At 38.9% G+C, this 1,153,433-nt stretch overlaps 3 protein-coding genes across 4 annotated transcripts in view; 1 reads left to right on the top strand and 2 right to left on the bottom strand.

The window, feature by feature from the left end:
- ARHGAP15 (Rho GTPase activating protein 15) overlaps positions 1–142,724 on the bottom strand; it is a 322,354-nt gene extending 179,630 nt beyond the window's left edge. Inside the window, exons 1-6 of the mRNA XM_083865289.1 lie at positions 142,573–142,724; positions 126,134–126,313; positions 96,043–96,117; positions 92,751–92,812; positions 91,286–91,373; positions 85,040–85,129 (exon numbers count right to left, since the gene is read on the bottom strand). Of these exons, the coding sequence (XP_083721415.1) occupies positions 85,040–85,129; positions 91,286–91,373; positions 92,751–92,812; positions 96,043–96,117; positions 126,134–126,313; positions 142,573–142,596 (519 nt within the window). The 5' untranslated portion in view covers positions 142,597–142,724. The remainder of the gene's footprint in view (positions 1–85,039; positions 85,130–91,285; positions 91,374–92,750; positions 92,813–96,042; positions 96,118–126,133; positions 126,314–142,572) is intronic.
- A 14,337-nt stretch (positions 142,725–157,061) lies between these two features.
- KYNU (kynureninase) lies at positions 157,062–215,542 on the bottom strand. 2 transcript variants are annotated; one of them, XM_083864767.1, is made up of 14 exons: positions 215,436–215,542; positions 210,385–210,574; positions 205,226–205,346; positions 198,447–198,529; positions 192,723–192,784; positions 191,338–191,409; positions 189,792–189,866; positions 188,304–188,450; positions 181,953–182,051; positions 181,147–181,220; positions 163,906–163,958; positions 162,333–162,418; positions 158,460–158,690; positions 157,062–157,387 (listed from the first exon to the last, which is right to left on the bottom strand). In XM_083864767.1, exons 2-14 carry the CDS (start codon positions 210,551–210,553, stop codon positions 157,235–157,237), a joined length of 1,425 nt encoding a protein of 474 aa, XP_083720893.1. In that variant the 5' UTR covers positions 210,554–210,574; positions 215,436–215,542; the 3' UTR covers positions 157,062–157,234. The 2 variants fall into 2 exon arrangements, with proteins under 2 accessions (XP_083720893.1, XP_083720892.1); XM_083864766.1 differs by having other exon boundaries at positions 215,425–215,530.
- A 226,932-nt stretch (positions 215,543–442,474) lies between these two features.
- On the top strand, positions 442,475–1,087,584 carry LRP1B (LDL receptor related protein 1B; the record flags this gene model as incomplete). The annotated part of the gene is made up of 91 exons (XM_083865658.1): positions 442,475–442,559; positions 605,419–605,544; positions 708,105–708,242; positions 783,738–783,857; positions 785,529–785,657; positions 791,486–791,743; positions 812,277–812,439; positions 849,062–849,284; positions 852,104–852,275; positions 854,539–854,682; positions 856,039–856,275; positions 861,030–861,210; positions 864,079–864,298; positions 865,788–865,977; positions 870,652–870,774; positions 872,306–872,446; positions 876,266–876,391; positions 878,123–878,239; positions 881,315–881,395; positions 882,661–882,828; positions 884,513–884,695; positions 891,710–891,910; positions 893,406–893,651; positions 899,473–899,670; positions 900,402–900,606; positions 903,105–903,269; positions 903,837–904,081; positions 910,428–910,559; positions 911,744–911,971; positions 914,535–914,709; positions 915,002–915,096; positions 918,640–918,789; positions 927,253–927,393; positions 928,115–928,240; positions 929,412–929,543; positions 933,068–933,202; positions 934,006–934,135; positions 936,756–936,882; positions 937,037–937,188; positions 937,477–937,601; positions 940,601–940,972; positions 951,969–952,158; positions 953,593–953,797; positions 961,832–962,024; positions 962,462–962,587; positions 964,590–964,718; positions 966,078–966,197; positions 967,210–967,323; positions 967,510–967,659; positions 970,179–970,301; positions 971,955–972,074; positions 974,578–974,706; positions 976,025–976,147; positions 977,333–977,473; positions 978,592–978,779; positions 980,223–980,406; positions 981,619–981,704; positions 985,228–985,350; positions 989,134–989,315; positions 991,991–992,190; positions 1,003,463–1,003,651; positions 1,004,428–1,004,576; positions 1,009,722–1,009,815; positions 1,011,422–1,011,538; positions 1,011,720–1,011,839; positions 1,014,134–1,014,253; positions 1,019,937–1,020,053; positions 1,024,775–1,024,881; positions 1,025,538–1,025,667; positions 1,026,656–1,026,762; positions 1,027,080–1,027,212; positions 1,030,303–1,030,425; positions 1,030,866–1,030,988; positions 1,031,241–1,031,378; positions 1,031,908–1,032,042; positions 1,032,631–1,032,750; positions 1,033,912–1,034,153; positions 1,039,905–1,040,128; positions 1,040,353–1,040,459; positions 1,042,163–1,042,279; positions 1,044,114–1,044,287; positions 1,044,796–1,044,921; positions 1,052,184–1,052,348; positions 1,060,759–1,060,920; positions 1,065,351–1,065,525; positions 1,066,156–1,066,260; positions 1,077,523–1,077,599; positions 1,079,719–1,079,809; positions 1,082,085–1,082,229; positions 1,083,282–1,083,380; positions 1,085,799–1,087,584. 91 exons carry the CDS (start codon positions 442,475–442,477, stop codon positions 1,085,937–1,085,939), a joined length of 13,803 nt encoding a protein of 4,600 aa, XP_083721784.1. The 3' UTR covers positions 1,085,940–1,087,584.
- Positions 1,087,585–1,153,433: the final 65,849 nt, after the last annotated feature.

Raw genomic sequence — 1,153,433 nt, 5'->3', positions numbered from 1 at the left:
AGAAATTAATATGATGGAAATGGTTTAACAAGCCAATATACTGTACTCTGTAGTGTCATGATCATTAAGCTGGTGAATGGGTGCTAATGTGGTAGGAGGAAAGCAATGCATAAAAAGTCAAATCAATACAGCAAGAACACGAGAGCAGAAATAAAGACAATCTAAACCAATAGTGCTCTTACTGTAGTTGCTCTATAAAATAAAACTGATCAATATACAGGTAACAGAGCAGCACTGTAGTCACAGTGGACTGAAATACAGGCAGTTTATATATACATAAATATAAAAAATATATATAGATAAATTTTTTTGGTAAACTGATATATAATATATCAGTTTAACACAAATGAGCACAAAACTCAGGTCATTCAATGTCAATGGGGTCGAACTGGCTGAGCAATGCACAGGGTGGAACAACAGAGCACTGCACCAATAAAGCAAACAATAACATAAAAACATCAGACAGATATAAAAATAAAGGGAAGCAACGCTGAAAGCTCTTTTTAGCCTGGCAAGCCTATGCCCAGTGACTTTAAAATATACAAGTTTCTGTTACTTTTTATTAAAAACATGATTAGACTAATAATTTTCAATTCCCATGACATGGACATCTGGTAGTCGTGACTAATGGAAAAAAGGCAGATGTCAAAGAACTTTAATTATGACCTCAAATGACTCTTAATATTCTGTTATTTGGTTTGTACTAACAGAAAATGAAGTACAGCAGTCTTGAGAGGTGAACAAATGAGACCTTTGCACAAACTCCTTTTATGCTGGGCTTTGTACACCTAAAACCAGCTCCTCTGTGTTTATACTGGCCACTGATAAAACCTTTTATTTGAAATTTTCAGATTAAAAGCACACTGTAATTTCCATTTTTTTTTCTGCACTCATTTAGTTGCATTGCAACGAACCATTTCCCAGTGTGTTTTTAAGGTAAATTAATTTAAAATGAAAAGTAAACCACTGGTTTTCATTAGGGATCATTAAAACATAAAATAATCACTGTAAAAAAAAAAATACATGAGTTGGATGTTGTGTCTGCTTGACACAAGGACATCTGGAGATCTGGGCAGTGCATTCACTGGGGTGATATGTGAACTTTACCTTAGGATTAGAACAAAAATGGCAGCCTCATAAATGTCTACACCATCCTTTGGAGAATCACAGGCAACCTCCCAGACTACAGCTACAAAAAGTTGCAGTTGCAGGGCACATTTTTAGAACAGGGAAAAAAACTGTCACTTAAGGACTGTAACTCCAAATTTCAGGTTGAAAGATTTTTTTTGTTTGTTTGTTTCTTATTAATGATTTGAAAATATATACAAGCCTGAGCAGACATATTACTTGGCCATGTGGTGGCATGGCCAAATCACCAAGGAAAGCCTGAAATGTCTCACACCTCTGGCACTTTTTTTGCACAAAATTCAAACAAATTTCTATGAGGAATGGTATCAGCATGTTGCAATTCCTTCACCTCAGAGACCTGGATGCTAGAGGAGTGAGCAGCCACTCCATAGTCAGGGATGCTCAGAGCAGTCTCCATCAGCTTGTGGTGATGGAGGGGTGAGCTCTGAATTGAAGGAATTGACCCAAACACAGTGAGGACATAAATAAAGCTCATGGTGTTTCGCAGGCCTCAGCTGCCTAAATTATCCCCTGACAAGTCCTCACCACCAGGGTTAAAATGATGTCTCCATAAAGGGTGGCAGCCCCTCAGTGGGATGGCACAAGGACACAACCGCTCATACCTCACCCAAGAATCACCCGGGTACGGCTCCACAAAGGTAACATATTTCACTACAGTTAATTATCCCGGTTTATCCCAAGAAACCAGGTTTTAGGCTGTAATCTGTGAGGAAATCTGCTGTTCTAGTCCTAAATCCTCCCCTCAGCCTGGCGATTATCAGCTACATTTTTGTACAGGAGGGAATTAATGCCACATACCGCCTAAGCAGCTTTGAAGTCAAAAAGGCCCAGACCTGTAATAACTTTTGTGCTGTGTTATTGATTGATGGGGGAAGAGAGAGCCTGGGGTCACTGCTGGGTCTGGGGGGTCCCAGTGCCCTCCTACCCCCCAGCCCCACTGCAATCCTCACCCTCATCCCTGGGCAGGGCACCCCAGGTACCTGCCAGCTCTGGAACAGAGGTGACAAGCTGGAAATACAAAGCAACCCGATGTTCCCATCTAGCACCGATCAATAGAGCTTTAGAGTTTGACAATAAGGCACCTTTCCAGCAAATAATTGTGTTTGTTGTGAAAGGACATGCACAAAGCAGGGGAATTTTTTTTTTTCTTTTTCTGAGTGTTCATTTGTGGAAATTCCAGCAATATTTATACCTAATTTGGTTATTAAATGCTGCCATTCAAGTTTTATATTAAAATATTCATGTGTATGTGTGTATTTTGCACAATGCTTGCTGGGAAAGGAAAGGAAAGGAAAGGAAAGGAAAGGAAAGGAAAGGAAAGGAAAGGAAAGGAAAGGAAAGGAAAGGAAAGGAAAGGAAAGGAAAGGAAAGGAAAGGAAAGGAAAGGAAAGGAAAGGAAAGGAAAGGAAAGGAAAGGAAAGGAAAGGAAAGGAAAGGAAAGGAAAGGAAAGGAAAGGAAAGGAAAGGAAAGGAAAGGAAAGGAAAGGAAAGGAAAGGAAAGGAAAGGAAAGGAAAGGAAAGGAAAGGAAAGGAAAGGAAAGGAAAGGAAAGGAAAGGAAAGGAAAGGAAAGGAAAGGAAAGGAAAGGAAAGGAGTGGGGGTGAAGGAGAGAAGTACAAAGGGAGAAAAAAGGGGGAAAAGGAAAAGACAGGAAAATAAGGAAAAGAAGGGAAGATCGAAAGAGAAAAAAAAGGGCAAAACCTTCCTATCGGGGCCATGCATTTATTCAAAAGCATTTCAATCTGTGTGCACATCTTCATCACTTCAGTGGTAATTAAATCTGGGAATCACAGGTGATGTCCTCGCGCAGTCTCTTTGCTGGGCTCCCACTGGGCCAATGAAGCGGGGCTCCCTGTGAGGCCTGTTAGCACAGATCAGGTGGTAATGTGGAGGGACAGATGAGCTTTAGCTGACAGATGGCAGGATGACCTGGAAAACCTGCCCCCTTTTCTGGGATCAGGCAGCAGCTGACAGGTATTATTTCATAAAATAACGTCTAAAAGGAATCGCCAGGGTCTTCGCATTAATCTGAGGCTGCAACCAGCCATGTAACGTTTATGTCAGAACAAATCTGTCTCTATGCAGGAGAAGGAAAGTGGTTTTTGATGAAGTTGTTCATAAATTTTAATATAATATGCCTGATGGTGTCAGATATAGTCTCATATCTCTTTTATATTTAAAAGCTCTAGTGAAACATAGAAATATTCAATCTCCAACAAGCTACTTTTAAATAACTAAAAAGTTAACCAAGGATACCTTACTGCTTTTCCCCATTTTCAGCAAGGAATTTGCATGTGTAATCTCCATGTTTTTAAATGAAAACATCTCAATTGCATGAAATCCTTTTTGTAATTGGTACTAAACAAAGGCACCACTAAAGCTTCCGCAGAGTTGTTTTATAAAAACAAATGAATAACTGATGGGGGAAAATAGAAAAAAACAGTTTTACACGAAACTGCTTATCAGCAACGACTTAATTAAAAACACCTTAAAAATCAATATATTTTTTTCCCTCTTTAAAAACTTGAGCTACGCCTGCTTTGAGGAGTGAAGCATTGCATTAAAATGCCCTCTCCAGACACGTGCCATCTGAAAGTTTAGGCACAGATGAATATGTGGGGAATTCAAACACCTGGATGGGGTTGGGGCTTGCCAGCCCTCCGAGCCTTTTTTGCAGAACAGAGACAAGGTAAGGTCGTGCTTCCCACCTTGCTCCTTCCTCGATATGGCACCAGCTCGTTCAGCTACACCCTGATAAATTCAGGACTCGGTAATCAGCATTAATATGCAAGCAAGTATCAATCCAAAACCTGCTAATGAAAATGATTACACTGTTATATTCATCCAAATCTTACACGAGCTGCTGAGGGGCATTATAGCAGCAATATGCCTGTCTAGCTGTCTTGGCAGTGCCACCTTAAAGACCCCTTGTTCACTTTTTTTCCTCTTTTATCGTCTTTTAGTTGCAGAGAATCACCTGCTTAAATATCTCTAAGGGTACCAGTAAAAAAAGAAAAACAACATACATAACAGATGCGCCAGTAAACCTTGGGATGAATGTATTATGGATACAGAACCATCATCACACACCTCATAATCACTTTTTCACCTGCCCATCTGGTGCAGACCTGTGGCTTGTTAGTAATGCACTTGGATACAGTAAATGTGCTTGTCTAAAAAGAACAATTAAGCAGAAGCTCGAGCGGTGCAGATAGAGGGATTCACGGGGAAAAAAAATGGACAGAGGAAAACAGACTTGCTTTTTGGAAAGGCATTAACCAGAGTTCCATCCTTGAAGAAGTAAGGGGAGATGGCAAGATTTTTACTGAAGTTCAGCAACCCAAAATGTCTTTTTTAAAACTATGAATCTTTCAGTGTAATATCTTCCATTAATTTACCAAGCATGCCTAGAAAATATAAAGGCAAGACAATCTTCACCTCTGATGCTCTATGAAATAGATACAAATTCTGATCTAGAGAATCAACTTTGACCTCAAGAGGTTGATTTGTCATCTTCATCTCTATTAAGACATTGATAATGATTTCACAATATTGTCATTTTTCTGATGGAATATTGGTCATTGTTTCACTGCACCCAAAAGACAAAGATTTTTAACTGCCAGTAAAGTAGACTTGATATCAGAGAAAGAAAGGGAGAAAAAATGAAATTTGCTTTCCTTTTGCTTTCTCTTGGTACTTTTCCAATGTAAATCCCCTTCCAGCAAGAAATCTAGTGAATTTCTCGGAATCTTAGTTACTGTGGATGTCTGAACAAGGAGAATTTCATTTACCTTTTGGGCACTGGACATGTGACAATACACAAGCTGCCAGAAGACAACTGGTCTCCTTGAGATAGACAGGGAATTAAAGCCATCATTCCCACTGATATTCATGGCAGTTGCTCAGCTGGGTTTACCACAGTTAACGAAGAAAAGATATTCCCCAACATGTTTTCCTTGGTTTACCTGACCTAAAACCAGAAAACTTAAGGGATAAACACAGATTCAACTTTTCTGTCCTCAAGCTTAACTGCATCAAGTACAAATGTTGGTCTTCATGTATGAAAAAGTTCAAGTGATTGTGTTTCCTTTCACCCTACTTCATCCTATCAGTTGCACAGGGGAAAGAGGGGATTTTATTACAGAATTTTTTTTCGAAGTGTCGTCTCATATAAATTTCTGAGGCTTGAATTAATATCACATTTTATGTAGAAAAAAAAAATCAAACACCTTAATTTACAATCTTTCATATGAAAAAAGAAAAAAAATACTTCAATGAATTTCACGTTATGTAGCTTTGAATGTGTGACAACACAGAGATGTTGCACCACTTACATTCTGGGATCTCAGTGGCTCCATGGACACTTTTTGAATTTTTGAAAAGTTCACCACCTCACCAACAACATGAATTCCAACATGTGTGTTTTAAGGGAACCATTTATATTTATGCAAAGCCATAAACTGGCCTATGAACAAGATTCTGGTTTAACAGCAACTTCAAAGGGTCCTGATGAACGAGCAGGAGGAAAGTGCACACTTAGGCAGTTCAAAGCACTACAACCATGTTAAGCTGTCAAGATAGATGCAGGGCCTCCAAATCCCACCAATTAATTTTTTTTTTCCTCACAGAAATGTTGTTATTATTAATAGAGATACTCAGTGAAAATCTCTGCATGTATATAAGATATAGATATAGATATGTAAATCAATATTTGCATAAGGACCTTTATACTCCCCAAGCCAAAACTGTTTTCTTTGATTAGTTGAGTCAGCCTGCTGTATTAATTGGCTCTGGCTGTCCCAATTACAAGAACAATGGGGTGTTTCACAGGTCTGCTACTGATGTTTGAGCACACCATAGTTTTGAAGCTATCCTATAAGCACAAAGTTAATTTTATCTCAAAATAAAAATAATACTCATGTTCAGACTTATGATTTCCACAGGGGAAAACTCAATGGAAATCCATTCTCCAGTGGCATGAGAAGTACTGACACAAATCCTACATACATATGGATAATTTGTAGTAATCAGACATTCCAAGCCCTTGCTTGAAAATTATGCTCTAGAAAGTATATGTACACTTGTTCAAAACTCCAAAGACGTATTTTGATTACTGATAAGTTCATTAAGAGACTTGATTGCCTTTCTATGAAAAAAAATCACTAAACTGTTTGATGTTTGGTGCTTAAATTTGTAATCTAAATCCCAATCTGTAATCTGCTTTTGCTCTTCCCAGGGTATACCTAGATCATACAAAGAATTCATCCCCCTTGTATTCAGTGGTGCATATTTTATTTAGTTAAAACATGCTTTGAGTTGACCCATCAGACTTGTCTGGAGTACAGAGGACAACCATTCCCACAATTAATGTCTTTTGTTCCTTTTCTTACTTCCTTCACCAGACTTTACTCAATAAGGATGCAATTTACATTCTTAGTAAAAAAATTAAGAACTGATCTTTTTCAGAGACAACTATACTTCTTAAGGGATCCCAGGAAAAAATTTTGTTTTATCAAAAAAAATACATACAAATTTTGGTAAAATGTTAACAAATAGTAAAACATGATTGAAAGTCTTCAAAAATTTAAACTGTTCATCTAGCTGTGGCCAACACATCTGAAAGATGGTAAATTTGTCCTATTTCCAGAGTATTGATTAACAAAATTGAAGCCAAATGGTTCAAACCATCATTTATTTGTATAAATTAATAACTGATTGCTTTTGTCCCCTCTTTTCACCATGTTTTAGGACAAAAAGAGAAGAAAGTCCCAATCAAATGTTACTGTAACTGTGTGGAGGAAAACTATATCACTATAAAGTGCATTAACCAGAGGAAGATTTTCCTTGTATGTCAGAAAAACACCCATCTCAAACCTTCCATCTCAAACATCATCACCTCAGAACACCTCAGAAATGTTATTATTCAGAAGGGAACACAAGAAACAGCCTTTTCCAATCCTCCACACAAAGCAGAACTATTGCCATGCTAGATCACCTGTGGTTCTGTGTATCCAAGCCATGAAAATTCCTAAGAATGGAGACTCCACGGTCCCACAAGGACACTATTCCGGTGTTGCACTGTACTCTTAGTAATTTATTTTTTTTTTCTGATGTCCAGTCTGAGCCTCTCCAGCTGTAATTTGTGACAACTGCTCAATCTGCCACTACTGGATCTCCCATTTCTGTGTCCCACCCAGCCTGGGGTGGCCTCACCACCCTGTGCAGGGCTGGGACAACAGCCCCCTATTCTCCCCCTCATCCAGCTCAGGATGTGCTGATTTCTCAGCGCGAGCACACCATGAGCTCACATTTAACCCCCATCAGCTGGGACTCCCAGGTCATTTCCAATAAGTGTGTTCATCCTCCAGTTAAATAATTGTTAATTGTTTCCCACGGCTGTTCCCTCAGGGTGTTCCACTGCTGTGGCAGAGAACTGAGCCCTCTTAGAGCCCAACTGTGCTACCATGTCCACTCGTGGTCACAGGGCTCCCAGACATATAGTGACACAAGGCTACAGGACAATGGCCAATAAATTTTAGAGCCTTCCCTATACTGCAAAAAGCAGGTTAGGAGTTCTTCTGTTCCTTAGACAGACAAAAGATATTTCTGGCAGAACCAGGTTTGTTTCCTTAAATTTTACTTTCCATATGCTCAGGATAGTTATTTAGTTTGTCTCCGGTACTGAGGTGGCCAACAATGCAGTGCTATTTCAACTAATGGAAAAAAGAGAAGAACAAGGTATGAAAACCTTATTCTAAAAATGAACGGAGCAGATGGGATATGCAATTCTAACTTAGTCCATTTGCATGTGTTTGTTGGTTGCTTTTTTTTTTTTTCCCCTGTTTCCTTTCTCTTTCTTGTTTTATTTTTTTCTTTTTTTTTTTTTTTTTTTTTTTTTTTTTTTTTTTTTTTAAGTTCTAGTAGATTTATCTACTCGAAAAGGTCTGCTTGAAGCAGAAAGGAAAACCAGCTTTAGGGCAGGAAAGTGCATAGCTGCTAAGGAAGAGAAGAGATTATGCACATAACATCCTCACCTCCTACATTTGGCAGCTCCCTCTGCTTGGAAGCTGTCACCCCAGGCATCCAGCCCAGGGTGTTCTAGTCCTAGATATTCTCCTTGTACAGTCTCCCACTTCCTGGAGATGAACCAACACTTTGTGTTTGACTCCCCCCACCAGCTTCAGCTCCCCTCGTGTCCCTAGCTAGCAGCATCAGACAGATTAATTCAAGCTGGAACCTCCTGCAGCCTGTACTATCACTGTATTTAAAGGGTAATGGCAGGAGCAAGGAGAGAAAGAGAAAGGAGAAGAACTCAAACAGCCCATGCCCAGGTTAAAACACCTCTCTTCTCTACCTGTAAGAGAGGAAAGGAAAGGTTTTCTCAGCATCTCCTCATGGATGTGTGATGCCTTGCAGGAAGAAGCAACAGGCAATGCCATATTTTGGATAACTCCCCAAACACCCAGGGAAAACCTGTAATGACTGAAGAGTCAAGTCAACACATCAAATCTCCACATAAACATGTATTTAATTTTTAATTTAAAACTTTGCAGATGATAAATTCTGTCAGTAGATAATTAAGATAATGTGCAATCGAAAGGGCTTTCCAATGCATTTGGAAATTTACCTGGTTTTTAAACAGGAAAAAAATCTCTTCACCTGAATCAAAACTCCATAAAAATTCTCCCATATTTCTTTCCTGGACTTCCAGTGCACACCTCACCCTGGCCAGTTACGAGCAGCATACAGGAGGGGCCAAGATGCACAAGTTTTTGTTTTTAACCTATAACAGGTTTTACCTTAAAGTATTTACAAATCCTGGTGACAGCAGATAACATAAAAATGTAGAGAAAGGGAAAAGTTTCTTGCAGTTTTCTCACATTGTGTTTTCTCTGCTTGTGTATGTGGAGAGATACAAAAAAGACCCCTATCCATGCCTATTACATTTTGAGCTTTCCCACATGGGTACTCCATTTAATATTTTCAAGTGCCAATAGCCTTTTCTATCTCTTCAGCTCCCTCCAAGCATTAGACTGAATCACAAAAAATATTTTTCAATGATTGATTGTAGTAAAAGGGCTGTTGAAGAGCATGTGTGAGAAGAGCATCACAACACCCTCTCAAGGCCCTTGGAGGGTGCCTTGAGCAGTGTAAGTTAAAAGAAGAGGAAAAATAACCCTGAGTGACTGTGTTACAACAGTAATTTCTTCCAAGCAATGCTGAATATCTGTATCATCCTTACTTTCCTGATCAGTTTAGACTTTTGTACACTTTTTTTTTTTTTTTTAATAGATTATCATCAGTTAACAGGCTTATTGCTGAGGAGGTTACTTTAAAGAATGAGAGGGAGGTATGACTATTTTATTTTGGTTAAATCTGGACCTCTTGATTTACTTTTGCAAGCACAGAACAAATTGACAATGCAGAAAACTAAATGCAAAGAAGACAGCAGCCAGTGCCACTCTAGGTCCTATGGGATTTTCCAAATTGCTAAAAGCTGTCACCATAGCCTGAACTATCAAGTGTGAGGCACATGCTGTTGTTAGTTGTTAAATTTAGTGCCACTAAGGGCTATACCTAAAAAAAGCCCAAAACACAAACAACCCACCAGTGTCTAAAGCAGTCAGCATCTAAAGCAGGTATTAATAGAGTGATTTCCTTGTGAACAAAGAGTAGAGTACTAAGAGGATTTCTATCTGGAGTATAATGAAAGAAAAGACTTATCATGAAAACCAAAATATCCCAAAGATTCATGGACTTGTCTCTATGCCCCAGCAGAAACCACAGGGAATTTGTGCTGGGCAGTTCAGTGCTAGTTCATGGCATATTTGTCCCTCCTGCCCCTTGATTCACCTGGTGGTGTGCACTGACTGTACAAACTGACTGTAGCACACTGCAGTTTTCTTAATATTAATTTTATATTCAACAATACTCATCACAGCTGAGGACATGGTTTGGGTTGCCAGTATCAAGAGAGGTGGTTCCCACCACTACAGATGAGAGAGTTAGTAATCCACAAAATACAATACAATTCATTATGGAAGCTGTATCTCAAGAGCTTTGGCACACACAGTGAAAATGCTGAATTGTGTCAGAGATACCTGAAATTTGAGTAAACCTTCCCAGCAGAGAGAGGTGCTGAGAGCCTGACTGAAACCAAAACCCTCTCAAGGTACTGCCATGAAAGGGCAGAAGAAGAAATGGCCAAAGCACTGAACCTGATACGGGGGGATGTGGCGAGGGCTGAGTGAGAAGGGTGAGAACCATCTCCATCTCCAGAGGCAGAAGTGTCCGTAAATCAAAGTGTAAGGACACAACACACACATCCCCCACCTCCAGGACCTCACCAAGAGGTGCCAGCTGTGCAATGGAGGCGCTCAGGAAGTCTAGGATTCCTCAAACATCTGCTGGTGCCATTAAGAATGAGAAGTAAATCCACACTGGCATTACGTGAGATTTATTTTTCCACATTAACCCCAGCAACAACAGCCAAGTTTTTTTTGTTCATTTGCCACACAAGTAACAACTGAGTGTTGTAAGAATGGGGGCCAGATGAGAAACTACATGTAGAAAAATCAAGATTAGAACAAAAAAAAAAAAAAAAAAAAAAAAAAAAAAAAAAAAAAAAAAAAGCCAGTAAGTGGTCAATGAAGTAATGACAAAGAATTGCAGTGTGGAGGAAGGCGCCAGAAAATGCATTCAGACATCTATTAAGCTACTGCTGTAATGAGAGGACATGTTATTATTTCTACAATATCTGTAAATTTTAGGTCCACTCAGAGCAGGAGAAGCCAGCTGCCTGTTTCACCAGTGTATTTGTCTTTATTCTGTTGAAAACTACGTCAAAGTTAGGGAGAGTTAGGGAGCCATCACTGGGGGGTTGATGAACAAGACCCAGATAAGTGCCAGCTCGATAAAGGATAGGGGTGTCATCACCACCACACAGAACACTGCAACTACACCACATTTCCTCCGTGTTCTCCTCCTCCTAAGACCCTTTTGTCCTTGAGAACCTCAGAAGAGTGTGCAGTGAGCAATACCTTTATTTCCTTGATTATGAGAGTTTGATTACAAATGCCTCTACATGCAATGATAACAAAGCCTGAGAGGGAATTAAGTCCTTTATTTTTATAGCAATAAGGTCCATAGTGCTGAGTTAAAAGCCACAATGAAAAAAAAAATCCTCAAAGATAAATGTAATTTCTTTTAGCACTATTAGTCCCTCTGCCATGTGATCAAGGTCTGTTCAAAGCAGAGGGAAGCTCATGGATGTATCTTGTGCTCCTCTACACTACAGATGGGTCTCCCAGCCGTATTGTGTCTTACAGTTTGAGCAACACCTAAGTGTCGTAGCTCTGTGATGCTTATTTCTAGGTCAGGCTGGTTTCTTTATGCATTGTTAGGGTTTCATAATCACTTTTTCAGCTCATGTCTGCAAACAAACTCTATCTTTTTTGTCACTGGTCTTCACTCCTCCTTTCCCCTTGGCATGGCACTGTCTATTCTTTTTGTTCTTTGTAACTAGGAATGAAAGGGCCTTGAAACTTTTTAATATACTTAAGAGCTTATACCCCTTTGTTTTATGTTACAAGGGAAATGCCTTTCTGGGAATACTGATACAGACACCCAATTTTTAATTTTTTTTTTTTTTAATTTCTTTGGAGGTTGCCTGAAGGATTCAAGCAGGCTTAGGTAGGTATCATTAATGAGATAACTGACTATAATAATAACAAAGTATTTTTTGGTAAAAGACGACATTCACTGAACAGATACCAAACTGCATTTTTATATCATAGAAGAAAATTCCTTTGATTAAAATCAATACATAATTTCCTTTGTGAATGCTCATTTATGGTGTCTTTGTAACTTCTTTATACATCTGAGTGAATCGATCATTTCTGTATGGAATGCATCAAGTTATGCAAAGTTTCTTCCCACCTTTGCAGCTTGCATAACACAAAGCTTCTGTGGGACACATAATTATGGACATTAAAGTGTGCTATACTCATTTTCTTCCTCTCTAGCAGACTAAAGAAGGCTATAAAACCACTGCAATGTCACAGTAAATACTGGTTGCCTTTTCTTCCCACTGTCAGAGGTTTTTCTCCTAGTTTGGAGGACAATGGTTAATGCAGCTCAACTACACACGTTGTGAAGTCAGTTGTGTTTTACCAAGATGTTTTAGAGAAACCCTCAGGCAAGAGCACACACAGTCAATGAAGCAGATGTACAAACTCCTCTTGATCTGAGTCTGGGTCTGATCTTGACCTGACCTGGGTCACCTGGGCAAAGACCAGGTGTAAAACACACCCCCTGCCATGATATGACAAAGTGATGTTGTGTACTGTGCTACAGACCAGAGCAGGACCTGTGGCACAGCCAGAACACTGATACTGCAGCCACGGCAGCAGGAATCATGAAGAAGCACTGAATACAACTTTCTGTCTTCCCTCATTATCCAAAAATAACAATTCTGTCCCCTGAATACACACTACTTTTGCGCCAACTTGCCAAATCTAAGCCATGCCCTATTTCTATTCATGAGGTACTATGTGACTGCTCCAAATTTCAGCACCATTTCCCTGTAGCAATTGGGATATGCAAAATAGAGCATAAAATAAAAATACACCATTTCCACCTTATTTTAAGGCTTTTCCCAGAATATCTAGGAGCAGAAATTAGAGTCACCACTCAACTTCAGAAACAGCAAGTTGATGTTGGTGAATTAAGTAAAGTAATCTGATGATGCCAGTGATTATATTAATCCACTTGACTGCAAGAGGATTCATTTCTTGAGTGAGATGAAGATATGACTGGATACTCATCTATTGTTGGGTTAGCAAGGAAAAGTGACTGCAGAGCAGTACCAGTCCTTGGAAAGTTCTGTTTAAGACAAACCTTCATTAATTGCTTCAGACATTTTTCTTGCATCAGATTTCTAATTCAGGTTGCGTCATTGTCACATTCCAGTTGTATCCTTATCAAACAGGATGTGTGCTTGCAGCCAAGAAGCTAAAAAGTTATAGGAACTTAGATGGAATCTCATGTTTCATTTCTGCATATGAAATTCTTGTTTGGATAGGCTACAGGATTCCATTCCAAATCTTTGAGATCTGGAGAAAAACACTTTAAATGTATATACAAATATACAAATCAAAATCAATAGCCTACATGAAATCTTGTCTCAGTGAACAGACACTTCCACGAAGTTGCTAAAGGAGGAGATATCAAGAGGATGGATCCAAGCAAATTGAAAAGACATGGTGCTGCAATTCAGTTTTGCCAGAAAACATACCAGAATGAATTAACCTGTAAATAAATTGTTTAAATGACAATGATAGTACCTTCAGTCATGGTTATATAAGTATTGTTTCTTAATAATCTTATTCATGAACAAATTTCACACTGATGAAGAGTTTCTTCAATGCTAATATCAAGATTTTTCATGTTTATCTCCTTGTTGCTGCAAGGCCTCAGGTATTCACAACTTCTTTCTAGCCTAATGCACAGGATTGTCTAATTTAATTAAAAGACTCAGAGAAGGAAATTAAAAAGACATTTTAAGGGCCTATCTTGTAAAGGCAATGTAATTGAGAAAGAAAAGGAAAGGATCTTATCTGGGTATGAAAGAGCCTTGTACTTCATGTATTTTCTGCCCCTTGGGACTCTGATTAAAGCCGAGGTCTACTAACCTTGCTATAAACTCCATATTTATTTCAATTGTCAAAAACAAGGATACAAGAACAAGTTTTTTGAATCAATTACAAGCTATAGATCTTAAAGATTCTAAAAAAGATTTAATAACAAACATAATTTTATTCAAAGGTAATACTAATCAAATCAACAGGTCACCTAACATGTCCCCTGGTTGAATCTGTGAGTAGGGGCTGGACAGGGACCATGGTCAGTTACTGGGGAACCAAAGCAAGTGAAATGTAGGATGGAATTTGTTTCTGCACTCTTGAAAGCACCAGCTTCTCTTAAGAAATGACAGATATGAGCCTTCATCTTCAGAATGTGCAGCTACCCAACAGCCTTGGGTTCATGCATCCAGAAATTATTTTAGCTGCGTTCTGTAATTTAGTAACATCATTTGGTTACGCTCAGAAGTCATTCAAGACATTTAAAAATATTTTAAATTCTCAGTTTCAGTGAAGGAGGAAAACGTGTAAAAATAGAGTAAATGTGCTAATATACATGTGTTTCTTATAGCTTTTGGATCACCTCACTGATTTAGCTGAAGTATGTCATTTTGTGATAATCAGAGCCTAAAGAAACAGGATGTGATCATAACTATCACCCACACCAATCAATTAACTGCTTTTTCCTCAGTATCCCCTTCTATTCATAACCCCGGCTTTGACTGAAACTTTTTAAAGAATGTCACCACTCATTGGCCCAGCAAAAATTTGCTTTCAGTGACAGAACCAGTTAAAAATAGCTTTTTAATTTATAATCTCAGTAGATTTTTCTCCCTTTGCTTTGCAACTTAGAAATGCGTCCGCAATAAATAACGCACAAAATGTAAAATGTGTAATACATAAATAAATAAATAATGTAGGAATAAATAAAATTTATAATGTTGACTTGCAGAGGTAAATTTGCTATAATTTTTTCACAGCATCCAAGAAGCAGAAACAGTCTAAATGATGAAACAGTGGTGTGAGTTTTTTTGTTCCAAGACTGCAAAGCAAATTTTTCCTAGCATTTCTTATATTAGGACTATACGAATTTTAGTTCTGACCTAATACATACCAAAAATTCCCATCAATTTAACTGTCCCTGTGACTCCACAGACGTCAGACATTGAGCAGGTTGCCCACAAATTACTCCAGAGACTACCCTGAATCCCACTGGATTTGTCCTACAGGTGATGAAGCAATTGTTATTTGAGTATAGGGTGGGATTAACCAGGATGTCAAAACTGAATTTCAGCAGAGAAATAAATGAAATTACAGGGTCACATGTACACGTGTATGACTACCTTCAGTTTTACATTCTATTATTCTGATTTTCTAGAAGGAGCTGACTATCTTTGGGGTTTGTTCACCTACAGCTCTTCCCTGACCTCACTTAAATGATTTTCCTAACAAACGCCTACAGTACCTTCTGCTTAGCTTGGTTATACTAATAATTCTGTTTTAAAACAAAAAACGGAGAAAAAAAAAAAAAAAAAAAAAAAAAAAAAAAAAAAAAAAAAGAGGTTGGAAATGGAGGAATCTAGGGAAACTTGGTCAAATGCTGAGGAGGGATTTGTAATTTTCTATACTATTTCCCAATCTATGTATGCCTTATTGGTTTGTGTAATCAATACTCTGTGATAAACCTTTAAACAGTTTAATTTTAAGTTATTCCATATGTAGGTTAAATTGTATTTACCCCATCATTTACTCCTTTTGTATGCATGCTGAACTGTAAAACATTTAATAATATATATGGGAAGTAAGCCAACTCTGACTGGCATAGAAGCCCTGGAGATTGGTGAATAATAAATAAAACCATTTCTTCTCTGTTAGTAGCATGTGTCCTGGCTTATTGAGTCCTGCACTGATATATCACTCTTAGGAATTCACTTTGTCAATCAATCTTAAAAATCCTTCCTAAACTTTCCCTTAGTCTTTTGCAAAAAACCCAATAAGATAAAAAACTTCCAAGTCTGAAATGAGACCTCTTCTTACATCTCCTTGGGGGGAATCAAAGGCTGACAGTCTGAATGTGCAGCACGCAAGAATCACAATATGGAAATCATGCCAAAATGTTTAAAAACATAAAAATAACAGATAAATAAGTAAATGGAATCTGCTGTCTAATGCAATAACTTGGCACCAAGTCAATTTTAACCTTTCAACTTTTTTAATTTATGCAGCAAGGGAATCTGAAAGTATCACAAAGAAATTATTTTTATCCATGGACAGAAGAAATGAAAGAATTTGAGAGCTAGGTAGATACTTTTTACTTATCCCTGGTTAGTAGGAATGCTGGGAGATCACAAACCTTTTAATGGCTACTGCTGCACATGGAAGGTTGGAATTTAAAAGAAATGGACAATTAAATTCTCTTTAGAAACTAAAGTGAAAATATTGCCAGAGGTGCTTAAAATGTTTGTAGTAATTCCTGTTTTCCTGAACACCAAAGAGTAACAGGAAAGTAAATGGCACCAAGACCATGCTCCCAAGAAGGTGAAGAATACAAAAGATCTATTAACCTTCCCTGTTTGCTTTTTTTTTTTCCCTCCTAGAAACTCTTGAAACAATCACTGTATTTTTCCTCTGCGCCAGGACAAAAGAAAGGAGAGGTGTAAGAGCAGTGCCCAAACAAGCTCAGGCATTCACTAGAGGAGCACCCTGCTCCCAATCCTTTCTGGAAGCATCACACAGGACACAGCAGCCATGGAGGTTGGAAAGCATCACATCAACACCACAGGAATATGGGGACTCCAAAGGGCCATTCACAGAAGGAGCACAGCTGATTCCAAATAATTGGGATTTTTGAAAAGAAAATTACCTCCCATAGGTACTGCCATATTGACATAAGGGCATTTTTCATCTCAAAGTTTACTTTCCTTATTTTAATCATGTTATTTTTATTTTTATTTTTATTTTCCAAATCTGCAATCTCCTAAGGAACTCTTGTCCTGCAGAAAGTCTCTGATACCAGGGCTTTGCTGTGGAGGGCAGCTCAGAAAGAACCAACACTTTTGGTACAGATGTTGGGGATGCTGAACATCCCCAGCATTGTCCATGGCCAAGTGACAGGGATATATCTGCAAAAAAAAGAAGGGTTTCAAAATAGAAATACAATCCCTACAGCTTTCTGTGTCAAAGAGAACAACTGGCACAATTTTCCTTTTGCCATCTTACAAGCGAAGGAAGAATTAGCGTTTGAGTTTCATTTGTGAATAATAAACAGGACATACTAAAAAAAAGATGTAAAAATCTGAAAGCACTGGGCAAAACACCCCTATGTGCCCAGAATTAGTGACATAATACAAATCCTCTCCTTCCACTGGAGATTTTAAAAGAAAAAAAAAAAAGGCTGAGCCAAGGGGGAGAGGAGAGGCAGCGGATGGCGAACTCAAAACCTTCCAAACGTAAATCAACATCTCAACGGGAGCGTGTGTGCTGTCCATCCACCCAGCAGCAAATATAACAGCAGTTAAAAAGGCCAATTAGCCTGAACAAGGAGCCTCAGAATGATCAAGGGAGGAGCGCGAGCTGTGCAATATCAGATACAGAAGGGAATGGAAAGATTACAGGATGAAGTTGAGAGTGTACAAAAATGATAAGGAAAGCAAAGGTGGAGAATGAAAGGAAGATTGCACGAGATGATAAAGATAAATAAAAAGACATTTTTCAAGAACATATAGTCCGAGAGGTCAGCGAGGAAGACAGAAGGTCCTCTAAGAGATGGCACGGGTAATTTATTGACAGCAGAGGTAGGAACTGATAAAAAAAATATATATAAAAATGAATTCTTTGCCTCACTGTTCACAAAGCAAGCTGGGGGCAGCGCAGCAGAAATAGACGTACTGCACATTTCCCAGGGGATGAAAAAGACACACTGAAGGAAATTAAATCACTGTAGAATAGGTGATTGCCTATAGTTTGACAATGCTCTGGACAGACAGGGCTCTGCCGTGTGTAAAGAGAAAATCTTTATTACAATATACCTAAAAGCCTGCTTGCAAAGCAACAGCCACATCAAAGCACAGGGCCAAACTTGGGGCCCACATCTATGAGCAGTTCCCCATGGATGAAGCAGAGCTACCTGAATGCATGTGGGCAGGGATAAATTAATTATATGGGCTGTTTAAATGAACTAATCTACTGTCTTTGAAATCAAACCAGGTGCTAGCGAAATTAGCTTTGAGAAATATCAGAAAAGTCCCAATGACAAGCAAATTTATCATGAACAACCTGAGTGAACCTGAAGTCCAAATCACACCCCTCTTACTCTTGCAAATAATCCTATTAATTTAAATTTAATTATTCACACCAATAAGGCGAGGAAGGAATAAAATTTCCTTTTTGTTCATCATGTTTAATCACCTGATTTCATTCTTTTTGTGTGTGTTAAAAGAAAAAAAAATTAAATCTTCAGAGGGACACGGTCTACCAAGGCTTGGCTGTGCCCCTCCAGCTCCAAAAAGATAACAGAAATACAGTGAATATACACAAACCTTACTCTGTGTGTGTCTGTATTCTGTTGCTTGTGCATGTGGTGCAAAACATTTAATTTATTTTCACCCAACACATAAGCGTAAACTCAGTCCTACAATGTGAACCTTTACACCAAGATGCATCAGAGTATTTAACCATACACTTAATTTAAAGCACATGCATCATTATATCAAATTTTGAGCCCCTCTCTAGTGCAGGGACCCAGTGGCTCTGGCCCTGCAAAAAGGACAACTTGCAAAATTCCAAAGCCCAAAGTACTTCATTTCATAAATCAGTTAAGGAGCTAAGTGAAAATAATGCCATTGTTTATCGCATCACTAACAAACCTAAGTGCTTAAAGGCAAGCAAATTAATATTAAGGACATTCATAAATCTCATCCAAAACATATATTATCCCAATTTACAACAGCTGAGGATCCGGCCCTTTACTCTTACTCAATATAAAACAGGCACGTTGTCCTATTCAACAGAGCAGTCTCAATTCTAGTGTAAAAATAAACCTTATTCTGTATCAGTGCAATTTCACATGCACAAATCTTTCAGAAGGAATTTCAATTAAGTTAACATTATGTATGCACCCCTTACTGGCACACAGTGATTGGTCTCTGACAGAAGGGAATGGACATATACACTTCTAATGTACTGCAAATGAGCAATGCTATACATTTCTCCCTTATTCTTTACAAATAAATAATGTTTCCAAATGCAAGTGATTTTAAGTGTCACTTGGTTAATCCATTAACTGGTTCTTCCAAACTGCAACGTCCTTTTAGAATAATACAGGTTATTTTGGACAAAGAAACAAATATATTGACAATCCCAAGAGGGTGATGGTCAGAGTTAAGGGTATGGTGTTTACATAAATTGAGCATGTCTTTCTGCTTGATCAAAATATAACTTTAGCTGTGCTCCGACTAAAATGGATTATGTAATTAACTATTCCTTTTTAAAATTACTTTACATCTTTAAATGGTATGATAGATAAGTTTCATAGAACCCATTAATGATTTATGAGATATATTTTATTTTATTAATAAAATGCTTAGCAAGAGCTTAATCTCTCAAAATTTAATACAATGATGCATGTGCTTTAAATTAAGTCCATGGTTAAATACTCTGATGCATCTTGGTGCAAAGGTTCACCTTGTAGGAATGAGTCTACATTTATGTGTTGGGTAAAAATAAATTAAATGTTTTGCACCACATGCACAAACAACAGAGTACACATACATACACACAGACACAGAGTAAGGTTTGTGTATATTCACTGTATTTCTGTAATCTTTTGTGTATGACATTCCCTTTTCCCAGATATTTACATTAAACAGATGGCACACCCTTTACTGCAGTTGACCACAATTTGGCTGTTTACTAAATATTTTTTGAAATTATAGATTTTTGAGGATCACTGTCTTGATTTAGAATAGATTAAATATTTAGAAAGGCAAGCCATGCTGTGATTATTATAAGCAACTGTTATTTTTTTCTGTGCAGGAGCACCGTGCTTATCATTACATATTAGGTATCTTGTGATATATAATAATATGGCTAATATTCCCTCAGTATGAAGTTAATTAAATAATTAATTAAATTAATCATCGTCACACTGTTAGCTAAAATTCCATAGAGTGGCATATTTTAAAAACTCCAGTTTTGTTCAATGCCTTGCTCAGAGAAAATATTTTTCTCTCCCAACCCTGAATATAAGCATCCTTTAAAAAAAATTCACCGGCATCCTGCAACAAAATGAAAAGCAAGTTCAGCTTAAATAAGTCTCTTTTTACTAACTAGTATATTAAATGTAGCTTTTAATTATTGGTTTTGATTATTTTTGAAGATTTTTTTGTATTTAGATGGCACACACATTTTCAATCATGTCTTAATTACTTTTAAAAATGCTGCACTGGCTTAGGGACAAGACAGATAACTTGTTAAGCATTTGAAATTTCTGAGCTGTTTTCTCAGTTCTGGCAGTCAATACCCAAGTCCAGATTGTAACCTCCTTTCTGCCTCCAAAGCCTGCCTTGGCTGCGTGTCCAGTGAGGGATTATGGATTTAGCAAGGAAGGTAAGTGTGACTACAAGCATTGGCTCACCATCTGCTCCCCAGCAGAGTTTGGGCCAACCTGCATAGCCTGCAGCAAGACCAGGGCACTGTTCTCAAGCCAGCCCTTTCCAACCTGGCTCAAGAAACACATCACATTCAGTCAGATGATTAGGTCTAAGTAGTCCATATGTAACAGAATATTTTTCCTAAATACCAAAATGAAAACAAAATGAATGCCATTTTTTTTTTTTTTATAATTCTCCTTCCTCGATACATCAAGTTTTACACAAATAAATACTCTCTTAAGGTTTATGCAAATTATAGAAAAATAAAACTATGCATTATTTAGCAGTTCTCCTATTTCAAGATCTAACAGACTTTATTCACAGCATGTTTTTCCCTAGTTTATGTTGGCCTTCTTTTCTGATTCTACTTTTTAATTCATCTTTTTAAATTATTCCTTTTTAAATCATTATCTTATGTGACTTCATAGATTTTCATGTATTAATCTATTATTAATTTTTTTTACCATAGTCAACTTAATCTTAAATTGTTTAAATCTCTTTTAAGTGTAAACACTTGAACATGGACAGTTTTTAAAAATATGATGCTCTTTAACATTTTGGAGCATTTCTATTTGTAGCTTGTAACCTTATTCAAAAAGTTCTTCTAAATATGTTCTCTTCTATTATAGGTACTTTTGACAGAATTATCAAGTACCACATGTGACAGGCAATAGTACTGGTTAAGGGAAAGGGAAAAAAAAATCCCACACATATTGAGAGGGGGATACATTTTGTGTTACTGAAAAATATGTTTGTATTTTACATTAAAACCTGACATCTGCTTGGTGAATATAAATCTAGATTAATACACCACCCCCCCCTCTCCCTCCTTTTACTCATTCAGTTTTCTTTATGCTGATTCAGGTTAAGATTTTTTATTTTCATGAACAGCTACAAAGAATGCTGTTAAAAACAGCATTTCCCTCCCTCCAGTACAGCCCTGAACATGAAAATAAGCTGAACAAACATCTTGCCCTTTTTACTTAAACTGTTGTCTGCCCGAGTGCTGAATGCACACAGAAAACAATCTAAAATTGTATAACCCATAATAGAGTATATTAAATTACAACATTGGTCAGTAATGGAAACTTATTCCCAGATATGAATTATTTACAGCCCATTTAAGTAATCCATATTCAGGTGTGGCAATGAAAAAAAAAAAAAAAAAAAAAGTGCAACATAAATCTTTAATGTTGCCCGGTTGAGAGAGCAGAGCTGAGGATTACAGACATTTTAAAGGGAAGAGGGGGGGAAAAAAAAAGCCCCTAACCGAATTGATATAGCCTGTTCAGTGGCTTACTGCACCAGCGTGCTAATAAATTGACGGATGGCATGTCAGGGGTATGAGTTGAAATCCCAGCATTTCTAACTAGGGTGGGATCTAATATCTGCACCAAAATAAAGAGTTTCTGGACCTTGATGTCACAGGACATAGTCTGTGCCTCATTTACTGTATCCTGTAGGTGCCTGGCATGTGTTATTGCCACAGAAAACCCAGTGCTTTCTGCTTTAACCCCGTAACTGTATTAGTAATTTTTTCAAAGCCACTGTGGATGTGTATTCATTTTCCTACAAGCTGTCATTTTACTTTCTTATAGTTTATATTTACTCTCTTTTATTGCTCAGCCATCAGAGCCTGTGCAGCCATCACACAGACACTGTCCCAGTTTCCCTGCGAGAGATACTGGGCATTCCTCACCAAAGCAAGAATTAAACCCACAAATTCTGGGAAACGTTGCCAGGTACAGTTTTGTTGTTGCTAGCGTTTCCTAAAAAAAAAAAAAAAAAAAAAAAAATTCAAAAAAAAATCAGACAGCTCGGGCGCTCCTTCAAAACAATATAGCAAAAAAAGATCGTGGTGGGGGAAAAAGCTCTCACAACTGCAATTTCTTTTGTTTCCTGGAGCAGTACCTATATTAATTCATCTTACAAAGATCATTGCTCAAGAACTAAATTTTGCATACATTAGAGAGCAGAATTAGCATCGCGCTGTGTACGACGTTCCAGGCTAACTTCTCTCCAAGCAACCATTAAAGGTCATGTTTTGACGACTGAATGGCATGTCGGCACCTTGGTTCCCCAGAGAGGCATTCCCCAGGTACATGCAAAAGGTTATTAAATTACCTTCCAAGCAACACTATCTCCTCGGATGAAAATAATTACAGGCTTTTAGAGGCATCAGAATGCTTTCTATTTTTTTTAAATAAGATGAAGATGCAGTACCTAATGACCATTTTTGTGTGTGACTCATAGAGCCTGTCAGTGGTGACAGGACAAATGAGCATAATGGCATAGCTTAAAGGGGAAAGGTTCATTTTAAATAGTGACAAATAATATTTAAATGGCATTGTTGGAGACCCATCATGCTTGTAAAATGTAGTTTGTATCTCTTCTTCATCCTTTAATTTCATCACTGTCAAATGGTATTAGCTGTTAATATGCAACATCAGGTGCAGATATAATTTTTAACTATTAAATGTGCCTGTAACTAAACAATGCATCTTGATTGTTCATATATTTTCTGATAGAATAAATAACATATTTTATAATTCACAATTTGCTCTGTCAAATTGTTTTGCTGTATCTATACTAAGGCAGGATGAAATGATTAAGAATGGTTTAAAATATGATACCTTGAACAAATTTCTTCTTGCCAACGTACTGAAATGGAAATGACTTTCTTTTTTAGACTAATGTAATTCACAGGTTTGAAGAGCCACAGGCAAGATCGTGAGATACAGTAAATTGGTCAAAACAGACCTGGGCAAACCAATACAGCCACATATATATTGTATACATGTCAATAAAAGCCACTGACAAACTTAGTTGCCCTTACAATTTGGCCCTAATAGAAAACGGTTTGAGTCTGAATCCTCCCGGTGCTCGTGAAATGGCTTAGGGCACAAACAGAAAATGTTTATTTTAAAATACTGAACAACAATCATTAAGCAATCTGCCGCAGATGTGAATTCTCCAGCACTGATGCAAACACACGACTTGGAAAAGTTACTCCGAAGTCAACCCCACGTTTCCTGGAATGACTCAAGTGGATATAAAGTCACGACACCGCAGGTAATAAAATGGTACCAGAATACACTTGGCTGGGAAACAGCAACTTCTGGAAGTCAAACTTTCAGAAAAAAGCTTCTAATTTTTCAAGTATTTTTTCACAGCTTCATCATGTTTATTGCTATATTATTTTCAGATCACTTTCGCCAAAAATGTAGACAGTTTAGGTACCTTTGAGTTGTTAAAAGTTATAGCCAATTTTCTGAAAAATTATACCAGCTAAAAACACAACATTAAATATTTACCCTGTTGGATGTTAAAAAACGCTTACAATGAAAAATGTTCACATATTGACTATTCAAAATGGCCTTCACTTTGAAATTGTGAAATGGAAGGGATTGCAGATGTACAAGAATAAATATAAAAACAAATGAGTTGACTTGAAGTGTTGCCGGCTTTCATAAACATGCTACTGCAATAACATGTGACATTAATATTTAATTACAAAAGCACTGCTGCAAAATCTTTGAAATTAATGTTTTGCAAAATTAACATTCAGTGCACAGAAGCAAAGTCGTTCCAGGCGCGACTGTGATTAACAATGCCATTCACTTTACATATTATATTAATATATTATTCAAGCTAAGAATTAACACCTCCTAATTTAAATAAGGTGCTACATATCATGATGAGCTAAAATGCTTTTTCTTAAAATGGCCCATCTGATTTTAAGCAATCTGTGTTTATCATTTAATATTTTGTTATTGAATACTGTTCTCTGTAAAAAACTCCTTGTACTTTAATTTCAAGATGAAGAGATCTCATTAAACCAATGCCATAGGATTCAAGGATTACTGAGCAAGTAGAGCTGCATTTTCCTTGCTGGTCTACCTGGTATCCCTCTTTTATTCCCAGGCATCAATATTGTCATCCCCTACCTGGAGTATCTCTCTAGTTTCCCTGATGTCTATGAAACAAAACAAAACAAAACAAAACAAAAAGCTGAGCGTTTCCTTTTCTAAACCGTTGGCTGGATCTTCAACCGCTCTAAGGGATTATAAATTCTCTTGCAGCTACATTGATTTACATCAGCTGATGATATAGCTCATATTGCCAGCATTATCACGTTGCTAGTACATTTTGGGGACGGCGATTTCTGGCTGCTCTGCATTCTGTGCTGTTTCTCATGTGTTGTAGGAGGGTAAAGACGAACCCAGGGCTCAGGGGAGGTGGCGAGTCTAACGCTCTGCCTATCTCACACAGAGCTCCCTCACCCTCCAGCTCTACCTTTTAGCTCACAGGAACTCAGGCTTGTATTGAATTCTCTGCCTTTTGAACTACAGAGGAGAGCAACTTGTGGCGGGACGCGGCGAAGCAATCAGGCCTGGAGGACTTTAAATGGGTTGACATATTCTCCAGCAGGTCAGGAAAACCAGTTATTTTTGTTTGAGGGAAATAGTGATGAGACAGATGGGTACATCACTTTGGTTTAACCACACTGAACTTCATTTGCCATCTTTAATCTACTGGAATTGTTCAGTTTTCTTATTTTTAAAGCAGTGAAGAAATGTATTTCTGTGTTATTGCTCACATAGCCATCTTTTTAAGACCAGTAGCAGTAAGCAAAAAGCCATGATCTATTCCTCGTATCAATAGTTGCAGATTCACTGTCTATAATTTTACTTCTATTAATTATAGAGATTAGTTGCCACACACAAGGATGGAGAACTACTTGCTAAAAATTATGCCTGTACAACTTAAGCATCTGTGTTTAGCTATCAAACTTCCCTTATTGTTAGATGAAACCCATGAGCCTAGATATCTCCTCTTCAAATTATGCTTAGAAAACAAAGCAAACAACCTCTTAAAAAAAATCTGACAAAAAACAGAGAAGGAGATCAAATATTAATTTATAGTGGTGTATGAACCTAATGTTGGTAAGAGTAGAATTGTTGAAAATATGATCTGCAAAGTATTCAAGAGATAAGGAGTTTAGATATCGATGAATTAAAAATATATAAATAGTTATATAAATATATAAAAAGTTAAAACTATACAGGGCAGTTTGGGGATAAGAACTCCTTCAGTCCTTCACTTGCCAATATCTTTAATAATTTAGGCTGCACCTTTTCAGTGAGCTAAACAGAGGCAAAAGAGGAGCGAGCTTGCTGTGTGACTCCACAGGAGGCTCCCACTCTGTGATCTCTTCCTACCTGGATGCAAATCAACAGCCTTCTCCAGAAGGGAGAGAGAGAAAGTTTGGTCCACTGATTTTATCCACAGATCCTGGTGCTCAAAGGATCCCTCCCTCTTTCATGAAAATAACACAAAAGCATTGTGTATATCATATATCCTGTTATACTTGTTTGACAGAAAATTCAGGTATCAAATGATGACAAGATATTGTCTTAATGACAGTAGAAACAACAACAACAAAATATTAAACTCCAGATTTCTCCTCATTCCTAATGTTATCTCAAATTGAGGCATCAGTGAGGACATTTAAATATGAAAACACCACAATCTACCTTAGTCTACCTTGCTAAAAATCCCTTTCTTTCTAAAGTAGCCCCTTATCAGACATGACCAGCTGTGCACTCAAAAGATCTGTGTAAATGCTACATACCATCCACTGATGGGCCTGCATTTTAATATTTTAACTAAAAAACAATCCACCCTGTTCATAACAGAAAATAATGATTCATTGAGTGTTTTCAAATATTTTATCTGAAGTCATCTTATTGAAAGGCCTGCTTTCATATTGGACTCAAAAATCTGAAAAAAAACCAGAAACAGAAGTAACTTTTCAACTCAGAAACAGGTGGTGGAGAATTTATTACTGTCTACCTCTCTGAAATCTTCTACTCTCACACTTAGAAAACAAAATTCATTATAATAAAATGCTGTGGAAATCAATGAGAACCAGAGAGCCTTTTAGAAGCTGTACATATGGCATCCAAGTTTATGGTAGAATCTCCTTCTATTTGAATAAAACATGGTATTTCAAAATAAATTAAGAGAAAACAAAGGAGATGAAAGTGGGAATATCTTATGACCTTCTTGCAAAATGTTATTATTTTTTTCTGTGCAGGGAATATTTTCAACACCAAAGCCCAACATCAAAATATAGATATATAATATTCTGTTAACTTCTGATTAAGTGCACTCTATGTATTCACAAAAGCACACAGAGTCCTTGGAAATTTTACATTTTAGTTGGGGAATAGTCATTAAATCAATAGAGCTATCATTCCATGGCCAGTCTCCACAACATTGGGAAACAAAGGAAAAAAATATTAGAGTTGAAAAGAAATGGGAAGACAAGTCAGGAATCAAGACTGTCCCGCATTGAACTCCACTTGTCATTGTTTTCCTAAAAACTCAGATCTAATAGGCTGTGTTTGCATTTTTCTGGAAAACTACATTGGTTTGTTCGCTTTAATCCTAGTTTTAGCTTCATGTTCCACAGCTCAGGTAATGGGCACATCAACCCACAGGGAAGAGAATATTTTACTGTGCATTACCTGGTTTAGCCAAAAATCAAGTTCCATTGCCTAATTCCAAATGTTGCAGGAAAGAAATGCACTGAAACACTGCAGAATGAGCTCTGCAGGTCCTGAAAACAGGTGGATCTTTGGATGCAGACAGCCCATCACAGGCCTGTCAGAGCTGTGGACATGCCCATGATTTCCAGCAGATGCAATTCTATGAAAAAGGATTTTTTATTTCAGGCCCTGCATAACCATATTTTTACTGCAATTCCTCCCCAGCTAGACAGCACTTTCCTTCCTCAAGGCTCAAAAATCCACAACACCTTGCTAGAGATTGCCATCCCAACATCACTACTGCAGGAGGACAGGCTTTGCAAAACCAAGCCCTGATGGCCTTCTAGAGAAATGTACACTTTACCTATTTGCTCACAAGTTTTTTTCTCTCTCTTCCCTTTGTTCATTACCTCCAGCTAAGCTCACTGAGCTCAACTTTGTTGCACCAGCCCTGATAAGAAAAATATTTGTGGCACTGGTATCCAACACACAAATAGCCCTACCTACTCCTTTCTTAGAGAGTAGAAAGTAAACAAAAACAAAACAAAAAAAGAGGCAGCATTTCTTATGTTCAACTTTTTTTCTTTCCTCCTTTTTTTTTAAATATGAATTCTCTCTCACAGTAGGTCCAACACTGGACCAAAGAGGTTACAGCCTCCTCTGGATGGTTACCAGCTTTTCTGCCTTCACTGACTGTGTAAAGAGATCTGTACTGAATAGAGACTTTAAATTTCTGAAATTTCATCTCAGAATTGACTTTATTCCTATTTAGTGATCCCAAATCCTTACCTGATGAAGTAAGGATCTTTTATATCCTTTATAAATATGTAGCATCTATAAAATTAGACTTTTGAAATTCATGGAAGAAGGAAATAAAATTTTGTCTCCTTCAGGCAAGAATCACCATTCCTGTCTTTATCTTAGCTCTGTCTTCTCAAAACATTTTCTGCACTGTTGCTATGAGTACATCAGTGGAAATTTAACTAATTTCTTGTTAATAAACAGAAAAATCATAGACTGACAAAACCCACATTGTTTTTAATGAAATAAGACTTAGCTCATTAATAATCTGATGAGCCAGGCTGTCGTTCACTCACTATACCAGTGAATTTCCTTGATGGATTGGCTTAAGTAAACCTTGTCTGGCTTTTTGATCAGTGTAAAATCATAGAATTTGGCACAAAACACTGAAATGTTTTAACCTAAAGACTTTATTTTAGACACCTGAAGTTTCTGAATGCCAGCACTGCAGCAAACAGAAATAGAACCGGTATTTAATGAGAAATAGAACAAGTTATGACTCTTTTTGTAGGAACCAGCAGTGATATATGAAACAAAGAAATGTCACCCAGTCCACAGATATCATAAATAGAGCCGTGCAATAACCAGGATACTACGAAGAAAGAATCAAACAAAAACTAAAGCCAGAAATACGCGTTCATCTGGGGGTGGGGGACTGTCTGAACGCTGCAAAAGTAAAATTCAGAGGACTTATTATTGATAACTAAAGCAGTGACCTCTCTGGTCCTGTATGTTTTGTGATGTAACCTGTGATTTCTGCCAAGCACTTATAACAGTTCTCATCACAACATGAACTGATAGTGTGATATGTTAACATCACCACTAATGCACGCCAGCATTACACTTCTCTTTCTTCGGTTAGACAGCTTTCCTTCAGGCCATCAGACACTGGAGGTCTGCACAAAAATGTACCTCTCCAAAGCAAGCAAATCCCCACGAATTTGAGCACCATTAAACCATTTCTTCTTAAAACTGATTCCTGCTTCTCATTTGGAATCGGGCAGACACCACAAAGTTCAGATCCAATTCCAGATTTTTAAATTGTTGAAAGCCCAGTAGCGCCTATGTTTGCTGCCTCTTGCAGACCTATCTAAAAATAACATTCAGCAAAAGAAAGGAGATAAAAAGTAAGAATTTTAATATCGTGTTTTGCCATTTTTCTTTATTCCTTTCTAATATCAGATAACCTAATGATACAACATATAATAAATATTTAAGGGGAAATAGCAATGCATTTACATTGTGCTTTCTAAAGTCTCTCCTTGAAAGGCTGATTACTCACAAATTGTAATAGGTCTATTTTACAAAATGTATCCTTCTTTCATGATGTGATTTTTTAGCCTTAATATTCACTTGATTCCCATTGATTACAACAGGATATGTACAAGAACAATAGTAGGTGGGATAAGATGGAGCTACAGAAATATTCTCCTTTTACACACATACACTTCAGGTCCTAAAAGTATAAACGTGTCCTAAGACATGCCCTGGTGTCCTCATTATCAGTCTAATGAAATTAAACTCAGTGAATGCATAGATTGCAAAGGCATTGGGCCAAAGAAGCTTTAACCCTAAGAAACTCCCCCACAAAAAAAGCCAAAATAACAAAATCCAACAGCACGAGATTGCTTTTCTCATCTTTAACCCTTCCCTGTGTTCCCTAGGGTGGTACCTCAACTCCTTCAAGAGCTGAGCCCGAACACAGCAAAGCAATTTTTAATGTTTCTAACCAGCTACCAGCATTTTCTTTCCACCTGAGAGTGGAATTCAAATGGTTTAATGGCACTGGAGGCATTTGGGTTCCAACCTGGCATACTATCTGAGAAAGGCTATGGGTTTCTTCTTCAAGAACAATTCCTAAATCCTTACTTTCCCCCTTGCAGTCCTTCCTCTTTCCCTTCTCAAGCAGCCCATTCTCTTACTCATGCATCTTTCAATTCCCTTCCAAGGGTCTAGCTGGCCCTTTCATTGTCCTCTTGTATAGGCAAACACTGGGACTTCTTATCTCATCTCTTCTTGTGAGAGACACCAAACCTTTATTTGCCCCCTAAATGCACCTTTCAGTGCAATACAGAGCAGGCTACTCATCCGAGAAGACACACAAATGTAGGAGAGCACTACAGATTTTAGGGGTAAGTGAGCAAAATCACATAAAATTTCATGTGAGGGAAAAAAAAAAAGAATAATCTCTTCCCTTATGCTACAGGCATGCTCTGGCAGTGATATCTTTAACATTTCCCTGCACACGGAGGGGTATAAAAGCATTAATACACACAATGAGGAGAACAGTTTGCTGTAGTTCCAAAGCGTGGTTAAGAGCAGCACACCAGTTAATCACACTTTGCACACGTAAAAGCAGAAACACCAGCATCATCTGCTACAGAAACCAACAAGAAACCCCTCCTTGCAACATGCACCTCTACTCCCAAGCCCTATTCAGAAAGAGTTAAAGTATGAAATAAAATTATAAAGGCACCAATGATATTTTTATAACAGAGCTATCGCGAGTAAGCTGTATTTTAGAGAAACACTGCACATTTTGATGACTGTCAAAATTTACATAACTTACTCTACATGAATTAACTATGAGGTATAAAATGCAACTTTGGCTAAATAAACCCTCAGCAATTGTAAAGCAGTATTTCAAGCGCTGCTAGAATAACAGCAGACTGAAAGATTAAACAATAAAAGATGAATATTGAGTGAAGTGGTCTCCCCAATATTTAGTTATTGTTGTGAAATAAATTAAACAACCGGGGAAGATAATCTTTGGAAATACAGATGATAATTCTAGTTGCTCTAGTACTTTTTATTTTTATTTTTAAAGAGTGTTTGTCAATTTAGAGCCTACAATCAAAACTCTGACATATTAGGGTAATGAACTGGGTCTGGGAATTACCAGAAAACACATAAATATTCGAATTTCTTGAAAACGTGAAGTGTTAAGAGAAACAAATTCCAGTCTTTAACATCTGTCCCACAGATCCTTACCATTTATCTGCTGATCAAAATTTCGAACGGTGCCAAAAAAAATCATGAAGTCAAAAGGACTTGGTGGGGGGAATCTTTGTTTCTCTCTAAAAGCCTAAAAGTTATACTCAACTGCAGCACAAAGAGTAAAGAGGTTGTTATTCATATTAACTACATTTACATTCCTATCGCAACATCCAGAGAGCTAATAGTGGGGTTATTAACATAACAAACGTAAATGTTCTATATAAATAATACTGTTTCAGGCCAGCAACCGCTCATCTGACAGCATTTAGGCACAGGCTCAACATCTGTTTATGAACACTTTGCCTAATGATATCATCAGATATCATTAAGTGCGGCAGAATACAGCACAGAGGCAGGTGCAGCTGCCTTCAGTACCCATCACAGAGGAAGAAAAGAGCTGCATTCCCGATCCGAAAACCCATCATTAGGACAATTTTCTTCGACAAACCAGCCCTGTGATTTCAATCTGTATATCACCTGTAATTGTAGTTTTTAGCAAGAAGCTGATTCTATACATTTAGCGACGAATCACGTTGATGGCCTGAATACTGGAAACACATTTGTGCTACCAGCTGCGGCAGCTTTTTTTAGAGCCTGTGTTAACAAAATACTGCTAACAAGGCAATGCTTGGAGTGCAGCTTTGTTTCTCTTTCTTGTTCATAGTGTTTAGATGTGCATAATTATGGAGATTAGCAATTGATTGCTTCTCAATAATAATTGATTATTGGTCACTGAACCTTCCCCAAAGCGCTCCGCTGAAGGTGAGGACAGGTGATAAGTTCATTCTCAGCACATCCAGGAAAGGTCCAAAAGAACCTTCGATTTGTACATCAGTTTCCATGATAAACAGACCAAAGGAATAATAGAATATCCCAAAGCCTCGTTTGCCCGGAGGCAAATTGTAGAGATCATAGCAAGCCTGCAGAATTCTCCCTGTGGACTATGTAAGAAACATACATCATTTTTATATATGTCAGTTGTTCTTTGATTTGAAAATATTTCTACCCATTTAATTTATCTTTTTTCAGTCAGTTTTCTTAAATTGTACAATTTAAGGCTTATATCAAAGAATGAATATCATTTCTGAATACCCCGAAAATGAAACAAACTGACAAAATAATGCAAGTCTCTTTAGCAGAAATGTACAAATATTGAGGCATCTATTGTCACTGACTTCAAAATCACTATACCCTTTTGATCTGCTTTATATCCATCAAAATTTTGGTCTGTAGTGACTGCCTTGATGCAACGTAACATAATGTTGGGAATATAACACGATGCCACAGCTAAAATTTAAAGGCGAATGCTCTTATTTTTGGCTTAATCACCCACTGTCAATTTGGACAGCAAATATCCAATTTAAATTTATTGGAGTGCATGGAAGCCACTCAGACAATAAAGTATCCATAGTGTTCGTAAAACGGTAAACATCATTTCTTCTTGGCTGTTCACAAGTATTTTGAACAGTTGAGACCCATTTTTCTAACCCTTTTCTGTTTACAGAAAAATGTAATTGTAAGCCTGACATATCATACCATCCATCTTTAGATATCCTTTTTTTTTTTAATGCAGAATTTTGCAAGGACATGCCTCCTCTCTGGCAGAGTGAACTTTACAACCTGATTCATGAAAAATGCAGCTTGTTTAAAGTTAGCCTGCTCCATTTCGAGAAGATTTTTGTGCTAAAACGAGAAACAGATTGCACAATTATGATTCAGAAGGAAAATGCCCAAGATAGAGGGCTGGGGTTTAAGCAAGAGAAAGTGCCAGGACCAGAGTTGGGGCTGGGTTTTTGCTCAGAGGAATGCTCCACACCATGAATGTGCTCACTTTTAAGAGGGTCTCGCTCAGCCTTTGTGTTGTTTTCCTCAAAGGCAGCACAATGGTAGAAAAAACTCAAATTACACATCACATGCACGATCCAACCCAGCACCAAGGGCTGTTCAATGCTAACACTCAACCACTTTATACCACCTCCTACACATGGACTTGAAAGAATAGAGAAGGTGCTTGAACCAAAATATTTTAGATGGCAGCAGGTATTTTCATAATTCTAGACAAAAAAAACCCTAAAAATCATGGATGTACTGTATCTGTGCACTCTACAGAAGGGGCTTTCTTTCTAAAGCAGCTTTAATTCAACCTCTGTTTGTGCACACAATTAGATGAGGAGATAATTTCCAAGCACAATGACTTGCAGGTGCAAATAGTGATATAGATAACAAACTATCTGATCTGTGGGCACAGATAGATAGTTAGACATCTAGAATCCTTATGTGCAGCCATAAATAATTGCATCCTCAATTATTTATACAAATAAAGAGAGGAGGCCAGTCTGGATGAGGGGGAGAATTGGAGGGAGGGGAAAAAATAAAACAAACAAAAAAACCCAAGCAGTAAAGCAAACCAGTACTTGATGCAGAGCAGGTTATTTTTGGTCCTAAGCCCCAACATTTTCAAAATACAGAGGCAACATTAAGATTTCATGGCCTCTCTGATGCCAAATAGGGATCTCTCATATTATAAATACCAGGCCTTTTTTGAATTCCAGGCTGCTGCAGGATTTGCACCAGAGCAGATGAAGCGGGGTAGTTTCTCTTGTGCAAAATGAAGGTATGAACCAGTAATGCAAACAGTGAATTGCTTCAGCGAGTCTGATGGCTGGGTGAAAATGGCTCCTGCTACGTTTTGCATTAGTTTTTAATGTGTCTGTTAAACAAGTAAATTGATGTATCTGTAGAGATGGGTGTAGAGATGTTTCCTCAAAAAACATCCTCAAAACATCCCTTCTAGAAGAGGCAAGGGCTAAACAGATTTTTAAAAATTTGGGAAGAATCCTCAGCACATGGTACTCAGGCATAAAGTATTTATATTACATAAATTGTACTATCATATGTGATATATACATATATATACAAACTATTATAGACATTAGGAAGTTTGGAAAACAAATTATTTTGAAGTTTGCATAATGACTGTGTTCACTATCTGTTTCCTACATGCGTAGAGAGAGAGAAGTATCTTTCATCACATGGACACAAACAGACATTTTACATAGGTTCCTGCCTCATCTGGGCCACAAATGATTGGTTTGATGTTAAACTATCCAATGTTTCATTTTACTACTCTCTCATTAACGTGCCACAATACTTAGGTTCTATTGGGAATTGTGCCAGACCCAGTGGAAATGAGGTTGTCATTCCTTCAGCTGAAATGTCCACAGTGGGAAATTTTAGGAGAAAAGAGAATGAGCTCTGAAGTATCGACTAACTCAGGGCCATTGTGTGTGACTTGTTGGGTTCTCAAGACAGACCCCAGAAAATGAGGAGTGTGTCAGTAGTGAAGAACCACAAAGACAAAAATCAGGATTGGGGATGAGAAGAGGTGATTTGATCACTGTGAGAGAGGCCTGAACTGTCTCTTCTTTCAGTATCAAAACTTGCATTTTTTCCTGCAGTCCCCATACTTGCTCCTTGGAAACTTTCAGAATATGGAAGATACAGTCAAATACCTGATTTACTCGAAGATTATTTTCTGCTTAATGAAGGATGTAGGAGTGCTCTGATAAAAGCAAAGTGTGATCCCACCATGATATACATACATGAGTACAGTGCTCATCTAAATTCATGTAGATCTGATATTTCCTAAATGCCTTGTTCAACCCACAATGACATTTTCAAACACTGTGTTTGTGATTTATTTTCTACCCTCTGGCATGAGCTGAGACAAGGTGTGATGCACTCTTCTTGCTCCTCCATTTTTTCCTTTTTAGCCATCCCTTTCTTAATCCTTTCTCTTCTCTCTTAGTTTCTACTTCTATCCCTTCTCCTTTCTATTAATAAGCTTCCCCATGACACTTCCCTAAACTTTACATTTATCCCCAAAATAAAGGATTTAAAAAACCAAAAAAAATACACCGCTAAAAAATTATGGTCTTAATTGTTTAATTTTCTCCTTTGTCTTAATTACATATACAGCTCTGTTCACATGGCAATTACTCAGGGTAAAGAAAGTCTTTGGGCTCTAAATGTATGTCTTAAAAGTGTCTGGCATGTTTTATGTGTTACTATTAGATAAAAACCACATATAAATAACAGTAATTTTATTTGGGTTTATTTCTCATGCTATGCATGCAACTACTACTAGTGTGAATGTGTTGCTATGACAAAAGGCTTTTCCCTATGCAACAAAATTTGGCTTTGATATCAACAGCAGTGGTTGGAGAGGACCATCAATGGATCAGGTTTTCTTTTTTAATTGATAGATTAGTGTCCATCATTCTAGGGCAGTCCACTTAAAAACATGACTGGCCATTTATAGCATTTGCCACCTGCTCTTGGTGCTTTACAATATTGACAGATCAGAGCAAAGAATGTGTGCTAGGGACATTTTCATGGTTACTGCTGGATTTCAGTCTTATATTCAATTTTAAGAGTGGGTTGAAAAAAAAATATAACCCAATTACTAGATATTCCTATGTTTAACCTCTTTCTACACAAATTCAAACTTAGTTTTTGGTCTTCCAGGATAAGGCTGGCCTCAGAGGCAAAACATAGTGTAATTTGTTGAAAAGTCTCAAGCACAATATCTGATTTGTACATAGTTCTCAAATATTATATTGTTTAAAGGTAAAAAAAAAAAAGTTACTCAAAAACCCATTAACTTAGACAATAGTACAGACCTGAGGAGCACCTGATAATGACTGTCAACGATGAATCTCTACTCAAGATTACATCCATGGCTCAAATTCAGAAGAACTGCAACCTAAAATAAATATTTCTGGATTTTTATTTTTTTTTACATTAAAGAGAATGAAGCACCTTTATTTTTCAAGCTAATCACTTCTGCTTGGGGTAAAGGTTTAGAAAACATGAAAGCGACATCAACCCATAATGCAGTGTCTGCCCAAAAGCTCAAAGCTTAGAATGGAATTTTAAAAGTTGCCCCTGATTTTTACCTTCCAGTGCTCAGTGACAAACAATTAAGACATCTATAAGCAATGACTTAATTGTCACATTATTTTCAGAATGATTTCAAGAGGACATGGAGAATCTCAGACCTGCAGGTCTCCTGGCTCTGACACACCATCCTTAGCAGATTAGAGGGGATTTCTGGAAGGAAAGGTACAAACTAAGGGAGTCCTGCACTCCACCCAAAGGTGCTTCCCTTCTCCACACCCCAGAGAGAACACTAAAATCCTGCCTGCTCCTGCTGAGCCACAGATCCAAGCTCCCTGGCACAAGCAATGGCTCCTTTTATTTTTCCAAAGTTACCTATTAATGGAGGCAGCATGATGTCAGACACAGGTCATTAGGTCTGTTTATGTTTCCAGTCCTTGCTCTTCCCCACAAATACGGAAATTTCCTTTTTCCAAGGACAGGATTCTGGCATTACAATTTTAACCCTCTGCTGTCATAACTCCTGGACAAGCCCATGGCATTTCCCAATCTGCTGCAAATATAATCTCATTTTCCTTCTCCAAATACCCAGCCTTGCCTTCTGGAAATAGAGTAATATTTTTTTTTTCCTCTATTCATCTTAATTTTAGCTCTGATATTGTTAGCTACAACTTGAAATAGGAACACAAATTGGACAAAACAAGATCTTAACCTTGACTATCTTGAACTTCAAGTGGTTTTAAAACCGTAGTTGAGTCAAATTTGGATTTCCATAGGAGCTGCTTATTATTTATACAAAATACGGGGGTGTCATCACACTTAGGAGTATCACAGTAACAGATCTGAGAAAATACACCATGTTTTTCCTGAACAGCAATCCCTTTTCAGGTCTTTATAGGAATTTTATCTTTTCAATCATGAAAATTTTTAGACTTTATGCTCCATCGGATGGACGTGGAGAAAACAGAATGAATGAAGCTGGATTAAAATGGCGGAAGGTGATGTTAATTGGAGTTTGAACATTTACATATTTTTCTCATTACTCTTTCAAGTAATATTTCTTAAAGGAAGCAATACATTGTCAATACAAATTCTCAATAGGAATGTGGCTTAATACCATGCAATTGGCTTTTTATCAAATTCCGCTGGAGCAACTTCTCTGCCATCTGAGCAGGTTTTTTGCTAAATGCCACTGAAGTGGCGTCACTTCAAAACAACACTAGGCAAGGTTTTGTTTGGTTTTGTGCTTTGTTTTTAGCACCCAAGGGACTTGAGCAGAGAGCACCACTGCCAGGCAATAATTACAGCGAGGTGAGATACCTAGGATTTACCATGGGCAGGCAATGAGAGGTCCAGGATTTGTGCTCTTTTTCTTTTATCCATATAAAAATGTCTTGAATTTGAGACCAACATCCATGTAATATTGTGAAGTACTCAATAACAACAAACTACCATATGTCATGCAACCCTGCCTTCACTATTTGAAAACCAGCTAATACTTTTTCATTTACTGCTATGTACATGAAGGGAGGAGGAGAAGGCTGTAACTACCAAGCTCTTTCTCCTATTCTTGCAGAAATTTTAGGTTGCTGTAGTAATCAAACACAGTAATATTTATTCATGAGTACATTTGAAAATAACCTACAGACTTTCAACAGCTATATCAGGTAGTTAAACATGAAGTGCCCTCAAATACAGTTTCATCCCTGGTTTCCTTTGTGTACACTCAGTTTGAGATAACCATACGGGATTGTATATAAATTAAGTTTCCTATCATTTAGCCATAATTTAACATATTTGACAAATCCACAAAGTTAAAAGGCATTATGGTACCTATGCTATTCAAAATCATCCACTTGGGAGGAACCTGCTCTGTGAAGAACAGATTAAAGATGGCATTTTCATCTTTTATTGAGAATTTCTCATGCTTTATCAATTCAACACTAATTTTTAGCAGCAGAGTAAATATTCTATGTGTCCTTTGCCTAGTAGTAAAGCTGGGTCTGTGGAAGACAATATAAAACCTTGAAACTAATAAAAAACACTTCCAGAATGAAGGCTCAAAATAATTCATTGCCAAAAACAAAGAAATGATACACGTATCTTTGATTTATAGTGATCATGTTCTGAAATAACCTTAATTTAATAGATAAAATATACCAATGATTCTGTAAAATTGTAAAGAGATACTACAGCTTTTGTAAAATTTGATGGGAAGATATGTTATCTATTGTTTCCACTTCTAATATACATGTGTAAAGCATTTACTAGAGTACTGCTTTATAAACAGCACAAGATGGAAGTATCTGAACACTTAGGTTGTCACCTTAAAACAAACTGTCACACATTTTTCTTCACACATTTGAAACCCAACTTATCAACCTTAACAAGTGTTGTTATCAAAAGAATTTTGGTGCCTTTGTTCTTTCCCTTTTGCAAGTAAATTACACTTTTAGGATTTATTAAGACAAGAAACAATTTTTGAATAGCAGGTCAAAACTCTCTATGGAAAAATTCTCATTACTTTCTAGCCTGAAGCAGTATTTACCACTCCAACTTATCCATCTTTTTCCTGTTTTTTATATATCTATATTTCCAGAATCTTGTTTCTGTGCCTAATGCTATAACATTGCAGCAGTTTGTTCAAAGCAACACTCTTATTTTTGCTCTTAGCCGGTGCTATACAAACCCTGATCAATTATTGAAGTGTAAGCCCTGAAGTAACACAGCCATTACTGCAGCAGGCAGATAAAAATGGAACACTTTTAGCTACAGTATATTTACTTTAGAGTTTCAGCAAACAAACCAACAAGTTAAACTACCTTGTCTTTCACTTTGTTTGATGTACTAATATTTCCTGCATGTTCAAAAGTCTTTCTTTTAAAACAAAGTTACTGAAATGTTATGGCTGCTTGTTTGTGAGGATACCTAAGCTTAAATATTTGCATGAAACTGCCTTGAGATATAGAAAAAGTCAGCATTAAAGTAGTACAAATCTAATACAGAAGCTGCTATCTGTAGCACCATAAGAGCCACAGTTTTTTTTTATGAGCTGTCTGGTATTTAAGTTCGCCAAACTGCAGAGCCTGCATATTGTAATGACATTAAAAATGATGCTGGGAGGTATCTTAAACAACAAACAACATCACTGAGGAAAGTATTCATTAAAGACAAGAAAGAAAAATCAAATTAGAGGTGTTGGAAATTTCTCATGGAAATCAACTGCTAATCACTTGTGGACTTTTCTCCTTCTGCAGCTCACTTCTCTCCACACAAAGGAGTGCCCAAGATGCAGTTTTTTGTTGAAATGCTTTCTTATGTAATTATACAGAGTCTATTTCACAGCGACGCCAGTTCAAGACTACAACTATTCATCTTCTGATGGCGCTGCATGTGCATCTGCACACAAGATATAATGTTTTTCAGTTTAAATGTCTGTTCTGGGTTTTAAGGACTAAATGATAGTGAAGATGACTGGAAACGTTCCAGAATTTCCTATATAAACTGCTTAGAAAAACCAAAAATTAGTACTTATGCTACAGAACTAATAATGTTTGACATTTGCATTTTATCACTTACGGTATGAAGAGCGGGAAGAACTTGTCCCAGGAAGTTTGGGGGAAAAAAATGATAAAAAAACTCAGTTTTAGAAATGGATGTTTAAAAAAAGCCTGTATAGTTTTTTGCTCAGTTTTCAGCTGTTCTTTTTTTTTTTTCTCCCAGCTCCCAGAGGAAAGCAGGCCTCGTGGCTCACAAACACCATACGTGAACAGCTTAGGAGAAGTGATCTCATGAATACTTAAGTGTGTCACCACGTCCCACTTGGAGGCATGTGATAACTGGATATAGTAGCCATGAGTAAAAAAAGCTCCGTGTACTTAGGTGGTTTCACAGGTTTGGACAAAATAGATCCAGTACCATGGAGAGGTGTTCATGGTTGTCTTTTTTTTTTTTTTTTTTATCCTTTACATGCAAAAGTGAGAAATGGCTGGTGGACCTGGGATTGTTCAGCCTGGAGAAAAGGAGGCTGAAGGGGCACCTTCTCACTCTCTTCAACTCCTTTATATGATGGTGTAGCCAGTTGGGGATCAGTCTCTTTTCCCAAATATCAACAGAGTAAGAGGAAACAGCCTCAAGTTGCACCAGGGGAGGTTTAAATTGAATATTAGGAAAAATCTATTCACTGAAATGGTGGTCAGGCATTAGAAAAGACTACCCAGAGGAGTGGTGAAATCAATGCTCCTGGAAGTATTCAAAAATGAGTAGATGTGGTGCTTAGGGATCTATTTTACTGGAAGACTTGGCAGTGGAAGGTTAATGGCTGGACTCAATGTTCTTAGAGGTCTTTTCCAGCCTTAATGGTTCTGTATGTTTGCATCCTTGAGGACATTCATAAATTCTGACCAACATTGGCAGTGCTACTGGTCCACACAAGTCCTACCTGTGGGGCCAATAAGCAGATATCACACCATTTCCTCAGACACCTGAATTTGCCAAATTAACTCCAGCTTTGGAAACAAAGAAGGAACCATTCCTGCTCAGCCACAAAGACAACAAAGCAGCTAGTGACATCTGCAAATTGTGGAAACCTGGGGCTACTCTGGTCCTGTTGGAGGCTGATTCCATCCCAGGTAATAGGAAGCAGCCAGGCAGGAATTTTCTCCTTGCTCAGATATGCACAGATGAGCTCTGCTCTTACTACACAACTTTATGCTCATTTCTGGACATGGGATGAACAAAAAACCTTCAAATATGGGCACCCAACGCAACTACACATACACATAGACCTGCATCCATACAGAGGATGTAGAAAGTACAATTTCAAATTAAAAACAACCACAGACTATATTTAAGCCACATCTACAGGCAATTGCTAACCCAGTCAAACTGTCTCTTTTCACCTTCCATTTCAATAAACCTTATATCTTAAAAAAAAATGGAAATCACAATGAGTGTAAACAACTCCTTTATCTTTCACTTTATTTTTATAGCCAGTACATCTGAGCCTGGTAACATATTCAAGGTATGCCTGAAACACTTGGAAGCAAAAATCTTTTCATTTGAACATTCGATTCACTAAAAGTGAGGTAGCCAATTTGTTGTTGCAAGCGTCTGTGCCATTATTTTTAGAGCTTTCTGGCAGACAGCTTATGAAAGGTGGTTTGTATAAAGCAGCAACATAATTTGAAAAAAGTGCAAAAAGGGAATCTATAGTGATGCATGGCTTTGTGAAACTGCTTTTTATTTGAATATTGCACTGGATGGTTGGAACAGGCTGCCTGGATTGATGGGGTGTGAAGCTATGTCTCATAATGATTAACATTAGAATCACAATCTAGACCTGAGGTCAGACTTCAGATACTACATTAACCTTCTTGGTTTTTAGAAAATCTGGAGATATTATTATTATTATAGCCTTTATTAAAATGAAGAGGCTCTTGAGTTCACTGCTTGTCTGAGATGAGTCAGGAAAGTAAGATGAGGTCTTTGAAACTTTACTTCTCTACTTCACTGCTGTGCTCATCAATGCCTACCTCTTCTCAGAGGAGCTCTGTATGCTTATGTGTGGACTATAAAAAATTCCTAATTTTCACAAAACTTATCTAAAATAATCCAAAACAGGTACCTTCTCTTGCAGTTAACAATTTTAGACAGATATGCAATGCAATAACCACGGTACCAGCAATACCAGATAAACAACCCTCTAAACCCTGAATATTCTTCTATTCTGTGTGATCATCCTCATCAAATAAAATGTTTTGCTTATGACCTGCCTTTTATAACCATGTTCCCTACAAGCACTGGGTGAGAGCCACTGGAAGAAAGGCTGCCTTGGGGAGAGGGTCATGATGTTGCACCTGAAGAACAAAAGATCCTCAAGACCAAGGTTCAGCTGGTTGAGGAGAGCTTGGGGAGTGAGTGGAAATCAATGGATGCTTTGTTTTGATATTTATCCCACAGTTTACCTGCCGTCAGCAAGAATTTCTACTTGGTTGGTGACTCCTAGAAGCCCTTGTCCTGCAGGCAGTTTGAGGCTCTTCGAGTCATGAGGAGGCCTTTGAGTCTAACGTGGCTCTGTAGGTTATTCTGGGCAGACAATAAACCTTTTTTTGCATTTTCTAAGAGCACAAGGTCTACCATACATATGCACTGCTACAATTCTTCTGCACACACATGGTAAATCTGCAGCTCCTTAGAGCTGGGAGACTTGACTGCTTAGGGCAAGTGTGACCCACACTGACCTGCAGGACACCAGTTATTTCACACCCTCAGAGAACACCACTGCACTGCTCCTCCCTCTGCCCAGAAAGACTTCTCAAACTTAGCTCCAAATAAAACTTTCCCTCTCAGTCTCCCCAGCATGCAACAGGGGGAAAAGGTCACTTAAAATAGACAAGGTGAGACTACCTCCATGTGTTCATGAAAAACAGCCATTGAAACAACCAACCCCACCTCCTTACCTTCCCTGACCTCCACCCAACCTCCATTCCTAGAATCATATCATATCCCAAAATAGTTTGGGTTGGAAAGGTTCATCTTGTTCCAACACGCCTGCCATGGGCACAGACAAATTCCACTACACCAGGTTGCACCAACCCCCATCCAACCTGGCCTTGGACACTTCCAGGGGTGGAACACCCACAGCTAAATTCATATTTCTTTCTCCTACAGGAAAAAAAAAGACTGAATAAAATGACTTATAACCATCTTTCCATGTCATTTCACTGTACATAGTTTTGCTTATGACTGAGAATATTGAGGTATTTTGTTTGAAAACTAAAAGCTGCTGAGCAGGTGAATCATAACCAACCCAGATGCACTTCCACAGGTCTAAGCAGATCACAGGCAAATGGTTGAGTCAGGAATCTGTGACTAAAATACATATCAGATTCTAAAACGAGTGCAAGGCAATGCTCCAAACGCAGCTCTTGGATCTCAGTTAAAGAAGAAGCTGCTACAGAGATGTTAGCAAATCATCCTAAATTTTGAATGTCAAAAATCTATAAACAACAATCCTAATGATGGCCCACGTAGCATCATTATGTATTGAAAAGAAGCATGTCTTCAGGTGGTAGAGCTGAATGGTTTATTGAAGAATAAACTACAGAACACATAAGGATAGGGGATGCAAATACTGATACAGTAGGGAGTAAGTTCAAAGGGTGAATACCTGTGAAGGCAAGGAGTCTGTAATGCAAAATATCTCCCTTTAAACTAGTTGTCTATTCAAATGAAAATTGGCAATTTACATTTCTCATTGACAGGAGTTCCAAAGCATATCCCAAGAAAAATAAAAAAAAAATCAATGCAGAAACATTTATGAAACCTCTAGATTTCATAGTGAATATTCTCTTTATTTTAAGACACTTGACCTACTGTGGGCACAATGGAGAATAACTCTAATTTTGAATATTCATTATATCTTTTTTTTTTTTTAAACTAACACAACATTTTAGTGTCACACAGGAACGAAAGCTATTCATGGGCCAAAACCCAGTCACTTAGGTTTACCCTAGACTGATGATTATACATCAAAATGTCAAAAGATATGTATTTACCAGGTTTGATGAAGAAAATCTGACAAATACTATTTAAGCTAAGTGGCATTTTCTCCTAATTGTTTTCAAATGAATGAAGGGTAAACCTAATGCCCTGCTACTTTGGTGGAGCACTAAATGGCTTCAAAAACTCTTATTTACACAATGTATTGGCACACACTCTAAAAGGAGAATTGAAGTAGGCATGTTCATTTATAAATGTATCTTAGGTATATGTAGTTGGAATTACAAGAGAAAGTGGAACAGATTAACCCAGATGAACCAATCACTGTTTACGTTTCTTTGTTGTCTTTTCTCAGTTTGATATATCCTCTCAGTCACCCCCATTTTCTTGGCACTGCTGTGATTTTTAAAACTGTAAATGTTTCCGCTAGCACCAAATTTACTGAGATGAATCATTTGCTAGAGGTGGATCACACAGCAAAGATTTTAACAATCTTCCGGGGTACATTAATATATGCAGGTATTCTACCAAAAAGAACCCACATACCTGGAGTTTTTGGGTGAAAAGGAAGTTACTTGTACATATTTAAAGTCATATTTAAAGTCTCCGGTTGCTTTAATCAACATAAAAGTTTTGTGGTGATGAAACTGTTTGTCTTCATTAAAGCAAAGATGAAAAGAGATTAAGAGGAAGAGGATTTATGCTAGGATTTATGAATTTTTGGGCTCTCCATAATCTCTGAAACCAGGAGTCTTCTAGAAGAGGGAACTCTGTCACTGTGCCCATGTTTACATAGACATCCATGTAGTTATACACAGATCCAGCAATATCTGGGCAAGTTTGGGTACTTGAGGAGATCAAGTCATGGCAGCAAGGATGTCACTGATTTCCTTCACTGAAAGGGTGGTATAGAATTGGAACAGGCTGCCCTGGGAAGCTGTGGAATCACCATTCCTGGAAGTGTTCAAAAAGTGTGTGGGTGTGGTGATTAGGGACACAGTTTAGTGGTGGACCTGGCAGAGTCAGGTTAATGGTTGGGCTGGGTGATCTATGAAGTCTCTTCCAGCCATAACAATTCTATGAATTGCTGCTACCTGAAGGAAAGTTGGAGCACTTAAAACTGGCTTTATTTCTCCACAGTATTATGCTACTCCTGGCTTGGTCTTGAGAGAAAATAATCTGCAGTGACCACATAATGCTCTGAGTTTTCTTTCTCTACCCAACAGTTCAGCTGTGTGGTTCACAACATCATGGTGTTAAAACATCCCCCCTGAACACTCCACACCACCACTGCTGATTAAAATTGCAACTTTTTAGACATTCTGATTCATAGGTTTAAAGCTGAAAAATGTGTATTCAACAAAAAACTAAACTGAATACTGAACAGATTTTTTTAACAGGTCTGAGACTTTTCAATGAGCTCTGAACAAATCAGGCATTAAACTTTGTGCAGCTCTGGATAGTGCTTCCTGGAATAGTCAGAACAAAAAAATAGAAAAATCAACTTATTAAAGGATGGACTTTTATGCAGTAGTGTGAATTCAGAAGAAAGTACTAGAGGTGCTAACAGGCAATTTTTTATGAGGCATCCCATTGAATTTTTCATGCCAAAGAAGATTAGGTGACTCTTAGTACTTTATTCCTCCAAGCTAGGGCCTACTCCAGAGATCTGAACTTTGTACTTTCAGATTTTGGCCCTAGGACAGAACTCATTTGTTCAATAAACTGGAAGACAAAGTACCATAGGACTACATCAGGTACAATGGGACGCCGAAAGATCTGAACTAAGTAGAATCAGAAATTATATTGTAAGGACTCTTGCCTTCCACTGAACATGTTAATTGCCAAGATTATCAGTCCTCTGTAATAATTAAGTAGTATTAAAGTTCTCTCTCAGGGGAAATTGTACAGCTTTCATTATGTAGTTCAGCAGGAAAGTTGCTGTTCACCACATCATCTGCCCCAGAGCCAGGGATATTGAGGGCAGGGCAGAGCCTGTTGCTACATGGGGCACAATGTCAATGGGTGGGCATCAGCATAATGACAAACCCTTATTTACAGCTCCATTTGGAAAAGAGAGAATTGGTCCCTCCATTGCTGTGAAAAAGAATAAAGAGCACAAAATTGTCCTTCCTGTTCTACCATCAGCTCAATCTCCCTCTTCCACCTATGAAGGTCCAGGAGAGGCTCTCTGCAGGGCATTACAAGGGAGGAGGGGACTCAGGCTGGTGGCACTGAAAGAAATGAAGCCAGAACTGAAGCCTAGCAAATGCAACCAAAAAAATCCCATTCATTTGAACGAGACTTGGATCGGTCTCTTGGCAACTGGTGTGTCAGACACTCAGCTGAAAACCCACTGGCAGAGTCGGGCTGTGGTTCACAGCCACAATTCTCTCAGGTGGCTCTGGAGGACTCCAGCTCCTGATCACACCCATTCCAATGGCACTGGGGGACACAGGACACACCTGAGCATCAACATCAACGTTTTCTTCCTCTGAGGCTGTAAATCAAACCAAACTTTGAGATAGAGAAAGTACATCCATGTGCAGGGCTTGACTCTTCTGTCTCTTTTGCTCACTGTTAGGAGATGGGACACAACCACCTCTGACATGGAAGGTCAAATGTGCACCTCGGGTTTGCTCCCAGTAATGAAGGCTCTGCTCTTGAAAGTAGTAGTGCAAAATCACTTAATTAATAGCTGGACTGAATATAATCTGTGGAAAGCATTTCTGACAGATGGTTTTCATTCTCTTTGCAAAGCCCAGTGTTTTCAGCTGTCTTTTACAGTTCATACCTTACTAGGCACAAAATCATTGAGATTTTGTCCAATTAGTCCTTTTTGCTTTTTTAAAATATTTGTTATGACTCTAGACCATATATAGGTATCTCCCACAAATGCAAATGATTCATAGGCTTTTTTTCAAAAAATGTTCTTCTAGAAATGCAAACATTTGTGTTCTATCACTATATTTTGTTTCTGCAAAATGAAAGGAGAATTTGAAATATAACAGAGAATGCCATTAGAATGTGCTCAGTTGTGTGATCATTTGGCAAAATGGACAAATGTCTCCTAAAGAGTATGTTGAGGTTCCCCAAACAAATTTTACTGGTAACATAAGGCAGGTTGGAGTAAATTCCAGCCATGAAACTCTAGTTCATTAATTTTCTACACCAACTGTCTCTTGCTAATTCCACTCACATAATAAACAGCCTAATAAAAATATACTTTCCTTCTTGGTCTCCATCTGAGAATATTTATAGATGCTGTGTAATATTGACAGGGATTTGGTCATTTTTTTGTGTGTGTGTGTTTTAGTAGGAATTTGAAAGGAAGTTTATACTTGTATCAAAATATAGGAGTGATATTGAGCTTTGTGATTCTAAGGTGATGTAATTTGTCTACTGTTGTTTCTGCCAACTGGTGACCAGACACTAGAGCTGACTTAACCAGTAAGCAGAGTCTACCATCTGGTGGCTGGAGTTGTTGAGTGTACATCCTACACATTCCTGCATTGAGATTCCAGCGGGACCTTTGTCACTGGTAAAGAGCACTTTTCTCCCATAAGTGGAGTCATGAGGCACCTTCAGCCTGATAATCTTGTCTCTCTTAAAGATTTTTCTTTTTAGTGTAATCTATATCTCCATCCACAGCAGATTTTCCAAAAAAAGCTGGATGAGCTTCTTCATCACTATTTGACCACTCTTTTCCATGGATTCTGATTGATGCCTTTGTGCATAAAAATAGTCCTGTTGTAGTATTTGATGTTAATTGATCAACAAATTACATTTTATGAAGTTGTAACATCAGGCTAATCTGACAACTTTCTGTCTCCTTTCCTTGCTGCTCACTGTCTCCGCTATACAAGGACCCATTCCTAAAATCCATCATGACAGGAATTACCACTGAAATCTGGATAATTTTGAATGAATCACCATTACTGGCCACAGTAAATACCAAAATATTATATTTTAAACACACGCATAGCCAAATTACCCGGGATATTTATGTGTATCATTGATACACTGAGGGATAATCAAAGTTAAAAAACAATAAACTGAGCTTGTTCTCAGTGATTAATCAATTGTATTTCTTGTTCATGAAATCACAGAGTGGTTGGCAGGGGCTGTATGATATGAGTCAGTGTAAGAGCTGAGATCTCATTTATCTCTTCAGATACACTTTAATACAAGAACAGCAGAAAGCTGAAACTATCTCCATGTTAGGTAGAGGGCTGAAATGTCTGCAAATAATTTAAACCATATTAGCGTATGATAATGTTGACAGTAACAAGATAGGAATGACTGAAACAATCTAAACACTGAGGCAGTAAAGTGGCTTCTAAGTACCTAAACAAAAGATCACTGCCAAGCAAAAGACATCCAAAAAGCAGAAAAAAATGTGTGATGTTCAAAAGAGATATAAAAGATGACTTCATCACAAGTTCCCATTGTGCCTCTCGGAGCACGGGCTTGCGTTTTGCATATCCTCTTTTCTCTGCAATGACTGCACCCGATTAGTCTCTTCAACACACAGTCTAACAATAGGAAATGCTACCCACAAATGGGTTATTTCACACAATAAAAGAAAAATCTTACTGAACCATCTTCCGAAAATGATGTACAAAAGGCTGTTAAACAACACGCATCTGGCAAGTCAAATGGTTCAGATGGCACACAAATAAATCCACATACTATTGCTGATTTCCAACTATTAAGACATCTGCTGAAAACCCTCCAGTTAATAGGAGCACAAAATAGCTTCTTCCAGACTTGCCCATTTCCCTTATCTATCACAAATCTGTGGAAGGAGCAGGGATCAATCACCATCTATAACAACCAACTTGGTAGTGATTTCCACAGTGGGCAAAGGCATCACTCATCTGGTGCCGTTCACTGAGACTTTTTGACCCCCTGGTTCACGTCCTATTGCTTTCCAGGGTCAGATAAGCAAAACTAAAATGTCCTAACTGGGACTCTTAAGAAATCCATTGCAAACCAAAGAGGCAAATTCTCTTACAAGGCTTTAACTAGATGGAGTTCTGCTTAGGTCAGGCATAAAAAAACCAAAAGAAAAAGACAGGAACATGCGAGTGCACAAGTGGAAGAGCAGAAATCCCTCGGCATCAATGCCAGATCCCACTGCCTTAAGATTCATATCATCATTCCATGGTTAATGCCTGACTATGATATTTTGACAAGGAGAGGATCTAGACACCGAGGTGTAATGAAACTGATTAAAGCAATAACAAAGTCTTACAAAGCAGCATGCAGAAACTACAACTGAAAACTACTGTCATACACTAAGTAAGAGTCATTTAAGGACACAGACACTAGCAATGAAATGCTGTTCATGCAAATACAGTCAAAAAATGAAGAGACCCCCCCAGTACAAGTGCCAGCCTGAAGTTCTGCAGGCACTCAGTATAGTTTTGGTAATAGGAAGGACCTGTGGTCCACTTAAAAATTAGTGGGGTGTCTTAGTTCACAGAGGGATACAGTATTTAAAATATTTTTTGTCCTACAGTAAGGAAATTGCACGATAGATATTCTATCTTGTCTCTCTGACAAGCTGTGGAAAATTACTGCAAATGGATTATTTTATTTTTTTAAGCCATACAAACAATACTCAGCACTGAGTCTGATACCTAACAGTTTTCACATTTATCAGAGTGGTTACGCTCTTATATCTATCTCTAAAGGGACTTTTAGACACTATATGGTGTTTTTTCCTGACTTATACCTGTGAAACTGTTTGAATATCAAGCTGTTGTCACTAATCAGAGGAGTTACATGGTCACAGAGTCTGTGCTCACACCAGGTATCAGGCAGATTCAATTTAATCACTTTTCCAAAGAATAAAAAATATCAGTGAGGGTAAATTAATTTAACTCAGCACATAGGATTCTCACATTCCCTTTGTTATAAGTATTCACATAATTTCATTTGGATAACTGGTAAACCTGTACATTTTTTTTTTCTCCAGGACTATTTAACACTCCTCGACCTACCTATATTTATTTTCCTGGGGAAGGACATAAAGCAGGTGTGGGCACGAACTTGAAAAAAAAAATTTGATAGATTCTACATATTTTCCTCAGGGAAGAGAAAAAATAAAGACAACTCCAGTCAGCTTGGTTTGGCAACAAAATGCATTGTCCCAAAATGCACATCCAGGTGCTCAGGAATGGCAAGGAGTAGCCATGTGTTTGAGCCCAGCTTCATCAGAAGCTCCTGCTGCCTCAGATCCCTGAAGGAAGCACAACTAAGCAAGGATGACTAATGATAATTCTGAATTTTCCCTCTGAACTGCATTCTTTTCATTAAGCTTATCATAGCAATGATATTTTTAAGGCTGTGAGATTTGTATCACAGCTTGCAATAGATTATCTGACAAGACAGTTGAACACTATAAAAACATGAGGAGTAGTAGATGTAAAGGTAGGGAAAAGACAGCAGAAAGGAAGAATCAAAAGCAGAGAGAACAAAGGAAAGAGATTCACTGAGTCATTTATACTGCACAGTCGAGCAATAAAGCATGGTTACCATCAATAAACTCCTGATAAAGCAGTTGGAGATGAATTAAGGAAAGTTCAAAAGCAACATAAGCAAAGGACTTTGGATTAATTTTGTGTTTAAAGAGTTCAGGGTATTGAGAGAGAAAAAGTATAGAGATCATGGTAGTACCAGTGGTGCTTTTTAATACGTTGTAGTTTCTCTACACTGTTCTCTCATAGTGGACACTTTTTCTCATCCTATTGCACTGAGCATCATTGTTTATTCCCTCATTCCCGTGCCACACTTGGGTTTTCTGCCACTATCACAAAGTTGTCAGTGCTACAGACCCTCCTTGGCCTCCACAACTGGGACAGAGGCTGGGAGCTGCATCATCTCTTTTTTGTCAAGAGTGAAAGAGCAGAGGAGAAGAGCAATGAGAGGGGAAAACTTCTTCTCCTCTCCCTTCCCCCCTTTCCCATATGAACATGATGACTCATTATGACAGAAGTGTAATAAACGTCTAAAAAGGCAACCACAAAACATGTATTTTTTTTTTTCCTGACAGGCACAGATAAATTAAAAAAACCCCAAAACACCTCACACATTCAATGATATAGGATTAAATTATCCACTGCCAGCCAGCTTTTGGGGCAATATTTAAACATTATATCCTAAAATGAAGCTCAGTTCCAAACTGCTGTATCTGATTTTTAGAGGTAAACAGCACAAACTCAAAGTGTAGCAGCACAGTAATATCTTTATGTTGCAGCAGGGCTATCAGTTAAAAAAAAATAATAATACTTTTTTGTTTCCTTACTCTGACTCAAAACTACACCAACCCCGGTGAAGTGGAAGCTACTCCAAGCTTTCTCCTTGGGAGAAACTTAAAATTCTTGCCCTTTTCTTCAGTTTTTGGTGAGCAGCACCATGCTCCTCATGATCTGGTATCCTCAACTCAGCTGCAAGGAGCAGGAATTACAGGAGAAACTTTCCAGCTCTGGAGGGTGAGGGATGGAGGCACCAACTCTGGTGTGCTGGGGAGAGGCTGCCCCCTGCACCCCACTGCTCCCAGTTCTGCAGGCAAGGTTAAGCACATGTAAATTAAAAAACTGCAAGCTATTTTTGTATAAAGTTGGTATTACTAATTTGCTAACTATGACAATTTCACACAGAAACCCTTTTGTTGGAAACTGAGTTTCTCATGTAATAATTAGCTGTGGAATATTACCCCAAACAGGTGTCTGTAGCCTGTCAAAGTCAGAACAGGTGATTTAGAATTAGCGTATTAAAAGAACTGTGAATTAGCGAAGCAAAAACGTGTTAATTTCTTGTTCCATCTGTTAATATGAATTCACTGCCAAATATTTTACTTTGTAGAACTGTGCTGGGATTGGCAAGAACATACACTATAAAAAAAAAGTTTAAAGGCCTGAATGTTTAAAAATCATGACATACGTTACTGCAAAAATAACTTCTACATTTGAGCAAGGTTTTTCTTTTGTATCTTTTAAAACTTCATAGTGAAGAATACCATATAATCCATAAAATTAAGCAGAAAGCTCTCACACACACACAAAAAAAATAATTTTAAGGCTTTCAAAACCAAGTCGGAATGCAGTGTCATGAGAAAATGCAAGAAAAATATTATGAATTGGCTTAAATAAAAACTACAATCAATGTCTTTATTCTGCCTCGAAAGTAGTCAGATACTCAAGATCATTGAAATGCAAATTTCTAGGCACAATACTGGTATCTACCTGTAAAGCTCTGTCCTATCTATGAATGTGCTCTGACCCCATGAATGTGCCATACCTCAAAATCCTTTGTGATAGTGAATGTCAACAACCCCCCCAAACTCCTATTTTACACTTCCAATTCTTCACAGAACTATTTAAAGCAGTATGGATCCCAGGCTTTTTTGTTCTCATCTCCACCTTGGTGTTCCTTTCCCTTCTCCCTGGAAGCTGGCATACTCCTGAGCTAAAAGAGAGCCTGGACTATGGCTGGATGGTCAGTACTGCAAACCCAATGCACAAAATATGGCTTTAAAGACACCTTTTAATGACTCTGTAGTTGGTATTTTCTCCTAGAAAACCCAAAGTCTTCATGGCACTAATGTCTCTCAAAAAAAAAACCCAAGGGAATATTTTTTAAAGCATTTTAAATATAATTGCCCAGCAATGTATTATATATATCCATCAACTATTAATGAACATCAGGTATAAATGTCCAACTCCTAATATATATGACTAATGACTGCAATATATTTCCTGCTGTCTTTCTCTACCTTTCTGAGCTTTGCAGAGAAATGTTCAGTTATATGTTTGCTCCCTGCTGTGCCTTGGTGCTTCTCCTACCCCATTTGGAGCCTGGTTTCAACAGCTTATTCTTTCTATCAGTCACTTCTTGCCCTGTCCTGGAGAACTTCTTGGAAGAATTCACTCACAAACATCAAGGTTTTGGCTACAACCCATATTTTTATGATATCTGTTTAAATTCAATAGTTTGCCCATAGCCGTTTATTTTTTCAGGAAGGTGACAAGGTGCAGAAGCTCAGAGGAATATCACATTGAAGGGGATGAAGGAGAAAGCCAAAGGTGTGGAAATGTAAAGAAAACTGTCAGTGACCTTCCTCTTGGTACGTTGCTCACCAAAAATAAGTTATAAAGCTAATTCTGACCACATACGAGTCTCTGTTGTGCCAAGATTTTCCAAGGTGAAGAGGCAGCCAGAGATTTTAGGCCTAGACTTCAGTGACTTAAATCAATTTGCACTAAAATTGTCTTAGGAGACAAATACTGACTTTGTGGTTGCCCAAGGCCTGGTTGGATAGGGCCTGGAGCAACCTGATCTAGTAGAAGGTGTCCTTTCCCATGGAAGAGGGTGAAACTGGATGGATTTTAAGGTCCCTTCCAACCCAAGACGTTCTAGGATTCTGTGAGTCTGTGATTTAAGTATTTCCTTTCCCAGTCTATCCCCTCCTCACACATGCTGATGCCACAAATAAAGAGATTTGTGGCTATTTTCCTCAAACTTTCATGCAGGACATCACTCTGCCCCCAGGCCTGTTGTTACTTCAGCATCTTTCCACAAATTGTGTTTTCCAGCAGGAGGAAATCACAGAGAAACCCGTATTGCCACTTGGATCACAGGAGAGTGGAAAGATGCACACCCAATTACTGCAGAGCATTTCAAGCAAAGCTCAGAGATACTCAGCAGGTTCTTAACTGCAAATGATATGATAGGTAGTTTCTCCTCCCCAGTTTTCTGCCACATCCAAGAGATTAATACTTACATGAATCATCTGTAATGACTAGCATAATTTAGGGAAGTGAATGAGATTTTCTGCATTATTTATATTATGAACTCACAAGAATCTGAATGGTGGCTTATGTAAATTCAAACCATGTTTACAGTAGCAAAGTGCAGGGAAAGACCAGCAAGGGTTAAGCTGATATTTCCAGAGTTGGAGCTCTTTGTATCAACACTCTATTGCTTATTGCTTTAGTGCTGAGTGATGTGAGTTACAGCCTATGAACTACATATGGGAAACTTTTATTGTTTTCCACATTTGAATGGAAAAATAATTATGTCGCTCACATCTTTCACATACTTAAAGTAAATGCATCAAATTCTTTCTCACGGTGTGGGCCTGAATTTTTATATTTAAAAAAAAAAAAAAAAAGAAGGCTGCCAAAGTTTTGACCTTCGTGTAATAAAGAATTTTTTTCTCTCTTTCTTTCTTTCACTTTTTTTTTTTTAAATGCTTGATAATTCAACCTAAATGTCAGCTTCGGCTTTAAAATAGAGCACATCTATTTGCTCATAATATTTAAGAAATACAATGTCATTATACTGTTATCAGTGGTAAAACATGTCTAATCTTGATATAGCATCACCTTTAACAAATGCTTGTGGGAAAAAACTAGCGAATGCATAAAACATTTTATGTAGTTTTAAAATATACAATACATTAAAGTTTTAGTTGACTTATCTGAAAAGACATATTTTTGGCACATAAATAAAAAAAGGCAAGGGAAGAACTTGTCAGAAGGCAAATAAAGTATGTAAATTAAATCAAAGGTAAGGCAGCTACACTTTTTGTATAAATAACTGTGTTAACAGATTTTTATGCATATTACAATATATTCAGATGTATTACTTCTGCAAAAACAAATTCATTGCTTCTCTCCAAAAAACAGATTAAAACAATTTATTTTATAAAATTTGGATGGATAGGATAAGAAATGTAATAGCTATCTATGGAAAATAAATATAAAAATTATTCAAGCTCCATCTACTTTATGTTAGTAATGAGATGCACTTCATTCAAATTCCTTTCAATTGAAACAGTGCTGAGAAAGCAAGAACATGATTCTGTAGGAAATGATTTCTAATCTTCATGATAACATACCAATATAATACAATTATTTACAATTGACTAAGAGTTAATTCCAATAGTATAACATCTTTCTTGCAAAAATGTCAGCTTTTATTGATGAAACAAACTAAGAATAAAACATTTTTACTCGTAGTCTAACTGTGCTGTTTTTCATTCTGTTAACCAAAACAACACAGCAATACTGTAAACAAAAAAATAGCATCAAACTGGCTGTGTTTGCATGATTTTATCAAGAATCAAAAGCAGTAGAGGAAAGGGCTTTGGGATTTTTAAAGCATTAAAAATAGTTTGAGAAAATAAATTAATTATTTGTTTTGGTTGTTTATTTGGAGGGGATTAATTTTTTTAAGGTAATGAACATTAATTCAGTCAGAAGACATCACTGTGTCAATCAGTAGGGATCAGGTTACCCTTACAAAAATAACTGCAATCAGGTTGCAACATTCATAGTTTTAAATGCCCAACTGTCATGGTGGGTCTTTTTGTTGTTGTTTTGGAAAATTAATGTAAACAACACTTAAATAAATAGTTAACATTTAATTTTCTCCCTGTATATTGAATTTGTGATGTCCATGGCAGGACTATTTTCACTGGAGTCTGAATGCTATTTTACTCTCAGCAATTCTCTTGCCTCAGAACATTTCAGTAATGTATCCTAATATTCCTGCAAAGAAGGAAATATGGTTTAGCTACTTCTCTGTCTAACATTCTGGGGACAAAATGCTCAACACTGCCAAGCACTCTTTACATTACCAAAAATAAAGCATTTCTAGTTGCATCTACACAGGTGATTGTGCAACATTTTTGAGTTTCTTTGTCACAAACACTGGACACACTGACCCAACCCCATCCCTCAAACTGAGCACTTGTTCTGCTCTTACAACACACCTGAAATGAGGATTCACCAAGGCAGCCTGAAAGATTATCATAGGATAATAAAACACTTTAGATTGGAAGGGACCTTAGAGATCATCCAGTTCCAATCCCAGGCTGCTCCAGCCCCGTCCAACCTGGCCTTGGACACTTCCAGGGATTCAGGGGCAGTCACAGCCTCTCTGGGCACCCTGTGCCAGGGCCTCCCCTGTACCTTCACAGTATGTATCAGAATATCTCAAATATAAGATATAAGAAGAGAAATAATCAGTTTTGGTATAAAGTGCCACACAAAACGTAAGCGAGATGCAGAGCTGGGCTGAAGACCATTGATGGATACTCCTCTACTCTAAAGCCTGAGTTCCACCCCTCCTCTCCCACTTCTGTTGTGCAACTGTTTGCAAATATACAGTTATTTAAACTCTTTTCCAATGTCAAGGCAAAGACACAAACCCACAAACAACTGAAGCTGGGAACAAAAGAAGCTTTTACATCCAGCTCACATGGGGCTGCCCTGCTGAACTCCTTCCACTAACATTTAAAGGCATGAACAAGTATGCCCTTCTAAACAAAATACAGCAACTCTGCCTTATCTCCTCGCATGGGCTGTCCCAACACACTCAAATGCTAACACAATAAAAGGAAACAGGTGGCTGGGAGAAATATCTTATATCCTCCAAAGCAGCTGCCTTACACGAAATTCAATCTAGGTGTCCCGAACAAGCTGCCTTTTCATCAAAGAATGCTTGCACCAGAGATGCACAGTATACCTACTCAGAACATATCTTCTATTGTACTTTCTGCCACCAACTGGTTCCCTTTGATTGGCACAATTTTGGCAGGTACTAATATTTGTGGGGTTTTTTTAAAACACAGCATTTAATTTGTTTACAACAGGTGCTTACTTTCCATTTGCACAGAGGAGCCGTTGTTCCCCCAGGCCCTGGGATATGACTGAAAGTCTCACATTTCTGGTTTTCTCCTAGGAGCACAGCAGGAATGATTGAACTGACCTCCCAAGTTTCAGCAATCTGAACTATTTGAAGTGCAGGACGCAGAGCTGCAGCAAGTTGGATGTGTGAGAAAGGATCTACATAGGTGATGACTGACAGGGCAAACCCCTTGCATGAGGAGAAAAAGGTTTTACCGTGAAACTGTGCATTACCACTGGAATCTCTGAATCCTTTAGGACAGAATGGGAACTGGCACACAGGTACCAAATATTTCCAACCATTTAGTTTAAAAGTTGAAGTCCTTGTGATGAAGAAAAACAATTATTCTGCTTAAACACCACTAAAAATCCATATGACTGTGATGTCACTCAAATAGATACATATAATATTAAACATAAACCAACATGGATTTCCAAACAACCACTCTGCAACACCCCTAGCCTAGAGCTCAAAAATATTAAATATCTCAAGCCTTTTACTTTGGTCCTGAAACATGCAGACTTAACTAAATCTGCCCTGGAAAGCATGGAGAATTATCTTTTAGATATGGATAGATATGCTTCAGACACGCATCTTTGCATAGAGAGGTCTCAACTTTCTTTTTGGCATTATCAATAAAATATTTTCATTTTCTATTAAACAGCAGAATATATGCGAAACATATCACCACAAATCCAAATACATTTCTTTGCAAATTTGCAGAGATCTCAGTGTTTAATATGTAAGAGAAAACTCATTTAAAGAGTTTCAGATCCTAAAGTTGCTATTGAATCCATGAGAATTTAAGAAAAGTTGTGATATTTAATTTTAGGAGATGGGAGTTTTCAGTGGAAGTGTTCTCTCAACACGGTAGAGCAGCACATGGAAAGGCAAATGGAGACTGGGGTGGCATAAGGTGGACAGGTATAAAAGAAAGAGCTCAGAGTACTCTGTCTTCTAAGTCATTAAATTCACTTCTTGTCACTGGTATGATCCCCATCCTGCCCTCGTGCATCTGCTGTGATTGACAAAAAGTCTTTTACTCCCCATCCTCTGGGAAAGACAAAGGTGGACAAAGGACTAAGCAGAGATTCTTGACAACACTCAAGTTATCGACTGACAGTCCAAAAATCTTGCAGCCTGTCTGTTCAGTCAGGACTTTACACATCAGGAAAAATATACAAATGGAGCTGAAATAGTGAAGATTTTGTGGATTAAGTTAAATAGCCACTCAGTTGGTGTTTTGTTGTGTTGAGTTTCACCATGCCTTGAATGCACAGGTTTCTTCCTTGTGCTATATATATATATGTATTTAAAGAGAAAATATAATTGTTGTAATAGCAAAATATCTGACTTTTTGAAAATAACTGCTGATCATAGACAGCAGCTCTTAGCTGCAGCTGTTTCCATCATGACACTAATTCCCCATTCATTTGAATGGGGCTTAATGGTGCTGTCATAATAATCTTATTGTGACACCAATGGAAGTTCATGGAGACAATGCAACAATGTTAAGATTAAATAAATTGATGTCCCTACTGTGATATATTTAGCATCGTATTCTGAAATTTCTATATTTGGGGAGCTTAATTATACAGAATTTATTAGTCTGACATATTAACCTCATTTTTATGACTTCCTCGAAAGCTTCCAGATTTAATTAAATAATTCTCGATAGCTGCACAAGCTATTGACTTCTCTTGAATGTATTCATGAGTCTGCTCTGTTCAGCAGAAAACCTAATGTCAGGTTGTAATGGTAAAGTATTCCTGGCATGTCATTGTCCTGTTGGAAACCCAGAAGTCCAGCTGGCTGTAGTTTTTGTGTGCATTGCATTTGTGAAACCCCACACTTTACAGATGATTAATGAACCACACTTTAGCTGGCTGTACAAATGCAAACCCTGGGTTTGTGCAGTAAGACCCAAGAATACAGCAATAGGTGGAAGAGAACTTCTTGAAATTGGAGAAACCATGTCAAATAGAAAAGAAACATGTAGACAGATTTTTGGAACTGACCACAGTACATATTATAAAAAGATACAGATCAGCCACTCAAAACTTTACACTACAGAATTAACGAGTATTGTTCCCACTGTCAAAAATTTAATCCCATTTTGATTTTATTTCACATCTCTGCTCAAGGCTTGCATTGAAAAGCATATTGGATGCTAGCTCAATCTGTGGAAATATCAATTTCATAATCAGAATCTCAATATGGGTGAACTGTGCACTTCACTTCTAAAATTATTAAGTTTCAAAAAATGTAAAGGGAGCAACGAAGTGTTCCCGAGCCTTGATCCTTTTCTGTAACCACAGGTGCCTGCTCTCCCCAAGGCAGAGGTATCTCACAGTTTTTGACGAGCGCTGTAATATTCCCTGTCAATTTTACATTCTGCTTGGCAGCAGTGGAAACCTGACAGGCATCAGCAGAGTGATTGGCAGTACCATGGCTGATAATGCGAGTCAAAGCAATTGGCAACAGCACCACTATCCCCCTCACAGAGTCCAGAATTTGCTTCTAATCTCACAGGTGACCTTTGATGATACAGGCTGGAAGGTCATGGAAAGGAGATGGAGTTTTATGTCCCTTAAAAATTGTTGCTGGTGTATTTATCTATTTTTTTTTTCATGCCTTATTAGATGTTGAACTGAAGCAGCCCCTGATCTGGGAGACTTCAGCTGCAGACACAAACCCCATTTCCTTGTAGGAGCTGAATGGCCTTGGATGGAGGAACAGCAACTTTAACATTTTACCTGATTCTTGACTTTGTATTTATGTCTTTGATTTCCCCAGTTGGAAACAAAGGTAGTGAAGCCTTTCTGGATATTGCTCTGAAGAATGATCAGTGAATGTTCATAGTGACAGATGAAAAATTAAAGTCTTTTACACCTTCATCCCCTCTTGATATCTGTCTAGGCTCAGCCATGCACCTATCACTAGATTCCCATGTGATCACAAAACTTTTGTCAGAGAGCTCAGTCGTGAGTCTCTGTTTTTCAAAATCCCCAAAGCATTCAAAATTAAATATCAGAACCTCAAGCTGGGGTAAGTATTTTAATATTGGAAGAGAAAGGTTAGGTAACTTTTGAAGAGGAGTGAGGAAATGTGAACTAATTCATTTTGATTTGAAAGATAAAAAAGTCACAGAAGGGCTTGGGCTGATCTTCCTTACTTTACCCTCACTCTCTACTCCTAGAAATCCAGCTGTCCCTCCCAAACACCACAATCCTTTCCCTTGTACTTGACATAAATACAAAACACACATCCAAATGCATCTCAATTAAAGCACAGAAAAGATATTTTCTTTAGATTCCATATCAATCATTTCACCTCTCACTGTTTTGGTTTTTCCATGAGCACTTTGCAAGTGTGTTATAGAAAATGCTGCCATGGTGGACAGAGATCTTTCCATCACCAGGAGGCAGAATTGAATTGAGAGAGGTGACAGGACCCAGTAAAACACGCCTTGTGTTGCTGGCCTGCTGTGCCAGTTCTCTGTTGATGTACCTAAAAACCAGAGGTTTTGAGATCAATGTCATCTAATGTCATTTTTCAAGCCCCTAAAGCCTTTTGTCCTCACTTTGCTTGTCACCAAGCAAGACCCTTGTTTGACATGACAGTAGGTTTGAATAAAGGCATTTATTATTCCAAAATATTCTGATCCCTTCAGCCTGTCCTTTCATCATAAACATCTCCTTGTTTTTTTTTTTTTTTCATATTGCACTAAAATTAAAACAGGATGAAAACTCCCTGCATTTAATGCAGTCAGGGTTAGTTGGCTCCAAGAAGAATATTTCAATTTTTTTTTTCCCCAAGCGCCCTTACTTAGCTCTCTATAAATTGGATTGGGTACGTATTGCAGCACCTAGGAAAACCAGGAAAAGTGAAGAATGGCTTAGTTTGAAGCCTGACCACTGCACATCCTTTACACTTTCCTTCAGACAAGGTTTATACCCCCTAAACTGCTGCGGTGCATGTTGCAACCCACAAAGATTTAAAATTCATCAAACAGACAAAGTGTACATTTAATACTCACATGAGGGAATACAGAATGCCTTTCAATACATCAAACTCCTAAACCTTTTACATCTTTCATTTTTAAGCTACATGGATTTTGATTTGTACAATTTTAAAAATATTCTGAAGCCTAGTCAATCTAACACTAAAAAGCACTGTTGCACAGTAAGAAATCAAGAAATACAATTCAGCAAACCTGCTATAGTTGGTCCCCAGGGAAGTTTTTTTCCAATTCTGTTTGTCATAGCCCAGATCCATCATGTCATGCTAGCCTAACTTACTACTTCTTTTTTTTTTCTTCTTTTTTATTTTTTTCTTTTCTTTCTCTTTTACCCTTTTTTTTTTTTTTTTTTTTTTTTTTTTTTTTTTTGGCACACTCCAACTATTTTCTGTTAAACTAGTGCTGTCACAAGAAAACATATAAAAATGCTCTTTTGCAAACATACTGTTTGGTCTCTACTGAACTCTCCAGAGCCACGGATTTCTCTCACTGTCTTTATCAGGGGTGAATGTTGACAGATCACTGAACCTTACTGTCAGCGGTGACAGGCTTAAAGCTGTTTTGTGCAAGGTGGAGAAAAAACAAAAAAGGTTTCTCTGCCTTGCATCTAGAAGGTCCCTGATTTAACAACAAAGGCTTGTGTTCAAAGATGATTAGCTTAAAGGCATTTCAGAGAGTTTTGATTGTTGCAGCAGTTGGGTGTCTTGCTACTGGGTGAAATATGTATTCCCCTGAGAACAAAGGCAGCAGCAATCCTATTCTGCTGAGATGGCAACTTTAATAATTCCACGTATTTATCAGTATTGTGTCAAGATCTTAAGGATTTTGCCCTTCAGGTGAAGTTGGAGGTAGATGGAATGGACACGGTGCTGAACAGTCCCACTAAGATATACATGGAAAATGTCCTGTAAGGCCCTGGGGGAGAGATAGAAAAGATTCCCAAGTATCCGAATACACATAACGTAGATAAATGTCTTTGAGCTTTACAAAAGGAACTCTGAGCTTTCCACATTGGGTTTTAGCCTATGCATAAAGTGATGAGGCCAGGTGATTTTCCCCCCACGCAGAGAAGCATTAAAAAAAGTATTAATAATGTAAATTATCCAATGCTGTTTTCATACAGAAGTTAAACCAGGGAAAAAAAAATAAATTTAAAAAATGCAGCTTAAACACTGAATGCATTGAAAATAATAACATGTCATATTCACTGTTGTGGCTTTTATTTAAAAAAAAAAAGCCTAAACTTGAAATATAAATAATAGGATTTTCTGAAAAAAAAATGAAATTGGAGAGATTATTGCAGCTGTACGTGTGATGGGTAGGGCATGACTGAACACAGATATTCTGTGTAAACTCATACAGAAAATGAACAGCTCTGTACCTCTGGACAAACATTTCCTGTAACCTCACTCTCTGTGCCCATGGTCAGTGACACCAGGACAGATTTCACTGTCCCACGGGGATAATGACCAACAGGGAGAAACTATTCATTTGGTGAGGATATATCTCTCTCTTCATGCACCATCAGAGAGACATAAGGGACTTTCAGGAGGAAATTCCTCCTAATTAATGATAGTTCAGAGCCTTATGAAGTGTGAAAGACTGTCTAGAGGAATGTGTAACATAAGCATGATTCTGAAGGGGCAAGCAGAAGAGCAATAAAACAATAAAATTCAGGACTAATATGCAGGACAGAGGGGCAGGTAGCTGGAGGAATCCTGAGATCAGATTTAAAATATTTTCGCATCATAAGGATATGAAAACAAGGATATCAGTTCATGTATTATAAGGTCACAATAGATCTTTCTCTTTCAGTGCTTTGAAAACTTCATATTTTGAGGAAAATACACATTTTCCTTCAGATGTTTACTCCATCAAAGCTGGTGAGTTATTAGCCATGTTTCATTAATCAAGATCTCACGATGCTTCAGGAATTGCCATGGATTCAGGGTTATACATGACACTGCAGTGGTTGCATCAACATACTAGCAGGCAGTAAGAATTAATTAGAAAATTATTAGAAGTAATTTTCTTCAGGATTTATGAGATACACAGTTTCATATTATTAAGGATTTTTTTTCAGAATTGGATGCCCATAAAAGAGAATAACTCAAGCCTTCTAAAATCACAACGCGGCAAAATGGCAGAAATATCAGAAAGAAACTTTGCTAATGCTGAGAGCTGCTCGCAGATTGATTTTCAAACATATCAATTCTCTCCTGACATGTTTGTCTTATGATGTGTCAAGTGGCAGAGCTGTGCCACTGGCCACGGCTGCCGAGGAAACACAAATTCCTCCCTCGACTTCTCCTGGCAGCAGCTGAGCCCGCAGGATCTCCAGATCCTGCCACCCCTCAGTGCTGCCAGGAGCAGGGCTGAGCTGCGCCATGGGACAGGAGGGACAGGCTGGCAGGTCCTCAGTAGGCTCAGCACTTATGAATCCTCTGTGGAACAAACCTCCTCATCCCTGGGATGGGGACTAAAGAGACATTTTTATGTGTTTCCTGTGAGGTTTCATGATGGTTAAACCCAGAATAAAATCTAGAGCAATCCTTTGTAGGCCAAAGAATTCTTTCTTCCTCTTTTCTTTTCTCCTTTCTCTTTATTTCCTTTCCTTTCTCCTTTTTCTTTCCTTTCCTTTCTCCTTTTTCTTTCCTTTCCTTTCCTTTCCCCTTTCTTTTCCTAGCGGAGGATTTTAAAGAGAATGGATTCTCCTTGCTTTCCAAAATTTAACTCCGTATTTTCAAATTACTGAAAATAAAAGCCCTTTGCAATTCTAAATATGTTGTCTGCAGGCCTATTTCCCTTCCTAAAGTGGTTCATTATAGAAGTCAAAGTTCTGCACTGAGCCTCTGCAGGAATGACAGAAGGGTGGGATTACAGGAGCAGCTGCAGCCCAGCAGGAGTTTTGATCCACGGAGCACCTGCCCCTCCCAGGGCTGTACCAGGGTACCAGCTGGGGAAATTCACACTCCTCTCCTCCTTCTCCCTATTCCCAGTGCACCTGCACCAACCCCTGGACTAAAAATGTGCAGTTTTCATTTGTTGATTCAGAGCTCCCTGAAGATGCTCTGAGATGTCAGGGACATCCATGGTCCAGCCAGCAACACATGGGCTGAGCTGAGCAGAAGTTACCTTGAAACAGGCAGAGGGGAATTAATTCCTGGGTTGGAAAGACCTTAAACACCATTTTTCCAGAGGATATCTCAGAGAGAGACCCCCAAATTATCCAGCAGCCTGGTTTCCAAAGCTTGGAACCAACACAGGCTTGGACAAGAAGCATCCCAGTCTGCTCAAATTTAATATTCTATGACCCAGGTGTGCTCATGGCACAGAAAAGCTGTACCTGGAGAGGCTGATTTGTGTTCAAACCTGAGCCAGGCTTTTCTCCCTCACTCCACCCCCAGTCCTCCTGCAGTGGTGGCACAGATGGGGAGTCTCTTGTGGGACAGGAATCACTGGTGCTCTGCCATCCTGCAGCGCAACCGCTCCGCCTCCATCCAAAGACCAGCAATCTTGTTTTCCTAAAAGCCTTTTCAGATGATATGTGCACATGGCATCTGTTTGCAATGTATATTTGCCATTAGTGTTTTTAAGTGGGGATGGTGGGGTCCGTATGGCACAGAACATAAGGATTGCCACGGTAATTAGTCATTATTTGGACTAGCAGAATAACCGCTACCAGAGACTCTTCACTCGCTCTCATCCCAGCGAACCCGCCACACATTTTCTTTGTTTCTGCCCTTTATCTGAAGTATTTTTTTTTCTCTGAAAACACTGTTGATATTTATCAGTTGCCTGACACATTATTCTGTACAGGAAAAGAAAGTATAACGTTCTTGGGAAAGTTTTGTTTTCCACATTTTTGGAGGATTACACATTTTGCGTTACAAAACAATATCTCTAAACATCTATAAATCACCATGAGTTAAAGGAAAGCTACAAAACCAAGAAGGAGTAATATCTCCATAACAAAGTATGTCTATAAAAAAAAACAAACCGAATGATTTACCTGCAGCTTCTGCTCTCTGAGCCCTGTTTACTCTGCATATATTCACAGCCTGGGACTAGTTTCTGAAAGCCAGGTTTTTAATTCACAAGGTTTTTAATTCTCACAGCAGGTGTGCCAGGTGTGCTCACCATCACACAGCTTTTGTGCCCCTTGGGAAAGAGCACTGAGAGCTCAAGTTTGAGAATTCTGTGACAGGGAAGCTGTGATGTGAGCGAATACACTTCAAAGAGGAATGGCCATAGAAACTTCTCTTTATCCTCTGGCCACCTGTGCATTTCTAGGAGTGTCCCCCAGTTCCTGTGAAGCTGAGGAAGGGCCACTCCATTGCACATGGTGAATGTGCAGTGGAAGATCCCAGTGAGAGCAGCTCCACGTCACAACAACCTGGAGGTGGAGATGGATGAGCCTGACTGAACCCGGCAGCTCCTTAACTCAGCTCACAAACCCAGGAGAGGAGACTAGCAAAGCTGTCTCTCCAGCCAGAAGGATGGATGGACATCTTAGTCTTATCCCAACAAAAGGTAAGGCTCAGTACCTTTGTTCATAGCAAGTAACCTGGACAAGGGGTGAGATAAGTACACAAAGTGGGACAGGGACCAGAACAAGCACTCTGCTCTTCTTACCTTCTTCTTCTTACAAGGGCCTTTTTTGTCCTCTTAAAGGAAATAAACCACAAAAAATATTCTGAGCTTCCCACTACATGAACATGAGGGTAAAGGATTGGGTTTCAGCTCTCCCCCTCACCCCCCTGCACCATGTGGGTGATGGTGCCAGTGCCACCACCAGTGCCAGTGATGGCCATGGCAGGACCTTAGAGAAGCTCAAGGGCTTTCCTTTGAGGCTTTGAAGTCTGGAGATGAGCAAAACAGTGTTTGATGTTGGGCAATTATGTTAAGTGGGCAGGTGGGAGCCAGATGCTAAAGAACAGCTTCAGATGTGAAGGCGCTGGTGCCCCAGTGCTTTGTCTGGACCCCTGTGTGGACATCAAATATATTTAAACATTAAAAAAAAACCCTTAAGAACTGATGCTGAAAGCATGCTAGTGAGAAGAAAAGTATGTTATACTGGTTGCCATATTGGCTTGTCTGGAGCATTTGGATAAAATTTGTACATTTGTATATTTTATGTTGGATTATCATTTCTTACTGTTTCCACATGTTCTTTCATAGGGAAAATAATGCATGATCAAATGGTAAGGCCTATTTTTAAACTGCCTTTATGCAATTGAACTGAAAATATTAGTTTATCTTGTGCTATTCTGTCAAGCAGTATTATACTGATTAAGTTTTTAAAATATTATTGCTGCAGATGGAGTATACATAACCTGCATTTATACTCCATTTCATGTGCCTGCATCTTGAATCTTGACAAACTTTGAATTTTTGACCATAGCCTCATGAAGGATCAGAATGTCATAACCCCTTTAGTCAATACTTTGAAAGGCTAATTTGAGTGAGTAATTGCATTCCAGTTCAGAAGAATATTAAAATAACTAGTTTATGTGAATACATCCATCCTAATGGAAATATACATTCCAGAAGAGTTGGAAGAATTAGCTTAATATCGTGGCTGTATAAAATTCAATGACTTGAGCTTTCAGGCAGGGCTGCACAGGCAGACTGAAAACATTTTGGCTTGCTTGGGTTTGCATCCACTGTATCTGCTTCCAATCTCAAATTCCAATAAACGAACAACAAAGAAATCAAAAGGAAACTGTGTGGCTCGCCAGCTTGAACCTTGCTTGCAGAGAAACCAGACAAAACCACACAGTGTGAGGAAACAAACATAAAAACAGTGTAATATGTTTTCTATTGTTTCTGCCAAAAAAACATCAATTGGTCCAGATCCACACAAAATCTGCCTTCTTCTGCTTAAATGTACCCCACGCTCACTGAAGGGCTGGTGAGATTTCATGCACTTAAAAGTCAACAAGGCCAAGTTGTGGTGCAACCTTCATTTTGTTCCATTAAAAAAAGCAAAAATACCACACACAGCCATCTCAGAATGAGAGACAAATTCCTAGACAATTAAAACAACTCCTTGTGCTCATGTTCAGCTTCCTTTTGCTCTATACAGTGTCTGCTAACCCCCATGTATAGCTGGGAAATTAGAAGGTCCTGTGCAAACAAGTAGCTTGAGCAGCATTAATAGCACAACAGCACAAGAATACATGAAATAGTGAAATCCCAAGGGTTTAAAATGTAAGATGGGTTCTGAGCTGGAAGCACCTATGGTGCAAGAATAAACCAAATGCTTTTTTTGGCTTGACCTTGAGTTGAGAGATGATGAGTAACCTGAAGATATCACATGGCAGAAAACTGAGGGGGCTTTTTAAGCTTCTCACGCTTACTTATTTTTAACCTAAAAGTCTCAGGCTTTCATAGATGCCAAAGAAAAGAGGAATTCTTTGTAACCATCACTGTTCAAAGTTAAATATTGTTACAGATGGGAACAGAAGGACTTTTTGCTGCAGGACAGGGATCCTGCACTGCACATCTGGAGCCTGCACCATGGTTGGCAGTGGGGACTGGGCCCATCAGAGGCCCTGAGTCAGAAAATTTATCAGCACAAAGAAATCATTGGAAGGGTACTACATGGTCAGATGTAAAGGAAAAGCACCATTTGTAGATTTGTTACTCAATTAGGCTTTATTTAAGTGATTCCCCCAAGGCTTCTCGAGGTAGGAGCATTTGTTTTCCTTCGTTTCACCTGAGCCTGCTGTGATTCCATGACTGCAGAGTTCTATAAAGTCTCAATATTTTGGTTCTCTGAACTCTCACCCAGCGCATCACCTTTCTTTGCCCTCTGTTCTGAGCCTTACTAAATAACCACATAACTTCCAACACAGATACAGCCCCCAAAAACGGGAAAAAAACCTGCACAAAACTATCAAACATTGTTCTGTAAACATTCTCAACCTGTCATTTATATTATTAATTAAATGAAGAATATGGTGTCACCATTTTGGTTAACAAATAGCCCTGGTCAAGACAGGGGGCTTACAACCCTTCTCTGAGTTCTACCTTTAGGAGGCATGTAAACCTTTTCATTTCCTACTCCAAAGACGACTTCTGGAATTTCCAATACTTGAATAAAACCCCCCACTCTTCAGAAAACAAATCTTGGTATACATAAATAAAAAATTATTTGAGAAAAACCCAAATAATTTCTAGTCCATAGTGCATACCTACCGTTAATACTTTGTTCTCCAATCAGAGGGTATATTAAATGGAAAAATGCCACACTGTAACTAGCAGAACAGATCATAGGATGAGATTGATTGGCATCACCTAATTAAACTGAGATAAAATAGGAAATAGATTCATAGAAATCTAAGTCAATTTGCTAAGTGAAAAGACAGAAAAAAAAAAAGTTGAATAGTTTACTTGTAATGAATAATCTGAGTAACTATGGAATTTCAGTAAAAATACTGCAGATATTTCAAAGTTACATATTTACTAGAAAGATCTTCAAAAACCTTTTTAAAAAGTAAAATGTCTGCTGAACTTTTCTGACATTTACAAAAGTAATTAATTAATATGATTAAGCAAATTAGACTGAGGCAAAGTCTGACTGATTGTAAAGCATTCTGCAAGAGCCACCTGTTTGCTAGAAAGATTAGATACTATGGTGCTGGCAGCTAGAAAAAAACAGAGAATTATGAAAGTTAACATCTATATATACTGATCTTTCAGATCTGTCTTTTCTCACATGCTTCACCAGATTTTCTCAGATTTTACCTGAGAGAAGAATTGTCCAAAAGACATTTTGTTTGGAACAAAGCACTGGTGTTGAAGCAAAAGTAAAGACACTGTTAACTAGGTCAATAAGAGTGTTTATGGATCTGGTTCCTAATTGGGTACATCAGTTCCTCTGTATCCAGTTAGCCAATTCCCAAAGTCCAGGAAAATCCCAGCACCAGCCACTCTCTCTATAGATTTGCTCTCCTTCACCTTGAGGGCAGCAGTGAATGTTCCTGCTGCATAGACACAATATCTCAATTTAGCAGTTAAGAATCAAACTTCTGGTAGAAATAATTGTTATGAGATGCTGTAAAACATGCAGTTGTAGGATACTGATCCCTGGTGATCATTTACCACTTGAAGCAAAACTTGAAAACAGAGCAGAGAGGTACTTTTTTGCTATTTAATAAGGTTTTATTATTTCTATTATCATAAGCCCCCAGTCACACATATTATGTATGGAACAAACCCATCACCTCTATCGGTAGGACCCTGCAGTGAAAGTCTAAGTGGGGAGACATCACACCCAGCTTTAAAAAACTTAGAGGAGATGTTGGACTTCATGGTTAAGTGTCAGAAGACCTGAGAGAACCCAGCTGATATTAAGGCAGGAAGGGGATGAGGACTGGAGCAGCAGTGTAGACTTTTGTGTTTATAGTGCAGGCACACAGCTCTGGGCATTGCCTTGTACCAGCACAGCACATCAGAGACCTTGAAATCTGGAGAGGAGGCAGGAGATGGAACAGAATAATTTTCCAAAAGGCAAAGGAGCAGATAAAGGTGTGGAGAGGAGCAGAATCAAAGCAGCCCTGAACAACCAGATTTTGAGGACAGCCTCTGGTGAGGACAGTCTAGTTACCAGGAAAGGACAGAAGGGCCATCAGTTCCTTGCAGTGGTGTTAATCCCACTAATTTCTCCATAGAAATGATGCCTTAGTGCTCACCCTGTACCCTGGAGGCTTAGCTGAGGTTACCACAGAGCCCTGTGCGCTGGATTACCATCACTGAAATAACACATTGGGCAATAACCAATGTTGCAAATCCCAGTCCTGCAAAGGGAAAATGCTAACAAATGGACGTGTCTGTGAGAAAGAAAATGCTGGATATAGAAATTAGCAGAGCTGATTGCTAGGTATGCTCAATTAGGAGTGTATATATGGACTTTTCTAGAAATAGCTTTAGGCTCGCTCAGCCCTGCTGCTTGTACTATATTTCTGCCATACAGATTAACTAAGCACAATGTTAGAGATGCAAAAAAACCTGTGATTTGAAAGTTTTGACATAAACAGTCCCTGAAAAAGAAGCAAACAGAGCACACATTGTCTATGCCATTTGTGAGCCAGTGGATCTAATGGTTCACTTACTTTACAACCTGCTTTGGAATAATTTGGCACATCTCTAATTTTAACAAGCTTCAGTGGGATTAGATAAAAATGCAGACTTTGTTTACATCAATTAACACTCAAAGAAGTACAAAAGAACTTGTTAACTGCATTTATGAACAAAAAGTAGCAGAGTGAGAGTTTGTCCAAACGAAGTTACTGTTCGACTTGCTCAGATTGGCACAGTTGCCTCTGAAAGCCTAAAACCAAAAACCCAAGGAGGAAGCTGCATTCTCAAAGAGGCAGATGTGTATTTTTAATTACATCATCAGATCCAATCAACATTTGTGATAACTGCATTTCCAGGTTTGCATGCATCAGGCTCACAGATCTGCCTGCTTCCCCCCACATGCCATGTAGACATCCACTGAGCCAAGTGGAAAACCAAAACCATCACAGGCGAGCTGACAAATACATTGGCCACTGCTACATTATTATTCCTGTTTCCAATTATTTTGCCCCATTGCCGTATTATTATTCCTATTTCCAATTATTTTGCCTTGACTGATTATAAGCACATCCTTCTCTACGTGCTACGGAGCTGGAAAGAAAATGTGGATGACTTCAAACTCAGCCCTAACAAATGGACACATCATATATAATAAAAGGTTTACAATGTTAGCAATTATATTAATAAAGACACAGAGGGAAAGTGGGTAAAAGTAAGGGTTTAAAAAGTGAGGGAAGGAAAGAGGTGCACTGTGGAATATGGTACAGCATATGTAGTATATATTAGCTGAATCCTGAGAAGATTAATTTTTTTCATAATAAATATTTTGCCCCTTGCATCATTTCCCTATATCTGTGTGTTCCAACTTTTAGATAACACAAGAGACACCTCCAGAGGTTGTTTTTGTGACTCTCTCAGGATCAGCCACTTCTAAGGAAGCTTCCTGTTCCCTCCTCAGGTGACACAGGCTGCCACCATTTCCATCTTTTCCCCATTAATAGCTCAGGGGTTCCTAAAACAATATTGTCACTAAATCACAATGTTCTTAGTTACGTTTTTGGTGTGGTCAAGAGGCCTGGGCACTATACAAATATTTTTTTTTTGTTACTCCAGCAGCCTGCCATTGTAATTAGAAGTTATCAACAGAGCTGAGCTGCTCACGGGTGCTGCCACCAGTGAGAGCACTGCCTGGTCAGTGCCGTGCCCCAAAACTTCTCCCTCCTGACAGGAAAAAATTAACTCTTACAACCCAACAACCAATTCACAACACCACTAACAATGGCAGAAGGTGTCTGGAGCAGCCTGGTGTGCTCTGCTGAGCTGCAGCAACAAACGGAATCAATTCCTTCAATGTAGAGCCTTCCTAGACTTGCCATTGCACACAGCAGTGACTTAACAAAGCTCAGGCAAGCAAGGGAAAGGGTCTTTAATTAATGGAGCTACGCTGGCTGTACCACAAACTCCATTCCTTAAGGTAGGAATGGTAAGGGGAAAAAAGAATTTGTTATTTTCATGGGAAGAGAACAAAGAGAATTCAAGAGCAAGATTAATTATATACCATCGAATGTAGCTTATACACAGCCAAATTCTTTTTCTTTATGAAGGAAAGGAGTGAAAACTTAGGTAAGTAACAAGTAGGAAAATATTCCTCCAAGGTGAAAAAATGAAATTATGATAAGTACCCTGAAACTTTTAAGTGTAAATATGGCATTTCCAGTGTCATGGTTTAAATAAAGTTTTTTGAACACCACACAGATCAACAAGGGTGTTGGGACTTGGAGTCTCCTCTCTACTACCACCCTACAAGTGGGACCTGCTGAAACCATGACAGCCCAAGGAGACAGCCATGCACACACTTAATATTCAATAAATTTTGTTCACAGAGGCTACCTGAACCAGCCCATAAGTATTAACATAGACATTTAATGACTAGCTATCCAGCCATGTCAGAGAAACCCCCATCCAAATCCCCCCCTACACAAAACCAGCTCTAAATGCAGAATATCACAGCACATGCAGATTAATTCCTGATAGGTATCCAAACCCTGGACAATCTAATAGCAGCTTAGCATTGATTGCACGCTACACAACAATTTAGGTTTTGTTTTCCATTAGTAAACACCTCAAATTAGATGAAAGGGAGAAAAAGTTCCCTAGATACAAGCATTAAATATTTATCAGCCTTATGTCTGCTCTGTCACCACTCCTCTAAGAAAGTCCATTAATTAAATACTTTAGAAACGATTAAAACACTTCCTTAGAACTTATTGGCACCTGTTAATTCACTGACCCTACGAGGCTATGGCAGTAAATGTCTCGTTTGATTGCTTCTCTCACCAATAAATCAGCAGCTTAAAGACAAAGGAGACATGATGCAACTCCATGTACACAACATTGCCTTAAAACACAAAAGCCAGTATCCAGAGGCAGAGAAACAGAACATTTATGTAGACAGGGCAGCACAAATAATCTATTTAACCTAATCTTTTAATTACAGGAAACATCTCGTAGCAAGACATACAAGAGCAATGAAATGACCCAGAGCTAGAAATCAAGATGATATATTTGTGCATGTGAAAGTAACACCAGCAGAATTCATAAAAGAAAACCTCCTTGGGCATTATTATCTTTCCATCAGGATACACTGTCATCACATCGAGAACAGGAGAAAAAATGGCTTAAAATATATTATCAAAATACAAATAATGGGAAAGGGAAAAGAAAACAAGAGCAGAGAAAGGTAAAAATTAGAAGCGGTGGGGATGCAGGTGAAAAGAAATCTCTGTTTGAATTATGAAAAAGGAGTATCTTAGGACGGGGGAGAGAAAAGAAATAAGGGACAGACCCCAATATCTTGGCACAGCACAGCACCTACTCCACTGCAGAAGCTGCAGCGATTTTTGGTGTCATTATTTACTCACTAACCAACTATTCAGCAAGAGAGGGGGGCTCAAATCTGGCCCTGCTTGGGCAAGTATGCAAATCCTCTCCCACTCCTCTGCGAGCTTTTTAAGGATAGCTGGCAGAGAGTCCCCTGAAGAGTCCTGGCAATGCCACAGTCTGCGGTGGGGAACGAGCATCTTGCAAAGAACCCCTGAGAGGCTCCTACCCCCTCAAATCTGCGCGAGAGGAGAAGTGTTGCCTGCGAGGGGGAGCGAGACGGAGCGTGTTTTGTGTGTGTGTGTGTGTGCAGGAGAGAGGGAGAGAAAACAGGGCTGGCGATTATAAAAAGAGTTCCTGAAACGCCAGGAGATGGAGAGAATAACTGATCCTGAACAAAAGTAATGGTAATAAACTGCCCACTCCTCGCTGCGTGTAATGTTTTTTCTTTTCCACCCCAGTTTGTGGTGTTTTGACCCTTTGTTTGGATCCTTTACCTTGCTGCATTGGAGTTATTACAGAATATTTGAAACAAAATTGGCTTCCCTTCCTTTGATCTCTACTATTGGATTACATTCTTCCTACTCCCTGCACACAGTTCTTCACTCCCACATTCATTTTCCCCATTTCTTTGTTTACATTCAATTTTACCATATTTCTTCACACTTTTCTACATGGGTAAAGCCTATGCTATGTTCCAACACACATTACTCTCTCTCTCTCTTTCCTTACTTTGCACTTTTTAACTGATCATGTAGAATATTTGTTTCCAGAATGACAACAAAAAAATCCAAACAAAACAAAACACATTAAGAAAAAAAAAAAGAGAAGAAAAAGAAGAAAAATGTATGCAATGGTGAAAACATGTTCCTTTTCACTCCAACTGCAGCCCTAGCTGAATTGTGCTGCCATTGTTTTCCAACAGAACTTGCATTTCCAAACTTGGGAATTCCCATCAGTCTGTCTGACAGAATTTTCCTGTTTTTTCTCAGAAGGTGTGCATTTTTCAAATGCCAGTAACATACCACTACAGAATTTCCCAGGAGTAACAGCTTGTTTTGAGGGACTCTTATTCAAAAGCCTTACTTCCAAAAAAGTCATTTGAAACAGAAGAATCAAAACTGATTATTTACATTCTATAAATCAAAACAAAACTACAACCAATGCATTTCAAAATATTGCCATAATTATTTTCTACATGCTGATAAATTGCTGGACATACTTTCCTGAGCACTGGTTGGCAATTCCTTGAGCACTAAACACAATGTTTATTTAATTTTAGATTGTGAATATAATTATTAAACGTGTGATTCCAAATCATTAAAAAAAAAAAAAAAAAAAAAAAAAAAAAAAAAAAAAAAAAAAAAAAAAAAAAAAAAAGAATATGCAGAATATACAAGGGGAAAAAAAAAAATCCCCAAACAGCAAACTAAACACAACGGGAGCATATTTCGGGTGTATTATAGTGGTTTTAAAGCTCTGTCTGCGGGCAAGTGTATATCATGGAAGGGTCTATTCCCAGGGTGAATTCCCAGGTTGAGTCAATCCTGGGGGAAGGAGCTCAGGCCCCAAGTCAGGGGACAAAGTTGGGAATCACAGCAGTGGCCACAGTGTTAGTCTGGGGGATAAGAAACTGCAAAGCTCAGGAAATCTCTCCCAACAATCCTGACCCAATTCTCTGAAATACATTGAAATGGTAAAGACGTAAAAATGCATTCACCCCACTTTTCTCAGCGTAGACAGAAGACAATGCCTGTCATACCCCCATAAATGGGGATTATTTTCTGGATAAAGTTTATTTTTTCTTTATAATCTTAGCACCTTGAGCCTTCTTTCTCCAGCAGTAAAAGTCAGGGTGTATTAAAAGCTGCAGAGTCATAACACAATATTCCAAGTAAGGAAAAAGACAGTTCTTGTCTCAGATTCCCACATTCACACCCAAATTTTCTTTTGTGGCCTCTCAAAAAGGGCTTGGGCTGTGCCAGCCAAGGACCACCTGGCACAGACTCAGCTCTGTCAGCTCAGAAAGGTGGAAGAAGTAAAGAATGGTATTATTTACTCCTGCACAGATGTGTGCCATTTACCTCTGGTGTAAATCAGGAGAATTTGGGTGAAATCAGTGTATTAACATCGATGGAGGGAGTCCTGTGACCCTCAGTCAAAATCCAACATGCTCAGACTGTAACAGGCAGCCCCACAAGGAAGGTATGGATGGACTGGGAATGCACTTTGCTACCATAACTAAAATGAGAAGTAAAAAAACCCAGTCAATCCACAGTATATTGATTTAAGTACTGTAGGATAAAGTATTGAAATAAATAAACACTTGTCCTTTCATTCTCTTGATCCCTGGCCCCTGCTTTTTTTGTTTCCTGCTTTTAACTGTACCACACATTAACAATTTCTCTGAATTAATTCAAGGCAGCACGTGATTAAAAATTGTCCATTTTTAATCGTTTTTCAGTGGCAGTAATGGTTGAAACCCAAGTCTGCCTGAGAGCTGGGCATGGGTGGTAACAGGTTATTTCAACAGTTCAGGGTAAAAATGGGATCATTCACTTAACTCTGCAGTATCAGTGCAATTCATCTCAGTCCATAACAGATGACATGTTCAATAGAATATGTAAAGTATGCCTCCACCTAGTGATGACTATGTACAAATAATAGAAAATAATAATAATTATTCTATTACTTAAGAGAATCACAGTAATTGGCTCCCATTTTCCCAAATTAAAATGTGCTCTCATGCAAATATTCACATATATAAATGCATACTTTGCCTCCAGAAAAAATAGTTTAAAGCTCATTCTGTGACAATTTACCTGCAAACTCTGACTTGAGGGAGGATAATTACATACTAGGTTTTAAGTATATTAAAATTTCAAATAATAATGTATTTGTAGTAATCATGACTATTAGGAGGACAAAAAAATAATCGGGAGGGGTGATTGAAGTGCTGTAGATTTTAAGTGTTAGAATTGTCTAATAATTTAAGTTTGATAGACTATTTTTAAGTGAAATGGTAAACAAACCACATCCCCTCCTTGCAACTTTGTTTGCCAAAGAAAATGTTTGCTAAACTTCTTGGATCGCCGTGTTTTGCAGATGCAATTGCAGACGTAGTGGCTGAAATTCCTGGGAATTTATTTACCCCAAATCAGAGCAGGGGTTATGAAAGGAAAAAAAAAAAAAAAAAAAAAAATTAAAAAATTACAAAAAAAAATTTTAAAAAGACAAAACCAATAAACCCTTCTTACAGTAAAAAATTCCAACACTCCAGAATTCAAGAAACCCAGCCCTTGAACTCAATCTCAAATTTTTAACAACTCCCATAATCCACATAAAAATAGTCTCTAACTGGGATCAATTGGAGGCGCATCCTCAAAATCAATAAACTTGAGGAGGAGGTTTGAGAAGTCAGGGCCTCTGGTGGAAAACGTTCTTGTGGGTTTTCCTTTCATCTGGGAACTACCTTAAATGGCTTCTCAGGCCGACTGCTCCTGCATTACCATTTCAAAAAAGTCTCCCCATCCCATTAGTGGTCCATGAATCACAGTTTAGGAATTCCTGCTCAGCTGAAAACCAGAGGTGTAGTATCTGAACTGAAAGAGAGGGCAGGTCATGGCTGCAGTTCTCCCCTTGCATTTAAATTGCTTCCCGTTGTCCATATAACACCTTCGAGCATCCAAAAATCATCCTCTTCCCCAAAAAATCACTCCTACGCAAAAAAAAAAAAAATCGAATCCCAAACCTCTCCTCTGGCATCTCTCTGCACACAAATTCAGAGAGAGGACAGCCAAGGCTCCCCATGCCCAGCCAATTCCAAATATCTGCCTCAGTCATTAAAGAGAAACACAAAAAAAATGGAGTCAAGTGGCTTCGCCAAGATTTTAAAAAATGTAGTGGCTGAATACAGAAATACCAGCACCAAACATATAAACAAGTCAGATTTGATTATCTCTGACTGAGTTCATTTAGGATTCGTTTTTTTCTCTCTCCTTCTTTTTTATTTTTTTCCCCACGAGTTTGATAAATCAAGGGAATGTTTGGGCACCTATCAAGATACTTTTGTTGTTGTTGTTGTTCATATTAGCTTACATTAATTAAAAAAAAGTAAAATCATAATGTTCCTAAATTAAATCAATTTAACTAATTTAACTGTTTTGCTAGGAGAAGCACTAAACCTTAAAATACTAAAGAATCAGGAAATCCAGTCTTCTTTTGCATTTTTTATTTTTTTCTTTCAGCTGTTGATTGCCAGAACTAAGAAAATGCCATTTTCCCCAGGTCATGAGTGTACAAAACAGCACCAAGGGCCACACTCACATCAGAGGTGCTTTATCAAGTTCACCCTACTGACTATCTGTAGCCATAATTCTCATTACATGCTTTATCTTGAGCCAGCTCGTCCTTGTGAAGCTATTTACAGTTTCCCTATCTGCTGATCAGAAAATAATCACCATTTTAAAACATAAATTTACTACCTGAGGAGTAATTGAGAGAACACAAGTCTATGGGGATATTATTAAATAAATAAATAAATAAATAGATAAAGAGTTGATACAGAAACCACTTAAATAAATGTTAATTGCAGAATAGTTTGGGTTGGAAAGGAAAGGTCACCTGGTTCCAACTCCACGGCTCTGGGAAGGGAACACCTTCCTGTAGACCAGTTAATAGTCTGAATTACTCAACCAGGCACAGATTTGGGCTGAAAGATGTTTTTAAAATGCTCAGTGTCACCACGGTGGGTGCAGAGCACCCTGCAGGATGAATCCATGGGGAAAAGGAGAGACTCAACCGGGCGCAGACTGGGCAGCCCTGGCTGCCTCCACTGCCCATATCCCTGTCCACTTCCACTGCCTTCATCACTGCGAGCATCCACTGCCCGCATCACTGCCCATCTCCACTGCCCAAATCCCTGCCCCATCCCTGCTCACTTCCACTGCCCAAATCCCTGCCTGCCTCCACTGCCCAAATCCCTGCCCGCATCACTGTCTGCCTTCCTGGCCACTTCCACTGCCCAAATCTCTGCTCATTTCCACTGCCCAAATCCCTGTCTATATCTACTGCCTAAATTCCTGCCTGCCTTCCCTGCCCCATCCCTGCCCACCTTCCCTGCCTGCCTTTCTGCCCCATCCCTGCCCACTTCCACTGCCTTCATGACTGCTCGCATCCACTGCCAGCATCACTGCCCAAATCCCTGCTCACTTCCATCCCAAATCCCTGCCAGCATCACTGCCTGCCTTCCTGGGCACTTCCACTACCCACATCTTCTGTGGCCCACCTTTCTTCCTGCATCCCTGTCCTCTCCGTGCCCTCATCCCTGCCCCATCCCTGCCTGCATCCCTGCCTGCCCGACCTCTACTCCATCCCATCCCTCATCCCTGCCTGCCTTCCCTGCCCGCTCCCTGCCCGCCCGTGCGCTGCCCACGAGATGGCAGCAATATGTTTATGAATAATGCAGCAGAGGCTGCAGCCCATTTCGCATGCGGGAGCTGCAAAGCGCCGCTCGCTCCTTCAGCTGCAAAACAAAATAATATCGCTCGAGCCCCCTCCTCCTCCTCCTCCCCTCCCCAACTGCACAACCCTCCGCCAATTCGGCCAAAAAAACAATGGGAAAAATAAGCTGCTCCTCTGTCACTGTGCCCGGGTTTCTTTCTCATGTGGGGTCGGCGTTTTCCAAGGCACAAGGTGCTTCCTCTGCTCTCACAGCTCTGGCCAGGTCCTTGTGCTCAGCCGTGCTTCTGTCCCTGCACAAAATTATGTCACACGCACATTAAGCATTAACTGCTGCTACGTTTTATTTCTGCAGCACAGAAAATGCCTGTGGCTTGAAATAAATATTTTCTTTCCTGATGGACAAATAACATCTGCACTCGTGAAAGCTGCAAGCGTGGCTGTCACAGGCTAAATGATTCAGATAATTCCTGGAGAAGCACATGTGTATGAGCGCACACAGACACTCGTACCTATCACAGCCACTCACGTATCAGCACTTGGATTTGCCAAAAGATGGGCTCTTAAAGAGCACAGAGAGCTATTATAATAATCACTTTTAGCAGACAGATTTCTACATACACATGGTGTCAGACTGGGGGGGATACAGAGAGTGAGCTTTTAAAATCACCCTGGTTTCGTGGAAAGTTTAGGTTTGCAACTCAATTGGATTTTGGAGTTGTCCAGCATTTAGGGAAGACCCCAGGCCATGGCCTGCAGTGGGTACCACACAGATGTGATGTGCAGTGCCACAGACAGCAGCACCACAGCATCCTGCCCAGGGCAGCTTCTGCTCCAGCCAGGATTTCAAGCCTTTCCAAGACCTCCATGACTTGTTGGAGCTACACTTTACAAGAGATTTTTTTTCCTGAATTTTTTTAGGACAATAATTGGGGAAAAAAAAAACACAAAAAAGACCTGCCCAGGTAAGATCATATTTAGCTACAAATCAATCAAAGTTTTTTTTGAGAATTTTGAATCTTATTTCAAGAAGCCAACTATAATAAAATATTGCTTATCAGGAGTGGACTTCACTATTGCTGAAAAGTAATAACTTTTTCATGTAATTAAAAAAGTCGTAATTAGGATTTTAATTTTTTCTTTTAATAATAATAATAAATTATTAATGCTCTGATTCTGTAGCCACAAAATGCACTAGGCCATTCTGACATAACTGAGGAGTTCCTGTCACCCCAAAGCAGACCTAGAAACCACAGCAAGTGAGAGAAAGAGATTAACTATAACTTTGTGGCACCTCTAATTTAACTGCTTGGTTTGTCCTTTTTATGGATAAAGTTGCTGTTCCTTGAAATCTTTGAAATTCCATTGCAGAGTTTAAATTGATAGAAAAGTTCCTTGAAATTCTGTTACAGAGGTTGAAGTCTCAGTTTCCCAAATTTTTAAATGCACACTGCTGTCAGTTGAGTGCCCTCCTGTTGATTGATTGTCTGTTTTCAAATTGATTACAGCTTGAATATTGAAATATTTTTGTATATGTTTCAAAAAAGTTTTTTTCATCTTTGTTCAGGTTTCCTATACAAATGAAGCCAAAGTCCTTATAGTTTGTATGTTCCTGTCCTTGTGTAAAGCTTTGCTTGTATCACAGGGGTGATGACATCTGTCCCTCTTTCTATCACTTTTTTTGGGAGGAAACTGGCTTGTTCACCTGATATTCCTTAGACTATCACATCACATCAAGAATCTCTGTATCCATGATTACTGAGTAATGTGAACTCCAGTTCATTTTCCATATGTTCCCTTTGGGCTAATATAAGCAACATCAGATTGAAGAGCGAGGCCCTGGTGGGAGAAGGTCAAAGCCTGACCAATTCTCACCCAACATTTCTGAAACAAGGGTAGAACTGCATATTCCAGACTGCTCCAGTTACCAGGCTATAGTATATTCTCAATTAGATAAGGATCTTTTCCTTTCTCAGATGATTTTTCTGCCTGTTGTGCTCTTTACTAACTAGGACCATCCCAACACCTCCTTGGCTCCCAAGAGCAGCTATTGTCAACACAGGTGAAGGGGTTACAGTGAAACCTACCTTTTTCATACACAAAAAAAACCCCCCAAACAACCAAAAAATAAAATTACCAAGGATCTTTAAAGGTCTCTCCTCCTCATCACCTTAAAATATTGTATTAAAGTATTTAGAAACCAAAGTGATTTCTCAACTGTATAAGGTTTAAAATGCTCATAGTTGCAATTTTCTATTTCCTTTCCTCACAATCAAAGTTGGTGTTCCTCTTTCACTATGTACTCTCACTCTTACTTTTCCTTTTTGATCACCAAAAAATACATTAAATCTTATGTGACATTCAAAATTAACGAAATTAAGAAAAAGGCAACTGAAGACATGAAAAAAAAAATGCATTCATGGGTTTTGTTGGATTTAGATTACAACAGAAAATAGAAGACACGTTGAGAAGTCAGAAGATCATCTGCATTCATTGATTAGATTTTACTGAATATTTTGGCAGGAGCTTTGCCAGTAAGGTCATTAACATTAGAAGAGATAATTAGAACCACAATTGTGAGTCTGTTCCATATTGTTGTGTTCAAGATCTCCCCACTTACAACAATAGAAAGAGTTCTTATGTAAAATCACAGAATGGTTTGGATTGGAATGGACCTTAACTGGTCTCATTCCATGGGTAGGGAAACTTTCCACTCCAAGCCCCATCCAACCTGGCCTTGGACACTTCCAGGGATGCAGCAGCCACAGATTCCATAGGAAACCTATGGTAGGGCCTCAGCACCCTCACAGGGAAGAATTCTTTCCCAATATCCCAGCTAACCCTGCCCTAAGGCTTTGAGAAACAATTTCCCTTTGTCTTGGACCTCCAGGTGCTCAAAGTGGGGGTGCCACCTCCCTCAAACTGCTGGCCAAGCTTCTTTTGAAGATAAAGACCATTTCTTGTTTTGTGTCTTAAAAAAAAAAAAACAAAACCTCTAATTATAAGTTTCTTATTTAAAGAACCTGTTTCTGACACCACCTAATGACTGTGTGACGCGGCCAAGTTTTTTTGATTAGGCAATAACATATTCAAGTCTCTGGGATAGAAATTAAATCCCAGCCACAGCAGTGATGTCCAAAAGTGGAAAAAATGGTGTTTTAAGGTCACAAGAGGTCCATCGAATGCATGGCAGACTCAAAGCCAGCAAAGGCTCCTGCACAGCTCCTTGGAGCTGAAAGCAAGAGCCCTCTCAGGCTCAGGAAATGGGACTAACTCTGGGATAGGCTTTGGGTGGGAACATTCTCCAGCTGCTAATAAGGACCACCACAAGCCTGCAAGGTGGCTTTTTTAGATTTCCCTCCTCTGTGCAGCATTTTTGTTCAAAAACAAAGAAACCCAAATCCCAATCCCAACCCAAGCCCCTCCACATCGTGGTCTCAGCACTTCCTCCAGAGAGATTGTGGAAACAAAAATGATCCCTCCCATGGCAAAAAGCAGTGACTTAAACCATTCCTGGGAGGCATCCAGGCACTATCCTGATCCTACAGTATGTGGAACAAAATAGCTTATCATTCAGATTATGCGCCTGGACAAAACTGGAGAGGTTCAAGGACAAGGGAGTTACCCAGGATCAGCGCCATAAGTGTTATTATATATGAAACAGCTGCAAGATTAATTCTTTCATATTCCACATAGGTGCAGTTGTACTTTCAGCTGTCTCGCTGTTGGAATACTGTAGGTCTTACACAGCTTTCTCTGTTTGTAAAATACACTTGCACTTCTTAGTTGTGTAGGATTGAGCAACCCCTTAGAGCTGCTGTGCACTGAAACAAAAACGGTGTCACACCACATCTGTGGCAAGAGCCCAGCCACAGAACTCCAGAAATTCCTCAGATGAAACCTTCCTAAAAGTGAACTTGGTCAACAGGGTAAAATTATGACTAAAGAAACCAAAAAATGCCTGTTAGTTAAATGAATGGTGCTATTAAGAGAACAAAGCAGCTTCATCGATTCAAAAATATACTGCTCGTGACCTTTTTTGTACTTTTCACCTCTCTCTTATTTTTCCTTTTCTTCTTTGAATTATCTAAGAGAAAGCTCCCAAAACCTCTTCAAGGAAATAGTGTACAACCACAGGACTTTGTGCTAATGAGCCCCAGAATTAAAAATCCAGAGGTCAAGAGAACGTCTTCCATGGAGTCTGGGCTGAGTTTCAAATTAAAGGCTGCTTGGCTTAGAGTAGAGGTGGAGTAAAACAGGGGGAAGTAGGAGATCCAGTTGAAAAGTTTACTAGAAGTAGGAAATATGGAATATTGGAAAAAAAAATCTGCAAATAAGCAGTCCTAGTTACTGATGTTTCAACCACCGTATCAGTACTGACTGAAAAGCAGCCCATTAAGTTATTTTCTTTTTTGATAACCCACATCAAAACACACCTACCCAATATCAAACTAAGTAAAAAAAAAAAAAAAAAGACAAGAAGAGAACAACAGAGTGACACAGGCGCTGTTTCTGTTCCAGTTGCTGACTGACAACACTGCCATCCCTTAACATGGTTTTATTTAGTTATTACAACCATCTCTCTGTAAATGACACTTAGGATTATTTAAGATTATGTTGTAATCCTTTTAATCCTCAGTGCTTTAAATTTCAGGCTAAACACCAAAGAGCAAACTAGCACTTAGCAGAAATATTTAAAGCATGTGATTTGAACATAAATCTTCTTTTATTCAGCACTCCTCCGATGAAGACCTAGTGCATCACATCACTCAGCCAAGCAAGAACAAACAGCACCACATCTCACTGCAAGCTGCTACCTTTCCCCACATCATGGGAAGCTGTTTCTAGCCAGGTCTTTCCCTTGGTGCCTGCTACATCATCAATAAAATAAATGAAAAGATATCAGGAGGTTATATTCTATGAGATGTGCATATTTTCAGTTACTATTAAGAAAAAGTTGAGAGAAAAAAAAAAAAACCCTCCACATAATGTGTTCATCAAGAACAGAAATAGATTGCATGCACAAATTGGATAGTGTGAGACAGATCAGACTTATCCTGTTAAAAAGGGAGTAGCTCAATTAAAATGAGAGGAGTAACACTGCTGAAAACATCATGATCAAGACCAGAAACCCAAATCTTCCTGCCTGAATATCATTTACTTGAAGTTTCCTCTTTTTTTTTTCCCTCCCTGCATCGATCATGTTTCCAATTAGTTTTTCTTTATGATACTCCTATGCTCCATCTCCTTGCTGCTATCCATTAACTGTCATCTGCCTAGATTTTAAATCCAAGATTTCCTTCTTTTTTTTCTCCAACCCAAAATTTCAAAAGTCATTTCCCATTTATGATCTATAATTCATGAACTCAAATTGAGCACCCTGGCTAAATCAAACTCAAAATTCTGCACCTACTCCTAATACAACACATTAGCACAAAGCAATGGCTTCTCTGTTCGAATGAGAAAAGAAGGTTTTATTAGAAAATAATGAAACAAAATGCCAACTATGTTTTCATGGGCTTTGAAGATATAATTATACTTATTTCTGGTCATTTCAGAGTTAAGGACCTAATGTATTTAATCAAAGAGTAATGCAATGCATCTATATTTAGGTTGTAAAAAAAAAAAAAAAAGAAAGCATTAAAGAAAGCCACCCATGTTGTTTTCATTTGAACAAACCTATGAGTAAGTAGACACACACTCCACTATCAATTTTATTCCCACCCACAGGGAATAAGTAGATCAGAAGAAGTGTTTCCTGAAATATTCAGTTTCCAGGTACAAAGTGACCTCTCCGCTTTCGAACTCGCCTTGGATTCCCTCCAGATTATCTCACAAATCTTCTCTCCCTCTCCAGTCCCCTTCCCACTCTATCTGCTCATGTAGCACCAGTCTCGTTCAGTCCCTTCCTTCCCCAAAATGTCACCACTACTGGTGCCAAAGCCTTCTCCTCTTTCGCTCTTACCATCTGGCACAAGCTTCTTGTAGCTCTCTGTCTAAACAATGCTCCATCCCTTTTCAAAATGTGTCTTAACATATGTCCTTCCTCCCATGCTTTTACTTCTTAATGTCTCTCCTACTCACTTATTGGCTTGATGAAGACACATTTTAATGGGTTCAAGCAGTAGTGCATGAGTTTCCTTTCTCACATTATTCTGATTCAGTGGAGTTACACCTCACACGAACAGAAGTGAGAAGAAAACTGCATTGCAGAGCCTTCGTGCCACCAGTTTGGTAAATCAATAACAGAGCTTTGTTTGTCTTTACTTTGGAAATGTATTAGCTGCAAAGAATCACCACCCCGAAACGCATTTCCAAACGGGAATTTTGCTCGCTACAAGACGTGAAATAAACCCTAGAAGCTCAGAAGGACCTGTCAGGGTGCTCAGGGGGTTGCAGGAGTGAAGGCTAAGGTTATACTTAATCACATTCCAAGTGAAAAAGCTGAAGATTGACAGCAAAACCAAAATATTTATTCTAAAAATACCTAGGAAATGACAAAGCCCCAAGTGTTGTCTCAAGACAACCTGAAAGATGTGGGGGGTATGGAAGCATAAGTCTCGCTGTCTTGGAAAAGAGGGATATTTCTAAATATTGCATGTGCTTTAGAAAGATGTCTAGAAAAATAAACCTTGAAAAAGCCTCTGTAACACCCAGTTGACCCAAAGAAATTTCTTTTTAAGAAGCCACGTACAGGCCCTTAGGGGTTTTTTTATGTGTTGTGGTTTTTTTTTTTTCCTTCCACCCCAGACCCAGACACAGTTGGTTCCTCCAGCATGTTACATTGGTCATGATGCCAAAGGACTCTCTGGTAACTAACAGGATCTTGACCCTGACATGTTCCCTTCTGCTTCTCTCCCCCCTTTATTGCTTGTATTGTTAAACATTTTAAATGTTAGAACTCTGGGAAATAGCTCGGCTCGCAGAGAATAATATTTTGATGTGGCTTGATGCAACATTTAGTGAAACAGAAAAAAAAACCAACAAATCCTTTCTACTGATATTCATGGGAGCTGGATTATGTCCAAAACCTGAAGATGTTGCAATAAACTATTTTAGCCCCTAGATCCTGGAATGTTAACCTTGCAGTAATGCTTTTCCCCTCCTTTCATCTTCTTGGGCCTTGATCCTCCCTTTCAATTCAATGGGATTTGGATGAAGGAATTAAATAATATTATTTTCCATCAATGAAGAATAGCCCTGTGAGAAATCCATGTCCTTCTCTGCTGGCCCTAACAGAGGCAAGCTTTTAAAATCTTCCCCTCCCCTCGCAGAAGTGAACCTGGGTCATCACTGTCTGAGGACCCTGAGCAGCAATAAAAATAAACAGAGAAACCGCACTGCGTTGGAGCCGTGCTTGTATAAGCAGTTTGAAGAAGTTGTGTTTATGGAAGTCCTCTAGGTCAAGATTCTAGGCCTGAACCCAAAGCAATTACCTACTAAGTTTTAAAAACAAATTGAATATAGAGCATTAATCAATAAATCAACAGGTTCTCAAGTGTTTAGGAGACTCAGTCATCAGAAATCCTTCTCTTAGAAAAATAGTAAACCGATGCTGGGTAAAGTGTTACGCTCCTTTCACTGGTAAGAAAAATGCTGTATTAAATCAGGCTCTAGTTATTAAAACCAAGGAAATAAAACCTACCTCTTCGCTGGATTCAGACTCAAATGAGCAGTGGAATGCTTTGCCTCTTACCTGAAAGACATTCTTTCTGCTGGATTTCTCTGAGGTCCACTCAATGCGAGCACCACACAAATCCACACACTCGGGTTTATATCCTGGTTTCTGGAAAGGAAAAGAAAAATAAAAAAATCAACATGAATATGGCCTGACTTTTAACAAATCGGGGCAGTTATCAGATAAAACAAGAATAGATCAAGCTAAAGTGACAGGTTGTTGTAGCACAGCTGCTGATATTACTGAAAAGAGCTCATTATATACTCTTGTATTGTTAAATAACCACTCTTGGGGTGTCTTAGTTCAGAAATAAGGTTCTTATACTAGAACATAATTTGAAAAACAATTAAATGGTTTAAAAAAAAGTCTAGTGCAACATATAGTAGATCAAAACACGAATGCAGGCACATGGACCAGCTATTTCCAATGCTTACTTTGCCAAACCTCTTCAAGAGTCATTGAGTTTAAAGCAAAAAAAAATTGTGGGTTTTCCAAAAGCAAATTTAAACTGATGCAACTGGAAAGGACAGAAATTAGACAAGAACGTACATCGTATCCCTAAGACAAGCTATCTCCTTTCTCTAAATAAATTATCATTTCTTGCTCCTAAAAAAAGAAGGAAAGGCTTCGAGGGCATGTGTGTGACACCCAGAAAGAGCTCAGCACAAGGGCTGAGACTTCTCAGTGTCAGTCCACGCATCCTGGAGTGACACAGCTCTGCCTCCCCTGCTCCTCCAGATGGATGCAAGTGATTCAAAGAGCAGATTTGTTTGCCTGTATCATTTACGTTGCTGGGAGTTGGTGTAAAGCACAATAATCCTCATTTGCCATCGAAGCTCCTTCTCCAGGGACTCTGCCTGTGCAGCAGTTCTGGCAAAGCCCATGTAGTTCAGAGCAGGCTTTGTAGATTGGGTTGCTGCACATCCTATTCAACAGTAAAAATACTGCTGTTAACACTAAAAAACACCACTGACTCCCTTTTGGGCAGGGGATGGAGTGATACCCACATAATTTAATTAGTCAGCTTGATGCAACTATTTTCTCTGCTCCTCTTAAGCCATATTACCTTAAAACTGTCACCAGTGATACAGAAAACAGACTTTATAGAGTTAAGAGTGGCCAGTCCAGCACCAGCCACAGATTCAGCTTTCCAAAAACTGCTCACTGAATTTCTCTGATGTTGTTATTAAAGGCTGAAGTATGTGTGCTCTCCAGGATGCCTTTGAGATGGAAGGAAAAGAACCTATTTAGGTTAGAAGAAGCAAAGAGATCCTGGGCAAGTGATTTGCAGGCGTAGTCTCTGGAAGTTTTCAGTACTGGGAGTATAATTATCTTCTCCATTTGCCAAACCATAAAACCACGATGGTTAAGCTCCACTAAAACTGACAGTCCTCTGTGCCTTTGTTCCTTTTTTTTTTTTTGTATTATTATTATTAATTTTTTTTAATAAAAGAAATATACTCCTCAGAAAAACAGAAGGATGTCCTTGTGGTTAAACCACTGGAAGAAAAGAGCTTGGATTTCTTTTTCTCCACCTCTGCCTCAAATTTCCTGCCTGGCTTCTGACAAGAGCTTAGTCTTTCCAATTTTTTAATAACAGATCAAAACTGCAGCATTGAGACTTGATTTTGCAAAAAAATATTGTGAAATTTAGTCAGTTAATATTTGCATGGCAAAAATTATGGAGCTGGAAAAAAAACCCCAAGCACTGATGTATTAATGCAAATAAATATTCAAATTGTGGAAGAAATTAATGAGTTTTCAATATTCCAATACTTTCATAAATAGGGTTATGAGGCTTAGATGATCTCCAGGACTCCATGCAATGTCTAGATCTGCACCACACAGGCAGCTCTGCAACCCATCAGGAACACACAACATAGGCTCCTCAAAGTGGGTAATCTTACTTTCTTTGAAAAAAAAAATTACCCACATGGATAGTTTGAGTCTGAAAATACTTTAAAAATAAGGGCAGATTTATGCCACCAGCAGAAAGAGTTGAGAAATTTTGGAAACACACGATGAGATTAAAAGGAGAGATTAACATGTGGACAAAGAAACAGAAATAGTTTTTTGATAATGAACATTACTGGGTACAAATATTTTCCTCAGGAAAACTGTCATGGAACACTAAAGGGAGAAAATAACAGTGAAAAGTCGAGACAGATTTTGCAGGAAGATGGAATAGTGAACTCAGTACTATCTCTAATTTCTATTATTTAATAAAAATATATGCAACAGCAGAATCTGGACCCTTCTGTGCACCCAGTGAACACATGGAATTTTGCTGCTGTTGCAGTACTCTGGAGTTTCTTTAGAGCTCTGGTTTTATAATAAGCAGAAGAAAAGTACAAATGTGTGCATCTCCCTCTCCAGAAAGGATGGGATGCAGGCTTGTGGTGTGGGAATGATGAACAGCCTTCTACTATGTGCAATAATTATCTGAGTTAGTCTTTTTCTCTGGGGGAAATAAATATGAATTGAGCAACCTGGTCTAGTGGAAGGCCTCCCTCCCCATGGCAGGAGAGTGGAACAAAATGCTCTTTAAGGTCCCTTCCAACCCAAACCATTCTGTGACTCTATGAAACCTCATCCTTCAGGGAATATCAGTTCTGACCACAATGTGTCTATGAACTCGCAGGTATGGCATAAAATGTGAAGCTTCTGGTGAAAATTTCATGCTAAATCACTCAGACCCATTGAGCCTGAAACCAGCCACCACTTCTCTGCTGCACACCTGGGGAGCACCCACTGAAATCTGTCACAAGTCCAGGAAATCTACAGGAAAATCAATTTTGGCCAAAAGATTTCCCTGCTGCAGAGGTGGCTTCCCAGCTTATGCAACACCCAGAGACACTGGGAGAGAGCAAGCTGAGGTGACTGGGAAGCCTGAGCTCTCCACGTCCTTGCTTTGTGCTCTGCAGTCAGAGCAATTATGTTATATCAATGTTGTTGCAGGGGGTTATGCTGTAAATTGATACAAGTGTCTGCTAAGATGAAATCTTCCCAAACATGAATATGGATTTCAGCAGCATTTTCACTCACTAAATTACTTTGCAGATGGGCTAATAACCTGAGGTTAAAATAACCTCTGTTGAATAAACTATCTGAGGGAATAAACTGACTACATTTTCCTGGTCAGAAAAACCAACTGATGATAGAATTAAATGCTGGTAAGGAAGAAAGGAACTGTGATTCATTTAGATCACAGTGTCCTTAATTTAAAACAAAGAGCTAGTCAGATTCATAAGAATGGTTAACAAACAAATAAAAAAAAGAGAAGTGCATTAAAGCCAGGACCACAAATGATCAAGGCAGCAGCAAAAGTTAATGATTTAACTACATTGGATGCAAACTTGCATTTTCAGTAGTATTTGTAAACAATCTCATTTTCTGAATCTCTCCTTTGTGTGCTTTAATTGCTGTGCTCTATTTCTTCCAATAACTCCAGATTTTGTCAGCAACTTCACCAGAGAGCAAAGCAATGGATCCCAGTCCTCTTTGTGCAAAGCAGCAGCAAAGTGAGTCCTGCACCTACACTCGTACACAGGAACTGCAAAACCTCCTTTCAGATATTGCCACTTCTTTGATTAAAACATCACTCAAGATTTAGATAAATAGAATTTTAGATCACCTCCAAATGCTATTTAGCCCCATTGTCATGAAAAGAGGTATGATTAGAGGCACTCTCATTTCCCTCTCTCCTGTTGCCTTTGTTTTGTGAAATATCATTCCTCTTTTAATGATGCTTAGTCTAATTTTTTTGCTCCAAGTACAGTATTTAATAATTAATAATTAATGAATTAATATCTTTAGAATACAAAGGAACATTAATCTTTTTTGTTAAGTCACATCATTTTCCTGCTAACGATAAAAGTGCTTTGTTACAATTCATACTATCGTGAATGAACATCGCTTCTCTTACATTATTTAATTAATGGTTGAGTTCCCCCTTTTCCAAAGTAAACTAAAACTGAAAAAAAAAAAAATCAGTAAACAAATGGCTTCTAATGAATCTTTTTCGTATTAGTCCCTTTCCAGTACCAAAATTATATCTGGTTAAGTGGTTTACAAAGGAAACAAGCACTGCATTTACTTTATCAGATGAGCTAAGCGTGGTAGTTTAGCTTTTTTTGCTGTGCAAAATTTGGGTTTAGGAAATTGGGTTATAAGATTATGAACACTGACATCTCTTGTTGTCTTCAAGCTTTACCCAATTTGTTTACTTATTGTTGCATTTAAGTTTTACGCAACAGACAGAAAATGTAACTTTAACAGATTTTTCTCACCTAGTGAACATTGAGTTCACAGCCCCAGTGTGCAAATCTAGCATGGAATAAAACAAACAAACAAACAAAAAAACCCACTTATTTTCCCCAGAATGAGGAAACTATAGGTTCAATCTGTCTGTGTTCTTCCTAAAACAGGAGGCAGGAGATTTTATCTCAGTGATAAAATGAGCACTGGTGGTCACTGAGGCTTCAGGGATAGGGACTGACCTCTCAGAAGGTCCTTTTCCATAACACACCATCACATTTTTAGTTAAACTGTTTGAGATCAGGGCCAAAATCCCAAAATCCCATTCTCCAGCAGGTCCAGTTTAGTATCCAAATCCCTATAGAACTAATGAGGATTTTAACCATGCTGAGCAGTTTCAGAGTAAAATAAGCCTCCTGTGAGTTAAATTTCCACCAGTTCATTTATCTCCCGGAATTTGGATGAGGGAGGAGGGAAGAGGTAGCAGGTAGAGGTGTAAGACAATTGGTAAATTGTAGGAATAGTTCTAACAAGTTCACCTTAGATATTTTCCTTTTTCCTAATAACATAAAAGTCAACTTTAAGGAAAACAGGTGATTCTGAAAAAAATCAGACTTTATAGTCTGATTAAAGCTTGAATATATATTTCTATATAGTCTATATAGACCTTATAGAACTATACATTCAAGCTGTTCTGTTTTCGTGGCTGCAGAGAAGTTGTATTTTCCATCTGGACTAGCACAAACACAAGCAGAAAGTGCCAGATTTCACCCTTTATTTATTTTTATTGTTTCATCTCTTAGTTCTGGGATTCTTTTTCCACAAAGCTCACCTTCTTTCAAAAAAATGTAAGGCATGAAGAGGTGGCCTTCAAGGCTGATTTTATGACAAGTGGCATTGATAGATTTATCATTATTTTAGGTTTGGGATTTATAGAAGAATGGTTTGCATCACCTGCCACAGCAAAAATAACTTATTGTTTGTGACTCCTGCCAAAGAGAGCACCTTGGCGGCCACCTCATCAAGCCAACGAGATTTGGCAGGTTCGATCAGGCCTTGAGAACCTTTCACAACAGGGCTTTGTCAAACCTGTCCCTTCCCTGCTCACAGTGTCACAGAGCCACCAAATTTCCCTTTTTGCTGCCCAGGCTGAGGTTTGGCAGTGCCCAGCACCGAGGGGTCACGCGCTGCTACTGCTCAGAGCTGTCACATCACCCAAGAGACGAAGATGGGTGGCCTTTCCTTGGGGCACAATAAAAAGGTGCTGCAAATTTCACTTTGTAGTAACTACAGGCTGCAGAAATTGCATTAGCTGCATTAGATGGAGTCGTAGAAATATTCAGGGAGGTTAGCGGGATATGGCGGGTGTCACATTTATACTGCGATAAAAAATCACTTTGCTAACTTATAATGTTTTCTGCTTTGGTAACACCCTATATTAAGGTGCCACTTATAAATAATTTATTATTATTTATTAATGTATAAGCCACTTTATAGGACGGTAGATAACAACTTAAATTCATGTATTAAAGATGCACATGCATGGTTTAATACAATTTACGCCTCACAATATCCCTTGCAACAGATTCTCATCGCATCATCTGTTCAGCATTTATTACTAATGCATTTTATAACATACTTTATAATACATTATTTGAGAAAGTAGCTGCATTTAGTGATCATTTTCATAAATAAGAATAAAGCATTTGTAAGTGGCACCTTAATTTAAAGTGTTACCTTCACATTACTGGGCAGTCACTCACCATTTGTCTCACTTTGCAATTACTCTCGAAATGCACCTCTTAATAAAGGACATGCTGTGTCCTATTTCTTCACATACACTACATCTGATTAAGAGCTTATCAAGGCATTTTTCCTTCAGCTGCTCTCAAACCTTTCAAGTTGCCAGCTCAGTCTAAATTTGCCTTCTGTAAACACCAAACTTTTTATAAGGAAATAATAGTTGCCAGGAGACTGGGGGTGCTGGATGGTTGGTTGGTTGCCTACCAGGTTGGCCAGTGCTGGCTGCTTGGATTCTTTGTAGAATTCCATTTTCCGAGCAGTAAGAACAATCCAGGAGGTGGACCAATTTTTCCTAGCAAAGAAAATTTAAAAAAAAAAAAAAAAAAGAGAGAGAGAAAGGGAAAAATCTGTGAGGCATTCCAGCAGGAGGTATAAGATATTTCATTTGTAAGCTTAGATTTTAATTACTAAAACATAATATATATTAATATATATATCGGAAACAAAAATGATCTAAAGTCAACATTGTCAACAAACTTCCATCAACATTGATGGAGTTGCACCATCCTAATTAAACACAAAATGTAATCTATCAAAGCTTATAGGGCTTCTTTCTCCTCATTCATATTTTGAAGCCCATTTGTGCTTCTTTTTTGCCATGGTGTCAAATGAAAATGGTGAGATTATTCACACATGCTCAAAGTTCACATGTAGAGGACTCCGAAATAGCTGGTGCCCTTCTGGTACCTAATACTTAAAATAAAACTGAGAAAGAAAAATGTTGATCTGACTATACAGAGCTCAGTTAACAGGTCTATTTTGAAAGGTCGCAAATGCTTTCTTCCTTTCCCTAAACTAAAAGTTTACAGGAGTGCAAGGGAGATAAGAACAATATCTGAGCAAGGTTTGAGTAACCATTAAACATCAGGAGTTCACGGTGCAGCCCTAGAGAAATGACAAACTGCTGGGGTTAGGGAGAAGTAAAAATACACATGGACATGTGAAGGAATGTTCCCCGATACAGAAAAACAAAATATCCAACTCAGAGGAAAATACCATTTTTTAAATAAAAAAATACTACATATAACATGTATTATATACGTTACTCATAACAGGTTTCAAACCACTATATAATCATAAATCTGATCTGCTAAAAAGCTATTTTTAGATCACCAGCTCCAGTTTGACTTTTGAATTTAGGGGTCATAACACCTGATATTAAAGAAATACTCATAAACCCACTATTGATCTGCTTCATGTGGCGAGTGAGAGTTGTCTGTTGGTAAGCACTACTTCAGATATTCATTTTTTTTTCTCTACTTTTTCTTTCCATTTAACAGAGGTCTTGTAAGTGCACAAAGGTGTTAGTGGTCAAGCGTGCTATGTGCAGATTTAGACAAATTTTCTTATGGGTTGGATAGGCTGGATGAATATGGGTTACCAAGGAATTCAATGGAAATATATCCTGGAATACATCTTAAATCCAGTACCAAATTTATACCAAATATATTAATTATGTTATGGATAGAATGGGGCATCCACAGCTTCTCTGGACAACCTGTGCCAGGACATCACCTCCCTCACAGGTAAGAATTCCTTCCTAATATCTAATCTGACTCTGCCCTGTGTCAATTTGAAGCCATTCCCCCTTTTCCTGTCATTCCAGGCCCTTGTCCAAAGTCCCTCTCCAACTCCCTTGGATCCCCTCTGTCACACTCCTGTGTTGTACCTTAATTTCTTGCCTCCATCTGCTATTTTTGCTTTTAGAAGATATCCTTCCTTCTCCACTACCTGCAAGAAAGAAAAAAAAATAAGGTTATAACCTAAAATATTTATTCAGCTGAATAAACCTCTTAATACATGCGTAGGAGTCAGCATCCAGCTTCTCCAGTGTGGGGCATCTTACTAGTAATTCTCAGTTTAATCACCTGCTTTTTCTGATATATTCCATTCTTTTGAATATTTGCAAGCAACACTTAAAGTCAAATACTACACGCAAAATTACCCACGATAAAAACCGTGAATGAAGTTTTATTTTACTTTATTTTTTTCTATTTATTTGGAAGAAATTGATGCAAATGAGGGCAAAGTTCCTAGCTATGAGCAAAAGAGAATTTTAAATACATTGCAGGTAAATTACGTTAAAACATCATTTTGTATGTTGAGTTTAATTTCTAGTTGAGAGGGACACACCACACACTGAGGACTCTGTATGGGGCTGTGGCACTTGATTGTAGGGTCCCAAAACTGTGCTTGAGTTTTGGCGCATTAGAAGCAAACAAGACCTAGGCTTGAATTATATACATACATATATATATATATATATGTATTTATTTTTTTAATTATTTTATTTTATTTTTATTTGTGCTCTTCCACCTCTCTGAATACCTTCCTCAAGTCAGACCCCCTTGCAGCTCCTTGGCTCTCTGATCAGCTGAAATATCCTATTGTAGACCTGGGATAGAGCTGGGATAGGGGTTATTTTTATCTATATAAATTTATATTAAAAAGCTAAAAACCAAATAAAGCAAGAGGACTGTTTTTCAGCCAAACCCAATGACCTTCCATCTCATCAGGTCTCATTAACCAAGGATGTCTCAACTGTGTCAGTAGTGGGAAAAAGAAACAAAATTGTGATTAAGGGTGAGTCTGGTTTTGCTTTCAAACACAACTGAGCCAGTGCCCGACTTGGATATTAGAAACTCCACATGGTCTTTGTAGTAAATTGCATCACAAGGCAATTTCATAACAATTTCAATAGAATTTTGCTGTCTGCAAAGCCATTAAATAGCAATAAAACATGCTTTAACAGGCAATATAAGGATTTTTAAATCAAACATGTCTGTTATTTCGATTGCACAAAATAGCATTATTTTAACAGCGTAGTATGTTTCACCATTTCCTCAGATGTTGTCTGTGGTTAAACACAACCTGTGATGACATATATACTGTGTACATATCTGTTTGTACCTATGGAAAGGCCTGCAGGCCCATGGATAGTGACTTAGGTGATGTTCTCAAGCAGATACATGAGGATCAGTATGTGCTTCATCTGTAATTTGTCATTATCTCATGTAAATTCCATATCATTACCACAGAAAACCCAGAGAGGTGGTGTGTGCAGGGATTATTGTGCAGAGTTATGTCACTGTTTGTCTAGTGATGGATGGGTGAATAAGTAGAGCTAAAATACGGTTTAATCCCTATTTCCACCTACTTTTTCTTTTTTCTTTTTTTCCCTTTACTTCACATTTTTGGTATTTTTCTTCCCATTCTAACCTTTTGGTTTTGTAGCATAAAACTTCTGGTGGTTGGCCTAGGCCAGAGATGCCAAACAACACATGAGAAAAGTCATTATTTTAAATATTTCTATCCATCTGGAAATAGAAACCGGGAGGAGCATTGGCCAACCATTCAAGCTGTTGATTGCTTCTCTTAATCAGACACAAAATCTCACGTTTCCAAAGTTTATCAACTACCTTCCCAAACTGCTGTCTTAAACAATCCAGAACGAAAGGAAAATATTATTTTTCAGCATCAGATCTGAATCACCTTTGTTATCAGTCTTAGGAAGTTAAGAACTTCATCTGCCTCCAAATGAAAAAGTTGCTGCTCAGTCATATTTTCCTTATAATTGTCTTCAGCTAGGATATCAAATCCACTAACAAATATTGGGTATATAAAATATCCTGACTTAAATTACATAGCTCAAATCTGCCATTTGCTATAAATTAAATGGCTCAAAACTGAACAGTAAAAAACTACAAGAGCTGCAGTTAATATGAGCTCTCTCCTTGCTAAGAAAACTTCTTTCACATACATTGCTTTAATTGAATTAGTACAGGTGCTGTCCTTAAAATTAGCATGGCCACCTCTAATTGATAATGTGCACAGTTTTCTCTGTAATTAATATAAAGGGCACACATGGAATTATGAAAAAACTACCACAAAGTCAAATAAAAATATATCTAGGATGACCCCAATATTTTTATAACTTCCGTTAGGGATGCTCCATTCCCCTTGTTTAACATCTGTTAATATCCCCTTTTCTATGCTCCTTTTTTTAAGAAAACACTTTTAGAACAGCTCAGGATCAACTTGCAATACTTCTGCAAATGGATGATATTGGATTGAAAAGAATTCCAAATATATCCCAATGATGCATTCTGTTTCTGTCTCAATAAATATCATCATGTGCTGTTAAGCTGTTGCCCTTCCTGCACCTTTTCCACATGTGGAAGGTTGAGAAAATGACCCAAAATGCCCTGAAGAATTAGCAGAGAAATAAGAAAATGGAATTATTTTGTGGAGTTCGTGTTGATTTTTTTAAATTGTTTTTAGAAGAATAGTAAAGATGAGAGTACAGAGTGCAAATATTTGAGTTTCTAAATGAGAATTTTGAAAAAAGATCCTTGTTGTCATGAGCGAGTATTATTATGAACTATAAGGAAACAAAATTATCACTGTGTCACATACAGACTTTATAATTTTTTGAGTAGAATTCAAACCTTCTGAACGTACCTAATCCTGAAAAGTTTGTGTAAGTAACAGTATTGCTGATACCAACCTCTCTTTAATGAATTTTATTTGCATATTCATTTTATTTTATCAGAAAAAACATCTGTTTCTCATTCCCCCTAGATTCTTCTAACGTCAAGAATTTATTGGTTTTAATTTCATTATAATATTTCTTACACAAATTAATACTAAAATTAAAAACACCTTAATAAGGACAAAGAGAGGACAAAGACTTCATCGCATTCCTTTATACCAAATATTAACACAGACAAAACCTCAGTCAAGTACAACTGGATTAACAGCAAAGTCAAGCCATATAAATGACATTGCACCTCCTGAAATTATTATTTTTATTGATTAATCCAAGTCTCTCACATCCCTTAACATCTTGAGGCATCTAAATCCTGGTGTATTCATTCTTTAGTGAAGCAAGTGCAACATTTATGTTATAAACCTTTAAAATAACCAGAGTTATTTATCAGTTCTAGAGAGCTATTTCTTACCGTGGGGTCCTGGGTACTGATGATGTCTGGAAATGTCAAGTTGTGCTGGGAAAGATTTCTTCTGTGACGACTTATCTGAAAAAAGAAGAAGAAATATTTGCATTCAGAGAGGATTCAAACACATGCAGGTAAAGAGGGGCCAACAAATTTAATTGCAGGGCACACAGAGATGCACTGGGTGGAGGTTTGGGGTTTCTTTCTGGTTTTCCTCTGAGCTCTGGGTATTTAAAATGTACAGTTGATATACCCCGGTATAAAACTCTGGAATAAATGTGTTTCTTTGTGATGTCACTTTGGCAAATTTAGCTAAAAATTAATCAGCTGATAATAACAATCTAAATTATGGGGGTTTTTTTTTCTCATTAAGAATCTCAAAAATGTTTTAACTGGTTAGGTGCTCTTAACCCCATTTTAGAGAAATAGGAAAGCCACTGATTTTAACCTCAAGGCCACAAAAACAAGTCAATGAAGAAATTAGAAAACGATTGGGCACAAGCACACAAAAATCCAGCAAGTTTAAATTGCTTTAAAAGCTGTTTCTAAGGTCTCCATGACTGAAAGGTTACAGCAATACTGGACTCTGACTCTACAATTGCTTCCAAATACTGAGTCCTTGATTCCCTCCAATTCTCCCTTTTCTTTGAGGAGGACAATGTAATCAACTGTGACTTAATTCTGAAAAATTATTGCTTTATACCAGAAACTATTAAAATGAAATAAAAGTTACTTCACAAATCAAGCATTTGGCAGAGCTCAATAGCATTTTACTTCCTCAAAAATCTGCAACAAAGGACAGGGTGTGCAAGTGTGTGTATATAAATATATATATATAACTTTTACTGTTTAAATTCAATATTAATCAAGAAAAAAATATAATTACTAGTTGAGATCCTGTAAAATTCAGTGATTATTTCCTCTTTTAGCTGAAGCCACAAAGCAAACAACAAAATACAGTCTCAACTAGTTTCCACTGTATTCATCATAATGCATTCTCTTTTCCCCATTAAAGGAGAGTTAACCAAAAGTCATAATATATTCTGTTTATATTCAAGTGTCTGAATATAGAAAATGTTCTTAATTAATCCAGAGGGCCACGCTCAAAAAACAGTTAAACATATTATGATCCCATATTTTTTCTCCACACATTGCTTTCATGTTTATTTGTAAGCACTAAGGTTTTTAAGCCTTGAAATCTATATCCTAGATATTGCTCTACTCTCCTAGTCAGAGCTAATGAGCTTAATGAATTACCAGTTCTAAATTTAATACAAACATTTCAAAGAAAGAGATAAAACATTCTTCACAATTCAAAAGTTTCTCTGACCTATTTATGAAGAATATCACTTAACAATTTCATTAAGGGTGAGTAACAGCTGGTGACATGGCTGTGTCCTAAAGTGTTTTTCTCTCTTAATATTCTGCATCTTAAGCAATCGAGCTTTCATAAGAAATACTTTAGTTAGTGGCAGTCCCTCCTTTGGGGAGAAAAAAAATGTCAGACCACATTTTCTGTATTTTGCAATCTTGTTTTCAGGAGTGTCATGTTCCTGTTTTATTAGCATGTAGGGTAAACAAGAATGATTTGCTGATGCTATTGAGAGAACTTCTAAGATTACAGTTCTTCTATTTAGATTTTGGATGGAGCTTAATATTAATGCAGGCAGAGAGACATGTATATAAATTCAAAATAAATTAATTCAATTTATCTTTTTCTTTATCTTCACTGCTAGACAACTCTGAAGGTTCTATAGTGCCCGAGACATATAGCTAAACTATTCAGGTCTAGATCACAGGAACTCTCTTTTACCCAGATCTCTCACATTCTAATTATTCCTTAACACACCCGGCGATGACTTCCCAAATATATCCTTCACTCATCCAAATTAAACAACGAGGCACACCAGCACTCCACAGGGCCTGCTTTGACATCCAGTTGCTCTCTCCAGGAGCCCCACTGGCTTTTGGGGTCCCTGCGTGACACGTTGTGGAGTGTGGGGCACCCAGAAGAGCTCTCGGCCAGTCTTTGGTTCAGTGATCACAGAGTTAGTGAAAGAAATGCTCATGTTTGATTATTGCTGAAAAATAATTTATCCATCTGCATCAGAGTGAAGAAATGAGTAAAAAGTCCTGTTTTTGTAGGCCCAGAAAATTATTTGGGTAGTGTAATTAAAAGTCACTATTCAATGTTTTCAGGAAATATGAAATTATTCAGGAAAATAAAATTCCAGGTGTGGACGAAATTATGTCTTTTAAAAAAACTCTTAGTGTATGTAAAGAAGAAATGTTAGGGAAAACTGCATGAAGGGAAGGGAGAGAATAAACCTCTTACATAACTATTTAAATGATACTTTTGCTAAAAAGGTGTTTGTTTTTGGTAGCCCACCAATGTGCAATCTCATGCAAAGAAGGTCCTGAAGCCCCCAAATCTGAACCTAGCTACAGAAATACAACAAAAATCCACAATTATGTAGGCCAAAATCCTGCTCTTCTGGAAAAACACCCCAATTATTATTATGACTCACAAATGGAATTAATTGAAACTTCAATAAAGTTCTTACTGATTTCTACCAGCATTTTGGTTTAGAAACAGAACTTTAAAGAAAATTAATCAAAACAACATTTAAAAAAATGGTAGGATCATTTTTGACTGATTTGATAAAATTCCAGCAGGGCTGATAGAAATTTGGTCTTAAATATATTTTACAAATACCATTGAATGAGTTAGTTTCATCACTTCCCTTAAGATAAATCCAGTTGAAAGTTAAAATGTTCTCAGCAGAAGCTGGGTGACAGCAGTCAAGATGGCCATGTTTCAATATTCTTACAATTTTCAATGAAGTACCAAAACTTTCAAAGAGAGGTGTAGGCTGTTATTTTTTATTCTTTCATTCAGCTTTTAGTAGACAGACCATAAAGGAGAGGGGTTAAGTTGTGTTTTTTTTTTTTCCCCTCCATAACTCCATTTGATTACACTAATAAACTCAAGAAAAGCCTAAATAATATCTGTCACAAGTCCTCTACCTCACCTCCCAGGGTATGATGAAAGGCACAGATTTACGGGAGGAGTTCGTGAGATCCCTTTTTGGGAAAGGCAGCTTATCAGCAGTTTTCTGATTTGATGAACATTCTTCAGTCAGCAACAATGTCACCTGCAGCACTAAAAATCCACTCTGCGAGCACTTGCAAGTCTGTGGGCAAGTCTGGTTTTGTTAAATTCAGCCTGAGCAGCCCCCCCTTCCCTTAGCTAAAGGGGATCCATCTCCTACCAGAGTTATTTCAGCATCCAGGCATTAATCCATCATCATCCTTCCCACAAAGGCAAAGCCTCCATTCCGTGTGCCTGGTACCCCAGTGTGAAGGGACAAGCATCTGACAACTGCTGTGTTAACAGGGGGGTAAAACACAGGAACCTGATGTTTCATTTAATTCCTCTCTGTGTTCCCGTTTGTTCTTTACATTCTCCCTCTTTTTCCGGGGATTCATCATGGCTAAGTCAGCACTGCTCTCTTCACACAGTGTGGCATTGATTTAAAAAGAAACTTGGAGGATTCATTTGTTTTTTATTTCCCATTGCAGGCATATTTCTAACCTAATTCATCTCGTCAACGAGGAGCAGCAGAATTCTTTTTGATTTCAACCAAACCTAACAAAACCAACCAGCATTACTCAAAATGCTGCTCCAGTGAAAAGTACAGACAATTAATTATTTCCTGAAATGTCATTCTGAATTCACTCGTATCCCTGAGTAATTAAGATAATTGTATGACCTTTCTAGGTGGCTTTCAAGATTGTCAAGTAAGTTATTCACCACAGATTATTTATCCACAAACACCACCTACAAGTAGCCTGGGAAAACCATGGTTTTCTCAAACAAGCAGCACCTGGTCCAACAGAGCTCTGCTTTGGATGAGAAACCCTAAACTGGCACCTACCTGCTGTTTTCTCCATCATTCACAGTATTGCTCTGCCAAGGAGAAGGTTCTCATGGAGGGTTTGATAGATTTCTACCAAAACTCTTTCAATGCTGTCCATGGTTTGACCTTTCTTTTTAGGGCTCTAACTGTTGTTTTGTTTCATCCTGCCAACCCTGCAATCATGTATGTGGAGATTCCTTTATAAATAACCAAACAAAGAGAGAAATCCCCTACTGTGGAGCCTGTACCCCTGCCTGATGCTCCACTCTGGACTCAATCCAGCAAAGCACTCTGCAGTGGCTTTAAGTGTTTTTCTGGATCAGGGCCAGAACACTCCATTCTTTACAGGATCGAACTTACTGGTGGCAGCTTGAAAGTTTTGCAATAAAAGTACAAACTAGTCACATAAACTTTTGTGGAGACCACAGAGAAGGAGGGGTGACACCTGATTTACTGATGTCTCTGGTCATTCGGTTCCCAGTCACTCCCAAACTGCAGTGACAGCTCATAATCGCTCAGATAAAGAAACTTAATAAAACTGTGTTGTAGCATTTCTTAATGGCCATGTCTCTTGAAAGACACCTAGGCAATGGCAATGGCAAGGAGAATCCTGTAACATTTCACTCACTGCCATGCTCAAAGTGACTTGTTTTCAAGATCCAGTCTTGGGCAGTATGGCAAGTCCATCGTTATCTACAGAAATTATTTGGAAACAGCTGAGCTATGATATGATTTCATGTCAGCTGTGAAAGGCACTGAGAAAATCCCACAGGCCTCCCCGCTCAGAGATGCCTCTTTGTCATTTTCAAGGGCATTTCATGGCATGAAAATTGGGAGATCCTTCAAAGTGACAGAGGGCCGGTTTAGATTATAGGGCAGGTTTAGATTATAGGTCAGGAAGAAATCCTGCCTTCACCCAAGGGTGGGGAGGCCCTGGCACAGGTTGCCCAGAGAAGCTGTGGCTGCCCCATCCCTGGAAGTGTCCAAGGCCAGGGCTTGGAGCACCCTGGGATAGTGGAAGGTGTCCCTGCCCAAGGCAGGGGGTGGCACTGGATGGCATATAAAGTACCTTCCAAGACACACATTCTGTGACTCTATTGAATTCTATTCATTTCATTTCAGCAGATAAGGAATTCTTTGTCCATTATCAAGAAATAGAGGATGTCAAGAAACAGCACGAACAGCTCTCCCATTCCTCCCCCATGCTGCTGCAGATGCTCCCAGGGCATTTGAGCAATGCCATCACTCAGCAGAAGACCCCTCTCAGCCCTAGGGAAAGCTCCATGTCCCAGTGGGCTCCCTGCCCACAGCCACGGGCACTCCTGCCTTGCTCTGGAGCCCTCCTAACACCATCCTCCTGAGGATTATGTTAGACCCACATGGTTCATGTTTTCTTTTCCTCTTCCTCGTCTCAAAGGGGTTTCTTCAGGGAGAAAGGTAATGAGACTAAAGGCAGTATAAGGTGACATTAGGTCTCTCTGCCTTTTTTCTAAGGCTTGCAGGAGAAACAGGCACAAAGCACAGTTTCAGTCCTGCCCCCACCAGCCCACATTTGCTCCTCACCCTCCATCCCCAGGCTCCCAAAAACTCATTACCACGCAGGTGACCGAACGCTTTGCTCGGGAATAGGAACTTGCACGGATGGAGCTTTTGTGCGCTGGCTACAGACCAGATAATCTCTCCATGCATCATTTAATAAGAAAACCACTTCACAGTCCTCACAGGCCTATGCTACATATGACATACTCTCAGCAGAATCTGCAGCCTGAGACCGGTGGGGGGAAGAGGAAAAGCAGCAAGCAGGGCTGTGTGTTGCCTTCGCCCTGCGCGCCTCCCTTTGAGCACACTGCCCTCTACACTCAGCTCACATCTCCAGAGCCTCTGAAAATAATGATAATGGTTTTGCTTCCCTTGACCTCTTGCTCCCTTATAAATCAGAATCCTATAGACCTTTCCCACAGTGTGAGGGTCCTCCTTTGTATCCGAGGCTGTGAAGGTGGGTATTTTTTATCAAGGCAATATAACCATGTGGGCGTGCTGCTCCCTGGCTTCAGGACTTGCTGTAGACGAGCACCTCGGTGCCTCTGCTGGGGGAGTAACTCCATTTATCTTCATTCACCAAAGAAGAGCAAAATAATTACTCAGATCCTAGTTTAAATTTCAGCCCAGTGTTAAGATGAGCTCATTCTCTGTGATCAGAGAATCATTAATCATGAGTTTGATTAGTCAAAGCAGAGGCTGTTTGAAACTATGTTGCCTTCTTTGCCCAAATTATTGTAGGGGTGCTCTAAATTTGGGGTATCCAGTTTGGGCTAATATTTTAAGTCCAAGAATATCCTTCTCTGGTACTTTTTTCCATTAATGGCTTGCTGTTTCCCAGGAGCAGATTTTTCCCTAGAGTGGGAGCCCTTTTGTTCCTCTCTAGTCACTCAAATGGCCTTTGAAATTTGTCCAATTGATCCTTGCTTTGAGGGAGTCCCAGCTGATGTAGTTGGCTTCATTTTTAACAATTTCAGGAGCAGGAGAAGTGCCAAAAGCCTATGTAGAAGAAGATACAGCTACAAAAGGTTCTTACCACCCATATGTGTTCAAGAAATCCTGGGGCTGCTCTGAATTTGACTGTGGGTCACTTGGATTCGTGTACCTGGGGATCCAACTATCACAAAGGAACCAACAGCTGTGCTGCCTCTAATCCACAGGATTTCCAACTGGAAATCAAACTGGAACCCAGTCTCTAAGCTTCAATATGCTTTAATTCCATTAAATACAATCCTCATCGATTCCAGGAAAGAACATTAAAAGTGAGACTTTTGATATATTTCTATTTGCCTTTTCTGTTGCAGCCTGTAATATGCAACAAAATGCAGCAATGTACACACTGTGACAGCATTCATCCAGCCATACATAAAAAGATGTATTATGAAATCTAATGTATTGATAAGTTTTCTATTCATCACACAGTCATTACTTCTGATTCACTGTGATATTTGAATATATTTATCTAAACTATTGCAGGTGATTTGGTAAAATTACAGATGAGTAGTGCAGCAATGGTAGAGGAAATATGGAGTAAAAACAGCAGGAATAAAAATGCAATAACTATCAGAGCTTCACTGTTCTTTGCCTCTGACATCTACATCTGCAAAACTGCTCTTTGATGTTATGGCTATAAGAGGTAAAAATCAAAGTTAATCCAGACATAGAGTAATGATAGATTATCTTTTCATGTCCCCTTTGGATCTTAGAAAAATAAAGACAATAAATGTGAGAACTCAGCTGTGACAGCAAACTGTGTCAGCAACTCTGACCTGAAATTGCACCCCAGAACTGTAGTCTCAGGGCAAAAGAAAAAAAAAAAATCATTTAAACTTACTAAGTAAATGTGCAAAAAACATCTACAAGAATTGCCTTTACAAAATCACATCCAGCACACACACTACAATCAAAATGCTCTCAAAAGCTCTCTCCTGAAAGGACTGTCTTACAGAAAAGCATAATTAACATTGATGTCACACTCCTGCAAGTCATCCGTTGCTGTTTGCCACATAAATACCCTTGTAGAAAATAATATTAATATTCCTAGACAAATGCTCAGTCCTCTCCAGTGGACCCCACATTAGCACATCTCTTTATCCAGCCTACCTAATTCCTTCTTTCGCATTTAAACAAGCCAAAAACTCACCTTATGCTACCGCAGAAGCAATTTTTATTTTTGAAGGTTAATCCAACTCAGCAGGATTTAGGGATGGCACTTTTGCTTGGTCGTAGGCATGTTGGCTCAGGCCAGACAGCTGTTTGGACATTCTCCACTGGGAATCTTGCCCTCAACACCCACAGTTGATGCACATACATGGTCTACTGGCTGCCTACTTCCATGCCCATCTGTTCAGATGGCATGGTGCCCACTCACAAGTTCGCTGGATCCTTGCCCTTAGTGTGTAGATGCCAGGCAATGATGGGCTTAGATGGGCAGCCTGCAAAATACTGAAAGTGATCATTTTTTTCCTGTAGGAAGTCCTTCCTCTGCAATAGCACTGAAGCATGGGCACCACATGCTACCCTACACTTAATAACACCTGTGGACATATATGTGCCAGGAATGGAAAGGGAGGGGTGGGGGGAATATACTCGAGGGGGAAATACAAAGTGGAATGATACAAAATTTTGCAAGGATTCCTGTGTAAGAATATACTCCCCATTGCCCATGGCAGTGGAGGGACACCCAGGTTAACTGGGAACAAAGTGGCTCAAGCATCAGAGCAGCACAGCCATGGCCAAGTTGGCCAGAGCACTGCCTGGGTTACCCTGATTCCCACTTCTGATACCCAACTTCCCTTAAAACTGCCCTGGGTACTGCACACCACTCAGTAGCCAAAGTGTACAAAAAAATCAAAATTATACCAAAACCAAGGTGAATTAAACCCAGACCTGTCTAAACTTCAACGCACATTCCATATACATCACACAGCACAAAATGTTCCATGGGAAGTCATGGCACCAGTAAAGGTAAATAGGAAATAATTCATGTTAACAAAGGTTCATTTTAAATTGTGCCATTGCCCTTTGGAACAATAACTGAGAAAATTCTACTTGGTAACAAGAGATTATTTCAGATCGTTTACTAGATAAGGAAAGTTTATCTTTCTTCTTTTTTTTTTCCTCAAGTCCAAAAATCAACCTTATTGCAGCTATATTAGGACAAAGCAGCAATTTCAAATTAAAATATGTTTTTCTTCCCTAGTTCAATTAACAATAAATCAACATACAGCAATAATTTTATTGCTTGAAATCAGCTACCTAAAAAATTAATACTTTGTTAACTATTCCAAAAATATATATTTTATTTACATTTTTTATTGAAATTATTTGAACTTTGTGACTACAAATCCCAAGGTATTTCCACAGGCTATCCATTGTTTTGCTGTTCTTCATACATTGTGTGGGAGTCATTAGAAAAGTCACAGAGACTCTAGTCTTTGATTAGATGAACTTTTAGAAGAAGGGAGGGAGGGGGAAATCAAAGAGTGCTCAAGCAGAGAGCATTTTCAGTGTAGTCTTTCAGGAATCCTTCCTACCAACACCGTGGTGAGCAAACTATCAGTCTTACAAACATTAATGGAAAATAAGGAAAATGAGGGGCGAATACCCATGAAACATAAGGATAAAATTATTCAAACAGGTGCTTTCTACTCTTTTTTTCTTCCCCTTGCCAAGTGCACCCCAACAACGCTCCAACGATTTCGGGCGCGTGCGAGCAGGCTGGAAAGAGATAAATCTACAAGGCTGGATCTGCAGCCTGGCTTAGGGGCTCTCATTGAGTCAGCAGTGAAAAGCCGTGCTTGGAGGCACATTTAAGCTGTGTCTAACTTAGTGTTTACTCTGGGGTGACTGGATTTGAGCGCGCTGTCCCTACCCCAGAGAATTGTTTGCTCGCACGGAGACATCAGTCTTGTCTTTGAGCATGCTCCATGGAATCACTCATGTGTGGCTGCTTGATCTGTTTGGGTCTGGACATATTGTCAAATCCTTGTGTCCAAGTTTCACGGGAGCAGTGCTGAAAAAGTCCTGGCTCCAGGATGAAATTAGATTTATACAGAGTGCAAGCCAAAGGAGTCACTGTGAACATCCGGTGACAAAAATCAAAGAATTGGAATAAAAAGTGATTTGCTCTGATTATTAAGTTTAGTTCAACCTCTTTAATCTGAAGGGAAAAGAAACCACTAAGACCACCTCATTTCTAGCTTTTTGGGCTGTTGATTCCAGGCAAAGCAGAGGTGAAACATTGGCTTTTACAATGGAAAGTCCTTTGTTTTCCTCAGTGCAGAAATTTTCACAAAGAACCTTTTTGTGTGATTGAAAGGAATATCTTCTAACACAGGTCACGGCTGACAACCCCATAGCTAAATCTTATTAAAAACTGTTCAGAGACCAAAATTAGAGACTGTAATACAGAACCACTTGGATACCTGTCAGATTGATAATATCTAGATGACCATCTAACTTGCCACCTGCTCTCCCTTCCCTTTGCACTAATAACCTGAATAAGCTTGTGAATACTTTTTCCCCAGTCCTGTTGGCTCATATTAGTCTTTCATACCACCAAGACCTTCAATCTCTTAAAAAAAGTCAGCTTTGCTTATTAGCATTGTCCAGAGAACCAAATTACAGATGCAGCACAAGAAAGAATGGAGCAAAGTTTTCAAACAGATTTTCCCAGGTGCCATTATAAACATTAATTTGAAAGAAAAAGCAATCAAGGTAATAACTGATCTACTTCAAGTAGCTTTTTAAGCAAATGGGTAATTTTGCAAAGGTCAATTAGCAGGACGACTCCCTCCTATTAGATTTGACACCATGATATTCAGCTAGGAAAAGAATGAAAATATTTAAAAACCTAACTTTTCTCCCATTTTCCTTGGAGATTTCTCAGTTTTATATTTAATCACAACCTTGCAGCAAACCAGGTAGGACAGCAGTGATTGCTAGTGCTCCTACCCAGCTCAGGGATTCTCCACTTACAATTTGCCTTCATTTCACACAAAATTAATATCCTAGCATTTTTACCACAACCTGCTGACACAGTAAAACTATGATGATGTAAAAGGTTAGGGCTTGGTTGGGGGTTTTTCAAATACCAAAGTTAGTTCTTCAAATTTGTATAAGGCTTCAGGATTCTTGATGAGATTCTTTGTCATACACATCCAAAAAAAAAAAAAAAAAAAAAAAAAAAAAAAAAAAAAAAAAAGTGCAATCTATTTGTGTCTTGGCAAAATTAGAACTACAATTGCAAAATGTTATTCTTCGTATTGCTTAAGTGCTATTTCATTATTTGCCCTACAGAGACATAGAAACATTTCAAAAAATCTACTGCACTTGGGCCATGTCCCGAAGAGAACATTGAGGACAGGGAATATTCCTGATCCAAACACACTGGATCTCCTGATATTGCTCCTGTGGCATCACATTGACAGCAAACCACATAATGCTAACACAGCAGATAAAGGAAGGAAGAAATGGAATTATCCTGTTTGAAACTTCTGAAGCGTCTAGACAGACTGAAAATTGCCCCTGATTTGATTTTCCTAATTCTGTTCTGACAGAAAAAAGTCACCTATTTTTCAAAATGTTAAAAAAAATACTCTCAGCAATACAAAGATCATCCTCTGCCATCCAAGATGTGGGCAGTGTATAAAGGCACCACTTACTCCGGAGAAATGATTTACCTTATTAAAACCCCCAAAATTATATATTCTTATAATTCATTTAAAAAACCCCAAACAATCATCCATCAACTCAAGAAAACAAATGAGCCAAACATTTTTAGAAGCTTTGGTGGCACATGAAAACAGGACTTTAACTTCATATTTCAGTGCATATAATCGTGTTGTACATACATATATACTACACTCTCAACAAAGTCACAAATATACATCATGTAATGTAGGGGGAAATGATTTGATTTATCACTTTTGTGCTTGGTTTCCTCCTCTATCATCTCCAGTTCAACAAAAGCTTTCAGATTGCACCTGGCACTGGATTGCTTTGCTTCTCCACCCCCATGACATGGGTGAGGAATCAAGATGGCACCATTTATGAAAATGTTTATATAAATATTTTATCCAAACTATGCTGGACTTAGGAATATTTCTCCCTGATATCTCCCTGGAAGGAACAAATTTCTTGGTTGAAAGAATGAAAACATGACGAATTTACCAATTCTCTTGGTAGTTTCCCACTCGCCTTTTGCAAAATGTGCTGCAATTCTCATTTTATTTTGGGGGGGTTCCAACTTCCTGACATTTCATCTTGTATACCCTTTTCCCACTACATTAAAGAACTCTTTGGTGCCCAATGTTGTCCCATAATGTAGGAAATAATTTACCTTTCAATTTCTTTCAATAATTTAAATATGCTGAGGTATTTAGGTCCTTCATAGTCAAGACAATTTTCCTAACTCATTTTTTTTTTCTTTTGGCTTTGCCTCTTCCTTGCATAATCTTCATTATTTTAGAATCACTATTCTGACTTTCTACTCATCAGTGCCACTGACAGCCATGAACATTTACCATCTCCCTGCTTCATTATTGCTCACAATGGTCAGCTCAAACTTCTTGACCCCAAAGCACCCACAAGAGCTACTTTTTACAGCAAAATCCCACAACACAGTTCCTAATTCTGGTGCAGCACAGCCTGTTTCCCATATATACATACATTTGGATAAATTAAAATGCACTCACAGCCATTAAGCCACCCAGATCACTCTCCACAAGTGCCTTTACCCAGACCTATTTGCCAGTCCATCAATCTTTGCTTTATTTTCAAATGTTATTAGAACTGTTCTATTTACTTCCATATCATGGATAAAAAGAGTGATTAGTGTCAAGCTTAATACTAGTCCCTGGAGAATCATCATCAACTGGGTGAATTTTTAGAGTTGTTCTCCAGGGACTAGTTTCCAAAATGTGTAAATTAATCAGTTCTTAATCCATTTAATGTGTGCTTCACTGATACAGCACATAACTAATATTTAATCAGAATGTCACGTACTATTAAGTCGAGTGACTTAAAAACTTTCACTGCACTTCACAAGTATGGCTCCTTTTCCAACCAGACTTACATCAAAAAATAATCCATTTGGTTGTATTTTTTTAAAAAATTTGTTGTTTGTTCAGTCATGATGATTGACATTAATGTTATTTCTATTTTTTTTTAAATGAACCTTGGAACACTTTTCCATTAATTGACCTTAAATACTCTTATAGGATAATTTAACTGCAAAATTTTCCAAGTCATGCCATTTTTTTCTTTCTGAATACTGGCATCATGATTGCCTCTGTTTTAAATTTTGTAATTTCCATGACAACTAAATATTTACAATTTAAATGAATAGGCATGGGCCACCTCAGAAAACTCCGTAAGGTTCTAGTAAGACATTTATTTAGGTTTTCTAAAATGTCGCCAGATATTGCTAATTTCTTTTTGGAATTAACATTCAACGTGCTTTTAGTCATTAATAGGATAGAAAGTTCATCAGTTTCTCACAACCAAGCCAAGTGATTTTAGGAAAACACCAAACAAACTACAAAAACAAAACCCCACAAATATTTATTCATTATTCTGTTTTTTTCTGCATCACTGTTATAAGCCTCATCATCTTAGCAGTGAGCCTGTAACAGCACAGAATTAAGCTCTTAAAAATAGAGATAAAACAAGTTTATTGAAATTATTCCTGTGCACAGAGTTCAGAACTTAAAGAATTTGGAAACCTTCAGGACACAGGGAATGCATTAGTTTTGTCCAGCACTGCGGGGCTTGCAGGATTCCCCTTGGGGTACAAAACCTGGGGTGAAGTTGGTTGTAGGGAAGGTTTTATACACATTTGTCTGTTTTTCACTGTGTAAAAGACCTGTCTTTGCCTGTAACAAGTGCCATTACAAAAAAACAGTCAATTAGCCAATATAGCCCAGATTGTCACTGCCTAGATTCAGTGACTATAGATTTATGAACTGCTGAATGCACAGTATACCTTATAGACAGAACAAAAACTATCTGGACTCTACAGCTTCTAAGTGCTAAAATAATGAAGTTGATTTTGCACTACCTTGCATTTTATGGAATCACCTATTTATCTGTGAGGAAGGTCACCTAATCAAAAATGGGATATTTTCCCTCATTTATACAGGTGCACATACAACCAGGAAGGCAGAGGCAGGCTGGTGTACTGTGACACGCTGATTTTTTTAAACACCTTGCAGGTTTAAGCATGTGTGTGGATGTTACAGTGGAGCATAAGGGAAGATAAATCCACCTAAATTATAATTCCTTCAGTCACTTATTAAACATTGCCATAGAAACGAATTCGCAAACTATTTTCCATGTGGCTCTAAAAATATCAGAATTCATCTTAAAACATTCTGCTGTCGGTATAAAAGGGCCATTCGCCTCCCAGCTCGAATATCCAAAATACTCTAAATGGAGTCTGACCTAAATAAATCCTACTCCAGATTTGAAGATCATCAGATCCATTACACAAAGCCATTCAGGCGCAGATAGAGCGGTGGTTGCAAATGTTCAGATGAATTAGCATAAAGGCACACGTATCTCTAATAGGTTAATAAGTACAACCAGTGGGAAGTGAAAATGGTTGTCTGCCTATAGACTACTGTGAGAGTCCATCATTTATGGGGGGGAACGCACACAGAAACGTGTGATGGTGGTTTTTTCTTCCCCCCCACTAAACGCCATTATTTTAATAATTATTGAAAGATCAGGAGGTAGCCAAACGCCGCGGACGGAATTTTCTTGAAATGGCTTGGATCAGCTTTGCAAGTGATATTTTTTTTGTGAGGCTGACACCCCCTGTTTTGTAGGTCACACGGATATCCACAGACTGTGAGGACACTGAAGGCGCTTGTCCTTCAGCCTTCTGCCTCACCACATGATTGAGCATCCGTATACCTTACAACCATACACCCTGTCGAGTGTTATTCTCTTACATATCACAATTTACCTCGCTTCCTCCACTCAAACATGCAACCAAGCTGAGCAACAAGCTGCTTCAGCTGCCATGTCATTTCAGTTTTTACACATCTTCTCTTTTTTATGTGCGCTCTACATCTCCGTGATGTCTCATCTCCCCGTTCCACTGCCATAGGCTACGAGTCAGGAACAAAGCTCAGGCTCAATGTCAAACAGAGTGAAAATGGGAAAATATCATAGAAGGGAAAATTAATGGGCACAAACGCAGCTCTGAAACTTCCATCCTTGTGGGCTTTGCAACTTTCCATCATCTCTTGGCAAAATAGGAAGGAGAAGGGAGCGATAGCGTTTCTACAGAAAATGCCTCTAAAAGGCATTTAGCTAAGGAAGATACAAGTCCAAAATTTCAAAGTGGAAGTGATATGCTTGCATATTAAAAAGCAAATAATCTTGTATACGTAGAATCAGGCCCTTTAATTTGAAGAATTAATTTATTTCCACTCTCCACCATTTTCCTGCTGTCCCTCTTTCCTTGCCTGACCACCATGGTTTGCCGAGGTTCATGTTTCCAAAAAATGCCTCAGCAATAAATAGTCCCAAGCCTGACACCCAGGAACAGACCCTAAGGCTGGAATCATGGCTCCTCTGCATGAACTGAGGTCTTTCTCTCATTACAAACAGAGAAATTTCAAGGTGAAACATACATGAAATATCTCTTGTCAACAGGTTCCCTAGTTATGTCTTTAAAGCCTTTCAACTTTTTTCACTTTTTTTTTTTTTTTCTGTAACAAAAGAAATTTGGCTTTCAGGGAAATTATAATATTTGCAACCCATATCATAAAAAAAATCAAAATTAACCACACAACCCCCAAAACCCAGTACTGTAAAAATGGTTGATCCTACCCACGTGGACATGGCTGGGAAATTCCATTATATGGAATCAGGGTCTTGGATATCATTAGGCATTTGGTGACTGAAATTTAAATCATGGCCTAAGACTCTTTAAGAAATAGAGATTGTATTTTTCTGCAAAAATTAGAAGCCTCAAGGCACAGTAATGCAAAGGAAAAATGGGATGCTTCAGTTTAATTCTTAAATTGTAGAATTATCTTGCTCTAGAAAATATAATATTGTTTAGAAACTCGTATCTCTGATCCCCAAATGAGCTATTTTTTAAAAAATGTGGCACTACTCCTTTTGTCAGCCACCAAAATCAAACAGAAACATAAATGCTAGTATGTCAAATACTAACATTGGTATTTATTTAGATCCAGGTACTTGATTTATCAGCTAAATTATTTATTCAAGAGGTAACACCATACTTTATGTAACCCTATTTGTATTGTGTGCAAACCTCACCTGAATATATTATGTGCAAGCTTAATAAACCTTTTCACTTTTCAATTTCAGTCCTTCATCTTTTCACTGTTTGAAACATATAATTTATTTTTTGTACTAACATGCTATAACTGAGCTCACAGCAAACTGTATACATACTTTTTAATATCTTTCAGATGAATGAATCAGTCTCAAAAAATAAAATGTCTTTTTTGGAGGGGTGGGGGGTGAATTCATTCATGATGCATTTTCAGTCTGTTTATTAAGTAATCATATCTGGGTACAAGTGTCAACACAATTTACGTTTTGAATAATGTGAAGCAGATAACCTCAATTAACAAGTAATTAGAGTCATTTTCCTATTAAGCAGTTTCCCTAATTGTTTTTGAAACCTGGAACTAAAATTGTAATAAATAATAAGCGGCCAAAACATGTCCCTGCATTAGTTTAATCCAGGCTCTTCCAGTGGAGCCTGGGAAAAACAGCAGCAGAAATAAGGGCTGACTCCTCAGGAGATATTGAGAGCAGAGGGAAATATTTTGCAGCTGTGGATTCTTCGTAGTGTGGACTCTTCTGCTTGTCTTGTTTTGTTTGTTTTTTTAAATATTATTCCGTTTCCTTCCTCTCTCTCTTTTCACCTTCACGATTTCATATATGAACTTTTAACATATGGGATATTTGACTTAATCATTACTGTGGATTGACTGGAGCTCATCAGGGAAAAGCCATCCCCCAGTAAACACAGAGGGTGTGATCTCAGCTGAACTACATTTTACAGTAATACAAATTAATTTGATCCCTTACACTCTACCTTGTCAGCACAGCATGCCTCTCTTTATGTAAAATAATAAATATTAACCTGTTTTTCAACACAAATAGAACAATTTGTGTGTGTTTGCTGCTGGTCGTAAGAAAAAAAAAATCTTTAATTTGAATATCAATCTTTAAATAGATACCTGTCATATCTCAAGCACAATAAAGGAACTTAGAGAATATAAAAATTTCACATGTATTTCTCTGCTCACAAAACACCTAGGCTGCTCACAAAACACTCTGTCTGCCACATCCAAAAATGGGGGAAAATAATTCTCTAGCTGAAAACAAGAAAAGATCCAGCAGCTGCTCCTCACCCTAAGCCAAAACAAACAAGAGAACTAAAAACTAACAGAAAAGCTACACACAAAAATCTCTGGGACAGAAAAAAAAAAAAAAAAAAAAAAAAAAAAAAAAAAAAAGAAGAGCAAGTGCAATCAAGTGCAATAATATGGGGCTGCCCCATTCCTGGACGTATCCAAGGCCAGGCTGGATGGAGCTCTGAGCAGCCTGGTCTGGTGGAAGGTGTCCCTGCCCATGGCAGGAGGTGGAACTGGATGAGCTTTTTGATCCTTTCCAACCATTCCCTGGTTTTATGGTTCTACTCTCTTCACCCACAAACTCCAGCCTAAGCCAGAGACTCCTGTCCTGCAGTTGCATTTATCACAATTTCAGCTGCTAGGGGATACCATTTTCACCTGAAGGCAAGGAAAGAAATGGAATTCTCCCCAGGCCACAAAGGAACCAATGCAGCTGAGCCTTCTCAAAAAGGCTCTTGGTACATTTCTAACCAGACTTCACCCTCCACCCCACAAACACTTGGCTGTTGGCTTTATATCCAAAGGAAATTTTGCCAGCCTTGGAAGAGTACAAGACTTCTATTTACACCATTTTTTACAAAATTTCAATAAAGCTCTAAATCAAAACCAGACCCCTCAAAATAAAAATTAAAAACCCTAGGAAGACAGCCTGAGAAATTCCAGGAAAAATTGGCAGCTACTGAAGGACATGATCTGTCCAGAAGGAATACAAACATTTAAAAAACTTGCTGGAAATTAGACTTTGTGAAAAATACCATTGATTCCTTTCAAGTCATTTTATTAAAAGGTCTATTAATGCTTGGCTTGCACTTTGTGGCCATGAGAGATGTTGGAGCAAAGAGCTATCAAAGGTGGCTATCAAAGTTGGGTTTTTTCCATTTAACTTTCTCTAACTATTTAAGCTGCTCATTTTGTGGAGACAATCATTAGTGTCTTTAATGTGAAACAAAGCTTCTGGATAAGAGCTGCTAGCTGAAGATCAATATGAAAGATATCATTTCAGTTACAGCTTTAATAACTGTAACAATAGGGAGCCTGGCATTGCAGCCTTTATGCATTAATGTAATTTAGAATCTACCAGGTACAAATCTTATCAAACATTAGCAGTGGCTGCGTTGGGATTTTCTAGGTAAGAAAACTGTGTGATAAAATGGGAAGTATTTGAAAGGTAAACGTTCATGTAATCAGGCTCATCTGCCACAAAAAACATGAAAGAATTTACATGAGGAAAGTGAACAAAATAAACCAAAAAAAGATTCTGGGAAAAGGATGGACAGAGTGTACTGAGATATGTCTCTTGTTTATACCAACACAAATATGACCCACAAAACTGGAGGATTGGGAATTTCAGCCAAAATCAGTGCAACTAAAGATTTTCTGCAAACCACCATGCATAGAAAAACAAACCTACCTGGCTGTGCAGTCTGCTGAACCCTAAAACTGACGAGGAGCTTTTTCCCTGGCTGCCAACAAAGCACCAGCACTGGAGACCAGGAGCACAACCCTTCCTGCAGCCACAGTTCACAGCTCCACCCAGCAAATTTACCTTTCCCACCCCATTTTCTTCCCTCCCACCTGTCTCCAAATCCCTCTGCTCCCTCCTTGCTCCATGCTTTTCACAATGGGCCCCACTGCTCCAAACTTTTCCAGGTTTTTGAGATTTGCATGGTGGTGTCAACCTTAGTCTTCTGCAACAGTTTATCTACAACCATGTTATTTCTTTCCCAGCTCTCAAATTTCTTGATTAAGATAAAATTTAGAAAATAAAATACAAAAAATAAAATACAAAACTTTCCCCACCTCCAAAGGGGAAAAAAAAATAAGAAAAGAAAATCAGGCCTGAAAATGTTAAAACACAAATTTTGGATCTTCCCTGCAAAGTTATTCTTAAAACCTGACGCAATCAATTGGCAGTTCTTTAAACAATTTGTTTAACTTGTGTCCAAATGTCTTCAGGTTTTAGTGCTTACAGGTGGCTACTTTAGATTTACACTTTAATTTTGAGAAAGATCTAAACTGGGAACACTGAATTTTCAGTTTATCATTTGCTGATAAAAAATGGAAAGCTCAAAGTTAAAGTAGCCAACTACTGGAAAGAGTTGGCACCTGGCATTTTAATTTTTAAACATTGAGGGGGGGGTTGTGTAAAATGAGGTTATAAAGTAAGAGTCTGACTTCAGGACCACAATCAAGAAGAATGAGCTTTTAAGGATGACAGAATCACTGATGGGAAGCTCAGTCGGTCCAAAACCCAGGTTTGGTCCAAATAAACAAACCAAAGTTTGGATGCTTGTCTGGGTTTTCTACCTGCCTTGGGGCTAGAGATGTCATGAGAACAGATTCTCTCATCACAGCTGCAGCACTTCCAGTCCTGGCCACGGATGAAATATCCAGGAGAACAATCTTTCTTACAGAGCTCTGGGGCAGGGGAGGGAAGTAAGGGAAAATAGGATGGGGATTTCACAGTCTTTCAAAATCGATTCCAAAACTGGGGAAAGAATCAGAGATTAGAAAGGAAAGCACATTTTTTTTACTCTACTTGGGTTTTGGCTGTGGTCTTCAAAGCTACTTTTTACTGCATCTGGCAGAGTATGTGGCAGCTCAGAGAGTCAATAATCACAAAAAGAAAGGTGTAACTGCTTCCAAAGTTTAGGCATATTCAGTATTGTCCTGAAAAAACAAACATAACTTAGTTTCATTGATCCATGACATTCGAGTAAATTTTTTTTTTTTTTTTTTTTTTTTTTTTTTTTTTTTTTTTAAATAGGCTCTCTATAGAGAAATTAGGCTCCAGCTTCCTCTCAAGGGGTTGGGTTCTGGACCCTTTGAAAGGGGAGGTTTCAATCCAGCTGTGCCATGGCTGTGTGTCTATGCAGGCACACCCTCAACTACAAAATCATGGATGCTAAAGACTTATTTCCATTAAGGCTATGAATCTCACCCAACAGGAAATCAAACAGAAAATAAAATATTGCCATGTTAACATGACAGGGATCAGATCCTGAAAAAAAAAAAAAAAGAAGGTTGACTTAAAAGGAAATTTGATCTGATTTAGGGCAAGGGAATGCTGCTGTCAACTATTTGTCTAAGAATAGGCACACTGCCTAACAAGGACACTCTTGTCTGTTTTAAAACCCCTTCTCAGTGCATTAAACAACATTTATTAAGCCTGTGCATACACGGTGCAATAGCACATGTATTTAGGGCATGCACAAAATAATTTGATCCCCATTTCATCTCATTGGTACCGCAAATATTTCACTGCAGTAATAAAACAAACAAACAAAACAAACAAAAAAACCCACCCTGGTTCTTTACCTCTCCTGTCATGTTGCATTGGGTCACTCGGTGCCACACGATGTGATATCATGTAGCTCAATGCAAGGAGACACATGTCCCTTCTCATTGGAAATTTAAAGAAATGGAGCTTACTTTTCCCCTGTGGGAAGCTATGCAGGTCAGGTGCCCAAGACTAGCTATGGGAAGTTTGATATAATCTCAGTTTCAGTACCTACATATTTCAAATCTGACGGCGTTTTTTGAAAGGAAATGTGTTAGATGCCACAATTCGGCTGCGGCGGAGTATTTAATAAAGATAGCGTAACAGGGATATAATTCCACAGCTTATGTTCCCTGTCACGGTGTGCTCTGACACAGATTTCCAGGGAGACTCCTTTAAACAACACTTTTTAAGCACACTTTTTGAAATATACAGTACAGAGCACAAGGGCCCTCGGAGAAACCCAACGCCGCTGAAAGCACAGGAGTATAGAATCAAGGGGAGAGAACTGATTAATGATGAAGCCAAAATAAGGCTTTTTTTTTTTTTTTTTTTTTTTTTTTTTTTTTTTTTTTTTTGGATGAAAAATAGTGAAACAGTTAAGCACAGAGAATATAGATAAGGAAAATGTACAGGACCCGGGGCCAAGTTCTCCTCTCAGTTACACTAGCATAATTGTGGAATAATTCTGTTTTAATTAATAGAGTTAATATGATGAGAATGGAATTATCTACATAAAGAGCATGATTGAAACATAACAGTTGAACCAGCTCTGAGGCAGCCTCTTTAATGTGTGGAAAAGAAATACACATTCTCCACAGTCCCATTTTACAGGTAGAGAAACAGAAAAAAGGACTGAAAAATCCCTTTGGCAGGCAAATGTCCAGGCTGGGACCAAGGAAACATGACAAATTCCAGTCCAGCTCCTTCTCCACTTGGTTGCAACAAATAAATACAACTGAAGGCTATCTTGGAAGCCAAGTGAAATATTCTGTATATAAAATTGTCTTGCTAACATCATGGCTTGTTGCTTTCTCATGCCTGAATCAAAAAGATGCAACTTTCTAGTGTGTTGGTCTGTTTAGCATCATGATGGCAACTTCAGTGTCATTAACATGTCTGTGTATTTGAATGCCACTTCTTACAGGATAAAACAGTCAAAAAATCAGAGGACTGAGAAGTAGAATCAGCAAAGATTTTATAAATTTTTAGAAATATTTTTTTTCCTACTGGTAAAAACTACAAGGACTTATGGTATGGACTCTGAAATTGTGGCAATACAAAATAACTGGGATCACTGCAATTTGAATCACATGTCAAGTTGCAGAAAATAATATTATTTGGAGTGTTCTGGTTAGTTCAAACCTTATGGCCAAGCTTTCTTAGTCTGCTCCATTGCCTTACCAGGACAGCTCAAAGGCTACACTCTGCAGAGTTTTGGAGCAAGCAAGTTTGGAGCTACAAACTCCTGATTCAAGTTCATGATGGTTCTTTGGGTTTGAACAAGGTAAGATGATGAAGAAGAGGAATATTTAGAGTTCACCTCATTTCACCATTTTCATACATTTCTGATAGAAAGAATGAAGAGGGGTGTCTCTTACTCCATTTTCCTCCTAAGTTTCTGTTGGTTGCACAGCCCCAGTCCCCAGTTATCAGTGAGAAATTACAACCTCAGCAGAGCCTGCACTCTGCTCTTAAACAGGACATCACATTTTATATGATGTGGACAAAAATTGGTATTAGGATGAGTTTTCACTGCTCTTCTACAGATGACAATAACATCAATAATTACTAATTAAGAAACTCCTATTTACACCTTGTCTTTCCATGTGTTCTGTGAAGAACTACCAACACTACCTTAGAAGATATTTTCTGAGTGTTTCTCTATCTACTTTCCTATCACTATCTCATTGTTAACAAGTGAGAGTGGGAACTCTGGGCAAATAAAGGGTGAGTTCAGGGTTTCTGTCCTGTCCCAAACTCTCACAAGGTTCTGCCCCAAGCAGTGACACCCCAAACCCCAGATCCTTGAGAAGAACCAGCACTGCCATCCCACGTCTCCACAGTTCCTGCCAGCATCAGACACTAAAAGGGCTGTTAAGAGATTAAAAGAAAATATGGAACAAATGAAATCAAGCATGGGTTTTAGATGGTAAATTAAATAATATTTTCATAACCAAGTTTTCATTTTTTCCCCCTCAAGACATACAACAGAGAGAAGTGTCTCATCCAAAAAGAAAAACACCCGTTAATTTCTTTTTACTCTTTCTTAGATGTCCTTAAAATATCAGCTTAAAAATATTTTTATATGTATCTACACCAAGCTTTCTATGAAACTCAAAAGGATTTGTAGACTTTGAGGAATCCATTGATCTTCTCATAAACCACCCAAATTGTGGAAAACTCTATTAATGATAGAGCAAATGACAGTTTGTTGGGTTTTTTTTCACTGTGTGTTAGGAAAACAACGGAGGGGGGTATCCATAAAGAGGATGCAAAACTTCCTAACAGTGCGTTCAGTTAGGAGACATTTTAACATTGAACACCCTTTCAAATAATTCCATTTTCGAGCAGCGGATGATGGGAACACCGACGCTTTAGAACCAAATAATAAATACCCTTCTAGCTAGCATCTCCCCAATTTTTTTTAAAGGAAAAAAAAAAATAAATAAAAAGGGGAAGGAAAAGGGCAGGAGGGGGGGAAAGGGGTGGTGGGCCCGGGCTCAGCTGCTCCATCCAGCTGCGATCCCTGGTGCTGCTCTGCCCCCTGGTGCTGCCGCGGCCGCAGAGCAGCCGCCCGCAGAGCATCCCCCGCTGTCACTTCTCGCTTCTCCGCCAAGTTCAAGGTCAGTGCCTAGCTATTTTCAGCTCATCTCTTCTTGATCCATGCAGAGAAATGACAAGGTAACGTGATTTGGGGTCAGCTGTATTACAGGAACCGTTACATAAACGGAGAAAGTGGAAATCAATCCCGGCTGACAGTGTCTTCGGGATAATCAGCGCTCACTCCATGCCGCTGTCAGCTCTCCTGCATCAAACACCATGTTACTTCTGTCACATCTCCTTAACAAAACCAGAGTCTCACTTTTGGCAAAGTAAATAAATATTTCACTCGGGCTTGAGTTTAATTCATTGTTTAGAGAACTTTAACACTTTGGACTTGCAAAGAGTCCCCATTTGGAGGAGAAAAGACAGCTTACCCTGTCAGGTCCATTACTGCCTGCAAAGGGCTCTGGCAAAGATGCAGTCGACTCTTATGAAAACACCCCATTCCTCATATTTTGTGTTTGATTCCTTGAAGCAGACGATTGTCCTCCAAATCTCCGTCACCCAGCAGACCTCGGCTTCCCAAAGCGCTTCACCCAACCCACGGTCACCCCGGCCACATCTCACATCCCTCTTTCCTTTTAACATTCCAGGACACCTTCCCTCAATTTCTCTGATTATTACGGCTCCATCTGAACCATTTCCTGCCCTGAGCAGACATCTTCCCCTATAACGCGGGGTGATGAAGGTATCGTTGCACAAGATGCGCCGCGTTATCCCCGTCCCGGTGGCGGCCCATGGTGATCCCATCCCGCCCACCTTGTGCTCCCACGGAGGAACGATTTGCCACGATATTAATCGTCGGTAAATTCCAAAGACTTGGGGCTTCCTGAAGCTATAAAATGGATTAGAAGCAATTTAAAAAAGAATTAACAAACTAGAGTAAGAGTATACTGTCAACAAACAAATGCTTCATCATAGCACTGTAATTTGGAATTTTAATTACCCCTCTGCTTCTGTAACAAAACAATGTCTGAACTGGCAGCCATTTGAATCTCTCACAGGTCATTGAGCATTCTAGTTAATTACTCTATGAATAGCCTGTTTTTCTCCCCTCTGGAAACACGTTTCTAATGGCAGTCAAGGTCTGACAAATGTGTCATCTACATAATTAGCTAGGAAGCAACACAAAACATTAAACATGCTTTGTGCCGACAACTATCAAAACATTTCATTTGTTGTCAATTATTCATTACTTTGTAGGTTCTGAAGGGGTTGTTATTATGAAAATAAGTCCAGATGCTAACAAGGTTAGAGTTTTTTATTCAAATTAGTAATCAGAGGACTAACTTTAAAAAATGTGTCTTGTGTACGTTTATGGCAGCGTTCAATCAGCACTAAATTATAAACGAATTTAGCTAAGTTCAAGTGAAAATAGCCATGGCAGAGCACATACACTAATTTGTGGAGTTGCAGCTCTCTTTGAAGTTTTAGGATCTAAGCTGAAGTAGCAAACTTTCAGAACCTTTGGCAAGACTAATTTGTGCTTGGTAAATAGAGTAAAGATTTTCACAGCGTGAGATAATGTAAGATTGCAAAAAAAAAAAAAAAAAAAAAAAAAAAAGAGGGGGGGAATTGAGGTTTTTGAACCTTTTTTCTATGCTTCTGTCACACTGAGTAAAAGTCAAAATCAGCAATTCTGACTCATATAATATCTTGTCTGAACTTCGGTTTGGCTTAACAAGGAAGCCAAACCAGTTACATTCACCATTCCTTTAATAGAGCTGAAATGAATTTATCCTCACTTTCAAGAAGAAATAGGTGCTGGTTATTTCCTTTTTCTATGATCTCATTATGATGCTGCCTGTTAAGCTACGCAGCTGAACTGGTACAGTGAAACTGTGGGGAGGAGAAATAAATGGGGAGTTGAACAATAAAATTAACTCCTTTCTTTTTTTAGCCAGGATTAGTTCAGCTGAAGTGCTATGATGTAAATATACAATAAGGAATACCTTCTCACAGGGCATAGTTAAGAAAATAGAAAAGAAAAAAAATATATATTATTCACAAAAGTAAAACACTTGTTTTGAGCCTAAAAACACATCTGCACACAAAATATTGGTCCTGTGAAAAGGCTGGGAGGCAAACCTGAGAAAAATCACTTATTGAAGGTAAGATGAGCCCTCAAATAGGCTCATGCATTAATATCCTACTTTCAGCCTTTAAGTCAGAGGATTTTATGGTATGGAGAACATCCCTGGGCATGTTGGGGCACATCTGTGCAGGCTGAGGGCCTCTGCCCCAGAGCCAGAGCAGATCCTCAGGTGGGGAGGAAGGGACACAGGCACTGAAACGGGTGAAAAAACTGGAGACACAGGCCAAAGGACACAGTCTGTGAGCACAACACCCAGCAGAGAGCAGATCTATATTTTCAAAGCACAAAACCAGTCTGAAAACAGGAAGGGGACATATGACACCCTTAATTTCTCATTTTCCTGCCCTGGAAAGGAGGATGACTAACGTTACTAAACAGATTTGTTTTCTTTCAGCAATATTCATGTTGGAGAAGTGAAACTGGGCTGTGTTTGTGTACCCACTGCTCCCATACCTACCCTGAAATACTTGGAGCAAACAAGGTGTAAGCTTGCATTTATTAACAATTCCCACCCTTGTCATGGGAAGCTCATATATTTTTCTATATCTGTCCCAGTGCAATTACATGATTTGTGTACACCTTGAAGGGAACACAGCATTTTTCCTTTATAGACACAAATGTGGCTGCATCTATAACAGGTCAGTGTATGATGATAAAATTTGCAGGGAATAAAGCCTGGGCAGCCACTATTAGATCACAGGAAAGAGAATATTCTTCAAAACTACATCAAGAGTAGGTTTTCTGCTTTTAGAAATATTTTTGTCAAGATTTGCTTTTTCCTCCAAGAAAAAAAGTAAACTGGGGGAAGAAAAAAAAAGAGCTATCCTCAAAAACTTTCCCTAAATAAACTATACTATAAAAGAAGCTCTGATGATCTTGCAGAGATTGAAATAATCCCTTTTTGAGCTAAAACTACCCATAGCAATGAAACTGAAAATACTCTAAAAGAGGGCTGGAGACTGTCTTGTAATTAACATTAAACAGATAACATATTTACGAGGAAGTCAAAATATTTTGGAAGCCAATAATCCTGTAAGCCTTAACGTGGTATAAAAACAACAAATAAATGCAAAGTGTTACTGTTACACATGCCTGCCTGATCAATGGTTTTCACATATTGATCTATAAATGGAGTTGACAGTCTGTGTTGGCTGCACATTTTCCAAGCAGCTCTATTTTTGTACAAAACCAATACGGGCAATTACCTTTGTTTGAGATGCCAAGTCTTATCAATTCAATGTGATTTAGTGTCATTTTAATTAAATATCAGGATCTACTTCAGGACAATCTATACAAACAAAGCCTCAAACTTGACTATAAGCTTGATTTGAAGTAAACATGTACAAGCCCTGCAATTTCAAAATATGGCTCAAAAACTCTGCTAAACAGAAGGTTTATATTTTTAGCAAATTTATTTCTGTCTTTTTGGCTAGCCATAACTTTGGCAAGTGTTCTATGATCACAGGAGTAAGAAACAAAAGAAGATTGCTTCCCCATTTCTCTGATAAAGTATTAGGGAGATAAATAAACCTACCAGTTTGTTTAACCTAATCAGAGAAAGCTCTGATACATTAACATTTTGGAATGTCTAAATAGGTTCTAATTCTTAATATAGACACCAATAAAAAATACATTCCATTGTTTGGAGTTGCTCTGAATGAAGCAAAATGCACTTCCCTGGGGTTTAACAGATGAAAATAGCAAATATTCATTTACACTGCTAGTTCAGATGCTACCATTAAGCACAGAAAGAGCCCTCACTTGCCAGTCTGTGTCCAGCTTCATGATTTGTGCTCTTTACACTCTACATTAATATCAATTTCAACCTTTGCACAGAGCTCAGGCGTTTCCATTGAAATTAATAACACAACCCCCAATAATCTCTTGTGTGTTCAGTTCCTGCCTCCCACATTTGCATCTGCACCACTATAAAATGCACACGTGCATATGGCCCCACTGATGTAGGATGCACATCTTTTTCTGTCACACCACGGAAAATAATCTGTTCACCTTCAAAAGTGTAGCCCCAGGTGTGTTCACAAGCACCACAGCACATGCTTCAGAATACAGCAAATCCCTCAGAGAAAATTAGGCATTTTTTTCTCCTCCATAAATCACCACTCGTCTTTCTACCTTTGCGCCTGGTTGAAGCCCTTTATTGTCTGGAGTGGGCATTTTCTCTTTCCAAACAAGTTTTGGAAATCTATATTTCTATTGATTGTTCAAAATGTGCCAAAGGCTGATTGCCTTAATCCGCTAAAGTCAGTAGGTTTTGCATAAGTTGAGCAAAAAGGATTTGACCCATTTATTAATAGAACAGAGTATGTGGCACACACCAAGCATGGACAGCAGAAGGGTGGTATGGAATCTTTTATTCAGCTGCTTCTAGTTTTTCAAGAGAAAAATCTCTCCAATAACAGGGCAAAAATATTCAGTCAACATAAAATAGAAAATAAACATAATCAATGGATGCCTCATGGATTAGATCCATCATCTAAACAGAGGCAGACTGTGAAAACAGAAAATTTCCAAGTAGGAAGAAGAGGATAAATCCTTTTTCTCTTCAAGCACAAAATAATTAGCTTTGATTAATATTCTGGTAATACGTGTCTTTTAGCAGAGATCTGTGTGCCTTTAAATGCAAAAGTGAAGACCATAGAAAAGAGCAAAGAGAGGAGAATGTCTCGATTTTTAAAACAAAATTATTAAATTTAAATATATTTATACACACCTATATGTTTGTATCAGTTGGATCTTTCGTTTTCAAGACACTTGGAAGGGCAGAAGATGCTCCCCTGAATTATTTTCCCCCAAATCTTTCACAAATCACATGCCCAGATATGTCAGCACATGGCTGATAAACACAATTGGTATTTCACTGCTCCTTTAGCTTGCTGCATTTAAAGCCCACAGTTGAAAGCATTTGGATCCTTGGGAATTTTGCTTTTTACTTTGGGCGTCAGCAAACAACTTTAAGAGGCTTATTTAAGTAAATACGCCCAAACACTTTCAGCCTGTCAATATCTAGTCAGAAAATTCTGCATGGCAAAAAGAGATGAAAAGAATTGAAACAGAAAGGAAATTAGTAGCATGGCAAGCTTTCAATCTATTATGTCGGAGCCAAGTTTGCTTGGTAAAATGACATATACTGGGTAAAAATTCCGCTTTTATGTAATTAGCTACTAAACAAATGCAACACAAAGCAACTTTCCAGCTCCCAGCCAGTGAGCATATATTGCACCTGGTGTGGTTGTTGGGGTATGGCAGTGACTATTTATGTCTAATTTAACTTTTTAGAGCCCTTGCTCTCTAACAGTCCAGCATACTATCCCCCAAACTAAAGTTATGTAACAAGGTAATATCAACAATGAGAAACTGCATGATAAAATCCTGCCCAAAAGTGAAAAATGCTAATTTTGTCTCATTTAGCAGCTGGATACAGAAATGCTCATTAGTTTTAAGAGGGTTAATCCTTTTAACTTTTGCATATTGATATGCCAATTATGCCTAATTGTACAAGAGGCATCAGTCAAGGTAATAGTGCATAAACACATGAAAGTTATTAAGTACATCCCAACATGTAATAAAGTAGGTGTTAATTGGTAGCTGAGTTCTGCAGGCTATTGAGGTGGATAATTCATTGAGAGATGGATCACTTGTAATTTCTCTACATAATTCCTTTTGCAGTCTCATGCTGTGATGTTTTCATGCTTGTCAAAAACAACTGCAGCCTAGTGCCTTTTGTTAAACACAGCCAATAAAATGTTAGGCACCATTAAATATACTTAACTTTTAAACTTTTTCAAAGGTACAGTTCTTCCTGGTATTACATTATGGTATTCCCAGTAAATTATTATAAGCAGCTTTCCAAGTTTTGTGGTGGAGGAACACTGCAAGTCAAATAAAAGGGGAAAACATATGCAGTGTGTCTGAGGCAAAGAATGTAATTTAAATAAATGCTAAATGAGTATCTTATCAGCTGCTAAGATCTAAACAGATTTTTCACTCTAGAAGTATAAGCTGAAATGAGTTAAGTTACACCAGAGAAATTAATCACTAGAATAACATATGTCTAAATAAGTCTAAATTTTGAGGTTTAATTTTGAGTAAAAAAAAGGAAAGGGAATACTGAAGGTCTTGTGGCTTTCCTCCATTTAATAACTTTGTCAAAAATCTGAATATTTCATAGGAATCCATTACACCAACAACAAAAAAAATAATGGTTGGCATGGCTGGGAGAAGTGGCTGAGATCTGGGACTCTGTCCCCAGCTAACAGAGTCTTCTCCCTCATTTGCATTCTCAGAGAACAAAATGGATCTGGAGTCCAAAAAGTGGCTAACATTGCATAAATAATTTTGTAACATCATATGGCCCCAGCTGCAAGTTGCCACCATTATGGAAGAAAATTAACCAGGGGAGACTCATACCAATCAGTTTGTTTAGCAGCTCACAAGGAGTACAGGGGCAGGGATGCAACTGGCAATAGAGTTCATCACTAACTATTTAATTTACAAAAAAAAATGCTAATTGATAAAAAATGACTCAACTGCTTTGACTCTGTTAACTATAGAAATAATAGCATAAGTTCAGTGCCTGATTCTTGTACAATTCATTGTACAGCAAGACTTATTTTTGTTACAAAGTTTTTCTTTATTTGCAGAGTTTGAAATTCCCATTTGTTTTCTTCTGTCTGCTTTTGAAGTTTGCCTTTTGAGAAACTGTGACGTGTATCTGAAACTGGAAGTGCTATTCTCAGCTTACTTAAGCCTTGCTTAGGTGCTGTTAAAACTGAGAGCTGAAATGCTGAGTAGATGTTATGGTCACGGCCACCAAAGCCAAATTCTGTATTTCATGAAGGAAAATTATTATTCCAATACCTAGAGATACTCCTAAAAATGTATTAGTGACTTTAAATCCCTCCTTTCAAAGGATGATAATGGAACCAGTGTCTTAACATGCATAAAATAATTCTGTAGATTTTAAAAATTTGGAAGATTCAGAAAATATTAGGGGTGTTTTACTCACGGGCTCGGCGACTTTCACATTCTCAGAGAGAATCATGGATTTGCTTTGGCTCAGCCTGTCGTGGTGACTGTTGGAATTTTTGATCCTCATTTGAACAGCCCCCGTGCTGTGGTGGGAAGGATTAGGCTTTTCAGAGGCTGTATCAGAAGTTGAAGACCTTTCCATGGTTGCTGGGTTGACCTGAAGAATGTAAAATAAGAGCATTAATCTGGGGACTCCTCATACAAAAACATATCAATGCCAGGTCTGTGTCACTGCAGTCAGGAGAAGAAGCTGAGTGATCTTGCTGGCAAGATCTTGATCATCTTTGAACACCCAGATAACTATCAGCTCTGTCAGCCTGTAGTTTTATTATTGTCCTTATCACTCTCCCATCCAAACTGCCTTGGAAGAGTTAGTTTATGTAAAAGATTATCCTTATCTCAAAAGCCATTCTCCTCCATGGTGTAATCTCCCTGCAAGCCTCTGCCACGTCCAGCTGGCAGCCACTCCACTTTGTCTTTGGCCCTGCTCACAGGACACATTTTAAATCTTGCAAAGGGAAAGGACACGCTGTGAAGCCAATTAACATATCTTACCTCCACAGTCCCACATGGGCCAGCCACAAGTGCATCTCAGGGCCACGCTGCAACCCTGCTAAGTGTCCTAGAGCCAAACCTGGAGCTGATAAAATAGCCCTTCATTTTCACAGTTCTATCAGCAGAGCAGAGGAGATTTTTTTTTGTTTCTCTGTCCATTTTTAAAATCTGAAATGGAGAAATGGCTGAGCTCTCAAGCCCTTGGATAGGGGGTGGACCTAGAGTGACCACAGTGCTGCCGTTCAGCCTCCCATTTTGGTGCTAGAACAACTCAACCAACTCCCTTTTAGCTATTCAAAGCCTCAAAACATTTTTTTGTAGGCAAAAGTAGCTTCACATTTCCTGTAGAAAACATCAAGAGAGTGATGTACAACACTTGCTCTGTTTTCCTCCCCCCTTGCTCACCCTCGTACTACTGCATGTAGCTCGTGGGTGCAGCAATCTACTGAGAGTCACAAGAAAACTGGCTCTTTATATTGCTGTGTAACCACATGAGAAAATGTGTAAGGCAGAGATACTACAACAAGCTGAAATAGCTGGTTTCCCAACTATGGAGCCAGCGAAATGGGAAATCCATTTAAGTGCAGTTATAGTATAAACTGTTGAAAAATCAGCGTTTTCCAAACGGGTTGGAGAGCACAGCTATTTCTAGCAACATCCCCACAACTTCTGAAGGCTCTGAAAGATTAAATTCCTTGATTTAAAGAAAGCCCATTACTATGAAGACATCAGAGCAGAGAATACATTGTCCTGGTGTGAAGGTGGGACAGGGAGGTGAGGAGCTCTGCTGCACATCCCTGGGCAGGACCACAGCCTGTGCAGCTGGGAGGACACAGCTCCCACAGCTTCAGCCTCTCTTGGCACTGATAAAACCCTCCCTCACAGGAAATTGCCCTAAATGTAGAGGATGATAACAACAGGTCATGCAGTTAGAATGGCTGAGGGTGGAAGAGACCTTGGTAGGTCATCTGGTCCAACCTGCTTGAACAGGACCATCTAGAAGTGGTTGCCCCAGAAGGCTTTTCATAGAACTACAGACTGTTTTGGAGGTTGGAAGGGACCTTAAAGATCACATATTTCCAACACCCCTGGCATGGGCTGAGACTTTCAGGGCAATTTTTATGCATTCATGGCAGCCCTCTTGACAAGAGGAAGAAGGAAGTGCTTTAACATTAGCCCTTTACTCACTCAACATGATGTGCCATGATAGAAACACTGAATTTTATCCAAAAAAAAAATCCCAACCAAAATCAAAGCTTGTGCTCATTGGTTGTTTCCTGCATTGACTCAGTCAGAAGTTGAATCTCAGGTTACAGAAATTAGATTAAAGCTGTTTCATGTTTCTTAGGAGCATACCTGACACAGAGCTGGTGTACTGTACTTGAGAAAACTCTTCCCATGGATCTTTGGTGGGCAGCACTGCATGTTCTCCCTCCCTAAGACACTTCTCACCACCCTTCAGAGCAGTCAGCACCCAAATCCATGTCACAGGGACACTTTGTCATTTTGGCAGTAAGGACTTGCAGCAGCTCCAAGCAGAATTTTTTTTTTTTTTTTCCCTCCTCTTAAACTTGGAGAGTCAAATCATTTTGTATTTCATGTTGGTATCAAATCAAAAATTGCTTCTCAACAGATTTTCAGTAGGCTCCAGGCTGGAGAGAGGATCAGACTCGAGAGACGAGAGCAACACTGGCTCTGTCACGGATCCAATGTTTGGCTGGAGCACATCGCTCAGATTCTCTTCTGAAATCTCCCACCTATAAAACTCTGACATATCTATCCCTTCTTGGGAGCATTATGGGTTTTAATTAGGTAGTCTCTGTCTGGTGTTGTCGGTACATGACGTGACATAAAAAAGTTTAATGGAGTCACAAAGTCGTGCCCTGGATCACAAGTAGGAAGGCAGGCAGTAAATGGCAAAGCTGCAAAGACTTCTGAAACTTCTGGTTCTAATCTCATTGAACCTTGGTTGATTTTCCTGAAAACTTGAACTAATTTGCATACATCAGAGTATTACAAGGAGGCTTTCCAAGATGCTAAAATTACAGGAACTACTATAAAAGCAAACAACAAACCCCAAAATGGCACATTTCCACCATCAGATTTGCCTTAACGTAAAACACAGTGAGATCCTGCAGAATATGAAGGAGATCTGGCATAACATGGAAACGAGGTACAAAAGCTGTTCCCAGAGGATTTTCAGGTAGGAATCCTTTGCTGTCCAAGCTGCACTCAGGCTCCTGACAGCGTTACCAGCCCTATATGCCAGTAGATGGCACCCTGAATATGAGCTCCACAAATGCAACAGCTCGACATTTGCATTTGCAAGGAGGGTTTTGGTAATCCTCTCACTCTGCCCTGCCTCTGTTGTTTGTTTGTTTGCTTATTTTTCTTCTAACTTTTTTTTTTTTTTTTAATAACAGAGGGGAGGACCATCAGGAAACAGATAAAATATCGTCAGAAAACATAAAAAGGATCCTATCTTCTGCATTTACGAGTTGGTGCTTCCAAATTGTTATTAGAAGCATCAGGGCCAAGTTTGGGCTGGTTTTGCAGGGGAATTTGTTTTGCTTCCTTTGGAAGGCAGAGCTGCCAAGCCCCGTGCAACTGCTTGTGTGGCACTCCATGTCCATTATATAATTAGCTAATTTGCCTTTTGGCAAACAGCATCTGGATATAAATTTTGGGTTTGAAACCTCCTATGGTTGATTTGCTAGAGAAAGGCATTAAACCAAGACAGAATTACCCCTCCTCTCCACCCTGTTGTTTAGAGTGTTCCTGGAGTAAAGGATCAGGACAACTTTGAGATATTAATCTAAGGGAAACAAGGGAAGACTCTCAAAATTCCTCTTGGATATTTCTGTTTTGGGGCACTGTGGAACAGAAGGGGCAAGTTGAAAAAAGGGTGAGGAATGGTCAGGAGCCAGAAAAATCCTTGACATGAGGATGGATGGATGGATGGATGGATGGATGGATGGATGGATGATGCAGGAAGTGAAAACTGATTCACAGACTGGGGAGAAGACATTACAGTAGGTATGAGGAAGGAGAAATTTAATTTCTGAACAGTGAGTGAATCACTTACTTATGGGGCAAGAAACACCACTGAGATGAAGGGACAAAACCACCTTTTTGGGTGGGAATTGCCAAAAGTATTCACCAGAAGATTGTAATGTTTCAATTAAAATGTAATGTAATGGTTTTTTCTGTAATGTTTCATTTAAAAATGGAGCTTTCACAGACCATGATGTTTGGTAGCAGTGAAAATATGTCAATTATTTTTGTTTGATGGGGGAAAATTGTTTTCTGTCCTTCTGAAAAGAGAAAGAAGATGACAAAAGAAACAAAACAAAAGAGAACCCTTCTGTTGCTATTTAGAGTTTCTATCAAAAATCCAAAAATATACTTTGTTTTTTTAAAAAATGAAGATAGTGAATTGCTCATCTCTACCATTGTTACAGCTTTTGTAGCTGAACTATGGTTTCTGTCTCAGAATGTCAGTCTGTAAGTACTGCCCTCCTACAGGGCATTCTAGGTCATGGACCTAGAATGAATTCCATATTGCATTTTTCAGCATTTAAATCCACTTCATACATGCTGCTCTGTCCAAAAAGTGACCCTATAATGACTGGACTGGTTTGTATTAGCCAAAAAACTTTATTTCTGGAGTTTTGGTGCAGTACTGGTAGTCAGTACATAGATTTTCTACAAAGCAGAGAATTAATTCTTCAAGAAACAAGAAGATAGCAATATTTCCAAAGTTTGGCTTCAGCTTTGTCTATATTTCCTACAGATACATATATACAGTGGAGGACAGAATGCAAATGATAATTCATCAGCATCTTGTACCAAAGAAGCTGTGGCTGCCCCTGGATCCCTGGAAGTGTCCAAAGGCAGGTTGGACAGGGCTTGGAGCAACCTGGGATAGTGGAAGGTGTCCCTGAACATGGCAGGGAGTTGGGAGAAGATGGTTTTTAAATTCCCTTCCAACACACATAATTCTGGGTTTCTATGATTAAATCGTTGTAACATTCTCCAAAAAAAACAAACAAACAAACAAAAACCTAATTAATATAATTTCTCAAATTTGTTATTCAGGAGTATGACTTTAAAATAATATATTTTTCAGTGTTTCTAAATAAGTTTTTCATTTATCCCACATTATCTCCTTGTGACTTGCACCACTGTCAAGTCAGAAGAATAATGAACATGAAAGTTCTCACCACAGCAGAGTGCAAACTCTGCAAAATTGAATTCCATCCTGTTGTGTTGACTAATTTAAGTATTTCGCTCAAGAACACACAGTACCTGAAGAGCATCCACCAAACCTAATGCAACAGTATCACAGAAGGATAAAAATCAGCACTGGGTTCACCATCCCACCCGACCTGTGAGCCTGCAAAACCATAAAAATGGAAGCAGAAGTTGCAGTGAATAACAGAAAAAAACAAGAGAATGAACAGGAAAAAAAAAAAAAAAAAAAAAAAAAAAAAAAAAAAAAAACACCCAAGACAAAGGCAGACACGTGGTGAGCTGGAGCATTCCTGTAAAGGAGAACGTGTCACTGTGTCTGTGAAAGTGTTTACCACCAAAATCAACACACCTATGTAAATATTGCTGCTGTCAGGTTTTGCCCTTGGCCTGTGCTACACCAAAATCTCTGCCGAGGCACAGCTTGGCTTAAAGACACACAGTGATGGAAAATAAAGGTGCACAAATTAAAAAAAAAAAAAAATCCTACATGTAAAGAGAGAGGATAACCAGTAAACTGCTCCATAGTTTGTTGTGTTTAAATTACTCCTATCTGCACTTTGCTGCGTCTATTTTATTTCAGCCATCCCCACTGTGCTGCTCTCAGAGCTGACACATCCCACCCCCGTGCCCAGGGCAGGGACACAAAAGGAAAGGCTGCTGAGGGATGGATGCAGTGTCCTGGGCTGGTGCCCAGGAGTGTCCTGAAGCCAGTTTGTCTGAGTACTGGAAAACAGAAAAATCTATAGGACTGAAAATACAAAACAGATATAACCTTCCTATGCCTTTTCATTTCAAAAAATGTATCAGGTGCTTAGGATTAATTTCCTACCTTTAATCAAAGGAGGAGATCAGGAATGACACAACATCACCACTGTCTGTTACCCCACTTTTGTCTGTTTATGTCAGATAGACAATAAACCAGAATTTAGTGCTGGGTTCAGCCTGCTGTAAAATGCTAAATTGTCCTAAACTCAGCAGCTCAGTTTCCCTCATCACCCAAAACTGCAATCTCATCTCTAAGTTGATGCCCCCTAAGTCCTACAAAAAACATGTTCATCAGCATTAATTATCACACCCTATTTTTATTTTTTACCCTGTTGCAGCCACCAGACTTCTGGTGGTGTCTCAGAACAGACAACACAACACACAGAGCAAGGATCTCTAAGTGCTGGCTTTGTAAATACTATTTTCTAGTCCAGTACTTGTGGACTTTCTGCAAATAAAAGCAGAAATGGCCCACTCCAATTTTTATAAACAGTTACCCATCTCTCTGCTGTGGTCAAAGACAAGAACAAATAATCTTTTATGCTTTGTTTGGAGCCATATCTCACTGTCCAGAATTTCTCTGTTACCATGTGTGGCAATAAGCTGCCCAAACCATTATTCACAATTTTTTATGCTCTGAGGTATTTCATTCAGTCTCTATGAAGGATGCACCTAAAGGCAAATTTCTCAGCACAGCTTGAACTAAATCACAGAATCAGAGAATAATTGAGCTTGGAAAATACCTCTAGCATCATCTGTTGACAGGTCCATCACTAAACCATGTCCCTGAGCATCACATCTACATGTTTTTGAACACTTCTAGGACTGTGATTCCACCACTTTCCTAGGCAGCCTGTTCCAATGCTTGATCACCCTTTCAGTGAAGGAATTTTCCCTAAAATCCAATATAAACCTCCCCTGACACAACTTGAAGCCATTTCCTCTTGTCCTATCACTTAGCAGACCTTTTAGGTAGTAACTCAATACAAGAGTAAAGCATTAAACAAGACTTTAGGCTGAAAAACCTGTTATCTGTGAGATTTTAACCTGATCCTTGATATGATGACAATTTCAACCCCTCTGATTTATTCTCTTATTTTAAGAGAGGGCTGTATTTTACAACAACACTTGGTTAGCAACTACATAATTCTCACAACAGAAATCTCATGTACCAACCTAAATCCGGTAGGAACAAAATGTGTTTTCATATAACAAAATTTCTTTCTGGCTTGTGCAATACAGAAAAGATGGTTCCAAGCAGGTCTTAAAGGCCTGATTCTGATTTTGAGTTCCCAGTGAACCAATAGGAGCTGATGGAATCACTGAGCAATGGCAAGATGGAGGAGGAGAGACAAAGAACTCATTGCACTATGGAGCCAGCCAAGAAAATACACTTTGTTAACAAGAGGGACAGGCTTGTCCCATTGTACAGAGGTAAAGATTTTGTTTAATTTTAAGTCTAAGACCCTTTTTTTTTTTTTTTTTTTTTTTTTAAATGATGACTCAGTTCCTAAGAATTAAAGCTTTGGGGTGTGGTACTTCATGTCTCATTCCTGAGGGTTTTCCACACGTATCAGGGATATACAGCAGGTCACAGACCCACAAATGCACAACCTGCACCTCACAATACCTTACAGAATGGTACAATTGGTGCTTCAGGGATTTCATGTCCATTGACATGTGGGCTAAAACTGCAAGAGGCTTATTAATATGAAGTTTGACTGCAGCCTTTTTCTGTTTTTTCAACAGTAATTGTTTTTTCAACAAGTAATAGCACACTACAAAATTAAAAAAAAAAAACAAACAAACAAACAAACAAACAAAAAACTTAAAAGGATAAAATAAAATAACAAAAGGCTTCCATCAAGTCCCACTTTCTAGCAAGTGGCAGCAAAGTATCTTATCCAAATATATTCAATGGAAGTATTATTAATCTTCACAAAATTTTGCTTGATTTGTCTCCAGGATTGGATGAGGAGAAACATGAAGAGAAAATTTATGTGCCTCTTCTGGACTGGCAAAGGTTATCAGTGAGGATTTAAAAGGAGCCTAAAGTCATCCTTTGTGTTATTCTGGAATTTCATAGAAGATGACAACCCCAGAATCTGTTCCCTTCTATACATAGATAAACCCTGAAAAAGAGCAGCACAGATGACAAAGGAAAACAGGGAAAATCTGCTTGCTTTCTATAGGGCAGAGATCTGCCCCCTCTGGAACTGCTTTCCTATCTGGTTGGAAATGTTCTGAGAATTAGAGAGGAGAACGGGAGTTACTATTCCAAAGTTTTGTGGATACAGTGCCAGACTCTTCACATCCATATTTTATGACTCCAGATCCAACAACTCTAATCCTGTAACGCTCCATGACCTGCTATCTGCAGGTCTTACCTGCACAAATAAAACTTGCTTGGAAATATCACTGGGGCATTATTGAAAACAACAAAACCACATGTAACAGGGTAAAAGAAGGTCATCAAGTGACTTCACATGGTCATGACTCCTCTTGCATCACTTAGTTCCCTAATTTTGTTCCATGGGAAGGTGTCAGAAAAGGTAGCAGTTGTTCCAAAAGTTCTTCTGTCCCAATATATCATATGGGATAGCATAATGGAGTCTATTTTCACCATTCCCATGTCAATTCAGTATCTCAGCTTCCAGTGGAACCTGAAGCTAAAAGTATCCTTTGTGTACAGTTTGGCCTGCATATGTTCTGGGAACAGTTGTCCATAGTAGAAATTCAGTTGAATATGTAAAAGAACATGCCTGGGGGAAAAAAAAATGCTACTTCTAGGTCTTGCTGCTGGCAGCACCTTTCATTTCTTTCTGGATTGCTTCTGATCCATGACACCTGCCTCTATTTTCTGTGCTGTGCAAGCCAGACTACAATCCTTCTGATGGAGAATATTGGTTATACAGACCAATATATTGAAAACCCATCTGTGAGTATCATCCTGTACACTGCACTTCTAATGCCTCCTATGACCCTGAGCAGCAGGACTAGGATGGCTTGGACTGTAGACCAGAGGCATTAAGGAATTTACAGCAGCATAAAACTTAGTAACAATTTATAATTAATGCATTTCATTGGTTTAACACTAAAAATGATCTAATAAGTGCTAGAGGAGAATGCTTGGTTATTCCTGACCTGTCCTACTCATTAGGAGAAGAAAGTTTCCTTCTACCTCTTTCTTTTTTTCTAAAGGTTTATTTAGTGCAGGTAAGTACAGAGTAGAGCCAAGGCTTTCCAAACACCTCAAGACTGACGAGTCTCAACTCATTTCACACCTGCACCTGATGCTTGTTTCATGGTAACTTTTTAGTTTAAAGCTGTCTATTTCGGAATATAAAAAAAAAAATAAAAAAATTCAATGTTTTCTCTAGGAAGATCACATAAGAATCACAAATTTTCCCCGGTGCTTGAAAGAAATCTGTTCCTATAGCCTAAATGTTCAGAGAAGTGTTGTTACTTTTAATGTTGCCAGAGATCTGAAGTGATGAGATACTATGGGAAAGGTTATTCTTGCAGTATTTACAGATACAAGCAGAAGCAGAAGTGACAGAAATTTCAAAGTAAGGCTGCTTGAAATACTTCCAGCTCAATTCTGCAGAACTTCTCCTCACAGAGATTTGGATATTCATCCAAGCTTTTCCATGCTTACCTGAACTAGACATGTGGTGATGGTAATTTTTGGAACAGCCCAAACTCTCTGGAGAAGTAGAAGAGTTTGTACCACAAGACAAACTGATGTATTAGAAAAATATTTTTTAAACACCTGAAAACACCTGAGAATAGCCAAAGAAACAAATCATCTCTAAGTTCTAAATTTCAGAGCATTGCCAACCAGAAATTCTGGGCTTAATTTCCCAGGGACAGGACTGTCCCGAGCCCTGCTTGGGCAGGGTGTGACAGCCCCTTTGTGCCCTCCCCACAGCCCCACTGGATGATTCACTGGGAGGAAACATTTCACATCCATCACTGAGTAAAACCCGAGTTTTATCCCACTCTACCTCCAAATCAGTTGGGCACTGCTGAGCACATGGAGCAGCTGTAAGTCCTGCCTCACTTTGACCTCCAGGCCTCAGTTCCTGCAGTAGCACCACCCCCTTCACCAGGAAAAAAAAAAAAAAACAACAAAAAAAAAGCCTTCTTGCTTTCTATAAAGCCTTTGGTGAAATAGCAACAGTAGTTTTAACCTCTTAGTGTATCTCAGAGTTCCTCAGCTTAGCAGTTTCAATGCACATTTGCTGTCTTAGTCCTTTTTGCAGTTCCATACACCCATCATCCCACAGAGGACATCTGTCAAACTGAGATATTGAGATTATTGAATACCAAAGGCTCTAAATCTTCTCAGACTTTAAAAATAAATTAAAGAATAAAGTGAACTTAGGATAAACTTATTTCTGCTTTTATTTAAAAGTTACAACGAGATTTTATTTTTTTTTTTTTCTTTTTTTTTTTGCTGACCCTGAGTGCCTCAATAGTTCTACAAAGAGGAGGCTTGTCCTTTATTGGGACAGAGAGATGCCCTCCCTCCCTCCCTCCCACTCCCCCGGGTGATGTTTGACTTCCCGTGCTGTGCACATGAAACAGTCCCTCCCACCCTCCCTCCATCTCCCACCAGCCATATCTGCAGCAGTTTTTGTGCTGTGATCCTGCAGCTGTTCCCTCGCTTCTTCTCACTGCTCCCACTTCCCATCTGAGGGAGGAGGAAAAAAAATCCTCCAGACACTTTTAATCTGTTCCCACACTCCATCCCCACTTTCCTTTGCAGAGCTCCTGGTGCTGCACTTCCAAGAGAGGCTGCTGTGAAATGCAGCAGAGACGGCACCTACGGCTTTATAGGAGAAAACTTTTAAGCTGTGGCAGGAACCAGAAGGGGAAATTCTTTGTGGTTTGCTTTGAGCAAGCCCCTCTTCTGCATTTCATGGGGCCCCCAGCTTGCTTTCTGCAGCAGCCACCTCTGCCACAGAGCACAGGGCAGAGGAGTGCCTGCCCCACCAAGAGGAGACAAAGGCCCTTGTTGTGTGTGATAACATCTGAGGTCACACATGCAGCTGAGATGTCTGCACAGGGGGAATACCACGGGTGCTGTGCTGCCAAAAAAGCTGATTTCATAGATTCATATAATGGTTTGGGTTGCAAAGGGCCTTAAAGATCATCTGTTTCCAACTCCCCTGGCACGATTGCTTTGATGACACAAGTAGTTTGAGCACAGGATCAATGAAATTCTTTAGCCAGGGACCAGAAAACCTTATCTCACTAAAGTGGTTCAGCGTGATTCCAGGAAATCTTGTACATATTTTCTGCAGGCCAGGAGACCACAGCCACCTGTGTCCCAGCACAGATGTGTTACACAGAGCCAAAATCAACACCAATGGCATCAGGAGCAGAGCAGAGCCAGAGCTGCCTGCGAGCACCGACACTCATAGCGAAACAGTCACTGCCATTCATCTGCCCCCAGCACTGTGCAGGGCAAAAATACTGAATGACTGTTACATTTTCCACTGGGTTTATGAGGTAGCATCCTCAAATCCCTTTTTAGATGAAATAGCTGCACTCAGCCCAAATGAACCTCTGCAGTCCTGTGCACCTGAGTTAAAATGTCCTTAGACTGCACCAACATTGTTCCATTAATATCTGAATCTTTTGCAGGGTATAACCCTGATAAGAAATATCTTAATTTAACTTCTTTCATTATTTTATTCCATGCAACTTTTGCTCCACATCTTAATAGATTCCCTCTTTTCAGCTACTCTCACTCTAAGAAAGATCTTACAAAAGACTCAAGCTTCAGAAGAAAATTAAAGCTAGAAAGGAAGTTTTCAAATTCAAATTGCAACAATTCTGAATGTCTCAGGTGTCTGTGACTGCATCCTACTCAAGCAGGAGCTAGAGCTGGACTGTCCAGAGGAAATTCAAGAATGGATTGAAGACATAACTTCCTCTAAGTTATGACTTTACTTTCCTTTTCCAGAGTTTAGGATTAAGGAAGGAGGAGGAACAGACCTGCTTTCACTGGGGTTGTTTCTGCTTTCCTTGGCACTCCAAGAGCAGATGGATTAATGGTGGATGGATTAATGGTGGATGGATTAATGCTAAATGGGTTAATCTTAAATCTAAAAATCATCACAAGAATTTGATTACTCATCACTATACTTTGTTGGGTGGTTGTTTTTCTAATAAATTAACCAAGAATGCAATGTTCTGCTGATAATGGAAATGTTAATCTCTCTGGATCAAACCTCAGCACTGCTCACACAAATGGCAGCATGTGCCAGAGCTCTGAGAGATGGAAAGCCCGATGTGACACCCACCCAGGTGTAAAATATCGATTAATTCATAGCAAAACTATTTGCTAGAAATGAAGTTTTGAGATAGCCTAGGGAGGCTTCTGTTGGTGTTTGCTGTGGGTGTCCATGGTGTGGCCATCAGGCCCTCCCGTGATGTGTGTGTGGGTTTGGCTCTGAGCCCCAGCTGCAGCACAGACACCAAAAAGCTGAGAGCTCCTGACACCCAGCAGGCTGGGGACAAACTCTCCAGCCAGAGAGGTGACAGAACTATCTCAGACACAGAACTCTGGAGCTTCAACTGCTTTCAGAAAATATCTCTGTCATTTCCTTCCTCACCCCGAAAGGAAGAGAGTTTGTAACATCCTGAGTAGCAAACAAACAAGTTCAGGTGCCTCTGGCTCTTTCGGTAACTGGTATCTGATTCAGCACCAAATACAGCAGTGGTTTTGCTCAGGGTGGGGCAGAAGAAGAAATCCAAAACAAAGAACAAGCACATCTCCAGCTCTGAGCCACGTTCACTTTTGTTTTCCCTTCCTCCTCATCTCCCTCTCCCCTCTTATCAGGTTTGCAGGTGTCCTGAAAACTGATGGATGTTTTGCAGAAGGAACCACAAGTCCCTTTAAGTTCAAGGACTGTACCTGCTTAGTGCATCAGGCACAAGGTTTGGAAGAAATAGTCATGAAAACCACAGCAGGAACCCACAATAGCCAGTTCAACTGCAAGTGAATGGTTTACTATCTGCCAATCTCAAATGGATATGGATCTTAAACAACCTACCACCAACCATACCACCATCCAACTCAGTTAATTTATTGAAGAAAGGCTTCAGTAAATGTCTGAGCACTCCCTGAGTTAATGCAACTTGCACTTACACACAGTAGCTTAGCAGATAATTTGGAGACTACAAATATCTATTTAAACCTCTGTTACTTTTCCTACTTAATTCTCAAAACATTTCTTTCTCATAAGTAAGCTGAGTGAAAATATTGAAAAATTAAGAGAAAAAAGTCAAATTTTTTAAGCATATATGAATTTTGGTTCCTAGTTTCTGCAAAGAGGATTTATTTTACATGTCCCAGATGTCAACATTTCCAAATTACTTTAATATGAACCAATAATGCCCTGAAAAATCTTCTCCAGCATGGCCTGGCTGCTTCCACTGACAGCTCTTGCTTGGGCTTGATTTGCCCCATTGTCATTTTGCAACATCTAAACATCTGTGCCCAGAAAATTATTTCCTAACCTTCTTCATGAACATCCAAGTGCTTTCCTTTTGCTCCTGCCTCAGCCAGCCTGGAAGTTTTCAACCCAGGGAGCTTCGAGTGGTGACAAAGATGATGCAAGACTGTGACAAGAAGTCTCACTCTTGAAGTAAAAAATAGCTCTGCATTGAGGAAGTCCCAGTGTAAATGAGGAGCCTAGCAGTGCTTGTTTTGTAGTGAGCCTCCAAAACAACCTTTTTATAGTATTTCTCAAAGCAGAGAAGGCTGACAGAGCCATGCTGAGTGTGTGAAGGCACGATCTTAACATCCAACAACCATCTCTGTCCTTCAGGAGCTGCTCAGGGAGTGAAATTCAGACTCACTGAGACCACTGGTTGAAGCAGACCCACCTCAAAAGAAGGTTTCAGAGCAGGTAAAACCTGCAGCAAAACCTCCTCACCCAGCCCAGGTTCCCAAGTGCTGAAGGCAGCAAAGCATTTGGCCTACCCTGACCCTCAGAGGTCATGACACCAGTCTGATGGTGACAAAAGCTGCTGGAAGCCACCACAGGATGGAAAAAGAGACAGCTTTGGGCAGCTTGTGTAACCAGGGGGGAAAATCTGCTGCAGTGCTCTGAATGGCACTTCAACTATCATGGAAAATCTGGGCCAAAATTGTATGCAATCTGCTTTCTTCAAGACTCATACTACCAAAGAATGAAATCAGGAAAACAATCTGCATTTAACAGTATCCATCAGCACCACTTTCTGCCTTAGTAGCAACTAGAAACAGGTTTCATCCATCCATATGGAACTCTTAGGAGGTAAGTGGAATGTGGAGACTTTGGCTGGAGCTCAGGTGATGCTTTATTTTGTTTTTCAAAGAGATGAGCCCAAAGAGGTGATCCAATAGAGGATTAGCACATGTTCTGTCTGTAAACTACCATGTTTCAGGTTAAAAGTTAGGAGCACACTTAAGTACTGACAGACTTCCTCAACAACAAAAAACATCTCTTGGTTTTTAGCCGCATGCAAGTTTTTAACAGCTCATTAAATGGTTAATAATTCACACTGATTGATCTGACACAGCACAGAGGTATCTAACAAAAAATAAATAAATTCAAGAAAAATAGGCAAGTATCAGAATTACACATAGCGAGCATCAAAAAATCCTTAAAGACTCTGCCTATAACCCACAATCCTGGATGTGATTCATCAGGCCATAATGCAGCAGTTACCATAGCTCAAAGTGTAGCAGCAGAGACCCAAGCTGAAGCCTTTGTGCAGCACTGCCAAAAACATTCTCACTGTAGCGCTGGAGGTCACAAAGGGAAATCCATCCCATTGCATGGGATGCTGCTTTTTAAACCCTGCCCTGAAGATCATTGCTGCAAAGAAGTAAGAATTGCTGGGATCAGAAACAGACAGAGGCATCCAAACCAGAGCCACGTTGGATGTTGTGGAGTTTTACCACCCAAACACCAGGAGAAAAATTCAAGCGTGCCTCAGTCACCATTTTAGTTTCTGTTTCCTGTTTCACTCCAGGTAGGGAGGAACATACCCAAGGCCAGGATGCAGCCCTCTGGTGACAGGGATTACCAAGAGTGTAACGCACTCAAGCTTGGTTGGAAGAAGATGAAGCATCTCTTCCAAACCAGGATATTTTGTGTCAAAGCAAAAAGAAGTTTCTACAACAAATGCTGTCAAAAAAAAAAGAATTTTTTTTCCCATTCAATAGTAGTGTATAGCAGGAGCTTTAAAATACAGAGTGCTTCTGCTGTTTGCTCTATTTGGAAAAGAAAATGAACAAATGTACATCACAGATGTAATTGGATGGAGAGATAAACCGAACAAGACATGCTGCTCTAAAATGAATTTGCCTTGGACACAAAGGGGTAAGTTGCAGAGAAAGGGAGAAAATAAAGACATAAAACTCTGAGAATTCAAAGTACTTCACCAAATCTCACAGCTCTTTGGAAAGTGCATTTTAAATTAGTCTAAGACTCTACAGCAGAAACATAAAAATCACGACAAACACAGCCCAGGAAGAGAACATGTTCTTTTTATACAATTTCCCTGATTTGTGTATGCAGGCAGGACAGCTTTTTTATTTTTTTTTCTCCAAAAAGTACAGAAAATATGAAATGTGATCTTACTACAGTACACAAAAATCTGTCTCCAATTACTATGCAGGATTCCAAAATGAGCTCCGAGCCACGTGTGACATCTTTCAACTCTGACCCATAATTCCAAAAGAAACCCAAGTTGCCTGTTCTGAGAAGGCAATCACTTACAAACACAAGCACAAGTCACAAAGTTTGCAGCAAGTTGAATGTTACTGGGATAAAAAAAAATCTTCACCATAAAACAAGCCTTGCTAATTCTGGCTCTCCTTTATGTGGCCCATAATCAAAGTGCTTTATTGTGTTAGCTGAGCACCTTCCTGAATTACTATTTCTTTGCAATCCTCTGCAGGCCAGAAAGTTGTTTGCCCACCAACAGCAATGCAGATGTTTCTTTGCTGAGGGAAAACTTTGAGGTGGGGGCTCAGGACATACAACTCTTTTTTCTGGCCAGCTCTGAAGCAGAGGATGAGTTAGTCAGGGTTTGAACAACCCATGCAGGAAACACACAGCTCTGACACCTCCACTGAACAGCTCCACGAGGATCACCATCCACTGCCCATAGATAAACCCAGGATATTTTATGTGGAATGTCCTTTATGCCCCATGTTCTCTTCCTACCAGTACAACTGACAAACAACAGAGTGGTATCAAATTTCTTGATATCAAGTAGGGCAAGAAATGCCTCTATCAACATCTTCACACTCTAGAAATATGAAAACAACTAGATACCTACCCCTAGCACTGACTTTTGTCTTGTCCATGGCTACTAACCACATCCCTCATGGTCACCAGCACAGCAGCCAGTTAATCAATCACTGCTAAACTGCACTCAGGAAGAGCAAATGCTGGGAAAAGTGATCTAATCTCATTTCCAAGCCAGTGCCACAAACTTTTCCACATTTTTGGGGAGAGCTGTTTAGTTCCTGGATATGAGAAGGGATTAATGGGTTGGAGTACTAGACAAAGTCAGGTAAAGTTGCCTCTTGCATGGAATGCAACAGGTTTGCCAAATTCCAAGCACTTATTTAAAACATCATTTCACACCTGTATCCTCCACACTTTTCTCATTGCTTTCAAATTCACAAAGGCCTGTAGAAATAATCTTGCAATTAAAGCAACCTGACTTGAATGCCCACAAAAATGCTCGTAGCTAAGATTATTTAAAAAAGAAAAATTCAGCAACACGTTTCCCAAAGTGCACAGAGGGGGATCAGAGGCTCCTTACCTGCAGCCTCAGGGACGTTGTCATCTCATCTCAAGCCGCCATCACTGAGAAACAGTTTTAAAATCTTTCAAAAGAACGGAAAAGATGGAGGTCACATGTGCAGAGACGGCACTCGAGTTGGTCCCACCTCTCATATAGAGAGAAAGAAAGCAGGGAAAAAAAGTAAAATAAAACCACTTCCTGCAAGAGCAGAAGTGAGCCATCTCACCAGCGAGCGGCCAACATCTAGAGGTTAGTGTAGAATTCTTCTGGATGGGAGAAAAACCCAGATTTTTAAGGTATGAAAGCAACTTCTTTGTGAAAATTGCAGCAAACAGGGAAAGTTAGCTTTTGCAGAAGGTAAAGATGAGGTTTAAAAGGAAATGCTGAAAGGAATTACGATTCTAAGCCTTAAGACAACTTCCCTTTTCTTACCTTCAATGAAACCCTTTGAGTACTGAAATAAACAGCTTGCAACAAATCTGCTTTGCTATTTTGAAATATAGCTTTGGTAAGCTGGACACTCACTGCACTGGTATTTAGATTAATACAGCAGCAAGTTCTGAACAATCAGAGAGTTTGCTACTGAAAAAAAAACCACCTGTAGTGATCTGTACTATTGCCTGGTAGAGGTCAGACAGGCAAACACTTCTGGGTTTTTTTATTTTCTGCTTTAACTCTCTTCCATGAAGTAGCCCTTAGGAGAACAGCTGCTGCCCTGCGTCACTTCCTGCAGCATCCCACACCCCAATGGTCCCTCCCAGGCAGGGCAACCCAGAGAACCATCAGATCCAGGCACAGCTCTGTGCCTTTGGGGCTCTGGAAAAGCCCCTTCCTCCTAAATGCCTTCATCAGCATCTGCCATGTGGCTTTTTTGTTTGTTTCAGCAAGGAACAACCGTATTTTTCTGGTGTTTCTAGGTCAACTCACAAAGCAGCGGGGATTCCCAGGGAGGGCAGGGCTGTGGTGCTGTGGGGACAATCACAATGCTGAAGAGCTCTCTAGTAAAGCTTTGACAGAAAAGGGGGATCTTTTTTGGTTGTGTCCCACAAAAAAAAAGAAAAGCCACTAAACACCTGCCATATGACCTAAGATCGTTTCTGTCCTGATATTTAGGGTTTTGTCCTGACAGTGAGGTAAAATGAGCTCTGTTGAGAGGAGGAGCTCCTCAAGAAGCTCTGTCCCATCTGTGCAGAGGTCCAGCAACAAGGTCACTGGGTGCCCTAAAGGAGGATTCCAAAGCACAACCCACGGTTGTAACAGAGGGAAAGAGAGATAATGGAAAGAGCAAAACCATCCTAAGGGAGATGGGAAATGAGAGGCAGGGGTTGTGCCAGGGCTGGAGCTTGGGAAGGCCTACAAGGAGATTGTGATGTGTCTTACAAAGCTGAAAAAGACTGATTTGCAGGCAGGTCATTTCCCATTGCAGAAAGTAAAAAAGATGCAAGAAGGTTCCTGTAGAGAGGAGCTTTAGTCCATCATGCATTTACTGAAGCAATGGGGAAGCAAGACCTTCAAGGACTCAAGAAACCCTCAAAGTCCAGCAATAAAACAGGGGGACACAGCCCTGATGAAGGAACGGCAGAGCTCTTAGGCTACAGAGTGATCATTTTATTATTATTTTTCATTTCTTAGTAGCTTTTACAAGATTCATTTCATGGCCAAAGATCCAGTTATGCCAAAAACTACACAAAGCCAGAACCAACTCTCCTTGTTTCCAAATGCTTCCTGTGTGTGATGAGAGGCAGCACAGAGGGATGAGCAGGAGGGAGATGCTCTTTACTGCTCCAAACTATCATTTCTTTGTAGGCCCTTTAAAGTTGGACTTCTGAAATAAAAAAGGCGAATGGATGCCTATGAATTGTGATGAGCATTTTCTCCCAGATTTGAGGAGGTGAGAGAGGACAACAGCAATTTTCTGTAAACCGACCATTTCTAGTGCTTCAGGCCCTGCAGCAGCACTAATTAACTGCTAACTCTTTTAAAAGCAGTATATATGCCAACTAATTTTGTCATATGAGATAATTTTAAATTGAAAAATCTATTGTAGCTGTGTGCATCTCAAGATCTTCCTGGATCTCAAGATCTTCCACAAATAAAATCATTGTGAATGAAATTTGCAAAATAAAATCATTGGAAGCGTTTTTTCAGCCACAAAAATATTTGTGAGCAGTGCGGACAACAGAACTAAAATATGAAAAAAAATTGAAAAGACATCATTGAACCTGTAAAATGCTGCAGCAGAAGTTGCCTGTGTTACCTGATCCAAACCCTGGATTACTGGGGACATGACATTTTTCATGAAAACATCTTTCACTGCTCACCTAACATTTCACTCGAGTTGCAGACTGCGTCTGAGCTCCTTCACATCCATTTGACAGTATGTCAGCAGTGACAAAATTCTATAAAAGGATGGCAGCTTTGCATACAGCTCAAACTTATGCAGCACAAGCTTCCTGTGTGATCTCTGAAAGGCTGAAAATACTTTGGATGTGCAAAAAAAAAAAAAAAAAAAAAAAAAAAAAAAAAAAAAAGAAAGAAAGAAAGAAAAAAAAAAGCCAGTTTAACAAAATCCAAACTCTCATTTATTCTAAGTAAAACTAAGCAGGAAACAGAAGCCACATAGACACTACCTGCAGCAGATTGCTGTGCAATGGGCCCTTGTGTTTGCTGTGCAAGTTAAAGATGGAGCATCCTTTCATCCTTTCTGAGGCGCTGAGTTCTTGTCCCTGTTTTGGGGGCTGATGGCGTCATTGCCCCTGAGATGTGTCACCAAGCTGGTGAACATCCAGATTGCCTCATCTCATACCTCGAAGAATCAAAGCTAAAAAAGGAGTTTTGAAAAAATCACTGTTGACTGAAGGTGCTGAATGCCCAGCAGATGTTGTCAGCTCTGTTATAATAAATCCAAGAGGTATCATGAGCTTCCTCAGGTGCATAAAGAGCTACTCCAAGACTTATTCTGGACCAGCAGCCTCCTGAGAGGGAAAGAAAACTTGACTCTTTTTTTATTGTTTTTGCCTAGTTCAGCCTTCACTCCCTGTTGTGATGACTGGCAGGCAGCCTGGTGTCTGGCTTGTAGAGCAGACACCCAGTAGCAAAACTAATTCAGTGGTTAAATCAAGCCATAACAGACAATACAAACCTGACAGCCCACAGGCACAGGCCTGGAAGGACAATTGTGTATCCAATCCCTCACTGCAGAAGAAAATATTATTTTTTTTAATTAATAAAAATGGCTAAAGTGCCACAACTTTGCAATTCACTGGGAGAAACTCTAGGAAACTAGAATACTATGTCATGATCATGGAATGGTTTGGGTTGGAAGGGCCCTTAAAGATCATCCAGTTCCAACCTTTTGCCATGGGCAGCAACACCTTCCAGCAAACTAGATTGCTCCAAGCCCCATTCAACCTGGCCTTGGACAGTTAAAAATAATTACTTTTTCCCCACATCTTTCATCAGAGAAATGTAATTTTTCATCATTTTAGAACATTTCAAAGGGAGGAAAAATATTTTTGTTCTTCATGGCCAATAATTCATACTCCTGCTCATAGCAATCCTTTGCTCAGAATGCTGATGCCCATTCAGCAGCTTTTTTTGGTGGTTTTTTTTTTTTTTTTTTTTTTTTTTTTTTTTTTTTTTTTTTTTTTTTTTTTTTTGCTAAAAGGGCCTTGAATATTTAATCCCAGAAAAAAAAAAAAAAAAAAAAAAAAAAAGTTTCTGGAAGCACATTCTGATGTGTCAAGAAGGCCGTGCTTGTGGCCATGCAACAGCTCCAACAGCTCACAGCCCGAGTGAGCTGCAGCCTCCAATATCACCTGCTTGGGCTATAAATGCTCATAATGTGGGAGCCTGGATGTAAATCCCAATGTAAATACACAGAAAAGGCTGGATTCTCACAACTCTCTCAACCACAATGTGAATTTTAAACATTCTGGTACCATCTTCCAAAACCTTTTACCTTGAGCTGACTTTTCCCCCAGACAATCCATTTTATTCACCGCGGTCGTCAAAGCGCAAGAGACGTTTTGACAAAATGGTCACAGGTGGTAGGGAATAGATCTTTAGAGATTCTCCAGCACTTTAATGTTGGCTCTATGGAAGGAACATATGTGCTGTGACTTGAGGTCTAAAACCCAGAACATTCACATCTCAGGAGAAAAGTGATCCTGCATTAAATCACTTAATAGCTGAGCCACTGAAGTTTTGACAACAGTGTATATCTATTTATATCTACTGTAGAAAGTGGAAGAGAAGTTTAGGAAAGAACTCTGTGAATATTTACTTCCTAATAAACTTCTTTTTGCCTTAAAATGAGGTTTGGGTTTAGGAATATTCATAGCTAAGAAAATAACATATATATTTTTAGTTTAATTATTTTTCAAGCTTAGTTGCTGCTGTATTTCATTGTTAAAGGAAAAAAAAATAGGACACTAAAGTTAACAAAAACTACTGGGCAAGAAAGTTCTATAAATATCCAGTTTTGTCTTTTTCTCTCTCTTTCCCAGGTGTTTTTAGAGATCTTTCTATTTATTTTAAAAGCCAGCCTTGCCTAGGGCTATATTTAATAACTTAGAAAAGCCACTCCAATCCATTGTATAGCCATACTGTACTAAAAAAAGAGACAAACCCCCAGCATATGTTGATGCATTATGTAAAGACTTTCCTTGACAGGATTCAGTTACATGCAAGCTTGAAATGCAGTGTAAATGTATTTTCTGGAGTGCTAAAAGTACTACAATACCAAACTGCCAAAGAGGTGGTTTTACATCACACAATAAGGAAAGAACCTTAAGAGAAAAGAGTTGTGCACTCTGGGAGACAATATCTTGATCTATGAGCCCGTGAGCAAATCAGAGCTACAAAAACAATGTTTTCATGGTGAAGGAGGAGTCTGGAAGGAATATGTCATCCCTTAGCACAAAAGTGATGCTCCAGCCAGTGTTGTTTCTACCTCTGTTACAAGAGTTTCAGCTACCTGGTGAATAGTTTCTAGTGGAGAAAGTCCCAAATCCTTTAAAATCCCATGAACTAGAAACAAGTTTTAAAGGATGGCTTTGCAAATCAGACTAGATACTTTAGAGAAATAGAACTATGAAAGGTAATTTTAGATAATTAGCTTTAAGGCATTAACAGTATTCTGTGGCAAAAGCTGATAGGCCAAGGAATACTTATAATGTATTGTAATTAATAAATAATTAGTTTCTGATTGTGATGGGGTGAATAATAACACCTGTATTGTCTCCCCCTTCACATAAGACTGAAAATAGAATAAAAGATTTTAAAACTCCTCAGTTGCCCCATCTCTAAATCAAAAAAAAGTTTAATCCAACAGAGGATGAACAGAAAATAAAGATAAGATGTTCTGAGATATTTTCTCCTTCTGCTTCAGCCTTTGAGGAAAACCATTCCCAATTCTACAGTACCAAAGCCCCCATTCACAATAAGCAAACAAACAAATAAATAAACATAAGCAAGCAGCCAAACCAGCTATTCACAAAAAACAACGTGCCCCATCAAATATAGTGGAAATAAGAATTGCTGAATTCTTTTCTTGTCTCTTCCTAATAGAGGCTTTATCTGGGTGGCAGCTCTGCTCTCCCCCTGCTCCCTCCCCTGGTGCCACCCCAGGGTGCATCAGAACTGTCCAGGCACTGGTGCCAAAAAAAAGAAGGCAACAAATGCAAGGGAGAGTCAGTTGCAGGATGTCAAACTCCTCTGCAGACAGATGAATGTCCTCTCTTGTGTCCAGAAGCTTTCAGGGGAGACTGTGCTGCTTGGAATGGACTGGGAAACATCAAATAAATCAGTTTATCAAAGACTTGAAGCAGTTAGTTGAATTAATTAATTCCGTATGTCAGCTCCAATCCCTTCCTGTGATCTTATTTGCTCACTTAATGCACAGATACTTGGAGTTTCTGTGCATGGCTCTACCCCATTGCCCTTTTCCTCAGCTCCCTCCTTCTGCCAGGCAAGTGCTGCATTCTCACAGGACCTGGGAGATGTCAGGAAATCAGGTTGTTGGTGAATGGGGGATATCCAGATCTGAGAAAGGAAAAAAAAAAAAAAAAAAAAAAAAAAAAAAAAAAAAAAGAGAGAGAGAGAAAATAAGAAGGGCATCTTCAGTGCAACTCGTAGCCACCAGGCTGAGTATTAGATCTGTTTGGCTGTTTGCACTTCTTGGAAAGCTTAGTCACAGCAGCCACCTACAGAAGATAAGGATGTCCTTACTCAGGGCACTTCAACATGTTGTCCGTAGAAATACAACAAATTTCAGCTTACTCCCAGCAGATGAAAATAGAAAACTGATAGCCCTCACTCTATACCTCTTGAGCTTGTTCCAGTTTTTCAGTTCCTTTTAATTCTGTAGTTTGTGGTCTCTGAAGTTAGAAAGTTCCTTTTCCCTTGTTTTTCAAGACTACACTGTCCTCTTTGCTCTGGTCCATGCCTGTAATTTTGCTTTTTTGGACCCCTCCTTATTTTACTAATCTGCCCAGATTAATAGAGACTCTGCTAAAGCAGGTATACAGCACTGTCCTATTCTAATGCTGCAGTTACCTCCGTAGGTTTTCATGGAAAATTCACCTTCAGGCTACAGCAGAAGGAGCCTGGAGCCATGTTTTACAACATCTCCACTCTTGCACGATGTGTGCGCGGGGGTGTTTTAGCAAAATTATTGCAATGCTAATTTCTTCTCAGCCAGAATTGGACCTTCTGAGCTGTGAGAAATGTTCATCCAGATCCATTATTTCCGTAAGTCCAGGCAAACCCAGCGACAGGACGAAGTGTATCATCAACAGCTCCAAAGGAAGGTGGTATTTAGAGCTAGGTAATAATTTTAGGAGTATTTAGGATGTAGGAAAGAGTGAGAGAAGGAGTCTCTGCTGCAGGCTCTGGGTTTTTATAAAGGCTTAATTAATTACAAACCCTTCAGTCCACCTCCCTACCTGTGTTATCAATTCACCTTTATTTCAAGCTCCAGTTACCGTGACCTTCCTAATTCTTCTGAGCAAAAAAACTCCAAACATATTAAACATTAGGCCTGCTGGGAGAAATACTCTCCATGAGGCTTTTTAATCCTGGTTTATTCTTCCCTTGTAGCAGGGTCTGTGAAACCAACTTGCACTCATTACTCATTTCTTCACAGAGCCAAGAGTTCTTCTTGATAACCTTTAACAGCGACAGTCGATGGAGGCACCAGCCCCTCTCCCCTTGTGCATAAGCTTGCAAATCTAAAATAGGGCCTTAATGAAAAGAAATTTAAATATTATAACTCCACAGTATATGTCATTATGATATATTGAATGCAAAGCAGCTGTTCCTGACAGATTTGGCATATAACAGGGGTAAAGTAATTTTACACAAATCATTATGTTCATTATATTAAATTAATAGATTAAAATTAGTCAGCGATGTTTTGTAAGACCATCTTACCCACAAAGCCCTTTATCCTTAAATTCTAAGAGGTTTTTTTTTCCTCTCCTCAATATTCTGTAGAGAGAGGACATAAATGCCCTGATCACTTGGAGCATAAGCCCCTAAATTCATGGCTGTTGAGCCTTTTCCAATATAAGCATCTGAAGAAAAGGTACTTAAGGGAAATAGAAAATGACATCATTTTCTTCCTGATCTTTTGAAGAATGATTTTTTTTTCCCCCATCCTACAGGAACAGATTCTGGACTAATTTTTTTTTTTTTCCTACCAAAGGCTTTAAAGTCTAAAATTCATCAAACATCTTGTCCTCAGAGACAATGTCATCCAAGTTCAAAGGATCTACAGCCCAGCAAAGCTGATGTCTTATTTCAGAGCTACTGCCTTTGTTTTCATCGAATGTTTGATTTCATCAAATTAAACCACTTCTTACACTTCCCATAAATGTGAAAAAAAAAAAAAAATAAATTAAAGACAGAACCAATCCTCTTGATTCTCTGGAGAGGAGCACACATATGCATATACATAGATGTACATGTATATCATATATATTAATTTGGTACGTTTTTTCTAATATTTTTTTCAGGATGGACATATTATATATATCATCAGGTTTTTCATATGCTTTTGAAGAGACTTTGAATTGAAAGTAGTAGCCTTCCAAGACATTTGTTTTAATGATCATCATTATAACTAAGAGCATGCTTTCCATAACTAAATATAAAAAGGATTTTTTTCAAGTCAAGTCTGGGTCTGATTACTGATGGAGCAATTTCAAGAACTTTTGTTGAGAAGCATTTCAATATTCATTCAGAAAAATGTCAGGAGAACAGACTCCAACATAGAACTTTGGTGATTCATACTTCTTCTGGGGTTTTATCACTTCAGCTTTAATATCCAGTTAAAGAGAGAAAGTTTGAATAAAATAAGAATACTAATGAAAACCAAGCAGTCGTATGATACACCATCTTCCACAAAATTTAGGATATTCCAAAAATTGACACATAGCTTTATCCTTCATCCATATCTGATACAGAGCAATGCAGAATCTTTCATTTAGTAGTTAAATCTGAAAAGTTGAGAGTAACTTCTCAAAATTCAGTGTACTTGTCACTGCTGTATTAATGTAAAAGAAATTTATCTTTTCTAATCCAACTTCTTTCAAAATCAAATGAAACTTGAATGTTATAATGAGGTTTATAAATTAATTTAATTAATTTGGTACTGTACTATATTGAAACTAGAAGTCAAACATAAAGCAGGGAAATAGTTTAGTGGTGGACTTGGCAGCATCGGGTCTAAGGCTGGACTCAAGGACCTCAAAATCTTTTCCGACATAAATGATCCCATAATTCTATAATAAGTGGGATTTTCACATCTGCTTAAAAACAAGAAAAAAACCCACACTTTTAGGGTCAATTAAGAGAACTCAGAAGCAGGTGTTCTCTCACTCACAATTCCTCTAAGTGAGACCTTCACGTTTTTTCTGTTTAAGTGGGAGCAGCATAGAAAAGTCCAAGAGCATCCTTAAAAAGGAAGGTCCACAGATTCACAAGTTACCCAGTTGTGAGGTGTTTTCCACATAAGAAGGGAAGAACTGGCAGCATCTGTTGCCTCCTGGCCACAATGGTTTACATTAGATATCACACAAAACAACATCTGAGCATCTTGCACAAACTTTCAGCTCAGATGTTAAAACTGCTTCCATGTCTTGTCTGGAGAATAAATACTTCTGAATATTGCCTTTCACCTCCCAGGTGAAAATTAAAATAACACACTCATTAAGAAATAGGGTGTTGTATGCTTGGCACACAGTAAATAAAAGAAAATAGAGGCAAAAAAAAAATTGCAAGCGTGTTTCTGCTGAGATTCATTAATGGCATTTAGAAACTCCCAGTTCTTAAAGTTCTTAATGCCTTGTGCTCAGGTATCAATGGGAACTTTGCAGATTTCCTCTCTCAATTACCTTTGGAACAGCCACCCCACCCCAGGCTTTCAAAACTGAGCCACCTGGAACATCCTTGGAGCAGCAAAGTTGAACTCAAGAGGTTGAATTTGGCCCCTGCTGCCAAAATTTTTGTGGCAACCCCCACCTCACTACCCTTCATATTCATGCCAGGGACGACACAAGTGCCACTCACTTTTATTTCAGACGAAGGGGTCTGGGTGTTGTTTGCCCCCACACTCATTTCAGAAGCCTGGATAAATCTTCCCCCACGTGGGAATCATTTTGAACATATTGAATAATGATTTTTCTGTCTCTCTGCCACTTTGATGTAGCCTCCGAGGAGAAGGAGCCATCCTGGATAGACCACTCAGTCATGTTTTAACAATTTGAGGATTGCTTCAGAATTCTTCAATAAAATGTAAGGTAAAAAAAAATAATAAAAAAAAGAGGAACACCAGAATTAAGTTCAGTTGATGAGGCCCCATCCCCTCCCCCCAAATCCAAATTATAATATAGCAACTTTTTGAACATATACTTTAAATTCACAGTTCGTTTCTAATTTTAAAGCTATATTTTATCATTTGATTAATTGCTTAAAACTGTACACAAAGATAAAGGGAACTTTGAAATTCATACCTTGGAGTATTAACATGTACTCAGGACTAGATGTAAAATGTCAGAGAGAAAAAAAGATCTAATGAACTCTTTATTGGTGAAATACAGTATTGCAGCTGCCCAGAATTTTAAAAGGTTTGTAGCCAGCTCCAAAGCCAAATAACTACAGAAGTTTACTTACAGCAGGACTCTCATTCAGCATTTCCAATCTCTTCTACCAGGGTTCTTTTTAACATTAATAAAATGTCCAGAGAAAAATAATAAAAAGAAAAAAAAAGTGCAACCGCAGAAGAAATTTCTGTCTAGAAAATTACACTACCATAAGTTTTCCTTTTCCCCGATGTCTTCTCTGCCATAATAATGGTTTCAGGATTTAAATCCTTTGCTGCTATTGTGACTTCAAAGCCTTAAAACAGCAATTGAATGAAGTAGTTCATCTGTCATTATTCAAATATGAAGCAATTATGATGAAATAAAGATAGAATTCCATTGAGAAATACCCCAATCAATTCTCACTTATATTTAACTAGAAACATAAAACGATGCTTAGAAGAGTAAGTTTAGGTAATAAAAACTCGGGATATAAAAAGTATGAATTACTGATCTATAACTTACTCATTTCTGAATAAGCTGTCTAAATATATTTCACAAATATTGACAAAAGTTTAAGCTTACGATGCAAAACTGTCTCTCAGCTGGTCTCAGAGAGTGAGCAGCTTTTCTGAAATATATTTGCACCAGCTTGAGTGCCCAGAGGTTCAGATGGGAACCTGCAGAGGTTCTGGGGGGTCTCTGGGTAGGTCTGAAGTGTTTTATAGGGGAGTAGAGGAAATAACACACCTCCCTTAGCCATGTCTCCATCAGAACAGTGAACATGGCAGTGCTGGGTGGGTGGTTGGACTCGATGACCTTGGAGGACTTTTATAACCTCAACGATTCTGTGACTCAGGGAAAGGTATTAAAATAAAATATTGATGTGGCTGCTTTGAAGTTGGCACATCCTGTCAGGCCCCGCTGTGGATTGAGCCCAAAATGTTCATTTTCACCTTTGTGAACCCAACCAAAGCCCACCCCTACCCCAGGAGCTGGAATTTCACAGGGAACTCCTACCTGTACCCAGTTCTGTTTGGGAATATCTAACAAAGGTTAAAAAGTTAATTACTTTGCTTTAATGTCTTCCATCCTTTCTTGCATCTTGCTTGCTTAATCTACCAATGCATAACACTTTGCTGGTAAAATGAAATCGAGATGGGTCCTGTTGTTGTCAGACAAGGACATTTTGGGGTTTAAACCCTTCAAATGAGCCACATCCTTCCATTCTCAGTAATGCCACAAGCTCAGATGAAAGAATTACTGTCATGGCTTTTTCTTCACTCAGAGTATGTTGTTCTTTTGGGAGACAAAGGCATCCTTTGCTGATTGTGAAGAAAGACTTTGCCTTGTCTTTGGTGCTCCTGTGGCAAAACAGGGTTAAAAATGCACAGATGGATCCTATGGTATTTTTTTCCTCATATTTTCAACAGTTGCAGTGAGCTTAAGAGTTCTGTGCATTTTTAAATTTTGTTGTTCTGAAAAAGATCACACACAACCAGGGATCTGCATACTCACATTCGCCTTCATTTTGTTCTCACTCTACCTGGGTATCAATTTTCTGTCATCTGCAGATCCTCATGTCCTGCAGTTCAATTTGAAAAATGTAATTTCTTCAGACAATCCAAGAAGGAAATGTTATCACAATTAGAAAGCAGTGGTACTTGGTATTGAATTTTAAATCAGAGATGTAACTAGCAAGAAGCATTCGGGGTATATACAATTAATTATTTCACACATAATTATTCCTGATATTACTCTAACTGTGATAACTTAAAGCATTTGAAAAAGCAGACTGCAATATTCTTTTTTTTTTTTTTTTTCACAGAAGCTCTTTCCCTTGATATTCTTTTGCTAAATAATATGTAAAATACTGACACCTAATGTTAACTTCCAGTATTATTCATTTTGCAAAACTTTTACTTCAAGTAGGCAAAGAGCATGTGAAACTGCTTCTTATGCTTAAATTTTGTTTCAGTAAAACGAGTAAACTGCAATATAGGCTTCCTTCACTTTTTGGATATAATTTTCTGAATTTATATATGTCTGTGCCTATAAATGTAAGGATCTTTCAGTTTTATCATCACGGGTCACAGGTATAAAAGAGAGTAACTCAAAATAGTTGAAATAAGTGAGGTTTGATGCACTGAATTTAGTCAAATCCATCCAATGGAAGACAAATACATATTTGTAAAGTCAATATTTGTACCTGTAGCCTGAAATGATACTACAAAAGACAAAATATTATCAAATATTTATTATTAATCTGTTAGTCTTTGAAACCTGAGCTGCATATATTTAGTACTTTACCTGCTACGTGGTTCACTTTCCTCAAACAGACACACAAAAAATTATTTTCACAGTGTGTGAATTAAAAGTAGATCTCAAAACTCGAAAATTCCTGTTTATCTCCCCATAACTGCCAAGACAGTTTGTCCAAACATGAGGTCCAGATGTTATTTAGAAAGAGATTTTGGGATTCTCACTCCTCTGGGGTTTGAGCTGCTATCAGAATAAGGTATTTTATAATATGATTTATATCCATATCTGATTTCCTAACTTTATAGGGAAGACATGAAAGCCAGTTATCACCTGCACCCAAGTGCTGCAAAGGCACTGACACTGAGTTAAACCCCTTTCCAACACTCTGGACCTGCACATTTTTATACCCAGCACTTTTTGCATCAGCTGTCACTTTATGGAGAAGGGTCCCTTTGTAAGATGGTGTCACTTGGCAGATGAAGTAGCTGAGCTGCAGGTGCAAGGATAAAAAATAAACTCACAAAAATACAGATACCTGGCCTGCAGCACAGGCACCCAGCCTCAGCTGAACTGAGGAGGGATGACGTCAGTGTAATCAAAACCTCTTGAGTGAGACAGAGATTTCCAACTGATTAGAACTCCTGTGCTATTCTTCCTAACAATATTCTGGTTAAAGAAGCTCTTCTTTCTCCTCACAAGCGCTAAAAATGCTAACAAATGCTGCACTTGCAGTTCTTTCAGCTTTCCCCTGCATATTACAACCAGTAAAAAAAGGCATTGCTGCAGCAAGGATTTTAACACTGCACGTCTTTGGGGAATTTTGGAGAACAGGTAAGTGCTGTGAAGGTCCTTGGGTTTCCTTGTGCAGCAAGAGGTGCTTGAAAGGTGTGAAAGTTTCAACCAGCAAAAGTAACTGTAAGGGAAACTGGAGAAGACCTCACTCCTCCCAAAATCCTTCCTATTCTTGAAGTAGAATAAAAGTATCATAGAATCAGAGTAGTTTGGGTTGGAATGGACCTTCTAAAGAGTGCCCCCCTGCCATGGCAGGGACACCCAGAGCAGGTTGCTCAGAGCCCCATCCAACCTGGCCTGGAATGTTTTCAGAGATGCATCTACCACCTCTCTGTTCCAAGAGTCTCATCACCTTCACTGTAAAAAACTGCTTTCTTCTATTCTAAATCCACCCTCCTTCAGTCTAAAACCATCCCCCCTTGTCCTAGCCCATCAGTTTATCCCTGCCTTTATTACAGGCTCTCTTCACATATTCAAAGCACTACTGGATGCAATTTTCTAAGTGTTTCATACCAAAAATGAGACACATTGAACATCATCAGAGAGGAAGTTTCAGCTGATTCTTGGAAAACGCTGCGTGAACAGCTACAGACTTTAGGGCTTAATTGCCAATTATGCCAAGGTGTTATTTATGCCTTAAAACAACTTTGGAGGAAGAGTTGCTGAAATGCAAGCAGTTTTTCCTACGTTGCTCTTGCCTGCCTGGTGCAAATCTCTGTAAAAATTCGGGCCACACGATGAGTTAACAATGAGATATTTTGCTGCTGCTTAAAGAGCTCAGGGTTCATTTTGCCTAATCCCAGCTAAGCCTCACTAAAGCTGCAGGGAGTGCTCCTACAGCCCTTCACGCTGCCTTACATGGGTCTGCAACTCTTCTCAGCTTTCTCCAGCTCCTCCTCTCCAACAGGGCTACCTAGAAAGATAAAATGTTTTTGTTTTGGCCGACTGCATCGCACCAAAGAGGTTATCTGCAATGTAAATTCATCCTTCAATTAAATCACTCATTAAACCAGAATTGCAAAATATTGGGCCCTTTGAAAAAGTCGGTGTGCAGCAGTCAGGAGTTTTGAAACAACTAATTGTTCAACTTTTTACTTTTCAACTATACCATGTACTTTAAATAGAACCACTAAATTAAAAATGTAAATTGGACTGTATCTTTTAACAGTTGGTGATTTGTCTATTTTCCACATTTTATTATGCATAATTTTTATAATAAAGAAGGGATTTTTTTTTTTTATCCCTGTTCTAGTTGATAGCAATTCTTCCATGCTTCTCAAGGCTAATGTAATAAAACTACATAAAATGTTTAAGAAGGGCCCCATTAAAATATACAAAGCATACTAATTCATGAAGTCAAAGTCAAAGCAGAGTGGAAATATGAGCTTTAATAAAACTATGTCTGTTGTAAATAACTATTCAAGCACAGTCATTTTTTTGCAAATTGCATGGGCTATAGCTCGGTCTACTCGAAGCAAAGAATCACTCAGCACGATAAATGCATCTTAGTCAGAAATAGATTAAAAGGTACAGCTGAGCCATCAGTAAGAACCAGATAGCACAGTATTATTTGCTGTTTGTTTTGAAGATGTAATTGCAGATCCCAGGATTTCAATAAATCTGTGCACATCACGGAAGGAATTGTAGAGAGGAACTGGGGCAACGCGGAGAGCGTTCGGTTCTCGCATGTCACACTGCAAAACAGAGAGGGAACACTCAGTAAATCCAGGTCACTTCATGTTGATCTGTCAGGCTATATTTTTAAATGCCACAACTTGTCTTGGAGAAAGAATGACTGGACTGACAAGGAATCACGGGTAAAGCCTTTGGGATCTTCAAGGAGCTACAGTGAGGAGCATGATGGTGAAAAATTTAGTAAGAGTAGTTTTGCCTAAAAAAATTATACAAAGCTCAGGATGGGCAGGACTTTAGCAGTGCCATTGAGGGCTATGTAACCCCAAAATTCGCCTTATTGCCTGTAGCAACACAGAGCTGAAGAGGCACAGAGATGACCAAAAAAAAAAAAAAGCACAAAAAACCCCATTCCAGTATGTGAGTGTCTTGTTCTAAAGGTACAAGTAATGGCACAGGCATTGCAGAATTTTTCTTCCCCTCACTTTGATTTTGAACATTTTCCTGAATATAATAATCTCTTCTATTTGAAAAATATCACTGCATTGCAAAGACAAGCCAACAGCGTGAGGCCCTGTGCCCTCTTAAAAGCAGGAGTTCCTGGAATTCCCTGGCAGCACCAAAGCAGCAGCATACATAACCTAAAAGACCGTGGCCCTAAATTTCACTTTTATTCTTTTGGAGCAGTGCTCGATGGTAACTGTGTCATTAGAGGGAAATGCTGCTCACTGGCTTCCTTTTCTGAGTGTTAAAACACATCTCTAAGGAAATGGCAGCTCTTCCATTGCTCCATCTCGATGCCTCACAAAGATTTTGGTAATTTGTGGATCAAGACGGGGACAGATGTAGGTTCAGAGTTCTTTTTCATGAAAATCTGTAGCTGTGCCTCCCATCCTGATGCACCCATGATACAGCTGTGACCCCAGAACTACTGGAAATAAACAGTGAAAGGCCAATACAGAGTCTAACAAATAATTTATAAAATAACTCTATGCATTTGATTGATTGCACAAGTAAAAATTGAAATCGTAAGAAATTATCCTAGTGGCTTTTTGCCTTATATGAGACTACAGTTGAATAAAAGCAAATTAATAGTTTGTAACTTGTTAAGAAGATAAAGTTTGATTTACTTACAGCTACTCCTCTCTTCTCCAGCTCCTTAAACACAGATTTGATTGGAAGGGAAAACGACAGACTGAGCTGGCATCCCCTCTCCTCAATCTGAGATGGTGTGATTATTCTTACAAAGGGCTTCTCTGGGTTTGTTTTATCCTCACTGTAGTAATGCTTTATCAGGTATTCCAGGTAACCCGTGAGCAGAATGGATTTCCTCCTCAATGCTTTCATCGTAGTCTGACTAAAAACCTGTGATGATTTGATATTGTTAGAATGAGAATGTGGTGCTGTAGAAAATGAAAAGGAAATAAAGATTTCTCTACACATTATCACTGGAATCAAGTAGTAATAGCAGAGAAACATTTTACATAAACAATGCAGGATTGGGGTTTTGAAAACACAAGATAATGTTGTGCTTTAGATAATGACAGATATTTGTGCCTACTGTTTAAAAGTTTCATGAGCATCTGTGTCTGCAGAAATGACTTGCACACAAAGCCAGTTTGCTGAGACCATTCCCCTGCAAGTCTAAAGAGAATCCACAAATCCTCTATAGGTGCAACCGTGCAGCATGAAACTCAAAATCACATGGAAGTTTTCCCTTGTATGTACCTTTGGTACACACTTTCTCATCCTCAACAACTCCCTGAAAGGAAGGTGCAGCCAGGTGGAGTTTTCTCTCCTCTCCCAGGAAATGATAGGAAAAGAGAGAACAGCCTCAAGTGGCACCAGGAAAGGCTTAGTTTGGATGTTAGGAAGAATTTTTTAATTAAAAGGGTGGTCAAGCATTGGAACAGGCTGTCCATGGCAGGAATGTCCCTGGAAGAATTCAAAACCACGAGAGTGTGGCACTGGGGACATGGTTTAATGGTGGGGCTGGCAGTGCTGTTTTGATGGTTGGACACAATGATCTCAGAGGCCCTTTCCAAATTAAATGACTCTAATAACAAAATCCCAGGGCCAAGACTGAAACATCATGAGTGATGTAGAAGTTCTTGTCTATGAAAGCACAAAATGTGTACTAACATTGAATTTACAGTTTTAAGTCCTGTACAGGCTCAGTCTCTCTAGTCCACACGAAGAAAAAAACCAAAAAAATCACTGAATTCTTTTTCAAATACTCTGTGCTCTTGCACAGCTACAAGAACTTGTGAGTTTCAGACTCTCAAAATATCACAAAATATGCAAAAATGCAAAAATGACTGCTTGAATATGGCAGTGCTGTTTGGCCATACAAATTTGATCGATGTGGTAGAGGAATTTGGGAGCAGAAGGCGGGTCAGCTTCTGCTTTTGCTCTGGAAAGGCTCCATTACAGGGAATGATGGAAATGCAACCCCAGAAGTAATTTACCCCTGCCTTCCTCAAACCCTTCCTTTCCTTCTTCCCATGGAATTAGCTGCAGGGGGAAATGACAAGATACAGACATGCAAGTGCCCAACAGCCACTTCAGATCACATCCTGGCACATCAATGCTTGTGGACAGTTCTCTCTCCACTGATTGCAGCTGCAAATCAGAGGCAAGGCAGTGCCCTGGATGAATATCCATGATCTTCACTCTCAAGAAATCAGTGTTCCACACTAGAGAAGTAACAATTTTAAGATGACTTATATCGTAACCTGGAAAACTGTAGAGAGGTACCTGAGAAATCCTACTCAAAATACAACAAAGTCTGGTTTCCACCAGCATCTGGAAATCATTGTTTTGTATACCATCCCAAGCCCCACTCCCTGATGCTGTCACAGTTACCAGATGCTGCAGAAAACCAAGAACCCCTGCCTTTGTTTTTGTGAAATGGAACGTGGATTCTGTCAAACTTTGCAAGGGAATAAATGTGACAGGGACCAGAGCCACCAACAGTCAGCAGTTGCACAGGTCAACAAAAATCTAGAGGTGCTTTCCTCTCCACCCAGGCAGGCAGAGCAGACACAGGACTGTTCAGTGCATCACTAGAGGGAAAACAGACCTGCCTCCTGCTCCTCCAGGATTTGCAGGAGTGTGAAGGATGGATCTCCTTAGGCTGCACACAAAAATCTGCTTCCACAGGCTTTGTGCAAGGAATACTTGGTCTCCTGGGTGAAATTTTTTGAAAAAGGTCTTTAAAATGTGTCTGTAGAGCGCTCCCCTTTTTTCCATAAAAGGCAGCAGCTAGTGCCATAACAGTCACTTTAAACATTATTGAGGAATAACATCCATTAACACTTGCAGTTTTCATTGTTTCCATTGGAAACACTGCCTTCTGCTTAATGTGTCCCAGTGAAGGTGGCATGCAATTTCACTAGCCATCTCTTGCCAGACATGAAAACTATTTTGTTTCCCACTGTATTAGAGCAATTAGCACTGGGAAATCCTGGCTGTGCCAAAAGGTAATGTGGGCAGGGAAAGGGGAGGCGATGGAAACTGCTCAGCCCTCATTGTTCCAGGCTCCCTGCAGTGGGCTAAATGACACCAGCCCACACAAACCCGAGCACTGACAATCTGGGTCATGGCAGAATAGCTTTCAGCTTATCTCGAAGGTCACACAAAGTTTAAAACAATATATTGGATGTTTAAGGGCTAAAAAAAAATAAATTGTCAGGCAGACCTAGAAGTATGGCTGTGCCCTTTGCAGTCCTTCAGTGTTGCATGTAAGATGGAGAGATCACAAATGGTAATTTTCTGACTTTGTTTGCTTAAGATGCTGTTTTTTCAGTAAATACAGAAGAGGGATGTGGACACTGCTCTTTGTTCCAGCATCAGCTCTGCCATTCCACTAGAATTTATGGAATGCTAACCAGAAATAAATTTCTGCCATTTCTGCTGATGGCAAAACCTTGCTACCTAAGGCTGCCTTGAAAACCAGCTTAAGGATGTTTTTATAGTAGAATATATTGCATATAGCAGGTTAATCTGAGCAACACACCCTTTTTGAGACACAGAGAGTGAGAGTCCTGATTTCAGGGGTGAACCATCCTTAAGAGAAATGCTGGAACATCAAACACATGTTTGGGGAACAGCTCCATGCCCTCCAACAGGAATGGGCTGTGCTCTCCAGTGAGGATCAGAGGTTTTCAGCACATGGATCACACCTTCAGAGGAGGAATTGGCTCTGTACGGCAGGACTGCCCTTCCCAAACCCACAGTGTCAGTGATTTATACAGAGGTAGGTCAGAGATGGGGCTCTGCTCCTTTGACCACCAGAAAACTAAAGATTGTATGAAAGAAAAGATAGTTTGGAGCTATGCCACACTCAGGAATTCCCCTTTTAGGAAACATTTGCAGATAGTTTCTGTCTCTTCTGTTTGTAACCAAAGCCAGAACAGGTTCCCTGAGCCACTGGATCAGTTGATCCAGGACACCTAGGACACCTAATTTTAATTCATAAAGGATATAAGCCTGCCTTGATGGTGGAATATATGAAGCAGCAGCTCTGAATGCAATTTTTACATGATTCCTTTGTAGGAAGATGCTGGGTATAACCCTTCCCATGAGTAGGATGAGACCAGTCACTGTTGGACTTGATGATCTCAGAGATCTCTTTCAACTTTAATTATTCTATGATTTTGAACCCTGAATATTTCTATGGGATAAAGATGCTCTTTCTGTTGAGCTCCTAAAAGCAGGGACAAACACATCGCTAGAGTTCAGGTCTGGAGGTGCAAACCTCAAACACTCTGGGTCCAACCTGGGGTCCTCCAGCAGTTAGTGAGAGATGTGAGGAGGTGAGCATATTCATTAAAGGTCTGGGTCTCTCAGGGCTGTGGGGTTACTTTGTTTGCTTTTCATTACTTCTCTCTTTCAAATTTCAAATATTTCACAGTTTTCTTTAAGGAAGGCAGCAATAATACACATAACATTCATTAAACATTTTTATACTCTTAAATTCAGGCTCAAAGTAAAGCAATTACTTACCTCTAAACTGGCATGCAAGGCACAGACCAGTAAAATTGGAGGATTTGATAACCGGAATCCATTAATTCCTTCACTTAGTTGTAATTCTGGAAAATGAATAACTCATATTAGTGTTTTTGATTTCTCCATTTTAATGGATTGGACCTTATCTTGAAGCCTGTCCTCACGCAGTAAAATATTTCCCTAATGTGGCCCGTAGGAATCGGTCATTAAAAGGGAATAGTAATCTATTCCCAGCTAATACTTTCAACTTCGAGAGAAGCCCAATTTTATCCAGCAGAAGACCTCATTAGCAGCTTCATGGGAACCAGAGAACGGCAATTAATTTGTTTAAATGGTGTGTGTTAAAACCACCTTTACACTTGAATCTCTTTTAAGGCTGGCACGAGGCAGAGAAATTCCAAGTCAGCAGAGGCGCGTTCGCGCGGAGCAAGGAATCACGTTCCTTAACTTTATTGAGCTGACGAGACACAGGGGAGGCTGCATATGCAGCTAAGTGTAGCTTCAGGCCACTTCAGGAGTGGAGTTGCCTAGACTTTGGGCTGTGAAATCTCACGAAATCTATTTAATAAATCTACAAAAGCCTCGCTGTAAGTTCCGTGTCACCGTTCATATCTCACGCTCCGGCGCCGGAGCGGAGGAAACGCTTTTCACACACAGCAGACTGGCTAATTCTGTAATGCCCAACTTCTCCCCTCTAAACTGCTGCTGGAAATGAATAAACAACTTTTTTTTTTTTTTTTTTTTTTTTTTCTTCTAGCAGTGTTTCAAGGCAATTTGTGTCTCCTGCTGGCTTTCCATAGTGCCACTCTCTTGCATTTGGTCTGAAAACAAAGAGCAGACTGAGGCTATTAGAGAGGTGCTCTCCAGCCAAAGCCACATCAATGGACGCTGCCACAGAAAATTAAAAATATATTAGAAACAAAGCAACCAATCAAACCAAACAACTCCTTTCTCATCCTGATCCCTCAGGATATTGTCTCTGCCATAGTTTAAACTGGAGCTGGACAGTCTAGCTGTCAGATTCGGAAAGCAGTTCTCATTTTGTGGTGGGACAATAAACACGTCACTATTTCAGAGCAGGTTTGTCTTAAAACCCATCCCTCCCTAGTGCAGGAAATTTGGAGATGCTGAAACATTAGTGGGATTTCATGACTTATGTCAGGTTGCCTTACCTTTATTTGTATAATTTCTCATTAATTCCAGTGGAACTAATCCTGAAGAAAGGTATTACCCCAGTGGCTGATAGCAGATCCTCTCTCCTCAGAGACTCATGAATTTAATTCACTGAGATACTTTGATAGTTTCATCCATATTCTATATCTGCATTTTGAAGGTATTTCAGCAAAATGTCTAGAAGCAGACAGTCAAACCCTTATGCCCAAACACAAATTTATTCCAACATTTATTTTGTTAACTCCACTGCCTCACATATTTAGGATGAGTTTAGCCTAATGCTTTTAACATAAATGAGGAAATGAAAAGTTCTGTCCTTTCTCCTCAAACTACTGCAGAAGTGAAGCTGGTTATATATAAATAAATCAAATAAAATTGAGATTGTATAAGTACATACTGTTTTCCATGAGGAATCGGGTTTTGTACTCATGGCCCCACCAGCCGATTAGCCTAAGATTTTTAAAAGAAAATAAATTAATAGAAAGCCTAATATCTTTTAATTTAGCTTTGAGTATTAAGAATTATATAAGATGAAGCAATATATGCATTTCTAATAATACATTTTATCTCTAACAATGATATAAAAATGCAATAAATTCTATAAGGAGTTAGCACTAAAAACTTAACACTACCGTTTGAGAATTTGTCTTTTACTGCAAATGGTAAAACACACCATATCTTTCAATTAACTATTGGTTTTAACAATATCAATTTTCCCTGAATTTACCGTATCAAACAAAAAAAAGTACAGAGATATTTCCACTGTTTGGTTCCAAGGCATTAAATCCAAACCATTTTCCCCCTGCTCTTAAACTTATTTTAATGAATACTGTAAGCTAAAAAGAGTTATAAAATCTTAGTTTCACCAAGAAAAGGAGTTTTTGGTCAACAACAAGCAGACAAGATCTTGGAAAGAGGATTGTGTGGGCATTGCTTTGTCCTTGTTGCAAAATTTATCTTCCTGAATGAAACTTATTCTTCAAAAAACTTTTTTTAAAATAAAACCCAAACCAGTTCAATGCAATATTCCTTATTTTAAGATCGTCTCCTGAAAAAAAAGCCACTATAATTATTTAAAAAATAACATGTCTGAGCTTGGACATTAAAATGACAGTACATTATGAACTTACATTTAATGGAAAATATGTTAAAGGGCATTGCTATAAACAGTTTTCTAAAGCAGCTGGATCACCTACAGCCAGGGCACTGCAGACAAAACCAATATTGCAAAATCAGGGAATTTTTCCCCACCTCCCTTGGGCTCTCCACTTCTTAACTCAGCACACAGTGATATCAGTGATTAGTAATCAGTATTATATAATATATATAATAATAATCAGTACTATATAATAATCTCAGTCCTACTCGAGATTCCCCTGTACTAATGCTTTTACAATATCAAGAAACCACCATCACAGACTCCTTCCTGAACTTCTCAGTTCTCCAGAACTGGACATATTGGACACCATTTCTGCCAAGGCTTTGCTCAGTTTTCCCCATGTCAGATAGCAAAATTTTAGGAGTGAAGCCTGGCAAAACTTGTAATGATAAAAAAAAATCTGTATGTAAAGGTCACAGTAGATCAGCCTTCCTGGAAGCAAACAAGGAAAAGAAAGTCATGACCCCTCCCTAAAGGAGCATTTTGTAGTTTGCCTAAAAGAGCTGAGCTCTGCAGAATAAAGACCACATTTGAGTTAGAAACTTGTTATATGAATACTGCAGAGTGTAAAACAAGGTAGTTCGTATTTCTGTATAACAACACAGGTTTTATGTTTACTTCTGTGAGCTGCATCTAAACAGAGGGTCTACAGAAAAGGCATGTTTTTTTCTTTATTGCTGCCTGATGTTTTTATTATTCTGAGACCCATGAAAATTAATAGTGCAATATACATCCATTTTAAATGAGATATTACATTGCCAAAATGAGTACACTCCGAATAAAGTACAACAGAGCCTCTGCCCGGGTGACTCCGTTACTGATGCTTTGAATCATAAAAGATATTTCAGTTATTTTATAGGAACTCTTTAATATATAGACAGGTCTGCACTGTAAACCCTGAATATTGTATGTTCCTGAAATAATCTACTGATATCAACAGCACACACATTCTATTAATTTCAAAAAGTTTTAAGCAGAAAAGAAATCCATAGGAAATAAAACATCTGGACTAACAGTCTGTGAGAAGGAGAGAACAATACTGTGGTTCTGCTTGGACCACACCCAGAAAGCAAAGACAAAATACAGATCAATCAGGCCATTACCCAGAGCAGGGCTGATGAAAAGCTCTCTGGTTGCACTTTGAATGCTCAAAACTCGCTAATTCTGAAGTTGGCTTCAACCCAGATCTCAGCTGCAGCACCACGGAGGCAACTTGGAAGGCGAAATTTCAAAACTTTTCCAAAATGACAGAATGAAGGATATTTTTTCATTTTTTTTTTTAAGATAGTTTTAGCTGTCTTGCCCTTTCCTACCCATAATCTGACAATTTGCTTTTTCTCTTTTTTTAGTTTTTTTCTTTTGGCTGTTCTAGAACTTCAGAGGTGTCACTGCAGGATGTGCACTTTGAGGCAGCTCTGGTCCTACACTCTCATTGATCTAATGGTCCATATGGATGTCACGTTATTTGACATTTAAGTTGACAGGCTTCAAAGCATGGAAATTAACAAAATCTTCACAAATTATAGCGATTTGCTGTTTACAATTTTCTGTGAAAATTTTGAAATGAAGGTTGCCACCGCTATGCCAAATTTCAACCTGTTGTGATGGGAGAGAGCTAAGGTGTTAAACCCCAAACATAACGCTTTATAAATGCTCACTAAAAATAATAGGCAATAAAACTGCACATTAACTCACTGCAGTAAAAATTCTTATTAAAGAGTTGTTACTCTGCATGCAAAGTGAGCATTTTGAAGTGCAGTCGCCATTTCAACCATTCATGCCTCAGAAACAAAGGCATCAAGATTTAAATAGATTCTGAATTTAAACCCATAACTTTTGGCAAAATATGTAAAGTGGAAGGTTCTGAAAAGCCATATATGATGTGCTTGTGATTAAAAACACCTTAAATATGTTAGCAATGGGAGTGTCAAGTTACATGCTTCCCACAGCAGATAAAACCCATTGTGGGAAGTGTGTTAAAAATCAGTGTCTAAGGAGATAAAGGTCTAATCTAGCAAATGCTCCACTAGAAATTAAAAAATGCAAATTTATCCAAACTGAGCCCTTGCTTTAACACATCACCAACCAAAATTGTTATCTCAGTAATGGAGAAGTTTCAGTTGCAGCATCCTGCTGCCAGTCCCAGGTATCCCCCGCAGCCTCCCAAGGCTGCTCAGCAAAGGTGCTCCTGGAACACCTCCACAGAGAACATCTCTCCATCCTGGAGCAAAAGTATGTTTGAAATCCATCGAGAAATCTTGCCAAAAATGAGAGTAAATTAGTGCCAAACTAGTTGTGTCTTTTTCTGCAAGGTGAGCATGTTCTTACAAGCCTACTTTTGTTAGAAAACAACTTTTACAATAGATTGTTCCATTCTATGCCTCAAATAAAACCATTGCCATCATAGAAAGGTTTTGGGTTGGAAGGCACCTTGAAGAGCATCTCTTTTCAATCCCTGCCATGGACAGGGACACCTTCCACTGGACCAGGTTGCTGAAGGACCCATCCAACCTTGTCTATGCCCTCACAGTTTGATAACACTGAGACTTTCCCAGGGAGTTCTGCCACTTCCAGTCTTTGCATAGAATTTTTCCACATGCCACATAAGATTTGAAGCAAACTGTTATTAGCTTGGTTTCATGAAACAAGAAAGAATAAAATTAAATATTGCTGAAACGTTTTCAAATTCCTATTTATTTTTTTAACTCCAAAATATTCTCTTGTTTCACAAATCAATGAACAAAGGTTTGCTGGGCTGGAAAACGACTGCAGAAAGGAACAGTATCCCCTTATTTAGTCATACTCTCTTCAAGGACATTTACACCAGGGAACAATCCCTTCAATAAGTATTTTTATTTAGCTCATTTTCCTCCTTCATCTCTGCCCGCATTAGACTGAAGCACTGGTTGTTCATGGCTTGAGTCATCTCGTTTGTAGCCGAGTTAATGAGTGCGGGATATAATGACCGTGATGCATGTGCAGTGTAAACATCAAAGAAGATCCAGTTAAAGAGCACAGAGAAAATACAAAAAAAAATTTCCTTTGACCTTTGCTTCGGCATTACAGATGATCATGCTACTCATTTATAATTTACAGCCTGGAGCAACACGGGTCTCGTTTCCATTCTCAGCAAGAAAAAGAGACAGAAACTCTCAAGTAGTGGTACAGAAAACAAGGAAATATCATTAATGTGGCCCAGCTTTTACAGTGCAGGGTAATGTGTTGGAAGTATCCTGTCATTATATTGTGTAAGATAATCATTTCACATCCAGAGGAAGGCAAGTTGAAAAGCTACAGGAATACAGTGTGAAATTTGTAGTTCTTGATTTTACATCTTCCAGCTTCCCTGGGCACGGAGCAGTTTGTCTCCTCTCCCTTATCAGGTCACAAAGCGAGCTGGAAATTTCATAGTCATTATTTAGATTATATTAGGAGCATATACCAGCAAAGCATGTTATGTTTATGAAAGGATGGATTAAGCCAAATCATAAACAGGCAGTTTGGGGCCAGGCTGTGTCCACAAAGGAGCTGCTGGGTGGCAGCTAAGCTCTTCATTCACACATTGGTTTAATTTTGCAAAAGCATCCAGGTGTTGGCAAAGATTTGTTTGATTTTTTTCATGCTGCTGCTCCGGCCATGAGAAAGAATCAGCTCTGAGGAGTTAATGAGACTTGTCACTGCTCCCAAAGTTCATTACACAGAGCCAGGCAGAACTTATGCCATGTCTGCAAAGGCAGGGAAAAAAATGAAAGGGTCAAAAATAATCATTAATTTCAGTTCCTTGCAGTTCTATATGTCCATGGCATAACTGGCTGGTTGAAGAGCACAGCCATGGCTCAAGACACCCTAAAGACCTAAGATGGGCGAGCCACAGGCACAAGTGCAGTGACACAAGTTTAGAGGAAAAGGGTTAATTGTGACTCAAATATCACTCTATTAGAAGGAAATATGTGACAAAAACACCCAAGAGGTCTTAGAAATTAAAGTACAGAAGTAAATAAAAAGCCTGGAGGCTGGAGCCAGCCTGGAGGTAGGAACAACCCACATCTGACCGTGTTTGACCATCATCCTTCTGCCAAGGAGAACGTGGTGGTACCATGCCCAAAGCCCAGCTTTCATATTTCAAATTCCGGGATTAAAAAAACCAAACTAAACCAAAAAAAAACAAACCAAATGGTACAATCAACTCCTCAAACCCAACAACATTTCTGAACATGCCTTACATCCATATACGAATCTCCAGCTCAACTGAAAGTTTAATTCCATATTTTGAAGTCCATTCCTCCAGTTTCCTGGGCTCCATGTAATGCAATACAGAGAGAAAAAGTACCCAGGATTCAGGTCCTCAGCAGGAGCATCTCCTAATGCTGCTGCACTCAAAGGTCAATGCCAGAAACCAAACTCACAAAGGCAGTTCTCTCATCCCCTCAAAGTCACCTTACTCTCACCCAAATCCACAAACAGCTCTCCACAACCTCTGTGCACAGACCTGGTCCCCAGGCTCAACAGCTGGGCTCGACTTTTTGCATTCTACTCTGCATTAATTTTATTGCAGCCTTCTAATTGCAATTTTTATATGTTTTAATTTAATTTCTATGGCATTAATTTTATCGCAAGCACATGAACGTGATTGTGTTTCTTTGGATTCAATGCCAAAATTCAGAATAAATAGAATGACACATACACACACCAACTAAGAAAACAGAAAAACCTGCTCCTTGCTTTCCATGGCATATTTTTGGCTCACTGGCTGGAGTTTGAGAAGGAGTTTCAATTTTCTTTGCTATCACAGACTTGTCTGATCATTGATGAGTCATTTGGTCTCTCCATGCCTTAAGCCCTCATCTCTAGGAATTCTGCTCAGGACAGCCTGAACTCTGCAGTGAGGGATGAGAATATACTTGTAAAAATGTGCTCATATATTTAGCAATGAGGACCATGTAAGGATGAAGAGGTAGATTTATTTGGAGTATCATATACAGGATTATTTTATATGCAGATAAGGAAAGGGTATGTGGAGGTAAAGCTGATGTCACTTGTTTTTTTCCTCTCTGGTCAGCCTTTCCCCAAATTATCACTTCACCCTCAAAGTTGTTGCCAGTGTTAGGTTTCAATTCATTTCAGAATCTAATAAATTTCTTGATCTAGATCACTTAACTGGCATTTCTGATAAGGTTAAAAAATTAAAAATCAGTATTTCTATTTCTTAATTCAACATGGTATTTTACAGCTATGCTGAAACCAAACAAGCCCAAGTGGATGGACAATGTTATTCCTCTCCACCCCACCCTCTCCACACTGAGCACCCCAGCAGAGTCCTGCTCCTCCCTGCTGACAGCTCACTGAAAGGGAGAAAGGACATCTCAAATGATGTTTGAAATGATGAGGGCTCTGTTCAATCCAAACAAAGAATAATGGAAAAAAGTAACTCCCGTTTTCATCACTGAAATCAAAAATTCAATGATTTTAACCCCCTTGTGTAGGTGAAATTCCTCCCATACTGAGAAGCTGTCAGGTATGGAGTAGCCCCACAGTAAGGACTAGGATTTGCACAGGGGATTAAGGGAGTTATAGCAGCTACCCCTGTTAGACTTCAGCAATATCTCAAACCTAACTCTCACAGTCTCCTTCAGAAAACTTTGCCAAGATTGCCAGAAGCTATATTTAAAGCCTATTTTTTTTCCCCTTATATCTTTTAGCTATCCTTTATCCCAAATGGTAAGCTTGGACTTGTTTCATTATTCACTTCTGTGCAGTGCCTGTTAATTTTAAGTAGGATCTGTTGTTAGGATTTGAAAAGCTTTTGAAGCCCAGGTAATTATTAGCCTCAGACTTCTGTAGTTTAGGACTTGCACACACTCTGCTGCTTTCCTTACCCTTTTCAACTCATTACAAATGTTTCCTAATTATTAAGCATATGTGACTTGTGAGCGGCGCCATACATTATTAATGGGCCAGTCTCTTAGAACTCAGTGGAAAAAAAATCAAAACTCCTTATGAAAAGTTGCTACTGTGAAAGTAGTAACTTTTCATATTTAATATCAATGAGGCTTTACTTTGTCAAAGGACCAAAGTAATGTGATTGTATTAGAGGCTAATAGCATGACATTTTTCTTCTGTTAAGAGGCTTGCATTTTCAGTGCCATCTAAAGGGAGACAATTTTTCTCCTCTATTTTGAGGCTTGTCTTGGTCAAAAAATAGCTAAACTCACTTTCTGCCTAGCAGCAAGTTTTAACAGCAAAGACCCAAATCCTGAAAAAGTCTCATAATTCAAACAATGACACTAAACTATGCAATTGCAACGGATGGAATTAAGAAACTTCTAGATTTGAGTGATCACCCTCCTTCCAAAAGCAGCTGGGCAGCTCTCAGCTCCCTGAGCTTCGCTACTCTTCGAGGTGGGTGATTTAACAAAACTGTTGCCATTAGAGAGGCTCTTGGGTGAAAAACCTGGGCTGTTTGGTCAGTAGAAGGTGATTTACAGCTCGTGGGTGCTGGAAGACAGAGGGTACACACACTCCTCCTGGATTGATTTTTACCTTGTTAGCCTTTTAGGCTCGACACAAGTGGGAATGCACCAATTTCGACACGTCCATCCGTATTACCCCTCCAGGTCAAAACAAAAGGAGATTGAGTTCCCTTTTGTAGCAGGAAACAAGTTGCTGTGGCCAGGGCATGAGGAAGAGGGATGGCTGCAATGCTGCCAATCCAATCAGGGCCCTTTGGAGCCTCTCAGGGCTCTCCACCAAACCTCCGAGGCGCTGGCGGTAAGGGGTGATAATTTCATTCGCTGCGATCAGGCAAAAGGAAGGTATGATCCAACAGCAGACAAAATGGGAGCCTAAATTAAATCCCAGGAGAAGATTTCACAAAAAAAAAACAAACCCCCTAAGGCTAATGAAGTTGAATTAAAAACTGTTAAATCAGCTTATGAACAACTATTATCACAAAGTGCTCATATAACACTTTCACTGGCCAGATATCAGATATATGAAAAGGGGGAATAGAGCCAACAGTATGTTCACACATTTAGTAAGGGGAAATTGAATATTCTGCCTAACACCAGAAATTAAAAATCAAGCAGGGAGCCAATTTACTCATAGAGATATTAATAAAGTTCTCAGTGATTTTTATAAAGTACTGAATAGCTCTCAATTATTTTATGGTGATTAAAAAAAAAAGCATGTTATATTCTTTAAGAATTCCCTAATTTTTTTTCTAGACTATTTCAAATAGATTAAATTAAACAAGTGAAAGCAACAATCCCTCCTAGAGCTACTTTTAAATGGGAATTCTGACTTAAAGGAGACTTGGATAGTTTTGATTACTATGATGCATTTACTGAACTATACAGTTTCTGCAATCCCTTGAATAAATCTTTCAGGAGAGGATATCTAGATAGATTTCTAAATAATAAATGTATCTGACTGAAATACAACATAAAATTTTTACGATCTGGGAAGTTGCGCTTCCTTGGGTCTTTGTTATTTTTGAACAGAGTAATCACAATATTAATGCAAGACCTTTATCATACCAGAATTCTTATTAGCTAAAATGTAAGTTGTCACCTCTGCTCTTTGCCTGAAACAAGAAACAATCCACATTAGATGAGATTTTTTTTTATGGCAGGGGCTAGAACTAATTGAATTCATAGTTTCAACTGCCAGCAAATTTGCCACAGAATCCAGTAGTTGTGTTACAAAACATTCACTAAGTGATACTGAAGGAGGAAAACTCGGGTGAAGTCTTTTCAGCTGAAGTCTAAGACAAGAAATAATTAAGGGAGAACAGAAATGGGCATCATTCAGAGTTGTTTTAAAGAATTTCTCTTCAAAAAGGTTAAATTTCATCCATCACGAGAAAACAAGAAAAATGTTCCTTAGGCGTCTTTCTTTATTGGGCTGTGGTTGCCCAAATTTTCATTAGCACATAAACTAGAAGTCTTATGGGGTCAAAAATAGATTTAACATGAGGTCCAATGTAAATATGTCACGTTTGTCAAGAAGTCCAGCACCAGTTCCAGGAGCTCCAAGCTCTTCTCACTGCAGAAGCAGGTGAGAAACATCAAATAAGGACATTTATATGGACTTACTCTCCTGTCAGAAAATAACTTTACCTGCAACTCTGACCTTCAACACACCCTGACAAAATCTCCCTGCCATAGCTCAGAATGTGTTGCTGGAAAGTCATCTCAGAAAACTGTCAGTGAAAACAAGAGGGAATGCTGAAAAACCAGATTTCAGTAGGAAACCATTCCATTTTTCTCAATAATCTGTACACAGCTAAAGAAAATAATAAATAATTCCTCACGTTGAGCAGCTGTTTTTCATGGCATGGGACAGAAAGAACCCTAACATTTTCCCATAACAGTTGCACTGGTGTGATTAGATCAGTGAATTGATGTCGTGCCAACTGAGAAATTAGGGAAAGGAGAAGGAAAGGGAAGATTCTGTGTTCCTCTCAGCATCCCACTAGAAACTCCTCTTCAGACATTCGAGTGAGCTCTCTGTGGCTGGAGCTGCCCTGCAGTTTCCACACAGTGGAAGGCAGCAAGAGGCAGCTGCCAGCAAGCACTGAAAATTACTCCGGTGACAAATGAGGAGTAGTCACTGTGACAGCAAACATTTACCAGCAGGGACAAAGAGGTGTGAAAGTAAGTATTTCACAAATGGAAAGTGAGAGGAAGGATGGCTTGCAGCGAGTGGGCAAGAATAGACAATATATGTCATGAAGGCCCCCAGGAAGCTCCTGATTCAAAGACTTGTGGAGATGGGTAAGAAATAAAAGACAGCAGGCTGTGGATGTCTTTTGCTGGACTTTAAGATAAAATAGATTTGATTAAGAGAGACAAAAGAAAAAGAAAAATATGAAGGTTTCTGACCTGGTGAGACCTTATCTTTGTTGAGTTTTAAAGAAGTTTTAACCAGGAGAAAGAGGGAGTTTGAGGACTAGAAACCCCATAAACATGTGGAAACAAATGGGCAAAAGTGGTAAATCAAACAAAAATAAAAAATAAAAAAAGAAGAATCCTTTCATAATCCCCCCATGCACAAACCCAGAATGCCAACTAAGCAAGAAGTAACAAGCCTGAATTATTTCCTTAACCTGAGCAATGACTTTCCAATCACCTTTGGTTTGAGTTAGGTGCTGGCTGAGACATGAACCATAATGTGAGTTGTGACTCCAGAGCTGCAGCTAAAGCCAGAGAGGTGCTCAGCCAGGTCAGGGACACAAACAACTCTGGGAACATCCAGGGCACAAAACCCCATCTTGAACCCACAGCTGGCAATCACAGGAATATGGTCAAAGGACATAAATGGGGAGAACACTGGTAACTATTAATGGTACAAAAGCATAAAGGCTCTTGCTGGTGCTTTCAGCTTGGAGCAATTTCAATGACATCAAAGCACATTCTGTAAGGAGAAATTAGACACAATTCCCCACTGTGGTCTAATGAACCAATACAAAAGCATGAGCAAATCTCATTTTTAAGGGGCATTTGCAGACTACAGGTTTAACTGAGAATCTTGGGAGGAAAGCTGCGTAGAAAGTTCCAAAATTTCTGAAGTAGAAAAAGTGAAAAATGATCAAACACTGAAAGTGAGTCAACATCTAGTAGGAAATCCCAGATGCAAAATTGCATTAGTTCCAGCACATTTCTGCACAGAGGTAAGCGAGCTCTTAGTGGAAATGGCAGAAGATTTACCAGAGTTTTTTTTTTCATTACAAATAAACCCTTTCCTCCCTAATATAGAAAGGTTCTGTGAGGTGGCTACAGAAACACACAGATGAATTGATAAGAATAAGAGAAGAAATAACACCTCTTTTTGTGACTTATTGAAAAAGCAGGCAAAGAAGGTTTTCTTTCCATTTTCTTAGAGGTGTGTAACACCAGGACGAGTGTTGCATTTCTGTAAAATCATTCAGCAGGAATGAAACTCGCTGCTTTGTCTTATTGGGAAAAAATCAAGACACAGCAAAGTGCTTTCAAATCTACCTGCCTGGAAGTGGAGAACTGAGGCACAGAGAGCAGGCAGATAACAACACACAGGCCTTTGAAGTGCCAGGGAAAATCACAGCAACCATCCAGACTCCAAGGAGAGCCCCGGGATCCCTTCCTTGCTCGTTAACAGGATGCAAGAGTTGCCCCCAGGCTACATTCACCTTTCCATCAGGCTGAGCCTGTGGGTTCCTTTCATGTGTTGGAGCGGTTGTGTCTTACACCATGAGATGAGAAAGGGGAGGCAGAGCAAATGTGGAAGGAACAGAGGAACAGAGACACCTCCCTCTCATTCCCGAGGCTGGGAGTGGGGCAGGACCATGGGACAGCACCAAGTGATGTCCCTTCAGCTTGATCCAGGAGGGGAAATGCATGGAAGTGCACTCAGGGAATGAGAGCAACACCGACTATCCCATAGGTGGTGCAGAGTTCACACACAGCACCTTTACAATCTCCTTAAAATCCAGCCAGGGCAAAGATGACAAAACAAAAGGGGGAAGACCTCCAGGGAGGAAAGAACAAGAAGGATATTTAAAATGAGAAAAGAGGTGAGATTGCTTGAAGACACAGCTTAATTAGAAGGGAGGATTTGAAGGAAGAGAGAGAGAAAATGCTCGACAGAGAACAAGGAGACAATCATGGGAGCCACATAAAAGGAGCCAAAGAAATAAGAATGGGAATAGATGATGTGAGTGCACATTAACCTCCCTCGTTTTTTCTCCCAGAGACTCACTCCAAAGTTAAAAAATGCTCTTGGATATTTGCCATGCAGTTGGTGAATCCGAGAACACACCCCTGCAGGCCCATCATGGGTCTAGATTGGCCTAATAAATCACTTGTCCCAAGACAATGCAATTAAGCCTAATTAGCCAATAGCTTTATTCCTAAACAGTCTCTCCCCAAGGGAGATTTTAACTTTTGGTTTCTAAATTAGCTCAAGGAGCTAAATTGCTCTCATCTCCTTGGCAAAGCAACAGTTCATTTCTACCTCAGCACAGGATACTCCACACACTCAGGGGACACTGGACGAGTAGTTTATTTACATCAGCCCACAGTCTGGGTCCAGTAGGACCAGTGAGAGCCCTTCTGGAAACAGCAGCATGTTCACTGCCATCTGTCACCACTGACTTTCCCACCTGGCTGCACTCAGCACAGCTTCCCTTCGAGTCCCTACGTTGCTTCTCCAGATCCTCTCCTTGAGCAGGACAAGGAGCTCTGTTCTGATAAAGCTTCCAGCAGTGCTGAGATAGTCATCCATCCGTAGAGGGGATGAATTCAAGGGGTCAGTGAGAAATGGAACATCTTAGCCTATTATCTGAGTAAAGTCTGAGTAGAAGACTCAGTCTGAGTAAAGAAATTCTTCCCTGTGAGGATGGGGACGCCCTGGCACAGGGTGCCCAGAGAGGCTGTGGCTGCCCCTGGATCCCTGGAAGTGTCCAGGGATGGACAGGGCTTGGAGAACCCTGGGATAGTGGAAGGTGTCCCTGCTCATGACAGGGTATAGAATGAGATGGGATTTAAGGTCCTTCTCAACCAAAATCATTCTATAATCCCACGATTCCTAGAAGCACTCTAAACAAGACCAGCGTTAGTTCTTTCCAGTACAGCAGATATAAAATAACCTTCCAAATCCTTTTATGACTGTCCTTTGCTTCCAACTCACGTCCCTCCAAAGCTACATTATTTTCAGCAGTTTTACAGAAGATTCAGCTCTTTATTTGGGGGATTATGTGACTCTAATTTAAAAAAAAAGACTAATGTGATATCTCCTCATAAATCAAGAAAATGAACAAAGAAAAAACTCAGCAGGAGCTACCAGTCCTAGAAGGTGTAGAGTAACCTCTTGCAAAGCAGTTACTGGAGAGAGAAAGTTTGCATTGGAGCAGGATGGGGATCCAGAGCACCTGGGAAAAATGGGAAGGGGGAAAGTATAAGGAGCTGGAGAAGGATATTTCTGTTTATCTGACACCAGGGTTAAGGTTCACACACCAAAAAAAGCTGTGCAGGTCTCTATAAAGAAGTAGCAGGAAGCTATTTGTGCTCTGGCATTTCCATTGGCACCAAAATACCAAAAGGGGAAATGGTCTAAGAAAAAGATCTGATATCTCACCTCTGTCTATGAAGAAATTGGCTGAAGATGCCTTTTGTTCCTCAAAGCTAATATGAAACCATTACCTTTTTTAACCTTTTTTAACCTTGCTCTTTTAAACTTCTTTTTTTTTTTTTTTTTTTTTTTTTTTTTTTTTTTTTTTAATCCTGTGGTAAAAGCCAACACATTCTTTGGACATCAGCTGCTTCCTGCACATGCAGCATTTTCTTCACATCACAGAAACTTTTCACTTTTAAGCACTACCTGCTGCTTGTGTGAGCTAAAGTCTTGATAAATTCCTTCATTTTAAACACTGTACAGTTTTCATTTAATCCTCTGCCAGGGTTTTATCTTTTATTTTCCTGACTGCTTTACATACATTTATTTCCCTTTCATCTGTTTAAATTGTGCCTTACTTTTACTTAGTTTGCTGTCTCAGGGCTCTGCAAATTTGTCTCCTCCTGTCCCTTTCACCATCTGACAGCAGAGCTGAGCCTACTGCCCATCTACAGCTGCAAAAACCCTGCTGGGAACACCTGACTCAAGCATCTTCTCCCTCAGGTGCTCACAAACATGCACATTTCATTACAGCTAAATTGTTTGGTAATTCAAGTTATCCTTTTTTTTTTTTTATAAATGGAGAATTAGGGAGGGAGGAAAAAAAAATTCCAAAAATTAAAATGGGATTTTTTTTTTTTCTGGAGCCCAAACAGCTAGACAAGCAAAATTTCAGTATTAGTAGGTCATTTCAGTGCTCTCTGTGAGTTGGAAACCTCCCCTCTGCAGCACTTACATGGAAACCTGGTGGCACAGGCTCAGCCTGCATTGACCCCATGGTTTCAGCAGCATTTCATAGCCCTGTTCTCTCCAGGTCCTATTTTTTATTTGAAACCTTCCCATAAAGAAATCACTCTCACACAATTAGCCAGGGATATATTGCACTGTGATATATAGAGCAAGTATTAAAAAAGCCATTTGAGTATTAAGGGAGACTTCAGAGGAGGTGAGATCATGGGAGAATGGGGTGGATTAGCCCCATATATGTCAGATTGATTCAGCTTTACTGCTCTGAGGAGAAAGATGGGGAAAGCAAAGGACTACCCCACATGCTTGGGGAGAGATGTTAATTGGGCTGGTTACAACATGTCACTTTTAGACCTGTGGCCCCTGTAGTGAATTAGAGAATCATCCCCAGCTAAGCCAAGGTGTTTGCAAGACTGCAGGATGTGTTCACAATGACACAAAACAGCAGCAGGACACAGGAGACTGTATCACCTTCAGATTCCATCTGATCTAAAGATCTAAAAATTTTTGCCCTCAGGCATAAATCCTTTCCCAAGATACTGAGTTACCAACTTCCAGAATCAGAATCATTAGGTTGGAACAGACCTCTAAGATCATCAAGTCCACTCCAACCCTGAGCTCAACTAAACCATGGCATCAAGTGCCACATCCAGTCTTTTCTTAAACACATCCATAGATGGTGACTCCACCACCTTCCCACGTAAACTATTCCAATACTTCATTACCTTTTCTGTAAAAAAAATTTTCCTGATATCCAGCCTACATTTCCCTTGGCAGAGTTTGAGACTGTGTCCTCTCCTTCTGTCAGCTGCTGTCTGGAGAAAGAGACCAACCCCCACCTGACCCCAGCCACCTTTCAGAGAGTTGTGGAGAGTGATAAGGTCACCTCTGAGTCTCCTTTTCTCCAGGCTAAACAACCCCAGCTCCCTCAGTCATTCCTCACAGGGTTTGTGCTCCAAGCCCCTGAACAACCTTGTTGTCATCCTCTGGACATGCTCAAGCATCAACTTTGTAACTCTTGTGGGAAGCTTGCACTTCCATGAAGAAGAGTGGGACTGACTGGTTTGCCTTTTGCCTCTTGGGACATGCCAAGGAATTACTGATTTACATCAAGTTTGGGTTCTGGAGGTTTGCAATGAGGCAGACCCAAAGCAGAAAACAGCTCTGGCATGGCCTCATATACTGATGGGAAGGCTATTTAAATACTTTAAACAACTCTTTCTAGTTGCATTTTAAAAGAAAGCATCAAATAAATGTTTTGTTGTTGGAGGGAGCAGCTGGAGAGGATCCCAGTTTCTTAGACTGGGCACAAGACAAAGCACACTAGCAAAATTAAAAGAAGTTAAACCGAGATATATAAATTCCTCTGGTGATGTGAAGTGGCTGGGTTTGGGGGGGTTAAAAATGAAATTTTGGATTGAGCCGTTTTATTTTCAGTAAGTCCTTTTTGCCTCAGACAGTAAATACTCTGCCTCTCTGAATTACAGGCAGAACATACGTTTTCCTATTAAGACACAACAGATTATTTCCACATAAAAAATAACTACTTAGTCGATAACTTGCAGGAAATATGAAGGATGAGACAAATTAGAAAAAATTATATAGGTGGGTAAAAAGGTGACTCACCTGAAACCCTGAGTTAGAACAGCATTTCAGACAAGCTCAAACCACACAAGGGCGTCAGCTGGGTTGGGATTTAATTCCCTGCTTGGGTGTGGGCTGAGGTACAAAGAAATAAGAGGTTGGTGCCTCCATTCTTGAGTGAAGTTGTGCGGCCACTGGGTGTCATCCTTGATTCAGATGACAGCCAGAGACTCTGCAGCCACAGCACAGAGCCGGCAAACTTCCTGAGCAGTTAAATCCCACTCTATTTGATTGTACAACATACAGCAAATTGCTCTGCATTTAAATCAGCTACACAATTGAATACTTTGACATAGACAAATTCTCCTTTGTCTCAGTGCCTTATTTGGAGATTTGAAATGGCTGGTTGATGCAGGAAAGAAAGAAAAGTACTGCAACCCAGGCAGAGGAACTACAAACAATTCGATGAGTGGTTATCAAATCTCGGGAAATATGAAATAGCTATGATTAAATAATGCAGGGGATCGATGCAGGAAGTTTGGAATTATATCCCTAATTGGTCCCCAGGCTGGAAATACCTGTTCCATATAGGTAATTTCATTTAAGATGTTCAGTATCCAGATTCAGTACACAAATTAATGACTGTGTCTGAAGGAGCTGGTTCAGGAAAAAATAATCTAAACTCTTACCTACCCTCAGAAAAGTTTCAAAATGTCATCAAGGAAAGAAAAAGACTGAAAGCCCTTGATATTTTATTCATTCCACCTATAGCTATTCTGTAATTTTTCACATTTTTTTCCACTGTTCAGCATCTTCTCAGTTCCCCACAACCAGGATCCACGGGAGCCACACAACCAGGTGTGGCCATGGGAGCAATTGCCTGCACCTGGCAACAGGGGAGCAGGGGAAAAAACCCTTTCCAGAAGAAATATCCAGATATCCAACATGTTCACTTATGAGGTTGGAATCAGCTCACAACAGGCCATATGTCATCCTAATGAGTTTTCTGTTATGGGTGATTGAGAAGAACTTATCAGCGTTATTTTGTTATCTCCTGGGAGTCTAGACAGGCTGAAACCAGCACATAGTGCAGTAAAGCTGCTTATTATAATATTATTTGTCTCTGAAACCTGATTTAGTTGGCGTTCTTCAAGCTAAAATAAAAGGAAGTGCCAGCAATTTCTCCAAGCATTGCAGCCAGAAATGTTTACATTTGTCAGTGCATTAAAAGTATTTATCCCACTGTTCTTAATACACATAGATAGAGTATAGCCATAAAATGGCTTAAATAACAGGTTTTTTTTGTTAATGCAGCTAACCTCAGCTGATAGCTCAGCTTTCCATGGATTATACAGTCTTTCAGAACAGATCTCCATGTAATACTTCCTAGCTTTACCAGTGGATATAATTTTAATGAAAACATGCCAGTACTAAAGAGCTATTAGGCACAGAGTTGAAACTGTCTTTGATTTTGTTCACTAACCAAAGACTTCAATGATTATTTAAAATCCATTTCTCAAGGAAGATTGTTAAATATTCTCTTTATATTAAGCAGCCTCATAGGCATGAATTAGGGTGCTTGTTTTTAATATTATCAACACTCTCTTCTATGGTTCTATTTAGTTAAGAACTGTTAGCAGACCTAAAGGAGGAAATGCATTTTAGATGTGAGCATGTGCATCAGCAATTTCAAAATTTACTGAAGTTAGTGGAAAACAACCCATCTGAAGTAACAAAGTCAGATAACCAAGCTGTCTAAATGTTAACTACCCTTTTCACTGAGGCAATAAATCAGTGACAAATATAAGCCCAATGACTTTTTCTTGAAACAGGAATTTTCTTCTGTTTCTATAAATCTATCCATAGATGCACATGCCCATATTCTTTGGCTAGGAATCGACACAATTTCACTTTCAGATCTCAATTCAAAGGGAAAGTTCTTTCCCATTTAAACTTCACAGCACCTTTTATTTGGGAATTTATTATTAGAAAAATACTTACGCTGGTTTAATAGTCTTGGAATGCTTCTCGTGAATGTAGGCACCAGCAAGGCCTCCTGCTCCAGAATTTAAATACTGCAAAGAATAAATCAACATGTACAATTATCTGTAAAGTATCACTTTCCTTCCCTCACCCTGATCTATAAAACAAACCAATTTTAACATTTCTAGTGGTTTCTAGATGGAGATCTTCACACTTGTCACAAAGTGCTGATGGAGGTAAAAGCAGATATATATTTTCAGATTAGTTTTAAAAGTATCTCTCTTGGCTTACGTACGGTATTTGAAGTCTAACAGGCCAGAAAATTGAAGTACATCTGAAACAGTTCTATATATATTTGCTATATATATATATAATATATGTAGCAAAGTCATCAAACAATTCATCTATGTCTGTCGAGTCTTACTCTCACTAGGAGTCAAAGGAACTAAGATACCTTCCTCTGTGATCTAAAAATATTAAAGTTTAGACGAGAATATTCTCTTATTTAGGAACAACTTCATAAAATATTATAGCCGTGAGACCATTGATCCCATGTCCAGAGGGGAGATGTTTAACCACCACCAGGTTCCATCTCACATTCAGAAGACCTTGTAGGTCATTGCCACTGTCACTTTTTTGGAACCACTCATAACAAAGGCACCATTAAAGTCAGTGTCCATCTCTTTGTTGTGGCAAATTAAAAGATTCAGCCAAGTCTTGCTCATCAACACTTCAGGTGCAGCTCTTATTCACCTGACCTGTTTGCTGACCCATGAGATAGGTGACATTATGGAAAAAGGTCTCCAGTGATGAGCCTGTTTTACCTTGTAGGAGCACCAGCAGGCAAAATCTACTCCCCAGTCATGCAAATGAAGCTCTACATTCCCAACAGCGTGAGCCAGGTTAAATCCGACAAGGCATCCCTGCAGGAAAGAGATGATTATTAGGTTACTTATTAAGATAATCATCACTGTGAAATTATTTTGAAAATAACTCCTTCAGAGCTTAACTTGCTCTCGGTATGTGCAGGCTACCTAAGAGACTTTTTACAGAAGCAGGGAGTGATAGGATAAGTGGGAATGGATTTAAACTCAAAGAGGGGAGATTTGAGTGAGATGTTAGGAAGAAATATTTTTTCTGTGAGAGTGGTGAGGCACTGGAACAAGTTACTCAGAGAAAGTGTGGCCCCATCCCTGGAAGTGTCCAAGGTCATGTTGGATGGAGCTTGGAGCAATCTGGGATAATGGAAGGTGTCCCTTCCCATGGCAGGGTGTTGGAATGACCCAATCCTTAAGGTCCCTTCCAACCCAAACCCTTCTATGATTAATTTATCTAGTCCCATCTATTCTGAGTCATTGCTGGAAACAAGTTTCCTATGCCACAAATACACACAGAAATCACCAATTGTTCTGTGATTTGTCCTCAAGGATGCTTGGATAGGGTTTGCAATGCTGAGGCTTTGATTGTGCAGTGAAGTGGAATCACTCAAAACAAGTATTGAGAACAAATGTCTGAATACAAACACTTGTGTGGCACAACAAAGCCCAGGCAGAGACAAAGCAGTAATGGCCATAAATTATGCCAGTTTCCCATTAACAATTGCATTCTAATATATGTTCATGCTCAAGATGTCCCTAGTATTTAAACGAGTAGGACCTTGTTCTTTGGGAATCCAAATGGATGAGACAGCAGTTCATGCAATGCCTTGATCTTTATGAACTTTTATACTTGTCCTTAAAAAGAAGGATCCTGTCATTTCTCTGTGAAAAGTCTTGTAATTGCCATACCCATAAATTGCACAGGACACTGAGAAAAATGGTGGGGGAAAAAAACCCAATGTCTAAGGACTGAGAGATTTCTAGATCTAAAAGTAAGAGTTTTGCATATGAAATAACCACTGGATGGCAGCATTTTTAAACTAAAAAGTTACTCTAAGCTTTGCTATTTATTTAAGAGCACAGAAATAAGACTGCATTTTGTGTCTGGACTGCAAATTAAATGCTATTTTACATTTTGCTTTTAAAACACAAACAGCTTGCTTGCAAGCAGCAGGGTAGGAATAAGAGTGAGAGCACAGGCTTCAGAAAAATCAACGGCCAATAATAAAACAAAGGGATTTTTTTTTTTAAGTATCTCCTGCTGTTTCTTGCATGGAGGGAGTCTTAGCTAAATTATTTAAGAAGTACTTTGGTATATTTAATCTTCTGTATATATTAATTTGTACAGGGCAGCATTTTAAGAAGACGCGACATATTAATTCTAATGGAGATGTTTGTGAAGTTATCAGCTTGAAAAGTTTGCCCAAAACGATGGGAAGAAATCTCACTGCCATAGCATTTGCATGATCTAAATGTTGGAACTAAAGTCCCAATAAATAGCTGTGGTGGCTTGATTTCACAGGGACACACAGAACTGAGTTAAGACAAATCAACTGAAATGGTGAAGCTAATGCAGAGAGGCTGGGGCAGGCTGAATTCCAATGGGAATGCTCTCATTCAGGGATAAAATGGCTTTGGATCAGAGAAATAAGCTACAGCAAACTAAAGCCAATTGCCAGTGAATGAGGAGGTTCTTGTAGGGTTTTAAGGTATTAACTTCGAAACTTCAGTTGACTGGATTTAAACCTTAACAGGTACACACATCCCACACAAACTTTTAGAAGCAATTCTATGACAGATTATCTGGCTTCAGTAGAAACCAGGAATAACACAATGAGAATCTTGCAGAATGTGTGTGTCTGGCTGTACATGAACAAAACTGAAATAAATTTTGTAAAAAATAAAGGAAGTTGCTCATAAAGAAAAATCATGTAAGAAATTTAATTTTCTATAAATCGTGTGCCAAAACCAGCCATCCTTTCCCTGTCAGTACATCACATACTCTATTAAAAAATCGTGTTTAACCACACCATTTCAAATTATGAAAATATAGTAGATGGGAGGTAGGAGGAGACACCTTGGGGCAGTTGGATGCCCTCACAGTAATGAGATTCCATAACCACATACACTCTTGCAACCTTGACATGGACAAACTTTCTTGGGCACTGGCAGTGGCTCCAATAGATCGAACCCACAGCAGGCTCAGAGCCCACAAGAAGGAAGATCATTGCCATAACACCCATGGGTGAAGCTCCTGAACTCCTTCAGCTGCTCCCCACCACTTTGAAATTGGTTGGCAGATCCTACTGGGCACTGTTGAAGGATATTGAGGCACAGCCTGGAAATTCGGGTTCGGCGCTGGCAGCGCTCCCGCATCGTCTCAGAAACGCCCACTCGCACCAGTTTGCTCGAGTCATCATCTGCAAGATGGGTTGTGCTGGTTTGCTTTCCCAGGGAGGTGTCTGGCACTTGAGTCACACAAACAGCAAATGTTTAGCCACACAGATTGCATGGGAAAAGTAAAACAAACTGAAGCAGCTCTCCCTGCACAAGCCACGAAGAACCAGGACTGCGTGGGAACGGCGCTTCCCCAGACTCGGGGGGAAAACAGAGCTCTCCATCTGCTCCGGGCAAAGGACAGGACATGTGCTCTCCCCCTGCCTCTTCCCTTTTATTCTAACATCTAAAAGTCATTTCTGCAAAGTGTCTGGGTAGCTGCTGATAACCAGCAGGTAACAACTCAGCATGGACAATGACATTTGGAGAGAGGGAGAGAAATGACAGCTTCATGCCAGCAAAGCTGGGACATTTAGAAAGAGAGACAGGAAAAGAAATGAAGATGAAGGATCTTAAAGCTCTTCCTACTGGGACTCAAGAGATTAAAATATTTTACATAACGGCACAGAGTCGGTGGAAAGTAAAATATAACTTATGAAATGAAAATTGTATTTGAAAGGTAGACTCCTAAAAGTCAGCCATTTCTTCACTTGTAGAAGAATAAAACAACTCAGCCTCCTCCATCCTCTAGAGCAAGCTTGAAAGTATGAACCAAGGAACACTGTTACATCCTCCTCAGCCTGCTGATGAGTCTCTTGCACAATACGTAGTAATTTCGATTTATCTGAGAGACCTTAGATGGAAAAATAGCCTGAGGTAATTTTTCAAGCTTAATTTAGTTCATTTAATATTTAATGACTTAATGAAGCTGTCTATGTGCAGAGCTTTCACTCTGGGAGGAATCTTAATGTACGCAGAGAACTTAGGAAATTGGCTTAAAAAATGTAAAAGGAAATCAGTAACTTAATTCATAAATGATTGACCTCAAGAATCCTAGGACATTTTCCAGGCCTCCAGAGCTCACAGCTCAAATCTCTAGCCAAGCCCTGATAGGGCACAACACTGTGGGACTTTATTTCGATTGTACATTAAAAGAATTATTAAGACCATCTGTGTAGGACTTTTCTCGCTGACATACTGGATGACAAGTGATTTTTTTTTTCCTCTCTTCTTCTCAAATGACATTTTCACCTTGTGTTTTCCCCTTCTGACTCGTTTGCTTGTCAGCTCTCCCCAGCCTATCTTCTGCTCAGGAGTGCAGGGTCATTCGCTAACCTTCATCCCTGGGAAGGAGAACCTTGCATTTTTGCTATAAATGTGACTTTTCAGTCTTATTTGCTTTTAAAAGGACCTTCAGCCTATCTGTGGCAATATGTTTGACTAGAAGACAATACTGGATTCATCAGGTCCAGAAGCTCTTGAAAGAGATATGGTCTGTAAGTCCAATTAAACCCATAGATGCTAATGACTCTGCTTCAGCAGTTCTTTTAGTTTTCCACTAATCCACCAGCAGCTCCTAACCCCAGCTCTGGCCTGTGAGAAGAGGAGAGGAGCCAACTCTTTTGAAAACCCCACATTTCAGGCATTTTGATAACCAGAAGCCCTGAGTCCAAGATAAGCAGCAGGGAGCTGAAATGCTTCTCTTACCAACAGAAACTCCTCATGAATCAAGGGTTTTGTGGCTGTTCAAGTAAATATTTGTCATAAGCAGATGTTGGAGTGTGGTGTAACAGTTTGTTACATAGAGGGTTTGTATAAACATAAAAACATCACTTAACCCGGGGGCAGAATCTGTAAGGACACTGAGCTGAGTGTATCTGACAGGAGGGAAATAAAACCACGGCTGGCTCATGCTTTTCAAGCCTTAAGGGTACTCAAAGAGTCCTTCAGGTTGAATTAATTCTGCTTTTTCAGTATACTAATGATATTTTAGTTCACGAATCTACCTGGATCTCAATCCTGCACACTCGAACCACAAAGACACTAGAAATTCAGTTGGGTGGGTTTGTTTTTTTTCTCTCTCTTGAAACATCTGTGGAAGAAGAGATTATTGTCTACATTATGTCATTTCTAACAGGCATTCAGATGGAAACAGGCCTTTGACATCTACCTGTTCCTGCTGGAATGCTGAATTGCTGTCACGAATTGCTCTCCTCTTCAGGAACATGATACAGTCTCTGGGTAAAGTGTGTGATGTTTTTGTGTGTATCTCTGTGGAAGCCCATACCCCTGAGTTAATATTATTATTCTTTGCCCTGCCTTGCAGAAATTTTAATCTTTCTCCACCAAGTCCTGATGATCTCCTCAGATTTTATAAACATCATATCCATTTTCCCTCTATGTAATAAGCTGTGAGTGACTACTCTCTCCCAGAACACCACTTTGGGGCAGTTTAGAGCTATCAGTGAAACCACATCTCTTCCACATATCCAAGTCTGCAGCCCACAGCCCAGAGAGCATCTTTGGAGAGGTGGTAAAGAGACAGGTTCTTCTCAGGTTGCTCATCTTTATGGGAAGGAGGAAAGATTTCTCTCTCTGTTTCTCAGACACCTTTCAGACACATCACGGAGTGGTTTTCTGGGAAGCAGCACTGAAGACATGTAGGTGTTGGCAGCTGAAGGAAAGTTCTGCTGCCACCAGGAGAGAGAGAGAGAAGAGCAGTGGGTGGCATCATCTTGTTAATAACCTGTCTTCCCTTCCTAACGTTCCAGCACGGTGGAATTGTGATTTTTTTTTTCCTTTTTTTTTGTGGTCAGCAAAGTACTGGCAGACACTCCAGGAAAGCACAGTGATAGTGCTGCTTTTGGAGCTCCTACACAAACCCACTTCTCCTGCAGCTGACTCCCCACACTCCTTTTCACCCCGCTTTTCTATATCCATGTCAAAAGTTGGGTTTGTTTTGTACTGTTTTTAACGCTGGGTTTTAACGCCAGGTGCTGCTCTGTGAGAACATTCCCTTTTTATATCCCAGGGACCCTGCACCAGCTCTCACACCTGCTCTGCTCTCCCAGGGGGGACTTTACCATCTCTTGCCATCAGCATAACTTATGCCCCGACGTCCAGAAAAAATTCCACTGCCAAACCCAGAGCTACAGGAGATGTATAGAGTGCTGTGAGGTAGGAACCTCTCCAGAGAGTTAAACCATTAAATATAAAGAGTTAGCTGCTTTGCCAAAAAAATCCAGTGATACTAAATAAGTTTACCCTTCAGTGGTTTAATCTTGTATGAGATAAGGGGCATCCAGTAAAAGGCTGCCATGGTGGAAAGTCTGGTGACCTCCCGTTGATAAGACAACTTAATTAAAAACTATTTTCTCCTGGATTCCGAAGGCAATTGAGAGATGGTTAAAGAGTTTTACAGCTATGTCCATAGAACACACTGCCTGCAAGCTCTGAAGGCTGAGTCATCACTAAAATGCACTCATCTGGTGATGTTGATGTGCTCCACATTGTGCCTGTCTCCGGAAAACTCATCAGTGGAGTGTGAGAAGTGCTGGCTCCGTGGGGAGCTCACCTCCCTGGTTAAGGGGGGAAAAATCTGCCACAGCACGGCTACAGGAAAGGATGAAAATCGTGAAAGTCTGCTGAAAAAGCTCAGAAATCTTACACAAACTTTACAAGACAGATTAGAGCTGTGATTGCCTCCTCCTCCTCCTTCACTGAGGCTCTGGGTATTCTACCCTTCAAGAAAAGCCATGTCAAAGTTAATACCCATGAATTACCTTTTCCAAATAGTTTAACATTCATCTGCCTGAAAGATTGCTCCCACAGGGCTATTTCTTCATGCAGCACACAGTCCCCAAAGGGTCTGGGCACAAAGTGCTTTTACATTTTACCAGAGACCTACAAATTCCCTGTTTTGTTCCACAAAAGAACTTCAGAATAAATGACATTAAAATATTTTACAGAGAAAACTGATCTAAAATTGGCATGGAAAGGACACATCTGGAGCAGCCCTACCTTTTTTTGGCCAGCCTTTGTTATTTTAGGCATGTCAAACAACTGTCCCGTGTAGTACTGCACCCCACCGAGCAGAATGACAGCAACAGAGTCCCCTTCCTTCTCAATTACAGCCAGGATATCTTCAGTCCTCAAGGTCTCCTCCCCCTAAAACAAAGTTAAAGCACACATTTTTACATCAACTCTGGCAGTATTGACATTGTCATTCCTTATTCCATAATCTATATTTTACCACGAGCCAGGCTGCTTGCATAAGGAGATCAAAAGCAAACCCTTGTCTTGGTAATGATATACAAAGGTAGTGCTAGGAAGTAGCCTGTGAGCAAGTAACCTCAAAAAAAAAATAATCTTTAGCAAGTGAATCTTGGAGGTGCCTGTTATAAAAAGCCTGTTCACTTCATGCTCTAACATGCTTCATACTCTAATATTTCTGACAGTTTTAATTTACAGTCAAAAATTCCTGGTGCAGACAGAATATCTAATGATTTTTAAGTGGCATCTGAAATTTGTGACACCCACAAGATTTGAAAGTTGTCGATCAGTTTCGCTCTGTACTTTTCTGATAAACTTGGTATCCCACAGGAAGCTATTATAAACCTGCCATATTCATATTTCAAAAACAATGTCTCACATCATCAAAAGTACAAAAATCCCCAAACCTGTGGTCATTAAATATAGAAGAATTTCAACCACAAGGAAAAAAAAAAATCAACCTCATTTTTGATTCTTTACAGGAAAATTACTTCCCCATCCTCCTCCTGTCTTCCTAGCAAGGGAACTTGTAAAACATACCACCACCTAGGGATCAATTAGGCAGTGAAAACCTAGAATTGAATTAGACTTGTTACTGAAAAAAGCTTGGGCAAGATGGTTGAATTGCGAGGCACTGTTATTATCTCAACAATCTCTGCAAATCTATCAAGCGTTCAGGAGTGGGCTCTTTACTCACAAGATGACTCAGATTTCAGAAGCAAAAGGTCACCCTTGGTTTATAGTTAGGTGACAAAGTTCTTAATGCTGCAGAAGTGAAGCGAGGCAGCCTTTCAAATTAATCTGAATTGCATATTACCCAGAGCAGACCTTTCCCTCAGCCCGTGCTGATGCAGACACAGTGGTGCTCGTGTTATGGCAATCTCTTACCTCAGGACATTCAAAGGACATTGGGCATTCTCAATATTTTGCAGGTGACTCAGGATGCTGCCAGGTTTTTTTGGTTTGGTTTGGTTTGGTTTTTTTTTTTTGAAACAAGATAAATAGAGAAAATGGCTTTTTTGTAGTTGTTGTTCTGGGAAAACCAGCTATTGGATCAGCAATTATAAAATGGGGTTTAATGTCAAAAATATACACTGAAACTAATTTTACCTAGATTTTAATAAACACAGATTACAGCTCCTGCACTAGAATATTTGAGAGTAAATGCCTGCTTCCACATGAAACGTGTTTCTGCCCTTGGTGGCAACAAGCAGAAGGGACAGGTTCCTCACCAACCTGCCGTGGCTGCAGCAGGACCATGTTTTTCTCCACATCCAGCCCATGCAGTCGGAGCTGGGACTCCATGGCATACTGGAAGAGAATTCCATGCAGACAACATTAACACAAACACATGATAAACAACTACGAGGAAGAAAAGGGCAAACACATCAGAACTTGACAAAGGTGTTAGGATGCCTTGCCTTTCACTAAAAGCAATGCTTGAAAGCATAATCCAACTCCACTGAGAATTCCACACATTTCCTTTGGACTGAAAAAGACCTGAATTTAATTCTTGAGAGAGACTGCAAGGGCAAAGTCAAAGCCTGAATCCTTCGGGATAAATCCATGGAGCAGAGTGAGGGTGGAGATGGGGCCCTGAGCAACCTGGTTCAGTGGGTGCCATTCCTGCCCAAGGCAGGGGGGTGGGAACATGATGATCCTGAAGTCCTTTCCAACCTAAACCACTCCATGGCTCTGTGGTGTGATGGATGCACTTGAGCAGAGGGCAGAAAGCCAAACCTTCAGGGATAACAGCCAAGGAGGACTGAGTATCCCTCCTCCAGGAGCCCTGGGTACCCACATGTCCTGCTGCCAACACAAACCAGGTTTGGCCAGCACAGACATCCTGCCCCGTGACATTCTCGCCTCTTCTATTTCCTGCACAGCTGGAAGGAAATAAGAGCTTTAAATGCTCAAGCCATTTTAAAAAAATCCTATCTGCCGATTTTATCGATAAATAATGGTCCTGGAGATCAAATAACAATCATCAAATAACAGTGTAAAAGAGTTAAAATTTCACTACAGGAACTGAAGCGATGGCAGTTGCAGAGATTATTACTGAAGTGCCATAGAAATTTAAGAGGATGGAGAGCAAATGTACAAGTGCACGTGGAACAAATGTGGGATTAATCTGAACATTACTTAGAATAAAAGCAATTTGAGGTGTATACATCTGTGCCAGCATCTTCAGCACAAATAAACCTGTTAGTAGCTCGAGTCACTTTTATTGCACCTTAGAGATCAAATTTGTTATCAGTTCCCAGTGCTGATGATAAAGTAGCGGTGGCCCACAAACCCAAAGATTAATTTGCTCAAAACTCTGATGCACGGGCTATTGTCTCTTATTTTATAGCAGACAAATTATGTTTGAACTAGTAATCTAAAGTGCTAAGAACAAACATTTCCATCTCTGTCTGGGGGGATATAAGTGTTAATGTTGTGAGTTTGTATTGATTTGGTTTCATAAAGTAAAACAGCAACAGGAATTAATAAAACATTTACAACTTTAGTTGATTCAGGCCAGTAGTTTGCTCAATGTCTTTGAAAAGACTAATAAATCAATGCACCCATTCATTCTTTTCCTCATGTAACACTTCTTATTTGAACAAAAGGAATAAAGCTACGATCTGTAAAATATGCTGAGCTCAAAGGCTTCTGACAGATTTTTTTATTGTAATGTTACTTGGACAAGATGAGCTAATAAATATTCAAATCATACTACTTATATTCTTTGGAAAAATATGATTAATAATAAAAATATGGTGAAATATTAATTTCTTACATGGTCAGAGGGAAAGGCTTTTGCTTCTAGAAGAATTTTATACCGTCTTGGAGTAGGTTTAAAGAAAGATAGCTGTAAAGGAAAAAAAAAAAAGAAAGAAATATTGAAATTTATCTAAGCAGAGATGAGAAAGATGCTCCCAGCATGTAACCTAATAAAGAACTGCTTTACTTTCAGGCAGAGAATCCTCCAGAAATTACAAATATTTCTTTGTCTATATAACATTTATCAAAGTAGCAAAGTGTTATAATACTGTATTTCACATATCCATAACAAAGGCCACCAAAACCCAGCAGTGAAAACCTGCACTTGCAGGAATCAATGGCAAAGCTTTGACTGCTGCCAGGGAAGCTGGGATTTCACCCAGCTCCATCCAGCAATCAAACGCAGCGGCTGAAGAACAGCAGGCAGTGAATAAGAATTAGATTTCAATCCCCACCCTAAAACTTCAGTTCTAGAATCATCCCTTACTGCAAAACAAGGCTGACCAAAGACTTGATCTCAGCATCTCCATGTGGGTGGTCTTTTATTAGTTCCAGACCACCTTGCCAGGAGGACTAGGAAGACTTACAAGCCCTCCTCAAGTCAGCTTGGGTTACACAACCCTCTGCTGTGTACTCGAGAAATTCACACCTAATTCAGGGCAGAGCAGCCCCGCGAATTGGAATGTACCGAGCCCCACCTTGCCCTGCTCCAGGATTATTAATTTTAAAAAGGTCAGAGACAGAGGAGCAGATCCAAGTGATAAACCTTGTTGTGAGAACCATGCAAAGCCAAGCTTCACATCTGTGCTCAGCTGAATCAAATCTTTGGAAATACTGGAGAACCAGAGACAGGCTTTATGCAGCCACAGGAACACCTGAGAGTAAATAAGACACATTTATGGTCTCTATGGCATGCAAATCAAAATGCTTTTGCACATTTTAGGCACCTATAAAATAGCATAATTTTAAGTGTCATCTCTTGTATGCAGCTGCATTTTAAGCTTGGCTGATAGAACAGCTTAGCCTTGCTCACAGTTGAGCTCCTGTTTCCTTAACTTTGAAATTTGGTGTTGGAACTGAAATTTGAGAACTTACTTGTAAATGTTTCTTAAATAATAAGATTTCCTCTGGCAACTGACATACAACACATGTGAGAACAACTCAAATTTCCCCTACAGAGTCCTTGAAAATACAGAGTCCTTGAAAATATTTCTCTGTCCAGCTTTCCTGCTTGAGTCAGGCCAGGTCTTACACTTACATTATTCAAGATACAACTCCCAAGGCTTAAAAACCTAACTGTCACTCTGTGAGGCCCTCAGAAAACACTTTGCTTACACACACACAAAGCAAGGAGAAAAATACTTGTCAACACAAGATAAAATATGCATCATAAAGACATACCATCAGAAGGTGCAAGTTAACAGTCAGCCCATTCATTAAGGCTATTTCTTGTCTTTTGGCCCCTGAAATAATAAAAAAGATAAAAAGTTTGAAAAATGGTTGGAGTTTTTCTTTAAAATTTCAGAGAAATATAGAACAGTGGTGAGAAAGCAAAAGCATGAATTCAGTCAATGTCTCTTCAAAGCCCAGAAAGGAAATAAACGTTTGAGGTGTCATCAGAGTGAAATAAAAAGATTTCTTGTCTGACTCTCAACACTGCACTGGAAGGGAAATATTTATTTTTTCAGGTCAGACACAGAAAACAAAAAAACAATGAAATATTTCCATTTCCCAGAAAACCACCAGTGGATTTATTATCTTGAATACCTCAGACAAGTGAGGTCACAAAGACTATATGTAAAGCAAGACTTGAAGACCTATTTTTGTCAGAAGTTCATCTGCAACACAAGTGAGAAAACATACTGAGATAATCATCTGTTGTAAGTGGTTACTGTAATATCAAGATAAATCTCATCCCTAATTAAAAAATGAAATAAGCAAAATTGACCTATTGGATATAACAGACCATTATTAATGTAGCAGCTTCACAAGAAGCCATACCCGCATTACTCCAAGGAGGATAATAACAGATGCCTTTGGACAACAGCTAATCACAGGCAGAGCTAATTAGTAACAACTAATTGTTGTGAGCAAGTATTTAGTAAGAAATTCTCCAGCATTTGTCAAGCCCTGTGAAAGGTTTTAGTCCGGACAGGGAATTGTGTATTGGGCAGGGTGGCACCAAGATATGGAGAAAATCAATTCCTGTTTCCTTCTGGTCTGCTTGGTGTCTGTTGTTGAAAAGCAGAAATTCATCCCTGAGACAAATCAATACCTTGAGAGTGTTCTTCAGGTGGGAGATGTGCTCATGCACCTTGTCCTGATCCTCACAGATTCACCAGACTTGGAGAGAAGGTGTGAGAGGGAGGAATGAAGGGAAGTGCAAGTGGGCAGGGAGGGCAACAGCCACTTTGGGAATCGATAAAGTGGAAGGAAAAGATGATTGGGGGATACAAAAGGGCAAGGAGAGCCACAAGAAAAGGAAAGCTGAATCTTGAATTTCTCCAGTCCCTGCCTTGGGGACACTGACACACTGGCATAGTATCCTAAACAGTTTAAATTCACAGACTGAGTGCTTTGTCAGCCTAGGAGAAAAGATATAACCATGAGTTCAACCCAAAACAGGCAAATATGGCCAAACAACATGGAAATCTCTAATTATAATTCATTCATACATTCCTCCCATCAGGCCTCAGCTTCTGCCAGCACAGGAAAAGCCCAGCACCCTTCTCATGGAGGTGTTCAAGGACATTTCCACGTGTTGCTGAAATCTCCAGGTTTTGGACAGAAGGATTTGGAGAACAGGTGTCAGTGGCTGGGAATGATCAGTCCAGGGGATGAGCCACAACAAAAAACAGTTGTCATGAATAAGCCCCCTCCTCCTTCAGACACCAGGAGCATCATCAAGTTTGTGGAAAGAAATATATGAAGGACTAGTTCTTCATAGGGAAAAATAAGCTTTTTTTTTCTTCACTTGAACTCCTCTTCTTTGCTTTCTTTTCTTCCCTCTGGTAGCATTGCACCTGCAGGCTCCATGCTGCTGGAAGAGGTCACCTTGGGGTTGTTCTATTGCAGATCCAGGAGACAGCTAGAGAGAGTGATTGCAGCTCAAAACAGTATTATTTGCAGTCTTAATATTTCTATGGAACTCTTGAGGCTGAAAAAAGGGACAGGATCAAGAAATGGTATTTGTCCCTCTGCTCCTTCTGTGCATTCTGTGGCTTTCACAGCAAATTCTGCACAAGCAAGCCTCTGCCTGCTGTACTGATTCTGTATAAAACAAATGGTTAACCTGTAGATCACTTCTAGCTGCATGCTAGCATCCCAAATTAAATATGACACTACATTTGTCATGTAAGTCTTGGTCCTCCGTAAATTATATATTTATTAAAAGCCTTCCATTATTGAATTTCATGCCCACAAAACAAACCTCATCCATGTCATTGGGAAACTGTTATCCTTTATAACCTGCGCTGCATTTCGGAAAACAACCTTTCCATGATCCAATTAACCTATTACAATATTCAAAGACCCGGCACACGGGAGACAAAATTATGTTTGCCTTCCTTATTTCCTAACTTTATACCGAATCTCCAGGACAGGCTAAAACCTGTATGTTCTGGGTGATAAATCTCCTCTTTAATAAAAGGAAGCAGCGTTTGCAAAGTACAACTTCAGAGACAATTATGATTGTGTTAGGCAGACACTGCCATCCTTCTCCTCCCTGACTGCTGGGGAAGTCTGATCCTCGGTGGAGCGAGCAAAAAGCATGTTGTAAAATGATTGGGAAAAGGCTAAGGGCCCCAATTTCGAAAACATTTTGGTTATTTCAAATAATCCTTATCACTCAAAGTCACTCCAAATCTGCTCAGCGCTCAGTCTTCCCTCAACAGAGACCCGGCCGAGCACGTCGAGCGGCAGCAGCCACACAGTTAATCTTGTTCCATCAGAAGGTGATCCTGCCAAGGTTGTAATGTTTTAATAAAGTCTGGTAGGAGAAGCAGAGATTGCCTTCACTGCCTTTTGCCACTTGGTGTGAGAGCAGGAAAAAAAAAAATCTTTGGCCTCCACTGACCTTGACTCTTCATTTCACGATGTATTTACTACTGTAACTTTCATTGAACAAGAAAATGTGACTGCGTTTAATAAGCAAGGTGCTCGTGCACTATAAACCATTAAGCAGACAAAGGTGTTTTACAGTCTTTGGTCCATTCCTGAATAAATCTCATCAAAGAGTTTTACTTTCTACCACTGCTTAGCGGGGAGAAATGACAATTCTTCCTCCTCCTCCTCCTCCTCCGTAACATGTTCAATACTGAATAAAAAACACAGTAAAATTCTCTTATTGTTCCGACATTAAAGTCAATAGGCAAGTAAATTCAGAATTCATTCAGCTACATGCTCATACATAATCAATATTATTTTCTGTTGGAAAATGGTACTTAAACATAAATTGTGAGGGTTGGAACTTTAAGATCCCTTCCAATCCAAACCATTTCATGAACCTGTGGAATACCACATTGAAAAGAACATTTTAACATAGCTTTTTATTCCCTCCATTTATCCTTTTAACCTCTTTGCCATTGCCTACAATTTTAAAAATTGGAATTTACTATGATACATCCATTATTTGGGAAATATTAATTCATCTGCATTCTAAGAATCATTCACCTGTGTCCTGAAAAAAAAGCCATGAGGGTATTTTCTAAACAAAACCCTGCACATAAATTTGAGGGCCTCATGTGAGCCTATACCACATTTTACAGTTTAATCAAACAAAGCCCCAAAAATTCTGGAGAACAGAATCCAAATCATGCCTTTTATCCTTGAGGAAAACAACAGGAAACACTTCCCAGGAAATCATTTTAAAAACAAAAGATTAAGTTAGTGTTAAGGTGACTTCATTCATATCTTTTATTGAAAATTTTAGAATATTTGTTGACCATGAAGAAAATTATAATAAGTTCATTGTGGTTAAGCCGTGGTGATGTAAAAGCTTTGGTGTCACATGGAGCCTGGTAAATAAAAGAAAAGTAAGGAGATGGAAGAGCAATTAGATGAAATTCAAGCAAAGCTCTCATTTCCATCTCCTTACACCTACAATGCATTGTGTAGTTAAATTAATATTAAAACAGAAACTTAGTTGGCAGCCTCGACAAGACAGATGGTTAAGGGTAAAAGGGGCCCAGCTCCATTCTCTGCTTTCTGCAGTGACTTTTAACCTGCAGCTGAGGCCAGGGGGACCCTGGCAGTGGCAGTGGCAGGAGGTCAGGGCTCAGCCTGCCACAGGGCTCCACATTCTGCAAACAAAGCAAACAGTCACAGAAGGGGATGCAGAGAAAGATGAAAACTCAGAAGCTTCCAGCTGTTCTTTGGGGAATCTTGGCTCTCTCTCTCCTGGTTATGTGAGGAACACCAGTGGTCTTACTCTGATTACTAATTTGGGTGCCTGGGAATATGACAGAAGAGAAATTCTTGACTGCCTGCTTAGTTAAATTCAATGTTTCCAATTGAAAATTCCAAGTCACCTTTCACCAGCTGTCCACAGCTTCCTAGCTGTACCCTACCACAACAATAATATCCACTGGCCAAGGGAGTTGGGTCATACTGGAGAAACCCCTAAATCAGCTGTGTTCAGCATTTCAACACCCTCCACCCTTTTATATTTCCATATTTTTATGTTCTGTGTTGCTTAACAGATGAGGGTGCTGAGCTTGCCCTTGAATGTAATGCAAGCAAGAGAAGTCACTTCTCAGCCTCCTGAGCAACACCAGGTACAACAATGGCAACTTACAAAATCAGAACCCCCAATCTGCATGTTGGGATTTTTATTTCATTCTACAGATGGGATTTTTCTACATAGCCCCATGATGCCCAGTGTAGCCACGCTCATATTTATATTATCTCAGTGTTTACATCATGGATAGACCAACTACAACAATAATTTATTGCATTTGTTCTGCTCCAATAATAACACCCACTTATTTTAGCTATTTGGAAACTTCATAAAGAATTCACAGAGAGGGATTTTATTTATAAGTTTATAAATAAACTTGTCACGAAACATTCTTTAATGTCTCTGCTCCCAATTGTTCCAACACCATTTGCTTTTCTTGAAGGAGAAAACCCATAATTTTCTCATTGAACGCTTGTCTGCAGTTGGAGGAGGAATTACGATACAATATCTGGAATACAGTAGGTCAACACAAGGGTAATATTTTTCCTTAGTGATGGCACAAATGAATGCCTGATAATTCAGATCTGACAGTCACTATTGAGAGTTGCCTTCAACACCTACATTGAAATATGGGCCAGATCTCCCCAAAATCTACTAACCCAGCCTTGGCAACAGCTGGGAGGGTTGGGGAGAAAAAGACCTTGCCAAGATAATTTCTCTTCCCCTTTCAGAGACAACTCTGAAGGAAATCCCAGTGAAAGATTATATCAGCAACTACATGGAGTAAGAAGTGATAGAGGAAATTTGCATTCCCACTCAGCTGACTGCTTTCATGGAAAATTCACCAGGAGGAGTGTCCAGGGCTCCTCAATCTCTGGAATAACCAGAAGCATTTCTTGCCAAAGTCCTGCAGCACTGCAGGCTCCTCAAGGGGGACAGCAGGGTAATGGGAACTCATCAATAGCAGGTCCTGCCCCAATTATCTGCTCCATTGGCATAAGCAGCTCTCAGATATGAGTCTGGATTTAGTGGCAGGGAAAAGAGAAAAAGCAGAAAATGTCTAGATAGAAATAATTCATCAAAGGGGAAAGTTCATCATTTTACTTCTGGAAGAGTGACTGAGATTCTGTAATACCAAGTGCCCTTTAAAAGGGCTTCACGTGTTAGTCCAAGTGGTTTATGATGCTCCAAGAAACCCTCTGCTGCAATTAATTTCATGATATGCATATGGTCATACATTATCACACACATTCATCCCCTAAATCACTCTCAGCCTTAAAATAAAATGTTAGTCCACGCACAAGAAAAACTACTTTCCAAACATAAGAATAAAAGGAACTAAATTCTGCCTACAGAGTTTCAGGGGTTTTTTGAGTCTTAAAAGAAACCAAATTTGGTTTTATTTCTGGAGAAAGAAAGATGAATTTTGCCCTCCATGTCACACCTACCAACCAGCTCAGCCATCGGGTCCAGGATGCACTCGTCTGCCAAGGCCCATGGGCGCTGTCCATTGAAATGGCCATGGACACCTCTGGAAAGGAATGGGAAAATGATGAAAACGTGCTGTGTTCTATTTGGATCAGTTCTAAGAATCATATCTGATTTGCAGACTCCACATTTGGAGGTTGGATGAGGAGGATGAGACTTGCCTAAGCTGAGCACAACACTTTTCTCATACCATCAAACCTCAGAGCAAAGCCAATTTATTGGTTTATGACAGGATTTCAGTTGCTTGAAAATTATTTATTTTGGCCCACAAAACTCCTCTAGAAATTCCTCAGAATTAGAGGATAGCTTTTTCACAAGCCCCCTGGAAATGGCTGCATGGGCTCTGGAAGAGTCTGGGGACAGGAAAGCTGGGACAAGACGCCCCAGTGTGGGATGTCACCTGCTGTCCCAGGCTCACATCACTGCACAGACAGCAGAGCTCACCCCACAGACCTCCCCAACCTGCATTTCTGGCTGAGCATTAGATGATGCAGAGGATGATGGACTTAAATACTGCCTTGCTCCCAGACAGTGATATTTCTTGTCAGAAACAATTTCCATCCTCCTGCATCTCCTGTCTGAGCTCACCCTTTCTGCATAAACCAGAGGGTACTTCATGCAGGGGCAGGTGCTTCCCTGCATCAACAGATCTGCTTGCTAATTTTTATTGCTTCTCTTCTCCCTGAAAAAAAAATTGTTCTAGATCTCAATGTTCGTAAAGCTTTTTTTGTGTTGACAAAGGTTATTTTAAAACTTTATATTGCCAATTGCTCCCGTCTGCAGGGGATCATATGGTCACCTTAAACCCCAGTGTGCTGTTACTCTGAAGTGACATATATATAAATTCAGTTCTGGGTTGAGTGTTCTGAACTAAATTTTCCTTCAATTATGACAGAGAAGAAAACTTCTAAGGTAGCTAGCGTGCATGTATAAGTAAAAAGTTGCCTAGTTTCTTAAACATGCAGGGTGTAGAGTACAGATTTAAATGCAAATGGAAGCAGACTGAGAAAAGTAATAATGGTGCTAATCCAGGGAAACATTGCTCTGGGCTCCCATCTCACACTGGATGATTTTCATATTTGTTGAGCACCACGGGGTACTTGTGGAGTTGGAAACACTAGGCTGCATGAGGCTGAGTATAAAGCTGTTTCAAAATAAGGACAAAGCCAGTAGGAATCCAGGGAGAGCAAAAGACACCCTAAAAGCTTTGATGTGAGAAAAAAGGAAAAAATAAAGTAGTAAACCTTTTAAAGAAGAACTGGCCCACAACACTCACTCAAAATCACAGGGGGGCAGCTGGCAGATTAAGACATGAGAACGGAGGGTGCATGAGACACTACCCCATCCTCAAGGCTTTTTAAAATATAGGTTTTTCCCTATCCACCTCATACTTCCCCTTCTCAGGTAGAGTTTCATCCTGTCTCCCACAAAAATTACCTGGGTGTTTTACAGCCAAACCCTTTTTGATTTACTTGGGTCTAATTCACACCTCCTAAGGATATCTCCAAAAAAAAGAACTACAATCCTAAAGAATACGGGAGCTGCTGCTTTTAAAAAGCACAGTTGTGTATTTCCAAGCCTCTCAACCTTGCAAAACACCATTTAATTTTGGGCTAGGTTAGGTCAACAGCTGAAGGAGTGCACGGGTACAACTGAACATCTCTTACAGGTAAAATAACATCCCCATGCTCAACAAGTCCAATCCCACAGAGACAAGGAGGACCCTGCTCCTCAGACTGGATAAGGTCCTGGCAGAGCAGGAAACAGCAGGAAAGCTGACTGCTCTCCTCCATTTTAGAATTGCTCTCTGATGAGCCCTCGACAGCAGAGAGCAGGCAGTGTGAAATAACCCTCATTTACAAGAGCATTTCAGAGATGAGGAATAAAGGCGGTGCGTGGGGAGGGGAGAAAATGCTGTGAGGGGCAGGATTAGAGCTAAAATTTCCTCCCTTCTATCAGCCCACAAGGCAGCTGCACTCCCTGAAGACAGGGGTATATGTTTCACAAACAGCAAGACATTTATTGGTAATTTCCTGTCTTATTCTTAACTGTAGTATACTGATCAAGGGACTTTAGGATAATACAGACTGTTAAAACAAAACCCCCAAAGATTTTCAGTGGCTCCCAGCCGGAGGGAATCTGCGTTTCTGAAAGAGGATGGCAAACATAAGAAGATGGGAAAAATAAGTCCTAACTACCTATGGGATTCTCTTTCATTAGGTTTCCCTGATTTTATAGCCATTAGTGTCATCCTAATGGGAATTTACTAATGAAAGTTCTCTCCATCAGCACACAGGACTATCAAAATTTCTGAATAAATTTCCAAGTTATCATGGAAACAGTTGTGAGATTTTGGCCATGAGAATGCCTTATTTTGAGAGGAAAAACATGGACATTTAACCATATTGAAAGAAGGGAGAGGCAGCATTTATTATTATTCGTATTATTATTATTATGGCACAGCTTACAGCTTGCCTCCCTCTTGATGGCCAATATAAATGCCAAGAGACAAAAATTATTGCCTCTAAAATGGTAGTTAAAAGCATATTCTTGGACCCCTTTTTTTTTATTTTAATCACACGAAACTCTGTAGACTTTGCTGATGGCACAATACATCCTATTACACTTAGGTTGTAAAATTCTATGCTCTGCCTCAGAGAATTTATATCTCTGTATATTATGCCACCCCTCTCTCAGCTCTGGGAGGCACTGGGGGTAATAATCTTTAAGGACACAAGTGCAGTGCTCCTGGCATTCCCCTCATACATGGAGAGCCCTTTTTTTTCCCCTACTGCACCCTAGGTAGCAAAAGAGATTTAAATGGAGGTATCCATTTAACTTTACCCATCAAATCACAGAGCATCCAGACAAACAGATATTAACAGATATTTCTTCAACTTCTGTGAGAGTTTCTCGTTGTGCAAATTAATTTTTTTAGTCGGTTGCCATTTTATTTTCAATTTGGCAGGAAATCACAATGCCACGTTTTTATTCACTGAGGTCTGGTTGATTTAAAGCTTGCTAGGGGAGCTAGAAACACATTTTCTGAGATGATCCCAGGGTTTCAGAGGCGGTGAGAAAAGGAATTTAAATTAATTGCCATCTTCAGGAATCTTCTGCGCTCATCCAAATCTTGTTCAAGTGCAAATTTCCCTCTTGCTCCTTTGCCAAAAATGATGCAAGGTATTTAATGAGCCAGTACAGACTCTTAAGTTGGACCATGGTTTCAAGCAAAGAAACGGCCAACAAAAGGAAGATATATCAGAAAAAGAGAGAAAAAAATGTATAGACCAGAAGATTAAAGACAAAACTAAAAACCCAGGGCATTAACACAGGCATATGCAGCTCTACCACAGAACCTGCTGAAGGGCAGAGGAGTCCTGAGCATGGCAGGAGAGGTGAGGTTGTCAAACAGGGTTTGGCCATGCTGCACTCCTGTTTGCAGGGTTCTCATATCTTGCAGGATTAGTTGAGCACACAGAACCAGAGATACCTTCTGACTTGCTGAAAGAAGTGTTTGCTACTGCAGGCTTTACATTATAAAGCCGTCCTCAAACTAGGAGGTTGTTAATCTATTGTGTCCATGTCAGCCTCTTGCCAAGACTGCTGCAATGCTTAGAAGTGTATATATATATTTTATTCCTAGCTTCAATTTATTAATTCCATGTTTATATTTACAGTGCCAACATACTTTTCACATAAATGGTTCCTTCCCTCCCCTACATTGACACATCCACAGAGGACAATAATTTTTTCCTTTCAGTCTTAATTTTGCTCAACAACCCCAGTCCTCAAGACTTGCGTGCAGCAGGTTCCCCACTCCCCAGTCGCCCTGCCAGCCCTTCACATCAGCACAACTGGCTACAGCAGGCTCCCTTCTGCTTTAATTGTTCCACTTTAATGAGTTGTTCAGACGAGAGAGACATCGCCTGCTGCAGCGAGTATGCTCACACACAGTAATGATTCTATAAAATATTTTAATTACTTAACCGGCTCTGGCAGGGCAAAAGGGAAAACAAGGCACTGCAAAGCACCTCTTGGCCTTCCTCCAACTAAAAATGTCCCTTGAAGTTTGGACTTTTAAAAAGTTGGGTTATTGGCTAGTCCAGGTTAAACGTGAGGGAACAACTCTTCATCCCTTTTTGCCCCTCATTCAATAAATCTTGGGTTTAGCTGAAATCATAACTGAAAGATGAAGCCCCAAAAGGCTGCTTTTAAATCCATACTGAGAATGCCAGTGGCTTGGATTTATAATCCTGCTACATTAGCATAAGAAACAGAGGAATGAGGGATATGGAGAGGGAGGATACAAAACCAGAGAGGGTATGTGGGAGGCAGATGTAGGGTGGGAGCTGTAACCCACCACCAGGTAGAGTGGAGGTGGAAGAAAGGAGCTAAGTACTAAGAGGAAACAACAAGAAAGATGCTTTTCCATGCTTTTCTCTCCCAGCTCTTTGCCTAATGAGTTGCCATCCCTACTTGGAGACAAAGCTACAGCTCCCCTGCCCTTGACCAGCACTGGGTAATCTTCCTTTTCACTCTTCCCTTTAACCACGAGCAGTGAAAGCCATTTAAATAGACTCACAGCTCTTTGAGATGGGTCCCAAGACACAACAAACAGAAAATGCAATAAACCAATTTATAAGAAAGCCAGAATCTATACCATTGCTGACTTGATGGATGTACCTAATTTGCATGCCATTTCTTAGATTCTTGCTACTTATTTATCTAAGCCAGAGCCACTACATCCCACACTGCTGACACAACAGCCACTGAACAGCCTTCAGCTGGGAACAGCTGCCACTTTAGACTGGGTTTTGCTAAGCTGTCCTTGGTGACTGGAATAAAAGTAGTCATTTCTGTACCTTCAGTCACCTATTTCTTTGCATTCCCTTCACCACCTTCTCTAAGCACACATTGGTCTCCTCAAAATTAGCTTGATGGTACCCTGGCTGCTTCAGTTGCTTTAGGTTCAGTATTTTATCCTGTTTGTTTGTTGGGGTTTTGCTTAGGTGGTTCTTTGATTTTGTTTTGGTTTTAGTTTGTTTTTAAACTTTCTGATTTATTCTAGGTAAGGCTTTTGAGGCCAAGCAGTGTTTTTGGCAAACAGCGTTTCTAGTTTTGCTCCCTCTCTTGCTGTGGCTTGAAATCAATGTTCAGCCATATTTCCCCCTAGATACAGCTCCTGGAGGCACTTTTGATCTGAAGGAACACACTGCCCACCTTTTTCTTCCAGGCTTTTACAATCACTGAGGAAAAACCCATCCTTCACTGCAGCAAAGACAAACACAAGAACAGAAGTGAAAAAGGTACAGTGGAGCAGCTGAAATATGTTTGCAGTCCCAGTGCATCACTCTGAGAATGTTATCTGACTTCTGCCTTTTGAAGCAGCTCAGCTGTTTCCCTGACAAAGTGGGATAACAGCACAGAAATGGACAGGGTTGCAATTTTTTTTAAACAACTGGAGAAGCTGCATTGCTGTGCTGACTGAATAACCAGAAGGAAGGAGCTCTTCCCCAAGTTCCACTCATTCCCACTCATTCTCAGCCTCCTCACCTATAAGAATACAGGTGAAAAAGAGGAATCAATAAACCATATTGATGGGCTCCCAGCATTCATACATTTACAAGTGGAAGAGCAGCTACAGATTTCTCACATTTGCATTGAGAAGCCTCCATCTCCACCGTTCCTGCTGAAACAAGGCTGCCCACTTAGCAGAATTCATTTCTCCTCTTCTGCCTCTCCATATTTCCTCTGCTCTCTCACCATGAAATCACATCTGTTCCACTCATATCCTGCACCCTATAAAAGAGTTCATCTCTCGCCCAGCTCACTCACTCATCTGGATGTTATTTTCCTTTCCCACCTTCAGTTCCCTGTTTTTTACTCGTCATTTTCCTTACTCATCCCTGCTCCAGCTGCTCAGGCAGGTGCTGGAGATCTCAAAGCACAGACTCTTAATGGAAACAGAACATAATATTAAAAAACCTAAATAAAGAGGAAAAAAAAAAGCTTTTTCTTTCCCCTATGCATATTAAAAAGCTCCCCATTTGTTATGATAACAGTGTCCCTTTCCTGCAATGTGTTCTTTCATCCTGTCTCTTTTACATCAGGTTGGTTCAGCAGAGCTTGTTGCAATTCACACTCAGCTCCTTGCTGAGATGATACTGAGAAGACAGAAACGCTTCTTTCTAAATAAAATGAATGTGACAGGCAGAGACCTGGTTTAAAAGGAGCAAAAAACCTGCCAGCATGGGCAGCAGCACCACTTGCATTCGGTGCTGTTTCAAGGGGAGCTGCTTGTTGCAAGGCCTGCAGGGTGAATCACAAGCACTTAAAAACATTAATTAGAAAAATCACAGGGCCTGGAACCCCACCACATTCACCAGCAACCAAATAGGTTTGTGTGCCTTGTAGGAACACTGTTTATTTTAGTTTTAAACTGTTATTTTTAAACACTGCTGGGTGGGGAGGGTTAAACTGCACAAGTCCTGCAGGTGAACCAAGCAGAGCCGCCACACACAGCACAGGCTATCTGTGCTGAAAGGGTCTATTTGCCCGTTTTACTGCTGCTGCCTTTAAAAGAAATATAAACAGTGCTAGGGAAACACTGAGAGTGTTTTACTCCTGGGCTGCAGTACTTCTATTCTGCTGTTCAAGCAGTTCCAAGGAAGATCCCTAAATAAAATGCTCCTCTGCAGCACAGGTCAGCATCCAGCACACCCTGCAGGGTACTCACGTCCGAGCCCACTTGTCCAGCTCTTCATCCAAGTAGGTTTTAACTTTTCTTGGCTGCAGCCCAAGAGAATTCCCAACAAAGTACACGCAGCTCTCCTCTCCATCCACCAGGGTCAGGTCAGCTGGGGAGGGAAACCAGAGGAACAAAATGAACATGAATGTGAGCACAGGAGGGTCAGAGGTGTGGGAGTGAGGACAGGAGAGTCAGCAGGTGTGCACACCCCCAGAGCTCTGTCCATCCCCTGGGACATCACGGTCCCCACATTCAAACAGGTGCCACATCCTGACCTCTCTCCCAGAACATCACTCAGGTAACCCTGCAAAGGTTACCTGATCCAAGCAGGGCAGCAGGCAGTTTGCAAGCAATTATTCACCTTTTCCTCCTACAGTTTTTGGAGCTGATGTGAGTTGAGGCTGTGTGACAGGCAGCCACTGGCACCGATTTTATCAGGTGAGCATTTTCCCAATCAGGCTCTCCACTTTCCTTCCACCACCAATGTATGCCTACTCTGAGTCATGAAGGCACTGAAATCATGCATTTCATAAAAGTTAGGACTAGGTAAATCTGTGCCTTTCACGTAAGTTGTCCCTGCACGATTAAATCTCTGTTTAGAAAAATGTAATTGTTGAGGAGAATATTTTAAGGCAGTCTCAAAAGCTCTTGTCTTGTCAGCAAATACTGTGGGCTGCACTTCATGTCATCGTCTGAGGAGGAGGAGGAAATCTATGTTGACAAATCCTTTCAATGATTAGGAGAAAAGCAAGGCGGTAGAAATTTATAAATAATAGCTCTAGTGAGGTTCTGAACAATCTAATTACCCTGTGTCATCATCTATCAATCCAAACACAGCCTTCTTCTGTTATTTCTCATGTTAGAGATTCTTGGAGGGACGAGTGATGGTGACCTTCTGGAAGTGGCAATTTGCATTTGTCTATACCTATACTTACAATCCCCCTAAAAGCTGATATCACATATAATTTTGGTAAATATAATTGATACCCCTCAGAATAAAGATCAAATGAATGACCATGCTAAGATACATGCTAAAAAAAGAATCATAAGGTTGCAATTCAGTCTGTGAAAATTTTGTAAGGCCTGTAGAAAAACAGCTTGGAAATGGTTTCTTATTACCTTTTGCACTAACAGTTACCAATTTCGTTGAACTTCCCCAGAAAAGCATTTTTCAGGAGTATAGACAACTTGGGTAATTTCTTAATTAAAGTTTTAGAGGCTTTTAAAAAGCATAAGTCAGAGAGCAATCTCAGCCTAATCTGTTTTGCAGATACTACGCCTGTTTTTCATCTCCATTGTAATATGAATTAAAACAGAGAGGCATCAATATCATCCATGCCCCCCAAATTGATTCTATTAACAGCTCTTTTCCTACCAAGAAACACAATAACACTGTCCCCCTGGGATTAGAGAGAAGGATCCTTGCTCAAGAATTTGGAGCTCAATCTCACTAATATTCACCAGGCAGTAAAACAGGTGAGGAGTTATAGGCAAACCAGCTTTTCTTACACCACAGTCCATTCTAAATAAAAACATCTCTTGTTCACTGTTGGAGAGACAGAGCATCGCCCTTTTCCCAAGTGTATTTTAACACTTTTGTACCTGTTTCTTTGGATATTTTTTCCTTGATGTGCTATCAACTCCAAATCTGGATGAACTTTTTTTTTTCCTTTTGACAAAAAGCTCTTTACTTCCCCCTCTCTGACATTACTAAAAGACTCATTTTGGAGCATTGCTGCTTGTTTTTTTCACCATCTTTATAATTTCTCCCGATCAGCACTTCCTCATGCTCCAACAGCTCCACATCCACTGTGATATTCTTAAGAGTAATATTTTTTTTTTCCTAAGCCTAGCACTTGCCTTTCCCCAAATTACATTTATTTCTCATGGTATTGGCCCTTTTAATTTCTGGAGGAGCTGTGGTTGATTTGAAATATATATTGAAATATTCTAACAGGAAATAAACACAATTGAGGAAATAAAGGCAAAAAAAATCAATTTTGTTCTTAGAGTAGCCTGGATCAAAAAAATACATTTACATTAAGATTAATTAAATATATTATATATTCATACACCTACTCAGATTCCTGCAAACTGGCCAAATCTAATCACACACATTATTTTGCATATTAATAATACCCATTCATCTACATTAAAGATGCACTTCTATACCTTCTAAACCTAAAAGGAAAAGCAAGTGTATTGTCAGAAATATTCAATCCAAACAAAAGGGAAAAATGGAATGGGTTTATTAACCAAAAAAGGAAGGACTGAATCTGCTTGTACTTATCTGAGCTCTGTCCTTAGCTGAAGGATAAAAGATCTCCTGCCTGTACCCCCCTCACCAGCCCTCCAAAAAGCCAGATTTTTATGATTAACCACTGCATTTAACCATTCCTTCTGGGAAATACAACTCAGCGCTTTCACTCCGGGGCATCTTTTTATTCCCAAGGATCCCAAGTGACGCCCTGCTCCTTTACAAGGTGACAAAGCACAAGCCATGGCTTTAATCAGATGGGTGATTTGGTGCCCAGCTGCAATGCAGGCACTGCTGCCTCCTCCCTGGGGTGCACAAAGCGAGAGTTAAAGAGACTTTGTTGTCAGCTCAGAGAAGAGCAACGGGACCCAAACATTCCCCTAAATCTTCTGCTGTCATCTTTTCCTCATTTGCTCACCTGAGCCTCATCCCCTCGGTCCTGCACACAAAACCTCAGAGATTTGCAAGGAGTTAGGCTGCTCAAGGTCTCCTCTTGATTGATACAGCAAATAAACAGCCCTGACAGTTTATAACTTGATAACTAAATTAAACTATGATAATGACTTCCTAAATATTTTCCTGTACGTCATCTCAGTGTTGTCTCCTATGGATGTTCCCGTCTGCTTCTTGTAAGGCTTCGTTTCAAAGCCTCATTGTAATGTTTTATGTAAATATATAAAGAATATTTGATGGCTAATATCTGCAATGACATTTATCTTCAGGAAGGCGTTATCTGGCATCCGCTCCTGGGCTCAGATAAATGTCATGGCAGATCTGTCTCTATGGTAGAGTCACACAATGTAAATATATATATGTATTTACACCCCTGCTGTTCTTCAGCAGGGGAGCTGTTCCTGATGACAGCTGAAGCACAGAAAAGAAGGACAGGAAAAAATGGGGAGGGGAAAACCCCTCAATTTAGGAACACTAGAATGATGAGTTCTCTGTACTTTTCAACTGGAACTACTTTGTACATTGTTTAACTTCACTAAAACATACCTATCCACTAAATATTATTGTAACTACAGGGGGGAAACCCCACAGCAGAAGTCTCTGGGTCTAAATATTGTGGTAATTGAAAGCCAGACAATAATGGATGTTGGAAGGGAAGAAAACTAAACTGTCACAGAGGTATCAAAACCTCTACTACTTCTCAGCAGATTCTTTAATCTGAAGCTGCTACAGCACTACACTGAAAAGTGACCTTTGCCATTCTGCAGTCAAAGATCCAGCTACTCCTGCTTGGGCTGGATTCCAGCAGCACCACTGCCATGGGAATTGTGTTCCAGCATCTTTCCAGCTCCAGTGGCACATCTTGCAGCACCACGGTGGCAGCTGAAGGAGCTTTGAGTACAGAATAGTCAAATATCCAAACAAACAGAGGGGGTTAGGAAACTCTCTTAAGTGACCAGGGTAAAAAAATAATGAAAAAGAAAAATTACAGAGGCATGGAGGAAGAAAATAGCTTAAATATTTGCAAAGTGCCCAGTCCTGCTCTGAATAACAGAAACAGCACAACTCAAAGATTTAAATCTGGGGAAAGATTAGCTCAGCAATGATGTTTCTGAACACAGAAACTGTTTCAAAAGATGTCCAAGAATTCAGACTATTGACACCATTTTCTATCATAGTCCCTTATTGGACACACTTTGGTGAATGCATCTGTAATTTCTCATTTACCATCAGTTCTGTTCCTTCCAGAAAAAGAAAATCTGCAGAAAAATCTGGGGGAAAAAAATCACAAGGAAATTCTATCATTTTTTTTTCCTTTCCTTTTCAATAGGTACATTTTGCCAAGGCAGGACAGGAGGAGAGTGACTCTGCCTGTGTGTGTGTTCACCACCTCAGGAAATCACAATAAGCCATTTCTCCAGTGTGCAGTGACCAGGGCCTGCACAGATTTTGCTCTCCATGTAACTGAGATGAAAATAAACCCAGACAGGATTTGGGAAGCAGAGGAAGAGACCAGGACCTCGCTGCCTCCATAGGTGGCTGCTCCCACCAGGTTTCCCTGCATGAATTTGGCTGAACATGGTGGCTATTGCAGGTACCAAAAAAAAGTTGGAGCTGGGTTTTAGTTTTGGTGGTCTGGGAGTGTTCATCTGAATAAAATACTTCCTTCTCAGCCTGCCATTCCCTTTGCACCCCTCCTGCCTCCAGGCCAAGCCCTCCCCATGCCCAGACATGCCACAGGCTCCTCAAAACAACCTGTGGAACAGGAAAGAAGGAGAAAAATGTCCAGAACAATTTTACACAGCTTCACTGAAATCAGGTGCTATCTATTTTTAGGCAATTCATGAGGAAAGTGGAAAATATCTTCAAATAAAACACTTCATTATGAATTATTTGCTCAGATCAATTATTTGTTCTGAGGCACAGTCTTCCATTTGGCCTCGGTGAGAAAATAGCTCCACCACCAGCAATGAGACATAAATGTTCACATAATATATATACACTGCCTCTTTCATTAACTGAAATAATTGTAACCAGACAGATAATACCAAACTGAATCACACCAAGGAAGCAACAGCTCTGAGCTACCCAAGCAAGGCTGATGTTTCGAGCCATTAGACAGAAAAGCTCCTGCCTATAATTTTCAATCAGTCACTACATTGTTCAAAGCTGCTGACTGACAGCATAAGCACCACATAAGCACTGTATCCTCACATTTGATTCAGGATGGCAACGAGAACACGGAGCTTTTGGTGCTAGAATGAGCTGATGGATTGATTTAGCAACAGCAGGGACATTCTGTGCTCAGATATGACTACAATTGCTCAATTATCTCATAAGTGACGATGATTTCCAAAGACTTGTGATAAACACATGCAGAAGATGTGAAGCCCAGCCCTTTCCCCTCCCTCTCCCTCACAGCAATTATAACTCTCACTTGGAGGCAGATCCTTGACTTTGGGGATACAGAAACATTCCCGAAGGTGCTTTAACTCATCCTTTTCATCTAAGTGGAGGGCAAGTTTTTTGTCCGTGGGGCTGCATCCGAGCTGCAAGGCAGTTTGTTCCAAAATGCTTGCTGGGTGCACGGGAGAAGATGGATCCATTTTCAGGTCATTCAATTTCACCTGAAAATCAGAAATGCCAGTTTAGCTTCTGCAGCTTGCATAGGCACGAGTGCCTGATAAGCAGCCACTAAAGCTGCATCATTCAAACCCCAAACTTACTTGATTTAAAGCTTTTAAAAAGTGAAGTGCCTGAATAGAATGGTAAACCCGATCAAATATTTCCAAGGCAACATATTGCTGTAACCCCCAAAGGCTCTTTTTTTCCCCCTTTCCCTTCTATAGATACAAAGCTCTTCCCTTTTTAAGCTTTATCAGCCTCTTCTAAGTTCTCCCACCAGACTGACAGCAGCTCCAAATGCTGGAGTGTCACTCACAGTCTGGAGACGTCAAAGCCAGAGGCAGCATTGTTGTTTCTGCATACTGAGCTCCTAAGAATAGCAGGTGCACAGATACTCTGAAGTTGTTCCCAGGCTGTGCAATGTTCAGCCCCTTTCAGCATTTTTTTTCTGCCTCAAAAATTGGAGGGGGTGTTTGTGTAGGGCCGTGCTCGTGTGCAAGGGCAGAGCTGGCAGGATGCAGGTGTCAGACAAACACAGCTTTCAGGAGCAGGGCCTTGAATTAATATTTCCTTTCAGCTACACCAAATATCCTGCTGGTTTAGATCTGTTTCTCCTGGGAAAGGAGAGAAGCCCAAGCGAAATCAGAGATATGACAGACCATGAATTCTAAGAGAACGCCCAAAACTAACTGCAAAATGTACAAGCTGGTTGATCTTGATATGGAAACAGTCCTGTAACTGTAATGCTCAGGGACACCACACTTTGCAATGGGCAAAGGAGGTTTGCAGCACATTCTCTGTGCCTTAGGGCAAGGCTTCCCTGCTGTGTTCTGTGGCAGCCAAGAGGCTCAGCGAGGAGCTTGGAGGCTGCCCCAGTTCAGGGAAATGTGTAGCTACACCACACAACCTTCTCCTCCTTTTAACCATCCCCAAGAGTCTTGGTGCACAGGAACACTCAAGGGGATGGGCTGGAATTGGATAGATTAGCACATTATAAGGAACACAGAGACTCTAGGGAATATCGCTTTTTCTCTCTGTTTGAGAAAGAAAACTCTTTAAGCACATATCTTCCATAAGCTCATTTCTTAAAGTCAAAATATCCTACATATAGCTATCAGCAACAAGCTGTGGATAGAACAACAGATGACTGTTGAGAAGAGCTTTGTCAACACATATGGGCAGGACAACGGTTGGTATTTAAATATAAACCCCCAAGCAGCACAGCCTCCTTAGTGCCAATTAACCCAGACCTGTTTACACTCAGGCCAAATGGCCAGCATGATGCTGCTTACCTGCTTTAATCTGCTACCATTTAGTTCATTATGAGAACATACTCTTTTTTCCCTCCAGACCTGATATCTTACACAGTAACAATTTTTCCCCTCCCACCAGCATGCAGAGTTTAAAAAAAAAATACAACAAAAAAAAACCCCAAAAAACCCAAAACAACAGCAGAGTTCTTTAAAACAACAGTTTTCATTTAGCTAATGCTCACCCTCCCCTGGGAGTTATTGGAGACATCCTATTTTTATGCTGTCTCTCCACACAGGTTGCTCACACCTCCTCATTGTTGCCAAATTTATCATTCCAACTCATTCACCCTAATCATCCTTTAGGTGGTTAAAAAAAATGTTTGGAGAAAAAAAAAAAAAAAAAAAAAAGCAAGGATATTTCATCATCTTGGTTTTCAAGGTGCTTTTGAAGGTTTCTAGGAGGCAGAGGGGCTACACCCAGACTGGGAGTTGGGTGTGATGCTGAAGTGCACAAACTGACTGGGGTCATACCCAACTCCCAAAGAGCTGCCACCCCACTGAAAGCCCTGGGAAGGTGTGAGAAGGCTCCCTGTGCTCCAGGGAACTGTCCTCAGCTCCTCCACAGCTGAGCAGCAGATCCAAAGCCTCTGTTCCCTGCTGGGATATCAGTCACAGATGTGCTGATTTGGCAGAGACCAGGGATGATGGTTTAGGGATCTTTATTTCCTCCAGATGTTGTGAACCAACAAGAAAAGCAAGTTATGGTCACAGACACCACGGCTATCACTAATACAGTCACATCATTACAATCTACACATAAAGTAACTTAAGTTTCACTTCTCCAAATGACAGGATTAACCAGTAAATGAGATCTTATTTCCAAGCACTACTTGGATCAGCATTTGGAAAGCAGAATTGGTTTTGTTCCCAAAGCTTGTTTATTTGATTTACAACTCCAGCACGGATGTCCTGATCCCATTATCAAAGCACGTCCAGAACATACATAATAAAGATAGAGCCTCTATTTTTTATAATGAGTACTTAATGCAAATTATGTTTAAAAAATCCTTAGATGAGGGGTTGAAAACCATGTCTCTCTGACTCTCTCCTTCTAGGTAAAAGATTTGCCAGTGCAGTATTTTCTGTAAAATCTTCTTCCCACTCAAATGAATGCCTGGATTTTTAATTTTTTTTAAATTTTATTTTATTTTACTCCTTGGTGACGTACCTCCTGAAGGTAAGGAGCCTTTTCAGCTCTCCAAACAGATGAATCTTGTGAGTTAGGAATATTTGTTCAGTGATTCTCAGCCCTCGTGGTCCCCAGGAAGGGGAGCATGGAGATTTGGTATTGCCATCACCTCTGTCCTCTTCTGAAAACAGCCTAAAGGGGGTTTGAGAGCCTCCAGCCTTCATCTCCTGGGACTACTGAGGTAATTGCCCTGAAATTTGTGAGGAGGTGGATGATAAGGATGCCTGAAGGACTATTTGGTATTATAACCACAGCCTATGGGTTTTACCCACACTTCTGAGGGCCAGCCTGGCAGAAACGTGGCTAATATCATTCAGTGAGACAGCATGATCGAGTGTGTCTTGAAAAATCAAAAAGGTTTTAATAAAGAAGGAAAATAATGCAAAAAACAAAAAGCCGAGCACAGTCTAGAGACAGGTCTTACACTTGCTACAACACCTTGAAAAATGTGGAGTTTCTTTGTTTTCTCTCTCAACAGCATAGGTGGGCTTTTTGGCCCTTGGCCCAATGAGATGAACAACAGACTTTGAATTACATTCCCAGAGTCCAATCCACACTTCTGTGCTGACTCCAAGCCAATTACAATGAGAAACCCACAGAACTTTCCAACTAAACTTCCTAAAATGTCTAAAGGTAAAGTGAAACTCTTTCCCTATTGGGAAGCACCTGCTGGAGGTGTAGGGAATGCATCACCACAACAACCTTCTCATCCAGCTGTGGATTCCCTGCTCTACACCACATGGACACAGCACAGTTCCCTATTATTTATCTCACCAGTCACCGTTTCTCAGCAAGGACACCCAGTTATTACAGTGGATTAATGACCATCATATCCCAGGTCATCACTGACCAGCCTGGCAAACAGAGATGGGTTTTGTTCCCATTTGAGGCCTGACCCAAACCTCAGTGAAGTCAAGAGGTGTCTCTAATATAGACAGCAATTCCTGGATCAGGCTGTAGGTTCCCTGTCGTTGCTGTGTCTGATCAATGACTTACATTTATCGTGAGTCTTATTTGTATTAGATTTTGACAGCAAATATATTATTAAATACAAAGATCTGGAAGTTAAAAAAAAAGATTAAGTGCTCAGGGGTATCTGATTTAATACAAACATTATGAAATAAGATAAAGCTACTAAAATAAAATCAATCAAAATCCTGTTGGGGAATGAAATCCCAGAGATCCAACTCTGGGACCAGCATAAGAAAGTACTTTTGTCCTTTGAGTGGGAATTAGGCTTCATAGAGAGGAATCCCAGAATTGCTTGGGCTTGGCTTTTCCCACCCCTCTTAACTCTGACTGGCATTATTGGTTTGGGTTTTTTAATTATTATTATTTTCAGAATAGAGTCCTGTTATTTACAATAACTCATGAGTCATTTGTTGTTTTCTACACGTAGAGCAGACACATTTGTATAAGGACAGCACACTTTAACTCTTGTAACTGAAAACGATATTCAATAACCACTTCAAACTAAAATTCAGACCCATCAGTGGAAAAATGCATGTCCTACTTTGATAAACATGTCTCTTTACCAGATTTTTTTTTTTCATACAGCTTAGAGAAAAAAAGAATATTTTAAGAGAAACAATTTGTATCCACCACCTACTCTAACAAAAGGCATTCAAGTGTTTTTGTATAATCCCAGAATAGTTTAGGTTGGAAGAGATTTTAAAGACCGCTTTGTTCCAGTCATACCATGGGCAGAGCCACCTGCCACTAGACCAGGTTCTCTTCTTTCTTTCCTTGAAATTTTATTACAGTTTGTGACTTAACAGATGACATGAAGTCAGTATATTTTACTTTTTTCTTCTTTCTTTGCTTTTTTGATCTTCCACGCAACTTGTGCTACACCCTGATTCAGTGTAAAAACTCAACTATGACTGTACCCAATCTTTCATATACAAAAAGATCACATGAAACTTAAATCAAGAAAAACAGTCATTTTTCCATAATTTATCAGCCCCTCTCAAACATTGGTCCCTACTACTTATTTCCCATTTTAAAGCTATGAAAGACAAAGGATGAGAATTAGGCAGGCACAAGTGACACCAATGTCTGGATGACTATTTCAGTTTTGTCCTTTATGCATAATTTACTGACTAAATAATAAAAAAAGTGAATATTAGAAAGCCATCATCCCAAACCTTCTGAGGAAGGTCCATTAGGCTTAATTATATGAATGATAATTTGTCCTGTTTTAGACCCGCTTATATCTTTATGGATCTCCCCTCTGTCTTGATGTTTTTGTAAAAAAAAAAATAAAAATAATAATAATAAAAAAAAGAAGTCAAGTTCCCTTAACCCTCCCTTTAAACATTTTCTTTAAATATTCCAAGATGTTACTCACAGTCTTCCTACCCAGCACAGTGCTGACAGACACAGAATGAATCCCCCTGTACGGATATCCCCAGGGGGAAAGGGTTTGTGGTGGAAATTGCCTGTCCTGCACTTTCCACCCTCCAATAGCTGCTCTCCGGGTTGCTAAACACAGCTCAGCCCACAGACCTTTGATATGTTGGGGCTGCTGTCCAAATGCACCCTTTGGGAAGGAAAACTGGGGGTGTGCACACGTGGGAGTGGGGAAGTTCGCAGCGCAGGTCCAGTCTGTCAAAATACACCCACTGAAAGCACCAATTGCACCGTAATTGAGGCTGGTTTAGAAAACAAACAAAAGAGGAGCTCCAGAACAGCGTGTAAGGGCTGATTCTCTTCCCATCTTTACACCAAAGGAATTGCTTTGCTCCGATACGGTTTTTTGCAGAAGGAAGTTTCTCAAACAGCACAGCCCAAAGCAGCACGCAGCCTAGATTACTTCAGGTTAAATACACTTCAGTGGATTTGTTTAAATTACGGAACTGGAGAGAAAGAAAAAAAAAATCTAAATATTCATAACATCCCCAACAACAGACATGCAGCGGCAACCACCACTGTATAATTAAATAAGTTATACAGCACAGTGTCACAGCTGCAGCAAGGGAATGTGACAGGGAGGAATTATAATAAACTCAGTTACTTAGAGTAATTTAGGCACTTATTGACCTTCATGTCAAGAAACGCTGTGGTGCTAAAAGTAATTTTACACAGAAAACTCATCTTTTCTCCTCTCCAGTGAAACCACGTTACCCTGTGGTCAGCAGTTGTTCCTGGGAGTGGGTGATGAAACTCCAGAGCAAACATTCATTGCGTGGAGAAACAGCCACAGTCACGTGCCTGATTGCCCAGACTCTGACCCCAGCAGCCACATAACCTCCGAGTTAACCAAAAACCAGGTCTGTATATATAGTTATTCCTCCTCTTATCATCTTTTCCTTTGTCACCAGGGTGAAATTTAAAGCTCACATTGAGCTGAGAAGGCACCCCTCTTCCATATGGGCAAGGGGAAATAAACATGGTTGTAAATGAAAGTGGTTTTGGACCAAACTCTTTCACTTTCATGGAGACAACTGAGAGCAGAAGAGCAAGGAACCAGCAGTGTTTTACAACCATATGAAAATTTACATAGAATGCAGGTTTTCCAGGGTGGAAAATGGAAGAAGAATTAAAGGTGAAATTAGGAAAGAACAGATTTGGTGTCTTCCTTTGCTCTCTGTAAACATTATCTTAAATCAGCCACGTGTTTGCTCAAACCCCTCCATTCAAGCTTGAGTGACACCCATTCCTAAACACAGCTAGAACACAGGAATAAGGAACAAAAATAAAATGTTTCCATCCAGCCTCTGTGAAGCTTCAGAGGAGGGTTAAAAAAAAATATTAAAACCACAAAAATATATAACGGAACTGTGAGGAGAGATATAGGGGCAGGAAGGTCAGAGTTGTGGACTAACAATGTAATTCAGAGATACATCTCCATCCAGGAGTTCTGCGTGCCCAGACCCCTGCAGTAATGCTTGTTTATTATCTGGATTTCCATTTTCAGTGAGCACCAATAGATGTGACACTCTTGAACTGTAACATTTCATCTTCTTTGCTAGAAAAAAGCCCAACAAAACAACCACACAGAGCACTTAATATTGACCCAAAATAGAGCTGACCTCTATCCATCAGTTCCTGCAGTATCATTGCCCTCTTTTGCACTGTAAAATGACTTTTTCTGAGGCTTCCCACTAACTCAGCTTGTTTACTCCACCAGCAAGAGAATGGGACTGCTCCTCAAGAAACTTTATCCTACCAGAAATCTGGTCTGAGAAAGAAGCAGGAGATTGGGGCACTTCAGCTACCGAAGCAAAAGGGATCCAAAGTCAAACTCAGCCCAAAAGGGTATTTATTTCTCATTTGGCTGGCCATTTAGGTCAAACCAAGCTGAAATACATCGCAACTTTTCGATTTGCCTTTGGAAATAAAACTACACAAACAGTGGAGTGAATTTTTTCCCACTGCATTTCCCTTTGAATGAGCATCATGCATTTTAACCTTGATTGTTGATGGTGGCAGGAAAGCAGCTGTGCTGGCAAAGGCCATATGTTTGCAGACTTTTATGAGAATTGGAATATTGACCCCTTCTTCCCAGCTATTCTTCTCAACTATTCTGCTGGAATGAGAGGAAAACAGAGACAAAATCCTCTGCCCCTAAATTCAAGGCTCAAACATCAGCAAACATAGCCCGGAGATATATATATATATATATGTATATATATATATATATATATATATATATATATTTAGCTGCAGAACAAGTAAAATGGTCTGTGATTTTTTAATTTTTTTTTTTCTGTGTTGCTATGAAGCAGCCAGAGGACAGGAGGAGGGGAAGGAGCTGCTCTAAGTTAGAGCAAGACCAATGTACAAGGGGGCAAGGCTGCATGAGATGGCCAAAGTCCCAGCAGGCTCAGGTCTGTGTGGCAGCGAATGCAGCCCAGGGCAGCTTGGCCCTCACCCTCTCAAAGGAGCTTTTAGCAGCCTGATGGGAAGTCAGGGACATCTGAGAGACAGTTTAGAGAAGGAAAAAGGAGAATAAAAAGCAGCTCTGTGTGTGTAACTAAAGGCTGTGTGAGGCAGAGGAGGAATTGAGGGGTGGGCAGAAAAACACATTTCCCATTCCAACAGCTTCCTTGCCCTGTAACCACATTGGGCCAGGCCCTGCCAGCCTCATCCTGAGTGTGCTGATACTGCTCCATCTCAGCCTCCCCCCCAGTTATTTGCTGTGCCCATCTACCATCCATCACTGCCCCTCCCAGCCTGACCAGAGTCCCCTGGAGCCCCAGCCATAGGAGCCTTGTCCCTTGACTGGAAGGAGCTGTGTGAGCTTTTCCACAGCAGCACCAGTAAAAGTTGTAACAAATGAATTTGACAAAACATATTCCTTCTTCTTGAAGGCGTGTGACAACAACAAATAACCGAGGGCACCCTAAAGCAAGCTCAGCCCATGCCAGATAGGATGCCAGGACTCTGGGTCCATCAGGGCAGGAAAGCTTGCCCTGGCACTGCAAGCACTGAGCCTTCTTGTCCTCAAAAGGATAAAATGATGCAGCAAACAAAAAAGGATTCTCTTTAACAGGAAGAGGCAGGTCTTACCCACAAAGAGACGGCCTGGAAGACCCTGGGGCAGGGAACCTCTGTGGTTCTTCCAGCCAGAAAAGGAGCAGCAGAGCAGTGACGTGTCCAAGGAGCACACACTGCACCTGCAGCTCACAGATGCTTGGAAAAACCAGGATTGTCTGTATTTACAAGGCAAGCCCCACAGCCATTTTTTTTAAAAGCATGCCATCTGCACCTTGTGATGGCACGATGCATTTCACCTCAGGCTTCACAGCAATCGCTCAGTAAACAGCATAAAACCTTTGGTCTCCTCCCTGCTGAGCTTGCTGGAACAACTTTCTTATCACTTCTGTTTTCTCTCCACTCCATCAACACCCCGGCTCTGCCCGAAAATTCCTCTGCTACCTCAGGTCACATTTAAATCGTGTGTGATGAGGATGCTCTACACCTGCCCTCATTTAACTGGTTCTCCTCCCTCAGACCCCAGTGAGCTCCTTTTTCCTTCTGAAGTTATTTAAAGGGAACTCGTATATTTGGCCTTTTTGCAGGAGTGGATTGCTCTGGCTGATTTTAACTTTTGGTCTTCTGATTAAGACTGAAAAAAACCCTCACTCAGTCTATTAAACTTTACTTTATAGAGATTTAACTCCCTATAATGACAATCTAGTGTTTATTTTTTTTTATTTATTTATGAAGCAGTCATTAGTAGCTCCTGTTAAATAATTAATTGCCCTTTGAGTAGCCAAAATGAGCTCCTGAAATCTTCCTCTTTGTCCGAATGGATTTTCCGTATTTTCTTTTCAGTCAGACTGTTAGGCACACCTTATCTAAATGGATATGGGTTTTTTCCTGTTATGTGACCTGCTCCTAATATTGTTTTTCTTCAGGCTCTGCATCAGTAATAATTTTCATTTCTTTCTGAATCATTAAACATAATATTTGTCCTTTAAAATCTATTCTCAAAGCAGTGCCTCTATGAAAAAAAAAATAAAAATCACAGGAATAAGAAATTATTTACTTTTCTGCAGTAACATTTAAGGAGAACTATTGCACCGCTGCACTGATAATAGTAATACCCAGAGAGGGACAATAAGAGAATGAGAGTCAAGTGATTTCCACGTAAAGGGAACAAGAGCAGTAACTCCCCACGGCTCTGATAACTCCATGGTAGCTGTAACAGCAGGAGAACACATTTTGAATAGATGAAATTTCCTTGTGTCTCTCCAAGTTTGCTGCTACTAATAAAACATGACTGTACCTTGGGTGCCCTCACCTGCATTTCCAGCCTGGATGCACACAATATTTTATATTTTTTTTAAACCTCTTGCTATAAGGAATGGGTTATCACTGTTGTTGATCTTAATGTTTTGCAAAGAATATGAGATTTCCCCCAGCTCTGGTCAAATATTTGGTGTCCATGTTTGCTGTGGACAGCAAGGACATTTAGAGTGATTTTTATCAAAGGCAGGGACAGGAGGGGGGATGTGCCTGTCCCTTACTGAGGGAGCAGTAGTGTGATGGCCAAGGGGGCACTTGAGAGGCTGAAAGAAAAATGGGGGATGTGAGACCCCCTTTCCCCATGGTGCCCCCTTTCTTCATGTTTGCTGTGTGCTATAAAATCCTAAAAACCAAACTGAGAGCCTTGGGAATGGATTGCCAGCAAACCTCTGAACTGCTCTTTCTGCAAGGGGCTGTCAAAGGTGTTTCTGTACCAGAGGTGGCCTCTTTCTACCTGGGCATGGTTTCCTCACTCCCCAGGTGACTGACCAGCTGTGTGTCCAGATCTCACAGAGCAGCACAGCCACCAACTTCTCAATCTGCTGGTGACACATTCTATTTTGGGTTTCCTAAAGTTCTGTATGTTTTGTTATTAATTTCTGTAATGGTTTGTTCCTACAACCCCCCATTCCCTGCTCCCTGTGGCCTTTCCCTGATGATAGACAGTTTTCCCACATCCCTTTTTGTCCCTAAATATCCCTGCCAATACCCTCTGTTCTAAGTCACTCCCCTTCATTCCCTAAGTCGGTTCTGGGTGTCGTCTTGCCCAGGAAAACCCCGCAAAAGTGGACATGCCAAGCCCCAGAGATCACTCAGCACACGGGCTTGGGCCTGAAATAAACCTTCCTAATTCCCATGTGTGAGTCCTCCTGCTTCCAAGCCATAACCATGTTTCTGTCTGAGGTTCAGACACACAAACTTGCATCTGATGGTTCTCTGAAGCGCGAGTTGGCCGGTGGAACCAGCGTGGAAGAATTTCTGAGAAAGGGGAAATCCCACACCAAGCACGAGCCAGATGTGATGGGATAACAGCACCACCTCACTGAGAGGCTCTCCCCAATGCCAGAACTTTCCTTTTGTCCTAAAAGTTAGTGTAGCACGTCTTTTATGATGCTCTTCACACCACTGCGTGGCTGACAAACAGCTGAGGACACGAACTGAGCTGGGGCAGACAAACCATCCTGGTGCCTTTCCCCTCCTTCCCCCATCGCTTGTCTGCAGCTCCATAAAAGTGAACTCACTTCACACTTTTCACTCTTGTTTTTAAGCTCTTGCAGCAGTTACCACCTGGAACAAGGGTTGGGGAGGGGAGAAGGAAGAAAAGGCAGGACAGAAGATAACAAGCTGAGCTTGTACTACACATGGGCTGTGTGAAAAGTGAAAGGAAATTAAATGAAATAATGGGATGGGATGGGATGGGATGGGTTGGGATGGAATAGAATAGAATAGAATAGAATAGAATAGAATAGAATAGAATAGAATTAAAAAAAATATAGAATAAAATATAAAATAAAATAAAATAAAATAAAATAAAATAAAATAAAAATCCAAAGGCCACACATAGCAGGGTACAGGTTAATGGAGCATCATGTGGATCTGGACCCCTCCAAAAGCGGGAATTGCAAGGCTGGGCTCTGCCTGGTTTAAGTAGCCACACTACTGCTCTGGATGGCCTGGAACGAGCAGAGGAACCAACAGCACACAGAGGATGGTGACAGGCAGCAAAGTGGCCTGTGACACCCGAGGGAGGCCAGCAGTGGCTTAGGAAGGGGATGCAGTCACACACATCCTGTGATAAGAAACTCATCCTGCAGCTCTCTCTCCTTGAACAGCACACACAGAAACAGCGAAAATCTCCTCAGCAAAACTGAAAATCCTGGAAAACATCCTAATGCCAAATAACAGGAGAAAAGCAACAAGCTTTAAGGCCACCAGGACACAGCACAGCTCCTGCAAGGGGCCAGAGGTGAGGAGAAAACCTTGTGCTTTGTTCACAGACCCAGCAGGTTGCACAGGAGCAACACATCAGTGCCAAACTCCATCTAGAAGAACAAAAGCAGGTTCTTGTGCTGCTCTGAGGAGACTTTTGCTGTCCCCACACTCCCTCCTCCTTTCCCAGCCCCAGAGCTGAACCTCCCAGCCCTCCCTGAGCACAGATTTTATCTCTGTTTGATTCACTAATAAACTGATTAGGCAGCAAATCAGGCCGCAAAGCGGCCAAGGTCTAAAGGAAGCTTTAGCCAATACTGAACTCCGTATTGGTATTTATAATCCCCAAATAACCCTTTGTTTGACCCCTGCCTGGTTCCAGGCGGTGACTCAGCAGGCACAGGGCTCCATTAGTATTCCCAGAGCGTTTCCTTGCCACTGGCTGTCTCCCCTGTGCTGTGATCAGACCTATCAGGATGTGCTGAATTGCTCTCAGGAAGGTTACAGGTCTCCATAGGGACTGCTCATGATCTTTGAAAAATGCATTTCCCTCCAGCAAGCTGTAAATGCTCAGGAGAGTCGCTAAAGATCACTCAAAATAGATTATTGAACACTTTGATGCTGCGCTCTCATTTTGTGTTATCATATACTTAAAGTGTATTAAAAGATTCCCTAAATACCAAGAGCATTTTGCCTGGAAGAGATTTGTGTTTTGCAAAGCCAGAAGAAAAAGATCTTTGTATCATTCCAGGATATGTAATGCTTTTTATGCTACCCTGCAAAATTGATTATAAGTGTTTGGCACTGGGGTTTTTTTTTGGTGGGTTTGGAATTTTTTGGTTTTGGTTTTGGTTTTGGGGGGGGGGACTTGTAGGGTTTTTTGGGAGTTTTTTGGGGCTTTTTTCTTTTTTTTTTCCCTTTCCCCAGAACCACTGATTGTTTGATTTTGACTTTAGTTAACTTCTTTGGATTGTTTTTTGCCTCACTAACAGCCCACAGTCAAAATGAAAAATAAGAACCTTCTGGATCCTGCCTTGATAAGGTCAGACTGTAGAATTTTTCTTTCCAGCAATTTAGCCAGGCTCTCTCCTTGCAGAATACATTTACTTGGTAATAAACATCTCCAGACAGCCGGGCTGTACAGACTGGAAACAATTAAGCCAAAATTGGGGGAAGCAGCACATGAATAAGTATTTCACTTTTCAATGAAATTAGACTGAAAATTTCAGGAGCAAAGAAAGCAACAATATTTTAAAATTGTATTAATTAGACATATTTGTAGAAACCTGTGTTCATGCAAGCACCTTATGCATATTTTAATATCAAACTATTAAAAAAATGTGCTGGATAATCACAGCCTTTTGGTGCTGTCCTGATGTGGTCAAGCATCAGACACACACAAACATTTAGGGAACCAAATCCAATATCTAGCAGGAACAACAAAGAAGTTTAGCCATATTTCTTTGGCTTTATAAAGGGAACTCTGCTAAGCAAAAGGTTAAAAGGGCTTGTCTATCTAAAGTAGAATAAGATCAAAATGCAGTTTATAACAGAAATGAATTCACAGTTTATGAAAAGCCTCATCTCTCAAGTAAACAATGCAATAAATGTTTAGCTGTCCCAACTTGTTAGAGATCCAAACAAAATTCCTTTGTAGTTTTTTCTACCATCACAAACACTTCACCAGATCCTAAATTCCATTTTTCCAATTTTTGATAAAGGCACTTACCACTCAGACATCATGCATTAATTGCAAATCCACCACCTGTTTGCGTGCAGTAAGAGAACAAAAAGCATCTGTTCTGTTATTTTTAATTAGGTTATCCTCCTACACCTCCTCTGTCCAACATCCTCAAATAGTTGAGATGTAAATTCTTAAATAATTTAGAACTGAAAAATTACACGTCGTGTCTGTGACATCATTTGGTGTGGTTTTCTCATGAGTCTCAAAGCTGGCATGAAACTAAACTTGGTTTTAGAAAGAACGATTTTTTTTTTTTTTCAGTTTGGAAAGTTCACAGCATTTTCCAGAGGAATTAATGAACATTGCTAATAGCTTGATCCGAGTTATAAGGCATTAGGAGGACACAAGCAGGAGGAAAGGCAATATATAACCTTTAGATGGGACAATTAGAGATCAATTATTAGAGCCGGAGAAGAGCATTTGAAAGCAGCTTCTTCATTAATCAAAGATTATCTCAAATTAGAATGTTTAATTATTTGCCACAGTTCCTTGTATTTTCTTCTGCACAAAAAAAAAAAAAAAAAAAAAAAAAAAAAAAGGGCAGGGGATTTTTGAAAGCTGCTAGCTTTTGAACATTCAATTTTAACATTATTTTAAACCTAAAATACCAAATATTTAAAAAAATAGGTCACAGTGAAACTGCATAACTCGGGAGATGACATTGAAGATTCACAACTGATGATTTTTATGTGCTAAATCTGTTGGGTTCACTATTTGGATGTCCAGATACCTGGAAAAATTATTTTAATACAAATAGTAATAAAGGAAAAGATGGGAGCACCCTATGCACTGTAGTGACCTGGGGCAGGATCTAAGGGTTTGATGTAGATTTAGACTGAATTTGTAAATGGCTGAGTTTTAGATTCTCAAACAATTGAGCACATCCAAAGCCCAGAGTGGGAGGCAGCATCAGGAACAGGCTCAGACAGGGTGTCTGGAGCAGCTGGTGGGCAGAAAACGCTGGGCAATCCTCCAGATGGGAGCTGCAAATCCTGCTGGAGGCTGGTTCAGATGGACCTTCCCTGGGCTGGGGGCCACCACTGACCAAACCAGCACAGGGATTTATAAATCCTGACAGCTGAGATGGGAGCTAGGAGGAGACACACCTGGAGAGCAGGAAAGGGAGTTTCCAAACAGAGATTTTGGGCTAACAGGGAGCAAAGAGAGCTTTGCTGGGGTCACTCTGCAGCTCAGGCATGTGTTCAGTGTGGGTCAGGAGGAGCAATGGCTGCTGCTCGTCATTAGAAGAGCTGGAGCAGAGCAGATCCCTCCTAAAACACCCTTAAATCCTGCTATCCCCCACGGAGTCCTATCCAGAGCAGATCCCTGCTACAACACCCCTAAATCCTGCTATCCCCCACAAGGCCTTTGCAGAACAGGTCCCTGCTGAAACATCCCTAAATCCTGCTGTCCCCAGGGAGCCTCTCCAGAGCAGGTCCCTGTAAAACACCCCAAAATCCTGCTATTCCCCACAGAGCCTCTCCAGAGCACATCTGTGCTAAAACACCCCAAAATCCTGCTCTCCCCCATAAAGGCCTCTGCAGAGCAGATCCACGCTACAACATTCCTAAATCCTGCTATCCCCCACAGAGCCCTCTTCAGAGCAGATCCCTGCTAAACTATCCCTAAATCCCACTTTCCCCATGGATCCTTTCCAGAGCAGGTCCCTGTCAAATATCCCTAAATCCTTCAATCCTCAGGGTGCCCTTTCCAGAGCAGATCCATGCTAAAACACCCCTAAATCCTGCTATCCCCAGGGATCCTCTCCAGAGCAGATCCATGCTAAACCATCCCTAAATGCTGCTATCCCCATGGAGCCCTGTGCAGCCATCCCAGGGCTCTGAGGAAATGCCATCTGCTGGCTGCTCCTGAGGGACAGGCTGCTCAGCCCTCACCGTTCATCTCCTGAGAGGGAGATAAATGTTTGCTGACCACAGCAGCAGCTGCCCAAGGGGCTGTGCCCACCTGATTCCTGCTCATGGATCTTCTCAGGAAGCGGGTTCCAGCACGATGCCTCAGCAGTTGTTCTTTACTGACAGACAGACACAGATTTAGACGCAGGTTGGGGGCTGAAGCTGTTCCCTTTATGAGATAATTTTCCTACACAAACACTTTTTTCCTCTTGGCCAACCCCACACTCAGGCCACAATAAAGCTATTTTATGTCTTTATTCCTTTGTAAGGTGTGTCCTGAACTTGGATACAGATTTTCTTCTCCTTGCAAGTCCCCATCTTTTGTTGGCCAGGTCAGGATGACCCCAGGAATGTTCAGAGTCACTCAAACTAGGATTTTTTTTATTTTTTTAATTTTTTTTTTGAATCACTGAGGTTGGAAAGACCTGAAGATCATCCAACAGTTCCCCCAGCAGTGCCAAGTCTACCATTAACCCATGTCCCCAAGTGCCACAATCTTAAACACCTCCAGGGATGGTGACTGGAGCACTGCCCTGAGCAGCCTGTTCCAGTGTTTGATAGCCCTTTCAGGGAAGAAATGTTTTCTAAAATCTGATATAAATATTCCCTGATGCAACTCAAGGCTGTTCCCTCTCCTCCTGTCCCTGTTCCCTGGGAGCAGAGCCTGTCCCCACCTGGCTGTCCCCTCCTGTCAGGGAGTTGTGCAGAGCCACAAGGTCCCCTGTAGTAAAGCACCCCACACCCAAGCAGGTGTTTCCATGTAGGAAAATGTTTAAGACTCACCCCAAAACCTTTCAAGGGAAGAACACTGGAAGGTTCTTTGCTCTCCTGACAGTGATTGACTCAGTATCAAGACAAAAACACTGACAGGTCTCTTTACCTGTTCCTCAGAGATGTAGCTATTCTTTATTGGGCTATTTGCCAAAAAAATCCACCTAAATCGTCCAAAAAGAGAGAACAAGGCTTCCCAATGCATTCTTGAGATGTTGTAGCAAATGTGTGGGACCTGTCCCTACACTGTGCTTGGCTTTTTTCTTTGGTTTTGTATTATTTTTTTTCATTTATTAAAACCTTTTTGCTTTTTCAAGACACACTCGACCATGCCACCTTGCTATTGATTTAAGCCATTTTCTGTGAGGTGCTGGACACCCTCAGGGGTATAGAGAAATTCAATAGCCCCCCTGAGCCTCCTTTTCTCCAGGCTGAGCCCCTTTCCCAGCTCACTCAGTCAGGTCCCTCCAATCCAGCTCCAATGAAGGTGCTGCTCTCCATGCTGTCCCATCTTTGGAACAAGAGAAAGTGGAAGAGACTCTTTGCTAAAACACACAAAAAAATGCCTCTTTCATTGCTCCCCTAGTTTTTGCCTCAGAAATGTTATTCTGCAATCTTACTTTGGTGAAATAAAGGCAAACTCTGCTTTCTACTGGCATGAGCTGAAGAAGTTTATACCAGCCAGAGATTTTGAGAGACAGAGCCCATAAAAATGTTTTACTGACATATGTGCACAGGCTGCACATTTCTGGCAGAAAGCAAGTCTCACTTGACCTTGGAGGAAAGAGTTCCCAACAATTTAACACCAAGGGCTCATCCATGTGTGTGTTTCCACCAGCTTTACCTGTCTGTGAGTTCTCCACCTTCCTTCCCCAAAATAAGTGCTGAAAAAATGAGGCCATGACTTCACATTCAGTTGCAGGACTAAGTTTAAGATAAAATTTTTTTCAGCAGAGTGCATCTTTTCATTATGGAAATTCAGATCCTAAAGGATCCTGATATCTCCCCACAACCTCTATGAGCTTTGATTAATAATAATAATAATAATAATAATGATAATTTCATTGATAAAAGGCACTTAAGCTCAGGTCAAGATTTCAAGTTGTCCCACTCTGGTAGATGTATTAACCTACCTTTGAAAATAAAATACCTGGCTGGTGCAATTCTCAATGTTTTCCCATTAAAAAAAAAAAAATAAATTAAAAAAATAAAAAAAAAAAAAATAAAAAAAAAAAAAAAAAAAAAAAAAAAAAAAAAAAAAAAATACAAACTAACAAGAAGACCAAAAACCAGCAGTTCAGCTATTTGAAAACTGGCTGTATACATGTTGAGGTATGTCTACAGTATATCCCAAAAATGCCCTCAGATATTCCATTAGAAAAACCAGAAAACAGAGTTTATTACAGCTTTACTAAAGACTATCATAGTTCTGATGTCCCCAGGGTGATTGGAAAAACACGTCCCTGCAGGTTATCCCTAACTGTTATTAATCAATACCTAATCTTGTTCTGTTTCCCACACAAGTGTTATTATTTTCAAGCCTCTCAGAGCAGAGCTAAGATGCAGCATCTGCCAGGTAAGAGCCAGTCCTGCCAGCCAAGCTCTCAGCCTCACCACAGGCTTTTTTTCTACAGTTCCTCTAGTGCAAAAGACCTATAAATACCACCAATAAAACCTCTCTCATGTCTTCTCAGTGTAAGTCTCAGGGATTTCACTGCTGGAGTAATACTCTGCCTCCTCCAGAAGGTTATTTTTATGGAGAAAAAAAAAAAATATATATATATATATATGTTGAGCTAAAACCCCTCAGTGCCACAGCAAGCACTACTCATGAAATCAGTCAGAAACCACTGAGAGCTGCAGTGATAGTGTGTTCATGATTGTGCTGGGGGTGGAGTGGCTGCCCAGCTCTCAACACAGCTCTTAACCCAGGTTTTCCTACTCCTGCACAAGATATTGCCCTGCAGGTTTCCATCAGGAAGAAACAGTGACCCCATGCATGAAGAAATTGGGTCATGAGGTCCACAGGATAATAAATTCTGAATTAAAGTCTCACTGATAAGCAAGGAAATTGTATTCTGGGAAAATATTCATGGTGGAAATAGCCCACATATATGTGCATACAAATGGAATTTTAGATTTAAATATCAGTGTTTTAACACCAGTTCAGTAATGAGGGGAGGTTTGGTTTTAAGAGTGTGCTAGGAGATGCTGGAGCAATTAAGAGTGTGTTGTGGAAATCACATTCTCTAATCTTCTCTTTCCCCTGACTAAAGAAGGACAAATGTGATTAGCAGAGAGCACATTCACCTGCACAGGAACATTTTCTAATTATTCATGTGGCTGTAAATGATCCCTGGCATCTCCTAATACGATGAAAACTGAAGATGCACAGTACTTGCCACTGGGAATAGAGTGCAAATCCTTCCCCATTTCCCTTGAAATGAAACTTTTGGCCTTGCTATGGCAAAGAAATAAAATAGAACACGGGGTTTTATGAAGGTTTAGGATCTCCTCATGTTGGTCACATACTTCCAGCTCCTCTCTTCTGCCAACACTGATAATCAAGTTGTTTAAAAATTGTTTAAAAATTAATTTTCTACTTTTCTCTCTTTTTTAATAATTTAATCTACCTTAACTTTCAGCTAATTATCCAGCTGTCCAGAAGGTCACTCAGAAGTGGCACTGCTGGCTTATGTGGGAGAAACATGGATGTTTGCACAGATGGAAGAGGGGTGAAGGGATGACATGTTCAGTGCCACCTTGGACCTTTCAATCTAACTGCAAACCAGAAATTGCCTGATTTACCCTCATCTGAGGTAACAGATATTACACAAGGACCTCTGCAATCTTTTGTGGTGTGTTTGCACCCATTAACTGCAGTGCAAAACCACACAATGTAATAAAACAAATCGGTTCTGTCTGCAAATGGGAGAGACAAACTTGTTAGAGGAGATGGAAATCTCTGCATTTCACTCAGAAACAAGCTTTACAGCTCAGCCATAAATACCCCAAAATCTTGCTTTCTAATAGAGCTGTGATACAAGCTAATATATCTCATTTCTAGGTGGCACATGGAGAAGTAGAAAATCTGATGTGTCCCCATGGCAAACCTAGAGCTGGAAGATGCAATGTTTATTTTTTTTGATAGAGTTTACCTGCACAGGAATCAAGCTCAATCTAGTGCCAGCTGAGAGTTAACTCACAGTGTTTATTACAGCAGCACACAGAATAAATTATGTCATATCTGTATTGCCATAAAATTATGGTATATAGTTTTGAGGTGGCAATGCTAAATAAATATTTATTAATTTCTTAGTATACTGATTTTAAATAGTAGTTATTTCTCAATTTGCTTTGTCCAATAATCAAATTATTTGCTGATGGAGACATTACGCTTTTTTCCTATTATTTCTGTTTCAATGGAAGAATATCTTTATTGTCCTATTCTATTTAAAATAATTACTTTATACTGGGATAGCTTTAACAATTCACAGGCCATTCGAAAAAAAAAAGGAAATAAAAAGCCCAAAATGAATGTAGTTATTAAAGTGACATTAAGTGCTTTAATAATCATTTTTGGTCAGGGCAGATGTGTTATAAATAAGTTCATATGCTGTATTAACCTTAAATTAAAAACCAGAAAAATCACAGTCAGCAAGAAAATCGGATCTCCTACCAAACTTTGGTTTGCAACTTGTGAATTCCCTCAGAGGATTTTACTGGAAGTGATACTTAACCTTTAGATGTCATGATCTTGGAATGGCCAGGTGTACACTCCTACAGCCAGGCCAATTATCTTCAATTAAGCAATAAATGTGCAAGTGCCAGTAGAAATTCCCCAGATTTATACCACACCTTCAGAAATGCACTAAGAGTTAAAAAACAGAATCACCTTCCAGTAAGATTTCAATGAAACACACCTTTATGTGACTTCACTATTTAATACTTTTAATTTAGATTTTTTTTTTTTTTTTTTTTTTTTTTTTTTAATTTTACAGCAGCCTTAAAGAATTAAACTGCCTGGCTGTCCTAATTGGAAATAGAAAGCTTATTGCATTAATGCCTTACAGGGGTGTCTTAACTACCCACCACAGATATTTCTCCTAGACAATGACCATATAAAAGATGAACATGTTGAGTGTGTCCATTGTAAAGCACCAAATTTATTGGACCAGTTCATTGTTTTTTGGAATTTACTCAAAAAGATTACAATCACCTACCGTGCAGGAACAACAGCAATATATCTGCAAGGCAGTTCGTTCATGTGGTACTTTGGGTTTTGTTATTGAAGAAGAAGAAATAGATCTGCCAGAGACACCTGCTGAGAGGGTTTGGGTTTTTTTTTAAGATGCAGCAAAAATGTTATTTAATTTCCCTCAGAAGGAACATATTCTGCTGAGGTGATTTTATCAAAAGGCATTAATTGCAAAGGTGTAACATAGGGGCTGTATGGGCTACCCTGGTGTTATCAGGACACCAAAGAAAACACCCAACAGGTGGTAGAACGGTGAGATATGGATTTTAACTGGGTGTTTATGGGTCACTTATATCACATTTTGCTTTATAACACAAACCCAGAGTGCAAAGAACTTTTGAGATTCCCAGAAATGCTGTAGTGCTTTCCCTGACCCAAAAAAAATAAAAAAAAAAAGAGAGAATTTTTAGTGTGCAGTGAGAGAGAGCAATACAGGAAAAATAAACCACAAACAATTTGACAAAATGCTGCATGGCATTTCCTATAATCTAATGTGCTTTTAAGCACATTTATTCTCTCATTCCTCCAACATGTGTTTCCAAAAGTGAGCCTTTCAAATAGCAGTGAAATCAAAGATCACAGTAGCTATGGCTTCTCCTTACTAACTGGTGAGATAAATCACTTTTTATGTCACTTTTTGTCCACAGCCACTTTTATTTACATCTCTTTACAAAATTGTGGAACCAGCTCAGTCCTTCTTTATATAATATCAGCACTAAACCACTGGCCCATAAAAATCAGGCAAAACCATGAAGCAGAGGACAACCCACAGCCTCAGCTCATCTCTGGGATTCATAGAGCCACACTCAGAGCAAATAACTCAGATTTCTGTATTCACAGGGCCAATGCAATGGGTTGGGTCTCAGCAACCACATTCTATGGTCTGCCAAATTTGCAGGAGACAGGGTTAAAAAATCAAAATATTTAATGCTGTTTCTGCATGTGGGTTCTCTGTTGGTACATGAAGTGTTTTCTGTGTTTTATATTGTTCCCTGTGTGTGAAATTAAGTGCACATTGACTGGCACCAAGAAATCTGGGATTAATCACACTCAAAACAGGCAGAAAACATTCCCAAGCTCCAGCCAGCTGGGCAAGGGATAACACAGATTGCTGGATGGAGCCCCCAGCCACATTTCCCTGCCCTCCATCTCACTGACACAAGGGAACTCACTGGCTTAGCATTAACCAAAAAATTAAAAAACAACTGCACCAGCTGCCAGGCAGCCCCAAAGGAAATACCCCATTATTTACTGCAGCGAGAAATTATTTATTTTCCCCTTAAATATCTTTGAGCATTTTAGGATTCATTCTTTACAATTTGTTAAATAAAGCTGCAAGGTTTTAAATATTTCCTGTTCCATATTTAAAGCCCCTCTCCTGACAAGACTATATTTTACTGCAAGTGTCCAAATGTGGTGTATCCATAGATGTCTATTATGGCCATCCCACAGAATGAGGTTTGAACACGACCTTAAAAGAAGCTGTTCATTAATTGGATTCTCCACTTCTCCCCAGTTTGGATGGTGAACATGAGAGACTCACACTCTTCTCAAATTTTCTGTGGAGTTTCAGAAGCAGAACAACTCTGATATCTCTATTGAACAACTCTAAAAACCACAGTCCTCTCAGAGTCTCTGAATCCTTCCAGCAAAGGTCTTTGCCTGGCACTTGGAAGAGATAAAAAGGAATTCACTAAAAATCTCAGCCTCCTCCTCCTCCTCCTCTCTGTTACCTTCTCTGGCTGTGAATTTAAAACTTCAGTCACTGCTGAGGTAAGTCTGTGATGGAAACATGGGCCTTCAGTCCTGAATGAAGGGAATGGGGGTGTTTCCTTTAGCATAATTTAAAAGCAATCACAGGAGCTACAAAGGAATCCATTTCTCAGGTTTGGTCTTCTTTGGCTCTGTTCAAATGAATTTCCCAGTATCCTGCTGAGCCAATGAGGTTGTTTTGTATCTAATGTATGCTTTATGAATATATATGGAGCTGTGGTACTAAAATCAATGTAAACATCTCAAAAATATTTTTATTTGTTCCTGTTATTAAATGAAGCCAGTGGATCTTTCAATCTCTATGTGTACAGCTATTCATCTCACTTTTATGATCCTCCTTGGCTATTTTTTATATCTTTGTCCTGCTTTGATCAGGCTTATGACTGATTCCAAATCAGGAAGACCCTCCTTGAAAAGTGTCTGTACTGACTCTGTGTTTGAAAATATTAACTTTATTCAGGATTTTACTTTTTTGCACATACCAAAGGCAGTGAAGCCAGGATTATTTTCAGTGATCCCAGAACTAATTTTGATTTTTGTTGAATATCTATTTCTTTCTCAAAATCAGATTCCTTCCTCAAAATTAGATTTCTTCTAGAATCCTCCCAGTTTAGCATTTTTTAATAGGAATTAGCCATTGATAAGACTTATAAATTTCAAGGACATTTCAAATTTGTCAGCAGGAAGCCACCACTATTATGTCACTCAAACTTTACGACAACACAGCCCTGATATTACTGACAGATGTCTGAAGAGCAAGTCACCTGTTACATCCAGTGGTCTGTAGCTGACACTTTTCTGATTTTATATTGTACAACTTTACTCTACAATAATTTAAAATTATTTCTCTCTTTGAAAGAGATAAAGCCCTTTGTTACACAAGCCAGACAATTCTTACACTGTCGCAGCACATCCCTCATTTTTCTCTTCTGCAAGGGTTTTACTCACAGCAGAAGCAAAACCCCTATTTAATATCAACCAGGGTAAAACTCACTTTTTTTTTTGTGTTCAATTTACAAAGAATTGCAATGTGGTCCTAAACATTTAAAGTGTATTACCCCACGTGTCTCTGTCTTGCTGAAGAGTTTGCCAATTCAAAGGGATGTTTGGAAGAAGCAACATTAAAGTAACAGCCGCGTGCATTGATTTTCTGAAAGATTAGGTATTGCAAAACTGGGAGGAGAAAAAACTGGGCTTCAGAAATTTGCTTGACATAAGGGAATGAGTGGTGGAGACTCATTAATCAAAGTCTATAGCAACTTTATTAGTAACCTTGACTGATAAGTTTTAAAGGAAAACAATGATATTTTAAAGCATTTGGAACATTTAGGGTACCTGCAGGAATTGCCTGTGTTAGAAACTGTCTTCAGGCTAAAGCTCCAAGATTAAAATTGCTGACATCAGTTTGAGGAAAAAATAAGAGTAATTTGGACAGAGATGAGTTTGCAATAACAGAGAATTAATGGAAGTATCTGAGAGTAGCCCTTTGGAGCTTTCCTGGTGGCACAGCTTTCCTTTTCTAGTGACACAACAGCATCTCAGGGTACTAGATCACATTATGATGTAAAAATGGAAAAAAAAAAAAAAAAGGAAAAGAGCTGAAGTTCATCCCATTTTGATTCTTCAATGATTTGACGTAAACAACAGCTTGAGTTTTAGTACGTGGGGTGCAAAACAATTATTTAGATTTTTTTCATGGTGAACCTATAAATTTTTGTAATTAGTCAATGGAATGCTTGACGTCAAACCTGTCTATCTCATCTGAACTAATATTGAGAGTCAACCCAGTGTTTTGGGGAGAATGTCAGATTTTGGGGTTAAAGATTGATTCTAGCCTGATTCTCAAATCATTAGGGAAAAAGATGGTTCTAACCAAAAAAAGGATTCAGGGAGAAAGTTTTCCAGGGACAAATATACAACGTTGATAATTAGGTTATCAGACAATTCAATTAACCAAACTTTCTGTTGTGGAAGGCTTATCCTGGACTTTGTGCTAAATAAATAAATATATAAATGAACAGACTTTTGTGACTGTTCAACCAAATAGAAAATGTTTGCTTTTCCAGTCTAAATAATGCTTATTTTTCAGCAGCATGTCCTATTCCTTTTAAATTTTGCTTTAAATGTTCCTCTTTCTCTGCAAGATTTTCTCCACAGCATTGGATGAAGAACTCCACAAAGCATTCTGCTTAAAAATAAACAAATATCCTCTACTTCGATGCTTTTAGTCCTGCTGAATTTGTGAAGATGTCATTAAAATACGAGGTTTGGGTTTTTTTAAAGACCTTGGTGAAGAACCATTAAATTGTCTCTACTGTACTCACCTCCTCAGCAGTACTCAGTGAGAGCAATCAGGCCGTATTTTCCACTCATGCTTATGTAAATGACAAATAAATCATTTGCAGCCAGCAGGCTGTGACCCAATGAGAACAGGTTCCCAGCTGTTCAGCATGGGCTTAGTCAGGAAAGATTTGTTGGGTTCTGTGGTTTGTGCTAAACGCGAATAAAGAGCAGATTTATCTCTGGCCCTGGTTTACAGGACATGCCTGCAATTTGGGGTTTTGTAACAAGCTTCACCACTTTGTTCTGCCCTGAATGCGTACAGTGAGCTAATTACTGTGAGTAGGAGTTGTGATCCCGTTCGGGCTCTGACTCAGACCTCGATTCTCCCTGAGCATCTTTCTCTTTATCCTTCTCTTTATCCTCACCGCACACAACAGTGGCCATTCACCAACAAACCACAGAGAAACAGTGCATCCCCATTTTACCATTCTTTTGGACTCATTTAGTCAGGATTTAAGCCCAAATTCCCAACCCTGAGCACCTCCAAGTACCTGGACCTTTCTTCCACTGCAGTTTTTATAACATCTGCCTCAGAGCTGCCTTTTCCAACTTGTCCCAGTGTCCTGGGTTGTAGTGTAGGATGTACACAAAGTATTTATTCTATCACCATCTTCATGAACTGTTAAACCAAGTGGGGCAGTGTTTTCCCAGGCCTCTCCTTTGGGCTCTTCTGCTAATGGCCATCAATGCCTTGCCCATGACTCACAGGTAACTCCCTCCAGGAGTTATCTCTGTTTAATGGGCCATCAAGGACCCACTTCATGACTCATCATCCCATTGGGAGATTCTCTGCCCAGGGGGAGGAGCCAAGCATTCCCACCTGGAGAGAATCTGGGATTTGGGACAGTACAAGCTGCCCTTACCCACTGGATTCGCAGAGGAGCAGAGCTACCAGACCTTTCTGCAGGATCACTGCTTCAGGAAGAGCACCTCACCTGGACTGCTTCCACCACCCTGCTCAGGTTGTATTCTGACTCTGTCAGTGGTCTTTTGTATTATTGCATTTATTTATTTTATTTTTTACCTTTCTTCTTAAATTGTATTTCTAACTTGGAGCATCTCACTCTTTTGCTTTCAAACCATGACACCCAGGAACTGGCAGGGTTCAGAGGAGAGGGACGGTGGAAGCATCAAACACCACTTTACATTTCTTGCTGCCTTATTTATCCTATAAATACTGGTTATTCTGAATAGAACATCTTCTACTTTGAGAAGAAACAAGCAAGACTGAGCTAGGCAATGGCAGAGTTTGTAAATTCTCCCCACACGATGACAGATGGATGTACATCCAACCTTGGACAGCTCGACTGTGTGCAAACATCAAAATCAAATTTCATTTCTCTTCTATCAAATAAGACAGAGCATGCTGTATTCTTTGAGTAATCAGTGTTATCTACTCAGGCACTGATATTTCTGATCTCCTAAACTCTGTTAGCTCGGCCCTTGGAAGATCTTTCTCTGGGATTAGGGAGTGGGGATATAATGTGGTCAAAAAGAAAAGAATCGTTGTATCAGTGCACGTACACAACTGCTTCTGTCTAAGCATTGATGCTGGGAAAACAGATCTCTCCTGGTAAGCATCCTGAATTAGAGGGTGAAGGCAGTGCTCATAAAGAAACATTGAATTAGAAGGAACAGACCCTGCTTTCCCAGTTCTACATTTACCAAAATTTATCTAAAATTTCTCAGTACAAAAAGGCATGCAGTATCAAATCCCCACTTGTGGAAGAAAAGATTCTCCCCAGAATCTGCTGAATCTCTGATTAATAAAGTTATAGATATAATTAAACTAAAGCATGATTTTTTTTTTTTCTTCAATATCTGACTTTCTAGGGAATAAAACACAACAGCTTGCGGATTTTTTTCAAAAAAACATATCTTCCTAAGCTGGTATTTCTATTTAATAAAGCAGATGCATTAGGGGACCAAGGCCTTATTCAATCTAAGCATTTAAATTACTTAATGGAATGTAAAACAGAAGGAAAACTTTAAACTGATGGCTATCATTGGCAGCCCTGAGCTGGTATGGTTGGGATTAATCAGCCCCTCCCTGGGCAATATTCATCAGTCAGAGCCAGCTCAGCTCACAGGGCTCCAGTCCTGCATGGCTGATGGATGTTACAAATGTATATTATAAAGTTGGCTTTTCTCAAGATGTGTGCTATATGATTAATAATTTTGTGGGAAGGATATAAGTTTTTATTTCTGCTATTAGTAAAGAAAATTAGGCACAGTGGTAGTAGTGATATAGTGTGCTTAATCTGTTTGATCAGGACAACATCCAGTGAACATGTAAAGAAGACCCTGCTGCTGATATACCAACTATCAGCATCATCAGTTTGAACAAATTATAGACCAAGGCCCAATCTGGAGGTGGTAATGAAGGCACAGTCAAGAAACACATGCTTTAAAAAGGCAGACCCAAGGAGGAGCCATGTCAAATAGTTCCTGGAATATGGAAACTAACTTATGGAAAAAATACGAATTTTCAACAGACTGATGCAATAGAAAAGGTATTTAAAGAAGGTCTCTGAAATAGCAGCTTGTGGACTTGGCTGAATGCCGAGTCACCTGGCCTGGCCATACATCCTTTTGCCTAATCTGTTTCCTAATTATCTTATTTTTTATTATTAAACCTATTTCTTAAAATTTACCAGGAAAGTGAACTTTGTTTTTCACATGGGGAATCAGTGCCTGCTGCACAGCCCAGCCCTGGGGGTGCCATGCAGGCTTCAGGGCTCAGTTGCTCTGTGTTTTCATAATCTGGAATTACACTCTATATCACCCCAGCTGTCTCTCTGTGCTGACTTTTGGACCCCACAGATCACCTATTGAATGTCTATTGAATTTCTCCAAGAGCCAGGTGGAATCAGCTCTGTGAGGGTTCAATATCTCTGAGGGTGTCCAGCACCTCACAGAAAATGGCTTAAAGAATTCAGCGAGACGTCATGGTTAAGTATGTCTTGAAAAAACAAAAAACCTTTTTTAATAAAAGAAGAGAATAAAATCAAAGAACAAAGCTGAGCACAGTGTAGGGACAGGTCCCACACACCTGCTACAACACCTCAAGAATGCACTGAAAAGCCTCATGCTCTCCCTTAAGTATTGAAGGATTTAGGTGGGTTTTTTAGTAAACAGTCCAATAGAGAATAGTTACATTTCTGAGGAACAGGAAAGAGACCTATCAGTGTTTCTGTCTTGGTACTGAGCCAATCACTGTCAGGAGAGCAAAGAAACTTCCAGTGTTCTTCCCTTAAAAGGTTTTGGGGTGAGTCTTAAACCTTTCCCCTATGGAAACACCTGTTCAGGTGTAACAATGGATTACTACACATGTGGGACCTTTTCACCATCCCTGGTGCAGTCAGGGCTTGGCTCTTGCTTCCACCACCATCAGCCTTCCACTTTTAGCCTGGCTTCGCTTAAAACCCACTTAATTAGGGCTTAGTGTCTGCCTTTATCAACAGTATCTGTGTGGCTTTTATTATTAAAGAGTTATATTTTCCAGTTAAAAAAAATAACAATGTTCTGAATGATTCTTTATATGACTAATTCTATTTTTAAACAGTCACAGCAGCAGCAAGAATAGTGAGAGTTCAGCGTTTCTTGACTCCTGGAATCAGGAATTGTTCAAGCAAGTAAACCCAAAACAGCTGTGGTAATTGGCTGAAATTGCCACTTTTTAATGACACAAATTATACCAGAGTGATGCTTAATGAAAGCTACAATTCCCAGCTTCTATATGCAAAATTTAAAACATTCTCCTAAATTGTGTTGACCTCTCTTGTTTAATACCCTGCTAATCATTGAAAATTGGAAACAAATGCTTCAATTAAGAGACAATTAATTGACAATTAATTCAACAATAAGCAGATGGCCAGAAAGAGCATCCTGCTATTAAATGAATCAAATGTGAGAGGGAGCATTTGACCTTTCTTATGTAAAGCTCCCCTCCTCAAAAAAAAACAAACAAACAACGCTTTTCCCGAAAAAAAGAAAATGTGTAGATTTTTTGTCTCATACTCTGCAGAGCTATAACTTTGAAAAATGAAAATAAAAAGCTTATTTACATCAGTATTTTGGTCTAGGGGATAGGAATAGTGAATTAGGAGGGAAATAAGGAGCAATAGCGTGCACAAGTGCAAGAGGATTTACAATAGCTCTTGCACCCCAAGGCCTAATAGAAGAAAATAAAGCCGCCATTATCATCAAAACTGCAGATGATCTCATAAAGGGCTTGTCTACACGGGGAGGTCAGCACAGAACAAGCTCTGTTATGAATTTTAAGTGAGTTACAACTTTTCCTGGCTCCCCATGCGGGAGCGGCGGCGGCTTTTCCATGGTTACCGCGGCTGAGGGGCCAGGGCAGGAATGGGTTACCCAAAACTGGAGTGAGGCACCCTGAGCACAAAGCACAGCTGGAGCAGGGCCTTCTGCAGGGTGGGGGTGCGAGCGTGGATGGAGAAGCTGCTCTGCAGGTGGAAAAGGCTCTTTACTTTCACCTCTCTATCCTTTCCATTACAGCATCCCCACTCAGATCAGCCTAAGGCGTTATTGTTCTAATTGTGTCTTGGTAGATATCATGGAATGGGTTGGGTTGGAGGAGACCTTAAAGATCATCTCATCCCACCCTCTGCCATGGGCAAGGACACCTTTCACTATCCCAGGGTGCTCAAAACACTGTCCAGCCTGGCCTGGGACACTTCCAGGGATAGGGCAGCCACAGCTTCTCTGAGCAACCTGTGCCAGGACCTCATGTGCTCATAGGGAATGATTCCTTCCCAAAAATCACATCCATCCCTGACCTCTGGCAGTGGGAAGCTGTTGGAATTCTGGAAACGTAGATTTTGAGGTTTTAGTATATAGCATTACATGTGAGTAAAGTTGGAGGGCTTTGGGCATTGTCTGAGTCCCTCTTCTTGTCCTCCTTCCTTCTTCATGGGTTTGGGTGGTGTTCTGTAATTGGTTGATGGAGTCCTGATTGCAGCTTCCAATTAGTTAGTTATTAGGTTTAAGGTGAAAATAATTTAGGTGGCATTTCATAATTGGACAGGTCGTCCTTGAAAAGACTCTGTAGAGATAGAGACGTGATCCATTTTACCTCATTTCTCTGGCTTGCCAGTAAGAGCTCATGGCTGGCGAGTCTGTAAATAGACAAGGTATAAATAAACAACTCCAAACTGTAAATTAACATTTCCTGTGTGTCTCTATCCCAACCTTAGCAGGGAGAAAAAGAAGCCAAAACCATCACAGGAAACCATTCCCACTCATCCTGTCCCTCCAAGCCCTCGTCCAAAGTCCCTCTCCAGCTCTCCTGGAGCCCCTTTAGGCACTGGAAGGGGCTCTAAGATCTTCCTGGAGCCTTCTCAAGGCTGAACAAGCCCAGCTCTCTTTCACTTTGCAGGGCTATATGAGGAGAAGGCTTGAATTCCATACCAAAACTCCTTTGGCAAGCCAGGGTTTCACTCTACATACCTCAAAAACTCAAAGCCAAATTCTCAGTGGTACTGAGGATATTTTCAGATAACTTCGGAAAATGGTCCTTTTTCAGCTTCTTGCTTTTTTGAGAAAAATGTGTAAAATTCTAATTTAGCTCAAAGAAGGACCATTGTATGTGTAAATTAAAATTTATGCTAAAGTTGTAATGCATAAAACAGAAAAGCCACTTGTCTCATGTGGAAAGAATTGTGTCCATGGATCACTAAGAAATTAATTTTGTTAGCAAAAAATTAGTTATTTTGTCTCAAATAAATTGCAAAATTAAATTGATGAAGGAAAAAAAAAAGTTAGATTTGACCAAGGAAAATGTTCCTTCAAAATAACTTAAGCTACAGATAAATCAACATTTATCCATTTTTTTTAATTTAACCTATAGTTTAAAAAAAACCTCATGGTTAATGATTGAAACTCATAAATAAGTAATTCCTGCCATCCCTGCCATGGCACTGCAGGCACTCTGACTGTGTTTCATTTGATGCTGTATTTTATGCAGTCTGACTACGATTTCATTGGTAATTTATACTGAATAAACCTTGACACCTGGGTGGCAGGAGCAGTAAGCTGAGCTTTCTGGGGCTTTGGCACAGGTAAAGCAGGCAGGTTAATCATTGCTGATACCTGGAGCTGTCTACCTTCTGTTAATATTCATCAGGTGCTCCTGCCCTTTATTTCTGTGGGTGTCTCTTAATCCCACCATGAGAACAACCTAATCCAAAAGCTGGAGCAGCAAGACCATTAAGCAAATTCATGAATACTTTCTTCATAATACTCATCTTTCCTATGTCAACATAATAGGGATGTTTTTTACCTTTAATATTAATAACGCATTTGTACTTGAAAAAGATGGGGGTTTTTTTGTAAGTATTCCAGAAGTTAAACAACCAAATAAAAGTCACTGTGGAAAATCTGTGACTTGTGTTTGGTGTGCTCTGGAGAGGACTCCCTGAACTGGTGAGATTCCAGGTAAAATTTACATCCTTTAGACAAGAAATGTGCAGACATAAATAATTAAACTGGCATTCTCCAGGTAATTTGTGGGAAGTGGAAGATGTTAATGAAACTGGAAACACACTCTACTATTGTTTCAGGAAACAAGCCAGGAAGAGGAGAGGAAAAACAATATTTTCAATGCTAATAAAACCAGAGTCCTTAAATATTTTGTTATCTGAGAAGGAAACAGACAGAAATGTGATGACACAGAGAGGTGGAGCCTCCTGTATGGTCGAGCTCAGAACTGGGAGCCAGAAACAATCAGGGAGTTTAGTAACACCAATGTTCTTTTCGTTAGGATAAACTTCCCAGCCAGATTTCTCAAAACTTAAATATTGATGATTTTACCACTGCATGTCTTCCTCTTCAGTTTGCTCCTGCTTAGTACATGAGATTGTGAGATCATAAAGGACATGAGACTGTGAAATAATAATGGCATATTGTAAATAAATGTATGATGTTCAGAGCCATAAAGGATTTTTTTTCTCATATACAGACTTTTTATACTCAAATAGTGACTTTTTTTTTTTTTACCCAAGTCACTGTCTCAGTTGTTTTTCATGTTCAAGAAGAGAGGTCTTGTTACTGATTGCTGGATTATCTTGACTTCTGCAAGGATTTAGTTAAACTTCCTGAGTTAGTGAAATCTAAAAAACCACTTGAAAATTATAGCACTGGTTCAAGTTTCCTTCTTTAATTAAACTTTAAACAGTCCCCCTGTAGTTCTGTGCCTGTTTCCTCCCTTGGAATATCTCAATCCAAGAGTTGTCATGCTCAGAGTGCTGGGTTTGCACACTCATTATCAGATACCAGAGAGGTGGCAAAAGAAACATCGAAAACCCAAAGCAAACAAACAAACAAACAAGAAAACAAAAAATAAAAGGAAGAAGATAATGAACATGGTTTAGGAAAATTCATACAGAAATATATGTCAGGGTTTTCTTCACAGATCGTTGGTATTTTAGAATATTTTGGATTGTCTTCTGATATCAAAAATGCAAACATATTTTCAAATGAGTATATTTATTATCAATAATTAACACTTGTTTTAAGCTCAAAATAAGGAAAAGCAGGTATTTTAACTATTTTCATATTTCTAGTCCATAATACCTTTTTAAGCTTGATACTGTAACAAAGGATTTTAAAAAGTGCAAAGCAAACAAAAAGAACAAAACAAGAAACGTCAAACTAAATGTATTAAAAACATGAAAGTAAAATATTTAGGTTAATATAAAGAAAATGTCCTTGGGACATTCATTATTTTTAATTTGGATGCCAAAAAGAGATTAGAAAAAAGTGTAATTCATCTAGAAAGAATAGCTTCCACTGATTGCCAAGTTGTAAAATGTGAATTTTAGTAAACATTGTTTTTCCAAAATAAATCATCTCATTTTCTGAAGATCATGAAGAGAGCTTTTGTTCTGAGTGCTATAATTTTGTCTGCTATTGCTAACATTAAAAGTTCTTTGATTTTCTGAAAATTATTTGCAAATTGTTTAATTCCTGTAGTACACAAGATAATTAGAAAACAATGGGAGGTTATTAGTTTGACTAGTCTGGAAAAGCAGCTGTCATAACCATTAATGTAGCTTTTATTTTTAAAATATTCATTGTTAAATTAGTATTGGAATAATCTGGGGATGTTCCAAATAATCAGAAGGTACCTGAAAAAAAAACACCTTGTCAATACTTTAACAGAATGCACAAGAACATCTGTGCAATTCTATTCCTCAGCCTTTTATTCCAGGCTCAATCTTATTCCCTAACAGCACCAAAATTTAGGGTTGGACAAATACAATCCCCATCCCTCTGTAGCAATAATAATGTGAATAAATTGATGAGGGCTCAACACTGCACTGAGATCAAATAGCCAGACACATTTAGATATCAACTCTGGCAAATCCCAATATGGTTGATTTCCTTTGTCAATGACAGTATTTGAAATACTAAAATGGATAAATAAGAGTGTCTTTGCTATTTAATCATTAAGAAATCCAGAGGCAACTGGTTTCCCTACAGTTATGTGAATTCCTGTAAAGCCAGTACATTCCAAGAGACAGATGTGGGACCTAAATGAACCCATCTTCAGCGAGGGGTTGTGTTCAATTCTGCAAATTAAAAAAAAAAAAAAAAAAAAAAAAAAAAAATTAACAGTTCTTTTATTCTTTTGCCCTCATTTTTCTTTGTTGTGAGCAGAACATAGGCTTAACTGGGGTTTTTTTGTAGCCCTTCATCAAGTCTTGGCAGCTTATCTGCAGCTCCAAGGCAGGATACAGGTTAGCAGGGTATTAGCTCTGTGTCGTCTTCACTTGAGACCAAAAAAGCATTCAGTCAGCTCATGAAAGATATAGTAGACCTGGCAGTTTGTTATAAATCCTGTGCACTCATCAGCAGCCCCAGCCAGCAGGTACACCCCTGCAGCTCAATTCAGGGATGCACAGGGGATAATGTTCCCCTTAGATCCAACTCTGTTCTTTGCTAATCTCCTGTCAGCCAAATTCTCCTTGCTCTTCTCCATTTTGTACCGTGTTTCATTTTGGAAATCCTTAATTAGCCACCGAGGCAGGTTAAAAAAAAAAAAAAAAAAAAAAAAAAAAAATAAAAAAAAAAAAAAGTGACACAACTGATGAGTCAGCATTTCAGCTAACAATTGCCAAAGTTTTTGGGTATTTTTTTTTTTTTTTAAGCCCCAAACTCAAGAAGTGTCTGGCTCTGCAGCTCGCTTTCTGGGGCTTTGAAATGCAAATCAGTAAGTCCAGTAGACTGAAACTCAATCTGAATTACTCAGAAGTGTCAGAACAACAAAGGCTGTGAAAGTGCAGTGCCCTATTTAACAAACCTTTGTGAAGAGATCATGGTGGAAAGCGTGGAGTTTGTCACCTGGAAGTCTTTAAAAAGTTGTCTGCCTAATCACAACTGGCAGACCTTTCTGAGCAAGGTTTAGATAACACAGATATAAAAGTTCACCCAGTTCTCCAAAGACCTTCTTAAGGGTTTTATACAATGTGATTTCAGAGTGGTGGTGCAAAGGGTGAAGAGCATGACAAGTCAAGGGCCAAATCCTTAAAACCAGCTTTATTCAGCCATGATTTCTGCTGCTCACATTCTGCCTCAGTGATGCACATGAAGTGTCCTTAGTCCCAGTTAAGTTCCACCCCTGCAAGGAGAAATGAGGAAATGCATGAGAGTCCCCTTAGCTGACAGGCTGCTTCCTCCCATGCAATAATTAGCAGGTGTTAATTCACTGTAACTATTTTTTCCTGTAAAATTTTGGAGAAGCACGGGCCTTCAAAGCCCACACCAGAAAAATCCCACGCAGTCATTAACTGTGTGATTCACCAAATTTAAATGCTGTACAAAAATATCCATGTGGACACTCATTTCCAGATATGTGACATCTGATTTCCTCCTTTTCCAGAGCATGAATTTAAATATACCCACGAAATCCCCTCATTTGCCATGTGGTTGCCTTGTTCTCTCCCAGATATGGGGCTACCTCCTGTTTTCCCAGCTGCTTCTGCTCATTTCCCCTCTCCAGGTCTCACACCGAGCACAGTGGCCTAAACCTTCCTGCAAGTTGTCAGCTACATCATTCTACAAATAAAACACCTCACAGGAGAGGCCCCTTTCTTTAGATGAAGAGAGTAAGAGGTAGAAAAAAATGCACTGGGAACTCCTCAAATTTACTCAGTATTACGCCAGTAAATTTACAAAGCAAAATAGCTCAGACTGTGCTAGGAAGGCTTTTCAGAGCAGACATTGAGGTTCATCTCAAGGGGAGTGCTTTGCAATGTGACCAGAAGGGTCAGTTGGCTTCCTGACACTCTGAACACTTCTGGAGAGTTGGGGTGTTCAGTGTGGTGGCCACTGCCACTGGGGCTTCCAAGATGTTTGGCAGAGTTCTGGATGAGATGAGATCAGAACCTGTCCATCCTCCTGTCCCAAGAGTGGTTTGCCTCGCTAACAGAGCCAGTCTGTATTTCCATGTGGATTCACTCCAGAGAATGGGTGCATTCACACAACCTACAGCAGCTCCTTGCAGAGCTCAGCTGATGTTCCCACCAGGCTTTTCTACCTCACAACCCATTGATCAGTAGAGGCTGCCGAGTTTCTCACCTAATTAGATCCATTTGGGATCTCTAACCAGGAGAGTTTCCTACTGACACAGCCAGGAACCCATTTTCAGACGAAAAGAGCAACTCCCTGCTTTATGTGAGGTGAAGCCTTAGGTCAGTGTTTCTCTGCTACAAAACACAGATGAGCTCAGCAAAGGTCTTTTAAGCAAACAGACCTTCTCAGACCTAATTTCAACCACCAGTGGAGAGTTTGGGCCATCATTCTTTGACTCCAGTCAACACCTGTGAGCTCAGCCTTTTTGTCTCCCCAATAAGTTACTTCAGATCAGCGCTGTCAAAAATGCAAATAACTTCTTTATTTAAACCCATTGCCATTCCTCCAACAGGTAAAGATCTGGAGCATCCTGCTGGAATAGCAGACAGAAATTCATCCCCTTGTTTGAGCCTGAACACCTGTGCACCATCTCACTTGCAGGAAATGGTTATTTGGCAATTTATAAACAGAGCTGTGAGACTAATGCCTGTGTGCTCTATGGCTGCCTGCTTACTCCCAGCTTCTGTTTGGCATCCCCCATCTATTTAAAAGAAAAAAAAAACCAAAAAACTCAAACAACAACAAAACAAAACAAATTATAGGAATAATGAAAGACTGTGCCATGAGATACCTGCCCAGAACAGAGTGATTAATTCAAATTAGCATAGGGGCTTTAGTGGGCCACGGGGACACAATGATTTATGTGAAATATACTTCATGCTAGAATAACAAAGGAGACTTACTCACTTCCATTTATTACAGCAGTTAGAGAGGAAAAAAAGAAGGAAAAGGGGGTGTGCAATATTTTCCATGGAGGTTAAGCTAAAGATACATCTATATCAATCCTTGGTGCCCATGATTTCAACCCAAAATTCGTCCTCAGCACTTCCTAAATCTTCCCAGTGCTCACCCCTGCAGGCACAAGCCAGTCTCCCCAGCAAGTTTCACATGGCTCTGTCACACCTTCCCAAAGGGAAGTAAAACAAGTGTGGGGAAAGCGCAAACAAACAGAAGCTGCCACATACATGTTCTGGAAGAGTTTATTCCTGTGTGGGAAGTGCTACTGTGTGAGAAAGGACTTTTATATCTGTGTGAGTGCAATGCCCTGGGATTGTGCCAGCAGTGCCAAAGATGGAGATTTTCACAGCCCTGGTTAATCTGACTGCGTAAACCTTGTGCAGGCCAAAATTAGATTTAATTTACATTAACACTGCTCACAGTGGAAGCTGTACTTGTTCAGAAGGAGACCTTCATGTGTCACACAGGGGTACTGTGACCTAAGGTCTAAGTCTGCTTGGTATCACAAGATGAACAAATATTCCGAGAAAACTTTTCCCTGCCTTTTATCTCAGAAAATAAACGTGAATCAGAAAACCTCTGATTTGAAGTACCACCTGCAATTTGGGGTTTTTTAACCATGCATTTTTAATGAACGTGAAAATGACCTGACTAAAACCTAGAAATTTATATTAATAAGGATCAATCAGTAAATAAAAGCATCCAAATGCAATGTTGTCCCCTATAGCCAAAGACAATACCTTGTATTTGCCTTAGCACAGTGCAGTCACTGAACTGATAAATAAATAACAGCCAGAACCAAGACGACTGTCATCGTGATGTGCCAGAGAAAACAACACACTACATTTACCAGGAACAAAGGCAAAAAGCAACCCTGGCATAATATAGTTTGCAAAATAAAATTTAACTACCCTCTGAAGTAATTAGCAAGTACACGAAGCTCGTAAACAGAGAAAAAGGGGCCATCTCCTGTTCTGCATCTCAGACTGTCAGCCATGGATCAGGAGTGAGAACCTGCCTGACAGCGACAAGGCACAGCGGAAAGCGTGGCACGGCTCGGCTGGCAGGATTTCATCAAACCACAGCTCCTTCAGAAGGGCAAATTAGCTTGTTCTTGTTCTTCTTCCTGCCCCTCCTAAAATATGCTGTCTGCGTCCAAATAGAGACATGGGGACACGAGACAGCTGGGCTGTCAGGGATGCTGCTAACCCAGATCTGTCAAGGTGAACATGTGAGAGACTTCAGCTTTCCATAGGCTGGGTGGAGGAGGAGAAGTCTGTGCTGTCCGTGCTAAGCTGCTGCCATTGGGGACTCAGGGAGAATTTCACCCATGTCTGAATACAACTCACTCAACTCTTTGTGCCGGGTGAGGATGCTGCATGAAGGTACCCAAGTACCTGTAGGAGCTGCTGTCAGGCAAGACTTGGGGTAAAAAAATCATGGCTTGCTTTGCAGAGCCAGGATTGTCCCACATCCAGTAGGTTTTCTTTAGCTGGGTCTCAGGTACCCACACCACCACTGTGATGACGCGATTAGACTTTCTGAACTGAAAAAGTTTGCAAACCCAAGAGCATTTGCTCTGTTTTTAATTTTTCTGTAGCAGAAAATCCTTTAAGGCTCTGTCCTGCAGGTGTTGGCACCCTTTGGGGTGAAATGTTAAAGTCATGTCTGTTCCATTTAAGAGCTGGAGGCACTTTGGTTCCAAGCTGGAGTTCACCACAACTTTCCTGGCTTCTCCCAGAGATAAACTTTAAATTTTAACACTGTTTTCTAAAGGTTGTCATTAAAGTTCAATTTTTGCACATTTTTTCTACAACTCATGCACAGACAGAATCACCACTGTAGAATAGAGAAAAAATTTTGTTGAAATAAGTCTTAGGGAGCATCCTGTGAAGAAAAGGCTACACTGGTAAGTGATGTCCTGATACAGGCGCAGCAGATCCCTTTTCCAGAGGAAACTGGTCAATATTAGAATGAGTTAAGAGAATACTTGGAGAAAGCAATAGGTGTTTTGAGAATGGATGGGCCATTAACAGCAGATAATTGAATACCTGTGGTTAAGAAGTGCCATTGAGTTCAACAGGAGCTGCACATACATCTGAAACCAACACAGGCTTTTGACAGACACCAGATAAGGTGATGGGGAAGCAGAACATTTCTGAACAACCCGAAAAAAAAAAAAAAAAAAGGCTTTAGGTTACAATAAAAATTGGGGGAGAAAGGGAACAAACAAACAAACCACAAACTGAAGTTAAAATATTTTTAGCATTGCCAAACTTTTTCCAGAATAATGAAAAGCTTGGGAGGAAATTTGTGATCCGCTCTCTTTGATGCTGCTTTGTAAATAGAGTCTCCCTTCCTTCAGGTCTGGTCTGGGAAAAAACAAAGCACTGGAATGTCTCAGGAGGTGTAGTCTTTTGTCTTCTACCATTTATGACGAGGAAAATTTGTGTGTATATTTATATATACTCACTTATAGAGAGTTTGGATTCAAATTCAATGTTCCTTGGGTCACTGAATTTTGTTCCTGTCCAAAGAACAAGAAAACTGCTCCTGGATCAAGATATTCCTGCTTGCTCAAGAGCTTTGACATCCTCTAGACCAATAAATGAGATCTGTCAAGGGTTTTATACAATTTAATAATCTCCCAGAGGGAATTCTCATGACACCCTAAATAAGTGGATTTTTTGGAACACACACCTCTGGCACACACTGGCAGCCACAGGAGGATCACATTCCAGCTGTTTGCAAATCCAGCAAGTGCTACAGGCCCTCTTTTGCTGCCTTGACATCCTCTTGAGGCCTGTAGCACCCTCCAGATCCAGTCTCCATGGCCCCAAAGGCAATAATTATCCACCGAGCCTTAATGAAGAGCACAGTGATGCATCACAGGCACCGCAGGACTTAGACGAGCTTCTCATTGACTTATAGGAAAGCGGTTGGTCTGGTGGGGACGTGCTTGTGCTTGTAGGGTCACAGCAATGGATAAAGTCAAAAGGAAGATTTCACAGTCTTCCTTCATGTTGTGAGCCTTGACTGCTCTGATAAGGAGCTGACCTGAGCCATTTGGTTCTTTCTCTTTGACCTTTCACCATGTCTGTTATCTCCCTTACATCGCTAAGACACATCTTCTCATTCTAGTTCTTTTTATTTGGCTTCAGCTGCTGTATATTTGATTATCTCCCTGCTTAACTGAAAAAAAAAAAAAAAAAATCCCAAATACTCCTGTTGCTTCTGCTTTGGCATTAATTATGCCCTGTTTTCATCTTTAATTTGGATTCTGGCTGTACATTTGCAAAGATGATTTGCTGGGAATGCGCGCAGCGTCATTTGTCAGCAGCTGCCCTCCAAAATTGCTTCCTGAAGAAGCTCCAGAGCCAGACAAAAAGTCTGCAAAGTTCAAAGGGGCTGCACAGAACTTACAAGACTTTCTCCTAATTAAAAGTTTAATATTTGTACTAAGCATTTGAAATAGGAGGTGAATTTATTCAGCCTCAATATTATTTTCCTGTACATTTTTTCGGTCTGCAAAGGTATTTCTCTGCTGCTTCCCAGTACTTCTCCTGTATTTCTACAAATCTGTTGATTACAGTGGTAAAATACAGATTAGCTCTCAATTTTCTTGAAGACAGTGTTAGGACTTAATCTATAACACCCTTCCCAATACATTTGAAAAAGACAGAAGTGAGGATTTCACAGACATAAAACATACTAATATCTGTGTTATGTGATACTTCACAGACATTTTTCCTCAAATAAAAATGATTAATTTAATCAAACCTTGGATTTTGAATCTCCAGTCACTGATAGATGGATGTTCCTCTGATATAAAATGATATTATTCCACTGACATCAATATAGGAAACACAAAAGGCTTTCTATCTCCTAGCTTTGGTTGGACTTGACCCATTTTTTTAAAAAAATTACTCTCAAGAGCTAAGATTATCATAGATTCACTCTGATTTTCAGTTAATTTTTCTGATGCATCAGAAACACAATGTTTTTTGCCAATCCCACAGGTTATGCATGTGGGCCAGAAGAAGGGGAGTCTCCATGGCCACAAACTACCCCAGTAATCTTAAACACAAATATTTTGAGGCAATTCCAGAATGATACACTGGTCTCCCAAAGGTGGTTTACAGTCATAGTTTTGTTCACAGATTATTCCTCTGTAATAGCCAAATATTTTTCTGGTACTGAAAACGGAAGATGTTATATTTATCACTTGAGAGATGTTCACTATAAAATTGCAACCTGCATTATTCAGCTTTTTGTGAGGTCTACCAGCACCAAAAATTCTCTTTAGCCTGAAAAATATCTGTGGAAGGCTCACATTTGTATCAGGAATTAAACAGAGAATGAGGAACATGACCACTTGAAAATAATTTGTGTCTCTCCCTCAGCCTCTACTCAGTCTTAGTCTTTTCCTAAGAAATAATTAGCTATTGTGAAAAATGCTCACAGAAGTTCTGCACACTGAAAGGAAGAGAGGGAAAAAAAAATCACAGATTTTTATCCTTGCAGCTGACAAGGAAGAAATTACTGCGAGCCAGTATGTTTGCGGATTTGGAAACACATTGTGCAAGGGTAATGGTGCCAGTGATGCTGCTGATCCTTTTGGGAACAGTGACCTGTGCAAAGGGCAGCAGCACCCAAAACCACAAATTTAGAAAGACAGAGGAGGGATGCACAGAGTCCATAAGCACCTGGAACCAGTTGTTTAGAAAGTAACTCATAAATATGAAAAGCCAGCTCACGGAGCACTGGCAGCTCTCTGGCAGGCAATGTCACCAGGAGCTCTGCCCTTCCACTACAGAGCATATATATTTTTTAATATATTTATATACTTTTTTCCCCCAGTCCATCAGAATTTGTGCTTGTGCTCTGCGAATCCATCAGGCAGCTCTGAAGGCATAACAATAGCTGGTCAAGGACAGAGCACACAATGTCTTTTCACAAGGGGCAAAGGCAATCAAGAGATTTCACACATATTTGTGCTGCCTGAGAAACATCCTTAATGTGTGGGGACACAGACAAGGGTAAGAGCAAGAAAGATAAATTATCTTGCTCCTAGCTACAGTCAGCCTGTGGATAGAAGCAGATTGACACAGTTGAGTACAAGCACCACGAGCCAGAGACTGTAAATACCTGTTAGAGTGCAAGCTGAGCTGAGCAAGGAAAAATGTCTGTCTCCTTCCTCCTAACCCTTTTGCTCGTCTTTATCTGTCTCTCCTGGTAATTTTATCATCCTTCTCAGAGAGCAGAGAGGGGATGGAAAGGGTAAGTGGCATTTCTAACCCCAACGCTGGATATTAAGGGTGAGGTATTTAAATCTGCAAGATGGATTTAAGAGTCATCAGCCTTCGGAGACAAGCTCTTAGATTAGCAGCTCTAAAAACTCTTCAGGAATTACAGCTAAAGCAACCCATACAAAGCCTCCCAGTAATCCCATTTTTGCACATTTGCAAAGATGGATTGAGGAGGCTGAGAAACATCCAGCCCTCAGAAGCCCTGTAGCTTAAGTGGCTACTGCTGCAGACTTTGGCTAATTACACTGCCAGGTGTGGATCCTACAGAAAGATTTAGGCCTGAAAAGAAAAACACAAGAAAATCACGAAAATTTTCTTTGAAATATTCCTATTTGCCCTCCTCCTAAGTCCTTCTGTTTCTGCATATGTTGTGAAACTGCTTCTGCTTGGTGGTGGCTGAGGCTTGTACAGAGAATGCGACACACTGGGACAACATCTCACTTGCTGGATTCGTGTCTGGCACTGCACCATCATCACTGCTGAGCAGATTGAGATAGCAGGGATTGACCAGATACAGCCAAGAAAAGAAGGGACAACCTCTAGGTTTCCTGATGTCCTTAGCACTCAAGTGCAGCATAAGTCTGTATTTTGGACCTGCCCTAGGACAAAGCTCATCGTGCCGCTCTCACAGGATGGTCCCAGCAGATCATGCCTTTATGGAGCACAGAGAGCTTTGGGATTGCCTTGTGGAAAAACAGAACTAGCAAAAGATCACTAAGAAGTTGATAGTGCTGCTGTGCCCAGGACCTGGCTCTCCTCATCATTTAAACTACAGAATGGGATTCTCTTTTACTCCATCCCAAAGTGTGTGTGCAGATTTCCCTTTGTGGAAATGAAGTCGATGGGCAGAAAGCAGCTGAGTGTCCAAACCATGTCCTGTCATTTACAGGGCACAGGTAGGGCATGGCAGCCTGGGAATATTAATTAATTTATACATTAATTGATAGGTTAACTAGAGGTATGCTTAGCCATGGCTATACCAAACCTAATTAGGGCCTGCATGTGGGAACATCCCAAAAAATTGTTCAACAGAGCCCACGATCCACAAGTAGCTGTGCGCCACAGCTCACTGCAAACATCTCTAATGGACAGGAAAAGTGAGAGCCTTGCTGGTCACTTTTTCTGCTGACATTCCTGTGCTGGAAAAGATGTGGGAGAGCTGTTTGTACTGAGGAATTGATATGCTGAAATCCAGGAGCAGCACGGTGATCATCTGGACACACGGCCATATGGCAGGTCACTCGTGCCAGGCAAAGCTCCCAGGAGAGGAGTTTCCACCTTCAGAATATTGCTGCTAATCACTGTCCTCCAGATTGCAACAGGCAAGACACAGAGCATCCCATCAGACTCACAGAGAGGTTTGTAAAAGAACTACCATGTTCTGTTCATAGGAAATTCAGTGCAATATTGAAATATGAATAAAACAGAATACATTGGAATAATATTATCAATGTATCTTGAAATGCAGCAGCAATACAGTTTGATAGTCTTCAATTGAATATTCTTGTTTTGTTTCACTTCAACGTCTGCCTTTTTTTTTCTTACTTTGATTTGGAACTCATTTCAAGTACAAAGAATTTACCACAAAACAGGAAAGAAAAAAAAAAGTTGCTCATCGGTCAAAGGCAAACACTTTGCATTTAACATGGAAACATAGCTCCTCACAACAGTGTGAATCCCTGATCAAAAGAGATTTTTTTTTTCTTTTTTAAAATCAAATATTAGTGATTACTGTAAGGATCACTGCAAACATCAGCAGCTCCATGAGTGCTGGAGGAGCACTGAAAGGATCTAAGCAGCCATGTTAATAATTCTAAATTAGACTAGAGTTTACTGAATATTAAAATTGCTGAATATTAAACAAGAAACTTGTAAATTCCAACACAGCTGATCATCCTCTAGACGAGCCAGTGAATAAAATCATCCCTGAAGTGCTCAAATTCATGTACTGTTGAATTGCATTTTTCATCTCTGATTGAAGAGCAGAATGACTCTGTGTTTTCTTGGTTTTTATCTCCATGGAGAGCTAAAGACAGCTACTGTCATCTTGTCTGCCAGGTCTGTCACTCTTGGGACATCTTGCAGTGGGAGCCTAAGAGTATTCAATTTTTAAGCAAAGTCTTCTCAAATGCAAGTTACAAGCTGTGAAAAAAAATCTTACCAAAAGAGGAAATAAGAAATTAATTGCTCAAGTTGCAAGTCAGAGTAAAAAGGCACAATTCTCTGCTGTTTTAATTTTCAGGGAGAAGGAAAACAGAAGAAAAATCACAACCAAATGCAACATTTCATCATTAAAACCACAATTAAATCAAAGCATCAGAAATAATGTCTGCTCGCTGTAATTAAAACTCGAGGCACAGGAGTGAGTGCCTTTGAGGCAGCTCTCAGTGCCTGCTAGAGCCCATATGCTTGCTTAGGTACCAGGTTGAGAGCAGCTTAAGAAATGCTGACAGACATATTCAGTTGATACTTTAGTGGACTGAGTGTAAAACAGCAAAAAATAAAAAGCATTTTACTTGTGGAAACAGATAAGTTAATGACATTTTTTGTTTATTTATATATATATATATATATATATATATATACACATATATATACATATACACTTTTCATTATTACAGTGGAGAATAGCCTGGAGTCGAGGCCCGTAAATAAGATAAAAGGGAAACTGTGCTGCACCTGAAAACTCATCATCCCACCCTTCCTTTTCTTTTGTTCACTCTGTTTTGTTCAAACCTTCACCTTAAGGCTTTGGGTGAACAATTGCATCAACCCAGGCCTAACTATCCAACAACAGGAATTTCCCCCAGGAATTTCCCCAGTCCCCAAGGAGGAGGCTCAGCCCAGCTGGAGAAAGATTCTCAGATATCTTTTGGTGGGTGATATCCCAGAATACCTGGGTATTGCCCAAACCCCACACAGAGCTTGGTGAGCCCATAAGGGAAAGTATTGGACCAGTGAGAAATTAATTTTTCTGTGCTGGAGGAAGTGTGTCAAAACTAATTCCTTTTCTATAAAAAATTAATTGTCTCAAGCAGTTTATGACACTAAAACTTAAATTTGCAGCTCACTCTTTTAAGGTGCTGAACTGTATGGCTTTAATCCCCAGAGGCATTAGTGCAGGTACTTAAAATTTGTACGTGTGCAGTCTTATTGATGTAAGCACTTGGTTAAAAGGGACCAGATTACAAAGCTTCTTTGAGGATCTAGCCCTGAGCAGTGAAAAGAAACAGTTTAGGCCAGAGACATCAGAGTGGGCTAGAGCCCACATGTGTTATTTGCATTTGGAATGAAAGCATTTTAAGAATTTAATCACTTTTGAAAAGCATTGTGCAGAGACGATCCCCAGTCATTTTGAGGAACTAAGTCCTCTTAAATTCTAATTCTTACCCTTCTGCTTATTCACGAAATAGCTTTAAGGACTATCTTGCCATGCCTCAGCTTTTCCATCCCTACAATACTCACCTCAAAGGGCCATTGTGCCTGTCATTAAATAATGCTGGTAAAGCACTCTGAATATCTGCACTGGTATATATATTCCACGAGAAATTATTACTGTAGCATTAGTACCATATGAAGTTTGATATAAATCCATGAATGATACCATTGGTTACAATTCTTTAAACACTATCTCTGGCATAAAGATATTAAGTGAAAGAAATAGTTGACTACTTTAGAACATGGCTCTCTAAAGCCTTTATTCTTACAGCTATATTATATTCAAATGTCAGAATACATCCAAACCCCTATTTTTATTTTAAGCTTGGCTGATTTATTGATGGCTGTGCTTAATTTTTAAAACATTCTCTCCTTTAGAAATTAGTCTTCTGTCAACCTCTCTAATGTACACAATCTGGAGTCGCAGCATTCATCTTAAGCAGCTTAGCATTAATGTTTAATTCTGCAGTCCTTACCCTGGCTGTGCAGAACAGTTTGATAGTTTATGTCTTTTGCAATCAGTAGTTAACATACATTGCTGTATTCTTCACTGTGCTGATAGTAAGTTGCTGTTTTTTCACACTTTGTTTTTCCTGGGTTTTCCCCCTTAATTTCTACTGGGTTTAAGACACTTGATTTTTAATTAATAGATAATTTTGAAAGCCAGCAATTGAAATGCTGAAGGACACAGGATCTCTGGCCCCTCTTTGAATGCTGGAGTTCTTGAGATGGATTTGAATCAGATGATCTGGGCACCTACAGGCATGACTTGCTTATTTGCTTCTGTGGGTCATGGAATAGTTTGGGTTAGGAGGGACATTAAAACCAATTCTGAGCCCCTGCCATGGGCAGGAACACCTTTCACTAGACCAGGCTGCTCCAAACCCCATCCAGTCTGGCCTTGGGCTGTCCCTTGGTCACCAGAGGCTTTAGCCAGTTGTGAATAGCTCCTATCCCACAGAGCAGACCTTCACACAGGATTGTTCTTGTTTCAACAAGCAGAAACAATGCCTTAAAGCCTCTCTCACACTTCCTGTAGGACAGAATAAACTGTGGGGTGCCTTATGCACTGATACACAGTCCCCAGGGGAATTTAGGCTGGGTTCAGCTCACTGCTTTTCTTCATTTTTCATATTTCTGCCTACAACTGTACATGTTAAACACCTACACGTTATACACCCCGATGTTTTTTGTCTCCTAGAATCCACACTCAACAACCCACTTTTCACAGGAGAGACTTAAAGCTGCTGCTCTGAATTACATGGAGATAGGTTAGGTGAGTGTATGTTTAACATTAGTCCATGCCTATCTTCTATTGAACCTAATCGGACTCAGTACTTGTTTAATGTTAATTATACCTTTTTGTGGTGTATGGATTGGGCCCTGGATTACTTATTTGATTACAATTAGGCCTGTGATTGCATGATCACTGAGCTGAGACCATTCAGCAATGAGCCCGAGAGCTTGTCTACTCCCCACCTGCCCTTCTCTGGAGTTACAGAAGTCACTCCACTGGCAGTGCTGAGACGTTTCTCTTGGCCTCGTGGTAATGATGGATTGAAAAATAAAAATACCATTATTCCTTTTCTCAGTGCCTTGTGGCAGTGCAGTGGTTCGGCTTTTCCAATGGGTGCAGCTCCGGCCAGCCCTGCCGCCACTACAACCAGGGGGCCACTTTGCCAGAGGCGTGGGCAAACCCGACCACGGTGCGGATAGTGCGCAGAATAGAAAGGCGGGACGCTCAGGATGTGCAACCAAGGGGTGCGTGGTCCCCAAGGCAGCGCTCCGAGGAGAGACACTGGCCTCGAGATGGCACGGCTCTTTATTGAGTGGGTTACAGGAGTGGGATTGCGTGGGACCAATCACAACCTTTTGCCAACGTATAATGAGGGAATGCACAACTTTTGAACCAATAATAAGTAACTTGGGGAGGAGGAATACATGATGAGGGGGTGGGGAAGTTATATAACTTAAAGATTGACACTTAACAGAAAAGTGGTAAACAACTATTATGGGATAGGGTTACCAGGACAACCAAGGTTTTGGCGGGAAAGTCTGGGGGAAGGAGAGAAGGGGAGAAGGAGAGGGAAGGAGAGGCCATCTTAAACAATAGTAATAATTACAAAATTATAAAACACAAATTATAAAACCAAACTGGAGCAGTAAAAACCCAATTGGAATTGAATTTAAGCACCACCACATGGCAGTGAACATATAGAGCTGTCTCAATGAGAGGGTGAGCAAACCATCCCCAAAACACAAACCTTTTACATCTTTGGTACATGAATATACACAGCATTACTCCCATCCAGAGAGGTTGTAAACAAGGTGAACTCTTCTAACCTCAGTCAAAACTGTCAAACTGAAAACCAGAGAACAAATACTCAGGGGAAAAGAAAGAGGTAGAGCAACCTTTAGCAGAGCCACAAAATCTCACACCTTCCACTATGAAAAGCAAAAACTCAAGGGAAGAAACTCCTGTCCTGCTAAACACTAACAGGCTTAGAGCTCAGTGTGACTGGAGCAATTTAACAGTGCCCTTGCAGAGTCAGAGCCCACAGTCAGCTGGAAACAATATTGATTGCAGTGGTACAAAATGGCACACTTAAAATTCATTTTGTGCAGAGTAATGCTTGCAAAGTTTTTTTTTTTGGGTTTTTTTTTTTTTTTTTTTTTTTGGGTTTTTTTGTTTGTTTGTTTTTTTTTTTAATAGTTAATTTCCTCATGCAAAGTGTCTTCTCTAGACAAGCACACGAAGAAAAAACCTGATATCCTCATCAGAATGGTCTTGTGGTTAAGGTAACAGATTGGGAGTCATCCCCGAGGTCTGTGTCCTTTCTGTGTCTTATCTTTGAGAGACAGATTGTGAACCAGTTATTCTCATTGATGAGTAGCACTTGCACTAGTTGCCCCATACAAAATAATGATACAGCTTATGCAGGCACTCATCCATCACTGCAAAAAAGACATTCTCAATGTAACCTTTAGGTTGAAAGAGATGTTCAGGGAAGCCACTATCTCCTCCTGCATTTAGCACAAAGGTCTCCCTGCAGCTGCCGTGTCAAAGGATCTGCAATATAAGTAAAGACAGCCTCAACAGTAGTCATAAAATATCTTTCTAGAATAATTAGGTAAAGGCTATTACAGGCAAAAATATTAAAAATATTTTTCACTGTAAAATCATTGTCATCCACATCCCTACATCTCAATGATCTTAGAGGTCTTTTCCAACTTAAAGTGTTCTGTGATTTTGTTTGAGGCCTCAAGGACAAACCTGAGGCTAAAGTATAAAAGAAAAGGAATAGCTAAGTACTGATTCATAGACAAAACCTTAGTTCCTTTTTTTTTTTTCCATAAATGGCAATCATTCAAACTATCAATCATCTGGAGAGGAAGAATCAGCAGGCAATCTAATTCAAGGAATTAGATTGTAATGCCTGATGTAGATCTACCAGTTAATTTAAATAATGAGTCACCTGGTAGGCAATCAAATCTAGGTCAGGACATTTAGCAGGCTGAAAATAATGAGTCTAACAGCAACAGAGCTAACAAAACAATCCAGATAATAATGACAGCACGGAATGACAGTCCTAACGTAATCAGACAGTGTGCACAAACTGTAAATAGACAGAGTAAAGAGAATGAACTTGTGTAGGGAGGCAAAACATATTCTCCAATGAAACTATTATAGAAGAATTATGTTTGGTTAAAAGGAAGCATAGTGACAATCACAGTGAGGACATGCAATATTTATGTGCTCTGACTGCATCTGTGCTATCAGTGAAAGCCTTCATTCCCAGCTTTTTTGTTTGTTTTGCTTTGTATGAAAAGCAAACACTGTAAAATTTGATTGTTGTTGGATTTAGGAAGTGAGGCAGAACCCCCCCCCCACACACATTTTCCTACTGTCTTTTGCTGACTTTTCCTTGAAATAATTTTTGATCTTGATTTTAGAAAGTGCTTCTCAGTTCAAGATAATAAGACTGGGGAAGAAAGAAAGAAAGTAAATGTTCCAAAGCAGCTCTCCCTGCAGCCTCCTCTGCTCCGGTGTCCACATGGATCAGGATGCTGGAGACAACTATCACAGGGAATTCCATTCCAGCATCTTCCACAAGCCCCTCACTTAACAGATGTCATGGAGTCCTGCTCCTTGTGCTCCCAGAGCAGCCCAGGGGCTGTCACCACACACACACACTGCTGAAAAGCAGATTTGTTTGAGTGGGAAACACTAGATGTCAGCAGCCCTCCTTGCTCTCCAAAGGCTGCTGCCCGTTCAAGAAGAGTTTGTAGCTTATCCATCTGCTCCTCTCTGGAGTTCCCAAATTATGGGATTTTTATCTCCACAGTGTCCTGACTGTGTCCAGCTGCCACAAAAGTCTTTTCTTGTGTTTGATTTCAGCCTTGCTCATTCACACAAGCAGGGTTGATGTGTTCTGTTGGTGTGTCAAGGTGCTGGGGACTGAAAAGTCTCTTTTGTACCACCCACAGTGCAAAGCACGTCACTGACTCAGCCAAGGGGATCAGATCCTCTTTCCCCAGTGCCCTGCTCCAGAAATTTTAGAACTGTAGAATCATTAAGATTGGAAAAGTCCTCTAAGAATCCTCTAAGATCATCAAGTCCCCATTAACCCAGCACTGCCAAGCCCACCTTTAACCCATATCCCCAAGTGACTCATAATTCACTTCTTTTAAATCCCTCCAGGGATGGTGATCCCTCAAGCAATGCCATGGGCAGCCTGTTCCAAAACTTGAACTTTTTTTTTAGTTTGGAGCGGTTTTTATGGCTTTTTGGGGTTCTTTTTTTGTATTAGGATTAGCTCTGTGTTACCAATGACACTACCAAGTTTTTCAGACAAAATGTGGAACGGCAGATTTACCTATTGAGATGAATTTCATAATCCATTACCCATATGATGCTCCAGGCAACTGGAGCTCTGCTGGCTTGTCACTAATGCTGGGCTGTTGGGTTTATTCAGCTTAAACTAATCAGGGAGCATAGAGGAGATGACTATCAAATAAATATTCTTCAACTTCAGCATCTCATTATGCCTTCAAACTTGGCATCTCATTATGTCTTAAAATGAATGATAGCCCTACTTACCATAACTCCAGGTAGCTAGCTGATGTTGAGCAGCCAATTTTTTCCCCCTTTGTGAGCTGATTATTTAGTTTATAATTACAATTTCAGTTTTAAAAGCATTGTTGTGTTCCATTGACAGATTTTAAAAAGCTTTTTAAAGGGCTTTGTAGCTCAGCTTTCTGTTTTCCAAGCATGTCATGGACTCCTTCAAGAGAATCTGTGGGAGCTCTTGTGATTCCTTACATCATGATTTTTTATTTTTTTTCTTTGAAAAGTCAAAAGGGAATGATCAGACTTTGTTCTTACCTACAGCAGAGAGAATTATCTCTGCCTATGAACTGGACCTACCATGGTGATAAGGCAGTGTCTGGTAGCTACTTGTAAAAACTTCATCAGGTTTCAGACATGTAAAATGGGTGAAGAGTCTAAAATGGGGTTTATTAAGATGCAAAAATTTCATCTTCTAAGATAATTTAGTCATTTCTTTTAGGACTTCTGAGCTCTGCTGCAGCCCAAGTGGTGAGAGGAAGAAGAGATTGCAGATAAATCCATCTTCCCTAATCTGTTGTACTGCGTGTAGAATATTCACAGCATTACAGTGTCAGATGTCTGTTTTGATGTTCTTATTATTTAATTTTATGTTAGTCTGCTTTATCTGTTCTCAAATTTAACCCTAACTCCCCAATACATCAGAGAAGTTGTGTTCAATGCACAAAGAAGGTTGTGGAGTAATTTGAGGTCCACTTCAATGAAGGCAGTCTTGTAAATGAGAAATAACAACCAAAAACTCACCCGAAGATTTTAGAATACACAAGAAAACACCAACCTGTACGAGCAAGATGGAAATCACAATCTTATCCCTAACTCACATACTCAGTTTGTATCACTTGTCTCACAAATTCTGGAGCCTGTCACATCTGGAAACTCTTTCCCAACTGGAGAGTAGCACATTTAAGTTGTAAGTACCAAAAACATTTGGCTAGCAGGGCCTGCTGAAGCGCTAATCCCTGAAATAGTAATTTTCCTATTTTACTCGTACTTTACAGCTTTTTTAGATGCCTGAAATAGTAATGCCATATGCAATTCTCTTTCTAGCCAAGCCTACTTAAAATGCTCGCTCAGAAGTAATAAGTGCAATATTTTTTCTAATCAGGTCCCCTTGGAATGAAATCATGGAAAAAACTGTTCCTGCCAGTTCATGCTGATTACCTGTGTGTCTCATTACTCTAAACCCTATCTGACAGCCACACAGTCATAACTGTCTTTCAACAAGAGCTACCACCGAGTCTTTTAAAATAATTTTATTTCATTTTTAGCTGGTTCTAGCTTAAACAGCACATTTAATTGCCTAATAAGCAGTTCGTAAGAAGAACATAATTTCAAAGTAAAATGTTGGACCTACCCGGTCTTTGACAGTGAAGGAAATTAGAGATGCCTTTTAAGCACTCCAGTGCAAGTTATTCTGCAGCAGAGGAATCAGCAACCTGGAAACTCGTTAGAATACTGATTGCATTTTCAAAGTATGCGCAGAATTAAAAAATAATAATAAAAAAAATTACTGTAAATATTAAGCAATTATTGAAGGCAGAAGGTAGAATATTTTAACTGCTTCAGAAGTAGCAGTAGGCTCCAAACTTATATGAATCCCAACAGGTTTGGTTTGTCTATAGGGAAAACTTCCCACTCCACTGGAAACTGCTGTTATTTTATTACATATAAAATATCTGAATAAATGTGCAATCTACCATGTGAAGGGGCTCATTTTGCTGGATCTCCCATGGAACAAAGACAACAGAACTCACTCCATGTGTTTTTCCTTTTAACCCCATTATCTGTGCCTAATGAAGTCTCAGTTTCAGAATGCTGTGTTACCTTCAGGAGTCCCAGAGATGATGGACTGGACCAAGTTGTATTAAATCTCTGAGTTTAACAGGGAATTTCCCTAAGGATTTAGAGCAGGTGGACTTCAGCCACCAGGTTTGGAATATCTCACCTCCACTGCTCTGTCCCCACGTGTCCCTGGGCCTGTGCAGATGGGATGGATCCTCCTGGTGACTTGCAAGCCCCATGTCTGGCAGGGAAAATCCAGGATGCAAGGGAAAACAGACAGAGAAGAGGACAGGAGGAGCAGAGCCCTTCAATATCGAGCTGGGACAAAACAGGAAAACCTTCTGGAGTTCATCACATCCAAATAAACCATGGCCACAGACCTCAAGTTCTCACTCACCTTCTGGATTTTTGTCATGTTGAGTGCTTGAATAATTAAACATGAAATTCTAAAGCCTAAGGCAGAGATAATGGTTAAGACACTGTCCCTCGTTTGTCCATTTTGGATGGTAGAGCTGTTGATTTTTCTAGATAATGTGTTTTCCTGCCAGCGTGAATATTTCTAGGATGCCTAAAAACTTCTGGCAAGTTCCTGAAGGGTGAAAAGTGGCTGAGACAGAAAACTACCAACATGGGCTTTTATTTGACATCCAGGAATGTTTTCTGTATCTGAAAGACATCAAAGCCAGTAACTACAGGAAACTCCCTATAGAAAGGCAATACAATCAATTAAGATTTGTAATGGAAATGCTCTTCTATTGAAAAAATATTCAATTCTAGAAATTGATGCATTTTGTCACAATGTCTTGACTCGGATTAAACCGTACAAGTAAAAAAAAGAAGGAAAACAATTAAACTCCAGTGATATTTATGAGGTCAAATGCACTGTCATATATCTGTTCATTGTTTTGAACTACTTCTTTTGAATTTAGGAAAACATCACAAGTTGGAAGACCAAGAAGAAAAAATTCTAAAATTTCTATGCTCTGCTTTTATCTGAATTCAATAGGAGACTTCTGGCCTCATTTTAAATGAAATATTGTGTTATTAAGTTGCTGCAAAATGTTCATCAGATCACTTTTAAGAAATAAAAAAAAGCTTCAAGAAACTCTAGCTGTAAAGAACAAAGTGAAATAAAATTGCATAACAATATTTAGGAAATATTAGTAAATACAAGACGTACTGCTGAAGAAAAATCAATTTTCTTCACACATCAGCTCAAAATAGAATTGCCTGGTTTTACTCCCAGAAAATGAGCAAATAATTTTGTCTATGAACATTGAAAAACTGATAAACTAAATGTGTAAACTATAAAGTCATAAATCAAATACAAAACAAATTTCAGAAATGATCAAGCAATAAGCCATTTTCTGCTATAGATTTCTCTATATCTCTGCCTGTGAAATAGCTTTTTAACCTGCCTTTTCCTATGTTTTTTTTTAAAGTATGGTATGTTCAGCTCCTCAACAAAATTCTTATTAGCGAAAGCATTAATCATTGGTTAATTGCAATTACTTAGCCTGTGGAAAATTTGGAAATGGAATTAGACTGTGACTACAAGTCAAATAAAGTTTGCCTTTCCTATTGATTTAAACATTTTTGAGACAGATGTCCAATAAGGTTTGCTTGGCATTTTCCTTTTTTTTTTTTAATGCTTGGTCAATGTGCTGAATAATAATTGAGCTCACTCTCTACACAGATTTTTGTATCCCATAGAAGTTACCTTGTAATCATCAATTTTCCTAATGACAGAAGACAGCACATATATTGCTTTTCCAATAAACTTGCACAAAAGTACGAAACAAGGTATTTTTGAGCTTCTATGCTTTTTGTTGTTGAATTGAATGTTCCCGAAGACATTAAAAATTATTTAAAGCCTGCACTACACACTTTGATACCTTCTTTAAAGACATTTAAACTCTTTCAGTGTCATAGTCCAGTGCTCTTCCCTTTATTTATGCTTGGAGGGGCAGAGCCTGAATAGGGTTTCCTTTTGGGATGGGGCACTGGGTTTTATTCAGTCAGGAATGTGAAAGGGAAGATCAAGGATTTAATTTTTCCATCATTGGAAAAGTCATTATCTTTTTTATTTTCTTTTTTTTTTTTTTTTTTTTTTTTTGTTTTTTTTTTGTTTTTGTTTTTGTTTTTGTTTTTGTTTTTGTATTTGTATTTGTATTTGTATTTGTAAAAGGAGGAGGGAGGCAAACCAAACTGTGGAAAGGAAAAGAAGGAATAGGAGAATTAAATCAATGATCAAAAGGTTTTTGCCATCATGGTAAAATTTTGCCAAAAAATACAATTTTTTTTTCAAACTCTGAATGACAGCACAGACAACACCTTTCCTGACAAATCATAGTGTCATAATCTAATATTTCTTTTTAAAGAAAATAAATATTTCATGAACATTTAAAGTTACTACAATTTTTTTTAATGGGATTCTGAAAACCACCAGACACACATTACTACTTGCAGTGGTAGATTATTTCACTTTCCTAAAGTCTATTTTTCTAAACTTAAGTCTGAATAATAACAGCCCTATTTTCTTGTCCATTCAGATTTCAAACATGAAGTTAATGACATTTTATTGTGACATTACTTATTCACGCAGTTTGAATCTCTTGTGAAATACTTGCTTTTAAAAGAATGTCTGAGAATATTCCCAAATGGGAGGGGGAAAAAAAAAAGCATATTTATTTAGAACAATTTGAGCTGTTTCATTTTAAATTCAATGCCAAAATGCTGCTGCTTCCATAGTTCCCACCATGACCTCCCATAACATGAGTCATCAGTGATAACTATGCATATTATTATGCAGGAAAAAGGTAGGAGGGTTTGCTTTTTCAAACACTTTTAGCTAACTTTTCCCCCACTTCCAGTGCAGGCTAAGGTAATAATTTATCCCTTGGCAGAAAATTACAAGACTTCCAGAGTGACTCATCTGTGCCAGTTGGGTTTTACATGAAAGCAGCTGCATAGCACAAGTTTTTCTCACATTTTTAACCTGATTTATAGTTAGGTTGAAGATTTGGATGCTTTTTTGAATAACGAGATTGGTGATAAAGTGAAGAGATTTTGACGTTATGAGTTTTAGGCTCTTCAGCCCTGAGCTGCTGTGGGAAGAGCAGAGAAACCTGAGGAACTTCCTGAGCTCACCCCCATCCCAGAAATCTCTCCTGGCCACCAGCTCAACTCCTGCTTGTATTCCTTACACCAAAGGGTCAGCATTTGCAGCAACACCACAGACTGCACATTTTTCCTTCTCTTTTATCTGTCTTTTTCAATGGAGATGATGCAATAAAACCATTAACGAGTTTACAGATTCCTGATACTCACAGAATTCTCCAATCCATAAGGAAGGTCTTGGATGAAGGTCATAGCCCAGATTTCATCAAGCCTTGGGAAGAAGGACTCCTGTAATGAACATCACATCAATAAATAAAAACCTGTTGTCTTTCTGAGAATTCTTTCCTAGAAAAAAAAGAGTAGTAATATATTCTTACTTACAGAATTCACAAACTAAAGCAATGATTCAAAACAAAAACCTCAGAAGAGGATGGATACAGAGTATCAGAAGACTTAGAATATAATTAAAAAGGACAATATCAGCAAAGCACTGCATTGGCATCTCTACATTTGGTCATGATACAATTAATCCAGCCCAAAAAAGAAATAAACTAGTAAGATAATTTTAATGAGTTTTAAATTGATGTTATACTTTGCATTCTCTCTAAATCTAAATATTGGTAATAATTTCTCCACTGAAATATTTTCTTCTATTATAATTTCAATAACTACAGTGTATGCAAGCCAAGATATGCCTTAGTGAAAAAAAAAGAAACTCTGGATAATAGATCATTAACCTTAGGCCATATTTTAATCTTCATTTCTAAAGATTTCTCTTTCTGTACAGTTTATTCATTTTGCATTTCCTGCTTACAACAAGCAAATTCAGCAAACATTATTTGTCAGAGCTCCTTTGTAGGAGAACAACAGCCTTGGTTTCCTGATGTGTTGTGGAGGACAAACCAAGGAGGCAGATCCCACAAAAATAAATGGTTGATGCCCAAGTTAGTGATGTATTTCTTTAAACATAGTGGAAATATCCTTAAAAGCTGCAAGGACACACAATAAAGTGTCCCAAGAGGAGACTAACTCATGCTCTGACCTTTTATACCAGTTTGGTTATAGTAGGTATTCAATTACCCAATTAAAAGAAAGAATGAGAGAGAGAGAAGAAAACGGGTATAAATCCATAGCAATATCATCTTGATGCCTCTGATTCTTGAAATGGGTTATTCCTTATTCAGAGGCTTCACTGAGGCCCTTAAAACAAAAATTCCAAGTGCCACAATATTTCTGAGAAAATATTCTGAATGGAATTAAACTCTTTTGATCAACAACTCTTTTAATGAAACTGGTAAATATTTTTCCTGTCATATAATACCTGGATTTTCCTGCCCACTTCTTACTTTCTTGTCTCCATAAACCTGGAAATAAGAAGTATGTCCTGGATTGAAAGGAGGAGGAGATTCCTTACATCAAAGAGCAAACAGCACATTTCTATCTCAGTAAATGAGGTCATTTTGCTGTTTTTCCACTCTACTTTATTCTTTCTTTCCCTGGATACTGAACTCTGAAACTAAATTATCCCTACTTCCTTTTCTGAGAACCTGAAAAGGCAGATTTTGTGCACATCATAATTTGCAACAACCACAGGGGTTTAAATTTTGTAGCCTGTAGGTAAATGTAGCATTTTCTTCTAGTTTAAAGAATTTATTCCTCTTTCTCTAGCATTACAATGTGTTATTTAATTGCATTGTACATTCCATTTCTTAGCTGGGTGAAAGTTGCAAATCCTTATAAATAATTTAAAAAAACATTCTTTTTTTCATGTGATACCCAAAGGAATATTTTCATGCTAAGAACAATATTTCCAAAAATATCTACTCATTTTTTTGTTTATTTGATCACTGTATGTTTGCTAAACATGCTGGATAGATCTGTGGAGGACATTTACTGCTCTTATTTAAAACTGGAGTTGTTCATGTGTTTTCAAATTCCAAGCTCCTTTTTTCTTGGTATCACCAATGCCAGCCTGAGTTCTGTTGTTGTGCCAGTGATACCACACTCAAGTCTATAAATCCATGTGACTTTGGAAAGTCTAAATTTCACCAATGTCATCAATCATGAACTGAGGAATAAGAAAGAGTTTTAAGGATTTTTTTTATCCAACAAGAATCTGTTGCAAAGGAAACACAAAATCATCTTTGTTACATCCAAAATTAATGTAATCCACATGGAGAGAGATTCTGTACTTGAGCAAGAATTACTCATGTCACTAAAAAAGTTGGAAGGGGTGGCAGCAATATTTGCTACCACAGTACAATTACTTTCATAACTGAGGAAACATTGCTCAGTTTTATTTTCAAAAGAAATTATTGTCTTTTTTCCAAAACTCCATCATTAATCTTTGTAAAGAATGGCTGAGGGCTGAATAGAATTATGATCCCCTTCTGTCAGGAAGAGAAAGATTAGAATTACAATACTCTTCTGTCAGGAAGAGAAAGATTAGATTACACTTCATATTTTATGTGAAGAAAATTGCGGCTACTTTGGCCATAAATACAGCCTCTAAGAAGAAAAAATACTGAATTTGGATTGCCAGTGCAATGCTATTATGGCAGAGTAATATAATATCCCCACAGATATGATAGGTGCTTTCAGGGAAGTCCAGCTATGTAACATGATACACTACACTGCAGATGAAACCTTCTCTTAATATATAACCTGCATAACAATTTCAGTGTAATAAACAGTGGGTGGATTTCTTGTTATTGATTTTACCATCCCAGGCAGTTGGAGGTCATCATACATTTACACAGGAAATACTACAAATCCCAGTGGTCATAAGTTCGTTACCTCAGCCCATTTTTATGTTTGGGTTTCTTTTTTTTTTCATATAGTTGATACAGCAGTAAACACGGAGAATAATAATCCTTACTGCTTAGCAATTTCTTTTATTGTCCTTTATATTATATACAGTCTGTTGGTGGGAAAGCCCTTAAGAGAAACAAAATCAATAGGACACTATGAAACTGTAATAGGAGTCTACAAAAATCACTCTAAGAACCATCAGATACAATAGAAAGTGATTATACCTCCACGGGGCTTTTCTTTCTAGGGAAAAAAAAAAAAAGGCTAATAATTATAAAAAAGGTAAAAAGCTTGTTTGCTTTTACTTAGTAGATTGTGTTATATTCTAACGGGGCTGAGGGAGGGAAGGTGCTACTGTAATTCTGAACACAAATGCACAGGAAAAGTTCAGCCCTCAGAAGAGGACTTGCTTCCCAAAGGATTCATGGAAGATTCTTCCAGAGTGTCCACTACACTTCAAAAGGGAAAATGATATAAAATGGGAAATACTGGAATGCTGTGGGGTTTATTTCTCCTGTAGCTTGAGATCACTAAGTGTTAAATTTCCAAAGCAATTCCTGAGATACTGCATTGCATCAGGGCTGTTCAGAGAACAAGCAGGTGAAACAGCTCCTTCACCAGCCACCAGTGCTTCTCTATTTATCTCCTGGAAGGAAATCCCAGAGGAAAGTGCTTTAGGTTTTTGCACAATTCTTTTTGCAGGTCTTTGGTATCAGCCTGCACACTCTATCACAGTTTGAGAGCTTTATCTCTCTGCAGGGTTCCTTCCTGATATGGCCTATCCTGATGAGCTGATGACTCACAGAAGATCTAACACCAAGAGCACCACAAAGTTATTCTCATTTAATTTCTATTCAATGATATTCTTAAAGCCTTTCAAAAAGTTTGAGAGGTGATGATAGTGTAGGTCCTGATCCGAACTTACCTACAGTCAGTAAGAACTTAGACTTTGACTTATTTAATCCTGATTGAGCTAGATAATAAAGCCAGTGCTGAATTTTAAGTGTACAAATAGTTCTATATTATGCATACAAATCCCTTCCGAGATTAGGCTAAATGTTAATCAGTAAAACACCGATAGAACTCCCCCAATAAGCTGCCTTTTCAACAACTAATAAATTCACAATGGGGAGAGTTAGAATGACTACTTCAAAATAATATTCAAAGGTAGGTGAAAGCTTCAATGATCTTCTGGGCTGGACACTGGAATATTTCCTGTCAATTATTGTTCGTCTGAAACCTGTGACCACGGGCTCCTCCTCACATGGCTTAACTTGTGGTATCTCATGGAGGTGTTTGGAATCATGTGGGAACATTGTGAGAGGACTTTCACAGCCTTGCAATAAGCTTACATAGATAGAGGTTTCGAACAGAGTTGAATTTGAAATGTTTGGAGCATAGAAAGTTTCTGAGCTGCAAAAAATATAAAACAAGCAACTATTGTATACTGTAAGGTGTACACATAGCGTTTATTGATTGGCTTAAGTGGACACTTGTAAGCTTTCAGCATTAGCCTATTGGCTAAAAAACTTAAAATTTAAAAGGCCTTGGAACAAAGAGAACTTTGGCTTGTCTTGTTATGGTGTGAGTTTTACCATCTTTAATGTCTCTGCCTTCACTGAGACTAAGAATGGGACAAAAAACCCATGGAATGCCTCTCAGACACCCCATCCTGTTATTGGTGAATACATCCAACAGATCACTGTCTAAATACCCATCTTTCCTGGACAGCCTGCTTGGGCTCTGGCTTTGGGTAGCTAAAATACCTAAGGTAAATGCCTGGAGAATATGAAATAGGTGGTGAACCATGTATTCATGGTGAACAAATGTGATGAAATACATGATGAACCGTAAGGTGAAGAAACAGTTTGTCAATTGTCACTCTTCCACATTACTGCAAATTTTTTGAACTGGATGGAATTAAGACCAACGTGGTCTACGTACTTGAATCTGTATTACTCCTCAAATAAGTTTTCTACTTGTGCAGTGATAGTGGAAATAATTTTTTTGGCTAAGTTTATTTTGTTAAATATCTAAACCAACCCAGACCAAGGGCTGAGCTGACCCGTAGCAATTGCAGCACCAAGAACACAAATGTTCTATTTTCCCTCACATCCCAGCCACAGGAGCGCCACTCAGCCCATACATTCATCAGAGTGTTTTAGTGTACCTTTTAAATTGTCATCATTCTCTCTGCTCCATTAATAGAACTATCTGCATGAAAGAAAGAACAAATTGTCTTCTAACTGGTCTATTACAAGGTACATTAATGAAGATAGGGGAACTTTATTAGTGCTTTAATGGTGTACCTGCTCACTTCACGTTGTCTTGGGTGTTATTGTTATAACGGGTGCTTGACAGGCATCAAAGTGCTGCCAGGTACAACAAACAATGCATTTTAAAGCAACTTTTATGCTTGTACAGTTCTTTTTTCCTTGTAAAACAAGTATTTTCCAAGCAACATTTACCAGCAGTCATTTGTTGGCCACTGATATTTGGCCATCTTAAATGGAGTTTGCCAAGCCAGGCGCTTCAAGTCTCACACGACTTTATTCCTCTAAAGTGACTTTTTTTTTTTTTTTTTAACAAAAAAACAGTTGTAAAATAAATTCTGAGGAGCAGAGCATTAACTTAATGCTTTATCACATTAACTAAACTATATCCTGTAAAAAAACTGTACCATAAAACACTGCATTAAAGTTAATGCAAGACTGAATATTATACATGGGTATATTCACTGCAATTTAAATCTTCACTAGGGCTAAGCTTCCATGGATACCCTTGAGAAATCGGCTTGACTAAACAGAGGGAAATTAAACCTTGTATTAAGGAGGAAAATGACCTTCCAGCACTTGGTCATACATAAGCTTTTTGTCTTTCTTTTGCTTTTTGGGTTTTTTTTAGGGTTTTCTGGGTTTTTTTTTTAAGGCTGGTCATCATCATTGAGTATTGGAAATGAGGAGGTAAATTAAAATGTCTTATTCCCCATTACAATTATAATCCACATACCAGCAAAGGCTAAAGGCCACCATGGGATGGGCTGGGTGTAAAAGTCATGTACAGAATACAAAAAATTATTAATTTCATAGTGGTTTTTTACATTGTCCTAAAGCATTGTCATGGTGTCTTTGGTTAAAAACATTTTGAGCCATTTCCTGACAAGATCAGCAAACTGTTTGTGCTTCAGTAAACTATTACAGGGAAGGCAAATATTATAAATCCACAATATTCACTTTGCAAATATAAAGATAAATTTGTTGTTGCTCATATGACTCTGTTCTGTAAATTCATTACTATAAATGTATATCTAAATCATACATATAAATATATGCTATGTATTGGATAAGGTTGCAGCCCTTTCATAAACAATCCAAAACAATAGGAATTTAAGTCAAAATCTGAACATAAACTGATACTAAAGAGAAATACTTTAAGGAGATGAGAGAGAGAGAGAAGTAATAATCTGATATTGACATTTCATATTTGTGAAATTTACATGGTTAAAAGCAACAATGACTTTTCAATGACTAAAATTCCCTTTTTCACTGCCAAAATAAGCTGAATAATTTTGAGTGTTTGTGGTTTTTTGTTGTTGGGAGAGCGCATATTTATGTTTTGTTTGCTTGTTTGTTTGTTTGTTGGCTTATTTGTTTGGGGATTTTTATCAAAAATTGCCACAAGAAATTCTAAAGGCTTTGTCCTTGTCTTCCTTTCTGGAAGAACACATATGCTGAAAAGTCAGGTAAAAAACCTTTTGAGAGAGATTAGGTCTTGTTTTTTCTCTGATTTAAAACATAATTGTGAGTAGGGAGCAGAAATATCTGGAATTACCTCATTCAGTGGGCCCTACCAGTGGCCAGGACCTACCAGTGAGGTTGGGATAAATATTTGCAAGTATACATGGAAAAGATATCTTTGACATGACCTAATTTCACTCCATATTCATAATTTGTTTGTTCGTAATCATTTATCAACCCGTGTGCTTTTTTTTTTTTACAAAGTAGTTTGTCAAAAAGGTTTGAAGAAACCTTAATCTGGTAAAAGGCTTTAAACATCTCAGAAGCACAATGAGGCTGAAGTTAGCATTAATGTTTATATGCATGAAAATCAGTATTGTCTGAGCATTTTCTGCTGCTTTTTCTTCCAAGTTGATAACATAGGCTGACGTACCACGATGCATTTTTTATTAAGTGCTTGATTATTCAGTTTGATTTCTTGGAGGCTTCGTGTCTAATTTACAAAGGAGGGAGGGGATCAGCTTCAACTTTGTGCACAAAAGTGGATAAAACACATTTTATGGAGACCTGGTATGGTGTGACACGATTATGTGGGGCCATCTTCATGAGGCTGTAGAAATAATCTCTGTTCCTGAAAAGTGCCAGTGTGGCAGAGCATATCAGATTATGAAGAATATATAAAAATGAATGCAAACTTTATGTAAAATCCTCAGAATTCAAGAAGTTGGGAAGACGACACAATGCCATCAGACTTAACTCCCATTTTGATGTTGATTTTGCAACGTCTATTTTGCAAAGACTAAAATATCTCCTAGCTGCAATTATGAAATTTTCATTCCAGAGTTCGGCACTATTGTAGTGACATTTTCCAGTCTAGACAGAGGACTATTAACTACTCCAATTTTACAACAGGTGAAAGTGACCCAAACTAACTCTTCTCTGGTGCTAAATTTAAATTATTTTTTAAAAAAACCCACCTCCTCAAGGTTTAAAAGAGATAATTTCATTTAAATGCTGGACCACATATTTTGCACTCCACTAGACTGTACACCTTAGTAGGTTGAATATAATTCACATATTGCTTAATATCATATAAATATTTATATGCAAAAAATATTAGGATGGAGTGCATGACTCCCAGTGAAATATTCCTGCAGGTATGAGTTATGATAAAGATCTTTTGCAAGAAAACAGCAGTGTCAAACCTTTGAGTCCTTTGACTAAATCTTGACTACTTATCAGCAATCATGATATTCACCATCAGAAATGCAGAGAAATCTCCCCCTCAGTTTGTTTTGCACCATTCACAGCTTGGGTAAAGCCCAGCTTACGAGATTTGTGTTTGAGCACATACACTGCAGAAGATTCAGGTACCTGCAGTGTCATTTCTCCTTTTCATTATTATTTTTTTATATTATTTTTGCTTATTTTATAGGTATATTTCTGTTGCTGTTAGAGGTGATTAGAGTGCCAGAGTGAAATGCACATTTCAAGTGTACAATTAAGAAAAACATTAATGTGATACAAAAGGAAATATATATGTACTGTAGTAGAAAGCCTTTATGGGATTCTGAGTTGGAGAAGCTTGCATGGAAAGTGGCCAAAAAATTGAGGCAAATTGCATCAACATAGATTTATCTCTGTGCTTAGTTCAATGTTTTGTAATCTCAATACAAACACACAGTTTATTTTAAACCACAAAGCACAGCAAACATGATCAGCTAGAAAGACTCTACCAATTTCTTTCAGTTATTAGGCCTCTGACATTCATAAATCACCAGAAAGGCTGACCAGATATTCTAAAACCCATTCAATTCATCATAGCACCGATAAGGTTACACTTTCTAAACTTGCTTGTTCATTCTGATCATTATAATAATTTGAAATGCCAAAATAAATCATAGAATACCAGGTTGGAAGGGATTTTAAGGATCATCTGATCCAACCTTTCTTGGCAAAGACACGTCCTAGACATGGCCCAGCATCCACTCTTAAAAGTGTCCAGCTTTGGTGAACCCACCACTTCCCTGTGGAGACTATTCCAATATTTATATTGATTTCACTAAGACAGTATTCTGTGCCATTAGAAGCATTGTCTAATTTATTTTCCCCTCAGGTTTAGGCACCAGCCCAGGAAGCCGTCTGTGTGCAGTGTTAAACATGTATTCACTTTACTCTGAGTTTAAGCATTAAAATAATGCACTTAAATCCCTTCTGCCTCCATATCAGCAATTTTTAGAGAAGGCCATTGATTGCAGATGGCCCTGCTGTCACCTGCAGCTCCTGACCCCAACCCACCTGCTCCAGCCACATCCCCCCTGCCCGGGGTCGTGTTCCCCCTTGTACTGTAAAAACGTGCACGGCTCATCAAAAATGCATTTCATTACCTTCAGCATCTTTCACTTATAGGCTGAGTTTAAGATGCACTTGCGAAACCGAAGGTGTATTTTGCAGAAAGGAAAAATATTTGGAAAAAACTTTTTAAATGTGATGTCAATCAAACAAAGGGAATTCGTTGCTTTCATGAAATCCGCTAGTTTGTTGCGTTTCTTAAAAAGAACAAAGCCCCTTCCCCGAGTTTAATGGGTGGCATGTGCCTCCAGCTATGCAGCAGAATAAATGATGCTCCAAATATTTTTTTTGTCCTAATTATACAACTTTTTAGATAATATATGGCATTTATAGAGACTTGCCTTGACAAAAGTTAGAAGTGGTGCCTCTTGGCAGACCGGCACACTCAGGTGACGTGTCAACCCACACTCATCTAAACACTGCTAGAAATAGCAGAGGAAAATGGGAAAACTTTGCTATTTACCAAAGAGTAAAGTTCATTTCAATAATAATCCCGATTCTGGCTGCTGCCAGTTCTCCTTTCTGAGCTCCACAATCATTATTTTTATTTTTGCACTGTTCCTCTGGGATTCACAGAGCTAAACGCTCTTCATAAGATTCCTCAGAGAATTTTCTCATCTCTGGTGCTAAGGAAAAGGTCTGTCCCATGAGTTTACCACTGATGGGGCTCATTTTGATGCGCCCCTTTCTCCGCTTCCCCTGGCTGAGCTCTTGAGTCAACAAAGTCACCACCATATCTTTGCATAAAACACTCCTCCAGGTTTTTTTTCCCCCATTTGAGCATCACTCCTGTCATTAAAATTTTACGGATGAATGCTCCACATGCATCCAGTAGTGTTTCCAAGAGCCCTATTGCCTTCCATTATTAATTAAAAGATCGGAGGAAGACTAAGTCTTTGAAGTAGGAACTATAAGAAACCACATCTAAAAGGGTTTAAAATTGTTGTAACAATTATAAAATGTTGACAAATATTTTATATTGCATTCAAAATATAAATATATAAAAGAACTTTAGAAATTCTTTGCTCTGAGAGTGATGAGGGAGAGGTTGCCCAGAGAAGCTGTGGCTGCCTCATCCCTGGAAGTGTGCAAAACAAGGCTGGACAGGGCTTGGAGCAATCTGGGATAGTGGAAAGTGTCCCTGACTATGGCAAGGTGTGGAATGGGATGATTTTTAGGGTCCTTTCCTACCCAAAACATTCTATGATCTTGTCTAAATTTAAATAATATAAACTGTTATAACCCGTATCATTACTATATTATTTATAAATTATAAAAATTATATAAATCCTAAACTATTAGTATATTATATATAGGAAATGATCTGTATGTAAACTATGTGTTTAAATTTATAACACAGTACCACCCAGGGCTATCAGCCAAGAACCTGATTTCCTCAGTGTTAGGCATATATTAACACAGAATTAAAGCATAACTTTCCTATGCAGAACTTTCAAGGTGGTTGGAAAAAAAAAAAAGACTGGAGTATCTTTAAATAGTAATTAAGCATTTTTCTGTGTAATAATTCTGTGCAAGAAGGGTGATCATAGAGAACTGTCCTGGTTGTAGTGTAGAATGTATACAAAGTATTTATTCTATCACCATCCCCATGAGCTGTTGGAACCAGGTGGGGCAGTGTTTTCCCAGGCCCCTCCTTTGGGCTCTTCTGCTCATGGCCCATCAATGCCTTGCCCAGGACTCACAGGTAACTCCCTCCAGGGGTTGTCTCAGTTTAATGGGCCATCAAGGACCCACTTCATGACTCATCATCCCATTGGGAGATGCTCCGCCCAGGGGGAGGAGCCAAGCATTCCCACCTGGATATAACCTGGGATTTGGGACAGTACAAGCAGCCCTGACCCACTGGATTCCCAGAGGACCAGAGCTACCAGACCTTTCTACAGGATCACTGCTTCAGGAAAACCACCTCGCCTGGACTGCTTCCACCACCCTGCTCAGGTTGAATTCTGACTCTCAGTGTTCTTTTGCATTATTGCATTTATTTTATTTTATTTTATTTTACCTTTTTTTTACTTTTTTACCTTTCTTCTTATTAAATTGTATTTCTGCCTTGGAGCCTCTCACTCATTTTGCTTTCAAACCACGAGAAGAACACACCAAGAAATGAGAGTGAACATGAGAGTGAAAAAACGCTTTGGCTGTCCAGGTGCTCATCCCTCTCTAAACACTGGCCAATGAAATCAGGGACTGTTTGAAAGACAGCGCCACTTATTGAGTAAAGAGACAGTCCAAATACCTTAATCTCAAAGGATTACAACCAGTACAAATGGAAACAAACTTCCTAGCTCCTTTCCAAATTAAACAATTAACTCTAATATTCACATCCTTGGAGACATTTCAGTTGAGCTAGCATGTCTAATTTATAATCGATGATTAACAGAAGATGCTACTAATTTGTCTTTGTTATTTGATTTTATCCCAGTCAAATTTACTCAGTAAAATGGATTGAAACAGTGTTCTAAAGGCTGGTAAGCATTGAATTAGAAATCTGGTATGTGGCACCATTGTAGACCAGCATTAAATAGATGTGTTACAGGACAATATCTCTTGCCTTGAGTAGTTTTAACAAATTAATTTTGACCCGTGAGCTTAATAAAGTCTGTTAAGTAGGCCCAGCCTCTCTGTTAAGTTAAACAGAGGCTGAATATTTAATTATTTTAATTGTCTGACAAATTTGAAATTGAGAAAGTAACAGCCCTGCAAATCTTAGAAATATATTTTCAACCCTGCGTGTCATTAAGCATTACTCTTGTGATTTTACTGCATTCAAGAGGTCACAAAGTCGAGCCCAGTCACCCCTGATTGAATGAGAATTGCACATTAGATGAAGAAAAATAGTTTTCCAGAGGTTAAAGTACCAGTTCAGGGAAGCCAAGACACATTTGCAGGAATATTTAGAATGGTGATTAGGCAGCAGCAGAACTAACAAAGATGGGCAGCCCTAATAATGATAAAATACACCTCGCTGAAGTCAGTTGTGGTTGTTCTTTATTATAATAAAGGACAGGAAACCTCAGTAGTTTATGTGTGGAGAACTATCACTTCATCTTTCACAGTCATCACTTCCATCACTTTCACAGTCATCTTCTACACTAAACATAGACATGTAAACATTTAAAGATGAGGGAGCTGTCCCAGAACTCACTGCCAGATCCAGGAGGGCTCTGTGTGCCCTCTCAGCTCTCCCAGTTCTCAGACAGTTCCCTGTTATTTTTGGGGGGGGTTAACAGGTTTTTTGGCAAAAACTTACCCTAATAATAATAATAATAATAATAATAATCATTGCTTGCACTCAGCTTAAGCTGGTAGTGCCACTGACAGGACCATGTTCTGCATCCATCCCCCAGCCTTGGGCATCCGATTTGGGACACTCTTCCCCAAAGATCTGCTGCACAGCAAAATTCCTGCACTGTCCTAAAGTGGTGGGGTGCAGGGAATGAAGAAATATCAGGGGCCAGAGGTAAAGCAGCAACTAAACCTGCAGATATCAGTATCTGATTATCCAACTCCAGTATAAAGATTTTGAGCAATCTAAATTCTGAGCAGCACCACTGAAGTCAATGGTAAATGACACTGTGACATTTCCTAGAAAGTTCTTAAAAAAAAAAAAAAAAGGCTTAATAAGGATCATGAATGAACAGAAAAGTGACCTACGTCACAGCCTGATATTTTCTTGCAACATTTTTTCCCAAATTATTTGAATTGAAATCATCTACAGTTTATGGGCCTGCAATGGAACAGGCCTTTTAGATAAACATATCTTGAATTTTCTATCTTTTAATTTTACATCATAATCCAATAAGAACACGAGCTGACTCAACTGCAGTTATTAGGTCTAATCTCTTCAAGTAATTATTTTACTAAGAAAAAAATAGAAGTATTTCTGAAAGTGCTCTCTCCAGAGAATAGTTCTACACTGGACCTTGGACAGAAACTAATCAGCCACAGTAAAATAAGAAGGAAGAAAAGCAGCTACATCTACTATGCTGAGAAGTCATCCCTGTTAAAATCAATACTGTGATTAATGTTAAAACACAGGAGATCAGAATCCATCATGCAATATTTTTCCTGTCTGTGCTGTTATTTTTATAGCTGAAATTTTCTATGCTGAACTGCTTCACATCTGAATAATTGCTGGAAAGGAGCTCCAGCCCTTTCTGGAGAAACAAAGGGAGACTGAGGTTTGTACTTACATGGGAAGAAAGAGGATGAGAAGGGAAAACACAGGGAAAGCAAATCTGTGTTATTTATATGAACTGCAGAGCACGAACTGAACCACACAACCTGGCAGGCAATTCCTGCTGAAATTGCTGCAAAATCTCTCAAGGTTTCCTGAGATGAAGTTCCTCACTCTCTGCTGCAGACACCCTCACTCTGGTGACCCTGGACCTCCCTGGTGAAGGACTGGTGGTCACAGCATTTCTTCACCTTGCCTTGTGCTGTTCTTTTCTGAACTCATTTTCCACTGCAACAAGAGCCATGTCCTCAATTTCCATCCCTTGAAAAGCAAACACTGCAAAGCAACCATGATGCATGGACAGATAATTTTAAAAGACAGGATCAAGTTCATATAATTAAAAAGTATCTGTTCACAATATTTCAGGCTTTCAGAGTATTTTTTTTTTAATTTAAAGTCTTTGATTGCTGCAGTAAAGAATGAGTTTGATACATAATAAATATATTGGTTGTCTGGCAGTTTAACATAAAGTTGCAATGTGGGATAGGCTGATTTACAGAAAGGGAAAAATTGTGTTTTCTTAGATTCTTGAATTAAAATCATGAGACTTGCAGCTTCTAGTAGAAGTTGTTCCTGGCCATGGCAGGAAATTGTAACTAGATGATTTTTAAGATTCTTTCCTACCCAAACCATTCTAGAGTTGTATGATCTGAAAAATTTGATTGGTGACACAGTAATATTCACTGGATGGAAACATGACTGAACACATTGTGCAAGAACACAAAGAACCTTTCCTTACCCATAAAGCTACAGAAAAAAGTCAATAATTCCAGCTAATCCCTATCCCCACCCAGTTACAGTGCCTTAGCACAGCCTGGGATGCTTTCACAGAACTGTGCTGGGAGCACACTGGGGAGTACCAGCAACTTCATAAAAAGGGAAAACCATCCCTGGAACATCTCAGCTACAGAGCACAGACTTCTGAGTCCCATACAGGTAAAGGAGTCACTCTAAAGGAACTAACAAGGAGTTACCTTCCTTAGGTATGAAAAAAAGTACAACAGAGTTCTCGTCTACTTAAAAACTCTGCACAAGAAAAGAAGTAAAACAACTTATTCTCCTGTTTCTGCTTGGTTGGGCTCTCTGTTTATAAACAGACTGCAGAGATGTGGCAGTCTAATGTACCGTGCCCTTAGTTTTGTCCCTCTTCTACAACATAGCCCAAAATATTATTTTTTAAACAATTGAGGTGATTTCCATTTATCTTGAAACTGACATGGGCTGAACATGTTTTTAAATTCCTTTTAGTCTCACTGCACTTATAAACAAAAACTGCAGAAGCATTGTCAGTGGATATTTTACAGATTTGCCAAAGACTATTATTTAACCATGCTAATTATAAAAATAAATGATTTAGCATTAATTATAAAGTCAGACAGTAGAGAAATACACATATTTTATACACCTAGCAGATTTTATTAGACAGCTATATTGGGCTCTGGGTTTCATCATCTCACACAGGTTTATGCATCAAAGATTTCAGTTTGACGCTTGCTTTTTTCCTTTCCATTTTATAATATTATTGATGTATTATTTAACGATGGAAGATTTTGAACACATATGTTGATAAACAGACAAGGAGCTTTGTTTTCCATAGGAACATTGCTTTTTATCTTTTCTTCATCGAATTGTCAAGACTGCATTCTTAATCACAGCTGGATGTTGGGCCTCATCTTGAACACCATAAAGTCAACGAGAGTTTTGTAACTGATTTTTATTGGAATGGGACCAAGCACAGTGTTGGTAATGTGCAACTTATAAATGCCATTTGCACACATATCAATTTTATTAACTCCCTTAGTATGGGATTTTCAGAATGTAATAGTTTGGCAGGCATTACTTTAGATTTATAGTGCTCCAGGATGACACTATTAAGCCACATTCACACCTCTGAAAATTGCTATAGCAACGGACTAGGACCAGTTCTTCCTCCACACTGGTGGGTGAGAATTAGCTCAACAACTGAGGCTCCTGCTGCCTCCTTTTGGAGGGCGTTGCTTCAGGAAAAGGTGCCTATGTGAGATGCATCCACCAAGAAAAACACACACAAATAAATATAGATGCAAACGGCACGAGCAGATGGTCACAAACTGGTAGACCAGAGATGGTATGGGAAGGCATGGAATGTGTGGGACTCTCTAAGCAAACTGGCAGAAAGGATTTCTCTTTGGGAAGAGATATCTTCTGAAGAGGGGAATAGGAGCAGGCTGCCCAGAGGAGAGGGGATATTGCCATCCCTGGAAATGTTCAAAAGAGAAGTGGCACTTGGGGACAAGGTTTAGTGTGAACTTGATGCTGGGTAGGTGACTGGACTCAGTGATTTTAGAGGTCCTACCCAATGTCAATGATTCTGATTCTAACTTATGAATCTTTCGTCTTCTACAGACCTGATAAAAACATGAGAAAACCAGGGAATGAGGTTTGAACACTCCTTAAAATATCAGCTATTCCTATTAAAGAGAGAGGAGGTGCCAGACCAGTCTGACTCTCAGTGCTGCCTCCGAAACTGTGCATAAGCCACATCTGACCTTGCCAGAGCCCTTCTGCCATGGCAGGGGAAATATCCACCTCTTGTCCCTGAGAGGTTCCTGAGAGTGAAACAAACAGAAGGGCTGAACAGATCAGGGAAGGTGAAGTCAAGCTCCATTTGAAGTCAAGGGCACTGCTGGAGAGAAACCTCAGGCCTGAAACGTCCACTCACCTTCATGGAGGAACAGGGATAATCCAGGGAGAGACTGACCTGAGTCACTGTTTTCTCTGGGAGAAGAAATGAAGATTCTCCCTTTGAGAGAACAGATCACTAAAGAAAATATGGAAGAAAGGCAATCTCCTGTTTCTATTTCCTACATTTAGAGGTTTGCCTTTATCCCAGCCATGGAACTGTCTTAAAACATCAAATATTAAGGGATCGCATTTTTATAAGGATACTTTTAATTATTTCTTCACACTTTTAACTAATCTTTACATTTCTATTTGCCCAGGGGGTAAAAATGCAACTCTTAATCCACTGGCCTGTCAATTACTGTACTTCTAAGTGGAATTTCAGAATTACAGGTCTATTTCCTCTGTAACTAACACATGGTAGAGCCTGAGTCACTTTTTTGGCAATGATGTCTCTCCTGACTAATGTTGAATCATGCTGGCAAAGCTATTTCATAATTTTCTAGCAGAAAAACTGCAAGAAACACTCTCTCCAAACTGTGACCTAAGATCAATTTGTCTACAAAACAAAAACTAAACTCATTCTATACTTCAGAGTTTGAGATGTTCTCTAACAAATTACGTAATCCTGAATCATTATCTCCTAAAGCATTTCTGGCCTTTTTGGTAAGATTATAGAGGTATGGGTAGTTAGCAGGTAAGCTGTTGAAATAGAGAAGTTTAAAAGCCAGAGGAGTGATCTCATTGGAGATGGGAGTGCAACCATCGCAAAAATCTCTTTGCTTTTTGTTCTTTGAGAGATGGTAAAAATTCTTCCCTCTTCCACAACAGGGTGGAGGGCAAAATCTGATCACTTAAAATGGGTGTCCTGTATTCCCTGCTTTCTAAACACTGAGAAACAGATTCCCTCTCTTTCTGCAGTAATTTTAATTAGACAATAATCCAAAGAGATTCCAAATCCAGAGAGAGGAAACTCTTGTCCTCCAAGGCACAGAGACACAAGAGCTGACAGGGGCGTAAATCCCATCGCCTTAAATCAGCTGGGCTGGATCTGGCCCAAAGCTCTTATGATTCATTGTGCTCCAAGGTTTTAAATGAAATGTCAAACCATTGCCAGGACCACTGCCATCAGCTTTGGCACCATCCTGGCTGCAGTGCATTCCCTGCCTGTCACTGCATGGTGAGCATGGGGTGATACAGCAAACATCTATTGAAGGGGACTTGAAAAGGGAGAAGGGAAAAATTACTTCAAAATTTGCAAAAGAATTAATATTGTCCTTGCAAAATATCTACTGCATGGAGGCTCAGATGCAGCTGTCTCATCACTACTTCACTGCATCTTTGCTTGTGCCTGCACATAGCCTGAGTGCTCCTCTAAGCACTAATTTGTTGATGCACTGCTGGGCTCCAATGGATGAATTTTAAAAATGTGGTTTAGCTCACCAGGTATGGAGTTTACTCTTTTCTTTTCTTGCTAAACTGAGCACGTCCTCAAAGTGAATGCAGTCTTACATGCACTTAGACACTCCTGCAGAACACATTACATATTGATAAGATGCTGTAATTTGTTCGTATTTGTTGACACATCACTAGTCAGGAAGAATTAAAATAATTAAAAGGCTCATCATTAGGAAAAGTAGGAAAAAAACCTCAACTGATAGTGAAGTCTAAAGAGAGGAAAGCTGCTTTTAAGGTTTTAAAAGAATTAAGAGATTCAATAGGCAAAAATACGAGTCTACTAACAAATTTTCTGTGAAAATAATTTTAAAATGTTTGGAACTTGGGGCAATACTCTCCATGACAGTGGTAAAGAGCACATACACATTCTCTCCAGCACACTTCAGCTCCTGTCAGCTCAGTTCTGCCTGCCCACATTTAACTCCCTTTGTTCTTCCTATGGATCAAGGTCTGGAGTTATTCTGGAATAACTGGAATGTGTCTCTGTCCATGGCAACAGGATTGAAACCAGAGCATCTTTAAGGTCCCTTCCAGCCTAAAAAACATTCTATAATTGTGGGCCAGCTGCATAAACTGCACATTATGATCTGAGAAAATTCTGCCAGTGTTTTTTTTTTCACCATTTTCCTCTCAGATAGGTTGTTCAGATATGCTTTCCCAAACTTCCCCACTATTTCAGCTAGTCCCTTAAATCTCTGTTTCCTGCAGACTGATCTCTGACAAAGCTCTTTTCTCCAACAAAACCATTCCAAGGATTACTAAACTGCAAATCACTATTGAAAGTATTTCACGCCTAAACCTCAAAGTGAGCTAAACATGATTTATCTTTAAAAAGAAAAAAAAAAAAAAAAAAAAAGGACAAAAAAATCCCCAAACAAACAAAAACCAATCAAAAAGCAACAAACAAACAAACAAACCAACAGTCTTTGGATTGACGCAGAATACAATCAGGAAAAAAAAAAGAGCAGAAATTCATTTGGAGCAAAAGGAAATATCCATGCAGGTTACAAACACTGGATATTTGTGCTTCTGTTTTCCCTGGCTGGATTATTGTTGTTATTAATTGCTTGTCTAAACCTAAGTCCCCACTCTTTAATGTGTAGACAGACTTGTAAAAATAGGTGTTGCTTAATACTACTGTCTTTATAAAAACCTCTACAAAAACACAAACCAACGAGTGCAACACTGATTTTTATTTTCTGTTTTTCCTAAATGTGTATCAGTGGGTTTTCTCTCTCAAAAGCAGATTGCTTATTCAAAGCAAGGCTGGATATATGCTGCACAGGCTTGCTTTAAAGTAAGAACAAATCTTCTGCTTCCCTTTAATCTATCTGTAAACTGTGAAGTCTGCCATCAAGTAGCTCCATATTAGTTGTGGGTGTTAAAACCTGCCAATCATGCAGGATAATTTAAATTCGTAGGTTTCTTAGACAGTGATTTTCTCCCAGATATCAAGTTATCTCCTTCTTAAAAAGGATACAATAACTTGAGACACCTGTAAGAAAAAAACACATGGAGATCATGAAGCCTGTAGGTTTGTTCCCATGTGGAATTTGGTGTTATTCTTAAATTTCCACATAAAGTCTCTTTTATAGGAGTTATTTTCATTTATGGTGATTAAAACTTCAGGACTACAGTTACAAATTTTCTAGTGCATAGGGAAGAAAAAAAAAAAAAAGAAAAGAAACCATTCAACCATTCTGTAATCAATTGTCTTCAACATGTGGGGTGTAATCCCTTTGAATGGCAGAAAAATTCCCTGGTGGGTGAGACCTTTGATCCATCAAATCCAGTTGGGAGAGTCTGCATGGCTTCCTGTGGTTCACAGCCTTCTCCAACCTTCACATTTCCTGGATTAGGGACATTACTGCAGACATCTCTGCCTGTTCCTTTCCATAATATTCTTATGGACTCTCTATCCATGAATTTTTCTAACCCTTTTTGAACAGGCTGCTGCAGTCTGTCTCCACGAGCTCCAGAGACAGCCAGCTCCAGACCTCACTTGCACAGCAATAAAAAAAAATACTTTTCTTTTGTAGGGTTTGAAGGTTTTCTTCTCGTTCTAATGAGTTTCAGAACCAAGGGTGGCTTGTATCAAAATGCTCCTTTGGTCTCTCCAAAGCCCAGAACTCCAAGAGCACAGGGTGCTGCACTTCTCTCTTTTCCTGGGCTTTTCCAGCACACGACTGTGCCCATGAAAGACACTGTCCTGTGTGAGGGTACAGACTCTTCCAGTCCTTTCAGCTCTACCAGATCACAGCTTACTGAGTCCATACATCTTCCCTTTCTGTGAGTCTCTCCATTTACCTTCAGTCCTACAGTAAAAAGTCTCCCCATTTCACAGCCTCCCCTTTCTCCCTGCAAGGACCTCCATGGCAGTGATGCAAGAACTCTCTGTGTGAAGCAGAGAACTCAAGGGGTGTGTGGATCAGAAGTTGGCTCTGCTGGAGACCCTTTAGCAGGAAACAACACAAAAAAACAGGAAACAAAAAAAAAATCTTCAAAGCAGCAGCTCCCAGGAAACACCAATTCCATGACATGATGAGTCAATAAATTTAATTTAACCATTAAAATTAATCTAGATATGACCTCTGCAAAGGTAGGATATAAAGATAAGCCTCTAAGAACAGTGATTTAGATTAAACATCCTTCTCTTGTGGTTTCTTAATAATACACAGCAAGCCCCCCTGACATAAACAAATAAACACCTAAAGAATGAAATGGATGAAGAGGAACAAAACCAAAAAACAAAACAAAACAAAAAGGCAGGATTTGTTTAGCTTGGTTTTGTGAACTAATTCCTAAAGCTTGCTTTAACTGTTTTTCTCAAGTGGAATTTAGATAGATACCACTTGGAGGCACTCTTATACTGTTCTTATCTGAAGTTTCTTAGAAGCTCTTCGTGCAGAGAAAAAAAGTGATTTTTCTTAAATTTTATTTCTTTTTTTCTTCTAATAATCATCTGGAAATGGGTAATTAACAATGGTTTGGGTAGTTAAACTTTGACATTCCTTGTATTTATCACCTTGTAATTTTGTCAGAAGTAAATAGTCCCCTATACTCAGTAAAACTGACTCAATTCCCTTATGCAATGGGTGATAAGCTGTGTCTGTGATGCAATGCTGGCTCAAAGAAGTGGCTAGAAAGGATTACAAACTGCCAACTTACACAGATTATTGACTTTAAAACTGTGTAGGGTTTTATCATTTCAGATTTGAAATTAAGCACCCAGTTTATCATTACATCCCTTATATATGAAATTACATAAAATTATCTTTGAGAAGCAGATAAAAGTATTTCTGTTTTATAGGCACATATAATCTCCCAATTTTGATTGCATTTTAGATATAGAACTTTGGAGTGCATTTCAGTGTATTTGGAGCATTGTAAGATTCTTCTCAGTCTAAGCAGGGGTGACATTTTGCAAAGCACTGTAGGAGTACTTTTAAAATTCATATGTAATGTGCTCATTAATTTTCCATAGCTCACCAACCAAAAAATTAATCAGGCTAAAAGAAGGCTTGGCCATTGCTTGCAAGGCAACACCTTGGACACCTGGGAAAGGCTACAAGAGGGAGAAAAGGACTTGGAACACAGTGTTTTCTTTAGTAAAGGATACATGAAAAGGGAACTGGTCTCCTAATGTGGGAAAAGCAAAACCATGGTTCAGAAAGTCAAAGACTGAGTCCTTTTCACACTGACCATGGGATGTGTACCCACCCTTCTGTACCACCTCACATCTCTGCATGGGGTCAGCCAAACTCCATTTGTAAGGGAAAGATGCAGGATCCAATGTCCTGATCATTCTGCTGAGAATTCAGCCCTGCAGTTCCCACCAGCACAGCTTTATGGCATGAAGCAAACAGCAACTTGACAAGTTCCTCTCATTCCAAATGACCATTTCACACAGCTCAACTGTGCAGCTCAAAACCCATCTGAACAGGGATGGACCTCACACTCATCTTCCCAAAAATCCTTGTGTATGCTCTAGATAAATATTAGAGTGGAGGAGATTAGTAAAAACTATACCTGGGCAGAGCATGAGTCTAAATAGTGAGTGGTGAGGGCTAATACCTGCCTGGGGAGCCATCAGGACAGAGTGTGCTTATGGAGAATGATGGCTCTCAGCAATGTCACAAGGAAGGCAGCAGGTGGAAACCACAGCATTGGGAGGATGGGAGAGAGATGAAAGCCAGGGCAGCCCAGTGCCATGAGAAGGGCAAAGACAAATGGATATTAACCCTTTGGAAATCTTCTGGCTCTGCTGGCATCCTGCTTTTTGAGGTCTAAGTTTCTTTTGCAACATGCACTGACCATGCTTTTGTGCCAGCCTGGTTCTTTCCTGACATGGGAGCAGCCACAGAGGCCCTGAGCAGCAGTGCCAGATCCCATATCCCAACTCTAACAGCAGTGAAAAGGCAAAGCCCCATCCCACCCCATCCCACCCCAAAGACCCAGCACACACCAAATGTACTTTTCAAGTAGTAAGATACCCACTGGGGATTTATCTTCAATAAATGTGTCCAGCTGCTACTTTAAAGTCTCTTTTCTGTGCCTTTTTCTGTCCTTCTCTCTGCTAAAGACACCTAAGCTGAGCATGTACAGCATATGGAAGCAATAGTGACTGTGAAAAAGCGATGGAGAGAGTACAGATTTTCCCAACATCCTGTAGCAGGAGTTTCAAAGCTTATCCCACACTTCATAGCTTGTTTCTTTTGAATCTGCCACCTCCTACTCATCCCTCTATCTCCCATCACTTGAAATATTTTATTTTTTTTATTTTGCCCTTTTCCCCTTCCCTTTTTATTTGCTTACATTTTCTCTTTTTCACTCTACCCCTAACCATTTCCCTGTTCTTCTCCTCTGCGTTTATTTTTCTCTCCAGTTTCTACAGCTTTCTTTCTCGTTTCAGGCACATATTATTGGCATAAAAATATTGTCTGCAAAATTAAGGAGGAAGTGGAAAGTCACATCTCCTAAGAGGCAGGATTTCTTATAGGTCTTATTCTATTTAGACAAATCTTCTGGCACTATTCACAATTCAGAATTGTATTGAGTAAACACCTAAACACTTTTATCAGGGAAGTAGATGGTTTGCCACATCCTTCCTTTGCCACATCCTTCCTTGCTCTTTGGCTGCTAAAGATTTTTTCACACAACAGAAGGACCTAAATGGAATTTGACCTAAGCCAAGCTCTTATATAGAAGTCAAATTTCCTGAGAACAAAGTGATGGAGGCAGCACAAAGGATCTGATGATTGATTTAATGAGCTCACTTGTCTATGAGATGTTTCCCCACCACTCTCAATTCAGTTAAACTTGGTTTTGTGAACATCCCTCTAATTAAGGATGGTTTGGAGTCAAAATCATGGCAGTTGCTGGATGGTGGGGGCATCAGACCCTGGCACTGAGGACTCATAAATATCCTTCCTTGGCCTTGCTGCTGTTTCATTTGCTCAGCTCATGGCACCTCCACGACTTCATGGTAAAGGATGCAGACCCTGCAGAGGAGAGGTCAGCTCCAAGTGGCCAACCTCCCTGCTGAAAGGTGATACCAGAGCACAGGAAAGGCTTCTCTTCAAGTTAAACTTTCCTTTTAGCCAATACTTCATCCACCCTCAGGTCACCAAATGATTTATGCCTGTGATTTTACAGCCAAACTGGTCTCTGATGCTAATTTGACAAGCCAAATGGTGAATCCTTAAAACACTTTCCTGTTAAAGTGACTAGACAGAGTTGAAACTGTGCATTAGGGCGTCAGTCACAGAAACCATCTGTTCTAACAGGGTTTTTTGTTCTTTCCAAATTCAAGCTTCCTGAATGAGGCGCTGACTGTTTTATAAAATACTGACAAGAATCAGTATACAAGAAATTACCTATTCAGCATCTCTAAGAGATGGTAATTGACAGTAGACAGTTAAGAAGTAAAGATGTTTTGAATGATTAACATTAGGGAGGATGAGTTATAGAGTCTCTTTGTTAACTGTGTATTAAATTAACCTTCCTAGCACTTACAGTTTGAGAATTGCTTTGCAAAACACTACAAATAAGCCTTAAGTGCAAGGCACTGTTTCCCATGGCTAGTCACAACAGCCATAAAATAAATCTGGGGTCTGGATCAGCTTTGCTGCCTTTCCTCAAGACAATATCCTAAGGTAATTTTATTTTTGGCCACGAATGACTCACTATCACCTCCATCTTTTCATTTATCACTCTAATCTTTCAAAACTAAGGAAGAATGACTCAGAGCAGTTATGAAGAAAGCCTTTTCCACCATGATAGCAGTCAATGAGAGAAGAAGATTGCCAACATCCAGCCTCAAAGGTTTGCAGGATCCAAGTGGATCAGGCCTCAGACAAGTGAGTCAGAGCCCAGGGTTGACCCTTCTGGAACAGGAATTCTGACCCCAGACCTGCTGGGGCCCTTTTCCTACCTAAATCACCCTGCAACCCTCAGATCCAAAATAGTCAACATGCACCAGGATCTCTGATTGACATTTCACAGACAGCAGGCTGGTCCTGCCTTGGATAGAACAATGCTCCCCTACCCTCCACAAGTTCAAGACAGTCGTTTTATTAATTTATTTCCCACCAAACTCCAACTCTCATCTCTGCTTTGCCCCCTTTAGCAGAGCTGCCACTGAATTACCACACCAGGGTTTTCTGATGTGGTAAATTTTACTTTCCTAGAATTTCTTCCTTTCAGGCACTCTAAAGATAGTTTCGATTGATAGCAGGTTATCATTCAGATAAACACCAATATTTTGAAATTTCATGCCCTTCAATAGCTACATGGCGTTGCCATCCCAAACCTCTCACAGTAAATTGGAACCAGCCTCTTTTTTGGATACCTGAAGGTTGAGGAGCCACTTTTCTATTCTGAGGACACAATTCACATAGATAGAACCAGATAATACCAAGAACTCAAGCAGAAGGAACAATTTAATATCAGACTCCTCTTAATATATGAGATTTGTCTTCACTTTATTGTGAAAGTAGCAGCTACCAACTTTCTGTGCAATGTACTTCCCATACCAGAAAATTAATTCTTCTCCCTCTCTACTTTATATTCATAGAAATGGCATGAAGTTCTTTTTTTTTTTTTTTTTTTTTTCCCCTTGGTGAAGGACCTGAGGCTGCTTTCATCAAATCACGAAATGGGTTGGAAAGGACCATAAAGATCATCTTGTTCCATGACCTGCCATGGGCAGGGACACCTTCCACTGTCCCAGGTTGCTCCAAGTCCTGTCCAACCTGGCCCTGGATATTTCCAGGGGCAGCCACAGATTCTCTGGGCACCCTGTGCCAAGGCCTCACCTTCCCCACAGGGAAGAATTTCTTCCCAATATCCCACCGAGCCCGGCCCTCTGTCAGTGTGAATCCATTTCCCCTTGTCCTGTCACTCCATGCCCATCTCCAAAGTCCCTCTCCAGCTCTCTTGGAGCCCCCTTAGGCATTTGAAGGGGCTCTAAGGTCTCCCCAGAGCCTTCTCCAGGCTGAGCAGACCCAGCTCTCCCAGCTGGGCTCCAGACCACAAGGGTTTCAGCCCTCTGGGTACCTTTGTGGCCTCCTCTGGACCTTGTCCAGCAGCTCCATGTCCTTCCTGAGCTGGGGGTCCCACAGCTGGATGCTCTGAGTGGGAGTCTGACTTTTGAGAAGAATCTCTCCATTAAGATCTTCCCTGTATGTGGTGAAACACAAAAGAAGAAAACGGGCGAGTGAACCTGACACTACGAATATATTTTTCTCTATTAAAAAAGAATCACATTCCAAATATCTATTACAGTACAGCAGAGCATCCCTTTATCAGCAGGCTGTGAAACTGGGGATGCTCTAGGTGTTCTCTGCAAGGCTGCTCAACAGACTGCAGGGATAGAACAGTGAAATCCTGCTGACAGCTCCGAGCTGAATGCTGCAGCTCCTTGTCCCCTTAAGATAACACAATTGCTTGGATGCACAGCATCTTATGCAGTTTATGAGGCAGTGATCAATCTCTGTTTGACAATTCTAATTAGCAGCTCTCTTATGTGCAACATTATGGCATCTTACAGCAACTTTCTCCTGGATATTAAACCTCCACAATCATCTTACATGAAATAAAGTACTTTATAGATCATTTGATACCCAATGCTATCAATTCTGTTTGTTTACACTGAAAGGCTTTGTTGGTATTATAATATGCTGGATTTGATATAAAAATTCATATCTTTAATGCCTGGTAATATCTTCTAAGGCCTCAACTTTTCTTCTCTGAAAATCTCTTGGCATTCTAGGCAGACACAGGAGGGGGACTAATGTGTCCTATTATTGCTATTTCCAGAACTCTGTGTATTCCAGGTATCAGGTTTTGTACATCTAGACATGGGATTCTTTCCCTCCTTCCAACAGCAGTGATTCATAATGGAATACAGAAATCATAAGAAAAAATGACATCTGTTTAAAAATATGGTTCTCTGTTACAGTCACAATGACATATCACATTTTACTTGGTTGAAAACAGCCAGAAAATGGTGTTCATTTGGGATGTGTTATGAAACATCTAAACAGATTTGTTATGGAATAACAACTTCCCCTCCCCAAAACCCACCCCAAACTAGGTAATAATGACACAGCAGGGTCATTCCTGAGCATCCCCATTAGAGTCTGTGGCTGGCAGACCAAAGTCCATCAGAAATACAGGAAATGAGCTTGGGTTTGAGGCACCGAGTTCCTCATCTGTACTAAATATGAATTTGTTTCAGGGCATTTTTTTTCCTCCCTGATATTTCTTTTGGAAAACTAGGCTTTCCATCATACAGAAGGTGATAAATTACTGAGGAAAACAGAGTATCTTTTCTTGTCATGTGTGTGGCTTGTACCAGAGATCTGTTTTCCCTGATGTTCTTGGAGGGAGAGACAGTATATAAAATAAAGTTTTCCTCCTCCCTCCCCAGAAATCCCTAAACAGTAATTTGAGCTTAAACATTACCTTAAGCCTACTTTAAATTAACTACCCAACACTTCCAAAACTAAATTGAAAGATGAGGAATCAGCAAAAATTCTGTAACAACACCAAAAGGAAAAAAAAAAAAAGATTGTAAAGTACAGATAAGGAGGTTGATGATATATACACTTGAAATACCAGATATCAGCAGACAGAATGCAAAGCACAGCAGGGCAGTTACAACTCAGTGTGATTCATCTTTTAAATGATAAGGCTTCTCTAATTTTATGAAGTATTTGTCATATCAAATGCTTCCTAGTCCCATGAAAAATTTCTTTGATTTCCATCCCTTAGGATTTTGATGTACAGTACAGTGCTGCCTTCATATCAGGATTAATGCTGGAATTATAAATAAACCACTCAATATTTAGGGCTATTGATGGTGGTAAGTGACACCCTGAAAGTTGAATTTCCACCCTGAACAGTAACTTTACAGTATTGCACAAACCAGAAGCTGTACAGGGACCATCTCTATTTTATTCAGAGGGGAGAGGGCCTGAAGATCCATTGATTTCAAACTTATTTTGCAAGTTTTCATTTAAATATCATAAATCCTCCCAGTAAATTGAGAAAATACATTTTTTTCCCTTTGGAAATTAGTCAGGAGGCAATTTATATGCATATATCTAATACATAGGCACGCAGACATATAAAAATGTGATTTGAGGGGAGAGATTGTATTGCATTAATAAAAGCAAAGATAAAAACTCAAATAAATTCAACATAAGCAATTCCTTTCAAGTTACATCGACTGTGCAGGAGTTCAGCCACCCAAGCTGCCCTTTGGATTTTCCTCCTGGACCCAGAGAACCTCCTGCTCCCTGGCTCAGGGATTTCTCCTTCAGCTGCCAGCCCCAGTCGCTGTTTGCACAGCCAGATGCTCTGCTCATCCTCTGCTAACGAGGCATTTCTTCTGCTCCACTGAAAAACTTTGTCTTTTGCTATTTTGGCAGGCTTCAATCCCTGCTACCTATGCCTTCTCACCCTCATCCCCCTCCTCTCTGCCAAAACACACCTTTCCTGAACCACTTTTCCTCTGTTTCGTTTCCATACCTCTCATGTAAAGCAATCCCTGTGTGAATCATCCAAGTACCCCCAGCCCCCAAACTTCTGGGAGAACCTCTGCTACATGCTCAGGGTTCTCAAGTTTTACCCTTAAATTGAGTTTTACCATGACGCAAAACAATTTGTGTTGAATGTTTTCACTCAACCTGTCAAAGAATGGGAGACTTTGCTCAAATTTAAACAGGACTCTCCCTGCTACATATCAAAAACCCACAAAACTCCCCAAATTTTCTTCATACATTAAATAGCAATAAATAGAAGTGGCAAAGAGCACTAATACTCAACACCACTTGTACTTGAGGGAGGCATCAGCCTCACCCACCCTGAAATCATTGTTAAATTTGGCATCACTAACACAGCCACAGACAAGGATAAATCCTCCTTCTCATCCTCATTCAGGCACGGTTTAGAACAGCACTGCCTGTTCCACACTCCTGCTTTTCTCTGCTCAGTTTGGGCAGGGAAGGGTATAAAATATGAAGCACAGACCTCTGGTGCAAACTGGAGGGTGTGTGGTTACTCCTGCTTTGATGGAGGGAAAAATATGTTTCTCTCATCTATTCTCCTTGGACGGCAAAGGCAGGGAAAGGGAAGTCCATGGGATGGCTTTGGAAAGGAGAGTGCTGGCTGTCCAAGTAACTGAGTCCAGGAATAAAATAAAAACATTAAAAATCATTCTAGTGGTTGATTAGAATTGTGTGACGTCCTCTATGGAGCAGAAATAATGCCACAATTTTAAGGTTTTCAACGTAGGGAGTTAAGTTTATGTTTTAATGGTATAACACACCTCAAATCTCACTCAACAATCAAATTTACTAAATAAATATTGGAAAGCCTTAAGTGTATTTTAAATAACATCCATAGTTTTTTATCCAGTATCTTTAGACCTATAGTCAAAATGACACTTGAGTAATGTAGCATATAAACACTCATACTGAGGAATTTACTTTATTCTACCATTTTTTATACATATATAGACACACAAAACAGATCAACTTTTTTTGTACATCCTAATATTTCTCAACTTCTGTTGTTAATATTTTTTTTGTATTTGGTTCAGGTGACAATCTAAAATTAAGGCATTTACATATAAAGGGCAGTAAAACAAAATATTAATTTTGTATTTTAACATTAATTTTATTTCAGGTACTTTATGCCACTTCATAAAATGTAAAACTATTAAATTTTAATTTAAAAGCTTCACTTATATTGAATTTTAGCACTTGCCTTATTTAAAATAGACCTTCAGTACAGGAGATGTAATTTAAGACCTGTAAAATGTATAGACAAAGCATCTTCTGATATGTGTCCTATACCAGGTCGATTTCACTGACGTGTTCTCAAAAATCAGCTTGCCCTTGACAAGGAAATTATTTCAAAATGCTCTTTTTATTTTCTTTATCATTGTATACAAGGCAAATAGGTTAACAGAAAATTAAATTGCCCGAGATTATCTAGGAACTCAGAGGTAAAGATCCAGACTGAATATGCATCTTCCAGCTCTTCAAACACCAATACCTTCCCAAGAGATCTTATCCCATATCATATCAGTTCAAAAAAAAGTCCCAGAAGATAAATAGCAGGCATGTCAGGCAGCAGCCCTGCCTGCTGTTTTCCCTAGTTAGAAATGCAAACAAGAATTGACCTGTGCCACTTGTGATCTCAAACCAGTTATCAGAGTGCCTCTCCTTCAGCAGCCAGGCCAAGGGAACTTGAGTCAATGACCGTGGATAAAAGCTTTTCCGATAAACCCTCAATCCATTAAATCAAATGGCGACTTTAAATTGATGAAGATTATAATAAATTATTTCTTAATCCTGATGTATCAATCTATCATAGCCGGTGGCACGAGGCGAGGAGCAGCAGCACTAAAAGCTTTATGAAAGTCGTCTCCTCTTCTCCCTCAGAGCTCGGTGGGTGGGAGAGAAGTCACAGCAGGGGACAGAGGAGGGACAGGTCCCAACTCCTATGCCAGGGGGAAGGAAGGAGCTGATGTTGGCATCTCGCTGTGAACAGTGACACTGACAGAGGTCCACGTTCTGCCACAGGGGCTGACAGTGCCATAGGCAGGACCAACCCCTTCCAGTTACTGTGAGAAGCATAAGGAACAGGATACTTGCTCAGTTTGGGGAACATTTACAGTTGTTAGTTATCTTATTATTAACAAGATTGAGAGGCACAGAGACCCTTCAGTCTGCTGCTGGCATGCTGGTAATTCCACACTCTGATCATTTAGTTTATCATACTAATTAATGGAAGAATTAACTCTTTTTGGAGCATGCTCACAGCTCTTTCTTAAGTAATGAAAAACTGAAATAGGTTCTTTCAAAGGTCTTGGAATTCATTAAAAAAGTGGCACCTCTAAGGAACCATTATTTATTTATTTTTAAACCAAACTATTCTAACCCAAGCAACGTACAATGAACACATTCAGGTGTGGTTTGTACCCAGATCCAAACCTGGCCTTTCCATTACTATTTTACATTTCTGCCTGAGGTATTTCCCACTGGTAGTCCTGGATTCAGGCACTTACTCCACCCTCAGCTGGTGAAATGAAGTGTTGGTTTTGATCCATTGTACTGGATCCTCATTACCCGAGGCTGTTTCTCCACTGACACAAAGGAAAGAGGGATAATGACTCCAAGGAAGTGCCTGAAGTGGAACAGTAGGACGGGCTACACTTATGGCCATGTCCAAGGCTGTGCAACCCTCCCCTTGCTGCCTTTGTTTGGAAATTCCAACATGTGTTGGTCAGGCTGGTGGTCTCTCCTTGCACCTGTTGACTTTCACTATATTTCCCAATAATTTATATTTCCCTAAGCACACATGGTTTGGCATCAGGACAATGACAGGAATACAAACCCACCTTCTTTTCACGCTGAATGTTAAGAGCTTGAAAAGACTAGATGAGTTTTTCTGTAATTCCTGGAGAGTTTGGTCCAGTGAATACTCAAAGACCTTTATTTTATAGCCTTTGCTTCACAGGTCAGCTGAGCTCTTTATCTCCCCATCTTGTACGCTCTGAGCTGCAACACTTGAGAGCTTTAAACCCAAAAATGAACGACGAAATGTTTGACTTGGAGTTGCATTTTACTTCAGACATTTTCTATGCACCACTGCACGCACACAAAAGGCAAATCTGATGGGAATGCTGCATGAAAAGGTGTTGTCATCAGGTTTTGAGACCAATATTGAAGACTCAAGCCTTCAGATAAAACCTCAAAACTTCGAGTTCTTCCTTTTAGTCAGTAATTTGTATTTACACAGCCAGGCAAGAAACTCATAGCATTTTATGTTTCTTCTAGAAATAAATCTTGCAACATCTGTGTGAGACGGAAACTTAAATACAGTTATTTTACAGATGAGGAAACTTAAGCACAGAGAAAAGTGCATGACTAAGAAATTGACATTTACTTTCAATGTCTAAAATGGACTCTCAGGCATCTAAATGATGGTTTAAGTGTTCACATTCAGAAATGAGCATTTTGCTCCAATTAAAAAAAAAAAAAAAAGAAGGAGCTGTCAGGTATAAAAATACATAAACCCCTAAAAATAACCTAACATCTTAGCTTGATTAAAAGACTTATAACTTCTACCTGGTAACTTTCCAAACAGCAACCCCGGGGGAAACCAAGAGGTCTAAATATTAATAACGGGATTTCTGTCACTGGACCTGCTATTATTATAAAGAGAAGTGGTTATTTTTAGTTTAGAAGTGTGTGGTTGGGAAGTTTATTCATCACCTTGGTAAATGAAAAAAAAATTAAAAAAAGGACTTCAATTCACAAATAGAAGCACAGTCAGACAGCAACTCCTATTGCCAACAGTTGGTCAACCTCATGATGAAAAATATAGGTACTATAGGTAGTAAAACATAGCTACTAAGGGAAATTTTTGTTATTTTCTATAGCAGAATATTCTTAATTTTTTTTTTTTTTTTTTTTTTTTTTTTTTTTTTTTTTTTTTAAGATAAGAGGCATTTTTATGTTTTCCCTAGGGCGTGCATTTCATTTTGATTTTTTTTTGTGTCTTCAAATCTTGGTCATGCCACCACCTTCACCCACCTGCCACTTCCCAAACCTCTTTTCTTCTCCTTGGGCACAGAGGATGGCCCAGACAATGCAGCAATCATTCAAATCACATCTCCGAGCACACGCGCCGGATCTGCTGCTGCTCGCGCTGCTTCTATCCCTTGCAATAAATTTTAATCAGATACTTTGTACCCTGTTGTACTCTTGTCTGAAACCATCCAAAGTGCTGTTGTTGCTAAGGAAACCACTTCCTGTTATCCTCACACTCATCTCCACTACCTCCTTCCTTCCCTTTCCCTCTCCCCATGTTTTCCTTGGCTCCAAGGGGCAACCCTGGCACCACTGAGCCATTTACCCCCTCACACCTCGGGGTGCAAACTCACTCGAAGCACAGAAGAAATCCCTGCAACCGGAATTGGTGGTATTTAAAGTATGACCATCCCTGCACAGGCCCATTATATTTAATTAGTCCCTGCACAGCAGGGAACAAGCCAATCCCAATAGCTGCAGCAGTGAGGAGAAGCTCTAACCCGCTGTGAAAAAAGGGAAAAAATTCAGCTCTGGGCTCTTCTTGCAGGAGGACAAAAGAGGAAATACATGGAATGGAATATATGGGCTGGATAAGGAAGTGTCTGGGTATTTTTCCTAAGGAATGGAGTTTCAGACCCCTTCACTCTCCTCTGCAGAGCCCTCCCACCATAAGAACCTCACTACAGGAAGAGTTGTTTACCTCTTTCAGAGAAATCAAGTCCCCTGAGCCGTTTGACTGCAGAATTGATTTCTGACCCTTTCCTTCCTTCCAGGCTCCTGATGTTTAAATCACCAGGAAGGATTCTCCTGTTTAGTGCTATATCTCCTCAAAGCTGTGAGCAGCACATGAAGAGCATAGTTCCATCACCAAAAGCACAAGGGAAAAACAAGAAAAAGGGAAATTTGGCTTTTGCTATGACCCTCCTGCATGCCCAGAAGCAGAAGGCAGAACGAAGCCAGGCTGTTGACTGAAAGAGGCACAGAGGAAGCACAGTAAGGAAACAAAGTCAACAACCATTAGAGAGCTTTCTCCTACAGGAATGGATAAAACAGATTATAATTTGAATAATATTTCAAGTTTTATTTGATAGGATTTTTAAGGGAAAAGGAAATTCATTCAACATACATAATTCCCTAATGGAAAGGGCCTTTTAGCTATATATTGTGGCTGTCAGTAATGGGAATTTTGACATATTTCTACACTCATTACTCTTCTCCCCACCTTGCTTTTGCTTTTTACCACACTCAGCTTTGTACAGGGGGAGGTGTAGAAGAGGCAAAAGGCAAAATTCAGAGCTAAAGAGCAAACAACCTCTAATATTACAGAGCTTTCTCAGTGTTTTTGCTTTCTCCAACTAAGCCTCTCTGCCATTAGTATTGAGTGTAAGGAACCTGCTGGGTCTGTTGCAGTTGTCCTATTGACTTTCTCTGGATGAATAAGTTCCTGTCAAGAGCAGCACTAAATATCCACTTTAGAAAAGCACTTTTAGCCATAAAGAGCACATTTTCCCTTCCTTTCCAGAGCCAGAGCCAGCGCTGCAAAGCACAATGGAAATGCAGTCTTTGGAGACAGATGTAATTATAAGTAAATACTTCACAGGCATTAATTAGCAATATTTTTTTTCACCTGTGGTTTGTATAGGGAGTCAAACATCCCTCAGCAGAATTTGCTGCTGCTCCTGTACTTGCTACCAACACTTCACAGGTAATAATTACACCAAATCCTTGTACTCTACCAAGCTTCAGATGCTTGAATAATACAAATCTAAAACTTTAGTTGTGGATTTTTTAATTATTTTTTTTTTAGTCAAAAACAGCTACGATACTGATCCTGAATCAGCTGCATGGCAGCTTCTTAATACTTTCTTGTGGTCAAAAGCTGAATCAGGGATAGGCCCCTTGCCAAAAAAAAAAATTCACAAAATTCCAGAATGCTTATTTGGGATTTCAGCTAATTATGTGGAAAAAAAAAAAAAACCACATTGAGAGGAATGAAACAATGGTTCATCTGCATTCAGCGTCAGTGCCATAAGATGAAGGTTAAAGAAAAAAACTGTACAGAAACAGGAAAGCAGAAGAGACAAAAATAAAGGCCAGTGTATTGGTCTACAGCCTTGCAGAACAGCAGAGCAAATGCTCAGTGAGGAACACAAGCCATGGGTCTATGCTTGCCAGCAAAGAGAACAGCCAATTTCTTTGGGCTGTGCATGTCCAAAGGCTATGCAGTTTTTAATCAAAGGCTGCTGCTCTCACGCACTTAGACAATACATTACTGATATAATATGGTGAAAGGGCCTTAAAGAATTCCTTAAATTATTTTTTATATAATAAATTTCCGAATTCTTGATTCACTTGGCAGAGTTCTGCCCTTTCCTTTAGGCAGAATCCATAAAAGAAGTTGTTCCCTTGCTTTGTTGGGGTGATATTCAGAGTTAGGGTTCCTATGCTGAATACAGAATGGAAATCCCACAGAGAAGCTCATGCATATATTGCCAAATTATTACAGAGGTTTTATTCTGGAGAATATTATCATCAATAAACCTAAATGCTATAGAAAGTTCAGAGCCATGTGGGAGGGAAACATCAACATATTCATCTGAAAACTGAGATAAATGTTAGAAAGACTGGATTTGTTTTCCATAAGCCTTGGAAGATGTGCCACCAGCGTGGCCCTGGAGCAGTTTTGGGAAATGCTGGCTGTGAACACAGACTGGTGGAAAAACAACACAGCCACTTAGGGCTGTGACTCAGCATCATGAGTGTCTCCTGACACACAGTCTGCTGCCACCTCGTGCTCCAAGGGCTCCTTCAATCAAGTGGCAGAACCTGTATTTTCATTCCTAAGCACCTCCAGATTTGCTTAGGAGGGCCTAGATCACCTCGCCCCTTATCTGGGCAGGGGGGAACATCCACATAAACCACCCTCCGATTTCTATCTGAGATGCAGAGTTCACTGTTTGAACATATGAATATGCAGTCAGGAGCTGTCAAAAAAATCATGCAGCTATTCACTGGAACAAACAAGAGAGGAGAAATGTCTTAATATCAGAGCTGGCTTGACATTTCCCAGCACAACCGGATCTGGCTGTGGTCTGCAAGAAATCAATTCGCAGAGAAGCCACAAATATCAGCTAATGCCTTGGTTCATAAACTTTTATCCGTGCTGGTATGAAAGTCCTATTAAAGTAAATAGGGCGAGAGCCTCAGGCTCAGGTTGAGGGCCCAGAGCAGGTAAGAAGTCAAGCAGGCTCTTTGAAAGCTCCCTGGGGAAAACACCAGGGATATCACTTGGAAAACAGCCCTAAAATTTTTTTCTTTCATATCCATTGCCTTCATTTTACCTATCCTGGTCTGCCTGAGCTAAAGAGATTGTTTAGTGCCTTAGTTTTGGTAAAGGTCATATAAATATTGATCAGTACTGGAAGAGTTCCAAAAGCCTTTTAAACTGATGCTTTTTGTTTGGGGCCAATTAATTTTTATTCCCATATTTGGAAATGAAAAGTTTCCGATTCCACCCATTTGACAAATGATTTTGAGTATTGTGAATAAGAAGCTTTTATAGGACTAGGCAAATCACTGGAAGATTTTTAAGGACTGCAGTTCACTCCTTTAGATCTGTTATTTTTGACAAGAGGGAAGAAAGGTTAGAGTAGTGTACAGCATAAATAATTTTCAACTAATGACCTAAGACTTCAGGGTCAGGTCTTTCAGGGGTTTATTATCAATCTCTTGACTTCAACCGACTTGTGGTTTCATTTGTGGGACGATTTTTTTTTTTTTAAAGAAAATAAGGAGGTCTTTCTCCTTTTAGAAAAACATTGTTAGTCGTAGCTATTTTCTCAGGTTTTCACAGATTAAGGTCTTGATTATGGTTTTCCTGAATGCATGGCATGTTTCTGATGAAGAGAAGCCTTGAGAAATATTTAAATTAGTGACAGGGTTTAACACTAATTGGGTCTACACTGGGGTTTATTCTTTCAGGTATTGTTACAGTGAAAATAGAGACAACCAAGAGGACAAACATTTAGTGAAGACATACACTAAATAGAACAGTGCTTGCAATAATTCATATTTCAGAAACCCATGGAAGTAAATTGGCAGTAAAGAGGCAGAATTGCAACTTGGATTTCCAGGTTTCTGCTCTAAAACTAAGGAAGGTCAAGGATAGGATTAATTCCTTCAGTAGAGGTTATGTCTCAGTGACTGTGTAAATTTCATATGAGCATAATGGCCATAAAACAAATAGGAAGAGAAGAGACATGAGAAGAAAAAGGAAGATTATTTTTATCATCTGACTAGGGGAAAAAAAATTTAAAATCAAGACCCATTGGAATATTCTCCACAGAATTGTAGGATGGACTGGGTTGGAAGGGACTTTAAAAGATCATCGAGCTCCAACCCCTCTGCCATGGGCAGGGATTTAATCAGTAAATTGGCTTTAATATCCAGACAGTTCTTTACCAACAGTGCAAACATGAACTGCAGAACCTTACAGCAGGTGCAATATCTGAACACAAAGACAATATTTCTGTATACTAATCAAAAAATTACACTTTTAAAGACTATTGAAAAGAGACTTTTTCAGAACGAGGTCTGATTTTCTACCAGGTGCCCTTTATTCATGAACATGTGAAAAACAACTCCTATTTAGGTGAAAAGCATGAAAAACTGCTTTAATGCTTTAAGTACGCAGTGGAAGAATTTTTTTTTTTTTTTTTTTTTTTTTTTTTTTTTCCTTAAATGTGTAGTTAAATGTGTAGAGAAGTTAAGATCTCTCTATTTGGAAATTGTTCCCTACCAACCTTGGGAAAGTCAAACTTCTGTGATAGCTGAAATGACCATGTGGTTTGCTAACCTTGGTGTCTTCTTTCTCTCAGGTGGAAGGAGGTAGCTGAACAAAACCCTTCCACTCTGGAGACAGAGTTTGGAGCTGATTAGTCAGCCACACACTTAAGTCTATTAATACATAGCACTATTGCCATGGTAGCAGGTTAAAGTTAGAAGTAACTAGATTTGAATAATTTAAATATGCTAAAAATACCAACTTCTGGGCTTAAGTGGTTCTATTTGTCACCTATAATGACAATTGCCACCTATGCTAGAAAGTCTCCTTGGAAAGCTTAGTCCCAACAAGTGCAGAATTTTCTCATCTGTGTGATCTTGCTCCAAAATCTGTGTCATAGTTCCACCTGCAGACACCAAAACCAAGAGTTTTGTTTCTTAGATATAGTGAACACACCCAGCTTGATTTCTATCATACACCAATAACCAGATAATTGGAAGAAGGGTGAATCCAATTAGTTTGATTTGGTATGGCCAAGGCAAGTAGGCCTCCCTATAATCCAAGTACAACTTCCCAAGTTTCCCTTTTCCCATTCTCTTACATCTGCGGAGATCACAGAAAAAAAAATTGTAATAAATTTAAATTTAAGAAGGAGTTTTGCAGTGCACATGTATGACAAAACTTTCAAAAGATGCAAGGAATACTTAAATATATTGCCACCTAAAAATATTGACCATGGCAGATCTAAACCAAACAACCAATCCAGAACCCAACAAACCAAACCATAAAAAATAACAGTGGGTTTGAGAAAGGCAGTAAAAAAGTTATCTCCTCTACATCAGTTTACCAAAGTGTAACCCAAATGTAAGGTAACACTTGTTCTGCTTCTAAGAGTTTCTGACTTGGTGCTCCAGACTCACTGAATTAATGCAGTGTCAATTCCAATCAATCCAACCTACTCACCTAAGTAAAATCCTGCAGGTGCATTACTCTTTCCATGACTGACTGTTTGACAGCAATGGCAAAGGTACAGGGCTCACAGTTAACAAAAAAAATTCAAAACCAGTTTCCCTCCATATTTAGCACAGACGCCATGCTTCAAATCTTAGCTTTTCATGTTCATTTCTTAATTCAAAAAATGAACAGGGAACATTAAACTTATTTCTATTTCATCTTTCAATATGCAGATTGTAGGTGCAGGCCTACTGATAGCAGCCTACTGAAGGATGTGGCTGGATGCCACGCAGGTGCAAGGAGGAAAGATAATTTTAACACCAAGAGACCACAACTACAAATTTACCTATCAGTGACCCAGTTGGGAAGATGATCTAATGGACACTGAGATTGAAGATTTTGAATGAGAAGAAAAATTCAGGCTACAGGAGAGTATATGGTTAGCTCTATGGTTTAGTAGAATTTGGGAATGGACAAACTTTTTCACCTTCTAGGGGACTAAAAAAAAAAAAAAAAAAAAAAAAAAAAAAAAAAAAAAAAAAAAACCAAACTTTTTTCTTATTTCTATGCCAAGCATAGAAATAAAATTATAGAAATTAAATGAATTTTTTTTTTTTTTTTTTTTTTTTTAGTGTTCTCCCTTCCCCATCCATCTGGTCCAACCAACCCTTTCCTACTGGTGAGACCATGAGCCCCTGGATCCTCAGGAGTCTGATAATCCACCTCTGTGTGCAGCTGTGTCCTCATGTCTGTCCCAGACCCTCGGGGGCAGAGCAGCCCTGTGTTGGTGGGATGTCAGGAAGGACTGCCTGGCTGATGATGAAGTGACTCTGCCAAGCTGCCCACAGCACAGATGTGGGGGACAGGCAGCAGAACTGAGGCCCTGGCAGGTACAGACCCTGCCTGGGCAAGCACTGAATTTTCATAAAGTGATGTTACCACACACAAAACCAGCAGGCTAATTGGGAAGCAGGGCTGCAGCAAGGAGCTTCCAGGAGGGATTTAAAAGATAAAGAAGAGCCAGCTAAGCTTGCAGAACAAGCCAATACTGATAGCTGTGTGAAATGCAGATGCAGGGAGCCAGAAGTGTTTTAAACTCGAGCTGTTGTTGTGACTGTGGATTCCCAGCACTGCTCCATTTGCTGCCCCCATTAGATTGCCACTCTGAGTTTCTGTGTTGGGTTATGCTGTGCTGGGCCAGCCTTCTCCTGGGATCATTACAAATATCTCAATTTAGTTTTCCAATAAAAATAGGAAAGTTGCAATTTAGAGGCACAGCTGCACTTATTGAAATAGCTCTGTCTCTGCTGGTGAGGGCTGTGGGGTGGGGAAGGAAGGGAGAGGAACAGCTGCAGCACAGAGGAGCTGGCTGGGGACAGACACAGAAAAGGCAGGGAAGAACAAGGAGGCTTCACATCAGGAGAAGCACCCAAGAGAAGCTGAGGTGATGCACATCAGCACAGGCTTTATTTCATTGTGTTCTTATTTCATATTTTAATGAATTAAGAAACCTGGTTCAAATCAGAGCCAAGGCTGAGAGTTCACCCCCTGTTCCATCCTGCCCTTTGACCTGTTCACGGTCCTCTGTAAATATGTTGTATAATGCACATAACTAACAGCCTGAGTGTCTTATAAAACAAGCAATACAAAAATATCTCCTCACTGCACACAGAAATCATAAAGGTGAGCATCACACTGAAGAGATGAACTCCTGGGACAGCCTTTCATACTCTGTGAATGCTGACCCACCTGTCACTCACGTTTCTCATACAATTTAATTATCTAAAATGATGATTCTTTGCATATATCCATGGGCAAGTATGACCAAGCTGTGGATGAAGTTGCCCTTCAAAACAGATTTTGAAGGTCACCATTAGAAGTCTCAGCTTTCTCAGTTTGAATTGGCACACCTAGGACTTATGGCTTTATTTTTACCCACAATCAGGAAAACAAAGGAGTGAGAATAAGGATTGTTAGCTAAAAAACCTGAAGGCAGAAGATGTAAAGATTCACAGAACAATTATGTTCATAATTCTAAAGGAAGGGAAAAAGGAAAATCAACATTAAAAGGAAATGTCAGCAAATGTGGAGAAATTGTCAAGACAGTCTGTGGAATTAAAACAAAACAAAAATCTCTCTAAAATTCAGGACAGCTGTTGTTAAAGGACACAATATCAAATTAAGGGCACAATATCAAATAATCCTGATTTAGGGAAAATGGAAGAAATAGAGAACCGAGACCTCTTTAACAACCCAGAAAATCAGAAAGGAATTGTATTTAAAGTGGAGTTGTGCTAAAAGTGGATGTGTAATTAAGGACAAGTGTAAATGAATAGTACAAGTATGTAGGCACAGAATTGAACAGACAGAGGCACAGAGCACGTTATGACCAGCTATTAATATAAATGAAAGCAGGAATACAATTCTAGAAATGCAACATCCATAACAGAAGATACAGAGCCAACAAGTTCCCTTATTTTAGTTATAATAATGGCAAATCCAGGAAAACTCAAGTAGCCAAAACCTGCCTGTCTTCAGTTTTCACTAAGAGTAATTACAGCCAGACACTAAAACAATAATTTTTAACTGGGAGCTAAAAGCATAGGACAGGAATATGAAAAGGAAAGGTTGAAGAATATTTAAGTTAGACACATTTGAGTTCTAAAGACAAATGAAATGCGTTGTAAAGTACTCAAGGAATTAACTTGAGCCGTCTAAGAACCATTAGCAATTATCTTTGAGAATTCAGAGGGCAGGGAGGTCCTCGGGGCTGGGGAAGGGCAGAGAGAGCACCAGCTCTGGGAAGAGAACACAGAAAAAAGGTCCAAGGATTTCAAGATCAGACAACTTTGCTTTTGTATTTGGGAGTGTATTAGAACTGTGCTGAAAATGAGAAGACAAAAACGTGCACATTTAGTGTGTGAATGTCTCGAGAGCAGATTAACCCTGTCACCAAAAAGAGAAACTCCTGACACTGATGAGCAGGTGGGGAGCTGCAGGTGCAGGCTGGTGAGGCTCCTGAGAGCAGGAGGAATTCTCTAGAAGTTTCATAAATAGACTCAGAAAGGAAGGCCCTAAGAGAAGTCCTTGTGAAGCAATGTAGACAGTTGGTTTAAAAACAGCACTCAAAGCTTCTACCTTTGACCAGAGCCTAAAATGGAAAGACACTGCCAGGGACCTTCCAGGGCAGGTCTGTCCTGGATTTTGTTCTGCCTTTGGCAGGATTAATTCTCTGGGATGGAGCTGCTGGAAACAGTGAGAAATGGTGGAGGAATTCCTTGATTTCCTTTGCTTGCATGAACAGCCTTTGCTTTACCTATTAAAAATTTATCTCAACCCACAAGGTTCTCACTTCTCCAATTCTTTGCCCATCCTACTGTGGGGAAAGTGAGTGGCTGTGCAGGGCTTAGCTGCCAGCTGGGGCTAAGCCACAACAGTTCTTTAAGCAAGGGATGCATGTTTTGACAAATACAGCTGTTTGTGTGGTCCCAAAGTAGCAAACAGATAATAGAGTAGCATTTCGCTAGAGGACTGGGAACAGTTATTTTAAGTTGGAGACATTTCTGGAAAGGTTGTCTTCCACGAGATGCTGTATGTAGTTATTGTGCTCAGCAAGTCTAAGGTTGCCTCCTGCTTCTGAAAGGAATCCTGCAGCAGAGCCAGGCACTCGAGTGACAGTGCTGAAGACAGATATAAGGAGATGAGGATTTATCAGCTGAGATAAGGGGCTTTGGCTTCCTCATTAGTTACAGTCACTGTGGTTGAGCAACTGCATTGCCTCCTCCTCCTCCACACCAGGGGGGACAAAGCAAGCTACAAATTGCTGGCAATGCTGCATTTATCATCAGCTCCAATTCACTCCCAAGCTAAGCACCAGCACTGCAGTTGTATTTATAACTCATTCTGGGGGGGGGGGGGGGGGAATAAAAATATTAATAGCCATAACAAAGAAACAGCCATTTTGATGCAGTTTGATCAAACCCTATTTCTAGCTTTAGGGATATGAGAAGCTTAGAGTCCCCACAATGACAGAACAGTACTACCCATGCAGGAATGTTTTTCTTGAGAATCAGCCAAGCATAAGGACCAGGCAGACCAGGTGGGGGGTGCTCATCTAATATAGCAATATCAATCTTGTACTCAAAGCACATCTTGCTCAAGACTATGGAATCAGAAAATATTTTTATCCTTTCTGTTAGGTTTCCTTCACAGTCTCCTGCAGATACAGGTAAAGGACACACTTTCCCTCATGAAATCAAAATGCCTCTTGAAGGTGCTGCCTGAAAACCTTAAACAAGTTTGAAAGTCACAACAAGTAACGAAAGATCAACGAGTCACAGCGATGGAAAACCGCACAGGAAACAAACTCCACAACTGTCTTTTCCTGGAGGAAAAATAACTCTGAGATTGGCCCTTTTGTAAAAAGAAAAAAAACCCATCAAAACCCCACTGATGAACCTTAAAGGGTCTAGTGTTAGATATTGAAGAATAATAGGAGGATAAAGGGTTGGAAGCGACCTTAAAGCTCATCCAATCCCTTCCCTGCCATGACAGGAGCACCTTCTTCTATCCCAGGTTGCTCCAACCTGGCGTTGGACACCTCCACAGACCCAAATTTCCAATTCACAAACCTAAATTTCCCCTCTTACAATTTGTATCCACTACTTGTCCTGTCACTACAGTTCCTGATGTATTTTTCCTTGCATGTCTAGTGTTAAAAAGAAACTGCACACCTCTTCCCCCTTCCAAGGGGTTCACAGATGTTTTAATGCATAATATGGCTTGACCCAGAAGAATGTTAATTCAAGGAATATCTTGACAGCAGAACTGAAGCTAAAACTAAGGACAATACAGCAAATTTAAATTGTTGATATGATAGTTGCATATTCATCGAACCAAAGAGTTGCTGAGGTTTCCGTATTGAGCTAAATTGGATTCATATAGAGGGACAGTGTGAAAGGAGTTCTTCCTCACCAAAGTTCTTCCACGTGCTTCAGCTCTAAGCCTGAGGACCAGGAGTGAAGCAGCAGCACAACCAACCAACCAAAAAAAGAAAAAAAAGAAGAATGGATAAGATTAAGGCTATTGCTTTTCTCCCTGCAGATATCTCAGCAAGCCAGAATGGGTATGTGCACATGATATTTGGAAAGAAACAGCAAGGGGGGAAATGGGCTTGTGCTTCTTTCCTTCTCTGAAAGTATTTTCTGAAAATGCTTTTTGTGTGGAATTAAGATTAGCTTTCCTAAGTCTGCCTGAATAACAAGGATGTTTAGCAGGAATGCTCTTGTCTTAAGGAGATGGGCAGGTTGAGAGGTTACACTTCAGCAAGATGTATTTTCTACAAACTCATGGAACCTCTGACACTGCTGAAAATTCATTAAGTTATTACCTAAAATGGTCTATTTTTATCATCAGTGTTACTCCCTGAACCAACTATTGGGTCACTACAGAGTAGTTTAGCTTTAATTGAGACCAAATTTCTGATGTAAGACAGGAGCAGAGTTCTCCTCCAGTCCTGCACTAATACTGCAACCCCAACACAAAGCACCAAGCCAGGTCACCATTCCTTTTTGTCCAAGTAATAAAGTGTTTCAAAGCCATGTCCCCCAGGCATTGTACACACAGACACACATGCACAGATCCCACTGTGCACCAAACTGCAATACAGCATTAAAAAGGAATATTTTCCCTTCAAAGTCCATTTATAACTCCCACCAACACTTAGGGGAGCTGTGCAAACCCATTAAGAAAGAGATGAATATACTTCCCTCCCGAGCACAGCCTTGAATTACAAACCAAGAGTGGCTACAGAGCTCTGACACCTAAAATAAACCTTGAAAATCTCTGTTTCTTGTAGAGATGCATCTTCTCCTCTCACTCCAGCAGTGCTACAGTACAGTGTGCTCTGCTCACCTCTGCTGCCATCATGGTGCAGATATACTCTCTGTGGTCAAAGTTAAGAAGTGCTAATGATATTTAAAATCCATTTCCAGATCAGCCCTATCTGAATCTCTTTACTTGACTGAAAAAAAATCTGTTAGCAATACTCACTTATTTTTCTACAGAAAAGTTATATTGACATCTATTCAGGGGCCAGAATTCTTCTGCAAGTTTCCAGGCTGTTTTGGTATTCATTTTCAAAGTGTTTTCCTGCTTTCTTTTACAAACTAGAGCCATAACAAAACCTATTTTGGAAAACAAGAAAATAAAAGACAGCTGATTATGCCCCTCATCCCCCTGCCCTGGAGGCAGACAGGAGCTCTCCCTTTTCACAGATAAAAAGCTGTTCTTGAAAGAACTTTTTGGTGGCCTTTCTCACCTCCAAGACTACAGATCTCTCACCAAGGCCAGGTTTGTTTCTTCAAACAAACCTTTACAGTCCAGTGATGCTGAACTCCTGCTGAAGCACAAGTGTGGGCACTCAGTGGGATTGGTAATTTGTCCCTCACAGCTGAGATAGGAACACACAGCCAGTATTTGATGAGGATATCCAGAATTACATTGAGGTTACATGTGTGAGAAATTAACTTATTAATAAAACAGCTCCTCATTTGTCTTTAAGGATACAATGAATTAAATTCTGTCAATGGTCTCCTGCATAATTCCCTTGGATAGACTAGAACAAGCATAAATTGGAGCAAAATAATAATTAATTGTAATTTGCCTTACTTATGGAAAAAGGTTTTATTCCTGGACTAGGTATAGAGAAACCCCAGCTCTTTTCCGCCTGTGTTATTTACCCACTGACTGATCTGTCCATGTTGTTTTGCCTCTGTACTGGTAAGAGGAGGGTGATTTCTGATTTGAGTTTTGCCACATCAATTTGCCTTAAAGGCAGCTGAACACACATAACTTCATAAGCATTTTTAAAATGCTAAAGACAATCTCCTATTCCCCATCAGTGAAGCTTCCCACTGTACCACTACAATCTGGAGTAAACAACTGACCTCTAAAATTCCCAACACAGCAACTCCTTTAATTTTCCACACTTCACTGTCATTTACAGGCAACTTGCGCAATGGTTCCATTGCACAGAGGGTGTTTTCCTACAGGTGGATGATGATATAATACACCCCAGTGGTGATGGAGCTCTTGCAGAAATCAGAGAGGTTTGTGTCAGTCAAGGGAGCCCAGGGAGCTCTCTGTTGCTCAGCTGCCATGAGGATGGCTCGTGGCTGTGTCTGTCCTTTTGAAAAATAGATTTTTCAGATTCATCTGAGATGCCTGGACAGGAGTGCCCAGAAATCCTTCCCTTATTCTCCACTGTACACAAATCAACCCCTCAGCACACGCCTGCTGCCACTGAGGAGTGTCCAACCTCCTGCTGGCCTGCTTCAAAATTGATTTTTACCTCTTGGAAAATTTAAAAGCCCCAACAGGACAGAATTTATGGCACATTTGCATTGCCAAGCTGCCCACAATGCACCACACCATCTGAGCACATTCTTCTAGTGAGTATGCCTTGCTTTTACCACCAATGGATGCAGCTGGGCTGGTTTGGTGATGCTTTTATATTTCATCCTGGATTAGCTCAATGTGCTCACTTGCTAAAGGAAGAAGTGCTATCACAGGTGACTGGACACAGCAAGTTGAATGTAGACAGGTGTTCTTTTTCACTGGGAAAAAAAAAATAAAAATCTTCAAACCCAGAAAAGCTGTGCTGGGGTTTCAAGTTTTCTCATCAGAATTCAACACCACTCCAACACCTCTAGTGTGAACAAACACCACACAGGAAAGAGAGCCTTGGTGAAGAAAGACGCAAAGTAAGGTGTTTTAAACACTGTGCTTGATTCCCCTTCCCTTTCTCCTCGGCCATCCTTGCCTTCCCCCTCAGTCCCCACTCACCCTGAGAGGTCCCTGCCCTGTGGCTCCTCTGGAGCAGGTTAAGCCACATCTGCCCACAGCTGTGTGTGCCACAGCCCACAAGGCTCACGTTGTATTTGCTGCCTCACAGCATCACAAATGGCTTTTTTAGGGGGCAGTGGCAAAGGGTGAAGCTTGCTGGAGCCTCAGGGAATCAAAGGAGGAACAAAGCTTACTGAAGCAGTTCCTAGGAACAGCAGCAGACAGAAAATCAGCCTGTTTGTTGTTCTGCTTGGGTTGATGAACCTCCAGAGTGTGCATAACATCAGAAGAAAACAGGACACAGCTTTCCTGTCAACTCTCAGTTCAACTTTTGGATATTCCTGGTGGTTTAAAGTTGCACTTTGTTCTAAACCTTCAATCCACAGTAATGGGCTAAGCAGGTGTAATTTCTAATAGATTACACAGCAAAATTTGATGCAGAAATTAAACAGAGCGGGTATTAAATGGCTCTTTAGCAAGGAAAAATGATTAGTCATTGCAAATTCTAAGCTCTGATTTCACATAAAAGGTCAATTTTTAAACAAATTTAAAAAAAAATAGTTCCAGCTTCATTGAAATACTGTTTTGACAGACTTGTTAGAGGGCACAGAAGACTGAGCCTGGTGTCAGTCCCTTGGATGCCCTGCAGCCCCTGGAGTGCTGGCTCTAGAAGCACCAGCCTGCAGTGAACACTTTCCACTTTTTTCAGTTGTACCTGAGCTCACCAAATTGTGACTAATGACTCCAACACAACACTGCAGATCTTAAGCCCTGAACAAAATGAGAAAATCCTCACTTTACTCGCCCAGCCAATATATTTCAGGCTTGTGCATAATCAGTGCTCTACCTGGCTGTTGCCCAGGAGCCCTCTCAGAAAAGCCATCCGTTTCCCAAATATCCTCCACAATCTCCAGTTTAAAAGGGAAATTTCAAACTGAGAAATAGTCTATGTAGGTTTTTATGATTTTTTTTTTAAAGCATATTTACCTTCTATCATTAAACAGATAATATCTTGTTAAAAATAGATTCAAATTATGGCCAACAGTGCTCTTAAGTTTTCAGGAATCTGGCAAAAGTCAAGAGGAGAAACACTTGGCTAAAGGAGAAGAGGTAAGAAGTCATTTTTACATTTTCCCTCATGTGGGGTGGGTGGAGGAGTTATAGACCTTATGCATTGGAATCTATACACTTGGTTCTCTCTTACTCACAGATCTCAGAGCCACACTGGAGCAGAGTCACTCACAGCACAGATTTTGATACTGAATCCTCCCATTTCAAGGATTTTCCACTGAAGCCTCAAGAAGCTGTCAAAGAACTGTTTATTTTTTGCACTCCTAGAGTTTAAGACTCATCATCCACCCCACAACCCTAGGACAAAAGAGTGCCTGAAGAAACATGACACATCAATTTTGAACTTTAACATGAAAATCATTTTCACCAAGCAATAAATAACAATATCAAATTTATTCTGCTACTGCCTAGGATTTCCTGTGACAAATATCCACTGAGACTCAATCCTGTGAGGAGCTTGGGCACCTCACACTGGAAGTTCTTTGGGGATTGTTCCTTCAGGTCTTGCCCTGTGATGTTCAACATCAACTCAGCTCTCAGTGGGAAAAAAACTCATAGCCCTCGATGTCATTTCACACGTGTAGGTTGTTGTGTCCTGTTAGAGCTTGTGTATTCCCTCAGTCAGAGGTTGGGAAGGCACAAACATTCCCTGTGGCTAAGTGCTTGTAATTAAACACAGTGTTGAAGAAGCTAATTAAAAAAATGTTTTGATGATAGCTGTGCAATACTTAATAACCTTCGTAGTGGAGCAGCTGTGCAGAAAAATCTGAATTTGTGCAGGTTTTTAGGAGTGTTATATCGGTACTGTGCTGACATGACTGCAGACACTCAGGAGCAGGAGAGAGGCATTAGCTTGGGGGGCTTTTGGGCTGTTCAGAAGAACAAGAAGTCACTTTATCTGCCCCCAGGGGAAGCTTGCTCTGCATCACTGCCTTCTGTAAGTACAGGGATTATTTTAAATGTATATATAACCTTATGGTAAACTCAGATTTGGGCATTTTGGATGCAAAATTGCATGCATACATACAACAGTTCCATATCCAGGCCAAAAATCTAATTATCATCCCCAGTAAGGAGCTTTTCTTTCATGCCAGAAGTGGTTTTGACTGCATATATATATTTATATACACAGACCTACACACTCTCTCCCTTTTGCTCTATATGGGACCTCAGTTAAATATTTGGATTCCACTCTGGTGCCAGCTCTGAGGAAGCTGATGTAGTGGAAGGTGTTCCTGCCTAGGGCAAAGGGGTTGGAAAAAGATTTTCTTTAAGGTCTCTTCCAACCCAGGCCCCTCTGTGGTTCTGTGAATTAAGAAACAGAGGTCACAGCACAACAGACAGGGACCATTTTTGGACTAGTTCTCATTCCTGATTTTCAGACATTTCCTCTTGTACCAAGTCCTCACCCCCCACCAGTTCCTGGGACTCTGCATCTCACTGAACTCATGAAAAAAAAGAGTCATTTTCTCAGTGCTTTAACAGCACAATCAGTTTTCACAAACCACAGAAGTCACAAACAGATCACTGTGAGGGACAGATTCCAAACAAATATTTCAACTTCTTATGCACACAGAAAAACGGGGACAAAGAAAAATCAATAGCAATATGCCTACTAATATGTGCCTTAGCCACAGGCTGCAGCATGGGATGTAATATACATAAGGTAAACATCTTCAATGCAACACAGTTCAATAAAATGATAGATATTCCAAAAATAAAGTGTCCCCAAAGAAACAGAAAACATAATATCAGCCCCAAAGAAAGAGAAAATCCATGTAGCCTCAGCAGTGAGTATACGATAATATATGCCTTCAAGGCTCGCTTTGGAATAAAAGAGTCTTTTGGGGGAAAAAAAAAAGTAAAGTTTTCTCTATTGCAGAAAGGCCAGGCAGCCCAGGGATGCTCACTGGGAGTGCTTAGTAGTGGTGATGGGGGGATGCTCTCCTGCATCAGGGCTGGGGCAGCTCCAGAACTTTCCATGAGCCATGGACAGAGCCTCGTGGCCTCTGGAGCTTCCCAAGTGGAGCAATTAATGCCTCCTGACAGCACGGGATCCTCCAAGAGAAAACACCGGGATCCTCCAAGAGAAAACAAGGCAGCGCAAAGGGATTAACACTTTAAAAAGCACCGTTTCCATTTCCAGGAACTTCCAAAGGGCCTTGTTCGTCCTCCCTGTCACCTTGGGACTCATTGCACACAACATTGCTGAGGTTTCACCCGATCTCTGCACGGAGAGGAAACACAAATCCATCAATGATGTTTGATGATCATCTGATGTTTGAAGCAATCCCCCGCTGCGTGTGATTTGTAGGGGAGGATGTGAGTTTGACAGCCCCATCCCTCAATATTGCACAGAAATTAAAAATATATCACGGGCTTCTCAAACAAACTCTTGAAACACTTAGTCGGTTCTGATGCAACAAGTTCAGCAAACTCCTTTTCAAGTATCTTCCTACTTAAAACTGATCTTCATTATTCCAGCTAAATGGTAAAAATCAGAAACTGGGAGGATGATGAATTAAGAAGCACTGGAGTTTCTGGTTGTTTAATTTTTTTTTACGTAACAGTGAACTTTACTTAATAAATGCAAGTGCTGAGGGCTTGGTCTAATTGCTCTTTTTTTTTTTTTATCTTGCCAGGTCATTTGCTTTAGTCCTGTCACCACAGTGACTTCCAGCACCTCATTGGACCTTGTAGAACCAAGTTAAAAACTAGAAGAACTTGGCCAAGGTTTCTTGAATGCTCTCTTATGAGGCTTAAAAATGAAAAATAATTTATAAAAGCAAAAGTTTAAAAAAAAAAAAAATAAAAGAGAAAGAAAGAAAGCCAAGTCTTCGTATGACTATTTATTTTGCAAGAAAATGTATTCTTGGTTGATGCAAGGCTTTTATTGAAAAAGAATGTCTTTTTGGATGGCAAAAGTTTCTTGAACCTTGAATGAACCATTTTTCATTATGTTAATTTAAGTGGTAAAAGGTCTGCCTGACTGACACTAATTGATGGTCCCTCCTGGGGCTTAATTGACACGAGCTTGTCTCTATAAACCCGCACTGTTAATCAGCTCCTTTCCCACTCTGGAAAATGTTTGCAGCTGAAGAAGTGTCAGTGGGGGTTGCAGACAGAGAGGGTGCTTTTCAGCACTAGAGTTGTGATATTTCATTAAGTTGATATTTTCCCGATTCCTCTCTAAAGTAGAAATATCATGTTGTAGATTCATTTACTGCAGTATTTATTTTTGCTGTTGTTTGGTAAGCATTTCATTTAGATGTTAAGTGTTTCCTTTGATCTTCTGCAGTAGGCTTAGATAACTAGATGTTAAATACTGGCAGAAAACATCTCAAATTAGCCACGATATCAAGTCATCCACGAGGAAAGAGTCATCCTTTGCTAGACTAATACTATTCCTGCAGTGACATCGTACTTAGAAATACAAGAGGGGAAAAAATTTGTTATTTTAGTGATAGGACTAATATCCTTTCTTCCTTTTCAAAGCCAGCACTGAATATTTTCTGAAGTTTCTCTCAACTACTAAATTACATCAGTATTGAATTTCCACAAGTCTGTCCCTTGCTATAAGATATTCACATTTTGATTTAGAAAGACCTTTTAAAAATCACTGTTTTCCATCCAAAATTGGCCTATAGCCACAGTTCCTTCTCCTATCCCTGCTACCAGAGCTATTTCAAACTCTTCATTTTTAGCACATCTTTTACTTGCATTGGTTTTCCAATTTTTAAGAAATCCTGAGCACACACAATGTAAGTCATTAGTTATTAATAATGGTACAATTATTGTAAACACTGAAGATAGATGGGGTTTCAGATATTCAGATTTCTCATCTATCATGGACAAAAAAGTGACTTTGTAGAATTCTCAATACTAGAAACTAGGGAGAGTATCCAGGTATCAATTTGATTTATTTTGCTGACAGTAGTCTTTGCTCACTAAAAATATCAGACAAATGGTTAAAAGAAGTTTTAAAGAATAAAAAAGAAAGTGATTTACAAAATATGACCCCTTATTTTCCTGCCCATTGCAGATGGTGGGGATGCCTGGCAGAAATGGGAACTGCTGACTAACAGCATGGTAGGTCACTTATACCAAGGCAGAGGCTACTCTGCATGTTAGAAGGACTCTGAAAAAAGTTTTATTCTTAAAAGATGTTTGAGATGATAAAGCCTAGTATTTCCTGAAGATAATTTGGGACAAACACACACTGCAATTCCCTCTCATAATGTGCTGAGGCACCAGCTATAGACAAGCAGTTATGAATAACTTAAAACTAAAGTTCTGCAGAACTAACCCACGGGATATTTTGGGGATGTGACTTTTCCTCTGCCCTAGGGCCATGCTCCCAGCTCGAGGGCCCCAGGTGCAGCACAGCCCCCCTGCAGCCCCCAAAGCATCTCTGCTGCACTGAGCCACAGCCACAGTGCTGCTGTAAAGACATTTCACTAAACCCACCACGCTCACCCCTCAACACTGGCTTCCACCACTTGAGTTTTCCAAACAAGCACCTTTATATCACATTTTACAGATATTTCTGAAGTGTTACTCTCAAGAGTAAAAGTACTTCACTATTCCCCTTCCAAACTCAGCATAATTCACCTGCCGTGGAGCACCTTGGAATAGTAACTAGATTTTGGAGGGGGGTTGCCCTGTGCTTAAATAATTCTTGCTGTAAGGTCATAGAAGATGCAGACAAGTTGATAATAATGGTAATATTTGGTAGGTTCACAAAAACACTCAATTGCCTCCAATTTTATGACAGCTACCTGAGTGGGACTCACACAGCAGTGAACATGGCTAAATCCATTTTTATAGACATGTATATAAATTATTGGGATAAACTCATCAAAAGCACAGCAGGTTAACTGGTACACCAAGGGAAAAAAAAAAAAAAAAAGTGATGATGTCTTGAAAACAGCAATACAAGCATGGCCTTTAAATTGTTAAATTATTTGGACAGGAAAAATTATGTACATAAAGATAAGCATGGGATGCATCCTGAATAATTTATTTCAGTTCAAGTTCTTGTTTCCTAAGAAGTCAAAGCTTGTGAGTTGCTTTGAATTTACAAGTCCTAATGGGCTGACCCAATTTATACCAGCACATTGCAAGTCTCCAGAACCATTTTTCACGTTGTTCATTTAACATCCCTTTCTTTGAGGGCTGGATTGTTTAGCTGGCCATATGTCAAGAGGTACCATGTGCTGTCAGGAAGTTGTTTTTTCTTCAAAGTTACACCAAGGGACAGAAAGATTGAAAAGATTTTAAGACAGACTTGTGAAAACTTTAAATAATAAACCATTCCACAATGCATAAATCATACAATTGTTCAGATAGCAGCCCTCAGTGCATGATGGTTTACATCTGTTGGGCAAGCAGCTATCAAAGCTATTTCATATTTCTTCAGTTCTATTTCCCTGCTTCGCACTCTGCCCAGTGTTATTTTCCTCTCCTCTTGCCTGAAATGCAATATATAAAATACACAGATATTGTTTGCTGCTACATCAACTCAATTTTGAGTGTTGAACAAAACACTGAGAAATAAAGCAAATTTCAGACAGAATAGGGAGAGAGTCACATGCTTCATCCACAAGTTCCACAGTGAAAGCTGCAATTCCAGGGTTCAATCCCAAGTTATCTGTGCTACTGATGATCCAATATCCTCCTCCTCCAATATATTTTAAAATCCTCCTAATATATTTTACTAATATAACAAGAATTCTTCCTCATAAGCATTCCTTGTTCTTCCTCTTATCCACAAGATGCTGAAAACCAAGCTAACACCAGCCAACACACACTGTATTTTACAGTAATTAAATATGTTGATAGATTTCAGAATAAGCATGTCTTAGGCAGCCCAGGAGATGAGGAGTCCAGCCCTAGAGTTGCACCTTGGCTGTGTGAGCTGAGCCAGAACAGACACAAAAATCATTTCATCCAAAAGCTTTGCAGCAAGCAGAAATGCCTGCAGCAGCTGAGAAAGTTGTAGCTGAAAACAAAGCTCTACAGGCAACCCTGACAAATTCCTCAAAATGCTTTTTTTTTCTAAGCAGATGACATGAATTATTTATGGCTGTGGAGGAGTGGCTGTGTGGCAAGTTTGACTGGAATTAGTTCAGGAATTGAAGGTTTTCTGAAGCCCCTTAGAGCTGAACCATCTTCCCCACTGCCCTGATGATGTTGGGTGTAGTTGGTTACACATCAGACACTGCAAAGCCCTTCTTCCACTTCCAGCTCTGGTACCAGCTCCCAAAATATCCTCACACCAAGGAGGATCCCTTACAAATCCCACAGCCTCAAATATTTTCTTTCTTAATATCAAAATATCTGAACATTTCAAAATGGATTTGTTTCTATCTTAATGAGGCTGGTGAAATGAAGCCACGGTTCAAAGTCCAAATAAAATCAAAAGTTTAGAAGGATTCAAATGGGAAATACAACCAGGTTTATTTAATATACAACGAAAGCCTAAAACCCCTTTTCTATTCTGAATTGAGCAGCCAATTTAGACCTCTATTTAATCTAAAGTAGGCAGAAGCCTAGGTTTAATCCACATCCACATCCTCAGGATTGCTTTCAAAGGTACAAATTTTGGGTTGAGGGGGTACCACTCTCAGCCAGATTTGCCATTTGCTTGGGGATTCACTCACAACTCATCTCTCCTCCTCTTGAACTTGTTCAGAAAGTTATTTTTCATTCAAAGCTTCACCCACTTGAAAATACAGATTTCACTTTGGGAGTTCAATTTTTTGTATTTAAATGGATAGAAAACTAGAAATCCATTGAGAAAGAAAAGGCTCCCTCACCTGTTAAAGCCAAACAAAAACCAATGTGCTGAATGGTTCCAATGAGCCACGGACACAGAGAACTTTGACATGCAAATACAAAACCACAGTTTAGAAATCTATAAACTTTAAACCCATTTATATAGTTAATGATCCTTGATTAATGACTTTGGGGAAAATGGAAGGAGCACAATCCTTGCCTTGGACATAACAAAATCAAAGAATTTAAATGCTGAAAGAGAGCTGGCATGTGTAATAAAGTTCATGTTGGTAAAATATTAGGAGTTTTGTCAGAATTGCAGAGTTTGCTAATTTACATGCCATGAACTGCACTAGCAAGCTCTGGGGATCTTTTTATGCTAATGGGATCTGGAGTAGACTGAAATGGAATTCCAAATAAATATATATATATATGGGTCATAATCCAGTAACTGTGGTAAACACATCCTGAATAAAATTACAGAGGAAAACAACAAGAAATCCTTGAGAAACCCTGGAGTGTTATTTGGGTGTTTTATACAAACCAAAACCCCCTTTGTGCATTTGTATATTCATGCCATAGGCACCATGCAGGAGTGCAGCCTTCAGGCAGGGACACAAGTTGTCATTGTGATACAGAATGATTCATGTAGGAAATTGAGCCCCTTCCCAAAGACTTAAATGATCCAAACCACAACAATTAGTGGCTCAGATTTCAAATAAACCATTTCACCAAAGAGCTCCAACATGAAGTATTTGCATTATCAAGTCAAGGGGAGTGGGTACATTATTAGTGGCTAATAGCCAGTTATGGTGAGCTGATCCAAACCGCTTTTCTAGACACATGAATTTCTGATAGAAAAGTTAGTTTATCAATTGGCTGGTCTAATTAATTCACTCCTCCTGCTCTGTAGTTGTCACAGTACAGAAATTAGATGCATGCTAACAGACTCATTCCAAGTCAGCACTTTCTAGACCATAAAAAGTTGGTCTGACTATCAAAACTTTCCCAGGTCAAACCCTCTAATGCTCATATCCAAGTTACTGGTCAAACATCCAGGCTTGGTTCACTGAGCACACCAGTGGAGTGCAATTGGAGCCTTGCAGGGGCATTTCAAGCCTGTCTTGACATAATCAATAAACCATTCTCCACAAAGAACAAGGGGAGTATAGGAAATAAACATCTGTGTCACCAGGTCAGGTCCAGGCTTGCTTTTCCAATTGCAGTGCTGTACACTTCTGTACAAAGACTTATTGCCCCTGAAGTTATGCTAACAAGAGGCAAACAAACCCTTAGCCAGCAGCTCGTGTTACCAGCATGAGCTTTGCTGGTGCTTGGATTAGTCAGAGGCTGATCATATAGTCAAGGAATAGATTTCCCTGTGTGGATTCACGTTGTCCCTACATCTCTTCTGCCAATTCACCCTTATTTTTTTTATTTTCTTAGTCAAACTAGACAGTCCTGCTGTACTGTTTCTGACAGTTCTCTGTTCTCTCACCCTCCAGAGTTATCACTCAAATTCTTGCGGCTATTTTTAGGAAACTAAGAATTTTAGTGATACTCAGTAGGAACTCTCATACATTTTGCCCCTCGTCCTCCCATTTACACACAAGAAATGTGCAATATTTCAACAAATACTGAATAATTTCTGGTTCATTTAATTTAAAAAACTGTGAAGAAACTAGAGCTGGCACTAAGGGTTCAGGACCAAGATCTTCACTCACATTTACTGTGAAATGCTGTGGGACAAAAGAACTTTGTCAAACAAACTGCTTTCAGAATGTCTCACCACATTTTTATACTGCAGCTTTTAAAATATAAGGACCAACTCTAAACTACATATAATGTATTTGCCTTTTTCTTACACTTTTAAAAATGACATCTGCAATCAGTTCTCTTTTCTGATTGCATTAGGAGTTGTCCATATTAAGCATTCCCAAGGAAGACTCTTCCTTTATGGATTTTTTTTAAGAGACCAATCTAAGAAAAGGCAGGAAGCCTGAGAACTACCCCAAATGCACTAAAGAAAGAAACAAAACAGATCAAGAAGTTAAATTCCATCTCAGAGTTGCATTTTTTTTCCAGCAAGAGTAGCTTATGAATCTTTGAAGTTTAGACCAATGTGGATAATTAGAGTAATTAAGTCTAGGAAGAAGTTCAGACACGTGGAAAAGAATTCATTTCTGACCATTCCATTTCATGGCTCTGCATGCTTGTCCAATCCTTCCCAGCAGATACATTCTGTGCTTTCCTGATCCTGGGTTGTTACACAGTCAGCAAGACAGACAAGATAAATAAGTCAAAAACCAATCCCACAAAAGCCAGGTAATATCTCTTTGTATCAGTGACCCAAGCTAGCCTAGAGCAGGTACAAGAAAAGAAGATGGGAAAGGGATGGAGCAGGAGGGCAGTAAATTCCTGACCCTTCCAGGGGATGCACTGACTGAGGTTAACCTCAGTTCCCCAAGAAACCAAATCTCGGTAAAAATGGGCAAACCCATTGTGCAAGGTGGGCATGAACAAAGAGATATTTTTTCATTGTCAGACCACTGAAAACCAGAAGAGGAAGAATCAAAGAATCACCTCTTGCAACCTGCAAGTTGCCATGATGATATTTTGAAACCAACACTGAATAATTCCTATTTTGACACTCAGCACGATTGACCTGATATCAGCAACTGCTCCTGTCATCACATTAGCAGGAACCTCACTCATTAAAACATCACCCCTTCTGTGCACTCCAGAAAAAATCCCAGATTAACATGTTGCTCAAAACTCCTTGGATTTAGAATTCCTTTACCTAAAAGAGGGTCTGCACAGCCTTTTAATAGATGCTTTAAAAGAAGAACCCTAAAGAAATAGAGAAATACTTTGCAAGACTCACCAGGCTCACCACTGCCATGGGAGGAGACCTCTGATGTTCTGTTTAAGCCTGGAGTTGATTCCTTCCCACAAAAAAAAGTGTTCACACCTGGGAAAAATACTTAACTTTAGTATCAAGTTGCTGTTGTGCATCTCCAACATTGTGCTGTGTGCACAGTGCCTCCAGTAAATATAATAAAAAGAAGTAATGCACTGTCATACTGTGCCATGACCTCAGGAGCACAGCAAGTGGGGTCAAAAGCAGAAGAACCTTAGAAACAGGGAAAGAAGTGCAAGCAGATGGAGGAGGGGAAGCTTTAAGCATGTCAAGGCAAAGAAAAAACTAGGGAACAAAAAAATCGAGTGTGAATAAAAAAACAACCCTCAAGGTGTTGCTCTTAGGGAAACTTAGGTTGGGTGAAGAAAGGTCAAATTTCAGTGCCTGCTGTTATCTTCTCCAAGGTGCCCCATATCTGGCAAGGTATTGAAGAGCCAGAAGAGCTGAAATTAATTAATTCTAGTCTTAAGTAGTTAGTGCAATGATGCTACAAGAGAGACACACGACCTCTTAATCAAAGCTGGAGAAGTTAAATCTTACACTGGAGGAGATGTCATGCACTCTTCCCAAGTCTAACCAGCCTATTTTCCCATTTATTTGGGTTATTCTGTATTTATGTGTGTATTTAGGTGAGATTTTCACCGTCCTAAGCCATAAATGCTGGAGGAAAGAGTTTCTGTCTGTTCATAAACACCGTACCAGGTGTCAGGGTTGCAATTCAGCTGTCAGTGGCCAACACTGAATTGTGATAATAGAGGCAGAATTGCATAAAGGAAGTTCTCCTCACTCTTGAATTAGATTATTTCACCTTTGTCTTATTCAAGGTTTTCTCCTCTATAAAAAGGAAAAGAAAGCCTCAGTTCTGACTCCTCTGACAAGTGATAAGGAAAATATGAACATGTTGGACTGGGGAAAAGAGGCTTGTAACTGTGGCTCTGTCCCAAAAATCTGTATGATCTGGAGCAGCCTCTGTTCCCCCTTGTGCTTCTAGGGAGCTGACTCCCCTCACACATATCCCAGAACCATCCTGCAGCTATAAATAAAGCATGCAACAAGGATCCAAACCTGGCAATAGAGTGTTTGGCAATGAGAGTTACCCCTCATTATATTTAAAACAACAACAAAAAATAATGCAAGAATAAGACCCCAGGGAGAGCACAAAAAATAGTGGCAACTAACCTAAAAAAGACACCAAACGTCTCTGAATACCGTTTTTAACTTCACAGCATGAGGTTTTCTACTTTAAACTTTTTTTTTTTTTTTTTTTTTTAAGCAATGAGGTATTGGTTCTGCCAGTAACAGCCACAATAAAATACAGCTTTCTGAAAAAAATAGGAAAAGCTTATAATATTTTTTTTTATTTTTAATAGTGTGTCCTTGGAAAACATCACTCAGTAATTATGCTTGTGCTGGTGCATATTTTCTGTGCTGCTCAGGCTCCTTTGTCTGAGCCAGGTGTCTACATGAAGGGAACACATCCTCAAAAGCAGTTAATACCTCACAGCCTCACTTGATGAAGGTATTTGCATCTCTGAAGGAACAGTCTCCCCTGTCTCGTGTTGCACTTACAAAGAAATTAATGCAAATAATTTATTCAGACAAGCTTCCAACACCTGCAGAAGGACCTGCCAGTATGACCAGGAAAGGAGTCTCCATTTCTTCTTCCCCCTGCTCAAACTGGACAAGAAGCAGACAGAGAGCTTGGAAAAAACTTCTCCAAGATGCAGCAGGTCTTTCTAAGGGAGGGAGCAATAACCAGGTGGACCAGCAAAAAAAAAAAGAAAATGAGAAATGTTCACATTTCACTTGGCAAGTTCTTGTCCGTACGCTAAGAAATAATTTTGGAGCTCCTTAAAGGATAAAAATGCCTTTTTTTAAGGATTAATTCGGAATTTCAAAGGGCTCTTAAAGGGTTTAAGCATTCTTCCAGCACCACAGGGAAAGCAATAATTAGCTTTTCGCAGCCAACCTGTACTTTTGAGCACCGGAGAATAATGAAGTATTTTCCATATCCCTACCTCCACAAAGTTTATCCTCACCCCCGTGAGCCAAGCTCAGCCAGGCAGGCTGCAGGTGGCTGTAGACTTTGCTAATGTTAAGTGAGGTATAGGCACTCCTTTGGGGGGAATTAACTGTGAGATACACAGATCAACCAAGTAATTCTTAACCTTATTCTTTGTGGAACAATTAATTCATTTAAACTGCCCTTATTATGTTAATCCACCTAAAGCAAGTTTGGTAACAAACAAGCAGCCGCAACCATTTTCTCTCCTAAATAAAAACAAAACAGAGTATGTGGGTGTACACATTTTGAAAGCTTTTTTTTTAAAAAAAAAAAAAAAGAAATAATCTTTACTGGAAACATCAGGATCGGTGGGAGGCAACACAGAGCACCAGCGAGACAGTATCTGCAGAGGTTTGCTTGGGTGAATTCATTATTGCTTGGCAAACTGAGCGCTTTCCTCAGGAAATATTTTGTCCTTTGGAGTTTTTGATTTAAACATCCTTAGTTGATGCAGCTTTTTTCCTGAGTGTCTCTTTCTTAAAAGCACCTCTGGCAAAAAAGCAGAGGATAAAGGCACAGCAGAGCCAAGGAACCCAGGATGCACTTGTAGCTGTGTGTGCCCCCTGTTATACCCCCAGGAGGGAAGGGCAGGATGAAGGTGAACGGGACCTTGGCTGTGCTGTCCTTGGGCAATCACAAATTGGAGGGGGGAAAAACCCACCAGGAGATCTGCACTGCCAATTTTTATCTGTTAAGACCAAAACTCTGCAGTTTTTCCAGGGGAGCCCACACCAGCCACTCACCTACACCCACCTCACTCCCAGGCTTACTGCAATCACAACCTCACCCTTCCTCTCCTTCACTTTTAAATGCTTTGCTGCCCTCAGAGGTGTAATTCCTGCCACCTGTCCTCCAGGGCAGCCTGTCCCACCCTCATCTCCAAAGGCTCAGCACATTAATAAATGTCGTGCCATAGCAGGATGGAATCTGTCTTAGGCTGCCTCTGTCTGTACACCGAGTGTGGGCTGGAAAGATGAGGCAGACCAGATAAAAGCCCTAAATGTTTCTATCATGAACATCAAGTAATGGATAAAATCTTATATCTCCTCTAGGAATAAAGCTCATGAGAAAAGAATACAGCTGTGTGATGTGAGCTGTGTGAATCCATCTGGGTGAAAGGCGTGAATTTTTCACCTTGGCCATTTTTGGTGCCAGGGTAGGTCTGCAGACTCCAACACCTCATAAGTGGAGACTTAGTTACCAGAGAGCAATAACTGGATTATTGGATTAACTGGATTTATCCCAGCAGCCCCATTGTGGTGTCCATCCAACACACTGAGGGAATTCATCCAGACCATGTAGTTCCCTGCTGCTGGACAATGCAGCAGCTGAGTTTGTGTAGTTCCAAAACCAGCAACCACACAGTGAGGGAAACCTCAGTGCAGCAAGGAATTGGAGCTTTTAACAGTGAAGGTCCTCAGGGCCATCAACTCCCTGCTCATCCAGGGCAATTTTAAAGCCAGTTTCCTGTAGGAACATCCTGCAAGTCACAGTCATGGGGTGTCCCCAGTCCTGGCCACTGTCACAGTGACAAGGAGCCCAAACCTCTGCACAAGGGCTGGGCATTCCCTTGTTCAGTTTCTGGACACCTGAGTCTGCAGAGCAGAACCGCATGGTTTAAGTTTGACAAAAAGCAGAGGCAAGAGCAGAAAGGGAAAGGGTTTATGTGGTTAAGCTGAGTGTGAACACCAGAGAGGTTGGACCTAAATATCAATATAACCTATTTCCTTCCAAGGATGTATTTCTTGCCCACTGAATGATCAGTTAATCCTCCTTTTTATTCTCCTCCCTTCAGTGAAACTCACAAGTTATTGCAGGTGTTATCCAGGGACACAATATTCACAGTTCCATTTGCTTATGTTTTACTGCTCCCATTAAAATTTGTACAAAGTTTAGAGAGTGAACTTGAATTGTGCCTTTACTGGAAGCAGCTTGAACCCCTTAGTTCTTCACTTTCATGCTACAAAATGAAGATTATCCCCACAATTCTCTGAATGAGAAATTAATCCCTTGCACCATTTCTTTTCCTTTATTTTTTCCCTCTCTCATTTTTCTCTCTGTCCCCAGCCTTGCTTTTTATATACCTTTCAAACCTCAGCATATGCATGTAGCTCATTTTGGGCCCATCTTGACTTGCTAATATCATATGCAATCCATGCCTCCCATCTCACCAAAGGGAACGCAGTAAAAGAGCAGAATGCTTTTCTTCTGAGATGTCATGTAACACAAGATATGCAAACTGTCTCTGATTGGAAAGAAGAGATTATTTTCCCTGTCAGATACATATGTTTTATGTACACTGCTTGTTAGAACAATGTTCAACAAACATTCCATTTTTAAAGGCTAGAATGTGCCGAAAATGAGTTCTGCATGCAAAATCTTCAATGTGTAAGAAGAGAAACTGGAGTGCTACACAGTGCATTCTGTTATCAGGGCTAAACATGAGTAGCAAGAAGGTTCCGAGGGGAAGTGAGCAGTGGAGATTGCCAAGTTTGTCTGTAGAATTTTGGGTTTGTCCTTTTTTTATAATGACCTGTGTGTTGGGGAGGGAAAATACCCTTAGCAGAGCCAGCCCGGGTGCAAAGAGGAAGGAGGAGTCGATGTCGGGACGCAGCGGCTCAGTGCAGGCTCTGTGATATCCACAGGATTTAGCCAATCTGTTCCTGCAGATGCCGGTTTTATGCATGATTTACCTGGCTGGATGCGGCTCCCGCAGCAGCGCTGCCAGCTCCCGGCTTGGAGCGCCGCTGTGCCAGGGCTGCTCTGAGCATCCCCCCAGCCCTCTGCTGCCCCAGGAAAGGGAGGAGAAGCCCTCCAGGATTCTGGTCTGCTTTGTTTTAGTTGGTGTTTAGTTGGGGTTGGTTTGTTTATTTTTTGTTTTGTTTTGTTTTGTTTTTCCTGAGCTTTTCTGTATAGCTCCAAATGTTTGCAGAATTTTTTCTTTTTTTATTTTCTATCTTTCCTCCTGGGAGGAGCAAAGCATCTCAGCCATTAATTTGTGCACAGCCACAACCCTCAGTTATTTTATTTTTTTTAAATGACCCAGGATCCATAAGCAGTGATTCAAAGCACTGAGCTAAAACTCTGCTGAGTAGGAGAATGAAAACCCCAAGATCCCAGCCCCAGACTGGCAGTGATGAGCTCACAGCTGCACAGAGACAGCCACAAAAGGGAGAGGAGCCTCTCACAGTGAAGGTCCTCAGGGCCATCAGCTTCCTGCTCATCCAGGGCAGTTTTAAAGGGAAGCAGAAGATGGGCTTCTGCTAAAGATTACAAGGAAAACACATATTAAAAAAAAAAAAAAAAGAATTTTTTTGAGCTAGACATTGGGACAGCACATACACTTGTCATCCCTTCATGAAGCACTGGCTGTTCAAGATGTAATATTCCCACTATATCTCAGCTGCAGTACAACAACTGACTCCAGGTGAGTGAACACAGCTGACCTTCCATAAGCATTTTCAGTACCCTTCAAAATATCACATTATTTACCAGTTGTGGGGAAAGTGTTCTTTAGTAGGCAGTACAAAGCAATCACAGTGGCTTTGGAGATTTTAAAGGTTTCCTAAGGAGCCACAAGTGTCTGTAAGATGCCCTTGGGGCTTCTGTTTTTGCACTGTGATTGTGCAGTGTTTTATTTCTGTCATAAAGTGCATACAAAGGGAAAAGGAAAGAGGTAATCTCCTACAGCTGGAAACCAAATTACAAGACTCTCTTATAATAAGGAGAGATTTTCCCCAAAGTGACACAGTGGGACATTAAGGCTTTGAATTTGATCCCACCTAAATGAACAGGAAAAAATTCCGTTGACTTTAGCGGTTGAAGATCAAACTCCAAAGGAGCTATTTAAAATGTTACGTAGGTGATGTATGAGTGTGGTTTCATAGATGTTCATTAGGAGTCTTTTTATCCCTTCCTCTCCTCTGAAAATGCTGCAGAAATATTATCAAGTTCTGTGATTACAGCGTGTGCTGATATGCCAATGGTATCTCTAAGAGCAGCGTTTCTGTTGAGGTACTAACTCAGATGAGCCTTATATTAACAGGAGTTCACAAATAAGGTTTTGTTATCTCTGCTCCTGGCAATTGTCAGGGCACACTGAAGCATTATTAACATTCCTGCAATCAGCAAATAAAACACAGCACCTCAGTGAGTCGGTGCCTTCAGGATCCAGCATTATCCCTAATTTCAGTTCCAAACAGTTCCCTTCTAATCTACCTTTTAGAACTACATCCAGAAAAGAAGGAATTAATATAGTGAGAAAGCAGAGTTTCTGAGAAGGTCTCTCTGGCATCTTGAATCCTCTTTGAAGTAGGAAAAAAAAAAAAGAAATACTGGTACCTGCACCCCATTACGTTGGTGTGACTCACATTTAGGAGATTCAGCTTCTATAGCTGATTTTATGGAAGTCAATATTTCCTACTTTGCCACCCCATGAAAAGCCTTGGACCTGAGCTCAAATACAGAGGAAATAGGAATTTTAAAATTGTTAAGGCTCAAAATGAGCATCACTTAAATTAATGCAATGACAAAATGTTTGTAATTCACCCTAATTTATCTTTCCTATTTGCACTAAACTGGAGTTACTTGCAGTCACCTGCCTCAGGGTTATACTCAGAATTATACTTGAAGGAAGGAATTATAACTTGTGAAGTCAAATTCTTCAGTCTCATTCCGGTTAACCCAATGTCCTGAAAGGATTTGTATTTGTCCTGACACTTCTTTAGCAGTAGGATAGTTAATGGGCTGCAGAACTAGGGTTTAGCTCCTTGGAACATTTTAGAAAGTCACAACTGTTTAATTTTAAGGCCTGATCCAGAAAGTGCTTGTGTTCATCTTCATATTCCCTACAACAGATTTTAGAAAATGTTTATTAGGAATCAGAAATTATATGAGAGAAATCATACACTGTTACAAAAAGAAATGAGATAAAACTGAGCTAATGACTTGTCTTGAGAGACTCCTATGGGATAGGATCACCCTTAAATAAAAACTGTTAAGAACAGGTCTTCTAATTTTGTGGTAGTTGCTCAAGCTTTGCTCTCCCCACAAAGAGAGCTTTTAGTTTACAAGGTAGGGTATAACACTGCAATATGGGATAATCCAGGCAGCTTCAGGAAAACAACTGATGAAGCTGAATAAACTTTGAATGGTAAGGAAAAGGAAAAAAGAAAAGGTCTTTGAAAAGTAGTCTCCTGGACATCCAAAGATAATGATTTTGTGATTCAGTTCTTAACAAAACCCTGGCTAATACTCACATTCCTGTAAGCTCTGAAGTGCTGCTTTCATACAGACAGGCAAGTCCAGCCTGCCCTAACCTGAGCTGACCCCTTCCAAACCATTTCAGTGAAACCCAATCAGATCCCTGACAAAAGGAGCTGCAGTGGCTGTGTGACTCCTGCCAGTGGCTTTATCACTCTCCTCCCTTTTGTGGCTGCCTCTGTGCAACTGTGAGCTCATCACTGCCAGTCTGGAGCTGAGATTTTAGGTTTTTCACTCTCCTGCTCAGCAGAGTTTTAGCTCAGTGCTTTGAATCACTGCTTAGGGGATCCTAAGTTATTTTAAAAAATAACTGAGGGCTCTGGCTATGCACAAATTAATGGCTGAGATGTTTTGTTCCTCCAAGGTGGGTGGGTCTGGTCTCTGCTTTTCCCATGGCTGTGATTCCTCATATTTCCTGCCAGGTCTGCTCCCTCTGTGAGCTTGCTCTGTATCACCTTGCAGGAACACTTCTTCTGCAGGGTGCTTTTTCTACCACCATGTGTAATTGGATTAGAATTGTAGAATTATCTCATGGAGGTGTCTGTAGGGCAGCAAAACTGGTAGAAAATATCCAGATGGAGGATGTGACCAGTAGCAGAGGATGGGAAGATCAGGGTCTCCCCTTTCCAGCATCAATAAGCTTTTCTTTAACTCACACCTCATGCCCACAGGTATCTAATGGGTGCTGTAATATCTTTCAGTCTGCTCCTTTCTAAAGCTGTGTTTTGTTAGGGTTGGAAACAACCTGCACAGAGAGCAGCCTAAAATTGATGTGCTTAGTCTAAAGCTGCCAAGAGGGAGACACAGCACATCCCCAGCAGAGCCACTTGGAGCTGCCTTCAGCCAGGGCTTCCCATTTGGTGTCATTAATGTCACACACTCCTCTGCAGGTACCTCAGCTGGATTCCTTGAAGAGTGCAACAAAAGCTCACATTATTACTATTATTTTTGTTAAAACCATAGGCTGAGGCTAGAATGACACATCTTCCTGCTGAGAGACGTGGTCACGGCTCTTCCCCAAAAAGCAGAGGGCACATCCCACTCCTGGTGCTGTTCCATCATTTTAATCACCTGCATGGCAGCTCATAGCCTGCCCTCCACTTGGCTGTTACAGCTCTGCATCCTCTGTTAGGCTTGAACAGGAATCTCTGCTCCAGGGGGGTGATTACACAGTTTACATGGAACTCCCCAGCATAAATAGCTGCTCTTTGAGGCAAGGACTGCACTCCCAGGTCCCTTGCCCTTAGCATCCCAACCACACACCTACAAAAGCTTCTCTCACTTTTTTCACCCTTATCACAATACATTTTGAGCACTTGAGTGATCCAGCTTGAGAAAGTGAGAGGTGCACGGCCTGTGTGCTGGTGTCTGGTTTGTGCTGCACAAATGGCAACTCCAGGTTTTCCCAGGCAAAGCTGGGAATCCAGAATGCTGCTTTCACCTCAGCACAAGCTTGTGCTCTCCACAAGCTATGAAGAGAAGGGATGTAATTCCACCTCCTCTGAAAGCAAACAGGGAATGTGGTTGTATTTTCATTCTGGATGGAACCCACTTTTCCAGGGCTGGTAAAATGAGGTCACGATGGGCACAAAGGATGTTACAGCTCGACTGAGATTAAAGAATTGCAGAATCATTCAGGTTGGAAAAGACCTCTAAGACCATCGAGTCTGACTCCTGCAGCCAGTCCTGGTGCAAAAGGAGAAAGGAAAAATGAAAAATGTTGTAAAGTCACATTGGCACACGTTCAGAGGCAGATATCTTGCTGAAATGTCTGCAGCAATTTCTGCAAAGCTCTTGCATTAAAGCTATTGCATTCAGATGCTTTATTAACAACTCCAGCTTTGATTGCTTGATATGTTTTCTGCTCAGTAATTTGAAGCTATAAATCACTGTTTAAGCTCCTAAAAATGAAGTGATCGTTAAGGAATTAAGAGTATATTACTGTCAGTAATATCTGATCCTTTGAGATGGGAGGAGTATCTTTCTTACACTACATAACATCTCTTTAACTGTCTCTGTGGAGATTGTGGGGAAGGAACTTTTTTTTTTTTTTAATGCAGATATTAGACTCTGAATTCCAGAGGAGCAAACTGGGAATATTATGTTTACAAGAAGCCTGATAGGCTGAAATTCAAACAGTTTTTATCAAAAACACAAACAGCATCAGTGGAAGTTAGATGAACTGGACTGCTGATTTTACCCAGAAATAATCAAAAATCCTGGGTTTCTATATATTTAGAAGTAGGAAAAGTAATCAATCAGTCAATAAGATTGGCCTGGACTAGGCAAGAGGTTAACCTTTCTGAAAAAGCATTATTTCAGTTTTAGAGTGGACTTCTTATTAGAGCAGACCAGGCTCTGTGTCCAAACAAGAATTCTGGTCTAAATTAGACACTGTATCACCTAAGTTTAAAAAAAATAAAAAAATAAAAAATAGTCCCAGAACAGAATTTAAAACTCAGAATCAAAACTCTCAAAAAGAGTTTAGACAGCTAAAGGCTGTAAGAGTAATCTAGAAGACTTTCACATTGTGGGGCCATTACTAGCAACTAGCTATTAGGAAATGCTAAACACATAACTGTGTTGGAAGCCTCAGTTCTCTCTGGAGATTAAATGCCAGGCTGAATCAGGCTGGAAAAAAGGCATTCCCATTCCCTCCAGGCTCCTCAGCCTGCAGTACACTCCTGAGGGTTTAAATCAAAAGTTCAACAAGTTTAAGTCTGCAGAAGTCCCGACTTCACTGGCAAAGCCAAGCAGAAGCCCCATGACTGAACTCCCTGCTCTGGGTGAGCAGAGAGAACTAACATTTTTCACCTCAGAAAGCATCACAGGGAGACAGCACTGGCACAGCTGTGGGGGCACAGGATGCAGCAGGTCAGGAGTCAGACAGAATTAACAAGCTGGGATATAAAACAAAGAGTCTGCCCAACAAGGAGTAGGAAACCTGTGCTCAAGTCCAAGCTTGCTTCATTCTACAAGGTAAAAGAAGAGGTTTGTGTGATTTTGATCTGTAAATGATATAAAAGCAGGGAGTTTGGGGGAAGTTTTGCCTTTCTTTTTTTTTTTTTTTTTTTTTTTAAACTTTAGGATGTCTTATTTAACTATATTGCACTAACTGTGTCTCTTGAAAGGGAAGGGTTTCAAAACTCAGCTGCAGCATTGAAGATCTGTCACAAAACTGAAGGTTTGGCTGGGATCTTGTTTTCAGTTATCCTTTCAAATTTTTAGTAAGGTTTGACTTCATGTATTCATAATGATTTTATTTGTTTCCTCTTGAGTGACAAGCTAGAGATAAAAACATCTTTGAAGAACTGGGATTTTTATTGGATATAAGTACAGGTCATTTTTTGCCTTGTGTTCCTTAGGCAGTGCCAGAAATTCAGACCATTTTAAGGCAAATTTCTGGTAGTGGCAGGATAAAATTGTAAGGGAACAGCTACATAAAATTGTTAGAGAACAACTATTCTTCAGGTAATTTTTGTTATCAATGACAGAGATTTTTCCAGCAGAAATGTTCCTCTGCTGTGTGCTGCAATCCTTGTGACAGCTCTTGGAGCAAAGACACTGATTTCAGTGCACTGAGCACGGGTGGTAAAGCACCAGACCTTCATTAGGAAAGAACATTTTAAAATTAATTATCTAATGCTGCAAAATGTGAATAATAATGGAAATGTAGTTAAATTTTCCATATGTCCTATTGAATCAATCTCTGATCTTGTTAGGCGAGTTAAAAAGCACCTGTCTTTGATAGGGTGAATTACTTCTCCAGGACCAATTCTCCTGGCTTTTTGGAATTGACATTGGATTTTTTTAATGCAGTGTGTTGCTTGATTTAATTTCTGGCATGATGACTTCTCTCCCTTGGTAGATTTTCAGCTGCTCAAGAAGAAGAAAGATGATGGATTTGGTCTCTCTGAGAAAATCTTCCTCAATGAGGCAAACTGGCAATTCCATCTAATTCCAGACAGAGTGAATGAACACCACACAGATAAGAAATTAAAAAAAAAAAAAAAATAAAAAAAAAAATAAAAAAAATAAAAAAAATAATTATTCAATGGCATTTAAATCTTGTGTTAATTTTATTGGGAAATAAAACATTTGACTGAGAACGTATTAACATCACCAGACAGCCTCATGCCCAGATCAGGGTGGAAATAGTTAGAAAACTTTCAATTAGACTGAAGCTTTAAGCTTATCCCACATGTATAAAAGTTTTGTAACAGAAGAAATTCCTGCCTTTCCTCTCTGCTATTGGCACAGAAGCTCTTTGGATAAATGGATGAGCTCAAAAGTTGCTCTGTTATCCACTGAAATATTAAATTAAGCTGTGGGCCCACATGGCTGAAGAGGCTGAAATGTTCATCATTTCTCCATAGAAACTGAATTGAAAATTCTGTACAAAAATTACAAATAACATAAAGCAGGGAGTCATTTAAATGCTGGCTTTGTCCATTAGGATGTGCAATGTAGAACAGCAAGTTTTAATTCCATATCCCATTTTTTTCAGCGGGAAGATTGCTGCAGCTTATTACACTTCCTTATGTGTTTAGCAAAATCAGCAAACAATCCAGACCTGAATAGCTAATGAGGATCACACACGTGTGAAACGGTACAGGAGGAGACAGAAGGACAGAACTGCAAGCTAAAAATCTTTGTAGGAAGAAGTGGCTCTTTAAAGACTGCCTGTGATCATGGAATCATGGAATGGTTTGGGTTGGAAGAGACCTTAAAGAACATCTCATTCCAACCCCCTGCCATGGGCAGGGACACCTTCCACTATCTCAGGCTGCTCCAAATCCTGTCCAACCTGGCCTTGAGCACTTCCAGGGATGGGGCAACCTGATCCTTGCTCATGCAGACACAGCAGCCATCTCAGCTGCTCATTAGCAGGGTAATTGCTTGAGTAATTATGACAAGAGTTGCCCAGATCTTAAGCGTGTTCACAAATAAATTTGTGCCTCTGTAGTTGCGGCTCTTTTGTGCGGCTGAGAGGCTGGTTCAGCCCAGGGCTGTGATGGTGGCACCTCAGTGCTTCCTTTCTGCTGCAGTGAACTTCTTGAAGGTGCTAAGAAATCTACTGAAAACAAGGAATGAGTAGGTAAGAGAGGAACTTTGAAGGAGACTTCTTCCTTTCAGTGGAAGTGATCTGAGATCTCTGTGCTGTCTTCCACCACTGCTGCCTTGTACCAATAAAATTTCTCCCACTTAGCCTTTTCAGCTGTTTCACAAATAATTTTAGACATCAATGTTTCACTCCTTGAAAAACAAGATTTAGATACGTTGTCCATGGAAAATACTTTACAGAAAAATACCAACAAGGACAGGCAAGAAATAACAAAGATCAGTAGTTTGAATTTTTTCTCCGAACTGATCTTTGATCTATGCCGAATAAAACTTTAGCCAAAACCAAATGCCAAATTCATTTCTTCCTTCCTCAACCCCATTATCTGTACAACTGGAATATCAGTCTGCAGCCATCCCTTTTCCTAGACTCTTAGGAAATTTTCCAGTGCAAATATTAACAATGTTTGAAGAGTACCAATCTGTAAAGGCTGATGGAAAATCTCGCTGGCTAAGGTGACTCTGGTCCTTAGGGGCACCCCCAAGTGCCCTCCATCACCCAGGACAGGCTGCAGCATCAGACACCCCCATGTCAGGGGCTGAGGTCACCTCTGGAGTGTCAGGTCTCCCTCTGCACTGCCCTGAGAGAGTGTGGGATGCTCCAGGCATCCTGGAAAAGATTGGTACCTTTCCACTGCACAGGACCTCTCAGAACCATGAACACCTTGAGACTTACATACCTTGTCTTAAGGGCATTAAAAATCTGTGCAGAGGATATTTATTCACCTTAGGAAAAATATTATATTAATGCACTTTAAAAAATATAAACCACAGTTTTTACTAAGAAGCCACAACTAATTTGTTACAAAACAACTGATTATTGCATTACTGTCTGATTACTGAACTGAAAAAGTACAGCTGTTGTTCTCCAATTTTTGTGCAGTAAAAGCTCCTTAAGTTTTTGAGATATCCAGAGGAATTTCCCTTACTGTGTCTTAATTTTCAGTGTATCCTGATCCTGCAATGTGATGTTGAGTGTAAGGTGTAAGGAAGATGCTTTTTCTCTCCTCTGCAATACTTTCTGAATTCTCTAGGACTGCTGTATCTCATCTTGCATAACACAGCAGATGGGAGAGAGAACAGAGTGGGGCAGAATCCAGTAACATCCTTTGGATGGTTGGACTGGCAGATTGCAGGGAACTGTGTTGATGGTACCTGCCAAGTCACCAATCAGTCTGAATCAATTAATTGTCAAACTGGCACACAACTCCAGCAGGAAGCTCTGTGTCTCATTCGGGTTGGTTTTCTTCGCGTTTTTATTTTTATCTATCCAATGTCACTTTTTTTGTTTGTTTGTTTTAATATCTTTACTCTTTTGAAGGTTCATCTTTTTGTTTACTGACATCTTGAGTATCCATGCTTCTTGTAGCTCTGGAGATAATACATCAAAGTCAGTACTGCCTGGTTTTGCTGGTGTTTAATGTTTTCTGGATAACAAATTGTTTTCAGGAAGTGAAAATATTATTCAAGGGAAGATATGTTTAAGATATCAGAAGCTAAAGCATCACTGACAATACTGGAAAAGGTGTTTTATTTCTTCATTAGCAACATCCTCTAGCTACTTAAAAGTCCTGGTTTCTATTTTTGTGTGTGCCTTTCCCCAGCAGTAATATTGCTGTTGGCTTCCCATAAATGATCTTGTTTATGTCTTCATATTTATTCATAGCACCAAGCTATGACATAGTATACAAATGTAATATACACATTACTAACAGCATTTAAATTAAATATGGACTGTAGCAGAGGCAGCTCTTCCCTGGGATAGTGAGGTCCATCCCCATTATCCTTATTCCTGTTGGTAAAATCTTTCTCAACCCTTTATCTCCCAGGGCAGGGATTGTGCCAGCTCCAGAATTTCCCCATGCAGCCCTTGTGTGCATCCCCACCACCCAGGAAGCATTGCAGATGCTCTTTCTCTATATATTATTTTCTTCTGGATTGTTTTTGGAGCAGATTTAGCTCTGCCTCACCTCTCTGCCTGCCCAAATGCCTGTAAAGATACAAATCTCCAGCTCCAGCAAGCAGCAATATTTCACAGCACAGTGGGGGCACCTCATGTCCTCGTATCCACTGCCACAAACCCAGGGGGAACTGATAAAAGCTGCTGTGGTGTGGACAGCAGACACCTGCCTGGCTGCACCAGCACTCCCAAACCACCATGTCCCCACTATTTTTGGGTAAAACACAGTGCTCTTCCTAAGTGTGCCGGGAGCTGCAACGTGAGCTCTATGCAAAGAGCTGCTCTTCGACGGGCTCACTCGGCAAATAAAAAAAGTTAATTTTTCCTAAAAGTAACTTCCTGGTTTTTGTGGCTGTGGGGAAGGCACGAAATGCCTGTAGGAGTGGGCCCTGGCCTGTGGGAAGCAGGTGTTCCCTCCCAGCCCTGTTGCCATCGACGGTCTCAAGACATCTGTCATTGTGCAGGGAAAGGTGGTCTGAGCTCAGCGGAGGCGCAGACGGAATGAGCCGAGCTTGTGCCACATGCAAAAGAGTTGCAAATGTTTCAGAAATGAAATCAGTGTTTCTGATTTCTGTGCGGGGCCTGCAAGAATCTTCTTGCCTGAGATTGTCCCAAGGGTTTTTGTATTGGGTGGAGAGGGCCAGATGAGTCCTTCAAGTGGTGATGGACTCTGGGTCCTGCCAGATGAGTCCCTCAAGTGGTGATGGACTCTGGGTCCTGCTAGGCACACATCAGAGCTGTCAATGCCAGATCTTCACCAGGATTGGATCTGGTGTCTCCACTTCTCTCAGTCATGTGGGCACACAACATGGATTTTGTGTTGTTGAAGGAAGACAAAGGCTGGAAGTCTCAGTATCCAATGACAATGACGAGCAGGGCATGTCCTTATATAAATTTAACTCATCAAAAAACTCCTAAATCATCTGCATGGAATCAGAGCAGGCTTTGTATGAGGTGGCCACAGAGTCTGTAACCAGGTAGCAGAAGCCCTGACAGATGATTTCTGAGTGGGGATCTTGCTTAGACCATGGTCTGCCATACTCATACCCATATCCATGGTCTCAGCCTTCTCCTAGACTGCAAAACATCACTCTCCTCTTGTCAGAAAGGAACGCACAGGGGCAATACTCACCCTGGATCTTGCAAGACCAAGCATGGAGGAGATCAACTGGCCAAACCCCAAAAATAAGAGCTGAAATTATTTTAAGGAGCACAGATCCTCTTCAGACCAAATAAGTGTGGGTCTGTTGTGGAGGTGAAGCCATTGTCTGCACACATAATCAAAGAAATTTGATTGAAATCAAAAGTTTTCCCAGGGCCAAACAGCCACGTGCCCTCATACAGAATTGCATATAAAATCTTAGTAATTTTTAATGTGATTTAATCCAGACATTTTGGTTTCTTTGGATACTTGCCACTCTCTTTCCATATCAATGCATTATTTTATAATAAGTTAAATCTTTTACAAAGTTGCTTTATGTGGCTGAGTTTGAACTGCTGTACAAAGGATTTTTCCTCTTATGAACTTGGTGGATGGTGACTCTTTCTCTACAGTTGTCCAATTAATTTTGTTCCTAAATGTGAATAAAAACCAACTTGTATCAGGATAGTTCCTGTTATACTTCAATGTGATTTTGATTACATTATGTTACAGAAGTAGCACTGGCCTTCCTTCAAATCTAGGTGAGAAGCTAATTGGTTTCAAACTGTTTTAAATATGCTGAAGTTATAGTTGTCAATTATTTTTCTGGAACAATAATAATTTCTCAGATTGAACTCTGCTTTGTTAAACGGCTTTAAAAGCTGAAATAATGAAACAACTGCCATTATTTTTCTTGTTTTTCTCTGCTTTCACATTTAGAATTCTCTGGTTCCTGACCCCCACAGCCTGTTAATTTTGATCAGCTTTTATTCTGAACTGAAAGTGTTCTCTCTTCTCTTTTTTAAATTAGTATTGTGTTAATGCATTTTACATTGCTTGAAAGTTACTTCAGGAGCTGGTGCTGAAGGAGACGTGACAATATCATTTAATAAGCTCTCTATTCATGCTTACTTTTAATGTCTTTTTACTGATTTAATCAATAATTTTGAAGCAGCATGGCACCATCTTTGTGGGCATCTCTCATCAACCCAATTACAAATTCTTTTTAACAGATATCCAAGAGTAATGTGTCGTTACAAAAATTTAACTGTGGAAATGCAATAGTGCCGAAAACACATAAAATTGCCTCAAAACTCCAGCTTAGATTTACACAAAATTATTATCCACTTCCCAAAAGGAGAAATAGTTCCACAAACATTGCCTTAGGTGTGTGTTTGTCACAGCACCACATTCAGAACACACATCTGGCTACTCCCAGCTACAGCAGTCTTTTACAGCAGTTTTTTGGGTAATATATTGTCACAGAACATTTATCACTTTTGATACATAATTATCTGTAAAACAGGGATTAGGATTTTGTTGGGTAAGGTCCAGCCGTATGTGAAATCAGAACAAGGGTCATTACCTTTAATGCCTTTTTATCTCTTCGGATGCTGCAACAATTACTTCCTGGAAAGAGGGAGGATGGGGAGTGAGAATGGGCACTCCAAGGTGTTCAAGACATCTGTTTGCCTGGACCAGCATGAAAGAGAAAAAGAAACACTGAGAAATTCAACCAAAAATTAAAAGGTAATCCTTCTCAAAGGCAAAGAGCAAAACCCACAACAGAAATGGAGCCTGTGTTGGAAAGGGATGGGATGCTGATGGAGCAGAGTGATTGGATTTCCTGATGGAAGAAAGGGTATTGCCTTACCTGCATATGGCCTGAGCCAATTTTCCAGGTTTTTTTCCAGTTTTAGCACTCTGTCTTAATCATGATTCAGGGTTTAACCAATGGAAATGAAGAGATTTCATACTGAAGCCCAAAGGAGATAGCTTTAGTTGTGAGTGGTTTTACATGAAAAGCCAATGTACATTTTAGGTGTTTTATGAATATGGGATTCACCTCAGCAGATCAGATTAGTCCAGCACAGGAGCTGTCTCTCAACAGAGAGATATCCATGTCTGATATTGTCAAGCACTTCTTGGCTGTGTCTACAACAATTGCTCACCCTGACCCTGACCAACCAGATAACTTCTCTGCTGATCTGCAGGGATTTATGACACTCATATATTTCCATTCTCTCAGCATAACTGCAGGTATTTTACTGGGGTATTTTTCTTTTATTTTCAAATGTAATTTCTCATCATCTTTGAATCTTCCTGACCTTCACTATGATGAGCTGTTAGGCTGAGCTGTTGTCACTGTAGCTCCTTGTGTTTACCTAGAAGGATTCATTGAAAACAATGCAAAGCTGGACACGCTGCTCTGCAGACCCTGAGCACAGACATCTCTGCTCCTGCTCCCATTAACATCAGGGCACTGCTGCTGCTCTACGTGGGATGAAGAGGAGATCCTGAGGGTGTGGATTTTAACAGCTCTGGGCAAGGTGTGAGGAGGTTGTGATCAAAGCTGTGGAGTGTGAGGTGTGTGAGCAAGAGCTGGGTGTCTGCTGCAGCCTCCCCGAGCTGCCACATGGTGGGCACAGATGAGGAGAGCATTGGCAGTAGTTCTGAATATCCTCTAAAGAGCTACCTGCTTCTCCTACCTGCTCCTCTTCCCACTGACCTGCTGCATAAAGCAAACTAAAGGATCCAGGGTCCCTCTGCTCTGCCCACAGACAAAAACTTTCTGGAGCACGTGGAGGGAAAAGGAAACTTCATTTTCTTGTTCTCTGGTGACTTTATCCATGTGGAGAGGCTCCTGCAGAGTGTCATGAAGCCAGGATAAATGTTAGGAAGCTGAATACATTTATCGGTGAGATCCCTTCCAACTGAAAATATTATATTCTTTCTATTATTTTCCATTCCATTCTATTCCCCAAACACTCTCAAAAGAGTGATCTGACAGAAGGCACCTGCTAATGTATGGTGCGCTGCACTTGGGGCTGGGAGGGAGATTGTGCTGGGAGAGCTTTTTCTGTGTTTGGTTGAAAATGTACTTAGTGACTCCAGAGATCAGGCTGCAAGCCCCAAAATACAATTCTTTCTGCACATTGGGAATATGAGCTGCTGCAGCAGGCTCTGCTTGCTCATTCTGTGAACATCTCCCTACCCTGATGAGGACAGACCACCAACTGAGAAATGCAAGTAATTCTCTTTCCACACCGATTCATTTTTTGGCTCCTTCACTAAGATTAATTCCTCCCTTTGTATTTAACAGCATCTCCAACTAGCAAAACAAAACCAGCTTTATGAATAGCAGCAAACAATCTCCAGCCAGGTTGCCAGGTACTGTGGTGGCTTTGCAGGAGAGACATCTGTCTGATGGCAACTTGACCAAGAGCAGCAGCAGAGCAGAGTCACAGTCCCACGTGCCAACATCAGGCTGGTGTTGCCAGCCACAGACTAAAGGAGAAGTGGAGATTTTTTTTTCAGTTCTGTTATCACTGGTCTGAAATTTCCTGTCTGTGTCTAAAAACTGCTCTTTATTTGGCACTCGGCATAGCAAATGTCCCAGAATGCAGTACAAAGCTTTAAAAGCAAAATAGCCTGCTCTTCTTGCCACCAAGCCTATGCACACAGGCTTTTCTCCAAGATCTTTTCCCAAAAGATTTTGGGACAAATTTCAGTCCCTGTAATAGACACAGCCTGAGAAAAATATAAATTTAAGTTTTTCTGAATAAATTTTTTTTAAAAAAATCTCAGCTAATTATTCCAGAAACTGGAATGTAGGGCCAAAGTGTTAATCCCTTGCATCAGAACACACCTTTAAACCCACAATGGATGTATTCCTCACGTAAGGAAGGGTTGAATTCACACGAGAAAAGCTATTTTTGTAAGACTCTGGCTTTTGATGGCAGGATCTGAGATCTAATCTCTGCAATTTGAGGCTGAGCAGTTATGGAGCATATGTTGTGAAATGCAGAACAGAGTTTCTGACCCTCCATTCCAGCATTTCGCAGCCTCCTGCTCCCCGGCATCCTTCCCTGAGCCCTCGGGTCCCAGTTTGTGCACAAAGAGCCAGCTTTTCCCTCCTTTCCATGCCAGCCCCAATCTCATCTCTCTTCTAAATATGGGCTTGGCAGCGTTTTAAGCATTTGGTTGAAGTCTGTGTGTGTTTTAACCAGAACGCTTTTTCTCCGCAATCCCTTTACGGGAACATGCCAGACTGATTTGAAAGTGTCTGCTACAGGAATCACTTATTTGCCCTTCCACACAGGGACTGGACTGCTCTTAAAAGGCACATTTTCACGGCAATGACCAGATCTGTGCCAACACAGGTAAAGTGGTGTGACCTCCTGGTGCTTGCAGTGCTTTTCTCCAGTTTGCTACATCACTCCTTGCTGTGACAGCTGAGCCTTTGCTTTGGTCACCTTTAGCACTTCCCATCTCCCCTCCAGGGTGGACAGGGCCCATCAATCCTCTGTTATCATCTCCACAAGTCTCTTTAAAAGAAATTAAACCCACAGTCCAACCTTGAACTTGCAGCATGCCCCGAAGCTGGCTGAGCATCTCCTCCCAGCCTCAGTGTGTAGTTGTGCCTGTGTTTGTCCTTGTCGTACGAGCGGTTCCTGGCGAGACGTGGCTGTCAGCTGTGCTGGAGACACAGAGTAAATATTTTGCACTTGTAGAGCAGTGCACTCACTGGAGGAAATGCTGCTGCACACCAGGCTGTGCTGGGTTAACAGGAAAAGCATTTCTCATCTCTCTGGAGCAGCTCAATATGTAGTGTGGCGCATGATTTAGCAGCATTTGTGATGTTTCCCTGATTAATTCTCAGAGAGGTTTCTCAGCAACAGATGAAGGGAAACCACGAGCGTTTTGCCACAGAAGAAACTTCTTTGTTTCAAGTATTTGTGTCAAGTATTAGGATTTTTACTTTCTCATTTATAAGTGAGCACAGAGGTCTCTGACATAAAGTCACTTCTCTATATATACATTCCTGACATAAGCAACTGGGTTAGGGAAGCTTCTGTGGCATGATGGAGGTGAGGGAAATAAGTAATTTCTTAAAATTATAGCAACTGAATTTGAAACTCACAGTGACCACTTGGTTAAAATATTTCTTAAAGGATGCCAGGTTCAGTTTTAGAAATTTATAGGATATATTCTGTAACCTTCTAGGGAAATCTCAGAGGAAAAGATTGAGAAAAGCAAGGCAAGAATTTTATATTTATTTATATTTATATTTATGTAACAGAACAGTTGTGTTTACAATTAATTTGCACTGTTACAAAAACTACTTGTAAATGTGTGTTTGAGCTCCTGTCTGATACGACCAGAAAATTTGATATTAGAATGTGACCCTTACACAGTTTTAATGTGAAACTTAAATAAGACCAAATAGAATAAATGCATTATTTCCATTATTCCCTTCTACCTTTTAGCCCATAAAAGCCTATTCCTTTAAAAATTAGGCACAGTGCCTACAAAGAAAAAGTGTCATTAGCAAAAAAGCTTCATGCTTCCACTGAAACACAAAGTGTCAGTAGAACTCAACTGTGATTGGAATTAAAATTGTACCAGAAGACTGCAGCACTTGTGCATCTTTCTGGAAAAATAAAGGTGGAGCCTCCATGGCAGGTTTGTCTTTGCACTCAAGGAAACTTCCCAATGGGAGTGATAGGAAGAAAAAGCTGGTATTTTCCTAAGGGTGGTAAACCATCTAGTTAATTCAAGGAAAATTCAGCTGGATAATTGTAAACAGTTAAGTCCTTAATTAAAGGATAGTACAAAGGTATCTCAGCACACACACACACACAAGGTATTTGTCCTCTCCTCAGTTCTAATAAAATTGTTGTTTAGACAGATTTATGAATTGACTTCAGGATTAGATGCTTCCCTTAGATGTGTCTTCATGATCTGGGAATAAAATTAACACCACAGCAGAATGCAGATTCCAAAGTGAAAAAGTTGAAGCGCTAAAAAAACAAGAAACAAGGAAACAAGGATAAGTGCTTAGCTGAGGGCTACTCCTCTTAAGAAAATAAAATCTAACAAAAGAAGTTTGTTTTCCTATTAATTACAACAGGGATAGCAGGACTTTTTGTGTAATTAATCCAAATTTTAGAGTGAATATTCTGTGTGTGTGGATTATCACTGGGTTAAAGGTTTGCAAAACTGAACTCCCAGCACACATTCCCATTATTTTTATCGTCATCATCTTTACATCAAGTCTTGGATGTTAAATATTGAGTTTCTGGGGTTTCTGAGGAACCCAGGGTGAGGATTTTCAGAAGTCAGAAGGAGGGATGGGCAGATGAGCCAAGAGGCAGATTTTGGCTCTCATGCCAGGGAGAGGGAGGAGAGAGTGAGGACTGCAATCCCTGCTGCTCCATCCTGCACCCAGAGCTCAGCAATTCACCCAGCTCAGCTCATCCTCTGCTCTTCTTCCTTCCTGGGGGGCTGCCCTCAAAACACAAACCCTCATTTCTCCCATTTCCACTTCCCAGCTCCCCATCCTTCACACTGCAAGCAGGCAGCTCTCTGTGCTGAGGAACAGCTTAACAATTTAAAGAAGTGTATAGGACCATCCATCATGAATATGAAGACTTGAAAGTATGTTTAATTTTGCTGTCTTTGGGAAACCAGCAGCCCAAGATTCCAGCTGCTCAAAATATGGTCAGTGGTGGCTGCAACTGCAGAGCCCTGAGAGGGAACCATAGAAGCCACGTGGATTTATAATCTGCTGCTGCTGTGCTGCTAAGCTGAGTCTCCATCTCTTATCCTTGCATCCCTCCCATATTTATTTGATTTTTATTCTCAAATTTGGTGCAGTACAAAACACAGCTCACCTTACAACAGTAACACGCCCACTTCTCTCACAGAAAGTTATTTTAGAAGGTAAAGGGCAGCATGGTTCCCGTGTCCTTTCACCAGATGGCATCAATTAACACACCTTCTAACTCCAAATGTTAATATTTTATAAGACTGAGAGAACATTCACTTATGTTATTCCCCTTCCCACAGCATACACTTGCAAAAATGTTTTCTAACTTATCTTAATTCATATCTCTTATTTCATAATTACCATTTTACTATACTTTCTGCCCCTGTCATAACTTAGTTGTGGGTTTTTTGAAATTTAATCAAATAATAATTAAATTCTGAGGGTAACACCTCTGGTTATCTCTTCATAATTAAAGTTTAATTTTTTTCTCCAGGAATATTTGAAAGGAAAAAGCAATTGCTTGTAAGAATGCATGCATATCATTTATGTGAGAGTTTGATGACTGAAGTGACTTTGACAGGGAATTCAGAGGAAATAAAATTTATGTACTCAGTTACTGGGACTTTGGAATTTTTCTTTTTTGATTTGGATTGGTCTACTGATTTCCAGAAGTCCCAACTACATGCCAAATGAAACTCAAGAGGTTTGTAAGTCTTCTGTCTTAAACATTGCTTTTGCCAAGCATGGTAGGTGCTACAAATTGCTCTCTTTACCTTCCCTCACAGACAGACTAAATTCTTTCCAAGATGGGTGCAAGGAGGACCCATCAATATTTGCTTAATGAGGCATTGGGTTTTTTTTCCCTGATATCCTAGGAAAAAAATCCAAATCTCACTTTGCTGGAGAGGAGTGAGATACAGTTAAAGCACTATTAATGCAGTGAGAACTCTGCCCCAGCTACCATTCTGCTCAGACAACAATTTTTCTTTGCTCCAGTCCAGGGTTACTTGGCATCTGAGATTTATAATGGAAAAAAATAACCCGACACCATAACCCTTTCAATATTTCAGAGTTTACATTGACAAAAGTGTTCTTAATATTTTATTGGACTATCTCCTCGCTAGACAGCTTGAGGATATTTTTCCTCAAAATAAATAATGGTCAAGAAGATCTAAAATAATAGCTTTTCACTCTAGGGTTATTTACAGTCCCATGATTAAGTCATGAATACTCAAAGAGGTGATTATAACATTGTCAGTGTCCAGCAAAGTGTCTGACAGGACCTTGCTGGGCCACTGCGTCCCCAGCTGTGACAGATGTGGCAGCAAAGAGAGAAAACACAGTTTGAGTCTATTGGCAATGGAAAACAAGATTTTAAATGTGCTGTCAGAGATGAACAGCAAAAATCATTCTGGTGCTGGAGGAAGTGATGAAAGTTTCCTCAAAGCTGAACCCGGAGCAGGGCAGAGGGAACAGTAAATAATCAGTGCTTGTGTTACAGGCAGGGTGATGTGTTTGTTCTTGGTTACATGGAATAGTTCTGCAAGCAAAATGGGCTGTTAAGTATTGCACATCAGCGTTTCTTACCTTGTTAGATTACAAGGTTTTACAGCACTCTCTCAGAACCTGATAGCAGTCCTGACTCCCTCTCCTTACACAAACCTTGACAACCATACAACATTTTACATTTAATTACTTGAGCTGAGACTGTTCCTTGTACAAAGGTTGTTTTCAAATTAATTAATCTGCTTCCTCCATATGCCACAATTCTCTTTTGTATCCTCCATGATCTTTCAGACACGAACAAAACTCATCCAAGATCCATATGTCTCTATATTTGCTGTTGTTATTCACTTGTACCTGATTTTTTTTTTTTAACTTTCATTGAAAAGCTACTTTTAAAACTAATAAAAAGCTTGTCACAATGTCACCTAGTCATAATATACTGTTCTGTTACTGCTATGTGAACTGTTATCACCAGCATGAACACAATCTCATTCATATCACAACTACCCAAGGAAGCTACGGGGCATTTGGACTTTTTAATGCAATTCAAGGGCTGGAATAACTTAAGCCCATGGATAAACAGCAGGAACTCTGCAGGTCACTCTCTAGCTGTCCACAACAACAATATTTTGGAGAAGTTAACACCTAATCTAATTAGTTTCCTTGGGGGAAAAAAATATGAAAAAGGGAGAGCAGTATCTCTCCTGGTTTATAATGTATATTTTTTAATCCTGTAATTAGCATTGCAGTGGCTTATCCTGGTAGCATGAGATAGTCAAAGTTATCAGCTTTGCTACCCAAATTAGAACTCTTAGTCTCTCCTGATTCCAGCTATCTCAAAATAATTATAATAATAATATTTTTTTATTTAAAAAAAAATCAGGACTCCCACAGGTGTCTTGTGTCCTCATGCAGTGAATTTGATGACAAAAATGAGCACCTTGTTATTTTCCAGTGGTTCAGAGACAATCTTCTGGCATCCCCACATTTCTCTGTACAAAAAAAAACAGGTAAAGTCCTCTGGGTCTGGGAAATCTCTGAGTCTCTTGATGGAAGAACAGCTGCTGTGACCCAGGAAAAGGACAGTCCTTGAACTCTTCTCCCACCTGAAGTGGATTTAGCCATTCCCATCCTGAGAAGGTTTGGAGGTCACTGGATTAGCCACATTTTCACTAATACACTCACAAGCATTAGAAGATGGTGCTCTCCAGCTCTTTGCAATCATAGGTTTTGTTATTGGAAAGCTGAAATAAACTGGATTGTTTGTTCATACCTAAATTGTGCTGCTTCTTAGACTAAAGGAAAAGGAAAAAAAACCCATCTATTTCCTGAATATTGCCCTCTGAACTGGAGCCTTAAGGACATTTTTCATGGTTTAAACTTTGAGAAATAGAAAACAGGAGACTGATAACATCAAAGGTTGACTCGGCTGAGTATCATCACTGAGTGACACAAAAAAAAGTCAAGACACCTTAAACAATTTGCTGACCTTGTGCCTTCAATGTCATCAGTTTCCTTTATTTTTAGATCAACTATTGAGTGCAAAGCTTCATATTGCTGCACTCAGATTTTTTTAATGTACTGGTGAATGATGGGAGTCAGCTGAAGTTTGAAAGACTCTCGTTATGACAACACTTGGGCATCAATACAAGAGGTCTGAATATTTTTGAATCTGGCACCATCTCTTTGAGGTCTTGGCAAAACTGTGGAGCTCCAACTTCAGAGGATGCACTAGAGCATGGCAAGAGCAGAGTTTGTACTAATAGTAACACACCAGCTCCTCGATTCAGTGACATTGTTAGGATTCCACTGAGAATATCATTAATTTTGTAGGTTACAACAACATAGTCGCACAAGTAAGCACCACATAAAAAGGAAAAAAAGGAGGAAACTTCTACTCCAAGGCTCCAAGGTGAGATTCTTTTTTTACCCCCCTTCCTCTTTTATTATTTTCTCCATATTAAAGAGAGATAACAAGAAGCCCATGGTTTTCACTTCAGATTTTACCGTGTAATTCTGAGTACACCTTAAACCATGAAGGATAAGGCATGGAATACCAAGAATTCTCCATGCTGCAGCAGAAAGGAGACAGTGCCAGCATAGTGTTTTTCACAGCTCTTCTTCAACAGCAAACACAGAGGAAGATGCAGGAATGAGAGGACGACGGTTTATTACTGGCAAGAGCTCCAAATCTGGGAAGCCTGACACGTGACTCAAAATGTGACAGTTGAAATATATGAAATTTCAGAGTATTAGGAACATTATTCTGGATGTCTTATTGAAACACACTACACAATCATCTGCCACAAAAGTGGAGTGATTCAATTTTAAGGCAATTTAAAAATCAAATTGAGGACATCTCTCATTTGAAGTGAGTGAGACTTGGCAGATCCTTTGCAGAGGAGAAGAGCTAAGCCCTGCTGCTGCCGGAAAAGTTCTGGATCTCAGAGGCAGGAACCACAGAAGGGGGGAAAAAATAATCCTTTGCAACTTCCATGACTGAGGAGGAAGTGTGCCCCTGAAAACCAGGAGGGAGATCAGAAGAATCATTTGTATGGGGGTTTTTTATCTCCAGGTCAATGGGTTCTGAACAATACAGGTTGTTTATGTAGAAAAGAATCTTAAGTGCAGGGAGCAGAAAAAAAAGATAAACACAAGGGAGTGTTTTCTCAAAGAAGTCAATGAGAAATAAGAATTCATTTTTAGAGAAGAAGCATTAGCAAAGTTCAGCAAAGAGCCAATGAACAACAGGGGGAAAATGAAAGCACAACACATTTTGAGGGTAATCCCGAGAAATGTGCACAATAATCTTAAACTCAGGTATGAGTGAATGGGTCTGTAATTCAGATTGTTAATAGAATTGAGACAAATAATTTGCTACACAGAAAAAAAACCCCTAAGTTTTGCAAAAAGTACCTGGTGATCAAATCTATGAATTTATTCAAGTGACTAAACATGTACAAAAGGATGAAAGTAGATTTTTTAAAGCACATGGATATTTCCACTTACTCTTGGCCCCAATTCAAATTTCTGAGATGACTTGGGGTCAGACTTGTGGAGTTATTCAACACCCTAAAATATATACACAAGTACTAATGGGACCTACATAATTGCTTAACTAATTCAGTTACTTGACTTCTGTTAAAAATTTCAATTAATATATTCCACTGGGCTTTGAAAAGGAATTGGAAATGCTGAGAATTTATTCATTAAGAGCTCATCTTCATAATCTGGTGTGTAAGAAAAACAATGTTAAATGCTCTTTGCTGTCATCAGATGTATCTGTTGATCATCTAAATCCGAGCAGTCTGAAGTTATTTTTGTACTCTAGACTATTCACTGCGACTTTATCAAACATGCCAAGGCAATTTCATTATTATTTCTCCTGACATAAAATGTGAGTTTTATCTTCAGATGTATCAATATGATTTTGGCTCCATCTGCACTTGCTAAGTAAAATTAATTGGAATCACATTTACCACGATCAAACTAAAATTAAATGAGATTGTTATACTGGAGACATGGGAGGCGGGGGGGAGAGGGTGTCTGTTTTAGGTAGAATTAAAACAGAGATATTTCCTGCTCTTTCCTGGATGTGATATTTTTTTCTCTTAAACTCTTAAATCCAAAGAAATAGAAGGAATTCAGCATAAAACATGTTTGGTTTTTTTTCCCTTCTGTCTATTACTGATTAAAAACACCGTGCAGTCGTTTTCATTTTAAAACCCCAATAGGAGAATTATAGACTTTCCTATTTTTCGCAAAGGATACCATTTTGCAAATACACAGGGAAAATGATTAATAAAAAATGGAGCACAGCACTGATTGAACATTAGTGTATGTGCTCAGCCACTAAGCCGGTCTGGGTAAGATGTGCTTTGTACTCAGGGCATTGTGTGCATTCAGAATGAGATAATCAGTTTAAAACTATCCAAGAACCTCTGAACTGCAGATTAACTTCCATCATCCTCTGCAGAGAGGGAGAGCAATTGCCATCCGCTTGCTGCCAACACAATCCAGGGGAAGAATTCTTTGCCCTTTCTTCTCTGTAAACATAGAAATGGCATGGAAAGTTTAATTTATTTCTTGGTGAATTACCTGAGGCTGTTTTCATCAAATGAGAATCGTTTTGGTTGGAAGGGACAATAAAAACCATCTCATTCCAATCCCCTGCCATGGAACAACGTCCACTATCCCAGGTTGCACAGAGACCCTTCCAGCCTGGCCTTGGACACTTCCAGGGATCCAGGGGCAGCCACAGCTTTTCTGAATATCTCAGGGGCTCCAAATCCTCACAGGGAAGAATTTGTTCTTAATACCTAATCCCCTGCTCTCTTTCAGTTTGAAGCCTTTTCCTGTGGTCCTGTCACTCCTGGGCTCCTGGAGCCCCTTTATGCCCTGGAAAGGACTCCAATGTCTCCCAGGAGCCTTTTCTTCTCCAGGCTGGAAAACCCCAGCTCTCCCAGCCTGTCCCCAGAGCAGAGGGGCCCCTGCCCTCAGAACATCTCTGTGGCTCCCCCTGGACTCCCTCCAGCAGGTCCATGTCCTTCTGCTTTCAAGGGCCTCAGAGCTGGAGAATGTTCCTGTGTAACGTATAATTATTTATTTTGTGCCCACTTGTAGCCCTGGTTCATGCCTGAAATGATTTAGTTTTCTAAAATGCTTTTCTCAGAAAATTTTCCATAAACAAAAGACATGTTTTTATAAACTGTACTTTGTTTTCATTCCTTTTCCTAAGAGGGACTTCTTATTGTCCCTCTAGTCTGACCAATGTAATTAAAGAAGTTTGTCCTTCTGTCGTCAATCAAATTGGTCTGTGTAAAACGTTATATTAAAAAAACATATCTGAAAAATAAAAAAGTAATTTTCAACCTTCTGAAGTTCAGAACCTGTGTCATTGTAGTGTAAAACAATGTCACCTGCTGACAAGACAGGAATTATTATTTTGTACTAAAAATTAACAAAACCTTAAAATTATCTCAACAATTCATATGCAAATCATTTCTGCCTGTTGTGCTGCTATCTCACCCCTGATATCCTACATCAAGTTCCATTTCTGCTGGCACTCTCTAACTTTGAGTTAAAGGTCCATCTCCACCCTTCCTCCTCCTGAGCAAATTTTTCTGTCTGAACTCTTAAGACAAGAGACAACAGTATTGTTTTCCACTTTGATTTTTAGACGGCATTCAATTTCTGGAATACTTTCAATTAGTAGAACATGGCAAACAACATCTAAGGCATCTCTCATTTCTGAAAAGAACACAAGCTTTCATCACTAACTTGTCAATGCTGTACTCTTGTTCTGATGTGCTTCTCCAAAACATCACCTTTCTGTTTGTTGTCAGGGACCACATATCTATGACAAACATTTCAAAGTGAATGATAAGGTTAAAAACGTCTTCTCTGATTTTGTGTACAAATATTCTGCACATCCTCAAGCCTCCCTCTGCCCAACTGGCTTTCTGTAGTCAAGTTTTTCATTCTTACACAGGTGTTGTGGTTGCTGTGCCTTTAAACATTGCAACACCATGAGAAAACCTTAAATCACAGGGCATTGTGAGTGCTGACTTAGTAACCAACAAAACAGAGCTTTACTGCACCACACAAAAGATCCATGTTTGCTCACATTTAACAAACTGCTGAAAGACCTGCAATTTAGATAGCAGGAGCTAAGAAGTTCTGTGCTCTAAGTAGGCAAGAGATAAAGGCCTACGAGGCAGAGGAAGGGAAAAGATAAAGAGCATCACTGTAAGACCAGTTTTTGATACTATCAATCCCATTTAGCCATCTTCCTTTAGCTAAAATGTTTGTTTACACTGTCCTGGGGTTTTATTCCAAATGTCAAAGTGACAGGAATGATACGAAAAACATAGATTAGAAAGCAATTGCTCAAGTGCAGTGTCCTCTGAGGCAGAGAGGAGAGTTTCTTTATGAAGCCTCGGACAGAGAGAACATGATAGTGCTTTCCTTCTCCACATTTCAAGCCAGTTGACTACAACAGCACTGCTAAAACCCAGGATCCTCTACCCTACTTGTGCTGAGCAGCAATTGCTGCCCATACCACGACAACCATGTCTGCTCCTGGAGCTCCCCTCAATGAGGAAAAGGGAAAATCTCTTCTCTCTGTCTTGGCAAGGAGAGACCCTTGACCTTGAGGCTCATGGAGGTGGGTGACCTCACTCCCAGGGTGTCCAGAGTTGCTGCTCCTTGGAGCAGACTGGCAGGGTCTAAATGGTAGAATGCTTGGGTTGCAATGCCATGGGTTGCTTATGACTCCTGTAGCCAAACAGGGATCATGGGAAGAAACCAGGATGCAGAAAACACAGACCCTGCTTGGAACAGTGCAAATAAGCATTTTCGTAAATCAAAAGCTTCTACAAATTGGTGGGATTTTTTTTTTTTTTTTCTTTTGAGAGTGAATTAAAAATGGCACTTTGCATAGCCATGTGATATATTTTGAATGTATACAAAACCAGCAGACTTTACTGTCTCAGTGCCCAATTTTGCAGCAAAGTTACCAGCACAGTCTCACCTGCTTAGGAAAAACAAACAGCATTGATTTCTTTTCTTTTAGAGGTGCTGCTTGGAAATTTTTTTTACAAATAGCTTCCACAGAACTTTAAAAGCAAGTTATGTGGTATATTGCAGAAGGACTTAGCACCTTTGATCCTTTTTCCCTGCAGGAAATGATGAAAATAACCAAAGACATTTCATTCATTTGGAGGGCTTAGCCAAGGCATGTCCACACAACCATTGCTACAGGTTTTTATTGGATTCTGGGCTGTACCTGAGCTCACTGTGGGCACATCCACATAGTTCAAGAAAAACCTGAGCTCCACAGGAGCAGGCAAGCAGACAGGCAGGGTGGGCAGCCACAGGAATCCCAAGGGCTTCTCAGTGGGTGAGAATCACAGAATCATTAAGGTTGGGAAACACCTCTGAGATCATCATGTCAAACCATCAATATAAGCAAACAATTCCTAAGCTATAACTTGTGAAAATGAGGACTCTGGCCTGGATTACCAGGAGGTGGATAATGCAGCTACTTTTTATGTTCTTGCATGGAGGCATTAATGCCATCTCTGAGAGTTGTCTGTGTTTGGGATGTGCCCTGGACCCCTCACACTGCTGGCTGCAGTGATTGACTGGGTAAAGGATGTGAGTCCAGCTCAGTGCAAAGGTGAGCAGAGCAGTTTAAACCACTCTTCAGCAGTCATTTAAACCAAACTGGAGTGAATTAGGTCATACAAGTTTACAGTCACACCAGCTACAGCTGAGGAGAGCTTTAAAAACTGTCCTTGACACCTCTTAGCTTTTTTTATTCCTATCTCCTTGTTTCTTTATGACTCTGTCATTCAATCCACCATCCAAGCTGCCTCTTGCTCAAGAACAGCTCAGGCCAATTCCCTGTTTTTTGGGGAAAAATATGATGCTTAAAGAACAGAAGAGGTCTGAGGGTTAGACTGGGGGCCCTGGCATCAAGGGAGGAACAAGGACTTCGACAGAGTGACAGCACAGCTGGATGTGATTGAAGCTGCTCCTCTTCCTACTCCACTTGGGTGAGCTCTGAGCCTCAGTCAGGGTTGAAAAACCCCAACTCTTTGGTCAAAGACAGACAGAGGAGCTCCTGGAGAGGGGGAGCAGCTGTGAAGTGTTGTGGTGAAATTTATCAACAGCTCTTGGTAATGATTGGAAGAATTAGATCTACATTTGTCCTTCTAACTTTGGTCTGTCCACTCATTTTTATAGAAATTAAACATCACACAATCATCTTAAAGAAACATCTACAGCATTGTGGGTTGATCTCAAATAGAAATAATGCTATTTTGCATATATTCTGCCCCAAATTTAGATTTGTATTTTTAAATTTGGAGTGTGCTCCTGTCAGTGGTGAGGCTGGTGCTCCTCATTTTGCTGGTCACCCTCTATACCTGTATATGATTCACCACTCAGAGACCTACTCATTTAGTCTGCTATAATAATATGTAATTGGAAAAAATGAAAACAAAACCAACATAATTCAACCCGTACAAATATCACAAATTAATCCAGTTTGATCTGGTCTTGTCTTAGGCTGTCTTGGGTCAAGGAGAGCAGGTTGGGCCCAGGAATAACAGGGAAGAAGGGCTGGTGTGGTGCCCATGTTCTTCCTGCTCTTGCCTAAGCAGCAGCACAGCACAACTTAGAGTGAAACTTGATGCTCCCATTGCACCCTCACATCAAAATGTTCAAGAAACCAGAGTGGGATCAAGGAAGGCAATCCTCAGATATCCTTTTTTAATCAGGTGTTCCTCTCCAGCTTTGAAATCCTGAATGGGGGAATTTGCAGAAGCAGCACAAGAGACACAACCCAGTGTGTGGGTATAATTAAAAAAAAGTAGCAGCATAATTAAAATGATAACAGAGGCAGAAAAGTAACCAGTTTTCAAAGGTGATGTGAGAAAGCATCAAGGTGAAATGGGATTTTTGCCATTGACTTTACTAAAGCTGGGTTTTCCTTAAAAATATAACATCTTCCTGGGTGTCCTAATTTTTTTTATTTAATAAAAGCTCTACAGGTAAAAATCAATTAGATCATTGTCATTGTGTGATACTTTCAAAAAAATGGCAATAAAGTTGTCTCCTAGAAACATAATATTTTCATTTTAGAGCATGATATTTGTTTGATAGCTCAGAGCACCATTTCAGCCTTTCCTTTTACATGAAATAATATGTATGCAGCAGAGTGATACAGAACAGTGTGGTAAAAAAAACATTTCCCAAAGTTCAATTGCTCATAATGGCTTATATTGCCTATGCATATGTGCCTGCACAGGGAGAGGTTTATTTCAGGGGGAGAAAAAGAAGAAGTGGAAATTTGCAGTATTTGTTACACTTATCAGACTTGAACACCTTTAAATGGTTTCCCATGAAAGATGTCTCTATGTGACCAAAAGCTGTTAATAGCAGTTTTTTGCTGGAGACCTGCAGCTATCTTTCTATAAAAGACTGAGGCTGTAAAGTCCTTGTGTCTGTTTCTGTTCCAGACCAGGGAAATGCAGCTGCAGCTCTGCAGAAGGAGGAGCTGTGCTCCTGGGGTTGCTTTCCTTCAGAAGGGCGATGCTGTGCACCTTGTCTGCCTGTGTTTCCACAACAATCCACTATTGCTTAATAACAATCCATAATGTTCTAAAAATAATAAGCCTAGGTGGTCTGGAAAGCCGGGAAATAGAAAGGCTGTCACATTTTCTCCAGAGGGAATTGATACATTTTGTTGTGCTCTATTCCCCAAAGGGCACAGCAGATGTACAGGTACTAGGCTAGAAATTGTTATAATTACAAAACCTGTATTCAGTTCCTCAGAGAGCTTTGAAATTTCAACATACTGTAGAAACTGGAGCTTTGAAGAGAAAAAGAAAATCCATATGCCCAAAGAACAATAGAGTACAGGATGATTTCCTGAATTATTTACTGCAGCAAGTCGATCATTAAGAAATACAACACAACAAACAAAACTTACAAGAAGCACTGTAAATCTAAAGTACGTCAAAACCAAAATTTCTGACCCACAAAGGGTTTTTTTAATACACATATACAACTTTTGTTTCACACCATCTGCACAGAGTGGTTATACGAGAATCTATACAGACCAATATCACTCTTCTTTTCACCCCATCTCCGTTCCCTGTGAATTGCAGCTATTCGTTTTCTGTCAGGGAAAAGCCTTTATTACTGCTAACATAGGAAAATTAATTGAATTCTTTATGTTCCTATGCAGTTAAAAAAAGAGAAAAGCTTACTGACTTACTCTATATTTGGAAAGGGTCAATCATTGGTGATGGTAATAGAGGAGAAAAGGTTTTCATGTCCTTGCTTATTTCATTGAATCACAGAGTCATGAAAAGGTTTGATTTGGCTGTGGCTTTAACACTCATCTAATCCAACCTCCCTCCCATGGGCAGGGACATCTTCCACTGTCTCAGGTTGCTCCAAGCCCCATCCAACCTGACCTTGGACACTTCCAGGGATGGGGCAGCCACAGCTTCTCTGGGCACCTTGTGCCAGGGTCTCATCACCCTCATAGGGAAGATTTTCTTCATAATATCCCATCTAACCCAGCCCAATTTCAGTGTGAATCCATTCCCCCTTGTCCTGTCATTCCATGCCCATCTCCAAAGCCCCTCTCCAGCTCTCCTGTGGCCCTTTATGAGAGCCCACAATGGTTGTTCTGTTTGGTTCTGTTTGGTTGTTCTGGTTGTTGTGTTTGGTTCTATGCCATTCTCTTAGGTCCTCAAACCCATGGGTAAATCCTCTGGTTTCTTGGCCACATCCAAAATGTACATCAGTATGAGGCCTTTATCAATACTTCTCACATGCTCCTTCCAAATCAAGATATATAATTTATGGATATCTTCTGGAGATGAGAACATTTAAATGTCCCAATTATTTAACAATCTGCGCTGTTCAAATTTCATCCCTTTGTCGTATCACTGGAAATTCATATGAAAATTGAAATGCACTGTAAGATGGTTTCAAGCTTCTCCTGGGAATCTGGCAAAAGCAGAGTTTCCCTGGGCTTACCATTTTCACCCCCTTCTGTATTTACCTGAGGCCAATTTGCTGCAGGGGAGTGGAGAAATCTCACAGGCAAACAGGGAGAAGCTTAAAGTGTCTGGTGCCTGGAGCGTTTGGTGACTGGCATAGCACCAAATTATTAATCCTGTGATAACAGCTTTAAATCAGATCCTGTGATGTCTGTCCTTCTTCTAATTGCTGAGCCCTTTCTGCTGTCACTGCTTCTATTTAAGCTCTTACCTTTAGGAGACTGTGCTTAGGCAGGGAAAAGGAGAGAGGAGAAGGAGAAGGATGAGGAGGAGAAGGCAGAGGAGGGCAGAAGGCTCAAGGTAAATGTTCAGAACTATTATCCAAGCCCAGGCAGCCACCACAGTGAGGTGACATGACCTCCACAACAGCTGCCTCCAAAGAGGATAAAGCAGGAACTGTTTTCCTATTTTTCCTTCCAATATCTAAACTGTTTTCAAATCAGGTGTTGTGTGCTACTCTTTACGTAGTGTGGGTTACAAGTAACAGCCTAATCCAAATTGTTACTAAAATTGTTTGATAAATAATCTTTTATACCAGGAAAGCTTCAGTGTCATTGAAAGTATGAAAGCTATTATAAAATGGATTTTTGACAGGCTCACTGGAGCCCACTCTGATAAATCTATAGGGAAATCACTCTTTACAGCATTCTTACACATACAATAAATTGTGCTAGCATGGCTCTTAAGGAGAAGCATTTGAAATAAAAGTATTTGAGGGTTAAAAAGAACATCAAACAAACAAACAACTGAAAAATAACACTCAGAGAATATCCTGGCACTTACATTTCTCACAATTAAGCTCCAAGCAAGGGATTTCTCTCTACTTTGAAGGAAATTTCTGTAGTAACCTTTTCAAATTTTGCAAAGCCATAAGAGGATGCACTAGAATTGCAACGCACTGTGTTTCATCTGGCATAGCTCTTCAATCTCTTCAATAATTTCTGGTGCCACAAAATGTCTTCATGTAACATAGCAACAGTTTCAGCAACTGTGCAGATTTAGAATCATCAAAAACATCATAGTTTGGTCTAAATTGCATGGCTCCCTTCCCTGTTCTATACATTATATAATGTGTAGGTGTAGCATTTGTAAATAGCTGTCTGAAGTCTCTCAGTAAAGAAAAAAAAAAAAAAAAGAATAATAATGATAAGACAACGTGAACAGATACTACATCTGATGCTGGAAGTCCCCACAAAGCATCTGAGATATCTTGGAAAGAAAAAAATTCCTGATATAGGGGCAAAATACCCTTTTCCTTCTGAGTATTTATTGGCAACAAAATCATGGCCAAAATAACCAGATAAAAATAAGTAAAGTGGAAATTATAAAAGGAAGAAAAATCTCTGGCTTGTGGAACGTGTGCTTTCTTATACAATGTGCTGTGCTTCTAAAGGCTTTTCAAACAGATACTCAGTGCACAAGTTTGTGTTTCCAGCAGGACATGGACACACTGAGTGAGTTCAGAGAACATTGTGGAGAGTGCCAGAGCCTGGGATATGATGGTTCATGGGCAGGAGCTTCTACACAGAACACAATTTCCTCACATCCAATAAACACTGCAAGAGGATTTTAAGTATGTTCATAAGGTTACATATTTAAATAAGGAAATGTGTAGGATTAACTTGCTAAGGTTTTGGTGTTTTCTCTTTATCTGTTTGTGAAAGGATGATATAATGATCTATCTTTAATTTGGGCAGTGGTGTAACTGTGCTCAGTGCCAGTTGATGGTCAGTGAGGGGAGCCAAGTGCTGTAGTTACACTTCAGTGTGAATAAACTTATCTGTGTCTGAGTGTGTATAAAATATATGTGAGCAAACACAGCTTGAGCATGGGAACTCTACCCTGAAGGGAAACTCATTTCTCATCACCTCTCTCTCTCTAATGTGTAAGTAGGTTCCAAAATTACAGCTGCAGGGAGTTTTCCTTCTTAGCAGCAGCTCCCCAGTCAGAGCAGGGGAAAGGAGCAGCCACACAGTGGGATGGGCCCCACCATGGGATGATGCATTAAATGTCTCCTGGTGACACTGAGATGCAATCAAGACTTCTAGAACACAAAATAAAGACCATTGCTGGTCTGAAAACACTGAAGAATGTTAGTAAAAACCAAACCTCCCTCCTGTAGTTCAGCTGACTGACCTGAAATTTCCCATGAGCACATTCAATATACAATGGCCAAGCATGTCCAAGTAGGTGGCACTGAGATGCCACCAGGCTCTGCTCCCACCCCAGAGATGGGAACTGTTCTTGCCTCTGTGCTGAGCTGAGATGAACCTCATAACCCTGCACTTGGATTTGAGCTGATGTACACCTTTCCTGTGGGCAGCAAAAGCAGAAGGAGCTGGCCCACCACCCAAAACACCTCTGACAATGAGCATGGATCACTACCTTGTTGTTTTTACAGAGGATGCGGAGGACACGTCTCACATTTCCGTAGCCATTGAGATGTCCAGAACATGAGCTGATGTTCAGGTGAGCAATTATCTCATTTTGAATATGCAGTTTCTGGAAAGATCTAATTTTCCCTCTCAGACAGTGAATACTAAAAAATAATGGTGAAGTGGAACATAGATGTGAATGTTACAAGAGCTGCAAACTAAAAATTTACTGCTGCCTGACTTCATCTTTAGCAAACAGCACATTGAAAGAGTAAGAGAAAGTGCAATCTAAAAATCTCATTTAAAAACAAATATATGTTCTTTCCCTTAATTAAGTCCATTAGTTCTTGCAATTAATCTAATTGTAACTGGGATTTCATGCAAATAGTTGCTGGCAATATTAGCACAGATAGTAACACTTGCCACAGCTGGAGGTCACAAGAACTTAAGGGCATTTTCCAGCCTCTTCCCTGAGCACCACTTTGGCAAGGGATAATTATGCAGAGTGAAAGCTGATGGATTGTTCTGATATCAGTGAAGCCTTCATGTCTTTTCACCAGATGTAAAGTGTAATCAGAATTTTTCAGAAGTACTTCTGAATGTCATTTTTACAGTTTTATTGGCAGCTTTTTAGAATCCATTTCCTGCCATACATGGAGGCACAAAGAGGTAGAATTGTAAAAACGCCGCACTTCTTTTCCTCCTTTTTATTTCAGCAGGGGGAAGATAGCAACAAGAAAGAGAAGACAGAATTGGTATCAGATGTGCAACACTGTGAGAACTTTGGTTGCCCTGTAATCTGGCTGTGGGTTTTTTCCATGGCCTGATACTGCCAGGCTGCCCATTATCTCAACTTTTATAATTAAAATGTCTTTAGTCAGAAGTACCCATATACTGCTATGCTCACTGACTGAAAATTTCACATCATCAACCTCCCTTGCCAAACACCTCGTGCACGCTGTGCTCAGCACCTGGAACCTGTGGTTTACAGCAGCTCCCTATCCTGCAGAAAGAAAATATTTGGATGGCAGTTGGGGCGTGCAGTGGCAAGGCAGAGCTGATGGTGGTGTGTGGGGAAGTGCAGCTGTGCCAATGGCAGCAGCACATGGAGCAGGGGAAGAGCTCAGCAGAAGGTTGCCCTGTTGTTTTTGTGGACAATCCACACACCTGGCCAAACCTTGGAGAAGCCCATGGCCAATCACCAACCAAAAATCATTACCAGACCTTTAATTAAAGTGCATCACTTCTGATTGCTGATATTGCACAGTTAATTTGGTGTTGGTAGATCAGCTGTAGGGACTGTTGTCATGGGTGACATTTGGGAGTTCACAGTGCCAGATCATAAAAAGATTGGCAGCACACAGCAGTATTGAGAATCTTACACCTGTAAAGCTGTCACATCATAGATAATATATGTCCTCATTGTCTCACAAAGCAGATAAAGAGGAAGGTTTATCAACAAGAAAGGATTTTGTCTGCTTGACTTTTCCAAAATGAAAAGAAAGATCCATATTGGCAAGATCTTTATCAATTGAAGGCTGTTCTCTGAAATCCGCAAGGGCGTTTTTGCTTCTCAGGCTTCCTCTGACTGCTACACTGGGAGACTGAGCTCAGTCTTTGCTTTTCTGTTTTGCTCCTCAGTGAGCATTTGCTCACCATGAAATGGGCCTTTTCCTTTCAGACTGTACACAGGGGACAACTGGGTGTTGTTTCACATCTGAATGCACAGTGAGGGGACAAAGCTCAAAGCTTCCTACCATTCTCAGGGTGGTACAGTAAGGTATAATGGACCCACAATTCTGAAATATCAAGGCAGAAAATGTTGCCCAGAGGACAAAAAATGCAGGTAGATGATATTACATGTCATGAACAGCCAGCAAAGGCACCTCTGGAAAACTGGGTGAAATAAGGCCAGGAATCTTTTATTTGTTTTTTGCTTTGGTGACATTATCTAAGCAACAAGGAGGTATTTGAAACTATGGTTTTGATCTTGTTGGGAGTTAATGGGATAGTAAGTGTAAGATGGTGATTGTGGGATGATGACTGTGGGTGCTCTTCTCCCAGGAGGTCTTTCACACAATACCAAAAAATTTGTCAAATCATCCTATGAGTAACCCCTGGAGCAGTGCACCTGAACACACTGACATTTGTTGGGTAGGAACTGCCCAAAGAGTTTGCCTTTGGTGCAGTTAATTAGCCTAAAGTTATAGATGAAATGATGCTCTGCAGTCTCTGCTCAATGATCTGCACAATGTGGTTACACTGGGATATTATGCTTGATCTTGGAAGCAAATCAGTCTAACCCAGCTGTCTGCCTGTGCTTCATGCAAACTCCACAAGTCCTTTGTCATGACTACTCACTTCTGAGTCTGTTAAACTGCCCTTCCCATTCCTTCTCTCATTTTAAGATGAATCTGCCATTCCCTGAACCTTCTTATTTACGTTGTTTGGCTTTTCTCTCATAAGCTTGGCAGCCCTGCAAGGATGAAGTTGGTAATGAAGATACAGAATTTCACTGCCAATGTATCAGAAAATAGTGCACCTAATTATTATCCAAATATTAGTAGCCATGCCAACAGCACTGCTTTTATGACAAAGTAAAATGGGGTTCCTAATCTGCTTTCAGATTATCTTCAGGCTGGTGAGATATTTTCCAGTGTGCTTAGCCTTGGTTCCAGACTTCTGTCCTGGTGGTCATGGCTGATGGGTAAATGGAGAATGAGAGGATGAACAGGAAAGGTGAATAATTTGGCATAAATTCCTGCAAGTTATAGTGAACCTGGGAGATTCCCTGGGGCAAAAAAAAAGCATAACCTAACAATCAAGATAGGCAATGCTGTTACCAGCACTGTAAGAAGGTTTATTTCTATTCCTGTAATTTCAAGTAGGTCTTAAGTGGAAGGCAAGGATCCTCATGTGTGCTGTCTGCACAGCTGTGAATTTTATCAAGTCCAATGTAGTTCTTAGGCATTTAAGAAGGGAGCTTCTAAACCAGAAAAGTAACAGCTGAGCTCTATTCAAAAATACAGCAAAAACAACTTCTGCAGGTATCATCTATCTCCAACTCTGCTTCTCTTGGCTTTGTGTGATACAGAGCACCATGACCTTCTCCCACACACCTAAAAAAAAGGATATTTTGCTTTCAAGAGACATTTCAACTTTTCTTTGACATCCCCAAGGTGCCTAAATAACAGAGTCAAGTTGTCCAACCTTGAAATCAACTTAGCCAGCCTTGATTTTTTCCAGACTCACACACCAATATGAAAAGAAATACTGGCTCAAAGTCAATAGGTTTATGCATGCACTCAGGAAGATTTAAGTCAGTGTCGAATACAAGTACTTGATTTCAGGTTTAGCTGAGTACAATCAAAACTCTTGTCAGATGAAAGTCTTTAATTAGATTTATTTTTTTTCCCATGCTATTTCTACGGTAACATTTATATTATCTGTGAGAGCTGTTAATATCATTCTCCTTGCAGCATATTTACACTCCAACAAGCTCCTCTGTCAGTAAATGCACCCAGACAGAGCACATCAGTTGCCACCATCCTCCTGCCAACAGCCAAAACAAAAGAAAAAGGGCAAAGCTGGTAGTGTATTTTTTCCAACAAACTGAAGGAAAAGAGTCAATCATGAGAGCAAATGATTGCCACTTCATGAGAGACAGGAAGATTGCAGCTGCAGAATGTAAAAGATTTTCATTGACCTGTTGTTGGTTTGAAAAGATAAAGGGCTTTCTCTAGAAATGCTTTAAAAATACACACACAGAAACAGAGAAGGGTAATTGAAAGCTAAAAAAAGTTCAGTTGCAAGAATTTATATCAGCAGAGCTGTGATCTCTTCATATGACCAGGGACATGTTACACTTGTCTCATGGCTGGTCGAGGAGCTTCTGAATGTCTGGGACAAGAAGAGTAAGCCCTGTTAATTAAAGCTGGGACTGGGAGAAACGGATCAGTAAGAAATAAAGCAAGAGAGGTAATCAATGAGGAAGGAGGATTTTGCTGGTAGGCTGCAATTAGACTTCGAGGAAAAGGACACAGAGCAATTGATCATCTGGTAGCTCCCTTGCTATCCAGAAATATTTTGCTCTATTCACTCTGAGGGCATAAATGTGGTAAACATGACAATCCTGCAGTCAAAGTTTTGAAACAGAAAGAAGTTGACACAGATAATTGTATTGAAGGGGGGAAAAATCAAATATTGAGAAAACTGACATGTATTGACTGTCACAGAATCTTTCTATGGGATATTGGGAAACAGAAAAAATAGAAACATGAACAGAGATAAATGTTGGATTTTATATTATGATCTTAAATAACAAAGAAGAATTGTGGGATAAGGTTTCTCCTCAGAAAGACTGGTAGGATCAGGAATCTTTTGAGGAAAATAAAACAAACAAATAAGTGAAACAAGAAAAGGTGTAGAAAAGCACTAGATTTCTTTTTCTGCAGAAACCCTGAGGCAGCCTGAAGCTGATGTGGCTGCCTGCCTTTCAGGCATTTGTGGGTGGAGATCCATTGAAATGGGATGGACCACTGTGAAAGTCTAGCTGGAATGGTTTTTAGACCCAAATCTCATCACTCTCATGAAGTGAATTCAGATGTTAATTTGAAGTCTGTTCTGCCCCCTCCAGGGGGTCAGGACACCACTGTGGTGAGTTCAAATTCCTATTAGATGGGATGGTCTTGAAAACTCATAACTATCAGCTCAGTTGTTTATTGACAACTAAGCCAAGCCCTACATTTTGTAGAAAGTGGATTAACCTAATTTTCAACTTCCATCAGCCCAGTGTACTTGCTGGATTATTCTTTACATAGGCTCTGGATTTTTAACTTTTGTTTTCTTGTGGTCATCATTTTTCAAATCATTCAACACCATATGACAAGTGACCCCAAAAGGTAAACCACTGGGGCCACAGACCAGACTGGGGGCGGATATTACAGAGCATAAATGGAAAGAAGAAGCTGTAAATTCTTAATGTGCTGACTGCCTTCCTTACCTTCAGAACTGGGGCTCCTGGGATAAATTGCTGCCATTGAGGAAGTCACCTCTGAAACTGAAACCCAGAAAGGGCAAGTGCTGTGTTCGCCTTGCAAGTTGTTTTCACAGAGGTATTTATTTGTTTTCCATTCCAGCAGGGCAGCCACAGCAGTTCATTCTGCTTTTCTTCTCCTTGAAATTAATGTTGTGAGCAAATGAAAAAAGTCACACCTAAAATATTTCTCCATTTGTAAAAATGGGAATAATAACATCTCCTCCACAGGGGTGTTGTACATCCCAATTATGGGATTGGCACTCTCTGAGGCATCTCCTGTCTCTCAGTGTGGCTTGCTCAGCTCTCAGCTCCCTCCCCACGTCTTTGCACAGGATCCTCAGCAACTTCTCAGGTGCCCTGATTTTGTTCAAAGCTGGTAGACTAAAGCTCCTGTCTATCTTCCAGATTTCTAATCTATAATCCTGTACATCTTGAGTTATACTCTGATACAGACTTCAGAAGAATCTATTAAAGTATCAAATGTGTTGGATGATTATTTAAGGGCTTTTTTGTAGTAATATGTGCTAAAATTAAAATTTTAAAAGAGTCGATGGCACTTGGGGACAGATTTCAGTGGTGGGCTTGGCAGGACTCATGGTTGGATTTAATTATTTTAGAGGCCTTTTCCAGCCTAAATAATTTTGTGATTCTAATAATTGTGCAGCCTTTGGGGGCTGCTAAGCAAAGTCCCAGGGGTGTCCAAGGGGGAGGATGTTCACACCGTGCTCCTTCACTGAAGGACCCATAGAGAGCCCATGCCCTGTGTCCTGTGCTCTCTGCATGCTGAATTCAGAACCTGGACACCCTCCCTGAAACTTTATAAAAATTATTTGAAACAGGCTTTTTTTTTTTTTTTTTTTTTCCTTTTTCTTCTACTTCCTTCAAGCTGATGTGAATTTGGATAAATGTTTTTGCAGGTTGCATTCTTCCTTTCCAACATGAAATGTGACATCTGTTGACAGCTGGGTGATATTTTCTTGACAGGAATGGGTTTTTTTGGGGGGGAAAGGAATCAAATTTGGTGACATGAAACATTTAACAAATTTATTTTCCTTTCTCAGAGGATGTTCGTCTGAGCAAATTTCATAAAAAGCAGTTAGGTTTGTGTTGACTTTACAACAATGAAATAATATCATGACATCTTAGTGAGCATTACCGTTGTGTAATGGAAATGATTGTGGGCAAAAGATATTTAATAAGAAATATTTTAAGATACTAAACCTAGATTTTAAAAAAACAAACAACAAACCTGTTTCTTACAGCACACTTCTCAAAGAAGAATATTTTCCTAATAACAGTTTAATGCTGGAATATTCTCCACCATTGCAGACTAGAGTAAATTGAAGTTCAGATTGAAGAAAATTGTCTTTAAAAAATAATGGGAGAAGGGATGTCAGTGGCATCTTTTCTCCTTGTTTGACAAGCAAGTTGCAGCTTTTCCAGGGCAGGAGAGAAGTGCTGCCTTCCCTGGCTGTGTTTTGTGCCCCCCACTGGAAATGGCACCCAGGGCACGAGGGTAGAGACACAGGTTTCCTATTTTATACACATCCTTCTTACCAAGGGATGCTGTCCCTGCCCTCCTGCACTGGTCTAAATCACAACTCCAGTAGGAAATAGCGATGCTTTGGTATAAAACCAGACTAAGGAAGGGAAGAATTCAACCTCTATCTCTAAAGAGTTCCTGGTAACATGATTTTGCCTGTGGCAATGGTTTGCTTTTGAGGTCACCTTTCTACAAAATGTACTTTCAAAAACTCTGTGCTGTTTTCCAAATATTTGGAATATATTTGCAGCAGTTCAGGGGAGTCAGGACTGTGAGAAAGCAAATGAGACATCCGCACCATCTTTGAACATCACGATTTAAATATCCTTTTTCAGGATATCCTACCCAGTTACAAATCTACATGCACTTTAAATGGAATATACTTTTGACTGAACTTCAATATTTTTCAGAATTAGACATTAGATCCAGTTTCACATGAGAGTGTGAGCAATATGAATGGTAGTGGTATAAGGACACTGCCCACCTGTCCCTTCCAGAGGGTCCCAGTGCTGTGCTGAGCCCCAGCTGCATCCCTTCTCCCACCCTCCTGCCAGCATTCCCAAATTGCTGCTTCCAGCACCTCTTTGCTATGGTTGTTCCTCCCCCATAAAAATGTGAGCACCTTGGTGAATGTCAGACCAACGCTGACGGGATGAAAACCCTCAACAAAAAGATGATGATTACAGACTCATTAGGCCAACCTGTAGTGAAAGTGCTGTGACCAAATGTTCAGTACTTAGGGTGCCATAAATTTTCCTAAATGGGAAAGCAGTGTTTTAAGCAGGCTTGCACTTATTCTAGGTCAGGGTCATTAGGGAAGGATTCTCTCCCGCCGTAACTCATGCACAGAAACAGAGGTTGGATATTTTGAGGTTGCTTCATTTTTACTTTTAAAAGATGGTCTCAAGCCAAAAAGCCTGGATGGGAACTCAAGCTTTGAATCCAGGTTTGGTGCTATCAAGGGCAGTGGAACGTAGGAAATGTTCCTTTCAGATTTGAATTTCAAACTTCCATCTGAAAGATCCGGATCCTCGATTTTTGATTTATTAAAGATGCACAGTACCTGTACACAGGAGAAAAAATTTAGTTTGCACCTCTTTGCTATGTGGGGAGCATAAGTGTATTTATGTTAATTTTTTTGTCCTTGTTTTCAAGGTCAGGCTGGATGGGATTCTGAACAACCTGGTCTAGTGGAAGATGTCTGTGCTCATGACAGGGGGCTTGAAATGAGATGATCTTTAAGGTCTCTTCCAACCCAGGCCATTCTAAGATTCTATGATTCATAAAGAAAGAGGAGCATAGTGTTTTCACAACAGCAATTAATATTAAACATGCTGTATATATTATTGATGGCGATGAGGACTGTGTAAATGAAGCCTGGGCTTTATATTTCTTAGAGGGGTGTCTTTCATCCAAAATTGATTATTTGTTTTGTCCTGACTTTACTGCACCACATATAAACTCACTGGAACTGAACCCACTGCCCTGTGCCTTTGTGGGGATGAGCAGTATAACCTTCATGAAGGAAAGAGCAACCTGGAGAGAAGAACAGTGTTATTGATGTCTGTCCTGTAGTAAGAGAAAATTATGCCCTCTGCACCCTCTACTGGGTCCTCCAGAAGTGCTGGACATGACTCAGATATTTCCCTGTAGGAACATCCAGATGGAAATCCTGGCCTCTTACAAGAAACTACAGGTAATAAAAGACAGATTAGGTTTTGGGTACCATTCTGCTATGATTAATAGTGGAAGTAGTGAAAATCTTTTTTCATAATAGTCCATGGGGTTGCTAAGATTGGCCCAAGAGTACCTGAATGTTAACTTTGGACAATTTTTTCCTGTGTACTTCAGCTTTTTGTCAGCTGTATCAGGAGTTACTGTTCAGCTCTGGTCACCAGAGGGATAGGCAAAACAAGCTGAACAATAATAGAGACATTTGTGCAATTTCAACACTTGCCTTTGCTTCTTGAGTGACAAGTGGCAGGAAGCCAACTTTCCAGTGAGTGTTTGGAAAGAAGGGACGAGCTCATTGTACTCCTGTTCAAAGCATGCCCACGGGTGAGGGAATGGAACAATTCACCACTGCTGGAAGGCTGAGAGGGGACACCATCTCCTCCCTGAATACAACACAGAGCTTAACACTGGCAACCAGGAGGACCTGCTGAACTTAATCACAACACAAGAGGAAAATAAACAGAATAAATGTTCATTAATGAATGGAGCTGGAAATCGGAAGGAGTTTAACTATTACAGGAGTAAATTTATGGAAAAGTTTCGATTGAAGTCCACATATCAGCAGAATCTCATTCTTAGAGATGCCTCCCTGTATTTATCTGACTTCTTTCATTCCTTTCTTTAAAATGAAAAAATGACTCACAGAAATGCTCTATTGACATGGTGTCAGTCCCACGAGCTTGCCATGTTCTGCTGAGAAATAACTACAGCTCCACACTTATCCACCTCAATGTTACTCTTAGATTTGCACATTTGCTCTCTTTTTTTCCCCCCTTTACTTATACTCCTGCTGCAATATCTTTCAAAGATTAAATAAATTGCTATTCAAAAGGCAACACTACAATTCTATTTATACTCCTAGGCTCTTCTCTTCACCAAAATTCAATACTACAATGTAGTTTCTAAAAGTGAAAGAATTTGCTTTTTTTTTTTTTTTTTTTTTTTTTTTTTTTTTTTTTTTTGGTAAAATATGTTAATATAGAAAGGCTTTTGAAGGAGAAGGAACTTGAAAGACTTTCTAATGCTCTATTATTATCTAGCCCATAAAAAGTGTACCACGGCAGCATGCCTTGCTGACTGTGCATATGACTACCTATTTTTTTTTTTTTTTTTTCTTTTTTACTTTAGGACATATAAGGAAAAATGAATTACACTATCAGTCATTTCACAAAATGGTTCTGGGGAAAGATTAAGCTTCACCTGCGCATTTTCCTGAAGCACAGTCATTTGTGTATATACATGAAGCAAAATACACCTCTACAATACCGGGTCATTATATAGAAATGTTTTCCACTAAATAAATATTCAGCAAATGGGCAATTTTGCACCTTTGCTGTTTTGCTTTTTTTTTTGCTTGGAGGATTATTTTAGTTACTCTTCTTCATACCCAGTGAAATATCACTTGACTGAAGGACGTGGGAGCTCCCGCAGGTATTTCAGCTGGGAATATTGAAAAGGAGTCCAGTGTCTTGCTGTGATTTCTGGACCTGGTTCAGTGAGCACACAAGTTAAATACAGCATCTGCCACCCCACTGGGTGCTGTTGGATTCCTTAGGGCTGTACCCCTCTACCTGCTGGGCATCTCTGGGGCTACAGGAACACGAGGGGGACGGACCACAGGGATGGGTAGTGGTCTGAGCACTCACAGATATTGCCATGATATTCCCTTCTGCCTCTGTTAACAAACATAATACCTCTTACATACTTAAATCACTGGGGATTTTTTTTTCTTTAATGAAGCATATTAAAAAGAAAAAAACACAAAAAACAATTGGACTCACACACATGCACAGAGATATCTGTTGATATTAATCAGACAAGATATTGCATATGCTCCGAGCCATGGAAATTTCTTAGTCTCCAAAGGCAGTTGCAGAAGTTGTGATCATTATTAAAGGAAAAGAAAGAAAAAAAAAAAAAAAAAGAAAACAAGAACCTCAAACTGTCAAAGCTTCAGAAAGAGGATCTTGAAGATTTCTGGGAGGCAATGGGGAGCACAGCTTCCGTGGGGTTCTCCTTAGAGGGAACAGAGTGTTCCCCCCAGCACTGTGTCACATTCATGTGGCAGTGAGTGGTAACAGGGCTACATCACCAGTATTCCATGGAATTTCAACTGTTGATCTGCTTTGGAACACAGGGTGCAAACATGTGCTTAGGAATCTTTTCTGCAGCCTTTTCTCAGAAGGTTTTAGTACATCACAGCTCCAGATCCTCTCTAGACATGTTTAGTATCCAAGACTGAAAGAAGGCAGAGCTTTGCTCTTCAGACAGTGCCCCCAGTGCCACATTTTGGGCCTCAGTGTGGGGCAGGGGAGGCATAAAATAAACCAAGGGGAAAAATCATCCCTTTTCAATCCTTATTTTGTTTTAAAAAAACTGCACAATGCCAGAAATGAAAGCATGAGAAACATCTGTGTCTTCTCGTTTTTCTAGAACTGTTGTTCTTTGAGTGCAGTCTGATGCATATCCCACGTTTTCTTTTTGCTTTTTTTTTAATAGTTTGTACCTTTTTAATTAAAATATATTTCTTCAATCATTTAAAAGCACTGCTTACTTGTCCTGTCATTGTAAGATTATTGAAGTTTTCAGGAGGAAAAGCAGTAAACGTAAGATTTCTAAGGTGACTGGATAAACAAAACCACTAAAAGAACCTGTAACAAGGTATTACAGCAGGGAGAAGCATCAGGCAGATATATCATCCCCGAGAAGTCAGTGAGAGCTGAGGAATGACAGGACAAATTAGGTTCCATAAATTAAAAGGTAGAGAAACTCTTACTAAGCATCTTGAATGTCTCATGAAATAAGAGGTCACTGAAAGATTGTTCTTGCTTGTCTCACTAGGATCCCACCAAACACAAGCACCTGCCTTGTGCTGCTGGGATGATGTATCTATTCCTCCATTACAACTTCTGCACTTTTGTTTTGCATCTCTGTCAAACACTGAGCACAGCATCTTTACTCATTACCTTGTAAATCTGCTGCAGTAACCTACAAGTCATGAAATTGTCAATGTGTATTTATGGAATAGGTCTATTTTATCAGGGCTTTTTTCTTCCGCATCGTTTCGTGGTTGTAGACTGATACCTATTGAAATTCAGAAACATTTTCTGTAAATATATGTTTATCTTGCTGTTATTTAAATATATGAGACTGTACTCTACGTGTGGCTCCTGATACTTACATGCAAATTTCTTTTAAAAAGATGACTAAGCCAATTTAAACTGAAAGTAAAGAAAACAGTTCTTTGTCGAGACTTGCATGCCAAATTTGAGCCAGAAAGGATTTTAATACAGAACTCTTAGACTCACAAACTCTCAGAAACAGTATTTATAATGGAAATTTTGACAGCACCTTCAGTACAGCAGTGAAAATAACACCACTGTAATGAAAAAGAAATTATGATAAACAGAATATATTATAAAGTAGGGTCTAACAAATTCATAGCCTTTAGTTTTGTCAGCAAGCTGGTGACAAGCAGTGAAATACAAAACAAGCCTTAGCTTTTAAAGGAGAACAGCCCGAACAACAAAAGGGTTTCTGTAAAATAGATTAAGAAAATATAATACCACCCTTACTGCATAAAGTACTATTTTCATTAGGAACCTTAATTCACAAATTAGCACTAAGAGCACTTAGGATGGAAGATGTGAAAAACGTGGCTATCTGTCATTTTGGTTGTGTATTTTCTTCAAAAAGACATTCTTATTACATTTGCCAGGCAGGTTTGCTAATGCCTTTTGTTTAAATATTCATACGTGGGCTTTTGAGCCTGATTCCTGTGAAGAGAGACAGAGCCTGAGAGCTCCTGCTGAAGCTGCTCTGAGATGTGATCCACGGCACAATGGGGGGACAGACACAGGGGGATGTCCTGTCCTCCCTCCTGTGGCATCCCAGAGCCTGCTCACACCTGAGCACACCTGCCCACACACAAATGGGTATACAGCCACCCACAGGCTACCCAGAAGCCTGGCCTCTGATAAAATTTCCAAACCAAATACTGGGAACCATCCCCTTCCCATATATTTTAACCACATCTCTGTATTATGCCTTCCAAAGGTAGCGGCAGAAGACGAGTCCCAGTGGTGGAATGTTGTGGGGTTGGGGATAGGGATTTTCTCTTGTCCAGTGACACACTAAAATAACATTTTCCATGTGAAGGCAAGGTGGGAACACTCACACTGAAATAAATTTGTATCAATTTTTATTGGCATGAATAGAACTATTAGCTTGCATAGTGAGCCTGCCTGTGTAATAATATGTTAAACATGGGATCAGCCATTCTTGTATTGACGGAAAACACGGTACGTAGTGGAAATACACACCTACAATAGAACTTGGGTTTTGTAAAAAATGTGAAAGGTAAAAGGTATAATCCAGGCACTGCTTTGTTCCCACATTTCATCTGCCTAATGTAATGCAGTGTTTGAAAAATAAAGTGTAAAACAAAAATTTCAGACCAAGGATGCCTTCCCTGTCGACTTGGAGCTGGGGTTTGGAACTGAGTGATCTTTTAAGCCAGAGACCTAAACCCTTCCAACCCAAGCCATTCTATTCCAGGTAAAACAGATACTCCTGAATTTGCAACATATTTAATTTTCCTTTCAAGACAAATATCAAGGTTAAACCACTAGGAATACACGTTGCTTCCTCTCGCTTCCAGAACCTCACTACAAGATATTGCCATTTGTGGGCTAATATGGGCTGAGTTCTTCAAAGTGAAGAAATCAGTGGCCTCCTATCTAATTTTGTACATACAAGGTGAGAAATTTTATTGTTTTTGTTTTTAACTTAACTTCACTCTTCACTTCAGCACTATCTTCTATGTCAATTGATATACTGCCACTCTCTAGTATGTTGGCAATACATTTAGTAATCAGAGGAGCCATCTTTAACCTCTCTATTAATTTGCTCCTGAGCAGTGTCCTTTCCACACTCCCAGCTGTGTCCATCAGGTTATCTGAATTTCATGCATGATCCACGCTATGTGGAATATCTCCACACTTGTCCCTCAGCCTGTTAGTCCTCGTAACCTTGGCAAGGTGTTCCTAGCACTTCAAAGTGCTGCATCATCTGTCCTATCCATGGATTTAAATTAAACCATCTGCATTGCTATTCTTGGCCAAGACATGACAGCACCAAGGACAAGGCCTGAGGGCAGCAATGCCAGGCCAAAGTCACCTCCAGACTCCTGGGGACCACGGCTGGTCAGGGGACAATGAGCCCCCATTCCTCAGGCTCAGCCCCTCTGACTCTTGGTGCCTCTTGCCATGACACAGGGACCAGTTTGGGGAAAGTAGCAACTTCTGCAGAGATCTTACCACAAACAAGATGATAAACAGCAAAAACTGGGCTTTTAACCATCATTTTACATGCTAACCCACTCAGCAGCTGACAAATGCCACTTCCATTCATGAGGGAGTACCTGGGGAACAACAGGCTCTTCTCCTTTTGGCTGCTGATGATTTTCTTTGGCATTAACCACATCACCCACACATTATGTTCCATCTCTAATTTTCTATTAACTCGTAACGTTTTCTGGCCTCAGATGACCTAACCTGAATTCACTCTTCACTTGAGTGAAGATTTGAGTGAACATTTCTTGTCTGGGATCACCGTGGGTGACACCATCAGTTAATCAGTTTCTAGCTCTCCTGATAAAATCTTGCAGATATTTTCCACCCAGCATGTCTAGTGTGCATAGGTTTTATAAATATCAAAACAGCCAGAAATTAGATCAAACTTTTTTTCATCCTGAATTTCAGCTTGTGCAGCCCTCTTCTCTTTGGCCTTATGAGTACATGCCTGTCTTGAGCAGAATACAGCTCTTAATCCCCTGTTTTGCTCATCTTACTCCTCCTGCTTCCTCTGCTGTGTCAAACATAAACTTCTTGTTTCCTCCTCCAAAGCCATATCGTATCCCCACCTCCGACCAGATCATACCGCTGAACTCCATTTTTAAAGGATTCATTTTTCAAGTTGGCACTTTGATGCTTTCTCCCATACTATCGCTCCCTCTTTGCAGGAGCTTCCCATAAACATGAGAAAAAAATAACTACTCCTCCTCCAGAATGTCCCTCAAACCTCTCTTTTCATGAAGTGACTGTTTTTCATTGGCTATGGCCATGCTGAGATGTACTACACACCGTGTTAATCAATATTACCTCATTGCTTTCTCGTGTTCACCACTCTTTTTTATTTATTTCTACATTCTTGCCTGTCTTACTTTGAGATTAGAAAATCATCTTTATGTCCTGCATGTTCACCTTATTTAGATAGCTGCCCACCCCTATGATGAGGTCTCTTAGGCAATATAGTGACACTAAAAATAAAGAGTTATAGGCTTATAAAGACGTCTGTGAATCAGAAGCACTCTCCTAAAGGGAGCAGAGTGGAAATTTACTGGTGAACATTAAATCTCAACTGTTCTCTGATTTTAAAAAGATGGTGCACCCAGACTCAGATGGAGATGTACTGGTGAGCAGCATGTGGTTTTTCATTAAGTATAGAGATATACTTTGAGTTATAGCCATGACTTGACTCATGTTTTATAAGAGAAAAGCATAGACCCTTGATAGGATTCATCTCTAGGTAAATATTCCTGTCTCTGTGAGCCCAGAATTTCTCCCAACAAGGGGTCATACTTTAGTGCTTATTTCTGGAAGCAGACAAGGAAGTGAATTCCCAAAATGCTTTTCTTCCCTCTTCTTCAGGACAAATGTTTCCTGGTTGAATACTACTTATAATGTAGCATATGTACTTGAATATGGAAGAGTAAGTAATACAAGGCTCCCCACCTTTTACCAGTCACTGTCTGCAACCATTAGGATGAAAAATTGTAGTTGTTTTCCCATCTTACACTGCTCTGCATAATAACTAATACAGGATAGGCATGGCAGGAGACACAGGATGCATCACTGTAATACATTTCAGAGACAAAACTTTACGCTGTGTTGTTGACTAAAATGCCCCTGTTAAATTGGTGATGATAGCACCTTTTTTTATCTTAAGGACAAAAAAGTGATAAGCTTGGATATTTTTTAATACTTCCTTACATGTAGAGATGGTTGAATGCCAAAGAAAATCATGCAAACAAAACCTTCATCAGTCAGTTCTGGAGGCCAGCCAAAGACCAGATAATTTGGACAAGACCATGATGGGCTGGATGAAGGAATGGGAACGAGGTGCTGCTTCCAGGCTTTGTAAAACGGCTGTGGACAGTCTGTCCCCTTTTTAAAATGCCTTTTTTTTATTTTCAGACTGAAAACACAACCTAATATTTTTTGCCTAGTTCACTGGAAAACAAAGTCTTGAGAAGAAGAATGAGAAAACCCATGTTTGCTGTAATCCTGCTATGTTATTGAGCCATAATATTACAGCACAAAAAATACACCACTTAAGAATCTGCTTTTTAAGAGCTGCCAGGATTTTTAACCTCATCTCAAAATGCATGAGAGACCTCTTAAATGTATTGCCTTAGTACATTGCAAATCTATTAATTTAGCAGTTGTATCAGACATATTTCTTTGTCAGCCACCCATTTAAGACGGGATCATCTTAAAAGGCACTGACATAAATTGTTGCACAGAAGATCGATCAGTTTAAAAGGTTTTTCCTTTTAACAGATCAGATATCTATTATATCTCACCATTTGGCATACGGAATTTCCATTGAATAATTTCAGTGTTTAATCACTTCTTTAAACACATAATATTCATTTTAAGATTTCCCCCAGATTCCATGAGCACGGCTTACTGAAATGAGTTTTATCCTCATGTCATATCAAATAGATGTTTGATATCTCATATCAAATGGCTGGGACATTATTCTAAGAAACCAGTTTAATCAGCTGGGAGAGGCCTTTGGTGCAAAGGTAGGGGCTACTCAGCTGAGGAAGGAAAAGCAGTTTTACAGGGTAGGTCACAAATTATCAAGATTTTGCTAATTATTGCTGAGCATACCGGTGAGCATTACACACCTCTAGAAGTCATGGCAGGGCAGTTGGTGGGATCCCATCTTCCCCATGTAAATCACTGGATCAATTCCTACAGATGTGCAAAGGAGTGCACATGGACTCTTGCTCTTTATTGCTCTGAAAATCACACTTCTTGACAGATATGTAATTGCTATCATTTTTTGAAATTAGTTCATAAGAATGCAGCAATCTGGTAAATAACTTTAATTGAATTCTAAGGGCAAAATTCTGCCAATCATTAGTACCACTGGGTAACACCTTTCTCTACAATCATTCCATTGATTTGGCTGAGATTACTGTGGAGGTTTACATTGGGTGCCAGACAAATAAATGACAGAGCAGAACTCCACCTGAGCACTGAAACATGGCACCAGTGTTTCCTTCTCTTCCTCTCCTTCCATCTTGCTCAGGCTGAGGGGCTCCATCCCTTGTCCCAGACCACCAGTGCTTATTCCTCAGGGATAACAGAGAGGTTGGATGTGCTACTGCTGGGCATCCATAACAGTCATTTTGTTTCCTTCCTCACTAAGGACAGCCTGGAGACCAGAGCAGGTTATCATATCCAGTGGCCACAATCCATTTCTGCTCTGGAAGATGAGCATCCAATTCCAAAATAACCATCCAGCTTTAATGTCAGTTGGATATTATAAATAAGCAGATAATAGATGCATAAAGTTTCAGCAATACACTTGGTTCGTACTGTTTCTTCTGTATGAATTCCAACTATTTATTTTTTTTCTCCTTGACCTGATAAAAGAATTATTTGACAGCTCCACAAACTTCAGGCTCGCTGAGAATTAAACAAACTAACTGCAGTGGAACTATGATCTCATCAGCCTCCCACACATTTACTTTTGTGTTGTACTCATTTATATTGCATGCCTAATTAGTCAGGGGACATGACAATTATAAAATTAAACTACCAATAGATTTTTTTGTGTGTGTGCTTAAGGCTTTGAAAAAAAGAAACAGAATCAAAAAGAAGGGATTATGAATCAGAAAGTTGCTGGAAATTGTATAACCACAGTTCTTCCTATTTAGAAGTCATCTAGTTATCTTTTCAAGCCCACCAATGAATTTTTAGCCTAAGTCTCACAGCAAACCTAGATTTATACCACTGCTGAGGCATTTTTTTTCATTATTTATAGTTTGTTTTCTCACAACAGCCATATATAGAAATTAAAAAAAAAAAAAAAAAAAAAAAAAAAAAAAAAAAAAAAAAAAAAAAGGCATTTCCATCTTTATTCCTTTTTTTTTTTAGCACGCTTCCATAATCTGAACTGGAACTAGAAGATGTCATATTTTAGATTACTTAGACAGATTCACAGAGTTTTGAAGGCAAGAATATCTCCATATGAATGGAATTTCAAACCCAAACTCAGACATTAAGCTGTAATTCCCTCTGAAGATTCACATACCACACATTTAATAACAACCTGAACTGACTCCATGTTTCTAAAACCAGACAATTTTTTGTATTCCAGTAGCTATTTACAGAGGAGCTGTGCACTCCACATACAATGCACCAATGTTCTCACTCCCCTGAACCTCTTTTCTCTGCTAGGACTATGCTTTTCTCTGAGCTCCTTGTTGACTGATACCAATTCCTTTTTAACGTTTGTTGATTACATTTGACACAAATGTCTGCTGGGGACAAAAGCTCTGTAACTCAATGAAGATTCATTTTCTAAAGCCACTGACCTCCCAAGTGACAGAAGGGACACTTGTACCTAAAATTATTGTTTTCTTTATCCTTGAGGATTCCTTTTTATATCCCTGACCTTTCTCAGTTTGTGTGCATACAATTGTGTATGTAGCAAATCCACCTGGAGAGTAGGAAGGAACAAGACTCTTTTCATGTTTTTGTTGTGTTTTCTGGACTCTCAGCACGGAGATGTCCTTCATATGAGATCTCTTTAGGAATCAGTGAGATTCCTATATTAAATTCTGTTCTCCACACAGTCAGAACAACACTAATTCCAGCTTGAACTACAAGGGGAGTAGAAATCCTCCCAGAATTCAGAACTTTCTCAGGGGACTCCCTAGGCAGGCAGGAATTGAGGTATCCTGAAAACTCCTGTCTAGAAAAACCATAGGTCAGAAGTCACAGAGAGCAAATACATTTGTTCTGCATAGGTCAGAGAGTCTGTGCACTAAAACTGATAACAAATAGCCATTTCTGTTTGCTCTGTGTCTCGTGAGAGTGGATGAATTGGCAACCAGCCCACCCACAAAACTATCTGCTTTGTATACCTTCAGTAGACATAGTTTCCCTTTCCTTGTACATTTCCAGCTTCCCTCCAGCTGGACTTTAACAGAATTGGTAGAAGTCTTTATTTCAGTTGTGTTCCAAGTGGCTCTGGGGGAGGCACTGGTGAGGGAAGTTTGGTGTTTCTGGTCTTGCTGTGTCTCCACGAGTGCCTGAGGTAGGTGCACACTTTGTGAGCTCAGGGTAACTGTTCTCTCACCTGCAGGTGTTGTCAGTAAACCCCACAACTCAGATTGTCACACTGTCACATCATTGAGTAGACTCTTCTGCACCTACTCCAGGCCAACACATGTTCAAATAACCAGTTTATGTTACACCTGTTGGATTTTCTTGGGGAGCCTCAATTTTCTCACTGGTCTCAGAATGTTCTTACTACACATCACTTCTACTTGGCCATATTTCTTCCCATTGCTCCCAGGATTATATTGTTTCTTACTATCCAGTATAACTACAGTTTGAGAAAAAATAATTACAAGCAATGCCTAGCAAACTTTTTTTCCTACATTGAACTTATTACATTTTTTTTGTCAGCCCTTGAATTTTTTTTTCCTTTCATATTTCTTTATGGAATATATATACTTGACATGAGATCTATCAGTGTGTCTGGCTCTTCAGCAAATGTTCTAGTCATGAGCACAGAAAACAACTTGCAGAAATATTTTCCAAACATTCTCCTTCTGGTTTTCTATTGAGTACCACTCACAAAAAATATTAGAAAGAAGTGAAAGCAATCTATCAGGAAAATGGAACAAATGCAGTTGAAGGAAAAAGATCTGTGCTTGGGGACAGCTGTATCAGACTATTGGGGCTTTAGTTATGTGCCCAGGCAGAGTACATGCCCTAATAAAACAGATAAAGCAGTGGGATTTTGAATTAGTTCCTTCAGGTTACAATTTTTATTGGCAGGTGCAATGAGTTATGTGGCACTTGTTATGTACTAATGATGAACAGCACTTTCATGTACAAAAACAAGGTGATTTTACAAACAGATGCATGGCACACATTGGGAATTTAGAATATAGCATTAAAGTTTCATCTCTAATAACACCAAACTGACGTTGTAGGACACTTTAAAAAAAAAAAAAAAATTAAAAAATAATAATAAAAAAAACATTAGTAGGATCTGCTTTAGCCCCTCTGTGAAGAAGGCAAAAACAGGTAATGGTTCCTAATCTCAGAGAAGGAAGAATCTTTTGAATATCAAAGCAGATTTGTGCCTACTTAGTATTTCAGAATTGTTTCTAACTTGGGGAAAGCATTAAGAGCCCCTCAGGAGAAGCTGGCATACTGTAATGCGAAGGCAAGATAAAGATTAATACATGTTTTCAAATATATATAAGAACAACTGCCTGTAGAATAAGAATTCAAACACTTCCTGTATTATGCTTGAAGGCATTCAAGCTGCCAGCCAATAGGTATAACGAGAAACTTCCCATTTTGCTGTTATATTGTTGTGCTGTATAGGGTTTTTCTCTGAAGCATCTGGTATGGGTTATTGTCAAAATCCTACTTTGAGCATCGCTCCAGCTTAACATGAGAATTTCTGTGCTCCCGAAACTGGGACATTCTAATTATCTTTCAACATTACAGTGCTGTACTACCAAACCCACTTTAATCTATAATAATAATAGAAAAGAATCATAAGCCAAAAGACTGTTTACAAGTTGACACAAATGACCCAATCTTAGCGAAGAGCCACGGTGGAAAAAGTGTGAAAAATGTACTTCACAGAAGCATCCTTGGCAGAAGACATGAATTCAGTGAAAAGGTTTAAAACATTTCAACGAAAGCCTGAATTGGATGACAGAGGTGCAAGAAGTTTATCTTGTACCAAAAGAGGGAACAGAAATGATCTCAGAAAAATACAGCACATATCTGCTCTGTTACCAAACAGGCTTTAAAATAGCAAACAGAATCAACAGACAAATGGCAAGAAAATGCCTAAACACAACAAACTAACCTCTGCAGGATTCTTCACGGCTCTATTCCCTCCTATATGACCTGTGATTTCAATGTATATCAATATTTTTCTAGCAGTTGCTTGGGTCCATTAGCCAGATGCCATTCTTCATAACAAAACCATTATAAATATATGGGCTCAAAGTGCTTTTGGCCCGAGTCCAGCAGATCCCATCTTTCAGCAAAGCCATTTCAATACAGGGAAAAGAGAAAGAAAGAAGGAAAATCTCTTTTCGAGTGTGTCATATCTCCAAATCTAATAAGGAGTAGTGGGACAGATCAGGCAAGTTTCTTTACTCTCCAAAAGTTACAAGTTAAACCTAGGAGAGGCTCTTTAATGAAGTCTGAGTGCAGCACAATAGGAAACCACAATATTGCCCTCAATGCTGCTGCCTTGACAGCATTTCATTTCCTTTAGGGGAAGAGAAGTGAGGTTTGAAATTCCACACTCAGGGAGGAAATGCCCTGCAACATTGCAAACTAGATGAAGACAAATAGAAATAACTATTTTGTAAAGTTTCCTCGAAAATATTTTTTCATTATTTAATCAAAGGAAGAGAAATGAGAACTGTTGTTGTCACGTCACCCTGAAGTAAACTGTGCTTACCAGTGCTTAAAGAAAAGCCAACATGGTTCACCAATACTTTGTCTCTGAAAATTGACTTTTCCTAGCAAAATAAAGGGTGTGGAAACCCTCTGCTACTTTAAAAGACATTTGACAACCAGACCCCAACTAGGGAAAATATTAATTTTCACATTTTAGCTGTCAGATGTTAACATTCTAGCATAAACAGAGTGGCATTCAAATTGTGAACTTTTTAAAGTAAAACATATTTTTATGGGCTTTGTTTGGTAGTTTGGGTTTTTTTTCCTTACCAAACAAGGTACAATATGAAATCAAGCAATTCCAGTAATGTTAATGGGATCATGAGTAATTGGCTGATCGACAGTTGGGATTTTCCCCACGCTGGGGGTGTCAGATGTAGTTTGGATTAAGGCAGAGAAGAGAGGCAAAGGCACTTGGCAGTACATATTCACCCTGTAATACAAAGGATAAACAGATGCAAATAAGCAATTAAATATGAAGAAGATTAAAAATCATGGACCCCTACCCTTAGTGCCACAAAAATAACCCTGACAAAAATTTATAACTTCAGAGAAAGATCTCGTCCTTCAAATAGCTTGGAAACTTCCTCAATAATTTCTATTTCCCTAGTCCCTATGTTTGTTCTTTCTCACCTCAGAAAAGCTGAAAAAATACCTATGCACTACAAAAAATAAAACAAACCACAATTCTGAATAGAACAGATAAAAAAAATAAATTGAGGGATTGAAATTCATCTTATATAGTTAGAGCAAAGAACAAACTCCATGATTCAGCTCAGCAACAAAAGAGAGGCATCAGGGAGGGCTCCAGGCAAGGCAAAGGCACCTCAGCCAGAGGTCTCAGACTAATGAGAGACCCCACAAAAGCAATCACGGGGAGGGAACAAAGGTGTGAGCCTGTGGCAAAAGATACTTTGCTTACACATGTGACACGAAACCCAAGGAATAAACAGATTGTGTCTAAACGCTGCAAAAGCTCTTGGCTCTGCAGAAGTTCTGAAGCAATTTATGGTTGCAAAAAATGTGTGGAGAGCAAGGGAGATGGAGGGCCAAGCCACTTCTGCTGCTGCTGGGCCACATGTGTGTGACTTTGAGTCTGTCAAACAAAGCCATCAGTGTGGCTTCATGTGGGTGTCAGTCAAGACATTGATGCATTGGATCATCTTAGGTCTGAGCTTAATCTGATCTCCTGAAGTCCCTTCTCTGGCCCAAGCATTGTGGTACTGGGCTTTATGCAATGCAGACCCATCCTTTTCAAATCTGCCTTCCAGAAAACCCAAAAGAGCTGCAAATATTGAAATATGGTGTGCTGGCATAAAGGCTCCAAATTGCTGAGCACCAAATCCCCTGCTGAGAGAAAAGGGCCAGGGTTTCAGGTCAGGACCTATTTTGAGTGTCTGAACCGTCAGGTTTGGGTTATCACAGCGAGGCACTAATGCATTTGGCAGGGAGGAAAATGATAGGTATTCATTTCAGTTCATGATTTTTCAATTTTTAATTTGGTTTTAAAGATTTCTCATCAGCAGCATATTTCCTAATTTTTCCGCTGTCTGAACCTGTCATACAGCTCTGAACCAAAGCCAGACCACATACACTGCCTCAAATTAATGAAAAAGGTGAAATGAGACAGTTCTATCTCCAGTGAACTAAATAACAAAGCTCCGTTGCAAGTATGTCAAGCACATGAACAGAACCCAGTCAAGGTGAAGCCAATTCTAACAGGTCCGAGAACCACTTCTTTTACAAAAGAGTACAATTTTCAAAAAAACATTTCAAATTTAGTAAAAAAAATTATATAGGTATAATGCTTTGGGACCCTTGTCCCCTGCTCTATTGTGGCATTAGGGACATTGGGAAATTGTACTAAGTGACTATAAGTTCAGGCATGGTGACTCAGTGAGCCTTTAGGCCAGCTCAAGATAAGGCTCAGTTTGAGGGAGGTTTATGTTTTCCCTTAGAAACTTTGTGAGAAAATGATACTTGGATTGAGACACTCATCTCGAGAAACAGCTCTTGCTTTTCAAATCTGCAGAAGTTATTTGGGTAGTGTGTACTCTCTGCTCCTTCATATTTAATGGCCATAATGCCTCCATTGTGTGGTTGTCATTAAATATCACATTACCCTCCAACCTTTGGATTACCACTAGAAGCTGCCATGAACAATTTATATGCCACTCTTGATTCCCAGAAGAAACTCAGGCAGAAGCTTCTCCTTTTAAAATGTTCAAATGTGCTTTGTATCAAAAGAAAAAGAAATATATTTGTGAAGTGCTTACCATCGATTACAAACATCTGTGGCAAAATTAAGTAGTGGAAGGCTCTTTTATATCCAGAAACTTTAAAGTATTACCAAAAGTTGAAATCTGTCAGATATTTTAAGTAGATTTATAACAGAATACTGTATCTCTGGCTTTAGCATCTCATATGTACAAAGCTAAACTGACAGAATTAAAGCTATTCATGCTGGAAAATCCCACAGTGCACTTATCAGACTCCAGGAATAATATGCATAAATGAAAGAAGTCTTATGATCAGGAGGGAATTAAAGAAGAAAGGGCTGATCCTCAGTGTTGGTGTGTTTTTAGCAAGTGTGGGTCCTGTGCACCTTTCTAGACCAGAATCTAAAAGTGTTAGGTGCTACAGGTGCCTTTTGAAATCACATAAGGGTATTCTACATTTCACTATTGTGCATGAATCATTTGCTTTATGCAGGGTTTTGACAGTGGGAAGTGTTATGAATTATTTTAAATAATTAGACTTATTTTTAAGCCCTTAAAAATGCTTTTGTACTGCTTGCAAAGGGTTTTGTCTTGTTTTTAGTCTTTCTCCTCCCACCCATCTACCAAACCGCTTTTAATCCATTTATTCTAAAGAACAATATAGCAATATCTTCTTCTGTTTATATGACCAAGAATGGCTCTCCTAAGCATTTTGAGTTCTCATAGAGGCTGCACATCATATTCAACACCAGGAGAACTGAGATGGACACTGATGCATGTACATTAAATATTGTGCTCTGCTTGCAGGATCCCTTTCAAATCAGGGGACCACGGCATGGTCCCCATGGGCCAATGCTTTGAGACAGGATTGCAGATGGGCACGAGAATAAAGTAGTTAGAAGAGCCAAAATGCCACTGTGCTCTGCATATTTTATGTCCTTTAATTGTATTATATTGATTTGAGTCCATTATAGCCTGGTTTGTTACTCTAATAAATTACATTGTTCTTTGAAACAATGATGGCTTAAGATTGAAATATTATATTAAAACTTATATCTGACTGGCAGGCTTCAAATGTGATATTTACCACTGGCTATGGAGAAAGTAATCCTTGAAAGGCTTTCACTCTTTAAATAAAAACTCCAAGTCGAAATGTACAAGTTTAAAAATGGTCCTCAAGCATTGGTTAAGAGTGAGAGGAGAACAGCAGAGGGAACAGGCATTTTTCAGGCTGAGATTTGCAAACAGGACATGTAAGAAAAAGAAAAGTAATAACTTTTCATTTAGATCTGAGGAACAGAAGGGTTTTAGCTTTTAAACTCCAAATAAAGCTTTATTATGATGCCTTTCTGTTTACATTTTAAGTTGAGGCTCTGGAAGATTTAATTAGTGAAAGAAAATCAACTTTCCAAAAATAATGTTTGATTGATTGTATGCTTTCTGTGGCAATTCATGGGAAATCTGAAACTAGAAGAATTCAGCATATAAAGATGAGTGATTTTTATGAATGGGCTTGAGTTTCTTAAAAGCACAACAAAAGAGAACAATTTTCAAAGTAAATACCGAGCCAAGACTGAGAAAGTAGGTTTTTTTTAAAAAAAAAGAAACCTGCTAGGCATCATATATTTAATCCTATGTGTTTTTCTAGAAGTACAAAGTTTTTTTAGGTGAAGTAAAAAGGAAACTGGGCATTGTTGGTATGAAAAACTGTAAACAGGAGCTCAGAGTAGGTTAGAAAAAAGAAGTTTCATGACAACATGCACATTTAAAAGATGAAGGTGAGTCATCACCATGAGATGAATACCTTATTTTTTAAACCCTATGGGAGTTGTTTTTGATGAGCAGCAGCACAGTGACTGCAGGTAGGTGCATTTTGACAGGCTAAGAGCTGCACTGCACTAATTCACTCTGTCAGAAATTCCCACCACAGCACAGAGGTGATTTTGTGGGGTTTAGCTCCTGGGGTGCAGAAATCTGGTGGTGGCACCCTGCAGAAGTAGGTGTTCAGCACAGAAGAGCCAAACTGCCACTAAATAAGGAAATTTTGTCTTTACAGCCCAGACAAACTACTGAACGTTGCCCTCAGACATGCAGGATTTTAAACTTTATGTAAACTTATTCATAAAAGATGAACCTCATTTAAAACAACCATAGAACATCTTTTACAAACACCATGAAGGGATGTAAGCAACAGAAATAGAATTTTGGCAGATCAAACCTGGTATATATTTTGGTGCTTATTATTTTTATATATAGTAGCTACTTTTTTTGATTACTTCTTTTTTTTGCCTTGTGGTGAGTCTGACAAACAAATGTATCACCTGGAAGGAAGTGTGAAAGCAACTCTTATCCCAGCTTTGGACTGAAGCAGGACTGAGGCTGAGGCCACACAGACAGGAGGAGTTGATTCCTGTGGTCCCTCCCAGCCCCTCTCCCCATGGAGGTTTCCAGACAGCCCAGGACTGTGTCACTGCTGGAGTTACCACTGGGACTGACATTACAGAATTGGCCATTCATCATCTTTGACACCGGGGCTATTTCAGAAAGTACTGCTTTGGCACATTCAGGAATAATCATATCAAAGTTGGGGCTGTGCTTTGCTTCAGAGGGAGGTCATGCAGACAATAATAATGCATCAAGGGTTTTTTCCTCTACTGTAATGCTACCTGTGCCTTAGATGTGTCTCCTGGTAGTCCTCTGAAACCTTCCAGAGTCGGGTGTCAGGGCTGTTTGCCTTCAGAGACAGCCTGAATGCAGATGGCAGGCAAAAAGTAGAGGAAAAATAGAGGAATGCAAAAGAAAACAAGCAGAAATAAAAAAGTCATGAGGAAAAAAATAGAATTCTTATACAAAACTATGTGTTTTAGCATATTCAAAAGAATTCAGTAGGAAAGTCAGTGTTGACTAGTAAAAATCTCAAACTTATAGATCAATATGCAAAGTGCCATTATGCATTCAAAACAACATATTATGTTTCATTTATAAAGGCACATGTGGCAGTCACAGGGATAGACACTACAAAACGCTCTGATTTACACCAAGTAGAACATACACACACCAAATTATAAATATAAACCTGACTGGGTTCCATGCAATCAGAGGGCCTGTCTGTACACCTTTCATACTAATAACAAAATTATGCTTCCAGTAGGCATAAGATTGGCTCATAATGGCCTAATCCCAGTGATGTTCCTTACCTTGGCATAGTCTGACGTCAGCCTTATGAATAATTCCACGAGTGTCAGGAAAGATGCAGCTGTTAAAATGCTAAGCCAGGCCTGATCATTACATTAGACTGAAAACAGTGACTTAAAAATGTGAGTTCTCAGAACTGATGTCTGATGTTAAACCTTTCAGATCGATTTTCTCAAGATCTTCTTCACCAAAACTTAAAATTAGCATCTTTTTTTCTCTTTTTCCCTTCTCATTCTTTTCCCTCTTGAAAAACTCAGTTTCTATCAGCAACCATAGCTCATAAAGGAGGTTTAAGGGGAATATCAACTGAGACAAGAGTTACAATAAACATGCAAGAATCAGCAACAAGGAGTTTTCATGAGATCTCTTCATTTTTCGAGTGCTGCTGTAAGGAGACACAAACTCTTCAGTGCCACACAAATGACAATATTTTATCTTTTCATATTAGTGCAAAGTGAACTTGGAGCTCAAGAAACCTTACCTAGCTAGTTATATCACATCCTGATCACAAAGAACATGCACTTGACAATTGAGATGGTTTCAGACCTTGCTTTCAGTCACAAACAAACACCAAAAACCACAGATAATTACATTTACTGCTGCCTGCTTCAGAGGACATAGAAATACACATATGCTTCTCATGAAAAGCATTAGGACTTTGACCTACTGGCAGTTTGCATTGAAAATAAAGGATCAAACAGCTCTCTCAACATTCAAAGACGAGTTTTCCTCACACTAAGGTAACAGAAACATAAAAAATGTTGGGTATTATTTATATTTTTAATGTCTTTATAATGATGATGGTAACAGGACATTAAAATAGTTCCAGGAAAAAAAAAAAAAAAAAAAAAAAACGACTGAGAAATATCCTTATGCATTCTATTTTTACTGGAGATTAGGCATTGAACATTTCATCATCACTGTCCTTGATTCCCTGTAAGCAAAGCACTCCTATGAGTTAAACTGCCAACAAAAATTCAACAGCTGCACTCATTTTCACTGCTTTCAGATTTTGTCAAGGAGTTTTTTACTCTACAGACAAAGTTATGGTTTAATATTTTAATGGCAACCAAAATAATCCTTTTTCTGACACACAAAGCTTTCCTGTTAAAACACAGAGTGGCAGCTGATAATGAGGATAATTCAATGTTTTAGGCATTAACAGTGCTGAAAGAGGAATTACAAAGGTTGTTACTCACAGTGCCAAGCAGAACTGGAGAGGAAGGAGATGATGCAGGAGTGCAGATGAAAACCCCTCTTTCAATATGCAGGTTCCTCCAGGACCCTACAGACAGAAAAGATAATAATTTTTGTTTAAGAAAATAATTGCCAAAATTCCATGTATAGAAACTATGACAATTTGAGATCCCAGTGAAACTGAGCATGATTAAGCTTCCCAATTAGGAAAAAAATGTCAGAATCATGACTCTGCTTAGAGAAAGCCATGAAGTTTGAAACTGTGGAGCTGTAACCAACAAAACAATGTCTGCAGCACATCTCAGTCATTAACTAAAAACCAATCTCATCCTCCAAAAAGCATTTTTTCTATTTCTGATGTCAGGAAGCAATCTCCCTTCCTTGTTCCCTGGCTCCACTTCTTCCAGCTGTCAAAGGTGGGTCTGCACCCCTCTGTTCATGACACTTTTAAGACCCTACGTTGCTTTGACAGAATGAAAGGTTTTTTGTTTCTTATTTGTTTGCTGGGATTTTTCCCCATTTTTACCATTTCAGTGCAAAATTATCCTCAGATGAAATTCAAACCTGTTTTCATGTTATAAGATTTAAGATTTTACTCCTAGGTGTTGACTGTGGGATCACAGCTGATGTGTGGCCACCTGAAATTACTTTACACATTAAATGTTCAGTGATGGTATTTGGCAGGGATTAGATTTCCAGTTGGAGTTACACATTCCAGAGCTTGCTAGAACCACATGGACCAAAATTTAACTAAATTGATTCAGGTATTATGGAAAAATCCTACGAAATACTAAAGCCCTTCTAAAGTACTAAAAAATGTACTATGTAAATTTTCCTCTAAAGCAAGGGAGATATTTTTTTTTTCTCTGCCTTTACTTAGAAGAACAACCCAAAGCAAGCCCCAGGTTTTCACTTTTGAAATAAGCCCATATCTTGAATGAAAACTCTGAGGAAAATGTTAATTAACACTTAAGAAGACAAGGAGTCCCTTTTACGTAAATACTAAATTCTCTTTCTTCCCAGTAGCTATTAAGAAAGGCAAAGGAAAGCTTTTGGAACATAAAGGATGCAAACCCCACCACTTTCACTAAAAGTTTCCTCGCAACAAAAATGAAAGCTTTATGTCTGATGAACACCACAAGCTTCAATTTCTATGTGGTGTCATTTAAGTCCCATGTCAAACAAACTAAAAAGAGGAATTTTGGCATAAAATCCTCTGCTAATTTACTGCAACACTTGTAATATACTCAGGAGGTACCTGGTAGGGAACCAGTGACTTTGCTGAAACTGGAAGAAATTAGTGCATCCATTTAATAGCCATGAGAGGGCTTCATTTGGATGAAATGTTAATATTTTGGTCAAGCATTGCTGTGTACAAGATGGAATTTTAGACATAGATTCCCTGCCTCACACATTTGCCCAGATTTACCATAGAGCACCAGAAAAATTGCATACATAGCCTGGAATTACATTGTTTTATCCATGATATTACAGTCACAGAAACTAGAACATAATTTGTAATTTCTTCCCCTTACACTAATTGAACTGACACAGCTCTATTAAAATGAGTCAAATCTAATAACAGCATTTCAATGGATGGGAAAGATATCTGCTTGTTTTTCTTAAAAGACAAGAAAGGGGGAAAAGATATTTTTGGGTTGGCTAAGCATCTATTCCCAACACATAATAAGGTTGTTATCAACCAGAAAAGCCTATTAAATTAGAAAATGAATACTGAAAGCTTTCTAATTAAACACTTTCCACTTACACGATACTGAAAAAATAGAGTGGGAGATGCTGGTCCTGATATTGTGTTAGTCATTGTATCACTCCTATCATGATGTTGTAATCAGCTCTCGGGATGAATAGCCCAGGTGCTCAAGCTGTGCTGCGATTTGTAATTGGAAACATCTTTGGATAATAGTTGTCTCATGAGTTGTTTTCTCCTCTTGTCATATTTTTTTTAATGTGATGTGACTTATAATTGAGTTTTCTATTAGCTGTCATGCAATTGGGTTTTTTAAAAAGTTTAAGTCTGCTCCTGCCGAGCTGCTCTGTGCAGGGTCATCCTGGGCTGGCGTGGGATGTGTGGATGGACATGGGGCAGCACAGTCCTGTCCCTCTGAGGCAGCAGGCAGGATTTGGGCTGCAAGAGTCTCTTCTTTGAGGGAGAATTATAATTTTGATATCTACCCACTATGGGGGGGTATATTCTGCTATTAATACTCAATTATTCTAACAGGGATAAAGCTAAACCAACAGCAGCACTCCCCTTCTTCAGACAGATGCTTCTCACCAAAATGTTACATAGCAGACAGTTCAGTAAGCTCTCTTTACCTGCAATATGCCAGTACTACTAACACGCATAACTTCTGCCACACCTTCAAATAAGATAAAAGTTCTACCTATCTGGTTGGTTTTTTAACCAAAAAAACACTATACAGCATAACTACACTTTTGTGTAGTAATGAATTTTGTTTTTAGGAGACTTCCAGGAAAGGAAGAGGACCTGGTAGCCAGCCTTGAGGAATACAAATAAATTTGGTCTGAATGGAAGGTTAAAAATCATCTCAGCTACGTTAAAACCATGTTACAGATTACAAGCAGAAGGCCATAGTATTCAAATTTTTATAATTTATTTATTTGATATTTTAATTAGGTATTTCAGATCTGCCACGTACTGTTCATACTGAGACACAGCACAAGTCTATAAACCAATAATCTCAAAACATAGAAATCATTATTATCTTTAATGTTCTCAAGTGCAAACTGTTCCTAATCTATCTTCTTCTACGTAACCTGGTCAAAAGGTTTTAAATTATACAAAAGGTATATAGCAGTAGCAGATGAACATGAGAGCTCTGGGTGCAGTACTTTCACAGAGGTGAAGCAGATTAAATAGTTGGATGTAAATATATAGTTCCTCTATTAAATGTACGAAGGACAGATAGATATAAAGGGCTTAATGCTGTGTACAGGAACATCCCTGCAAGGGAAGCACATGGCAGCCTGTTCACAGCAGATCAAACCTCCTGCAGCACTGGCTCCAAGGAAAGTGTAGTGTAGAGGATTTCCATTTATTAAGGTTTCTCCAATTCCCATTCTGGGGATGATCATTTTTTCTGTTGTAGGAACAGCCTGCATTCAGTGGTTATTTATTCCCTTGGCTTTCCCCAGTGGTCCGTGGTAATTCCCCAACTACACATAACAAGGATGAACCGAAATTGGGGCTCTTTTTTTGACACAAGAAGTGGAATTGCCTGCTGTAATTTTGGATTATGATGATTACTGAAAATATTTTGAAATTTTAGGCAGTGGTTTGTTGTTGACCCAGAAGGAGCCGTGTGTCTCTGGCAGTGCTGCTGTTTGTGTCACCAGCCTTCCTTGGCTGATCTGCTGCAGGGTGATACGTAAAAATTCACATTTTAATTGCACTCTCTTTTGGAGGAGATGATTGTGGGCTGTTGAATCCAAGCCCCGTGGCTTCCTCACCCAGTTTTGCTGGCCTGGCTCCTTTGCTGCTCTCCCCTCTCTGTTTGGTTAGACACAGAAATATATCAAATATCACCTTATGCTGTACAGTGGCAGAGGCTGCCCAAAAAACTATCCTTGCAAGCCAAACAATTTCTGTGAGGCAATGTAACTAATTCTTGTTCTAAATTCTACCATCATCACACACAAGGTCACTCTCTACACCCCTGTGAATCGACCACCAAGATGGGAACTAAAACATGTTGGGGTGGCCCAAAATTTTAGATTTAAATTGCAAATGTGCAAGGAAAGTGCCAGCTCAGTTCCTTAATTGTTGGTAAAATATACAAAAACCTAAAATGCTTCGCTCAGATGCAAATTCTGCAGCGTTTGACTGTGCAGAACCTTCCTTCCCTGGGAGTTTGGGAACTTAGTTAACGATGCAACCACGTGGTCATTTATTCTAATTAATGTGAATACATTTGCATTTGCAGATCTAGCAGCTTTTGCAAGCCAAGAGACAGCCCACAGTGGTTTTACAGGGCGCACACAGATGTGCTGGTGCAGCACAGGAGACACTGGTCAGTGCAGAATGTGGCAGATACCCAGGCTGTGCTCAGTAGATATTTTCCAACATCTTTGACCCATGAGAGGTTGAACTTTTTGTGCAACAGGAGTGGAAACCTTTTATTCCAACAGAGACAGTTATCAGAAACTTGCCTAAATTATTCACATTAAAAAAGCAAATAAAAAAATAAAGCACATAAATGAGCCTCCTTGAATCTCCATAAATCAGAGCTGGCCCATTCCTCTGTGCTTTGTTCCCAATTGCTGTTACTTTCTTCTACAGGCAAGATTTTATTTTGGAAGTCACAAGTTCTTAGTTAAAACAGGTTTAACTATTTAGCATCAGATTCACCCACCTACATAAAACTCTCCAACTGTTGAAGTTGTTAAAGGGACACTGTCAATTTCAAAGCTGCACGTCTGTTTAAAAATTCTTTACCTTCTGTTGTTAGGAATGATCCCTAGGGTTGGATACTTGAAAGGCATTAGAGAGAAAATATCTCCTTGGGATATTCTGAATATCATCTTTTTCACTGGTTTTCTCCCTAATTTGCCCAGGCTAATAACATGCGCTGATGGCCCTGTGGGGAACTTGGGCTGCAGTGTAACTTCTCCAGCTCTAAATAGATTTTTTTACATAAGTGACTGCCTGTCCAGGTAGTCTTTTGTAGTTTAAATAAAACTCTTAAACTCTTGTGTAGTTTAAATAAAGGATAAACTATAAAGCAAACTTGCCACAGCATTAGCCTAACCCCTCATGGGACACCACAGGGTTTGAATTCTGCCCTTCATCAACAACTCCACATCTACTAATTCTTACCAAAAATTAATTCTTACAAGGACTGACCAACAGTGGAAAAGGAGAATTCAGTGGTTTCAGAAACACAGAAAAGATAAAGAGAGAAAAGTAGGAGTAAATGGAGAACTAAGAAGATTTAAGGACACATGAGATAAAGCAAAAGGAGACTAATACCGTGAAGCAGCGAGGGAGAAGTTTTGTGGAAAAAGGAATGAAAAGCTGCTGTTAAAGACAGTATTATATTTTATATGCAGAGGGAGGCTTAGTTTGAAGTGGCATAAGGTAGCAACGATTTTTATGGTATTTCCATGCTTCTAAGTGTTTGATTTTGCTAACTTAACTTCCTTTTAGTGTATTTTTAATGTAATATAGAGATTTGGAATGTTTTATTTTTTGTGAAATGTAATGCATAATTCTGACTGACTCAACCTTTAATTCGATTTCCTCTTCATAGTTCAGATTAGAGGACTTATATAGATCAGCATGATGTAAGTGAACTTCGTCTCCTTTAACTGCAAAGCCATGGGAGATTTTGGCTAAGTTAGCTTTCACACAGCTTTATCTCTGGTGGGATAAATGGAAAGAAGAGGTAAGAAATGCTGAGGGGACACTGGCAGGCAGTCGAGGAGCACCTCACACCACCAGTGCCTTCCCAGGCAGCACAGAGAGAAGCAGCTACTGGAGAAGCCAAAAGAAATTCCAGGGATGAACTCAGTGTGGCTTATCTCCATATTTTTGCATACTGATGTGTGCTAAAGGGCACACATGCTTCTTGAGACAGCACAAAGTTGCTGCCTTGAGGAGCAGAACTGGCTCCCAATGCATTTTAGATGCTGTGTAAATTACCTACATAAAGCCCTGCTGTCCCCATGTGATCCTTTGCAGGTTCTAAATAAGCAAAGCAATGTGTCTCAGCAGTTGCATTTTTGGAATCATTGTGCTCCTAAGCTGTAAAAGGAGGTAGGATGTGTATTCAGAAAAAGAGGGAAAGGAGCTTTTGGTTATTTTTTCGTCTTTCTAGGATGCTCTGAATGCCAGCAGGGTGAGGGAGGTGATTCTGTCCCTCTCTCACCTGCATCCAGCTCTGGGCCCCCTACACAGGAAGGACATGGAGCTGTTGGATGAGTCCAGAGGAGGCCACAAAGATGTTCTGAGAGCTGGAGCCCCTCTGCTCCAGACACAGGCTGGAAGAGCTGGAGCTGTTCAGCCTGGAGAAAAGAAATCTCTGGGGAGGCCTTAGAGCCCCTTCAAGTGCCTGAAGCTGTAGAAGGATTTTGGACAAGAACATGCAGGTTTAGATGGGATATTGGGAAGAAATTCTTGACTCTGAGGATGATTAGACACTGGAACTGTTTGTCCAGGGAAGCTGTGGCTGCCTCACTCTGGAATTGTTCAAGTTCAGGATTTGGAGCAAGCTGGGATAGTGGAAGGTGACCCTGCCCATGGCAGGGGGTTGGAATGGGATGATCTTTAAGGTCCCTTGCAACTCAGATTCAGAATCACATTCTATGATTCTCTGATTTTGTCTTTCTATAGTTTTATATTTTTAGGCATTATACACTGTAATAATGAAGACTCATGTCCTTTTCCACCTCCTAAAGTTAACTAAAGAATATTTGAGTAACCTAATATTGACTGGGATAGACAGGAGGATTAATGCCTTTTTAGGGAGACAAGAGGAAGGAATAGACAGACATAAACATGTAAATGTGCTAAAGCTCCATTCACAATTACAATCCATTATATGTCAGTAAAACTTAATGAATAAATGCAAACATTTAATCCTCAGACAAAGTAGAATTATTTTCTCTGTAAATAACTGCAGAATTGTGTTATCAGCCACCTGACATTTCTCTTCAGGGCCAGTGCAAGAGACACTCATTCAGATTTCACTATTGCAGTGCACAAGACAGGAGAATTTTGATCAATATCATGATGTTTTTTCTAAAAGACCTGGTTTTAAAAGTGAATTATGCATACTGGAAATTCAGGGAAAAGGAAGGCTGAGTGTCTCTGTGAATGACTTTTGCTCATATTCCAGCATAAGCAAGAATATTAATGAATCTTCTGAATAAAGGAAAGAAGTTCTGCATTAGCTGACACTCATTTTTCCAAAAGATATAACTGCTTTACTTAATGCCTGATCTAAAGCCCTTGGAAATTTTTCTCACTTCATTGTACTCCCATCTTCTCTATGGAAGACATTCTTGGTCAAACAGTTAACAATTAATTAAGTAAATTAAGTACTTTGGCCCCAACTTCTTTCCAGTAAGACTTGAGTAATAATAATGATATCAGTGTGTGACATATGTGCAATGAAGTCAGCATTTGACATAATACTTCTGAAGAAACTTTCAGTGAAGTATGTACCATTAATGATGATAAAGCTCAGAGAAAAGGCTTAAAAATTGCATCCTCTTACTTAGCAGATCTGATCCTGATGATCTCAGGGAGGCTGTCAGAGATACACTTGACTCCAAAATATATGTGCCTCATACAGAGCTGCAGAAAAGCAGTAAATAAATAAAAAGGTCTTAATATTATTTTTTCGTGTTGTATTTTCCTAGTGGCTTTAATGAGAATGAGACAAGTTTATGGAGATGGGAAAGCAACAGACTTGTTATCCCTTAAATGTGGTAGAGTTTTAGTGCAAAGGGAAAACAGAATCAAACAGAAAAAAATCCACAGAAGTCTCCCAGCACAACTGGAGTGACAGCTTTTTCAGATGAAAGAGAGTGAAAAGGATGGAGAAAAGTATTTCCTGTGCTATAATATGAATGAGAAATATTCTAAATGGTCCAGAGGGACTTGGAAAGTATCGTGTTGCTTTTGTTGCTGCTATTTGCTCTATAAGTAAGATTTGTTTATTTGAAAATGAAAATAGATTAAGTTAATTTGAACATTTTTCCCTGTTGTGGCTTTATGATGTTCACTGCTGTGTTGGTGAGAAAAAAAGCTGAACCTGCTCTGGAGGTTTGCTTAAGAGCCATTAGTGTGCAGTAATTTACAGCTACTCACAACCATGCATTGAGCTCCTAATTGATTGCTAATGTTGATGCGCTTGAATGGATGTCAAGTTATGTGTAAAATTTATTGAAAAAAAATGTGTCTCTAACACCACAGACAGTAAACTGAGATAGATACGCAGGGTAACTACATCTATTTCCTCAGGCCTGAATTTTACAGAAACTCCCACCAACTAAGACCTTTTCAGACTGTACAATCAGGATGTCTTAAAACCCCTTACTAAAAATAAGCAAAATAGAATATTTCCATGCCCTTTCCCCCCCTCACCATTTTGCACAAAGACATAAAAAATGTTGCTAGCACCCAGAGCCAGAGCTACTACTCCCACATTTCAAATGAACAGCTTTAACCTCACGAGCTTTGATATCAGCTGGAACATTAACCACGATATTTCTCCTTCCTCTGCGGGCTGCTCAAAGTCCCTATGGTGCCTTAAACTGGGAGTTACAGGTGCTGAATTGCCCATGAGGGATGAAAGAGTGACAGGTCTGAACTCTGCCATCCACTCAGGAGGCAGGGGATGGCACCCCAGGGAAAAGAGCAACCTGGAGAACAGCAGCACTGCAGATGGCACCGTGTGCTGCTCTCAACGGGATGTGGCAGGATTTTTGTGTCCTGGGTTTGCCTGTGTTTCAGGCCATGCCTGAAAGGATCAGCTGAGCAAAAAAGTTTTTCTAACTCTAAAGGAAATAGCATCTATCAATTTATATATATATTTATATTTTTATATAAATATATAAATATATTTATATTTATGTATATGTATATATACTCAGCACTTGGAAAGCTAGATCAGAATCAAAACATCAAAACACGCAAATGTTTACTCTTTCAGTAACTGGTAGGGGAAAAAACGAAGTTATTTACAATTTTAGAACAGTATTTTTTTCAAGCATTTGGAGCATTGAAAAGGCTGGAAATTGTGCTCCTTTGCACTCATGGCTGAGGAAGGGAAACTGGAGCACAAGTCTGAAGGGTCATGGGGGGCTCAGCCTGGAGAAAACGAGGCTCGGGGGGAACTTCTTGCTCCATAAAATTTTCTGGAAGAAGGATTTGGGTCGGTCTCTTCTCTCAAGTCATAAGCAACAGGACAAGAAGAAATGGCCTCAAGTAGCACCAGGGGAGACTTGGATATTGAGAAATCTTCCTCACTGAAAGGATTGTCAAGCCCCGACACAGCTGCCCAGGGCAGTGGTGGAGTCACCATATCTGGAGGGATTTAAAGTTATGTAGATGTGGCACAAGGGGACATGGTCTGTGGTGTTCTTGGCAGTGCTGGGGGATGGTTGGGCTCAATGATCTTAGAGGGTCTTTCCAAATTCTGGGATTCTGTGATTCTGTTCTATCAGAGCTGGAGAAGATTGGAGAGGACATAGGTGAGGTCCAATCAATACTTTTGACAAAGTTGATGCAGAAGCATCAAGAGCACTGTTGGCATCCAAAACCTCAGATGCACTTCTGTGCTTGTCTATTCATGGCACAGAGCACTTTTTAATTTAGAAGGTGACAGAGATACAGGAAAAAATTGTTCAATGTTTATAAAATCCTTTTCCTCTCCTCTCCAAAGATGAACTAGACAGAAGAGAGCAACTCATATAAAAAACAAGAGGACAAGATCAGATTTGATCCAAGTGCTTTATAAAGTGTCTCACTTTGGAGGAGGTGTGGGATGATCTAACCAATAATTCTGTTTCAAAGATTAACTAAAAAAAATAGTTTTCAAAAGTATTAATATTGCCAAGCAAACAGCAAAACATCTCTTAAAGTCTTGACACTAAGATATTAATATTTCTTCCATGAACATCTTTTTAATGCCCCTCCTGAGACAGCAGTAGGATTGGAGCACATGTTCCCTGATTTCGCAGTAATTTTACACTTTTGCCTGCTCCCCCCCATGCCAGGAATGCTGCACAGATCCCTCCACAGCACTGCAACGTGACAGAAACTCTGCAGGGTGAACGCTGAAGAGCTTTTGTAACACCAAGCTGCTCCCCAGGAGATCTCTCAAAGGAAAAGCCAGACTATCCTGCAGAGCCCAATTAAGCCAGACTATCCTGCAGAGCCCCATTCCAGGCTTTCCATGAGTTAAGATAGGTTTTATTTAAAGGATAATAATTAACAGTTTTATCATAAAGGAGAGAAACTTTCGAGAAGTAGGGGTAAAAGACAATATTTAATAAGGATATTTTGATGGAAACTTTTCACCAGTTATTCTTGCTGTGTTTTGCTGTCTAAACATCCTACTCTGTACTGTCATCATGCTCATTTTTCAGCTGTCAGTGACAGAGACATGCAAATAGTGAAATAACAGCATGTCCAAATTAGCTTATATAATCATGAATAGAGCAGAGTAAATAATTTAATAGGAACTATGTATCTGGAAAAGCTAGCTCTGTGTTTTTCCTATTCAAAATATACTTGAAAGAAACTCAGAATTCACAGAGATTAATTCACATGCTGGTTTTGTATGGAGAATTTCCAGCCTGCAGTCTTGTCTTGAGTACTTCTTCATTAGGTTTTAGTAGTTTGTGTTTGAGGGAAAGGCTGTGGCAGCACTCAGTGCTGCTGCCTGGGAACAGGGAAAACAGGATCACATCTGGCAGGGATTTGGCCTCGATCCTTCTGTGCCTCTGACATCCCCCTGAAAGACGATGAGAATGTGACAGTCTTTTCCTGAAGCCCAGAGGAAGCTCCTTCCCTTGCAAAAGTAGGGAAATCGTGGGAAAGTGACTGTCTATGGTTCACATTCTTGGGTACCACCTAGTGGCACCAGCTTGGTTAAGGATGGATGTGAGTGATTCACAGAGCCAGGGTTTGGGTACCGGGATCTTCACAAGAAGTTTGTGTCTTTAACAACTGATCTATCAGAGCACATTGAATGGGACCAAAAATAACTGCAGGAACCTCCTGGAAAGAAACTGGGCAAATTTTCACTGATACCATACAGCAATATTTATCCCAGTGGAATCACAATAATCCACTTCCCTAATTTTGTTGTAGTGGTCGCTGGGTTATTTTAAGCCTTTTTCCTTAAATTGCAACCACTTTAATAGAAGCTGAGTAACTTTAAGAGAGTTTGCAGTTTACCAGTCGCTACCACAGGCACGTTGTCACCCCCATGGAGAATATCTCTCAACTAAAGATGAGCACAGCAGATTCCTCCTGTGGGCTTGATGGTTTGATCCACCAGCAGTATAAACTCTTTGCAGACAATGCAAAATGCCTTTGTTTTATAGATTTCTTCCCCGGCGTCCTGAATGAAATGCATATCACTAACCTATTAAGCACAAATCGCTTAAAGATGTAAATTTTTTATGACTTGCTAAATGTTAATGTATGACTTGTAAAATGTTAAAGTAGTAAATAGCGTCTTTGAGCTCATACACACTAAATTTCATTCTCTAGCCCTGAGCATTTAAGGTAACAGTCACGGGGTATTTGTCAGAGAGATTTCCATAATCCTCATTTACTTTAATTTAGTGTTGTTTGCCAAAAAAAAAAAAAAAAAAAAAAAAAAAAAAAAAAAAAAAAGATAATTAAGAGTTAATATCAGTAGAACAGAAAAATAGGCCTTTATCAAGGGATAATGGTCTCCTACTAATAGGAGACTGTTGAGACATTCCCTAAGAATAAATGTTATGAAATATGAAGCACATGATACAATCCCACAATATGTAATTACAGCTATTTTATGTCAGCTGTTCTGAATGACTCCAGAAGACGTTATCAAAATCTGATTAATGTTTCCACATTCGATACTACTTGATTTATTGATGCAATAACCAGCTGAGAAGGTCTCCTCACAAAATCAATTTATTTAAAGTTTGCCATAGAAGCTCCTATATACCCTGCCTCCCATCTGCTAGAATATTTCCTATATTTAGAATAATATACACATAAAAATGAAAGCCACCAAGTGGAATTTGTTCTGGCTGGAAATATCAGGGGCTGATATGGTTATTTGTTGAGAAGGGAGCAAGCTAGTTTCCAGAGAATATTGATGAATGGTCTCCAGATACACAGCAAAGAGCTAAATTCAGAGGTGTGAAATTAATGTGACTGCACCTGTGAAAACTAACCATGAATTTGTTCCAAAATGATATATTATGAATATGTGGAGATAGCAAAGATACCCACGGCCTTGGAAGAAATACTGTAGTAAATCATGAAGATCTTGGCATTAAAAACCAAATAAACAAGAAAATACAGGTGCTCTTTATGCCCCCTTTGCTTAGCTGTTTCCAAGTTATCTAGGTATTTAGCATCAAATTTTGATTCTGTTATTCATGGAATATATTAATTTTCAGGGACTGTTTAAGAATTGGTTCTTGCTGTCACTACAGCTTCTCCCTTCAGGTCACAAGAGAGTAGATATGCTAAATATTTCCATCTTGTAGAATAAAGAGCATTCTGTTTCAGTTTTTAATAACGTTTTGAGATCTATTCCAAGCGTGATTCATTTAAATAAAAATCAATAGGCTTAGCTGCTTCTTTTGAATCATTTAAGACAACATCTTTCCATTGGCTCTTCATCAGGGGCCAAATTCTGTCCTGATTTATGCTCTAATTTACACTACAACCCACAGCCTTTAGAGGATCTGCACCTTGTGTAAATTAGCACAGATTTGACTCCAGGGATCTTTGGTAAGTGGCATAAATTAAGAACAGGGAAAAATCTGCTCTCTTTTAAAACCCCATAAAGGTCAATACAAAATTGAGAACAAGATACAGCCCCAAGTCTCTTAGTTAAAATGTATTAAAAGGTTTCACGGAGCAGTTTTATCCTCCCCGCCGCAATCTGCCCTCATTCTCCTCTCCCGCGGTGTCTCATTCACATCCACCACGCTGGGACACTGAGAGCCAGATGAGTCAGATTTTGCCCCCCAGAGGATCAGATTTTCTGCACACTGTGTTGACTTCTAGCTTGGCTGATAGCACCTGGCATCAGCTTAAGGCAAAGGTGACTGTGGCTGGAACAATCTTTTTAATCGGCCGCCGTCCCACAGGCTGCGACTTCCGTCCGAGGGAAGGATTTATGCAACTGCTAATCTGGGTATTTCATTACAAGTATTAATATTTGAGGACGTCTGAGACTTATTCTGGAAGACAACTGCATAAAAAATTTAGCAGTACCAAGGAGCATTATTTCTTCTGGTTTTCTTTTTTTTTTCTTTTTCTTTTTCTAAAGAGCTCCCTTCTGGCAAGAGCACCTTCTCTCCCCTGTAGCAGTCAGAGTGGAGGGACAGGTATATTTGTGGCCAGTGTGGAATGTTGAGCTCTCCATGGGTAATCAATCACTTCCCCTTGGTCACCAGGATAGTCAGGGCAAGTTGCCCGCTGCCGTTTGTGCTGACAGGGGCATTTTGGCAGAAGCAGGAGGGACACTAAAGAAGGTGAGATGTCCTTTAACACTTCTCAGCACACGAGCTGAATGGAGAGATAGCTTGGAATTATTTAGGGTTTTCTTAACAAGCATCAGCTCTGTTTGCCTGTAAGACAATGGGTCTCCTTAACAAGGATCCCCAATGCTCAAAGCAATGCTCAGCTGTAGCATATCCACAATTTTTAGAAGGAAAAAATGTATAAAGAATCACTCTTCAACTGTGATGTGCAGTAATTTCACACAGCTTGATTCACCAGCTTGGACTAAGTTTATATGCCCTGTGAATGCAGGTCCTACTGGAAAATTTCACAGGAAGACACAGATTGTGCATTAGCTTCTTGTAGGACAATTGATATTTTCACCTTTCCTTTCTGGAAGCAGTGACTGCAGTATACATCATGAAGTCCCATCACTGGAATTAAAGAGATGCAGGAAATATTTTGACCAATATAATCTACAATTCATCTAAAACAAGAAGAAGGGGATCAGACATCAAAACTGAAGTTAAAATTCAATTTACTCTCAGGCTGCAGAGAACGAGGCTTTCAGATGTGTGAACAAGCACAGCAAATAGCCCCAGTGGACTGGGCTCTGTGTTGAGTTGTGGGCAGAGTTAATCATCGTGGGGTGAGGGGGTTTGAGCAATCCATGGATTCAGAGAGCAGCGAATTCTTTTAGGTTTTCTAAGGAGAAATTTTTTTTGCAATGTTGAGAGAAGCACAGGGCTTATTACTCACTCATGGTAAGTGATGCAAATGAATGCAAATATTTTGTGTGGGCCACAGAAGAGAGAATTTTACCTTTAAAGAATAAGATAAATTCCCTTTTAATGCTAGACATTAAACTAAGTTCAAGCACCCAAAACACTTTGTATATTGACAAGTTCACAAATGCCACAATGGGCCATGTAGTTCCCAGTTCTATCTCTGGTTCTCCAAGGAACAATTTTCAAGCAGAATTGAGAGGTTTTGTCCCTTTCTGAGTCATGCTCAACACTCCACCATGCCTGGCTTTGCAGGAACTAGCCTTCAAAACTTATTTCAGTGGGTGCAGAGATCCACTGTAGCTATGGTTTCTGCATTGATGCATTAACTGGTTCCTCTGCAAACAGAAGTCCACAGCAAGAATTGCAAACATCTTGCTGCAATACCTGAGAAGAGGATCCATGAAAATTTCACATTCCATCTACATTTGTAACAAATGTTGTCATTGCAGGGAGCAGCTAAACAATGAACTGTGATTAACCCCTGCTTGTGAAGTGCTGCCATTAATTTTGGCATTTACCATGGAAATGCTGCTGAAATTTCCCGGATTTGAATAATTCTATTGATATTTTCCTGGGCTTTTTGATTAGTGAGAAATGAATTATCTGAACATTCTGGAGTCATGAATATACAAGAGATGAGGAAATGTGACAATACTTTCCTCATTAAAATCGGCTTTAAGGCACAGGACACAGGGAATTAAAAAGCCAATGTAGCTTAACTATTTATAACTACCTGATACTCTTTCAATCACTTTATCTAACATTAGGCTTTTTTTGAAAGAGACATAAAATAAAACCCTCAGCACACTTAAATTCACTGACTTCAAAAGCATCAAGATATCAATTATACTCTGATATTTTTAAGGAATAAAAATTTAGTAAGGGATAAATGAATTAATTCAAGTTTAGCTTTTCAACTACACTAATACTCATTTGGTTTCAATTTCCCAAGTTTTCCATCTGGGTTCATTTTCTGAGGTGAAATTCATTTTCATTTTACTGGGCTCTATCAGAGTGGATTTTAGAGGTCTCTAACTTAGATAAATTAGACATGTATAAAAATTGGCCAGAGGATGAATGGGACAGGTGTTGGGGCTCACAAGTTTATAAAAGTCTGACAGTATTTTTTACTTGCACCTACTCGGGATTAAGGCAAGAACTAATTTTTCACTTTTTACCTTGGATCACTGAACTTCTAGAAGCTTATTCCTCATTATTGTCTTTAAAAATAAGAAAAACAGTTTAATGTGGAATATAATTCAAACAAGTTAGAAGATTAATTTTAGGAGTAGTAATTTTGACAACATATTTAATTCAATTAAGGAAAATCCTGATTTTTTATTAGCACTTATAACCTATTCATACAAAGTCAAGGTTCTTTCGGCCTCATGAGATCAAACAAATTTCAGATATTTGAGATGGAGGGATCAGCCCTTCCTGACACAAAATGCACAAAAATAAGATATTAAATACATCAACTGAGAAGTAAAGAATGAAAAGTAATGAACATTGCTATAAAGCAAACACAAAAATAAAATTTAATAGATTAGATAATTAGGAAACAGCAACTCCCAACTGTCCTAAAGTCCACTGTGTAATAGGATGTCTACCTGTACTGGCAAATGTATTGAAGTAATAATTAAATTTTAAACAGTAATTCTCAAATTAATATATGACATAGGGAAAACCACAGAAAGTGAAGAAAATCTTTTAAAAGGTAACAAAAAGGGGAAGACAAAAGAGTGAAATATTTGCAGTAGGCTGATAACTTTTTTTTTAAATTAAAAAAAATCCAAAATTTGATTTTCACTTTAGGCAGACCCTCAGCAAAACCATTTTCAGAAAAGGTCAAGAAAAAAAAATCATGGGGTTTGGTTAAAGAACACTACACAGGAGATAATTAGAAAGAATAAGACATCATTTTAAAAAATCAAATCCAAATAGTGGGAATAATAGAAAACAGTGTGAGTTCTGTCAGTTTAACTGTGACAGCACGGTCAGGCAGACCTGGGCAATGTGAACACCTTCTGCAAGGAGCAGGGAAAGGATTTCACAGTGCTGAGTGACAGCAATAAAATAGCTAAAGAAACTATAGGTGCAGAAGTGGTGTGGGAAGTCACTTCTCACTCAGAGCCAGGAAAGCCAACAAAATTCCAGGATGTTTTAGGGAAGGCACAGAAAGTGAAAAAGCAAAGTCATGCAGTGCTGTGTCACCTCACAAACCCTCAGTACCCACGTCCTGAACAAATACTAGAAAGGCATCTGGGAGAGGAAAAGTTTGGAGAAGATGACTGGAGGTTTAATAAATGGGATGGCTTCTGTGTGAAGACCAACAAAATCTCTGGTCTGGCCAAAAATGTCTCTTATTCTGTTCTCCTACTCATGGCAAAGGCTGGCAGCATGTGCCCAGTGTCCTTTGGAATGCTTGCACTGTTAGTCAAAAACTATTGGTTTGTATGATGCCAAACCATTGATAATATAAAAATCAGAAGTGATGCAAGTGAATTTTGAATAGTTTATACCGTAATTTGAGCAGAATTTAGTCAATTTGTCAGATCCATGATTTAAAGAGACTTTACATTATCAGATGTTTTCTGTGCTTTGAATTTAGGAATTCTTCACATCTGCATCTCACTACAGATCAAGATAAAGTTTCCAGCCTCTCTGCCTTGGCCACTTTGAGATTAGATTGCCACAAGGTCTCCCCATGCAAATGCTCCTTCAGTCTCCTGGGTAGGAGATGGAATTGCAGGAGGCATTTGTGCTCCTGGGTGCTAGGAGCCTTGTACAGGTTTTTCTAATGGCTTCTGATTTCGATCTGGGATGGAATTTTTTCATCTATTAATTCCTAAATGCCACTTGTTCTGCCTGTAGCTCCTCCTGAGAATGTCCTAAAGGATAGAAACCCTTCAAAAGCTATTTTCAGTGCTCACATTCATACCTGGACTTCCTAATAATTTCCATGTTTAAGAACATTTAATGTCCCCAGGTATTATTCCTCACAGGTAACAGAGAACAGATCAAACACAGATCCCCTTGAAGGGTTTACATTTACCAAAGTAATGCTGATATCAGAGAGATGATTCAGTGATGTTTCATTCCACTCTTACTCTGCAAACCAGGGTGATTGTGCCTAATGCAAATTAAATTGCAGTACCCTGAAAAGGAGATACAAAACTAATGGAATGAACTTTTTATTTAACGTCATCTATTCTAAAAGTTTTTAAAGCTAACCTCTCACCCACCCTTGGATTGCACATCCCCAGGTTCCTGTCACACATTGGTGAGAGCTCCATTTGTCCCATGTGTGACCCTTCTATCCCATACTGGTGCACTGAGATTTTGTGAGAGAAAAAGCTTTATTTTAATCTACCAGATATCGTATTTGAACAATCAAAAAAAAAAAAAAAAAAAAAAAAAAAAAGAGTAAACCCACTGCTTTCTGACTAACATTAGATAATCTAACAAGAAACAGAGATGATGCAATTTAGTCAAAGAGAGGAACATTTTGCAAGCCACAAGTTCTCCCTTATAATAGATTTTATATGGCTTCACTTTAATTTTGTTTCCAAAAAGCAATAAGGCAAAAGTTGTTTTTACAACAGACAGAAAATTGATTAATTAAGTGTTGATCATTGTCCAAGGGTACTTCAGAATTTCTAAACTCCTGAGTATTTAATAGGAATTTTGTTTTTATTTTAAATAAAAATCTCAATAAAGATATTAGCAGTTAACCTGATGATGATTTACATATTGCTGTGTGCTATTATTTCTGCTACAATTATCCATTATGTTCTTCTGTTTGCTCATACTTAAAAGTCAGACTTGGAACATTTTGGTCCTTTTTTTGCATTGATTGCTCTTTTTGCTCACCTTAAGTAAACTACTGTACAGCTGAAAATGAGAATCTGAATATAATAGCATATTGCAAGCAATTTACTGCTTGTACTGCTCGTTTCAACTTTTTTTTTTTTCATTTTCATTTTTTTTTGACAGGAATGCAATTTGCATTTTCTTATTAATACTGATAAGAAGCCGGACATTACAGTTATTGGAAACACAAGTCAATTTGGTTTGCCCTTCAAACAAAACACTCTTTTGTTACCAGACTTGGCAGCTCTGCAGTGCAAGATTGATAGGTCTGAATGCTGAATTCTTTGTAACAGAAAGGTTACCAGCAAAGACTATTTATACTAAAGCTGAGAGTGAACCTGACACTACCTGCAGGTAAAAAAAAAAAAAAAAATTAGAAAAAGAATATACCTGTGAATTTTAATTCTAAGTCCTTCTGAAACAAATGTGAATTTTAACCAATTCACTCAGTGTACAAGAGAGAGTCATTGCAAAGGAGTTCTTGGAGTGATGCTGAAGCAGAAAGTACAAATGCACCTTCTGCAAGAACAGCACACAAATCCTTTTTAAGGGAAGGGGATTTTTATATGCAGCCCAGCTCATAGGGGGTTTATAGCCAAGGTCACATAATTTTATAGACAATGAAGCCAGTGCCAAGCAGATAATAGGTTGCTGTGCTTAGAATATTTGTTTTTCATAAAAGATGCAAGTCTAGTGGCTCCACTTCTCTTGCTAGGAAACTGGATATTTTATTTTTAAAATTTTGATAGAAAAAGGCTTCCCCCCCACCCCCACCCCATTTTTGTAGCTTTTGTTGTTTATTCTGTTTTGTGGGTTTATTTGATTTTCTGTTTTTCCATAGGAAGGCTTTCTTCTCAATCCACATCTAAGGACAAAACTTGATTCAGAAGCAGCAGTGAGTTAGTCTTCATATTGCTTTTGTTCTTCTTTGTAATTGAAAACTTAAAGAATAATATTTTCATGTCTAAAGAAAGGTTGAGAGGGGAGGGGGAAGAATGAAAGGCAGAACAAAAGAGAATGAGAAAGAAAACGGGGCAGACCATAAAAATATTTTTTTTCTTTTATTGTTGTTATTATTAATTCTTCCATCTGAAACTTAGGTCCCAGAAGCACTGGAAGAAATATTCACCTCTGGATAAATGTCTCTCCCTTTCAAAAGAACCCTCTGCTACCACCTTATCACTGAGGGTAAAGAAAAGTGCCCATTTTTGGCTTTTTGTTGTTTTTGTTGTTTTTTTTCCGGCATTTAAACAGGAATAATACAAACAGTGGCTGAAGCCCTGTGAACAGGGTGAGTTTGGCCACTGAGATTTTAGGATTTGTGTTTTGCAAGACTCTATGGATGAGGATTTTCCTCTCAGTAAAGGATCCAAGTGTGAACAGTGAACAACTCAGGCTTTGCACTCACAACTTCCCAGCAGGTCATTTATTAGAGTTCAGCCTGGGCTGCACCTCACCTCATGGTGAATGACTTTATTGATAAAGATTTTTTTTTATTTTTATTTAGAGGCATGCCCCTGGCAATGAAAAAAAAACAAAAAGAAGAGATTCCACACACTCCTTCGGTGCTTAAAATAGAGTTTGCTTCTAACTTTATAGAAACACATCAGGGCTTGGGGATCATATGACACCAATTTGATTTATATAAACTCCCTCCACTGTTTGTCTTTGTAGGTTGTGCTAGACTTCAAGGACAGTTTTCATGTTGGAATGACAGAATGGCAGGATTCAAGTAAACAGAACAGTCAGGGTTTTTTATTTTCTTCTCCTATTTAATATAATTGCTAGGGTTTTTTTTCTCAGAGTGACCCTGAAAGTCATCTCAGTGGTAATGAAATTGAGCTGCATAAAAAAGCTGTCTGATTTGAAGAAAAAATTAAGGTTCCAGTTTTTCATAGGTAAGGAGCACTTCACAGACTGACAATTTGTTTTTAAATTGACCATCTCCAACAGAATAGATGCCTTTATTACAAAAAGCACTACAGTTTTCTTGATGAGTGGGTATAGAAGAGAGAAATATGTCTTGATCTGCCATGTTTAGTTAACTTAATATCTGTTTTCTATCTTCACTCCTGCTTATCCTCCCAGCCAGCTCAGGGCTGCTCCTGCTCCCTCTGCCCATGAGCCTTAAAGGAAGGGTTACGAGGATTCCAATTGAACACACTGTATATACAACACCTAAAAGGAAAATTAATTGCTTTTTATATACATAATCAGAGAATCCCATAGGTTTGGGTTGGGAGGGACCTTAAATACCATCTCATTCCATGGGCAGGGACACCTTGCACTATCCAAACCCCATCCAGCCTGGCCTTGGACACTTCCAGGGATGGGGCAACAACCACAGCTTCTCTGGGCAACCTGTGTTGCCTCACCAGGGCCTCACCCTCACCCTCACAGGCAAGAATTTCCTCCTGACATCTAATCTGATCTCTCCTCTTTTAGTTTAAGACCATTCCTCCTTGTTGTCCCATCACCAAAAGTCACTCAGCAATGCTGAGTGCATCGGAGTGAGAAAATACACTGAGGTCAGCTCAGGTGATTATTGACTGTCCATGGGATAATCCTTCAGTAATGGAAGAGAGTTCAGAGTACTCAAGCAAGGCATGGGGAGCTGGGATGGTGATTCCTGTTTCCCTGGAGGTGTGGGCACTCTCAGCTCTCACTCCAGCAAGTTTGTTCTACATTAACTCTCTGAGGTTGCTTTACTTGGTGCATTCCTTGGCCACCTTAAAGCATTAAAGCATTTTCATATGGATAAGTCTGTCTTCTCTGAGGAGCAGCAGATGTTGCTCAGCTTTCATATGATACATCCTATTAGATTTTTTAGGATATAAATTGCATAGGCTACTCTTTCCACCCAATTTCTCTAACTTTGGGAAGAAGAACTATGCCTTTCCCCCCAGGTTTGCCACTGTTGACTCTTTACAACACTTCTGAACCATTCCTGATCTATTCTGTTATTCTCATATCTGAAATGTTAACAACCAGAAAGTCTGATGCTCTTCAAACTGAAGCAAAAGGATGCCTCGTTAATACCATAAAAATCAGAGGCACATGAACTGGGCCAATTATTTCTAGATATTTTTTGCCTTGACTCTCTTCCAGCATTAATTTTTCATTTTAATTGAAAGCAGATGAGTTTAAGTAACACAGCGTGTTTGCTTTTGGGTTATTTCTTCAATCTCTGACAGTAGTTGCTACATGTGCTGTCTGTTCAACACACCACCATACCCACCAGTTACTTCTGTGTTGTTATATCCAGTAATGATTTTTTTCCCAGTATCAATCAGAACCATAGAGCAGAATGGAGAGCTAGTCGTAGGAGTCAAGATTTTGATTGACAGTGAAGAGCAAACAATGTTTCCAGCTCAATAAATGTCAGTGAGCTATTGATAAGCAAGATAAACTGTAATAATCTCTGGAGCAGAACATTGTACAGGAATAGTAAAAAAAAAAATAAATAAAAAAAATAAAATTATAAAAATTTAATTTAGGTGGAAGGAGCTAAATCAACTATTTGAAATCTTTTGAGCATTTCTGCAAAATGTGGCTGACAATTCCATATGAACAGATGTTATGGAAAAGGGAAAGGTAAAGAGCTTGTTTTCATTAATTCTGTAGATGTAATGAAAGGACTCAAACACAGCAACGTAAAGGAAGAAAATGTTAGTTTTGTATTCCTGAATTAATGTTCACTTCTTATACCCACAATATTAAAAGAGTAAATTTAATAACCACAATGATATGTCTGTTATTATATCTGGTCTAAATAGAAGGGCAGTAAAGTACATAATAGAAATCACTAAGGATCATTTCCAAGAGTGCATGAAACAGATTTCAATCTGTGTATGGAAACTTTCTGTTTGTTTGGTGCAGTTGACCAGGTTTACAGGTGGATATATTTGGGACATTCATTTCCATGGTGCATATATTACATGTCTCCAAAACCTGTTGAGTATTGTCATCTATATAACTTTTCTTTCCTTTTGGGGCAGGGTAGATGGAAAATATAAAACATCGATTTCTTGTGCCTCAGAGTCATCATGTCGTCCTCTCATTAATCAGGGCTAAGCCTAGTCCTAGAAGATTAAAATTTTGTAGCCCATCCTTATATTTTCAATCTCTAGAGATATTTTCAGGGAGTATGGCAAACCAGAAGTCAATACTTGGACTTAGGGAGACCTGGATGAATAAACAGGTTATCTCTCTCCTTTTTAAAACCTGTCATGCTGCTCCTCGACTTCCTTCAATAATCCAGCATGAAGAAAATGAACCAGTTCAAAATTTTAAAGTTATTCTAAATCTTGAACTTCTGGGTGATTTTCTAAATTTATTTAGCAAACCTTTGATTTAAGTAGTGGATTCACACCTTATTCTCAAGCTGAGAAACTGTTTATATTTTCCCCCAACTTGCATAACCGGCTGCAGACAGGAAGGCTTTGGAGAACGTTCTGTGCCTGTGAGGAGGTAAGAGGTAAGGTAAGTCTGACTGACAATGAGTTTTTGATGTAGAACAACTTGGAATGAAGGCTTGGGGATAAGAATATATTATTTATTTGGTGACAGAATATTTTTGCACAGTGTAAAAGGATATTATGATTTATCTACCTGCTCAATGTCTAGTGGACAAAAATCTATAAGGAAGCAATGTCAATTAGTCTTCTAGTGGCACATTATTATTTTGGTAGATTCAGGATTGGGATGCGTCTAGAGCAAGGCTTTAAAATGTATTTTGTTGAGGATTTTTGTTTGCTTGTGGGGGATTTTTTTTGTTGTTTTGTTTTTTGTTTTTTGTTTTTGTTTTTGTTATTTTGTCAAATATTTTTTCTATAACAGAATGTCAATACTTAGAAAGGAATTTTTTCTGGAAGACACAGAATGCAGATATTTAGGAAGGAGAAAACCTTCTGAATCATGAATATCCTTCTAAAAACTCAGTGGCTGTGCTTGATTTTGACCCACAGAAGAATATGATATGGGGTCACATCAGAGGTTTCTCTGCAGCCTAAAATGGTTACTTGGTCCAGGCCTTGTTTGTGTTTAATCCTTTCAATATCTGTGTGACGTAAAAGTGCATTAAGCCTATGTCTAAAAACAAACTACAGAAGGGAAGATCTTTCGCACTGCTGAGTGCTCACTGATTTCTAGTGCCTCCATTTTGGGGAGGAAGGGATGTGCACTCATCAGAGGCATCTAAAACTTGTTCAGAGATGTCAAAATTACTATAATCAGCCTCCACTCATAATCAGCTTCAGTGAGTAAGTATTCAGCTAATCTAAAAATTGATCTCAAGAGTATCTCCAGCCGCATGTTCAAGTGGGACCCGAAATGAGGGAGCGCCCTTGGGACTCTGGGTTCACTGCTGGGCCAGGGAGGCTCCAGCACCATGGGGAATCAACCGGCTCTGCTGCAGCCTCACCCTCCAGCAAATCCTCTCCCTCAACTGAGATCAATTTACTGCTATGGGATCTGCCCCTGACTGTCACTGCAGGCTGATGCAGAGACAGCCACTAAGGTGTGCACGGATCTCGGGGGCTGTGTTGATAACGGGGTTCTGTGCTCAGCACCATCTCTGTGGCCCATCCCTTTTGTTCAGTGAGAGTAGGATGAACTAGATGGTCCTTCCCTATAGCCAAATCATGAGATCATGGTAGCCTGACAAGTGCCTGATACATTTTCTTCCCCACCTGTGGAAATGTTACAGTTTTAATGCGCATTTTTTTACTAATGAAATTACCGTATTTTGTCTCCTGTCTATTCACTGTCATTAACTTAAGCTCAAAATAAAATAAAGGAATCTAACAATTAAGATTCAGTGTCTGGGAACGATGTTGCCTTGACTGAGAGCTGTGGAAATGGCATTGTCATTTTACCACAAAGAATAGCAACAATTTGCTCAGTGACACTGAAAGGCCACCCACGCTCTTTTACCTCTCACAACATTGATTTGATGGGATCCATCTCAAAAGGAGAGAGAAAGTAATTTTAGCTATGAAATTCTTGCCTTTTCCCTTTTCTGCAAGGCTGGCCACCGGTGATTATACGGTGTAAACACCTCTCCATCATCACAGGGGCTGTGAACATCAGCAGTGAGCAGGAGGATCACCTGAGATGGGGTAATAACAGCCTCTCCTCAGCAACAAAGATGACCAGATTGAAACAAGACCTCAAGTGAATTGCAGCTATACAGGATTGAACATGGATATCCATTCTGGGCTGTTATTAATTTACATTAAGGAAAGAAAGAAAGAAAATTATTAATAAAAAAAAAGACAACTGTTGGACTGACTAGTTTCACCTTTCTCCTTGTCATTTAGGATAAAATTACCCAACGCTTTTTTCTTAGCCATAAATTTGTCAGATTTCTTACATTTTAGGTTTTAGCCCTGTGCAAATAAAAAGATGGGGACATCTGTTATAAGATTCAATACTTCTTATCCTGTTACCTATCCCCTCAACTGTTTTCTGCCTGCCCAGTTCCCTCACACGTGTCTCATACTTGCACTATTCCTCTTACATACTGAATGACAACCCTATGTTGATCTGGCAATAAAACATCTCCTAATTTAAATCCTCTTCAGGCTTTTCCTCTGTCGTGACAACTTTGGGAAATCATCCAAGAGAATGGAATATTATTTGGATGAGGAGAGGCATGAAAAAATGTATCTTTAAAGAGAACAAGTGGATGTAAGTCCCGTGTTCTTCCTCTTTTCCAGCCTTAGAGAACTGCCTCCTTTTCAGAAGTTCTCTGGCCCCATTCTTTGGGAAAAAAAGGGAGGAAATAGGGCAAAGTAGTGATGTCCTGACTCCCATCAGTCTAAAAGGACAAGCCAAAAGGGATGCTCACCCCAAGAGCCCTGAGCCAGGCCAGAACCACAACCAACAGCACCACATCATGTGGGGAGCAAAATGAGTTGTGGGGCATTGCCTGGACCAAATTAATCATTTAACAGATGCCTTAATTGCCGTCATTCAATCAGTTTGGGGTTTGTTTATGTTTTTAATGACTTCCAAGTAATTGCCAAAGTTATCTGAGGATGAAGGTTCAGGTAAATAACTTGGTGCACATGGATTACTGGTGGGGGTGGAAAGCTTCTCCTTTCCTGGAGTCTCTCACCATATGGAGCTCTGAAAATTAAAGAGTTTTGTTGTCTGTGTACTGTGCTATAAGTTATTTGGGTTCCACTGAAAACAAATCAAGAAAACCAGGTGGGATTTTCTTTTCTTCCTCCTTCTTCATTCTCCATCCCAGGAGATGGTGGTTGAAAAGTCTTCTTATTAAAAATATTTCAGTTTACTCGATCATAACATGTTTCTTGTGCATTGTTGCATGTTGTTGTTCTTAACTAGACCAGTAAGCACTAATATATTTTTCTTAGATTGCTTTTTACAACAGTGACTCAAGGAAGTCAGATTCTAGAGGAGTTATTTTAAACATGACTTTAGAGGACATTGGATAAGATCCTGTGTTTGAAACACCTTGTTATGCCAGCACAGAAACACATTTTGGTACTTGCTGTTTGAGGATACCATAAATGGCATAGATGATCTTTTATTCATAATTTACTATTGCAGCTGATACAGTTGGATTTAACTTTGCTTTTTCTTCATGGATAAAAGCATTCTTTAAATGGCTTTGAACTCTTTTTAAGTATGAATTTCCCATTCAGTATCTTGGACAACTGGTTAATTAGACCTGATTACTTTTTTTCCCCTTTTCCAAATTTTGCTTTTATGTGCAAACTAACCTGGGAATTATGTTTATTTTCCAGTGTTAATGATACCAAAACTGGTCAAGCTATTCACAAAATCAGCTACCCAAAGGCGGTATTCCATGTTTATCTTGCATTTCCTTGGATGATTCCATGTACTCAGTGGAAACCATAAGCCCTGAGCTAAATCCCTGACTATAACTACAATCGCAATGATGTAGAATTATGGAATTATAGAATTACAGAATAGTTGGGGTTGGAAAAGTCTTGAAGCTCATCCCATCCTACCCCCTGTCATGGGCAGGGACACCTTCCACTATCCCAAGGTGCCCCAAGCCCTGTCCAACCTGGCCTTGGACACTTCCAGGGATGACACCCACAGCTCCTCTGAGCAACCTGTGGACTGATCCTAAGTTATGGTGACAATTGTTATCCCCAAAAGTTATAAATATTTTGGAATATTATGAGTCATGAAATGAGCTATATACACAGGTAAGAGAATTCATTTGATCAATCCCAATTTCAGTGTTATTGACTGTATATTCCTGAGGAACAAGGAAATCCATATATCAATAGTTGTCATCTCCAAGACCCACCAAATTGAATTAGTGTTAATTCACATTTCATTATAAAATTATTTTTATCAATCATCTTGGGGCTTTATGTAACAAAGTCTACAGTGCACAACAGAGAAATAATGCCAGGAAATTAAATCAGGAAAACTTACAAAATACATTATCTAGATTAAACCTATGATTCTGCAGATATTTAAATTCAGCATGAAATTGACCCACAATATTCCAGAAAGGAAAAAAAAAATTGCAATTTGATCATAGAAGTATCCAGACCAGTCTGGTTTGTGTTATCTTCCTCCCTTTTCTGGTGAGAGGTTTGAGGGATGACAGTAGATATATATTTCCCATGTCTTCCTGAGCATCTTCCAAAAGCAGACATGAATTATAATTATAATAATAATGAATTTCACATATTCTCAATGCTTATGAGCTTTGAATAAGAATTATATATAATTAAATGCTGAAGACTTTTAGGGTTTTTCTCAGTTCATAACCAGACCCATTCACAGCACTGCACACCAAGACCAAGATCCAGTAGCTGCAACTTCCTGCCTTTGTCACATGGATCCAGAAAGGCCAATGATAATTCCAGTTTTAAAAAAGTTTCCATCTTGTTCTATATGTAGTGATTGCACTGGCTCAAAGCTCCCAATTTCACCTCAAATTAGCTCTCAAACCTTCCTGAAATTTGGAAAAATACAACATTACACACCCTAATTTTCTGTGAGTGTGTCAGCAATGAGTCATTTTAGCCCTCGTAAAAGCGAGGCAGGCACAAGCATCCCCATCTCCTGTTGTCTTCCTCCTCCTTCCTTGCCCCATGGAAAATGGAGCTTGGTGGGATTTCTAAGTTAGTGAGGGGAGTGTTGAACTTGGATTGTGCACCAGCCTGAGCTCTGACCTGGGAGAGAGCAGAACTCCCTCCACACCCTAATCTTTCATTTGTGTGGCCACTTGTGCAAATTCATCGTGCAGTTGTGCACTTGAATCCTCTTTGTTACGATGTTTTGTGCTGGGAAACAAGGTCTGAGAGTGCTTTAGTGGATCCTGGTGCCTTCATGCAACCACTCTCACAGGGGGCTTCATGGGCTGCCCCAACCTTGCAAAGACAAGCATGGGGCAACTCCAGCCACCCCAAATGTGCTGCAGAGAAGGATTTTACAGAGAAGGATGTTACAAGGATATTTACAGATAATCATCTTCTGTTTTCTCAAATGTAACTAAATACTGTCTTGTTCAAAATGTCTTGAAAATTACTCATTCACAGTGGCTTTGTTTGCACAGTCCTGTTCTCTCAAAGCTCTCCTGAGTGCACACACACACACACACACACACAGAGTCTCTGGAGGGTTTTTTGCTGACCCCTCCCTCCCCAGGTAAAAAGCATTAGGGCCACCACTGCTGGGCACACAATCAAACCAGGCTGAGTTAAAGCAGTTGGACAGATTATACTTATTAGCCAAGTGACTGCAGCTGACTTTGTACACAGGCTGGGCTTTTTTTTTACAATGACAAGTACAACACTTTAGCTTAAACCTCTGTGGAGGTGATTTCAGTAAGGTCTGCTGCTTTATGATTTGGGCTTTGAAAGTGCCTTTCTGAGGTCTCAGTCAAATAACTTAATTTTACCCCATGATGTTTCAAACACTTTCCTCTTAAAAAGGAGAGAACATTTGTTTGACATAAAGGACCATAAAATAATTAAAGATGTTTTTGTTAACTGTTTATTTGAAATGCTGAAAGGAGATCAATATGTTGATTTATGTGAGTAGATACCGATTTGCATGAGCAGATATTTGAGAATATGAGCAAAGTGTTAATGTTTGTTTTCATAACTAATTAATACCCACAGAACACTGAAAAAAAATAATTCTACAATTCACTGAATATAGGAGTATACGAGGCCTGAAATTCCATTCAGTTAATTCAGGCAATTACTGCCAATTTTTTTTTAAAGGCCTGAAAACTTCATCACAATGGAGTCACTGCAGTTACCAGCCAGGACAACCTGAGAACCATTCAATAAAGACAGTTTGGGTCCAATTTGAAAAGTAGCCCAGGACAAGAAGCAATTTTGTCATGCCATAAAACACTTTCAGATTACAAAAGTCCCATTCTGAGATGAGGGAGAACCAAGAGGTTTCAGGAATTTTCACCATAAAGCAAAATTATAAAAACTCACTGTTGGAGGTGTTCACACAAGGTGTGACTGAGCCAAGCTTGGCTCTTCCCCTGTCTGGTTTAGGGTTTTCAGGCTCCTGGAGATCAGTGCCTGCCAACCTACTGCATGTTCCTCTGCTGATCTTCTGGATGGGGCTGCTTTTCACAGGTAAATAAACAAGTTTTGTACAAATAGATGGGTAAGGGTGAGGAAAGGAGGCTGAAGAAGTACTTGACTCAAAACAATGGCATGATCCTGTTTCCAGGATGACACTCAGAAAGTTTTTGTCACTCTGGTTCCTCTTGGTATAAATGCTATTTTGGAAAAGGAATCTTGGAAGTCTTAATGATCCTCTGGTTCTGTACCCCAGTGGGGATACATGCTCATATATTTGAGGAAGGTTGTGCTCAGGTAGTTTGCATCAGAAAAAAAAACAGATGTAGTTTTCTCTTTATATTACTGGAATTGGAAATTTCACCCCCAATTTGTATAACATTTTAGACAAAAGTTTTCTCAAAACTGGTACTTTCCCATAAAACACTTTGCTGTGTTACAGTCAGAATTTTCTAGTTAAACATTCTTCTAAGAAATAAAAAATCCCATCTGAGTATACTGTATTTTTTTTTTTCCACCAGTAAAGTTGTTGGTGGAAGTTATTGCAAGCTGGAGCCAAGTTTAGAAGACCATTGTCAATATGTAAAACAAACCATTTAGGCATAAAGTCTGCTACACATTGAGGTCATGGTGGACTGACTTGACTTATATTTGCTGCAGAGAAGCAACAAACCATTATTTTTCCCACCTTCTGCTCAGTCAACCATCTCAGCTTCTATTGATTCCAAAAGAGATTCACTTGCTTTGAGGTTTGATTTTTAAGTTATACATTTTGCATTTGACCTATTACCAAGATACCCATATTCTCTATTTCTGTCCATGCATTTTAATCCAAACAAATTTTTACAAAAGAATAGAGCATCTAATTACATATAGCTACACATTAAAAAAAATCCTTTGTATTCAAAACTAAATCAGAAAATAATCAATTTTTAAACTGTTTGTAAAGACCTATTTTTCTAATCGTGATCTTTTCTATATCATGATCAGAAATAGAATTGAAATCAGTATCCTTGCATTCCTAACTTAGGGAATAGGCTTATAAACTTTGTCTCCCTGACTTAGGAAATTATTCAGTGTGATCGTGGACAAGATCTAAAAATTATGTAAGTGCCTAAAGCATGACTCAGGTGAAACTGAATGAATCATCTCAGTTGAAGATTTTGCTCAAAATGTCCTTCTGGCTGTGAGATACCCTGGGCATGTTGGGGTTGACCTCCTCTGCTACCCACAGCTTCTCGCCTGCACCCATCAAGCTGATCAGAACTCAGAAATCAGATTTTTTTTTTTCCTTAAATCTCTTGAGGAATTTGATCTAATAGCTGTTCAGAGATCACAGCCAACAAACATGTGAAGAATACAGATGAAGTGACTTTATTTTTAAAACCTGGCCCTCGAGAGAATGATTGGTGGCAGTGCTCATGTGTTATAGATGCTATTTCTTACAGTGTTTGCCCAAGAAATGGAGAATATATATTTGATTTCACCTTCTGCCAGGGAAGGTGCAAGCTCACATTCTCAGCAGTGCAGTTCCTTAAGCAGTGCCCTGCAAGCTGCTGGTGGCTTTCTGAGCTCAGGACCAGAGGTATTGTCTAAAGACAATAATCTAGCAGCAGAGAGTTTATTTGCTTCCAGCAGGGAAGGGAGCTGCACTCCAGGCTGCTGTGTCTGTACAAATGATCAAACAGTTGGCAGCTTCACAGGCTGGGCCTGCTGCTGGCCCTTCCTAAACCAAACCCCTGTCAGTGTGTGAAGGGATGGTCAGAGGTGCCTCTCCCAGGCTGAGGGGCTCAGATGGACCATTCCCCCATCTCAGGCACCACCTGGCCAGCAGACAGCTAAGCCTGGATGTGGCAGGATGGGAAAACCTTTTCCACTCTCAGCATTGATTAACACCACACACCACACGGCCCTTATCAGCTTCTTTCCTGAACAGCCTCGCGGAGAGTTTCCCCATGGCGTGTTCACCATCCCAAACGTGTTTTGTGCAAAACAAGTAGCCCTCAATAAACTGCATTTGTTGAAACACTTCTGAGGGGCTTTTTTCCCTCAGTTATTTAAATAGTGCATTACTATAGCAACTAGTGCCTCACTATCTTTAATGTATTAAACTTCATTACACCATATGAGGCAGGAGAATATTATTATTTTACTTTACAAAGGTGGGAGCGAGATAAAGATACTAAATGGGTGTTTACACAGAAAAGCTAAATTAGAATTTCAGCAAAGAAGACGCATCCAGGTTAACTCTATTTTAGCAGCCACAGGAAGAAAGACAACCTAATGTGGACTGGTAACTGGGAAGGTCCCACTGAAACCTGCCCCTGCTCCCCTGCCAAAGGTTCACATCTTGAACCCATGCTCATACACATTTTGCAGCCATGTGTTATTTTGCCTCAGTGATGATGGGCTGGAGCTTTCTTTTCATGAACCATAACACAATATTTCAATCCTTTTCTGCCACAGGAACAGAGTCCTGGAGAAAGCTGGAGCATCATCCAGCACAGAGCCACGGCCCCAGCAGCACCTGCATCCCACTGCCAGGTCAGTCCTGCATGGATCAGGCAAAGCTCTGCATCACACGGGGTTCTGTGTGTCTGTGTGTCATGCCCCACACAGGACCACACAATTTAAGAAGTGTCACTGCTCAAAGTCACCATTATTTAACTGAGAAACCACGTGAATTGATAGCACTTTATTAGCATTGCTGGCACATCGCTCCTGCAAAGCAGAGAGGCAAGCGAGGTCACTCCTTCATGCAAAAGAAAGGTGTTGTATTATTCCAATACTCGTTTTGATCTTTAATTTATTGGCTTCTGGTAAAAAAAAAAAATCAGTGATGGATATGTTGATTCAGAACGTCTGTTAGCGATACTGCTCTGAGGCTTGTCAAAGAAAGAGTTTGAAAAGGAAGTTATATTTTGAAAAAAAGAAAGAAAAATCAGAAGTCAGATATTACATGAGCATACTTTAAAAAAAAAAAAACCTTCCTGAAAATTATTTTTGAGCTTTAAAAGCAGCTGTTTCTTCAGTTGGATTTTCCTTTTTTTTTTTTTTTTTTTAATTCTTTAATTAAGATGTTAGAAGAAGTAAGTTTAGATTTAACTTAACCAACGAGTCAATAATTATAAAACACTGCAAATTATGAGAGTATCTCATTAACATGAGTTTGGCCACTCATACAGGTAACTAATATATGCAGGCCTGAAACGCGGTCTACAGAAGTCACCTGAAGTCTCCCAAACAACTTCAAGCTGCAAACAAAATTATTGAATAGGATATTGCAAAGCCTGACTGTGCCCTGCACTAGGATTTGCATGGAAAACTGTTCTTCACTCCAAAATCATATCCCGGAGTCTCAGACTGTGGTTTTCAAATGTTCTGCCACTAGCCATGGTGGCTACACAGAAGAGCTTGAAAAACTTCGCTGAAGTTAATACACTGAAAGAGTTTTCAAAGTCTGAAATAGTGTTTGTGAGAAGCAGGAAAGCAGCATTCATCTAAGAAGCTCATTAAATCCCAGACCCTGGAGTAAGAGCTGGCAGAGAATTCAATGTGTAGGGACCTAAAGAAGCAATGGATTCCAAATCAATATGTAACACAATTGTTACTGTAACTGAATGTTGTTCTGTTTTTCCATTCAGACTCTACTTCCCCTTTGGCCATATCCCTGTTATCATGAGACTAAACAGCAGAGATTTCATTCATTTCGCTGCCCCAGTAACTAATCTATCACCTGAACTACTTCTAAGTGCAAGATCAGAAGTGGTATTGAAGAATAGGTGCTTGTTACAAGGTCTAAGAAAAAAGATATTCTAATTTGTTGAAGCAAATCCAGCATTGGAAGGAAAAAAAAAGATAAAACAAACCAAGAAGTAATGAAGGAGAATCAGTGCTGATAGTGGGAAAAGCCTGAGGATGTGCCTTGCATTGCAGCACATCATCCCACGCCGTCAGGGATGTGCTCTCTGTCTGAGGATGTCAGCCTGTGCTTCCCGGAGAGAATAATCCTCTGCTGATAGCAAGGATATGGGATGGAGGGAATTGCTGTGGGAAATGCAGGGGAGTGCTCCCCCAGCCCAGCTGGAAGGGGAAACAGATAAACCCCTTGTATGGCTTCTCCTCAGGGGACAGCTCAGCGCTCGTGAGGGGTTTTGCAAAAAAGAACTGAACGATATTTCTGAGGCCAGGGAATAATTTTGCAACATGTCTGGGGGCAGCAGAAAGGAGCCCTGCTTGGAGAACAAGCTCTGGGGGTGGCAAAAGTAATTTCAGCTTTCTTTTTGTCAATTTAAAGAGTATCATCTGAAGGGGCCTTATTGCTGTGTCAAGGGATTTTTTGAGTTTTTAACAGGATTTTAATTTTTTTTAACAGTTTTCAATTCTTAACACATACAGAATTACAGAATCATCAAGGTTTGAAGAGGCTTTCAAGATCATTCTGACCCATAATCAATCTGGCTCCAACATAAATACCCCTAAACCATATCCCCAAGTGCCACATCCAGACACCTCTGGAACATTGCCAGGGACAGGAACTCCACCACCTTCCTGGACAACTTATTCCAAGGCCTGAACACTCTTTCAGTGAAATTTTTAATTGCAATATCTAATCTGAACCTCCCCTGGCACATCTTAAGGCTGTTTTCTCTCATCTTTTTCCTTTAGATAATACAGAGGGGACTGACCCCTCCCTCACAACCTCCTTCCAGGTGGCTGTAGAGAGGAATGAGGTGCCCTGTAAAAAAGTTGTCTTGAAAATATAAATGGGATTAAAAAGCCCAACAACCTGATTGCCAGGTTTGGCTGGGACTGGCTGTTGGCACTGTGGCACAGACCCTAAGGAGCCACCAACCTTCCCAACCCTTTATTCACCTTATGACATGACCCAGCAAAGGCCAAGTGCTGACACTCCTCTCCCACTCCTCCTCTTCCTCTGCTCTGCTCCAGCCCTTTGAAATAGTCCATTTGCCTCTGATCACTGCCTGGGTACTCCTTGTCCACTCAATCCACCTTTTGTTGCTTCATATGGAGTGATGTGAACTCTCTCAGCCCCTGACTTGAAAGCCCACTCTGGGGAATGATGTGAAAAGCATTTCTTTTAAAATGAAAAAAGTGAATGGTTTTTTGTTTTGGTTTTTTTTGGTAACCATCAAGGCTATGAATAAGAGCAAGGAAATATAAGAAAGTAACCAGCTGATGGATGCTGAAGGTATCCACTTTGGATGGATTATCAAATCCATCTTCAAATATTTCAAGGCACATTTTATAACAGACCTTTGACTATTAAAATAAAACTAAAAGAAATAGATTTTTTTTTCTAAATTTAAATCATATTCTCTCTTCAGTCTATAACAATATTCCAGTTAATGACTTGATCTATTATATAGTTCTGTTATATGCTAATAAAGTTAATATACTTCCCATTTCAAAAGTGCTTTCCAAGATTATTGTATCAATTACTCTTATTAAAACCTTCTGGTGGTCCTGGGGGGTGGACTGTATAAATCCAAGGAATATTATTATGTCTCCCTAACCCTTTAAAACATGGCCAGTGTGGATGCTGTGTTTTGAGCATTGGTAGACCAATGTGTTGCTGTTGTGCATTAGCAAACTCTTTCACAAGAACGTTGTCAAAAGAAAATAATGCCATGGTTAGCTGTACATTGAGCAAACTAATGGATCTGAAAGAAATTTCAGTGTGGTAAATAATCTTCTGTCTGCTATAATTAAGGATGTAGCTGAGAAGAGGAAGATTATTTATCTGCTAGCACAAGAGGAAAAGAGTGTGAATGAAAATAAATTATGTGCAGCCCTCTCCAGAGAAGGGGACTGCCCCTGGGAGCTCTTTTGGGAGATTTATGAGTTCCTAAAGACATTCCTGCATCTGCCCTGATGTGCACAGGGGCAGGAGGATGGAGGGGAACCTGTAACCCAGAGCTGCCATTGCTCCTGTTCCCCCCACGTCAGGAAAACACCATACCAATGTCATTGTGGCACCAGAGACCCAACACCTCAGAGCACAACCTCAACAAATTATTCTCCACTCAAGTGTAGTGAATACTGACAGGACAATTCTGAGCTAACAGGACCTGGTGTACCCCAGTGTCTGTATCACATCCCATTGACCCACTACAACCAACAGCTTGGGAAAACTGGGAAGTTTCTAAATGATCCAAGTTCTGTTTAACTACAACATGTACAATCCTCCCTGCCCTGCCTTTTGGAATTGTTTATAGGATGCTCACAGCAGGCATCAGGTTTGACAGCAAGTAGATGGAGAACTATTTCACCTGGGTGTGATTTCACATGGGATCACTTGCAAGGAACAGATCATGATGTATTTTGAAGAGCAGTGAATGATCCATCTATCCAGGGAGCCAGAGGCTGTATCAGTGCAGTGCCCAGACCTCACTCACTCAAACGCTGCATCTCATCTCCTCTTTATTTATGGTTTTCCTCCCACCTGCACAGATAACACCCTGGTGACTTCCTGTGAAAAACAGGGCTAGAGGAAAAAGCTAGGAGGAAAGATTTTTTGGAACAGAATACCTGAATTCTATGGAATATGAAATTATTCACACTCATAGGGCCTGAGGGACCCTGTGCAATGTTGCTAATTAGTTTGGAAGCAGAAAAAGTTAAAATAAGTTTTTTTTGGGTTTTTTTTTTTTTTTTTTTTTTTTGTTTTTTTGTTTTTTTTTTTTTTTTTTTGTTTTTTTTTTGGAGATGTAATGTCACTTATGGACCTTGACATGGTCAAAGCACAGGAGTTTTCCTCTTTCAAGCACTTTCAAGCAAGAAGGACACAAGAACACCTCAGAAGGAAGAGGAAAAGAGTGTTTTCCTTATTCCACTCTCTGATTGGCTAATTCCATTAAGTGTGAGCATTTTAGGAAGTTTTCACTCTACATTTGTCAACAATGCTCTTACTATCCATAAAACCCCCTTTCTCTTCTCTTTAGAACCCCAACAGTCACTAATCTCAAGTTCCAGGGTTCAATAGTGGGAGAAGAATGTTGGAGAGGAGATGGATAATTTTACATTTTCTTATATGTTTGAAAGGAGAGAGTTTTCAGTTTTATTGAATGTTTTATCCCTCTTACACTAAGAAAGTTGATATGCTCTCAGAGTTTACCTTCTGGTAAATAATATACAGCACTTAGGATTTTATTTACTGCTTCATTTTTTATCACTTCTGCACAAGTTAAACCATTATTACTGCCTGTAATATAAAACCAAAATTATCTCAAGGTTTCTCTTTTTTTTTTTTTTTTACAGTTTACATTTTTGCTCAGTATATCCCTTTATTAGTGTTACATATTCTAAGAAATAACCAAAATTGAAGATATAATTGCAGGTGAGACCATAACATTAAGATGATTTGCTGATACTGTAACCTCTCCAGAAGTAAAAAATGCAGTAGAAAAATAATCGAGTATTTTGTTTGCCTTTCATTCTACTATTATGGGCAAGGATAGTATTAAATATTCCACTGCACAACTCAAAACACCTGCAAGAATGAATTTAAAGTAGATATGTGTACTTTTACCAGCAACTATATTGCTTTTAAGATGTATTTCTGGGTAAAAGGTGCAGACTGGGTTGTTCTTTTTCTTCTTTTGCAATTGTAGCATCACTTAAGCTGATAAGCAGCCTGACTGCCCCAGACCTTAGGAGTGGAAATACCTGCTCATAATCATCCTGAGAGCTCCTGGAGCAATGCAGAGGCCAAGCTGTGTCAGCCTGCACGGGCAGGATATTGCTGCATGGGAGGACCTGGAGGAAGGCAGTAATTTGAATGGATGGGAGTTCACATAGAGGCTTCCACTGAATCTGTTTCATCCAGAAAATCCAGCAGTGCAAACCATAAGTCGTGACTCCATGAGCCAGTCTAGGAAAGAAACATCCTGTTTAATAGCAAAGGATAAATTTCAGCTCAGTTTTCTTAACATTGCATTTTCTCTTCCTCCTGTCAGCTTTCCAGATGTCCTGCAGAGTGCCCCCTCATTTCTTTCTGGAAGAGCAGTGCAACACTAACAAAATCAAGATACAAGTCTCACTTCTGTATCTGACTTCTCACATTCCTTGGGCCAAGCTGGTCCAAATTTGGATCTCATTTCTTATTTAAGGCTGTGCTGGTGTGTTTTTCTGCAGAGTACTGGATGCCTGAGGATCATGAGCTGTACATTTCTGTATATGTCTATATCTATACATATTTATATATGTATAAATATATATATATGTGTCCATATATATGTATATATTTATATATGTATATATATGTGTGTGTATATATATGTATGTATCTATCTATATGTCTATATGTATTTATATCTCTATATATATAGAGAGAGAGAGAGATGGATGGATAGATAGATAGATAGATAGATAGATAGATAGATAGATCTTTATCTATACATATAGATATAAAAAGTATCAGGTTCTCTTATCCTGAAGAAACTGCACAAACCACCCAGAAAATTTCACAGGAAAGTCACTTCTTAGTGTACTGGAAGCACAAAACTAAGGTGTTTGCTGCTGTTCTTCTTTTCAGGCTAATTTCTAATTTTGTTTACTTTCTTGATATGTGCACTGACATCTGAGGAGGAGAGATTGCTGACTGCAAATAAACCCTTTGGTAGAGTGAACCCTGTAATTTGTGCTGACCATATGAATATCTAGGTGGTTAATACAGCAAGGGAAGGTTTTATTTTTTCAAAGAGGGGAAAATAGCTTTCTCTACATGGTGCTGGGTGAGAATATGGGATCTCCTTAAACAATTCAGGTAGGAAAGAATTTGGAATTCAAATGAAAAATACCTATTTTCAGTTACTCCGGTTTAGATCTGAAATAATTTCATTGACGTAAGTGAAATTATTTTTGTATTACATTGGGCTAAATGCTCAGAATTCAGCCACATTGCACCATCATGCATTTTTCCCCTACTAAAAAGGCAAAATATCACAACTAACTTTTTGATGGTGAAGAAGGAGGCATTAACACTGCATTTGAAATGGAAGTTTTAGCTGCTGTGTCACACAATTTCCAGGACAGTATCACACATGAGCACTGCAGCCCACCTACCTCGGGCAGTAATTACTTTCCTGCCTGGCTGTAATTTCCTTGGACTGTATTTCATTTAAAAGAAGATCTTTTCCATATAAATTTGGAAATGTATAGTAGGTGTACACACAGATGTGCATGTGTGTACATTGTGGCAATGAGGAAAAGCAGGTAGAAATACACACATTTGTGGGTCCTTCTGGTAAGGCCAAGAATGAGGATGAAAACAAGACAAGTCTTAAAAAACCCACAAATCTCAACTCCCAAGAATGAGGATGAAAACAAGACAAGTCCTAAAAAACCCACAAATTTCAACTCTCAAAATCATCAGCTTTCAGTGTGTGAATTAGTCAACCTGAAGTCAACCCAATTACTCTCTCCCCAGTGTTGATTCTAATTCTTTCTGGATATTTTTATTCATTTCCTTGAGCTTCCCTCAGGCTGATATCTGAGTTTTTAAGTTAATTTTTAAGTTTGGGGTTGTTTGTTTTGGAAACTCCAGAATATTTGTAGTTTTCATAGAACAGCTATCATGGATTAATGGGCTCATCCCACAGGTCTCTATTTCACACTAAATGAAGGGAAAAAAATCAATTAACTGATTTTACTGATTTTATAATAACTCCTAAACTACATGAATTATATTTTGGGATAAAATTAGAAAGGCTTTTAAATTCAAAACTAAGGAAACCATCCCTGTGTTTCATAATGGCTCAAATGAAATGATTTTCTTGGGTTTGGGTTTTTACTACCGTTAAATTTTTTTAAAGAAAAAATATGCAAAATAACCCAGTGTTACATTTCAAATCCTGGTGAGGTTTATGGGAGATCACTGGTTATCATGAATAAAATTTGTTGTAAATCTAAATGTCCATTGCATTGTGGATTAAATTAGGTATGACTTACTAGAGATTTATTAACTTATCTAGTAAAACTATTCTCATTTAGAGTTTATTCTAAAACCATTACAAACAGGAGAGGTAAAAGAAAATATCCTGAAATCTCTGCTCAATAAACAAATGAACAAGAGAGGAAAGGGGAGTGAGAGAAGGATGGAGCTGATTAAAACCCCCTATTGTCCTAACAATCAGCTTTGAAAAAGTTCAAAGAAACATAAAACCTTTCTGGTGAGAGTTTTAAAGAGAAAAGGAATAAAAATGATCACTTTAAAACTGTGAACATATTCACTTGTGGCTCTGTTACTCCAGCATGACACCCACAGCTCCCCTCCATGCCAAGCTCAGGAGCATCAGCAGACTGACAAGGCAAACTAACAACATTTTATGTAGGGAGCTATATTTGATACTGCTCAGTAGAGTCTTATACTTCTATAAAACTAAAAATGTGTCTTCTCAAAATCACCACTACCAAACCTATTTTCTTTATTTCCACACACTCATCCTGTCCAGGAAAGTACTAAAAATACGTGCAATGATAATGGGTTTCTTTTTCCCACTTCTAAATTTAACACTGTTCTAAGCAATAATATCTTATAGTTTTGGTCCTGCCCTGAAATTCAGATGTACATGAATTTAGTGTTGCTATGAATGGACAAAATCTGTAAGGCCCACAGTAGCAAGACCTTGCATAAATTTAAAATAAGTCAATAAAATTGAATCCATGCTCATGCTTAATTTGCTAACATTTTCAGGTTCTTGTAATGAGCAGAAGACAGAGGTGTAAGTTGAATCATGACTGCATATCACTGGCACAATATTATCTCATTCCTTTAAACAAATTTGAACTACATGAATCAACATGAGATTGGATCAGATATGGGATGGAAGGAGCAGCAGCAGCAATTTTCCTGCAGCATGATCTCTTGCAATACAATCCTGCTGGCAACTTTGGGGTGAGTTCCTTTTTGTGACGATGCACACAGTTTAATCTCTCACCTTGCAGTTAATTTTATCCTGCAGTAGGCAGAACAGCCATTATGTAGGAGCAGGATGAATTTCAGGGAAGTTGGTTTCACATGCAAACACACGAGACCTGGGAGTGCTCGAGTTGCTGCTACAGTGCCAAGGCCTGTCTGCCTGAGATGATGAGGGAGGATGGCTCAGCAGCAGCTCTGAGGAAATGCAAACACACCTCCCCAAACAGCCACAAGTCACCCCAGTCTAGATTTAAAATATGGTCAGGAATAGAAGAACACAAAGATGTAGGAATAAGGAACTTGGACTAAAAGTTGAATGCCTCAGAAGTACAAAGCACCCTAAGGAGATGTGAACTCCTCTACTCTTGTGCCTCAGGGTGCCAGGCTGGAGGGGCAACTTCCAGTTCTCCCATTTCTACTTGCCAGAGGACCAGAAGTGGGGAGGAACAGGATTTTCTGGTTTTGAAATTTAGGATCCTTGGTTGGTAGAAAGGAGTTCTGGCTCCATGTGTTGCTCCCTTCATACTATAAATAGTTGTCATATCTCTACGTGGAGATAACTCTGATTAATAGAGCGTTATCAGATGTAAAACAGAAGGACACAACTATTACAGGAAAAAAAAAAAAAAAGAGAGACAGCATTTGGAGATGTCTGAGAGGCTTGTTTTCCTCACAAAGAGATGGGTGCTGTAAGGTAAGTCTATTATTTCTGCACGAATGGCATCACTGATACCTGAGAACATCCTGCAGTACAGAACAATCTGGATAAAAGTCTGAGGATTCTGGTTTGGACTAACAGTGATTTTTTTTTTTTCCCTCTCCCATCCTTTGTCTCAATAACTTTTGTAGGAACAGGGAACCTTTAGGAGAGAAGTGATATAGGGCACCATGGTTGCCATTTTTCTGCAAATTATCTGCTTTTACCAATATACTCCTAATTCATTATGTTTACATTGACCACAATCCAGTTTTAGACCTAATAATTCTTGGTTCATCAGGTCCAAAGAAACCTACCAAGCCAGTTTGGACATATATCCTGATGTTCCCAATGCTGGGGTGTAAAGACTTATTTGCTGGATTGAATCTTTGGCTTGAGCCATCCCATTGTGAATGGGATGTTCTTGGGATTCCTGAATGCAAACCAGTATTAATATTTAGGTGCTTCCTAAACTTCCTGGGTGTTTCCCACCCAGAGATTTTAGGAAGTTTATCGCTCTTCCTGGTACAGGACTGGTGCAATACTGGATTGCTGCCAAGCTGAGGGCACTATTAAAACTGCATTTCAAACTTTACATCTTGACTGCTCTTTTATGAAACTTCAGATTTCTGGCTGAAATGTTGTAACACCAGAGAAACCTCTAAAAATAATACTTCATAATTGCAACATATAAATCTTACATAACGCCACCTTTCAGCCGAGACAGGTTCATTTGCAACGGGAAACCAAAGCCCTTGGTGCTGCTGGCTAGAACAGAGATTCAGATGGAGGGGGGGAAAGAGAGCAAGTCTTGTTCTTTCATGTTGTTCATTTTTCCTGTCAGGATTCACATCTATTCCTAGCGGCATCTCAGGACCTGAGGAAGACGGGAACCGCGGCATAAATATGGAATACAAGAATTTACACGAGGTCGTGCCATACAGGACTGGGGAAGGTAGAATCAAAACCTTTTAGGGCTGAAAACTCTTTTTCTCCTGGGCTTGAGCAAGGATTGGGATAAAGGAGTAAGAGGGAGAGGCTGGGGCAGCAAGAGGGAAGTATAAATACAGGTGCTGGATCCTTCCACAGCAACAGAGGATCAACAGAAATCGTGTGTGTCTGAGCAATAAACAACCAGTGCAAAGCATTTAACAAGCATCAGACTCAAGTTCGGGACTCAGGATTTCCTTTTCTCATCTTCATGTTCATAACTTATATTAATGTCACTGAAATTTAAAATATGGTTGAAAAGAAGCATAAGTTAATGAATAATCATTAGTGTCAAATTAAGTAGGTTTTGTCTGTAAGTAACTCAAAAATAAATCAGTTTATATCTGACTATAAAAGGAATTTCAAAACATAGCTGTAATTTAAGTATCTTTAGACCTGAAGAAGAAACACTTTTCCTGCAATTTGGGTAAGATTTGAGATCAATTTTTGCTCTTTTAGGTCAACTTTTTTACATCCTTGTTTAGCTTGGTAAGTGAAAAGCATATAATTGCCATAGTCGTGCCTGCATCTTTGCAATTTCAGGGTCAGTACATGCAAATTCTATCCTGAAATTATTGAACATTTTAATCTTCTCATCTAAGGCCTTCAGTATAAAATTGTACAGGTGTGCCCTGGCTTCTTAACAAAATGCAAATCCCTCTGAGTAAGCAAATACTTATTCAAAGAGGTAAAACTTAAAATTAAAACAATCTTTTTCTCACTATCATTAGGTGGGATAGGTAAGAATATTGAGAGAGAACAAGGCACCTACACATCCCATTATAAGGCATTCTCATATTCCTGTGTTGAGCATGTGGTGAATAAAGGCTTTTGATATATTTCTCCAGACATGCTCAAGGAAAAAATGTTGTCTTCATCAGCAGAGGCGAAAGGAATCTCTCCCTCTCTCTCTCTCTCTTTTTGCCCAGATCTCATATTTCTGTGGTTGCTATAGAAAGCTATTACTGGAACTCATATCTAGTAAGTTTTCCTCTCCATCACCAAATAAGTCCCTAATACCCAGTATTCCAAGCTGTTTGTTTTAGATATTGTTCTCCATGATCTCTTTTTTCTTTTTTTTTTTTTTTTAACCTGTAAAAGGGTCAAGGCTTTATTTTCTCTCCAGATACCTTCTAACTTCAAAGTTTCTGAATTTAATAAAATTCCTCCATTGTCAAGCAACAGCCACCAAGACACAAAACAAGCCACTCTTACTTGTTTCATTTTCGCTCTGTTGTGAAGCTGAGCAGCTCATGGTTCCTGCTGCAGCTGACAAGGAGCAGTTTTGGTGGCCTGACATTTTCAGGTGGACTGATTTCTGCAGCGTGGCAAGACTTTGCCTCCTCCTTCCACACCATCAGGGGCTCTGCCAGCCTCTGCTGGAACGTTGGGAGCCAGGATGAGAACAAGAATGGGAAATGGAGTGAACAGGAAGAGTTTTATTAAACACAACCCCCCCACCCCCAAGAAAAAAAGAATCAAAAACAACAAAAAAAAAAAACCCAAAACCAAAACCAACAAAAAAAAAAACCCCAGTAACAAAGCACAGAACTAAAGGGTTTTTTCTATTTTCAGAAAAAAATAGCTACAGCAGCAGCCTTGCTTCTGAAAAGTAGATGTAACATGAGTGACAGAAAAAGGCTAAGCTCTAAAGCCTTGAGAGTGACTCTTGCAAAACATTCAGGACCCTTTTGTATGGGTGAATGGTGAGGTGGAGTTTTGCCCAGGGCAGCAGAACCCCTCCAAGGCTGATGGTGTGAATGGATTGCTCAGAAAAGCTCCTTCTCTGTCAGTGTCAGGTACGTGCCTCAGACAATGCAGAATTTGATGATGCATCATTTATTTTATTGTCCTATGAGGGTTATGAATTCCTCAATGTAAAAAGCTCTCTATGACACACACCTACTTTTTTTTTTCCCACTCCTTTTAGTGAAATTCAGGAAGAAAGATGTTCCAAAAGCAGAAATGTTAGCTGAATTACACCCCATCACAAGAGTTTTGTATATCAAACATAAGAGGATTCATACATCCAATTATGCAGAGTGAAATGCAGTAGTAAACTCAAAGACTTTTTTTTTTTATCTTAATGCTTAAATGTCAAGCTAGATATAAAAAGGACACATAAATAAATGATAAATTGTTGATTACTTTGAAAGCTAATTTGAAATTTGTGTACTGTGCTGCAGACAGTGAGTGTCCTGAATTGGCCCAAGAGATGGAACTTAATGTAGAAGCACCATTAAGAAGAGAGTGGAGATTCACCTGATAAGGAGATGGGGGTTGGAGTCGGGTTCAAAGCACCAAAGTGATTCTGTTCACAGGAAAATAAAGCCATTACACAATCTGTTGCAACATGTGTGTGAGGTTTCTAACATAGGAACAGTGAGGGAGAAAAATAACTAAATTGGACCATTAAATCTGGCCTGGACTTGACAAATGCACAGAAAAAAATGTGACCTTGATTTTCCTGTGTTGGGTATTTCAGCACAGCATAAAATTATGTTTAGCTGGTTCCCCACTCCCTGCCTCCATTCCTACCAAGCACTGCACTTGCATGGATGCATGCTCACATTTCACCATATGCTCACTGATTCCCCAGCACATTTTAAGGTGCCCCAAATTGATATAGCAAGTGGCAGAGCATGGTTTTTATGGTCTGACTTCAGAGTTATAACTATTCCTCATACATTTTGTGTTCCCTCACTTCAGAAAGGGAGCTCCTACCCTGATTCAGTGGTTTTTTTCAGGTTGCCATCATGTCTTCTTCAGTCTGTCCAAGTCCCCTGCTGGGGTGTTGGCCTTTATGGGCTCCTGGCAGGCTCAGAACCCTCTCCCTATCATCCAGTAGAACGAATTTTGTCTCCCACAGCTGAGGGCAGAGCAGGCAGGACACAGACAGCCCTTCTTTCCACAGCCTGGGGGCAGATCAGGTGTTACTGAGGGTTAACACACCGAGGAATAGGATGTGTAAATGGCATTTGAATCTCTGTTTGCATTACAACCCTCTGCTGTTTGTTTAAAAATCAGGGTTAGTCATCTCCCTTGGGAACCCCCCTCACCTCCAAGGATATTGCAGCGTTCTGGAAGTCTACATGAATATTGGCTTGTGATGCACTTCTGGGGATATGGATATTTGGGGAAGTGGGAAAGGCTTTTGTGCATGGCACGGAAAAGCCAGAGGAACAAACTGCCACAGCCTTTTCACAGAGCCACACAGGCACTGAAATCAGCTGCTCTTTGGAAAAGCTTAGACAAATGGGAAATATTTGATCCAGAAAAGCATGCTTTCCATGAGCTCTTCTCCTAAAGGAATTGGTAAATTGGGGCAATGAAAGGCAATGCCTGACAGTTTTAGCGGAAAGGCAGCACCCAGTGACAGAGCAGGACCTTGTCCTAAAGGCATTGCCCTTCCACATTCCCCCTTGAATGACCTTATCACTGGCAGTCCAGCTCCATCTGTGCTCCAGCCTTAGCAGGGTGGATGTTTCCTATCAGCACTCTCCAAAATTAGGAAGGCAATTTTACTTCTGCCTTGAATTGCCATAATTAAGATGCTTTTTACATCTGATGCCTTTCTGCGTGCCGAACACTGATCACATGGCCTGGACCATCCTCCTGCTCCTTCCTGTGCCATCCACCACCACCTCTGCTGCTGCTGCTGGCTGCCCTCTGCACTGGGCAGGGAAGAGCAGCATGTGCTCCACACCCAGGAGCATCTCCTCTCCCAGACTGGGATGGATGAGTGGCCAGACACAGGACGACAGACAGACAGAAAGCAGCTCATGTGTGGGACCTAACGGTGGGGAGCACAATCCAATTATTATTTTCTCAGTGGGGAAAGTGCTGCCAAAACCTCTGAGATCTGGGTGTGCTCCTGTTGGGTTTGGTTGCTGGTCCAGATCTGCTGTCCCAACTTCTTGGCTGCTCCATGTGCTTACTCCCCCAGGGAACAATGAGGTGAGGCTGTATTTTTAGGAAGCTCAGAGTCCTCAGCCTGGGGGTTTCACCTTGCGCTGCCTGACTTGGAGAGGAGCAGGCTTCTACACTCCTCTCTGAGGTGGAAATAAGGAACGTGGGTCCCAGGAAGTGGGATCATGGTGCTGAATGCCAGGACTGACATCCCACAGCCCTGGGAAGGAGGCCAGTGAGTCTTTTCAATCTGAATGTCAGGATCTGGGGCACCAGGATCGTGTTCAATAGATCTCATTCTCTATGCACCAGACCAGATCGTGCACTCTGAACGAAGCACTCAAGCTGCTGACAACAGGGTTCAGGCAGCAGAACCAACCCTGCCTGCTGTGGAAAGTCTGAGCTCAGGCAGCAGACTGGGCTTTTAAAGGAGAAAATCTCATATTTGCTCATGATCTAATTAAGAGAGACCAGCCTTTTCAGCCTGTTTTGAATATACATGAAAACAAATATATAGATAAGACCATCGTTCTTTTTATCAGCCCCGTGCTTCTGAACAAAACAGCAATTTCAAATATTCTCGATAGTGAGATGTAATCCATCACTGGGGCCTGACCCTGCTTTTCCCATATAGGGATTTAGAGTGTGCTGCTACAGATTTGAATCCTGAACACCAAACAAAAGATACATGAAAAGCAAAAATCTCTCACTGAATTTCGTTCCAGCCTTGTTTGAACACAAACCTCTCTGTGCTTTGGATTTTATTCATTAAAACAAAGCACACAGAATAACTCTCACCTACTATTATTAATCATAAGGATTTGCTCAGGAAAACAAATATACTTGGGCTTTCAGAACAAATCAATTTGGAGAAAGAGAATATTTTGTCTGCCATGACAGCCCAGAAGAGGGTAAAAACAAACATCTCTGCTGCTGCTGGTTTACAGCTGACTCCGCATGGACTGCTGGTGATGTGTGATGCTATTTTTAAACAGCAATTGTTTAATCACTTCTGTTCCCATGGGCTGAGACTAAAAATGATGCCTCCAGAGCACTTTGTCTACAAGCAGGTAGAAATAATTTGATCACATCCTTTATGGCTGCAGAGGAGATGGAGCTTTATGAAGCATCGGCAACACATTTCACAAAGAATCTAAATATTGAGCAGGAGTGAGAGTGTCTTGATCATGACATCTAAGTGGCACAGTGTCACCAAGTGATCTGCTATGAAATATATCACCCTCTCCAACAGAAAAGGGAAGGGCTTTGCTTACAACTGTGTAATTTTTTTTCCTATTTTTTTTTCTTTTTAATGCAGAGTTAACTCTTGGGGCTCATATCCCTACTTTCCATGAAAGGCATGGATTATGCTGAATGACACTGGTAATGGTATGAAAGCATTTTGAGTGTGGATGTTTCTGGGATTGTTTATTGGACTTGCTGCTGGCTTGCTGTACTTGACAGCTCCATTGTGAACTTCTCCCAGGGAAGGCAAAATTAAACACCAATGGACTTACCAGGAAGAGAGAGTGACAATGTCTTGGGTTGACACAATCTCAGGCACAGCCTCCTCACAATTCTGCACAGACCGACTGTACCTCTACACCTGGGCTATTACAGCACGCCTGCACCTTGTAACACAGAAACAACTCCTGTTATAAATATTGAAGAAGTCCTCCTGCAGAAAAACGTTCATTTCAGCAAACTGGAGATATTCCCTCAGTCAAACCTTGGCATAACTCTGTGTAAATCAGAAAATTATGCGAATGAGAAACTTGACCTAATAGACAGAGCAAACACTTAAACCTCCAGCACGGAGAGTAATAGCCCAGCTCCAGAGATGTCAATGGGAATTTTACTATTGACTTCCATAGGGCCAGCATCTCACACATATCTGCATAGATGATTAATAGCTCCTCTGCCTTTCAATATCCTCCCTGGCTAACAATAAATTATCTCTGCCAGTGATTACTTTTAAGATGTAGCTCATAAAAATCCTTGTGAAAAGCAAATAGTTTTGCCTTTGGGATAGACTATATTAAAGAAAGTGTTGGATATTTTTGAAATCTTCCCCAGATGGATTGCCATAGGGCACTACAAGATCTTCCTGCCTTCATTTCAAATAATCCCAGCCACTTGTTCTGCTACAGCATTATCCTTGTAGATTTTTTTTTTTTCAGAAAGAAGGAATTAAGATTTCTATCAAAGCGTGTTTCATATGAAAGCTTGTTAAATGGTTTTGTCTCCTTCCTAGTTTATATATTTGCAGACATTCTTTTGTTTACTTCAAGAAAAGACATAAATACTATCCCTTGTGTCCGAGTTTTTTGGGTTTTTTCGATTTGTTTTTTTTTTTTTTTTTGTAGACACTTGTACCCCTTAAATATAGTGTTCAGAACAAGTTAATGAAGGGAATCTGCCAGTTTGTTTATTTTACTCAGCTGAAAGTATTGGCCAAGTGCCAGCTTCGGGATGTATTCTGCTGCAAAGAAAAAGGCAGAAAAGAGGTAAATCAGTTCTGATTTAGAAAGCCGCAGGAGCCCTTCATTCATTAATCCTCCTGTGAACCAAAGGCTATTTAACACCTCTTTCCATCAGACAATTCATTCCCATTCCTTCCTCTCCTTTTGTTTGGTTTTGGTTTTGTGTTTGTTTTTGTGGTTTTGTTTTTGTTGATTTGAATAAGCTTTTAAGATCAGCTGGAGAATGTTTCCCTCAGGACCAGTATTCCCAGCTGGCCCAGCTGCCGGTGAGGGTTTCCCTTTCTGTCTTTTCTTGCTCCCTGTACCATTTCCTCACTCTTCAATCCCCTGCATTCTCATTCAGAGAAAGGGCACCAGGTTACTGGTTTACACAAGGCTTCTGCATGTATTAGGACAAACTGTAAACCCCTCTGTAAGAGATGTCTTCTTGGCTTGCATGTGATGCTGCAGAAATACCCTTGAGGACTCCTGGAGTGACTTCCACTTTCCCCACTGAGAAAATAATAATAATTTACTGCTACCCTTTGTTTCTAATCACTTAGCTATCTATCCATGAAGGAATTTCGTCTCTCATCCTGCTGTAATTTTCCTTTTAGACTTATATGACAAAATCCTTGAAAGCCCTTTGAAAAGGAACAGGCAGATGCTGAACTGTGTCCCTCTTGCATGGAGGAGCTGAGCCCCATTTTTCTACAAGTGCAGAGAAGTGTATGTTGCCATCAAGGTTAAAGGACTGGAGAAGAACAGGTCCATGTTCATATCTTTGTGATTAGAGCTGAGAGTGAAGCCTCAGTCTCTCAGGCCAGGTCCCTCACACCCACAGACACCCACGTGTGTTTTGACATCATCTGCTCTCTTTTGCTGCTGTGCCTGTATTGAACAAAAATGTTGAAGCCCTTGAAGTTTTTTTGCACCTGTAACTGTCATTGGATTTTATCTAATATGTGGTGCCTTTTCATTTTTGCATGAGTGCACAGCTTGCTCTGCTCCCCCTTTAGATGGGCAGGTAGCACACAGCTATGAAAGAGCTGCTCAGGTTATTGAAGTGAGTTCCCACCTTAACCAGGATCACCCAAACACAGAGTGGTTCAACATAAAGGTTTTCCATCTGTCTACTCTTCTCTTTTCCCCCCAGAAGCACTACCTGTATCCTCATTCCAGGTAAAGAAGTGTCTGAATTTTTCCTGCCCAGAGGACGGGATTCCCATCCTTTAGAGGAGATAGAAAGAGGGGAAGGGGAGCAAATCAGCATTTTGAATCAGAATCATATTTTTTCAAGAGGAATCCTTCTAAAAGCTCAAGCAGTGACTGTAATTATTATCAGTCAAGATCTGTCAAGCAAATTGTTTAAGGAAACTTCTTCCAGACCTACTCAGTGTACACTGCAGAACTTGGGAGGAGAAACAGGCTGCTGAGTGTCCCACTGCATCAGCCATTTATACATGAGCTGAAGTCTTCTGTGAGAGAAGGGTAACAGCAAATGAGCTGGACTCCACACCCAGGAGAGTCAAAGTCATTCCATGGGAGCAATTACTCTGCAGTTTTAGCTCAGGGATTAAATTCAATGTGTTATTCTGATTTGTGCACTTGCACTGGTAGCAGATCTACCTGCTTCTGCTACAAGGAAGAGATAAATAAAGATGAATGTGATCTTTGTTTAGAAGTTGAATTTGGATTTTCCCTCTGCATCGTTTGCTGTAGTTTCTCATTTTCAGCTCTCCCTCTCCTCTATGTAGCAATTTCCCTGTTTCATTGTTATTCCATCTACAGACACTCTGTAAATGCTGTGATTCCCTAACAGCATTACCCAAATAAGCCTGGGAGAATTAACCCCTCAGAGGGTTTATGTTCCATTCTGAAGCACCTTCTAACATGTCATTTAATGACTGAACTTTTTTATCTCCCAGTTAATTTTTTTCTTTCAATAGTTTCCTTTGCATATTTTCTACCCCTTTCCTTCTTCATGCTCCTGAAGTGCATTTGTGCAGACAGGAGATGCTCCAAAGGTGGGTGGGATGTGACAAGGAGGCATCTGACATTGCCAAGGTCACACCTGTGAAGTTTCTTTAGCTACAAAGTGTGAGGTTTACTTTAACATCAACCACAGATAAAAGGACAACATATTTTAGGGTCAATTATAAAAAAAGAGAATATTTACATAAGTTTAAAAGTCAAACTTTTTATGTATTCAGCATAATTAGGTTGTTTTTTTAAAAAAAATCTAATAGAATGTATGAATTTGTATCAATTATCTTATTTTGAGAACTATATCAATTCCCATTATGGTATGCTTTTTGCAGTTTTTATTCCCATAATAGTTGAATTAGTTGTTAATTCTCTTGGAAAAGTAACTGTTATGCTTCTTAAAATATGCTATATTGCTATATCTATTAATTTTTTTTTTAATTTGAATGGCCATATTGAATAAACATTATTTAGTATTATCTGAAGTCTTAACTCTACTAAACACAGACTATTTAAAAATAAAATACAATGTAAATAATCACTGGCTCTACATTATGTAAACCACTGCAATGTTCTTTTGTGATCTATAATTTTACTGGGGAGGGGGGGACTTCGATTTTAAGGTTATGGGCTCCTTTTCCCCCCACATTGAGAGATTTTTGGGTTTGAGCCGAGTTTAAAGCGATGATTTGAGCAGTAGCCTATGGGGGGCACTCAAGGATTGCAAACAGATCCCGCTCATCCCAAACTTCTCAGCTCGTCTGCGCCGGGATGGGGCAGACCCTGGGGCACATTTTCACATTACCTTTTATAAAAAGAACAAAAGTGAGGATAAATAAACTAAACCTTATTTTTTTTTTTTTTGTCGCAGCCTTCCTATTCCCCGATGAAAGACAAAATGATATTAAAAGCTGCATTTAAATGACATTCAGAGCCTGATTATGCTAAAAGCGTAAGAGCATCGTGCAGACTGTGGAGCTTGTCTGCATTTTGAAATTCTAAACAAGATACCTTGTACATGATGTGTCAATAGTAGAGACAATTATTATTCGCCTACCGAGTTTTTGGGATTGTTTTAAGCTTTAACGACATTTGAATGCTCCGTTCTTGGCTTTATGGAGTGAAACAATTATTTATGCAAATTGTTTTGATTTTTTTTTTTTTTTTTTTTTTTTTTTTTTTTTGCCGTGAAGGAAAATTTTGCCTACTGTTGTAGTGGTGGCTGTTTGCCACAGCAGTCATTTGGACCGCCACCGTAAAGCCTTTATCTGATGGCAAAAATCTTGTACCAGATGTTCTTTTATTTGATCTGTTTTATGATTAATCAGATTTAGCCCAAAACCAGAATGAAAACCCAGCTATGGCACCTGGCTGCCGTCGCACAATAATTTGCTTTGTAGTCGGGTGGGAGGCTCGTTTAGCCTTTGAAACGCTGTGGTGCAGACTCATAAGTTTTCATTCTGATACATTTTGGAGGAAGGGAGTAAAAAAGTGAATATAATAGCTGTCAGCAGGATAATTTCCCCAACATCTCAGACTGGTAAATAGCACTAATTTCTCCTAGAGGGAAAGTTAAAGGAAGTTTGGATAGTAAACAGTCACGCACAGAAGCTCTCGTGCCTGGCCAGGCAGCGCTGATGCTGTTGCAGTAGGGGTGGAACAGAGCCTGGGATGATGCACCACCAGCCACGGGGCTAAACCTCATCCAAACAGTAAAATTCCACTTCTCTGTAGGAAAGGATTGTGCCAGAAGGAAAGTGTTCGTACAGACTCCTTGAATAATCCAAGTGTCTAACATTTATCAAGAAGGGAAAATGTTGTGGGTTTATAAGGCTGCTGAATCAAGCACTGTAGAGGTAAGTTTGGAGTGGAGAGGGAGGCTCTTCTCTTAGGAGAATCAGCTAAAATACAAATGTGAAGCGTCATCACAGTTTTGCTTCAAGCTGGGATAATTTTGGCATGAAGAGCCAACACACAACAGAGAGTGGCAACTGTAATGTTTTAATAATAAATACATTTACTATAGTTAATTCTATTGCAGGAAGAGAAATGGTTTATGTATTTCCAGGCCAGGCCAAACAACCATGAGCTCCCCAGGTTTGTCAAAAAAAAAAATTGATGTCAAAAGAAATATACCCATTTCTGTGGTATATCATCCTTTCTTCTCATGCTGCACTAGTGGGAATGCACAATTGATGTTTGTCCAATAGTATCTATTTACAACACAAGTATCTCTAATTTCAGCACCACCAGGTGTAAGTCTTAAAAAAACCCCCTTGTTTTTCAGATATTCCTTCTGTTCTTTTGGCAAATGGCAAATATATGATCCTTGAGAGCAGTAAGATATGGAACCTAACAGGAGGTTGTGGAAATGGATAATGACTTCTGTCAATGATATTATGCATTATGCATTATTATTATTATTATTTTAATCATTTGCCATCACTGAGAAAGATCCTACTAGGTTATTCTTGATGCCATGTTTAGGAAAATAAAAGAAGCAGATAAAGCTGTACACTTTACCTCTCATCACTTGCACGATGAAATTGAAAATTTCATAAATAAGTTGCATTGAGATCTAATTTAAAAAGGGAAAAAAAAAAAAGAGTCCTCTCCTTTGGCATTTTCATGTGGGTTTTTGAATAGATGTTGTGTGAATGATATAAACTATGGAGTTAATCCTAAATTTCTAATGGTAGGACTGGTTGTCTCTGCTACCCCTTGGTCCTACTGGAGAGGCACTTAGTTGTCCAAATCTCAACAATATCAGTAACTGGACCTTAAGGACTTAAGATGTAGAACAAATTCATGATTAAGCACATGCTCATGGGTATTTGGGAGATGAACTTTAATTGTCCATCATCTCAGAAAATCATATTACATTAAACAAGGTTTATTTTATTGTGTTATTTATAGCTATGGAGTATATTTATTTTGGGATAAACTGGTGAAGGAAGTACTTTGAACTTGCTAATATGCAACATGATCTGGTCACCAATTTTAACATGGGAGTCTGAAACAGATGGAAACAGATATTTTTCTCTTTTTTTCTCCTTTTCATATTTTTTCTGAGCACTGACTGTGAACACTTTTTTTTGGACAAGGAGTTTCTACTCCACCCATCGGAAATAAATTTCATCTACCTGCATGTGGGCACAGCACCTCTGAGTACAGCAGGATGTTGGGTAAGGAAGTTGGTCTGTTTTATATAAACATGTGAATTTATTGGGTAATAGAATGATTTGGAAGTTTTCTTTTGAAAGAAATGCTTTTTTTTTTGCGTGTGCCTCAAAATTGTCCTTTAAACAGACTTTGAAAGGTGATGAGTTCTTTTCTGTTCTAATAACTTTTATGAGGCTATTTTTACGAGAAGCAAACCTTGCAATCAGCATTAAGATTTCCCATTTATGCCTTCGCTAAAGCATGTCCAGTTAACTGCAAAATGTCACTTGTCCTGAGCAGATGTCTGGGTACCACAAGCTGGCATTGAGCTGCCCTTTAGCAGAGTTGCATCAGTTCATTGCATTTCCCCTGGTGTGGGCCAGCACCACTTCACAAGCATTTTGCAAGAAAAAAAAAAAAGCCAGAATTTCTTTACAATAGCTGGAAGTTGGAGTTTAGTGTAGGTCAAGGTCATGGTTTCCAGGTTTAGGACTTTGTGTCTTGCTTTGTGTCCCATTTATTGTTGCACTTGTGAGGCAGGGTCTTCACCCTGATGTGTTTTTATGTGGGTTTTAATATCTCTCAATTTATGTATTAAAGCCACACCAGATCATCTGGAATGCCAGGCAGCAATTTCCACCCGTGACACTTGGTATGCAAATACCCACATTACAGCTCACACATGGAGAACTTTTCCTGCAGCTGTTGGAGATGCACATTCAGAAAGCCTTTAATAATGAAACCAACGTTGCACTGCAGTAATGAAAAATTCCTTCAGGGATGTTTTCTCCAGCAGGGACAGTGTGTAATGCAACCCCTTGAATTCAGACAGGGTGGGTTTTTTGTTCTGTTTTTAATCTTTGGTCTTTCTTCCCTTCTCGATCCTCTCAAATACTTTCCCCCTTCTTTCTGCTCCTGTGTCAGCTGCTGCCTGGCAACTTTTCTCTGTGTGGTGGGACAGGGCAGGGCACTCGGCCGCCTTGGGACTGGCTGCCAGCACCATCCCCTAGCAACCAGGCCAGGCACTGTGATGCTCTGCAAAGGGCTGCACACCAGCCAGAAACCTTTGTCCCCACTGCTGCTGTCACACCAGGCACCGGGGGAGTGACTGGTGCCACCATCCCTGCCTACCCACACAGCCACAACACAATGGTACAGGATAAACAGGAGCACAACCCGAGTGTCAGTGGTGCAGTCCAGGTGGTTTCGTAGTGACTAATGCCAGAATTACCTTTTGGTGATAATTAATATTCCTGTGTTGTATTACGCTGGTGAGTATGAATGATTGGTCCTACTTTGTTTAATTTATCTCAATAAGAGATTTCATAATATTCCATAGCTTGATGAATTAATTTATTTAACTTGTCAGTGTTAATAACTCCGATTACGAGAGAGAAGTTATAAAGTACCGTAGGTGAGAACAGATCTCTAACAGCAGTTTTAACTTTGAATTTACTTCTGACAAGTACTTCAGTCTAGTCTCCTATGCAATTAACTTCCTTTCTTTTGCCTGCAGCAAGGAAAAGAGATTCCCTTGATTCCTTTCTGGAGCTCTCCACTCTATCTGCTCTCTGTGTAACTCCCCAATGCTTCTGGTTTGTTTTTTTTCAAATGGAACTGAGTGAAGACTTCAATAAATATTTGACAAGCCAGTCTGGTTCCTGAGCTGTGTACCTGCCACTGGTCCTGCGTGTCTCGACATTCAGACACCACACAGAAATCTGAACACAGCTCTGTGCATTCAAACAGAAATGGGGAGGCTGGAAATGCAGAAACTGCTTCCAGCTAAAATCGCCATTCTCTTTTTTTCCTCAAGTCTGTGGCTAAAAAGCCTGTCATACAGCAGGTGATGGCTTGAAGCACCTGAATTATAATATATGCAAAGGTACTGCCTTGGATTACGGTCATTTCAGCAAACTTTTTTTGTTTATTGATAGAATACATACATTAAAACTTTCATACAGTTCTTGGTGCAGCCTTTTTTTTGGATGTGGAGAGATGAGAGTGGCAGTTACTTCTATGGATTTTTGTTGTTGAGGTTATCCCATTCCATCATATAGAGATGTACCATCCTTCCATCACTTCATAGCCATTGATGTTTAATGGAAATGAGACTGAGAAGAATGATTTTTCAAAGGTCAACTTCTATTTGTCCAACAGCCTGTATTTTAAAAGCCAGACTTCTGTGAGAATTCTTGCCTCATGGTGTTATCTCAAAGCAAGTTACACTTCTAGGCAATTTGAAAAATAATTACTAATCAGTAATTGCGTTTTTAGTCGTAATTCTCACCACATACTCCATATTGACACTTTAGGTCCTGTAAACAAGGAGGCCGTTGACTTTTATTATAAATACAATTTAAATATTTTAATAAGCTTATGTGCATATGTGATCAGCAGTATTGAAAGCAAGATCAATCAGTTCTTCAAAGCCTCTCATAAATGCTAATGTTTAAAATGGGCACTAAATGGCACCGTATCATTAAAGGAAATTATTCACAGAGAGTAGTGAGGACTTTTGTTAACTAAGTATGGAATAAGAATGAAAAGGAGCAAATTAGATTGTTGAAAAGCAGGATTTTAGCTGAGGTGCATTTGTAAGGAGTCATGGAAGGGCAGCACGCCAATTAACAGATAATATTTGGGGGAAAGTTTTGCAGAAGATGAGAGAAGTCAGGATGAAAGAAGACTATTCTGCAAATACAGTTCCACATCCTGAGAATGCTGGGACAGAGTTTGCTGTGAATATGTGTCTTTATACCATGTAACAGTCCTGGCATGAGGAAATGTCACTGATTTAAAGAGGAGTTCCTTAAAACTTGGAATTCCCTTGCTTTCCTTCACACGTTTTCCTCACTTTGCTCCAGCGTCTACACATTTATGTATTTGAAATGCAAAAGGTTGCTCAGGTAAAGCCACAATTAACACCTAAGAGCCATATAAGTGGCTTGGGGGTTTTGAGGCAGGACACAGAGCAATCTCCTCCACAAACCCAGTGGAATGATGTTCCAGTGTGACATTCAGCATGACTTCATTTTGGTTATAAAAGCAACCGATTTCCAAGACCATGGACACTGCCAGATTTTTTTTTTTTTTTTTTTCATCTTTATTCAGACCTGTTTCTATATCAGCAAAGGTTTTCTACTCTGGGATCCATAATTCTGCTCAGTTATGGCTGTATAAATACTAATTGACTATGGGGGAATTACACAGGCTTTAAAGGCAGTAGATGAATGCAGAATTTGATCCAACTGGATTTTCCCCTTTGGCTGTAAATTCTTTGCTGTCAACAAGCAAACCTACAACCCTCTCTGTGAATCCTACAGTCCCTGACCTCAGAGGTGACTCTGGGAGCCAGACTGGGCTCTTCAGTTCTCGAGCAACTGAACTTCCCCCAGTTCAACAGAAATGATGAAATATTTGACATACAATGTTGTGTACTTTTCTGTCTTTCAGCATTGCCTGCTCTGTCTGGTCCTGGAAGCCTCTTGGCCGCAGTGCTTCATATAAAAGGTATTTAGGTTCTGTGCTGTGGATATAAACGTGAAGGTGAAAGAGCTGAGGCTTTACCCTTGGAATGTGAAGGTCTCAGCCATCAATATTAGCACCCGGCTGTCTATGGAGAAAAATAATATCTGAGGATGATGTAGAAGCTTTAGCACCTTTCACCTATCAAAGGGTCTGTGTAAAAAAAAAAAAAAAAAAAAACAAATGTATGAAGGTGTGATAAACTGTAGGTTTGGTCTGGGGCCATTTCAAGGTAATACTTGTATGGAAAGTTGCATAAAGTCTAAACAGGCAGTATTGGCTGTGAACAGAGACTTACCTCAAGGCAAAGAAGACTTAGAGAAGACTGAGCAGTCCTTGGATATGGCATTGTGTTGTCTTTTCATTGTCCGTGAATTATTTACAAACAAAGTCCTGTTCAAGGCCAGGTTGGCCAAGGCGTGGAGCCACCTGGTCTTCTGGAAGGTGCCTCTGTCCATGGGGAGGGCTGGAACTGGACAGGCTTTGGTGTTTACCACAAATCATCCTGCGATTCTGTGGAGCATCATTAACTGAGGCCGGATTTACCAGGGCAGCTTTGGACAATGACTTCGTGCCCACATCTCGGGGCCATCGGCATCGCCATCCCCGCAGCTTCATCCACACACGGCAAAACGGCTCATGGGCTTCCATTTTTTATTTTTTAATATATATATTTCTTTTTGCTAACTTGCTCAGCCTCACTCACCTTTGCGAATTAAAAAAAAAAAAAAAAACAAACAAAAAAACCCCAACCCCCCAAAAAAACCAAACAAAAAAACCACAAAAAAACCCCAAACCCCAAAAAAACCCAAAAAAAATAAAACCCCAAAAAACTCCCCCAAAAAACCAAAAATAAAAAAACCAAAACCCACGAAACCCCCCCCCAAAAAAATAAACCCCAAACCCCAAAAAACCCCAAAAAACAACAAAACAAAAACAAACCAAAAAACCCTCCAAAACCAACAAAAACAAAACCAAAAACAAACAAAAAAAACCCCCCTTAAATTTCGGAGGACATCCCACGTCCCCCCGTGAGGCAGGAGCGGGGGCAGGGGCTGAGGGGCCGCAGCCCTCGGGGCGGCTTCGCGCCTCCGGCACGCGGCACGCGCGTGAGAGGGCGGAAGGGGCACGGCGCGAGGGGCGGCACGCGGAGACCCGCGAGGGTTGGCACGCGGAAGGGCGCGGGGCTCCACGCGGGATTGGTAGAGGCGGCACGCGGGGACCCGCGAGGACACGCGGGGTCGGCAGAGGCGGCACGCGGGGTCTCGAGGGGGGCGGCACGCGAGGACCCGCGAGGGGCGGCACGCGGGGCGGCACGCGGGGCGGCACGCGGGGCGGTGCGCGGGGCGGGGCGGGGCGGAGCGCGGCTCTGGCGGCCGCCGGCGCCCCGCGCTGCCCGCTCGCTGCGTGCGGCGAGCCCAGAGCCGCGCTCCCCGCGCTCCCCGCGCTCCCGGCAAAGTGCCGCCGCCGCCGCCGCCGCGCCTCCCTTCCCGCACGGGCTTCGTGCTGCCGTGCTCTCCGCGGGCCGGCCAGGCTCGCCTCCTTTGCCTTCTTCGCCCGCACCGCCCGCCCGCCCGCCGCGATGTCCGCGCTGCTCCTGGTGCTGGCGGCGCTCTGGGGATTACCGCCCGTGGCCGAGGCGCTGCTGGCAGCGGCAGCCCGCGGAGGTAAGGCGCGTCCGGGGACGGGGTGCGGAGCCGCGGGACTTCCCGCTGATTCTACTCGGGAAGTTTTGCTCCTTTGCGCTTTGCGCGGACGGGGCGCGGCCGCGGAGCGCGCCCGTAACTGCGGTCCATCCCTGCGCTCCATCCCCTTACTGCGCTCCCATCCCCGCGCTCCATCACCGCGCTCCATCAGTGCCATCCCCTTACCGCGCTCCATCACCTCTCTCCATCACCTCTCTCCATCACCTCTCTCCATCCCCGCGCTCCATCCCTGCGCTCCATCAGTGCCATCCCCTTACTGCGCTCTCTTTACCGCGCTCCATCACCGCTCTCCCCTCGTTGCGCTCCCCTCACCCCGCTCCATCCCCTCTCTCCATCCCCTCTCCCCATCCCGCACTCCCGGGTTGCGGGCGCGCCGCGCTGGGGTCGTGGCGAACCTTGGCGGGGACGCGGAGCGGGATGATGTCCGTGATGTCCCTCCCCTGTGGTCCCGATGGCCGCACCGGGCACGGAGCGCGGGGGGAAGAGCCGCTGGTGGCGGTGACACCCCGGTGCCGGTGGCGGGTCCCGGGCCAGCCCCGGGATGTGCCGCAGGAGCGCCGAGCGCCCTCCGCTCCCCAAAAGTTCCCTCCTCAATGTCCCCGAGTTCCGCTCGCCCGGAGCCTGAGCTCGGATTTGGGGGCTCGGGGTCCCGCAGGGCGAGAACTTCCAGCTCTGTCCTGCTCGGAGAAGTCCCTGATCCCGGAGGGTCGCGGGGTTCTCGGGGTTCCGTGTCGCTTATTGCAGTCACCGGAGCGCTCTCGTTTTCCTGCGAGGTGTTTGAATTGGGTATTTTCTGAGTGTAGCCCGAGCCCGCCCTGTGTGCGTGGCTCAGCCCTGTGTGCTGCTCTCACTCGGGTTTTCTCAGCGCTGTAAAAACCCGCTCCCCGGAATAATCGCCTGTTGTAGCCCCGCCGCTCCCGAATGAGCTGCGCGGTCTCGTCAATGAGATGCCCTGGCTGGTGGTGTATACACAGTCTGCCAGGCTTAGATGGATTTCGGCAGAAATATAACTCTCTAAAGCTTTGAATTCTCGCTGTTAGACATCCAGCTCCTCTCCATCACGTATAAATTAGCTGGTAAATTGTTTACTAACTGCTTACAACTCGTTTGGGTGAGTGCGGATGCCTCTGCACAGTCTGGGGTAGAGATTTCTGCTTCTGGTCGAGCTGCCGAACCTCTCCCGTCCCTTTCCTACGCAGCTATCAGAATTACACAGGTGATTCATGCTGCGAAAAAGGAGAAATAACTACCTACCGACGGGAAAAGTATTGCTGCAGCATCACAAACTTGCGTGTTTAAAACGCTGCATCACAAGGTGCAGGGATATGATGAGGATGGTGTTCCACAGAACGGCTCTTGAGCAGCCAGAGAGGAGAAAGGCTCTCAGGAAATCTTTTTAGTTTTACGAAGGGTACATAAGCTTTTGCTTTGGTTCACAAAGATTTCCTGGTCGTGGTAGTGCTTGTTTGATGGAAAAATATTTCAAGAACTTTCCATGGTGTTCACAGAACGGTCAGACTGGATTTCAGCAGCTGTAGCTTTGCATCTGATCTGATGAATAAAAATCAAACTTCCAAACATTTTGTGGAATTGTTTTAGGAACTGATTCATTGCTCTGTATTCCTTCATAGCAGTAAGCAAGTGCTAGTTATGCATGAATATTAATTTCTGCTGTTTGAATTTTGTTTGATTTTACCTTTTCTTTTCATAGTTACCTTGTTCTGATCTAGTGTTTCAGAAAAAAAAAAAAAAAAAAAAAGGTGCTGTCAGCTTATATTAAAATCAATCCTATCTTAAAAAGCAGCATCCTTGTAAATCATACCAGCCCCAAAAGTGGGATAAATCAAATTTACTTAGAATCAACTAACTCATCATATCATAATGTCATGTCTTATCAAAACTAAGCACTGCACAAATTAGGACTTAAAAGGCATTTTGTTTTAAAAAAAAATGTCAAGTGGTCTCAACTTAAAAGGGATTCAGGATGAGGCATCCAGAAAGGGAATTACATTTGCACATCAGATAAACTTTATGATACAGTGCAAAAATTATTGACCATACCAAGTTGATTTTCCTTTACAGGAGGAAATTCTGAGTCACTGAAGCATGCTAAGCTTAATGTATGTGAAAGGCACTGAAATTTGGAATGCACTGAGGCTCGCCATAGGTAATAAGAGAATTGGGAAAATGTCATGGGTTGTGTTAATAGCAGTGTTGTGGTAGCCATGGTAATATAAAATATTAGTGAGGTGCTGTAAGGAGAGATAACACTCTCTCTTAGATCAGTGGGCAACATCAGGAGGAAAAAAATGAGGTGGGGGAGAGCCCCACCAAAGTTTGAATTATCTGAGCCCTTTTCTCTGGGTTTGAAATACAGTTCTATTCTTTCAGTCTTCTCAAGTCTGTCCTCAGCCAGGTTACAGCTCCTCTAAGTTCATGGATATAAAAATATCGTGAAGAGAAAATGATCTGGAGAGGGGAAGCTGGAAATGAGATGAAAGAGGGAAGTGAGCAGAAGGGAATCCAGGCAGCAGAGGACCAGGGCTGTGTCCTGCTGCAGCTGAGGTGGTGCCACTGAAGCCACAAAGAGCTGATTTCCCCTCCTTCTGCTCCAGTCAGTTCTTCCTGAAGAAACGGATGGGCTCAGATCCCTTGTAACACTAGCAACTCCTTCACACTGTAGCTGCAACAAATGAATTTCAGGAGCCTGAGAAAAAACCTTGCAAACAGTTTGGGAAGCTGAGAAAGCAACATTTGTTACCCGCTCTCCCTACAGCTGCTCCAGGGAACTTCACAGGTCCCATCTCTGCTCTCTGGTTCTGGTGGGCGTTTCCTTCCCACAGCTCTTCCCAGCCTTGGAGCTTCACCCTGCTCCCTGCCTGGGCTCCTACACCCCTTTGTGTCATCCTTGATTTTTGTGTCTGCTGTGTGAACATCATCATATGGATCCCCTGCACTAATTGGAGTGATTACATAGAAGTGATCCAAATTGCAGAGATGCCCCTGATAAAGGGAGCTTGACTGGATAATCTCACTGTTGTCAGTGAGATGTGTATCCACAGCAGTATTAATGAGTTGCATTGCTCGTTATTAATCGACTTGCTGTCTGTGCTGAGGCTTGTTTGTGTTGGGTTTTGGTGGCACGTCACTGCTGTCAGCAGCACTGAGCCACTGCCTTCTCCCACTTTTCCATGTGTGGTTTTAGTGTTTTGGAGCTCTCAGCAGGTGCTGGTGTGGTGAAACAGCTTCTCAGCAAAGTCTCACAGATGAGAGAAAGGGAGACTTTATATGGGATGGGAAAATGTTGTCACATAACTTAAAACTCAAGTTCATGAGTGATGGCATTTTCATGAGTGACATTATTTTTTTTAAATATTTTTTTTCTACTGTTTTTTAGCAGGAATGACAAATCTTCATGAATTTTACTCCTTTCTTTAGTTACAAAAACACTTCTTAAACTTCTGCCTTCATCCCACTTAGCAGGGAATTTATTGTTCTCGCAGTGTCCTTTGACCGTATTTAAGTGAAATCTGGAGGCAAATTACTTTGAAATGGAATTTTCAGGCTTTAGGTTAGGCTGGTGGGAGTTTGGATTACTCATCCCTGTGGAAGAAACACAAACCAGGTGAGATAAATTTGTCTCCTTGGGACATCTGCTGATGGCCTTCATTCCCTGGTAAGGTGCCACAGCAGGTGACTCAGGCTGCACCAGGAGCCTTTACAATACAACTTTGTCATTATTAGCAGCTTAATGCTGGAAGCTGGGTGTACCAGCACTGCTGTTCTTCACCAGACTGAGCTCCAGCTTGGCCATCTGTTGGAAAGTGTTCTTGAAAAAAACCTAAAAAAGCTGTTTCTGTGCTGTACTACAGAGGTGTGTGTTCTCATAGTTAATTATTATGTTTTGAATGTAGATAATAAGTGTTGGTATCTTACGTGCAAAAGAGATGGTTCCAAGGTCACAGTGACTTTGCTGTTTATTTATTTACCTTAAAAAAAGTATTACTTATGAACATGTCTATCATTAGAGAGGCAAAATTACAGAGGAGGGTGAAAATATATCAAGGAATTTAGGACAGTTCTTTGCAGGATAAGGGTTAAATCAAGTCAGAAATTGTGGGAGATGTGCACAAGTGGAGTTTCAGTGGCTGGCTGGTTTTGGAGGCACTCAGTGATTTCTGTGTGGTCTCAGCTGAGTGTGTGAGTGCACACACAAACCCCTGGCACTCCTGGAGCCTGAGCAGGCTCTGTGTGTGGGTTCCTGTGAACTGATGAGCACGTTCCCTCTTACCCAGGTTGTTCTTTTAAGTTCAGAGGTTTCCGAGAGCTGTAGTTTAGTAGAAAGAAAGCGATAGAGACACACAGACTATTTAGAGGCTAAGCTGCATTTCAAAGTTCAAAACTAGGTGTTTGATGTGAAAAGACTATGTGTAAACTCATTCTGCAGCAAGCCTTTTACTAATTTATCACAGCAAGTTCTGCTGGAGCTGTGGCAGGTTGAAGGAGCTGTCCTCCAAAGGCTGGGAGAGAGGAGCTCTCACTTCACACGGCGCTGCCTTTGAGGAGCTGCGTGACGGCTGCTATGGAAATGTAAGCATATGCCATACCTTGGAGGTTCATATGGACCCCAATCTTTCTGCATTTAAAGTGGCAAAGCTCACAATGACTTCAGTCTGCAGGTTGGAAGCAGAGTGTTCCTCCAGCTCCTCCTTTGCAGGCCCTTTACTGGTTATTTGCGGTTGAGGAAATTTGGTTTCTCGATTGGCTCTAAGGACTGACGTAATTGTAACTCGTGAATTTGGAATTATGGCTTTCTCCAGGAAGGCTGGTAATTTAGATAATAGAACATTGTTTTTGTTACAGTAGCATATTTGGAATCCCAGCGTGTTGTTGCTTTTTTCCTGGGTTTTTATGTATTAATCTGTCGCTTAATAGTCTTGTTCTTCAAATGCAATTAAAAAAAAATTTGCTTAGAGAACTCATTTTAATTGCACTTTCTCAAAACATTCTTAATGATGAACAGTGAAGATGAAAATAGCAGAACTTGGCTACTTCTAAGCAAGTCATACAGACTATTGAGTCTGTATTTAATGTCAGTTTGGGCTAAGTGTAGACATTGCAGAACTAGGTCTTAAATTTGTAAGTGCAATTAGGAACTAATTGGGTTTCTTTAAAAATATAATTACTCAAATAATGACTTTGCACCTTCTGTCCAACCCACTAGTTTGTTTTTTAATTGAACAAGTTGAATTTTTTCCCCCCTTAAATTATCTCTATCGAAGAGATGAAAATATTTGTAAACTTCTCCCAGCTAGCAAGTTGGTTGTTGACCATAATGGGACAAATTCCCAAGATGTACCAAAACACAGTGCTGTAGTGTGATACAAATCTTTGTTTTTAAGCAGTTGGTAAAGTGAAATAACAGGACTTGTTGCTGTAGGATCTGCTGCCCAGCCCTGCTGACAGGATTCCTTTGGTGAGGATGCTCCGGAGCCTCTGCAGGAGAGAAGGGAATTTTCCCATGGGTGCTGGGGCTGTGTGAGAGCAGGATTGGACCTCAGTAATGGAATTCCAATAAAACTCAGTCAGTGCCTTTTAATTAGATTTAATGGGAACTGGGAAGGATCATTAGAGATAAACACATGCTTTTGCCAGTAATACGTTCACTGTGTTATTAATCTGATTTAATTTGCAAGATCCACATAGCAGGAGTAAGATTTTTCTCTGTACCTGGGAAGTGTTATATGAGCCCATTAGATTTTGTTGTTGTGTATGTCATTGCTTCCCAAGCAGTATGTAAATAGAGGATTGGGCTCCATGTGTGGTGGTTATGAACCCTGGTAGGGCTGCCTGCTGGAGAGAAAAGGCTGTTTGTCTCTTCAGAAACCTCAGTTTTTATTGACCATTTTGCCATAAATTGCAATGGTGTATTAATAACAAAACACTGCAATATGCAGAGTGTGCTGCTAAGTAATAGGGCTTTTTAGAGATGATGTAATGCCAGTCTGGAAGTGAGGTACGCCTGGAGATTTTTATTTCCATGCAGTTGGAAATACAGCCTGGTTCTCTGAGGCGGAAAAAACAGATTACGGCATTACGAGTTCCAGATATGGTACGTTGCATCCTGAAATGCTCTTCCCAACCCTCCCCGTGCTCCTAAACACCTCTCCTGCTGCTTCCTGCTGAGTGATGGGGCCTTCCAGAGGAGCCAGACAGCTGAAACTCAGCTTCTCTTTAGGAACAAGGATGTACCTGTTTCCTTTTCTTGGAAATAGCCATGGATTTTGGGCTATTTATTGCCTGGTTGTCTGTAGGACATCCCTTGGTAACTTTTCAGAGTGGCACTCTAGGATGACTTGCACTTCAATGCAGTAGAAGAAGCTAAAATCTAAGCCTTTAAAATAATATCTATAATTCCTCAAAGTTTTCACCGTGGTAGAGTTCAGTTTTTAACAGCAATTCATAAGAATCACTCTTGTTTTTCCTCAAATGAGCAGAGAGAATGAAAAGGTGCAGTTTTGTTTTTTGCAGTGGTGTTTTGGGGTGGGGATGGGCCATGTGCAAGCAAGACAAATGCTGATGCAATGCTCTACAGTTGTTTTTATGGGAGGTGCTCTGTCTAGAACATTGTTCTGTGAACACATGGATGTGCTCCCACAAAAATTCCCATGTGGCTTTCTTAAAAAGCTTTGTGATTGTAATTTACCTGCCTGGAAACGAACAAAAATATCTTGTTAGTGATATTTCTTAGAATACAATTTTGAAATTGTCAAATAGTTTGGGCTGCTGTTTATAATGTTATTAGAGGCTGTGATATGATGTAGAACACTTGGGTCTCCACCTCCCTTAACAAGCAGGAAAGTATTTTTCTTCAAGCAAAGTTCTTCTGAAAAACTAAGTCACTCGAGGTACCAAAACCCCATAATTTCTGATATATCCCTCCTAGTATATAGGAGGTTTTTTTGGAGAATTGCTGTAGCATTGTGTAGTCATAAAAATGCAAGTTTGGAAAAGTTACACTGATGCCAGAAGATCAAAAAAAATCAGCAGCAATTTTCTCCAATATAGGTAGATTTCCACAAAACACCTGCCTCTTTTTGCTTGCAAATACAATGAAGATAAAAGAGGAGAGAGCAAAGTAAGTTCATTGCTGGGTGGATGCTCTTTTGCATATGCAAACACACACTGATTTAGCCAAAGTATATTGGTATTTGTGTAAAGCTGTGTGCTTAGGAAATCAAAGTGTGTCATTTGCCAATGAGACTTTTTCTTCTCTGGAGCAAAACATTTTTTTATGTTTTGTAAACAAATAGATTTCAGACCTTCATTGAGACAACTGAAGTCAATGGATTCTTCGTTTTGTCCTTGATGGAATAGAATCAGGTTTCATGTAAGTGTAAAGGAATTTTGAACAAATTTATTAAAATTTCACTGGAAACTCTTAATTAGAGGATCTCTAATTAAAACATGTTGTCTGTATTGTCCTATGAGTTTTATGCAAGAAATCCCTATTTCTTGAAATATTTCTATTCCAATATTTGGTTCAATTATGTTGGGTTTCTTAAACTGAACCCATGTTTACATTTCTCTTATCTAATTTTAAATTATGTGCATCAAATGCATGATTACTTCTCATTTCAGAACTTGTAATAATTCTCTAGGAGTTATTGCATAAGCTTTATTTTTTAATAAAGTTAATTTGATTTTTTTTTTTTCACGTAAAAACGTTGATTTTTGCAAGGAGTCTGCCTTCCTGTGAGGTCAGAAAACCAGAGAGAATTTCAGACAGCTCAATATGCTGAGATGTGTATGATCTGCTACTTGCAAGTCATTAGGTTGGTTAAACTTTTTTTTTTTTGTTGCTATACAGAAGAATTTTCTGGTCTTCCACATGATGATTTTCTTCGTGAAAAATGTATATTGGCTTTGGAGATGTGGAAGGACTATAAAGGTGGCACCTTCTCACTCAGCACATCAGTTCCCCATGAATCTTTGCAGATTTATTCAAGGATGAGCACGCTTGACCTTCTTTTGGAACCTGTCCTAAAGCAGCTGTTTTTCCAGCAGTATTTAGTAAAGTATAATGAGGGGTAGGTCAAGCCTGTGTGTTCTCCAGTGCTTATAGTCATATATCTCCTGGAGGGAAACTGGCCTGCCTTCCAAATTCATCAGAAACACTCGGCTTAAAAAACAGATTTATTTTGTGTAACTATTGAATTTGATTTTTCTGAGGGTTGTTTGCAGGCGGTGGGAGTTTAAGAGTGCAAGGAGTGGAGGAAGGCTGCAAAATGGAATTTGTTCCCCTTGGGCCCACGTTCTAAGCCAAGTTTTATTATTATTTTTAGATTTAGAAAGAATGGTGAGCAGCAAATGGTTTCTCCATAGTCTATCTTAAAGTAAGGAGTCTTAGGCAAAACTCTTGAGGCTGTAACACTGTAAATCCTGTGCAAGGGAGATGAAGCAGGTCAAGATTATAAAAGTGTGAAAACTTAAGTGCTGTCCCAGGCCTGCAGCTCATGGGTTGAATTGCTGGTGTGCCTTTGGTAGAAACAAATCTGTTCTGTGATGGAGAAAAAAAGATGTTTTGGAGGCTCACCTGAGCAGGTGGTACTGTAGGGCTGCTGTAGACCACTTCTGTGGGAACATATTGCACATATATACACATATATATGTATATATATATATAAAGCCTTGACTATAGAGGGGGAGCCATGAAAGGTGCTGTGCTAAGTACAGCAAAGCCAGGACTACCAGGGCTTTTTTCAGCAGATAGAATCTGATACCCTGACTCAAGTGGCCCATTATCACATTTCTTCAAAGTGGAGCAAGCTTATCCAGGTCAGTGTGTGTGTACAGACCCATCTGAATGAATTCCTCAGCTTGCACTTGCTGTGTTACATTTCTTTCTCTGGGTTTCCTGTGGCTGTGAGTTGAACAGAGTTGACAGTACACAATATTACCTATTTACTCTGTAGATTACACTCCTCTGGAGAATTGGTGTCAGCTAATCTGCTACTTCTGCATTTTCAGGGACCTGTGAACTCCAGTAGTATTGAAGGAGAGTGTCAGATCAAAATTTCTATAATTTTCTTATTTACTTCGGATTTCTGGGCCTCTGTGTCCAGGTCTCCAGCCTCTGACACTTATTTTGTCCTGTGAATAGTTTGCTTTCTGTGCAGAAATTCTCTCTGTCAGTATCCAATTTTGGCCACTCTTAGGGCGGTAAGAAGTTTGAAGCAGATGGTTGTCAACAGATGATGACAAAATTCTGAAATACGGCTCTGATACAAACTGTGAGGCTGAGTATTTAAAGCACATTCAAGTGTATAAAGCCTGCTTGTGTTTCTGATGCCATTGCTACCTTTGCTGTGGAATATTCTCGGAACAATTCATAAGCTCCACGCTTTTTTTCTGAAAACAGCATAACTCCCCACACCAATTAGTGGTTTTCAGTAATGAGTATATGAGCCATGTTATGATTTCATGTCAGTTAGGATTGTTAAATGCTCCTTGATGAAACCATGCTGATTTACATTAATTGGTGGCCTGTCTTCTCACGATGGCCTCACGCTGTGTCAGAAGTGCCTGACAAAAAAGTTGTAACATAACTAAACTCTCAGTGATTGCCCGTGATTGCCATTCTGCTGTTGGCTGCTGTTCTGAAGACCTACCAGCAAAAGAATTCAGAATTCAGGAGAATTTAATAAGTGGCTGTGAGCCTTAGGAGCGTAACTAAAAGCATTTGCATAAAATGAGTGCTGAGACCTGGTAGGTGTGGCACAACTCAGATCCTTCCACTGCATCCCCTTTGCTAATCCAGCAGCTCAGAGTAATTTAAGTGCATTAAAGGCTGTTTACGTGGCTATGAAAAGCATGATGCAAATATGCAAATTCCAAGAGCGCATCTTCCATGAGTTTATATATCTTAATGAAAAATGTCAGAGCGTAATATATCAACAGTCTGCTTCGCCCCACAGTAGCCAGTTTTTTTTCTAAAGATAGCACAGCATGTCCTTGGTGTGGTACTAGGAGTAAATTAACACAGCAGAGTGCTTGTTCTTGAAGTCAGCTGATGATTCTTCTGCTGATTTTTTGGAGAGGAAAGACTTGTCTGTTCAGGATGGTCATCTTGGAGTGCTTATCACTGCTTGGTTGTGCATGCACACAAGTCATTTCCTCTTCCTAGTATTAAAAAATAATAAAAATAAATCTTTGTTTCATTTGGTATCCTGTTTTCTGTTGAGTGGAAAAGTTGCCCCATGAGTGGAAATCTTGGATTGTATATCATGAGACACCTGAGCATAAGCTGACCACGGGCTTTGTGATTGTGGGCCAGCAGAGTGGTGACTCCTACTGGTTTGCATCTGATTTCACCTCGTGAATTCTGGTTTCATCTCGAGTAGGATATCCCTCTCTGTTTTCCTTTTTTTTTTTTCCCTATCAAATTTACAAAATCTCATGTCTGGGAAATTCCCTTACAGCTTCAGGAGCCCAGGTGGTGCAGAGCCCATTGGAGGGTCATGGCTGTTGATGGTGCAGGTTCCTGTCAAATGTTGTGTTTTCATTTGGGGTTTGCAGCCACAGGGGAAAAAACAAAGTGGAAGTGAATGGTGGAGGGTTACTTGTTAAATTGCAGCATTATTTTATTTGATGGGAAGCTAAAAAGGCCATGTCCAGAAAACCTGAACAGTCTCCATAGTGCTTCTGAACCAAAAAGAGCTTGTGTTGCTGAATGCATGAAGAGTTAAGCAGCAACATTTGGTATGTGCAGGTATTGTCTTTGATAAGCCATGGGGAAATCAACATCTCTTCTTTCTTTCCTGAAAATACAGGAGGCTTCTTGAAGCACTTGCTTTTGGGAATGAGTGTATTAGTGAAGAGTTCATGGATGATCCGGATCTAATTTTTATAGAAATGAATGGTAACCCACTGTGGGACTCCAGGTCTGTGCTGGGTGTATTTTACATTCACCTGCCTTATTCTAGACTTAAAGAATTTTTTTTTTTTCTCTCCCCACTGATAAATAACCGAAGGTTAAAAGTAACTCATCCCAATAGGAATCACTACCACTGTAAGGAGGGAAAGGAAAGAAGTCGGAGTAGTGCAGTGATGTTTCAATAACACCAAGTAATCTCCCCATACTTCAGTAATAAAGTTGCATGGGCTGCAGTCAGCTTTCCTGTCAGCACCATTCTATTGACACCTTTCTGTCAGAAAAGATGAAGTGAAGACTAAAACCTAACTCTGTTTTCTCTTATGTTAAAAGTATTCTGCAAAGCTTTGTTGAAATACAAAGCATGTGGACTTTGCAGATAGTGTTTACATTTGGGACTTGTGGGAAAATTTATGTGAACTTTGTGCTGTGAGAATGGTTGCCCTTTAAAGCAATTGGTTATATTTAATGTAAGTACGTACCTCAAAACTGTATTTGGTTGAGTGCTCCATTCTTTAGAGCTCTTTTGTTTCTAGGGGCAGGAGTGTGTAATTATTGGTCTAAACTGAGTTTTTACATTTTGGCTGGCTTGGGTGCATACTTACTTTTTTTTATTTTTGCCCTGAGAAGTCTGTTAGTGTTTAAAAGCAACAGAGAAACGCCAAACCCTGTCAAAGTAAGCCAGAGTACTTTGCAGTTGTCAGCTGAAACCATCTAATAACATAGTCCAAAAGCTCATTAATATTGATTTTCTTAATTCTCACAATAATCTGAACATTTGTTCTAATTACAAGAGGAATAAAAAGCAGACTAACAGGTTCTTAGATGTCAAAGTCTGTTGGACCACAAATCATCCAAAAGGATATCCTTCAGAAGGAGCAAGTGAGAGGTATGAGTATGAATTTCATTAGCCAGTAACAGTATTCAAACCCATACTTGGGAAAGAAGCACCTCTCAAAACATCTCCTTCCTGCTGAACCTCTGGGGCTTCCAAGGTCACAATTCCTGCCTCCCTTTGCAGCCTTTTGTACCCAAGGGGCTGGGGCAGTTTTGGAGAAATGGGTAAAGTATATTTATTTCAAATGAAAAATACCTGAGCACTTTGGGCTAGATAAAGCACCTCTGGAAGGAGTGAGGTTGGGCTCCTGCTTCTCCTGTGATGGTGGTGGAGAAGGGCTGCTCATGGTGTGATCTGGTTCTTTGTGTGAATGATGCAGGCATCAAGAATAGCATTAGTTCTTGGAGCAAATTTAAATGTGAGCTAAGTATTCTCCTTAAGAAAGAAAAAAAAATGAAAAAGAAGCATTTGTATTTTTCTGGGCAGTCTTAAGTGTTATACAATGAGGAAGAAAATCTCATTTTTGTCCTTAGTAACCCTTTGATTGCCAGAGAACCTGATGTGAGACATGCCTTCTGTGCTGCTGATGCTGATCCTGGAGTGAGGGGTCAGGGATGGAGCTCTGACCCTGGTTCTCCCCCAGGGGAGGGTGTCCCCTCCTCAGACCTCGTTCCCTGTCAGGGCCAGATGACCACAGTCAGGTTGTGTTGGCTTTGGAGCCAGCCAGGAGGGAACCAGAGAGGGGAAAGCTGTCAGAGCTCGGGCACGGCAATAGAGTCCTCCAGGCTGAGGTTGTTCTTCCTCCCACTCTCTCCTCAGGTGGATGTTGATAAAGCTTGAGATCCCTCTTCAATTTCAGTGGAAACTTCTTTTGGAGAAGACTGGCTAATAATAGTCCAAGGAGGAGAAATGGTGTCCCAGGAAAGGCAACGGTGTTGCTGAAGAAGGAAAATCCAAAGGATTTTCTTCCCTGAGTGCTGTGCTTCGTACACAGAAAGAAAGGAAAGGCTTCATCAATCTCCCTCTTATTAAACTGGCACAGCTAATATATTCTGCTAAAATGTGTTCATCATGCTGTTTAAAACAGCCAGGTTAGAAATCTACTGACAATAAATGAAGATTTATTGGTTTTCATGTCTTTGGGGCACCTAAGACAGGTTTGGAATACTAACTGGAATTTGTGAAAGGGGAAAAAATCTGTTTCGGTGCCATTTAATTAACTATCTGGCCAATATTTCTCCCTTTTTATTGTAAAATCTGTAAGTTGCAACTGGCTGCAGACATACTCTTGTGCAACTGTGCCAACAGTTAACAAATAAACACATTAATACAGAAAGTCTTGTGCAGCTCCATGTGTTCTGGATAAAACCATACCTGAACTGCAGAGATGTTTTGTTTTAACAAACCAGCAAACCAGAAGATAATAATTGTATGTTGTGTATCTCTTGGTAAGTGTGGCTGTACAGGGTAAAAAAAAAATCAGTGCAAATATGAGCAGTATTTTCTTTTTAACTGGAGTTATACCAGGAGCCTGATGTAAATAACCTATTTTATGCAAGTCCCAGGTACTTTTATTGCTTAGTCTCTCTATTGTGTTGTTATTCCAAGCAATAGCACTGTAAGCTGTGATCCAAATGCAGAGCTGCAAGTCTTCAAATTTTACCAAAATTTTGAATTGAGTTTGTAGATTAAGATTTAATGAGGTTAAAAAGAAGTATTTTTTGGATAGCTGGTTTATGTAAACATTCATGTAATTGTCCAAGCAATCTTGACTGAGAGATAGCACTATGGATCATGACTTCAGACACTTTCTGGGATCCACAGAAGTCAAAACTGAGGGTTTGTCCTTTGCTGGTCACTACTCCTCTCCCAGCTTCCCATGGGAGGAGTGCTGCCCTGCAGGCTGCATCTCCCTGACCTTTGAGGAGATTGTTCCTGCACTTTGGGGAGGTGCAAGCACAAAGGGAAAATTGTGATTTTTGTCACTCAAGGTCAAAGCACTGACACCAAATGACTGGTTGGTGTTTTAGCCTAAAATGCTGCAGACAGCACATTGTGGGCAAGGCTGTGCAAAGCTTCACTGTGAGATCTCCTGAAGGGGGAAAGAGCTGAGCCTGCCTCATGATGCATAAACTGCTGTGCCAAGCAACTGTTTGGGGGAGATGGAGACCAAGTTTGGAAGAGTTTAAAAGAACCAAAAGAAATCCAAAGCTATTGAATTAACTTTATTCTCTCTCTTGCAGCTGCTGGAGCTCTTGCAGTCCCTCTGGTCAGGCTTCCAGCGGGAGCTCTTGGGTTGAAAGGTTAACGACTCATTTACTAAGCAGTGCCATTTTCTTTCATTTTTCATCTGCAATTATCTCTACTCCTCTAAAAACTGAAAGGCCCTTCCAAAACGTATTGTACTGATGCATTATTGCTGTCAATTAGTTATTAAATCATAGATCTTTAAAAGTGAAATCAGAATATGCAGGAATTTATTCGGCTGCTGCACAGCCACTCCATTACAGCAGTGAAGAGTGTCATATCCAGGCAGCTCTGGATATTGGCAGATGTTTCTTTTTAAGGATCATAATGTTCATTTGAATTGACATGTTTGGAGGATTCTGGAGGAAGGATGGATACTGGGGGAAGGATGGATACTGGGGGAAGGATGGATACGGGGGGAAGGATGGATACGAGGGGAAGGATGGATACTGAAGGAAGCACCTTGAGGATGGTGCAGTAGAGGAGCAGAGCAGATCCTGCTGTGGGATTGTTTGTGGGGTGTGGGTTGCTGGGGTAAGAGCTCGGTGTGAGAGCTGGAGGCATTTAGGGTGAGCAGTTGAGATGGGGATGTATTCTGTGTATTCTGGGGTGGTAAGATAAGAAAAGAGGCACATCCTGAGCCCTGGTTACAGGGATGGTGGCAAAGAAGGAGGAATTGCCAATAACTTTAAATCATAGGCTTAAAGATTGAAATAGTGGTAGGGTGGTTTCAGGGAATGGAAGATGATGAGGGCAAAAGCCAGATTTTTTCACAGCTGTTTGATATGGTATTTGAGTTCTTTTATGAATTCTTTAAATTAGCAGTTTCACTTTTCTGCTGTCTACTATACTTTGACTCTTAACTGAATTAAGTTGCATTATAAATGACATCTTTCCACAGCTGAAATACAGGTTAGCACTCCCAGGAGGGGTGCTTTAATGAGGTTGTTGCTATGACAGCTCAGCTTCAGGCAGCACATGTGCCACTTCGAAATACCCTCTCTCCCCTCCAAACACTGCAGCAACTTCTGTGAGGGCATTTTAGAACTTGTCTTTCAGTGTAATCTATGACCAGCACTTTGTATTTCTCTTCTCCCAGTAATGCAGCTGAGGTTTTGTGTTTGTTTCTACCTTTATTCCTGCAATGTTAATAACAGTGCATGACTTGACAAGTTGAAGAAACAAGGAGGTGTTGGTTCTTTGGCAATTTCAAAGGATGCTCTGAGGACAAGTCAAAACATTTACAGAAAGAGCAGGTGCAAACACTACGGTGTTTACAGTGGAAATGTATGGGGCCTGGGCTTCTGAAATTCACATCATAGAACTTCACAATGGTTGGAAATTGTTTATTACATACTCAGACACGAGGTAGGAATACAGACATTCCTGCTGGGATACAGCCTTGTACGTGGCTGCAGGGATTTGCCTCTGCAGAGGAGGTGGCTGTGCTCTGTGGCCGGGAAGGCTCTGAGGTTGTATTTGCTTTGCCACTGCTGTCTGCTAGAATCATGAGGCTGCCTGGGAAGGCGAGAAAAGTCTTTTCCTCTCAGAAACCAATTCACCCCATCCCTACCTTTCTACATGGGCTCTGCTTTTGTCCAGTGCCAACTTTTCCACAGTTAAATGTGGGTAAGGTAGTTCCAAGGCCAAGGCTTTGAACCTCAGCATGTTCAAAGACTGACACTAGTATTTCTGGGGAAAAAAGAAAAAATAAGGAAAAAAAAAAAAGAGAGAAGTAGTCCTAACCACAGTTTAAAAGTTATTCCATGAGGGTGCTGGAACAGCCTTTAGGACGGATGGTGTCACAGTGAGCACTCCGTATTGTGAGTGCTGCTCTGTTGTTGCTTGCCCGTGAAATGACAAAATGTCTTGTTTAAACTCAAGTGAGCAGCTCTAAAATGCATTTTTGCTGCCTCAGTGTTTTCTGGTTGTTTTGTAGACACAAGGGATTTTATTGTTGAGTCTCCTCTTCCTTCCAAGCTCTGAATGTGGGTTTTTAGATGTATGACTTTGACATACGGAAAGGAATCATAGTCAGATCTGACATGACCTATATAAATATTGCCTTAAACATTGGCCTGGATGAAAAGGCTTTTTCCCTTTCCAAAGGTATTCAGTTTTCTTGTTTGCTCAGCTGTGAATTGTTGCAGTTACTTCTCATTGGATGTGTGTCTCTACCCACCAGTGGGTGCTCTGTCAGAAATAAATTTCTTTGTCACTACTCATGTCAGTGAAGTTAAACCCAGGGTGATGCTCAGCAACTCTATAAACAGAAAGCTTTGTCATTTTGAAGTCATTTGGCTGAAAAGATCTTTTTTTTTGTTTTGTTTTGTTTGCTACTGCTTTAGAAACTGTGCACTATAATGATCTGGATTTTTTTTTTTTTTTTTTTTTTTTTTTTTTTTTTTTTTGAGTGTTTTATTGAAAGCTAAAACACCTTGGGGGTAAAGAGCAAAAACGCTGGGTTTATATATCAATGCTTTATTGTATGTTTTACGCTATTTACTACTCATCCAAGTATAGTAAATTTTTACAAATGCAAAATCATTCAGCTGTATCCAGATTGGTTTAAGAGGTGCTGATGAGAACAGTTAAGTTTTTTGCAGGTTCTGATATTACTGTTTGCCATAATTGTGCTTGTTCCAGTTCCTTTCTGTGACCACACTGAAAGTGCAATTTATCTGTAATTTTAATGACTAGTAAATAGGTCCAAATATTCTACACATTATGGTCTTTTTTCCTATTCTCTGTTTGACTTGCTTGGCCATTAGTGCCACTTATTCTCAGATCATAATGTTGCCTTCTCTGGTAAGAAGGTGAGATGGAGACCAGGAGGTTTTACCCTCGCAAAAAAACACAGCAGAGAAAGCAAACCCAGCACCCAGGGTGCCCTGACAAAAGCAGACCAGATGCAGAGTGAAAAGCACATGGTGCAGATTCTGGCTTCTCCCTGAAAAGATTGCTACAAGAACAGAAAGCACGCTGTGATTTATTCTCGTGGCAAAAAAAAAAAAAAAAAAAAAAACAAAAAAAAAAACAAAAAAAAAACCAAACCCAAATGGAACAAAGAGTACAGAAATCTCAATATGTTGTTGCTAATATAATTTACATTTAGAACAGCGTGTCCTCCTTCACCACCATGCTCTGTTTGAACATAACTAAGTTCAACTAGTCTATAGCTTGAACTGCAGTCAGAGCTTCCACTAAATGAACATCTAAAACTTAATGGTAATTATATAGCTTCTAAAAAAAACCCCAAAAAATCCCCATGTATTATATTTGTTCAGTAGTTATCTCCGTGTATAATAATATCAAATTATTATGCTGTCTCTCAAAGACATAAATCGTATCATTTTTACACAGACCACAAAATGACTTGCACTTAATGACATGTTTATCTGTGTATATATGGTAGATTTTAAATTGAACAGTTCCAGAGGTAATTTTCCTGATATTTGTTAATCCATCTTTAATTAAAATGTTAATTGCTAATCCAGATATCACACTGAGAAAAATCAGCCTACAGTAAACTGTGCCTTATTTGCACAAGGACAAAACCCATGCATTTACACGTCAGTCTGCTCCTCTTGAGTCGCAGCCTCATCACCTTTTCATGTGTGAAACCAACTAAAAACATATTTGTCGAGTTATTGTACTCATTGTTTACCCCCAGATACGGCTGTGGGTGAGTCTGGGGGGGTGTGGAGTTAATTTAGTGCTAGTTAAAAATTTCCAAAGTAGGGCCTGAAGTACTCTTTGATGGGATTTTTTTTTGCCCAGAATGGATTCTGCCAGTGCTGCTGTGGCCGAAGTTGCCTCTGACAGTTCCTGGGATAGAAAACACTGCTGAAATCGTGTCCTGTGCAGCCAAGAATAAAACTCCCTCTGTGTCCGAGCTCTGTGTTCCAGAAGTCAGGCCCAGTCCATCCTGGTTTCCAGCCAAGGGTTAGGGACAGTAAAGTTGGCTGGATGGAAGTTGTACTCGTCATGTAAAAAAAGTGCATTAAGGTTAACTTGCTTTGGAGGGCTGGGATGGGGAAGACTCACTCACTCAAGCTTTTGCTCAGATCCCGTCTGTGTGCAGCTCAGTTTACTGATATTTTTATTTGTAGTACTCCATACAGAAAGTTCCAGCACTTCACACTGAACAAGAAATAATCCTGTGATTCCCTGAGCAAAGTTGCACATGTAGCTGCAACCACCAAGTCTTTTGTCTGTGTATGTGAATTAAAATTCCTTGTTAACAGAAGGTAATTACAATCTCAGTGGCTGAAAAAAATTGATATTCGTGTAAAAATTAGGAAATACAGGTTGTTCAGAGTTTTTTGCTTTGTATATGCATTTTTCATCTGTTGTTAATGACATTGTTAAGGACAATCCAGTTTAAACACATTTCATGTGACTTTTTCAGAGTTGTCACGTCCAAATTACAAACTCTTAAAATCACAGAAGAATTTTCAAGCAAAGCCATGTAATAATTTAGGAAAATAAAGACTTGCCTATAGTGTGCCATCTGTTGATTTTTATTTAATTAGAAACTAATTTTCATAAGTCTGTCTTGCTTATACAAATGTATACTAATAGTTAGGCTTTAAAAAAGAATATATTTTGAAGTCTGAGAGGAAAAAAAATTTTGCCAAATACGTCTAGAATATTAACTATCGTTAAATAGCATTTCACAAAAATCACATCTCCCGGTTTCAGAAGCCTTAACAATCTGTTCCTATTTGGGGTTTGTCTGAATACTACTGGAAGGGCTTGAGCCTTTGGGTTTCAGATGTGCTCCCTTCATATTTTTTAACCTGTTCATTTTTTTTCATCAAAGGAGGTCACCTCTTCACCTTTCTTTTAATCTTTCCTGCCTTTCATTCCCCTTATTCCAGTGTTCTTTCCAGCTTGTGAGAGTCACTTAATCTCTGTTTGAAGCTGGACCTGATTTGCTCCGGCAGCACGACTTCCCTTAGCGAGTTCATCCACGTGGATGAAGAGGAGGATGCCTTTGACATTTCTGCTGTACCAGGAGGATGCAGCCTCGCCTTGTCCAAGAGCTCCAAACAAGAGGTTATTTTAGGAAAGCTCTGGATTTGTGTGTATCACTCTTGCCTTGGTTTGCAGTCACTCTCTCTTTGAGACATGTTGGAGTATCTGCTGTTGGTGCATGGATGATGCTGCTATTTATAACTTGTTTGGAGGTGAGAGAGGCCTCTCCTGGCCCTGGCCACCAGGAGAGGCAGTCTGCCTGCATGGAAATTGCCTTTGTTTCAGTTCCTTGCTATAAACAGTCCAAGCTCCAGCAGTCCTCAAGGTGAGGTGGTGTCTGTGAGCTGCTCTTGGCCAGGCTGAGCCCTCACAGAGCAGCCTGTGCCCAGGTGAGCCCAAGGCCAGGCTCCTGGGGGAGCTCTTGTCTTTCCTGTGCCAAGTCTTTAAACCATCTCAGCTACAGACTTGGAAAACAAACAGGGTGGAAACATGCCATCCTTCCACCTGGCACCCTTATTCCTGCAACCTGCTTGGAAATGGATTTTCTTCCCCATGGTCTCCTTATGTCTGGTCTGCTGAGCACAGGCAGGGCACTGGGGCTCTATAGCTTGTGCCTCACTTGTATTATTTCCTTTTGTTCTTAGCTAGACACAATAGATTGAGAATTGCTTCCTCTTCTCCTTCCATGGTAAGCCAGGACTAACAAAAACTAAAGACAAATCTGCAACTACAGCTCTTGCCTGTTAGGGAATGGGGTGAGGGAAAAAGTTCAGGATTGGCAGCTAATAGACACGTAAAAACTCATCTTCACAAGATATTCCCAAAGTCATTATTCTTGAATAATGAATAATCTTATAAATGAGGGGGTTGCTTAAGAATTGCATTCTCAAGTATAATACATTTTTCACTTAATTTGCCTTTGCAGGATGATTTTACTTGAACCTGCAAAATTGAATTCCTTCCTAAGTGGAGGATCAGTTACCAAAAGAGTGTAAGATGTATATTGGATGTGTGTTTATTCAGGGTGTATCTGGTAGGAAAAAGATGCTTTCAGGAAGAGAGCATGCAGATAAATAAAAAATTATCTTCAGATGAGATGTAGACACGGGCTCTGTGAACTTGATGATCTGCCACACTTCAAATGTCACCTCTTAACTGGTGATGAAGGGGACTCCAAAGGTGATCAGACTGGAAAACTGTTTAGAGTAGGTTTAAAAAAACCCCAACAAACAATGCTGGTTTATCTTAGCATGATAACAGGGAAGAGTAGGAAATCTGACTCAACTTGTAGTAGGTAAAGTGGCCAGAAGAGTCCTTAGTCTTGAATCAAAAAAACTATTAGGGTGAGATAGGTAATTTTAGGGGAGAAAAGGATGAATGAAAGGTGGGAGATGACCTTAATTTCTTCAGAGTGTTTTGTTTTTCCTTCCTTGTTCTACATTAGCAGCTTCACTCTGTGGAGTTCCTGCATTTATCCTGGAATAACCATCCCTGGAGCTTCATCCTTTTTACTAAAATACATTTTGAAAAAAGCTCTAAGTGGAAGTTTAACAACCCCTTTCCACCAATAAAGATTGTTCAGTAAAGCCGTAACTGTATTCCTTGGCCCAAATCCATGTATTTGATTCTGCACAGATGCAGAGCAAAACCTGCTGGAAGACAAGGAGGGCATCCACCAGATGAACTTTGTCCCTATTTTCTTGTTTTCTTTTACCTCTGCATGCCCCTATTTTCTGTGCCCTTTTTATGCTCTTGGTGCAGCAGAAGTTTCTGAGGTGGTTTTGGTGTGTCCTATGTGAGCCTTATCTTCACATCTTCATGACAGATGTTTTAAAGCAGCTCTGAGAAGGATCCCTTTCTAACACAGCTCCCATGATTTTCTGGTGGAAAGCTCTGTGTTCACAAACCCCCATTCCTTATTTTCTGTTTTCAGTTGCTCCTGGACCAGCCTGCCTTCAGACTGAGTTGATGAACCTCTTCCATCCCGCACTGTTCTCTTTGTGTTTAGCTGTTTATTTCCCACTATACTCTTTAAAATCCTAATAGCTTTGTCTTTAATGTGCTATACTTGGCATCAGCAATTTAGAATTTCCTTGCCAAGTAAGCACAACCTTTGTTTTGTTCAGGCGTAAAAACTTAAGACGTAAAAACCGCGAGTGTAGTAAATCATATGGGGTGAAAAAAAAAAGTCTTCCTTTAAAAATACATCTAATAACTGTGTTTGTATTTCTTCAGTGGTACAGCAATAACTTCTAAGTGCTTTACCACTGTGGTGATTTCTAGTTCACGTTCAAAAACGCAGCTTATTGAAAGTGTCACTATTAATAGCATTCTGGTGGTACAATAAAGGATAATTCAGTAGGACATCCCAGTTTAAGCAGGGTACTGTGTTTACATTGGGCTCCTGCCCAGCAGCTGCTTATGCTGAAGTTCTGCACATAATTCAGGAATTAATCAAGGTGTAACCATGGGGACAATGCCAGTGTGGTCACCATAATATGACCTGTAAAGACGAATTATATAATTCCTCACAGTTTGGTGTGATCATGGGTAATAAGCCACTGATTCCTTGACCACCTTGGCCATATGGTAATGCTGTTGTTGCTGATGCTGCCCAGAAGAGTAAGAAAATATAAAAAACCCCCAATATTTATTGAAATAGACCTCCATTTTTCTTAAATGTCTATCCATAAAATGTGAAATTAGATTCCAAATATATATATATGTACATGTATATGCATAAGTGCCTGTTTCTGGGTGCAGATTACATGATCCCTTGTGCATGTTTTCTGAGACAAAAGTGCTGGGAAAAACAACTGGTCAGTATTAGTGAGAATGAAGTAATTTAATTGGATTTTTCATTTTTATTTTTAGCTTGCAAGATAATTGCTTCATTATGAGTGGTAGATTCTGATTTTATTTTATCAGTGTTAATCAGAACTACATGCAGTTCCCAGAAAGATGTAACCGCTCTCCAAAGCCCTTTGGATGCTCAGAAATGGCTATTAAAAATGGAATAGTTCAAATATATAAGATGAGATTTCTAGCAAAACAGCCATGTTGGGAAAGAGGGGGCAAGAATCATTTTGTTTTGTTAAATTAATGGTACTATTTCATTTAGCTCAGGCCTCCATTTAGGGCTCATCAAGACACCCATGGGAATATATGAATTAGTTTGTTTTAATTGGATTATTTAATTTGATTGTTTAAATTGCCTTTCTGTTTTTATTTGCAGCCCTTTTTTTAGCAGAAAACATTTTCTGATTTGGATTTGCATGTGTGTTGTTGTGTATGCTCACTACTTTGATTCTCTTCCAAAGATCTTTTCTTTTTCCTTGGAAAGAAAATAGTGAAAATTAATACATTGGCAAAATCCAGCCATGAGTTCAGAGAGAGTTGTGAATAATAAATGCAGGATCTTTCTCTTCCACTGCAATGGCAGCACAACATTATCCAGCTTTTTATTAAAAGTGCTGCATTTTTAATTACGCCCCAGAAATAAACAAATCAAACTCAGGAAACTTTTAGACCTTGACCTGTCATTATTCTGTGAGTGGACAGATGGGGTTTGATCTGATGGAAACAGAGTTCTGCACTGGCTCAACCAGAGTGATGTCCATGGAGCTGGATCTGGGTTTCCATGCCAAGAAAAAAAAAAAGTTATCTTTGAACCAGGGCTTGTGCAAAGATAAACATTCAGGGGCTGACACGGGCAGAGATTCTGCCTGCACGTTACGTGAGCGTTACAGCACAAGGTGCTGTAATTCTTGACATTGTCTGTGTCAGTCTATAAACCTAATTTATCAGATGGGGCTGATAATTGTCTGAACGTGATTCTGGCAGGCCGGGCAGGAGTTTGGTTTGTGCAGCCTGAGGGAATCCTCCTGAACCATCCACTCCAAGTCAATGGCAGCTTTGTCATCGACTGAAAGATTAAAGGGTTCAATAAGGTGAATTGACATCAATCAAAGTGATTTAACTCTGATTTAAACCAACAAGCAGAAAACTTTGATTTAAATAATTGATTTTAATCTAATTGTGAATTTATAGTGTTAGTGGTTTTCTCAGAGGCAAATTACTTGACTGGTGTACCAGGGTAAAGGCACTGATTTGTGACTAAAAAGAAATTTAGTCTTTTTTTTGGCCTAACAGTGGAGCACTCCTCTCTTCCCAGTTATAGGCTCTTTTCCACACCAGATATTCAACTTTAACTCTTCATCCATTTTCAAATCCTGTTTGAAAAGTGAATGGGTGAGATTTTAATTCAGTGACTGTTAATTCACAGGATGTATTAATTTTCATCCACGTTTATTTTAAAAGTGGTTTCATGCATTTGAATCACCATTTGGAGTGGATTCTTGTGGACACTAGAGGGAGTACACATTGTTTCAGGAAGTTTTAGTTCAAACCAGGATGATCTAATCAGGCACTGTAGAGCTAGATCTGATATTATAGCTGATGTTAGTAGGCAAGCTTTTATATCTTGTGTCATTTCTGAGGACAAAACACAAACATTATAAAGTCCAGGTTTTTCAAAAAACCCTCTAAATATATATATATATTTCTCATGTTTTCTGTGATGCAAAAACAGTACCTTGTGTTCTCCAGCACAGTTTAAAATACAAATCAGGCACAAAGTGGCCAGGCAGTGTGGACAGGCTTCAGGCTGGTTTTAGTCAGCACTGCTGGATGTGAGAGGGAGATGTTTTCTGCCTGCTCTGCTTGTTGAGGTGTTGTTTCCCACTGGGCTCAGTGTTTTCCTTGCCCCATCACAGGAGGTCCCACAACATGTCATCTAGGCCATAGAGATAGGAATTGGAGGATTGTTTTTAATGAAATTTCTAAAACCCACAGGTAAATAAAAAGAGAAATTAGAAAAACGGCAAAAAAAGTAATAGTATGACACCTTCTGCACCATCCTGCTTTCTGTATTATTAAGGATGTGTGTTGCCTGATTAAAATGAGATTGCTGCAATCTAAAATATCATTTGGGCAGGAACATGAAGTGGTTGACAGTGCATTAAATAGTTCAAGATGGATGAGGTTAGAGTCATGATAAAGGAAATAGAAATATTGCAAGTTTTCTGAAACACAGTAAAGTTTGGAGCACTAGTAGATTTTTTTGTGTGTGTGTTTTCTCTCTCTTTAGCCTTTTAACCAGTTTGAAGTCAGTTTCAATGACTCCAGGTTGGTTTCAGTAGTGTTACATACATTCCAGGGGAAATGTCTTGCTTATAATAAGAATAGTTTGTCTCAGATGTAATTTTATTGGCTTGTGTTAAAATGCATTGATTTTTTGGCTGAAATATTTGGGCTTCAGGGTAGATACATTTGTTCTGGTTAGGAGTGCACTGGAGTCAGTAGAGTTCTTGTGTTTCAGCAAATACATTTTTATTTAAAAGTAAATGTAACATTTGAAAAATTAAATGGGCATTAATTGGTCAGGTGCTGTATTTCCAAACCTATTAGTTTTAATGTGAAATGTTCTGACGCTTGAAGGAGTGCTCTCAGGTCATCATATTTTTAATGTATGTAATTGTAAATCTTCTTTGTAATATTTGTTCACGTTACTAAAATATATATAAAATATATATTACATATAATATATATATAATATATAAAATATAAATATAATATATAATATATAATATATATAATATATAAATATATATATATAAATATAATATATAATATATAATATATAATATATAATAATAATATATAATATATAATATATAATATATAAAAATATATAAAACACATACATAAATAATACTTTCTCTTCCCGTGTTGAAATCCATGGAAAGGACTGTCAAAAAGGAAATGTTAACTTGCTTTTTGGGGAGTGCCTCTTCCTCATTTCCCCCCTCCTCCTTTTAATTCTGCTCTGGTCATCTCCTAATGAAAAACTTGGTCTTACTCTCTTTGTGACTAATCTCTAGCTCAGAGTTTTGACAGAATTGAAAGATGTGTGGAAATTATGGATGTGATGATTGTGGATGAGCTGTGGCTGAGCTTGCTGTGGGTGTCAGCAGATGGAGCTCTGATGGACCTCAGCTCCACTGCCAGCCCTGGAATTGCCTCCCTGGCTGGGCACAGCCCCGTGCACGGCACTCTGGTCCTGGCTTCATAAATTAAATACATTATTTGTGCTCTTTGTGTTGCTCTTTTCCCCACTGGATGTGAGCAGCTCTGCCATAGATGGAGCCAGCAGGCTGTGGTGCAAATGGCTTATAAAGGCAATATTTCTGTGATCTGCTGTACCTGTGAGGTGGCTGTAAACTGCTGTGCTCTCTGCTGTTTGACCATGTCGGGGAAGGAGGAGAAGCCTTCCTCTTGTTCCCTTCCTCCTGCCAAATACCCTTCCCCCAATCAGTCTGTGCCCTGAGCTTGAGGGGAGTGACATGAGATTCAAAGTCTTCTTAAAATGTGCATAATTAGCCCAACCACACCATTTGTGCCTAATATTGAGATGGAATACCTGGATAAGATGTGCAACACTTACCTGTTCTGGAAATGTTATCTAACATACCTATGTCCATCTCATGCACTTGAATATTTTTTCCTCATTTGGTTGTCAAACTACCCCAAAATCTCATGCAAGATTCCAATTCTATTTATTCTCCCTTTAATTCATTTAAGTCTAAGAATATTTTTTCAGACTCTAGCTACATACAGAAGTCCTATCAACTCTAATGGTTGTTACTTGCAGTTAAAGAAAGGCAAGTAGACTTTTATGTGTTTTAAATCCTACTAGTATGGCTATCAAAAAATTAATGACTTACAAAAGCAAAAGCAATCCTGCCACATTTAATATTCTGCAACTGCAAGTCGGCTTCTTATATGCATTAATCAATTTCTCATAAATGAACCCCTGTTTTATGTACAAGCAAAATAAACAGCCATGCAACAACATATTTTATTCATAAACTAATATGCAGCAAAACAAATGGACATAGATTTAGCGTCTCACTTTTTAAATAAAATATGTTTACATCAGTCTGCTTGTTATACAAATTTATGTAGCCTATATGAATCAATGTGTGATATGCATAAACTACTTTTCAGTCTGGCATGTTTGGCACTTCATAATTACCTCAATTTAATGAAAAATTCCTAGTTTTAAGAAGTCCTAGGAGCAACTCAGATTTTAATTAAAAGTTTTACCTTGGTTTTAAAAAGGTCATATTAGCCAAGGGGAGATAATGTCCTTTTGTAGAAGCACATCTTACTTCTGTTGCTAATTGATGTTATTTGCTGAAGGATAATTTATGCTGCTATTAAGGCAAGAAAGAGGGAAAAAAAATCAGTAGTGTTGTTACAAAATTTTTGAGAGATATGTTTTTTCATCCAGTAGATAAATAGTGTTTAAAAAAGAAGTGCATAGCAATATTCTTAATTGGTGGAAAAATGTGATTTGTTACTAATGAAGGAAAAGTGTCTGCCAGAATGTGTTTACTGGTGAGACAGCAGCATGTGCTGTGATCCACTGGGAAATTATATGTTGAAGTATGTACCTGTCCTTTGACTTTCAACACAGTCCTGACATTTCATTTTGGTTGGAAAAACTGTGATGTTCACCATGGAGTGTTTGCTCACCACTCTGAATGTGTGATTATGGAAAAAAAGACTTCTAGGTACCTTTAAATACCTGGAGATTAAAATGGAAATAAGAAATAAAATGAACAAAACAATGTAACTGTTCAAAGAGAATGCATAGAGCAAGATCTGAGTGGTTATTCAAAAATCAAAATAGGCAAGCTTTAAATCTAACAAATTTTTTCTGAAGAGACGTTCCCTCTGGTGCGAAATACTCTCTTTAGAAGAATCAAATTCACCTCATGATGGGAGGTGAATCAAACCAAGGGGAAGACAAACAATAGACTGACAAAAGCAATCAAAGGAACTCTATAAGCAAAACAGGAAAAGCAAGGGGTGTATTTTGACATCTTGATCTTTCCAGTCATCCTAAACCCTTGAACTTGAAGACAAGAGCTGATCCTGCTGATACACAGCTCCTGTAGCCCCATCATTTCTGTCAAGGACAAAAAGGAGAATGTTTGGGATGTCATTTTTCCTTTGTTGTGTGCATGGCAATGGGATGCCCAGCCTGGGGACAGAGGAGTATTTCAGTAGAGTTCAAGAAATCCAAGCATGGGGCTGATTTTATTTAATTTATTGACTCACTGCTTCATTATGAATCACCTATGTGTTTAAGCCACTTCTTGATCCTAAATTGATACAAAGAAAATAATTTAGAATTGTAGAATAGAATCATAGAACATCCTTCATTGAGGCAACCTTAAGGGTGGTCAAAGTCCAACTCTTCTTGGGCCATCATGGGACAGCTCCAAGAATCTCAGCAATGCAATGAGAGCATTGTCCAAATGCTCCTTGTGCTCAGCAGCCTTGGAGCCATGACCATCTTTGTAAACCTCCTTTGGACACTGTCTAACGGCCTAATTAATTTCTTTCTTATGTTTGTGGTGCCCCAAACTGTCCCCAGGACTCGAGGTGTCTTTGTTGATCTTTGCAGAGCTGCTGTTTGCCAGCCCTGTGATTTGTCCTGGCCGCTCTGCAGGGCCCCTTTTCAGGACCATCCTTCCTGAAAATTGGGACATTTGCCAGCTCAACTGGGATCTCTTCAGATTCCTAAGGCTGTTCAAAAATCCTTGTGCGAGGCCTTGTGGTGATCAGCCAGCTCTTTATGTGTTCTCAGCTGAATCCCATCGGTCCTCACAGACTTCCAGGGATCCAGCTGGAGCAGCAGATCCTGCACAAGTTCAGGGTTGACTGAGAGTTTATCATTCCCACAGTCAACATTATTTCTACTCTGCCTTTTGCTACCAATGCATTTAAATAATCTCATTGTTCCTTACAGTTCTGGCCAACTTCAGCTCTAATTGAGCTCAGGCCACACAAATTTTCTCCCTACAGCAGCAGGCAGCATCTCTGTATTCCTCCCATATTACCTGACCTTGCTTCCACTGGTTCTACCCTTCTTCTTTTTTTTTTTTTTTTTTTTTTTTTTTTTTTTTTTTTTTTTTTGCCTTAGCTCCAGAAGGTCTTTCCTGGTCAGCCAAGCCAGCTAGAGGATTTAAATCCTGCCTTGTCTGCTTATCTTCTGACATTTTGGAATTTCTCGTGCTGTTGGGGGCTGTTGCTAGAAAGCGACCAACGCTGATGGTCCTCAGCAGAAGTGTTTCCCCAGGGGCTTTTTCTCTTTCCCTGAGCAGCCTGAAATGTGCTCTCCTCATGCCCAAGTTTTACTTGTCCTTTCCCTCCCGTCACCAGGTTTTTAACTTGATTTTTTAGTGGTTGCAGTGGCCATAATGGCCACCAGTCAGCACTTCACTCATGTGGCCCTTTCTGCTAACAGGCAGGAAATTGTTCCTGCCTGGTTCCCTCAGTTCCTGTGCCTGGGGTTAATCCTTACCCAGGGACACCTCAGCCCTGCCACTGCCAGCTCCACACATCCCAGCCCCTCTGCTGCATACAAATCCACCCTCTGCCTCCATACTTAGGGAAGAATTTGGGTGGCTGCCTGGCTGCTATTTTCATAAAACTCTAATGACAAGGCTGGAGCACGACGTTGACAGATGCACACGTAGCTTTGCTAAATTTTCAAAATATAAATTTGCTAAAAAAGAGCTGAGACACCTTTTGTTGAGGCCATTAGGATTTAAGAGGCAGATTTACAAACACTTGCTGTTGGCTTGCTCCGAGAATCAAGGATCCTGCTGAGCATTAAGAATTATTGAAAATCAATAAATTCTTACTGTACAGAAGGTCAGATGTGTTTCTAAAATACAGAGATGTACAATTAAATTATTACAGTGCATATGTGCCTTGTTTAAAAGATCTCTTTATGACAGATTGTTATTCCCCTCAATCTATCAAGTAGTTAATTTTAAATCCTAAGGAAACACATATCCATATGTATGTTACTCTGGAAAGTTGTTCTGTTGCTTTGAGCATATCAACACATATTTTTAATGTTGTTTGTGCTTCTGTTTCCCTGTCAAATGGATTTCAGAGCCATTGTTATCTTTTATGCTATTTACAAAGCTACCCCTCTGCTGTTCTACAGTACAACTCATGAAGTTTTACATTTCAGCCTTTTCCTTCTTTTCTTTTCTCTCCCTAGACATCACAGTTCTCTGTCTTTACAACCCAAGCCAGCTGACTTTTCCTACAGGTAACCTGGATCACTTGATATGGAACATGAGTTTTTGGAAATCTACTCTAAGGCTTGGCATATAAATTCATGTATAGGTACCAGAACGAGTGATTAGATCAGATCAATATTGCAGTGCTCTCTGCACTTGCTGCAAAGTCAGACAGAAACTGTGCACTATTTGGGTTTGTAGGGTGAGGTGGGTGAGTTCTGGTTTTAAAAACCTTGGTCCAGGTTCTTACTATTGCCAGGCCAGTAGACTCAGGCTGGCTGGCTGTTGGCCTGTCTCAGCCTGCAGTGTCAGATGATGTTTTGGTGTTTGGTGACAAAATTCCAATGTCTTGTGGAAACAATTCCTGGCACTGTGGTCTAGAAATCTTGCAGAGTCTGTTCTTACTTTACGTTGGCAGTAATAACAATAACAATCACTCCACCACTGCTTGTCAACACTCCTCAAATTATCTTAAAAGTTCTGAATCATCAGTGTAATAATTAGTAAAAAGCTCTTTTAAAAAGATTTTAAAATAATTGAACTAAGGGCTTTCCCAGTCTGCCTCAAAGATAGCAGAGGAGTGGAGGTGGTTTGTCTGAAGGCATTATCACCATGGTGGTTGGTAACCTGCACCTGGTCTCGTAAAAACAAATAAACAAAACCCCCAAAACACCAATAAAAGACAGTAAAACTGGTAATTAATCCCCCAATATGTAATGTGTATGTTTAAATGAAAAATAAAGTTCAGTGTTTTGCTGCCCCTGGGCAGTGAGGACCTGGACAGAGAGGAATAGTGTTTCCACCTGTGTTTGGGAGGAGACTTTCTCTGGTTTTGGGGACATTAGGGGGTGGTCATGGCTTGCAGCAAGGGAAATTTCAAGTAGAAAAAAAAAACATTTCCCCATGAGAGAGTCTTCAGTGGTGGTACTGGTGCCCAGAGGAGCTGTGATATTTCCATTTTTAGCAATGTCCAGCAGTAACCCTGTCCTGCTCCAAGGCAAACAGATTTAACTCTGAATTTAATTCCGCTTTGAGCAAGGGATTTGGACCAGTACCTTTGAAAGTCTGTCCCAGCTTACAGGAGGAAAACAGGAAAGTCAAAGTAATATTATATTCTTGGAAGATTTTGAATCGCCTTCTCTGTTATGCATTAAAAAAATTAAAAGGTACATTAGTCAGCCACAGTGAAATGCAAGAGCTATGAAATAAGCCTCTAAAACTTGCCTAAAATTGCACCACAATAATGGGCTCCTTGAAGAGACAGTCCCATAGTTGAGGCCAGATATACATATATACACAGTTAGCCCAAATCATGGTCTATTGGTCTATTTGAAAAAGATTTGTGAAAGCTATGGTTTCTGAGCAAGCCATTATCTTTGCATAGCACAAAATATCAAAAGTTCAAGAAATAGCCACAATGTAAATTTGCAAAGGGAATTTTCAGAATACAAAAGGCTTTTCTTTGAGAAAAGCTGTTTTGCCTGTGAAAGTGCTTCTAACCAGTGCAGTTATTGCTACAGGACACACAGGGTAGCTGCTAAAATACAGAGATGGCACCATAATGTCAGCCTCAGAGGTGGATCTTCACTGCAACCCATCTTGTGGGTTGCAAAGCTGGTTAAGGTGGATATGATGAGTGATAAGATAGAGAAGGACAGATTTTTCTTTGTACAGTGACAATGATCCTTGCAGGAAATTTTACAAAAGCCACTGAGCCTTGCTGACACAAAACCAGCTGGAACAGAATAAAAAGACTGGCAGGAAAAGTTCAGCTTCAGCAATGTGGGTTCAACCTGGGCTTGTCAGAAGTGGTGCTGACCCTGAGGCACAGGGAGCCTTCAATTCCACTTGTCAATACTCCAAATGTGGTGCAGAGTACGTGGTGTACTTGGATCTGTATTAAAGGCTGTAGAGCAATGTTTATCCTCTTCCACTTGGACAACAAAAATTAAAAGGTGTCTCCTACTTTGTCGTTGGACCAGAGGTAGTAATTAACTTGAGGGTTAATGTGGGGGGGAATAAAAAGAGAAATTGGAGAATAAAGGCAAACAGTTCCTGAGCAGTGCTTGGCAGGGTCAAGAAATAAAATACTCATAAGCTGATGAGTGGCAATTCTGCTCTATTGCAGGGGCTGCTTAAGGACCACAATGCTTTGGAGAAGGAAATGCTTCTCTGGGATGGGACAGGAATGTGGGGAAATGTCTGTAAATTATATCATTCCTTCCAGAACAAGAACACTAATGAGAGGGGCAAATTTTAATATATTTCTCTGAAAGCCTGTAGAGGTTAAGAAATATCAGGTTTATGTTCTTGTGGAATAGTCTGCCTGTAGTATATAATATTTGTAGTCTGGAATAACAGCAAAGTTGTTTTGACTTCTTGCTTTCTTCTTATTTTAAGTTAAAAAAGTTGGAAACTCATTTATCTCATAACTGATGTCTAATTACAGATTTTATCTATTTCAAAGTGTTTGTTTCCTTCTTTAGACATGCCTATCTAATCTATTACAACAGTAGTCATTGGAAAATATTAAAATATTTAATGAATACTTCTTGGTAATCCAAATATCAGAAGTGCTTCTCTGAAAATGAAAAATAATGGTGTAAATTTGTGCTGTTTAATGAGTGATGGCCTTACTGCACCCATTGAAATTACTGTTTCCTCATTTGGTCCTGTAATCTCTTAAGAGCAGGTTTTATTTTTATTTTTTTGGGACAGTATGGAAGTTCAGGAGAATGCCACTTATCATTAAATTGGTGTGTTCATCTAGAACAATAAAAAACTTGAGTTTTTAAGTTTTTGACAGCACTTTTGGATCAGTTTCTGGATTTAGCTACTTGTTCAGTCTTCTCAAGCTACACTAATACGAGTTCCTGGACATATGAAAAAGCTTTGCGAAGCATAACGTCTACAGACTTTTCTGTAAATGTAGCAAGGAAAATCAGACAAAATGGGTACATCAGGGGGAAAAATCCTGGCTGAGCAGTCAGCTTGCTGTAAAACTAAGAGAAGTAAAGTTTGTGTAAATTATTGGCTGAAGTAGCACAAGGTCCTTTTTGAAGGTGCAGATGAGAAGTGTGAGGACAAGACTGACTCAGGCAAGATTTTATTAATTGCCAACTTTAGGTATTCAGTTTCTTCTCAGATTTAGCCTAGCACTAATCCCAACCAGACCACTGTGCATTCCATATTCATTAATGAAAAAAACATTTTTTATTGTCTGCTTCAAGGAAGTTGTTCCCAGTACTGAGGTTAGCCTCTGAAGTTGAAAATTTTGGATGAACAGGTGAGTTTTGAGAACTGGTGAAACAAGAGAAAAACGAATAAATGTCAACCCCATGCATAACCAGAGCAGTTTCCATAGGAACACAGATGTGTAGCTCCTGTGCATGACAGATTTAGCAATTTGATTGCATGTTTGTTCTGACCTTACAATTGAAAAAGGCCATTTTTGAACTCTAGTGTTTGAGGATCCTCACAGGGCTGTTGTGCTAATGGCTCCTGAAATATCCATAAACTCCTGTGTTAACTTTTCTAGTGGTAAATGGCTCACAGCGAATCAGAAGCAGAAATTGTGAGGTGGTGAGTTCCAGGTTAGCCTTGGCAAAGTGCTTTGCTGATGGTTAGGATGAAGAAAATGTGCATGGACATGTCCTTTAATGTGTGCCCCAGAGATTGGGAGCCAAAGCTGAGGTGACACTGAGCAGTGACCTTTATCCAGTAAATGCTGTGTTTCCATAGGTTGCCATGAGGGTCAGTGTAATTCTCTAATGCTCCATGTGTGGTGCCCTTGAGGGCTCTGCAGCCTCTCCTGCTGCTGACTCTCGTCTCATTGCCAAAACAAACACTAAAAACAACCATCTAATCAAAGTCTCATTCCAACCAAAGCTACATTTCATAGAACCATAGAATGGTTTGGGTTGGAAAGGACCTTAAAGATGCTTTAGTTCCAATCCCCTTTAGTTCCAACCTTCCACTATGGCAGGTTGCTCCAACATGGCCTTGGACCCTTCCAGTGATGGGGCAGCCACAGCTCTGTACAGCTGTGTAACTCCCTAAAGACATTTAAAAATATAATTGATTACAGATAACTTTTTGATTAATGTGAAACATTCCAGTGGCCAATAACTTGTTCTGGCTGAGCTTTGCAGCCTAATGAGTTGAGTCTGCATGAAACTTTCTAATCTGCATAAAGGTCGACCAGTCAATAATTTTAGCCTCTGCTGATTTAACACATTGAAATGTTCACAAAGATGAAAAAGCTTCTGTGCTAACTCAAGTGGCCTTGCTTTTTTTTTTTCTTTTTTTTTTTTTTTTTCTTTCTTTTTTTTTCTTTTTTCTTTTTTCTTCTCAGATTCAAAGTCACAACCTGAGCAGTGGCCCCTCTGTTGTGTGGCACTGTGCCTCAGCAGGTGCCAGTGGCACTTAATCACCTCAAAGACACCATGCCATGACTTATGTCTCTTATTTCTGCTGTAGTTATAAGGAGTACCTAAATTAGAACATAAATTGTCTCTGGTTAATTATTTCATTAAATGAGCAATGTGGACTGCTAAGCATTATTATTCCCATTTTACAATTGAAGAAATGCAGTTAGCGATGTCTCAGCGATGCAGATGTGAATATTTAGTTGCATATCTGCACTCTCATGAGTATCATAAATAAGCCCAAAATCTGGCATGTTTCAACTGTTGGAGTCATTGAAAAGAGACTGATAATGAAGATAAATTTGTGCATATGCTGTACTTGTTCTGAATGTACAATCGCTGCTCATTTCCGCAAGAATCAAAGGCGAGCTCTGAACTCTGGCTACTGAATGCTCTGGGATAATTTAAAAGCCCAAAAAATGACTCCCAGAATGGGATTTAGTGATGCCCTTGATCTCTTTGCTGTAGCAAGCTCAGGTGCTCTAGCAGAGGTGTCCAGTTTTAGACACCTTTTTTCATCTGGGATATGATTTTTCTGGAGATAAGGATGTGCATTACTATCTGGTAGTATTTTTCAAAGATTTGTCTTATTTTTTTCTAAAACAGCCAAAAAAGGTTTCTTTTCTTGCAGATCACTTATTTTTGCAAGATGTATGTTACCTTTCAGGTAGGTACAGGACTGGGTGTGGACATTTTCTTGCATTCCCAGACATTTTTGTGTATTGATACCTGGGTTTCAGCACTTACCTCGGGTAATCAGAGATGTCTGAATGGAACATCAAGAGCACTGAGCTCTGAGGTGTGTCTGTGGCTGCTCTTGGAGTACTTGAGTTGTGAAACAAAGAAATGGATTGCACCAATTTAACTTTCACAGTATGACTTATTAAAATACTTCATTTTGGCCCCTCAAATCACCTTGCAGTGCAAAACCAGAATGTAAATTAGTGGTGCAAATTGAGACTGGTGTCAGCATTTTTTTTTCCCTCTGATATGCAGCATTTTTCCAGATCCAGATTTCCTTTTAGGCCTGCCAAGCTCAGCTGGAGTAGCACAGCTGAAATACCTGTGTGGGGTGTTCTTTCCTTGTCTGGTGAGACTGCAACACACGGGGTCATGCAGATTGAAATGACTATTTAAGCATAACATGATGTTACTATTCATTGCACCAGATGATGATGTTATTAAAGCATTCCAGGAATAAAGAATAGGCACACAAATACTTTAGGCACACAAATGCTCCAGGGTTCTAATTAGGTGGTTTGAGGGTTTCTTCCTTACATGTCCTGCCACCAGTGCTGGGGCATTTTGAGGACCTCACAGGCACATGTAAACCTTGTCAGTTTGTGGAGAGCTGAGCTCCTTGGCCAGATGTATTTGTGAGCTCCTGCAGAGAGCCCAGGAAATCTATGTTTCAAATACCCTGTGCCCTGCAGAGAGAGCTTTCATGTAGGGACTTGCTGCAGATCTTGGAGAAAACACTGAACTTTTAAGTGCTCGCTGGTGTGTGTCTCATCCAGCCCAAGGGAAATAATTGGGAAGTGCTTATAAAAGACAGCCTTGCCATCAGCATTCGGAGGGGAATGGGAGAAAATGGGATCCTGTGGTGTGGCAACTGTACTCAGAATTGTAATAAAACAGCTAAAGAAAGAAGATTTGTGTGATGTGTCGTAACTAGAAAGAGGATCAGAGGCTGCCACATCTGCAGGCTTGTTGTGGAGTGAATGAGAAATACTTTTATTTCTTATTTCATTATCATTATGTCAGTCCTTTAAAAACATTCCTGAGGAAGAGTGAGTGGCTCAGTGCTAGGAAGAATTACATCTTTTCTGCAGGCCACTTTGTATGAATATAGGAATTTTTTTCCCATTATGGGAATGTTTGTTGTTTCACCATCAAAACAGACACACCATGTGTACATCTGCCTATTAGCATATGAATGACAAAATTGCATATAGAAATGTGATGATCCTATTTAACAGTGGGGGTCACATTTGGGTACAAAATCTGTCCGTGCTTTGTGACCAGCATAAGAGATTTGCTTTAGGGCCGTTGTGTTGTGTGGGATTAATCTAAATTAAAGTTCTGATTTAACTGTAACTCCCAGGCCCTGAATAAACATGCAAACTCTGACTTAGTCTGGAAGGCAGGAGCAGAGGGTGCAGAGTTTGCCCTGGGCTGTTTTGTGGGGTGGAGTATTAGTGCTGGGGTAGAATATATCTCATACTCTTAAACTTCCAAAGAGTGAATTCTGCTTTTTCTTCCAATTCCCTGTGTGTAAATTAGGGACAGCTCAAGAAAGCTGCAGGGCTGCACTGATGCAAAATGAGTGCTTCTTTCCCTGATAGCTTCAGAGTTCACAGCTTCAGTAAAGTTTTTCATATATGCACTCCTCTTCAGATTCCTGAAATAGAAATGATCACAGGCTGGTGCCCTCAGACCAGCTCTGCTCCCCATGAGCAGAAGACTGGTTATGTTAATCACCATGGAAAGGATGAATTTCTTGAGAGAACAGAAAAAAACATTTCTTTCTCACCATTTTTAGACAGCCTTTCAAGAAAGCTGTCTTCTTTCAAGTGCCTGCACTGTGTAATCTCAGATATTGTTCAGTGTGGGATGGATCCAGGAGGGGTTGCTGAGTGATGCTGAGAGTGGTTGCACCCTCTGAACATCTGGGAGGCTTCTGTATCTGCAGTGTGCAGATCTCCATCCTGCCAGCCAGTCTGTGCTGGAGAGGCACAATTTCTAATGCAAAGTAGAGCAAACTCAGAAAAAAGCCAGTTGCACAGCTTTCTCCTTTCACCCCTGCATTTTGCTTTTAGCCTAAATAAGACAGCTCTGATTAATCCTATGCCAGGGAATGGTGAGGTTTTATTCTTCAGGCATTTGCTTCATTTACAGCATGCTTGACAATAAAAACATCTCAACATCCTAATGCTGTTCTCCCATCTATGGAGCTTAGGCCAGTGTGATTAAACTCCATTACCAAACCAAGAGTGGCTTAAGGCAAAGCAAATTCAATAGGAAAAGGAGATTTCTGAACAGTATTTTTTTAAATCCTCGTGCATTTGGAGGAGTTTGGTAAACTGATCAAAATGGTCTTTCCAAGGAAGCTGATTCTCCTCTCACCTTTGGGACAGTGGGCAGGGAAAGGGGTCATGGCTGGTTTAGATGACATGAAACATTTTTGGATTTGCCGGGGCCACAGGAGCCCTTTTGCTTCTTCCTCTGACCTGTGTTTGCTTCACTGTCAAGCTTTGTGTGAATAATGTTTGAAAGTATTGACATCTGAAGAGTAAAAGCAGTGATGTATGAAAGGCAGCATTTTACAGACTCCAGATGATACATCTTAGTGTTTAATCATAGACTCGAAATCATACACCCAATTGTGTTTATAGGGTTTTTTTCCCCTCTTTAAAATTATGAGAAACCAGAATTTCTTCAAGGTATTATATGAAATTCTGTCAAAGGAGCCAAAGGGGATTGTTTGTGGCTTCACCAGAGTGTTTAAAGAACATAAACTTGGCTTTCATGATATTATCAATGAAATACTTATTTTGGAGCTGTTGCCATCATCCAAGTCTTTCTTTGAAGAGGAAATCAGAAGGTCAAGGTCTCACAGACTGTTCTCTCCACGGACCTCTTCTGTGTATGTGGGTTTTTGATTCAAAGAATGATGGCTGGAGTTTGAAAACAGTTTAGAGCACAGCAACAGTGAGGGATCTCAGGGGGAAGGTTTTTAAAGGCCCAGAGGGGCCCAGAGCAGCTGTACCCCATGGGAAGGTCCATTAACTGGGTGAGGAGGACTCTGCTCAGGTAACCATGGGGAGGTGCCTGGGTAGGTGTTTTTTTATGCATAAAAAAGCACCTAATGGGCTTTTTTTAATGATGCTTTTGAAGTAAGTGACACTCTGCTTTGAGCATATTTGAACCTATAAGCAATAGGATCTCTGTAAACCTTTGCCTGTGTGATATAAAAATCCATCTTTTTTCAAAGGGAAAGCTAAAAACCCACAATAACCTTTCTTTCCTTTGACACTCTTTACAGGTGCCATGTCATGGTGCTGTTCTTCATCCAGCTCCATATTGAGTTAAAAAGGAATCTATTTGGAGAGTTTCCTTATTCTTAATTTTATAAATTAATTCTTCTTTTTAGAATGGCTTTTAGACCCTGTATACTTCTGTTACTCTGTCAATCTTGTGAATGCAGTGGCAGTCATTTTAAAATTAATAGTATTGCATTAAGTTGGCCTAGAATAAATCAGTGCCAAATTATTTACTACCCTCTTATGCAAAATACTGCACATTCCCAGGGGCTTGGTTTGTCCATGTCTAAAAAAACTGGATCTTCTGCAACACTATCAACTGATATTTGTCTTTAAAGTGTGCTCTTTTTGTCTCAGCTGCAATGCTGTTCCTTTTGCAGTACAAAAGGATGATGAGCTTTGTCCTGCAGTCCCTTCCCATAACCCTGGAATGTAAAACTCACTGCCAGCTGAGGTACAAAGCAGCTGGCACCGAACAGAATGGACACAAAAGATTGACCAGAATTCAAACTACCACAAAATGAAATGAAAATAATCTCCTATCAGCAGCATCTCAGAAGTACAGTTTTGTTTGAACAATGAAAACTAGCATTTAAATTGCATAATGGACCTGAACAGAACCGCAGAGCATAAGAGGAAAATTCAGAACACTTAGGTCAGCTGAGCTCCTCTGAGCTTTTCTTGGCTAAAAGGAAAGGCAATAGCAGATGAATGCACTCAAATACTGTAGAAATAATAATGCTCTCTGGTATTTACTGCCTGTCACTGGAAGATCTCCAAGAGTTTTTCTTTAAATAATAGTTAAGCATTGCAACTAATTTTAATATCCCTTTAAGGGTGAATTGATTTTGTCCTTTTGTAAGTGCTAGAAACATGTGGCAGGTTTTTTTTTTTTCTTTTTGTTTCTTTCTCTTTATTTATCCCTGGTTAGAAATAAGGTGAATGGTAAATCTAGGAATAAAGTCAAGGTGTCGTCAGTCACTCTGGTGCGTGAAAACAGGAGAAATTAATTTTCTTTTCCTTCAAGTTCAAACACTAGAAATGTCACAGGCTGCCTGATCTAATATTTATCTTGTCATTTCCCAAAAGGGCCTTTTCCTTTCCTGGTAGGTGAGTGCTGCTTTTCTGCCCTTTCCATTTTGGGAGTGGTCTTGCATTTTTCAGAAGCCCAACTCTTCCCAAAGAGAAGTTGGACATAAATTTTCACCTGAGTATAAATCAATAAGTTTGAAAAATGGCCATAATCTGGGTACCTGGTACCTTTTAAAATCATTAGACTATATATTAGGCAAAAGGAAATAAGAGCAAAATGAATTAGAAGTGAGGAAACTAGGTGGTTTTTTCACCTCTAATTTTTAAGGGGTGAATTTAATGGAGGATCAATAGAGCTGGCAAGGGTCAGCTTTACTTTAGCAGGGTAATATATGCAGTTCTCAACATCGTCTTCTGCAGCACCTCAGCCATGACCATCAATACTCTGTGACTCCTGTAGTGCATCAGTTTGGAGCAAAGAATGCCAATCTGCTGTCCTGTGCACTGATCTATGAGCAGATCTATAATAACGGGATTTAGTCGTCCAAGGATGTTGTATGAACATTAATTAACCTTTAAGGATAAGTACGAGGAAAGTTAATACTGTTCTTCTTTCAGAGCTTGTGGTAACTAAAATATGGGAAGATGAGCTTGGCTGGGTTTTTCAAAAATTGCAAAGGTTCATTTGGAGTATGAAGAAGGGCAAGTGCTCAAATCTTGGGGTGCAGCTTTGTGTGGGAGACACCCTAAAAATCAATAATCTCTGGAGACATCTGACACTGTTTTACACTACAATGACACAGACACTGAAATTCAGAAGGCTGAAAATGACTCCTTTATTTTTAGGATGTGTTTTTCTTTTATACTATTTTACACAGATCAGTTTGATTGGTGACACAAAGGCAAACCTCTTCAATCACATTGGTCAAACTAGAGGGACATCAAGAAGTCCCTCTAAAAAAAAAAAAAAGAGTAACATAAGTGCAGTTACAAAAACATTTCTCTTGTTTGCAAAAAATTCTCTGAAAAAAGAATTTCAAAAAACCAAAACACCTCAAGCATAGAACCAAAACTAGAGACATCCACCTTCCCAAGGTTTGGATGGGCAGAGAAGCAGCAGGTGGCTGTCCCAGGTCTGGTGCCAGATGGGACCTCAGCAAGTGTCTGTTGATGAGGCAGTGGGTTTTATGGGAGGTTTGGCTATTAATGGGAGATTTTAGGCTATTTTGTACATGTTAGCCATCCAAGTATGGATTTGTGCTGATGTCTAGTGCCAAAACGTGGTGGTACAAATCCCATAAGAGCAGCTTTGTGTGCCCCATGACAATGTGGTTTTTGAGGCTGAGTGTGTGGGTGTGACTCTGTGCCTGTACCAGCATCTCCTCCAGAACTCTGTGAACTCTTCCCTTTTTCCCTAGCATGTAAAATAACAACTCCTTGTGACATATTATTGGCTCATTCATTAGAGTTAATTTCTCCTCTTGTTTATTTTATTGCACTGACTTAAGAAATATACAATACCACGCTTGTCATTGCCTCAGGATTTTTTTCTCTATAAATATTATCTTTTTGATGATTCCGAGAATTCCGAAGGAAAAAAAGAAATATTGATTTCTCTGTGTCAAAAGGCTTTTCTGTGTCTCATAAATATTCTTTTTGTCAAGATTTAATAATTCGTTGTCCAAGCCAGTGCTTAAGTAGAATAGATTTATGTTAATACAAACTTTCTTTGGTATTAAGATGATCAATTTTTCAAGGGAGGAAAAAAGGGATGGTGTCAGGAGCAACAAATGATCACATGTACAATGGTTTACTTGCAACCTCGGGTTCAAAGCAGATGATTTTGAGGGAAGAGTTCATTGGGAAGATGTTAAAATGCATTTAGGGAAGGAGGTACTTTAGCATAGCAACCTTAGGGGTGATACTGAGACTCTGCTCATCAGAGTCAGCAGCTGTTGAATTCAAAATGTTTGCAGGATGGTTTTCCACACTTGTCTTGGACAACATCTGGAAATATGACTATTAAAATTGATTTTCAGTTTTCAATTACACCTGAAAGCCCCAGTCCAGCATGGTTAAAAAGCAGTTTTCTAAGTTTTCTGGGCTCAGCCAGGTGCCAGCTGTGCACCCACAGGGCAGGGAGAGGCTTTCCATGGGATTGAGCAGGAGAGTCTCCATAGGCCAGGACATCCCTCCTTCTTACTAAAGGTAAGAGGAATTGGGTTGTAAAGTAGTGCATGTATCAGTGATACCACAGTGATTGCAGTTAGGATTGATGAAAATGAGACAAGGCACTGGCTTTTACTAAGTGTGTTAAAAGCCAGTTGGGGACTGAGGAGATAAAGATGGCTGGTTCAGTCTTAATCTTTTGGGCTGTTTTTGCCTGTTAAGCACTTGATAAACTGGGAATAAATGCATATTACTCATTTAACTCAGATAAAGGAAAAGGAAAAATCCTAAAAGCTGAGTGTATTGCCTGCCTTCTGTGGCCCACTTATTCTTACTTTTATTTTAATGGGTGTTCTTATGGGTGTTTTTCCTTATGGGTGTTAATCTCTATATGTCAGCTGAGCTTTGTTGCTGACTCTCTAATGGTGAGGAATACAATTTAAAAATAAATCAGCTCCTAATTTAATTACATGGGCTTTGTTTTTAATTGCATGCTTCTATTAATCGAACAGCAAATCATGTAAAATTGAGGATGAAAAAATGAATTCGCAGGATATTTCTCTTTGTGGTTTTGGTGAGTCGTTATGTTACAAAATCATGCTTTATCCACAAACTGAGTTGAGGAGGCAAACCAGGATGGAGATATTTTGTTACATGTTTATTGATGTTTTTTATTTTAATGGCACTCAAAGTTTGACTTGCTGCCTGATGAAAATCAGAGGGTTATATTTCTTCTTGTAGCAAAGTTTCAGACCAGTGAGGCTCCTGGCAGGGTGATCAGAGCTGAGTTTCAGTGATGGCTGTACAGATTGCCATATAATATTGTATATAATTAGCATTTGTTGTTCAGAATTCTTCTCGGTTATACCAGTGAGAAGCCACAAGTACTCTCCTGAGATCAATGCATTTTCTCTGCTATTTGCACTGCTGAAATCACAGTTTAGCTCATTGTGTGTTTGTATAATGTGTCGTACACAACTGTGAATGCATATTTGATTATAATAGAAATGTGATTAAATTTCAGCTTTGTTCACTTCACCTGCTCTTGCTCACTGTATCTCTGCTGAGATTTATTCTGGCGTTCAAAACTCTTCAATTGATTCATGTGGCTGCCAGGAAAATGAAAACAGAAAAACAACAAACAAATAAAAACCCTTCTGCCAAGACCTTGATTCCTTTTCTTCCTGCAAACACAGGTTTCATCTCTGCCACTGTGGCAAATTTATACATTGGGTATTTCCATTCCCTGCAGCAGCAGAAATAGAGGCTCACAGCCAAACTGTAAAAAACGGATAGACCTTCAAATACTAACTTTAAAATATAGGTCGTAGGTATAATTTCCTGTGTTTGTGGCTTGTTTTCCAAGAGGAAAATTGAAAATTATCCTGGTAATCTGAGCAAGATTGCAGTCTGAGACGAGGCTGGAGAGTCTCGTGGACGTGCTCTGGGCTGCCCAATGCCAATCTCTGCTTTTCCACAGGAGCACCTCTGCAGTGCCAGCACCGAGGGCTCTGGGGTGATGCTTCAGCCTCTCCAGGAGAGCCAAGCTCTTGGGGTAAATCAGCCCTCTGCTTTAATGCCTGTCCACCTCATCCCAAGTACTCCTGCTGTAATTTTTCCTTTGCTGTTGCATCCAGTTCCATGGAGTAAGCCTGTGTTTATCTCCCTGTTTCAAACAGAAAAACCCAAGATTTCTTTTCTGAAAAAGAAGAGCAGATAAAACCATGGAACTCGCCTCTTTGTATGAATTAGTATGACACAATTCTCCTTTTCTGTGGGAAACAATGTGCCACTGGCTGGATCAATAAAAATTGATTTTTGAATAGGGAGTAGAAGCAAACAATTGCATAAAGGGGGAAATAATCTTATGCTGAAAGCAATTGGGTAATACACGTTTTACCAGGAATCGATGAGTGCGTGGAGATGAAAAATAGAGCAGGACATTTATGACCTGGGGGAAAAAAAAAAAGAAATTAAATGAGGTTTTAATTCTGATTTGCGTTATTTTTATGACTGATATAGAACAAAGTATCTAATTTTATTCTAAGCAGGGTGGTTCAGGGTTTGTTTTTTTTAGTTTTTTTTTCATCTTTGCTCTGGCTTATTTCTGTTCAGTCGTGAGAGAAGTGTGCTAAATAGACCCAGAAGGGCTTTCAAAGGATAGATTGCTATTGCTTTCACTTGTACAAAAAGGTTAATTATGGAGGTTGGGAAAATGTTGCTGCTTTAATGATAAGGGACTGCTGTACAGAAATGACTGACTGAGCTAGTTTTCAGGGTCATCTTAATTTTAAAATAAATGACAAAACATCAGTCTCCTTGATCATTCTGAGCATTAAAAATGAAAGGTCCGACATGCATGAGAAATACCTAATGATCAGAAAATCTGAGATAGGTAACAGAGGAGGAGCTCAACCAAAAAATAATTCATTAGAGTTTCTATGTAACACAATCTTTCTAGAAATTAATTTTAAAAAATGTACAGAACCAAAGTTGTAGAATTTTTGCCTGAGTTTATAGACTGTTAAATAAAACAGAATTTGTAATAAATTAAACTGTAATTTAAGCCTCTATTTTTTATGCTTCTCTTCATGGATCCTCTTCTACCATTCCAGTCAATTAGGCACTGCAGAATTTCAAAGGAGAACAGAAGTTGGATTTTATTGTTGACACACTAAACTTGACATATTATCACCATTTTTGCTTTAGTATTGGTGCTGTAATACAAGTTTTCACATAGAAAATATGTATTTCCCCCATTTTTGGACTAAAGGCTGAAAAAGTGAAAGGTCTTTTCAAGGTTTGTGCTACACTTCTTTCTTATTTCTTAATACCTTCTGTATCCATTACCTTATGGCTTTGGACTACTGTCATTATTTTAGGTCATCTGTAAGAGTTATGTTTGAGCACCAAGCCCAAGCAACAGAGAATTGGAGTTTTTCACATTCTCCTCTTTTTTTTTTTTTTTTTTTGGAGTTGCAGGAATTTACATTGATTTTTGAAGACAGACATTTTGTATCTTAGTCCACCTTAATGACTTTCTTGGATTGAAAAGAATCCTCTCACTCCCTACTGTTGGAACATAATATCTGTAGGAAGAGCCCAAGCAACAACCTCATCAGCATTCCCAGGATTCTCTGTTTGGATTTAATTCTTCAAAATCCAATAACCAGTATTTAAAAAATTTATAATCCTAGCCTGTTGCTGTTGCAGTCAATGAAAAAATATATTCAAGTAATGAAGAACTGTTAATACAGTAGAAATTAGCAAAGATAGATATTTGGAAGTTATTGCATTAATTTAAAATTCATAAAATTAATGAGTTTTGTATAAGAGTTACTATCTCAAGATGCTTAGAATGAAAAAAAGTTATTAGAAACCTTAATACATACACAGATAATTAAAATGCAGAAACATTTTGCATTTTCTCCTCATTTTTTTGTGCATGCCTTTTGCAATTTTGAAATATGTTGGTCTTACTATTTGTGATGGTGCAGGAACAATAGTGGTGGAAGTTCAGTGGTGATGAAATATGGGATCTCAGCCAAGTGTTACTTATGTGAATTACTAATATTCACATATTTTGGCTTCTGTTTGTTGCTTTATTGCTTCTTAAATGGAAAAGGTGTGGTTTTACCAGGGTTTGAGGACAGGGCTGGGTTTCACTTGGGCTGTGCCTGGGGTAAGTTTTACTTCAGATCTGCAGTTCTTGCCCCCCTGGCATTACAGTATTGCCCAGTGGCTGCACAGACTGAGCTGGAAACTCACAGAGAGCAGAAGGTTGTGGCTATTCCTTACAATTACATATGTATTATATAATCCATATTTGTGAGTTGCTGTGGTTCTGTGGTTCGTCTCCTGTCTTGTTGGTAAGAGTTACAAGGCTGACTCCCAAAATTACACACAACATTGGCTACCGTATCCTACAACAAAGAGCAAAACTGCTGCTCATTCCAGGGAGTCATTACTGAGATCTTGGCAGAGAAAAAATGTTGGAGTTAAAGAAAATTTTGCTGGGGAAGTGATGTGGGAAAGCTGGTCATGGATGCTGAGGCTGGAGCTGGAGCAGCAGGAAGGGACTGGATGGGGGATAGAGAGGGGGCCACTGCAAATGGAGATAGGTGGCATTGCAAATGTAGATTGGTAACTGGAGGAAAGCCAAAGAACTGGAGAAGAACAGCATTTAGTAGGGAAACACTGTGCTCAGTAGCTTGGAACTTTGTGGTTTGTCCAAGAGAGTCTTGGAAGCTTAGAGAATAGAAAATTAGAATTATGGTTATTGAGGGTCTGGAAAATTATGGGGATGAAAACAACTGGAAGGAGGGGTTGGGAGGAAAAGCATTTTAGTGTGACTGTGTTTGCAATGAGCTGATTGAGCCAATGCTTTGGTGAAGACTCCCCGGTGTTGGAGGTTTGCCTGGGGGAGTAAATGCAGAATATCTCTGTGCTCCAGAGGTCTCATGGACATTAGACACCCCTGGCTCAGGCTGCCACTGAGCTCCTTTTTGGTAGACAACATTTAACTTAATTAATACATTTTTTCATGTGTAGTGTACTTAAAAGCAGAGTGTCCTTTATTGGAATACCTCCCCCAACAAATCTAATATATAAACAGTTGGCTTTGTTTATTTTGAAATGTGTAGCTTTTTTAGGACAAATAGCTCCATTTGCTTTTGTTTCACATGAATACAGGAAATAAATATTCTTATTTGCTGTGGCTATTCCTTACTAGCGTATGTTAAAGTTTCCAGCATAAGCAGCATATATAGATTTAAGAGTTAACCAGGACTTAAGTGTAATTCCTTTTGAGCATTTAGCTATTAACTTCATGCAAGTAAAGCCATTGAGTTGCTTATTTAATGACTTATTTGTTTATATGGAAAATCAATTAGCACAGCTCCTGGGGTTTCCTTACCTTTTCTCTTCAAGGATTCTCCCCAGGAGCGGTGCTGGCACAGCGAGATTTTGGCATCCACAAAGTGCCTCGGGTTCACAGGGGGTTCCTGAGGTGCAGGAACCTGCCAAGTCCAGGGGAGGAGCTGGGGACTGAGACTTGTGAGCCTTTAAACTTGCTCTTACAGCCAGCATTAAGAAATACCAGCCTTGGGTATTGATGAGGAAGATAATGTAATGGAAAGAAAAGCATCATTGCTTTATTTGAATAATTAGTGGCTCCAAAAGGCTTAGTTATGGCTTAGTTATACTCTGTGCTCTTATAAGCATTTGCAATTTTTTTTTTCCTATTTTTTCCTAGTTTTGTTAAGAGGTGGATGTTTTCTAGGACGTGTGTGTGCTGGGGAGGAGTGTGCTGGAATAGCTCTGTGTACTTGGGGGTGGAGAGAGAGGTGCTGGCCTCATCTCTCTCATTTGCTGCCACTTCAGCTGGTTCTGGGCCCTGGTGGCCCCAGGCCTGGTGTCCTCAGAGCAGGAGAGCCCAGTGCCTCCAGTTCTGTCCCTGCTTTGAACCAGCTCTACATCCTCCTGGGAGTCTCTCTTGAAGCCTCCAACATTTTTTGCCCATATTTGTGGCCCAGATTCACAAAGTGGTCTGTATATGCTTGCCACACTGAGATAAATCAAGGTTTTTTTTTCCATGGAAAGTCAATTATATTCCCTTTTATCTGCCTGCAGATGCTTATTAACAAAAGTCTTCTAGTTCAAGAAAGCACAAAGTGAAAAGCTGCTGATGGGCAGTGAACCCCATTTTTTCTGGCACTCAGATACAGAGTGGGCACCAGCACATACCAACATCCCTTTGGAGTTGGGGCTGTTGGCAGCAAATGTGCTCGTAGCTACCAAATCCTAAATTAAAAACAAATGGCGTTGACAGCACAAGGAGGACGTGCTGTTAATGACATTATTTTGAATCAACACGTGAAGGAGTGACACTGAGGTCGGGTGGATAAAACCCAGCCCTCTTAACCACATTGCTCTTGTTTTCAATAGACTTTCAAGAATACTTGATTTTTGATTCCAGGTTTCTCTAAGCACTCACTGTAAATAAGAAAGGAAACTGTAAATAAAACAGCAATAACTGATCTTCTGAATTCCTTTTATTTTTAATCTTGGTATCGTAGAGCTTCCTAAAGAGCAGCAGATATTTTGACAGTTCTATTTAGCTTAGGAGTCTAAATATTCAATTTTTTAATCATAGAAATGAAAAGGGAGTGGGTTTTTTTTTAAGGTTGCAACTACTGAAACAGTCTCCTTTACATGGCTTCTAAGCAGTCTGATGACTTAGAAGGAAACTGAGAAATAAGGAATATGTAAATCTGGTTGGAAACACCACTCCCCCAAGTGAATACTGATTTATTAAAATAATTATGCCCAATTTTGAAACTCAAAATTCAGAAAGGCAAAGAGATGATTGTTGTTCACAGATAGGATGCCGTGAATCGTTTCCCAGTTTATTAACCCCTGCTGCTCAGCAGAGGAAAGGCAGAGCAAATACCAGATCTCCACTGGAGAGATTTTGATCAGGGTGTTGATGGAGTGGAGCAATGACATTCAGCAAACAGGTTTTAAGGCTTGTGTGGCAGGTATGAAATGCAGAGTAAATATTCCTGGTGGGCTGTACAAGCCTTTGCCATCAGTGTCCCTGATTGCCTCCATCAGTAACAGCCCCCTCCCAGGACTGGCCTTGTGCTGCACAGCCTCACTGACTTTTATTGTGGGATATTTCATCCTCTGCAGGGAGGAAACAGAGTCTGTGTGTGCAGCTTGTCCTGCAGGGCAAGGAGTTTGGTGGAAATGGGATCAGGACAGCCCCTTGCTCTTGGCTGAGGGACAAATGGACTTTTGACAAGAGGATGGAGTGACAGAACAAGGGAGGATGGATTCAAAGTCACAGTAGAATAGGACTAGAAATTTGGAAAAGTTCTCTGCTGTGAGAGTGGTGAGGTCCTGGCACAAGTTTCCCAGGGAAACTGTGGCTGCCCCATTCCTGGAAATATCCAAAGCCATGCTGGATGGAGTTCTGAGCAGCCTGGGATAGTGGAAGATGTCCCTGCCCATGGCAGGGCAGTGGAGCTGGATGCTCTTTGAAGTCCCTTCCACTGTTATTATAAAAGTCACTTCCACAGAGTGATTATAAAATCACTCTGTGGTTTTATAATTCTGTGATTCAATGCTCTATTTTAGAAGACATTGTTGGCCTGAAATTAAATTAATTGTATTTTTCAAATACTCTGCACATACTTTCACGTGTTATAACTGTGCCAAGAGGGTCAACAATGTAATTTTTTCACCTTCTCTCAATTTTCACCTCTACAGCTTCATGAGAGCCTGACATGTGCAACAGGCAGCCAGACTGAGACTTAATTCTGCAGTCTGCTCCTGATGGGAATATGTGCATAGTACCCATTAAAATGAAGAGATTTCAGCACAGGAGCAATGGTCTGTTTGGACACAGCTGGAAAAACTGGAGATTAAATATATTATTTCAGAGCAGCAGCTGTGAAGCTGGTGACTCACTGCAAAAACTGCTGACAGGATCTTGCTCTGCATGTATTTTTAACATACACAGTAATACATGTATAAAATACAGTTAAAAATAAAGAGTATTAAATTCCCATTAGAAAAAATAAAAAGCTGTAGTTATGGAGCAGAGAAATTTTTCAGGAAAAAAATCAAATTCTTAAAAGTACCAGAAGATAAATTAAATAGGTTACATCACTAATTATTGTTCAAGCTGTGGAGATCATTGGTTTGGAAATGTCTGAAAAAAAGGTGAAAAAATGTGGAATTTTTGATGTGCTTTTGAGGGAGAGATTGGAATAAGTGCTGAGAATCAGAGTGGATTGATCATTTTGAATATGAGATCAAGGGAAATTAGGATAAATGAAAATAATTTGGGAGGAAGCCCTATTTGAAGTACTCTTTAAGAAGATACATCCTTTGTGGAGTTGAGAGAGGTTATTCTCAGCAATGAGCATATTTCACAATGAAAATACCCAATTCTGTTTTACCAGCCTCTGTGCCAAACAGGAGATAACCCTGCAAGCCCTGCAAGGCAAAAGGATCACACATTTCCACTCAGTGGACACCAAATGGTGCCACATGTAAGAACTTGGGTGCAGTTGGTCAAGAAAACTAGAAGTAAAAGATTATTTATCATTAAAGCCCATAATTCATTGTGGTTAGATCTTTTTTGGGGTGCCTCAGCTGGTTGGAGCAGTAACTGAGGAATTGAACCCAAGGAGAATTTTGTAAAGTGCTCCCACTTCATTAAGATATTAAAAGATCAGCAAAAATAATAAAAAAAACACTAAAAAGTGCAGTAAATGTAGACACATGTTTTAATGCATTCTTGGATCATTTGTCTCCTGGTCAGCATTTCTTTGAAATGCTACAAAAAATGGGTGAGATGGGGAGTGTAAGTAGAATAAGGATGGCTGTGAACTTCTCCTGGTGCTAAAGCTCTTGATCCCCACTCACACCTACAGGCTGACATTAACTGAAAGCACTTGCAATTAAACCACAAATCCAGGTGCCTGCTGGTGTCAGGGGAAAGAGAGAGAGTGATGTTATATTTTCAAAATATCTGTAAACTCTAATATGACACATCTCGCAGCAGGCAGAAAGACTTGATACTTTAGTTGTGGGAAGAAAATCATTCTTAGATTATATAATATTAGCTCTCTTACCTTTCAGATGCTTTTAGAAAGGGTGAAATGTATAGCTGAAAGGAAAAATATTCTGCCTGAGGCTGTGGAAAAAAAATAAAAGGAAGTCTTTTTCATCTTGCTACAATTAGAATACAACCATAAACCATGAAGCAAAAATTGTTTATGAACTCACGTCTAAACTGAATAACCATCCGTAAATTTTAAAAATTAAAATCCCTTTAGGAAGTAGTGACCTCGCAGAGCTTAAATTGCTTATAAAATTCTGAAGGCTGAATTAGTTAGGAAAAGTGATGAACTAGATAAAAAAAAAAATAAGTTAAAAAAAACAGTACGAGCTGTTTTTCCCCTGTCTGTCCAAAGGGCTGGGAGAAAAGCCTGACTTCTGGCTGAACTGTCCAGTGTTTGCTGTTGCTCCAGTTTGCTGGGGGAAAAGAGGAATGTTCAACAGTGCTTATCCAACAAGCATTCCTTGCAAACTGAATGACAATGACACAGACTCGGAAATTCAGAAGGCTGAAAATGACTCCTTTATTTTTGGGATGTGTTTTTCTTTTATACTATTTTACACAGAACAACTAGATTGGTGACACAAAGGCAAACTTCTTCACTCACACTGGTCAGACCAGAGGGACATCAAGAAGTCCCTCCTAGGAAAAGGAATGAATAACATAGATACAGTTGTGGAATCCTCCATTGTAATCCATTGGAATTCTCCACTGTAGCCATGTGCTGCCACATACAGTTATACAAACATCTCTCTCCTTTACAGAAAATTCCCTGGGAAAAGAATTTCAGAAAACCAAAACACTTCAGGAACAAAAGTTCCTGAAGCTACAGCAAGCCATGGGTGGAACCTGGGTCACAGAGGGGGATCCATCCTGTTGGGCAGTGGCCAGTGCTCGTGTTGGGGCTCATTGAGGATGAGGTGTTTTCCTGCAGAATTCCCACGTAGATAAAAGGGAGGATTGGTGAATGCCAGCCCTGCGCGCTGGGCTGTCCCAGCAGAGCTGAGGTGATGTTAAACACCTGCTCTCCCTGTGCTGCAGGCCCAGCACTGTCAGCAGTAATGGGGCTGTTGTCTTATCTCGGCTGGGGGTGGGAGGCTGCGCCGGGAAAGGTCTCGCTCTGCTTTTTCTTCTCTACTTCTGTGTCAAAGGTGATGCTCCCAAGGAAGTTTTTGATGGCAGCAGCAAAGTTCCCCGTGGCCTCTGGTTGTCAAATGTTACAGAGGCTTTATTAAATAGTAAATAAGAGATGCAGTGGAAGGAAAACCCTAAAGAGAGAGATCTTGGCCAAAATAGCTCTGCAGAATGGTCTGTAAAATAACAGGAGAGTGAACTCAAACACCAGCAGAAACAAAGATGCTGATGTTGGCCATTATGGGGCACCTGGGGGCTGCTACAGCAGCCTGAACTTTCTGCCAGTTAATTTTTATGTTGTTTTGAAGCTGGATCATCTTCACTACTGTTGTGAAAATGCCATTAATTTAAAGAACTGTCAGTCAGAGCTGGTGATTAGCATTTAGGGGTGGTGGCACACAGAATTCATCATAGGCCAAAATACTTCAGTCCATTCCCTGTGTACAGGATGGAGATCAAATATGGCACAAACTGATGAAGAACTCAAAGCTCACAGTATCTTTTAAATAGAACTTTGAAGCTGGAGTTTTAAAATTCCATTATTTAATGTTTAACCATCAAAAAAAAAAGTACTCTTTGAAGACTAGGTAGCACTGACATGGTGTCATCAGCTTTTCATAGAAACACAGAATGGTTTAGATGGAAGAGGCCTTAAAAATCTGCTGCCATGGGTGGGGACACCTTCCTCTAGCTCAGGTTGCTCCAAGTTCCATTCAGTGTGGCCTTGGACACATCCAGGGATGGGCACTCACACTTAAAGGACTTTTTTCCTTTCACATACAAACCAGAAGTTGTCAAATCAAGACTTCAAATCTGAAATTAACAGAATTGTTGTGCCAGTGGTGCAAAAAGTAACAATTAAATTCTTTTAAGAATGAGCTTTGCGGCAAATAGGGAACAATTTCTATGGAAAAGCCCAAGATTTTTCTACTAGTTAAAAACTTGTACTTGTTTTATCAGGAATATAATTAATGGCTGAGCTGTATTAGCTACAGTTAGGTCTGTTGACTTCTTGCTCTTCATTACAGGTAATGTGTCCACCTGTACTAGCCCTACACTGCCTTAGGTTCAGATTTGTACCTAAAACAGAGCAGAAAACAGTAGTAAAACTGTGATACAACCAGCACAAAATCTCAATAGTGTACAAAACATCACTTAGGAAACTCTTTGATGTTTGTGGACACAGCGTATTAGCTTTATTTGTCTGTTCATTCCATTTGCATGTCTGTGCTCTTTGCTTCCCCAGGAAATCTTTTTCCATTTAATTAGCCACAAAAGCTAAGATACATACTTGTTAACAGGCTTAATTTGCAACGCTGTGCCAAAGGTTCTTTGCAAGCCTTTGTCTGCAGTGTGGGAAGAGAGGACAATTTCATGTTGTTTCTCCCAAGCCCGTGGCAGGAATTGCTACTTTTGTGCCACTGTTTCCAGTACAGCTGCTGTTGGATTCAACATTTTTGCTCTTAATCAAGTGTTTAAAAAGCCTCTGTCTCACTTTCTTTGTCACCTCACACACCTGCAGAGGTGTGGGTAACAACACTAATTCCAGGTGTTGCTAAAAACGTGACTTTCAAATCTTAAAACTTCAGTCTAGGTCATACTAGGTGTTTATACAATTTAATACTATTAAAATTTGAGGTATAATCTTATGAAAACCAACGTTGTCAGTATTTTCTGAAATTTTAAGTACACTGAAGATCATGGTCATCTATTGCCTTCATTAATTTTTAGAACTGTGTTCAAAGTAAGGGTGAAATGTCCTAAGATTAATTTCTGTTGTACACAAATATAATAGGGATGTTCTAATTTGCAGTTAATTTGCAGACTTCCCTTCATGTATGAACTTTTATACTAAATTATACCATATTTGTAGTCTGATTTTTCATGCAAAGTAACTTTTGACAGTCCACATTAAAAACATTATAACATCTTTTGTTATATACATAGGTTGTTTACCAGTATTTTGCAAGCAGTGGGAATAAAAGAAATCATTCCATCCATCGAAAAGGATTAGGGAAGGTAAAGAATAACAGTGAGAGGAAAAAAGTTACGTTCTCCTTTAAAAAAGAACTTAGGATGTAGACTGGGTCCTGGACTCCAGTCAGCTTGTTGACCCCAAGAACACCCAAAATAATTGACTGATGTATCAGTATGTTAATATCTATGGGCAAATTCCACATTGCAACAAATTCAGAGTGTTTCAGCCTCAGAAAGCTGTCCCATGTAATTCAAAATATTCCCCCTAATGAAGGATTAACTTAAAGAAAACAAAGATCTCTGCTCTCCCAGGTCCAGTGTCCAGCAGGGGTTATTCCTGATGCCAAACACCCTTTTCCAAACACATTCCTTTCTTTAAATTAATCATCCTACCCAACCAGCAGCAGTGTAATCCCAAAGGGTAACTTCCATATCATCCAGATTTCCAAATCCTGACAAAACACACCTGGGAATTTACTCACTTTGTGTGTTTTGTGATAGCAGAAGGTGACTGAACTGTCGGAGTGAAGACATTTAACAGCAATAATTTGATTGCAAGGAAATGGAGATGGAATTGAGACAAGCAATTTCTTTCTGACAGAGTTTCCCACATTTCCTTGCAGACCAGCAGAAGATCTGCTGCCTGCTGGGAGCCTGGGAATCCCTCAGCATCACCCATCCTGCCTCTGACAGGAGCTGCTTAAGGAAGGGAATAATTCCGCACATTTAGACAACAGAGCGATTAAAGACCATAATTTTGCCTTCCAGCAAAAAATTACTGACTTGTTGATCAGTCTGGGAGTTTTCCTAGAACTCTGTGTAATTGCCACACTAAAGGTTTGCAAAACAGCCCCTTCCAAGTTTAAGAACCAAAGGCTGCAGCAGCACCCAGCTCCCTCCATACAGCAGTTGTGCATAGAATTGATGTGCACATATAAATCAACATTTCCACCTTTCTATATTGCGTAATCCCTGGCATTTTCAGCACAGTAGATATATGGGCTACTTAGACTGTATTGTATAAGTTTGGAAGCAATTTAACTCTTTAATTACACATTTTATGTAGTAGCAAGTTACTAAATTACACAGATGTAATTCACACATTGAGCAGTATATTGCCCTTGTGCCCTCTGCTTTTTAATTCCCATCCTAAAAGCAACATCTGCAAGTAATTTCTTTATAGGCATATCTTCCATGATTTGTTGCAGAATAAAATTTGACTCTTTTATTTTATCCTTTTAGTTGGTTGCCATCTTTTCACGCTCTCAAAGTATTTCAGAGTGATCCACCCTACTCATGTTCCTACAGAAATTTACCTGCATTTGGTGCAAAGTTCTGCGAGATGGGGGCTGGATTTTCAGATCTTTACACCATCAGGTAAAGGTTTGTTGTTTAGAGCACAGTGTGCATTTATAATACAGTTTGCATGGGGAAGAATTTGCCCTCCACACTGAATGCCCTGGACTACTTTAAATGGTAAAAACTAGAAAGGCTAAGAACTCCAAACAACTGCTTTATTAATTCTATTTCATTTCAAGCTGCTGCTGAAAGGTACTTCAAAAGCAATTTTTATGGACACTTGCACAGTTGAGCTATGTAGATTTATCCTGTGCTGGGAGACTTTTTCAGAGGAGAATTCTGGAAAGTTTCTCCTATAAGGGAATACTGAAACATCCAAATTGATAATTTTTGGAAAACTGATTTTGATTCTTAATAGGAAATTGTACTTGCTAAGTGGTTTATTTTGTGTTTACAAGAAGATACAACGCAACAAGGATAAGCTTGATTTAAAATAAATTATTTGGAACCACTTAATATTTTTTAAGAATGTTTGTGTATGCACATTTTGCAGATTTAGGACTTGTTCATAATTAGGGAAAAAAATAAGAGTTCAAGTACCTATTTTATATAGGATATTAGTTCTGTGTTTCATATCTGATTTGAATAAATTATACAGTGCTAAATCCAGAGTATTTTGTGCCCCCCTCAACCACACAAGTCAATAAAACAGTCTGAGCCTTATATATTTGTAGCATTTTACTAATATGCTATCTATGTAAGTGGTATTTTTTTTTAATCAAGAAGAGGAAAACCCATTGGTCATGTCAGACTTGCATCTAGAGTCATTGTAGCCTTGAGTCTCAATTGCTGCCTAATGGAAAAAGCAAAAGTATAAGAAATTGCACAGATAAAACCATTTCAGAACCTTTCCGATATTTGAAGGGAGAACCAGTTGTCTGCTTTATCAGGCCAATATAGGGTTTTCTTTCCTACCATCCCTGTGTCACAAATTAATCATGATTTATAGGTGGAACCACACATGATGAGTCATTAACAGTGGCAATGCACCCAGCTCTGGATAACACACACACACAATCCATATAAACCTCATAAATCAGAATGCATTCACAGGCAAACAAATGCACAGCTACAGCCTCGTGTGCATAAGGACACACCAAATGCTCTCCATCTGCAAAGGGATGACCTTCTGCACTACCAAATGAATTGCAAAATCTTTTCTAGCTGCTACCAATGTGAAGATCATATTCTTAGCACACCCATAAACATCCTAGTTACTGCCAATTTGAGGAATTTAGCTCAGTACTCGTTTCTCTCTCGCTGCTGAGAGGGGAAAGAAATCCTCCTTGTTAGAAGGACAAGATGTACTGCTGGACTGTGTCCTGACAAATGACCTTTCCCAGGCTTTACCAGCTCCAGGAAGGGTATCCTTGAAAGCAAGTGGCTGTTTACAGTTGTTTGAATGGGGAGGCACTGCACCTTTCTCCTGGCCTCTTTGGGTGGTGTGGGTTAAACTACCTTTTGACATCCCCATCTTGTACGTTTCTCTTCTGCTGAGGGGCAGCCTGTAATGTGCTGCTTTTATTTTACTAAACTCTCCAGTTTTGTAAAAAACAGACACTGAGTGTCTTGCTGAAGCAGATCCAAGCAGGATGGTTGTGACTTTGTGTTGCTGCACGAAGGGGGAAAAAGACACTCCTGCAGCTTTTCACGGGGGAAGGACAAAATCCAGCCTTCCTTATTCATTAGGCCCTTTCAGGCTGTGACTGTTCTGTCACAGCTGAGGTGACAGGAGGCCATCCTTCACAGTGATGAACATGTCAGCCTGTTCTCCTCTCAGCTGTCACCTCATCATTATGCATATGGCAGAGAGAAGGAAAAAAGAAAGAAACAGAAAAGGCGTGATTGAATTGGAACGTGGATTCGTACAGGCATAAGGATCCTGGCTCAACAGGTGTGAGCCCTGTGTTTGAAATAGGGATAAAAACAGGAATCAGACATCACTGGAGTTTGCCCAGCTGCCTTGTATGAGGCGTGTTGGGTGTGAGGGGTTCTGTTCCTGCAGCTTTCCTGCACAGAACCTGTGCTGCTGGTGCCAGTCATGATTTAGTCACAGATAAAACAACTTTTAGTAAGACTGCAGCTCTGTCTTGCAGGGTTTGTAATAACAGGTACAGCTCCTGTGCCTAAACTATATAAATTTAAAGGAGGAATATCTAGAAGGACTTTATTCAGTAGCTTGTTGCCTGTCTGCACCTTTGGAAGGCAAAGCTGTAAGTCAGTAAGGGTCAGAGGAAGAGAAGAGTTGGTCTCAAAGGAGAATGTAGCCCTGGTTTCATTCCTGAGACATTTTGGTTTTCTGAAATTCTTTTCCCAGGGAATTTTTTTGTAAAAAAAGAGAAGTGTTTTTGTAAACTGTACTTTGTTTTTCATTCCTTTTCCTAGGAGGGACTTCTTCTTCATGTCCCTCTGGTCTGACCAATGTGATTGAAGAGGTTTGTCTTTTTGTCACCAGTCAAATTGGTCTGTGTAAAATAGTATAAAAGGGAGACACATCCCAAAAATAAAGGAGTCATTTTCAGCCTTCTGAAGTCAGTGTCGTCAGCATAAGGCTGCGCTGGAGCTGAATGCAGGGCTTGCAGCAGGACCTTGAGTAACTGGATGAATTGTAAGAACCTTTTATATAACACACAGCTCAGATAATGCAAATTTTATTTCCCGTGTAAATAAGACAAAGCAGCTACACAAATACCTGATATTAAAATCCCTGTGGTGGTTAGCAGTCTGTATTAGTTTTACAAATTCACTGTGTACTGCTTTGATTTATGGAGCTCAGTAACTGTGCAGATGTCTGGAGAGAGCAGGAACATCCCGTGCAGATTTCACAGCTGCCTGGTGTCAGGAGAAGTGACATTGAAAACCATCACATTTGAAGTCTGGCTTTTAGAAGGGAGTTTTGTCCCTGCAAGATGATACATTGAGTGTACTGTCATTAACTTGCTTGAAAACATGATGATAATGTGACAGAAAAAATAAATGTGAAAATGTTGACCTGTGTAGAAAATCAACTGTTGAAGGGAAGTAAATCAAACGTTATTCTTGTGATGACCACAGGAAAGTGTTTGACAATGTGATAGATGAAGAGAAAATGATATCGAGAGGAGGGGTAGAGGAAAGGAAGAATTGGAATGATTTTAGGAAATACTTATAATTCTGACTTTCTGATTTTAGATTAGACTGATTAGGGGAAAAAAATGACAACCAAAAAAACCCCAATAAAACAAATCCTAACTCCTAAGCTCCTTAACTCCTAAATTACACTTAATCTGTTTAAGATTCAGTAGTGATAAAAAGCTTGCTTCAGAAGCCAAGGACTATATGAGAATTAAAAAAAAAAAAAAAAACAAAAACCAACAAAAACCAAACAAACAAACAAACAAACAAACCCAACCAACCAACCAAAAAAAAAAAAGAAAAAAACAACAAAAAAACCCAAAAACCCCCACAAAAAAACCACAAAAAAACCCCCAAACAAACAAACAAAACCACCAAAAAAAGTGATTCAGCAGTGGCCTGGCCTAAACTGGATCTCATTTGCTCTAGTTATTGCAATTTACTGGAGACTAATTTAAGTGTTACTTACTTCAGAGGTGCTGCTCTGATCTGCAGTCAGGAGGAAAATGTGAACATCAGTATCAGCCCTCTGAATAAAGCTTTTTGTTGTGGCCCTGAAGAAAAGCCACACTCAGTACTTTTAAAACTTATATAATGTGTCTCAGTCCCAATTGCTCCATCTATCTATTAACCTACATATGTCCATACTGGGGAAAAGAGTGCAGATCTGCCACTTGCTATTTCTGTGTGCCCTTGAAACTTCAAATAAATCAGACAGAATAAGACCACTCTGGTTCCCCAGAGCTGGGCTTCACAGGGAGAAACTATTGGGGCTCTCATTGCAGTCACTCAGTGTAGCTGCAATGTGTTTACAAAAGGGTTTTTTATTATTATTTTCAGATTAAAATGTAGCATCAGTGATAATGCACTCCTTTGTAACCACACTCTAGGCAATAACACATCTTTTGAAGTGTGATCAATGCTGTAAGCAAAGCTGCTTTTTAAAAAAAAAAATAGAAATGCTGAATATTCTCTATGACATGCTTTTAAAATCTGCCCTCCACTGTTACTGGGCTTTAATAAGAGCAAACATCACACACAAAAAAATAAAAGGTTATTTATGACAAGAATGTAAATATATGGTAAATCCATAGCAAAAATATGCCATGGAGTTAGTTAGGGGAGCTCATTCCAGTCTAGCTTTTGTAAGAGTAGAGTAGCTTAAAAGATTTGTTTATCAACAAATATTGCTCTTCATAAATTTCATACTGTGCTGAAGTTTTTCTCCCCTGTTTTTTTTTTTTTTTTTGTCTGCAGAAGCAGACACAGTCTGTGGCTTCTTTAAGCTGATCCTGTGCAATCCCAGCATAGAGAGAGCTGGGCTGGATTGATACTGTTTTTTGGGGGGAAGGTTAAGCTTTTTAAATATTAAAATTTTTTTCAGGAGCACTTATTTCACTCAGTGAGGCAAAATGAGCTACACTTGTGAGGGGAGAGAAAAGTAGAAGAGAAGAACTGGGATAAGTTAAAGTGATGTTTGGAGGCTTTGCCAGCAGAGCTGCCCCACTGTAATTGCTGCTGACAGGACTGGGCACTGCAAAGCTGCTCCAGAACAGGAATGAGGGCACAGGAGCCTGCACAGCTTCCCTGGAAAACCCCAAAACCCAGCCCAAAGGGCCTCCCTGCTGCTCTCAGGTACCCAGGGATTAATTACATGGACTGACAATTAATAGGACAGAAATAGATTGAGCTGTACTATTTCAGCTTCCAGAATTTCTAGCATTACCTTAAAACTATGTATTTTGTAGAATTGTGCACTTCTGGAATGGTTTGGGTTGGAAGGGCCTTTAAAGCTCATCCTGACACCTTCCCTTAGACCTGATTGCTCCGAGCTCCATCCAACTGGAGCTCCTCAAGGGCTTGGAAACAGATCTGAATCTGAGCTGAAAAAGAGGTGGAACTAAGAAAAGGCATAAATCAAAAACAACAAAATCCTTGGCTGTCCAGGGGTTTAGTTTGTGCTGGATTTCTGTCATTCCCTATCTCCCCCTACAGAGAACTTTGTTTTCTCTGTGCATGTTAATAAGAACCTGCAGGGGACTAATAAGATGCAGGGAATGTTTAGGGGGCACAGGTACTGTTACACTTTTAATTAATTTTTACAGCAATTACTGTTTTTCTGCTTTTTTGGTTTTATTCCAAGACCTGGGTTGTGTTTTTTTTGAGCACTTAAACACAGATCTCATTTTTTACTTTTCTGCCATTCTCCTTTAAGTTATAGAGGTATTTATTTAAGGACAAGTGAGAGGTGCTGGGAGGGGCAGGCACCATGATTGAACTGTGGGCTCCAAACTGAAAAGGCTTTTAAAGTTGGGTGTTATTAAGAGCACATTTAATCAGGGAAAGTGACAAACAATTTGTTGTAAGACACATAAATACTAGTGGGAAACTAATTTCAGTGGCATAAAAAACAATCAACACTTGCATATAAAGTAAATGGAAAACAAGTGCCCCTGCACATTATTGCTCCTGCTGTGTATCACAGTTATTTACAACAATTACTTTCTGCTCTTGCCCAAACCAGCCCTTTTTATTACGCACACAGTAACACAGGGGCAGAAAATATTCAGAAAATGCAAAAAAAAAAAAAAACCAGCCACAGGATTTTCCTTTTTTTTCCTTTTTAGTTGGTCATATTTAATAATCATAAACTTCCTTCTTGCTTAAGAGCCTGACCTTCTCTGTTAGCAGAGCTCACACCTAAAAATCCTGCAAAGTTTCAATTTCTAAATGTCACAAAATATCAAATGGGTGCAGAAGATAAGAAGCAAGTCAATAAATGTTTGTATTCTTCTTTTGATGCTCATTTGTATTTCATTTTCCATGGGAAAAAAAATAAATAAAATAACCCCAAGTTTAATTTCTGTTCCAAATTGAAGAAAGAAAGAGAGCAGAGCCTGGGGTGGCACTCAGTTAAAATATTGATTACAGTGCATAGCAGTTTGCTGAAAAATAAATAAATAAACTCCAAATGCCTGCAAACTATTTAGAAAAAAGCATACTGTTTCCTGTGGTGGGGGAAGAAGTATAATTAAAAAGCTATCAACAGTCTGGGGTTGTCAAAAATACTTTGTCACCTGAAGCACATTCCTTGTAATTATCTTTTGGGCTTTAAGCTAGATCACCATTAACCTCCAAAGAAGAAGGGTTACTATGCTTTCTGGTGTGAGAAATTGTATCATCATGTAAATTAAACCCTGTTAGGTAGTCAAATTGGATTTGGGAAACGATTGAGTATTAAACCTAGTCATGTATATTATCAAATGACACAAAGCATGAAATGCTAAGAGGGAAGGGAAATTATTTTTTTTCCTTCCTTGAAAATTGTCAGCATTCTTGTACAAATCCCACTTTTTTTTTTGGTGGAGATAAAAACAAGAAGCTGAGGATAAATAGATATATATACACACGTTATGATTATTATGATTATATTTTTAAAAGTTTTTATTTTCCAGAGCATAGGAAATGAGACAAGCCAGTTCTAGCTGATATTAACGTAACAGTCCTTGGATCACACTCAGGATCTCATACTCTGACATAGAATTGCCAGGGTTGAATCTCAATGCCTCCTTCTACCCAAATGAAGTGAGTTTGCCCAATCTCCTGTTCATACATTTGCAGCTGTAATGGCTGCATGGAAGGAAACTTTCCCCATCTCTGCCTGCAACTCTCTGCTTGGTAATAGTAGTATGAAACACAGGAAAATAAAATAGCCAATTGCTGAAAGAGTACTAATGTCCTATAGAACATAAAAGGTATTGTTTAGGAATAAAGGGAATAAAAACAAAACCAAGAAACAACTTGAGTTTTCTTCTTTCTCTACTTTATTTTCTTTTTACTGCTTACAGCACAGTCAGTATATGCCTGAGGAATTTGTGGTTTGAGTCCAAGGGGAAGAAATACCTTTTAAACATAGACTTTTTTTCTTGTTAGCTTTTCTAGCAGTGTTTACAGGCTGCAGTATCTCAGTGACCAGCATAAAATAAAGGGTGATTTCACTCTGATTGCAGTGCTAGAGGTGAACCTGCAAAGACACTGAGTCCTGTTCCTGCAGGTGTTTTAGACAGAGCAGCTTAAACTGCATCATTAAAAATTCAAATTTCACGATTGTTTGTGGTGGCAAAGTCGTTCCTTGTCCTGTTTCCTGCACCCTCTTTGTTCATTTTCTGCTTGATGAAATGCCATCAACTCTTGCAGGAATTGTAAGCTCATACCAAATATCTCTGTTTCCCAAGCACAAGTGGGGTGATGGAGGCTCAGGTGTCTCCCAGATCCCTGGCTCCCTGTGAGGAGCTCTGTGCCCAACAGTGTTTTCAATAAGGAAAAGAAAGAAAAAGAAAAAAAAAAACAACCCACAACTTTTCTCTTGTGCAAAGAACTGGTAGAAAGGAGAAGGCTGAACTTCATTTAATTTCGAGGGAAGAGTGGATAATATATTTTTCTCAGGAACAGGAGGAGTGAAACTCAGACCTTTGCAAATTGCTAACACCCTGTTCCATCATTAAGGAGCACACGCTTCTTTGTAGTTGCTAAATATAAAAATAATTTGCCGGCAATCTCCAAAGCCGAGAGTTTAAATTTACTTTTTTTTTATTATTTTAAGGAGAACTTTTTTTTTTTTTATTTTACATTTTTCTGCCAAATTACTGCATGTTGACAATGGTCTGTATCCAGCATTACAGTCTTTTCTTTTTCAACTCGTGGAAAGTGGATAATTGAAGTGGTGTGCACAACAAAGGAGAACATCCATTGGTTCCATATAAACCTTTTAAAAGCCTCGGAAGGAAAAGTAAGGCAGGCTAATATGAATTGCAGAAGGACGCAATTAATTTGTACATGAAAGAAGATTTTTAGTATGCCATTAGCCTCTGTAATAGCCAAAAAGTAAAAAGGCAATCGTGGATAACCTTGCCAAAAGTATGACAAACTGCTCATCATGAGGGAGTTTTGTATTTTAAGCAAATGCAGAATGTTTTTATTAAAATTACTTTGTAACTCTTACTTGCTTCCAACGAAATTGTGTTTAAAAAAAATTATTAAAAGCCATATGATCATTTCAGAGCAGTAATGAAAATTCAACAGCATCCATTGACATAAGTGGAAGTGTTGTTGCTGTTTGGAAGAGTTTTGAATTTTCAGCAGAGCAATTCTCTCTCATTTGTGTCCTTGTGCCTTTCCATATAACTTATTAATGGAATTATCAGTTTAAAAAAAGTCATGAGGAAGTTATGAACCTCTGTTCTATGTCCCATATCTTTAAGAAGCTAATTTTTCCCATTTTATTTTTTTTTTAAAGAAAGTCTCTTCTCATTTTCCCCCTTTTCTTCTCCTTAAGTTAGTTAATCTTTTCAGCATATATTATCTGCATATTATATAGCATATAGCCTATTTTTAGGAAAGAAAAAATGTAAATTCTAAGAATTTATTAAGTGGTTTTATTTCTAGTTATAGCTAGCCAAGGTCATAAACTGCTCTTGAAGATTCCTGCTAACAATGAAAGTTAAATTACGCTACAGGTATTAAAAAGACAAGATTGGGAGACTGACAAATTATTTTCTGCATACCATGAAAAGAGAATGAGTCATGGGATTTCAGTAGCCTGATTTAATCAATAACTCTGTAATTCCTAATCAATCATAGCGTGCTTTTATCCATCATTACAAGACTGCAATAATTGTTAGTCCTCTATGAGAGTATCTGACATCATTAAATAATTTATAGAATAATATAGGCACTCTTATGAAACAACAAGGAGCTGGTGTCTTGTCACTGATGGTGAGAAACCATCATTTATGTTAATAACACTTAAAATATCACAGTAACCTGAAGAGACCCCTGAATCTTACATCGGTAATGGAGACTACAAACTGTATGTGCTGGAAATAAGGTGGGATATACTCACTGGAAAAATGTATTTCTCAAATATTGCATCGTTTACAAGGCTTAGCATGTATTTATTTGGGGAAAAAAAATCATTATGGCAATTTATGGAGCAATAAACTGCAATATGGGTGAGTTTTATAAGCCTTCCTTGTGTGCCCACTACAGGAGAGTCTTATCGATTATCAGTCTGATTTTTTTCCATCAGTGCTGCTCATTTGTAATTCCATTCATATTCATTTGGTAGCAGGAGAAGGGACAGTTCCTCAGTGCCTGTGGCAATCGAGACAATTTATCTCCAGACAGAAATCTCCTCTCAGAGTCTCAGTGCTCCAGTGGCAGCAGCTCAATACCTGCTCTGAAAAGTCCTGCCTCATCTCTGTCCAGTTCCCTCCCTGTTATTTACTCACCTCTTCACATCTAAAGGTTTTCATTCTCCTTTTGATACCTGGTGGAATATACAAATGAGGTCTTCAAAAGGTCCAGTTGGATCTCTTTATGATTTACAGGTTTATGATTGCTTGTGCTACCACTGGCATATTCTGTTCTACATGTACGGATATTTGGATTAATCATATGAGTTGTGTTCTGGGTTTTCCCCTTTCTCTTTTCTTCTTTGATGCTGTAAATCAGTGTAAATCAGGACTGATGAGACACTTGCAGTCAGCAAATGCCGTGTGGCAGAGAATCTGTTTTCCACCATTACGTCCAGGTTTTTCTTCTTCTTCTGTGATCCTTCTTTGCCATTTCTGACAAATTTCTCCACTTCTCTGTGCTTTATTTCTCTCATTTTTCCTTCCTCCTGTGGATGGATGCTGCCTTCCTCAGCCTCTCATATTTTCTCCAGTTGTGAGCTGCTCAAGGCTGTGCTGGGCCCTGGGCAGTATTTCTTTTCTCCTGCCCTTCACTGTGGTCTGTTCCCATTGCAGCCATGGCAAAGCCTTGCCATAAATCCCATTTTGTGTTACTTTTCCAACTGTGGAAAATACTCCTCTTGATGAGGCAGCCCTTGCTGACATTAATGACAATTACAGCCCTGTTTAGGGTTCCCCCTGCAGGTTTGCACTCTCTGAGCCCGGGGTGAGATTGACCACGGGGACAAACCTCTACAACCTGATCTAAGGGGAGCTCAGCCCTGGGAGGGGCAGGGGGCTGGACCTCCTGAGGTTCTTAAAACCTAAATTATTGTCTGGTTCCAAATATTGCCTTGTGGTTTTGTGTAAGACTACCTAAGGATGCACAAGGCTTCTCCTCTTCTTTCCCATCTGGATTTCTGCGTTTCATTTTGCCTCCCAAAGAATCCACACTTAAAAGCAGTCCAGGTATTAGGCTTCTTTCCAAAGGAGTTAAAGAATATCAAGCTCCAAAACTTCTTGATTTTTTTTCTACTTTTTGTTCTGAGGTAGAGAAAATTAATAATGACTGCTTCCATGTAAGAAGTGGGGAATGAAATACAAAATAATAATAAATTGGATATTACTTCAATGATCCTTTCTGGGCATCTAAAATTTTCTTCGCTTATTTATTTAGGACCAAAAAAAAAAAAAAAAAAAGAAAAAAAAAAAAAAAGGTAGGTGAAGGATTACACCATTTGCACTCTTTAAATTTTGAGCAGAAATGTGGTGAGGAGAAAAGTCAGACTCACCCTGGATCAGATTTGAGGAATTTCCACCAGGGATTAATTTGGCCCAGGAAGTTGGCAATCATGTAGCACAGATGTTACAGTATTTGAAGGCAATAGTCCATTATAGCAGAAGGAACAATATTGTGCCCCAAAGGACCTATCGAGTGAATGAGATGTTGAGAGGCTTTTTACACAAATATTGATTCAGTACTGGTTGCAAGACCCAAATGTGCCCAAGAAAAGGAAAGACTTCATTGGATCTCAACATTGGTGTCTCTTTTAGAGCTACCAGAGGGCATTTAATATCATCCCCTAATTGCCTGTATAGAAATGGCCAGTTCAATATGCAAATGGAACTTCGATTGCTTTACCAATAGTCTTAAAAATATTGAAAGAATGTCCTCATGTAGAGCTCAAAATCTTGCAATATTTTTGTCTTATTAGAAATGCTTAATTCAAGTTCTTAAAATATTTTCAAATATCTATTCTTAAGTAAATGTCTGTTAAAATCTATGCATATTTATGTATTTTGAAAACCAATCACATAGTTATCATTGGAGGCCAGAGGTCGGAGACAGATTAGAAATGGAACAATTATGGTTTGTACTCTGTGATTAAATATCAGAAGCATTAACCAGCCTCAGCATTACAGTCATAATATTAGAATAAAAATGACAGTTACTCTTGTAAAAGGCTAATGAGGTTGTATGTGTATAAAGCTCTTCTGTAATTTCAAATGGGATACAGATCTGCATAGACTGATTCATTCCACCTACTCAAAAAGGAGCCAGACTTCCCAAATCTTTTCCTTTTCCTCAAAGTAAGGACCAAATCCTTTGTTATAACCCAGATGACTCTGAATCACTGGTGGCTCCTTCCCAGCAAACCAGCCTTAAAGTAGGCAGCTCAGTGGTTCTGGTTTTTAATTTCCTTCACTGGGCAAATTGTAATGGACAAAGATGATCAGCCACAAAACAAGCTTTTTTTTTTTTCTTCCTGACACGAGAAAGAACTTTCTAGGCAGCTCCAAGGATTTGGTAAAGCCCATTTAAATTCTGGTGCCTGAGTAACAAGCTGTTTTATATCCTGACAGAATGTCATATTCACTTTCTCCTTTCTTAGCAGTTTGAGTATTTTCCAGTGGTTGGTTTGTTTTTTCAGCGGTGCTCCTGAAAGGTGACGTGGGTCTCAAATTCTGCAGGTCTTGGCAGCAGCTGGAGACTTCTCTGCTGTTGTTGGTTTTCTATGCATGTGTTTTATTTAGATTAAAAGGCAAAGTACATTCATTCAAGGCTTAGGCAGTTTAGCATAATTAATTGCACAATATAAATAATTTAATTACGTTTAAACATTGCTGAATTAAAGTCCTCAGAAAGCACATTTGCCGTTTCCATAATGCCAGACATACTCTCTCTGTCTTCACTGGAGATTATTTTTTCAGCATACTCAGCGCAAGGAAGTGGCAGAAAATATGAACAGCTCCCACAAACCCAAACCCTGGTGAGAGCCCCTTGTAAGAAGGGGGTCAAAGTGCTCTTCCTGTAAGGCAAGTGTTGGATGGACACAGTATTGAAAAGCTGAAATGATTTGTGTCACTCTCTGCCCCTTCAGTGCTCTCCTGGACAGATTGCCCTTGCCCCAAATAACTCTATATATTGTATTGTTGTGTTTGACACGTCTGCCCTACAGAAAATGGATTTAACCTGTCAGCCCCATGTGCTCTCCAGACAATTATGATTTCTTCATTACTCTCCCCATGATTGTATGTCTTTTAGTGACTTAAAAAAAAAGTCTTCATCAAGTTGGCAATCCCTCGGGGCTCATGGATCTCCCAACACCCCAACCATTTAATCTAATTTATAATGCAGATGGAAATGAAGTGCTGCTGTCACTGCTGCACTGGGGAGAGGGAGCAGAGTTCTGTGAGGTCTCAGAGTCCCAACCTCTACCCAGAGGGATCACAGTGTGTCCTCTGAGAGTTTTGTCCTTAAACCTGCTCATTCCTTTCAGCTCGGTGACTGTTTTCACCTCCATAATATGCTCGCTGCTAGTTATGCCTAGCACTGCATATTTCTGCCTTTCTGCTGCTCAAGAAAAAAGGTTAAGAAGGAAAGTATCTGCCAGCTAAGGTCTTTTCAACTGTTTTTCCAAGATAGAGTCCAGCCGACACGTTTTGTATTGACAGCTGGCGAAACATTCGCAGAAATGACATCTGCCCATTAAAAATATCCCTCTTACTTTTCCTTATCCCTGGGGATTTTCAAGGCTGCAAATCATTTTCATGAGAGACGTAACCTTAGATCAAGCTATGTAAAAATACATCACTTCCATCAAGTGAAATAATCACAGTATGATAGAGGAATATTAACCAGCTGCCTTCCCCTGTGGCACGCACGGGAATTTTTGGAGTTTTCCACTCGGTGCCTCCGATTGTTATTTCATATTGTGACACTTGTAATTGTATATAGCAATCTAGACTTTAAAATCCTGACAAGGCTGCTCTGGGTTCTACTGCATGCATAAATCCATCACAGCAGATGAGATAGATTTTAAATTGATGGTACCACACCAAGCACTGAAATAAAAGCAGTAGCTGCACTTATCCTTGTAGACTAATAGCTGCAAATGATTTTATGAATCATTAGTTCAGATCCTATAGTCCTACCCGTTTGAAACCATTTCTAGATTAATGCATTTTTGTCTGTGATATGATATTAATAGGCAGCTGAAAAGCATGCAGCTTCTAGCCGTGTGTCACAGTAACATTTTAGTGATGGAAGGCAGTTTGTAGTTTTGGAATAGATGATGGATTGCTGGGATTTGGGTAACTGGCAGGTTTTGTTCAGGAGGCTGTCTCCTGAGAGCCAATGTCCAGTGAGAAAATATGAATTCTGAGCATGGATTGCCTGCTGCTGAGTAGTTCTGTTTGGATGTTAACTGTTCTGCTCTCCTGAGACCCTACCTGCAGTGCTGGTCCAGCTCCAGGGCCATCAGTGTAAGAAGGATGTGGAGCTGCTGGAGTGAATCCAGAGGAGATCATTGAGATGCTCCAAGGGCTGGAGCCCCTCTGCTCTGGAGCCAGGCTGGGAGAGCTGTGGGTGTTCACCTGGAGAAGAGAAGCTCCAGGGAGAGCTCAGAGCCCCTTCCAGTGCCTAAAGGGCTCCAGGAGAGCTGGAGAGGGACTTCACAGCAGGTCAAGGAGTGAGACGACTAGAGAGAATGGATTTAAAAAAACCCAGATATTAGTTTTAGATCAGGTACTGGGAAAAAATTGTTCCCTGTGAGGATGGGGAGGCCCTGGCACAGGGTGCCCAGAGAAGCTGTGGCTGCCCCTGGATCCCTGGAAGTGTCCAAGGCCAGGTTTGATGGAGCTTGGAGCAACCTGGGATAGTGGAAGGTGTCCCTGCCCATGGCAGGGGGGTTGGAACAAGATGATCCATCAGCTCCTTCCCAACCCACAGCATCTGTGATTCTGTCATTCTATGCACAGGGCTCTCTGTAAGCTCAATAATCATACAAAAGCTTCAAATACAGCCCTGTAACAGTAACTTATAATTATGCGGAATGAGAAAACCTATTTAAATGGTTGTTTTAAAGTAAATGAGTCTCAACCACTACCTTTCAGCTTATTAGGCATTTAATATTAATGAAACTAAAAAGATGCAGTAAAATTGTGTGAAAAAATAAAACCTGGTGTGTCTGTTCCTATTCAGGCAGATAGAATAGCACTCATATTTTCCACCTTCCTGTTGTCCTTCCTAGAGAATTTGGGGTCTCTGCTCTCCACTAAGGACACAGAGCCAGGGAGATGAGGCTCTTCCCTGTGCATATTTAGACAGTGATGGTATGATGTCACGTCTTAACGTGATGGGAGGAAAAAAAAAATCTATGGATCTGTTGTTCCTTAATTAGCTCTCTTTATAGTGCTGCTGAATCCAGGAGGATCAGAGGTTAGTAATAACAATGTGATGTAAGGACTTGCAGTGCTGGGGGGCTGACACTTGAAAGGGATGTGCTTTCTGTAATGATAAGGCCTTGGAAAGTGTTACAGTTTTAATATTGTTACTGCTGCATTTAGTTTGCTTCTCTTTCTGCAGTGGAGTAGTAAACGATCTTGGATTTATTTTCTTTCGTGTCCCGCACGAGAGACTGACATCCATTTATGCCTCATTTGAAACAAAAGTTACAACCACAGGTTTTTTTTCTTCCCCTTTTCTCCTACTCTATTCTGAATTTCTCAGCTACAGTGCTAAAAATAATAGAAGTCTGTGTATTTACCGGTCATCTGTAAATAAAACTTGCAGGCATGCCTACACTTTAAACTCACTCTAATCTTACAGTACATTAATGGGTGCAAAAGCCAGATTCTGCTCTCGACGTGCTGGCACTATTTAGGTGGATGGACAATTTTATATTTAGATCCTGCCATGAGACTCATTCCTCAGTCTCTGAGCCGCAGTCCTTGAGCACACAGGGCTGACATTGACGTCTGCCGAGCGTGCCGCGCAGGGGACGGGAGAGTTATCTCCATCATTATGTGCCTCCCTGCTCCTTAAATAAGCTGGAGCAGTGAAAAAGGGGAGGAAGCAAGAGCAAGGATTCCAGAGAATGGCTGTGCAAACCTGGGAAGACGGATGGATGGCTGTTACACCCAGCACACACTCGCCCAGGAGGCTCCTTCAGCCCAATGTGACCCACATCCCTGCTGGAGGAAAGGACAGCACAAAGTCAATGTCACTCTTCCTAAGTTTCTCTTATTTTTATTCTCCATTCAGGTTTAGTTACAGAAGGATCTCGTGCCATATAAATTAGAGTCACCCATCAATTTCAGCCCTGGTGCCAGAATTTTCACCAGCTGAGGAAGAATCCTCGAGCCCTTCTGGAGGTTCTCAGGGCATATCGAATACCTGAATCAGCCTCCCCTAATCAGTTCCTGAACACTGCGCTCAAACAGATCATGGTCCTCATCAATTCCCCTCTCCAAATAGGCAAGAAAAATTCCAGGAAGGTATTTCTGTCTTTACTGATGTTCATAATGTAGTGAGATTGATGGATTGCACTAAAATCCTTCCTGTGGCAATGGTGAGTTTTTAAAGGTGCTGGGAGAGAAAGCAGGTTTAGTGCAGGGGTATGCAAGAATATTTAAAGATGTTTTGGTGAAACATGCTGGGTTTGGAAGGGATGAAGGAATATTAGGAAAAACATATGTTTGAACAAATGTGTAACTCATGAGATCAAAGCCTGTACTGAGCTTGCAAAAAAAAAAAAAAAATAACACAGCTTTGCAAATGCATCCTTTTAAATTAATTTTTTTGTATTTTCTAATAAAAAATGTGCTGTATTGTGGACAGTCTTTGGAAAAATCTTAGTGGTGTCTGGCACACAAAAGCTTTTACAGGAGGTAGTTAAAGGCCTTGTCAGTAAATTTGAAACATGGAGTTGCTTAGGTGTACTTAGAGTGAACGTCCTACATGCAGACAGTTTTGTAGAAGAAAAATTAGTTTTCATATATAATTTGTATCCAAAAATTAGAGAGGAATAAAGCACAAGATCGGAGTAAATGAACTCTTAGATCATAAAATTTGTTGTTGGCAAATGTAGCACTGGCTGCTATTATTCGGCTCCATGTAATAATTAATATGTGTGGAAAATGTGCATGTAACCATAAAAAAAGGAAACAACTTTATTTGTTCCACAAATGGCCAATACAGAAGCATCCAGTCTGCTTTTATTTATCACTAAAGGAAATTTTTTTTTCAGGAAAATTTCTTAAACAGTAGCGGAAAACACATCTTTGCAAATACAGAAAGTAGGGTTACTAAATCCCAGGAAACATGACTTCCAAAACTAACCTGCCACTTTCATGCCAGAAACAGCATTTCACCTTGAAAACTGTTCCTTGATCTTGAGCATTTAATACTCACAGCAGCTGTCTTGTGTGGTCAAGAAAATCAGACTCTCAGGGACTTCCATGTAGAGGGTCACACAAGGCTTTCAAGTCTGTTTTAGACAAATCTGAACAATCTCAATACATCAAACTCCTGAATCCTCTGCTGAAAACTTTAATTTCTGCCTCCAAGATCCTCTCTGCTTTATCTTTTTTTTTTTTCCAGAAATGTATCAAGCCTCCTTTCAAATCAGTTTGCCTGTATCACCTTCTTTAAGAAGTCTGCAAATTGTCAGAAATCTCCTAAATTCCACTCTAAATTTATTCATGAACAATTTATAGCCCCTCGGTCTTGTACAAGTATCAGCCTTCAAACTTAAATAATTCTTCTCCCTCCCTGCTGTTTACTTCCAAATGTACCTATAAAGAATAATTGCATCCTCTCTCAGACTTCATTTTTCTAGGCTAAACAGACCAAGCTCTTTTTAATTTCCTCCTCCTTAATCATCCTACCAGGACTTGGCTGTACTTTTGCAAACCAAGGTATGTGGAATGGTTCACGTTGCATCTTGTTAATGCTTTCTTGTGACAGTCTAGTTTCTGCTTAAAACTTACCTTCAGGAGTTATCTGTTACTAAATTTTGGAATAAGAGAAACTACTCACAAGTTAATTTTAAAAAACATTTATTTTTAAGGTCCTGAATATCTGTTTGATGGCAATGCCTGGTACTGCTTATTTCCTTGGGTTTGACTCGAGCCTTTGCATTCAAACAGGCAAAAGCTTCTGAGAACCCCAATTTCTCCAATTAGCTTTATTGTTCTCTGTTCCAAAAAGGGGCATCTTCATCATAGGGATGCAGTTTTTAGGTTGAATCGTGACTGGTCTAAAGCCATCCTAAGCAGGCTTAGAGTTGCTATAAACAGAAAAACAGTTCCTGTGCTGTCCTCCTTAATTTCATCAGCCATGGTATAGGACAAGTTCTTCAGCCTGTGATAAGATCCATAACCTTACAGTTTCACCTCCTTGTTGCTCATTTTGCATCTTATGCTCCTTTTGACACCTCACCTGGTTCATCAAAGTCATTTTTAAATACAATTTTTCACTAATTGGGTGATTAGGCAGCATTCAGTGTAGTCCTGCTTTTGCCCTCTGGGATTTTCACCCAGTGCAAGAGAACATCATTTATGTTGCTCCAGATTTCATAAATATTTGTGAGTGAGTATTAAAATCTCAGATGTCAAGTGCAGTGCAAAATAAGGCACTGATGAATCTCCTTCCGTGCCCTCATTTGGTGGTGATGAGGTGACCTGCCAGCCAGCTCCATGGCCCTTCAGTGATCTTTTCATTTTCTGTCAGCTTCTGAAAGAAAAAATGGATAAGAGGAGAATGAGTCTGGCAGCAGTGAGGACTCTGCTCCAGGTCTGACCTGCCCAACCCTCCGTCACCGCAGCTGCACATTTGGTAAATTACAGTTATCTGGGCCCTGGCAGGGGCGAGGGACCTCGGTTATTAAGAATTAGGAAGAGCAGAGAAATAGTGCAGGCAGTCAGTGGGAGAGCTGAGGTGATAACTCATGGTCTCCTCACCTGGACCCCCATGCTCTCTGTGCTGAAGTCGAGTTTGTGGTGGTGAGCATTGCTGGGAGTGGATGTGGGGTGTTTTATCAGGCTCTGCAGGATCACACTGCAGGGGTGCCAAATTCATGGTACTGCCCCAAGACACGAGGCAGCTCTTTATATAAAAGTGTCTTCAGTCTCCTTATGCTTTAACCTCTGGCTGTGCATCCTCTCAGGGCTCTGTTCTGGGTGAGAGGAGAGTTTGAAGGAGTGACCTCAGGGATGAACAGAGGGCAGGTCAGTCTCGGTGGCAGGGAGGTGTCATGGGCTGCCTGCCCCTCTGTGCTGGGCTAGGGGACACCTGGGAGCATGGCACGCTGGCTGTGGACAGCCACAAGGTCACCCACAAGCTGGTGATAGTTGGTGACTGAGTACAGAATTACTGAGATTCTTTTTCTCTGTTAGAGATGGGCACTAAGTGAAGCTCTCCATTGAGTTCACACCCTTAGAGATAGAAAAGGTGCATTAATTTATATCTGTGTTTTCAAAAGCTGAATGCTGCTTTGCCAGAAATAAACCACTCCTTAGCATTTCAGACTGAGCCAGTGTATGAAAATTAATACCAATACAGTTCTGTACCAGTGAGAGGCCACAGGAGATGGTCCTGACCTGTCAGCTGCTGTGAGCAGAGGCATTTTCTACATGAAGCCAGAGTTCCCTCTACCTGGCTTGGATGCCACCATTGTGGCAAGTGGCCACTTCCCTGCCATCCCCTGTCCTCTCTGCTGTGCCCAGAGTCAGTGGAAGGATGCCCACTCATTTTCAGCAGGCTCTTGTCTTGGACTGAAAGCAGCCACTTGACTGTAATTTGTTTGTAGGATGTATTATAAAGAAATTGGAACCATTCTTGATTTGGAAATTCCTATTCAAAATTCATCAGCTGAATAGAAGATACAAGTGAAGGTGCTTTCTATAGCAATGGATTTCTGTTTTGATAAAGTTAATCACACAGTATGTGCCTCAACCAGACATTTTTAAGGAGAGTGAATTTTTTGATACAGGAAAATCAAACTGGCTGGAGAATGCTCACCTTGATGGAATTGCAGCTGAAAAGAGCTGGTGGATTTTTAGACAGGAAATAGTATTTCTTCTGCCACACCATCAACAAAGCAGTTTGGGATGTGCCTTGTGCTTTTAGTGTGGTGCTGCTGGGAAAGCTGTGGATGCCTGTGGATGCCAGTATGGCTTTCCTGCTTCTCATCAAACTGCACCTTTATTTCCAGGGTTTGTGAGGAGTCACCATTACAGGAATACCTCCTTTTCCAAAATATGCACAAAACTTGATATTTGATGCCATCCCATTTGATATAAACGCAGACTAGAAGTGTTTTGGAACATGCAGGGCAGTAGGTGTTGGTTGAGCAAAGACAGTTACAGAGTTCCCTGTAAACACATATCTGAAGGTGAGATATGTCAGACATGGGTATCAACCTGATTCACTTGATGGGTGGTTTTCTCCTGTATCCCTGACATTTTGATGTGTGCAGGACAAGAAATGGCTATTATAGGTAAATATGATGTCATTTACTTAAAAACCAGTAAAATATGGATTTCCACCTCCCCTCCAGATCATAACTGCAGTTCCTGATTCCAGAATCACCTCCCCAGAGATGCACGTGGATGATTTTGTGCTTTATACATCTGAGGGCTGTTTTATGGAACCGCAATTGGAAAAATTCTACAGAAAAGCATCTGTGCTTTAAGTGCCAAAGCCTCCAGGCTGAAAGCAGCCCTTGGAAATACTTTTTTGAAAGCCCATATTGACAGACTGAGTTCTAAGCATGGTTACACTGATTATATGGCACTGTTCTCTCCTCTGGACTGAAATACACCACTATTAGATGGATTTTTGGTCAGGCACTATGTGGGTCTCAAAGAATGACAACCAATATACTTCAGCAGTTAGGCTTTCTTTCCTATTATTAGTGGTAATTGTCTCCTGAATATTGAAAGAATGGTGTAGTTCCCACTGAAAAACTCCTGGATAAAAGACATCAGATAGCAGGGGCTGGTGTTCCTGGAAAAACATTGACAGCAGAGGGAAATAGGGTCATGAAACACCAACTGTTCATCTTTAAGGAGTTCTCTTACTCCCCATGGGCTGTCATTGTCTCCTTTTTGCCACCTGCTATGTCTTCAGTTATATATCATTGCCCTTAAGTCTCACCCAGTTTTTCTTAAAGCAATTCTCAGCTTTTACCTTGTCTGCTCTGTAAACCTGTGGCCACAATTAGAGATGCACACTCATGTTGTTTCCTCTCACTTGCCTCTGGTGGGGTATTTACAACATCCTGAATAACAAATGTGCATTTGCATGCTGTAGATGCTGACTGTGGCAGTGATCATCATCATTTTGCTGTCGTGGTGTGCAGCTTTTAACCTTTTGTTATACCTATCTGTTGTCTGTGCCTCACCTTATGCTGTGGTTGTGAAATGGTTGTAGTGGGGATCATCTGCCTGGGATGGCTGTTTGTACTGCACTTTCAGCCTGCTCCAGTCCTAATCCCAAACCAGAGCTTTTAATTGTTGCTGCAGTGCAAATATATTGACAAGGTCAGGCCAGATGTTATGAAAATTAAAGCCACCTTTGAATGCCAGTGTCCTTCACTTACAGACAGAAATGCTGTTTATGTGCCTTTAATTGGAAAAAATTCTTCCCTGTGAGAGGCCCTGGCACAGGTGACCCAGAGAAGCTGTGGCTGCCCCATCTCTGTTTTCAAGGTCAGGCTGGATGGGGCTTGGAACAACCTGGGGTAGTGGAAGGTGTCCCTGCAATGGGACAAGAATTGGAACTAGATGATCTTTAAGGTCACTTCCAACCCAAACTATTTTTTGTTTCTTCTATCTCCATTGCTACAGCTCTGTGGGCTTTCAGCAACTTCTCTCCTATTTAGATTATTCTGTAGTTTATTTCTGGTTCTCCATGTTGTGTGATGGTGTCTCCAAGTCGAGGGAGCACAGCTGAGATGTGGATGGTGTTTTCCACATACTTCAGAAGGATCCTTGGGTCCTTGTCCTTCAACACCCTTGGAGATGCCATGGACAGGCAGAGTCGTGGTGATGGATAATCCTCATGCCAGCAATCAGGGGTAAAGGATTCCTTTCCCTTTGTGCACCTGAGAGTGCACAGCAACTGTTTTGCCCCAGGTTTTGAAGCATCCCTTGCAGGTTACCATAATTGAAAAGGTTAGGTGGAATGGCTGGTGAATTTAAAACTGAGAGCATTGTCTCTTGTAATTTCTTTATATCTGTTAATGAGCCTTCATCTCCTCCTGTTCATATTAGGGAGGTAAAACAGTGGTGGAAGTTGAGATACACAGAAAGTCTCTGAGAAAAAACAGTCTTGTATGAAATGGAATCTCAACTGTAAGGAAAAAAATGACCCACTAATAAATTACATTCCAAAATGTGTCTTCACATAAAGCACTAAGTCTGATTTACATAAAACGTGTCTGGGAGCTCTTGTTGTTTCATCACAACCCAAGATCTCATTGAGAAAGACAAATGAGAAGTGTCACCATTTGCAATCTTGTGTAGAAAACTTCTGGTCTTCAGTGTCCTCTGTTTCAGTGGAATTGCTTTCCTGGGCTTAGACTGTTGATGGGCCGGTACATCAACACTTGAGAGTTGAAGCTTGGGAATATTGGAGTTTCAGAATGCTGTACACTTCCCTCCATAGAAAATCCCGTGCACCTTTTGACATGTGTGGACACTGACAGGGACCACACACTCGAGTTTGAGCCTTTAAAGAATAGGAAACTTTTTTTTCCCTGGAGGAATATCACAGAGAGCAGCGGTAAGTAATGCTGCCAGCTAATGCCAGTCATGATTAGGGTTTGCAGGAGAGCACCCATGATGGGATGGATCACACTTCTCCTCTGTGCCATGGGAGACTCTGCTGCCTCACACTGGCTGTGTTTTCACTCAGGGTGTGCCCTGGGGAGAGCCCTGTGCCAGGACTGTGCACACAACTGAGTGTTGTTGTAGGACACAAAAGAAAGATAAGAGGCTCCAAATGTTTCAGAAAGCAAAAACATAGAAAAAAAAGGCTTTATTGTCTAATTTCTTATTATCTTTTATAAGGTGTTCCCATACAGACTTAGCATGATCAGTGAATAGGAACAACACCTCTCTAATGCCATTGGTTAAACCAGAGAAACAGCAAAACACCACCTGGAGAAAGATTGTTTTGAGAAAGGAGAGTTGTTTGCCAAGATTGTTTTGAGAAGCTTTCTTGAGAAATTTTTCCTTGGGAAAAACTCAGCAGCTGCCAGCAGGGTGAAATCTCTCAGACCCAGAAATATCAGGCCCACAGGTGAGCTCTGGGGGAGCTCATCAGGACAGCAGAGTTTTGGGAAGATGTTGGTGCTGAGGATCTGCAGGCAGTGCTGCTGAAGGACAGCCCAGCACACAGCTGCACGGATGTGGGGAAAGGTCATCATGTCCCACTTCCAGAGGGGATTGTGGGCTCTGTGTTGAGCAGGATTTATCCCCATGGACTCTGCAATCTGTAAATGGCACCAATTCCCTCAAATCTCTGCTCCTGGCCAGGTTTCCATCAAGTCTGTATTTGTTGATTAGGCTCTTTCACGAGAAAACAGCAGTTACAGAAGTGCTGTGAACCCATAAGGTGTGTTAGTTATGGGAAGATAAAGAAAGCAACATAAAGAAATTACTTCTTTTATTTTTCTTCATGATTGTGCTTTCTGAGAATTAAAATGCTTTCAGAAAGAGCTGGAAAATTCAGATGAAACATGAAATGAATTAGCATTCAGCCATAGTATCCGTGATTTCTTAATCCTTCCTTAGCCAAACATCTCCCCAAAACAGCCTCATAAAAAAGCAGACCAGAAAGAAAGGAGCATATAGCAGCAACTTACAGGTTTTCTCAAAGGTTAATTAATTGCAATTAATTGTGAAGTGCTGCAGCATTGAACAGTAGCTTTGAATTTGATAATGAAAACCAAAAAAGAAAAAAAAAAAAGAAAAAAAAAAAAAAAGAAGAAAAGAAAAATAAAAACAAGGAAAAACTCATATGGAACAATCCTGGTCTTGCAGATGTGGTTTTTTTCCTCTCCTCTGAGTAGATTCAGTTTGCAAATTTAACTCAGACAATTTACAAATATGATTTCAGCTGAGAATTATTTTAGGGGCTGTGTGGTGCGGTGGAAAGAACAAAATGTTTTTGTTAGGAAAGTAGAGACCAGCAGTGCTGCACAGGACAAAGTGAGCAAGACCATATCAATGCACTTTATAAATAGAGGGAGACTTTACATGAGGTTGGCCCCTGATTTTGGGTCTTCTCTATTTAGATTAAAATAGATACTCAGTCAGTAGTGGAAAAAATGGAAGGCTCTTTTTTCTTCCCCTCCAGCTGCTCTCAAAGAATCTTCTCAGAGATGGACCTGTCTGGTTCAGGTGGTTTCTCAGAGGGATCTGTGTCATGGGCTACAGGAGCAGGACTGAGACAGTCACTGGGAGGGACAGGGAGCACTTCTGGCATGTTCTCTCTCCAGTTTAGTGCTCTGAAGAGTCAGTTGTTTATCAGTATTGAAGGAATGCTAAGAAGCACCAACCTAAAATGTTGTGGGCAGATGTGAGGAGTGAGTTTCCAGCTCAGGCTGCTCCCCAGTGTATGAGGTGGGGGAAGGAGTCGATTGAAGATTGATTTTTTCAAGGCCAAAGTCAGTGACAGAGTTAAAAACAAACCCAGAACCCTCTCCCTGTGTGCTGTTCTTCCCTCTCTTATCTCCGTCTGCCTCCTGCCTACCAGGATCTCAATGTCTGAGCTGGCTGTGCCCACCTGGCATGTGGGCAGGGCGTGGGCAGGACCACCAGGCTCTGAGACACCCCCAGGGATGCTGCAGAGCCTGTGGAGGGCAGGCTCTGCCACTGATGAAGCTGAAGGAATTCAGGGCACAGCCTCCCCCATTTCCATGGCCCAAAACAGGAATCTCACCGTGCAGGAGAATTCATTCCACTTGCTTTCTCATCTGCTGAAGTAATAGGGTCAGATCAGTGGGGAAAGCAGAAATTACTTTCAAGTTTCCTGACTCCCTGAGAAGGCTGCTCTCTGTATATGATGTGGTTACAACTCCCAGATTGATGTGTTTATTTTACAGCCACAGCTCTGAGTGCACAGAGCAGGGTTACACAACAGCAGCAACAACAAAAGTTTACACAAGGAGTTACTTACCCAGTAAACCTACAGCTAAAATAACAGGGTGCAGGTATATGGAGATAAGTGAGACATGGCTGGTCATGTTTGTTTAGAACAGACTCATCCTGTCATCGTAAAGGTTCCCTCGAGCCTTCTCAAAGTCTTATTTCAAAATTTACTGTGTTATTTAGCATATACAAGGTTAGGAAAACCAGCACCATAGCCAGATGGCTGGGGAATTGTATCATCCTGTTGCTCTCTTCCCTACTGCCAATAAATTTGGTGGCCAAGGCAGGGCACCAGATGCAAAGTGCTGCCAATTGGGCCAGCTGTGGGAATGGGAGCCTGGATCTCCTCTGAAAACTTGCAGTCCCTAAGGAGGGCCTGTCTGCTTTGGCTGGGCAGCCTCAATCCTACACAAAGTTACTGCTGCAAGAGGAGAGCAAAATGGGTGGGATCAGAGGAATGGCAAATTTATCCACCTGTTAGACAGAAGAATTATTGCCAGTGCCCTGAGATTGTTACAAAATTAATTAGATGAAGAAGAAAAGTCATATTCAATTAAATCATGCCCTTTTCCTCCTCTAGACAATGTGACACTGAGGCTGTGCTTCAGAGTTTATAGATTTGTGTAGAAATCGGTGCTAATAGTTCAATTTTGTGTAATTATCATGCTAGTAATGTTGAAAATGAAGGATCTGGGTAGAGGGAGGAGGAGAAAATACTTCTATAAATACTTAATATCCAGAGGAGGCAGATGGGGTAAAATTATATTTAGAGATTAAAGATAAAGCAAAGAACTGCCTCAATCTAATTCCAGCTCTGACCCGGAGTTTCTGTCCATCATGAGATGTCACTAAAGCTCGCTGGCCCTGGGTTATGTTTTTTTCTTAAATCATTTACATGAAGATAATACCTTGCTATCTCACTGGGGCTTTGTGACAATTCATGTCTGTATAACCCTTTGAAGCAGAGCTTGTAAAGTGCTAAGTATTATTAAGATGAGATGAGGAGAATCTCTTATCTCAAACATCAAGTTCTTCAGGGATGGGGAAGGAGGCAGTGATCTATTATCTGTAATACTCCTCTACAGACCAGGTTTGATCAGCCTTGTGTAATTCAACAAAACCCTGTTCATTTGTGGACAAATGGACATCTCTATTATAAGTGATGAAATGGAAACCTGGATAAAGGCAGAAATGGCCCAACAACCTCTTTGATCATAATTTACCTGCGCCTCAAAGGAGGGCACAATGATACAAACATATTTTGCAGAGGTAGCCCAAAAATAACTCCTGCTGTTGTTCTGCCTGCACAGAGCCATCAGGAATGTGCTCAGGCAGTTGTTGTTGTTGTTTTTATTGTTGTTGTCAGCTCTGTGTGGTGTTGCTGTGCCAATTCAGAAGCTGCCAAGTCACATCCCAGCGACCCGATGGTGCCTGTTGGCAAAATTTGCCAAATTTGCCTGTTCGCAGAGCCCCTCAGCATCATCTTTTGGAAAGGTAGTGAAGAATGAGGATGAGCTTTGTCACTTGGTAATGACAAACACTGCTAGATCATTTAAAGAAAGTAAACAAAGCCGTGTTTATGGGCAAAAAAATATTGCAGAGAAAAACAAGGGACAGAATGAGCTGTGGAGTCAGAAAGTAGCAGGATGGATGCAGGTAGATTTCAAGCAGTTGCACAGATTTTCATCAATTCTTTGAGAAAGAACAGGAGAGAGTAATTTTGCATGTAAAAATGCTCTTATGTGTCAATAACTCTTCTGAAATTCACTGTAACATTCAGAGGTTCTGCTCTTTCAGCAATTTGAGCTTTCTGGACATAAATTCAAGGTCACACATCAGCGTCACCCCTGTTGTCAGTCAAATAATCAGCATTTCACTCACTCCTCCTCACTCTTTCTGCCTGATACTCTGTTCTGCATCCCTGTGCACAGAGCCAGCCTTTGCAGCCTTGGTGCCTTTTACGTGCTGCTTCAAAAAAATAAATAAGACTTTGAATCCTTCAGATTTGCAAATCTTTGATTATTATGCTTTCCTTTTGGGAAAGAGCTTCCTTTAAGCAAACAACTGGGGAATAAATGCAGATTTCCAAACTAGCTCTTATTCATTCATCTATTTTCCTTGTGGGTTCTGCAGAGCCTTTCTCTGAGACATGAGACCTGAGGAATATTGACACAGAAATAATGACTGACCAATGCTGCAGTGCCACTTGTGTTATCTGTTGAAACTTTTGCCTTCGTTATTTAATAACAATAAATTAATGAAATCTAACATTTCCATTTGCAAGGTGACCTATAAATTTTACCATAAATCCTTACTGTAAATAACTATGTTCTTTAAAGTAGAAATGTGCTGATTGGAATGGAGGTTTTGGAGTATTTGTCCCCCAAAGGACATATTTTAGCCAATTTAAATTAATAATTAATGATGACACACTGGTTCCAGGAGGCTAACAAGAACCTAGCAAGTATAAGACTTCCAGAATTACAAGCTTGGGGTGAATGTGGCATGAAATGTTGGCATCTTTTGCTATTTTTATGTGTTTTAGCCACTGCTTGGACAGGGATGAATAATGGACATGTGTTTGTTCTCTGCGCTTCTCTCATTTTCTTCCCAAGACATTTTTTTTTTTGTCACTAATGATGTGTAAGTTAAACCCTACTCTCTCTATATAGGAATATAAGTACGTGTATGAAATATATATGGGAAATAATCATGGAGCCATCTTTATTTAAGTTCTTATCTTTATTTAAGTTTTTACCTTTAAAGGTTTCATCTGCTCTCTTCAGAACCATCCATCACTCTGAGATATCAGGTTTGCATGTAGTTCCAGGGCTGTCCTAATTACATGTGTCAGGTCTTGCCATGCAGCCTGTGAGCCCCTCCACGCTCACTCAGTAACCCTTTCAGCATCCCAGGATGCTCCTTGCTACTGATTGTCCTTTCAATATGTACCTTGGAGATTTCAACATGCTAGAAGGTAAAATTGCAGGATATAGAAGCTCTTAAAAGTCAGATTTTGCCGACCACAGACCTGTCAGAGGCAAGTTTTTAAGGCTAAGGAAGGAAGAGTAATGGGATCTCAAACCTCGCAGTGCTTTATATTAATTGCTTGCAAATGCTGACTGCTGGCAACTGTTCCACACTCAAAGCATAATGGACTGGGGAGGCCAAACTTGCATTCCTGCAGTGTAGCAGTTTTTAATAAGGCAGTCAGAATAACTGCAGAGGACATGGAAGTGTTCGTGTCCACGGGGTGATGTTTGGGAGGTCTGCAGGAGAACAGCCTTGTGCATCACCTCTTGTGTTGCATACACTCAAATTAGGTCTTACTGCTTTTTCAGGTGAACTCTGAAGAGCTGCAAGATAGAGGAAAAGAAGGTCCAGTGTTCCAGCCTTTCTGCTGTTGGCTCTGAGAGTCATTTGTCTCAATTTGCCAGCGTAGTCATAGATGATGCTCACACAAAATACATTAGTTCAAAAACCAGGGCAGACGAATGGAGTTAAAATTCTAGACTTTACTTACTCACAATATATTGTCTGTCTTTTTCAGGAGGAGAAAAAAAAATAAAGATGTATTAAAGACAGGGAAGCAGTGCTTATCTGGTCTGATAGATTAAAAACCACTGGGAGATGAGGCAGGGAAAGTCATGCCAAGCACAGGGAGTCTGAGAGCAACAGTTTGGCTTCATTTGACTCCTTTTTGTAATACAGTTTCCAAGTTTCAATTGGCTTCATTAGGCTGAAGTGGTTTATCTTGCTTTGTACATCTCGGCCTACTTTTAGCCTTTTTCTCTTTCCTTTTACCCTGGAACTCATGTTCTCCTATAAGCAAAGTGAACATGGAGAAAGGGAAAGGCTGGCACTTTAGAATGTGACTCTTTTGTCTTCCTGACTTTTTCCCAGCTCAAAATGTTTTAGCATTTTGTTTGCAGGGCTTTTGCATATGAATTCACAGCAGTTTTTGAGAGCTGCTAATGGAAGTTAAAACTAAAACCAACAACCACTAAGACTTGGGGGAATACCCTGTTTATGAAACATGTTTTCAGCATTTCCCTTTATTCACTGGGAATTGTTAGGACATTGCACATGTGTATGTTCCAAAAAGCTGGAATTTACTTGTAGCCTGGTGCTGTGGGGATGATAATGAAGGATCAACTGTAGCTTCTAATAAAAAAAAAAAAAAAAAAAAAAAAAAAAAAAAAAACAACAAAACTTGGGGCAAAGTACTGAAAGTACTGTGAGCAGTGTGGTTTTGAGAAACAAAATTCCATTCTCCTGTACCGAGAACACAGAATGAATTAGTGATGGAAAATAAAACAGGAATTCATCATTACACTACATTACATTAAAGCTTTGCTTCTCCCTTAGGTGTCAGCTCCCTGTAACTGGGTGGGAGAGTTACCAAAATGTCTTACTGTGTTTTGGGTTCCAGCAGAGGGAGGTGAGGTGGCCACCACTGTGAGCACTTGAGGAATTAACTTTGGTTTCCCCAACAGAACTCAGGGAAAGTTTTCCAGTTTGAGAAGTGACTTGTTTGGCTGAAGCCAATCCCCCTTGGGCAAATATCCTCAGCTGCCAGGTCGCTCTGGGGAATGTGAGTGTTTAATAACACTGCACCAGGATTTTGGGAAGATGCAGAGGCTGAGAGGCTGCTCGTGCAGCACTGGTCATGGCGGGTTCTCTCCCACAAACATCACTCCACTGGCACTGAGAGGTGTCCATGTTAATCAGCTCATACTTATTTTTATGAACAAATCCTGATACAGTCGCAGGCTCAAGATTCAAGGCAAGGTTTCAATCAAAATACAGACCAGAGTCATTTTTGTGGCCAGTCCACACCCTGTGCTGTGACAGAGGAGCTGTCTCTACCTGTGGCATGGAGCATTCATAAAAGACCTTAAAAACATCCTGCAGACCAAGCCTGAATTGTGGCTCCTACAGAACTGGCCAAAAGATGGATTGAAACACTTTTGTCCTTGTCACCATGGCCTGTGTACCCTGACCATCACCCTGAAACAATCTGGGTTGGCCCCAGGTTGTGAAATGTAGGTGTCCCCCTAAATAACAGAAGCTGATTACAATAATTCTTTTCTAAAAGCAGTGGAGATTTGTTTTCTCTCCAAAAACACTTGCAGGTTTTCTTAGAGGTTGCTAGAAAATGTACATAAAATTATTTCTGCTTATGCTGTTCCATACAGAAGCTCATACACAAATTAACTTTGAAGAGATCTAAGCATATTTAGAATGTTTTGTTGTTTTACCTGAAATCTGTTTGTGAAACCAAAAGTAAATGTTCCTTCCTTTTTGCATTTAAACAGAAACTAGGTAGGTCTTCACATTAGGCAACAAAAATTACTATCCTAGCAGAGTGATTGAGATAAGCTCATTCAACCTAACTAAAATGTTGTCATTTTCAATAACTTTTCTTATTCTGCATGAAGAAAATCATGTTGAAGTCTCAAAAAATTAAATGAAATTACAGTTGCATAATGAAGCTGAGCTCTTTATTGCTGGTAATAGAGGAGCAAGAATTTAGAGTTTAGTAAATTCATAGTGGTTTGGAAATGTTATGACAGAAAGAGGGCAATGCAGAGACAATAACAGAAGAACTTTCCATCCTATGACTTTATGCTGCTTATGAACAGATTGCCAGTTTTGGCACAATCTGCAGCAGAAAACAAATCTATTTTTCATTTTGCAATTATCAGAAAGATCAGAGGCTCCTACTTTTGCAGATTTTTGCTGGGGGAATTTGGCTGAATTGCTCAGAAGCAGATCCCTGAGTGTTTTCATAAATTGTGTGCATAGAAATACACCCAGTGGTGACAGCCCTTTCCTCAGGGAGCCTCATCCAGATTCACCATGACAGGAGGACCTTCCCCAGAAAAGTGCAACTCACAGCATTTCCACAGCTCACCCCAAATTCCTGCACGAGTCCTGGACCCCTCTTTGCCTCTGGCATCGAATCCAGCTGCCTCCTAAATGTGCTGCAGCCTGATCCAGCTGCACACTAAAACACTGTGCAGAGAGACTTATGCAATCATTCCATCCCTTCTGGCTGGAAATTGGGCTGGAAGGCAGAAATACAGAGAATAATGGTAATGGAGCTTCTCTGAACAACAGGATCTACGTACATTTGATTCTGGCAAAGAGTCCTGGGCTGTCAGGGTACAATTCACCATGTTCCTGTATTTGTTTCAATTTGCTTATGCATAATCTTGTCAAAGTGATTTTTTCTTCCCCCTCTCTGAGGCTGTTGCATGAATGGGAGCTTCAAAGTGGAGCTCACAGAAAGTCAAACACGACTCGGTGTGTTCCATCTGGAAGCAGCAGCTCTAACACACACAAAGGGGAAAATGGAAACAAATGAAAACATTCTTCAGAGACCGTGTTTCTTCTGCATCAGGATCACTGGCTGTGTGATGCAAGGGATGATTTCTGAGATGCAATCACAGGGAGCAGAGAGAGCTTTGATATTGAGCGTACATGGGCTATGTGATATTCACACTGCAAGTGCAAAGGGAGCCATGTACTTGGATTGTTCTGTGGGGGGTTTTTAATAAATTAAGGGTTCATTATACTAATAAGTAAAGCAGATGCATGGGAAAAGGTGGTTTGTAATGAATGCAGAAGGCTCTGCTGTACATAACTTAGCAGAGCATTTGAAATGCTCTTTGCCTTTCCCTCTGTGGATGCTCAGCTGCTTAATGTCAGGTATTTTTATACTCACAAAACAAAGCAAGCTCCTCTGTAATGCCTCTTGCCTTGTCGTTTCAGAGACTTGCAGCATAACAGAAGATTTCTTATTCCTTACTTTTGTCTTAGCTCCTTCCTAGAGCACTTATCACAACTTGGGAACTTCTCTGATTTCTACTGAGTCCCCTCTATGTGTGCTGAGTGGGCACCAGCCACTTCATCCATCTCCATCCTTTTTCCTACAAGTTTTACAAAGCAGTTCCCAAATCCTTCCCCCCAAACAGAGAGAGCAGGAGGTTGCCATGAGCCTAAAAAGCACAGATGGTTTAATTCTTAAGATCTCAAGAACTTTTATAATGTCATTGGGGCTAATAGCAGAAAAGAAAATTAATTTTTCATTCTTGAAAGACTTTCCCTAAACAGTTGCAATAGATAATGTTCAGGATAAATAGGAAGAGGAATCCTGCTTAACATCTTTCAGGCCAGAAAATGTGCATATATTTCATGTGTGAAATTGTGCTGAACACAATTTCAGTGTTTTCCTGTGCTGAGGCCTCTAGATGGGCTCAGGTTATGGAAAAGTTGTGGGATTTTCCTTTTTCCATTTGTAAGCATTTGTAAGCATCCTCTAGTAGGAAGGCAGTGTCATCTTCAGCTCCTTATCACCCATTACCAGACTGAAATACTGAGGTATCCAGCATTGTTGAAGTAATTTCTCTTTTACTCCTTTCTTTGTGCAGGTTCAAGCAGTATTTACTGCTTCTCTAAACCAAGGTGCTCAAAGGAAATCTAAACCTCTGCTGGGCTTTCTGCAGAGCATAAAACAATATCTGCAACAAACTTCTTCAGGATTACCAGCCCAAAAGCCTGGAAACAAGTCAGCCCCAGGGCTGACATGACAATCTCTCCATGTTCCTCCACCTGGAAGTTTCTCTGTGTCTCTTCCTCCTGACTGATTCATGGCAGAGCTGCTCTCAAGATTTGCTTTTTCAGGCTATTTTTTTGGCCCACGTCAGCTGGCAGCTTCATAAGGAGCAGAGGAGTCCTTGAGGGAGCAAAGCCTGAACTCCAAGCAGGCAGGTAACCAGAGTTAGAAAAACAGGAGATGATAATACGGATGATATTCCTCATCCAAAGCATTCAGTCACTCTATGTCTGACAATCCTTTTCTCAAAATCCCCCTGTCCCAATCCCAGCATCTTTAGTCCTGGCATGTGGGACTTGCCCTTGCACTCCTGCTCTGAACATGGCAGGAATTGCTCTCTCTCTGTTGCCCATCAAAACTAAAGGGCTGCCCAAACATGAGAGAGAAAAGTGGTAATAAATGCCACAGATGATGAGGTATTTCAGAAATAGATTCCTTGTGGGCAGGAGGCAGCACAGCCCTGTAGATGCAGGTAAGAGCTGGCACTAGAGCCAAGCCGAGCTCAGAGCTTGTGACTTGGGAAAAAGTTTTGTCTAATAGGGGAAAAAAAGCTGAAGCAATCAGCACTGCAAAGTGCTGACTAGAAGAATAAACATTAAAGAGATAAAGCAGACCAGAAGGCAAAAGCAATCAGATTTGTAAAAGAGAGCAGATTCTGATTTTATCTTATGGAAATAAATGCAATAAAAGCTTTCTAACTGAAGTTGTATAAAGTTGCAAATTTTTTTATGCAATAGGAGAAAAATTGATGCCAGTGATTCCTTTAATATTTTATGGAAATGCTTCAGCAAATAAATTGAAGTGGTTTTTTATTTGCAAACAGAAGGTAAATGGGATAACTGAAGCTTTTTTTCCTAAATATATTTTTTTCTATTAGATGGCTTCACCCTATGGTTGAGTAGCTTCCGCAAACAGTTTTTAGATACAATTTAAACATCATGAGCCAAGCCATCCCTGACTGTCCAGGACTGAATGTTTCAGGAGCTAGAAATGCTTGCTGCTGTTTCACCAGAGAGCTGGACTGAGCTCCTGAGCGTGGGCCATCAATCAGACCTGATGGCCAGCACTCAGATCCTCTCTTGGTGTCACTAATGCAAACTGAAGTAGAATAAAAGTGACAGAGAAGCTGCAGCACAAACAGGCCTATATGGCTTTTCCTTTGAAAAGCAAGGGAGGCAGCACAGTGCATTAAAGCAGTCATCTCCTTTTATCTGAGATAGGGGAGAAAAAAAAATGAACCCAACTAAAAATAGTCAGGGCATTTTGCCCTATGATCTCTTTTCATCCTATGGATCAATATGCACTGAGCTTGCATCCCATACATAAACAGCTTTCATGGGTGAGACGACCTTGCTGTGCAATAGATGGATCTTTAATCAACAGCCCGTGGTACAGTAGTGCGAGTAGGGTAGAAGGTAACAGAGTTTATAAGTAACTGAATTCAGTTAAATTCAAACTTAGATAAATCAGAAACAGTTTCTCCAGAAGCTCAAGACTGAATGACCAAGGAGGCATTTTAGTGCCATGGGAGAACTTTGTTGATAGTTGCAGCATTTTGCCAAAAATTTGCGATTTGGATTATGGAATTGGACTCCATAATCCTTGTGGGTTCCTTCCAGCTCAGGTTATTCTGTGGTTCTTTAACTACTGAACAAGGAGGGCAGGACATAAAAAAAGCGCCTTCCTTTCTGAATTTACCACTGACAGGTGAAAGGTGGAACAGGCAGGAGGAGTACACAGCACACAGGGATTGTGATATAGTAAGAGATTAGGGCTGGCTGTAAAACAAGTCCTCACATAAATACCTTTGTTATTTTAAGGAATGTGTGTACAGTTTGTATCCCTAAAATTATGAATACCTGGGAACATCTCTTTCTTTTTGGAGATCAGTCTCTTTGTGGCTCTTTCATCAGTAAGTCCTGGGCATGGTGTCCCATATGAGTTGCCAGAGGAGCACTGAGACTGCCCTGCACGATTCTGTAATTTGGTCATTTGTTTGTCTGCAAGCAGAGTTGTATTTGATTTCAAAATTAAGAAAAGAATATTTTATATACTTTGAGATTTTATTACAAAAATGCAGGCTAGGTCCTAAATTAACAGAAGGATTAAACATATTTGGATTCCTTTGTTATTTTTATTTCTTCATAATTAGGAAATAATTTTCTTGAGTAACATTGGTCAAAAAAAGTTCACAGGAGCTGTCAAGTTTTCTGTGTAAGAAACAGAGGGCAGACAGGACCAAGATGCTTGTGCATGTGTGCAACATGTGGCATACATAGAAATACCTGCAGGTAAAAACTCTTCGTGCTTTTTCTCCTTCCTCTCTGCAAGACTGCACCGAGTTAGTGCAGCAAGTAAAAAGCATTTGAAGTGAGAAAAACCCTGAGTATAATAAATACAAAAATTCTGCAGCAAGATGTATCAGTTCTAAATCACATCTGGAATATTCAGGGGCTGCTTTGTGAGGAAATACTGTTTGTTGAAAGAGGGAGATGTTCTCACACTGAGGCTGCACCAAGGTGTGTGTGCTGCAGGAATGGTCCCAGCATCTGCAGTGGCATTGATGCTTCAGCATTCATCCCTGAGCTGAATTTTTGTGGATTCCACACTGCTGGAGAGTCACAAACTCCTTGTGATTCTCAGAGCATGACCCAGCCTGCCTGGGGACGGGCACTGATCATTAACCCAGGCCATCAGGATGGCCAAGTTCAGTCCAGTCTGACAGAGCTGTTCTCTCACACTCGCTTAATTTAATTCCTGCCCTAATATAAACTTTTATTAAAACTTCAATTTACGATTTTCTTATTAGTTTTAAGTAGAGTTCAAGGAAAAGATGTAAAGAATTAGAATTAGGTGCAGTCTGTCGTGTCCTGATTTGATTTCTGCCAACAGCAGAGTTGCAAAGGAGAAGAAACATCGGTGGGAGCACGGAATGCAAATTGCTCAGCACGCACAGAGTCCTGACACAAGCTGGGTGTTAATTTATTTAAAGCTCATGATATTGTAATGAATTCAGGGTTTGCTTGGCTTTGAGGGGAGAACCTGCATATATCAGGTAGCAGTTGGATATAACATTCAGCTGCTGATTCTGGCCTCTGATTCTGTTATTGTGGATGAAGCCCACGCTGCTTCCTGCTTCACCCTTTGAAAGCAGCAGCAGAGCTCTCAGGAGTGGGATCAGATCCTTGTAGAACTGTGCCCTGGAAGGAAGGAAAAAAGGAGAGAAGGAAAGAAGGAAAAAAAAAAGAAAGAAAGAAGTCCATTATGTGGGTGAAACAGCATCCCTTCAGTGTGGGGCACACTGTCTATTGTATCAGGTGAATCACAAACTCACAGGAGAGGCTGAGCCATTTAAATTTTATAGCCACATAAATAATAGATGGAAATCACTTCTGGAATAGGGCAAATTACAATCGCTGTGTTCAGACCAACCATTCCTATGGCAGCTGATGGTTAAGTTTTGCGAGATGGTGATCATTGGTAATAGTCACTAGTAATAATTTTATTTAAATTTCAACAGCGCCCAGAGACTTCAGTTGAGCTCAGAGCCACTGTGGAAGTCTTTGCACAAACACCTGACAAGAGACCTTTGCAGCATTTTAGAGCAAGAGATAAGAATTGTTATTATTCTCATTTCAGAGATTTAGAGAGATCGAGCAATTTGGGAAATGGCTCCTGGGAAGTGTGAGGCAGAGCATTGCACTGCTGTTAGTAAGCAGAGAGGAAATCCAGTTGACACTTTGTTGACGGCATCTAAACTATTCTGCCATTTGAAGTCATGCCTTTTCCACCTTTGCTATTTTGAAATATTTGGGGTTACAGTTCAATTATTAAAAAAAACCCCAAACTTCGGTTTAAGGGCCTTGACAACTTTTTTTCCAAAGTTTGCAAAGTTCCATATAATATATATATTAGTCCATTACCATTGCTCAAAGACAGCCTCCTCTTAACTTCATATGCCTGTGCTATGGTTTGTTGTTGGGGGTTTTTTCCTAGTATTATTTTAGAGTTCAGTACATAAATATTGAAGTTTTCAACCCCAAGTCCATATAAGCAGAACAGAACAATAAATATAACATTAAATTATTCATGGCATCATAGTACAACCAACCACTTTCATGTTCACCAAGTAAAGTAGATGGAAAAAAAATTGTGTCTAAACAAGGGCAGCATTTTTTACATTGTGGAGGTCACTGGAACACGTTGTTCTCATTAGATGCACAGCAACCTCAGGAAGGAGTAGAATCCTAGATAAGCACAAGCAAATCTCTAATGGATAGTCTGGGAATGTGTCAGCTGGTTTGTAAAATGTAAATGTTTTATGAGTAATAGGGCTTTAAAGCTGATTTTGATTAATGAAATGCAATCTACTTATTCCTTCAGCAAGTCAGCCTACAAACATCTAACCAACTAATTAGTCTGTTTAGGTAAAGTATTAAATCTGCCTTTTGTTTAAAAATACGAAAAAGGAAAAACAGACCTGCTCTGGAAGGTACGTGCAGTGAGGAAAAAACCTTCATTGGTGTGAATGACCTGATTACAAAAGTACAGTAATTATATAAAACTTTGCACGGCTTTGTAGTTCTAAACATACTGACAATTTCGATCTCAGAAGTTAAATTATTAAGTGGAAAAAAAGAGGGCAAACAAAAATAATATCGTTATATTTTGCAGACTTGCACAGACTGAGGCAAGGATGGTTTTGTGAGGTCAGGTGAGGTCATGAATTTTACAGCCAGTTTAGCAATCACTGAGGTAGACAAGGTCAGAAAGTCTAAGGAGTCCTTTCTTGTTAATGGGTTTAATTTGCATCCATGCACTTATGCTCCGTTACCAGTGTTGCACACTGTGACTTTTGTAAATTGGATTCCTCTGGTGGTGCACTGGAGTGGATGTTTCCAGCTAGAACTTGCTGAAAGCCTTTAACTTTAACAGAGGTTACCTGTGCAGGACCACTGGTTTTGGTTGCTCATGATATTCATGATGGGAACCATTAAAGTGGATTTTTCAGATTTATTTTTTTTTTTTTTATTCCAGTTTTACCATTTTGGCTGGTTCTGTTTTTTCTTGTCTCTCCCATTAAAACAAGCAGACTAATTCCAAACATGTTCAGCTCCAGCACATTCCCCTTCCAGGCATCCAGTCACTAGACTGAAAACTGCAGGTGACTAACACCAATGCCTGAATAAACCCCTACCCTTGGGTTATGATATTTACAAACTTGGATTAATAAATAAAAAGTCTGACGAAGAGAAGCAATGCCACACCTTCATCCTGTAGCCAAGTCCATCAAATCTGGCAAATGGAGATCACTTTAAAAGCCAGGAAGATGGGTTAAGAGAAGGGAGAGTGGCAAAGACAGTTGGAGAAGGCAAATGGAGCTTCAGGTCATTCCCCAGAACTCTTAATTCTCTGAAATAATGCTCTGGTTGGGCTGTTCCAGTACAATCCACGATGGTGCCCTCTGAACCAGAGCTTGGAATAGGCCTGAGGTTGGGAAGGTCAGACACAGGCATAAGGTCATTCCTCAAGACTCAAATGGTGTTGGAGCTGTTAAAACACTGCAGAAAGCTTGTGTTTCGTCCCATACGTGTTTGGCCACTGATGATAAGTCACACTCCTCCTACTTCACTGAACTGTGGGTAAATTTTTCTGTCTGCATGACAGTTCCTCTGCTGCAGAAGGAAGGCTCGGTCCTTCTTCAGTGCTAGAGGCATTTCTGTTGAGAATTTTCCGTGATTCCATTTCACATTATCTCAAAAGTAATCTTGATTTTTTTTTAAACAGAATATCTATTTTCTTTGTCACTGTTTTTTTTTCCAAACATATTTCAGATCCATCTCTTTCCTCTGTCCTCCCATTTCCCATTAATTCTCACAGTAACATGCATTGATTGTTCTGTTCTGGTAGTGCCAAGATCTCCGTGGCAGTACATCAGCTATTTCCCTTAGGAAAGGCATTGCTTCTTCCAGGAAGCAAAGAAAATAGAAAAAAAATAAATATATATATATATTTCCATTATATTTCTAAAAACAATCTAAATTATCTGCTTCAGTACATGTGTAGACAGTACAGTAGAGCAAAGTCAAACCTGTTTTCTCTTGTTTCAGAGATTTTCCATTATTGCACGTCTTGATCATTTCTGTAAGTGAAGAAACTTCTGCAAGAAAACATCACACAGAATCACTCCATTTCTCCATTTTGTGTGATCAGAAAGATTTGGTACATAAACTCCATTTCATCCTGAAACTGTTCTAATCCACATATTACTAATTTAAGTGTTTCCTCAATCCTACTTAGGATGACTTTGGTAAAAGATCCTCTGGCTGTTACTCAACACGCTTATTCTGCTAATATTTTCGTGATTATCCTGTTCTCTCTCTCTTTTGGATGAGAATTAGGATTTATTCTTCAGCTACTCTGGAACCTTCTCACCCTTTCAAATATCCCCGAGGGATCTTTCATAATTCCGTTACTGTTGCTCCACAGCTCTAGCTGTGAAAGCTCAGACAAAGCTGCTTAGCAAATCAGTGAGCTCACTTTAGGGGAAAAAAACAACATAAAATTGTTGGATTCACCAGGCTTTTATGTTTGACACATCAGTGCCACATGTCATTTTGCTGGGGTCTCCAGTTCCTTGGCTTCCCTGCAGTGTCTGCATCAGCAAAAATGGATTGTCAACCAAGAAGTGACAGAAGCCATGGATCTTGCCCTTTGCTTTCTGTCAGTGCTTTTCTGAAGTCTTTTTAGTGGGGTTTTGTTATCTTTCTTGAGAGATGCTTTTAGCACTTAGCCTGTTTAATACCCTCTGAGCATTCAAAAGACAGCAGCTTTACATCAGGAGAGGTTTATAACGAGTACATTGAGATGTTGCCATCTTTCCACAGTAGAAAAGTCCTTGGAGCAGGACAATGCCTGGGAGTCATCAGTGGGAATGGAAGTGGAAAAGCTGATGTTTTCATTCTGACTTTTCTGGTACAATGGTATTACAAAGCCTCTGGCCACTGACCCAGTGCTTTGGCACTGGTGTGTTCAAACAGAGCAAGGGATGCTGCCCAGAAAAGCAGCAAAGTCTTCCTGTGCAGATATCAAAATCTGTGAATTCCAAGAATACGCCTGGAAATGCAGAACAATCAAGGTCCATATGAAAACTCAGTCCCAACCAGCACTTGGTTGGTGGAGATCCCATCTGAAAGAGCCTCCTCCACTGTGAGGCCACAGTTAGTTCGTGTTGCTGTTTCATCACTAAAATTGCTGAGCACATTCATCACTGAGACACATTTATTTTAAAAAATGGACAAATGCTTTTTGCCGCGACACCGTTAGCCCATTTTCCAAAAGTCAAAATGGTTGTACATTCTGCTAATGTGTTACTGGAATAAAATCATGCTGCACATTTAGGGCTGGATTATGTGGAGAGCAGCCAATACTTGTAGCATTGATTACGAGGTCTATGCCTAAGTAGTTCTCTTCCTGATTTATGAGCCAGGCATTATCATTCATTGAGTGACAGAGTAAGCTACTAGGTTTGTTAATTGGACAATAAGCCACACTTTCATTCTCCTCTTCCAGTGTTTTTCATTAAAAAGAGACATACCTAACATTTAATGAAATGCTTAAATAAATAAATAGATACAGAAGCGTTTAATATAACCTCTTTGCTTGCTTCAAGAGCAGTGTATGGTGTATTTATTAATTAGTCTGGTAAAATGTAATTAAAGGGCTGTAAACTCCATAAGGAAGTTAACCAGCCTTGTAATAAATACCAGTTTATAGGATCTGTAGGTCAGCTGTTATTAAGTAAAGAGGTAACCTGCATAGAAGCTCATTTTTAGCAAGAAGACAATATAAATAAGTTATCATCATGAAAAATACAGCTGACCTTGCAGATTCAAAGGCAGCAGATTGCAATGTTTTCACGAGTTCATGTAGTTTTTTATCTCCTAGCAACTGTATGTCATTTACATATTTTACCACATCGAACATCTTAAAGAGATTTTCTGATGGCTGGTGTCAGAGAAGAGTCATTGTATTGTAGTTCCTGGAAGACTGTTGTTTTTCATAACTGTGCTTAATGTCTTTATGAGAGGCTCTGAAGTGACATAAAAGGTTTCAGTGTAGGGATTTGATATTACAAGCATTTTCAGGTTGTTTTTGTGGTGTTTACAAAAACACTGGGGTCTGAGTTCAAGAACTGGCACATCTACTGCTGACATCAGTCTGAGAGACACCAGTATAAAGTACACACATATACATAAATACGAAATATATATATATAAAATTACATAGGCACTTTCTATATGAAAAAAAGTACGGATTTTCTTCAACAAGATTTTTCTTTCTTAGTTCTGCTCATTAATTCTCTGATGGCTGCACATGAGCCTCCCAGCAGTGGCAAGGGAAGGAGTCTGGGGCTGTGCTCTGGCACACGTGGTCATGTTTCTGCCTAGAGGGTCAGACATGAATTCAGCTGAATTTTTTATTTTTATAGAAAATCTTTTGTTCTTGTACCACTTGTGGTAGTAGGTGGTGAAATTTCAGATACCAGGACAAACCCCAGGAAAATAGTGGATGTAGAAGTAGGACCAAAATACATGAGGAGGACTTGGAGTTTGTTGTCCTATTATCAGTCCAGTGTTCCCTTTGCTGTAGGTGGGAGGCAGAATGAGTCCTTACAGAATCTGAGCTGCTGTGGTAAAGCAAGTGCAGGACAGAACCTCTCTCACTGTGGCACATTTGGGTTCATTTGAGCTCATCAGCTGAGCCCATGAAATCACAAGCACTCTGCTCACTTAGAGATAAATCTGACACAATCGGCACTCAATGGCTAAAACTCAACTTTGCTCACAAAGGGCAATGTTAAGGAATTTGAAAGCAGATCTTGTGTTCCCAGAAGTTTTTCTGATGGCTGAGGGCTGTAATCCTGGGCAGAGGGAACAGGAGAGTGAAGACACCAGTAGCAAATCTCATGTCAGGTTGGCATCACCTTGTAAAGAGCCAAGGACACAACTCAGGGTTCAGCTTCACTGAGTGAAATGCAGGCATTAATGCTGAGCTCTGGCCTTTCTCTCACTGGAAAACTGGGCTGTCCTGCTGGAATTAACCCAGGCTGATCCAGAATCATTCCTTAGATGCTCTGTAATCCAGCACTGAGCCCACAGTGTGAGCATGGCACCTGTTCTGCAGTTAGGAGTCCAGCTGTGGTTGCTATAAATCACTCTTCTTGGCCCCACCAATTTTCTATCAATGTAATTGATTGTGTGCTTGTTTCTCTGTCCCAGAAATTCCATATAATCAATTACAGCACCCCAGTCACAGCAGTTGCTTTGGGGAATTTGTGAAATGACAAGAGACCTCATGCAAGCTGTACAAAATTACCAATTATGGAACTACACAATCTTTTCTAGGATGCCATAAAGTGTCGTTATTCACCCTGAAAGAGAATGTCTAAACAGATCGGTTTCTCATCAAATGCCATTGCTCAGGGATCTGAAGAATATGGAAATGCCTGAGTTTAAATCATCTGTATGCCTGAAACAGCATAAGAAATTAGTTCCTTGAGCTATTTTTATGAGTTTTTTTCCTAGCTTGCAGCTAAGTCATGTATTATGGTGAATCATTAAGTACTGACTTTTATAGCTAATCCTTATATTGCCCATTTTTACCTTTGATGACATTTTTTTGGATAAGAAATTGTATAGACCACAAATACTCTTCAGATAATGCAGCTGCCTGCTCCCAACACGTCCCTAAGTTTAGTCTTTTGTTGAAGAAAATACAGCAAGAAACTGATGTTTATTTGTAGTGTGCTTTGTGCTGTTCTTTGATTCCTTTCACAGCCTCACCTTCATGGGGAGTGATTTTCCCATCATTTGGGAGAGATGCACAATTCAATTCCTGCTACACACAAAACCTGGAATAGCTCCATCTGCAGTGCCAGGTACTCTGCATTCCCTCTCTGTCATCAGGGAGGGGACAAATCAGCTCAAACTGATTCCTGTCAGGATAAGATTGGAGGGACAAACCTGTTTGCTTGCTACATTTCAATTGGGAACAAGTCATGCCTTTAAACTCAAAAGCAAGTTCTTTTGTAATTTCTTCGTAAGGAAATGCAGATAATCAAATCTTTTTTCTTGCCAGAGACAATGTAATTTTATGGTTTGATTTATTCTGGAGCATTCGATTTATAGTTATCCCTAGCCCCAAAGAGTCCTGTTGGAATTGAATAAAGCAGCAGATAACATCCCAATTAGAGTTTTCTGCGGGGAAATAAGATAAATAAAGGAAATTCTGCCAAAAAAGCCATCCTTGATGAAACCTGGGGCTCACAGGTGTTTTAGCACATGTAACTCTTGGTGACAGTGACAAAATAGAGATAAAACTGAGAATGTAAATAGAAAAATACGTGGGTTTAACTCTGTGTGTGTATGATTCAAACTATGGAGAGATGCAGAATCCTTCTCTGTGTCCACTTGAAGTCTGCGGGTGTGGGATCTCCTGCTGCACATTAAAATAAGAAAATAATTTTGGAGAGTGGGAGTGAGACAGATGATGGAGGTGGCACCTTCATACCTGAGGAGAGGAACAAGGAACAAGTTGGGACAGAGCCTGGTCTGGTGTTCTCAGACCTCACATTGCTCTGGGACCTGCCTGAGCTGTGCAAGGCACTTCATAGAATAGCAATAATAATAACAAGATGCTTTGGGGAAGGAGTTTCATGCTAGAAACGCATATAGGAGGGCAGTGAGGGGGAATGATGATGGCAGGGCCATTGGTACTCTGCAAGACTCAGCTGTCAGAGGGGCCAAGGGGGTTTTGAAGAGCTGATTTTGGCTTGTCACACATCAGACAGGTATCCAAATCCTGCTTAAATTTCTCCTTTGATTCTGTCTTCTTCATAGAAAAGGACCAATCAAACTGTGCAGGAAGATGTAGCTGTGTTTTTGGTTGCTCCTCCTAAGGAACCTTTCAGCATTACTTACGACTCAGTTCATCCTCATCTTTATATTCAGTAAGGCTTCAAAATATTTTGCTTTTTAAGGAAAGTGAAAAGACCCTGTTGAGTTTCAGACAGGTGTTCATTAATATTGAGTGACTTGATTTAGATTGACACTTTGAGATGCTTCGGTTAAACTTCAGCTCTCTGAAACAAAATGTTTTGTTTCAGTTTTTTTTAAGGAAATGACGGCAAAAATCAAACTCTATGGAAAATATTTACCTGAAAACTTTACAAGTATCTCTTCTTTCAGCTGAGTTTCTGGGGTTCATGTCTAGGGGTCAGATTTAATCTAGATCTGTACATAGATGACACCTTTGTACCTCCTTTTCTGTGCCAATACCACCATGGTAGTTATGGGACCAAAGAATTTGTCTGTTTAAGTCCATCTGAAAAAAAAAAGAAAAAAAAAAAGAAAAAAATAACATTAAAAAAGAAAAGAGTCTATTTCAGCTGGAAGGGCTGCTGCATGTAGCTGGTTGCAGAGGACAGGAGTCTGGAGCTGGAGGCAGGATCAGAGCAGGATCATTGCAGGGATCCAGAATGGTGTAGGGTCAGGGATGGAGGGCACAGCAGAGGGGTGAGAGGTCACCTGGGATGTGTGATGTATACAGATGCCAACTCACCTCTCTGTTGGTCTCCAGGGCTTGCTGGGCCACTTCTCAAAAAGATAATAACTGTGCCTAAAATACTGTTTTAATTTTTTGGAGATGGAGGATGTAAAACTAAAAAAGAAGGTGAGTTTTGAGCTTAATTTAAAGACAAGCCTCATCATAAGCCCTTGCCCTGCTTTGTAAAGGTAAGGCAGGCAGCTCGTTCTGCTCACAGATGCAGCAGCAAGGCTTTGAGTATTATGCAGTAGATGGTGGGTAATGATGCTTTAAGGGAGTGAATATAACATTTTTGAATTTTCACAGCTCTGCTTTTTGTTCTTTGTGGACAGGGAAACAATTAGACCTGCAAAGCTCCGTGGTGAAGCTCTGGGATAAAGCGACACATCGAATGCCTTTTCTCACAGGGAGGTTGAAGCCTTGTGGGTAAACTTTTAAATAAACAGAAGATTTATTCACAGTAGTTGGGTGCTTTTGTTCCAAACTGAAGGCATCCTTTTAATAAAAAATTATCCAGTTCCTTCTTCCCCCGTGGGCTGTGAGGGTGTGTGTCCGCAGGGGCGAGCGCAGGGAGCGCCTTCCCTCTGCCTTTGGATGCCTCACAAGTCTTTCTGTGTGTGCCTTAATAGTCCTCTGAGGGAACTGAAGTCTCATTTTGTGTGACTCTGAATTTAAATCCAGGTCACAGAGATGTTAAATAGCAAATGACACATTTTACTGTGCCGCCCAGCTGCCTTGTGTAATGCAGCAGGAATTCTTTCTGAGCAGGGACAGTATGCCAATATTAACTTATATACAGGTTGTTTTATTGTGGAAGCTAATGTTAAAAAATAAGGGGAAAAAAAAATCAAGGGATGCTGCTGACATTTAAATAGCTACTTATTCCCTTTGCACCTTTTCTCCTGAAGTGCTAGTGCACTTCCCTCACTGAAGAATTCCTGAAACAATAATTCTTTTCAGTTCAGACCTTTATATTTCTGTTTAAAGTAAAAATAATAATAATCCTTAAACCATTCTGGTTTCCAGCTCACCAGAAATCAAAATGATGCTGTCAATATGCTATTCTAACTCCTATGCTTAGCTAAAAACCCAAATTACATCCTCAGTTTATGGGTCCTGTCTGTAATATCCTCCTTTTGTGAAGGCACATACTTTATTTCTCTGGGAGGAAAGTGTTTTGTCAGAGGCTGCTGCATTATTGCAGCCTTACAAGGAAATAATGAAGTCGAACACCTGCATTCTGTACAAAAAGGCTTTGATCAGGCAGATGGAGAATGTGTTCCTGGGCATCAAAAAGGCTCATCACAAGACAGAAAAGATGGGGATATTGGGGTATTTGCTACACAGATGTCCTTTCTGCAATAGTATTGCAAAATACATACCCGAACAGCAGCTAAATGGACTTCTGACCAATAGATGGAGACAAAAAGTGTTTTTCTTCATTAACCTGCTTTGTTCCTATTGAGAAGGTCAGTTTACTTGCAGGTCCTTCTCTGGCAGTGATTTTGTTCAAAGCAGATGGGTAGGTGGGTTTATTTCTTTTTTGTCATTGTTGGTGTTTGGGTTTGGTTTTGGTTGTTTTTTGTTGTTGTTGTTGTTGTTGTTGTTGTTGTTTTTGTTTTGTTTTGTTTTTTCCCCACCAGTGACTACTTAGACAAGGGATTTAGCTCTGCTGGTAGTTTCTCAAGTGCCACAGTTTGTTTTCCCTTAATTAATAATGCTGTGGAACAGCTTTTTGGGTTCATGACCTCAGGTTTGCTTCAGTTTTGGGACAAGCACAGGCTAACAATAATCAGGCTCGTCCTCTTGTTTTTTCTCTGTGCATGTGTCAGTGGTTTTTAATTTAAAAGTTAATCTCATATTGCAACTTGCCCTCTTCTGAATCTCTCTGCTTTCTAGGACTGTTACCCCCAGATTTAAGTCAAAACTTTCTTTTTCCACTCACCAGTTGCATGGGTTTACCTCTTTCATATTTCATAGGTGTTCTAATTGCCACGTTTCAAAACCACAAATTTGTTCTCAAACCCTTATTAAGCACTGACACTGTTGTCTTATAAACCTAATGTAGATTAATGCGTGCTAAGAAAAAAAAAAAAACCCACAAAAACAAAATACAAAACCCCTCATGACCAGTACTGTTCTGCCATCTGTTGATTATGTTTTACTGTGCTGTAGTGAATCATTACCTATTTCTGCTCCTTGAATCTAAATATAATTTCAGTTTACTTCTGATTTCCTGAAACCCCAAATTACTGTGTTTAATTTATAAATTGCTTCTTATGTATTCTGCTCATGGCTGCTGAATATAATTAACATTTTCTTGCGAAAAACCTTGTACCTATAAATATCAAGGCCGTGACACACATTATTAATTAAAAAAAAATGACGAGGGTTGTTGGTTTTGCAAATATATAAATAGCTTTCAAAAAATGTGCCATAAAGCTTCACATCCCCTTTATAAATATATTTATTTTGTGTTTATTAGGAAGGGGATGTGGGAATAAGTATCACAGTAGGATCAAGTTAATGAGACCTGGAATCACTGTTCAGTACTGAACAGCCTTTCTCATGCAAACAGCTGATTTCAGTCCTGTGTGAAGGAATTTTGCATCAAAATATAATTCCTAACCAAGGCAGTCTGGCAGCTCTGTCTTTTCACTGTTAATTACTTCCCCACACAAACCAGTCTGGATTTCATGTGATCATCACTCTGTTCACAGGCTGGTGAATAAACCAGCCCACCTCAATAAATTTGAGAAAGTAAAGGCAAGAATCATCTGTGCAAAATGGGTTATAATCTGACTCCCTGGAGTGGCTTTTTTGAAAGCCTCATTGTGCCTGTGGTGCAAGTGAGTTGTTAGTCCTACTCCTCTTGGTTAGTTGCTCCTGGTTGTTTTGGGTTTTTTAGGGTTGTTTTCTTGACCTTTTTTTCCAAGATCCCAGTGTCTATAGGAATTCCCTGGCAACAGAAAGGAGCTTACCTCCTACTGCTCATTTTTTTCATATGAGATTTAAACGCAGAGACACAATTTTGAGCTTATCAAACAAGCAACAGAAGTCCCTTAAACACAACTAGGTTTTTAATTACCCACTTACTATTGATCTCAGGCTTTGGTAATGTGCCGCAGCAGCAGCACATTCTTCTGCAGGGTAAGGATGTAAATTTGAGAGAATGAAACATTTTCGAGTGCCTGACTCTTGTTCCTGGAGCTGCATTTTCCTGTTTTCTCCCTGGCAAGGATTTCTGATGGATTTTCTTATTTTCTTGGCTAGATGGCAGATCCTTGAAACCTTCCTTATCTGGCATGCACAAACAAGGCTTTTCTTCAACATGAAATATTCATAGAATAAAACACTTACAAAGATGTTAAAGGACACAGAACATTTAGTCCCAGTCCAAACCTTTCCAACATCATTTAACCCCATAAGAGTGGAATTCTCCTGGGACTTACCAGTCAGAAATAAAATAATAAGCTTCAAAATTGTTGCTCGTTTAGCCCTAAAGGCTAAAACCCTGCATGAAGGGTGTCCTAAAAAATAACTGCAGGTAAACCTGACAGGTTTGGCTTGAGCAATGCAAAGTTTTAGCTTGTTTTCTAATGTACCCAACACTTAGTTTTCTGAGTATTATCATGCTTAAACTAAATTTGGCCATGAACAAAGCCCAGATCAACTGGGGATTTCATTAGGACAAGAAAATTAATTGTTACTGGGATTTAGAGTTGATTTGAGCCCACTGAAGAGAGGGTAGCCCTATATTTCACCTTGATTAAAGAAAAAAAATCCAGTCAGGTATTATACAATTACAGCAAATGTGACATCATGATTTATTGTGTCAAACCCTTTCTTTCTTCTTACGGCACCACAAAGGTCAGTGAAAAACAAGGCTGCTGAATAAGATCAAGAAAGAAACTGGTAGTGTGAATTAAAGCCATGAATGTCATTTTTAATTTTCAGTGGCCCTGCTTTTGTGGCAGAGAGCCAGACCATAACATTTCACATGCTTTATAAAAAAAAATTATATTCACTTCTTTTTTCAGAGAAGTCCAGTTGAACTCTCTGGAGAGTAGGGGGTCAGGCAAGAAAAAATATTTGAAAACTTTTTAAACTTTTTGTTATGACAGAACCGGATCTGATGAGATTCCTACTTTTTTTTTTAATTATTATTATTTTTTAATTTATTTATTTTAATGCCATTTTGCGGCAAAAGAGGAGAAGAGGTTGCTTAGAAAACCTTGCAGTGGCACATGGTGGCCCTGCCCTACTCTGTCATGGAAATTGTTTCTTTTTCTTCCAACCTGTAGTGCAATTGGAAAGCAGGAAGAACACCAGCAACCTGTGCTAAAAGAATTTCTAAATCCATATTATTTATAAATTAAGAGTATAAATAGCAGAGGAAATGAATGGCAAGCATCCAGCAGTGACGACACTCGAGCAGGTTGTTCTGAAGTCAATTGTTCAGTTCTTAAGACCATTAATAGTGTGACTTTAACACAAGTCTTGGTGACACAGAATTACAGAAGCCTTTTGATCCTTAAGTCCCTCACTTTGGTTACTTTTGTACATTTCTAATGGTAAATGTGATTATCTTTATTGTGACTCTGTCTTTAGGGTGGAGAGCAGCTCAATTTTCCTGCTTCTTTTCCAGGATTCCAGAATGTTTTTATAAAGCAGCAACTTTCCATCCAAGACACTGGAGCATGGTGGGCACATATACCAAAGGTCATGGAGGTCAACAGTCATTTTTCAGCTGACTGCAGTGATCTTTGATGTGCTTGGCAATATTTAAACAAGTTTTGTGTATATTCTGTTGTTCCTGCATGTCAGGCTCAGAAACTGCAACACAGGAAGACTGAAACAAGTCAAAAACTCTTGATTGTGGTATAAAAACAAGCAATCAGTAAAGTGCTAGAAAATCCCATTTTGGCAAGGAAACATTCCAGCTTTGTTCTTTGGTGTTATGATGTGATGGAAAGCCCTCAGCAATGCTATAAATTTGTGTTACACGAATGTTTATCTCCACACCTCCATGCATGTCGTGTATAATTTGAAACACACTCCATGCTCTTTTCTCAAACATTTGTTTCTTTGCCTCTCACAGTCTTGGTGTTTGTTACAGGAGGTCTCCATTTCCTATAGGCTTAGGCTATTCAGATAAATTAAAACAAGCATCTCCACAGACAGTGTTATTTCAGTTCATGTGACATATTCCACTTTACCTCAGATTGCCTGTAGAGCACAAATCTGTTACTGGTGGTAACGAGTTCCCGTGTCCACAACTTTAATCTGTTTTTTTTTAAAAAATGGATTTAAACCACAGTATAAATGATTTATGAGGTTTACAAAGTCTTTCCACTAGTTTAGCAAGATTAATTTAAAATCACGCTAAGTCAAATAACAACTTGTGGTAGATAAGGCCTTATTCTTTCCCTATCTTTCTCTTTCACATGTCCCTTGTTCTTATAATCTCTTATGACTATGTACATTGCATGACATATTTTTGGTATAATTTAACAACAAGAACTTCTGAGCTTTTTTTCCCTGGAAGCTGCAGGAAATGGGCAGATTTTTGAAAGAAGATAGCTGCAGCTTGCTGCTGTAAAAATAGTACTTGTAGTACCTAAAGCTCATGGAAACTGCCCACATGCCCAGTCAGCCAAATGTCTAGGAAATGTCTTAGTCTTTGAAATCCAGAACACAGTGATTTAATTTATGTTCATGTTTTGATAACTTGCTGAAACCTAACTGACTTCAGCAATACATACATTTGGGAAGGGAAATAGGTTGGCTCTATAATATTGCTGCACGAGTGATCTGTGGGTGGAAACTTCATATTCAAAGTTCACACTCCTAGGGATATTTGCACATGGAGTTTGTGTAGTTGGTGCATGTGTGATGGGAAAAATGTGGGACAGGAAATTATTGAACAGCTTCTATGATGGAAATAAAGAGAGGGCTACGAAATCACTGTCAATTGAACATAATCAATTCTAGTTAAGCACAGTAAAAAGAAGTAATTTTGGAAGAAATCTTAACTTTAAGTAGTTGTATATAATGATGTGTGTGCTGAAGGGAGCCAAGTGCACCAGCTTCCAGCCCATTCTGTTCACACCCTTCTTCTCTGGCCTGGCCCTTAATCCTGCTGCTGTCCCACCTCTGGAGAACAAGGGGCAGAAGGACAAGAGTGGCCTCGTGTTACAGAAGAGGCATCTTTGGATTCAAAAATGCTCAGGAAAAGCTCAGCCAGAAGTGCTGAGGACAGGCTCAGTCTCCTGAATTCCAACAGCTGAGTTCACCTTGCAGGGGATACCTGAGAGGTGCTTTGAGAGTTTGAGGGACTGTGCAGTCTGTGGGAGATTGGAAGCAGGCAGTAGTAAGGATTGTGTAGGGAAAGTGGGAGGGCTGAACAGGTAAAATTGGGAATCTGGTGTTACATTAATTGTGTGGTACTGGGGAGTGGGATGGATTAGGATCCCTGGCTTTCTTTTGAGCATCTAAAACCAGTCTCTGATGCCCTTAGCAAAAATAAACACAATAATACCCAAACTATCCTGCAAGGAGTCAAACACTCTTCAAGCAAATACTGAGAAAAAAACAAGTTCAGAAAAATTCTGTGAGAAATATAACTATTTTCCAGGGGAAAAAAAAAGCAACCAAAAAACCAAAAACAAACCAAAACAACAAAGCTGACAAACTTTTCAAAATTTCTTAAGCAATGTTCCACCTCCAGCAATGTTTTTTGTGTGGGATTCAATATGAGACTAACCTAAAAATCAGCATTTACATGCAGCCAGTGTGTCTCATCTGCCTTGCCAGGGGAGGCTTGATCAGTGAAGCCCTAAAGCCCTGGGGAGTGGCTGGCCCATGGAGTTACTCTGCAAATTCCTGTGGCCATGGATTTCAGGCATCTGGCTCACAGACAGGCTTGTGAATTCCAACATGGAAATGTAATGTTCTTGTACTGTGGCTTTCTCGCCATGACCTCAGCCAGCCAGGCTATTTTGGAGTTTATAAACTTTTAACTCCCATCTTAATGAAGTTGAGCTAGTAGAAAGTCCCATATAAATAATTTAATAATATGTCTGGATGAAATGGCTGCTATCTAACTGGTGGAATAACACAAGTGATCAAATTAAATATACACATTAGCCACTGAACTACACAGCCATAAAAGAATGAAGAGTGTGGTCTGAAGAGTTGTCTCTTTTCCTCCCACAGCTTTATAATTATATCTTCAGGGAAATGCCACAGCTCAGCATTTAACGATCTGCCATCAGAGACATTTACGAGGAGATTTTCAGGGAAGGAGAGATTTGAAGGTGTCATTTGTACCAAAAAAAAACCAGTCATTGAATACTCTGGTAATCACCAGCTGAGAAGAGCATTGATCCATATATTTACATGTCATCTAAAGTTAATAATTTTAAGTTTTTCCACAAAATCCGCAATAAGATCACGATCTCCCAGGAATTGTTTGGAAAATGGAGCATAAATCTTGGGCAGTGTCAATCTGTCAGTGCCCTACAGCAGATTTTTGTGGTTTCAGAGAGCACAGCTGATCAGTTCAGGACACTGGTTGTGGCTCTGGCAAAATCCAGCCCCTTTTCAATGCTGACACATACATGGTGCACTGGAAAAAGAGGGAGAAATTTGCAGTGTAGGAAGCAGTGGAATCAAGTACTCATGAAGAATTAACAGATGGCCCAGAGTAAACAAATGGAAAAATTCGCAAAATACTTTTCCTAGTGCCAGACTATAAATCAAATTGAAATATCCTGAGTAGCTGTAGGTGGTACGGATATGGAAATGTGACTGTTACTTTGAAGGTGGAAACTAAAAGTCTGGATGAAGATTAATGTGTTAAAGGCTCAGCATGAGAAACTTCCAACTTAAATACATATTTAATTTCCCAAATGGACAAGGAAAACTCCAGGTTGTGGTTGTCAGGTGTTTCCTAGACATGTCAAAATATGGCTTTCATAACTACTCGTCTCTTAAAGCAGACTGGATTGTCCAAATGGATTCTGAGATGCAGGAAAAGATCAAGTACTCTTAAGAAGATAAAGACAAACTCAAACAGACCTGTGAGTGCATTTATTTGAGTCACTGAAATGTTCAATAAGAGTTGAAGAAGTCTCCTTAATTAAGTTGCATGCACTCCTAATCTAGTGAGACAGGGATTTCCAAGGGGATATTGTCAGATTCTGAGTGAGGTGGGAACAGCATCCACTGCTTTGTCATTTATAGTGGCCGTTTATCACTTGCATTTGTCCCGGCATAGGCGGTCAGAGACATAAATCACACTCTTCTGTACTTGCAGCAAAAATCAAAATACAGTGTGCTATTACCTTTTATCCATTTTTAAGGTGTTAGCTCCTGCCGACCTCGTTCCTGGACTGGAGCCTCACAGAGTGGTTCAGCTGTTTGTGTGAGGGATTCTTTTCTTTTGAGCATCCTCTGCTGCAGCTCGTGAACAGGAGAGTCCCTTATCACTGCTGGGATTTTGCAAAGAGGGAATTACCAAAAAAAGCTGGTTTAATTTCAAGCTCCATTAGACACAGTGTTTGCCAAATGGAAGAAGACCAGATTGTTTGGAAGTCTTGTCCTGAAACCTCTATGTTGGTAATAAAAATCAGAAAGAGTAGGTAGTAATAAACAAAAATCATGTAATGTATCATCTGAATCACTCCCTTTAAATCACTTTTAGTCTTTTAATATTTTTTTTTTTCATGTGGAAATGTAAAGTACTTACTCTGGGACTATTGATTTCAGAACTGTAGTACCAGCCTGGGATTTCCAGTGCTAGGTTATTGAAATCAGTAGTTGAATGACTTGAAGGTAATTAGGCTATGTATAAATACATATATATGTGTATATACATAAATTTTCCTTCACTTCTCTTTATCCTTCTTTTAAAATGTGTGCATGGCACATTATGATGTGAACATAGCAATTAGGGGAAGGAAATAATATAATTAATAAGAAGTAAAGCTGATTTTAATCCAGTCTATTGTTTTTACCATGAATTTTAAGTGGTGAGATTTTATTCCTCCGTCTACATACTGAAGTGGCTGTCACAGAGCTTTTTCCCCAGGAAGGTCTATGTTCAAGCCTCATCAGATGAACTGCCTCTGTGATGCTGATGTATTTATTATTCCTCCTGCAGATATTGTGTTGTCACCAGTGCTGGGGATGGGAGCACTGAGAGCTGGGTCCTGTTCAGTAGGCTGAGTGGTGTTTTACAATTTCACCTTTCTGTTCAAATTACAAAGTCATACTCAAGTTTTTAGGGTTCAGCCAAAGTCATCTGCTTGTTCTGTGTCCACCTCAAGTATCTGCAGGGGAAGTTGTTGTTGGCAGAGGCTGAACCTGAGCCAGCTGTGGCCAGAAGGGCTGATGGCACTTGGCTTATCTCAGCAATAGTGTGGCCAGCAGGGCCAGGGCAATGACTGCCCCCTGTACTGGGCAGGGGTGAGGCCACACTTTGAGTTCTGGATCAGTTTTGTCCCCTCACTACAAGAAAAAACATAGAAGGGTTGGAGTGTATTCAGAGAAGGGAACAGAGCTGGGGAAGGGTCTGGAGCAATAGGGAGCAGCTGGGGGAGCTGAGGAGGCTCAGCCAGGAGAAAAGGAGCCCCAAGGGGGACTTTATCAGTCTCTACAGCTCCCAAAAAGGAGATTGTAGTGAGGTGAGGTCAGTCTCTTCTCCCAGGTAACAAGTGCTAGGACAGGAGGAAACGGCCTCAAGTTGTGCTGGGGGAGGTTCAGGTTGGATACTAGGGAAAATTTATCCTCTTGAAAGGTTTTCAGGTGCTGGAATGTGCTTCCCAGGGAAGTGGCAGAGTCACCATCCCTGGAGGTTTATAAAAGATGTGTAGATGTGGCACTTGGGGACAGGTTCAGTGCTGGGCTTGGCAGTGCTGGAGGAATGGTTGGACTCGATCTTAGATGGCTTTTCCAGCCTAAATGATTCTATGATTCTGTGTTCAGTAATTAATGCAGGAAATATCTCTCTGACTGTACTAAGAAGCAGGTCAGATCTCTGCTCTGATGTATGGGTTGCATTGATCCAACAGGCAGAGTGATGGATAAGGAGGTGTGTGAACTCATCCCTACAGGTTGGGCTGACTCTGTTGGCTGCACCCAGTGCCATTTGTAGGCCTGCCAAGGCCAGGAGTAGCTGTCAGGTGTCTGTTCTGCATTTCTCTAGTCTCCATTTTAAAATTTTTCCCCGTAAGAGCTCTTACCAGAATTGCCAATATTAAAACTCCCTTTAGTTTGGAAAAGGGGGCACCCTGGTGATGCAGGATCTCAAACCACAAGCCCCTCGTGGGGCGAGGGGGGCTCAGTGTTGCCACGTGAGAGGTGGACAAGACAAGCAGGAGAGTTAAATTGATTCAACGGATCAGATTTAACCTTAACCTGATTTAAAATGGATATACATTGGTGTGCTTGTTTGTTAGGAGAGATGGGCTCAGAGCCACCCGTGGGGGCTGCACTGGTGGTGTTGATCTGCAGTGCCAGCAGCAGGCTGAGCGCTCTGGAGTGCCAGGGAGTGAATGTCAGCTCGTTTAATCTCTGTCAGCACGGTCCTCCCTCACTTCATCCGCTCAAAAGAAAGTTTTAAAGGATGCTGTTTAAAGAAATGATTTCAGGATTCACTGGAGGAAGTGCCTTCCTGGGTGTCTACCAGCTCTGGTTTAACCCACGGTTCTCCAGGCAAATGATATGGAGTCACCTGCAGTGCCAGGGATGGAGCATTTAGATCTTATTGTGGCTGGTAATACAGTGATTGCTCTGTAACTCGGGAGGGAAATAGCTCTGTGAGTGCTGGGCACTGTTGAAAAAGTCAGTGTTTACCATGAAGTCAGAAATCTGTTGCTGGAACCAGATCTGTCCTTGTCTGTCACTTAAATTTTGTATATCTACGTTTTGTGTTCAGGTATGTGTATATAGATATCTGTATTCCTCTCCTTCTGTGCATGTTTATCAAGGTTAGTAAGGAAAGAAATTGCCATAGTCTCATACAAAGTAATTTAAAATAAACATTTTTCTGTTTTTAGCATGAAACAAGCAATTCTCACTACTTTAATGCTTAATTTTTTTGAAGATCTGATGAGTCGTTATGAGAACTTGCTTCACACGTCGGCATGTTTGCATTTGTCAAATCCTTTGGATGCTGCAGGGAGACAGGAGACTTTTACAGCTCCTGTAGCCTTTCCTACAGAAGCCTCCTCTCCCATAGCAGTGATTTCTACTTCCCAGGGAGCGGAAGACGGGCACACACTGCTCGGCTTTATTGCAAGGCACTGCACCAGCTGAAGAAATGGATCCACTCATTCAGGACAAGTAAGCAAATTCAGCTGGCTGATGAAAGGAAGCCTAGACAACGGTGTTCAAACACTCACTCCCATTTCCTCCCCCTCGTCCCCAGATGTCTGGTTTCAGTTTTAAAACATAATAACATTTCATTAAGGAGTCATAGCAACCCCTCACTAATTTGTGAAGAGTACATCGTGAGCTACATTCTGTACTTATCAACATTTGAGCACTTTAGATCTTGTTTCATCTCATTAGTGGATGTTTATGGGACCTGAGGGTTTCAGCACTCTCTGACAGCTGCACCACCACAGAGATGTCATTTCAAAGAGCTGGATATTTAAATTGCTGGTTCTGGAAAAATTTAGCCAAGGGATGGCATTTACGGGAAACAGCAAACCAGAGGAATGTGTCGTGTTGGAAATTTCTTGATGTTAACCTCAGAAAGAGAAGGAATTCTGCTCTCCCACTCTGCTTCTCCACTTTACTGGACTGAAGTATTTTTCCCTTAAATGCTCCAGTTAGGTTTATGCAGGATTTAATTTGTATGAAAAGAAGTGTTCTTTTTCCTCCACTAAATCTATTAAGCAGTGCACCATTTAGTAAACTGTCAGTGGCATCTGTTGGAGAAAAGGCAAATAAAATACTGAGGCACAAGGAGGTAGTTTTTCCAGATTATTGATATGTAGTTTCACAAATTCCTGAAAAAATTCCCATGGTACATGATTTATTTGGAAATAAATCCACCAGTCTGCTTTTTGTGGCTTTGTTTCTAATACTGCTTTTCTTCCCCATCATAATGTAGGGTTTTCTCTGAAATGCACTAACAAATAGGAAAAAAAGGAATGCAAGTGTGAATGAACAGTGTGATGCAAATGATGGAGCAGGAAATGGCATCTTAAATTTGTTTACAGTATGCTGTAAGTCAAAGCATAGGAAACTGCTTTAATAACAAGCAGTTGATAATCATGTTAATTAGGAAATCACAGAAAAAAACTGTGCCACTTGTGTGATAATTGCCTTATTAAAACTGCATAGGCTGTATTCATTTTTCCAGGATTATTGTGGAATTCATATTCACGTGTGCTTTTGCAAAAATGGTGGGGATTTGTTCCATTATAGGTGGAGCTTCAGTGCTATCAGTGGGAGAAGATAGCTGGTAAGGTCCTTAAAAATCCCTGCCAGAATGGAAATGCAATGAAGATCAACATCAGATTTTATCTGAATAAATATTTCTGAATTTTACAGTTGCTACCTGGCAAACCACGCTTACGGAATAATAACTTTACAAATTGGAAATCTCTTGCCTCATTCATCAAGTATAACTACACAAACACTGCACGATTTTGTGACCAATTTCTATGCATGAGTGGCTGGGCGCCTTGTGGCTTTGATGGGAAATGGAAAACTGGGGGCTCTCTGAGGGGACTTGGATTTGATAGGAGAAAAGGCAATATTTGATTTCAAAAGGCTGAAGTACAGATAGAAGCAACACCAGTGCTTCTCTTCCCTGCTGAACAAGCTGCTCAGTACCAGCACATCATCCTCCAAGAGCTGTCAGAGGACACAGCAGCGAGGCCCCAAAATCCTGTGTGAGGCCAAGGCTGCCAGGGTGTCCCCCTCAACTTTTTTGCTCTTGAATGTTTGAACCTTTACAGTGAAGGTTCTCAAGCAGCTTTATGAAAAGAGTGTATTTTTATAGAATTTGTCTGTGCGTTTACATATTTGTTCTCTGGGAGGAGAAATGTGATTGAAGGTGATGTTCACCAACAAGGTCCATGAGGTGGGGACCTCTCTAGCCAATCCTTGGCCTTTTGTACAAAGTGTATATAAGTTGTTGGAGTCAGAAAAATAAATTAGAGCTTTCACTGCTTGAACTACTGCTGCCTGCTCGTCTTTTGTGTGTCGTGAACAGCAACAGGGACCAGGGATGTGGCAGAGGATGTGCTGCAACTCCAGCACTGGGGCAGCACCAGGAGCTGCATCTGCAGCTTTCCCCTCACTCACGTGAATACAAAGTACTCTGCAGGTGCTGGATGGTTTTGGAGAGGGTGAAATTGCTGCACTTAGTCCACCTCAGACGTTTCCAGCAGTTAGGTCAAGCTGGCAGTGGTGGTTTTGCTGTGAGGACCGTGCTAATTGGAACCAGCCCAGCTCAGTGCCTGTGTGCCTGCTGGAGTGGCCGTGCTGAGAACCAGCAGCAGCTGAGAATATCTTCAGCATCTAATGCTTGTTCCATTTTATCCGTATTTCTTGATTCCTTTCTTCAGACGTACTTACACAAGAGTAAAAGCTGTGTTCCTAGAGCTGTCTGGCAGCACAGCTTTCCAAGCTTGGGTTGGTTTTTTTTTCCTAATGTTACTTGAAGCAAAGTGCTTCCCTTTCTGCCGTGCAGAACTGAATGTCATTCTGCCTCTGGAGCAGAATGGCAGCATTCGCTCACACCCACACTCGTGCCATTCCTGGATCTTCCTTGTGGAGAACTCCAGGCTATGGGCATTGGAACAGTTTGAGACATCCACAAGGAACCTTCTCAAACAGAAGCTGAAGGCTGTAGTCCTCAGGCAGGATTTGGGATAAAATGTAATTTTTTTCCTCTGATTGAGATGTAAACTTGATAGGAACAGTTGTAGCTCTGCCTGCAAATGAAGTGTCCTGTTCCTGTTGCAGCTTGATGGAGGATCATAAGGAAAGTCAGGGAAATAATGAGGGAAAGGACTAACATTTTAGGGAAGATTTGTGCACTTCTTCATCTTTAGACTTTTGCTCTGGGTTGCCACAGGTTGTCCAATAGCATTTCTTTCTAGAACTGGATAATTCCGTCACTCTGACTCCATGGCCTGACATAAATCTTGCTTAGGTGATCAGCCTCTTGGAACCAAGGGATGATGCTTTTCCCTGATCTTTTTAGGGGCAAGACAATTTGCTGCAAGAGAATGGATAACCTAAAAGGGCCTAAACATTAAATTTTGTCTTGAGCTTGAATCACTTTCTGTCAGGTATTTTCAGTAGTCCAGGGCAAGTTAACAGAGTTACTTCTGGAGAACAAGAAGGCATCAGGGCCCTGGCATGACTGCTTTTAAAGGCTGTTTTGAGGACTTTTCTTTGGCCAATATCCTGTATGTGAGGAGTGTTTAGTCCTTAGCAGCAGCCACTGATTTTTGCTCTTCATGTTGGCAGTTTGTGTCACCTGATGACTCTAAAGGGATTTTCTCCCTTCATCCGTGCTGGCTTCCTTCTGTTCTCAGAATCACACCTCTCTTATCTGTGGTGCTGGTGGCTCTTGGGAGGGCAGGGTGTATCCTGCACCTTGAGGTGTCCAGGGAGAGGCCAATGGGTCCTGCTGGTAGCCAGCATTATCTCCCCTTCACAGAGAATCCCACTGCTAGGAAAGATTTATAACCCCTTCAAAAGTACTAATAAAAAATATTCTTGTAGGTAAATTTGCCACACTTAAAGCATGACTTCTTATCTATAACCATATCTTAATCTGCTTTTGCAAAGTCTGCCTTTGTCTGAAGCATTTGTCCTTGGCCATGGTCCATCCAGTGCAGCATCCTGGCTGCCCGGATTTGATTAAATAGATGACTTACATCTTCTTTACCGTGTAGTGAGACTCTGATCTGGACACCAGCTCAGCAGACACTGAGGTGTTTTATTGGAGTCAGGACATGCAAAAAGGTATTGCTGGACTGCCTTAGACAAAGTCCTTTGGTGAGCTGAAAATGAGGAAGGAGCAGGATTTGCCTCAGGGGTGTGATTGACTGCTCCATTATGAATCAGCTGGAGTGAGGGGAGCCACAGAGATGTCACAGTGCAGAAGCTGCTCCCTTGCTTTGTGTTGCAGACACAGCCCAACACGGGTTTTTCAGTTGTTTTATGATTTTACCATGTTGATGCTGAGCAAGGGGAACAGGCACAGATCTCATTTCCTGTTGTTATCAATAGCAGCGACAGTTCATAACTCCCCAGTGATTTAGATAATACTTTTGTTCATTTTTTACTTTCATATAAATGAACCAAAAGAGCTGGCAATAAGCACGCGGTAGGCAGGAGCATCCTGATGCACATCACGTGCAGAATTTATACAGCGATTGCAGTAGTAAAAACAAGGGAATATTCCAGTTTAAATCCACTCTCTACTTTGATCTGGCTCACCTACATGGCAAACAATATTTCTTCTAGCTATGAGATAGATGTCACCTTTTATAAAGGTATGAGGAAAACCAGTAATTGTTCCAGTCAACGATGACATTTGTCATATCCCATTTAGTGAACTCAATCTCTTTACTCGTTCACAGTGGTGTTTGTGAAATCCTTGATGTCTGACACATTGATTTGTCTGTGTAAAAAGCAGAAATACCTGACACTTGGCACAGAACAAAGTTTCCCAGCAGGTGTACAAGCTGCAGGTCCTTCAGGGCCACGTAGTGAGAGTTTCTTTAGCTGCAAACCAGAGTATGCAGGGAGGGGGACAGGGGAGGCCTCATCCTGCCACATCCATCTCAGGAACTGGGAACTGCCACAAGTCCCATGTCTGAGCAAAGCCTTAGAGCTCCCATAGTCCCTTACTCATGGAGAATACTGTTTATCTAAAACCTATCAGGTTAAAAAAAAAAAAAAAAAAGTGCTAATATATAAATGTTGAGATTTTGATTTAATAATAACACTGACTCAATTGATGTTTAATATCTCATTCCATGCTGAACAGAGTCCCCAAACTCATATTGTGCTGCTTATCTAAATAGAAAAATACTTTTTTTTTCTTGGTTTAAAGGTCTAGTAAGTAGATATTAGCTGATTTTAAGATACATGTACTTCATGCTCTGGTGTAAAGAAATTGTATTCTTTCCAGTTCTGTTTGACTGCAGTTCTACAGAGTAATGTTTCTTCTGCTCAGATAATATTTTTTCCCTTTAAATGTTTAATCTGGGGATGTAATTTGATTTCTTTCCCCGTTTAGGGCACCAGTGCAAGTCATGCTGTGCAATGCACATTTTACATGGCATTTTGCTTTCACAAAAAGCTAATGAACATGAGCATTTGGGATTCATTGGAAATGGTCTACTTAATGTGGTGCTTCTGTAGGAGATACAGTCCTTTCCAAAAGTTACTGCTTCTCCAGTCCTTGCAGCTATTCGTGTCAGATACACAGGGGAGCACTGGCAAGGACATGGAGTACACTGGCTTTTTTTAGTGCCAAAATGACTCTAATCGATCTTATTTATTCTTTACACTAACATTCAACAGGAAGAAAAGCTCCAAATTCAGACTTGTGGCAGCAACTTCGTTAGGGCATAAGGAATACAGAGAACTTCAGTGCTTGGGACACTTCTTAAGAGACTTTTCAGGGTATTTCCATGTCAACAGGAGTCTAACTCTGATCTTGTTCTTTCTGAAGCCCACAGTGACTTTCCCATTGAATGCACTGGCTCAGCCTTGGCTGTTAATAAAGGAGGGTGATTGTCCTTCATACTATAAACCTTTCAGCCCAGATCACTGCAAAAGTGGTATTGGTGTGATTAGGAAGATCCAGGCCAAGACTATTTAACTGCTTAATCTTAGAAATGAGATAGCACAGATTGCAGTGTGAATGTCTGGGCTGCAAGATCAGCACAAGAGGGGCTTTAAAAAAAGATGTGTGTGAAATTGTCTTGCCTGTCCATAAAAAACAATGGATGAATGCATTTATGCCACTTTCAGAGTGAAAACAGCAAGATGCCCCAGCCCTCGAAGTGTCCAAGGTCAGGCTGGATGGGCTTGGAGTAACCTGGGACAGTGGAAGGTGTCCCTGCCCATGGCAGGGGATGGAACTGGATGATGTTTAAGGTCTTTTCCACCCCAAACCACTCTGGGATTGTGCCATGCAGACAGACCAAATCATCATCTGCTGGGAAGGTTTTTGGGGTCCTCTCAGAGGGCATTTGGAGGACAGAGGTGCAGCTCAGCAGTTACTGGCTGCAGTGCCCTAAAAAGGGACCAGATCATTGCTGTTCCTCTACCTCCTTGAGCCAATCATTGATGGAACCAGTACAGTTTTAGGCTGGAGGGTTTGTTCACCCAGTCCAAATTTCCATTCACTTTAGATACCAAAGCTGTGTGCTGCCAGCTCCCTAATGAATCCCTTTGTTCTTTAATGTCTCAATCTTGATAATTCCTCTGTGAAGTTCGGAAAAGCACAGAAATTTTAATTGTGGCATTAAAAGCCACCTAGATTCTTGTACTGAAATCCAAAGGTACCTGTGAGATTTCTAAAAAAAAAAAAAAAAAAAAATCTCCTATCAGGAAATCTGACAGGGAACTGAATCTGCATCCTTTTCATTACAGACTGCTGCTGTAATGATTCAAGCATCTTCTCCTCATCAGGGACAGGGTATTTACTGTGCTATCCATTAGGGAGATGATTGCTCCTGGAAGAGATGCCAAAATACCACTGCTTTTGATGTGTGAATGTTCACAGTCACCTGTATAAATACAAGGAGGCTGCTGGAGAAAACTGTATTGATGCTTTTTTTTGCTTTTGCTTCTGGGATTTGGTTTATTTGCCTTTCATGATCAGTGAGAATTGTTGTGGAAGTGCTTCCCCAGAACAATGCTGTGAGGAGCAGGGGCAGTGGGCGAGCACTGGGGTCCTGAGGGGCTGAGCTGTCACATAGAGCTGATTTCTGTCTGCAGCTCTGAGCTTAATTTAAAAAAACATTCAGTATCTGCACTGGGTTTTATATCTAGAGCCACAGTTTGAGCCAGAGGAGGGGCAGGGATGTGAGAAGTGTTATCAGTTATTGTTGCCCTGTACGCTGCTGCACCAGAGCAGCAATAGATGCCAATGGATTTCCGGTGGATAATTCAATGGCAACTTTCTTCTGAGCACTGCAGCGTGGGAGCCTTTGAATGAAAGAGGTTAAGAGACAAGTAAGTAGGATTGGAGTGCTATTATTACAGCTATTTTTCTTTACTTCTAATACATGTCATCCTCTTTTATTAGGAGCTGACTGTTGAACCAGGAAAACTGACGCCACAGTGTACAGATGATACCTAGGCAAGGAAGGATCACTGATAAGTGATCTGTGGTATATTGACCTTTAAGAAAAATTGAATAAAAATACACATGCTCTGAGACTTTCAAAAGTAAAGGATCACCTGCATCCTCTCATTGTGCACAGAGAGCATGAGTACCTCCAGCAGTGACATGGAAAACAAAGCACCACTGTCCTCACTGTAACCTCCCAGCCACAGGAGTGAGGACACCAGGCTTTGTGTCTCACCAAAGTCACAGCTCTGGCCATACCAGGGAGATGCAGAGAGAACTGGGAATACCAGAAATGTCACATTTGAGTGAATGCTTCCCATGTCCCAGTTATACAACTCTTAAGCTTTCCATGCACTATTCAAATATCAATTAATTAATGTTTGCTGTGGTGTGTGGTTTAACCATATATTCACTTTGTTCACTTAGCAGCAATGAGATTTCACAGCAACATCTACTGAGAGACTGAGGAGAAAAGTCAACTTTTAAGTGAAGTTTTGTGAGCTTCCAGTGTTTTCCTAGAAATTTGTACTTCCCTCTCCAAAAATCACACTCTTGTCTTCCCTGCTTCTCCATCCTACCCATAGTCACCCAACCTTCCTTCTCCACATGTGAGGTCACTGTGATTGTCTTAAACATTAATTTTTTCATAGGTTAGAGTTTATAAAGACCTTTTATTTTTCTTTTTCCATGATACGTTGTTTAGATGCATTTGATGTGAAACCCACCTACTTTCTTCCTTGTCTTCATAAACAAGATTTGTGCCTCTTGCTGTTAATCTCAGCATTCTGGGACTCTCGACAGGGAGGTTTTGATTGAGCTTCTGCTTGGCTACAACAAAGAGTCTGGGGGAAAAAAAAAATCAGCCAGCTTGGTAACATCCCAGCTTTCTGGTACATTATGAAAGAATTCTCTTAGAGCAGAATTTACAGCAGTGGAGGTGTCCTAGACCAGCTGAATAAAGCTTAGACAGAGGAGATTTTGGTCAGACTCATCCTATTCTCTGATGGAACTCAAACATGTTTCTACAGAGAGAACATATAGATGATGAGGCTGGGGATGAGTATGGAAACTTGTGAAAGTTCTGCATGTGGACATTCTGTAAGCAGAGAATGCACTCATACATGTATCCACATCTGTATGCACTTGGATCAGCTTTCCATTAAGGAATGTAGCTGAGGAGATTGGTCAAATAAGGCCTTTAACCCCCCCATTTATAGATGAGTGACTGATTTCAGCCTGTGCGTCCTCACAAGGACCTTAGGGCCCGTTCTCAGGAGCTTGGGGGAGCCTGTGGCTGGCTGAGTGCTGGGCTGGGGCTCCCTGAGCTGTGAGAAGTGGCTGCTGGGGGAGAAAATAATTTACACAGGAAACAGCATTCCTCAAATGAGAGACAGAAATTTAAAAAAATTGAAGAGCTCTAAATTCTCTCAGCATGAGTTTTCCTCTTCTAATGCTTATTGTCATCAGGGAAATTAGGACAGAGGTATAACAGGAGTTTAGGAAGAACTGATTTCCAGAGAGTGCCATATACCAATACTGCCAGATAACTTGAAGTTCCCTGATTTCTCCTTATGTTTTTTTCAGTTCATTTTTACACACTTTATCCTTGTTTGGCTATTGAGAAGGTGGGGACAAAGAGAGAAAGGAACAGGCTCAATGTCACTTGTGAATTAGACTAAGACCTGAGCTTTGTTTTCTGCTGGTAGAAAAATCAACCAACTGAAGCATTAAAAGATGGATTTTCTTTTAAATTAATTGGGTTGGATTTGGCTTGATGTTCCACATTCCAGAACTGTCAGTCTTCCTTCTGTGAACCTGGAAGGTGTCAGTCATATGGAAGTGAAGGCCATATGTGTGTGAGGGTGGTGGAAAATTTTTGCCTTGACCTTCAACACTTGTCCTTTGAGTAACACAGAGCAAAACTGCCAAGGTCTTGTGAGTGACCAAAGTCTCTGGTGAGATCTCTAAAATAGGGTTAAGAACTGTGTTTTAAGGAAATTATCTTTCTCTAAATGGGGGCAAAAACCAAGGAGACTGGGAGGTTAAGGGGAGCAAATTCAATGTAGGGAGTGAAAGGAGAACCAAGAGGATTGTTATCAGGTGAGACTTTACTCAGCTTGGCACAGATAGCGAATGGCCTCTGAGTTTTGGTGAGGAACAGCTGGATTTGGGACTGGAAATCTGCCTGATTCTTTGGCCTGCTGTGTACAGGCCATTCTGTCATTTTCTTAAGGAAAAAAAAATGAAGGTTTTTTTTTACATGACCACTCCCTATCAGGATGTTGGGAAGGTGAAAATCACCTGGCAGCAAAAGTGTGGGGTAATGACATTTTGTAAGACGTTGTTTCTTTAATAAAGAGGAATTAAGAGCTGATTTAGGGACTCATCACCTAAAGGAGCAGCAGCAGAAGGATTTGACACCTCTGAGTGTGATCCCTTCCCAGGCTCCTGCCACAGAGGAGGTCTGAGGGCACCTGAGCTGTTGCCACACTCCAGGTGTGAATGCAGCTGTGCCAAGTGGGGTAAAGAGGAGACAGAGGTGGCAAAGCCCAGCTGAGTTTCTGGACACTGCTGGATCTCTCAAGAGCAGGAAGGTTAATAAATGTACAAATCCTGCAGGTACAGAGGAGACTACAGGGCAGTGGTGACTGTTCCTCCAGGGCAATGCAGAGTGACCCTGGAGCTTCTCACTTTTCCTCCTGAGAGAGCCACAAAAAGTGCAGCCTGTTAATTTACTTCTGAGACTGTAGTGTGGAAAACTAAGGGAGAAATCCAATCCTTTAGGGTGAGATTTTTAATCTTTAGGTTCAATTTAGACTGTTGCTTAAAGTATGCACTGAAATAGTGTTACATGAGTAATTAGCAAATTAATAACTCACCACCTTGTGCAGAAATGTCAGCCCCTACAGATGTCATTGCTATTTCTTTACAAGCTCAACATTTCATTTTTAGACCAATAATTTTGTCTCCATTGAGAATGAGCTGTTTCACTGCTGATTAGTAGAACAATGTTTATAAGAAGGCTGCAATTTTAGCATTTTGAAGACAGCTTAATTGACAGTAAGTGACACTTAAACAATCTGCACACATAAATATGTTTGTGAAGGTGATGTTCTCCTGGCTGCTGCAGACAGAGGTGAAGTTTGTTTTAGAAGAAGTAAAAGGACATTTTATTCCACTTTAAACCACACTGACATGTGCTCTGTGCTCTGCTCTGGGATGAAAAACTCATGGTTTGCTGTAGGAACCCAATTTCAGGGCTGGGACAGAGTGGTGAGGAGTGAAAATGTGGATTGTGCTTCAGTTTCTGTAGAAATCTGCTTTACCACTGCCAAAGGCATTCTGGGATCTGGTAGCTCAGCAAGGAATTCATCTCTGTAACAGAGTGCACAGCACTTAAAAAAAAAAAATACTGTATTGCACTGCATTATACCTACCAGAAAAAAATGCAAAATGAGGCATGATTTCCATTCTGGTAGCTGCCATTTAAAATTAGTTACCCCCCAGTTAGCACTCGTTTTTTGTTTGACTGGATAATTAGATGGTGATTTCGTTCTGTTAGAGTAAGTGCAACAAATTGATCACATTATTTTCAAAATGCTTTGCTTTCTTAAAAGTAATTGAAAAGCTGGGACTAGAAAACCACCATCAATACCTATATTTATCTAATTTAAAGTTGTAAAGAAACTTTTTTAGGAGGGAAAATATATAATGAGATGCAATATATTGGTGCTCATAAAAGTACAGTGGGAGTGGGTTTTTTAATTCTTTTTTTTATTCTTTTTTTTTTTAAGCTAAACCTCTTTATAATAAAAAAGTCTCCTGCAAGAAGTGTCTGAAGGTTACTGTGAGATAACACAACTGGTCCTTTTTCAGTTGTTTTATCCTAATTAAAATCCAGAATGTTGTTTACTGCATAATATTTATTTAACTGAGGTTTGCAAAGCCCCAGTAACAATTTACTTTTATTGTTTCAGCAGTTCAGCTTAGTTTCATTTTGATCACACAAGAGCTACCAAGTAAACAGTTCATCTGCATACCAGAGATTATTTTATTTTTTCCTGGTGGGAATTTTTCCTTGAGGATTAACTCTTTCTGCAGCCACTTTGACATTATTGTAATTACACCTCATATATAACCTATCACATCAGTAGGAGGAAAAAAAAAAAAAAAAAGAGAAGCAGCCATTAATTTTTCTCATTCAAATTGTGTTTGCTTGCGAGAAGACAGGCTATTATTTCTTCTTACAAAAGCCATAATGAGAAATTTTCTGAGCTGATTGTTCAGATCAAGCAAAGGGCAATGTGCAGTTGATTAAAGTCCACCCAAAGTCTTGAGCCTGGGAGTGTTGAATGGGAAAGCAAACGTGGTTTTCAAATCCCAGAAGACTTAGGTAGACCCTGGGCATAGGTCAGCTGGGATTCTTTTGTAAGGAAAAAAAAATAAAATAATTTGAGGCCAGATTAGCTGGAAAGGTTAAAACTCAGAGAGAAAAAATCCCCAAAAAACCAAACCCAAACCCAGGAATATCTGTTGTAGGAATTCATACCTTGAAAAGCACTGTTGATGAGATACAGTTAAATCTTTTCTTGCTTAGAGTAAATGCCACTGAAATTACTAAGTTCATTTGCTATTCCCTTTTTAGAGATTATTTCCCTCCTACGTTGTTAACACCTTTGTTTCCCCACACGCAGCACCAGGAAAATAACAAGCAATATGAAATTTGTTAAAAATATCAGTCAGGCTGATGGCCCTTAGCTGATTCTACCCGTAATCTCCGTGGGCAGACGTGCCATTTCACAGGATCCGATCAATGAGGCAGCAGCAGCAGCAGCCTGGCAGCTCCAGCAGAGTGTTAATAAATCCCACTTTTCCAGAAAGCTGTACATGAACTCGTGTTGGAGTCACTTGGAGTTTGGTGAGCTGATCAATGGCAGGATTGGACTCAAAAGGCAAGTGAAAAGGGAGAGAAATGATTCCTCTCCCACAAGTAGCGCTGCCACGAGGAATATGAGAATCTTTATTGTGTCGTAGGACTTGCTGCACCACAGCAAAGTATTCAAGTGTCAACCTCCCAGTTTTGCTGGTGCTCGACTGTGTGAAAGCTCCAGGAATAAGATAATGTGCCATATGTCAATCCCAGATAGTTACTGCCATTTACACAGGCAGAGGAGAGGGGGAAAATACTTCACATCACAGTGCGCTCCAGGGAGCTGCTCATCCCTGACTTTCTTCATCACAGGAGACGTTTCAGCTCCACAATCCCTTCCAAAGGAGCAGGGAACAGTTTTAGATGTTCCTAAGTGGATTTTTCCATGAAGAAACTGTGCACTGATGGGAAAGGGTGAATAGGAAATGATGACTCTTTGTCCTGGGTTGCAGTGTAGGATGTACACAAAGTATTTATTCTATCACCATCTTCATGAACTGTTGAAACCAGGTGGGCTAGTGTTTTCCCAAGCCCCCTGCCTTTTCTGCTAATGGCCCATTAACGCCTTTGGGGTGTTTTTCTGCTAATGACTTCTGGGGTGTCTCCTGCTAATGGCCCATGAGTCACAGGTAACTCCCTCCAGGGGTTATCTCTATTAATGGGCCATCAAGGACACATTTCACACTTCTCATGCTATTGTGAGGTGCTCTGCCCAGGGGGAGGAGCCAAGCATTCTCACCTGGATATAAGCTGGGATTTGGGACAGTGCAGTGGGCACTTACCCACTGGATTCCCAGAGGACCAGAGCTCCCAGACCTCTCTACAGGATCACTGCTTCAGGAAGAGCACTTCACCTGGACTGCTTCCACCATCCTGCTCAGGTTGTATTCTGACCCTGTCAGTGATTCTTTGTGTTATTGCATTTATTTTATTTTATTTTTACCTTTTTACCTTTCTTCTCATTAAATTATATCTCTGACTTGGAGCCTCTCACTTGTTTTGTTTTCAAACCACAACACTCTTCAATTCCAGTCTCTGTCCCACAGTGCTGCAGTTGTGGACTGGCCTGTTGGGTGAGACGTGGGACAAAATGTCCAGAGATAAATTGGTACAGCCTGTGGGATCATGAGCACCATTCCTCTTCCCACTGCCTTTCTGCCTCATTTACTTTGCTCTCTTTACTTTGTCTTACCTACCCCAATTAAGTATACAAAGATTAACAAAACCCACTAAATGTGCTGAGTGTGTGTTCTAAGTGGAAAAAGAGAAAAACCTTTGTAAGCAAGCTGAAGTAACAGATGGAGAACCACTAAGATTGCTCTTTCCTCAGTTAGAAACTTCCTTACCCATGAAAAGGCTCAAAGGACGGTGCAGAATTTAGATTTCTTGGTTAAAAGGAGGTGATATCAGCATTTCAATCACTGCTGCATTTGAAAAGGAGAGATGGAAACGTTTTCTCTGGATGGAGAAGGGCTCAGGTGAGGGAGTTTTCTGGGTGGTGATAGTTACACACTGGGATGCATCTTGTCTTCTGTATCCTGCTGGAAAAGTGCATCCTGCTCAACTCGACCTGCCTAGAACCACAATATTTTCCCTGTGGTTAAACAAAGGATATTTTTTAGCTGATAGTGTATGTGGTGAAAAACCACAGTTTCATTTCTTGTGAAGCCAGCTGGATTCTTCTGGTCCTTCCAGCTGTTTCAGCATAATTTTGCATCCTTGAAAAGAAGTTTTGGAAATATTAATTGAAAAACTGAAATGTCTGGTTTCCTGACAATGTCTCTAGCCTGATAATCAAAAAGAAGAAGGACAAAAAGTGCTGTGTCTAGCTGTAATTTTAACAGAAAAGAAAGGGGTATGTACATGTAAGTAATTTCTGCCGTAGGCAATTTCTTGTTGGTATTCACCACACTAAAGTGTTTTCTCAGGGATTTTTTTTGCAGAGGACAAAATACAAGTGTTGAGTGGTTTTGTGGATTGAAATTTGAAACCCAAGCAGCTTTACTGGGATGCATTGGATCATGTAGGGTGTTTTATATCTAGTTAGGAGTCTGTTAGGGCACTTTCATGTGCCCAGCAAAGTCAAAGAAAGAAATTCCATTGATCTGACAGAGTTATTATTAGGATGGTAATAATTGTGAGGAGGTAGATGAGTGAAAAAAAAATTATTTATGCATAAACATGATTATAAATTATAAATTAATATTCTAATTATATTCTTTTCATATTCTGGAATATTAAGCTTTGGTGATTAATCTTGCCTTAAATAAATCTGCCAAAATGTGAAACCCGGGGAACACAAAGGGACAAGAATGGAGTCAAAAGAAATTCTTTTAACTCTGTGGATATTTATAAAAAGGCCCCTGCTCTGGCACTTAGCTAACATCAAGGTTTTTTATCTCTCAGTTTCTGTTTTGCCTTGTTTAGACAAGGTTGATTCCTAAGTGAAGGCAGTGGGAGTTTTTCCATTAGCTGCACTGAACTATGAAACAGGCACCTCATGTCACCACATCCATCAACCCATTGGTTTAGGCCTAGTGCCTTCTCTTTTTTTTTAATTTTTTATTTTTTTCATGAAACAAAATAATAACTCTGCAGGGCAGCTGATCACCTTATTATTTTCCATAAATCTACATTACTGTCGCACAGGAGAACTGCCTCTCTGCCAGGGAAGAGATTCAATTAAAAGGCTGCCAGAACAGACGTACCTGCCCTGCATCCCAAAGTCAAGCACGTTTGGTTCCACAAAACACCACTGCAGCTTTCTCAGGTGGAGTCCCCCCCTCCTTGAAGTATCTCCCCAGCATTTTTACAGAGTTTTCTTGAGGAATCAACAGCTGAAGTGTCTTTTACTGCCCTGGTGAATTGTAGCTCATTTATTCTTTATCTAGAGAGAGGTCATGCCATCATAAGATAGAGTTTTGCACTACAGATGATAATAAAGCTTTCATTTGGCCAATTTTTTTATGAAAAGTATCTAAAAGTGTTGCCTCTTGTCTAGTGTAGGAGCTTTCTAGTCCTTCCCAAGATATCTCAGTGCTAGGTAGGATTATGGTGGAAGATTCCAATAATCAAAAGATACAAAAAATAAGTTCCTTTTGTCAGAAGCCACCCCTAAACTGGGAGGATTTGTTCAGGTTTCTTCCAACAAGGGTTCATTTCTCATGTGTTTTCATTACTTTACTTAGAAATAAAAACACAGAATCAGAAATTCTCCTTAAGCCTTTCCCATAACACTGATGGGAGAATAAGTTTAAAGGGTTTATAATTGCTTACTGCCAGTATAATAAAAGTGTATTGAGGTCATATCTTTAGAAGTTTGTATTTTTAAAAAAAGTTTCACTCTTTTATTTAATTATGTTTATGAGAATAAAGGTTTTGCACCTTAAGCCAAAACTTAAAAGACTGATCCAGCATCTGATTTCTTTTTTTAAGTATTATTTATCTTTTCTACTTGTTGCTAAGTTTTTTTTTTCAAGGTTACATACATCAGTCACCTCTTTCAGTAGTCTTTTCTTTCTTATGTGGAATATCTAAGAGCAGCATAAATGCTCCCTGGAATCTCACATTTAGTTATTCACTTTGATGTTTTTAGTGGGCTGTTCAATACTAAACTTGGTTTTGTTGTTTTACAGCAACAAAAAAAAGTCACATTATCAACTTTTCCACATTAATTAATCTCATATTTCTTGATTCTGTAGCTCTTTAGCTGTTATAGAATGGTTTGTGTTGGGAGTGACCTTAAAGATCATCTCATTCCAGTTCCCTGCCATCCAATCAAATGAGCTTCTGTTTGGTAAGAAAATCTGCCTTTGAGGCTTCTCAGCAAATTCAGACCAGTACAGACCTCATTTGTTCTTGGTGCAAAAGAGGACAGGGGTTGGAAGTGGTTGTGGAACAGAAAAGAGAAACCTGCAGGTAGATTTAAAATAAAAATAAATTGAAAAAAGTAATAATGTTGGCATGAGTTGCATCTAGGATCAGGATACTTAAAGGGAAAAGTGTAATGTTCTGCCTTAAAGAGAACTTTAGGAAATCCTTCTACAGCAACATGTGTCAGTATAAACCAGAGTTTAATGTCAAGGGATGCCAGTAATTGTGACAGTGACAGGCAGTTTAAAGCTGAGCCCACATATCGATGGCCTTTCCATGTGAGTTCTTGCCCTGAGTGCCTTGGGGAGTGATGAGGATGTGAGAAACATCCCAGCCTCTTCCCCAAGGACTTTCTCTGTTAGTGATTAGGCACAGGAAGGTGTAGGGAGGAGTAGGGAGGCATAAATAACCTTTTTTTATCCGTGCCCGTGGTGCAGGAGTGATTCTGCCCTGAGCCAAGCATGATCCCTCAGGAAGCCTTTTCGAGGTGGGTTTCTAGCAGCGGAGTTGGCTCCCAGCCTCCCACAAAGCCTTGGACACAGCAGGGATTTTCCTACTGTTTGCCAACTGTCTCCTTTTCAAAGCTACGACAGAACTGGAGACGCGGTTTGAGGAAAATCAATTTAGACCCAAGACAATTTAAAATAGTTTTAAGAGTAAAAAGCGGTGAAGAGCCTGTGTTGATCCTGCTGTAAAAGGAGTGTACGTCATACCTGCCATGAGCTCCACTAAGTTTTCATTTCTCTGAATTTCTGGCAGTAATTTTTTTATAGTGAAAGAGCAGAAAAAATCCCCTCCAGCAATATATAGATACTTTTATCCCAGCAAATGCCTAATGGTATGAGGATTTCTTTGATGACATGAAAGATTTATTTAATACTGCTTTATGCTTTGGTGGCCCATCCAAGGAAAACAACTCTGGCATTTGTGGGTTGCATTTGAAGTTGGGTGGCTTTGCCTCCTGAAGTGCCATTGCAGAGTGTGTGAGTGAAGCCAGTAACTCTTTTAAACCTTCCTAAAATTACGCAGAAAACAGGGCAATATTATTTAAGAGTAACAGCACATGGAAAACCCACAAGAGTGAGCGAGCTGGGGTCTCCTTGGAGGATGATTTCCTTTACCCTTCTCCCTATAACATTGTGGAAAACAGGAATTCTGCACGAGCTTTGCCTCTGTCCAGAATCTCCTCTCCTGCTCTGGGGTTTCTGTGCCATCGAACTGTGACTCTACCAACTGTTAGAGAAACAAAAGCTCTTTGCAGTTCCCAGCTCTTTGCACCCAGAAATAGCCTGCTGTCCAAAACCCTTCCTAACCCAGCTCTGCTCTCTATTTTAACCTCCCAGTTCTGTGGGGAAGATCCTGAATCTTGCAGGTATTTTTTCCCTGGGGCACCCTGCGGGCTGGGCTGCAGGATGCTGTGCCACTGCCTCCTTTCAAGGCACAGGGCACCAGGGCTGCTGCAGAGAGAGGTCAGAGCCCTTTGTGGCCAGAGATCCAAGGGAAATGCAGCTTCACACGCTCTCAAAGGCAAAATCTTGCAAAAGCTTCCAGGGCAGCAGATATGTAATATCTCAATTCTATTCTGAAGCTGTCAGACAATAAAATAACAATGAGTCCCTGGCCTGATAATCACATTTCAAGCAGAAGGTAACAGAGAAAAAAAAATACTTTTATTTCTCAGGAAAAAAAGTCTGACTGTGCTGGTTATATGCTGACATCCAGAAATCCTCAAGGAGCAGCCAGTAGACACTAGAGGGTAAAATGTGGGATTACTCATTTAGTTTACAGGTAGCTGGATTTAAAACAAATTGTGATATGAAATTATATACACAGAGCAATGTACTGACAGGCCTCCCAAGGTGATTTTTCTGCAGAAAATACTTTGTGTGTATTATCTGTGTCATAGACAGAACAGGTTGTGGGATTGTGGATGCAGATCCACTCCTGGACCTGGATCAGAAAAATAAGTGCAAGAATTTTATTCTATCAGACCAATCCAAATTGCTGGTGTACTCGTTGTTCTCTGCTTAAATGAGAGTTTCCATAGCAGCAAACATAATATTATTAATTAGCAGAAGAAGTAGATGAAACCCAAAAAATTACTTGAAAATTTGTAATATTATTTATTTTTTCAACTTCCTCGGATCAGAAACAGCTTCTAGGGGATTTGTTAATGCATTTTAAAGCACACCTTTAAAACTTTCCTATTTAGGTTTAGCAACTAAATGCATTAGTTCCAGCAGAGCAGAATATATCTACCAGACACTCTGAACCCTGGAGCTTCCCTCCCTCATACATTGCTGAGAAACTTTGTGTTGGGAACTTGGAGATCACGGATGACACTATTCCAGCTACCTACATCAAAATTTCTTGATTGCTTTACAGACTTGGCTTACTTTGCAAATCCTGCAAGTACATTTCAATCAAGCTTGAATTTGACTGAAAAATAAAAATATTTCATCCAAGAAATTGGATTTTTTCAATTTATTATAACTTTTAAAAAGATTCAAGCTAGTGTGGATGACCCAATATAGTATGACTATGATGTTTTAAAAATCATCAAAGCAATTCTTTCTTATCGTGTGAATTTGCTTGCAAGTTTGACCTTACTTGCTACATTTTCTACATGTACTGCAGTGCTTTAACCACATCATTTCCAGTAATCTTTCATGGCTGCAGCTCTACTTAGAAAGTCAGATGGATAATAGCATTTCATTGATGTCCCTTTTCTTTATATCCAACTAATTTGAAAATTGAATGCATCGAAGTTACAGGAAAATTGAGGGTGAAGCAAAGGGCTCTTTTTTTCCTATGGAAATTATTTTTGATTTTTCTCTACAGCTCGTGAGTTAAAAGGTGCAGCAGACAGAATGATGTTCCTCTCTTCATCTGTGAAATTCAGGAAATGATAGCTCTTATTTATGTAATCTTAATGCTGTTGTGAGGAATCGATTGCTGTATGTACTGTACAAGTTACAGTCTGGCATTTCCTAGCCAGATAAATTAAAATCAGGCTCTTCTGCACATTGGAGTGAGACTCGGAAAAGCAGATGACAGAACTTATTAAGGCTGTGAATTGAGTTAGAAGGGGCTGTGATTTCAACAACATACAGAGAAGTGGTTTCTGAGGTTTCTTGTTGATCAGAGTTCAAAAGGCAAAGTATAAAAAATGATCTCTTTTTTTATTCAATATTTAGGACTCTTTATTCTAAAATTATTCTTCCTGCATGACCCCGGTACTGATGGTTAAATTCCTCCACTTACCAAGGATCCCAGAACCATGGAGTAGTTTGGGTTGGAAGGGACCTTGAAGCTCATCTCAGTCCACCCCTTGCTGTGGGCAGGGACACCTTCCACTGTCAGGATGCTCCAAGCCCTGTCCAGCCTGGCCTTGGACACTGCCAGGGATCCAGGGGCAGCCACAGCTTCTCTGGGCGCCCTGTGCCAGGGCCTGCCCACCCTCACAGGGAAGAATTTTTCTTTATCCCTAATCCCCTGCTCTGTGTCAGTTTGAAGCCATTCCCCCTTGTCCTGTCACTCCAGGCCCTTGTCCAAAGCCCCTCTCCAGCTCTCCTGGAGCCCTTTCAGATCTCTTAAATTCTCCTCAGAGCCTTCATTTCTCACAACCATAATAAAGAATAGTAAGGAATGTGTTATGAAAAATGCAGATTAACACAGCCTTGATCGTCTCCTCAGACACTCTGCTCTTTTTTTCCTGTGTGTTACTGGCCCCAAGGTACAAATGCAGCTTTTTAATAAAAAACTCAGATGCAAAGTGGTAAGAGCTGCAGATTTTGAATTGAGAAGCTTAAAACCACGAGCTCGTGCAAACAATACTCTCCATACAGTGTTTTATACTTACTATTTTTACTTAATGTGTAGGTTCAGTCTTTGGAATAGCTTTAATGTTATAATTACACCTCTGCTGAGTGCACTGGGCTTGAGGCCACAGCTCTTGAGCCATGGTACCTGTGAACCTGTGTCTGCACAGGGTGTGACCCCATTAGCTGGGCAGGCTGAGTTCATTTGAGTCACAGCTCTGCTTTGGGGAAATCTTCATCTTATTCCAACGTAATTAAGGAAATCCAGGCCGCAGTGGTTCAACACAGAGTGTTTTATGCTCACTCAAGTAGCATTACAGGGAATTGCTGAAGAGGTGTATTAAATTCTCAAGGATTGTAATCTGGGACTTTGATTGCCAAGCAAAACACCGAGACGGATATTTGATGTCTCGAATGTCACATTTTTTTTTCCACTTGTGAAGATGGTATTGTCAAACAGGATAATTCACTCTTCTGCGAAAACAAGTTCTGCAAATGGAGTTTGTATAAAATAACTGTTTAATATATCAAATCTTCCTACACTCCATGTTGTTGGCAGCACAGCTGGTGCTCCAGGGATGGGCCAGCTGTGACTTTGTGATGGGAACAGGCAGAGCCTGTGCAGTGTGACCAGGAGCACACACAGGGGCTGGGGGGGACAGGCCACATCCCAAGCTGGGTTTTTACTCTTTGGATCTTTGTGCAGCAAGAGAGGAGTGAAATCTTTGCATTGTTTGCATGTCTCAAAAGGCAGCATGGAAATTCCCACCAGGACAAGGTCAGGATGATAAAAGCGACATGAAAGAGGGTCTTTAGAGAAGGATGGCATTGACAATCTTGGGCTTTAGAAGGAGAAAAATGTCTCGGGGAGCTGGTAATGGGACAGAGATTATATTCCCTATAGGTCACTGTCCCTGTTCCTGCTGGGATCAGTGGTGGTGGCTGAACATCACAACGAGCCTCTGGCTGGGTTAGGCCAGCGCTGTGAATGTGCCGACTGTTCCAGCCTGTTTTCTTGTGGGATTATTCACATCTCAGAAATGCCATCTTGACTCTGACTAACTGCTGTCCCCATTAGCACTGTAAACAAGGAGGTCAAGGACCCAGCTGGAACAAAGGCTGAGCTATTGCCTCCTTTCAGGCTACACTGAGCCTGGAGCTCACAGGGAGGATGCAGTCCCTCTGTAAAGAGATTTCCATCTGCAGGGCTCTCTTCTTAAAGGGCTCAAATGTCCAGCCACAAATAAGAACTCATTAGAAATTAAAATAATGGGATTAAGAGTTTCAAAATGAGTAGTTCAGGCTCTTACAGAGAGAACAAGTAGCGTATATCTAAGAGGAAAACTGCAGCATTATTTTGAGGACAGTATTCTGCAAAGAATTCTAACAAAGAATTTGAAAGAATTCTTTAAAAAATAGTAATAGTATTTACATTTGTAATTTTACACATTTCTAATCTCATGTGTTGCATGGACATTGAGTGCTGAAATGCATTTTCAATCTCATTCTCTCTTCCTAAAACAGAATCTGTACTTTGTGACCCAATGATTCCCTGCTGGAGAACTGACTGGCACCTTTTAAAGGGAGAACCACCTTGAATCTTCCAGCCTCTAAACTCTGATTTGCTGGATGAGACAAATTGTGTGTTAAAATTTTGGGAGGTAAAAAAAAAAAAAAAAAAGAAAAAATAATGGAGCTAAGACTATCTGTTTAATTTCCACCCTAATGATGTTATCATCCCTTCAGTTTGCTCCAAGAGCACATAGTGATTAATGAGTTCAGTAAGAAATAATGAGCATTTATTTGTCCAGTTGCACCCTTTTACTGGAACACAGAACAAATGCTGTTTATCCCCTCATCTCTGAGGAGTAAATTAAATGCTTCTACCTCCAAACTGGAATGGTAATATTATTTATCTCACAGGGGTGCTGGTACAGACATTGATACAGACATTGAACAATGCAAAGCATTTCCAAAGTTGGGTCTTTGGAAAGGACTTGAGTGCTGCCCAGCCCAGAACCCACCGTCCTTTGGTGTCCAGTCCCAGGGAAGTTCTCCCTGTCCTTATTGATTTCCTAAGGGCGGATTAGAGTTGGAAATGGAGTCAACTCTAATCCTGTGCTGCTCCAGGGCCCAGGATTAAACTGGGGTGTGGAGGCAAAGGGGCAGCAGGACCCTGCCACTTTTACAGACAAAACCAACTTGGAAGGGAGCACAGGGATCCTCATCTCACTCAGGAATGAGCTCTGGGATCACATTTAGCATTTTGTCTTTGTTGCAGAGAGCAGCACTTCTCTCAGCTGTCTGCTCTGGGGGATCAGCTGTGCCAGGAGAAGTTGTGCCTCTGGACACAAGAACATCTCCTTGGATCCATGGAGCTCTTCCTCAGCATTGCTGAGCCTGAACAGCTGTAGATATTTTGGAGAAGTAAAATGTAGGGTCAGGATATTTTTAGATCCATTTTTGGATCTCATTCACAGGTGACGTGGTAAAGGACAAAGTCAAGAGGGATGTGGATGTCCTTTGGTAGTGGAATGGCCACATAATCTCTGTTATTATTAATTAATTAAACACCATTTGAAGCTGATTTGGTTTATGATGTACTTTTATCTCTGCTGCCCCTCCTGGGACACTGTTGAAGATGATAGTGGAATACAAGGAGCTGTCAAGCCAAGCCTTGCTATTCCTAGAGGAAATACATGGTAATTTACACCTTGGCAGTGTCATCCTTGAACCTGAATATTTCCTTCCTCCTGATATCTGCTCCTTCTTCTCCCTGTCCCATCCAGCCTTACCTGGGTGTTTAAAAGTACATGACATAAACCTGATTTTCTTGCTTTCAGGGTAATTAGCAATAGATTGGGCCTGTATGGTTTTATAGAAGGAAACCTCAGGTAAGAAGTGTAATATCAACATAAAGTCTAATTTTTCTGTCAGTGTTATTTTGGAGTGATTCAGTGTGTGTGTCTGCAATGTGACTAGAAGGTTGATAAAGTAATTACCGTTTTTATGAATCTTGGAGTTATTATTCCCTTAGTACAAGCCCTTGTAACTTGTCAGCTTCAGGGGGAACATTCATCACAATTTTTTTTTTTTATTATTTTAATGGCGACATGATATGAAAATGGCTTGTGCAAGAAAATTCTCCTTACATGTTCTAATAACTGCTTTCAATTTGTTCTTCCCATCAGCACCATTAATATGCAAATACAATACAAAATTATGATGTCAAATCATAGACCTAATCAGTATATTCTACTTTGCATATGATATTTGCTATTATTCTAGAAAAAATGCAAAATGTATGAAAAGAAAAAATTCTGAGCCTAATTGTTCATCAAAACAATGACAAATGACAAGAGAAAAGGAAAAAATCAATACTAGAAAAAAGAATTAGTTCTCTGTGTCAGCCACTGGCAAAGTCCTTTTCAGACATCAAAAACATATCAGTGAGATCCCTGGAAAGCAATAGTTTGTGAAGAATTTGTTTTCTGTTGAGCCAGAAGATCATATTGACCCTCAGATTTGTGATTTTATCTGATTTTCTCTGGATTATTTTGTAATATATTTACATAAAATCGTTTTTAAAATTATACTCCTGTTTGACTGGGGCAGTAACACATAGCCTGTTGTAATATTTGTATTTGTAAATTTGAACTTCTCGATACACATTAAACTTTTAAAGTACTCAGATAAACGCTAACTTAGTATCCATCTTTAATCAGTGAAAAGAAATTTCAAGGAAACTGGACAGGGTGTATGCACAGAATGAGTGCAGATGGCCCAGAATTTACATGTGCAAAAAAAACTGAAAAAAAATATGAGAAGAAGAAAAACAGTGTTTCCAACTGCTAATTTGAGTTGTCCATCCCTGGGCTCTGTGAATCCACAGGCTGTGGTGTAAAAGTAATTTGTTGGAAATATCAATAGGCAGTTATAAAAAGTGATGTCAAAAATAAGAGTGGTAAACCAGGGTTCTGGCAACCTGCTGCTTTTCAAATGAGCAGACCCACAAAACCCCATCCTGGTGATGTGTGACTTTGTACTTTAAAGGGGTTTTTGGGGGGTAAGAAAAACAACACGAGAAAGGCACTGCATTAGGTAATGTTACTGGAAAGCTGGGTGAAATTGGAATCAGTTTTATTTTAACACCATGTATTAATATAATTTCCTGTCCGGTTTGTTTTGATCTTTAATAGCCCCCCTGGCAGGTGAGCCTGCACATATCTATCATTTCCTTCTAAGCATCGTCTGATGGCAGCAATTATAACTTTATAAACTCCATCACTGGATCCTCCCTGAGAGACCCAGACACTAATGGGAGATTTATGAAGTATTTAAGTACTTCCTCTAGAACTGAGATCCAACAACCACCCTGCAGCTGCTGGGCTTTTTTGGCTCCAGGTTACCCAGACATCCACATTCTGCAGAAATCCCTTGTTATTTTTGAAAGAGGTACCAGGCTCTGAGGGGATGTGAGCCTTCCCCAGCTTTGTAAAGCATGAAGCTGCTGGGACCCCATACCGTTATAAAACATACTGGGACCTTGCCAGAAACTGGTTTATTTGCCCCTTTCCTGCCAGAAATCCCCCAGACCTGGCTGTGCTGCTGGAGTGAGGGGACACTGCATATTCTGAGCAAAACACTACAAAAAGTAGTGGTTTCCCCATAGATCCCCATATCTAGAAACACACTATTGCAACAGAACAAGCTGTAGTTACACATTTTTAATTTTATTTACGTTCTATTACACATTTCTTTTTTCCAAAACCATACATAAACTTGCAGAGCATACAGCAGGATTTCAGATTTTTTTTTAAGATCATGAAAGTTCAGGTGTGATTAAAGAGAAGAACTCAGATCAGCTGTGATTTATCATTTGCCTCCTCATTGGGCTTGATGGAAAACACCTGAACCCAGTAAGGATTTAGGAGGCAAGGGGGGCAAATAAAAGCAGCAGTGGCTTTATGGTGCTCTGAGAGAAAGCAGCTTCTGGGATTTAGTCTGAGAAGAAGGAATAATCAAGAATATGGAGCAGTGCAGAATGAATAGGGTGAGTGATAATTATATTTAGATAAAATACACAGTTTGGGGGTGAAAGGGGAAAGTTGTCTTAATTATGGGGGGCTCTGAGTCTGGAGAAAGTGTTGCTTTTTATGCTTTGTGAGGATGAGGCTGGGAAGGAGCAGGGAAGGGAAATGGGAAAGGACACTACAGAAACCTTGAGGCAGTGATTGCACTGAAAAAATAACCAGTTGTGTGAAGATAAGGAAGGTGAGGTAGGGGATGTTGTCTCTGGGGTTGGTCTCCAGCATTCCTGCCCTTGGGGACTCCAGAGGTCTTGGGTGTGAGAGCTGTTCTGCTCAGGATTTAATGCACTGATTCTGCCCATATTATAAATTATTCTTGCTATTCAATCTCAGGTTGCACTTGAGGGAAGAGCAAAGATTATTTTCAGTGTTCAGAAACAGGAAAGTGTCTTCCAGATCTATTGATAAGAGAAATTTGCTTGCTTGGAGTCTGTGGAAACAAATATTTAGGGGGTGAGATGGAGTGGGGTGAAAAGAGTTTATTTATTTTTATGGAAGTTTATTTATCCTTATGGAAGGAGCCATTCAAGCAAGCTTAAATACAAAGCAGAGAAACACCCAAATGTATCATTAGCTATGGTTGAACTGGGACTGCTAATTGCTCTGCAGAAATGGGAGCACAGCAGTGCAAAAAGAGACACAGAAGGGCAAAAGGAAAAAGAAAAACCTGCCCTGGTGCCATGGGGGAAATCTGGATTGGAGCTGGTGTTGACCCTGGCAGAGCTGATGAGATTTTGCGACCTCTGAAACTGCTTCTGCATAGTTTCTTTGAATTTGGCTGTGAAAGCACAGTGGGTTTTCATGGCTTGAACCAGCTCAGAGGTTTATTTGTGTATTGATAAAGGTCTTTGTGATAAGCAGTGCTGTGTTTCTGTCAGCTGGAATAAACCACATCCAAGGTATGTAACTCTTAGAGCAGCTTGCATTGAAAAATGCCTGCATGTGTTACTGTGCCATGTCAAAGAGCTTTTGCCAAACCAGAGCCTGTCCCTGGTGAAAGCAGGGGAGAATCACAGAGGTTATTGGAAATAAATGGATGGAGAAATGGGTTTCACTCTTTATTTGAAAGGGATTTGTGTGTCTGGGTTTTATCAGTTGTGTTTCCTGAAGCTTGATGCAGCCACTGGAAAGCAAAGATGGAACATTTATTCTCTTCAGGCACAGTGTGCTGTATCCACACACCCAGATAATAACTCCAGCTTTTCCAGTTTGGGATATTCTTTGGTTCTGTGCACTGTTCAGCAAAGATCTCGTTCATATTTCCCTGTATTTTCAAGAAGGGGCCAAAATTATGGTGAAATGGCATAATTTAGTGAATCTGGAACATAGATGGGGGCTACCCCCAAATTTGGTTAGATAAAGTAAATCATATTGACTTCCATAGCTGAACATTACAATATGCCTGTTTTAATTTTCCTGTACTTTTCTATATATCATAGATTCAGCATTCTCTGTGTTGCATGATATCTTATTTCAAGGTCAGACTTAAACTTGCCTCAGCCACTTCCTCCATTGTATTAAAATGAATGTTCCTGGCAATGTCAGCAGAATTCTGCATCCCTGTGATCAGCATCACACAGTGGATCCCTCCTTAATCTGAATTGAGGAGCTCTGTCTGGAGCTGGAGGCTGAGTGGCAGCCCCAGAGCTGCTGTGCAATTTAAAATGCCAGGGTTACATCTCGGGATGTTGTGGTGTTCCCTCAAGTCCCAGAACAATCTAAATTGCTCTTCTCTTTTCCTACCTGTGCTATTCAGGGCTGAGCTTTGTAGGCCAGGGCTAATGGAAAATGTGTCTGCCCAAGGGACAGGGTGAGTTTTCTATCAAGTGTTTCCTTCCTTTTAAAGGAGCTTGACTGATTGCTGCTGTTAAAAATTTTATATAAATAGTGACGGGAGCATTTCTTCACTGAAATATCTGTAATCTCTAAGAAGTTCCTGTTTTGTGCATTGTTGTAAAGACACATCCCTCAAATACAGTTGCATCTTAATTTATTTGAAAAATGGAAGCTTATCAAAATTCCAAAACCCCCTTTACAGTAAATAACAGCACAAATACTACTTAATTTTTTAAACAAAACAACAGCCTTTTTGATTTTAATTTGAAGTAAATTGATTATCTTTTCCCTAAGCCCTTTCTGGCCTTACTTTACCTGCTGTTGGCATTAATGCACAGCTGTGCTCACCAAAGCCAAGGTGGGACATTTACGTGTGACAAAGGATCCCTCCAGTTTGCCCTAAACAGTTGTAAAGGACGTGATAACCACCAGTGAGAGATCTAGAGATTACTGGGAACCTCCAAGATAAGGCTGTGTCTCTAATTAGCTGTTAATTAAAATCTTGATGTCTGGCCTGTATCCAGTGGCAATTCCAAACAAGCTGATAACATCATTCTGTAGTGTAGTTCAGTTATTCTAGAACACTTTACCTGCATTTTTTTACCAACAGTTGTCACTTGGTTAAACTGCTAAAACTGTTTTGTTTTGGTGGTTTTTTTTATTATTCTTTTTTATTTTTTTTTTTATTTTTCTAGAGGATAAATATGAAAAGGGCAGGGTAGGGTACAGAGTCACTCCATGGAATCATGGGCTTGATGGTACCTCACTGCTAATATTATAAATTTAAGAAGAAAACATAAATTTAGGTTTTATTTAGAAGGACATCATATGATTGAAAGATCTGAAAACAGAATAATCAAAATCCCACCTAAAAAACCCAAACCACCCAGGTGTGTGTGTGCGCTGTATTTGTTGAGCTCTACTTCAGCTATTTACCATCAGCTCTTGCTGGTGTTTCACTCATTTTAATTTCTGAAAGGATTAATCAAGTATCTTTTATTGCAAGCAGTCCATAATGCCATGCCCAGGTGGTTTGTTCCCTTCCATCTTGAACAGAAGATGATTTTTGTTGGCAATTAATTCTGGTTGATTTCTCAAGATAGATTTCACAGGTTTATTAAACTTTTCCATTAACTTTTTTCAGGGAGGTTTGAGCATCCTCCTGGAGAGATGATGAAGAGGTATAATTGGAAAAGAAGTTAGATTTTTTTTTTTCAAGGTGACTGTTGGGTTGTCTTTTATTGTTGTTCAGTAATTGTTCAGTGCAGAACTGGCTGAGTCCTGCTAGAAACAAAAACTGGAGCCCATCCTGACCTGTCTGATGGGGCTCCTTGGTGCAAAAGCTCTCTCATCTGGAGAAAAAGGTGCTCACAGCTGACTGAGGATAAGTTTTGAATGTGGAGTCCATAGGAAAAAGCCTTCCTTTGGTTGATCTCCTGGCAAAACTCTGGGTGAACTCTCTGCTTTAGCTGAGGGATTTGAGAAGTCACTCAAATGTTTTGATGTACCTGCCCTTAGCCATTAGGCTCCTAACAGAACTGTGGTTTGAAGGGGAAACAGTGAGATAATTATTGTTAATTGTCTGGTGGATGTTGATACCAGCCTCGAGGAGAGGGCTCTGGTCTGACACTGCAGTGTGGATGGAGGTGCACACCAGTGGATTCACTGGAGGTACCTGGGAGGGCCAGGACTTCAAACCCACACAGGCAGCATTCCATAAACTTCAATCCCAGGCCAGTTTGCTCCAGTGTGTGTGCTTTGTTCAGGGACACCTGAAAAACCTCAGCACTTACAGTCCAGAGACCTGCTCCATCTGCTGAGGGTTTCAGTCTCCTCTTCCTGGAGCTTTCTTGTGACATCCCTGATGCCACCAGGAGTGACTGAGCAGGTGCAGCCTCAGCTGGCTCAGGGCATGGTGTTGTCACAGCCTCAGCAGAGCTTTGTTTCTCTACAAGAGCACGAGCAGGGCTGGCAGTGGGACTCAGAACCTGCTGTACTTGCCTGAATATCACTGTGTGTGCCCTGCTCACATCCTTTCATAAAGTGTGTAACAAACAGTCTGAGTGGCCAGGGATCTTTTTCTTTTCTTTGGAAACAGGATGCTGCTGGTCTTGCACTGAAAGCTTGCAAAGGTTAATGTCATTTTGAGCAAGGCTCTTTGCTTATTTTATGCTAATCCAATGAAAGCTATATAATAGTAACAACTCTGTTGCTCTTCTGAATGTAATTTTGCTAAGGAGAAGATCCCAACCCTTTTGAAGTCAGTGGCAAAATGCCATTGACTGGTTCAGCCTTTAACCTTCTGTGTATCAAGCAGACCATGCAAGGAAATAAACTTTTCCTGTGACTTTGACTAAACCTCAGTACACACATGCAAGTTTTGCAGAACACTAAAACCAGGCAAAATGCAGCGCATGTACTATTTATACATTGAAGAACTCCAATTTTCTTCAAAGCCAGATCTTCTGCAGTATCATACAATTACTTTCAACTGCTTATATGCTTTTACTTCAGGACTTGCCTTAAATGTGTTTAAAAGATAGGCAGGAATTTCTACCAGGAGATAGCATGAAAGATCAAATATTTTCCCTGTCTTCATTTCCTTTATCTCTTTAGAAGGCTTAGAGACAGCAGCAGGTAATTTGAGGTGTACATTTTTGAAGAACATCAGCCTCTAGCTGTTCCCATTACCAAACCAAGATTTCAGAAAAATGTGGTCACTTCATAAGAATATCTGACAAGTACTGCCTTCTTTTGAGGAAAAAAAAAAAGCTGTTAGTCTTTATCTTCTATTTAAATAAAAACTGAAATAACTAAAAAGCAAAAAAGGGAATAATATTCGGCCAACAAAGAATATATATGAAAAAGCATAACCCTACCAGAGGGGCTACTTCAAGGGAGAAGAAAATATTCTTGCCTGGCTTTGCCCTTGTCCAGCACAAAGTAAGTAAAAAGAAGTGGCAGATTTGGGGTTGAAAACAGGAGGAGTGTGTGTGCTTAATCCTGCTTTTAGACTTCATGAAAGTCCTTTCCAGAGTCAAGTTTCAGAAAATATTGTGCTTATGACAATTAGCTGTGATTGCAAACAAGTCATCAGTTGTCCAGAAATCAGACATGAAGTTTGTATGGGGCAAGAATAGCAGAGCTCTACAGGTCTACAGGACTGTGAAAGTTGAATTTGGAGGAATGTGAGGTTTTTTACTCCATAGTAAGTTTATCACATAGTGTTCCTCCTCTTCATCCTCCCTTTCATCTGTTTTCTCAGTGATACTAAATGAGCATAACCAATATTTCTTAGAATGAAAATACTTGCTGCTGCTCCAGCATCTTACTCAAAGAAAAAAATGGGTTTAACTTCTGTAGATGGAGGGCTTGTTTCTTTGCTTATAATTCCTTAAATATTCCTGTATTATCAAAAAAACCTGTTAAAAATTGAGGCAGCATGGCTTTTCATCACTCTATGCCCCAAATTCATCCTCTTCTCTCAGCTCTTGTGCTGATGGCACCCCTGGGTGTGGGTGCTGCAAACTCTGGCTCCCCTCCAGCCAGGGGCACTGGTTGGATGAATGTGCAAGTCCCTGGCTGTGTAAATTCAGAAAGGAGGGATCATAAACAGATTTAATGGCTTGTTTGAGTCTCATTTGTGTCTTTGCTGTTTTCCCACGTTGCTTTGTATCTTGCCTGTAAAGTGCAGTCCAGTAGAGCCATTAAATTCACTGTGGATATTAAACATGTAAGTTTGAAGCTGGTGAGAGGAGAAACAAGCTCAGTTGAACTTTTCTGCTCTCTTTTTTGAAATGGCACTGCTCAGGAGTCCCAGAAGGCTCAAGGAAGAAGGTAATATTTTAATTGCCTTGTATTTCTCCAGGAGATTAATAGTGCTGTCAGTGCAGTTGAGGGCATGAAGCTGGAATACACACAGGAAGATGCACCACAAGAAATACAAACATCAGTGATGGCTCTGAAGGGCCAAATCCTGCTCCCCTGGGTCCTGTGCACTGTGGGGATTTAAGGCCAGCTGGTTGTGGCTGTGTTGTGCTGCACATGGGCTGGAGGTCCCTTCCAAGTGAGCTGTCCTGTGTCACCTGCCCCCAGCTGCAGCCTAAAAGTGTGTGTGGACACAAATATAGGAAATCAATCAGTAATTCCTACAGGAAAATCCTTAACTTTTGTGTCAGGAAAACATTTTTAACTGAATCCCTGGGCCTGAGTTGTTTGCCAGGGCATGGAGGAAGGAGGGAGCTGCTGTTGGAGCTGACTACAGTTACATTACTGAGGGGCTTTGAAACTCTCTCCTGGATTTATTTGTAGCCCTGCTTCTAAATCTGATGCCTCAATTTCTTATGCTGAATGGTTCCCCCCTCTAATTATTGTTCTGCTGGCATGAATATGCATCACTGCTCATGGTAGAAACCTGAAGGGCACACAAATAAGTGGGAAGATCTGCTGCTCTCAGATTTTGGCACTTTTTTCCCTCCAAAATTCTTCATGTTGACTCTCAACTGATGCTGAGTATTTAAAAAAAAAAAAACAAAACCAAAAACAAACAACCAAACAAAAGGCCTTATTGTAAGGGAAGAAATATTAATGATAGAAGAAGGAAACATCAAAATTTGCTGTTTAGTGTTTGGTCCTTGGAGTGTTTTAGTTCAGGTTGTCAGCTGGCAGGGGTTGCTCAGCCCAAACAGATGTTCCTGTTCTCAACCAGAGTCCTGCTGCAGAGGGACAAAGTGGATTTTTCTGTGCTTGTATTCCTCGTGAGAGAATGAGTGATGTGAAACTTGGTTTGTGCATTACTGGGGAGAAAACAGCTGTTTGCATGAGCTCCAACTCCAGATTTCCAGTAATCTTCTTGCTTAACCCTGTGCTGAGGCTTTTGCTGCCTGCAAATACCAGTATTTTGTGCAGAGAGTGGGGAGAGATGGTTTTTGTGAGCAAATTCTACCTTCAGTGCAGGTTATTTGGTTTATTTGTGTAACTAATGGCTTTCATAAATGGAAGTTACACTGCAGGTAATGCTCACTTCAAAGTCTTTAGTAAATATGTGTAATGGGGTTGGGGGTGTTCCTATTTGTGAGAAGTGGCACAAATATTTCCTATATGTGGGAGTTGTCAAACATCTCTTAGATCAAAGGAAGAAAAGATAGGCTACTTAAAAAATATATTAAAGCTCCTATTTTATTTGTCCTTTTCAGAGGTGGAAGGATGACTCTGCAGAATAATCTATGCTATTGTGAGGAAGTTCTAGTTATTCTCATGTTTTTCCTCAGCAGGAGAGATGGATGTGAGCTTAGTCTCCTGGTTTTATTCACCCTGGTGAATTCCAGTCATGATTCATTCTCACTAATGAGATCAAAGCACAGAGTTCCCCCTTCTACTAACACACTCCCTCAAAGGCATTAATTTCTTCTCCAAAATATATGTGTATATATATTGCAAAGCCACAGAGCTTCGTTGTGTTATTGCAGGTGCTTAACCAACCTTTGAGCTTCAAAAAAAAAAAAAAAGATTTATTTGATTGTGCCAAATGAATGGATGAGGGATTAATTACTCTGCAGCTCAGCTGACAGGAAAGCAGAGCAGCAGAGCCTGGCAGGTATCAGCTCTCTGTGAGCACTGCCAAAGGTCAGTCCCGGGCTGGGTGTTGGGGCTGATGTAGGACATGCTGATAGAGATAAGGGTGATGAACTTCTGTTTTTTTTTAGCTGGAGGAATTGATAGGGCAGCAGAACTTGATAGAAATGTTGTGTAATGCCTTTCTAAATGGGCCTAAATAGGATTGGCACTGCAGAGGTGTTGGCAAGTTATGGTGTGTGCACTTCTACCTTTGTGAAATGTTCATTGCAGTTGGTTCTTATTGTTACCACAAACCAGAAAGTATGGCCCATAGGACAATTATTTTCTATAGTTTAAACAGTCCAGGTTGTGGACAATGCTATGCTTAAAATACATCTTAAAAAATTTAATAAGGTCGTGTTTTACAAGCCAGTTGTCGCTTGATGCAAGTTAAATTCCAGCAGGTGTGTATTGCAGGTGAGGATGATCAACACTGTATGACAATCCTGTTTCTAATTTTCCTCTAATTTCCCTGATTGCTTATAAGTTAATTGTGTGTGTAGTGAAAGAAAGACTTTAGAATGCTGCTTCATCAGTTAATTAAGAGTAAATCAACATGTTTTAAAAGGTGGTAAAATAGTTTTTGACTTGTATTTATGGTTCTTGAGCTGTACCTGCTTTTTGACATTTTTCTTCTTCTGAACTGTACTCTGCAAACCTGTAGTGTAATTCCAGTTGGCTACTGAATGAGAAGTTAAGTAACTCTTGCCACACTAATCAAGAGCTGCTTTTGTATTTCCAAATCTCTCCACACCTTTGCACTGCTTGCAGAAGGGATGCTGAGACCGAGGGGCTGATTTGGTTCTGGTTTGCTAAGGAGTTTACATGAGTGTATATATATAATTGCACCTCTTTTTGCCAATTGATTTTATTACAGTGCTTAATGGTTTGTTGAATAGTTTATAGGATAATGAATGTCATTTCCTTGTATTATACTATAAATAACTTGGCAAATTTCTAATTAGGATAATCACGGTAGCTTTCTCTGCTGCTGTAATCAAGCTTTGCTTTTTGCATCCAAGAAATAATGTACATCTATATCAACTTAGAACAATTATGTTTTTCTAGAGAGTACAAGATTTTGTTGATTGTATTTTTTTTAATAGACTTCCCTTTTTAAATCTTAACTCTGCTTCTGCTGAAATGATAATTAGCTCAGTGGGATGAGTTTTATTTACTTTATTATTCTGATTAGAAGAATGAATATGACAGAACTTTTGTCCCATGTCAGATTTTGGGGTTTGGCATTCTGTAGCATTGGAATACAGTCAAGCATAATGTATAAAGATATTTTACAACCACATAAAGCTAAATGCTTACTTTGGTTTCAGTTGTAATCTCTAAATCTATTAATTATGGAAAGTAATAATATAGAAAAAATTAAGCAATTCAAGCAAAAGTTTTCCAATGTTCCAAGTGCTGCATGGAGTGATCTCCTCCATGGGGGAGCCCAATGTGCATGACCTGGTGTCCAGCACAGCCTGGAGATGCCCAAGGGTCCCCAGTGATGGAGGGATGGCAGTGGTGGAAGGCACCTGAGAGATTATCCAGTTCCACCCCCTGCCATGGGCAGGGACACCTTCCCCTAGACCAGGTTGCTCCAAATTCCATCCTTGGACAACTCCAGGGATGGGGCAGCCACAGCTTGTCTGGGCAACCTGTGCCAGGGCCTCACCACCCACACAAGGGAAGAATGAGATATGAGATTTATGGTTAAATCCCCCTTGCCCATCCTGTGCTGCTGTCCCCTTGAGTGTGTTTTCTTTTGGCTCTTTCAGAAATTGCTAGGCTTTTTTTTTTTTCCTCCAATTAAGATTAATCAGAGAAAACATTAGATCTTTTATGAAGTGATCAATAATAATTAATGTAATATCTGGAAAGCCATACCTCTTCCAGTGAAACCTTTTCCTGAAGGAGAGGGTCCTTAAGTTCATGAAGGAATTCTTGAGCAGAAAGAGTCTAACTCTAGTTTTTCTCTTTTGAGCAAGAAGCTGTTTTCTGCCACCTACAACCTATGAATAAAACATTCATAAAGTTTCTGTCTTAGTGTTACTGTTTTGTGAATGATGATGGTTCTACAGAGAGGCCCAACCCCTCTTTCTCCCAGAACCCAAAAACCTGGAGAGATTCAAATGTATCATTTCCTGTGGTACTTTTGTAAATGTAACCTAGTTTATGTTGAGGGCTGCCTGGTCTCCTGCTTCTGCTATAACTGACAGTATAAATATCCATTTCATTGCTGAGATTTGGAGCTGTTAACGTGCCTTTCACCACAGTGCAGGATGTTTCTGCAGCTTTTTAGCTCCTTTGCAGGGCTGGAGCTGCTCTCCTGCTGCAGTTTTGCAATTATGTCATCAAATACAAATCTAAACATCTGGCCATTTCTATAAAATACAGAGCTTGAGGAAACTGCAGAGAGCAATGATGAGTCGGAGGAAAAAATCCAGTGGAAGCAGAGTTAAATGTCAATGTCTGCATTGTGCCTAGTTAATATTTCACAGGAATGCTGTCAGCTTGTTATAGAGCCCAGAGGATTTATACATTTTTCTGACAGATGATCATGATTCCCATCAGTACACTTAATGCCAACATCTGTAGGGTTCTACCTAATTTGGGAAACAAATATATTCTGTGCTTGTCAGAAAAGAATACTTTGTATGTTCTCCAGGAAATGCTCATTACCTTGGGGTCATTGCAATTAAGTGGAGGACAGATTTTTTCAAGGGGTACCATTATATTTCCCTTTTGGCTGCTGTCTTTAAATGCAACTTGGCAGGTACCAGCTCCTGATGTTGGCATTGCAGTGAAAAAATGCTTTTGATCATGGCTCTAAGTAAACACATGAAAATAAAGTATAAATGTGGTCATTAGGAGAGTTTTGGTCTGTGCTGTATGGGTGAGGAATGTTGGGAATGTATTGTACACAACAGCTTTATAATCTAATCATCACTTTCTTTAGGCTCCACTGGTATTTTATTATTATTATTTTATGCCTTTATTGGTCATTAGGGAAAAATTCTCAAAATTTATGTTTTCTAACTTTCTCTGCATTAAATCCTGGCCGGTCTAGATATTAAGGACAAGGACACCTGTATAAACATTTTTTTTTCCTGAATATCTTTTACCTTCAGAGCTGATGAAGATCTTCCCATCAACCTCTTTTTCATTTTGCTAAATAAATAACTTTCTCTTGATCTCTTCTCTTGGTGATCTTTATTCCCCAGATGATATTTCAGCAGGCTGGAATTCTAAATTATTTATGTGGGTGTGATAATACTCAAGGAAGGAAATGATGCTTTATGTTGGTGCGTGGATGAGTTTTGTTTATGCAAATGCAGTTGTGTGATCCCAGTGCAGCAGAAATAGAGGTGGAGTAGGAATAGAATTCCTTCTCTGGCAAGCACACCAGAAAACTCAGGGAAGACAGCCTGCCTGGATTAATGATGTGTTTCCATGCCTAGAGCAGGAAAAGTCTGGCCAGGAATTATGAGAAATGATAACAGGATTTCTCATGAGCTATTTGAAAAAATAACAGAAAATGGAGAAGATGGGAAATGTTAGCTTGGGTTTGGTAAAGAAAAGGCAACTTTCCAAAGAGTTTATTACTTCTAGGTAACTCATAAAATTATTTTCTTATGGTTTCTGTAGTTCTGCAGATTAATGCTATTCATCACTTTTAAGTTATGTAAAGTAACTATCTATATTAAATTTGGTGTCATTGAATTTTAATTTTTGCAGTACTTAGGGCAGTTACCTTCAGGGTTGGGGAGGAAAAATCAGAATTCTTCAAGAAGTGGTCTCTTTTATGTTGGTGTTTTTCAGTAAGACCATGACCAGAAAAACTTGGAAGGGATTTTACCCTGCTGCAGGATGCTATTGGGACACTTCTAAAATAAAAAGTTTGCTTTTGCATGATGAATGCCCTGTTATGTACTGAAATGTCAGCCTTGAGAATGTCTTGGTCCTTTGACAAGATGAGACACTGTTGTGCTTCCTATCAGTGAATCTAATCAGAATAAAAATGAGGTTGCAAGCCAATAAAGTGAATCTCCCCCACTTTATTAGAAGCAGCATTGAGTAAAACAGGAGCAATCCTGCATTTGGGTTTGAATGATGAATGAGGCATCACTTTCAAAGGGTTTTTTCTCTGTCTGCTTGATGCAAACTCGGTGTACGACTGATAAAAGGTTCCCTTTGACTCACCTGCTGCCTCTATGGATTTGGATGTGCAGAGGTCCAGTTTCTAAGAGCATGAAAGCTGTTTCACGCAAGGTAGTAACTCCTTGATCTGCTTTTTGTTTTGCTTTCATGCTGTTATTTTTTTATATTTTTATTTGTCTTTATTTTCATCTTTCTTGTCTATCTTAACATAAAGAAGCTAAAACTAGATGAAATTAAGAGTAGCCCTGTTACTGCAGTCCTTTTCCCTTTTCAGATGATGGAGAGCTCTTTCTTCCCATCAGTTTGTCCAAGGCATTCTTAAATCCTGAAATCACATAATAGGTTGGAGAAAAGACCTTTAAAGGCCATCTAGTCTGACCCCACTGCCATGGACAGGGCAGAGACATCCTTAACTGAATCAGGTCACTCAGAGCCCTTTCCAACCTGACCTTGAAAGTTTAGAGGATGGGGCACCCACAGCGTCTCTGGGAAACTTGTGCAAGAGCCTCGCCATCCTCACAGGGAAGAATTTCTTCCTGATATCTGATTTAACCCTGCCCTCTGCCCCTGTGAAGCCATTTCCCCTTGTCCTGCTGCTCCAGGCATTCCTTTGTCAGGAATCCCTCTGCTTTAGCTCTTTTTTCCAGGCTGAACAACTCCAACCCTCCCAAGCCTTTCTGCTCAGGCTGCTGATAACCTTTGTGGTCTCCTCTGAACCACATCTCAATCACAAGTAATGTCATTTGGTAGAAATGAGAAGGGAGGTGGTGTCCAGTGGTCTTTGAGCCAGCACAGAAAACCAGGGGATCGAACAATGTCCTTGTTGAGGCCAAGCACAGTCAGGGAGTGGAACCATGAAAAGTGGTTTTCTTGCAGGTGTCCAATGAAAACCTTAAAGACTTTCATTTCACTGGTAAAATCAGTGGAGTTTAGAAGAGCTCTGGAAACAGGGATTTATAACTAATTCATCTTTGTAAATTGTGAGAGCTTGTACAGTTCCCCCTTAGTGCTCATGAATCCATGGATCTTCCTGCTGCAGAAGGTAGAGTTTGTTTGTCCTGGCTGATTAATCTCTGTGGGAGGTTAAACTGCTCATATGTCCACCTAAAGAGGGAAATTATGGATCCTCCTCTACCTCCTCACTCTTCACACAGCATTGTGTCATGTCCTTTTCAAGCTAAAATCATTCCCAGTGGGGAGTTTCTGATGGAACAAAAGGCAGGGAAAGGGCTGCCCCAGGTATGGGCTGGTGTAAAACCTCTTCTGATGTGGATCTCCATCAGCACTGCAGGAGATGGAAACAGAAGAAGTGAGCCAGTGGCCAAGGCAGTTTGAAGAATTTTTTGTTTTGTGAGGCACTCTGAGCAGTTTGACTGTTGGTGCCTCTGTCCATGGTGTGATGGGAATGGAGTGCAGAGATCCCAGCAGAGCCTTGGGTCCTGCTGGGGCTCTGAGGCAGAGCTCTCCTGGAGTGTCCTCAAGGGGCCTCACTCTGCCCTGTCAGGGGCTGTCCAAACACATCAGTGTTCCCAGCTGGAGATCTTGGGAAATTCATGATCACCTATATTTGATTTACCATCTTTTCTGTAGTAATTCTAGTAATAATTCTGTAATTTCTAGTAATAATGATAAAAAATTCTCACTCATTTAGCACAACAATGAATAAAATACTGTTTGACTAGAGCATCTTATCCCAGTTTTATTACGATTTTTGTTGATCAAAAGTTTCACAATTTTGAAGGCTGTTTACAATACTGCAATGTCATCTTTTTGTTTCCTCAAAAGGCACATTTCCAAAATGCTTTCAGATATCCAACCATTTTAATGAATGCCTCAAGGGAGCATTGAAATACCTTTAAACAGGTGGTGTGAGTTTAAAAAGTCTTCCCCTGTGTATCCATCTGCATTCACCACCTTAGGTCATCTTCAATATTCATGTTTTCTACCTGGAATGCTGGCTTTGTCCTCAGTGATAACATGTGATTTTCTTCAAAATGAAGCATATGGTTTATTTTTTTTGTCAAATTGCCCTTAAAATCTCTTGAGTTTTTTATTCTGGCATTTGTATCTGCCAGGATTGGAAGACTTATTTTTGCCTAAGCTATCTCAATATTTATGATAGTGTTCTTCACTAAGAAGCAAGTGACAGGAAAAAATATTTTTTATTTGTGAGGGTACACAAAGCAGATTTTGAACAGCCTTGGTTTGTTGCTGGATCTTAGTTAAAAATCCCTGCCAAGCTACCATAAATTTAGTTGCACAATGCAATCTTTGGGAATATCTTTGAAACCCTTCCTGTGGCTCTCTTGAGGTGTTTGTTTGGAGGTGGTCCTTTTTTGGTTGTGTTTTGTTTTGGTCATTTCCCCCCCCCCCCCCCCTTCTTTAACACCACTGCAGAAAGTGGCTCTAACGGGGGGGGGGGAAATTAAAAAGCTTTGTTTTCATCAGTCAGTTAAAGGTAAATAATGAGAAATTATTAGTCTATTAATTCCTAGAGCTCAGTTTAGTTAGATTTGGTTCAAAGTCAGTGTTCTGCTATGCAGACTTATTTGCTTAAAGGTACTTGTTGCAATGAGAGAATTGTTCTTTGTACTCATCAGCCCACAATGACTTAATGAGAAACAGATTTAAACATCCTACAAAAGTCAAAGACTATGAAGGAATGCCTGGACTTCTCTCAGGCTGAGAGGATTAGTTTCTCTGCTGATCCCAGAGTTTAGGGGACTCATGGCAGGGAGGAGTTTCCTCCAGGGGCACTCAGCAGTGAAGTCACTCAATATCACCAGTGTGACATGGCTTTGGGGGCTGCTTTGGTGGCAGTCCCCAAGTGAAGGTGGAATAGTTTCTCTGATTCAATTCAGGAACAAAATTTTTACCACACTTCTCAAGTGAAAGTAAATACACAAGTCTTTGGGGCCATGTTATGAATTCATGTGCATTTCTTACCAGTACTCAAATGCATTTCAGTGGGTCATAGCTATAATTCTTGATTTTTAATTTTTTTAAAAAATTGAAAAAATAGGTGAGGTGTCACTGTTCTGCCACAGGTGTGCTTTCGGTGAGACGACACTTTAAATCTGCTTGAGTGTCATTATTGTAGAGACTCAAACAGTTTAGATCTTAATTGATATTAATAGGAATAACCCTCAATGACGTGAACTTGGCAAGCCAGAAATTGCAGCTGTTCTCAGCAGTGGTGGCAGTAACAAAGATAATTAATTGTTTTTCCCTGGGAGATATATTTAGATTGTACAAACTAAATATTCTGTTCCCTGAGCCCTAATTCAGGCTTGTATTTGTTCTGCAAATACAGGATGTGAAACTAAAGTTAATATTTTTGACTGTCACACCATAATGTGAGCTATTGCAATGATTTTTGAAAAATAAAGTATTTACAATATTTATTACACAAGTCTTCCAGTGATAACTTAAACATTGATGTTGTATTTTTTAGCATAAAATGAGTAATAATTTGATTTTTTTGTTGTTGTTGTTGGTTTATAAGAGCTGGTACTTGACCTGGCTCCAGCAGTAGTTGGATCAGATTGGGTATTGCAGAGCATGTGTTCATGGCAGAGTTTTAGACAAAAAGTATTCCTGAATGAGCACAACTCCATTTGCTAAGAACTTGCAGTCAGCATTATAATCCTCCTGGATTATTAAAGAATACATCAAGGTTCAGTTTTTGAAGTGCACAGGGATGTGTTGATGGTGCTGCACAATGTTTATACCCATCGTGCAGGAGGCCTCTGTCTGGGTTATTGATTGCCAGGCTTTAAATTCCTTCAGCTTTGCTTAAATAAGAGTGGGAAGGAATCCTCACAGATCCTTCCCCTGTCTCAGCTGCAAGTGGGCTGAGCCACCTGGGGAGTATTTACTTCTGGTCCTGGTTCTTGAAGCTGTAATAGACACCCCCACAAGAATGTATATTCATATGCTCTAAGTGTGTGGTTTTTATTAACACTTATTTTAATGGTGGTTGTAAAACTCAGCAGTTAAATGCAGTTCTTTAGAGCGATGGCATTTTGAGCGAGGGTTTCTTTCACTGGTTATTTATTTCTGCAATAGAAAGTCCCTGGTGTGGGTATAATTTTGTCTGCACTGATAACATCTACCCTGAAAACGTAACATGCATGGGATGCTCTGTTGCTTGCTACAACAGTAATTTTCTATTATAGGTTTTAAATCTCTTGATATCCTAAAAATGTGGAGCTGCCTCATGTTGGGCTGGACACGGGGGCTGCAGCACTGAGCAGTGCAGGTGCCCTTCAGCACCTCCACAACTGCCTCACTTCACAGCCAAGAAATGAGGCTTTATTTCCCCAAACTAAGATAGCACTAAACCATCAAACTCAACATTTACCTTTGTGATGTAAATATTTCCTAAGCTCAGCTTCTTTCAAATCCTGCAGTTATTTGCGCTGCTCAGCGAGAGGCACGGACTTTGCAGCAGGAAAATGTGTTCTTTATGAATGGGATGAAGCTCTTTTCTTGATTTGCATCTTAAATGCAGGTCTAAATGATCCATCATGCCCTGCACACAGCAAAAGGAAGAGGTATGATCAAAGTCTGATTAGGTGTAATCAGCAGCAGTAGTGATTTGAATGTTTTGTCCTGTATCTTCCCTCAGCCTACTGCCCAAAAAATCTGCTTTAGTCTGTTGAAAGGAGTTATTTGAGTTCATCAAGTGGGTTAGAGCAGAACCCCATTTCTCTGGATTCTCTTAAGTTTTTTTTGAGCATTACATGTCTGGAATATCAGTTACTTTTAATACTTATTAAAAAATATTAACTATATTGTACAACCTAGGCTGGCATTCAGGTTCACAGCTTCTTAACAACAGTGGATTTGAGAGGTAGAACTGCTTTTTTGCCCTGAAGTACAGAGAACTGCATGTAACAAATCCCCCGCTGGGGGTAACTTGGAAATGGGATGCCCCCTCCAAAAAAAAAAAAAACCACAAAAAAACCACCTAAGAAGTATTGTTATTTCTATGGTCATAGATATTAACCATCTCTCTCTGGAGTGTGTGTACACGCCTTCTGCAGGAATTGTTAAGGATTGTGTCTGCTGCAGTGATTTAGCTCAGTTACTGAGGGTGTGTGGAGCAGCTGCAAGGAATACCCAGCCCAGCACTGCCAGAGCAGTCCTCTCAATAATTCTCTGGCTCCAGCCCCCTCAAGAGTGAAATCCTTCTGCTGCAGAGCTCCAAAGCTGTGTCTGTCTTCTGGGGAGAATTGTCTGCTCGTACACTTCTGCATCTCTTTCTTTCCTGCTGCTAGAATATAATTAAAGTTGCTAAAAATACATGCTTTCTAATATTGTTTTTTCTGTGTAGGCGGCTGCTGTTGCTCTGCTCTCAGGGGAGGAGATGGTATAAAGATGAATGTCACTTAACTCCATTAAGTGGTCCATATTGCACAGGGATGTAAAAGCTCCTTATTTATGGCCTGATCCAAAGTCCCAGGAAGTTTTAAAAGTGATATATATATATACATATATTTATGTGTGTATATATATGTACAGAAGAGTCTGCTGGCTTTGTTAGCTTTATTGAAGTGGGTTTTTTTTTTTTCCCCATCAGAGGAGAGGAGACTTCTGAACTGAAAACTGCCACTTTCATGTTAGCTGTGAGAATTTACATCTTCAGTGCTAAGAAAACCAGGAGAACAAGCGGGGCCATAATTACTGTGTTTTTACAATACCAGCTTTGTACCTAATTATGGTTTAATCTGCAGAGCACTCTGTTTGTTTAATAATCCCAGCAGACAGAGTCTGAGCAGATGTTTTTGTGTCACCTGGATGTGGCTGGGAACAACTGGCACTGCTGTCATGGAAGTGACAGTTGACAAGATTTTACCTGGTATCCAGTGTAAAGCATTGGCTCACCTGTGCTGTGCATGAAATCCTTTAAGGGAGAGCTGGAATCAGCATTTAGAGGCAAAGCAGCTCAATGCAAAGAGAGTCTTTGTTCACTTTTTGTGTGGTAAAATCAGGGCGTAGCTTTCTTTTCACAATCTCAGCAGCTTGCAAAGCTGGTAATAAAATCCTCAGCACCCCTGCTGATGAAGTGAGATCTGGTATTGCTAACAAAGGTTAAACATCCATCATCCTTTTGACCTGCTAAAATTATTCCCTCTGCAGGTTTGATCATGAGTTTACCACCTGTCCCCTGCCTTTTGGTTTCTATTTAAAGATGACCAATTTTTTTCTGAACGTGAAATTTTTGATTTCCTCTCCTGCCTTCTCAGCCATCATTTAAATTGTAATTATCTTTTCCTCACATGTGGAAAGTCTCAAAGTAACTTTAAAGGTTTTGGATAGAGAGGGGCCTGAGTCTTTATTTGTGATGGATTTCCTCCAGCCTGTTCTGTGGTGGGACTTTCCCAAGTGAAACCCAGGTATGTCATATTTGTTCAGGTGTTCACCAACTCCTTGGTCAGCACATCAGGGTTATGAGCCTCATTTCCATGACTGCAGTGGAATTTTTTAAAAGTTAGAGTTCTTTTAGCCACCCTTCAGTCCCCAGACTCCAGGATAGGTTAAAGATAGCAGTTATGTTAAAAATTAAATTGCATCTTCCTTAGTTTTTGTGCAACTAAAACATTTTCTCTCTGTGTGTAATCCTGCCTATTGATTCTGTTCCTGATGCTGTATTTAATTTTCTATTTTAAATTTTTTATTTTCTAATTGCCTGTTTCTCTTGACCATCCTGTGTGACACAAATAGCCTCAGGGATGGCAGGGATTTAAAAAAGAAAAAAAGGTAGCTGAGGAAAGCCTTCCCACAGGAATGCTGCCTTTGAATTAAGTGTTTCCTCCACAAAGATATATGGAGCTCTTTTGGTTTTTCTGAAGTGTCTAAATGTCTTGGCAGAAAACTTTTAAAATTATTTTGACCAAGTTGGTTGATGACATTATATCCAAAGTTGTCTTTATTTCCCTTGTATCTGTTTTGATAGCTGCTTTTTTACAGAATTTTTAAAATAATAGTCAGTACTTATGAATTATAATAGAATGTCACATTAATAAATCAAAAGAATAATTATCTAAACTGATGGTTCCTTGGATTTTGTTTTCCTTTGAATTATTCAATGCTTAATTTATATATAATTGTTTTTTAAAAAAGATGTTTGTTTTAAAACATTTGATAAATATTTTTATGATTTTTTTTGTAACATTTAATAACTCTGAGTGATAGTACTTGATTTTTCTTGAATGATGAACCAGTGGTGACTGTAGAATGCAACTTAGGACAAGAGCTTGTTGCTGCAGTAAAGCTCTTGACAGAGAAGGGTGACTCTTGTCTCCCTTTAAAAATAAAGTGTTTTGTTATCAGTCCAAACTTGAAGCCTGTAATAGTCTTCCCATCCTTTTATCAATCCAGCTCTTCTCCTCAGTGCCGAGGCTTTGGCCATTTCCTCCTTGTTTCCAAGGCTCCAATGGGCAGATGGGCTCATTAATCCTGCAGTGGCCGCTCAGGGCTCCCCTGCTGTCCTGGGGATGGGGCAATAAATCCAAGCTGCAGCCCTGGTTCCATGCCTGAGGTGTTTTGGTTTTCGGGAATGCTTTTCCCAAAGGATTTTCTGTAAACAAGACAATTGTTTTTGTAGCTATCTTTGTTATTCATTCCTTTTCCTAGGAGGGACTTCTTCTTGATGTCCCTCTGCTCTGACCAATGTGATTGAAGAGGTTTTGCCTTTGTTTCACCAATCAAATTGGTCTGTGTAGAATAGTATAAAAGGGAGACACATCCCAAAAATAAAGGAGTCATTTTCAGCCTTCTGAATCTCAATCTGTCCTTGTGGTGTAAAACAGCATCACCAAGCAGAGAGATTCCACCACTTGTTTGGATATCAGCTGGGTGACACCAGGCTGACATCACACCTGTCCTTTACTTTGATCCTTCTTTGTAACATGGACTTTTTGGGCAAAATGCAAGCTGCCCTGCAAAATACCACTTTGAACTTTTTAGCAGAAACCTTTTACTTAATATTGCATCTTGCTGCCTGTGAATAATAAGTTTGCCTGTTCAGAAAAATCACGTTGAAAACTCACTGACAGCAGCAGCTAATATCACAATGCATTGCTCTCTAGTGGGGTGAAAATTATTATTCGATGTATGCGTTTCCAAATTACCCTTAAATTATTGGTCTTGGATCATGCTATCAAGAAAGTCAGACCTGAACTGCAGAAGAGCACAATTGTAACTACTTTCCCAACTGTTAAATTGCAATTAAACCTATATTAAGCAGCCCTTTGATGTGACTTTTACTTAATTCTTATAATTTAAGTTAGGACTGTTGATTGTAGTTATTTAAAATAATGGATACAATTTCAGTAGGGCCCAGCATAATTGTGGAGACATTTGTAGGATTAGAGTAAATTTTTAAAGGTTTATATGAGAAATTTGATTATTTTAGTTGCAAGTTTCTAATATTACTATTATGTTTTTAATATTTGGTGATAACCAACTTGAGTAAAATAGTTTACCCCAGTAATGAGATTTTCCTTTTAGCTCTTTATGTAGACACTATTTAGCAAAGGAGTTTTAGCTTGGTTTTCCCCTAGCTCTCTCATTCTTTCAATGAGTATAGTTTAAAGTTATGTTAGTATTTAACCCCATTTCCCTCTAGATTAATTATCCTAATATACAACAAATGTGTGTTAAACATATGCAGTTGCTTATGGAAGCAGATTTGACTGTTTCATTTAATATAAGTCTCTTGTTGCACAAAACAAACCCGTCATATTTAAGATTTCTCTGGTCATTAAAACTGAATTATGTAATAGGCTTCCATCTGCTATTGAAACCTGTTCATCATTACTTTGTGTCATTTTAAGTGGGAGCATTTTGAGAAATGCTTAGTGACAGCAGGCTTGGCTCTCCTGGCTGTGAGAGCAGGGTAGGACGTAGCTTCCTTCCTTTCTAGCCGCACAAAAATGAGCGTGTTGTTGCCTTCTGAGATTTTCTCCAAGAGTTTAGGTTTCACTTCTCCAGCTTTGTCATCTTCTGCAAAATAATAATAAAATAAATTCTGTATCTCATTTGTGCTGTTAAACTGTGTGCAAGGAAACCTCCTTCCCACATCCCCCCAGCCTGTTGTGTTGATTGCTGTAGGATAAAGGCAGTGCTGCCATCCATCAACACCACCCCTGTGTTTTAAGTGGGGGGGGGGGGGGGGGAAGCCCAAAATTTTCAATTCCCTCTCAATTTTCAAGGAAGAAAAGATGCATGTAGACTATGGGGGGATGTGTGTGTGAGCGGGAAGACTAACAGTGTGTCACCCTGTCTGGGTGACACTGATGGTGCTCAGCAGAGCAGGCAGCATTAAATGATTGGCAGTGGAGCCATGCAGGAGTGGGCAGGGAAGATGGATGGCCCTGTGCTGCTGGTGTAGTAATGCACTCCACACCCCCCCAGCAGGTGTTTCCCAATAGGGAAAGAGTTTCCTTTAGACATTTTAGGAAGTTTACCTGGAATCTTCCATACCCTCTTGGCAGTGATGGGCTCAGTGCCAAGAGAGAAGCATCTGTTGAACCATTTCACTCTTCTTCAAATCCTGTATCTCTCCTTATTGGCAGCAGGCCAGGCTGTTCCTCCTAAGACATTCAGTATTTAGGGAGGAGCACAAAGGAAGTAAGAGGTTTTTTGGGGTGTTTGTAGCAGGCTGTCAGAGGTTTTCTCGGCCACCTGTGTGCAGCTTTTCATTTGATTTCTGTAACATTTGTTATTTTCTTACTTTGCATTTATTAAGCCTTTTGCTTTACAAAACACTTTCGAAGAGCAGTCTCGCTAAAATTATTTCAAGGCAGTCTGCAAGGACTAGCGCCTCAGAGACTGATACATTTACACCAGGCTTATAAAACCTGGCCATGTGCTAACCTGTGTGGCTGGAGCTGGGCAAGCAGGATCAGAGCTTGCCAGGGCAGATGTGGGATGCACTGGAATGGGAGCCAGGCAGGGCAGGAATTCCACTGCTGCATCCAAGAGCTGCATTGGCAACCTGTCAGGGAGCTGGACTGGGGAACTCTCTGAGAACAACAATTTAGCTGATAGAAGACTTTGTGATTTCAGGATTAACCCTTTCGATATCCTATCCAATATGTAATTTTTGGATATGGCAAAAGAAGTGTAAGATTTGTGCTTGAGTCCTAAAACAATCAAGCACCAATGCTAATATGGCCTCAACATTCTTCTCCAAGGAAATAAAAGAAAGCAAAGAAGATAGTTCAATTCAATCCAGATACTTTGTGGTTCCTTCCATACTGCTTTTTAATTTTTTAATCCTTTATGATAACTTATTTTCTGTTTTCTCAGTATAACTTTGTTTTCCCAATTATGCAGTCATCTAAGTTACCTAGATCTTATCTATCTATATCTTTCCCTCATAAAGTTATCTATGCTTTAAAAGAAAACTGAAAACTTTACTTTTATTCAAAGTGATGATAAGCAGAGCATACTTTTTTCTTATTATTCCCATAATTTTTCCAGCATTTTAAAGTATCTCAACAGTTTATGTGCTTTTCCTTCCTTGTGTGGACAGATGTCATTCTGTTAGAGTTTGAAATATTGAGGTGAAATGGCTTTGTTTTACATGGTAAGAAAACCACCAAATTAAAACAATAACATCACTGATTACCCTTTGATAGATGAAATTTATCTAAATTAATTATCTTTTAGTTTTTGCTAAAAACGTTCATATGTGAAAATTCACGATGATAGAACATCTGCTCAGCAGAGGGCTTATCAAAGGTATTGTAATAAGCCATGTAATGAATGTTTCAGCTTTCAAAAGAGAAAATATTTTCTGTGGCATTTATTTAAATAATTTATCTGAAGTCGGGATTTCCATCCCACTTTAAGAAAAAAAAAGCAATTTTGCCATGAAAACATTTGAATTGTATTTGGAAGCTTTACTACTCAGAGAAAGAAGAATAACTTGAAAATATCCAAGTTCCAAGAGGTAGCACAGATAGGAGATGAAAAAGGCTCATTTGAAGTCTCGCTTGGAGGCGCAGCGAGCGGCGCTCTGCGGCAAACCAGGTTTGAAACCAGCGCCGGGTGACTTGTCCTCAGTCCCCACCCGTCTGCTCATTCCTTGTGCTCTTCAGGAGTTTGCCTGTCACACCTTCTGGAGGTTTGATCCTGGGAGCAGCTGAAAACCTCAGTCTTTTCTCCGTTGGGCTTCCTGATGGAGCAGGAAATGTGTCTGTGTACAAGAAATGTGTTATTCGAGTCATTGCTCCTGGAATTCCTTTTTCATGTGAATGTCTCTGTCGCTTATCCAAGTGTATAGGAAGTGTCCTTATAGAAGAGCTCCTGAGAAGGCTCTTGCCAAGATGCTTGCAGTTCCTTACAATAACCTATTCCTTATTTCTGTGTGTTTATTAACTTTTTCAAGTCTTCTGTCGCAACCATTTCTTCCTGTCAAGTAGGAAATGAATTTATAATATTATGAACACACTATGATAATACAGGCTAAGGTAGTGGAGAGACTCAGAGGTTTTCACATTCCATACAGATGGTTTTTTTGTTCTTTGATGTGGCAAAAAAGAAGGGTTGTTTCAGTGGAAGCCTTTGAAGGCTTTGCACAAGTGAGAACATTTTTGCTCATGTTCACCCTGGCACTGGCTGTCAGCAGCTGAAAGGGCACCTTGTTGACTCTGGTACAGGGCTTGTCACTCTTCCCACACAGAGGGAGAAGTGATGGTCACTCTGACCCTCCACCCTGACATTTACATTTGATCCATGCCAGGCTGTTTGGAAAGAAGGACCACTTCACCCTGGGGAATGTGTTTGCCTGTTTCCTCCAGCTTTGAAGGAGGTGAAGGATAATTGTAGAGAAATTGTTCAGAGGGAGCTTGTTTGGCCTTCAGCCTCCTTTTTTTGTAGGGCTACTGGGAGCAGGGATTGGCAAATGGCAGGATTGCAGGTAATGTGTTTCTATTAGGGTCTCTCTATTGTGTTAGAGAAGGCACCTGGCTATTCTCTGGTATTTTTGAGCCATTAAGGAGCATAACTATCATGTAATTTTGTAGTTTGCTGAGATAGGTGTTATTCTGTGACCCTTTGCTGACTAGATAAAAATTGCCTCAGGAATATTTGGGTATTTTTTGTTATCTAAGTATTTCCTAAATTTCTCTGTCCACAGATTGTGCCAAGTTGAGTCTGAATAACCTTCTCTTGTTTAAATCCAGGAGGAGGCTTGGGGTCACCCCTCCTCCTTAATGTAAACGTCGTTTTGGCAAAGAAAGAGCCAAAAAGAACAAGGAACAAGACAGCCCCTGAACTTATCACCTCCCCGCTTCCAAAAATACTGCAGGATTTTCATCCATCAGTGGATCTTTCTCATCTTCTTGTTAGTACTGACCTCTATCAATATTTGCTGAATCTGATCCATAAATTATAGTAGCACAGAGCAAGTCCAGAAAATATGAAGAATTTACACATGGAATTTAAGCATATGTGGCTTAAACTGAGCATATGGTGCTTTTACTGACAGGTACCTGTGCCTTGCCTATGGATAAAGCAATTAGCTGATTAGTAAATGCTGAGTAAGTGATAACTGTTATGCCAAGAGCTGAATAAATACACATAAAATATCCATATTCCTGTTTAGAATGCTTCATGTGAGCACATCAGCAGCTCTTTAAGCCCCTTTGTGTTGTGGAAGGAAAAATTAGGGTTTGGTAGATCTTGGGAGAGATTTTTTGGGTTCTGTAAATAAAGTTTCACGAACATTTGGACACAGCATTATACTGAACTGGGTAGGACAGAAATAAATGGTATCAAAATCATATTTTTATACCCGGAATGTAAAACTCTGTTTTACTGTTTTGTCTGTAGTTTAGCGTGGCCAAAATGTAAGTGTTTTACTCTGGGGCTCTAAAAATGTAGCTTTAACTCCAAAGGTACAAAAGGTTTGAGAAGTATTATATAAAGTCTGAAATTCATAAGTAGGAAGTGCTGTGCATGCTGTTTCTTCATATCTCTCTTTTAGCTACAGTAATTTAGGTTTTGGCATATGATGAATTCTGTCATAAATTAATACCGGAATATACTTTTCAACTTTGGAGTAAATTTTGCTGAAATTAATCTGGAATCCCTCCCATGTTTCAGTGAGAGATCAAAGAAAATCCCAAATGGAAAAACATGCTTTTGAGAGGGGGAAAAAATAATTCTGAGTTCTTAAACTCTTGTAATGAAGATAACTTAATTAAAATCAAAGCAAAACTAATTAAGAACTTAAAAGTGCAAGTTTTTGGTTGCATAATATCCCTGAAACATGGCAGAATGGGTTTATTGTCACTGGTAGAATTCCTGGTCATGCAGACAGGTGATGCCAGTGGATCCCAATGGAATTGTACAGCTGGATTGCAGTTTTGTGACCACTCCTTTTGGCCTTTCTGCTCCTTGTTAGTCTTCCTGCTCTTTGGCTTCTGGGAGAAAAAAAAAATATTATTTTGACAGAAAATTCCCCTCCTCTTATGAGTGTTTTTTCTGGGAATGCAACTGAGGACAAAGTAGCTGTTGTCTATCAGTTTATCATTTTTATTCATGGATTTCATGGTTCATTCCTTGATCTAACCATTCTCAAGTAGAAAAAAAACCCAAAACAAAACATGCTTACACACACATCCCCCTAGTCTGTGTGTCTTCCTTGAAAATGGAAAGGGAATTGAAAATTTTAGCCTTTTTTTTTTTTTTTTTTTTTTTTCATTTGAAACAGAGTGAAAATATTTTTTAAGTGCAAAATTTAATGAAATCCATTCATGAGGCATTCTTACTTCACAATGATCTTAAGCTATTGCTATAAAAGCCTTAAAACATTATGTTGTGATGATCTCTCATCCTTCAACATTCATTCCCTTTGTGCTTGCATCCTATCCTTCAAAAGCTTCTGTAGGAATGTGCTTTTTTTGGGTTAGCATGCACATGTGGCTTTTTCTGAATATTTAGTGAGAGCCTAATGAGCAGGCTCCCTGCTCTAACGGCTCAAGGCTTTATTAGGCTGAGTTTTGCTCACTTTGAAGAGCGTTGCCATATGGGAGGTTTGTTTTTTTTCGGGCTCTCTCAGGTGCTCTTGGCAGATGGAGCTGGAAGTGCTCGGAAGACAGAGCACCAAACAATTCCCATCCAAGCGGCTGGGGGGGTCACCATGACCACAGCAGGAGCCTGGCAGATCCTCAGAGAGCCCAAGCAAGGGACTGCTGGAAGTGGGAAGCACAATTCTGGAATTCAGTGGCTTCTCTGGGCATCTTGTTCCTTGACCAAGGCAGTTGTTAATGAGATTCACAGTGAATCATTCCCAGTGCTGGAGAGCACTCAATTACATCAGTGTTATCTCCCATACAACTCTTCTCAAGAGCCCTGTTGACCTGTTTTTCTTCTTTACATTCTCTCAACTAGGAAGGCTCCAGATCCCTTTGACCCTGAGCAGTCCATGTATCACAGACAGTGATCTTTATCCCGAGTTATTTAGGAGCAAGTTTGCAGAGGCAAATGCCTTTTTAATCCAGGAGCATCCCTGGTCCAGGCAGGCATCACACTCAGTCATTACCTTGACTGCTGGTTGGTTCATTGGTTTATTTCCCCTTTTTTGTTTTTCCTCTTCTATCATCATAATGGAATTTTGGTATTTCCGAGTTCAGTGTAATTTTATACATTATGGGTTGGACTCAATGATCTTGAAGGTCTCTTCCAACCTACGCATTCTGTGATTCTGTGATTATAAATCTAGTTGCTTTCCTAATAAAGATTTTGAGCTTTATCCTCTTAAAACCAACAAAACCACACAAAACACCATGTTTTTGGCTGTGAGAACATTGACTTTAACAGAAAGGAACGAGGTTTTCTTTTTCTTTTTTTTAAACTTTTCTTCTAAGAGGCACTGCCAGGTGTTTGCAGCACAGGATAGGAGCATAGGAGTAGTATCCTTAGGGAAGCAAAGCTTTCATTTACCCATAGAGAGATGATTTCTCACCATCTGCTCTGTATCTCAAAGAACTGGGATGTTAAAACCGTGAATTTTCCCATCCACTGGGAGCTTTCCTGCACAGCTCACGTGTTACAGAAGGAAAAAAGGTGTCACTGAAAAAAAACTATTTTACTTCTGGGTCATAGATGACTATTTTTTTTTAGCAAGAGGCTTGTTGTGGTTTTTATTTTCTTAAAGCCCACTAATTAGTGAGTGTTCATGATTAACTGGTCGAATTTATTCTGTGGAGATAACAGCCAAAAATAAAAATCATTCCATCGTTATGCAAAATAAAAACATTTGAGAAAGCACTTTCAGAGCCAATAAAACCCTGAGGTAATATTAAACTGCTTTATTCTAAACAAAATCTATTTTTCAAAGTGCTTTATAAGTTAGGGTTTTTTTCACTCTAAGTTTTTCTCAAGATAGAGAATATAAAAAGCTTACATCTCCATAATTTCTGTATTGTTGGATAAAATGGAAAGCAGGAATTTAATAGTATGGAAATAGCTTATTTTTTTCCATTTTTTAAAAAAAATAATAGCAAACAAGCCTTTTTTGAAGTACACACACGAAACTCTGACCTCTATGTGAAACTCTTTTTAGAACTACTTTATATCCAGTTACTCAGGTTATTTTTATGATCTTTGTCCAAAAGAGGAACAAATATAAGATTTTTATTTTTTTTTTTTTGTGTAGATATGTGTGACCATCTGCAGGTTTGAAAGAAGCTGTTGCACTGGGGAAGGGATAATCACCCTGCCAGGTTTTGTTTCAGGCAAGATTTCTACTCTATAGGTGTTGTATGTGCAGTTATTTGGGGAGGTTCGTGTAGAACCAGACACTTGTGTGACCTTGACTGTAGAAGTGTTTTCACAACTTTACATTTCTATATTTATTCAGTTATATTTTTCACTTAGCTGTCAGTTCAGAAACCTCGCTAAATAAATAAATAAAATTTGCTGCTCTTAATAATGAAAGAATTTTCAACTTTTTTTTTTTCTCTGAAGAATAATCATTGCAGAGCTGAATAAATAAGTGAACGTGTTTGGCAGTGCTGGTTTTAGTATTCCCAGGTCTGCTGGAAGCAGATGTGCAATACACAGAAAATTACAGTTCATCCTGTAGTGAAAGCAGAAATGTATCATGGATTTCAAGAATACTCTAAAACCAAATATTACAGAGTTCTTCTGTGAGTTCCTCATACTACTCTACATCTTTGAAATGCTAAAACTTGCCAAACTTTCTCCCTCTCTTTCTGACTTCTAGGATGGGTTTTCAAGATGTGCTATCAAAGCAGGGCCTTTAATCATCTCCCTGAAAGCTTTAAGCAAAACCACTCCATGTAAACTTACACTCTTAATTATACAGTTGCTCATTTTTGCTGTTGAGGGGAAGGAATTAAGATAGAACAAAAAAATCCTTTCATTCTTAAAAGAATGAAAGGCTTGAAAGAAGTTGTGATATAGTTATTTTAAGAAATATAAAATCTATCCACATAGTAGTTGCAAATTTGGCTTGTTGTAAAATTGAATGGCATCAGTAGTTGAGAACCTGACCTCAGGAATGATTAAATAATAACTTTAATAAAGAATTCTTGGTTTTTATTCCTTTAGTGATAATACCAAAGGAATTAGTATTATATTATTAATATATTAGTAATAATACTAAAGGAATTAGTTTTCCTCCATGGCTTTTGGAGGAACTAAGCCAATGGAGAGATCTACAAGTGGATTGAGTGTTGTCTCCTCCTTTATACTTGGTTTTATTTCTTTGTGCCAGTATTGACTGCAGTGATGTTATTCCTCTCTTGTGCCAGGGTAAGAATAATGATGAGGAAACCTTTTCCCAGCAATCTGCAGTGTAACCTTGTGGAAGACACTACTGTAATTTATATATTGATAAAATGAATATAATATATTGCACAGAGGTTTTGTGAGCTTTAATTAATATTAGAATAGTTTTACATTGAATAATGATGGAATAGTCTTGAGTTAATTAACTGTAGATCTCAAGGACATCAGGCTGTGGTGGTTGAATGCAGCAGATAGTGTGGGTGTGCCAAACTTCCAGAATTGCCCTCTTTTAAAAGCACTTGTTTTCAAGGTGCTCCAGTGTTGACTTTAAATTCTTTATTTGCAAATTTGTCACATGAACTATAAAATATTTTTTATATGAAATGGCGGAAGGATTTTGTCATTATAATGTGTTTAAGGAAATAGCTGAAAATAAATATGTGTATTGATGTAGAACTTTGACTGCTTACAAAAATATATCCTCGAAAATTTGATTACTTGAAGCAATTTAGAAATATTTTCTGTGGCAGGAGAGGTGAGTCAGGAACCTCCCTGCTAGTAATGTGACACTAAAACCTGTTGGTTTCTATCTAGTAAGCAAAGCTACTTCATGGTGAAATATTTAGAAAAATGCAGATTTTCTTAAAATTTTATTCCATAAAATTAAATCATGACAATGTTGTTCCTGTCAGGTTGGAAGGGTGATGGGCAGCTCGCACTGAACCCTCAGCTGGATGTTAGAATTCCCTAAGTGAGGGTATCAGATACCACTAAATTATGACTTCATATTATTTTTTTTGTTTGCTTTGATTTTTGCTCTTTGAATCATTTCATTTTCACTTTTGATTTTCATTGTGCCATGTTTTTTTTTCCCTTTAACCATTTCACTGTAACCCATTCTCATTTCCAGAAGAGCATCCCCTGTGTGACGTAGGGGAGTTCCTGTGCCACGATGGTGTCACTTGTGTGTCCTGGCACTGGCTGTGTGACGGGGAGCCCGACTGTCCTGATGATTCTGATGAGTCCTTAGACACCTGTAAGTAAAGGAGGAACCACTCTTTGATTTTATCTCACTTTAAACTGTAACATTTTCATTCCCACTGACAACACAACGGAGAGGGCAGATTCTATTTTGGTTTATTAATCCTGTATGTGATGCTGTTTTACACCACAGTGACACAGACTTAGACTTCAGAAGGCTGAAAATGACACCTGTATTTTTGGGATGTGTCTCCCTTTTATACTATTCTACACAGACCAAGTTGGTGAAACAAAGAAACTTTTTTAATTACATTGGTCAGACCAGAGGGACATCAAGAAGAAGTCTCTCCTAGGAAAAAGAATGAAAACCAAGTCCACTTACAAAAACATGTTTCTTATTTGTAGAAATTTTTTTGGGGAAAGAATTTCAGAAAACCAAAACACCTCAGGCAGGAAACCAGGACTACATTTATGAGTCTTCCTGCCAAGGAGAGAAGCAGATTACATCCTCAGTGTAGGTGAGAGACGGAAGAAAGGGATGAGATGGAAGGTGTTTTGTTCTCTCTGTAATGAGCACTGGCACTGCAGCATGTGTGCCCTCTGCTCTCCCTGAGCTGTTGATGGGGAGAAGCAAAGTCAGGCACAGGGAAATGTGCTCCTCTAAATACATTTAGGGGAGGTGGGGTGGAAGAGAAGAGTGCAAAATATTTTCAATACTTTCAATATGAAAATATTTTCAGTATGAAAAGCATAGAAACATCAAAGGGAGGTGTGAAAGACGATGTGAGAGCTATGATGGGGAAATAAGCAAAGAAAGGAAGATGATGGAAAGCTTTAATAAAACATATTTAATTATAGTGAAGACCTTGTTGGTTTTTTTAATGTGGCTAAGAGCTTTTGAACAGCAGAGTAGCAACCTTACAGACTTTCTTCCTTATCAGTCTTGCAGACTACTGATGAGGTGTTATTAAATCTTAATGTTCCCTTGTTTCCTGTGTTCTGAGGAAAATGGGGGAATTTCCTGATTTTATCCCCAGGATAATCACTTAATGTAAGAGAAGAACCATGTATTTTGTATCAAAGCAGTACTGACAATCAGGAAGGCTGAAAATGGGGTTTGCTGCTCAAAGAAAAGAAAATATCAAACATCAGACAGTGTTTAGGAGTCTAATCTTTAAAATGAGGGCCAGAAGCTCAAGATGTCTGGGAGGCATTTCTGTCTGGACAAACACCTGATTGCAGCCTTCCTGCTCTGCAAGTGATCAGAAAATTGCCTCGGGGGCTGTGGCCAGGGCACTCTGATAAACCACCTTCCACACACTTTGGAGCTCTCAGAATCAACATCCTGCACTGGGAAGCCTTGGGTGTAAAGCTGGGGTTTTGTTACTGCACTGCTCATTGATAAATCACTCTCTTCTCTGATGTTTTCAACCACAGTGTTAATATGTGCAGGTAAAAGTTTTTCTAACTAATGAATATGGAGATAGGAGCTCAGGAATGGTCACACACAGAGTTTTTAGCTTGCCTGGTGATATTCACCATGTAGTTCCCTGTCCAACAGCTTGTTGGATGCCCAGGTATTTTCCTCTTGAGAGCTTTGCATGGTTATTGCACTGGTTAGTAAGACCTGTGTTCAGCAATGCCATTTGGAGTTGTGGCATGTTAAAAACATGGCAATTGGAGTTTCTTGATGGCTTGAAGAACAGGGGAGGGAGTAGGAAAGAGTCTACACTTTTCTAACATCCACCAGCATGCTCCTCTCAGAAACCCCCTCCCCTTTGCAAATGTGAACAGTTTGTCAGATACTTTCCTTACTCTGACCTGAACCAAAGGCAGGTGTCAGCACCATGGCTTTTCTGATTATAGAGAAGGAAGGTGCTGAAATCCTTATTGTTTCCCAGCTTTCATGGCCCTTTGCTGCTGGTTAATGAGGGGCCACAGCTGACAGTGTGAGCTGAGATAATAATTGCCTTAAATCTGCTGCCCTCTCAATGCTACTCAGCCCAGGACTGAGTGAGAGCAAAGGGTGGCAGCACTGGAGGTGTTGGGTGAAACTTTGTTATGGAATTGCTCAGAATTTTGTTTTGTGCTGGATGGTTCTGTAGTTTTTAGTCAGCACAATTTGCTGTCAAATTGTTGAAACATGTGTGCCTAATCTGGCTTCATCAGGTAAGTTGTTTCTCATTAAAAATGAGTATGATGCTCCCGAATTTTTCTGCTGACACTTTGCACCACCATGTCTGTAGGAACTTAAAAATTGCATTAAAAATATTCTTATGATGTATTTGATCCCAGGGACACAGCACATTCAGTTTTTGTGCACTGAGTCGTGTGTCTGTTGGTTTTAGATGAATTTGTCAGCTCTTTTTTGACTTACGTATGATGAATTGTTTGGTGTAGCCTGACAGATATTGCTGGTTGTTCCTATAGCCATAAACAAATGGATTTTGATTGATTTTCTGTGGATTTGTGCCTAGTAATAGGGTTTTCTGGGTTCTGATAATGTGCAAGCATTGATCAAAGCTTTTCCTGCAAGTGGAAGTTCTTAACTTCTCTCCTGTGGGGATTTCAAAGCGCAGAAAAGGAGAGAAATTCTCAAGCTGCAGCTTTTCTCCTGGTGAGAATATGAGAAGTCTTATTAGTCTCATTGCTCAAGCATCTATTTACAGAAGTCCTAGAGGAACTAAATATGTTTGTGAGCAATCTCCTGGTGGAGTTTTAACCAAGTATTACAATAGAACCTGAAAGTTTTTTGCCTGCACAAGCACACACGATGCACCTGTATCAACTGATTGCCTCAGTTGATATTGACTTGCTCAATTGAGATTGACTCAGTTGACTTGCCCACCTGAAGTCCTACAGTCTAATTCCTTTATTAGTGTTTTTAAGGAGATCTAGGATGGGACAAAAAACAGGGAATCCTTAATTATTGCTGAATTGTCTGTTGGTAAAGGCTTGGTCAGGGCTCTGTGCAGGCACAGCTTCCTTGAGCTTTCAGGGGCTGTGCTGGAGGTGTCCTGGTGGTTTTTGGAGTCAGCAGAAAGATTCCAGCATCAGTCTGTTCCCCTTCCACTTCCCACCTTTCTCTAAATGGTTTCACAAACAGCTTTATAAAACCAGGAGTGAACTCCTACAGCACCTACACTTGTGTTCTCTTCTGTTTCTCAGCAGCTGTAGTTCTTTCTGCTGTCTGAAGATTCTCTTTTTTACACTGCCAAGGAACCTGGGTCAGTAATTTAGAATGAATAATTTAGTGAACAAATTCTGTTGCTTTTCTGTTCTAGAGTTGTTAATAAGAAAATTGATTTTTGAACAAAAAGTGAATGTATTCCTAAAACTCTTGACCAAGTAATTTTTACGCTTTCTTGGGTGGTCTCTCGGTTGTTCATGGGTTTTTTGGGGTTTTTTGCAAATAGTCAGGATTCAAAAATCAATTTACTCAGCCTAATCAGATGATGCTGGGTTCTTCAGCAGGCTAAATCAGCAAGCTCACTCAAAATCAATAGAACTTTATCAGGCAGCCCAGAATCTGGCCAGACACTTTGGCTTTTACAGATAGCTGTGAGTCTGGAAGTTGATGCAAATGTGCAGAGGGGCTTTTCTGTTAAAAGGAAAAATAAAATGGCTGCCTGCAGACTCACCTGACATGAGATTTTGGTGAGACAATTACAAAACTCAAATACATTGTTGAAAAGCACAGAGTTTAAAAACATCACATTGACAGTAATTTGTATATTTGTATCATCAGTTGACTCCACTACTGCCAGCTGTAGGAAGTTACTACTTAGAAACATCAATGTGTAATACTCATGTTCTTGGGGATGCTTTTAGTGGTGTGTTCTGGGGTTATTTTTGTTGTTTGTTTTATTTTTGGTATTTTGATTGGATGTTTTTGACTTTTTTTTTTACTTATTTTATCTTCTTGCCACCAATGTTGGTCTTAAGCTGTAAGTATTTGCTTATCTCAGTAACTGTAAATAGAGAAGTTCACTAAGTTTTTCTGTCTTAAAGATCCAGTTTATAACATGGGGTTTTTTTTGGTACCTGTGTGTTTTGTATTCCACAATTGTGCTTCTCAATAACCCATTCATCCTAAGTAAGCCATGCCCCAGCAATACCGTGGTTTCTGAAACCAGACAAATATTTGATGTGATGTGCTATTACCTGCTTTTCTCCTACTAACAGAGCTGAGATCTAAAAGGTGCATTGGCAAATTACTCCTTCCATTTAGTACTTAAGGCTTTTTTTCTCTGTGTTTGCAGCTTCAGAGCTTATCTGGCTTGTGTGTTGTTTTCAAATCTCAGCTTACCAGTGCCTCTCTGTCAGAATGTGTTCTGCCAGGGTGAGGTGGAACAAAGGAGCAGGGAAAGAATTTGTTTATTTTCTGTAGCTTCCTTTTGAAACTGTGCACACTGATTATGTTTAGGTATTGTAATGCTGGGTGCAGCACGTCCAGCAAAGCCTGTTGGCTGTTGGAGTAGAAGAAGGTGCTTGTGTTGGTGTTTTTTCACTAACAGGATGGGACTGCTAGAAAGATGTTCCTTGAGCTTTATTGTGACATCAGCCTCATTACAGGGTGAGATGATTGAAAGATGGAAATAGCTCATGTCTTGCTAACAGCAGCCAAAGGTGTCTATTACTGGACATTTTAAAAGTTTTCCAGCCAGTAGCACATTGCTAAAGTTTAAAGACAATTGTTCTTGCCAGTCACTAAAAGCACACGTACACCTGCTTCAAAAAATGCTTGTTTATGTGCTTTCTATTACAAGACTCCATTATTAAGCTTAAAAACTTCTACTGTCTTGCTAAGTGTATTTTTTCTGCAGTCTTAAACTCTATCTTAGCCAAGCCTAAAAAACTATTGTTTCATGTCCTTGCTTGCTGTAGTGTATTGTATCTTCTCTACTTTCAGGCTTTGCAGCTGCTTTAAGTTCTCTGCTCTGTTTCTGAGGCTTGCTTTCACAGCTTCTTACCTTTACTATTTCCCACAGGTGCTAGAACAGTATCTGATAGTTGCCCTGTGAGGAGAGATTTGAGTCTGGAATGAGGTTCCCCTGAGCTCCTTTGGCATCCATCTGTGGCAGCAGAGCTCTGCACCAGCACAGCCACTCTTTAGAACCATCTGTGACCCCAAGTACTGCTTGAATGCTGTGAATAAGCCCCCCCTCATTAGAGGGGATAAAACCCTGCAGAATCAGATCTCCCATTAACAGAGCAGAGCTCTAAAAGGAGCTACCAAGTCCAAAAATGCTTGATGCTCATTTATTTTAGCAGCAACAAAATCCTGAAACATTTCACTCCTCCTTGTCCTCCTATTGCTCTCAACTCTTCTTTGTGATCCTGACACTGTTGATCTGGTATTTGAGCTTTCCTAAATGTTATCCAAATACTGTTTGCATATCTTCCACCCACACAATTTATTTGTGGCTGACTGGCTCTGCGTTGAAGGAACTCTGGTTGCCATTAATAAATCATCCAATTTGAATGGTCCCTGTCTCTGGATGTTTGAGTAGATGTTCCCTTACTGTAACATGTTGAAAGTATTTCTGATAATTATCTTCCTCTGGGACTTTAGGGAATGTCAGTGTCTATAATCATGATTAAGCTGAAGTTGGAGGAGCAAAAGAAATGCAGGAACCAGAAGTGCCTTTTTTAAAAGCTTGAGTCACACTTTGTTTGCTAAAAGTGTGTCTTTCATTCTCTGGATGCTAATTATGGGAGTCTAGTTTCAGAAGCTTAAAAATTGTTAATTGGGCACCTCTGTTGTAGTTCTCTTACCAGCAAAGGATAAGATAATTGGATACAATGTTGCTCTTGTGGTATGAAACAATAAAGATAAAATTTCCTAAAGCTCCTAATTCTTTTATGAGTAGATTCATTGAAATTCAATAGAAGCTGGGATCCCAAACCACTCTTTAGTAGCTTTGGAAAATCCCAGCTCAATAAATAATGTGCATACATTGAAGGTGCACTGCCATGAAGCTGCTAAAGGTAAATGAAGAGAATGCTGGACAGGAGGGGAAAATGTGGTTTTGTATTTTCACTCTATAATTTTGGTGTGTGTAGTTGCTGTTGAACAAAGAATCTGGTATATAAAATACCTTTTTACACCTATTTTTCAGCAAGATATTTGAATTTCTTACTGCCCAGATATTGATTTAATCTGCTTTGAGATGATGAATGGATACTCCCTTTTTCTCTCTGCATCAGGATTCTACCTATCAGTGGTGTAGAACTTCTAAAGCTCCTGTAGGAAATGAACCACAACAAAATGACAAATGTCAAGAAATTTTATCAAACTGCTGCTAGTTTACATAAAATTAGGTTAAATGCTTAATGCAGCATTACAATATTGCCAGCTTTTATGTTAGCTGGTGAGAAGTGTTCCTGACAGAACAAGATGAATGTTTTGAAAGAGTATTAACTTTCCTGATACTGTTTTACAGATACCAAACAAAACACAATTCTCACTGAGGCTCTTCTTTCAGTTTACCCTGGCAAAGCTGCTGTGGTTGGTGAATACTGCTAAAGAAAAGATTTATAAAAGCTGGAGCTTTTACCATCCTATTTACTGGCACATAACCTGTCAGGGTGCTGTGCTTCATCCCATCCAGGTAGTTTGATGTTGTCTGCTGGAAAACATCCCAGTGACTGTGACACAGGCTTCAGCTTTTGACCTTTTTTTATTTCCTTTGGGAAACAGAGAGCTTAGCCCCTCTGGGAAAGGTGGTTTTGCTGGTGTTGTGAGATTGCTGATGTTGTGATAGTTAATGGGGTATTAAAGCAAACAGTGTGGAAAGGATGGGTGTCCATGGTGCTCGTACCCTCAAAGCCCTTTGGGAAGGTGACAGAGAAACACCCCCCCATTGAGACCAGTCTGCCAGCAGTGTGGAGGAGCTCAGCTGTCCCACTGTGCTCTTTGGGGCTGCTCTTGATGATGCCCAGTTGCCATCACAAGGGGGATCATTCTTGGAGGATGTTCTTGCCTTTCAGTCCATTGATTGTGCTCCTTTTCCCTCTGGGCTCCCCAGCTTTGGCTGCTGGGGAACACTTACCTTGGGCCAGGGGATAACTTTGATGCTTCTGCATTTACTTTCTGCTACAGGCAGGATATAGGCAGTGCTCTTGAGGCTCCAGAGAACATTTAGAGGCAATTCCTTTTTATAATTTCCCAATGGGCTCAAATGCTGCTTCTGAGGCATAAGCACCATGTCGTCCCATCACTGGGATAGAAGTGTTTGCCTTCTCTGCATAAATCAGTTTATTCACTCTTTTTTCAGAGGGAGTGACTTTCAATACTTGGTGGAATTAGACAGTGTCAGGTAACACTATGGGAATTAAAATTTACACCAGGATGAACATAAGGACCTTGGAGAAGAGCAAAGTATGAGTCTGTGCAACTTGAATCAGAAATTTGATATTCTCATTCCTGGTGAGTCAGGAACTGCTGCCTGAACTCTAAACAAGTAACATGGCCCTCAGCAGCTTCATGGAGTAAAGGGACACATTTTCAGCTTTCTGAATGAAAACCATATTTTTTTTTTTTTGTTAAATAGCTATTTACAAGTGCCCTGCTAAACTCAGGTATACATTGGGATTTGGCAGGAAATAGAATTACTTGCTTCTGCTAATTTTCTGTAAGGCATTTTCAAGACTAAAAATATTCAGTTATACTTTGTGCTTTGTTTCTTTGTGTGGTGTTTTTTTTTTTTTTTTTTTTTTTTTTTTTTTTTTTTTTTTTGTTTGGTTTGTTTTTTGGTTTTTTAAATTTGATTTTCTATTCTATGTATTTATTTCACTTTGGTTTCCAGTCTGAAAGTTCTTTAACATCGTCCTTTACTTAGTCCAAACACCCAAACCTGTTCCAGCCAAATATTATTACCTTAAATAGTAGTTAAAGACTCTGGATTTTATGATCATTCTGAAGTTGGTATGTTACATATGGAGATATTTAAACAGTCATTTATACCTTGCCAATATATACAGTTAAATTAACTCTTGTTCCAGGCAAATGGTTTTGGTAAGGTGAGCTCATTTCTGGTGTGCTAGGAATGATTCTTGCCCTGAAAATATATAGGAGAAAGTTGATGTGGTGCACAAAAAGTCTAAGAAAGAAGAATTCCTTTTTTTTAAAATGCTTTCAGTGCATAATAAGAGAATATCCTTATACAAGATTTTCACTTCTGTTCAATAAAGTGCTGGAGTTTGTCACTGAGTACATAAAAAGCAGCATAAAATTAGATTTCATTTTGCCTTTGCATGTGGTGCAAAATAATCAAAATCTTTAATTATGAATTTGAGGGTGTTTTGATGGTGACAAATCCACAAATTTTCTAGTCTATTTCAAAGATGAGAACTACATGGGGAGGACTCATGGACCTGTTATTGCACAGAAACTCAGCAGCCCTGGCAAGAGGTCCAGGATCAAATAAATGTAATTTCAGTGACTCTCTGGCTGCATATTTTCCTTTGGAATAAAGTAAGCAACAAGAAGTTCAGTGTTGAAGGATGTAAAGGTCATTGTATCTCTCAGTGACACAGTTATTAGAAATACTACCTCCTTCTTTTTGCCTGCACCTGATTATCCTGAGCGTGATTTTCCAAAGTGATTTATGGAGAATTCAATTAAACGACTGCCGGCAAAATGAGCTTCTTTTGAGGTCTGTGGAAACATGGAGTTGTAATCCAAGGCCAGCACAGAGCCTTTGAAGGGTGATGCCCAATACCTAAAACTCTGAAATAGCTCATTTATGGATTAATTGCTTGCTAAAATTGCAATTCCTACCCAGAAGCAGATCTAATGGGATATATACTCAGAAGATGAGAAAATGAAAAGATCAATCTTTTGAAAAAAACCCTATAAAAGTAATTCACCCTTTGAGAGGGAGACTTTGTTTTCAAGTTTTTTAACCCAAAACAATTTTATTTTCATAGCTAAACTATGAATTACACCCCCCAAAAAAACCTGAAAAAGGAATGGCACATGGGGAGAGAAGAAATGGAAAGACACAGCACAGTTTGTCTCTCCTGAGGTTGTGTGGCTGTTAAGCTGGTCCTAATGGCTTTAGTTTTTCTTTCTAAGAATTGACCTTGTTGACAGCCTTTGGCCACAATAAGACACCTGTTTCAGTGTGAGGCATGGTTTGGCATGGGCTGTGCTCTCTGGTTTCACAGGAGGGATGTGTCTCCTGCCCTGGGAATGCAGGAGACAGCAGTGAGGAGCTCAACAAGAGCCCTGTGCATCAAAGAACTGCCCCACTGGGATACACTGGGGTAAAAAATTCCCCCAAATGGGCCAGGAACTGGTCATTGGGCAAGTGAGGGAGCAGAGATATGGGGTTACAGTGTGAGGGGCTTCTCTTAGAAACCCTTTATGATATTTTGCTCCCCATTTCTATGCGCATTTATTTACAGTCCATTTAATTTGTGTTCTGTTTAACAACAGTTTTATCTTTTTTTATTTTCTTTTTCCTTTTGTATTTGTGTCTTTGCAAATCTCTCAGGGCTTTCTGTACATCAGTTGAGCCCTTTCACTGTAGCACTGCATTTTCACACAGTATTTTGTTTCTCCCTAATCCTTGCTGTTGCTTTATTCATTAATTTCACACTTTTCTTGCCTTTTTTTTCTGAGTTCTGCTGACAAACTATTAAAACTGCTATGAAAACTATTTTTTCTCTTTCCAAGTCCCTTTATTTTTCCTCTCTCATCATAATCAACAGGTTCCCTTTCCCTTCTCATAGGACTCATCAGTTTTGCTGATACTCAAACCTACTTGTTCATTTTCTGCCTCAGTTCTTGTCTTCCCATTAACAGTCCTTTGTGCTTTGCTGTCCTGTGATGCTGCTGTTGTTCAAGAGTCAGGAAAAGAGAATATTTTGGGAAATGGGGAATGCACCTTTTGCAGGATAATTCAGCCAGATCCCTGAGCTGATTGTGAGGGTGTTGATTTTTAGGCTGTCATTTAGGCTTTCTCTGCCAGGAATAGCTCTGGTGTAAGGGGAGTGCAGAAATTGCTGTATCACAGCATTGTCTGTTGATTAGACATTGATAAAATGTAGGAACATATTTAGGAGAAAACATAAGTATATAGCATCATCAAAGCCCTTCTTGGCTCTGCTGACATCAAAAGGTAATTTTTGATAATGCAGGGATTTATAAATTACAGCAATCTGGGGTATGAAATGGCTTGTTGAAAGATTTTTATCTGAGGTGGTGCTACTTCACCCAATTGCACTGAGGCTCATTACAAATGTTTATAATTATAATGATACATCTGGCCTGTAGATCCTACACTGGGAGAAATGTCGTGGGCTTAAATGGAGGGCTGGATGGAATTCTTATTTATCACTTGAAACTGCCAGAGTAACAATCATTTTTCCTCTCCTTCAAAATTGCCGATGAACACAACCCTCATTAGCAAGCAGATGAATTTCTGGGAGAAAAGTAAAATTGCTCTCTTTGAAAATAGGGCTGTGATTTAAAGTAGTTTATATACGTTTTTAGTGATGACAGGCACAGTAATTTTAGTCAGCGAAGGGGGCACTTTTCCCTGGATGAAGAACCAGTGCAAGACTCTGCTCACAAAGAGTAGTGCATAACTATGAGTGGAGCTTCATAAAGCAGAAAAGGAAAAGATAAAAAATAATTTCAAATGAATTGAGATTTAATAAGGATTTAATTTCCTTATGTTAACTTGCAAATGTACAGATCTAATCCAGAGAGTTCATGTCTTAGCAGCTCTTACTCATGCCCAGCTAGTTCTGAAATTTAACTGGGGGAAATTTAACTGTGCCAGAAGAAACATTTTCAAGCCTGTGTTGCTCAACACCTTCATGTGACATTATCCGAAGATGCATCATCGTGCACGTGCAACCACTTTGGAGAAGTGTGAGCTGTGCCCTCAAACTTCATGGAAAACTTGGACTATGCCCAGTGTGAGGTAATTTCAAGTCAGTTTTACTCATGAGAGCAGCCATTGACAGGACTGGTCCCAAGTTTGTGTTTCTACTTCCTCACAGAGAATGCTAAATTAATTTTTTTACCCTCTGCCATTTATAACCTTGTTAAAGGCACAGGTACAGCTGTTAATGGTAGATACACAAAACCATGAGTTATTTCAGTGTAAAGACATGGCAGACTTCTTTTTCGTTATTGAACGGTTGTAACAAAATCTAGGAGTGGGGGGAGAAACCTATTTTTTTCATAGTATAATAAAATTACCTCTGAAGTTTTTCTTCTCCTTCCTTCACTTGTTAAGGATTCATAAATAGGCCAGGGCTACAAGGAGTGTCTCTTGCTGCCTTTGTGCTCAGTTTGTGGAGAATATTGTGATGGCATTTTCTAACTCGTTCTTATTTTCTTTGCTCTGGTGCTACACCAGGCTATTGATCTGAGGCAATTTTTAAAAAGCTATTTAGACTAAAGTTGTCCAAGGTGGTTCTCTTCTTTTTGCAAGACCTAGCTTCATTTACAAGTGTGCTGTGTAACCTGAGGCCAATGAGCTCAGGTACAAATAATGAATAGTCTAAATAATGGATATCTGCTGTACTATGAAGAGAGCAGTTATATGGTATGACACCTGTTTGGTTTAGTAACAAAGTAAAAACTACATTATTCTCTACTGAAATCTGACTGCATTTTCATAGAAAAAATAGCAGCTATTGTCATTTTGCCTTTCAATGGATGTATCTCCACCTTCCTCACCCTTTTCAGTCCCAGCTGATGCTGTCATCCCTGGCTCTGCTGGGAAGTCAAGTGCAGGAGGACGTGCAGTGAGCTGGGCCCACAGTGTCAGCAGGTGCTTTGTCCTGCATATAAAATTAATAAGACACTGTGTTTTCTATAATAACAAAGGCTATGTTCCATTGATTTGTAATTCCGAGTTCCAAATGAGACAATTCAGTTTAGTAGCAGCCTTATTTTCACAGTTGGGATTTTATTCAGTAACCAGTAGTAAGTTCTCTGTCTTGGGCAGAGAATAATCTTCTCTCTCTCTCTATTTTCTCTTTACCCAAAGCTGGAGTTTTAGATATTTATTTTTTTTTTATTTTCTGCTTGCAGATGTAAGTGTACTGAAGGCATTGGTTTTACTCATTAGGCTCCTGTAACACCCAGTCTAATTTCTTCCTGGCTTCACTGGAGTTGTCTCTGAGGTCAGCCAGGTCAGAGCTGCAGTTTCTGCAAGTAACTATAAAACTTCTTCCCTGCTTAACAATCCCAGGGATTTGAATGTGCCTGATGAATAAGGTCAGTTGAAATGAACTACCTTTGTATTTACGAAATTTATTTAATTTGCCTCATTCTCATCCTCCTGCACGGTGGCTTTGGCTTGGCCTTTCACCCGAGTCACTCCTTGATCTGCAGGTGATGTCGTGTGTTCCCTGACTGTGTGACTTCATGACAGGAGGAGGAAATTACAAGAAGATCATTAAAGTGTGAAATTAAATTCTTAAAGATGACACATCTAAAATAGCTAAAACATTCCCCCCAAAACAAACAGTGCCATTGATCCTACTTAATTACCTGCTTAATAATTTTATACCAATGTAAAGCACATTGACGATGCACTAATCCATTTCATATTCACTGCCACCACAGATTTTCTCCTCCTTATTTGCTTTGAATCTCATCATTATCGTGCACATAAAACTAGTATTTTTAGAATTTTTATAGTGGCATTTCCATATAAAATGAGAGAGCAGTCTAATATATGAATACTAAACAGCTCATTAACATGGTTTGTAATATATTTGTTCATGATAAAAGCAGCTGAGAAATGCTGATATAAAATAGTACTTCAGTCCCAGAGTATGTCTAAGATTAGAAAAATCATGCCTCGGATAATAAATACTTCAGGGAAAACAGGAAATCTTAAATACAAATAACATCAAATAAAGAGCTTTGTATGCTTAATTAAACACATTAACAGATGCATTTATTGCAGTTAAATAATTAATATATTACTAATGCTAGCAGCAAGAAAATTTTTGTGTTTAAAAAAAAAAACCTAGAAAGAATTTTATTTCAGAAAAAAATGCTGCCTTTAAAATACATTAATGACATTCTTATCTGGAAGTGGCAGAAAAATTGTTAATGATCAAATTACAGAGCAAGCAGAATGCATGGAAGGAGAGCCTAATCTACCATGTCAAGAACCCTGATCTTTAAATTTGCTCTATATGAGCAAGCCACTGTCTCCAGCCTAAGTAATAGGATGGGCTCTGGAACAATTTAAGTGATGAACAGTTCCTTCTCTGTCCATGTGCATTAAATGTTGGTCCTTGAAGTTATTTTCTCTGGCCTTTGAGCCGTGCTTGCTGTGCCCAGGCCAGAGGAATAGGCTGTTGTGAATTACCTGTCCAGAACTGGCCCAAGGCTGTGTGACAGAAAAAATCCTGCATTCAGTGGAAGTGTTTCATAGAGACTGGAGCAGGAGTTCAGGAATTTATACTGCAGGAATCATTGATGCATTGAGGGTTTAAGTTGTTAAAAATTGATAATTTGGTATAGATTTAGCTGTGTGCTTATTTCCTTCCTGTAAGTGTTTTATGCTGACCCAAACCAGAATCTTTTGCTACTGTTTAGTTGTAGTTGTGCCATATTAATACAGCTGAAGTTTCATATTCCATAATCGTATTCAGGATTCCAACCTATCAATATAAACACTGCTGATACCTCTAAAAAGGGGTCAGGGAAGGTCCTTGATAGCAAATTGTACAAATGATGATTAAGATCAAGAGATAAGTGTTTGGTCATCTGAAATGTCAATAAATAAATATCCAGCCAATTATTTCTACTAGAAACACATCTGGTGTTGTTGACAGGAAGTCTTATGTAGTACATTTTCCACACTGCTGAATATCCCCAAATTAGAGAAATCCTACTGACACTTTTTTTGAGTTTTTTTTTAGATAGAAGGGAATTTCTCCTCCAGTTTTCAGATTGGGTTGTTGGGGTCAAGTCACCAAAGCAGGAAAATGGGAGCTGGCTAGAGGGAGGATGAATTCATGTAAATACAAAGGTAGGATGCAGAGCTGTGGGGAAGATGGGGCCATTTGTAATTTCCATCCTGCTTGTGAAGGGGAGAGCACAGTCCTGCCTTTGGACTGTTCTTTTCCTTGTTTACCAGCACTGCTCACAGTGATGGTGCAGGTGAGCAATAACATTAAAATAAGCCATTTCACAGTACTTTTCTTTAATCTGCCACTGAAAGGGATGCTGGAAGAAGGACTTGGCTAATTTAATGTTTCTGTGAAGTGTGGTGCTGCTTGGTTCAAGCGTGTATGTGGCTTCACACTTTTTTTTTTTTAACATTTTGTATTTTCTACAAAAACTGGAAACGTGAAATAGATGAACATTCTTTAATAAGCCAGAAGAAGGTCAACCTTGACTAAGCCAAGCTTAAAGAAAAAGAGATTTGGTGGTTGGTGGTTTTTTGTTGGGTTTGTTTTTTGTTTTTTTTTGAGCTGATGATAGGTTGAAATGATGCATATAATATCCCTTGACCTTTAAGGCCTGGTCTCTCTGTTTTTTGGCACGCTGCTGTCAGAAGCAGCACCCAGAAAGATGAGAGTGGTTACACTGCCAGCATCCATAATGCAGCCACGGGCAGGAGGGAGGGAGCACAGCTGCTGCTGCTGCAGGGATCTGCTGGAAAAAAACCCTCTTGAGGGCTGTGCAGGACAAATGGCTGAGCAAGAGCCCTTGGCCTGGCTGGGGGAAAGCTGGAGATGAAGGAGCAGCAGCATCTCATCAGTTCTCAAGTCTTCTCACAGCCTACGCAGGTCAGTGTGAGTGGATCAGCCTCCACACCTGAGCCTGGGTTATGAAGTGCTGCTGCCAGGCAGGGACAGCTCACGGAGCCTGGCACTCCTGAGTCACTGCCCCAGCACTGAGCACTTTTCAGCTCATTTTCTTACAGTCAAACTGCTTTATCTTATCCTCTCTGCTTCCTACAGGTGTTTTATTATTATTATTATTATTATTATTTACTTTGTTGTTATTGTTGTTGTTGGTTTTTGGTTTTTTTTTTTTTTTTTTTAAGAATTAGTTTTCAAAGGCCTTAAAATAGTTTGCTCTAATTGGGAGCAATCCAAGTCGAGAAAGGAAGAGAAAATTGTAGTCATCCAGACAGCTCAGTGGCTTTTCTGGGGTAAATCATAAAGCCATAAATCATGGTGTGTTTATTCTGTTTTTCTGTGACTCATCTGCTTTTGCGGCCACATTTTAGCTGCCAGCAGGTTTATAATTTTGAGTGTATAAAAACCACTGTGAGATTCTTTAAGGAGATTTTACTTTTTTTCAGTTTGATTTTTTTGTATGACAGTAACAAGCTGACAAACTTCATGCACAGTCAAGGGAAATGTCTCTTTTCCATTGTGGAGAAGAACGCTAAGAGACATGTAAAATTGTACCTGAGGAATGTACTGTGAGGGAAAGGCAATGATGCAGCACCCATAATTATCTCAAATTTCCATTTTTTTAAAAAGAAATCTATGTTTCATAGGGACATAGAATGATTTGTGTTTGAAGGGACATTAAAAGTCCCCCATGGGCAGAGGCACCTTCCACTTAGACCAGGTTGATCAAAGTCTTGTCCAAGCTGGTCTTGAACAGCAGCAAATTTTGACTCCTTTCATGTATGACCCTCACTGAAAGGGGATTTTTACTTAAAAAAAACCCTCCCAACTCTTGGAAAATAAATGTGAAAAGTTACTGAGAGCAGAAGGAGGTGTTGGATTTAAGGTGGATTTAATATGGGTGTCTGTTGGGATCTCTCTTTTGGTTTTGATCTCTGTTTATGTTGTTTGTGTTTTTTTGTTTGTTTGTTTGTTTTTTGTTTTTTTTTTTTTTTTTCTGGCTGTGCAGAGCAGCACTTCATTGGATGTACTTTTAGTTTTGCTTGAATTTTAAGAATTCTTTCTCTTCAGAGAGAATTTAAAGAATTCTTTCTCTTCCAGAGCAGTGCAGAAGAACCTCATTGTCATGAATGTGTGTGTGCATGTTTCTATAACAAATGTACCTGTGTAGGGAGCCCAACTCCTGGGGCTGCAGAGTGCAGAGGTTCAGTTAAACCTGACAGCAGAACTTGTTCTGCACTGCTGGGCTGGGACTGAGCCCCATCCTGATCAAAGACGTGTGCATGGTCCATCTGTAGCCCTGCAGGTCAGCAGAGCAGGGCTCCCCTGGCATCCCTCTGGCCTGGGATCACTGTGTGATGTTTTAAAGTCTGGGATCACAGGGTGTGCCTGGGGTGCTGGTGCTCAGTGCACAGGGGTGGGCACGACTCCTCTCAGGCACTGCCTTATTAGTGATCCCTTTAATGAACCTGTGGTGCTGAAGGGATTTTTGCCTTATAACACATCCGGTTGACAGTTAAGATCTCTTACAGCAACTGAAATTACCAGAATAAAAGAGTGTGTGTAAACCCCTCTGTGCCAAGGACCAAAGCTAATTCCCATCTCTGTGCACGCCCCGTGTGCCCACTTTATTGTCACTTATTTGGAATGATAGATCCCTTTCAGCAGGATGTTTTTAGCTTGTTAAAGCTGTGTTAGTTAGTCTGCAGCCAGCAGTAGCATTTGGAAAGTGATCCATGCCTTCCCCAGTAAACTACTCAGTGATCTTTGGTGTGGCCCCTTGCATGGCTGTGCCGAGCTCATTAAGATGTCTCAGCCTCCAAGAAGGTATCAGCTGTATTAAGTAAGGAGTCCTGGCAATAAAAACAAATGCAGCATGGCATGGAAATGCATTAACATCCCCTGGTTCACTGTAGCATCGTGTTTTCAGGGAAATAAACAAAGGCGATATAATCAACTTGAGCTGGCATCAGCCCAGTTCCTCTGAGCAAACATTAATAGCTTTCACAGGATTCAGGGTTGGGTCTTCTGCATCATTAATATTCCTCTAAAGGCACGCAGGATCTCTGCTGCTGAAATCAGGAGTGAATAAAATAAAAGTTAGGAATCTCTCAGAGCTGTGCCAGGTGCATTGCTGGGAGATGTGGAATAAAAAGCTTGGCACTGGTGTGAATATTTTCCCTGGTGGGTGTCAGAGCCTCCTCCAGCCCCTCTCAGCACAGCCACTCACTGATGGCACTGCAGTGCTCACTCTGTTGCTGCTGCTTCTTGTTGTTGAGGACTCAAAGATTAGTTAAAACCAGTCTTTGCTCAGTTCCTGAGCTTGGGGTGGCTCCAACAGCAGCACTGGCCAAAACATCTCCAGGTGAACATCTCCTCTGTCTCATATTTTGCCAGAGAACTGTGAGGGTGTACAGACAGATCAGGATAAACGTGGCTTGTGCAAACCAGCTTTTTCTCCCTAATCCACCTCCAGTGGTCCCTGGGTAGCAGGATTCATCCTCCCCAGCAGCTCTGGCAACCACAGGCTTTTAGCAGGTCTTGGGAAAGGCTTGACATAAATGCAAAGTCTGCTCTTAGTTTGGGCTTCATGAATCCTTTTTCTACAGAGCTCAAGTGCTCAGTTTGGTCTTTTTAAAGTCTGGTTTGTAAATCCTCTACTGGTAACTGTTTTTTCTTGCTTTTTCCCTTCTTTCCTCCTCCAGAGGGACTTTTGGAAGGCTGTTTAAGCAGGGATGCCATGAGGCTGATTATGAACTGCAGCTAATTCTGGCATCTTGTAAATATCAAAACAGCACATTTTGTTTTTACACTAATGCACTAAGGTCAAAATTGCCTTTCTATTTGAACAGATAAGCATTTCATCTTTGTTAATATCTACAAGTTAAAAGCTTAGGAGGATAACAGCAATTTTTAATCGTGATATGTTGATGTTCCAGCTTGTTCTCTGAGGGGAACTTCCAAAGACAAAAATATAACATGATGGTGTAGTGTTCTGGGATGTGCCAGCTCACTCTGCAAGGAGCTTTACATGCTGCTTTCTAGGCACTGTGCTATGAGAGAACCAGTCAGTGCTTTTCCTGGAGGTGTTCTTAGCTCTTGTTTCCTCTTTTGATAACATCTCTCCAGTTCCCAAGCTCTTTTCCCATTGGAGTCTGATATCCACTGGACGTTTTGGTGCAGTAGGGTTTTCACACTGCTGACTCAGTTGGCATCATTGCATCTTATTTACTTTATGTGTGCATCTGTTTAGGTCTCGTGCTCCCTCAGGGCATTCAGGATCACTAATCTAAGTCCTCAGTTGTAGCTCACCACTTTCCTGCTCTTGTGGTTTGATGTGCAGTATAAATATTGTCGTTGCTTCAGCACTAATGCACCATTTAAAAATAATAAATACCCCATTTGCTGAAGGCTAATAGTCAATTCATTTTGTTCTGCAATATCACCAGCACTGAAATTCTTCCTGTGAAGGATTTGTTCTCTCAGGAGGTGATTTTGGGAGCTTTGCTACACTGTCCAAACTTTTGCACAGTGATGCAATTCTGGTTCTTCCATTGCTTTTTTTGGCAAATTCCAGACACAGCCCAGGGCTTTGAGTGATGGAAATGTGCTAAAACCTCCACTTTTGGAGAAGTTTTGCCTGGACTCCTCTCAAAGGAAGCTTGTTTGGAGGTGAAAGGCAGAGACTCAGGATATGCCTGGGGTGCACAGCCTTTGCTTTACAGTTGGCATTGATTCAATGTTCTGTTACCCCCAACGTTTTTATCAACATTGTCTATCCATGTGAATTCTGGTCCTTAAATTTGACACTTATTTTTATTATTTTTTTGGGGCTGATCCATTCATGAGCAGTGCTCTTTCTCATTTTTGTCTTGCATTACCTTGAATCTCTTCTGTGCTTTTCCTTTCTTTCTGTATAACCTGTAGCATAGGATAGTGGTCAATATTTTTTCATATTTATGTGGACTGCAGTGGAAAGGTTTAGGTTGGATATTTGGAAGAATTTAAACTCAGAAAGGGTGTTCAGACATCAGAATGGGCTGCCCAGGGAGGTTGTGGAGTCCTTGGAGGTGTTTAAGGAAAGCCTGGACATGGCACTCTATGCCATGGTCTGATATTGGTCAGAGGCTATACACAATGATTTCAAAGTCCTTTCCCAAACTAATTGATTCTGTGCAACTCTGGTTCTTGAGTTTTACAGTTTGTTTTTCTAATGTGAGTCACCTGGAAATTTTTTTGTTGTTTCAACAGAATTTTCCCCCCACTTTTTGAGGGACAGCATAGCCTGGAGTGATGGGCTCGATTTCAGTCATGTCATTAAAAATGTTACAGAGTTTCAAATGTTATTCTTTAATCACTCAGCCAGGAAGGGCCTGAAGGAAGGTTGGTTGGGCCAGTGTATGTAAGAAAATCTGGCCAGTATATTGCAATATTAACTTTGGCATAACATAACCAGTGTTTTCACACTCTTCCCAGAGACTTTTAACATAGATCCTCAGAAACTGAAGCTGCTGAGAAGCTCCACAAATTGTGGGAGGATGAGAAATGTGTTAGTCCCACATTTATTAAGGATTTTTTATCTGTGAAGTGTGTTGGAAACATGAGTAGAAAACAAGAAACAGAAATAACTTGTTTGATTTCAAAATGTAAAGTAGCCTGTAAAGACTATTGTTTTGTCTAGAAAATAAATGTATAAAGGAGAAATGTTGGATATTTTATTATTTCCAGGTTGTCTCTGGAAGGAAAAAAAAGGTTGGTGTTTTTTCCTTTTAGTTTTATTTTTTGTTTAGCAGTGAGGTGGAAGAAGGAACATCATCAGCTTTTGTGGTGAGCAGTGGTAAAATCAGTTTATCAGCATTTGATAAATACCTATTGGAGAAGATCCTCTATGAAAAGAATCTCATATGAAATAAAAAGCATAACTATGGAACCTCTGTGGAGTTCTGCCAGTAGATGTCACAGATCTCACATGAGAGATGTAGCTACAAGGCAAAAACATTTTAGTTTCTCCTGGAGGTGATTCAGGTGAAGATTGACACAGGCACTCAAGAGCCAGACCTACACACAAATATTGTCTCTTGTAGTGGTGGCAGCTTATTCTGGGAAAGGTTTTAATGGTGCCCCAGGTGAAGTGTGTGAGAGTGGGGAGAGAAGCAGGTGCTTTTTCTGGTGTGTTGGCACAATTCTAACAGAGCACCAACAGGAAAACAGTGATGTTGCTGCACGAGGGAGTCACAGAAGCTGAGCTGCCTATGAGGTTTAAACAGTTTCTGAGCCTAAATCAGCAGACTGGTATCTTTCAGAATGACCTTATCTCTTGGTGATGAGTTATTTTGCAAGTAGGTGACAATTGTTTGACCAAATTCAGTCTTTGGAGGTTTTAAGAGAGATAATATTTGGTTGCCTGTACCCATAGCCTGACTTGGCAGTGTGACTGTTGAGAGAGCACTGAAATCCATGAAAGGGAAAAGCAGCAATGGAAATGTGTTCTGGTGAGAAAAAGGGGCTGTTTCCATCCCCTGCACAGGGTCCTGTACAAATAGACCTTTCTCCTCCTCTGCTTTCTCCTCTACTCTTGCTGGACCTGTCTTTATGGCAGTTTTCTGGTTTTTTTCCTAAAAGTTTAATAAACTCTATCAGTAAAACACTTACCCAGTGTTTTTCCAGTAAATATTTTTATTTCATAATGTGTAAGATCACAGTGATACTTGCCTTGTAAAATAAAACAGGTTTCAAAATGATCTAAGCATCTATAAGGGAAGAGCAAAGTGTGTTGAGTGCCAGGAATAGGAAACAGAGGTAGAGCCTCTGGTGACTTCATATTTGGCAAGTTTCTATTCTATCTACATTTTCTCCCACGTTTACATAAACATGTTGAGGTTTTTTTCACTGTTTTTCAAATCTGGGTTGATTCAGGAGCAGTAGTTTGTGAGATGATGGGTTTTGTAGCAACTGCCAGGTTTCTGTCATGAAGTTGAGAGAATAATATGATAATTAAACTATTGATTGTTCTTCCTGTCTTGCAATCATCATGTATTTCCAGACTCATCATTTTGGGCTGTGGCTTTGTTAAAACTGGCAGGTAAGAAACCACTGCTTGAGGTGGTGGGAGAAGAACTGCAGTTTGTAGCAGGTAAAATGGTAAATTAAGATGCTTAATAACTTGGACACCATTTACTCTATATCAGGCAAAAAGTGCCTCCCAACATGAAGTGCCCTACCTGATATGCTGGACAAAATATAATAAGAGTTCAAAAAACTTTGCAGGATCAGTTCCTGTGCTCTAGAGGATGAGGGCAAGGACCATGTAATGGTAATGATTTATGTTAATGATTTAATGATAGTGCTTATCACTGGTGCACATAAATTGCTAATGAAGCAGGAGGAACACTTGTAGTCTTTAGTTTCTAAGGGAGCAAATATAGATGCATGGATTTCTTTCACTGGTCACAGCAGAGTGAAGCTGTCAGAAGAGGCTGTTTGTGGTGGCCTGCAGGCAAAAACTGGTTCAGTGAGAGGCAAAGACTTGTGCCACAGCGATTTTCGGAGAGAAAATTTTGAAAGGGAGTTCTCACTTTGAAGCCCACACGAGCAAAGTGTGTGATGGGTTTGAGCTTGGGAAGGGAAAGGGAAGAGGAGATGGCAGCTTTGGTGGTGTCCCTTTATTGTGGCAGTGGGAGGCTGCGTTAGGAGTATTCCAGCTGTGCAGGGCTCATTGAATTGGATTATTGGCACATTTATGTGTTTGTCTACATTTCCTCTGACATGAAGCAAAGTATTTCTTCCCTCGCAGTCCCAGGCTGAGGAAAATCGAGTACTTGCATTTGGCTTCCTTGTGCAGACAGAATCTATACAGATGTATTTCAGAAAGCAAGAACATTGTGGTTATTTAGGGCATTGCTCAGCGGTTGCAACAACGCTGAGCTTTCTTTAAAGGCTTTTCTATACCCATAGATATTTTCAATGTAAAATACAGTTTTGCTGGTTGTTTACCTTTTTAACTGTATTTTTCACGCTAAACCTCTAAAGTGCCCTTCTTATCTATCTCCTGGAAAGTATCACAAATAAAGTTGAAGACTTAATCTACAAATCCCTTTGTCATGTCCTATAATAAAATATGAGCAGAAGGTAGTTAAAACTATTTATCACAGCATACTTGGCAAGTCCTGGACTTTTTAAGTTAGATAAATTGGCACTGGCTCCATTTTTTATCTCATAAGACAGAACTAAACCAACATGAAGCATTGAGCTTTCTTGCTGTAGGAAGATGCTGGAGTTTGCTGGTGTGTTTTTTTATTTTTTAAACTCAGAAAATGTTAAAAGGAATTTAGGACACTGTATTTTTGTTTCTATTTAAATTATCTTCTGTATAGTACTTTTTTATAAATTATAATTTCCCTTTCAAAGTAATATTTTTATTTTTTTTTAATATGCCTGTCAGAAAATTATTAGGTATTCCTGGTCACTTTATCCACTTACAGTGCATGCTAAACAAACTCAATAAGCATTTCATTCAGCATTAATGGGATAATTATTGTATGTGGAATACTGATTTATGATAAAAGGCACTTTTACTGGGATGTGACATTTGTTCAATTCATTACTCATGTAAGATAGCAATTAAGCTTTACAAGGTTATTTTAAATTGATCTGTACAGGATTTTTGTAGCAATAGTCTTTATAATACATCATCTATGGCTCCAGTGCCATGTTAACCAAACATTAATTTTAACTCATGTGTAGATGTTCTGCTGCTAATTGTAGCTACTCCTTGTTTACACCACCTTGTAGCACAGGAGACAGAGAATTGTTAATTGGTGTGATGTGTATTTTGGTCAGAAATGGTTTTGACCTAAATTCTGTTGAAACCAATGAGGTGATGCTGTTGGATCTCCTAATTACACAGCAAATTGCATCCCAAAGCTGTGTAATAGAATGGAAAATGCATCAGGAATTTCATCCCTCTGAACAACTGAGCAGACAAACACAGATCCTGCTGGTTTTTCTGAGAGGAACATTTAACACCTCCAGCTTTCCTCTCCCAGTTTCCTTAATCTCCTGTCCTTTTTGGAGGAGCCTTGGGGAGTCACTGTTTCATCCCAATAAATAATGGATGAAGTCCCTGTCCATCCCAAGGAAAGGCAGAGCAGTGAGGAGGAAGTTTCAGTGTCAAGAGCCAGGCTGTGTGAGAGAGGCTGCTGACCATGCTGGTGCTGCCTTGGAACAGGGAAAGCTCTCTGCATTCCTGGGGAGGGATACTGAGCTCAGACAAGGGAGGAAAATTAACAATTGTGTCTCTCCTGTGAGGCTCCTGAGCTGCCCCCAGGCAATGGGCATCTCCAGGCTCCCTGTCCCCACTGACACCTGGAAACTCCTTGTAGGAGCATTGGAGGACAGCAGGGAGAGGGAACTCTGCAGACCTGAGACACTCTGAGAACACATGGTTTTATTGCAAGAGTCGTGGGTAAAAGGGCCTCCTTCAGCCACCAGCCTGGGCTGGAGGGAAGCCCCAAATAGAGAGGGAGAGAGAGTAAGAGGGAGAAGAGCGTGAGGTCCTTGTTACAATACATTCTATCTCCTTTTGTGTTGAATATTCTAATTTGTAGTGACCAACCCCTCGAGATACAAAACCTACAGACTTTGCACACAGCCCATGAGAACTGCTATATCACCATATCACTCTGTATTCTAAACTCTAAAGGCTACTCTCTTATCTTCCTTTTCCCAGGTACCTTGGTGAGGCTGCACCCATGGGTCCCTTGGTGTCCCATTGTTTATCACTCAATCCCATCTCCTGGTTAATCCCAGTCTTCCTCCCTGCCATGCCTCCATCTCAAAGCTGGCTTTCATTTCCATTTCACTCACAGGTTTTATATTTTTAGAATCTCTTGCCAGGCAATCATATCTGTGAGCTTTTCCTGTCTCGTCTTTCCCAACACTCCTCTTCTTCCAACCAACACCAACTGCAGTTGATCCTGGGCAGGATTTTAGCAAATCCTAAAACCATTTCACTTCTGGCTCTTGCCTGCTCGCTGTTTCTTTGCTTTCATGTACTTAGTAGCTGTTGAAATCCCACTGCTGCATAGATGATTTTTCCCCCCTTTTTTTTTTTTTTTTTTTCCCCAAAAAATAAAAGGGAGGTGTAAAAGGAGCAGGATGCTGAAATGGAGGGATGCTCCTGAGACTAGAAAAGAGAAAAAGGAACCTGGCTATGGGAGGGGTTGAAAGAAAAAAAAAAACAACAAACTTCTGTCCAGTATTAAGTCAAGGCTGTGAATTCAGAAAAGGGATATTTGCAAGCCTTTTAAGTCTATTTCCTGCCAAAGATGCCTTCCTTCCACCAAGATAATTTCCCTTTATTAGGCAGAAAAAGCACAAGGCAGGATTTGCAGTATTTGGTTTAGGAACCAAAATTATATTTTTTCAGGAAATGCTCCTCACAGGATAACCAAATAACCATCCACATGGATGGAAGCTTTTATATCTAAAGGAAATCACTTTTACTGCAGTTTTTAAACTATTATTATGACTCATTAATAGTAATGGAATGAGGCTGCAAATAACTGAAGGTGGAAAATAATTAGGAAAATATTACCAGGTACTTTAATGTAATTAGTAAGATTTTTTATTTTGTGGGTTTATTTTAAAAAGGGAGAAAAATATTTTTTTTCCAATAAATTGGAAAAATATGCTCAGATATTAGTCCTAAGAACATGGAGACCGGCAAAGTGTAGCATAATATGAAAGATCATAGACCCATGGGTTTGTGTGCTGAATTATACTGAATTTCTTACAATATTAAAAGTTATTTGTCTTCTAGAATATCCCAAGTTAAAAAAAAAAAATCCTTTGTCAAAGTCAGATGGTTTCTAAGAACTTTATATATTAGAAAACTCCATCTTTTCAAGCCCTTGGAAATTGGAAAAAATTCTTGTGGATATGAACTCTAATCTCTTACTCTGATTTATGTAATGTATAAAATGTATCCATTCTTTTTAAGCTTCCAATTAAATAAGAGACACTCACTCATTGTTGCACTGATCCAAAGAGGGAAAAATTGAAATTATATGGAAAAAGCCAGAAAACGTTTTTTTAAAAAGAGAGACTCCTTTCTGCTCTTCGAGTTGACACGTTGGATTTTATGTCACAGCCAGTGACTGAAACACCAGTTCAAAAATTAAATCTCCTCTGTACTTTTGAAATCATCAACTTCCCAATCGCTGCTGGTTTAATCTTTGTCAAAAAGTGAAAAGAAAAAAATCTTTGAGAATCTTTCTGAAAAAATGAAAAGAAAAAAATATTACAAGAAGGGCCCTGTAAATTATTATTTTTTCTTCTTTCTGATGCCAATGGATGACTTAAATCACTTATGCTGATTAAAAAACCCACAACATAATCAGTCTTTTATTTTTTTATATGTTTTTAAATGTTTAATGCAGGAAAATGATTGATGTTACTTAAAAGTAGAAAGAGAGAACACTTTGGATACAGCAAGAGGAAACATTTCAGGTTTTTAGAATTTTGTGTGAACCTGCCCCCTTGAACTTGTGCATCAGATTCTATCTGGTGTTAACCCCAGAATGTGATTTTTCTTTATTCTTTTTTTCTCATTTTTTTGTCTGAAACTCCTCTTAGTTATCAATATAGAACTTTTTCTCATCATTATTTCTACATGGGAAATACACTCTTCAGAAGTAAAGCTAAGTATTTTTAAGGTTTGTGCTGCTTAAGATTGGAAAAAGGTTTCTGCCCTGTACCACAAAAACCAAAAATGGGTTTATATGTTCAGTATCCTGAATCTGTGTTCTTAGAGAAGTAGATATTCTTAATAGAAGGCCAAAATTAATTATGAGCAGGCTTGATTAACTAAAATAAAACTAAGAAACCAGATTAAAAAGGACACAAATTGATACTTGGATTTTTTTATTTATTTAATTTTTTATCCTGAGGTTTTAGGTACATTGAATAGTTCTAGGAATATAACATCCTTCAGTGGAATTAAAAGAAGCAATTCCTGCCTTGTTTTTCATATTTTTAGTTTTCAAATTTGATCTCATATCTGGAGAACTTTGTAAAATAATATATGAGGATGAGTTTTTGTAGCCCCAGCATTTTTGATTGCATAGGTACTTTTGGAAAAATTAGATTCTTTAAGCAATTAAAAAATGAAGCATTAGATAAATTAAAAAAAAAAAGAAAAAATATAATTCTGACTTTCTATTAGGCAATTCATTTATTTAACTAAGCAGAGAGAAATAAAATGCCCCAAAGTATGTCTTTTATAGAGGATTACTCCCACAGCGTTATTTAATTTTGTCTGTATGTATCCTACTGAAATTGCCTATATTCTTCATTTCTCTATTCCTGTTTGTACATAAAGAATCTTATTAGCACATCAGTAATTTGCAGTCTAAACTCCCTCCAGGGACTGTGTTTTTCCTACACTTTTTAATGCAGATCTCCCAGGTGTTGCTGTTCAGAGTACAATGCCAAAACCTCAGGTTCACAGAAGGAATTATCCTGTGTCAGCAAGGTGCTCCCTATTTTTAATACTGAAAAGTGCAAAGGGGAATGTAATTGAAATGAAAATTATTGCAAAAATGGCTTTGTCTCCCAATCCAGTGTCCTGGCTCCAGAAGGGATGGATTGGGAAAGGCAAAGTTCAGTTTGCAGCCCTTGGTCCTGATGGCTCACAGGACCTGAGTGCTTTTACGGATTTGCCTTCTGGAACTTTACATTCCCATTTTTGGCATGTCTCTTACGCTGTTAGTAAGTTTTCATCGCTCTGGTTGCACAAGGGGTGTTGGCATGGACCCCACACACCCAGCAGGTGTTTCCAAATAGGGAAAGGTTTGAGACTCACCCCTTACATTTCTTTATTATAAGACTCAGAAACTTCTTTGTTGTCCTGACAGTAACTGGCTCAGTGTCAGCACAATGGGATTGATTGGGCTCAGAGAGTGTAACTCAAAGCCTGTTGCTGATTTCATTGGGCCAGGGGACAAATAGCCCACCTGAACTGTTGAGTGCTAAAGAGAGAGAACAAAGAAGCTCAGCGAATTTTTGGGGTCCCAAGTGCATGGGACCTGTCCCTACACTGTGCTTGGCTTTGCTTTTGTTTTTGTATTATTTTCTTAACTTTTTAAAAGCTTTTTGATTTTTCAAGACAAACTCAACCATGTCATCTTGCTAATTAATTTATGCTATTTCTCTGCAAAGGCTGGACCCTCAGAGGTATTGGGAACCCCAAAAATGGGGGATCATTGTGAGGAGAGCATCACCTCCAGAGAATCCCGGTTTGCTTTGTTTCCCTCTAGAATTACAAGTGGAGCTGCTCCTCTGCTTCCAGTAGAGACCATCCTCCTTCCTGGAGCAAGGCACTTGCCCAGGACTCATTTTCTCTGCTGTGTTCAGGTTAGCAGCTCCAGCTGGCAGAGAAATTCCCCCAGTGCTCCGTGCTTGGCACGCTCTGTTGCAATAGGTTGTGAAATAAAGATGCTTAACTCCAGTCAGAAGGCAGTAGAAATCAGAGTTTATTTACAATTAGTGCAGCATGTTATAAAAAAGCTGAATAAAAGGCATGTCATTTGTCCATAGGACTGATACCTCTCCCATTGGCTAAGTAACAGAAATAGCAAAGAACACCTGTTGTTATGGGAAAAGGAATATTGTTTACACAGGGTTGTTTTGGGAAAAAGAAAACCGTAGCCCTGGTTCGTGCCTGAGACGTTTTGGTTTCCTAAAATTCTTTTCCCTGGGAATGTTCTGTAAACAAGAGACGTGGTTTTGTATCTGTACAATGTTTACATTCTTTCCTTAGGAGGGACTTCTTGATGTCCCTCTGGTCTGACCAATGTGATTGAAGAGGTTTGTCTTTGTTTCACCAATAGAATTGTTCTGTGTGGAATAGTATAAAAGGGAGACACATCCCAAAAATAAAGGAGTCATATTCAGCCTTCTGAAGTCAGTCTTGTGTCATTGTGGTGTACAGCAGCATCAGAAAACTGTTGAAAAGTTTCCCTTGGGGAGAGCCAGCAGTTCTCAGGCTCAGGAAATATCAGGTCCACACACTCTGGTTCCCAGCGCCGTCCCTCGCGCGCGGCTTCGCTGGAGTGGGACATTGACACGGCCGTTCTCCTGCCTGCCTGAGCAGCTGGGCTCCCCTGCAATTAAAGGCTGCATGCACAGAGCTAAGACAGATGCCTGTCACTTCAGAAGTGTAAGTCCAGGCTTCAGATCTTCAGCAGGCAGCTCAGCTGCCACTCACACTGGCAGCTTCCCCCAGCCGCTCACTCTGCCGCAGGAATCGCGCTCGGCTCTGCAGAGGCGGGTGACGGATTGGGCTGTGCAGGAAAGGCTGCTGGCAGCTGGAGATTAAGGATTTGGCATTCACTGGAGCAGGACTCCGAGTGAGGCAGTCATCATTAGCTGGCTGTCCTGGGTAGCTGGGTCTGGAATGCGAGTTCTGACTCAAAATGCCCAGTGAGTATTGTCTGTGACGTGGAGCAGCGCCAGTGAGCAGGAGACTGCCTCACTCAGAGATGCTGCACAGGGCAGCCTGGGGCGTGGGAGGAACAGGAGATGCACACTCAGACCCTTCTGGTGTGGCCCAGGACAGTTTTTGAAAGACAGACTTTTACTGCAGAGGTGTGGTGTAGGGGCACTGGGATGGGAATGAAAGCAGTAGCATGCTTTCGTCTTAATACCACAAAGTAAAGGGCTGCGTTTCATATCCGCTTTTTGTATTTTAATTAAAGTTAGGGGAAGATAAAAAATAAAAAGCTCATTATTCATAAATGGCTTTTCACCTTCAACATTTCAGTCCACTTTCTACTACTCCTCATGATAGACTTTGAATCTTTTAACTTTAACTCAGGAATCTCTTGATCCTCCTTTCCCCTTCATCCTGCCCTGCCAGGTTAATGGGATGGGAATGGGCCAAATAAAGGTTTGAAATTCAGTTTCTGCAGAGTATCTTGGCCAGCCAGGCCTGTCTTTGGGCAGGTTGAGCTGCTGCAGACCCAGAGAGCCTCTCTGCTGGGGCAGTTACTGACAGCATCAGTGTTCTGTAGTGCTGTGCCTTCACCCTCTGGGCCTGAAACCCCAAATCGTGCCACTCCAATGGCTCTGGGTGACCCAATTTGCTTGTGGGGTGTTTGGGGGAAAAGAAGGATCAGTGGTTCAGTAAAAAACATCTTTTCTTAATGTAATGTAGAAACAAGAAAAGTTCACTTGTAAACTGCAAAGTGTAATATTTTCATCCTCTGCCTTTTCCTTTCCTTTCTTGTATTTGTTTCCTGTAATGTGGTGTCTGTGTCACAGATATTAAATCCTTGAAAAGGAATTGAACCTACTAAATGAAAAAAAATAATATATTCAGAGTCCTACCTCACTTCTTAATACCGTAGGGTCTCGGCAGACATGCTTTAATCTTTGTTAAGGGTAATAATTACATTATAATTTTTTGTAACTGTATGAGGGTTAATGAAGCAGGGATGTGGTTTATGGAGGAATTCCTTTTACAGAATTGCTCTCAAAAATTTTTCAAGTGGAATAGTGTTCAACTACATATTTTTCAGTTCAGGAAATCTGTTTCAGTGGGAATTATATTAGATTCAGAGAAAACTTATTATTCCAGTGCAACTAATGTCTTTCATTTTTAAAGTCATAGTTTCAATATTTTATCTGTGGGATAACTATACTCTGGTGGCTTTGCCATACTGATATCACTTACAGCTGTAATTTAGGGAAAAAAAAAATAAAAAAGGATAATGATTCCAAAAGAGAAAATCCTGGCTGGTACTAATCCTATAATTTGTTCCAAATCAGTAAAGTCTAGTCTTTATTCAAGGTGGTGTTTTTTTCCAAAGCAAACTGGCCCTATTTATCTATTACTACTGCTTGAAGGTTGTGGAGAGTAAAGCAGAAATAGTTTTTAAAGTTCCCACTAAACTAGAAAGGACACACAATAATTTCCTTTCACCTCTGGGACTTGAACACAGACACTGTTGTGTAAAATAAGTTATGACCTCCTGCAGAAAGGAGTTTCCAGAGTCCATCTGGTGTACAATATCATAAAAACTCACCCTCTGAAGGAGAGCAGTGGGGAGATAAAACATAGCAGGTTCCACTCCCTGGTGGTTCTCAGAGGCATGAGAGAGCTTTAATGCTAATTTAAAACTTTAGGTCCTGCAAGGCAAAGCAAACCAGGAGAGGCTGTGGAAGGGCAGCAGGAAGGCTGAGGCTGTTTTCCAGCACAGAGATTTGGTCCAGAGCACATTGGGAACAGCCTTCCTGGTGCTGTAAACCTTTCAGAACTTGGGGTTTGCTGGGGAGGGCAGCCTGGCAAACAGTGCAAAGGGTGAAAGGGGGTGAAATCTAAAGTGATTCTGTTGTTTCCAGAAAAAATCTTGTGTTTGTCCCTTTGCTCTGGGGCTGGGGAAGGGGGAATGGAGTGTTTGCTGCATCCCTAAGAACCAGCAAATGATACAAGTGACAATTTGCTGAGGAGCCTCCCTAACCTGGTGCCAGTTGGCAAACTGGGCTGCTGTTCAAGCATCAGTCAAGAGATTCTGGGATGAAGCTGTTTTGCAAACAGTGACTCTTCATGTGATTCTAATGACGAGTCTGCAACATCTGGCTGTGGTTTTGGACTCAGAGCTCACACATTTATTTGCATGCCTTGGTCCCTCCAGAAATGATTTCTGTCTTGGAGGGTAAACAGTGGCCTCTGTATAAACACTACATCCATGACTTGTAATATCTCCTCTTTTGATTGCTTCTTAGCAGCCTAGAACAGATATTTTGAAAGATTTTGAGAATGTTGAAATTACTTGGGAGTTAATTTTTTACTAATTTTGGAATTCCATTAATTTTGAGAGTTTGCTCGAAATCTATTTGATTGTCCCCGAGTTTGGTTATTTTGTTCTTGTTGTTTTCCCACTCCTTCATGAGTTTCTTGCTGTTTTTTCATCCAGTTCTCTTCCCTCAGAACGTGGGGCCCTGGGACCTTTTCCATGTAATCCTGAGATGCCAAGGGATCTGCTCTATAAAGCTGACCTGGAACATGGATGTGGGAGTTTGCATCTTGTACATATTGAGCTCCAAAGCTGCTAATTCTGGTGTAGCAGAGATGTTTCTGTCAAAAAGACTCAGAAAATACATTCTTGTCTTCACGTTGAATTAGTAGTAAAACCTGAATACGTTTTGGAGGTGATTTAATTATCTCAGTGTCACCATTAAGGATGCTAACTGGAAGATGGGAGTAAAAATAATTGTAGTTGTTCAACAGGGACAGAAAAAAAAGAAGCAAATACAGAAATACAAGGCTGCAGATGGGTGGGAATGGTTCATCTTGGGCTGACTGTCAGTTGTTGGGATTTTTTGCTAGAGAACATGAAAGAACTACACTCACCCATCATGTTGTGAGATGAAAAGGAAAAGGGAAGTTTATTTGGAGAATCTGAACTTATATATATATATATATATATTTTGGGATTTGGCCAAGGATTGGGGGATGAGAGGAACACTCTTCTGACCCCAGTGGTCAACTCAGAAATCCATCAATTTGTCCTTCTCTCTAGAAAGAATGTTTTGTTTACAAAATATCAGTCTTTGTTTTTGTCACAAGCATGATAAACTCCAGTAGAAATGAAAAACAATCTGAAAAATCAAAGTGACAGGAGTTTAATTCCTTGTTTGGTTTTTCTTTTGGCCTTGCACTTTAACCTGCTCCGAGTCTGGATCTGAAACAGCCTTTATTGAAACTTTCTTGCAGTGGCAGTAAATCAGAAACAGCTAAAACACAATGATACAGTAAAGATAATCCCCATCAACAGATTAATGGACATGGACCCTCCTTTAATGACCAAAGTGCTTCCAGTGTCACTGTTTGCAATGTCAAATACATTTCTTGTCCAGTGCAATGTCAACTTTCTTGTCAGTGGGCAGTCCCTAAATTCTGTGCTCCCTTTGGAGTCTGGAAGCTGGAGGAGTTCTTCGGGAGTGCAGTGACTGACAGTCCTGTGGTGATGGCTCAAGGCACCTCCAGCTGCACCACAAATTGTCACCAGGAGTGGAGTCAGAGATTAAAAGGGACTCACTGAGAGAGGCAACAAAAGCAACAAAATTATCCCCACGAAGGGACTTCATTGCAGCGTGTTCAGAAAAAGCTGAGCTTGAGTCACAGTCAAACCAACTGGAGTCACTCAAACACCTTTTGAGTCACAGTCAAAGCAATGAATAACTGGAGAAGCAGGAGATGGATTAAATAGTAATTACACAGGGGGGAAAGATGTTCTGGTAGCAGGACTAGAAGTGGCTGATTTTTTTTATCAGCAGTCCCAATCCAAGTCTTTGATGGCAATGCCAATGTATGGGGGATCCAGAAAAAAACCTTGCATTTAAAAGACTTGTCATGGCCCATCTTTCATTAGCAGTAACTCGTGAATCATTGTGTGCATCACTCCTCGTTTACTGTCTCACCTCATTTTCTTTTTGTTTATGGTGGCACAGACAGATTTTTTTCTTTGGATATTCTGTAGATTCTTTATTTCAATCTCCAATATGAATGCCATATATTTTTTTGGATTTGACTGGAAGTTTACAGCTCTGTGATCTTTAGTAAGTCAAACTACCAAGCATAAAGGCCACCTGGTGTGGTCCACGATGGGTGAGTGGTTTTGGCTGGGTTTGCACCCCTGGCACCTCTCCCTGCTGGCTCTGGGGTTCCCTGTGTGCCCTGGGCAGAGTCTGCCGGGATCCCTTTGGCATTTCCCTGCCACAGAACTCATTGGGAAAGGCTTCATTGATTCCAGTGGACTGGGATCAATTAGTCTTCAATTAGAAGATGACCTTGATACTCCTTCTCTAATCAGCATTTCCTTGTTAACATCAGTGCTGCTTGGCACTGTCCTAACTCCAGTCTGAGTAATTTTTTTTTTCTTCTTCTAGATCTGCATTACTGCTTTTAGATTGGAATAAAGTCAATTGAAGTAAATTTCCTCCTTTGCTTTATGCCTGTACCAACACACATCATTTACTTAATGCAATCCATTAATTTTCTTTCTCTCTTGTCTGTTAGCCATTATTTTATTACTTTTTATTTAGAAGCTCTAGATTTCCTTCAATAGCATTTCAGTTTTAGTATAGATCCTATAATTATTTTTTTAAAATAAAGATATCATATAACACATACACAGGCAAATGCTCCATATGAAATGTATTTATTAACTTTTGAGAAACAGAGCTCCACATTTCCATAAATGCCTTAAATATTCTAGTTAATTGGGATGTGATCTTTCCTAAATGTGCCGGATCACTTCAGCCTGAGTGCCATTCAATGTTGCAAATTTTGTTTTCTGACTTTTAATCATTAGTGGTTATTCCCCTGATGAGCTTATTAGCCTTGAGTACAAATACTTCATCTACCCCAGTGAAGAACTTTAAAGTCTGAGGAACTCCTTAAATATGCATGGGTATTTAAAGTTTCTTTTTTTTTTTTTCTTCATAGGAAGTAAAGTTAAGTGACAGTATCATATAACGTCATCTTCACTAATTTTACTGTTTTAAAGTTGAAGACTCATATTTTGTAGGGATAGGGAATGTCTGTAGTTTGATGGGGATAAAAAATACAAGCCTTGTACATACAGCTGTCTGAAAAAAAACAACTCTGTATTTTATCTGTTTGCTGAGGAGTTTTGCACCAAAATTTTATTAACTAGTCAAGCAAGAGACGCTGCATTTGTGTACAACTTCCATCCATTTGAATTTTTTGGGCTGGAACAGAGCAAGGACCGAGAGTAGTCCAAGGACACTTTTTCTGTATCAATCTATGATGACAAGTACTAATAATATATAACTATGTAAGATTTTAAAATTATCAATTAGAACAAACAAGGGTTATTTTGGTGATCATACTTCCTCTTGAAAACAGAGGTGACTGATGCTTTGATAAGACTTTTCTCTAGTTTTCTTTTTACTCTCAGATGTTCATCAGTTGGGTCTCTTCTGTGTGATCTCTGCCCGAGAATGGTTTCATCCCCTTTAGTGATGTGGACAGTTGGACAGGGAAGTTCCCTTAATTGGGATATGAGTTTTTGTTTTCATTATCAGGGTAAGCATTATTTTCTGGTTTTTATTACTCTGTAACACAGCAAAAAAAAAATCCCTCTGACCAATCTGAACCATCCTGCTTTTAATGGAACATGGGAGAGGATGTAGAGGTTGGGACCAGAGACAAGACAACAGCAGCAGTAGGGATTTTTTAAAAAGATTTGAGTGTAATGTCTCATCAGTTTCTTGAGCTGTGTTTTAAACTGTCAATCAGTCACTTTTTCTTTGGTTTCCTGAGAATTTCTAGACACAGAAATCTCTAAGTGTACTTCAAAGTTTGAGAAACAATTATTTTCCTTGCTCTTTTACTTGATCTTACACTGATACACAAAGGAGTAACGTGGTTTTTCTCCAGTGAACATGAGAATAGCGGAATAGTAGAAACCTGGATTTTAGCATTAAATATATGTGTGTTTGCAGTGCTTAAATATATGTGTGCAGTGCTAAAAAGATATATTATTTTCTCCAACCATCTTGTTTTGCTGGTCATCACTTTCCATTTCTTTCCTTTTTTTTTTTTTTTTTTTTCTTTTTTTCTTTTTTTAACCTACTTAAACTTTCCTCAAATATTTCCAAATACTATGATCCATTTGTAGCTGTCCTAATTCTGGCTCATAAGCAATGCTAAAAATTCCTCCCCCAATTGACAGCTTTCTTTGCCAGATTACAATATTCCCAGCTGATTAGTTATCTTAACCGCAGGGTTTTTTCTGAAAAGTACAATTAGCAGAATTTGTTTCAAGCTCCTACTAACAGCTTGTTGTAGAATGTAATTTATTTCATGTTTTCTGAGCAATGAACACTATTAATGTATTTTTGAAAAGTCTGCTAAGAGTATATTTTCAGCCTTTTCATTTCTTTCTTCTTCCTTCAACGCCAAGAAATAAAAATTGAAAATATTATTTCATCTGGAACTAAGAACAGCCCTTGATTTTTAACTGAGTGGGATGTGCAGCAGTCGTTATTGTTAAATTCAAGTATTTATGAAAAGAGCACAATGTGGAAAGGTGGCAGGAAGAGAGGGGAAGCAGCAGCTTCCAGCAGTGGAGATTTCTGAACCTTGGGGCAGGGAGTGCTCTGCTGGGCTGAGTTTGAAGAGGTTTCAGCTCAAAGCTGAAGCTCAGGGAAATCACAAGTGAAGGTCTCATCCTTTGCCAGCACAGCCACTTAATTTTCATTCATTAGGCAGTCCCAGCTATATAAATTCTACAGCAGAAAGGTGTTGCTTTGCCCCTGTTTATTTATCTGCACTGATGGAAAAAGGCAGACAGCAATCCTGCATGTAGCTTTTGTAAAACTTTATAAAGATAAAAACCCTGTAATATATCCTTCACTTGGAGTGTGGTAGCTGAATGTCTGCTGAAATGTGATTAAATCCTTGGGGAAAAAGGGGAAAGTTTAATAAGGAGCTGTTAAACAGCTTGAGAAATAAATCCAGGAGCCTGGATGTGTTGTGGGCACCAGAGGGTGGTGGGAGGCAGCACAGCAGATCTGAGAGGGAGGATGGAGGAAGAGGATAATGCTGGTCCCAGATTTCCCACTGTCATGGTCTGGTTGTTCTGAGAAGGTTTTTTGGAAGCTGAACAAAAATTGGAAGAAGTGAAATCCAAACCTCCCTGTCCCAATGTGCATTAAACACATCCCACATATTTATGAATTGAAACAAGACAGTACTGTGTTAGAAAAGATGGGAGTAGGATTTTTGTTGCTCAAAATTAAGAAGTCTACTTTTGTTTATATCTATTTTTTCTTATATCAGTAAACAGTGAGAAGTGCTATAAAGGCACTTCAGAAAATACCATAGGTTTCTCTCTTAGCTAGAAAATCTAATGTCATAGATAATCTATGTTCTTTTTTAAAGTAATTGTTGGTAAAATAAAAAATCTGAATCTATTTTTATTGTAAAATGTCCATTTTACAAATCTCTTCTCCAGACTCACTGAATTTAAAGACATTAAATGAGAAACTGGAATGGTTGTTTATAGGACATAGGTAGAATTTTTATAGGATAGGGAAATTTCAGTTGTGCACATTCAACCATTAATAATAATTTTCACATTTAGCCATTAGTGGAAAATAACGTGACTGTTTATACTCAGGATAATAGTAATTTTTAGTTAAATGGTTATTTTCAGACTGAAGCCACGGGAGATTGAAGCCTGCTTCTCTCTTTGTTTCCTTCTTTTCTTGCACATTGTTTTCTTTTAACAAGAAATAAAAGACTAAGGAGATTTACACTGGCCAGTGTTTAATTTGTATTTATATTTGTATCTTACCTCTGAGGTTTTGGAAAAAAAATGGAATCCAATTAGGTCAGACACATACAAATGAGAAGATATTGCTTTGTGTTGCATGAGCACTGAAACAACACCTAAATCCAACTTAAACAAAAGTGAGCAAGAAACTCAGCCCAGCCTGGGAAACACGGACTTTGGGGCTGCAAAACCTGTTTTATGTTTTAGTGAGTATTTATTGAAATAACAAAGCTCTGGGTTGGAGGGATAGAATTCAGAATACCAAATAATTTTAATAATAATCTCATTGACAATGTTTATATGGGAGAAAAATACCAGTTGATCTGCAAGAAAAGCAGATGAAAACAGATGTGATCTGCAATAGTGGTGCTGCAGGTTTTGGTCATCCCACACAATTTAGAGCATCGTGTGTCCATGGGTTTATTTCCATTTTAGGAAATAAACTTGGCTTTACGAGTTTGTAACTTGTATAAAGGACTAAAATACTGTATAAGGAACTCCTAAGAGCGTGTACTCCTGTTCTAAATTTATGTATTTTTCAAGGAACTGCATAAACACCCCAGCATTTCCTACTACCTGCCAATTTGTGAGGTGTCTTCTCAAAAGCTTTTCTTGAGAACTCGCTTCGTGCATCGACTACAGAAACATTTTTTTCTTTTCCCCACGATTGCTTAACGTGGACTAAAGGAAATAACAGTTGAATTTCCAGTCATGGGGAGAAATTTCAAACTGCTTTCTGCAACTGTAAATTTCCTCCCTGAGCCTTTTTATTCCCAAGATTGTGTTTGTAGCAGGTGGGATAAACGCTCTGCTATTTGCACGTTAATGTGATACTCGGTGTAAATCAAAAAGCTGCATCTTACAAATTCCCTCACAATGGTGTTGCTGATCATGTAATTACTACAGATAATTTTGATTAGCCAGCTATCACAGTGATGCTGTGAGAGGAGCAGGGAAGTCATCCTTACCCCCAGCAGCCTTGGACCTTAGTCAGAGGAGATGCTGAAATCACCCTGTCCATGCTGTCATTGAAATGAATACTCTGAGCATTATCTGCTGACCCTGGTGGCTGAGGGGTTGTAGAATTGCTAATAAAAGGCTGCCTGTGATGATAGCTCTTGGCTGATGGGGAAAAACCTGACCCTTTTAAGGCAGGCTGCTCTGTGCATCAGCTTTATGCAGAATTATTAAGTTGGGTGGTTTTTTTGGATTTTTTTTTTTTTTCAGGGAGACTTTTGTGAGACAAAAGGGGCGCTTAAGGAAATCCTTTTAAATAACTCAGGTATCTTAGCAGGAAGTTGTTTGAAACAAATTCTTTACATTTCAGTATTAATGACCCTAAAAATAAAATCACTTTCTTTTTTTGTTTTCTTCTTTTTTTTTATGAGCATCAATAAGATCAAGAGCATATCCAAAAGTGCACAGATGTGCAGTTTCCTGCAGAACCAGGGGAAAAAACTGGATGTAAAGGAGATAATGTGTGAGAATTGGCCCCTCTCCCTGCTCTCAATGATGTTTGAGAATAATAAAACGTGGCAGTATGACAGATACCTTTTGGGAGCACTTAGAGCTTTAAATGGACTCTCTGTATTACAATACTAAATTGCAGAGTTACTACCATAAAACACACAAAGCAGATTTACATTTAAACTGTAACAGAGAGATAATGTCACAACGAGGCAACAAAAGGGGAAAGCAAATCCCAATAAATGTCAGCTCCTTATTTCACTCTCCTGTTTGTTGGGAAGTTAGGAACTTTTTCATTTTGAGTCACTTCTTGCCAATAAATAAATATATAGAATTTTGTCTGTGAAACTTTTCAACCTCATGGATTAACTCTCATTGGTGAAACCATGGGTCAGTGTTGAGGGGTTAGGGCAGATTGATCAGTGCAACAACAACTCCTGTCTCCTAAAGCTATTCCTTAGTTTCTTTCCCTCCACATAGTTGTGACTCTTCACTCTCGGTAGTTTTTCTATCTTTAAAATCTTTAAATTAAATTTAAAATTTAATTTTCTATCATTACTGTTTTTCATACACAGTTTTCCTCTGTTCCTTCACTTACTTTTTTTTCCCCATCTATGGAAACAACAGAATCTCCCTGTTGTTCTCTCTCCCTGGATTTTATTTCTTCAGATGTTATGAATGATCTAAATGGAGCCTGGCTCCTTGAGACTGTTGCTGCAATAGTGTAAAAGTGGAAGCAACTGTTTTTTGTGAATATGGCATAGAATGTGTCTCTTTTCCTTTGGTTCTTAAAACCACAGTAGATTAACTCAACTAATAGTGATTTTCCTGCAGCCCATCAGTGTGACATGGAATAAATATTCAGAAGTATCAGTGGAGCTTTTTTTTGACAGTTACTCGATGAGCTCGACTCAGAAGTGCTTTGTGAGGATGAGTCTTCTCTTGATTCATAAACAACTTGGGTATTAGTCAAACTTGTGCAGTAAATTCTGCTTTGGCACAAAAGCATGGCCTTTCTCCACTTGAAAAATCATTTTTTTCCACTGCTTAAATCTGGAGTTTTGCAAGGTCTGGTTAATTCACTTAGGAGACTTTCTAGGTAGCTTGTGATTTATGAATGGACAGAACTATACTTTTAAAAGGGTTTTTTTTTCTTACAAAGAAAATAAAATAGACGTCAAAAAGCAGACTTGCCTGTAACAGTATTTTCTGTGACTTGCATAAAATGTATTTGTCTTTATAATGACATTGATTTTTATAGCTCCTATAACTACACAAATAATTAAGAGCATTTCACTGAGCTAAAGAGGGATGTTTCATATTGACTGGAGAGTTAATTTAAATTACAAATGAAATACAGGAGAAGTGCCCTAAAAACTGATGTGTACATTTTCTTAGCTTGGTGAACAGATAGCAATTAGTGATAAGTGATTTGCCTCCAAGTTGCTTTGAATAGCAGATCTCAATACAGAGCAAATAAGCTCAGGCTCACTGGAGAGAAGACAGAGGAGTTAATCTCCCCTCCAGGGCAATGATGTTCCAGGTGATATCCTTACAATGGATTTTGTCACCGTTGTGTTTTAATGCTCTCAAACAATGGGCTTTCACCTTTTATTTCCTCAGGATATTCTCTCACAAACGGTCTATTTAGCAAAGTTTAGGCTTCCCTTTTGTCTCCTCTTTGCAAATGAATCAATGACATCAATTAGGATTGATTGGGAAGGTCAAACTTGGTGTTTTGTACCAAAGATTCGTAACCAGAGGTGGTCATGGCATGGATGTACAGGACAGGGCAGTGATGCCCCCTGTGCTGGGCACTGCTGAGGCCACACCTTGAATCCCGGGGTCAGTTTTGTCCCCTCACTACAAGAAAACTCTCAAAAACTCTTGTAGGGCTGGACCATGTCCGGGGAAGGGTCTGGAGAACCAGGAGCAGCTGAGGGAGCTGGGGAGAAGGCTCAGCCAGGAGAAAAGGATGTTCAGGGTGATTTTCTCACTCTCCAAAACTCCCTGACAGGAGGGTGCAGCCAGGTGGGCTCTGTCCCTTCTCCTTGGTAACGAGCAAAAGGAAAAGAAGAACCAGCCTTAGGTTTTACCAGGAGAGGTTTGGATTAGATATTCATGAAAATTTCTTCACTGGGCTGGTTGTCAAGCCCTGGCACAGCTGCCCAGAGAGGTGGAGACTCGTGTCCCTGGAGGGATTTAAAAGTTGTGGCACCTGGGGACATGGTTCAGTGGTGGCCTTGCCAGTGCAGAGTTACTGGTTACACTCAGTGGTCTTAAAGGGTTTTTTTCCAACCTTAGTGATTCTATGAGAATTAAAAATAATTGCTGCATCTGTACACAGCTAAAATACACATTAAACAGAAAATGTGTGGAAAAGCCAGTAAAAGACACAGAATTCAGCCCATCTGAGTTGGAGATTTGTAAGGAAGTGTCATCTCTTGACAACTGTTTATTGATGCAATGATCGATTTTCTAATTGATAGTTTGGGAACATTGTGATGAAGTGTCAGTTATTTCACTTCTACCATTACGTACAAATGAGTGAAGTTATTTCTGATTGTAGATTTTTTATATTGTTTTGTCAGATTCACAACTCTTAGTGATGACAACTTTGAAATCTTTAAGGAATTCATATAGATGCCAAAACCTATACTAAATGTTACTGAGCAGCCTGTCTCAATTATGTTTTGTGGCAGAGGATTATTTCATATACATAAAGTTTTTCCATTGCTTGGGTCTGAATCTATTTTATTTCATACTCTTCAGCTCTTACTGATTCTGGATTTTGGTCTTTATTATCTGGTTTTCTTCCTGAAAATTTTGTAGCGCCATTTGACGTTGCACCACAGAAGCATGTTTGAAATTTTAATTATTTTTATTTTTTCTGCATTCTAGTTTGGTTGAACTGGACAGGACAGAACAGAACTGCTGTGTGTTTATTCCCAGATGTGTTTACTTTCCTAATGAATATCATTTCTGGCTGAGCTGGAAAATTTCAGGACAGACATCCTGTAGCTGCGCCATAGCCAGGGCTTTGGCTAGACTGGAAAAATCCAGGTCTGCTCTTGAGCCACAGTGGGTCAACAGATCAGCACTTGTGCTCCACAGTGAACCCAAACACTGACTATGGGACAGGCGGGTGTATGTGCATTTCTGTTTAGGTAATACAGGATATGTGAGTAAAAAGAAAAAATAGCTGAGGGCCTTAAAGGATTATTTTCTGCCAAGCCTGTCCTCAAAGCAACTTTTATCCAGCACATGATTTATATGTCTGGTTTCTGCAGTGTGTTTCTTCTGCAGAGAGAAATTGAGGGTGGTGGAGGCTCTTGTCCAGTCAATTAAAGCACTGTGGGGAGCAGGGGTGGCTCTGTGCTCCCCTGAAATCTCTGCTCCCTCCCAGGGGCGGGGATGTTGCCTGTGCCCTGCTGGCTCAGCAGGCAGCCCCTGCTTTATTGATCCTCCTGGGATCAATGGGGAAGTGCTGTGCAAAAATTCATGGCCAGGTTTGGTCCTCACATGGAACAGCCACTGGGAAAAAAAATCTTAAGAGAGGAGGAAACACAGAGCAGGGTACATCCTCTACTCCATGTAGCCCTCGTTCCATGCCTGAGGTGTTTTGGTTTTCTAAAATTCTTTTCTCAGGGAATTTTCTGTAAACAGGAGAGATGTTTTTGTAACTGCACTATGTTATTCATTCCTTTTCCTAGGAGGGACTTCTTGATGTCCCTCTGGTCTGACCAGTGTGACTGAAGAAGTTTGTATTTGTTTCACCAACCAAATTGGTCTGTGTAGAATAGTATGAAGGGGAGACACATCTCAAGAATAAAAGAGTCATTTTCAGCCTTCTGAATCTCAGAGTCTGTGTTGTTGTGGTGTAAAACAGCATCATCTCCAGAAGGTCTTACAGGAGGCTGAGCAGACACTGCTGCTGCTGCCGGCTCAGGTGTGAGGCAGCAGGACAGGCTGGAGCAATTAAAAAGCCACTGCACCCCCTCCCAGGGTATTTGCTGAACGCCAGGTGCAGCTGCCTCACCACAACAGGAATTGCGTGCCTTGATTTTGATGATGTCGGGCTTCATTTCAACAGCTTGAGAAGTTCTTCTGCTGTGGATGTTGAATAAAAACTTCAGAATTAAAGAGTGGAATCCATGCAAAACTCCAGGAGTAAAGTGGCAATGAGGAAAGTACTGGCACCTGTCCATGTGCTGCAGTCTTAGTGGAATAAATGCAAATCATCTTTGGGCTGAAAGTAGCACATGTGAAAGCTTTTAATTTTGTTAAAATGAATTACCCATCATTATCTTGTTGTTAATATGTAGAAGTTGACTGCTGAAAGACATTGAATAGTCACAGTAATTTACCATTAATCAAGGAAAAGAAGCCTCAAAAGACAGGTTAAAATCACATTACTGAGAAAACAGTTTGCATCTTACATGAGTAATTTGCTGTGTAAAATTCAAACCAGAAATAACAGCAGTGTGTGACTCCATTGACGAAGTTTCTCTGCAGGTGTCTCTTAGAGTAATAAGAAGCCACACAGACACTTCACAAGAAAAGAAATCTTTCTCTATACTTTCGGTGCACAATTTGCTTTTCCTCTTTTCTGTAACTGTGGTTTGTCTCATTTTGGTTCATACTCAGCCTGGAGTTGCTCACTGGGAGAGATTTGGTGCTGATCCTTAAAGTGTTGTGTTTGTTGCAATGTGTTTACTCAGGTTGACCTTGGGGTTTGAGCTGTAATTATTACACAGAAGGATGGAAATTTGCAAGAAATTATGACATTATTCAAATGAGCATACTTCTGTAAATATTCTTACTCTGTTTGTTCTCATTCTTGTGGTTTACTGACAAACAAGACAGAGAGTAACCTCAGTAACTCGTAGAGCTAAAATCCCTGGGTTTCCTTGAAAAGGCAGAACATCAGATTTTCTGGTTTTAAACTTTCCCAAGGATGCAGTGAAGATATTTTGTCTTCACCTTCCCCTTCCCATCTCTGTTACTGCAAATGATGGTTGATACCATAGAAATGAATCCCTTGGGAGCGACTCAGTGAAGGCTGATGTGCTTCAAGTTTGTCATGTGCCAAAACGGGTTTTGAGTCAGGTTGTAAGTGAGAAAGTCCTGCAAATTCAAACCCCATGGTGATTCCAGCACTGCTGCAAGACTGTGAGTGCACACTGTGGAGGGGAAGGTGTTCCCAGAGCACCTCAGCACTGCGGATTTAACCATTTCCATCAATAAAGTGGGAAGGTTTAGGCACCTAAATCATTCAGGTGCTCCTGTTGCTGGAGAAGCTGCTGTAACTTCAGGTAGCCCCTTCTCATTTCTCTCAAATCTGTGTGTGGTTGTGAAGGTTTGATTCCTGCATGAAACTGAGAAGTGATAGGAGTTTCTGGAGTCTTGGTCTGTTTCTGTGTGGTTTATCTTGCCAAGGGAGCAGCAAAAGAACAATTAATCTGCTCAGTCAGACAGGTTTTGCAGGTAGGACTTGGTTATTGCAGCAAATTTACTTTGGTGATTTCACCTTTGCAGTTTCTCAAATCCTTCCTTGTTTCTCATTGCAGCATTTGCCAAACAAAAGCAGAAACGTGTTTTTGAATGTGATAATGTGGAGAAATGTTCCATGAATTATAAATGAATGTTGGTGATGTATGAATGTGCGTGTTAAACTGATGGAGGATTCAAAATATGCAACATGTTAGCATAAAACTTTATTCAGTTTTCAATTTTTGAGTTTCACATTAGGGAGTCACAGTTGTACTTCAAAACCAATTTAAAAATATTGTCATTAAGATATGTTTTTATTCACTAGCACTATATGGGAGCTGTCATGTACCATGGCATTTCAAAGTCTGTCCTTCTGCTCTTTCATCTGGAGTTTTTAATAAGGTTTTTTTTGTTGAGATCAAGTTTATAAAAATCCTTAGATTTTACTGTGTAACTAAAGGTCGACCCTTTAAAAAATTAGCTGACGGAAACTGATGAAAACTCTTTGGAAAATGTTTTATTTCTATTACATGCCATTGAATTTGGGGGGGGCAAGATATGCCATGTACAGGCACACACAAGGTGACATCCTGAGCATGGTTACCAAAAGTCTGGTGGTGCAAAGCTTCATTCCAGCTCAAGAACATGCTCACATTCCTTCTCTCACACAGCTTTGTGTGTTTTCTTTCCTGTCCATCAAAATGAAACATTCTGAAGCTTGAGGATTCTATTAATCAAGTGAGCTCATCCAAATTAGTTTCATTTACTTGAAAGCTCTGTTAAGACATATGAATCCATGAGATCTCTCTGTTTTTAACCAGGAGCAGAGAATCAAGGCTTGAATAAAACTTGCAACTCCAAATTCTGGCTAATTCTTCTCTTAAAGAGCATAACAGAAACCGGAGTTTCTCTCTCTTGCTGAATGGTATGAGGCCAAACAGCCAACGTGCTTCACAGTCAAAGGAACAGAAAGGTTTTGGTTATTTATACTTTTCTTTTGCTTTCACCCGTCCAGTTGTAATTTTTTTCCCCTCCAGCTCGGTGTATTTCACCTTATAAAAATAAACTTTGTTAGAGCTTTTGGGTTCCTTGTGCCACAGCAGGGCCTTGGAGGCCTCAAAGGGATGCAATTAATCCAAATGCTTGGAAACAGCATGCTCCCCCAATCACAGTAAAATTCAAGATAATCAATTTAATCTAATTTGTTTCAACTGCTTTGAAAGATAAAGTTGATTGTGAGAGCAACTGGGCCTTGAACTTCTGTTCTTTAGACATTTTTAAAGATTTATTGTGGAAAACAAAGGGATGGAAGTATAAAGCTGTTATGCACTTTAGTGTTGGGGAAATATATAGATCAAGACTGAAAGCATTCATTGCACTTTATATTGAAAATGTTTTATTGGCAGGCATTGACTTGTGTTGCTTCTGCAGTTGACCATTCCAAGCAAACACACAGATCAAAACTACCCTTAACCACTTCATAATTATTTTAATTTATTGCCCCACATAGATGTTTAATTTAAAATTTACGTTTCAGTTAGGCTCTATACTTGGGTGGAAGAGAAATTCAAAATATGAATTGTAGGTTTGAAAATGGATTGGTGTGGTGGTGATCATTTTACTGCTGGCATTACGTGTTCAGGAGAGGCAGGACTGTGTATCAGTGTGACTGGTTTTGAAACATTTTCATTTTCACAAATGCAATTAATGTTGAACTACTTATTGCCTTCTATTGGACTCTGAGTAATATGTTTATATGAATTAGTGAATCAGTTCTGCCATTTTTCATACTGTTACTGGACAGTAAAAAACATAAATAGAAATACATTACATTTTTTCAAGAGAAAAGTCCAGTCAGATTCTCAATTTTCAAAATATCTGGAATAATTCCTCAGATATCAGCGCAAATGAGGGATATCAAAGTAGGTGGGTTTCTTCTTCCCTTAAATACTGCTTTTGCTCCCTTTTACTGTCCCATCTTTAGTGCCACAATTATCTGATTTAAGGTCTGGCTCTAGGTGTGTTTTTATTTCTCTTCACCATTCTTTTTGGTTTTGTTCTTTATTGTCAATAAAATGGTATCATTTTGTCCCAGCTGGAAAAGTTACTCCCTTCAAAGCACTGCACCTGCAGGTTCATTTTATTGAAAGGCATTTGGAGATGTAGACAATAAAACTTAACAATTCTTTTGATAGAAATTGATGTGGAAAAGCATCACCAAGAAAAGGAAAACAGCAACAGGGAGTAAGAAAAGGAGCAGAGGAAAAGAGGATTTTTTTTTTTTTCTTAAAATTTACTCTGTTCTAAAAGACTGACCTGTATTAAAAGTAAAAAGATATTTTAGGTCTTGTACTCAGCTTTTCACAGCTACTTTGTTCACAACATTTGATAGCTCCCAACAAATAGAAAGAAAATATTTTGAAATGTTTAAAAGTGAGAGAATTCTAAGTATCAGGGAGACATTCCCTGGGTGTAGTGGAAGGTGCCCATGGCAAAGGTTTGAAATGAGATTAAAGTCCCTTCCAACCCAAACCCTTCTGTGATTTTATGAATGTTCTTAGTCTGTTAAATTAATTGTTCATGTATAAATTCAGTCCAATTCACTGTTCTCACTAAACTCAGAGGGAACACAGTTGAATTTACTGTGGGATTATGGTGATTTACACTAAGATTTTACTACAGTAGGTGCTCAGCCTTCAGTAACACCATCTCTGACTAAATAAAGGGCTGCAGGCAAGCTTATACCATTTCTTTTTTGTTTGAATTTGTTTGTTTATTTGTTTACTTTCCTGTTGTGAGCAGTACCAGCAATTTTAAGTGATGCCATGTCCATGAACCAAGTACTTGTTGTTCCTGCAATGGTGACTCAGTGAGTTTTTTAAACTCTTAAAACTGACCTTTAAATTATGAAGCAGCTACTGTGAGAAAACGTGGCCCTGGGGTGACCTGCTTCTCCCAGACTGTGGAACTCCAGCTGTCATAACTGTATTTATAGTTATTGGTAACTTAATATAGGAAATGATTCGCTTATTAAATCTATTAAGTCATTTTGTTGTGAGCTACTGGCCAGGAGGGTTGTTGGCACTAAAAGGTGTCCATTCCCTTGCTTTAGTAATGAAAGGAAAAAGGAATTTGCCAAAAGCCATTTTTTCTTTCTCTGCCCTTTGTCAACATCTTTTTTTCTGGATGCCTTTTTGCCTTCCCAAAGTAGATCTTTCTGTGGATACTGAAAATGAGAGCTTGGAATTCTGACCCTTAGAGGTTTAGGTAGTTTGGAATTTACATCTGGCTCAGCAAAGTGCACCAAAAAATCCTCAGAATTTATAAAATTTTGCAGAACTCTTTTTATTTCATGTGACTGTTTTCTTCAGTTTGGCCATGAGCCCCCCAAATGACTTTAGAAATGGTGTTTATTGTGTTGGTTTCCTACCTCAGTTCACCACAAGTGCTGCTTCATAGCCTGGCAGAGAGTTGTGCTGTACAAAAATCCACCAGACTGAAGCTTCAGTTCCAAGCTGGACCCCATCTCTGTTTATTTGTCTGATATTTATCTGACTAAAATCCCTTCTCAAAACAAAGACTGGCCTTCCAAGGACCATTTCCACTTACCTGCTGTTTGTTCCCACCTTTCCAGGAAAGCTCTGGGGTGACTCAAAGTCAGGGGAGGCTGACTGCACCCTGTGACATAAAAATAGATCTCACCTCTGTTCAGTAAATAAAAGGGTTTTCTGAAAAGAATGGTCATAAAACAAAGTGCTCACGCCTGGTGCTCTTTGGCAATGTTCTCCCTGAGATGAGACAGGCAGAGAAGAGCTTGCAGGATAAGAAATTGCTGGAGAAGAGCTTGCAGGATAAGAAACTGCTGGAGAAGAGCTTGCAGGATAAGAAATTTCTCCTGCACTTTTCCTGTTGGCCATTGGTGTCTTTCTGGCAATTGCTGACAAGCAGGAGAGGCTGTGGGCTGAAGAAGGGATCTGATTAACTTCACACCAGGATGCTTAATTGTTGTGTTAAGGACTGAAATTTCAGGCCAGACCCTTTGCAAGGCTGACTGACCTCACTGGGCTGCAGCTTTTCCTGCCACAGCCTTTTTACAGACCGTGGCAAGTGCAGGTGACTGATTTGCTGCTCTACCCATGGAGACTTGCTCAGGGATTTCTGAGAGCTGCTGCTTCCTAAAACTGCTCTCCACATTTCCCTGAATGGTGTAAAAGGCTTCATAAAACATTTGGTATATATGCAAATGAACAAACAGGTGAATTATCAAGAACTATTGTTTCAGGAGGGAGGAAAAAAAAAAAAAAGTCAATTGTCTTATCTTTCCTGGAGTCATGTTCTGGCCAGATAAGCAGTTCATCTTCCCAGGTATGTCCCATTAAGTATATTACCCAATCAACTAGGATATATAAGGCATATTGCAACTCTAATCTCCCCAGGCAAGCAGTATTCAATTATCCTTACCATCTTCAAGAGAGAAATATCCTGAGCATTTAGAGAGCTCGAGTTTTTGGCACTCAGTCGTGTTATGTGAAGGCTAATAAAGAACATTCCAACTAAGAAGGCATAAGGCAGGCAGATGAAATATTGAAGGAAATAGTATTATATAAATCCTGAGGTGCAAATGTTCACCATCCCTCAAAATGGTTCCCTGACATCTTACTTCATGTTTTGAAATGGGGTCAAGGATAAGAATAAATGAGAATTGCCATCTACTATCCCTGCAGTGTGTGTTTTGTGTATTATAGTTATAAATAAAATAGAAATTCTATGGAATACTTCATTTGCAAATGCCCTGTCTGTTTTAAAAGTGGGTTTGTTGTTTGGTTTTTTTTGTTGTTGTGTGTTGTTTTGCTATGTAAATTGCTTTTTGAATTGAATACTATTCAGACAGAGCAATTTTCCTGTTACTCTTGTAAAGAAGCATTAGAGAAGTCAGAAGTCACAGCTCCTGTGAGTGCTCTTGAAAGCAATGTTTTCTCCACCACGTGAGATGTGCAAGTGGCAGCTCAGTTCAGTCACAGCTTCATAGTTTGGTAGTTGAGAAGAATCCAAGGTAATTCCTTTGGAGGGTTGTGGGAAAAGCTCTGCTTTGTGTCTGTTCCTGGCTGGCAGGACTCACAGCAGAGGTTCCTGTGGGGATTGTTTGCTGCCTCCCCAGACCAAACCCTGCTCTCTTCTGCTCAGCTTTACATATATTGGAGGAACTTCAGTGTCAGTTACGTGAGCTAAGCTAAATATCAGGGTATTTCACTCTGTGTTTCAGAGAGAGAAAGAGATTATGGGAAAATATATTCTTTGCCTGATTATTACATACAAATGGTACAGCCCTTCATGGGATGTGTTGTGAAGGTTCCATGAAGCCAGGAAGCATTTCCCAAATTCCTTTATCTTTCCATTCCTTAAGTAAACCTATGAGCTTCTTCTTTCAAGCATTCAAAGATGTTGTTAAGAGTTCACATACTCTGTTCTTACTCCTGCCCATGATTCATATCTTCATATCCGTATTTTGCCAAGCTATAAGTATCTCAAAATTAAATTCATGCATAAATTAAAATTTAATTAATGCATATTTACTCTATTTTCCTGTATTTTAGCACCTACTTTCTTTGCTGGTCCTTTGCTCCTTTCCACAGGGCACATTTCACACACCCATGAAAATGGTGCAGTGTTATTTTCCCCTCTCTTTGATTTTTGTTCCCCATTCTGGCACCAGCACAGGATAGATTCTTCCACATCTGCCCTCCTCTAAAGGTTTGCTTTCTATAAAGCACAGTCTCAGGTGTCACCTCAGGGAAGGTCCCCTGCTAGAATGGAATTCCTCACCAAAACTGATATGCATTAATCTGCCTTTCAGATAGGCAGATTTAGCCTATAGATATTTCATCTTCACATGCTTTCAGTGTTAATAGAGCTGAAACCTTGCAAAAGTAACAAATTTTCAATTAGCTCTTTGTGATCTGGAAGTGAGCAATGCATAAGGCATTAAAAAAAGGTGTTTTTTCACAAGAATTTCAATGTTTGCAAGATCAGGGAGCAACTGAAATCTGTAGATGTGCTCCAGAGTATGTGTTGGGCCAAATTTAGTCTTCTAAACCCTTGAAATACCTGGTATAACATGCATTTACAGAATAACTGAATTTATTTGATTAAGTAGAGTGTAGTAATGATAAACACTTATTAATGGGAAGAAAGATATGGATTTGAGCTGAAACTGGAAGCAGACATGAGAGGAGTGATATTCCCTGCATCACTGTAGCCCATAGTTTTTTTGTACTCAATTCCTATTGTTCTCAGAGCAGTTCTAACCTAATCAAGTAGAATACATCTATTTCCCCCTCCCCTGTCTGGAGTACAAGGCTGTTTGTAGATTAAGGTGTTGGAGCCTGGCTTTTCCCCTCGCTCACAGTTGTTTAGCACAAAACCAAAACGAAAGAAAATCCCCTAATGTGGTAAATAGGCCTTATTACTTAGTGACAGTGCCTTCCATTTCCAACCCTGGGTTCCCAGTGGGTCCTGCATTTGCCTTTCCAGCTAACTTTGCAATGAATTGTTCATCTCTCTCTGAGAGAAAGGGCTTTGCAGAAGATAAGCAGTTCAGACAGAAATAATAAAAGCCTCGGTTGCAGCACTTACCTCCTGTGGCCACTTGGGAAATGCTGCTTTCTTTTACATCATTCCTTGCCTGGATTATGCAGGGCAGAAAAGTATTTGTCTGGCTGTCCCCATAGCTTTTGCAGTCTGATTTAGGCCAGTCATAGATAACATGGGTCATGCTGAATGTTTCCCCCTGAATTCCAATTTTTTAGAAAAGTTCAGGAGTCCCAGCAGATCATGTTAATTCAGGACTGAACTCTGCCCCAGTTTCATGATCTTCCTCATCTTTTAGTCTTTCTTTGTTATCCTCTCCCTGAATTGTTTGGTGCAGCTGAAGTGTCAGGATTTTCAAATAGCTGGTTTATAAACAAACAGCATTTATAAACTAACAAAAAACACTTCATACAAATAATTCTACTTTTTTTCTTATAGTAGCTCGTAAGACTAAAAAATGTGGCATTCATGTTAAAATCTCCTGATTTCTGAGAGGGTTTTAGTGGTGGAATTTGTTACATCACTGATGTGGTTCAAGTCCAGGAACTTCTGAAGGAGCAGTGAGATTATTTGAAGGAAACAAATCTGAATTGGTTCTGTCACAAAGCCAAAAAAAACTTCAATTAAGCTTTCAAAACTAGATTTCACTCTTTGTTCACAGAATAATAGCTGTAATGATGGATCTGTAAGGTGGGAACACTATGGAAAAATAAAGGTGCTTTTCTCCTAATTATTTCCCCCTACATTTCTATTATATCTATTATAAGCAAAGTAGAATAAACACTGTTTTGTTTTGTTTGCCCCATGGCTTTACTGACCAGAGAATCATTTCAGATAACCCCTCTACAGTGTCTCCTGCCTAAGCAGCAATTTGTCCATTTATTAAGCGATTCCTGGTGCTGAGCTGAAAGTCCAGCTGTTAATAAGACAGTCAAATGGAACAGACTGCACAATTTCCACTCAAATCCACGTATCCCACGGCTCAGTGCTTTGTAGTGTAAGGAACACTCCAGCCAGGAGGAGTTGAGCCAGAAAAGGTGATACCAGGGGCTAGAGGACTCCAAACCCTCTTGCTTGTTCTATCAAAAGTTGTCTGCCTGTCACTTCCTCTCTTAATTACTGCAGGTTGCAACCACAGAAATGGATTTTTTTTTTTTTCCAAAGAATAATATCCCTTGATCACCTGCAGCAACAGGTCTGGGGTTATCTTTTTTACTGCCTGTAGAGAACCTCACTGTAATTGGTTGTGACTGGATCTCCCTTGACAAAATTTTGAGATGATTTTTTTCATCTTGGCGTTTCAGATTCACGTGGTGTGTGCCAAAGTTTCAAGGCTTAGCTCAGAAATTGTCTGAGGATGGCATGTAGGGTCACTGATGGAAATTTTTAGACATGTCATTAAAGGTAAAAATTTTCTGGGCTTAATGAAAATTTAACCAGAAATGCATTGATACTTTTTTTGTTGTTCACCAAAGTTGACTGTTCATCATCAAAGTAGTTTGTAAGGATAAATTTTATATAGAATATAGAATCCTAAACTATAGAACCTTTTTTTTATTATTGATCATAGAATTTAGGAAATATTCATGCATATTTTACAGACTCCTGAGATGAAGGCAAAAATATTCTATTTTCTTGCTCTATGTAACTTCATACCAACAGCTGTCTTTTATTTTTTAATGCCTAAAAATCATGGTAATTTAATCCAGAATAAATACATTATCAGAAAGAAGAAGGAGAATTCTAAAGTGTAACGTGCAAAACTCTGTGTGGATTTTTCATAGGTGCTCCACAAGTGGAGGCTGTCAAACTTTCTGATTGAGTTTCTGAGTTTCATGAAACATATGCTGTTTTAAACAGTAATGAAGAATATTGAGGAATAAAATTTGTTCTTTTCTCCTTTCCTCTTTGAACAGCACTTTAAATGATGTATAAAATCAGCAAGCCTTTAGAAAATCTCCTTTGCTTTTTAGAGAAATAGAAAGAAAATCTTAACCTAAAGAATTCTGTGGAAATATTGCCTGGGGATATCAAATTTATTCTGCATTTTAATGAAATCACAAATGAGTCAATTTAAAAGTAGTATACTATAAACTCTGCTTCCTTCCTACATCTGTTCATAAACATAGAAGGATGTATAACTAGGGGAAACTTGCTTCCTCTTACATGCAAGGAGGAAAAAAAAAAAATTCTAACTAGGAATACAAATTTTTCCTCGTTCCCTGTGGGTAAACATCACAGAAGGCAACCTAGTTAAGTTTCATTTGTGAGAGGCAGAGCTCCTGGTGGATGCTGCCTGTGTTAATCAGGTTTGGTGCAGACAGAAAACGAGGCACTCTGCATCTGAGGAGAGTTGCAGATTTGCATCGAGCCAGTCGAGCAGAACTCCTGCCTAACAAACCATCAGAACAAAAAACACCAAGAAACAGTAAACGAAAAAACAAAAAAAACCCACAAAAAGTTGCAAAAAAACCCCAAAACAAACAAACAAACAAAAAACCCCCCCCCAAAAACCCCAAAACAAACAAACAAACAAAACCAAAAAACCAAAAACACCCTAAAAAAACCAAACCAAAAAATCCTCCAAAGAACCTCAGAAATCCCCAAAAACCACACACACCAAACAAACAAACAGAAACCCAACAACAACCAAAAAAACTCAACGAAACCAAACCAAAAATTAAGAAAACTCTTATTTTCTACCAACTTGCAGAAAGTTTCCCGGATTCTATAGCAAAGAGCACCTCTCTTAAAAAAGGCTGAAACAAACTTTGAGGGCACATTTAATAATTGCCAAATAGTTACATATAATCTCTATGTCTTGCAAACAGACATTTTTCAGAAATTGGAAGTGACACGTGCAGGTGGGTTATAAATGAGCCCTGGTGTCATCATTGTCAGAAGTGGATCCCCAATTCCTGCTGAGCTGCACTGTGTGTTCATGAGCCCTTGTAAAAGGGTGTTTCTGTTAAGTGACATGATCAGGCATCAGAGGTCACAAGTGCCACCTCAGCTGTCACCGTGCAGTCACACAATGATTTGCTGCTCATTTGGTGTAAAAAGAATGGCATATGGGGAAGGTAATCCTCAAGTGCCAAAACTCCAGTTCCAAATCTGAGAGCGGTTTTGGTGAACAGAAGGGATGCTTTGACCACTGATAGCTTTTTAAATTTTATTTCTCCTTGTACTTTAGCAATGTAATATTTATATTTCTTCTAAATGCACCATCCATACCACTTCAGAGATGCAGAACTCAGAGTGAGGGCTGCCAGTTTTCTGTTCAGGTTAAGCTGTCACACCTGAAACTCTGTCAGTGTGAATGGAACTAAAGGGGAACTTAATGGGCTTAGGGTGTTACCTGTTATATTACCTAGAAATATCCTCTGAAAAATGTCATATTTATTCTCATTGATTCCAAACTGTTGCTTTGCTGTACTTTTAAGGTGTTTCTTTTAAGATGTTTCCTGGCTTTTTGTACAGTGCAAGTCACCACAGCATGTAGTGTATGGACTTGATGTGCTAAATTGTATAAAGATGGTGCTCCATGAGCCCAGCCACAAATAAAATGCACAGTGGGCTTTCCATTCTGTGGGCACTCATGTCACCCTTCAGCAGGTAATCAGTTTTGAGCAATCTTGAATAATTATTGATTTTTTTTTTTCTGAAACATTAGAAGGAGTATAATTGTCTAAGTCTAGAAGGAAGATTCAGAATTGTGTAGGAAGTTTGACATCAGTGCATTAATTGTGAGTTTCTTTTCCCAAACGTGTAAATGGACTTTATTGACCCATGTACAGATGCTGATACACCTCTTTTGTAGCCACAAGTAGCAGTAGAGAAATTGGAGGTTTGTCATCTGAAGTATTGATCAACCCTCCTCTCAATATGATCTCCAGGTGTTTTACAAACAATACAGACTGTCCTTATCTCCTTTAAATTATTATTTTTTTTAGCATCTCTTAATTTCTGTACTGAATCAGTTTGAAATGGTCATAGTCACAGTATTTTAGCAGCTTTTTTTCTTTTAATATGACACTTCTGTTTGAGGTGGAAGTTGTGCTGTCCTCCGTCTCTAATTAATTGTGCCAGCAGCCATAACATTTTATTATGTGATCCATAAAGCTTTTATTTGGCAGGAGATAGAAGTAAGTTAGCTTTGGGGTATGAACTGTTCCAGGAGCAGAGCCTCGTATTTAATTCTCTTTAAAATCACCTTAGAAGAGATTTAAAGATTCCTTTTGGTCTTGCCCAGGTGTTTCTGAGGTCTGTGATTGTTGCTCTGATCAGTAGGGGACAGCTCGAGGATCAGCTCTCCTGGTGATGTCCCTGTTCCCCTGCACACCCTGAGCATCTCCAGCCCAGTGGCACCTGATCTCTGTCACTGCTCTGTGGTGACAGGAGCCTCAGGATAAAATTCAGTTTAATCCCCACTCTAGCCTCTTGTTCTTCACCTTTTCTCTCCCTTCAGCTCCGGGTGTTTGGCAGCGACATCGGCCGAGGTTAAAATGCTGATCAGGGAGAGAATAAACAGGAGAAGGAGAATATCAGAACAAGCTCAATAGATCAGCTCTTCTCTTTAGCCTTTCTGTGAGGTTTTAACTCAAACCACAATGTCAGAAAGGCTAAACCTCTAGCAGGGCATGAAGGGAAAGGAAATGTTCCCATTACAGGGAGATAAAGAGCCGCAGTCTGCTTTCCCTCCAGTGGCAGCAGGGTCATCATTAGTCATTCATTATTGCACAACACCAATATTGAGTTTAATTACAATTCAGGCCATTATATTTTCTAATAATTTCATATCTAAGATATCAATATCCAAAATTAGAATAAATGTAGTATAATAATTTCCTTAGTAGCTGCCTTTATCTCATCAAGAAGCCGTATCAGACAAACAGGGTGAAGGCCATTGTGTTCTGCTGCTTGATTAGCAAAGGCTGGGTTTATTTGGTTTAAATATAACAGAAAATAAGATGAAGGGGAGGAAAAAAACCAAAACAACTATGTTACGATGGAATTACTTGGCACAGCTTCTTAAATCTCTGCCTCCTACCTAACACCATGTTAATTTAATATTAAAAAAAGAAAACCCAAGAAGGTTCAAGAAGTCAATGCTGTTGCTGAAACAGAGAGAAGTGGGGTACTAAAGCTGCATTTTAACACTCAGAAAGAATGAGACATTAGCCTGGTTCATGGCAGGGCAGCACAAACCATCAGGCTTAGCCTGGGACTCTGGGTTGAGAGTTTTAAAACTCCTCTATCCTGTCTCTGCTCTCCTGTAGCAGCCAAAAGGAAATACTCATCTTTGGCTCTTTCATATTGACACCTCTATCCAAAGAGTGATTTCACTGGGGAATAGTCACTATTCACCCTCGTGGCTATTACATGAATGTTTAACTAAAGATCAAAATGCCATAATCTGGTTCAAAACACGCCATCAGGAGTGATTTGCTGTTCATATCAGAGAGCCTCTGGGCGACAACTGCCTCTCAGAAACCAGCCTTCCTAAAGCAGCATTCAAATCTTGTCTGATCTGCAAATACAGAACTCTCCAGGGCTTTCTATACAATAACCTCACATATTAAGTGGAGTTCTATCTTTCCCAGTAGAGTCTGAGAAAATCTGTCCTTGAAGTTACGGTTTTTTTCTGTGTTTTGTAACTTACTGATGTAATTTTTCAAAGCAAAATCCTTAGCCCATTTGTATTTTTTATGATCTATTGATTTACGAAGAAACAAGTTCAGGGGGAAAAAAAATCCAAACAAATGGTCCATAGTATTAAAAATTGTGTGAGGATTGAAGAAAATGTCTTGTAAATGTGCTTTGAATTGTCGTAACACTTGCAAACTCAGGAGCTTTGAGCAAAGCATAATCTGTTATATGTGTATAGAGTCTATTCCTGATTAATTTCCTGGGAAATTCTGTGCAAACCCCTCAGTCTACAGACTTACCACAGATCTTTGTCTTTCAGCAGATTCCAAGAGGTCAAAACTTCCCTTCTGATATTTGTGTGGTGTCATTGAAAACAGTGAGGTTTGGGTTGATCTGACCCCATGATCTGAGGGTCATGGGGTGGTTTGGGATGGAGGGGACCATACAGATGGTGCAGTTCCACCCCTTCCATGGGCAGGGACACCTCCCACCAGACCAGGTTGGCCACTATCTCATCCACCCTGGCTGTGTTGTGCCTGTTTTCCTCTGCTCTGTATATTTTATTGGTGTTTGTTGGGAGGATTAGGGCAAATAGGATACCATTACATCGGTGTCAGTGTCCTTGGGGCAGGGCAGCACCTCTTCTCTTGTGTCCAGACTAATTATCTCTCTAACACACAGAGGGAATCCCACAAGTGGCCTATCTATTTCTCTCAGGTTTTGCAGAGCCAAGAGGCTGAGTGACAAACACATTGAACTGCTGGATGTTTAACCATTCTCCAGTGAGGATTGCATTGTGGACCAGACTGTAGAAATTGAGGAAAATTGCAACATTTGCTATCAGCACAGAGTAACTCATACTTTACTTTCTTCTGTGCACTTGCCTATCTGCAGAGCTCTGAATATAGCAAAACCATTAACTCCTGGGAGAGGAGTTTATCACACTGAACAGGAATAAGAGTATTTTACATGCATGGCAATGATTTAAGTATTTTATAGGCAATTTACTTGCTTTTAAGCAAAACTGGTGGTAATGCACATTGCAGCTTCTCAGTGTGTGTGAGCTTTCAGGTTTGTGCAGAGATTTCTGAGTGCTTTGCTGGATGGGGGTCAGTGGCCTGTGCTGAGCACAGAAAGACCTTAAGTGTAGACACACAGTTCTGGGCTTTGCTGATTTGCCCTAAATACATGGCTAAATATAATACTGGGGAGAGATTGCTGGGATAATGAACAGTAAATGGTGCCTTTCCCTAGGGGACAATGCCCTTTGTAAGGTCTCCCATCTCTGTTCACACCCGTGGCTTTTTGCTTGTTACAAGAAACTCACCTCTGCCTTGAGCAGAGCTTGAGTTTATAGAGGCAGTGTGTGTACACAGAGGTAAAATAAGGGAGAAAGTCTTTTAAAGAAATATTGTAGATTGTTAAATGTACAAAAAATGACTGCTGGAGTTTGTGGTTGATGTAGAGGAATATATAAAGGAAAAAAAAAAGTTATTCCATGATACAATGTTTGATTTCTCATCCCAAAGTGTGTTTTCTTATTTCACGCTTATTGCTTACAAGGTTTAACAAGAAAACTGGACCACTGCTTTGTTGGATTCCCAGAAGAAAATGAATCTAATTGGATATTCCTGTTAGAAGGAAGGTCCTCTTTCTCTGGGAGCATCACTGAAATTTTGCTTGAGAGTTTGCTGCATCCCTGCCTGTCCATGTTTAAGAGGGATTTGGACTATTTCCTTAATAATAAAGTTTAATTTTTGGTCATCCCTTAAGTGGTTGGCCAGTTCAACTTGATGGTCACTGTAGATCCTTCCAACTTTGGACTTGACTGTATTTTATTCTTTCTATTTTGACACTTAAAACTCAGCCCAGAGAGAAACAAGAAGATCAAAGAAATGCAAATATTTCTAATGAAATGTTGGAGAACATTTTCAAAGCCTTCAGTTCAGGTTGGGAATTGGATTTGGTCAAAGGCTCCCACTGAATAATGTTTTCATACTATTATTTGCTTATGTCTAAAAAGACATTTTCTAACCACTCTGAGAGTGAGGTTTATGAACTACCTTAAATGGAAACAAAAGTTTACCAAAAACTCCAAAACCTAATTCTGAGTAATAATTAAATTATCTGTAATTAATGTTTTAGCAAGAGCACATATTTCTCACTGGCAATTGGTAATATGATTATTTTCTAATTGTACCTAGTAAAATAATTTTGGGGTATAATATCCTTTAGTTTTCTTAATGCATCTTGGTTACTTCCTCTGGAGTAAACAAAAAGAGGAGGAAACATCATCTTTCTTGATTTGTTTTGATTTTAAAAAGCCAACCCATTTGCATTTATATTCATGTACATCTGGGTCCACTTTTAAGCAAAGCAACCTAAAATAGTCCTCCATACATATCTTATGATATGTTTCAATATTGTGTTTGTTTTCAAATCTACTTAAAATTTAGTGTTGGGCTACACACATGGAAATCTCAGAGTAAAGTATCATTACAATAGTTTTTGAAAGTTTACTGAAAAATTTCTATGGTCATATGCAGTACAATTAGCCCAAATAATATTCTCAGCAATATTGGGATGTAATTGAAGCCAAACTGGTGCTAGTATGGTATGGTGGAACACTGAGGGGTGTGCAAGTCAAAATTATTTGTTGATATATGCATTCTACTAATGAAAAAAATACAGAAATAGAATTTCAGTGAAATACGAACCTGAGAGACAGATAATAAATGTACATTTCAATGTGGAGAAGCATTATTTGTATATTGGATCTGGGGAAAAAACCTCAACAACTTATAACAGAAAATAAATCCATTTTTCTAGGCAGGTTTGAAAGGACAAATGGGAGGATGCTGGCTTGCAGTGGAGCACATTCTGAGGCTGACTCTGTCACCTCTGTGTTATACCTACAATTGCACTTGCCTTTTGCAGCTTCTTCTCTTGTTTTTTCAGCAATTTCTGACTCAACAGCAATTACCTTCAGTGCAGGCCAGCAAGGGATGTTCAAGGAGAGCAGGAGCATTTCATAATCCTTGTGTATTCCATGGATTTGTGCTCTTATTTCACCTGACAGGAAGAAGCACAGAAGATAAAACGGGCAGCATTAGGCTTTGATTCGAGCTTTTTTTTTCATTTTAAATGTCCTGAGACACTAACATTGTTCAGGCTGTGATATTCAGATTTCCAGCACTTTTATTTCAAGTGTCATTGCTTATCATTATGATAAAAAGACATTGCCACTGAGAGAAAGGAGAGGAGAGACAGCTGTGCATATTGTCAGAGCCTCCTTTGGAGTGGGTATTTTCAAACACAAGGTCCTGGTGAATTTGGAGTGCAAGGGAGAGGTTGATGCTGTAACTGATTTAAAGCTGATTTCTGTTATTGGGCTGTCATTGGAAGAGTGGAGGTGATAACACAGCTTTCATGATTAGCTCTGCATATGGTTTGCTGATAAGGAAGTTGGAGAGGAAATACTGTAGTTAAAAAAAAAAAATCTTCAGGATGGAAGGAAGAGAAGAGGGAAGGAAGGTGAAAGCTTTGACAGTGGTAACAATTCTGCTGGATCCAAATCAGCACTGAGTCCTGCAGCAGGGCCAAAAGTATGAGTGCGAACTAAAAAGCTGAAATCCAGAAAAAAGCAACACTTACTTAACAAAAAATGCATATAAACCCCACAACATAGTGGTAAATTATTCTAAGACTTCACTATTCCTCAAAATATTGTGATAAAAATCTTGAAATGTGTTTGTTCAATTAACCTTCTGCAGTAAGTTTAGCCTAGCTGAGTTGAGCTGAAATTCTGATATATACAGGATTTTATCTATATGTATTATCTGTGGTGCTCTGAGCAACCTGGTCTTGTGGAAAGTGTCCCTGTCTATGGCAGTGAGGTTGGAATTAGGTGATTTTTAATGTCCTTTCCAACCTAAACCGTTTTGTGGTATCTATATGTGTGTGTGTGTGTGTGTATATGTGATCTTTCATTTGATAAGGCGTATTATTTGAGACTTTGCTCTCTAGTTTTTGTAGCTCTTTAGGATCCTGAAAATTGCACTTTCCTCAAATTTGTGAATTCTCACGGTTTTGGAAACTGCTCACACCTTGAGAACAGCATGAAAATTACCTACCAGTCTGCTCTCATAATTTTTCTGGTACCCCAAAATGGGAAAATACAATACAAGTAACCTGTACTTCTCCAAATCTTAACCTGATAATACCATTAATAAAGTGCAAAAAAAAATCATAATATTTATCAATAAGGGCACTGTCACTTTTTAACCGTGATCAGAATGAGGAAGATGAATAACCCTGACAAAGATTTGTGCTTTTGATTCACATTCCTGTGTTAAAAGTTTGGGATTTTGGTTGTGGCACCTCTCTCTGAAGTGCAGCTGGGCATATGCAGAGCCAGCAGGGGCTCTTCTGCCTCCAGGGTTTGATTCTTCAGAGCTCTGCCAGCACCTTGGAACCCATTTATAGAAACACATGAGGTAAGCAAATGTTATTTATAGCATTTAATGCCTGTGAGGGGGGGGGGGGTTATTACCTTTTTTATTTATTTATTTATTTATTTATTTTATTTTTTTTTTTTTTTTGGTGGTGATAGCTCTTAGAATCATCTTCTTCCATAAAACAAAAGAGCAAGGCATGATTAAGTTTTTATTATGCAAATGCAGGCAATGATCCATTAACCCCTGGTGTCAAAGCTATTCATCATTCATCAGCCTTCTGATATGGGGAAAATAAATAGGATTTCAGCCTGCTCTGTTCAGCTGATCCATTTTCTAGCAGTACAATAAACTTAGATGATCAAAATTTAAAATCTGGGTGAAGAATGAGGTTACTGTTGACATAGAAACACTCCCACTCCCAATTAAAAACAAACAAATAAACAAACAAAAACCCTACAACGACAAAACCCTGAGAACTGAAAAAAACCCACAACTTTAAAAGTTAAAACTGTTTTACTTTTAGTTTTGGCACTTGGGTGTCAGAGTGTCAAGAGCAACAGTGAATCACAATTAACTGTAACAGCGATAAAAGAAAAGCTGTTGCTACCATAGTACATCCTATTAACAAACAATTAAATCAGTCTTTTTTTTTTTTTCTTTTTAGCATTTTTCTACCCATATGTTTATCTTTAGAATACTTGTGACTGGAAAAGGTACCTGCATCTTCTGTTTTACCCATATGGTCCCATAGCAACAGATGCCTGAAATGGCTTAGGAAAGGTGTGACTCATGCTATCTGCTGGATTTTTCCTGGCATTTTTTCCCTTGATTTGTCAAAATATTGCACAAAAGAATGTTCATTTATAGGATTACAGACCAAAACCTACATTTAGAGATGCTGTCATAAATGCCTGCATGCAGTCTGGCTGTCTTTCCTGCCAAGGACTGTTAATGCTTAAATTAGCCACCTGATGGTCTGGTGCCTTGTTGTTCACAAATGTCAACTGCTCGTGAAAGAAATAACAGTTTTTTCCCCATCAATTCACAGAATAAGATTCTGAGTGAGCTCATAAACCCTGCTAATTGCAGGCAAAAAAAAAAAAAATTAAAAAAATTTGCATGTACTTTTCCTTTGGATTGTTTAGTGCTCCATTGTAGGTGACACCAAGCCTGCAAGTGAGACTCTCCAAAGTTTGGAAGGTGGGTGAGACAAGGAAAAGAACCACCCAGACTTCATCTGAGTCTTGTTTCTGGTTATGATCATACATAATTATTAGGCAAGGAATTTAAATTGCAGGTTTTTTTCTCTTTGCAGAGCTTATTCAGATAAAAGGCATGTTAATTTTCCATGTTTTCTTGCCACTGAGGCATCACTGTTTAACATGATTGTGGTTTTTTTGGTACTCTCTAGCTCCTCTTTGCCCTCTCTCCTCCAGCTCTGAATTCTGCAAAATACAGAACCTGTATCAAAGCTCACGTGGGTTTTAAATTTATATCTATAAATAACAATTGTGTTTTCTGATTTGAGAAGCAATGTTTAAGAAATGTAATCCTCTAAAAACTCTTCTGTTGAGTTATCAAACCCACCCAAAGTCAAGCTGTGACATGTTTTCTATAATGCGATCTAATTTCTAGACTCCTGTTACCAAAAGAGCCATTTAATTTGTACTTTTCAGCAATTTCCTACTAATTCTCTATTGTAGTTTCTGGAACTCTTCCTTAGAATACATTTTATTTCAGATCTATAACTACCTCCTGAAGCTCAGGCAACCTTCATCTGATGAAAATGTGATTTTTTTTTAAAGCTGTCTACCACACTATTCTGAGAGTTAATGAATCAGTTTGTGTAGCTACAAATATCTGGAATTCCTGTAGCTCAGCAGCAGTTTGTCTGACAGTAGGCAAATGGAAATATTTTTTTTTTTTAAGAAATAGAGTCTTTAATGGAAAGACTGAGGAAACAGAAAGCCCAGATGGAATATTGTCACAGTTGTGTTTTTATCAGGCAGGAAGGTTTGCCCCTGCAGATCTCCAGCAGCAGAAACTCCAGAGATGTTCTTTAAACCTCTGCCTCCTCCCAGCCTCTTCCAGTTAGGCTGGTCAGGATATTCACAATTAGAATGTTCTTAATATTGGACCGTTTCCTAAAACCAAATTTTGAATTATTCAGAATATGGTGGGAATATGTGTCAAAATGAGGCAGCTGATTGACACCATTGGTTTAGTGGGAAGTGTCCTGGGAGGTCGCAGGGGATTGGTATAACATGATCTTTGGAGTTCTTTCCAACCCAAACCATTCCATGATTCAATACTGGTCATGACTTCCACTTTTTTTATATTAGCAAAGCGCTCTGTGAGAAACCAGCTATTTCATTTTGTATTAAGAATTAATAGGGAAAAAACCCCCAAACTATTAACCAGAGTGTTTCCACAGAGAATCTTTTGTTGTGATCTTCTGCTGTGCATTATTTATGTGTATTTGCTGAGGTGGTGAATGAAATGGAAAAGCGTTTAGTGCTTTACCTCTGCATTGAGCACAGTTGTGGAGAAGGGGATTTTTCACGTGTGTTGGAATTACTCCTGTGCCACTTGTTCACTTTAATGCAAACAGCTCGTTGTCATTGTTATTTTGTGTGGATGAAAACATAAAATTTTCCCTTTTTGATGCACCACAGAGCACTTGTTAGCAAATGAGCAGTTCAGGGAGACTTCCACACCATCTCATGTTTCTTTCAGAGGTTCTGAGGCAGAGTTGGGACACAAGTTTCAAAGATGTTGTGTTCTTTGTGCCAGGGCAGAACTTTATTTGATGTGTTTAGAGTCATTGTACACTTTTGCTGCTCTTTTCAATGAATAAAAGAAATAATAAAATATTTAGGCACAGATTAGCCTAAGAACATGGTTGCTTTCAGTGGGGAAGTAGAAAGGCAGAGAACAGAAACTGCTCCTCTGGGTACTGTGTACTTTAGTTTTCTAAAATTGCTGCTTCAAAAGCTTTGTGAAGGGAAAAAGGAGATCTGCTGGGCACTTGAGAGTTGAATGTCATAAGCTAAAGAGTCCATATTTGGGAAAAAAAAATTGATAAAGGAACTATTGTAATTATGTCACTGATTTGAACATTTTAGGGAAAACCAATTAAATAATTTGCACTGATTCAAAATATTGTATGGTTTGTGGATGACTGTTTATTTCTCAGAAAAAAAATAAAATAAAGGGATATGAATATAATTGCACCAATTTTCTATCCATTGATTTTGACCAGAGTATGAACTTTTGCAAGACCTAAATCTTTTATTAGCTCCCAGCTGTATCACTGCTGTCTTCACTCCAGTCAGTTTATATAAGCTCCTCATTTTGTCTTTGATGGTGTCAAAACTTTTCATCTGGACATCCATATTATTCCAGTTTTGCTTCACAATTTTGATTCTTTTATTGAGATGAATAAACTATGCTTGATCTGTGGTGGTAAAAACATTTATTTTTTCTTAAGACAAAAAATAAGTGCTTATTCTACAGTCCAATATCCAAAAGTAGAAGGAAAAAGAAATGACATTGCATTTGTTTCATATTCTTCCAATACACTTCATGTCCTTTGGGGGTGCAAGTTTTTATTTCAGTGTGGTCTTTAATTTTAAATATAGAAATATCTGTGTGATCGTGTATGAATGAATATATATATATATATATGAATGCGGGTTTGCAAACCTAGTTTAAGAAATTTAAGGAGCAATTTTCCCTCGGGATGTTCTCGATCAATACCTCCAACGTAACTGTTTTTAGTCAATAATTTCTACCTACAACGTCCAGAGAAGACGTGCTGGCAGAAACAGATGGAGCTGCCCAAAAGCTGACAGCAGAGCACTGGGAAACCCTCCAGGGAGGTGTGAAATTGGGATTAAATCTCCTCAGCTGGAGGAGGATGTGGAGCAGGATCTCCCATAGGGAGTGTTCTGTCAGCAGGATGGGCAGCAATAGGCAAAGGGACTTTTTTTTTTTTTTTTTGTCTTTTTCCTGAAATAATCAACTCATCTACATGATGAGCCTGACAGGTGAAAGGGCTGAATGTCATCATGACCATAAACTTGAATAGTTTTGGACCTCATTTTTTTTTTTCCCCCCATAAGCTCTAGGATGTTGGATGTAAGATCTTATAGTTTTTATATTTAGGTGCCCAAGTCTTCTAAAAATGTGTTTTATAGTTTTATACCAGCAAATAGCAAATTAAAGTCACTTCAGCAACGGCACTTTTTGTTGTTTGTGTAGAATTGCTCTTTGTAATAACTAAAATAATTCATCTTGGGAAGGTACAGATACCAGACAGGAGGATAAAATTGTGCTGATGTTTAAAAAGAGTCACTGCTGGTCCTGGTGATTGCTGGCCTGTTAGCCTGGTATTGATCCACAGCAAAATAATGCACTGGTTAATGCAAGGCTTGCTTAATAAAAATGTAAGGAATGTAATGTAATTAATGCCTATTAGCGTTGGCTGAGGGGAAATAGATCCTACCAAGCCACCTTGGTATTGGTTTTTATGAGATTAGAAGTTACTTGATAAAACAAAAATGTTGAGGTTAATCATGTACCTTTGAAAAAATATCTGTATCACAAGCTGCCTTAGGAACAGCAGCAAAACAGCACAGTGCTGTGGGTTAACAATGATATATTGTCATATTGTAATATATTGTTATATTGTAATTGTTATATATTATATATTGTATATATATTATATACATATAAAATTTATATATTTTCAATTGTGGTTTAAACAATTTTGGTACCTAAGAGTAGCAAATTCAAACTTTTTTTAGCCTTAATTACACTGCAGTGTAGTGTAAATTTTAGCCTTAATTCTCACTGCAGTGAACCTCTCCATGTTACTCTGAAGGACCATCACCAGTCTGGTGGTAAATGGTTTATTTGGGAGGTCAGGTTGAGCCACTGTTCACCAAAACCTTCAATAACTATGGATCCTGGAGCTTTGCTCAGTAAGGGCATCAAAAATTCTTGCAGAAAAATTTTCTACCTACAGTAGTATGGGGAAATGTGCAACTCCTGTCACATTTCTGGCTCCACAGCAATGAAATGGGCATTTCTAGCTAAAGACATGTTATAAAATTCCCTGCATAAACAGAAAGGTGAGTCAATTTTGGCTGCTCTAGTGCCACGTGTTAAGGTCGGGAAAATCTTTATCCAACTAAGGAATCATCAGTTGTCAAGAAAGAGCAATATATACCTCACTGGTGTAGCTATTATTTGAGAAGCCTCAAGACAAGGATGACAGTAAGTGGATTTTTGGAGGGTGAGAAGGAAAGGAAGATACACAGAACAAGCCCCGTAGCCAAGTTAAGCAAGACAGATTCCCAATTTTATTTTTAGTAAGATAAAGCAGTGGTAGAGAACAGAGCAATATGCTATAAATGAAAAGTGCTGACAAAGCATATGTTGTTAAAATCTGAGGAAGGATAATGAAATAGGACAGAGAAGGCTGAAATTTTGTCAGCATTTCATAATGCAAATGAAAAGAAGCCATTACAGTTGATCTTTCCTGAGGAAGTGGCCTTCACATATTCATTTGTTAAATCAAAAAGGAGATTAAATGCTTCAGTTAAAAAAAAAATCGTAATTTTCTGTTTAATTTTTTTGTAAGTATCTGGTACAACTACATTGAGAGTACTTGAAGAGATGAAATGGAATTTTATTTTCAGTTTAGCTTTTAATTTCAACTATTACCTTAAGTTAAGTTTTGGTGTAGAATTAAGAGAAGTTCTTTTTGGTAAAGGGAAAAAGCAGATGATCATGTAAGGACTGGAGAACCTGGCATTACAAAAATTAGTGGGAATTATAATATAGAGTTGACTTAGAATTTCTGTGTCAAATTCATTTTTGTTTTAAGGGCTAAATTTACTAAAATATGTCTCTGAAAGGATCCTAGACAAGAGTCTTAAGTCTATATTTTCAGCACACCTAAAATTGCTTTTCTTCTCTGCTGCCACCTTTGTGAGCTCATAAAAAGGAAGAGAGTTCCCTCCCTGCTGATGTGGTTAAATAAGAAGAGGAGTAAATCAGTGCCCAGGTGTGTGCAGAGCTCACCCTCAAGGCAGTCTTGCTGTTGTTATACAGATATTTTTAACTGCCTCATTGTTTAGTGTGCATTACTCTAACTTCAGGGTAGTCAGGAAAATAAAAAAATAACATGAGTAAACCCCAGACTAAAATTTCAGGTAAACCTGAGGTTAATATTGCTTCAATATTCCTAAATACCCATATGCTTTACATAGTGATAATGTATTTTGTTTTTTCAGAACTCTGCCTTTTGGTTCATGACCTCTTTTTGGGGTGAGGGGAAAACTGTTGAGTATAATCTAAGGCAAGTTATTATTTGTGCTGTGCTAAGTATGAGGAATGCTTGAAATCTTCCAATGGAAGCAGATTTCTGAGTTTCCAAATCTTCTCTCTTAATAGGAGATTCTTTTGAACATCAGAAACACAAATGACCTTCTCATAAATTGGCCACAGGCTCAATTAACTGCACCTCTAGCTGGTATTGAACAAATATTTCATTGAAAACAATTTTTTTTTATTTTTTTTTATTTTTTTTTTTTTTTTTTTTTTTTTTTTTTTTACCTAAAGTGATACAAAAAAGTCTGGTGTAATTCACCATCAGTGTGATTTACCAGGAGCACTCACTCATCCTGCCTGGGATCCCTGCAGCCCCTGACCCAGGCTGGCCACCTGAACAAAAAGAAAGCCTCAATTAAATGATTACAGAAATTCCCTCTGGAGGAGCTGAATAAAATTCATTGCATGTAGGATTTCCAGCTCTGAGCAGATGTGAAAGGAAATCTGGAAGCCTCATGAACTGGCAGAGAAATCCCAAATCTAAGCTATTGAAAAATGATGGGCTGAGAGATGATTATTTTTGAAAGAGTCGCATCCCCTTTCGAGGCAACTCCCGTTATTCCTCAGCCTGGCTGGTGTCTGGGAGGTTTGTTTGGAGCTGATTAAATACTTTGTGCTCATGACTGACAGCGTGGCTGGTGCCAAGGAGGGGAGATGGAGGTTTGCTGCACGTTGTACAAACTTGTCAGAAGGGAGGCAGGGAAACATCTGTTTTCTCTGACGTGACAAGGTGCTGGTGAACAGCAAATATTACATGGTAGGGCTTGTTGGCTTTGTGCAGCCAAAATATTTTGCAGGGATCTGTCAGTTTGATGTTTTGGGTGAAGAGGGGAGGAAGGACTTCCCAAAATACTGTGTAACAACTGTGCTGAAATAATCTGAAATGGCTGTGTTTCAATGTTCTGAGCGTGGAGAGCAGAACCTTGGGCAGAGGGGCTGTGATGGGCTTTATATTCCTCTCAAATAACACTCTTAATACCAATGCTGAAAGGAAGGAGTGTGAGTATAGCTTTGAAAATAATATTTCAAACTGCCAGTTCTGGATAACCATTCAAAACACTGATTTTTTTTTCTCAATTTAGACCAACCATAGGTTTTGAAATATTAAAATGCTACAGTAAAGTATTGGCACAGCCTTGCAAGGGTTTCATTGCCTGCCTGTGTTGGTGCTTTTTGTCTAAAAATAACTATTAAAAACTGGATTTAAGAGGTTGTTGTTTACTCTAGTATCCCATGGCTTGGAGTCATTTCTCCCATTTCAGGATGGAGCTCTAGAGCTCAAAACAAACTCTGAGTCTGCCTCTCATCTTAAAAAAACTTCCAGAGGTGCCACACATGGAGAGTACCAGTGTTATATCACATTTAACTGCCCAACAGCTGGGATTTTACCATCTCTGCTAATTTTACCATGCTGATTTTACCATGTCTGCTAATAATGCTGAGAGCACAGAACCTGACGTGGTTCTTTAACAACAGCACATTCTCCCAGTTCTCTGTGCCTTCCTAATGGCACCACACAGGAAGCAGAGCTGCTCACTGACCAATTCAATTATTTTTCTGTAGCTGGACATGTTGCTAATGATAATCCATTAGAAACCTCCTTGTACTGCTGGCAGGTCTTTATTTATCCATGGGACTGAAAGCATTTTAAATCTCTCTGGACAGATGTCTTTGTAGAGAGGAGTGAATAGTCCGCTGAAAAGACAAGGAAAACTCCTGCTTTTTCCTCTGTAGTAAGGACTTTTCAGTGGAAATAAGATGTTATGGAAGTTACATAACTTGCTCTTGTTTTATGCTGAATAACAATGTTGATGATGATGATAAAAATAGATTGAATCAGATTATTTGCATATGGTTCCTCCAGCAGCAGTTTCTGCTGTTTCTCTCATTGCTGTCACTTAGAATCTGCCCATGAGCAGAATGAGCCCTGTTGGGAGCTGATTTATCCAGACTGTGCTTTTCCATCATTTGGGATAACTCTGGGTGCTGGGAGCTGATCTCTGCAGACTGTGCTTTTCCATCATTTGGGATCACTCTGGGTGCTGGGAGCTGTCGTGGTTTGAAAGCAAAATGGGTGAGAGGCTTCACGTCAGAAATACAATTTAATAAGAAGAAAGGAAAAAAGTAAAATAAAATAAATAAATGCAATAATACAAAAGAGCACTGACAGAGTCAGAATACAACCTGAGCAGGGTGGTGGGAGCAGTCCAGGTGAGGTGCTCTTCCTGAAGCAGTGATCCTGTAGAAAGGTCTGGTAGCTCTGCTCCTCTGGGAATCCAGTGGGTCAGGGCTGCTTGCACTGTCCCAAATCCCAGATTCTCTCCAGGTGGGAATGCTTGGCTCCTCCCCCTGGGCGGAGCATCTTCCAGTGGGATGATGAGTTGTGCAATGGGTCCTTGATGGCCCATTAAACAGAGATAACCCCTGGAGGGAGTTCCCTGTGAGTCCTGGGCAAGGCATTGATGGGCCATGAGCAGAAGAGCCCAAAGGAGGGGCCTGGGAAAACACTGCCCCACCTGGTTCCAACAGCTCATGGAGATGGTGATAGAATAAATACTTTGTGTACATCCTACACTGCAACCCAGGACAGGAGCTGATCTCTGCAGACTGTTTTTCCATCATATGGGATAATTTTGGCACGCTCCAGCTCTCTGTGCAGTTTTGGATACCCCAAGTGCCAGCGTTGGCACAGAGGAGGGGACAGCCAAGCCTGGGGAACAGAGAGAGAACAGGAGCAGATATTCCAAGCTGCAGTCCCAGTGTATTTTCTGAGTCCTGCAGGCCTTGAATGGCAGCAATTTAGCAATTTGCTGGGTAAGTTGTTGTTTTGGAGAAAAATTCCAGATATTACTGTCTACCAACTCAGACAGAATCTCTGCCTGTTTATTTCAGTCCTTGACCTTTGCCATGGAATTGTCTTTCACTTTCTGCAGTACAGCAAATTTCTAACCAATTTGCAGCTCTGGGTTAGCTAAAAGTTCTGTGTGAGGAGGTTCACACTGGTTTAAATGCTGTCTTGCTGTTTAAATATATATTTTTTTTTTTTTTTTTTGGAAAGCTGTGAGAATGCAACCACAAAAAAAAAATGGAAAATAGGGAAGGAGAAAAAATGTGTGATACCTGGAAATAACTTTGTAACAGACTGTTATAAAGGAATATTTCAGCTAGATAACTCCTACCCAATATTAAATAAAAGAGTAGCTAAATCAAAGTTTAATTGGATCAGGTGTGCATTAGCAATAAATAAGCTTAAGGATTCAGAAGCATAAAAATTTCTGAGATGGAGAATCCAAGGGCCCAATTCAATAAAGTCTTCTGGAAAGTGGCTAGTAGGGAAACATAAATCATCCAGGGCACAGGGAGACTTACCCAACCTTGGGACACTTCACAGATTTAAACTGATAAGGACAAAGAAAAAGCCCTTCTGAGCCAGGGTTTGTGTCTGCACCATCCTCACTGGTTTGCAGTGGCAGACTGTGCCCTGACCTGTTTTTGAACACATTGACTTCAATCAAATCCTCAACACTGTTGCCTAACTATGATTTCAAATAGTAGTTTTATAAGATTCTGTTTCAATTTATCCTCTCTTGTTTCTTTGAAACACGATATATATATATATATATATATAATATATTTTTAATGTCCTCATGATCTAGTATTTTGTTTTGTTTGTGTTTCTTTATTGCTCTGAAAAAGTTTGCTGTCCTTGTAAGTTTTTTTTCCCCCTTTCCATTACATGTGTATTCTTTTCCTATTTAGAAACTTCTGTAAAGTATATACTTTGTTTTATTTATTTTCTTTTTTCCATAGTTCTGCCTTAAGGCTCTCTTGAGGTGAGATGCCTGGGATTGCATGGGAAATTCCAGCCTCTGCATCATGAATTTACACAATGGCCTGATGATGGTTTTGAGATATTCTTAATAGTTTTCTGTTTGCCTTTTTGTGAGAGCTACTGAGCATCGAGCTGACACTTTTAGGGACCTGTCTGACACGACACCAGATGTCTTGTATGAGTGGCAATGTCTTATCTGGGGTTTATTATTGCTCTGGGTTGGGTTATTTTTACTTCTGTGCTGCCATTTAGATGGATCTGCCATTTTATCCCCAGCCTGTGTTGTCTGTGCCTTTTCCATCAAACTTATGTACAAATCTTCCAAGTTGTAACGTTGACTTAAATGTTGAATATCTGAGCCCTGATCCTTGAAACAACCTACGTCTATTACAGGGGGGAAAATAAAATTTCTGCCATATGTTTTTAGTCTTTTAGGGATTCTTTAATTCACAAGATGACCTTGTCTCTTACCTCATGATGGTACAGTTATTTTAAGATATTTAGGTAAGGGACTCTAGTAAAAATGTTATCATAAAGATAGAAGTTATATTCAATAGGCCTCAATAAACTTGAGAGACACTTTATTTCTATTTTAATTCTATGTCTTTTTTAGCTTCCTCTGTGTGTCTTATTAATCACCTTATCATGTGTTTATTAGTTCTTTTTTTTGGTACAACTTCGACTTGCGTTGTAAGATTGGGAGTCTCATTTTATCTCTACCAACTTCTGTTTTATGTAGATACTAATAACCCACTAATTGCTGCAATACTGCTCCTGCTAGTAAGGGATATGAGTATGATCTGTCACATGTAGATTGTTCATTAGTCCTCAAAAAAGAAAAGAAATGAAGAGAAATACTTTAATTTTTGTAGTGCCTTGCATTGATTTTACTTTGGGGGATGTTTGGATTGTGGTTATTTGTTTACATAAGAGGAAAAAAAAAAAGGGTTCCCTTAGCTAGTATTTTTTTTAATCTGGGTTTTTACTGAGCTCACATTATGATAATGACTTGCCTCTGAAGAATTGTTCCATATAAATTTATCCTTCATGATTAAATTTAGAATATAGTGAAACAGAATTTTAACTCATTTAGAAACTCTCAATCCATCTCTAAATGAAGTTTTCCGTAATCAACTTATATGGGGGGGGATAGAAAATTGAGAAAATTCAATATTTAACAGTTAAAATGTGACATTGTGCAGACCCCAAGACAGTAGGAAGAAGAAAGTCCTGTTAGGCTTTCCTTTGAGGAACATTTCCCATTGCTGTTAGAAGCCAATTTTCCAAACTCATTTCCACCAGTGGAGAGTAGCACTTCCAAGTAGTCCTTTGAAGAGCAAAATTTTGTGTTTTCTCAGGAAACTTACCCAGTTTAAGGAAAAAAAAAAAAAAAAAAAAAAAAAAAAAAGATGTTTTGATACATTGTCTTTCTCAAATAAATTCCCAGCAATGAGAAATTGCAAATGAGTGTCAAATCCTGGTTCTCTGTCACTGAAATGTGTTCTGACCCAGCAGTTCTCACAACACAAAACTGTCTGGGCAGGTGAGAATTAATAACCTACACCTTTCTTCAAAAACTCTATTTTTTTCTCTTTTTATCCCTCCCTCATTTTTTTTCCCATTGTAAGTTCTGCCATAAAGCTGAAAAATAAAAGATTTGATATTAATCATGTTTTTAACTTTCTAAATGATGAATATTTTGGTGAGGACTTGGTGTGAATGAGATTATCCAGTTATTCTGCTGATAAGTCTTAATAATGAACTCAAGGTCAAATAACATATTTATAGCACCTTTCAGTGGGGGAGTTCAAATGTTTTATACACAGAATTTTTTGTGATGTAAAAGACAACTGTTAAAATCATGGAAGTAATATTAAGGAAGAGCAAAAGTTGGCAAAACCAGTATTTTTCCCCTGAGTTAGGACTGGGAGTAGCACCAAGCAATCCTGAGTTTCAGGCCCTATCTGAATCACTGGGCACAAATATTGTATTAAAACCAAGCCACACCACATTAGAAAAAAGAAATATTTATTTCTTTATTAGTGAATATGATATTAATTAGTCAAAATGGGGGCGGGGGGACGACGTACAGGTCAAAGGGGCTGGATGCTCCTTCCCAAAAGCCAAAAAGTATCTAAATAATGAACTATTTTTAATTATCTCTCTTCTTTTAGTAGCTGTGGAGAGAAGAGTAGGCATGAAGGACATTTGTCACTTGGAAAAAGACACATAGCACTGCCCAAAATTCTGAAGAATCAAATTCTACTAAAGTTTTTTTTAATTATTATTCTTTTTCGAGAGTCAGTGCCACCAAATGCTGTTTTTGACTGTTTTCCCTCAGAACAAAGTGTGAGGTCAGAAGTCAGTCAGTGCCCTCCTAGTCCTGGATCTGAGGATCCATCAGGCTCTGAGCTGTGCCTTATTCCAGCCAGGAAATCCCAAAATGACCTCGGGAATGTGGGAGCTCCCTTGGCCCTCCCCTGCAGGGCAAGGGAAGAGTTCCTGCACTCCTTGCTCAGCTGAGAGACAGAGCACATCCAGCTCTGGCAATTCCAAATGAGCCCAAATTAAGGTAAATTAGAAAATCATGAACTATTTAATATTCTTATTTCCACATTATTTATTCAGAAGAAATTTCTATTAACAGCGCATTGGACTCACAAGGCAATTAACTCCCTCCCCTCTCAGGGGTCCCTCTGCAGATACACTGACATGCTCTGCAGAACAAAGGGTTTGATCTTTGGGGAAAAGAATTTGCTGGAATGTTTTTCTTCTTTTTTTTTTTTTTTTTTTTTTTTTTTTTTCTTTTCGTTTTTTCTCATTTGCTTATCACAGTGTTAACAGTGAGGGCAAACAATGAGTTACTTCGCTTCTGTCTGTGAAGACACAGACCAGGAGGATGCATTTACATCTCCATCCACTTCAGAATTGTTTTCCATCACTCATGTTCAGAGCGTCCAACACGATTGTCTCCCTCCTTCCAGTGTGCTTTGCCCTTGTCTCCCTGGGAAAAAGCAGAAACACAGCTTTGTGAATTCTGCATTTAGTTCTGTGCCTGATGGAGACACAAAACACAGATGATGGCTCCTCTCAAAGTGTAGCTATCTCGAGTCTCGAGTATTCCATTGACAGGAAAACACATCCTTTCTCATCTCCACAGAGTTCAGGAGTCAGCTCTGGGGTGGTGGATGCCTCTGTGCAAGGTGGTTTGTTTCTACATGGCTCTGTTAAATGCTGCAGTGTGAAGCAATGCACACTTTAATTACTCTAAAACATAATTTATGCATTAGTTTCCATAGTAACTTGTCATTGCTGTGACATGGTTGGAGCTGGTGACATTTGTGAGTCAATTAAACAATGATTTGCAGGGTTTTATTTCTTAAGTAATTTTTTTTTCCTTTTTTGTTATGGCCAGCTACGTTTATATTGAAATTGTTATACATTCCATAGTTACATGCTAGATGGAAAATTAGTCAATGAGGTAATTGCATTTTAAGCATGAAAGAAGTGTAACTGAAATCAGTTTCTGCAGAAGGCTGTATTTTCAAAACTACACTACTTTGACACATGGGAATATTGTTTCTTCAGGGCTTGCTCCACTATTAAATAAAGATTTAAGTGTTTGGCTCGGAAGGAATCATCACTTTCAACCAGGGACAATTCACTGTGCCAATAAAAAGGTTGTGTACGATTTAGAAAGGACCAGAGAACAATGTTCTTGGCTCTAATTAGTTTTCTTGATATATAAGGTAATATATTTCTCAGAAGGATATAAATGATACTAACACTTTTATTTTGACATAATAAGCCTTCTAAAGAATTAGTGAGTTTAAATGAAAAATGCATACAGTACAAGCAGCTCCTGTTTTCCATTGGTACCCCCACAGTCAGAGCTGCATATGTCTGGAGAAAACTCAGGAAATAAAGTATTGTGATACTGTTTTTGCAAACTGATTTTTTCATGGGGATCTCCAGTAGATTGTGGCCACCTGCAGCAGTAGAACATGTTGGAGAGGGGTTAGTTCACCCCATAGTGGGTTTATTGGTGAGGAAGAGAAGCAACACACAAATTTTGTCTCAATTATCTGGATTACAAATATTCCAGATTGTTTATTAGGAAGAAATTTTTTACTGTGAGGGTGGCAGGGCCCTGGCTCAGGTGGCTCAGTGAGGTTGGGGCTGACCTTGGGAGTGTCCAAGGCCAGGTTGGACAGGGCTGGGACAACCTGGGGTGGTGGAAAGTGTCCCTGCCCATGGAATCCATGCCCATGAATCCCCTGCCCATCCCATCCCAGGAATGGGATGATCTTTAAGGTCCTGTCTAACCCAAAGCATTCTGTGATGTTGGTTACAGACTCTGAAAGCTGCAAATCCACAATTACTCTGAGAAAGGCACCGCAGGTGACTGAGGTTAGAATGCCAGAATACCCATGATGTAATGTAAAAAACTTGTTTTTGTTTATAGATTCACTAGACTATATTGTAGTATGGGATAAAAACTCAGATATATTTAAACAGTAGCTTCATGCATGGGGATTTTTTACTTACAGTGTCAGTTTTTAGACTGTAGGTGAGTAGGTACTCAGAGGAAATGTTTTCATTAGTGCAAAACACAACTGTGCAGAGGTAGTAACTGCTATATTACCATATCACTCTGTACTCTAAACTCTAAAGGCTACTCTCTTATCTACCTTTTCCCTGATACCTTGGTGGGGCTACACCCTTGAGTCCCTTGTTTGTTATCACTCAATCCCATCTCCCAGTTAATCCCAGTCTTCCTGCCTGCCATGCCTACATCTCAAAGCTGGCTTTCATTTCCATTTCACTCACAGGTTTTATATTTTCAGTATCTCTTGCCAGGCAATCATATCTGTAAGGTTTTCCTGTCCTGTCTTTCCCAACAGGGGTCAAACTAGAGGGAATTTCATTTCAGCTCATCAGTAAATCACCACCTGAACAAGAGCAGGAGTGTTGGGGTTGGAACTGTGCCCAGCTCACAGGGAGGTGTTGCAAAGGACAGGATGGGAATTGGGGCTGGAGCCCAGCAGGTTGTCAGGAAACTCCTGTTCTCCTCTCCTGCCTGCCCCAGAAATGCTCATTGTTCGTCACACCTGTTCTCATTCTCAGCTGATGACAGAGGAGTCAGAAATAGGTTTGTTCTATGAAGTCAGTTGAAATGCTGGTGGAGAAATAAGTTGAGATTGTTTTTGAAGGGAGTATTCTCAGGCTTTTGGATAAGGCTTGGCTTTTTCATTCTTTCCGTCCACCTCCCTAGTCACCAGAAATAACTGGCCAATGGAAATGTTAGAGACTGATGGACTTGCACCGCCTGGAATTTCATCTGCATTTTTATATTTACCCATTCTGAATGTTTCCAGCTACTGATGGAGACAGTAAAAGGTTGTGCATAGCATTACAGAAGTCTCCTCCGAATAACAATTGGGGTTGGGAGGGATAAAATACATGAATAAAATTGGAAAACAATAAAAGTCGCATCAGTGGAGCTTCTCTAATACCCGGCATGCTTTATTTTAGTAAAAATTTCTTAATAGTTTTACTCTCCACGATGATCCACACATACATATATTACAATTATTGCAGTACTAAAAAGGCCATAAAAAATTGTTAAAAAAAGGCAAAGTATGGAAGACTACTGAAGCCTGGCTGTAAATTGGAGACAGCAGGGGCAGATTTGAGATAAAGAATCAGAATTTTATCTGTCATCATTGCAGTGTAATGTTTCAGTTGTTTTACCTGTAAAATGAGGACAGTAGGAAGTCTGTTGGGTGGGTTGGTCAGAACACAGTCACGTACACAAATTGCAATAGTTCAGGGAGTTACTGCTTGCCAAAGGAGCAGCAAAAACTGTATGGAAATTCCATTATTTTTGAGAGTAAAATGTGAAAGCTTAACCCCTTGTGCATTATCCTTGGGCAATGAAGTGTGTTTTGCAGGCACCCAGATATCCCCACACACACACAGAGTGAGTGACTGTGACGTGACAGATAAGCTGTAATTTAGCTGTCGGCACATAAACGTGGCCAGTGACTCGTGAGCAGCACCAGCCATTTAATCCATGTTTTCCCAATATCCGTGTGCACGTGGAGGAGGAGAACACTTGGGCTACAGTCCACACATCAACAAACACACTGCTGGTAGTTAGCAGGTTTCCTGCACATGCCTTTTTGTGCAGTGTTAGGAATGCTGCTGATAAAATTGCAGCTGTTTATCCAAGTGACTGAAATGTTGTCAGTGTGGCCACTTGCTCGAGATGTGTTACTCCTTCACTTTGCTTTTGTTAATGTGGATCCTAAATGAATCCAAATGCTTTTAATGAGCTGGCGTTTAGGGTGTTGTCTCCTCTTCCATCTCCTGAGGGAAGGACAATGAGGAGTTCTTCTAGTTTCTCATCATTTCTCATCCACAGTTGCAGAAATCTTAGTTCAGGGTCGAATTCTGGATTGTTTGGGTTTGGAATTCTTAAACTCTGGATTATGTTTTCATTTCAGTGAACTGCATTAAACATCTGCTTCTATCACTGTATAATTCTGCCATATAACTCGTCCCCGTTTCTGTATAAACAAAGTTCTCTTCCATTTATTTCTGAAAGGATTATCAAAAGCATCCATTTGGTGACTGAAAGACTTGGGTATTTTAGCCCTATTTTTAGAAATTAATGCAATACAGCATGTGAAATTCTGCACTATATAACACTCATGGATCACTGGGCACCTTACAGAAGTTTGCAAAGTATTTCTTTTACAGCTAATTATAGTGTTGTGAGTCGACACAGTTATTTGAAAAAAAAAAAAATTGAAACAATGAAAGGGTTTTTCATTTAGCAAAGTATTTATTATACTATGATCATTAAGATGAAAAGAATTTTAATGCATGTTTAGATTACCATTGCAAAACGGAGCAGCTTTGATCTGTGTGCACTGCTAGGTCTTCATTCTTTTCCATGACACCTCTACACATCAAAAACATGTAGTAGTGAAAAATCTGTCAATTTTCACCAGATATATCTTTACACTGCCACGTTGCTGCATCATTTTTTTTCACTGAGAAAAGTGGCATGTGTAATTACAGGGAAGACACAATTACAAATTGCACGCAATTACAGCCAAACAAGTAAACAAAATAAAACTACATTCAGTGAGCTAAGGAGTAGCTGAAAGCCTGTAAATGGAGACGCCAAAGATGAGCTTTTGCAGCTCTACAATTTGCCAGTCAAATTATTGTTATTTAGGAGAACTTCCCCACAGAAGCTCAGAGTAGAGCAAACGATTGGCAAATTGTCTTTTGAAATTGGTTGATACTCTTCTGATTGGTTTCCCCCCATTATTCCTTGACAAAATCTTAATATTTTCAAAGTTGAGAAGTGGAGCAAATTTTTTTTCTTTAAATCTGAACTTTCATATTGATATAAATGAGACAGCTGGATTTGCAAAAATAAAATAAAAAACCAGAATTTATTTTTTGCGCAACAGCAAACACGGAAAACTACGATAAAAAGGCGGGTCTGATCCCGGGTCAGCAACTGGGTGAACGTATGGACAAGACTCTACTGCTCTTGTCCTCCCTTGTTCACAAATCCCATTGCCAAGAGTAGTTTTTATACAGTTTATTTCCCCCAAGGCTCGATCCTTTGTCCACTATTCTGGGATGAGGTATTCTTGAGTTTTCTTTTGAGGCTGTCCCCCTCTTGAATAGGTTTCTGGGCAGAGTTGGTGAATTGATTATTTTTTTCCAGGAAGGCTGCATCGAGTGTGTTGAGTTGTTGAGTCTTACTTGGTTTTACTCTTCCTTGATTAATCGTCGTCAGTGGCCCATTTCCAGGGCCAACGTTCTTTCAGGTGTTGATTTCCATCATCCTTTTGCTGGAGAAACCCATCCTGGAATGCAAACCTAGTTTTCCCAGGACTGGTGCTTGTTCATTACTTTTATTTATATTTTATTTTAGCACGAATTATTAAATGCAGTATGTCCCCCATAACAATATTCTACTTGTCTCATGAGATGTGACTGAGGGGCACATCTCAGGAAATCAGCAGCATTTCGAAGGCGTGCTCGTAATGAAAAGATTTATGAGTTTTTGAAAAGCTGGCACAAAAGAGGATAAATACTGCAGCTACACTGTTCACGAGTTTATCACCCAAAGAAGTCCTATCGTCTGGATCTAAATCAACAGGAGAAGTAAACAAAGCTGCGGAGATAAGGTTGTGTTGCCACTACAGATGGGTCCTATTCTAAAGAAATTTAATTCTGGTTGTAACCAGCTGCTGAGAATTTCTCTGTTCTCCTGTGGGCAGTGGAATTGTGGTGCATTTACAGGTTAAACAGATCTTTTCTCTAACCTTTTCTACCACAGTAGGACTGCCTCCCATTGAGGTTTCTTGGAGTTCTTGGTTGGGGTTTTTTGAGGTTTTTTTGGGTTTTTTGAGGGTTTTTTTGGTTTCTTTTTTCCCCCTAAGATTAAAAGTTATTGGGAAGTTTGGATAGAAGGAAGAGCTGGCATAGAGAGTCCTTTTAACACAAAAAGCATTATAAAAGAGGTGTTCCTCAGCCTATCAGATTATTTTATGATTATGTGGAATGCGTTTGGCAGCTGCATCCTCTTGACGAGTAACCCTCCCTCTCCCCCAGCAGCAGACTTCAAGATAATTGGCTGAAACGTTCTCAGCAAATAATGATTTGACCAATTAACGCTGTTAGTCAGCAGAGTAATGAACTGGGAATAGAGTTTTAATTCCTGTGAAATCCCACACTTTTAGGAATGGAGGGAAGATAAAGAGCATCTTAAAGTCGTTGAACAAATAATTTTTTTTAGAAAACATTGAAAAGATGCAAAAGTTTTTTGTGGTTTTTTTTTCTTTCTGCAAACACTTGTGGAGACCAAATGCTGTTCAGATTGATGTTTGAGAGGAAAAAGAGCTGCAAAATGAGAGATGAGTACTGACAGATGAAATTTTTAGAGTTTCTTCAAGAAAAGAAGAAATTTTTGAATCCTTTTGGAGTTTATTCACACAGAACCATAGAGTGAATGATTATCTATATAAGTCAAGGGCCTACCTGTGAAGAATTTTCTGTTTAGCCCTTAGTACTTTTTAACTAAATTTAATATGGGCTTTGTAACTGGGCTGTCAAAGTCTTGAAATATGTTCCTCGATACAAATTGAGTGATCAAGCTACTGCCTGGACTTGGATTAAAAATTCTGTTGTAGAAACCAAGGGGAAAAGAACTAAGAAGCAACCAGGACTATTGAGAGAAAAGGTCCTATATTGGTCATATATTAGGGAAGAAAGTAGATAGCAGGTGGGGAAAAAAAAAATCAGACTAAAATATAAGAGCAGAGGACCAAACCAGGAGTATCTGAGAAATATTGAAGGTGAAGGAGGATTAGCAAACCAACAGGGACTGAACACTAAAGCCAAAGCACAGGAGTGGAAAAAGTAGCTGGGAGCAGAGCATTTATCAGGCTGAAACAATGGCACACTCGCACCATTGTGTTCTGAAGTAATTTGCCTGTAGGACAGAAAAAATATCTTGTTTTGAAATCAGATGGAAATTAAAATGCAGCACTGTCTCCCAGGTTCTTTTTTTAGAAAAGCTTTTTGACAGCTACCGATGTCAGAAAAAGCTTCCTGTCTTAGTGCCTCTAACTTGAATTAAGAAAAATAAGCGAGAAGTAAGACTTTGATGAATCTTGTGTCACTGTGTACATGGATATAAATTTGAGTTATCTATTACTTTCTGGATACTCTGCAGAGAAGTTTCTCAGATTTCAGTGACATGAACTGTATTTAAAAGTGGTTTAAAAAAATTGTGTGAGCGAGTGTAGACTGAAAATGAACATGCACTTGAAAATATCATTAGAAAATATCACCTTGCTACTTTTACTACGTGTCTCGTTAAACAGATGAGGTTAAATTTTTAAAAAAATGGAAAGAAAAAAAGGTTTATTTTCAGAAGGTGCTCTGCTGAAGTAAATAAAAGAGATCTCCCAATCCCCTGGAAGTTCACCATAGAAATATTAGCAGTTTTCCAAAACTAGTTCTTTCTATTCTGGCAGTTTTGGATCCTTCCCTTCTGCATTCATTTAAATAGAGAGAGATTATGTTGAAATAGTACAAATTTACACAGTTCCTTAATTGACTGACATTTTGTGATTATCATATAGAAGAGGTTTTACAAAATTTGGGAGGAAGGAATGGCAATGAGGATGTGAGGAGGAGAGAGGGGTTTTTTTTTAATATATATTTTTTATTTTTACATTTCTTCTTGTTAATCTGAATACCAGTGTACAGAATCTTTCTCCAGTCTCAAGCACGGGGTGGATGTTGGGCTGCTTTTACTCCACTTGTGGAGCTACAGAATGAACATCAGAGCCCAGGGAAGTTTGAAGGAATTCCTCCAGCAGTACACTTCTTTTTTTTTTTTCTCACTCAGTGGGTATTTGGAGACTGCAGCTTTAATTACTGCAAATAACCTTGATTTGATCTTTAGTTTAAGTAAAAATGTCATGGTATATCAGTAATTAGAGCAAAGCAAACACTGCAAACATTTTTTTTGCTGGTCCAAATTGCAAGAAAATCAATGTGCTTTTTTTGTTTGTTTGTTTTATTTTCTCCTTTTGCCTTTTATTTTCACTTTGGCACAATAAGAATATCTTGCTTTTATTCACAAAATTGTGCAAAGGGAATGATAAGAACAGCTCTGTTGCCTGCTATTCACAGCTGGTTTGATTGAGGAGAGATCAGATCAGGGCAGGAACATCACTGGAATTCAAGAACTAATTGTGCAGCACCATGGGATGCTTAAATACTCAAATGGCCACTAAGAGGTGTGTGCTGGCAAGTGCATTGCATTAATGATTAATCTGATTTTGAGTAATGGCTAAATATGATCATTACTGCCAGGTGAAATGTTCTATATTTCTGGGATACTTTACTCCTGGGAAATAATCCCCTCGCCATCCATCAATTTTTCCTACTTGAGAGGCAGCCATAATGAGCCTCAGTTTTAATGGTGTAGGTCATCTTTACCTGCATCTATTTTATAGCCTGATAATATCCTTGATTTCTGTGAACTTATTAGTGATTTATGTTGCTATGAATAAATAAAGAACAAATATTAACTAATCCAGCCACGCCATCTCCACGTAATTATATAGATGTGAGCTGGATTAGCCTCTCAGCATCCCGCTTGAAAGTCTGGAATAAAGAACATCAGGTGTTTTACAGGAAGGTTAGAGAATATTAATAGCCCTAAACAGAGGAAAAAATTCAATTATGAGCCTAATAAACAAATTACCCAAAGATGTATTGTGTGTGCTCTTAGTGTGCAGTTAATTATGCATGATCGAGCAGGCTTTTTTTTTTTGCTTTTCCTCTATATTTGATTACTTGAATTTAATAATTTACGTACTCTCCATCAACACGCCCTTGGGAACCCTCGTCTGATGTTTCCCAAATTAAAGCCTCATTGGTTATGTTAAATGAAGCTAAATATATAATTCAGAAAAATGAGAAGGACCAACCAATATTGACAACTCCTCCTGGAATTCAGGGTCTGGAGTAAAACTGTTGAATTCTCCATCTTCGCCTTGTTGGAAGATTTTATTGAAATCCAACTTTCACATTTTTGCATTGATATTTCTGAATTATTTGTATAATTATTTGCATTTCTGGAGGGAGTTACAGAGTGCTATAGTACAGTAAACATTTTATTTGAAGCAAGTGGCAACAGTGAGTGTCATAAACATATTAAACCGTGTTGTCATTATTCATGTGCAAGGTTAGTTCAGAAAGCTTTTGTTCCATAGGAATTAAAGTTAATTTGACCTTATATTATATACCTCTAGTAGCAACATTTAATTTAAAGGTAAATGTGCTCTGGTTCTGGAGGTGTTCATCTCTAGTCTGTGTGTTCCACATGGATGTGAATTATTTGTCCAGCAGTTGTATGTGTTGTTTCAAACTGGGAAGTTGCCATTTTTAACTTCTTTTAAATAGTTCTGAATAAGGAGAATAATTATTCAGGCCATCACAGAGGTATTTTGTTGCTGTGTCTTCTAGTTGCTGCTTCACTCTGGGTTTTTTGGATGTCTGATGGTATTTTTATTATTGTTATTCCACCAGCTTGTGGCTTTTGTCATTTGATTACAATGATTGTTTAGATTAATGGTTTTGTTTTCTGCCAAGAACCCAGATCAGGTTTGTCTTTACAAAAGCACTAAAAAACCCAAAGAAAACAGTTACAAATACATGAGGAGTGGCTTTTGCTGAGTGACTTAGTAACAGAAAAGATTTCTCTCATGAAAAGTTCCCAGCTTTTCATTAAAGGGTCAGCAGCATAAAAGCAGCTGTTGTTCTTGAAGATGTATCCCCTGAAACACTTATCAAACCCTGTGCTCTCAAAGCTTTTTTCTGTTCTAAATGTAATTACTGTTCTTCAACCATCCTGTTCTTTCTGTCTCCTTAAAATGATTCCACATACATTATATTGTATCTTTTTGCTGACATTTGCCTTTTCTCTTTTTGAAGTCCCTGTCAGTATAAAATGGTGTTTTCACATGCTTTCCTCATGCCTTGGCTGAAGCAGAGAGAGCAAAATCAATGCTGGGTGTGCTTCTTCATCCACTCTGTGCTCTCCCTTCCTTTCACACAGCTCATAACCTCAGCTAATGGGACAATAACCAAACATCCCACCTGTAGCTGCCTTTCTCCCAGTCTTCCCACCAGTTTAACCAGCATGGACAGGGCTCATCCGTGTCCTCAAGACAACTCTGACATCTTGCTCTGCGCTGACACTTCGTGTTTCGCAAGGATTAACATTTGCCTCGCTCACGTTGTGTCAGATGCTCATGAGCTTTGATAAAATTGGGTTAATGAACTCAGTAAAGATCAAATCTCATAGTCCTGTCAGAATCTGGAATAATTTAACTTACTAAGAAGTTTGATCAGATGCACCTTATCTATAAATCTATAAAGGTTGTCTGACTTTTGTGGGTTGTTTGTTTCTTTTAATTTGCTTTTATTTATCTTTTGTTTGTTGGTGAAGATGTTTCTGTTTGTTGGTTGGGGTTTAGATGAGGGGATGACAAGAGGTTTTGGTGGGTTTTTTTCCCTCTTTCCTGTTTTTATTCAGGATTATTTAGTATCAAGCCCCCAAAGAGGGTCAAAGCCTGATTGTTATGCTGGCCTAAGGAATAAATGTCAGGGCTGAGAGAGTTGTTCTCCTGAGCTCACTGAAGCTCTACCAAGGAGTGATCACAGTCAGATCTGACAATCATTTGAATCTCTGTGCATGTCAACAGTTGTCCCCGGGTCACGGGTGACAGAGACATCTCTGCCTGGGTGCAGACTGATGTCAGGGCACTCAAGCAATCTTCCCAGTCATTGAACACAGATAAGTTGTGAATCACTTAAGTCAAGAGAGGAAAAAACCCAACCAAAACCACTTTTGAGGAGGCACAGGGAGATCTAGGTGAAAAAGAGATAGGAGTTGGAAAAGCAGCTTGTAAAGGATTAAATTCCTTCACAACATCAGTAACTATAACAAAATTCATATTTCCTACTTTAATTTTTGAAGACAAGAAGTCTTGCCTAAAAAAAATTTCATCTTAGGGATGGAAGTGGTGATTACAGCTTTGCCACCAGGAAAAAAAACCAAAGTTGTGGGTTTGAAGGATGGCATGCTTGGCTGAACTGGAGACACTTACACAAATCAGAAGTGCTAATCCATTCCTGTAACATGTGCTGCACTGTTGTGTTCCAGGATGAGCACGATCAAACTTAGCCATGCTTGAGGGATGTCTGAGATTGTCCTGCATTCCCAGCATCACCACACTGCTGGATTTTGCTCCTACCAATTTCCTGTAAAGAAAAAAAACAAAACAAAACAGGAGGCACTGTGCCTGCAGAATTGCACAGGGGAGGGAGAAGGGGTTTAATCACCTACAGATTTCTGCTGGGAAACTCTTAGAAGACATAACGAGAATTGAGGAGAATTTGACTGCCAGTTCTGTGAGTGCACACACATGGCTGTGCCCTGGCATTCCAACAGGCTGGGATTGGAAGAAATACACTTCCATAAAATAAAACGACTGAGAGAGAGAGCAGAAAAACTTCTTTTTGTTTTAAGTAATTTTCAAAACTTGGAAGGAAGAACAATGCCTCTTTCTTCACGAGGCAGTTTTGGCAAGTTCAGCACAGGCATAAAATCAATTTCTCTCCATTGAAAGCTGCTTTTCATTTCACTGAGTTGTAACGTGTCTGTGAGGGAGGTGGAGTTGTCTGTCAAGGCTGGAATAACTCTTGGAACATCACTTGTTCTTGGTCTAAAAGTTCCCTATCTGATAACAGCACCTGCTCTTGTGTCAGGAGTGATGGGAGGTAGAGGATTCCAAGCCCTTACGAAAATTAATTCTTTGTTTTCTTAAGTTCATTTGATGCTGTACTAAAAAACCAAACCAAAACAAAACAACACCAAACAAACAAAACACAAACAGACACAAAAAACCCAAACAAAACCACCCCAAACAAACAAAAAACCCCAAACTTTATTAAAAGAGAATGATTTCCTGCAAGTGACAATAAATATGGTCATAAACAATGAAAGACTTGCAGTGTAAATAAACCAGAGCCAAAGGATGAATTAAGCCCTAACAGCCACATCTCTTTCTAGGAGTATTTATCTGTCTGTGGCTCGTGTCCAGCACCAACCAGATGGTATCTGAAATGCTGAACAATTTAAGCTACAGGCTGAAAGGGTCTCAGCTTGCCCATTAAAAACAAAGCTAAACAAAATTATTTTAGTTACTGATCTTACCAAGGTTGTCTTAGAGCTGCAGTAATGAGCAGTGAAGGCATTTTGGGTATAGTCTCACAGATAGGAATTGGTGCAAGAGAGAAAATCACATTGGTGTGTGTAATGCTGATAGGAACTCTGTGGTTATGTTGTAATATATGGACTTTGGTGAGCAGGAGCTGCTGAATTTTTAAGTAGTTACTGTGCATGGGAAATATCAGTTTTAATTAAGTGTTATTGAGCAAATTATGAAATCAGAAAGCGCGGAATAATCCAGTGGCTGTTCATCAAAGATGTGGATAACTCAAGTTCATGTGTTTCTCCAGCTCCAGTTGAGAGAGCTCAATTAGATTACAGCATTTTGTGGGCAGTATTCACAAAACAAAACAAAAACAAAAACAAAACAAAAAAAAATATTCTTCCATTTGCATTTCTACTTGGAAATAACATAAAAAAAAAAAAAAAGTTATAGCAAACCAGCTAATGAATATTAGCAACAGAAAAATTCTAGGAAAATTCTCACTAAAATAGGGCCAGTTATAAAAGCCATACAATTGTATAAATGACAAAAGGGGTCATTCCAAAGAGTGCCTAATTTTGTTACAAAAAAAAAATCTCCATTGCTTTTACTGAGCTCTGTTGGGAAATCTGCTTTTCTAGAAGATGAGGGGATGATGGTAAAATGCAGAGTCCCCCTGGAATTGCTGTGGCACGGGCACTAACTGAAGCTGATGAAAACAAAGATGCAAAAGTGTTCAGAAGAAATGAAATCGTAGCGGTAAATAGAGTTTTAGAAGGGAGATGAAATAGGTCTGAAGGAAAATAAAAAGGGACTATTAAGAGTGTGTGGTTGGTGGACTAAGGAGACTGAGCCACCATTGTGAATGCACATCAAGAGGAAAATTGTATTTAGTTAACATTTAGATTTCTTTCTTCAGATATAAAAGGACACTAATTGTATAATTCACAGTTCATGTTCAGAAAAGGAAGAGATTTGCTCTGAATTAAAAGTCATGCTATGAAACAGCCGGGCAGGAGAGAAATTGGCAGTTCTGCACAATAGGCCAAGCATGAATTCCATTATCCCCATGGCACAGAGAGCAGAGCTCGCTCTACACTGCCCAAAACTGTGTAAAAGTCAACGTGTGGAGCAGGGAGGAGGATGTTCTGCACGTTGATCAGTCAGCAAGTAACATAACTCCGCAAAAAGAGGAGCCCAGAGATGGATAAAACACTGTGCCTGTCTTCAAATCCACCTTTTAAACCAGTTCAAATCCTGGCAGTGGATGGACGGAATTCCAATAATCTGATAAACTCAATTTGAAGATGTAAAATTTAAACTTTGAATAATTTCTTGACTACAAAGAACTCAGAACACTCAAGACCTTAAGTAGCTTAAAAATGGATTTCTGCTTTGAGGCACTTAAGTCGTCTAGGACTTCTTTTTTTTTTTTTTCTCTCTCAGAACCCATGGCAATTTCTCTAAAAGCTCAACTGGGAACTAAAGAAGTTCACTTAGACCTCTGACTGAAAATCTTTCAGGTAATAGCTGGTTGTGTCTGCACACCAGTAAAACACAGGGAAACAATGTGAGCACTGACAGGGTTTTGGGACTCTTATGGAGCTCTACAAATCTCCCTCTTGTTTATCTTCCAGCATATAAAGGTGCCTTCATGGGAGTAAATAAATGATCCATTTTTCTATTTGTGGATATGCACATACAGTCATTGAATATAGAGATATGTCAGACTTTGTTTTTTTCAACTCATTTAAATTAGGAAAAAAACTATTTTCTTGCTCATCAATCAAAGCCTTTCAGCAAGCACTGTAGGTCTTAACAAAAAAGTGCACAAAAATGTTATAGCAGATGTACATCTTGAGGGAGTTGGATTTGTTTTATATATTTTACCTCCATTTGCTGCATATGTCTTCTGCCTAATTTCTTGTTTCTTGGTGCCATCCCTCCCCTCAGCAGGAGGGTTGGAACTAAATGATCTTTAAGGTCCCTTCCGACCAAAACCATTTTGTGATTTTTCTCTCTCTGATCCTGGGTTTTGCTGCCAGTATTTCTTTGCCTATGCAGATACTTTTGTACAAATACCATTTTTCATTTTATTTTCTCCTTGATGTCTGTCCTGACTGATGGATTCTGTGGCTGCTCTGCAGGCACTGTGAGGGGGAGAAACTTTATAAACTAATATATACATGAGCCACTGCCTGCAGCAAAGAGCCTCACAACTGTTGTTTCATGAAAGTAAATGGGAAAAAAAACCCACTTCTCTTTAACTGCAAAATACAGGCCTTGAAATTTATTTGGATACTGGCTCATAGGCTGGGAGGGTTACTCATTATTGTTCCTCTGACAAGTGAGTGTTACCTTGAAGCAAACCTGAGACAAGCAAAGTTGAGGAATAAGATTCCAAGGAACAGATGTGAAAAGCAGGCAATGTATTTGCTAGGAAAAAATGGGGCCAATTCTTTTGTATTGTGATCTCAGCTTCAATACCTTTCTTTTAATGTTTAAAATAAATGCACCAGGGTAAAGCCAGTGACTGTCAGGCAAAGAGATGTGAATAGCAGAACACGAGTTAGGACTAAAGAAGTGCTTAAATGTGGATTTTTATTTTTTTTTTCTTTTTAAATAAAAACTCAAAAAACAAAGACCACCAGGAGGCAGAGATAACAAAAATGGGAGAAAGGTCCTCCAAACAGCATATTGAATATATATATATATAACTTTTTTTTTCCCATAAAAGCATCCAAGGGACAATAGCAGAGAGAAAGGGAAACATCACCTTTCAAATATTTGTTGTAGTTAAGAGGTCCCGAGACAGAGACCATTCTTCATGGTGTGGACTTCTCCTTTTTAATCATCTCCAGCATGGGGAAAAAAGGGAAAAAAGCTTCTGTGAGAAAGGGCATGAATAAAAGATACATTTTAAATACTTCCCTCCAACTCCATTGTTTATTTATACTTTTTGAAATTCAGACATGTGGGTCAAGGATCAGGGCGATTAAAAAAAATAAAATTCCTACATTCTTTTAAAACTGAAACAAATTTCAGTGGCTCTGGAATGAAACATCATTTTTGAACCAGCAAAATGGGGATAAAATGCCATCCCAGCTCCTGATCTTCTGAGAAGGACATCAGAAAAATCTCAGACAGAATGAGCAACTCAACCACCACTAATGGACAGTAAAACCAACACTATTGATTTTGGTGTCTGTTTTTAGTCAGAGGACAAATGCAAGTTTCACTGTGGACAGACCCTGACATTTTTCCTTTTTTTAAAAGCAGGACTAACAAGGTAAAAATGGATATTTGGGCACAACACTGGATCCCTCCAGGCTTTGTTCTTAAAAATTAGATATTTTCACAGAGCAAACTGCTGCAGGGTGTTTGTGCAGCAAAGGGAGAGGTCTGAAAACGGAGATTGTGGCAATACCATAACCTCCCTCTTCTTCAGCCAAACACAAAAGGACAGTACAAATTCTTCACTCCAACCTTCTCAACCTGCAATTCATTCAGGTCTTTGCCCAGGAAATAACAGACAATATTCTTGGAGCAATAAGAGGCAGCATTGATGTAGATACAGCCCTCAAAGCCCAAGCTGATCCCAGCTGGAATTAATGATGAAGGGAAATTAATTATTTTGAAGTTGGTTTGTGGCAGCTGAGTTCTCATCTCTTCCATGGTGTTCCTGTGGGTTGTGCAGACACCTCCCTTCCCAGCTCTTTCAGGTGCTTCTGCATAGAAGTGCTTTGAAATTAAAATGAGTTTCACTCACCAAGTTTAGGAGACTTTTCCAGTCTTAGCACTGAATTTAGTTGTCCAAATTTCATCTGTTTCATCTTTATGCTTTATGAGCCTCTGCATCTACCCCTAGAACTTTTGGAAGGTGTGAGAGGTAATTAACAGACCGAAAATTAAATATTTGCATAATGTTTTAAAAGCAAAATAGCTGTGGACATCATTGGCTGCTTTACTTAAGAAAGAAAGAAAAGATATTTATCTGTGAGAAGCTGGATGGGGGGATAACTAAAATCACATCCTGCTCTTGTGGAAGCTACTTAAGGTTAATAGGAGTTGAGGATGGATGAAAACTAAGCAGTGCTAAGAAAAGGAACACAATTATGTTACTTTTTAGGTTCTAAACCAGAAATACCCAGCAGAAAGGCAAATTATGGAGATTAATAGGATAACATTGTCAATGTAGCAGCCTCTAAATTGAATCCTTTAAATATATGTGTCCTAAAAGTCCTTAGGAATGCATTCAGGTAAAATATGAATATTACAGTCTTTTCTTTCCGAGCTGCTTTCATCAGAATAAAGTGACTTTTGTGCCTCACCAAATGCCAGTGCACAGCAGATAGGTTCACTAACCACAAAAGGAATTTCTTGAAATTATATTCCGGTAAATGAACTTCTAGAACCAGTCTGTAAAGGGTGTAAATGATGCTGGCAGCACTCAGACTCACCCATGTGTCCTCTGTAGTTATCAAATACAGACTTGCTGTCATTACTTAGTCAACCATTGTAGACTTAAAAAAACCCACCCAAAACCACCAATACGCCAACAATATCTGTTATATTCTGTCACTTTCCTGGAAAATTTCTGCTTTCTATTTTAAGTGAACAATAAATGTCCCTGCTCTAAAGATACTTAAATTGCAGCACTTATTCCCAGCTGCACTGAGCCTTCCCATTTTTTTAGGCATTGCTGATTCTCAGTAAGAAATTACTGAATACTGAGTCACTGGTAGTATTTTGGAACTATGTCTTAAATTTGTCTGTAGGGCTTTTTTTATATATATAAAATAGAAAAAATAGTCAGTTTGATGTCATTCATGTCATCCCTTTCCTGGAAGAGGAGGACTCATTACAAAGTTGGACTTGAAAATACCAAGTTCACACCAGAAATTTCCATACCAACGTGGCCCAGGTCTGTTTGCTCCAGGTAAATCAGTGGGAAGGATGTTATCTCTGTATTCAACATTTACATATTCAACAAAAATATAAAGGATTATAGTTTTCTAATCATCATGAAATTACAAGGACAATTACATGCCTTTTTTTAGTCTTAATCTGAAAATATTTTCTTTATATTTTTTCAGATTTATATAAGAACTTTAGAATATTTGCTAAATATAGGCCCAGGGATTTTTTTTCCCCCATATTGAACTTTAGCTCTTGAGTCACAGTGTGTTAGCACAAGACAGTAAAAAAAAAAAAGTTTTAGACAGAAACTCCACTTTCATTTTGACAAAGTACCATGTTCTAAGGCTTAGAATATTATATATAAAACCAACATAATATATATCTTCTTTATAAACCTTTTTGACATTTTCTTGGGTTTGATATTTGAAAACATTACAACTTTTCACCTGAATACAGTTTTAAATCTTGGATCTTGACAGTTAAAGCCCAATATTGGAGGAAATAGTCTTAACAACAATCATCAGTCCAGCTCAGTACACTCTGCTGCAATTATCTGGAAATCTTTCCACCACTAATCCTATTGTGAGAGAGAGGAAATAGCTTCCATAAACTGCTTTTTGTACCTGTTGAAAGTAGAAGCATATCTTCATTTCTATCTTCAACACACAAATTTTACCTAATAATTCGTTTATTACCATAAACTTCTAGTTCAGGTACATTAAAAAACTTTCTAAAAACAGTGTACACATGTTGTGTTTGTTCTGTGTATTTTTTTTACTTGGTAATTTTATTACCATTTCATAGATTTACGTGGAAGAGGTTTGATTTTATTTCATGATTTCATAACAAGCTTTGGTTGGTTTTTTGGGGGTTTGTTTTTTGTTTTAATGCTGATTTAGGTTATACAAAGGATTTTATTAAGGGCTTCATATTTGTATTAAGTTTTTTTTTGTTTGTTTGTTTTTGTTTTTTTTTTGTTTTTTTAATAAACCAAAAGGGTGTTTTCTCATCTTGGAGTATATTTTTTAAAGATTATTCCATGACACACACACTTCTCTGCTGGACCTTGATAAGTACCAATGAAGGTTGGATTTCTTGGTCTCTGAAGCTGCCCATGATGGAAGTGGTTTCCTTAGTCAGAAATGATGAATCTCATGGCTTAGCAGAGCTGTATTTTTAAAGAGAGAAGAAGAGAGACAGAAGATTGAGATCATAGAATAGTTTTTTTGGCATTATAAGTTGTGGAAAAAAACGGTGCTAGATATGGTAAAAGATGGAAAGCTGATTGTGGCTTTGGTTATTGTCTTCCATCATTTGGGGTGTTTTCATTCATTTCCCTCTGTCTCTATCAAAGTCCCTGAACTTCTTGACTTCCTTTTTTACTCTTGAGTCCTCTGAAGTGTTCAGCTCTCCTAAGACATAGTGGGAAGCTTAAAATATGCAATAAACAGTGAAAATGTAAATGCTCATCCCTGAGGAGCTGTGCTGTTGGTGATGAGGGGAAAATGTCTCCGTGCCTCTCCCTGGTGAGCAGAACTCAGCAGGGAAATTATACTTTTAATCCCAAAGTATTTTCTCTGAATTCCACATGGAATTGTTCTTGCTTCTTCATCCTGGCCAGGCTTAATGCCCAGTATCAGTCCCCTTCACTTGCTGAGGATTCTGCTACAAACCAGACATGAGTTTCCTGGGAATTCCAATGTTCTGGACTGTTCTATGAGTGGTAAAATATCAGTTTCTGTTTCAACCGTGCTCATAGAGAATTAAACTGAAAAAGCCATTTTAAACCATTGCTCCAGACACACCCTGAGCCCTCCAGCTCTTTGCAATTTGCACCTGCAGAAAGGCCCAGGAGCTGCAGGGCAGGTGGGGAAGGATCACATCTCCTGCTCCTGGCCTTGAGTCCAGCAGAGTCTTGTTTCCCAGGGACTGCAGCTGAATGAGCTGGAAATTTCCCCAGGAATTTCATTAATATTTGCCCAATAATGGGGGAATTTCTGCCTTGAAAGGGCCACAATACACCGTGGCTGTGTCTGGCACAGGCTGTTTGTCTGATATCAGGAGGCACTTTGGGTTTTTCATGGAGGTCCTGATCTAGCCAGGACTGAACCAGGTTAAATAATGCCTCTAGAATTATTCTAAGAGCACTAAAATGAGCAGGGAAGGGAAGGATGTTTAGTTTTTTTACTGGTAAACATGGGAAACTAATTTTCCCTCTGAACTGTAGCACCTGTAACACTACAAAGCCTTTTAAAAGTCTCTGAGATCTATTAATCTAACATTTCCTGTAAGCAACATGGGATTCTTTTACCAGTTGTTCTAATTTTTGCCCAACTGAGTTTTTGTTCTCCTATTTTCATCACTAAGGAAGGGAAGACACACAGATGTTGTGAGAGATGGAAATTTTACAGTGATATACACAGCAGCAAATGTTATTTCTTGTTCCAAATGGAAGAAATTCCAGGTCACTTTATAGTTCTGGAATAGGAAGGACCCTCAGTGTCTATGCAACACAAAGCCCTGACATTTTTATTTTTGTGACACACTCTAAACTCCAACAAAGCTGATTAAATCTTTTATAGTGTTACATTTTGTGCTTAGAGCAATTGAAATCAGTTTTCATCCTTTTGGTGCATAACTAGGTAGGAAAAAAACAAGTAAAACATTTACTTTAATTGGACCTAATTTATATGTCTGTGTACAAAATAAAAATGAATAAGTATATGATTGCAAACTGCCTAGCTTGGTTTAAAAATGCATGAGAACTATTTCTAAGTTTCTGTGTTAAAGCTGAATTAAACATATAAGATAATCTTTAAAATTAATAAGTAATTCAGATTTTTTTTTTAATGTTCAGATACTTAGACATTGGCCCTCAAAGCTGATTTTTTCATGTGGTTATGAAAAGCACATTTTAATGGTAAATTTTTACCCCAAAATCATAAATAAAACATGTATATTGATACTAATGTCATCTGCTGAAAAGTCTTAATGTATTGCAAATGTATTGCACTGTATCTTAATGTATTGCAATGAATCTTAATGTATTGCAAGATCTTGATGTATTGCAAAGATGAAAACTTTATGTTTAGCTGTTCAAGGGAGTTAAAGTATCAATGCATGTTTTAGTCCTTTTTTTTAAAAAAAAAAAAAGTCTTATGTTTCAAATTTCATCCAACCTTGTGAAATTTCGTGGTATTTGTGGCTTGAGAACTGTTTGTGTGTGTGAATTCCAGTTCTGCTGATGGAAAAGTGAGTTTGGTAAATTCCTTCTGAGTCCACAGACATTTCTGAGCCTGTGTGGGGGTGTGTAAAGGGTTCATAAGATGCCAGCCTTGGGTTCCCATCAGAATTTCCAGAGCTTGCTATTGCCAGGATCCACTAAAAATCTTATTATAAAAAGATCTTATTTTAATACAATTTGTGAGCCTGATGAAGAGCTGAGCTGGAAGACGATGGATGGATCTATCCAGAGATGGAAGATGTGTGTAAATGTGACACATTTTCCAGTGTCACCAAAATAGACCTGGGGTGCCTCATCCTGCTGTTCTATTCTGTTATCCTCCTGCTTTATAAAGAACATTTCCAAGCACCTTCCCAGTGACATTTCCACACTTTGGCTGTGTAAACATCCATCCTGTGAGTGCTGATGTGTTACAGTATCGCTGGTGCTGGGAGCTTTAATTTAGGTAATTAATTAACACTTCTTTAGTTCACCTGGTGCCATTTTCTCAGTGAGACCCCAGTGGCAGCCACTGGTGTGCCACACACAGACATCGAGTCCCTACTGCAGCCTCGAGATGTGTGACACTAATTAAATCAAGATCTCCAAATTAAAAATAGCTTCCTTATAACTAATGAGGAGTGACCATCTACACGGGACAATATTCATTTTTTACTTCATTGGCCATACATTATTGCTGTGGTGTGTTGCAGTAAATCACCAAAAAAATCCATTAGCAAAGCTTTTTTTTTTTTTTTGTCCCTGCAAGTACAAAGAATATTAATTATTTTTGCTTCCTGAGAACAAACTTTTTTTTTCTTTCTTTCTCCTCTTCATTGACAAATGTTTGCAAAGCCATCCTTAAAAATAACCAGGGAATATAAATTTTCAATGACTTTGCTTATGTTGGTACATGCAAAGACCTCCCTTTATATTCTGATACATCCTACATGCAAGAGCTTAGTAAATGTGTGGATGAAGTTTTTAATTTTTAGGGTCTGGGGCAAAGAGCACAAATTTTCTCAGCTCTGTGGGAAGTTTTACTGCTCAAGCTGAAGCTCTGGTCATTGAACAAAATATAAAAATATTAAAATGCATTGATGCATAACTGCATTATGTTGGACCATTGTGGTGGAAGATTATAATGGTGAAATTTGTTTTGTTGTTTTTAATCACAAAAAGCTACTGCCACAAGCTTTGCAAGAGTAGAGAGAGATTTGATTTTTAAGAAAAATTCATGCTGTATGTGTTCTCTTGTAGGTTCTTCAGTCTTGCTTCCAAGCACCAACTAGTTTTCTCTACAGATAAATATATTAACTAGTGTTTCCTGACTGAAAAAGAGGGGTTTTTTTTATCGCTTGTGTTAGATAATGCTTTATCTTCCATGCTATCTAATATTGCAAGACTACATCTTTTCATTTACAGCAATTTTAAATAAAAATTTTAAGGTGAAGGTGAAATTTAGGAATATTTAAGCAATATTAGAGGTATAAAACTCTGCAAGACATGTTTCTAATACCTATATTCACAATTCCATGTTACTATAGAATGGGGAATGGGAAAAGTGAGGTACTACATTAACATGGTAGTAAGTCATATGTACATATGAAGGAGTAGAGAACAGGTTTTGATTTAAGCAAAATGACAAAAATCAGGATATTTATCTTGACTTCAGTAAAGGCTGGATTTTTATAACTTGTTCCATAGGAATGAAAATGTATTTTTGCATAGAGGTGCAACCCTGCTGACAATAACAGTAGGCATCTCAACCTCAGCAATTCTTTGAATGTACCGTTTTCACTGACATCAGGAAAAAAAGTAAGCACAAACATATTTTGGTCTTTAGGTCCTTGTCAGTTCCTCTATAAAGTAAAATCAGGTGTTTGCATTGCCCTCTCCCCTGAAATTAATTTTCATTTTGGTGCAGTGTTGCATTCTTTGAGCACTATATATTTATTAATTTATTTATTACCTTGATCTCCTGACACCGAGGGAATGAATATTGGAACTCCCCAGTCTACACTGGGTTCTGTTCCTCTCCACTTCTCTTTGCCATCACTTGTTCTTTGTTTGTTTTTTTTGGGTTTTTTTTCTGTAACCAGGCAGGCTGCAGAACAGTGGGGGTGAGGGTGAGGTTTGGTGTTCCAGTTGTGGCCAGGGATTTCACTGATCACCCTTAACGTTGTTTCAAATAAAAACCTGAAAAAAACCAACCCACTTTGTATTTAATGCAGAAATAGTTACATTTAGAGCTGTTCAGTGAAAAAATCACTCCAGCCTTGTTGAACTGTTACATTAGCTGGAGGTTGGCTTAGGAAGTGATCTTTTCTCCCTTTGCTCGGTGAATTTTCTGGGCTGAGATAATTTAGGGATGCAAAAAGTCCAACTTCATTTATGAATACAGATGGGCTTTGCTGTTAACGAGCTGATTTTACTGTTATCAGTCTGAATACCTGCATTTATAGCTTTTATAGCTTCAGTGGCAGCATTGATATTAGGTGGAAACCACACTTAATTCAGGTCCCAATTCTGGTGGCTGCTCTTGGCCTGACCACCCCAAGAGCTGAGCTCTGGCTCCAGCCACATCCCAGCCTGGGACTGCCCAGAGGGATTTTTGGGATAATGATTCTGCACTGAGCTGTTTTAGAAGAATTTCCTCCACCTCTTTTTTTCTTTTCCTCCTCATCAGCTTTTGTGCAACCTCCAGCACAGCTTTCCCCCTGTCTCCAGTGGCCATCAGCTCCATTTCAGGAGAAAGGATGAGTCCTGTGGCTCTGTTAATTATTTACATCTGTGCAGTGAAGATGAGCAAGAGCCTGACGTGCAAAAAGCAGCAAGCAGGAAACAGAGCCAGAGGGGAAGTGTTTGCTGGAGAACCATCTCAAACAGGGCTGACAGAGCCTTGTCATGGCACTGTGGAAACAGATGGAAATGAAGTATTTAAAAAAATTCAAGTTGTTGTGTAATATGTAATATTAGATTTAGACTCTCTTGCTGTTTGCTTTTGTCTGGTGTGTACAAATCCACACAGGAAAAGATGAGTGTGGAGCATCACTCTACAAGTGTGCAATATCCAAATGCTGTGAGTTCATTTGTGCACAGTTCTGGGGCTCACAGTGTTACAGGAGTACAGGAATGGGAGTTTTGTGAGCCTTGTTAAGCTTTACAGCCTGATAACCTCTTGAGCTGTTTTGCCTGCTGTCGTGCACAGAATTGGGAACCATCCTTTGGAACTGAATTTTAATGTGGATTATTATTATTTTTTTTAATTATGTGTTTTTGACTGACCAAATTATATATCACAGAATCATTTAGGTTTGAAAAGCCTGTAAAGATTATTGAATCCAGCACTAGTGTGTTCACCACCAACCCATGTCTCCAAGGGCCACATCTTCATGTCTTTTAGATCTCTCCAGGGGTGCTGACCCTACCCCTGCCCTGGGCAGTTGTCCCAATGCCTGATCACCCTTTGGGGGCAGAATTTTTGTTCCCCAATATCCAATCTAAACCTTGTGCCGTTTCCTCTTGCCGTATCACTTTGGAGATGGGAAAGACCCCCTCTGGCTGTCCCCTCCTGTCAGGGAGTTGTGCAGAGTCAGAAGGTTCCCTTGAGCCTCCTTTTCTCCAGGCTGAGCCTCTTTCCCAGCTCTCTCAGCCCCTCCTGGGGCTCCAGACCCTTCCCCAGCTCCCTTCCCTTCCCTGGACTCAAAGCCACTTGCCAACTCACAAAGCCACTGGTTGACCCTGGTTTTATTGTTTCTTGGGAAATATTTTTTTGGAGATAGAATGCTGTGTCTGCCAGGTCCGAGTTTACACTTCCTGTGCTGTTACAGCACAATGCTTCTACTTTGCTCTTCTTTTCACTTATCCACATCCTGCTGTAAATGTTTATTATTCTCCTTCTCACATGGGCAGCTGAATACCTGAATTAATTGAAGGTGACTTCAGATTTATATTAATTATCAGCCTACATGGTTGAATCAAGCATATGGATAAAAATAACTATGGATAAGGGGTTACTTATGCTACATAAATCCTTATTAAATATGAAATTCTTTCTCTGCATATATATATAAGATAGCACAGGGTAAAGATGTTAAGTCATTTCCATACATTTATCCCAGTGTTTCAAAGGCTTGGTATTAGAAATGTGCCTCTACTCTGTGTAAAAATAGACTTTATAAAGCAGTTGTGATGCCATAAGGTACCCTATGTGTTTAGTTTACCTTTAAATTAACTCATAACTACAGAAATTAATGCACAGTATTCAACCTCTCGTGAGAGTTCAAATATTTAACTTAAAGCAAAACCAAATACAAACCCATCTAATTTTCCCATAAAAGAAAAATCTTCATTAAGGCACAGTATTTCTTGTCTTGGCAGTGTCAGAGACATTACTTTATGATGTTGTGATTTTAGGTTTTTTAAAATATAAGCACTTTTGAAATCTCTGGTTTTCAGTAATGAACTGGGCAGAAAATAACTCGAAAACTCCACCTGTGAGAAAACTAGTCACAATTAAAATGATATCAGATATTTTATGTTACTCTGACCAAGTGTTGCAAGTTGTTTCTTGTTGCCAGGAGTGATTTTAAAGAATAAAGTTTTGAAATCATTTCTGCAAACTTAAATATCATATTCCACTCTCTGACTCCACAGTAGAAATGGGGTACCAGGAAGAAAGTTAACAGAGAGAAAAATCCTCACAATTTTATATTTCTGTTTGACAAGCCACATACTCTTTTCTAACACAGTGTTTTCATTTAAACCCATATTTACCCAGAGAGATCCCCAAATTTGTGTTGATTCTTCTTCTTAAGGATAGAATTGAATCCAAAGGCCGTGGAATAAGATTTTGTTCAGGAGAACTGCTCACTGTGGAGAAGTTTCACTCCAACAAGACACTTAGGAGAGCAGGAGGGATGTGCAAGTCACTGATGTACAACACAAACGGGAGTTTTGGAGACATCCCACAGTCTGCTGTAATTAGTTCTCATGGCTGAGGACAGCTCAGGATTAGAGCTGCTCAAAAAATGCTGGTCTTGAGGTAAATTGGATGCAGTGATGTAAAAGGATGTACCACATTTGACTGCCTTGTCTCTTGCTTAAAATTCCAACTCCTTGCCTAAGTTGTTCAAGCAGAAAGCACTTTGTAAAAACATAGCTGAGAGAGACAAAAGTGAAAAAATAAACCAAGAAGCAGCAACTTTGATACTTTTCTTTGGTTACAGTTGTCAAATAGAAGCATCACTTATTGAATTTCCAATAAATGGGTGTCTATTTAATACTGTAATTTAATAACTTCCTGGGAACTTTGAATTTGTGTTGTGCACCCAAATACAGATGGAAATTTGCAAATATCCTTTTGTCATACCCTGCAACCCCCTAAACTTAGTATTTTTAAGTATTTAAGTAATACTTCAAAGTATTTAAGGTACTAATTAAGTACCCTAATTTATGTTAGATTAGAGAAAAATGTTTCTCTAAGAGAATGTTTTCTTCAGAAGAAGAGAAGAAGGAAATGTACATCATGAAATAATGTTCATGCCTAATTTTTGCTAATTAACACTGGTATTTTGCTCATGGTAATACAAATAGTGGAAATAACCAGTTTGTAGAGTCTTAGTTGCATTCTCCAGTTTGAAATTGAGTAGAGCAGGAGGAGCCTGAGGTGAGGCAGGCAGGGTTTTCACTGAGCACAAATTCTCAGTTGCCATGTGAGGAGTCAGTGGTGAAATGTCTCTGTTCTGACAGAGGCCTTTAATACTTTCCCATGATGCTGCTTCAATGTGAACCCAGAGCTGGTGACTGATTCCTCCCCTTGTCTCCTGCTGGGGGACATCACAAGGACTCCCCTACCCTATTCCCAATGCTCCTGACCCAAGGGCACCTTCCCTAAAGGGGCTGGAGGTGGATTCCCTGTGAGCTGCACAGGTATTGCCAAAACACCCTGTGACACTGTGTGACCAGACTGGAAATGGCTTTCCTGGGTGATTTGAGAGCCAAAGAGATCTGGATCCCAGGTGGATCTCTCTCCTGTTTCCAGCCTATCTCTGGGCATGGGTTGTTTTCTGGAGATTTAGGGAAAGCAGCAATAATCTGTCCACCTGGCCATGGAATGTGCCTGGCCTTGGTCCCCTCCTGACCAATCCCTATCCCCAGGGGAGCACCCAGAGCCCTCCACCCACCACCCTCTCCTGGGGCTGGCACAGCCCTGTGCAGCCCTGGGGGCTCCTGCAGCTCAGCTCTTTTCCCATTCCCCAGCCATCTGTTCCCAGACAATCACTCACAGAAGCAGTGGGATATTCTTGCTGCCTGAGCCGACTCTCTTGAGCTGCCTGCATCCTCTTTGCCCTCCAAGCCGCGTCCCAGGATGAATGTTTGAAACATGGAGATGTTGTATTACCATAATTGCAGCCAGTAGTTTTGACTATTTTTCCACCAACTGGCAAGGCAAGGAATTATTATGTCTTTTGAAGGGAAGAAAAGACACCATCCGTCTTTTATATTCTTAGCATTCTTGCACTGATGTAAAATACACTGAGATTATTTTGAAGAAGAACACTTTTAAATTCCTTTTCCTGAAGTTCACTTGATAACACTGCCAGAAGTGGCTGTCTGTTAAAGGGAGAGTGAAGAGGAGTAAACAAGATAAAAAGCTACTCTTTTTTATTTGCATTAGACATTTCAGAAAGTGCAGCAGCTGGGGAGGATTCAGTGGGAGAAGCAAGTGCTGCTTCAAAGGCATCACAACATGCAGCTTGATTTGGCTTTTTAATTTATTTTAAATTTTTTTTTCAATAGAGGTGGTAGAAATTGTGGGCAGGCAGGCTGCTGTCTTACTCTACTGGTGTTGATGGTGGTGACTTATTACCATTTAGAGTTACTTTGCAGACAAAATAAGTCACAAAGCTTCTATAAGACAGGAATTTTGGGGACTGAAACTCATTTTAATTTTTAAGTCAAGTTGCCTTCCAAAGCATCATGTTTGTAACATGTCAAGTACAAATTAATTTATCTTAATGACATGAATAAGAGAATTGATTCCAATCTTCTGCTTTCACAAGTGCTGCACAAAATTTCTTTCAAAACAAAAACAATTTGAGTAATACTTCCTGGAGTTTTTTTTCAGTGTCCCATCTTATGTTCCCAATCAAAAAATCTAATTAGGAAGCTTCTCTATTAGTATTTTGAGTTAGAGCATATGTTTAGAATTGCACAATGTTTGTGTCCTGGAGGAATCTTGTATTTTAAAAACAAATAGCATCAAATCAAAAATATTATAGACAAGAACATGTCAGAATAATTTTTAAAGGTTAAAATGTTAATAAGAGATTCTTTCACTTATTAAATTTAGGATATGTGTAAATATGTTTACATAGTTTTGGTTACAGATACCAAGTTTTCTGTTTGCTGAAGTATGAGAACTCTGTAGTGATCTAAGATTTATAGTAATGCAGGTACCATGGTTCACATGCCTCACAGATCTAATTTTTTTTAATCAGTGTTCTCTTTTTTAGAAGGAAAGGCCTTTTTCACTGCTCATATTCTATCACAGATGCTCTAACACAAAGAATAAGCAAGTTATTACTGGCAAATCAGAACATTAGTTTGGTTTTGTTACATACGAGGTGCCTTCGAGTACTGAGGCAGCTGAAATGGGAATCAAATGAAACCTTGTGGTTTTATATGACCTACCTGAGATTGGGTCTGCTTTATTTATGTTCTTCCTTGGAAGGTCTGCAGTGTCAAAGCAGTCCTGGAGGAATGCCTGGCACTGTAGCTACTGTAGGGAACTTCCCATTATGAGAGGCTTCATGGCATGAAGTGTCCTGCCTCCAGGGCACAAAAAGAGGAATAAAATACCTAAAAACCAAACTCTTAGGTTCTCTGTTTCGCATTACCATAGTCATCATCAAATCCTGACATCTAGGATAAATTTTCATCAACTTTCAATGTTCTATCTTTAAGTTCTTATATTTTACTGAAAAGCACAGGGAATATGTTTTCTTTGTGGAACGTTTTAATTCCTCTGTGTTTGAGTTGCATGGATTGAACCCAGAGTGTGGTGAGAATAGTTTGTGTTTCATCCTGGGAGCACACAAACCCTTTGAGACAAGGTACATTCATCCCCACAGGCATTACCTTTCCATCCTTGGAGCCAGCCTGCTGTGTCCCTGTTCATCAGGAATTCCTCAAGGATGTCCTTGGTGTCCCTCTGTGGGTGGAAGGGCAGAGGAGGGAGCAGGGCTCTGCATCCCAATTTCCTGCACAAGGAACGTGCCCTGTTAGGGGAAAGGAGAGCACTGCCCTGTGCTCTTGGGAGTTTTCTAATTGGGACAAATTTTCTATATTAGATTTTTTTTTTTTATTTAATGCTCTGTGCTAAGAGGCATCTCAGTTTGTTATAGAAGTTGTAGACTCCCCTCAAATGGTTTGTCCTGTTGACTCCAAGAGACAAGACCTGAGAAAGCTGAGATTTTCCAGCTTATTAATTAGGGAGCTTTCAGCTACTGCCAATGATTTCTGTCCTTCCTCCTGGAGTTAGTGCCTCCAAGGAGTGAATGCATCTTGCACCTGAGGACTGTGAGCAGTGTGCATCCAAGGGGAGATTTCCCCAAAGGACTGTTACAAGCTGCCAGAGTTCAGCACAGACACAAGGCTCCAACACAAGAAATCAAGGAGATTCAAGCTCTTTTCCTAAAAAATTCACCCTTTTGGTCTGTGAGTAGCTAATGATACACAGTGTGTAAATTATGGTCCAACCTCGAACTGAGCCAAACCCTTCAGACCTCTAAATGTTCTTTGCTGTGTTAAAAATCTCAAAGCCGTTATAATGTGGAATTATGGGGGGGAGTTTTATCAGTCAGAACTCTGGCTAAGAGATAAACAAAAGGGATTCTCAAGAGTCCCTAAGCTCCCTCACAACTCCCTGAAGCAAACACTTGAGGGAAAAGGGGACAGAGATAAGTGATTGCAGCTGGGGTGGTATCCCAAAGGGAGCAATCACATCATCATCATCCTCCCCCTTCCATCCTGGACTGTGCAGTTTCTGGGGCAGTCTCCTGGGCTGGAGCAACAATTCCTCTCATCTAATGCAGCCACAAATACGTGACATTATTATGTATTTTCATAAATATCTACAATTATCTGCATAGCACAACAGTGGAAGTAAATACTGGTACCTGTTACTCTTGATATGACTCTTGATAGGATATTCACGGGACAATTGAAAATCTTATGATGCTTTTTAGTGTCTGCAGAGTTTATTATCTTAGTAACCTGTGTTTTAGGAAATAATCCGCCGAGCCATTGATTTGTAATTGCGCTAATCATTTCTTGATGACTTTATATGTGATAACAAGGCCCTAAAATGAACCAAATCTTCAAAATGAACTAATACAGCTTGTCGCCCTAAAGCCTTAAAAGGAAAACAAGGCACAGAACTTTTTTTAATGAGTTATAAACTTTCTTTTGCCTTGTTGTGGATGTAAAAACACGTGTAAGACATTTCCCATCTGTCCTTTAGGTCCTGAGGAATCAGATTTCAAGTGCAGCCCGAATTTCATCAGCTGCATTGGTACCAACAAATGCATCCACTTGTCCCAGCTCTGCAACGGGGTCTTCGACTGCTCCGATGGCTACGACGAGGGAGTTCATTGCAGGGGTGAGTGAAAATTGCTTTGACCCCAAATCTCCCACTGTGTTTTCTTTCCTGAGTTCAAAGAGAACCACAATTTACTCCTTGGGAATACAGGTAAGTGTATATGTGTGTGTGAATGTATGTAAAACAATCAAAAGTGAACTGAGAGAAGCATATTTTAATATGTGTTTCAAGTTAATTAAAAAAATAATATTTTGTACGTAATAAGTAATAAGCACACAGAGATTTTCAGACTTTTGCTGCATTAGTTACTAAGCTTATATGATGGAAATTCTTCTATCAAAAGAAGAATGAAGAAACTCTTCACTGAGCAAAAGTTGGGCAGCGCACTCTTTGCCAGGATGATTTTGCTTTTCCTTGTATCTTCTGAAAAAAAAAAAAAAAAAAAAAAAAAAAAAAAAAAAAAAAAAGCTAAAGAAAACCACTGACAAATATGTCAAATTTGCTCTGAGCCTTATTTTGCATGGAGGACTTTGTTTCAGGAGGGTTTTATGCAAATAATCTACTGTTTAATAGTGTAGTCACCAAATTCTGACAATGAGAAATCTTAATGAGAAATTGGTGAAGGTCAACTCTTTATCATCTCAGCTCTACTGAGAGGACTTTTTGAGGTCTGCATTGGGGATAGTTACAGGGCCAAATCTTGGATACCTTGAATCAGTTATTTTTAATTAGTAGATTTCCAAATGAATGGTGGTTGTTGGTTATGCTCAATGCAGCTCATGTTCCAAACCAGGAGCTCAGAGACAGGTCCTGGGCCTTCTGCTGCAATGCAAAATGACAATATGCAGGGAAAGATACAATTAATGGTGGAGTTCAGAAAGTTAAATTAGAATTTAAAATTTCATGTGGACATATTTTCAGAGCTGTCAGAGTAAAATCTAAGCCTACACCAAAAATAAGCCATATGGGAAAAAAAAAAAAAATAAAATTAGGAAAAAAAAAAAAAGCCATCTGGAATTAGTCAGTACAATACTGCTGATTTCACAAAACTGCAAATAGTTATTTTTATATAACCAGGTGAGGATACAGGCTGTCATAAAATATATGAAAATTCTTATTCACAGTGATAGGAATCATTTCTTTTTTTGAAGGCTGAACTGTTTAATAGTCCTTGTTCAATGAGCATTACACAAAATCAAAATTTGTGTCAGCGTATTGGGTGTAGCACTGGGCCCAGCATCCAAAAAAAAAACCCCAGAAGTTAAACTGGGAAAAGCACTATTTGGCCTAAACTGAAACTTTCTGAAGTTGCAGGTGAGTGTTTCTCAGAGAATAATCTGATTCATTAAGTTCTGTTTGCATTTATATTCCTCAATATTTTTCTGTAAATTATTCTGGGTTAAATGACAAATGATTAAAATTTTCAGTGCTGAATAATTATTATATCTGTCCTACATTCTCATTGAATTTTAAGTCTTTAAACCACAAGATTAATGGAATCAGAAAAGAAATACATAGACTAAAAGTAAATTCCTATTTAGTGGCATGAAATATGTTTGGTTTTCTTATTGTCCATGTGTCCTGTGTTTTGGAATGTCATAGCACATAAAATACCCAATCTTTATTCATGTCCTGTTAATTTATGCTCAAATACACCTTGTAAGGTTCATGTTGGTTCCAACACCTTTCTTTATTATCAGACATGAATATGAAAGCTGCCCAGTGGAACAATTAATATCTGCTTTAATAAATCAACATAAAATTTGGTAAAACATTCTAAACAAATATTTCTGCTACACAGAACATGAACATAATGAAGTGTCACACTACCTCCTCATTTAATGGTTAACAACTCATTAATACTGATTTTTTTTTGTGGCAGCTCCATATTTTTACTTGGTTATTGGGGGCAGAATTGAAATTATCACTGGGCACATTTCTGTCAACAGACACAAAGAATATAGAAAACCATATTTTTACATTATGATCCTGTAGTTTGTTACAAACAACTGCCCCTAAAGTGTCATTGTGTTACATTTTTATTATCAAATATCTGGTGTGAGTTCCTTATAGTTGCAATTATTCTTTCTATATATATATATATATAGATAATATACCTGTTTATCAGAAAAAAATTTGGGTAACCTTTGAGTCTTTCCTCTTTGCTCTCTGAGTCTTGAACATACAAATCATACACTGAACTCATTTATGTGGCCAAAAGTTACTTCAGAAATCATGAACTTTTTCTTTATTTCACTCACAAGAGTGGCATGTCCAATTCTGCTGGAATTAACAGTGTTCATGTGAAATCGGTGATCGAGCAAGGCAACAGCAATTTTCAATATTGAATTGCAAGGAGCCCAGTTGGTCACAGAGCTGTGTTAAAATAATCTCTTGCTGTGGACACCGATAGTGCTGTAAATAAGTCACCAAACACCAGGAAAATCAGTTATGGTGTGAAATATTGGGGGTGTCACCAGGGCAAAGCCCATTCCAGTGCACAGGTAACTCTAAAGGGGTGAAATCTCTTAGAACTAATGGGGTATAAGCGCCCAGTAAGTGGAAATATTCTGATTTCTTTCTCTAAATTTAACATTCTCACGTTAATTCATTATTAACGAGCTTTTAGAGTTGTATTCAGGCCTGCACCTTTCCCTGCCAAGGGAAAATATGGTCATTGCTCCAGTGTGGAATGGTAATGGATGGGAAATTTCAAGGAAATAGTAGTAAATACAATGACATTCCTGTATTATCATCTTTTATTTCAGGCACATATGCATTTTTGCTGGTGAATGTAATGCATAAATTCAGGAGAGGTTGTGGCAATATGAAATAAACCATGTTTTATTATGCATGGTTGTTTCACATTATGTGTTCCAGTGACCTTCAGAGGAGAAAGGGGTGTGTAATTCACTGGATTTGAACCTCAGAGCACACAACAGTGATATGACATCTGTATTTGGATTCCTTTTCATTTTTTTATTTAATTGAAGAATGCTTCAAAGAGGCTGAAAAAGGGAGAAATCAAAATACACATTAACCCCTTATAAAGTTTATACTGGGGCTGTTCAGCTTTCTGAAAATTCCAACAATTCCACTCGATCCAGCCCTGCTGAATGGGAGAGTTCACACCCATCAGCTCCCTGGAGAGTTGCTGAGGCTCAGAGAAAATTATAAAATTTACCAGTGCCAAAACCAGAGCCAAGCCTGAGCAGTTCTCCTTGAAGGCTGCTCCAGATCTGCTCTTGGCAATTAAACTTCTTTCTCTGACACGCTCCTCCAGCTCCTTTGGAGAGCCAGGACTTTATTTCAGCTGCATTTGCAGCCACTTTTACTGCTCAGCTGAGCAGTGAGCTGAGAACTGTCCCACGGGAGCTGCCAAATTATTGCAAACTGAACTTTTTTAGCTCCAAGTCTTTTCTTCAGAGGCTTCATCCCAGTGTGGGGCTGGCTCTGGTCAGTTAAAGCTGGGGCCGTGGGGCTGCAGCTTTTCCCAGTCTGATTTTGAGGTCTTTTGGAAGCTAAACTATCACTTTAGTTTTTTTTCTTTCCTTATTTTTTCTTTTTTTCTTTTTTATTTTTCTTTTTTTAAAAAATTATATTATTATTATTATTATTATTATTATATTTTTTCTCTCCTGAAAATTTTAGGAATAGCTCAGGCAAATATCTGTCATTGGAGTTACTTGGCCTTGAGTATGTAAAGCATTATATGTAATTATTAAGATAATTTCTAGAGAATTCAGTCAAAAATCCCATAAATCTTAGTGAAGTTTTGAGGTTTTGTTGGGGGTTTTTTTGTTGTTTGCTTGTTTTTTACTTTTTTGTTTGTTTGGGTTTTGTTAGTGTTTTTTTGGGTGTTTTTTTGGTTTGGGTTTGTGTTTTTTGGGTTTTTTTTTAATTTTTGGGTTTTTGTTTTAATAGGGCTGCAGATTTGAGCTGTACAGTTTTATAAATCAGTGTTTTATCTATCTCTTTGTGGCACAAACTTGAAAGTGGTGTGCCAAAATTGGGGTTTGGTCTGAGTTAGAGCTGTAGGAAACGAAAACGTACACAGAATATGGAGAGGTCCTTTTTTAATTAACTAAGTTATTATTTAGTAGCTCCTGGAATATCTGTGCTAATATTTTAGCTTTCCAGCCTGAAAATGTTAAAAGAATATTGCAAAAAATACCAGTGCAAATAGAAACCTTCCAAGTCTTCAGATTGTTTGGATCTTTATTAACCATAATCTCTGAAGTCTCTAATCAATGAAATATTCAAAGGCAAACTCTAGATCATTTAGTATTAAAAAACTGCAGAACACACATTGAGAGGTTTTGGCCAAAATTTGTTCTGTTTTAGCAGCCCATAATCAAGTATTATTTTTCTGTTTAGGCTTTTTTGAATGAATTGTTATCAGAAGATGAAGATAAATGCAGCTATTACTCAATCATGTTTTGTTCTGGTCTTTTTATAGCTGGAACACTGGGAAATTTTAAGTACTGTTTACCAGAGAGGAAAATAGAAATTTTAGAATTTCCAGGAAAATTCAGACCTTATAAGAATGACCTAAAGTTATAAAACTGAAATATATGGATCTACATTTAGATCCTAGTGTTACTTTTATTATTTTTTTTCCTTTCTAATGAAGTTGTGTAACAAGGTAACAAAAACTCCCTAAAACAGTCAGGAGTTATAAATGTCCCTCCATTTTCCATGAGAGTAATTCTGGAAGTAATGCTCACCTGCATCAGAATTCCCTGTGAACTCACTGGATTTATTCTGACAAGCTTTAAACCACTCATCCTTTAAGGCTGTGATGTACAAGGTGTCACATCAGGTTGTTGAAAATAACCCCCAGGAAACCTCCCAGAGCTCCTGATGGACCAGAGGGGCTGCTGAAACCATCAGGTAACATTTGGAATGGTTCCCACTGAGACCACTCTGCATTTCTGCATCAAGGTTTTCACTTGGCTCATGAGGCAGAAAAGAGAAAAAAAATTGAGGGCATTAAAAGAAAACTGGGTGTTTTTGCTTTGGAACAGAGCTGCTAATAAAGAACTCTGTTTGTCTGGCTGAAGGCTCAATTTGCATAATTTAGTATTATGATAGCTCCTCATTTCACCATCCAAACATCCAATTTCTTGTATATTACTGTCTTTCCTATCTTTTTTTGCATAAGATAGAGCATGATGTGGCTCATTTAAATTAGCCAAGGTCATTTAGTCTATTCCACTGTCAAGACAAGGAAGTCATGGGCTTGGTGATTTAATAACTTTCCATCACAAAATCCTTTTGCAGCAAAGCAAATTAGAGGAGGCTGGTGGGGGAATGAGCAGTGGAAGACATTTGAGTGATGTGATTTCATCCTACCTTGATGGGCTGCTGCTGAAGAGGTTTTTTAGGCTAGAATTCACAAAGGAACTCTGTTGTGAAGGTATCAGCCTCGTCCCTGTGGCAAATTAAGTGTTGGATTTAAGTGTTTGGTCATTTATGATGATAATACTCAACAGCAGATCATTAACTGGTTCATGGTTTGCAGAGAGTGTTCTGATGTTGTCCGTTGGAGGAGCAATGTCTGTCCTGTCTGCTCCCAATCACAATTTCCATTTCAGTTGCAGTGTCCATTTTCCTGAGAGAAAAATGTTGGGTACTGTTCCTTACTGGTGAAATCAAGTGTTGGTCAGGTCTGGCCTTGCTGAATAGAAATTTTGGTCAGCTTTTTAGCACACATGTTGAAATGCTCATGCTTTCTTCAGGGCACAGAAACCACACTTGCAACAGCAAATGGATGGTTAACCCGTGGAGTTCTACATTATAGAAAAGATGAATATGAGTAAAGATTATAACTCAAATATTTCAAGTTTTCCATGATCCTGTTGCCCAATAAAATGCACAGGGTGTAGCAGAGATGTTTAATTTGTCATATTTGAGACAGGATGAGGGTAGTTAAGAGGGCCAGTGGGTGGTTGTTAACTGGTTCATGGTCAGGGCTGCAGAAACCTGAGGGAGCAGCTGCAGTCAGTGGCTCTGGGGAGGGGAAGGAATGATCTGGGAAATCTTTGTTCTTCTTCCCAGGGATTTGGGTTAAATGCTACTATTCATTGTTGCTGCTGTTGCTGTTTTGAGGCCGTCCTCTTTTGAGAAAACAAACATTTAAACTCATACTCTGAGCATCTCCTTTTCAGCTTTACTCAACACATTTTATAACCTCTCTGTTGATTAATGCATAGAGTTACCTGATAATTTGTCCCTGTTAATAAACAAATAAGCTAATAAAACTCCTTAAGGAGAAAGAAATGCAACAAGCTTTTTGCGTGAATAAATCTCCAAGGATTTTTATGAAGATAAATACTCTGGGCATAATCTCTGTATATCAGGAACTCCAGACACATTTGCATGGCAAAAACCCCTGACACTCCTAAACTGAGCCCGCCAGCAGGGATTGTGTAGCTGCAGCCTGGCTGCCATTAGATCACATCCCAGAGTAAATCTGAACTCTATTTTCAATATCCAGGCATCAGAGACAGCTTTTCACCGAGCAGAGGCTGGGACCTGACACCAGATGCTTGTGAAGCCCTGGTAACCTTGGGGCGTAGGGGAAATGACAGCACAGGGTCTGTCTTCAGCCATCACCACCTATATTTGGGAAGATGGCATAGCTTAGACATCCTGAAATCTTATTTAGAAGGAAAGATGCTTCTTTCAGTTTCCTTTTGGGCATTTTTTCCTTTTTTTTTTTTTATTTTTCAGGATATACATCAACTATTACATTTAGACCTCTACTGTTAGAATTTAATTACTGTTTCTTACATCAACTAAATAGGAAAATTACATCTGCTGAAGAAAAACACATCTGAGGCATCTGCCCATCAATAAAACATGTCATTAAATTTCCATGTACTCTTTTTCCAGTGACATTATTTGCCTATTCATTGCTTCATTCAACAGTGTTAAAATAATTGGGCAACCTGGTGTTTGAAGTGAGAAGAAAAAGAAAAAAGTGACAGGCATGTGTGCTGAAAAACGTGATTTTGGTCCTCCTAGAGCAATTTATAATGTCAGCCTAAATTTACAGGATGGTATCAAATTGGAGACAGAGAAGAAGAAAGAAAAGAGCAAATTCTGGGGCTAGCATCACTTAATTTGTCAGAAGTGCAGTCGTCAGTTTTGTGCCCCGGGAGCCCTCAGCCAAGCTGCATTACAAGACTTGGTTTCAACTTTTTCCACTCCTTGCCTGGGGGGATTCGACTTCCCAGCTCCTGATCTTCCCAAGGTGAATAAACAAATAAGGAAACTACATCTGTTCCATGAAGGGGGTACTTTTGCTCCTCGGGGCTCTTTTCCAGGAGCCATAAACAGTTAAACATTTATTGTAGCAAATACTTGAAAGCTGCAGGAGCGTTCATTTGCATTTGGAGAGTGAGTTCTGGTCTCTGACTTGTTCCCCTCTCAGCAATTAGCCAAGTGTTGTTAACCAAAGTGGTAAATTCTGGGAGCTGGGATGGGAAATTCCTACCTGGAATGCAGATGCCTCTGCACAGCATCCACCTGCTTGACCACCTGTACACAGAACGCGGCAGATTCTGCTTTTTCACACGCTTCAATCTGTAGCTGAAATAAGGAGAAACCATATTTTTTTTCTTCCCCACTTCTTGCATTTTTCAATTTTAAGCTCATGGAAGTGGATAATCCAAAAGCCCAAGTCGTTCTCCAACTGTGTAATGTAGTTTAAAAATTAAAATTTGCCGTCGTTTCTGGGACTATGATAAACAAGTCAAGATGTCACCAGCAGTTTTAAGTGAGATTGATACTGCTCAGTGGTGTGAAGTTTGCTTTGACACACTGAGAAATTACTCCTGCTCTTCCACTGGGAGGCAAGAACATGCACAGAGCGTACAAAAACTGATTTTCAGAATTCATTAGACCCTCTCAGATTCCAGTCATCTTTTCTCCACACAAAATCTATGAAAGTGTAACTTAATCTTTAACTCACTGCAGTAACCCACATGAGTTTAGTTATATGACAAATGTACAGATTAAAATACTGTGAGATGAAATGGAATAAGTTAAAAATCAAGTGGAAACAAAACTGGGGGGACACAGAGCCCAGTCAATAGTGAGGGTCAGTATAATACTTTAAATCAGTATTTTCTGAAACTGTGTTCATCCAAGAATAGGAACGTGTTCCCTTGTGCATTGACTCTGATAAGAAACTGGAGTTTTCCAGGAGATTCCATAACCTAAAAATATTTTATCTGTTGTGAAAACGGGTGTGTTGAAAGCATTGTTGCTGTGCATGGTGATAGGATATGAGCTGTGTAGAAGAAGGAAAATAAAAATAGTTATGATGAGACCTGAGTCCTGCTGGAATGACTGGCAGCATTTCCTTGGGTTTAGGCTTCCAGACTGGGTCTATCCAAACAAACAAACAAACAAAAAGTCTGCTTGTTTTTTTTTTTATTTTATTATTTTTTTTAATCCCTTCTATTCAGATGCTCTAAGAATTTACATGTAAAAAACCCAAAAAACAAAAATGCACACACAAAACAACAAAAACACCGAAAACAACAGACAAAAAAAGCACAAAAAAACCCTCTAGGAAATTGTTCCATCTGGAGAAGAATAAGCCATGTTTAAATCTTGAAATGTGACCATGACCCACTCTCTGCAAATCAACAATATTTTCTGACACTCAGCTGTTGAAGACGACTGCTATAATTGCATTGGCTGCTCTCTGAGTGTCTTCTTATAGAGGTGGGATATCCTGGTAGAAAAAAATCCTATGAAATCAAACTTTTTGAGACTATATTTAGCATCTTTCTGAAACATTTTCTTTCTGTCTAGTCCTTCTTAAAATCCATTAACACGCAGCAAAATATTAAAAATGCTCTTTGGAAGATGAGGTATCTTGTACATGGGATGGATTATTGGAGCAAAGTACCAGTGCCCACTTTCTCCAAGGAAGTGTTGGCCTCTAGGATTAAAGATGAGGAAAAATTAGCAGCAGTCCAGATCGTGATGGCAACAAAAGATTTATCCCACACACAGTGACACTTTTCTGACTTTTCAGCTTGGTTTTCACACTCATGTGAGTGAGATTCCACAACAGCTGATGTCACATTCCCAGAGCAAGATCAAGAAGGGAGAAAATGTCTGGTTTTTGCAATAAAAGGATCATTCATAGTGCTTCAAGTCCCAAACACATTTCTTAGCCCCGCTATACAGAAGGTCAAAATCAGCACTCATTAAGAACTAAATCTGGTCTTTTTAACAAATGCCCTGTTTAATTACCAGCAGGCAATTCAGCACAATTAGTTGCTGTCTAAGGTAATTTTTTTTTTTTCTAATGGTCTTGCATATTTCATAGCCTCCTTCAAAACCATGCATCAGATGCAGGACCTGCTACTTGCTTAATTGACTTTTTCCCTCTCTTAATGATGTGCATCTCCTGGAATTTTAGCAGAAATGAGTCCAGCTTATAAATAAAAAAAAAGAAAAAGAAAATTTGCAATACTGAAGTAGAAGAACATTCAGTTTTCTTTTAGAAAATTGAGATTTTTTTTTAATCCACTGAAAGACAATAAGGCAGAATTACACTACACATTTATGTGCAGGCAACTTACAGGTTTCTACAGGAATGAAATCTATATGAGTATAATTTTACATTCACAGACTAATGGCAGGCAGTGGCATCAGGAGGATAAAAAAGAATGGGAATAAGTTTTATTCTGCAAAATGTTACATAAAATGAGCACAGTTACATTAAAACAAAACTGTTCAGACATCCTGAGGACTCACATTTAAGGTACATGGACACTAAAAAGTCTTCTGTGAGGCACAACTGTTCTGCTTTCTGCCATGAGCTGACCCTTGTAATTTATGTTAAAAAAATAATCAGTGAATTATAAATTTAAGTGGACACAGTTTGGGGCCCATGCTTCTGTTTTATGGTGAACTTGAATGTCCTGTGTTCAAAAAAATGTGAAGTGAGCCCTTCAGGCAAACCTGGGAATGCATCCTGCCCTTCCCATGGGAGCTGGATGTTTTTAGTTTTAGTGAGGAAAAAAAATAACCCAAACAAACCCAAACCAAATCTGGTATTGGTCACAATGTCTGCTTTCAAAGGATAAAGCACAGTGCTCTTCAAACTGTAATTTCTCTTGAACCTAATGGAGGGGGAAAAAAAAAAGGAAAAATTAAAGCTGTAGATAGCAGAGTGGCTTTTAGTGAAGAGATGTGAGTTCCAGTTCAGCTGAAGGAAAATGGGATCATGGAGGGTCCTTCTCTGACTGAAAAGGTTACTGGGTCCTACACACGTGTCTTGTTTGGGTTTGCAAAGGAGACCCAGATGAAAGGCTAAAAATATGCTTTTACATGATCTCCATGAAGAATCGGTCTTTCTGCTGGTTAAAAAACTTTTTTTTATTTCGAAGTCCACCAATATGTGCCAGATTTCTTGATGTTGTCTGGAAACTGCGGCAAAGACATGAATTATTCCAGTGCAAAAACAGTCAAGTTTTTGGGATATAAATTTCATGTTAAATGCAGAAAGTTGCAATCCCATGATTTATATCTCTTAAAAAGTCCATTCATTACTTGTAATATATTTTATTTATTTTTCTGCCAGTCCAGAATTTTTTTTTCCTTCTGCTGCCAAAGGTGTCCAGAGCTGAGAGGAGCCATTTGGAAAATGCCTCAGGTTTTCTTAGACTCATCACAAAGTCAGAAAGAACCCTTGCTGTATCTAAGGGATGTATTTGCTCCATATGATCCATCCCTAAGGATGTAGATAAATCACAGCAGGTTCCCAGCAGGCAGCTGGGGAGGGAGGCTGGGCAGGATGCAAAGGCACACAGGGCTGGACAGGGATTGGGTGGGTTGGACACTCTTGCTGTAGGACATGAAAGAAAGATGAAAGACTCCAGATATTTCAGAAGACAAAGAGCATAGAAAAAAAGGCTTTATTGTCTAAGTCTTACTGCCTTTTATAAGGTGTTCCAATAGAGACTTAACATGGTTGGTGAATAGGAATGACACCTCCCTAATCCCACTGGTTAAACCAGAGAAACAGCAAAACACCACCTGGAGAAAGATTGTTTTGAGAAGAAGTTTTCCTAAGAAATTTTTCCTTGGGAAAAAGTTAGCAGCTACTAGCAGGGTGAAATCTCTCAGGCCCACAGAACACCAGCTCTGAAAACCATCCCTGTGCATCCTGAGAACAGGGAGCTTTGAAAGGATTTATCCCTCCAGTACTGGAACATGAAAAATCAACCTGTTGGTCTCATGGCACCACTCTTGGTGTTCACCAAAGGACCCAGGAAGCTCTTTTCAGTATCAGACTGTAAATAACAGTAGGAATTTCTGTTGGCTTGTGCTAGAGTTAGAGTCATCCCCCAACTAGAAGTAATGTGAGTGAAATACAATTGTTGTTAAGGGGTACATCTGCAGGCCTTTGCTTCTGGCTTCAGCTGCAGAAGAGCTGCTCACATCAGTCTTTTTCCCCTAATGAAGGCACAGCTGTGCTTTTAGGGCATGACAAAGAGTGTGATTAGGAATTCTAGACTTCCAAAATCGAAAAGAGTTGTTGTTAGTGACTAATTCTTGGAGAGATTCGTTATTGTCTTGTGCTGAGGGCATTTCTGGGGGTAGAAGAACAGAAAAGCTGTGGAAGTTCAGTAAATCTTTGCATTGTCCAGAATTTATGTGGTGCATCACTTGATGTTGGGGTCTGGATGAGCAAGTGAGACTCTGTAAAATCTTGAAAACATTAATTCAAATAGAAATTACCAGGTGTTTCTTTGGTTTTTAGTTGGATTTTTTTGGCCATTTTTCATCTCATCTCTGTTAGTGGTGTTTGTTTCGAGGAGAGGTGGACTCAGCTCAGCCATCCCGTCCTGGGATGATGATGATGATGATGATGGTGATGGTGGTTCTGGGCACAGAACCTGCTGTGCATTGATCTTCTTCATCTATAATGCACATTCTACCTTGAATTCCTGTTCAGGAGCTCCTCTCCCTGCACAGAAGGATTATAAATGGAGACCATAATCTGTTTGGACTATGTAAAATATGCCTGAGGCTTCCAAGGAGCTGACAATGCTGATGTTCAGCACTGTGAGTTCTGCTGGCAGGTAGCTTGGAAATGTTGATTATAGTGCTAAACATTGCTTGTACTTGCATCTGGATGTTAAAAAGGACGTTTTTTGGAGGGGAAAAATGTGTGTAGCAAAAATATTACATTGAGGGTTTGTTTTTTTTCTTAATAACCATTAGCCAAAAGTTGTGAAGTTTTTCATACAAACAAATCTAGATGGTTTAAAATTTTCCTGTGTACAGAAGGCTAGAATATTTGTAAATTAAAAAGTCAAAGGTGATTTTAAAAAAAATATATATTAGCACTTGAGCAAAACACCACAGACTGCCTGATTTAATTATAAATACAGGTTTTGTTGTGTTCCCATGCTGATGTATTTTAAGAAGAGAGTTACAGAAACCTCCACTAAATCTGTGCTGTAAATAGAAATGTTTACTTTAGGAAAGGTCAGACAGTATATCATAAATTAGAGTTTAGAATTGTGAAAAGTTAGATTTTTCCATTGTGATAAACATTTTAAAACAAGAAATTAAAAACAAATAATACTTGATTCTTTTAAAATTTGGTTTGCAATTTGAAAAGTCCCTGCATTTGGATGAGAAGTGTCTTGTCCCTGTGATATTATGATGGGAATTCTTCTGTGCTACTTATAAAGCACAAATAATTGATGAAATTGGGAAAACAACAGTTGATCAAGAACCTTCTGGAGGTGGAGGAGGAGAAGGTGGTGCTGAGGTAGAGGAAACCTGTGGATCCAGGCAGGAAAATGCCCAGGGGAGAAGGAAAGCACTTCCTGAAATCACAGAGTTCAAATAGGGAATTTTCTTCCTGATGCGTCTTTATTTTTCCTGGGTGTTCTCCTCTTGTTTGCTCTGGACAGATTTTCCACTGGGCAGGAAATAACCTGGAGCTGATGGATGAGTAGGGCTGGTCAGAACCTTTGAAAGCACAGCTAATGTTGTCTGGAATAAACAGCCAGGAGATTGTAAAGCAGCATGAAAATTGTTTTTACCTCAATCCATATATATATATATATATATTTATTTTTTTTTTAAATAGATATGTGTCACCAGCTGCAGTATAATTTACTTCCAGAATATCACGAAAAAAACTTTTCTAATCTCCTCAGAGTGGCTTCTAAATATGGATGTTTTCAAGGAAAAAAAAAAAAATGATCAAGCCAAAACACTGCAGGATAAAGCTTTTATAACTGTTTTGAAGTTTATTAGCATTCATAATATTAACTCACATTTTATGTCAGGTTTTTTTTTATTATTATTAATATGCTTGTGTTAAAAATCCTGTGTGCTTGATACCTCTAAACTCAGGGATGTTCTGGAAAACATGGGAAGGTCTAATTGTTCTGTGTGAAATGGAGTCCTTGGCGCACTGATGCAGTTACCTCTTGTACTGGCTGTAATTTCCTTATTTCCCCTCCCAATTCCCTGTATGGCTGGCTGCTCAAGGATTGGATGTTTTCTGTGTGACAGAGGAATACCTGACTTGATAGAGGGGATCTGGTTGTGTAGTTTGAACTCCTGGGCACTAAAGTAATAATGATTACCCTGTAATAATTATGGCTAATCACTCCAGAGACAATTATCACACCCTTAAGTGTGTGCATAAGGGAAAAGCTGTGGTTGTTCCCTGGGATCAATGAGCCTGTAAGAGATTTTAGGATGGAATACAACCAGAATGCTCAACAGGCACTTCAGGGACAAAATACACTACCAAGAGCAGGGAAAATGCTGCCTCCTGTGCCTCATTGAAAAACAAAACAGTTTCTGAGAGTTTGGATTGATCTGCAAAATAAAAGGAAGTTCAAGGGGGGGAAACATAGCACAGACTGCACAAAAAAATTTAACAGTGCTCAGCACTTCAGTGAGAAGAAGCAGAAGTTAAGGAAGAGATTTTAAAAGAATGGTTTAAATGTTTGCTTTTTCTCCTTGCTTTAGTGGTTTGTGTAATAAGAATCAATGGCTATTTGCCTTTTAAGTCCCCGTAATCTCTTGGTGGAATGAAAATTTGAGAATATGTTTCCCTGGCACAGTCAGATGCTTTGTGGATTTATATTGATGAAGATCTGTAGCCTCTTTGCAGTGGTGATATGTGCTTTTAATCCATCCATCTTTCAGAGGTGACAAAAAGCGGCTGTTCTCCCTTTAATCATAAAGTTAACTTCAAAAAGGAGATGTCAGTGAGTAAAATAAAGTGATTTTCATCTTTTAATATCGCTACAAACCCATTTTTTATTGATAGGTGCCAGAAAAGGTTGCAATCATTCCTCATGGTATTAAAGCAAGGAGGACTTTACTCTGAGCACATTAAATCTGCACCAGTGGCTTTAAGAAGGTGGCAATTACCATGTGGGTTTTGTTCCTCACAGCCAGGGAATGATCAAGTCCATAAGTACAGGATTTAGGTATTTTAATCATCGCCAGGAATACTTAAATCTATTAATCATTCTGTTGTTGTTTGACTAATGTTCTGTCGTTGGGCTTGATTTGCCAATGCATTCATTTGTTGCTTGTTATTTTGTCACCGGGTTATAATTTCATTATTCTCTGACCTTCTTTGTCCTCTGCTGGTGCAGTTGCAGTGTAAAGGTGGTTGATGCTGTTTGGATAGAATAAAAAACAATCCAAACTTTTGTTTTCCATAAATCCCAGTTAGGTTCAGCTGATTTTCTGCTGTGGTTGCAGCCGTGGCTGCTGGCAAAGGACCAAACACAAAGAGAAAATCCAACCTGGAGGGTGTCTGGGTAGGCAGGGAGAACAGTGAGTAGGCATCTCCTCCAACATAAATTCACCTAAACTGCAGTCTGGGGTCTCTTGAAGTTTAGATTGCTTTAAAACTGATAACCCAGATATGTGTATATGCATATTTTTATGTTTCTAATGTTGCCTCAGAAGTTATTCACAGCTTCTGTTTAACTGCAAAATGTCTGCTACACCTTTCCTCTTCTAATTTGGTGCTTCAGATTGAAAATTTAAGATTACTTTTATTTTAGAGCACTTCGAAACTAATACTATAGAAGAGTTATTCAAAGGGTGAGGGAGAACTTTCTATGCCCTAGTTCCCACTACATAGTGAAAAGCTGATGTAACATTTTAAAAACAGGAATTTAATGCACTTCAAAGTGTTTGAATTCCAATATTCTGAATAGTTCACGGTTACACTGGTGCATTGATATAATTTTCACCCACTATTCATATTTTACACTACTGTGAAGCCAGACATACTGCAAAGTCTGCCTCAGAGGTCTTCCACTTCAGCTGCAAATTAAATATCCTGAGCATTCATCTATTATCCTGTGTGTCTAAACCCAGACCAGACTGTTCAATCCTTCTACCCACAAATAATATTACAATAATGACAATTAGTAAGATAATGGATCTTACACTCCTGTGATAAACTTTTCTTTAGGATAATGGGACAGTGTAGTAAAAAAAAAGAAAAAAAAAAGAAATATCAAAACCTTTCACCTCTGAGGGATTTTGTATCATTCATGTTGGAATCACAGGAGAGATGAGGAGATGAGAGAGACTGTCCTTCCCTGCCCTGATAACCTCCAAGATAACACGTTTTTATGATTACAGACCTCACCTGTTCACCAAGGTTAATAGTGGTTTCAAACAGTGGCTTCTCTTTGGTGTGTGTCCTGTACTGCAGCAGGATAATAACCTGTTAATAAATAGTTCTGCCTGACAGCTCTGCCTGGGCTTAAAGGCTTAAACAGAGTCTCCATCCCCACCAGGAACAGAGAGTTGTGCCTCTCATACTGTGTCCTCACTAATGGCCAGGGTGCTGACTCCATGCCTTAAAACCTCACTGTAGGTTTGGATTCAGCCCCAGGCCTGTCATGGAGGATGATTATTATCATTGTTAGTTAAACTGCCTTCTCCATCTGTGCATCAACTGCGGGGAGATCCTCCCAAACGAAAACAAATCTGGCGCCACATGGAAATTTCAAGCAGCTGTGTCCTACATAGGTAGGGTTTTATGTGTGCTACTGCTGAGCACTCTGCAAAATACATCAGCTCTGAGACCCTCTCCTGGCTCAGGGGGCATTGGGAATGGGATCTGTTAAAGAGAAAATTAACAGCACACCGAAAGAGGAATGTTTGCTTTTAGCAGCTCTTCTTTTGTCTTCTTCCCAAGGCTTGTTTTTGATTTATTTCATTTTTGTGTAATGGCAGGAGTAGGAATATTGATGTGCCAATGCAGGTCCAAAAGTGTGTAGTCCAGGAGTACTTCACTTATTCATAGAGTGGCAGGTTGAGTCTGATTCAGTGCATGGTACACAATTTGGTTCCTAAAAGCTGTGAACAGGGTGTTCTGTGCAGCATGGAGGGAGGTTGGTACCTTGCATCAATGGCCTTGGTTGTTGAAAGGACACCAAAATGTTCCTGTTCCTCAGCACTGGGCTGAAGGGAAAGATAGATGCTAAAGGTGAGATGGCAGCAGGGTGAGGGAAATGGAGAGGGATGGTCATGCCAGAGGCCTTGGAATAACCCAGAGCTGGGCCTGGCACTGCTCTGCCTCCCTCACAGGGGCTCTGGATGTTTCCAAAACAGAGCTTAGAGCTCCAGGTTAGAGATGGTTGTGAAGGTCCCTTACAACCCAAACCACTCTATGGTTCTTTATTTGGGCGGTCTGGTGAGTTATGAGGAATTATTCATTGCATCTGTTTCAGATATTTATTTAAGTTGAGGAAGTTTAGTTCCTAAGCTCCTATGGTACTTAAAACTGAGGGCTAAGCTGCTCCATGGAACCATCCAGAATGATGAAACTGAGAGGGAACCACTCACTATATAAGGAGCCCAGTTGTTTGAGGTGGTTGAGAGCACAAGTTGGATACTCCAAGTAGGTGCATCTTTTAATTTGTGTAGGTTGATAGGAATACAGTTTGCAATTACAAATAATTTTAAAAATGTTCCATAAGAGCATTATTGCAGAAAAACCAGCCTCAGCAATCCCAGCACAGCCAACTTAACCCTCTTAACTTCTGTTTTTAAAGGATATAGTGACTAATATTGGTTGGTTGCTGTGGTGTTTTATCCCAAAGTCCAGGTGTGCTGCTTTCATTATTTTGACCATAGAGGCCTTGTTCTGTAAGGCCTGTGCAGACTGAACTGTTATTAGTTACTCTATTTTACTTTATCCTGAGCTACTACTGCTACAGCACCAGGGCTGCTGTAACAAATTCCCTTCCTTCCATCCCAGCCATAGATGTATTTCAGCTTGAGGATGACTCTTGGATAACTCGCAATTACTTCATGATCCTTTTGCATGGAAGATTATTACTGACCTGAATATTTTTCTTTCGTGTTAATACAACTACTTGGCACTTTGAAGCAAAATTGAGTAATATAAAAGCATAACCTCCCACACCAAGGAGCCGTAGTGTGAAGTGGTTTTTGGAAACAGTTGTGAAATCCTAATGTCCTGCTCGTAACTTTTGATGCTTAGGAGGTTGATGCATCGTTCCTGTGCCCAGCCAGAAGATTTGGGTGGTGTAGGAGCTGCTGTTCTCCTCCTAGCACACACAGGAGGGGGGAAGGCTCAGCACAGAGGACTCTCAGGTTGCTGCACCTTCCCTTCAATGGTTTATGAACAGTCTCCTCAGTCCTCATGCATTTCCCCAAAAGACATTTAAATCTTGTGCATGGAAATCAAATAGAGAAGAAATTACTTTCATTACGTTGGTTTTATTTGTTTTCTGACTTAGTCTAATGCTGAGGATTATTATAGCCAAAATAAATTGCACATTAGGAGCAGTACAACAAAGGTATGTACAGTTTCAATGGAAAGAAGTTGATATCAGCAAAAGTGCATAAATATGAGAGAAGCCCAACTGTGCGTATTAGGAAGACAATAAATGAAAGTAGGCCATTTTTACACAGTTTTTAAACAAAATTGTTATTCATTACTGCACTGTCTGTGCCTTTTGTCCCTTCTTCCGCCTTCTCCACCTACTCCTTGGTATTGACTCGGAGAATAATAATAATAATAATAATAATCCGCAAAAGAGGGATTTGTAGCTTGTGATAACAATTCACATTCTTGCCTAAAGAAACTGCACCCTTTTAGAGTGCAACTGCCCCAGCCTGAAGGTGGAAACAGACTTCTTGATCTCGCACTGTGCTGAGCTGGATAATAAAGGTAGCAGAGAGCAGCCAAGGCATTGAAAACAGCCACCATCCACTCCACATTCAGATTTCCTGACTTCTTTATTCCTCTTTTTACAGCAGTGCTCACAAATTATCAAATGTATTGTTGTAAACATCAGCGCATTATTGCCGCGGACAAGGTGTACTGAAAAATCTATATTTCATGGACTCTAAATTGTGCTGAATATCCAAAGACATTCAGTAGCTACTTCAACACTTCCTGCTGGGGTTTTTTTATGTACTTCAGGGAAGTCATTTGGGATGCTCGAGTCACCAGAATTTAAGGTGACATGACAACCCAGAAAAGCATTTCAGTCTCTCGGAGACACTTATGTGCCATAAGAAGAGCAGTTAAACAACTGAGAATTTCCGTGTTGTTTTTGTCAATCTTCCTTTACTGTTTGCTTCCACAAAAAGAACTCGACAATTCCATATTTCACACTCCTTGCCCCCGAATGACCAGAGCAGTTGTGCTGTTGGCTGTGGAGCAGCGGAACCAGCGGGAAGCCGCCGTCTGTCCTGAGCAGGAGGGGTGACCTTGGGGGTGACCCCTGCAGCACCAAGGGGACAGCAAATGGAGAATGTGCTGCTCTAGCATTCCATACTGCACAGAATTAGAATCCATTTTAACGATGATCTATTTTTTCCTGTGTCCACCCTGATGCTTGCCCATCATATCAGATATGCTTTCTTTAAGGCCAAGCTGCTGTGCCCTTAACTCTTTTTTTTTACAACTTCTGACAAGTTGTTTTTTTACTACAAAGCTGGAACTCTAGAAAGGAAATCAAACCTGTTTCAGTTTTCTTTCTATATGGAAAAAAACTTTGCAATCTGCTACTCATGCTAAGGGAAACTCCTGGGAGCAAGGGCATGGGATTGAAGTGCAGTATCAAGAGCACTCCTTGGAAGATGCCCGTGTTCTTGAACAGAGAACTCTTCTATTACCAGAGTGTCTGTGCTGAGTTTGTTTAATAAAAAGAGGAGGTTTTTCCAGTCCATGACCTCTAGCCTTGAGCTGGACATGATCCAGGTATTGCTTTCACACTTCACACAGTGCCTACTGGGTGCCAACTGTCCAGTCATTCTGATTTGGAGTTTCTTGGCCATACTGCAAAACCTTGGTGAATAATACATTTCTTCAAAGGTAGGAAAAAATACTTAGTAAAACATTGTGGTTTATGTTTTCCAGTTGGTTGCAAAGCAGATTTGCCTACTTAGATCACAAGCAAATGCCAGTCTGTCTCCTGACCATCCATTTTCATCTGTTTCTTGTCCTGTTCAGAAGTGACTTGCTTTAGCCAGGAATTTGTGAATGTTCAGAAGTAAATCCTGTACACAGAGCTGGTTTTAAGGGGAAGTTTTAGGGTTTTTTTCCACAGCACTGCCCAGCACCACTTAGTGTTACAAGAATACCACAAGTATTTTGTCCCTGAAAATAAATTTCCGACAATGGAAGCTGACAAGAGCCAGTAATAGCAGTACATTAATGTAAGGAAGGCAGAAAATATGTATTTAACATAGATTTCATATTAAAAATCAGACTGGCTTTATGCATTTTGATTTATGCATTTTGAGACATCTACCACAATCTTTATTTAAATTTTATCTTCATCCCTGTTGGTCTGAAATAAATAAATAAATGTTACACAGAACAGTGAGCAAAAAATGAATGCCCTACATAAAAATGTTCCATTTTAGCTTCTCAGGTTTTGGATTAGGGGATTTTTTTGGGTTTTGTTGGTTTTGTTTTTTGTTTTGTATGTATGATTTTTCTGTGATTTTTTTTCCCCTAAATGACAATTACAGGTATATAAACTAAGTTTAGTTCATTTCCCCAGCTTTAACAGATGTTACACTTTTGCTGAGTATTCCCTGGTCAAAAATTTGTGCATTTTAGTTATTTTAAGGTCATTTAGCTTATTAAGGATGCAAAGGAAAATAATAAAGACATTTCCTTTGAATTAATAGATTAAAATAGGATTCTGTCTTCTTTCCTTTCCTTAGGCTTTATAGTTTAGCCATGCATTGATTAAAAAAAAATAATTATGCACAGGAAGCCTCCATGGGACAAAAATGAAATCTGTAATGATCTCAATTATTCTTAAATTTTATCAGAATTTAAATTAAAATTCTTGGAAATCACTGTAAATCAGAATATCATAGTTGGAGATTTATTATATGGGCTGTATTTATTACTGTAGCATTCAGTTGATTGTATTTGCCACTTTTCTTTAGAGAATTCCAAATGTACATGGACTAATTGTTGAAACAGATTTAAGTTTACTAAGAAGGAAATGTGCCTTTTTTCCCCCCCTAAAGTATGTCTGTATTTAAAATAAAATTAAAAAAAAGAGGCAGCAGGTTCCACAATGCAAAAGCTATTAAGATAAAGCCATTTATTTACTAATTGGATAGTCTAGAGACATCAACAGTGCACAAGGTCATGTTCTGAGGGTGCTTTTTGTGACTTCAAAAAGGTTTCTGCTTTATGTTAGAATGGCTTTGAGACTCTCAGATTTTACTCGAAATAAAAAAAAAAAAATCATAGTGGATATCCTAAAACACCCAAATGCTGAATGGCTCAGTCTCACTGGTACCTTCAGTGGGTGGACAGAGATGACAGCCAGACCACAGTTTGAAGCCACAGCTGAAAGGGCATCAGACAATATTTTTATTTTGATTTTACGGATAAAGAGGAAAACTGAAGGAGTTGTAGTGGTTTTCATGAAGTCTGCCGCTTCACAGAGAAATAAACTGAAATTTCAAAGCACCTTAAGCATGTAGCTATAGGTCCTCTCCCTTATGATTTTGACACCATAAAAGTATTGTATTTGCTGACTTTCTCTTCAATTGGTGCCAGTGAAATTAATCACTGGGTTAATTCTAACCCCAGTTTTGCTGACTTGCCCAAACTGTGCTGTCATATATTATTACAGCAATTTATACAGGCTGACAGTTTTATACTCCTGAGGTCGAAATTTTAAAAATGCAATATTATTTATATGAATGGGTTAAGTGACAAGAGAATTCACTAAATATAAAAGCACGGGCCAAAATTCTTCAGAGCTTTCTCCCTGCCTAAGTGACCAGCTGGTGAGGTTTTATGTGTTGTTTCAGCCAGTTAGACAACTTGTCTCCATAAATCTCCTCAGCATCCAGCCAGGTGATAAAATTTGTGTCAGACACGATGGTGCTGTTTATCATTTCATGTGCAAGTTTGTACACATTCCCCACTCCTCCCCACTGCTATTAGATCTAAGTAGACAAGTATGATCGATGTATCCTGTGCAAGAGTGCTGATCAATATATCTTCCCTTCTCAGAAAATAAAGATTTCAGGTTAACAAGTTGGTGGAATTCCACTGATCTTCATTGTTGGGTAGATTGTGAATTTCCCAAGGGGACGGAGCAATACTCAGAGATTATCAGCATGGTTTTCCATGTTGAATAAAGTATCAATTAATATAAAGCATTGCCAAGAAGTTTCTGTCAAAGTGTTTTCTCTTTTTACAAAAGACTTCATGGAAACTCCAGAATTTTTTTTTGGATTTGTACGTATGAACAAAAATAGAAGGAAATCTTTGTTAGGGAATAGGAGAAGTCTCCACTTTACATGAAGAATAGTAGTTTTCCCCTTCTTGACATGTGGTACTGAATATCAAAACTTTGTGGATTGTTTCCAAATGGGAAAAAAAAAAAAAAAAAAAAAAAAAAAAAAAAAAAAAAAAAAAAAAAAGGCTCTGCATATCTAAAGCTTTTTGGGTTTTGTGTAATTAGTATATTTTACAGTATATGTGTTGGTCTTGGAAATCAAGAGGCCAGGAGCATTCCACATGGGCAGTTGCTTCTCATGGCAGAAGTTAAGCCAGAGGTCTCAGGAGGTCACTCCTTCTCAGTTACTGATTCTAAACAGACAAATCAGGGTGAAGAGAAAGCTTCTTAATTAATTGTCAGAGATTTACCTCGAGTGTCCCTAAAGCGACACAACAGCATTTTTTTTTTTTAAGATTAACTAAAACGTTGCTCATCTAAAAAAAAAAAAAAAAAAAGAAGAAAAAGAAGAATAAATGTTTATCAGTTGAATCTTGGCATGTTTAACAGTGCCATCTGGTGACCTCTGCCATAACGACAGCGGTGGCACTTGGAGCATCCTGCGTGTGAGGGTCTGCACAAACACCTGAGTGTTCCCAAACCCTGCTTGGGGACCACCTGAAACGTTTGGTATTTTCTTCCTTCACTCTGCAGCTTCCAAAACTGAGATAAGTTGATTCATGCAGCCTTTTTTGTCTTAGCAATAATAGCAACATATTGGAATAATATCCATGTGATATTTTATGTTTCTACACATACCTGTAGGAAGGTACGTGATTATAGCTGGGTAACCAGGCATTGGCACAATTAATAGATCCTTCTGAAATATTCCTATGAAATTGCATCATCCAAAGGGAAAACTCTTAAATCACTGGTGAGGACCCCATTTACAGAGATGGACCTTAACCATGACAGTTTCCCTTCTTTTCTTATCCAAATTGATTTTAAATAATGTTGTTTATAGTAAAACCCGTACAATTATTTATAGTAAAAGTCTTAACGTCCTCCCAGTGATACAACACACATAATATATATCCTTAACCCTTCCATGCTTTGTGCATTGACATTTGAAACATTGCAGGACAGGGACTCTCTAGGAATGAGTTGTGGGGATCTCACTGTTGATCTCTGGAAAGTACTTGCAGTAAAACAATCTGTTAGAACTATTTTTTTAAAAAAATTGTTTTAAAAATAAATTTGCACTCAAATTAAAACTTTGAAAAGTGCACTCAAATTAAAACTTTGAAAAGTGCACTCAAATAAAAATTTTGAAAAGTGCACTCAAAATTTTAAAAAGGCTTTTGGAAGAGCAGCAAATCAAAATGTCATTGAATGTTGTTTCTTCTTCATGGCTACACTGGTCAAACTAGAAGTCTATCAATTGCCCCTCTTAAGAGAGATATGAAAAACAAAAAGAACAATTTACAATAACGTCATTTTTGTTTACATGAAAATCTGTGAGAAACTCCACTACAAAAATGCAAACATCAGAAGGCTGGAAAAGATCAGAGCGACAACACTTGTTGTGTGCTGTTAACCCAGTTAGGGGAAAAGTGAAAAATGGAAAACCAGACCCAAGCAAGGTGGGATGTTTACTTCCATGCAAAGTCATCTTATCTCTTCTGGTGATAATATTTCTTCATTTTCTTATCTCAATTGACTGATCCCTAAGTAATGATTGCACACTTTCTTTGTCACTCATTCCAAACTCAGCTTGGACAATCCATTCCTTTTCTGGAATCAGATGAGATGTGTTGTTCAGAGGCTGTGGCAGAGTTGTTTGTTTGCATTCTGCACTTGGCTGCTGCCCCACAAAGCTTTGTGTGAAAACATCATGTTCCTGTGCATGAGCCTGAGGTTTGTAAAGACTCTAAAGCATTGTAGGGATGCATCTGCTGTGTGGATCTGAATTAAAAAAAAAAAAAAAAAAAAAAAAAAAGTACATATTTTTTCCCTGGAAAACAGAGATTAGTGACAGACTAACACTCAATGTATGGTTCTGGTGGTTTTTAATTAAAAATTCAGGTTTTACTGAGTAATATGAAAGTGATGGTGAATTTTAATCACGTTTTCAGAACATGTTGTCCTGAGATGCACAGAATTTTGTGAGAAGATCCCCTTCTTTAACTTAAGTGTTCAAATCATTTCATCAGGAAGTATGAAACAGTCTTTCAAACTCTGTTTGAGTCAACTTTTGAGTGAACTTTTCCCTGAATTTCTTAACTCAGTTTACTAGACCATCATTCTGGGAAGTGTTTTGAGTAGGCAGCTCTTAATCTCCATTGGCACTGAGTTATCCTTAAAATGCTTTAATATGAGATATCCTTCAGTGACAAACTGGAGCCCAGGTTTGTATCTCTGGAGGATGAGTACCGAGTTCTAGAGAAATTATTTTTTATCTTTTGGGTAAGACATATATTTGACTTGTAAAGCAGAAAATCCTAGCCAAGACTTGTCCTGGTGAGATGTAATTCCAAGTCAGGCAAGTGGGATCTCTGTTTTCATCGCCCACCAAGTGGGTATCAATCAAAGTAGTTGGGGAATGAAAGATTGCTTCTCCTTCACTGTTTTGATAATAAATGTCTAAATTTGTCCTGAAGTGTTGTTGACTATTAAAAATGGCCACGATGCAAATAAAATACTTTGCAAAACTGGGGAGAGATGAGTGCAGGGCAGTAAGTTTTATTGGACGAGGATGATGGAGTTACGTGTTTTTAGGATTAGTGCAGCAAAGTAAGGCTTCTCATCCTCAGAAATGATTGTCCATGTTGGAGTATTTTAGGGATCTGTAAAAGCATGAGTGAGAGGAGTAGGGATTGTTGCTGTGTGTCTTTTCAGTGACAAAATTTACAGGGCATCAGTCGAAGCTGATGGGTGACAGGTTTCAGGCCAATCACTGCAAGTATTTCTTCAGCACATTGCACGAGGAGCCTTTAAAATTCCTCTCCAAAGAATGTTGTAGATGGGAGTTTTAATGGGTGCAAGGACAAACTGGGTATGAAGAATTCTCCAAAGGTTATGGGATGTACATCAAATAGAGAAAAATCTCTGAGATGAATATATTTAGAGTGTGAGAGGCTGCTAAGGGGGAAGGGTCACTCACATGGACTGTTCTTGGTCTTCCCTGGACATCAGACAGGGCTAGTCAGCAACTGAGCCAGATCCACCAAATGCCTTATTAATTCTGAACTAGAAAAAAGCTGGGGAAAAGGTGGTTTTGCCAAAAATAAATAAACCAGTACCTGAGAATACTTTTTTTTTGGCTGACACAGGCATTTTTATAATTCCTTTGTTTTCGGTTTTCTCAGGGGATTTGGTGAAGGAAATGAAATTAACGTTATTCAGTCACAGTCGCTTCATTTAAATGTATATACAGGCTTATAGATTTCACATGCAGATGTGTATTCATGAATAAATAAGGCATATTGTTCAGGAGAAAGATAAATAATTTGAGATTTGTTTCCTTTTAAGAGTGGTCAGACCTAGGCCTTTTCTGAACTGCTGTAATTTTGGGGTTTTATTTGTTGTCGTTTTGTTTTTTCAGTTGTTGTTATCACGTTGGATTAGCAATGACTTACATTTCTAGAAGGAAAACGGACTCTATCATGTATCAATCCTAAAGCTCAGAGGGAAGAGCTCCCCCAGCTCAGGGGCAGAGTTTGATCCATGGCAGGAGCAGCAATTATCTGTGTCCCGGAGGATCCTTCAGCCTGTGCTCACACCGAAGCCTTGTTTGTACACAGGTCATGAATGCTCTAATGACCACAATTCATGTTGCCATTTAGAGACCAGGAGAGCACGCTGTGCTCCCCCTTGCTCTTACAAGGCTGCCTGACACAAGCAATCAGGTCAAAATCACAGGATATATGAAGTTGCTTTTATCATATCGGCTCGGCTAACGAGGCAACAATTAAATGTGTGTAAGCATTTTCATTAGACACAGAACCTTGGCATTTTGAGTCTGAGCTGTTTAAAGCATTCCAGAAGATGAAACACAGCTTATTAAAAATACAAAAAATGAAAAAAAAAAATTACAATAAAATTCTTCAATTTCGTCAAACATTCTTTTAAATGAGAGAATGACAATTTTTAGATGTGCTAGGCTGCCTGATCAGTGATTTTAAATGGTGATACACTGGTTTTTATTGTGCAGTATCTGCATTCAAACACAAAAGCAAAACTGGAAAATCAGTCAGCTCAGGTTCAGCCAGGGAGGAGCAGCAATGTCCCGTGCACAGTGTTCACCCACAGAGTTCTCTGAGAGGGTGGGAAGGGGAGTGTGAAGGGCAGGGAACTCCCTGTGTGCCTTTCAAGGGTCACTCTGCTCCCAGGGTGAGGATGGCACAGAGATGTGGGATCTCAGCATGCTCAGGGAATGTAGTTTTGGACCAGCTCACGTCTCTGTGGGATGTCCAGTCCCACCTCTGCGGCTCCCATTGGTTGTCCCAACATTCTGATATTAGGGAAGCTCCTAGACATGAATCCAACATGACACTCAGCAGTAGTTTGTACATTGATTTATATCTTAGTATCTTTATTTTTTAGTATCTTTATTTTTTTTTTATTTATTTACCAAATTAGTGCAGAACTTCATAGTTGTTTCAGATTTTCTCATTATGATATTGTTATCCCAACCTGCAGCACTGGGACTGTAATTCAGCAATTTGACATTTTTCCTTCTTACATATTCAAGCAGGAGCCCACCCCTGCTGATTGTGTGTGTAGCTGTATTAATTACTGAGGGATTTACATGAATCTTGTTAACAACTTAGAAAACAGTGCATTTTAAAGAGGTCTTTGAGCTGGTCATCATGAAGTGTCTTTTCCTGGCAGTAACATTTATGTAAATGGGAAAACAAACAAACAAATGTCTTGGAAAACTTTGATAAAGTGCAATGCAAAACACTAATTGGTGAATGCATCATGGGTAGAACCAGGAAGGACATCAGTGGATAAAGATATAAAGTCAGTGAGTAAAAGGGTGCCTTCAGACAATGTGAGGGGTGTTTTTTTTTTTGTTTGTTTGTTTTGTTTTTTTTTTGTTTGTTTGTTTTTTTTAACATGTTTTATTTCCAAGAAGAACAATGCAGTAACATGCTAAAGTTTGCTAATGACATTAAGCAGTTGGGAGAAGCCAGTTCAAAGGAAATTTCAATGTTCCAAATGACACAGTGAGATTAAGAGAATGCACAGAGATGTAATCAAGATGCAGTATAAATTAATTCTGGAAATAAACCAGGAAGGGAACTACAGTGAGGGTATAAAGTCATGATGTAAATATCTGCATTCTGCAGCATCACACTGGTGAGTCTGAATGATTTGTTGACTTCTTTCTTCTTCTCCTTTAGAAACAGAACAGTCCCAGATATTAAAACAGTGAAATAGAGAGGCCAAAACCTGAGACCTTGACATTGTATCTGCAGCTCTGAGGGGTTTGCTCTAAAAGTGTTTTCTTGATCCAAAGTGGCTTCTTTGTGCTTTTAAGCTACTGGTGAAGGGTTTCAGCTTCAGTTTTAGAATCCACACAGGCAGAGGACCAACCCCAGCCCAGGTATTGACTGGAAATGAAAGTGCAGGAGCTGAGTCATCAGTGCTAAAGAAAATAAATAAAAATAAAAACTCTGTCATAGCACAGGCTAGGGAGGAACAGAGATCAGAGGATATTTTTTTTTTCTTGTAAGCTATTTATTTATCCCTATGGATGACTGAAGGAAATACAGACTAGAATTTTTTCAGAATTAATAAAAATTGAAAGGAATGCACCATTTATAGTGCACAGAGAGTTGAAGAAAACTCTACTGAGTTAGTTTTTTTCCTTTTAATTTAAATATATACATGTCATTTCCTATGAAGGAATGAACCTAAAATAATTGAATACCAGGTGCCAGCAGAAGTTATTTGAGTGACTGGAACATAAATGCCTTGGCTGGCTTCTCATTTTGGCAAATAAAGAATGAAGATTTATTGTTTTGCTCTGTGGTATTCTTTAAAACATTTAACAAAAAATACCTGCTTTGCAGTGACCACACCTGTTAATATTTTATTGCCCCATCATTTTTTTGTCACAGTCCATGGCACACGTGCATCACAGATCTCACAGCTGATGGATGTCCCCATCCATCTGCTGTGCCACATAAATCTCCTCAGACAGTGATAGTGATATAACATTTTAAAGAACTGACAGAACCAGTTCATCCAGATTTTTTTTTTCTTTTGTGTTGTTGAAGTGTTTCAGTGAAAATAAGAGTGGAAAATTTGTTGGTAGGTCAAAATATTATGATTTTTTTTTTAAGGGGAGAAAAAAGTGCAAGCCATGGATGACCCTACACGTGATTCACCTTGACATTAAAATCATTGTTATGTAGATAATCTGTCAATAGAAGCAATAAAGACATTCTCACAGTGCTGGAAACAGAAACTGTGCTCAACCTGAAACTTCTCAGGGCAAACAAAATGAGAATCAAAAATATCCTATTTTGGAGAGCATCGTCTGATGATGCTGAAGAGAACAAATTGCCAGCCTGAAGATTTCTGAGGTATCCAATGAAATACCCAGGCAGACCTTTGAACAGAGAATAAGAAAGCCTCAGACAGCTCCTCTCTCCACCTCTGAATGCAGAAATTTTCCAGGCTAATGACTTGACCTTTATGTTGTGTAAGAGGAGCCCATAATTTTTCAGGAGTGCACAGTATAAATGAAATGTGATCTTCTTTACAAAGTAGTATTTAGTCACCAGAACTCTCTCGAGAGCTTTTCTGTATTAAAAACATATTATAGGGGAAATACAGTTAAACTCTGCCAGTGGATGTGTTTGAGGTTAAGATTTTTGTTTCCTTTATTCCAGTGGAACATACCCATCGAATTTTAATGCTTTCAACAGTTAGCACTTTACCTGCTAAATTATGCATGCATTGCAAGTGTTCACTGGCTTTCAGTTCTAGCAGGGTCCATTGTGTCCTCCAAGAGAAAAAAAAAATAAAATAAAAATTCTGTGTTTACCAGCAAGAAATTTTCATCTGCACTATTTTTTTTTGTTTATTTTTTCATTCCTCCTTTTATTTGCATTTCAAATAAGCAACACCTTTGCCTGTTTTATTTGAAGATTCCAGCCTTTCTTAATTGACCTTTTCTCTGTGTTTGGATTTGGCAGGTTTTTACTGCTCACAGTTGGTAGCAGTGCTGGGAATTTCAGTGCACTCAGCCATTGCTGTGTATTTCTTAAAATTATCAAATATGGCCTTTTTGGAAGAAAAGATTGGGAATTCATCACCCCGTTGAATAGCTCATGAAAATAGTTAAAATAACTGATTTACTTGTTGTGCCACCAAGCAGGTGACACAGCAGCATTGTTTCCCAGGGTGAATCTACAACAGATCTTCAAATTTGATGAGATTTAGGAGAAGACAATCAGATCTCAGCTAAAAGATTTCTGTTGACTTCATCTTTCACTTAAAAACATCTAGAGAATCTGTCCTAACTCTGGAGTTTCAAAATATTACACTCTTGTGCTTCACTCCACTGAAGTTCTGATTTTGAAAATAACTTTATATATTTTCATGGCAGATTCTGTCATACTGCCAAAACTTTGGGAAGTTTAATATACTGGTATTTTCAGTGCATATAGTAAATATTTTATCTGAACCAAGAGAGCAATAAATTAGCAACTTTTTGTTGTTTTTAACAGCAGAGTCACCCCAGTGCAGCTGGTGCCTGGCCACAGACGGTTCTACAGCGTCTGTGTTTTCATTTATTGGGAGGGAATTGCCACTCACAGCTTCAGCTCACAGAGTAACTCATGGTTTCTGTTGGATCTAATCTCCAGTAATGGGATGGGGTGACTGAGAGGTGTTCCATGAGTTTTTTATTTCATTATCAGTCTCAGTGAAGGTGGAGACATTAAAGATGGTAAAACTCACGCCACAACAACAGAGGCCAAAGTTCTCGTTGTTCCAAGGCCTTTTAAAAATTTCTTTAGCCAAATAAGCAAAGCTAAAAGCTTACAAGCAGCTACACTGCATGTAAACCTTAAAGCACACGATAGTTGCCTGTTTTATATTTTTTTGCAGCTCAGAAACTTTCTATGCTCCAAATATTTAAAGGCCTAAATTTCAGCTCTGTTTCAAATCTCTATCTATATAAGCTTATTGTAATGCTGTGAAAGTCCTCTGCTTTTTTAGTTCCCACTGGCTTCACTGAATTATTCGCACATCTTTTAGACGTTCCAAAGGTTTTAGCATGCAATAGGAAAGTAATCTATGGGCTAATACAGCAAACAAAGTGATGGGGCAGGTCATGCACTGTCACCACCATTAGCCTGCTAAGTGTGGCTGGGTTCAAAAGCCATGACTTTAAATCAGCAGGTCTTGCCTTGCTCTGCCAGCAATCACTCCCTTTCCTTCAGATCCACTTCCAGTTGCCAACACTCTCCTACAGTGTGGGGAGGAATAAAAAGTTGAACTTGCTGTTGCATCCAGGATGTTCGTGACTCAAGAATCCTTTAAAAGGCTGTTGACCCTGTTGAGGTTTTTAACTTTGCAGAAATTCAAGGGGAGCAATTTAGGTGCTCGAGGAGCATGGTTAATTAGAAGTTTTTCCTGCCTGACATGAGAGGATCGAACTGTTGGGAATGCTGATATAAACAAGCTACATGGATAACCCCCAAAGGTTATTTAAATTGTTGATCAGGGAATAAAACAAGTGCAAGAAATTATGCAAGTTAGAAAGACAGGCAGCATTGATACTGACTGGCATAAATAGGAATTAATCATTTGGATACCAAATAAAAATTAGACACCCTTGTACATCAGTAATTATAGGTCAGAAGTGTCAGATACATAAAATTACTAAGAACAACATGCATTGCCTGCTCTCTTGGAGTGTATATTGAGTGAAGTTTGGGGGTTTTAGGTTGGTTTTTTTTTTTTTTTTTGTTTTTGTTTTTTTTTTGGTTTTTTTTTTTTTTTGGGAACTGGGTGAAAACTTCTTAAACCCAAGGCTCACTTACACATTTGTTAAATGAACAATCAGCCTGAGAGATTTATTTTGTCTTTACTGGACACTCAAGTAGACCCTCACAGAAATAGTTTGGTACTTTTTTTCAGTTTTGGCTGGACCAGTTAAGTTTTGCTTGTTGTAGAGTACAAAGGCTGTCCCAGACTGGAAAGGTGAATTTGCTCATTTGTAGAGAAATGCCACCTTCTTCCAGTCTCTTCTCTCTCAAAGGCTTCTACTTCAGGTTTTACTCCTGAAGTATTTCCTTCTGTACCATTTTCTGCCACTTAAAATGTTCAGCAGGCAGTGATGGGTAGGCACAACATTTCTCCTCCACATCCACAGGAACTGCAGCAGCTAATACTCCCCTGGGCTGTCTCAGCGTGTCAGATCTGATAACTACTACATTTCTGCAAATATCCACCATTCCTGCACATAATTGCATTACTAAGGTTATTATTACTTTGCAGTAAGCCAAGAAAACAGAGGTGCAGAGGTAAACAGCACTTACAGACTGGAGCCTGCCTCCAACCTGTGCTGCCTCCTGTTCTCACGACAGGGAAGTGACTTTCAGCTCATGTTTGCTTTATATTTGGTTCTGTATCTGCAGTGTAACTGGACTCATTAATAGTTATGGTTTTTTGGGCTTTGTGGTTGTTCCCTTCTTTTTTAATTTATTTTATTTTTATTAATTTTTTTTTCTTTTTAGTCAGAACATGGCTAAATTATCCCTACAATTAAAAGGAAAAAAATAATAAAAAATGGATTAGTGAAATTCCTGGTAGTAGCATTGATCAGTAGCTCATACACCTGGCACAGCCATCAGCTGGAGACGTTCACTGGCCTCTGGCTGTCAGTTCCTGAGAAGATAAACCAGAGGAAAGATGACTCTGAGCATGTCTTGTTGGCAGTATATTTTCCTAAGCATTTGCTCCTGGCAATTTTCAGGGAGAGGACAGAGCCCTGATAGATTTTGTGGCTGTGCCAATGTGAGGCTACATACATCTCCCCCAGCTTCTTTCCTCTGTTTTTTTTCACTACTCTTTGTTTTTCTTATTTTACAAACTGCTGATATTTGTTCAGGGGTGTCATGGAGCAGATGAGAACCCTCTATCCCATGGACATCTTGGACATCAGGATGGATGTATTGGGGATTTTTGGGAGAAGTTTTCTTTCCCTGCCCTGGTAGATTCTGCCTCTCCTGGTTATCACTGCAAGTTCCATGATGAATTTCTCAGGAGTTATAAACAGGGTCATTTCTGGTTTATGCCAGAAGTAATTAATCTGTTAAGCCAAGGAAGCAACTTTCCCAAGGTCCTCTATCAGCCTGGAAGGAATTTCTTCTTTATCTCTTTCTTTAGCTTTCAACTGTGCCTTACCTGTCCCTGGCAAATGACTGGAATGAAACCTTGTAGAAAGACCAGGCTCTGAACTGGGATAAAAGAGCAACATAACTGACAGAAGTTTTGAGTTCTTGGCACTTTTGCTTGGTTGCTGGAACTAGGGTTGGGCTGTATGTTTTTTTCTGTCAATATTCCAAATATTTACCAAATAGTCGCTCTGCAGAGTTTTGAGCTCTCTCCCAGGTGCTGAAGTCCTTGCTGCAGTTCTTTCCCATTAAGAGTATCCTTTAACTTCTCTACCTTTTTGCAATGAAAAATATTTTTGTCAGTGGTAATTGCATTACCAGTCACTTTGTCCTGATTTGTCTTACCACTGCAAGACAAATGGACTTCATAATCTGTCTAGACAGTCTGGTTGTTGCTTTAACAGATGTTTGATCTCCAAAAGCAAGACATCCCTCTGCTGTGTTCTAGAAACCCTTCAGACACAGCTTTAATTCATTTTTATGTGTCCAGCCTTTGTTTTAAATCATATTTTTCATTTTTCCTGAGACATCTGTGAGCTATGAAAGCACCTGCACTGTTTGTTCCATCGTGGATCATCAGGAGGACCAGTTTCTTGCTACTTCCCTTGGAAACTTAATTCCATTGCAACATTTACATTCCAGCTTTTTCTTTGAAGCTGTTAACTGGATTCAGGACCATTAAAGGTTCTTTTTTTTCCCAGTAGGAATTTAAAAATGAAGCATAATTATTTTTTTTTCTTTGTATGTGTGTGTTTTGGTCTTCTTGGGTTTTTTCCTTAGTTTGTATTTTGTTTTTTACACAATCCTATTTAGTCACAGAGGACATCCAAAGCTCTTTTCCCTCAGCCAGGAATTGCAGCACAGTTGATATCCCCAGCTCTCCATCATTCAGCCCAGCAGCTTTCCTGCTTAACTTTGTTCTGTTGTTTCTTTTTTTTATTATTATTATTTTTCTTTTTAAGGTCAGAGCTCCCAGAATCTCATTGGCTTATTTGCAGCTTTATTTTTTTCCTTTTTTTTTCTGCATCTGCTTCACCAGTCTTTCTACTTCTTTCTCAATAACAGTAAAACAAAATAGTCCTAAAATAGTGCTCAGTGAAGCTTCTGTTCCCAAATTCCCTCTCAGGCTGAATAGAGGCAGCTACCAGAGTTTTTAAGGAAGTCTCAGGGTTTTTTTTTTTCAGCCACCTGGTTCCCCAAAGGAGCTTTCCAGCTTTTTACCAGCATTTCTAATGAATCCACAGCTAATTCTAAGACCTATCGTGCACTCAAGGACCCAAGCAGAGAAATCTTATAACCAAAGTGGTTCATTTTTATATTATTTGGCATTTAACTCAACAAAAAATAGGCTGCAGACAAGGAATTCTTCAAAAAAATTAGAGAGAAAGATTCAAAACAAGGGTTTTTGTTGTTTTTTGGGGTTTTTTTGAGTATTGGAATGAGTTTCATTCTCGATGTATATTTACAACAGGTTTCTTTCCCCCCAACCCCCTCTTCTAATTTTAGCTATAAGGGAAAAAAAAAAAATCCTTGTCTTAAAAGAAACAAACAAAAATTTTGCTGAGCTTTCCTTTCTTCACACTGTTTATTCTCCAGAAGGATTTCACTGTTTTTTTTTCTTTGATATGTTAGTATATCTTTTTATTTCTTGGTATTTTTCCCCATGAAAAACAAAAAAAAGATGTACGCCTCCACATTTCTTTAGCAGGAGCTGTGTACGTGAATATCTTCCTAATTCTTTTGATAAGTGAATAGTTTTGCACAATTTCAGTTATTTAGAAACATTCAAACCATGCTCTGTTAGTAGATAAATATATATATATATATATTAGTAGTATTAGGAGGAGTTCAGTATTGTGGGATTTGTAATTACACAGTTTGGAAAGAAGGATGGTTTCCAGGCACCTGTTTTTTCTTACTGCTGTAGTTGTGGTGATTTAATAATTAAAAGTAGAGTTAATTAAGTATGGGTTAAATCCATTCATTGGTAGTTCATGCTGTACAAGTTGAGAGCTCTCTGAATTTATATAGATGCATTTTTTCTGAACTATGTATGCCTCAATAACCACATCTTGATTTCCCTCTTGTTCCCTGTGGTTTCTGCACAGACTAAAGACTTGTGAGAAATATGAAAACCAGGAAGAATAATGTCTGCAGCAGAGAGGGGCATGTTTTATTGTCAGAGAGATCTGTTTAGGTGCTGGAACCAAACCATTAAATATTCCATACATTGTTATCAGAGGATGCTGCCTTTCCTTCCCTGTCACTTCCATATCTTTTTCTGTTCTTAACTCAGCTTCTTGTTCCTCCTGGCTGATCCCAGCTCTGGTTTCTTGCCTGTTGAGATTTCTCCCTTTTTTTCTTTCATTCAGACTCCAGATCTGAGCCTGGTGTTTGACTCTCTTGCCCTGAGGCTGGAAGTACCAGAATAGAAGGAGCCCTCAGTGAATGCAGTGATGGATCTGTTTCATTTCCTGCTCTGCAGTGACATTGCAGGAAGATTGCGAACCACCCTCACACGCATCATTTCAGTAGTTCAGATGGACATGGGTGTGTTCACAGGACCATCTCGAGTTTGTAGTGACAAGAATCCTTAGAGAAATTCAGTTCTTAAAATAATAGCGAAGAGTTGCTTCAGCTGCACTAATTTAATATTCACGTCAGGAAATAATTACAGTTGCTGCAGCCATCCAAAACCATGATAGAAACATGAGATGGGATCTGGTTTCAGACAATTATCTCAGCCTGAGTAACAAATCCCCTAGAGGAACTCTAACACAACTAGAAACAACACACAAAGAATTATTTACAGAAATAGTTCACAGGGTGCTTCCAAAGGCAATAAGAAAAATATTTAAAAAAACACCCCACTCTGCAATCTTGTTATGAGTAAAAATTAGATCTTAAATCATCTAGTAAATTGTTAATTATTTATCCATCTCTTCTTGGGAGTTCAAGTGAGTGTAATTGGTTGGTCCCTAATGAGATTTGGTGAGGATTTACATTTTTTTTCCTGTTGAGTTGATAAGAATCAAATTAAGAAAGCCTCAGAGTATGTCTGTCAAAGGTGTGTATGCAAATGGGCTAATTCCAGTGGTGCTGGGAAAGGTCTGGAGGGGCAGCAGGAGAGGAAAAGAAGATTGGGAGCAGAAGGAGGAACTGAAGTGGTGGAGGTTTTCTTCTCTTTTTTCTGTTTTGCTAAAATGCAGATTAGACACTTGCTGTCTGAATTAATGTCTGCTCTCCAAACAGACCAAGTGCCACTGATGTGAGGTTTTCCAGTTTTACAAAGTATCACCGTGAAAGAAAACTCAAATTATAACTAGATGAAATATTCTGTGCAACAGGGAGTGCAAAAGAATGCAAAAGATTTTTTCTTCTACAGAAAAATCAAATGCTGAATGAGGTGGGAGCTCAAGCCTAAAGTCCTGCAGAAGAATTCAGTTTATTTTGGGCCATCCTTTTCCTTCATCCCTGCGCTTTGAGCCAGGACCAGATATCTGTGTGCTGTGCTATAGAAAAAACAAAAAAATCCAACCAACACCTAGGATTTGAAGTGCCTCAGATAAATTTGCTTTTCTATTGCATTAGTATGATTTTCATTGAAACAAAATAGTGTTGTTTTAATGAATTTTAAAAACCTAAACCTTAGGGGCCTCATGTTGTTCATATTTTGAATTATATACCCCACAAGTGACAGTCAATAGGGGAATGTTTGGGAATGTCACCTGTGTATTTCCTTTACCGTTTTTTTCATTGTTTTCCTTGTCTTCAGCTTCCACAGCTCAATTCAATGGTCATTACAGCCACAGTGATTCAGGAGTCTTAAGCAATACTTTCCAATTTCAAGTTTGTACAGTAACTGTCGCTATAGGACCCAAAAGAAAGATGGAAGACTCCAAATATTTAAGAAAGAGCATAGAAAAAAAGGCTTTTATTGTTTAATTCTTACTGCCTTTTATAAGGTGTTCCCATACAGACTTAACATGATTGGTGAATAGGAACGACACCTCTCTGATCCCACTGGTTAAACCAGAGAAACACCAAAACATCACCTGGAAAAAGATTGTTTTGAGAAAGGAGAGTTGTTTGCCAAGATTGTTTTGAGAAAACCTTTCTTGAGAAATTTTTCCTTGGGAAAAAGTCAGCAGCTGCCAGCAGGCTGAAATCTCTCAGACCCAGAAATATCAGGCCCACAATAACTACATCTTCATTTCAAATGGGGATGAAGATAAGACATTTATTTCCAAAAAGGCATTGCTGAAATGTGCAGTATTTGGGTTGTGCTTTGTTATTTTAATCCCATAGAGAAGTCGGGAGGAAGGGCTGGCCATGCCCTCAAAATACCTTAGAAAAAAGAGACATTCCCAAAACCCAACAGGTGTGATGAATGGCTTGTGGTGAGCAGAGAGACAAAGTGCCTTTCTGCTGCCTGGTGCTTTTGCTGTTCACACAGGGCTGCTCTCCATGTCCTGCCTGTGTTCTGATAGCCTGGGGTGCCCTCCCTCCCCACTGACCTGCCCATCTGCTGCCTGGTGGCTGTGCCTGCCATCAGCTGTCCTCTGCACTGCTGGAAGGGCTCCTCAGGGCTGGAGCAGACTCAGACACCTTTTAAAAACTCCTTGTTTTGGAACAGGGAGCTGTGGCCCTCTGCCCCTTGAGCTGCATCACAGGAGCAGCAGATCTCCTTTAACCCCACTATAGCTGTCTTCAGCAAATGTTGGTAATACTGATAGCAATAATGACAACATTGCTGCATTTGTAATGTGATTATTTAGATTTTAGTGCAAATTAGATTTTAGAGCTCAGATTCTCTAGTGCAAACACTCAGACATCCCATTTCACTGGTGCATTCCAACGTCGCTGCAGAGGTTTTGATGTTTGCCTTGGGAGCTGCCAGATGTGAGACATTTAAAGACCTCTTGTGCCACTGTCAAGAATCAGATTCTTCACTCTGGAAGACACCTGCCCCAAAGGCTGGCTCTCAGCACATCTGGTGAACACCTGAGGAGGAGAGCTCTGGCAGGGCCAGATTGTTGTGAGCACACTCAGCTAAAAACCTGAGCACTGTGTTTTGTTACACAGCCAAAAGCTGTGCTTAAAAACTCCATTCTCAAAAGGCATTTTGAAGCATTGACAACAAACAATGAGGGCTTTGATTTCCCTGTTGTTTCATGGAAATGTTTTTGGTCAGGTTTTTTTTTTTGAGGTGGGATTGGTTAGTATTGTATTTAAAAATGTAACTGGCACATAAAAGACTTTGACATGTAGAGCTTCATTCAGGAAGCACTACATCAAAATATAAAACAGAAAAACCTTTTTTTGTTTGTTTCATTGTTATGGTAGAAATCCAAATAATTAGTCTTGATTTGGATCAATGTAAATGAAAATAATTTGACCCAAAGTTACTCTCTCATGTCGAGTATTTATTATTTTGTCCTTGATAAATGCATCAGAAGACATTTCTTACTATGAAAGCTCTACTATAATTAGTGTCAAGTCCAAGTAAATAAAAGATTGGAGTTGACTGACAATAATGATTATTTAGTTTGCTGTGGCCTTAAATTAAAGCTGTATTAGGTACACCTTGTAGGAACACAGCAATCAGACCTGCTGCATCACAGAAAGGTCACAGTTCACCTCACACATTTCTTCTACCAAATACATAAAACACACAGTCATCAGAGAATAAAATAATTGGCTTTGGATGTGTGGAGCACTTGTCATTGAGTTTTATTATTTAATACAAATAGTTTTTTACTGAAGGTAAGAATAGAGAGCAAATGATAATGTTCCCTTCTGTGGCTTCTCCTAGAACAGGGTCTTTTTCTGATTGTGTTTGTTGAACATAAAAATGCCAACAGTTCCTTCAGCTTTGTGTAACTTGGCTATACCATGCCCTTGGCTAGGAAAATGGGTTTTACCTGGGATTTGGTTAAGATAATCAATTAAAATCTGAATGCTTTGAGTAGAAATCCCAATGCAACTTCTGCTTCATGGCATCTTTTCCTGGTGCTGTCTGTTATTGCACTATTTGCTGTAGTTTCAAAAGTGGTGGTAATTGAGGCTTCAGATGCTCTTAGGGAGGAATGTGTGGTACCTTCCCCAAGAATTTCATGTCAGAGTGGTCAAATCCTGCACAACAGGAGCTGTAATTTCCACTGAAAGCAACTGGAAGGGCAGAGGGGACTTGGGTGAATTTTGTGGATGTGCTGCCAAAGCCTTTCAAAGGAGCTCTGATAGAATGAAGCTGCCTGGATGAGGGGATCTTAAACAAGAAAGGGAAATGGTTACCACACAGCTCTTTCTCAGCTGGTAAAGCCAATGAAAGGTCCACTTTTTTCCTCGATGTTCAAGAGAAATCCCTTCATTCTACCAGCCAGTGCAGAAAAAAAAAAAATCACACAATTTCGTTCCATTTTTAACACTCTAGTAAAAATCCAATGGAAGATCCCTCTTACTCAGGACTTTATTATTTCTGTAAAACTTTACTTGGCTCAGATTTTTTTTTCCTAATGAGAGAGCAGTTTTAATAGTCAGTATGTGAGATACCACTTTTTAAAGTAGTAATAAAAAAAAATTTAGCTATGAGTGATATCACCCTGTTGACTGCAAGACCCACTGCCTGTAACCTCTTTCTTCTTTCTTCCAACCAATCCCATTTTGAAATCTTTATTCCCTCCTTTACCTTGGCGCCAAGGCATTTTCATCAGCTACTTTAATAGTAGAGTCAAACTCATTTTCATCAAATTATGAGGTTTTTGGAAATACTGCTCAATAGTTCATCTAGTAACAGTTCATCCATATTAAAAATGTTCTTGACCCTGCTCTGTATCAGCTCTGGGATGCTTAGTGCTGCAGATGGGAACATTATTTCCTCACTCCTATAACCCCCATTAGAAGTTCAACCCCTTGAGCTCCCAGAGACACCAGGCTACTGCCCATCCGTCAAGGCAGAAGCTTATTTAACTAAAAAATGTGTAAGATCTGAGCAACCCAATCATAATTAAGCACAAGCTTTCCCCATCAATTAGCCATTCCTGTGATCAGCTGGCCACTGCAGGCACGGGTGATCATCATGTCTGTCCCTGCAGAGCAGACAGACTCACAGACCCTGCCCTGAACTTCTTGAGGTGGAAACCTCTGTGCCTCATTGGGTGCATGGGTGGTGTCTTAAGTTTCAGCTTTTGTGTTTTTCAGGTTCTGTGCTGCCCAGGGGTGCAGTTCTGAGCCTCATATTAAGTGTCAGTCAGCTCCCTTCACAAAGAAGGGAGACAAAACAAATCCTTTTCCTGCTGCACCCCAAGGACAACTTTCAGACCCAAAAGCACAAACAAGGGATGGGCTGAAGGGAGGAACAGGAAGGATGGGCCCTCACAACCTGAAGCTACAATTGGACAATTAAACCCCAGTATAAAAATGGACCAAAACTTATAAAAGTGTGAGACCTCTTGACTGTTTGTCCATTTTGTGACCATTCTCAGTCCACTTTGGGTGTAGCCCTGGCCAGGCTCTTGTACTGCCCAAGGTGGATCCTGGAGGCCTTTCAATAAATCCCTACTTTATTCTCTGTCTCTGTCCAGTCTCTGTTCCAGGTCAGCCTTCCCAAGGCATTGTGGGAGGATCTCTCTCAGCTACTTGATGACCAACTTTGTCTATAATTTGCTAAATATACACGCAAACATAGGCTGGAACAGTCTGATTGCTAAATTCAAACAAAATAAAAAAGCTTCTTATCCCACTCTTTGATTACCACTCTAAAGGAAGTGAGGAGAACCTGGGCTGCTTTCCTATTTCTCTCTTTGCTATTGGCTTTTTCAGACTCCTTCCATGGCTGGATGTAAGCCTGTCCATCAGCTAGATACAGATCCAGGCCTGCATTCAGCACCTATGTAACATCTTTCTTGGGAATAAAACTGTTTTCTTGCTTCAGTTCAGCAGGTTTCTGCTGATCTGCATTCTGACATCTGCTATGCAGCGAGGTTGAAATCTGTAATTGTCCTGTGTGCATCACAGGGAGATTTGTGCTGGTTTGTAGTTGTTTATGAAATATCAGAGATGTGTGTAATTGGAGGAGTTTGGTTGGGCACCACCATCAGTATTTGGAATATTTTGTTATAATTTGTTACTCTGTTTCATCTTCTTAATGTATGGTTTAAACCATCATGGAAATACAAGCTGGCCAAAATGCCACATTGTGTAGATTTAGCTGCCATAATAAGAAATATCCCCTACATTTAAGGCTCTGTGAGTTAATTAAAACATTAATTATCAAGTCAGAAACCACTGCAGAGTCACAACACCTAAACTATGTGTTCTTCATTGCATAAGGCCCCAGAATACTGGCAATTGTAAAAGAAGAAATGTTTAAACAAGACTTGGACTAGCAACAAGCACATTGGTGTAGGTGGCAAAGGGATTACTGTGTTTGGTGATGGAAGTACAAACATCTTTCCTTAATTTCCATACTCTTTCCTTAATTCCTGGTGTTGGATGCTCAGGATGCTCTGAGGGAAGGGCTGCATTTCTAAAACCTCCTCAGAGAGAAGAAAGCTGCTGGTTCTTCCAGCTGGCAGTGCTGAGGCTGGATGGCCACCCAGACAGGTTTAATACATTATCACAGGGAGTTTCAGAGGTGAGGATACTTCTTTTTAAATACATCAGCATTCTAACAAGACCTCAGCACACGGAACAGCAACGTTCACAGGGCCCTATAAATCATTGCCAGCAGTGCAGTGAGATTTCATGGGGGGTCCTGATGGGTGTCAGATCTCAGCAGAAAGCTTCATACATCTGAGAGAGAAAGACTTGGCTACCAGGTTCTTTCTTGTCTGTTTATGTCAAGTGATAAATGAAATGGAATATTGCTTTGACCAGCTTCTGTTGTACAGAAATCATGTTCTGAGTTTCAGCTTAAAGGCCTAGGATTTGCATTTTAATTGTAAACAATATTTGCACTTTGTAGTAATTTCTAAGGATTTTTTTTCCCTTGAAAAATTCTGATAATCATCTGTCAACACAATTACTTTTTTCTTTTAATTGGGGATTGGATTTGTGCAATACGACATAAGAAGAGGATAAGAATTAACGATTTAAAATAGGGAAAACCAGAACAATTTACTAAGAAGATTTTGTTAAAAAGGGAGCTGGTAGCTGGATAATAGACTATCACAAGCAACACATGATTATAACTCTTTTATAAAAGAGAATCTATGAGAGAAATTATCAACAGCTCAGAAACAGGATTTAACCATAATTGTCACTGATTTTTTATGATAGCAAAGTTAATTCTTAACATTCCATTTTCAAACATTTTGCACGTATTAATTGAGTTTCATCACATTGAAGTGAGTGGAGTATGTGAAGTTAATAACTAGTTAAACCTCTGACATCCCTGATCTCTTACGGGGCTGGGAAACAACACATTCCCCTTCTCAGCTTGTCTCTTCCTGAGAAGCACAGAGCCATTATTACCCTGCTACAAAACTTTGCCTCACCTGTGTGTTTGCTCCAGTTTGATTTGCAGTTAATCTTTCCGCTCCGCTTCTCGTGCGATCCCTGCCAGCCTGGGACCTGACAGTTGTAATGCAAACACAACAAACTGTCACTCCTTAATAGCACCAGGTCTATTACTACAATTGCAGCAGAGGCTGTTCATAAAACAAGCTGATATTCTTTATGTACTCGTGGTTAATGCCGAGATGTATGTGCTGTCAGCTGAAATGCTGGTAATATTTTTACTGCTTCTGAGGTTTTTTATCATGGCACAACAGTCTACCAGCAGACATATAGATCCCTGAACAAAGGCAGCCGTCAGAGACATCAAATACACATTTGCCTTTTGGTATAGAGGAGAAATATCTGATTCTAAGCCATTCAGGCTGAAGGGAATTGTATTCGCTTTTAACACCTCGAGAAGTTTGTAAAATCAGCTGAAAAAAAAAAAGGCTGCAGGCCATTCAAGAAGTTTGATGGCAGGGAAAGTCCTGGAGGTGCCTATAAACTGCTGTTACACAGAGAGCAGGGGCACTGTGCCTTTCATGCTGCAGAGCAGAGGACAGAAAGGAGAACAAGACAGAGTGGAAGAGGCAGGGAAATTACCTGTCTGGTCTCTGCACAGGATAGGAAAACACCTGGGATAGGAATTGAAGGAGAATGTGGGGCCAGAACTCTGAAAACCAGAGAGAGGGATGTGAGAGGTGAATCAAGGCTCTGTAGGAGGATTGGAGGGATTAAAGTCAGGAATCAGTAAGAAGAGATGCTGCTGTTCTCAAAGGCAAGAATGCAGCAGCCTTCTGGAAAGGGGGAAAAGAAAGGTTCAGCTACTGGAGACAGTGCAAAGACTAAGGAAATAGTGAATCATAAAGTGAAAAGATCCTTAATCACCGACAACCAAAAGAAAAAAAAAGAGTTCTTTATAATCATAAAATATATTAAAAAACAGAATAGTATCTTAGATCTTCATCCATCCCCCAGAAAAGCCAGCTTGCTGTAAACCCATGAGTGTCCCTTTCCCCTTTGTAAGCTGAGCCAGACATTCCTTCCAGGCCTGACTCTGCTGCCATCCTTTCCTCCCTGCTCCCTCCCCAAACCCTCCCTTGTCCCCCACCCTTCACCCCATTGGGCAGCCCTATGTAGGGTATCCCAAAACTGCTGCCTTGGGGTTCACTGGCACAGCAGAGTGTGTGAGGTGATTGCCAGAGTCACTGGGGCAAACCAGGGAGAGAGGTTTTTCACAGCTTCCCTGCTAATGGAGGCAGGAAATAAGTTTCTCACATGCCAAGCTCTTGATTTGCACAAATCTTGTCAGAGTGTAATATCTTTAAAAGTCCCAGCCTTTTCCTTGGTTGAAATACTCCAAGAGCTGCAAACTGTCTGTTCAAGTGGAAAAACACACTTGAAAAGTGTAGCTGTACTTCTGAAGAGTAGCAGTACTCTCCTCGTTTTTTAAGATTATTCCTAAATTCTTCATTACTGTGAGTGCCTAACTGCACACACAATGTGTTCCTTTCAGGTTGAATTCCCACTCTGAATTATACATGAACAAAAATGAATGTCCAATGGCTTTGCCATGAGAAGATTATCATGTCAAATCCCAGCATTTCCCTTGCACATTTTTCCTAAATGCCTCGTGATTTTGGAGCTCAGGCGACACAGAACATTTGCTCTGTGAGCTGTGTGTTATTAGAGAGGACAGGAGCATCTCTGCAGGACTCAGGGACAGGAGCTTGACCTGAACTCGTGCAAGCAGGCAAGGCTGGCTTCACCTCCAGCAGAGATCAGTGCAAGATCTATGACATAACCTCATAATCCACCTCTGGGCACTTAAATCTGTGCATGAGTATGCATCAGCTCAGTCCCACCTGAGAGTGCCCTGCTGAACAACACAACCAGAGCAGAGAGGCAGCCTGAAGTCTGCCCAGCCTTTCTGCCCATTGACTGATGATTTTTAAGCCACCCTCTGTATTCCCAGGGTGCTCTTTCGTTCTGTGGATTCTTGCTGGTCCTGCTGATGGGCACAGAGGTGCTGGGTGCCAGTTGTGCTGTTCCTCCTTCCAGCACCACAGGTAATTATCCTTCTGCATCCTTTATCAGAGCTGCTGCTGCTGCTTTGTCCTCCGTGTCCATGCCACCTGGTCCCATGGCAGGGTGATAGACAGGAACAGCCTGCCTGGGAGGAAAGGCAGGAGAGAGAAGGTGAATATGAAAAAAAACCGAGTTAAAAAAAAGCACAGGGAAAGGTAGACACGCATTTATTTACAGTCCTATTTGTGTTGCAGCCCCGAGGGGTGAGATATCCACTTCCTCTCCTTGCTGCTGCCTCTCCTGCTTCTCCTGCAGCTTCTTTCAGACCTGCTAAGAAGGACAGGAGCAAGGTCACTTTTGCCTGGGCCAGGAGAAAAGCTGATGCACAGAGCTTCTGGCTGGCTCTCCCTCGCCTGCAGACAGAGCACTCTAAATCTGCAGTGCTTGCACTTTCCCCAGGGATAGAAACTTAACAACTGCTCTGCATTTGCAATCTGTAATACCAGGCTTTAGCGAGATACACCCAGTGTGACAATTCCAGAGCCCTGCATTACAAAAAGGAGTCTCAAGTCTACATTCAGATCTGTGTGTAAATGGAATTACACACTGAATTATTGCTGCCTACCTGTTTCCTAACAGAATCACAATGAAGAAAAAAAAAAAAAAAAAGGTGCTGGAGTACTGCTGCTTTATCTCAGGAAACATTTTAAAACCTATTACTTTGAGTAGTCATTCCCATTCAGCTCTTACAGAAAATGGATGGGCCTGGGCTTTCCTGCTGAAGGTATTATTCCCTTGGGTGTAGCTGTTGATACTGTACTTATTGTGTGTATGAGAAGAAAATAACCTCCAGCACCCAGAACAATTCTAAATTGTAAATATGCAGAAGAAAAACATTAAATTCTGCTAATTGCTGCACACAAACATGTAAAGCTTGTGTTAATGATATCCTTTGGAGCCTTCTGATCAAAAAGGCTCAGACGGGTTATGGCTTCAACCAAGGTTTTGGTTGTTTCTTTATTTTTTGAAGAGGATTATCATTGGTGCTCACACAGAACCAAAACTGAGCAGGAAACTGGTGACTTACAGTGACATTTCTATCATATTTCAAACGTCCTAAATATTCTTCTGTTTTATTACCAAAAAAAGGGAAAACAAAAAGGACGGAGGAAAAAATCTAACAAAAAACCCAAAAAAATCAACCCCCAACTTCTGAAAGGCATATTGGTGCTGAATGTAGGGAAATGGTTTTTTACCTTCACTGAATGCAGCATAGGTATCATCGGCTGCAGTTGAACATCCCAGAATAACCAATGGAAGAGGCTTTTTTCTCAACCCTTTGGTCCTGCCATTCAAGTTTCTTCTATTTCTTCCACTGCTACACACATGCTTTGTTTATTAAAAATCAAGTGACATAGCTGTTCTGTTCCTCCTAATGTCAACCCACAGCTATTTATGCATTTATGCTTATGTCCTTTTTGGCTTTTATTCAGTCTTTTCAAGAACAAGCCTAATTATTCCTGTAAAGAGATAAATACAAAAAGCAGTTTGCAAATAATAACCCCACACCTATTGGGTTTTAATCCTTTTAAACCATGAATTTCCTCCAGCACATTCTGTGGTGATGCTGCTGTGAATTAATTCTGTATTGCTCACCAAATTGTTAGCAAAAATAGTGTTAGATTAGGCCCATTGAGCTCTACTTACTGTGGATGTGTGGTAGAATTTAAGAGACCAGAGTCTGGATAATTTTGGCTGGTTGATAAGTTATTTTAAGGGGTGGCAACAACACAGTTCATGTTCGTTAGAATACAAATTGCAGCTCGCTGATGACTTTTTCAAATCATCAATAAAATATTGTGCTTCCTCTCTGCTTCTCTGTCACACAAATATAACTTATCTCGGTCTTTAGAAGCCACCTGGGAGAATTGCTTTTAGATGAAGGAATTAAAATCACCTCATATGTTAAGGTTTATAAGCCACAAGGCTCTTGTTAGGAAACGTGCTGCCAGGCCATGGCGGTTGTACAGCCTCGTGCAAAAAGAAATGTGTGTTCCAAATCAGGCTGTAAACTTGCCCAGAGAGCAGGAGGGGCAACCATTTGTCACCCCTGTGCCATTCTGTTGTCTTCCCCACTGTTTAAATTTAGCCTAAACTCTTCTTGGGCATTGTAAGGGCATAAGAAGGGAATTCATGCACTATTTGCCTACTAGTGCAAATTATCAGGTGCAGAATAAACAATTTCAGGTATAAACTGAGACATTTGAAGCTCATTTAATGAATGTAAGAATTATAATAGAAGAAAAAAAGACACATTTATTGAAAAAAAACTAGAGGAAGCCTTCTACATTCATCATTCTCTAAAAAAATCGTGCTCAAGTGATTCAGTGATTTAAGGATTCTTTATTTTTTTCCAAAATATTCAATTTACTTATGACTAAAATAATTTTTTTAAGTTGAACATTTCAGAAGTGTTTTAATAGCATCTTCACATATTGCAGGTATCCATTTTTTTTTTTGCTGAGTGAAGGATTAGTCTCTCTTTTCTTCCTTTCTTTTTTTAAGTGGTATGGTTGGCTTCTTTTCATCTAGCTACATCTGTTACTTTTTATAAATAAGCCTTTTCTCCCCCTAAGGATCAAGCAGAACTTCTTCCAAGCCTTCTATTCTCAAGTGTAACTTCAGAAGAGCAGAAATAATAGCTTTAATACTTGGCCTTTATTGGCTAATTCAATAGCTTTATGTACTGTAACTGAGAAAGGTAAATGTAAGGGGGATTAGAAGGCAATGGGAGAAACTTTTCCTTTTAATTCTGACCCCAAAATAACTTCTCTGCAAAGGTCCAGCTGGCCAAGGATCCAATCTCTGCCAGGAGTCATTGTTTGGGGAAAATATTAGAAAAGGGGCTGGTGGGGAGACAAGGAGTGTGTGCCCTTTGTTTTGGGGAGATCAGCATCCCCTGCAGTGTTGCATCTGGATCTCCTTTTCCCACCTACTTTTGTGAACATCTTTCACTCATTTTGAGAATTTTTATGTTTTTTCCTCCATGACCTCCATAACCATAAACATTTTTCCTCTATGGTTGTACCATGACCATGTTGTTTGTTGTCTGTTAGCTAATAACAGACATACTGCAAATCAATAATTCCAAACCAGGAGGAGAGATCCACACTGGATGTGTTCTTACCCTTCTTCACAGGCTGCAGCATGCACAGCCTTCATCAGACTTTGTGTGTCCAGGCTGGAGACCACACAGCCTGACAGATGGAGCTGGGTGAGCGAGGTCGAGCCTCGTGCTCTGCCCTGGTGTCACCCCTGGGGTCAGGGAGGATTTGTGGAAGGTCCCAGGGGAGGTGGCAGCAGCTCACTCTGAGGCAGAGGGAAAATCCTTCTCATCCTCCTGCTCCTCCTTCTCCTCCTTGTCCTTTTGCCTTGTCGTCACTTGGTTTCCCTTGGGAATGAATGAATCTCTCATTCATGCAGCTCTCAGAAGGATTTGAACTACAACTCAGCTCTGCTGCCTAATTCAGGAGGTGACACAGGCTGGGCCTCATCCTTTCCAGGAAAGGAAACAGCTTTTTTGACAAACAGTTGTGTGTTTTGCCATATTCTTTGAGAATCTTGGCAGTAATTAAAGTCTTCCTTCAATTAGATATAATTTATCATACATAAAACTACATGGTTTATTTGTTTTTACTTCCCACTTATTAACTACTCCCAAAGGCTGTAAATCTCAGATTATTTAGCAGCACACATCTGGAGTGGATAATAGACAGCAGCATGAGTTCTCTGGGGTTGCACTGTGAGAAATCCTTTGGGAATGACTGCTGGTTATTATTATCAGTGACCTGAAGTACATCAGGATTTCAGAAATAAAAAGTGAAATCAGTGATGTGCCAATAGGAGCCAATGTATCCACATTGATTCCTCTCTCCAACGAGCACATTTGCTGAGTGCTGTTTATGACATCCCCATAATGTAAAAAGTTTACAGCAAGGTCAGCGAAATTCATCCATCAAATTCGAGTCTTATTAACACAACATCCTGAAAGATCCCAGTTTTGTTATTGGTTGTCAAAGCCACTTTTCTCTGACTTCAGATAAAGTAGTTCATTGAATTAAATGGTCTAAATCAGTTTTGAAAGCATCTCTTTGCTTTGGGGTGCTGCAGTACTTACACTATTTTTTTTAATGGGCAGAAAATATGAAATAGGAAGATAAATCGAAGAGGAAAGTATTCCAAGGAAAATTGAATCTCCCACTCATCCGACAACTTCTTTCTTTCTTTCTTTCTTTCTTTCTTTCTTTCTTTCTTTCTTTCTTTCTTTCTTTCTTTCTTTCTTTCTTTCTTTCTTTCTTTCTTTCTTTCTTTCTTTCTTTCTTTCTTTCTTTCTTTCTTTCTTTCTTTCTTTCTTTCTTTCTTTCTTTCTTTCTTTCTTTCTTTCTTCCTTCCTTCCTTCCTTCCTTCCTTCCTTCCTTCCTTCCTTCCTTCCTTCCTTCCTTCCTTCCTTCCTTCCTTCCTTCCTTCCTTCCTTCCTTTCTTCCTTCCTTCCTTCCTTCCTTCCTTCCTTCCTTCCTTCCTTCCTTCCTTCCTTCCTTCCTTCCTTCCTTCCTTCCTTCCTTCCTTCCTTCCTTCCTTCCTTCCTTCCTTCCTGTCAAATATCTCAGCTCCTTGTCTGAGTAATATAATCCCAGATTTGGAATATACTGTGGGTGGCTGACAGTGGGAGGGAGTCCTGGTACTGCTCTGAACCCAAGAGTTCCTTGTCCTTTCTGGTCTTTGTTACTTTTATTTCCTTCAGGATGGTGTGAGATGATGCTGGTATCGAATAGGCGTGAGCGTTTGAAAGAAAAAAGAAAAAAAAATATTTTTATCCAATAGAAACTCGTGCAATCAGAGCTTTGGCTGCAAAATGAGAGTGATTGTGACAATTATAGCGATACAGATGTGTCTCTCTTCCTTGAGTCCTTCTGTGCACAAGAAGCCTTAGATCAATAAGGAAAAAAAATATTTCAACCACCTGTGAATGCATTCTGAGGACAAATCCACAGATTGGGAAGTTTTTTATGAATCTCATGATACGCAAAGATTAAAAATCACATGAGGACTAAGTCACAAATGTTTGGAGTTTAGTTGGGTCAATCCAGAGCATCCATCACTCCCAGGGAAAACTGTGCATTATATTTTCTGTGACTTGTGTGGGGGAAGGAAACTGTAAGGTGAATATTGTACATTAAATCATATCCCTAAGGCTTTTAATATATGATAATATGTATCTTGATCTAAAAGATTTTCAGATAATTATCTTTCCTAAGTAAACCACGGCTTTGATCGCTACAGGTTCAGAAAAGTCTGACTTTTTGAGGTTGTTTTTTTATATTCCAAGTGAGTTCAAAAGGTGTCCATTTTAATTTAAGTTCTAAATTCTGTGCTTTGAAACTCCACATGTACACTAAGCAACAGAAACGGCTACATAGCCATGTTTGCATCCTTTATTAATAGGAGCTTGATGGAATTTCAGAGTGCCAAAATAAAAATGGGGAATTAATATGCATGGAAGTTGTAAATTTAATTAGCTGGTGTTATCAATTAAGCACACTCAGTAGAACTCCAGCAGGAATTTTGATTTAGTGTATCTGCCAAAGAGTTGGACAAAATGCAAAATGAATATTCAATTAAAACCTGAAAATTATCAAATATTCTTCTTTTTCTTTTAAATTCACTAATCTACTGTAACCAGTACAGAGGTAAATATTTATTAACTCAAAGTGATAGTGACCATTTTTAAACAAGCAGGGTGAGATTCTGTAGTTCCACACTAATTATTATTATAAAACATAAATCTTAATTTCTGGGTTTTCATCTAAGGGTAGAGAATTCTTTTACTGGAATCTTATGGGCATGGCACTGCTGAGCTCATTTATAAAGAACTCTTAACAATTACTGTGATCACCTTATAGAGATATTTATCAATTATTCTGAGAAATTAGAGATGAAATATTTAAATTGTATCTTCTGGTCATCCCTGTTTTAGTCCAGGGTTGCTCCCAGGAGTATAAGTTTAATGAGCCTTCCACCATTTCCATTTGAAAATTAAACAGCCATTAATGGTGTATTTAAAAATTCCCTCAGATTGTGAAGTACTGACATAAACTCTGGCAATGAAAAGTGAACTTGCTGAGGTGGTTTCACTTTTCACTGCTTCTTATGTACCAAGTGAAAACCAAGATAATATACAAATTTTTATGTTTTTTGGTGAAGCTGAGAATTTTCTCAAATATAATAGAAGACCTTTCTAAAGAGTATCCTTAGTCCTCTTGAAATGAAATTGAAATGCCTTAGGCTTGCTCATTTGTCCCAAATTTAGGCAGACTCACTCCTCAGAAGTAACAAGGACCATTTGCCTTATTGCAATGATTTCTTTTAATTTCAGAACAGGTTTTTGTGTGAATGGAAGAAAGGAAAGGAAAAATGTGCACTTTGTGTCCTTTCCTGACAGTTTTTCTCCTGGTTGTTCTTCTTCCTGTTTTCCTCATTCATCTCCAGTCCCAACCATTTGGAGCTTGGGCCAAACTTCTCAGTTTCCAGGCTGCAAACACCAAACTAGAAAGGAACTTTTAATGCAAGTAACATTTCAAAAAAATAGAAGTAAAGAGAGGATAAGAAATTATGTTTTCTCACTGGATGTAAGCTACTAATTAGGCTGCTATCAGACATCTAGGCAAGCAAAAGGGCAATTTTTCAGTATAGCACAATTTAATGTGGTACTGGCAAGCACTATCCAAAAATTATCTGAAAGTTATATTCTTCATCGTTATGCTTCTAGAACATTTATATTTCATTAGCATCACCTCTGTTAATTAACACTTCATGCTTCAATTTTGGGTAGATCCAATATGTCTCATCAGAGAGTAGCAACTTCAAAAGGGAGTCTGGTATAAAATCCACGTCCTAAAAAGAGGATTTTGATTATATATTAAATCTGCCCCCTACCTACATTCAGTAGAGTCAAGAAAAAATACCTGCTGCTTTTTTAAATAGAGGTACATCTCTACTGTATTTTCAGCATAAGAGAAATTGAGTTACTCATGCATCAACAAGAAGATGGATAAATTACAGTTAAAGAGAATTCTGCCCTGAGTTACTGGCAAAAAAATAGTAATTTGTATAATAGGCTTCTATCGATGTTGAGTAGCCACAGGGTAGTGCACATTAGACATTTTAAAACATTTATCCACAGAATTAATTTTTTTCAAAGTGTTCCGTGCCCAAAGAGAAACTAAAATTTAGAGAAATGTAGATAATAAGTTATAATATTCATTTTATGGGAAAAAATATTTTGTGCTGATGGGGCTCCTGCACAAATCAGCACAGTACCTGAGATCTTACTGCAAGGACTTCAACTTGTGGCCAGCATAATTATTGAAACTAAACCCAAAACACCATCTCAGAACACAGGACACTTAGTAGAAGATAATTATTCTAGTGACACCAGCTGGGAGAATATTTTACCACAAGGAAAAATATAAACAAAATGTTACATAGCAAAAAGAATTCTGATGTGATGTGGTATAGAATAGTAGAATCACTAAAGTTAGAAAAGACCTCTAAGAGGTTGGGTCCAACCTTTGGAAGTATTTATTAGTGTTTAAAAGGATGTTTCTATTAGTGTTTAAAAGGATATTTCTGTGTGATTTTTAAGCTCTGTTAACAAAAACAAAGATTGAAAATAAAGCCATCAAAGTCAAATATTAAATTTAAAAAAAAAATCATTAATAATAGTATTTAATGGTTTGGAATCCAATGACAAAGAGGAACTTGTAGAGGCAGCAGCTTTTCCTGGCAAAAGCTGGATTCAGCACCCATTTCATCTAGTTTTCTTGGGTAGGACAGGTATTTTTTTTATTCCAGGATTTCATGTCATATTTAAGGAACTCTTACTCTTCAGTAAAACAAATCAAAACTGAAGAAGTTGTTAGAAAAACAGGGCTTGAGTCTAGGCTAGAGCGGGTTGCACCATGAACCAAATGAAGAAACACAGAAATGTGCAGAAAAAGGCAATGCTATGATGAGATGCTTAGAGGCAACAAAAGAGTTTGCATTTGGAATTTCTGAAATACCAGGGAGAACAGCCAAGAGCAGCTTGGAATGAGGGCTGTAAGAGTGACATCAGGACGAGTGAGAATCCTCAGGGAGATCCAGGGAAGAGCCATTCTGCAGGAATGCTGTGTTTGTTTTCCTTTGCTTCATGCAGCTCCTGGGATTTCCAGGGGAGCTCAGCCCCTGGCCCTGCCAGTCTGCTCCTGCTCAAGGGCTGCCTTTTGTCACCCTCCCAGAGGATCACAGCTGTCACACAGAGCACTGCTGCTGTCCCAAACCTCAAAATCCTCGGAATGGAGTTTCCTGGGAGGATTCTTGATGATGTGCTCACGTTACCAGGAGGCACTGGGCAGGTATCAGCACACCAGAGGGTTCTGACTGCATGTGTGTGTATAAAACTGCCTCCTCTGCCTGCTGCATTTTTTTCTGACTATTCAAGTTGTCCTTTTTATCTTCTAAATCTCCTTTCTTTCTATTCCTAAACCACCTCCATCTCAAGGTTTTTCCATAGGCTTGTCCAGCCGTTTTTTTTTTTAGAGTTATAAGAATATATAAGCTGACATTTGCCCCTGGATGGTTGATGTAATTTTTCTCTCCATTCTGTAAGAGAAAAAAAAAAAAAATCACACTCAAATCTAAGTCTTGATCTCCTGAAGAAATATTGAAATTTTAGCTGTTTGGAAAATCCAGGCAGTCTGCCTTGACTTGTGAGCCTGTACCATGCAGAGCTTTCAAAGTCTCTGTGACAGTAAAAGTTCAGGAGCCTGCACACTTCCTAACAGAGGGAAGCTGCTGGCTGAGAAATTGTACTTTTTTTTACCTCTGATTTAGAAGCTCAGTCATACAGAGGTGTAGAAAAGCAGATTTATGCCAACAATAAGCATTGCTTTAACACTTAGTTTGCATGGGATTGGCTGAAGAGTCACCAAACAGCAGTTTTCACTCTAGAACTCACATTGTGTACTAGATCATCCCAGATTGAGCACTTTCTCTCTCTCTCTCTCTCTCTCCCTATCTCTATTCCTATTTCAGGACCACTGTGGTATCTTCAACAATAACTACTATCCTTTGTAGCTCTTATAATGTATCTTAGAGTTCAATGAATGATGTTCAAGCAAGTGAACATATTCTCCATCTTTTAAAAGGATATTGAAACTTAAACATCAGAACTTACATTAGTTCTGCAGCTGCTCTTGTTCTTCACATTGGATTTCTGTTTAATATCTTCCTGATTTTCTTTACTGCACGTGCATTGTTTGCAGCATGATTCAGATATAGTAGAGCAAAAATCTATAAAAAGGCTAAAAGATACGGTTGTATTAACTGACTTACTTATTCAGTATTCTTAAAGATTTTTACAAGAGGTTTATATATATATATTTTTTTTTAAGAAATGGTATACCATGACACCTGATATTATAGGTTTGGGATTTTATTTAATCTTTTTTTACCTTTGATCTTAAGGAATAAGTTGTTTCAAACAGTTTAGAGTTGGCAATTAAATATTACAGCACAGCATGGAAAAGGGTGAGGGGTTTGTTTTATTTTTTCCTCAAGGATGAAATAGTTCTGCTACCAAAGAGTTAGATATAAACACATTATCCCTGCCCAGGTAATACAGCCCTCTCCATTTCCTTTTCTTTTTGTAGACACCCAGTGGTTTTCCACTCAATTACTCATTCTGTTTTAATGTCTCGTTTTCTTACTTCTTTAATTTACTTAAGTAGAATTTGCTCATCCAACACTCCTGTGGAATTCTTTACCACATTAATTTTGCTTTAGTTTACTTCAAATCAAGAGTAAAAGTAGATTAATTCTGTAATTACGGTTCTTATTTGCTTGACTTGTTGGGTCTTGTCACTTTGCTTTGGGATGCACAGAACACTGAGTTGTAGATTTGTTAAGTGCAGCGTATTCATTTGAAAAAATGGCATAAAAATACATAAAATAAATTCTTTAAGAGCTAAGGAGATATGGTAGCCAAAGAGACTCAAAAATAAAAGACTCAGACGAAACCACAAGAGGACCTGGAAGTTCTGTTAGTAACTGCAAAGCACTGAAGCTTATAAAGTTAAGAAAAAAAAATCAAATTATTTACTGGAAAGAAAACTTTTGAAAGAAAAAGAAAAAAAAATGAATTGAAAAGCTGAAGAGAGGAGTAGAAATTTCCCACAGATTTTGTTTATTAATTTGAAGGGAGGGGAAAGATGGTTGACTCAGTTATTTTGAAAGTCTTCAGGACAAAATTTGTGTCTCCTTTTTATTTGTGATGGAGCCTCCTAAGAACTAAATAATTCTGGTGGTCTGCCTCATATTCAAACTACAGGATGGGAAGGATGGAAGAGGGCAGCTGAAGAAGAGCAAGATATCAAAGGGAGTTTTCAGGGCTAGAACAAGGTGTCAGTGAGGGCAGGGAGTGGGAGGTGCTGGGATGGTGACTCTGGGATTCCAGACAAACCTTCCCTGGTGACATTGAGAACACCCTGGGAGGCATTTGGAAGAAATCTTTGTATTGATTCTGTGCTCAGTGTGGAAATGATTATTGTGTTTGTGCTGCAGCTGCTAAACATGCTAAGCTGTTTTATCAGCATCTTTTAGTTTTAACATTCTCAGCGATAACCTTTGGCCACCTCAGTCCCACACTGAGAAAGGAGCCCTAATCCCCCCTTGCACTTGAGTTGATTTTATTAACACATTTCCTCTCTGACTGACAGGCTCCAGTCATTAAATTATGAAATCCAAATTTACCCCAGGCTCTGTGTTCTGTGTCATTCATTGTCAGGGTCAAGGGAAATCAGCCCAAATTGTCGATTGGCTTCTTTTTCCTTATGGATTAAAATATTTGAAACAGAGATAGAACTATATCTCTCATCTGTTCTGAAAAAAAACTTTGATGATTCATTAGAAACAACTTTAAACAGATCAAAATTCAAGTTTTTTTTATTAATACTGACAGTAGAATTAGTAGTACTGACCAATTTGAGCCCCTGGATGTCCACACGTGTTTGTTTCCTGCAGAAGAGGTACCAAGTTCATCTTCTCTGCACAATAAACCCAACATGGCTCTGAAGAGCTGCTGCAGCATTAGTCAGCCTATTTTCCAGCCATTTCTATTCACAAGGGGGAATAAAAAAAATAAAAATCATCCAACTTCTAAATTTTCTAAATGAGGTCTACCTCCCTTTCTTTGAAAGAAAATAGAAAGGCTTGTTGCCTGGTAGAGCTCAGCTGGGACCTGTTACCTCTGAGTGATTCGAAGAACAGGCTTTGTGCCCACTCTTCTCAGTCAGGGAGCACTTTTCTCCTTTGGGGAAAAAAAATAAAAAATGAAAGATGGGACAAAGCTATTGTTACTGACCAGTATTTTTCAATCAGGTCATCTCATCTCTTTTTAAAAATCTAAAGAATATTGCAGCTGCTGCCAGTTGTTCTTCTTGAAGTGCTTTTGAATGGCGTTTCATTAAAGGAAGAAAAAAAAAAAAAAAAGATTGTACTGAGGGATACTGTAATTCTTGCAAGAGATGGGAGATCATGGAAATGCATTAGCTTTTTTTACTTTTCAGCTGTAATTGTCACCTTACCAGGTCTCTTAACTTGGCATTTTTGGTGTTCTACTAGTTGTTTTTTTTTCCAGTTTTCAGTTGCATTTTCACAGGTTTTTATGAATACCAACCTTTTATATTTGCTGTCTCTGTCTTCAAAGAATTAAATTAAATAATTTAATCTGAAAAGCATTAATTTAAATATGGAAGTAAATTTTAAGTTTAGCTAATAAATACTTGCTTATCGATGTGGATACATCCATTACGGTGGAAAGTAAAACCAGAGGTGATTTCTGAAATCATGGGAGACATCAGTATCTTTGATATGGGCTTAGACACTCATGGATTCTTTTTTTCCAGTTTTAAGTCCTGCTTTGGGTATAAATGGCAGTACTTTTGTAGTGTATATGCTCCAACAATCCATTTTATCAATTCATTGACCTGCCTGACACAGCCATACTTGTCCTGTCTTACTCTTCCATTGAAAACAGGAATTCTGAGCTCAGTGTACCCATGATTTTGGCTCCATTGGTTAATGTACTTTGTGTGTGCAGTTTGTGAGCACAGTCAGTCACCTGCTGCTCGTGACAACCCTGCGTCCCCTCACCAAGCACCGCTGCCCACACAGGAATTTACAGGAGCTGCTTCACCCTGGAAGTTTGTAGAGAGTCCCTTGAATTTCTCAGGGACATTTTCAAGAGCCACCAAAAATTTTCCTTCTGCAGGAGATAAAGCAGGCAGCAGACACCTGCCCTGTAACAAACGGTGCCGTCTGAAAACGTGAAGTTGTGATCGTCGTATTTTAAACCGCGCGGTTTTATGCCGAGCTGGAGCTGCACAGCTCAGGTGGATGGGGAAGTGTCTGTGCCCTATCTCAGGATGTTCCTGGCAAGTGGTGGCACTTTGCTCTGAAAGCTCCTTTCTGTCATCCTCCTGCTCCTTTGGAGTGGCTGAGGGAGGTTGGAACAGTCTGCAGAGACCTGGGTGGAGCACAGGAGCCATCCTGGGGGTTTAACAGCAGAGCTTTCCTCTCTCAGACACTTATTAAAGCCAAGGCATTTGCATACTCTCTATTTTCCAAACAATCTTCCTTCTCCTGGCTTTCCCCACGTGCCTGGTGCTGCACAGACCCGTGACCTCCCCGTGCTGCCTTTGGGGTGTTTGACAATCGGCTCTGAGTCCATCAGGCTGCCTCAATTGTGGAGCAGCAGCCGCCGAAGAGCAACTCGGCGCAGCGGTATCAGCCTCATTAGCAGCAATAATGGGCTCTTAGTGCACTCTTGATTCTCCTATGATTTTAATGGCACAGCTTTCCCCCCGTAGGTTTTTTTTGTATGGAGAAAGCATGAAGTCAGAGAACTTTTGTCGCCGGTAAAATATGGAGGGGTTGCAGATGCACGTTTCTTATTCTCGAGGTGTCGTTCTCTTTGTTCCGAGGAGAGCACCATTGTCAATAAAATAAAAAAAAAAAGTGTTTGATGGGAGATTTTCATTAGAAAACCGAATTTGAAATATTCAGGTCAGGAAGAGCACACTGTGATAGTCAGCATTCGGTTTGAACTTCTGAATGTTGGAAGGGGTTTTGGAGGTGCTGCTTGAAAGGAAGTACATCTCTGATCTTGGATGGTCTCTCAATTTATTAATACCCTGAATGCACTAATAAAGGCACTTCAGAGAACATCATACATTGTAAAAAAGTTAGGAAAAGTAATATGGGTCCCTTAGAAGTTCTCCATACGAGTTTCTGGAAATAGTTTTGGACATAGTTGTGTTTTTCGTAAAGCTGAGCCAGGTAGGCAGCCGGGGGCTGCAGAACAATTGGATTTCTTACTGGTTGATGCATTGCTGGATTTTGCTGGTATGATGTTAATTGGAAATCTTGTTACCAATCCTTTCATCCAAGTATAATCCCAGTTTTGTTCTCATTTATATTGGAATAAAGACCTGGGTTTGCTTTTCAAAGGTGAAGCGCGAATTTTGGCACATGTCCGCTGGATACTCTACCTCATTCTTACAAGGAAATAGACTTTCCTTTTCATTTTTTTCCTTACTCCTGGGAGCTAAAATTTGTTTAAATATTTTAGGGCAAATCCCAGAGGTCAACCAAGTTCTGCTTCCTTACAACTGGGTGGATCAGAACGGTGTAGTCACAGGTGGTAGTAGCAATGTAGTGAAGGTGTATTAGGAGTAGTAGATGGAGCAGTAAAGTAAATGTAATTCTTCACCATCTATTTCCATGCCTGTGTATCTATGATGAGACTTGTTGTGCTTTTTAGAGACAAGAATTGCTGTGCCAGGAGGAAAGAACTGTAGGAATGTGTGTCTTTTCAATAAAATACTGTGGGAGCACAAACCTTAGGTGTCCTTCCAGGAGCCTGCTGAAGGGGAAGTGGTACAGGACTTTTCCTGCATTCATTTTGGGGCAGAGGATAACTGATCACATCACACTTCCAGGTCTGTAAAGCACAAGAACTTTGGCAATCTGCCCTCAGAGTGAGCAGACATGGTTTTAATACCATGGATAGACAAAGATTTATCCACGTGCACAATCAGTGAGATGTTTTCCCTTTGTCACAGCAGTGCTTGCATCCCCTCAGAACAATCTGTATGTTTTGTTTGCAAACCAACTCTGTCAGAAACCAAGAACTGGATTATCATTAATTTTATTTACTAGAATCAAGAGGATGTGTATGGATCCTACTTGAGTCTTAGGTTGTGAATTTGAGTTTTTTTCCCCAAAGGTAACCTCTATTAACTGCCTTGAACTTATATCAGTGTAGAACAAAAACCTGCTAGGTTATGTAGGGATTTTTTTTAATGATGTCTCTTTGTTTTTAATAAATGTTTCCATTATCTCAAAAAAACTCAAAACAACATTGATTGGAGAGGTAGTTCTAGTAGTATCATAGTTTGGTTTGAATAATGGAGCAAATCGTGTTGAAAGAAAGGTAAAACTTCTGTTTCTTGACTATTTTTTCAAGCTTTAAAGAAAAAAAAAAGTTAATTTTCCTTAGTCGTACTAAAAGCTATTAAAAAATTGTATTTCTCTCCCTGCAAAAAGGGTATGAGGTGGGATATGCTCATACTACCTAATTTACACAATTCCTTTTTTATTAATTTAACCATTCAGGGTTGTTTTTCCCCTCATATTTTATCATAATTGTTGTGTATGTGAAATGAGTCTGAAGCATTGTAGTAAAACTGTGGAAATATTTCTTACACCAGCAGCTAATATCCTGCAGCTCATCTGCATCCTGTACCTGAATCACCCACTGCAGTGACAAGTAGAGCAAGTGAAAGTGAAATAAAATATAAAATAAAAGAAGCCACTTGCTGCAGTGGGAAATATGACCTAAAATTAGCATCACTTCTGGGCCCCACAACAGCTTTTATGTCACCTGAATAATAGTAAGCATTTTCTATATAAATATTCCATAGGATTTTGCTGATAGACAGATATTATCCTTCAAAATGTGAATCAGGTCTGGAGCCTCAGCTGTGCTGAGAAGGACAAGTCAATGCAGAATTAAGTGGTCACTGTAGAGAAAAGAGAGTTTTTTTGGGGAAATGCTGCAATAAAAATCATATGATGGTGTTGATACTTCCAAAAAAGTGAACACACAGATGAAAATCTTTGCTCAAGTACCTGTGCTAACAGCTGGTCATGATTTGTTTCTTTTGAAGCTGCATGAGGAATGGCTTTGATTTTGCTTCTTTTATTAAATTATGGGGTACTTTTTTTGGGTTTTTTTTTTTTTTTTTTTTTTTTTTTTTTTTTTTTTTTTTTTTTTTTTTGATTGCAATAGCTGCTTTCTTTGCCTTGTAAATGTACAAAGTGGTCACTTACTCTTTAGCTTCCATATTCCTTTTTTGCTGTTTTTTCCTTTTCCACTGCTCTGTAGATATATTCACATTCATATAATGATGAGTTTTTTCAAGCAAACCCCATACCTAACTGCATGTATTGAAAATAAGCTCCAAACCTAAAAACTTCCTGTAAAATAGGAAAAGGAATATCAAATAGGAAAAGGAAAATACATGAAATACATGTGCGGTAGCACTGTGCAGATGACTTATGTACTCCTGAGCCTCTTGCTGCAACTCGTGACATCTTTTATAGGAGTGTCACCTTTAGGAGGCTATTTCTGGCAATGATGTTTCAGCATGGGATTGTAAGGGTAACAGTGGGTATTGGATATATCCTCCAGAGATCACCTTCACACTGCCTTAGATATTTCCAGGCATATAAAAAAAGGGAGCAGTATAACTTGCTGAAGAGCTCTGCACGCTTGTTTTATTCTTTCTCATAAAACCAGATTCAGTAAAAAACTTGGCCTGAATCTGCTATAATTTTCATCAGGATTCAAAGCCATTACTTTCTCTGGATAAACAGCAGTTAGTACAAATCTTAAATATACATGTAGGGAAATATTCAGGCTCTGTACCATTTGTCACTTGCAGAGCAGCAAAAGCAGCAGAAGAGGCACAGCCTGTGCTAGGGAAAAAAAAAAAAAAAAAAAAAAAAAAAAAAAAAAAAAAAAAAAGAAAAACCTTTCTACCTAGCTAGTCTGGAATTAGCCAACTGTCACTTTCCTGAGCCAGGAATAGGTGGAAGAGGAGACAGTGATAAAACTTAACTGACTCTTGGTTTTTCTTCTTTCTTCAAAGAGTGGGAAGCTGTTCCGAGTTTCAGGAACCCGCAGGTTCCCGGGGGCTCGCTGCGCACGAGCCATTTCAGGGAGTTCTGCAAACCCTGCCTGCAGAGGCTTTTGACGTTTTTCCATGGCTTGTGGAGAAGTCAGTCATTACAGACAGGCTGCTAAATTATGGAGGCAATTTTTATCTGCCAGTTCTTCGCTTCTATTGCTTCCTATAAGCGTCGAGAATGTTTGAGGGAAAAGTATTGGCGCGCTCGGTTGGCTGAGTGGCTCCCTGAGTTACTTACAGCCTTTCATTCCCAGGCTGTTCACAGATTTTTTTATGTTGGCCTGGACCCTTTTTGGCCACTCCAGCAGGTAGGCTGATCTCCAGCTCGTTTTAAAGCCAGTTCTAGGAGAAAAGAAACCTTCTTTTGCTATTCCTCATGCAAAATCCATTCTGAAGATTCCTTACGGAGCTCTGCTTCTGCCTTTGCAGTGCTCTCCCTGCACAGCCTCCAGTCATGGAGCTGATGAAAAATGGAGACACAGAGAGAATTTTTAAAAAGGGGAGGCAAATACTGTGACTTTCTGCTTTGCTGCTTCCTTGGTACGTTCCCTGTCAGAATTTACCTTAGTAAATAACTCTGTATTTAGAAGGGGTAGTATTTTAGCAAGACATAAGCCTCAGTGCAACGGAATCTATTTAAATGCAGCATAATTGAAATGTCAACATAGCCATGAAATGCCTCAAGGTGTTTCTTTGGTGAAGGCTGGATATGACACAAAATAGATGCCTGAATACTGTGGTGCAGAAAAAGCCTTTTCGTACTCAAGTCCAGTCTCACCCTCACCTTATGGAATGGTTGCAAATGCTTGGCTGCCTCTGTGGTCCCTGCTCGTGCCTTCTCCCAGGGAATCTGACAGTTCAGAGAAGGTTTTGGGCTCAGAGGAGGGAAGAGCTGTTGGTGCTCTCGAGCACGGAGTGTTTCCTGCAGGGACTCCCAGCCTGGAGCTCGTGCCCCACTTGGCAGGACACACTTTGTCCCTGCTCAGTGAGTGCCCAGAGATGTGGAGATGTGTTGGGAATCTCGTTTCTCCCAGGGTGAGGTGTAGCCCTGGTTTCGTGCTTGAGATGTTTTAGTTTTCTGAAATTCTTTTCCCAGAAAATTTTCTGTAAACAAGAAACACGTTTTTGTAGTTGTAACTTTGTTTTTCATTCCTTTTCCTAGGAGGGACTTCTTGATGTCCCTCTGGTCTGACAAAGGTAATTAAAGAACCAATGTCTTTTTGTCACCAATCAAATTGGTCTGTGTAAAATGGTATATAAAAGAAACACATCCCAAAAATAAGAGTAATTTCCGCCTTCCAAAGTCAAAGTCTGTGTCGTTGTAGTGTAAAACAGCATCAGTGAGGGTGGATTCTTCATTCAGATTGTGTTAGAGTGACTTGAAAGAAGACAGCACCATTGTACACGAGCTGCTCTCCTCCCCTCCCTCCTCCACCAAGAGCAGAGAATACAAAGTACCATTAAAATGTTCTTTTCATCTTTCAGTATTTTGAAGATTAAGCAGTGACTGTGTGTTAGTCTTTTCTTAGCAAGTCCTCTGCTTGCTGACCCATAAATCATGGCCCTCGAAGCAAGCTCCAAGTGGAACCTCAGTGGTGAAGGGAGGATTTTTTTTTTGCACAAGCAAAAGTGCCCTCAGAGCCTCCAGCTGGTGCTGCTGAAGGAGGAAGGGCCATGGCACAGGGCCCAGTGTGGTTGTGGTTACACCAAGTGTCATTTCTGGGAACATCCCAGCCAGCACTCTGGCTCCAGGTCTCACTCTGCCTGTGTGACACATCTTTTTTTAGCACTTGATAGACAGAGAGCACCAATCCATGCGACTCTTGCTTTATGAGGTTTTTTCAAGAGGTTAAGTTCAGTTTGATCCTCATCAGCAAACTGTGATTTCAGAAGGAAAACGAGCTTGACAACTGTTTCGACAACCTGAGTGTTTATGTATGTCCCTGGTTAATGCCTAAAGTCAATATCTGTTAACTCTGATTGATAAAAATATGTGCCTTTCATCAAGGTCAAATTAATTTGAGCAAATTTGCTTTTGCTTACCATGCTGCTTTTGCACAAAATCCCTTGTCAGACTTTGCAAAAAACTGTGCAGGCATTTTCTCATTTAAATTATGATTATCCTCACTATGAACTTCCCTGAGAACACCACCTCATTTGAATGTGTCTTTTTTTAAAGGATGCCGCAGATTGGATTCCAATTCAGACAGGTGATAAATTACCTGCCTTGACCTAATTCATTAACTTTAATGGTATTTGAAGTCTTTATTTTATTCAGGATCCTCCAATAGACTTGTCTTGTAGACATCTTTATAATGATGTCCATTCATCAGCCACTTAAAGGACATCACTTGAAAGTGGATGTGACTGTGAGGATGCAGATTTTTTTTCTGGGTTGTGTTCTGGCTCAGGATTCCTTGGATGTTGCAGGCTACGTCAGGCAAGTGCAAGGCTGACTTTGCATGAGGCAGTGAGGCTTGGGAAGGAGTTCTGGAGCTGTGTGTTGAATATGTATGGCTGGATTGATGTAAATTCAAAATTCATCTCATTAAGGTGGAAACTGCTGCTTTCCCAGGGTACAACCACAGCACTTGTTGTACCACAGATCTGGGGTTACCCTGTGGGGGACAGAGCAGGGCTGAGTAATGGAACAGGTCCTGAGGGGATGGGTTTGTGGGGCAGAGATGGAGGATTTTCTCCAGATATTTTAAATATTACTTTAAGTTGTTCTATTGCAAATATAAAAGCCTTGCTGTGCCACAATGGGGTTAATTTTGAAAAGAAGAAAACAATTTTCTGTGGATGTGTGTCTAACGCAGATTGTGATCTACTGTGTTCTCTTAAAATGTGGGTGATTACATTATAAGATCACTCTTACTAAGTGATTCCCATATGTATAAGAGTAATCACTCTTATTAGTGATTCCCATTGTCTGCTTCTGAAAATGGATTTAGGAAAGGGAAACATGGCAGAGCTGAAAAAGCAAGTCAGCACCAAAGCTGGAGTAGCAAACCTGCAACTTTTTATTCCCATCCACAGAAACAATTTTCTGTTAAAAGTAATGCATTTGCAACAACTACTGACACTACACCAAAGGGATCACCACAGCTGCTTGTGAGCTGATGTTTAACCACTGAATGCTGCTGGATTTGTCCTTCTCCTTCTGAGTCTGGGGGGAGATGTGTGGAAGGATGAAGCTGTGGCAGGAAATGGGAGTTGCTGTTTCCTCATCGCTCTGAAATGCCACTGGCACCTACACACTGAAAGAAAAAAATCTGATTAAATTCAGTAAAATGGTGGCATTTGCAAAGCTTCAGGTGATGGCAGGACAGAACAGTTTGGTGATAACCTGCCCTGAGGGGATGTGGGCCCACAGCTGCCAGAGGGAGGCCACAACATGTGGCTGGAGTTCACTCACACTAATCATGAAAATGTGAAACAAAAATAAACATCATAGATTTAATGTTTATTGAATAGTTTTAACTCATTGTACAAGTGTAGTCAGGTAACAGTGAGGAGTTTTCAGTAATGAATTTTGTAATCTGACTTTTCCTACAACCTCATCAACAGAAAGAAGAAAGGAGAAATGCTGCAAAACAACAATTTTGCCTTCTGAAACCTCTTCTCTTTTAGGTGTCACGGTGGAATTGTTTCTCACAGTTATGCAAGTATTGTGTGTTTTTCTTTAAGTTGGACATGCCCTGGCTTTTAGAGGCAGTTGAAAGAAAAGCCTTTTGTTTCTGGTGTCGTTTTTTCTGTGTGCTGGACTGACAGCAGTGAAAAAGTTAGGAAGAAGTAGAAAATATTGCTTTTTGGAGAATAATTGAGTGTGTTCAGAATGGAGAAGGTTTGGTAGTGTGGTGGAGGGGGCACAATGAGGAGGATGGAGCAAAATTAAAAATGGGAGATATCAAAAAGATGTGTCCAAACAGAGCAAAAATAAATAAATTTTTAAAAAGAAAAAAAATGCTAATAGACTTTGCAGAATAAAGCAAGTTTTTTTTTTTCTAAATTTGAGTACAGTTATTATATTTTGATTGTTAGAAAAAGTGAAGGTGAAGGGTACACATTTAAACTTTGCTGTTGCTACAAATGCTCTCCCAATTAAATTTTCAATTTCTGTTTTCTTCATGAAGAATTTAATTATCCTGCAGCCATTCTTACTCACTCCCTCTTCAGCTGCTTCTTTATTTTCACGGTAATCATCTATTCACATATTTTTTTTTTTTTTTTTTTTTTTTTTTGCTTTACAGATCATTCAATATTCAAGTACTTAATGGCTTTTATTAAAAGTCTGTAAATAAATAAATAAATAAATAAATAATATCTTCCCGTCATTTTTTCTTTTTTTTTCTTTATTTTTTCCCCTCTTTTTTCTTTTTTTTTCTTTTCTTTTTCTTTTTTTTTCTTTTTCTCTTTTTTCTTATTTCTTTTTTTTTTCTTTTTTCTTTTTTTTTTTTTCTTTTTGTGTTTTATTGGCCATTCCAAATTCATTTTTAACTTTGGGTATGCTTAAGCTTTTACTGGTGACAGGGAATAGCAAGAAGATGATTTAGCCCCAAGTTTGTTTCAGTGATGTCTCATAACCATGTTTAAGTGTGTCTCTTCACACATAAGGACGTAACTATCAAAACCATGTCAACACCACCGTTTTCCAGGCACAAGTCCAGTAGCAATGATACAAAATATTGTAGGCAAGATGTTTGCAGCCTGTTTTTGTTTTAGCAGCACTTTTCAGGGGGAAAAAATAGTGATTTTCTAACTGTGCATTTATGTAATGGCTGTTCCAGCTCCCAGTGCCATCGAATTTTCTAGAAATGCTGAGAATTCTTCTCTCAGTGGAGAAAAATCTCTTTGTAGTCTGAGCATCCTCTGAGAAGTTCTGCTACCAAGTCAAGCAAAAGAAAACATCTAATCCCTACTAATGATGTTCCACAGCTGGAAAAGGCTTCCTGCATTCAGAGAGCTCTTCCAGGGAAGGTTTTGTGTTCTTTAGTGATAAAAGCTACTCTGGAATTCTCTGACTGCAGAACCAGGAGCTCACCATCACTCAGCTGTGGTTCAGGGGGGAATTTGCTTCTTGCTCTTTGATCTGGTCAAGAATTCACAAGAGACAATAAAAATGAGGCACTTTGTCCAATTTGAACCCCATGGTTTATGAGAGTAAAACACAACTCTTTTTGAAAGTTCTCCAAAAGGCACACAAAGTTTACAGCATGCTGAAATCAGGCTCCTGTGAGAAGCTTTTGAAGAGGAGTAAATTAATCTTTTCTTCATTTTTCCAACCAGTAAGATCTTTATCTTCTGATGTTAATATGAGTTAGTAACTTAGGTCTTTTAAAAATATCTTTATGTTGCAAAAATATTTATTCTTTTTATATAATAAATAGAATATAATGAAGATATATACATAATTAAAGGTACTTTAACAATATTTTTGTCTCAAAACTTTGTTGCAAATAGTTATTGAGAGCTCTTAACTGTAAATCTAGCTTTTACTGATATAAAACACAGAGATAACAGTATTGGAGTAATCTTAATAGTACACTGCTATACTGAATATTTTTATTGCCTAGAAATCCTAATCTTGCCAAAAAAACATTCTGAGATGTAAAAAACAGCTACAAACAAAAGCTAAGGTGATGCATTTGTTGTTTAATTTCATAATTTGGATGTGAGTGGCTTTGCCCACTGAACCCTACATGAGTGGACCTTTAGAGTTCTTTAAGGAGGAAACAATGAGGTTCTCTGCCAAATCTGGAATGAGCCAAGAGCACCTGGAGTTCCATCCTGAGCTCCTAGTTGAAAAAATTGTGGAAAGCTACACTATGCTAGAAGTTTTCTGTACTTTATGGAGAGAATATCTCAGAATAGCATTTGAGAGAGGCAGTGATCCGCACCAAAACTGTATTTATTGTCTTTAGCTAAGCCCTTGGCACACTAAGGCTGTTCTCTGAAATAATCAGAAGATTTAGAAAAAGATTCTGGAAATAAAGAAAATAAAAAAGAAACAGATTTTTTTTTTTTTCTTTCCTCTCCTTTTTCTTTTTGGAATTGTGAGTCCCTCCAGGCAGCAGCAGCAATATACAACTTAAAATTGTCATGAATTGTTCACTTCCAATGGGACAAAACACGCTCCAAAAGTCAACTTGAATCCCACCCTGGTTTCTGCAGGGGGAAATTTAAATGTCCAGCCTCTTTAGCTGACTGAACATTTTCTTGTGAGGGAGTGTATCCCTTATTGTAGCCCCTGCCAGAGTCCAGGAGTCCATGTGTCTGTCTCCTTGGAATAGAAACAGCCAACAGTTGAGTAAGAATTTTATTTCTCTGGTATAATTTTTCCTTGCAACCAGTTTTTAATTTCGCTTCAAACTTAAAGTCCTTTCTGTTATCCTGCACTGGGTTTAGTTTGCACACAAACAACATTCACTTACTGAATCATGTGTTTGGTTCTCTGGAACCTGCTGCTATTTTTGTAATTGATTCCAAGTCCTTGGCTGAGTTTCCAGGAAGGCTCTGCCTCATGAGCCTGAGGTTTCTGCTTGGCAATTTTTTGAGGATTTTATCTGTCAAGTGTAGTTGTGTTCACGAAGAGAAACAATTTCTGAGGTACTACTTCCATGAAGAGGCATGAAATTGGGCATTTGGAAAAGCTATTCTAGGTGTCTTTTGTGATTTCAGAATGATTTAATTATATTTTTCCACATAGCTATGAACCAAGCAAAGTAAATAAAGGTGCCAGCTTTTTTTTTTTTCCTTCACCTCCATCCCCCTCAAGCATCAATAAAAGAAAATTAATAACTTTTTGTCCTCTCTGACATGTTTTAAAAGTTCATACCCTTCATACCCAGCTCTGTTGCACCATTATATCTACAGCACTAGATAGAAAAAACAACAGAACAGAGTCTAAACTTTTATTTATCTCTAGAAATTGTTGTTCCAGAAGAGGACTGAGACATCTTTGTGTGCCACATGAAGGGAACATGGCCTTGCCTTGCTGGGCTGAATTCACTTGAGGCACTTTGGAGATTTTCAGCTGATCTTTGTGAGCCACTGGATTGGGCCATTCCCAGAAATCCATGTATGAAAACACACCTTTGGTTCTGAGTGAGCTGATCCTCATGAGGGAGTGAGATGGTTCAGTCCTCTGCAAGGGACTGTTCTAACAGAGACTCTGAACATTGCTGATGCTGTGCTGTGAGCTGGCTTCCCAAAAATAAAGCTGGAAAACACGTATGAAACCACAGGAAGCCACATTTTTTTCCACCTAGAAGTCCTTGTCCAGATGAGGTGGGTGGATTTGTGTGCCTGTGTGAAGGGACAGCCCAGGAGAGGGACCTGAGATTTCTAAAGCTCCCCCTGAGAGGCTTCATAACATCCTTTACTGCCACAGAACATCCCTGAGCCTTTTCCCCAGCAGAGCCTGCTCTGCTCCTGCCAGCAGATTGCTGCTGTGGTGTCCAGGCATTCCTCAGGCACTGAACTGCAGTTAACTTACAGGGCTGAGAAACTGTGAGCTAATTCAGGAAATGCATTTTATACAACTAAATCCAGGCTACTAAAAAGCCCAGGTGATCTGTTCCTGCTGACTTCTGGACCTCTCTGTAGTTTATCCATTCACAGACTTTGTCATTCCCTGCTTTCATCTTTGGCCTTTCAACATGAGCAGTATTGTCAGGCTTCATATCTCATTAGACACACTTAAAGATTATTATCTGTACCTCAATGAACAGGTATTCAACACCATGAAAATCGGTGTGATGAATGGTATTGAAAATACCTAAAACTATAAATGGGTTTATATAAGCTTAAAGAAATGTGTATTCTTCTCATAACTATTTTTTAAAATGTATATCTTGCATCCAGGTTAAAAAACAGATAAGTTACTTTCCTCAGTCATGAAATAATTTACACAGTTTATTATTTCCCAAGTGAACTTTTCTTTTGCTTATGCTTGTGTATGGCAGCCAAGGTGTAACTAAAACAGCAAAAGGTCAGGATAATGAGCCATTTCCATGGGTGAAGCCAATATTTCTCTACATGCCTCCTACCTGCTGATCTCATCTTTTAAAGTGTTTTGTGATGTTATGGTTGAAGAACACCACATAAAACAAATTGTTTTGAAGCTGAGCCAAATATTGTAGGTCAAGATTTAGGCAGGCAGAGATTTCAATAGCACATCCTTGAAAACTAAATTTATCCATGAACTGGGTAGGGAGATACTGTTCAGTGATGTTTTTAAGATGGTTATACTCACATCTGAAAGAAGTGCTGAATGCTATGGAAGATTTTGTTCCCTTATTTAACCTTTGGGGTTTTTTTCCTGCAACATTCATTCTTCTCTCTGACTTCAATAGGTTGGAAATGACAGCAAAAAAGAAAAAAGGGAAAAAAAAATAAAATCTGTCTTTTCTAAGTAATATCTTGTTACTCAGAAACAGCCTGAACTTACTCAGCAAGACGTGCCCATTTTCACTGAACAATAATCACAGTGAGACTCTGCTGGTTGTGTGCAGACTGACAAGCAGATTAAACAAGATATGTAATTTTCCTGTAATCATAAAACAGACAAACACGTTGTGATGTCTATTTAAAATAACAAATTAAGTTGTTCAGTGACTGATTGCCAACACATAGACAGGGATAAGACGGTGAGAAAAGAGACAATAGAGAGTTGAGATACATCAGGTGAATTTGGGAAGTTCAATCTACGTCCCACCAGGCTCACCTTGAGCTGCTCTTTTCCAAGTAAAACTTCCTGCATCACCTGTTGCTACAGGCCAAGGTTCTCCTGCTGATGGGGCTGAGCTCTGACACAGTGTATTGAAAATATTTTAAAAAATAAATAATAATAAATAATTATTTTTTAAAAAATAAATTATAATTAACGTGACAAAAAAATCTGGTGCTCAGCCTTTACATGCCAGCATTGTTCTCACAGCAGTGGCTTAGGAGTGGACAACCAGGACTGCCCAGGTGTTTCTTGGGCCCCAGGGGTGCTCACACATCACCTCACCTTTCCTCCACAGGATGCACCAGTTGCTGCACCAAGTGTTCTTGTGCTGAATCAGTACTGGTTATAGTTGGTTATTGATGGTCATAGTAATGAAAAAGAGTGGAAATGCAGCAGTCTGGTGATACATTTTATCCAGTTACTATTTTATGGAAAATTGAGGAGCAGCCTGGTATTCAGGATAAAGCACCATCCTCAAGAATCGTTTCTCTCCTTCTGTCTTAAAAATATTATTTTAACACTGCAGGCTTAGGAATAGATTCTGCCCTCAGGAGCTGGAGCAGATGGAATTACCTAACAGCACTCCTAACTTAGGCACCTCAGCTGTGTGTAGAAAAAGGCTTGCAGTTATACCCAGGGCTTAGAACTGGCTTTAGCTGCTGTCAGAGTTCAGGATGCAGAGTTTTAACTTGTCATTCCAGGCTCTGATTACCCTGCCTGCGAATTCCTGTACAGAAATCCTGCTCTGCCTGATGGATCCTGGGGCAGGGCAGCTGGGGCTGCCTACAGACCTGAACTGTAAATGGCTGAGTCTTTAACATAGCCTCTTGTATTTTTTCTGAATGGATGGTTTATTCTAGGAGCTAATAAAAACCAACATTTTTAAATGTGGCTCCTTGTGCTTCTCTGCTGAACTTGACCGAGGTCACCCACAGCATGAACCTGATCTCTGATTTCCATGTCTCTTTTTCTGTGGTGCAGCTACCACAGCAGAGTTATGGGCTCAGGTGTCTGACAAAGTTCATTACAGTTCTTTTTTTTTTCTTTTATGGTAAGATATTAAAAACTAATAACATGACCGACAAATGTGAGATAAAAAACTCGCTGCATTATTTCAGTCCAGCAGTTGAGTTTTATCAATCAAGCCACCCTTTCCTGCCAGAGAAGCAATCCATGGGGCTTTGTATTGTGTCTCTAACATCAACAATAACAAACAAATAAAAAACTTAGGGTAGATTACAACAAAGTCTAATTTGTGAAAGGGTTGTTCTTCAAAAACTCAAAGCATAAACCAGAAAAGAATAAAGCTTACAGCATATATGTGATAAGAATAGTCTAGACATCAGTATATAAATATTGAATCACAAAAGCTGAATAAAACAGAGACAAGATCAAATAAATTTATGGAACACAAAGATGCTGAAAAGAATACTAATATTTAAGAGAAAAAACAGAAGGCACGGAGTTCAATTAGAAAAATAGTCCAGTAACAAGCTCCTGTAAGTTTGCCTTTGGGTATATTTCAGACACAAGGGAAAAAAAAAAAAAAGGATTAATCTTAGTTCCATAATGAAAACTTGTGTTGTAGCATAAGTGAAGGAACCTCCTGGGTCACGTAAATGGTTTCTGGTATTTCAGGGCCCTTTCCATATGCTGGTTTTTCTTGGTCTATCATGATCCATGTCAAAAGCAAGCACTTATTTTCTGTCCCTGCTGTTCCCACTCAAAGAGGAGTTCCAGAACCTGATTATGGTAATAGCTAAGAACCTTCTCATTTTCAGCCAGAATTTATTAATGGGCAATTTATACTCATTTGTACTTCTGCCAATAGCCCTTTAGTTTAAATTGTCTCTTTCCCCGCTGTTGATCCTCTGATATATTCATAGACAGCAGTCATAATTCCTCTTCATTTTCATCCTCTGGCACCAATCAAGACAGAAATTTGCAGTCTTTCCTCAGATTGCAGCTCTCCCTTCCCCTGCTAATCCCTCAGGCTCTGATTCTGCTTAAAGCTGAGTTTATTCTCCACGAATCCATCGGGGTGTGCACAGCTGCCTCCTGGAAGGAAAGCACTCAGGAGCATCCTGGGCTTTGCCATCAACACTTTCTCTATGGGAAACACTTCTCCCAGTGCTCTCAGTGATGCATTTCCCTTTTTCCCAGGCTCTGGTAGCTCCTGGTCACTCTCTGATGAACTATGTGACAAGGATCCTTTGTTGTTTCAAATTGGGAAGTCCTGAACTGACAACAGAAACTCTGCTTTTATCCCCCTGCTGTATTGTCTGACACTCCAACATGGAAACTTCAGCCAGTTTCTTTTTATTTGCACCAGCTCTGTATTTTTGATGTTTATCAACATTACTTAATCAATAAATTTTAATTGACAGAGTACTGAAAGGTTGTCAGTACTCTCCAGTATATATTGGCATTACAAGAAGAGCAGGGCAGGATTTATATATTACAGAATTTTATGGGAAATGTAACACAGAACCCACTGTAGCCAAAAGGCTTTATTATCATGCGGAAGGTTCAGAAATAATGGCAGCTAAATATATTTGGTTGTGTTTGCCTCAAATCTGCTTCCATGTAGTACAGAATCACAGAAAGGTTTGGGTTGGAAGAGACCTTAAAGATCATCTCATTCCAACCCACACCACCCTGCCAAGGCCTGGGACGGACACCTTCTGTAGCCCTGGTTCTGTGCCTGAGGTGTTTTGGCTTTCTGAAATTCTCTTCCCAAGGTATTTTCTGTAAACAAGAGAAATGTTTTTATAACTAACCTTGTTATTAATTCCTTTTCCTAGGAGGGACTTCTTGATGTCCCTCTGGTCTGACCAATGTGATTAAAGAGAGATTTGCCTTTGTTTCACCAATCAAATAGGTCTGTGTAAAATAGTATAAAAAAGAGACACACCCCAAAAATAAAAGAGTCATTTTCAGCCTTCTGAATCTCAGAGTCTTTGTCATTGTGGTGTGAAACAGCGTCAGCCTTCCACCTGATGAGGTTGCTCAGGGCCCCATCCAACCTGGCCTTGGTTGTTTTTCCTGTCAGGAAAGACAAAGCTAACGGGTATATTGGTAAATCTGTTCTACCTTTTCTGACAGTCCCCAATAGCTTCCAAATAAAGAAATTCAGGAATAAGAAACAGCAAGCTGAACTGTTTTTCCCCTTCACAGAAACAGCCAAAACATCTGAGCATGAGAACCTGGTGTGAACCCTTTGTGAACCTCCTGTCGGCTCAGAGGAGCTGACAGAAAAGGATAGTCAGATCAATTGCTTAAACCTTTCATTAAAAAGCCATTCAGGAAGAGTTAGTCCCTTGTATCATTCATCTTGAATGAACTGTGATAAGCAGTGTGTTTCATTGAACACAGAAGGAATAAACGAAGGCAGGATTTTATTACGGCCAATTCCTGTGGGAGCAGTTTGTCCGGGAAGCTCACAGCTCCTCTGAGTCATTGTCAAAGGTGTATCACTTTAGGGGAGATGAGATCAGCAGCATCTTTGCCTGATTGACTACCTTCCTGTGGGACCAGATGCCTGGGAGTGAGAGCAGCATGAAAGTCAGGAAACATAAGATTGGAATGGGCGTCTTTGAGAAAGCAGGGCGGCTTTTTGTGGATCACAACTTCAGAGAGTTCATGGAGATGTAGGGGAGTAAAAAAATGCTGCCCCTCGCATCTCCTGTGGAAGAAAGAAAACACTGAACAAAATGACCTAAATCAGAGCTGGATGAATTGTCACTACTCTCCAGGCTTGGGGAAAGTAGATCATCCTAAAGACACTCACAGCTGCTGCCTCTACCCCGTATTTCTGCAGATCTCACGGCTTGCTCTGCAGCTTGTCTTGAACTGTGGCTCTGCCAGAGAGCTGTAAAGCTCTCTGCTGTTCTTTCCTTCAGTGCAGCTCCTTCCTTTAAATCTTGCAGCAGAAATACCAGGCTTTGACAAATTCAGAGGTTTCTGTAGCTGTGATGAAAGTAGAAAGCTCAGTGATGCTCATTCTTCACTGCCTGTGTACTTTGTAAACCGGTTCTCGCTGAGAAAGGGAGATCAAAGTGGGTGCAGAATTTTGGAAAAGACAGGAAATGACAGTCCCTGGCTTTTATCTCTTTAAATGTCCTATCTGGAGCATTAAAAATATCAGTGTTCTGCTTCATGATTTTTTCTTTGCCTTCTCACTTCCCAAGAAACCTGTTACAAATCTAACCAAGCCTTAAATGTATACACAGCCTTCCATAGCTTGTCCTTCAATATTTCAAACATTGCCAGAGGCAGTCAAGCTCTGTTTTCTTCCAAAGGTTTTCAGGATCACTATTACAGCTACTACAAACTAGCTAGTAAAGTAGAAAATGCATTTGCTGTTTTACTGTTTAATGTTTTATTTATTAAAGGCATCTGGCAGAGGCCTTAATAATGTGCCCTAACTCTTGGTCAGTCCTGAAGGGCTCAGGCAGTTGGACTAAATGACCATTGTAGGTCCCTTTCAAATGAAATATTCTTTCCTAATCTATTCTTTGTTATTCTATTCTACTTTTTTATGTTCTTTCTGTTCTTATCCTCAACTGTTATTGTATTTTTTGCTTTTTCACTCATGGGTTCCCCCAGCTGGGTTAGCAGATCAGCAACAGAGCAAAACTTTCTGGGGCCAGAAAGTGTCTGTCACAATAAGAACACAAAATATATTTAAAATGATCTGGTGAATAATTTAGGGGAGGAGGGGAAAATGTCAGTCTGAAGTCAGAAGCAGATGGCAGCTAACAGTGGTTCGTTAATGGTTTTGTAAGGAAAATGCAACCATTTTGCTGTTAAAAGCCACTCATATGATGCTGCAATAACTTAAAATCAATTAAATACAACAATTTTTTGGAAAAAAAAAAAAGGCAGATTGACTTTTTTTCTTTTTTTTTTTTTTTTTTTTTTTTTTCCAAATGGACCTCACTTGCCAATTTATTGTCATTGTTCTCCAGCTTTCCTGGCTGTGTGCAGGTCTGTTCTGGTTCAGGCTGCTGCCTCTCTGCATCCATTAAGGAAAGAATACAAACAAACCAAGTCCTGTTTGTGAGTCAAATACTTCTCATCCAGTAGGAGCTCCTGGCTGTGCAGCCTCAGACAAATATTGGAGGAAGAAAATCATAGGTGGAAAAGGATGGTTGATCCATGTTTGCTCAGAAAATGAGATGTATTGAATTTATTCAGATAGACATGTTAAATCAACAGGTGCCACCTTGTCTGGTTCCAGCTCCTCACCTTGGAGTGCAGAACCATTTTAGAGACATTTAGGGAAGTTCTCCAGTTTATTCTCTGTGTGGGACTTGTTCTTGGAAAGGTGTAGCAGATTTAAGGACTGGACTAGGGACTGGAAACCAGCAAAGCCTGCTGCAGCCAAAAAATATATTACCTTCCCATGCCCAAAAGGCAGAGAAATACAGCAGAAACCACTGGGAAAATGGGCAGAGTTAGACAACGTGTGGTTTATTGACCTCTGGGCAGTCTGTGTGGCACAGAGTTCTAGGGAATGCCCTGAGATAATTGTCTGAAACCACTTTCTTTTTAGAATAGTTGCATTAGAATAATTAGTAACTTTATGTGCCGGCCACATCCACTTTTCTCCCCAAATTTCAGCTGTATTTTGACAGTCTCTCCGGAATGGAGACTCCAGGGCTCAGATGCTGATAGAGACTCTTCTTCATATTCATGTTCATTCTGCTCCCAAGTAGAACTTGATGAATAATGATCAGACGGATTAAAACTCTTCTCATATATTAGGATAGAGATTTCTCTTTTTCCTTAGGTCATACCCACTTACTTAAAGCCAGCCCTGTAGCAGAAATTTCTCTGTCCATTTGCAGGTTATTTTCTGATCCATCTGCATAGTTTTGAAAAATACCCTCAGAGCACCTCCTTAAGCTGGGTTTCTCAATCTTCTCTTCATTTTCCTGGAGGGAAAAGAGTGTTGTTCATTAAAATAGTGGGATTTTTTGATCAGCAAAATTACTGAAACACACGTCACATAACTTGAGGCTGGGAAGGGTTGGAGCAGTTTTTGGTTGGTTTTGTGCTGTTTCATGCTGGAAAACATTGCAGTCTGTATTTCTACAAGATTTCTTCAGTTGGTTTGCATCATGCCTTGTGCTGATGGTGTGTATTTAAGCAGATTCTATTAAGGATGTCTGCAGTAGTGGCATATACAATCTCCGTGGGTTTATTCAGAATTACATGTCCAATGTTAAATTATTGAGGCACAATGTATCCCCACTGTTTTGTTGTGAAGGTTTTGTGTGCATCATTAAATCAAAACAAGCTTTAAAAAGTTAGAAAATCAATTGGTATGAGGAAAAAAAAAAACATAGATGTTGAAACATTTCTCATAATCTCTTTTTTTTATTTATCTGTTACCACTTCAGGATTGTTTTTGTTTTGGTTTATTTCCCAATAATTGTTTTGATTAATATGCAAAAAATGGATGTTCAAGCAGAGCAACAGTACACCTCAGTAATAAACTTGTGAGTAACTCTTGATTCAGATAAAAGGTTGATTTCCAACATTTAACTGGCTGACATGTAGTTTTCATAACAAACTTTTTAAGAGGTGCATGTGTGTGATGAATTTCTAGCTAATGTAAATGGTGGTGGTGTTTCCTTCCTGGGACATACACATAAATATATTTCAATGTTTCTAAGGTTTGGGATTTATGAATGACACCAATATTCAGTAACATCTTGCTCTGTTGCCTTTCCCAGAGTTGCTCCCCAAGTGCCAGCAGATGAATTGCCAGTACAAATGTGCCATCACCAGGAACAGCACACGGTGTTACTGTGGGGACGGGTATGAGACCAGCAGTGACGGGAGAAGCTGCAAAGGTAAAAAACAAATTCACTGTAACTGTCCTGATGGTTCCCTGTTGTTGTAGGACATGAAAGAAAGATGAGATACTCCAAATATTTCAGAAGGCAAAAAGCATAGAAAAAAAGGCTTTATTGTCTAATTTTTACTACTTTTTATAAGATGTTCCCGTACAGATTTAACATGGTTGGTGAATAGGAACGACACCTCTCAAATCCTATTGTTCAAACTAGAGAAACAGAAAAACACCATCTGGAGAAAGATTGTTTTGAGAAAGGAGAGTTGTTTGCCAAGATTGTTTTGAAAAGAAGCTTTCTTGAGAAATTTTTCCTTGGGAAAAAGTTAGCAGCTGCCAGCAGGCTGAAATCTCTCAGACTCAGGAATATCAGGCCCACTGTTGGCTCTCAGGGGCAGGGAGCTGGTGGACAACCAGGACAGCACTTACACTCCTCACCCTTCTTTAAAGGTGTTGGTCGGGACAAGTGTGGGCTTCTGGGGCAGGGAATGGCAAAGAGTGCCCCTAAAATGAGAGTCAGGACCTCCCTCCTGCCTCTCTAATGCTCCTGTGCCCCAGCAGCAGTAACTTTCCTGGAGTTACTGAAGGATCAGCTGGTCTGGAGGAGCTACAGCTCAGTTGTGTGAGCTGCTCTCTCTCCACACCTCCTCACCAGGAGAGCCTCTAAAACTTGTAGAGTTTCACTTCACGGCCATCAAGTCACACCTGGATTAGAGTTTGAATAATGAACCCTCCCAAAGTCATACAACTTAGCTGGAAACATTATTTTGGATCAATTAATTGTAGACTGAAATTGTAGACTTAACTTGTAGACTGTTCTCTTCCATTTTTGAAATATATTGCTTCTTCATTCTTTCTCCAGGTGTTTGTTTCTTGCTTTATTTTTTATCTATTAATGATCTTATTGGAGTTCTATGGCCCTATGGATGTTCTCACTACCAATCACTCCTCTCTCCAACTAAAAGTACTGAGCCAGATTCTTCATAAATATAATTCATTATCAGTTTTTTTCTCTCTATGGCTGTCATGTTTCATGATTAAAAATATATCTCAGGAAATAATTTAAACACAGGGGTTTTTAGAATGTTAATTTATTGCTTAAACCCTCAACCACTGTTGAATAGCATATCTTGATTTTATGGTATTATCCTTATACACAGTAGTTGAGAAAAATGTTCTTTATATTTATTAGAGGAGTATATAGTTTTTGATGTTGGATGGTGATTTAATGGAGAAGCAGTGACAGCTCATTTAAGGAACTGTAAGACATTGCCAGCATAAATAGGTTGAGAAGGGTAATCAATTACTTCCTCTCCTGAAACGTTGCTCCATTCATCAACCTGATAACTAGTGATCTCTAGTACTAACAAGGACCCAAACGTCTCCGTAACATGATGTAGGCATTGGAGACTACTTGAAATAATGAAGGTTTTATCTTTCAGAATTAAGAGCTATTGAACTTGAAAGCTCCTGCCCTTCTTTCTGGCTATTTGAGTGATTTCAACAGCCAACATCCCTGATAAAATTCATGGTTTGAGAAAGGGAAAGCATCCAAGCCTCGCACCAAAATGATTCATGACTTAAACGTCTCTCTTGGAATTCTCAATTTTATTGAATTTCTTTCTCTTTTTTTGCCTGATCCTTAAACTAGATCTTGTTAATGTCCCTTTAGATGTGAATGAATGTGACACCTATGGGAGCTGTAGCCAGATGTGTGTAAATACAGATGGATCCTACTCTTGCAGCTGTGTGGAGGGTTATGTGCTCCAGCCTGATAACAAGTCCTGCAAGGCAAAAAATAGTAAGTTTTAACATCTTTTTACCTTCCTGAAAATGTTTTGGGGTTGGGTCCTAGAGGATTCATGTGAAAAGATAGAGATCAACAAAGGTGAGATGAACTTTCCTTCACTCTACTACAAAGAGCCACACAACAAGCTTAGAAAAAGCCTTTTATTAAGACAATACTCCAAGGGAAATATTAAAAGTTATTATCTGGATATTATTAATTAAAGCAAAATACTCAATTCAGCCAAGATTACAAGAGTTCCCAGTTTCCCTGTTCATAAATAAATCAAAGATTTTCATCACACAAACAAAAAAGGCTGTTTACCCTGGGAAGACAATGGAGACAGGGGAAATGATCATGAGGTAATTGTACCCTTAGGATGAAAAAAAACATGAGATTGCTTTGTCCTTGCATTATCCCAAGAGGTGAATTTCCTGATATACATATTCACATGAGGCTTTTTGTTGCTTAGTGCATGTTTTCATTACTTATACTGGATTGGGTATTTGAGGAAATTAGTCAATTGTGCTTAATGAGGCAATATAGTACACAGTGTTTTCTTATTCAGCGTAATGAATTAACAATGCTTTTATATTAAAAACCAAAAAAAGTTCCTTAAGGAATACTTCAACATCCACAGTGCTGAAGCATATGCAGCTGAGTATGAAGTCATGTTTATTGTATATATTTTTAAGGCCTCCTTTTTTGTAACTATTTTGCCATCCAAAAATAGAAAGGTGTAGTGATGGTTTTGAGGCTTCCTCGCCTAAAGAGCATTACTAGATGTGTCCTTTCTTGATCATCATAGGAATTAAAGAGTATTTTCATGTTTATACTGTTTTTTTCTTGATCCATACATAGATATTTACTAAAAAAAAATCCATAGTGAAGTCTTGTGAGATAAGAAAGCTCATGCAAAGTAGAAATAATTTATTATTCTTTTTTCTCCACTACCTGAAAATCAATAATGCAATTCTAGATCAGGAAATCCTCATGGTGCCAGTACTGGGCTTGAGATGACCCTTTTAGTTTCCCTTTTTACACACAGAAAACTGGGTAACAACTGAACATTGTAGTTAGCTGTTGGTGTCAAGATGAAATAAGTCACATTGATAAGGAACTTTTTTGTATTTTTTTGCTACTTTATCACATTTATTTGACAGAAGTTTTCACATTTTTAGTATTTTCAGAAAGGAATCACTACTCATTAATCAAAGAAATCCCTGTAGGACAATACAAATCAGGGTTGTGGTGCTGCACAGAAATGAGTGTTGCCCATTGCTTTGTGTTTCTTGGAAAAAAGGTAGTTTTGGATCAGAAGAACAGAATCCAAGGAAACTATAACTAGTGGTTCTTCTTAATTTCACAAGTTTTAACATACTGAAAAATACATCATCAACACATGGAGGCAAGGAAAAAATTCAAACATAGGTTTGGAGTTGTATCAGTTTTGCATAAATTTAGAAAGGGTTCCCACAAGAGTGTGAACTGGAGTTTTTGGCTTTTTATCTTTTCATCCAAGTGTGATTGCTTTACATCATTGATGCAGATACATGGGACAAGAGATAGAGTGTCTTGAGTGCCAACACTCAACATAACACACATGCAATTTGCCTAAAAAATGTACAAGCTGCATCTGAAATGAAATTATGAAATTATGTAGCTGAAGACTACTTTATGAAGTTATGTTAAGTGTCTTTCAAGCCTAACAGCACAGAGCAAATGATCTTCATGATAAAGTTTTAAATCCCTGACTATTCTTCAATTTCAAATATTACAATATTTGGGTGCCCTGACCAGGGGTGGTACATCCAACGTGGACCCAAAATGGTCACAAAATGAACCCAAAATGGTCACAAAATGGACAAATGGTCAAGAGGTTGTAAGTTTTGGTCCATTTGCATATTGGGGTTTAATTGTCCAATTACAGCTCCAGGTTGTGAGGTCCCATCCTTCTTGTTCCTCCCTCCAGCCCATCCCTTGTTTGTGCTTTTGGGTCTGAAAATTGTCCTTGGTTTTCAGCAGGGAAAGGATTTGTTTTGTCTCCTTACTCTGTGAAGAGAACTTACTAACACTTAATGTAAGACTCAGAATTGCACACCTGGGCAGCACAGAATTTGAAAAATATGAAAGCTATTTGAAAAATATGAAAAATACGAAAGCTGAAACTTAAGGCATCATTTCCATCTGTGCAATGTGATGTGGCACAAGGAGCAGAGAACTCCTCAGCAGCTGCTCTTTGCTGCCCTTCAGCCTGGGAGGGGGCTGAGCTCTCTTCTTCATTAAATTCTGCATTTTCTTCCTCAGCACAATTAAATAGCTCTGGAGCTGAAAGCTTTTAGCTGCACATTCCCTTTGGGGAAGGATGTTAAAATAGGTATCAAAACAGCTGGGGGGCTCACTGTGGGGTTTTTTTTCCAGACTTTTTAGGCCTTTTCTTGTATGAATATAAAGGCAGTTAATGGTTTCTTCTGAGGTGGAAATGAAACAAAACACAGCTTTGCTGAAGAGAATTTAGGAACTTAGTTGTTTACCAAGTTTTTATGCCTAAATTGCAAGGTCTGCACGTGATGAGAAGAGTATTTAAGGAAAGAAAATTATAGGCTTGGGAATATCTAGCTGAGGAAAAGAAATTCATCTGTTTTACAAAAGTTCCTGGTATGTTTAATATCTCCAAAGAAATGCTGTGTGGTAAGAAACATTTGTCATGTAGATGAAGTGGGATGAACTGATAATGACTAAATAAAAAAAAAAAAAATCTATAATTTAAAAAAAAAAAATCAGTCCTGTTTAACTGATTTGACAACACAATTTTCTTGTAAAATCTCACCAAACTAAGTTTTAAAACTTTAAAAATAAAACAACCCATTTGTGAGATACATTATAGTTAAACATCAGAAATAATGTCAAAAAAAGATTGGGTTGCTCAGTATTTTTTTCAGATTTTTATACAGTACATATATTGGTGACAGAGAAATCTTTATGATTTACAGTGTATACCCCAGGAAAAGGGGGTTTGTAAACACTGAATTCTGGGGTTCATGCCTTTCATCTCATCGTGGTGGAGAAAAATAGAAAATGCTGGTATTTCTGAGTTTATTTTCTTTCCAGAGGAGAAGTCTGTTGGCTGTGCAAAACACCTCTGTGTCTGATTTGTTGTGGCATCACTTATTGATCTGTATTTTAGACAAGATCAGGTAGGAGGGAAATACGAGTCTTTCATCTTTTCCACTGCTCTATCTTAAACATAATTCAAAGGAGGATGCTTTCATTTTAGTCGAGAAGGATGAATCATAAAACTTCCCTGGATTAAAGAGCTATTCACTTCTTATCTTTCCTATAAAATGAAAAAAAAGAGAAAAAAAAAAAAAGAAAAAAAAGAAAAAACTTGTGAAAAAATAACACATGTGAAGTCCACTTGTTTGAAAAGCTGCTGTCAGCTCATTGGAACTCACCCTAAATCTGTCCACTAAACTTTTAAGGTGTGTAGGATCTGTTCTCTAGGAACAGACAGCAGTTTTTGTGAAAGTGAAGACATGATTTTTTTAGTATCTCCTGTTTTCCACCTGCATTATGCTTTGCAGGTTAAGTTGATTTATATATTTTTGCCTGAATTTTTAATATTTTGCACAGTTTTATTATCAATACATTATGTTTTTTCAAATTTTGAAATCAGCCTTTATCTGAGCCACACTGAAGGAAGCAGGTAATCTACCCTGCTGTGAACAACCATGATTAACTGCTTTAATCCATTGAATTATTTAATGTATTTATGCTTTAAAAATACAATTTCAAGCCTGGTAATCTAATTTCTGTATTTTTAATGTGTAATGGTGCCTGCTGAGCAGAACCTCTTGGCAGTGCCACAGGTCCCCACAACACCTTTTTCTGCAGCCAGGTTTGATTACAATTGCTGCTCAAGAGGTTTGAAGCTGATCCTTTTGAAGAATTCCCCTATGTCTTAGACCCCTAATACCAAAATACAACCTTTCTCTGGAGTTTAGTGAGGTATTAAATCCTCGTTACAGTTTTCAATAGGTCAGTTCAAAGGAAAGATCTGGTTCTGTCTCACAGCCCTAAAGCACCTGGTGCCTTTGGAACTGCAAACAGCTCCTGTGAGCTGCCTTCTCTTTGAGGCTTTAGATAGTGCAGGCTGTGGAAATATCCAGCTTAACACCAAGTTTAAGAGAAAAAAAAAAAAAAAAAATCATAATAAAGGTCTTTTCACGCTGCTGGTAGCTGGGGAAAGAGTGATTGAATCCAGAAGTAGGCAGTGGTGTTATTTTGTGGGGAGAGGGGAGCTGAGCACAGAGCTGTTGGATGTAAAAATAAATCCCCAGACTCAGCAGGATGCAGATGGAAACGCTCCTTTTGAGGCAGTCTGGAAAGTCTGGGGTGAGTGGGTGATAGGGACGGAAGTTCTTAAATCTGGCTTTCTTCTCAAGGGTAGCAAATGCTGCTAAGAACAGGGGGAAAGAGAGATTTACAGGCACTGACAGCAAAGGGACTTACCTGGCAGATTTCAAACCAAAATCCCTTCCTGAGAACCCCCCACTACCTTTTCTTTTGGAAAGGGAGAAACAAACAAGACTCGAGAGCTTCACTCATGGCTTATGCCACAAGGGATTGTTTTACAAAGAAATTCAATCCCTGCAGTTCTTGGTTATCTTCTGAAATTCAGAGAAAAATAATGCTTGGATCTGACTGATGGATGGGTGGAAGTGACTGTGAGGATGATGGGGACAGGCAGCAAGTTCCAAAAGTGTGGATTCACAAAAGTTCATGTGGGATTTGCTGGAGAGGGACGAGATGTGTAGCAAGACAGAATATACATTATGGCATGAGAAAGAATAAATGAGGAGTAAATGAAATCCACATTAGAAAGAATACACAGTGAAGCTTTATAGAAAGTTTTTTTGCATGAAAAAATAAATTTTAAAATAAAACAACAAAAGAACAGCAAGATGTTTAAATAAAAGCAGACATTACCAAACAACACAACACCTCCAGTTGTAGCTTTGAGTGAGACCACCAAGCACTGTAGTCACTGAATTATTCTTTTCTCTTTAATCAGACCTGCTGATGAAGTACCATTTGTCAAATCTTTTTTATTTATGCCATTTTTTTTCCCCACCATTTAGACATCTGGAACTGCTTAGTGAAAATTTGAGGACTCCATTAGGTGGAATGTTGATTGAAAGTGCTGCACGTCAATGCAGTGTTCAAACATTGATGAATTCTTTTGGAAACAAGCAGATTACATTGGGGTGAGAGCTCCTGACGTGGCAACAGAAATTTTTTTCACATGTACCTCAAAGTGCAGAGTTTTTATCCTTTAAGGTTTCACTGCACTGGATTTTTTGTTGGGTTGGTTGTAACTTCTTTGAGTGACATCCACTCCTCAGATTTTGTCTTATTTTATAGTCTCTTATATGAAAAGCATTTTACAAATTCATGTGTCCTCACGAGTTCTGCAGGTTTTCCTGGCCTGAATTCTTTTTGAAATGCCAATAATCTGGATAGAGATAATTTGCATAAGTTGTATTTCATTTTATGACTTTGGCTAGAAAAATGTTGCAATAATGATACTTAGAATTAAGCAGAGGCTGTGGGGCTGGGGCAATTAATTTTCTTTAATGATGTGAACCATTGGAACAGCAGGATAAAATAGACTAATAATTGGGAATATATGATAGCTATGAAAATAAAAACAAAACAAATTTATTACATACCTTAAAACAAGCAGGTAAGAACATTAAAAAACTACATTAAAACCGAAAAGATAAATCTGAAATATACAGCTAAATCCTTTAAACTCCCTTCATTTTTTATTTTTTTTTCAGAGCCTGCTGACAGACCTCCTCTTCTTCTGGTTGCAAGCTCTGAGACGATTGAGGTTTTATACCTCAATGGCAGCAGGATGTCCTCCCGGAGCCCTGTGAAGGGATCTGCAGTGCTGAGCCTGGATTACAGCTACAGGGAGGACAGCCTGTGCTGGGTCCAGTCCCGAGAGCTCTCCAGCCAGCTCAGGTGCTCCAGGATCTCCACAGCTGGGACCTTGCCAGAGGAGTGGACAGTAAACATCGCCCAGCACCTTCACAGTAAGTATTTGGCAGCATTTGAGTGTCTTTGTTTAGGGAAAATTTGGGAGAAAACTTTCAAACTTCTCTCTGGGAAGCAAACCTAAACGGCTCTTCCCTCTAACTGGTCCCTTTTTCTTGGAGAAAAGTGGAAAAAATTATTTCTTTAACAAACAAAGTGCTCACAAGCATAAAGAATAAATAATACGAAACAATAAAACATTTTGTTGCTCTGAAGTGAGGTGGTAAATTTGGAAAGTCTTTGTTGTGGGCAGCTTACCTCTTACTGTTTCTTCCCAATCCTTCTGGAATCCGGGCCCTGGTGGGCCACAGGTGAGAGCTCCTGGAGCTCCCTTGGGTTTTCCAGTCTGGAGCAGCTTTAAACAGTCCTAAGAAAAAGGAAAAAAAACAGTCTAGGAGCTTCTCTGGTTCATCTAGCTAAAGCTAACTAAAAGCAAAGAGATCTCTGTCCCTGATTTTTTTTTTTTTTTTTTTCTTCTTATTTCCTCTATTCAGCTGTGACCCTTTTTGGAGAGGTTTTAAGTGTATCTTAGAGGGTATTTTATACTTTAGATATCAAAGTACCCCAAAGGTGATGGTGGCAGTGTTTCGTTGTGCATTTTCAATTCACCTAGCCATTGATATTTTGTTTTCCTTTTAGCAAGAAAAATCAAATTAACCACAGTCCTGGGCAAGATGTCCTTTGTATTGAGCTGTGTGTGTGTTCTGTCAGTTGTTTGCACCATCAGAGTGGACCTGAGCTCTGTGGTTTGTGCTCCTCCAGCCCTTCCCCTGCATTCCTGTCCCTCTGTTCCCTGCATGCCAAGAGAATTTTCAATCCTGTGCAGTCCAGATCTGCATCACTGCATCTGTTTGCAAAACCGAGGCCCTGGGATGGGTTTGAAATGAATGCAGTGCCTGGAATTAATGAGCTGCTCATTTTTCATCGTGCCAGCACACACCAGCCTGTGGTCTCTAATATTCTTCTCAAACTTCATGGTAATCATTCAATCTTATTTGGAATGAAGAATACTAATTCCCTTGGACATGAACTGACTGTAGATACTTGCTTTGACTTCTGCTTTGATTTTGATTTGGGAAATAGTGCTTAGTGACTTAAAAATCCCCAGAACTTTGCTGGGAGCTCTGACTGACAAAATCCTGCAGATTTAGCTGTGAGAGTGTTTTTGCCAAGCACACACATCCACAGACACTTTTGTTGTGTTGCTCAGTGGAGCAGCATCAATCCCCACAGTCTGGGCATGTCTTCTCAGAGGAAGAAGCAGCATGAAAACTTGCTTTTGTCCACCTAATTAGGATCTTGGAGACACCCCTGGAGTTATTCCTGCCAGGACATGGCAGGAATCTCATGTTGCTCTACCTGGTGTATTTGCCAGGTAATCTTGTGGCTGCTGCAAAACTGACTTTTAATTTTGAATTCTTCCTTTTCTTTGCTCTACTTGCTGTTACCTATTCAGGTCATTTCTGCTGTTTCTCTTCATCATACAGCACTACACCTGATGAGGTAAATTAATTTTGTAACTCCTGGTCAAGGAAAATGTTTTCAAGAGTAATGGCATTCTCTGCCAGCCAAATAAATGGTCATGGCCATGGGGTGATTCACATCAAATTGTACATTCTGTTCTTCACAGGAACCTTTTTTTGTGTTTGTGTGAAATTGGTTACTCCTAAAAGTACTAGGGAAAAAAATTAAAACCTTTTCCTAGCAGTGTTTGTAGAATTTTTTTTTTTTTTATCCCAATCTTCTAATCATTTTGTTAGTGGAGAAAAAAAAATCTGCATTTGACACAAAAAGTGGTAGAAACATCAGTTATACAAAATGATTGGGACTGCTTGAAGTGGATTTATTCAAAGTGTTTGCTTCAGTGAAAGCAAGTAAGTCTTGTAGTTAGGAACAAAGAATATAGATCATCTTTAAAGATGAAAGTCTACATCTAGGAAAGCAGGGACTATGAAAATGACTTCGTTTTCATGATGGGTCATACAGCACCAGCTCCAGGTACTGAACATAAGCTTTGGATTCACAAAAGAAAGGAAATTAGTCCTTTAGTTGCTGTCATTCTCCCTCAGAAGAGTCCAATGTGACTCCAGTTTGGTGAGGATGTGTCCCAGGTGGAGGGAATCAGATCCTTTGAAGCACTTGGGTAACTTGGTGTGTGTCTCTCTCTGCAGAGGGGGAAGGGCTGAGGAGAGGCTGCTCCTGCACTTGGCTGGTTTTAGCTCTGGGAGAACAGGCTGCAGCTCCAGAGACGCTCCCTTGTGCTCAGTAATTAGCCTAATTTCACTCTTAAAATATTTATTATCTCAGGGTTTGTTTGGTGGTTTTATCCCCTTACATAAGGACAGCTTTCTGCAGGCACAGCAGCCTCAGCACAGGCGTTTTGGTCCCAGCCAACGCCAGGCATTGTCAAGTTGTTTCATCTTTGTCTTTTTAAGGCCTAGGAGTTTCTGGAGGAGAAGCTGGGAATTTTCCTCTTGGGAAAGATTTCTGCAGAAAGTGCTGGGGCCAGAGATGATTCTCCTGTTAGGCAGGCTTGTGCATCCTCTGTCCATAGGAACAGGGGAGCCCCTTGACACCTCACAACGAGCTCACAGCTGCTTCAGTGAGCACAACAAGACTTTCAGGAGTAATCATTTATTTAAACTGATATCTAGGTCCAAACTAACAAAAATCCTTTCTAAAGGCATGAATGTTGAAGATCTCCCAGTTTTCTGCCCTTTCAAAGCCATGATGTGCAATGTTACATTAATCCTTTTGTGTGTGGGAGCTGAGAGGAGGCCAGAGCAGCATCCTCTGGGTGCAAGAATCTCCTTCTTTCTCATTTTAGGAGGCATTTTGTGTCTTCATCATTACAAGCACCAAGTGTTGGGATTTTAAGAGAGATGAGACCACTTCAAGATATTTTAAAGCATTATTTATTTCTGCAGTCTCATTGAAGGATGAGAACGTCTTCACCGTACCCTGAAAGTCCATGGTCAGTGGTCCCAAGACCACAAGTTACAAGGTCTTTTAAAGGTTAATTAACCCATAAACTACTGCCACAAAGAATGTTTTTACTTTCACATTAACCTCTAATTAATTTGGCTTGCACGTCTCTGCCACAGTGCAAAATCTCTTGGCCAATCATCTAATGACACACAAACTTCCAGTACTACACCTTAAAACTTCTTATTACCTTTATAACTACCTCTATGTCTTAAACTTTAAACTCTAAAACTTCCCACTACTTAGCTTAATGTGATTCTGTCCAAATTACTAACTCATATTTTTACTTATGGTCTCTAAACTTGGAAGCCTTTTCTGAGGTCTCAGGTTCAAACCTGTGCTCTTTTTTTGTATTTGGGCCTGCATGCACAACTTTTTTGGGAATTTTCTGGGCCTGGAATTCCCACAACCAAGCACCTTTAATGCTCTTCTACAGCACAAGGCAGAACAGCCTGGGTTTCAGCTGTTATTCTTTTGCAGAATATAATGAAATCTCTTCTGGGATGATGCTTCAAGAGCATGATATTTTCTGCTTGGCTGACGTTTGATTCAGGTTTCCTTGGCACTGGGTTATCTCAGCACAACACAACCACTGCTGCAGTGCCTGTGTTCAGCTTTGCCACCTGTGCTTTGTGCCCACAGCTGATCACAGCTCACCTGGGATGGGACACAGGCTTTTCTCTTGGCAGCTGTGTTTGGACAGGGCTGCTCTGGATTGAAAGAAACCTCTTGTTTCTTCTGTGGTAATTCAGTTTTTTACCTGCCAAGGTTGGGAGCTGGGGGTGGGTATGGAGAGGCTGGAGTCTCTGGAGAGAGAGGGATTTGTGCCTCTGCTTGTGGGACCCAGAACCTTCTACTTGATCTGCTGGGCACAGGCCAGGCTGGATTTTTGGATCTCCCACCCTTTGGATGTGAGTGCACTGAGCCCAGGGAATTGGAGCACAATCCAGGAGTGTCTGTTTGGGAATATTCCTCTTTCCTTCCTTGGTTTTGGTTCCCCTAATGGCTCCTCCACCTCCTGACCTAAACCACTTCTCAGGAGTGATTATCCATAAACACTGCTGCATTCAGAGTAGCTGCAGTGATTTCCCTTGGCACTGAAGGAAACACCAAGCACTGGAGATGGTGTTCCTGTCAGCAGTTCCTGTGAATTGCCATGAATATTCATGGAAAATCAGAGCAAAGTTTGGCTTACTCTGCAGGAGCAAAACTGTGAAGATCTGGGGGAAAGTGTTTATTCCTACACAGTCTGCCCCAAACTTGCCTCCAGACAGGCACTAAGAGCTGTCACACAGTTGTAGACTGTGGGTTTGCTTTTTTTCTCCTGTGATAGACAGCCCATGTGCCTTGGAGATGCACAGAAAGGAGAAGGTTTCATGTCAAAGGTCATTTATACCTCACATGGTTCTGTAGTAGCGTTCAGAGCACCTGAATCAGTCCTGGGGGCCCCATTGGGAGGTGAGAAGAGTGTCCTAAGGGGGTTTCATGGAATGCTTTTCCTCTGTGTGGACGTCTCAAGCTCTGGCTGATCTTGCATTGGTGTCTTTGCGTTTCTCAGAAGACTGGTCAAATACTCATTATCCCAAATGTTTTTGGGATAATGAACTTTCTTACTTTGTCCAATGGTGGGCTTTCTGGGGTTTTGGGCTTTAGTTTTTGGTGGGGTTTTTTTGTTTTGTTTTGCTTTTTTTTTTTTTTTTTTTTTTTTTTTTTTTAATAGTGTCACTATCTCATTCTTAAGCCCTCTAGACAGAACCATGAGTAAATTATACAAAACTAGGTTAATTTTCTCATTAACTAAGTGTTTTTTCAACTTGAATTTCCCATCTCCTTTCACTGTCCAGCCATTCAGTCTCCTAAGGTCCTGCAGTTCTTCAAAACAGACTGTCCACTTTGCTGTTCTGGAAATCTCATTTTTGTTGGACCTCATCACCTTGTTTTTCATGTCATCTTCCAGGTGGCTTGTGATTGTTGCCTCACACAGGTTCCAGCACAGGTTGGTGATGCTCCAGAGGGAGCCAGGTTTGATCCACTTGATCATCCTTGGTCCATCTCTGTGCCATATGTCAGGCTTCGCCTTTCCTGAGTCTTCCTCATGTTTTCCTCAGTGTCTGTTGGCCTTTTCATGTTTCCCTGTTTACATTTTGTTCTGATTTCCATGTGCTTTTAGGTATTTTAAGCCCAAGTCCATTTTTTTCCTGTTTGTTGGAAGTTCATGCTCCATGATATGGGAAATGCTTTCTTTGCATTTCTTTGTCCATACTTTTTCTTTATCCATACTTCTATTCCTCATTCTGGTGTCCCTGAACTTACAGAACTCTTGATCCAGGATTTGATACAGCCTCAATAAGGTGCTTTCCTAGTACAGTATGAACTTCTGTTTAGTGCAGGAAATGGTGATATCTGATAATTGTCCTTTTTCAGAGAGTTTTTCTGTCCCCTGGAATGACAAGACTCCTTTGGAGACTTGGGCCTGTACAGAAACTTCTTTTATCAGTGTGCTCCTCTCTTTAGCTCCTTGTCTTTGCTGATTATTGCTTCTGCACAGCCTTTTTGATGGTTGTCAGGGTTAGTGGAAGGATAAGGGGAGTTCAAATTTCTTCATTCAACCTTTCTGCTCCAACAAGCACAATCACTTGAGTATCATCCTTTGTGGTGTGTAATGCAAATTAATTATCTTTTTTTTGTAATTAATAATATTCATATCATCAGGTCTATACCTTAATTTTCCATATTAATTGCACAAAAGTTAAGATGTAATCTGTATAACTGAAACTCTAAGAGGGCCTTTCTTCTGTTAAGGGGGTCTAAATATTAGTTGTGAAGGATCTGTCTGCTTTTGCTGCATCTTTTGGGCACAGACTTTTCCATCTGGCTTGGGAATTATTCTGCTGGTTTGAGTATTGTCACCACAACGTTGTGTTGTGTCACTTAGAGGCACAAACTCCCATGGCAGAGGGCCTGAATTGGTGGCATTTCCCTCCAAAGTTAGGCTATCTGCACTTAATTCTTTTTGGCACCAGAGCTACTTATTAACTGATTGTTAATTGCCACAAATGGATTTTTTTCAGTTGTTCAAAGATGTGATGTTACTATTTTTCAAGCTCTGTTACTCATCCAGCTTCCACAATTGATCTTGTGTTGACATTGGTCAAAACCCTGTGTCTGCCTTCTGTTCTTAGCAAAGCTGGCACAATGTCTGTTCTTCTTTATTTACTCTTCAGGGGTTGTGTCTTGGACAGTTAAATCTCAGACTGAGTACAGGAAATAAAAAGCTTTATCTCAATGGCATTTCTCAGTGCAAATTTTTGATTGCTTTTATTATTTGTTTTGTTTTCCCCTTCTCTAAACTCCTGGGCTCTGCCTGGAGCAATCTACTGAATGTCTCTCTGCGAAGAGACAAAAAATATCAGTGTTGAATTGTCGTATTCCATTTTCCCTCTTTTATCAACTTCCTAGCTCACCATTTTTGGACTTCCTTCTTAATTCCAGATTCATTGTTGTCCTAAAGTGGGACATGACTGAATCTTTTTGTGTCTTCCTTACATCCCAACCCATCCTGGGTAGAAAAGCTCTTGCACCAGAGAGGAAATCCAAGAGCAAGAAAACAACTCCCACAGCAGCAGAAGGGTTTTGTGAAGAAAAAAATGAATTTTTTGTCATAGTAGCAGTAACCACGTAAATTTATCTTTATCAGTCAGAATTCTGAGGGACTCTTCGTCTCTGTCAAATTGAATTATTGTGCTGCTTGTAAAACAGTAGCATTTTGATTTTGTTAACAAGGGTTTTTAAGGTGGAATAAAATGATTATGGGGTCTATAGAGATGTAATGTATAGATAACTAGGTTTCTGTTAATGTAAATCACAGTTTTGTAGGGAATATTTTCCAAAAGCATTTATGACTTCATAAGCACAGTAGTGATGTATTGGTTAAACAAAAAACAAATTCACCAGTAATTCTTTTTCCTGAAATGTGGCATTAATTTTTGCACATTTTATGGGATTAGACTCACGTTTCTCCATAAAACTTTGACATCCATATGCACCGTGTTGGCTTCATTTTGTTCTTGACTTGGTAGCCACTGGAACTGTTCTTGGAATTATTCCACATTTCCTCAGTATTCACAGGAGCTTGTCTTCTGCCTTTCTTCCAATGAGAAGGGAAATAATAACAAAATAAGAGACATTCAGTAAAGTCCATTTCAGTAAAGTTGTTTATGAACTTGAGGTTTCAAATGCACTCTTGGAAACTTTCTTAAAGGCAATAAAATATCTGATTAATATTTCAGTATACTTCAATATGCTAATTGCATATGCATAACTTTATTTTGCTTTCCACTGGTACTTTATTATTGTGTTTATAAATTTCACATCTCTTACGATTTAGCCAGTGGTTGTCTTCTTGAGTGCTAAAATATCTTTGTAGATGCAACTCACATATGATGCTAACCAAGTTTGCTTCGTTTAGACTAATTGACAGCAAATTTGCCACACAGATATTTATTTATTAATGCAAATATTTAATTCAGACTTCATTAAAAACCTAAAAAAACTCCACTAAATTCAAGTGAAGACGTCAAGAATTCTTGGGTTTGGGCTTTTTTTCTTTTTCCTAATGTGCTTTGGATTGTGTCATTAAATGAGTTCTTCTGCCTCCTGAAGATTTTTCCTGAGGCATAGATCAGCAGTGAAGGAAAGTTAAAAGTTCTGTGCCTTCTTTGAAAGCACTTTTCCCTTTATAAGAGCAAAGGGGACATAAAAACTATAAGCTCCAAAATACAGTTTGTTTACATCCAACACCATAACTGGAACCATGTTTAGACATAAAAACGAAGCACTTGAGCAATTGCAGACCAAAGTCCATCCCAGACAGAGAATTATCAGCAGCTAAAGCCATGAGGGAACAGTAATTTGTTAGTGTCGTGGTTTGAAAGCAAAACAAGTGAGAGGCTCCAAGTCAGAAATACAATTTAGTAAGAAGAAAGGTAAAAAGGTAAAAATAAAATAAAATAAAATAAAATAAATGCAATAACACAAAAGACCACTGACAGAGTCAGAACACAACCTGAGCAGGGTGGTGGGAGCAGTCCAGGTGAGATGCTCTTCCTGAAGCAGTGATCCCACAGAAAGGTCTGGTAGCTCTGCTCCTCTGGGAATCCAGTGGGTAAGGGCTGCTTGTCCTGTCCCAAATCCCAGCTTCTCTCCAGGTGGGAATGCTTGGCTCCTCCCCCTGGGCAGAGCATCTCCCAATGGGATGATGAGTTGTGAAGTGTGTCCTTGATGGCCCATTAAACAGAGATAACTCCTGGAGGGAGTTCCCTGTGAGTCCTGGGCAAGGCATTGATGGGCCATTAGCAGAAGAGCCCAAAGGAGGGGCCTGGGAAAACACTGCCCCACCTGGTTCCAACAGCTCATGGAGATGGTGATAGAATAAATACTTTGTGTATATCCTACACTACAACCAGGACAGTTAGCAATGAGCCTGAGCAATGTTAGGAATTCTCTGTGCTGTCTGTGCCACACAGAGATGTGAGTGTGCAGGGAAGTGACCCACAGGGAATGGCACAGCTGAGCCATACCTTCCACCTGCTGTAAATCTTGGGGAAGCAGCAGGAGAAGGAAAAAAAAGGGGAAAAAATTCGTTTGTATGTCTTGTGCAATGAAAAGAGTCATAGACTAAAATCACAAATATTGTGACTCCTGATCACAATTGTAGCCTCTTGAAATCACTGTGTTGTTAAAAGTCAGGTTTTGATCTGATGCTTTGTTCTACTGCAGGGAAAAGGGTAAATAGAGAACATGCTTTTCAGAAAGGAATAATCATGAGTAATTGCATTAATGGAAGTAAATCTGGAATAGAATCTGAATATGTGATGAAATTAAAACTAGTTGCTACAGCACCTTAAAGCTCTTACCTGATCTGCTTTCTGCAGTCACTGCAGCCTCACAGGGTATTTCTGTGCTGGACTGGAGCCTGTGGCAGAGACACACCAAAAGTTTGTGTGTGTCACAATAAATAAAGGACTTGTACTTTCCTTATCATTATCAGCAACCCTTACAAAAAGATGAATTGTTTATTTTGCAAAGTTGTGATTATTATTTAGATCGAGATGGACATCACAAATTAAAACCACCATCTGATTGTGGGGATTTAATATAGGATTGCTTTCTTCAGTTTTTAACTCCTTTGACTGGCAGAAGCAATGGATGGCTCAACAAGTAATCTCTCCAGATCATGGAAATATTGTTTTTGTTCACAATATATAAAATTGTGTGTTTCAACTTAGAATGAAACAAATTTGATTTAGAACTTTCTTGTGACTTCAGCTTTGGAGTAGAACTTGAAGAGCTGATAACATTATGGATTGTATGAGCATCAGGGAATAAATAAAACATAACAACAAAGTTTGTCCTTTTCACTATTTGTCAGTTGAGTTCAATATAATAAATAAAATCTTGGTTTTTCTTGCACATTTTTAATAGTTGAGTGAAGCAAGTTTCTAAAACTGACAAATTACATGCAACAAATGTTCTAACTGAAGTAGATCACTCTTGCTAAAGTCAGACTTCTGATTTTCTTTGTTCTGGAAAAAGAAAGTGTTGAAACCATTGTAAGCAATTAAATGACAAGGACAGGATATGCAAAGGGTCAGTTTGCTTGCATAAAATTGATGCCCTGAGTGTTATCAGCCTGTCACCCAGCAGCTGCCACTCGATGTGCTGGGCCAGGCATTCACCATGACAGTTCTGAGCTGGGGACAAAGTTTGGGTTCTCTGTGCCTGTGTAATTCCATAACATTTCTGTCACACTGTGTAAGCAAAAATAATGAGCTGACTGAGGAGTGTGTGGGGATCTGAGTCACAGTTGGCAGTTCAGGACACCCTCGCTCTTTTTGGCAATTTTGGACTTGTCTTGAATGTCATTTTTTTTGCTCTTTTACTAAAAAGTTTTATCCCATTTCTTTTAATTTGGGGGAGTTTTTTTATCTTTTTATATATAAGGACATAAGTATAATGTGTTATAAACGATTACTGCCTTTTTTCTTAGTGCCTTTTCCCTTCTAGTTGTGCATATACTGAAAATATGTATTTTCCTTTTAAGACTCTTTGGAGGTGATATTGTTTAGTCATTGAGTCTTTACAACGGACTGCAGAATTTAGATTTGTTTTAAACAGCCATAACCACCTCATTGCCTTCAGAAACAAACCCACTGAGAAAAGGCAACTCAAGCAAGATGAAGGGATGAGAAAAGGTGTTTTATAGCTGTGAATGCTCTGTGTTCCATGTCCTGCACTGGCTGGAGGGACAAGGTGTGAGGAGCACCTGGGGCTGTGCCCCTGCTCCACTCAGTGTTACACCACAGCCTGTGCTGCCTTTGGGATCACTCAGCACACCACTGAGTTTACATCAGGCCAGGCAAAAAATTCATTGCAAAAAGACAAGAGGACCTGGAGGAGGGTGCAGTGCATATTTGTGTCTCTCCTCTGCACTTCTTTGCAAGGGTTGGGATAATTTGTTTTTACTGTTTACATGAAAGGAGCAATGATTTAGGAAGAAAGAGTTTTCTTTCAAAGGTCTCCAATATGCTGGGAGGAGACCAGTGTTTTGTCTTTTCCCCTCTAAATGTGGAATAACAGAGAATAACAGACACTGTGAGTTTTAAAACCTGAAATCCTGGGGGATGCACAAGGCGGGAGTGGGGATTATGGGCTCACATCTCCCTGGAGTGGGCAGTTTTGGGAAGGGCTGGAAGCCTTGTGAAAGCAAAGGTCAGGTTCTGCACATACAAACACATTGAATTGGAGTCATATTTCTGGGAGCATTGGCTGTGTGAGTGATTCATGAGACTTTTAATGGGATCTATGGTGCCATTCTGGTTTTAGATAATGCTCAGGTAGACCAATGGCAGCGCTATTGTGGTGATGAGAGAAATAAATAAACAACAACCAAAAAAAACCACTGTCCTGATGTCTGGTTGAAAATGGATAGAAAAATAATTGATGAATAAATCTAAAGCCATGTCTTATTTTATTTCTTGCATTAATGGAAATAAGTTAGCAAGGAATTTTTTTGTTATTATTTCTTAAGTGCAGTAACAATGTCAATATTTTAAGTCTGGGCAGTTTTCTGTTTTGTTGGTCAGGTCACATATCATGAATAACAATCTCCTCAAAGGTTACAATTTTGATATTGAAAATATGTAATAAATGGGTGAAAAAAAGAAAAGGACAGAGAGGGAGAAAGGGAGAATGAGGTAATGTTTACATGGGATGCATTTGTTATTGTCTGTTGGCAGCATTAGTAGGCAGGAAGGGTTTTATTTGTTTGTTTTGCTCAAATGACTTTTGTAGGTGCTGAGCAGTGGATTCAGAGTCTTGCAGGAGTGGCAGCCTATTGATGACATGGTGTGATGATCCCTCTGGTAGAGGGAAAGGAAAAGATGAAGAAAAAAATCTCAATGTCCTTAATATAAGAAGCAATTTCTCTTTCTTTCCTTAACAACCCTAAAATAGGGGCTTTTTATCTAGTAAAGTACGTGACAGGGTTTTGTTTCCAAAATACTGAGTGAAGAAATGAGGTATATGTTTGCTACCTGTGCAGTTCATATTATTATTATTATTATTATTGATAATAATTTTAGATTGTCTAATATTGTCCAAGTAGAAAATGTCAAGCTGGATTTAAATTGGCCTCTGCATGCAGATTTTGATTATATTAAAAGCAAGTTCTATTTATTTTAGCAATGTTGGCAGTTTTTTGCTTGTTTTGTTTTGTTTTGTTTTGTGTTCTTCTTGCTTGCTTGCTTGCTTGGTTGAGGTATTTTTTGGTTTTGGTTTTTTTGGTTTCTTTTTTGTTTGTTTGTTTTGGGGTTTTTTTTGTTTGTTTGTTTTGTTTTTCTTGTGATGTGTTTTGTTTGTTAGTTTTTTTTTGTTGTTGTTGCAAGCGTAATTCTTCTCCTTTTCCTGTAATATGTTTGAGATGAAGACAAAGACTTTCATGTCCAATGTGAATGCATCTGTAAAACAAACTTAAATACTCTATGGTCAATATTACCTTCTGCTTAAAACTGAGTGTGATACTGTCATTTGGGATTGATTTACATCAGTGGGCCATGGCATGTCCTGCATTTCATATTGACTAGATCCTTTATTGCTAACAATAACTAGAGTGGACTCCAGATAAAATTATCCTACAAAATTATGGTACCTGCAAGAACCTACAGCACATCTGGGTCCTGTGTATGGGTGTTCTCAGACAAAAGTTGCCTTCCACGAAAAAAATGCACTGTGAGTTTCCTTTTTTTTGCCTAACTCATTCTTAAAAAGTTGTCAGAGATAATTCATTTCTAAATTATCCCCCCAAAAGCATTTCTTAAAGCACCATTGCTTACCTCTGGTATTAAACTGTTCAAACTTTCTCTGGAAATGTGTCATTTCCCTTAAATGCTTTGCATTGTGTAAGTAACTCTGTATATTTATTGGCATCTCTTTGCATTGTAATAATCTGCTGCTTGGCTTGTCTGTGCAAAAACATTTAAGTGTCTTTGTTGTTGTGTGCTGATGGTTTCTGGGGTGGATAACCCATGCAGGGGGCAGTCCCAGGGAGGTGGGACGTGGTGGATTTTTGGCTTTGGCTGAAGACAGGGAATGTCACAGCCTGGAGCAGCCCCTCTGTGTCCCCACAGCAGCTCTCCCAGGCCACGTGCTTGATGGGACGCCTGTTGCAGCTGAATTATGCTTTAATTTTAACAGTGGGTGACTTAACTGCTTTGAAGTAAATAACTGGGTTTGATTTACAGTCTCACAAGATTTATAAGAAGCTGTTGAATGCGCAGCTAAAAAGAAAAGAATGAAAAGAAAAAAAAGGCTGCTATAGCTATGTACTTCTATAAATCTGTCTTTATTGTTCAGCGTGTACACGGGCCACTGGGACCCCATTACAGGTTTGCAATCACTGGGCAATGTGTTTGAAGCTCAGCAATGCAGAAATTAGGAATGTTATGGTTTTCAGCTATTCTTACTTATTTCTGACAGGAGATTGATGCCAGAAAATTCACGCTCTCTAAAAATCTGAACAGTCAGGATTAAAAGATGGGGCCACTCACAAAGCCCTTGTTTAATTGTTTCACACTTTTTTCCTTGCTCGTTTAACCCATTGGCATCACAGCCAGTCTGAAATTTCATTCTTCTTATTCATTCCAGAAACTCGATGCATTTTCTGATAGAACCATGACAAAAGTAAAAGAAATAAGATGCTTAATAATGCTTAAGAATTTAGAACCAGATTTTGCTACCCAGCTGTAAAAGTCCTGGGAAAGGCACAAACGATTCTGGGGCATCATCACATTTCCACTGAGTGCTGTGTGAAGGAATGTTTTAGAAGAGGATGTTGCTGATCATTGTTGTCATTGTTGTTAATATTGGTTTTTCGAATCCCCAGTGGAAGGAGGAAATTTGTTAAAGCCACACTTTCACATTTCTCTCTCAGTACCTGCTCAATATTCCACCTCAGCCAATGTAGAGTCATGGGATCCCAGAATGGTTTGGGTTGAAAGAGACCTCTAAGCTCATCTCATTCCCCTGCCATGTGCAGGAACACTTTCCCCTATCCCAAGGTTTCCCAAGCCCCATCCAACCTGGCCTTGGACACTTCCAGGGATGCAGCCACAACCTATTCCAGTTCCTCACCAAATACCCAGAATTTTTCTCTTCTGTACCTGCTGGGAAGCTGAATTCCTGAATCTCAGAGTGCCTGAATCGACCACGTCTCTGAGAGACTTTGTGTCTTTCTGAGCCATCAGGATGCTTTCATTTAGTATTCATAATATTTAGATTATTCTTGTATTTTTGAAAATTCTCTAGCTTGGGGAAACTGCTATTGTCTCAGTGTTCACATTTATAGGTTTTTAATGCAGTATATTATGCTTCAGGGTTGAAAGAAAGCCAACAATATTTTTGTCAGTAACCAAATTGATTGAAATTGAAATGATTTTACTCCGCAAAGAAAAGGAAAAGCTTTCTCTTCTTTTGAGGAACTTGAAGTCTAGATGCTTTAAAGTGCTTATTTAAATTTAGTATATTTTAGGTTCTGCATTGTGCTTCCAACAAAGAGTATCTGTGAGGGCTGATTTAATTCAGAGGAATCAGATATTTGAGGATGAGTCATTCGAAAAAGATGGATGGATATTTTTCACTTGATTTTTCATTTTTCAACTTATGTAATAATCACTCCGGACATGGCTGTTAAAAGCTGAAACACCACTTGTGTCTGACTTATTGAATGGTGACATCTTTAATAAAAATCACATTTTTTAAGTGGCATTGCAGACAGAATTATGGTAAATTCTCTGTAGTAGAAGGGGCACAGAGAAAATGCATTCCAGCTTCACTTTCCCAAGGCACAGTGTCAGCACAGGGCTGTCTGGGCTGCTAATTAGGAACATTAATGTCAAAAGAGTGGCACAGCAAAGGCAGTGCTGCTGCAGGATTTCACAGCTTGTCATTTATTTGTTTTAACACTTCCTACCTGCTCTCATCATCCTTGGCTATTAGAAGGGAAAAAAAAAAAAAAAAAAAAAAAAAAAAAAAAAGAGCTGGGGCTGGTGCTCCTTGTCTTGCTCCAGACTTGGCTTTTTTGGAGGCAAAAAAATCTATTCTTAAGTGGCTTTCTCTTTCTGCCTTTCTTTGCAATAAAATTTGCTTGTTCCTTAGTAAATACATAATTTTATTTCTTTTTTTTTCCTTTCTAACTAGATAATAAATTAAACCAAGTAAGTGTGGCCATGCCAGTTTGGACATTGCATTTAGAAAGGAGATGTAGGGGATATAGAAGAAAAATGAGGAATTTAAAATAATCAAAATAATTCTTCCTTTGAGATCAAATTTTGCAATAAAATAAAACAGAACAAAGCAAAACAAACAAACAAACAAAAAACAACAAACAGAGAAAAAGGAAAAAAAAAACAAAGCAAAGCCAACGAAACCCCACAAGAAACCAAAAACAACTCGGCATTTATGTGTCAGAAATGAAGATTATTTTAAGCACTTCCAAGTATATATTTTATAAATATATATTATTATGGAGAAAATTTAAATATGAAATCAATACTGGCTTAAATATGCATATATGAGAAAGTTTTCATTGCAGTAATGTCCAGAATAAGGAAAAAAATACTATATAAGGCAGTAGAAGCTAAGTTACTTCCCTTTAAAATAGTGAGAAATTGTCCCCCTCTTTCATCATTGACAAGAAGCATATGGAGAGTTCAGGAATATTTTAAATTTTAATTATATTTCATCCAAAATCATTCCCTAGTTCACTTAGAAGTTTCTCAAAAACACTCCAACAACTCAAGAATTCCACTGAGTAGTTTGCTCAGATCAGTTCTTACATTAAAAATAAGAAATGTTTATATGAAGCTTTTAACTGGAAAAAAGCTTGCTAATTTTTGTTTCTACATCTGGGAAAAATGAAATCTGTTAATATAGAGCTGTTTTAATCAATAGTTCATGGGCAGAATCCTTGAGTACAGCAGTGACAGAAATACAAGAATATGTCACTGCTTCTCCTTCTCTTCTGCTGAAGATCTGAAGTCTTGTGCAAGTCTTGATTTGAAATGGAAATAAATGCAATAATTCGTGCAGCACAAGATCTATATTGGAAAATCAAAGTGAAAGAAGAAAGCCATTCTATTTTTCTCTGATTTCCATAAACTATGGTTTGGCCATAAGACATTTATTTCCAGGACCCTTTGAAGATTTAGCCGCCCTCATATGAAATTATTATTTTCTCTAAAGGTCTAATAATGTCTGTGTGTTTAAAAGACATAGGAAAATTCACTTCCAGACACACTTTGGCTGAGCCCACAGTCTACATAATGTCATTAAATAGAGCGGAATTTAACCTATATGCTGTTTTAACTATTCTTTATGAAGTCCTTAAGAGGAAATCCTAGTTTTTAGAAAGTAATAAAGGAAAGATGATCACATTTGGCAGAAATGCTCCAAGGAAACTGTTATTAATATAGGAAAAACCTTCAGAACTCTATAGAAGATTGCTCAGAATAAATATGTGTGTTTTTTAAGGGGAAACATTTCTTTTTAGAGACTTCTGAAACCGTTCTTTCTGAATGAAAGAAAAAAAGATTAATTACTTTAAAGATGTGACTGGACCAGACATCTGCACATAGTGAGGTTTATATATGAATCCAGAAACAGGCATGAAATGAATTCAGTAACTTCTTGAGTACAAGAAGTTTTATATATATTTTAAAAGTCCCCAATTCAACCAGAGCCTTATCTCTGTGGTTTACAGTGCTTGAAACTCGTGTGAAAACTGGGGAGCCAGTCACAGTAGCTTCATACAGAGGTGCTACCAAACCATGGGGATGAAAATGGGATTCACAAAACCCATTATCTGCCAACTGAGGGGATTTCTCCTCTAGAATCCACTTTGGTGGGGGAGTGGACTTGGACAATTCTTTACAAAGTTCTGTTGTGATAAAGTGGATGTGTCCAGTGCAGAGAATCAGAATCAGAATCATTAGGTTGGAAGAGACCTCCAGGATCATCAAGTCCAACCCAACCCTAACCTCAACTAAACCATGGCACTGAGTGCCACATCCAGTCTTTTCTTAAACACATCCAGAGATGGTGAATCCAGCACCTCCTCAGGCAGACCATTCCAATACTTTATTACCCATTCTGTAAAAAACTTTTTCCTGATATATAACTGATATAACTTTTTCCAGCCTATATTTCCCTTGGTGCAGTTTGAGACTGTGTCCTCTCTTTCTGTCAGCTGCTGCCTGGAGAAAGAGACTAACCCCCACTTGAGCACAGCCACATTTCAAGGAGTTGTAAAGAGTGATAAGGTCACCTCTGAGCCTCCTTTTCTCCAGGCTAAACAGCCCTGGAGAGGGTACGGAATGGAGACAAACCCCAAAGCAGATCCATGGTGTCTGCAGCACACAGGAGCCACTGTGGGCTCAGTGCCCACATCCATTGCTAATGCCAGCCGTGGTTTGGAGGGAAGGGCTCTTTGCATAGCAGAGCATCTCTCTGGAGAAGTGTGATCTGGAGAGAATTGCTGTGAATTAATGTGTGTTTTGGGTTGCAATATGTAACCAAACGTGTGTATTTTGTTTGTCATCTGTTGAAACCGGTTGGGGAGGTGTTTTCTTTATCTCTTGTATCACCCATTCCTCATAACTCCAGGGAGAAGTGCCTTTTGTTAATGGGCAGCTGTTAAACCAGGTGGGGTCGTGTTCTTTATCTCTTCCATGGCCCATCCTCCCTCCAGGGGATATCTGCTGTTAATGGGCCATCCAGGCTCACTGCATGGCTGATACCATTACATCATCCCATGGGGAGATGCTCCACCCAGGCGGAGGAGCCAAGAATTCCTACCTGGATAAAAATCTGGGAGTCAGAACACCAGAGCAGCCTGTTTGTAATAGATCCCCAGAGGAAAACTGGAGCTATCCCACCACCACTGGACTCTCCTACAGGCTCATCTCTGCTCCAACAGAACCACATCTGTCACTGCAGGACTTATTTGGGCTGCTCCCAACACGCTGACCAACAGGGTGTCAGGTTGTGTTCTGACTGTCAGTGTTTCTAAGATTTTTATTTTTTTTTTTTTTTGCTTGTTTTTTGTACTACTACATTTGTATTTTTTAATATTCCTAGTAAAGACCTGTTATTCCTATTCTCACATATTTGCCTGAAAGCCCCTTAATTGCAAAATTATAATAATTTGGAGAGAGGGTGTTTACATTCTCCATTCCAAGGAAAGCTCCAGCTTTCCCTGGCAGACACCTGTCCTTCCAAACGAACACAATGTGTTGCTTTTTCTGGAAACTCTCTGATAAAAGTCTTGAAACGTGGTCTGGAAAGAAGAGCTTTCCAAGGAATGCATTTGGAATGAGCCTAAACCTTTCCCAGCCTGTGCTGCTGGGAGCTCCATGCCCTTCCCAAAGGCATCCTGCTGGGCAGGGAACTTGGATAAATGGGTGTTCAGAGCTACCAATGCTGTTTGACACAAAGTTTGGTGTGGTATTGCCTCTGGATGTCTCAATTTTCCCAGAATGCTGAGCTCAGTTTTTACTACATAATGCAAATGATTATCCCTGATATGACCTTGAATTGATTATTCTTGATTTTCATTTAAAAAACCCAAAACACCAAGTTTTTTGGTGCAATTTCTTGAGATATGTTACCAAAAACCTAAGGAAAGAACAGAGCAAACATTTTATAACTGTAAGTACTGTTATGTTAACAAATCCAATAACCTGTGTGTGATGTGCCCTTCACGTATATATCACATTGATCTAAAAATAGGTACATTTTTCACACAATGAGAAAAACATGCCCTCCTCCAGCAGGCTGCTACTTAACCTTGTTCCTTTTCATCCACTTCTCAGTGTACAGCAATCTCCTAGACCTCTCATTGCAGGAATTTAATTACTAGTTTTATTTCTACAAATGCTTGAAATCAGATCCCTTTTGTACCTTTTGTCCCGTTTAAAATGTATTTTCTGAAATGCTTCTGTTACCCAGAAGCTTATCTGCAATTTTCAAAAGTCTCCCTGAATCAGTAAACCATAAATTTTTCATTCCATGGATTCAACTTCAGAAAATGGTGAGCAGGCACATTGAAAATGCTTTATGACTATTACTGATTTTCAGAGACACAGAGTTTTCTTCTGGAATTTTTAAAAATGTGTCCCATGTTTTGCCTGGAAAAAGGGAGGGGGGAAAAAGAAGTGTTTTCTTTCTTCTATCTGAAATATATAAGTGCTCATATGTCTCACAGTGCATCTGACATTGGCCTCCTCTGGAGTTTGGATATTGGGCTAAATGGAGCATTTCTTTATTCTGGCTCAGCAGATCTTGGTAATAGAACCCATCAGGCACAATATTCACTTTGAATTAAAGGGGAAATGAGTAGTGGAAGGGCGGGAATGGGAGAGACAGAAGACAGCAGTGAACTGTGGCATGGGGTGGCTGAGGTGGGATACAGTTGATGTTCCTGATATTTCACTGAGTAAATCTTATTTAAGTTACCTGCACTTTGAAGGACAACAAATGAGCTTCCATGTCTGTTTTAAGCAAGTACAAGGCTCATAAGCCCTGAGTTATCATCAAAAACTTAATGAATGCAATTTTTGTTCAGTCAAGTTTACTTACTGCTCTCCAGTGCAGTGTGGATGTGATGGGGGCAACAGCTTTTTATTGGATTGTGGAAAACAAACCTAAAAATCCCCCATTTGAAGGATTATTAATATACAGAAAACTAAAAGTTAAAAAAAGAAAAAAAGCTACTATGTGTAATGGTATTTTATCACATCTGGCTTCTCTCATCATGACAGAATCTCAGTTTATGTTATCACTATTTTGTGCTAACATAAATCTCAGTTTATGTTAGCACTGTAATAAAATAAACATATTTAATTTTTTTAAAGAAAAATCATTGATATTGATCATTGCAAACATCTACAGGAAATATTTTTCTATTAATTGAGGTGCTCATTATTAAAGAATAACTAATTCTGTCCTACAGAGTGGTATCAATACAGTACTGTCAATAAGAGGAGGAAGAAAAGAAATCTTAGTTAAATAAAATTGATATGTTCTTTGCACTTCTCTCTACTTTAGTTTACTATAACAAGATGGTGTATGGGCAGGTCAGTTGATTTGTAAGAAAAATGGAGGATTTATAAGGCATTTACAGAGTGTGGTTCCAGGATCCCACAAAGGAAAGGACTGAGGGAGCAGCTGTGTTAGGGAGCTGTGAACCTGCCACAGTGTCATGACAAGGAAAACTTGGTTGTTAGTGAATGTCTCTATATTATCACAGAAAAATTTACTTCAATACCATTTCTCGTGGCAATCATCAGAAATCTGGCATAATTTAGATACCCTAGAACTACAAGAAAAAAGTATTTGCAATGAAAATAAATGCATAGATAAGGTGGTTTTAGACGTGCATATCATATTTTTTCTTATTTCTGTTAAGAATTTCTGGTCTACTTTTAATCCCCTTCAAATATAACCAACAAACTCTTTTACCCTTTGCCAATGCCCCATCCCCAGGGTCCAACAGACACCCTGGAGCACTAAATTCAGAATCTGAGTGGCTCCAGAGCTTCTTTCCCCCAGCAATCTGGAGCCATCAGTGTTTCAGCCCTTTCACAGGTGCACCACCACTCAGTGGTGTTGCTTCTGAGGATTCCATAAAAAAAAAATCACCAAAACAGGCTTAAAAATATTTAACAGAACTCAAAGCAAATGTGGATCTTTCATACCACTGTGGCTGCAATCAGATGTCTGTAGTTAAAAAGGAGAAATTCTCCCCAACCCCTATTTGTATATTGAGAATTGGATTCCTTATTAGCAACCCCACAATCGATGTAAAGCAGCTGGAGCTCTTTAAGTGAGTGGAGCATCTGCTGGCAGAGCAGGCAGCACTCCCTTCCTTGGATTGAAACTGCACTCCTGAGCTCCTTTTTCTCTTTCTTTCCTTCCTTTTTTGTGTTTTGGCAGACGTACAGCAGATAGCAATGGACTGGATCACGGGGAACTTTTACTTTGTGGACGATGTCAGTGACAGGATCTTCGTCTGCAGCCACAACGGGTCAGTGTGTGTGACCCTCATCGAGCTGGACCTGAGCAACCCCAAGGCCATAGCTGTGGATCCAACAGCAGGGTAAGGCTCTTTTTCTCTTTCTTTGCACTGGGGTTGTTTTTACATGATTGTTTTTCACTGTGTCTGTGAATGTATCTTTTTCATGCAAGTGTTTTAATAACTATTTTAGCTTTGCTGTGTTGAGTTCCTTGAGTAGTTGCTGTACTGAAGCATTAATGTGTAATGAACTTGGAGCAAGTCGTTAAACTTGTGCTAATTGCAATAATTATTGCAGCATGTGCCCTGTGACTTCTCAAAACTGAGTTAAAACTAAAAAAGCAATTTAATCCCAACTTGTCACAACATTTGTTTTTGTGTTTGCTTTTCTGTAAGTTGTGTTTCTACCTGGAGGATGTGGGAAAGTAATTTTTCAAGGAATTTTATGCCATATCCCCTCATTTATAGGACTCATTTTTATGCCATATCCCCTTATTTACAGGACTATTGGAAATGAGTTTAATGAGTTTATTTACACAAAGAAAGTGGTAGAATTTTTACTGTGCTTTAGAGGGTCAGCTCTGATGGTAAAATTACATTGTATTTGATTTTTCTGTTCCATGGATAGCTATATTCAGTGCCAGTTGGGAATTAAGCCTTGCTTAAAATACAGAGTACTAAATATCTTCTATTCTATCGCATCCACAAGCTGGAAAAAGTTTTTAAGCAACCATGATGTAAAACCATAACTAAATAGGAGTAGGAATAGGATCAAGTTAATTTAAAACTAATTTTTGTTGAGGAGTTTTGAATAAGGATTTTATCTTGGTTTTATTAGTCAGTAAGGAGTTCAGACCAAAATCCCTGATGGAATATGTCCTAAACTGCCATAAGCCCCTTCTCAACAAATACAAAAATATTTACAGTAGAACAGCTTGTCATCCATATGTGGACTTTTGTCAGTCTTTATTTAAAGCCTGAACGAATATTAAGGAGCATTATCACAATGACTTCAATTCTGACAGGAACAGCTTGCATGTAAAGTTTACAAAGAAGTTTGATAATGTGATCTTGAGTGTAGCTGTATTTCTCTCTGCAGCAGATGGTAAGCTTGACTTGATCTGACTGCAGAGTTGTTCTAAAAGAAAAATAAAAATTCATGTAGAAATTGATTTTTTGCAAGTTCTGATCTGAAAGAACTTGAAGCTTTCAAATTTGCTGACAGCAGCCTTTTTTCTGTGCTTTTACTTGTATCTTCTGCATTTACTGGATGAATCCAAAGCTTGCCATTAGCTAATCTTATCTGTCAGGGATGTAGGAATTGTACCCAAGCCTTTGATTTAGTGAGGAGGGACAGAAAAATGAGAGACTTTTCCTCCAATTGTTTGCTGGCTGCAAACCATTCCTGCTCAGAGTCACCTGTTCAGTGCCATGTGCAAAGTGAAGAGTGGCTGCTTTAGGGAGAGGGAAGTGCTGCCCTGTAGGAAAGGCCACAGGTGGTCATGATGTTTTACAGTGTGATTCTTATTAAGCAATCTCCATTTGTTTTGGGGTGAAAACACTGTGTGGAAAATTTTCTCAGAATAAGTATATTGCAGTCAAGCAGTTACTTCATTACTGTTTTTTGGGGGTTTTTTTGGCATTTTTAGTAATTGTGTGATGTTTGTTGTTCTGTTAATTGGATACCTAACATACATTTTAAACCCCAGTTTATATATTACTTATGTTAGTTTTTGATTGGGTTTTTATTCACAATGCAAATAGATAATGAAAATGCATTCTGGCTATTTAAAAATCTCCTGATCCTTTCTTTTGTCTTTTGTTTTCTGTCCTTTTTTTCTTTTAACTCTTTCCCGCTGATTGTAGTTGAGGCTTACTTTGCTGTCAGTGTTTTAGGGTGGTATTGCTGTCTGGGTAACTTGGTGGGTTTATTTTATTTAAAAAAAAAATCACAAAAGCATCCATATTAAAACCTATATGGCAAGTTGAGCTCTGAATGAGTTGCTGCTCTTAAAGAGGAGACCATTTCCAATGCTGAGAAATTCAGAGTGTGTTCCCAGGCCTTTATGTCTGTGATAAACTTCCTGTAGTAGCACAGGGTCAAGCCCTGCTGTTCTTGCATGTTCATGCCTGTGTGTGAGGAGTTTACTTGTGTCATGAACCAGAAATTCTGTTTTTATCCATAAAACAACCAAGGCATGGTGGTGAATTTGCTCATTCCAAATGGTTGCTGCACTCAGGAATATCTTTTCTGACTGTGGTTAATTTTACATCTCTGTGCCTGCAAGTTCTGTTAGATGTTTAGTGCTGATGGTTTGATATATTCTCCTATGAGCTTACAATGGAACTTGAGCTACTGAGCTTCTTTCATATCACACAGGGAGTGAAAGAACTTCTCATAAAAGTTTTTATTCTCATAAAACTGAATTTGAAATTGAGAGAAGAAAGATTCTGCTGTTCACACAGCCCTTGAAGAGCCACATTTGTTATGTTTCTCACCTCATCATGTTATTTTGGCAGGATTTCAGCACTTTATCAGCCTGAACTGTGTTTGATGTTTTGGTTATTCCAGACTAGGTCTAATGCACACCCACCAGAAAAATACCTGCTTCCCCCAGTGAACTTGTAACTTACCCACTTGGGGGTTTTGCAGTCCTGATACTCATCTCTTACATCAACTAATTATCAATTAGGAGTAGCACAGTGTAAGGATCAGACCTGTGTTAAGAAGAGCATTTCCAGGGGTAAAGAAGGTGTCTCCACTGATCACTGGGAGCAGTTCAGAGCCCAGACACAGCAGTGAAACGTGGATGGAAGGAAAAGCTGGGACAAGGAGAGTAGGAGATAAAGAGGCCATTGGCAACAGAGAGGGAGAATAAATTGTTTTACAATAATAGATTATCTATCAAATGCCTTGGAACTAAGATGTTTGGCTCCCTATGTCTGCAGTTCACAGCTTTGATAAATTTTAATACGGGAGTTCTTTTCTTCCCTGGTCAAGGAACAGAAGTGATTACTTTTGCTGGACCATGAAACTGGTGTAAAATTGATGATGGTGCTGCTGACTGCCACCATGAAACAAATGCAAGCTGAGTTAGAATGGCTTTAGCTGAGATCCTCTGTTCAGGTGTGCTATGCTCATGGGGAATGGTTTTTCAAATTATTCCAGCCAGTATTCCATTGGCACATTCATGAGGCTTTGATCACCAGACATTGATGATAGGGAAGGTAACACATTTAAAACTCACAAGAGGGTAGATCAGATTTAGGTTCTCTCCCAGCTCTGCCACAACCAGCTAAATGTCTCTACACAGAGCATTTTATTTTTTTTTATGGCTCTGCATCTCTTTGTATTTAATAAGAAGCATAAAATGCCTGTTGTTCAGGCTCTGTGATACCTGAATGCATTCAGGAGCATTAGGAATTAATACTGTGGGATGTTAACTGTGTACATATTCATATTTATTCTGTACATATGTCTACATAATTGCCCCAGTGTTCAGGGTTTGCCTTCCACTGCATCACAATGGCCATGGAGAATGTACTGCACCATTTTACAAAGCACAAATGCCTTGGAGGAGCAAGGGGGATGTGCTGCAGTTCCCTCCCAGCACTTCAGTCCTGGTCATACTGCTCAGACATACATGGAGTAATATAAATATACCAGGTTGTCTTAATTTTTCCTCATACTCAGTCTCTGATTTCTTTGGGAATGCCAGAGAATGGGGAAAGGACAGGAAGAGCAGATGAGGCCGCAACCTCGGGGTACTCCTGCTTCCAGAAATGTACAGCTTGTACCAATGGCTGTGATGCTTTTTGGGATGCCAGCCATAACTTCCTACTTTATTTCTCAGGCTTATGGAAAAAGGCAAACTTTAGGGAGGAGGTTTGAAATGTGGATGTGGCACCCACTGACAAAACTGTTCATACATAAGGAGATGTGAGACTGGAGGTTACATGGGGTGACATTGCAAAGAGGATGTGCAGAGCAAGGCTGGAGTGTGGAAGGATGTGTGGAGCAGAGTGTGGAGCAGTAACAGGAGTAAGGAAATGGCTTAGACACCTCCTGTGTGAACCTCCATAGAATCATCATAGAATTCCAGAATAGTTTGGGTTGGAAAGGACCTTAAAACTCATCCAGTTCCAATCCCTGCCATGGACAGGGACACCTTCCACTATCCCAGGTTGCTCCAAGCCCTGTCCAACCTGGCCTTGGACACTTCCAGAGATTGGGAAGCCTCAGCCTCTCTGGGCACCCTGTGCCAGGGCTTCACCTCCTCCCCGATATCCCTGATGACCCTGCCCTCCTTCAGCTCAAAGCCATTTCCCCTTGTCCCCAGTGCCTCTCCAGCTCTTCTGGAGCCCTTTTAGGCCCTGGAAGGGGCTCTGACCTCTCCCCAGAGCCTTCCCTTTTCCACACTGAACACCCCCAGCTCTCCCAGCCTGGCTCCAGAGCAGAGGGGCTCCAGTACTGGGAGCATCTCCATGACCTCCTCTGGATCCACTCCAGCAGCTCCATGTCCTTCCTGTGTTGAGGATCCCAGGCAGCTCTGCAGGTGGGGTCTCACCTTGTCCTGCCCACTCTTGTTGTGATGCAGCCAGGACCTGGGTGATTTCTGGGCTGCCAGTGCACATTGAAGGCTAATAAAGGAGATGGTGGATTGAGGGGGAAGGGAAGAACCAGAGGAGATGCACAATTACAGGCTGCAGTCACTGAAACTTGTGCCTGCCATTTAAAAGTTGCATTAGGAACAAAAGGGAGAAAAGACTTGTAAAGAGATTTGCAAAAGGAGCAAGCTCGCATTTTAATACTGCAACAGTGTGTGTCATGTAAATATTTGAATAAATCTTTTAATCGGCTTTTCCTTCTGCTGTTGGTGTAGAAATACAGACAAAAACCCACAGGCTCCACTTATTTCTTCCACAGAAGAAATAAAATGTAAATGCATACAAGGTTTGTAAATGCATACAAGAGGAGATTGTGTTATGATGATGCTTGAAGAACAGCAGTTATTAATGAGTGTTCTGTACCATTTCTTGGTAATGTTAGTGAGTCAGGAAAAAAACAAATGCACAACAGCAAAAAAAAAAAAAAAAAACAACTCTGTTGCATTTTAAGTCTGTGATAGGAATCACTTGATAGATCTGGGATTCACAAAGGGGAACAAGGGAAACAAGAATTATTAGCTGAGGGTATCTACTTCATCATCTCAGAAATTTATTTCAAGGAAAAAAATAGAAAAATGTTATTCTGTGGACTTCCTCTTTGATTCTGAAGATGCTAAACACAGAGTTCTTCTGAGGCTCAAATCAAAGCCACAGTATGAAAATAATAATGATAATTGAAACAACGTAATGTCATTGTGTGAAACACAACAGGGAAATTTGCCTCAGTCTAAAATTTCAGAAGACAGGAGGAAGCAAGGGGGTACAAAGACATTTTGAAATTCAGCCTTCTGTATAAGAACAGAGTTGAACAGCAGCTTAAAAATACCATATTTAAGGCACCTAGAAGAAAAATCATAAGAAACATTAAATTTTGCCTTTTTGATTTTCTCTTTTTAATTTTTTTTAATTTTATTTTTAGTTTTGAATTTATTCTACCTCTGAAATCTGGTAGAGGTAAGAGGAGGAAACTGGAGGTTGATCATGGGAGCCCTGTTGTCATCCAGGGTGTTTAGATATTTTTGCAAATCCTGTTTCTCAAGCTGTGTGTGATCATCCTCGTGGGATGTTTGCTTTTCTTGATCAAAATGCAATGTAAGGTCCACTGAACACTTTTCACTAAATATCAAAGGGAATGGGAGAAGTTTTACATGTCATTGAATGAAAAGTTTTTCTTATTAGAGAGCCATTCACAGGAGATGATGCCTGGGGTATGGAGAAGCCTCCCAGAGGATGGAAGACAGCCCTCAATGAGTCAGAGAGACTGAAGATATAAATAATAAGAGTTTTGGGCTGAGAACTCAACCTCTTTGGCTGGTGGGTAGACATGCAAGCCAGAAAGAGCTGTTCTGCTTGGTGGGATTTGGACAAAAAGTGGGTGAGGTTTCTGATAGAATGTTTGATGGGACAGAACCCGAGACCAGCCCTGAAATCCTTCATTAGTAAATCAACAACAGCCAGCAAAGAGCAGTCAGCAGGTGAGGGGTGGAGAGAGACCTTTCTGAAACAAATTTATCGACAGTAATTTTGTTTTTCTTCTCTTTCTGTACCTATGTCTTTAAAAAAATATTTGAACCATAAATGCAATTTGTATTAGGCACAATGAGTAGAGTTTGCATTCACCTCATATTTACCTGGAGGTATCAGTGAGGAGCTGAAAAATTCTTGCAGTGGAGGAAGAATAGAAATTCAAAAAGGAAGGGAAGTCAAACTATATATTTTTTTTTCCTTTATTTGCTTCTTTGTTATTTAGACAGGGGAGTATTTCAGGGTAAAAATAAAACATCTGCACTTATTGTCTGCTGCCTGTTTTATTCTCTTTTTACTCTCTTGCCTTTGAGCTTTTATAGCAGCCACTAGGCTTAGGAGAGATTCTGAGTCTTAAAACTTTGGGGTTTTTTTCCCTCTCAGATTAGTCACTATTTTCTGCTGATCAAAGAGGAGACTTATAATCATTAAAGCCCACTTTTAAACAGCCAAATCATTAGTGGTTTAATAACATGCCATTATTAAAAGAGCTCAGTTTCTTTTCTTGTCACAAAGATTTTTCAAAGAGCTGTAAGATACATATAAGACCCACTCACTTCAAAAAAGTTTTAAAGATGACCTGAAAAGGAATCTTCTTCATTAAAAAAACCAACCAAAAACCCCAGAAAACCTCAAAACACAAAAAAACTTTGTAGTAACTAATCATAATATGAAAGTTTGCATTAAGAATTTATGTTTTCTTGTTCATTTTCCCCCTCCACAACCTTTTTCAGGCTATGAACAGTTAGAGATGCTGCAATAGAGGCAAAATAAGACAAGAGAAGCAAAGATACTTAATCAGACAAAAGAAATACAAAAACACCCTTTTAAAATTATTTCCATTTTTTTATTATCGCTTTAGCACAAATGCTTGCTAGGAAATTGTGAAAAGAAGATTTATTTTTGTCTGATTTCAGGTTTTACAAAGCCGCTTCCAGTTCTGGGCTATTCCATCTTTTAATTTTAATCGTCATAACTAAACTGAGACACAAAATTCTTTCACCTTTGCATTTCCCCCTGGATCTTTTCTTCTCCCTTGAAACTTCAATCCCAGTGCAGCAGCACAGGTCTGCTCCCTGGGAAAACCTTGTGGCTGCTGCTCTTGGTAAGAAAAAGCAGCAAAGGGTTTTGTCACATCTGCACTCCTTCCCAAAATGTGACATGACGATTCTGCACCCATGTGCAAACAGAAGATAGGAGAAATTATGGTTCTTTTCTCCCAGCAAACTAAAACATAAATAAATAAATACAATTTGATTTATTATGAACATGCAAAGGAATGAGCTTGTATGAAAAACTCAGCTAATTCAGTTTAAAGGACTCAGAGTCACTGACAAAACTGAAGGAATTAAAATCCCAAGTATGTGACCTAACTGCACTAAAAAGGAATTAATTAAAAATGTCAGGGTATTAGTCTGGATCAAAGGGAAAACTATAATCAAAACAACAAAAATACAATAGGCTTGAACAGGTTTAGTACATGAATGTTCTCAAGTGATGATGTGTGTACACCTTTTCTTTAATCAAACATTGCTGAAAATAAAAAAAAAATGGAAGAGTATAGTTAAGAAACTTCTGTATATACCCTGAAGGTGAGCTGTATTTGGTGCCCAAACCAAGTTGCATTCAGAGAAAAACTAGGTACTGATAGCAGTGACAAAGGATGCATTTCTTGATAATAATCCTTTGTGAAAGAGCTGGCAAGGTGAACACTGGCAGTGTTATTAGAACAGTTCAGAGCTGATGTTCTGAGACTTGGTATTATAGCAATATTGCCTGGAGAATGAAAAGTTAACTAGAGTCATACTCATGAAGCATGAACTGAAGTAACTAAAGTCAGCCTTTTTTCTTATGCAGCATGTGCCCAGTAATGGATTTCATACGTTCTTACTAAGAGGAGCAATACTTGAGTAGTGTCAGCAAATCAGTGGGAATACAAAACCATTTGTAGAATCACAAGATAGCTGTGGTTTGTAAAAAGAAAAATTAAAAAAAAAAAAAAAATAGCTTGTAAGTCAGTAAAACTTTCCTCACTCACCAAGTCTGGTGCAGAGGAGCACAAAGGCAGTGTCGTGCCCCTCTCAGCAGGCTCAGGCTCTCCCAGAGAGCTGAGCTGTCAAACCACAGCCTCTTCCTTACCCAAACCAGATTTGCTTTTGGGCCCTAAACACCAGAGCTGCCTCAGCAAACCTGGCTGAGCACATGAGCAGCAGCAGCACAAATAGAACTCTGTGAGCTGCATTGCCTGGGGCCGTGCACAGCTGATCCAACACTGAGCTTTACACCCTCCCTGTGTGAGTGGAGTGGTGACTCTGCTGCCTGTGCCCACATCCCTCACCCTCAGTCCTTCACTCATTAAACTTCTGCTCAAAATGCTCCTCTTTTACTGAAATTACCAGAGATCTATGAATTAGAATTTGGTTTTTTTGTGAGGGACACTCAGAAATGGGCGTGTTATTCTCCCAGGAATGGAAATCTCAAAGTACTTTTTTTTTTTTTTTTTTCTTTAATTTAATAAATGAGTTGTCCAGGCAAAAGCTACATGATTCAAGTCACCCTATCAGTGATTTTCTTCAAGTTGAAAGCAATTAAGCTGGAGAGAATTGAGGCCACTTTGTTTCTGAATGAGAATATAAATGGGAGTTTAAGGCTCCATAATGCATGGACATTATGTTCATGTCCATTTGAAGTCTCCTTTTATCTTTTATTTTTTTTTAAATTTTATTACCTGATTGTCTCATTATCTAACCAGCTTCTGTAAGGTCATTTATGTTGAAGACAAGTTCTGATATGAATTAGAGCACTGCATGAGTGGAAGAGCAGAATTGAAAATACAGCTGCTTAGGACCCTTTTTAAAAATTATTTTTAGATGTACTTGTATTATTCTGAACTTAAAAATATCCATGTGTATATAGATAGATATTGATAGAGGTTTTGTTTGGTTTTTTCTCTAAAGTGAACAAAATTAAAAAAGGAACAAAAAGCTCATATTTAGCATAGATAGTGGATTATGGTGTTAGAAAGTTTTCCAAATCTATTTTCCTGGTGCAGCCCATGTATTTCTTGTGGTTTTTAACTGAGTTTTAGTATCACAGTAGTGCAAAATTGTGCAAACTATGAATTTTCCAGTGAGCTCTTGTCACGCCATTCTTTTCCTTCTTCCCACAAGACAAATAACCGCTTGTGTACATGCCATGTTTGAAGCATAAAAACACTAAATCATAGAATATTCTGAGTTGGAAGGGACCCAAAAGGATGATCGAGTCCATTACTCTTGTTCTGGATTAACCAGAACCACCCACAGTAACAGAAATGATGAATTCAGTCAATTCAGTTAATTCATCAGCAGTATGATGATATCACCCTGATGGAACTGCTGTTTTCTCAGGGCTGATTACATGGGTGGCTATTTTTTAATATATATATTGATTTTCCAATTTCATTTTTTTTTCTGGAGGTTTCTTGCTTGTCAGTGGCCTCGTTGCTGTGCTCAGTAGTGTGAACAAGCTGGAGCTCAGCTGCAACATCACCCCTTTTGGTGGAAGACAGGGAAAAGCTGGAGGAAATCTGGAGATATTAATAGGAAATAAAAAATATAAAAACCTCATGGCCCATGTAAACTTGCAGGAACTGTGGTAACCTATTCTAGAAGAGAAAATCCATATGATTCCTATAAAAGCCTGGTAGAATAGCAAGGTAGATTTTAATTCTTATTAAAGAAAGAATAGGGCAAATAATTTTAATTAGCAGATACTGGTAAATAAAGGAAAAATGTCAAGTCTGAGGCAAACTTTAACACTTGAGTGATGTAAAGTTGGAGTCTCTATCACTTGGGAGTGTCTGTCTGGAGGGATGTTCAGCCTTGGATTCCACATCAGGACATTTGTATGTGCAGGTCTATAAGTTTATAATGTGAAAGAGTGGTGTGCTAGAAGAATAAATGTCAATAATTCTATTTACTAATGTTTCACTGCTGCTAATTAAAAAGTATGGCTGAATCATTACCAAGGTAACCCTTTGTTTTGTTTCTCCACTTGAAGGAATTGGACAGATTTTGAGGAAAATGGGTCAAAATATAAATTCCAGGAAGTTTGTTTTTTTTTTTTCTTTTAGAGGATTTGATGCAAATGGAACTAAAAATTGGATTTTAGAGGGATTTTGATGCCAAAAATTGCAAACATATGCAAAAGTTCCTACCCACAGGCTGCATTCTCGCTTTTTAGGAATTGCCTTGATTTGAGTGGTTGAATTTTAAGTTTAATAGTTTAGTTTTGTGTTCATAAAGCAGCATGAGCAGCTTTCTTACGTGGTGGTGGAGAAGGCCAGCTGCTGCCTTGGGTAGAAGGTTGTGGCCACTGGGGGTGAGGAGCAGCTTTTCTTTAGAGATGTGTGTTTGCAGCTCACTGACACAATTTCTTTGTTGTGTTTGATCAGCCACAAAGCTGTTAAATAATCTGTCCGAAGTTACCTATTGAAGCACACAGCTCTGTCAACCTGCAGTGGAAGGAGATGCAATTTCTCCTTTACCATCCTGAAAACTCCAGCAAAAGTCCTCAAAGTGTGGGAGCACTGGCTCTCTCTCATTTCTGAAATGAATATTCTCTGTGCTAGAAACTCCTAAACCTTTTAATGTTTACTCATTACCAGTGATCTTGGGCTAGTTGATTCGTTTTCACACACAAGCACGTTATTGTGCACACAAAGAAACAAACACAAAACAACTTGGTCTAAATTTGCAGTTGGCCTCGGTCTTGGTGTTTCTAAGGAAGAGAATTCAGGAGTTTGGGTGATGGCCAGGCTGGCACTTGAGAACTTGTTTACTTTGAATCAATGAGTAATTAGCTCACTGAGGATGCAAACTTTTAGCGTAGAGAAGTCAGGGGAAAGGCCATCAAGTTAAAAAATAATCTCATTTGTTGCCAGACGGACGTGAAAAGATCACACTCACACCATCGGTTTGTGAGAATGAGAAAGAAGGAAGTTTATTTTGGGATTAGGGTTTAAATAGTTTTTGGAGTTTGATCAGTGACTAGGGGACAAGGTTGACACCTCTTTGACCCTTCTGGTCGAACTAGGAGTCTATCAATTTTTCCTTCCCCAGGAAAGAATGCACAGTTTTCAAAGCATCATTCTTTGTTTACGTTACAATGCGTGAGAAAACTCCAGTACAAAATGTAAAACATCAGAAGGCTGAAAAATCAGGGTGACGCTCATTGACTCTGGTTCAGTTTGGTTTAGATCACTTTTATTCATCAGGATTTTACAGCAAATCGACGAATCCCAAACCAAAACACTCAGGGATCTTTATTCAACTTTAGATATTAAATTAAAATATCCTATTAATAGTTGGGTGTTTGAAACTCACTGCCTTTTTTACATGCTGAGAAACCTCTGCTTGCAGTCTGGGAGCTTTGTAAGTTTTGTGAACACGCGGTTCTCCTGACAGACTTCCCCAGACCCAGGAATGGCACAGCACCACCTCTTGGCTCTTCTCCTCCAGCAGAACAGAAACACACTGTGCTTTCTGCTGGCACAGCTCCTCTGGCTGAGCAGAAGGAGAGGAGAACAAGCAAACTGCATTCCCAACAGGGATTACACTGCCTTCAAACAGAAAATCAGACCTCTAACCAAAATATTTAAATTGGAACAGAAATCGGTTGACTACACCAAGCCAAGCTCTTGTTTGGATTCCCGAGTGTCTGACATGGTTTACTGGTGTGAAAACATTGCATCTTCTGAAAGTTCAAGGATTTATTTGTTTGTTTTTTTATGTATGAATCTCCTTGTTAAATTACTGTTCTGTTACTTGCCACGTAGAGTTTCCTGAACGTAGTAATATTTTAGTAGATCACAATAGTTTGGTGTGTGCCGCTGTCACTTCAGAAAACTTTATGCATACTCCAACATTTTCAAAAGTGAAATCTTGAGATTGGAATTTGCATGCGTGCTTAAACTTTCAAGATGCTGGCAGCTTTATTTTGAAAGATTTGAATGCCCACAGGTCATACCCAATTCAGGGAACAGCTGAGACTCTTCAGTTGCTGGAGTGAGGCTACTTACATAATACATGTTGTGTCTGTGAATGATTTCCAAGACCTCAGGAGAGGATTCCTGTCTTTTGCTGGTGAATTATTTTAGCCCAATATTCTACAAGACACTGTTGCTTATGTATTTTTAATATACATATACATATATATATATATATATATATATATATATATATATATATATATATATATATTTGATGAGCCACCCATGTCCTCAGGAGGAAGTTTTGGCTGTGTTGAGCTGCCTGTGATTTGGGATGAGGTTTTGGAAATGTAATATCTCAGTGTCACAGGCAGAATCAGACTCTGCGACATCAAGCTTAAGTTGAGCAGTCATAATTACTGGGTAGGCTTGAAATGGTGGTTTAAATTCTGTGGGAGGTTCACTTCATTTAAGCTTGGGAGGATTTTGTGAAGAAGAATTCATTAATGTCTGGGAAGCAGTTGGAGACAGAGGTGTGAACGCTGGTAAGTGCCTGTTTGGAAATGAGCAGCTTTGCATTCTGAGCAGGATTTGAACAAAATGCATCTCTGTGGAAGGGTATGAGGCAGCACATTATGTAAGGAAGCAGCAGTCACTCCTCCGAGCACAAGGAGGTTTTTGAAATAATAATCAGCATGGATGTAATCAAAGAATTTTGATTGCTCGTATCATGGGATAATTTCAGGCACACACAAGAATCATAATGCTTGCTGGCATTTGAATGCTTGGATTTACACTTGTAACAGTTTTATGTAGAGTCTTATTTTTGTTTTGTTCCTAATTACCTCACAGCCTGGGAATAAGTTTCACAGATCCACTCCTGCTCTACCTTGTCCAGTTTGTATGGAAAAGGAGTAGTGATTAGTGGTGGAGATTGAGACATTTTCTATTTTATCACATTCTTTGAAGGCAGCATAAATGAGCCTGTGACATTCTGCAGGCAGGTTTTGTCTAAATTTCATAATCCGTAACATTCAGAGAGGAGATTGCATGAACTATACATCTTTGCCTCTCTCAATTTAAGATTATTGTCTCTAATTCTTCTGTGAGCTGGCATGAAGAACAGTTTATCTCTTCTTGGAATGACTTTTTAGCTACTTCAAAACAGCTCACAGATGCTTCCTTCAATCTAGACTAAGAAATTCAACTTCTTACAACTTTTTTTTTTAATATATATTCCCTACCACCACTGCCTCCCCCTTCATCCAAACTTCTGATTATTTAGCTGTTGCTCTCTATATAGTCTCTGTTTGATTTCCATTTCCCTGAAAAGCTGAGGAAAGTAGGAAAGTATGTTTGTTTCCTGTTTTTAAAGCTTCAGTGTAGCACTTGCTGATTTTCTGGAGTTTTTCCTTAGCACTCTAATAGAACTGATTTGGGTCTAGACTCTGGTCAAGTGTTACCTTGGTAAAAGTTATTTAATGATGTTGATTTTCCTCTTCCTGTTCCATTTTTTTCTCCTCCCTTTCTGTCTGTGCCCTTCCAGCTGTCACTGCCTCACCTTTTTTGATCCTTTCCAGAAGTGGTCTTGCAGCTCCAGGTTCTCCCTGTCTTGTATCTGTGTAGACGAGTCACAAATCATTATAAAGAGGGGATTAAAAGGGGGATTTTGCACAGGGGGAGCCACTGAGATGGTTCAGCTTCTGTTGAAATCACAGTATACAGACAGCTTTTCCTATACACCCCACTTTACTGCATCCTATTTCAGCTGGAACAGTGGGATGTCTAATTCCCTTCTCCATATTCCTGGCCATCCCTTACTTTTTGGTGCTGTTTTTCAAAGCAAGATGCGTCCTTTATTCTGTGGCACGTTGTTCATTATTCTAAAAGATGGTTTTCTGATGCCCAGCAGAACTTCAAAAAGATGATTTCTACTGTGTTTCCACTTCCATTTTTTAAAGTGACACTGGAAGGTACAGAGGGACACAGCTGCCAGTGTGGGGAGTGTGAACTCCTGTTTGTCATCACCTCAATGTTGCACAGCTTGGAGGAGGGTGAAGTTGGCAGCAGTTGCCTCTCAGCACAATAATGTGTGAGCTGGCTTTTGACCCTTCTGTAAAAAGGGAAGAAAAAACAACAACAACAAAAAAAACCCACATACAGGATAAGACTGTTGTAGCAGAAGTGCAGATGCTGAGAGATGGGATGCAGAAGCTTTCTGACAAGAGATTTATTACTGCAAATACCCCCACACAGAGCACAGGACTGGATAAGGATATTCATCTGTTTCATCTCATGTACTCCTCAGAGATATGGCTGTGTATGAGCTGCTTCCCTCTTGCCAGTTTGCAACAGGAAATATTACTTGACTAAACTCCATTAGTAGTTTTCAGAAACATCAGCCTCAGAAATATTTCCATTTAGTCTGTAGCTTGTTAATCAAGTCTCTATTCATCTGTCCCTACAAGCCACAAAATTCTGCAGTGAAATTGTAATTAACATCATGGACCAGTCACAGGGCGTGAGCAGTAACACATCCACCAGTGAGTGCTCTGTGCTTGCTGACAACTTTCCCCTGCCAGGACCCTCAGTGCCTCCCATGCCCCATCGCTCTACCTGGGCTCTGTCAGATGGTGCTTTTGTCTTCTGTGAGATCATTACTGCTGATTGTTTTGGGCTATTTTATTGCCCAAAGACCAACGATCTGTATCACCTTGAAGGCAGCAGCATTAACAGATGAAGGCAGCAGGTGATGCTGCAGATGAAATGTTAATATTTTAATGTAGAGTTTTGCTTGCATTCCAGGATAGCAAATACAATTAAAAATAGCAAAATGATCACCTCCTTACTGCAGGCACTCACAGGCCAGCTCCAACCATCTCTCACATTGTCTTAAATATGCTTATCTTCATTTCTTTGTAAACTGTGCTCTGCTGTTATATCACTTTAAATACGGAGTGGATGCCTGTTGTGGTGTTTGGTTTAAGATGTATTGCTGAGCCCTGACAAACTCACCAGTTAACAGGGTTGCAGGAGGGTGCAGGAAGTCACAGCCCGAAGCACCACAGCTGTCTTGAAGTCACTGACATCTTGTGGGGCAAACATTGTCATGGAGACCATGAAGGTGTCCTGTGGACAGGGCTGTGGCTTGGCTGCCTGAATTTATCCGTGTCTCACACCTCAAAGAGCAGCCAGCAGCCTGCTCCTTCTCTGCAGCAACAGTTCTGACCTTTAGGCTCCTGCAGAGTAAAGCTCTGAGCTCCAGAAATCCAGGTGCCCTTAGCACCAGCAAGGACAAACTGGGATTTCAGTCAGCTGCCAGTTCCCTTTCTTTCTCCTTAGAGAAATACAATGCTGATGTGTAAATCGACATTTCTTTTCCTTTTGCCTCACTGGCTCCAACCTCCACTTGTTAAAAAGTTGCACACAAACAAGTTTGGGCATTTTCATTCAAGTAAATGTATGGAAAAGGGGTTGTAGGACTGACTGCAATGCATAATAAGCTACAGAAAGCAAACCAGAGGAGCAGCTGCTGCCAAAAATATCTCAAGAAAATTCTGTTTTTCAGCCTCTGTAACTGATTGAGAAAGTTACAGGAAAAAAACATTCCTGGATTTTAGTGTTCCAATAGCGCAAACTTGTATTTGTAAACAAATACAACATGGATTATCCTCTAATATATTAAATTGCAAATGTTATATTGCAGATAGATAAGGATTGAAATCCCAGGAAGAAATGCAAACCTATTTGCTTACAATACAAAAGACTGTACACCTCAGCAGCTGTTCAACATCTGTCCCCTGAAGGCAATGAGATAAACATTTGACAAACAACATGTAAATATTCTGCAATTAATACACCTGGAGTCAAGGGGAGGGACACAAAGCTGCAATCCAGTTACTGGGGCTGGACCACAGTTAAATGACAGTATAAACTCCAAAAAATTACTCTAAAAGCAAATACGAGGTAAAATCACAAGAATTTGGCCTGAGTCAGTGCCTGATCTGTGAGTTTTGTTATTGTTGAACTGGTTTGTTACCTGTCAGCTTTGGGAATTTTTTGATTGCATTTGAGGGTTTGTAAAAAGTGAATGGGAAAATTAATCTCGTATGTAGACTGTTGTACCACACATGGATGAGATTTTGTGAGAGCTGCCTCAGAGGTGCAGTTTTCCACTGGGACAAGAAGAATTGCACCCACAAATAAACCTGTAGAGGTATTACCTAAAGCATCTTTTAGAGACACATCCCCCATACTGCTCTCTTTGTATTTTCATTTTAGTAATTCCGAGGCCTAGAATAGCACACAGTTTGATTGCAGTTTGTGTAACTCCTTTCTATTTATCATTCTCACATTCAAATGCACCTTAAATGCTCAGCTGAATAAATACAATGCAGATTACTGCTTGATGTATTAAATGCCAAATATCATCTTGCCAAAAGCCAAATATCTATTTATGTTTTGGCTTGCCTCCATATTCACACACACTGGGGTTTAATGATGAGGTTTTTATTCTGCCATGATATTCTGCCTCTGCATAGGTGTTCCAGGGGAAAAGGGACCATAAAAAAAAGATGTGAACTTGACAGTTACAGAGCCTTCTCTGTGATCAAGTTAAATGGATGGGTTTTAATGTCTTGAGGCTATTGCTTCTCTCTTCAATTTCAAATCACATTGGAAAGCTGTAGAAGGGGAAGTACAATTTAGTGCTTTAAATGAGTATGGACAGGCGTGGAAAAGACAATATGAAATGTCAGGTTGTAGAGAGGGCAGCAAAAATTACCTGAGGTCAGACAAGCAGACACAATTCAAAGTGCAGAAGGAGCAAATGGGGTGAGAGGGGACAAAAATATGCGAAGAGTGGACAAACTTATTTGGGGAAAAAGTAAGAAGAGAAAAAAGGAAAGGAGGAACAAAGCAAAGAAAGCTTCAGCATGAAGAACATCATTAGGTTGTGTCAGACAGGTGGAGGTATTAGAAAAAAGAAAAGCTGTGATCCTGCACATTCCTGTAAATTCCTGCAGTGTGTGGATGGTTCCCAGGGCACAGGTTTAGTTTTGATTTACAGGTGCTGAGGTGAGCTGGCCTCAGTTTGAACCTCAGCTGTCTGCTCTGGAGAATCCTCTCCAGCATGACCAGGCTGCCCCTCCCCGAGTGCACAATCCCATTTCTTTGTGCTTCTTGACCTGATTTTACTCGTTACTAGTAAAGTACCCCTGTAAAGTCAGATAATGAAGTCTTACAGACCTCTTAGGATAAAAAATATGACAGCTAATAATAACCAGGGGCAGCTGGGTTGTATTTTCTCCTCAGCATGTGGTGGGTTTGAGAACTCATATTAGGTTTGCCGTGGATGAGGAAGATAATTTAGCCATTTTCTATCTGCTGAAGGAGAAAGAGTGGAGATAGAAGAGCAATGACAGCAGCTTTTCTATGTTTATGAAGTTGTAGGTTCTGTCTTACTGTCAGGTAGGTAATTATGTGCAGTTATAAAATGTGTATGTATTAAATAATCCTAGGTAACATTTTCAGTCTTACCAAGCAGCTCGAAAGCAGCTCTGATCCTATTTAAATGACATTTTTAGTCAATGTCTTCCTACATACAGTCACACAGACAGATTATATGTTCCTAAATGTGCACCAATCTGAACACCCAAAGGGAAATGAAAGGAATATATTTTTGTGGTGGGAAAATAACTGCTGTAGTGCTGTGACACAAATCTCCATTTGTTAACTGTCTGTGGCCGAATTACATTTTAATTTAAGCAACCTACTTTTGTTTAGGGGAAGAGAAAATAGGAGCCACGAATGGGCCACTTCACATAGAGCAGAATTACACAAATTGTAGAAGCTTCGATTTTCCCTTACTCTTGGATGGGACCCAATTTTTTTCTTGATGAGACAAACTCTACCATTTCACATCTGGTGTCCTGCTGGTGCTTTATTTTGCTGTTGTGATACTGCAGAGGAATAGAGCTCCTAATTTGCAGTTTGAAATCCACAGGTGTTGATAGGAAGCTTTCGCCACTGCAGTGTAATATGGATTTCTGCAAATGGTAAGAAAAGCCCGAGATGAAGATTGCAGAATCTTTCTTTGCTAAAGCAGAAATCTTGCAGGTTTTGGAGATGATACTGTTTTTCAGTATTAGGAGTAATGACTGTCACTGTCAGTGCCAAACCTCTGGGGAAAGATGTTTCGATTTGGGCCCGGAGAGGTTGGGGAGGAAAGAAATTGTGCTTAACACTCTTCAGTCACTGCTTGTTTGCAACCAAAATGAGTGAAATGAGAGCTGCTCCAGCCCTTTTTACACCAACACACCTGATCCTGAAACAGGCACCATCCTGGAACAGATATTTTCGGGGAAGCTGCACGCAGGGAAGTGGGAATTATGGAAGAGAAGGGAAGGTGAATTTGCCCTCAGGGTGCTCAGCAGCCCCTGTAGGCAGGTGAGTGCTGGCACTCATTGGAGCCCTGATGGTGTTTTCTGTGCTGTGCCCAGCTCAGTCTGGTGGTTTCCATATTTATTTACCTCTCTGTGAAAGTAAATAGGATCATTTAAACAATATATATTTACGTATATATAGTTTCCATACTTTCTAACCTCTCTGTGAAAGTAAATAGGATGATTTTAACCCAGTGCCATCAGGTCCACAAGCCACTCAAGTGCTGAGCAGGTTCACACTGGGGGTGCTGAACTCACCCTCGAGCTCTGGGGGATGTCCATGGCCTGGATTTTCTGCTTCCCTCCATTCTTTAAACACTATCAGGCAAACTGTTTAAATTTCAGGTTCTCTCAAGAACTTGGTGTTCGTGGAAGTTGCTTTGACAGGGATTATGCTATAAAATCAGATAAAAAAAGGAAAGATGTTGAAGTTTTCTCTGGGACGTAAATCTTGACTAACCATTCTGATTTCCTGCAGATACGTATTTTGTCTTGTCTGTGGCTACATATTGTTTTCCTAAGTAGAAAATCTTATGAAAACTTAGCCAACTGTAATTACTCCATTCATTTAATTGGAAAAAAAAAAAAAAAAAAAAAAAAAAAAAAAAAAAAAAAAAAAAAAAAAACACCAACAACAACTTCAAATAACCCTTAATATTTCCATTGGAGACCCCTTCCTGTGCTGCTGCTGGGTTTAGACATGGCTTAGAAGGTTGTTCCAGTTCTGGTTCATGTGATTTTTAACTCCAACTTTCTGTTTCTAACACCACTCTCCCTCACAATAAATAAAACAAAGGTGATGCCACAGCTCTGTTGGCACCAGAAGAGTTTTTCAGGGCACTTGTCAGAAGTCACTGGCTGCCTGTGCTGTGGCCTCTGTAGCTGAAGTTGTCTGTGTTGCATATTTGCAACAACTTTAAAGGAAAAGAAAAGCAAAAGAAAAAAAAAAGACAAACACGGAATTAGTTTTAAGTCTTCCCTAATTGTATTTTTAATCATAAGATTGGTGACATTTACCTTTCATTATGTCATTTTTATTTCTCATTTTGTGCTTCAAGCAAGTGTTCCCCAAACTCAGTGCTGCTTCAAAATGCTTAATCAAATGAAAATGCTTATTTTCCATCACTGGATTTATAGCTACAGTCATGATAGATTAAAGAAAAAAAATGTAGACCATTTTGTGACAGCAATGAAGAAATATTTCAAGTCATTATGTGTATTTTAAAATTCATTGTGTGCTTAAAATACAGTGAATTTATCTATGTGCAACATGAGCTCTTCTCAAGAGTATGTAATTACTCTTTATTGAGTGCCAAACTCAAAGATCTCAAAAAAAAAAGCTGGATGAATTAAACCTTTTATTTCCCCAATGGGGACATCTGAGATGGCCCAACCTTTGTGGCCTCCAGTCAAGGGGCAGTGCTCTGAACCAGGGAGGTGAGGAGAAATATCTAGTTAAGGAACTAAGTAATAGTGTGAAAAATAGATGGGTAAAGAGGCTTGAAGAAAAGGTGGGAATTTAGGGGACTTAAAAAAAAAAAAATAGAAAAGTAGAATGTGTCTTCTTTTACCCTGGTCACAGATATAAAGAAAGAATGTAAAGAAATTTCAATATTTAGAATAGAAACCTTGTGCAAGTGGAACAATCTCAGTCTTCAGCTTTATCATACAAGTGTTCAACGCTCTTGGGAAACCGTGGTACACCTATTAAAGTATTTAAATTGGAATATTAATATTTTGATTGGAATATATACTATAGCCAGTGATGTAATAGTGGTTTTGTGGGAGAACACAAGAGAAACTGCATTTTCTCTCGTAGCAAGTGCACGTTCTTGAAAGCTGAACTTTGCCTCCTGCATGCAAAAATCAACAAGATCTCACCAAAAATTAAAGCAAGGACTTATAAGCACAAGGCTGTTCTATTGTAATATGTAAGTCCCTTGGAGGAAATTCTTTGTGCAGTAATATGTCTGGGAAAAGATGAAACCGAAGAAGCTGCATCAATATTTTGATAAAATGAAGCATCTTGCCTTAATTACTGCTGCTGCCACTGTGACTCTGTGGTATTGCCTGTGGCAGAGGGCCTAAAACTTTGACCAGCAATGTAGAGGAGTTTTTCATAAAATCTTACCAAAACTCAGTTTTTTATCAAGTTTTCCAGACACGTGTTCAGCAGAAGGCAGAACTGAGCATCCACTTTGTGTTTCTAAATCCTTGGGGTGTGCCACGGGCACAGCGAGCCCTCCTCGTCTTCTGCAGCACATCAGCCTAATTCTGCACGAGCCAAATGAGGTTATTTTCAGATTTATACTCAATAGAGTCATAAATTATTTTATGTCAATGCGGGGCTTGGGAAATGAAAGCAAATATTTGCTGTACCTGGCAAAGGAGGTAATGCCAATAGATCTCTGTCACCCGTGATGTGTTTGAGCTCCGGGCACTCTGCCTGCTCCGTGTTTAGTAAAGACCCAGCTATAAACAGATGGGGAAGGTACAGGTGTAAGAGCTAAAAAACGGCTGATTTTTCTTCCTGTTTTTATACTTGTCAGTTTTGTGAGCTCACTGCTCTGCACTTCAACCTCCCCACCTCTAAAAATACCGTCCTGTTGCTGAGTGACTTGAGAAGGATGGCAATTAATGAGTGTTTGTTATGAATGACCGATTAGTGATGGGCTTTCTATTAGGAAAACCTGAAAAGAGGCTTAATAATATCATCTTTTTCAGTCTTTTTACCCTGAGAATTTCTTAGCTTTCTTGCCTCACTGACTTTGCTATGTGGCATTAGAGAATGCATTTGAAAAATGACTGCTGATAAAGCACATGTGTATCCTGCTCTTGTGGCTTCCATCCCTGTGCTTCAAACAGAATGTGCTCCCACTCAAACTGAAACAAAGATTAATGAACATCTCATGATGTCCAGTGGGCTGTTGTGAGAATGGAAGAATTTATGTCCAATTATTTGTTTCTACAAATAGCTGGTGTTTTCACAAATATATGATGGCAGTGCGCAGTTTAAAACATTCTGAGCATTGGTTTGAAGCAGCTTATCTGTTTCTGGATATGAAGGTAGCTGGATATCCTTAACAAATCAGGAAAACACAAAATAAACACCACAGCTACTGCTCTTCATAGCTTCCTCCTTCAGTTTAGGCAACTCCTAAGTATGAGGAGAGCATTTTCTGTAGGGAATAACTTGATATTTAGGATTTCTAGCATTAAAATTTTCTTTTCTTTTTTTGTTTGTTTTTTTACAAAGAAAGTTGAACCATTTTTGTCTCTTAGTGCTTCTGAAGTCGAGGTGAAAGGGAGAACTTTTTCTGTCCTGCAAAAGGTTTTTTGTTCTATTTTAACTGGGAGGTGAACCTTCCCAGTTACCCTGGAAAAGGAAACAGCTTGGGAAAACCACAGCCACAGGAGACCTCATGTAATGTCTGGTACTTCCAAATTCAAGTATCTCCACTCTTCCAACACACCAGAGAAGTGTTTAGCCACCAAATATTATCTTTTTGAAGCTTTTTCTTCAATATATACAAATAAATAATTTTAATTAGAGAAGAGATGAGAAACTTTTTGTCTCTCTCATACCTGGTTTTATTGGTTTTGTTCTCTCTTCTGTTTTAAACAGTAATAAAAAAAATTAGAAGGACATGTTGGGCCAGGTTCTCTGATGTAGGAGTAGGTACAGGGAGATTTGAAAAACTCACCAAGTCAGTAACAGATTTTTCCCAGCCCTTGAGGTGCACTCTGCTGCCCTTTCACCAGAAAACTTCATGTGATGTTGAAATCACTGCTTGATAAAATATTACACCAAAATTCCTAATACAGAGTCATTAACCAATAAACCAAAGAAACGCCCCACTCCCTCCAGTAAATGCTTCTTTTTGATTGAATTTTTCCTCACCTTTGAAACCGTCCTTAGATTTTCAGCTGTTATTTAGATACTGAGGAGAGTTCTGCCTTTTCCTGGACATGTTCAATAGCACAATGCTCAGATGGCAATTTATTTCCTGTTTACAGCTGTCTGATGCTTGTAGATTAGATGTTCCAGCCTGGGCTTTGAGTGGCAGAGTTTTGGGAGCATGTGTTGAACATACTCTGACTTATTTAATTGAGTTCAGCTCATAGCACAGCCTCAATTACTACCTTAATTAAGAAGAAGAAAATTAAAGAAAAAAAAAAGGAACTAAATAGAAGAAAGGATGAGAGTTTTGCATTATAATTGAGTGGTGCTCCTGTGTTCAGAGTTCTTGGGGTTCATCACTTGTGTGGTGAGGCCTTGTCTGACTTAGCAGGGATGAGGACTGGATCTCAGTGACTTGGGAAGCAATCAGGATTTCCAAAAAGAGCCAAATCCCAAGGGTTTATCCTTTTTATTGGTGTGGGTTTCTCAGGAACTGAGGCACCATCTGATGTGCTGTGCTGATTGTCACCGCTGCTGTCTCCCCATTGTGCTTTGACAAGTAAGCACCTCCCTTGGCAGGCTCCATCAAGAATCAGGTTGAATCAAGCAATTACTTGCTTGCTGAACACAGGAGCAGCTTTTAAGGAATATAAAGTAGTATCCTTACTGCTCTTCAGTCTTCTCTCTTTTGGAAAAAAAATGTGAAAAGACCAGGAGCAGATCTTTTAATAAGGTAAGAAAGGAAATGAGTGCTCTGCAGCAGGTGGTGTCTGTGTGTCCCAACCCAAACTATCTTCTGCCTCTTCACAGAGAGCACTGAGGGATGTGAGTGATTATGAAGTGCTGGAGGTTGTGAGATTATTCACTGAGGGTCTGTCAGAGGAGGACAATTATGTTGAAACAAAGCAAGGAGAAGGAAGCTTCAAGTTAATCTGTGCTCCCTTTCACCTCAGGCTGATTAGAGTGAATTAACTTCTATTCCAGGTAATATGCAAAGTAGGTATTAATTATATATCTGGCATCAGATAAGCATAATGTAAAAAAAAACCCTGTTTGGTTAGTGATGGCTGTAGATGATTGCTTTTATCCTGTAAAGCAAACAGGCAGTGCCCTGCTCCCCTCCAAACCCCACCAGGCTGTTTGCTGATGCTCTCTGTGCTCATGTCAGCATGTATCACTTTTGTCTGAAAATAAAGAAGTTAAGCTTTCCTGACAGGTGGGCACACCATGCTCTGCTTCCAGGCTGTCTGCTGCAGAGGGAATCTTCTCCTCAGACTGGATCAGCTGTTTTAATAAAAGCATCTCCATCCTCACCTCTTGGGCTGCACGTGCAGCTGCTTTCCTTGTGCAGCTTCACCTCCTTTCCTGCTGTCACTCACTGCATGAGGTATCAGCAAACTCTGTATTGGGGTTTATATTGTTTCTTCTTCTCCTAAAATGACATAATGAGTTAATTAACAAAACTAATAAGTTAAGTAGCTCTAAAATACAACTGTACTCATCCCTGTGTGCCTGGTGGGCTGGAGACTTGGGGAGCAGTGCAGACTCTGAGCAAGGAAAAAGTGATTTAGTGACCACTGACGTGACCAAAAGCCTGTGAGACTGAGTGACGTGAATGAGAAATGTTAGAATTCCATTTTTCATACAGTGTTAATGACATCAGCCATAAATTACTTCTCTGAGTTCTGAAATTGTCTTGGAATTGATAATGAACTTGGTGAGGTGGTGTGGATGGCTCAGCTATCCCTTTGTGCTGGCATTAATATAATCCTATACTTGGCCAGAAAAGTTTTTTTATTTTATTTTTCATGCAGTTCTTTCTCCATTTTTTTCCATTTCAGTAATTTTCAGAAATTGTCTTCCTGTCTAATTCTGTGTGGGGCAGGTTGGTATTTGAAATACTATTACAGGGATGGTGTCTGGAGCCATCACTGGCTGTACAAATCCCTCCCTTTTTCTCCTCATTCTGCTTGGAGCCAGGGCTGCCAATACATCTCTACATTTCTCGTGTTTCAGAAGGGTGATCAGATTTGTTTGTTGGCTTCAAAACTGCTTGGGAAATCCCTTCCCTGAATAAGGAAATGCAGGAACAGGTTCATTGTGGGTTGCAGAGGAAAATGTGGTGTGAGGTGGTACCAAGTGCCCCATTGCTCAGTTCATGGACAGCCCAGGGCAAACCCTGAGTGCAACAGGGCAATAGAAGCACTAAAAGAGCCCTTATTTTTTTTATTTTTTTTTTTTTTTTTTTTTTTTTTTTTTTGTTTCATTATTCATTAATGGTTTGTGACTTTTTGGAATTCTCTCCATGTTGAACAGGCTGTTTTACTTTGCTTTTATCCCCACAGAACAAGGAGGAGTCACAGTCTCACATCAGAAAATGTCTGATTGATATGAGTAGATAGACAGATAACCCAGTAATACCACAAAACGATATTTATTTTGTTGTTGAAATTTTCCTGTGGTTTTGTGGCTTCTCTCGGGGGGGGAGACAGGGAATTTATTTTATTTCTATCTTTATTTGTTTGATTTCAGCTAATCCCTTCATCATTTCTGTAAACAAAGCACAATTTTGTGCTACCACATTTTGCCAACTACTTTTTTTTTAAAAAAAAAAAAGTTATAAATAGTGTGTTTGGAGCAGAAGTGGATGCTGTGCCTCTGGATGAACTGACAGCCTCTTTAATCCCACAATTCCCACGTTGCTTCTTGCAGCCTCTTATTTAATTCATTACTTATGTTCACAGCTCTGTAACAAGTGCAGCCAGTGTATTACAGATGTGGCTTTCCTATAGATACTTTGTCATGCCAGCACAGGTTTCACTGTTCATCAAGTGACACAAACTCCATGCGGAAAATAGTGGCAGATAATTCACTAAATGAGGGTTATTCGAATGATCCGCTCTAATGGAAAGGGAAATTTCAAACCAATGACTGAAATAAAACATTTATTTATTTATTAAATAAATATATGCACATTTATCACTTTGAACATCAAAATACAGAACCTCCAGCAATTTGCTGTTACACTCCAGTCAGTGTCTAAGTATTATTAGATAGCACAACACACTGAAACTTTTTTGTCTTTGTGTTCCTATTGGCACTCAGGAAGTCTTTCAGGAAAAGTCCGTGCATATATTTGCTAACTAGAGCCAAAAGCAGGAACTCTTTTTGACAATTATTTGTAGAACTTCTCTGCCACAGTAGAAATTTATTAAGTAACGTGGCAGATCATCGATGGGCTCTCAGCTGGGGAACCTTTGGAAGTCAAAATGGAAACACTTGTGTTGTTTATATATTTGTGTTACAAATCAGCACTCGTTGGCTTTAAATCCTGAATATATGCACGGTTTTCGAGCAGCTTCATATTAGTTCTAGTAATTAGGCACTAATTACTGGTGGTGTTATAAATAATTCTGCCTTCCCACTAGTCCTTGCTGCTGTAAATTAAAGGTTAACAGATCAAGAGTAGAGCAACAACAGCAAAAGCACAAGAGCCTTCTCCGTGGTGGAATAAAACCAATTTTGTTGACACTTAACTGAAATTGAGTTCTGCTTTGTAGTGCCTTAAGAAAAAAATATCATGAAGATTTAAAGAGTCTGTGATCTCAGAAGAGATAAAATAATGTGAATACAATAATTCCAACCTAATTTCAAATACTGCAGTTCTGTATAAATCCTGCTTTGCTTTTTCCTTCTACTAACTTGATAATTTGTTGCCTGTGATCTTTGTTTTAGACAAAGACTTTGGTTTGAGGTTTGGGTTTTTTTATAAATTTAATTTGCAAGTACAGTTTTGGGGAGAAAATTACTCATTTACTCAGTAGTTAATGAGGAAGCAAAACTGCCTGTTTTTTACTTACTGTCAAATGCCAGGATGAGACATGGAATCAAGTAATTCACTTGTTGCTGACACTAAATAATGCTCCATTTAGGAATTTGTAGTAGGAAGGTTTGTAGCTCTGAGTCCTGCACAGAGATTTGCCATCACTGGGCCTGGTGTGAACCAGCAGCATCCAAACCAACCTCTGCAGCAGAAAATATTGGATCAGAAACTCAAGATGTAAGTTCTGATATTCACTTCAGAACTTATTACTTCACAAAAAAACCCCACAAACATTAAAGAAAAGAAATTCCTGAACAGGAACATCCAAATGCTGGATGTGAATCTTGTTTTTATTTCATTTTGTGCAGTTACAGTTTGGGTAGACACATTTTTTTTCTTGGTGAGCCCTGAGTATTTCTCATTGCTGTTCACCACTAGAATCATCCCTTGAATTGGAATAATTCCCCAACCTGCAAAGTTCACAGTGTTGTCCCAAAGGAAAGCCAGGCTAGAGATCAGTTCTGTCCATTGCTGCCAAGCACAGGCTGGCTATTTTCTTTTCTACACTGTGATAAATAACCATTGGCACAATTTAAACCAGCTTAAGGATTTATTGTCTTAGTAGTGTTTGCTCGTGGAGATCAAATATTCAATGGTTTTGCTCCTCTTTGGCGTAAAGTAAGATCATTACCATACATAAACTCGATTCAAAGTAATTTTTTGGTACAAATTAGAATTTATTCTAATTGGAAATTTGAGACACAAATTTCAGCTGGAAATTTTGTGAGAATGGGGTTTTTTTTTACAACCTCACCCATTTCTTCATCCAAGATCATCTTCAGCTTTGATGACATTGATTATATTTACTGACCTAAATCTAACCCAGGAGCTTTGAGAGCAGGGGCACTGAGGGATGTACCAGCACAGCTGCTCCCCACAGCATTCCCTGTCTGACCTTTCTGAAGTGCAGCCAAAAAAACCAACAAACAAAAAATCCCAACCAAACAAAAAAATAAAACAACATCAAAACCAAACAAAACCAAAAAAACAACCAAACAAAAGGCAACCAACCAAACAAAAAATCCCAAACCACACCTTAGATGAGAAAGAAAAAATAACTCAGCATCCAGAAAAGGCTCCTACAGCAAACCTGCCACCTTCCAGCAGTGTGCAGTGCTGGGATTTTCACAGTTTGAAACATCATTTTATTTAATTTCCATTGATATATCCTTCCTTGAATTTGCTGGAAAGAAAAAAATATCAACACCAAAAAAACTCCATCCCTTCTGTTGACTGTTAACTCATCATCGCTTAAAGCCATCAGTTTTCAGGGTCTGAAGCCTTTGGGATGTAAAGTCTCAGTGTAATCCTGGCCTTTCTGCAGGTCTGCCTGGGAAGGAGCCCTGAGATTCCTAAAGCCTGCAAACTGTGGGGTTTTTGATTAATTTAATGTAATCCTACCTAATGATGATTATTGTAGCATTTTCTGCATAAGATGGATGAGACAGGTTCTCAAATGCCAGCTATTACTGACATTTAATCTGCTATAGGTCATCAAATACCAAGGTGGGAGAACTGTTTTAATTTATTTTTTCCTCATTAATAATACATTTTAAAGAAATTAATATTGCAAAAATGTTTCCTTTCTCGTTGCTTGTTCCTAAGTGGAATAAAAGTTGGTTGACAGAAGTGAAGACAAAGCACCTTGTGTTGTGATTGATGCTGGTGGTGTGGAAAACATGATTTTAAATCCCTGACAAACTGAGTGGGCCCATTTTCCACTTCTCACGGCGCCAAATACTCCATCCAACCATCATTTCTCAGGCTGGGTTGAAAAGGCCATGTCTTAAATTCTGGGAAGGAAAAGCCCCTGGAGAAGTGAGGCTGTGTTTGGGAAATGATGGTCTCCTGTGTCCAGACAGTCATTTTTAAACAAGGAGTTGCTGCTGGTGCTGCCCTGATTTGCTGTGAGCCTGAGCTCAGCTCTAGGACAAAAGTTAAACCTTCAAACTCCACTCTGCTTCAGCCTGGAGCTCCTCAAGCACAATTTCAGGGATCTTCTTTATTTCTACCTTTATTCCCTTCCAATCACTGAGCAATTAATGAAAATATTCTCCCTTCCTCCCCCAAAAAATTTCTTATTTTGAATAGTAATTTTTAATATTGTTGCTTTTTCAACGGAGGGAAAATGTTATTTATTAAGTGGAAAGAGCAATAGAGTCTGACTCCACATAATAATATCCTGTGAAAATTAAATACCTTCGGGAAAAGTGCTGCATTTATTTTTTCTGTGAAAGAGCTTCGGTACAATAGTAAAAAAATCTTTGAAAATAAGGGTAAGAATATGTGTATTCTGCTCTGTACATAAAAGAGTGCATGAAAAAAAAGTATAAAAGGTCACCTGGCACCATTTTGATGCTCCAGAAATCATCCAAAGCAGAATAATCAAAAAATTGCACATTAAAATATGTATCTCAAGTTTGAAGGGTAACAAATATATCAGTTTTTTGCCAATGAAGAAAAGAGAATTTTAATTTTCTGTGGCAAAATTATTTCCCTGCATCTTGTACTTCTGGTAAAGCAGTGGAAATGAATCATCTTTACCTCAAAAATTAGAACTCAGGATAATCCAAGAACTGTTCATCATCATGTTCCAGATTTCAGTGTCTCTAACATCGGTCTGTGTGTGGTTGGAATGTAAAAATATATTTTATAACTACATAAAATCTGTTAAATACTTTCTTTATTTTAGTGCTTATATTTACTTTTTAAAAATATGACAGAGACTTTTTGGTATTATTTGGATGTCACATTATAAATCTAGTTAAATGTTGATATAAAGCTGTGTAATGTGGCACTTGGGTTATAAAATGAATTTTGTCAGTGGATCAGGACATAGATTTGGCACAGCTGGTTTGTGATAAAATGGGAATAATCAATGTTTCTTCATTTCTGTTCTAATTGATGAGCTTGTAGTTACACATGGGGAAGCACAGTTAGTCTGAAAGAACTAATTCCAAATTTCTGCTTCTGATTTAAGTCTGAATCTTTGCATTTTCAGATGAAGGGCAGTAATCTGACAAATAAATACTGATGTTCAGGGCCCTTAATGAATCCAGGAATACAACTGCAATGTGTCTTTCATTGCAAACTGACAGTTAATAAAACTTTGCATTTAGGTATGAGAAAAAAAATGAAAAGGCAATATTTGATTTACTTACTAAAATTTTATTTTGGGAATAATTTTTGAAAGCTCAGAGAACATGCTTTTTTTTTATTCAGAAAATTACTTTGTGCATGAAATTACTCAAGGTAATTAGATGATTTTAATGAAAAGGTATTGAATTGTGTGTAGACAGAAAGCAGGTTTAGGCAAGTATAAATTTGATATATTCTAATGGATGCACTTTTTCTAGAGTACATCCCATTGCTGTAGTGGGGAAAAAAAAAAAAAAAACAAAACCCAGACAACTCATGTGATGAGAGTGTAAGAAAAACTTTCTCTGCAATTTTATCCACCAGCAAAACCTATGAACTGAACTTTCATTTCTCTGTGTGTTTGATTTATTGCTGGGCTGTTCCAGGTGTGCTTTTTTTAGCAAGTCCAGCCACAACTACTCATAAATGGAGCAAGAAATAGAACATGGTAGGATTTACATGAGTTTGTTACATATTTACTCTGCAGAGGAAGAGTAGAGCTTGTGTGAGAGAATTGCAACTGTGACAAAACAACGTTAGACAGGAACTCAGCTGAGCATCTTTCTGTCCTGCATCATTCCTACAGGACCCAGAGATGGGGAATGAGGGCACAGGAGAGGCATCTGCACTCTCACCCTGCAGAAAAAAGCATATTTAGGTGGAAAAAGGAAGGGCAAACACTTTTAAGGATTACTGTGAACTTAAAATATTTTATTTGATTGACATCCCTAAGAAAAATGAAAGCTTTTATACCCTCTGTAGTGGAAGGGATCAAACATAAAGAATAACATGCAGGATTGCTAAAACAATTGTGGAGGATAGTCATAACAATCTAATAAACAACTATCCTGAGTTATCAAATTCTATTCACTTTATAACACCTGAAAATTCCTATTTCTGTGTCTGTAAGGAAATGGGGGGACCTGTTGATGAGCTTTGTAACAGGCGTGTTTTTCTAGATGGATGATGAACAGTTGAAATAGAAACAAACAAATTATGACAACTTGTGTCTTCTTTAGCAGTGAACCAGATTGGCTCTGTTTTTAATCCATCCCCAAATTCTCAGCTACTTTCCCCATTTGCTGCTCAGGCCACCACTTCTTTGGCTGTAAATAAGAAGACTTTTGTTTGAATTGGCAATTTCCCTGTGAAGAGAAGTGTATTTTGTCACAAATTTCCCCCCTAAGGGTTGAGTTTTGCTGAATTTTGCCTGTTGTTGTGCAGCAAGCAGTGAGTGGTGAGAATGAGTTGTCTGACTGGGTTTTACTTTTATCTGCAGCTCGACCCTGTGCTGCTTCCTGCATAGCACTAAATCTGCAGCTCTCTAGGAGAAGAAACCATTATTATTGTACTCACAGGCACTCATGGCTAGATTTCCAAAATGCCAGGAACTTTTGGAACATATGTCCTCCTTTCCACTGTGGAAATCACAGAGGAACTTTAATAGAATTTCACTCCCGTGCAGCACAAAAACATCCACTGGATATTTCCTTCCAATATCAGTTACAAAAGAAGATAAGGAACATTGCTGGAGAGCCAAAGAGCTTCTAAACCCGTAAAATAGTGTAGGAAATTATCCTCCAGGTGATGGTGCTGTATTGTGCTGGAAAGAAGCAGAGGAAGGAGAAGCCCAAATACCAAAATCCAATGGCATTTCAGTTCCTCCCATGGGGAAAAAATTTCCCTTTGTACCAAGCCTGAGAATTGCTTTCAATATATGTGTGTGTGTGCCAGCAAACACTCTTCATGTTCCTAAAATCCTAAAATCTGTCTGGAACACTGAGGGCCATGGATCATTTGTTACCAAAATCTGAGGGTGGCCGATTTCTTTTGCTTTATATGTGGCTGAAAAAAAGAAAACTGCTGAACACAGAAACAAACCTAAACATCATCAGAGGTAAAAATGCTCCTGGACCATGCTGTAAAGCTGATTATTAATTAAGTGTGATGTAAACCAGATGAAATCACATCCATTGTTTAAAATGCAGTAGAGATGAGATACAGGACTGTGCAGCAGTTCCCTTCTGAGGTTCCATCAGTCAATCACCTCATCCCACACAGGCTGTAAGAGAACCCCACAGGGTGTTTTTACACAATCTTTTTAATTTTAGGAGTTTGATCACCTCCTCTGAAGAAGGTTCCTTGTTCACCACAGTCCCCATAATTGTAGTTATCCTATTTGTCCTCCAGTTAATGTGGTTGGTGCCACTCAATGCCAATGCTGTTCTCATTATATTTTATACCAATTAAATTGCACAGCATTTCTATTAATTCTAATTCAAACTTCTTTTCTCACATCATAATCCTGCTCCTAAATTGGTAAAAAGCCTCTAACTTTTTTGTGACTCATTCATTTTGCCAAAATCAACTGAACATCTTTAGTTGCCTTCTGTCTTTAGTTGCCCTCTCAGTGTAATTTCTAAAAATTAAACCCTGTCCTTTCTGCTCATAGCTCCTGTTGAGGTGTGCTAGGAATTATTTTACTTTATTCTAATTAGGTCTTGTCCACAGCAGTAACTTTGCCTAGGAAAGCTTCCTCTTTTTCCTATATACACTTTACTAATTTGCCTCCTATAATATTTTGTTGGTTTTTGTCAAGGAGCTCCAGAATTGTGTATTTTTGCCCCCCCAAACTCTGATTGTGCTGTGTGTTTGATGGCTTAAGTGCATTAGAAATCAGCAGTTTTCAGTCATGCAGGTGCCCAAATGTAGCTTTACAGGGAAAACAATTCTCTCTCAGCTCATTGAATAGGTGCATTAGAAAGGAGGTGACTGAAAGGAAATTATGAGGGAGAAGGTTCTGGAGAAAGCCAGTGGTGATGAGGGGTCTGGCAGCTGAACTAAGGCAGTGACTGTCCTACAGCTGTCTCTGTAAGGAGAGAACCACAGCCATTTTGAGACCCTCTTTACATATTTTTGAGGCTTGGCAATGAAGGCGAGATCAATCTGTGACCACTGGTGTGAGAGCAGGGACTGGGAAGTTCACTGTCACTTTTGTCTCATGGCAGAATTCTTTTCCTCTGTGTCGTGGTTTGAAAGCAAAACAAGTGAGAGGCTCCAAGTCAGAAATACAATTTAATAAGAAAGGTAAAATAAAATAAAATAAAATAAAATAAATGCAATAATACAAAAGGCCCCTGACAGAGTCAGAATACAACCTGGGCAGGGTGGTGGGAGCAGTCCAGGTGAGGTGCTCTTCCTGAAGCAGTGATCCTGTAAAAGGTCTGGGAGCTCTGCTCCTCTGGGAATCCAGTGGGTCAGGGCTGCTTGTACTGTCCCAAATCCCAGATTCTCTCCAGGTGGGAATGCTTGGCTCCTCCCCCTGGGCGGAGCATCTCACAATGGGATGATGAGTGTGAAGTGGGTCCTTGATGGCCCATTAAACAGAGAGAGCTCCTGGAGGGAGTTCCCTGTGAGTCCTGGGCAAGGCATTGATGGGCCATGAGCAGAAGAGCCCAAAGGAGGGGGCCTGGGAAAACACTGCCCCGCCTGGTTTAACAGTTCATGAAGATGGTGATAGAATAAATACTTTGTGTACATCCTACACTACAACCCAGGACCCTCTGGAATTAGCCCTATTGTTAACATTTATTGCTATTTTTAGTCAGTGGGTTTGTCATTTTAAAATGCTGGAGAGTTGTCATTGCTCAGATGTGGACAGAACAGTCCCTGTGTGTTTATTCCTAGTTGAGACCAAACTCTTTGGGAAACCTCCAGCCAGAACTTTTTAAGACTTAAGTTGTCAGACTGAGGAGGGTGCATGTAATAGGGGAGAGGATGAGTTTTATCAGCAGTGTAACAGAGCTGTGAAAGCAGCATATGTCATGAGAGCTGACTGGATCTCCAGCTGGGGCAGGGAGGTTGCTGGGCCATTGTGCAGCTCCACTCTGCACCAGAAAACCCAGTGCTGGCCATGCTTGTTCAATCACTGACCTAAAATTGGAATTACTGCACAAAAGGGCAGCAGGAAGAGTCTGTCGTACAGGGAGGAAGTCTGCCTTGCTTATCTCTAGCTGCTAGGCAGAGGGAAAGAGTGTGATTTCCATCTAGAAATGTCTCAGGAGAGGGGGACAGGTGAAAATAGCTGTTTAAACCAAATAAGCTGCTGCAGAAATCAGTCTGTGTAATTCAGCCTGGAAGATATCACCATTAGTTATTAGATGTAGATTCCTGACTGCTGGGACCACAGTGAAAACATTCTGGAAGAGTCAAAACAACTGAATACTTTTATGAGTTTAAATGCCTGCAAAGCACCAGAACTTAATGAAGAAGATTCCCCTTTTTGCTGTTGATTAACTACAGGCAGAATTTGGATTTTCCACACATGAAGTCTATAGCTTTCCAAAGATAACATGCCTTAATAAAGTTTATTTTAGTGTCAACATTTTTACTGTTGCAGCAGCCTCAATTAGCAGCCTCACAGTGGCAGTCTCAGGAAATGAAGGCTGTAATGAACTCAGCTCTGTCCCCCAAGGTCACCCCAGTGCCCTGTGCAGGGACATGCACTCGGTCAGTTTCCCTCCCAAAATTGCTCTGTGAATGGATAAAAGATTTCATTGCCCTCTGCTGAAAATGGAGAGGCAAACCCAGCACCATTTGTGAGCAGAAAGATCAGCCTTGAGCTGAAATAAATACTGTGCAGTGCATCCTTTAGAGCTCCCAAGGCAAAGGAAACACAGAGTAATTGTGGGTCAGCTTCTGGTGTTAGAAATGCAATTCTGGTTTAAACCTCACTGTAAAAATCCGCACTGGTCTTTAAATTCAGAACTGTGTTTCAAGATTGCACAGTAAAACCTTTAATTGTCTCAATTTAACTTGCAGAGCATTTTGATCATGCAGCAGCATTTGGGTGAATACTTTCTTGCTCTGTCTTTCACCTCTTCCTTTAATTATCAAGTTTCATCATTGTCAGTCTCCAGAAGAAGAATAATGACTTTAAGAGTAAAAAGAGTGCCATTTACACACAAACTCATGATAACTTGCACAAATGATGTTATGATAGGACAGATATTGTGGGGAAAAAAGAAATTACCCCCTTTTCCAGAAAGCTGGAGCAGCCTCTTACATATTCTTAATTCTTAGATATTCCTTACTGGATCCATTTGTTATTGACATTCAAACATTTTATTTCTTCTCTGATCAGAAAAGATAATCTTGTAAAAGACTAATAGTTTTTTGGGATGTGGGTTGGGTTTTTGTTTGTTTGTTTTGTTTTGTTTGTTTTTGGTTTTGTTTTGTTTGTTTTTAACTTGTATTTTAATCTGTAGAAATGTTAAATTATTAATAAAACTGAACACTGTGCAGTAGAGTCAGTCTGAAGTCAAACTTCAGGTCTTTATAACTACTGTGTGTCTGGATGTGTATTTACAACGTGTGTGTATTTATATATTTGTATATTTGTGAGTGTCTGATCACAGCAAACCCAGTTGGTTCTATGATTCCAAAATGAGCTTTATTTGCATTATTGAATCTTGAGGTACAAAGTTCCATTAAATAACATAAATCAAATCCCCAGAAGTACAGATTGGAATCTGGAGTACATGTAACATTTTAACAACTTATTTTAAATATATATAGGTGTTGGCCTTGTTATTTCTGATGATACGAATACATACATAAATAAGTGTATATACTGCTATATACACACTTTTTTTTTTTTTTTTTTTTTTTTTTTTTTTTTTTTTTTTTTTTTTTTCCTTCCTGTTTTCATTCCAAATTCCTTTTGCTTTTCAGGCATGATTTTTACTTTGCAAATATTCCGTGCTATGCACATTTTGATTTATATAGACCTGAATGCCAAGTGTGTGTTTTTAAATATATTCTTAGAGTACAGCTGGGATAAAGAATGACAATGAAGGACAGGACAGGAACTCAGAATTATTTTGATAAATAGAAATCCCTGTCAGGAATGGAGTTATCCCTCAGGAATGTTATAGGTAAAGTTTATTCTGCCTTATGGCCTGGTGATGGACTAGATGACCTTTCAATTTCTCCTCCAGCCCTATTTTATGATTCTGAGATCAATTCATTTTGGCATTTGACAGCTCCTGCACATAGACTACAAATGATTCTAATGCCTTTACTTTTTAAAAAAGTTGTTGTGTTGGTTGGGGTTTTTTTTTTGTTGGTTTTTTTAAGTTTCAATTTTTGCACTTGAAACACTTTAACTACCTCTAAAGTGTATTCTTATTTATTTGAAGACTAAAAGTAGAGGATATGGGCTTCATTCTGCTGTTCAGCAAATAGCCTAAAACTGGATTTTTATGAGTGGTTACAAGGCTATAAATTACTGCTCTGTCACATAAAGATATCTGAAGTTTTATGTGCTGTTGATCCAAAGTTATTCCCATTAGTGGTAATAACGAGGAGATAATTCACTTCATTTGGATAATGAAATCCTGGGTCTCAAAGTAGTTTTAGTAACATTCAGCCTGGAATCAGATTATTCTTTACAGCATGTTAAAGTCATGGCAAGGTGGTCTTGAGCCTGTGAGTGTAATTTGTTCTCTCAAATAGGTAATCCTGTTAAAATATTGTCAGGTTAATCAAAATTGATTTGCGTGTGCTAAACCCAGTGAAGGCTAATCAAGTATCGGGTTAGGGAGCTTTAGCAGCAATTTTAAGCCTTTGATAGTTTCCCATTATTCCTGGATGGAATGACTCACTGGATCTGGGGAAGCATTCTGAAGCCTGAACACCTTTCCAAGGCTGGAGACAAATGTACTGCAGACTGAAGCATCTCCTTCAGGAATAGATGTTAAAACACCCGAGAGTGGGGATCCCTGTGTTTGTTACAGTTTATGTGCAATAACTGTTCTCCAGACAACCTGAGTGCTCTGTGCTTTTGTCACTGTTCTCTTTAACTATCCTATATTTTTTTTAGAAATAATGGTTAAGATGAATTTGATTGCAACTTTAGAGTATTACGTGGTGTGTCTGTTTTGTAAGAAAATGCACTCAGAATTTCTGTGCTTTACATTTGAAAGACAATTCTGTGTAATTGCTAATTTGTTAGAAGATACGGTGAATTTTTAAAAACAATTATGTGCTTATCAATATGGGGTATATGGGAAATTGAAGCGACAAGGAACAAAAACTTCCTTTTCCCAGAGCCAGCAGGAGCTTTGCACTCGGCTCACACCCTTTAAAACTTACAACATCTTATTTTCTTTCAACAGAAAGCTTTTCTTTACAGACTACGGGAACGCTGCCAAGGTGGAGAGATGTGACATGGATGGAATGAACAGGACGTGGATAGTAGACTCGAAAATTGAACAGCCAACTGCTCTGGCACTAGACCTCATCAATAAATATGTGTACTGGCTTGACATATATCTGGAGAGTGTGGAGGTTGTTGACTATCAGGGGAGAAGGAGGCAGACAATAACTAAAGGCAGACAAGTAGGTATTTATTTGCAAATCAGTAAAAAAGGAATGATATCAATAAATGAATGCACATTATGCTGGCAGCTACAGGAATCTCATAGATTTTTTAAAAAATTTTCACTTCAGATGCGTTAGAATTTAAAAGATACATCTAAGTGTTTTGGTTTATCTGCAGTTTAGCAGTTTTGCAACTTATGAATGTTTCCATGCAGTGTCTCATTAACAATGCACCCTGTAAGTCACCACTGGTAAAGACTTCAGGAGGGAAAATCTGGGGTGGAAAGGTGCAGGGAGATAAATCATTAATGACAAGATGTCCTTACCCACTCAGGAAGGAGAGACTAACAGGCTCAATAAAGTGAAATAGAATAGCAGAAGCTGTTCACCCATTCAGAATAATCTGAATGCCCTTAAATCTCATTTTCGTGGATGGCAATGATGCTTTTCACAGCTGATCCCGATGTTCAGAGTCATAAATACAAACTCTGAGACTGAGTCTGAGCAGGAGCATTTCAGTCCATTAGCCTGGAAGAGTTCTCTGGCAGTTGTAATCTTATGTAAATCCAGGGAAAATCAGCAAAGACCAAACTTTTCTGGTGGTCACTACTCAACTGCCACTTGAAGTAGTGACCAAACTTGTGGGCACCAAGTTTGCATCTATTTCTGCCTGAGTTTAAACAAGGAATGTAAAAATATGCAAGCAGAATAAACATTTTACCTGTTTTTCTGTCATTTTTTTCCTTCCAAGTAATCAGTGTTAACCAAGATGCAACTGGTCAGGCTGTTAAATAAAAACAGGCAGAAAACGTGAAAAAACAGTCTAAGTGGTCATTTGGCAAACATTTTCCTATTTTTGCCAATCTATCCCCAGTCTTTAACCAGCTCTGGAACAAGAGGTCTTGAAAACTTTTGTGTGTTTTTGGTTTTTTATGTAATGTTTTGGAATAGATACTTAAAAAGCTAAAATTTTTTTCAGAGGCCATTAACAAATAACTTTACAGGCTTGTAACTGAGTTGTGCTGGTGTCATAGGAGAGGTGCTTGTTCTTCCTCTTCTTGCTGAAATTTAGATACAAAAGTGAATACTTTTTAGTTCAGAGGGATTCTTCTCAAAACTAGCAAAAAATGAGATCTGTGTTGTTTCATATGGGTGAAGGGTTTGGCCTCTCACTGTTGTCACAAGGGGTACTGATTGTCTTTCCACTCAAATGAAGAAATGGTCATTTCAGTATGTTTTGTGCTGATGCCATGATCTAGAATGGCCATTTCTCCAAATTATTCCTCATTAATCCAAGGAAACAGCAGACCACCAAACTGTTCCCAAGAGTTTTTAGGGACTGAAGTTTATCATGTAAATACAACATAACGAAGCTGTGCTTTCCAAACAAAACTGGATTCTGTGGTTGACAGCCTGCGTGGCTTTCAAAGGACAAGCCAGTAATGTTTTCACTCCTGCACAGGATTGCTGGAAAGCTTCATGAGATGTAAAAAAACCCAACAAATTAAAAAATAAATACAAATAATTAGATCATTATAAAATGCAGTGCAAAAAGAGCCATATAGCTTTAATAGTTTTATTACAGAAAATCTCTCATGGGAGTTAAATGATAAAGATCTAAACTGAGTGCAAATGGAAATAGGGAAGGAAGAATTGTAATTCAGGAGAGAAATCCACAGTTTGGTACAGATGTCTCTTTATTTTCAAGGCTGTTTTCTTGTCCATCTTACCGTAATTGCATTGGATTTCTATTGGATCCCAATCAAACACTTCCAATGACGCCAATTATTATTCCTTTTTCTGGGCGAAGACAGAATACAATGGCAAGACTTGGCCAACTGTGGCATAATTTCCAGAATGGGTGAAATACTTGATGCACAACAAGGTTTTTTTGTTTGGGTTGGGTTTTGGTGACGTAGGTCTGAATTTGTGAGCGAATGAGAGAAGTAAATACTTTGTGGTGAGCAATTGAATGATTAAAGTAATAAGATGTTCAGCCTGTGAATATCTGAATATCTGCAAAAAAATTCTCCTTAATTTGTTCAGTTTTCAGAATTGACAATGAGATATTTTGCATTTTCTAAATCTTTAAATCAAGCACAGTCTCTAAATTATTGAACACTTCGTGTTTGAGCTGTGATTGTCTAACTATCAGCTATTAGGGGGTTTTTAATCAATGTGCCTAAGCACATCAGAGATTATCACAATTTTAGAATTCACTTTTTAATAAACAAGCACTACCAAGTGGCCACCACCATATTCAAAGACATCAACACAAGAGGAACACAGCAGAGCTGACAGAATTGGTTTATTTCTCATGTAGTCAAGAAAATATTCAGCAGGTATCTATTGCACCATTTTCCCTGATTTGATCATAAAATAATTTTAAAAAGTGGATCAATTACACCTATGAACTGTGTTTTAAACTCTAAGTTTGCTATAATTCTTAGATATTAATGGTTAATTTATCTTTGTGACTATTGGTTAATGATCATTAATTAATACTAAGGTAGCTGTTGCATTTCAAGAATGTAAAAGATTTTAATTTAAAAATCAGATAAACTGGGGGATTTGTAGAGTAAATAAATTTAGATTGGTAAATAATTTGAATTTTCTACCTTTCTTCTACAAAGCTTTTCCAATTATAAATTACAAACTACAAGAATGTGAACTTTACTTTTAGTGTAATTTGTGTTTAATATTTACAAATACTCAGAAAACCTTTTGTCCTTTTGTACAGTTTAATCGCATACAATTCACAGTAGTGTTTGGTGTTAACAACTCACAGATGTGCCTAAAATATTGATCTAAAATAATACCATTTGTTTCTTTTCCAGATTAGGCACCTTTGTGGTTTGGCAGTATTTGAAAATTATTTATACACAGTTAATTCAGACGACTTCAGCATTTTACGAATAAACAGATACAATGGTACTGATGCTCAGGCTCTCGCTAGGCTGGACGATGCTAAAGAGATCCGTGTGTACCAGAAAAGAACTCATGCAGCAGGTAAGATCAAATTTCCTCTCTCTAGAAAACACAAAACCAGATATTGGGACCAAACTCTTTGGAAAACCTCCAGCCAAAACTTTTTAAGGTTAAGTCATTAGACTGAGGGGGGGTGCATGTAATAGTGGCTGTCGTTGTGTGGTTTTAATGGTTCTACCAGAAAAAAAAATACCTGAAAATGGAGTGATTTTTTTTTCCTTGTGGCACAACACTGCGTTATTTGAGCTGCCCAGTTTTCTGTGTTGCTGTTGCCCCATTTCCTGTGTCTCTATAAGCTCCCAACTGAACCCTTTTGTGGGAATTCAATTTGAGAGCTGCCCAAGAGCCCTGCTCTGCACATTGTGACATTCAGCACTCTGAGAATTTAACGCCTTCAGAACTGTTGGATGTCCAGGGCTCTCCACATGCCTTGGGTCTCAGACCTCAGGAGATTCCTGGTATCTCTGGGCCAGGAAATGTCTGTTTCACACAGACTCCACACCTCAGGTGAGCTCCTGTCTTTGGGGCTGCCTAAAAGGCACAGGGGTGTGGGCAGCCAAGCTGCCAGCACAGCACCAAGAGAGGGAAATGCTGACAGGGTTTCCTTGCTTTGTGTGAGTGTCAGCTTTGCCATCTGTGAAAGAGATCTTCATTTTCATCTAGAATGAAAAACTCTTTTTTATCTCAGAGTTTTGTGGTAAAACAGCAATTTCTGATGTCCACAGTCCTGCATGACTGTGATATGTTCACACATTTTCTGTATGCAGAATTATGGGGACTCAGTGCAAAGATAGCAAGATCCAAAATATCTACAGGGGCTCTTTACAAGAAATTTTTTGGTGTGACTGATAACAATAAATTGTTGCCATGACCGCTTAGACAGAAAAGCCAACACATCAATTCTCAATGTCGATGTTTCTAAACAGAATGGCTGCTTCTGGAGAAGTTTCTGAAGTGGGAACAAACTCTAAATTGATGTAGAGTGGGTGAACTAATTTTCACCCTGGAGCTGAGGACATTGATTTGCAGATGTCAATGTCTGAAGGAGGCTGCAAAGACTCTTTCTTTGCTATTATCATCCCACTTGTACTCCTGAGGGAGTCAGAGAGGTTGAGTAGAGGAGAGACATGAGCACAGTATAATCTTTTATTACATCCTGTGATTACTCCACTACTCCTTTTGTTTTGAATGGACATGTTTGTTGCTTGTCAAGATTCTCTGTAAAAGCTGTCTCAGCTTGGTGGAGTTTCTGTATTACCTTTAACCTTTATCGACCCTATACCACTTGATTGCTTTCTTTAAAAAAAAAATACAAACTGAAAAGCTTGAGGTAAAGTAGGAAGAACTGAACATTTTTTGAGCTAGAATATTCTGGTTTAAGCCATCTTAGTAAGTGTAACGCAACCTAGTAGATTTTGTTTTCTTGGCATAGTGCCTTAAACAGTTAAAAAAACCCAACAAAATAAGGCTGCTGATATAGAACCCTGCATTTGGAAATATGAAATCAAGGGAAAGGAATTCTTTGACCTCCTAATCTGGATTTATATCCCAACTGTACCAATCTGCACCCCATGCCTGCAAGTGTTCAAGGCCAGGTGGGATGGGGCTTGGCTTCCATTGTAGTGGAAGGTGTCCCTGCCAATGGAGAGGGTTTGGAATAAGATGGGCTCTAAGGTGCCTTCCAACCCAAACCATTCTGTGATTCAATAAATATGGAAAAATTCTGCAGGGCTTGTTCTGCTCTTTAGTTTCAGCATATGTATCTGCCCAGAAAGCTGCTGTCTAATGCAGTTGAAGGAATACCAGGCTGTGTGGGCATGGCACGCTCTCTGTTCTCAGAAAACCCCAACCAACCAAATGAACCAAAGCAACAAATGGAAAAGAGGAGAAATACCAGCTCCCCCAGGGAAGCGCTGCCTCACAAATGCTGTGCAGGAGTTTATTCACAAGGGGATGATTGCACACAGCCATGGGCAGGGCTTGATAGCCCTGGGCATTATTGGCCTGTCTTGGATGATGTCCTCGGGTGACTTTACGATGTTTGTATCCCCAACTCTCTTTTATGTTTTTACTGGATATTAAGTTCTGCACCTTTAACCCTGGTTCTGAAAGGGGAAAAAACCTTCTTTCAAAAACACCTCCCTTAGCAGTTACATTCTGGGGACTTATCATGACGCAAACCCCCTTTCTTTATATTTTTTTCTCTATCTAACCTTGCTCCATGCTGATGCATGCCATTGTGTTGCCTCCCACGTGTCTGAGTGCTGTTTTCCCCTGGCCGTAGTCAGAAGCCACGCGTGCGAAGCGGATCCGTATGGAATGCCGGGGGGATGCTCCCACGTCTGCCTGCTCAGCACCAGCCACAAGGCACGGACCTGTCGCTGCAGGACTGGCTTCATCCTGGGGAGTGATGGCAGGTCATGCAAAAGTATGTTCTTGAAGTCGGTCTGACAGCCAGGAATGATCCAGGGGGTGGTTCTGGGTGTTCTCTAGCGAATCGCATGGGCTGCTCTGGGGTAAAGTTTGTAATGTGTACCTGATGCTTTGTTCACATGCTCCTTTCATTCCCTTAAAATTGTTTGGTTTGGTTCACAGAAATGAGAGGTTAAACTTGGGATGCTCAAAGAATACTGCAAATTATCACAAGTTTTGCATTAATCAGCCTCGCTCTTTATTTATATACATTTTCACAGCACACAGGTACTGGAATGCTGCTTAAGAGTTTGTCACATCCAATTTCCACCCATAAAATCAACTTAGAGCACAAGAGCAGAACATTCATGTGAACAAGTCAAGTTTTTTTCTCAGAATACTTTGTGAAAGCCAATGTGATTTGTGCAGCTGTGGTTGTACCTAACATTACATGTACACAACCTGTGGGTCACCTACAGCCAACAGGAGTTTTGGGGAATGTCTGGTTTTTGCCTGTTTTTTCAGTCAAACGGTGTTGATTTAGTTCAGATAGAAGGCATGCAGTTAGATACTCTGATGGATGTTGGTAGATGGATTCATTTGACCTCAGTCAAACCTGATGCAGTTTTCGCCAACAATTCCATCAAAAAACCTTGAGAGGCAGCAAGAAAAGTATATAGAGAATTTTAAGAGGTATATTGATACCATTAAGCCTCTAAGGATATCCATAATTATCTTTAAGGAAAGAAAATCACTTTGCTAAGCTTCAATTGTTTGTAATCAACTTAATTATTTAAATTGTAAAAATCTTAGAAATATGAATTATCGATATCCATGTTTTCTACCTCAGTTGGAAAAAGCAGAGTATGTTGATTTGTTGTATTCCTTTCAATCTTAAAGGAATTTAATCTTTTTTTTTTTTTTTTTTTATTCTGAGAAACTAAACTTTATATATGCTGGGGTTCATGGTGTTGTTAGATTTTAAGACTACTTCAGTCATGGTCTATATTACCTTGATGGATCCTAATGAATTGTAAAATTAAATGTCTACAGAGCTATGTATGTCCATGTCACAGCAGATGCAAAGTTATTCTGTGAACTACAACTGCTTTTTCAGTGTGAACTCTTACACAAAAAAATAATTCGATGTAAGCAGCTCACTGAAGTAACTTGTATTCTGAATAAGGTAAGGTAATTAGCTAGATTTTATTTTAATCTAGATACCTTCAGAATATATGAAAGTTTAAATTCTGGTATTGAATAAAGCTCCTGCTCCCCACTAATTATGCCAGTTAATTAAACAGGGACATTATGCACTGCGAAGAAGATTAGGCAGCATCAGTTGTTTATGTTTGTAATCTTTCTTTTGCAGGACCAAAGAATGAATTGTTTCTTTTTTATGGGAAGGGACGGCCAGGAATAATCCGGGGAATGGACCTGAATACCAAAGTGTCTGATGAGTACATGATCCCCATAGAGAACCTGGTCAATCCTCGTGCTCTGGACTTCCACGCTGAAACCAATTACATTTACTTTGCTGATACCACCAGTTTCCTAATTGGGCGACAGAAAATTGATGGCACAGAGCGAGAAACAATCCTCAAAGACGGTGGGTGATGCTCAGTGATGGTGACATCCAGACATGCTCACTGCTGAGAAGTTGAAATGACATTTGCAGATAATTTAAAGGGTTTGTCGGATCTCCCATGGAAAAAAGACATAAATTTGAGCTTGAACGGAATTGGAGATACTTTTTTACAACTTCCTGGGGTTTTTGGGTTTTTGTTTTTTTGGTTTGGTTTTTTTCCTGAGGGCAGGATTAAATAATCAAATTCCTCAAAACAGGGAAGGGAAGGGAAGGGAAGGGAAGGGAAGGGAAGGGAAGGGAAGGGAAGGGAAGGGAAGGGAAGGGAAGGGAAGGGAAGGGAAGGGAAGGGAAGGGAAGGGAAGTTGATACTTTGGTTGATACCAAATATCTCTAATTTGCTTTAGACCTTCAGTAGAAAAAAGCAATTTTAAAATATAACATGGGTATCACATTATAAATGTAAAGTTTGGTTAAATCACTCTGTTGTGAATTCTTACTTTGTCCATTTAAGCTTATATCCACTGGTGAGTAAGGACACTGGTCACCACTGTGTCCTTCCAGTAGCTGGATATTTGTTGAGCCATCCCAAATCCTTGCAGACTTTATAAACTTCTTCACTCCAGCCTGCATTACAATTTGGATTCTGGAGCTTATTCAAGTAGTTTGGCAGAATGAGACTGTTTGTAGTGCTTGAAAACTCATTAGGAAAAAAGCATTGTCTTTCCTGATGCATTTTCTATTGTGTGTGTGGAAGCACCAGTTAGACCTAAACATTTATTAGAACCTTAATTAAGATGCTTGTAACATTTATTATAGCAATGAGAGAAAATGCCAGCAGTTCTTTGGATCCCACATCTCCCACTCCACTGAATCTCCCTGGTCTAGAATCATATCTCATCACACCAAATGTTGTTGGAGTGAAAAAAGCTTCCAGTTTGTCAATCGATATTTCTCTTTCCTTTATGGACCCTTCTCTGAAATTGTGCTTCAGCAGGAGGTGGCAACTGCCTCAGCTGAAATCCATTCTACAGTAATTATTTTCTGCTCCTCAATCCAAGAAGTAGCATAAATATTCATCTTAGCCTATCTTTACTTGTGAATGGAAGCTCAGGACAGTGAAAGTAACTAAAATACCGTTGTTTTAGCAGTGGGATGTTCATTCCCTGTCATTCATAATGCATGTTTTAATGCACACTTCTGAGGAGCCATCTCCTCTGTGCAGTGATATGATGCTCTTTTAGTGAAAGGTCTCTCCTCAGAGTCTGCACCAAGATCCCTTCAGCAGCAGTTGCAAGGAATAGTGACAGGCTCTTTACCCTGCTCTGGTGAATGGTTAATAAAGGGCGTTTGTCTCTGAAAATAACAAATACTCAGCTGTCAGTCTGGTAATTCTTCATTTCACTGCCAGCATGGGGATGGATAATATACACCTTACACCTCCCATTGCTGGCTTTCCTTTACTAACTGTGCATTTCATTTGACAATGAAATAGTTCAAATGTGGAGTAGAGGAAGGAGCAGGAAATATGTAAATTAAAACATGATAAAGGAGCAGCAAGGAGCATCCTGGCTGAAAGGTGTCAGACATGGCAGGGTCAGACAGGTTGGGATTGGTCTACTCAAACATGACTAAACTTTGTATGCCAAACCAGAAAATTTGTGATAGTCTTGTAAATAATGTTTAAATGCAGTGTCTATTCTTTATAAGTACAACACAGCAAAAATATTAATGCAATACTGAAAGAGCTGTGGATTATCCGAGGATTTATTATTGGTGATTCTACTATTTGTAAAGACCAAAAATATGTCACTGTCATTCTCCCCTTCCTTCTTCCCGGGAGCTTACATTGTTAGTTCCAACTCGGTGTAGTTTCATAAATTTAAAGTATATTTAAAGAACATTTGCTAATGTATTTTTCATGATTTAAAAAATTAATATGGCCTCCAGCCATAACACCTCAGCTTTTATTCTTGTCAACTCTCACGAGCTCAGCAGGGACAGATGAAATCGTTCCTTGGTGGGAGGCCACTACAGAAAATCAGGTGTGTCAGGGGGTGGTTTAATATTTGCTCTGAACAGTGTGCTGCTAAGGGCTCCTAGCTGTGGTAGGTGCCACTTCTCAGATTCCAAGTTGCCTTTTTTTTTTGGTGACTGTCAGGATTTTGAGGATGTATACGCTTGTTCAGGCAGCACTGCAACCCAGATAATTACTGATCCCACAGCTGTTGACTGGGAATTGAGATCACTGAGCACCTCACACTGCTGGAGTTTGATTTCTCATACAGTTTCAGCTGTGATTTCTCTTTCTTCACATCGGGCAGCAAACTGCTGGGTAGTGTTGATAACAATTTGACAGCCCCCAGCACAGCCTGGCTTAGGGCTGGTGGCACAGCTGCAGTAGTACTGTACCTCCACCAGCAACAAAAATTATAATTAACCTTTCTAACTTGCATGTAAAATCAGTCTTTTACATTAAAAATTGGCAAAAAACACAGACATTTTTAACTGGATCTAAATACTGTTCAGTCTATGTAAGATGAAGACAAGCTCAGGGTTTTTAACTTGTCCTTGTACCCCTAATGCTTTTTTGGGGGTTGCTGTGAGCCTAAAAGTCTTATAATATTTACTTGTAAATATTAGTCAAGATGATCAACCTGTTGTTTAAACAAGGCCAAAGTTAAGTCTGTAAAGCTCTTTGGGAGCTGTTTAGATGATTAGTATATAAAAGAATTATTTTGCCACCAGGTTTTGTGTTAATCCAGCATTTTAGGCACCATTTATTACACATGACATTGATGAGCTTGGCCATTCTGTACAAATTGCATGTTGTACCTGTTATCTGTTCCATACTGAAAACCAGTGTGGCAAACTGCTGCCTCTAGAATTGTTTTTAAAAACCTCACATCTACATCCAATGCATTTGGAGCTCTCATATTAAAATTGGTATTAAAATTCTGGTGGAAATTCCAGAATTAAAAATGTTAAATTTTCATTCAGCCATTGAAGAATGATCACAAGGGTATTTTATTACCTCATCTCTTTAATGCTGAACTGCAGAACAACTGAATTATTGTAGTCAAATCAAGTTGAGAATGGCAGAATGACCATTTTCTTCCTGTTTACTACTTGGCGTGAAACTCATTTGAAAAGTAACCCATGTATTTAAAGCTTTTAGATAGTGAAATAAAAGTGAATATTTAATTACAACTCCACAAAATCAAAAAAAATTTTCTCTACAGGGTCATGCTGTATAATTCTCCTTTTAAAAAGAAAAACAACTTTCTGATATATTTAGTTTCTAGTTACCATGAGGGGGTTTTTTTGTTTGTTTTGTTTTGTTTTGTTTTGTTTTTGTTTTGTTTTGTTTTGTTTTGTTTTTGTTTTGTTTTGTTTTTACTTAGATTGTATTTAGTTTAGAATCCTATTTGCCCCAAGATTCCTGCAGAATAGATGTGGAACAAAAGTCTTATAAATTTTAGGTATCCAGCATTCTATTAATTCTATCAGTTTTGCTGCTGATACCAGTACAGCCCATATTTGGACTGTTTTGACTCCCAAAGAAGCAAAAAATCAGCAAAATATTCTCCTTAGAAAGATGATCTTATTAATATAAAAATTTGATCTTATTAGTATAAAAACTGTGTTTAGCTCCAATTGGCTGTGTCAGACAGGATAAATATAAATTGGCTTTGGAACAAATCTCTCTTTGTCCTCAAGCCTGGTTTTACTCATGTCAGTGTTTTCCTGAATTGAGCAAAATCTGCTGAGCCCCCTCAGACCTTTATAGGACATTTCTTTCACAGCTCAGGTTTCTCTGTGTTGCCTGTCCTGTTCAGCAGATTTATTTTTTTTTCCCCTGAGCCTTGGGCTTCAGGTCCTTGGTGAAATTCTCTTTCCATTTCCCTTCCATTGTCATCCCTTTTCTCAACCCCCTTGACCACCCCAAGACCAAAGGCCACACTTCTCTTTCAGACACTTTCAGCTGCCTCTGACAATGTCTGTTGAAAAGCAAGCAGCAAAGGCACTGAGAGATGAGAAATAAAAGTGGCAGTGTCCATCAGGCTGGGGAAGCTGCTGAGCTGCTCTCACACACTGCCTGACCCACAGCTGTCCTGTGCTTTGGGGGATTCTTGTCACACCAGGGTTAGAAATGTCATTATTCTCTTGTTTCATGTCCCAGAGAGCACATTCTGATGCCTTTGCTTCCCTCAAGCTTCTTAAACCACAAGGAAAACTTGTTTCCCAGAACTACAGTGATGTTCCTGTGTATCAGAAACACGGATAAAAATGTTAAAAAACACTTTGCAAGACTCCTCAGCACATGCCACTTTTTTTTTCCTTTTTTTATTTTTTCCAAATAACTTTGTCATATTTTGTCTCACAGGAAGTATTGTCATCTCTGCACCTGTGACTGATGAATTTACAAAATTTAGGTTTAGTTTCTTAAATGAACTAAAGCCAACAGCCTAAAAAAATGGAATGGAATGGAATGGAATGGAATGGAAAGGAAAGGAAAGGAAAGGAAAGGAAAGGAAAGGAAAGGAAAGGAAAGGAAAGGAAAGGAAAGGAAAGGAAAGGAAAGGAAAGGAAAGGAAAGAGGAAAATCAATACTTTGGTTGATACCAAAGATCTGTAATTTGCTTCAGACCTTCAGTAGATAAGCGAAAAAAGCAATTTTAAAATACAACATGGATATCACAATGAACAGTGAAAATAAGTAAATGTAGAAGATAAATAGTATTAATCTCTTACTACTGCTCTCTATCTCTCTCCAGATCTTGACAATGTGGAAGGCATTGCAGTGGACTGGATTGGAAATAATCTGTATTGGACCAATGATGGCCACAGGAAGACAATTGCTGTTGCCAGACTGGAAAAAGCTGCTCAGAGCAGGAAAACTTTGTTGGAGGGAGACATGTCCCACCCTAGAGGAATTGTTGTTGATCCAGTCAATGGGTATGAAGCAAACTGATTTTTTTTTTTTTTGTAATTATTTTCTTTGCAGCATAAATACAGGATTTATTTTGCTCAGGATGAGGTTTGTAGAGTCCTGTAGTGGTCTGTAATCCTTCAGGAGTCTGTAATATCTGTAATTCCTGCCCAGCATTCTTGCCCTGAAGCCTTCAGAAGAATTTGTATGCCTGTCAGTGTTAAGTGTCTGCCCTGTTAATCTGAATGTGACTCACCTTTTTCTCAAACACATTGAGGGTGTAAGTCTTGTATGAATTTTTAGTATCAAGAGAATTTTAAGATTCTTTCCTGTATTTCTCTCGCTGTATTCTCAATTTCTGGCGTTAATTATAACCATATCCTTGTACACATTGGTTTACAAAAATGAGACAGGTACTCTTCATTACTTATTAGCTTTAATTAGTTTTGGTAGGCCGAATAATAATAAAAAAACCTCACATTATATTACTGTGGTATAATGGTGTTTTACTTGAAAAAATCAGTGTTAGGTTTGTTCAGGGAGTTGTTACTGGAGAATGATGTAGGTTGGTAGTCTCAGCATGGCTGTCTTGATTGCTATTTTCCTATTATATAGAAAATATTTACACTCTCAGGTTTTCCCTTTTGAGCCTGTCCTTTGAGGAGTGGAAGTGGCTGTGGAAATGCTACAATTCATTAAGGTCAGATAGTGAGGGCATGAAATCAGACCAGGAACCATAACCACACCTTCAATGACTTTGTTAAATTTCCCAGCTCAGTAAATGCACGGCAGAGGAACAAACAGAGTATGAAGATGTATTGCCTGAACAGGGTCATTATATAAAACACTTCTCTAATAAAATAGTGTGTCCTTCATGATTACACTTCTCATGGAAGCTCTTCCTGAGGGATAGCATTTATTATGGCTTTTTAATTGTGTTTCCAAAATTTTAGTCTTGATTTAACCGGTGTTGGAGCATTAACTGCATTTTGAGATACAATTAAAACACACTGACATAAATGCCTGTCACTGTGAGCAGGTTTTAGCTTATGGCAGGATAACTGGAATAAGGACAGACAAAAAGTTAATGGAGAAAAGCTCGGTAATTGCTGTTGAGAACTCATGTAAATATTTGTGAAACATATTTTGTCTCCCAATAAAAATAAGTGCCACATTGACCTGCAATCTGCCTGAGCCTCGGGGCATGTGCAGGGTTTATAATTGTGTGATTAAACCCAGTGCTGTTTGAGTCAAACATGCAATGGAGTTTGTAAGGCTTGTGGATCAAAAATGGATTGATGTTCTTTGCACATATTTACAAAAAAACATTAAAAGAACCCAAAACAACCTTCTAGTGGGCGATTTGAGAGAAATGAAAAATAAACAAAAAAGCTGCATTTCTATATTTGCGAACTTGTGTAATGCAATTTTTCTTTTTTTTTTTCCCAGTTTCTCATAAATACTAAATTATGCTTATACATAAAAGTGCATTCAAATAATTTTTTCTGGCCAGTAGATTTGACATAATTTATGTAGGTCTGATAATAAAATGGTTTTTAACTTCAGTGTATCGTTCTTTTGTAAATTCAGTATTTAAATTCCAGGGCTTTATTCTTCAAAGTACAGGCCAATTAAATGGGTTAGGATCACAGAAGTTATTTCAGAAACAAATCTGGTGAGAGAAAAGGTGAGGTACATCAATAGCAATTAAATCTTGATAACTTTAACAAATAGGATCCATTTAATATGGGCATGATGTTTTTCCTCTTTTAATGTTTATTAATTTAAGTCCTAGGTTTGACTAAAAGTAAACATCTGCTGTCTGGCAAATGTTTTCATTTATGAAATGATGTGACTGTATGTGATATAATCTGAGATGATTCACAGAATGCTTTCAGGTTTCTAAGTATTTCTCATTAACTCATTAACTCATTTCCTTAGGGAAAAAGATGTTAAAAAAAAGAAAAGGAAAAGTGATGTTTCTTAGCGTGTTTGCTGCCCTCTGTTTTTGTACAGGTTCAAGTTGCTTATTTTAAATAGTTGAAATCACAGTTTTCAAGGGCAAATTCTGTAATAGAATATGATAGTCAGAATAATTCAATAAGGAAATGTTTATTCTGTAGTGTCCAGTAGAGAATGGCTGACAGAATTCATCTGAGCCAATACTTTCAGAGGAGTTAATAGATTTTTATTTTTGACTTTATCAAAGTAACATTGATGCCTTTCTTCGAGATTTTGTTTGTTTGTTTTTTTTAAATCTGTATTGCTGGACTATAAATCATAAAATTGTGCTAAAATTGCCTGCTGGCTTTTTTCAACTAATTTTCACAGCAAGTATTTCTAAATATTTTTGTGATGGGCAAAGTACTCCTAAATGTTTTCTGAGTTATTTAGCTGCTTCAGTGTAGAATCGGAAGTTCACAGAATGTCAAGGTTATCCTTTTGCTCTAAAACTAGAGTGCAAATAATTATTGTGTTGCAACTTCTTTGATAGAATTAGGTGTAATAAAAAGGAGATTTATATCATGAAAGTAAATTAGACATGACCAGAACCAGCTCACGTAAAAAATTTGAAGTTTGTGACAGAGTCAATACAAGAGATGGTTTAAAAAAATACAAAGTAAGAAATCCCATTATTCTGGTGGGAATAAATAGAGTCTTAATTCCTTCACTTTTCATTATTGGTTCTCTGGTATTCATGTAGTATAAGTTAAATATCATAAGTGTCATGTCAGCAGTGGTGAGGGACAGTAAATAGAGTTGTAGAAATAGCAATGGAAAGAAATATGCAAAAGTCAGAATTGCTCTGGCTCGGATGAGCTGTTGCTAAAAGCCTTTAATATAATTCACCTGATTAAAATGGGATCTGAATGCTCATTTTTGTAATTCCCCAGATGGATGTATTGGACAGACTGGGAGGAAGATGAAATAGATGCCAGCGTGGGGAGGATTGAGAAGGCCTGGATGGACGGCTACAGCCGGCAGGTTTTTGTCACCTCAAAGATGCTCTGGCCAAATGGTTTAACTCTGGACTACAGTGCCAACGTGCTCTACTGGTGTGATGCCTATTATGATCACATTGAAAGGATCTATTTGAATGGCACTGACAGAAAGGTAAAAGAGAAATGCTGCTGGTTTGCCACAGGCATGTTCTGTCTCTGGATTTTGTTGTGTTACGTTTAAAATACTTCCCAAGGTTTCTGCAGAGCCCTGCGGAGTGTCCGGCGTCACCTCTGCTGGAATGGTGGTGACAGCCTCGAGTGAGAGACTGCAGCACAGCTCAGGGTGTTCCTCTGTCCTCAGTAGCACCCAATCTGATCATTTTTTATTTTTTTTTAATCTATTTTTTCTCACAAGGCAATGAGTTATGGTTTGATTGAGCCATGAAGCTGCAAAGAGCTTTTTGGTAGAGAAACCCATTTTTATTTTGGCTTTCCCGGACAGGTTTTCCTTGAACTTCTCTGGATAGTTTCCTTGAACTTCTCTTTTCTGGTTTTATGAATTTCTGTGCCTCTTTTGAGCATTAGTGGTAATATTCAAAGGGGCAGCACTCAACAGATTCTGTCAAAGATGGAGAGAGATTGCTTTATTTATTCCTAATGTCTGCACTAGCTGGATACAAGTCTGTGCAGACATTGTGAGTGGGCTTGTAGAAGCAACAAGCGCAGAGTAAGACACTTTGAAAGTGGTTAAGGCTCAGACTGATAGTCTGGGCAAATTTTATCATCTGCTTCATAAAATTAGTGACTGGTGAATAAAAAGAAGCACCTGTCTTTACAGGTTTTATTTTAGATGTGTCACAGAATAGTTTTGGAGGCTTTTTTTAAAGTATTTTTTCTATAATCCTGAGATATAACAAAAAACACATAACTGCTTGAATTTATGTAGCTGAAAATAACTATAAGATACTTGCTTTTGATGCTTAATCATTTGTATTTAATTATATAGGATATTTTGGTCAAAATTTAACTGGATCAGTCACATCTATAATTCTTTAATTGAGTAAAGATTTTGGGAGATTGGGTGGTCCGGAATTCCACCAACAGCTGTCAGATTATTGATTGATTGATGAATTTGGATCAAAAATAGTTCAGAGGTGAGGAAGGAGTTTTGACTATAAGAATTCCAAGTCCAAAGACAAAATCTGAGCCAGAAGAAGGAGACCAATGGCTCCAAACTGAATCTGCTGGGATAGAATCACGGGACCATGGAATTGATTGTGTTGGAAAAGGCCTTAAGATCTTCAAGTCCAACCCTTAACGCAGCAATGCCAAGTTCACCACTAACCATGACCCTAAACCCCACTTCTTTGTCTTCCAAATCTTCCCAGGGTTAGAGACTGCACCACTTCCCTGAGCAGTCTGTTCCTGTCTTCTCTGATGGGGGCCACTTAAGATGGATTTATATAAAGTTTTTTTTTCTTTTATTTTAAAGTTAGATACTGGTTCTGCTGCACAGAAGGGCTTTGCACTCTTTATTTAATCTTATCGCAATACGTTGTTATGTTTGGGACAGTAATTATCTATTTCCTGTTTTATCTTCTCTGAAAAACTGAAGATTCTTTTAACGTTGCTGATGCTCACCTAATACTACTTGATTGCAGGTAGTCTACAATGGAAAAGATTTGAATCATCCTTTTGGACTGTCACATCATGGAAATTATATATACTGGACCGATTACATGAATGGGTCAATTTTCCAGCTGGATCTGGTGACAAGGAATGTGACACTGCTGAGAAGTGAGAGGCCACCTTTGTTTGGGCTCCAGATTTATGATCCACGCAAACAGCAAGGTACTTGTATCTCCAGAGGTCTCTGATTAAAGGACATTTTCCTTTAAAGTCTCTGAGTATTTTGAGGTGACTTGATGAACAAAAAAAGAAAAACAAATATGGGTTGTGGAATGAGGGAGTTGCTTTCCAAAGTTTCAGTCCATTGATGTAGAAGTTGAATTCTGAATTCCTCCTCTGCATTCACTCTGCCTTTGTTGCCCTTTGTCCTTGTGTGACCAAGAGATGCTGTGCAAGTATCAGTTACAGAGGGTAACATATCTGCATTGGCTCATAGATATAAAATATATGATTACATTTACCTGTTCTTAAATGAGATCATAGAGTCTGCCTGTATATATATATATCTATATATTTTTTTTTTAATTTGCTCCCCATCTTGGTCTACAATCATCACTTTATGCTGCACAGAATAAAAGTAGTTCTTTGAGAGCAGTGGAAAAATCCATAGTTGTTGCTTCTTGTATCTGTAGAGAAATGAGATAAAAGCCCTAGGTTTGCATGGATGGAATTTAGAAGATACAATTGATACTCTACAGGTAAAGTTAAAAATGTGTTTTACTGAAGGAAACTTGCATTCCATTTACTACATGCACTGTTCGGTATCAGATATGTACAACATGAGTTGTTCAGTATTTGCTCACTAGTTAAAACATATTTCTCATTACTAGAATGTTGGTTTGGTCTGACACCAAACAGAAAAATAATAATCAGGAATTTGTATAGATAAAAAGCTGTTTAAAATAGGGGTTTTTTACTGTTTAAATTTTCTCTTTTCTGATAATGTAGCCTTTAAATGCTTTCAATGCTACTGCTGCTTTATTTGGTACTCGGAAAATTCCTTTATTTTTCAGAAAAAAGGGACACTTAATGCAGTTGCTGTTAGCTTCCAAATCAGCTGACACCAGAGAGAGAAAGTATTGCCTCTTAGACAGTTTTGCTGAATGAGCTGAAGTCTTGAGGGAGGGAATTTGACTCGTTAATATATTCTTTGTTTGAAATTGTAATTGGAATTTTGTAAGCTAACTGCAGCCTTTAGGAACTTCCCTTTTTGTCGTGCTCTGTGAGGTTGATCTTGCCATTGTTCCCAAAGGAGCATAAAAATTTCTTTTAAAGAAACTATTTGTGTGTGTGCATGTTTTCCTTGTAAAAGCGCAGGCTCAAGGCTGAATTGTACAGAGAAAACCACAGGAAACCACTTTTTAGATGAGTTGTATATTAAAGATTACATGCACATACCTCAGAAACTTTTGGCTCTGATATTTTGAGGTGACTGCTTTGATGCTGCTGGTCTTGTCACTGTCTACACGAGCAGAAACTGTGTCATTTCATTTGGGCATGGTTCAATTCAGAGTGGCATTTTTACCAGGGGGGCTTTTCCAGGATCCTGTTCCAGTGATGCTTTTCCTTGTTCTTTAGGTAGGGACATGAAGCTTTTGGGATCTCCTCAAGGAAAGGCGTTTTTCATTGTCTCTCATGAGCTGTGACCCCCTTGAGGAGGAATATTTTTTGGGTTTTTTTTTCTCTTGCTTTCAGAGCTTAGAATTCACCTTATTTCCTTAGGCTGAGTCTTTGGGACTTTGGAATCCTAAAAAATGGGAAAGTGAAGCATAGGAATCATAGGAGCTGGATTTACACTCAGAATGTGAGGTATTTCCACTGCATTGAAAGGCTGGATTGCTACTTCCATGTAAATAATTCTTGTCTAAGTGCATTTGCAGCAATAAAGTTTCCTTTTTTTGAAATCAGCTAATGTTTCAACTCCTCAGATTGCAAAGAAGAGTTTGAGCACCAGGCTGCTGCTCTTCATGTGTGGAGGATGATCCTAGGAGTGGCCTTACACAATTTAGCAGTATTTGAGGTTAGGTTCATAGGAAGGTATAAATGCAATAAATACTTCAGTGCATCTCTTAAATGAGAAGATCAAACAAATGTGCATGGTTGCTGTCTTTTCCTGGGAACAATGACTGAAATGCAAATAATTGTTGGTTTAGCTCTAGACTAATTTTTTTTTACCTAATTAAAATGGAATTGGTTTACTTTATTCCCATGCAATCAACAAGGCAACAGCTGTTTTCAAAGCTGTCAAAGCATGAAAAAAAATCACTTTGAAAGTATTTTAAAATTTTGGGACTATTTAATAACAACCATATGAGATAGCTGTTAGGTACTGTAGTCAAGGAAATTTAATTTCCCAAATACTTGATAGCTTTACAGGTTCCACAGCTTGTTCAATAAAGAGGCTTAACCTATTTGAACTGTGTTTTGGGAGACATTTCAGCCCAGGAGTCTCTTCAGCAAGACTGATGGGACTGAAGGTCTCATTGCACCTTCAGGTTGAAGACTGCACTTTTTAAACCTTTTTATCTTGGATCTTTTTGCTTTAACTCTTGGTACTTCTATTTTCCTTGTCATCATCTCCTCTTTTATCACTTTACTTTGCACATAACCCACTGTGCAGGAGTTTGTCATCCCAATTATGAGGTTAAGTAGGAACTTTTCATCTTCAAGATGGACCATTTGACTTTGATCTACTGATTTAATTTTTGATGTTAGTTACTTTCAGCTTTCATTGGCCTTTGGAATCATCATATGTTTTCTATATTTGGCTGAAATAGTCTCTTATTCTCTAGGTTTATTCTTTTTTAGTGAGCTGACAAACTCATGTACGTTCTTTAATTAAATCACTGCAAATGTTTTGACTTGTGCTATGTAATTTTGGAGTCACTTTTGAGGATTGTATTTTGGTTTGTTTATTTCGGCAGCTTCTGAGAACTGTTTAAATCTTTGCATTACTGACATCCTTTGATTTGTACAATGATGGCCCTGAAAAGGTGCAGAGACTTTCAAGGCTACTTTCTCTGAGGCTTTGTTTTACCTGAGATTTTCCAAAATTTAGACTCAAATACATTTCTTACATTTTTTTTATGTTTCGTTCACAGTATTTCGGTTTTCTTGAGCATAGAGGTAACAGTTGGTTTTTTTTAGTGGTTTAGGTCATAGTCTCAGGCTTGAAGTCAGAATCTAATAATGTGTATTATGTGTATTAAGTGTCCAATCTAAGCTCTTTCTGAAATTGTGATCAAGCCCTAAGAATTCCCATCTTCCCTGGTTATACAGCTGTGTTCTTGTCATCTCACTCCTACCCTGTCCAGTGAAAGTACAAGTACCACAAAGACCTTTCACATCATTCTCTATTAATCATTTTGCACAGATTTATTTAAAAGTTCAGTGGGGCTTTAATGGGCTATTGACACCTTTTCTTCTAAGAAATGTTGTGTATGGTGGATCAGAAAAAGTATAGAAAAAGGTTATTAAGCACTGTTCAATATTGTAAGACATATTAAGGTACATCTTAAAATATAAAAATTTTCAAAATCCTTAATTATTTATTCATTATCAGATGTTCATTTAATAATTTAAAGATATTTCCATTTACCTGCAGAAATGGCTCTGATGGGACAGTTTAATATCCATGTTTGTAGCTCCATGAGAACTTAATACTAGATTTTCCATAAAAAAATGAAGTGAGGAGCTTTTGAGGAGAAGGAATTGCGTGGAGTCTGTTTTAACCCAGCAAGCCAAAAAATGTTTCCTACACCTTTAAAAGGGGGAACTTCTTTTTACTAGAATAGGAGGATGAAAAAAAACCAAAACCAAAACCAACAACAACAACACACACACACACACACACACACACAAAAAAAAAAAAAAAAAAAAAAAAAAAAAAAAAAAAAAAAAAAAAAACCACCACCCACAAAAAAAAACCACCTAAAAAACCCAGAAAGTTTTAATTTAAAGCTTCAGCAGACATGTAGTTTTATATCTTGCTTGATCATAATCACCTCTCACCAACACCTGAAATCAGCAGAGCCTTGCCCATGAGGAGCTGGGTGTCCCCAGCAGTGCAGATCCAAGCAATTGGGTCATGACCAAAGTGACACAAACAGAAATTGTGACATTTGTGGGCTCTCAGTGACTTTAAGCCTGGTTGCCTCAGGAATGGGGTGGTGAGGAGGCAGCAGCCCTTGGTGGGTGGTTGAAACACTGACAGCTATGAGTGTCTTCATGGGAACAGCTTTGGGGAAGGAACAATGACATGGAAAAAACTGCAGAGCAATGGCAGCTGTGTTCAGAGGAGATTAGTGGAATATTTGCCTGTATTCTATCTGCCATAAATCTCTTTATTCTTTTGTTTTCTTTCTCTTTTTATCCTAATCTGCATTTGTAGCCGCTTTGTTTCAACATGTACAGATGCCAATTAACTTCAGAACATTCCTTTATCTGCTGTTTGATTCCTTGAAGCCACTGTGTGCATGTAGCTGTGCCAAATATTTTGCAGTATTTGTTCCCTTCATAAAACAGGCAGATAAAATGCTGTGAGCTGATGGTGCAGTTTTTTGTGAGGTTATTACTACTATTATTATTATTGTTATTACTATTTTAGAGTATTGCAACCTGTAACTAATTATGTATAACTATTATAACCCAGAGTAACCAAACTCTGAGAATAATGTGCTCCTACCACAAGAGGAAAGCAATTGCAAAAAAATCTTCATCTCTTTATGTTTGTAAAGAAAAAATAATAAAAATGACAAAACAAAGCAACTAAAACCCCCATTGTTTAGTCCTAGCATGGCTGTTAGTTCTAAAGTTCCTTTTTATTTTTTTTCCCAGGTGATAATGCCTGTCGTGTTAATAATGGAGGCTGCAGCACCCTTTGTTTGGCCATTCCTGGAGGCAGAGTTTGTGCCTGTGCTGACAATCAGCTTTTGGAGGAAAACAGTACAACCTGCATGAGTAAGATTCTTACAGAATATCTGAATTGATGCTGCTGTTAAGGGATCAAGTCAGACATGAAAATAAAACCAGAAAGTGTGGCCTCCTACAGGGTCTGTAAGACAAAGAGATATTACTTGAATAAATATTCTAATTTACAGAATGCAAAAGATTTTCCAAAGAAAACAGAATATTAGTCCACTGTTTAAGTTAAAATACGTTGGAAAACATTTCAGCATATCTGATATGATAAAGCACTTAAACAGTTCACTGAAATCTTTTAAAAATAACAGAAATGAATCCATATAATTATTAAATTAAATATATATGAACAGTTATCAGATTATTCTACTAAGTATCTTAAACAGAAATCTGACATTGAAATGTTCATGATGAAACTGTTCATAAAACACGTAAAGTCAGTGTATTTATATAAGTTAGGTTCTGACGGAGACTGTGCTAATATTGCTGTCTTCCATCTTTTCTTTATATATCTTCATTGAGACAAAGATAAAAGTTGTTCTAATAAAAAGTGAGATTTTCAATTGAAGTAATAACTTGCTGTATACTACAGGTATTTATTTTTTAATGTTTAGACTTTGTGTTTGTAACTTTCTAAGAATTTTCTCTGTTTTTTCTAAGTCTCATTGATGTATTTCTTGAAGTGAATTGTAATAAGACTTGAGTAAAGCATAAGGATTATTTCATAACACAATGAACATTATGGAGCCTGCAACAACCAGGCAGAGCCATCACTTTTGTTAAAAAAAAAGGAACTATTTTTCTTTTTAGCAGAAATAACTGGAATGGGCACTCATCGCTGATAAGATGGAATGTAGGCATTAGTAAGAGAGTTTAGAGAAACTTTGAGATTAGAATGAGGCAGGTTTCCTGCTTTTTCCCCAACACATTGGCCTGGCTCTTTCTATGGAGTATTCCTGGAGGTATTCTGCTGTTCCTCAGAGGGTCCTGGACAGATGTGTGCCATTTACATCTCAAGCATTCTGCACCTGATGTTGAGAAGCACATCTGCCTGGATTTATCAATAAGCTTGTAGCTTGCTACTTAACTCTGCCCCAGCAGAATTTTATCATTTCTTCTCTGCTGAGTCTGTACCAGTGCATAATGCAGGTGTTTGAGTTGTTGCTTGGATACAAGAATCAGTCTTTTAGTGATCATTTCCTATCTCTAAATGTGCACCCGAATTTGGCCAATGTCTATCAGAACATTTCTTGTTTGCCGTTGATGAGGTATTGCAATATTTTAAACTGATATTTTTACTCTATCATCTAAGCAGTGATTTAAAATCCAGTTTGAGTGCCGTTCTGTTCAGAGTTTTTTTCAATTTATTAAAAGTTCATTCCTTCAACCACACACTGGGATATGTGTGCCACTGTAGGCTTCAGGTGGAATTACCTCCAATGGGCCAAGTTGACATAAAAATGTTCCAAAGAGCGAGAACAAGAATTGATCTGCGTTTATGTAGGGGCAGTATTGTATTCTGGGTGTATCAAGCAGATAAAGAGATGTTCCTGTTGGATGTTTTCCCCAGTGAGAGAGGGAGAGGTGCTGCCCCAGCTGTGCAAGGCGGAGCAGTTCCAGTGCAGCAACAAGCGCTGCATCCAGGAGCGCTGGCGATGCGACGGGGACGACGACTGCCTGGACGGCAGCGACGAGCACTCAGAGATCTGCTGTACGTATGCACTTCCCTCTGCGCCCTCAACCCCTGCCTCACTTCTGTTCCATCGTGCAACTGCACGTCCCTGAGAGCCAGCTGTGCCTCAGGGGGCCCAGTGCACTCTGCTAATAAAGAGCTGACCATCAAGGCGAGGAGATGGGGTCCCGTTTGGAAATCTGAGGGCAACTTAATGTTGGCGCTTGTATCGTGGGTACAGCCTTGAATGTATTCCAGGGACGAGAGCTGGAAGGGTTCCAAGGCACAGGGTTATGAATGGGACACCTAGGGTGGGTCTTGAGGTCAGGGTCCAATAAGAATAGGAAAAAGTGGTGCAAAGGGGTAAACATAAACTAAGGGACTCATGGGGTTGCAGGAGTGTAACACTGCGGCAGATTTAACGCAATGGGGTTCAAGGGAAAGAAGAACATTGTGGCAGGTGTCCATATATGATAACAGGGTGACATAAACTTAACAAACCAATAGAACAACAAAACCTAAGACATGCTAACATGTGGCTGCAAAGCCCCGTGACAGGAAGGTTTCCCTCACCATGACCTAAAAGCATGTTTTTCCCCATTTGCCTCAGTCCCTCCAGGGCTGAGGCACAGCTACCTTGGGGATAAGCCCCTGGGCCTCCACACACTTCAAGGATTGCCAGCCAGACCGTGCCAGCCAAACAAAACCAATCATCCTTAGGCCGTTCATGCAAATCTTTCATTTCCTTCTTTTCCTGCGTGCAATAGTAACAGCACTTTCAAGTCTCACTGGTGCACTCATTTCACAGCACAGCAAGGGCAGTCATCCTTTGGGGTTGGCACAGTCACTCCTCATCCTTTAAATAATGATGGTTTTTACTTTGTTTTCCACTGTTTCTTGTATGGGTCACGTTACAACACCTGATGAGAGGGAATGGAGAATGGGAGCCAGGCTCTTCTTGGAAGTGTCACTGGCTGGACAAGAGGTGATGGGCACAAACTGAAAAGCATCAATTTTGTCTGAATGTCTGAAAGATAACGCTTTTTTACTGCCAGACACTGGAATAGATTGCCCAGAATGGTTGTGGAGTTCCTGTCTGTGGAGATGCTTGAAACTTGCTCTGTCTGGCCCTGCCCAAGTACAGGATTACACCAGGGGATTTTTGCAGGTCCCTTCCAACCATGAAAATTTCTGAGATTGTATAATGCATTTCTTTAAAAAATCCCAAAAAAATCCTCAAGAAAAAAAAAAAAAAAAAAGGAAAAAAAAATAGCAAATACAAAACCAAGAAGCCCTATAAGTAATCAAACCAACAAAGTAAACAAACCCAATCCCCCCAAGAAAATCAAACCAGTGACAAAACCAAAACCCAAATCCCTACACCACTTGCAGTATTAAATTAAGGTACGTTGTCTCTAAAGTTACGGTTTTAAAAGAGATGTATTTTTCTGCTGTAGAGGAGTTCCACTGTTGGAATGAAAATGTAATGGAAAACATACCAATTATGTCCCTGTCATTTCGGGAAGGTACTTCAGTAGCCTGCTTTAAAATTAATGTTGCAGCACTGAGAATTCTCTTCCTTACTCTGTTTGTCACAATTCTTTCTATTTCTGTCCTAGTATCATTTCTCTAAACCAAATCTCCTTTAGTGAAATGAAAATACAATATTTCTCCCAATCAGTTGTAGACATGAACAATCTTCTGTTCTGCAGTATTGTTCTGTGTGTCTGAAAACTCTTATCATAGTCTCTCTTTCTTATCTCTTTGAGACCAAACAACTCTAAACTGTTTTGGGGTTTTTGTTAGTTTTTTGTTGTTGTGAGGTTTTTTCCTTGGTCTGTTTGTTTGTTTTTCTTTGGGTTTTTTTTTCCCCTAGTAGATTATGGCATGGTAGATTACCTTTTAGATTTCATTGCTTTTTTTCTGAAGTGATTCTGTGGGTTGAGTGTCCAAAACTGGATGTGTGTATTTCTGCTGGAATATCTTCTGACTAGGCTGAGAGAATGTGTTTGTGAAGGGTGATTGTTTATTCATCCTTGGCTAAATCTTGCCTGCTTCACATTGATTCTGCTGATACAAACTGGTCTTGGGATCCTCTGTAATGCCTAGATCTTTTACCATATGACTATTAAATTGCCAGGTTTGGATTTGTTTTGTTTAATTGTGGGGTTTTTTTACAGCATTTCTGTATTTTGGGAGGTCCATATAGTAGGCATTGCTGATTTCAGTAATATTTTTATAAATATTTTCTTAGTTCTGGATTGCAGTGCTTACACTCATTTTGTTTTGGAACCAGTATGTCTTGCACTTAATTTAAGGAGCTCAGCTAATAGAAATAGTGAGAAGGAAAATCTTTCAGCAGATTTGACTTGATTGTCTTTTAAATTAGTGTAAGGAAGACCAGTTCATTGATCAAAGCTTGTAATTCTCTGAGGATTTATATAAATATAAATGAAATCATAACCTGGTCTTAAACCTGGATGTGATCTATAGTTTACATGGTCAGTGTGATAACATTGATCTCTTCTCAGCAGTTGCCATAGTAACTCCAATAGTTCTTTATGAGTTTGAAATATTTGCAATTATGAGCAGAATACACATTACTAAATTTATATGAGTGAAAGCTTAACAACCATTTAAAACAGTTTCTATGTCAAGTAATAAATTTAAAAAAAAAAAAAAAAAAAAAAAAAAAAAAGCTTTAAACTTGTGATTTTATTACTTGGATGCTTCCCGTTTAGTTTTCCAGTCACACTGCAAACTTAGGAAGTAGGAGATTTGGGACATCTTTCTGCTCAGATTATTAATTAATCTCTGCTTCCTGTGCTTCTGCACCCTGCACACAAACCAGGGTTCATGTGCTATTGATATCACCCTCGCTCTGTGTCGTCTTCAATTGCAAGAACAGGCAGAAAGGTCAAAGATAAAAGCTGCTGAAATGTCAAGGATAAGCCTGCAAGACATCCTTTCATTTTAAATACCCTTTGTTTCCAGATGTATGTTAAACTTTAAAAAAAGAGTCTGTGGATGGCTGAGTAGGTGAAAAATAGCTGAGATTATTTTTAACACAGTTTGAAACCGTGTGCAGTTTACTGTTCTTGTCTAAATCCAGATGAGCAAAGTCTGCTAATAATAAATGTTACTAGAATGAAAGAAGCAGAACATAAACACTTACTACGGTTGCAAGAGCAGGCCAATAGTATTTACATAAATTCTGTGCATTCAGCTTCATCCTTTCTGTGAGAATTTGTAGCCAGCAAAATCGTGTTTGAGAGATACCAGACTTTTTTTTGTTGTTAGTTTTACACCGTGTTGCATATTTCACTTTTTGACACCTACAATTTCATGGTGAGTAAACAGCAGATCTATATGTGGCCATTGACAGTAATGTGCCTCATTTTAGAAGCATTTTATGACCTGCCCAAATCCCTGCTCACTCTGGTATCATATTTTGGATCTGCACTTAGCAGCTTGCATCTGTTCCCTTCGGTGTTTTCCTTTGTTTAATATGCACTTTAGGCAGCAAACCTCATCACACTGCCCAGATGTGATCAAGAACTTGTTTCTTTAAGGAAACAGCACTATAAAATGCTGCTACCTTTTATCACCTAATAGAGCAGGATCTCCATGATGGCATCTTTGGTAGATATTATTTTATTTATGTTTGAAGTACTGCAGTGTTTGTAATTGACTGGTTTGCTGAGCAATCTTTATGTCATGGTAGTTATACGTACAGGATAACCACACTAACTGCATCACTGGGGAACAGCATTCAATGTGTTCTTTTCACAGATTTCACAGCTTTTTTCTCAGATTAGTTTCTTAGGGAAAAAAAAAAATTCTTTTTTTTCTCCACAGTCAATCACAGCTGTCCTGATGATCAGTTTAAGTGCCAAAATAATCGCTGCATTCCCAAGAGGTGGCTTTGTGACGGAGCTAATGATTGTGGTAATAACGAAGACGAATCAAATAAAACTTGTGCAGGTAAAAAATTTTACTTGGTTGTGCAAACAGGTTCTCTAACTTCAGTTCTGTGAATAGTTCAGGACTGATTTGAACTGAACTGAACTGAACCGGGATGCTACTGGTAATCTGATTATTGACGTTTTAAATGGATTCAGATTTTGAAGCCACCAAGGCTGGAATGCAAATTATATTTTACTTAATCCATGTGCTTGGCTGTGCTTTCCAAAGTTATTCAGCTCTTAATCTCTCATATGGGTCGACTGTCAAAGCAATGCTCAGGTACAAACTTTGAGGTACAAATCTTTTTTGGCAGCTAGAACTTTGTTTATTAACATGCTGTGATGGGTGCCATGTCCCCAGTAAATTTTATTTTATGCTGATTTAGTTTATGCATAATTAGTTATTCAGATGCCACTTGGTGCCTTGAAATTCTTTTTCATTTCTGAGTTATTAACTGGAGAGTGGGTTTTTGAGCAAATAGCAAGATGAGGATTGTTTACTAAGGATTCCACTGTAGTAAATCATGGAATTCCCAATTTGCTTGTGTGGAAGTGATGTTTAGTGCTTGTTGTCAGAGTACTCTAAACAAGCATTAAATCTCAAATATGCAACATGCCAGCCATCAGTGAGCTGAGGAGTGTTTTGAACTGAAGTGCAGTGCAAGACAACACACATTGTGTATTAAAATATTCCTTGTTTTCTTACTGCCTTGATATTCTTTGATATCCAACTGTTGGCTTGTAGGGTGAGAGTCTAATTTGAAGACCATTTTTTTTAACCCTGTGTCAGTTCTTGATGGATCGAATTTTGAAGTCTTGTTTTTCCATTTATTCCTGCAGTGGCAAACACAGTTAATGTTTAAAAAATTACTCCTTTGAAATATTATATTCCTCTTTTGAGTTTTGGCTTACTTCTCTGAAGAAAAAGGAAAATGGTAGTTAAAAAAAAAATAAATTAATAATATTCTTTCAGTCATTTGGGTTTTTGACATATCAGACTTTTTTTTAAAGTCTAGAATAACAACTAGATTAATTCTAAAAGCTTAAATTTGGAACCAAAATCTGTGTTGTTATCACTGGCATTGTTACGGGTTCAGATTTTAAACAAAATTATAGGTAATGACAGTTTTCTACGTTAGCTTTTTAGTGATATTTTTCTATTCATCAGCTTTCAAAGTAATTTCTGTAGCTACATAGCAAAGATTATTTTAGTGATCCTTATTTCTTCAGGAGAAATACATGTATTGATTCCTTTAATGGATTAAGTGTTTGCAAGGGCAAGGATTCTAAGAACAGTGAGGCCAGGCACGTCACACTCAGGCTAATTCCCATTTTCCTGTGTAAATACAAAATTCAAAAGATCATTCTTCATGGTGTGGAATACAGGTTGTTAATATCCCAACTGGAGGGCATTTTTATGCCTTGATTTTTGTTTACTTCAACCTTTAGTGAGTATTAATTCTCTTCTTACCACCTGGTTTTGCACAGCTATATCTAGAATTTTATGTTCTTTTATGAGGAAGAAGCCACTAAGAATTCCCCACAGCAGAGGTAGAACTCAACCCTGCAGATGACCTCAGTTTTCTCTGAAGTCAAAGGAGGTGAAATGATGTTTAGTCAGAGCAGGGGAAAGTGCAAAAGGACAGGAGGTGCCCTCCAGCCCTGCAGCTTCTAAAATCAGACACCCACCAAGAGACCTAAGGGATCCAGTCCATTTCCCTGGTATTTTTGGAGTGTTTTGTCTTGACAGCAAGAACTTGTCAGGTTAATCAGTTTTCTTGTGGGAATGGACGGTGCATTCCAACGTCATGGCTGTGTGACAGGGAGGATGACTGTGGAGATGGGACTGATGAAATGACATCCTGTGGTAAGTGGATTTTTCTCTTTTTTTGGGGGGAGGGAAAAGTAAAATTCTTCTGTAACATATAAAATATATAGGGATCTCTTTTCATGTCAACTGAAATGATAATACTATTTCTGAAATGGCAAATAGAATTGGTTTGGTTGATAAATAAAGCCAAAGCAAATGCAGTGTTTTCTATTTAATGAGTTTTTAACTACAATACCAAATATGCAGATCAATCAAGACTTTTTTAATTTGCAGCCCATTATCAAATGCTGTCACCCTCAAAAATTATTCTTTATCTCTGCCACATACCTCTCCACATGGGCCCCCTCAGCATATTCTAGATGTCAATAAAATCAGCCTGTTTCAAGCCTCAACAAAAGTATATTTGATCTTGTATTTTCAGAAAAAACAAAAAAAAATTCTTGGTTCTATCATGAGAGAGTATCAGCAGCTGTGCTGACTGCTGCTGTGCTGAGATACTGCAGAGAGGGCTGTGCTCTCTCTAATCAGCTGCTTCCAAACAATTAAGGATTTTAATAGTCATTTGTTTTGCAGGGCACTGGTAACTGCTGTGAGTCTGAGAGCACGAGGGTCAGTGAGCTGTCTGCAGATGCAGAATCACAGAATATGATGTACTGCAGTGTAGAATCACAGGGTGGTTTGGGTTGGAAAGGACCTTAAAGAATATTTTGTTCCAACCCCCTGCCATGGGCAGGGACACCTCCCCTAGGCCAGAGCTCCATCCAAACTGGCATTGAACGCTGGCAGGGATGGGGCAAAAAAATGAAGTCTTTACATGAATAAAAATAATAATATTATTAAGGTAGACTTCTAATTGCCTTGCTTCAAATCAAATCAGTTCAGTTGTGCAGAGAGATAGGATGGGGGACCAGGGGACTTGTATTTTGCAATCTCTAAGGTTCTAACTCTGTGTTTAATGGCACAGCATTGACTCTCAGTGCTAGAACAGCTTCTCTGCCTCATGTTCTCAGGGACAGCAGCAGCACACAGAGGTTACCTTTGGCACCTTTGGAAATCCTTCCCATGAGCTTTGTTCAGTATCCTCTCAGCTGACCTGGAATATTTCTTCAGATATTTTAATCAGGATTTATATCACTGGCTGTTGTTCTGTGTAGCCAAACTTGACATGTTTCACGTTTTAGCACCTTGTTTTGTTATCCTCACGCACTGTGGCTGTGCATATATGTCAAATATTTCCTTTTTCATCCTGCCCTCTGATTTGATCACTATGGGACACGCTAATGGCATTTATTTACGTGTTCTGTTTAGTGGGAGATATTTCCTTCAGTTTAAAATTCCTGTATCCATAAGGACATTAGAGAGAAATGAGGTTGATGTCTATCCTGTGGAGAGACTTCACTGGGAGTTCAAGAGTCACCTTTCTTTATTTCTGTGTCTGCAGGGCAGTGAGGACAGGGCTGGGTGTGGATCAGCTGCAGGATGTGAATCTCTTTCTTCTGAAGTAGAGAAGGGCCATAGGGACAATGAGGGGATGTGCTGGGTGTCCTCTGGGGTGTGAGCAGGAGCTGTGGCTAATGGTGAAAGCTCTGGAGATGCTCTGGGCAAACTCTGGAGATCATCTAAAACATTTTGGGAAAGGCTGTAGTGGGCTAATTGTGAGCTGGCTGCTTCTGGTGGTGGTGAGGGTAATCACGATTCATTTTAATCACTTTCTGTCCCTTTGTACAGGTGAAAATAAAGAAAATTAAGTCATGGAGGCATTTATGGAAAAGAGGAAAATTACAAATTTGGGGAAAAATTATTTGAAAAAGTGAAATTATAAGTTGTTTTCAGATTTGCTTGAAGCACATGGGGCATATATTGTGGCTAAGCACTACTGCACTGCACACTTCTAATATTTTTTCTCAGAACAGAATTTTTTTGTTACTGTAATTTTTCATTTAACAAAAAACACAAACAAACAAACAAAAACCCTAAACCAACAAACCCCAAACATGCAAACAAACAAACCCCAAAACCAACCAAACAAAAGAAGCAAGAACTTTCTAGAAGTAACAACGAAGTGTTGTCATCAATGGTAGCTTATCTTCACACCCTTTTCTCCTTTGAAGCAGGATAATCACCTCTGTTCAATGAAGTTCTTGGTGTTCTCTGTTTAATTTTTAAATAAAAAAATGTAATTTGTATTTTTTTAATCTGTTATTATATGCAGCTGGTTTGGTTTAATGCTTCATCAGTGTGACTCTTTTAAGGACAAAACTTTGTGAGGTTCAGTAAAAACAAAGTGATTTCAGTTCTCGTCTTAAGAAAGTGTTGAACTTTTTTTTTAATGCGACATGTTTTAAAAATTTAGAAAAACTCTTCAGTATTTTCCAGAGTGTTTAGCAAGTTAATAATAAGTGCACTCATCTACCCATGTCATTGGCTTTAGAAGAAAAAGAAATCTGAAAAAAATCTATATTTAAGTTACTCTTATGCAGAAGCATATTTGATAATTATAGAAACAAATGTCTGTGTTCAATGCAGGTGATATTTTGTGGATGACTGTCTCAGATCTCTGCTGCTTTACCGGAATGCTGGGAGGAATTGCTTGTGAAAGCTGACATTTTAATTTTGGATTTTATTATGCCAGTGTAGAGTAACTTTATTTCTTGGCTGTTCTTTGGCTTGGTACTTAACCTTCCCATTTTATAGTGCTCCATTTCCTGTCTCTTACTGGCAGTGCTGCTGCAACTGGAGAAACCTTTTGTAAATAAGCACATGGAAAATAGAGTTTGTATCAGTAATCAAGGTATGGTGCCTTAAATATTGGCATGGCTAGTGGGAAAACCAGCCTTGGTCTGATGGGAATATGGGGCCAGGCCATTTGTCACAGAGTTTCATGGCTATGTTGATGAAAAGTAGGGTTTGGACAGTATTAACAGTTTAAAGTTAATTTATCTTTTCTTTTTGGTGCGTCACCCTTTTCTCCTCTCCAGATTAAATACCTGGAAGGTGCAGATGTTTGCCAGAACACACTTGTGTAATTTATGCATATAGGAGGGTGGCAGAATATTGCTGAAGAGGATGTTATGTTAAATGGATTTTATTTCTTTTTGAACACTTTCACAGAATTCCCAACGTGTGAGCCACTAACTCAGTTTATCTGCAGAAATGGGAGATGCATTAGCAGCAAATGGCTCTGTGATTCAGGCAAGTATCAAATCCTCTAAATCTGAAATGAATATGAGGGATAGCCCATAAATATTGCTTGGATGTTCTTTTTTTGCTGGGACTCATATTGTCAGTTTGGCTTGTAAGTGGTCAGAGAATAAATAAAGCATTTTTAAATTACTGACCTGACCTAGAAATTGGCAACACTCAAGGTTCAGATAAGGACTATTGTAATAGGTACAAATAGAATATTCTGTAGAATGAAGTCTGATGATTGATTGCTTAAAAAAAATTACAAAAAATAAATAAATAAAAAAAAAGAATGAAAGCAAAGCTATTGCTTATAAAAGTATTTTCTGTTCTTAGAAAACAGCATGGTTTCAGTGACCAACATATCCGATTTTTTTGTTATTTGTGGACAAGTTCAGGTAAATAAATAGCATCCCTGAAGAATGAAGGCCAGCAAGACTTTACAATGTATTTAGTTCTTTTGGCTGGAAGAGTACATATTTGAATGTTAAAATTAATCTCCTCTCAGAGCTTGTGGTGTGGGAGTGATGTTGCTCCAGTCCTAATAACATTGGGTTGGTCCAAAGCATTTGGTGGTTCTATAATTTTATTTGTCTGACAGGAATTTTTAGCTGTAAATGGACAAATTCCCGAAATTATCACAGTGTGCTGATGAATTTCTGTGCATGGAAACCCTTTAGAGTGTACCTAACATATTTATCTCCTTCCTCCCTTGATGGCCACGATCAAATTACAGGAATTGCCTTAAGACTGTTGTAATGAGTACAACATTAGAGTAATGAGAAACTGCAGTCCATAATTATTTATGTGCTTTCTCCACTTTGCACTCTTGTAAACACTTGGAAACAAGGTTTAATACTATTGAAATGAAATTCATCAGGTTTTCATTTTGGTTTATGTGAAGCTGTTTGTGCCTGTGATTAACTATCAGGTTTTCACAGAGAGTAAAGTGACAATGTTTGGAAGCCTGTATAGTCACACACAGCTAAAGAAATTAAGAAAATTTACAGGCTTCTCATGCTTGCTGGTGTCTCTGATTGAATAACTGAGTGAGGGGTTAGACTATCCAAAATTACAGAGTTGAGTGCTGTCGGTAAATAGGATTTAAGGTATTACGTGCATTAGAAATAATTTGATGCCTGTGAGCAGAAAACACTCATTTATTTACTGATTTGTTTTTCTCTCTTGTCTTTTTCAAAATGATTTTTCTCTCCTTACATTTTTTTTTGGATATTTTTATATTTTAAAACGTTTTAAAATATTAATATTTGCAGACGACGACTGTGGCGACGGCAGTGACGAGCTGGGCTGTGTTCACTCGTGCTCTGCTGACCAGTTCAGGTGTCAGAATGGCAGGTGTATCCCAGGGCACTGGGCCTGTGATGGTGACAATGACTGTGGAGATTTCAGTGATGAAACCAAAACAAACTGCACCAGGGAAGGTTAGAGTTTATTATTTTTTTTTCTTTCTTTCATGTTTCTAATGCTTATGAACACAGAGTTCATGTTTATTTGTCATAAATACCTGACCTTCAGCCAATGGAAAAAGAGAAGATGCTTTTAACCTTGGTGAAGGCTGGAATGGGAAATACGTCAGGTGCAATGTGATAACACAGGAGTGTATCATGAGGAATGTGTTTGGAAACGGAATGAGTATTGCAGTGAGATAAGTTTTATAGTTTCACTTCAGTGAATTGTGCTCGGTGTGGTGTTTGTCTCATTGCAGAGATGAGTGGTGTCTAGGTGAAGAGACAGTAAGAAGCATTCTTTGTGTTATTGATATTTTCTGTTTTTTTCATGTTCAGTGGAACAATAATACTCTTATTTTTGTGTGATGCAAGTCTTTGAGTTTATGGGGTTTTTTACATTAAAGCATTTTAGCAAACTACAGCCCTAATTAAATGCCATACTTTGTATTTATTTGAGTAGGGAGAGAAAGGAAGGATGATTATGGCAAAGGATAAAGAATCACCTGATCAGAATTAGGGAATATCTTTCATATTTTTCTCCTAATTTTTTTCTACAATAAAGTAATTATACACAATGTTATTAGTCTCTTTTCATAACTTTACATTCCAAATCTAGTTGGATACCTCCTACCAATACATGAAGTATCAGAATGCCAGCATAGGTGAAGTCCTTAATTTTATATAGTCACAAAAATAATTTTTATCTATCAAAATGATTAGTGTGGAACTGAACAGCCCACTTGGACCCCTGTTCATTTCCATTTTGAAACTTGAAGCCTTTCTCTAATCTTTTACGATAGAACACAAGAATACAGATTATGTAAGAAAAAAAGCCAACAAAGCAATGTTAAATAAAATAAAATAAAATGTATTTATAAACAGGGGTATAAGAATTGATTCAAATAATGCTTTTTGGTCCAAGCAGGGAAATATAACTATGCCATTACTTTAAAGTTCATGTTATTGTCGTTAGCATGCCATTAAATAATAGAAATACAGTTGTAATAGTTTGGGAAAAGAAAAGCAAGAATAAAATTGAAAAGGCCATAAGCTAGAAAATACTTAGAGAGTTATGTACGTGATGAATAATTAAAATCTCCCAGTAATTATTGTTTGGAGCAGTCAGCACTGATGCCAGGGCTGCACTGAGTGAAGCTCCTTTGCTGTTTGCAGTTTGGAGCAGCTCCAGCTGCTCTACCAGTGCTGTAACAGCACAAACCTGCCAGAGCACAGGTGGGACCTTCCGGGTTTTTGGACCTTATTCGGTAAAAAAGGAGAAAGAGGAAGGATGAAGGAAACCCGCTTGAGGATTAAGCACAGGGTTTATGAAGCACCAGGGAAACTTCATCAGCCTTGGTCCTCCTTGTACCTCCAAACCCCTTCCTATCTGACAGGTGTGCAAAAAGGAAATAAAAATCAGTAGTGAGCATGTGGTGGAGGGGGAGTGAAGGAGGTGAGGAGGATAAGGAAGAGTTTTTCTGAAGCTTGTGTTGGACTGATGAGTTCTAGGATGGAATTGGGCATTTCGAGTATTGTGCTTGAGGGCTCTGATTTTGGCTTGGGTCAGGAAAAGGGTTTTAAGTCAGCGTAGACTTGGAATGGAAAAAAACAAAACTCACATAAACAAATTCTTCAATGTAATTCTTATTTTCCTAAGCAACTCCCTCTCCTGGAAGGTGCAGTGGGAGGGAATTTCAGTGCAGTCCTGATGGGAACTGTGTTCCTGAGCTGTGGCGCTGCGATGGGGAGAAGGACTGTGAGGATGGCAGCGATGAGAAGGGCTGCAATGGAACTCTGCGAGTGTGTGATGAGAAAACAAAGTTCTCCTGCAGGAGCACAGGTAGGGGATGGCAGATGCATTTTCCTCTCACTTACTCTGTGTGTTTCTGTGTGAGTTTGTCTTGTTTGATCAAATATCTATTCTTTAACTAATGCTTTTAATGATCAATATTAATAAGGTGTTACTCATTGTGTTCCTACCTGAATGTTATATTGGTTCCTGGAAATAATGTTGATTTATATACCGTGTTTTCTGATTTACAATATAAATATAAATTATAGTATACTTACATTCTATTATAAATAAATATAAAAATAAAAATATTTCTATATTTATTAATAATAAATGTAAACTTATCTATTTTATATTTACAATATAAAATAAATGAGTTTTGAGATTACTTAAAGCTGAAACGACTTTTTATGACAGTATTTCCCACCAAATACTTAAATAAAGCATTTAATAGTACTCCAAAGTTCAGGTATTTTCTTCTATTTCCCCTTTTTGGCCCTAGGAGTAATTTGAATCAAATGGTCTAAAGTACCTTGAATACTTTGAGAAATTACAACTACAGCACTGGAAATTTTATGTGTAGTATTGGAGGAAAAATACATTCTTTGATTGTGTTTCTAATATTTATTTTCTTTTTCTGTAAGTATAATTCACTAAAAGGTGTGAAAAGCATGTTCCAATCATTGCATGAGGATCTGCAATGATATAAACAATGATGTTTAGATGGAACCTTTTTTTTAAGGGAAAGTTCAGTTAAGGAAGAGATTAATGTATGTCAGCACAGTAATAATTTTTTTTGTCTTTTCTATCAAAACTTTGTGTGATATTAGGGCTAAAATAACTGTCACAGCAATATTCAATGAAGGCTATAAGAAGTAGGAATATTATTGCCAACTACAAATATTGGAGGAAGGGAGAAGCCATTCTAATACCTGTGTTACAACTAAGCGTGAAAAATGTGTCAGAGGACTTGTATGATCTCTGTCCAAAAGTATCTTGCTTGTTCTTGGATTTTAAAGTTATAAAAACCATGAAATCTTGAAAAAGAAATATGGAATACTGAATTGTGTCAAAAAAACCCACATTTCCTCTTGTGTTCTTACTAATTCCATAAAGATATGTAGAATATGTAGCTGTTAAATGAAACTCTTTCTAGAAGTAAAAATGGATTATTCACATGTGGTCTTTTTCCTGAAACTGATTGATAGAAATCCTGGCACAGGAAATAATCAATCAGGAGCAAGTGTATTTCCTAGTGCCTAAGTGAGTAAAAGCTAACACCAGTCCAAGTGGTCAAAACAGAATTATTAGAGGCAGGAAAGGTGAATAAATCTCAGGAGATGAGGTTTATTTTCATCAGCTGCCTTTGGAAAGCTAATGAGACAAGATATTACTACTTTAGTTAAGAGAAAGCAGAGAGAGAGGTTAGAGGTAGCGTGGACTACAAGGTGAATTACAGATTTTAGCTATTGGGCTTTATTCCTTTCAGAAAAGTTTGCTTGTTTCATACTTGTCCTGAATGATTTTAGACACAGAGCCTGGAAAGCCCCTTCTGGTGGTAAACTAAGATTTTCCAAATACAGCTGCCATAATAACAGGAAATAGATGGAATTAAATTCAGCATCATGGTCTGAATGAGTTGTCTTTTCAACAGAGAACTAGAACCCCATTTCAAATTCCAGAGTCCAAGCTGCATTCCCTCATTATGGACTTTCCTACATTTGTGGTCATGTTAAAGGGGGGCATTGTCTCAGTTCACAGGGTGAAAGATGACTTCTCTGGCTGCCACGAAGAAATACAGCAAACCCAAAAATTTTCATCAAAATTTTGCTAAATTCAAGGGTATCTGGCTTTGATTTGAAGGAAAATGTAATCGTGCTTGTTTGTTGTGTGGAAATATCACTGGAGCAACTAGTTATGACAGCCTTAATTGTCTCTTTTGCAACATTCCTTCCTCCTGGAAGGAGCAAAGTTCTGGAGGAGGCCTGTGGTAATGCACTGCAGCACAAAACAGCAAAGGCAAATTTTTGTTTAGCTGCTTTTTCATTTGTTCCATGTGTGGTTTGGACAGAGGAGTAATAATGGCTTTATGAGAAAGAGTTACTGGAATGTTTCAGAAGAAATGCAATTTTCTCCATGCATGATTCTACAGAAATAATGGTGTCTGGCTCGCACATTTATGGCAGTTGTTCCAACGAGGAGGCACTGGCTAATTGTCCCCTCAGAGACTGCTGGGGGTGACATCTGATACAGAATGTGATGGGTCTGTGCAGGAACATGTGGATGGAGGGAGCTGAAACAGCCAGAACTTGGGGAGGGAAATGGCAGCTGGTGAGAAGAGCAATAGTGAGATGGTACTGCCCATTTTTATTTTTTTTTTCTTATTTTCTTTTCATTTTATGTCCTTAAATAGCCGCTGCAGGGTCTTTCCTTACTGTGGCTTTTGTGGCTTTGGTTAATGTCTCACAATGCCACAGGCATGAGTGCCGAGCTACAAAGCCAGAATTTGTCAGCATTCAGCCAAAAGGGATTTTTTCTGCTTACAGGGATGGGGATCTCAAGAACCCATCATACCCAGCTCCTTTTCCAATATTCAGTTAAGAATCTATGGCAGAGTGTATTCTAAAACTTATGTAGATGGCCTTGTGTCATCTGCCTCTGGTAGTTGAATATTTTATTCCTAAAATCTGACTCCTTTGGATATTGAATGGCTTCTGCCATATGGGTCTCTAAAAGCATTATTTGTTGAATAAATAAATACTTTTTTTGTTGCTTCGCGTATCTGTCTCTCAGGTCAGCTCAGCGTCAGCTGGGCCACCCTGCTAGCTGTGATACGCCCAACAGTACCTTTGCGTGGGTCTTTGGCTCCGCAGCGCTTTTGCCTTAGCTGTCTCGGCCGTGGTTTGAAAGAGGGGACACTCCGGAGGCTCAGGGAGAAAGGTTTTATTCGGGTAACTCAGGGGCAGCCCCTGGTTCCAGGCCTGTGCCTCTGGGGAGTGACCCCCAGCCTCGGTTACAGGGGGTTTTTGTTCCCCCAAAATCTCAGGGGTGGATACAAGTTGCCAGACTAATGAAACAAGGCCAGGTGGGTAAGGTCAAAATGCAATACACAACATTAACAAATCAGGTGAATTTGGGATGTGGTCCTGTGAGACCCACCAATCCCTGTCAGACACCTCTCCTGAAGGTCTGGGGTCTGGGGGGTGGTGGACATGTGGGGGAGAAATACAATGGGATGGGGGAAAACACAATAGGACGATCGAAACCCAGGGCAGAGGATTAGAGTTGTCTTGGCAACTCTTATCAACCTCTGATAAGCACAATCCAAGACAGGAACTTTACCAGGCTAGGGTTAAAGTCCAAATCACATCAAACCTACAACTAAGAAACTTATGATAACATTTCAGCACCCCCACATTTATTTTTTTTCCTCCCCTCGCCTATCTTCCATTTCTGTTTTATGTTTTTACACCTTTATTATTTTTGCTGGTCTCGCTGGAACTGTCCAGCCTGGGCAGTCCTTGAGCTGCTGTATCCAAAGTCAGCCAAACTGCTGCAGGGTACTCGAGCTACCAGATTTCAGAATTGCTTTTCTGATTTTTTTTCAAAACCATCCCATGTTTGTTTGTAGTGATGTGTGATGAAAAATATACTAGAGGTTACACAGCAGTAGGATGTGGGGAGCAATCATTACCTGATTGAGATTGACTACCCTTGGGCTGCTGCTAGCCAATTATTTTCTGGTTTTAAAATAGATTAGGCTTCTTTTAAATTAGACAAGACTAATTTAAATTGTATAAAGAACCAACTTTCTATTTTAAATTCTGATTCTGTCCTCCAAAAATTATTACAGGCATGTACTTCACCTCAATTTTATGTGCTACATAAATTTATCCTTTTTATTCCGTCTCCCTACTTTTCAGTTAGTTGTGCTACACCAAGAGCAGAATCTGTGCAATCTCACTTAAAATGTCATCTAATTACTCTAATGATCATAATAAAGTACTTCTGTGGAGACAAATGCAAAAGAGCCATGAATACTTCAGTTTAGTAAGCAGTACATCTGAGCTGTAACGTGGTTTTGCCACACTTGCTCTTATTTTTGGTTTTTTTTCAAGCAGCAGTTGATGGTATCCAACCATTTTTGATGCTGCTTTGTGGACTATTCTTTTATAATTTCTTTTTTTTTTTCTTTTCCTTACATGTAATAATATATTAGAGGGATAAAAAAAAAAAAGATTTTGAGGAAAGAAGTTGCATTGGTTTGGAATGGAAAATAGGGAATGTATGTAGAGGAAATCATATCAATGGGTGCTGACCAGAGTGATGCTGGAAGAATATAACAACAGCAGCACTGGTGCTGTCTGAGTGAGGATTGTCAGAGTCCAGATTAGATTTGTGATCAAAAAAGCTGGTGCTGGGGAAGGCTGGGAAGGAAAGATTTTCCCAAAATGTGATGAGGAAATTGCAAGTATTTTTATCCTTAGTTAATGGCAACATTTTTTTCTGTGGTAACAGCTCTCTTCTTTAGGCTGGGTGGGTTTTTTTGTGGTTGGTTGTTGTTGTTGTTCTCCTGTCTCATCCAGGAGTCATCTGAAAACATCTGCTTTCTACTAAAATCTTTAAATTAGGAAATGACCACATTTTTGAAACAATATGATTCATTCTAAGTCCCACATTCTAATTGTGTTCTGCAGGTCAAGTGAGATCATTGACCATCACAGCATCTTGTTAAATGAGTCAGGTTGGAACATTCTGCAATGCTGATGGGATCAAGACTGAGCCCCTTCTATAGTTTAGGAAGGTGTTGCATTACAGCTTTAGGCAGTAAGAATTAGCTGTGAGAGGAAACTGCAATTAATGCTCCACCAAAGTGGTTTTTCTATGGTTGAAGATGGGATCAGTCGAAAAACCTCCTGGGTTCAGTGTCCTGACAAAGATTGAAAAGGTGTATAAAGAGTTAATTCTGTTGATAATATTTGTAGGAAATAAAAACCATTGGAGAAGCATTTGGATCAGGCTTTCCCATGTAGTTGGTGCTTAGCCCTCCTGTCTCACTGTGTTACACAAAAGAGCAATGGAAAAGGGCAGATACAGCTATTGAGGCAATCAATTTATGATGGAGTTTTACTAAAGAGGTTCCTGGAAACCAGAAGTGTGAGTTTCACTAAGGGGCAATAAAGGAAAAATACTTCAGTGAATTTTAAGTAATGATTTCAAGACAGTCATAATATTTCATTAGGTCCATCTCTTTAGAATCTTGGCAAAGATTAATTCCTTGGAAGTATATTCTACTTAAGAACTTGTCATATCTATCATAATGAAAGATGAGTCTTTCAGTATAAAACATATCTTCACTAAGGTACAAGAAAGGCAGGGAAACTGATTTTCTCTGTAAACATTTGAATGCATAAAAGATTAAAATAACAGATTAGGAGCACTACTGGAAGCAACTTCAATTTATTTTGGGTTATGGTTGGTTTGGTTGATGTTGGTATTTTCCATTAGCTTGCATTCTACTGCTGTGTTATAGTAATATAAAAAAATCAATGATCATTCTGCATAATAAAGAATAGGGACACTTTTTTGAAACACTTGTGAATGCATGTAATGATAAACTGCATACATATCATAAATACAATTTTTGTTTCCTCATGTCTGTGCAGTTCTCTTTTCAGTGTGGGATATTTGGGACTTTGGCCACTAATGAAAATGGTGGAAACTTTTCATTCTAATTGCCCGCTCTCCCTGTTTGTTTTCCAGCTGATTTTGCACTGGCAGAACGATGTTCTGTTGTTTAAACCCCAAATTCAGTGTAGCATGATCCTGAAGTTTCACTTCTTGCCTTCCATCACCAAAAGTGAAAACAGTCTCACATTTTCCTCCTGAGTGCTGCAGAATCAAACTTGTTTTTTGCACTGTTCTTGTTTCACTGTCTTGTATCCCATTGACTTTCTGTGACGACATCAGCATTTTATGTAGCAAAAGAAGACTAAAATGTCAAACCAAATGCATTAAACCAATCTTCAACAAATGTGTCCTTTTAAGAAAATTGAAATCTGATGTTGCATGAGCTGGGAGGGGTGGACAGAAAGTTGTGCCAGCTCATGCTGAGAAAGTTATAATTAATTCAGGGACAAAAACCCCAAAAATTTTCAACATCAGCTTCATTACCTGGTTCTATCTGTTCTCTGTGAATTGGAAAATAAAGTATGTGACATTTCTGTTCAGTCTCGATGTTATCAAAATTTACAGCTAAACACTCCTGGCTGTAGGTAGCAAGTAGAAAAATAGGTTGGGACAGGAGCACACACACACCTGTAACTGTCAGCATTCACAATCGTGGCTCTTTTCATTAAAATCCCTCATTGTGTTGATTCTAATTTTATACCTACAGGATTTTAAAGATTAAAAACCTTTTTCTAATCAAGAGGCTTTCTTGCATCTCTAAACATTGATGGTCATTACAAATTCCTTTTCCCCCTTTTGAGACAGGATCTGAAGACTGGTTTGACAAAACTGAAGTAATTTAAGAAATTTTATGTGCTGGAGCTATTTTTGCCTAAAAGTTGATCATTTATCTGACATCACTGGGGAATGGGTTGTGTCTACTTCTTAGAAAGATTTTTGTTTTGCAAGCCCATGCTAATTAAAAGTCATCTATTGAAACATTGCTCCCATGGAGGGCTGTTGCCATAGAAGATAAAAGAAGAGAGATGAAGAAAAGCAGAAATTAAAAATAATTGGAAACTTTTAGTATCATTTGGTGTATTTAGCAGATTTTGAGGTTGTGCCTGTATGCAGTTTTGTTCAGCACACATGGATTGGTGGATTGGTGTTGTTGGGAAAATTAGATTGTCAAAAGTGCTGTGGATGATGCTTCAGAATATAAGTGCAACTTGGTTTCTTTCTGCTCATCAGAGAAGAAAGAAGTATTAATAGAAAAGAATAATAAGAAAAGAAAAAGCAAATATTTGTATATTGCTTTGAAGGGTTTTTATTTTTCTTCCTAAAGTTTGCTTCCAGTCTGATTTCCTGTGTTTATTGTCTCTTTTCCCCAAGGGAGATGCATTAGCAAAGCGTGGCTTTGTGATGGCGATATTGATTGTGAGGATCAGTCTGATGAGGATAATTGCGAGGGCTATTTGTGTGGACCACCAAAATACCCTTGTGCTAATGATACCTCCATCTGCCTACAGCCTGAGAAGCTCTGCAATGGGAGAAGAGATTGTCCTGATGGATCTGATGAAGGCGATCTTTGTGGTACTTCTTTCAGACACCTTTTCCTGATTGCTCATGGCACTGTCTGTTGTGATACCTCCTGTTGAGGAAAAGCTTCTTGTACTGAAATCTTGGTGCTAGAGCCTCTGTGAGGATTTTTGTTTAGTTAAAGTCATACTGAGTTTATACTTGGAGTTTTAATTTTCTTCAAATAAGGGAAAGGAGACGAGTCTTTCATTTTCACACCCTTCAGAACTTTTCCTGGAGGTGAACAAGTTAAAGGGCATCGATGTGTAGGAAAGCACTTCAGGTCATTTTCAGTTCTCTCCAACTACAAAAGCTTGAGTTCATACCACAGTTTGATTCATACCATGGTTTGGCTTGGAAGGCACCAGAAAGGTCATCTCATTCCAACCCCCTGCTTAGGCAGGGATACTTCTATTAGACCAGGTTCCTCCCATCCCCTTTCAACCTGACCTTGGGCACTTCCAGGGATGGGGCAGCCACAGCTTCTCTGGGCAACCTCAGAGCCAGGGCTTCAGCACCCTCCAAGTCAAAAATATCTTCCCAATGTCAAATCTACCTTGTCCTCTGTCAATTTAAAGCCGCTCCTCCTTGTCCTGTCACTTCAGACCCTTGTCCAAAGTCCTTCTCCAGCTCTCCTGGAGCCCCTTTAGGGCTGGAAAGGGCTCTGAGGTCTCCTTGGAGTCTTCTCTTCTGCAGGCTGAACATCCCCAGCTCTCTGCCTGTTTGCAGAGAACTGCTCCAGCACTTAGAGCATTTTTGTGGCTTTCCCTTCACTTGCTCCAAAATGTCCCCATCCTTCTCAAGCTGGGGGCCCCAGAGCTGGATTCAATCCTTCAGGTGGGGTCTCACAAGACAAAAACAGAGGGGAAGAATCTCCTTCTTTTGAGGTCCAGTTTTATTTGGTGCAGCCCAGGACACATTTGGCTTTCTGGGCTGCAAGCTCCCGTTTCCAGATCATGTTGTGCTTCTTGTCCACTGCCATCTCCACATCCTCCTCCTCAGGGCTGCTTTCAATCCATTATTTTCCCAGCCTCTGTTTGTGCATCTGATTGCCCTTACTCAGTGCAGGTTGTGGTATTTGGCTTTTTGAACTTCAAGTTGTTTGCACAGGCCCTACTTTTCAAGCCTGGCAAGGCTGGGTGGCATCTTTTCCCTGCTGCATCACTCACACATCCCTGTCTCATCAGAAACTTTCTGAGGGTGCCCTCAATCCCACTGTCCATGTCACTGATAAAGGTGTTCAACAGTGTCAATCCCAACACCAACTCCTGAGGGTCATCACTTGAACATGGAGCTCTGCTAAAATCTCAAAAGGTTGCAGTAAAGCTACCAGATGAATGGTTGTACATAGGATAATTTTAAAAACAAGTATAGAAATCTGTTTTTGAAATATAAAATTTTGTTAGCCCATCTTGGAGACCTTTATAGGTGTTTGAGTTGATTTTACTACATACAACAAAACTGACAGCTTTTGCAGCACTTAATTATTGATTTTTCTATGTTATTTCAGATGAATGTTCACTAAACAATGGTGGATGTAGCCATCAGTGCTCTGTGGTTCCTGGAGGAAGGATTGTGTGCTCCTGCCCTGCAGGATTCAATCTTACTGCAGACAACAAAACTTGTGAGATTATGGATTACTGCACCAAGCACCTGAAGTGTAGCCAAGTTTGTGAACAGCATAAAAATACTGTCAAGTGCTCGTGTTACGAAGGCTGGAAGCTCAGTAAGGATGGAGAGAGTTGTGTTAGTACTGGTAAGTTGAAATTTGGTGCATGTTTAATATTCAGGATGTTAATGGCTGTGATGGCCATTTACTGAGAGCCTCTTTCTCTTTTTTATTTTTTTTTTCTGTATGAAAAACACATGGGATTGTCCAAATGTGAAATGATTGCAATCTGAGGACTCATTAAAACTGTCCCTGTTCTTGATGTACAAAGGGGTATTGAAATATCAGGCTGTTGCTAACCTAAGAATGTTAATATCAGATGTTTGTAGGAATGTTAATACTGTATAATTCTGAAATTGTTTGAGGTTTTATACAGTTTTTCATGTACAGTTAATATGCCTGGACATACATATGCACACAATTTTACACTCCACATGGGGATTTACTATGTATTTTTAAGAAATGGGTCAATCATGATATTGATCAGTAATGGCTGATGGTTCAGAAGGTCAATTTTGAATGTGCAATTGTATGCTGCCTGTTAGCATTCAATATTCAAGCTGGTTTTTTTCCCCTGAGGCATTCTGGCACTTGTTTTTTTAGAGAGCAATAAGAGCCTGCTCAGCTCACTAATCAAGGTGAAAATCAACATGAGCCAAAACAGGAGAGGGGAATGTGTTCCCCTCGTTGTTCACTGTTAATAAGTACTGAAGCATCACTTGGAGACTGTGTTAGGGGAGTGTTTTTCAGGTGCAGTGTTGTGTGTAAAACAGAAACATGAATGTGAAGTATGAACTGTTATCACACCTTTACCTCCCTGGTAGGAACTTAAAAAAAAGTATTGAGTTTGCTTTCTAGATTTCCATAATTCAGTCTTCTTTGATTCAGGATTCTTTGGTAATTTTATTCTATATTATCTCTATTCTTTCATAGAGTTTTTGTAACTCTGAACAGAAATATCTTCCACATTGTCTTTTGCTTATTTGGGTATTTCACAATTCAGTAAATATGATATATTAGTATATTTATTTATTCTTACTCTGCAGTGATTGCTGTTAAAGTTCTTGCTTTATGTCAGTGCTTTGGTCTGGTTCTTAATGATTTTTGATCAGTCTGGTTTTTCTATAGTACGGGCACTTGCAGTAATTGAAGAAAGTGCATTTAGAGGATTAAAAGAATTTAAGACAGTGTTAGCAACTCATGTGAGGAAAGCTTGAAACAAACTTTAAACTAAATCAGGTAGAAATGACCAATATTTGGAAACTAAATGGGGAAAAAAAAGTGAAGTATCCTCACTTGTGCTATAAAATAAGAAAAGTTTCTCAGGTTTCTTAAGCCCATGAGATATTTCTGCTTAATGTTTACTGATGTTGGTGAGAATCTGAAGTCACAAATTGATTTCTCCAGATTTTTTTTCAAAGAATGTAATACTAAATATATGATCTGAGACCTGTGATGTCTGCTGATATAAAGAAAAATGATACCTTTCTTTACAAACTGTAATGGTACTACCCTAATGCCATCAAAGCCCTGACAAAATTATTCCATATTAAATATGGCATGTGCTTTTAGAGGCACAAGTCATCTTGGCCCTGTTCAGTTTATTTAATTCAAAAGGCACGGGGAGTTCTCTGGAGGACAGATCCTCTGACACTTCAGTTGTTGCCTGTGTGAAGGGCATTTTAGGAAAGTGAGAACAATTTTTGTTTCTTCTGTGAATCTGTGAGGCTCAGAATATCCCCATCATTTAAGTCTCTGGGCGTGAGATCTTGGATGAACTTAGAATGAAGAAAAAACTTTTATATGATACAATTCCAAATAAAGTTCAAAGTGACCTTATGAAGATAAGCTGTCCCCCAAATGCCAAACTACTATTTCAATAATTTCAGTTGTTATGAAATAATTTTTAAAACAGACATGGTGATTTAAGATGCCTTGAACCAGGAGTAGATGTCTGTTCTATTAGAATAGTAACTTATAATCTGTTTTCCAGAAGAAAAAATAAATTACTCAGAAGAAAATGAGAATGCTGGCCTTTAGCCCTTTTTTTTTCTTATCTGAAATAACATTTTCCTGTGTATAAGAAACATTTCACAAATACACAGCAATAACATGTAGAGTTAGTATGCAACACATTTTCAGAATATGTTAAAGACATTTGTTTGTGAGCCCCTTAGAATGGGAATATTAGTGCTGAAAATGCAGGAATTATGTGATTCGGATTTTTTTTCCTGATTGCATTTCAGTATCAAAAGGTGTGTTTGTCAGAGGAATCTGATGAATTGCCAGAGAAATATAATGAGTTACAGAATAATAAGTAGATAGAGAACTGTTCAATTCAAGCTTTTTAGTTCTTTCTAGTTTCCTTTTCAAAGCCTTTTTTAGTTTTGTCTGCTGTATCTCATTTCTACTTATGTTGTCTTCATTTCTTGAGGGTTTTAAGTGTTGTCTTTTGTCTCTTTCAGAGTTTCTTCACTTTCCATGTCTCTTGTTTTCATCTTGTTTGCTTGTTGCTGTTCTGGCATTGTTCCATCCTGATTTCCCAAACATTAAATGTTTCCTTTCGATTTAAATTTGTATTGATTGAGCTAAGAGTGTGTTACAGAGCTCCATTATTCAGATAGAAATTCAATACAAATTATGTATTTTCATACTTGTGTTCCTGGTTTCTCTTGGAACACATTTCAAAATAAGTTGTGCTGATATATTGCACTTGCTCTTTTAAATGATAATAAGCATTCAGGGAAAGAAAAAGATACTGTTCTTAAAAGATATTTAAATTTCATGTTTACATTCAATCTTTCAGACTGTCCACCTTTTCTAAGCAATGGCAATTGTTATATCACTGCGCACACACATATATATTATTAAATGATATATTTAATATATTATTTAATAATAATATATATGTGTTTGCACTGTACATACATATATTATTACACTGCACACATATAAATATTTTTATTACTTATGTTTTTATTTATTTTTAAAGAGATGTGTCTCTGTTTGATCTGTCTTAGCTGGCTTGAAACTCAATTTTGTTTTAATTTCCAGGTACCTTTCAATCCTAAAATGGAAAGGGGAATAATCCAAACCTCTCTGAGCTGTGTCAAACTTTTAATGAAGGGTTTTTTTCATAGTCCTTATGAATTTATTGTTTTTCTTTGAGGTAATTTTCATGAAAGCACACTGTAGATTGTTTGCTGTGCAGCAAACTTCAATCAAACAATTAGGTTCAGTCAGAATTTTTCCTAAGAAAGAATTTTAAATTTAACCCACTGGAAAATGGGAGGCATTATTCTTTATGGAGTCTTTTTTGATGGCATTGTTTAGGCACTTTTCTTCTATCAGAGGGGGGGGGGTTTACTGCTTTTCATGTAGTTAATACTTTGTTTGCCTCATATATTTTATACACTAGCCTTTATGGCAAAATGTCTGAGGCATTTATGAAATCAGAAAAATCATACATTTCTGCACTTTAATGAATTGTTAACAGTTAATTTTCCTGAAAGTTCTAAAGAATGTTGCCAATTACCATTACCTTGATTTGAGACTTTACAGAAGTGCTTTTAATCAGTTTGCAGAATAAAAAGAACTTGCTCTCGATTTCTAGAAATACATCAGGAAAATAATATCAAATTTTGGGTTTATTGGGTGATGGAAACATAATTTAAAAAAAAATTAAAAAATGATTGAGCCTGAAAATTCCAAATCACTGTAATGCAGCTGATTTTATGGAGCCATTGAATGATCAGGTTGGAAGGAACATCAAAGCCTGGCTAATACTGCTGCTGTTTATCAGCTTTCCAAGACCTTCAGGACTCCTTCAGTGCTAAACTCCAAGTTTCCCAGGGGTGAAATGTTTTGTTGACTCACTCTCCAGAAGATTTTTGTTTTTCTGGTCTTTCTGAGTCTTCCTGGTCCAGTTTAAGCCTTTAATCCTTGCCCTACTTGTTATTTATACAGAAAACCGGATTTTTCCCCTTTTTCAATTCATAAGCCTTTTATGTCTTAAGGGAATTTTATTCTCATCATCTCATTCCATTTTTTTAGAATAAGCAGCTCCAGATTATTCCTCCTTCCCTTGCAGGCCATGATTTCCAGACCTCTTGGAACACCTGCAGCATTTCCTCTTGTATTTCTGTATTGATCCACACTCTCCAAGAGCTGTGCTCAGAGGAGGGTGCAGTGCTGCAGGCTGTTGTCAGCCAAGACCAGGGTTTTCTAGTGTTTATTTCAATTGTAAATTTCAATTGTCAAGACCCCATTGAACTTCAATCCTTTTCATAAAGATAATTCGTACTGTAGGTTATTTATCTTAAACTCTACTTCTTCTACTTTGATAAAAAAAACCAATCCAACCTAGCACACATTTATTAAGTTTCTTCTTCTCCCATTGCATTTTTACTTACTGAGAAATACCAAAAAAGCTACTGGTGAGGATTATGGACTGTGTTTTTATGCATTGGAATTTCCAAAAAAAACCCAAAAAAAAAAACCCCAAAAAAAAAAAAAAAAAAAAAACACAGATCAGTAGCCTCCTGCATAATGGCTGCCAATTAATCAGAATTTGGGAAGTGCCATTGAAGTGTGTCTCAAGTTCAGATAACTGGTGCTTGTGAAACAACTGCTAATGGGAGTGATCCTGTTCTGCACTGAATTATTTAACCACTGCAGAGCTTTGAAGAATTTGCTTTGCAGAAAGTCATTCATCGCTTTAACAAACAGGAAGGTCATTTGGAAAGTTCAAGCCAGATTGAGAACAAGTTCTTTGAGAGCTGAAGCACAGCTCTGCTGATTGGCCTAAAACATTCCAGATAATTCTGTGTGTGTGCAGTGGGTATCAGAATAAGAGGAGCTGCAGGAGGAAGTGAACAGTAAAATGTTCAGTAGATAAACTGGGTATTTTCACAGACTCTCAGGAGCCTTGAGGAGCAGGAGTATTGCCATAAACTGCCAATAATCTTCTACATAAATAACTAGTTGTATGGAAAGCCAACCTCCCAGTGTAATCTGTGTTTCACTCTAGGAGAACGAAGTCAGAGAGTTTTGGGGGGAACATCTGCTTCCCCACAGGGAATTGCTGTGAAAAAATAGCTTTATCAAAGTGGATATACTGAGTGGATTCAACAGTTTGTAGAATCCAACGTTTTGTCTTCCTCGTTTGTTTTATTAACACAGCTACTTGCTTGAAAAACATTTCCTAATCTATGTATGAACTATAATAAAAAATCAATTTTGTAGTCTGCTTGACCACTGCTGATCAAGTTTACACATATTTTTATGCACCTTGGTATCAACTCACTGGCACAAATCATGTAGCACTAATTCAGTAACAGTGGAAGGAGAAAGTCGTTGGAAGCTGGATTTGTGATGACATGTATCAGTAAGCACACAAAATGTTCATTTTTCTGCTTGTTAGTTTGGCATGAAGGGTTTTTTTAAGTGCTTCAATTGAAAACACAAGGTACACTGTCCGTTCAAAAGGTACTTTATGTGTCAGTTAATTGTTTCAGCTGATTGGCCTTTGAAACTATCTCTGTTTTAATGGTTTCATTTTTCTTTCGAGAAGCAGATTTTAAATTTGATAATGTGGCTTTTTACAGCTCTAATTATGGACTCACTGTGCTAGAGCTACAAAATACATTTCAACTGTTGAGTCTGATATTCCCAAATTTAATGTGTAATATCTCTAGTTGGGATCAAAGATAATGCTAGAAGGGAGAATTAAGAAGTCTGTTAGACTAAAAAAGTAATTGAAAGACTCCTTATCAAAAGATGAATTGTTTTAATCATCTCTTTCTCCTGATAAAGTATTCTGTTGTTCACCTTCCGCTTGTCATTTATATCAATTTGTAGCAATATCTTTCTTATTATTCCTTTGAAATGTTTAATTCTCATCTTCCAGATCCATTTGAGGCTTTCATCATTTTTTCTATTCGACACGAGATCAGAAAAATTGATCTTCACAAGCGTGACTACAGCCTCCTGGTTCCTGGTTTGAGAAATACAATAGCCCTGGATTTTCATTTCAGTCAGAGTTTACTGTACTGGACAGACGTGGTGGAGGACAAAATTTACAGAGGCAAACTCTCTGATACTGGAGGTAAGGACTGAATCTTTATTTTTCTTAACAGCAAAAACACCTGTGGTTACAGGGTGCTTGACCTGATCAGCTGTAACTGAATTGCCATTCACAGAAACAGAATTTATGATGGAGTTCTGCCTTTGAAAAGGGGTGTAACATGGTTGTACTTCATTTCCAGGCAGAAAAAACCTTCAGTTATCAAGGTTTCCTTTTGCAGTATGATTTGGGGGGAAGGAAATCACAAATGCAAAGAACTGGTGTTTCTTCCTAGTCCATGAGTGCAATATTGATTTATTTCCTTTTAGTTTTTAGTTTATCTTCACCTTATATATAATAAGTATAATAAGTATAAGAATTTATCTGATGTCTAATGATCTCACTAGGTAAAAGATTCTGCTCCAAAATTTTATAGCATCCAGAAAGACTTTTTCTTGGCTCTGCTGACATATTGATGGCCAATAACTCAATATAATCTCATAATATATACAAAAAAGTTTCTGTAAAATTTCCCTTGTTGAAATGTATGTTCCAGTGCTATCATCTAAAAAACAAACCCCAAATAATGCAGAATCCACTGCAAGAACATCTGATAAACTTTTGTATGTCCATGCTCACTCTACCTGTCTCTACATTAAGTTCTTCAAGAATCTCTTTTCCTCTCTTTTTCCTTTTTTTTTTTTTTTTTTTTTTTTTATTGTTGGGGGTTTTTTTCTTCTTCTTTCTTATTTTTTTTTTTCTTTTTCCTTAAGGTGTTAGTGCCATTGAGGTTGTGGTGCAGCATGGGCTGGCCACTCCTGAAGGTCTGACTGTAGATTGGATAGCAGGAAACATTTACTGGATCGACAGCAATTTGGACCAAATTGAAGTGGCAAAACTCGATGGCACTTTGAGGACAACTTTAATAGCTGGAGCCATGGAGCATCCCAGGGCCATTGCTTTGGATCCCAGATATGGGTAATTATAATTTATAAAAACAGTAATTTTTTTGCTTCTTGTGAAGCATTTGAAAGATGTTTAAATGTGATATTTGTTTCATTTCCTTTTTTTGCTAATTAGTTTCTAACTAATCTTTGATAGTTTTTGAAAGTGTATGTTGAATGATAAAGAGTCCAATATTAGTGTGTTTTTTCCTAGATGAAAAGGATTAAAAAGGGGATCTTTTAGTTGGCAAATTACTTGCCTTGCCATGTTGTTGTTTCATTTATTTTTTTATTTTTTTTTATGTGGATGATAACTGTAGCATTTAGTCTAACATTTCTGTGTGGTTAATGGCCAGATTTAGGTGATTCTTCTCACTCAGACCAATTTATTTTTTTTTTTTTTATTTCGGCTCTTTGTAATTTTTGGTTGGCTGGTTTTTGTTTTTATTGATCTAGTTTTTTTTTGGGGGGGTTGGGGTTTTTTTTTGGTTTGGTGTTTTTTTTTTTTTTTTTTTTTTGGTTGTTTGTGGTTTGTGGTTTGTTTTGTTTGTTTGTTTGTTTGTTTTGGTTTTGGTTTTGGTTTTTTTTGTGGGATTTTAAAAAGCTTAGATGTTACTGGAAGCCTAAGGGCTGAGTGAGGCAAATGCCACTTTCTGTGTTTGATTTTCATGGAGATAATGCTTGCCAGCATAAAGTGGAGATAATACTTGCCAGCTCCTATCAGTATTTTTTTTACCTATTCATTAGGGGTATGCTCTAAACCAGAATATTATATATATTCAATAGCTCCATCCTCTTCCCAAAATTATTGCTCTTTCAGAGAGGGGAAAAAAAATCCAAACAACTGAAAACATTCAGAAAAACACAACAAAAGTGACAAACCACCAACTAAAAATTAAGTATGGCCAAAAATATCACAACTGACCTGTTTTCAAAGTCACGATATTTAATTTTGTTTAGGAATTGGCTATGGTCTGTCATGTGTCTTCACTGAATGTTTCTCTCAGAAGCAAATCTGTGTACATAAAAATAAAAATTGATAAAGGTCCCAAATTCTGGGACCTAAATCGTGAATTAGAATGTAGGTGCTTTAATGATTAAGACTTTTGTTCCTTTTTGTTTCCAGCTGAGATGTTGGAAAGCTTATTTACAGTGTGCATCGCTTATCTATAAAGATCTTTAAAAAGAGGCATCCTGTTGGCAGAAAAATTGGCAGAGAAGTTGTTCAAATTAAATAGTTGGGAGGGAAAAAAGAAATCAAATCACCACTCTTCTTGAAACTGAAGGCTTAATCTGCCTTATGAGGAGCTGGAAGGAATTGATGCTACGTTTTGTTAGAAGTCAGGAAAGAGAAAAAAATCTTTCAACATGGACAGGAATAGCTCCTCAATCCTTTCACAAATGAATACGAGTAAACACTGGGGATTCAAGGAAAAGAGTTGTGTTAGGAGAGCACAAATCCTGTATCCCAGAGCTGCCTGAGCTGCACTCCAGCCTGCAGTGGGGCTGAGCAGGTGTGCTCAGTCCACACACACAGTGCAGATGTGTGTAAAATAATCATCTGGAGATAAACACATCCCTGTCCCAGTCTGCACAAACAGGAATTCAGCACTGAAAGAAGCAAACAGCACCAATGGGCTCATCCTGTGAACGTCCCTGACTGTTAAGGCTGAAGGTCTTTTAGAGGGAAATGCAAAGACTCATCAGAAGTTTTGCTGAAGTCTGGCTCTTTGCAATCAACTCTGTACAACTAACCACAAGTTTTCCTATCAAAAGTATAATTTCTCTTTAACGAGTCTGTGTGATGTTGAAAATTCAGTAATCAAAGAGCATTTCGAGGTTTTTTTCTGTCTTCTTGGTGATGCTGCTTTTGTTATTTAACAAGACACTTCTTTGGTTATAATAATGAAAGTCCTCCTTATTAGAAAAACATTTGAGATTGTACAAAACTGAGAGAGGCGACAATAAAACCTGTCTTTGAAGTTTTCTTAGCAAATGTAATCTGTATAAAATTCATTAACGACATACCAAAATCCAGGAGTCTTCATTAGAACACTCTTAAGAGTAGCTCAAAATCTCTTGTTTAGCCTGTTCCTTGATCCCTGCTACCTCAAATCACCTTTCTTCCCATTCTCCCCTCTCCATCCCTCTTATCCGTGGATTGCTTTCAAAGGTTCTCATTATAATTTCTTTTAATGAGCTGGGTTTCTAATTATAGAGGGAAGAGAAGGCAAGCTGCCACTGTATAAATGGACATGGAAAATGGAATGCTATTAAATCCCTAGAGGTTGTTTGGGTTTTTTTTAAGTTCTTTATTTTCATTATGTCTCTAACCCGTAGAATGAAATATTATCTGTATGTTACCCTGAGGAATTTATATAGAGACCCAAACTGATCTGTATTTAATCCTTTCATTTAAAACATGTAAATGGTTGAACCTTTTCAACTGTTGTCTCACAAATCATTTCAGATTTTCCTTCATGCTTTAATATTTTCTTCTACCCCTCTTTCTTTTCCTTTTCCTCTCACCAGAATTCTGTTTTGGACAGACTGGGATGCAAATTTCCCTCGCATTGAATCCGCTTCCATGAGTGGGGCAGAGAGGAAGATCATCTACAAGGACATGGACACTGGAGCCTGGCCCAATGGCCTCACTGTGGATCACTTTGAGAAGAGAATCGTGTGGACAGATGCCAGGTAAAGTGGTCACAGCATCCTTGTGGTCACTGAGAAATCCTCATTCCTCCATGCAGAAACGTGAACTGCTGTGCAAGTGGAATTTAGTTATGGACATGAAGAGCCCTGGGCAGGCACATGTACAGTGTGTACATTTATTTAATTCATAATCCAGCTGTGGGGTCACCCGTGGCTCCTGGCTCCCTGTGCCTTAGGGAGCAGTTCCCAAATGTCCTCACTGGCACTCATCCATGCAAAGCACCACTTAGTTCATTAATTTTTAAGCTCATCTGAAAAAAACTGATTTTTTCTGTTGTATTTCTCACAGCGTTGAAGTAAATTAAAGCATTATACAAAGCAGTGTTTCATATGTCTAGTTAAATTCATAATATGAACTAAATAATCTATAAAGTCAATGATTGCACTGCAAAAATTCTTTGGTTTTACCACTCTTGCAGAGTAAGTTTTTTTTTACTTACTCTGTAAGTTTAAATATGGTTCATATTCATAATGGCTGTGTGATTATTATTATTATTATTATTATTATTATTATTATTACATAATCTTAAATTTGGGGTTGTCTTGTAGATCGGATGCCATTTATTCTGCATTGTATGATGGAACCAGCATGATAGAGATTATACGGGGTCACGAATATCTTTCTCACCCTTTTGCTGTTTCTTTGTATGGGAGTGAAGTTTATTGGACAGATTGGAGGACCAATACCCTCGCCAAAGCCAACAAATGGACTGGCCAAAATGTCAGTGTCATACAAAAAACAAGTGCTCAGCCATTTGATCTCCAGATTTATCATCCGAGTCGTCAGCCACAAGGTGAATGTTCATAGAATAATTTATTACTGAGTGGGAAATAAGTATTATTTTTATATATAAATATCTTTATTATTAATAGAATAATTAATTATTCTTCCTCTGAGGGGGGAAATCCATATCCTTTTAATATATAAATATATGTATATTATTTTTCCTGTAACTGTTGTATCGAAGTCAAAAGTACACAACCCACATGGCAGAAGTTTTTATGGGGTATGTATATCTAGATAGATAAATTTGTATAGGTTAAAATGTACCAGGCAAAATAGCAATGATGAAAAAAAATCAGTATGAATTTTACTGTTTATATAATATACATAATAAAACATCTTATATTGTGTATATAATATACACAATAAAATAAAACAAAACAAATCTAACAAAAGACAGCGATTATTTTGTACATAAATATTAGAAAGCAAAAAATACCACCTGAGAATGATCCACCAATAAGTTACAGTATCTTTCATGTTCTCTGGATAAATTTCAACTTTTCTGGCAAGAAGTTGATGTTAATACAATACTGTTTTAGAATTGATCTCATGAATACTTCTTGCTGTTCTTTTTATTAATACCAAGAAGTGAAATTTTGTTTTTCTTTTCATCCAGGGTTTGTAGTGCTGAGTAAGGCACTTAGACTTTTATGTTAGTAGGTCGTGAGCAATCTTAAAAACTTCAAATCCTGACAACTTTAGATGGCTGTGTAAATGTATTGAAACCCAGTTCTGCATTAATTATAGAAAACTATGAAAACATAGAAAAAACATAGAAAACATAGAAAACTATGGCTAAAGCTCTAATGTAAATGAGTACCAGCAAGTAAAATTCTCACTGTACTCTGGAAGGCAAAAGATCTGAAGAATGCTCTCTACTAGTAGACGCAATAAAGGAAAGGCGTTGTTTAGTGTACACAAGCATGGTGAAAACTGTCACCTCTCAACAGGTGACATAAATTGTCAGGATACATTTTTCTGATGCTTTTATTTTAAAATAATAATGAAAATGAATGTTCCGGGTTTTCAGTGGATGGCAAGTCTCTCTTGGACTTTGTTACTTTCTGAAATAAGCCATTTATTTCCCTTCTTCAGAATTTAGTTTTTGGGGCATTATAAAAACTGATTTCTGCTTAAAATAATATATATGCCCAGCTGGTTAAAATAAAGGAGTAGTAAATATGCATCTCTGCACACACCTTTCAAATAAGTTTTTTTCTTGTTTCTTTTTTTTTGTTTTGCTTAGTTTCAGATTTTTGGGTGTTTCTGTTTGCTTGAGAGTTTTTGGGAATTTTCTTTTCATTGGTCCCCTCCTGAACTTTGGGATTTGTGTTCCGTATTTGGTGTTTCTAGAGTAGCAGCAGAGTTGCTATTTGCCTTTTCTCGCTGCCAGAAAAAGAACAACTCCTTTTCTGTTTGGACTGGGGCCAGACAGCATCTTCAGAGGGATTCTGTAGCCCAGGGAGACATCAGGCACTGTTCACAGTCACAGATATCTTGGCCTCCAGGCAAGGAAAAGCTGCAGAGGAGCCTTCAGCTGTTTTTTGCCAAAATCAAGAAGTTCAAGGATCAAGTTGTGTAATTGAAGCTTCTATTTTATGGTGTAGAAAACACTGGATTCTGATTTATGATTGGCCTTCTGGGTTTGCTCTAAGTTATTGTCTTCCAGCAGAAGCAATTCCTTTCTCCAAATCTCCAGTACCTTTTTATTTAAGCTAAAGAAATAACGATACAGCCTGATTACTTGTTAATTTTTCCTTAGGATTTGTAGCTATTTTGCAATAAATTAACAAGACAGGATTCAGGTTAGAATCCTAAAACAAAATTAACAGTAGATTTACACTGCAAATTGTCAGTATGAATAGGGCAGTGCAGGATGAACATTTTGTATTTTCATCTCCATCTGGGTCACCTGTGCAGGTGAAAGTTTATTAGTTTTTAATACCTATCAAGGAAGTTATTTTGATTGAAATGAAGTAGAGCAGAGGTAAATAAACTCTGGTAGCCTAAAGCCAGATGATTTGAGTCAGTCTAGGACAGATGCTAATTTAAGGTAGCGAAGTTAAAGTGAGATATTTGTCTGGGTGATAAATTCAGCTGTGTCAGTAAACCACAGGGGATTGTGGAAGACTTTTCCCTAATGCAAAATATTCTCAGGAATGTGAGCTCAAGGCCCACTCCTCTTCCCAGAATCAGAGCTGTGTGTCAGGAATGCTGTTAAGATGGGAAACACAAGGTTTCTAGGAAGACTTTAATTTATTTCTTTTTTCAACAATGATTGTATTTTAAAAATCCACTTGTTGCAAAGAAGGAGGTCTGGTTTAGTCAGGAGGAGTTGTAGCAGTGCATTGCTGAGGCTGGTGACAAGAGGAGTAAATATAGAGCATTGGAAGGATCACAGCTTGAAAACACAAAGCTGTGAATTTCTCACACTTCCCCTTTTTAAAAATTTATTTCTCTAGGGTATTAATTTGAATTAAAATTAAAAACCAAACATGGCTATGACATTATTTTCCTTTCTATATAATGTTTAATAAAAGATTAATTTTTTATTTAGAAATCAGGACAAACAGTACAATAACTGTTGAATAGAAAGTATATTTGTACCACTGGGATCTTTTGTAATTAAAAAATGAAGAACATTTAACTTCATGTTTTGCAATGTTCTATTGAGTCACAGATTGCCAGCTGTTTAAAATAATAAACTCTTACAGAAATGCAGCTTAAGATGAGGAGAACTAAAAAACTTTATTACTTTGAGATCTTATATATGAATATATATATTACTTTGAGAGCTTGTATATGTTTTTCATACTTCAAAGGTAGGAGAAGGTTTGGTATGTGTTTCTTAAATGATGCAAAATATATATACTGAAATATATATATATAATCATTATATATATAATAGTAATAATTATATATAGATATAAAACCATATGCTTTTTCTTGGCTTTATCAAGACTTGTGCTTTGTTATAAGAGTATTCCTGTTTATTTAGTTTTGTGGTGAATATGTAAATTTTGCTGCTGTCTAATTTTTGAAGTGAATGATTAAAAACTGAAACAGAGTGATTAGAGGAAATAAATATTTACTCCAGAACTTACACATCTGATCAATGCTAACCTGCAAATTTCAAAGATCAGTGCTAAAATAATCAGATATAATGGGCAGTATAAAGATTTAACTTGGCTGAGTAGTTTGGCCTTAGGGAAAGCAATTCCATTGGAAGTATTGACAGTGAGCAGAGGATTAAATCAGTAACTGGCTTTAAATATGAGTGGGAATCGACCGTCAGCAATTTGAAAGCACCTTCTGATGTGACTGTGGTGCAGATGTTTGAAAGTTTAGGCAGAATTCAAACATTTTGTGCACTGTTAAAGTGTGAGATCAAACTTTGTCTGGCTGAAATCTGGTGCCACAAAGGGACAAGCTCAAAGTGAAGTTAATACAGGGGATAAGTTGGTCGTAGGAAATGCATATTGAGAGGTTGTCACAGTAAGTGTTCATTTGTCGGCTGCTGATGGAATGTCAGAGGGGGTTGTTTTTAGGGGTTACTGGTCAAGGAAAATGAGTGTTTTGTTTAAATGAAGTTTCAGAGGGCAGTCAAGAGATGTGACAGGAGTGACGTGTGTGGATCTGTGCACAGCACTGTGAGAGGAGCAGACAGACAAGCAATCAGCACTGGAAATCAATCAAATAATGAAAAGGGCTGTCCAGCTGGGGAAAATGCCAGTTCAGTGGCTTGCTGTGATCAAGAGGAAAATAGATTGGTGGAAATGATCAGGAAAAGGAATAAAGCAGCACAGGTAGTGAAGTGTGATGTTGTATAAATCCATATCACTCCCACAGCTGGAATACATATACACATCACATACAGCACATCAAGGAAGCCTGACAGGCTGATCAAGGGTGTGGGACAGGTTTTGGTCTGGGGACAGCTGGGCTGATGCTGCTGGAAATATTTATAGACAGGCTTCTGTATGGTGGCAGTCTGTGAAATCATAAATGGCATGGAAAAGGTAACAAATGCTTATGAGCTTATTCACAATAGAAATAGAAGTGTTAGAATGAGCACGAGGAAATAAAAAAAGCCAAAATTTTGAGAGTCGGAGCAATAACAATGTGCCCTCAGGAGAATTAGTTTTTATTAGAAAATAAAGAGGAGGCTTAGCTGTTATTCAGTGCAAGCAGTATGAATATGAAAGGAATGTATAAATATGTGCTGCTGGAGGTAATGTTTAGATCATGGTACTTTGCTCCCAGACTTGTGCATTCATGTGGAAACAAACACATCTGCTTTATAACACTTCCTTTCCCACCAGTTTTGTGTTCTGTGCAATGTGGGAGGGAGTTGGGATGTGAACAGTGCACAGTCAGTGAATTGCACTGACTCCTCTTGGTGGATGATTGGAGCACACTTGAACCACAACATTCTCTTTAAAATGATCATTAACCAGCATACCTTTAAATTTTTTTTATTCTGTTTATTATTTTTAAATTCCATATATTCCATAAAACAATACTTCCATGGAAAGACAATGCAGAGATTAATTATTCTTAGGCCCAAAGTAAATCCTTGTCACAGAGAGTTGTATGCACACAGAGAGGTTGAAGTTTCCCAGAAATTAATTCTCTGTATTGGCAAATAAATGGAAGGAAATGCTCCTCTGCAAAACACAGGACCAAACTTTTACAGTCTTGCAGCACTTGTGAAAAGAAATGTCCAAAAATTGCAGGAGGTTGAATCTCTGATTTGTCTCCTGAGATCCCTTACAACAGAAATGATTCTGGGATCTCCTTCACAATGTTTTCAAAACTCTTAAGTTGTGTTTTGTTTCTGATGCTTCATAGGGATAAATTACTTCTATTTGCTAATAGTGTATTAATAATTGGAAAGATTCCTTGAGCCTTGTTAAATTCAGTCTCTTTTTAACTCAACATTTTCTTTGTCTTCCACATGAAGTTGTGAACTTATTCCACCCCAGATTTTCTCTCAGTGATCCTATTGATACCAGAAAAGTGATGTCAAATAAACATTCCTCTTTTCTAATTTCTGGGAAAGGCTGAGTGGCCTCCAGTGCTGCCAGTGCTTTAAAGGGGAAAATGTGATGATTTTATAGAAAATAGTAAAAGCCTGTGGTGTTTTTTGGTTTTGGTGGGTTTTTTTGTTAGTTAGTTTGTTTAGATAAAATGATGGCTACAATTATAATTAACCTGTTTTTCCCAAGATTTTGAAAGCTTCTTTTCTTCCTTAAGTACAGGTTAGAGAAGTAGTTAAAGGATTCAGGAACTGCTGGATAAGTTTAAGGAAGCATGAACCTGTGGAAAGAAAGAATGGTTCAATGAAGAAAACTTTGTCTTCAAATTTTACTGCTTGGGTTTGAACTAAATTTATTTTTTAAGGAACTTCATACATTAGATTGCTGTGGTTATCTAATTAGTTGTACTGCAGCCTAGCAGAGGAATATATCCTACGCTAATTGGCTTTGTTAATTATAAGTTTGTCTTTGAGTCAGTCAATTGCACTTCCCTTTTCATCAATGTTAATTTTCAAAGGGTTGTTTTGGTTTTTTACAAAAGAAAGAGTCAACATTACTTTCTGTTCATGCTTGAAATGTCTCTTCATCAATGCTCTGGAGCTTTGGGGTTGATAACAAGGAATGAAGATGATAAGAATGGTTTCCAGGTTTTGTAATACTAAGGGGTCTTCTCTGGTCAGCTTTCTTCCTGCTCTTCAAAGATATTTTATTCAATCAGTGAGCCATAGGAAGTGACTTGTGAAAACCTACACTTAGGAACAGTTTTCTTTGAGAAAAATAGAAATATTTTGCTCTGCTTTGTTTTGGTTTGGTTTTTTTTTCCCCTTTCACATTTTGTGTATTAGATTTCCAACTGATATTCTAGTAGGGAAATGAAATTGAGAGGAAACATTGAATTTACCATAATTCATCTTATAATCTAAGCTTTGACTATTTCTTTCACACAATTAAATCTGTTTCTCAGGTCCTCATCATGCTGACATTTTTTTTAATCCCATGTGTCTTGATTAAGAGTGTAAGATTTAAATCTCGTGAGAAGGCTGCAAAATTAATATCTCCCTGGGAAAATTATATCCAGTTGACTTCTAAAGTTACAATTATAAGTTGGGGCTGCATTAGAAAACAAAATTTATATATATATATTCTTGGACTAGAGTTGAATATTAGCCTATAAAAATAATTAAAGCACACGCTCAGTTACTCACTTAGACTGGGTTTGTCTTCAGACACAATTTTTCCCTTCTCACAACTGTTTGACAAACCTTAATTTTAACAAGTTTTTACATTTTGTGTGTTTCAATGATTCTGTTTTAGCTCCCAACCCTTGTGCTGCTAACGAGGGCAAGGGTCCCTGCTCCCACATGTGTCTGATCAATCACAACAGAAGTGCTGCCTGTGCCTGTCCACACCTGATGAAACTGTCTTCAGACAAAAAAACATGTTATGGTAAGTTTCCCTCCCACAGCCTGGCAATTGCATTGATTTTCGAATCAATGGGCAAATTAATGTTACAAATAAAATCTCTGCTGTGCTTTTTTGATGGTGCATTTTAAAGGAGAATCTGCTTTTTTTTTGAGAATCAATGGCTTACTCTAAGAGTTGAGGTCTGTGGTGCTTTGATATTTGCTGCCACAGCTGTTTCTTTGTGCTGCTGGTGAGTGTGATGTGTTCATAAAATTTATCTCTGCAAAACACAAAGCTTTATACTGAGACCTGCATCATCCCAACACTGAGTCAGGTAAGCTGAATGACAAAAAGATGCTTAATAGCTTAAATCTCTACCTGCTCTAGAATTGTCTTAGTCTCATTTTCAAGGATTATAAAACAAAGGGTAAATATTAGAAGTGCATCCTTGCAGGGGAATTTTATAAAAAAATGCAATAAACACTTTTAAGCTCTAAAACCCCTTGAAATGTCAAATAATTGTGTGTATTATCTCTAAAACCTTGTACTAAGTTAGCCTTTCTAATGTTGATTAATAAAATTCAAGAAATAGAAAAGAAAATAATATTTTGGCACGTCAGGGGTATTGCAGGGAAAAAAGTTACTTTTGTTGTTCATTTGCAGGCACTTGCTTCAATCATTTGGAGTTTTGAGATTAAAAGAAGAGCTCTGCTTTGCTTTTAATTTATCATCCTTTTTCACCAGTGAAAGTGTAAATTAGAACAACCAAATTGCCCTTTTTGTTCCAGCTGTTTGCTCTTCACTGCTCACACACACATTGACTGTTTGCAAAACTTCCCTTTTACAGTGAATCTGATATCCTGAGATATCAAATATTAATATCTGTTATGATGTGCAGGTGAAACATAATTTGTTTGAGTGGACTAAAGAGGGTAAAATGTATGAAATAACATTTTCAACATTTATTTTTCTTTCACACTCCTAAGACCATATTGATTTAGTGGATTGGTAACAATGTCAAATATACCTAATTCTTATTTTTTTCTGTGATTTTTATACTCTGTAACATTATTTCTCAAGTGTCACCAGGCTGCAGGTTTTCTGGAGGAGTTTAATCACTCATAAACATCATTTACACATTAGTCAAGTGATCTGCAACAAATGACTTTGTTTTTTGTTAGAGATGTGAAGAGGATGAGGAATGATGCTTTCCCTTTTTCTAACAGAAAGAAAGAAGTTTCTTCTTTATGCGAGGCGTTCAGAAATCAGAGGAGTGGACATAGAGAACCCATATTTCAACTTCATCACAGCCTTCACCGTTCCTGACATTGATGATGTGACAGTCATAGATTTCGATGCTGTTGAGGAACGTTTATACTGGACTGATGTGAAAACACAGACCATCAAACGTGCCTTCATCAATGGGACGGGCTTAGAAACCATTATTTCAAGAGGTAAACAGCATAGCATTGAAGTAAAAATAATTCCTTCTAGATAAATGTGTGTTATGAGATGTTAAAATAGGAGCATGAAAGTTCTTGATATGTGTGCCTTGCTCTGGTATTGGATAACTGATTTTTCTTTAGGATTCTAGTTCACTATACTGATTCACAATTCAATTTTATGTAAACAAATTGGGCTGTAATTTTGCATTGATTTTGTACAAGATTGAAATGTATAGTGAAAAAAGGAAACAAATGTCTTGAAGGTAGAAAGAATAAAGATAAAAAGCAGGAGAAGCACAGTATCATGACATAGCTTTGCACTGAAGGATTTCCTATGTCCTTTGGCTACCTGTGTTGACCTAGAAATTAAACTGGCTCTGTCAGGGTTGTTTTCTCTTTCCAGTCCATGCAGATCTTTCAGCTTTGGCACCATTGGTGAAACCACAACATGGCAGCCTGGTAATTTTGGTGAGACTGGTGTAATGTGTTTTTTTTCTGTTCAGAATATGTACATAAATACAGAAACTTAATGAATATAAAGTTTATATCAGATTGCTACAACCAGTTGTGCAAGATCAGACCTTTTCTGACTCAGAGAACAAATGAACCATACAGTTAATTATTTATTAGAAAAGAATTGGTTCAAGCTCTGCCCCTTGTATCACTTTTTAGAAGAAATTACTTCTGTGTTAGCACATTTTGGAAAATGTTTGGACAAATATGGCAATTTCTCCATTTTGTAGGCTGTGAATTCATTTATTTTGTGTGGCTGCTTTTTTTTTTTTTTTTTCCTGCTATCTCAGGGACAACTTTATTAACAATCAGATATGTTTTTCAGTCCCAATAATGAGAACACAGCTTAGAATGCCTCCCAGAGATCTTTATATCAGGTGTTCAGGTGCCCAACAGAGGGACTTGTTGCTTGCTTTTTTCTTAAACTAGTAGAATAAAAATGTTGTTTATTATAGAAAATTCACTGAACTTGTCAAGGAACTTAATGAAACCAAAAGAAATATACTATTCTTTCATATTCCTTTTATTATGGTAGCTTCTGTGGTAGATTTTTTTTGTGGGTTTTTGTTTGTTTTTTTGGTTTTTTGTTCCAGATGTAACTTATTGTATAATAAGTTAGAGAAAATTACAATGTTCTGGCACATCAAAACATTGTAAGGACTATTTATTATGTGTAAACTATCTCATTTGCTCACAGTTATATTTTTATACTTCTTATAAGAACAAAATAAGCTTTGTAAGCACATCCTGGTGGGATTCTCGTTGGGTGAAGTCTTATGCCAGTGCCACAAAGATGCCAAGTCATACTTTAATCTTTTTAAGAGTATGAAATGCTTATTTTCTAGTTCCTCCAAGCAGAGAAAAAAAAAAAACCCAGAAGGGCAGGGGAACAATTTAAAATGGGTCAAGGACTGTGTGTTTGGTGTCCTTTGTCACATCCTGTGAGGTTGGCAAACTTCCTAATGCCCAATCACTGCTCAGCCTTATGGACATGCAAACCAGTCCTCAGCCCCATCCGTGTCAGTTTGTCAAGGGCAATAATCCTGTCAGTGGAAATTACCATGTTAAGTTGACAGAAGATGTGGAAAAACAAGGAACTACAATGAATCATTAAGTCACCCTTGGCCTGTCTCCTTCTCCACAAAGATGCCGGGCAATATGAACCCAGGGCAGAGGGGTGTGTTGGTACCTGGAGGTGGAGCAGTGACTTTACACCCAGTGTTTCAGGCAGATTTTAACACAGATTGACATTTCTTTAAATACCTTCCTCAGGAGGACCATCAGGTTACCAAATCAGTCATTTCATATTCCTGTTTTGCTGCCCCAGGTAATAATGGAGCTGTGGGTTAACCCTCAGCCCCCACAGCTGCTCATCCCACACTGGGATGGGGAAGAGAATCAGAAGGGTGAAAGTGAGAAAAGTTGTGGGTTTTGATAAAAACAACTTAATAGGGAAAGTAAAAGCTGTGAACACCAAAAAAAACCCCAAAATAAAGAGTTCATTCAGTGCTTCCCATTGGCTGACTGGTGTTTTGCCATATCCAAGAACGCAGGAGAATAACTTGGAGTCTTCAAAGCCTTCAAAAATAAAAAAAAATACCAAAAACTGCTAAATTTCTCCAGTGACACAAGTACTTACAAGCTGCAGAACTATACTATAGACCAGTGGACTTAATCCAGATCCTCTGTACTGAGCCTTCATGGAGCTGAAGAAGCAAGGAGGATTTTAAATTTCAGGTTTTTTTAGAAACCACTGAGCAATAAATGCCTTCTGAAGTAGAAAAATACAATACAGAAGTTCAGCATCTCTGATTGTTATTTTGGGACAATAGGTTTCATGCTGTGAATATTCACTGTGATTTTCATGTTCTTATTGGTAGTGTATCAGGCCCAGGAAGAAAAACCAGGATTATTAATTTTTGGCAACTAGTTAATAAATCCATCTGAATAGAATATTGCACAGTATTGTTATCAAACTGTAGAATAATTTATTTTATTTTCCCTAACACTGACATTAATCCAGAAAGAAAATCAAACTAAATGCTTTCCCTTTTTGCAGATATTCAGAGTATCAGAGGTCTCGCAGTGGATTGGATATCACGGAATTTATACTGGATTAGCTCAGAATTTGATGAAACACAAATTAACGTGGCACATTTGGATGGTTCCTTGAAAACCTCAATCATCCATGGGATCGATAAACCCCAGTGTCTTGCAGTTCACCCAGTTAAAGGGTAAGGTGTCCGTAGTTGTAATAAATAAACTGCAATAAAGCTCATCACAAGGTTCTTCATTCATGTTTTAAGTTTGGTGTTTCTGTTTTCTTTTAAACTTAAAGTGCAAACATAAATTTGAAAGGTTTTGCTGAAAAAAAATTTAGTTGAATACGTCTTTCCTTAGAAATCTGCTGATTAAATCATGTAACTATTAGTTGTGCATTTTGTCTCCTAAACTGATGAATGTTTTCATTACTGACTCATTAAAAACGCAAAGCAAAATTGTAAGTGTGTTAATTCTCTTCTTCAGTAAGCTGTACTGGACTGATGGCAACACAATCAACATGGCAAACATGGATGGCAGCAACAGCAAAATACTTTTTCAGAATCAAAAAGATCCTGTTGGTAAATACTCTTTTTTCCTATTTCTTTTTTTAACTGATAGTGAATTATTATGGGTATTGTCTTGAACTGATATTTAAGTGTACAATGATATTTTTCATCTACAGTGATAAGAACAGGCATAAAGATACAACACTTGAGTTCCTGTTGTGTTTCACAATTTAAGATATTTTTGGCCCATTCTAACTGAAATCTACTGTAGATTTAGTGGAGTATTATTGACTTCTAGGATTACATTAGGCTGAAGGAGAACTCATCTGTATTTCTCAATCTTTGTATCATGGTTACAAAAACGTGGAGGTCAGGGTTTTAGTAAGTCATGGTTATATGTGAGAATATGCTTTAAATGCAAATTCCTTCCTCACCAAAATCTCAGCTGCATAATCAAAAGATAAACTGGACCCTAAGTTTTCACAAAAAACAACAGTTGAAGCATGCATTTCATATCATGACTTAACTTCACTTTTAGTATTTGGGGACTCACATAGTTGATGATAAACTATGGCATTTAAAAAGAAAAAGAGCTCTTTCTATGTGTATTTTTTTTGTTTTGCTCAAGTCTCTTTTGGTAGATAATTTCATTATTTAGAGAGTTAAAGTACTTATGTCAATCGTTGCTGCCTTATTAATGACCCATCAATAAAGTGAGTATATTTTAAAGCATTTATGTTTTTATAACTGAATGCATTAAGGAGACAGAAGTGAAAGTGATTTAAAGAATTCAATAAATTTTACATAAGAACAACATGACATGCATTTTATTCCCGAAATTCAATGAATTTTTTAGAAATTACTCAATAACTGTTTTACTGTTGATATGACTATCTGTCTATCCACTTGAAAAGACAATTACCTTTTTATCTGGAGAGAAAAGAGTGACAAACCACTCTTAATTTTCAGGTGATGAACAAGCACTTTTAATAACATTGGAACAATATTAAGAATGGTTGTGTGCAGCACTTTGCACTGAATATTTTGTGATCAGAGGTCACAAGGTCCTAAACTGCAATGCTTAGGGTTTCCAATATCAAATTCTGAATTAAAATATATGCAAAATGAAAGTTTCAATGGTTTAAATTATTTTTTTACCATTAGCATAGTACAGTCCTATCCTAAGAGCAACAAAACCCTTCTAAAGATTTAGAAAGTAGCAGTCTTAAACATTAATTTATTTTTCATTTGTGCAGTGAGAAAACTGTCTTCATCCATAAGTGAAGCTGTAGTTCACACAGTGCTAATTTTGAGAGTTTTGAGAGTTCTCAGGTGGATTGCTGAGAAAGACAAATACCTGGTTATTAATGTTGAATATCCTGGTGATTGATGAGATGTTTAGTTTCCTTGGTGCAAAATTTCAGAATTTGAAAAGTGAGGGAGTTTTCCAATTTGTGACCTGAATTAAGCTAAAGGATTTATTTTTCTTATTTGAGTCCCATCAAAACAAGGAGACATGTTTTCAATTACAGTATTTTCTATTATTACCAAGAACATTTTTAGTTTGGAAATTTTGGGATCTGATACTCTTAGGATGACAGGTGGTGTCATTTCTTTTTTATCTTAACTAATACATACTATGGTTTGCTGGTCCATTCTGCAGTTCTGAAAGTCTCCAGTGCTGACACATATATTTGTTGATAAAGGAACTGCTCATTGGAGTGCCATTAAATTATATTCTTACGAATTCAGAATTTCTGCTTTATTTTATACTTTGTTGGGCAAATCATTGGCTCATTTGAATTCCCTGAGACCAACACTGTACAATCCTCATGCTCAGATTCACTTTAGCAGGTTACAAGGTTTAAGCCAGTCACCTACACTCGAATGCATCATGAATATCTGTGATGCTTATGGCTAATAAACCACTTGTTTTCATTAGTAAAGCAGGACAATTTCTGAAAATAAATCTAATTAGCCATGCTCTGCCTACATTAGAAATAATGTTGTTTTGCAAAGGTTGATAATAGGTGGAAAGTATTTGAGGGAGAATAAAGTCCTAGGCTTGTGTAGAAGGAGATAGAATGTTTTTTGTGTCAGTTGCTGCTGTGTAACTGCAATGCCTGTGTGTAGAAACACAGTTGAATACCTGAAGCATAAAACCAAAGAGGACAGGACTGTAATTGCTGCACAGCTTGTATTGGCAGTGGCCTCACAAACAGATCCCATTTGGGTGCAATCTGCAGGCAGCTGCTCATGGGCAGGGGGTGTGGCAAATCCCAAATGCTGCCCATCTCAGAGCAGGAAAACCTTCCTGCTGGTATATTCCCTTTTAACCCCCACTGATATTCCCAGGGAAGTTCCCTGTGCTGGGATGAGTGCTGCTTGTCTCCAGGATCCCTGGTGCTCTGTGCCTGCAGGGAAGCTGGTTGTACAAACACAAGAATGTCTCTGCAGAGACTCTGAGACATGAGTCCCTCCTGAAGGCACAGCTCCAGATCCTCTCTCCTCTGTGGGAGGTTTCCTCCTGGGTGAAACATTTGCAGAGAGCTGGAAGGAAACATCAATTCCTGCAAAGGGACTGGGAAGGTGGTTTTCAGAAGCTCAGAAAGGAGACACCTTTTGCTCTGCCGTGTCAAATGCGTGTGACAGCAGTGACATGATGGTGGCTGTAAAGGCAGCGGCTCATGGCACTGCTTTCTCCTCTTGGGGTTTCCAATATAACTTCCCACAGGATGAAAAAGACTACAGTACAATATCTAGAGCTCGACCCATGCAGTGAAATACAGTATTTTTTGGCAACTTGCTGCTAGATACTTAGCTTGAGTTCTGGGAAAGCTGGAGCACCAAAGCAAATTGTTATGGCGGGCATTGTTACCATGCCAAGAATATTTCACTGTGGAAAATCTCCTGCTACCACTTCTTGAACATTTTTAAAGGATTACAGAAGTCTGAAATACATTATCTCATAGTTCTTTGCTCTTACTTTCAGAAAACTCTGTACTTTATTCATTTAGTAGTTTATTTTGCAAGTATCTTTATTTTGACGGTTCTCTTGCTTCAAACTCCAAAGAACTGATTGTGAGATCAGTTCGCTCTGTATTAAAATGAGAAGTAATACTATAAATTTATTAGGAGTTTGGATTAGATTTTGGTATTTCATCATCCTAAGCAGGGAGAGAACAGACCTTTTATAGTTCTGAATCACAAAAAGTACCTTGTTTACCAAGTCTATGTGTATTCATAATTTTAGAATATAAATGATGGCTTCTGGTTTGCATTTACAACTTGTTAATGACCTCGCTTAGGACCTCAGCTTATTCAAGTAATTCTTCATTGCCAGATAATGCTCTTTCATCAGTCAGTCACTGATTTCAGTAACTGCTGGAAGAAATAAAAGGCACAAATCTTTCTAAAAGCCTGTTTTTTTCATTGTAAATGAAAAGTTTCGTTTTCTCAATTATTTTTTTAAAAGTATAAGTAGATGAGTGACTAGATAACATAATTGTGTGTGTGTATATATTTGTCAAATGAACATTCATAATGAAAACTGCTTCAAAATAAATGTATATAATCCATTAAAGCCACAGTTAAAGCTGCATGCATTAATTACAGGTTTATCAATAGACTATGGGGAGAACAAGCTTTACTGGATCAGTTCAGGAAATGGAACCATCAGTAGATGCAATTTGGATGGTGGTAATCTTGAAATAATTGAATCAATGAAAGAAGACTTAACAAAAGCCACAGCTTTAACTATTATGGGTAAGTCCATTGATTATTTTTTTTTTTAATTATTCAAAGCTAATTAATTATGAAACATAAAAATCTTAGGGAACTTATTGTTGTTTTTATGTAAATAGTACATACAATATATTCACGAGTGAGACTGTGCTGTCCATGAAAAGTTCTTTATGTTTAATTGAACAGTTTTCAATCTCTAATACAAGGATATTTCTAAATATAGGTTTGCAATACTTATATATACATTTATAGAATGAAGGTAACAATTTGATGGGGGGAGACTTCTTTGGATTACGAATTGATGATTGGGAATTTGAATTTTCAGATGTTTGCTCATATCCCATGTATTAAAGTGATTGAAAGAAAAATATTCTATTTGTTACCCTTTGTAAATAAGAAATGTTTAGAACATTCAAAAACATCAATCAGAAAAATCATAAGAAAAATAGAATAAGGAAAAATTCCTAAAAAAATTAGCAAACTGCTGATCAATGAGTATTATAAAAACTATTGTTTCAAAATTATTTGTTCTCAAATGCACCTTCAGTTCTTGGTCTCTGTTGTAGCTGGGACAGAGTGTAGTAAGAAATTCCAGTTTGACTCAGAATTTACATTTATGCTTCTGCTTTTTATGAGATGACTTTAGAGCTTTCCATATTTCCTACAAATTACTGACCTCTATTCTGGTTCACTTAAAAATCACTTATATTTATCTTGAATATTCCACAGAAAAAGAAGTTTAATAGATAAACAGACTTTTTTTGGGATGAGTGAGTTATCAACTGCCAGACTTTTAATGAAAAATTTTATTTGCCTGATTAATTAAATAATAATTATGTACATATAGATGGTGTGCTAGGGTAAGTTAAATAAAATTTAATGATTTTTTATGCACATGGTGTAAATTATGTCATGTTTAAAGTGGTAATTACTAAATTAGATTTATTATTCACCCATTTGCCCAGCACTGAACTCTAAATGCTGTCAGTATCTGTTGGATATATTGTGCTTTTATATGTGCATTCATAAACACGAGCAGGTTTGGTGTCAGAAGGAATCATGAATGTTAATTTGGACAAATTGTTTCTCATTGATTGGATTGTGACTAGAAATAGGCTGAATAAATGGCCTTTACTCTGGGGAGCTGTTGGAAGTCTTTAACAGGAGGTGTAAAGAGTGTGTGTTCATACTGTCACTGAGCTGGTGGTGGTGTCAAGTGCTCATCTGTGATTCACAGAAGCTACAACAGTGATGATCCCTCTGGGACAGGGAATAAAGAGTTTATAGCTGACATGTAAAGAGGAGTGCGTGAAAATCGTTGGATTTTTGCACATCTGGAGATGGAAGAATATTTGCTGTGTAGGTTTTATCACATGTACCTCTAATATTCGTAGTTCAAGATGTTTTGTTCTTATGGGTGGTAACAATTCTTCCTATGATAAAATGGTGAACAAAACTTAAAGAGAGTTTGGGGCTTTCTGTTTGTTTTGCTTTGGGGCTTTGGCATCATAGTTGTGCTAAAATGCACCTTGATATTGTAGTGAGATTCCCCATATAAATCTGCTGGAGAAAAGTAGAAGCACGTACAGTTTTGTCAGCAGTATCCTATGTGCTGATTGAAAAACATGAAAAGTTTCTGCATTAGAGTTCCCCTGTAAGCTTCCATATTGTGGAACATACCATGAAAATATAAATGCCATTTATTTTCGTAAAGAGTAAGTGACTGTGCATCAGGTTCTTACAAGCAGATTTTTGTGCATTTAAAGTGGGTCAGAACAGAAAATCTGGTGCCATACAAAGCAAGATAAGAGAATTCTAAATGATAAATAGTCATAAATAATAATATATAAGTAAAGAAGAATGATTAATTTGATCTAATGAAAGATTTAACATGATAGTGTGTGAAAATTTACTACCCCTGCTGATCTGTTTGCCTACAAGTTTAATTACAAGTTTTTGCAGGTGATTCACAGTAATTGCAATGTTTATTGCATCATTTTTGCTCCTATTCCTAAATTTTCTTGACTGCTTGTATCTAAAAACACAGTAAACACAATAAAGCAACGTGAATTGAATGTTTCTCCTCTGTGAATACACCAAGCTATCTTTTATGTCCCATTTGAACTAGCCAGTGACTGAAGAGGGAGATGATACCTGTGCCCAAAACCTTAACTGTTTTTTAGTATTTAAGTTCTACTCAGTGCTGGAGAATCCTGCAATCTTCAGCTTTCTTTTGTATTTTTCCCTCTTTTGCATTTAGTGTCTCCCCAGCTAAAAGCAGTGTTTTGGACAGCTAATTTTCTTTGCTGGTATATTTTAGTATATGGTCTTGTCATATTGTTGGGGTATGTTTCTGCTGAGGCGCAAAGAGGAGATGGAGTTCAGAATTTTGAAACTCCCTTTGTACAGTTGTGTCACCAGGTCACAAAGTTGGTCACTCGTTGATCACCAGAGCCTTTATTGGACTGAGGAGCTGAAACAAGGAAACAGTGGAGGACACCTCAGTGGATTGAGGGGCTGGGTAATGTCATCTGATATCGTCTGAGATAGTCCTGGCTGCCATGCACCCATTCCTGCCAAAGCTAGGTGCACTGCAAGAGAAAGGATCTTCAGAAAAATTGATGAATTTTTAAGAAATTTAATAAATTTACTACACCAGTGATGTCTCTTCAAGCACCTCAGCTGTTGATCTTGAAAATTTCTTTAGCTGTTTTGGGAAGCATCTTCCCCAGCCATCAGTCTCCTTGTGAGAAAGCGTGAGCTCAGAGGCTCTCAGAGAGAACCCCACAGTCTGTGTCAAGAGCGGATCTCTTCAATCTCATGGCTGGACAGTGTTTTACACAGAAAACTCACAGATCTGATAGTTACCAGTGGCTTTTGCTGTATCTTACACTTCACTTTCCAGAAGATTTTTCAGAGCTGTAAAAAAAGCAATCACTGGGACAGGCTTGGCCCAACCAAGACTTCTTCAGATTGCCTTGGTAATCTCTGTGCTGTTCTGACAGCTCGAGTTTCTTGATCTTTGATTCTGTTAGTTCCAACTGGAAAAGAGAAGCAGTTAGACACTCCATGGCTGTGTTCTGTCATTTGAACTCAATAGACACTGCCAGCGAAGTCAGTAAAGTTTTGGTTTGCTTCATAATACAATTTGTGGAGAGGTTCAGAGCTTCACCAGCAATGAAGATTCCCCTCTAGCATGACCCCTCAATCTCCACATTGCTTTTATTGCTTTCAATTCCTCTATTTTAGCATTGCAGTTTAGCTGTTGGAAACCATTTGGAAGTTACTACTTCTGTTTCAGACGTTTGCTGTTGTTTAGTCCTTTCCAGGCTCCGTTTAACATTTTCTTACTATTGCATTCTTTAGTGGAAGCTTATAGAAGGTAATGATAAGACATAAAAAAATAATGTTAGCAAACAAGTTGGTGCCAAGGTAACTCAGATTTATCCTTGAGGGAGATGGGAACAATATATAATTCACATCTTTCTGTATTTCGGGTTTTTCATTTATTGGTTTTCTACTCAGCAGTGTCAGTCATCTTTCCTTTTCAATATGCTGAGTGAAATTCCTAGTCTTTTGGTGCCTGCTTTTGCTAAATCTTTTTGAGCATGATATAATCTTTTTGAGCATGATGGGATGAAAATTATATTCCATTTGAAAGTAAAGGATTTGAATATGTGCAAAATTGCTGGTTTTCCCATGCTTTTAGGTATACAAAAAAATGCTGTTGCAATTCTGTGTATTGCAAAGAAGTTGCTGTAAATCTGTGAAGTCATATGTGCTTTTCTACTCCTACCACTTTCTCTTCAAAACCGTATTCATTCTGTAAGATGTCTGTGTATGCAAATCATCTCTTTTTAATTAATCTGTCAGTCGAAACCATATGAATGCTTTGTCTAGTACCTCCTACTAGTTATTGTCTTGCTTTTGGTCATAGTAATTTTCTTCTGGTGCTGTGTAAACTTTACATTTTATTTTCTTCAAAGACCTCTGCTGTTTTTTTAGTCATTTAGAACTTTATCTGATTCACAGCACCCTGTGCCCTACATAATTTTCACCATGTGCTGCTGGCACCGTTTATAAGTTGATATCAAATATATCCCCTGTTCTGATATTCACCATGTTCTATGTGAAAGAATTTTTGAATGTCTTATACAGTACACCAAAATTATTTTCAACAATAATAAAATACTTTCTATATTTGTCTTAAGGTTTGAGCTTAATCTTCCATTCAATATCTGATTTCAGCTGTTTTTCTGGTAGCCAGTGTTTTGAGTGGAATCAAATGATAAAAATGTATTTGAAATTCTGTATAAAGTCTCATTTCCTGCCTTCCAAATTACTGAGTGAAAATGTTTCCTTGACTGTTACTGAAACTGGTTAGAAATTTACCTTTGTGGTGAGAGCTGTGTTTCTGGATTGGTGAGCAGAGCCATTATTTCACACAGTCTGAGTTGCAGAGGAGCTCACAGCACTATCTGATGTGTTTCCAAACTGGTGGGTTGTTTCTTGAATGACAAATGGCTCTGAATGAGAAGCTGAGAGTTTCTAGAAAGGTATTGATTAGTTACTGTAAGTGTGTAGCTGAGGAAAAAGGGATGCTGAAGGCTTCTGTCAGCAGTTTTAGTAGAGGCATTTGATTGGATTTTGTATCAGGTCCTCGCAGAAATACAATTTACACAAAACCACAAAATTCTCCTCATGTCTCTACAAAATAGGAATATAATGTAGACTGTATAATGAGGATATAATTTGTTGTGCATTTGGTCTTTTTTTTAGCATAAAATAAAGTAACTCCATGTAGTGAATGATTCTATGTGTAAGTGCTATTTCTGTTGAAATTCGCATTAAAAAAAATTCAATCAGCAATACAACAAAATCAGATGTACATAATAGCTTTTCAATGGGCATGAAGATATTAGAAGTATGTCTTTTGAACAAAAACTGTATATAAATATAGCCATCAAGCTGTATTATCAAGCAATCAAAACAGAAAGTAACAATCATAGTATTTCATTTTAGACAGAAAATGTAGGTTTTATCTTTTAAAATCTTTTATCCTGCATTAGATGATATATTGGTTATTTGATTTTCGTTCCATCCTAAATAAAGTTTCAAAAACACCAGAATGCTTTTCCCTGGCAGCTCAGATGGCGGGAGCTGTGACTTTGCTGGATCTGTTTGCAAAGTGAAAGGGGCTGCTTAGATCAGGAGAATTCAAACACATACACCTTAATTTTCCAAGTCATCAGTCTTCTAATTGCCGTGACACCATTCATTACATTAGCATTAATATATGAAATATATCTAGGCAAGGCGCCCGGTCCTAAGTGCAGTACATAGTTGTCTGCCATAAATACTCAAACCACCATTAATGAAAACTAATGACCCATCAAAATTTGCATTCCGAGTACTACTTGAAATCTCCAAAGGACTGCCCACAAAGCTCGGGTAGCAATTTTTGGCATTTGGAGTTGCTGTTTGCCAATATGTTACTCTGCTTAATGCTAATTACCCAACAGAATGGATAAATACAACAATTTTAATATATATTATAACCCAGTTTCAGCCACAAGATTGTAATTAGCGATCCGGCAACACTCTTGTTAGCATAATCAAGCAAATAAATCACTTCGGTTTGATGTTTAAAGGTCCAAAACAGCAATTTTTTATCTTCCCTTGTGTGTGAAAGCAAGTCATCTTTATGCTAAAGTGTTTTTTTTCCTTTTTGTAAAATCATCTACTATATTTTAGAATTTATATAGAAATATTTAGTTAATCCTGAATAATAGACATCATAGATTAGTTACCTACTGAGAAATATCAGTCATGCAGAAAGAAATAGTCCAAATTGAACTTAGAATTGTGGTCAAAACTAGCCGTGTGTTTGGATTTTTTTATTTGTTTGAGACTGCAGTGGTGTTTGTTGGTCACCTAGTAGTTTTCTGAATAATTAAAATATTTATTTCTTAGGATTTAGTGTGCAACTGGCAGATTTTTGGGCAGATAGTCATAAGAGGTTTGACTTCAAGCTTTCTGTACTTCAGAATTTGTGTGTTGTTCAGGTGTTTTGGTTTGTTTTTGTACATGGGTGGATTTTTTTTAAAGTATACCATGTCAGGATTTAAATGACCTTTTTCATTTAAATCCATCTACTCCATCCTTGTGTCCTTCTAAAAATCATAGTGTACCATTCCTTGTAAGAGAACAAGCACTTGTTCAGTAAGATTTTGTAAGTTACATTTTTATTCAAAGGTTTATCCAGGTTTTGTGTTAACAAGAATGAAAGTAGAAGGCAAAAAGAATCATTTTGAAGAGCACTGTGGTACTTCACTTGTGAACTGTTGTGATTTGTCCTTTTTAATGATGTAGGGGATGGAGGAGACTCCTCAACCTCTGCAGTCACAGCCAAGTACCTTAGGATTAGTAATGAGTTTGTGAAGTGCTACTTTTGTCATCAGAGGAGAACAACTCCGTGATCTGATGTCTGACACCACTGATGGAAATTGTTTAGACACTCTTAACACTGTGCATGGCAGCTGATGTGGTCTCCTCGAGCAGCTCAGTAAACAAAAGAGACACCTGGAGGAACATTCAGCTGCTCGTGTACAAATGGGTTTGGCTCTGTGCTACTACCAAAAGGGAAAAATGAAAATATTTGTGGGGTAGATAATCACTGGTAATTGAACTTCTTGATTAAGAACATGCCAAGCATTCATCTCTTGGTAAAACAATGTGAAGAGTTGGTTATTTGGAGTTTTTGTTAAATTCCTTTTCCTAAGGAGACAGGCAGGTCAGCCAAGGACAGGTTTGGGAGGTTGTTGAAACCATAGCCAAAGTTAAGGTTTTGCACAAAATATTAAAGAAAGAAATTAAAGAAATTTTCATTAAAGAAATGCCTAAAGTGTTTGATTACTTCTTTGAAATAAAGGATGAAAACACCAAAAACATATGTAATTTGCTTTCTTCCTGTACCCCAGTCTTAAAAAACAGCTAATTTTTTATAGATGGGTTTGGATGTGTAAAACAGTAAGTTCATGTTACTGTGCACAAACCACCAGTCAATACCAAAATTATTAAATGGCCTTTTCTGAGTTGTGGTCACATAGAGGATGTGAAGAAGAAAAACATATTATTGAAAAACTTAACCCAACCTTTAGGATTGTGGGTAATTATCTAACAGGAAAAAAAAAAAGTCCAATTTCCAATATTTCTTGTATGGATTATAACACACAGTCACCTTTCCATTTTTAACTTTCATGTGCCTTTTTTTTATAATCGACATAATCAAAATCAAGCACAGGCACTTCTTGTTCTGAGGATTTTCTGATAAAAATGTCTTCAGAGGCAAGCTGCTCTTAATTGATTGTTATTGCAGGATGATGTTTTGAATCAGTCAATTCTAGACTGACTAGTCAATGGATAAAGTTAATTATTTTCTTTAAATTTTATCAAAATTTAAACTGAGAGTTCCATTTGTGTCTCCAAATCTTGATATTTAGAGTATTTTTCATTCCACAGATTCTGGTTTTATCATATACCTGTAGAGGATTTGGTTTGGATTTTTCCAAGATATTTTATTTTGCGCTGTAACTTTTTACAGTTCCCACAATGGAAATTATTTTTTAGATCAGCACTTTACATCACAAAACACTCAACTGTTTGGCTCCATATTATCTAAATATTAAAATGTGCCTCATTTATTGACAATGTGGCTCCAGTTATTTAAATATTAAAACTGTAGCATAGGCAAAAATTCTTCTAACTGGAAAGAGAATTAACTACAACTGTAACTGGAAAGAGAATTAACTAAAACTGAAGATAATATACAATATTTGTTGGGAAGACAGTGTTCCTGAAGTTTAAAGGTTTTCAGCTGAAGGTTTAATTTTGATTGCTCTACAGTAATAACCTTTTTGTCTGAAATGAAGAGCTCTGAGACCATCTCATCAGAGGGAGTGAGGACTCATGACAGGGGCAACCAGAAGATTGGTTACAGTCTCCAGCCATTAGGTCACTGAAGTTTCAGACTGAAATCAAAGCTGTTAACGTTTAAATTCTGAAACTTTGGGAGGCAATGGGGTTTTTTTTCAGTTTTTTCATGATTTCTTAATTACTAATGGTAACTTATCTTAATAAAAGACTTAGTTTAACATTTCAAGCAACTTTGTTTGCTTGTGAAAATGAATTTCTTGCCTAGGGTAACACTATAGAATTTCCATGTATATGTGAAAAATGAGTCATTTCTTTATGCAGATAGCCTTAAATCAGCAACTCAGCAAAAGTAAAACTGGTGGCAACTGTTTTCACGTTTGCAGAATCTTAATAACCTAATTTCATCAGGTTTTCTCTATAGCCTCTTTAGGCAATTTCCCTTAAAATTGGTCTCAGAATTAACCTCAAAAGCTTTTTCCCACCTTAGACCTCAACCATCTATAGTTTGATAGTGATCCTCCTAATTTCTAAAACTTGGAAATTTTACAGATAAAAAGCTTTGGTGGGCAGACCAGAACTTGGCTCAGATTGGCACCTGCAATAAAAAAGATGGAAGAAACCCAACTGTCCTGAGAAACAAAACTGCAGGAGTTGTTCATATGAAAGTCTACGATAAAGCAGCACAGCAAGGTAAGTCACATTTCCACTATGTTTAACCAACTTTCAGAGTGCACAGTATCTTTTCTCATGTGGTTCTCTCAATCTGAAGAAAATAAAAACTTGTAATTAACTAACTCCTTGAGTATCGTAGCGAAATTAAATTTTTCTTCACAAAGCTTCAAATTGCTGAGGTGTGTTTATTTCACTGTGTATAATGTCTATTCTAAATCTCATTAAAATATATTCTTCTATTACTTAAATTTTGTAATAATTAGACAGTTAGGAGCATGGGTTTGTGAGATCACTTTGGAGTGTGTCTTAAATATGCAAAAAAGTGGCTCATTCATGAAGATAACAAGGCTAATATAATATAACATTTGATGAATGAATAAGATATAATCAATGATTTTTTCATGGTCTAGATTAAGATACACTAATGTCAGTGAGATTTCATCATTAAGTCAATGTAGAATGTTCAGGTTTTTAATATGCTTTTACTTTAAAATAGGCAGATTTTTCAGAAAACAGAATTATTTATACTCTTAGGGGAAATGTGGGGTTGAAATTCTGCACAAGTGAAGGATGGAAAGGTACATGAATTTATGAAATATTTTATGCATAGCTCAGTTTTTCAGTTAGGCTATCTGAACAAAAATTGGAAATAATATATTGATATAAACACTAACTTTTTAGCCAGAGTTGCATTGCTCAAGTTTTGATTTCTCTTGTCTCTTCTCCTGTCATGTCACAGGCAGCAATTCCTGTCAGTTAAACAACGGGGGATGCTCCCAACTTTGTTTGCCAACATCAGAAACCACCAGAACTTGTGTGTGCACAGTGGGCTACAACCTCCAAAAAAACCGCATGTCCTGCAAAGGTAAAACAGCTTTCAGCATTTATTTTAACTAACTTCAGTTCTAGGGGAACATTGCAATGAGTAAATAAACTTATTTTGGTAATTTTTTGTTAAATAGCTGTACTGAAAATATTTGATTGAAGCAGTAACAGAGAAATTTCTGTTGTGGTTAGGACAGAGTTAAATTTAGCTTTTCATTAAATTATTAAATAAATAAATAAATTTATGTGGTAACTGATTTTTTTTTTTTTTTTTTTTGTTTTGTTTTGTTTTGTTTTTTTTTTTTGTTTTTTTTGTAGATGGAAAAGCAGACCATATAAACTATCATTAATAAATATTTGTTCAAGGTCATATAGCTTATCTTTAAACTAAATTATAGGCCACAAGTACCTGAATGCTTGGGTATCTCATCATATTGCTCTTAATATAAAATAAAACCAAATTTTTCCTTAAATCTTTTTAATTTGGCAGAAGTCAGAACATAACTTACAGCCGAAGTCTTACTCTTAGTCTGAATAAGGCAAAACAACTTTATGGTCAAGGTGCCTTATAGTTTTATAAATTAAATATTATTTATTACTATTCATTAGAACTAAGTAGTTCCTGAGAATTACTATGTAAGAAGACCTCTACACAGTAGAATTTATTCTTACTGAACAGAAATAGGTGCGTTTGGAATTTGATTAATATAACACAAAAATAGACATTTAAAATGCATCACTGAAACTACATAATTCTCTCTCCCTGCAAAGCAAATGTGCATAACAGAAGCGAGATGAATCCTGTGCCTTGAAAGATAATTTACTGTTCTGTTTTCCACAAGTTCTTTAAAATTATATCTCGCCGAATATGTTCACAAAGCACAGATGTGCACTGAAAATATTCTTAAATTTTCTCATAATTCAAATCCAATTTTTTCATTAATTTTAATTTCCATTTCTGTTAAGTACCTGATTATAAGGTAGTGTTTGAAATGGACAGTGATTCCCTTCTCTTGATAGGACCACATTTGTAATTTAATTAGAAATGCACTGTAATAACTCATGGATATCCTTTCCAAGAGCTGGAGTTGTCACTGAAAAACTGTGGAGCACTATTGGAAAATTATATCTAATGTATGTTAGCTCCTCTAATCTTGGTTATTTGGACAGTTTCCACTTTGCTCTCATTGGCTGCTTTATCTTTCCCTTAGGTATTGAATCGTTTCTCATGTACTCTGTTCATGAGGGAATTAGAGGAATCCCTCTTGATCCCAATGATAAAATGGATGCTTTAATGCCTATATCTGGGGCTTCATTTGCTGTGGGCATAGACTTCCATGCAGGTAAATATTACAGATAATTTGTTGTATGTATGGATAAAATTGTAAATTCTTCTCATAGGTGAAATAACTCATTTTCAAACCTGTTAGCAATTAAAACTGCATTTAAAGGACTTGAAAATGGATCATGCTACAGAGTTAAGCTCTGCCTTTAATTTACAGTAAATAGGAAATATTGTCCACATCCCGATTGTTCTGGCAGCAGCAGCTGCTCCCTTTGGGCAGAGTCACCACTGAGAACTTGAGACAGAAAGTGTTCATCAAGGAGAAAGGCTTGTTCCTGCTATGACACTTTTTCCATGGGATTTCTTAGCCCTGTGTGGTGCTGTACCCAGCAGGTGGCTTTGACAGCTGAGTGGGGCAGTGTTCTCTCTGTCCAGCCCAGCTCAGCCACGTTCCTGCAGGGCACAAGCCAAGTCTGGATCTGTTCCTTCCTTCTGGAAGGAGCTCTGACAGCCTGGAGAGCAGGCACCTCCACCTGGAGTACACTACATGCCTTTCCACTGTATGTACGAAAATAGTTTTTGATTTACACAGCCTCACAAAATTCCTATGAAATTAGTTGGTTTCAGTTTTGTGTGCATGTGGAAGAAGGTGGGAAAAAATTAAAGATCAGATTCTAAAAGTGATTGGCTACATCGCCCAGTGGTATTTGGATATTTTCAAACGTATTAGCAAGTTTTGGTTAATTTTTGGAAAAAAAATAATCTGTGACCAAGTAGTGACCTAAAAAATGTCCTGTGTCTCTGTATTTTTAATCCGTCAGCTCTTTGGTCAGCCTTCCTTTGAGACTCGTTTTGTTTCCCATTGAGCTTTCAAACTGGGAGTCTAGAAAAAAATCCTAAGTTACCTGTGTCATATCAATACAGACATTACCTTCTTGAAACATAAAATAATTTTGTCATTCTCCATTGTTTTTTATTTTGACATAGATTCTGCCTGGACATTCAGCATTGAGAGATCCTAATGGGTGATTTTTAGTGTATGTTAATATTTGCCTTGGTATTCAAATCAAACTTATTTCTATTGGCTCTTTTGGATTATTTCATCACACAAATATCACCAATATTTTTTTACTAGGTTAAAATTTAAATTAATTAGATGTTTGTTTTTTTGACCTACTTCTACACTGATGCTCTTGTCCCTCTCCCTAGCGAAAATTCAAGTTCTCTCAACATTTTGCAGTGCCCTCATAGCTGTATATTTTGTTTTCAAATCAGCGTCAGCTGATGTTCAGGACTTTTCTCATATCATGGGCATAGTTCAGTCATAGTCTCCAGAGACATAAAAATCACTTAAGAACCAGTGCCTATGAGCACATTTGAGATGGGAAAATCTCTGTTAAAGAGAAATTTATCTATTCCTGGAAAGACACAGGAGGAGAGAGAAGTGGTGACCACACATGTTCATGACAGAGAATGCTAAGACAATGCAATTGGGTTTTCTAGGGATTCTTTTAATTTTTTTTTTAAATTTAAATTATGCCAACTTTATAAAATTACTATATTTAACACAGAAGACTAAAATTTGACCTTTTCAATTTAAAATACCAATACCAAGGTTTTATTGGCTATTTCACATCTCATATTTTTGTTTTGGGATTTTTTTTTTTATTTTTTTTTTTTTACTATAGTAGTAAGAAAAGTTAGCTCCTACTTTAGAAAAGGTATTTGTGGACTTAGCTAATAAACATCGAATTAATGTTTTGGAAGAATGAAATTTTTAACTTTTTGGAAAAATTAAATGTGAAGATGGATGAAATTAAGTGAGGTTCTCCAACTTGACTTGATGAAGTTCCAGCACAGGGAACATGAATAGAATTGACAGTGACAAATGCATTGCAAAGATAAATGTAAATGGTGTGGAGCAGCGAAATCACAAGGGGCTAGTGTGTTATAAAAAAATTACAGCTTTCAACTACATTTCAGCTTCAAAAACAGCTGGTTTTCTCATTTTGGTGCCTTATATTGAATATTAAAAATCCATTTCTAAAACCTGCCTACATCTAATATGATTCAGAAAACAAGTGGAGGTAGTTTCAGATTTCATCTTGGTTTATTTTCCACTCAGTGAGTGTTGCTTTCATTTCACTCTAATTGGGAAGAATTCCCAAATTTTGCTGTTACTTCAGTAATTTAGGTATGCAAAGTGGATAAAATACATTAATATATGCTAGTAGTACAGTATATCATAATTAAAAGTCTAATGAGGATGTTTTTGCAGACATGAACAAGCTAGAAGATGCATACACCTTTTTTCTCCCTGTGCTTTGATACTTCTAAATTTTAATTAGCAAATAAGTAGCAAAATCACGCCTCTCATATTTGTTTTGACTGCTTGAAGTCAGAATTGTCATTTGTATAATCATTGGTGGGGTAAGATTCTTGAGCATGCCAATATTATTTGGTCACAAATACTTCTCTTATTTTATAAATATATCTATCAATCTACACAAATACATATATATAGATACATGTTTAAAATAGATATAAAATATTTTCATCTATTTATATAAATAATATTTCCATGTTCTATATGGAGATTAATTATTCTAAAATACACTCACATTATTATGGAACTAAAAAAATTACCAAGTATGAAAAAGTAACAAAAGAACAAATATTGGTTAATACCTCTCTGCAAAACATCTCACTCAGGAAGTCATCAGCTCATTACTTTGCAAGCAGAATGTTGATTGGAGCTAATTTATAGAACCCTGTCAATGAAAATAGAGAAATTCTGCTTGAGGGATGTTCTCACTTTGTTTGCCCCACCTCTTTTTTGAGGTTATTACGTGCCATGGAGGGAGCTTATGTCTTTTCTTGGGCCACTTCAAATCCTCCTGATCTGCCTGGCTTTTGAGTTTAAATGGTTAAAGTTGTCCCTTTTTTCCACTTAATGGACAATCACTGCAGCAGAAAGGCTGGGAAGACTGCTGAGATGTCTTGAAACACCAAACAAAAAGACTGTTTTTGGAAGCTTGTCAGGACATTTAAAATAAAAGCTGAATTGTGGATGGAATACATTTTTTTATTCTTTTGTCAGCATATCACTCTCAAATGTCACTTTTTATTTCCCTAGTTAATTTTTTTTTCTTACACTATTAAAATACAATGTCTGATTACTGAAGGAAAAGATGGTATAAGCGGTTTTACACTGTAGCCTTTCAGATTCCTAAATATTTTGGAATTATGACAAACAGAATAGTATGTTTTTGAAGCATTTATCTTATTAGGGAAAAGGTAAAGGCAGCATATTTATTGTGATTTTTAACAGAGATAGTAGCTTCCATCTGCTGTCATAGCCCTACTGTGCTACATGTGCTCTATTAAACAACCTAGAATTCTGACAGAATTATTTTAAACAAAATTTAAGAAAAGGCAAAGGAATGAGGAATTAAACCTCATAATTTTGATATTTAATACATATTAATAAAACTATAACTGGCAATATTTACAGTTGCTAATGCAGATACTTGGACTGAAGTAATTGAATTAATCTGAGAATCATTGGCACATGTTTTGTAGGGAATGATACGATCTATTGGACAGACATGGGTTTCAACAAGATCAGCAGAGCTAAACGGGACCAAACCTGGAAAGAGGACATTGTCACCAATGGTTTGGGGCGAGTTGAAGGCATTGCAGTGGACTGGATAGCAGGTAGGTCTGGGCCTGCTCCAGGACTTGTCATCATTTCTGAGAGAACACACTTGCCTCTTCACCCCAAGGTTAAATGACTTATTTCCCTTTCAGCACTAATTTCTTATGTTGTAAATGTCTGGAAATGACTTACATATATATTGGATGGCATTTCTTAGATGGACAGTGTCAATACTAGTTTGTGCTATAAAAGGCTGGATAGGACTATAAATTATAAATGTAACACCTATGCAAATTAAAATATAGCAGTTTCTGGTTCTGACTTAAACACTTTTCAAGTAGTATGTTGTCAGATTGTGCTCTTTTCTGAGCCAGAGATAGGGCAACTAAAAGAGTTTTAAAACCTTTTATTCCATTTTCAGTCTCATGTGAAGGATGAGACAATACAGGTGTTATAATTCACACCATCACAATCAGAAGCCAACTATTTCCTAATTACAATCCATTATAAGCATTTCTTAGCCTTTCTCAGCCTTTGCTATGCAATGCTGCAAATGCCTTAAAACCAATCATCTAAAATTACCCCTGGTAGGTCCTACTACAATTCATCTTTCATAGTTCTATTTCTCCAAAGTATCCAGTCTTATTTGCAAAGCCATCCTTTAAAACTTGTTTCTAGTTCCATTTCTCTCTCAACAGTGTCCATCTATTCCATAACATTTCTAAGTCAACGTTTTTTTGTCTCAAAGTCTGCATACGAATACATACTACATGAGCCTTCCATGAAGCTTTAGGAATCCTCAACAAATCCATTTCCCATAGTCTCCTTCAGTGATTTCAAAGTTTGCTTTCTTTTTTTCCAGGTAACATTTACTGGACTGATCATGGCTTCAACCTGATCGAGGTGGCGCGGCTGAACGGCTCGTTCCGCTACGTGGTGATCTCCCAGGGGCTGGACCAGCCACGCTCTATCGCGGTACACCCAGAGAAAGGGTAACATGTTATTCCTAACATACACAGGGCTTTTGCCTTGCTCTCTGTATCCATAATATCATGTAAGTTTGCTGAAAAATGCTTTTAGTTTCTTAAGGAAACCGTTTCACCTGAAGGTTGGACGTTGCTTGGAAGCGTTGCTTCAATCTGAAGTGGCCAGAAAGTCCAAGGAAGCCACATCAGCTGATGAGGGACTTTGTGATGAAATCACAGAGCAGTGTAATCCTCAGAAGATATGAACTCCAGGATTATGTAACATCCCAGTGCAACAACCAGGGAGAGTTGCCAGGGTAGCTGAAAGCCATGTGAGATGGAGGTTATAGATTGGAGAGTAAGGGTTGGCAAAAGTGACATCTGTATTCACCCTGCTGATTTTGGAGGGCAGGGACTACCCTGCAGCATTGACCAGCCCCTTCCACCTCCAGAACTCCTTGTGGAATCCCCATCCCTGGAGTTGTTCAAGGCCAGGCTGGATGGGGCTCTGAGTAACCTGGCCATGGGAAGATGTCCCTGCCCATGGCACAGGGATTGTTTAGGATACTTAAGGAGAATTAGATGAGATTACTGTTTTACACGTCTGGTAGAATGGTGTATCTTCTGCAAAGAAAGAAAAGCTTCATCTGTTTTATAACATTGTGCCGCAAAATGATAACTTGAGATGTCTCCACTCAGTTCCTCCAGAAGCACAGCAGCATTTTGCTAGAGAAGTGTCTTTCTGCCCAAAGATTAAGGCCTTTTTGCCCTTTGCATTATTGTTAAATCTCTGCCTCTTTTTCGAGGTAAAACTTTCAAAGGTGTTCTTCCCTCCCCTTACCCTGATTTCACTTTCTGCATTTGTCTGGAAGCTGGAGTTGACAGCTGTAAGAATAGAGAAGAAAATAAAAGTTATCAGAACTTGTTGAGTCTGCCAATTTTGTCAAGATACGAAGCAGGCAGCACTCAGCTGGTTGGTGACATTATTTGTTGTCACTGAGGAAAAAGTGAGCAATGTGTAGCCCTACAAAAGGGTGTCTTTGTCCCCCATCAGGTATATTTATTCATATAATGTTTTTTGGCACCTGTTCATGATTTTCTTTGGAGGATTTTAGATTCATTTAACCTGCTAATTATGGGTTGGTTTAAGGAATGTTTGAGTGTATTGAATGTCTGCTTTCCTGTGGTCAACATTTAGTTCTTATCCTGTATTAAGCAAGTCTCAAATAATTCTCTGACCTCTGACCAGATGCCTGAAAGCAATTCCAGTTCTGTTTAGAGGTGCTGTTAATAATCTGGTTAAAACTGCATTAAATTTATGCAATTATTCTTAAAATCCAGCTGATTAGTACTGCCTGTTTTGGCAATTCTCAACATATTTTTAATTTTACTCATGTTGCAGTTCAGTTTCCTAGTCTGCATGAATTTCGTCATTAGTATAAATGGTATTGTTTGTTATATCAAGAACTATGAGAACAGATTCATTTTTTCCTGGAGCCAGAAAACTCTACAATGAGAGCCAAAGTGGGTTGTTTCAGAAGCTGAATTTGATGAGCAAATTATAGGATTCATATTTTTTTCACGCTCATCACATTATTATCCCTCATTATTTCACATATCTGTAGTCATCTAGTCAAATACAGCTGCGTAACAGCAGATTGGTGTAATGATGTCACCAGACACTGGGCAGAACTGTTTAGTAATGCCCAGAAGGTTTTGTAATCTTTCAAAATCATCTAACACATTCATTCCACAGAGATGAAAGCATTGGAGAATGGTTTAGTGTGTTCTGTTCAATTTATGTACAGCATGTTAGTAAAGAAAGTTTCAGTGCTCTCTGAATATTTGCTATGAAAATCTTTCTTCTTTAGGCAACTAGTAATACTTTAGGTCTCAATTGTTATATTAGATATTTCATCCTCAGTATATATGTTAATTTGTGTGTTTATAATATATTTTAATACAGATATACATACATGCATTTATATTTGCCGACTTAGATATCCCCACAAAGCTGTTTCATAGGTTACTAGTCATAAAGGAAGTGCTCTGTCTAAATTTTTTGGCCTCATTTTGCTATACCTAAAGCAACAGACTGAAAAGTTTATCAAGGTAGATGTCTGACAACACATCCCAAATTAGTGATGCGAGTGTGGCACTGAGTATACAGGAACATGAGATTAGATAAGTAAGATTCAGATTGTTCCCATGAGGCATTTGGCAAAATTTGAAAATATTTTCTTCTCAAATAAGGTCCCGTTGCTTTACCATTTCCCACACTCCTTCTCACTACATTTTTAAATTAGACATCCCTTGCATTATGACAACACTTGTTAATCATTAGATGCAAGAGCTTCTGTTCAAGATACTTTTATTTTTTAACTTGCATTTTTTTCCCCAAACACAAGGCTGAATTTTTTAAGGGATGGACTTGCATATGGAGTAATGAAATACAATTTTAAGAATTTCTTCATATATATAACTTGAAAACAGTGTCTTAACTGAGTGTCCAATTAAACAAATATTATACATTTAATTTCTTAAGGCTATTTAGAGAGATGAGCACCATATTTTTTAAGTTATCCATTTAATGGTAATAGCGCATTTTGTTTGTAAATTTTAATTGGTGGTTTCTGCAACATTCTAGGTATTTATTTTGGACAGAGTGGGGACAGACCCCTTGCATAGGCAGAGCACACTTGGATGGCTCTGAGAAGGTCGTCCTTGTGAGCCTGGGGATTGCATGGCCTAACGGGATTTCCATCGATTATGAGGTTGGTTCCTCTGTCTTCCAGCATGCCTTAAAATGTGCAGTATTTGTTACATTTCGTTAAAACCAGCTGGTGTTCTACCTTGATGTAATCTTAATGACTCTTAATTAAATACTTGGGCAAGCCTGTTGACGTTTCCTTTGAAATTAATCTTTAGGAAAATAAATTGTATTGGTGTGATGCTCGTACCGACAAGATAGAAAGAATTGACCTTGAGAGTGGAGGGAACCGTGAGATTGTGCTGTCAGGGAGCAATGTGGATATGTTTTCAGTGGCTGTGTTCGGAGCTTACATCTACTGGTCTGACAGGTAATTTATTTTTCATGAGTATTTTAAATCTCCAAACGTTATTTCAGTGCCAGGTGCCTCACCTTTGTAGGATTAGCCGTTCCTTAGCAAGGTCGCAGGCGGGATCGCGGAATCCTGTGCATTTTCCAAGGAGAGGGAGTTCTGGAAGATAAAAAAGTGCCTCAGTGCCATAGATGAGAACAAGCTCCTCCACTTCTTATTTAGTGAGCTCTTCACTGCTCTTCAGTCATTTGTTTGGTGTGAATTAGTTGAGGATTGTTGATGAGACATCTTCAACTTTTTTGGCAGAGCACATGCAAATGGCTCTATTAGAAGAGGCCACAAGAATGAGGCCACGGATGCTGTGACCATGAGGACTGGCCTTGGAATAAACCTGAAGGAAGTGAAAATCTTTAATAGAGCACGAGAGAAAGGTTGGCTGTTCTTAAGGATGCTATTGATTGTTTTGATATCACCTGCTACTTTTTCTGTATATTAAAGCATTCCAAAAATTAAGTAATCAATGATTTTATCACCACTTTTTACTCTTGAAGTATTTTTCTTAAAAAAACTAAAATTAATGTACTAAAGAAAGCATATAGCACAAATCCAACAAAAATTCTTCAGAGTGTTTCAAAGAGAACCTAAAACCAAAACACTTCCTATCATTCCAGGTTTGATGTTTTTTCTTTTGTTTTTCTTAAAAATCCGTCTTAGGATTGAGAAAACTTGAACTCTTAGAATTGAGAGACCTTGGCCTGTGCTTTACAGAGCAGTAATTTCAGGTAGTTTGAGATTTCTATTGGAAAACAAACCAGAATCTTTTCTTATTAGAAATTCCCGTCCTCTGTGTCTCAATATTTATTAGCTGACATTACCTGGGTTTGAGTCTCCTTTTTTTTTTTTCCTTTCTGTGGAAAAAGACCTTGTAAATAATCAGATTTCTTTTATATTCAATTAGTTTAGCAAACTCAAGAGACAGAAGTTATAGACTCTATGATTTATGGTACTGATGGTTAAACGTTATTTTCTACTATCTGACTAAGAATAATCTTGCTATTGAATTGTCTTTTTACTTCTAAAATTCTGGTTTTGACAAGACCTTGAAAAACTTGTTTTACTGATGAAAATTGGTTAAGTTTCTACCAAAAATAATGATGATTTCCTCAGTAAAAGCTGCTACCAGGTAATCCAGACAAAATTTTCTACAAATAGACTCAAAAAGAGAGGAAAAAAATAATGGTAACACCATTATATATGTAAAGTTTTAATAGAAATATATTTCTAGTGTTGGTAGCATTCAAAATTTACCTTAATCGCAGCATTATATATCCAAAGATTCCGTTTCTTGTACATAAATCTCTCCAAAATAACTGCATTAAATATAACATTTTAAATAAATCTGAATTTTGAAAGAAAATATATTTACAAATTGATGAAACTTTTTTTAAAAATTTTAATTTTTTTAGAGAAAAAATTATTTGCAAGCATATATGCATAATAATTTTACTTTGGATTTCTGCATGCAATTTCAGAGGATCATATTTTGTGGGGAAAAAAAAATCCACACCAAAATCCATTTATTTTAACTAGGCTAGAAATTGTTAATGTCTGCTGGCTTGGAAGGGCTTTATATTATAGAATTAGGAAAATAGAACAGTGGGATAAAGCAATGCTTCTTTATGTGCAATTTTTGTTGATGGGTTTATAGACTTGATCACATAAGGAATAGGAGAAATTGTTACTGAAGCTAAAAATCTACTGCTGTTAGTTTGAAAAACATACCTGAATGATTTTTTAATACATTTTTCAAATTTTACTAGGGTACAAATGGTTAATGTCATTGGGAGGGGATGTCAGTGAGCCAGAAGGACAAAAGGGAAAAATACAGGTGAAAAATGTTTTTGGAATGTTTTTCTATATCACACTATTATATATATATATATCTATTTTAAGTTTATTGAACTAGAAGTAGTTAACTGGTTAAAAAAAACCCAATGTAATTAAATAGTTTCCTGACTTTTGTTATCAAAACAAACCTGCAAACAGAAAAACCCCAACACCCTGATGAGTTGTGCTGATTATGATAAATGCTTTTTTTTCAAACACCTGTTTTACCCTTTCTGATGATTCCATCCTGCAGTGGGACTTGCAAAGATTCCCATCCTTCAGTGCAATTTTACAGGTGTGCCAGGACATGCCCTGACTAGCCTGGCTTCAGAACTGGCCATTTTTAAAGATGTTTACAGTTGGTGAACCACGGAAGCATTGAAGTTTTCCTAGAGATTTTAGAAGCTCGAGGATCTATTTTTATGTATTTTCTTTTTTTTCTTCTCCACCCCTAATCCTTCCAAACAGATATTAACTTTTCTAGCCTAATAAGACTTTTAAAGTATCTTTTAAGCAAATGGAATGTAAAAATGTGTATAGCTGAATCTCCCCATGTTTTACATAACTCCAGAGAACTATCTCATGGAATTTTTCCTAGGAGAACAAAATTAAATATTTCTGCTTTAAAGAACAAGTTACCTCTCATTTGCCATGATTTTTTTCTTAAAAGGATTTTCAGCTTGAAATGTATCAGTTAAATAATTTGATCAACAGTGCCTTTAGACACTACATCTTCCCCAACAATTATGGTTTTGTACCCAAAAACATTCTATTTTAATGCTTTATTCACCTCCATTATGTGGAAAACTTTCAGAAATGGGAAAATTGCTATTTCTGAAAGAGCAGAGTTGTTAGGTGGAATTGACTGTCAGAAACAGAAACTGAATTATCTCAACTAGCTATAATAGTAATTCATAGATAGTCCAAAATAAAAAAGAAAAAGACAAATAGTTCTCAATTATTGATGATTACGGTTATTTTAAATATTACTTGCAACAAGTGTAGTTAGTAATTTGACAGTGATTCCTTAATGGTGTGCAATTGTCAGGGAGTAAGTTTTTGAAGTCAGATTTAAATTAAATTAGAAATAAATGTTAGGAAATGTCTTTGTTGAAAACAGCTGGATTCACACAGCTTTTTACCAGTCAATACATGCATATTTAATTTGGTAGAAAATGTCTTACAGCAGTACCATATTCTCATGGTAGCTAAATTTGACTTTTTGCCAGTAACAGGTGTTTTGAAAAAAATTAAAAGCTCAAAGCACTTGAAACACTTTCTAAGTCTTCAGCTGTTTTTGGAAGGTTAACCCATTTCATCTTTTCTATTAATAAAATATGTACTGTAGTGAATTGAAAAGGACACGAATTGTATTTTCTCATTAATTGTATTCTTTAAAATTATCTTTCGGTGTGGTTAAAGTCAAATAATTTTTAAGAGGAGAATTCCCAGAGCACACGCACACAAAAAAATCATTTCTATTGAAGTTAACTGAGTATATTTCTATTTGTAAAAGACAGGATTTATTCTGTTTTCTCCCCAGGTACCAATGTGTGTGCCAAGAACAACGGCGGGTGCCACCAGCTGTGCCTTTACCGCGGGAACGCGCGGAGAGCCTGCGCCTGCGCCCACGGGTACCTGGCAGAGGATGGGGTCAGCTGCCTCAGGCACGAGGGATACCTGCTCTACTCAGGAAGGACAATATTGAAAAGCATCCACCTTTCAGATGAGACCAACCTGAATTCTCCAGTGAGGCCCTATGAAAACCCAGAGTATTTCAAAAACGTGATAGCGCTGGCCTTCGACTACAGCCTGAAGGGAAGGGGCACCAATCGCATATTCTTCAGTGATGCCCACTATGGAAACATCCAAGTTATTAAAGACAACTGGGCTGGCAGAAAAGTGCTGATAGAAAGTAAGTAAAAGAAAAAAACTCAAACATATTTCCCCAAAATGCCTGTTCTATTTTAATAAACTTTATTGAGTGAAAAGTCAGCGATCGCTTGGCTTTGCAGAGTAAAAAAGTCATTGAAATTTTACTATAATTAATTGTTATATTTTATCCCTGTAAGATACATTTAAGCATTAACCACTTCAAAATAATTTGTTTTGAAATGGGCCTCTGAGGTGTGAAGCATATTACTAGAAAACAGAAGTGATGGTGGCAATGCTTAATTTATATTACTGTGATTTTAGGAGCTTTACTGTCAAAACAAAACCTCACTGTGCATTGCTTGGAAATGAAACTATTCGGTTGTTTATTTTTCTAGTTAGTGAGGGTGAGGTCTCTGTTGTAGCCATTTCTCAGTATAAAATATTAAGACCTTGGTCAGTGTGTTCAGTTGATTCTCCCTTCTTTAAGTGAAGTCCAAGAAAGGAATTTGTGCTCATTGACAATCAGAGGTAAATTCCAGCCTACAGAACTGTTTGGTTTTAATAGAGGCTTACTTGGTACTTATTCATTCCTCATGATTATTATGCCTTCATCACATTAGTAGGAGAAATTTCATGAAATGTGACCTGTTTTTCAAAGATTCTAGCCTTTGGAAAATGAAGCTTTGCACTACTATAAAGAAATTTCTGCCAGCATCTTCACCAAAGTCTTCAGGATAAGACAAACCATATTTTGCATCTGAGGTCTCAATAAAACCTCAAAATCTGTCAATAAAATGTTTATCAACCAAGTCTGACATAGCTGTAATATTAGGTGTATGTGGAAAGGTACCAGGTTTGTTATAGGAAAATCTGAATTTGAGGAAAATCTGAATGTGAATACATAAGGAAATACATCCTTAATGCTAAATATCCGTTAATCTGTATGACAAAAGTGTTAATTGGAAAAACTTCTTCACTCTTTCATTTCTGTTCTACTTTTCTTTTTTCTGAAATATGCGACAAAGCACATTCATCTCTAGTCATTTATCAGATGCAGATACTTAATTTTGTTGTTCTCTTGTCCCTTTTCAGTACTGTCTCGGTTTTTTTGAAGGCTGCAATTTCAGTAATTGTTTTCCAAATGTCCAAAGTGCTGTGTAGTATTTGTTCCTTAAGATGTGGATAAATCTCCTACAAATTTCTATTTATGCCGTGTTGCCTAAATTTAACTTTTTTCTTGGGTCAGTTCAATAACAAGACCAAAGAGTGATGAGGAAAAATGAAAGTTTGTTTGATATATCACCTTTGCACTGTTGCATGTTAATAGAAATATATTTTAGAAAAGAAAAAATGTTAGAAAACTGACAAAATATTATTTCACAAGTGATGTTGGGCAGTTGTACATTCTCTCTCTGCATTGGGGTTCTGTGGAGTAGTTTGTGGTTATGAAGACAGTTGGCACTAATGCATGGAAAAGCATTTTAAATGTTTTATAAACTGAAAGAGGGCAGATTTAGATGAGATATTAGGAATTCTTCCCTGTGAGAGTGGTGAGGCCCTGGCACAGGGTGCCCACAGAAGCTGTGGCTGCCCCATCCCTGGAAGTGTCCCAGGCCAGGCTGGACACAGTTTGGAGCAACCTGGGATAGTGGAAGGTGTTCCTGCCCACGGCAGGAGATGGAATGAGATGAGCTTTTAAGGTCTCTTCCAACACAAACTATTCTGTGATTTTATATATGATACAAGGTGTTAAGGTTTTTCTCCATTGATTTCCTGTGTGTGGCTATCTTAGAGGAATTTATGACATCTGTGTTGAGATATGTTAAAGATAAACCAAGCAATGTTGTCAGGATGTTCCCATTACTCCCAGAAAAGCATTAAACCCAAGGATTCAGAGCTGAGCTTCGCTGCACGAGAGACAGAAACGTGCAGTGATGACATGGAAGGACATTTTTAGCTCTGGTTTTATAAAAAGAGATTAAAAGTATTACATGAAAAGCCACTGGAGTTTTCAACATTTAAAACAGACAAAGAAGAGGAATAAATACTGGTGAAGCACTAATGCAGATAGAAATTGGTTTTTAAAAGAACAATAAAGTATTCCTCATTACTTCATAATAGGTTGCTCTACAAGAGCTAAAGACATTCCATAAAGCATAGCTGGGAATTATAGTTTTATGAAATTGTTAGGAAGTCTTTCTACTTGCAGTTTAATATGCCAGATTTCATTTTTCATTAGCAGAGTCAGCACTCTGAATAATTGAAAGTCAGATGAAATTTTGTATCCTTGCAGAAGCATTCACTGTACATGCTTGGGATGTACATGTGAACGATGGCATTTTGTAGAAATACTTCTGTAGAAATGCTTCTTTGTAAATGAGAAGGGATGTAACATACATAAATATGTTTATTGCTCTCTTTCATGTGTTTTAAACAGTTTATGTTGAGTCATTCTTTCTCAGCTGATATTTTTGTAGCCTTCCATCCCACAGTCTGCATGTGATTTTCCAATCACTGTAAACAGCAGACAGTTCATGAGGCTGCTTGGTATAGTGGAGGTATTTATTCAAACTCCACCTGTAAGGAGAAAAGCAGTGGTAAGATTGGTTGACACCACCAATTTCATTCACTGAAAGATGTAAAATTCCAAAATTTTCTTATTTACACGTTAAGAATCTGTGATCTAGAAATCATTAAATGGAATCCTGGTGAGAGATTTGAGTAATAATGTTTCATTTCAGGATTGAAAAAGAACATATTTTACATCAATTTTGTTGTTTTTCCTCCAAAATTATTAGAATGCATCTGTAGGAAGCTTTCCTTTATTAGGAAGGGATTCAAAACCACAGTGGAAATACCTAGTGTGGTTATATCAGTTCTACACCCTTTTTCTGCTTCATTAAGTTGAAGTCTACAAATAATGTCAACCTTTACTCAGTAATTGACTTTCGTAGAGAAAATAGGATATGATACATCCACAACATTGTTGTCCCAGATTTTTCGTTTGCTGAATGTAAATCTGCCCATAAAGTATCTATAATCAGGTGGATTCCTCCCTCTGAAATCAGATCTGCCTCTCACGTCTAATAGATCCATGAAGTCTCCGGCACACTAAAAACACTTAAGACACATAGAGCTCTTTGTTAAACAGGTTTCCAGCTCACTAAAAAACAGATTTACAACTCACGAGCAACCCATTATCTAACATGTTTTTAGCTCACTGAGAACAGATTTACTACCCAGAAACAACCCATTATCTAACATGTTTCCAGTTCACTGAAAACAGATTTACAACCCATACGCAAGCTATTATCTAACATAGTTCTGACTCACTGAATATTGATTTAGAATTCATAAACAACCCATTATCTGACAAATTTTCACCTCACTGAACAGATTTGCAACTCATAAACAACCCATTAGCTAACACGTTTTCGGCTCAGGGAAAGTAGATTTACGGCACATAAACAACTTTATCTGACTCGTTCCAGTTCACTAAAAACAGATTCAAAGCTCACCGAGATTCCTGTACCTGGTGGGGTCCTGTCTCCAGCAGGAAGAAACAATGACAACAACAACAGGATGTGCCATGCCCTAACACCTTTTCTATTTGTGCAATGTTGGTGGTTTTTTGAGGGGATTCTTTCATATCTCCATCTTTCAGTCAATCAGCAGTGGCTTTCTCTTTTTTTATTTTTTTTTTTTTATTATTTTCCTAAGTAATTTTATCAGGTTAATCTTCCTTATTCCCACTTTTTAACAATTTACCTTGCTCTTGGCTCTGATTTCCCACAAATGTGCTTTTGGCTCATCTAAGTTGTTTCAAAGCTTATACGAAGAAGCCTTTTTAGAAGTTGACATTTCAGTTTCTAGGCTATTAGTGCTTTTTTAATTTTTTTTATTATAGGGAGAATTTTGAAGTAATATTTTCACTGCCAAAGCCTGCCTCAGTGTATCTGTAGAAAAGCAGTGCAGTGTCCCAATAGGTTTAAGACAGTGGTACAACAGTAGAGAAAAAATCAAAGAACAAGTTAAAAATTACAAAAAAAAAAAAAAAAAAAAAAAAAAAAAAAAAAAAAAAAAAAAAAGTGGAGGCAAAGAAAAACAAACAAAAAATCAAATGAGAAAGAGGTAAAAAGTATTAAGATGAGATACACTCAGAGAGCTGTTTTTTTCTCCTGCCTGTGTAAACAATGGCGCTGAGACATTTTGCCAGTGTAGTGTCTTTCACAGCACAGAAAGGAAATGCTATGTGAAAAAAACACTCCTGTTTTGAACCTGAGGCACTCATGCCCAAGGAACACAAAAATCTTTTCACTGCTAACGTAAAGTGTCAGATTCTGTGATGTATTTTAAGGCTTTTCACAGTCTGAATCTTTTAAAGGTGTTCCAGTGTGTGCTACTATTCTTCCCAACTAAATGGGTCCAATTTAACTGTCAAAAAGGCATTTATGTTCCCATTTCTCTTACAGAGCATTACATTTTGTACATTGTATGAGATCCCTTTAGTTTTGGAGCTTTCTTCTCCAGGAAAGAACTTTTTAATCTGTTAGAAATAAATATTTGAATATTGCCACTTTTCATTTCATAAATGAATGAGGTTCATGATAACTGTGTGTGTTGGAATAGTGGTCCAGTAATTTTCACTTTTTAAAGGAGGAAAATGAGAGGCTGTTGTTAAGTTTAGGATATTTAATGAGTAAAACATTTTATTATTACAATGCCAACACTGTAAGAGGAAAACAAAGTGTCTGATTTGTCAATGTAATTTGTTTTCTGTATGTTGCTGCATATTAGAGAATCAGACAATCACAGAATGTTTTGGTTGGAAGGGACCTTTAAGAGTATCTTGTTCCAAGATCCTGCCAGGGCAGGGATACCTTCCACTAGACTAAGATTAGTGGGTAAAATCTATGAGTTGCTGTTATAGGTGGATGAAGTTTACTAATTTTATCTTAAGCTTTTTTTAAATTTTATTTTAGAAATGTGTATTCCTGCACATTTCAGGCTTTGTTTAGATGTTCCTAGTGTTAAACTCTGAAATGTGTTCATGATGGGATCTGACTCACACTGATCTTTTAGTTTGGGATGTCCTGAGCATTCCCAACCTCTTTACTGAGGAAAGGTGTTCCTGCCTATTCCGCTTGAGATTGTTCATGAAAAATTAACAACGTTTGTGACTTACTCAACTTTTAGCATCTAGCAAATTTATAATGATGTACACATTTGCTATTTTTTTTTCCCATCAGCAGATGTGATTTAGTTGCATAAAATGTAAAACTGTGTTTGGTGAATTGTCAGGAAAAAGCTGCAGAGAAACATCCCTTTAATTTTACTGGTTTTTTCTAAAGGGTAATGTCATCAAGCAAATATTGTTAGATCATGAGGCTATTCTGTCATTAATGCCCTCAAATAGCTCTTTTTCAACAGCAACAATAAAAATGTGTGATTATACATATTTATTAGAGTGAGAATGCTGATCAATTAGAATTAGATTATACATATTTATTATCCTTATTAGGATAGTCATGTTTTTGTTTCGTATGTGGTAAGGGTGAAGAGTTTTGGAGTTTTTTTTAGAGTGCACATGTAATGCATAAAAAGATATGTGCTCTTGTAATTATGAAAACATTTCTTCCATGAAAATTGTTGAGATTTTTAATAATCTAATAAAACACTTCTTTCTCTGTGTCAGCTTTCCATTCCAGATCTCTTTCTGCTTTTAAAACTTCTTTTATATGGGTATGTTTAACTACCTTGAAGTTAGAATATTGTAACACTTGCTAACTAGTAATGATTTGTTGAAACATCCTGGGAGGGTTCCAGTTATACAAAATACTCTTGGTTTTCTAAAATGTTGTGTTTCTAAAATATTGAGTTTGTGATGTATCATTAGTCCTTTGCTACATTATTCTTTCTGACCCTAAGACAATCCCTTATTTATTTAAGGAAATTTATTAAAGGAGCAAGTTATATCTCAGATAATGAAGTACAGAGTATTGTAGGTTTGCATCTCTATTTTTCCTTGGTAAATATTCAGGGAACATTTGTGGAAGGGCTCTATTCATTGTCTGGAAAAAGTTAATTAGAGGTAGGTTTAGATTTTGTCCTAAAAATTTGTTATTGTTTTGGCAGACACAAAGTGTTTTGCTAAATATCAGATTTCAGTATTACACTTCCCACAAAAAATACCTCAAAAGAGTGAGGAGGTTTTTTTTCTACATTTAGAATGGTCTTATATTTCTCTGTATCATTGCCAACAAATGTTCATTCTTTCCAATATTGTCGCAGGATGTTTGAAGGAGTAATAAGGTCACATCCGTGGAGAAATTTGTAATGTCTTGGATTTAAGCTAATTGTTACCTTGAAGAACCCAAAGTCTTTGTTCATTAAATGATTTTTAATAATTTAAAAATCTTTTATAGCTTATAGCGTGTGTTTATTTTTTCAAGATAGAGAAAAAATGGGACAGATGTTTACTCATCGTTGGTATAATTTTAGCAAACTTTACATCTGCTCTGAAATGAAATTATATTCTCAGGCTAAATAGAATGATGTCATAATTGCAGTTTATTATATATATTGCAGTTTATTAGTTGTGTCTTAGAACAATCGTTTAACAAAAGATTTTCTGGTAGAGCAAAGTGAGGGTGAGAATTTTGTAAAGTTCTGATTGTGCAGTCAGTGAGAGCTGTGAAAATAAACACTTTCCTTCAGGTGCCTTGTTGCTGGTGGGGCTTTGCTTTCACCCCAGATCAAACGGTGACCACCTGTTACCTGTCACCACAATCCTGCACAAACAGGGATAGAAACCACGGCCCCCTCCTGTGCCCAGTCTGCTGGAACAATCCACAGGCTGAAACTTGAAAAGGAAATTGCAAAAACCGAGCCAGAGAATGAGTATTGATCATTAAAGCCACCTCCAATATCCTGATATCAAAGAGTAAGGGCTGTTTATGCTCAATTTTATTGCTTTGATGGCTTTTCAGTGTTCAGAAAAGGATGATGTTGACAGTTGTTCTTGCTTTACATCATTGTTAAAGAAAAGGAGTTGGTTAACATAGGAAATTAAAGGAATGAGGTAATTGAAGTGGAAAAGTTCTAATTGTAAATTTTCTAGATAGTTTCAAAACAGAAGATAAAAGGTAAAAATCTATGAAATGCAGAAATGGTGTGTGTGTTTGTGTATCTCTATAAACCCAAACTCAACTATTTTTGGGCAATTTAAACTTTACCTTTTAGTATTTTTATTTTCCAGTTGCATTAATAAGGGAGCGTATTCTGAGTTCTTCAGTTATTGATTTGTTACTTGTCTGTTCCCCCAGAAAGTCAGATGAAGATCAGCATGGCAATATTTATGGGCTGCATCTCATCTGTGGGATGCAATCTATCTTCGTTAACTTCAGTAAAAGTGATAGATAGCATTTGGCAACGTAATGATGTGATCACTCTGGCATTGCCTTTGTAAATCATAGGCTGTTGCATTCTCTTGTGTAGATATTTAATCAGTTATACACCCCATTACTGATTTAATTCAGAATGTCAGTGGCAGGTGAATAATGTGAGTATTTGTATATTAATATCATATTGTATTAATGTTCTTTTCATTTAAGTATGCTATTCATGTGAAAATCATAAACTGTTGCTTCATGGCTAGAATAAATTTAATCAGTGCTGTAGGCATCTAATGCCATCAGTGTTTTAATTCAATATGTCAGTGTAACAAATGGGATTCTTTTCATTTCCAGTTTCTTTATGCTTTACCAATTCAGAATATTACATGATGCTGCAAAAATATGAAGCTTAGAGTAAACAAATTGCTAATTTTCAACCTGTCAGTGGCTTTTGGGACTAAATCCCCCAAGTGTAGCAGCAGAGGGGATGAGTACATCTTTCTGATGTATTTTCTAGTAACTGAGTATATAATGATAAATTAAATTTAAGGAAAAAAATGCTCTAGAATATTCTTTAAAGGAGTATGCAGTAAGTAAATAGAAAAGAATATCTATGCAAATCAGTAATGATCTAACACTGCTTAGGAATCTTCTCCAATGTCTCATCCTTAGAAATATAAAGTTGCTGAAATGTTTTAGTTTTAAGGAAGAACCTAAAGTCTAGAGGACCATTTCTAGGATAAATCTCTCCTTGGTCACTGTTCTATCACTGATAAAGAGATTTACAGGAATTTGGAGAGTCATCAACAACAACTGAACAAACAAAAATACCCAAACAAACAGAAAAACCAAACAGAAACCCCAACAAACAAACAAATTTAATCTAAAAATATATAAAATAGCAAAAAGAATGCACTGCTGGCACATCCAGCTCACACCTCATGCTAGCAAGAACAAAGTTACTTGTGTTATCCATTGTGAGAATTTATCTAAAAGTTCTGTCACTCTCTAAATCTTCTGTCCTTGACTTTAAGACCACCTTATTTATAGATTTCTAAAGCTATTAAATGAGTCACTTCTATATTGGTTGAGTCCTAAATTCCAAAAGTACAGAACATGATAAAACTAAAAGTTTATTAGCAAATAAAAGAGTGTGCCTGGTGTAAATCCTTCAGAATTAATGTTTTTGATGGAATTAAGAAAATGCACTTGGGTGTGTGTTTGCAGCAGTTAGTTTTCTTTTTAATTTTTTTTTTCTTGTCTTGTAGAAATTGAATTCCTCTGAATTTTTTTTTTTTTTTTTTTTTTTTTTTGGTAAGAGTTTATTTTTTTACTCTGAGTTTTTCTGTTTCAATTATTTATGAACTTTTCATCTACAGGTCTTTCACTCGAACCTCATCTTTGAAATACTGTTTTACAGATTGCTTTCTCTTAGCTCTCCTCCCCTGAGAGCACATGTATGACAAAGGGGGTTTTTTGCAAAACTGCCTATTTTAGATACTTTATTTAAAAAATTTAATCTGTGTGCTAAATGTTTCCTATCTCCATACATCTCTAGCCTTCCATGTAGCTGTTTTCTAAAAATTTAGAAGTTTCCATTTTATAAAGAGTAACTTGGAATTAAAACTTCTTGAGTCACCATTCACAGGCCTAAACATGGAACTGCAGTGTGATGTAAGGAGGAGAAAATTTGCTTTCTGATAACTGTGGGAAAATTGAGTTTTCCTCTTTAGTACAGAAATTACTCATAAAACAACAAATCTTATATTGAAGAGCACTTTGATCTTTTAATTGATCACATCTCTCTGTGACAAGAACAACATCATTATGTTTTTGTCTGCCACAATAGAGTTTTGGACTAAGTTTTGCAATCAGTTTGCTGTCAAATTTCTTGACAGATTTAGACAGGAAACAAAGCTAAAGTTGATAGAAATTCAAGAGGTTACACCAGGAAAATGATTTTTTTTAAATGTTTTTCTGTCATCTTACAAATGAAGAGCAATAAGTGGTTTGATGGTTTGATGACTGTTGTTTGCAGTCAGAATTGGTCAGAAATTGTCAATACATCTGTCGTTTTTAAAGGGAATCACAGAATATCTGAGTTGGAAGGGACCCACAGGGAACATCAGGACCAAGTTGTGATTCCACACAGGGAAACTTAATAGATAAATCAGATATCTAAGAGCATTTGTTTTAGTTCAGGGAATTGTATGTAGTTGTGAATTTGGATTCAGCAGATAGTGTTAATGGGAATCTCTGTCCCGATATTTGAAGAATTTGAGTTTCTGTTGCTGATTTCTAAAACCTTCACTATGTTTCAGTATTTTGAAATTTCAAAATATATATTTCAATACTTCAGGTGAGCTGAAGGTACATGGGGCTTGTTTCATAAATTCTGTTTCATAAGTAAGCAAACTATTTTTTATATATATCCACCTTCCTTTAAGGATTGTCATCTCATTTATTTTTCTGTCGCTTCTTCTTGAATACAAGTGATTGTTACTTCTCCACAGATATGTCACAAAATATGACATCAGAAGATGGCCAGATGCTTTAACAAGAAAAATACAAAAAACTGATAAATCGTTATTGGTCGTATAGTTTTGATTTATTTGCCTCGAAGTTTTGATTCAGTGTTTGCTCTTCCAAAGTGATCAAACTCTGGTTGGGACTTTTTGTTCTGTATGTATGATTTGCATAGTAAAAATTACATCTTTCAGGAAGCTGCATGTAAACTGTAATAGCCAACATAATGTAATCCTGATTATATTTCTAGATTTTTGCCTTCTGTAGCTCATTAATAAGCTGCATGAACCTTCTGGTCTAAAAATATTTGTTTCTGGCAAAATAATAAGTGAAATTATCAGCATATATATTTCTGTAGTAATTCACCAATAGTGGGAGGAAATAATTATTCCTATTTCTCATAGTCTGTCACTTTTATATATTGGGATTAAATACAATTTATCTTTTCAGGACATTAAATATATGTTTTAGTTGCTTATTAATATTTTTTTTCCTAGCTCACAGTTTTTTGTTTTGAATGAATGAGTGTGGTGTCATGACTTATTAAAATTACATATTGATGCCGAGACCTTCAGAGTTGGTATTTTTTCAGTAATTTTCAGGTGTTTAGCAAAAGCCAATACAGTTGTTAACAACAGGGAACTTTGATCCCTATTAATGTAACTTGTCAGTGCTACAAAATACATTGTGAGATGGTGCTAAATAATACAAGCAACTATTGAAAAAATACAAAGACCTGGTTTGAATGATATTTGAAGATGAGACTAAATAATTATTGTCTTGAATAAATGTTTGTTATTTCTACTGTGTCTGGGGACACGGTAGTGGTAATATCAATTTAATGATTGTTAGAATTGATAAATATAGTAAAGTGTTATTAATGGTGGTCTTGCCCTCCATGTTGTTTTAATTTAAATTTACGAAAAGAAGATAAGACTTGGTTGCAATAAAAATAAATAGCAAGAATGATAAAAATAATTGCAGAGTCAGAGTCAGCTGAAATAACTGAAACCCACGAGTCCGCAGGATCCGCTCTGAATAATAATAAAACCCAACATCCCGTTAGCAGCAGTTTGATTTGCTCTGTCTGTCAATATATCTGTCGATATCTTGCAGATGTGGGGTCAGTGGAGGGCCTGGCTTATCACAGAGCTTGGGACACTCTGTACTGGACCAGCTCCACCACGTCCTCCATCACCAGGCACACGGTGGACCAGCGGCGCCGCGGGGCGTTCAACCGCGAGGCCGTGATCACCATGGCCGAGGACGACCATCCCCACGTGCTGGCCCTGGATGAATGCCAAAAGTAGGTGTTACATCTCTCCTACAAATCCTAATTCTAGCCCAGCATCAACCAACACTTCTTTATTTTAGTCAGACAATATTGCTGAGCCCTAGGGAGGTTGATTCGATTTCTCCGTTTAGGAGACAAATGTTAACGCGTTTTATTGTCGGTATCTTTCGTTGTCTCCCTCTTATAAAGAAGTTGCGGAAGTAAGATTCAACATCTTATATGTTTTTATATCTCAGATCAAATAATCATTGTATTTTCATGGAATGTTAACAGAATTCAAGCTGCTTTTCTTAAGAGTGAGCTAAATGCAAATTCTTGAGTGGCCGTTTTCTCAGATGTGTCACTTACTGCTTGAGTTTAAAAAAAATCCAGAATTAATTTAAGCACTTACAAAAAGAAGTCTGAGTTTCTTTTGTGCAAAATAGAGGCCCCTTCTGTGTTTATCACAGAAGTCAGTGTTGTATAAAAGTATGTAACAATGGACACAGTCCTGCAAAGAATTCAAACTTAGTTCTTTCCCTCTCAAAAATACTGTGTTAGTGACAGGATTTTTATTTTATTTCAGTGCCGTATGTATTTGTGGTACTTTTTCTCTGTTAATTCTAGGAAAAAGGCAACCTGCTTTTTCTTCTTCTTGTAAATGTCTTTTGGGGAAGTTGGGAAGCATTTCTGCCATATTAAATTCTACTTTTAGTTTGTGGTGGCTGAATGTACAAAGTTTCACGTAGTGGAGCATATTTCCATGTCTGACTTCATGTCCTGTTCATGCAAATCAAAACTTTATGCTGCATTGTAAAATACAATTAGCAAAGTACCATCAATAAACCCCATAAGCTCTGATGGAGATTGCAGTGAGAGGAGGAACAGGTTCTGTCAGTCTGTGAATTAGAATTCCATCTGCAGCCCAATCCATAACTTTTTCTATCATTGTGAACAGCAACAAGGGGCTGACTGGGCCTCCTGTAAAGCACATTCAGGTCCTTTTTTCTTCCCATTATCAACCCTCTGCACTCCAGTCCTTGGGTGTGCAGAGAGTTCTCTCACTGCTGTAATATGGGAGAAGCTGCAGATGAATTTCACTGTTAAATATTACTAATGCACACATTAGGAGAATTAAATTTCTATCATTACACAACTTGTATCTCTCTCTGATGGTAAATTACTACAGAGACAAGATCAGGACTGAACAGATCTGTAAGAGAAAATAATTGTACTCCTATACAAATGAATGAACTAGGAAACTGCTATAATTTATATACATAATTTATTTATGGGCTGTTACATTTTCTTATTTACTATTGATTATCACAATTATTTATAGATGCCATTCAGAATTGTTTATGAAGGCATTTGTTGGTTTTTTTCTTACTCTGTTGCTCATTTCATAGAGAATTAAATTATAAAATGTATCTTATGGTTTTGTTTGGTTTTTTGATTTTAATACAGCTTAATGTTTTGGACTAACTGGAATGAGCAGCTCCCGAGCATCATGAGATCCACCCTGTCAGGCAAAAATGCCCAGGTTATCATTAGCACTGATATTCTGACACCAAATGGACTCACCATTGATCACAGGGCGGAGAAACTTTACTTTTCAGATGGCAGCTTGGGAAAAATTGAGAGGTGTGAATATGATGGATCACAAAGATATGTAAGTAAAACAAAAATCCTGCACACACTCTTTGTATGTTTCCATTCAATATTACCTTCAAAGTGAAATTGTTACAGAAAGATTAATAATTGCCTAATTTTCTCCTAGTGTAAGTTGAATATTAGGCTTTAACTCTATTGAAGTACAAATACTGCTCAGTTTGCTCAGAATTTCTTTTGTGCAATGCTTGAGTGTTACTCAACTAATCTTATTTCTAATATTTCCTAACTATACATTTTCAGATATTGAACTACTCTGCATTACTCTTTCATCATAATATGTTTTGGTCCTTGAGCTTTCTTTCTGTTTCAGCTCAAGCAGATCTTTTACTGGGAATGTGCTGAAGGCAGTTGATCTGTGCTTGTGGTTTTGTTACATCTTTAGCACTACATTTCTTGTATTTAATGAAATCTTCATTTCAGGGATTTTGTACCTCCCAAAGTTCAGGATATAATGAATTAAGGGCATGTTCTGTCTTGTATTCAATTCCCAGCTTTACAGGAGATCACATCATCTCACTTTGATATCTATTAACTTTTAAAAAGCACTTCATATGCAATATATGAATATGTGAGCTTTGAAATAGTTTTTTCTCTTAAATGAAAATTATATGGTTTTTCCGAATCTTATCCAGAAGTTTTCCACACTATTTTTAGCCAACTTTTTTCAAAATAAATCAGAACAGCCAAGCTTGTAAGAGCAGAACTGAAGTACAGTCAGCATGGATAGGCATATGCTTTTTCTTTTCCTTTTGTTTTCCTTTTATAAAAATTAACCACAGCTCCCCAATGCTTTCAGATGCATTAAATGTATCAGAAACTTGATAAACCAAGCAAATGGATTCTAAAGTTTTCAGTCTCTGACTCTATACTTATTAACACAAAAGAGAAGTACAGGGTAATTAGTTAAGTACAAGGTAATTAGTAGGTTGTGATTAAATAGTTTAACTTCATCTTTGCATAAAGTATAGTGAAATAGGCATCAATGGCATGAAGTAGGATGTGATGCCACTTAGTTACAGAATCCATTACTAAAATACTCCTTTTTTAATCAAGTCTATGGCTTTCACTTTGCAGTAGCAAAAAGAAAAGGATCATTCCGTTTTCTCAGCAATTGAACATTGAAACTTCCAGTTTTTCTGAGTACTTGCTCCTTGGTTTGGCTTTTTGAACTCTTCTTCTCCATTGTAGTAAACAGAAAACCTCCTGAACACAATGGTCTGAGTCCAGCACCCTCTTCTGAAGGGTTTTTGGGAGTTCTAGTGTGTTACACCAATACCTGCTGTGGGATGATCAGCTGATTCTGTTGTCAAAAGTAGAGATTTGGGTTCTCACTCTTCCTGCTTTACTCAGATGAGGATTGTTATAGCAGAAGGAAAACCCAGCAGGTTTTACTGATACAAGCAATGCCAGCATCCAGCCTGTTAACTGTGTTACTGCCCTAGTGAAAAATAATATTTCCAGGGCAGTTATTTTTTTTACTTTGTTCATTTGCTGTCCAGCTGGATGAGATCCCTGATTTCTGTGACATCAGTGCAAGTCATGATTGTTCCACTGTTCTGGTGATCTCAGATTCTTTGGGGTGTTTCAGCCATCAACCACCTGTCAAAACCAGTTTAAACAGATTACCCTTTCCCCCAGTATCTCTGCTTCATTGCTCTCTGGTTTCAGTTAGGTTAACAAGGGTAGAAATTGGATAGTAGGACATGAAAGGCTAATGGTAATGTAATGAATTTTCTTCCAGAAGGCAGCTTCTTTCTTCATTCTGCTCACCACAATAATCTAGTACAATGAATTAGTAGAAAATCATTTAGCAATATTGAACGGACTCTTTAAAGTGGATTGTAAGGGTTTATTGATTTTTGTGTTGAGCTGATATTTTAATACTGGTATTTGGTTTCGGGAATACTCTTTCAAGTTTGGAAGATTTTTTGTCATTATTGTTCATTTTTATTGCTTAGAAGATATTAATTTTGGGGGGGGACGTTTTCTTAACATTTTTTTGTTCTGTTCTGTCAGACCTTCCGGTTTAAAAAACAGAAGTGGCATTTTTTTTTTCCATTATTCTTTCCTATTTTCTTCCATTTTTTTTTTCTCCTGCCCTTACTTGGATCTAATATTGTGGCCACAACTAGTCTTAGCTGCTTGATGCTTTAATTGCAACTTTTTTTTTTAATGAACACAGGCACTGAGCCAGCAGCAAATAAAGCTGATTTCACTTTTTGAACTTTCCTAATAAATGATGAGCCTTTGATTTATTTTTCCTTTACTTCTTCTTTTTTAAGTATTTTGTAACATTTTACATGTGAAAAACTAGAAACACTGTTAACTTCCTGTAAACAGTTATTTTTTTAGCATCCAGGCTGGAATGTTTTGGTCTCAGTTATAATTTTGTAGGCCTGTAGGTGGGATTGTTAAAATCAATAAGGGGTTAGAGGTGTTTCTGGTAATTATAACCTTCATGTAATTGCAGCCTGCCAGTAACTGTAACTTTCAGTTTCTAGGATAGTGAGGTTTTTTTCTGTTGAATTTGTGTATTAATGTAATTAAAGAAGTTTCATAATTGGTGTTCAAATTCTGTTTTATTTGATTAGATTTTATCAGATATCTTCTTCAGTCTACAGCAAGTGCAAGCTTTAGCTTTGGTTGTGCATTTACTAAAAACTTGAGTTTACAAATGTCCTCTAAAATCTATTTTTCATGAGTGTTGTTGTATTTATTTAAAATGCAAGTGTCATTGAGGGCAGCAGGATAATTTTGGTCAGTTTTGGGAAGGTATTCCTGATGACATCAATGTTACCTTGAGAAGTGACCAAATAACTCACTAAGGCGGGATAAATTGAGCCAAGAGAGAAATTGTGCAAAACATAAGCAATTTGAAATGCAGAATATCTAACTCCATTAAAATAAGAATTTTCTAAAAATTCTTAGAAGTTCTCACCAATATCTGAGCATTAGCAGTTGAAAATGATGCAAGTCCTGAATGTGATTCTGTGAACAGTCTCATTGCTGTATCCTCTATGAACAAATAAATATTCAGACATGAAATCAAACCCAAAGGAAAATAGTGTCAACTAGAAGGCAGGTATTTTAATTAGCTTTGATGGCTGGTCTGAGAAAAAAAATAAAATAGAGCCTACTTTCATAGAGAAATTAATTTGTCAGTTTCTATGGTTTCTCTGTAATATTTCCAAATGGCACTGGAAACAATAATAGTAGAGAAACAAGAAAAGCCAGTAAAAAATGATGTTGTTAGCACAATATTCACAATTTACCACCAAGACACTGAAGTTCATGATGGTTTGCTTCTCCTTTTTCCCTCTTTTATGATAGTTAGGGGAACAAGAGTTTAGTTCTGGGCTTTTTAATCAATTCTTCTTTGTGTTTGAAAAGCAGCTGCAACAGTGTAGATATTATTTGCAATTAAAGGCACTAGAAGTGAAGTTGTGGATTTTTTAGATTTTCTCTGTCCAGCAATATAAATACAGTAGTTGGAGCAGGAATGTTCAATCCTTGATTTTTTTTTTCCCCTGCAAATATACATTAAAAAAAATAAATTTTAGTGTCTCAACTTTTCAAATGTCCACATTTCCCTTCAACATTTATCTGAAGCCAAAAACCAAAAGAAAGAGTGAAATCCCCACCCCCTGCTTAATTCATTGTTTTTCTAAAGAGTTCACTCCATTGACATTGATGAGTTGCCTTCTTTCAGTAGCTCTGTAAAGAAATGTTTAACTTGAACCTAATGAAAGTTATTCCCTAGGCAAAAGCAGTAAAATCCTCTAATCCCTGTGAGGCAGACACTTGTTTGAGAAAGATCCAACATTTTTAGTTTGGGACAGTTTGCTGAAATATCTTGATGTCCAGTGTTGGCAGCCTGGTAGAAATTACCTTCAAGAAGGAATTAATGAACAGATAAAACTAATCTCAAAGGCTGTAAAGAACAAGATTATTCATAATACCTCAAGATCCAACAAAATTCTAGGAGATTGAAGTGAATCTAACATTAGGTGAAGCTGTCGTTGTCATTTATGAAGTTGAAAATAATTATCGTGGGATTAATAAGCGTACAGTTTCAAAGAACCTGGTTAATATAATAGTGGTAGATAAAAAGAAAACAGAGCTGTGTATTTTCCATTTCCATGGCACTGAAAAGTCCAGGCCTTTTATAAGCAGTTGCCTAATCTGAACTGTAAACTGAGTAGCAGCTGGAACTGCAATTTCAGCACTGAAGTTTGGTTTTCAGTGTCTTGGATGTGCATTGCTACCATGGAGAAACAAAAATGAATTGTTGAAGTGGAAGCACTTCTGATTTTGTTACATTGTGCTTGGAAAATTCCATGGAAACTTGATCTTACCATTCTTGACAAAAGCGATCTTCTGGTATGTCCATGGTATCCTTTTCTATAATTCAAGTTGTTTAGAAAGTAATAGTGAAAGACAAAATGAATGAAAGAAAATTCATGCATTAAAGCTGTGTGGAAAATAGTCTTTATTCAAACCAATCAACAAAGAGCATCACAACAAACACAATCAGGAGTTTAATCTAAATGTACCTTTTTTGGTAAATAAATAAAATACGTAAAAGTTACCCCTTCAATTATTTAATTTCCCCCTATTTGTGCAACAGGTTTCCCTGTATTTCTTTCTCATATAATTTTTTCCTTAGATTCCTATTCTATAATGTTTTAAAGTCAATATTCATAACTAAATAAATCTGATATACTATTTTAGGTCTTTCATTTTAAAGAATAAAATAAATGACTGATGTGGGGTTCTGTCAGTTTTTTTATTAATTTAAAATGTTATTTATTTATTTAATTGCTGATATCACTTTATGGTTGTATAATGATTTTATTATGCCATTGACTTTAAATAATATTTTTAACCTTTTTAAGTGTAGTTTTGTGTACACAATTGTGCACTACTTTAGAGGTCTGAGTAGGTTTGGGAATCTTTAGAAAAGCAAAGAACCCTTAAAAAACATTTAAAAGCTGTATTAAATACTGCTGCCCATTTATTAAGCCTTTTGAAAGAGAAGCATTAATAATAATCCATTCATTAGGGTTCAAATACTTACAAAAAATAACTATTTTAATACATCATAAGCTGGTACATTAAATTTATGCACTTTTCTTTTAAAAATAACCCAGTATTTCTGTAAAAGTTTTTTGTTGTCATGATAAGAGTCATTGAGTTTAGTTATTAATAACAATCTGGTAAGGATTTTATATAAATTATCAAAATTACAGTATTCTGTCTGAAATTTTTTGGGGCCTGCCATGTCTCCCTGGCTGGCTCCTTTGCTTTTTCAGTCATGTTTTCCTAGAGAAAATGCTACACAGATCTCGAATTAGAGCTGTCAAATGCTAAACCAAAAGCTTTCTAGAAAACTTAAAAAAGCAGAATTCAAATGTGAAAGAATCACAATTAAAATTAAATTGTTTCTCAACTTCTGACATCACCTGGTCTCCTCATTTCTTTACAGGAACCAGAGAAAAAAATTCATGTGTTAATTAGAGCTTCAAATATCTTCTGTAACTGAACTTTGGTATCATTTAGTATTAAAGTATGAGATGTACTCTTGGATGTGTCTGACTTCCACTCTTGCAGGTGGAAGGAATGGTAGGGATGTATTTTCATGAATCCTTAAAGTTTTAAAATTGTACTTGGGTTATTGCAAGTTTTAGTATAAATTTAGAGTTAAAAAAATAGGAATAAAAAATTGTCACAACTGTCAGTGTTATTATATAAATTAGAATTTCAAAGGGTTGTAAAGGTGGCCAAAAGCTGATAGAAATATGAAGTCTTTATTTTGGTTGCTTGAAAAAAGCAATGTCCTTGGGTAGGGCTGTGACATAATGCAGAGACTCCAGGAAATGGAATACAATGAGCAATAGTGAAATGAAATACAATGAGCAATAGTGAAGAAACATTTGGTTTTGTGACATTGTATTTGGATCTCAGCTCTCCCAAGGCTGAGCAGCAATGATCAGTTCTGTAGTGAATTTACATTCTATTGTTACAATCTGAGATAAATTAGGACAGTGTTCTCCAACACAGAAAGCTGTGCCATGCTTTAGCCTTGGTTGTAACAATAAAATCTTTCCAACTGGGACAGTTTCACACTCTCACAGGGAAGAATATGGGGCTGCAAAATCTGGATGGCCAGATTTCACAAAGATCTTTCAGAAACATACATGATATTTTTTTATTCCCCCCCCAGAAATGTCTGAATATGAATAGTGCAGGCTTTTAAGAGTGTATTATGGAAAGTGTCTTACTGGAAATGTGCACAATTAGAGAAGAAATCGTTTGCCATTAATATATTCCCATTTATCTTTTAATACTTTTAAAAAGTATTACTGAAAAAAATGTTAGTTAGAGAAAAGTTGTCCTCTTGGGATATTTATCACTGGGAAAAAATCTTTCCTGGAAAAAATGATTTGCTGTCCAGCCCTCTTTAAAATATGCAGAAATACATGATGTGCATAGTGAAGCAGAATTTGTTACAGTTATCTGATTAATGTAAGTAATTTTGACATTTTGTCTGTATAAGTGAATTTAAACATGGACAGGAATGCTCCTGTGCACAGGACTAGAATTATTTATGTTAGCAGGTTGTTGAGATACCCTGAACTGGCACAGGTGGGAACAAACCTGGGACATCCCTGGGTGTGGAATTCTGCAGAACTGGGGCACCTTCTTGGTTTCCAAGGCACAGCTGCAGTGTCAAAATTGGGAGCTTTTGTTTCACAAAATGAAATTTGGATGTCCTGTATATTAGGTGCATTCGTTATATGGAGAGAAAGACTTCCTACACACCCAAAATGAGCAATTTAAAAATTAAATATTATTGACTATTGACTATTTGATTGACTCTTACTACTCTGTTCTCACCCCAGCATTTTTTAAAGAGCTGTCACACAGCATCCCCTTGCAAGCACAAAGGGCTCAGGTCCATCAGATGTGCTGGTCCATGAAGATATCCATGAAATCTCATTGTTGTTATAAAGTCCCTCTGGGAAAGAAGATAAAGCACACAAAGCAGATGGAATACCATGGTGATCTAAGTAGATATGTTAAAGGATATTATTTTTCACAATTTATCCCAATTTCCCTATGAAAAACTAGCACATAGACACAGATTTTTTTTTTTTTTTCATAGCCTGGATGAGAACTGTTCCCTCTTTATAAATACTCATAACTTATTATTTTTTCCCTGAGAAACCTAGAATACAAATCAATAAAAAATAGTAAATGTATTATCTATGTCCATTATCTAGTGTAGAAATATTAGCCCTCTTCCAGTAATTCTCTTCAGCCAAAATTAAATTTTCAACTAAAAAACCTGATAAAAATTCATCCAATTCTTCAGAAGGGAAACTGTCCATGGGAAATTTTTAATTCTGATACCTGAAAGAAAGAACATATGCAACTATTTTACAGGACCTGTAATTTGGATTGTGAAGAAATTCATTGCATTTCTAGAATTTTCTTTCAAACCTTACTATATAGTGACCTTCAATTCTTTTTTCCTTCTAGGTTTTTTAATTAATTATTACTGTGGTGAGATTTTTTTTTTCCTGAATTGGGAAACATGAAATATTTATTGTCTAGGGTTCAAGTTTCTAATGTGGTGAGCACTCTTCAGTTCTAAAGCTCTTCAGTTCACTTTGGTTCTTAAAGACTGAATTTTTAGACTTTCAGCCATGCTGAATGAACCTCTTCTCTTTTCTGTTGGAGCTATTAAGCTGGTAAAGTGTTGAGTAGGTATTTTTACAGGCACATTTAGATAAACTGTGATTTTTTTTAATTAAGGAACAGATGCCTGGTTTTCTGAAATTTGCATGCCTGTGGCATCCTTTTAACACATTTTAAGTGCTGTTATCTCATTTCCCCAGGTGCTGCAGGTATAAAAGTATTAAGTGTTTTTGTCTAAAAGTGATGGGAGTCGCAGTTTGCACTTTAAAACCTTCACGTTCAGTGACGGCGCTTTCCTCTCCTGTTTCTCCTGTGCACTTTTGCGTTTCAGGTCATTGTCAAGTCTGGCCCAGGCACTTTCCTCAGCCTGGCTGTGTATGATGAGTACATCTTCTGGTCGGATGGAGTGAGGAGAGCCATCCTGCGTTCCAGCAAATATACAGGAGGAGACACCAAAGTTCTCCGCTCCGACATCCCGCACCAGCCCATGGGAATCATCGCTGTGGCCAACGACACCAACAGCTGTAAGCCACCAAGCAGTTTTCTTCATGCCAACATCATTCATTTCAGGGATTTTACTTTGTTTTTCACCAGGTTAAAAGTTTATGTGGTGTTTCATAAGTTCTTTTGTTAACATGGGGTATATCCTTTTGCCAAGTAAATAAGCGTTATTCAGAATTTTCTGCTGTGGATGTTGAGCTCGGTGGATAGAAGTTAAATACTTTCTTGTCAAATTTAAGCAGTTTTGAATGTTGTAGGTTTTTAAAATTACTATTTTCCAGGTGTTTGTTTATCTGTAGCATGCCAGCATCTGAGGGATGCTGACATTTTCATCCGACTGATAACACCCAAATCAATTGCCCGTGAATCTGCGATGTGGTGATCTTTGCTCTCTCAAAGACATTGGCCATTGAAGCAAATTTAATAAAATCGAGTTCATCTCTTGTCATTTGTCTTCCAGGTGAGCTGTCTCCCTGTGCACAAATGAATGGAGGCTGCCATGATTTGTGCCTTCTGACGCCTGATGGACGAGTGAACTGCTCGTGCCGAGGGGACAGAGTCCTGATAGATGATAACAGATGTGTGAGTAAGTAATGGTGGCTGACACGATGCTTTCCTGGGCTCTGAGGCGCTTGGCTTTCATAAGACAGTTGGCCCAAGCCATTAATTTTATTTCTTCTATCTAATGTAAAAATTGATCTGGCAATTCAGCACAAACCAGGCTTTTGACTCTTTTGTCTTGTAAGTCTTTTGGGGGGTTAAAAAGTGTTAATACTCTCCTTAAACTCATATTATTGTAGTGGGATACTGTTTCTTATTAAAAGGATTTTTACTTACTTATCGTAATTACTGCTGAGATAGAAATATCTGTATGTATCCTTCCCTAAGGTTATGTGGGATAAATTTCTGAAGTTGAACCTTAATTAAAGCAGTTTCTCATCCATCTCTCTTTGTTGTCAAACTAGTGATTGGCAGTGGAAGTGAGAGAGGTTCAGCAGTTGAATTCACATGCCTAGCAATTTATTTTGTTATAATTATATGGCATTCATATTTTTCAGATGCGTCACAACTCTTAAAATTGCTCTTAGGTTAAACCATGTTTAAACTGTCATCTAGGACGTGAAATAAGATTTAATCTTCTAAATTATTCTGTAGAATGTTTGCAGGAAATGTTGATCTGAGCTATCAGGAAAAAAGAGAAGAAATTACATAATGGGGTAGAGTAGCACAGAAAGGATGGAAACAAGACAGACTGCAGTTTAGCTTTGAGATCAAAAGTTTCTTTCTTCATAACAGAATTGAAAGTGATACTCAATAAAATTGAAAGTTAGCAATTCCAGCTGAGAAAAGGAATTAAGTGTCCTTTCACAGTGTAATTAGGCTGTGTAACTCACTGCCAGTCAAGAGTCTTGAGACAAAGCTTCAGTGAAATTCAAAGAGGGAGAGATGATGATACGGGTAATGACTACTCTGGCTACTTACTTGTCATCAAAGAAACCATTTGAAAGGCATTAAAATGCTTTGTTTCTGCAAGATGGAGTTTGAAGCAATCTCTGCAAGGGTGTCCAGTTAGACTTGAACAGAGGGCAGACTGTACTATATATACTTTTATTCTTTTCATTTTTTTTCTAAAGATTGCAGTTGAAGGTGCTGAACTAGATGAAGTACAAATGTAATTGAGAACTACTCTTCATGAGATCTAAGTTCTTACAATGCTAGAAAATGAAGGGAAAAGAGACAGAAATACTTAAATTCAAATGTAAAGGACTAAACAAATCATATTCCAAACCAGACCTCACCTTGTTCAGAATTTATATTTTCAGCACCTTTTCTTCATGTTCGAATCAAATCAAGAAATGCTTTCAATTCATATTGGCTTGGCTATTCCATATAGCAGACCATATATTGATTCTTCCTAAATTTGTGCTGAAGTGGTTATAATGGAAACACGAAAGAAGCATGACAATTGGGTATCATTTCCCCATTTTCTTCTTGAGTTTTCCTAAATGTTCCTCTTTTCCATCCACTTTGGTATTTTGGTTAAAACCATGCTCACAAAAGCAGTTGTATGACCTATCCTGAAGTTCGTGACCAAATTGTTGCATCCAATTTGTGATGTTTTTTAGTTTAGGTAAAAGAGTAAAAATTCTAGATGTTCACCTGGTCCTCTTCTAAAATAATTGATAAAAAATCCACTAGATGAGAAGGGGAGAGTTTTGATGAATAAAATAAATAATTATAATGGAATCAGCATTGGGGTTTAGGCTGTATCATTCAAGCTGGAGGTTGGGAAGGCACGGATGAGTAGAAGGAAGCTGAGCACAGTAGTTCCAAAGTTCTTATCAGAATGAGTGCCTGTGAGTTGTTTCACCACATGTTCCTTCATGGATATTTGTCAATGTATTTTCTTTTACAGGTTCTCTTTGTAGAAGCTTTTAAATTCTGATGCCATCGCGTGTTTTACTGTTTTGTACTCAGGTTTTCACAATTCATGTAGGTCAAATTTGAAATGCAGCCAGCAGTTTTTTCTCACTTTCAGTAGATATAAAAGCTTTTAAAACTTACGTGTTAATGTGGTTTATTTTTAGGCAAAAATTCTACTTGCAACATCTATTCAGAGTTTGAATGTGGGAATGGTGAATGCATTGATTATCAGCTGACTTGTGATGGCATTGTGCACTGTAAGGACAAGTCTGATGAGAAACTTTTCTACTGTGGTGGGTATTTCCAGATCTTTCACCTTCCCAATGTAATTTTGGTGTTTTACATGCTTAGATTGCTTCCTCTGTGACTTTCCTTCTTATTCACACCAACTGCTCGGCCAAGATGTCCAGGAAGAAAATGCCAACATACATTAAGAAAACCTTGACATGACATGGAAAAAATTACCTGAAAACATTTTTTTTCTTGTAGACTTCAATGTATTAACTGACATTTAAAAAAAAACCCTCAAATGTTCTCATATTTCTGTCTCTAAATGAAAAATTAAGGAAAAACATGACTAACTGCTTTTTTAAAGGTGGAAGATATCTTATTGTATAGTACTGTAAAATATATAAATACTAGTTATTAAATTTATAAATAGATTTATAAATACAAGATTTGTTGCCCACAGAAGCTGTGGTTTCTGTCCAAGGCCAAGTTTGATGGGCTTGGAGAAACCTGGGATAGTGGAAGGTGTCCCTGTCCATGGCAGGGGGTGGAAGGAGTTGGATTTTAAGGTCCCTTCAAACCCATTCCATGATTCTCTGGTTCTGAGAACCAACAATTTGTCTTTTCATGGATTTGCCACGTAATTTTATGGAGAACATTCTATTAATTTGCAGTGTGACAGTGAACACTTTGCTTCACTTAAATCAACTGTACCAAATATTTTGCTACACATTTGGAAAAAAACCAGGAAGAACTGGGGCCCTTTCATGCAATAAGTCATATACAGGGTGTTGCTTTCTGAATCTGATAAAGAACAGGATGCTCGACTCATTATTGTTGATTAACTAATGCAGTGAACATTATTATTGTGACTTCTACAATAATTGGGGTTTCAGTGAATCAGCCCTGAATTTTCAAACATATCATTATATGTAAAATTAATACAATCTTTAAGAGTGTTCTTAAGCAGAACAATGTTGGTATTGGTGCTTAGAAATCCAGAAAACTCTCTGCTAATATTTGTTTTTATTTTATCCTCCATTTATTCCTATTTTGGTTTTGGGCCAAATTTGGTATGCTTCATTTATGTGATACCACACGCAAACATTCTCCCAAAAAAAGCGTGTCAATACAAATGCATTTAAAATACCACAAAATAATGAAAACTGGGAACTAGGCCTCCTTTTCCTTTTTCTTTTGGCCATTCTTTCTCATCATGCTTTCGTTTATTGTTCTTTATCCCTTTATTGGTCCCAGTTACGCTGCATAATAGATGAACAATTTCCGAAGTGTTGGGTTTTTTTTCCTGTAGCTTGGAATGCATCACCAATTAAAATATTTTTCTGGGTTGTTTGTTTGGATTGAGCATGAGGCTGTTTTCCAGAGGTGTCAATCCAGTCGTGTGCTTGCATTTAACTTCCCAGAAAACAGGGGCTGTCGGAAGGGCTTCAAGCCGTGCTCCAACCGCCGCTGCGTTCCCAGCGACAAAGTCTGTGATGGTGCCAACGACTGTGGTGACAACTCTGATGAATTTGACTGCAAAGGTAAATGGCACCTTATTTCCAAGGTGATTTCACAATATTGCTTCGTAAATACTCATTATGCAAATAGGAGTAGATGGAAAATAACGTGTGGTTTAATCATAAGATGGGATTGATGTAGAGGCCGATTTTGGTTTGCACCTACAGTCTTCTAGGAGGAGAGTGGTTTTGGCTATAAAACATAAAATATACATATGTATTACACACATAATATTTTATGTTTCATATGTATAAAATATAAAATAGAGGTGCTGTTTCTTCTGTGAAGTAATGAGAGAGTAACTTTACTGCAGGCAGATTGAAAGATGGGTGATTTCTACTCTGCATGTGCTTCTTCTCTGAAGCAGGAAATGCTATATTTCTCTGCTTCTCAGATGCATGGCAATGTCTGTGTTCTTTGCAAAGCTTACTAGAATTGTTCTCCTTTTCATACCAGAATGGTTTTTCGATTTATGTATTTTAACATGAATATTTATATCTGTGCATCAGCCAATGCCTAAAGACCAGCAAGCAGACCACACAGTTACTATTCAGAAAGGTTGTCAAGGATATTATTTCACAAGATTTATAACTAAAAAGCTAGATAGCTGTAGTAATAAGCGTATTTTGAAGGCACAAAATTATTTTTTAATCATTTACCTAAGTATAAGTAGAGGGAATACATATAGGCAAGAACCCCAAGAAATAAATCTAATAGATTCATGGATGATCCTGAAAATGCTTCTTCCTCCCTCTCATTATCTCATTTTGAGATAATCAATATTTGAAGAATACTGATTATCTCAAAATGAATTGAATTACCTAGACACACTTTTAGGCTAAAAACAAAAAAATAAAAAATTAGCAACTTATAAAGTGTAATAAACTCAAAATCATATGTCTGCTGGAAGGTACGGCGTGTTCTGAATGCCTCACTCTGAAAGGCAGAAGGCTTAATCATCATCATGTGTACGATGTGCATCTGAAGAGTCTGTTTAGCACACAAATTTACATCCTCTATAACCATATGTCCCAGACTCAGCGTGCTCCTCGGCAGAGTTCCGCTGCGCAGATGGGCTTTGCATCGGGAAATCGGCGCAGTGCAACCAGATCATCGACTGTGCAGATGCTTCGGATGAGAAGAACTGCAGTGAGTTTGTGTTTGTGCTCCTTCCCAGCAGCTGCTCCCTGATCATTCCTTGTTATGTAGCCGTTAATTCCTGGGCGTTGCTGGGATTCCAACACCTGCCTGGGCTCCTCCAGCTCGGCGTGAAAATTAAACCATGAGGCTTCTCGGTCTGCCTTAGGTGTGTGGTAATCCTCTGTCTCTTTCCAGATAATACAAACTGTGCTTACTTCTATAAACTTGGGATAAAATCTTCGGGATTTGTCAGCTGTAATTCGACTTCCCTCTGTATACTGCCCGAGTGGATTTGTGATGGATCTAATGACTGCGGAGATTATACAGATGAACTAAAATGCCCAGGTAACTGTGAAAAAGTAAAAAGAAAGCCAAACACAAAACATTAATTTACCTTCTAAACAAAGAAGAAAAGTCCTATTTGGGAAGCAAGAGTGTTTCTCATTGTGTTGCAAAATGTTTATTGGGTCATTGCTGGTTTATTTAACATAGAGATTAATACAGTGCTGAATGCAGTTTATTCACCTTTATTTTGTGCTTCCTGGGATTATGCAAATTACCACAAATGAAAGCTGATTTTTTTTCTGAAGCAAACTATAATGTCTAGCTTTCTATTTCCTCCAGGTTAGGCCTGTCATTTATCATTTTTAAGTAAAACATGAGTCATTAAAATGTCAAGCTCATCAAGCATCAGCATAATCACTCAGGAACTTTTATTAGCTACAGCTTTAGTGGGTGGTATTTCTTTTCTTGATGACTTGGTTTACTTTCTGTTTTATTTGGTGGAGGTCCTTGGAATAGGCAGCCAGAGTAGAATCCAGGGTTATTGATTTTGTGATAGTTCTGGTCTTCAGCCAGGAGAAAGGGATCATGACAACTTAAGCCCCAGACACAGGACTGAGGTTATATTTAATGTTAACCAATTAATTATTCACAGTATTAAATTCTTACCTAATGAAGGAGGGCATTTATGTGTTTGCTCCATTTTCATCCAGAACCCTTCGTTTGAGCTTGAGAATATTAAGTACAAAATTAAAATATTTTTAATTTCTATTTGTTTTTAGAATTGATTCATTCTAGAGTGAAATTAACCTCTTGTTGATCAGTAGCTCTCTTTCCTCTAAGAATTAGTGTTTAATAAAAGTAAATATTTACTAAATAATAAATTTTATTAGCTTGTAAACTTAAAACTTCTAATTTTTTGTTGTTCAATGCCATCAATTTTTTTTGCATAGCAGTGGACATCATCTGAGTCTTTCCATTTAATATTTTCTTTTTCTGTGTGATAATCCTGTTGTGTCACCAGAAGGTTCTATTAGAATTTTCAGGTACATTGTGCCAAATTTATTGATGAAAATATTACCAGGATCCAGAGGAGCCTGGGACTTGAGCACTACTGTCAGCCAAGCTGTCACTAAGAATTTCCAACACTCTCATAAAATAGATGTATATTAAGTTAGAGTTTCCATTCTAATCTCTACATTCTCCAGATTATCTCTTAATTATGTAGAATTTATTCTATATAACACTTCATTAAGCTCAAAATAGCATCATTTGCTGTATTTTTAGACAAAGAAAAGGTTTTTTTCCACACCAAGGAAAATGTTGAGAGCAGTGTGCTACAGCTTCGGTAAACTAATGTTGCATAAGTACACTAATGTGCATTTTATTCCATTGTCCATTTATTTGTATTACTTCTCTCTGAATTTCAAATGTGTGCCAAAATGTTCCATCATTTTAATGTGTGACTAATTGCCTGGATCATTCCTCCCTTTACTTGGAAGCAATACCATTCCCACTCAACCTCCATGTGATTTCCTTTGCCATTTCATTCAAAACTGACCAGCCCTGGCACATTAAGTTTTTGAGTGTTGTTTCTGTTATGAATATTGCAATTCCCATTAACACTTTGGTTCAGTGTCATTGTTCCTACAGAAAATTACAGCAAAATACTCATGGAGGGTAGCTATACTTAGGAAATCCTTAATATCTACCAAGTCATCACAGATGTCCCACTTCTTTCTTTATTCCTTTTTTTTTTTTTTCATTCATACAGCTGTAGAAGCCATAAATGTTTACTTTACCTTTCCTTTTAAAAGAGAGGAGGCTGAAAGCAAATCCAGTACACTGAGAGAATAATGAAAACCATGGAAGAGAGTTTCAGTGGTCTCCAGTGCTTGGAACTCCATCCTGGGTTTTCCCAGTACTTTGCTTAAGATTTTGAAAATAAGCTGTTATTAGACTAATATTTGTGCTTGAGACATGAAACTCTACATGTGGCATGTTCTCTTTCCTCATGCCTGGTTTCTAAACATTCATAAAAGTCAAATTTTAAATTACTTTCTGAGTCAACAAAATTAAAAAGACAAGGGAGAACTTTTTAATTTCTGACCAAGTCTAAACCTCTGGCTCCAGCATCACTGGTGTAGCTCCTGTTACTCAGTGCATGCATGAGATTTGTAGCTTCTCCCAGTGACAAAAATACTGCCACAATTAGATTATGTTGTAAATGACAGCAGAAAGTTCAGAAGGGCAATTTCTTCAGCAGGCATAAAACAGCAAGCAGTGCTGACCTGCCTGACCTCAAAACCTGTAAACTGAACTATTTCCCTCTCTGGGGCTTTTGATTAGTTTGAAGCTGTGCTCTGATTCTTCACTAAAAAAATAAAAATAACTATTTCAGCTCCCTAAACTACTTAGCTATCACTTTTTATTTTATTTTTATGAACACAATTTATTTTTGTTTTCCATTTTTAGGCATAAACACTTTGTCCATCAGTATTCAGAAATTTAGCAGAAATGTATTAGGCTCCTAATCATACTAGTAGAGACCATTTTACATTACATTCTTTATTTTATCACAGTTCAAAACAAACCCACATGTGAAGAAAATTATTTTGGTTGTCCTAGTGGAAGATGTATTCTGACCACCTGGCTTTGTGATGGGCAGAAAGACTGTGAGGACGGAGTAGATGAATTGCACTGTGGTGAGCATTTTGTCTTATTCATATTTCTCTAGTCACTAATGCACTTTGGAAACAAAGAAGTTATATCTCAGGGATTGTATAAAAAAGTTTTTTATCTAATGCTGTTTTTTCAGATTCAACTCTAATACTTCATACCTTAAATTCTATTTCAATCCACAATGAAAGGCCTTTAATTTATTTTTTTCTCTCTTAAGGGTACATTTATATACAAAGTTTTCTATTACTTTAATATTTAACGATTCCACTAATTCTTCACAACTCCTCATTAGAAGATTTTTACAGATATAATAAGTTTGAACCAGTATCTGGAGCCCAGCAGGAAATACCCAAACCTCAGTGTAGGCATTGCTTTGTATCAGAGGCCACACAGATAAAATTATTTAAAGTAATGACAAAAGAGATGTAAATAAAATACAACATGAACTGTGAACTGGGTTAAGGGTATTTTCTGTCTCAGATCTTTTCACATTCCTAAAATTTACTTTGAGGCAAAAAGCAGGTTGGTTTTACTCCTAGTGAGAGCTGTTCATTTCAATTTGTATGGATTACCTGAATGGATTATTTTTGTAAGGAAATTGTACCAGAAAGCAGTGTTAAATTTTTCTATTCCTCATTTAAATAAAGCCTGAAATTTGGGTGGTTTTTTCACCTTTTGGGTTTTTTTTCCCTTTACTTCTTACCATGACTGAACATTTTATATTACTCTCTTCATGACCCAGTTCCCACTAACATGCTTACGTATTTGGTTTGCAGTTTACATTGTATATTTTTATCTTATAGCTTTGAAATTAGGAAGTGCTGTGTACTGTGACAGTGGGAATCTTTTCTGTTGGCCACATTTGGCAAGCATAACTTGGTGTTTACATTTCCAGGTGTTGTACACTTGTGTACTGTAAATTGAATTAGCTGATTTTTTGGGCAAAAGGGAAGAGGATTAAGTCAATGCATCTCTCCCCATTGATTGCTCTTACCCATTTTGAGATACCTCTTACAATGCTCTCCTTTAAAGTCAGATTCCATTACCTAAAATTCTTTTTAATGTTAATATTAAAATTTGTTGCCATCAAAATCAATTGCAGCAAAATAAAGTTTATTCTTAAAGAAAGAAGCCTGGGAAAAATGGAGAACCTGATTTTTTCAGAAAAGAATAGCATTGCTTTAGGACAGTTTTGCAGTCTGATTTTTGAAATGCAGAAGCTCTTTTTCCAATGTATAGAATTTTTTCTTGTGGGGGAAAATCACATGAAATCTTTTAAAGATGGATGGAATACCAGGACTGTGCCCCCTCTGCCCTTCTACCCAAATAAAGCAGTTCATTGTAGCTGTAGCATCTGTTAAATATGCAAACCAGGCTTCAGCTTTTTAAAATGTTTATCCTCATCCCACTTGTGTAATATATTTGACAATATTGGAATGTGTTTGGAGTGTTTCACTGTTTATTTTTAAAAATGTGTTGGTGAATGCAAACTCTTGGACAAACTGATAATATGCTGAATAACAAGATTAGGATTGTAGAGTGTTGGAGTATTTTAATACATAGAAACTGGGAAGAGAGAAGGGAGCAGTGCAAAAAATCCTAAACTGTGGTTGGAAATGCAGGGAAGGCAGTGATGTTGTGAACCTAACAAATGCAGGGCCTGGTGTCATCCCCAGATTCATCCTGCTCGTGGAATCAGTTTGCTTGCTCTGCAAACAAGTGCATCTCCAAGCAGTGGACCTGTGATGGTGAGGATGACTGTGGAGATGGCTTAGATGAGAGCGATGCCATTTGTGGTGAGTAGGGTCATTTCAGTTCTGGGTTGGGTGAGGTCATGCTCAATGAGGGAGACCTTGGGAGTGTTCCAAGGAGGGGCTGGGAAGGGAACAAGGAGAGACTCTCCAAAGGGTGTGAGGGATCTCCTCCCTCAGCTGTTGTTTTGATCTTTTTAGCCTTCTGAGTGGAGTTTTTCACAGACTTTTAGGTAAACAAAAAGTGATGTTTTGTAAACTGTGCATTCCTTGCTGGAGGAAGGACAATTAATAGACATCTAGTTTGACCAATGTAGTTGGAGAAGTATCAACATCATCCTCCAATCTCTGGTTGTTGTCCAGGATCTATATAAATCAGGGTCAAAAAATAAATGCCTCTCTTTTTGCTCTAACAGTTGAGTGTGTAAGTGTTGTTCTTTCGTGTCTGTCTAACCACACTCAGCCCCCTCCAAACAGCAGATAGTTTCCTTTTTATGGGAACCATAAGGCTTGTGTAATTTTATTGATGCCTAAAGAGGCTGACCTGGAACAGAAGCAGGGCAGAGTTAAAGAAAAAAGGCAGGTATTTATTAAAGGACCTTCAAAGGATACACCTTGGGCAGTACAAGAGCCTGGCCACAGCTCTGCCCAAGATGGACCCAAGATGGATGATGGGTCATGAGTTTTCACACTTTTATAAGTTTTGGTCCATTTACATATTAGGGTTTATTGTCCAATTACAGTCTCAGGTTATGAAATCCCATCCTTCCAGATTGCTCTTCTCAATAAAAGTTGTTTGTACTTCTTGGGCTGGAAGCTGCAACAGTGTCCTTGGTTCTGGGGATGAAGAAGGATTGTTTTGTCTGACGAAACTGTGAGGAGAATTTGCTAACACTTCATATGAAGTTCAGAGTCACACACTAAGTCAGCACAGAATCTAAAAAATGTAAAGCTAAAACTTAAGGCATCACTATCTGTAAAGTTATGAATGGAAAACCAGCCTGGGCAAAAGGACAGCCAGCCTGTTCTCCAGTTCCTGTCCTTGAGGTAAAACCCCAGTTTAAATATCAGGTGCTAAAGACCCTAAAATTACTGTATTTTTGGGTGGGTTTTTTTGTTTCTTTTTCCTACCTCTTTCTTCTATTCCCTCTAAAATTTCCTATACCATAAGCATATATTCCATTATATTCCTCTTAAATTCCCAAACCCTTCAAGGTGCATAAGGAATTGAAAATCTTCTTTTCATACTAGGGCTCAACAGAATTGGAAATGTATTAGTGAATTCTTTTCCCTAATCACATTGTGTCAAGTCATGCTGTCACAATTTAGTGATATTTATACATTCATCCTAATTCTCTGTATTTTAAGTTTCTTTTTGAAATTTCAGCTTTTAACTCTTAGAGATATGTTCCTCTTCAAAAACCCTCTTACTTAAAGTCCTTTCAAAAAAAATTAAATTCATTCCTATTTCCATTGTATTATCACAGTAAAAATATTGTTGATAACTGGAAGTGTTAAGTAGATAGAAAAAATCTGGTTTGTTAAAGTAGCTGCTTAATCAAACAAAGATGTAGAAATTCCAGTAAATGAAAGGGATGGAGGTAGAACTAATATGGTAAAATATTAATTATCTAGGGCACATCTCTCAAAGAGGGAAAAATCTGGGTGTGAAGAAGGGAGAGTTAAAGCTGTATTTCTTCTTAGGATCTTAGAGCTTCTTGGATCTGAATTACAAGAAAAGAGATCAAAATGGCTTCAGATTTTTCATTCTAAATAAAATCAGTATTTTTTTAACGCAAAGTTCAATTCCAGAAATATCAAAAATGGCAAATGAGTGTATATGAGAGAATATATTTTAATATTTTATTAAATTCTAATTAAAACTAGTAGAAAATGCACTGTCTCTTTTTTAGTGAAGTATATTTAACTTATCTAAGAGAATACATTAAGTGATGGATTGCACAAAAATTTGCTTTCAAATGGGGGAAGTTTAACTCTAGGGTATTATATTATCTGGAAAATAGCCAAAAAGAAGATTAGTCAGGTAAATAATATGTTGAGTTAGTTGGATCAGAGCTGTCAGGTATTTTTTACTCCCACTAGTGTTGTACTTGGTACACATTGTTTTCTTCCCTGTGGGACTGATTAACAGAAGTTTGGAGTGCTTTTGGCTTCCTGGCACACAGTTTGGTGATGCAGGGATTATGTGGTTTGCGAGATCATTTCCTTTATCCACGCAGTCCAAACGTGCAGCCAAAGTTACTGACCAAAACTGGTTTATTCTGCTGGATAGTTTCCATAAAGTGTGAGAAATTGAAGAAGCTGAATAAATGAAACTAATGGAAGAAACAGCAGATGGTCAAACTTTAAATGTAAAACGATCCTGGCCAGTGGGTTTATCATAGTGCACCGGATGAAATAATATCTGAGATTTTAAAACAAACCTCCTTTAATCATTGCCAGTCACCAAAAAAACACAGGTTAGGATATTCGTGCTGGGGATATGGGATGGTTCAGTGCTGAGGGCTCCCCTGCCGTGTTTCCCCAGGCTCAGTGACCTGTGCTGCAGACACCTTCAGCTGCCTGGGCTCCCACGCCTGCGTGCCCCAGCACTGGCTCTGCGACGGGGAGCGCGACTGTCCCAACGGGAGCGATGAGCTGTCCACAGCCGGCTGTGGTAGGTTTGCCTGGCAAAAAATAAATGTTATTTTCTGTGATGGTTCTGGCTTGTTTTTCTCTTTGCCAAGGTCAGGGTTAATAAAACCTACAGGAAATGTAGGTTTTGAGTTCAGGCTTGCCTGTTTATTGTTGCCTATCTATTTACGAGGTGTGAACTCTAGCTAGAAAGTTAGAGAAATGAGGTAAAATGGAGTGCCTCTAACTCTTTCCAAGGTTATTTAAGCAATAATTACCCAATAACAAGGTGACACCTATATTATTTGTGTTTCTGACCCAATAATGACCACCCAAGGCCTGCAATGAGGACCTTTTTCACCCAATTACAGAAAACCACCCAAACCCATGAAGAAGAAGGTGGTGAAGAAGAAGGGCTCAGACAACACCCAAAATCCTCCATCTTGACTCACATGTATTACTATATACTAAAACCCCAAAATCCAGGTTTCCAAAATTCTGACAATTTTCATGCCCTTCCATGTTATTTTCATGTCCACTTGGCTGGTGAGGATTGCTGACCCACGTGTGAGCACACAGAGCAGGATCCTTCTCAGTTTTACTCAGCCTGACAGCTGCAGGCTCTGCTGACACACACTGAGGTGGCCCAGCTGGAGATCAGGATGTGTGGCACGTCATGGGCATTGTGCAGTGTTTGCTGGGGAAAATTAACATATCAGTGACTGTAGTTTTGTTGCTCTTCCTGAAGAAAGTGCTGCTGCTTGTGCCAGGGAGGCTGTGCATCAAGAAGGGAGGTGCAGGTTCTGTCTTCAGTTTATTCTGGCTAATTGTTCAGATCCTGACATCTCTTGCCCCATAAAATGAGCGTTACTTCCAGTCTTCCTGAGACATGTTTCCATTAGCAGTGTCAGGAGTTCAGTAATAGTTTCATTGGAGGGCATTTTTTTATTAATATATAAAAATAGTATATAGATATATTCTCTATATTTTGAGTGTTTCTGGTCTTCAAAGAGCATTTGCTCAGGAGCAGCCAAATATAAGGACATCTCTTCTTCCCAAATATTCTTTTCTTCAGAGCCAGACCTTAGTTTAGTCATAGACAGCATTGACTTCTAAAGCTTTTCTGTCTTGGATTACAGAAGATTTTAGCTATCTTTACTTCTGTACCTTTCTTTGTGATGAGTTGCTTTTTCTGGTATTGAGTTGTGTGATGCTTTTTATCTGACTAAAAAGTTATGACTATTTCCATTGAATTCACTCAAATTCACTTTTCATTTCATCTTTGTGTAAGAAAATCAGCTGTTTATCTGATTGTTCTCAATTTCTTTCTCTTTTTTTTTTATGTGCTGTATTTTCCTTAGCTCCCAATAACACTTGTGATGAGAATGCTTTCATGTGCCATAACAAAGTCTGCATTCCCAAACAGTTTGTTTGTGACCACGATGATGACTGTGGAGATGGATCAGATGAATCCCTGGAATGTGGCAAGTATAACAAAAATAGAGTAAATAGAACAATTTTGCACTGCTAACTTTAAGGCATTCTTCAGGGTCTGGTACTCTAAGGCACTATTGAAAAAGAAAACTCTTGTTTTTAAATTTTTTTATTTCTCACTTTTAAATTATGCATTAATACAGCTTGGAATTAATTTGGATCTGGGGCTACAGTGACAAATTATTTCTTATAGTGTCTTACAGTTAATTCCTAATAATATTTAAGAGAAATTTAAAAGTATGTTCTAGGATTTCTCATTTACTTAGTATATCTTTATTATATTTTTTTTTGTCTGTCTCTCTATATGTTTTTTTCTATCAAATGATCAAACACGTCTGTCATGATTGTCACTACATTTAAATTAGATCAACTACAACCATATGTGAATGTTTAATTTTCACCATTCACATGAATTTAGGGTTTCTTATGTGTTCTGGATGTCTGTTCAATGTACCTGGGCCATACTCAGAAACATTAATCTATATAAATAATATTTATGGAAAATATAGAGCAAATACTGCCTTCAAAATGACAAATTGGTGATTATCATGCCTGGATTTGGGGTGTCACAGTCTATATACTTTTCTAAGTTTTTCTACTGCTTTGTCAGTTTTAGAACTCTCAATTAAGCCACTGTTCTAAAAAGCAAATTCCTGTTTGTAGTTTATTTACTTCATTATACAGATATATATATACATTTTGTTGTTGTTGTTGTTAGAAATCCTCTTTCACTTTGAAAATATATCCATTCTCTGTGTTTAGATTTTGTGGCCATCTTAGAAAATGTGTATTTAGTGTGGTTAAGATGATTTGGTGTTCGGCATGTTTTAAAGAGAAGACACACAGCCATAAGCACACCATGAAAATATTTGTTGGGTATTGTCAAGCTATCTCCTAATAACAAGAATAAATGAAATAACACCAGAAAGAAAAGGCATTTATGATTGAGAGCTGCATAAATATGTTTCACTTCTGTGTGAATTTTGTCATGACTTTATGGTGCTGCATAAGAGAATTTTGATTTTTCTTTGCTGGTAGCCACTCGTATATGAGCACAACACTCTGCATCTCTAAATGGATCAGTAAATTTTTTTCTTTGTGTTGCCTCAAATCTGCAGAATTTTGTGTTGAAGCTGTGAGAGCACCCATGAGGTGACTGGTGGCTGTTTTTGCAGGGTACCGTCGCTGCCGTCCCGGGGAGTTCACCTGTGCCGATGGACGGTGCCTGCTGAATTCCCAGTGGCAATGTGATGGGGATTTTGACTGCCCAGACCACTCTGATGAAGCACCTATCAACACCAAGTGCAAAAGTTCAGGTTTGGGTATAATTTTTTTTATAAACACGTTACCTTTCTTTTTTGAGAGAGACGCTTTAGGGTTTTAAGTCGACAAATATAAAAAACTTCATAGCTTAAATTCCCAGTGCTTTCATGGTGATATTGCTCATGTCTTACAAACAAAAAGTGTTCTGAGCATCCAGAACTCCAGTTCGCAAAGCCCAAGCCACCAGTTCCTATGGAATAAAAGAACAGACACTGCCTTAATGCATAACTCCTGTTGATACTAAAATATTAATTTTGTAATTTCCAAAGTTTCTAACTTGCTCTAATGATGGTTACTCTGTTCCAGATATTCATCACACAGAAGGAATTCGTACAAAAGGGGGTGCAAAGTTGCTCCCACTATAAATAATAAACAGTGCTTTAATTTTATTAGTAAATTATTGACTAAATTCTGTTGGTTTTGTTGATATTTTCTGCTTACATTAATAAGTTTGATGAAGTCTGACTGGTTTTTTTTGAGGGAAATTAGTCCTGGTCTGAATATGCTCTATTCTGTGGCTTTTTGAAAGACCAATTCTTCTGTCTGGACCTTAGGATTTCATTGCACTGTAGCCAGGTTCTTTATAACAATTTTGATGGAAAAAACTCATCTGCTGTGATGTGAGGCAGCACACTTATATTTATTTCCATGTTCCAATTGTTATTTGAAGGTTGCGAATGTAGCTGAAATGATATATTCAAGTTTTGCCAAACAAGGAGGAACATATTTGCAGGTCATTAGGCAAGGAATGCATTGGAATTCAGCCAGTTGTGTTCCTAAACCCTTCAGCATCCACAGAGAAGAGAACCCATGTTTTTTAACTTTTGGAAACTAGAACTGTATTGTGTGTAGAGGATTATGTAGAGTTTTCCATTATATGAAAACAAATATGTAGGAGGGAATAATTAATTGATGTCCTCACCCATTTTTCAAGGAGAGGAATAACCTTCAAAGACACTGAAAAGTGAAAAGTTATTATAAAGCTATCAACAAGGAATAAATATTCAATTGTTACACAATTTTTTTTTCCTTTTACAGCTGGTCCATGAGAAAATTAATTCCAAATACTAATAGATGACACCAAGTTGTGTGTTCTTTTTTGTTTTTCCAGAGCAGTCATGTAACAGCTCTTTTTTTATGTGCAAAAATGGCAAGTGCATTCCTCAAAGCGAGGTTTGTGATAACAAAGAAGACTGCAGTGATGGGTCTGATGAGAAAAGCTGCCACATTAATGAATGCCTCAGTAAGAAAGTCAGTGGCTGTTCCCAAGATTGTCAGGACCTTCCTGTTGGATACAAGGTGAATAATTGCAAAATGTGGTGCAATATAACGCGAGTTTTTAGTTAAGTGTTTAATGATTATAATGAAGCCCTGCTGTGTGGTACCTCCTTGTAGTGAAGTAGCTTATGTGCCATAAGAACATTCAAATTTTCATTTCCTGTAAACAAACAATTGCCAATTGTTTTTAAACCGTGGTACAATACATGTTTTAAACCTATGGAAAAGATCATACAGTGCTTTAAATACAACAAATCATACTGATGTATACAGAGCATTTAAAATCAAAGAGTAAACATTTTAAAATAGGAATAAACAACAGAAATAGTGGTTTTCTTCAAGTTTGTTTGGGTTTTTTTTCCCAAGACATTCTTACAGAAATATTTAAACAAAGTAATATCACCTTGGTAGCAGAATAAAACCGTTCATTGTCTGCATGTGAAGTTGTTTTTTGAATCACCTGAATCTGTTCTCTGGCCTTGACAAGTAGAGAGGAACAGCCTGCAGTAGATTGTAAATAGTAGCTAAAAACAGAAGAATGACTTTTTCCAGGGTTTTAACTCTGAGGTAACCCTAACTGCACTCGCAAACTATCATCTTTGCAGCTGAACGTTGGCCCACTGAGAACTAAATAAAATCTGTGCAGCATGGCTTAGATCTGCAGCTATTCAGCCCTCTGGACCTGTGAGGGTTGAGACAGGAGCTGTTGGGTTCAACAAAAACCTTGTGGAAATGGTGGAGAAAGCACATCCTGGATCTCTGCAGAGAGAAGTTGGGAATATAGGAGGGAACATGGCACTAAGTCTTCTGTAGATCAAATTTGTGCCCCTTTTTCAAAACCTTTCTGCCCAGTCGAATTTTGCATCTTCCACGTTGCATGTGAGAAACTTGCCAGGATCATCATCAGACCCAAATAAATGTCAGAGAAACAGAGAATATTCTGAGTTAGAAGGGATCCACAAGGATTGTCCTCGTCCAGCTCCTAATCAGCCTCAAGGGTTCTCATTCATATTCCTGTGTTGGTTCCACAGATTGCTAGGTGACATCAAAGATTCCAGGGAAAATAATTAAAACCTGTCTATCTTTACCAAAAAACACATGTATAATTGAAAATTAAGAACTCCAAAGAGTCCATCCATCATTATTTTCAAGGAAAAGTCCTTTCTATATTTTTGAGAAGATGTGCTTTGCTTTTTCTTCAGTAAATGTAGAAAGAGTAATTTCTCCTTTTACAGGGTTTTGTTTGGGATTTTTTGAAGGAAATGGTGCTTAGGATCACATCAGCAATATTTGAAAAGAAAAGTAGGTATACCTCCTGTAAACCATACGAGCAGCAAAGTAATTAAGATGTTACTTGAAAAAATGAGATGCATAAAAAGTTTATGATGCCAACATATTCAGAAGAAAGTACACACAGGTGATAAACAGCATTAAAAATGGATGTGTTTGGTTTTCTTTCCCCAGTGCAAGTGCTGGCCTGGATTCCTCCTGAAGGATGATGGCAAAACGTGTGTAGATATTGATGAATGTTCAACTGGGTTTCCCTGTAGCCAGCAATGCATCAACACCTACGGAACCTACAAATGCTTGTGTGCAGAAGGGTATGAAACACAGCCTGACAACCCAAATGGCTGCAAATCCCTTTCAGGTATTACTATCTAATGTTTTTGTAATCCAGAGCTGCATCCAAATAATTTGTGGGGAAAAAAAAACCTTAGCCCCAAGGCCTGCGTTACCTTTATATGCAACATAAAAAAAGAGTTACTTTGAATTTGCTACTTTTCTCAGTATAAAATAAGAATGTGACTGTCTCTGAATGCAATAATAAGTTATAGTTTTAGTATGTATAGTCCTCAGCTCATTTGTAGTAAATAGATGCAGTGGTTTTTGAAAGTGTGAATAATTAACTTTATTAGAAAAAGTATTAGAAAAGTTAAAATACATCATTTAATTCTGCTTCAGAGTCAGATGATAATAGCATAGTTATGATAAAATTTCATCACCTTTAGAATATTAGAATGTACATCAAACTTCCTCATCTGAACAGGATGAACAGGAAAAATAATAGAAAATGTAAACTCTTTTATAACATGCAAATGTATTCAGTACAGGAGCAGAGTAGGCTGGACAATACATTACATTCTGGAGTGCAAGTGCAGTAGATACAAATCCATTAATATGTTTTTAATTATCACTGGTAATCTTTTATTTTAGTTGAGGTGTCTCTCAATAGAACTAAACTAAAAAGCTTTAAAAAATATACTTTTAGAATAATGTATGTCAGTGTCAGAGATATTTCAGTCATGTCGTGAATGAGTATCTGAAAGTAAATTTTTTTTATAAACTAGAAAGCCAGGGTTACAAAAAGTCAAATCTGGCTTCAGTTCAGACTTAAAAAATTAAAGTTTTTATGAGTAGCTGTTTCTTTCTTGCTATACCATGCAGACTATTGAAATCTCAAAAAGCAATGGTCAAAACATGCTTGGTTTGCAACCATAACTAATAGTCAGTGCTAATTCAAAAGGAAATGTTGAAATTAAAACATATGGAATAAAATATATTTCCCATTTAATCTCTGGCATTAAATTAAGATAAAATACATTGTGGTTCCCATATTGCAAAGGCAGAAGAATTAAATTGCATTGAAAGATATACTAATTGATTGCTTTGTTCATTTTTATACTGCATCATTGATCTTTCTTGGAGCATTTGAATGTTTTAAATATTTCTTTCATCCATAACATTGATCAGAGCATGTAACATTTATTTTTCAAACCATCTGTATTTCAGCATTGTATTCCTGATTTTCCATAAATTAACGTAAAAGCTAGTCTAATATATTCTTTCTCCCGGGGTTTAGATGAGGAACCTTTCTTAATTCTGGCTGATCATCATGAAATAAGAAAAATTAGCACTGATGGATCCAACTACACTTTGTTGAAACAGGTATAACCATAGTACCATGCTCTAAGTTTAACTCAATACTTTTATTTTTTCCTAAAGTTTGCAACTGACAGAAACATCATCCTACAGTTGGTGTTGTGTGCACCACAGAACAACTGCAGTACCTTCAGAGTTGTTACAATACTTTAAATTGACTATTTTGTCTGGATTTGACATGATTAAAGCTCAGGCAGTTGTTTTGTCAGTCATTCTGATGTACTAAAAAAATTATGTTATTTGTGATCCTCTTCCATCACAATATGTTTTGTGCAATTTGTCTATTTCAGTTCAAAAACAATCAAAAACCCCCCACCTATTTGGCCATATAATTATATATTATTTGGGCTACTTACTGTCATAATCTAAATCTGTTTTCAGACAGACAATCCCAATATTTATGGTATTACAAAACATGAGCTCTTATCTTTGTGTAAATCTAATTTTTAAAGTAATTACTCTAAATTATTATACCAGAGGAAAAAAAAAAGGTGAAAAACTGCAAAAATAGTCACCCAGTAAATACAGAGCTGCCATTTTTAGCAGTCTGCTCTCCTTCTATGCTTCATCTAAGTGTAGTTACTTACCACAGGTTAGATTTCCAAAATATGTTTTAATAAAAATATTGATTTCCTGGAATACTATTGGGTCAACTGTAGTAAGACTAGGAAATTAATTACTGTCCATCAATATCATTAGTCTTTATTTAAATTCTTGCGTCACTATGCTGTGCACCTTAATGCCGCGAGAGAGGTGCTCACAAAAGTAACTATGAAATTAACCATCTTAAATGAAACATTGATTTTATTTAAACTTAGCAAGCATTATGAAAGTCTGTCTGTTCTCCTGAAATCCTTCTGATTCCCTCCCATTTGCATCTCACTGCCTCTCTCCTCTTTTGCTGGTCTACCTGTTCATAGGAGCCTGTGAAAAGAGGGGAGCAAGAGGAAATTTTCTTCATGGTTGGAGCTGACAGAGGGTCCTGCTTTCAATGGGCTTCTCTTGGGTGTGTGAGAGACAGAGCAGCTCCAGCCACTGAATAAAATATGTGTTTTCCATGTTACATTAATTCACTGGGCTGATAAACACCTCTGCTATTGAACCTACTGGTCTCTGCATTTGGTTTTAAAACCAAAGTGGGATCTTTACCAGCAGAGCAGAGGGGCTGTGTCCCTCCTTAGGACATCCTTGTGTCCTTGTATTGCCATGCTGGATTTGGCTCTTTCCTGCACATCTGCCGGGTGATGACAAACACCAGAGGCTCTGGCAGAGGGGCAAACCCACCCTTCTCTCTGTGTATTTGATCTGTGATTGCCATTCTAACAGCTGTCCATATAAATCAGAATAAAGGAACTGAAAGTAGGAGCTCGTTCAGTCTTGTCAGAGTTATGTGCCAGCTTTTTCCTCTATTTTCTTTTTCTTTCTTTTATTTTTTTTTTTTGTTTGTTTTGTTCCTCCGAATACACATAAACAGTACAACTGTTTGAATTGTGTCTCATGTATCGTCTTTGCTTTCCATTTCCTTCACTCCTAGTCATCAAAATCCTCAGGGTTTCAATAGGCAGAGTAGATAATCTTCCTCCTCGTTATTTGTGATTTTTGTCTCCATGTCTTTAAGTGGGGCACCAAAGGAGCACAAATCACAGCCAAGGATATGTTGTGTGCTGTGTGTAACAGAAACAAACCCACAGGTTTAACATGAGAGACTGAGGCAGCTGATGCAATTTGAAATCTTCCCTATTCCTTCTAAAAAGCAGATTATTTGTGAAGTGACAAAGAATTATGCTAGGAGGGCTTAAGTGAGATATGTATATGATAAAGAGGAAATTATGTCTGGACAGAGAACTTTATTGCAGACGTACAGAAACTTTTTTACCTGCAGTTGATGTTCTGATAAAAATTGAAATTAAAATTACCTAAAATAAAACACTTGAAACCAAAAATGTGCAGGCACTCAATTCTCTGTATTAGTCTCTATCCTCAGGAAACTTTTACAATCTTGTGGATTATATAGAGATAAGGCCATATTTTTTACAAATTGGTAACTTTGATTTATAGAATGTTATAAAATTGTATTAAATAATATTGTATTCATTGACCTGTTGTCTCCTTGGTTAAGAATTTGGGGTGGGGGTTTCTCTGTACATGCAATTATACCAACAGCAGAAAAAGAGACAGGAAAAGTGTTTTGCAGCCCAGCTCTGACTGACAGAGCTGCAGCTGGTTTTGTGAAAAGTGTGTGCATGTATATGATATTTTTGAAAAATGAGAGTGGTCTTCCTACACTGAATTGTTTCAGGCTTTTTTTAATGATGATTTAAGCAGCCTAAATACCCTTTTCCCCTACATTTTGATCCAAAGGTAGATTTTCAGTAATTATCCAGTAGCAAATGGTGGAGAAGCCCCATATCAGTTTCTGTTTCATTAAATATTGTTGTCCTTAGTTGTTTCCTTTTGAGCTGGCTGGTCCAGCACACCCCTTCCCAGCAATGAATTGCACTAAAGAGGGAGGTGGCTGATTTACCTGAGAGCAGGATGTCATGGGGCTGATAAGGGAATTGATTACCTGACCTTGAATTTATAGAGGGAATACAGATCACATCCGCTCCTTTCACCGCTGCTGCTCCGTATTTCATTGATAACAACAACTTGGCATGTTAAGGGTAATTGTGATGCCACTTCATATCAGAACACTCAGCAGGTTATGGGGCAGATAAGGAAACAAGAGCCATCATCTGAATGCAACCCCCTTCTTCCTTTTCATCTGCTGTTTGGGATGAAAAGCTATTATTGTATGATTGCTCCTCCCAAGCCTGCTGGAGTGCCTCAGATATAATCACCACTCTTTCTCAAAATGTGTTGGCTTTGTAATTGGAGCCACAGGAGATCCCCAGGTGACTGCTGGATCTCCAATTTTCAGGTTTTTTGTATCTACCACCTCTGTGTTTGTGTGTATCCACACACACACACACATATATATATTAAAATATATAGAGTACCTACAATATAGCATCTAAGAATTCAAAACCCCTCCTCATTCAGGAATTAGCATCAATGTCTTTTTGCATCACCACCGTTTTGAATTCCTGATCAATTTCTATTACCAAGAATTTTTTTTTCGTTATTTAAATGCCATAACAATTATACTATTTCTGGTTCTCCTATCTAGTTTAGCAAAGAAATGTCAAAGTTAGTAATCAGCAGTGAAACTGAGCAAAACTTAGAAGTATTTACTGCTAAAATTCATTTAAATGAGAGTACAGAAAAGCACAGGGGCCTCACTTAATTTCATACATCATCTGTATTTTTTGAAGTGACCCAGTTAATTTGTCACCGTATTTATTTCTGTTACAGTCTTTGTCTTACTCTGTTTAAAAGTAATGTATGGAAACGAGAGGGAAGTGCTTCAGAAATATGCAGACAGCAAAATAAAGCATTAAGAATATTAAATGTGTTTTGCATTCTAAATGCTATCTAGCAGTTTGTGTTGAAACATTTGAATAAATGGACTTTTATTTTCTGTTTCTAGGGGCTGAACAATGTGATTGCAATAGACTTTGACTACAGGGAAGAGTTCATTTATTGGATTGATTCCAGCAGACCAAATGGCAGTCGCATAAACAGGATGTCTTTAAATGGAAGTGACATCAAGGTAATTGGGGATTAATAGTGTCACTGCTAGAATTAAATTTTTTGGGTGTTTTGGGAAATGCTTCTTCATACTTTTAACCCAGATTGTGAGGTTTTGGTGTATGAATACAAATGCAGCATGAGCTAGCAAGTCCTAGTAAAATTTAATTGCATTTGTATCTTATTTGAAGTAAAGATAGGGACAAGGAGCTCCTGTATTTAGGAGCTAAATTCCTTATGACTTATCTGACAGTTTAGTGAATTGGCAGTTCCATGTGGTTTCCAGGATGTCAGAGAAAAAAAGAGCTATAATTAGGTGTAAGCTGTGTAAATACACTGGTGTATTATTTCTTCCTGTATAAAATTTCCTGTGATCTTCAGCTTGTTTTTGTTTCACCACCACTACATGGATGATTAAAATAACTCAACATCTTTGCTGTGAAGGGTAAAAGTGCACTCCCATTTCTGCACAGCCTGTCTGTTGTGCCTCTGTAGTGGATTAATTCACAAATCCACTATTGAGTACATTTGTTGACTTATGTGGACATTTTACCAGAACTGGTGATAAGCAGTAAGGAATTTATTGTTTATTCTATTATGTCTGACCTTCTGAAACATGGAGTTAAATGAGCAGCAATATTTCCTGTGAATTTTGTTCCCTCGTTGCACAGCAATAAATGTACAGAGAGAAAAGTTTTGTGTTTTTCACTCAGAGCTTGGTGCATGGACTGGCAGACACATCCTCAGAGCAGGTCAGCTTTGGTCCTCACGGGTTGGGGTTTGAAACTCACTGACTTCAGTCAACCTTATTTGCATCCTTCACGTCAAAATAATTGCTCTTAAAAAGAAAAAAAAAAAAATAATGAAGCAAGTGGATGACCAACTTCTGGTGCTCTGATTGCTTTGGAAGAAAAGTAAAATCCAGCATGCACTGAAAAGTTTTACATGTAAGGGGAAAAAAATTGAAGAGAGGCAAGTGTGAGTTTCAAAATCCATTAAATCCTTGAATCACATTTATTGTCTTTAAACAGTTTCCAAAGCATCCTCCTCAGCTTCTGTCCCTTCTGGATGATTCAGTATTATATAAGGCCTGGAAATTACTCAGACTCTTTATTTCTAATCTTTTTCAAGAAGAACAAAGAAATTTTCCCAGTCAAAAATGTTCTAACAATCAGATAGAAGAATATGAAAAAATTGCTTTCTACTGATTTATTCATAATTTTACTTTTTAAGAAAAGGTTTCAAAGAGTTTAACAACCATTAGAAGAAAATTAAGATGAGGGCATGGACGATATTTCGTTTTTCCATCAATTTGAAATCTTTACAGCAAGTGTGATGTCAATGAAAATTTTGCTTATATAGGATGCCATATTCAAAGCAAAAAATCATAAAAATAAGTGCATTTAATACATTTTTTCATACAAAAAACCTGTTTTTCCTCTGAAAAACTTGGCCCAAATTTTGACTCTGAAAGCTAAAAAAAAAAAAATCGAAAAAAAATTAGCAAGAATTATATACTGTGACTGTCTAATAGTCTGTCACTAACTTTTATCCAGTGCCAATTTTTTTTTTTTTTTTTTTTTTGGCTCTTTAACTTTTTTATTAGGTTGCCACAGGACATACTTAATAACTGACATGATTAAAAATTATTTCAAATTAAATTATTATATAATTAATAATTATTTATTTAATTATTTTAATGCTGGCGTTATTATTTGTTATGTAGCAAACCTGTTTACATATTTTAATATGGGGTCTTTTTAGTCACAAGAGAGAGTTTTTATGTTGTTGTTTTTTTTTTTTTTCCCCTGAAGTGTGAATCTCTAATTTCAATATTTTCCACTTGTTGTGTTACTCTTTGCTATAAATAGATCTGCTCTCAGTGTAAGTGATGCTGTTTGATGCATTGCCTCGGATTCCCCTTGCAGGGGATGGCATTTCTTCAGCACCCCAGCCCTGGGAAGCCTGATGGCATCTCATTTTTCTTCTGCCTCTGCTGATGGAGGAGACTTTACAGAGCTGAAATGACAGCTTTTTCCCATGGGTGTGTTCAGATGTTAGCACAGTGTTTTATGGGGAGTTTGGATTCCAATATTAGTGGAAAATGCAGTAGAAATCTGGACTGTGCCCATTAAGTGCTATACTGGTGATCTGAGTGCCTGGGACTTGTTGCTGTGACTCCCCCAAGGAAAAGACATCAGAAAGAGACTCATTATTTTTGGTTAATGCTCTAGTGTGGTGTTTAGACAGCTAAACCACAATCTAAATTTTCAGAGTTCTCCATCTCTGCATGAAATGTCCCTTGTGCCAGTGCAGCAGTTGCTGCAATTACACATTTATAAACTGGAGAAGCTGGTAGGGTGAAGGTGTTAGGAAATAAAACATCTTATTCCCATTAAAAAATCACTGTATCCTGGAATTTAACTTTTTAAAAAGATTTTATAAGGTGATAAATTATGTAACAACCTGAGAAGGTGCTTTTACATATTCATAACTATAAAATTGATTTAAAGCGTCTCACCATTTACCTTCTTATCTTGAAGGCTTTTCTGTGTCTTCAGATGGTAAATAAATTTAAAACAAGCACATTCAGTTATACCTAATGCAGGTTTATACATGAAGTTTATACTCTGGTGCCCATGCTTTTAGTGATGAAGATAACAGTAAATTATAATGTACACCACAGTAATAAACCCATTATTAGTGCTTAAGAAATCTCATAAATTTTCAAGTGTTGGTTTCTGATTTGTGGGGGTTTTGTCTGAAGCTCTAGTTGCACAGACCTATTCAGGGCTTAATCAGGAATAGAGTAGGTCAGGATAGATCTTCTCAGGTACAGAATTTTCAAGCCTAGAAGAAACTGGACTCACTTGTTTGTGAATATTCAAATATTACTGAACACTTGACGTGAAGTACTCCCAGACAAGCCAGGCTGAGTCATGCTGTCACGATGAGATTTGTAATCACATATATCCAGAGGAATTTGTTCCAGAATTATCCAAATCACCAGAAACCCTGAGAATAACACATCCCTATCAGCAGTCTGTAGGCTTTCCAGTAGGCGACTAAATTGCTTTTGTCTCTTAACAATGTCATCCTTTGGAAATTTAACCAATTCTTGGGGAAGTTCCTCATTCTCCTGCCTCGTGAAGGTTGGAAACAAGAGCACAGTATTTACTTTCCAACCAGTAACTCTGTGAGTGCTCTCGTGGTCTCTCTGTCACGATGACATATGGCACTGCTGTGACATTAAAGTGAAGGATACGCTGATGGAGAGAAATGGGGACATGAGAAGCAGATGTGCTCAAGGGCACGCTGTGGGCAGAGCAGCCTCATCTCCACTCTGTTCTGGGGAACAAAAATTAGGATAGGGGAAAAAGGCTGGTTTGGTTTGTTTTTTTGTTTTTGTTTTTTTTTTTGTTTTTTTTTTTTTTTTTTTCTTTTCTTTTTTTTTTTTTTTTTTTTTCTTTTTATATTAAGAGAAAACTAGAAAATTAAGATGAAAAATTAATGATTGAAAGTTTTAAAAAACTCGTGCATGATACAGAGAGGTTGGTAATTTCCTCTTTTCAAAGTGGTATGCTCCATTCTCCTTACTAGGAGAAAAGTGTCACATTGTCATAGCTACTTAAGTGTCATTACCTTATTTCAATGTTTAGCAGTGCATAATACCCATTTTTCACATGCTGTATGTCATTGTATCAAATATCCAATCTCTCAATATCCTGCTGTCAGGAGCTCTCAAATTGTTGTTCCTTTTCCCAGTTATTTAGATGAATCGTTAACGTAATTTTTGCTTTTCCAGGTAATTCACAATACAGCTGTTCCCAATGCCCTGGCTGTCGACTGGATTGGGAAGAACCTCTATTGGTCTGACACTGAAAAGAGAATCATTGAGGTGTCTAAACTCAATGGATTGTACCCAACTGTCCTTGTGAGCAAGAGGGTGAAGTTTCCCAGAGACCTGGCCTTAGATCCTCAAGCTGGGTATGAAGCAGCCAATTTTCAGTACCTCCTATTTAATCCTGATTTGATAGTAAAATATTGTTTTTATAGGAAATAATACTTCGTTGTTTGGGGGGTTCTTTTTTTTTTGGTTTTTTGGGGGGTTTGTTTTGGGTTTTTTGTGTGTTTGTGGGTTTTTTGTTTGTTTTTGTTTCGGTTTTATCTAATATTCAGTGATAGGAGAAAGTTGTTGTGTTGATCTGGACTCTACCTAACCAAAGATAAGCATTGTTTTTCCTAGCGTAAAAATATAACCTATCTAGTTTACTAGTTTCAAGATAAAAGCTATTTTCTACTATTTCTTAGAACTAGAATTTAATTTTCTTGTAACTTTACCCTTTCTCCCCTGTAAAATCTGGGAGGGAGGATGGAGACCTTTGTTTAATATCTTCAAAATATGAATACATGGGATCTTATGGTTGCCTGGGCATCCCTGAGTATGAAAAAAATCACTCTACAGAGTTAGTACAGAGAATCCAGGTCTTTCAGGCAGGCTTAGATATATAAATAAATAGGTATAATAAACTTACTGGTTTTCTTCTTGGTGTGTATAGACAGATTTCCAAAGCTGCTTTTACATTTTTATTGATAAACATAACCCTTTGTTCATTTATTTTAATATAGAATTTTACTGGAAATAAAAAACTGAAATTCAGAGTTACGATTTGAAATGTTGTTACTTGTATCTTGAGTTGTTGTGGGGTTTTTTTGTTTTGTTTTTTTTGAGTTTTTTTTTGTTTTGTTTTGTTTTTGTTTGGGGTTTTTTTGTTGTTGTTTTTTGGGTTTTTTTATTTTGGTGTTTTTTTTTTTTTGTGTTTTTTTTTGTGGTTTTTTTTTGTTTTTTGTTTTTTGTTTTTTGTTTGTTTTTTTGTTTTGTTTTGTTTTGTTTTGTTTGTGTTTTTTTTTTTTTTTCCTCACAAATGAGAAATGCTTAGTGAATTATCCTGCTGCTGCCATGCAGTTTGTATCCAAAGAAAACATTTTTGTTTGGAGAGAGTGGAGAAATTTCCCTCTCTCTGCTGCTTGTGTGGAGTAGGCCTGGTGCCAGCATCTTGCACCTGTGTGTTGTAGGATACCTGTGACTGTTCTTGGGGCCACCATTTCCTCCTGCACACAAATTCTCTTCCAGGTGCTTATTGAGAATATGAGCAGCATCTGGATTTTGGAGAGCCTGTCCAAAGCCTGTAGAGCAGAATCAGCTTCCCAGCTGGAAAATCTGTCCAGAGGTTCTGAGTAATGGCACACGACAGCAGCCACATGCATTCCTGTACTAAATAATGGGATTTTTCTTCCTTTATGGCAAACATGCTCTGCATTGTGGTTAAATAGCATGTTGAGGGGAAAATTGCTGCTCAGCTTTCTGACAGTCTTTTTCTGTTTCACCCATTTTTAAACCCTCTGTGCGAGAAGCTGTTTTAATGTTTTGGAACTAATACTTCTTGAAGGAATTCAGTTTGCATTATGTGGCCGTTGACACCAAAATTTTTTGTACTATGTATAAAAAAATAAAAGTAGATGTAATACCAGATTTCTGATAAATTTAGTAGTGATGCCATTTATGGAGGATGTGAGATTCACAAAGTCCAGTTTGAGTGCTGCTTCAAACTCTAAGATATCAATAATAAGCCATTTAAATGCACATTTTACTAGTTGGTAATCAATTTTTATCTGTAATCTATTTTTTTTATTTTAAATCAATCAATGATTTTATGTATTGCCTTTAATAAAACCACAGCTAGCATTAGGATTCCTATTCAGCACACCTATTTACAGACAGGTCTAGAAAAATGCAAAGATTTATTTGGAAGGTGGAAATATTGTAGAGTAATTACTGATTTATTCTTGAGATCAACTAAATGAATCAAGCACTGAGTCATTGAATGGTTTGGTTTAGAAGAGACATGAGATGATCCAGTTTTCAACCCCCAAGATGGGCAGGGATGCCATTCACTATCCCAGGTTGCTCGAAGCACCATCCAACCTGGTCTTGGACACTTCCAGGGGTGGGGCAGCTACGGCTTCTGTGGTCAATTATGAATGTTTTGGACCAGGGGTGGTCGATTATTGGTCAATTATTGATGTTTTGGACCAGAATTGGGGTAGTCACAACTTTTGCGGTCAATTATGGATATTTTGGACCTGGGATGGTCAATTATTGATCAATTACTGATGTTTTGGACCAAGGGTAGGGCAGCCACAGCTTCTGTGGTCAATTATGGATGTTTTGGACCAGGAATAGTCAATTATTGGTCAACAGTTTGTCAATTAGTCATCAGTAATGAATGCTTTTGGATGTCTTGGACCAGGAATGGGGCAGCCACAATTTCTGTGGTCAGTCATGGATGTTTTGGACCAGGGATGGTCAGTTATTGGTCAGTTATCTATGTCTTGGACGAGGGATGGGACAGCCACAATTTCTGTGGTCAATTATGGATGTTTTGGACTAAGGATGGTCAATTATTGATGTCTCGGACAAGGGACGGGGCAGCCACAGCTCCTATGGTCAGTTATTGATGTCTTGGACTAGGAATGGTCAATTTTTGGTCAAAAATTGGTCATTATTGGTCAATTATTGATGTCTTGGACCAGGGATGGGGCAGCCACATCTCCTGTGGTCAGTTATGGACGTTTTTCAGCCGCTGTGTTTTGTTTCCCAGATACCTGTACTGGATTGATTGCTGTGAGTCCCCTCACATTGGCCGTGTGGGGATGGATGGATCCAGGCAAACCGTGGTGGTAGAGACACAGATATCCAGGCCCATGGCCCTCACCATAGACTATGTCAACCACAGACTGTACTGGGCTGATGAAAACCACATTGAGTTTTCTGACATGGATGGGTCTCACAGACATAAAGGTTGGTCAACACTTCAGTTGTTTGAATTTTTTTTCTTTTTGATGCTTTCCATGTTATATATAATCATGTAAAAAATTCCCTTTAAAGCCTTTTTCCAACCTTTTCAAAGGCGAATCTTATCCTTTTATCAATACTTTAAAATCTGCTTTTCATTTTTGTTCTCTATTATGGATATGGATAGCTTTTAAATGTGCAGTACTATGTGTTTGTGGGAAATATGTCAAGTAGAAAAAGAAGCTCTAGGAACAGCAATGAGGCAGGCCTGTCAATTTTATACTCTGGCATATACAGACATGTTCTTGATTAAGTTACAAAGTGAATGAAACTTTGAGTGAAAAAAGTAGAAGGGATAGATCCTCTGTACCATGTGTCAGAAATGGGCTAAAATCAGCCTTTTCTCCCACCTCAGAAAGCCTGGAAAAGCCATTAGTCTGCTCAGTATTTCAAATGTAATTTGGGGCTTTCCTGGTAGATGGGTGAAATAATAACTTTTGAAGCACTTATGTAATGAACTAATCTTTATCCCTGTGTTTTGCTTCTCACCTGACAGATAATTAAAGAGCTTGTGTCATTTATCTATAAAGTATTAAAAAAAAATAAAATTGCACTGTGATAAATAGTTCTCATATTCCAAACTGTACAATTAAAGATCTTTCATTTTAATTCAAATATATGAAGTAGTATCAGTCTTTTAAGTTTTTGTTGGAGTTTTATTTAAGATGAAATTGTTACCTGAGCTCCCTCCTCAATCTTTACCCAAATGTCAGCACTGCTGCATTGCTGGCAAAACTTCATGGATTTGGGGTTTTTTTAGGCTTTTATCTCATACTGGGTGCCTCCAGGTCCTGTCCAAACCACAGTTGATGAAAAAGCTACTTTATTTTCAGATCAAAGCTTCACCATGAAATAAAAAAAATAAAAAAATAAATTAAAAAATACCAAAACAACAAGCTTTCTAGCCCTTGTATTCATGAATTGTAGGTTATAAATACATCATGAATAATTCAATGGCAGTTGTCTGAGATGGTAGATTGGAGACACTCTAGCAGTAGCTATGGGAGCTGTAAACATTCCCATTAATCTCAGCATAATGTCCATGGTTTTTTCGGGACAAACACCGGTCAGTGGTAACCTGCTCACCTGAGCAGCCCTCACTCAGACACAGCCCCAAGCTGGGCTCCTGCTGACAGTCTGTTCTTCTGACAGAGGAAGCAAAGCTTCTCTTGATGTCATTCCCTGTGCTGCTATCCTGCTATTTTCCTTCTCATAAAATTATCCTCCTACTCTTCTTTCTGGATCTTTCAAAGGAAAGAAGTAAATAATAGCCAGTGTGTCTCTCTTAGCCCTGAACTGACTGCAGCGGTCAAACCTTTTACAGTCTTCCCTTTTAAAAGCCTGAGAGTTTCAGAATTTTTCTTTCCTCAAAAATGACCCCTTGTCACTAAAGTCAGGAGATAGCTGCAAAATTCCAGACCACCTTCAGTGTCCATTGCCTTCTGGGGTTCTCCTGCACAATTGGGTAAAATCAGTTCCAACTGCTTTATATCTGCACTGTTAATGTCTTCTTCTGAGGATGCCTGATCCTGGAGAAGAAGGGAATTTGTCACAATGTCACAGCAAATTTATCCACATTTGGTACTAGTGAAGTATCTGAGGCAAGCTCCAAAAGCAGCAGTGACTTTGTGTAAAGCTGGTGTCGTGCTGCTTTTGAGGACATGTCTCTTGGAAATCCAGATGGTGTATAAATATTCAAGCCATAAGAAGTGAGCTTTGGAAGAAAAATCCTGAGTTATTTAAATGATGTAAAAGCAAGATTTCTCCTTAGCCAATTGTCGTAGAGGATGAGGTTGGAAGAGACCTCATGGATCACCCAGTCCAACCTCATGGACTACCTAGTCCAACCTTTTCTTGGAAAAACATGGTCTAGATGACCCACAACCATGTCCAGCTGCATCTTAGGAGTGTCCAATCCACCATTTCCCTGGGAAGATTATTCCAACAGCTCAGTGTTCTCATTATGAAAACTTTTCCTCTTGTCTCCTTGAATTAGAACCTTCCCAAGGGTAACTCGTTCCCATCACACCTCACCTTTTCCATAAAAAAAGGGGGTCTCCTTTTCTTTACAAGCCTCTTTAAAGGCTGGGATGGGGTGATGAGATTCCTCTTCTTTTCTGAGGGTGAACAAGCCCAGTTCTCTCAGCCTTTGCTCCATGGCAGCTTCCCAAGCCTTGGATCATCTTTGTAGTCCTTATCTGGATCCTCTCCCGGCTGCCCACACCTAATGCAATTTGTCACTTCTTCTTGTCAGGAGTTTCACTCAAAACATCATTATCAAATCAAAATGAAGTTGTAGAAAAGTTTTTGTGGATTTTACAAAACAATGATAGAATTCTTAGTGTCTAAAACAGATGAAACAACCCCGTGGGTGCTCCAAGGGGAGCTTTGACAGTTTTGCAGAGTTCCCACATAATGATCAATTTGCCTTTAATCAGAGTCTTTTCCCTTTCTCCTGGAACAACCGACCAAATAAGACTTTTAATTTCTTCATGATTCACCACAAGACTACAAATCTTTTGGAAGATGAAATTTAGCCGTTGTAAAATAATTATTTTAATAGGGGAAACTCAGAGAAGTTCAGTGTTTGGCACTGTGATCCCCCTTGGCTTTCTGATATCTGTAATCCACAATGATAAGCACTTAAATGAGAAAGATTAGGTTTTATCTCTTGTGATAACTGTGTTTCTTGAAGGCATGTTTTTCACACAAATTTCATGGTCTGTTTTCCTTTGTCATTTTGGACATTTTGTATTGTCAAAGTCAACTAAGGGGGAGAGGGTTGGGTTTGCTTCTTATCCGTTGTGTTTTCAAATGGAGAAGGGTAAAAGCACAGATACAGTGACTACAAAACACATTCTCATGGAGGAGAGGAAAAAGTCTGAGCAGGAATGCTGAGAGTGAAGTGCTATTAATGGCAAACTAAGCATTTCTCACCTGTTTCTGTGACCTCTGAGGATAAGGCTGGCTTGCTCTGATAGTTTTTCTCCTGAAACTATGATTTTTGGATCTTGAATTATCTATTACAGAATGTATTAGAGAATGCCACAGAGATTTCAAAAGACCCAGCAAATGAATAACTTGTCAGAATTAGTGGATTTCATACATACCATTAAGAGATGGTATGAGACACTGCAGTGTTCTGTGCTCCATATTCAGATAATTTAGGATAAAGATGACAATCTTAGGATCTTAGGATCATTATTGACAAGCTATTTGTTAAACCAAGGAGTGTTTATTACATGCAATGAGAGTTTACCTGTATTTAGATCTTGGTGTTAACATTTTTTCAACAAGTTATGGAGAGTTTTTATTTGTTTGTTTCTTATGAACCTTAAACCTTTTTGAGGAGAACATCTGCTGCTTTTCTCTTGTTCCTCTGCATTTCAATAGAGAAATGGTCTTTTATAATTGCCAAGAGAGTCCTAGTAAGAATGTTGAAAACCTGCTAACTAGGCCAGAAATCTTAGAGTGCTTGGGAGCTCCTCTTGGTGCTGGGGGCAGCAGTGATCTTGCTGAGTTGCTGGAAGTTTAATGCTTGGTTATATAAACTCTCTGTAGAGCTTAGCCAGTGCAGCACTGCAGCATTCACAAATGCTATACCCTGTAAATGATTAAGCAAGTGTTGAAGCACTAATCTGGCTAAGCACTAAACTGATTTACTTATGTGAGCTTAAAAATAAAATAAAATAAAAAATGTAAGAATTTGTCAGACTTAGCTGCTTTAGGTTCCCACCACCCAGAGGAGATGCAGACTTCACAATTCCCTGGATATCTAGTTGCTTCATGCAGGTTTTCCCAAACTTCAGGGCTCCTAAATCCCAGAGGTGCCTGCATTCCCCCATTTCATTATGAGATAAACTGAGCATTTCAGTATAATGAAATTAAAAAAGGGAAATCTGACAGTCCAGTTTAGGAAAGCACAGAAACTTCTCTGAGATTAGGCCTCAAACTGTGTCAAGTTGGTAATTTATACTGTAAAAAAAAAAAGTTGGGCACTTCACTCCTTCATCTGACAGGGACATGGAAATTAAGCAATGGAAAGGTGTTGCACTTTAACTAAATTATTATTAGTAAATTACTTCTTTAGCTGTAATAGTGTTAACAGAGAATAACTTTCCTGGAGTACCTCAGTTTGAAAAAACCCTGTTCTTGAGAACTTCAACTTCTTCAGCTTCTGCCTGAATGTTTACAGTTGTCAGAATTGGAGAGTATCTATGCAATTTTTGAAATAACAAGGACAAGATGTTTGGAGATTACAACTATTCTAATTTTTATGCCAAAAGTTGCTCATTGTAAGGAGTTTGTTGGTGGAAAATGAGTATTTGTGTCTAATTCTGAACTCTGCCACCAGAGTTTTAAAAAGAGACTATGTCCAATTGTTTATAAAATTCTCCTAATGTAGATGTGATCTAAAAGATTATAGAAACCAATTCCTTCCAGATTTATATTGGAAGTTTTCATAGAGTTTTCACTTCAAAAATTAGAAAAGTCTGAAAGAGGGTTTGTTACTCAGTGCAGATGAGGAATTCTGATATGGCAACAGATTTTTCCCAACTTTTGAGTCTATGGAATTACTCATTGTAGCCACATCTGATAGCACAAACTGATAATTGCTTCCTCTTCATTATGGAATTCTGGGTTCACTTTTCATAATTGTTCTGATGAAACTCTCCAATCCATATGTCTTCTCAAATCTGATGGTTTTGTTGGCTTCCTGCTCTTTTAAAGGATAACATTCAGGAAAAATTACTCAAATTCCCCTATATTAAAGGCATTTCACAGAGTTACATTACTCTGAGGTTCCCCAGTCTCCAGCTTATGGAGCCCAATTTATGAAGGTTGGTTTCTTTATATTCCACTGCTCCTGTGAAATGTGCCTGAATTAGATTAGATTATTAACTCCTATATAGTTGAAATTTCTTCATGAGCTGGACTTGTACCATCACAAATTTTAAGGGATGGCCATTACTTTCCATTCAGTTGTTGCTGTCAGGCAACACAAGAGAGAACATAAACCCCAGATTTTCTGTTTTCTCTATGGTTGTGTCAACACAATGGAAAATGGGAGGGTTTTATCAAGAGAGTTGCAGTGTTGAACAGGTCCCTTGGTGTCAGTAGAAGATAAATGAGATAAACTAAAATGGCCCAGTAGTTTGTCCTCACATTGGATAATGGCAGGAGAGGGAAAGATAAAAGAAGGAATAGCTTGGGGGTCACTGGGAATGGATATCAAAACCAGCAGCAAGACAGGAGTCTAAGGTGAGAGGCAGGCAGGTAAAGGGTCTCTATAAATCTGAAAAATAATTTAAAAAACTTTTGAAATTCACTGGCGCACTGTGAGTTGTTCTACTTGTATATATTTGAGAATAATTTAATTACTGCTCTGTACTGCTGTGGAGTAACTGGCATATAAACAACTGCTCACAGTGAATTGAAAAGTAATAAAACATTTTAAAGTGGGACAATAAAATATTTCATTTCTAGTTTTGATCAACTGGTTTTATGGGCAGATTTTGAAAAATTTATGCATCTCTTCTCATGGTGATGTTGTACCTAATAGTGATCTTTAATATCTCAAATACATTAGTGTCTTAAGATGTTTAGATTTAAATCTAAATTCCCTGCTTCTTTAGTGGTAGCAGTTTGGGGATGTATAACAAGTTTTGTGTGAGTTTGTTGTAGTGAAATATTCTCAGTTTTCATTGTTTCAGTTACATTTTTATACTTGCAAAATATCCTGCCACTGAATGTTAGGACTTTTATCCTCCATACTTAACCCAATACGGATGTGTGATATTTATGTTAATTTTGCCGAAAGAAATACTTATTATGGACATGTTATTAAAGATATGAGTAATAGCATCCTAAAACTGTATTTTTAATTTATTTTTTTAATGTGAAAAGTAGCTTCAATTGCTGGACTTAATCTGTATAGTCCATTATCATATTTTTTTTCTGTTCATTGAGTTTGACAGGTTTAGGTTTTTAAACAAAGCATCAATTTTGTAAAAGTAATAATGATTATAAAATATCTTTAAAGTATAGTATTTTAATGTAATATACTTAAATTTAATTATATCTGTCAAAACCACATACTTTGTCACAAGCTTAATAGAGATAATCTTATTGTCATTATTCATTATTAATTTTATGGCCTAAGCACTTCAAATTCTTTATCAAAGGGAGCAAGCATCAGGAAAAAGTAGTGCAGGAAATAAAAAGGTATTGACTGCGTCTCAGAGAGGTTCCAAGCTGAATGTAAAATGAGACAGAAATAGCTACAAGGGAAAGAGGACAGTGGGGGCCAGTTATTGCTGCAGAAGAGAAGATCAGCAATCTCCAAGTTTATTTGGTTTTGTAGGTTTAATTGCTATTTTCTTATTAAGCATCGTTCTTCCTTGATGCACTTTGTCTTTGGAGGGTTCTTAATCCTTCCTTGAAGATTACCACTGGTTCCATTTAGATCAAGATAGTCAGTAAGCTTTTTACTTCTGTTGTATTGCAGTTCAGAAAATCAAGTTTCAGAGAATGGAATTCAAAATAACGAAGCCTGGTTTTTCAGGTTTGGTCACCCATGACAATTTTCTAGGTTTGGACGCCAAAATTCTTAAACAAAAACTGCTCAAATGCCACAGGGAGCTAGAAAGGCATTTAAATTGCTTATTAACAACAATTAATTACCTTTAGCAATTGCTTCCCAGCACTGGCACTCCAGCTGGGGGAATTTTTGGGAAGAGCCTAACAGGAATATTTCACCCCTTCTGTTTTTGTAGATTTTGCACAAGGGTAGGGCGAGGTTGAAGTCTTTGGTTTTGGAAAGGGAAGGGGCACATCTCTTTCTGTCTTGGAAGTGATCAACCATCTTCTGGATATGAAGGGCATGGACAATTTTGTTTGGTTCATTGTTTTATTTTTTTCTCTTAGAAGGGGTCAACATTTGTCCTTTTAAGGACACTTTTTTTGGTACATTGATTTTACCACCTGCCAGTGAGACCTTTTTTATTATTATTTGTGTTATTGTATTTGCTTTTACTTTTGGAAAAAACTTATGTTTCAATAAGAGCCAAGGGAGCTGGGGTTCACTTCTGTATGGCTTCTCCATAAGCAGGTTTTGTAGCTCAGGAATCCAAGATGGAATGATTTTCATTCCTGAAATCAAACGAACATCTTTTTATGCTTAGGTAAGCGTGCTCAGAAAATACAAGGGAAGCAGAGTTCACTTTTCAGAGGAAAGTAAACATTTGTATCACAAATATCACAGCCTATGAATTGATATTCTTGGATCAAAATTCATACAAAATGCAGGAGAGAGAAAGACAGATATATTTTAAGCCTGTCATGTTTCTCATGTGTCTACATAATCATGTTCCCTCCTGTGGCTCTTCTCTTAAGTTGATGCAGCACTTTATCTTCCTTTATTATGTTCTATATTGTCATTTTTATTTGTCTTCAAGTATCTAATAACTTTTATTTCCCACCACTTCTGATCTGCTGCAAGCTCCCTTTTATTCCCTTCCCTATCTGTGTTGGGTTTTTTGTTCCTTTTTCTGCAGCTTTCTGAAAGGCCTGTGCCTTCCCTCTCCTTTCTGCTTCCTCTTTCTTGCCCCTTTTCTCGTCTACTCGTTTAGTCAAGCACTGTTTGGGAGTAGCATTCAGTGTGAGAAAATCCATGATTTGTGGATAAAATGAAACACCACCAGAGAGTCAGAGTTGGCAGCAGGTGTGTGAGAAGAGGAGGAATTGCAAGTAACTTGCCCAACTCTGGGAGGAGGAGGCTGGAGTGGGGAAAGGAATCACAAAATTTAATTTTTTAGCTTTAACAGAATATATTCCTTTCTTAATAATGGGTTTGCGATGTGATAAAGTGTTTTCAAATTTTGAAATTTCCTTTGCTGATGCAAAGGAAACAGAGATGCTCTGTTATGGCCAACCTACTTTGACTTTAAATTTGCACAAAACAATCTGGTTTTGCAGTGTTTGCCAAGGAAAGAGGAGCAATGAGTCTTCCTTTCCTGTTTAAAACTCTGATTCACCCCACAGAGTTTGCTGCAGGGTTAATAATTAGCATTGCAACACTGAACTCCTCTATGTCGTTTATGACGAGATCGATCACCTAAAGCTTTTTTGGAGTTCAAGGGAAGAGTAAAAAAGAGGAAAGTGGGTGTTTCTACTACTCCATACATTTATAAAAAAATCAATATTCACTGCCTGGAATTTTGGAAAGCATGAAACACTGATGTCCTCAAAGGCAAAGAATAAAGAGCATGAGAGACTATTTTATTGCTCCATCAGATAATCAGGTGCAAAAATTACCTCAGTTTTCTGTTCATTTTTGTTTGGTCATTCACAGTTGATGGGAACTCTAAATTCTATACCCTCTTACATGTCAACAGTTGTGATGTTTCCTTGCTTATAACACACTAAAAGGCAAAGAAAAATTGTATTCAGCCATGATAGAACTATTCCTTAAACAGTAAAGTAAGTCAGCATTGGTTGCCATTTAATGCCTGTTTTCAGAAAACTCTCTCAGGCTTTACAGGTTTATCTTCTACAAGAAAATACATTGAGTAGTATGGTCAGCTTAGAAGAAATTTTATAAGGTCTTTTTGTTATGTAATTATTTTTAATTCCTCTTTTATAAGAATTTTATATTTTTATGGTCAGTGTAGAATTTTTGTGAGAAATATTTGTCCAGTTATTCTGTACTTATTTCCTGTTTATTTCAAGTGCATTTTCATTTGCATATCTTTGTACTATTCATTGCTTTCTTAATTGATTTTTTAATAACTTTCTCTGCATTTCACAACATAATAGGTGTAGCTTTTACAGCTTTAAATGGTGCAAGTTGATGTTGATCGTGACCTAATGAAAAGTTAATGCAGAAGCCAATTAAAATTACAGAGTTGCTCAGAAATAAAAGCAGTGACAGGGCAAACAGCAACCTGAATCTGTGAGAGTTAAGCCATTGACAGTTTCAGCTTTACACCGTTAAATGGTAATAATAGGAAACACAGTTTTTAGAAACAAATATATTTTGTTTTTTTTTTAAAGAACATAAGAAGAGGAGAGTCTAATGCTTTTTGCATTGTTACTGATAAGGTGGGCTTTGAAAGGACTAAGCTTTTAAACCTGGTGCTTGCAGAATCTTTTTTTTTTTTTTTTTAATAAAAGAAAATTGTGCTTGATCAATTACCAGTTTCCTTATGTGCAGTGTTCCAAGTGTAATATTTAATATTTTGTGCCACACACTTTACTTGGCTTCCCTGTTAATGCAGTGTGATGGGACAATTCAGGCAGTGTATGGTAATCTCCTGAATCTTCTTTAGCTCATGAATATAAAGTTTCATCTGGATTCTGATGTGTGTCTAATCCAATGAAGGCAGGATAAATTGTCTGGCCACCCAGAAACATCCACAAAACCCCACAGAGTAAGCATTTATTCATATATCTATGCTTAGGAAATGGAGTTTTCTTCCTGGATATCCAAAATAAGGATGACTATTAGGTGTATTTTTCATTGGTGAGGAATGATAAAGATGATGAAATCAGAATAATTTTTTTTTGTGTAAATCTCTCCTTTTATGTTAAAGCTTTTATATGCCTTTTTATTCTGATTTTAAGCTTAACTTTTATCAGAAAAAGAGAAAACAGACAGATAAAATAGGAAATTTTTTGTCTTTAGAGAGACTGGTGTGGGACCTTTGACATCTTTAATATATATATATATATATATATAGTTTTCTGAAACGCTTCAGGGTGTCATTCAGGGCAGCAGTTTCTGATGTCCCATCCTGCTTCTGCTGTCAACCTTTTGTATTTCTTATTGGAAACATTACACAATGGGACACTCCAAATCACAGAAATTACAAGAGCTGTTCTTGTACTGTACTTGTGTATAGAACTGTGCCAAAGCTGCCTCTGTAAGGAGTGCCAAAATAGAGATTTCTATGGACTTTGGCTGATTTCTCGGAAATGCTATGAAGCTCTTTCAAAAATACCAGATAGTTATTTCAGTGTGATAGATGTGGTTTGTGGAGACAAATAAGAAGGGAAAATAATTTCAGGCCTAAGCACCAAGGTCTCCTTGACCAGAGGGCAACGTGGCCTGCACTGGAGTTCAGTACTGGGAGGACTATTGGATAGAAAATTGAATTTTCTAAGTTTTTGTTCCATATACTCAATATTAGTTGTCAGATCTCAGTGAGGTATGAAATGTTCCAGCAGGAATTTGAGATTTGCCTACTCTATGTCAGCACTTTCCAGGTAAAAAGATGCAGAAAACGAGGTAAAAGTGTTAAGGATGTGCTGGTTAAATGTGACAGTCAGCCTGCTCTGCTCTACCTTTTCACCTCTATCAGTAATTGGAGTGATTCAGCAACAAAAGATTATAATTTTCAAATTAATTATTGTGGTCAGATATTCTCCTGTGACATTTATGATTATTACTAATGATGTTGAAAGGAGGGAAAAAAAATAAAAATAGTGGAGTTCTGTTACTGTTTACCAAGAACAAGGATTAAGGAATGTACAGCAGGTAAAGAATGTTTCAAAGCTTTTTCTCCCTTTTGTTCTCCCATCCTTATCCAAATTATGTTGGCTCATCATTTTGTGATACTGTAACAATGGACTATCATCATCGCTTTGTTTATTTTTTTATATTGTATGGTTGGTAATGTTAGGAATAATCCATAAGCTCTCTTACTGAAACGTTTATTTTAATGCCAATTTTTTTTTTTTTTGTAATTTTTCCAGTCACTCTTGTCAGTATATTTTGATAAAATAAAATGCTGTTAATTTTATGAAAGGGTATTAAACACAGAGCATCAGGAAATGTATTTATTATGTTCTGAATGTTTTCTAATAACTTCTGTTCCAATAAAAGAGCCAATTTATATTGCTTATGCAAAGAGTGGGGAAAGTTACATTTGTTGCTTATTACTTTAAAGTTTGACATGCCTTCAGTTTAAAATCTGGAGGTTGTTTTCTAACTGGAATCCTTTCATTTCCTTAACACTGAGTGGGACAACAAATTCTAAGGAAGTTGGGCCTGTCCTCCATCCACCTTCATTGTAACTGGACCCTCTGGTGCTGAGGATGTTGTCAACACAATTATTCTCAGGACATTCCACAGCAGTTGTTCTGTCAGCCTGTGCAGTGGGGAATATTTTTGCAGTTTCCCAAGGGTGAGCACTAACCTGAGCATCTCTCCTTCCAGTCCCGAACCAGGACATCCCAGGGGTGATCGCACTGACCTTGTTTGAAGACTACATCTACTGGACAGACGGGAAAACCAAATCCCTCAGCCGTGCCCACAAAACCTCTGGCTCGGGCAGGCTGTCCCTGGTGAACTCGTGGCACACCATCACAGACATCCAGGTGTACCATTCTTACAGGCAGCCCGATGGTAATTGTTCTGTCTCTGCTTTCTGAGCACCACATTGATGTTTTCAACTGAGTAGCCACATGCTGCATGCTCGTTTATCTGCATGCTCATTTATCTGCAATGATTGCTCTGTTTCAAATTGTGGAAGTTTTCAAATCATTGTTTTTGAACATATATCTGTGGCTCATGTTTCAAGCATACCCAATGTTAAATACATCTAACAAAACTTGTTCAGTAGAGAGATAATTCATATGCTTAATAATTAACCCAAATGCTGACTGAAAGTACAAAACTGTTCAGTTGCATAACAGTACAAGTTACCATTTTTTAAGAGGGGAACAGTGCGTTATGAAAACTTTTAACCTGGTTCTTTGTAAAGTGTTAATATTGCAGAAGAATACTGCTGGACTGAGGGAATGTCAGAGAATGAGTGGTATGATTGTGTCTTATCTGCTGATATCCCTGTATTTGAATTGTAACTGAATGCTCTTTGGCAATTGACCTAGATAAGCTAATTTTTTCTCTCATTATTAAAAAAAAAAAAAGAAAAATAGACCTTTTTTTCTTTCTCTCATTCTTTGAGTATTGAGCTTACCAGCCATGGTGATAATCCATTTTTGCATACAACAGAGAATAGCTTAAAGGCAAAAGTAAGAGGTTGCTCCGTGGGTTTTTGATTTGAGGCGTTGCATTGTAAAGACAGTACATGGAACACGATTTTCTTCCTCCATAAAGCAGATACCCTGAAGTGTGCTGAGATAAGAAGCTCTGATCTTCCTCCCCTGTTCTGTCCACAGTGTCCAGACACGTGTGCACGGTGAACAACGGTGGCTGCAGCCACCTGTGCCTGCTGGCCCCTGGCAGGCTGCACTCCTGTGCCTGCCCCACCAACTTCTACCTGGCCGCCGACAACAGGACGTGCCTGTCCAACTGCACTGCCAGCCAGGTATGGCTCTGCCAGAGGGTTGTGTTTGACCTGTGGGGGGCTTTGTGTTTGAAAGAACTCTTATGGTTTGAAAGCCAAACGAGTGAGAGGCTCCAAGTCAGAAATACAATTTAGTAAGAAGAAAGGGAAAAAGTTAAAATAAAATAAAATAATTGCAATAATACAAAGACCACTGACAGAGTCAGAATACAACCTGAGCAGGGTGGTGGAAGCAGTCCAGGTGAGGTGCTCTTCCTGAAGCAGTGATCCTGTAGAAAGGTCTGGGAGCTCTGGTCCTGTGGGAATCCAGTGGGTAAGAGCTGCTTGTACTGTCCCAAATCCCAGCTTATATCCAGGTGGGAATGCTTGGCTCCTCCCCCTGGGTGGAGCATCTCACAATGGAATGATGAGCTGTGAAGTGGGTCCTTGATGGCCCATTAAACAGAGATAACTCCTGGAGGGAGTTACCTGTGAGTCGTGGGCCAGGCATTAATGGGTCATGAGCAGAAGAGCCCAAAGGAAGGGGGGCTGGGAAAACACTGCCCCACCTGGTTCCAACAGCTCATGAAGATGGTGATAGAATAAATACTTTGTGTACATCCTACACTACAACCAGGACAACTCAACAGCTAAAAATAGTTGTTAGAGTGGTATGTGTTTATCGATGTTGAGATGTGTGGGGAATAATTTTACCAAAGACACACACTCCCACCAGGGAACTTGCCCTCCTTATTATTCCCTTAGATCTTACATGTGCATGACATTCCATGGTCCCCCTTCATACATATTCATTCCCTGACTCTGCCCATCCTCTCTTGGTATGGTAATTAACTCCACACCCTTCTGGGCATGCTCAGTTTGTTGTGGTGGTGGTCTTCAGGCCATGGTGGTGGTCTCCTGGCATTCACCTCTTCACCTTTATCTCTCCCATGTGTGCTTTGGCCCTCCTGGCATGTTTCAAGGGAACATATCATGTTAGAGTCTGTGTTCTTTTCTTTATCTGTGCCCTTAGCTCTGTTATTCTGCTGTTCAGGCAAGTTCTTCTTCTGACTATCACCAAGGCTTGCAGTACTTGTAGTGCTTAAAAATATGCAAAAGGGTAACAGTCACAGCTTTCAGTGTTCACTAAATGTCTTCTAAAATGCAATCTCATATATTCTAAAGTACTACTTGGAATACATTCTAACATACAGTATATGTTCTTAAATCTACTATAAAGGATTAGCTGGGATTTTTCAAATCTATGTCTCAGTGTTCTTCTCATGCTTTTAAACTGGGAGTGTGCAGGTTTCTTATCTTCTTTTCTTCCTGTTAGAGCTGGGATTAATACACAGGAGTTGCAGTTTCATGTTTGGACTCGGTGTTTATTAATTCTTATCTGTAATACAGTCTCACGAGCCATGAGCTCTAAGTAACAAGTTAGAAAATGGATGCTTCTAACTCTTTTCAAGGTTAAGCATAAACTCTTCTTAAGCATAAACTGTCCAATAACGGGATAACACCTACGTTATTGATACTTTTGAACCCAATAACTGGCCACCCAATGTCCACAATGCAGACCCTTTCAATGCAGTAAAAAAAGACACACCCAGGACCATGAAGAAGAAGGACTTAGACAATGCCCAAATCCTCCATCTTGCTCCACTATATACTAAAACCTTAAATTCTAATTTTTTCACCCTGTGAGATCGCACAATGCTATTCAAACTACACACCCACAGCTCCTGTGCTATCACTCAATTTCGGAAGCCTGTCCCACTACCTCAGGTCAAATGCAGTGCTTGCTTGAGGGTCAGTGTCTTTTAGCACAGAAAGCCTGAAATTCTCATCCTCCAGTGTTCCAACAGGAGTGCTGGCACCCAGGGAATGTGGGAGCTTTAAAAGGAGCTGAGCACTCAGGGGTGCACTTAGAGTGTTTCGTCTCCAAGGCTGTTAGTGGGAGACTTGCAAATGGCTTTTGCTCCAGAGAGTGCAGGACTTGTTCACTTTCAAATGTCAATGTTCCTGCCAGTCACCAGAACAAATGCGGCTGCTAAACCCGTGAAAATAGCCTTGAAAAAATATTTGTCTGAAATATCAAAATACAAAAAAGTGTGTATAAAAGTGATTTGGAGTGCATTAATGAGGTTTTTGCATTAAAACAAAAGAAAACAAGCTCAGTCCAGTGAGAAAGATTGGAAAATGAAAGGGTTGTGTTAAGAACAATCCAATAGGTAAAATGGGAAAAAAATAATCAATTAAAACACTAAATTGCATTCCCTATTACTTAAAATCAACATTTATTACTTTATTTCTTAAAATATAAGGTTGAGAAGTACAACATACTGATTAGTCATAAGAGAACCACTTTGATAAAAGCTTTTAGAGTGTTCTAACCAGACAATTAATTGGTTGATTGTTATAGTACATATGGCCTTAAAAAGATTTCTAGTACTCTGATTTTCTAGTACCTTTTTTATTAGAATTGTGCTAATGACCTCTTACAATGTTCTATATCATGATGCATGATAATGATTTCCAGCATTAAAGAAGTTTCACTCCTAATTTTTAGGGAGCAGTGGCCATCTTAATAAAAGATATTATTTTATTATTTTCACTCAAATAATAATCTTATTTAAGAGATCTGCCCACTGCCTTTCTGTTTCCTTAAGATGTAAATCACTTTTAAAATGGGGAATTTCTTACAAATTTTCCCCTGTGTTTAACTCCTCAAATCTGGCTTTAAAAAAAAGGCACTTAAAAAAAAAATCCTTAAGTGACACTAGAAGCTTATTCCACAGTGAATTTCTACACTAACTGTTGACTGAATGGCTTCATTCCAGTCTAATTAATTCAGTGGTAGTATGAATTCAAGAAATAGCATCACATCTTGGATACTTGAGGAGCAATATTTTATCACTTGTGGATTCCACAGAGTGGAGAGCAGAATTATGTAAAAGAGGCAGCTCCAGGCAGGAAGTTAGAGGTTGACATTGGTTATTCATCATTTTTTTCTGGGTTTACAATCTGTTTGCTTCTTGATAACTCACCAGTCTGATGGCGTCAGATGCAGAGATCAATGGCAAAATTTTGTTTCTCCTTAAGATTTTTCAGATGATGCTGCCAAATCAGAGCTGCTCCTACAAGGTCACCATTTTTGACAGCACAGCCACCATTGGTTATTTCTGCTGGAAAGGAGTAGAGTTGTCCATAAACTGATCTTGCCTCTCGAGACCATCCTGTGATGGCTCATCTGGCATGAGAAGTTGTTTAGTCCAAATCCCATTAGACTCTTGAACCCCAAAACTCCGTCCATTTAAGACCCATATGACCCTGATCACTGATTTTGCAGGTTTTGTCTCCTCAGTTTAGAAGGGAATGCAAGTATTATCATAACAACATTTAGTAGTTAGTACCTATTTCCTGGAAATGACTTCTGATGCCATTTTGACAGCCTGAAATCCCTTGTGGTGAGCAGAACAAGAGGGAAGACAAAGGATGACAATTGTCTGAGTTTCTGTTTGTCTCCTGCCCTTGGCAGCCTCCTGCTGAGCCCCTCTGAGCTGCAGATCTATCTGGGACAGTAACAGCTTCCTTTCAACCCAGCCATTTACACTGCAACTCCCTCAAGGTGGTACAGGAATGATGTAGCTCCAGCTATAGGTTCTATAACATAAATGCCTTTGAAACCCTGATTTTTCTTGTTAGAAAAGATAAACTGAGCTGAGGCACCAAATTTAAGTACAAATTTAAGTAAGAGGCATCATTTAAGTACAGCTTTATTGAATAATCAGTGATTTTTAAAATGTGAAAAAAAGCTGCCCAGTGACAGAACATGAAATGTTCTTGCCCTCTAAACCTTTTTGTTTCCTTCCTTTCTGTGTTCATAGAGACATCAGGCAGGAAAAACAAAATTTCTTAAAACCTGACTGATAATCTAACCAGATTTTTCTCCTTGACATGAGCCACATAATACTCAGTTTTTAGGTTTAACAATAGAAAATGACATCAATTCATACCGTTTGTTTTGTTTGCATTTGTCTTTCAGTCAGAACAAAGGTACAGTCACCTGAGTAGAGAGTAAATGCACAGCCTTCTTACAAAGGATTTTTCATTTTTTTCTACAGATGTTTTATCTTTTTGAAAGTCTGAAAGGGTTTACATTTGGTTTGTTCATTTAATTCAAACAATGTAAGCAATACTGTACACAGCACCACACATTAAGGCTCTTTGCTGTAACTGTGGGTGTTTGGGTTTACGTGGAAAAATGATGTCTGCTTCAACAGCAGTCTACAAAAACTGAGAATTGAAGTGTTTGCTTTGAATAAGACCTTTAAGAATGAAATCACAGAATGCAGCAAAATGCAGTGAGCAGTTTGTGTTGGGGCATTGTAAGCCAGCATAGCACAGTCATTGAAACTACAGTGATTTTTATCACTTTGGCAATCTCAGTGCCAAACATCTCCAAATAAAAAAAACCCACAAAAACAATATTTAAAATACAAGTTCTGTAAAATTGAAAGCCAGGAATTATCAATGCAACAACGCCTCAAGCAGCAAAGCTGATTTTCATAAACTGCGCTATTATTCCTGCTTATAAATAAATGAGTAAACCTTAATGTAGCAGTGTGGTTTGAGGTGGTGGAGCTGCTCCCTGTTTCCCAATGAGCATCACCTGTGGAAAAGCTGCTTGGGGAGGATTCAGGCAAAGCAGTCAGGTCCACAGCCAGCTTAGCAGAGAGGGGCAAGAAGGACTTTTGTATGATCAGTTCCAGCAAGGTTAATTCCAGCACTCTGAAGGGATCAGGGACACAAGACCTGGCCATGTGTTATGCACAGCCCTAAACAGGAGTCAGGAACCAATGGCCTGAGGGCACTTGGGGGGGTACAAAGGGCAGGGAAAAGGTCAGTGACCTATAGGGAAAACGGGGCCGGCCACCAGGGATACCACACCCAGTGGGGAAGCAGGGAAAGAATGAGAACCAGGGGCAAGGAGAGAGAACGAGACCAGGGCAGAGCACACAGTGCCACAAGGTACCATGGGGAAAGTTTTCTCCTCCAGCCTGGCTGGAAAACTCTATGGTAGATCTTTCCTGGGCAGAACTCTGGAAATTCCCCTGAGAGGTCTGAGGGATTCCACACATTAACATGAAAGCTTTTATTCCTGTTGGCCTTTCTTTCTTGCAGTTCCGCTGCAAAACAGACAAGTGTATCCCGTTCTGGTGGAAATGTGACACGGTGGACGACTGCGGGGACGGCTCTGACGAGCCCGCCGAGTGCCGTAAGTGCCTTTGGGCCAGCAGGGTCCAACCCAAATGTAATCATCCATCAAATTCAGGGAAAGGATTGTTTTGAACACTTGTCTAGCATTCTTTTATGTTCCTCAGTCTGAGTCTTTGTCGTGGTTTGAAAGCAAAATGAGTGAGAGGCTCCAAGTCAGAAATACAATTTAATAAGAAGAAAGGTAAAATAAAATAAAATAAAATAAAGGCAATAACACAAAAGACCACTGACAGAGTCAGAACACAACCTGAGCAGGATGGTGGAAGCAGTCCAGATGAGGTGCTCTTCCTGAAGCAGTGATCCTGTAGAAAGGTCTGGTAGCTCTGCTCCTCTGGGAATCCAGTGGGTAAGGGCTTCTTGTCCTGTCCCAAATCCCAGATTCTCTCCAGGTGAGAATACTTGGCTCCTCCCCCTGAGTGGAGCATCTCCCAATGGGATGATGAGTTGTGAAGTGGGTCCTTGATGGCCCATTAAACAGAGATAACTCCTGGAGGGAGTTACCTGTGAGTCCTGGGCAAGGCATTGATGGGCCATGAGCAGAAGAGCCCAAAGGAGGGGCCTGGGAAAACACTGCCCCACCTGGTTCCAACAGCTCATGAAGATGGTGATAGAATAAATACTTTGTGTACATTCTACACTACAACCCAGGACAGTCTTTTAAGATCTTTGAAAACTCATACGTGTTTTTCACCTTTTAAACCTTTACTTCATCCCGGTTATGTTTTCACTAAAGGTTTTCATTTTGAAGCTGTTTAGTGAGGTTGTGGAATTCTTTGCATAAACTAAAATTCCTACAGGTTTATTTGAGGGCTTTTTTCTGTGTAATAAAAATGTGTGATTTAATCTCATTTGCTCATGTTTTTTTGTAGCTATAGAAGTTTAGATGCACATTATTACATACTGCAGTTTTCTGAGCAACAGCAGTGTTCTCCCTGTGATCCTTGCTTTCCTCCCTTAAGCTTATATTGGAAAAAAAAAAGCTCTATATGTTCTGCAATCTTCTGGTTAATTAACAGTTAATTTGATATTTTTGTATTGAAATTCCTCACCTCTATTTTTACAATTTTATAATTAGTTCTCTTTTTCTGCTGCAGAAGCCTCTGAAACAACTTTTAAGAAATGTAATCCTTGTACATAAATTTTTATTTTAAGCTACTCTATCTTTATATATAATATTACTACAGAGATACATAATTTCTCATTATTTCTAATGACAGTGGCTGGAGAAAGAGCAATGTTTGGCCTTTCTTGGGAAATAGAATTACAGTGGGATAGAGAGTTTCTTAAAAGCAGACTTGAACTCAAGCATTTAGATCCTAAATTGCAGGTCTCTGTTGAGCCTTTGGTAAGCTTAAACCTGAGGGGTTTTCATTCTGTGTCATTAGTACTGTAACTAGAGCTGCACAAAATAAAGATATCAGACTTTGAAATTAGTCTTGCAATCATATGTGTACCTTTTAATTACTTATATATACTCAGATTTGGATTATAAAGGAAATACAGGTCTATAGGTATTTTTGATTAGTCCATGGGGTAAGAACAGCAACAGTGAGACTTTAACCATTCCCCTGGTAGTATTCATAAGCAGTTTTGTCTTTTCCCAGCTGAATTCAGGTGTCAACCAGGACGTTTCCAGTGTGGCACTGGGCTTTGTGCTCTTCCAGCCTTTATCTGTGATGGAGAGAACGACTGTGGGGACAATTCTGATGAACTGAACTGTGGTAGGTGCTTGTATGCACTGCAGGCTTCAGAAACAGGCCAAACTGGTTCAAATGTCATGTTTCACACTCAGTCAACAAACGGCATTTTTCTTCATTTATCTTATAAGTCTTGATATTTCTCAACTTTTAATCTTTTTTTTTATTTTAACCCTTGTTATTTTTATTTTCTTTCAATTTACAGACACGCATGTGTGTCTGTCAGGGCAGTTCAAGTGCACAAAGAACCAGAAGTGCATCCCAATCAACCTGAGGTGCAATGGCCAGGATGACTGTGGTGATGAAGAGGATGAAAGAGACTGTCGTAAGTGATGCTTGGAGAATTTTGCTCTGTAGCTGGTTTTAAACAGGGAACTGGAGTAAAACACTGTAGATGCCCTCTATCTAAAACAATTTGAGAACATGCAAAGAGTTAATTCACAGGACAGGTGTGCAATGCTTCATATACAAAAGAGCAAACTAAAATGCCATTTATTAACTCCAAATTTAAAGTCATTGCAAAGAAGAGAGGAGTATAAACAATTTCAGGCATTTAATTGGGTTTTTCACTGAGGTAGAAACACGGATTTGACTCTTAACCACCTCACAAATGACTCATCTTCCTGAGGCTTTCATCTGCCATGCCTTGCAGCAATGCATTTCAATGGAAAAAGATGTTTTTCAGAATCTTTTGTGGGAAAAGCTGTAGGTCCAAAGCTCCTTCTACATCTTTTTTCTGTCATTGATTATTTTTACCTTTTCTGTTCCCTTTTCTCTGGGGATTTCATTAATTTATCTATGTAAGTAGATTTCCATTTGCTCAGCTTTTAGCGCAATTTACTTTTCATACATTTATTTTCACTTTACATTTCTTAGATATAAGTGGAGAAAACATTTTCAGATTTATAATGGAAATTTATTGAATAAGTTTGTGTCTTTAATCATTTTACAACAAAAATGATGGGGCTGCCTTGAAATGTAGCTCTGTCTTTTACTCATTTCACTGCTCAGCTCTGCTGCTGATCTGGGCTGCGTGTTCTGGATCAGCTTTCTCAAGGTTTGCATGTGCTGCATTTCTGCAAGGAACAAATCCTGCTCCAAGGGGAAGAGAGTTGCTAAGGATAGAAGAGCTTTGTTGGTGGTCATGTTTAATGGCTGTCTTCCAAACTGCTCAGGAGAGATGTAAATACAAGTTTTGCAGAAAACATTTAATGTTGTTTTTCATGCTGGGTTTCTTTAAAAACCGATTAAGAGGGATCAGGTAAATTCCTGTGAAAGATAAGGGAGATTACATTCTTTTTTTCCCTTGGAAAAAACTGTACATGTTATGTGGAAGGTTCCCAAAAACCTTGAGGTGTAGCTGGCAGAAGTGAAATCAGAGCAGCAGAGTACAGTTCAGGGACTGTGCATTCATATTGACTCCTGGCACAAAACAGGTAACAAGTGAGACTCTCTCTCACTCTGATGTCACCACTCTGGAATCCATAAAATTTTATTTTTTTTCATTTTAGCTCTGCCACTCTTCTGTTTCACTTACCAGGTGACTTTTTCAAGGTCACATTTCATACTGAAGGCTTTTCATATGTACAGTGAAGGTCACTGTGCTGGTTTGTCTTGTAAAGCTCTGGGAAATCCCCTGGTGACAGATCCTAGCTGAGGATCAGAATTATTTGCTGTAGCACAGTTAGGAACATACCTAAACCAGTGGAAATGTGACCCTGAAAGAAATAATACACAATAAAAATTTTAGCAAACCTAAAATTTTTCATCTTGCTAAACCCAAGAAATGAGAATGGTAATATCAGGGAGCAAATTGATTTTCAACAGGGGCAGGAAAGTTTGTTGAAAGGATTCCTTGGGTAAAGGTGGGACAGACATTCATGTGGGGAAACATTATCAAAGGTTTCCTGTTTACCCCCTGTGGCCAGTTCAGCTTAAAATTATTTGGAGTACATATGCTCAACTCTAAAGAACATCTAGAATCACATGGGTGGACTGAGGTTCTGTTTTGTTTTTAAATGGCTGTTCTAAAATTAATGCAGTTTAACTTAGAGCATCCTGAAAGCTCGGCTGCATCTTTGCATCTTTTTGTTGCTGCAGAATTCATTCAAAAATTGTTGTTCTAAACTGAGAAAGTGAAATATTTGTCAAACTTTTCTCAACATTTACCCAGTTTAGGAGAGCACAGAATTTCACAGAAATTGTGCATAATTTTGATTCTGTTTTTGGTCGAAGCATCCAGAGCTGCCTTAGTCTTATAAACTGACTCTCACAATTTATAACTGGCATTTTAGAAAGTTAGGGGAAAAACTTGTCTGATTTTTGCTGAAGTGGTTTAATTCTACCAATGATAAGTCTGTTTGCTGTTAAAAAATATCAAAATAGACGCTTTGTAAAATTATATTTGTTTTACCTTAATTTTTATATAAAATAATATATAAGAAAATGACAAAACTATAAACAGTGTAATGTTTATATGAATGCTGCTTTCTTATAGATACTATATAAATTATGCTAGAGATATTCAATTTCTGATTCTTGAATCCTTAATATTTTTTTCCTTTAAAACACATATTCTGAATAATTTCTAACTTTGATCTGGAATTCTTGTATTTAAAGCTGAAAACAGTTGTTCTCCAGACCACTTCCAGTGTAAAACAACCAAACACTGCATTTCCAAGCTGTGGGTGTGTGATGAAGACCCAGACTGTGCAGATGGGTCAGATGAAGCAAACTGTGGTGAGTATGCCAGTGGTTCTGAATCTGTTGCTGTGGCTTGACATACTTTTAGTAAATAGAAATAATCATTCCACTATTTATTATCCTCTTTCAGTGTTTGATAATACCTATCTGGAACCTCTCTGGCTCATCCAGTTATTGCTGAATGGCAATACCTGTACGAGTAGCTCATAAAATTCCTGTTGTACCACTTCTTTATTGGCAGGAGCTGTAAAAGAGGCTCTCATTTGGCATTTAGAATCACAGGAGTGGCACAGAATGGTAGTGGCTGTCATAGGATATGGCGACATTCTTTATTTTTCTCTCAGTGTTACCCAGTTTCTGTCAGTTCAGTCTTCACTTAACTGCTGCTGAAGTTCAGAAATAGTGAAAATGCAATAACTTGCAAATCCTGGTAGTTAAGACTGATGGTATAGAAAGGTTCAGAGCAGTTTCTAACTTGGCATGGCCAGCTTCTCTTTGTGAGCTCCAGGGAGTTATGAGTCAGCTCTTATTGTTGTAATTAGGGAAAATAATAAATATAAATATTCTACCTGGGAAATGGATTACAGACAATCAGAGGCAGAGGAAGTGGATCAGAACTGCTGGAAAATCCCTGAGGATGGGTGTCAGTGCAAGGCACACACTAACCCTGTGCAGAAACACTTGTGAAACTTCCAAGACTGGTCTATAAAGCAAAACACAGAAAAGTGTTCTGAGGTGGAAGAGAACAAGACAAATATGGAACATTTACAGCTCTCACCATTATTCATCCACACACCAGTGAATGGTTTGATGAAACACCTGTGTCTGGACAGGTTTATCTCTGGCACAGCAGAGTAACAGAACTACAGGCTACAGTCAAGGACAAAGCACTGAGCTGCTTTTCCATGGATGTGTTTCAAATAATTGACACATGAGCATATAGAAAAATGCTGGAGGTGGCAAATATGCCTGGGAAAATGAACACTCTCAACACTGAATATCCAAGACCATTGTTTGAATTGCCAGGATGGGGAAAATTATTGCTCCTGTCAACCGGTGAGAAGTTTACAGTTCAAGGAATCATTTGTCTTGAAGAAACAGTGAATGTAAAGGAAATGAAGTTTCATATCCTCTACTGGGCTGTTATTGAAGCAGCTCTGCACTGCTCACTTTCTGATCTACATCACATCACAGCTACTTTCTCCTCTACCATTCCACAAAACCTGGATCTCCAACATGCTGTGGCTTTCCAATTGGGACAGAATTCCAAGCTTCCAAACTGTGGATTCACATTTTGGCCAGCCCATGCACACCCAACTGATGTGACACAAATGGTTGTAAAATAATTCATCTGCTAATGTCCTCAAGTCACAATTTGTTTATTTTTTGAAAGAGAAGAATAAAAATGACAGTAAATAGAAAAAATTGTATTTAAAATAAGTACCTCTCTCTGAGCCATGATTTTACAATAGAAATAATAAAAATTACTCAAATGACTAAACAGGATAAGAGACAATGTGTGCAACCCCAAGTTCAACCTTTTTTTGTACATCACAACCTATTCAGCTGGAGGTGTTGGTTCATACCTGAGACTCATCTTGACTTTAGTCCTGTCTCTGGCAGTGAGTGTTTAGAAAGGAATATGTGAGCAAAGTAGGCTCGTACTGAAACTTCCCTGGGATACCCTCCCATCCTCCAACAGCTTGAGAATCACAAATATTGTCAGTCAAATATATCTCTGCATACAGTAATTCATCATAGACTTCACTCTCTTTTTACCTCTGTAAAATTTTCACAAGATGCTGCAGCGAGGTGTTCCACAGCTTAACCACACACTTTCCTAAAAAAAACACCCACATCTTTATTTTTAATCTACTGGCTGCATACACTGCTCTTGGTTTTTGTGTTGGAGGAGACAGAATAATTTATCCATAGTCATGATTTCTGTGCCAAACACTGTTGAATACACATGGAACAGCTAAGGCTTGACAAGAACAGGGCATGTTTAATCACATTTTGAAGTTTTCCATATTTTTAGTATTTGAAATATGTTTAAATGACCTTACAATGGCAGTAATTTCAACACAGTTTGGTCTTCTGTATTTTTTTTTCCAAGTTAAAGATTGTTATGTTTATGGACAAAATTTGGTAGAATTTTAAAGCTGCAGGCTGAGGATAAACAGGATCTACATATGTTGATGTAACACTAATTTGTTATTGTTTGGAGTTCATTTCTAAAACGCCTGCAATGCAAATCTTGTGTAAAATAATCCCTTTTTGCTTGAGTGCTGCATGGCCATATGTATTTTGCTTAGTCAACTTCTGCTGCTGTTTGTTATTGGAGGCATTGCACTGAGTACATTTGCTAGAAGGAGTGTAAATGTATTTAGTCTTCTGTGGTTGCTTTCCAACTCAGACAGTTGAGGTAGAATCAATAAATGTGTTTTTCTTTAGGAGTGTCTGGTGTTTCTCAGAGAACAGGAGGTAGAGTTAATTGGTGCTAACTGTCCAGGCAATTAAAGAAAGCCATTAGATTGTGTTAATCCTTGCTCACAGCTTTGATACTTTACATCAAAATGACCAGTTTTAGTTAAAGCCTGAAGAAAGCTGTGTGTGGTCTTGTAAAATGATTTTATAATATTCTTTAAAGGTTATGTGTATTTCAGGTCTTTATTTTCCTGATGTGTCAACATTGGTATGACTACTTTCTGCCTTCTCACTTTTTTTTTTATATTAATTTTATTTTTAGCTGTGAGAGTAAAAAGCAGGCCTTTTTCCTGATGATAAAGAGTATTTTCTTTGAGGCATTTGAGGGGTGCATTATATAAACTTAAACTGCCTTCAACAAATTTATAATTTCCTGTATCCCGTATGGGTGACAGTCTGCCAAGCTCTAGGACAGCCAGCCCATCCCAGATCAGAAGCAAATTCCTTTTAGTTTTGGATTATATCCCGCTCAGATACACACACACATACACAAATGCATACACATGAAAATATATGGATTTAAAATCCCCAAAGAAGAGCAATGCATACAATCAGTGGTTTCATTCACATTTGAATCAAAAAGCTTTTAGGGTGCCTATGGGCTTTTTTGCCTTGGGTTGTTGGGGGTTTTTTTGTGTGTTTTTTTTGGTTTTGTTTTTGTGTTTTTTGTTTGTTTGTTTGTTTTTGTGGGGTTTGTTTGTTTGTTGTTTGTTTTTTGTTTTTGTTTTTTGATTTTTTTTTCCCATTTAAGCCTTCATCCTGTTTTCCCCATGCTCATTTAGAAGTGTTTCTAAAATAAAATCCTAGTTCAGTATGCACAAAAAAATGAACCCCAACCCACCAGCAACCTCCTCAAGGGATCACACAAATTTCTTAGGAAGGCTGTGCCTGCTGCAGTAAGTCAGTGAATATTTTAATAACAGTTTGAAGAGAACAATATGAAAATGGAATTATCAGTGCTTGCTCCTCTGCCTTTGCAGCATTTCTACCTGAACTTTCACACTTTAAGGTGGTCTCATTTTAGGAAAAATGAGAAAGCATTTTAATGTTGAAGGCAGAGATGACAGAAAGTGTGTGGGCCCCCATGTGCTTTTCATGGTTCCACAATTCCCAATAAATAACATTCAACTCCTTTGAGTTGAATGAGTCCATCATTCTCAAAGAGCAGATAATTGTTACACAGCTTTCCCAAGTTTTCCTCTTGGTTATAACCCATCTCTGGTATCCCAGTGTTTTCCTCAGCTCTCACTAGCATGAAGAAAGAAATACACGACAAGCAAATCTGGTTTGTAAGACATTGTCAGCTGTAAGCTGCTACATGAGATCATTCAACCCAGAGGAAAAATAAAGTTTTCAGACTTGTGAAGAAGGGAGAGCCTTACAAACATTCAAAATACTTTGTATTAAAAAACAAATTATATTCATTTATGTTTGGTAATAGAGTAAGAAGAGAAAGATTACCATTCAAGTAGAAATTAGAGGTTAAGGTTAAATTTAAAAAAAAAAAAAGTAGATTTTCTTCATATGTATAGAATACGAAATGCTAGAGAATGGATTTGGCATGTTTGAGAACTAAATAATTCTTTATGAAGAGTAAGAAAAGATTTATTGCATGTTTAGGTGACTGAAATGAATGGGTGTCATCTCTGGCTTCTGTGTATCACTGAATAGATCTCGATATTTCTACTGAATGTGAAGGATAAATAGAATATTTATATGTTGCTGTGATGTTATCTGTCATTAGTGTTACAGCTCATTTTGTGGGCAAATACTCGAGTGGGAGTTTGCAGACTTTACTGGAAGTATTTTAATAAACATGGGATGGATTTCAGATTTGCAAGTTTATCCTTTGCAGAGCTATGGAACGAAAATAGAAGAGTGTCATAAGTTTGGGAGGAATATTTTTACGTTTTGTAATGTTAAATATTTTAAATTGTTTGCCAGTGCAAGTATTTGAAATATCATGATATGAAAGACTGTGATATTGAAAAACATCATGGAAAAAAACACTTTGGGAGAAACCTTCTTGCAATTGTGACATTGGCAGAGAATAGGGAACTAACACAGAAGGCAGAATTGCAGTGACCAGATTTTTGAGTGCACACAACTGAGCTGCAACACCAATCTTGACACTCAATCATAGTTTTATCAGTCTGGTTCCAGAGCCACACCTAAAACAACAGTGAAAATGCAGAGGTTTGGCCCACAGCATCAAATGAACACCTCTAATTTGTTAATTTGCTGTGGTTCAGCAGCAGAGGAATCTGACTGAAGCTGCTGTTTCTGTCAGTCATTAGCAGCCCTCGAGTTGCCATGAGAGCAGAGTGAAGCTGCTCTGACATGTTGTGACTTTGCCTAACAGGAATTCAAACATTTCCTAGTGCAATATCACGGTGACATGTAATTTTAAATATGTCATTGAGGCTTTTTACAAAGCAAAGCTTTTTTGCTTTTTCTTTTCCTCCCCAACGAAAATGTCACTGATAACTTTTTAAAATTTGCTTCATTTCATCTCAGTCCTTAAAAGCTGAACGAATTATTCAAGAGTTTCTCACAGAAAGCAGAGAGGCAGCTCCATCCTGCTGGAGGAGTTGAGGGTGTTCATGTATCTCTAAGAGGTTTTGCTTCCAATGCTCCTCTGTAAATAGAAAACCTCATTGAAAATACACAACTTAAAGGAAATTGCCCTCATTTTAGCACTATAGGCTTTTTAATGTTTTACCTCATATGAATGACATCCAATCCATCAGTAAACCAAAATTTATATCAAAGTGCAAAATTTTCTGTCCTAAATTATTATATGTAAAAATAACTTTTGAGAAACACATATTTTGCACATTTTTCTAAATCAATATTCTAATGGTTTACTGTGATCTGATCTTTTTTAGAGCAATCTTACAGATAAATTCATTAGAAGTTATTCAGTCTTTGAGATTCAGTGCACTAATATCCTCTCTTGTGACCCCTTCTGAATTTTATCTGTTTTTAACTTTATATGACAGTTTATACACTGCATATTTTAATTTCATCAAATTCAAGATTAGGTGTGAATATATAAATAGAAGCTTAAAGAATGTTATGAGAAATTAGTTATTGCTGAAAATAACACTTCAAATATTATGGTTGGTCATCCTTAAATGTATCCAGCAACATTATCATGTATTCAGTGGGAGTCTTTCCCATTTTTAATCTTTGTTTGCAGCACTGTAAACATTATTCATTTTAATTACAGATAAAAAAACTTGTGGCCCTCATGAGTTCCAGTGCAAAAACAACAACTGCATTCCAGACCACTGGAGGTGTGACAGCCAGAATGATTGTGGAGATAATTCTGATGAAGAAAACTGTAGTAAGTAACTTTTACCTTAGTCCATGTTAGAATAGAGTCAGGATAGCAACATGCAAGAGGAAACTTTTGAATTTTGATAAAACACGTGTGTATTTTCGCTCAACACCCTCTGATCATCTGAAAATCAGTTGTACACAACTGAAAATGTCCCTTGCTGTCATTTTCCAATTCTGTTCACTCTTAATAAAGAACTTTATCAGCCATAAAAAAAATGCCTTATCTCCAACTTCTCAATAATCTGGTGAATTTAAAATAAATATTAAAATCAGTTTATCAGTTAGTTACCTCAGATTTATTACCTCGGAAAAAAACCCTGTTCAGAGGTAATGTGATAAGTATTTCTTAACAAGGAATTTTGATCAAATACCACCTCTCATTATATTCATCGTATTCTTGAGATGATTTGCCTTGTTTCATATTGAGAAGTCAATTTCTATAGTATTTAATTGCATTGAGCAGTAGACATGGTTATTGAAAATAGCTCAGTTTCCCACTTCTCTCCTACCCATGAGGGACCTGAAGGCCTAATAAATCTCTGTTAATACCACTTTCAGGGAGCTAATTTCCACCTGGTTCTCAGGAAGAAATGAAAAATTTGTAATGTTTTTATCTAATAATTATTGTCTTTATAAAATATTTCAAGAGGGTCATTCCCTAAATAGTTCTGAAGTGCCTTCTCTCGACAATTGCTGTGGGGTTTTTTTCCCCTTTCTACTCATAAAAGCACGAAGTTAATATTTTTTCTTGCGCTTAATCTTGAATGCACATTCCTGATTGCATATCCTGAGTGTATATTTAGTATCTTCAAGGGGGTGAGCTAAAAGGCTTAATAAATTAGACATTCTAATGCTGACTAAATGCTGCTGCCCCTTTCTGCAGTCCAAGGTGTGCTGCAGGTGTGCTGTCTCATTCAGCTCGCGAGGTTAAAGTGGATTTGCCTGCCTGGTAATTGCTACCTGCATTTGAAAATGTTGTGAGTTTTATTCTCACTGCAAGCAGCAGTGCTGTGGTTTTCATATGCAATGTTACATAAAAAAGGGAAAATATTGTGTGGCTCAGTGGTCGCTCAGAGCCTTTTGTTGTTCTGCCCCAGGGGGGTTGGCACACAAAAGCTTTCTGAGCTTTGAGGGAGATTTTACTTAAGAATTGATTATTAGTGTCAGTTTTCTGTATTGCAAGTAGGAAGAAATTGTTTTATGTTCTTTTATTCTCATGTAGAAATCAAATAGAGAGTCATAGTTTTGGTGTGGTGGTGTTAATCTACAGAACAGGGCAGTCTGTTGAAAATTTGGGGAAAAAAAAAAAATCCCTCCAAAAAACCCCCAAAACTTCCACAAAATATTATTTCTGCTTGCAAAATAACTGTTGAGTATCATATTTGGAATTAGTCAAATGTATGACCCAACATTAATAATTCTCTTCCTTAAAGTTCAGATCATCATACTACAAGTTGATATTAAAAAGTTCAAATAATGAGAGATAAATAATCTGAAGTTTTGTTTTTTTAAAAATAATTTATGAAGTTAGCCAACTTTGTGTCCATATCAATAGCTAAGTTATACATTCAGTTCTTGGTTGTTCTCTAGACTTGAAGATAAATAAATTTGTAATTAATTGTAATGGATGGAATTAGTGAGTTGAGAGTACCCAGATATAGAAGGTGAATTAAACTAAAAAGGATATTAGGGGTTTTTAAAATTTATTTTGCTTGTCAAATGCACATTTAAATTCTAGCTATAGATTCTACTATTTAAATTAAACACAGTAGGCTGGCACAGTTTTAAAATCCAAAATGTTGGAAGCGCTGGGACAGTACATAATATTGTTCAGCTCTTTGAAATTGTTGTATAAAATTTTTATAGACCATCAAGCCACTTACAGAGTAAAGTGTAATGAAACAAATATATATGAAATTAGAACTTCAAAAGCATTTGACAAAATATGTTACATTGCACAGTGAGATAAATTGTTCATGGCATCCATGAATATCATATACAAAGGGCTGTCAGGGAACTATATCAGAAAATGAGTTGTTTCTCAAGAATGCGGAATTAATTCACTGAATTATAGAAAGTCAACTCAAGCATTTACACTTTTCTATATAGTTTCTTCACATGCAAGAAATTCACTCTTCTGGTCATACCATAAATGAAAAAATACATGTTAATAAAAAACCTGTATGGGTGTGAAAAATTATTAATGATGTCATGCAAATCATTATGTCCATTCAAATTTGGTTATTTAGCTGCATTTGTCTTACAGTCTGTTGTTTTTTAACTATATTTGAAATAAGAGTTATTAGCTTGGATATTGGTACACAATGAGTCCACAATGGGAAATGTAGGATACATTGTTAACTCTTCTGAGGTCATATCTGTCTGGAGGGAGAATTTGCTTTCAGAGTTTATTTGGATTTTTAAAACCAAATTGACCCCCAAAAAATATTTCTTTTTTCAGGAAACTCCAGAAAAGGAAAATTCCGTAGGAATTTATCTTATTATATCTATCTAACCTATATTATTCCTGCTATAAAGAAGGCACCATTTTTTTTTTTTAATTCAATGTGATTAAAGAATATGTAAAATACTGTAAACATTGAAGCAAAGCAAACATAATAATGTTGTAGCAAGACATGAATTCAATCAGCACAAAAATATTCATGTTGCTACAAGTTCTTCCTAATGTTCTTTTGTTGCTTCTACAAATTGCCAAGAAAACAAATCAGTTAATTTTGTCCTGGGATAAGTTTGTATCCCAAATGTTTTTCTTGGGAAGGAGTTTCAGTGTTTTGATAAAGCAGAAGCTAAAGAATTCTGTCCTTCATGGCTTATAGAGAACTCTATTATTCCTTTGCTTATTCCTTTCATACTGTTTTGTATTAATACTCATTCCTTTCCAACAATCTGAGCACTGATGGAAAAATACTTTTCTGTGTTCATATGTAAATCACAGAGCTGGATCCCAGCAGCAGAAGAAATATTTCTTGTAAACAGAGAATTGAGTACTTAGCTCTTTGTGTACATTTTTCCAGTATCAAATCTCTGCTTATAAATAATTTATTAACAGTATACCAAAAGTATTGGCTTGTATTTTTTCCAATCAATATAGAAACACGGCAAATGGGGTTTTTTGCTTGTGAATTATTTTTCCCACAAATTATTTCCTTTATATATTTTATCATGTGATGAAATTCTCCTTCTTAGCCTGTCGAAAACAAAAAGAATCAAACATCAGGGTTTTGCTAAGCTTACACTTCAAAAAAAAAAGAATTGAAGAAATGTGCATATAATCTGAGTCCACATAAATGCCAACCTCTGATTTGCTGAAATAGAACATTTCTGGAGAACTGATGCAATGGCTGTAGATTTGCTTTTAAAATTACTTTCCTGCAACTTCAAAATTAAAATTTGTGCCTATCTGAAAAATGAAATTTCTCTTAAAAAATTTCAAACAGAATCATTTCAAGTCTGAAAGAGTGGGAAAAGGCAGCAGAAAAGCTGATTAAAACTATTCCTTTCCTGAAACAGTTTTTTGATTTTTATAAATCTTGGGAAAAAAAACCAAACCAAGTTGATGTTAGATCCATGTAATTTATGTCTCATGCTGGTATTTACCAATTATATTTCAGTTTGAGGCCTCTGACTTTGTGTTTGCTTTTCTTTATCGCTGTGGTGCATTTTACAGAAACGTTCATGCTTGCACCTTCCATAAGTCACTAAAGGACCCTTCAGCACTACTCAATTTATTGCTGTCCATTCCTGCTCTCCTTTGCTCTGTCTCTATTTTTTTTTCACTCTCTTCCTTCAGTTCAGTCACTTTCATTTGCTGTTTCCCTTTTCTCTGCTGAAAATTTTTACTAATTAATCCTTATTCTTGATTTTGTATCGTTTACATAATTGTTTACTCTGGTGGAAATAATCCCACAAATAATCCTTGTTTGCCTTTTAAGTTTTTTTATTCCCCAAGCCCTCGGACTGGCAGATCTAAATTGCTTATAAAGACTTGCCTAACTTCTCCTAAATCCCCAACACCTCTCTACCTTTCTTTAGTCTAATGCTCCAGCGTCCAGAAAATGTCTTTTGTAGTGGTCCACATTTTCAGGAGGAAAGCAGATGATGTTCTTCTTTGGGAATCTTCCACAGAGATCCCCCTTGCCAATGTTTCTGTGCCAGCAATAGTGAAAAAACTTCTATTTAATTTGAAACACTGAGATTTTGTGTTCCATTTGCCATTCCCCTGAATGCTGAGCACAGGGGAAGCTGACTCTTGACACACACACACTAAAAAGTAAGTGATAAATGATGTGCCACTGTGTGATGGACAGTCAGAAATCTGCTTGGTTCTGGTTACACTGGATATTGACATGCAAAATGTATTTCTCACAAATTTCTCACATCTCACAAACCCTGGAATGACATACAGGTGTTGAAATTCATAAAATATATTTACTCAACATCATGTTACCTTGCAAAGAAATTTGATAGAATTGAAATGTATGAAAGTCATCAAAGTATTTTCATTACTACCTTCCTATATGTAAATGAAATTTAGTTAAAAGATGTTGTGGTATTAAAATCCCACAGAAAGCCACTCCTTATCATTTGCAGGCTAATTGTTTTGAGTGTTTCATATTTATTCATTGATTGATTGGAGGGGGTTTATGTGTAAAATATTTAAAGGAAATGCTAATAAACCCAGGGTTGTTTCTTCTCTTTCTACAGAGCCTCAAACATGCAATTTGAAAGATTTTCTTTGTGCAAACGGAGATTGTGTTTCAGCAAGATTCTGGTGTGATGGAGACTATGACTGTGCAGATGGCTCAGACGAGGTAGGCATCTGCCAGAAAAAGTATTTCTTTAGAGAATTAGTGGTTTTATATTGCTGGGGAATGGATTCCTGCATAGAAATTTTCTAAAAGGCAGCAGTGGGAACTTTACACCTGAATCCATGTATACAAATGTCATTACTAAATTAAAACCAAACCTCTTGATGTAATTATTCTAAAAACAGAACCTGCAAATAAATCAAGTTCAAGAGTATTCTACATCCTCTTCTCCCAGCAATAATCTGAACCTCTTCCCATCCTGGAAATGCCTTGTGTCCTGACTGGGAAACTCTTCTTTTTACACACAGCACTGGTTTGGCATGAGAGATTTTTTTTTTTTTTTGGAGAGAGAACGATGAAGACTCTTTGTTGTGTATCAGAAGCTCACTGGATAATACTTTGCTGGTTTTCTGTTCCTTTTTTTTTTTTTCCCTTTTTTGCCTTCTCCTTTCTTGTCAATACTAGACCTCAGGTGTCTCCCAGCTATTTAAGAGGGTGTGAGCCACCATTTGAATCATATCCACAAGTAAATTTAATTTCACAAGACTTTAATTACTACATGTAGAATTACAGGCTGTAACTTCTGTCACCAGCTGCGCATTTACCAATGTTTATATTAAACTCTTGATCTTGTTTATTGGTTGTTTCTTTTGCACCAGAGGTATTGTGAAACAGGCTGTTCTAGGGATCAGTTCCAGTGCTCCAATGGCCAGTGCATCTCAGCAAAATGGAAATGTGATGGTCACGAGGACTGCAAGCTTGGGGATGATGAGAAAAATTGTGAACCAGGTATTTTTTTTAATAATTCTGAAATATAAAATGAAGCCATGAATAAATCAGAGTGAAGGAGGATTATAAATCATCAAATCAAGATTTCTTGGGCATTAGTAGTAGTGAGAAAGTGAAAAAAAAAAAATCTGAAATACTTTACTTTTTGAGTTTGCACCATTGTGTCTTCCTGCTGGTGTTTTCAATACCCTACTTATGTACAACTCTACAATGTAAAGCTTGCTAGGTATTTAATTTAATTATTTTGAATTGTAATTTGATAATAAATACTCAACATATAAATTCCTGCTCTGAAAGAATCAGTAAATCTTGGTGAGTCCTGAAATGTTTTGCTTTCTGGTATTCATTCAAAGTTTAGTAGTCTTTATGCAAAGATATTGTCTACTAAATTAATGTTATATTTATTTTATTTTATGTTAATTTTGCTTTCTTGGAAAATACAGTTGTTTATTTTTGCAGGAATTTTCCCTAATTTTTTGTAATGTAGATGTAACTGATAAAAGCCTATGACAAAACTCTTGTGATTTTCAGCACAACAAAAATATTCACCTTTATATTAAAGTGTCCTGCTTAATATTTATGAATTTTAATTGTAATAATGCACTTTCCAAAAAGATCATTTACTAAAAATTGAGCTGATTCAATTATAAATTAGCTACATTTAGCTAAACTCTAAGCCCTTTATAAGGAATGCAATTAAAAAAAAAATCTCATTCTATGAATATATGCATGTTAGCATTTGTTAGCAAGCATAAGGAGAAAACAAAATTAAATTTCTAAGTGGAAAAACACAAATACATTTTCACTACCATTATGCAATTTATTTAGGATGCCACAACTCAGATTTGTCAAATATTTTATTCTGATTTACCAAAGTGCTTAGACGCAATTTTGCTCACTGTGTTAACCAGAAGAAAGCTTTAAATTAAAAACTAATTTATTAATGAATTGTCTTTTTCTTAATGCTGAAATATGTGTTTGTAACCAGCATCTCCAACCTGCTCTTCAAGTGAGTACGTGTGTGCAAGTGGAGGCTGCATTTCGGCGTCCTTGAAATGCAACGGGGAGCTGGACTGTGCTGACGGCTCTGATGAGGTACCTGACTCATTTCTGGTGGTTTGGGTCTTTTCCTGGTGTGATTTTTTTTTTGTAATTTTTTTTAAGTGTAGAAATAATTGAAAGGGCAAATGAGGGTTTTCTTGCATCCTTAGCCCCATGATTTTATGTTTCTGCGCTCTGTGGAGAGGTGGAGTCCAGAGTTCTGAGGCGCAGAAATTGGTTTTCTCCAAGTCACACCCCAAGCATGGTCATTTTGGGGCCGTTTCCATCAGGGGCTGCTCCCTCCTGGCAGTGTAGGAAAGTGGTTGTTGCTCTCATCCATTAACCCCCAGCTGGTGTCTGTGTTCACACAGATGGATTGTGTGACTGAGTGCAAAGAGGATCAGTTCCGGTGCAGAAACAAGGCCTACTGCATCCCTGTGAGGTGGCTCTGTGATGGGATCCATGACTGTGTGGATGGCAGCGATGAAGAAAACTGCGACCAAGGCAAGAGACACTTCTCTAAAAAAGTTTTTTGGGCTTTTTGTAAACACACGCATTGCAGGTTAGTGGTACCCTGGCCATTATGAGTGGGGAAAGGAAAGTTCTGTGACCTCTTCTGACAAAGACCAGCAGCATAAAAAGTGGTCTGGAATAAGCAAAACTTAGATTGTTTATGACTTGTTACTCCTTTCTCTTTCCCTCCCCAGTGATGCAAAGGTCATGTTGTTACTGGAAGAATATTATTTTTCATCAACGAAATCGGCAGTAAATCTGGTTAATTTAAACTTTCATAGGCCACAATAAATTACAAAGCCATGCACAATAAATTACACAGCTGTGCAATATAATGAACAGTTGCTAAATAAGCCATCCCAAGAGCCTGGGTTTCTGTTTATTTCAGAGAATCATAGAACATTTTGGATTGGAAGAGACCTTAAAATTCATCCTGTTCCAACCCTCTGCCAAAGGCAGGGACACCTTCCACTATCCCAAGTTGCTCCAAGCCCCATCCAACCTGGCCTTGGACACTTCCAGGGATGGGGCAGCAACAGCTTCTCTGTGCCAGGGCCTCACTTTCTTTTTTGTGTTTGTCCAGGAGCAACTTGTTCATCCACAAAGTCCTTCTGGCACATCTTGACTTCCTCTTTGTTGGGGTACATCACTCCTGGGCTTGAATGAGGTGATGCTTGGGCTCTCCTGGGCCTCTCTTCCCTCCAGGGCTTTCCCAGGCAGATCCTGGAGGAGCCAAAACATGCTGTCCTGGAGCCCAGTGTAGGGAGCTTGCTCTGCACCCTCCTTGCAGCCCTGAGGGTCTTGAACTCCCCTATTCCACATTTACTGCAGCCCAGGCGAACCTTGAGCTTCACATTCCTTATCAGCCCCTCCTCCTCAGAGTCAAATTAAAGAAGTTTTCTTCCTAAAGAATAATTTTAGCTGAGATTTTATCATTTTCTTGGGATTTTTCCTGGATTTTTCTTCTTTTTCTTTAAGGTTGGTAGTTCTGTGTGTTAGCTATCTACAGTCACATGTTCTGTGCATAAATTCAAAGCATAATGAAGTACAGTTATATGTGATAACAATCAGATATGAAGCAAACATAGTAAAATATCCTCTCCTTGTTTTAAGTCTATTACACAATACTTAAGACTAAAGAGAAAAAGAAAAAAAAAACCCAAAAAATGTTATGTGGGGATGATTAAATTTAAAAGAGAGACCAGAATACTCAGAGAACGTGAAGAATATTCCAGAGGTGTTTAGGGGCAAGAAGACAGATAACAAAGTTAAAAAAAAAAAAAAAAAATCTAGTCCATTTTAAAACTGCTTTTAAAATACCTGGACTGTATCTCTTTAAAAGCCAATGAAGTGTAAGTAAATAGTAACACACTTATTTTATCTGATGCCCACATTATTCTTTGGGTAGCATAATGGAGCTTCTGTGAACTGCAAATTGCTTATAACACAATAAGAAGCCTATTCCTAGTTGGTTATTGCCATCATACTTTGTATTTATGTCACAATTATGATTCTGTTGCAGAAATCTATTTTATAAAGGAATTGTGACAGGCAGAGCAATCGCATGAAACAAATGCCAGTTTATCTCACTGATAACTAATTTTTTTCATCTTTGGAAATACTGCAAACACAAATGGAGTTTTATTCTACAGCATTCTAAAATAATATCCATAATATTTATCTGTGGCCCACTGTGCATGTTTACAAAAATAACTCTCTTCAATCTTATTAAACAACTAGAATGATGGTTATATTGTGATTGCACACACTATTATTTGGATTCATGCCTTTCATCATGAAGAGTACTTGAATTTTATATATTTTCCTTGGATAATTATACAGGATATTTCTGTTAATGTTCATAAGTTATATTTGCCATGGGAGTGAATTATACCTGGTAGCATAATGTGAGAGTTCAATATCCTTTTTGCAATGGGCATTTCATGGAAATTAGGTTTTTTGGGGAAAAAAGTTCAGCCATTCTGAACACTTATAGAAAAAGAAAGCCTTCTGTTGGTTTTAATGAAGTGTGAACAGGGCACTGAATGAATGAGTAAAAAGCCACTGAAGCCTGATCTAGCTCTTAGAGTGGGTGTAATGCATTGAGGGTAAGCCACAGTGAGAGTTTTGGCATTATCATATAAAATTTCATTGTTTCCTTCTCTGCAGGTACACAGCTTTATTTCTTTTATACCCCACTCCTCTCAGCAAACTGAAAATCCAGTTACCATAAAAATGTGTTTATAAGGAAATTAATTGCAAGAACTTTTCCATAACTTTGTTGATTGGTAGTTATAAAACTTAGTCATAATTGGAAAACAAATTATTTTTTACCACAACACACATTAAAACTGAATCCACCTTGAACTAATTTTTAAAGCCTGAGAGCACTCTGCCCTAAAACATTTTCCCTCACCCTATGTTCCCTTTTGTTAGATGATTCAGACCACATGAAAGATTTTATTCTTGCTGCTTTCTGTGTTCAATAAATACCCTGATGAGGCATTTCAGAAGTTACAGAAAGGAAGATCCTGTTGGAGGTCACTTAATTTTATCTGTTCTGTGCCCACAGGGCTGGACCTTTCCTAGATACAGCATTTAGAGGTGGTGGGGATTTTACAAACCTGGCCAAGGCTGTTGCTGCTCATGAGAAGAAAAGTGGCTTTTCACACATTTGGCCCTATTTCTGTTTATATCATTCTCTGATGGCCCAAATTATTGATGTATCAGCCAGGTCTTTGCTGAGGGGCTGCATCACCCAAGAGAGTTGCAGAGTGGGAGTTTAAACATTTCCTGGCTAAATGCAAATGGAACATGCCCAGCTGGTCACCCTGTGTTTGGTAATTCCCAACCAGCAGTCAGGAACAGAAGGGTTTGGTCAAGGAAGAGATTTTTAAATTATTTTTCCTCTGCTTCTCCAACTTATTCCTTTGGGATCTGTAAATTTAGTTATGCTGCCTGTGTTACTCTCTGCAAATAGTATGTGATAAGTGGTTGTAGTAGTTTTATCAAAAACTGACATTCCTTCATTTTTTTGTTTTCCTGCTTTTTTTTTTTTCTGTCGTCTTTTCATCTTCCCAGGGGGAAATATATGTAGAGCTGATGAATTTTTGTGCAACAATTCCCTCTGCAAACTACATTTTTGGGTTTGTGATGGTGAGGACGACTGTGGAGATAACTCTGATGAAGTTGCTGAAATGTGTGGTATGGCATTATATTTTTCGGAGTTTTTTGTATAATAAAGCAAGAATGATGTTTAAAGGCGCATAAATATATAAAGGCTCATGTGTCTTGAATTTTGTTTTCCTTTTAGAAGATAAGCTTGAAATATGGGATGGAGTTTTCTTTTGTAATTGCTTTTCATGTAATTTCAGATATTTGATATTTGCTGGTTTTAAGAAATGAAACTTTTCTGTAGGAAACCCACAGAGAGAGGAAAAAGTTACTTTTATGTGTAATATCATTGCACTTCCTACCTCTTTTTCCTTCTTTTGTGCCATGTTTACTGGTTCTCAAAACCAGCCGTAAATCACACAAAATCTCTAAATGAAGAACTTGCAGTGCCAGCACGTATCTGGCTTTGATGTGTCATTAAAAAAGGATTAATAGCTGGGTAACAGCTGATTGTTTTCTCTGCTGTGCAGTGAAGTTTCCCTGCCCTCCAACGAGGCCCTACAGATGCAGAAACAACAGGGTCTGTCTGCGGCCCGAGCAGATCTGCAATGAGGTCGATGACTGTGGTGATAACTCGGATGAAGATCACTGTGGTAGGTGGTTTTTTACCTTTCAAGGCACTCAGATCAGAGAAAACACTTTGAAGGCAAACTTATACAGTTCTGCTTGTCCTTCAGTAAAGTTTAAAGTTTGCAGATCAGAATTTGAAACTGAAAGAAATTAAGCTTGAAATAATTTTCTGTCTCTTAACGCTTCGCAGTCGTCCTCATTTGTATGTGTCTAAAACAATCCCAGAATCTTAAATGCTGATTCATTTTTTCTCTTATTAATCTATAATTATACAGATAAAATCACATATAAAGCCAGGCCGTGTAAAAAGGATGAGTTTGCTTGCAGTGACAAGAAATGCATTCCCATGGAGCTGCAGTGCGATTGGTTTGATGACTGTGGGGATGGCTCAGATGAGCAGGACTGCAAAATAAGTGAGTTGGGCTGGCAAGATCTGTTTTCTTGATATTTCATACTCATAATGTTTTCTTGATTGCAGCAGAAAAGAAACAATTAATTGAGATGTTCATCTGTGCAAGACCTATTGAACAATACAGAACTCAGTTTAACGTGGTTGCTTCTTTTAATTACAAACTTGTGGAATTCTGTACCACAAGAGCAAGGCAAATTTTACGGCAATTTTTTTGTGTAGTTATGAGTTCTTTACAAAATTTAAGTACAGTCTGATTGTGTTTTGTTCCATATTTGCAACAGGAAAAGTTTTAGTATTAAATTCTTGAAGGGAAATGTGTCTCAGTTAAATGCTGTCATTGCATAAAATATAATATATTTAATTATGCAGATGTAGATAAACACTCCAGAGCCATTTATTTGTTAAAAATTTACCTGATGCTCTTTAAACAGAAAGATGAATTTGTTATTGGCTGTTGTTATTTTAGGTCTAATTTTTAACACTTTAAACAAACCTATCAGGGTTTTTTTAGATATTTTGTTTATGTTTAGGTGTCACTGAATATACATGTGAAGATAACGTGAATCCTTGTGGAGATGATGCATTCTGTAATCAAACAAAATCCTCCCTTTTGTGCCAGTGTAAACCTGGATTTCAGAGAAACAGGAGGAATAGACAATGTGAAGGTACAGATATTTTCCATCTTCCCTTATGGTAAAGTATTAAAAGCCAATTCTCTAGTCAATTTCCTGTGCTGGATAAGGAGATACATATAATGTTTGGGGTTTTTTCCTACAGAGTAAAAGCTATTAGATAGCTATGGGATTAAGAAATTAAAATTTAAAAAAAAAATAACAGAAAGTATTTACAAAATGTAAATTCATGCTTTTTACCTGGTGAGGTTATCAAAGATTTAACACTAGTCGTGAATATCAAAAGGTTCAAGTCAGGTTATTAAATAATTTAAGGAGTAAATGGGGCTTTTTTAAGGTCTAGTAGAATATTTTACATTGGTGTTGAGGTTGACATATGAGGATATTTTGAAATGCTTAAAATAATGAAGATGCATAATACAAAATTGGAATCAAAGTAAACAGAGAGAAAGTGAAAATTCCTTAAAACATGTAGTCTTAATATGTATGATGCCATACTGCTCAGCAGGAAAATATTTATGAGTCCCTTTTGTTCATCTGCTTTGTTCCATGATTGTATGAACATGTTACATAATAGGATATTAAACTACAGGTATATAAATGACTTTTTTTTCTTCACAGATATCAATGAGTGCATGATATTTGGGGCCTGCTCCCAACACTGCCATAATTTGAAGGGCTCTTACAGCTGTGCATGTGAGAAAAATTATAAGGAGAGGAATAACAGTTGCATAGCAAAAGGTAAGGCTGTAAAAACCAAAATAGACAGTACTGCCATTTGTTATATAGATTGTGCATAATTTTGAAGCAAATTTGCCATGAGAAAATCATATTAATGAGTCATTAGTGTTCCCCACATAACATGGACTCTCTCAGGGTTTGGCATCATTGCCTGTTACTGAAGAAACCAGATTATGACATGGGAACAAACAGGGTTACTAATTGAAGATAATGGTTTATTATTGTAGGAACACAGACATAATTCTGAGGGTTTATAATTTTAAAATCTGGGAATCATTATCCTAAATCTGAATTGTCCACAAGCTTCATTTCCACTGTAATACAGTTCATGCTTCCTTCTTTCCCTCACTGATATTTGATTTAACCAAACTCCTCTTTGCTCTTCAATTTATCAGGAGGGAGGGAACAAATCATGTTTGATATTTCATACTCATAAGGAAGAAGTGTGTTGGACAGACAATTTAAATTGATTCTCTATGGATAAATGTGATATAAATGGGGAAATAAAATTCTAAATGATCAAGCAGATTTTAAACTTTCTCTAAACTCAAAGAATTGATATTAGAAAACTTTTTCTTATGAATAATATACTTTGCAAAATCTGGATCAAGATGGTATCTGGCTATGTATAATGAGATGTAGGACACAGGTTCTGTTAATTTCAAAATTGTAGTCAATTTCCAAACTTCACTGAAGATAAAATCCTTCCACTTCTAATTTCCAACTCAGCAATTTAAAAACATGTTTATTAACAGCTCTGTGTTCCTTTAATATATACATTTAGGACCCTCTAAAGACAGCATGCATATAAAAATATGGGATTCACATGGGCTGAATGCATAATATCCTGTATTTTTGGATACTACTTAAAAATGTTCAAATTCTTATATGACATACTCCTTAAAATATAGTCTGGGTGCCACATTGTGTGCTTGGAGAGCACTGAAGTTGATATCAGAATATTTTGATATCAGAATATCAAGGGTTGCATTTATTGCTCTGAGTGTGTTTCTGCAGTCTTCAACAACCAGAAAATAATTTTAACATCAGAAATGATACCAGCTGAACACCAAAAAGCTACTTGAGTTAAACACACTGATTTTGCATTAGTTGACATTTACCTTTTTTTTTGTTTGTTTGTTTCATTATAATAATCCCTAGGCTCTGAAGATCAAGTTCTCTATGTTGCTAATGACACTGACATCCTGGGTTTTGCATATCCATTCAACTACAGTGATGCTCATCAGCAAATATCACATATTGAACACAATTCAAGGATAACTGGAATGGATGCATATTTTCAAGGGGATATGATTGTTTGGAGCACTCAGTTTAACCCAGGAGGGATTTTCTACAGAAAACTTCACGACAGAGAGAGAAGGCAGAGTAACAGTGGCTTGATAGTAAGTGATCAAAATCAAAGATTACATCACACAAATTTCATTCAGTTTATTTTTCTGTTCTGACTCTTCTATAATAGACTGGGCTGATTTAGTAAACTAAATTTTCTATCTGAGAATGGTTTTATTTCAGTGATCTATATGGCTACTTTCTGTTCAAGGCTGACAGACTCTCCAAGGCAACACAATTACAGCATTTAAAAAACTTTTCCACAGAGAAATAATCACTATATTAGAAGCTTGTATAACTCAATGTCTGTATACCATCAAGATTTTTTTTATTGCAATAGAAGAAAGGGAAGAATATAATACATAGAAGAAGAAAGCCATGAATTTCAAATCCTTGGAAGACAGAAAATGGAGATAGGCTAAACACAAGCTGAATTTCTACAGTGATCATATAAACAATAATATTGGCAAAGTTATGACATATATTTAAACATTAGAACAATTTGTATTTATTCCCATTTTTGTTGAACTGCATGGTATCTTATTTTCAATAAGCATAAATGTAAGTTTGGACTTTGCGACAGAAGAGTGGATTTTCGTAAGCTTGGGTAATTTCTAGTGGTCTTTACTTGAAAATAAAATAAATGCAGGTTGTTACTCATTTTGCCTAAAATATTTCTACAAATGTGTCTAGGAAGTGGTACTGCTGAACTGAAGATAACAATGTGGTCTTTACATTGGTGTTTCTATACTGCTGTAAATTTAGATGTTGGGTTTTTTAGTCTTTATTGAATTTGATAGCAGAGTAGAGTTTTTAGTTTTTTCTTGGCCAGTTAGAAAAGGCACCTGGCTGGCAGTTTCATGTTTCCTTAAAGTGAGGAGAGGTAACAGTGATGACCTCCCATCACACAAGTGCTTCTATACACCCAGCAGAATAAACAGGAGCAGCAGCAGCAGCCCAGCCTTTCATCTATAATTCACACACACCTGAAACCACTCCTGAGCACATTCCATCCGAGGAGGTTTCCTCTCCAAAAGAATAGCATTCCTGACCTTTGACACCAGCAGGGCAAAAAGCCTCAGGATGTAGCACCAGTGGACCCTGAAGATACCTTGAGTCTGTCGTGGCTTCTTTATGAGAGTGGTTGAAAACCAACACTTGCACCTGCCCAGTAGAAGTGTCTGGATTTTGTTCAGGTAAAATGTATGGAAGATAGATCTGAAGCACAGAATAATTCCTAGGATCTCTAGTAGGTCAGCTGTGTCACTGGGGTTTTGCAGAAGGAAACCTGTATTGAAGATGTGGAGTAATTCTACAGTGGAATTTTTCTCATTTAAATGTGGAGGATATTTCTGTTTAAAAAATCCTGACTAACAAGTCTCTGTTTTGAGTTATTCATTGGAAAACAAGGAATGTGTAAAGCCTTGTGAAGTTAGTGTTGAGAAGGTGGTGGTGTTGTTTTGGTTTGTTTTCCTTTTTGGGGGTAATCTGCAGATGCATTCTGCAGCAAGAGCAGTTTGCTGACCCACAGCCTCTCCAATGGATATAACTCTTTCTTAGAGGTCCATAAATCTGAGCATAAGCTTCCTTCAGACATCTTCATAGTCCAGGGATTGAAATTTTCACAGCTGATTTGTCATTGTCTCTCTCTTTAAACTAACTAAAGAGATAAAATATTCTTAGAATTACTGTTTTCCTAATGTACTGACATATTTTTCAGTTTGCCTATCATTTTTCACTGTTATCCAAGAATACCCTTCAGTCACTTCCTTTTTGATTAATGTTGAAAAAGTTATGTTTTTCTTTATAACCCATGTTCCCCCATCTCTTCAGTGCAGGTAGGTCCTTGTGACAATGCTTGATCCAAGCCAGACAAAGCTTTTTTATAAATCTGAACGTTGAAAATGTGCAGATTGTATTTGAATATATCTTGGACACTTCTCATTTATATGTGTGAAACATTTGCTTCTCATTGTGCTTTACTATTCAGTTATTTTCCCAGCATTAATATTCAAGTATTGTTGCCTTATTTGCAGCTGATCAATAGGTTAATTGGTTTTATAGTGTTGCCTTAATATTGTCACAGAAATTTGGTTTTAAAAGGCTTGAGAAATCCTTAATTTTAACCCAAGTTTTTTTTTAATTGGTAAGTTTTCAAAGGTTACATTATAACTTTTATATCTAGACTTTGATATGTAAATTAGGACAGTAAACTTGAACAAAGTCACCTGCATTTTCAGGTAATTACATTAATGCAAAAATCCATCTCAGCCGAAATTGCTCCATGGAATTAGCATATCAAGAGCCTTCCTCAGAGAATAGCTTTAAGTAGCTCTCCTGATTTTCTGTGAAAAAGGGGTTTAAGACTGGTACAAATTCAAGCATTAAAGGAAATAGTAAATATCAACTCTTCAGAGTTTATTGGCAGATGCAGAAGAGGATTTCATCCCAGTCGAGTTCAGGCAGTCAAAGTGAATTGGTTATAACTGGAGCAGCTGTTTGCTGCCTAATCCTTGGAGAGAGCTGGAGAAGTTACCTGAGGTGAACAACGAGCACGGAGCCACCCCACACTTCAACTCAAGTGCTTTATTTTATGGAAGAGGACAAAAAGATGAACTTTAAAATAATGAGAGGAAGAAAAGCACGGGTTCTGCAGTGTACCCAGTCAGTTTATTGGTGGCCCCAGAGTTCTGAGAGCTTCACAAGAGCCCTTAACCACTCTTGTGGTGCATCCACTTGTGTTTCCCAACACTCGCCCCAGTGCATCCCTGTGAATGCAAACTATTTCCAGCCCCTTTTCTCCAAACACCAGGAGTTTTTGGTTTTGCCTCAGAGCTCCAGCTCTGTCTGGGTGAAGTTTATATACTTAGAAGATTCTTTCTGGAATCAGCTGGTTGGGATTTATAAATGATCCTGCTTTATGTAATATGAGTGGTGGTTTGGTGAATCACTGCACCAACTCACTCATCTGGGATGCTCATCTCTCAACAAAAATGTTGTGTTTCAGTGGGCAAAAGTCTAAAAATTTTGTTGTTTTTCATTTCTTTTCACCATTCTAGTAACGTAACATTAGATAATAGGATCTATAATAATAATCTTTTTTAACAAAGATAATTGAGGCAAAATATAACATTCCTTTACTTCCATCCCCAGCAATTCCATACCCAAAAAATCTGCAAAATAAATAAGATAAAATACATCTTCGCATGTGCTTGTGATACAAATTAGGTTTGTCATTTAGTCTTCCTGTTCAGCATTACGAAGGGATGTGTTCCTACTGCATGTGCAACGTATTTTCTCCAGTCAAACTCAACTGTAGTGGCTGAAAATCTGTAATTTACCATTATATGAAAAAGGTTTCCAGACCCAAGTTGTTACTGCAGCTTCATTTTTATGTTTGCTTGTTTGATTTGCTTGTTTTGAGTAATTTTTTGTTCTTAATTCTTTACCTTGAAAACAGAATTTATAAAAGGCAGCAGTTCTGATCAAAAGCCGTCGAGCTGACGTTGGTCTGTAACTGTGCAGAGGCTTCCAAACTGTGAAAGGCAATTAGGTTTCAAACCCCAATTTTTCTAATAAGTTGTAGTGCATTATAATTAGCATCAAAGTGGGCTAAAAATCACTGCAGAAAACATTAATGTGATTTCCTTCCTGTATTTTCATCCTTATTTTGTATGCAGAATTATTCTTCAAAATTAGCATAATCCAAATAAGCTATTAGGTAAGAGCTAATTTTACTAGACAGTAAGTAATTTTACTAGACAGTGTGAGAAGATGAATAAGACCTCAGAAATATGATGTAGCTGTAACTTAATGAACACAACTGGAAATTACACAGCATCAGCTGGTGGGGTTTTTCGTCTTTTTAAAAAAAAATTCTTACACAGATGGCTCCTTGACATTTTTTCTGCTTGTCTCCTTCTTCATTTGAGCTTTAATATTAATTCCAGTATTAATATTACTGGAATTTCACTTTCCCTTTCTAGTTGAGGAGAAAGGATCAGTATTCCTCAACAATCCCATCCTTGTTCTGGAATTTTTGTAGGATGTCCCTTTTAGGATGTCTCATCTGCTTCTAGAACCACCTTTTTTGGGAACCATGTCTCAGTCTGCTTGGTGACTCCCATCCTAGTTTTCCAGGCACTCATAAAACAGTTTTATGTAAACTTTTCTGGCCATGACAGCTACTTTCCTTTTAAAAGAATATTTGGTTCCAGCATTGTGAGCCATTAATCCTTGTAGTATCCAAAGAAATCTTCAGGTATGACAGGTATTACACAGATGCCTGAATATTTCACAGAATGAAAAGGAGTTTGGATTAAAAATAAAATTTTTATCCCTTTTTTTTTCTTTGTTTTTTTTTTGTTTGGTTGGTTGGGTTTTTTTGTATGTTTGTTTGGGGGTTTTTTTTGTATGTTTGTTTGTTTGTTTTGGTAGCTGGTCCTTTATGTGAACGTTGCTTGGATAGTAAGAAAAAAGATCCTTATATGGAAATGCTAGACTAATTAAAAAAAAATCCCAACTTTCTGTTGTTTGTGGAAGCATGTGCTGCCACTGTCACCATTGCAAAGCAAAGAATTATGGTACAACACTTGCTTTAAAAATCAACTGCAACCCTGTTTATACGTAAATATTGTTTTGCAAATGCAGTGGTTGATTTTGCTGCTTTACTGTTCCTCTAAATAGAAAATCAAGGTTTTGCATACCTATAAAACATACCTTCTATGACATTTTTGTAGAATCAAAAGTTTATGAGCAATGAACTCTCTAAATTCACCCTTGTGGTCCTATTACTTCACCAAGAGAACGAAATGACCTTTATTTTATGATGAAAATAGTCTACAAATGTCTTGTGGCATTAAGGAACTCTGACACTTGAGGAAAAACAAGTTATTTTAGGATTTTCTTTCCTGGTTTTCAGTTATGTGGCTTAGTGGAATTTCATTGCTTTATTTTTTAAGGAATATCAGAGTTTTTTCATAATTTAACCTGATGTCATTGTAAGTAAATATGCAAACAATTTTATGTGTATTTAGCTCATGCTGGTCTTGAGATGTTTTATGATACACTGCACTCATGTTAGAAAGAGTTGGGTAATCCTATTTTACAGGTGATACTTATTTCTGCATGAATTCTAGTAAACTTTAGAGAAAACTTGTTCATATAGATTTCCTATCTTTATTATGAACTCCTACCCTTAGGACCATCTTTCAGAGCTAAGCCTTAATGATTATGTGAAAAAAAAAATCATGATGGAGAGCCTGCAGTTGATAAATTTAATGTTATAGTCAATCAAGCCTCTTTTACATGAAAAGATGAATATTGATGCTTACAGAGAGAATTTTATGCAGTTTTCTAAATGCAGTGAGTTTCTCTACCCTTGGCAGCCCCACTCCTCAGAATGGGCTCATGCTCTTCCCCTGAGGGCTTTGGGATGGAGCACCATACCCTGGTTCTGCATGGAATAAAATAAGCTAAATAATCTTAAAACTTCTTTCCTTTTGGATTTGAATTACAGTCCATAAGACTTGTTTGCTTCAGTATCAATAGTAAAAATAGTTGATGCCAAAATTACTTTTCCCTAGTGTGGGTAGCCTTAAACTTGAGGAAACAGATTTGAAGCATTGACTTGTTCTTCTGCATGGAATGGAGGCGTCAGCAGATCCCTCAGAGCTGAGCTCCTGCAGGTGCAGTTTATGTCTTTCCAATGCAGTGTTTATAAAAAACTGCCACAAATCTGTGGCTGTGCACCTGCTGTGCAAGACCTTTTCCACAAATCTGACTGCAACATCTGTTCATTTCAGTGTCCAGAGTTCAAAAGGCCCAGGGGCATTGCTGTGGACTGGGTGGCTGGGAATGTTTACTGGACCGATCATTCCCGAATGCATTGGTTCAGCTACTACACCACTCACTGGACCAGCCTGAGGTACTCCATCAATGTGGGGCAGCTGAAGGGACCAAACTGCACCAGGCTCCTCACCAGCATTGCAGGAGAACCATATGCCATTGCTGTGAATCCTAAAAGGGGGTATGTATTCCTTCAACACCGCTCTGATTTGGTAATTCAAATAAAACCGCAAAACAGAGCAAGGGAAAGAAAATTATGTCTGCAATTGTCTAAACGCTTCCAAGTTGTTTACTTAATTTCCTGCTCAGCTTACCTACGTGTAAACCAAGACCTCTGCTCTGCCAGGAATGTTGAAAGGCTCACAAAATTTGAGGTTCTTTAATTGTTGTGTTTTATGCTTTCAGGATGATGTACTGGACAGTTATTGGGGATCGGTCTCACATAGAGGAATCATCTATGGATGGTACTCTGAGAAGGATACTGGTTCAAAAGAACCTGCAAAGACCTACAGGTAAACACCTTGTTTTTCCCAAATACTTGCTACTCATTCAGGAAAATTTCAGTTTCTCAGTTAAAAAAAAAAAAAAAAAAAAAACCAAAAAAAAAAAACACCCAAGGAAATGAAGGAAATTACATTTTCCTGTATTTACTGCCTGAAAATACATTAGTAACATCCTTCTGTGTTTTCTTCCTTTACTTCATGGTAGAAAATAAACAGATGTTCATGGAGGGGTTTTCTTTAATTTTTTTGTCAGATATTTAACACAAGCCTATGTAGAGGGAATGCAAAGAAAGAGTTCCAACCTTTAATATTTCCTTCCAAATAGGACTTTACTAATATTGTTTACATTTAAATTTATTACTACATAGGCTTTCCTATTTCAAATAAGAGGGAGTTTGAACGTTTGGGCCTGACTTCATAGGATTTACACAGAAATGAATACCACAGGCGTGTTATATGTATAAAACAAATAGAAATACTTTTTTAATCTCTGATACCATGAAAGATACCTTGAGAATATTACTTATTTATTAATTTGTATTTAAATCTTTTCATTAAGATGCAAAGAATAATTTAAAGCTGGAGAGTGGGGACTGCTTCTAAAGCATGCCCCTTACAGGTCTCATATATCACACAGAAGTGACACATTGTGATTGCCTTTCACCAGAAATTATTCTCTTTAGCCATATCCCTGAATGCCACTGTTTCTTTTAAAGACTTTTTTTTTTAATGGAGTTTTAAATGCAAAGATATTTCACTGGTCTGTGAGTCAGATTTTCTCCACTTCCTCTCATCTATCTGCAGCTGGTTAATTTATGACCTTAAGAGGAGTATTTTCGCTGTTATGTATAATTTCTTTTGATGTATTTTTTTCTGACTTACCTACTTACATAAATAGGAAGAAAAATAACTTTTCTCACTCTTATTAAAGATGCTCTGCAACTTCAAAAGCTCAGAATGAAATTATTTTATGGTGCCAATATTTTCTTCAGGCTGAAGATTTTGACATGACCTAAAATGGCATATTAACCATTTAATCTTCCTCTGTGAAACATGGACTACTTGATTTAGCTATGTAATTATTGCCTAGAGGCTGGGTATTTGTAATGTCATTGGTCTTTTATTTTCTTTTGTTTTCTTTTAATATACAGATTTAAATATATATATATATATGTATTTTTTCTGCCAATATTGCTGTTTAAGTCTTGCAGCACTTATGTAATTAAAAGAATCTGATTTTTAATTCTGCAAGGCTGCATGGGAAGTATTGTTGATAAAAATGAAAACACAAGTATGTGTGGAAACTGGGTGCAAAATTCCATGAATTCTGAATGCCTTGCTTTTAACACAGGATCACACTGGTGTAATTGGCACATTAGATTTTGGTTGGAACAACAGGTTAGAGGATTTGATTCCATATTTAATTCCCACCTGGTATTTCTATCCCTACCTGCTGAGGACAGTGGGTTAGAAAAGGTGCTGACCTTGGGCAGAGTCAGGTAAAGAAAGTAAAAAAACATGGTTTGCCAAGGGGAAGGTTTAAGTGGCAGCTCTTATATTTTATTCTCTTTGGTTTCCAGTCAAGTCTTTTCATTGCCGCAATACTTTGTGCACATAAGAATATGAATGACATAAAAAATGTAGAGTTATATAAAAATACTAATTTTTTTTTCAGGTTTTATGTTCCTATTTGAACTTTATCTCCTTTGTAGGTCTCGTAGTTGATCAGTTCAGCCAGCGCCTGTTCTGGGCTGATTTTGAGTTATCTGTTATTGGAAGTGTTCTGTTTGATGGGTCTGACTCAGTTGTGTCTGTGAGCACAAAACAAGGTATGGAGAGCCCTTCTTGATAAAATATATTTCCTATTTTATTTTATTTAGCTGAAGTTTCACTATTCAGAGGTGCTATGTAAGCAAAAATCAGTGATTATTGAGTAATATTTTGAGTAATATTTTATGCTTTTGTTAGACAATGCCTCAAAAATTTTCTAAATAGGTGTTTTAGGTAAGATAATTTTAGCTTTAAGATAATCTAATGAAATTACTTTAGGGGAACAAAGATTCAATGACATGTGCAGATCTCCAGGTTTAGGTATTATTGAATAACATTGGTGAATATTTAGGCTTGGTCTCACTTGGACTTATGTTAGAGCTGCCTGCATTGAGATGGAGTTTTAGGGGTTGTAGAACAGTTGATCTGAATCAGTTCTGGGAGCAATAATGGGCTTGGCTTTCAGCTCAGTGAGTAATCACAGAATTCTGCTCACAGAATGGGAATGAAGAAAGTTCCTTTTGATAAAAAATGAGATTCTGGTGAAGAAAACTGTGTTCCATTGCACAATGGCTTTTTAACAATTTTTCAAGTAAGAAATTTGTGAAATTTGAGTAGAAAAGAGAAGGAACATTAAAAAAATATTTGAAAGCAGATTTTTGGGGAGGATTGCTTTGTGGGCAGTTGGTTCTGGAGAATCATAGGGGTGTTACTATACCTGGTGCTATTGAGTGTTTTAACCCAGAATTCACCAGGATATTCTGGAATATACTAAGAGGAATCTCCCATCATCCTAACTGGGCAGGACAAGATTGAAATAATCTTATTTTGGTTTAAAAGGGTTTTATTGCACAATTTGTATCAATATATATGGAGATAACCATCTGAAGAGAGATCATTTTGACTGTAGAAATCTGACCACAACCTCCTCTAGCACTGGACCAAAGGAAAACTGGGAAGTTTAGAAATTGCTTTGTAATGACACCCATGGAATTAAACAAGTATTTAAGAATTCATTAGAATTCATACATATTTCAATGAAAATGAAATACTGAGTACCAAGCACTGATAGCATGAAAGAATAATAGGAAGGAAATAAAGGCTGATTGGTGAAATTAAGTAAATACAAGGGAAATACAAAACCATTTTTAGAGTAAATGGAGAAAATAGCAGGCACAAGGTATCCCAGGAAATGATAGATTCTCTTTCTTTATGGCTTCAGGAAGAGCTGCACCTCAGGCAAAGAAGTTTTAGTTAGAAGCCATTGCCTGATGGAGGGTAAATGTAAAATTCTACATCCAGTTGTGCACAGGAAATCCAACTGGTGGCCTAATAGGCCCTCAGAGCTCTTAAAAAAATGAGGAGCTGGTAGAGTTAACAATTACTTTACCATTCATTTACTATAATTATAAATTTTTAAAAACAAGTGTAGTACAAAAAGTAGCATTTCAAATATGTTAGGAAGAAGCTGAAGATATATTTTGGTAGAATAATTTATTGGATGTGAAGCAAAATGAGCTCTTTCTTCCATGTCACATACATCTAGTTACAGTGTTGTACCTAAGGTACAACAAGTAGAACAAGTCTGTTCTAATTAGTGAGTTGTTACTACAGAGTTTCATTTGTTTTTTTTTCCCCAATGATCAGCCAGTTTCTGAGACTCAGTTGTGTGGAAAACTGATAAAGATCTTGAAATTTAAGTTGTCTGCAAAATGGGAAGAGTTCCTTTGAGGAAGATTGGTTTATTTAAGGTTGTTTTTGTGGGGACCAAACAAGCTGTCTGTAAAATAATGTCCTTAGGTGTTAATCACAGTAATGAATTGAAGCTTTTATTAAAAAAAGTTGTTTATTATTTTAATATGCATTCATATTTACTATCCACTTTTATTCAAGGTTTACTGCATCCACATAGAATTGACATTTTTGAAGATTACATATATGGAGCAGGCCCAAAGAATGGTGCATTTAGAGTGCACAAATTTGGCAAGAGCCTTGTAGAGTATCTCAGTGTGGATGTTGATAAAGCAAAAAGTGCCTTGATTTTTCACCGCTACAAACAAATGGACTGTGAGTAAGCATAATTACTTTAAATTCAGTATCACCTCAGGGGGAAAAAAAGTAACCAAGTTGTATAAATATGAACCAGAGCTTGATTGTACAAATTGAAAAAAAGATTGTAGTTTTTTAAAAATATAATTTTGATGCATTTTCACTCATTTGAAAGGATGCTGGACAAATTTATACATAAATGCCTTTTGTACCTGCACTATAACTGAGATATAAAAAAATTAGAAGAGAGATGAATAATAGTCCCTCTAGTCAGAAGCAGATGAAATTTTACCAATGTTACCAATGCATTTTTTGGTAATGGAATAAATTCTGTCCTTCTGTGGGTCTTGCACTGCTGTTTGAGGGAGTCTGTTCACAGACTTGAAGCTGCTGATATCCTGGGAAGTGGAAGTGTATCAGAATTTTTGTACCTGATTATTAATCTTTTTTAGCTTTGGAACACAGTTCTAAATTTTTTTAAATTAAAAAAGATATATATTTCTAATATTTTGTGTTTTTTAAGCAGTGCCCAATCCCTGCTTGGAGCTGACGTGTGAATTCATTTGTTTACTCAACCCTTCTGGTGCAACATGTGCTTGTCCAGAAGGAAAGTCATTGATGAATGGAACGTGCATCGATCAGAGCCTCCTGGGTGGGTATTGAAAACTGCAGGAAAACCAGAAAATAAACAGCTGGTCAGTTTTGGTCGTTGCAAAAGGCCAGCCTGGCTGTTGAGTGCAGCTTTGTGATCTTGTTCAATACACACATCACTTACCTGAAACTGAGAGGTGAAGAAACAAAATCCCTGATTAAAAAGAAAAATACCTCTCCTGTTTATGTTCATCCAAATGAAAAATGTGCTTTCAGATTAACTGATACAAGATGATACTTAAAAGTGAGTGGGTATAAATACTGACCAAGAGCACTGAGGTGTTTTGGATCCCAAATTAAATGTGAGTCATTATGAGAAAAAAACCACTTCAGCAATGGTGAAAAGGCAGTGAGAGCAACATAGCAAATAATAGTGACTTTGAAGTAAAAGTCAAAGAAAGAAAAAAACCTGCAGCATTTTTATCTAAAATTGTATCTTCTGGGAACCTTTATAATGACTAATACTGAGACACAGGAAACCAGATTTTATGAGAAAAGAGTCTCTGAGTTCCTGCTGTATTTTAGGGATGGGGAGGGAATCTTTTCCACAGAAGATTATTAAGTACTTTATAATGATCTTCACTCTAATTTAGGCCAAACTTAGCTTGGCCACACTGCTGGAATGATTTCTTAGCCAGTCTGAATCAGTAAATGTTCTAGAAGTCACAGAATAGCATTTCTGGTGTGCGTTATGTGTAGTAGGATGTTTTTTCTGATGTTTAATTCCAGGCTCAGAAGTGCAAGTGATGGATATTTTGGTGAGATCCTCTCTGCCTAAAGTGCTCAATTTAGCAATTAAATTAATTTACCTGAAATGTCATAATTCTCTGGAGAAAATCTCACTGATCTCTACTGCCGAGGCTTTAAATATTGAATTAACAGGGCTGTGTTTTAGTGGTTCACCCTCCCTGCCCCTCCAAGTGTCAATTCTTTGTCCATCTCAGGTGGACACTTGTCAACAATTTCCGCTGCTACAACATCACCTAAAAATTATTTAAAATTGCCCATAGTTACTACTTAGGTGTTGGAGAATGGAAAAAATAAAAGAATTTTGGTTTTTTTCTTGGTGATTTGTACCAGTCTGAGCTCGTAATTTCAGTAATGCTCCATTTTTACTAGTGGGCAAAGGATTATGCTGTGGTAATGTTTTCAGGAATGTGTGTTTTTATTAAAGAAAGATCTGAAGAGGTTTTTAAATTACTTGTTATAAAGTTTTATGGATAGACAGAAAATGCCTAGAGAAGCGTTTTTAATTTATTGATAATTTTCAGCACCTTCCCATGACTGCAATATCTGTTATGACTTTTTAAAGGGCTGCTGAATAAGTATTTCCTTATTTTTTTGTTTGCAAATATATTTCGAATAATGCCTAATATAGGCTTTTTTCTTATCTATCTTATTTTTGTGATAGTAGACTGCCAGTTTTGTAGTATCACAGATTACAAATTATGAATTGAAACTTCTGTACCATAGTAGTGTCTAATAATGTTTTTTGCACTATTTTTATTTTTTTTAAGTGTAAGTGGATGTTAAACATTTAACCCTTACTGAGACTCCACTTCAGCTTCCAAGGACCAGCAGAGATTTCTGGAGAGGTCAGAGCTGACCCCAAGATCAGCATCTTGAACTGATACAGGTTTATAATTAAAGGCTGACTGACAGTCACTTGCCATGAACAGGTCACTAGTAACCCACAAATAAAAGAAAAATTAATTTATAAATCAGATTCCTTTACTTTAAGATGTTACACAGGATGGAATAAAAACTAGGAGCAGCAGTTTTCCTTTTCTGATGAAGATCTAGAAAATGTATATGGAATATTCCAGACCCCGCATGTTCACCTTGTTTAAAGCTCTTCAGAACATTTTTGGCACAGTTAAGGATGTCAGTAACCCAAACCAGAAAATCCTGCCTTACTTGACTGTATATTTTTGAAAGGTGACCTGACAATCCAAAGGGAGAAAAGGGAGGTTATATAGACTTTTTTTTTTTTTTTTTTTTTTTTTTTTCTGTTGATCTGCAATAAAATCCTGATTCAAAATTAGTCAAAATACCCTTGATGATTTTAGTGGTCTTCTGGGTTTTAAGATATTCTGGATTTTACATAGTTCCACACAACTATTTTAGGTTGTGTGCTTTACTTTTAGAAATTAGTATAAATTGTGGATATCAAGATCTAGTAGAGTTGAACTGTACTTTTTGAATAATATATAATTCAAATTACAATAGAAAATAGTAGAATATTGAATATTCATGATAAGTTTTAACGTCTTTGAGTGTTTTTTGAGTATTTTTAAATGCAGTAAGGAAACTAGTGATAGATTTTCATGACTTGGCAGAGATGACTTGGACAGCCATCTCCAGTTCAATTCAATTTCTTCTTCTTGGTCTGTCTACTATAAAGGTTGGCAACTGCAAGGTAATCTCAGTCTTGCTCTGTTCCTTGTGCTATATCCCAAAAACTGACTCAGATTCCTGTTCATTGGATTGCTCACTTTCTTCTTTCTTTTTTTTTTTAATAAGAAGAAAATTAGCTAAGTCCTAAAATTCTGCATACTCTTACTCCTGGCTTGGTCCATTGTGTTGTTTTTTGTTTTGGTTTTTTTTTTTTTTTTTTTTTAATGAGTTCTAAGTGAGGAATTTTAAATATTGATTCCTCAGTGGCTTTCTGTAGGGCTGAATCCAGATTGCCTCACACAGCTGTTTCCGCAGCACCTCAAGCAACTGAGGAGAAACAACTTCTGGGTTTGATTTGGAGTTTCCAAGCTGGAGTCATTACAACATACGGGTTTGTTGCATCATTGAGAGTGTATTTTTCATAACAAAGTGAGTACAAGTTCCAGTGTCTTCTGAGATAAGCTTCCATCTCGTTTCTCCCTGGATGATTGTGACTGACAGACCAGAGTTCTTTTGGGGTTTATTTATTGACTAAAACAGGCTGAAATTTTCAGTTTAGAATCTACTCTTTAGTTTTCCTAAAGAAAAGAGCAGAGTACCACCTCATTTCCCTAAAAGAGACCCCTGGATTTGCATCCATAAGGTTTCTTGTATCTAATTGTCTGTAGCACAATGAAGCTGAAAATGTACCCAGAGGATGAAAATGGAGAGACTTGCACTGGAGGAGGACATTGAGTCCCACAGCTGAACGAGCAGGAGTAATGAACACCTCCAAGAGTTCCCTGTTCTGGAGCCTCAAGTTCATCACTTTCCTCTTAAGAGGGGGAACATTTCTGCTCTTTTGGTTGACTGGAAAGCCTGAGGAAAAAATTCCAAAGACTCAGAACTGATGTTGCTTCTGAACAGAGATGAAACATTTAATTTATCCCGTTGCTTCCCTCAGCACGTTTCTGTGGGGACTTGCCCACTGCATACAGAGATTGCAGGCAGAGAAAGAGCTTTGGCTGGGGTGATCCCTGTGTACCTCCTTTTTCAACCCCAAAGTCTGCCTCAGGGAGAAGGAGCTACTGCAGTTTGGTCCGTGCTTTCTTCTTGGGGGTGGTGCTGCTTTTTCAGACTTCTTAGATATCAAAAAAACCCCAAGGGTCACAAAGAAGTCTGCCTCTGGTTTGAAAAAAAAATCTTCAGTTTGCAGCATTTCTTCTGTATTTACAAAGGGGTGATTGTTAGGAGGGTGTTTCTCAGTACAGAAGAAAACGGGTGCCAGTTAGATTTTTCTCACTGTGCATCCTTGTCTTAGCCATTCTCTTCCTTTTAAAATTGTAAAGAAAACAAAGACTTTTTTGTAAAGGAAAAAAGATTTTTTTAAGAGGAAAAAAAAAAGAACAAAAGTGAAGGGAAAACAAAGAGGAGTATCTGTCTTACAGCCTTCAGACAGAATTTGGGGAGAACAACTTGTTCTGATGCTTTTCAGCATATGGAGAACTGGCAGGTGTAGTACGACTCTCCTCTGAAGGAAGATTTATAGAACATTACCTCGACATTACAGCTCTGCTCTCTGTCTTTATTAGCTGCATTCAGCTCAGTGAAGGATGAGCTACACCTTTGTCCAAGGGAGAGCCAAGAGTAAATAACTTTCTGCCCCTTGGGATGACAATTTCCCACTGTGGGGAGGGAAACTGTTCCTGTCCCAAAGAATGTAGGTCCCGACCCTTGTGCTCTGTAACATCATCTCCCCATTTAACTTGTCTAGTCCAGGAACTGGGGACACTTCAAAAGGGAGAAAATAGCAAAAAATACGCATTTTTCTCAAGAAAGAATAGGGTTGTTATAAAAATGACAATAAAAATGTGTCTTGTGTAAGTGGGGGAGAGGAATGGAATATCAAAAAAATTGAACAAGTGAAAGAAAAAAATACCCATAGAGTCCACAAAGCTTTGATTTGCTGTTTTATCAGTGTTTCTTCTTTGTAAGATTTTCCTTTTCCTTCCAGTAAAAGGGAAGAGTCAAAGATGAAGCTGATAAGCCAAAGTCTATTAATGTTTGTGTCATACCAGGAAGAAAATCATAAGAGAAATGGCAAATGAAAATCCTTTGATTATGTATTAAAGATGTTTAAGATTGAAAGAGGCAAAACAAGTCAGCAGAAGACTAAGTATCCAGATTAGGAGAGAATATATAAAATTAATGGTCTGCAAGCCTTTATTTCATCTTAGAGAGATTCATAGCTAGACTAGGGGTAGGATAAAAAGGGAAATGATGTACCTCTGTCATTTCAGAAGTAAAAGGAACAGCTGAGAGGTCTTTCAGTCTGAGTTTAGCAAGCTCAGAGCAGCATTGAAGACTAGAGTTAGAAACTTTTCTGCTTTTGTCTTTTTAAGAAGTTTGTTCCAAGGATGGGTACTTGCTAGAGCTGTTCCCACTTCTTCCTTCTAAGATATTTATTCAGTAATTCCAATTAACTGTATTCAGCTTTTTATACAAATTCTTCTGTATTTTATTCCTGTGTTCCTTTTGTTCCTGTCTTCTCCTGTGGAACTGTTCTGCTCATGTCTCCCGCACAAAGGCAGGATGTCATCCCCTTTTGTACTAAGGATGTGAATCAGTGTAATTTGTTTCTTGTATTTACCTCCAGACAACAAAGCAGCACCATTAAACCCTGTATATTGTTCAAGTCTAATATACTGTTTTAAAACTGCCTTTTCCATTGCATCCTTCAATCCTCTTTCTTAGCTTATTGAAAGTCCAAAATTGCTGTATTACCATTTTTCTGTTCCATATTAGAGTTGTACTGAAACTCTGGAATTTGTTTCATAAAGAATGAAATCAGTACTAATTTTCATTTTTCCCCCCAAATTTTGTATCTTAGTTCTGTGGAATTGCTCTAAAAGAGAAATAGAAGATGTTTTTAATGCACTATCAGAAAGGTTCATAAAAACGAGCAGTTGTCTGTACTTCACTGTTATTTATTCTGTTTTTGCCAAGTTCTGCTCCATAAACTCATGACTAATGATAAGTAAAACAGATAAGATAAGCAAAACAAAAATAGACCTTCTCTCCAATAAGATATGCTACATTATCCATTCAAACAACTTCCGTAATGAGTAACCGAAGAACGGTTCATGGAACATCAAAGGGTTTAATGAACCACCCAAATTAATAAAACACTGAAGCATCCTCAAACTCCCAAATACAAAGTAACTTTCTTACAGTGGTTGTATATATCCAAGGTGGATACCAAAAAGCAAACAGGATTTTGTATTTTTATTGTAAAACACATGAAATAATGAGGTGCCAGTCAGTCCATCACGGGAAATTTTAAGATTTTCTACCTAGTTGCAGCCTAATTGTAGAAAGGTGCAATTATCTGAAAAGTGGCAGCTTTCAGAAGTTTTGTTTAAGTAGGTTCAGCCCCAGGTTTTGTGCCTGCACCATCTCAGCACTGGCTGTGACAGGAGGCAGCAGACCCTGGTGAGGAGAGGTGCACACAGCAGGAAAGAGAGACTTGGGTGCATCCATAGGAAGGGCTCTGCACAAGCACAGTTGTTTTCCTGGATTTTACGGAGTTCTTTCTGGAGAGAACTGTTTAGGTAGAGAACATCCAAGATTCCTAAACTCTGCACTTGCAACACAAAGTGTTTCTTAAAACCTCAAAGGAGTTGCCATGTCTGTACTGTGCCACTCAATGTTGGACCTCAACCAGTAAGGGACAAAAATAGGAGCTTTGACTCTTTTCCATGAATTGTTTGACTAAAGCAGATAAATTCAACAATGTCTTTGCAGCTGGTGGTTGCATTATTGAAAAGTTTGTGGTACTTTTGGCACCCCTCTTGTTTAAAGACATGTTGGCTCAATTTCTGGATTAGTTAAGAGGCAGTCTGGCTCCACAGGATTGTTTTGCTGTGTGGCAAATGAAGTCTCATTGCTGAAAGCTTGATTTGGGCTGCAAAGGTGCTTTTCTGATTCTTTAGGATTACAGTTGTTTGTATGTTCAAGCATTGTATGTATGGTCATCTATAATTAATTTGTTGTTATCGTTGAGTGATTTTATATCTTGTTCATTGAAGTTAATAGAGGTTTGCTGTTCAAAGTGTTTCTAAGAGAGGCACAACTCTAAGTACAAAAGAGCTTTACATGAAAACTGAATCTGGCCTGATCAGAGTTTGTGTCCCCTTATGCCTCATCACTGAGAGGGTGGCACTGCTGCCATAAGAATTGTGATTGCAGAGCAACAGGCAGCTTCCCTTCTCTGGGATTTTACAGTCTGAGCAGGAAAAATTAATTATCAGAAGATATGACTTAGGAGCAACAAGGTTATATTGGATTTAGCAACAAGTTTGTATTGGATTTAAAGGCGAAATAATTTCCTTTTAAATATTTTGGACAGGGCTTAGTTAAGAAGGCTGTTAGTTAGCAGAGAGTATGGAAGAAAGATCCAAAAATGGCTAATAAAAAGGGGCTGAGGTCACCAGAAAATGACTGGGAAGTTTTTCCGAGGTCTCCCAGATGAAATCAACATTCCATTTTCCAGTTCTCAAACTAGGAATTATCATTTCAAACAAGAATTCATACTATCATTCCTAACTTAGATCCTGGGGAGGCAAACTTCCCTGTGCCTTGCAGGAGCTCCCACCAACTCTACAGCTCCTGGCAGCCTTTCCATGGCTTATGGTCTCTGAGGTGTGTGGGGTTTTTTCTATCACTGTGGGAACAGAAGGGATAGTTTATACTTTCTCCATTCTGAAAAGTGGTATTTTGCACCTCAGAGACCCGTGGCTGTGTTTGAGGCAAGGTTCTGCTTTGCCATCCTGTGAAGCTGGGGTTGATGAAGCTCTGTGTGTGTGTGTGTGTGTGCTCTTGCTGCAGATGACAGCTGTAAATTGACCTGTGAGAACGGAGGGAAGTGCATTATAAATGAGAAGGGGGATCCCCGGTGCCACTGCTGGCCAAGCTACTCTGGGGAAAGGTGTGAAACCAACCACTGCTACAACTACTGCCAGAATGGAGGGACCTGTGGGGCCTCTCTCCTTGGTAAGTATTTCTGAGCAATTCATTTACCTGCATTAAATGTTTGAATTTTTTCCTTTTTGTGTTTTTTTTTTTCTCTTTATTTGCATTGTCTGTACTTAAACAATATGCAAAAATAGCAGCGTATTTCATACATATTCTTTGCAATAATCAATAGGGCTTTTCATTCACTTTTCTGAGTGTTTCAGCACAATTAAACTGTATACCAGAAAAGAGAGAATATAAATAAATATTCAGTGTAAAGAGTCTCATGTTGAGGAATTGTAAAATTCCATGTAGCAGTGGAATTGTAAAGCAAATCGTCCATATAACAAGTCCATACATCTTCTTCTCTAAATTTATATCAATTCACTCCCTGAATTTATGTGTGCATACCTGGAGATATTTGCTTAAATGCCTGACCTCAATCCTTTACCTTTGTCTTACTGGAGTTCACCAAATAGGAATTTTACTGCTCTAATTCACAGGAAGATTTTGTTGGTGAGAACTCAGATCCTTCATTTTCCTGAAGGAATTTGAAATTACCTCTCCTGGGTTCTGGGGGTTGATCCTGTTAAAAAGCAGATGTTTGACAGTTGGTCTTTTGTCCCTAACACATTTTGTGTCTTGTATAATGTTTGGGCTAGAGAGGAAAAGTTTAAAAGAGATACTCCAAAATGTAGCAATTCTGTGGGAAAGGAGAACTCTATTTTCTGCTTCAAGAAATATTTAAATATTTGATTCAAAATACAAGAGCTGGAGAAGAGTTGGCTTCCCTCTTCTCAGAACCTTTCATCTGTTTAAGATGCTGTTAATCATTTTCTCCTGTGTGATGAAGTGGCCACCACCCTCTGAAAAAAAAGTCCAGGTACCTGACCTCAAGAAGTTTGTGATTGCTCATCACAGAGATTCATTCCTCCCTGTGATGCAGAATTATGTATCTGAGTTTCTGTGGTAGAGGGGGCTTAGATTGTAAAGATTTCCTCAGCACTCCTTACTAATGAACATTAGGCTGTGTGGTTTGGTAATTAGACCCACTTGCTGGCTTCCCTGGAGCCTCCTCCCATTGACTGAGGTGTGGTGGCAAAATTCCAAGTGTGTGCAAGTCATTTATTCTTTCAGCTCTGAGTAGTTGAGGGTTAATAATGTTGTTCATAATAACGACTTAATATCAGAAAATGAGAATTACTTGTGCTGGAAGTTGATGAGTTAGACTTTAAACTGCTCCTAACAGCTGATGGAGCTACTGACAGAAATGATAAGCAGTGATTTTTATCAATGTGGTGAGATCAATAAATGCTAAGTGAGGACGTGCAAGTGAATGGAAGTGACAGTTTAAATGGTGTGCACAACTTCCTCATCATCTGAAGAGAGGATGTTTATTCCCACATTTTTACATGTCTGGCATCTAATTGATTCTTTTGTGGGGTTAAAAGGCTTAATAAAATTAATAACTTGGCTCCTGGAACTCAGCTCTGTTGTGAGTTCTGCAGAGACCCCAGGGTTTTATTTAATCCCTTTTTTTTGGCAGTAGCCACAGGGCTCACTCACCTCCAGCAGTTTGTTTTCCCTCTCCCAGGCAGCTCACACGTGCTGTGCTCACACAGCTCTGCTATTGCATGGATATTTTTAATTTTCATTTTCCTGCTAAATCCAGCCTCTGAAATCTCTCAGCCTTGCTAAAACAATTAGTGCAGTGGGTAGAGGCAAGATACGAGCAGGGTCTACATACACTTTGTTGAATTCTTAACATGGAACTGGGGATGAAGGGGTCAACCTGGGGAGGCAGGAATCAACCTGGGGAGGCAGGGATCAGCCTGATGCTTGGTCCCAAATGGAATGAGGTGTCTGCACTGAAGTGCATCAAGAGAGCCTGCATGAGTGTCACCACAGTCCACATTTCATTGTTCAACTGCCCAGTTTGGGGGAATCTGAACCTTTAACAGAGGCTGAAGTTCCTTGTAGTACACATGACCAAAGTGTGCCTTTAGGAGCTCAGACCAGCTCAGAGCTGGTTCTGCTGGCTGTACCTGTGCATACCCACTGATGGTAATATTCTTCTGCTGTGCTGGGTCCCTTTAGTTTCATCAAAGTTTTAAGAATCATATTTCAGGTTAACCAGATGTCGTGTCTGCCATTTCCAATTCATGAGGGTATCTGTGCCTTGAAGCCCACACCATAACTTTCATGTGCTGGAAATGTAGAAAAAAAGACCTTGTATCTTTCTAAATCACAGTGAGTCCATCCAATATTCCAGATAAAATGTTCAAGTTGATGTGCATCTCATTTTCCTTGCATGCCTAGCCCCTGGACCCTGTAAATATTCTATTAAGAGGAAATCTCTGTTACTTATCAGGCTGTACTTCTTATCTCTATCAGTCCAGAAATCAGTGTGTTGCTGAAACAAACTAGCATGCCAGTGAGATGCTCCTTATCACAGTTTAATCTAACCCATGATGTACCAAGGCTGTTACGTGTTTTTACAGAGAGAAGTTACACTGGACTCCCCAAAAGCATTGAAAAATGTAATTAAACCAAGAAAGATTAATTCCTCTGTGGTTTTGCAGCAACCATTTTGTCTTTCTAGACAGATACTCAGTCTTTGAATTGGGCAGGGCACTTGATGGGGATGGGGATGTAGGGGATGGACAAGCCCTTTGCAGTTGGACTGAGGGTGTGAAATTCCGACCAGCCTTCTCCTTGTCTCAGCCTTGCAGGCAGAGCTGGTCTGCAGTGCCAGGCTCATGTGAGAGTTTTCAGTCTGCTGTAACTTTATTCTTGCACATTTCTACATGCAGGAATGAAAACATTCTTTATTACCAGGAATTACTTAGTTTCTCATTAATGGTTTTCTCACTTCAGCACTATCTTTTATCTAGATTTGTAGTCTGTCCTACCAGGTTGATTTGCCTGACAGCAGTAGAATCATTAAGACTGGAAAAAACCTCAGAGATTGAGTCCAGCCCTTAACCCAGCTCTGCCAGGTCCACCCTTAAATCAGGTCTATACATGACACAACCTTTAAATCCCATGTGTTCCAATAACTGTATTGCAAACTGATTTTGGTAAAGAACTCCCTCAATTTCTGTAAAATATAGGATTAGTATTTTAAAATTAAGCCAGCTCAGTATCATTTGACTTTGATCTGGTGGGTTATTGCTGTCTGTGTGTGCTTCCCCTGTACTACAGTGCTCACAAAGACCTCCTCAACAGGCAACAGTCATGCTTCTGATCCATTACACATCTGATTCATCAAACTGACCTGCTAAACTCATGAAATCAAGTTCTACATGTTTTCCCAATTTTGTCTTTCTTTAAACTGTATTTTTGTTCAAAATGATGACAATTTTTCTCTGGAAGTTGCAGAAGCCACACATGTGCCAATCTAAACCCATCTGAAAAATATAAATGACCCGTGATCATTTCAGCTTGCTTGACCCTCTCTTTCTGGGAGGCTTGAATTGCTCTGGTCAATTCTCACATTGTTCTAACAGCTTTGGTGCAGTCCATCTCATAAGCATCATTTTGTACATGTGGCCTCTGGAGAGCTTAGGGACTGCCAGCAATTTTAGCCTCATGAGATGATCCTTCCAAAAGGTCCCCACAGTTGGAAGCTTCCCCAGGAGTCAGGGAATTTCCTTTACGGATCATTTCTGGCTCAAGAAATGAGATTTCCTGGGAATAAATCTTGCTTCATATTCTGATCCAAATAAAATGATGCAGCATACAAAATACTCTTCTGGTGAATGTGTGTGTTCTAGTGAATGTGTAAATCCTCCTCTTTTTCCCCACCTAATATAAAATAGCAATGTGATAACTAATTAAGTAAATTGCAGAGTATTACTAATTTTTTAAAACGTGATTGTGCTAAATCTTTGCTGGATGTGTTAAGTTGTAGAGCCTCATTATCTGCACACAAATGTTAATTTGTTAAACAAATCCCACTGGCAATTCAGGGATTATTCACTGTTGGCTTACTTACTGCTAAGCCTTTTGGCAAATTCCTATGTGAATGTTATATAGCCAGAGATTGGAGGAGCTTTAATTAAAATTTATAAGTTTACGACAGTTGTATTGAACTACAATAATTGAACAAAGAAAATGTCATCAGTTAATTAAAAGTACACATCTGAGACACGTAATTAAAAGTTTGGGTGTAATAATGAACACTTTCCAGTAAGCCAAATTAATGGGAATTTGGTCAGAAAAAGTCAATGTTACCATAAAAACATACTTTGTTTCTCCTTGTAGTTTAAAGTAAAAATATTGCAGCAATAGTTTGCTGATTGTCTCAAACACATTAAGTTAACTAGGTCACAAAATCAGATAAATCCCTTTGTACTATACAAAAGGTATGTCTAATCATACAGAATTGTGATGCTTGTATCAAAATGAGTGAAAAAAAAGGTCTTTCCTCTAAATGAAAATGTATGAAATATTCTGAAAGAATCATTGTGTATGAAGCAGATATTATTTTGTGTTCTATTCTATGAGCAAAACCAGGTGATTTGGTGCCTACTGAAAATGCTGTCAGTGAAGAACCTGTTTTGCTGATGCCACATCAGTCTCAGGAGTTTTCCATGGCGTTGTCAGGACAGGACTGTGGGAAGGATGATGAGGGTGGCGTTTCACTGGAGCTGATCTCAGGTCCCAGCAGAGCCACCACCACCAGCACTGGAAAGAGCAGTCCCTGAGAGTACCCAGAGATATTTAGAGATTGTTCTTTTCTCCTTTTCTTTTCAATAACACAGAGAGAGACTCTGTATCTGTTGGGATAGATCCCAATCAGCTCACCTACTAATTATCTTCAATAATGCAGCTTCTCTCCGTTCCTATTGTTTCAGTAAAGCTAATTATGGTTCATCAGGCACACAGGAATGAATTATTGTGATTCCCACAGACTGCTGATAACAACTCCGAAGGACAAGAGATTGCTTACAGAAAGCTCATGTAGAGCCACCTCCTTTTCTTTAATAGTGACAGCAAGTTAAATATTGAAATTAATTGTGAATATTTGCACATAAGAAGTTAAAAACACAAATTGCTGGTAGTGAATTTACCAGTGACTGGAAGAAATAAATAATGTGGGTTTTGGTGAAGACATTCATCTGGATGATCTCACTTTTAAATCTTACAGAAAGCTTACAAAAATAATGCTATTGACCTAGGTTTAAATTTTATTTTTTTTTAATGTTATTTGGCTATTGAAAATTCACAGTATTTCTCTGTTGCATAGTCAATATGATGAATGAAAATTGATCTCCTTAGAGTTCTAGTCCTTGCAAAATATATGTAAATATAAAGTTAAGATATATGAATGAATTCCCAAAAGAAGTCACCCACATATTACAGAGAAAGTAAACTAAGATATTTATGAGCAATTTTTGAAGTTTATTTTACAAGTTATTATTTAGACAATAGTTATTATGAGGCAAATTAAATTGACAAACCAAGACTAACTACAACCTCTGTATTCAAAGCTAATTGAATACTGAAAGATTTTGATCTTTGTTATCTTTTTGCTTTAATTTGTTTAATAATTTATTTTTTTAAGAAAGGGCAAAGCTACATTTCATTTCTATGTCAAAAATTTCATCTGTTTTTTCATTTCCTACAGCCAAAAATAACCAATGTCTTAGAGTCACCATAATATATTCTCCTTTATTCTACTAAACTCTGTTCTGCATTTGAAGCAGTTTAGCATTCCATAAACCACTTTCCATGAGAATATTTTTCTACATTCTAATGTGTTGTGAATCTTTCTGTGGTGGTGAGGGTCAGGAATTAGGAGGGAGTTTTAATTCTGTGTCTGCAGGGCTCTAATCCTGAGATTTCATGACCAGGGAAGGTTCTGGAGCTCTCTCTGCATGAGCTCATTCTGCAATTTCTGTTAGTTGGGTTCTGGCATCTTGGTTATATGACTGTTTCCTCTGCAAACATAAATCTATGTTCTGATTCCATGGTACAAAACCTTATGGCATTGTTTGGCATTGTTTAATGCTGCAGTTTTGTTAAGCTGTTCCTTGAACCAATTTTTTGTATCAGAAATAATTTATGAGAATAAGGCAAACGAAAATGTCATTATTAGTATTATTTCTGGTGTCAACAGTCTGTGTATAAATAGGCAATGGACTGTTAACATAACTGAAAGTCATGTTAAATTGAGTGACAAAAATGGGGTTTAGGCTATACTGTATTAAATTTTCATTTAGCTGTCAGCAGTTTGGCATATTTATAAGTCTATTTTAGTAAAGAATAGGATAATCTTTTATACAAACTAGAAAAATATCATTGTCTCATCATTTTAACAAATAGAGGAATATTTATAATGAAAACTGATTTCAGACCTCCAGATCTATGTTCTATCACTATTTTATCTTTTCTTTTTACTGGAACACTTGTTCAGATGAAGGATTATGTCAAAACCCCTGTCTCGGGGGCAGAAATTTAAATACAAGTGTATACATGGGGAAAAAAACAAGTGGAATCTGTGCTAACATCTGAGTTCAACATCTTTGATTTAATGTTTAGATCACAGGGGACAGATATGAATAACCAGGCTGATGCATATTAAAGGAGTTGGAGCTATTTTTAGGTCAATGGTTTTGTTCCTGCTGTACTCATTAGAGAAAGAGACTAACTGATCTCATGGCCCTTAGGATGATTGGCAAAACACTCTAAATTAGCATAGCTTAAAATAGAAGATACAGAAAAGAATTACGTGAAGTGTGTCGTGTTAGAAGGGTAAGAAGTAAGTGAAGGGAAAAGATTGAATAAATCATTCTGCATGAGTCAGAGAGAGGAGACAAAATGAGGGTGCTTCACTTGCATTGAAAATTTCTCCAGTGAATCTGATATTAAATGATTGCACAGGATTAAGAGAAAGGCAGACCAGGAGGAAAATTGGATTGTGGGGCTTGTAGAATACTCAGTTTAGTCTTAATTCCTCAATAACACAGCCAGCTAAGTGGAGAGGAAAGATCAGCAAGGTAAGCAGGGTTGCACATCTCTCAGAGTATCAGATGCAGCTGTGGTTAAGGAAAGCAGATGTGGATAAATTGGTTTGTCAGTGATAAAATCTGAGAGGTTATTTTTCCTGTTTATGCCTGTAATTCCAGAGGGATTCTGCATCACAAATGCAGTACATTATGTTGTTAACTGGATAAACACAAAATCATGGAATGTTTTGGGCTGGAAGGAACCTTAGGGTTCATCTTGTTCCAACCTGTCCTGTCTGCCCTTTTATTTCAGAAGAGTCCTCAGGTCCTGCTTCATCTCTTTAATTCCTGGCAAGCCAGGAAAAATAAAAGTGTTAAACTTGGTTCTCCTCAAATTTAAGAAAATCCTTAAAGCTTATTGAAAGTGAAGAGGAGGGTGGGGGGAAAATAATGTCTTGCAAGCGATAATCAAGGATGAGAATAGTTTGTTAGGAAGTGAGAAGGGAGATGGCTGGTTGGACACATCAGGTGATTTACTTGGAAGATTATAAATGAGATAAAAAACCAAAGTCAGGAGATGGAAAAACATTAATGGGTTCTAGAAGTTTGTTTTAAAGAAGATAAGCCTTAACAAAATAAGACAGAAAAGTGGAAGGGTTTAATAAAACAGTGGAATTGTAACAAAGCTATAAATCCTTTAGACATGAGATTTAGATAAGGAAAAAAAAAAAAAAGGGAAAATTACAATAGAGAAGAATCATAGGAGGAAAAATGCTTTGGGTTTTAAAGACTATTTTTAAAATCCTTTGAAAAGAAGCTGTAGACTGGGAGTTCATTGTGTGCAAATGTTCATCCCGAAGTGTTAACTGCTTTTTAGACATTGAATATTGATGTTACAGGCATCTTTGGTCTGATGCCAGACAGCAATTTTTATGTAACAGTCTTCCCATTGTCTGGGAAGGGTTCATTAAAAATTGTTCTGTAAAGTGTAGCTACTAATGCATTAGTAAATATCTGTATTTCATGTGATTATATATCAAGGTTTGTAGATTTGAAAATAATGTAGTACACTCTGAAGAGACAGCAATGGAGATTAAACAGTTATCCTCCACAAAAGGAGGACCCAGCATGGCAGGATGATTCGAAGAGTTTAATCACACCCTAAATTCCTGCTTAGAACCACCTTTGAAATGATTCTATATTTTAAATAATGGCTTTTTTTCTCATAAAAGAGTCAATGGCTGTACATGCACAAGTAAAAATGCACAGATGCAGTTTTTGAGTGCCCATATCTCCCAGAGCCAGTTACGTTTTTCAGGAGTTCTACATTCAAGCCATGTTTGCATAGATATGTTCTCTTAAGGGTCTAGACAAACACAGTTGGGCTCAAACACTGGAACTCCCTACTCTTACACTCTCTGTGCTGAGAAAGCACTGATCACTGTTTTAACTTGTATTTATTTTTATCATAAAATAGCTGTCTCTGTTTTGGACAGGGCGGCCGACCTGCAGCTGCGCTCTGGGTTTCACGGGGCCGCGCTGCAACCAGACGGTGTGTGAGCGCTTCTGCCAGAACGGGGGCACCTGCAGTGTCACTGCTGGCAACCAGCCCTTCTGTGCCTGCCTGCCCGAGTACACAGGAGACAGGTGCCAGTACTGTAAGTAATCTCCACAAATTATCCCATCTGGGTTTGCAGGAAAAGTTCTACGCGAGGGAAGTTTAAAGCCCACCTTGGGTGATTTGGGGTTTTTTTTTACGGTGTTGTTAAATTTAGCCCCGGATCATTCGTGCTGCTGGGGCAATGTCATCGGTGTATTCAGGTGATTTCTGGGTGTATTTCTCCCCTTCTACACAGCTAGCTGAAGAAAGGGGTGTTTAAGGAATGATTTATTGTTGTTTTCGTGAATGAGCCGTAGAGTGGAACGGTCCAAGATGGATGACTTTGTCAGTAGCTGTGAGATAATTGTGTTAAAATTTTCTACTACAACTTGTCATACATTTTGTTATGTTGGTAATTAATTGACATAGTTGGTTAAGAACGTTCTGGTGTCCCTAATCTTTGCAGACCAAAAAGTCTTTTTAACTGCTCCTTTAACTTTGTTTTCTATTTCTAACCCCTGCAAGCAGCACTTTGAGGATAGCTCTGAGTTTCACATTGCTATATTCCTTCAACTTGCTCAAAGAACACCCTGAGTATGGTTTCTGCCCCATCCTGGTGTTGAAATTGTAAAGGATTTCTGAATGTTACTCTTGGTTACTTCCCAGGACTTCAGTTCTGTCTTTTACATCTGATTTTCTCCCTGTTTTTTCATTCCACTGACCCATCAGTCTCTTCTCATTGAGTTTTCTGAAGGTTTCCATCTTTCTCACTTTCTTCAACTTCCTCTAACTTTTCACTTCTTTAACAAAGGAGTAAGTAGATTATCAACCAATAGGCATTTTGCTCTTCATTTATACTCCTTTTCTTGCCATGCTTTTGTTTTCTGTCAGCATTATCTCTTTTCAGTAACTCAAGACATTTGGACATAATCTTGAATTTCTTCTTTTGGTCACTCATTTACAAATGACAGTTTGTCTTCCCCATGTCTTTTCAAAAATGATGACTCACAAGCAACCTTCCTTAAGTTAGAACCAATTACTTTACTGAGATCTGAATGATGTTTTTGAATCATCTCATTTTTTTCTACTCCTGCTTTGCTTTGACTGTAGCATTCTAAAGGCAAGGACTGTCATAGCCTTGTTAGACTGTCATAGTGCTTGTCATAGAACATTAAATGTGAAAGCCATCATCCCTTTTTTACCTTCAGTGAATTTGCTGAAGAAGGCTTGATTTAAGAAAAAAAAAAAGATATGAGAAATTATCTGTTATAAAGGTCTGGTTTAGAATTACCTACAAGATACAAAAAGTATTTAGTTTTAGAGAAAGGTCTGTCAAACAAGGAAAGGGATAGTGTGTGTCTTAAATAGGATTTGTACTGAAGTAAACTGAATATATTTCCAGTTGGGAGACTATGAAATAAACTGAAACCTTTGAATGGAAAACCAGCAGTAATTGTGATTCTCTCCCCCTTGGTATTAAGCAAACTGCATGAATCCACAAATAAGTATCTGCAAACACAATTGGGTGTTTGAAAATAGTATAGTACATAAATCATGCACAGACAGACACACAGATTAAGGAAAAATATTTACTTGAGGCTTACCCAAAACCAAACAAATTGTTTCTAGTTGAATGCTTCTGCAAACAGCTTTTTTCTTTTTTTTTCCTTCTTTTTTTTTTTATTTTTTTGAAGAGAATTAATTTAAATGTAAATTTAGGGGTACTTTTTAAACAGTGCTTATTATCAGATTTGGATTGTCTGGGAAACTGCCACAATACAGAGACTCAAAGACATTATAAAATGCAAAATAAAATTAAGCTTTTGCTGATTTAAAACTTAAGTCTTTTGAGGTGGGGGAAAGATTTACAATCTTAGTATTTTTTTGGTGGCCCATAAGTTTTGTGAAATTATACCAGTCTACAGTTAATAATGTGTATATAAAGTCACATCTGGTTTTTTTTTTTTTTACTCTATTCACACATGTGCATGATCTATTGCTTTATTAATCACCTTCACTTTGTATGCAAGCTGGAATACTTTAATATGGCATTATTGCAAAGATTGGTTGCCTCCCAGAGATCTTTTTCAGTCTGTCTTTGCTGTGATTGAAGGTAGTTCATATGCAAAGGATGACACATGAATGTGTGTAGGTATTTTACTCCTGCTCCCAAGCTTAAAATATTATTAGTAGGGTTTTATGGCAGGGAGAAGACATTTGCTTGCAGTATTACCAGCTTGCAAAGACCTTATTTTCCCCACACTTATCGACTCCAATTACCCAATGCAGAGTTTCTCCTGTGATTAGTTCACATAAGGGCTAATAACCTAAATGTGTGCTCCGTGTCAAGGCATTGGCATGGCTGAAATAAATTCAAGTGATTGAATTTACATAGAATTCTACTAACATTGTGCATGTTATTAAATACACATAAATCTGATGTATTTGAGTGTAGTTCCCTGCTTTAAATTCCAGAAAAAAAGACTCACAGAGCAGCTAAAGTTCATTTCTTGTATCATTTAAGGCCCAAACTACCTAAAAAGTGGGGAACATCTTCATGCAGTTACAGTCATTCAAAGGGGATACAGTGACTCCCCAAGCTGTGACTTTCTCTGAAACTGAAATCCCTTTTTAGGAGAAAAAAAAGAAATAATTTTGTGTCATTTCAGTCCAAATGTAGCATGAACATTTTAGATAATGCAAATGACTAAAGGTGTTTGCTACTGCAATCAATCCTAAAAACCAATAATTGTTTTCACATATAACCAATGAAAAACTCCTACATATTTGTGGGTTTTAGTTTTGTTTGTTGCAAGAGGACACAAAAAGAACGCAACTCACTCATCAGGATGTGAGATGAGAAAAAAGGAAAGTTTATTTGGGGATCTCGACTTACACAGTCACTGGGAGTTGGTCAAGGATTGGGGGACGAGAGGAACATCTCTCTGACCCCAGTGGTCAATTCAGAAGTCTATCAATTTGTCTTTCCCCCTGGAGAGGAATGCATGTTTACAAAATATTAGTCTTTGTTACAATGTGTGAGAACTTTCCAGTCCAGAATGAAAACATCAAAAGGCTGAAAAATCAAAATATTGCTGTTTATTTTTTGTCCTAATGTACATGCAAACATATGCCCCTTGCACTGCTCTCACATGAAATCACTCTCACTATTAGCTTTCAAACTGCAGTAGTTTTTGTTCCAAAAACAGCCCCCCTGCTGCAAATTGCCAATTCCAATACGTGGAAGTGGGGAACGAGGAACAATGAACAACTTCATTTAGTGTCTTTTAAGCTGCTCTGGTTGCTGATTCCTTCAGCAGCTGAGCCTACAGCCTGAACAGCCAGGTGGAGATGTGTAATGAATATTCAAACAGAAATAACTCCTCCAACAGCCATGCTCTGTCCCCCTGAAAGCAAAACTCTTCCAGCAGTGCTCACTCCTTGGAAAGGAAGAAAAACAGCATAGAATAGCACAAGCAAAATGTGTTTCTTATTTTGAGATACAAGTGATGCACAGAGAAGCTGTGGCTGCCCCATCCCTGGAAATGTTCGGGGCCAGGCTGGATGAAGCTTGGAGTAATTTGGGATAGTGGAAGGAGTCCCTGCCTATTAAGGAGCTTAAATGATGACATTAAAAGAAAAAGAAGAGAATTAAAAAAAAAAAAAAAAAAAAAAAAAAAAAGAAAACCACCACAAAATAAAGTTGTCACAACCACATAAATAAAAATTAACCAAAATGTTAAGATACCAGTATTTTTTAGCTCTTGGAAGCTTCTTCAGTTAGGCAATTTGATTTTTTTTTTTAAAGGGATGAAAACTGAGACAGCTACTGGTGGTTCTGAAGAGTTAAAGAATTTACCACTTGAAATGCCAGTCCTACTGGCATTTAAACAGTTAAATACCATAATGGGGTTTTGCACAGTCTATAAAGCTTATGCATGTATGTAGTACTTTGTAGAACTTATGGATTATGTCTTTATATATTATTATTAGAACTTCATGAAATTTTAATATGTGGATAAATAAAAATAAAACTTAATTATTTCAAAATATCGCTTCAATTTCAGTTTAGCATAATGCTGTTAATGGTAATGTGAATGTATCAGAAGATTTTTATTCAGCCAACGTCCCATTAAATACATTAACACTGCTCTGCTTTTCTCATCAGGAGTCTTTATATTATGTGGGATGATGCCATAAATGGTTAGACAACTAGAAGGGAAAAAAAAAAACCTCTTATGAGTTTATACTTCCATTTCAGTTCCCAAGATTACATTGTTAATATATTATATATCTGTTTATGGATCATTCTTGTTTCCTGCGGTTTTCAGTGAGTCACCGGCTTCACTCTTCATTTCGTATTTTTATTTTAGCACCTTTTAAAACGTGAAAGTAACTTGTGAACCCGAAAGAAAAATCTTTTGTTTCTATAATGCTCCTTAATGTCTTTTATAATCAGGTTAGTCAGGTTCTCTTGTGTTGCTTTAGATGTTTGCCACCACTACTGCGTGAACTCGGAGTCGTGCACCATTTCCGACGACGGGAGCGTGGAGTGCGTCTGTCCCGGGCGCTTCGAGGGCCCCAAGTGTGAGGTGGACAAGTGCCTCAGGTGTCACGGAGGACACTGCATCATAAACAAGGACAGCAGTGACGTGGTGTGCAAGTGAGTGTGTGTGTGGGATTCTGTTCAAAATCCTGCGTTTAACAGCAATTCCACCACGTTATCTCTCACGCTGTAGCTTGTCCCTGGAGGGGTCACATCAGATCAGTTCCTCTGGGTGGTTCCCACCCATACAAAACCAACTCACTCCTGGCTTCTCAAACCAACTTGTGGGGCACTCCTCAGCTGGAGGGTGCACAATGTAGCAGAAGATTGACTGCATTTTCATTTAAAAACATTGAAATTAATCAAGTTGACAATGGAGTTCTTCTGTACTGTTGAAATTTCTTCACTCTACATTATCTGTGACAGTGATAGAGACATGCTAAATACTGTTGGAGGCATAGGTAACATGTGCTGCTCTATTGCTGAGTGATTGCTTTGTATTATAATAGTTTATTTTCATTAAAAGAAAGATTAAATATATATTTTGTAATAATCTCATTGCCTGTGCTAACTTTTCAACCCATTAAAAAAAAAAAGAATTCAGAAACCTACAATTCTTTCAATCAGTAGATCTTATAGTATATTAAAATACTGATTTTACAATGAAATGCTCAGATTTATTGAATTACTGATTATGTTTTGCCTTTTTTTTTTTTTTTTTTTTTTTTTTTTTTTTAACCATGGCAGTTGCACTAATGGAAAGATTGCCTCTACCTGTCAGCTGTGTGATGGTTACTGCTACAATGGTGGCACCTGTCAGCTGGACCCAGAGACAAACATACCTGTCTGTCTGTGAGTATCCTGCATCCTGCAGATCATTAAAATGCCTGTGTGACAACAAATAATAAAATCATTATGCATGAGTCTGTATTTTTGGTCTCTCTAGGATAATTAATGTGCTGGTTGCAGTTTCGATTTACAGTATGTGTTTTGTAGCTATTTCTGTAACCTCATATTTTGCATACCTTTTTTGCAAAATGTGTGTTGAAATTTAGAACTAAGGGCTCTATTGTGAATGTATATAGATACAAGGATATCTCTTTGGAGACTTAGAGTAATTTCAGGTTTGTTCAGGCATATTTTTTCTGGAATGGAAACTTGAGGTTGCCTGCCCTGCTTCTCAGAGGTGGATTAAGTCTTTTCTCCTACAGAGATGGTCAGATTTGGAGGCAAACCCCTTCTCCTGATGGCTGGAGAATAGGAAAAGTGATGTCAGGGTTATTTCCCTTGTGGGGATATGCTCTTTATCTCTCATTTCTGCCCTAGCCTTTCCCCTGCCCAGATTATTGTGGCTGTTCTGGGGTGAGGTTGTGCTCTCCCTCCTGATCCATGGTCGAGAGAGTAATTCAGGCTGATTTTCTTAAGCTCAGACTTAAAATGCCAAAGAAATTTGGATTCTGTAGCCTAGAAATTAAGTGCTGTTGTAAGCAGAAAAGCCTACACTCTACTCCTTTCTTGAGAGCTATGGTGTATCTTCTTTTTCAGCTGCTCAATATAAAATACTGAAGTGATCACTTTGGCAAGAAACTAATTTCTTTCCTGCTCTCAGTTACTCTGAGCTACCTAGTCACGCTTTTTTTTTTTTTTTTTTTTTTTTTTAACTATTTCCTTAAAATGCTCATTTTGCAATGGTCTTCCACTTCTCCAAAGAAGCTGGAGCTCAGAGCATCCTTCAGGCTGGAAGGAGAGAGATGTTGGAAGACAGAATTGGACCTGAATGTCTCATTCCCTGGGTGACATAAGCAAACTGTTGCCCAAAGAGATTCACTACAACTTTGTGAATACAGATACAGTCACTCCTTCATTTTGTTGATGCAGGTGATCTTGAAAGAGAGTTTTATTCATTCTCTCAAAGGAGTTTCATAAGTTCCTAGATTTTCTTAATGGAAGAGATGGGCCAAGGCTTCCTCCCTATGAGAGGAACTTCTGCAGGAGAAAAGAGACACAACTGTAGTGGCACCACCATTGAAAACTTGTCAGTGCATGTTTGTAGGTTTGGGGCTAAAAACACTGTAATTTAGGTCTGCACAGTAGCCCTTACTGAACTGAAAATACTTTAATTGCTTGTTTTTCTTTTTCAGTATTATTTTTTACCTTTTTTAGCATTTTCCCTTTTATTCTTACCTCCTTAAATGTCTTTAGTTGGAGACTAGAGTCTGATAAATCCTGGCAAAAGGAGAATATCACAGCAATGATATGCAAGGCCCAAATATGATGATTAGGGCTGGTGATTCATTTGGTTAAACACCTAGAATGGCTTTTTTGGGAGCTTGTGACTTTTCACTATTTTTTTTCTTATAAAACTGTTATGTGCTTTTTCAATTCACATGGAACACCATAGCATCTCAAGGAAAAAAAAAAAAAAAGATTTGTGCTTAATTTGTGTGTGAATTTACAATACATAAATGCTGCAGCATACACCAACACCATTAACAATGCTAAGAAAATGGTAATGAACATTTTCAAACTCATTACAATGTGGATCAATCGATAGAAATGTACATCTGACAATAATACCCTGAGAACCCTTCAGGCAGTATAGACCCCATTGTGTTAAAAACCATTTGATCGACAACACTCATGAGCAAAATTTTCAGTACTGTCAGATGGACTTTCCATGAAAAAGAAAAAAATTGATTTTGTCTTCTCTGAGTGTGTGCTCGTGTACGTGTGCGTGTCTTGCCGTCATTATTTGTAACGCGTTTAAAATCTGCTCAGCACAAGGCAGAATATTTATGTAGGTCTATTTTACTGAAATTCTGCAGATGCTCTGTGGGGTTTAAAAGTCAGCGCTGTGACCAGAAAGTGAACCCTTGTGATTACTACTGTCAGAATGAGGGAATTTGCACTTTAACCACGTTTAATGAACCGAGATGCAAGTAGGTTTAACCTTCCACTTAATGCTGCACATTCTGTGACATCATTCCAGGCCACAGTTCATTGGTTCAAGTCATGCACATTCACATACATTTCACAATATATACTTAATCTGGGGGACCATTTCTATAATACACACTTACCCTTTGAGAGTTGCACTGATGAGTATATTTAAAAATACATTTGGAGTGTGTGTACTGTTAGGGGAAGAAATAAAAGGCTTCATTTTACTAAATAAATTGGAAAAAAAAAATGAAAATGCCTCTTGGCTTCTATTGCTCATGTTTCGAGATATTTTACCAAGTTAATCCTACATAGGATAAAGTTTAGTGAACAGTGATGTTGCACATGTTCTGTAGTCCAAATCTGACTTCCTATTTCTTATCTGAACAGAACTGTTTTGGTGCTGTATTGTATTTAAGTTTGTATTTATAAGTCTCATTGTTAATTTTATAGAAACAGATTTTATAGAAATTAATTTTATAGAATTTTATAGAAATAATGCTATAAAACAGAGTCTGTTAAAAGTACATGAGCTATATCATAATGTTGACTTCTCTGATTAAAAAGGATAATAACATTTGTATTCTTCACTTCTCTAAAGGATTTTAGGTCTGTTTCTTAAAGAGAAAATTTTAATCTTCATCAGGAAAAGAAACAACCTTAGTCTTTGAAAATCTTGTAAGGCAGATGTACAAAACACCTGTCAGATGAATATAGCTTCACTTAGTGCTTGTGATGCAAAAGTAGTGAAATCATGAACCAAAAACCTAGACTTGGGAGAAAATGTGAAATTCACATGGATTTAAACTTATCTCGATTAATGGTTTATGAAAACACAGAATGCTGTGGTGATGTGATGTGGGTGTCTGGTGGGTAGCAAAGACAGTGACTGCTTAGGCTGAATAATCCATTTAATTTTTTTTAAACATGATCTCGGTTGCTTTGTCAATGTTCTCATGCAATGAAACTGTCTGGTTTGAGGTACCATTGGAAACAAGATTAGTGTCTTAACTACCACTTCTTAGACTTGGAAGAGTATGGAGTGGTCAGCAGTGCTTGGAACTTTTTGTACCTCCATGTTCATATTTGTGTTTTCAGAATCATGCAGCCCTAAGAACACCATGTTGCTGCTATAAAGTCACATATTGGATGTCTCTTTCTTGCTTTTTCTCTCAAATGCTCCAGGAGCCACTTGTCTAAGTTTTTCTAAATGTTTTTCTAAACCAGTGTCTAACTTGGGAGTGGGTGATTTTTAGAAGAAATAGGAGATGCCTAGGTTTATTGTCATTCAGCAGGAACTCTGCTCTCTCTCACATCCAGAATCATTTGAGAATGCAAACTTTGCACATATTCAAGCCCTTTTTATCATTCAGTAAAGACAATAGAGGATAAGATTTAGCTGTTCCAAAGGGCAATCCTAAAGCCATAATTATACAGAACAACTCTAAGCCTGTAAGAACAGACTCTCCTTTCAACAACCTGTACTGCTAGCACACATTTTTATTTTATCTTCCTGTCTCAAGGTGTCTTTTTAATGTGGAATGCACTAAATGACCTAAATATCAGTTGCACTCTGGAAGAAGGAAGTGGTGGTTTTCACTTAACCATTTTAGGAATGAATTAAGGCCTCACTGTGGCTTCATATAAGGCCACTAAAAAAAAAAAGAAAGTTTTATGAAGGCTATTGCCAGTTTCAATGAAAGCTCTGTCAAGGTTTAAATATGCAGCATATGCTGTGATTTCTCTTTAGACTTTAATGCAATCTAGATTATTAATTCTTCACATTATTTTTAGGTATGTGATGATTATTATTCCCCTTCCCCCCTCCATTATTGTTCTTTCTCAGTTACAAAGGTTGTGAGAGAATTTCAAATGATAAAATTTGGGGTAATGACCTTTCTTGAAAAATGTTCCACTTGGGGTGTCTTAAAGTAGCTTAATCTTATGTACAAGATGTCATTTGAGTATTCTACATTTTCAAGGATCTCTGTAGTACTGCTCACTGATGGGTGGGGTCTGTGTGATGTCCATCACAGTAGAAGCATGTGAGATATGCCTGAATTGCACCAGGAAATTCACAAATCAGTTGTAAAAAGGGAATGATCAGGAGATCAGGTTCATGTGAGAAATAATCAAGAAATGTTTTTTCTGTGTATTTCACAAACTGCTCATTCCATCTGTTCTATCAGTCTGTCTTTTAATGAATACCTTTATTTATGTCTCTGTTTCCTTCTCACTAATGACCCACCTGTATCTACATTCCTGCAAGAGAAGCAGGGTTTAGAGAGAGATTACACCTCATATGATACCAGTGAAGAGAACTGGAAAGAGTTGAAACTTTCAAGCACTCAAGAGTGGCTTTGGTGGATGAATGGGCAAGGCTTTTATTACAGGATCTTTAACACAGAATATTGCTGCTCTCTCTCAGCTTTGTTTCTTTTATACCTTCATCATGACCATATGTTGCTATAATTCCATCCTTTTATTTGTATTACTATTGTTATTTATACCTGCACATGAATGTGTTCTATTATTGTTATCTGCAAATAAATGAGATCAAGCCATAACCCCCTTACAGTAGGCATTATAGAAATATAAAAATCAGAAGACAAAGTGCAGCATTACATTAGTTACCTGTGGCTGGATGTGCTCCCTGTTCAGAGGGATTCAAGTGTGTGTTGTATTTCAATATTAGAACAAACATCAGCTCCTCTGTAATGAATTTCAAATCATCCCTGGAGAGTTAATGAGAAGGCACAGACCATGCAGGAGATTGGAAGAAAGCCTAAGTTTGGTGACAGAGGAAACTGAAAAGTGAAGGGTGGAGGAAGAATAAATTACTTAATTTCTTAATGGAGAATTTTGGTCAAGTCACAGGTTAAAGACAGTGAACAACTGGGGAGAGCAAAGTTGTGGAGTTACTTAAAACTGATAACAAAGTTTGAACCTGGAAGCACAAAGATAGGTAAATTAGGAAAAAAGCTCCTGTGGAAGTGAAGCAAGCAGGAGAACTGTTCTTACAGAATCCTGGAATGGTTTTGGTTGGAAGGGACATTAAAGTTCATCTTGTTTCAACCCCTCTTGCCATGAGCAGGGACACCTTCCACTAGACCAGGCTGGCCTGGACACTTCCAGGGATGGAGCAGCCACAGCTTTTCTGGGAAACCTGGTCCAGTGTTGCCAAGTTGTTCTTGTCAGCTTTATCTCCAGTAGGCTGGAGAGAGACACAGTGTGAGGGGAGTCTGTGGGGGTGAGTATGTGTGTGTGTTTAGGTCACAGAATTCAGGAATAAAAGAGTGCATTCCTCTTTATGAAGGAGCTCCCCTGCAGCTCAAGTGCCTGTGATGCTGTACCTTCCTCCTGACATTCCCTTCCTGTTGAAAAATCTTTGCATTTTATTTTTTATTTAAGTTCACATGCAGCTTGTACAAGTGCTGCATTTACACACAGATTTGGAATAAATAAACTCATCACTACGACAAACCTCTGCTCAAAAAAGGGTTCAGGGACACCCATGGTCCAGTTGTGGACAAGAAAGGGACCATAGCATGCAGTCCCAGACTGGCATTTTCTGAAGGCTGAGTAGAAAAAGCCACTGTGGTGTAGAACAGGATTGAAAAGCCTGAGAGAAGGCCCTGGTAACCCTGAGAGGCAGCACAAACCAGGAAATTTTATCAAGTATCCTGCAATAAATGCTTTCCATATGATTTCCTGGGGTATATTTAATGAGCTCCCCAATTGCATTACAACAGGAATATCACAGCATTCTGCCAGTCCTTTGAGAGCTTTCTTTTTCAACTAAAAATATCTTTGTTATAAATATCTTGAAATTGAATAGAATCCGCAGGTTCTACCTTTGTATGATAAAAGATCTTTTATCCACTTTGTACCACAAACTAGTATCAGTTCAAGAACCAAATGCAAACAGGTGTTTGAAGAGTGGTTGTCAGAGGAGGAAATTTTAAGATCTTGGAAAAGAGGAATGTGTATTTTTCATGGAGCATTTACTGACTAGGCTGTAATGCAGATATCCTTTGTGCATGAGTTTAAAATTGTTCAGATAAAACTTGAATAGTATTTTCTGCTGTTTATCACTGCTTGGGAAAAAACCTTAGTAGGTTTTTACCTACTTAGAATCCTTACCTAACTAATGAGAATCTTTTCTCATTCCTTTTGAGTTTTACCATTTCAATCTCTTTTCCTTTTGTTTTATTGCTCAGTGTAATTCCAGCTACAGCAGTAGTCACCTGGACATGCTTTTTTATTTATTTTCTGTTACTGCTTTTAGTATTTGTACAGCCTCTGTACTGTATACACATTGCTAATTGTATGGTGGTTAATGACTCTTAATTTCTTCATTTCTTCTTTTTCTTACCTTGGGATGAATGAGGCTGAGCTGCACTTGAAAGTTTTTCCTTTACAGTGAACATCATGCAGCAACTGGGAATAATGATTTGTACATAGTAATCTCATGCCCAAATTAAAATTCATTTTTAAAGTCACTTTTTTTTTTTTTTTTTACATATATTGTTACTAAATTTCAGGAGTTTTTTTGTGTTCCTGTAAAGTAGTTTTTTTGTTGTTTTGCCTGCTTTTGAATGATGTAATTATCTTAGTCTGAATGTATTGGATTGAAGGTAATTTGTATTTTCAGGTAACAAGTATAAATTTTCCATCCCTCAGCTTCTACATTATTCTCCTTTTATGATGTTGAGGGATGATCAATAGACAAAACTAATAAAATGTGGTTTGTTTAGCTATGAAATGATTATGGAAAAGTTATGACTTGAAAATAATGAAACCCTACGATAGAGGGGGAAGCTACAGAATGTGCAACTATTGATCAGTCCCGGGGTGGGATTTCTGGTCTTTGTTATCAAAGTGCTTTATTTCAGAATGTTTATCAGTAGGTTTAACTCTATTATATCAGCTCCCTGTATGAACAAAGCGCGTCTGCAAAAGTATTCCTAAATTTATTATAAATAATGATTTGGTTTAGTGCAAGGCATTTGTCATCCTCTGGCATCCTACAGAGGTTTTGGGGAAAAAAGGAATTTTGATTTCTCTCTTTCAATGCAATTTCACGTAGAGAGCAAATAACTGTGATCCAGATGTTCTCTTGTCTTACAAACAGTTTGAATATTAATGGTGAGACAAGTTCCAGTGAAATTTTTAATGTTAAGTGTTCTCAAAATAGCAAGACTAGATCCTTTCATTAGGATGTTTTAGTACATGTTGCTTTGTCATGACCAAAAGGAAAACCAAATTTGGAAAGTCACTTTGTATAATGAAGAAATATCTTTTATAGCTAAGAAACATTTTCAGTTCCCCTTCCACCTCTGTTCTGTAAGGACTGTTCCACAGATTCTGTTACACTTCTAGACTAATCTTTCAATGCTGTTGTCATTTTTGGATCTGCACTGGTATATTGAGTTGGAAAACAGTTGTCTACAAAAGCACTTTTAACTGCATCTTATGCCTTCTGTATTATATTTTTATGGCAATGCGTGTGGCACAAAGAAGGAGAAAAAAAGAGTAACAAAATTAAAAAAGAAAAACTGCACACTGCCACCAAATTAGCCCTTTTTTACTATTTTTTTCTATTTATCAGTCATTTCATAGTCAAATGGTCAGCTACCTGTATAATGAAGTTCAGGATGTTTGATCACACTGACGTGTGAGGGTTATACAGAAAGAGAGAGGCATTTTCTGTCATGAATACACTCAGTCACAACAGCATGATCAGTCTTGGAAATGTAAATATTTTCATTCTAAACATTCCTTACTCCAAGTACAACACCTTCAGAATCTCAGTTGAAATTTTGGGTTTTTTAAATGTCTCTGCACTACTATTTCCTATAAATAGATCATTCCAATGGTGCAGGCACTTCCCAAGTTCTCATCTCTTTAGAAATGTAGAGCTAGATTGTTACAGAGAGAGCTGTAGCAGTTTTATTAATGACCTTGGCATGAGAATCTGTACAACCTTTATTTATTACATTCACCCTCAGTTTTCATACTGGCATCGCCTGTGGTAGTGCTGCTCTTTGATCTTGCTCTGGTTCTGCTGGGACCTGGAGGTTTGCACCTGAGATGTTCTCTGTGGCACCTTGCTGACTCCAGCCTGTCCTTCACTGTCAGCTTCCCCATCTGTTTCCATCTGTGTTTGTCTGGGAGTGACTCAAATTAGGCATTTTCACTGTTCCTTCCCCCGAGTTTGTGATGATGTGAACACCTCTGATGGAACAAAGTGGATTTTGTGTGGTTCTGCTTCGTTAATGCAATTTTGTTTGCTCGTACTGCAAATGTCCTGTCTGACCACTCTGTGCCCCTGAAAATGGCACAGAGCAGCAGCTCCTGGTACCAAAGAGTTTGGAAAAGGACAAATTACTGTGCATCAAACTGAACCAGGAGTCAGTTTCTATGTCTAGGAGCTAAGCAGTCTGAATTTAAATGTCCTGACCAGAAATTGCTGTTATTAAGAACAATTTCTCTCTGCAGACAATTAAAACTGGTTAAGATCTGCTCATTTCCCATGTTCCTGCATGAACAGTTGTCCATATCCCAACCCCACCATTATTCATGTGCCTGCTCATGGCTGATTTTCTGTGTCAAATTCCCTTGCAGAAAACAACCCTTCCCCCTGGGCTTTATTTCTTTTTCTCTTCTGTGTGCCCAAGACAAGCTTTTAGTACCTTGCTGGACCATCAAAGGGCAATCATTTCACCTCAAAGTGCAGAAGGAAATGACTGCCATCCTTCCAGATTCAGTCTTTTTAAAGTTTATTGAAGAAAGCAAGCATTTAGGAAAAAAATTAAAATGTAGTGGCAACTAACAGTGTTTTTATGAGACTTCAATCAAATGCCTCAGGTGTTTCAATATTGCTGATCTTTGCAATTAGAATGAGAAGATAGGTAAAGAACTTTTAATATTTTAATTTTTTCCTGTTTATTGCATATCTAGGTATAGGATTTCTTTTTTTCTTCACCAGATATTGTGATAACATGTCTACTATAAGGTTTTGAAGAATGTAATTGCACATTATACAATTTTCTCATGGGCTTGTACTTGAATGCTTCATGGTGATTCTTTTGCTGATCTCACTGTCTTATGTTGTCTACACTGTTTTAACAACAGATTTATCCCAATGATACACTGGAAGCATTTGAAACATTTAATATAAGAATTTAGTTGCAAAGTTAGATATGTCTAACTCTAATATAGTATTTTTTCCCCTTCAACAGTGTAGTATTAAATGCAAATTTCCTGTCATCACGAGTTTTGATTACATGAGCTGAATCCTGAGCAGGAATGATGCAAAATATCAGTAAGAAATATAAAGATTGTTTCATGTCTGTCACATACCAACAGCTTGGAGCTGAGTTGAATATTCTAAGTATAAAGATATATAATGTTTCTCTAAAAGAATGGAGACACTTATTTTTGCAGCTGTATGTTGAAAATTGATAATTTTACAAAGCAAGTTCCTTGAAAAGTATCTTAGTAAGGTAAGCTGTCAGTGCAGGCATTTCTGTCTTACATAATTGCTAAAAAGAGATCTGGAAAGAAAAAGGAACAGATGCATCTTTTGAAAGATTAAAGTCGTGTTCTCTGTGACTTACGGTGTGCTGAGGTGATGGTAAGCAGGTGGAAAAGTCAGTTGGGTTCAGTTATAAAATATATCATTGTGAGGCATGTGTGTAATTAGGAATTGGGGGTTCTTTGCAGTGAGGAAACCCAAGTGTGTATTTACCATATTTATTTAAGTAAACAAACCTATCTAAAACATGAAGAACTTCTAAATTATAATGCAATTTAGCTGGTGTGTGACAATGTATGAATCAACTAGCAATAATAATCAATATATATATAAAAAAATCAATAATGCTTCTAAAGACCTTCTGTGCCTTCCCTCTGTAGAGCTTAAGCACTTCCATAGTGTATCCTGCTAAAAAATTAAATTAACTTCCCAAAGGAAGTTCAAGCTTAATATGAAGCCCAGTAGAGAGATTTATCTGAATGTCAGGGTGTGCTGGAATAGGCTTAGGAGCAAGGGGAGAAACGAGCCAGTCTTCTGCAGATCTGCAAAGACAAGAGAGCCCAAAGCATCACCAGCAAAGCTGCCTGGGGCTCTTCTCTGAGAATGGCATTGGTTTTATCCAGAATATTTTGTATCTTTCCAAAACTTCTTTTACTATAGAACAATATCAGTTGTTAAGCACAACCACTCCTAAACCTTGCAATTTATTAAATCCTTAGGAAGTCATCAGATAGCAGCAGTTCTTGGAACTGTATGAGGGTAACGCTCTATTGCACCTCCCTAAAGATAACTCATGTTGAAATTCATAAATAATTCAAAAATACTTGGGAAAAAAACATGATTCATTGCACAATATGCAACAGAGACAGATGAGAAGTGACTACTTCCTGCCGTTTCCACAAGGAGAATTTGAGGGTCTGTAGTAAACTTAATCATATTTACAGCAGGTTGAATAAGCAATTGAATTTCATTCAGGTATTTGTTTCCTATTTTGATGGATTTGCTGAGTCTGCTTCCGTGGACTCCTTGTGTTTCCTTGTGTACATGGAGGGTGTTCTGAATCCCAATTGAGGAAATATTTGCATATTGATATTCACACAAGGAAATTGCAGCAGGATAGCTGTGTAAAATCCAGGCACCTGCCTCCTGGAACACGTATTCTGAATATAAACAATATTTAGGGATTTCTGAGGCCAGGAGACTCCCATCCCTTTAGGAAAACTTATTCTTTGACTTTCCTGCCTACTTGCACACACACAGATGTGGATTTATTTCTGCAAATAAATACCTGGTCGTAAAGTTCAACATTTAGAAAGTTAAAATGCTAATATACCTTTGATTAAACCCGTTTTATTTTTTGAGGAATTAGAAAAGAACTCTGGAATGAAGGTTGCAGTGATAATAGTAGGAATATAATACACAAAGGTGTAGTTTTAAACTAAATCCCTGCTCTGAATGTTGTCAGTGCCGTGGCAGAGTGCTGCTGAGTCCTTCCATGAGGCTCCTTGTTGGTTTTGTAGAAGCACTGCTGTCATTGGTGTAGCTCTTGAGAAGATGCTGGTGGTCTCTTTCATGGGTTACTGTGCTAATAGCTGACATTTATTAACTTTCCTGTCCTAATTGGATCCTTTCAGATGTTCAGCCAACTGGTCAGGCACACAGTGTGAGAGGCCAGCTCCCAAAAGCAGCAAGTCTGACAACATCAGCACCAGTAAGTACTTCCAATAACTGCTGTCACTTGTCAGATCTGGGTCGCTTTAAGCCTTGTGCTATTTTAAAATGTGAGTTTGTGGGCTGAAAAATGCTCGTTATTTGTATCTTTGTCTTTAAAAAAACCCAAAATGTAGCTATTTCTTGACTTTTTGGTCACCATTTGGTGTTGCACGAGGTGGTTTGAATGCAGTTCTTAAGCTTTACACTTCCTGCTCCAATGGCTAGCTGCACTTTTCTTAAGGAAATCATATCAATTGACAAGCATTTGGCCATATCAGCCCTGTGCAGGGATCTAGTGGGGGACCTCTGACCATTTAAATCCTCCTGAAAGCATCAAAAATGGAACTGTAAGTAGTGCATAACTTCTGTATTGGCCGTCTGCAGAGACGTGAATTTTTTACCTACTGTGAAAATCATCCTGAAAGTAAGAATAGCTCCTGCTGAATTTTTTTTTTTTTTATTTTAACACATTTGTAAGCATAAAAGGCTGGCATTGCTGCACTATTGGCAGCTGAAAGTGGACAGGGTTCCCTGCAGAGTGCTGAATGTGCTGTTGGTGTCCTGCTGTACCTGCCTTGGTCACATTTAGCCCAACTGGAGCAGCACAATGAGCTGCCCTGCTATTCAGATGAAACCTTCCCAGCCATCCACACAAGTGAAAGAACACTCACAAGCTGGAAATAGGCAAAAAAAAGCAGGCAAAACTTGGATCACTGCTTCATTGTGAGGGTAGAGCAATTGCAGTTTGGGAAATGGGCTTATCCTACACCCCAGGCTGCACCGTGGTCACCAAATGGCAACTCATGCCTGGTGGGATGTTCAGGGGGTTTTTTTGAATGTTTACATGCCAAGACAAAATCAACCTTTTTTTTCTTTTTTATTCTTTTTTTTTTTTTTTTTTTGGCACCTAAGTAGAACTTAATGCAGTTATTTATCAAATGTTTTCTTAAAAGAGCCCTGTTCTAATATCCTTTACATGCTGAATCTTCATAAGCCAAAGTGAGCTCAGGATACTTCAAGTTTTTATTCAGTACTTTCATTTCATGTCTCTGATAACCTGACTTGGCTCTCAGGCAGAAAGCCTTCAGGCAGAATTCAAAGCATTTTGCAATTCTTTATTTAGACTGTGCTTAATGTAGAGCAGACACTGCCAGCAGCTTTTTTTTTTTTAATAAATCAATAAACGTTGCCAGTGAAACAACCAGCAGTATTTTTGTTTTCCACCCGTTAAAGATTGTGATATTAAAGAAAATACATGCCACTCCACACTGGCTTTAAGCTGGATTCCTGCTTTTATAAGTCCTGTATATATAACATAAAATTATTTGTTGCATGTATTTCTTTACAAGCAGGCACTTACAGTAAGGCTCAGAAATAAGGGTGCAGTTGCTGGCCTTATTTTTGCAGATAGTCACATTTTAGTGAAATTATCTGCCAAAATAATGTGAAGCCCATTTTGTTCTTCCCTGTTCCCTCCTCTCCTTTAACACTGCTGTCTGATCATGCACTGTTTTTCTGCTGCATTAAGCATTATTGTAGTTTTTGTGATTGCCTATATCAACATAACAAAATTGTTGGCTCTCGAGCACAATGCAGTAAAATGCAGCAAAATGCAGGAATGCACCAACAATACAGAAATTAAGATTCCTCACTGCTTTTTATTTTCCCACAAATAAAAATAATAGGTATCTATAAACAGCAATTAATTCTTCAACCAGAGCCAAGCCTACTGGATATTTTAAATTAATAATTGCATGACCTAAACTGTTGAAGATCCTGGTGGCAGTCAGTGGCTGTGCCACTCCAGTCCAAATTGCTCAGCAATTCCAGATTTCCATGGACTATTGCTGCAAATGAGGGCAGGGAATTAGTCCAAAGTATATTGTTGTCCAAAAAGAGGAAACTCCTGATTTGTTTATAAAAGTACTTGTGTGTAAACTAGTATCTGTAATGAAGTTGGGCTTTTTATTGATGAGCATTAAAATCTCAAATTGATGAGTGAAGCTCATCACATGAAAATTGCATTGTTGGTGTGGGAAATTATTCTCTTTTAATTAATTGAACTGTTTTGCAGCCGTGAGGCCATGATAATTCAATGATATTTCCTTCTGCTTTAGGAAGCATAGCAATCATTGTTCCTCTTGTTTTACTGGTGACTTTGATCACTACTCTTGTAATTGGACTATTTCTTTGCAAAAGAAAACGAAGGTAAGTAATTTTATATTGATTTATGAAGTTAAAAAAAAATCTTTAAAGTATTTGTATCTTTCTGATATACAAAAAGTCATTTTATGTGAGAAACAAAAACACAACAAATGACCCAAGACTTGTTTCTGGAGGCAGCGAATCAGTTACATTTTGGTTCTTGCTGGAACAACCACATCCGTTATTGATACTTGTGTTCCTCCTGCAGTAGATAAAAAATTGTAGTTCTTACCCACTTTGCTCAATCCAGACAAGGTTGTATGAGTGTTAGTAACTTCATCTGGAGACTTAGAGAACTTAACAGAATAAAAGTATTTCATTGAAACCACATACTCAAATTTTGAGTATTGCTTACATCTTTGAGTTATATTGAAGATGTAAACATTACTCAAAATATTTACTATAAAGTCCCAAACCTTTTCCTCATTACTGTGTTCCTTTAGTATCTTGCACAGGAAGCCAAATTCCATCACTGAGCAAGGAATATTTTGTTCTCTTGAATTCAGCTGCCTTAGAGCTGATAATGACCTTGAGGACTCGTGTTTGACTTTTCGACTTTGGGCATTCCTTCCAAGGCCATGATTGGTGGCCAGGGGAAGCAGGAGAGTGTTTCTGCTCTATGAGACACCTGAGAGAGCTGCTGCCCTTCACGTGTTCAAAGAACATAACGTTGATGGTGATGCAGATTTAGCAAGGGAAGGTTCCTGGTAATGAGGACATGGCCCACTAGGGAAGGCGGAGTGGGAATCAGAGAACAAACCATTTACTTCAGGCCCCTAGCTGTCCTGCCTGCCGGCCTTGAGCAGCTGTCTTCCTTCCTCCTGGGGCTTGTTACCCCACATCTGAATCCAAGATAATGCCTCTTTGTTAAGCCCTTTAGAAATAAGTGATGAATCTGCTGTTTCTGCAAACATGGCCATTTACGAGACAATTTCAGTGCTCCAGGCTAAAAAGAATCTGTTAACTTACTGTGATCTGGGATCACAGGCAGCATCTCTCTCCCCAGCAAACTCTAGTGTAAACTAGTGAGCATCAATTTTTAAAACCTTTTTGTAAAGCCAATAAGATAAATACATTTCCTGACCATTCTGTTAGTAAGGCTGACCCTGCCAGACTCCAGGGATGTCATTATGTGCTGCTGCACCTAAAACACCAAGTTTAGTGATAGCCAAATCCTGAAACCAGTTGCTGCTCTGTAAATTATTTAGGTTACTGAGAATCGCTTGTTAAATAATAGATTTTCAGTAAAGAAACAGAACTAGCCTCAATAAAGGGCTTTCTTCTTAAAATTATATTTGAAAATGTATTTTAGAGTTATTTTATCTCTTCAGAGAAGACTGTCAAGTATTAAACTAGGTGTAGTTGATCAACACGAGCATACTACTGTTAAGTGCCTATTTTAGGAAATATTTTTTTCAATGACATTTCTGAAAAATACAGATCATTTAGTGTATTGGATTTCAGACACCGACTGCATCTTACTCAGCCAACAAGAGGACTCGACTGTTATCATCCTGACTGTGACCTCCCTATTATTCCCTTGTAATTCTAGAGAACATATTGCTTGGGAAAAAATTACCCTCTTGAGGTTATTTCAATTGCTTGGGCCTGAAATCACCTCCTTAGCTAAAAGAAATGAATTCAGCAACAGAAACAATTCAACTCAACTACTTATCTTTACTGATACCTAATTCAAGGTTAAAAATAAAGCTCTGTCTTTTATTAAAGCTTGAAAGAAAATTCAAGTTGAACTTCAGCATTCCAATCACCAGTGGCAGGGAATACAAACTGGAACAGTGAGAAGTTCATGCATTTTTAATGCATTGTGATGAAACCATTTTCTTGTCCTCAGTTTACAGCTGACTTTGGGCAACTGGTTTGAAATAGAAGTGAAATGATTGAGCAAGGGGACATGGCTCGTGTTCTCTCTGTCTTCATTCCTGCAGGGAATCTGCAATGACTTTGCAAGGCTTTCCTTGGAAGTGAGGGAAATTTGGAAATAACTGGAGGAAGTCAGGGTTGTAGACAGCGAGTTAGAACTTTGTGTGGATCCATACTACAGCCAAACTGAGAAAAACAATAAAATTCTGCTTCCAGCTTCTGTGAGATCTATACGTAGACTCAGATTGCTACTTTGCTTGGAAAATGGAAGGATTGTCTCTGCAGGAAATGCTTTTTCATCCTGTTGATCTTAGAGATTAAAGAAAAAGAAAATACCCATCGCCTTGCTTGAAAGTTCACTGTCTTCTCTTTTTTGTTATATGTTTATGCATTACAGGACAAAAACTATCAGAAGACAACCCATGATAAATGGAGGAATCAATGTAGAAATTGGCAATCCATCATATAACATGTATGAGGTGGGCCATGACCACAGTGAAGGTGGTCTTTTAGCCTCAGATTTTACTCTAAATGCAGAAAAGGTAATTTCTTTTCTCTTTCTAGTGGCAAAGCCAATTTATGTCTTGCAAAGGTTTTGTCTTCAGAAGTAACAAATAGAAACGTAGAACAATGACATTTAGACTTAGTTAATGAATATAAAACCAAGTTAGATTTCATTAGAATAAATGTCATGTATATATTAACAGCTGTTTGGTAGTCTGAGGCTGTGTCTGATGGTCATTTTTCCTAGGGCCTGTATTTTATCAAAATAGAGTTAGAAATTAACTACAAAATGATTCGGGCTGTTTTTTTTTTTTTTTTTTTTGTCAAAGCAGACATGTCTATGAGCTGCCAAACCACAACCAGTCCTTTTATCCTAGTGGCAAATATTCAAAATTGGAAATAGATTATTGGCCAGCCTCTGTCTGAAGCACAAAAGAGTGCATGCATACGTATGAGACTAACTTTCCATGTGTGAAAACTTCCCAAGGCACAAGGAGCTGGAATTCCTGACAGGGCAGATAGATTAAATGTTTGCACAAAGCCAAGTGACTATTATCATTTCCTTGTAAGAGATGCTGTCAGTCCTGCAGCGGCTCTGCAGTGATTGAAGTCCCTGAGTGATGTGACACGGGATGAGCGCGGTAATGCCGCGCTATCTCTCCCCGAGCTCCCTAATCAGACACACACCAAAGGGCAGCCATCACTCTGTGCCATTCCTGACAAAGCAATAAGGGGATTACTGATAGCTCCAGGAATGTCACCACTGAATCACACACAAGGCAGAGTGCTCAGTGCAAGAGGTAAGCTGAAAATGGGGTTACTCACTGGAGGCAGAGTGGCTGAGCCAATGCTCATTGTGAAGTCTGGCCCTAATCCTTAGTGGAAAATGGTCGTAAAATGCTGAATTTTATTCTCCTGTTGAATGTAAGAAATTTTTCCGTGCTGAGGATTACCTGGAAGGAGATTTTTGTAAATGCAGATCGCTCTGAAATGATGTTTTTAGTTGGTGCACTGTTTGCTTAGCAGTGTTGATAAGTACGCGTGGAAAATGCTCTATTAGCAGAGAAACTGAAATTTTCTATTTATACAGGCCAGATACATAGGGGGAGGGTCCACTGCATTCAAGCTTCCCCACACAGCTCCATCAATCTACCTAAACTCTGACTTGAAAGGACCACTATCAACAGGGGTGAGAAATGATCCAAGTCCATTCCATTCCACCACAGCCCCTTGCTAAAGAAAGCTTGTCTGTCATTTTTGAGTAGAAGCATTTTCTGTTTGTTTTTAATTTTTTTTTTCTTCTATTAATGGAATGAAGGATGACAGTACATAATACATTTTCTATTTGAAATAAAGGGTCTCCCTCTGCATACAAAATTTCATTTGTACCTATCATTGTAACATGATCTAAAACTGCAAATGTGTCTTTGCAAAGGAATACAAAAACAATTAGCAAGGTGATGCTTTGCCATAACATTGTATAAGTTTAGTGTGGCCTTCACAGCCATGTGTCCTGATATATTTGTAATTTTTATGGAATTACAGGCATTCAGTGAAATTTATCAAACTGAAAGATGGTCCTAAATAATGGAAACAGGTGTTTTTATTTTAGAGGAGTTTAATGGACATAAAAATTAACAATTTTCTTCAATATTTGCAAAACATATTTTAATGGTTCAGATTTCAATGGATTTATGCCATAAAAGAGCTCCTTCTACTGCAACTTAGTATGTTTTAGTTGTAGTTTTTTTACTACAACTTAGTATGAGGTTTGCAAACATTAAGATTTAAGATACAAAAGGGACATCAATACAACATTCATTTTCATGTGCCTCAATATATATCCATTTTTTGTGCCATTCACATTCTTGCATGACTTGTAATATGTTGTATTTGGAAGTTTAATAATTTTTATGGGGTGTGTTTTTTTCTGATGGAGCACAGAACCATGGATGATGAAAGCCAGAATAGTCACCCATCTTTAACATTTTCTCTTCAATTCTGGTCACTCCAGCTTCTTTCTGTACCTCACTGTACTGCCTTGTACAATCAGTACCACTCAAAGAGATATCATGAGGCAGACTTTACTAGTGTATATATAATTTTAATAACTCAATAAGGCACTGCATAGATGCCAAGGGTCTCTGTTCTGTTGTGGTTATCACCCTTAATAATGGTTGTCAATGAACTTAAAAAGTCCTGACAATTGAAATAGAACTAAATTTCTGATTATAATCATGACCACAAAGTAAAGATCTATGGGGACAGACAGTAGAACTGAGAGTAGCTTTTTTTTTTTTTTTTTTTTTTTTTTTTTTTTTTTTTCTGTTTTTAATTAAATAAATGTGGTTTGCCTTGTTCTGTCTCCTTTCCAGGAAAGTCTGGACCAAAGGCAATATTGACAATCACTTTGTCATCTGTAGCAGATGGAATGGGCAGCTTTTAACTCACTAACTGAGCAGCTGCTGTAGCTATCCAGCCTGAGGAATATCTGAATCCTGGGCTCAGAAACAGAGTTGAGCAACAAGGAAAGGAAAAACTAAGACTAAAGTCATTCTTCATTCCTTGTTTCCCAGGGTGTACTCAGGATATTTTCAACTCAGGAAAACCTACCCAGTTCTGGTTTGGCCAATTCAATGTTTAGCCACTTCGTATTACACCAAACAAAATAATTTCCCCCTTTTAGAGCTTGTTGGTGTTCCACTCAGTATCTGTGCAAAGCAGAGCAATGCTGATAAATTAGGTATAAAAAGAGGAGGATTTTGACCACAAGGTGCCCTTACCTGTTATCATGGGTGAAAGCCGAACTCTAACTGCATAGCAAAGTTCTTCTAGAGACAATAAGGGCACAAAAGTAGGAAGGAAGTAGTAGAGACTCAGGGGATTTCTCACAAAATGAAGTGCTTTGCAGCATTAAGATGGACTTGTCCTATGCTGAAGTGCCACACATTTCAACAGATGTTTTTCATTACAGTCCAAACCACCAAAATTGCTGAGAAAAGACTTCTCAGTTTGTAACTACTATGATATATTAACAGTTATGCTGGTTTATTATTGAAGTTTAATTTACGTGACAAAAGTCTTGAATTTTTTGGTCAAATCATGTTGTGTATTTGGGCCACAGAATTCGAAAACATGGTCAGCTATTGATGGGATGCTGATGTCTTAGAACAGGTAATATATGGAAACTGTTGGCTGCAGTTTTCTACTGTTAAACTTGTCACATGGTCTCACAGTGCACCTTCTCTATAAACTCCTTCATATCTATTCTGAAATCTTCCAGTGTAATAAGGTGGACGAGTCAACCTCAGAGACATTTTTTTCAAGGTTTTTCATTTAATTTCCATCGATGTTTTTATGGTTTTAATATCATTATATGCTGCATGTCATGTCATTGGTTACTTTAATAGCATGTCTCATCGTGAATTTAATTTTCAACTAAATAATTAACTCATCATCAGGTTTGCAGACGTCCAGGTATCTATTAAATATGTCCCGTTGTATTTTATGTGTACTTGTTCTTGCTTTAACAAAGCCATTTCCATTTCCATAAATGCTAATTGTGATTCAGTCTGACTGATCCAGTGTTTCCTTGATTTCCCTGCAGCCAACAAATTACGCCAATCCAGTATATGCAAAGTTATACGTGGATGGACAAAACTGTCGAAACTCCTTAGCAAGTGTTGATGAAAGAAGAGAACTTCTTCCAAAGAAAATAGATATTGGGATAAGGGAGACTGTGGCATAATCTGCTGTTACCTTTTATACTCTGTATAAATGTATAAAATATAAGGATTACTTTTCTATGTACCAACAGTATTATAATTGTTTTGGCATCAGCATTACCTCTGTTTTTTGTTCGGTTGATTGTTTTCTGGGTTTTTCTTTTTGCTGATGACTTTTGACTGACCATTTGTAAGGTATTTTTATGAAAAAGAAACTGCACTACGGTACAATTTACAACAATGCTGCTGAAATAACACACCTTTAAATTTGTTAAAATGGCAAACAACATATTCGTTTGTAGCGTGAAAATGAGCAATCTATTTTCTATGAACTTTTTTGGTTCTACTTAATCGATGAAGATGGTATCTGCACTTTTTCATTATGTAGTCTGGAAGCTGTAGTACAGTGTGTAATTTTGTTTATTTTAAATGGTGAAAGAATGATTGAATGGTCTACTCTCTTCTTTGTGCCCATTAGAACTTCTCTTCAGATCCTGATGAAGCTAGATAACTTTTCACAAACAAACATAACTTGCTTTTAAATTAGCTTTAGGTTGCCAAGAAGCAAACGAGACTATAGAAGTGAAACATCTAATGATCTGCATGAACACAATGATTATGTTTCAGAAATTCAGTGACTGTACATGATATACTAAACATATTATACCATGTAAACAAGCTTTGTATTTATTAAAACCTTATAGAACATAGTAACGATATATCTTGGAAGCTGAAACCTTACTTGCTGTGGGACAAAGCATTCGAACTCCAACAGTCCTGTAGGACAGTAGCCACCCTAGAGCACAAGAGGGCATTGCCAACACATGCTTTACATGTTTATTCACTTAATCACACGCAGTTCTGATGGATTGATGACTCCCCAACACACACCAAGCAGTAGAGAAAAAGCCAGACCCCAAACCTTAAGCACACTCAGATGATCACAGCATTAGGTTTTGATCACAAAAAAACCCAACAAACTTCACACTTGTTTAGTGGTATTAAAGGATTCAAAACACAGCAGTTTCTTTACATTAAGATAGACTGTGGTATTGTGGAGGTAAAAGGAACCAAGCTGCATATTGGTGAAACCTTAGCAAAGCCCAAGTTTCAGTAGTCTGGGTTCAATATCCAAGTCCAAGTACCAGAAGTGAAAAGCATCAGTATCAGTTTCCAGCACTTCTCTGACCTGGCCTGTTTTCTGTTGTTGCTAAAAGGCAAAACCCAATTCACCTTTTTTAATTTTGATGGAAATAAAGAATACAATTACTTTCAGGTTTGAACTGAATCAAAATGTTTTATACATAACTTTAAAGGCACAAAAGACGTATTCACACATATACTGTGGAGGACTCTTCCTTCCTCTGCTAGACATGACTGACTTTTAGCTATCATAATATATTAACCTAACAGATTAAATATGTTTGTGGTTGCTCTTTATTCCCTTTGTACAAGCATTACAAAAATAACTGCTGTTTTATAAGAGATTTTTGTTGTACTATTGTGCATGCATACTACCTATTTCTAAACTTTGCCATATTGGGGCCTTTATAAAACTCTTGATTTATGTAATACTAGTGCAATTTTGCTTGAACAATGTTATGCATATCATAAACTTTTTCAGGTTCTTGTTTAAGTACATTTTTTTAAATTGAACAGTATTTTTCATTTTGGTTATAATAGTCATTTTGCCTATGTTTCTACAATGAAGTGTTAAATACTTTATAAAAAAAATTGTTGACTGATTTATTTAAATGAAAATCTACATACTTAATTCAGTGTGTTGACTAATTTTTAAATCTAACTTATAAAATGAAAGCTAAAGAAAGATCAAATTGAAACGGAAGAACATTACTTTGTACAAATGGCTAAATCCCTTTTCTTAATGAAAATTTTTGCTTTTTATACAAATTCTATTTGAATGTTTTTGCAGCTCTGCACGTGTTTGGATGACTTAGGTGTATAGCTGTATATTAATGTCAATAGAATTTTAAAGCTATTATTTTTTCTATACAAATACTGTATTAAATAGTTTCATACCACCCAGCTACGATTCCACAGGTTCTGCCTTTGTTCTGCTGACATCATCAGAGATGGATTAGGCCCTCTTTTTTATTTTTTTTTTTTTCCACAATTACAGCTGTTATGAGAAGTAGTTGGACGTTTCAGAAAGTTTACCATTCATTTTCTGGCAGAGAATCTCTTATCTTCAAAACTCAGGTAGATCTAAATTCTATCTGGTGGCTGTAGAAGTAACATGAATTTTAAAACATGAATTCTTACACACGCCTCAGGAATTTTACTTATTGTGATGTCTCACTTTCCCTTCACTGAGGCATTTTATTTACTTTACACTTGCCTGAGAGTTAATTATTTATAAATAATAAATTTATTTCCTTGTAAATACACAGTTGATGTTACTGGAGCTACTAAATATTTGATGTAGATCAGAATGAGGTCATAAGTATGTAGGCAGAATTTTGATGGAGATATTGAACTCTACCATTGCCATACTTAAAAATCTTAAAATTTCGCATAGTGTAATAATCCACAATGGGGTTTTGTTTGTTTTATTTACTTTACCAAGTTTCCTCAACAGCCCCAGAATCCCCAGGTTCTGTAGGTGAGCAGAACACACAAGGATCTGAAGGGTAAAATATCGAGGACCTGATCAATTTCTTATGTGTGCATCCTCATAAGTTCAGTAAAATGTTTTTGGGCAGGAAATTCTATAAAATTTTACAAAGGACAAGAAAAAATGTTTAAATTTTTACATTCCTGCAGCCTTTTTGCTGTTATTAAGCGCACAGATTGATGTGCTTTAAGTTGACACAAGCTTAGGAGTAAAAAAAAATATTGGCTGCATCACAGGTAGAAGCCTCTGTCTCCTCAGAGTGAAGTTGCAAGGCTTTTCCTGGTTGCTTTCCTATGATGAAATCATTCAGTGAACATTCAGGTGAAATGCCAGTTCTGTACTATTCCACAGAATTCATTGGGGTAAAATTTTTCTCCCACAGTACTAATGATTTTGCTTAGCAATGTGAAGCTGTCTGTGGGTTCCACAAATAGCAGGTGTTAAAATTATTTATGGAAATGGAACCGTTCATTGGCTTTGTGCTGTTAGGCTCAGGAATACCCATGTTTTCATTAAATAGACAACAAAAGTAAATCTAAGTTTGAAGGGGGACATGATGGGCTCCATCAGAAACAAGGTTCTAAAATTCTTTGCTGATTGGAGAATCTCTATGCAAAACACAGAAAAAAAAGAGAATCTGTTGAAAATTTTATAGTTCTGTCTAATGGGTTTTTTTATTTCCCCACAGAGGTTATTCTAGTTTATTTACAGAATAGTGCAGTGGAGTCTCTGCCTTGTGATTGGCCTCTTGGTCTATACAAGAGTTTGTATAAGCTCTGCATGATGACACCAAAATTCTAAGTGACAAATTGAGATGGGTGCTGCTCCTGGTACTCTGGTTAGTCACTCCACACAACTGAGATTACCAGCATCAGCGCAGTCCTGTTAATAAACACACTAGGAAGCAGAATTGAGAATATTTATTTTGAGAATATTTATTTTGCTGTGCATATTCTAATTGCTTCTTAGTCATTTCTAACAACAGTAATGTTGTTTGATGTTTGCAGAAGGAAAGCTCTGTGGTAGAATGCCTTTAAAATTCCTACTTCAGTCTATTACCTAGCAGTGAAGTTGCTGAGAAACTCCTAATGTAGCAGAAATTGTTTTATTTTTAATCAGAATCAGTGCAGTCACATACATTAACTGTGAAGTGTGTAAACATTTCATAAAGTTTGTGAAAGTGCCTCCTGTATCAGAATAGAACCAACTATCTTCTCATGTATCCCCTTTTTGGAGGATGAGAAGGTGATATAGAGAAGCAATGTCAGTGATGATAAAAGGTCCTCAGGGTTGTCAGCCTTAAAAGTGAAGACATTTTTCATGCGGAACAAGCAGACCAACAATGAATCTTGTCTGTCCAACCCTAGGCATCTGTGCAAAAGTACTGAGGCATTTGGAATTTTTCAAGTCTTAGCTGGACAGAAGGATGGCTGATGGAGGGAAGGATAATTTATCATCCTAAGTCACTAATTTATTGTGCTCACCATCTCCACATGTGAAATACAGATCTCATGGAAGCAAAGGTTTCTCAATCAGGGCCCATATTTTAAGGTGACAAAAAGGAAGAGAAAAGCATAAGGGATCTTTTTGCTTCCCTTTGCCAGCTGCACATCACTCGGTACGTGTTGTGCCTCTGGTGACCTCTGACAGTGATGTTCAAAGTCATACTTGTACAGAGGGAACTGTCTGCTGGCCTCAAAGGATCTTCAATGAGTTTTCCCTGCAATGAAGATAATGATACTGCTGACCTCCACTACTGCTACTAAGCCTACTAATGATCCATTTTTTGGTGAAAAAAAAAAACAACTTTGAAATATCACGACACTACATATACAAAATGTGTATAGTATCAGAACTCATCTGTAGTTACTCTGAGTAAAAAAATTTCACAGGTGAATAGAAATGAAGGGCTGAAGCTACCATGGAGACTCAAATGAAATGTTAATTAAGGATCACTGCTAAAGCTCTTTTAAAGTATCTGTTCATGCTGGAGAAGGAAAAAAAAAAGGGATTATGGAAGCTGGCCACTGACTTTTTCTTAAAATAGTTCTTAAATAAACAATGTTGAACGTTACAAGAGCTGGCACCTCAGAAGATTTCAGGAAACAAGCTGTGCAGTCCAATGGTTTCTCACTGTTTGAAATGTGGTAATGCACAGGCAGCATTCTGTCACAAGTTGGTGTTTGATGATTCCTTAGTGATAAACAGAATAAAGTAAGTCTGTGCAGATTCATGAGAACACTTCCTGAAGAGATGACCTCAACAGGTGAGTGCCCAAGCACCTGAGTAGCTCAAGGGGTTGGCAAGGATTGCATTTGAGCCTTGAGGAAGGGTTTCCACCTGGTGGTGTTTAAATCTGGTGCCCTGTGTGTGTGTGAGTGGCTCACCAAGTTCTGTGACACCAACACCTAAACCAGGGCAGCAGCCATGAGGGACTTGCTCTGTCAAAAGACCAGCAGCCAATGTTAGAACAAATTTAAATTCAATTTAAATTAAATTAAAATTGAGGACTCTGAGCTTTGGGGTATCCCATGTGGAGGTCTAATAGAAAAGCAGGAATGAAGCTCTGAAGGGCAGGAAGTTGCTGGGTGTGAGAGCAGCCACACCTGAGAGCAAAACTGTACCAGGGAGCATCAGGGGGAGCTTTGTGCCTTCCACCTCAGCCCTGGTGCTGTGCTGTGCACATCACACTGCCTGTCCTTCACACATTCAGAGAGTGTGGCCAGGTGTCCCCAGAGCTGCCCAACAGAAATTCTGCACACTTGGTGAAATATGAGATGAGCTACTTGGTAAATTGAGAAGTGATTACAGAAATGTAAGGATAGCAGCTATAGTTATGCTGTTGCTTTGGGGTGTTAGAGGTCCATATATATATATATATTTTTTTAAAAAAATTTTTTTTTAAAAAAGGAAAATTTTATTTTTAAAAAGAAAAGAAAGAAATATTCAAGTAGTATTCCCACGTACTGGGAGGCAGTCTGCCATGTCTTATAAGAGTACATCAGTAGAAATGTCCTTCAGAAAGAATAGAACAAGATAGGATGAGTGGTCTGGTTTTTGTGTAAGGTTAAGGTTGCCCTTCAACAGGTAAGTCTGTAATTCTGGACAGTCTGTAATTCTCTTTTCTCCTACCTGACACCAAAATGGAATAGGTGCATATCCTGCATTTCTGTGCACACTTGTAAACGTTCAACTTAAAAAGTCTGGTCATGTCTGCTGCTTTTCAGAGCAGGAGGAGTGCACTGGGGAGTAGAACTGGGGAGTTTAAAGGTTCATTCTCCAGTGATCAGGTTTGTTGGGCTAGCAATGCTGCATGTCTTATTTCATGCATCACAATATTCCAATTAGAGCTTGTAAAAATCATTGGAACTTCTTTTATGTCTAAGAAATTCCAATGCCAGGGCTTTTTTTATACAGCAGAACCAGAGTCACAATGCAATAAAAGCTGTGTGTGAGCTCCCCAGGGCTGGTGTGCAGCCCCTGCTCCCCCAGGCTGGAGATCCCATGGACTTTTGGTGTCCTTTCCACTGGCTGTGGGGAGATGTGGTGGCATAAATAAAACCTGTCTAACCTGGAGGGCTTTGTAGCTCAGTAGGCAGTTTGAAAACTGGTCTGTCATAGAGAGAGTGACCTTCTTTGGGATTTGTCTGTGTGTGCCTGATTGGGTTCAGACTGTGTTCTGCCCTGATGTGTCTTATCTGACATTTTTCAGAAGTTGTTAAGCCTTTGCGGAAGATCTGTGATGATTTTCTGCATATATTCAGCTATTTTAATCATCTTGAAATTCCTGAAATCCTAGTAGTTCATTGACCTGAAAAGTACTTTAATGTAAATTTTTCTAGTTTTAGCTTTAGTTCATTTCTTCTAGTTTGTTTCCTACAATGCAGAACCAGATATATTTCTCCCCTATTCTTAATGAACACGAATAAAATAAAACATAATGCCTAATTGGAGATTGCTATTATGTATATATACTACCACAGTTGTGTCTGACAGGATTAAGTTGTGCTTTTTTCTGCTTAAATTAAAACATTAACGCAGCTTTCAGTGATAGGTACTAAAACATCTTTATAAATATTTGAAAAGACGCTGTTCAATGAACTGTGTGAGACAGGAGGCTGACCTCGCACAAGTAATTAATTACCACAATCAGAGGAACTCCAGACAAAGTACCCTCTCCAGCAGTTTGAAAGGTAATTAACATTCATGTCTCGTAAAAGTCACTTGCCTTCCAATTATGATTAAATATGCAAGGGCACGGGGACACAGCAAGTGGAATGGCTGAGAGTAATCCCTGAGTACAGTGGCAGCAGCTGGAAAGCAATGACAGGCATGGAAGTGTAGGAATGCATTTCCACACCCAAACAGGTGTTTCCACATAGGGGAAGGTTTAAGACTCACCCCAAAACCTTTTAAAGGGAGAACGCTGGAAGTTTATTTGCCCTCCTGACAGTGATTGACTCAGTGCCAAGACAGAAACACTGACAGGACTCTTTACCTGTTTCTCAAATAAGTAACTATTCTCTATTGGGCTGTTTGCCAAAAAACCCCACCTAAATCCTTCAATACTTAAGGAAGAGCACGAGGCTTCTCAGTGCATTCTCAAGGTGTTGTGGGATGTGTGTGGGACCTGTCCCTACACTATGCTCGGATTTGTTCTTTGTTTTTGTGTTATTTTCTTATTTTATTAAAACCTTTTTGCTTTTTTCAAGACATACTCAACCATGCTGTCTCACTAAATTCTTTAAGCCATTTTCTGTGAGGTGCTGGACACCCTCAAAGGTATTGAACCCTCCCAGAGCTGATTCCACCTGGCTCTTGGAGAAATTCAATATTGCAGGGCTGGGAGGGAAAGGGAAACAGGGATTACACATCCTTGTGTCCCACTGAAGGACTCGTGGGGTGGAAAAACCAACACCACCACCACTGGGTTGGCCCCACTTCTTTAGACCAACAAAATTCTTAAAATTCTGGTTTTTCCCCAGACTGAATCATGCTGGACAGTTACAGTTGTCAATAATCCTAACCAAAATATTATCGACCCATATTTAAGAATATCTGGCAAAATATATGACAGCTCTCATGTGTTTTGTTATAAAATTAATGTCTTAAAGGATTGAACAGCATCTCTTGTCACTGAAAAAGTCCTAATTATGCACATCTGACTTAAAAAGTGTCCTTCTTTGAGGAATATCAAAATTGAAAGAAACAATATTAAATTACTTTTAAGAGTCTATAATCAGCAGGGCAAACCTCTTTTTTGTAGTAAAAAAGTTAATTTTTACTACATGGCATCCGTGGCATCCATTATAATTTGTTTCTACTGCTGTAAGTGATTTAAAATATAGCTAACATTTCAATATTTGAAAATACCTTCAAGGAATTTTCTTCTCACGTACCTTTTAAAAGTAGATTTTTAGAAAGATTTTTTTAATTAATATTTTAATGAAGGGATAAAATAATTTAGGTTAACAAGCACATTAGCAATAAATGAAACAGCAAATCATTTAACATAATGAAAATGTAATTGAAAAGCAGCAATCATATTGTCTGTTTAAATAGCCATATCCCATAAATACAGTATGACAACCTGGATCTTGTCACACATCGCTGTATCACATCCTATTTCCCTCGACATCATTAATATCAGAGCAATTGTTACAGTCCACCACAGAGAAAAACGCTGAGGTCAGTCACCCTGAGGTCACCCCAGGGTGGTTAATTGGTGCCATGTCAGCCAGGAACAGGCAATAACCTGTGAACATTGAAACTCCACTGCAGTGCTGGGTCAGGTGTGTTTATTTGTACGGCTTGATGTAAAATACAAATGTTCATTGAGAAGGAGACTTCACCCTGAGATGAGCTTGGTGACTCTCCAAAGGGGAGGGGACAGGAAGTGTCCTTCCCTGGGACAAGGAGCAGTAAATTAGTCCATCAGGAGAGGAGATGTTTATTGACCTAATAAAGCAACAGTTGTGTCTCAATGGAAGGGAAACGAGGCCCCTCTTAATTAAGAAAAACACCTACATAGCCTTGTAATGGCAAGAGAGCAAGATTAGATCTGGGACGAGCCTTCGGGGAACTACAAAATCTGCCTGGCTTCATGAGCAAGTGCTGAGAGAGGGAACTCTCTCCAGAGGAGCTGCTTCAGAGGTGTGGAGCAAAATGATGAAGATTCCAAGAGGTACATGGAAAGCTACGTGTAAGTCACCTAAAATTAAAAAAATAAAAATTAAAAAAAAAAAGAGGAGAAATAATGGCACTTATGATTTTTGAGGGGGTTGTTCATTTGCAACTATGTGGTGTATTTTAAATTTGAATATTGTGAAGAAATAATTCTGTTTAAATTTTCCCTTAGCAGACTGAGGGGGCTTTGAGGGATGTCAAAGTCCAGGATAATAACTCCTCACAGGAAGTTATGGAAAATGATTAAAACACCCCGTATATCAGATGGGATCCTTTTAATTCTTGTTTTCAGATATTTCAGAGAGCATCTATCTCTATAGGTGCTATGCGCACCAATATCTGCAGGACTCAGTTACTGGAAGCCTCTTATTTCTTAAATTGTTTTCAACCCTTCCTTTTTCCTATTCCAAAGTACTCAAATGCAATTCTATTTCTTTAATGTTTTCATGGTGTTTTTTGCTTCCTACTCCCTGGCAGGTTGAAAAAAGTCAGAGAAATTAACTGGATTTCCATGGGTACAGATAATATGAAATAGAACTCTTTGTACAGAGCTGTTCCTTTCATTTATACTTCCTGCAATTTTAGAGTTCCAATTGCAGTGTAAAAACTTGTGGTGTTTTGGAAGAGTTGAATGACAGGAAAAAGGAATCATACTCATTACAGATGACAGAAACCCTGTGGACAGCACCAAGGGAGGGAGCTACTTAATTAACAATAACAAATACAGAATCACAGGGCTTGACAGTACCTTGGGGGTCTTCTTGCCCTCTCCATGTTTCCCTAACAGCATCAGCTATAGCTCAGCCAGCTCAGCCAGAATTTCTGGAGAGTGGCAGCAATGTCCTTAAACAGCAAATTTCAGCACTTGCTATCCTTTTTTTTTTTCTCTCTTTTTTTTTTTTTTTTTTTTTTTCCTTTTTGATCATGCATAAGTCTCACTTTCCACTGGTGAAGTTTAAAGCTGCTTGTCCCATCCATCATGGACAGGCTATTCTACTTTATGCAGCCCTTAAGAAAGAAAGGAGTTAAAATGAAGCAGAGGTGAGCCCATTGTGGTGGACACGTCTTGGACCTTCTCTACTCCTCAAGAGCATGGAGGGTCCTGCTGGAATGTCGTCTCCAACCAGGCTGTGGGGCAGCACAGAGGCCACAGGGGTCTTCTTGTCCTCTTTCTCATGGTCTGTGTGGGACACTTGGTACTTGGCTTTCTGTCTCCTCCTTACTGCAGTCCAAGTGATCACACAGCTCTGGATTGTCACTTCATTGCTTGTAAATCCTGCTCTGTAAGTGAGGACATGCACTGATCCCTTGCTGATGCCCAGCAGGATCTGTAAGGAGCTGACCCCCAAATTGAATTGCCACTCTGAGCAGATATCTTCATATTTCAGCAGAGAAAAACTCCCAACAAACAAGGCTGTATCCAAACCTCTGCAAAATTCTGGGCATCAGAGACTCTTGCAGACAGTATTTAATGTATCTAAGAAGCCGGACTGGATCCCTGTGGGTTACTTTGAACCCTGGATGTTCTATGGTTCTATGATAGTGTAGCCAATGCAGTTAATTTCATTATGTCTGTAAGAGCAAGATCCGTGCCTACAAACATTCTGAATCATTTCTTCTGGAGAAAAACCTCTGAGTTTTCTTGGGTTGAGGGAAGGTTTGTGCTGCTGGAATGAAGAAGAGACTTTCTCCAGGATGACATTTCAAATAGCTGGTGTCTTGTGTCCCCAGGTGCTCTAGTGAGCTGGGTTTTTGTTGTTTGGGATTCCTCTTACCTACTCCTTCAGCATTATTAGCTGCTGAAAAGAGGATTTCACAAATCAGAAAAGAAGGCAAGAGAAGTGAACACCTGTGTGCAATCCCAGGAAGGCCCTGACTCCTAGATTTCCTTTATGAAGGGCAGAAAAATGCCTCTCTGTAAAGGCTGTGGCTGTACAAGGCATTGGGTCTGTTCTGTGCAATTGCAATGATCATGCCCATTTTCTCTCCAGCTGGTTTCAGCAGCCCTTAATTTCCACTCCAGCTCCCTCCTCTCACTCTTCACCCCTGCCACCAGGCTCTCTGTCCCTGAGGAACTGAAATTCTGCCATTTCTGCTCCTGATGGCTCTTGAATTCTCTCTCAGCTCCACTCTGAGCTGACCTCCCCTGGGCACCAGACCCACGACCTCCAGGGGATGGACATCTCAGCCAGCTCGGCTGCACTGGCTTGCTTCCCCCAGGGCTCATGATAACCTTACAAAGTTGTGAGGTTCATGAAAATTATATTTCTAAAGGGTACAGAGGGAAATGGACATTTATGATAATAAGGGCATCTCCTATTTCAGTTTTCTTTGCTGTCACTGCATAAAGATTTTTTGTTTCCATTGAAAACTCTGCCTGACCTAACCTAGAGCAGCCTTGCAAAGCAAAGTGCTCCATTATCCTACAATGTCTTTTTCCCCTGTAATTTCAGTTTTGATTGCTGTTAAGTGTTCTCTGTACCTGTTCTGCTTCCTAAGCTGGGGGGAACTTGGCAGCAACCACCAGAGAGATGGATCTGCTTTACTTGATTCTGCTCATGGTGCTGTTTAGCTTCCCATTTGAATATCAAAATCACTTTTGTAAGTATTTTTTGTGTCAGTTTGAGATGTGGCGACACTGGTTTTTAGGAATTTTTAGGAATTTCAGAATGTTTGAGACTATTCTGCTGCAGAAACACGTGGATCTCTTCTAAAATCCAGGTACATGGGCAGGAAGAGAATTTCTGATTTTCATAGCATAGTCTCACATAATTAAAATTTTAATAAGAAATGGATATTTACATAACCTGCTCTTTATGAGTGCTCTGAATTCCAAGTTTGCCAGGAACGGAGCATTTATTGTGATGTGACATGTATTCAGTGTTCACTGCTTTCCTTAGATGATGGCAAAAAAAAAATGCCCCTCTCATAGGGACTAAACAGCTTTACTCATGAAGCATTGAAACTGTTGAATTTTAATCTAATCTACTTAACTATTTTATCAACATGCTTTAAGCTGATTGAATCAGTTTCTTTACGCTCTAGAATTTAAAATCCCTTCTCTGGATGTTTCCTGTGTGAGCTTGCAGTTGGTCCAGTGTGTGTCAGAATGTGCAGTGGAAATTAAAGGCTGTTCAAAATTCTGTGTAGCAAACCTGCTTCTTAATGACAGGATATATATTTTTTTTAGGTTCACTGTGCAGTCAGGGGATATGAGTTTGTTTCTCTTTTCCTGAACCAAGTTTACAGCTGAAGCAATGTAGTTCACACTAGAGCATAAATCTGCAGGCTGAAACCCATGTAAGAACACACAGTGCTGCTATTGAGAGTACTCAAGTGAAAAATTTAAAAATTGTGTATTTTAACGTACTTGTAAAACCCTGTTGCCCTATGGATATGTCCAGAGCCCTTGTTTACTTCCATTTTTCAACAACAATAACAATAATGTCAGTGCAATGAACATTGTTTGGACACTGCTGATGGGCATCTGGATGTGAAATGATAGTCACAGGCCAAAGGCCAAAAAGAAATAATAACCATCACTCTGTCAGAGCAGCACCATCTTCTCCACAAAGCCTGGAGAAAACCTTGTTTTCCTGATGTACACCTCAGGACATTGCATGATGTAACAGTTTGGCCATTTCCTGGTCCCATGGGCTCTTCCATGTATTGATGGAGATTTTTTTAATTTTATTTTTTTTTTTCTGTGGAAAATATTGGCCAAAGGGAAAGGGATGTCGATGCCCCATCCCCTGGAGCACAGGCTGGGCTTGGACAGGGCCACTCCTACACATACACCAGAATTTCATAGAAAAGATTTACAAAGTGTTTCATATGGTCTCTACTTTCCCATCTTCCTTGTCAATAGTTTTTGCTCATGAGAGTATTTTATAAATTCAATATATTTCACTCGTATAACACCTTGGTCTAAAGTGAACACCTAGATTTTAACTAAGACTACAATATAGAGAGTGAATCTGCTGGAGGAAGGAAAAATCCAGTTCTTGGGAGGCAGAGAGAATGTAATTAACTTGAGTCACATCACTTACTGCTGTATTCATGGCCCCAAATTCAATTCTCTTTGACATACCTTTTAAAAAATCCATTGTTATGGAAAGTAAAATGCAGCTTCACTATTGAAACTCATTTTGAGTTCCTGCTTTTCTCTGCACTCTAAAGTTCAGTACAGAAGGGACAGGGAGCCCTGCTTGGTTCCTGAGCCTGGAGAACTTGGGCTGAAAGCAGCTCAGGGTCATGGATTTGTGTCCCTTCCTTGGAATCCATCCTGTCCCTTCACTCCTCCTGGCATGTCCTGATGGTTTTATCTTCCCTCAGCATTTAGGACCCTATACAAATAATAATGTTTTGTATGTGTCAAATGTTTTGAAATGTGTTTTCCATTCATGAGAGATAATTAGCATTGTCAATTAGCCCCTGTCTCCAGCATCTTCTCTCTTTGCTGTCAGCCAACACCTCTATGCACCTTGCATTGCATTACAGTGCACTATAACATTATATTAATTATATTATTTACAGTTCTTAGCTGCTATTTCAAGTAGAATTCCTCTGACTGATTTTCCTACACTGTTTAACTACGTAGATACAGCTGGGGATCATGGTGGTGCCACTTAACAGAGAAGTGAAATTCACAACAAATATTTTGCCTTACCCTTTTTCATCTGGGCTGTGTATGCAATTCTGCAATTGTGGGACTCTTTATGTCCATTAAAAACTGTGCTCACAAATCCTGGGCTGCTGATGGGTGTGGCACAGCAGAGGATCCAGCAGTGGGAGGGCACAGCTGGTGGCACACTCGAGTGCAAGGTTAATTGTGCCTAATGAACCAGTGAGGTAGAAAGCAAAATATTCATCCAGTCCCAGCTTTAGCTCTCCATGGCCTGGCAAATTGTTCTGTAAAACTCTTTGCTCAGGAATGGAGGCTGCAGGAGGCTGTTTTTGATGGCAGGGCATTGTGAAACTCAGAGAATGTGCCTCTGGCTTTGCTATTGTTCTTCCTTTTTCTGTAGAAATAAGTTGGGGTGAGGCACTGTGCTGCTCCTGAGTGTCACCAGCACATCTGGCTGCCTCTGGCAGGGATGCCTGGAAGCTGCAAGCCACAGAAACCAGGTGCTCTCACAGTGAGAATCATTTTCAGCTCCAGAACGGCTTTTGCATGTCTAAAAACCAACAGGAGCATTCGTGAAATGGGAGGATTAGAAAAGATAAACTGCCACAAAAGGAGTGTCTGTTATCAAGTGTTTTACCCACTCCTGGAGGCTCAGCTGGTCTCTGCCCCACACAGCAGCCTCTCCCTGACCTCCCTGATGGCCACAGCCACCTTTGGTGAGAAGGAAATCCACCTGCCTGTGTCCCTGCACTTGCTGCTCCTGCTCTGGGGAAGGTAAGCCAAACAAACTGTCCTTTCTGGAGCAATAATACCTGTGGCTCTGAGGTGTGCTTACAGCAAATATCTCCTGTGCCAATTTAAAACCCCCAGTCCTCACTGTTTAATCAACTGCAAAAGCTGTTTATTGCTTTCTATACATGAGTGTCTCAATGCTGTGCTTTAATTAACTGCCTCGGCCTTGGCTGTCATTCGACACAGCTTTTATTGGAGAGATGTTCAATGCTCTCTTTCATAACTGTGTTTTAAACACATCTGTACTGAGCTCTTTTAGGCAATGATTAGTTTCCATCAGCTGTCTTTTATTCCTTTCACATTTCCCCACAGGCAGCCTCGTTAAAGTCCAGCAGGACTTTCCTGCACTGCGACTTCTCCCAGCTCCTTGGCCAGAGTGGGGATGCTGTGGCCCTAATTTATTTCCTCTTCTCCTGGAGAGCACTCCAGAGCTGATCTTCACCATCCCAGCCTTCTCCTGGGGTTACTGCAGCTCTCTGAAAGTCCCCTCATGTTGGAGAGCTCCAGCAGAGATTCCCACAGCAGTAGTGCAGTGTCAGCCTTGAGTGCACCTGAGAGGGGGCAAATTCCTCCAAAACTCTTTTGGTCTTGCCACTTTTTTCCTCCTGAAGATCCATCACCATGTCCTCCACTCCTTTCTCTCTTTCCTTTGAGCGTGGCCAAGGCATGGAAGCACTGCCCAGCAGGCTGTGTCCCCTCAGGGCCACTTTGGAGCTCCACACTCCTCCCTGCACTGCTGTGTCCCCCTGGCTGCACTTCATCATATGGGATGTCATTTTCCTGCCTGATTTAACCAACAGCTCCCCCACCAGTGAGTATTTTTTTATTCCTCTTTTATATTCCTCTTTATAAATGTTAGGTTAGAGCTTTCTAATTTTACTGTTGTGGATCCTTGGAGAGTTTTTGGAAGGGAAGGGGATTTATTTCACTGTTGCTTTAGCCAGAAGCAGCTAGAAATCTGGAGGTGACGTGTCTTGAGCTGCTCTCCTCCCCTCCAGCCTTGTCCTGGGGACAGGCAGTGCTTGGTCTCTGAGGAGCCCCTAAACACCACCACCCTTCAAACCCAGAGCAGGATCCCTGGAAGGCTCCAGCCCCACCTCCCATGCAGACCAAAGCTATTGACTCAGCCACTGACAGAGGTGCTTTTATGTCTCCATTACCCCTGTGCTTGTGTTTCTTTATTTTTTCCCCTTCCTCCTGGCCTTTTAGACACTGTTATTTGCCAGCTAACACAGCCCAGCTCTTCATGGGTTAAACAAGGTGGCTACTTTTCTCTTCATGGCTATTTGTAAAGTATTTAAGAGAATTTAGGTATCAACCTGAGGCTTTTCTATAGATCATAATAGATCAAATATGTGTTGTTTTCTTTAGCACACAGACCCAAACCTCTCCCACCTAAGCATCCCACCCACTGCACTGCCCACCTCCAAGAAGACCAGCCAGCTAACAGGGTAGGAGAAAACAAAAGTTAAAAAAACCCCAAAAACAAAATGAAAAAAAGTACTTTATGTCTGACCCAAAACAGCTGCAGATCCCAGCCTTTTGTATTCATTGGTGAGGCAGAGTGGAGGCACACACACGCCTGTGAATATTCTCCTGGGCTTTTGTCTCAGTGTGAATTCGTGCTTTGGGCTGCCTTGATGTTACAGATCTCTAAATGGAGGATTGGACATTATTGGAATAAATTTACCCCCACAGGAGAGACCCAGATGGAAGGTTGTAAGGAGAATATTTAGTGTGCAGAAATGTGCATTCCTGTGCACCCTGATGCTATTGCTGTTGTGATTGTGCCTGAAGTTTTCCCATCATTTTTAGTTCCCTTTGGGGGATGCTGTGAGACTCATCTTTCTCTATAATGGTATTTATTGATGAAGCTGGCTTGAACTACCTTGAAAGGGTCATGCATTCATATTTAACATTTAATTGTTGCTATTTTCTCAGGCCTTTGGAGGATGATCTATTTTAATATTCCTGTGATACCCACTGCGAACTATCACTTGTAATAGAAAAAAACAAACAAACAGAAAGAAAAAATCAGTCTTTCCTTTTTGTCTTTATCATTCCAGAAGTGACCAAACCCACTGAGCTGTCAGCTGTTTGTGCTCAGGAGCCTTGATACCAAACTGCCTCAAAGAGCTCACAGAGAAAGATGGTCCAGAAGCTGTCAAAATGGCTCATTTAGTGAGGAGATGAACTGCTTGTGGGAAAACCTTGTCACTGAATGGTTTCCTGTAAAATCCTAACAGCAGATATGTGGATATTTGGCCTCACTCCAAGGGCCACACATCCTAAAGTCAAGATTGGGTATATTTTGAGGCAAGACATTAATGCCAGTGGGAGGGTAGGGATGATACATTTTATATCCTTTCTGGGGAAAAAAATCTCTAGCCTAGGTGCAGGCTACTATTAAAAAAGGAGAAAGGATTTTTCTTTTTCTTTACATTTATGTAGGGTGTCTGTCCTGTGCTGCAGGGAAAGCAGAGCAAAATGTGCAGGTACCTTACAGCTGTAAGAGCTCATGGAGGTGCAGCCAGCCCCAGTGCTGCCATCACATCCCTCAGTCTGTGCTAGACAGGTGTGCACTGAGAAAAGTGTCAGCCTGGGCCCTGTCCTCTCTCCCTCACAGCTAAAATACATCAGGTTTGTGAGCTCACCCTCCCTTGCCAGCATCCGTCATGTGTTCTTCCCCCACGCTTACACCTCACTAATGCTGTCAATAGTGTCCTCCTTATTCCCTGTATTTCTGCTTTTCATTTCTTCTGCTTCATTCCTGGCACATTCCAGCCAACAGCAGGAAGCTCTTGGAGGACAAAATATTGGAGAAAAGGGCACGATTTGGTTGTTAATGGAAGAAGCTCGTCTCTCCATCAGCTGGAAGGTGCAGAGAGAGGAATGGGGATCCTTCTAGTAGTTAAAGGTAGGGAAAAAGCATTGCTGCTTTTCCATAAAACTTGAGCTGCATCCCAGTTGCAGGAAAAGGGGTTTGTCCCCCAAATGCCCCAGCAATGGGCACTGAGGTACAGGCTGTGCTGATGTCAAAGCTGCACATCTGCCAAGTGCCTGGTGTTTCACAGCCAGCTCTGCCTTCCAGCCTGGACTTTTCCTCTCATCCCTATCCCAATCCCTTGACAACAGTGCAAAAGCAGGTCCCCACTTGTATGCACAGCAATTTTAGGTCCTGCACAGGGCTGGAGGCCAGCTCCTCCTGACACCTGCAGCAAAGCCAGAAATGAGGTGCTCCACACTGAGTCTTGTTCATCTTGGGCAAACCAAATGTGTTTTTAATTTGGCAAAGCAGGAGCTGGTGTCTGGAGCCCAGAGCTCTCAGGAAATCACTGCTGCTGCCTGGGACAGAGCCCATTTCTCCTCTTGCAGCAGCCACAGCAGCACTGGCCCGTGCCTGGGCTCAGCCTCTCCCTGCTGCACCACTGCACTGGGGGTGTGTGTGGTTTATTGATTCTCTCCTTTTCCTGCAGCAGCCCAGCTGGAGATACCAGATAACACCCAGAATAACCCAGCCCTGCTCACAATGCAGCTCCTGCTCCAAGAGCTGGGCAAGGGGAGGTGTGAGAATGGGAGGCTGGAGTGTCAGGGAGCTGCCAGCCAGGCGGACACGGGGAGAGTTATAGGCATTCAACAGACATTAAAAGGACAATAACACACTGGCTTATGGCTGTTTATTTTTTACGAGTGACTTTGGCAGTATTTTGTTTGAAGTTTTGATGGCCATATGTTTTCCAGGGAGGCACAGCGCTTTCCTCTGTTTGTAAACTGTGCTATAATTGAAATTGAATTTTTATGAAATCTATGTGAAATATGATAACACATTAAAACACTCTCCTTTGGAGAGTTTCCTCATTGATTTTATTTTTTGTTGCATTAAATCTGTTTACACATCAAAGGAAAATATTGCATTCTGTCTGTCTTCATTTCAGTCACACCCTTCCTTTTGTTTCCTGGAGACCACACATGGCAAAGCAAAATCCTCTCTGCTGAGAGCTCTTCCAGCACTGACACTTCTCTTGGTGAAATGATGCTTTACACTGTAATTGGCCTTCTTTCTCCCATCTGCTGAGGAAACCAGGAACTTTATGATGTCTTTTTCTTCCTTCATCTTTTCGGCAACTCAACTTTGTTTATGCAATGGAACCAATCCCTCCCTGCTGAAAATACATGGGATTTGATGGCTGACTTTGTGTCCACCAGGATCAATCTGATATGGACAAACTGTGTCATAACATCATGGGTCAGTTCACTTCAGAGGAGCTGTGCAGATTTATCTGGGAATCTGTCCCCAAAAAAAGTTTGGTGGGTTTTTTTTTTTTTTTTTTTTTTTTTTTTTTTTTTTTTTTTGTTTTTGTTTTTGTTTTTGTTATGGCAGAAATAATTTTAAATTCAACCAGCATGTCTTATGTCTGGCTCCTCAACAATTGTGTTTGTGTGTGTGTAAAGCTCATTAATTAGTGTCCTAGAAAAAGCTTGTAGGCTGGCAAGGTAAATTGAGAACTTATTTTGAAATCAATATATTCTGAAAGTATAAATTTTAACCTAGTGCATGATTAGCCTAATGCAGAAGCTTCTTCTCCGTCCCTGCCCCTGTTCATGGCACTGTGTCTGAGGTGAGAAAATTCAATATCTGGGGGTGCCCAACATGGTGATATTTGTTGCAAAGCCTGATGCTGTGGTGACACCACTGGCCTCTTTTTCTACCCACAGACTGCTGGTCCAGAGTGGGAACCCTTCCTGCAGCCAGTGAGGAGAGGTGCTGGATGATTGTCCCACACATTATAAAGAAAAGGTGAGGTCCTTTGTGCCCAGTTTCCTGCTTGGAAGAGTGGAAATAGGATTGATTTATAGCTAAATTCTGTCCTTCACTAAACACAAGGTGTGACACAATCCCCCAGCAGGTTTCTAGATGTGAAAGTTTGAGGGATTTATATTCCTAACCCTTATAGGCATTAAAAAACCCCAACAAAAACCCACCAAATAAAAATCTATTATTTTCTGGTCTTATAAAATTGAATGTCTTCTCCTGCCTGGTGTGCTATGCAGGGAGCCAGCCCTGCCCATTCCTGTCTGTGTCTCCCAGGGCAGATATGATGGGACACCAAGAGCAGTCAGAGATGGTCTGCACTTGCCTCTTCTTGGTTTTGAGATCTCAAGAAGGAACTCAGTATTTTAAATAAAAATAAAAATAAAAAAATAAAAAAATAAATAAATAAATTAAAAAAAAAAAAAAAAAAAAAAAAAAAAAAAAAAAGACAAGAAACACCTACAAAATATTTTTTCAGTTCACTTTCCCTTAGTATTTGCCATCTCAAACAAACAGAAATCTTCAAAGGACTGAGCTGAGCAGTGACATAACAACAGCAAAAAAGGATTTTCTGTGTGTCTCCTCCTGTCTCCCCTGCCACACTTGCAGGGCTGTGCTGGCTTGTGGGATTTGCTTTGGTTAATTCTCTTTCTGAGCTGCAGCAAACTGTGCCCTCCTCTCTCTCATCTCTGGGCAGGTTCATTTGCTCACCTCCTCTGAGCCCAGGCTGTTGGCTCCTCATCTGCCCTGCAGCCTCTCTCCTTGAGCTGCGTGCTCCCCATCTGTAACTTTGCTTTTCATGCCCCTGCACCCGGGGGCACAAGGGGCAGGTGGCTCCTCCTGCCAGCCCTTGTGCTGCCCCTGTGCACCTGGGGCCACTTGCTCCTCTCCCTCCTTTATGGGCTTAAAAAAAAAAAAAAAAAAAAAATAGAAAACAAACAAACCCAAGCTGTTTCCTGGCAGAGTAGGCAGAGTGAAATAGTGCATTAAAGCTAACAAGGTGTTGTAGGCAAAAGAGAAAAAAATGAGAATTAAAAGTGAAAAATAAAAGGGGGGAAAGTGGTGGAGAAGGGCAGAGAAAAGATGTAAAACAGAATAGCAGGACATCATGAGATAATGGAGTGGTTTGGGTTGGTAGGGACTGTGTAGTTCCAACCCCCAGCCAAGGGCAGGGACACCACCCACCAAGGACCAGTTTAGAAGTTGTGGTGCCCCAGCTGATGTGAGGCCAGTTAGGGTGGGAAATCACAACTGGTGTCTGCTGCGAGCAGATCCCTTAAAGAACTCACCATATTGAAGCAGTGTGAGCATTTTGTATCCAAAATTAATCATAGCACCTCCTCCTGCGATGAATTATTACATAAAACATTAGGAGTTGGGTGAGTTTCCTAATAAAACATTAGGAGTTGAGGAGTTTCTTCCTCAGATTGTGGTCATGGCCTGCAGAAATAATCTGTGTTTCTGACATGGAGGGGAGGGCAGAGCAGAGGTTGGAGGCTTTGCTTCTTGTGTATGTGTGTACCTACAGACAATTCTGCACTGCATCCATATGCAAATGTATGTTACACATGTCCTTATTAAAAAAATGTGTATAGATTTAAGTCAGTACATGAATTAACTGCATTGAAGTGTCCTTGCCTATGGCATGGGGGTTGGAACTAGCTTAAGGGTAGTTAAGATTAGTTTAAGATCCCTTAACTAGTTAAAAGGATCTTTATGGTCGCTTCTAACTCAAACCACTCTGCGACTCTATGGCTCTGTGAAATGTAAAGGAAAACATCCCATTTACAAAAAATTATGCTTAAATTTTCAGGGCCACCTCCACAGCACTCGTTCCCATTCATGGGGAGACAGCAAGCCCAGGAAGGATGCTTTATCCTGCAGGTTCCCAGGACACTTCCCTGGATGCTTTACCTGCCCTATGCTCACCTGGAAGCCAGGTAAAACCTTGGAGTCCCTTTCTGGTTATTAAATATTGGTCTTATTAGGTGCATAAAGCATTTTATTCATGTTTAGGGTGAAAAACCTCACCTGATGTTGTTCTGGCACCTAATTCTGTATGAACCTCAGTGAACTCAGTGGGTCTGAGGCACAGAGGAGTGGTACAGTGCCTGAGGTACTACAGGAGGCTGCCATGCCATTAGAAATGTGCATTTTAAGGAATAACAACTTGTTTATCCAAAGACAGCTGTCCTGGGGGGTATTCTGCTGCTTTTGGCAATAGGTTTAAATCACAATTTGAACTCCCAGCACCAACACCAGGAGTGTGGGCATCAGGGCAAGCATTGAGGTGGCAATAGGAGCCCATCCTGTGGGTCAGTAGGGATGCAGCCTACACTGGGCAGAACCAGGGCTGAGGATGGGCAGAATCCTGTGCACTTCCTGCAGGAAACTTGGCTTCCCTTAATTATGGAGTAGTGTTAGACCAAGGAGCCACAGAATGAAGACAGCAACAGCACACAATTTAGGAAACAGAATTTCACAAGTTGGTTAATTAGCCAGTCACATTGGGGTTGATAGTAAATATGTGGCTGGTTAGTTCTGGCATAATAAATAGTAAATGTAGACACTAATAAATAATTTTGCATTTCTGCCAAAACTTGGATGCTAATTGTAGATTTTGTTAAATGTGACCTATAAGACAGCAGCTGTTTTTTTCTATTAATTAAATATAGCACACAAAGTATTTCATATATCTGTATTTATAAAGAGATTAATGTGCAGTAGCTGACCAAAATGTTCCCTTGTTTTAAGTAAAGACTGAAACAATGATCTTTAGAGTTAATGCATTTTCAAAATCGTTTTTATTTTTTTAATACTTGTTCTTGTTTTCTTTCTTGGTATCTCTTAAGCTTTCTATTTTTTTCTAGAACTGTGTTCAAAATAATATTTAGCACACAGAGAAACACTAAATATTTCATGGTATAATTAAATCTTATTAATGTAATTGTCTGCATAGTTCACATTAAAAATTTACAAGAACCTTTTTCCTTTTCTTTGAGAGTTATATTTTCTTATGAATTTCCATAAATGTTTTGAGCTTAACCTGACTTAACTGTGGGAAGCATTAGAACTTTTCTCATGATTTGATGTTGAATCTAAGTTGTTTTACTTGTATTTTTCTTAGCCCAGCCAGAGACTTTTTGTCATGGATTTAGTATTCCCATAATTAAGGTGCAAAAGATTAAGTATTTGCTTTACTATTTGTCGACCTAGTTGCTGGCATTTATTATTCTCCAAAAATTATTATTTTTAGCATTCTCTTTTCTGTTGAAAAAATGTTTCATGAGCAGATGTTTTTAATACTTCATTTCTCCTATTTCTGCACTGTGCTACATTCAAGGCGTGTATAGAACAATATTCAATTTTAACTTTAAAAGACATCTTTCTGTACAACCAAGTTGTTATAAGCTGAGAAATTCCACACAAGTCCATTCTAACTGCGTACTTGTAACAGCACAGAAACTGTGATGTACCCTGTGAATACAGAGGAGCGGCGTGTGGTTGTGGTTCATCCCAGCTCAGGGCTTTTCCTACTGATATTTTGAAAAGTTTTCTTTTCTACCTCAAGCCCCCAGCCTCAAATATCCCTTCTGAATCAATATTTCAGGCAGTCCCTGAAGACTGATGTGTCTGCAGCTATAGAGACCCCATGCTCACTATTCCATCTCTTTAAAAAATTCATATTTTTGGATGGAAAAAACCCACCAGGATCTCCTTCAAGCAGCAGGAAGGGAACACATTTCTGCCATTCTCTAATTTCCGAGACCTTTATAATAAAGTTCAAATCCTTATGAAGTTCTCCTGGATCCATCAAATATTCATCCAAATGGTTCTGTTTATTGGCATCCTCACATTAGCATTATTGGCCTGTTAAAATTCAATCAGCCATTCATCTGCCTGGTGCTCCACATCTGAGCAGACTTTGCTCAGACACCACTACCATTAAAATAAGCTTTTTCACTTGAACTTGCTTTCATTTAAGTCACTGCTAACGTAGAAAGGAGCTCATTTAGTGGTGCTTTTTCACCTTTGTGTTAACTCTGAATGCATCATTAGCAGGGAGATGTTGACTAATTTGGAAGGAGTTTAGGGAAAAGCTCTAAAAATGGTTTGCAGGTCGGCCAAGCAGGCGCTGTGTGGAAAGATAAAATGAGCTATCAGCCTCTAGATTGGCAGGAAAACCATGATTAGAAATTCTTAAAGGATGTAAGAAAGGATAGGGGAAGAATTCAGAAAACTCTGCTGAAGGGCTGACGCAGGTAATGTGGGCACAAAGTAGAAAATCCCCCTTTAGATATCTCTGGTGGCCAGCTGGGGTTGGTTGGGACCCCACAGTGCAGGGAGACAGACCAAAGGATTCCAGCAGCTCTGGCCTGTGTTTTAGTGGTTAAATGGGGGGAAATGGCACAAAAAATAGAGAAAAAGAATGAGTACAAGAAGGACAGAATCACCACATATTTGTGGCAACATTTTTTCTGGCAGGACATTTATTGAGTTATAGAAGTCTCCCTTCCAAACTTCTGGGGGGGGGTTCAGCACTCACAGCTTTTGAAATCAGAAAAGAGTAATATGAAATAGAGAACATTCTGCCATTTCCTGAGACTTGTGACCCAAATCTCCACAGTGGGGCAGCTCTAATAGCAATTGCCACCACCTGACAGCGTTACTCCAGCGCTGCTCCATCACAGAGCCCCTGGGTGGTCTGAGAGAGTATTCACTTGCAATTTGTTGCCTATTTTATTTTGATTTGACTCACAGCTGTGCAAGTCAGGGACTCTGGATTTGCAATTTCAGTAGCACTGCAGAGTGATGCACGTCACACAGGCTTTGGGTAGTGCCCACTTTGCTTCATCTGTCCTTCATCCTATAAACCAGGGATAAAATAACGTGTCAGAATCCCACAGGAGCTACTTTGCACAGTCACAAAATACTGTTTAATTTGTGGCATAGACTGCAGGAACACTGGGTGATGGAGTTTATAAAAGAAATTAAGCTGGGAAGGATTCAAATAAAATATCTTCTTTGGAGAGTAAACTCATTTGTATTCCAAAATGCAATTATAAAGTGGCCTCAGGAAAGTCAGTGCTCCTTCTGGTCAGCAATATCTTTGCACAAAATCATGGATAGCTTTAATTTCCAAAGAGGAAACTCAGCGAGAGGAACACGAAAACCACTGTAAAGGTAAACATTTCATAAGCTCGCTGACAACTGCACTAAAAATATTAAACAAGTTTAGAAAGTGTTACTGAGTTCACCTACAAATTGTAATGTGATGGGAGTGAAAAATGCTACCTGACTGCATCTGAGGATCCAGTGATTAGGAACTGAATGAGACCTAAAGACCACACATTTCAGTAATCTGTCTCTGTCAGTGCTGAGATGCCTGATAAAAAGCAAAAAAGCTCTCTCCCTAAATTCAGGGTGCAAAGATACAAAATGCAATCCAGCCCACTAATATCTGAAATATAAATGTTTGAACTTCCTTCCAGCTTCTTTGGGAGCTACTAATTATGTCCCTGGATACCTTGGCTGTCCACAGGATTATCTGCTCCCTTTGAAAATTCTTGTCCTGTGGTAAATTTAATCTACAAGTCAGGCTACAGTGGAGGAACTGCTCCTGCTCAGGGATTAAGTTCTTCTTTGACTCAAGTAGGGATGTACTTTAAACTCTCTTGCTTTTTTGCTTATAACTAAAATTCTGTGTGAGCTTCCAGAGCTTGGAGGCAAAACTTGTGAAAATCCTTATGGATTGTCCACATTGGATGGGGCTTGGAGCAACCTGGTCCAGTGGAAGGTGTCCCATGGCAGGGGGTGGAATGGGGTGATCTTTAGGATCCTGTACAACTCAAACCATTCTATGTTCTATGATATTATGAAAGGAAAAACAACCAAAACCAAAACTAAACAAAACAAAAAACCCACCAAAAACCCCTCAACCAACCAACCAACCAACCAACCAACCAAACAAACAAAAAAACCCAAGCCAACAGATCAGAGGAGAGTTTGAGAAGAGGATCTGTCTTGATCAGTGTCCAGCCCTCCCAAACCAAAACCAGGCACCTTCACCCAGGTGATCTCTAAAAAGTAATAAATTGAAGTAGCTTTGCCCACTCCAATGGCTTCCTCTGTGTCTGTCTGTGGTTTATTAGGGTTGTTTTTTTTTTCTGGGACCCCTGTATTGCTCAGGAAAATTTCTATAATATACTGGATTTTGCAGCAAATCCACCACACTCACACCACTGGGTGCTGCAAGTGACATTTATCCCAAAGGCCAAATCTCCCCTCATTAAACAGCAGAAAAAAGGAGCACATCTCCCCAGGGGAGTGAGTGATGTGTGCAGGGTAGGGAGCACAGGGTAATATCCTCTCCTGCAAGCTGGGCTGGCTCTGCTCCGAGATGGCAACACAGAGGTAGTTTGTTGTGCTTAAAAAGCTGGTGAGGCATGAGTCTAGCTGGAGGGAAATGCTGATGTAGAGGATACTCCAGGAGAAAAATGATGGGTAGAAGAAGTAATTTATCTTGTTCTTCCATCCTAATAGTTGGGAATGGGGAAGAAAAAAAGGCAAACCCAAGACCGCCCCCTAATCACTTGAAAAGTCTCCAAAAGGCCAACCAAAAGAGCAAAGCAGAAGAAAAAAATGTAAGAGAAGAAGGAAAGACCTACTCAATGGCAGTGAGTAGCTCCTTGGGTTTTAAATATTAATCGAAGAAGTAGCATTAAAAAAAAAGGTACCTTTTTTAATTGTGTTAAGATGTTGAAGTTTTATAGCAATATTCTCATGAAAAATATCCATGTTGTATGTGGTCATGAGTAAAATCAGACTTATTTTCTTTTTTTCTAATGCCTTTACTTTACAAAAACAAACAAAAAAAATCAATTAGGAAAAAATGCACTTTTTTGTGACTCAAATCAGTCCCTAACACGATGTGTTCAGTATTTTCTGTAAAATGCATGGAAAATTGAGATTTACCAAAATTACTGAAAATTAAGATGCCTCTCTTCACTGCACTGAAGCTCAGTGAAATCTAATGAATGAATATCCTATGCCAAAGGTAAAAAAAAAAAAAATGCTATTTCACTATTAAAAGCCTGAAGTATTATCACTTACAAAGGCAAGAAGACATGTTTATTCTTTTCAGTGCTTATAGCTCTCTGCATTCAGCAACACGCATTACCATAATTTGTTTTTATTTAAAGTGCAATATAGGTGTGCTCCTGCAAGCAAATTTAACCACATTTATTAAAATCTGCTTGAAAAGTCTTGGCTGGCAATCAACAGAAATGTGTTGCAAATGTTTGATATGCACCTGTGTAAGGTATGTCTGGAACTGAGTGGATCTCAAACCTGCACCCTCGATCCTCATCCCTTGTTTGCCTTAGAAATAACACCAGAAATGAGCAATTTCACAGCCCTAATTATAAAATTTACTGACAGCTCGAAGGAAGAGGGGGAATGCAAAACTCTTCCTTTCTCTTAGCAGGCTTTTTGAACTTGGCAGTGCTGGGATCTAAGCACTCCCTGGATCTTCCCTGAGCACCTCAGGAATGAAACATTCAGGGCAAAGCTTTGTTTCATCCTCACATCCAAAGTGCTTTAGGGGGGATCACAGGGGATGGATCCAGGGGTCCCACAGCAGCAATGCAGCTCACAGGAAAGGAAGGAGAAAAAACAGCTTTGTTTTTGTAGAAAGCAGTGAGGGGTTTAGATGATGTCTGCTTGCTGGGAGCTGCCTGTGCTAACTCCAAGTGGGAAACCTCCGTTATTTTCAGAGCTCTGCTTGGACTGGATGAAGTGCCTGTGAAATGGGAAGATGGGAGGAGCTGAGGGCTGATGTGCCATGGCCAAGGCACTCCCACTGCCTGACAGAGCTAATATTATTACAATTACATTATAGTATTAAAGACTATGATGATATCAGCAGCTCTCTTTTTCTTTCAGGGAAGTTTTTTATTTATTTATCTATTATTTATTGGGAGGGTGGTGAAGCACTGGAGCTGATCACCCACAGAGGTTGTGGATGCTCCATCCCTTGCAGTGTCCAAGGCCACATTGGATGGAGCTCAGAGCAGCCTGGTCTCGTGGAAGGTGTCCCTGCCCGTGGCAGGGGGTCAGAAGGAGATGAGTTTATGGTCCTTCCCAACCCAAACCGTATAATTTTATTTAGTTGCTCTAGTATTATAGTACTGACAATATAGGGGTCTAAATAATCTGGGATTAGCATCTGTTTTTCAAAGCTAACCAGCATATGGTTTAGCAGCAGACTTATTAAGATTTAAGATGAAAAATTCAGTTGAAAACCAAACATGCAAAATCCTTTCTTCAGGAATCATGCCTTAAACTGAAGTGCTGGTGACTTGAAGGAAGAGCATCTGACCCCCAAGACTACATGTCCCAGAAATCCTCTGTACTGAGGGCTGCTGCTCCCAGAGTGAATTCTCTAAAGAACTTCTCTTGAGAGCTCACTACATCATCACGTAGGCAACACTCAGAGCTGCTAATGTTATTAATAAGGATATTGTGACTTTTGGCAAGCCTAAAACAAAATATCAATGAACCCAGCTAACGCTTGAAACTAAATATAGTTCACATTAAAATTTAAAGCTTTGAATTGCAGGAAGAGCTTCACAAGTTCTCCTTCAATCGACAGTAATTTCAATTCGCCTTCAGCTACTGTGTCTCCGTGTTATTTTTCCTTGTTGGTGTGGGAGATAACAAATGTGTGAATGACATTTCAGTCTGGTAATTGGGCCATTTATAGCTCCTTGTTAGTTCCTGCTGGATAAGGGCTCTGGTGCTGATTTTACATGAGGATCAAGCACCTCATTAAAAGCCCTGCGCAGAAAGCGTGCCTGCGATACTTGACTGCCAGACAAGTGTTGTCGTGTAATACATGGGAAATAAGTGACTCTGTGCTTGCCATTTTCATTAAAAGATGCCACTTTTGACAACTTTCGACTAAGAGATCCCTTTAGTCTTTTCCCCCCTTGACCTCCCTGTTAGGGAAGGCTGTGTTGGTCTGAGTGGTGCTCCCTCCTCCTTGCCCTGCCAGGTCTTTGGCAGGAGCTGAGCCAGGGTGAGTGATCCTGCGTGTCCTGGGTTGTAGTGTAGGATGTACACAAAGTATTTATTCTATCACCATCTTCATGAACTGTTAAACCAGGTGGGGCAGTGTTTTCCCAGGCCCCTCCTTTGGGCTCTTCTGCTCATGGCCCATCAATGCCTTGCCCAGGACTCACAGGGAACTCCCTCCAGGAGTTATCTCTGTTTAATGGGCCATCAAGGAGCCACTGCACGACTCCTCATCCCATTGGGAGATGCTCCACTCAGGGGGAGGAGCCAAGCATTCCCACCTGGAGAGAATCTGGGATTTGGGACAGTACAAGCAGCCTGACCCACTGGATTCCCAGAGGACCAGACCTACCAGACCTTTCTACAGGATCACTGCTTCAGGAAGAGCACCTCACCTGGACTGCTCCCACCACCCTGCTCAGGTTGCTTTCTGACTCTGTCAGTGGTCCTTTGTGTTATTGCATTTATTTTATTTTATTTTTACCTTTTTACCTTTCTTCTTATTAAATTGTGTTTCTGACTTGGAGCCTCTCACTCGTTTTGCTTTCAAACCATGACACTGTGCCAGCCCTGCTCCTCACTGTCTGCTGGGCACAAGGCTGATGGAAAGCTCCGGGAGATGCTGGTGGTTCCTCTGTGCAAAGCCCTGACTGCATTCAGCTCAGCTGGGTCTGCACTTGGACACAAGGACTGCACAGGGTGTTGTAACCCTGGTTCCATGCCTGAGGTGTTTTGGTTTTCTGAAATTCTTTTCTCAGGGAATTTTCTGTAAACAAGAGAGATGTTTTTGTAACTGTATGTGGCAGTGCATGGCTACAGTGGAGGATTCCAGTGGATTACAGTGGAGGATTCCACAACTGTATCTATGATGTCCCTCTGGACTGACCAATGTGATTGAAGAGCAATCAAATTGGTCTGTGTAGAATAGTATAAAAGGAAGACACATCCCAAAAATAAAGGAGTCATTTTCAGCCTTCTGAAGCTCGGAGTCCGTGTCGTTGTGGTGTAAAACAGCATCAGGGAATTGTCTTCCTCAGGGCATTTTAGGCATCCTCTGTGTTAATCACACCACGGCACATGTGGGATTCTTGGGATTATCCTGTTCAGCAGCTGGACAGGGAGTTGGACTTGTAGGGACAGCAGTTGGACTTGTAGGATCCTTGTGGGTCTCTTTCAACACTGAATACGCTATGATTATCTGTCTATTCCTCTTGTTTATTCCTCTTTATGCATCACCCACTTCCAGAGGTAATTAACCCAGGACAGAGAACTGCAGTCCTGTTTTTCTCCCCATGTTTTTTGGACAATTTTCACCCCAAAGGTCGTGAAGAAGCTCTGAGTGTCTCTTTAGAGTAATATTTTTCCTGTCTTTGGCAATGTCAGAGATGATAAGGGTTGGAGGATTTCCTGACACAGGAAATGTAAATGAGTTATAGGAAGAGTTATAGGTTGTAGGAAGAAAATTGTTCTCAGTAGAGGGGGAAAAAAACACCAAAGCCCAATAGATACCTTTAGATACAAAACTTTCACCACAGATAGAAATTCGTCATTCTTCCAGTTAAGTTTTAATAAAAGGTATTTCCTGCTTTCCTGAAAACCTCATCTCTCTTACATTCCAGTTATCACAACACTACTATCATAACATTAGCAGGAAGAGGTAAGTATCTATCCATCTGCAAACCATTCCCTGATACCATCAGGGACTATGATTTTTTAAAACTTGGATACATAAAAATAAGATTTTTCAAGTTATAAATACCAGTTTTGTAGCAAAACCCAGTTATTTCCCCACCACTCCCTCCTGAGGGTTTGTAACACCATTTAATGTTTGATTTTGGCTGCACTGTTGCACTGTGGAGGCTGCTGGAAATCTTTCGTGGCAGAATGGGAAGAATTCAGTGAACAAGTGGGAGAAAAAGCCTGTCTAGGCTTGTCAAGATTGTCACTTACGGAAAAAAAAAAAAAAAAAAAAAAAAAAAAAAAAAAAAAAAAAAAGAAAAAAAGAAAGAGAAATACAGGTTGCATTTAGCACTATACTAGCACTGACTTGGAACTTTTCTCATTATTAAATTCATGGTGTTCACAGTGCTCAAAAGTGAGTGCAAAATGTGCTTGACTTCTCTAATGGGTTTTGGAATCAGAAAAATATGTAAATGGCTTAAGATATTTCCAGTGATGATGTCATCATCCATCTGCGTTGCATTTTTTTGCTTCAAACTAGAAAATTCCTTCACGATGAATAGGATGCTTAAAGGGAAGGCTTCTATTGCCTCTTTTATTGATTATTAATGAAATCACAGTGCTCTCAGTCTGTTACAGCTGCAGCCCTAAAATAAGCCTTGGCAGTGATAATTGCTTCTCTTAAATCATGAATGTATTAAGGAAGGGAGCTTTTCTGGAATAGTTTCTGATTTGTGAAAACTGGTTAATAATTGTTGCCTGATTTGCTGAGAATTTGGAGGATTACTTGAAGCTCCTTAGGAGAAACCAGCACATTTCATGTTCTTTGAATTTCCAGCCATTGAGTCAGGAGGAACAGTTGGAAAAACCCAACAAGTAATAAAAAATGTGAGAACATTCTTAATAACAGAACAGTATAGAAAGCCATGGCTTAGTATCTAAGAAAGCAGAAAGTGTTTATAAATAATACATGTGTTTTTATTGGTTTGCAAAGACAGATGATGTACCAAATAGCAACTAAATTTTCCTCCTGGACCATGGGGTCATCAAGAAGAATTCCATGCCCAGGCTGTGAAAGCAGAGGGAGAAAGTAAAGAAGCACCAGGGATGTGTCCTTAGGGACATAAGGCCAAAATGTCTTTTGCGCCAGAGCATCTTATCCTGATGTTACCAGGAAAACTGGATTTGGTTATAAAGGTGCAGAATAACTTCATGCAAAATCTCAGGAACTGTGCTTTGACCAGTTTTAGAACTGGTAAAAGCTGAATTTTCAATCAAATCTTGTCAGATCAATGAAAATAATGAAAACAAAGGTTCTTGGAAGAAGTGTTTGTGCTCACCTGGCACCCCCACGTACCACACAGCACGAGACATCACCTCTGCCAGGCACTGGCTGTTAAAAATCCTCATTTCCTTTAACTTTTCTTCATTTGCACAGTGTTTCCATGGAATTGCCATGCCAGCAGGACCAGCTCATCCCTAGTTAATATGCTACAACATGTGCAGGTTGGGTAATAATTTTTCCTGAGCTCGATGGCCGCGTGTCCTTTGTGTGGGCAGAAATTACTGAGCATTGTAAAAGTTTCCATTTTATTCTTTCATGCAGGACATTCCTTGAGCTACACCTTTAAGTTTCTGAGGTGTTGAAAAGGAGCTGAAATGCTGTTTCAGGTCAGTTCATTCTTATTTCAACAAAGACAGACTTCCAGCTCCAAGCATGTCTGCTTAAATTCAGTTCTCACAAAGGCTTTGCATGGAGTGATCACCAAAGCAGGTATTGTCTCTTTTTAAGTACCTTTGTAGGGATATTTCTTTTTAGTTTTGGCAAGGAAATTGCTCAAAAATTGCCAGATAATGACTGCCTAAAGAATTTTTACTTTGTAGTCAGCAGAAGGAAGATCAAAAAGACACAAAAAATATAATTTTCTGAGTTGTCATTTTAAAAAGTTTCGTAATTTTGATTGCAGCAAAACACAAAACACCTGAAAATAGGCACCTCACAAGAGCATATCATTTGGGGTCTGTTAAGAAATGTATGTAACTTTTCACCTTTAAGCAGACAGATGGATTTGCAGTAAGAAACTTTCTCTATAAAACATCTCTCAGTAGCAAATGCTCTTAGCATTTGAGGAATTAAGAACTTAGAGCGCTTCAAAAAGAATTAATTTGTACTTAAGTTATTCAAGCCCACACAAAGGCTTCTAGAAATGAGACCTTTTCTTACAAATAGGATAAGGAAAGAGCTGTGGATGTGCCAGTTGTGGGGGTTTGCTGTTCTCCTGCTGCTGGAGCAGGAAAAGCACCTGGTGGCAAAGCTGTGTGGGGTGAGAAGACACTGAGATAAGACCAGGGTGCATGAGGAGCTGTGAAAGAACACCTGCTTTGTATGGCATAGACAAAGTCTGTTTTTTCGTGATGCACAGGGAAATAATGAAGTGTGTGAATCAGAGACTCCCTTCACTCTGCAGCTTTACATCTGCTCTTCTCTGAGACAACAACATCATCATTAGGCTACTCAGCCAGGGGTAGGAGCATCTCTCACACAGATCTGTTTGGATTTTATACTCACGAGGATATTAAGCAAGTTTTGGCTTGGGTTGTTTTGGTGTTCCTGGGTGTTTTTGAACTGTCTTCTGAAAGTTTCCCACCCAGGAGACCACGTCTGTCAAGTGAAGAATGATTTTACAGATCCATTTAAAATCCAAATCCAATGGAAATGCCCTGTTTCCTCTTCATTTATCACACACAAATAAAAGTAAAACTAAAACAAAACCAGTCTCCAAAGCCACAGCTAGTTATTTTTCTGTCTTTGATTTTCAGATGGAGAGCTCTACCTGTGTGTCTCCTGCCAGCTCTTAAAGACAACATCATCTTCTTCCACATCCTCCCCCTGAAACCACCTCCCAGGATTTCTGGCTATGCCCACGCTGTGTTAGATCTCCCAGGCTGACAGAGGGTACCTACCCAAGCCAGGATTTTGTCTCTTCCTGTTTTTTTTGTCCACTCTTTCTCCTCACTTTATCACTAATGCTGGATGGATCTAATTACCCTCTGACCTCTTCCAGTCTCTTTCTGTCCCAGTTGTCCCAGTGCTGGTGGCCCCCCAGGGTAAAGAGAGAGGAACAAGGAGAAAATGTAGGTGTTTAAATCCCACCTTCAAAGGCACAGATAAAGAGCCTCCCCCCTTGTTCTCACCTTTGAAGGCCACCTGGGGCTTGCCTGCATAACTGTGAGCCCTTCCAGAAAGTGGGGTTGAATTTCACTTATAAAGTGTTCAAGATTTATGTCATTTTTGATTGGGTTTGCCCAATCTTTTATCACTTGGCTGCTATCACAGGTAGTATTCCAAGAGTATCCTGTTGCAATGTTTGTTTTGCATATGGAATGCATATAACACTTTTTAAATGGATTTTTTAGAAAGATATGCAAAGTTTAATATGCTTACAGGTAGTCTCCTGGTGTGTTTGTTAAAGATTGCCATCATTTAATTTAAGTGCATAGGGTTCTTCTTCTGAAGCAAAGCAAGATTCTCTAATTGATAAAAAGGATATATACAGCTGTGCATTCCCTATATTTTACATTATCTTCCAGTGATAGTCTTCAGACTCACGCAGTTATCACAATCAAATATAAGAAAGTGTCGTAGAGGCTGTCTGAGTCATGCAGACTGTGATTTAATAAGTACTAACTTAGTCAGGTTTCCAACTCTCCAACAGCTCTCTGAGAACCAAATCTTTCAGGTTCCCTTGAAAATTTCTGGCCTTAAAACTTAGAATGGGTTTTTTGTCAGAGAGAAGTTAATGCTTCATCTTTTCTAGGTTATTAAGTTTTAGCCTTCCACCACCCGTAAGAGCAGCAGTAGGTACACACAGAGGGCAATTGACTGTCTCAAAAGGTTAACTGCCTTCTGGCTGAAAATGAGCACAATTACTCACCAAAAAGCAAATGACTAAAATTCTCATTTGAGGGGTTTTCAAATGCACCCAGAATAGACATGTTCAGCTGGGGAAGGATGGAATAGATAGAAAAAAAAAATCAAAGAAATGTCTCAAGAAAGGAAAGATTAAAGTGATTCATGGCAGTGTTGAAAACAAATGTAGATTATTTGGGGGTTTGGAAGAGAACACACCATTTACTGCTCTTCCTGAACTTGGTTGCCTTGAAGTTGTATTAATTTGTTCAGCTTCGCGGTGGAAGGCAAGGGAATGAGAGGAGGACAGGGGTCACTGCGTGGGTCAGTTCATCCTTGTTTCCAGTATTGTGAGGAGACATTATTGACCAAATTGAACAGAGCGTTAGATATTGTTCATTTCAGGCCAAGCCTGGCTTTGTTAAAGCCATTGAAAGGTTTGCCATTCCATGAAAGCAGCATCAGGACATCAATGCTGTCTGTGGGACTGTGTGGGAGCAAGAGAAGGAAAGTCTCAATAATGTAAAATATCTACAAAATAGAAACACACCATAATTTGAACAAGCAAGGCTGTTTAATTCAACCTAATGTGGCAAGTCTTGCAGCATTTTCAAGTTCTGATATTTTTACCATTTGGTAAAAATATAATTTGCTTTTGACTGTGTGATGTGTAGAAATTTTGAGTGCTTGTAGATGCAGCTAATGGCACTAGGAGGGGTACACTGCACTTACCTCATGTCACATAATGCTGAACACACTCAAAAAATCACCTCCCAGAGGCCCCAGGCTGGACATTCAAAACTAGCAAACTGTTTTAACCTTCATCTGTTGGTATTTCAGTTTCCCACAAGGAAATCAGCAGGTTCCTGCCCTGTCCTTGTGGTGTCGATGTGGGGATCAAACAGTTGCTCTGCACAGAACCAGGGGAATCACGAATGTGATTTGAAAGTCACTGGGGACTCTGGCAGGTCAGTGTTTAAACTTTGCTGGTAAATGTGATGCAGCCACACAATTAACAGCGGGGCTGAAATAAAATATTGATGAGCTGTGCTCATTAAAGGAGCCGCGGTTGATCCGCGCACCAAACGAGCCGAGGGTCCTGCAGAAATAATGACAAGTCTTGCTGTAATTACAGATCTCATCAATACAGTGCACAAGAGAGCAAAAGAGAAGGTTGCCCAGACAACCCAGCTTATGAATGCTTGACTTTGCAATATTAATGACAAATGGTAATAAATTATTAACATTTCTATATTGTGTGCGGTGGGTACGGAATGTAACAGAAAGCTTATCTAACCCTTCTGTCAGGTGCAGTTGGGTGAGACAGACCAAGTTCAGCAGCCAAGACACGTGCAAGAAGCATTGACCCAGGCTGTCCTAGGATCCTGAACAACCTCATCTCAACTCATACTGGGTCCTTAGTTTTTAAACAAAACTCTGTACATTTAGTTTTCTTGAGCAACAATTGTCTGCAGGTGCAATATCCATCGTTCTGCTGATTGATTTCTGCTGAATATTCCATTCACTTATTTAGGCACAAGCTACAGCAGGTAGCTCTGGTATAGACCAGCTCTGGTATAGACCAGGTCCCTTCCCCTGAGATATCCCCAGCCTATTCTGCCCACCAGGGGCACCTGGGGTATCCTCTGGCTGAGCAAAAGTGGCAGCCCATTTGGAGAGAAACTGTTATATCCTCTGGCTTTTAAAAATTGAAAAAGTTATGACTCTTTGCTATCTCCTTCCCTTCTACGTTTGACTGATCTTAACTGACCCACAGTATTTAATGTGAAATTCAAGCTTTTTTGCTACAGCCTTTCTGAGCATATGCCTTGTTGTTGCCTAAACTCGTTAACAGCTCCATCTGTTTCACAGTCTTCATTTCCCAACATCATAAGGTATTCAGGAGTAATAAAAGGTCATTTAGGCCTCGCAGCTTTGTTCTCTTTATCTCTGAAAGTTTTGTACCCAGCCATCTCACATTCTGTCTGGTCTCTTGGGCAATATATTTTAATAAGCTTCAAATGCAGAACTTAATTATCTGGAACTGAAAATTCAAGCTCCTAAGCGTCGTTTCCCCCCCTTCTTCAGAAAGCCTCAAAAATACAGAGAAGTACATAATTTACTTAATTATGTTTTGTTTTCTTTTGGCCATTAGGTGAACTTTTGTGATGTGTTTAGAAGCAAATGATTTTATATTTATGTGACCTGTATTAATTACTGCCAGGCATTGCTGCCTGCCCAGCACTGTAGCCTGTTTGGGTTTTTTTTTCTGTGAGATGTCACTGCCCTCTCCTACCAGAAGCTCTGGAGTGGCCAGGGTTGGAACTACTTGCTGCAAGGCCTCTGTGTAGAGGGAAAACTCAGAATATAAACCAGAAAACCGGCTGTGATGGAATGTGCTGTGGAGCCTCCCCATTCAGAGTTTCATCTCTGGCAGTGGCTGTCAGCAAATGCCTGAGGAAGGAGAGCACACCTGCAGCCTGGCTGCTCTGCTCTCACCCACACAGCATCCACATCACCACAGATTGGCCCCAGAAGTGTGTTTCTTCCCTCTATTAGTTTAATTGCTTTTGAACCTCTTTACAACTGTAACACCCTATAATTACCACTTCCACAGTTTAATCGTGAAGGCACGAAAAAAAAACCCGCTGCCCTTTGCCTCTTCTTAAATTACATAAATTAATTTAGTGCACCATCCCAAACCCTCCTGTGCTGAGAAGTAGCAGATAATTGCTCCCTATTAACTTTTTCTGCGTTGTTCATAACTTTCCTCTGCGACATCCCACCTGAGCCATCTCTCTCCCAAGCAGATTGCACACCAGCCTATTTAATCTCTCCCTGCTCAGAGGCTGTATCCACATCTATATAGATCCAGCAGCCTTTTCCTTTCCTGTGTGCCTCTCCTGGCACTGCCATGTCTCTCACATTTAATACCTCCCTACTTGGTTTCTAGTCTGAGTTGTACCAGTTGAATTGTATAAAGTCAGCTCTGTGTAACACATGTAAGGAAAGCTGTTCTAAAATCGTGCTTTGATGTTACTTCAGAGGTATCTTTAGACTGGAGATCAAACCAAGGCACTAAATAGGGCCCCAGTGTGAATACATGCATTTCCATGGAGCAGTACTCAGGTGTTTTTTACAGGAGACAGTTCCACAATTCCTGTTTCAGATAAATCCGAGACACGCAAGGCACCAATGAAACAAGAGCAGGACCCTTGAATTCTGTATTGGTTCTCTTTATATGAGAAAATACAGTATTTTCCTTCATTCTCTGCTCCTTATCATGGATTAGGAGCAGACTTTGAGTTGCAAGATCAGGTAAACCAGGATCTGTGTAACAGGAGCAAGTCCATGGTGCAGGAATGGGGAGTGACACCTAAACTGCTCTTACAGGAATTAATTTATGAGGTAGGCTTGTGAGGATTTGTACTAATTATATTTGAAACATTTGCTTATACCTAAAGATAGTCCAGACTCTGATTATGTAAGTCAATTGTCCCCTGACACTCGTATTTTAATTTAATGAGGATTTACACCTCTTGTGCTGCTCATTGAGAAGATGCTCTCAGTTTTTCCTGTGCTATTGTGGAGCAACACTGTGAGAAATGCTCCCCACAGGCACAAGTATTTGCAGACCAAACACAGAAAATGGGTGGGTTTTGTTCCTGTGTGTGGTTAAAGGCTCAGCCCCACATGCATGTGGAGGGGCCCAGTGGCAAAATTTGTAAGGTGGGACGTTGGAATGAACCCAAAGCTGACAAAAATCATAACTCAGAACTGTCTCAGACTTCATGTTTCTATTAAATTTATTAATGAATAAAGGTAATTCAGTCTGAAGATGCACTAGGAGTTAGATCAGGTCTACTGAATTCATAGAGCTATGATGTATCAGCTGGCCCAGATACCAAAAATATACTTAAACAGCATGGAAGCGGATTTTCTTTGTCTTTGTTTCTTCTAGTCTGCAGCTGTGTGCTTAAATGTACAAACCAACATCTCCCAGTTTCTCTCTGCATTAGCTGCCCAGCCAACCTGCTTTAGAGGAATAATCAGGCTTGCTGTGATTATGTCAAAGTTATGATAAGTAAATTACCAGCTACATGTTACCTTTTATTTTTACCAAATAAGAAACCTGCAACTGAGTGGTAATTGCCACACCAACTACATTTTTTTTTTTTTTTCGCTGCCTTAAAGGTGGTTTAATAATACGTTGTCTTTTCTTGTGGATAATAAGAACATTTTATGCAGCTTTATTCCTTCACCTAAAGATCTGTCTCGTGGGAGTCCCTAGTGGAATTGTACTTTGTGGGGGAGGTCTGGCTGGGCAGGACACCAGCCACCAGTGCTAATGGTTCTCTGCTGAGAAAATCACTCCGAAAATGTAAATGCGGGAGAAGATGCATTTCAGATAATCTTACAAAATGAGGGAGGGATAAACAAGGCAGCTGGGACTCAGTGGCATTCTCTGATTTGTGTAGGTCCTGTTCCCCTCTTGTTACCAGCATGTGTGCAAACAGTGGCCATGCATTTTGTCCTGATTAGCCTGACGGTTTGAAAGATTAGCTTGGTTTGACGTGGAGCCGTGGATGCAATTAGGAAAATAGGACCATATGTTATAAGGACCTTAGCTGGATAATGAGAATGGAGGGAGATGAAAAGTGTGTTCCAAAGTCTCAGTGAAGTGATTCGTTTAACAAACAGAGGCTGTCAAATCTCGACTGACTAGACAGAAGGGCTGCTGCATGTTGTTATTACTGCAGAGGATTTGCAGAACATGATGAGCAAATGGCAGATAATTTCACAAAGCAAAGACAAATAAGTTAACAAAGACAAAGTCATCAAGAGTGTGCTTGAGCTGATAACAGCACTGGTTTTCTTTAGCTACAGCACTTAGGGTTATAAATAACACGTTTAAGGAGAGTGAAAACCTGCAAGATGAAGCTAATTTATAAATTGTTTGGGAAATGAAGGTCCAACTGATTTGAACGTAGAACACCAGTTTTTCTAGTGGCTTAAGTTTTTCTTACTCAAGATGTGTGATCCTGCTTGTCAGACACACCAAGAAGGCTTCTTGTCCTCCCTTTCTTGACAACATTTCTTGAGAAGTGCAAAAAACTGCCAAGGAAACCAAGAGCAACGTGGTCAGGCATAGTTAGAAAAGCTTGTCTTCAGAATCCATCAGATCTCAAGAATTTTTGCCCTTGTCTTTATCTATGAAATCACTGTATCACCTTGTCATACAGCACCATGCCTCTTCTTTCCCCAAAATCAGGGATGGCAGCTGTATGTAGGTGCCTATGTGAACTCCACTCTGGTCATACCTTCTGCACTTCTCAGAAACTTTTGGTTGAGCCCCACAACTTTTTCTGATTTACAGCACCCATAAGTGGGTGCTTTTCACCACTCTGTAGTTGTGCAGATGATTGCTCTTGTTTAAGCACAAAATTAATTCCTACTGATTTTTTCTTCATTTATTTTTATTTTCAGATCAACTCCACCAAGAATATATTGATTTTTTAAAAACTTGTTTTCATATTCAAATGTGTTTGCAGTTCCCTTCTGCTTCCTGTAAGGTGTAAATTTTCTAACTCTGTGCTCTGACCTTCAGTGGCCACTAATAGAACGTGTCCTTGCAGGAACCTGAGGATGCTGCAGCTCCCCCAGGAGCCACTTGCCAGGTCTGACCTTCTGACACCTGAGCCCCTCCTGCCTTCCCTCTCAGTGTGTGTTTGGTAGCAGTTTTCCACCCTCCATCCTAACAAGCTCATCTAAGTTGTGTTGGGGTAAGAAAAGTGCGTGAAAGTAGCTCGAGTCTTTTTCTGCTATAAAGGAAAATAGGTGACACAACTGACAATGAAGAAATTTGTCACAATCACGTCACAGCTCTGGATGAGCTTGTGTTGGTTGTTGCCCATTTCCCTAATGTCTTCTGGCTCCTTGCAATGACTTAATTAAACTATTTTTTCTAATATTTTACCTTTTTTTTTTTTTTCTGTAAGAGTGGTTAAATTGACTGGGTTGTAAATCTCTGACTCTTCTTTTGTGCTGTGGTTTGGTTTAGGTTTTTATCTCCCCAGGGGCTTGTGGGTTTCTATGTGTTAAAGGTGTTTGACATTTTCCAGTTTTCCTTTTCTTCACCCATTTGCAATGCATTTTAGCTGACAGACCTGAAGTCAGACAGAGCCACTCATCATAAAAGATTATGTTGTAAAACCTTTTCCAGGCGTGCACAATAGATTTACAAATGTTCCTCAAAATCTACATGCTTCATTTTTCAAACATCAACAAAAAAACCCACTGGGAGCAGAGAAACACAAACACTTGAGAGAACAGATGAAACCCACAGAAAATACCGGTTTGTTGCAGTATTAACCTGCTTATCTTACCAAAGGTTATCAAACACTTTAAAGACCCCTTTTCCCTTGTCTGAGTGATTGTATTTTTTTTTTCTCCTGTGATGCTTTCATTCCTCTTACACACGGAGAGGTCAGGATTTTTTCTAATTGTTGCCTAATTAAAAACAAAACAAAACAATTACCTCTAATAAAATAATGACTCCTACTTGAGGCCATCAGCTCTCCCAGCTAATCATTAATCCCAAGGAAATGAGACAGGCTTGATTGTTATTACTAAAATATATTGCTAATGTAATTTAGAGCTTCCTAGAAACAGATTTCTTGACTGTATTCTCACCCTCCTGGTCCACCTAAGAAATTGTGCATAGATTTATCCACATACAAATTAAAAGATTATACCAATAAACAAATTTAGGGTGTGACTGAAAAAAGTAAAATAGTCAGAATTTAAACCAGAGATGGGAATAGAAAATTTAATTTTAAGATATGCTTGGGGCCATAACAAAAGGATTTTTTCTAAACAGAATGGCTGTCCAGAGGAGGGAGACAAGCTTGGTGAAGCCTTCTATCTGTGCTACCTCAGCTTCCAGTTGTGTTTTGTTCATGTGTCTGAGAGTTTGTGGGCAAATTCTCTGATTTTTTTACAATTTTTAATATATTTTTTGTCATATTGTTCTTAATTGCTAAATCATGTTAATTTAAATAGGTTTTTTTTAAAGTAGTTCTGTAATTATATTGAATGGTTAATTCTATAATTAATTAGAGCATTTATCCATCATTACTGATATGCAGAAAGAATTTAATCACAATCAATGAGAGTACTTACGTATGAATGGCTGTTGAACTTGGAGAGTCTGGTCTATGATGAAATAAGAAATAATTAAGAAAAACATACATGTCAACCAGAAATGTCAGAACTTTTGGCTTTTTTTATATCCATCAAATCTCTCTATTTCTAGATTGTTTGCATATCTTCACTGATTCTCATGGGATCAATTTCTTGGTTTTGCTGGTCCAAATTTATTTTTCTCTCAGGCATAGATTGTTCTGCAAAATGACTTTCATTCTTATAATGTTTTCACATGGGAAGTTACCAGCTAGCTACTAACTGCATTCAGCCAAAGTAACAGTCTTAAGCCCTTTCTTTTGTGAGGTCTTACCTATATGCAACAGAGAGTATTGATAGTATTCTGGAAAGACAAGAGCATCAAAACTTCCTCTTTTATATTATTTTATATTTGTTATGAGACCAGATTCAACACTGAATTTTTTGACACCTGATAAGTCCTTTAGTTTGAAACTCTCTAAAAGAAAAGCAGACAATGCTGTCTCCAGTTTCACTTTAAATAGTTCAAACACTCCATGAGTAACAGAGACTGTGATATCCTGCAAAAATGACAAAAAGTATACAGCAAACCATGATATGGAAATGTTTTATTTCAGCCTTCTGAGTGATTAGGAGATGCTTCTGTCTTCTTAGAGCTTTATTTTGTCAATAAATCTAAAGAGTTAAGAATTTAACAGATGGGTTGTGAAATTGCTAATGTATGAACTGTACCTCTGGTGGACTCTGTGCCCTTCCTTTCATGACTGTCACCTCTTAAATATATGTGACAGCAATAACCCTGAGTTTGGCCTGTGTTTTGCAGCTGGAAGTGCTGTGCTAAGAACAAGCTTCACAGCTTGGTGGAAACCCTGACCTCGCTGTCAGCCACGGTTATGTGCTCAGCAACTTCACCAGCTCTCACTCTTACACAGAATAAAAAAAGGAAGAGAAAAAAAAAAGGCAAACTACTGAAAACCTCTCAAAAGTGTTTTTGGTCTCTGGACAGTAATTTCTAGTGCATTGTTTGATTCAAGGACATCCTGTATGGGAGCAACCTAGTCAGTAATTTCCAGTGCATTATTGGATTCAAGGACATCCTATATGGGAGAAGCCCAGTCAGTAATGTCCAGTGAATTACTGGATTGAAGGACAGCCTGTATGGGATCAACCCATTCTCATGGAAGGCATCCCTGCACATGGTAGGGCTGGATGACCTTTGAAAGGTCCCTTCCAACCCAACCCATTCCATGATTCTGTGGTTTATGTCCTCAATGTAGCAATGGTGTCCCAGTGTCCTTCTATTGGCACCCCAGAAGTTCCAGTGCAAGCCACAGGTGACCAACAGCACAGCATGGCTGTCCCAGACCTTTATCCTGTCTGGGTAACCAGGGCAAAGGTGCATCCTCCATCTGTTTGGCTTCAAAAGTTGCACTTTTCTCTCAGCAGTGTGTTTACACCGCTGTAATTGCCTCCATAAACAACAGAGCTGTGTCGACAAGGTCCAAGGATTCCCACAAAAAATTGGTTTTGCTGCATCCTCCATGCATTTCATATGCTGCAGTTCTTTTATTATTTCTCTTCTCTCCAAAAGTGATGGCTTTTGGGTTTTTATGACACAGATTTGATGATGTCGGGTGATTAATTTGAATTTCTGTGGCCAATGCTGCTGTGGATGTGCAGTGGAGCTGATGCCTCCTTTGTGCTCTTCCTCCAAAAACAGCAACAATGTTTGACTACCAAGCCACCAAATGGGGGAAGGAAAGTGTCAGCCAGGATAAAGTCCTTATTACAGCAGGAAGATTGTGAATGTGAAATAACATCACATTCCATTGAACGGAACAGGCTTGCTGGTGATTAGCAGTTGGGAAATAAGGAAAACATCTGGTTTTGTGCAAAAATCCAAGTTTTAGTCTAAAGCAAAGCATGAATTATCATTGCTCAGGGGTCTTAAAACAGTATTTCTTGTATATTTTAGGGAAGTAACTTTAAAAAGTGTTGCTGTGTCTGTGATCTCACAGGGTGGAGGGCAGGAGGAGCAGCTGTGCTCCCTTGGTGTGAACACCCCTGCAGCAGAATTTCCACTTCATTGCTGTTTTTCATGAGCCCCTCTGCAAACTTCTGACCCAAGCCACTCTGGAGTTACGGGAAATTATTCTGTGGGCTTCACTTTACTTTGCTGCTGAGCCCAGCAGAAAACCAGGAAAGTTTGGCACAAAGGAAGGATGTGGGGGTCTTGGTACATTGAACCTTACATCATTATATTTGGTTTATTTATTTTGTTACCTTGAGTATCAGGCTAGAAACTGGTAAGCCACACTGTCTGCAGGGCCCCAATGAAAACAGCTCAGAGAAATGTTGTTTTGATGGACAGAGTAATTGCTGAGTGCTTCAGGCTACTGATGTACCCAGCACCTAGAGCACGTGTGAGACAGGGGATCTTTGCACAGCACAGTCCCATTTGTAATTAGTCACTGACAGGGTATTGTTGCCTGCCTTTCTCCTATGTACAGAGTGATTTCTGCCTGGCTGATGACTGTAAACATCATTCTGAGCACTATTTTATGATCCCTGTAGGAATAACAATGTAAACAGCATAATTACGTTCACCTTTGAGGCATATCTAGAAACTTTGTTCTTCCAGAAGAGTGATAACAGAAATGAGTACTGTTGACAAGGTAAACAGAGAGCCACCACCACCTGCTTGTTAGAGACAGCTAATGCTTGAGGGAACTACGCATTCAACACCACCAAAAAAAAAAAAAAAAAAAAAAAAAAAAAAAAAAAAAAAAAGACTGTTATATGGTTATCTTGAGATTTATTCATAAATGTATTACTACACGGGAAAAAAATATTGAAAGCAATATATTTTGAGATCTTTCTTCTTCTGAAAGAGACATGAATACTTACTAGTAGTAAAGCATATTTCTCTGGGTAATTATTATGAATTCCATAGATCATGTGCATATTTGTGTCTATTTTTGCCCACGTTTTCCCAGCACTGTCAGGGTTCCTCCAGGGTCTCTCTGTACTTGAAAGACACTCACCATCTTCAGACTTCAGCCTTCTTTTGTTTGAACAATGTAGCAAAGCATCCTGCTTTAGGCTCCCATGTTGTTAGCTCTGCACATCGAGGAAACCTCAGGAATATTTCCCATCTCTTGGACTCATCTGCGTAACACAATTAGATACTTTTGCACTGCAGGTGTTTCTGACGGGTTTTGATACTGAAGATAAACCTGCAGCTATGATTAGGAGTCACAGAGCATAATTTAACCATTTGCTTTAGATTTGCCTACCATAAAACATAAGATCTGGGGTGGGAGGGAGAAAAATGTCTGCAGTTCTGAGAAAATTCTCTACAGATTCCTCAGTTTCTGTACCAAGACCGAACGTTTTTGGAGTTCTGTCCTGAGACACTGAAAGGCTCCTGAGTCCTTGCACACAGCTTTTGTTCCATTGCTCACCTCGCTCCTCCACAGCTCACCTGAACAGCAGAGACTGCAAAAGTCAGTTCCTTCCTCCAGCTCAAGCCTCCTGCAAGGTGCTGTTTTTTTGAAGTTGTCCTTTTCTGCTCTGAGTTTTGGGGGAAAATCCAGCATCTGCTGTCTGTTTTACATGTGAGTCTGTCCCACCCTGCAAACCCAGGTTCCTTGAGAAATAAATATTTTATGGACTGGTTACTCGATGTTTTGCAGCAAGGGATCATCCTGGTTTGGATAGAGATCCTCATCTCTTCATGACCCTCCATTTCTGTATTAATTTGGGTTAATTGCACAGGTGGCACGTTCCTGTTGACAGGCCTGAGAATGAATGCTGGATGCTAAACACACAGAGGCATTCATGATATGCTGGTTTCACAGAACTGAAGACAGTTTCATAACTTAAGACAAATTCTACAAATAGATGCACCTGCTTATCTGCAGATGGAGAATATAAAGTGTGTTATTACTGTGAAACTCCTGAATGCAATTTATGTGTTTGCCTTACTCATAAATTACGTTTGCAGGTTTAGAATAAACATCTCCGGCTTCACACTGCAGAGAAAATTATTCTCAGCTTTTAAATACTGCTTTTCTGCAGATTAGTCCTGCCTGTAAGACATCATAAGGTAATAAAGGTACATTTTCCACCTAACTGCATTTGGGGATGGAAAATACCTAACGATAACAATAACAACAATTCTTGGCATTATTATAGCAGCGTTGATCCAAAGATCTCCAAATGCTTTCCAATAAGTAATTAATTAGGCCTCACAGCACCCTGGAGAGTTAATTACAAATTATCAAGCATAATCACAAACTGCTTCCATTGAAACTATTCTTGTACTCTTTCCAGAGGAAAACAAAATATGCTGGCTATAATGCTGTGACCTTTCTCTCCCCTACTTCATTCTGAAAATGTAATTAGATGAGAATTTGAATATATCTTGTTTTAGGAAAGGCTAATATGATCACTGCTGACCACAAAACTCATTACAATTTTCAGTTTCTTCAGCGAGACAATGCTTTTTAATCTTGCTCTGTTCCATAAATCAACAGCAGCAACAACAACAACAAAAGAAACACTGCTAAGTATTCCAGTGGAATTCCAGAGAGAGTCTAAACTGTGGTTGTCCATCTGTTGTTCTTTCACAAGGATGATGATTTTGAGGATGTTGGATCCAGATTTTGGTTCTTAGACAGGAAGAAAAGGAGGACATGTCTGTGCTGCCTCCATCCCTTCTGGGATGCAGCAGGCTCTGCTAATCCAAATAGGAGAATTTGGGTCTGAGAATGTATTTGTCAGAGCATGCTGAGTCCCAGGGAATATCAGGAGAGAATAAAAGTATTTTATCTGCTGTTTTCAAAGTGCCCCACAGCACATGAACTCAAACAGTTATAGAGGGCGAGATGCTCTAACCTGGCCTTTGGAAGAAGTTAAATTTGGGCTATTGGTAAAATAGGAATAAAAATGGGAAGAGACAAAGGGGGGAAAAGATTGAAAACTAAACAGTGGCCCCAAACAGCATAAGTAGAAACATTCTGAATTTCCACAAATTACAAGATGAGATACAGCTTTTGCCCATCAGAGACCTGTGATTTTACCTTCATCTCATATAATCATAGGAGTAATTAACCCCCTTTTATTTATGCTGGGTTATGTCTCTTGTTGCACCACAGTTATTGGCTCGCTTTTGATATAAGATGAAACCAGTTTACTTGAATAATTATCTGAGGCCAGAGTTCTCTCTTTTTTTCATATAGCAATTTTCGAAAAGAAATGAAAGAAGGAACTAATAATGCTCTTGTTTGCAAGAATAAATCTCATGGACAATTTGCCATCTGAAAAGGCTCCGATATTTTAGCAGTGAAAATATGGTACAGATTCATGTTCATAGGAAATATGGACAAGAACCATACCGAAACTTCAAAGGCTACTCTGTTTAATATGTGGAATTATCAATGAAGATAATTTTTTGTCCGTCCAGCAGAAAGGTCTAAAAGCAGTGATGAAAGAAACCCTGGGACTGTAGAAGATGATGGAATTTTTTTCTACCCTACTTGCTGTTGGAGTGGGATCTACTTGTGTGAGCAGTAAGTATTTAAAGATGTATATGACACCAGAGCAGTACAGTGCATGACCTACCTTCCCCTTTTTTTCCTTTTTTGTTTTCCCCTTAAATTTTAGAGAGAAGCCATTAATAAGAAAACAACAGGTTTATGAATTTTCATAAGGGTTACCAGAGGGAATTACCCTCCTGGTAAATTTGCAGACACTAAAAATAAACTGTAGGAAAATAATTGAGGAACTCTGTGTTGCAAGTATGTGTTTATGGTTGATTTTGTGCCACTGCTTTATCCCATCAGAGAGGAGAGCTAATTTTCTGGAAGTATTAATTTATTAAGCATCCATTGGTCTCATTGTATTCTGTTTTCATACCTGCACATACAAATCCAGTGAAGTCAACACCTTCATCCAGATGAGAAAGATAATTTGATCCCAGATGTGATTCCAAAGCATAATAGAAATGAAATCATTCCAAGGCATAACAGAAATACTGCTATTTGTCTTTACAATTTTTAAAGTGTAACCAAACTAACGAGAAAGGATGCAGAGTCTAAATTCAGTTTCATTAAAGCTCTAAACACTGATTGGGTCCAGAAGATAATTTAGAGAAATTTAGTGCTGGTGAAGGCATAATGAGAAGGAGAAGAAAGGCCCATGAAAAAGGTGGACTGGTACAATTACATGAGGGAACAGGGCTGATGATATGTGCTGTAAAATGCCCATATGCAAACAGGCACAGGAGCTGCTCAAGCATTCTGTTTTCAAACAGAAGATCCAGGGTACAAAATGAGGATTCGTGGGACAGAATTGGAGTGAGGAGTCTCCTTGCAAACACAAGAAGCCCTGGGTGTTGAGCAGCCCTCACCATCACTCATCCCTCTCCTGGAAATGGGTGTTTGATTGGCAGCTCTTCCCCTTGCAAGTATTGAGTGAGGAAAATCTATCTGCTCACCTGTTTGTTCAGCTCTGCAAGAGCTGCACGGGGAGGACAAGGCTGATTTCATCCCCTCTTCTGGGACACAGCAGCTCTGTTTATTTTCCATGGATGGGGCCAATTAGAGCACCTTGAACAAAGGTTTCTCTGCTCTATATTTACCATGACTTTTCATGGTGTTTTTCCGTATTGGAGTTGGGCTCAGGTTTGATGTATTTAGGGGAAGTTTAGATGACGAATTCTCCTACAATTGACTCACTAAGGTGAGTCAATATGGTGTTAATCTTTTGCCAGCAAATTTCCTAATTTCCCTCTAGAATTTAAGTCCCTGTTCTTCATTTCTCTGTAATTTATCAGACAAAATGGGGCAATTATGAATAATAATGGAATGCAGATTCAATACAAATCAAAATATCTACTATGGGAATCAAGAAAGGCAGCAAAATCTCATAGTCCACTTTCTTGTAATTTAATAAAAAAGAATTGCATATCCTTTCAAGCACAAATAAAAATAATGTTAACCAATAACACTTTTGGTTTGTTTTAAGAATGTCCATCACCAGCATAAGTTTAGGTGAAACTATTTAGATGCTTTCCGTCATTAAAAGGCTGAACTTAAAACCAAATGGGATCCACCTCTCTTTTAGCTGCTCCAGATCTGAATGTCCACATTGTATTCAGAATACACAGGCACTGGCCAGGGGGAACGCAGAGAAGTCTGGGCAAGTCCCCAAGGTGAGAATGCCAAAACAACACAGGGAGCTGTGGGATGGCTGGAAAATGAGCACCCATTTCCAAAGAAGGGTCTCAAAAGATCTTTTTTTGGGACTATAGATAGAGAGTAAAGCAATACTTGCATAAGGTAAAAAAACTCATCTCCAGTGACCCAGGGGGGTTGATGAGAAAAAGTCAGTGAACTGATGCAACTTGGGTCATGGTAATTTTTGAATTTTTTTAATCATTTCACAATAAAAACACAGATCCATGAAAAACATTTCATCAGCCAAATCTGTCTAAACCTAGATTTATTCTTCAGTTTTATTGGGTTTTTTTTCCTGCACTCCTATGTTTTTGTGAGTTTTTTTCTATGGGGTTGGGAATGCTGGGTACTTCTGGACATAACATTTGTCAGTGGTAATTGAGACCTGGATAATGTGAAATATTTCTCTTTTCTCCCCGATGATTCTTTCCCAAATACTTCACATGGTCAAAGATACATGGAAAAAAGGAAGTTGGCCTTGCTGTTAATGTAATTATATGAGAAGAAAGGTAATCAGATGTTTTCATGCACTCTGATAATGAACTACAAGCTGTGAGAAATTTGCTTGCATAATAATAAGAAAGATGCACAATAAACACTGAGTGTGATTAATTACCCGAGTACATTTGTATCCAATTCAGCATCAAAGAGTGACACCATCAGAATATTTGGTCTGTCTGGAGCCTGGAACAGAAGTATGAATGAAAGAAACTCAAGTGCATTCTGGCAAATGCTACACTTAATGTATTTGGTTTAGGATGCAAAGCCTTGGAGGTAATTAGCAAATGAAGCCCTGATAGCACTATGTGCATGGCTGCCATTATTGTTAATGTTGAACATGTGCTTAACACCCTGAGCTCTCTACCAAAACTTTATTGAGGTAGTTGCAAAAAGATGTCCAAAATGCTGCAGAGCCTGGAGTAAAGCAGACTGCTAATGTCAACTAACGTGTGCAATAAAGAGAGCACACTGATTAGGTGATGTTTTTGTGAACCTCATCTTTGGATAATTACTAATCTTAGAAGATTCAGTAAGCAGACACACTGCACTATACAGAGCACAACCTGCTCTGTAATATAACTAAATAAAATACCTTCTTATGAGTCAGACTCCTACAGCCACAAAGCTGGTGAGAGAATAGGCTTCAGTCATTGCTCAGAGCAGCAGCATATTGATGAACTGTTGTCTCTCTAGTTTACATGCAATCAAAGTCTAAAATTCATCATCCTTTGATTGCTGTTTGGTGCTGTGGACAAATCTTTTAAACATCTAGGCATACTGTTGAAGAAGGGCAAAACTAAGAAATGACAGAGCTCAGAGTGAAAATTTTGACATCTCAGGGGAAGGCTAAGGAAGTTGTGCAATTATAAATAACCATAGGATGAGACTTATCACATACCTGTGTTAATTTGCCTGGCTTTAAAAGGATGTGAGGTATTTTTTAAAAGACTTCTGATGTCATCTCTTGTTGAAAAATAAATTATGATTGTCATGGCTCAGACAGTGGCAATTAATCTGTAATTTATTCTGCCACCTTAGGAGTCTCCAAGCTGCTTCCCTGCCCTGCCAGGGGCTCAGTCCCTCAGCCCATATCCCCGCAGTCCAGAGCTCTCTGAACCTCGACGTGGTAACCATGGTGAACAGGCACCTGAGGCAAGTTACAGCCCATTATTCTGTATCCTTGAAAACAAAACCCCAGAGAAACTATTTATTAGGTTTTGCTGAAAATAGCAAGCAGCTGAGAGAAGTTGGGATAAGGGAAGAATTATAACCAGAATGGCTTTCATAATGGAGCATTCGATACTTGGGAGCATGGGTAAAAAAAACCCTGGTGGCTGTTTCTATTTACTTTCCCAGAACTTACTATTTCAGAGTTATTCCTTGAGATCAATACCAGCTGCAAGACTCGCAGAATAAATCCAGATGACTGGTGCTCAAAGTCTTGTTAAATGGTGGGGTGTTGGTTTTTCTGGCTGTTCCTCAGCACTGCAAGCCAGGTCCTGCAGGAGCTGCAGCAGGGAGGAGAATGATAAATGCAGAGAAAGGCTGGGGCTTTGCCCACTGCTGAATGGGAGAAGGGCAAAGGGAAAGCGCAGGGAACTTGGTTGTGAGGGGTGTAATGATTATGTGAAAAGATGTAGTTAAATGAAGGACTCTTTAGCAAAGGAATAAAGGTATGGAATGTGTCTTCACAGAATAAACAGGGAAGGGATTTGCATAAAATTCACATCCCTGTGAAAATCTACTTCTGTGCAGCAATGTGGACTAGAGTGAAACAACAGAGAGCAGAATGTGGTTTGTGAATGCTCTCAGCTCTCACCTCTATGTCTTTAAGAATAGATTCTCTCATGGAACAAGCTGCATGTCCACCCCATGTGGGGCTACCTAAAAGTCCCCTGAAGTACATAACATGACTCAGTCATGGCATTTCCAGATTATAAAGGTGAAGTTTGCTCTAAATGCAAACAGTCTAACACAGCTATGCAACCAGCAGTCTCTTTATGCACAAGAGCAAGAAGTAGTTCTGAGCAAGACAAAGCTCTACAAGATGCTTAACAACTGTTCATTGTCACTGCAGGTGACGTGCTTATAGAAATGTAAATACTGCCAGAAAATACTCATCTGAAGCACACCCCCCCCACACACACAATGCACACAGGCTGAGCTCACAAAAGAAAATATTTGCTAAAAGCACAAAGAGACTCTTTAATTCACATGAGTTCAGCACATTGTCATTCAAAGAAGAGGTGTTTCTTTTAGTTGGGGAGATGAATATTTTAATAATGAAGATTAGCCCAATACTTATTGGACACTTCTGTGCATGTACCTTGTTATTCATGGTTTATTACACTGGTTAAAGTGGTCAACAGGCACTGCAAATGCCTTTACTGTAATGTTGCAAGTTACATTAGAAATGGCTGGATAAACTTGTCTAAGACATTTAGCAGTGTGAAGTGCAACCCTAAGATTCAAGTAAATGGGTTTTTAATAGTGGTTGATGTGTTATGACTATGCTGTACCATAAATGTTATGCATATTATTTTTGAGGTATTTACATATTGCTAAATTCTGTCTATACTGCTGCTGTGTTTATTAAATTATATAAACAAACATTAAAGTAAATGTGACAGTCACTTGACTCTAAAGTTCCCCTCAGATCTACACAGCAGAAACCAGTTTGGATATTCCAATGCTGTTAAGCTTCCAGGGCTCTGACTCAAAGCAATAACATCAAAACTACAGTTCAAAGGAGCAGTCGAGGTGTTGGGATGTTTATCTGGGTTCTGTTGATATGGAAATCCAGAATGGCAGATTTGCTTGTTTCCATAAACTCTCAGTGAAATCAGATATGGTGGAACTTAAAAGTGTTAAGGCCAGTTTTTGATGGATGTAAAATTCCTTGTGCTGGGCATTTCAGTAGATCTAAGCCTGTTTATTGAACAATATGGGAGCCATACCTATAGTGAGAATTCCGTGTTTAAGATAAAGTTGTCTAACAGTTCCCATAATCAACCTCTCATTTTCAGTCATTTATAATTCCCCACACTAATGTTTTCTTCTGGCCACATAATTTAAGCCACATTCCTTCTATTTAATCTCCTGCTATGACAGCTTGTTGTTTGTCAGCAGACCCTCTTGTTCCAGAGGTGTTTTTGCTGACTTTGCAATCACAACTTCCCTAAAGGGGAAATCTTTGCAAACATCTGCCTGTGTCCCCAGCTCTGCAGAGAGACATTGCAGAGCTTTGTATGAGGCATGCACAGTCCAGACTTCCACTGCTCCCACTCAGGGGTGACAGCCTGCCCATATTTCCAGGGAAAGGTGTCCCTGCCAGATGATCTTTAAGGTCCTTTCCAACCCAAACCATCCTGTGACTCCATTTGTGTCCCCAGTTGCTGGAGCAGTCATATCTCTTTGCGTTTGGGAGTTTCTGTCACAACCAGGCTCGAGCTGACAAGGAAATGCTGTCTCATCCTTGCTTTTAGCTGTGCAGGTGCCAGAGGCAGGCAGGGCATCACAAAACATATCTGGCTCAAATGATGAAAGGTAAGGACAGAGAAGGATGAAAAGGAGGGAAATGAAGGAGCGGGACCAAATGAGGGGATGGGAAATGGGTGAGATGTGAGCTGAAAGTAAAAGGAAGCTGAAGACAACATTAGGAGCTATAAAGATGAAGGGATAGGAGCTATGATGATGCTAAAGTGAGGGGTAAATGAATGCAAGGGCACTTCTCTGAGCAGTAGTGGGGCAGGAAATGGGGAAGATAGCAGAAAACAGGAGTTAGGGTAAACAGGACTGAAAATAAGGGAGTGAGTTAGATCCACCCAGTAACCTGAGCCAGCTGACCACCAGCCTGCCCAGCTCAGCCATGTCCATCAAATGGATCATTTACTACCCAAGCACTGCTAGTGAGGGTGAAATGTGGACCTGTGCCTCTGTAGTGTGTCCAGCTGTGCTGTGGGTTGTAAAGCAAGTGCACAAAGAGGACACTGCAGTTCATGACTCCTTTAGTGTTTAGCACTCTCTGTAAACACGCCCTGGAGACACGCAAGCACACTGCTGCAGAAGGGCAGTCACAGGATGTCCCTCCCAGATGTGTCCCAGTGGCCGTGTGCCTGTGCTTTATGTGCTTGCAGTGAAGAAGATGAATCTGAGTAATTCAGTTCTGGAATGGATGGATTGGGAAAAGGGGCCTGTGTAAGGCTGCAGGGAGCCTTGATGGGATGCCACTGCTGGGGAAGCAGTTTGGGACAGAGGAAAGGATCCCCCAGGTACCACCCGTGGGGTAACAAGACCTGTTTGCCCCACTGATGCTTTAAGTTTTAACTTTCATATCTTTCAGATTCTGTGCTGCCCAGGTGGGCAGTTCTCAGCCTCATATTAAGTCACTCAGGTCTATTCACAGAGCAGGGAGACAAAACAAATCCTTTTCCTGCTGGAGACCAAGGACAACTTTCAGGCCCAAAAGCACAAACAAGGGTGGACTGAAGGGAGGAACAAGAAGGATGGGACCTCCCAACCTGAAGCTATAACTGGACAATTAAAGCCCAATATGCAAATGAACCAAAACTTAACAAAAGTGTGAGACCTCTTGGCTGTTTGTCCATTTTGTGACCATTTTGATTCCACCTTGTATGTGGCCCTGGTCAGGCCTTGTCCTGCCCAATGTGTATCCTTAAAGGCCTTTCAATAAATATTTGCTATATTCTCTAGTTCTGTCCAATCTCTGTTTTAGGTCAGCCTTCCCAAGGCATCACCACAGCTGTCAGTGAGGGAAGTGGGGATGTTGGTGAGCAGTGTTTAGAAGTTTCCCCTTTTTCATTTCCATCCCAGCAGGGACTGGGGGATGCTGAAATCACCAGAATCACCAATCTGCACACGAGGTGGTGTGATGTGCATCAGGTGGCTGAGACATTCAGGGTTTATGCCTGGACTGGGAGTGTCCAAATTGCTCGTGCATAAATGAAAAAACAGAAAATAATTTTCATGCTTTTATATACTATAAAACCTCTTATGGCATTGACTACAGTCTGACCTTCCTTAAATGAAAATTTCATCTCAACAGCTTGTAGTATTTCCAACCTGGGAGGAGACCCATTGAAAAATTAATATTAGAACATTTCAACAACAGCCACAGCTCTGTTTAGCTCCAAATTATATGATTCTTGAATTAGCTACTGTCTGTTTTCAGGAGTTTTCCATTACAAAGGGTCAGGCACCAGAGGAAATAGTTTTCTAAACCAGAAAGGAATATTAAATGACACAGCTGATAAGTATGAACAGTGGTGCAGAAGATTTATTGAATAATGTGTTAGGTTGATAAATGATAACATTTATTTGCAATTTGAGGATGTGACCCAAATGACACTCATTAGCTCAGCTGGTGTAGAACCGATTAGTTTTGTAAATGTATTATTTGTCTGGTGCTATTGGAAGGAGAGTCTGTTTTAATTGATTGGAAATCTGTTTTATTTCAGTGAATATTATGTATTCTGTTTTTAATTGTATTCTGTTTTTTTCATCCTGAATGTCAGGCATATTACAGTCTATTACTTGAGCAGTGGAGTGCTAGAAGGCTGCAGTGAGTGCATTAATCCATGCACAGAGGGGTTGTAATAGAGAAAAATTTCTGTTACCCACCGGGATTTCTAGGAGTGCACTGGGAGGAAAATGAGGATGCAGCTGGTTGCCCTCCTTCTGCTGGTGGAGCTTGAACAACATATGTTCACCTTCCCAAAAAGGGTCATGGATTTCAAAGCATGATTCCAATTACATGGAATTTCCTGTGCCCATCACCAGTGCCAGGTGAGGACACTGAGGAAATGTCTGGTGCTCTCTCCTGGACCCTGGTTCTCATGTGTAGGGGTTTGGAGAACCTGAGAATAAAGGTTTCTATTTCAGGCTTTGCTGCAAAGCTCCAGTCAATGTTAAACAATTACAATTTTCTGTAGGACTTTCTGTCCTGGAAAATGGAATAGAAACTGGTGCCTTTGTTGCAGAAAAGTTCAAAAAGCCTAAAGAAAGTCATAAGATTTCTGGAGTTGTGTCTGTGCAACATTCTGAATTAGATGAGAGCCTTGAAAGGTATTTTAAGGAGAAACACTGGCTTGTTGAAATCAGGAAAATGTTTGTTTCCACAAAGATATTGATGTGAAACTCTTCAGAGACAAAGGCTTGCATGTTATCGAAGCATTTCATTCCAACCTTTTCTAAACCCACTTATACGTTTTCTGAAGGCTGGAAATGAGTTTTGTTTTGATACTTTGCTCTCCCTAACTGCAGTGTAAACATAAGAAAATCAAAACTGAAATGAAACCTGAGAAAAAGAAAAGTTTTGGTGGACTCATGAGAATTCCACCAGCCTCACAGCCTTTTCATAATGGGGAGTGAGAACTCAGCCCTTGCCTATTCCAGGCAGCCACAGACTGAAAAAATTTGGGTGAAACCAGAAAACCATTTCCTGCCTGGTTGTCACAAACCTTTATCATGAATAGTTGTTTCATTTAGTGTCATCTAATTCCTGCTTCTTTCAAAAAAACTATAATTTACTGGAGAGAGGAGACAAAAATGAAAGCTGTCTGTTTGTTACAATAGGTGCTTTGCTTATTATACCACTATGGTAGAGGGTAATATTTCCTACATCTAAAAAAGAGCCCCGCAAAAAAGCTGGCTTTTTTTTCCCCTGGTGCTCAGGTTTTTTAGGACACCACAAACCAATTTTAGAGTGACAAAAGTCTGCAAACACCCAAGGCACAAGAAATAAGTGATGAGAGTCAAGGAGTCCTGAGAACTTCTGGTGAAAGGTGGAAATGCAGTGTTGACTGGCTGTTGTTTCAGAACAAACACATCCTTCCTAAAAGAAAAGCATTTCCCTCATGAGAAGAATTTTCCCTTCCTAGGAAGTATTGATATTTGAATAATTTTCAATTTTTTAAATTTTATTTTTCAATTTTTAAATTGAGATTCGAATAATTCTCCTGGGCTGAGGTGACATCTTGTATTTGGAGGTGTAGGACACACACTCATGTCCTCATGCTGCTATTTCTCCATCCTCCAAGAGCATCCCTCACCACGGGCTTGTGCAGACAAGAGGCTTTAGGATTCTGTTGTTTGAGCCTTACAATGCACTCCTGGGGTAAAGGACCTTTCCTTGTACATCCCAGTTTCCTGTCCTGGGTATCAGTGTGCTGGTTCCTTCAGGGAAGGCATTTTTCATCCTCAACAGAACCTCCAGCTGAAAAGTGTTCCCTGACACATTCCATCGCTCAGACAGTGTTTTCTACCAAACAAAAAATGGCTCAGCTGTGATAAATTATTCTCCACGGATGGCAATTCATCAAAGAAATTCCCGGGTGTGGTGGGCACCAGCCCGTTTGTTGGTTGGTCTGTTGGTTTGTTTGTGCAGTCGGTGTTCAGGGCTGGTGACGGCAATCGCTCTGCTCCAGGCAGGACAGCACAGCTCCTGCTGTGACCAAAGGAGCCTGGGCATGCACGAGGCTCCTGCATCCTTCTCATGTGCAACAAACACAGGAGCAGCCTGCTTTCTCACAGAAATGCCTTTCTAAAACTCCCCTGTAATTCCTTTGGCTGTTTGTTGGCTTTAAAATTGGTTTCAGAGCCATCCTGGGCTGAGATATTTACATTTTTCTGTCTCTGTTCTCACACCATTCTCAGGGTTATTTTAGATCTTTTTTTTCCTTCATGTAGTTCTTATTTCCTTCAAAAACTACATCTTTCTTCATGCAGTTGTGAGCTACTGAAGCCACGGAGCTCATGAACAGACCAGTGCTGCAACAGGCAGCTCAGTGGAGCCCTGTGGGCTTTCCACACTTGCTGATATAAATCTTGGCACCAGGGTTTGTGCCAAAGCTTTGCTCAAGCAAAGCATGAGAGGACAAAACGCTCAGAATCTCAGGAAACCTGGCCAGTGCTGCCATCTCCAGGGTGGGCTGCCTAAACTGCATCTCTTGTTTTTGCTCCTGAAGCAAAGAGAGGTTGCAAATCCATCTCTGCCCTGGCAATTTTCATCAGTGGGGGAGATCTGTGTGAAAAGCACAGCATAAGATGATACTTAAATGATATTTTAATAATCAGCATAGAAGTGTGTTTAATCTGGGTTTAAATTTCCTGGAACAATTTTTTAAATTTTTTTTTATTATTATTTTTTTATTTTTAATCTACTATTTTAACCAAAGGCATAATGCAGACAGATCTTTGGAGCAGAAAATGAGAGGATGAGAACACAAACCTGCTCACAAGTACAGAGCTGTTACTTGCACCTCCATAATGACATTATCCCTTTTGTTGTTCACACATTATCATGTGCAGTGCAAAGTAAATCCGCATGGCAGAGCTGTTAATGAATATCACTTGGATCCAGTTTCAGGAATAGATCTCAGGCGTGCTTTGGAGAAAGTGTGTCTGTGCTCATATGATCAGCCAGACTCAAGCAAGTCAAGCTTATCGTGGCATTTCTTTTTCCTGATAATTATCAGTTTAATCTAGTCCTAGTCTGATAATATTAAATATATATATATATATTTGCTTGTGGTGCTTTATCAGTTTCATGGTCCTTTCCTGCTGAGAAACTTTCCCATCTTTATGGAAACACCCGAGCAGGACATGAAGCAGCAAGGCAGATGCAGCTCATGCTCAAAATTGCAGCTGGAAACAAATATTTTAAAGTGATGCACACTGCATGTTTCTAGTCTTGCAGGAAAGGATGGCAGCACAGGCATCAGCCCACCCTCCTTCTTTGCACTTGTGTGGCCTTTTCCTGATGCTCCCTGTCCTGGCTGCTGAGCATCAGCTCCAGCACTCTTCTACATGTCTGACAATTCTGATCACATCTACCTCCAAATTCAACATCAAAATGCTCTAATTTACACAGCAATGGTAAATACTACCCCCCAATTACTTTTTTCTTTCCTTGTAAGCAGAACAAATCATTGTCTTTCCTTGGCACAAACCATGCTGGCCCCAGGAGACTGAAGACAGTACTAAAAACTAAATGCAGCATTTCCTCTGGATTTTCAGCTTACTCTTGCCAAATAACTCAGGGACATAGGAATTAATATTGCTAAACACTGAGAGGAAGGACAGAGTCATTTCACTGCAAGCCCACAGACAGAACTAGAAGAATTTGCTATAATTATTTAGTGCTGCAGAAGAATCCATGGCTTCAGCATTTCACAGTTTCTTCTCATTAATAAGTCCAGAAGAAAAAATTGCCTTCATAAGAGAGCATTATGAACATTCCAGAGCAGAACTTGAGATGCTTTGCTGAAAATTTACTCAATTTTCTACCCAGCTCTGTGACCTTTGTGGTTTATAATACAGGAACAAGAAAGTCTGGAGTCTTTATGCTTCTTTCCAAGGGCTGGATGCTGGTAAGAACAGCCAGCATTTAGGAAATAGCAGTCAATTTTTTTTTTTTTTTTTTTTTTTTGTTTTTGTTTTTGTTTTTGTTTTTTTTTGTTTTTGTTTTTTGGGGGGTTTTTTGGTTGGTTGGTTGGTTGGTTGGTTGGTTGGTTGGTTGGGGTTTTTTTGACTAGTGCTCCCAAACAACAGCTTCTTCAACACTGAGCAGTGCCATGGAGGCAGTTCTTTCTGTGAAAAAAAGGAAAGGAAAGGAAAGGAAAGGAAAGGAAAGGAAAGGAAAGGAAAGGAAAGGAAAGGAAAGGAAAGGAAAGGAAAGGAAAGGAAAGGAAAGGAAAGGAAAGGAAAGGAAAGGAAAGGAAAGGAAAGGAAAGGAAAGGAAAGGAAAGGAAAGGAAAGGAAAGGAAAGGAAAGGAAAGGAAAGGAAAGGAAAGGAAAGGAAAGGAAAGGAAAGGAAAGGAAAGGAAAGGAAAGGAAAGGAAAGGAAAGGAAAGGAAAGGAAAGGAAAGGAAAGGAAAGGAAAGGGGGAAGTAAGGATAAGAACTGTACCAGAGCTGGATCCACCAAACTTTAAAATCAAAAAATTGAAAAGCTACCCAGAGCTTCGACACTTCAGTCAGTTTTTAGAGTGTGTGGTAAAGGAAAGGAGTTAAATTCATGCCATGGATGAGAAAGGGACTCAAGAAGTGTAGCATATTAAGCCTGGAAAAAAAAAGCACACTGGATGATGATCTCATTACAGTGTCTAAATATATAAAAAGATTATAGAAGAATCTGGTCATGACCTACCTGGCTGGACTTTGTGAAAATTAAGGGAAGATATATTGGCCATGACGGACAATGAAATCTGCACAGAAATGAAATGGGTAAAGTTTTAATAATAAAGTCTTTTGAGCTGGTCTGGAGCACAAAGTCTGGAAATAGAAAATGCATATGAGAGACTTTTATAGGTAGCCCAAGCTGAGGTGTAAAGAATAGAGCTGCATATGAATAGAGATACATGTGAACATTGTATTTTTATTACTGTTTCTCAAAGTTTTATAATATCCAAGTGCTTCAAAAAATTATCAAGACAGTCAAAAGGAACATTTTTGCAGAAGCTGCATTCATAGTTGACATAGTAGAGGATGATGGTTTAAAGCACAAAATCCATAAAATAGCAGAAAAGAACAGTAGGTTGGGAAGGAACTTGCCAAAACCAGCATCTTGACTCAGGGCTGTGTTTATTATCTGCCTCACATCCAACCCTGCTAAAGAGTCCATGCTCCAGGTATAGTATAGATATATATAGTTTTAAAACTCTTTCCAAACTTTAATCTGGCATAAAATATGACAAAAGGTTGCCCATGGGTGTTTTAGTAAATGAACTTCTATTAAAAAAAAATTCAAACAAACAACAACAACAACAAAACTGCTGCCAAGCATTTTAGTTAGTGAAAAAACTAAATGTCCATAAAAATAATGCTCTTATTGGTGAAAAATTTAATAACTTGGACAGACAGCCGCAAACCCTCAAAATTAAGAAATTAGGACCAATGAGAGAATTCATTCAGGCAGAGCTTTTTACTCAGGATAGAAAATACGAAGAGTAAGTTATCAAGAAAGGTCATGAAAGGCAATGACATAAATGAATTTAAGAGACAGCTAGACATTTTTATGGAGAGAAGGGATTGAAGAATTCAGAGCCAGTGACAAATCAGAGAGATGAGGTTGAGATAAAATTAACGAGGACAGGCTTGCTTGTGGCCAGAGGCATTTTACTGTCCAGCAATACCTTGTGTCCTCTGTCATCACATCCTAATCTAACGCTGACATCTGAAGATAGCATGAAATCTTTCACACCTCTTAGTATATTAAAAAGGAAAAAAAAAGGCTTTCAGTGTTTTCCCCCACGGGGAAAAACATAAAGTTGTTTTTTGCACTTTTCAACACATGCACGTCATTGCCGCGGCTGCTGAAAGGACTCGGTCTGCGACAGTGCAGCGTGGCCTGATTACAAACTCACACTGTGCTCCCTTGGCTGCTTTAAAAGCCTCCACAGAGGTAGTTCAATCATATCTCCTTCTGTTTGTAAGCAAAATCTTGTTTATTTTTCTGTAGCTGTGTTTTTAAATCACGGAGAACAGGTGGAGGCTCACACAGAGCTGTCCTGTTTGCCTGGTGCTGGGTGAGCTCCTCCTGCAGTGGCATCACCCCAGCTTGATGATGGATGGGCATATGTGGACCTGATATTTCTGGGGCTGAGAGATTTCAGCCTGCTGGAAGCTGCTAACTTTTTCCCAAGGAAAAAGTTTCTCAGGAAAACTTCTTGTCAAAACAATCTTGGCCAACAACTCTCCTTTCTCAAAACAATCTTTCTCCAGGTGGTGTTTTGGTGTTTCTCTGGTTTAACCAGTGGGATAAGAGAGGTGCCGTTCCTACTCACCAACCATGTTAAGTCTGTATTGGGAACACCTTATAAAAGGCAGTAAGAATTATACAATAAAGCCTTTTTTCTATGCTCTTTGCCTTCTAAAATATTTGAAGTCTCTCATCTTTCTTTTGTGTCTTACAACGACAGGAATGACTTCACAGGGCTGTGATGGACTTTGGCACTGTCCTTGTGCCTCCAGCAGCCAGACACTGCCTGCAGAGGTCCCATGACCCCTTTAGTCCCCAGACTCCAAGGGCTTGGTGCAAAACTACAACCTTGGAGGAGAGGGAAGAGCAGCTCAGTCTGGATTCATCTGGAATTGGAAGAGGGAGCTGTGTGCTGGTCAGGAAGCTGTATGTATCCCACACTGTTTAGGAGTTAATGCTCATGAAGGGAAGATTGAAGGAAATGGGCCTTGATGTTTTGTAGGATGTAATTTTTCATTAGTTCAGGCTTAAAAGTATAGAGGGCAAGTAGAAGGCACGGACAAGGACACCTGGGATAACAGGGATAACTTCACAGATTGATATGGGAACTTTTCCAGGCAGTAGACAAAGCTCAGGTAGCTCTTCCTCAGGAAAACCTTCTGAGAAAGTGCTGGGCACCTCTGGGGCACCAGATCTGCCTGGCAGCCCACACACCATTCCCTGGATCCAGGAGAGCTTTCCACAACCAGAGAGGCCAAGTAGTAAAAATTGTGTATTCTTCCCTCAAAAATTCATGCAGGTTTCATGTAGCTGTGCTTTGAGGGAAATAAATGTCTGTGTTTCTACTACTTCCCTGTGAAAGTGCCCAGAGAAGCTGTGACTGCCCCATTTCCCTGGAAGTTCCCAAAGCCAGATTTGGATTGGGCTTGGAGCAACCTGGGATAGTGGAAGGTGTCTCTACCTATGGCAGGAGGCTGCAAAGATGATCTTTAAGGTTTCTTTCCACCCAAACCATTCTGTATCTGCCTCTAAATGCGAACCCAGACTCTGGGGCAATTTCAGGCTTGGTGAGCTTTACAATGTGCACATTCTAAAAAAAATACCCATCTAGAGAACATTTCTGTCCTGCTGACAAGTGCAGAGATGGTCCCTTATTAGCAGAATCTTTTTCCTTTGTGTTGATAGCTTCACATTACTATTATGAATTAAACTGACACAAAAGAATCTGTGGTTTTTTCAGTTGTAATCTTTGCCATGGATGTCTATAAATATGCAGCACCCAGGTCCCTTTGCAGAGAAGATAAGCATGTCCCTGTTTCTGTAGAGTTTATTGTAACCAACTGCTCAGTCTAAACTGTGCTAATAAGGCTAAGCACAAATAATGCTAATTTGAAAAAAAATTGCCTGATGTGATTAGACTTTCATTGAACACAACACCAAGACTAGAACATATTTTCCTTCCTTTTTAGCTGCTTCTGCCCTAATCTGAATACCAAGATCTTAAAGGATGGAACATATTTTCATTCCTTTTTGAGCTGCTTCTGCCCTAATCTCAATACCAGGATCTTAAATCCATCAGGAGCCCAGCAGGCAGCCCACCTTTATGGAGAACTTTACCCTTAGAAATGGAATGAGAGCAGCTCTTACAGGCCATCAGGGGATGGGCAGCCCTGCCGACTCTGTGTGTTTAGCTAATATGGAACAGGAGGAGGTGGAAGTTCTTGGATTTATTTCTGTTTTAAACAGCCCCTCTGCTCCACAAGGAGCTCTATTGATGGACTCCAAAAGAAAGCTGAGGTCAACTCTTTGTCTTGATGAGTTAGTGGAGAAATATTTAACTGGGACCTTATGAAAACTACTTAGCTGTAATAATAACATCAAACTGCTGCTGAATGTGTTTCAGGAGCTGTCATTAACCACATAGCTATACTACCTAATTCTATTTGTTTAAATAAAGATCTCCCGAGGTCACATTATTCTGGTATAAATTTGAAAGGCTCAGTTGCTGAAAACAGAAAGCTGGAAACAGAGAGCAGGGTTTGGATGATGTCCAAGCTTTATCTTATCCATTCTTTGGTGTGGGCATGTGGGGACAGAGATCTTGCTAGGACTTTATGAGCTCCCTAAGCAGCAACACCATGCAATTCCTTTTGGTCATTCTGGGATGCAGATGCAATATGAAATCAGCAGCTCCATCTTATCATGGAGGTCTTGGCAGGAAATATTTGTGATGGCTTAGGGGAAACTGCCCATTTCTCTGTTCTTTCCTGTTGATCAGAGTATCAGCAGTGAAGACAGGCTGCTGCGCAAAGATAGGGTGAGGGAAGGCTAGTGCTTAAGACTGAACTCTTAAAAAGGACAGAATAGATTATTTTCACTTAGAAGAGACCTACAATGATAATGTAATCCCAATTCAAAGGGAAAAAAAAAGCTCTAATTTTTTCAAAAAGTGGATTTCAGTTATTTGCATTCTAGCCTTTCCCCTACGTGATGACTGAGATACAAAACTGTACAGTGAGGAGACACCCTCAATGATTAAGGTCTTTAACTGTACAAGTTAGGGCACATCCACTTAAAAGAAGTGTAAGATATTAAAGAGGAAAGTCCTTTCTGTGCTGTCCCCACTGCAGCACAGGTTTCTCACCTGTGGCTTTGCAGATCTGTCAACATCCACGTGCAGCTCACCTGGAAGGACTGAATGGAGAGAGGTACCATGTGCCTGCCTTGGAACAGCTGATGGAGGCTCAGGTAAAGAACAGCATCCCTGCTGTTCATCCCTAAATGTGCAGCAGAACTCCTAAAAGGGAGGTAGTTTGGCATCTTTTATTAGTAGGCTGAGTTTAGTCTTGGTCTGGGGCTAAGTCCTCTTCAGCCAGGGGTGAGATCAATTTTTTGTGCCTTTCTCAGCAGTTTTATGTGAGGATGCAGTCAATATCCCTCCCTTTGACAGTGTTTCACATTTCAGAAGTCATACATGATTCATTCCAGGAAAATAGAGCATGCAGCCCAAAAAAGCAAGGCCAGCTGCAAAAGAATCACTGCAAAGAGGAGGCAGCAGGGTGACTTTATAGAGAAACACAAATAAGACTGGTGTGGATGGTCTAACTATAAAGTGAGTATTCAAAAGTCTCATTGATAAAAGGGTAAAAAGGTCAGAAGTGTCTGGAGCACACACTTCCAACTGAGAGGGGCTGCAGTGCCCCTCAGACACTCTGCAAGAAGCATTTTAGACCTCCAAAAAGTTCTTTCATAGCACCACTGAGAGGAGGAGATAAAAAATGATAAATACTGTAGTTATTACCTGGAATAATATATTTGAAATAGAGAGATGAAAACCCAAAAGGTTGTGAAAGAACTGTCAGGATGCAAATGAAATGGTTAGAAAGGAATATATTTATTTCCAGTCTGGAATTTGTATTAGCCAGTTGTGCCTCTCCTGCAGGTAAAACTGGAGAAAGGCATTCTTAGGACTTGTTAAGGACATTGTTAATTATTTGTTCTTAACACATTGTTAATTGTGGATTATTGCTTTGAGTAAAATTCTTCAGCTAAACAATATTGCATTTCTTTATCTAAATTCTATATCCTTTCACTTTGCACTCAGAATTGGAGGATATTGCAGGTGACTGATGGTCCCTGAGACTCCACTCAGAGCAGGATTGACCCTTAGGAACAGTTACTTGAGCAGGGAAGGAGGCACTGCCCAAAAAACTGCCTGAGCTCAATGTGGTCAAGAGCTGATTTTGTTAAAACCAGTCCTGAAATCAAAAATACTACTGTGACTTTATCTGAAAGAAGAATTTGGTCTAAACTCTTCATTACATGCAAATTCCACCAGGATATTGCATAGTTAAGGTCTCTGAATACATTTGAAATAATCCTCTTTTCCTTTATGTAATGAATAGAATAGATGGAATTGCTTCCCCAGACTTTCTGAGGAAATTGAAGTGATGTGCTAAAGATTTAACAGCTTTTATTTATCTTTTCAGATCTTAACCAAATATGAAATATTAAAGTACTAATATATTTAATGAAACCAGAAGTTGCTGTTATAATTAATTTCCTTTCCGAGAAAAAAGTATTGCCAGCTTCTTTTGGAAAGAATGTGAGTAATCCTTTAAAAGAAAAACCAGAGCAAATGTATGAAAACCTTTCTCTTCTCTTCCTTAAATCTCAACCATAAAGTCTTTTATTAATCACCTGAAGAGCAGGGAATGGCTTTATGAAGCAGAGCTGGTAGTAGTCCATGAGTATGTCTTCATTACCAGCACAGACACACCAAATGGTTCCTGCTCTCCTCCTGGCTGGAGACAATGCAAAAGGAGCCTTGCCAAGTATCTAAAATAGATTTTTTTCTATTGTCAGTATTATAAACAGTCAATTTTTTACCCTCTGAGTTTATTTCTGGATTTTTCTATGGAAGACTAATAATGCGTTTTAAAAAAATTCTGGTAGCAGCTGCTGATAGAGCTGTAGAGATCAACCAGTTACTCAGAAAGTTTTATGTAAAACTTGTGAACAAGGAAGAGGGAAAAGAAAAAGTCATAACTAAGCAATATAAAAGTTTTTAACTATCATAAATATTTACATATGTATTTAACATACTAAGCACCAGGAGGGTGTTGCTAGATGGACACAAAGAGAAGGACACTCACACAGTCAGGACGTTAATTTTTTACGTGGATTTATGTAGTTTTTGGGGTTTGATCAGCAATTGGGAAATGAGGTTGATACCTCTCTGACTTCACTGGTCAAATTAGAAGTTTATCACAGAGAGGAATGAGAAAATAACCACTTTGCTTATGTTACAATCCATAAGAAAACTCCAGTACAAAAATGTAAACTTCAGAAGTCTGAAAACGATCAGAGTGACAGGAGGTTTCTCCTTCTCACAGATACCCCTGGAGGAGCAGACCCCTCATTTGACCCACCCAATATTCCTGGATGAAGATCCTGGTTTGGGGTGATTTTTCCCCCACACAGCCTCGGTGCACAGACACTCAGCAGGATGGAGAGGCAATTCCTTGCTTTCCCTTCTTTTGACAAAATGATCTCCCCTTCAGTGGATCCACACCTGCCACCAGCCAGGAGAATGTATTGCTCCAGGGGGTTGTTTTGTTTTCGTGGGTTGGGGTGTTTGCATTTTATTTTTTGCGGTGGAACATTTTGGACTAAAAAAAAAAATAAACCCCAAAGAACAGGACCCTCCTTGATGCGTGCGACACATGAAGGGATTTAAAATTATTATAATTTTCTAGTTTGCTTGTTTATTCAAAAAGTCAATGGAGACATCTGGTGCTTTTGCAGCTAGATGAGCATGCCAAAAATACAGTAATAATAAAAAAAGCCATGAACAAAAACTTCCTCAGGGCCACAGCTGGGAGCAAAATGATGTCTGACATAAAAGTGACTAACCCTGTCACCTGTTTTCATTTGCCCTTTAGTGTGCTGCAAAACAAGCACATGAAAAAGGTAAATCCATCCATTGTTTAGCAAAAAAACAATATAACTGGAAGATATTGGTTAACTTATTTTTTTTTCTTCTGTCTCGTTCAACTTCATCAAAGATTCATTTAAAATACTAATGTTTTCCAGCCTATTATTTGAAGTTAAAAGAAGCATATGGTGCTCTGCGACAAAAGATAATTAGATTTCTTGTCTGCCTTCAGTATTATAGTTTGTTAATGCACTTTAATGGAGTTTACAAACAGAATAGGCAGAATAAATGATAGAACAGATTAGGAGGTTTAAACTGATGAGTGTTGATTTTCTCAGTTTGTCCCTTGGAATATCACAGCTGTCCTGTGGTCCATCCACTGCTGCATCCTTTGCTCTTTAGGCACTTTGATAGGAATAAGAAAATCCAATAATCCTGGTGGTGATGGAAAGACCCAGTCACAGCAGTGTTTTCCTCCTGAGCACTGCAGTTCTTGTTATGGCCTGAAGCAAAGCCCTCAGAGTCCTTTATTACGTCCTTATTTGATGTTCAGTCAGCCTCCTCTCCATCCACGCCCACGGCTGATCATTCATTTGGGTTTTTCCAAATGCCTTCCCTGGGTAACATCTGACAGCAGTCAGTCCAACAAATTGCAAATGCATGGTCCAAAACCCAGGCCTTTCCTTAGCCTGATGGTTTGATGCCAAACATGGAAACAAATCATAACTTAAAGAGTCTTTAGAATCTTAAATAATCAACTTCACACAAACACTGCCTAGGCATTTTGGTGTAGCCTTTACAACTCCCAGAAGGAGGACCTGAAAAAAAAAAACAAAACCAAAATGTTTGAGTTAAGATGTGAAACCACTGCTGTACATCTGCTGGGCTAACCTCTATCTGCACTCAGAAAGAAAAAATGCATAGCAGGCAATAAAGCAAAATGTTCTATACTTTTACCATCTCTAAATCATCATGGTTTTTTAAGACATGATGTGTTTCTGGAAAAAAAAAAAAGAAAATGGGAAGTAAAATAATATTTTGGGGGTTGAGTTTTGGTAGCACATCTGATATGTTGCAAGATGGAAAAATATTACTTCAGGTGGAGAAGCTGGTGATGAAGTCATCAGTTTGACACCTAAGAAAAGAGAAGAGATCATACTGAGCTGCACACTGCTTACAGACTGCTCTGTGGGGCTGTAATGGCAGGCTCTTCCCAGAGAAGATAATTAAATATTTAAGTGTCTTAATGAATAAGGCTCTGAAGTGTGTTGTTGCTGCATACCTTGACTCTTACCCCTCCTCAGATATGGTGAATCCAGACCGGAATTGCTACGGGAAGGGATAAAGGATCTCAGAGGAGAACTTGTTTACAAAATCAGAAACATTCAGAGGGGGAGATCTGATTGCTCTTGATGATTGAATTTGCTGAGGTCACTACTGGTACAACCCAAACTCAACCCTACCTGGGTCACAGTGATAAGGCTTGTACTGAAGAGGAACAACTTTCATTTCCTACTAAAATGGCAGTGGAATATAACACTCCTCTGTGGCGCGTGTACTGCTGAGGTGTAGGAGTCAAATGAACTGCAGTCCTCTTGACAGGAAGGGAAAATATAGTCCTGCCTGTATAATGTCTTCCCTTAATGCAACATGACCCCAGCCAAAATTGATTTAATCATTCAAATAGTATTGTTTCATTTCCCTTATTTCTTGTCTAATT

The sequence above is a fragment of the Zosterops lateralis genome (genome assembly GCF_965231275.1).
Source record: "Zosterops lateralis genome assembly, chromosome: 7".
NCBI classification, from domain to species: domain Eukaryota; kingdom Metazoa; phylum Chordata; class Aves; order Passeriformes; family Zosteropidae; genus Zosterops; species Zosterops lateralis.
The sequence above is the reverse complement of the archived record's forward strand: the minus strand, read 5'-3'. Positions and strand labels throughout refer to the sequence as shown.

Bases quoted from the DNA above. Each gene is read 5' to 3' on its own strand.
- KYNU (XM_083864767.1), bottom strand. From the start codon at position 210,553: ATGGATCCATCTTCTCCCGTGCACCCAGCAAGCATTTTGGAACAAACT. The intron at 181,221-181,952 runs GTAAAACAGGCT...TATTCTTTGCAG, and splicing joins CCTGCTGGTGCTCCTACAAG to TATTTAAATTCTGGAGCAGG. The intron at 162,419-163,905 runs GTATGTACTTAT...TTCATTTTCCAG, and splicing joins CCGATTCCTCATGGAAAACA to AATTACAACTAAGTGAAGGA.